This window comes from Hyla sarda, chromosome 1 (assembly GCF_029499605.1).
Source record: "Hyla sarda isolate aHylSar1 chromosome 1, aHylSar1.hap1, whole genome shotgun sequence".
NCBI lineage: Eukaryota > Metazoa > Chordata > Amphibia > Anura > Hylidae > Hyla > Hyla sarda.
Window position 1 is genome coordinate 264,722,553 of NC_079189.1, and position 1,153,433 is coordinate 265,875,985.

Genomic DNA, 1,153,433 nt, shown 5'->3' on the forward strand with positions numbered 1-1,153,433 from the left:
ACACTTTTTTTTGAAACAGCAGAAACACAGATGTTGCAGTTGAAAACTCCAAGTCAGTCACCTGCAATATCTCTCCAATGCACTTAAAAACAGCAGCACTTGAATATTAGCAGTTCAAACTACTAAATAGGGTTTATAGCACCGGCGCAATGATGGTAGTGTAAGCAGCTACGATACAACTGGGTGGATCACTGACTTTCCACTCCGAAATTATACCAACTTTTAACAGATAAACAAGTGTGTATCGGCGTTATTAAGGGTAAATACTTTGAATAAAGACTTACTCGGATTTTGTGGAACAGGTTTCGTATGCGCCATATAAGAATCGGCATTCACTAAAAAGAAAAACGTATGCCGTGGGTTATCTAGTTACTGATAAACTGTTACTATGTATTAGTAATCCAAATTGCTAGCATAGAGGCACAATGATTGTATCTGATAAATGTTGTGCTTATGGTTATTTATATATCTGTATATATCCTAAGTTAGATACAGATGCCTGTAAAAGTACTATTGTCCATAAATAACGCTTGTACAATGCTGCCCACGCACTCCCACACGATGACGGTAGAGCAGACCGAAACTCCCAAATGAGTACCTGCTGAATGGTTTCTGTTGAGTTCTTCCCTCATCCCTCCGGGGGTAGGTTGATGTTCCGGTGGTGGATTGGGGTCCTGGATAACGACCAGGAGCCGAACGCCGGGTGAGCTTCTCCGGCCGGAGGTGTCTCACCGGCTGGCTGCCGTGGTCTAACGACACTGAGCCGAGGCCCGTAATTTGCTACAGTGACGTCACTTACTGCAAAGGCCTAGGGCCAAAAAGGTATCTAGGATCGACGTATTTCGGAAAGTCTGCTTTCCTTTCTCAAAGATCGTTGGTACTTTGGGCTCAGGGCTATTTATAGGCGGTCATGCTTCCATCTACATAGAATGCCTATTTTCATATACAATGTCCAGGGTATTCTTTATTAGTAAAAAATATGATTTAGGTCATATTCCTTGGGTTAAACCAGCAGCTTCTATGTAAAAAAAAACGCAGTAACTGCCCCAGAACAGCCTCCTGCGACCGACTTGCCTCGAAGGGGCCCCCGACCCTCCAAGTCCTGGACCAGTGTTCCCTCGGCCCAGCGTAAATCACAGCGATGCCTGGGGATGGCCCCGGAAGGTTGACTCACCGTTGCCAGTGACCCCCTCTCACCTGGCACCCTGAAACCACCGATCCTAGAAGGGCTGGTGTGACTGGACTGATGTGTCCTTCGTTTGCTTCAAGAGATGGAAGTAAGCGGAGCCGCTATATTATACGGCTTCGCTTTCCAGTTTGACCTTTTTCTGTTTGCTCAATGTTTTGTTTGTGGTTTGATGTTGTTCATTTTTGTTAGTCAGTGGGTCCATGTGTTCTATGGTTGTTCTGTCTTTGCGTGTTTGTCCCGTCTCCGCATTGCCTGGTCTTCCGTCTTATGTGTAAGATAATTTCCCATAATGTCAGGGGATTTAATTCCCCCCCCAAACGGAGGAAAGCTTTCATTGATTATAGATGCTACCGCCCTGATATAATTTGCATTCAGGAGACTCACTTCTCCCAGTCCTCCTGCCCTAGCTTCCTCCATTCCCAGTACTCCCGGTTATATGTCTCCTCTTTTGTCTCCAAAAGCAGGGGGGTACTGATTTGTTTGAAAAATACGTTGCCATTCGAGGTGACCCGCGTTCATACAGACTCCGAAGGCAGGTATGTCTTGCTGTTGGGCACCCTGTATGGTAAGCAGATCTGTCTACTTAACTCTTATGCTCCTAACTCTTCTCCTATTTCATTCTTTCTTTCTCTCTGCTCTTTACTCCTATCATACTCTTATGATGTTCTGGTGTGGGCGGGTGATTTTAATTTTGTCTACGATGGCGTCTTGGATAGGTCCTCCCCTAGTCCCTTAGGTAGATCTAGAGCGTTGCAGAAAAGGTTGGTCTCGGCCTACCATTCACTTCAACTTGCGGATGCATGGAGGGAGCACAATGGTCAGTCGAGGGGGTATTCTTACTATTCATCCTCCCAGAAAAATTACACTCGCATAGACTGGCTACTTCTCAACACCTCTACTCTACCGTGCCTCCTGTACGCGAGACACATTGCCTCTCCCTGGTCTGACCATGAGATGGTATGTGTAGAGCTGGATCTTATAGGTGGTCCTACCACACCTTTTACCTGGAGACTTAACGAGTCTATGCTGACTAACCAGACAGTTAAACGTTCTCTTACAGCAGATCTCACATCTTACTTCTCCACCAATGCTACTCCGAATTCAAACCCGATCTGGGTATGGTCTGCCCACAAGGCCTTCATTAGGGGACGGCTCATATCGCTAGCCTCATACATGAAAAGAGGTCGCTCCCACCTTCAACATACGCTACACAACAAGCTTTCTCGACTCACCCTGGCTCACCAGCGTGCCCCCTCTCTTTATCTCCACAATGCTATCCGGGATACCAGGTTGCGCCTGGATGCTGTCCTGTCCACCGGAGTGGAAAAAGCGCTTAGGTGGACTAAGGCCACATACTACCGCTATGCCAATAAGCCGGATAGGTTGCTTGCCAATATGCTCCGCAGCAAACAACGGCTTAATTATGTTCACACCATTCAGTTGCACCCTGGTTCCCGGTCTTCCCACCCCGACAAGATTTACCAGACTTTTCACTCTTACTACTCTAGACTTTATTCTATCCCTGACCAGTCGCCTACCTTTACTCCCAGTCTGAACTCTTTTCTTGACTCTACCTCCCTCCCCTCTCTCACTGACCCCGAGAGGGATCTCCTTAATTCTCCAATTTCACACGAAGATGTATCAGATACAATCGCGTCCCTGAAATTGGGAAAAGCCCCTGGCCCAGATGGCCTGTCTGCAATGTACTATAAGAAATTCTCCCCTATTCTAGTTCCCCACCTAGTTAACCTTTATAATAACCTCTTTAAGGCTCCCTCTTTACCCCCTGAATACTTAGATGCCCTTATAACGGTGATCCCCAAACCCCAGAAGGACCCATCCCTGGTCTCAAATTACCGCCCAATCTCCTTAATTAATCTGGATACGAAGATATTAACGTCTATCCTGGCACGCAGACTGAACACTATATTGCCCCGTGTTATTCACACTGACCAAGTGGGCTTTATACCGGGGAGACAGGCGGCGGACAATATTAGAAAGGTGCTAGGGGTAGTACACTGGGCTTCCTCCACTTCTACTCCTGTTATGCTATTGGCCTTAGACATAGAAAAGGCCTTCGACTCAGTTCTCTGGCCATACCTTTGGGGGGTCCTCTCTAAAATGGGGTTCACTGGGCCGTTTGTACACCTTCTGCACCTGCTGTATTCCAATCCTACGGCTTTTCTCAAACTCCCTACCTCTTCCCCTTCCCCGATTATTATTAAGAGGGGCACTCGCCAGGGATGCCCGTTGTCCCCTGCTCTCTTCGCCCTGGCGATGGAGCCCCTGGCGAGATCCCTACGAGCCTCCCCCACTGTACTGGGGGTCACGATTAAGGACTCCATCCATAAACTTTGTTTGTTTGCCGATGACCTCCTTCTATCCCTGACACACCCCCTATAATCTTTACCTAACCTGTTTCGCCTACTCACAGACTTCTCGTCTTGCTCGGGCCTCCGGATCAGTCCATCTAAGTCTGAAACACTCTATATACATGTTCCCCTCCATACACAAAAGTTGATTTCCCTTAACTTTAACTTTCCCCCTCCAATGCCTGCCCTGTCCTATCTAGGTGTTCGTATAACCCCGGCGGTTGCTTCCCTCTATGGTGCGAACTACCCGCCCCTATACAAATCTATTCGACATGATATCCGCACTTGGGACAGGCCATACTTATCATGGATCGGAAGAATAAACACGGTTAAAATGGTGATTCTGCCTAAACTACTATACCTGTTTCGCACTCTTCCAGTTCCGGTCTCGACTGCGGATCTCAGGTCCCTTCAGTCCGATGTCTTTAGATTTATATGGAAATCCAGGACCCCCCGCATAGCACGTAATGTACCTTCATAAGCGTTTAGGTGGTATGTCCGTCCCCAACTTCCAAAAATACTATTATGCTGCCAGACTAGGACAGATGGCCTGGTTCCTGACGGATGGCGATACCCCCATCTGGGTTCACCTCGAATCCTCTCTCATCTCTCCCCACTTCCTTCTCTTCCCTAATGTGGTCTACTCAACCTGTCACTAAATACGTCCCTTACTCTGCTCTTCTCACTCTTCATTCCCTTTCCCTTTGGCGACTGGTCCGCTTTCGCTTTCACCTACAATCTTGCCCTCCTCCCCTCCTGCCCTTCCTCTGTAACCCTTTTTTTCCACCCGGTCTTGCTCATTCCTCATTCCGTTGGTGGACTTCACAGTCCCTGATTACTGCTCATCAATTCCATACTCGAGGGGTTCTGATGACAAAGGAAGTGTTTGCTCTACAATTTCGCCCCCCACCCTCAGAACTCTTCCGAATGCACCAGATCTTTTCATTCCTACACTCTAATTTCCCTGCACGCACCATACCACAGTTGACTAGGTTTGAACGTCTTATGCAATATAGTCCTTCTAGACGAGGACTTCTAGCCATAATATATGGTATACTAAATTCTCCCCCACCCGACACTAAACTGTCGTTCATGATCCAATGGGAGGCTGACTTCCATATGGAACTGTCTCTGGAAGAATGGAGGGAGTGCTGCGATACCTTGAGTAGAGGGAGCTGGCAAGTGTCCCTTACTGAGATGTCACTGAAAATATTACATAGGACGTATTATGTTCCCACGAGAATACATTCCATCTTCCCCTGTGCCTCTCCCTTATGTTTTAGAGGTTGCGCAGATAGGGGAACCATGCTTCATATGTGGTGGACCTGTCCTCTCGCCAGAACTTTCTGGACATCTGTTCTTTCTATTCTTCGTTCTGTTCTCTCTTTTCGCTGTCCCCTCCAACCTGCTTTTTGCCTCCTTAGCAGACGGCCGCGCAGGATGCCCAACAGCCAATTTAGACTAGCGCAATTCATACTGCTGGCTGCGCGGATCCATATAGCAACATGCTGGAAAAGCCCAGTCCTGTCTATTGATAGAGTGATTGATAGAGTTAATAATATTCTGATCTTTGAAAAAATTAACGCGGTTCGCGCCGACATAATGGCCTCCTACGAGAGGGTCTGGTCTCCTTGGATATCATCCTCCTATTGCCCGGAGATTCGCCATACTTTGTCTCTAACGTAATCACTGACAACACCCGTTCTGTTTTATTACCCTGCTGTCTGTTTTTATCCACACATGTCTGACCCATGGACTTGTTTATTCTCCTATTCCCTTTTATTCATTTGATTTTACCTTTTTGTTGATTCGGGCTGCGTCCCGATACTTTTGCTTTACTTTGGTATTGCTACCTTTTTGCCTATTACAATAAAATTGATTGTTTGTGTTACGCCTAGCGCTCCGGGCCCCCGCTCCTCCCCGGAGCGCTCACGGCGTCTTTCTCCCTGCAGCTCCCCGGTCAGTCCCGCTGACCGGGAGCGCTGCTCTGTCATGGCCGTTGGGGATGCGATTCGCACAGCGGGACGCGCCCGCTCGCGAATCGCATCCCAGGTCACTTACCCGTTCCCGTCCCCTGCTGTCATGTGCTGGCGCGCGCGGCTCCGCTCTCTAGGGCGCGCGCGCCAGCTCCCTGAGACTTAAAGGGCCAGTGCACTAATGATTGGTGCCTGGCCCAATTAGCTTAATTGGCTCCCATCTGCTCCCTGGCTATATCTGGTCTCCTCCCTTGCACTCCCTTGCCGGATCTTGTTGCCCTTGTGCCTAGTGAAAGCGTTTTGTATGTTTAAAGCCTGTGTACCAGAACTTCTGCTATCTCCCCTGACTACGAACCTTGCCGCCTGCCCCCGACCTTCTGCTACGTCGGACTTTGCTTCTGCCTACTCCCTTGTACCTCGCCTATCTTCAGCAGTCAGAGAGGTGAGCCGTTGCTAGTGGATACGACCTGGTCACTACCGCCGCAGCAAGACCATCCCGCTTTGCGGCGGGCTCTGGTGAAAACCTGTAGTGGCTTAGAACCGGTCCACTAGCGCGGTCCTCGCCATCCCTCTCTGGCACAGAGGATCCACTACCTGCCAGCCGGCATCGTGACAGTAGATCCGGCCATGGATCCCGCTGAAGTTCCTCTGCCAGTTGTCGCTGACCTCCCTACGCTGGTCGCCCAGCAAGCTCATCAGATCGCCCAACAAGATCACCAGCTGTCGTACTTGACCACCATGACACAGCAACTCCAGTCACAACTACAGCAAGTACAGTCACAGCTACAGCAGCAACAACCATCTCCTCCGCCAGCTCCTGCACCCCTTCCGCAGCGAGTGGCCACTCCTAGCCTCCGCCTGTCCTTGCCGGACAAATTTAATGGGGACTCTAAGTTTTGCCGTGGCTTTCTTTCGCAATGTTCCCTGCACTTGGAGATGATGTCGGACCAGTTTCCTACTGAAAGGTCTAAGGTGGCTTTCGTAGTCAGCCTTCTGTCTGGAAAAGCCCTGTCATGGGCCACACCGCTCTGGGACCGCAATGACCCCGTCACTGCCTCTGTACACTCCTTCTTCTCGGAAATTCGAAGTGTCTTTGAGGAACCTGCCCGAGCCTCTTCTGCTGAGACTGCCCTGCTGAACCTGGTCCAGGGTAATTCCTCCGTTGGCGAGTACGCCATACAATTCCGTACTCTTGCTTCTGAACTATCCTGGAATAATGAGGCTCTCTGCGCGACCTTTAAAAAAGGCCTATCCAGCAACATTAAAGATGTTCTGGCCGCACGAGAGACTCCTGCTAACCTGCATGAACTCATTCATCTAGCCACTCGCATTGACATGCGTTTTTCTGAGAGGCATCAAGAGCTCCGCCAGGAAAAAGACTTAGATCTCTGGACACCTCTCCCACAGTCTCCACTGCAATCTGCGCCTAGGCCTCCCGCCGAGGAGGCCATGCAAGTGGATCGGTCTCGCCTGACCCTGGAAGAGAGGAATCGCCGTAAGGAAGAGAATCTTTGTCTGTACTGTGCCAGTACTGAACATTTTTTGGTGGATTGCCCAATCCGTCCTCCACGTCTGGGAAACGCACGCTCGCACCCAGCTCTCGTGGGTGTGGCGTCTCTTGATGCTAAGTCGGCTTCTCCACGTCTCACGGTGCCTGTTCGGATTTCTACTTCTGCCAGCTCTCCCCTCTCAGCCGTGGCCTGCCTGGACTCTGGAGCTTCTGGGAATTTTATTCGGGAGTCCTTAGTGAATAAATTCCGCATTCCGGTGACCCGTCTTGTCAAGCCACTCCACATTTCCGCGGTCAACGGAGCCAGGTTGGATTGCACCGTGCGTTACCGCACGGAGCCCCTCCTAATGTGCATCGGACCTCATCACGAGGAAATTGTATTTTTTGTCCTTCCTAATTGCACTTCTGAAGTTCTCCTTGGACTACCCTGGCTTCAACACCATTCCCCAACCCTGGATTGGTCCACTGGGGAGATCAAGAGTTGGGGTCCCTCTTGTTCCAAGGACTGCCTTCAACCGGTTCCCAGTACTCCCTGCCGTGACCCTGTGGTTCCTCCTGTATCCGGTCCCCCTAAGGTCATTAAGGACTCTGCCTGCCACAGGAAATGCCTCTCCCCCCCTCCCAGTCCCATCAGGCAAGCCTCTGTGTCCCCTCATGGCCCTCGTCCTGGTGTCACACTGCCCCGTGCCAGGTCTCGCCCTCTGCCCTCTCTCCCCATTCCTACTCCTGCTGTTCTGCCTGCCGTTGAGGAATCCCTCCATCCTTTCCCGGTGCCCTCATCCCAGGGGAGGCAGTTACCGGACAAAGAGAAGGGGAGACCTAAGGGGGGGGGTACTGTTACGCCTAGCGCTCCGGGCCCCCGCTCCTCCCCGGAGCGCTCACGGCGTCTTTCTCCCTGCAGCTCCCCGGTCAGTCCCGCTGACCGGGAGCGCTGCTCTGTCATGGCCGTTGGGGATGCGATTCGCACAGCGGGACGCGCCCGCTCGCGAATCGCATCCCAGGTCACTTACCCGTTCCCGTCCCCTGCTGTCATGTGCTGGCGCGCGCGACTCCGCTCTCTAGGGCGCGCGCGCGCCAGCTCCCTGAGACTTAAAGGGCCAGTGCACTAATGATTGGTGCCTGGCCCAATTAGCTTAATTGGCTCCCATCTGCTCCCTGGCTATATCTGGTCTCCTCCCTTGCAATCCCTTGCTTTGCTTCTGCCTACTCCCTTGTACCTCGCCTATCTTCAGCAGTCGGAGAGGTGAGCCGTTGCTAGTGGATACGACCTGGTCACTACCGCCGCAGCAAGACCATCCCGCCTTGCGGCGGGCTCTGGTGAAAACCTGTAGTGGCTTAGAACCGGTCCACTAGCGCGGTCCTCGCCATCCCTCTCTGGCACAGAGGATCCACTACCTGCCAGCCGGCATCGTGACAGTTTGACACTAAAAAAAACGCAGTACTACCGCACCTTTAAAAACGCATCATGTGAACATGGTTTAATTGCAAAATGTCCCAAAATGCTTCATAGATACATCAATTCAATCTGAGGAATATAATGTGTAAGGATTCCTCCTTGGGGATTAGCTCGGGGATCGTCCTGGACCACGCCACAGGATGCGTTTCTTCTCAATAAACCAGCAAGCAAACGGTTCTAATGCAAATCTGGCACCTTGCCAGTTTTATTACACAGGTTGCAGGGAAAGAAATAAACAAAAAGCAGGAACAAACAAAATCCTAGACCGTCTGGTCACTGACTACACAGATCAGCTTGTCCTGACTAACAACCGCTGAGCTACCCTCAGCCGGTTAAACATATGTCCCCTGCAACCTTTTACTCACAATTCATGTCACTCTCTTTGAGCCACTCAGCTCGGGCTGTGTACTCCTCAGCAGCCTCTGTCTCTTCCCTACAGCCCACATGCTGTCTCCTAGGAAGAGCCCCAACTATTCTGTTCCTTTTCCTTTTAAACACACACTTTCCCTTCCTGATACCTCATTAATCAGGCCACAGGTGGAGCATTCTGCAGAGATAGCAAGGGAAATACACCCTTTCCTTGCCACACTGCCACAAATGTTAAGTGAGTAAGTAATGATACTGTTACAAAAATGCAAATAGCTCAAAATCAGTATAAAGGCCATAGGGAACCATCGAATTTTAATTGAAGATCCACTTCCCTTCAGCTCGGAACATGGCTGCAATATAGTCCCCCCCCCCCTCTCCAATGTTTCTTAATACACTCTATCCCGAAAAACTGGGAATTGGAAAAGGAGGCATTGTGCTTTTCTAGATAATGTTTAGACAAAGGGTGTCCCATAAATTTTCTGCCTATGTTATAAATATTTTCCCCAATCCTTTTGGATAACATAGGTTTTGTCCTTCCCACGTAGATTTTGTCGCAGATGCATATAATTACGTAGATGACCCCTTTGGATTTGCAATTAATATGTGTCTTAATCGACTGGATAAACGAGCCATCCCTATTTTTTATTTCCAAAACTGGTTTCCTTTTTTGTAATTTTACATCCCTTGCAACCATGGCACGGGTAGAAACCAGGTTTCCGAAGAAATGTGGCTAGATCCTTCTTTTCATCATTCTTAATTGTTGATGCTACCCGGTTACCTATAGTCGTTGGTTTGCGAAAAGTCAACAGTGGTTTTTGTGGGAGTAATTCCCCTATAGTCCGATCTCCTTGTAGTATGTTCCAGTATTTCTGTTCCAGTATATCTCCTTTTTAATATAAAACTCTGACTTGAATAGGTGGTAATTATAGGAATTTCCATACATCCAGATCCTCATTTTTATTTTCCTTATTAATCAAAAGGTATTCTCGCTCCAGACGTTGGATTTGTTTTGCTGTTTTCTCCAACTTCTCCTTCTTGTATCCCTTCTCAACAAATTTATTCTGTAAATCTTTGGACTCTCTCATGTATTCATCCACTTCTGTGCAATTCCTACAGAGTCGGATAAACTGACTTTTAGGTACCGTATTTATCAGCGTATAACACGCACTTTTTAGGCTAAAATTTTTAGCCTAAAGTCTATGTGCGTGTTATACGCCGATACACCCCCAGGAAAGGCAGGAGGAGAGAGGCCGTTGCTGCCCGCTTCTCTCCCCCTGCCTTTCCTGGGGTCTAGAGCCCTGCTGCCGGCCCTTCTCTCCCCCTGGCTATTGGCGCCGCTGCCCGTTCTGTCCCCCTGACTTTCGGTACCGGCGCCCCATTGCCGGCGCCGATAGCCAGGGGGAGAGAAGCGGCGCCGACAGCCAGGGGGAGAGAAGGGGCAGCGGCACCCATTGCCGGCGCCGCTGCCCCGTTGCCTCCCCCCATCTCCGGTGGCATAATTACCTGGGTCGGGTCCGCGCTGCTGCAGGCCTCCGGCGTGCGTCCCCTGCGTCGTTGCTATGCACGGCGCGGCGCACTGACGTCATGCGCCGCACCGTGCAGCGCATAGCAACGACGCAAGGGACGCACGCCGGAGGCCTGCAGCAGCGCGGACCTGACCCCGGCAACAGGTAATTATGCCACCGGAGATGGTGTTAGACAACGGGGCAGCGGCGCCGGCAATGGGTGCCGCTGCCCCTTCTCTCCCCCTGGCTGTCGGCCCCGCTTCTCTCCCCCTGGCTATCGGCGCCGGCAATGGGGCGCTGGTACCCATAGTCAGGGGGACAGAACGGGCAGCAGCGCCGATAGCCAGGGGGAGAGAAGGGCAGGCAGCAGGGCTCTAGACCCCAGGAAAGGCAGGGGGAGAGAAGCGGGCAGCAAGGGCCTCTCTCCCCCTGCCTTTCCTGGGGGTGTATCGGGGTATACACGCGCACACACGCACCCTCATTTTACCATGGATATTTGGGTAAACTTTTTTTACCCAAATATCCTTGGTAAAATGAGGGTGCGTGTTATAGGCCGGTGCGTGGTATACCCCGATAAATAAGGTATATTATTGAGCCATATAGGTAAATGGCAACTACTTAGGTCAATGCAGCTATTACTATCGGTGATTTTCCTAAATGTTTTTTGTAAAAATTTGGTGCTCTTTAATAAATATAGTGATATCTAAAAAGTGAATCTCCGTTCGACTGACAGTGGGCGTAAAAGACAAATAAAAATCATTTTTATTTAAATCAGTTAAACATTTATTAAGCTCACATTCATACTCTTTCCAAATAAAAATGATATCCTCGATAAAACGATACCAGAGGACCAAGTTTGACGCCAGTCCAGTCCTTGGTAGGATAGTTTGTTCCTCCCATTACCCCATGTACCGGTTCGAATGCCCTGGCGCAAGCTTGGTCCCCACAGCGGTACGAGCGGCACTTTTGTAAATAAAATATATTAATATAAGAAATCCGCAATTAGCTGTGTTTTATCATATTTCATAAATCCACAAGTCCACCACAAACCCACCAGGATGCCCGATTATTTCCGGGATTAATTGTTTCACATCTAATTTTTCAAAGTACGTGGACACACAATTGTAAAAACACGTGGTCCAGTTACCAGCATAGCTGAAGGACACTAAACATGTCCTTCAGGTTCTGAAGAGTATTACATAGCAACCTGACCGGACTACATCTTAGGGACACTAGATGTGACATTGTTATATACGATTATTGAACACCAAAACGGACAACTGGCAGCTGAGCACTTTATGCAAAAAGATGCAACATTACCCTTGGATAAGATTCAGTTTATCGGAAAGAGCATTGGTTTTGTATTAAATCATAATTATTTTTTGTGTGAAGGAGATTTTTATTTACAAAAGTGGGGTACCGCTAAGGGGATCAAGTTTGCGCCAGGGTATTCGAACCTGTACATGGGGTACTGGGAGGAACAAACTATCCTCCCAAGGACTGGACTGGCGTCAAACTTGGTCCTCTGGTATCGTTTTATTGATTATATAAATTTTATTTGGAAAGGGTCTGAATGTGAGCTTTATACATTTTTAACTGATTTAAGTAAAAATGATTTTTATTTGTCTCTTACGCCCACTGTCAGTCGAACGGAGATCCACTTTTTAGATATCACTATATTTATTAAAGAGCACCAAATTTTTACAAAAACATTTAGGAAAATCACCGATAGTAATAGCTACATTGACCTAAGGACCTAAGTAGTTGCCAATTACCTATATGGCTCAATAATATACCTAAAAGTCAGTTTATCCAACTCCGTAGGAATTGCACAGAAGTGGATGAATACATGAGAGAGGCCCAAGATTTACTGAATAAATTCGTTGAGAAGGGATACAAGAAGGAGAAGTTGGAGAAAACAGCAAAACAAATCCAATATCTGGAGCGAGAATACCTTTTGATTAATAAGGAAAATAAAAATGAGGATCTGGATGTAATGAAATTCCTATAATTACCACCTATACAAGTCAGAGATTTATTTTAAAAAGGAGATATACTGGAACAGAAATACTGGAACATACTACAAGGAGATCGGACTATAGGGGAATTACTCCCACAAAAACCACTGTTGACTTTTCGCAAACCAACGAATATAGGTAACCGGGTAGCACCAACAATTAAGAATGATGAAAAGAAGGATCTAGCCACATTTCTTCGGAAACCTGGTTTTTACCCTTTGCCATGGTTGCAAGGGATGTAAAATTACAAAAAAGGAAAACCAGTTTTGGAAATAAAAAATAGGGATGGCTCGTTTATCCAGTCGATTAAGACACATATTAATTGCAAATCCAAAGGGGTCATCTACGTAATTATATGCATCTGCGACAAAATCTACGTGGGAAGGACAAAACCTATGTTATCCAAAAGGATTGGGGAACATATTTATAACATAGGCAGAAAATTTATGGGACACCCTTTGTCTAAACATTATCTAGAAAAGCACAATGCCTCCTTTTCCAATTCCCAGTTTTTCGGGATAGAGTGTATTAAGAAACATTGGAGAGGGGGGGGGGACAATATAGCAGCCATGTACCGAGCTGAAGGGAAGTGGATCTTTAATTAAAATTCGATGGTTCCCTATGGCCTTAATACTGATTTTGAGCTATGTGCATTTTTGTAACAGTATCATTACTTACTCACTTAACATTATATTCCTCAGATTGAATTGATGTATCTATGAAGCATTTTGGGACATTTTGCAATTAAACCATGTTACATAGTTAGTACGGTCGAAAAAAGACATATGTCCATCAAGTTCAACCAGGGAATTGAAGGGTAGGGGTGTGGTGCGATATTGGGGAAGGGATGGGATTTTATATTTCTTCATAAGCATTAATGTTATTTTGTTCCAGGAATGTATCTAATCCTGTTTTAAAGCTGTTCATTTTTCCTGCTGTGACCAGTTCCTGTGGTAGACTGTTCCATAAGTTCACAGTTCTCATGATAAAGAAGGCGTGTCGCCCCTTGAGACTAAACTTTTTCTTCTCCAGACGGAGGGAGTGCCCCCTCGTCTTTTGGGAGTGCCCCCTCGTCCTGGAACAGTTTTTCTCCATATTTTTTGTATGGGCCATTAATATACTTATATACGTTTATCATATCCCACCTTAAATGTCTCTTCTCAAGACTAAACAATTGTAACTCCTTTAATCGCTCCTCATAGCTAAGATGTTCCATGCCCCATATTAGTTTAGTCGCGCGTCTCTGCACCCTTTCCAGCTCCACAGTGTCCCTTTTATGGACAGGTGACTAAAACTGAACAGCATATTCCAGGTGAGGCCGTACCAATGCTTTATAAAGGGGGAGTATTATGTCCTTGTCCCTTGAGTCCATGCCTCTTTTGATACATGACAATATCCTGCTGGCTTTGGAAGCAGCAGCCTGACATTGCATGCTATTCTGTAGTCTGTGGTCTACAAGTACACCCAGATCCTTCTCTACCAGTGACTCTGCCAGTTTAATCCCCCCTAAGACATACGACGCATGCAGGTTATTAGTACCCAGATGCATAACTTTACATTTATCCACATTGAACCTCATTTGCCAAGTGGATGCCCAGACACTTAGTCTATCCAAGTCATCTTGTAACCTACACACATCCTCTATAGACTGTACCGTGCTACAAAGCTTGGTGTCATCTGCAAAGATAGAAACAGAGCTGTTAATGCCATCCTCTATATCATTGATACATAAATTAAACAACAGCGGTCCCAGTACAGAACCTTGGGGTACACCACTAATTACCGGGGACCAATCAGAGTACGAATCATTGACCACCACTCTCTGGGTACAATCCATGAGCCAGTGTTCAATCCAGTTACAAACTAAAATTTCCAAACCCAAAGACCTTAACTTACCTGTCAGACGTCTATGAGGGACAGTATCAAATGCTTTAGCAAAATCCAGAAACACAATATCCACAGCCATTCCTCTGTCAAGGCTTCTACTCACCTCTTCATAAAAGCAAATTAGATTGGTTTGACAACTTCCATCCTTAGTAAACCCATGATGGTTATCACTTATAATACAATTATCCCCTATGTATTCCTGTATGTAATCCCTTATAAGTCCTTCAAACAATTTACCTACAATGCACGTTAAACTTACCGGTCTATAGTTTCCTGGGGAAGACCTAGAGCCCTTTTTGAAGATTGGCACCACATTCGCCTTGTGCCAGTCCCTTGGCACAATACCAGACACCAGAGAATCTCTAAATATCATGAACAGGGGTACAGATATTACTGAACTTACCTCTCTAAGAACTCTTGGGTGCAATCCATCTGGCCCTGGAGATTTGCTTACATTTATATTACTTAACTTACCTTGTACCATCTCTACAGTTCAGTACATTACCAGCCAGTTCAGTACATTACATGATGTGTTACCAGCACTGACCTGTCCAATGTCAGCTCCTTCTTCCATAGTATATACAGAACTAAAGAACCCATTCAGTAGCTCCGCTTTCTCTTTATCGCCTGTGACAACCTCCCCATTATCATTATTAAGGGGTCCTACATGCTCTGTCCTTGTTTTTTTTGCATTTATATGTCTAAAAAAATATTTAGGATTAGTTTTGCTTTCTTTGGCCACCTGTCTCTCATTTTTAATTTTTGCTGTTTTTATTACATTTTTACAGATTTTATTAAGCTCTTTGTACTGTTTAAATGTTATAGCTGAAACATCAGATTTGTATTTTTTGAAGGCTATTTTTTTTGTTGTTTATTGCTCTTTTAACATCATTTGTCAGCCATGTAGGATTTAGTTTTAATTGTTTATATTTGTTCCCCTTTGGTATATATTTAGCTGTATAGTTATTTAGAGTTGATTTAAAGATGTCCCATTTACCTTCTGTATCAGTATTTGAGAACACCTCCCCCCAGTCTATGTCCTGTAGTGCAGCCCTCAGCCCAGGGAAGTTTGCCTTTTTAAAGTTATATGTTTTTGCCTTCCCCGCCTGTCTTTGTTTTCTACATTTTAAATCAAAAGTAACTATATTGTGGTCGCTATTACCAAGGTTTTCCCTCACAGTTACATTACCAACCAGCTCTGCGTTGTTGGAAATGATCAGATCCAACAAGGCATCACTTCTTGTTGGGTCCTCCACAAACTGGCCCATAAAATTATCCTGCAATAAATTTAGGAATTGTCGCCCCTTTGTAGTTTTTGCCAACCCCGGACCCCAATCTATATCTGGATAGTTAAAATCTCCCATTATTACCACTGTACCTGCCCGGGCGGCCCTCTCTATTTGTTTATGCAGCCAACCTTCTATCTCTTCAGTGATATTAGGGAGTCTGTAGATTACACCAAGTATTATTTTTTCAGTATTTCCCTCCTTTTGTAATTCTACCCACAATGATTCCACATCCTCAGAATCATCACACACTATGGCATCGTTCACACTGACTTTCATAACACTTCTAGCATACAGACAGACTCCACCACCTTTTCTGTTCATTCTATCTTTGCGAAACAATGTAAACCCCTGCAGATTAACAGCCCAGTCATGCGAGGAGTCCAGCCATGTCTCAGTGACCCCAACTATATCAATATGTTCCTCCAGTATCAAGGCCTCAAGCTCCCCAATTTTATTTGCTAGGCTTCTGGCATTTGTGAACATACACTTTTCATTTCCATCCTTTATGTTATTGGGGTTAATGGGATTCAAGGGTGTAAGTTTTATTTTCCGATGAAGCCTATTCCTATTAACTATTCTAACCCCTCCCTCCGCTCCACTCCCAGGTACATTTATAATTCCCACCTCTCTATCTACACTATCTTCCCCCTCTTTGCTGTAGGTTCCCTCCCCCCAAGTCCCTAGTTTAAACACTCCTCCACCCTTCTAGCCATCTTCTCCCCAAGCACAGCTGCACCCTCCCCATTGAGGTGCAGCCCGTCCCTACGGTAGAGCCATTAACCGACAGCGAAGTCAGCCCAGTTCTCCATGAACCTAAACCCTTCCTTCCTACATCAGCTTCGGAGCCACTTGTTTACCTCCCTGATCTCCCACTGCCTCTCTGGTGCGGCTCGTGGTACTGGCAGTATTTCAGAAAATACTACCGTGGAGTTCATTGCCTTAAACTTGCGGCCTAAGTCCCTGAAATCATTTTTAAGGACACTCCACCTACCTCTTACTTTGTCATTGGTGCCAATATGTACCATGACTGCTGGGTCCTCTCCAGCCCCACCCAGCAACCTGTCAACCCGATCCGCGATGTGCCGAACTCGTGCGCCAGGCAGACAACACACTGTTCGGCAATCCCGGTTTTTGTGACAGATCGCCCTGTCTGTCCCCCTAATAATTGAGTCCCCCACCACTAGTACCTGTCTGGCCTGCCCTGTACTCCTCCCTCCCTCCTTACTGGAGCAGACACCCCCCTGGCGGACAGAGGCAGTATCCTGCTGCAGTTCTGCTAGCTCTGTAATGGCATCCCCCTCATCTGCCAAGCGGGCAAACTTGTTGGGGTGTGCCAGTTCAGGACTAGCCTCCCTGACACTTTTTCCCCTACCCCGCTTTCTAACTGTAACCCAGCTAACTGCCTGACTGTCCTGCAACTCCGTCCCACTGTTCTCCCCCACCTCTACTCCCGAGAGTGCCTGCTCAGTGAGCAGGAGACTCCTCTCCATGTTGTTAATGCTTCTCATTGTTGCCAGTCGCCCCTCTAGATGCAGGATCTGGGCTTCCAAACGGACAACTAGTACACATCTCGCACAACAATATGCACCCTCAAACTGTTGTTCAAGGATTGCATACATTGAACAGGATGTACATTGGACTGCACTTTCCAACATGGAGGCCATCTAGTTATGGGGATTTCACAAATGTATAGGCAAAAACAGACAGTCAAAATTACACTTCAAATTTTTTGTAGACCTTGTGGGTTCAGAAATTAACACTCACAGCGACCTCAACCTCCTGCTTTCAAACTCCTGTTTTTGAAACTCCTCTTTTACGCCCCCTCTTATACAGCAACACTCAGAAGAGCAAGCTCTCAATAAGAGTCCCAAGCTAAGAATTATACACCTGTGCCCAATCTACTACTCCTCCCCCTAGAGGTGGAACAGAGAAAAGAAAAAAAAAAGGGTTAAAAAGGGTGTTTAAACTCTAACAGTTATCCCACTATGTGCAAGAGAGAAAGACTTACCCATAATATGAATGTGGACTATAGGCAGTCGCACCGACTCCACAGATTCACTCCGCACAACAGATAATCACAGCTTTTGAAACTCCTCTTTCACGCCCCCTCTTACACAGCAACACTCAGAAGAGCAAGCTCATTTGAAAGAGCATGTTCACATGATGCGTTTTTACAGGTGCGGTAGTACTGCCTTTTTTACATAGAAGCTGCTGGTTTAACCCAAGGAATATGACCTAAATCGTATTTTTTACTAATAAAGAATACCCTGGACATTATATATGAAAATAGGCATTCTATGTAGATGGAGGCATGACCGCCTATAAATAGCCCTGAGCCCAAAGTACCAACGATCTTTGAGAAAGGAAAGTGGACTTTCCGAAGCGCGTCGATCCTAGATACCTTTTTGGTCCTAGGCCTTTGCAGTAAGTGACGTCACTGTAGCAAATTACGGGCCTCGGCTAAGTATCGTTAGACCACGGCAGCCAGCCAGTGAGACACTTCCGGCTGGAGAAGCTCTCCCGGCGTTCGGCTCCTGGTCGTTATCCAGGACCCCTATCCACCACTGGAACATCAACCTACCCCCGGTGGGACGAGGGAAGAACTCAGCAGAAACCGCAGGCACTCATTTGGGAGTTTCGGTCTGCTCTGCCGTCATCGTGTGGGAGTGCGTGGGCAGCATTGTACAAGTGTTGTTTATGGACCATAGTACTTTACAGGCATCTGTATCTAACTTAGGATATATACAGATATATAAATAACCATAAGCACAATTTTAGGTGGACACTAAGTGACTGTTTTTTGCTTAACCTATATCGGATACAATCATTGTGCCTCTATGCTAGCAATTTGGATTACTAATACATAGTAAAAGTTTATCAGTAACTAGATAACCCACGGCATACGTTTTCTTTTTAGTGAATGCCGATTCTTATATGCCACATACGAAACCTGTTCCACAAAATCCGAGTAAGTCTTTATTCAAAGTATTTACCCTTAATAGCGCTTATACACACTAGTTTATCTGTTGAATATAGCAGTTAAGGAATTAGGCCAGCTAATGAGTCAGAGCTTATATAAACACTCACTCACAATCTCCTCCCCCAACAACAAATGTAACACCTTAATGGGCTAGGCTCATTAGCAAACACACAATACCAAACTCCTGAACAAATTCCTTACCTGTTCTCCAGCAGAGGTCAGCAGAAACACAGATGTTGCAATTGAAAACTCCAAGTCAGTCTCCTGCAATATCTCTCCATTGCACTTAGAAACAGCAGCACTCCAATATAGCAGCTAATGAATTAGGCCAGCTAATGAGTCAGAGCCTATATATACACTCACTCACAAGCTCCTCCCTGTCGTGGAAATATTAAGTTGTCACATTGCCTTCATATTGTGGGATATGGCGTATATTCATGTGTCGTCGACTGGCCAGCATAGCTGCAGATGGGGGAGGTTTGTTGATGGCACATGGAGGTGTGTCATATCTTCTGTAGGCTAAATCTTTACCTTTTAACCTAATGCTGACTGTGTATGGGCGTGGCTCTGTCCTATAGGAGTGGCTATTGAAAACCCTCCTTTTGTTGTCTGTATAAATAAAACTGTACTGACCTCCAGGGAGGGCATTTTTCTCTCTAGGCTGTGGAGAAATCAGTTGTAGGACCACTGACTTCTGTCTGTGTTTTTCCAACTACTGCAAATTCGCTATCCCCAGCAGGCACCACTGATGCTGAATCTTATTACAAGTCTGGATTTTCTACAACATTTTGGCGAGCCAGGTAGGAGGCAACTGTGTTTCAGTAGCAGCATTTAATGGATAATCTGTATATTTTGAAGCCATAACTCTGACCGGTCTTTGAAAGTAGGAAACATTGTAATTCTTTTTGTGATTTTTAAATTTGACTTATGGTTCAACTCATATGGCCTATCTGGCCAGCTATTGGGACAAAGGCTGCCTTAGTCTATAGCCAGCGATTGTGTCTGCCATTAAGGGAAATTACCAGCATTGTGGCCCATGTTTGTATATAGTTTTTGTTGTCTGGGTTTTGTAGAGTAATAAGTGATAAGTACTGTATAGTGGTCCCTCACTATACGATGGTAATTCGTTCCAAACGACCCATCGTTTGTCGAATCCATTGTATGTTGAGGGATTCGTGCAATGTAAAAGTGCATTAAATACTCACCTGTCCCCGCCGCTCCGGACCGCATCCTCACCGCTCCCGATGGTCTCCCAGGGGCTCCCGATGGGGTCCCGCTGCTTCGGCATCTTCTTCTGGGTCCTCTGGCATCTTCCGCATCTTCACCGGTGTCCAGGCCTCGCTTTCTGGTGACGTTATTACATTGTTGCGCCGGGTCGGCGCGCGCAGCTACGTAATAACGACGCCGAAAAGCGAGGCCCGGACCCCGGAGAGGACCCAAAGCAAAGCAAGGGATAGGTAAGTGAACCTGCTAGGGCACATTACACTGCTATCCGACAGCAGCTTAAGCATTTTGTACTGCCGGATAGCATTTAATGCGATGGCCCTGACATATAAAAGCTCTGAGAGGCCATCGTATGTCGATTTGATCATATGTAGGGGCCATCGCATGTCGGGGGGTTACTGTACTGTGTTTTTTGAGTATTTCAGAGTGTTCACATTGACCATATTGTTGGAGGATTAGAATTGAGTATAGGTGTTTGGTTCTGTGGAATCATATTGTGCTGAGGAGGGAAGGTGATTTGAGCAAAGTGTTTGCACAAACCCATTGAAGTGGTGTATTCTCTGTTCAAAGTGTAATTTTCCCGCCATTTTTGCAATCTCTTTGTTTCATTTTTTTAAACTGTTTTTCCTGCACTTTCTTTATTATCTTTGTTTGAATAAATTTTCCCGCTATTTTTGTAACCTCCTTGTTTAAATTTTTTTGAACTGTTTTTCCCGCACTTTCTTTGTTATCTCCGTTTAAACTAATTCTTCTGCTCATTTTGTATTTTCTTTGTTAAAATAACTTTTTAAACTGTCTTTCCCACCCTTTTTTTCAAATCTTTTTGTAAAAAAATACAAAAAAAACAACTTTTTAAGCTGCTTGTAGTTTTCCGCCTTTCTCTCTATCTCTTTTGTTTGTGCTCATGTGATTGTTTACACTGACTTGGAATGGCTGCCAATCTCTGTGGCTGAATAGACAATCTCTGTAACTGAATATTTATACAAAGAATTTGCTGCACATTTGAGCTCACTACTCTCCCTATGTTGATAGTCTGTAAGTTTTAAATTGAATAAGTACTCCACTACCATACCCATTCGACTAGTTTTTGCCTCTGTGGCTGGTCCCAGAGGTAAGGTCGAACCCAAGGGTGGTTACTGGCAAGAGTACCTATTATCATACACAGTAGAGATGTATCACTGATAGGATTGACGATGACCTATTATCATACCCAGTAGGGAGGTATCACTGATAGGATAGGAGAGGTATCCCTGGTGGAGTGCAGATTCAAAGTTATGGGGTCCCTGGGTTTTTGGTTTTGGCTTAAAGAGTTCAATAAACAGGATATTCGGCACATGGTCAATGTGAAACAAAGAACCCATATTGGAGGGTTGCAGAAGATAGAAATGTATGGTTTTATAAGTGCCAGTAACATGTATTTCTTTGTAGAGAAAGAGATAAGTGCATAGATATTGCATTGTGTCCTATATGTATTTTTACCTATGTAGGGATGTAGATGAGTTTAAACTGTAATGTTTTTGTTAGTGAAGATTCTTTATATTTGAATTTGACTATGTAAGGAGCACATAGAGTGAATTTAGGCCTAGAATAATTTACATATGAATAGGTCTTTTCATCAGTTAATAATTGGAAAGACAGGGGAGGAGCATTTCTTTGTATTGGAGACAATTGATTTTACCTGTAAGAATTTCAATGTGTTTATCTAACCATTCATATTTAGCATTATCTTTCAGGAATTACAATGCATGTGGACATGGATATTGGTAACTGGTAACCCCAAACACCAAGTATAGCCATAAGATTTATGCTGCTTTTAGATGATATTCCTATAAACTTTTTAAGAGCAGACATTTTAGCAGAGATCCAGGCCTCATCGGTGACACCCCAACGGGTATTGTGGTGGCCAGTGCACTCATGGATGAGAGGATAGGCACCTTTGTTGTCATATTTTACATCCAGGAACCGGACAGCCTGATCCCACTGGAGATTATAGTGGAATTCAAACCTGAAGCTTTGTGCAGTAGATGAATATGACGTAGGTTTGCTCTCTGTGTCTCTGGTGATAGTCGGGACAAAACCTGGTTATACACTCACTTGGCTACCATAGTATCCCTTATAAGGCATCTGCGCTTCAACACATCAATATTGCACATAGTCTCATGTGTGTTATTTGTGTTGCGCTGATGGAATGATGAGATTAGAACATGTTTGGTCTCATCGTCTTGTCAGTGCAATATATACCATAATATTCCCTTAGTGTATTGAATGAAGGTGCAGATAGACCGTTATATTAAAAGTGTAGATTAACTTAGGTCCAGTCCCCTTGCAACACATCCCTTTTCCCAGGAGGTCACTGATTGGCCTGTACATATCAATGAGATTATCGTAAACGACAGTTTTATCATCAGACACCTCATTGGTCCCTAATCCACACACATTGCTGGCCTCTATACCACCTGATTCATCCTGTCTTGGTGTGACTGACCTCACTAATGTATTTTTCTTTGTGTTACTGGAATCACAATGTCAATACTTTTTTGCTTTCTCATTACAGGGTCACCAGTAGAGATGGACACGTTTACCGCAGGGCTTTATGACCGGCCCATCTGAGTATAGTGACTGAAGCTGGTATTTGACCAGTGGATGTCTGACAATAGTGACAATAGTGTGTCAATAATCTGTTGGTCTGTTTTTCAGACTGCTTGACTTGTTATTGTCATACTGTGTCTCTGATAAATCTCCTAGCATCAACAGGAAATATGGAAACTGCATATCGCAGTACACTGAAAAATTTATTTGGCCAGAGTGTACAAGCCTTGAAAGATTTTTCTAGGCCGCAAAACTCCCATAAAATCAGAGCTATTCTGGGGTAAATAAATTATTGTAGAGATCAGGTACCAAACATTGCCACAACCCTGGGTCCTCTTTATGAGAAGCCTCCGCAACATCTTTTACTTTCACAGATGATGACTGGCTGACACTACAAACACTGGTTCAAGAACTCTCTCCAGCCCCCATCCTAAGCCTTCCCAACTACGAGCTGTCCTTATTCCTATTCTGCTACGAGAGCGCAGGGCACGCCACAGAGGTCTTGGCTTAACGCCATGGGGCTAGATACAGACCGATTATGTATCCTTCTAAGGCTCTGGGCCCTCACGGTTTACGCCCCACTCAGTACAAAAGATCTTGAACCAGGTAAAAACTAAACATCTTACAGCAGCTCGTCTGACAATGTACGAGGTGGTCCTCCTCACCCCCCACCAATTAAATCATTAAAAGATGTACAGTTTTAAACCTAGCATCTCTTCTTCCTTTTGAGGAAGAAAAGGGGGGAGAAGGCAAGATAGTGACATAAGACCTCAGGCGAATGATTGGCATGAATGTCTGGCAATAAATCTCGTAGAGGAAGCTTACATCCCTCCTTTGCTGGCCAGGTTTTTGCAGAAGTCTGCACCGCACTTAACATTAACAAGGGCCTACACACCCCGTACCATCCCCAAGAATAGCGGCAAGGTTAAAAAAGATAAATAGGACATTTAAAAACAAAATAGTTAAGATCATGGCAAACACGAGTCAGTCTTGGCCAGAATGTCTTCCAAATACGCTTAATCTAGTAAGAAATGCTCCTTAATGTCCCCACAGTTAATCCCTTAAAACGATTATGCCAATTGCCACATATTAGTGACAAGGATTGATTGATTATTGAAAGACATTTATTATCCTTAATCCATATATCAGTTTATGCTAAGCCTGTTTTGAAAATGGAGTCTGTTATCAGACGCATGAATCAGCAGGAAAGTACCGGCTTAGCACAAGGAACTACGCTACGGTCAAGACTGAAGGCAAAAGTTGAAGGAAAAAGAGAAGCTACAAATCAAAGCTGGAAAATATTAGATCACAACCGCAGATGATAAATATATCTATAGATACATATTAATAAGATGCTTGCGTGTATACAAAAATGACCAATCAAAAAGTAACACAATAGTTTGATGTGATAATTAACCTCCTGCTTTGATAACCATACAAAACAAATGTAACTTCCGTATAATAAACCAGAACTCCTTGGCCAGTGTTACCAACACATCTGCTGACAAAGGAGAGTTGTACCAACTCTTTGTGTGGTGCTCTTTCTTTGTGTCGACAACCAGCAAATATTTTCGGAGGGGTGACGCCCGGCTGCCCGGGGGCGACCCAGGACTGCCCAAATAAAATTTGGAGCCTCCATGAGAAGCACGGTAAGTCTGCCGATTTCTCTATAAATCTGTAGCTTATCAGTGTCTTGTGGGAGCCTGCGGGATGGCTGTGTCGCCCCTCCAGGACCGACCGATAGCGACAGGTGATCTCCCCGCTGTGCGGTCTCATTTGCACAGAAGGAGTAGTCGTGGGTGACTGAATGCCTGCTGCTTAAGTCTAAATTTAAATAATTTGTTAAATCGGGAGTTGTGAGAGATCCAGAAAAAATTTTGTTTTTTCTGATTTTGTTCTTGATGTTAATTCTTGTTCTGGTTTAGATTTTTGTTTGCCGTAGAGTCCATCTACTCAGTGGAGACGGTCCGGTCGGGAAAAAGTTGTTACTGTGTTTCTCCGAAAATAAGACCGGGTCTTATATTAATTTTTGTCACCAAAAACACACTAGGACTTATTTTCAGGGTAGGGCTTATTTATTTACGGTAAAATATGTACATTGAACACCATTTAATGGTATATACTCCCCCCCATCATTATCATGTGATGGGCGCAGCTCTGCCCCCCAACATCCCCCCCCCCCCCCCGGTTTATCAGCCCAGTGCTGCACCCCACATCGGGGGACAAATCGTATGTCACCGCGAGCGCTGCTTCTCTCCCCCCCCCCCCCCCCCTGCCAAATAATTATCAGCCACTGCGCTGTACTTTGTAGTCCTGTGCCCGGGGTGCAAATATTAAAAAAACAAACTTTAACTTACCTTCGTCCTTCGTTCCCGCGTTGCTAAGGAACCGGCCTCATGGTCCCTCCGCTGTTCTTGCTGTGGTCCTGGTGATGCGAACGTCACAGAGCCTTCAGCCTATCACCGGCCACAGCGATGTCCCACCTCGGCCAATGATAGGCTGAGCCCACTGTCACGTAAGAAGCCGGCCGACTCCTTACATGACAATGCGCTCAGCCTATCATCGGCAGAGGCAGGTCATCGCTGCGGCCGGTGATAGGCTGAAGGCTCTGAGACATCACAACACCAGGAAGTAGCAAGAGCAGTGGAGAACAGTGAGGCCTGTTCCTTAGCAACGGGGGAACGGAGGACGAAGGGAAGTTAAAGTTCGTTTTTTAATATTTGCAGCCCGGGCATTGCCTAGGTCAGTGGTCTTCAACCTGCGGACCTCCAGATGTTGCAAAACTACAACTCCCAGCATGCCCGGACAGCCGTTGGCTGTCCGGGCATGCTGGGAATTGTAGTTTTGCAACATCTGGAGGTCCGCAGGTTGAAGACCACTGGCCTAGGTCTTATTTTCGGGGTAGGGCTTATTGCATCCCAACCCGATAATACAGCTAGGGCTTCTTTTCGGGGTAGGGTGTATTTTCGGGGAAACAGGGTATTACCCTTTGCGTTTGTACCTATGGTATCTTTTGTGTTTGAACCTCTGGTGTCTTTTATGCCGTACTCCTGGTATTTTTTACCTGTTGTACCTGTAGATATCTTTTGAGTTGTACCTGTGAGTATCTTTTGTACCATACCAGCAGGTATCTTTTGTGCCGTTCTAGTAGTCAACTTTTGCTCGTGCCCGTATGCAACTTTTTGTTTGTTTTATGTGCCAATTTTTGTTCGGCCGTTCTCCTGAGAGATCACGGTGATAGGGAGGATATATACGGTCCTCACGTCTCCCGAAATTGTTAAACTTTGAGGTTGCTGCAATTTGGTAGACATGAACGGTTTGCAAACTTTATTCAAGAGTCAGACTTCCTCTCTCCCTGGGCGTGAAGAGGCGCGTTACTTACTCACACGCCGTGAAGGGAAGAAACATGTCTAAAAGATTAAAAAATTGATGTCTATATGTAACATTCATGAAAAAGGTAGATTACACCCAGAATTGTGTGCAAAGACCCTCAAAGAACAGAAGGGGATATTAGAAGATGGCGGATTGTTGCCATCTGCTAAAGCATGGCACCGTACCTCTGGTTTGAACTTTTCCTGAGAATTTGAAGCCTCACAATTATTTTATTCTAAGTTGGTTAACTTTAAACTGTTCAGATTTTGCTAAGGATGAAAAAGCCTGTATTTACTGTATTTAAATGTGTCTGTAATGTTTCAGGGAAAAATTTCCTATGGAAATGAGAAGTTGAGAGGGGTATTGTAATTTGTAGATGACAGAACAGTTCGGAGCTGCAGTTAAAATGACCTCATTGGTAGAGGAAGGGGGGCCACCAGATCTGAAGGGGATCGATTGTGAAGCAAATAGCGGCTGTACAAATGTTAAATGGGTGACTGAGCTGTAAGAAAATGAGCAAAAATGCCAAGGGATGAGCAAAAGGTATGATGAGAAATTTCAAAGCTGTGTCTGTGTTGTGAAATAAGTGTTTAAGTAGAATTGATTGTCTCAGTCTCCCTAAAAGAAATGTTCGTTAGTGGTTTTGGAATGGCTGTGTGCATTGTATTGAGGAAGTTGGTGGGTTTGATCCGGGAACTGATGGTGTTTGCAAGTGAAAGAGGAACTGATTGTAGAAGCTGGATAGAGTTAGAGAGAGAGAAATAGAATAGAGACTCTTGATGGGAAAGCAGTTGAAGAATATATTATGGATATTATGGATGTTGGGGCAGTTGAGGGTTTGGAATGTGTTGATGGTTGATGGACAGAAGTATACATATGCAATAGTGTGATTCTTGGGAGCAGGCTGTGATTTGATTGGTTATATTGTAGCTATCTGGACTGTTGTGATTATAATCAAGATAATTAGGTTATGCAATTAGCACTGATGTACAGATATATATTTCGGTAGTTTGTCAATGGGATGTTGAATAGGAGATATAATATGTGTATATATCAAATAAAGAGAGCATTTGCAAGTGAAGATGATGATGATGATGATGTTGAGTGTATATTGCTATGGAATGCAAAGGATGTGGTAGGTCGTTAGTGTTGGCCACAGTGGAGACACAACCAACAGTTAGGATCGCCGCCATTATAGGGCGGTGGCAGATCTTTATCTTTGTAATACAAATATACAGTCACCTTCCCCTTTTTTTTGTCCCTGCATTGTCTCTGTGTATATGTAGTTATATCATGAAAAAATCCACGTGGTATTAAATTGAACCTAATTTGATGATAGTTCATTAATTTCCCAATTGTTTTCACAGGTACACAGGTTGGATGCCAAAAAATGAAGTATATCAGGAAATGCGATTAATTGTCTGATTATATTACAGGAGTAACAAGAGAAGAAATTTGGCCAAGAAGAATAAATTGAGATATAAAATAAATAAAAAAAAGTGATCACTATTCAATTGATAAATATTACTTTAGGCATTTAAAATCAAGCTAATGGTTTACTGGGTTATAAACAATGCGCATTGGAGATGATTTTTTTCCCCAATTTTTGTGAGAGCTCTGTACACTTTTATTCTTTTACATTTTTGGTGAGAATGTGGGCCCTGTGTGTTATATGTCGGTATTGTTACGTTTCTTGAATGTTTCTTGATGTAAAGTGGCACAGTCAGTAACACATTTGATACTAGACGTTCAAGGGTGACTGATAACTGACCAAAACTGGGGAAATACAGGTAGCCGAACTAGAAGGGGCGGTGAACAGTGACATAGAGGAGTGGGAGGAGAAGGGTGGGGCCTATAGTGAGAATGACAGCCTCCTCTTCTGAAACACAAAATCACATTCAGATTTGAAGGAGATGTGTATGTGTGTATATATGTATATGTCTACTGTTGGAAATTGAGTATATTCATAGTGCCTGTATATACAATGTAATATATCCACACATTCTATATTGCATTTATTTGAATAACATTAATTGTTGGTGGATAACTTTATAATGATATTTCTCCTACCTAGTGTACTTACTTAGTGTAATCTCATGATGCTGAAAAAGAAGACCGTTCTTTGGTAGCTTTGCTATTCCCTGATTATGATTGATTGTTTGAACTTATAAGGTTAAGAATTCCAGAGCCATGATAAAATATCAGATAATCCATGGTTAATGCTGAGTTGTAAATGTGAGCTTACTCCAAGAAAGATATAATACATAAGACAGGATATATGGTGACCACACGCAGAATGAAGTTCTACTACAATAAACCACTCGATCTGAGCTGTTGGTTCAGACAATAGAGTTGAAGATATTCACTGAGATGTGTAAGATATTTGAAGGTATGACACAATGAGTATGGGTACACTTTTATGACCGCCCACAAGTATGGGCCTATTGGAATATAGGTTATTGTTTTTGAATCCTTAGGCCAACCAATCTGTGGTTTGTAATACGAGTGTTCAAAGTCCGGAAGCTGCCAGAGAATGTGGTCATCATAAAGATCAGACCCACCTGGAAACAACTCCAGAAGCCAAGGGGACTGGATGCTGAGGCTACAGTGCTCCTGTCCTCCCAAAGTTCTGGTACAGAGTGTACAGGTGGATGGGAAGTGTGGATCTGTCTGGTTCGGTCTCGTGCAGGAACCAGCAATGCATGCTTGGAGAGACCAATGGAAGAAGAAAAGAAGAAAGAGGTGGTACAGGTCAAAGACAGCATCTGGAGATTTGTGTGTGCCAACAGTCCTGTACCCCATGGTAAAGTATACGTCCCCATACACTAAGCAAAGGGGAGCCATGTCTGTGGTAATGTCCGTATATTGGGTGGCCTCAGGATTCAACAATGTAGATGGAAGGTTTATACAGACTTCATTGTTTGCATCTGTTTTGACCTAGGTAAAACAATACAGGTAACCTGACCAACACACTTCATAACCATCTTACATGTTTCAGCGACTGTGAGTAGACTTTATCTAACTGCCTAAGGTGGGCCAGTATAATCATGTCCTTGTCTGACTGGACTGATTTTCTAACCATAGATACAGTGAATATGATAACAGGATAATAGAGGAGGAACATATGTGTATTTATTCTTTTTAAATAATTCCTGATAAAGAAAAAAAAAAGGTCTCCACAGACACATTTCTTAAAAATCAAGACGTTTTTCCTACCATGGAATGATTGTTGCTGTCATTAGTACACATATTCACTAGTAGTCTACAACTAATATCCACATTAATACACTGAAAGTAAAATTGCATAACTATATTTGTACATTGGATATGTGTCGTAAATGCACACACAATTTCTGGTCCATTTATTTTAAATTAAAGGTATGTTCTCCTAAATATATGATAATGTGCAGCATTTTACCTTTCCTTCATTTCGGTTGAGTCCATAGCTTGTTGACTCACTGAAGGGAAGGGGGGGGGGGGATAATGTCATGCATGAATGAAGCAGAGATGCATTCAAAACTTAACCCTAAATACTAAAATTATAAATGTTATTTAATTGAATATGAAATAGTGCATAACACAAACATATATTTTATATTCACACTCTGTCCATAATTAGTTGTACACTGTATCACCCATAACACATGTGATTCTAATATTTAGTAGAGTTGCACATAGTTTATTCCATCTCCACTTTGTCAGGCCTAACATTGCATGTTCTTAAGTTAACATTACAGCAGCCATTTTTAATGGATCTGCGAGATTGCACAATTCCCATAAACATTTCTTCACAAAAAAAAAAAAAAAAAAAAAAAACACCATATGAGCTTTGTTTGGGGTATCTCTAAAGGTCTCCGCTACAATACCCTTCATAGTCAGACATTAGCTATAAGCAATATGAATGAAAATGATATCAATTAGAGAGGGCCGCCCGGGCAGGTACAGTGGTAATAATGGGAGATTTTAATAATCCAGATATTTGTTTGGGCTGGGGGCTGGCTAAAACTACAAAGGGGAGAAAATTCCTAAATTTATTGCAGGATAATTTTATGGGCCAGTTTGTGGAGGACCCAACAAGAAGTGATGCCTTGTTGGATCTGATCATTTCCAACAACGCAGAGCTGGTTGGTAATGTAACTGTGCAGGAAAACCTTGGTAATAGCGATCACAATATAGTTACTTTTGACTTAAAATGTAGAAAACAAAGACAGACGGGGAAGGCAAAAACATATAACTTTAAAAAGGCAAACTTCCCTGGGCTGAGATTTGCACTACAGGACATAAACTGGGGGGAGGTGTTCTCAAATACTGATACAGAAGGTAAATAGGACATCTTTAAATCAACTCTAAATAACTATACAGCTAAATATATACCAAAGGGGAACAAATATAAACGATTAAAACTAAATCCTACATGGCTGACAAATGATGTTAAAAGAGCAATAAACAACAAAAAAATAGCCTTCAAAAAATACAAATCTGATGGGTCAGCTATAACATTTAAACAGTACAAAGAGCTTAATAAAATCTGTAAAAATGTAATAAAAACAGCAAAAATTCAAAATGAAAGACAGGTGGCCAAAGAAAGCAAAACTAATCCTAAATATTTTATAAGATATATGAATACAAAAAAAACAAGGACAGAGCATGTAGGACCCCTTAATAATGATAATGGGGAGGTTGTCACGGGCGATCAAGAGAAGGCGGAGCTACTGAATGGGTTCTTTAGTTCTGTATACACTATGGAAAAAGGAGCTGACATTGGACAGGTCAGTGCTGGTAACACATCATGTAATGTACTGAACTGGCTTAATGTAGAGATGGTACAAGGTAAGTTAAGTAAAGTAAATGTAAGCAAATCTCCAGGGCCAGATGGACTACACCCAAGAGTTCTTAGAGAGGTAAGTTCAGTAATATCTGTACCCTTGTTCATGATATTTAGAGATTCTCTGGTGTCTGGTATTGTGCCAAGGGACTGGCGCAAGGCTAATGTGGTACCAATCTTCAAGAAGGCTCTAGGTCTTCGCCAGGCAATTATAGACCAGTAAGTCTAACGTGCATTGTGGGTAAGTTGTTTGAAGGACTTATAAGGGATTACATACAGGAATACATAGGGGATAATTGTATTATAAGTGATAACCAGCATGGGTTTACTAAGGATAGAAGTTGTCAAACCAATCTAATTTGCTTTTATGAAGAGGTGAGTAGAAGCCTTGACAGAGGAATGGCTGTGGATATAGTGTTTCTGGATTTTGCCAAAGCGTTTGATACTGTCCCTCACAGACGTCTGACAGATAAGTTAAGGTCTTTGGGCTTGGAAACTTTAGTTTGTAACTGGATTGAACACTGGCTCATGGATCGTACCCAGAGAGTGGTGGTCAATGATTCGTACTCTGATTGGTCCCCGGTAATTAGTGGTGTACCCCAAGGTTCAGTACTGGGCCCGCTGTTGTTTAATTTATTTATCAATGATATAGAGGATGGTATTAACATCTCTGTTTCTATCTTTGCAGATGACACCAAGCTTTGTAGCACGGTACAGTCTATAGAGGATGTGCATAAGTTACAAGATGACTTGGATAGACTAAGTGTCTGGGCATCCACTTGGCAAATGAGGTTCAATATGGATAAATGTAAAGTTATGCATCTGGGTACTAATAACCTGCATGCATCGTATGTCTTAGGGGGGATTAAACTGGCTGAGTCACTGGTAGAGAAGGATCTGGGTGTACTTGTAGATCACAGACTACAGAATAGCATGCAATGTCAGGCTGCTGCTTCCAAAGCCGGCAGGATATTGTCATGTATAAAAAGAGGCATGGACTCAAGGGACAGGGACATAATACTCCCCCTTTATAAAGCATTGCTACGGCCTCACCTGGAATATGCTGTTCAGTTTTGGTCACCTGTTCATAAAAGGGACACTGCGGAGTTGGAAAGGGTGCAGAGACGCGCGACTAAACTAATATGGGGCATGGAACATCTTAGCTATGAGGAGCGATTAAAGGAGTTACAATTGTTTAGTCTTGAGAAGAGATGTTTAAGGGGGGATATGATATGATATAAGTATATAACTGGCACATACAAAAAATATGGAGAAAAACTGTTCCAGGTTAAACCCCCCCAAAGGACGAGGGGGCACTCCCTCCGTCTGGAGAAGAAAAGGTTTAGTCTTTACCGTGAGGACTGTGAATTTATGGAACGGTCTACCTCAGGAACTGGTCACAGCAGGAACAATTAACAGCTTTAAAACAGGGTTAGATACATTCCTGGGACAAAATAACATTAATGCTTATGCAGAATTATAAAACTACATCCCTTTCCCTTATCCCCTTACACCCTTCACTTCAATTCCCTGGTTGGATTTGATGGACGTATGTCTTTTTTCAACCATACTAACTATGTAACTATGTAATTAGTACATAAGGTGAGTACCAGGTGAAGGATAAGTCTGGGTACAAAGGGGGGCAGTTCATAAGGAACCACTCGTCTCAAACCAGTGAAGCATCCAATACCTCTTTCCCCTCCTGAACCTGGGACTATTAGGAAGAACATATGCTAGGGAAAGATAAAGATATAAACGTCTTTTGGGGGGAATGACAAGGATTGATTGATTATTGAAAGACATTTATTATCCTTAATCCATATATCAGTTTATGCTAAGCCTGTTTTGAAAATGGAGTCTGTCATCAAACGCATGAATCAGCAGGAAAGTACCGGCTTAGAACAAGGAACTACGCTGCGGTCAAGACTGAAAGCAAAAGTTGAAGGAAAAAGAGAAGCTACACATCAAAGCTGGAAAATGTTAGATCACAACCGCAGATGATAAATATATCTATATAGATATATTAATAAGATGCTTTTGCGTATATACAAAAATGACCAATCAAAAAGTAACACAATAGTTTGATGTGATAATTAACCTCCTGCTTTGATAACCGTATAAAACAAATGTAACTTCCGTATAATAAACCAGAACTCCTTGGCCAGCACATCTGCTGGAAAAGGAGAGTTCTACCAACTCTTTATGTGGTGCTCTTTCTTTGTGTCGACAACCAGCAAATATTAATGAACAAAGGGAGTCAGTCATATTTGAGGCCTGAAACTGCGAGTCACTCCTTGACATTAGGAAAAAAAAAATCCTTCCCGATTCCAAATATAGTATCAGATTAAATCCCTTGATGAACGTTCTGTTTCTATACATCTAGTATCCATAAAGTATATTATCTCCAGTAATGTATTCAGGCCCCTCCTCCTGAACTGTTATTGTGCTCACATGATACTTCCTCAGGCAGAGAGTTCCATAGTTTCACTGCTCTTACAGTAAAGAAACCTGTCTGTGCTGGTGTAGAAATCTTATTTCTTCTAAACGTAGAGGATGTCCCCTTGTTATAGATACAGTCCTGCGTACAAATAGGTCATGGGGGAGATCTCTGTACTGTCCCCTAATATACTTATACATAGTTATTAAGTTGGCCCTAAGATAGGACTGTACTGCTGAGTGAGTATATACAGTCCCTACAACACAAGTTCTCCATGAAATACCATTATGTCCATATATCTATCATTGACCTAGATTCAATAACTTGTTTACATTATATCCAACCAGGTTATTGGGTCGTCATTACAAAGTGCCAACAGAAAAGAATAGAAGCTGCACTGGTCCTTTCCAAGTGCTGATACAACACCGACGTCTCTAAAGCTTCAGGACAAGGACACCTGGATCCATGCCGGCCATTGCCAGAAGCTGCTGAAATACACGGAAAAATGAGTCTAAGTATCATTGTCGGCTACTGTCTGGCCTTTTTAACCCTAGGTTTGTGTATGAGTGACCATCCTAATCTGTTATTCAGAATGCATGTGCAGTTAGCAAAAGCCACCAAACGAACCCTGGTTGAACTTGATGGACATATGTCTTTTTTCGACCGTACTAACTATGAACCAACTGTTGGGTGTGCTCCATCCCGCCCCCTAGTCAGAGCACATCGGCCATGGCCACCATCTATGCCGCATATAGTTCTGGGTTGTCTGTGGGAGGTGGTGTGGATCTAACAATTGAACTCAACAGCACATTTCTGGATGACAGAGTGGGAAGGGAAGGTCTGTCTAATTTAAACCATGACCATGACTCATGCATAGCCCTCAGCAAGCCCATCTGTGTTTCTGGAAGGCTGGGTGATCCACGGGTGTGTTTCAATTTTAGTTTTGGAAATAATGACCTGGGAACCACAACATGTAAGAATGGTGTTACAATCATCTTGGACAATGACTTCCTTGATTTTTCAGGTGAACCTGGTGGATTAGAAGGACCTGAATATGTCTGTTGGAACAGGTTCTGTGGGACCCAGACTAGTGGAGGGATTCCCCAAATTGTTCGGGTAATCGCACAAGCGGAACACCGTCCAGTTTGGGGTCCCTGCATTGGTTTGTCTGGTCCATACTATTTGCTTTGTGGATCCTCAGTATATAAGGTAATTCCCCCAGGGTCAACGGGCATTTGCACATTGGTCAAATTAGTACCAGCCTCTTATGTTACATCTGAGGAGGATTTCTTTACCCATGGGAAATTCAAATTTCACTGGAAGAGCAAAATGGAGTTATTTACTAAGTCCGATGAAGCATTGGCATGGTTTCCTGCATGGGGGATAGAGCTTATGAACAGATTAAACAATTTCTCATCTATACTGGATCAAATGTTTAACCACTTAAGGACTTGGGACGTATGAGTACGTCCTAAGTCCGGTCCCTGTCTATAATATCGGGATGGTCCCGGCGCCTATTCACAGCCGGGACCCGCGGCTAATAGCGCGTGGCCGCGATCGTTCGGCCACGCGCTATTAACCCTTCCGATGCGGCGCTCAAAGCTGAGCGCCGCATCGAAAGTGAAAGTAAATGCTTCCCAGCTGCTCAGTCGGGCTGATCGGGGTCATCGCGATAAAATTGCGATGCCCCGGATCAGCTACCCGGAGAGAAGAAGGTCCCTACCTTCTTCCGTCGGCGTCCGGGCTCCGATTGATGCCTGAGTTACAGGCTGGAGCAATCAACCGCCGATTACACAGCTTGTTGCCATGCAACAACAAGGCAACAATCTGTGTATGCAATCAGCCATTGCAAGCTCATAGGTCCCTATAGGAGCTATGAGCTCGCAAAAAAAAAAAAGTGTAAAAAAAAAAGTTAACCCTTTCAGGTATTCCCTTCTGAATTAAAAGTTTAAATCACCCGGCATTTCCTAGTAACAAAATAAAACAGTGTAAATAAAAATAAACATATGTGGTATCAACACATGCGGACATGTCCGAATTATAAAATTAGAAGGTGCATAAAATTAGAAGGATTGGTCTGGGAGAGAATGTGTGTAAGTGGGTAAGTAACTGGCTCAGTGATAGGAAACAGAAGGTGGTTATTAATGGTACTTATTCTGATTGGGTGACTGTTACTAGTGGGGTACCACAGGGGTCCGTCTTGGGTACTGTCCTATTTAATATATTCATTAATGACCTTGTAGAGGGGTTGAATAGTAAAGTAGCAATCTTTGCAGATGATACTAAACTCTCTAAAGCGGTAAACACAATAGAGACCCGTGCACTGTTACAAATGGATCTGGACAGGTTGGAGGTTTGGGCTGGGAAGTGGCAGATGAGGTTCAACACTGATAAATGTAAGGTAATGCACATGGGGAAGAAAAATCCGAGCTGGGATTATGTATTAAATGGGAGCACACTTGGGACGACTGATGTAGAAAAGGACTTGGGAGTCTTAGTTAACAGAAAATTTAGCTGTAGTATCCAGTGTCGGGCAGCTGCTGCCAAGGCAAATAAAGTCCTAGGGTGCACGACAAGGAAATAATTCTACCGCTGTACAAATCACTAGTCAGACCACACATAGAATACTGTGTACAGTACTGGGCACCAGTGTACAAGAAAGATATAGTGGAGCTGGAGAGGGTTCAAAGACGGGCAACCAGATTAATACGGGGAATGGGAGGACTACAGTACCCAGAAAGATTATCAGAATTGGGGTTATGTAGTTTAGAAAAAAGAAGGCTTAGGGGAGACCTATTAACTAGAGATGAGCGAATCGAAGCAGACGAACCTGAATTTATTATGAATTTCAGGATTTATTGGATTCACAACAAATGCGAATATCGCTCGAATGGCTTAATTAAACTCCATTTTACAGTGTTCCAGGCTCCAGGACACCTAAAATGGCTGATCCACATGTCAGTACATGGGGCAGGGGATGCTGGGAAGGCGGGAAGGCAAGACGGGAAAGGAGGTTAGGCGGGATGACCCTGAATCACATGCGGGATGCAGCCTATCAGCATTCATTGACTCCTGTTATGTCAGAGCCCTATATAATCGGCAGCCATTTTGCGGCTGCTCATTTCATGCCATTCATTGCAGAGGACGGCTGCGTGTCTCTGTGTGTTACACAGACATGCTGAATTGATCATACCGCAGCGTTCCATTTCCAACTGCTAGTCACATCAGCGTTGTGGACAGAGAGCAGTGCAGTGCTTTGCTTGTTGTCACTGAGAAGGATTTTTACGCTAGCCACAAACCTCCCAGTCACTTTATTCAGCATATAGGAGCAGATAGCTTTTCGTTGCTTCATACATATCAACAAGCTGCCTTAACTTCATGAACCGTATCACAGGAGGCAGGAATGATTTTTCAGCGCAATTCTGTGTATTTTTTTCCACAAGAAATCATCAGCTGCTTATACTAGTCTGTAGATGGTATAATAACCAGCAGTTCACACTATTCTTAATACTCTGTGACAGAGTGCAATTTATTTATTTTTATTTTTTGTGGTGCTGCACTGTTGTGTCCTGCTGCTGTGCAAAAATATGTTTTTTTCTGCCCTCATACGTGCATACCACATACCTACATCAAAGCAGTCTACTATTTTGTATCTGTAAATCTGTAACATGTCTAGATACTGGGAAAGTCCAGGCAAAAGTAATCACCGGCTGGTGTTTTACGAAAATAAATTTTCCAAATGTACTGTAGCGCATTTTTTGGCCCTCATAAATGCATATCACATACCTACATCTAAGTAGTATACCATATTGTACCTGTTAATCTGTCAAGGGCCTACATACTGTGAAAGTCCAAGCAGTCCAATAGTACTCACCGGCTGGTGCTTTACAAAAATACTAATTTTAAATGTATATTGTAGCGCATTTTTCTACCCTCATCAGTGCATACCACATACGTACATCTAAGAAGTGTACCATTTTTTACCTGTTAATCTGTTAAGAGCCTACATGCTGTCTGGTGTTTAACAAAACTTACAGAGTTTTTAGGCTCATTTTAGTGCATTTTTCTGCCCTCATAAGTGCATACCACATACCTACATCAAAGCAGTCTACTATTTTGTATCTGTAAATCTGTAACATGTCTAGATACTGGGAAAGTCCAGGCAAAAGTAATCACCTGCTGGTGTTTTACGAAAAAACATTTTCCAAGTGTACTGTAGCGCATTCTGTGAAAGGACAGCCAAAAGTAATCACCGGCTGGTGTTTTACAAAAATACAGTTTTTAATGCGTATTGTAGTGCATTTTTCTGCCCTCATCAGTGCATACCGCATACGTACATCTAAGTAGCGTACCATTTTGTACCTGTTTATCTGTCAAGGGCCTACAGACTGTGAAAGACCAAGCAATAGTACTCACCGGCTGGTGTTTTACAAAATACAGAGTTTTTAGGCTCATTGTAGTGCATTTTTCTGCCCTCCTAAGTGCATACTGCATACGTACATCTAAGTAGTGTACTATTTTGTACCTGATAATTTGACAAGGGCCTACATACTGTGAAAGTCCAGGCACTAGTACTCACCGGTGGGTGTTTTACAAAAATGCAGAGATTTTCATGCATATTGTAGCGCATTTTTCTGCCCTCATCAGTGCATACGGCATATGTACATCTAAGTAGTGTACCATTTTGTACCTGTTAATCTGTCAAGGGCCTACATACTGTGAAAGTCCAAGCAAAGGTACTCAGCGGCTGGTGTTTTACAAAAATACTGTGTTTTTTGGCATATTGTAGCGCATTTTTCTTCCCTCCTAAGTGCATACCGCATACGTACATCTAAGTAGTGTGCTATTTTGTACCTGTTGATCTGTCAAGGGCCTACATACTGTGAAAGGACAGCCAAAAGCAATCACCGGCTGGTGTTTTACAAAAATACAGAGTTTTTAATGGGTATTTGTCAGGATCCGGATGGGTATACTGTGAGGATACTGGTGGTGGATCCTCTGTGTCAGTGGGGTGATGACGTGGGCCGTACCAGGGGAACGGAGTCTAAGGGGTTACTGGTTTTCACCAGAGCCCGCCACAAAGCGGGATGGACTTGCAGCGGCAGGTAACCCCCAGGTCATTCCACCCGATAGCGACTCAACCCCAACTGACGGCTGAGACTGGCGCAGTACAAGGGATTAGGCAAGAGCAAGGTCGGACGTAGCAGAAGGTCAGGGCAGGCAGCAAGAATCGTAGTCAGGGGCAACGGCAGAGGGTCTGGAACACTTACTTGGGACATACACAGGAACACTTTCACTGGCACTGAGGCAACAAGATCCGGCAATGCTGGGAAGGGGAAGTGGGTTTTTATAACGAGGGCACAGGTGTGAGTGCTGATTGGGCCAGGCGCCAATCAGTGGCGTGCTGGCCCTTTAAATCGCAGAGAGCCGGCGCGCGCGCCCTAGGGAGCAGGGCCGCCCGCGCCGGGACTGAGCCAACGGAGGACAGGACAGGTGAGGGGATTGGGATGCGAGCCGCGAGCGGGCGCGTCCCGCTACGCGGGTCGCATCCCCGCCGGTAACACTGATGCAGCGCTGCATGAAGGTGAACGCCGCGAGCACTCTGGGGAGGAGCAGGGACCCGGAGCGCTCGGCGTAACAGTATTGTAGCACATTTTTCTGCCCTCATCAGTACATACTGCATACGTACATCTAAGTAGTGTACCATTTTGTACCTGATAATCTGTCAAGGGCCTACATACTGTGAAAGTCCAAGCAATGGTACTCACCAGCTGGTGTTTTACAAAAATATAGTGTTTTTAGATGTATTGTAGCACATTTTTCTGCCCTAATCAGTGCGTACCGCATACCTACATCTAAGTAGTTAATCTGTCAAGGGCCTAGATACCGTGAAAGGACATCCAATAGTACACACCTGCTGCTGTTCTAGACAAATACTGTTTTAAGTGTAGTGAAGCGTATTGTACGCAATAAGTATGTCAGAAAAAGTATTGCCAGGACGTGCACAGAGGAGTGACCTAAATTCATCAGGCGCAGGCAGAGGTCACAGCAGAGTAGGGGTGTGTGCCAGCTGGAGTCGCAGCGAGACCTCTGAGCACCCGGTGTCAGCTAGCAGTCGTATTGCGACCACCAAGCCAGCATCCGTGATTGATCGGGTCACTCGGTCATCCACTTCATCTCAAGTGACATTAGACACCCCCAGTCAACAGTAGGTGGGTTCCTTACACTCAACCCTCAATTGGTATGGCCCTCATGCTGCTGCCACCTCCAGGCTCTGCCATTGTGCTGCTCCATGAACTCCTCATGCTATTGCTACCACCTCCAGGCTCTGTCATTGTGCTGCAATATGGTCTCCTCATGCTGATGCTAGCACCTCCAGGCACTGTCATTGTGCCGCTATATGGTCTCCTTATGCTTATGCTGCCACCTCCAGGCTCTCTAATTGTACTGCTCTATGGTCTCCTCATGCTGATGCTACCACCCCCAGGCACTGCCATTGTGCCGCTATATGGTTTCCTCGTGCTTATGCTGCCACCTCCAGTCTCTCTAATTGTACTGCTCTATGGTCTCCTCATACTGATGCTGCCATCTCCAGGCTCTATAATTGTGCTGCTCTATGGTCTCCTCATGCTGATGCTGCCACCTCCAGTCTCTAGAATTGTGCTGCTCTATGGTCTCCTCATGCTGATGATACCACCTCCAGGCTCTCTCATTGTGCTGCAATGGATACTGCAAAACATAATTAAGGTGCTGGTCAGAAATTCCTTGCATTAGGGTCACTTTCAGGACTCCTGATGCCATCTCTAGGCTGTGCCATTCAGCCACTATATGGTATCCTCATGCTTCAGCCACCTCCAGGCTGTGCCATTCAGACAGTTTATGGGCTCCTTAGGCTTTCCCACCCCCAGACTGTGTCATTCAGACAATAAATTGTTTTTTGATGCTGCTGGGACTTTCTTTGATATTACCTACCTACATGCTCAATAAAGATTTCCATATTGATCTTTTAATGTTAGGGGTTGTGAAGCCCTCTTATGTACACATCCTGCTGCCTGATCCAGGCTGTGTGTTTTAGGAACTAATTGGCTTACTGATGCTGCTGGGCCGGTGCCTAAATTTTTTGATGTTAGCACTAGCTAACATACATCTTAGAAACATAGTAACATAGTTCATAAGGTTGAAAAAAGACCAAAGTCCATCAAGTTCAATCTATATCCCTAATGAGTCCCTACTGAGCTGATACAGAGGAAGGCAAAAAACCCTCATACTAGAGGTAAAAATTCCTTCCCGACTCCAATATGGCAGTCAGAATAAATCCCTGGATCAACGTTCTATGCCTATAAATCTAAAATCCATAACCTGTAATGTTATTACTCTCCAAAAATGCATCCAGACCCCTTTTGAACTCTTTCACAGAGTTCCCCATGAACATCTCCTCAGGCAGAGAATTCCACAATCTCACTGCTCTTACAGTAAAGAACCCCTGTCTGTGCTGATGTAGAAACCTTCTTTCCTCTTAAAGTAGAGGATGCCCCCTTGTTATAGATACAGTCCTGGGTATAAATAGATCATGGGAGAGATCTCTGTACTGCCCCCTGATATATTTATACAGAGTTATTAGGTCTCCCCTAAGCCTTCTTTTTTCTAAACTAAATAACCCTAATTCTGATAATCTTTCTGGGTACTGTAGCCCTCCCATTCCCCGTTTTACTCTGGTTGTCCTTCTTTGAATCCTCTCCAGCTCCACTATATCTTTCTTGTACACTGGTGCCCAGTACTGTACATAGTATTCTATGTGTGGTCTGACTAGTGATTTGTACAACCGTAGAATTGTTTCCTTGTCGCGGGCATCTATGCCACTATTGATGCACCCCATGATTTTATTTGCCTTGGCAGCAGCTGCCCGACACTGGTCACTACAGCTAAATTTACTGTTAACTAAGACTAAAATCCTTTTCCATGTCAGTTGTCCCAAGTGTTCTCCCATTTAATACATAATCCCAGCCTGGATTTTTCTTCCCCATGTGCATTACCTTACATTTATCAGTGTTGAACCTCATCTGCCACTTCCCAGCCCAAACCTCCAAACTATCCAGATCCATTTGTAACAGTGCACTGTCCTCTATAGTGTTTACCGCTTTAGAGAGTTTAGTATCATCTGCAAAGATTGCTACTTTACTATTCAACCCCTCTACAAGGTCATTAATGAATATATTAGATAGAACAGGACCCAATACGGACCCCTGTGGTACCCCACTAGTAACAGTCACCCAATCAGAATAAGTACCATTAATAACCACCCTCTGTTTCCTATCACTGAGCCAGTTACTTACCCACTTACACATATTCTCCCCCAGGCCCATCCTTCTCATTTTATGCACCAACCTTTTATGTGGAACTGTATCGAATGCTTTGGAAAAATCCAGATATGCGACATCCAGTGATTCCCCCTGGTCCAGTCTGAAGCTCACCTCCTCATAAAAGCTGATCAGGTTAGTCTGACAGGACTGATCCCTCATAAAGCCATGCTGATATTTGGTCATGCTTTTATTTTTATTAAGATACTCCAGAATTGCATCCCTTAGAAAACCCTCAAACAATTTACATACAATGGAGGTCAAACTAACAGGTCTATAATTCCCGGGGTCACCTTTTGATCCCTTTTTAAATATTGGTACCTCATTTGCCATGCGCCAGTCTTGGGGAACAGTCCCTGTTACTATAGAGTCCCTGAATATTAAAAATAGGGGTCTGTCTATCACATTACCTAATTCCTTGAGAACACGGGGGTGAATGCCATCTGGACCTGGTGATTTGTCTATTTCGATTTTTTGTATGCGGCACTGTACTTCTTCCTGGGTAAGACAGGTGACCTGTACTGGGGAGTTTACCTTATCTCGCTGTATTTCAACTGGCATTTCATTTTCTTCGGTGAACACAGATATATATTTATTTTTATCGCCATATATTTCTACCCATAATGACTCTACATTATCGTTTCCCTCCCCTATATCCTCCCGTAGTGCGGCCTTCAGACTCGATTTCACATACAGACAAACTCTTCCCCCTTTCCGTTTTGTCCGATCCTTTTTTCTCTATAGCTTTTTAATGCTTCTTTACTGCCGTCCTGTTTTAGTAGTTTAAATGCTTTATTTTTTGTCATTTATTGCCCCCTTAACATCATCCATATTGGTTTCTTTTATTTCTGACCCTTTTATTCCCATAAGGTATATACATCTTGCAGTGAAAATGTAAGATATTTTTAAAAGTCTCCCATTTAGTGTCAGTATTCTTTTTTGAGGACATTATCCCATGTTAAGGGCTTTTCTGAGTTGATCAAACTTTGCCTTCCTAAAGTTCATTGTTTTTGTGGCCCCTCGAGAGATTTCCTTATTGAAGAACAAGTTATAATGTATTATATTATGGTCACTATTCCCTAGGTATCCTTCTACTTGCACATTAGTTACTCTATCAGGTCTGCTGGTTAATATTAAGTCTAGTAGGGCGCCTCCTCTGGTCGGGCCCTGCACCATTTGGGACAGATAATTGTCTTTAGCTATAATCAGAAACCTGTTTCCTTTATGAGATTCACAGGTCTCAGTCTCCCAGTTTATATCAGGATAGTAAAAGTCCCCCATTATTATCATGTTATTTTGATTTGCTGCCTTGTTTATTTGCCTCAGTAATTGATCTTCCATTATGTTTGGTGGCTTATGGCAAACCCCTATCAGGATTTTTTTATTTTTATCTCCATATATTTCTACCCATAATGACTCTACATTATCATTACCCTCCCCTATATCCTCCCGTAGTGCGGCCTTCAGACTCGATTTCACATACAGACAAACTCCTCCCCTTTTCCGTTTTATCCGATCCTTCCTGAATAGACTATAACCCAGTATGTTGAACGCCCAGTCACAGCTATCGTCCAACCAAGTCTATGTTTTACCCACTATGTCATAATTCTCCTCAGACATCAACCACTCCAGTTTGTCAGTTTTATTGGTCAGACTTCTGGCATTAGTCATCATGCAATTCAATGGTGTATGTTTTTTCTTCCTATGAAGCCTATCCCTATTAATTATTCTAACCCCTCCCCCCACTCCACCCCCAGGTATATTACTTATGGCCCCCCTCTCTATCTACACTATCTTCCCCCTCTATGTTGTAGGTTCCCTCCCCCCTAGTCCCTAGTTTAAACACTCCTCCACCCTTCTAGCCATCTTCTCCCCAAGCACAGCTGCACCCTCCCCATTGAGATGCAGCCTGTCCCTACGGTAGAGTCTGTAACTGACAGCGAAGTAAGCCCAGTTCTCCATGAACCCAAACCCCTCCTTCCTACACCAGCTTCTGAGCCACTTGTTTACCTCCCTGATCTCCTGCAGCCTCTCTGGTGTGGCTCATGGTACAGGTAATATTTCAGAAAATACTACCTTGGAGGTCCTTGCCTTAATCTTGCAGCCTAAGTCCCTGAAATCTTTTTTAAGGACACTCCACCTACCTCTTACTTTGTCATTGGTGCCAATATGTACCATGACTGCTGGATCCTCTCCAGCCCCACCCAGCAACCTGTGAACCCGATCAGCAATGTGCCGAACTCGAGCGCCAGGAAGACAACACACTGTTCGGCGATCCCGGTCTTTGTCACAGATTGCCCTGTCTGTCCCCATAATAATTGAGTCCCCCATTACCAGTACAAGTCTGGCCTGCCCTGCACGCCTCCTCCCTTCTTACTGGAGCAGACACCCCCTGTCGGTCAGAGGAAATATCTTGCTGCAGTACTGCTAGCTCTAAAATGGTATCCCCCTCATCTATACAGATTTCAACATTATCATAATGTTAGGGGTTGTGAAGCCCTTCTGTAAACTCATGCTGATGCCTGCTCCAGGCTGTGTGTTTTAGGAACTACTTGACTTAGTTATGCTGCTGGGCTTGGGCCTTAAATTTTTGGATGTTAGCAGTAGCTTACATTCGTGCTTAATTGAGATTTCAACATTGATCTTTCAATCTTAGTGGTTATGAAACCCTCTTGTGCACTCCTGCTGCTGACTGCTCCTGTCTGTGTCATTCAGCAACTACATGGTTTAGTGATGCTGCTGGGCCTAGGACATTACTTATATATGTTTATGGTAGCACTAGGTTTCATACATCTTCAATGGAAATTTCTAAATTCATCTTTTATTCTGAGAGATTGTGCTGCCAATTCCAGGCTGTGTCATTCTGCCATATTATGGTCTCCTCATGCTGATGCCACCTCTAGGCTCTGTCATTGTGCCACTATGTGACTCCTTGTTAGATTGGGTTTTGTGGTCATACAGTATTGGTTCAAAGTTAACACCGGGACATTAATCCCTTAACCCCTTAAGGACACAGCCCATTTTCACCTCTAGGACGCAGCCCTTTTTTGCACATCTGACCACTGTCACTTTAAACATTAATAACTCTGGAATGCTTTTACTTATCAATCTGATTACGAGATTGTTTTTTCGTGACATATTCTACTTTAACATAGTGGTAAATTTTTGTGGTAACTTAGATCCTTTCTTGGTGAAAAATCCCCAAATGTGATGAAAAAATTAAACTTTTAAGCTCTCTGCTTGTAAGGAAAATGGAAATTCCAAATATTTTTTTGGGGATTCACATATACAATATGTCCACTATATGTTTGCATCATAAAATTGACATGTTTTTACTATTGGAAGACATCAGAGGGCTTCAAAGTTCAGCAGCAATTTTACAATTTTTCACAAAATTTTCAAACTCGCTATTTTTCATGGACCAGTTCAGGTTTGAAGTGGATTTGAAGGGTCTTCATATTAGAAATACCCCATAAATGACCCCATTATAAAAACTACACCCCCAAAGTATTCAAAATGACATTCAGTAAGTGTTTTAACCCTTTAGGTGTTTCACAGGAAAAGCAGCAAAGTGAAGGAGAAAATTCAAAATCTTCATTTTTTACACTTGCATGTTCTTGTAGACCCAATTTTTGAATTTTTACAAGGGGTAAAAGGATAAAATTTATACTTGAATTTGTAGCCCAATTTCTCTCGAGTAAGCACATACCTCATATGTCTATGTAAATTGTTCGGCGGGCGCAGTAGAGGGCTCAGAAGCGAAGGAGCGACAAGGGGATTTTGGAGAGTACGTTTTTCTGAAATGGTTTTTGGGGGGCATGTTGCATTTAGGAAGCCCCTATGGTGCCAAAACAGCAAAAAAAAAACACATGGCATACCATTTTGGAAACTATACCCCTTGAGGAACGTAACATGAAAGTGAGCCTTAATACCCCACAGGTGTTTCATGACTTTTGCATATGTAAAAAAAAAAAAAAAAAAATCACTAAAATGTGTGTTTCCCCCCAAATTTCACATTTTTACAAGGGTTAATAGCAGAAAATACCCGCCAAAATTTGTAACCCCATCTCTTCTGAGTATGGAGGTACCCCATAAGTTGACCTGAAGTGCACTACAGGCGAACTACAATGCTCAGAGGAGAAGGAGTCATATTTGGCTTTTTGAGAGCAAATTTTGCTCGGGGGGCATGTCGCATTTAGGAAGCCCCTATGGTGCCAGGACAGCAAAAAAAACACATGGCATAGCATTTTGGAAACTAGACCCCTTGAGGAACGTAACAAGGGATAAAGTGAACCTTAATACCCCACAGGTGTTTCACGACTTTTGCATATGTAAAAAAAAATTTTTTTTAACCAAAAATGCTTGGTTTAGCAAAAATTTTACATTTTTAAAAAAGGTTATAGCAGAAAATACCCCCCAAAATTTGAAGCCCAATTTCTCCTGATTCAGAAAACACCCAATATGGGGATGAAAAGTGCTCTGCTGGCGCACTACAGGTCTCAGAAGAGAAGGAGTCACATTTGGCTTTTTGGAAGCAAATTTTGCTCTGGGGGCATGACGCATTTAGAAAGCCCCTATGGTGCCAGGACAGAAAAAAAAAACACATGGCATACCATTTTGGAAACTAGACCCCTTGGGGAACGTAACAAGGGGTAAAGTGAACCTTAATACCCCACAGGTGTTTCACGACTTTTGCATATGTAAAAAAAAAATTTTTTTTTACACTAAAATGCTTGTTTTCCCCCAAATTTTACATTTTTACAAGGGATAATAGCAGAAAATACCCCCCAAAATTTGTAACCCCATCTCTTCTGAGTATGGAAATACCCCATAAGTGGACGTGAAGTGCACTGGGGGAGAACTACAATGCTCAGAAGAGAAGGAGCATCATTGACATTTGGAGAGAGAATTTGGCCATGTGCATTTCCAAAGCCCCCCGTGGTGCCAGAACAGTGGACCCCCCCACATGTGACCCCATTTTTAAAACTACATCCCTCACGGAAGGTAATAAGGGGTGCAGGGAGAATTTACACCCCACTGGCATTTGACGGATCTTTGGAACAGTGGGCTGTGCAAATTAAAAATTTTATTTTTCATTTTCACAGACCCCTGTTTCAAAAATCTGTCAGACACCTGTGGGGCGTAAATGCTCACTGTACCCCTTATTACATTCTGTGAGGGGTGTAGTTTCCAAAATGGGGTCACATGTGGGTATTTATTGTTTTGCACTTATGTCAGAACCGCTGTAAAATCAGCCACCCCTGTGCAAATCACCAATTTAGACCTCAAATTTACATGGTGCACTCTCCCTTCTGAGCCTTGTTGTGCGTCCCCAGAACACTTTGCGCCCACATATGGGATATCTCCATACTCAGGAGAAATTGCGTTACAAATTTTGGAGGCTTTTTCTCTTTTACCGCTTGTGAAATTTTAAAGTATGGGGCAACACCAGTATGTTAGTGTACAAAAATGTTTTTTTTTACACTAACATGCTGGTGTAGACCCCAACTTCACCTTTTCATAAGTAAAAGGAGAGTAAAAGGAGAGTAAAAGGAGAGTAAAAGGAGAAAAAGCCCCCCAAAATTTGTTAGGCAATTTCTCCCGAGTACGGCGATACCCCACATGTGGCCCTAAACTGTTGCCTTGAAATACGACAGGGCTCCAAAGTGAGAGCGCCATGCGCATTTGAGGCCTAAATTAGGGATTTGCATAGGGGTGGACATAGGGGTATTCTAAACCAGTGATTCCCAAACAGGGTGCCTCCAGCTGTTGCTAAACTCCCAGCATGCTTGGACAGTCAATGGCTGTCCGGAAATGCTGGGAGTTTTTGTTTTGCAACAGCTGGAGGCTCCATTTTGGAAACACTGCTGTAGGATACGTTTTTCATTTTTATTGGGGGGGAAGGGGGGATGGTAGGGGGGGGGCAGTGCACGTGTGTATATGTAGTGTTTTACTCTTTATTTTATGTTAGTGTAGTGTAGTGTTTTTAGGTTACATTCACACTGACGGCGGATTACACTGAGTCTCCCGCTAGGAGTTTGAGCTGCGGCTGCAGCTCAAACTTGAAGCAGGGAACTCACTGTAATCCGCCGCCAGTGTGAATGTAACCTGTACATTCACATGGGAGGGGGGGGGGGGGGCAAAACTACAACTCCCAGCATGCACTGACAGAACGTGCATGCTGGGAGTTGTAGTTTTGCAACAGCTTGGAGGCACACTGGTTGGAAAATACTGAGTTAGGTAATAGAACCTATTACCTAGCTCGGTATTTCCCAACCAGTGTGCCTCCAGCTGTTGCAGAACTACAACTCTCAGCATGTACTGATTGCCAAAGGGAATGCTGGGAGATGTAGTTATGCAACAGCTGGAGGCACGCAAGTACAACTCCCAGCATGCCGAGACAGCCATTTGCTGTTCCTGAATGCTGGGAGTTGTAGTTTTGCAAGATTTAGAGGGGTTCAGTATGGAGATCAATGACAGTGGTCTCTAAACTGTGGCCCTCCAGATGTTGCAAAACTACAAATCTCAGCATGCTAAGACAGCAAACTGCTGTCTGGGCATGCTGGGAGTTGTAGTTTTGTAATATCTGGAGGGCTACAGTTTAGAGACCACTGTCAGTGATCTCCAGCCTGAACCCCTCTAAATCTTGCAAAACTACAACTCCCAGCATGCCAACACAGCAAACAGCTGTCAAGGCATGGTGGGAGTTGTAGTTTTGCAACATCTGGAGGCCGACGGTTTAGAGACCACTCTCCAAACTGTCGCCCTGCAGATGTTGCTAGGCAACAGACTCCCGGACACGCGGCGCCATACTCACCTCCACCGCCGCCATGATCACAGCCTCCGCCGGGTAAGTGACCGCCGCTGCTGCCGCCGCCGCTACTACACGGTTCGCCCCGCTGTGCCCGGACACTGATGGGTGGGCATAGCGGGGGGGAACCGAACTTTAACCCCCCCCCCCGCCCCCAGTCTGCTATTGGTCGGTCGCTCGGCCGATCAATAGCAGGGATAGGAGGGGTGGCAACCCTGCCACCTCACTCCTATCTCTTCAAGGGGGATCGAGGGTGTCTTGGACACCCTCGATCCCCCTTATTTTATAGCGCTCCCCCTGCAAACACCATAGATGCCGTGATCAGAACTGATCACAGCATCTATGGGGTTAATGCTGCCGGGACTGGCGCGATCGCGGCCCCAGCAGCTGCGGTGGGACTCCGGCTGTGATTGACAGCTGAGTCCCACCCGCGATCTCCTGCGCTGCCCCCGGCAGAGCAGGAGATCGCTTGGACGTATGCATACGTCCATTTGCGCGAACGTGTAGTTCGCCTGGACGTATGCATACGTCCAATAGCGGGAAGTGGTTAAAGGGGTATTCCAGGCAAAACCTTTTATATATATATATATATATATATCAACTGGCTCCGGAAAGTTAAACAGATTTGTAAATTACTTCTATAAAAAAATCTTAATCCTTCCAATAGTTATTAGCTTCTGAAGTTTTCTGTCTAACTGCTCAATGATGATGTCACGTCCCGGGAGCTGTGCATGATAGGAGAATATCCCCATAGGAACTGCACAGATCCCGGGACGTGAGTCATCAGAGAGCAGTTAGACAGAAAACAACTCAACTTCAGAAGCTAATAACTATTGGAAGGATTAAGATTTTTTAATAGAAGTAATTTACAAATGTGTTTAACTTTCCGGAGCCAGCTGATATATTAAAAAAAGTTTTGGCCTGGAATACCCCTTTAACCCCTTCATGACCCAGCCCATTTTCACCTTCATGACCTGGGCATTTTTTGAAAATCTGACCACTGTCACTTTAAACATTAATAACTTTGGAATGCTTTTACTTATCATTCTGATTCCGAGATTGTTTTTTCGTGACATATTCTACTTTATGTTATTGGTAAAATTTCACTGATATTTGTATCCTTTCTTGGTAAAAAATCTAAAAATTTCATGAAAATTTAGAAAATTTAGCATTTTTCTAACTTTGAAAGTCTCTGCTTGAAAGGAAAATGGATATTCCAAATAAATTACATATTGATTCACATATACAATATGTCTACTTTGTGTTTGCATAAAAAAATTGACATGTTTTTACTTTTGGAGGGCACCAGAGGGCTTCAAAGTTCCGCAGCAATTTTCCAATTTTTCTCAAGATTTTCAAAATCGTAATTTTTCAGGGCCCAGTTCAGGTTGGAAGTGGATTTTAAGGGTCTTCATATTAGAAATACCCCATAAATGACCCCATTATAAAAACTGCACCCCCCAAAGTATTCAAAATGACATTCAGTAAGTGTTTTAACCCTTTAGGTGTTGCACAGGAATAGCAGCAAAGTGAAGGAGAAAATTCTAAATCTTCATTTTTTACACTCGCATTTTCTTGTAGACCCAATTTTTGAATTTTTACAAGGGGTAAAAGGAGAGAAATCACCCTAAAATTTGTAACCCAATTTCTCTCGAGTAAGGAAATACCTCATATGCGTATGTAAAGTGTTCGGCGGGCGCAGTAGAGGGCTCAGAAGGGAAGGAGCGACAATGGGATTTTGGAGAGTGAGTTTTTCTGAAAGGGTTTTTGGGGGGCATGTCCCATTTAGGAAGCCCCTATGGTGCCAGAACAGTGGACCCCCCCCACATGTGACCCCATTTTGGAAACTATACCCCTCATGAAATTTAATAAGGGGTGCAGTGAGCATTTACACCCCACTGGCGTTTGACAGATATTTGAAACAGTGGACTGTGCAAATCAAAAATTTTATTTTTCATTTTCACCGACCACTGTTCCAAAAATCTGTCATACACCAGTGGGGTGTAAATGCTCACTGCACCCCTTATTACATTCCGTGAGGGGTGTAGTTTCCAAAATGGGGTTACATATGGATATTTATTGTTTTGCGTTTGTCAGAACTGCTGTAACAATCAGCCACCCCTGTGCAAATCGCCTCAAATGTACATTGCGCACTCTCCCTTCTGGGCCTTGTTGTGCGCCCCCAGAGCACTTTGCGCCCACATATGGGGTATCTCCGTACTCAGGAGAAATTGCGTTACAAATTTTGGGGGTCTTTTTTCCCTTTTACCTCTTGTGAAAATGAAAAGTATAGGGCAACACCAGCATGTCAGTGTAAAAAATTTATTTTTTTACACTAACATGCTGGTGTAGACCCCAACTTCACCTTTTCATAAGGGGTTAAAGAAGAAAAAGCCCCCCAAAATTTGTAAGGCAATTTCTCCCGAGTACGGCGATACCCCATATGTGTCCCAAAACTGTTGCCCTGAAATACGACAGGGCTCCAAAGTGAGAGAGCGCCATGCGCATTTGAGGCCTGAATTAGGGATTTGCATAGGGGTGGACATAGGGGTATTCTATGCCAATGATTCCCAAACAGGGTGCCTCCAGCTGTTGCAAAACTCCCAGCATGCCTGGACCGTCAATGGCTGTCCGGCAATACTGGTAGTTATTATTTTGCAACAGCTGGAGGCTCCGTTTTGGAAACAGTAGCGTACCAGACGTTTTTCATTTTTTGGGGGGAGGGGGGCTGTGTAGGGGTATGTGTATATGTAGTGTTTTTTACTTTTTATTTTAGGTTAGTGTTAGTGTAGTGTAGTGTTTTTAGGGTACAGTCACATGGGCAGAGGTTCACAGCAAGTTTGCCGCTGGAAGTTTGCGCCATCTCAAACTTGCAGCACTCACTGTAAACCTCCGCCCATGTGAGTGTCCCTGTACATTCACATTGGGGGGAGGGGGCAAACATCCAGCTGTTGCAAACTCCGAGCATGCCCTTTGGCTGTCCGTGCATGCTGGGAGTTGTAGTTTTGCAACAGCTGGAGGAACGCTGGTTTGGAAACACTAAGTTAAGTAATAAACTTTCAAGTGTTTTGCAACCAAACTTAGTGTTTCCAAACCAGTGTGCCTCCAGATGTTGCAAAACTACAACTCCCAGCATGCATGGTCTGTCAGTGCATGCTGGGAGTTATAGTTTTGCAACAATTGCAACAGCTGGAGGCACTGAGGTAGGAAACGGACAATGTTTCCCAACTAGTGTGCCTCCAGTTGTTGCAAAACTACAACTCCCAGCATGCCCAGACTGCCCAGGCATGCTGGAAGTTGTAGTTCGGCAATATCTGAAGGATCAGATGTTGCCGAACTACAACTTCCAGCATGCTTGGGCAGTCTGGGCATGCTGGGAGTTGTAGTTTTGCAACATCTGGAGGTCCACAGTTTGGAGACCACTGTATAATGGTCTCCAATCTGTGCTCTTCCAGATGTTAGAGAACTACAACTCCCAGCATGCCTGGACAGACTGAGCATGCTGAGATTTGTAGTTTTGCAACATCTGGAAGAGCACAGATTGGAGACCATTATACAGTGGTCTCCAAATTGTGGGCCTCCAGATGTTGCAAAACTATAACTCCCAGCATGCCCAGAAAGCCAAAGGCTGTCTGGGCATGCTGGGAGTTGCAGTTTTGAAACTCTCAGAGGTAGCAGTGAGATCGCTTTACGGCGATCTCACTGCTGCCAATGAAGATGCCACACTGCTGCTGCAAACTCACCTCCGGGACGCAGCGCAGCCGGGACCGCATGGAGGACGCCGGGACCGCTCGGGACACCGCTCGGACGGGTAAGTGACGCCGGGGGACGGGTCAGGGACACTTAGCAGAGCGGTGTGTGTCCCGATCCCCGTGATCGGGACTCACACACCGCGCTGCTAAGTATTTTCATAGCGAAACGCTGCTATCAGCTAGTCAGATTTGACCAGCTGATAGCAGCGATCGCTGGGGGGGGGGGGGGGTGGGGGATGAAACCCCCCGTGGTCGCACGGTAAGATGGCTGGCTATCAGTGATAGCCACCATCTTTCCGGGCGCTGCGGGATGCCGCGAGTAGCGGCAGTAATGTTCATGACGTACCTATATGTCATGGGTCGGGAACACCTTGCCACCCATGACGTACAGGTATGTCATAGGTCGGGAAGGGGTTAAGGACCAGGCCAATTTTCACTGTAGGACCAGAGCGTTTTTTGCACATCTGACCACTTTCAATTTAAGCATTAACAACTCTGGGATGCTTTTACCTTTCATTCTGATTCCGAGAATGTTTTTTCGTGACATATTCTACTTCATGTTAGTGGTAAAATTTTGTTGATACTTGCATCATTTCTTGGTGAAAAATTCCCAAATTTGATGAAAAAAATTTGAAGCTCTCTGCTTGTAAGGAAAATAGATATTCCAAATAAATTATATTTTGATTCACAAATACAATATGTCTACTTTATGTTTACATCATAAAGTTGACATGTTTTTACTTTTGGAAGACATCAGAGGGCTTCAAAGTTCAGCAGCAATTTTCCAATTTTTCCCAAAATTTTCAAAATCAGAGTGTAATAAGGGGTGCAGTGAGTATTTATACCCCACTGGCTTTTGACAGATCTTTGGAACAGTGGGCTGAGCAAATGAAAAATAAAATTTTTCATTTTCACGGACCACTGTTCCAAAAATCTGTCAGACACCTGTGGGGTGTAAGTGCTCACTGTACCCCATATTACATTACGTGAGGGGTGTAGTTTCCAAAATGGGATCACATGTGGGGGGGGGGTCCATTGTTCTGGCACTATGGGGGCTTTGTAAACACAAGTGGCCTTCAATTCCGGACTAATTTTCTCTTCAAAATCCCAATGGCGCTCACTGTTTTCTGAGCATTGTAGCTCGCCCGCAGAGCAATTTACATCCACATATGGGGTATGTTCTTACTCAGAAGAAATGGGGCTACAAATTTTGGGGGGCTTTTTTCCTATTTCCCTTGTGAAAATGAAAAATCTAGGGTAACACCAGCATTTTTTTTTTAATTTTCCCATCCAACTTTAATGAAAATTCGTCAAACACCTGTGGGGTGTTCAGGCTCACTATACTCCTTGTCACGTTCCGTGAGGGGTGTAGTTTCCAAAATGGGGTCACATGTGGGCATTTAGCGTTTATGTCAGAACCGCTGTAAAATCAGCCACCCCTGTGCAAATCACCAATTTAGGCCTCAAATGTACATAGTGCGCTCTCAATCCTGAGCCTTGTTGTGTGCCCGCAGAGCATTTTACGTTCACATATGGGGTATTTCCTTACTCAGGAGAAATTGCGTTACAAATTTTGGGGGGTCTATTTTTCCTTTTACCTCTTGTGAAAGTAAAAAGTAAAGGTCAACACCAGCATGTTAGTGTAAAAATTTTTTTTTTCACACCAGCAGGCTGGTGTAGACCCCAACTTTTCCTTTTCATAAGGGGTAAAAGGAGAAAAAGCCCCCCAAAATATGTAGTGTAATTTCTCCCGAGTAGGGAAATACCCCATATGTGGCCCTAAACTGTTTCCTTGAAATACGACAGGGCTCTGAAGTGAGAGAAAGCTGTGAGCATTTGAGGACTAAATTAGGGATTGCATAGGGGTGGACATAGGGGTATTCTACGCTAGTGATTCCCAATCAGGGTGCCTCCAGCTGTTGCTAAACTCCCAGCATGCCTGGACAGTCAGTGGCTGTCCGGAAATGCTGGGAGTTGTTGTTTTGCAACAGCTGGAGGCTCCATTTTGGAAACTCTGCCGTACAATACGTTTTTCATTTTTATTGGGGGGGGGGGGGGGGACAGTGTAAGTGGGTGTATATGTTGTGTTTTACCCTTTATTATGTGTTAGTGTAGTGTTTTTAGGGTACATTCACACTGGCGGCGGTTTACAGTGAGTTAACCGCTAGGAGTTTGCACTGCCGCAAAAAATTTGCCGCAGCTCATACTTGAAGCAGGAAACTTACTGTAAACCTGCCTGTGTGAATGTACCCTGTACATTCACATGGGGGGGGGGAGCAAATTTTCAGCTGTTGCAAAACTACAACTCCCAGCATGTACTGACAGACCGTGTATGCTGGGAGTTGTACTTTTGCAACAGCTGGAGGCACACCGGTTGGAAAACCTTCAGTTAGGTTCTGTTACCTAACTCAGTATTATCCAACAAGTGTGCCTCCAGCTGTTGCAAAACTACAACTCCCAGCATGAACTGATCGCCGAAGTGCATGCTGGGAGATGTAGTTATGCAACAGCTGGAGGTACACAACTACAACTCCCAGCATGCCGGGACAGCTGTTTGCTGTTTGGGCATGCTGGGATTTGCAGTTTTGCATCAAATGGAGGGCTGCAGTTTGAGACCTCTCCACAGTGATCTCCAAACTGTGGCCCTCCAGATGTTGCAAAACTACAAATCCCAGAATGCCCACACAGCAATCAGCTGTCTGGGCATGCTAGGAATTGTAGTTTTACAAGATCTGGAGGGCCACAGTTGGATCACTGCAATATGATCTCCAAACTGTAGCCCTCCAGCTGTTGCAAAACTGCAAATCCCAGCATGCCCACACAGCAAATAGCTGTCTGGGCATGCTGGGAGTTGTAGTTTTGCAACATCTGGAGGGCTACAGTTGAGACCACTGTATATATTCAGATGTTGCTAGGCAACTCACTGGCTTCAGTAGGATTCAGCCGCATGACATCGCCGCCCGCCGATCTCCGACACCTTTCGTCGCCCGCAACCTCACCCGCAGCGTAAGTGGACTTCGTTGCCGGTCCCCTTCGGTTTTGCCGTTCTGCCCCGCCTATTGTGTGTGGGCAGAACTGGTAAACTGAAAGTTAACCCCCCTGACCCCGATCTGCTATTGGTCGTCGCGTCTATATGACCAATAGCAGGGATAGGAGGGGTATCGCCCCTGCCACCTCACTCCTATCCCTTTAGGGGGATCATAGGTGTCTTGGACAACCACGATCCCCCTTATTTTCTGGGTCTCCGGGTCACCATAGACCCGTATGACCCGGAATAGCCTTAAATCGCAAATGTGAATTCACTTGTGATTTGCGGCAATTGCCGACATCGGGGGGGTCTGATGACCCCCTGGGCATTTGCACGGGGTGCCTGCTGCTCGATATCAGCAGGCACCCCGGACCGGTCCACGCCCGGCACGTGGCGGGGACAGAAATTCCCACGGGCGTACAGGTAAGCCCTTGGTCCTTAAGTACCAGGGAGCAAAGGTGTACCTGTACGCCCTTGGTCCTTAACAGGTTAAACTGGGAAATCTAATATAAATCTTAAATTTAAATATAAAAAAAATCGATGTAATCTTTTAACCCCTTAAAGGAGATGTCCGGTGCTCACTTTTCTTATTTTATCCATTCCGGGCTGAAAAATAAAAGAAAAAAAATTTATATTACCTGCCTAGGCTCCCCCAGTTCTTCAGTACAGGTGTTCGGTCCCCGGGCTGTATTCTTCTTACTTCCTGTTAGCCCGGCACGTCACACGGAGCTTCAACCTATCACCGGCCGCAGTGATGTCCCGCCTCGGCCAGTGAAGCTCTGTGTGACGTGCTGGGCTAACAGGAAGTAAGAAGAATACAGCCCGGGGACCGAACGCCTGTACCGGAGCACCGGGGGAGCATAGGCAGGCAAGAGAAAGCTTATTTTCTTCTTTTTTTTTGCAGCCCGGAACGGATGCAATAGGAAAAGTGAGCACCGGACATCTCCTTTAAGGACGCAGGGTTTTTCGTTTTTTGCACTTTCGTTTTTCCCTCCTCACCTTATAAAAATCCTTATAATAACACCTAAATTTTGCACCTAAAAATCTATATGATGGCTTATTTTTTGCACCACTAATTCTACTTTGCAGTGACAGCAGTCATTTTTCCGAAAAATCTACAGTGAAATGGGAAAAAAATCATTGTGCAATGAAATTTAAGAAAAAACACCATTTTGTAAATTTTGGGGGCTTCCGTTTCTACGCAGTACATTTTTCAGTAAAAATGACACCTGATCTTTATTCTGTAGGTCCATGCGATTAAAATGATACCCTACTTATATCGGTTTGATTTTGTCGTACTTCTGGGAAAAATCATAACTACATGCACGGAAATTTATACGTTTAAAATTGTCATATTCTGACCCCTATAACTTTTTTATTTTTCTGCGTATGGGGTGATATGAGGGCTCACTTTTTGCGCCATGATCTGAAGTTTTTAGCTGTACCATTTTTGTATTGATCGGACTTTTTGATTGCTTTTTATTCATTATTTAATTATATAAAAAGCGACCAAAAATACGTTATTATGGACTTTGGAACTTTTTTGCGCATACGCCATTGACCGTACGGTTTAACTAATTATATATTTTTATATTTCGGACATTTACGCACGTGGCGATACCACATATGTTTATATTTTTTTAAATTTACATGGTGTTTTTGTTAATGGGAAAAGGGGGTGATTTGAAAGGAAAGGGTTAAATCACATTAATTAACTTTTTTTTACACTTTTTTTTGCAGTGTTATAGCTCCCATAGGGGGCTATAACATTGCATACACTGATAGCCAGCACTGTTCACTGCAAAACCATAGCTTTGCATTGATCAGTGTTATCGGCAAAGGGACACACCAGAGGAAGGTAAGAGGACCTACTCCCGCATCCCAGCTGATCGGGACACCGCATTTTCACTGCGGTGGTTTTGATCAGCCCCACTGAGCAGCCGGGAAGGTTTTACTTTCGTTTTAGACGCGGCATTCAACTTCGAACGCCACGTCTAAAGGGTTTATAGCGAACGGCACCGCGATCGCTGCCGCACGCTATCAGATCCGGCTTCAGATACATGCCAGGACCGACCCGATATGACACGGGGTCACCGCGTGACCCCGCATTATATTGCGGGAGCCGGCCGCGGACGTAAATATACGTCCTTGGTCGTTAAAGGGTTAAAGACTGAGGATCATAGGAATTATCACAAGAAACCTGTGGAATTATCACAAGAATCCAATGAAACAGCTTGGAGCGATAACAATGAACTATAACTGATTGAATTAAATATTCGCACTTTCATAGTCAGGGGGGCGCTGAGAGGCCAAGGCTGGAACAGGTGGTATCTCGCCTGGCGGAGGACCGCCAGCTCGATGCTCACCAGAATGGGTACTCAAAATTAAATGGGTACTTAAATGAAATAAAAATTACATTAAAAAAATTTCTTTATTCTCTTCAATTTTGACACCATATGGTCTTCCTGCTGCCACATCGACGCTCTGCAGCAATGATTCTAATAGCAATGCCTGTAATCTGCATGTCATACTGAATAACAGTATTATTTCACTAACACAGCACACTCCCTAGGCGTGTTAGGACAAGGCAAAGTGCTCTAAACCCCTATTGAGACTCTATGTAGGCCAGAAATAGTCATTTTTAACCCCTTAAGGACGCAGGACGTAAATGTACGTCCTGGTGAGGTGGTACTTAACGCACCAGGACGTACATTTACGTCCTAAGCATAACCGCGGGCATCGGAGCGATGCCCGTGTCATGCGCGGCTGATCCCGGCTGCTGTTCGCAGCCAGGGACCCGCCGGCAATGGCCGACGCCCGCGATCTCGCGGGCGTCCGCCATTAACCCCTCAGGTGCCGGGATCAATACAGATCCCGGCATCTGCGGCAGTTCGCGATCTAAATGAACGATCGGATCGCCCGCAGCGCTGCTGCGGGGATCCGATCATTCATAACGCCGCACGGAGGTCCCCTCACCTTCCTCCGTGCGGCTCCCGGCGTCTCCTGCTCTGGTCTGTGATCGAGCAGACCAGAGCAGGAGATGACCGATAATACTGATCTGTTCTATGTCCTATACATAGAACAGATCAGTATTAGCAATCATGGTATTGCTATGAATAGTCCCCTATGGGGACTATTCAAGTGTAAAAAAAAATGTAAAAAAATGTAAAAGTAAAAAAAAAGTGAAAAATCCCTCCCCCAATAAAAAAGTAAAACGTCAGTTTTTTCCTATTTTACCCCCAAAAAGCGTAAAAAACATTTTTTATAGACATATTTGGTATCGCCGCGTGCGTAAATGTCCAAACTATTAAAATAAAATGTTAATGATCCCGTACGGTGAACGGCGTGAACGAAAAAAAAAAGTCCAAAATTGCTACTTTTTTAATACATTTTATTAAAAAAAATTATAAAAAATGTATTAAAAGTTTTTTATATGCAAATGGGGTATCAAAAAAAAGTACAGATCATGGCGCAAAAAATGAGCCCCCATACCGCCTCTTATACGGAAAAATAAAAAAGTTAGAGGTCATCAAAATAAAGGGATTATAAACGTACTAATTTGGTTAAAAAGTTTGTGATTTTTTTTAAGCGCAACAATAATATAAAAGTATGTAATAATGGGTATCATTTTAATCGTATTGACCCTCAGAATAAAGAACACACGTCATTTTTACCATAAATTGTATGGCGTGAAAACAAAACCTTCCAAAATTAGCAAAATTGCGTTTTTCGTTTTAATTTCCCCACAAAAATAGTGTTTTTTGGTTGCGGTCTGTGGATGAAAATATAAAAGGAGGAGGAGGAAAAAATGAAAACGTAAAAATTTAATTGTCTGAGTCCTTAAGGCCAAAATGGGCTGAGTCCTTAAGGGGTTAATAGCAATTCGCTGTGAATAAATTCGGTCCGAACCAAATGTTTTTGGAACATTCGGCGAATCTAATTTTTCAAAAGTTCACTCATCTCTAGTTGTCAAGTTTTTCCTTACTTGGCTGCTGCCTGAATAAGTAAGCCTCTTGAAAATGCTTTAAGGGCATTCCATGTATTTGAAAAATAAGAAGTAGAAGCTGCATTTAGTGTGAAGAATTCCTCTATACTATTGTTAGCTTTATCTGCAACTTCATGCATATTTAGAATGAATGTGTTATTCTTCCATATAAATTTGTTAAAAGGGAAGTCTGGAACCCTCGGTTGAAGTGAGATTGGGGCATGGTCAGCCCATGTTATATTATTAATTGTGCAACTTTCCACATCAGATAGAGGATGCACTGGAAATAAAAAGTAGTCCAACCTAGAATATGTGTTGTGAGTCTGTAATACGACTGACTGGAATGACTGACTGGAATGACTGACTTGAATCCCCAGGACTGAGTGCTTACCGCTAGGCTTTGACGTTCACCTGAGCACAGGGGATATTAGGTTATGGATGGTTGCAGGAATTGACTTGTTAGATTGAGGCCTCCTCAGAACACCTCACACTCTCTCTTCAGACTTTCTCCAGGCTGTACCTCAGCTTACACACTACTCTCCTCAACTTCTGAACTCCTACCACCCTATATATGAGGATTCCCATTGGGGCTGACAGGTCATCTGGTTTACTCTGCACACTCACCTAACAACAGGTTTTAACAGGCTTAAAGTAACAGGTACACAGAAAATGTCAGAACATTAACCATAGTATAACATTAATACATATTGAGTCCTGAGAAATGTGGGCCCAAGACGGACACCGATAGCAACATCTGCCACACAGGATGGGCAGAATACTATATTCTGTACTGGGTGACCACAAACTCCCCCTCTAAAGATAAGCCATCCTTGGCGTAACATCCTGGAGGGTAGCTGTTGCAGAAGTGGCCTAATAGGCCAAGGTAGTTCAAACAAAAAATAGCTCCTGGGGCATTGGTCTAAATGTCCTTCACAGGGCTATAAACAGTTGTGAGAGTTCATGTGGCATTTTACTTACAAATGTCCTTACAGAATCCAGATGAATGTAACATAGTCCTTTGAGGTAACGCATAAAGGAAAAGTAACGGGTCATTGGTACATTTGTACTAACACTTAACGATATTATCACTCACATTTCAAGCTTATAAACATTTTTAATTGCTGGCAATAACATAAGTATACATGAAACCATAGGCAGAGTATTTTTCTATTATTTTTTTTTCTGTGTAATGACTAGACATGTTTCAGATCGGGCTGCCAGAAGCTTTGTACCCAGATGCCTGTGCTACGGAGCCCATCGCCTTTTTGCTACTTTTCCCCGCAATGTAAAACTTTCAAGAATACTGATAGTACCACAGATAACAGTGACTTCCACTTAAAGTGCTATTTAAGCTTACCAGGTGCTCTCTCTGGACAAAAGAGAACCATGTGCACAGTGGACAGGACAGATAGTTAACGCTGACAAGACACATTTCTTGGTTGGTATGGACTGAAGTATAAATATAATGACTAGGAGATAACAGTCCTGACTTGGGACATTTTTTAGCCCCTTCAGGACCAAGGCCATTTTCACCTTAAGGACCAGAGCATTTTTTGCACATCTGACCACTGTCACTTTAAGCATTAATAACTCTAGGATGCTTTTACTTTGATAAATTCTGATTCCGAAATTGTACTTTGAATTTGATTCTGAGATAGCTTTTTGTGACATATTCTACTTTAACATAGTGGTAATTTTTCGTCGATACTTTTCTCTTGGTGAAAAAAACAAAAATTTCATGAAAAATTTAAAACTTTAGCATTTTTCAAACTTTGAAGTTCTCTGCTTGTGAGGAAGATAGACATACCAAATAAAGTATATATTGATTTGCACATACAATATGTCTACTTTATGTTTGCATCATAAAGTTGATATGTTTTTACTTTTGGAAGACATCAGAGGGCTTCAAAGTTCAGCAGCAAATTTCCAATTTTTCACAAAATTTTCAAAATCTGATTTTTTTAGGAACCAGTTCAGTTTTGAAGTGGATTTGAGGGGCCTTAATATTAGAAATACCCCATAAATGACCCCATTTCTGTGTTACACAGAAATGGCAGCAAAATGAAGGAGAAAATTAAAAATCTAAATTTTTTACTCTAACATGTAGACCCAGTTTTTAAATTTTAACAAGGGGTAGAGGAAATACCTCATATGTGAACGTAAAGTGTTCTGTGGGTGCACTGAAGCACTGAATCGAGGGGAAGGAGCGACAATGGGATTTTGGAAAGTGCATTTTGCTGAAATGGTTCTAAGGACATGTCACATTTAGGAAGCCCCTAAGGTGCCAGAACAGCAAGCCCCCCCTCCCCCCCCCCCCCCACACACACATGGCATACTATTTTGGAAACTACACCCCTCATAGCACGTCGCAGGGGGTACAGTGAGCCTTAATACCTCACAGGTGTTTGATGACTTTTTGGTAAAGTCCTATGTGTAAATGAAATATTTTTTTTTCACTAAAATGCAGTTTTTTCACCAAATTAACCATTTTTACAAGAGGCAATAGGAGAAAATGCCCCCATAAGTTGTAAGAGTATGGAAATACCCTATGTGTGGACGTAAAGTGCTTTGTGAGCGAACTACAATGCTCAGAAGAGAAGGAGCCACATTTGGCTTTTTGAAAGGAAATTTTGCTGAAATGGTTTTCGGGGGGTATGTTGCATTTAGGAAGCCCCTATGGTGCCCTAACAGCCCCCCAAAAAAAAAAAAAAAAAAACACATAGCATACTATTTTGGAAACTACACCCCTTTAAGGCACAACAAGGGGTGCATTGAACTTTAACACCCCACAGATGTTTGATGACTTTTCATTAAAGTCAGATGTGTAAATAAAAAATAAAAAAACATATATTTTTTTTAACTAAAATGCTATTTTTTTCCCAAATTAATTTTTTTTTACAAGAGGTAATAGGAGAAAATGCCCCCCAAAATTTGTAACCCCATTTCTTCTGAGTATGGAAATACCCCATGTGTGGATGTCAAAGGCTCTGCTGACGCACTAAAATGCTCAGAAGAGAAGGAGCCACATTTGGCTTTTGGAAAGCAGATTTTACTGAAATGGTTTTTGGGGGGCATGTTGCATTTAGGAAGCCAGAACAGCAAGAACAGAACAGCAAAAAAGCCCCACATGGCACACTATTTGGGAAACAACACCCCTCAAGGAACGTAGCAAGGGGTACAGTGAGCCTTAACAACCCACAGGTGTTTGAGGAATTTCCGCTAAAGTTGGACGTGAAAATGAAAAATTCACAAAAATGCTGGTGTACCCCAAAATGTTCATTTTCACAAGGGGTAATAGGAGAAAAAGCCTAAGAGTATGCAAATACCCCATATGTGGATGTAAAGTGCTCTGTGGGCGAACTACAATGCTCAGGAGACGAGGAGAGCCATTGGGCTTTTGGAGAAAGAATTTGGTTGAAATGGAAGTCGAGGGCCATGTACGTTTACAAAGTCCCCCGTGGTGCCAGAACAGTGGACCCCCCCCCCCCCCCCACATGTGCATTTACACCCCACTGGCTTTAGACAGATCTTTGGAACACTGGGCTGTGCAAATGAAAAAAAAAAATCATTTTTACGGACGACTGTTCAAAAAATCTGTCAGACACCAGTGGGGTGTAAATGCTCACTGCGCCCCTTGTTAGGTTCCATGAGGGGTGTAGTTTGCAAAATGGGGTCCACTGTTCTAGAACCATGGGGGCTTTGTAAACGCACATGGCCTTCAATTCCAGACACATTCTCTCTCCAAAAGCCCAATGGCGCTCCTTCTCTTCTAAGCATTGTAGTTCGCCCGCAAAGCACTTTACATCCAGATATGGGGATAGTTGTATACTCAGAAGAAATGGTGTTACAAATTTTGGGGGGCTTTTTTCCTAATACACCTTGTGACAAATGATAAATTTGGGATAACACCAGCATTTTAGTGAAAAACTTCTCTCTAAAATTTTCATTTTCACATCCAACTTTAACAAAAATTTGTTAAACACCTGTGGGGTGTTAAGGCTCACTATACCCCTTCTTATGTTTAGTGAGGGGTGTAGTTTCCAAAATGGGGTCACTTTTGGGTGTTTTTTTTCTGCGTCTATGTCAGAACTGCTGTAATGATCAGCCACCCCTGTGCAAATCACCTCAAATGTACATGGCGCTCTCACTCATGAGCCTTGTTGTGCGTCCACAGAGCATTTTACGTCCACATATGGGGTATTTCCGTACTCAGAAGAAATTGCTTTACAAATTTTGGGGGTCTTTTTTTTTCCTTTTACCTCTTGTGAAAATGAAATGTATGGGGCAATACCAGCATGTTAGGTGTCAGGGCATGCTGGGAGTTATAGTTTGGCAACTCCTAGAAGGCAGCAGTGAAGCCCACTTACCACTGATCTTCACTGCTACCTCCACCGCTGCCACCTCCTTACTGCTGCCGATCCCGCCGCTGCCTGTCTCGTGTCCCGCGGCGATGCCGGTCACTCGCCATCCTGAAGTGCTCCGGCACCTGCCGCTATCTTCCCCCCGCTCTGCCCGAACATCCAGGGGCGGGCAGAGCGGAGATTTCAACTTTAATCCCCCCTGCCCGCAACTGCCAATAGTTGGTCACTTATGACCAACCAATGGCAGGGGATAGGAGAAGGTGGCACCCCTGCTACCTCACTCCTATCCTTCAGGATGGTCAGAGCTGTCTCTGACAGCTCCAATCATCCCTATTTTCCGGTGACACAACAGACCCGATCATCCCGGAATGGCCGCAAAACGCCGATCTGACATGGGGGGGTCCCAGGGTTTTGCGCGGGGTGCCTGCTGAATGATTTCAGCAGGCATCCCGGTCCGGTCCCCGCCCGGCGGGGACCGGAATTCCCACAGGCGTACAAGTACACCCTGTGTCCTTAACTACCAGGACGTCAGGGCATACCTGTATGCCCTGTGTCCTAAGGGGTTAATGCTGTACACTAACTCACTATCTGTACACAATATGCATTAGGGCTGCAAGATATATTACAATCCCAATCGAATTGCGATGATTGGAAATTGCAATATAACGATTTCGCCCTTCGCAAAATGTTGTGACTAAGCTGGGAGGGGAAACAGTGAGACTCACGCTGGAGGGGCAAGGCTGCACAGCATGGGAGCCACCGATACCCGATTCGATCCAGGCAGCAGCTGTATTCTTGTCACGATGCCGGCTGGCAGGAGGTGGATCCTCTGTGCCAGAGAGGGATTGGCGTGGACCGTGCTAGTGGACCGGTTCTAAGTCACTACTGGTTTTCACCAGAGCCCGCCGCAAAGCGGGATGGACTTGCTGCGGCGGTAGTGACCAGGTCGTATCCACTAGCAACGGCTCAACCTCTCTGGCTGCTGAAGATAGGCGCGGTACAAGGGAGTAGACAGAAGCAAGGTCGGACGTAGCAGAAGGTCGGGGGCAGGCGGCAAGGTTCGTAGTCAGGGTGGATAGCAGTAGTACTGGTACACAGGCTTTGGACACACAAAACGCTTTCACTGGCACAAGGCAACAAGATCCGGCAAGGAAGTGCATGGGAGGAGGTCAGATAAAGGCAGGGAGCAGATGGAAGCCAATTAAGCTAATTGGGCCAGGCACCAATCATTGGTGCACTGGCCCTTTAAGTCTCAGGGAGCTGGCGCGCGCGCGCGCCCTAGAGAGCGGAGCCGCGCGCGCCAGCACATGACAGCAGGGGACGGGAACGGGTAAGTGACCTGGGATGCGATTCGCGAGCGGGCGCGTCCCGCTGTGCGAATCGCATCCCCGACGGCCATGACAGTGCAGCGCTCCCGGTCAGCGGGACCGACCGGGGCGCTGCGGAGAGAGAGACGCCGTACGCGCTCGGGGGAGGAACGGGGACCCGGAGCGCTAGGCGTAACAGTACCCCCCCCCCTTAGGTCTCCCCTTCTCTTTGTCCGGTAACTGCCTCCCCTGGGATGAGGACACCGGGAAAGGATGGAGGGATTCCTCAACGGCAGGCAGTACCGCAGGAGTGGGAATGGGGAGGGAGGGCAGAGGGCGAGGCCTGGCACGGGGCAGTGTGACACCAGGACGAGGGCCATGAGGAGGCACCGAGGCTTGCCTGACTGGACTGGGAGGGGGGGAGAGGCACTTCTTAAGGCGGGCAGAGTCCATAACGACCTTAGGGAGACCGGATACAGGAGGAACCACAGGGTCATGGCAGGGAGTACTGGTAACCGGTTTAAGGCAGTCCTTGAAGCAAGAGGTACCCCAGCTCTTGATCTCCCCTGTGGACCAATCCAGGGTTGGGGAATGGTGTAGAAGCCAGGGTAGTCCAAGGAGAACTTCAGAAGTGCAATTGAGGAGGACCAAAAACTAAATTTTCTCATGATGAGGTCCGATGCACATTAGGAGGGGCTTCGTGCGGAAACGCACGGTGCAATCCAACCTGGCTCCGTTGACCGCGGAAATGTGGAGTGGCTTGACAAGACGGGTCACCGGGATGCGGAATTTATTCACCAAGGACTCCCGAATAAAATTCCCAGAGGCACCAGAGTCCAGGCAGGCCACGGCTGAGAGGGAAGAGCTGGCTGAAGAAGAAATCCGTACAGGCACCGCGAGACGTGGAGAAGCAGACTTAGAGCCAAGAGACGCCACACCCACGTGAGCTGGGTGCGTGCGTACGTTTCCCAGGCGTGGAGGACGGATAGGGCAATCCACCAAAAAATGTTCGGTACTGGCACAGTACAGACAAAGATTCTCTTCCTTACGGCGATTCCTCTCTTCCAGGGTCAGGCGAGACCGATCCACTTGCATGGCTTCCTCGGCGGGAGGCCTAGGCGCAGATTGCAGTGGAGACTGTGGGAGAGGTGTCCAGAGATCTAAGTCTTTTTCCTGGCGGAGCTCTTGATGCCTCTCAGAAAAACGCATGTCAATGCGAGTGGCTAGATGAATGAGTTCATGCAGGTTGGTAGGAGTATCTCGTGCGGCCAGAACATCCAGGAAAGTTCAGAAGCAAGAGTACGGAATTGTATGGCGTACTCGCCAACGGAAGAATTACCCTGGACCAAGTTCAACAGGGCAGTCTCAGCAGAAGAGGCTCGGGCAGGTTCCTCAAAGACACTACGAATTTCCGAGAAGAAGGAGTGTACAGAGGCAGTGACGGGGTCATTGCGGTCCCAGAGCGGTGTGGCCCATGACAGGGCTTTTCCAGACAGAAGGCTGACTACGAAAGCCACCTTAGACTTTTCAGTAGGAAACTGATCCGACATCATCTCCAAATGCAGGGAACATTGCGAAAGAAAGCCACGGCAAAACTTAGAGTCCCCATTAAATTTGTCCGGCAAGGACAGGCGGAGGCTAGGAGTGGCCACTCGCTGCGGAAGAGGTGCAGGAGCTGGCGGAGGAGATGGTTGCTGCTGCTGTAGCTGAGACTGAATCTGCTGTAGCTGCGACTGGAGTTGCTGAGTCATGGTGGTCAAGTACGACAGCTGGTGATCTTGTTGGGCAATCCGTCGGGCTTGCTGGGCGACCAGTGTGGGGAGGTCGGCGACAACAGGCAGAGGAACTTCAGCGGGATCCATGGCCGGATCTACTGTCACGATGCCGGCTGGCAGGAGGTGGATCCTCTGTGCCAGAGAGGGATTGGCGTGGACCGTGCTAGTGGACCGGTTCTAAGTCACTACTGGTTTTCACCAGAGCCCGCCGCAAAGCGGGATGGACTTGCTGCGGCGGTAGTGACCAGGTCGTATCCACTAGCAACGGCTCAACCTCTCTGGCTGCTGAAGATAGGCGCGGTACAAGGGAGTAGACAGAAGCAAGGTCGGACGTAGCAGAAGGTCGGGGGCAGGCGGCAAGGTTCGTAGTCAGGGTGGATAGCAGTAGTACTGGTACACAGGCTTTGGACACACAAAACGCTTTCACTGGCACAAGGCAACAAGATCCGGCAAGGAAGTGCATGGGAGGAGGTCAGATAAAGGCAGGGAGCAGATGGAAGCCAATTAAGCTAATTGGGCCAGGCACCAATCATTGGTGCACTGGCCCTTTAAGTCTCAGGGAGCTGGCGCGCGCGCGCCCTAGAGAGCGGAGCCGCGCGCGCCAGCACATGACAGCAGGGGACGGGAACGGGTAAGTGACCTGGGATGCGATTCGCGAGCGGGCGCGTCCCGCTGTGCGAATCGCATCCCCGACGGCCATGACAGTGCAGCGCTCCCGGTCAGCGGGACCGACCGGGGCGCTGCGGAGAGAGAGACGCCGTACGCGCTCCGGGGAGGAGCGGGGACCCGGAGCGCTAGGCGTAACAATTCTCATCCTCTGTAAAGTGCGGTCTGGCCCCTCTGGCATGAGTTTTACTGTTTCCCCTCCTAGCAGTGCCGAGCGCTGGTAGGAGGTTAACACAACCACGGCTGGATGCCGTTTATAAAAGAAAGTTGATCGTGGCATCAAAAATGCTGAGGCAAGTGCCGGTAGCTCAGTGGAGCTATTCGGGACACCCACAGCAAAACTCGCAGGGTCCCGATCAGCTGAGAAGACGGGCGGAGGTTCCTTACCTGCCTCCGCTCTGTGCTCCAAAAATTGCAGGCAGCCTCAGCAGCCTGTAGTAAAGCAGCACCAATAACTCTGATTAATGTTGTGCTATGGCACAACATTGATCAGTGCCTGCAATCACAAGATTGCCAGTGATAGTCCCCATTAGAGTTTTATCCTAAAAGTTAAAAGGTAATACATGGGACTACGCCCGTCCCCTAATAAAAATGTAACCCCTCCCCCCATAATGTAAACAAAAATAAACATATGTGGCGTTGCCACATGCGTAAATGTCCAAACTTTTAAAATATGACATTATTGAAACAGCACGGTCAATGGTGTAAACATTAAAAAAAAAAAAAAAAATACCAGGATTGCAAATTTTTGGTCACTTCATATCCCAGAAAAAAGCTTATATAAAGTTATCAAAAAATCCCATCAAAACAAATATGGTCCCAATAAAAACTACAGATCACAGCTAGGGCTGGGCGGTATACCGGTTCATACCCGATACCGTTTTTTTTTTCTTTGCACGATATCAATTTTTGCCCATACCGGCATACCGGTTGGGCCCCTCCCCCCAACCCCGAATGAATTACTTGTGACGGAGCCGCGGGATGTGCAGGAGCGGGAGCCGCTGTGCTCACGTGCGGTGCACATCCCTGCTCCCCCTGCAGCTGCCGCTTGTTCTCAGTGATCAGAGCCAGGGGAAAGCGCAGAAACTTCATCCCCTGGCTCTGATGTTTCCCTCAGCACTGAGCCTGCTCCCTGCTCAGCCCCCCTCTCCCCTTCCCACAGGCTATTTGTTTATCATACCAGTCCCCAGGCGCGGGCTCTGCAGGACCTCCTTCCCCCTGCAAGCACTAAATGTGACAGGCAGGCACAGGACAACTTATCTTCATTCCCGCTCTGTTCTCTGATACGCGAGCAGGGACGGGGATCAGAAGCTCTGCCGCGCCCGTACATTCAGCGCTTGCAGGAGGAGAAGGCTCTGCTGATTCTTACATTCCCATCCCTGCTCTGGGATCAGAGAACAGAGCGGGGATGTTTCCCACATGGTACCACGGTAATTCCGTGATACCGCCATAATCTGAAAAAATATATATATATATAAGTTTTAGGTCATACCGCCCAGCACTAATCACAGCACAAAAAATAAGCCCTCATACAGCCCCATATATGGGAAAATTATAAAGTTATAGGGGTCAGAAAAGGATAATTTAAAGGGGTACTACGCCCCAAGACATCTTATCCCCTATCCAAAGGATAGAGGATAAGATGTCTGATCGCGGGGGGTCCCAGCACTGGGGACCCCCGCAATCTTTCCTGCAGCGAAGATCGCTCCGTGCTGATGACTCACGATTCAGGGGTCGCCAGGGCGTGGTGGCCATGGAAGGATGTATCCTTTCACCAGGAGCATATTCATGTACTGGTTCTACACGTAAAGGAGGCGGTGGAGCAGGCACTGGGAGGTCCTCTTTCAGACAGAGTATGATACGATTTCTGTGGACAATCTTTGGTTCACAGTTAGGTTTCCTGACTTCGTAGACATCTGATTCAGTTTATGGAATTGCCATCACCGTGTAAGGGTCTGTTTCCTAGATGGTGTCCAACTTGTCTGTTCTGGGAAATTTCTTTTACCAGACTTTGTCTCCAAAAGAATAGGTTTAGCAGCAGCATGGCCATTGTAGCCATCCCCTTGCCTCTGTTGGGCTTCCTCCATCTTTTCATTGACAATTTCTTTGGCTTCATGGATTCACCTTTGATGGTCAGAAACCCATTCATGGGGTGACAAAGAAGAGTCTTCAGCTGGGGCATGCAGCCTGAAGGCTCGGTCCTTAGGCAGCTGTCCATGCCTCCCCATCATCAAGTAGAAGGGCGTATACCCGGTGGAACAGTGGATGGTGTTGTAGATTTCTACCAATTCAGGTAGCAATTGAGGCCACTCCTCGTGACGTGTCACATAGGCTGCTCACAGCCTGTGGATGAACACTTAATTGATCCTCCCACACAACCCGTTTCCTTGAGGATGGTAGGAGGTGATTCTTAACTTCTTACAGTCTAAACTTCTGACAGAGTTCTTGGAATAGTTGGGCCTCGAAGGCGGGTCCAAGACAGATTCCGGGCATCCAAGCATCGGATCCACTTGGAGTAGAATATTTGCGCAGCCGTTTTAGCCATGAGATGTTTAACTGGAACAACGACAACCCACTTGTCGTTGTTCCAACCATGGTGAGAGTGTAGGTGTACCCAGATCAGGTAGGAGACAGTTTTACCTGGTGGTCTAGCGCAACCAATTGGTTGGGACGGATGGAGGGGTGCTCTTCCGTCCATTTTTGGTAACATTGCAGACAGCATTCACTGCACCACTTCTCGATATCACTCCGAATCCCAATCCAGTAGAACCTTCTCTGAACTGTGGCTTCTGTCTTATGGATTCCGAAGTGCCTCGATTGGCCATGGTATACGTTGAGGACCATAGCCGCATCTCTTCAGGGAACCATAATCTGATGTAGTTGCTCACCGGAGACCGGATCCAAAGAATTGCAATACAACAGTCCTTTGTGGACAAACAATTGTTTCCTCTGACGCCAAAGACGCTTCAACTCATAGTCACAATGGGTCCGGCGCAGACGTGTCGGTACTTTTTTTTAAAAGGAGGTAATCAGGTCTCCCATGACTCGGCTTTCGTCTTGCAGAGTCTTCCAAGTGTAGAGATCCTCTTTGACCTTCTCTGGCTTTGGCTCACCTTCGACAAGGGCAGTAACGCCATTTTGGTTGATAAATCGGAGGCATTTCCACATCCTACCAATGGTCTTCTTCAGGCAGTTCTTCGCCTGGGGTCATCCGAGCTAGCAAATTGGCATTTACATTGGACTTGCCGCTTCTATACTTGATAGTGAAGCTGTAGTTGGCTAACCTCGAAGCCCATTGCTGTTCAAGAGCACCCAGTTTGGCGGTATTCAGGTGCGCCAAGGGGTTTTTATCGGTATAAACTGTAAATGGCGTGGCTGTCAAATAATCTTTGAATTTCTCAGTCACGGCCCACACTAGGGCGAGAAGTTCCAACTTCAAAGAAATGTAGTTAGTATCATTCTTCTCTGCCCCTTGCAGATTTCAACTGGTGTAGGCAATCACTCTCTATTGACCATCTTGGCTGGCTGTAATCCGGATACACCAAGATGGGTGGTTGTGTAAGCAGGCGCTCGAGGGCTTGAAACACTGTCTCCTGCTCTTCCGCCCAGTCAATGGGTAGTCTTCCGCTGTAGTTTCCTTCCCTGTTCCCCACAGGAGAGCTGTAAGGGGCTCTGCAATTTGGGCGAAGTGTGGAATAAAACAGCGGTAGTAGCCCACGAACTCCAGGAAGCTCCTGACGTCTTTCACCTTGCGAGGCATAGACCACTTCTTGACAGCGTCAACCTTTTCAGGATACAGATGAACTCCCTCTGTGCTTACAACATGGCCCAGATAATGGACTTTAGGCTGGAGCAAGCGACACTTTGACGGCTTGATCTTTAGCCCATGCTTTATCAGGACATTGAAGACATCTAAGATTAAGGTGTTCCGGCTAAGACTTAGAATACATGATGACATCATCCAAATACAACAAGACACTTCGGAAGTTTAGATGTCCCAGGCACCTTTCCATCAGATGCTGGAATATAGCAAGGGCATTACATAGCCCAAACGGCATACTTTTGAACTCAAACAAACCCATAGGTGTCATGAAGGCGGTCTTCTTCCGATCCTCCGGGGCCATCGGCACTTGCCAGTATCCGCTGGTTAAGTGTAGTGTAGAGAAATAAGCGGCAGATCCCAGGGCAGCAAGCGACTCCTCGATGCGGGGCAAGGGGTAAGTGTCCTTGTGAGTGACATTGTTTAGCTTCCTATAGTCCACACAAAAACTGATAATTCCATCCTTCTTTTTAACTAGGATGAGTGGAGCCACCCAGGGACTCTAGCTTTCTTGAATCACATCCGCTTCCTTCATTTCAGCCAGCATTTTCTTCACATTTTGGTACATGGCTGGTGCGACTGGACAATGTCTTTCTGTAATAGGCGGACTATGGCCTGTGAGGACGCGATGCTGGATCATCGACATTTTCCCAAAATCCGTTGGGTGCTTACTGAAGGCTTCATGATATATTTTTGCTACATTCACAACTCCTTTAACCACTTCATGACCCGGAGTTTTTCTGTTTTTGCACTTTCGGTTTTCCTCCTTACCTTTAAAAAATCATAACTTTAATCCATATGATGGCTTTACAAAGTAATGCCAAAAAAATCATTGTTCGACAAAATTGAACAAAATTTTGTAAATTTTGGGGGCTTCCGTTTCTACGCAGTACATTTTTCGGTATAAATTACACTTTCTCTGTATTCTGTAGGTCCATACAATTAAAATGATACCCTACTTATATAGGTTTGATTTTGTACTTCTGGTAAACATCATAACTACATGCAAGAAAATTTATATGTTTAAAATTGTCATCTTCTGACCCCTATAACTTTTTTTTTTTTCTTCATACAGGGCAGTATGAGGGCTAATTTATTGCGCTGTGATCTGAAGTTTTTAGTGGTACCATTTTTGTATTGATTGGACTTTTTGATCGCTTTTTATTCATTTTTTCATGAGATAAAAAGTGAGCAAAAATACGCTATTTTGGATTTTGGATTTTTTTTGCGCGTACGCCATTTACCGTGCAGTTTAATTAATTATATATTTTTATAGTTCGGATATTTCCACACGTGGCGATACCACATATATATATTTTTATTTACACAGGTTTTTTTTTTTTATGGGAAAAGGGGGTGATTCTTTTAAATGATCTTTATTAACTTTTTTTTTTTTTGCAATGTTACAGCCCCCATAGGGGATTATAACATGCAGTACATTGATCTCTCATACTGTTCAAGGCAATAGCATAGCATTGATCAGTGTTTCTGCCGCTTGACTGCTCCTGCCTGGATCTCAGGCATAGAGCAGTCATTCGGTGATAGGACACGGAGGAGGAAAGTAAGGCATCCTTCTCGTGTCCTCCAGCTGTTCGGGACGCAGTAATTTCGCAGTGGCGGTCCTAAACAGACCACAGAGCTAACCGACACTGATTAGCTTTCACTTTAGACGCGGCAATCAACTTTAAACGCCACGTCTAAATGGTTAATCGCTGGGCCGCGCGCTTTTAGCCCAGGGTCCCGGCCGTTGCTAGGTGCCAGGTGTGACCCGCTATGACGCTGTGGCCCCGCGTTATAGAAAGGGAGAGGACCCAGGATGCACCGGTACGTAATGGGTCAGGAAGGGGTTAACCTGGTCTGGAGGGGTAGTAGCATCCCCTACCTGGAGTTGTGCCCACCAGGGTTCTGAGGAACTGGCACTGGGTCCACTGGAACTTGAGCCGCTGTTGGGCCACCAGACGCTCTGTCATGACATCTTTTGACTCAAGGAGATACAACTGAGCCACTGGGGTGTACTTGGGCAAGACAGTAGCAGAATCAGACAAGTTCACCAACCGTATTGGTACTCATCTGTTTGAGACAGTGATGAGACTCCTCGCAGCCCGGACTAATTAGTGGTCTTCAAGTTGCATGGGCTCCAGCAGGGCCTGATAATTCTGGTTCTTGACTCCGGGACGTTCACAGCACCATATAATAGTTGGGTTGGGTTGCAAGGTCACCAACTGGATGTCTTGAATTCGTACTCTGCAAATTTCGCTCTGTTTATTGGCAGGCCTGTAAGACCTTTAAGCGCAACTGTCATGAAATTTTGGTGCAATAACCTGCACACAGGCTTTGTACTGTGTGCAGGTGGTGTGTATAGCAATATTTTTACCTAATATTTGGCGGCTTTCATGATTGCAAAAAATGCTTTTATTCAAAGCCACTGACGGTCAGATAGGCGTGGCGCGAGGTACGCGATGCCCCACCGCTGCCACCCCTACCCACGTATGTTAGCGCTGGGAACTCTGTGTGATTCACACACAGGTCCCAGCGCATGTACCCTTTAGCTAATCTAACCTGTGCGCCGCTGTGTGTCATCCAGCAAGCGCTCGCTCCCGCCACCATCTTCCTCCTCAGTGCACCTGCACAGAGCAGCGCGTAATCAAATTAGTTCTCGATACTAGGTGCAGAGAGGAAGCAAGCTCTCTGCACCTAGCACTGCGCAGGCACACTGAGGAGGAAGACGGCGGCGGGAGCGAGCGCTTGCTGGATGACACACAGCGGCGCGCAGGTTAGATTAGCTGAAGGGCACATGTGCTGGGACCTGTGTGTCAATCACACAGCGGTCCCAGCGCTGACATATGGGGTGGGCGTGGCAGTGGCGGGGCATCACGTACCTCGCGCCACTCCTATCCGACCATCAGTGGCTTTGAATAAAAGCATTTTTTGCAGTCCTGAAAGCTGCCAAATATTAGGTAAAAATATTGCTATACCCACCACCTGCACACAATACAAAGGCTGTGTGCAGATTATTGCACCAAAATTTCATGACAGTTGTGCTTTAAGGTGGTGCTGCACAGCCTGCTGGTCTGAAGGGGAAGCACTGGGAGAAGCATACAGTGCATTCATAATCTCTGTAAAACAATGTTGCATAATGTTCATCCCTAGTATGAAATCAGCGTCTCCCTTCTCCTTGACATTAGTTAAAATCACTCCCTGCCCTGTAAGACTGTGGCTCCCCACTTGAATAGTTGGCTCCCAGTCATAGGCGTGCGCAGCCTATTGCATTAGGGTGTGCACCCTAAAGCACAACTCGCCGCGCGCGTGCATATCTATATATATATATATATATATATATATATATATATATATATATAGTATACTTCCCCCACATTAGGTGCAGTACAGTTCCCCCACATTAGGTTGGCAATACAGTTCCCCCACATTAGGTTGGCAGTATAGTTCCCCCACATTAGGTTGACAGTACAGTTCCCCCCACATTAGGTTGACCGTACAGTTTCCCCACATTAGGTGCAGTACAGTTCCCCCACATTAGGTTGGCAATACAGTTCCCCCACATTAGGTTGGCAGTATAGTTCCCCCACATTAGGTTGACAGTACAGTTCCCCCCACATTAGGTTGACCGTACAGTTTCTCCACATTAGGTGCAGTACAGTTCCCCCACATTAGGTTGGCAATACAGTTCCCCCACATTAGGTTGGCAGTATAGTTCCCCCACATTAGGTTGGCAGTACAGTTCCCCCACATTAGGTTGGCAGTACAGTTCCCCCACATTAGTTTGGCAATACAGTTCCCCCACATTAGGTGCAGTGGCATCTCTAGCTTTCAAATTTTTTTTTTTTTTTGGGGGGGGGGCACACTGGGGGGCCAGGACAAAAGTAGGGGGGGGGGATTATAACAACGCTACATGTATCCACATGAAAAAGAAGTGAAATGTCACTTATTTTCTGTGCAGTTTTCAAAGCTGTCACCGCACACTGTTTGGCAAAGAAATTGGTGTGGCTTCTGCACCATAAACCATGCAGTCTATGTAAACATGCCTTTAAAGGGTTTGTCCCATTTATAAAGATAACCCCTATCCACAGTATAGGGGATAACAAGCAGATAGGTTGGAGACTGACTGCTGGAGTCCCTGCCGACCCTGAGGATGTAGACACACCTGCGCCGCCACGCCCTTTCCATAGACTCGCATTGAGGGGCATGGTCATTACCCGCAGTGCACACACAGCATTTGGAACTCAAAGTTCCCAATGCTGGCCAGTGGAGTACCCCTTTAAAGGGAACCAATCATCAGATTTTACCCTATATAACGCTTGGCAAAGCGTTATATAGGGTAAAATCTTTATTTTCACCATTCCCGGGGGACGCTCCTGCCCCCAGGGATGTTGAAGATATGAAGTTATAAACTAGTCACCGCCGCCGCCGCTGCCGTAAGTAGTCACCTGGGCGGGGAGCTCTTCTCATCTACTCCCGTTCTTCGGCCGGCAGCGACGCCCCCTCTGCTTGATTGATGGGCATCGCTCTGCTTTGTCTTTTCAGTGAGCGAAACAATGACGCGGCCCATCAATCAAGCGGAGGGGGCGTCACTGCCGGCTGAAGAACGGGAGTAGGTGAGTGGAGCTCCCCGCCCAGGTGACTACTTACGGCCGCGGCGGTGACTAGTTTATAACTTCATATCTTCACTATCCCTGGGGGCAGGAGCGTCCCCCGGGAATGGTGAGGACAACAATTTTACCCTATATAAAACTTTACCAAGCATTATATAGGGTAAAATCTGATGATTGGTTCCCTTTAATGAGATGGGAATATCGCTTAAAACTGCTGCTTTAGCCTATAAAGCAGTGGTCTCCAAACTGTGGACCTCCAGATGTTGTTAAACTACAATTCCCAGCATGCCCGGACAGCCAACAGTTGTGAAGGCATGCTGGGAGTTGAAGTTTTGCAACCCCCAGCATGACTAATTTCCCTGTCCCATACACAATAAGATAGTCCACCAGGACTACATAGCAGGAGCCATACACCACCATACATATTACCATCACACTGTTACAGACCAAATCCTGTATACTGAGACCAATATTACCAATAATACCAGTATACATGGAGGAATATTATCACCATACATATTATCATCATAATGTTACTGACCAATTCTTGTATACTGAGATGTATAATAATACCAGTATACAAGAAGGAATATTATCACCTTACATATTACTATCATACTGTTACTGATCTAATCCTGTATACTGAGACCAATATTACCAATAATACCAGTATACAAGGAGGAATATTATCACTATACATATCACCATCATACTGTTACTGGCCAAATCCTGTATACTGGGACCAATATTACCAATAATACCAGTATACAGGGAGTGAATATTACCCCCATACAGTGACAGATATCAACTCTACTCAGGCTCTGCAGACCATTTAAGTGACTACATACAGTTACATCAGGCAACTCGTAGGTAACGTCTTCTCTAATAGTCATACTCATCATGACTATTCTTTCCAGACACAACTCTGCTTCACAGAACCTGCCAGACAAATATTTTAGGCTCTTTTACAGCACCTATAGCACCCCAAACAGTAATAATAACCTCCTTAGTGTTACACACAGTACAGTGGGTAGATAAGTGGGTTGCGGAAAAGTAGGTAGGTCCCCCACATTTAGTTCCCCGAATAGGTAGGTGCCATCTGAAGATAGCTGCCCCCTCTAGGCAGTAACATCCCCCTATAGGTAGGGGGTTACTTCCTGTAGGTAGGTCTCTCTGTAGATAGTAGCCCCCTGTATATAGTTGCAGTCCTCAGTATGTAGTAGCAGAACCCCCCCCCCCCCCCCATTTAGGTAATAGGCAGCAGCAGCTTCTATTAGGGAGTAGTTGTAGCATTTAGGTGGTAGTAGTAGCCTCCTTTAAGTATTTATAGGTAGTCCTCTCTAGGTATTCATAGTAGCCCCATTAAGGTAGGCATAGTAGCCCATGTAGGTAGGAATAGTAGCCCTCTTTATGTAGGAATAGTAGACTAGTAGCCCCCTTTTAGGTAGCAATAGTAGCCCCCTTAAGGTAGGAATAGTAACCCCCTTCAGGTAGAAATAGTAGCCCCCTTTAGGTAGGAATAGTAGCCTGGTGGCCCCCTTTAGGCAGGAATAGTAGCCTAGTAGCCCCCTTTAGGTAGGAATAGTAGCCCCCTTTAGGTAGGAATAGTAGCCTGGTGGCCCCCTTTAGGCAGGAATAGTAGCCTAGTAGCCCCCTTTTAGATAGTAATAGTAACCCCCTTTAGGTAGGAAAAGTAACCCCCTTCAGGAAGAAATAGTAACCCCCTTTAGGTAGGAATAGTAACCTCGTAGCCCCCTTTAGGTAGGAATAGTAACCTTGTAGCCCCCTTTAGGTAGGAATAGTAGCCCAGTAGGTGGTAGTAGTAGTAGCCTCCTTTAAGTATTTATAGTAGCCCTCTTTAGGTATTCATATTAGCCCCATTTAGGTAGGCATAATAGCCCATTTAGGTAGGAATAGTAGCCCCCTTTATGTAGAAATAGCAGCCTAGTAGTCCCCTTTAGGTAGGAATAGTAGCTCAGTAGCCCCCATTTAGGTAAGAATAGTAGCTTAGAAGCCCCCTTTAGGTAGGAATAGTAGCTTAGAAGCCCCCTTTAGGTAGGAATAGTAGCTTAGAAGCCCCCATTTAGGTAGGAATAGTAGCTCAGTAGCCCCCTTAAGGTAGGAATAGTAGCTTAGAAGCCCCCTTTAGGTAGGAATAGTAGCTCAGCAGCCCCCATTTAGATAGGAATAGTAGCTTAGAAGTCCCCATTTAGGTAGGAATAGTAGCTCAGTAGCCCCCATACAGGTAGGAATAGTAGCTTAGAAGCCCCTTTAGGTAGGAATAGTAGCTTAGAAGCCCCCTTTAGGTAGGAATGGTAGCTTAGAAGCCCCCTTTAGGTAGGAATAGTAGCTTAGAAGCCCCCTTTAGGTAGGAATAGTAGCTCAGCAGCCCCCATTTAGATAGGTATAGTAGCTTAGAAGCCCCCTTTAGGTCGGAATAGTAGCTTCGAAGCCCCCTTTAGGTAGGAATAGTAGCTTAGAACAGTGTTTCCCAACCAGGGGGCCTCCTGATATTGCAAAACTACAACTCCCAGCAAGCCTGGACAGCCGTTGGCTTTCCAGGCATTCTGGGAGTTGTAGTTTTGCAACACCTGGAGGCACCCTGGTTGGGAAACAAGGGCTTAGAAGCCCCCTTCAGATAGGAATAGTAGCTTAGAAGCCCCTTTAGGTAGGAATAGTAGCTTAGAAGCCCCCTTTAGGTAGGAATAGTAGCTCAGAAGCCCCCTTTAGGTAGGAATAGTAGCTCAGAAGCCCCCTTTAGGAAGTAACAGTACCCCCCCCCCCCCCCCAATAGGTAATAAAAGTAGTCCCCTCTAGAAAGTCCAGTTAAAAAAAAAATCAAAACATACGTAACTGGCTTTAGCATGGCGTGTCCTCTCCTTCTCTTCCCCTCCAGTCTGAGCTCCGACGCATTATGACGTCACTCATGCGCCAGAGCACAGAGCGCAGAGGAAGGCTGTCTGGGGCCTCTTGTTGGCTGCCTGCAAATCGCCGGCAGCCACAAGAGTGATTGACAGGGCGGGGAGCCAATGGCTCTTCGCTCTGTCAATCAGCCTAGCACCACATTTAACAATAGGCGCGTCTGTAAGACACGCTTATAGTGAAATAAGTTCTGCACCAGCCGGCCGGGCTTGCGCTCGGCACTGTCCCCGGGCAAATGAGTGATGGACAGTCCGGTACCAATTTCAGTTGGGGGGGCTCCTTGACGACGCCACTGGTCCCTGGGCTTGATTAGGGTGTGCCCAGGCACACCCGGCACACCCCGTGCGCACGCCTATGCTCCCAGTATCCATGTCTGGGGACTGGTTGCCCGTTACCCGCAATTACATTGAAATCAACATTATCTGGCTCACACAACAGACTAGCATCCGACTGTTGATAGGAAACATGCTTTGTTATGGTAGACACTTGTGACCCTGTATCTACTAACGTCTCTAAATGTACACCCTCCATGACCACCGTTACAAGGGGGCAGGAGGTGACATAAAGTGAGAGCCCTGACTAAGGTCGTTCCAGGGCTGGACCTGATTGCTGTTCTCCTGAGGGCCGGTCCTCGACCTCAGGGTGAATCTGTTTAAATCCCAGCACTGTGTTTTCCAGTGGCCGGGCTTGGTGCAGTAAATTCAGAAGGGTCTATCACCTCCAGAATACCTACCGGGCGGAGGAGCATGGTAACTGGGATTACGTGGGGCAGAGACAGAGGGGATTTTTCTAGGCAAAGAGCGCTCTTGCAGGGGTGTGGAAATTTTATAAAAAACTACTTGTCCACGGGACTAAAATGGAGGAAAATCTACTTGTCCCTCATGACGATCCACTTGTCCGGGCCAATTTTTGCTTTTACACTCTCGTTTTTTCCTCCTCGCCATATAATAGCCATAACTACCTACTATAATGATACCTTTAAATTTTTCAATAACATATTCTCTGAACAAAAAAAAATAATAATAATAATTATATATATATATATATATATATATATATATATATATATTTGGGGAAGTGAAATTGAAATAGTAAAAGATAATTTTGCAGATTTGGTGGTTTTTCTTTTCTACGCCATTTACCTTGTGGTTGAGCTAACTTGTTGTTTTGATACTTTAGGCCGCTTGATTACAGCAAAACCAGATTTGTATAATTGACGTTATGTTTTGCTAATTAAAAAAAAATTGTGAACTTTTTCGAATTTTTTTAATTGCCATTTTTCAACCCCTGTAGCTTTTTTTTTTTTTTTTTTTTTTCGCATACCAGGCTGTATGAGGGCTAATTTTTTGCGCCATAATCAGTTTTTTGTATCGGTACCATTTTGGTACTAATCTGACTTTTCGATCGCTTTTTAACTTTTTTATTTCTGGGATATTATAAAAATTGCAACACTGTGGTTTCGTATTTTTTTTTAACATTTACCGTACGGGATACATAATGTTATATTTTAATAGTTTGTACAATTACGCATGCAGCGATACTAAATATGTTTATTTTTAATATGTTTACATGTTTTTATATAGGAAAAGGGGGTGATTTGAACTTTTAACATGGAAGGGGTTAATGTGTGTCTTTCAAACTTTTATTCAAACTTTTTTTTTTTTACACTTTATTAGACTTTTAGGAGGAATCATTAGATTCCTCATACAGATGAATAGAGTTCTACTGAACTCAATTGATCTGTGTGCTCTGTGATACATTGATAGAGCCTGGTCCAGTCAGGATCTATCAATGACAGAGCCGGACAGCAGGAAGCAGAGGTAGGCCCTCCGACTACCTCTATAGTGGATCGCGCTGCGGGGGGGGGGGCAACCAGTGGGGTTGCAGGAGCACCAGGGGTGTTGGTAGTGGATGAAGACATGGCACTAGCTGCCAAAGCAGGTGGCGTATTCGCCACAGGGTGAAGGGGTGAAGGGCTCTTGTGCCAGGTTGGTCAGTTGTACTTGGTTCGGACATCTGGAGATAATAGGGTGTCGCTTTAAAGAAGGTGAAGAGGTGCAGCAGCTTGGAGTTTGCACCAGGACTGTGGGGGGCGTTAATGGAAGACACTCCACCTCTATTCTGCAGAATACAATATTCTGTACTGGGTCCAGGGCCTGCGTTAGACCAGGCCCTAGGGGGCCCCCTGCCGGCTGCTTTTAAAGTGGCCGCAGCGCCGGCTGCTTTTTAACCCCTTAACGACGCAGGACGTATATTTACGTCCTGCGCCGGCTCCCGCGATATGAAGCGGGATCGCGCCGCGATCCCGCATCATATCGCGTGGGTCCCGGCGCTAATCAACGGCCGGGACCCGCGGCTAATACCACACATCGCCGATCACGGCGATGTGCGGTATTAACCCTTTAGAAGCGGCGGTCAAAGCTGACCGCCGCTTCTAAAGTGAAACTGAAAGTATCCCGGCTGCTCAGTCGGGCTGTTCGGGACCGCCGCGGTGAAATCGCGGCGTCCCGAACAGCTGATCGGACACCGGGAGGGCTCTTACCTGCCTTCTCGGTGTCCGATCGACGAATGACTGCTCCGTGCCTGAGATCCAGGCAGGAGCAGTCAAGCGCCGATAATGCTGATCACAGGCGTGTTAATACACGCCTGTGATCAGGATGAGAGATCAGTGTGTGCAGTGTTATAGGTCCCTATGGGACCTATAACACTGCAAAAAAAAAAGTAAAAAAAAAGTGTTAATAAAGGTCATTTAACCCCTTCCCTAATAAAAGTTTGAATCACCCCCCTTTTCCCATAAAAAAAATAAAACGGTGTAAAAAAAAATAAAAATAAACATATGTGGTATCACCGCGTGCATAAATGTCCGAACTATAAAAATATATAATTAATTAAGCTGTACGGTCAATGGCGTACGCGCAAAAAAATTCCAAAGTCCAAAAAAGCGTATTTTGGTAACTTTTTATAACATTAAAAAATGAATAAAAAGTGATCAAAAAGTCAGATCAAAACAAAAATCATACCAATAAAAACTTCAGATAACGGCGCAAAAAATGAGTCCTCATACCGCCCCGTATGTGGAAAAATAAAAAAGTTATAGGGGTCAGAAGATGACATTTTTAAACGTATAAATTTTCCTGCATGTAGTTATGATTTTTTCCAGAAGTGCGACAAAATCAAACCTATATAAGTAGGGTATCATTTTAACCGTATGGACCTACAGAATAATGATAAGGTGTAATTTTTACCGAAATATGCACTGCGTAGAAACGGAAGCCCCCAAAAGTTACAAAATGGCATTTTTTTTCCGATTTTGTCGCACAATGATTTTTTTTTTCCTTTCGCCGTGCATTTTTGGGTAAAATGACTAATGTCGCTGCAAAGTAGAATTGGCGACGCAAAAAATAAGCCATAATATGGATTTTTAGGTGGAAAATTGAAAGGGTTGTGATTTTTAAAAGGTAAGGAGGAAAAAACGAAAGTGCAAAAACGGAAAAACCCTGAGTCCTTAAGGGGTTAACCCCTTAACGACACAGGACATAAATGTACGTCCTGGTGAGCTGGTACTTAACACACCAGGAAGTACATTTACGTCCTATGCATAACCGTGAGCATCCAGGGACCCGCCCATAATGGCGGACATCCGTGATCGCTTGGATGTCCGCCATTACCCCCTCAGATGCAGTGATCAATACAGATCACCGCATCTGCAGCATCGCGGTCACTAAAGTGGATGATCGGATCGCACGCAGAGCTGCCGCGGCGATCCGATCATCCAGAACGGCAGACGGAGGTCACCTCACCTGCCTCTGCTGCCTTCCATGGGTCTTCTGCTCTGGTCTGCGATCGAGCAGACCAGAGCAGAAAAGACCGATAATACTGATCAGTGCTATGTCCTATGCATAGCACTGAACAGTATTAGCAATCGAATGATTGCTATAAATAGTCCCCTATGGGGACTATTAAAGTGTAAAAATAAAAGTAAAAAAAGTTTTTTTTAAAGTAAACAAATTTGAAAAACACCCTCCCTGCAAAATTGGGGTTTTCTTTTTAATTTCTCCACACAAATAGTATTTTTTTGGTTGTGCCATACATTATATGGTAAAGTGAGTGATGGCATTACAATGGACAACTGGTCATACAAAAAACAAGCCCTCATACTAGTCTGTGGATGAAAATATAAAAGAGTTATGATTTTTTGAAGGCGAGGAGGAAAAAACGAAAACGTAAAAATAAAGTCCTTAAGGGGTTAAACATCAGAAGCCTGGCCGTGGCCACTTTAAAACAGTGACCAGCGGTGGGTCCTGCGGGCCCAGACACTTCTCCTGCTTTTTCTATTTTTCATATTTCCTTACCTGGCCGCGCTCGGCAGGCTCAGGTACTGCGGCGGGTCTTGCGGGCTGTGTGGATAATATGACGAGTGACGTCTCCTGCCGGCTCCTCTGCACAGCATCAGGGACGTCACTCCTCATTCCCTGCAGCGCTGGCTGCTTAAGTTTAGAAAGTCCGGTCTAATGAAGAAAACTGTGCCCTGTAGCGGACGCGGCTGCGGGAAATGAAGAGTGACGTCCCTGATGCCGCGCAGAGGAGCCGCAGGAGACCTCGTCATATTATCCACACAGCCCATAAGACCCGCCACATTACCTGAGTCTGATATGAAAAATAGAAAAAGCAGGGGGAGAGGGGGGAGCAATGAGCAGGGGAACTATATTGCCAACCTAATGTGGGGGAACATACTGCCAACCTAATGTGGGGGAACATACTACCAACCTAATGTGGGGGGAACTATACTGCCAATCTAATGTGGGGGAACATACTGCCAACCTAATGTGGGGGACAACCTAATGTGGGGGAACTATACTGCCAACCTAATGTGGGGGAACATACTGCCAACCTAATGTGGTGGAACAACAACCTAATGTGGGGGAACATACTGCCAACCTAATGTGGGGGAACTGTACTGCCAACCTAATGTGGGGGGAACTATACTGCTGTTACGCCGAGCGCTCCGGGTCCCCGCTACTCCCCGGAGCGCTCACGGCGTTCACCTTCTCGCAGCGCCCCGGTCAGACCCGCTGACCGGGAGCGCTGCATCAATGTCACCGGCTGGGATGCGACCCGCGTAGCGGGACGCGCCCACTCGCGGCTCGCATCCCAGTCTCCTTACCCGCCCTGTTCCCCGACGGCTCTGTCCCGGCGCGCGCGGCCCCGCTCCCTAGGGCGCGCGCGCGCCGGCTCTCTGCGATTTAAAGGACTGATTGGCGCCTGGCCCAATTAGTGCTCACACCTGTGTCCATGCCTATTTTACCTCACTTCCCCTTCCCAGCATCGCCGGATCTTGTTGCCCTTGTGCCAGTGAAAGCGTTCCTTGTATGTCCCAAGCCAGTGTTCCAGACCCTCTGCCGTTGCCCCTGACTATGATCCTTGCTGCCTGCCCTGACCTTCTGCTACGTCCGACCTTGCTCTTGCCTGATTCCTTGTCTCAGCCGTCAGTTGGGGTTGAGTCGCTATCGGGTGGAACGACCTGGGGGTTACCTGCCGCTGCAAGTCCATCCCGCTTTGCGGCGGGCTCTGGTGAAAACCAGTAACCTCTTAGACTCCGTTCCCCTGGTACGGCCCACGTCATCACCCCACTGACACAGAGGATCCACCACCAGTATCCTCACAGTATCCGGATCCTGACAGTAGATCCGGCCATGGATCCCGCTGAGGTCCAGCTGCCAGTTGTCGCTGACCTTACCACGGTGGTCGCCCAGCAATCTCAACAGATAGCGCAACAAGGACAACAGCTGACACAACTGACTGTCATGCTGCAACAACTCCTGCCACAACTTCAGCAACCATCTCCTTCGCCAGCTCCTGCACCTCTTCCGCAGCGAGTGGCCGCTCCCAGCCTCCGCTTGTCCCTGCCGGACAAATTTGATGGGGACTCTAATCTATGCCGTGGTTTCCTGTCTCAATGTTCCCTACACTTGGAGATGATGTCGGACCAATTTCCCACAGAACGGTCTAAGGTGGCTTTCGTGGTTAGTCTCCTGTCTGGAAAGGCCTTGTCATGGGCCACACCGCTCTGGGACCGCAATGATCCTGTCACTGCCACTGTCCAGTCCTTCTTCGCTGAGGTTCGTAGTGTCTTCGAGGAACCAGGCCGGGCCTCTTCTGCCGAGACTGCTTTGTTGAACCTTGTCCAAGGAAGTTCTTCTGTGGGCGAATACGCCATCCAATTTCGTACTCTCGCTTCTGAATTATCCTGGAACAATGAGGCTCTCTGCGCGACCTTCAAGAAAGGCCTATCCAGCAACATCAAGGATGTTCTGGCCGCACGAGAGATTCCTGCTAACCTGCATGAACTTATCCATTTGGCCACCCGCATTGACATGCGTTTTTCTGAAAGACGCCAGGAGCTCTGACAAGAGAAGGACTTTGTTCACACCAGGCGATTTCTCTCCCCGGCTCCTCTCTTCTCAAGTCCACTGCAATCTGTTCCTGCGCCTTCTGCCGTGGAGGCTATGCAAGTGGACCGTTCCCGCCTGACCCTACAAGAGAGGACTCGCCGCCGTAATGAGAATCTATGCCTGTACTGTGCTAGTACCGAACACTTCCTAAAAGACTGTCCTATCCGCCCTCCGCGTCAGGAAAAACGCACTCCGATTCCGCAAGGTGAGACAGCTCTAGGTGTGAATTCTGCTTCTCCACGTCTTACTGTGCCTGTGCGGATTTCTCCTTCTGCTAACTCCTCCTTCTCAGCTGTGGCCTTCTTGGATTCCGGTTCTGCAGGAAATTTTATTTTGGCCTCTTTCGTTAATAGGTTTAACATCCCAGTGACCAGTCTCGTCAGACCACTCTACATCTCTTCAGTTAATGGAGAAAAATTGGACTGCACTGTGCGTTACCGCACAGAACCTCTGTTAATGTGCATTGGACTGCATCACGAAAAAATTGAATTTCTTGTCCTACCCAACTGAAATTCTCCTCGGCTTGCCATGGCTCCAACGTCACTCTCCTACCCTTGACTGGACCACCGGGGAGATCAAGATCTGGGGTTCTTCTTGTCTCAAAAAATGCCTCACGTCTGCTCCCATTAGTCAAACTCCTGTGGCTCCACCTATACCAGGTCTTCCCAAGGCCTACCAGGATTTTGCCGATGTTTTCTGCAAAAAACAAGCAGAGACTTTGCCACCCCATAGGCCTTATGAAAGCCCTATTGACCTCCTTCCTGGTACTACTCCACCCCGGGGCAGGATCTATCCTCTGTCCGTCCCTGAGACTAAAGCCATGTCTGACTACATCCAGGAAAATTTAAAGAGGGGATTCATTCGCAAGTCCTCATCCCCTGCCAGAGCAGGGTTCTTCTTTGTTTCTAAAAAAGACGGTACTCTACGGCCATGTATTGACTACCGCGGTTTAAATAAAATCACCATTAAAAAACGCTATCCCCTGCCTCTAATCTCGGAACTCTTTGACCGCCTTCATGGCGCCAACATCTTCACTAAATTGGACTTAAGAGGCGCATATAATCTCATTCGCATCAGGAAAGGGGATGAGTGGAAAACCGCATTTAATACCAGAGACGGACACTTCGAATATCTGGTTATGCCCTTTGGGCTCTGCAACGCCCCTGCAGTTTTCCAGGACTTTGTTAATGAAATATTTCGGGACTTGTTATATACCTGTGTTGTGGTTTACCTGGACGACATCTTGATTTTTTGCTCTAGTCTAGAGGAACATTGTCGTCATGTCCGCCTAGTGCTCCAGAGACTCCGCGAGAATCAACTGTATGCCAAGATGGAGAAATGTCTCTTTGAATGCCAGTCTCTTCCCTTCCTAGGTTACCTAGTCTTTGGCCAGGGACTTCAAATGGACCCAGACAAACTGTCAGCGGTTTTAGATTGGCCACGCCCTTTTGGACTCCGAGCTATCCAACGCTTCTTAGGATTTGCCAATTACTACCGACAGTTTATTCCTCATTTTTCCACCATTGTGGCTCCGATTGTGGCCCTAACCAGGAAGAATGCCAACCCTAAGTCCTGGCCTCCCCAAGCGGATGAGGCCTTCAATCGCCTCAAAACTGCCTTCGCTTCTGCTCCAGTACTGTCCAGACCTGATCTATCGAAACCCTTCTTGCTGGAAGTGGACGCCTCCTCAGTCGGAGCCGGAGCCGTACTCCTTCAAAAAAAACTCTTCCGGACATAATATTACCTGTGGTTTCTTTTCTAAAACCTTCTCTCCGGCGGAAAAAAATTACTCCATTGGTGATTGTGAACTTCTGGCCATCAAGCTAGCTCTCGAAGAATGGAAGCATCTACTGGAAGGTTCCAAACACCCCATTGTCATCTACACAGATCACAAGAATCTCTCATATCTCTTGTCTGAACAACGTCTGAACCCTCGCCAGGCTAGGTGGTCGTTGTTTTTTGCCCGCTTTAACTTCGTGATTCACTTTCGTCCTGCTGACAAAAACGTCAGGGCTGACGCCCTTTCACGTTCTTCTGATGCCATCGAATCTGAAGCCCCTCTACAACATATAGTACCTCCTGAGTGCCTGGTCTCCTCTGCTCCAGCTTCTATTAGACAAACTCCTCCTGGAAAGACCTTTGTCCCTCCACGCCAGCGCCTCAAGATCCTCAAGTGGGGACACTCCTCGCACCTCGCTGGCCACGCTGGCGTCAAAAAGTCCATCCAACTTATTTCTCGTTTATATTGGTGGCCTACGCTGGAGGGTGATGTCGCTGATTTCATTCGGGCCTGTACAGTTTGTGCACGGGACAAGACCCCCTGCCAGAAGCCTGCTGGACTCCTCCTTCCTTTACCTGTTCCTGAGCAACCATGGTCCCAAATTGCCATGGATTTTATCACTTATCTGCCTGTATCCCATGGCAACACAGTCATCTGGGTGGTCGTTGATCGTTTCTCCAAAATGGCACACTTCATTACGCTTCCAGGTCTTCCTTCTGCGCCACAGTTGGCGAAGCAATTTTTTATGCATATTTTTCGCCTTCACGGGCTACCCACGCATATCGTCTCGGATAGAGGCGTCCAATTCGTAATCAATTAAAAATGTAATTAAATTTCTCGTCCTCCTATCATCCCCAATCCAATGGGCAAGTAGAAAGAGTTAACCAGATCCTTGGTGACTATTTGCGACATTTTTTTTCCTCCCGCCAAGACGATTGGGTCGACCTTCTACCCTGGGCTGAATTCTCGTACAATTTCAAAAACACTGAATCCTCCGCCAAATCCCCGTTCTTTGTGGTGTACGGCCGTCACCCTCTGCCCCCCTCCCCATTCCTACTTCTTCTGGTTTGCCTGTCGTTGATGAAGTTACCCGAGACTTCTCTATCATCTGGAAGGAAACTCAAAAGTCGCTCCTACTGGCCTCGTCTCGTATGAAGAGACATACCGATAAAAAGAGAAGAACTCCTCCTGTCTTCGCTCCTGGGGACAAAGTGTGGCTCTCTGCCAAGTATATCCGCTTCCGTGTTCCCAGATATAAGCTGGGACCACGCTATCTTGGACCTTTTAAAATCAAGAGTCAAATCAATCCTGTCTCCTACAAACTTCTTCTTCCCCCTTCTCTCAGTATTCCTAACTCTTTTCATGTTTCTCTTCTCAAACCTCTTGTTCTTAACCGCTTCTCTCCCAAGGTTGTCGCTCCAGCTCCTGTCTCTGGCTCCTTCGATGTCTTCGCAGTTAAAGAAATCCTCGCGTCCAAAAAGGTCAGAGGCAAAAAAAATGTTCTCGTAGATTGGGAGAACTGTGGCCCCGAAGAAAGGTCTTGGGAACCCGAGGATAACATCCTCGACAAGGAGCTTATTCGCAAGTTTTTGGGTTCCAAGGGGGGGGGCTACTGTTACGCCGTGCGCTCCGGGTCCCCACTCCTCCCCGGAGCGCTCGCGGCGTTCACCTTCACGCAGCGCCCCGGTCAGACCCGCTGACCGGGAGCGCTGCGTTAATGTCACCGGCGGGGATGCGGCCCGCTCTTGGCTCGCATCCCAGTCTCCTTACCCGTCCTGTTCCCCGACGGCTCTGTCCCGGCGCGTGCGGCCCCGCTCCCTAGGGTGGGCGCGCGCCGGCTCTCTGCGATTTAAAGGGCCAGTGCGCCACTGATTGGCGCCTAGCCCAATTAGTGCTCACACCTGTGTCCATGCCTATATTACCTCACTTCCCCTTCCCAGCATCGCCGGATCTTGTTGCCCTTGTGCCAGTGAAAGCGTTCCTTGTTTGTCCCAAGCCAGTGTTCCAGACCCTCTGCTGTTGCCCCTGACTACGATCCTTGCTGCCTGCCCTGACCTTCTGCTACGTCCGACCTTGCTCTTGCCTAATCCCTTGTACCGCGCCTGTCTCAGCCGTCAGTTGAGGTTGAGTTGCTATCGGGTGGAACGACCTGGGGGTTACCTGCCGCTGCAAGTCCATCCTGCTTTGCGGCGGGCTCTGGTGAAAACCAGTAACCCCTTAGACTCCGTTCCCCTGGTACGGCCCACGTCATCACCCCACTGACACAGAGGATCCACCACCAGTATCCTCACAGTATCCGGATCCTGACAACTGCCAACCTAATGTGGGGGAACTATACTGCCAACCTAATTTGGGGGAACTATACTGCCAACCTAATGTGGGGGAACTATACTGCCAATCTAATGTGGGGGAACTATACTGCACCTATTGTGGGGAAACTATACTGCCAACCTAATGTGGGGGAACTATACAAAAATATAAAATTGTACTATTCTGATCCCTATAACTCTTTTATTTTTCTGTATATGGGGATGTATGAGGGTAATTTGTTGCGCTGTGATTTGTAGTTTTTATCGGTACCATTTTTGTTTTGATTGGACTTTTCAATAGCTTTTTAGATTTTTTTATGGTATTTGAAGTGACCAAAAATGTGCACATCTGGTTAGTGCACTATTACGACTTTTGGGGACCCTCGTTTGATTTTGCCTAGGGCCCAGTAAAGCCTAAAACCGTCCCTGACTGGGTCACCACAACAGGAGAGAGCACAGAGGAATGCTATCAGACAGGAGAGAGCACAGAGGAGTGCTATCAGACAGGAGAGAGCACAAAGGAGTACTATCAGACAGGAAAAAGCACAAAGGAGTACTATGAGACAGGAGAGAGCATAGGGGAGTACTATCAGACAGGAGAGAGCACAGAGGAGTTAATGAGAGCACAGAGTAGTTAAAGGTTAAAGTGTACCTGTCGTTAACAAAAACGTTTGATATAATGTAGATAATTCCATTATATGTATATTTGTAATATACATTGATTAAAAAATTTGTATATTTTTGGGTGATAAAATGTTGTCCCTGCAGCTATTGCATGTGTGTCTCTATGAGAAAGTGAGTACAGGACAAGCAGGGCTCTGTGCCAGGGATGTGCACAGATATTTTGAGGGGCAGGGACTTAACTGAAAAAAAGGGCACCTCCCATAATTATTTATATAAATATCCACATAATAATGCCAGACTGCCCAGGGCACTTTTGGGAGTAACATCAAAAGGGCAGGGGCTCAAGCCCCCTTTCTAGTCAACATGTGCACATCCCAGCTCTGTGCAGGCTCCTGGGTTGTCAATCATCCTGCTGTGTGAGTCCTGCTTGTCCTCCGTGCACAGAGTCCTGTTTGTCCACCTGTACTTTCTGTATTTGGACTCCTCACAGAGACACACAGAAAATAGCTGTAGGGACAAAAATATACACTTTTTTTTTTTTACCAATGTACTGTATATTACACACACATATATATATATATATATATATATATATATATATATATATATATATATATTATCTACATTATATAAAAAGTTTTTGTTAATGGCAGGTATACTTTAATGTTTTGCCAAAATGTACAACATATAAAAAAAATTTGTATCTGACAGTGCCCATTTAAAAGTGTACTTTAGAAACAAACATTTTATTTTTTTTTTTTAAGATCAACTGGTGCCAGTTAAACAGATTTGTAAATTACGTTTATTAAAAAATCTTAATCCTCCCAGAAATTATCAGCTGCTGTATACTACAAAGAAAGTTCTTTTCTCTTTGAAATTATTTTCTGTCTGACCATAGTGCTCTCTGCTGACACCTCTGTCCATGTCAGGAACTCTCCGGAGCAGGAGAGGTTTACAATGGGGATTTGCTTGTAATCTGGGCAGTTCCTCACACAGACAGAGGTGTCAGCAGAGCGCACTGTGGTCAGACTTAAAAGAATTTAAAAAAGAAAAGATCTTCCTCTGTGGCATACAGCAGCTGATAAGTACTGGAAGGATTACAAGTGTTTAACCCCTTAAGGACTGATCCCTTTTTCACCTTAAGGACCAGAGCATTTTTTGCAATTCTGACCACTGTCATTTTAAACATTAATAACTCTGGAATGCTTTTAGTTTTCATTCTGATTCCGAGATCGTTTTTTCGTGACATATTCTACTTTAACTTAGTGGTAAAATTTTGTGGTATCTTGCATCCTTTCTTGGTGAAAAATCCCCAAATTTGATGAAAAAAATGAAAATTTTGCATTTTTCTAACTTTGAAGCTCTCTGCTTGTAAGGAAAATGGATATTCAAAATAAATTTTTTTTGGGTTCACATATACAATATGTCTACTTTATGTTTGCATCATAAAATTTATGAGTTTTTACTTTTGGAAGACACCAGAGGGCTTCAAAGTTCAGCAGCAATTTAGAAATTTTTCACAAAATTTTCAAACTCGCTATTTTTCATGGACCAGTTCAGGTTTGAAGTGGATTTGAAAGGTCTTCATATTAGAAATACCACATAAAAGACCCCATTATAAAAACTACACCCCCAAAGTATTCAAAATGACATTCAGTAAGTGTATTAACCCTTTAGGTGTTTCACAGGAATAGCAGCAAAGTGAAGGAGAAAATTCAAAATCTTCATTTTTTACATTCGCATGTTCTTGTAGACCCAATTTTTGAATTTTTGCAAGGGGTAAAAAGGAGAAAATTTTTATTTGTATTTGAAACCCAATTTCTCTCGAGTAAGCACATACCTCATATGTCTATGTTAATTGTTCAGTGGGCGCAGTAGAGGGCTCAGAAGGGAAGGAGCGACAAATGGTTTTTGGGGGGGCATGTCACCTTTAGGAAGCCCCTATGGTGCCAGGACAGCAAAAAAAAAAACATGGCATACCATTTTGGAAACTAGACCCCTCAGGGAACGTAACAAGGGGTAAAGTGAACCTTGATACCCTACAAGTGTTTCACGACTTTTGCATATGTAAAAAAAAATATTTTTTTTTTACCTAAAATGCTTGGTTTCCCAAAAATTTTACATTTTTAAAAAGGGTGATAGCAGAAAATACCCCCCAAAATTTGAAACCCAATTTCTCCCGATTCAGAAAACACCCCATATGGGGGTGAAAATTGCTCTGCTGGCGCACTACAGGTCTCAGAAGAGAAGGAGTCACATTTGGCTTTTTGAAAGCAAATTTTGCTCTGGGGGCATGTCGCATTTAGGAAGCCCCTATGGTGCCAGAACAGCAAAAAAAAAACACATGGCATACCATTTTGGAAACTAGACCCCTCGGGGAACATAACAAGGGGTAATGTGAACCTTAATACCCTACAGGTGTTTCACGACTTTTGCATATGTAAAAAAAAAATTTTTTTTTTTTACCTAATATGCTTGGTTTCCCAAAATTTTTACATTTTTAAAAAGGGTAATAGCAGAAAATACCCCCCAAAATTTTAAGCCCAATTTCTCCCGATTCAGAAAACACCCCATATGGGGGTGAAAAGTGCTCTGCTGGTGCACTACAGGTTTCAGAAGAGAAGGAGTCACATTTGGCTTTTTGAAAGCAAATTTTGCTCTGGGGGCATGCTGCATTTAGGAAGCCCCTATGGTGCCAGGACAGCAAAAAAAAAGCACATGGCATACCATTTTGGAAACTAGACCACTCGGGGAACATAACAAGGGGTAATGTGAACCTTAATACCCTACAGGTGTTTCACGACTTTTGCATATGTAAAAAAAATAATTTTTTTTTACCTAATATGCTTGGTTTCCAAAAATTCTTACATTTTTAAAAAGGGTAATAGCAGAAAATACCCCCCAAAATTTGAATCTCAATTTCTCCCGATTCAGAAAACACCCCATATGGGGGTGAAAAGTGCTCTACTGGCGCACTACAGGTCTCAGAAGAGAAGGAGTCACATTTGGCTTTTTGAAAGCAAATTTTGCTCTGGGGGCATGCCGCATTTAGGAAGCCCCTATGGTGCCAGGACAGCAAAAAAAAAAAACACATGGCATACCATTTTGGAAACTAGACCCCTCGGGGAACGTAACAAGGGGTTAAGTGAACCTTTATACCCCACAGGTGTTTCATGACTTTTGCATATGTAAAAAAAAATTTTTTTTTACCTAAAATGCTTGTTTTCCCAAAAATTTTACATTTTTAAAAAGGGTAATAGCAGAAAATACCCCCCAAAATTTGAAGCCCAATTTTTCCCGAGTACGGCGATATCCCATATGTGACCCTACACTGTTGCCTTGAAATACGACAGGGCTCCAAAGTGAGAGCGCCATGCGCATTTGAGGCTTAAAATAAGGAACTTGCTCCAGCTGTTGTAAAACTCCCAGCATGCCTAGACAGTCAGTGGCTATCTGGCAATACTGGGAGTAGTTGTTTTGCAACAGCTGGAGGCTCCGTTCTGGAAACAGTGGCGTACCAGACGTTTTTCATTTTTATTGGGGAGGGGGGCTGTAGTGTTTTTTACTTTTTATTTTGTGTTAGTGTAGTGTTTTTAGGGTACAGTCACATGGGCGGGGGTTCAAATTAGTTTCTCGCTGGCAGCTTGAGCTGCAGCAGAAAATTTGCCGCAGCTCAAACTTGCAGCCGGATTCTTACTGTAATCCTCCGCCCATGTGAGTGTACCCTGTACGTTCACATTGGGGGGGGGGGGGGGGAAACATCCAGCTGTTGCAAAACTACAACTCCCAGCATGTACGGTCTATCAGTTCATGCTCGGAGTTATAGTTTTGCAACCGCTGGAGGCTCCGTTTTGGAAACAGTGGTGTACCAGACGTTTTTCATTTTTATTGGGGAGGGGGTTGTATAGGGGTATGTGTATATGTAGTGTTTTTTACTTTTTATTTTATTTTGTGGTAGTGTAGTGTTTTTAGGGTACAGTCGCACGGGCGGGGGTTCACAGTAGTTTCTCGCTGGCAGTTTGAGCAGCGGCAGAAAATTTGCCGCACCTCAAACTTGCAGCCGGATACTTACTGTAATCCTCCGCCCATGTGAGTGTACCCTGTACGTTCACATGGGGGGGGGGGGAATACCTCCAGCTGTTGCAAAACTACAACTCCCAGCATGTATGGTCTATCAGTGCATGCTGGGAGTTGTAGTTTTGCAACAGCTGGAGACACACAGGTTGTGAAACACCGAGTTTGGTAACAAACTCAGTGTTTTGCAACCAGTGTGCCTTCAGCTGTTGCAAAAGCTACAACCCCCAGCATGTACGGACAGCGGAAGGGCATGCTGGGTCTTGTAGTTATGCAACAGCCGGAGGCATACTACATTGGCTGGGGATGCTGGGGATTGTAGTTATGCAACAGCTGGAGACACACTGGTTTGCTACTTAACTCAGTGTGCCTTCAGCTGTTGCAAAACTACAACTCTCAGCAGTCACCGACAGCCAACGGGCATGCTGGGAGTTTTAGTTATGCAACCACCAGATGCACCACTACAGCTCCCAGCATGCACTTTAGCTGATTGTGCAAGCTGGGAGTTGTAGTTATACAACAGCTGAAGGTACACTTTTCCATAGAAAGAATGTGCCTCCAGCTGTTGCAAAACTACAAGTCCCAGCATGCCCATAAGGGCATGCTGGGAGTTGTGGTGGTCTGCCTCCTGCTGTTGCATAACTACAGCTCCCAGCATGCCCTTTTTGCTGTCACTTACCTCCTGCTGCTGCTCCACGATGCCGCCGCACAGGTCAGTCCCTCGCCGCCGCCGTCGCTCCTGGGGCCCCGATCCCAACAGGCATGCCGGGGATCGGGGTCCCCAGCACCGGGGGTCGTCTTCCCGCACCCGCTCACGTCCTCCGGAAGAGGGGCGGAGCGGGTTGCGGGAGTGACACCCGCAGCAGGCGCCCTGATTGATCGGCCGGGAATCCGGCCGACGAATCAGGGCGATCGTGAGGTGGCACCAGTGCCACCTCACCCCTGCTGGCTCTGGCTGTTCGGGGCCGTCTCTGATGGCCCCGATCAGCCAGTAATTCCGGGTCATCGGGTCACTGGAGACCCGATTGACCCGGAATCCGCCGCAGATCGCTGGACTGAATTGTCTGGACTGGACATAATGACCCCCCTGGGCGATATGCCGGGATGCCTGCATCCGGCCCCGGCTCCCCTCCGGCTAGCGGCAGGGGCCGGAAATGCTCAGGACGTATCCATACGCCCTCGGTCCTTAAGGACTTGGAAACGGGGGCGTATGGATACGCCCTATGTCCTTAAGGGGTTAATAGAAGTAATTTACAAATCTGTTTATCTTTCTGGCACCAGTTGATTTAAAAAAGATATAGTTTTCCACCGGAGTACCCCTTTAAGGCCAAAACAGGCTGCGTCCTTAACCCCTTAACAACCAAGGATGTATATTTACGTCCTTGGCCGCCTCTCGCGATCTAACGGGTCGGTCCCGGCATGTATCTGAAGCCGGGACCCGGGGCTAATAGCGCCCGGCAGCGATCGCGGTGCCGCGCGCTATTAACCCTTTAGACGCGGCGTTCAAAGTTGAACGATGCATCTAAAACGAAAGTGAAAGCTGCCCGGCTGCTCAGTGGGGCTGATCGGGACCACTGCAGTGAAAATGCGGTGTCCCGATCAGCTGGGACACGAGCGGAGGTCCTCTTACCTACCTCCGGCGTGTCCCTTCGGCGATTGATTGCTCCGAGCCTGAGATGCAGGCTTGAGCAATCGACCGCCGATAACACTGATCACTGCAAAGCTATGGCTTTGCAGTGAACAGTGCTGGCAATCAGGGACCTATAACACTGCAAAAAAAAAGTGTAAAAATAATAAAAGTTCAAATCACCCCCCTTTTCTCATAAAAAAACACCATGTAAATAAAAATAAATATAAACATATTTGGTATCACTGCGTGCGTAAATGTCCGAACTATAAAAATATATAATTAATTAAACCCCATGGTCAATGGCGTATGCGCAAAAAAATTCCAAAGTCCAAAATAACGTATTTTTGATCGCTTTTTATATCATGAAAAAATTAATAAAAAGCGATCAAAAAGTCTGATCAATACAAAAATGGTACCGTTAAAAAATGTCAGATTACGGCGCAAAAAATTAGCCCTCATACCACCCCATACGCAGAAAAATAAAAAGTTATAGGGGTCAGAAGTTGACAATTTTAAACGTATAAATTTCCGTGCATTTAGTTATGATTTTTTCCAGAAGTACGACAAAATCAAACCTATATAAGTAGGGCATCATTTTAATCGTATGGACCTACAGAATAAAGATAAGGTGTCATTTTTACTGAAAAATGTACTGCATAGAAACGGAAGCCCCCAAAATTTGCAAAATTGCATTTTTTCTTCAATTTCGTCGCACAATGATTTTTTTTTCCGTTTCGCTGTAGATTGTTGGGTAAAATGACTGATGTCACTGCAAAGTAGAATTGGTGGTGCAAAAAATAAGCCATCATATGGATTTTTAGGTGCAAAATTGAAAGGGTTATGATTTTTAAAAGGTGAAGAGGAAAAAACGAAAGTGCGAAAAACCCTCAGTCCTTAAAGGAGTAGTCCAGTGGTGAACAACTTATCCCCTATCCTAAGGTGAGGGGATAAGTTGCAGATCGTGGGGGGGTCCGACAGCTGGGGGCCCCCGCGATCTCCTGTACGGGGCCCCGGCAGCCCGCGGGAAGGGGGCGTGTCGACCATCGTACAAAGCGGCGGCCGCCACGCCACCTCAATACAACATTATGGCAGTGCCGGAGTGCTGCCTTCGGCAATCTCCGGCTCTACCATAGCGATGTATTGAGGGGGCGTGTCGGCCGCCGCTTCGTGCGGTGGTCGACACCCGCTATCTGTCCGAAGAGCCTGGCCCCCGTACAGAGAGACCCTGCGTGCCCCAGTGGTCGGACCCCCCGCGATCTCAACCCTTGCATATTTTGTGAGTTGAATACCAAAGTCCTAAAAAAATGCACCATACACTCCCATGTGCCCCAATGACACCCATAGGGGAGTGTGTACTAATCCTGTCAAGGACAGGGGAACTCCATAAATGTATGTATACAGAGAAATTGGAGTTATAACACCACCTTAAGTATAAACGTATAAATCTTTATTGAAAATGTTTTACATAAAAAACATATAGATGCAAAAAAGTGAAGTATTGCAATGGAAATCCAACACAGAAATATCTGGCGCAGAGTAAGAATAGTACATACAAATGAGTACATAAAAATTGTCCACACACTATATTTAGCAATCTATGGAATAACACAGTTTAGCCACTATGGGCTATCCATACAAATGCTGCATAATAATGTATCAAGATTAGCTAGTAATATAGCCTAGAACTGGTGTATAGCCAGGTCTGAGAGTGCATAGTGACATACAATGATATTGGGGACAACATATTTAAGTACTCAGTAAAAGTCAATGTGTAACCTACCCATGAGGGATAGCGAACTCTGCGGGTCGGTCGCAGAGTTCGCTATCCCACATGGGTAGGTTACACATTGACTTTTACTGAGTACTTAAATATGTTGTCCCCAATATCATTGTATGTCACTATGCACTCTCAGACCTGGCTATACACCAGTTCTAGGCTATATTACTAGCTAATCTTGATACATTATTATGCAGCATTTGTATGGATAGCCCATAGTGGCTAAACTGTGTTATTCCATAGATTGCTATATATAGTGTGTGGACAATTTTTATGTACTCATTTGTATGTACTATTCTTACTATGCGCCAGATATTTCTGTGTTGGATTTCCATTGCAATACTTCACTTTTTTGCATCTATATGTTTTTTATGTAAAACATTTTCAATAAAGATTTATACGTTTATACTTAAGGTGGTGTTATAACTCCTTTCTCTGTATACATATTTTGTGAGTGGCAACCTGTGTGTTTTCTGTTTCTGTACTCAGAAATGCTTTGGACTTGATAAACAGGGGACTCCCGAAAGCTTGTCTTTACAAAATACTGTTAGCCCATTAAAAAAGTATTTCAAGATCCTGCAACATCCTATGAAAGGTATCTAAGGTACCTTGAAAAAGACATTAACGAAATGCATGGATTTTACTTATTTTTATTGTAGTCGACCGGACATTTTAACTTTGTATAAATAAAGCTGGAATATTTTAAATCCTACCTAGAGTGCTGGATCATCTCCTTTTAGGGGTTTTCTCTCTGGATACTACTGTGTCTGCAACACGGCTGTGTGATAGTGTTCCGTGCACCTGAGTTTGGATACTGTAAACAGAGTAGTGAACTGTGTACATTTTTTTCTATATGCTTCATCAGGGGCGGACACAGACAGCAGAGGGCCCCTGTGCAAAGAATGTGCCTGGGTCCCCCCCCCCCCCCCCAGCACTGTGCCCCCTCATGTACCTAGACCCCACCGGAGGGCCTCCACTTACCCTGCGCGTGTAGTGTCTCCACTTGCCTTGTCCACCACAGGTGGATGGAACGGCTCCTGAGGTGGGCTCCGGGTGGCCCCTGTCCCTCTCAGTGTGCGGCCCAGTGAGTACTCCCCCGGGTCAGCCTGACCCGTATCTAGCTGGGAGGCAGAGGGCAGTGCTCCCCTTTACACTCGCACCCCTGGACTTAGCACGACACCCCTTGGCACCCCCTGGTTCCTTGGCTTCTTATCCTTAGTGATAGAAGTGACTTACAGGCAGGGCCAGACTGGGACCAAAAATAGGCCCAGGCATTTTAAAATAAACAGCCCATTTTTATGGTGGGGGTCTGACTCATGGGACCCCCACCAATCACCTTGGTTCAAGTGGCTCCCGAGATGTTGGAAAGCTGCAACTCCCATCATGTCTGAAGTGACTACAGCTGATGGGACAGTCAGGAGACTACACAATGATATCAGTGACTACAGCTCTGATGGGACAGTTAAGAAAATACACAATGATATCACTGACCTGAGTGACGTCTTCTCTGTTGTCTTTACTTTTCTTCTTCCTCTGGTCCAGACACCAGGATTTCTTCCATCTTCTCTGCAGAGTCTGACACCTGGACATCATTGGTTCCTTAATTTGTCAGTAGATCTTCATCCTCTGTATGATGACAATAATCATTATAACCTTGTCAAATACTGTACCCCTGAATATAATACTGCCAACCACTGTACCCCCTGAATACTGCCAACCACTGTACCACTGAATATAATACTGCCAAATACTGTACCCCTTAATATAATACTGCCAACCACTGTACTCTATCAACATAATACTGCCAACCACGATACACCACTGAATCACCCATACACCCCACGCACTCCATCCTCAATCTCCTCATCACCCCATACACCCCACGCAACCGATCCTCAGTCTCCTTATCTCCCCCATACACCCCACGCACCCCATCCTCAGTCTCATCCCCCCATACACCCCACACAACCCATTCTCAGTCTAATCATCACCCCACGCACCCCATCCTCAGTCTCATCACCCCATACACCCCACACAACCCATCCTCGGTCTCCTCATCACCCCCATATACCCCATCCTCAGTCTCCTCATCACCCCATACACCCCACGCACCCCATCCTCAGTCTCATCACCCCCATACACCCCACGCACCCCATCTTCAGTCTCATCACCCCATACACCCCACACAACCCATCCTCGGTCTTCTCATCACCCCATACACCCCATCCTCAGTCTCCTCATCACCCCATACACCCCACACACCCCATCTTCAGTCTCCTCATCACCCCATACACCCCACACAACCCATCCTCAGTCTCCTCATCACCCCATGCACCCCATCCTCAGTCTCCTCATCACCTCATACACCCCATGCACTCCATCCTCAGTCTCCTCATCACCCCATGCACTCCATCCTCAGTCTCCTCCTCACTTCATGCACTCCATCCTCAGTCTCCTCATCACCCCATGCACTCCATCCTCAGTCTCCTCATCACCCCATGCACTCCATCCTCAGTCTCCTCATCACCCCATGCACTACATCCTCAGTCTCCTCATCACCCCATGCACTCCATCCTCAGTCTCCTCATCACTCCATGCACTCCATCCTCAGTCTCCTCATCACCCAATACACCCCACGCACTCCATCCTCAGTCTCCTCATCACCCCATGCACTCCATCCTCAGTCTCCTCATCACCCAATACACCCCATGCACTCCATCCTCAGTCTCCTCATCACCCCCATACACCCCATGCACTCCATCCTCAGTCTCCTCATCACCCCATGCACTCCATCCTCAGTCTCCTCATCACCCCATACACCCCACGCACCCCATCCTCAGTCTCCTCATCACCCCATACACCCCACGCACTCCATCCTCAGTCTCCTCATCACCCCATACACCCCACGCACCAAATCCTCAGTCTCCTCATCACCCCATACACACCACGCACTCCATCTCAGTCTCCTCATCACCCCATGCACTCCATCCCCAGTCTCCTCATCATCCCATGCACTCCATCCTCAGTCTCCTCATCACCCCATACACCCCACGCACCCCATCCTCAGTCTCCTCATCACCTCATATACCTTAAGCACCTCATCAGTATTACACAGCTGACACCCCCCAGTCCTTCTCATCAACATTAAACCCCCTAATTACAACACCCCTGATCCCCCTTCTGGTCCTCCTTATCAACACTACGCTCTCCCAGACCCCCAATCCTCCTTATCATTACACCACCAACCTCTTCAACAGCCCTCCTGTCCTCTTCATCATCATTACAATCCCCCCCCCCCCCACCGCCCTGCACCCGATCGTCGCTCTCCTCACCTTATCTGCTCAGCGATGCGGCCGTGTGAAGCGGGAGGGTTTGCTGCTCCTGTCGCTTCTGCCGGGGTCAGAGGCCATGACACGTGACGTCAGGAGCTTGAAACAGACATGCGTGCCTGCGCGGGGCACGTCTGTTCCCATCAGCCCCTGGCCTGTCTGTCTCGCCCGGCCGGTTTAAAGGTAAATTACTGCTGTCAGCGGCAGGTCCGGGACCTGTTGCTGCAGAATATAGTATGAAGTACTGGCAGGGGCACAGACTGTGAGGCCCAGGCTGTGACCTGGGCTACTAGGTGGGCCCCCTAACACGCAGGGCCCCTGTGCAACAAGTGATATGTGCCCCTGTGCAACAAACTGAACAAGGGATATGTCCGCCCCTGTGCTTCATCACTGGACTAATACTGCTGCTCCAAACTACTGTGAAATATTTAGGAAAAAAACATGGATTGCAATCAGAATTCTTGTTATTAAAAGATGTGTAGATATGAAAAAAAAGCAGAGGTACTGAGACATCCCTACATAGTGCAGTTACTTTTGGTGGATAAGGGGGCATTTACTAAGATGTGTGTGATTTAATTATTTTTTTAGTTCTTTTTTTTTTTTTATTTATTTATTTTTTTGCGTGACCAAATGTATTAAATGGCAGGGCATTTGATAAATTTTGTGGAGGATACACATTTTCAGAAATTTCACTCTTCACATACACCAAAAAGCTACGATAGGTCTGGGCTGGTGTAGAATTGCACCTTAATGTTGGGTTTTGCGACTTTTGAGTCGCAGTTGATAAATTCATTACCACTGCACAAGACTAACCCTTAACATCTGGCCTGTACGCTCTTTTTAAAAAAAAGGTGTAAATCAAAAAAGGCACAAAAAATAGATGGAAGAGCAGTGCTGCGCCTAAATAGCGACAAAACAACTCTAAAAAAAAAATGCTCGAAACACAATGATAAATGCCCCCAAAAGATCTTGCTCACGTGCAGTGTTGCGCTAACAGGCACAACACTGTGAAGCACTTTAGATAAGTAGATGTCGGGAAGCAGCCGGTTGTCCATGCCGTTGGAATAGCGGTACGGGATACAAGTAGGCAGTCAGGATAGGGATGAGGATGACCTGGCAGGGTTCTCCTTTTTCCTGTAAAATTCGACTTGAGGCTTGCCAGGCATCCCCCGAGGACACGATGGTGGTGAGGACAAAGTGTCTTATTATTGTTATTAGGTAAGTACATACAGTAATGCTATGGACAACGCGTTTCAAAGGACTCTCACTGAATACGGACCTGAGGAAGAAGGAAGAGTCCTTTTGAAACGCGTTGTTGATAGCATTACTGTATGTACTTAATAACAGACACTTTGTCCTCAAGTCGAATTTTACAGGAAATAGGAAAACCCTGCCAGGTCATCCTCATCCCTATCCTGACTGCCTACTGGTTATTAACCCCTTAACGACGAAGGACGTATATTTATGTCCTCCGCCGGCTCCCGCGACCCCGCGGCATATCGGGTCGGTCCCGGCGGCTATCAACGGCCGGGACCCGTGGCTAATACAGGACAGTCTGACTGGGAGAGCTTGGTAAATGTGCTATTACACCTTGTTCACACTGGTGTGGTGCTGTGCGGCGTCCATTGCTGCCGTGGCGCCGTGTCTGCGGGGGGGGGGGGGGGTTGGGTGCGGCCCATAGACTGGTTTGAGTGGCATTGGGGCCACTCTGCCAGTGGGTCATTTCCCCCCCGTGGGCACTGGTGTCGCGGCGGTGCTGGTCGCCGCCCAGTGCTACGCCATTTTATGCTAGGGACATTGGGGACCCACTCTAAATAGGTGGCCTTGACATGACGAGTGGGCTTGTATTTTTTTATCAAAAATGTATACTAACAACCTGTTAGTTTTTGATATTATGCTGAGAAGCAATCACATCATTATACAAGATTGTAGATGTGCACCATGTCTGTTTTCTACCCGAATTCACACTGGGTTTTCTATCCCCTCTTTTTTTATTTTTTGAACATGTGCTGCACTCTTCCCCACCCCCTCAGCCCAACCCTATATAAGTAGTAGTTAGCTACACAAGGGCCATTTCTTTCCTAGCAGCCTCCCAGTCTGACTGGGAGAGCTTGCTAAGTGTGCTTTTACACCTTGTTCACACTGGTGTGGTGCTGTGCGGCATCCATTGCTGCCGTGGCGCCGTGTCTGCTGGGGGGGGGGGGGGGTGCGGCCCATAGACTGGTTTGAGTGGCATTGGGGCCGCTCTGCCAGTGGGTCGTTTCCCACCCGTGGGCACTGGTGTCACGACGGTGGTGGTTGCCGCCCAGTGCTACGCCATTTTATGCTAGGGACATTAGGGACCCACTCTAAATAGGTGGCCTTGACGTGGCGAGTGGGCTCGTACTTTTTGATCAAAAATGTATACTAACAACCTGTTAGTTTTTGATATTATGCTGAGAAGCAATCAGATCATTATACAAGATTGTAGATGTGCACCATGTCTGTTTTCTACCTGAATTCACACTGTGTTTTCTATCCCCTCCTTTTTTTTTGTTTGAACATGTGCTGCACTCTTCCCCACCCCCTCAGCCCAACCCTATATAAGTAGTAGTTAGCTACACAAGGGCCATTTCTTTCCTAGCAGCCTCCCAGTCTGACTGGGAGAGCATGGTAAGTGAGCTATTACACCTTGTACACACTGGTGTGGTGCTGTGCGGTGTCCGTTGCTGCCGTGGCGCCGTGTCTGCGGGGAGGTGCGGCCCATAGACTGGTTTGAGTGGCATTGGGGCCGCTCTGCCAGTGGGTCGTTTCCCCCCCGTGGGCACTGGTGTTGCGGCGGTGGTGGTCGCCGCCCAGTGCTACGCCATTTTATGCTAGGGACATTAGGGACCCACTCTAAATAGGTGGCCTTGACGTGGCGAGTGGGCTCGTACTTTTTGATCAAAAATGTATACTAACAACCTGTTAGTTTTTGATATTATGCTGAGAAGCAATCAGATCATTATACAAGATTGTAGATGTGCACCATGTCTGTTTTCTACCTGAATTCACACTGTGTTTTCTATCCCCTCCTTTTTTTTTGTTTTGACATGTGCTGCACTCTTCCCCACCCCCTCAGCCCAACCCTATATAAGTAGTAGTTAGCTACACAAGGGCCATTTCTTTCCTAGCAGCCTCCCAGTCTGACTGGGAGAGCATGGTAAGTGAGCTATTACACCTTGTACACACTGGTGTGGTGCTGTGCGGTGTCCGTTGCTGCCGTGGCGCCGTGTCTGCGGGGAGGTGCGGCCCATAGACTGGTTTGAGTGGCATTGGGGCCGCTCTGCCAGTGGGTCGTTTCCCCCCCGTGGGCACTGGTGTTGCGGCGGTGGTGGTCGCCGCCCAGTGCTACGCCATTTTATGCTAGGGACGTTAGGGACCCACTCTAAATAGGTGGCCTTGACGTGGCGAGTGGGCTTGTACTTTTTGATAAAAAATGTATACTAACAACCTGTTAGTTTTTGATATTATACTGAGAAGCAATCAGATCATTATACAAGATTGTAGATGTGCACCATGTCTGTTTTCTACCCGAATTAATACAGGACATCACCGATTGTGGTGATGCCCTGTATTAACCCTTCAGACGCGGCGATCAAAGCTGACCGCCGTGTCTGAAGTGAAAGTGACCCGGCTGCTCAGTCGGGCTGTTCGGGACCGCCGCGGTGAAATTGCAGCGTCCTGAACAGCTTACAGGACCCCGGGAGGGCCCTTACTTACTCGGTGTCCGATCGTCGAATGACTGCTCCGTGCCTGAGATCCAGGCAGGAGCAGTCAAGCGCCGATAACACTGATCACAGGCGTGTTAATACACGCCATTGAGCAGCATAGGAGATCAGTGTGTGCAGTGTTATAGTAAAAAAAAGTGTTAATAAAGATCATTTAACCCCTTTCCTAATAAAAGTTTAAATCACCCCCCTTTTCCCATAAAAAAATAAAACAGTGTAAATAAAAATAAACAAATGTGGTATCGCCGCGTGCGTAAATGTCTGAACTATAAAAATATATCGTTAATTAAACTGCACGGTCAATGGCGCACATGTAAAAAAATTCCAAAATCCAAAAAAGCGTATTTTGGGTCACTTTTTATACTATTAAAAAATGAATAAAAAGTGATCAAAAAGTCTGATCAAAACAAAAATGTTACCGATAAAAACTTCAGATCACGGCGCAAAAAATGAGCCCTCAAACCGCCCTGTACGTGAAAAAATTAAAAAGTTATAGGGGTCAGAAGAGGACATTTTTAAGCGTATAAATTTTCCTGCATTTTAACCGTATGGACCTACAGAATAATGATAAGGTGTCATTTTTACCGAAATATGCACTGTGTAGAAACGGAAGCCCCCAAAAGTTACAAAATTGTGTTTTTTCTTCAATTTTGTTGCACAATGATTTACGTAAATGCAAAAACTGGAAAACCCTGAGTCCTTAAGGGGTTAAAAGATGACACTGATCGCCATAGTGGTCCATGTATGAATAAACGCACACCAATATATGCTCCAAGGGCATGTTTAGGCAGTGATGACAGGTCCACTCTACACAAGGTACCACACCACTCAATATGCACACATGACCACGCCCCTCCAGTGACTGGCTCCGCCCCCTTACTTTGACAGACACAACTGCACCAGCCGTCTTACTCGCTCTCATTCGCATAGGGAACGCTGAGAACCGCTCCCTCGCAGACACCGCCTTTGAAGCTCAAGCGCCACCTCTCCCGTTATTCTCTGCTGGGTCATCGCCTTCGGCACGGTATTTCCGGTCGGTGACAGCCGCCAGCACCGTGGATATTGCTAGTCTTATTGATTGATGCTTGAGAAGACCGATGCTTCCTTGGCTGTTACTCTGACAGTACTCCAGATGCTGCCGGTAAGGAATGAGTGCAGGAATAATGGTGAGCGAATTAGAGATGTTTTTCTCTCCTTTTCTGTCTGGCTTTTAGACAATAGGTGTGATCGGCGCTCGGGAGACTTGTTGTACCATCGCGTTCTGTACCGTCGGGGACCTGCCGCTTGATTCCATTCATTCTCTTTTTTTCCGTTAATGGCCGTTGCCTTACCAGATGCATGGAGACATAACGGTCGGCTGTTCCCCCCCCCCCCCCCCCCCCCCCCCAGGAGAGAAAGAGATTGTATGAAGGAGATCACCGACAGTCATGTCGTCGACTGAATCACTGACATAGTATGAGGACAATCCTAATTTAGCTTATGTAAGAATAGAGTAGCCAGACACTATCACATATGCACTGTCACATATGCGGCCACGGGCCTGCCCGAACGCAATGGCTACAGATAGCGTATCGGGTATGAGGTAATGCCTGTGAGCTGCTGGAGGATCGCGCCTGCTGACGTTTATCGCATGAGGTACATGGCTCGTGAAGCGATATAGGAGATATATTGGCAGTGTCATATGAGGTTTGTATGGTGGTGTGTGTGTGTATGTATGTATGTATGTATATATATATATATATATATATCACATATGAGGTACTGTATTATCGCCTATGTCAGTGTTCTTCAACCAGGGTGCCTGCAGCTGTTGCAAAACTACAACTCCTTCGGCTGTCCGGGCATGCTGGTAGTTGTAGTTTTGCAACAGCTGGAGGCACCCTGGTTGAAGAACACTAGCTTATGTGCTCATGGCTTGGGAGGTAATGCATGTGAAGTACACTATTTGTGAGGTACAAGGAACTGTATTAACGCCTATGAGGTATCTTATCTGTAAGGTATGAGACTTGGGAGGCACTATATTATAACCTATTGCTTGTGAGATATATTGCATCTGAGGTATATGTATGTCACTGTATAGTCTGTGAGATACTGTGTTATCGTCGATGGCTTGTGAGGTATCTTGCCTGTGAGGCACTGTGTTATCGTCTATGGCTTGTGAGGTATCTTGCCTGTGAGGCACTGTGTTATCGTCTATGGCTTGTGAGGTATCTTGCCTGTGAGGCACTGTGTTATCGTCTATGGCTTGTGAGGTATCTTGCCTGTGAGGCACTGTGTTATCGTCTATGGCTTGTGAGGTATCTTGCCTGTGAGGCACTGTGTTATCGTCTATGGCTTGTGAGGTATCTTGCCTGTGAGGCACTGTGTTATCGTCTATGGCTTGTGAGGTATCTTGCCTGTGAGGCACTGTGTTATCGTCTATGGCTTGTGAGGTGTCTTGCCTGTGAGGCACTGTTTTATCGTCTATGGCTTGTGAGGTGTCTTGCCTGTGAGGCACTGTTTTATCGTCGATGGCTTGTGAGGTGTCTTGCCTGTGAGGCACTGTGTTATCGTCTATGGCTTGTGAGGTGTCATGCCTGTGAGGCACTGTGTTATCGTCTATGGCTTGTGAGGTATCTTGCCTGTGAGGCACTGTGTTATCGTCTATGGCTTGTGAGGTATCTTGCCTGTGAGGCACTGTGTTATCGTCTATGGCTTGTGAGGTATCTTGCCTGTGAGGCACTGTGTTATCGTCTATGGCTTGTGAGGTATCTTGCCTGTGAGGCACTGTGTTATCGTCTATGGCTTGTGAGGTGTCTTGCCTGTGAGGCACTGTTTTATCGTCGATGGCTTGTGAGGTGTCTTGCCTGTGAGGCACTGTTTTATCGTCTATGGCTTGTGAGGTGTCTTGCCTGTGAGGCACTGTTTTATCGTCGATGGCTTGTGAGGTGTCTTGCCTGTGAGGCACTGTGTTATCGTCGATGGCTTGTGAGGTATCTTGTCTGTGAGGTGTTTGGTTATATGGCTTGTTCGGTATGAGGCTTGGCTTCTGTTTTGTATTACATCATCGAAATCCTCCTAAGGTGGAGAAATTTTCAGAAGCGATGGCGATAGTCGTCTGTCATTGTTTCCAGGCTATCGTGGAGACATGCTGCTGAGGAGAAGGCTCTGCCATGTCCAGAGAACATACACTATGACTGGATCCATTAGGGAGAATTGCTCTTTGCTTTTAATCGACTTTCTCCTTGTCGTCCGGGTAAATAACCTTGGCTTCATTCATGTATCAAATACATATACATGTGTCTATAGGTAATGGATTGTAGGTCGCCTGCTTGTAGCCAAGGTATAGCTGGATTAATGTGTGAATCTAATATGTGAATTACATGTTTCCAGGAGAACAATGGATTCATTTAATTCTGTTTGGTTCTAATTCGCTTGGCTTTGTGGAGATTTTCTGACAGACTCTACCTTCTTGTACTCTGGAGTGGGATCCTCATCACCCACTGTGGAAGACCATCTGTTGTTCTGATGGGGGAGGGAAGTGAATGGTTGATAATTCTGGAGAGCCGCATTCCTCCTACCAGTGAAAGGGAGGGGGAGAGAATAATTGGAAACATCTCTTCCATTGTAGGCCCAGAGCGGAAAGAAATCACTACACCTTCCAAAGGCTCTGCAGCTTTTCCACACGTTACTGTGATATATGTCGTTTTGGGAAGAAGATGTTTATTATGATCATGGTTCTTAGACATGCTTGTGCTGTGGAGAAATGATTTTGTCTCGCCTGTTCCCCGACTGTGGTGTGAGCGACTTCACTGAATGACAGCGTGATTTGTAGAAGGAGCAGCTGGCTTGGCATCAGGCCTTCTTTGTAACCAGTAATTCCACATACAAAGCCTAATAATGCCTGCTTACTCCTATACAGTATATTGGGCTGTTTTCTGTCACAGAGGATATTTGTGGTAACAGCCATCAGCTTTGGCTAAGGTTTCTTAGGAGAAGTGGCCGATTAGTTCACTATTAGCTCATATACTGCTAAGATGTTTTATTGTTATATTTATAATATTTAAATGGGCACTGCCAGATACAGAAACCGTTGATATGTTGCAAAGCATGCAAAACCAATAGGTTTTGCAATTGATTTGGTAAGAAAATATTCAGTATTTAAAAATCTGAAAAAAACAGTGAAGCAACTGTCCACCTGCCTGCTTGGACACATACTAGTGCTCCTGTGTCCATGCATCATCACCTATGTCATGGACACACTTCCTTGATTGACAGCTGTGAGCGCAGGGCTCACAGCTGGAGGAAAAATCCTCCCACTGTCAGCTTGTGTCCCACTACAGTAACATAGTTCATAAAGTTGAAAAAAGACCAGAGTCCATCAAGTTCAACCTATATCCCTAATGAGTCCCTACTGAGTTGATCCAGAGGAAGGCAAAAAAACCCTCATACTAGAGGTAAAAATTCCTTCCCGACTCCAAATAGAAGAAATCTCTGGATCAACCTTCTGTCCCTATCAATCTAGTATCCATAACCAGTAATGTTATTACTCTCTAAAAATGCATCCAGCCCCTTTTGAACTCTTTTACAGAGTTCACCATGACCACCTCCTCCGGGAGAGAATACCACAGTCTCGCTGCTCTTACAGTAAAGAACCCCTGTCTGTGCTAGTGTAGAAACCTTCTTTCCTCTAAACGTAGAGGATTCCCCCTTGTTATAGATACAGTCCTGGGTATAAATAGATCATGTGAGAGATCTCTGTACTGTCCCCTGATATATTTATACATAGTTATTAAAGGGGTACTCCGGCCCTAGACATCTTATCCCTTATGCAAAGGATAGGGGATAAGATGTCAGATCGCCAGGGTCCCCCGCAGTATAGCAAGCAGCACCCACCTGTAACTGCTTCCGGAAATGCTGGAGGCTCTCAGGTTAATTCCTCCCTACCACAGGGACAGAAGATCGTGATGTCACGACCCTGCCCCCGTGTGACGTCACACCCCGCCCCCTCAATGCAAGTCTATGGGAGGGGGTGTGAAGGAGTCACATTTCGCTTTTGGAAAGCAAATTTTGCAGAAATGGTTTTTGGGGGGCATGTCGCATTTAGGAAGCCCCTGTGGTGCCAGAACAGCAAAAAAAAAAACACATGGCATATTATCTTGGAAACTACACCCCTCAAGGAACGTAACAAGGGGTACAGTGAGCCTTAACACCCCACAGGTGTTTGACGACTTTTTGTTAAAGTTTGATGTGTAAATGAGAAAAAAAAATTTTTCACTAAAATGCATTTTCCGCCCAAATTTTACATTTTTACAAGGGGCAATAGGAGAAAATGACCCCCAAAATTTGTAACCCCATGTGTGGACGTCAAGTGGAAGTCAAGTGCTCTGCTGGCACACTACAATGCTCAGAAGAGAAGGAGCGCCATTGAGCTTTTGGAAAGAGAATTTGTTTGGAATAGAAGTCAGGGGCCATGTGCACCCTGTGGTGCCAGAACAGTGGACCCCCACACATGTGACCATTTTGGAAACTATACCCCTCACAGAATTTAAGGGGTGCAGTGAGTATTTACACCCCATTGGTGTTTGACAGATCTTTGGAACAGTGGGCTGTGCAAATTAAAAATTTAATTTTTCATTTTCACGGACTTCTGTTCCCAAAGAGACACCTGGGGGGGGCGGGGGGGGGGGGGGGGTGGTAAGTGCTCACTGCACCCTTTATTACATTACATGAAGGGTGTAGTTTTCAAAATGGGGTCACATGTGGGGGTGGGCGGTTCATTGTTATGGCACTATGGGGGCTTTGTAAACACACGTGGCCTTCAATTCCGGACAAATTTTCTCTTCAAAATCCCAATGGCGCTCCTTCGATTCTGAGCATTGTAGTTCACCCGCAGAGCACTTTACATCCACATATGGGGCATTTTCTTACTCCGAAGAAATGGGGTTACAAATTTTGGTGGGCCTTTTTCCTATTTTCCCTTGTGAAAATGAAAAATTTAGGGTAGCACCAGCATTTTAGTGAAAACATTTTTTTTTGTCATTTTCCCATCCAACTTTAATGAAAATTCTTCAAACACCTGTGGGGTGTTCAGGCTCACTATACCCCTTGTTACGTTCCGTGAGGGGTGTAGTTTCCAAAATGGTGTCACATGGGGGTATTTATTTTTTTGCGTTTATGTCAGAACCGCTGTAAAATTAGCCACCCCTGTGCAAATCACCCATTTAGGCCTCAAATGTACATGGTGCACTCTCACTCCTGAGCCTTGTTGTGCACCCACAGAGCATTTTAGGCCCACATATGGAGTATTTCCGTACTCAGGAGAAATTGCGTAAAAATGTTTGGGGGTCTTTTTTTGCTTTTACCTCTTGTGAAAATAAAAAGTATGGGGCAACACCAGCATGTTAGTGTAAAAATTTTATATTTTTTACACTAACAGGCTGGTGTAGCCCCCAACTTTTCCCTTTCATAAGGGGTAAAAGGAGAACAGTGTAAGGGGGTGTATATGTAGTGTTTTACCCTTTATTATGTGTTAGTGTAGTGTAGTGTTTTTAGGGTACACTCACACTGGCGGGTTACGGTGAGTTTCCCGCAAGGAGTTTGCGTGGCGGCGAAAAATTTGCCACAGCCCAAACTTGAAGCAGAAAGCTCACTGTAAACTCGCCTGTGTGAATGTACCCTGTACATTCACATGGGGGGGGGGGGGGGCAAACCTCCAGCTGTTTCAAAACTACAACTCCCAGCATGCACTGACAGATCGTGCATGCTGGGAGTGGTACTTTTGCAACAGCTGGAGGCACACTGGTTGGAAAACCTTCAGTGTAGGTTCTATTACCTAACTCAGTATTTTCCAACCAGTGTGCCTCCAGCTGTTGCAAAACTAAAACTCCCAGCATGTACTGATCGCCGAAGGGCATGCTTGGGAGATATAGTTATGCAACAGCTGGAGGTACGCAACTACAACTCCCAGCATGCCGAGATAGCTGTTTGCTGTTTGGGCATGCTGGGATTTGCAGTTTTGCAACATCTGGAGGACTACAGTTTAGAGACCACTGCACAGTGATCTCCAAACTGGCCCTCCAGATGTTGCAAAACTACAAATCCCAGCATGCCCACACAGCAAACAGGAGTTGTAGTTTTGCAACATCTGGAGGGCTACAGTTTAGAGACCACTGTATAGTGGTCTCAAACTGTAGACCTCCAGATGTTGCTAGGCAACTCACCGGCTTCCGTAGGATCCAGTGAGCCAGCCGCACGACATCGCCGCCTGCGGATCACCGTCGTCCGCAGCCTCCGGATGGGTAAGTGGTTCTTCTGCCGCCGGTCCTCTGTCGATTTTCCCATTCTGCCCTGCCTATTGTGGGTGGGCAGAACGGGGAAACTGAAAGTTAACTCCCCCGCCCCCGATTTGCTATTGGTCTTCACTCCTTGATGACCAATAGGAGGGATGGCACCCCTGCCACCTCACTCATATCTCTTCAGGGGGATCGTGGGTGTCTTGGACAACCGCGATCCCCCTTATATTCCGGGTCACCATAGACCCGTAATGACCCTAAATCGTTGCAAATCGCAAGTGTGAATTCACCGACGATTTGCGTCGATCGCAGACATGGGGGGGGGGTCTGATGACCCCCTGGGCATTTGCGCGGGGTGCCTGCTGATAGATATCAGCAGTCACCCCGGTGCGGTCCCCGCCCGGCGTGCGGTAGGAACCCAAATTCCCACGGGCGTACAGTTACGCCCTGGGTCCTTTAGTACCAGGGAGCGAAGGTGTACCTGTACGCCCTGGGTCCCTATGTGGTTTAAAAATGGGGTCTGTTTATTACATTACTTAATTCCTTTAGAACACGGGGGTGAATGCCATCTGGACCTGGTGATTTGTCTGTTTTGATTTTTTATAGGCGGCACTGTACTTCTTCCTGGGTTAGACAGGTACTGGGGAGTTTATCTTATATCACTGTATTTCACCTGGCATTTCATTTTCCTCGGTGAATACAGTGGAGAAGAATTCATCATTTTTTTAAAGGACCTACACTGTCAGTGAGCAGTAAGCTGGGAGATGTAGTTTTGCTAATGCTAGGGGAGATGTGAGCAGACATCATACTGAGGGAGGGGGCGGAGAGACCTGCACAGTGAGGCCATGCCCCCTCCCTTTGAGAGGAATTCAGACTAGTGAGCTAAATTAAATTGTAATAAAAAAATAAAGGTGCTACACACATGAAAATTATGGGGATAAGTGTTTGATCGCGGGGGGGGGGGGGGGGGGGGGTCCGATGGCTGGGACCTCCGTGATCTGATGCACGCCATGCATTAGTGCTCAGCATCAACCTAGAGAGGTCGACGGTTACGCTCATCCCCTCCCCCACCTCTCCCATAGAACTACATGGAGGAGGCGTGTCGTGCCACAACGTCATACTGCGGCCGGCACGCCTCCTGCACGGGAGAGCCGTGGCAGAGCTGTGGCCCCGTGCAGGAGATCCCACTTATCCCCTTTCCTGCAGAGAGGGGATAATTTGTTTTCGGACGCAGATGGCCTTTAATTTTAAAAAACAAACCAAAAACCCCTTCATGACCGAGGGTTTTTCCGTTTTTGCACTTTCGTTTTTTCCTCCTTACCTTTAAAAAATCATAACTCTTTCAATTTCGCACCTAAAAATACATATGATGGCTTATTTTTTGCGCCACCAATTCTACTTTGTAATGATGTCAGTCATTTTACCCAAAAATCTACATCGAAACGAAAAAAAAAAATCATTGTGCGACAAAATTGAAGAAAAAACAGAATTTTGCAATTTTGGGGGCTTCCGTTTCTACGTAGTAAATTTTTCGGTAAAAATGACACCTTCTCTTTATTCTGTAGGTCCATACGGTTAAAAGGATACCCTACTTATATAGGTTTGATTTTGTCGTACTTCTGGAAAAAATCATAACTACATGCAGGAAAATGTATGCGTTTAAAATTGTCATCTTCTGACCCTATAACTTTTTTTTATTTTTCTGCTTATGGGGCGGTATGAGGGCTAATTTTTTGCGTTGTGATCTGAAGTTTTTAGCGGTACCATTTTTGTAATGATCAGACTTTTTGATCGCTTTTTATTAATTTTTTTTCATGAGATAAAAAGTGACCAAAAATACGCTATTTTGGACTTTGGAATTTTTTTGCGCATACGCCATTGAACGGGCGGTTTAATTAACTATATATTTTTATAATTCCGACATTTCCGCACGCGGCAATACCGCATATGTTTATTGTTATTTTTATTTACACAATTTTTTTTTTTATGGGAAAAGGGGGGTGATTCAAACTTTTATCAGGGAAGGGGTTAAATGATCTTTATTCACTTTTTTTTCCACTTTTTTTTTCTTTCTTTTTTTTTGCAGTGTTATAGCTCCCATAGGGACCTATAACACTGCACACACTGATCTTTTACATTGGTCAGTGGTTTCTCATAGGAAACCAGTGATAAGTGATTCTGCCGCTTGACTATTCATGCCTGGATCTCAGGCACTGAGCAGTCATTTGGTGATCGGACAGCATGGAGGCAGGTAGGGACCATCCGGCTGTCATGTAAGCTGTTGGGGATGCCTCGATTTCGCCGCGGCGATCCCGAACAGCTCCCTGAGCTAACCGGCATTAGTTTACTTTCACTTTAGATGCGGCGTTCAACTTTGAACGCCGCGTCTAAAGGGTTAATGGCGCATGGCACCGCGATTACTGGTCCCGGCCGTTGCTAGGTGCCCCGCGTTATAGAATGGTAACCGACCAGTGACGTACATGTATGTCATGGGTCGGGAAAGGGTTAAACCCTTAAGGATAAAGGATGTAAATTTACGTCCTAGTGACCTGCTACTTAACGCACAGGGCGTGCATTTATGTCATGTGCATGACGCAAGCACCAGAGTGGTGCTCGCATCATGCACGACAGGTCCTGACTGTTATCAACAGCCATGGACCCACCGGAAATGGCGGACATCAGCGATCGCGCTGATGTCCGCCATTAACCCCTCAGATGCTGTGATCAATATAGATCGTGGCAATGCGGGCATTTTAATGGATGATTGGATCCCTTGAGGCATGGATATGGGAATCCGATCATCCAACATGGCGGCCGGAGGTCCCCTTACCTGCTCCGGCCATCATCCTGGGGTCTTCTCTGGACTGACATCGAGCAGACCAGAGAAGAAGAATGATAATACTGACCAGTGCTATACCTATGGCTATTAGCAATATAATGATGTTATAAATAGTCCCCTATGAGGACATAAAAAGTGTAAAACAAAAAATTGTAAAAAAAAGTTTTTAAAAAATGTGAAAAATCCCCCTTCCTCAATAAAAAAAATGTAACCCCTTAAGGACACAGCCCATTTTGGACTCAAAGGGGTACTCCGGTGGAAAACTTTTTTTTATTTTTTTATTTATTTTAATTTTAAATGAACTAATGCCAGAAAGTTAAACAGATTTGTACATCACTTCTATTTAAAAATCTCAATCCTTTCAGTACGTGTTAGCAGCTGTATGCTACAGAGGAAATCCATTTCCTTTTGAATTTCTTTTATTGCCTTGTCCACAGTGTTCTCTGCTGACACCTCTGTCCGTGTCAGGAACTGTCCAGAGCAGCTATGGGGATTTTCTCCTGCTCTGGACAGTTCCTGATACGGGCAACGGGTGTCAGCAGAGAGCACTGTGGACAAGACAAAAAAAAGAAATTAAAAAAGAAATGGATTTCCTCTGTAGCATACAGCTGCTAAATAGGTACTGGAAGGGTAAAGATTTTTTTAATAGAAGTAATTTACAAATCTAACAAATATATCACTCGCGCTGGTGGAGATTGTGGGCTATTATACCCTGCTGCGTTAGCTCCAGTACGTATTCCTGAATGCCGTACAAAAATGAGTAATAAAATATAAATATAATAGGAGCACGCGCTGGGAAATAGCTGGGGGAAATGACAATAGATAGAAAACAGAAATTATGTCCTACCTTTAAGATTTGTAGTACTTCATCATAATGGGACAATATACATAGGTTTCTGAAATATGGATGAGGATTGAAAAAATGAATGGAGGACAATAATATAGTACAATATGTAAATGGAATGGTATATACTAGTTGGATACCTGGAAAAACTGAATGAATAGTATGGCAGCCAAGAAAAAATATAAATAAATCCTTCCGTGGTGGGCCCGTTAATAGGTTGCTCCAGCGCTGCAAAATGTAGTGTAATGGTATCAGCACTTCCTTAACAGAGATGTAATGTAATTTCCTGATGTAGTTCAGTACCTGGAGTCTGTAGATGGTCGGAACAGTCACCTTCCAGGATAGAGGTCTTTAGAACAGGTGTAGCGGGAGAATGCTCCGGCCGGTAGCGTCTCAACCGGCTTCCGTCCTCGTGGCAAAGAGCTCGATGGTGTGAGCGGCTAATAGTGACGTCACTAAGGGGGCACAGAGAGTCCACAAAGATATCGACGCGTTTCAAAAACACTCGGGTTTCCTTCATCGGGATACACGATGTGGGTAAGTGGCCGGGATTTATAGGAGGAAGCGAACCTGACATGTTAACCCTCTGTATGCTATCCTGGATGAGTGATTGACTTAATTTATGGTCCAGCGCTGGGATGATGTTGCCGTATCTATATATATATGTATATATATTTTTAAGGTAGAAACCCAAACATTTCCATTTCTTCATTTAATCCAAATGGGGCCATTGAATTGAAATTAAAAATCCATTTGCTTTCTGATCGTGATAGTTGGGCAATAAAGTTCCCTCCTCGCCAGTGTGGGGCAATCTTCTCTAAACCAAAAAAATGGGATCCTGTGACTGATTGTTGGTGAAATCTTTTGTAATGAATTGATAATGGGTGTCCGTCAAAACCCCGCTGAATGTTATAAAAGTGTTCTTTGATTCTTATTCCTAGTTGCCTCTTTGTTCTGCCGATGTATATTTTTTCACATGGGCAGGTGATAGCATAGATCACCCCCATAGACTTGCAGTGTATATGATTATTTATTTTGTATTTTATTTTCTCACACTTATTTTCTACCTCAATTGTCGGGTTGGTGTTTTTAATTATTTTACAGGCACTGCAAGCTTTGCATGGAAAAAAGCCTTTTTTAGTAGGTAAAAAATTACCACTATTATCCTCATCCAGGATAGCATACAGAGGGTTAACATGTCAGGTTCGCTTCCTCCTATAAATCCAGGCCACTTACCCACATCGTGTATCCCGATGAAGGAAACCCGAGTGTTTTCGAAACGTGTCGATATCTTTGTGGACTCTCTGTGCCCCCTTAGTGACGTCACTATTAGCCGCTCACACCATCGAGCTCTTTGCCACGAGGACGGAAGCCGGTTGAGACGCTACCGGCCGGAGCATTCTCCCGCTACACCTGTTCTAAAGACCTCTATCCTGGAAGGTGACTATTCCAACCATCTACAGACTCCAGGTACTAAACTACATCAGGAAATTATATCACATCTCTGTTAAGGAAGTGCTGATACCATTACACTACATTTTGCAGCGCTGGAGCAACCTATTAACGGGCCCACCACGGAAGGATTTATTTATATTTTTTTCTTGGCTGCCATACTATTCATTCAGTTTTTCCAGGTATCCAACTAGTATATACCATTCCATTTACATATTGTACTATATTATTGTCCTCCATTCGTTTTTTCAATCCTCATCCATATTTCAGAAACCTATGTATATTGTCCCATTATGATGAAGTACTACAAATCTTAAAGGTAGGACATAATTTCTGTTTTCTATCTATTGTCATTTCCCCCAGCTATTTCCCAGCGCGTGCTCCTATTATATTTATATTTACAAATCTGTTTAACTTTCTGGCACCTGTTGATTTAAAAAAAAAAAAAAAAAATGTTTTCCACCGGAGTACCCCTTTGAGGACACTTATTTTTGCATTTTCGTTTTTCCCCTGCGCCTTCTAAAAATCATAACTTATATTATATTATAATATATTTTCCTCCATGGACTCATATGAGGGCTTGTTTTTTGCACAAATTTATTTTATTTTTTTTAAATCAACAAATTTTACCATAAAATGTATGGCGCAACAAAAAAAATATTATTTGTGTGGGGAAATTTTTAAAAAAAATAAAATTTTGCAAATTTTGGAAGGTTTCGTTTTCACGCTGTACACTTTTCCGTAAAAAGGGCATGTTTTATTTATTCTATGGGTCAATACGATTAAATTGATACCCATGACTACATACCTTTCTATTTTTAACCAAATTAATATGTTTAACCCCTTAAGGACTCGGTTTTTGCATTTCCTTTTTTTTCCTCTTACCTTTTAAAAATCATAAGCCTTTCAATTTTCCACTTAAAAATCCATATGATGGCTTATTTTTTGCACCACCAATTCTACTTTGTAATGACATCAGTCATTTTATCCAAAAACATACGGCGAAACAAAAAATAAATAAATAATTGTGCGACAAAATTGAAAAAAAAAACTGCCATTTTGTAATATTTGGGGGCTTCCGTTTCTACACAGTGCATTTTTTGGTAACAATAACACCTTCTCTTTATTCTGTAGGTCCATACGATTAAAATGATAAAATGATAGGTTTGATTTTGTCATACTTCTGGTAAAAATCATAACTACATTCACGAAAATTTACACATTTAAAAATGTTCCGACCCCTATAACTTTTTTATTTTTCCACATATGGGAATGTTTGAGGGCTAATTTTTTGTGCCGTGATCTGAAGTTTTTATCGGTACCATTTTTGTTTTGATCTGACTTTTTAATCGTTTTTTATTCATTTTTTATGGTATAAAATGTGACCAAAAATACACTATTTTGGACTTTGGAATTTTTTTTATGTGTACGCCATTGAATCTGGCACTAAATGTGACATGCTCCCCCATTTCAGCAAAATGTGACTCCTTCTCTTCTGAGCATTGTAGTGCACCAGCAGAGCCCTTGACATCCACACATGGGGTACTTCCATACTCAGAAGAGATGGGGTTACACATTTTGGGGGACATTTTCTCCTATTACACCTTGTAAAAATGTAAAATTTTTGGAAAAACAGCATTTTAGTAAAAAAAAAAAAAAAAAAATTCATTTACACATCCAAAGTCGTCAAACACCTGTGGGGTGTTAAGGCTCACTGTACCCCTTGTTACGTTCCTTGAGGAGTGTAGTTTCCAAAATAGTATGCCATGTGTTTTTTTTTTTTTTTTTTTTTGCTGTCCTGGCACCATAGGGGCTTCCTAAATGGGGCATGCCCCCCCAAAACCATTTCAGCAAAATTAGATTTGCAAAAGCCAAATATGACTCTTTCTCTTCTGAGCATTGTAGTACGCCAACAGAGCGATTGACATCCACATATGTAGTGTTTCCATACTCAGAAGAGATGGGTTACAAATTTTGGGGGGCATTTTCTCCTATTACCCCTTGTAAAAATTAAAAATTTGGGGGAAAACTAGCATTTTAGTGAAGAAAAAATGATAATAATTTACACATCCAACTTTAACGAAAAGTTGTGAAACACCTGTGGGGTGTTTAGGCTCTCTGTACCCCTTGTTACGTTCCTTGAGGGGTGTAGTTTCCAAAATAGTATGCAATGTTGTTTTTTTTTTGCTGTCCTGGCACCATAGGGGCTTCCTAAATGGGACATGCCCCCCCAAAACAAAATTTTATTTGCAAAAGCCAAATATGACTCCTTCTCTTCTGAGCATTGTAGTGCGCCCGCAGTGCACTTGACCTCCACATATGTGGTGTTTCCATACTCAGAAGAGATGGGGTTACAAATTTTGGGGGGCATTTTCTCCTATTAACCCTCGTAAAAATTAAAATTTGGGGGAAAACTAGAATTTTAATGGGAAAAAAAAGAAAATCATTTACACATCCAAATTTAACGAAAAGTCGCAAAACCCCTGTGGGGTGTTAACCCCTTGGGGACGGAGCCCATTATGCATTTTTTTGCAAATCTGACCACTGTCACTTTAAGCATTAATAACTCTGGGATGCTTTTACTTTTAAATTTGATTCCGAAATTGTTTTTTCGTGACATATTCTACTTTATGTTAGTGGTAAATTTTCGGCGATACTTGCATCCTTTCTTGGTGAAAAATTCTAAAATTTCATGAAAAATTTGAAAATGTTGTATTTTTCTATTTTTGAAGCTCTCTGCTTATAAGGAATATGGATATTCCAAATAAATGATATATTGATTCACATATACAATATGTCTACTTTATGTTTGCATCATAAAATTGATGAGTTTTTACTTTTGGAAAACATCAGAGGGCTTCAAAGTTCAGCAACAATTTTCCAATTTTTCGCAAAATTTTCTAAATCTGAATTTTTCAGGGACCAGTTCAGGTTTGAAGTGGATTTGAAGGGTCTTCTGGTTAGAAATACCCCATAAATGACCCTATTATAAAAACTGCACCCCCCCCCCCAAAGTATTCAAAATGACATTCAGTAAGTGTGTTAACCCTTTAAGTGTTTCACAGGAATAGCAGCAAAGTGAAGGAGAAAATTCAAAATCTTCATTTTTTACACTCGCATGTTCTTGTAGACCCAGTTTTTGAATTTTTACAAGGGGTAAAAGGAAAAAAATCCTCTCAAAATTTGTAACCCAATTTCTCTCGAGTAAGAAAATACCTCATATGTGTATGTCAAGTGTTCGGCGGGTGCACTAGAGGGCTCAGAAGCGAAGGAGCAACAATGGGATTTAGGAGAGTGAGTTTTTCTGAAATGGTTTTTGGGGGGCATGTCCCATTTAGGAAGCCCCTATGGTGCCAGGACAGCAAAAAAAACAAAAAAAAAAACACATGGCATACTATTTTGGAAACTACACTCCTCAAGGAATGTAACAAGGGGTACAGTGAGCCTTAACACCCCACAGGTGTTTGACAACTTTTTGTTAAAGTCGGATGTGTAAATGAAAAAAAATATTTTTCCACTAAAATGCTGGTTTTTCCCCAAATTTTACTTTTTTACAAAGGGTAATAGGAGAAAATGCCCCCCAAAATTTGTAACCCCATTTCTTCTGAGTATGGAAATACCCCATGTCTGGACGTCAAGTGCACTGCGAGTGAACTACAACGCTCAGATGAGAAGGAGCGCCATTGAGCTTTTAGAGAGCTAATTTGTTTGGAATGGAAGTCGGGGGCCATGTGCATTTACAAAGCCCCCCGTGGTGCCAGAACAGTGGACCCCCCCCCACATGTGACCCCATTTTGGAAACTACACCCCTCACGGAATGTAATAAGGGGTACAGTGAGCATTTACACTCTACTGGCGTTTGACAGATCTTTGGAACAGTGGGCTGTGCAAACAAAAAAATTACATTTTTAATTTTCACGTACCACTGTTCCAAAAATCTGTCAGACACCTGTGGGGTGTTAAGGCTCACTGTACCCCTTGTTACATTCCGTGAGGGGTGTAGTTTCCAAAATGGGATCACATGTGGGTATTTATTTTTTGTGTTTATGGCAGAACCGCTGTAAAATCAGCCACCCCTGTGCAAATCACCAATTTAGGCCTCAAATGTAAATGGTGCGCTCTCACTCCTGAGCCTTGTTGTGCATCCGCAGAGCATTTTACACCCACATATGGGGTATTTTCGTACTCAGCAGAAATTGCGTTACAAATTTTGGGGGTCTTTTTTTTCCTTTTACCTCTTGTGAAAATAAAAAGTAAAGGGCAGGGGGGGCGTGTCCTGCCATGCTGCACTGAGGACGTCTTTCTGTGGAGCTCCGTCCCTGACTGCCACTGCACCGGGATTTATTGCCTGCAAATGACCAACAAGAGGAACAAAAAGCCTCCTAAGGCTAGGGGAACTCCCGCTGCCCCGGGGGTCCCTATCTCCAACTTCTTTACCCCTCTACAAGAGCCGCTGCGAATCGCGGACCGCGGCGACCCCCACCAGGCGCCATCTTCCTCCTCTCCCGCCCGTGGGCCGCGACCTCACCGCAGTCTGCACACCGAAACGCTGCCACCTCGGGAGGGTGAGTCCTCGAACCCGGTTAGTGCCCCCGACATCTCCCTGCTGGATCTGGCCTCCCCGGACTGCTCTGCCCCGGTCCTGGCTTGTCAACAGGCGCCATCTCCCTGCTGGCTGAGAGCGGACCCCTTGGCCCCGCCCCCTTTCACCTCGGCCGAGCAACCGCCATTGCAGAGGCCCTGCACACCCACGGCGGCTGCCGGAGGCCCCAGTCCAGGCCACCCTGCATCTGATTACCCTGAAGGGCCGCTCCAACCTCCCTGCACCCAGGCCACCTGCCCACCATGCAGACTGTGGAGCGTCCACAGGTCCCACGACCCGCTCCTCTGCCTCGCTCAGTCTGTGACACGTTACCAGGATCCCTGCCACCTGCCACAGCCCACCACATACTGAGAGACCACCCAGAACTACAGGCCCTGCTGTCTTTGCTGCCATCTAAGCAGGATCTTTCGTCCCTAGCATCGGAATTAAAAATGTCCTGGAGGCAGGATCTCCAGGTGGTTCAATCAGAAGTGGATTCACTACGCTCTTCTGTGCAGGAACTCCAAGCATTCAAAACTTCCATACAAAACGAGATGGTCTCCCTCCGCTCTGACATATCCACCCAAGGGCATCACCATCACCTTCTACACTCGCAGTTGGATGACCTAGAAAATCGCAATCGCCGGAATAATATCCGGATCAGAGGCCTCCCTGAATCGATCCGACCTCAGGACCTATTTCCTGCGCTCACTGAACTGTTTAATTCTATCCTGGACCGACCGGCACGCACGCCCATTGATATGGACAGGGCACACCGGGCGTTGCGCCCCCCGAATCCTGACCCCCTTAAGCCAAGGGATGTTATCTGCCGACTGCACTACTATACCGCTAAGGAGGACATTATGCAGAGAGCCAGACAAATACGTGATCTAGAGTTCCACGGCGCCCGTTTACAGCTATTCCCTGATCTCTCCCGTCACACTCTCAGACAGCGAGCTGCCTTGAAGCCGTTACTGACTGTCCTCCAGAATCGCAGTATCCCCTACCGCTGGGGCTTCCCCTTCGCCCTCACGATCTGGATGGAAGATAAGGTTGTGACCCTGCGTCGCCCCTCTGAACTACCTTTATTTCTCCAGACCTTGGGTCTACCCACGGTGGACTTACCCCAATGGACTGAACTCCTTCAAGACCCATATACGCCATCCCCCTCCGATGTGGCACCGGGGATTGTCACTATGCTGAATCCGGCTACTCCCCGCCCTCAAAGGTCCCGCAGACGACCCCGAAGCACCTCACGCTCCCTGCGAGGATCCCAAAGGTCGCAGTGATCCATCTCACCTGCAGTTGATGGTCGTGACCGCTATGCCAGACCTGGTGCATGTTGTTTCGCACTGGCCTTACCTGTAAGCTGCTAACCTCCTGGACGTTGCATCTCCGTCTACCGGAGCTGATCCTGCAGCCGACAAGACTGATGAGTATTATGGTGTTTCTGTGACCCTCCTGTTGTATTATTGTATTACCCTGTCATAATTTTTCCCATTTGTTACTGTTATATACTCCTGTTATTATCGGGCAGTCATACGGATTTTGAAAGTCTGTGTTGCTTCACTACCTCCTTGCATTGCCCTCCTTTTAGTGTGGCTCTCACAATCCGTATTACCTTGTACTTTATAATCGCCCCCAGTAGGTTACTGGTAGATTTAATCTTCTACCGTGTTTTTCTTTTTTCTTTGCATTTGGCCTCAGGCCACTTTGTTAGATTTACTGCGCACCCATACATAGTGCGCTTAACACCCCTGTTCCTTCTCCCCTGCCCTTCTCTCTCCCTCCCTCTCTCTCCCCTTTCCCCTAGCTCCCTCACCCTGCACCTCCCCTATTCCCCGGCCCACCCACCTCCTCTCCTAGCTGGCCTAGCGCCCCTACGGCCACCATGTCCTCACTTAAAATTACATCCTTGAATGCTCAGGGCTTAAATACACCAGGGAAACGAGCGAAACTACTCTACCACCTACACAAACAGAGGTCCCAAATAATATGTTTGCAAGAGACACACTTCCGCAGCGATCAGCTATCGGGGTTCCGTAATCGGTACTTCCCGACGTGGTATCATAGCAGCTCCCCCTCCCAGAAAGTCAAGGGTGTGGCGATTTTTTTCCATAAATCGCTGGCAGTACAGATTTTGGATACCCGCACTGACCTAGATGCTCGCTATGTGTTTGTCAAATGTTCCATTCAGGGCCGGGAATACACGGTGGCGAACATCTACGCACCGAATCATGGCCAACGGTCGTTCCTGGAGACAACATTGGAGGACCTAAATGAGTTCTCTCAAGGTACGTTGATAGTGTGTGGGGACTTCAACGCTGCCCTTGATCCAGTGTTGGACACCTCATCGGGCTGTAGTACACTCTCCTTTGCAACTCTGAAGGGCATCAAGAGAACGCTTCACAGACTCCAACTATGTGATGCCTGGCGTCTCCTCCACCCCACTGACCGTGATTATTCCTTCTTTTCACATGCCAGGGGAGTGTACTCTAGACTCGACTATATAATGGTCTCTCACCACCTCCTACCCGCTCTGACCTCAGGTACAATTGACCCGATGATCCTTTCAGATCATGCCCCAGTCTCTTGCTCTCTGTCACTACCCGCTCTACCCAAGAGGGAATTCACGTGGCGTCTTAATGAGTCGCTTTTGCTGGACCCCCTATGTATGTCAGACCTGAAATCTACAATGGCCTCTTTTGCTCTGGACCATGCGGCTGACTCCACACCGCCACAAACCCAATGGGAGGCACTGAAATGTGTCCTTAGAGGAGTCTTGATTCAGCATGGGGCCAGACGCAAAAGGGAAGCCTCCGATAAATTAAAAACCCTCCTTTCCCAACTCCATGCGCTGGAGGTCCGCCATAAGCGGACTCTCGCTGAGAACGACCTACGGGATCTCCTCCGAGTGCGCAAGGAGATCCAAGTCCTTCTTGATAAGAAGCATAATAGGTTTAGGCAACAGTGTTCGGCCACCCACTACGAATGGGGTAACAAAGCGGGCCGCCACCTGGCAAGGGCTTTGAGAGATAAAAGGGCAGCCCTTTTTGTCCCCTCGATCAAAAACCCCCAAGGTAGCCTAGAACATCTTACTTCCGAAATACTCAAATGCTTCCACTCCTATTACTCTGACCTGTATGACCTGTCTGGCGTGGGTGGGACTCCTCCTTCCCCTCCACACGCAATATCCTCATATCTTCGCCGCACGGCTCTACCGTCCCTATCGCCTGAGGTTGTAGCTAGTCTGGAGGATCCCTTCACTGCTGAGGAACTGGACCTTGCCATTTCCTCCTCCCCCTCAGGTAAATCCCCGGGACCTGACGGCTACACCGCCCGGTTCTACAAGGCTCTTAAAACTGAGATCTCCCCCCTCCTTTTAACAGCCTTCAATGCCATTACCCCCTCCTCAGGTTTCCCCGACTCATTCTTAGCCGCGTACATCACGGTACTCCCGAAGGAGGGCAAAGACCCCAATCTTTGCCAGAGCTATCGTCCCATCTCCCTACTAAACTTGGATGCCAAGCTATATGCTAAAATGTTGGCTCTCCGCCTCACCCCCCTCTTGGAGTCCCTAGTACACCTGGATCAAGTAGGGTTTATCCCTTCTCGGGAGGCCCGCGACAACTCTCAAAACCTTTACCCTGCTTCACCATGCCCAATCTTCCAATCTTCCCTGTATGGTGTTGTCCCTGGATGCTGAAAAAGCCTTTGACCGGGTGGGATGGGACTTCATGAGGGGTGTGCTGCAACAAATGGGTCTGGGGCCCACGGCCCTAGGTCGCATATTAGCCCTATACCGTAACCCCACAGCTAGAATTAGAATCAATGGGTCCCTTTCCCCCCCAGTTTTGATCCGTAATGGTACCCGACAGGGATGTCCCCTTTCCCCCCTGCTCTACGTATTGGTTATGGAGCACCTGCTCCAAGCCATTAGACTTGATGGTAACATTTGTGGCATTCAGGTTGGAGATTTGAATTTTAAATGCTCTGCATTTGCAGATGACCTTCTTCTTTATGTCTCATCTCCTGAAACGTCGCTCCCCGCTCTTATGTCGGCATTGGAGGACTTCAGTGCTCTGAGTAATTATAAAATCAATATCTCCAAGTGTATAGCCATGAACGTATCCCTCGACCCCTCCCTTGCCCTCAGATTACAGGGACTATACCCCTTCTCCTGGCACCCATCCTCGTTTCGCTATCTTGGGGTTCTGATCCCCAAAGACCTCTCTCGGATAGTGGAAATGAACCTCACCCCCCTGATATCCAGATTTAAGGGTGACCTTGCTAAGTGGGACCGAAAGGATTTCTCATGGATAGGGCGTATCAATATCTTAAAAATGAATCTACTGCCGCGTTTTCTCTATCTGTTCCAGACTCTGCCAGTGACGCTCTCACGTGCTTATTTCAAGCCCCTGACCTCTCTCTTCTCTAATTTTGTCTGGTCCAATGGACGGCACCGTCTTTCCCAGACTGTCCTGGCTCAGCCTAAAACAGATGGTGGCCTGGCTTTCCCCGATCCATACACGTACTATATAGCTACGCTAGCGACCCGTATACTCGACGGATTCCACTCCTCCCCTACCAAATTATGGGTCCAACTAGAAAATAGACTTTCCCCTTTCCCCCTCACTTCCCTCCCATGGATTCGCCCTGCATATTGGACGATGGCCACCAAAGGCCCTCTTCCGTTTGTTTCAAGGGTTATTCTCAACTGCTGCCTAACACATCTCTCCAGACTCAACCTCCTCAGAGCCCTAGGCCCCTTAACCCCCCTGGTTGGCAATCCGGACTTTTCCCCGGGTTCCTTTCCGGGTGGCTTCTTGACTCTACGCGACGTCAGCCCGATTATTAGGGTCCTTCAGGCTTCCTCTTTGAAGACGCTACCTGACATCCTAGGGGATTCCGTACTGTCACAGTTCCACTCTTTCCAATACTTTCAACTCCGGCATTTTTACAACACATGGCGAGCCCCGGGTGAGCTGCACAGGGATCCTACCCCATTCGAGAAACTTTGCTTAGCTCAGTCTGGACCCACTCATACAGTATCCTTAGTATACTCCATGCTTCGCACCCGTGACTCTCGTTCCCTATTGCCTTACCAACGGAACTGGGCGAAAGAATTGGACTACACCCCCAGCACTGCCGAATGGGACACCTCATACCTCTTGTGCCATAAAGCCTCTAGAGCAGTTGCCCTTCAGGAGACTAATTATAAATTGCTCTCTCGGTGGTATAGGGTTCCGGCCTTACTTCACCGTTTTTATCCCTCGGTCCCGGAGGCATGCTGGAGGTGTGGACAAACCAAGGGAACCCTCACGCACATTTGGCACTCATGCCCGCTTTTAGCCTCCTACTGGTCCTCGGTCCGCGCTCTCATATCGGAAATTACGGGTATGCAATTAGATGATACTCCTCAGATGCTCCTCCTCTCGATGTTGCCCGGGTCACCAGATTCCCTGCGGAAAAGTCTCACAGGTGTTTTACTAGCAGCGGCCAGACGAGTCATCCCTAGACGATGGAAAACCACCGCTCCCCCCACGACTACTGATTGGCTTCGCGAAGTCCTGCACATTCAGGGGCTGGAGGAATGTCTAGCAGATTTGAATGCCTCCACCGACCGATATATCCTGCGCTGGCGCCACTGGCTGGATTTTGCGGCCTCACCCAGCTTCCTCCAATATGGCCTCACCTGAACCCCCTCCTTTTCCTCTCGCTCACCTGTCCAGCCCCACTCCCCCCCTCCTGACCCCGCCTCCCTCCCTACACCCCCCCCAGCACCCCACCCACTACCGACTGCAATGATTACCCCATTACTTGCCTACTATGTTCAGACTTACTAGACTAATGTTACTACTCGGATGAGTATTGGTTCTCCCTATAAGGCACAACTTTGCCCCTGCTGTACCTTGCTTGCTAGGCTTATTTTATATGTACATGTTGTGAACCTGGTGTGTGATATTGTTCCTTTCTTTTTTTGCTTAATAAAGCTTATCGTTGAAATAAAAAAAAAAAAAAAAAAAAGTAAAGGGCAACACCAGCATGTTAGTGTAAAAATATTTTTTAACAGGCTGGTGTAGACCCCAACTTTTCCTTTTCATAAGGGGTAAAAGGAGAACAAGCCCCCAAAATTAGTAGTGCAATTTCTCCCGAGTACGGAGATACCCCATATGTGTTCCTAAACTGTTTCCTTGAAATACGACAGGGCTCCAAAGTGAGAGAGCACCATGCGCATTTGAGGACTAAATTAGGGATTGCATAGGGGTGGACATAGGGGTATTCTACGCCAGTGATTCCCAAACAGGGTGCCTCCAGCTGTTGCTAAACTCAAAGCATGCCTGGACAGTCAGTGGCTGTCCAGAAATGCTGGGAGTTGTTGTTTTGCAACAGCTGGATGCTCCGTTTTGGAAACACTGCCGTACAATACGTTTTTCATTTTTATTGGGGGGGGGACAGTGTAAGGGGGTGTATATGTAGTGTTTTACTCTTTATTAGGCGGTAGTCTAGTGTAGTGTTTTTAGGGTACATTCACACTGGCGGGTTACGGTGAGTTTCCCGCTTGGAATTTGCGCTGCGGCGAAAAATTTGCCTCAGCTCATACTTGAAGCAGGAAACTTGCTGTAAACCCGCCCGTGTGAATGTACCCTGTACGTTCTCATGGGGGGGGGGGGGGGGCGGGAGGGAACCTCCAGCTGTTTCAAAACTACAACTCCCAGCATTCACGGTCTGTCAGTACATGCTGGGAGTTGTAGTTTTGCAACAGCTGGAGGCTCACTGGTTGGAAAACCTTCAGTTTGGTTCTGTTACCTAACTCAGTATTTTCCAACCAGTGAGCCTCCAGCTGTTGCAAAACTACAACTCCCAGCATGCACGGTCTGTCAGTACATGCTGGGAGTTGTAGTTTTGAAACAGCTGGAGGCACACTGGTTGGAAAATACTGAGTTAGGTTCTCCAGCTGTTGCAAAACTACAATTCCCAGCATGACTGATCACAGAAGGGCATGCTGGGAGATGTAGTTATGCAACAGCTGGAGGTACGCAACTACAACTCCCAGCATGCCGAGACAGCTGTTTTCTGTGTGGGCATGCTGGAATTTGTAGTTTTGCAACATCTGGAGTGCTACAATTTAGAGACCACTGAACAGTGATCTCCAAACTGTGGACCTCCAGATGTTGCAAAACTACAACTCCCAGCATGCCCAGACGGCAAACAGCTGTGTGGGCATGCTAGGAGTTGTAGTTTTGCAAGATCTAGAGGGCAGTATAGAGATCACTGTGCAGTGGTCTCTAAACTGCAGACCTCCGGCTGTTGCAAAACTACAAATTCCAGCATGCCCACACAGCAAACAGCTGTCTGGGCATGCTGGGAGTTGTAGTTTTGCAACATCTGGAGGGCTACAGTCTAGAGACCACTATAGTGGTCTCAGACTGTAGCCCTCTAGATGTTGCTAGGCAACTACTCACCGGCTTCCGTCGCATCCGGGAGCCGTCCTCTTCTGCCGCACGCCGCCGCAGATCTCAGTCGCCGCCCACCGATCCCCGTCGCTCCGCTGCCTCCGGAGGGGTAAGTGGACTCCGGCGCCGCTCCTCTTCGTTTTCCCCGTTCTGCCCCACCTATTGTGGGTGGGCAGGACGGGGAAAGCGAAAGTAAACCCCTCCGCCCCTGATCTGCTATTGGTGGTCGCGTCTAGACCACCAATAGCAGGGATAGGAGGGGTGGCACCCATGCCACCTCACTCCTATCGCTTCAGGGGGATCGTGGGTGTCTTAGACACCCGCGATCCCCCTTCCATTCCGGGTCACCATAGACCCGGAATGACCCGGAATCGGCGCAAATCGCAAGTGTGAATTCACTTGTGATTTGCGCCGATCGCCGACATGGGGGGGTCTAATGACCCCCCTGGGCATTTGCACGGGGTGCCTGCTGATAGATAACAGCAGTCACCCTGGCCCGGTCCCCGCCCGGCGCACGGCGGGTACCGAAAATCCCACGGGCGTATGGATACGCCCTTGTCCTTATGTACCAGGACTCAAGGGCGTATGCATACGCCCTTCGTCCCCAACAGGTTAAGGCTCACTGGACCCCTTGTTACGTTCTTTGAGGGGTGTAGTTTCCAAAATAGTATGCCATATGTTTTTTTTTTTTGCTGTTCTGGCACCATAGGGGCTTCCTAAATGCAACATGCCCCCAAAAACCATTTCAGAAAAACTCACTCTCCAAAATCCCTCTGTCGCTCCTTCCCTTCTGAGCCCTCTAGTGCACCCGCCGAACACTTGACATACACATATGTGATATTTCCTTACTCGAGAGAAATTGGGTTACACATTTTAGGAAGATTTCTCTCCTTTTACCCCTTGTAAAAATTCAAAAAATGGGTCTACAAGAATATGCGCATGTAAAAAATGAAGATTTTGAATGTTCTCCTTCAATTTGCTGCTATTCCTGTGAAACACCTAAAGGGTTAACAAACCTTTTGAATGTCATTTTGAATACTTTGAGGGGGTGCAGTTTTTGTAATGGGGTCATTTGTGGGGTATTTCTAATATGAAGACCCTTCAAATCCACTTCAAAACAGAACTGGTCCCTGAAAAATTTCGATTTTGAAAATTTTGTGAAAAATTGGAAAATTGCTACTGAACTTTGAAGCCCTCTGATGTCTTCCAAAAGTAAAAACATGTCAACTTTATGATGGAAACATAAAGTAGACATGTTGTATATGTGAATCAATATATAATTTATTTGGAATATTCATTTTCCTTATAAGCAGAGAGCTTCAAAGTAAAAAAAAAATGCTAAATTTTTTAATTTTTTCATTAAAATTTTGGAATTTTTCACCAAGAAATGATGCAAGTATCGACAAAATGTTACCACTAACATAAAGTAGAATATGTCACGAAAAAACAATCTCTGAATCATGCATCCCAGAGTTATTAATGCTTAAAGTGACAGTGGTCAGAGGTGCAAAAAATGGTCGGGTCCTACAGTGAAAATTGGCTGGGTCCTTAAGGGGTTAAAATAATAAAGGTTATGTTTTAGCCCATCATTGTCAGGAATAGTGGTTTAGCTTGTTTGGTGATTTTGTTTACACACAACCTCGGTCCAATCTGGCACAGGGACTGTGCAATATTTATTATTGATCCTAGTCAGTGATACACAAGTCGAAGAACTACAAAAGCCAAACTCCATAACATAGGGAATATGAGTCAAGATACTAAACAGGTATACTAAACACTAGAATGAGAACTAGATTAGTCTGAACAGACTTCAAGAACTAAACAGGAATATCTAACTTGAACTAGGGTTGCGACTATTATTTTCATAATCGGTTAGGTGGACAATTATTGTATTGATTATTCGACTTATCGGATAAACATAAACATAATGGAGAAGAAATTTTTTTGTGAGTTAGATTAGGGAGGAAGTTAAAGGGGTACTCCGGTGGAAAACCTTTTATTTATTTATTTTTTATCAACTGATGCAACAAAGTTGTTACGCCGAGCGCTCCGGGTCCCCGCTCCTCCCCGGAGCGCTCGCAACATCCTCGCTACTGCAGCGCCCCGGTCAGATCCACTGACCGGGTGCGCTGCGATACCGCCTCCAGCCGGGATGCGATTCGCGATGCGGGTGGCGCCAGCTCGCGATGCGCACCCCGGCTCCCGTACCTGACTCGCTCTCCGTCGGTCCTGTCCCGGCGCGCGCGGCCCCGCTCCCTAGGGCGCGCGCGCCGGGTCTCTGCGATTTAAAGGGCCACTGCGCCACTGATTGGCGCAGTTGTTCTAATTAGTGTGTTCACCTGTGCACTCCCTATGTATACCTCACTTCCCCTGCACTCCCTCGCCGGATCTTGTTGCCATTGTGCCAGTGAAAGCGTTTCCTTGTGTGTTCCTAGCCTGTGTTCCAGACCTCCTGCCGTCGCCCCTGACTACGATCCTTGCTGCCTGCCCCGACCTTCTGCTACGTCCGACCTTGCTCTTGTCTACTCCCTTGTACCGCGCCTATCTTCAGCAGTCAGAGAGGTTGAGTCGTTGCTAGTGGATACGACCTGGTTACTACCGCCGCTGCAAGACCATCCCGCTTTGCGGCTGGCTCTGGTGAATACCAGTAGTAACTTAGAACCGGTCCACTAGCACGGTCCACGCCAATCCCTCTCTGGCACAGAGGATCCACCTCCTGCCAGCCGAATCGTGACAGTAGATCCGGCCATGGATCCCGCTGAAGTTCCACTGCCAGTTGTCGCCGACCTCACCACGGTGGTCGCCCAGCAGTCGCAACAGATAGCGCAACAAGGCCACCAGCTGTCTCAACTGACCGTGATGCTACAGCAGCTACTACCACAGCTTCAGCAATCTTCTCCTCCGCCAGCTCCTGCACCTCCTCCGCAGCGAGTGGCCACTTCCGGCCTACGACTATCCTTGCCGGATAAATTTGATGGGGACTCTAAGTTTTGCCGTGGCTTTCTTTCACAATGTTCCCTGCACTTGGAGATGATGTCGGACCAGTTTCCTACTGAAAGGTCTAAGGTGGCTTTCGTAGTCAGCCTTCTGTCTGGGAAAGCTCTGTCATGGGCCACACCGCTCTGGGACCGCAATGACCCCGTCACTGCCTCTGTACACTCCTTCTTCTCGGAAATTCGAAGTGTCTTTGAGGAACCTGCCCGAGCCTCTTCTGCTGAGACTGCCCTGCTGAACCTGGTCCAGGGTAATTCTTCCGTTGGCGAGTACGCCATCCAATTCCGTACTCTTGCTTCCGAATTATCCTGGAATAATGAGGCCCTCTGCGCGACCTTTAAAAAAGGCCTATCCAGCAACATTAAAGATGTTCTGGCCGCACGAGAAATTCCTGCTAACCTGCATGAACTCATTCATCTAGCCACTCGCATTGACATGCGTTTTTCCGAAAGGCGTCAGGAGCTCCGCCAGGATATGGACTTTGTTCGCTCGAGGCGTTTTTTCTCCACGGCTCCTCTCTCCTCTGGTCCTCTGCAATCCGTTCCTGTGCCTCCCGCCGTGGAGGCTATGCAAGTTGACCGGTCTCGCTTGACACCTCAAGAGAGGACACGACGCCGCATGGAGAATCTTTGCCTATACTGTGCCGGTACCGAACACTTCCTGAAGGATTGTCCTATCCGTCCTCCCCGCCTGGAAGACGTACGCTGACTCCGCACAAAGGTGAGACAGTTCTTGATGTCAACTCTGCTTCTCCACGCCTTACTGTGCCTGTGCGGATATCTGCCTCTACCTTCTCCTTCTCTACTATGGCCTTCTTGGATTCCGGATCTGCAGGAAATTTTATTTTGGCCTCTCTCATCAACAGGTTCAACATCCCGGTGACCAGTCTCGCGAGACCCCTCTACATCAATTGTGTTAACAATGAAAGATTGGACTGTACCGTACGTTACCGCACGGAGCCCCTCCTAATGTGCATCGGACCTCATCACGAAAAAATTTAGTTTTTGGTCCTCTCCAATTGCACTTCCGAAATTCTCCTTGGACTACCGTGGCTTCAACGCCATTCCCCAACCCTTGATTGGTCCACAGGAGAGATCAAGAGCTGGGGTACTTCTTGTTTCAAGGACTGTCTTAAACCGGTTCTCAGTACTCCCTGCCGTGACCCTGTGGTTCCCCCTGTAACCGGTCTCCCTAAGGCTTATATGGACTATGCTGACGTATTTTGCAAAAAACAAGCTGAGACTTTACCTCCTCACAGGCCTTATGACTGTCCTATTGACCTCCTCCCGGGCACTACTCCACCCCGGGGCAGAATTTATCCTCTGTCCGCCCCAGAGACTCTTGCTATGTCTGAATACATCCAGGAAAATTTAAAAAAGGGGTTTATCCGCAAATCCTCCTCTCCTGCCGGAGCTGGATTTTTCTTTGTGTCCAAAAAAGATGGCTCCCTACGTCCTTGCATTGATTACCGCGGACTTAATAAAATCACGGTAAAGAACCGCTACCCCCTACCTCTTATCTCAGAACTCTTTGATCGCCTTCAAGGTGCCCACATCTTTACCAAACTGGACTTAAGAGGTGCTTATAATCTCATCCGCATCAGGGAGGGGGACGAATGGAAAACTGCATTTAACACTAGAGATGGACACTTTGAGTATCTGGTCATGCCCTTTGGCCTGTGCAACGCCCCTGCCGTCTTCCAAGACTTTGTTAATGAAATTTTTCGTGATCTCTTATATTCCTGTGTTGTTGTGTATCTGGACGATATTCTGATTTTTTCTACCAACTTAGAAGATCACCGCCAGCATGTCCGCATGGTTCTTCAGAGACTTCGAGACAATCAACTTTATGCCAAAATGGAGAAATGTCTGTTTGAATGTCAATCTCTTCCTTTCCTAGGATACTTGGTCTCTGGCCAGGGACTACAAATGGACCCAGATAAACTCTCTGCCGTCTTAGATTGGCCACGCCCCTCCGGACTCCGTGCTATCCAACGTTTTTTGGGGTTCGCCAATTATTACAGACAATTTATTCCACATTTTTCCACTATTGTGGCTCCTATCGTGGCTTTAACCAAGAAGAATGCCAATCCTAAGTCCTGGTCTCCTCAAGCGGAAGACGCATTTAAACGGCTCAAGTCTGCCTTTTCTTCTGCTCCCGTGCTCTCCAGACCTGACCCATCTAAACCCTTCCTATTGGAGGTTGATGCCTCCTCAGTGGGAGCTGGAGCGGTCCTTCTACAAAAAAATTCTTCCGGGCATGCTGTTACTTGTGGTTTTTTTTCTAGGACCTTCTCTCCGGCGGAGAGGAACTACTCCATCGGGGATCGAGAACTACTGGCCATTAAATTGGCACTTGAGGAATGGAGGCATCTGCTGGAGGGATCAAAATTTCCAGTTATCATTTACACCGATCACAAGAATCTCTCCTATCTCCAGTCTGCCCAACGGCTGAATCCTCGCCAGGCCAGGTGGTCTTTGTTCTTTGCCCGTTTTAACTTTGAAATTCATTTTCGCCCTGCCGACAAGAACATTAGGGCCGATGCTCTCTCTCGTTCCTCGGATGCCTCGGAAGTAGAGGTCTCTCCGCAACACATCATTCCTCCGGACTGTCTGATCTCCACTTCTCCAGCCTCCATCAGGCAAACTCCTCCAGGGAAGACCTTCGTTTCTCCACGCCAACGTCTCGGGATTCTCAAATGGGGTCACTCCTCCCACCTCGATGGCCATGCGGGCATCAAAAAGTCCTTGCAACTCATCTCTCGTTTCTATTGGTGGCCGACTCTGGAGACGGATGTTGTTGATTTTGTACGGGCCTGTACTGTCTGTGCCCGGGATAAGACTCCTCGCCAGAAGCCTGCTGGTCTCCTTCATCCTCTGCCTGTCCCCGAACAGCCTTGGTCTCTGATTGGTATGGACTTTATTACAGACTTACCCCCATCCAGTGGCAACACTGTTGTTTGGGTGGTCGTTGATCGATTTTCCAAGATGGCACATTTTATTCCTCTTCCTGGTCTTCCTTCAGCGCCTCAGTTGGCAAAACAATTTTTTGTACACATTTTTCGTCTTCACGGTTTGCCCACGCAGATCGTCTCGGATAGAGGCGTCCATTTTGTGTCAAAATTCTGGAGGGCTCTCTGTAAACAACTCAAGATTAAATTAAACTTCTCTTCTGCTTATCATCCTCAATCCAATGGGCAAGTAGAAAGAATTAACCAGGTCCTGGGTGACTATTTACGGCATTTTGTTTCCTCCCGCCAGGATGACTGGGCAGATCTTCTACCATGGGCCGAATTCTCGTACAACTTCAGAGTCTCTGAATCTTCTTCTAAATCCCCATTTTTCGTGGTGTACGGCCGTCACCCTCTTCCCCCCCCTCCCTACTCCCTTGCCCTCTGGTTTGCCCGCTGTGGATGAAGTGACTCGTGATCTTTCCACCATATGGAAAGAGACATAAAATTCTCTTTTACAGGCTTCATCTCGCATGAAAAAGTTTGCCGATAAGAAAAGAAGAGCTCCCCCCATTTTTTCTCCCGGAGACAAGGTATGGCTCTCCGCTAAATATGTCCGCTTCCGTGTCCCCAGCTACAAACTGGGACCACGCTATCTTGGTCCTTTCAAAATCTTGTGCCAAATTAATCCTGTCTCTTACAAACTTCTTCTTCCTCCTTCTCTTCGTATTCCTAATGCCTTTCATGTCTCTTCTTAAACCACTCATCATCAACCGTTTCTCTCCCAAACTTGTGTCTCCCACTCCTGTTTCCGGTTCTTCTGACATCTTCTCCGTGAAGGAGATACTGGCCTCCAAGACGGTCAGAGGAAAAAAATTTTTTTGGGTTGATTGGGAGGGCTGTGGTCCTGAAGAGAGATCCTGGGAACCTGAGGACAACATCCTAGACAAAAGTCTGGTCCTCAGGTTCTCAGGCTCCAAGAAGAGGGGGAGACCCAAGGGGGGGGGGGTACTGTTACGCCGAGCGCTCCGGGTCCCTGCTCCTCCCCGGAGCGCTCGCAACATCCTCGCTACTGCAGCGCCCCGGTCAGATCCACTGACCGGGTGCGCTGCGATACCGCCTCCAGCCGGGATGCGATTCGCGATGCGGGTGGCGCCCGCTCGCGATGCGCACCCCGGCTCCCGTACCTGACTCGCTCTCCGTCGGTCCTGTCCCGGCGCGCGCGGCCCCGCTCCCTAGGGCGCGCGCGCGCCGGGTCTCTGCGATTTAAAGGGCCACTGCGCCACTGATTGGCGCAGTTGTTCTAATTAGTGTGTTCACCTGTGCACTCCCTATGTATACCTCACTTCCCCTGCACTCCCTCGCCGGATCTTGTTGCCATTGTGCCAGTGAAAGCGTTTCCTTGTGTGTTCCTAGCCTGTGTTCCAGACCTCCTGCCGTCGCCCCTGACTACGATCCTTGCTGCCTGCCCCGACCTTCTGCTACGTCCGACCTTGCTCTTGTCTACTCCCTTGTACCGCGCCTATCTTCAGCAGTCAGAGAGGTTGAGCCGTTGCTAGTGGATACGACCTGGTTACTACCGCCGCTGCAAGACCATCCCGCTTTGCGGCGGGCTCTGGTGAATACCAGTAGTAACTTAGAACCGGTCCACTAGCACGGTCCACGCCAATCCCTCTCTGGCACAGAGGATCCACCTCCTGCCAGCCGAATCGTGACAAAAGTTAAACAGATTTGTAAATTACTTCTTTAAAAAAAATCTTTATCCTTCCAGTACTTATTAGCTGCTGAATACTACAGAGGAATTTTTTTTTTTTTTGGAACACAGTGCTCTCTGCTGACATCATGACCACAGTGCTCTCTGCTGACACCTCTGTTCATTTTAAGAACTGTCCAGAGTAGGAGAAAATCTCCATAGAAAACATATGCTGATCTGGACAGTTCCTAAAATAGACAGAGATTTCAGCAGAGAGCACTGTGGTCATGATGTCAACAGAGAGCACTGTGTTCCAAAAAGAAAAACATTTCCTCTGTAGTATTCAGCAGCTAATAAGTACTGGAAGGATTAAGATTTTTTTATAGAAGTAATTTACAAATCTGTTTTAACTTTCTGGCACCAGTTGATTTAATAAAAAAGTTTTCCACCGGAGTTCCCCTTTAGTGGAAGGGATCAGTCTAAAAATCTTCTGTGTTTTATAGGTAAGGGATGCATTTTGTGTAAGACCGTTTGTGGGGTTGGCTAGATGCTGCGCTTTGCCGATGCTGAGAGGAGTAGCTTTTAATTATATTTGAATATGTATAATAAGTCTTTTAAATATAAAAATTTTTCTTCCTTGTAAGGGCTATACACCCTCCTTGTTTCTTACCTGTGGCCAGTTAGGCTGCACATTCCCTTGCTGTCCATCCTACGTGCCCCTAGCAGTCTATTTAGTGAAGAGCAAACACAACCTTCCACTTCCTGCTTCTTCTCTCTTCAACTATTGCGAATCTGGCCTTTAGCACAGAGCCTGAGAACCAGGGACTGACGATAGCTGCAGAAAATCTGTATTCTGTGTTTTTCTGTGCTAGTGTGTATTCACACCTGCTTTTCATGTTATGACCCGTCATAGTCCGTCATGACTAACGGACGTTAGTTTTGACAGAAGAATTAACGGAACATGCTCTAATTCTTCTTCCGTCACAAGAGGCGGATAGATTAACGGCCGTTATTTTTAACATGGAAGTCTATGGCAAACGGATGAGCCTTTATGTCATCCGTTTGCACCTGGTTTTTAATATTCGTTATTACTTCTGAGCATGCTCAGAAGAGGTGACATATGCAGAATTCTGCAGTGCCTAGGGACTACTACTATTTCCATCATGGAACAGACTTGTTTCCATGATGGGAGTAGAAATTCCCAGGCTGCGGGAGTCTGCAGACAGCTGGGGAGTCTACATTAGTGTTTGTACTACTACCCCCATCATGGAACAGAGTCTGTTCCATGATGGGGATTGTAGTACAGGGGCTAAGGGATTGATCGCCCCCCACAGCGCATCTATATACATCTACTGCCGCAGCACTATGTATGAAAAGTATTTCTATCAGCAGCATCGGGCCGGGTGATGCTGCTGCTAGAATGCTTTTCACATATATGGGTATATTATACATGCGCTGCGGAGGGTATATTGTACATGCCCTGCTCGGGGTATATATTTATAAATGCGCCGGCGGGGGGGGGTATATATTTATAAATGCGCCAGCGGGGGAGTATATATTTATAAATGCGCCAGCAAGGGGTATATACTTATAAATGCGCAGGCGGTGGTCATATCTTACTTAATGCGCTGCAGGGGGCATATTATAAATGCACTGTGGGGGGCATATTATAAATGCGCTAGATATATAGGCTATATGTCTGCCCCCCCCCCTGCAGCGCTATATATCTTGCCCCCCCCACAACACTTTTAATATACATATGGCTCCCGCTGCCATTTAAAAATGAATGTTAAAACACACGATACACCGCAGGGTTGCGGAGCTTACCGCCTGCTCCCCTGCTTAATAACTTCGGATCGCATCGGGTCTCAGAAGTGAGACTCTGTTCCATGATGGGGGTAGTAGTACAAACACTAATGTAGCCTCCCCAGCGGTCTGCAGACTCCCGCAGCCAGGGAATTACTACTCCCATCATGGAAAGAAGTCTGTTCCATGATGGTAATAGTCCCGGCTGTGGCAGTCTGTAGGCAGAGTTGTTACGCCATACATGAGGGATGTTATAACAGGTCTTAAAGGAGTTCTCTAAGCTAAAACTTTTAACCCCCGCTGTGCCCGGGCTGTAAAACTATACATAATAAACGTTCACTTACCTGCCTACGATCACCCGTTGTTCCAATATCGCCGTCCCGGTCTCTTCCACTTCCTGCGGGTCGGTGACTTCACTCTGCGCTCAGCCTATCAGCGTCCTCGACGGGACATTGCTGCGGCCTCTGATAGGCTGAGCGCAGAGTGAAGTCACCGACCCGCAGGAAGTGGAAGAGACCGGGACCGGAGAACGGGACGGCGATATCGGAACAACGGGGGATCGTAGGCAGGTAAGTGAAAGTTTATTATGTATAGTTTTACAGCCCGGGCACAGCGGGAGAAAAAAAATTTCAGTTGGAGAACTCCTTTAACGGATGAATATTTATTCAACCGTTGGCACCCGTTATTTCATCCTTAGTCTGCATCTTTTGTATCCTGAGTTTAGCCATGGCTTCTTGTCCTGTATCTGTGAATCTAGTTTGTAGCGTTATGTTTGTACTTTGCTCTATGTTTTATTGTTATGTTTGTATATATTTAGTATACCTTGCTTAGACCAGTGTTTAGATTGTATTGTTATTAGTCCTCTTTAGTTCTAGTTAGGGCTGAAACAACTAATCAATTAATGTGCAACTAATCGATTATGAAAATAGTTATCAACTGTTTTCATAAACGATTTATCTGTTGGTTGATTAGTGGTCAGCCAATTTTTAAAGTTGATATACACTTAGGGGGAGATTTATCAAAACTTGGGCAACAAAAAAGTTGCCCAGTTGCCCATAACAACCAATCAGATCGCTTCTTTCATTTTGCAGAGGCCTTGTTAAAAAGGAAAGAAGCGAGCTGATTGATTGCTATGGGCAATTGGGCAACTTTTCCTCTGGACAGGTTTTGATAAATCTCCCCCTTAGTGATTATCACTATTTATACACTGCTCAAAAAAAAAATAAAGGGAACACTTAAACAACACAATGCAACTCCAAATCAATCACACTTCTGTGAACTCACACTGGCCACTCAGGAAGCAACACTGATTGACAATCAATTTCACAATCTGTTGTGCAAATGGAACAGACAACATGTGGAAATTATAGGCAATTAGCAGGTGGCAACCACAGACCACTTCTCAGTTCCTATGCTTCCTGGCTGATGTTTTGGTCACTTTTGAATGCTAGCAGCGTTTTGACTCTAGTGGTAGCATGAGACGGAGTCTACAACCCACACAAGCGGCTCAGGTAGTGCAGCTCATTCAGGATGGCACATCAATGTGAGCTGTGGCAAGAAGGCTTGCTGTGTCGGTCAGCGTAGTGTCCAGAGCATGGAGGCGCTACTAGGAGACAGGCCAGTATATCAGGAGACGTGGAGGAGGCCGTAGAAGGGCAACAACCCAGCAATAGTGAGCAGGAGAGACAGGAGTCGGCACGTACAAAACTAAGGGACACTGTAAGCGGACATAACACACAGAACGGGATCCACTCAAAGCCTGCAGTGGAGGTGCGTAGCCAATAGGGGACACCCTCATTACTGAGGGTTTTCATAAACCCTTTCCCAGAAATTCATTATTACATTTTAAGAGCTCTCACCCCCCTGCACGTGAAGAAGAGCATCCCTTACTCCCAGTTACTTCGCCTTCGTAGGATTAACAGTGAAGATGCAACTTTCGAAAGTCAGGCTCAAGATCTTAACCCCTTAAGGACTTAGCCCTTTTTCACCTTAAGGACTCAGCCGTTTTTTGCAATTCTGACCACTGTCACTTTAAACATTAATAACTCTGGAATGCTTTTACTTATCATTCTGATTCCGAGATTGTTTTTTCGTGACATATTCTACTTTAACATAGTGGTAAAATTTTGTGGTAACTTGCAGCCTTTCTTGGTGAAAAATCCCCAAATTTGATGAAAAAAATGAAAATTTTGCATTTTTCTAACTTTGAAGCTCTCTGCTTGTAAGGAAAATGGATATTCCAAATAATATTTTTTTTTGGTTCACATATACAATATGTCTACTTAATGTTTGCATCATAAAATTGACGTGTTTTTACTTTTGGAAGACACCAGAGGGCTTCAAAGTTTAGCAGCAATTTTCCAATTTTTCACAAAATTTTCAAACTCGATATTTTTCAAGGACCATTTCAGGTTTGAAGTGGATTTGAAGGGTCTTCATATTAGAAATACCCCATTATAAAAACTACACCCCCAAAGTATTCAAAATGACATTCAGTAAGTGTTTTAACCCTTTAGGTGTTTCACAGGAATAGCAGCAAAGTGAAGGAGAAAATTCAAAATCTTCATTTTTTACACTCGCATGTTCTTGTAGACCCAATTTTTGAATTTTTGCAAGTGGTAAAAGGAGAAAATTTTTACTTGTATTTGTAGCCCAATTTCTCTCGAGTAAGCACATACCTCATATGTCTATGTTAATTGTTCGGCGGGCGCAGTAGAGGGCTCAGAAGGGAAGGAGCTACAAGGGGATTTTGGAGAGAACATTTTTCTGAAATTGTTTTTGGTGGACATGTCACCTTTAGGAAGCCCCTAGGGTGCCAAAACAGCAAAAAAAAAAAAAAACCACATGGCATACTATTTTGGAAACTAGACCCCTCAGTCAATGTAACATGGGATAAATTGAGCCTTAATACCCCACAGGTGTTTCATGACTTTTGCAAATGTAAAAAAAATATATATATTTTTACCTAAAATGCTGGGTTTCCCAAAAATTTTACATTTTTAAAAAGGGTAATAGCAGAAAATACCCCCCAAAATTTGAAGTCCATTTTCTCCTGATACAGAAAACATCCCATATGGGGGTGAAAAGTGCTCTGCTGGCACACTACAGGTCTCAGAAGAGAAGGAGTCACATTTGGCTTTTTGGAAGCAAATTTTGCTCTGGGGGCATGCCGCATTTAGGAACCCCTATGGTGCCAGGACAGCAAAAAAAAAAACACATGGCATACCATTTTGGAAACTAGACCCCTTGGGGAACGTAACAAGGGGTAAAGTGAACCTTAATACCCCACAGGGGTTTCATGACTTTGGCATATGTAAAAAAAATATATATATTTTTACCTAAAATGCTTGGTTTCCCAAAAATTTTAAATTTTTACAAAGGGTTAAAGCAGAAAATACCCCCCCAAAATTTGAAGCCCAATTTCTCCAGATTCAGAAAACACCCCATATGGAGGTGAAAAGTGTTCTGCTGGCGCACTACAGGTCTCAGAAGAGAAGGAGTCACATTTGGCTTTTTGGAAGCAAATTTTGCTCTGGGGGCATGCCGCATTTAGGAAGCCCCTATGGTGCCAGGACAGCAAAAAAAAGAAAACACATGGCATTACATTTTGGAAACTAGACCCCTCGGGGAACGTAACAAGGGGTAAAGTTAGACTTAACTCCTCACAGGTTTTTTGAACAGTATGTCATAAAAGTGAAAAATTGAATTTTTAACACTAAAACGATGGTGTTACTCCAAATGTTTCATTTTCACAAGGGGTAATAGGAGAAAAAGCCCCCCAAAATCTATAGCCCCATTTCACCCGAGTCACTTGGGGGGGGTTTCCACTGCCCTGGCATAATGGGGGCCTTGCAAACAGAACATGCCTCCATTCCAGCTAAATCCACTATCCAAAAAGCCCAGTGGTGCTCCTTTCCTTCTGAGACCTGTAGTGCGCCAGCAGAGCACTTTACATCGGCATATGGGGTATTTCCATATTTGGGAGAAATTGTATTTCAAATTTTGGTGTGCTTTTTACTCTTTGTATCCCTTGTGATAATGAAAAATTTGGGGCTACAGCAACAGGTTAGCGGAAAAAGTAATTTTTTGTTTATTTTCACTGCCGCTGTTTCAAAAATCTGTCAGACACCTGTAAGGTCCTAATGCTCACTGCACCCCTTGTTACATTCCTTGAGGGGTATAGTTTCCAAAATGGGGTCACATGTGGGTGTTTTTTTGGGGGGAGTTTGTCAGAAAAGCTACAACTATTAGCCAATCCTGTAAAAATCACCAATTTAGGCCTAAAATGTACATGGTGTGAGAGTGAGAGAGTGCCATGCACATTTGTGGCTTAAAGGGGTATTCCAGGGTCTGGTAGGTTATTTTAACCTATTTCCATACTATCCCCTATCCAAAGGATAGGGGATAAGATGAATGATCGCCGGGGTTGCGCCGCTGTGGACCCCTGCGATCTTGGCACAGCCCTTGGCATCGTTTGCTGGCGCTGCTTCTGGGACGGGGCGTGACACTGACATCACGTCAGGCCCCCTCCATTAATTTCTATGGGAGGGGGGGCGTGATGGCCATCTGGGAAGTTGCACCCGGCAGTCACGCCCCCTTCCATGGAAGTGAATGGTGGGGGCCAGACGTGACATCAGTGTCACGCCCCGTCCCGGAAGCAGCGGTTACAACTATGCTGCGCCAAGATCGCAGGGGTCCCTAGCGGCGGGGATAAGATGAAAATAGGTTAAAATAACCTTCCAGACCCCGGAATACCCCTTTAAATTAGTGATTTGCATAGGGGTGGCTGATAGTTGCAGAGTTTTACTTACATGCGGTGTACCAAAACACCACAGTTAGTAAATCTCCGTCTATGTCAGTGTTTCCCAACTTGGGTGCCTCCAGCTGTTGCAAAACTGTGACTCCTAGCATGTTGGAAGTTATAGTTTTGCAATAGCTGTGGGCAACCTGGTTGGGAAACACTGCCCTACTGTGTTGATCCAGAGGAAGGCAAAAAACCCCTTGAGGCGGATGCCAATTTGCCTCCAGGGGAAAAAATTCCTTCCCGACTCCAAATATGGCAATCAGAATAAATCCCTGGATCAACGTTCTTGGGACTTTTGGGGGATTATTACAACCAGGGACTGGAATGTCCCTGTGTTGCCAATGCGTCGGAAAATCACTGTAAATACCCGCGGTCCCAGGCTCCTGTACAACGTCACCAATGCATTGGAAAAGAACAAAAAAGTGGTGTACAACGCCGCCTGGCTCGTGTGCAACGCACTTAAATTTGGGGAAGAATAAAAATGGGGCAAGTCATAAATACTCCACAGACGTGTGATACGCCTTGAAGCATTCTTTGATGCAGAGGCCTGGTTTTTCAGGACAGGTGTCACACTGGAAAATGGAGTCCTTTCTTTTCCCTTTTTTAGCACAAACTCTGCATCTTTTCTGGGACCGTCCCTTTTTTCCAGTGGGGGGGACCTCTCCTGGAAAATGTTGCCCTGGTACAATACGCGGGCCTACAGTTCCAGAGGTACTTGGGCCCGCTCCTTCCTGGTCACCAAAGATCAGGGTCTTGATCACTACCTCCTGGAACTGCAGGAATGTCCCTGCGTTGCCTGCGCTGCGGAATAGTACAAAAGCGTTGTACAATGCCGTCTGGACCATGTACAACGCTATTTTTTTTGTACCATCTTCTGGCCTTGCGCATGGCGTTATATGGGGTGAGGACTTGATCTGGGAGATCAACTCCTCCCATATACTGATTGTACCCCAGGACACAATCCGGTTTGAGGACCGTATTAGTGGTACCTCGTACAGTGACAGGGGTGCTGCCATTACCGTGAATGGTGGTCAGCATAAGGACATCCCTCTTGTCCTTATATCTGACCAACAGAAGATTTTCACTAGTAACGGACCTATATTCACCCCTAGGGATTGGTGGTAGATTTGTTGGAAGGCCTCGCTGACTTTTCCGCACAGTGCCACAAGCAGCAGTGGCTCTGGCGGAAAGAGACTTGAAGAGGGGGATGCTTGTATCAAAGTTATCCACGTATAAGTGGTAACCTTTATCAAGCAGTGGGTACATCAGTTCCCACACAATTTTCCCACTAACTCCCAGGATGGGGGGGCATTCTGGGGGTTCAATGCGGGAATCCTTCCCTTCGTACACCCTTAATCTGTAAGTGTACCCTGAGGTACTCTCACAGAGCTTGTATAATTTCACGCCATACCTTGCCCTTTTACTGGGAATGTACTGACGGAAATGCAGTCTACCTTTGAAGCTAATAAGGGACTCGTCAATGGCCACCTGCTTTTGGGGGACATATGCCTCTGCAAATTTTTTACTGAAATGATCTATGGCCGGCCTGATTTTGAATAGGCGGTCATATGTGGGATCATTTCGGGACTGGCACGTTGCATTATCAACATAATGCAAACATTTGAGGACAGCCTCAAAGCGTGGCCGTGTCATGGCCATACTGTAGAGGGGAGTGTGATACAGAACATCCTCACTCCAGTATTGCCTAATAGACGGCTTTTTGACCAGGCCCATATGCAGCATGAGGCCCCAAAATGTCCTAATCTCAGCTGCATTGGTGGGGGTCCATCTGTCGGGGCTAGCCAAAAAAGCTTTGGGATGCTGGGCCGCAAACTGTTCTGCATACAAGTTTGTTTGCGCCACCATCAAATTGACAAAGTCCTCACTGAAAAAAAACGTAAAAAAGTCCATTTCAGTGAGGCCTGTGGTGTCAATTTGGATTCCTGGGCGGCCAGAAAACCCAGGAATCAGTGGCGCATAATCGTCTGGAACTGGGGTCCAGACGTGGTCACCTATAGGGGGGCCAGGGAAACTTGTACGGTGGACAGGGAACACCGTACGGGGGCCAGGGCTACTAGTTTGGGGAGCCTCCCCCGGCATTGCCCGGGGCAAGTGCTGCCGCCGCCTGGGGGGTTCATCTTCACTGGATGATGGGGAAGAGGAAGACCCTACCTTCCTTTTTTCTTCCTCTTCCTCATCACTGACTGATTCGGAGTCAGAGGCAAGCATGGCGTATGCCTCCTCCGCCGAAAACATGGACCCTCTACGGGACATTATAATTTTTTTGGGGGGGACGGGATGGGACAGGGGGGCGATTCGGGGGGTGTGTAAGTGTGCGTGTGTGTAAATGTAGTGTTTTCACTAACTTTATTTGTGAATAGTGTAATAGTGTATTGTAGTGTAGTGCTTGCACAACAGTAGGGTGCGGTCTGGCCACACAGTGCAGAACTGCGACTGTTGGCACGGACCGCAAAAAGAAGGAAAAAAAGCTGCAAGAAAAGAAAAAGCAAGAAAAAAAAAAAAAGAAAAAAAAAAAATGAAAAAAAGGAAAGAAATGAGAAAATTACAAAAAACACTGCACCCACCAAAAAGATGGGTGCAGGCTGCTACTGCAAATGCTCTGATGGGTCACACAGACCCACAGAGCAGTGCAGGTGCAGAACAGCCCTGTACACTAACTGTCCCTGCCTGCTCTACAGCTCACCCTCACTTACCAATTAGCTGCCGCACAGAGCAGATGGACTCCGTCGGGCTCCGCCACTCGCTGCCCGATCTCCCGCCGGGAATCGCCGCTAAGAGGTACCCGCCGCAGCCGCCGCAGATCTTCTTTACCGCGCAGTGGCCGGGTAGAGCTGCCGCACAGAGCAGATGGTCTCCTCCAGGCTCCGCCACGCACCGCCCGGTCTCCCGCTGATCGCCGCCGCTGATCGCCGCCGTTGACCCGCAGATCTTCAGGTACCCGCCGCAGCCGCCGCTGAACTCCTTCCCCGCGCTGTGCCCGAACTCGAGTGAGCGGGCAAAGCGCGGGGAGGAGATATTCAAACACCCCAGAGCGCTGCGATTGGCCGGACCGGGCTGGGCCGGCCATTCGCAGCGATCGGAGGGGGTGGCTATCCTTCCACCTCCCTCCTTTAGTGAGCGGTGATTGGAGCTGTGTCGGACAGCTCCAATTACCGCGATTTTATCCACTCCGGGGTCATCGGGGGGTCGCAATGTCCCCAGATCGCCGTGATAAGACAGTATGAATGTTCTGTCCAATCACGGCGATCGCCGTTACAGGAGGGGATAAAGTCCCCCCTAGGCATTGTGTGAAGATGCCTGCTGTTAGAAAACAGCAGGCATTTTCACAGAATAACGCTGTCGGGTTCCGCTGTGGCATAAAACAGCTTGGACGTAAATGTACGTCCTGGTGCGTTAAGTACCACCTCACCAGGACGTACATTTACGTCCTGCGTCCTTAAGGGGTTAAAGAGCGCCTTTTGGCGAGACAATACCCAGTGAACATTATCGAGAAGAGTCTATGTGAAGTTAGGGGTCTAAATAGATCATCCCTTCTTAATTACAAGAAAAAATTAGACATGACCCCCAAAAGTTTTTGTTTCTCCCTTGCTAATTCCAACATGAACCAGCAGGTGGCTAGTGCTATACGCCGCAGTTGGTTCATGTTGGAAGCTGATCCCGACCTCCATGAGGTGGCCCAGCATCCTCCATTGGTTACATTCAGAAAGAACACAACAATAGGTGGGAAATTGAAGAAATTAAAAGATACCACCAACCGTAACCCTTCAGGCAAAAATTGGTTAACAGGAGAGACCCCTAAAGGCAATTATCCTTGCAAGACATGCGCACACTGTTCACACATGTACACCGGCAAGGCCATATCAGGTTACCATCACCAATTTAATGAATTAATAACATGCAGATCCACTTTCATGGTTTATGCTTTGGTCTGTCCATGTGGGAAGTTCTATGTTGGCAAGACCATCAGGCAGCTCCAGGTGCGGTTCAGGGAACACGTGAGTTCCTTTCGGACCGGACTTGGGGCTCCTACATTTATTGCCCACATGACCCAAACCCACAACAGCAACCACAGCAACTTGAAGTTTGTGGGCCTAGAAAGAATTCCACCTCTGGAGGAGATAGATCGAGACTCCTCCTCCAACGTGAAGCCAGTTGGATAATACGTCTTAATGCTACCGGAAATGCCCGCCTGAATGACCGGAATGAGTTCAGTGCATTCTTATAGTCATTTGATTTGTTGTATGTTTGACTCACCTGTATACTAGGGATCTCCCGATATCGTTTTTTTTAGGGCCGATACCGATAATCGGTGCAGGTTAGGGCCGATAGCCGATAATTTATACCGATATTCCGGTATAAGTTATCGGCTATTTAACCCCCTGCGACACCGCTGCAGATCATTGATTTAAAGCGGGCGCTTTAAATCAATGATCTGCAGTGGCTTTTGCGGGGCCATAGGCCGCCGCTGCAACCCGCTTCTCTCCCCTACCTGTCAGGGTGGTCCGGGCCATCCATCTTCCTTTCCTGTAGTGTCCGGGGGCGTTCCGGATGAAGAGTGAATCGGTCCGGGCTGTCCTTCTTCTCCGGCGGTCATCTTCTCCACTCCGGGCAGGCTCCGGCCTTGTACGCTGCATAGACGCCGCTGCGCAGTGACGCCCGTGCGCAGCGACGCACCTGATGTCACGGCGTAGCGGCGTCTATGCAGCGTACTAGGCCGGAGCCTGCCCGGAGTGGAGAAGAAGACCGTGGGAGAAGGACAGCCCGGACCGGTTCACTCTTCACCCGGAACGCCCCCGGACACTACAGGAAGGAAGGATGGATGGCCCGGACCACCCCCATTACGGGTAAGTTTAATTTGTTTATTGACTCGGAGGGTGGGGGAGGGGCCCAACCGGTATAGCGGTATGGGCAAAAATCCATACCGGTATACCGCCTAGCATCACGGTGGGGGGTGCGACGCGGTGCGGTGGGTCGGGGGTTCGGTGCGGCGGGTCGAGGGGGTGGCGGTTGCGGTGCGGTGGGGGCGGGGAGGGGGGCGGGGCATTATCGGCTTATCGGCAAGATAATTGCCGATACCGATAATGCCCAAAATCGTGATTATCGGCCGATAATATCGGCCATACCGATAATCGGTCGATCCCTACCTATAAGTAATCAAAACATGGTTTCTCCAGACATAGGGTCACCAATTAGACATTTCACACTCTTATCAAATTTATTTAGAAGAGATATAGATCTAGACTGTAATGGAGGATTTGGAGAATGTTTATCTGTCTGGTCAAATGGGTAATTAATTGTTAGACAGAATAACATTCACAAGACTGGCTAACTAGCCCTCTCATCTGTCTTATCTAAACAGCCATAAATATCTAAAGAGATAACAAGTATTCTTCTCCCAGACTGACACTTGTAGAGAAGAACTTTAGAATACACTGTGGTCTAATTAGAACATACAACATGGCGGACACATCATGCTATTATTCTATTAAACATAGTGATTCATTTTTGGGGCCTACAATAAATATGACATAACGTTTTGTTCTTACCTGGACCTGCTGTAGGAGAATGTGGTGGTGACCTAGGTCTCTGAGGGATTGCCTCAGTGACCTAGGTCACCATCACATTCTCCTACAGCACGGCGCTCGGCCGTTTACGTTCATTTCTCCTATTGCTTCCTCAGCAGTCCAGTACGTTCTAATGAAGGTCCAGGTAGGACCGAAACGTTAACAACAAATTGTATATAAGGATGGCACAATAAAATCTAATTACGCATACTATATTTGAATGGCGAGTTTATTCACAAAGATTTGATATGGAATGGAATTCCTACTTGTGCACCTATCTGAAGGGAGTGACATATTGATTTGCTTTCAGAATTCCTTGAATTGTCAGACAAAATGTAAACCCTCATATCATATCGTAAATGGAGGAGTGTATAAAGAAACTGTAAAAATGTGTGTCATCATGGGACCTTAAACTATTTAACCCCTTAACGACCACGGACGTAAATGTACGTCCTGGTTTGGCGGGACTTCCCGCATCAGGACGTACATTTACGTCCTGTGTATGACCGCGAGCATCGGAACGGTGTTTACCTCATACACGGCAGGTTCCGGCTGCTAGCAGCAGCCGGGCCCCGCCCGTAATGGCCGACATCCGCGATCGCGTGGATGTCCGCCATTAACCCCTCAGATGCCATGATCAATACAGATCACGGCATCTGTGGCATTGCGGTACTTTGATTGATTGGAAGATCGGATCGCCCGCAGCGCTGCCGCGGGGATCCGATCATCCAGCATGACAGCCGGAGGTCCCCTTACCTGGCTCCGGCCGTCTCCCAGGGTCTTCTGCTCTGGTCTGCGATCAAGCAGACCAGAGCAGAAGATCACCGATAATACTGAGCAGTGCTGTGTACTATGCATAGCACTGCACAATATTAGCAATCAAAGGATTGCTATAGATAGTCCCCTATGGGGACATAAAAAGTGTAAAAAAAAAAAAAAAAAAAAAGTGAAAAATGTGAAAAAAAAGTGAAAAATAAAAATGAAAATTGTCAGTTTTTCCCATTTTACCCCCAAAAAGCGTAGACTTTTTTTTTAATAAACATATTTGGTATCGCCGCGTGCTTAAATGTCCGAACTATCAAAATATAATGTTAATGATCCCGTACGGTGAAAGACGTAAAAGTAACAAATAAAAAAAGTACAAAAATGCTGCTTTTTTTGTCACATTTTATAAAAAAAAAAATAATAAAAAAATGATCTAAAAGTTTTATATGTGCAAATGTGGTATCTAAAAAAAGTACAGATGACGGCGCAAAAAATTAGCCCTCATACCGCCCTATATACGGAAAAATGAAAAAGTTATAGATGGTCAAAATAGGGCGATTTTAGATTTTTTTTTTAAGCGGTACAAAAATATAAAAGTATCTAGCCATGGGTATCATTTTAATCGTATTGACCCACAGAATAAAGAACACGTGTCATTTTTACCATAAAGTGTACAGTGTGAAAACAAAACCCTCCAAAATGTGCAAAATTTTGGCTTTCATTTAAATTTCCTCCCTAAAAATATTTTTTGGGGGGTTTGCCATACATTTTATGGTAAAATGAGAGGTATCATTACAGAGTACAATTGGTCATGCAAAAAACAAGCCCTTATATGGGTCTTTAGATGGAAATATAAAAGAGTTATGGATTTTAGAAGGCGAGGAGGAAAAAAAGAAAACGCAAAAATAAAATTGGCCTTGTCCTTAAGGTGAAAAGGGGATTGGTCATTAAGGGGTTAATGATAATGCAATCTCATAATTTTAGGGTTAACTACATGTCCTCTGTAATGCTGTTATTAGATATAAAAATGAATTCTAAAAAACAACCACCATATTTTCTGTATGGGTCTAACTTTTTTGAGGGATATATATATATTTTTTTTTGACCTTTTAGTGGTATTCTTGGTTCAGCTCTGTATGCTGTGGCTTATTTTTCCAGATTTGTGAAATGTTTCCTCCCATAAACCTTTGTAGGTTCAAGGAAATTGGCCAAAAAATTCTTGCATTTTGTTCTGGTGTTTTTTCTCCCACATTCTTATTTTTTATTCGCCCTCCCTAGCCTAAATAACGCCAGCCTGTTACCACCTATGTCCAGGAGCACCATTTTTAATGCTTCGGGCCTGTTGGTTACACCCTGTTGCGTTGTGTAAGGGGGTAATAATTGCGGTTTAACGGTAGCTGTTTTTGAGGCTAACAGCCTCGGTTTAGTAATGGATTCCATCTATAAAATGGCTTCCACTACCTAGCCTGAAAATTTTAAATAAAAAAAAAATACACATAACACATTGGAAAAAGTCCTTGTTAGCCATTTAATTAATAGGAAAAAATGCAGGTCATCGCCCTAGTCCATGTAATCCGCCGTAATCCACAGGATACACTGATCTGAAATGAGAAAGAAAAAAAAAATGAGTAAGTAAATCTTTCTCTCAACACAATTACCCCAGAGCGCAATCCCTATTATAGTGAATTGTCTTAAAACTTAACTTTTCTTAGCATAATATGGGGTAGACAAATAAAGAACTAAATCTCTTAAATTAACCAAACACAATAACCCCCAAAGGCAATCCGGGATTCGATAATGCACTGAACACAATTACTCCAGAGTGCAATGCCTGGGGTGCATAGATCCCTATTATAGTGATTGCCCTAAAACTTAACTTTTATTAGGTATTAGGATAAATACAAAGATGAAATGAAATAGTGCTCAATGTGTATTTAAAATTACATGTCACACATGCCCGGCCTCTTATATCAACAGGTGGATAAACCACTTTCCATGTATAGAATAGTTGCGAAATAAGTAATGCATCCCACAACTATGAGGCATATATTGACATTCTCTAAAAACACTAATCTGTGCCCCCTCTACATGTTTCAATGAATCATCACGTCCTTCAGTAGGTATATGGCAACACAGCTTATCCACGTGGATGTCCCAGTATATATATAGACTAGTACCATGATGTCACTACTTGGCGTCTAATTATGCGTCCAATAGTCATACACATAACAAGCCTCCAATCCCCTTACTGATCACCTACATGTCACAGGTAAATACACCTATCCCAACTTGCTGTACAAAGTCGATATCCTACCTATGTTCCACGTCACATCGTTCTGTAATAGAGGTGCGCCGGAGCGAAGTCCTGCGACGTCAGGAAATCTTGTGCATGCTCCAGAACTTAGAAATTACTGTGTATAGCTGCATTGATGCGCCTGCGCCACAATCTGATGCATGTGAGAGAACTTAGACTCTGCTTGTATGTCGCAGTGTCTATGCGCCGTATCATTGCGCATATGCAGGAGAACTTAAACTCCGCTACAGGTAGGTATTATTCATAATAAACAGATGGGATTATGGTTTTTAATATCAAAAAAGGGGGGCCATTGAGATAAATATAAATCCATATAAGAATATATAAAGGATATTTGAAGTAGTGCTGGGCGGTATACCGATTCATAATGAATACTGGTGTGATATAAATTTTTCATATACCGGTCTGTCCCCCACCCCCTGAATGAATTATCAGCCGCAGCGCGCTGTCCCCACATCGGGGAACTAATCATATGTTACCCGCAGGGGCTGCTTTGCCTCTCCTCCCGTGAGCCGCTGCGCTGGCTGCAGCGATGCACATCCTCCCTACGTTGGTAAATGAATAATTTGTGAGCCGGGGGTGAAAGGTTTCTGTCCTGATCAGAAGGTATGGGGATCAGCGCTTGCAGCGCTTGCAGGGGGAGGTAACAGCTTCCGTTCACCGATCAGAACAGAAGCCCTGCGCCCGTGAGTGGAAAAAAAAATACTGTTAAATACCGTAAAACCGCCCTAGTTTAGAAAAATACTGTGATATAAATTTTTGGTCATACCGCCCAGCACTAATATGAAGTTCACAACTGTGTAGGAGCATATTAATCTAGATAAGAATATAGGAAGAATGTATGAAAAATATATCAAGTTTCAAATCAGTTCCCAAATCTGATTATTATATTCACTTGTAAATACAGAATACTAATCATAGGATGTATCAGGCAATATATTATTGCTCATCAGATCAATATTTTGAATCATATCCTATGTTCACAAACCTAGCGAAGATCTAATAAGCAGTTGCCACTCCAATACAGTATGTTTATATGAAAACAAGGATGTATTTACCTGTGTGATAATTGTCTTAACCCTAAACCGGCTAAAAAACCTGATTAATGCTTCTCCATCTAGAATCATATTAAATTAACTCAGACGCCTCCAGTTCCATGTTTAAATATGTCCGGGACTGATAGTATAAATTGTGGGAAAAGCTGCTTAAAAGAGTTCCATTTCTTATCAACTATATATAATTTACAAATAATAATATACATCCTTAAAGGAAAGCCGCATACGAAAAGCCTTCATTTAACCCAACTGGGGCCATACGTTTGAGTCTCTGAATCCAGTGTGCCTCTTCTTTTAAGAGTGCTGTATCCATATTGCCTCTTCTAGGGCCCAGTTGTAGCTGAAATAACCCAATAAGCCAAAGGTCACTAAGAACACAATTGTGAGTAAGTTGCATATGTTGGGAGATGGGTGTATCTATTGCACTGAGGAATGTAAGATTTTTTTTAAATAGCTTTTATTCAGATCACTTAAAACATATAGTGAAATTTTTTTTAGAAAATGTAACAAGTAGTGTATTACACTAGACCGCCATCCTGTATGCTTTGTACATATAAAGTGCATAAAGGGGCAAAGAATATATAGTATTATCCTTCTGAGGGCTGTGCCTGTTGCAGTTCATGTATAGGTTCCAAGAACATCTGATGGCTCAGGTGAACATGCGTTTTATGTATGTTGTAGTTCACATGGACGCTTGTTGCAACAAATATATATGGTGTTGCTCTGATATTTGGATATCCTTAGCTGTCATTCAGTTATATGGGACAGTGAGAGATTACATCTTACACATTTCATACCTCATATTTCTCTGCATTACATGTGTGCACAGTAATAACATTAAAGACGTTGATAACCAGTCTTTTAGTGTCTGTGTTAATGTGCACGAATATACCTTCTGCATCTTTATGCCAATCCGCTTTATAGCTCAGAAGTTAGATAATTACAGCATATTGAGTTGCAGTTTATATATGTCATGTTATATATTAATATTGTTATAGACCAGCAAAAAAAAGTCCTGCACATGGTATAGGTTTGCATCATATGAATTTGCACACAGATAACAATTGGAAAGAAGGAACCTGATATCCTGAACTTCCTTCAGCGCCTTTGGATCAGTCCATCAAGAGAGAGATGTTCACTGGGTGTCAATTCAGATTCTGCGTCTTTGGCTCAGTCCACAGTTCTTTAGCCCCCAGATAGATGTTAATTTGATTCAATGCTGTAAAGATCATGAGGAATCTTGTTGATACAGCTTTTTTTGTTCATCATATTCTTGGCTACATCGGCTCCATTGTATGCGTGATGCCAATACAGCAATGATGGTGGCTGATAACGGACTGTCTTTTAATGCCAGTAAGTCCAGCCCTATTACTTCTAAAGCATATCCCTTACCTGCTGGGGCTGTCACATCTGGCTAGGTAATCTACGAGCTGTAAAGGGGTGGACTGCCGATTTCCCACCTCTTTCTGAGTAGCTTGTGGCTAGGCAAGCTGAAGGCTTGCGTGTCAAAGCGGATCACTGTGTGTGTGTGTGTGTGTGTGTGTGGGGGGGGGGGGGGGGGGAGTAATCACGGCTAATGTAAATGGCTATAGTTTAACTTATAAAGACTGCCTGGACCCAGCTCTTAAAATACACCTTACTACTAGCTTTCTTGCCGATTTGTATTATGTGTTCTCGATAATGTGCAAAATAAAGTAGAGTTAAAGAAAACACGTGTATGAAATGAAATCATTTAACCCCTGAGGTCTGACAGATTGTAGTCAGTACGTCCATACTGCTTCTCTTTGAAGCAGAAGGCGATTCCACTTCCCTCCTCTCTGCGGGGGCATTACTACTTCTATAACCTGTGCTTTTAATTCTGTACACCTACTGTGATGATATTTTTTGAAGTGATTAGCTACGGGAGTGTTGCGTTCATGTATAATATCACCTATAGGTCCTTGCAATCTTTTTTTGAAAGGACTAATGGTCTTGCCAACATAGTTTTTTGGACATGAACAAGTGACTATGTATACGACTCCTAAGGTGTTACAGTTGGCAAAATGTCTCATACTTTATTCGCTACCTGTGGTCTCGGTCTTGAAAGTCTTACTTGGTACCACATATGGACATATAGTACAGTGGCCACATGGATATGAGCCGGTAATTTTTTCTAGCCAACCAGGTTTCAGTCTTTGGAATTGGGGCTTGGTATCTATGTGTAAGATGGTCCTTCAGATTCTTCCCCCTTCTATATGTTATAGACAGGGAGTCGGAGATCTGATATTGTCCTATCTGATTTCCAAATTTCCCAGAAAGATGAAATAACTTGTCTCACTTCTACCGCTTTTTCATTGTAGGTGCCGATTATTCTTAGGGGCTCTTGGTTTTGTTCCCGTTTTTTCAGGGTCAGCAACTGTGTGCAATTACTTAAGAGGGCTCTATGGTATGCTTTTTAAAGGCTCTTTTGGGATAGCCTCTACTTTTCAACCTGATGTGAAGTTCCTGCACTTTCTTTTTGAATTCTTTAAGAGATGAGCAATTACGTCTCACACATATATACTGACTTACTGGAATGCCGTATTTAAGGGGAGGTGGATGATGACTCACCCATTGTAATGTATTGGTTGCCGTCTCTTGATGTTGTAAGATGTCCATATACATAGATTTGTACTCCTCCCTGGTCATAACCACAAGATTCCCTCCTTTGTACGAAGGTTTTATGATCAGGGAGGAGTCTGACTCTAGGGATTGTAGTGCCTTTCTTTATGCATATGTGAGATTTTGCTGTCTTCAAGCTTTGCAGGGCTTTGTTCACCACCTCAACAAACTTGTCAATTCTATCATAGACACCAATAGGAGGTGCCTTTGTACTCTTACATTTTAGCTGGGTAAATGGTCCTATACCCTCCGTTTGTTGTGATTCCCTTGAGAAGGTGACCATATCCCGAAATAAGATGTCCTCTGTATCTAGACCCTAAGCTGTAGCTGTCCTCATGTCTGCCGTCACGAGGTGTGGATACCGGCAGTCCACTCCTTTTATAGCCCGTAGATTACCTAGCCAGGTGTGACAGCCACAACAGGTAAGGGATATGACGCTATTCAGTTTCAGAATACGGCCGCCTTCAGTGCGGTATTGGCATCAAGCTACAATGAAGCCGACGTAACCAAGAATATGAAGAACAATAAAAAGCTGTATCAATGAGATTCCTGATGATCTTTACAGCGAGAAACGCGTTGAATCGAAATTAATATCTATCTGGGGGCTAAAGAACTGTGGATGGACTGAGCCAAAGACGCAGAATCTAAATTGACACTTACCTGATGAACATCTCTCTCTCGATGGACTGATTCAAAGGCGCTGAAGCAAGTTCAGGCTATCAGGTTCCTTCTTTCCAATTGTTATCTGTGTGCAAATCCATATGATGCAAACCTATACCATGTGCAGGACTTTTTTTGCTGGTCTATAACAATATGCACATATAACATGAAATATATGGAAACTGTAACTCAATATTGTCACGATGCTGGCTGGCAGGTAGTGGATCCTCTGTGCCAGAGAGGGATTGGCGTGGACCATGCTAGTGGATCGGTTCTAAGTCACTACTGGTTTTCACCAGAGCCCGCCGCAAAGCGGGATGGTCTTGCTGCGGCGGTAGTGACCAGGTCGTATCCACTAGCAACGGCTCAACCTCTCTGACTGCTGAAGATAGGCGCGGTACAAGGGAGTAGACAGAAGCAAGGTCGGACGTAGCAGAAGGTCGGGGCAGGCAGCAAGGATCATAGTCAGGGGCAACGGCAGGAGGTCTGGAACACAGGCTAGGAACACACAAGGAAACGCTTTCACTGGCACAATGGCAACAAGATCCGGCGAGGGAGTGAAGGGGAAGTGAGGCATAAATAGGGAGTGCACAGGTGAACACACTAATTGGAACCACTGCGCCAATCAGCGGCGCAGTGGCCCTTTAAATCGCAGAGACCCGGCGCGCGCGCGCCCTAGGGAGCGGGGCCGCGCGCGCCGGGACAGGACAGACGGAGAGCGAGTCAGGTACGGGAGCCGGGATGCGCATCGCGAGCGGGCGCTACCCGCATCGCGAATCGCATCCCGGCTGGAGACGGTATCGCAGCGCACCGGGTCAGTGGAGCTGCCCGGAGCGCTGCGGTAGCGAGAGAGAAGCGAGCGCTCCGGGGAGGAGCGGGGACCCGGAGCGCTCGGCGTAACAGTACCCCCCCCCTTGGGTCTCCCCCTCTTCTTAGAGCCTGAGAACCTGAGGAGCAGACTTTTGTCTAGGATGTTGTCCTCAGGTTCCCAGGATCTCTCTTCAGGTCCACAGCCCTCCCAATCCACCAAAAAGAACTTTTTTCCTCTGGCCGTCTTGGAGGCCAGTATCTCTTTCACTGAGAAGACGTCAGAAGAACCGGAGACAGGAGTGGAAGAAACTAATTTGGGAGAGAAACGGTTGATGATGAGTGGTTTAAGAAGAGAGACATGAAAGGCATTAGGAATACGGAGAGAAGGAGGAAGAAGAAGTTTGTAAGAGACAGGATTAATTTGGCACAAGACTTTGAAGGGACCAAGATAGCGTGGACCCAGTTTGTAACTGGGGACACGAAAGCGGACATATTTAGCGGAGAGCCATACCTTGTCTCCGGGAGCAAAAATGGGGGGAGCTCTTCTTTTCTTATCGGCAAACTTTTTCATGCGAGATGAAGCCTGTAAAAGAGAAACTTGGGTCTCTTTCCATATGGTGGAAAGATCACGAGTCACTTCATCTACCGCGGGCAAACCAGAGGGCAAGGGAGTAGGGAGGGGGGGAAGAGGGTGACGGCCGTACACCACGAAAAATGGGGATTTGAAGGAAGATTCAGAGACTCTAAAGTTATACGAGAATTCGGCCCATGGTAGAAGATCTGCCCAATCATCCTGGCGGGAGGAAACAAAATGTCGTAAATAATCACCCAAGACCTGGTTAATTCTTTCTACTTGTCCATTGGATTGAGGATGATATGCAGAAGAAAAGTTTAATTTAATCTTGAGTTGTTTACAGAGAGCCCTCCAGAATTTTGACACGAATTGGACGCCTCTATCCGAGACTGTTTGTGTGGGCAACCCGTGAAGACGAAAAATGTGTACAAAAAATTGTTTAGCCAACTGAGGCGCTGAAGGAAGACCAGGAAGAGGGATGAAATGTGCCATCTTGGAGAATCGATCAACGACCACCCAAACAACAGTGTTGCCACGGGATGGGGGTAGGTCTGTAATAAAATCCATACCAATCAGAGACCAAGGCTGTTCGGGGACAGGCAGAGGATGAAGAAAACCAGCGGGCTTCTGGCGAGGAGTCTTATCCCGAGCACAGACAGTGCAGGCCCGCACAAAGTCCACGACATCCGTCTCCAGAGTCGGCCACCAATAGAAGCGAGAGATGAGTTGCACAGATTTCTTGATGCCTGTATGACCTGCGAGATGGGAGGAATGACCCCATTTGAGGATTCCGAGGCGTTGGCGTGGAGAGACGAAGGTCTTTCCTGGAGGAGTTTGCCTGATGGAGGCTGGAGAAGTGGAGATCAGGCAGTCAGGAGGAATGATGTGTTGCGGAGAGAGTTCAACTTCCGAGGCATCCGAGGAACGAGAGAGAGCATCGGCCCTAATGTTCTTATCGGCAGGCCGAAAGTGAATTTCAAAATTAAATCGGGCAAAGAACAGAGACCACCTGGCCTGGCGAGGATTCAGCCGTTGGGCAGACTGGAGATAGGAGAGGTTCTTGTGATCGGTGTAAATAATAACAGGAAATCTTGATCCCTCCAGCAGATGCCTCCATTCCTCAAGTGCTAATTTAATGGCTAGAAGCTCTCGATCCCCGATGGAGTAGTTCCTCTCCGCCGGAGAGAAGGTCCTAGAAAAAAAACCACAAGTAACAGCATGCCCGGAAGAATTTTTTTGTAGAAGGACCGCTCCAGCTCCTACAGAGGAGGCATCAACCTCCAATAGGAAGGGTTTAGATGGGTCAGGTCTGGAGAGCACGGGAGCCGAAGAAAAGGCAGACTTGAGCCGTTTAAAGGCGTCTTCCGCTTGAGGAGGCCAAGACTTGGGATTGGCATTTTTTTTGGTTAAAGCCACGATAGGGGCCACAACGGTAGAAAAATGTGGAATAAATTGCCTGTAATAATTGGCGAACCCCAAAAAACGTTGGATAGCACGGAGTCCGGAGGGGCGTGGCCAATCTAAGACGGCAGAGAGTTTGTCTGGATCCATTTGTAGTCCCTGGCCAGAGACCAAGTATCCTAGGAAAGGAAGAGATTGGCATTCAAGCAGACATTTCTCTATCTTGGCATAAAGTTGATTGTCACGAAGTCTCTGAAGAACCATACGGACATGCTGGCGGTGTTCTTCTAGATTGGCAGAAAAAATCAGGATATCGTCCAGATATACAACAACACAGGAGTATAAGAGATCACGAAAAATTTCATTAACAAAGTCTTGGAAGACGGCAGGGGCGTTGCACAGGCCAAAGGGCATGACCAGATACTCAAAGTGTCCATCTCTAGTGTTAAATGCCGTTTTCCATTCATCCCCCTCTCTGATGCGGATGAGATTATAAGCACCTCTTAAGTCCAGTTTGGTAAAGATGTGGGCACCTTGGAGGCGATCAAAGAGTTCAGAGATGAGGGGTAGAGGGTAGCGGTTCTTTATCGTGATTTTATTAAGACCGCGGTAGTCAATGCAAGGGCGTAGAGAGCCATCTTTTTTGGACACAAAGAAAAATCCGGCTCCGGCAGGAGAGGAGGATTTACGGATAAAGCCTTTTTTTAAATTTTCCTGGATGTACTCCGACATAGCAAGAGTCTCTGGGGCGGACAGAGGATAGATTCTGCCCCGGGGTGGAGTAGTGCCCGGGAGGAGGTCAATAGGACAATCATAAGGCCTGTGAGGAGGTAGAGTCTCAGCTTGTTTTTTGCAAAAAACATCCGCAAAGTCCATATAGGCCTTAGGGAGACCGGTTACAGGGGGAACCACAGAGTCACGGCAAGGGGTACTGGGAACCGGTTTTAGGCAGTCCTTGAAACAAGAGGGCCCCCAACTCTTGATCTCCCCAGTGGACCAATCCAGGGTTGGGGAATGGAGTTGAAGCCAGGGTAGTCCAAGGAGGATTTCGGAAGTGCAATTGGGGAGGACCAAAAATTCAATCTTCTCGTGATGAGGTCCGATGCACATTAGAAGGGGCTCCGTGCGGAAACGTATGGTACAATCCAATCTTTCATTGTTTACACAATTGATGTAGAGGGGTCTGGCGAGACTGGTCACTGGGATGTTGAACCTGTTGACGAGAGAGGCCAAAATAAAATTTCCTGCAGATCCGGAATCCAAGAAGGCCATAGTAGAGAAGGAGAAGGCAGAGGCAGATATCCGCACAGGCACAGTAAGACGTGGAGAAGCAGAGTAGACATCAAGGACTGTCTCACCTTTGTGCGGAGTCAGCGTACGTCTTTCCAGGCGGGGAGGACGGATAGGACAATCCTTCAGGAAGTGTTCGGTACTGGCACAGTACAGACAGAGATTCTCCATGCGGCGTCGTGTCCTCTCTTGAGGTGTCAGGCGAGACCGGTCGACCTGCATAGCCTCCACGGCGGGAGGCACAGAAACGGATTGCAGGGGACCAGAGGAGAGAGGAGCCGGGGAGAAAAAACGTCTTGTGCGAACAAAGTCCATATCCTGGCGGAGCTCCTGACGCCTTTCGGAAAAACGCATGTCAATGCGAGTGGCAAGATGGATGAGTTCATGTAGGTTAGCAGGGATTTCTCGTGCGGCCAGAACATCTTTAATGTTGCTGGATAGGCCTTTTTTAAAGGTCGCGCAGAGGGCCTCATTATTCCAGGATAATTCTGAAGCAAGAGTACGGAATTGTACGGCGTACTCGCCAACGGAAGAATTACCCTGGACCAGGTTCAACAGGGCAGTCTCAGCAGAAGAGGCTCGGGCAGGTTCCTCAAAGACACTTCGAATTTCTGAGAAGAAGGAGTGTAAAGAGGCAGTGACGGGGTCATTGCGGTCCCAGAGCGGTGTGGCCCATGACAGAGCTTTTCCAGACAGAAGGCTGACTACGAAAGCCACCTTAGACCTTTCAGTAGGGAACTGGTCCGACATCATCTCCAAGTGCAGGGAACATTGGGAAAGAAAGCCACGGCAGAATTTAGAGTCCCCATCAAATTTATCCGGCAAGGATAGTCGTAGACCAGAAGCGGCCACTCGCTGCGGAGGAGGTGCAGGAGCTGGCGGAGGAGATGATTGCTGAAGCTGTGGTAGTAGCTGCTGTAGCATCACGGTCAGTTGAGACAGCTGTTGGCCTTGTTGCGCTATCTGTTGTGACTGCTGGGCGACCACCGTGGTGAGGTCGGCGACAACTGGCAGAGGAACTTCAGCGGGATCCATGGCTGGATCTACTGTCACGATGCCGGCTGGCAGGTAGTGGATCCTCTGTGCCAGAGAGGGATTGGCGTGGACCGTGCTAGTGGATCGGTTCTAAGTCACTACTGGTTTTCACCAGAGCCCGCCGCAAAGCGGGATGGTCTTGCTGCGGCGGTAGTGACCAGGTCGTATCCACTAGCAACGGCTCAACCTCTCTGACTGCTGAAGATAGGCGCGGTACAAGGGAGTAGACAGAAGCAAGGTCGGACGTAGCAGAAGGTCGGGGCAGGCAGCAAGGATCGTAGTCAGGGGCAACGGCAGGAGGTCTGGAACACAGGCTAGGAACACACAAGGAAACGCTTTCACTGGCACAATGGCAACAAGATCCGGCGAGGGAGTGAAGGGGAAGTGAGGCATAAATAGGGAGTGCACAGATGAACACACTAATTGGAACCACTGCGCCAATCAGCGGCGCAGTGGCCCTTTAAATCGCAGAGACCCGGCGCGCGCGCGCCCTAGGGAGCGGGGCCGTGCGCGCCGGGACAGGACAGACGGAGAGCGAGTCAGGTACGGGAGCCGGGATGCGCATCGCGAGCGGGCGCTACCCGCATCGCGAATCGCATCCCGGCTGGAGACGGTATCGCAGCGCACCGGGTCAGTGGAGCTGCCCGGAGCGCTGCGGTAGCGAGAGAGAAGCGAGCGCTCCGGGGAGGAGCGGGGACCCGGAGCGCTCGGCGTAACAAATATGCTGTAATTATCTAACTTCTGAGCTATAAAGCGGAGCAGCATTAAAGGACATGTCCGGTGCTCACTTTTCTTATTGTATCCGTTCCGGGCTGCAAAAAAAAAAAAGAAAGAAAATAAGCTTTCTCTTGCCTGACTACACTCCCCCGGTACTCTGGTACAGGTTTTCGGTACCCGGGCTGTAGTCTTCTTACTTCCTGTTAGCCCGGCATGTCACACGGAGCTTCAGCCTATCACTGGCTGAGGCGGGACATCGCTACGGCCAGTGATAGGCTGAAGCTCCGTATGACGTGACGGGCTAACAGGAAGTAAGAAGAATACAGCCCGGGGACCGAACACCTGTACTGAAGAACTGGGGGAGCCTAGGCAGGTAAGAGAAAGTTTGTTTTCTTTTATTTTGCAGTCCGGAACGAATACAATAAGAAAAGTGAGCACCGGACATCTCCTTTAAGGCACAGAAGGTATATGTGTGCACATGAACATAGGTTAATCTTTAGAAGGTCTGTTAGGCTTATTTAAACCGAGTTGTTTGAAATTCCTGTATACACATAGCCTGATGAAGTGCCCTTTACATGCAAGAATCGCGTTGCGGATGTGTTCTAAATAAATCTGATGAAGTATGTGCATCACGGACTTTTCTTCCACTGCACTGCGCCGGACTAGGATCCAGTTTTTACTACTGCCACTTTTGCTGCCACATTAACATAGAGACACTAAAAGACTGGTTATCAACATCTTTAATGCTATTACTGTGCACACATGTAATGCAGAGAAATATGAGATGTGTAAGATGTAATCTCTCATTGCCCCATATAACTGAGTGACAGCTAAGGATATCCAAATATCAGGAGCAACACCATATATATTTGTTGCAGCAAGCATCAATGTGAGCTACAACATACATAAAACGCATGTTCACCTGAGCCATCAGATGTTCTTGGAACCTATACATGAACTGCAACAGGCACAGCTCTCAGAAGGATAATACTATATATTCTTTGCCCCTTTATGCACTTTATATGTACAAAGCATACAGGATGGCGGTCTAGTGTAATACGCTACTTGTTATATTTTCTAAACATTTTTTCACTATATAGTTTAAGTGATGTGAATAAAAGCAATTTTTGAAAAATCTCACATTCATCAGTGCAATATATATAAGAAGTGAGACAACAAGTGACATTATCTACTGTGTGAAACACAGATCAGTGCAAAATGAGATACCGTGTTTCCCCGAAAATAGTACCTACCCCGAAAATAGGCCCTAGCCAGATTATCGGGGTGGGCTGCAATATAAGCCCTACCCCGATAATAAGACCTAGACCAGTGGTCTCCAACCTGCGGACCTCCAGATGTTGCAAATGTTTGCAACATCTGGAGGTCCGCAGGTTGAAGACCACTGACCTAGACAATGCCCGGGCTGCAAATATTAAAAAGCAGTCTTTAACTTACCTTCGTCCTCCGTTCCCCCGTTGCTAAGAAACCGGCCTCGCTGTCCTCCGCTGTTCTCGCTCGCCGGCCGGCTTCTTACATGACAGTCGGCTCAGCCTATCATCGGCCGAGGCGGGACATCGCTGCAGCCGGTGATAGGCTGAAGGCTCTGAGACGTCACAACACCAGAAAGCAGCAAGAGCAGCAGAGGGACCATGAGGCCGGTGCCTTAGCAACGGGGGAACGGAGGACGAAGGTAAGTTAAAGATTGCTTTTCTAATATTTGCAGCCCGGGCACAGGAATAGATACAGCGCAGCGGCTGATAATTATTTGGCAGGGGGGGAGAGAAGCTGCGCTCGCGGGTGACAAATGATCAGTAACCCGATGTGGGGATTGTGGGGTGCAGCGCTGGGCTGATAAACCGGCGGGGGTGAGTGGGTTAGGGACGTTGTGGGGCATTTACACCCCCCCATTATCATCATGTGATATGCGCGGCTCATGCATATCACATGAGGATAATGGGGGGGGGGGGGGGGGGGTAAATACAGTGGAACCGCCATGTTGTTCAATGTGCATACCTTACCATAAATAAATAAGCCCTATCCTGAAAATTAGCCCTAGTGTGTTTTTTGGGGCTAAAATTTATATAAGACCCGGTCCTATTTTCGGAGAAACACGGTAGGGGTATCGCTACATGTACGTGTTGTACTCAGATGTTGTGTGATCCATTTCTTAAATGGTTTTGTAGTCTTACCTACGTAAACTTTTGGACATTTCAGAGAGCCACATAAATAATGTTCCTACTATTGCAATTTATGAATTGATGAATGTCATAGTTATGGGAATCAATCTAATTGATAAAGTTTTTTGTTTTATTGATATAGCGACAAAGGGAACAATGTCCACATGGATAAGAGCCCACTGTTATACTCATTAGCCTTGTGGTATGTCTCGTCTCAGTGTCCAAATGGCTCCGAACTAAGGGGTCTCTCAGGTTACAACCTCTTCTGGAGGTGAGACTTTCCTTTAAGGATGTATATTATTATTTGTAAATTATATATAGTTGATAATAAATGGAACTCTTTGAAGCAGCTTTTTCCACAATTTATACTATCAGTCCCGGACATCTTTAAACATGGAACTGCAAGCGTCTGAGTTAATTTAATATTAGCAGTGTGGTAGGTCTCGTCTCAGCGTCCAAATGGTCCGAACCAAGAGGTCTCTCAGGTTACAACCTCTTCTGTAGGTGAGACTTGGTCTGGGACTAATTACACTCAATAGCTCCCTATCAGTGGTAAGCAAATGCCAATGTTGATGTAGAATACCTAAGATTCTATTCCTATATCCATCGAACGTACCAATACAACATATAATTTTAGTATCGACTTGTGCTTGAGACCGTGTAGGAAGCTCCCTCTTATCGCTTTCTCTGGCCCTTCTAAAGGCTTTTTTTTTAGATATTTCCTTGAATATTGACGTCGCCAAAATCTATTATTGCTTTCTTCCATTAATTTATTGTCCTCTGAACAGTTCCTGTGAGCCCGCAGGTACTGTTTATTGGGCATGCTACCCTTCAATTGCTCAGGGTGCCAACTTTTCCAGTGGAGAAGGGCGTTAGTTGACTTAGGTTTTCTGTAAATCTGAGTATGTATATGACCAGAATCATCAATGTAAATGTTTAAGTCTAAGAAATTCAAAGATCTTTCACCAAATTCAGACGTGAACAGCATGCCAACCTCATTAATCATTTAATATGTGAAACAAAATCATCAGAAAATGCTTCATCTCCATCCCACAACATAAGGTCATCATCGATATACCTACACCAGAAAATAGTGGGACTAGTGAATTCACTCAGAAAATCACCAAAAACAACCATGTCCTCCTATCACCCTAAGAAAAGATTAGTATAGTTAGGTGCATAAGAAGACCCCATAGCGGTGTCTTGTGTCTGGTGGTAAAACGTGCCATTAAATAAAAAAATATTGTGTGTTAAGACGAACATAAGAAGCTTGAGAATAAAGAATTGTGTTCCAAATAAAAGGTGCTCTTAGTGTTTGGGAAATGTGATACTTCAGTGATCCCACGATTGTGTTTGATATTGGTGCATAAACTCTCTACATCCAGTGAAGCCAGTGAAGTGGTGTCAGTAACTGTAATATCTTGTAATTTCAAAAGAGTGTCTTTTTTACCTTGAAGGTGTGAAGGGAGTGCTGCCACTAACGGTGCTAGCACTTTGTCAATCTATATACTGGCTCCCTGGGTCAAGCAATCATTCCCTGACACTATTGGTCGTCCATGTATTGGATTCGTATCCTTATGCAGGCTCAGGTAATGCGTCGGGTCTTGTGGGCTGTGTGGATAATATGAAGAGTGACGTCTCCTGCCGGCTCCTCTGCGCGCCGTCAGGGATGTCACTCATCATTTCCTGCAGCCGCGGCCGGACTGCTAAACTAAAGCAGCCGGCGCTGCAGGGAATGATGAGTGACGTCCCTGACGTGACGCAGAGGAGCCGGCAGGAGACGTCACTCGTCATATTGTCCATACAGCCCACAAGACCAGCCGCATTACCTGAGCCTGCCGAGCGTGGACAGGTAAGGAAATATGAAAAATAGAAAATGCAGGGGGAGAGGGGGGACCTAATGTGGGGGAACTATACTGCCAACCTAATGTGGGGGAACTATACTGCCAACCTAATGTGGGGAACTATACTGCACCTATCGTGGGAAACTATACTGCACCTAATGTGGGGAGCTATACTGCACCTAATGTGGGGAGCTATACTGCAGCTAATGTGGGGAGCTATACTGCAGCTAATGTGGGGAGCTATACTGCACCTAATGTGGGGAGCTATACTGCACCTAATGTGGGGAGCTATACTGCACCTAATGTGGGGAACTATACTGCACCTAATGTGGGGAGCTATACTGCACCTAATGTGGGGAGCTATACTGTACCTAATGTGGGGAACTATACTGCGCCTAATGGGGGGGAGCTATACTGCACCTAATGTGGGGAGCTATACTGCACCTAATGTGGAGAGCTATACTGCACCTAATGTGGGGAACTATACTGCGCCTAATGGGGGGGGGCTATACTGCACCTAATGTGGGGGGCTATACTGCACCTAATGTGGAGGAACTATAGTGCCAAACTAATATGGGGAACTATACTGCACCTAATGTGGAGGAACTATACTGCACCTAATGTTGGGGAGCTGTACTGCACCAAATGTGGGGGAACTATACTGCACCTAATGTGGAGCAACTATACTGCACCTAATGTGGAGCAACTATACTGCACCTAATGTGGAGCAACTATACTGCACCTAATGTGGAGCAACTATACTGCACCAAATGTGGGGGAACTATACTGCAACCAATGTGGGGAAACTATACTGCACCTAATGTGGGGGAACTATACTGACAACCTAATGTGGAAGGAACTATACTGACAACCTAATGTGGGGGGACCATACAGCCAACCTAATGTGGGGGAACTATACTGCCAACCTAATGTCGGGGGAACTATACTGCCTGCCTAATGTGGGGGAACATACTGCCTACCAAATGAGGGGAACTACAAACTAACGCGGGGGGAACTATGCTGCCAACCTAGTGTGGGGGAACTACAACCTAATGTGGGGGAACTATACAAAAATAAAATTGTACTATTCTGATCCCTATAACTCTTATTTTTCTGTATATGGGGATGTATGAGTGTAATATTTTGTGCTTTGATTTGTAGTTTTTATCGGTACCGTTTTTGTTTTGATGGGACTTTTGAATTGCTTTTTAGATATTTTTATGGTATTTGAAGTGACCAAATATGTGCAAATTTGGTTAGTGCACTATTACGACTTTTGGGGCCCCACTTGTGATTTTGCCTAGGGCCACACTAAGCCTAAAACTGGCCTTGGTTGCCACTCTAATACAGTTGTTTATATGACAACAAGGATGTATTTACCTTGTGATAATTGTCATAACCCTAAACCTGCTAAAAAACCTGATTAATGCTTCTCCATTTAGAATCATATTAAATTAACTCAGACGCTTGCAGTTCCATGTTTAAAGATGTCCGGGACTGATAGTATAAATTGTGGAAAAAGCTGGTTCAAAGAGTTCCATTTATTATCAACTATATATAATTTACAAATAATAATATACATCCTCAAAGGAAAGTCTCACCTCCAGAAGAGGTTGTAACCTGAGAGACCCCTTAGTTCGGAGCCATTTGGACACTGAGACGAGACATACCACAAGGCTAATGAGTATAACAGTGGGCTCTTATCCATGTGGACATTGTTCCCTTTGTCCCTATATCATTAAAACAAAAAACGTAGTCAATCCGATTGATTCCCATAACTACGACATTCGTCAATTCATAGTAACATAGTAACATAATAACATAGTTCATAAGGTTGAAAAAAGACCAAAGTCCATCAAGTTCAACCTATATCCCTAATGAGTACCTACAGAGTTGCTCCAGAGGAAGGCAAAAAACCCTCATACTAGAGGTAAAAATTCCTTCCCGACTCCAATATGGCAGTCAGAATAAATCCCTGGATCAACGTTCTATCCCTATAGATCTAAACTCCATAACCTGTAATGTTATTACTCTCCAAAAATGCATCCAGACCCCTTTTGAACTCTTTCACAGAGTTCCCCATGACCACCTCCTCCACAGTCTCACTGCTCTTACAGTAAAGAACCCCCGTCTGTGCTGGTGTAGAAACCTTCTTTCCTCTAGATGTAGAGGATGCCCCCTTGTTATAGATACAGTCCTGGGTATAACTAGATCATTGTAGAGATCTCTATACGGTCCCCTGATATATTTATACATAGTTATTAAGTCTCCCCTAAGGCTTCTTGATTCTAAACTAAATAACCCTAATTCTGATAATCTTTCTGGGTACTGTAGTCCTCCCATTCCCCATATTACTCTGGTTGCCCGTCTTTGAACCCTCTCCAGCTCCACTATATCTTTCTTGTACACTGGTGCCCAGTATTACATGTGTGGTCTGAATAGTGATTTGTACAGTGGTAGAATTATTTCCTTGTCGTGGGCATCTATGCCCCTATTGATGCACCCCATGATTTTATTTGCCTTGGCAGCAGCTGCCCGACACTGGTCACTACAGCTAAATTTACTATTAACTAAGTCTCCCAAGTCATTTTCCATGTCAGTTGTCCCAAGCGTTCTCCCATTTAATACATAATCCCAGCCCAGATTTTTCTTCCCCATGTGCATTACCTTACATTTATCAGTGTTGAACCTCATCTGCCACTTCCCAATCTTCCAACCTATCCAGATCCATTTGTAACAGTGCACTGTCCTCTATAGTGTTTACCGCTTTACAGAGTTTAGTATCATCTGCAAAGATTGCTACTTTACTATTCAACCCCTCTACAAGGTGATTAATGAATATATGAAATAGAACAGGACCCAAGACTGACCCCTGTGGTACCCCACTAGTAACAGTCACCCAATCAGAATAAGTACCATTAATAACCACCCTCTGTTTCCTATCACTAAGCCAGTTACTTACCCACTTACACACATTCTCCCCCAGCCCCATCCTTCTCATTTTATGCACCAACCTTTTATGTGGAACTGTATCAAATGCTTTGGGAAAATCCAGATATACGACATCCAGTGATTCACCGTGGTCCAGTCTGGAGCTCACCTCCTCATAGAAGCTGATCAGGTTAGTCTGACAGGACCGATCCCTCATAAAGCCATGCTGATATGGATTCATACATTTATTTTTATTAAGATACTCCAGAATTGCATCCCTTAGAAAACCCTCAAACAATTTACATACAGCAGAGGTCAAACTAATAGGTCTATAATTCCCGGGGTCACCTTTTGATCCCTTTTTAAATATTGGTACCACATTTGCCATGCGCCAGTCCTGGGGAACAGTCCCTGTTACTATAGAGTCCCTGAATATTAAAAATAGGGGTCTGTCTATCACATTACTTAAAGGGGTATTCCAGGCCAAAACTTTTTTTTATATATCAACTGGCTCCGGAAAGTTAAACAGATTTGTAAATTACCTCGATAAAAAAATCTTAATCCTTCCAATAGTTATTAGCTTCTGAAGTTGAGTTGCTGTTTTCTGTCTAACTGCTTTCTGATGACTCACGTCCCAGGAGCTGTGCAGCTCCTATGGGCATATTTTCCCATCATGCACAGCTCCCAGGATGTGACATCATCATTGAGCAGTTAGACAGAAAACTTCAGAAGCTAATAACTATTGGAAGGATTAAGATTTTTTAATAGAAGTAATTTACAAATCTGTTTAACTTTCCGGAGCCAGTTGATATATAAAAAAAAGTTTTTGCCTGGAATACCCCTTTAATTCCTTTAGAGCATGGGGGTGAATGCAAGGGTGTGGAAATTAAAAAAAAAAACTACTTGTCCAAGGGACTAAAGCTGAACACAATCTACTTGTCCCTCAAGAAAATCCACTTGTCCTGGTAGATGAAATAATTTCAACCAAAATAGTCTGATCCCCCCCCCCACTAGACCACCAGGGATGGATATAAGATCCTTTAGACACTGCTGTCAACTTTGACAGCGGTGATCTAATGGTTTAATTAGCGGCCACGGCGATCGCAGCGTGCCAGGATATTAGCGGCGGGAGAGCTGTAGCTCCTCTTACACCTGAGGGAAGCCCAGAAAAGTCTACATGTAACTTTTTGATCACCTTATAAAAAAATTCTCATATGAAGTGACCAAAAATGAGCAATTCTGGACTATTATTTACATTTACACCGTTCACCGTACGGTTTAATTAACATTATATTTTAATAGTCTGGACATTTCCACATGCAGCAAAACTATTATTGCATAATATACATTATTTTTATTTAAAGAAAATTGGAAACTTTTATTAGTAAGGGGCTTATTCACATATATACGCACTTTTTAAAATATTTTAATCAAAAATTTTCCATCTCAATAGGGACTTACTTATGTGTTACTTGGGGGGTGTTCTGCTTCTCCAGTTTATGTGCTGCATTTTGTGTTTATGCTGGAAGTTGCATTTAGTTAGTAGATAACTACAACTCCCAGCATGCCCTGATACAGCCTATGGTTGTGTGGGTGTTGCAGCATGTTGCACTCTATAGTAGTACAGTTAAGGTTATTGTGTAACATGCTGGGAGTTGTAGTTTTGGTTTGTGTCAGCTGTAGAGCCATAGTATGTGTCAGGGAATACTGGGAATTGCAGTTAGTAACTACAACACCCAGCATGCCCTGATGCAGCCTATGGCTCTGCAGCTGACCCGAACCAAAACTACAACTCCCAACATGCCCTGATACAGCAATGGCTCTGCAGCTGACACAAACCAAAACTACAACTCCCAGCATGTTACACTTTATAGTTCTACAGTTTAGGTTATGGTGTAACATGCTGGGAGTTGTAGTTTTGGTTCGGGCGTGTTTGTGTGCATCCGTGGGGCTCTTGGTCATCGGGTGAGTATGAAGGGGGTGATTCTGGGGATGCAATTTAGTGCGGGTGCCACTAAAAATAAATAAAATTAGATGGCACAACTGGCAGTGGTGGCAGCGCCCCCCTTCCCCCCCACCCCCCGAGACACGGGCCCTTTGGCACTGCCCTAATGCACGACATGACAGTCTTCTCCTATTCAAAACATTCATGCATACACATATCATACATACACTGGCCACTGCCCCCATATCATACATACATACACACCCCCGCCACTGCCCCCCCCCACATCATACATTACATAAACATATCACACATACATCATACACACATACACTCACACCATACATATGCACACATCATACATACACACGCCACTGCCACCCCCCACCCACCCCACACATCATACATACATACACACATCACACTTAGACATCATACACACATTCTACATTACATACACATCACACACAGACATCATACACACATTATACATTACATACACACATTACATACACATCACACACAGACAGACATCATACACACATCACACATTACATACACATCACACAGACAGACATCATTCACACATCACACATTACATACATATACACACATACATACATACACACATCACACATTACATACACATCACACAAACAGACATCATACATTACATCACACACAGACATCATACACACATTATACATTACATACACACATCACACATTACATACACATCACACAAACAGACATCATACATTACATCACACACAGACATCATACACACATTATACATTACATACACACATCACACATTACATACACATCACACAGACAGACATCATACACACATCACACATTACATACATATACACACATACACACATCACACATTACATACACATCACACAGACAGACATCATACACACATCACACATTACATACACATCACACACAGACATCATGCACACATTATACATTACATACACATCACACACAGACAGACATCATACACACATCACACATTACATACACATCACACAGACATCATACACACATTATACATTACATATACATCATACACACATTATACATTACATACACATCATACACACATTATACATTACATACACATCATACACACATCATACATTACATACACATCACACACAGACAGACATCATACACACATTACATACATATACACACATACATACATACATACACATAAACACATCACACATTACATACACATCACACAGACAGACATCATACACACATCACACATTACATACACATCACACAGACAAACATCATACACACATTATACATTACATACACATCACACACAGACAGACATTATACACACATCACACATTACATACACATCACACAGACATACACACATTATACATTACATATACATCATACACACATTATACATTACATACACATCATACACACATCATACATTACATACACATCACACACACACAGACATCATACACACATTATACATTACATACACATCACACATAGACAGACATCATACACACATCATACATTACATACACATCACACACAGACATCATACACACATTATACATTACATACACATCACACATAGACAGACATCATACACACATTACATACACATCACACACAGACAGACATCATACACACATCACACATACACTCACACCATACATATGCATACATCATACATACACCCGCCGCTGCCCCCCCCACACATCATACATTACATACATACACACATCACACTTAGACATCGTACACACATCACACATTACATACACATCACACATACAGACATCATACACACATACACTTACACCATACATATACACCAGTGTTTACCAACCAGGGTGCCTCCAGCTGTTGCAAAACTACAACTCCCAGCATGCCCAGACAGCCGAAGGCTGTCTGGGCATGCTGAGAGTTGTAGTTTTGCAACAGCTGGGGGCACCCTGGTTGGGAAACACTGATATACACCATACATATGCACACATCATACATACACCTGCCGCTGCCCCCCCCACATCATACATTACATACGCACACACTCACACCCTACATATACAACCACCCTTCCTGCCGCCGCCTGTATTCTCGGTCTCCTCACCTGAGCCGCCATGAGTGGACATCAGAGCTGTAGTCCCGGCAGGTGTGAGGTGAGATTTCTGTCCCCCCCCCCCCTGCTCTGTGTTTTCCCCGTGCAAACTAGCAACCTCTCCGTGGTGGATTAGGTCCTGTGGAGACAGATCAGGGGGAGGGGGAGGGATAGAGCTGTGTGCGGGGGATGGAGCTGTGTACGGAGCTGTGCTCGTCCTTTCTCTCACCCTGCTGTGTCTTCTGAGCTCCGTCCTCCATCCTCCGGGAGGGGAGATAAGGGGACTCTGCAGTCAGCTGGAGGCCGCCCCCCCCCCTCCATACACTCTGAGTGCCGGTGTGAGGTGTAGACTTCCATCGGCTCCTGCGCCTCACACCAACATTAAAGAAAAATAAGGGGGAAGTCGGTCTGTCCCTGCTAGCCCGATACAGGGCTAAATCTACAAGAAGGAGAATGTCCAGCGCAGTAGAAGCTCAATTGCAGATAACATTTATTCTGACACGGCAGTACAGGTAAAAGAACAGCAGTGACGCGTTTCGACCGCTTAAGCGATCTTAGTCATACTAAGCGCTTAAGCGGTCGAAACGCGTCACTGCTGTTCTTTTACCTGTACTGCCGTGTCAGAATAAATTTTATCTGCAATTGAGCTTCTACTGCGCTGGACATTCTCCTTCTTCTTGTATGCTCACAGTCCGAGTCCTAGTCCGGGCTGAGTCCGTTGCGCGTGAGTGGAAACCTATTAGGGGTGAGCTGGATATACTTGTGGACAGGGCTAAATCTATGAACAATTCACCTGCCCGGCGCCCAAAACTACTTGTCCCGGGCGTCGGGCGATAGGATTTCCACATCCCTGGTGAATGCCATCTGGACCTGGTGATTTGTCTATTTTGATTTTTTTGTAGGTGCCACTGTATTTCTTCCTGGGTTAGACAGGTGACCTGTACTGGGGAGTTTACCTTATCTCGCTGTATTTCACCTGGCATTTAATTTTCCTCAGTGAGTACAGTGGAGAAGAATTTGTTTAATCCCTTAAGGACCTGGCCATTTTACACCTTAGGACCAGAGCGTTTTTTGAAAATCTGACCACTGTCACTTTAAACATTAATAACTCTGGAATGCTTTTACTTATTTCTGATTCTGAGAATGTTTTTTCGTGACATATTCTACTTTATGTTATTGGTAAAATTTTGTCGATACTTGCATCGTTTCTTAGCGAAAAATTTCAAAATTTGATGAAAAAATTTAGCATTTTTCTAACTTTGAAGCTCTCTGCTTGTAAGGAAAATGGATATTCCAAATAAAAAAAAAATGTATTCACATATACAATATGTCTACTTTATGTTTGCATCATAAAATTGACATGTTTTTACTTTTGGAAGACACCAGAGGGCTTCAAAGTTCAGCAGCAATTTTCCAATTTTTCACAAAATTTTCAAACTCACTATTTTTCAGGGACCAGTTCAGGGTTGAAGTGGATTTGAAGGGTCTTCATATTAGAAATACCCCACAAATGACCCCATTATAAAAACGGCACCCCCAAAGTATTCAAAATGACATTCAGTCAGCGTTTTAACCCTTTAGGTGTTTCACAGGAATAGCAGCAAAGTGAAGGAGAAAATTCACAATCTTCATTTTTTTTTTTTCCGCATGTTTTTGTAGACCCAATTTTTAAATTTTTACAAGGGGTAGAAGGAGAAATGTATACTTATATTTGTAGCCCAATTTCTCTCGATTAAGCACATACCTTATATGCCTATGTAAATTGTTCGGTGGGCGCAGTAGAGGGCTCAGAAGCGAAGGAGCGACAAGGGGATTTTGGAGAGTACGTTTTTCTGAAATGGTTTTTGGGGGGAATGTTGCTTTTAGGAAGCCCCTGTGGTGCCAGAACAGCAAAAAAATCCCCACATGGCATACCATTTTGGAAACTTGCAGCCTGATACTCAATGTAAGCCCCCTGCCCTCGTGAATGTACCCTGTACATTCACAGGGGGGGACCTCCAGCTGTTGCAAAACTACAACTCCCAGCATGCACAGTCTATCAGTGCATGCTGGTAGTTATAGTTTTGCAACAGCTGGAGGCACACGGGTTGGGAAACACTGAGTTAGGAAACAGACAATGTTTCCCAACCAGTGTGCCTCCAGTTGTTGCAAAACCACTACTCCCAAACATTCTCAGGCATGCTGGAAGTAGTAGTTCGGCAACATCTTTAGAGCCTGATGTTGCCGAACTACAACTCCCAGCATGCTTGGAGTTGTAGTTTTACAACATCTGGAGGACTACAGTTTGCAGACCACTAATACAGTGGTTCCCAATCTGTGCCCTTCCAGATGTTGCAAAACTACAACTCCCAGTATGCCCTTACTGTCCAGGCATGCTGGGAGTTGTAGTTCTGCAACATCTGAAGGGCCAGATGTTACAGAACTACAACTCCCAGCATGGCTGGACAGTAAGGGCACAGTGGTCTCCAAACTGTGGACCTCCAGATGTTGCAAAACTGCAACTCCCAGGATGCCCAGACGCCAAGAGCTGGCTGGGCATGCTGGGAGTTGTAGTATACAGGGTCCCATTACAGCAATGCATGTCGCTTTACGGCGACGTGCATTGCTGTAAAGGGCCCGACCACAGCTGAAGAGGAACTCACCTGTCGCCTCCGCCGCCGTCCTCATCGCCGGGATTCGGTTCTTCAGGGACAAGGTAAGTACCGGGGCCGGGCCCCAGCACTCCCCCGTCCCCCTCCCGTCCTCTCCGGACTTCCAGGGACCGGGCAGGGCGGGAGGAAGTAACCCCCCCCCCCCGCACGATTGGTCGGTTAGCTAACCGACGGATCGCAGGGTATAGGAGGAGGTGGCAGGCTTGCCACCTCGCTCCTGTACTCCAGCATGGTCCTGGCTGTCTGTGACAACCGGGATCATGCAAAATTACCGGGCGGTCGGGTCCCAGAGACCCGATCAGCCTGGTATCGCCGCAGATCGCAGGGGCGATTTCCCTCGCGATTTGCGGCGATCGACGACATGGGGGGCCCTACATGGCCCCCCTCGGCGTTTGCCCTGGATGCCTGCTGAAGCATTTCAGCAGGCATCCGCTTTCGATCTCTGCCCGGCGAGCGGCAGAGACCGGAAATACAACAGGACGTTCTCTAACGTCCTTGGGCATTAAAGCCCAGGTAGCGGGGACGTTAGAGAACGTCCTATGTCCTTAAGAGGTTAATATATTTGCTTTTTCCTGATCCCCGTTTATAATTTCTTCCTCTACATTTTTTAAAGGGCCAACACTTTCATTTTTGATCTTTTTGCTATTTATATAGTTAAAGAACATTTTGGGGTTAGTTTTACTCTCTTTGGCAATGAGTCTTTCTGTCTCTATGTTTTGCGGTTTTTATCTGTTTTTTTTACATATTTTACATTTTTCTCTATAGCTTTTTAATGCTTCCTCCCTGCCGTCCTATTTTAGTAATTTAAATGCTTTATTTTTGTCATGTATTGCCCCCTTAACATTTTTGTTAATCCATATTGGTTTTCTTTTATTTCTGACCCTTTTATTCCCATAAGGTGACATCTTGCAGTGAGAATGTAAGATATTTTTAAAAGTCTCCCATTTTCCCATTTAGTGTCAATATTCTTGTTTTTGAGGACATTATCCCATTTTATATTGTTAAGGTCTTCTCTGAGTTGATCGAACTTTGCCTTCCTAAAGTTCATTGTTTTTGTGGCCCCTCGAGAGATTCCCTTATTGAAGGACAATTTATAATGTATTATATTATGATCACTATTTCCCAGGTGTCCTTCTACTTGCACATTATTTACTCTGTCAGGTCTGTTGGTTAATATTATGTCTAGTAGTGCGCCCCCTCTGGTCGGGCCCTGCTCCATTTGGAACAGATAATTGTCTTAAACTATAGTCAGAAACCTTTTTGTTTCCTTTATGAGATTGACAGGTCTCCCAATTTATATCAGGATAGTAAAAGTCCCCCATTAATATCACCTCATTCTGATTTGCTACCTTGTTTATTTGCCTCAGTAATTGATCTTCTGCCTCTTCCATTATGTTTGGTGGCTTATAGCAAACCCCTATCAGAATGTTATTATTTTGTATCTCCATATATTTCTACCCATTATGACTCCACATTATCATTTCCCTCCCAAATATCCTCCCGCAGTGCGGCCTTCAGACTCGATTTCACATACAGACAAACTCCTCACCCTTTCCGTTTTGTCCGATCCTTTCTGAATAGACTATAACCCTGTATGTTGACCGCCCAGTCATAGCTATTGTCCAACCAAGTCTCTGTTATACCCACTATGTCATAATTCTCCTCAGACATCAACCACTCCAGTTCGTCAGTTTTATTGGTCATCATAGTCATAGTCAATTCATAAATTGCAATAGAAGGAACATTAGTTATGTGGCTCTCTGCAAATGTCCAAAAGTTTATATAGGTAAGTCTACAAAACCATTTAAGAAATGGATCACACAACATCTGAGTACAATACGTACATGTACCGTAGTGACACCCCTATCTCCCATCATATGCAACTTACTCACAATTGTGTTCTTAGTGACGTTTGGTTCATTGGGTTATGTCGGCTAAAACTGGGCCCTAGAAGAGGCAATATGGCAAAAAAAAAAAAAAAAAGCGTGTACCTAATCAGTGGTGTGCACATTGATTAGCGCTTGGTGGCGGCAGGGAGCGCAGAAGTCAGTGGGGGGTCCGGCCACTAAGCCCAGAACAGTGGCTGGTGGCACGTACACAGACCCCTACACAAAATTCCCGAAAAATAAATTGATAAAATGCTTAAGTCCGAAAAAATGCATCCCCCTGAACCCCCCAAAAAAAAAAAACGCTGATCAGTGATAAATCACTGGCAGTGGTGGGGCAGGCTGCACACAGAGGTATGGTCCGTCCACACAGACCAGGCCTGCTACTGGTGGCACGGACCGCCTATAAGTGCAAAAAATTTAAATAAAAATGCCGATATAACCCGAAAAAACGCCTTCACCACAAAAAAAAAACGCTGATCAGCGGCGGGTGGTTTTTAGCTAACGGTTGCAGACTGCTCTTTTATAGTTAAGAGGGCCCAGCCACACGTTTAGCAAATGAAAAAAAGGCTGGCAGACAGATGTGAGATGTAAGGTGCAGGCGGGTGGTAGACAAGGTGGGGATGTAAAGCAGTGTGATCCGTGATCAGATAGTCAGAAAAGCAGAAACATAAGCAAGGTTCAAGCTGGTGTAGATTCCTGGAGCTTTTTAATCGGATGCACTGGAAAGTGAAAAGTGAAAAAACGTCTATGGGAGCAAGATGTCAAGATGAGCGGTGGATGTAAACAAAAAGAAAGTCGCAAATAAGCGGAGTTGCACCAAAGTTGCGCCAAATATAGGGGAAAATAAGCTCTACAAACTTTGATAAATCTGGGCCTGAAAGTTTGTTATTTAACTCAGTGTTTCCCAACCTGTGTGCCCCCACTTACCACTGATCTTCACGCTGCCTCCACCACTGCCGTCAGTCCCGCCGTTGCCTGCCACCGGTCCCGCCGCGATCACCGGTTCCTTTCCACTCCGGCACCCGCCGCCATCTTCACCCCGCTCTGCCCTAATATCCAGGGGCACGCAGAGCGGGGATTTGAACTTTAGCCCCAACTGTCATTGGTCGGTCAGTCCTAACCGACCTATGGCAGGGGAGAGGAGGAAGTGGCCCCCCTGCCACCTCACTTCTATCCTTCAGGATGGTCAGAGCTGTCTCTGACAGCTCCGATCATCCCTATTTTCCGGGCTATCGGGCCATCAGAGACCCGATCAGCACGGAATTGCCGCAAATCTCCTAACTGAATTGCACCGATATGGGGGTGTCTCAGGACCCCCCAGGCATTGCCATGGCATGCCTGGTTTCTGCCTGCTGGTTTCTATGGGACTTAATATATACAGAAAATCCTGGGCTGGTTCATGGATGTCTGGTAACGAACTGGGGGCATGGGATGCAGGACCAGATCAGGGCCACAAAAAAAAGTGATGTCATTTAGTTAGTGTTGATTAGTTATTTAGTTTTGGATTATGTAGTATTCATTTAACATTAGTGTGTATAGTTTATTAATATGATATGCGTATTATAGAAAAAAGGGCATGTAAATATTGTATATAATATTGTATATAATTTTGTTTGTGTGGAGGAATGAGTGTTGGGGTTAACCAGTGTTGTATTTTATCTATGGTGTCACTTTCATGATTGGTCTTATGATTCATTATATTGTAAAGGTCAGATATAGTTGATTTCTGTGATTATCTATTATGTTTAACATTTTAGTAAAAGATTTACAGGATGTTATTCAGGATCAGTGCAGGATAAGTAATGTAATGTATGCACACAGTGACTCTACCAGCAGAATAAAGAGTACAGCTATGGGGTATAAGGGCATGTTCACTTGGGTGGATTACCTGCGAGTTTCCTGCTGCAGGTTTAAACCACGTCAGGTTTTTCATTGACTTGCATTGGGTCTTCTACGCAAAACTTGCAGGTAATCCACCTGTGTGAACTTACCCTAAGACAGGATATTACTCAGGATCAGTACAGGATAAGTAATGTATTGTATGTACACAGTGACCCGCACCAGCAGAATAGTGCATGCAGCTCTGCCAAAGCGAGGCTAGTGTTTGTTTTCCCTCTTCCTCATTTATGGAGCATGGGTAATCCTGCTGTCCTCCTGCATGTCAATGACAGGGGGGCCTCAATGATGGGGAGCAGTATGACATGAGATCAGTTTCACCCTGTCACTGAAAATCCACAACACACTGCCACCCATTACTGACATCCCCCCCCCCCACTGCCCTCACACACACACACACACAACGTCCCCTCTTCACTAATATCACCCCACACACTGCCCCTCACTGACATCCTCCCACACACTGCCCCCTATCACTAACATCCCCCAAACACACTGTCCCCGTCACTGACCACCCCCACACACTCACACCACCCGTCACTTACATCCCCCTATGCACTGCCCCTTTTATTTTTATTTTTTTATATAAAGCTTTATTTACATTTTCCAGTTATCAAATTTCCATCAATATGGGAAAATACAATACAACGCAAACATTTTTTTATATATCCCTTACCCACTCCCCACCCTAAAGAGATGACAGGAGGAGAGAGAGAGAAAACAAAATTATAATTTATAACACCTAATCAAGTTTCCAAGCAGACCAAATCCTTTTATACTTCTCCTTACGCAAACTCCCCTTGGCAGCCATCAACTTATAGTACGTAATCTTCAATATTAACTCCTTTGGATAGGGGATAAAATGTTTGGTCCCAGAATACCCCTTTAACATTTATTTAAAAAAAAAATGTTTTTATTTTTTTGTGCCTTAGTGATAAATTCAATAATTTCATGCTGAAAAATTTTACACTTTGCTTTGTTAAAGGGGTTATCCACCATAAGGTGATTTTAGTACTTACCTGCCAGACAGTAATGGACATGCTTAGGAAGTTGCTAGCTTTTTGTGAACTGGTATTTCCTGTATGACTTTTCTTTTTTGCCTACAAATCCCATAATTCCATTTTCCACCCCACCCTTTGAAACATAAATGAGCTGCATCCATTCAAAAGACCTGTGGTTTTCAATCAGGGTGCCTACAGCTGTTGTATTAGTTGCAGATTGATCTCTCTCCTACCAAGCGATCACTCCGCCCATTGAAGCTGACAGGCTCCCTGTCTTCAGCTGACTAGTGAGTCTCGGCCACATTGCAACCTGGGAAAAATCTGAGACAACAGTCATTTTGTATGCTGGTAAAAATAAATATTGGGGTGAAAACCACATAAGAATTGCGAGAAAACAGTCACACACAGGTACAGACACTATATTATGAACACGAGACACAAGGTACAGATGCTGGCACTGGTATAATAGTATGCGCGGTACTTGAAAACTAACACGGCTGATGCAGCAGCAGGGCAGCAGCTGAAGTAGCTTCGAATTTCACCCGGTGCTCTACCCGTTAGGAGAGAAGGCAATCTCATATTCTACTTTATGTTAGTGGTAAAATTTGGTCGATACTTGCATCATTTCTTGGTGAAAAATTCCAAAATTTTATGAAAAAATTTAACATTTTGCATTTTTCGAAATTTGAAACTCTCTGCTTGTAAGGAAAATAGACATTCCAAATAAATTATATTTTGTACTTTATATTTGCATTATAAAGTTGACATGTTTTTACTTTTGGAAGACATCAGAGGGATTCAAAGTTCAGCAGCAATTTTCCAATTTTTCAAAACATTTTCAAAATCGGAATTTTTCATGGACCAGTTCAGGTTTGAAGTGGATTTGAAGGCATTCCTATTAGAAATACCCCACAAATGACCTCATTATAACAACTGCACCCCTCAAAGTATTCAAAATGACATTCAGTACGTGTGTTAACCCTTTAGGTGTTTCACAGGAATAACAGCAAAATAAAGGAGAAAATTCAAAATCTTCATTTTTTACACTCGCTTGTTCTTGTAGACCCAGTTTTTTTTATTTTTACAAGAGGTAAAAGGAGAAAAAGCCTCTCATAATTTGTAACCCAATTTCTCTCGAGTAAGGAAATACCTCATATGTTTATGTCATGTGTTCTCCGGGCGCAGTAGAGGGCTTGGAAGGGAAGGAGCGACAATGGGATTTTGTAGAGTGAGTTTTTCTGAAATGATTTTTGGGGGGCATGTCACATTTAGGAAGCCCCTATGGTGCCAGAACAGCAGAAAACATGGCATACCATTTTGGAAACTACACCCCTCAAGGCACGTAACAAGGCGTCCAGTGAGCCTTAACACCCCACAGGTCTTTGATGACGGATGTGTAAACGAAGAATTTTTTTTTTCACTAATGTGCAGTTTTCCCTCCAAATTTACCATTTTTATAAAGGGTAATGGGATAAAATGCCCCCCAAAATGTGTAACTCCATCTCTTCTGAGTATGGAAATACCCCATGTTAGGACGTAAAAGGCTCTGCAGGCGAACTACAATGCTCAGAAGAGAAGGAGTCACATTTGGCTTTCGGAAAGTAAATTTTGCTGAAATGGTTTTTGGGGGCATGTCGCATTTAGGAAGACCGTATGGTGCCAGAACAGCAAAAATAAAAACACATGGCATACTATTTTGGAAACTACATTCCTCAAGGAATGTAACAAGGGGTACAGTGAGCCTTAACACCCCACACGTATTTTACGACTTTTTGTTAAAGTTGGATGTGTAAATGAAGAAAAAACCTTTTTTTTCACTAAAATGCTGTTTTTCCCCCAAATTTTACATTTTTACAAGGGGTAATAGGAGAAAATGACCCCCAAAATTTGTAACACCATTTCTTCTGAGTATGGAAATACCCCATTTGTGGACGTCAAGTGCTCTACTGGCGCACTACAATGCTTAGAAGAGGAGGAGTTCCATTGAGCTTTTGGAAAGGGAATTTGTTTGGAATGGAAGTCAGGGGCCAAGTACGTTTACAAAGCCTCCGTGGTGCCAGAACAGTGGAACCCCTCCCACATGTGACCCCATTGTGGAAACTACACCCCTCACGGAATGTAATAAGGGGTGCAGTGAGCATTTACACCCCACTGACGGTTGACAGATCTTTGGAACAGTGGGCTGAGCAAATGAAAAATTTAATTTTTCATTTTCACGGACCACTGTTCCAAAAATCTGTCTGACACCTGTGGAGCATAAATGCTCACTGTACCCCTTATTACTTTATGTGAGGGATGTAGTTTCCATTGTTCTGGCACTATGGGGGCTTTGCAAACCCATGTGGCCCTCAATTCCGGACAAATTTTCTCTTCAAAATCCTAATGTTGCTCCTTCTCTTCTGAGCATTGTAGTTCGCCCGAAGAGCACTTTCCATCCACATATGGGATATGTTCTTACTCAGAAGAAATGGGGTTACAAATTTTGGGGGGCTTTTTTTCCTATTTTCCCTTGTGAAAATGAGAAATTTAGGGTAACACCAGCATTTTAGTGATTTAAAAAAAAAAAAAAATTATTTTCCCATCCAACTTTAATGAAAATTCGTCAAACACCTGTGGGGTGTTAAGGCTCACTATACCCCTTGTTATGTTCCGAGAGGGGTGTAGTTTCCAAAATGGGGTCACATGTGGGTATTAATTTTTTTTTTCTGTTTTTATGTCAGAACCGCTGTAAAATCAGCCACCCCTGTGCAAATCACCAATTTAGGCCTCAAATGTACATAGTGCACTCTCACTCTTGAGCCTTGTTGTGTGTCCGCAGAGCATTTTACGTCCATATTGGGTATTTCCGTACTCAGGAGAAATTATAGAATAGAATACCCCTATGTCCACCCCTATGCCCACCCCTATGCAATCCCTAATTTAGTCCTCAAAAGTGCATGGCGCTCTCTCACTTCAGAGCCATGTCGTATTTCAAGGAAACAGTTTAGGGCCACATATGGGGTATTTCCGAACTCGGGAGAAATTACACTACAAATTTTGGGGGTCTTTTTTTCCTTTTACCTCTTGTGAAAATAAAAAGTATGGGGCAACACCAGCATATTAGTGTAAAAAAAAAAATAAATGTTTACACTAACAGGCTGTTGTAGACCCCAACTTTTCCTTTTCATAAGGGGTAAAAGGAGAAAAAGCCCCCCAAAATATGTAGTGTAATTTCTCCTGAGTTCGGAAATACCCCATATGTGGCCCTAAACTGTTTCCTTGAAATACGACATGGCTCTGAAGTGAGAGAGCGCCATGCACTTTTGAGGACTAAATTAGGGATTGCATAGGGGTGGACATAGGGGTATTCTATGCCAGTGATTCCCAAAAAGGGTGCCTCCAGCTGTTGCTAAATTCCCAGCATGCCTGGACAGTCAGTGGCTGTCCGGAAATGCTGGGAGTTGTTGTTCTGCAACAGCTGGAGGCTCCGTTTTGGAAACACTGCCGTACAATACGTTTTTCATTTTTATTGGGGGGGGGAGGGGACAGTGTAAGGGGGTGTATATGTAGTTTTTTACCCTTTATTATGTGTTAGTGTAGTGTAGTGTTTTTAGGGTACATTCACACTGGCGGCGGTTTACAGTGAGTTTACCGCTAGGAGTTTGCCTTGCGGCGAAAAATTTGCCACAGCTCATACTTGAAGCAGCAAACTTACTGTAAACCTGCCCGTGTGAATGTACCCTACCCAGCTGTTTCAAAACTACAACTCCCAGCATGTACTGACAGACCGTGCATGCTGGGAGTTGTACTTTTGCAACAGCTGGAGGCACACTGGTTGGAAAACCTTCAGTTAGGTTCTGTTACCTGACTCAGTATTTTCCAACAAGTGTGCCTCCAGCTGTTGCAAAACTACAACTCCCAGCATGAACTGATCGCCGAAGTGCATGCTGGGAGATGTAGTTGTGCAATAGCTGGAGGTACGCGACTACAACTCCCAGCATGCCAAAACAGCTGTTTGCTGTTTGGGCATGCTGGGATATGCAGTTTTGCAACATCTGGAGGGCTACTGTTTGAGACCACTGCATAGTGATCTCCAAACTGTGGCCCTCCAGATGTTGCAAAACTACAAATCCCAGCATGTCCACTCAGCAAATAGCTGTCTGGACATGCTGGGAGTTGTATTTTGCAACATCTGCAGGGCTACATTTGAGACTACTGTATAGTGGTCTCAGACTTCCGTAGGATCCAGGGAGCCAGCCGCACGACATAACCGCCTGCCGATCTCCGACACCGTTAGTCGCCCGCAGCCTCGCCTGCAGGGTAGGGGGACTTCGTCGCCGGTCCCCTTCGGTTTTGCCGTTCTGCCCCGCCTATTGCGGGTGGGCAGACCGGGGAAACCGCGAGTTAACCCCCCCCCCCGCCCCCGATCTGCTATTGGTCATCGCGTCTATACGACCAATAGCAGGGATAGGAGGGATCCCCTTATTTTCCGGGTCACTGGGTCACCATAGACCCGTATGACCAGGAATAGCCACAAATTGCAAGTGTGAATTCAAAGGCGTACTTGTGCGTCCTTGGTCCTTAAGTAGTTAACCCCTTAGGGATGGGTTTTTTTTTTCCGTTTTTTGCACTTTTGTAATTTTCCTCTTTACCTCATAACCCTTTCAATTCTGCACCTAAAAACCCATATGATGGCTTATTTTTTGCGCCACCAATTCTACTTTGTAATGACATCAGTCGTTTTGCCCAAAAATCTATGGCGAAATGGGAAAAAAAAACATTGTGTGACGAAATTACAGAAAAAACGCCATTTTGTAAATTTTGGGGGCTTCCGTTTCTATGCAGTAAAGTTTTTCGGTAAAAATGACACCTTATCTTTATTTTCTAGGTCCATACAATTAAAATGATACCCTACTTGTATAGGTTTGATTTTGTCGTACTTCTGGAAAAAATCATAACTACATGCAGGCAAATTTATATGTTTAAAATTGTCATCTTCTGGCCCCTATAACTTTTTCTGCGTACGGGTCGGTATGAGGGCTCATTTTTTGCGCCGTGATCTGAAGATTTTATCGGTACCATCTTTGTATTGATCGGACTTTTTGATCGCTTTCTATTCATTTTTTCATTATATAATAAGTGAGCAAAAATATGCTATTTTGGACTTGTTTGTTTGCGCGTATGCCATTGACGTGTGGTTTAGTTAACTATATATTTTTATAATTCGGACATTTCCGAACGCTGCTATACCACATATGTTTATTTTTATTTCTTTTTTTTTTTGTTTGTTTTTATGGGAAGGGGGGGGGGTGATTCAAACTTTTATTAGTAAGGGGTTAAATTATCTTTATACTTTAATACTTTATCTTTAACTTTTTTTTTCACTTAGTTTTTTTTTGCAATGTTTTAAACCCCATAGGGGCTATAACACTGCACACACTGATCTTTTACATTGATCAATGGTTTCTCATAGGAAACCATGTATCGATGATTCTGCCGCTTGACTGCTCATGCCTGGAACTCAGGCACTGAGCAGTCATTTGGCGATCGGGCACCAGGAGGCAAGGTAAGGGACCCTCCTCGTGTCCTACCCCTGCTTGAGCCCCTTGAGCTAACAGGTGTAGTGAAGAACAATTCTTCACTACATCTGCATTAGTTTAGTTTCACTTTAGATGCGGCGATCAACTTAACTAAAGGGTTAAGACGTGGTGTTCGCGGTGCCACGTGTTATAGAATGGGAGCGGGCGAATGGTGTACAGGTACGCCCTTCGTCCTCAACAGGTTAATGATCAAGGCAAATTTTCAAAATCTGACATTTCCACTTATTTGGTAATAACTGTGGAACGCTTTAACTTATGAAAGCGATTCCAAAATTCGGCAAAAAAAATAAATAAATTAGCATTTTTCTAGACTTTACCTTTTCTGCTCATACGATAAATAATCATACCACACCAAATTAATGATTAATTCACATATACAATATGTCTACTTTATGTTCCCGTCATTTGATAAACATTATTTAACTTTTGTAGTATGTTGGAAGGTTTATAAGTTTAGCAGCAATTTTCCAGATTTTCAAGAAAATATCAAAATCTGATTTTTCAGGGACCAGTTCAGTTCTGAAGTGGAATTAAGGGGCAACTCTTAAAGCAATCAGAATGAGGTTAAAGAGGTTTATTAACCCTTTAGGTGTTTCACAGAAATGAAAGCAATGTGGAGGCTGAATAAAAAAAAAAATATTTTTATTTTTTGCTGATTTTTCATTTTAATCAATTTTTTTCTGTAACACAGTAGGTGTTGACAAAGAAATACAACTCAATATTTAGTATTTAGTACTCAGTATTTAGAAATATCCCATATGTGACCTTTATGCGCTACGTGTCTCTCACACCGGCCTCAGACATGAAGGCGTGCTATGTGGATTTTGGGGTGTCCTAGTTTAGGATAGTTTGTTGAAATTATATAAACTCGCAGAGGCCTTGGGGGTGCAAAAATATTTTTGGGAGACAAGTTGACTCTTTCATTGGTACCATTCTGAGGTACATGTGACACTGATTGTTTGTTATTTTATTTTTTATGAGGTGTTATAAATAAAAAAAATATTTTCTACAGTTGATTTTTATATATTTTTTTTAGGTTGGTCGTCATGCGGTATGAACGACATGTTAACTTTACTTTGAAGGTTGATACGGTTATGGCGATAACAAATTTCTATACTTTTTTTTATATATCTTTGTTCATTCATAGCATAAAAACTATACGTTTGTAAGTCGCCATATTCTGTGAGCCATTGTCACTGTCGCAATTGTGTGAGGACTCTTTTTGCGGGACATGTTGACGTTTTTGGGGGGACTATTTTTGGGTGTGTTTTGGGGTGTATTATGTATACATAATTAATTTTATAATTTTTTTGAAATTTTAGAAATTTAATTTTACCTCTTTTTTTATTTACATTTTTTTTACTTTTCTTCACATTTTACTTTTTATTAAATTTTATTTATTATTATTATTATTATTATACACATAATTCAATGGAGTACACATCTGTACTCCATTGAATTATGCCTATGTCTGTCATGGACATAGGATTGATCAGTCACTACCTTAGGTAAAAAATGATCTGTTGCCATGACAGTGGAGGCCACTCTGCTTTCACTTTGAGAGGGCCGAGCGGTGACAGAGGGAGCTCCCTCCCTCTGTTACCCCAATAGACACTGAGGTCACAGTGACCGCAGCTTCTACAGGGTTAACTCAGGATCGGAGCACAGGTCCGATTCTGAGTGCTGCGGGTGGCTTGCCCCAACGGACGGCTTCAGGGAGGCTCGTCTGTGCATCAGAGCCGAGCTCAATAAAACTCACAGCGCCTGGCGGCGCTGTGGCAGTTATTTCCATCAGGAAAATAATGTTCTGGGAAGTCACCTCTAATCATCATGTACATGTACCTGATTTCGCATAAACAGGTTAAAGGGGTTATCCAGGAATAGAAAAACATAACAACTTTCTTTTAAAGCTCTCTCTCTGTTTGTCTCCAGGTTGGTTGTGCTTCTGCAGCTCAGTTCCATTGAAGTGAATGGGGCCAAGTTTTAAAACCACACCCAACCTGGAGACAGACGTGGAACTGTTTTTGAAAGAAATTAGCTGTGTTTTTGTATTCCTGGGTATGTTTCATAACGAATGAATGTGTCACTCATTATATAAAGTATATGTCACTCCTGTGCCAAAGTATGAGTCTAAAAAGTTTAGTCATCTGGAGCCCATTTGCTTATTTAGCCAGGCCCTTACTTTATACCCTAAAAACTGATGACAGGTCTGCTCTAACCCTTTACAGATGCAGGGCATACAGGTACGCCCTTGTTTCCTGGTAGTTATGGACGCCAGGCGTACCTGTACACCCTGGTACTGTTACTGGGGTTTAAAGCATTCACATGAGCGGAGAACACTTTAAAACCAGTGGTTCCGGACTGCTATCAGCAGCCAGGACCCAGGGTTTATGCCGGGCACTGCCGATCAGGCCAATGCCCAGCATTAACCCTTTAAATGCCGCAATCAAAATTGATTGTGACGTCTAAGATGAAAGTGAAAGCATCCCCGCAGCTCAGCGAAGCTGATCAGGACCATCGCGATGACATTCGCAATGTCCCGACCAGCTGAGAGGATGGCACAGGAGGGCCTTTACCTGCCCACTTGCCGTCCAATAGGCCTTCTATTGCTCCATGCCTGCCATGCTGGCTGGAGCAGCAAAGCACCGATAACACTGATCAATGCTATGGCATAGCATTGATCAATATATGCTATCAACAGATTGCATGGTATAGCCCCCTATGGTGGCTTAAAAAAAAGTAAAAAGTGTAAAAAAAAAAAAAAAAAAAAATTGGAATAAGCCCCTCCCCTAATACAAGTTTGTATCACCAGCCCCCTTTTCCATTTTTTAAATAAATCAATGTCATAAAAATAATCATATGTGTTACCACCGTGTGTGTAAATGTCCAACCTATTAAAATGTAAGGTTAGCTAAACCGCACGGTTAGCTAAACCGTACGGGGTGCACGTAAAAAAATACCAAAGTTCAAAATTGTGCATTTTTGGTCACTTTATACACCATAAAAAATTTATGAAAAGCGATCAAAAAGTCCCAAAAAAGTGAGCCCTCGGAGATAGCCCTGTATGCAGAAAAATGTAAAAGTTATAGGGGTCAGAAGATGACAATTTGAAACATACTAAGTTTGGTGCATGTAATTCTAATATGTGTCTGTAGGTGCAAAAATTTAAGCAGTATGATTTTTAGAAGGGGAGGAGGAGGAGGAGTCCTTAAGGTTAAATGGGCTGAGTCCTTAATAAAGTTTATCTTGTTGATGTTTTAGGATTCTTATCTATATATATATAAAACTCAATGGCTCTCATTTACTCTCTGCGCCAGAATTTGCACCAGAATTGAAAAAACCCTGACTGACTCTCCCTTTTGCCAAGAATACCAGAAAAAGGGGTGTGGCCGCCGGGAAAAAAGAGCGTGATCTCAGAAATGGGGCGTGTTCCCGACATTTTTACAAAAACCCAACATATTTACTAAGGTTTTTAACCCCTTCAGGACGGAGCCCATTTTGGCCTTAAGGACCGGAGTGTTTTTTGCACATCTGACCACTGTCACTTTAAACATTAATAACTCTGGGATGCTTTTAGTTATCATTCTGATTCCGAGATTGTTTTTTCGTGATATATTCTACTTTAACATAGTGGTAAATTTTTGTCGATACTTGCATCCTTTCTTGGTGAAAAATCCGTAAATTTGATGAAAAATTTGAAAATTTTGCATTTTTCTAACTTTGAAGCTCTCTGCTTGTAGGGAAAATGGATATTACGAATACATTTTTTTTTGGTTCACATATACAATATGTCTACTTTATGTTTGCATCATAAAATTGATGAGTTTTTACTTTTGGAAGACACCAGAGGGCTTCAACGGTCAGCAGCAATTTTCCGATTTTTCACAAAATTTTCAAACTCAGTATTTTTCAGGGACCAGTTCAGGTTTGAAGTGGATTTGAAGGGTCTTCATATTAGAAATACCCCATAAATGACCCCATTATAAAAACTACACCCCCCAAAGTATTCAAAATGACATTCAGTAAGTGTTTTAACCCTTTAGGTGTTTCACACGAATAGCAGCAAAGTGAAGGAGAAAATTCACAATCTTCATTTTTCACACTTACATGTTCTTGTAGACCCAATTTTTTTATTTTTACAAGGGGTAAAAGGACAACATTTTTACTTGTATTTGTAGCCCAATTTCTCTCGAGTAAGCACATACCTCATATGTCTATGTAAAGTGTTCGGCGGGCGCAGTAGAGGGCTCAGAAGGGAAGGAGCGACAAGGGGATTTTGGAGAGTACGTTTTTCTGAAATGGTTTTTGGGGGGCATGTCACCTTTAGGAAGCCCTTATGGTGCCAGAACAGCAAAAAAAAAACACATGGCATACCATTTTGGAAACTAGACCCCTCGGGGAATGTAACATGGGATAAAGTGAACCTTAATACCCCACAGGTGTTTCACGACTTTTGCAAATGTAAAAAAAACAAATTTTTTACCTAAAATACTTGTTTTCCCAAAATGTTTTAATTTTTAAAAAGGGTAATAGCAGAAAATACCCCTAAAAATTTGAAGCCCAATTTCTCCTGATTCAGAAAACACCCCATATGGGGGTGAAAAGTGCTTTGCTGGCGCACTACAGGTCGCGGAAGAGAAGGAGTCACATTTGGCTTTTTGAAAGCAAATTTTGCTCTGGGGGCATGCCGCATTTAGGAAGCCCCTATGGTGCCAGGACAGCAAAAAAAAAAACCCACATGGCATATCATTTTGGAAACTAGACCCCTCGGGGAACGTAACAAGGGGTTAAGTGAACCTTTATACCCCACGGGTGTTTCACGACTTTTGCATATGTAAAAAAAAAAATTTTTTTTTACCTAAAATGCTTGTTTTCCCAAAAATTTTACATTTTTGAAAAGGGTAAAAGCAGAAAATACCCCCCAAAATTTGTAACACAATTTCTCCCGAGTACGGCGATACCCCATATGTGGCCCTAAACTGTTGCCTTGAAATACGACAGGGCTTCAAAGTGAGAGCGCCATGCGCATTTGAGGCCTAAATTAGGGACTTGCATAGGGGTGGACATAGGGGAATTCTACGCCAGTGATTCCCAAACAGGGTGCCTCCAGCTGTTGCAAAACTCCCAGGATTCCTGGACAGTCAACGGCTGTCCGACAATACTGGGAGTTGTTTTGCAACAGCTGGAGGCTCCGTTCTGGAAACAGTGGCGTACCAGACGTTTTTCATTTTTATTGGGGAGGGGAGGGGGGTTGTATAGGGGTATGTGTATACGTAGTGTTTTTTACTTTTTATTTTATTTTTTGTGGTAGTGTACTGTAGTGTTTTTAGGGTACAGTCGCACGGGCGGGGGTTCACAGTAGTTTCTCGCTGGCAGTTTGAGCTGCAGCAGAAAGTTTGCTGCAGCTCAAACTTGCAGCCAGATACTTACTGTAATCCTCCGCCCATGTGAGTGTACCCTGTACGTTCACATTGGGGGGGGGGACATCCAGCTGTTGCATAACTAAAACTCCCAGCATGCCCGTTGGCTGTCGGTGACTGCTGAGAGTTGTAGTTTTGCAACAACTGTAGGCACACTGGTTATGTATCACTGAGTTTGTGACCTAACTCAGTGTTTCACAACCAGTGTGCCTCCAGCTGTTGCAAAACTACAACTCCCAGCATGTACGGTGCATGGTGTACGGTGACTGCTGAGAGTTGTAGTTTGCAACAACTGGAGGCACACCGGTCGTGAAACACTGAGTTAGGTAAAAAAAAACTGAGTTTCACAACCAGTGTGCCTTCAGCTGTTGCAAAACTACAACTCTCAGCAGTCACCGACAGCCAACGGGCAAGCTGGGAGTTGTAGTTATGCAACCAGCATATGCACCACTACAACTCCCAGCATGCACTTTAGCTGTTTGTGCAAGCTGGGAGTTGTAGTTATACAACAGCTGAAGGTACACTTTTCCATAGAAAGAATGTGCCTCCAGCTGTTGCAAAACCATAAGTCCCAGCATGCCCATAAGGGAATGCTGAGAGTTGTGGTGGTCTGCCTCCTGCTGTTGCATAACTACAGCTCCCAGCATGCCCTTTTTGCATGCTGGGAGCTGTTGCTAAGCAACAGCAGGAGGCTGTCACTCACCTCCAACGATCCACGCCGGAGAGTCAGTCCCTCGTCGTCACCGCCGCTGCTGCTCCTGGGGCCCCGATCCCAACATTGATGCCGGGGATCGGGGTCCCCAGCACCCGGGGTGCACGTCCCGCACCCGCTCACGTCCTCCGGAAGAGGGGCGGAGCGGGTGCGGGAGTGACACCCGCAGCATGCGCCCTGATTGGTCGGCCGGTAATCCTGGCTGTCAGAAACGGCCCCGATCAGCCAGTAATTCCGGGTCACCGGGTCACTGGAGACCCGATTGACCCGGAATCGCCGCAGATCGCTGGACTATGCCGACATGGGGGGGCATAATGACCCCCCTGGGCGATATGCCGGGATGCCTGCTGAACGATTTCTGCAGGCATCCGGCTCCGGTCCCCAACCGGCTAGCGGTGGGGGCCGGAATTCCCACGGGCGTATGGATACGCCCTCGGTCCTTAAGGACTCGGGATGCAGATCCATACGCCCTATGTCCTGAAGAGGTTAATAGAAAATGTCATGGAATGAAAAAAAGCAAAGTGTAGGGAAAGGGGAAAATGTAGGGAAACCTTAGTAAATACAGTGGAAAATAAACTGTAGGGAATTAAAACCCACAAAGAAACCTACGCTCCACTCTTAGGAAATGAGGGCCAATGTGTGTGTGTGTGTGTGTGTGTGTGTGTGTTTGCCAGGGGCAGGGTTTTTGTTAAAAGTCCCATACAAGTCTATGGGAAATATATGTTACTGCATAACTTCCAAATAACTGGAGATATTTTGATAATACGTGGTCACGTTACTTATGTGTCCACTTAAAATATAGGATAGTTAATTTAACCCTTAACTACCCCATTTGTGAGGATCAGGGTTTTGTTTAAAGTCCCATGCAAATCAATGGGAAATGTATGTTCCCACATAACTTCCATACGGCTGGAGATACTTCAATACCTGGTACACATATTACGGGTCGAGAGAGGAGGTCGAGAGAGGAGGACGAGATATGAGGACGAGATATGAGGAGGGGATAGGTGGTCGAGATAGGAGGACGGCATAGGAGGACGGGATATGGGGTTGGGATATGACAACAAATTGAGGACGGGATATGAAGTCAAAAGCCGGGTACTCAGCTAGTAAACGTATAAACAGCAACTTTAACTTATGTACTTGTAATGTGCAGTTTGGATTTTATGTTGTTTATCTCATGAATGTTTGCCTAGTTTATTGTCAGGATGACTGATAACATTTTCATTGAATATCTTTTGTCATTTTGCAGTCACTTCTTCTAATCTAAATCCAAAATATTGGCTGCTCTGAACCAAGGAGAAATTTCGGGATAATGCGGAACCCCAGCATGGTTATCTTTGTGTGCATAATAAGCCATCTTCTACTTCTTGCTGGACTCAAGGCTGACAGTAAGTCAAGTATTGTTTAGTTTATACTTTGCCTAGTTTCAGATGTTTATGTTGTTTATGCTCAATTCATATAAATAAATATATACTATAATGTATACTATAGTACAGTAAAACATTTTTATGACAAGCATTTACATTTTTGTGACAGCAAATTTCAGAAAATAATTTTCTCGAGAGGGCTTATAAAAAAGTGTAGTCTTGTACACTTGCAGTCATGTTGCATATGACCACAGAAGCCAGTGGTTGGCTACATCCAAAGTGTACAATGATGTCATCAGGGCACCCCTCAAGATGAACAAAACTGGCAGCCATGCATTTGAAGGTGTATAGTGTGAAGCTTTAACAAACCAAATTCGCTATATATCTGTTTATTTTCTGAAACATCTAAAGCACGTTATTCTATGGAAAATAGTTCAACCAAGCCTAACATGACAAAAAATGCAGCAATTAATATGGACTAAGTTCAAGTCAGAATAACATTGCCCTACAGTACAGTCTGTTTTGTGGCAGTCATGGAAAAAATTGTGTAAAATTGGCTGGCGTATTCCAGCTTCAATTCCTGTGGAGGTATAAAAAAAAAAAAAAAAAAAAAAAAAAAAAGAGAAGAAAACGCAGAGATGGCGCTTGATAGTGCCGTTACCTTTGATGGGATAAAATAAGGAAAAAAAATAAATTTTCAAATGCTGCTCACCTTGTAGAGTTGTGCAGATTTTCAGGCACAACTCTGGGATGCACTTTAATTGGTGTGCGGCGAGGTTCCGGGAGCCGCGGTCCGTTGGTACTGCTAGCAGGCGGTCCTGATGCTGGGCAGGTGATGTGTGGCGAGATTCTGGAGGCTGCCGGCTATCGGCACCGCTGGCGGGTTGACCTGATGCTGGCAGGTGGACAGGAGCCGTTTACTGTGAGCACCACTGGCAGGCGGTTAGGATGCGGGCAAGTGCGTCGGGGTTCCGGGAGCTGCTGCTTGTCGGCACCGCTGGCATGCGGTCTGGATACAGGCTGAAGGTAGGTTGCGGGTGTCCGTAGAGAGTTTCAGACCCAAAAATCCGACTTTCATGCGGCGCTTCTCCGGATGGAACAGATCATACAAATTACAATGGTAACCTGGACAACAAAAGTTACACAGATTCGGGATATGCTGGACAATGCGTTTCTAGAGGGGATTCCTCTCTTCGTCAGGTCCATTTATTTACTGTAAAGTGTGGGTATTTATACAGTGTGTAGGCTTCAGACTTTTCAAATTTTGGCTGGTAGCTGAGGTCACTGGGGGCTGGGCTGTGACATCAGTCCCCGTGACCTCAGCTAGAACTGCTAACGGCTTCAGCAGGGTTTATGTATAGCATTGAGAAATTTTCTCCATTGAAACCAATAGACCTATTTAGGTCAATGGCAGAGCTGGCTGGCTTCACATTGAAGCTGAGCAGCTTTGAGTCTGGCTGAGGCTTGGATGGGAGACCAGAAAAGCGTGGTGTTTGAATGGAGTTGCGATTGAATGTTTTTTTTACCAAGCCCCAATCACCAAAAGGTGATGGGGTATAAAACCCCCTTTAACCCAAACTCCCCCTCTTATTGATTACCTATAGGTATATTAAAAATTCACTTTTATTTAGTTTGTCTAAAAGGTTTACAAATTTAGTGCTTTAAAACCACTAGCACAGTCCCTATTGTTTCCAAGTATGCTTCCTATGTGGGAAATCTAATAGTATAGAGACGTCTTCCATACGTCTAAATTGGGACTGAATGCTATCAATTAAAATGCAACAAACTATGTCTCCCCTACATGTTTCGTGGTGTCCACCACGTCTTCAGGGGTTCTGAGACATACTGACAGGTCAGTATGTCTCAGAACCCCTGAAGAGGTGGTGGACACCACGAAACATGTAGGGGAGACATAGTGTGTTGCATTTTACAGTATTCAAATAAAGATAAACAGGTACCTGCACTCACCACGAGGAAACAGCAATCCGACTCTCCTGGACTCTAGGATGTATCCGGCATCAAGCTGGTAGCAGGGCGCTCAGAGTGGAGGCGACTGCCGGCAAAGTTTCGCACAGGACGCACTTCTTCCGGCCTCGTTTGATGCATTTTGCATTTTAATTGATAGCATTCAGTCCCAATTTAGACGTACGGCAGACGTCTCTATACTATTATATTTCCCACATAGGAAGCATACTTGGAAACAATAGGGACTGTGCTAGTTGTTTTAAAGCACTAAATTTTTGAACCTTTTAGACAAACTAAATAAAAGTGAAGTTTTAATATACCTATAGGTAATCAATAAGAGGGGGAGTTTTGGTTAAAGGGGGTTTTATACTGCATCACCTTTTGGTGATTGGAGTTTGGTAATGCAGCAATAATTATCCCTTCCCCACTCTGGGCTTTTTTTTTTTTGTTGCGATTGAATATTTAACTCTGAGTGACAACAAGGGTCAATAGGTCAAGTTGATAATGGTTAAGATGGAAGTAATTCATTTACTCTGTGGTTGCATTAAAACGCTTGTAGTTACATTAGAACGTTCAGTTAATTGTGATTGACAGATGGGGTAGTTATTCATAGACTTGTGGTAATAGTGTATTCAAGCAGGTTTAGGGTACGTTCACACTGCGGAATCTCCGCTCGCTGAATTCAACGAGCGGAGATCCCTTCTAGCTGCCGCCACCGAAAATACTTCGGCGCTAGGGCCACGGGGCATTGAGCCGTCACCATGCACGGCTATGCAGTGTTTGCGGAATCCGCGCAAAGAATGAACATGTTCTGTCTTTGTGTGGAACAAACGATTTTCCCGCTAGCACCCACAGTGGGGGGACATTCTGTGTTCAATACGGGAATCTTGTCCCTCATATACTCTAAACTTGTAAGTGTACCCGTAGGTACTCTCACAAAGTTTGTAGAGTTTCACGCCATACTGGGCCCGCTTCGAGGGAATATACTGGCGGAAGATGAGTCTCCCTTTAAAACTGATAAGAGACCGAGAGCTCCCTGAGGGGTACGTAAGCCTCCAAAAATTTGGCCCCAAAGGGATCTATGACCGGCCTCACTTTGTAAAGCCGGTCATAGGCGGGATCACTTCAGGGGGGAACTTGCTGCATTATCAGCGTAATGCAGGCATTTCCGAATGGCCTCGAACCACCTCCGTGCCATGATCATACTGTAAAGCGGGGTCTGGTAGAGGATGTCCCTGCTCCAGTACTGCCTGACTCTGTTTTTTTTTTTTTTTTTTTACCAGGCCCATATGCAGCACAAGGCCCCAAAATGTCCTCATTTTGGCTGCATCAATGGCGTAGCATTCATTGGGCCTAGCCAAATGCGAATCTAGGTGGTGGGCGATGAACTGCTGGGCGTACCGATTTGTCTGCTCCACCATTAGATTGACAAAGCCATCACTGAAAAAATAACTGAAATACTTTATTTCAGTTTATCCGCCTGTGTCAGTCCAGATTCCTGAGTCGCCAAGAAACTCAGGAATACGTGGCTGATAACCCTCTGGGGGGTCTCCAGACAGGTTCACCGGAAGGGGAATCCGGTACGCTTGTCTGGGGGGTCGAACTCCTATTACGAGCGACATGGACTCTCGTACTAGTGTCAGAGCCACTGGGTCACTTTCTTGGGGGGGGTGTGGCCTCGCCTGGCGGTGTCCCAGCCGCCGTACAGGGGACTTATCATCAGTGCTAGATGATGAGGAGGATGAGGAAGGACACAGGAAAATAGGATCTTCCTCGCCCTCACTGCTAGATTCGTAGTCGGAGGCAAGTAAAGCGTATGCCTCCTCCACCGAAAATGCCCTTTTTTCTGTGTGTGAGTGGGGGGGGGGGGGGGTTGTGTGTGTGTGTAGGGTGAGTGGCAGAGAAGTATGTAGTGTGTGTGTGCTTCGTGTATACGTTAACTCCTCCTCTGCCTGCTGCTATTGGTCGGACGACCAATAGCAGCACTCCTGAGGGGGTGACGGAATCGCCACCTCCCCATAGATACAGGAGGTGATTGGGGTGTGTATTCTACTATTCTACACCCCCTATCACCATATATTGTCAAGGATGGCTGCTAGCTAGGCCTTAAAATGTGCATGACTGCTGCTGTATACTGCTAAGTGTCGACACAAGAAATATACACCAGACAAAAAAGTTGGTATAAAACTTTCTCAGCAAGAAGCTCAGGATCTGTTCCCAAGAGTTCTGAGAGTTCTGTTTATTACATGGAAGTACATTAGTTTTTACATTTGACAAAAAGGGGAGGTTAGTTATCACGTCAAAATCATCATGTTATATTTTGTTTGGCTAATTGAGTATTGCATATGTATATATTAGCATATTAAGCATTCATTTCTCTCTTGGGCATATTTTGTCTCTAAACTTCCAACTCCTCTTCTTATCTCGCTTCTCTTGGACTCATCCCAAGGTCTCCATCTTAGTCATAAGCAGATAGCAAGCTTTGTATATAGGTTAAGGGTAACAAATATCTTTTTGCAGCATTAGCAATGGTCATAGAAGTATTAATATATTGATTGGCAGTCAGAATCATTTTAATCAATTTACACAATTCCCCCCTAAAAAGATATTTGTTAAAGGTACACAACCTCTTTCCCTATAATATATTTCGCCTAATAGTCTCAGGTTAAGGTGGAAAAAAGGTATGGGATACTTCACTGTTTTGAGACGAGTGGCTCCTTATGAACCCTTTGTACCCAGACTGATCCTTCACCTGAGACTCCTATATTAGCACTACTCTGCTGGGTTTTCGCTTGCGCCATTGGCATATAGGATAGTTGTTCTCATGGGAATTCACTCGGTCATGCTTCGGTCTGATGTACCGTTTAGGTTCAGATAAGCTGAAATAGTAGGTTCAGTATCTACATACATTGCCCCTGTTGGAATTCCGGCCTCTACAGTGGAGGTTATTGTTTTCTTTACACAGAGGACTATGCAACATCCAATTGTTATTTGGTAGCATCATGGAGGCCAGTAACAAAAGTGCTAATGAAGAGTGTCTTATGGAATTTGATTCCCATGTCATAACCTTGATCCTGGAACATATTAAGTAGGCTGGAGAAAAACTTTTCAGCTGATTCCGTAGGTTCCTCAGAGGCATCAGATACATTGGTGGAGCTTGAAGCTAGTCTGTCTCTGGGCCAGGCTTGTAATTGTCGGCAGAAGAGTGAGTCTCTTCGTCCACAATAGCAGAGCTATCAAGACTGGCGGAAATGATAGTCCAGAAGGTGTCTCCAGTTCTGATAGAGACTGGATTATATAAATCCTTCCATACTGATGAGTAGGTTTGTTGGATTTGCTTGATTCTTCTGTAGAAGGGTATTGGCTGTTTTTCTGAGTCAGGGAGTTGGGTTAGGAGATTTACTTGCACCGGGGTAAAGGGAATATATTTATAAAGAGTCTCTGAAAGAGGTTTTTCAGACCCTTTATTTCCACCACTATGGGTAAATGGTATTGGCATAGTTTGCGTTGGACCGGGTTCACCGAAACCATGCAGGAGATCTCTGGAATCATTAGGCTGTATGGGCAAGAGTTTAGATGGTATGGATTTAGGTAAGCCATGTTGTAGGTAATCTGAATCATCATGTGGCATGGGGTGTTTACCCAAGAGGTTAGGTTGATTGAACAAGTGGACAGCATTCACCAGAGCCTGGACTGTTTCGTATGTTTTAGAGATAAGCCTGATTTCTTGCAATGTTGGTATTGGCTTGTGATGTTTAATACAGGACACTATTACATTGGCACAGATATCAGGAAGAAATCCAAAAAGACCAGAATTGATGGGTGGAATGGCCAGAGTGGAAATTTCTTTTTTTGCAGCTAAATCAAGAATGCAATGTATTGCGGACTGAAGCTGCCTCATGCAGGCATCATGTTGGTCAGAGGAATATCTGGGACCAACAACATGTATAATCATGTTGCAAGGCAGTGTCCCAGAACCTGTAATGGCCAGTTGAGAGGTTGAATTGGGCCCTTACTGTATTACCAACAGATCAGAGTCACACTGTATGCTAGGCCCCCCTGCATGCGCTTGGTCAGCAGCAAGGCCATCATTATGTTGAAGATATGAATTTGCAGGGTTAACTATAGCTTGCACTCGCTGGGTTTCCATAGAACCCATGCAAACTCTGAGTAAGGTGTTATTCCAGATCTTTGTTTCAAGGGCCGGTTGAAATTTATCAGACACCATATTTGATTGAATGGTTTGGTACATGTTACTTTTGGAGGTATTGTGAGCCTCATGAAATTCTACCACAGTAGGTGTGATTGTATGAACAGGTGAAAGTGGTATCTTTTCTGGGGACTGATGATGATGATCATTGGTAGGAGTCTGAAACCCTGCATGGAGTTCACCTTGGGTTGGAAGACTCTTGAGTACTTGGTGGGGACCAGCATTCTTTAGCAGCATCAAATACAGGGCTTTCTGGTGGGCACTGGGCTGGGTGTGGTTGGGGTTAGTTTGGGTATAAGCCAGTGACCTGGTCATTGGGCACAAAGTAACCCCTATCCTGAGTCATAACTGGAAAAAGATGAAGTGCTTGCGCACCGTGTTTGGGTGTACAGGATGAGTGCCCATTACAGGGAGTAAGTAGATTGCTTGAGCCAAGATGGCTAACAGCAGAGGAAGTGGGTGAGGCAGTACTTCGGGGTAGACCAAAATGGCTGACAGCAGAGGAAGTGGGTGAGGCAGTACTTCCGGGTAGACAAATATGGCTGACAGCACAGGAAGTTGGTGCAGCAACATGGCCACCACTAGAAGCAGGTAGAATGGGATAGAGTGAGGTGGATGCATTTTGGGTGGGGTCCATTTTTGGAGTATAGGGAGGGGCTGTGGTAGTACAAGGTGGAGCATTTAACCCCTTAAGGACTGAGCCCTTTTACACCTTAAGGACTCGGCCATTTTTTGCAATTCTGACCACTGTCACTTTAAACATTAATAACTCTGGAATGCTTTTAGTTATCATTCTGATTCTGAGATTGTTTTTTTGTGACATATTCTACTTTAACATAGTGGTAAAATTTTGTGGTAACTTGCATCCTTTCTTGGTGAAAAATCCCAAAATGTTATGAAAAATTTGAAAATTTAGCATTTTTCTAACTTTGAAGCTCTCTGCTTGTAAGGAAAATGGATATTCCAAATATTTTTTTTTTTTATTCACATATACAATATGTCTACTTTATGTTTGCATCATAAAATTTACGTGTTATTACTTTTGGAAGACACCAGAGGGCTTCAAAGTTCAGCAGCAATTTTCCAATTTTTCACAAAATTTTGAAACCCGCTTTTTTCCAGGGACCAGTTCAGGTTTGAAGTGGATTTGAAGGGTCTTCATATTAGAAATACCCCATAAATTACCCCATTATAAAAACTGCACCCCCCCAAAGTATTCAAAATGACATTCAGTCAGCGTTTTAACCCTTTAGGTGTTTCACAGGAATAGCAGCAAAGTGAAGGAGAAAATTCACAATCTTCATTTTTTACACTCACATGTTTTTGTAGACCCAATTTTTGAATTTTTGCAAGGGTTAAAAAGGAGAAAATTTTTACTTGTATTTGAAACCCAATTTTTCTCGAGTAAGCACATACCTCATATGTCTATGTTAATTGTTCGGCGGGCGCAGTAGAGGGCTCAGAAGGGAAGGAGCGACAAATGGTTTTTGGAGGGCATGTCACCTTTAGGAAGCCCCTATGGTGCCAGAACAGCAAAAACCCCACATGGCATACCATTTTGGAAACTAGACCCCTCGGGGAACGTAACAAGGGGTAAAGTAAACCTTAATACCCCACAGGTGATTCACGACTTTTGCATATGTAAAAAAATAAAATAAAAAAAATTTCCCTAAAATGCTTGGTTTCCCAAAATTTTTACATTTTTAAAAAGGGTAATAGCAGAAAATACCCCCCCAAATTTGAAGCCCAATTTCTCCCGATTCAGAAAACACCCCATATGGGGGTGAAAAGTGCTCTGCTGGCGCACTACAGGTCTCAGAAGAGAAGGAGTCACATTTGGCTTTTTGAAAGCAAATTTTGCTCTGGGGGCATGCCGCATTTAGGAAGCCCCTATGGTGCCAGAACAGCAAAAAAAAAAAAAACACATGGCATACTATTTTGGAAACTAGACCCCTCGGGGAACGTAACAAGGGGTTAAGTGAACCTTAATACCCCAGAGGTGTTTCACGACTTTTGCATATGTAAAAAATATTTTTTTTTTACCTAAAATGCTTCTTTTCCCCAAAAATTTACATTTTTAAAAAGGGTAAAAGCAGAAAATACCCCCCAAAATTTGTAACACAATTTCTCCCGAGTACGGCGATACCCCATATGTGACCCTAAACTGTTGCCTTGAAATACGACAGGGCTCCAAAGTGAGAGCGCCATGCGCATTTGAGGCCTAAATTAAGGATTGCATAGGGGTGGACATAGGGGTATTCTACACCAGTGATTTCCAAACAGGGGGTCCTCCAGCTGTTGTAAAAATCCCAGCATGCCTGGACAGTCAGTGGCTGTCTGGTAATACTGGGAGTAGTTGTTTTGCAACAGCTGGAGGCTCTGTTTTGGAAACCGTGGCGTACCAGACGTTTTTCATTTTTATTGGGGAGGGGAGGGGGGCTGTGTAGGGGTATGTGTATATGTATTGTGTGTCAGTGTAGTGTAGTGTAGTGTTTTTAGGGTACAGTCACACGGGCGGGGGTTCACAGTAGTTTCTCGCTGGCAGTTTGAGCTGCGGCAGAAAATTTGCCGCAGCTCAAACTTGCAGCCGGATACTTACTGTAAACCTCCGCCCATGTGAGTGTACCCTGTACGTTCACATTGGGGGGGGGGTTAATATCCAGCTGTTGCAAAACTACAACTCCCAGCATGTACGGTCTATCAGTGCATGCTGGGAGTTGTAGTTTTGCAACAGCTGGAGGTACACTGGTTGTGAAACACAGAGTTTGGTAACAGTGTGCCTTCAGCTGTTGCAAAAGCTACAACCCCCAGCATGTACGGACAGCGGAAGGGCATGCTGGGTCTTGTAGTTATGCAACAGCTGGAGGCATACTACTTTGGCTTGGGATGCTGGGGATTGTAGTTATGCAACAGCTGGAGACACACTGGTTTGCTACTTAACTCAGTGTGCCTTCAGCTGTTGCAAAACTACAACTCTCACCAGTCACCGACAGCCAACGAGCATGCTGGGAGTTGTAGTTATGCAACCAGCAGATGCACCACTACAACTCCCAGCATGCACTTTAGCTGTTTGTGCAAGCTGGGAGTTGTAGTTACACAACAGCTGAAGGTACACTTTTCCATAGAAAAAATGTGCCTCCAGCTGTTGCAAAACTATAAGGGCATGCTGGGAGTTGTGGTGGTCTGCCTCCTGCTGTTGCATAACTACAGCTCCCAGCATGCCCTTTTTGCATGCTGGGAGCTGTTGCTAAGCAACAGCAGGAGGCTCTCACTCACCTCCAACGATCCACGCCGCATCAGGTCAGTCCCTCGTCGCCGCTGCCGCTCCTGGGGACCCGATCCCAACATTAACGCCAGAAGAGGGGCGGAGCGGGTTGCGGGAGTGACACCCGCAGCAGACGTCCTGATTGGTCGGCCAGAAAACCGGCCGACGAATCAGGGCGATCGTGAGGTGGCACCAGTGCCACCTCACCCCTGCTGGCTGTGACTGTTCGGGGCCATCAGAGACGGCCCCGAACAGCCTGTAATTCCGGTTCACTGGAGACCTGATTGACCCGGAATCTGGCGCAGATCGCTGGACTGAATTGTCCAGCGATCTGCGGCCATCGCCGACATGGGGGGTCATCGTGACCCCCCTGGGCGATATGCCCCGATGCCTGCTGAACGATTTCAGCAGGCATCGGGCACCGGCTCCCCTCCAGCTAGCGGCGGGGGGCCGGGATTTGACAGGACGTACTCAAACGTCCTGAGTCCTTAAGGACACGGAAAAGGGGCCGTTTGAGTACGTCCTGCGTCCTTAAGGGGTTAAAGGCCGGGCTTGGCCACAGGAAACACCGTTTTTTGCTGAGGGTAGGTTTTGCTGACCACAATGGGGACACACCCAACAGTTAGGATCACCATCATTATATGGTAGTGATAGATCTTTATCTTTGTAATACAAATACATAGCCGCTTTCCCCTTTTTTTCTCTGCATTCTTCTTCTACATATTTCTCTTTAGCAATAGCACATGAAGTACGGAGCCATGCTTGGGCAGATGCCAACAAATCATTATCTTCTAAAATCCCTTTATGTTGTTTTAGAGCATCAGACCATAAGTCTGGGTGTAATCTACTTTTTTCATGCAAATTGCATATAGACATACATTTTTTCATTTTGTCAAGATACTTCTTTCCTTCTCGGTGCTTCACTATGTGACGTGCCTCTTCACACCCAGGGAGGGAGGAAGTTGAACTTTTCAGTGCAGAGGGCAAACGGCTCATCTTTATTCTTAGAAAGTTAATCAGTGCAGGAATTGAACAATTTTAAAGCTTTTGAAGTCTCAGGAAGAGTGAGGGTTGCAAATTACCCTATTAGCAAGATCTCTAAGTGGATTGGCCATACACAAATTGGTATTCAGCACCAAACAAAAAAAGGGTGCATATAGTGACAACCAAAGTTTGTCTCCTGATACTAATCGTCTGGTACAAAAAGATACTGGCTGATACACAAAAATAAAAATAATATACAGGGTGGGCCATTTATATGGATACACCTTAATAAAATGGAAATGGTTGGTGATTTTAACTCCTGTTTGTGGCACATTAATATATGTGAGGGGGGGGGGGGGGGGGGGGAACTTTTCAAGATGGGTGGTGACCATGGTGGCCATTTTGAAGTTGGCCATTTTGAATCCAACTTTTGTTTTTTCAATAGGAAGAGGGTCATGTGACACATCAAAAGTGTTCCCTTTATTTTTTTGAACAGTGTATTAGAACAGAAGAGCATAAACCTTAATCTTGAGCTATTTTACAGCTTGTTTTTTTTTAATCAGTATACAGTAGACTGTATATCCCCCAGTGGCTCAGGAAACAGATATAAAATTGGCTTTCTCCAAAAAATTGAAAGGGGGTCTGATTATGCCTAGTAGATCCTCTCAGTTGGGATGCCCATTTGTAAATGGCCTCTCTATCCAGGGAAAGTGGGACCACTCTTTAGGGCAGAAATGTGTTGGGATCTGTTCAGAGACCATCATGTCATGATTCACTCAGACAACACTACAGCAGTAGCACTCATCCAACATAAAGGAGGTCCAAGAGGCAGCTCTCTCTAATAGATTTCAAATCAAATGTTTTTCTGGGCAGAGCAAAGTGTATTTTACTTGGTATTGACAGCACCCATTTTACCACAAAATAATTTTTTTCATGTTTTTAACAAAAAAATTAACTTTTGGGGAATTTTAAGCAGTGCAAAAAGGGGGGGGGGGGGTGATTCAAACTTTTATTAGGGAAGGGATTAATTCCTATTCATTAACTTTATTAAATTGCATTCACTGTTTAAAGGAGTAGTCCGGCGCGCACTTTTTTCATTTTATCCCGTCCGGGCTGCAAAATAAAAGAAAACACACTTTATCTTACCTGCCAACGAGCCCCCGGAGCTCCGGTACAGGTGTTCGGTCCCCGGGCTGTATTCTTCTTACTTCCTGTTAGCCCGGCACGTCACACCGAGCTTCAGCCTATCACTGGCCGAGGCGGGACATCGCTGCGGCCGGTGATAGGTTGAAGCTCCGTGTGACGTGCCGGGCTAACAGGAAGTAAGAAGAATACAGCCCGGGGACCGAACACCTGTACCGGAGTGTACCGGACCTCCGGGGGCTCGTTGGCAGCTAAGAGAAAGTGTGTTTTCTTTTATTTTGCAGCCCGGACGGGATAAAATGAAAAAAGTGCGCGGGGGTACTCCGGTGGAAAACTTTTTTTTTTTTTTTTTTAAACAACTGGTGCCAGAAAGTTAAACAGATTTGCAAATTACTTCTATTTAAAATCTTAATCCTTCCAGTACTTATAAGCTGCTGTATGCTCCAGAGAAAGTTCTCTTCTTTTTGAATTTATTTTCTGTCTGACCACAGTGCTCTCTGCTGACACCTCTGTACATGTCATCAACTGTCCAGAGCAGGATAGGTTTGCTATTGGGATTTGCTCCTGCTCCCGACAGTTCCTGACATGAACAGGTGTCAGCAGAGAGCACTGTGGTCAGACAGAAAAGAAATTCAAAAAGAAAAGAACTTCCTGTGGAGCATACAGCAGCTGATAAGTACTGGAAGGATTAAGATTTTTTAATAGAAATAATTTATAAATCTGTTTAGCTTTCTTGTCACCAGTTCATTAAAAATGTTTTAACCTCTTAATGACCACCAGTTTAAATGCACATTTACGTCCTGTACATGACCGTGAGCATTGGAGCTGTGCTCGCGTCATGCACGGCAGGTCTTGCTATCAGCAGCCTGGTACCCGCTGGTAATAGTGGACATCAGCGATCGCACTGATGTCCGCCATTAACCCCTAAGATGCCATGATCAATACAGAACATGGCATCTGCGGCAGTGCGGCATTTGAAATCGCTGATCTGATCACCTGCGGCATGCTGGCGAGGATAAGATCAGCTAAGATGGTGGCCGGAAATCCGCTCAACTGCCCTCACCACCTTCTCGGGCTCTTCTGCTCTGATCTGCCTTCCAGCAGACCAGAGCAGAAGATTGCTGATAATATTGATCAGTGCTATGCTTATGCAAGCGATCAAAAAGTCACATATACACACGTGTGTTACTAAAAAAAACTACAGGTCATGCTGCAAAAAATGAGCCCTCAAACAGCCCCGTATACAAAAAAAAATGACAGTTATAGGTGGTCAAAATAGTGAGATTTTAACCCCTTAAGGACGCAGGACGTACTCAAAGGGCCCCTTTTCCGAGTCCTTAACCCCTTAAGGACGCAGGACGTACTCAAACGGACCCTTTTCCGAGTCCTTAAGTTGAGTACGTCCTGTCAAATACCGTTCAGCAGGCATCGCGGCATATCGCCCAGGGGGGTCATGATGACCCCCCCATGTCGACAATTCAGCCCAGCAATCTGCGGCGGATTCCGGGTCAATCGGGTCTCCAGTGACCCGGAATTACAGGCTGTTCGGGGCACTGGTAAACCGGCCGACCAATCAGGGCGCCTGCTGCGGGTGTCTCTCCCGCTCCACCCCTCTTCCGGAGCACGTGAGCGGGTGCGGGACGTGGACCCTTGGAGCTGGGGACTCTGATCCCCAGCGTCCCTGTTGGGATTGGGGCCACAGAAGCAGCGGCGGCGGCGAGGGACTGACCTGCAGTGGTGGCGAGCTGAGGGACAGCCTCCTGCTGTTGCTTAGCAACAGCTCCCAGCATGCAAAAATGGCATGTTGGGAGCTGTAGTTATGCAACAGCAGGAGGCAGACCACCACAACTCCCAGCATTCCCTTATGTGCATGCTGGGACTTATAGTTTTGCAACAGCTGGAGGAACATTTTTTTCTATGGAAAAGTGTACCTTCAGCTGTTGTATAACTACAACTCCCAGCTTGCACAAACAGCTAAAGTGCATGCTGGGAGTTGTAGTGGTGCATCTGCTGGTTGCATAACTACAACTCCCAGCATGCCCGTTGGCTGTCGGTGACTGTAGTTTTGCAACAGCTGAAGGCACACTGGTTGTGAAACTCAGAGTTTTTTTTTTACCTAACTCAGTGTTTCACGACCGGTGTGCCTCCAGCTGTTGCAAATTACAACTCCCAACATGCATCGTACATGCTGGGAGTTGTAGTTTTGCAACAGCTGGAGGCACTCTGGTTGTGAAACACTGACTTAGGTCACAAACTCAGTGATACACAAACAGTGTGCCTACAGCTGTTGCAAAACTAAAACTCTCAGCATGTACAGTCTGTCAGCGCATGCTGGGAGTTGTAGTTTTGCAACAGCTGGATGTTACCCCCCCAATGTGAACGTACAGGGTACACTCACATGGGCGGAGGTTTACAGTAAGTATCCGGCTGCAAGTTTGAGCTGCGGCAAACTTTTTACCACAGCTCAAACTGCCAGTGAGAAACTACTGTGAACCCCCCGCCCATGCGACTGTACCCTAAAAACACTACACTACACTAACACAAAATAAAATAAAAAGTAAAAAACACTACATATACACATACCCCTACACAGCCCCCCTCCCCAATAAAAATGAAAATGTCTGGTACGCCACTGTTTCCAAAACGGAGCCTCCAGCTGTTGCAAAACAACTACTCCCAGTATTACCAGACAGCCACTGACTGTCCAGGCATGCTGGGAGTTTTAAAACAGCTGGAGGCACACTGTTTGGGAATCACTGGCGTAGAATACCCCTATGTCCACCCCTATGCAAGTCCCTAATTTAGGCCTCAAATGTGCATGGCGCTATCACTTTGGAGCCCTGTCGTATTTCAAAGCAACAGTTTAGGGCCACATATGGGGTATCGACGTACTCGGGAGAAATTGCCTAACCAATTTTGGGGGGTATTTTCCGCTTTTACCCTTTTTAAAAATTAAAACTTTTTGGGAAAACAAGCATTTTTTTTACATATTCAAAAGTCATGAAACAACTCTGGGGTATAAAGGTTCACTTAACCCCTTGTTACGTTCCCCGAGGGTCTAGTTTCCAAATTAGTATGCCATGTGTTTTTTTTTTTTTTTTGCTATTCTGGCACCATAGGGGCTTCCTAAATGCGGCATGCCCCCAGAGCAAAATTTGCTTCCAAAAAGCCAAATGTGACTCCTTCTCTTATGAGACCTGTAGTGCGCCAGCAGAGCACTTTTCACCCACATATGGGGTGTTTTCTGAATCGGGAGAAATTGGGCTTCAAATTTTGGGGAGCATTTTCTGCTATTACCCTTTTTAAAAATGTACATTTTTTGGGAAACCAAGCATTTTAGGGAAAATTATTATTTTTTTTTTTACATATGCAAAAGTCAGGAATCACCTGTTGGGGTATTAAGGTTCACTTTACCCCTTGTTACGTTCCCCGAGGGGTCTAGTTTCCAAAATGGTATGCCATATGTTTTTTTGTTTTTTTTTGCTGTTCTGGCACCATAGAGGCTTCCTAAAGGTAACATGCCCCCCAAAAACCATTTGTCGCTCCTTCGCTTCTGAGCCCTCTGCGCCCGCCGAACACTTTACATAGACATATGAGGTATGTCCTTACTCGAGAGAAATTGGGTTTCAAATACAAGTAAAAATTTTCTCCTTTTTACCCCTTGCAAAAATTGGGTCTACAAGAACATGCGAGTGTAAAAAATGAAGATTGTGAATTTTCTCCTTCACTTTGCTGCTATTCCTGTGAAACACCTAAAGGGTTAAAACGCTGACTGAATGTCATTTTGAATACTTTGGGGGTGTGTTTTTTTTTTAATGGGGTCATTTGTGGGGTATTTCTAATATGAAGGCCCTTCAAATCCACTTCAAAACTGAACTGGTCACTGAAAAATAGTGAGTTTGAAAATTTTGTGAAAAATGTGAAAATTGCTGCTGAACTTTGAAGCCCTCTGGTGTCTTCCAAAAGTAAAAACTCATAAATTTTATGATGCAAACATAAAGTAGACATATTGTATATGTGAAAAAAATAATTTTTTTTTTGAATATCCATTTTCCTTACAAGCAGAAAGCTTCAAAGTTAGAAAAATGCTAAATTTTTATTTTTTTCATCACATTTTGGGATTTTTCACCAAGAAAGGATGCAAATTACCACAAAAATTTACCACCATGTTAAAGTAGAATATGTCACGAAAAAACCATCTTGGAATCAGAATGATAACTTAAAGCATCCCAGAGTTATTAATGTTTAAAATGACAGTGGTCAGAATTGCAAAAAATGGCCAAGTCCTTAAGGTGAAAAAGGGCTAAGTCCTTAACCTCTTCAGGACCCATGACGTATGCATACGTCTTCACACCCTGGGTCTTAAGGACCCATGACGTATGCATACGTCATGTCTTTTCCTGGTCTCCGCTGCTCACCCGGCGGAGATCGGAAGCGGATCCCTGCTGAAATCTTTCAGCAGGGATCCAGGGCAAATGCCGAGGGGGGCCATGTATGCCCCCCATGTCGGCGATCGCCGCAAATCGCAAGGGAAATCGCCCTTGCGATCTGCGGCGATACCGGGCTGATCGGGTCTCTGGGACCCGACCGCCCGGTAATTTCGCATGATCCCGGCTGTCACAGACAGCCAGGACCATGCTAAAGAATAGGAGCGAGGTGGCAAGCCTGCTACCTCCTCCCATACCCTGCGATCTGTCGGTTAGTTAACCGACCAATCGCAGGAGGGGGGGCGGATACTTCCTCCCGTCCTGCCCGGCCCCTGAAAGTCCGGAGAGGACGGGAGGAAGACCGGAGGACGCGGCGGGGGACGGGGGAGTGCTGGGGACCGGCCCCGGTACTTACCTCGTCCCTGAAGACCCGGATCCCGGCGAGGAAGATGGCGGCGGCGGCGACAGGTGAGTAGATCTTCAGCGGCGGTCGGGCCCTTTACAGCAATGCACGTCGCCGTAAAGCGACATGCATTGCTGTATTGGGACCCTATATACTACAACTCCCAGCATGCCCAGACAGCCCTTGGCGTCTGGGCATGCTGGGAGTTGCAGTTTTGCAACATCTGGAGGTCCACAGTTTGGAGACCACTGTGCCCTTCCAGATGTTGCAAAACTACACATTCTCAGCATGCCCTTACTGTCCAGGCATGCTGGGAGTTGTAGTTCTGTAACATCTGGCCCTTCAGATGTTGCAGAACTACAACTCCCAGCATGCCTGGACAGTTTTGGCATACTGGGAGTTGTAGTTTTGCAACATCTGGAAGGACACAGATTGGGAACCACTGTATTAGTGGTCTGCAAACTGTAGTCCTCCAGATGTTGCAAACTACAACTCCAAGCATGCTGGGAGTTGTAGTTCGGCAACATCTGGCTCTAAAGATGTTGCCGAACTACTACTCCCAGCATGCCTGAGAATGTTTGGTGAGTTGTGGTTTTGCAACAACAGGAGGCACACTGGTTGGGAAACATTGTCTGTTTCCTAACTCAGTGTTTCCCAACCCGTGTGCCTCCAGCTGTTGCAAAACTATAACTACCAGCATGCACTGATAGACTGTGCATGCTGGGAGTTGTAGTTTTGCAACAGCTGGAGGTCCCCCCCTTGTGAATGTACAGGGTACATTCACATGAGCAGGGGGCTTACAGTGAGTATCAGGCTGCAGTTTGCGATGCAGCTAATTTTGCGCGGCAGCTCAAACTCGCAGCGGGAAAATCGCTGTAACCCACCCGCCCGTGTGACTGTACCCTAAAAACACTACACTAACACAAAATAAAATAAAAAGTAAAAAACACTACACATACCCCTACACAGCCCCCCTCCCCTCCCCAATAAAAATGAAAAACGTCTGGTACGCCACTGTTTCCAAAATGGAGCCTCCAGCTGTTGCAAAACAACAACTCCCAGTATTGCTGGACAGCCGTTGACTGTCCAAGCATGCTGGGAGTTTTGCAACAGCTGGAGGCACCCTGTTTGGGAATCACTGGCGTAGAATTACCCCTATGTCCACCCCAATGCAAATCCCTAATTCAGGCCTCAAATGCGCATGGCGCTCTCACTGTGGAGCCCTGTCGTATTTCAAGGCAACAGTTTAGGGTCACATATGGGGTATCGCCGTACTCGAGAGAAATTGCCTTACAAATTTTGGGGGGCTTTTTCTCCTTTCACCCCTTATGAAAAGGTGAAATTGTGGTCTACACCAGCATGTTAGTGTAAAAAAATTAATTTTTTACACTAACATGCTGGTGTTGTCCTATACTTTTCATTTTGACAAGATGTAAAAGGGAAAAAAGCCCCCCAAAATTTGTAATGCAACTTCTCCCGACTACGGAGATACCCCATATGTGGGCGCAAAGTGCTCTGGGGGCGCACAACAAGGCTCAGAAGGGAGAGTGCACCATGTGCATTTGAGGTGATTTGCACAGGGGTGGCTGATTGTTACAGCGGTTTTGACAAACGCAAAAAAAAAAAAAAAACATGTGACCCCATTTCGGAAACTACACCCCTCACGGAATGTAATGAGGGGTGCAGTGAGAATTTACACCCCACTGGTGTCTGACAGATCTTTGGAACAGTGGGCTGCGCAAATTAAAAATTTTGTACAGCCCACTGTTCCAAAGATCTGACAGACACCAGTGGGGGGTAAATGCTCACTGTACCCCTTGTTACGTTCCTCAAGGGGTCTAGTTTCCAAAATGGTATGCCATGTGGGTATTTTTTGTTGTCCTGGCACCATAGGGGCTTCCTAAATGCGACATGGCCACGAGCAAAATTTGCTCTCAAAAAGCCAAATATGACTCCTTCTCTTCTGAGCATTGTAGTTCACCCATAGTGCACTTCATGTCAACTTATGGAGTACCTCCATACTCAGAAGAGATGGGGTTACAAATTTTGGGGGCTATTTTCTGCTATTAACCCTTGCAAAAATGTGAAATTTGGGGGAAGCACACATTTTATTGAAATTTTTAAAAAATTTTTTTACATATGCAAAAGTCGTGAAACACCTGTGGGGTATTAAGGCTCACTTTATTCCTTGTTACGTTCCTCAAGGGGTCTAGTTTCCAAAATGGTATGCCATGTGTTTTTTTTTTTTGCTGTTCTGGCACCATAGGGGCTTCCTAAATGCAACATGCCCCCCAAAAACCATTTCAGAAAAACGTACGCTCCAAAATCCCCTTGTCGCTCCTTCCCTTCTGAGCCCTCTACTGCGCCCGCCGAACACTTTACATAGACATATGAGGTATGTGCTTAGTCGAGAGAAATTAGGCTACAAACATAAGTATACATTTTCTCCTTTTACCCCTTGCAAAAATTCAAAAATTGGGTCTACAAGAACATGCGAGTGTAAAAAATGGAAATTGTGAATTTTCTCCTTCACTTTGCTGCTATTCCTGTGAAACACCTAAAGGGTTAAAATGCTGTCTGAATGTCATTTTGAATATTTTGGGGGGTGCAGTTTTTATAATGGGGTCATTTGTGGGGTATTTCTAAGATGAAGACCCTTCAAATCCACTTCAAACCTGAACTGGTCCCTGAAAAATTGTGATTTTGGAAATTTTGTGAAAAATTGGAAAATTGCTGCTGAACTTTGAAGCCCTCTGATGTCTTCCAAAAGTAAAAACTCGTCAATTTTATGATGCAAATATAAAGTCGACATATTGTATATGTGAATAAAATAAAATAATATTTGGAATATCCATTTTCATTACAAGCAGAGAGCTTCAAAGTTAGAAAAATGCAAAATTTTCTAATTTTTCATCAAATTTTGGGATTTTTCACCAAGAAAGGTTGCAAGTTACCAAAAAATTTTACCACTAAGTTAAAGTAGAATATGTCACGAAAAAACAATCTCGGAATCAGAATGATAACTAAAAGCATTCCAGAGTTATTAATGTTTAAAGTGACAGTGGTCAGATGTGCAAAAAATGGCCGGGTCCTAAGGTGTAAAATGGCTGGGTCCTTAAGGGGTTAAGGGGTTAAACATACTGATTTTATAAAAAAAAAAAAGTTTGATATCTTTTAAAAGCAATACAATAATAGAAAAGTATGTAAAGATGGGTATCATTTTAAATGTATTGACCCACAGAATAAAGGAAACATGTAATTTCCCTCACTAAATAATAATTTGTGCGTTCGCCATACATATTATGGTTTATGGGAGTGGCGTGACCGCTGTCACAACCAGTCTTGGATTGGTTACATAGTTACATAGTTAGTACGGTCGAAAAAAGACATATGTCCATCAAGTTCAACCAGGGAATTAAGGGGTAGGGGTGTGGCGCGATATTGGGGAAGGGATGGGATTTTATATTTCTTCATAAGCATTAATGTTATTTTGTTCCAGGAATGTATCTAATCCTGTTTTAAAGCTGTTAATTTTTCCTGCTGTGACCAGTTCCTGAGGTAGACTGTTCTATAAATTCACAGTTCTTATGGTAAAGAAGGCGTGTCGCCCCTTTAGACTAAACCTTTTCTTCTCCAGACGGAGGGAGTGCCCCCTCGTCCTTTGGGGGGGTTTAACCTGGAACAGTTTTTCTCCATATTTTTTGTATGGGCCATTAATATACTTATATACGTTTATCATATCCCCCCTTAAACGTCTCTTCTCAAGACTAAACAATTGTAACTCCTTTAATCGCTCCTCATAGCTAAGATGTTCCATGCCCCATATTAGTTAAGTCGCGTGTCTCTGCACCCTTTCCAGCTCCACAGTGTCCCTTTTATGTACAGGTGACCAAAACTGAACAGCATATTCCAGGTGAGGCCGTACCAATGCTTTATAAAGGGGGAGTATTATGTCCCTGTCCCTTGAGTCCATGCCTCTTTTGATACATGACAATATCCTGGCGGCTTTGGAAGCAGCAGCCTGACATTGCATGCTATTCTGAAGTCTGTGATCTACAAGTACACCCAGATCCTTCTCTACCAGTGACTCTGCCAGTTTAATCCCCCCTAAGACATATGACGCATGCAGGTTATTAGTACCCAGATGCATAACTTTACATTTATCCACATTGAACCTCATTTGCCAAGTGGATGCCCAGACACAGTCTATCCAAGTCATCTTGTAACCTATACACATCCTCTATTGACTGTTCTGTGCTACAAAGCTTGGTGTCATTTGCAAAGATAGAAACAGAGCTGTTAATACCATCCTCTATATCATTGATAAAAAAATTAAACAGCGGTCCCAGTACAGAACCTTGGGGTACACCACTAATAACCGGGGACCAATCAGAGTACGAATCATTGACCACCACTCGCTGGGTATGATCCATGAGCCAGTGTTCAATCCAGTTAAAAACTAAAATTTCCAAACCCAAAGACCTTAACTTACCTGTCAGACGTCTATGAGGGACAGTATCAAATGCTTTAGCAAAATCCAGAAACACTATATCCACAGCCATTCCTCTGTCAAGGCTTCTACTCACCTCTTCATAAAAGCAAATTAGATTGGTTTGACAACTTCTATCCTTAGTAAACCCATGCTGGCTATCACTTATAATACAATTATCCCCTATGTATTCCTGTATGTAATCCCTTATAAGTCCTTCAAACAATTTACCCACAATGCACGTTAAACTTACCGGTCTATAGTTTCCTGGGGAAGACCTAGAGCCCTTTTTTAAGATTGGCAACACATTCGCCTTGCGCCAGTCCCTTGGCACAATACCAGACACCATAGAATCTCTAAATATCATGAACAGGGGAACAGATATTACTGAACTTACCTCTCTAAGAACTCTTGGGTGTAGTCCATCCGGCCCTGGAGATTTGCTTACATTTATATTACTTAACTTACCTTGTACCATCTCTACATTAAGCCAGTTAAGTACATTACATGATGTGTTACCAGCACTGACCTGGCCAATGTCAGCTCCTTTTTCCATAGTGTATACAGAACTAAAGAACCCATTCAGTAGCTCCGCCTTCTCTTGATCGCCCGGGACAACCTTCCCATTATCATTATTAAGGGGTCCTACATGCTCTGTCCTTGTTTTTTTTGCATTTATATATCTAAAAAAATATTTAGGATTAGTTTTGCTTTCTTTGGCCACCTGTCTCTCGTTTTGAATTTTTGCTGTTTTTATTACAGTTTTACAGATTTTATTAAGCTCCTTGTACTGTTTAACCCCTTAAGGACCGGAGGTTTTTCCGTTTTTGCATTTTCGTTTTTTGCTCCTTGCCTTTAAAAAATCATAACTCTTTCAAATTTACACCTAAAAATCCATATGATGGCTTATTTTTTGCGCCACCAATTCTACTTTGTAATGACGTCAGTCATTTTGCCCAAAAATCTATGGTGAAGCGGGAAAAAAAATCATTGTGCGACAAAATTGAAAAAAAAACGCTGTTTTGTAACTTTTGGGGGCTTCCGTTTCTACGTAGTACATTTTTCGGTAAAAATGACACCTGATATGTATTCTGTAGGTCCATACGATTAAAATGATACCCTACTTATATAGGTTTGATTTTGTCGGACTTCTGGAAAAAATCATAACTACTTTTTATTCATTTTTAAATGATATAAAAAGTGACCAAAAATGCACTATTTTGGACTTTGGAATTTTTTTGCGCGCACGCCATTGACCGAGCGGTTTAATTAATGATATATTTTTATAATTCGGACATTTCCGCACGCGGTGATGCCACATATGTTTATTTTTATTTTTATTTACACTGTGTTTTTTTTATTATTGGAAAAGGGGGGTGATTCAAACTTTTAATAGGGGAGGAGTTAAATGATCTTTATTCACTTTTTTTTTTCACTTTTTTTTTGCAGTGTTATAGGTCCCATAGGGACCTATAACACTGCACACACTGATCTTCTATGTTGATCATGTCACGATGCCGGCTGGCAGGTAGTGGATCCTCTGTGCCAGAGAGGGATTGGCGTGGACCGTGCTAGTGGACCGGTTCTAAGCCACTACTGGTTTTCACCAGAGCCCGCCGCAAAGCGGGATGGTCTTGCTGCGGCGGTAGTGACCAGGTCGTATCCACTAGCAACGGCTCACCTCTCTGGCTGCTGAAGATAGGCGCGGTACAAGGGAGTAGGCAGAAGCAAGGTCGGACGTAGCAGAAGGTCGGGGCAGGCAGCAAGGATCGTAGTCAGGGGCAACGGCAGAAGGTCTGGAACACAGGCTAGGAACACACAAGGAACGCTTTCACTGGCACAATGGCAACAAGATCCGGCAAGGGAGTGCAGGGGAAGTGAGGTGATATAGGGAAGTGCACATGTGAAAACACTAATTGGAACCACTGCGCCAATCAGCGGCGCAGTGGCCCTTTAAATCGCAGAGACCCGGCGCGCGCGCGCCCTAGGGAGCGGGGCCGCGCGCGCCGGGACAGAACAGACGGAGAGCGAGTCAGGTACGGGAGCCGGGGTGCGCATCGCGAGCGGGCGCTACCCGCATCGCGAATCGCATCCCGGCTGGCAGCGGAATCGCAGCGCCCCGGGTCAGAGGATGTGACCGGAGCGCTGCAGCGGGGAGAGTGAAGCGAGCGCTCCGGGGAGGAGCGGGGACCCGGAGCGCTCGGCGTAACAGTACCCCCCCCCCCAGTACCCCCCCCCCCGCCATTTTGGAGAATCGATCAACGACCACCCAAATAACAGTGTTGCCACGGGAAGGGGGTAAATCAGTAATAAAATCCATACCAATCAGAGACCAAGGCTGTTCGGGGACAGGCAGAGGATGAAGAAAACCAGCGGGCTTCTGGCGAGGAGTCTTATCCCGGGCACAGATAGTGCAGGCTCGCACAAAGTCCACAACATCCGTCTCCAGAGTCGGCCACCAATAGAAGCGGGAGATGAGTTGCACAGATTTCTTGATGCCCGCATGACCTGCGAGATGGGAGGAGTGACCCCATTTGAGGATTCCGAGGCGTTGGCGTGGAGAAACAAAGGTCTTTCCTGGAGGAGTCTGCCTGATGGAGGCAGGAGAAGTGGTGATCAGGCAGTCAGGTGGAATGATGTGTTGCGGAGAGAGTTCAACTTCTGAGGCATCCGAGGAACGAGAGAGAGCATCGGCCCTAATGTTCTTATCGGCAGGACGAAAGTGAATCTCAAAATTAAATCGGGCAAAGAACAGAGACCACCGGGCCTGGCGAGGATTCAGCCGTTGGGCAGACTGGAGGTAGGAGAGGTTCTTGTGGTCGGTGTAGATAATAACAGGAAAACTTGATCCCTCCAGCAGATGCCTCCATTCCTCAAGTGCTAATTTAATGGCTAGAAGCTCTCGATCCCCGATGGAGTAGTTCCTCTCCGCTGGAGAGAAGGTCCTAGAGAAAAAACCACAAGTGACAGCATGCCCGGAAGAATTTTTTTGTAGAAGAACAGCTCCAGCTCCCACTGAGGAGGCATCAACCTCCAATAGGAAGGGTTTGGAAGGGTCAGGTCTGGAGAGGACGGGAGCCGAAGAAAAGGCAGACTTGAGTCGTTTAAAGGCGTCTTCTGCTTGAGGAGGCCAGGACTTGGGATCAGCATTTTTTTTGGTTAGAGTCATAGAGTTGATTGTCACGAAGTCTCTGAAGAACCATACGGACATGCTGGCGGTGTTCTTCTAGATTGGCAGAAAAAATTAGGATATCGTCCAGATATACAACAACACAGGAGTATAACAGATCACGAAAAATTTCATTGACAAAGTCTTGGAAGACGGCAGGGGCGTTGCACAGGCCAAAGGGCATGACCAGATACTCAAAGTGTCCATCTCTGGTGTTAAATGCCGTTTTCCACTCATCCCCCTCTCTGATGCGGATGAGGTTATAGGCGCCTCTTAAGTCCAATTTAGTAAAGATGTGGGCACCTTGGAGGCGATCAAAGAGTTCAGAGATGAGGGGTAAGGGATAGCGGTTCTTAACCGTGATTTTATTAAGACCGCGGTAGTCAATGCAGGGATGTAGGGAGCCATCTTTTTTGGACACAAAGAAAAATCCGGCTCCGGCAGGAGAGGAGGATTTACGGATAAAGCCCTTTTTTAGATTCTCCTGGACGTATTCAGACATGGCAAGAGTCTCTGGGGCAGAGAGAGGATAAATTCTGCCCCGGGGTGGAGTAGTACCCGGGAGGAGGTCGATAGGACAATCATAAGGCCTGTGAGGAGGTAGAGTCTCAGCTTGTTTTTTGCAGAAAACATCCGCGAAGTCCATATAGGCCTTAGGGAGACCGGTTACTGGAGGAACCACAGAGTTACGGCAAGGGTTACTGGGAACCGGTTTTAGACAGTTCTTGGAACAAGAGGACCCCCAACTCTTGATCTCCCCAGTGGACCAATCCAGGGTTGGGGAATGAAGTTGAAGCCAGGGAAGTCCAAGGAGAATTTCCGAGGTGCAATTGGGAAGGACCAAAAGTTCAATCCTCTCGTGATGAGATCCGATGCTCATAAGAAGGGGCTCCGTGCGGAAACGTATGGTACAGTCCAATCTTTCATTATTAACACAATTGATGTAGAGGGGTCTGGCGAGACTGGTCACCGGGATGTTGAACCTGTTGACGAGAGAGGCCAAAATAAAATTTCCTGCAGATCCAGAGTCCAAGAAGGCCACAGTAGAGAAGGAGAAGGCAGAGGCAGACATCCGCACAGGCACAGTAAGACGTGGAGAAGCAGAGTAGACATCAAGGACTGTCTCACCTTTGTGCGGAGTCAGCGTACGTCTTTCCAGGCGGGGAGGACGGATAGGACAATCCCTCAGGAAGTGTTCGGTACTAGCACAGTACAGGCAGAGGTTCTCCATACGGCGTCGTGTCCTCTCTTGAGGTGTCAGGCGAGACCGGTCGACCTGCATAGCCTCCACGGCGGGAGGCACAGGAACAGATTGCAGGGGACCAGAGGAGAGAGGAGCCGAGGAGAAGAAACGCCTCGTGCGAACAGAGTCCATATCTTGGCGGAGTTCCTGACGCCTTTCGGAAAAACGCATGTCAATGCGAGTGGCTAGGTGAATAAGTTCATGTAGATTAGCAGGAATTTCTCGTGCGGCCAGAACATCTTTAATGTTGCTGGATAGGCCTTTTTTGAAGGTCGCGCAGAGGGCCTCATTATTCCAGGACAATTCTGAAGCAAGAGTACGGAATTGTACGGCATACTCGCCAACGGAAGAATTACCCTGGACCAGGTTCAACAGGGCAGTCTCAGCAGAAGAGGCTCGGGCAGGTTCCTCAAAGACACTTCGGATTTCCGAGAAGAAGGAGTGTACAGAGGCAGTGACGGGGTCATTGCGGTCCCAGAGCGGTGTGGCCCATGACAGGGCTTTTCCGGACAGAAGGCTGACTACGAAAGCCACCTTAGACCTTTCAGTGGGAAACAGGTCCGACATCATCTCCAGATGCAGGGAACATTGGGAAAGAAAGCCACGGCAAAACTTAGAGTCCCCATCAAATTTATCCGGCAAGGATAGGCGTAGCCCAGGAGCGGCCACTCGCTGCGGAGGAGGTGCAGGAGCTGGCGGAGGAGATGACTGCTGAAGCTGTGGTAGTAACTGTTGAAGCATAACGGTCAGTTGAGACAGCTGTTGGCCTTGTTGCGCTATCTGTTGTGACTGCTGGGCGACCACCGTGGTGAGGTCAGCGACAACTGGCAGAGGAACTTCAGCGGGATCCATGGCCGGATCTACTGTCACGATGCCGGCTGGCAGGTAGTGGATCCTCTGTGCCAGAGAGGGATTGGCGTGGACCGTGCTAGTGGACCGGTTCTAAGCCACTACTGGTTTTCACCAGAGCCCGCCGCAAAGCGGGATGGTCTTGCTGCGGCGGTAGTGACCAGGTCGTATCCACTAGCAACGGCTCACCTCTCTGGCTGCTGAAGATAGGCGCGGTACAAGGGAGTAGGCAGAAGCAAGGTCGGACGTAGCAGAAGGTCGGGGCAGGCAGCAAGGATCGTAGTCAGGGGCAACGGCAGAAGGTCTGGAACACAGGCTAGGAACACACAAGGAACGCTTTCACTGGCACAATGGCAACAAGATCCGGCAAGGGAGTGCAGGGGAAGTGAGGTGATATAGGGAAGTGCACAGGTGAAAACACTAATTGGAACCACTGCGCCAATCAGCGGCGCAGTGGCCCTTTAAATCGCAGAGACCCGGCGCGCGCGCGCCCTAGGGAGCGGGGCCGCGCGCGCCGGGACAGAACAGACGGAGAGCGAGTCAGGTACGGGAGCCGGGGTGCGCATCGCGAGCGGGCGCTACCCGCATCGCGAATCGCATCCCGGCTGGCAGCGGAATCGCAGCGCCCCGGGTCAGAGGATGTGACCGGAGCGCTGCAGCGGGGAGAGTGAAGCGAGCGCTCCGGGGAGGAGCGGGGACCCGGAGCGCTCGGCGTAACAGATCACTGGTTTCTCATAGGAAACCAGTGATCGACGAATCTGCCGGATGACTGCTCATGCCTGGATCTCAGGCACTGAGCAGTCATTCGGCGATCGGACAGCGAGGAGGCAGGTAGGGGCCCTCCCGCTGTCCTGTCAGCTGTTCGGGATGCCGCGATTAGCCGCGGCTATCCCGAACAGCCCGACTGAGCTAGCCGGGAACTTTCACTTTCACTTTTAGCCGCGCGGCTCAGCTTTGAGCGCGCGGCTAAAGGGTTAATAGCGCGCGGCGCCGCAATCGGCGCTGCGCGCTATTAGAGGCGGGTCCCGGCTTCACTATGACGCCGGGCCCGCCATGATATGACGCGGGGTTACTGTGTAACCCCGCGTTATATCAGAAGAGCAGGACCAAGGACGTACCGGTACGTCCTTGGTCCTTAAGGGGTTAAATGTTATAGCTGACCCATCAGATTTGAATTTTTTGAAGGCTATTTTTTTTGTTGTTTATTGCTCTTTTAACATCATTTGTCAGCCATGTAGGATTTAGTTTTAGCCGTTTATATTTGTTCCCCTTTGGTATATATTTAGCTGTATAGTTATTTAGAGTTGATTTAAAGATGTTCCATTTACCTTCTGTATCAGTATTTTGGTGTAATAATATGGATGGGAAGCATTGGCTGTGGCTGGAAATTGCCTTGACTTCTGTGGACCTGGCTCTGCTACCGTGGATATTACTTCACGATTGCCATTCCCTCCTGGCTCTGCCGTTTTTGGTCTCACATACCCTCTGCCTTTGGGATCATTGGGTTCTCTTGTTGCCCTGGCTTTATGATGCCATTGCTTCCAAACCCAGCATTACCATAGAGATGGCAAGTGCCTAGATTCCTGATTTTAGATTGGTCTTCTCATCCTTCTCATCGCTCTCCTGGCTTGCTTATGACCAACTGATTTCCTTTTTTTTGCTCCAGTGGCCTTCTGGGGTCTCATTAGAAAACGTGGGCTACATACAATTCCTTGAAAAAAATTCAGGCACTAACTGTTAGATGATTCATTCTTTTTTCATTTATTCCAAACATTCTGCAGTTTTTCAAAGCTTGTAAGATAGTATATAGGCAAACATCCATGCTAGCAGAGATCTAAACACACTAGTTGGGAACCATCTGGGTCTGACGCAACGTTTCAGGGGACCGCCCCCTTACTCATGCTAGATCCTGGATTTCCAGGATATAATGAGGAGGAATCACACATTATAGAGATCAAGAAACTCTTCCTTTAGAGTGGTTAAGATAATTTTAGTTTGTACGAAAATAATTTTTTCGTTATATAAAAAATCTTTAAATGAATGTTTTCATATGTGAATATGTGAACATTCCTCATTATATTTCATCCAGCAAGATAAGAAAGAACTGAGGGAGCACTCACGGTTAGGGAGAAATGCAGATGGTGACTTTATTATGTGGACGGTGCGGTGCCAGACTTCATACAGAGGGACACCACATGTTTGTCCAAGGGTCCGTGGCGTCCCGCTGTATGAAGTCTGGCACCGCACCGTCTACATAATAAAGTCAGCATCTGCATTTCTCCCTAACCGTGAGTGCTCCCTCTGTTCTTTCTTATCTTGCTGGATGAATTGTTATTTGCTTTAAAGAGGTTGTAGCACGCGAAGAGTGCGTATTTGAGTGGGACCGCAAAAAGTAACATGCTGCTGTTGTTCAAACACGCGCCGGGGATATTTGTGTCCATATACGGCAGTTGCCAACCCCTATATCTTTGTGCATCTTATTCCTCATTATATGTTGGATTACAGATAAATCTTTTCATATAACTACAGACTTCATTTAAGCCTGATGAGGAGGTCAACATAAGCAAGAAGGAGAATCCAGCACTGCAGGTCCAAAGCAAGGAAGGTGCTTTATTGCATAATAACACACGGACACATAATGTGGATCACAAGGTGACGCGTTTCGGCGAACTCTCTCGCCTTAATCGTACAAAGAAATGTTAAGATTCTTCTGGTCTATATAGGGGACAGAAGCCCCACCCCCCACCAGGTGAAAACACCTGAGTGGATGAGGGTGGAGCCACCCCCCCTAAACAGAGACAGATTAACAACATGATACATACTAAAAAAAAAACACTCCAATATGTTGGATACAAAAAACTTATAATAATATAATACATAAATGAAATATATCCACCGTGAAAAATAAATAGTAACAAGAACATAATAAAATAACTTGAAACAAAAAAAAAGGTGTGAAAATTATAGTGTATTATTAATACCCTGACCATCCATAGTTGGATAGGTATACCGACATAAATCAGTAAATGGCATAAAAAATATCCTAAATTATAAATGCCAAGTAATATACAAAGCAGTGCACAGGTATAATAAAATATTGTGTGTGTGAACAAGTCTCAAGCCATAAGCACGCGGATTAGCGAGTAGTGAGGGAGTTGTTCACACAGCAGTTTTGGATAACAAAATGGGATGGTGGGTCTCATGCACCTGAACAAATAAACCATAAGACAAGCCTCAAGTAAGAAGGACATGTCTCCATTATGGAAATAAATAATGACTAACATGGTGCAAGAAGAATCATCAACCCAACCCTGAGTAATAAGCCTATGGGTAAAAATTGAGCATAACCATATATAAATAGATACCCTTAAGTACTCAGCCCAGTGAGAACCCGATCTCTAAAAGAGGTCCGTACTAATAAAAATAGTGGTATGTACTGAATGGAGATCAGTGTGAACAGGAGGCAAGAAGACACAACGATCTAACCACATCCTGTGTGAAACTAATAATATAGCATGGTGTCTTGCCTCCTGTTCATACCTACAGGGAACCTAGTACCCATTTTGAGGATCCAATAGACCTCTCGGTCCATAAGTTTCCTCCTATGGTCTCATCCACGTATCGGGGCCGTGACCTTCTCAATACCCTGTACATACAAGCTCCGAAAGGAGTCTGCATGACACTCTGCACAATGTCTGCTAACCATGGAGACATGGCGGGAGTTAAAGTGTGGGATGTCCGACAGGTGCCTCCGAACTCTGACTTTGAGGGCACCTGTCGTGCACCCCACATACTGGATGTTACACTCCCGGCATGTGATACAATAAACTACAAAGGTGGTATTGCAGTTAATGTATCTCTCCATTTGAAAGATTTCTCCTTTACTTGTGGACTTAAATTCAGTACTGTTTAACATGACTAGACAGCATGTGCATTTGTTGTGGCCACATTTGTACAACCCCATGTGTTGCAACCAACTGGGTTTAGTAGCTCCAGTACGTTGGAACATGCTTGGGGAAACCCTACTCGCAATGGTTTTCGCTTTCCTAGAGACCACTCTAAAGCCATTCGAGAAAATCCCGGAATATGCCGGATCTCCTGAAATCATGGGGATATATTTCATAATAATCCTGCGAATGGCAACAAAGTCGTCACTGAATTGTGTAATAAAGGTTAAATGGGCACTGTAACCAACTTTTTTTTTTGATATGTTGTAGTACATATGTACTACAACATATCTCTAATATAGTTTCATTATCTTTTTTTTTTATTATAAGGGTGTAATTTACATTTGAAAACCGGCCACTAGGGGTCTCCCTCCTAGTGGCCGGCTGCAGCCTGGCGTGACGTCACGCCTGAAAAAGGACTGATTTTGGCCTTGCAATCAGACAGGCGGGAGCGAGCGCATTGGCTCTCCGGCCACTGGCTGGGAGGCCACTCCTCCCACACATCGCCGTCGCCGCTGTCCCTGCACGGCCGCTGCCAGTAAGTATAACGGAGGGAACGGGGTATGCGGTCGGGGGGTTTGTGATGCAGGGAACGGGGTTTATGCAGGCAGGGGGTGTTTGTGATGGAGGGAACGGGGTATGGCGGGGAGGGGGTTTGACGGAGGGAACGGGCTAGCGCCGTAGCGCCGCATGGCACTAACTTATAGTTTATCTACACAGGGTGCCTCCAGCTGTTTCACTACTACAACTCCCAGCATGCCCTGACAACCAATAGATGTCAGGGAAAGCTGGGAGTTGTAGTGGTGAAACAGCTGGAGGCACCCTGTGTAGATAAACTAAGGGCGGAGGTCCCCCCCAGCAGGCATCAGTGACGTGGTGCCTGCTGGGGAAGTCTGCCTGGTAGTGAGCACACTACCAGGCAGAAGAAAAGTTATTTTTAATATAGTAAAAATTAAAATTAAAAGCAGGGAGGGGGTTAGGGATAGATTGGCAATAGGCAGGGACAGAAAAAAAAATAGGATGGTGGGAGCTACCCTTTAAGGGTTTCTTGTTTTGGTGTTCACTATCCAGATTGGGGCTGTTGAATTTACCTTTCAGTAGTGCTGATCGATCGCGATCTTGAGCGATCCGAACAGCACGACTGATGGAGCCCTCTGTGTACCCCTTCTGTTTCAAACGTAATGCTGTAGCCTCTGACTCCCGAACAAAGTCTTCCTTTCTGGAACAATTGCGTCTGACATGGATCATCTCCCCCACGGGTAGATTCCTCGTGACGTGGGGGGGATGACACGAGTCAGCTCGCAAAATTGAGTTGACAGAGGTCTCCTTCCTGTATGTGGACGTTGACATCACCGGTGAGATGCAAATCCAGGAAGGATACCGTACCTGAACAAATTGCGACAGTAAATTTTAGATTAAACTGATTATTGTTTAAGTAGTCAGAGAAGGTTTGTATGGCCGCTACATCGGAACCCCATATGAATATGAGGTCGTCGATGTAGCGGCCATACCACTGGATGGAAGTGGAAAATGGGTTGATGGGGGGCGAATAATGTCTCCCTCTCCCACCAACACATATATATATATATATATGTTGGCGAGAGAGGGGGAGAACTTCGCCCCCATCGAAGCGCCAGTTATTTGGAGGTAAAATTCCTGGTGAAACTGAAAAAAAATTGTGGGTCATCAGAAAATCCACTACCTGAACAATGTAATCACATAAATCACTGGGGTACTGAGAATATGTTTTTAAGAACCAGGTAAGAGCCAGTTTCGCCAAATAGTGCGGTATGACCGAGTACAATGACGTCACATCGGCCATGAGCCATACATAATTGGCTTGCCACTTCATCTGTTCGCACATCTGGAGAACATGGCTCGAATCTTTAATGTACCCAGGAATATGACAGATTAATGGCTGTAGTAGATTATCAATCCAGGAGCACAGTCTCTCATTCAAAGATGAGATGCCCGCAACAATGGGGCGCATGGGGGGAGGGAACACATCCTTGTGGACTTTGGGGAGAGAGTGGAACACAGCAATGACTGGATGTTTAATTTTGATATATTCAGCTTGTTTTTTTGCTGATGTGTCCACCCTGTACCCCAAAGTCCAAAAGGTTGTAGAGGCATGATTTAAAGGAGGCGGTTGGGTTACTCGGCAGCGGCCTGTATGTCTCAATATCCAGCAGCACATCAAGATTGAGCTGCCGATACACGCCACTGTCGAGAACCACCACCGCTCCCCCCCTTGTCCGCTTGTCGGACTACTATGTCCTCCCATTCACTCAAATGATCTAGAGCTTGTTTTTCAAGGACAGACAAGTTGCCCCTCTTCTTATTTCTGTTATTGGAGAGAGTCAATAACTCCCGTTTGACCACCTCTTTGAATTGAGACATCAACAGAGACATCAGATACATCAGATACATAAGATACATCAGTACTATTAGAAAAATGCTTCTTGATGGTAATGTCTCTCACGAACTTATTAATGTCCAACAGAGTTTTAAATAAATTAAACCTGCAGGATGGGGCAAAAGTAAGTCCCTTGGGCAAAACTAAAAGTTCACGGGGAGATAGAGTCTTAGCAGATAGATTAAAGACCGGTATAGTGCTCGCCTCCTCCTGGATGAGCGTGGGCTTCGTCTTGGATGTGTGGTGCTTCCTCCACGCTCGTCGTTTTTTGATGACGAGCGGTTGCCCGGGGCCTTTGATGTTGGTAAGGGGGGAGGAGGAAGCAGTCAGAGCCCCGGATCCTGATGCGTCTGACTGGTCATCCGCATCTGTAGAGTCGCCATCCGTACAGGTAAAGCTGACTTTGGAATCTTTGCCAGTGGAATTATCACAATTTTTATTCTTGGGGTAATTCCTCCTTCCCCGTCCTTTAAGAATTGATTTCAGTGTGGCCCTGGTACCACTCTGTGGCCATTGATATACAGTTTTCTCTCTGTAGATCGCGCATAAATTTGGATTGTTTTACCTCTGTAATCATGGCCTCCATCTTTGCAATGTTCTCCTTGATCTTTTTATCCATGTCACAAAATGTTGGATGACTCTCATATTGCTGAAGGGTCATCTGTAGTTGGGTTATGTTGTCCCCCGCTTCTATGAGGGCTTGCTCTTCGTATGAGATTATGAAATTCATAAACTTTAGCGAAGAGTCTGTAAGTAATTGTTCCCAATCGGCTTTGAACTGTTTTTTTTGTATCCAACATATTGGTGTGGTTTTTTTTAGTATGTATCATGTTGTTAATCGGTCTCTGTGTAGTGTGGGGGGGGGGGGGGGGGGGGGGCTCCAGCCTCATACACTCAGGTGTTTTCACCTGGTGGGGCTTCTATCCCCTATATAGACCAGAAGGATCTTAACATTTCTTTGTACGATTAAGGCGAGAGAGTTCGCCGAAACTCGTCACCTTGTGATCCACGTTATGTGTCCGTGTGTTATTATGCAATAAAGCACCATCCTTGCTTTGGACCTGCAGTGCTGGATTCTCCTTCTTGCTTATGTTTGCAACTACAGTAGTCCACACGTTTCCGCGCTCAGGAATCAGGGGTGGTGAGCTGGACACTGGTGGAGTGTGATGGGGAGGTCATTTCAAAGTAGGTAATCCAATAAGCTCCTCTTTGCAAGAGACGCTTGCGGTTCAGATTGTCATTCGTATCAGTGTGAACTTGTTCTAATATTTGCCATTGCAATTCATTAATGTTATGTTTCATGTCTAAGAAGTGTCTCGCAATAGTTGTCTCATTAAATTTAATTGATTCACTTACAGTTTTAGTGTTTAAAGCTCTTTTTATGTTATTTTTATGTTCCGTTAGTCTTACTTTTATTTTTCAACTAGTCTGACCTGTGTAACATTTGCCGCAGCGGCATTTCAACATGTAAATTACATTTTCGGTATTACACGTGAAAAATCTGCGACTTGAAATATCGAAACCTTTTTTAGGATGATAGATATTTTCACCTTTTATTGCGTTATTGAAGTGTGAACATGCCAAACATGGATATGTTCCTTTTCGTTTAGAACTTAAAAATGTTTGATTATTGTTTTTCTTTCTAATAATATCCCCTCGTATTAACATGTTCCCAATGGTTACACAAACATGGGGGTTCCTTAAATAAACTGCCATATTTTGTAGGGATCGACTGATATAGTTTTTTTTAGGGCCGATACCGATACTCTGTGGAGGTTAACCCCTTAAGGACCGGGGGGTTTTCCATTTTTGCATTTTCGTTTTTTTGCTCCTTGCCTTTAAAAAATCATAACTCTTTAAATTTTGCACCTAAAAATCCATATGATGGCTTATTTTTTGCGCCACCAATTCTACTTTGTAATGACGTCAGTCATTTTGCCCAAAAATCTACGGTGAAACGGAAAAAAAAATCATTGTGCGACAAAATTGAAAAAAAAAACCCGCTGTTTTGTAACTTTTGGGGGCTTACGTTTCTACGTAGTACATTTTTCGGTAAAAATGACATTATTATTAATTATTATTTTTGCTCTAATATATTGACTTTTAGTTAACCCTCGAAAAATATTAGGATTGTGAAAGCTACGTTTATGTAACATATTGTTTTTATCTGTACTTTTAACAAACAATGTAGTGTCAAATTTGTTATTATTCTTACTTACTTCCCCCCAGAGCATGAAAATATCATCCACATGACGTAGCCACATCAGTGGAGTTTCCATGTCTGTGGGGGAAAAGACGAATCAATCTCTCCTCGAATGTATGCATTAAAATATTGGCAAGACTTGGGGCGACAGGGGACCCCATCAAAGTCCCGCCTACCTGTAGGAAAATCAATTTTGCCTACAGGTAGGCTGGACTTCGATGGGGTCCTCTGGCTCCCAACTAGTGTGTTAAGACCTCTGCTAGCATGGATGTTTCACTATATACTATCTTACAAGCTATGAAAAACTGCAGAATGTTTGGAATAAACGCAAAAAGAATGAATCATCTAACAGTGAGTGCCTGAATCTTTTCAAGGAATTATAAGTAGCCCACGTTTTCTAATGTGAATTGTCTATTGTGGAGTTGGTGGATATCCACACCTGGGCTTAACGAACCGTCTAAACAAAAATTTTATATATTCCATGTATGCCTTCTGGGGTCTGGTACGACAGAGAGTCCTGGTTTTGATGCTTTGGTGTCATCTTCGTCTGTCCATCATTGTCTTTCCCTAGTGTATCAAGTGCTGTTAGGTAGCTGCAATCAGGAAAGAGCAATCACCAGGTCCAGATGGCATTCACCCCTGTGTTCTAAAGGAATCAAGTAATCACCCCTATTTTTAATATTCAGGGACTCTATAGTAACAGGGACTGTTCCCTGTTATCAAAAGGTGACCCCGGGAATTATAGACCTGTTAGTTTAACCTCTGTTGTATGTAAATTGTTTGAGTGTTTTCTAAGAGATGCTATTTTGGAATATCTTGATAAAAATAAATGTATGACTCCATATCAGCAGAGCTTTATGAGGGATCGGTCCTGTCAAACTAACCTGATCAGCTTTTTTTTTTTTTTTTCAACAATATTTTATTGAATTTCAATGTAAAATAAACAACAGAATCGAAAATATGACTTTACAAGGCATGAAGTATGATAACAGGAAAAATATCAAAAATGTAGACAGCAATTTCACACTGACAGCATTTCACTCGAAATCTTCAACCTGATCAGCTTTTATGAGGAGTTGAGCTCCAGACTGGACCAGGGGCAATCGCTGGATGTTGTATATCTGGATTTCTCCAAAGCATTTGATACGGTGCCACATAAAAGATTGGTGCATAAAATGAGAAGGATGGGGCTGGGGGAGAATGTGTGTAAGGGGGTAAGTAACTGGCTCAGTGATAGGAAACAGAGGGTGGTTATTAATGGTACTTATTCTGATTGGGTGGTACTAGTAGGGTACCACAGGGGTCCGTCTTGGGTCCTATTCTATTTAATGTATTCATTAACCTGTTGGGGACGGAGGGCGTATCCCCTTGTGATAATGAAAAATTTGGGGTAACACCAGCATTATATTGAAATTATTTTTTTTCATTTTTATGTCCCAATTTTACGAAAGTTCTTCAATCACCTGTGGGGTGTTAAGGCTCACTGTACCCCTTGTTATGTTCCTTAAGGGGTGTAGTTTCCAAAATAGTATGCCATGTGTTTTTTTTTTTTTTTTACTGTTCTGGCATCATGGGGGCTTCCTAAATGCAACATGCCCCCATAAACCATTTCAGCTACGTTCGCTCTCCAAAAGCCCAATGTCGCTCCTTCACTTCTGAGCCCTCTAGTGCACCCGCAGAGCACTTTACATCCACATATAAGGTATTTCCTTACTCGAGAGAAATTGGGTTACAAATTTTGTGGGGCATTTTCTCCTATTACTCCTTGTGAAAATGAAAAGTTTGGGGTAACACCAGCATTTTAGTGTTAAAAATCAAATTTTTCATTTTCACATCCCACTTAAACGAAAGTTCATCAATCACCTTCGGGTGTTAAGGTTCACTGTACCCCTTGCTATGTTCCTTGAGGGGTGTAGTTTCCAAAATTGTATGCCATGTGTTTTTTTTTTTTTTTTTTCTGTTCTGGCATCATGATGGCTTCCAAAATGGGACATGCCCCCCAAAACCCATTTTATCAAAATTCGCTCTCCAAAATGCAATTGTTGCTCCTTCCCTTCTGAGCCCTCTAGTGCACCCAAAGAGCACTTTACATCCACATATGAGGTATTTCTTTATTCGAGAGAAAATGAATTACAAGTTTTGGTGGGCCTTTTACCTTTTATCCCTTGTAAAAATTAAAAAAATGGGACTACAATAACATTTTAGTGTAAAAAATTTAGATTTTTATTTTTCTCCTCCATTTTGCTGCTATTCCTGTGAAACACCTAATGGGTTAAAAAAAACTTTTTGAATGTCATTTTGAATACTTTGATGGGTGCAGTTTTCATAATGGGGTCAATTATAGGGGATTTCCAACATATAGACCCTCAAATTCACCTCTAAACTTAACTGGTTCCTGAAAAATTCTGATTTTGAAATTTTTGGGAAAAACTGGAAAATTGCTGCTATACTTTGAAGCCCTCTGATATCTTCAAAAAGTAAAAACAGGTAAACTTTATAATGCAAACATAAAGTAGACATATTGTATATGTGAATCAATATGTAATTTATTTGACATGTCCCATTTCCTTACAAGTGAGGAGAAATGGTGGAAAAAGCCGGTACAGTGGAGGCGCTGCTCGAGTGGTGAAATTACTGAGAAACTCAGGCGGTGCAGGATAACGATTTTTATTGAAAGTATTGGGACAACGCGTTTCGGCATCTGCTGATGCCTTCCTCAGGTCCACTTAACAATTCTAAAATAATAAAAGAAGGTATATCTGTATATCTCAACCTAATTGTATACATACATCTCGATCAAAAACATATGGACGGTGTTAGGTCTGGTACAGAAAATATATATAATGTAAAAAGAAACATACCGTATTTATCGGGGTATACCACGCACCGGCCTATAACACGCACCCTCATTTTACCAAGGATATTTGGGTAAAAAAAGTTTTTTACCCAAATATCCATGGTAAAATGAGGGTGCGTGTATGCGCGTGTATAACCCGATACACCCCCAGGAAAGGCAGGGGGAGAGAGGCCGTCGCTGCCCGCTTCTCTCCCCCTGCCTTTCCTGGGGTCTAGAGCACTGCTGTCGGCCCTTCTCACCCCCTGGTTATCGGCGCCGCTGCCCGTTCTGTCCCCCTGACTATCGGTGCCGGCGCCGATAGCCAGGGGGAGAGAAGCGGCGCCGACAGCCAGGGGGAGAGAAGGGGCAGCGGCACCCATTGCCGGCGCCGCTGCCCCGTTGCCTCCCCCCATCCCCGGTGGCATAATTACCTGAGTCGGGTCCGCGCTGCTGCAGGCCTCCGTCGTGCGCCCCCAGCGTCGTTGCTATGCACGGCGCAGCGCTCTGACGTCATGCGCCGCGCCGTTCAGCGCATAGCAACGACGCCGGGGACGCACGCCGGAGGCCTGGAGCAGCGCGGACCCGACTCAGGTAATTATGCCACCGGGGATGGGGGCAGCGGCGCCGGCAATGGGTGCCGCTGCCCCTTCTCTCCCCCTGGCTATCGGCGCCGCTTCTCTCTCCCTGGCAATCGGCGCCGGCACCGATAGTCAGGGGGACAGAACGGGCAGCGGCGCCGATAACCAGGGGGTGAAAAGGGCCGACAGCAGCGCTCTAGACCCCAGGAAAGGCAGGGGGAGAGAAGCGGGCAGCGACGGCTTCTCTCCCCCTGCCTTTCCTGGGGGTATATCGGGGTATACACGCGCACACACGCACCCTCATTTTTTCATGGATATTTGGGTAAAAAACTTTTTTTACCCAAATATCCTTGGTAAAATGAGGGTGCGTGTTATAGGCCGGTGCGTGGTATACCCCGATAAATACGGTATAATATTTTTACATTTTAATGGCCCCTTTCTAAATTTTTATTATTGTCGGCTACATTTTTAGCTCCCTGTCTGCCCACATAAATTGATCTCTGTTTAAAAATTAATAAAAATTTCATTATAAAAAAGATAAATGATGTTAAATGCAATTTAATCGGGCAGCGGCGCCGATAACCAGGGGGTGAGAAGGGCCGGCAGCAGCGCTCTAGACCCCAGGAAAGGCAGGGGGAGAGAAGCGGGCAGCGACGGCCTCTCTCCCCCTGCCTTTCCTGGGGGTGTATTGGCGTATAACACGCACACAGACTTTAGGCTAAAAATTTTAGCCTAAAAAGTGCGTGTTATACGCCGATAAATACGGTATATAAAAAGTATAAAAAGAAAACTTTTTTTGGGAACAGAGAATCCGTATTTCTCTATGCACAGGGATGTGGAAATCCTATAGCCCGACGCCCTGGACAAGTAGTTTTGGGCGCCGGGCAGGTGAATTGTTTATAGATTTAGCCCTGTATCGGGCAGGGACAGACCGATGTCCCCCTTATTTTTCTTTAATGTCGGTGTGAGGCGCAGGAGCGGATGGAAGTCTACACCTCACACCAGCGCTCTGAGTGTATGGAGGAGGCGGCGGCCTCCAGCTGACTGCAGAGACCCCTTATCTCCCCTCCTAGAGGATGGACGGAGCTCAGAAGACACAGCAGGGGGAGAGAGAGGATGTTGACAGCTCCGTGCACAGCTCCATCCCCCACACACAGCTCTATCCCTCCCCTCCCCCTGCTCTGTCTAGACAGGACCTATTCCACCACGGGGAGGTTGCTTGTTTGCACGGGGAAAACACAGAGCAGGGGGAGGGGGAGGAGGGAAATCTCACCTCACACCGGCCGGGACTACAGCTCTGATGTCCACTCATGGCGGCTCAGGTGAGGAGACCGAGAATGCAGGCGGCGGCAGGAAGGGTGGTTGTATATGTATGGTGTGAGTGTATGTGTGATGTGTGTATGTAATGTATGATGGGGGAGGATGGTGTATATCAGTGTTTCCCAACCAGGGTGCCTCCAGCTGTTGCAAAACTACAACTCCCAGCATGCCCTGGGCATGCTGGGAGTTGTAGTTTTGCAACAGCTGGAGGCACCCTGGTTGGGAAACACTGGTGGATATGTATGGTGTGAGTGTATGTGTGTATGATGTCTATGTGTGATGTGTATGTAATGTATGATGTGTGTATAATGTCTAAGTGTGATGTGTATGTAATGTATAATGTGTGTATGATGTCTATGTGTGATGTGTATGTAATGTATGATGTGTGTATAATGTCTAAGTGTGATGTGTATGTAATGTATAATGTGTGTATGATGTCTATGTGTGATGTGTATGTAATGTATGATGTGTGTATAATGTCTAAGTGTGATGTGTATGTAATGTATAATGTGTGTATGATGTCTATGTGTGATGTGTATGTAATGTATGATGTGTGTATAATGTCTAAGTGTGATGTGTATGTAATGTATAATGTGTGTATGATGTGGGGGGGCAGCGGCAGGTGTATGTATGATGTGTGCATATGTATGGTGTATATGTATGGTGTGAGTGTATGTGTGTATGTAATGTATGATGTGTGTATAATGTCTAAGTGTGATGTGTGTATGTATGTAATGTATGATGTGGGGGGGCAGTGGTGGGTGTATGTATGATGTGTGCATATGTATGGTGTATATGTATGGTGTGAGTGTATGTATGTGTGTATGTAATGTGTGATGTGGGGGGGCAGTGGCGGGTGTGTGTGTATGTATATGGGGGCAGTGGCTGGTGCATGTATGATATGTGTATGCATAAATGTTTTGTATAGGAGCAGACGGGCATTAGGGCAGTTGTGCCATCTAATTTTATTTATTTTTAGTGGCACCCGCACTAAATTGCACCCCCAGAATCCCACCCCCTTCATACTCACCCGCCAACCAAGAGCCCCACGGATGCACACAAACACGCCCAAACCAAAACTACAACTCCCAGCATTCTGGACCATAACCTAAACTGTAGAACTATAAAGTGTAACATGCCCGGAGTTGTAGTTTTGGTTCAGGTCAGCTGCAGAGCTATAGGCTGCATCAGGGCATGCTGGGTGTTGTAGTTACTAACTGTAATTCCCAGTATTCCTTGACATAGACTATGGCTCTGCAGCTGACACAAACCAAAACTACAACTCCCAGCATGTTACACAATAACCTTAACTGTACTACTATACAGTGCAACATGCTGCAACACCTACACAACCATAGGCTGTATCAGGGCATGCTGGGAGTTGTAGTTATCTAGTAACTAAATGCAACTTCCAGCATTTTCTGACACAAAATGCACCATATAAACTGGAGAAGCAGAACACCCCCCCCCCCCAGTAACACATAAGTTCCTATTGAGACTGAAAAAAAGTGATTAAAATATTTTAAAAAGTGCGTATACATGTGAATAAGCCCCTTTCCTAATAAGTTTCCAATTTTCTTTAAATAAAAATAATGTACAAAAATAAACATAAGTGGTATCGCTGCATGTGGAAATGTCCAGACTATTAAAATATGATGGGGGGGGCGCATAGACGTAACTTGTATAGACGTTACTTGTCTGGGGTAAGAGGAAATATGTTAATGTAACATCCTAAAAAATCAAGAACAACATATTTCATATGCAATATATTTATTGATTAAAGTACAACACTGTAATCGTGTTGCAACTGGTGTGGGCCAGTATTTTTTAACAAGCACAAAAATTAGATAGTATACTTAGGATCGAGCAAGAGTAAGGCGTGACTAGTATGTCCCTATCTATTAGCCCTGCCTGGCGATACTGTAAGTCCCCTGTCCTAGTGACCTGGGCCTACACTGGAACCTCCTATTGGCCCTGGGCTATAGAGGGGATGCTGAAACAATACTGTGGTGTCGCCAAGATACAGTAGACCGAGGCTAATAGCCCGACAGATCCAATATACAGTATTTGATCTTAGATATCACGCTTAGGTGTTTAGAGGTGTAACATACATGTGGTAAAAATAATAATACAGTATCAGAACCCGAGGGGGGTAGCCAGGGGTATGTAGTAGTATTCACGTTTAAAACCCACAATTGTGTGTGTTGCATAGGTAGAGATATACCTATGCATTACATAGAGATTGCATTAATCCCCAGATTAATGCAATCTCTATGTAATGCATAGGTATATCTCTACCTATGCAACACACACAATTGTGGGTTTTAAACGTGAATACTACTACATACCCCTGGCTACCCCCCTCGGGTTCTGATACTGTATTATTATTTTTACCACATGTATGTTACACCTCTAAACACCTAAGCGTGATATCTAAGATCAAATACTGTATATTGGATCTGTCGGGCTATTAGCCTCGGTCTACTGTATCTTGGCGACACCACAGTATTGTTTCAGCATCCCCTCTATAGCCCAGGGCCAATAGGAGGTTCCAGTGTAGGCCCAGGTCACTAGGACAGGGGACTTACAGTATCGCCAGGCAGGGCTAATAGATAGGGACATACTAGTCACGCCTTACTCTTGCTCGATCCTAAGTATACTATCTAATTTTTGTGCTTGTTAAAAAATACTGGCCCACACCAGTTGCAACACGATTACAGTGTTGTACTTTAATCAATAAATATATTGCATATGAAATATGTTGTTCTTGATTTTTTATTAAAATATGATGTTAATTAAACCGTACGGGGAACGGTGGAAAAGTAAAAAATAGTCCAGAATTGTTCATTTTTGGTCACTTCATATGAGAAATTTTTTATAAGGTGATCAAAAAGTTATATCTAGACTTATCTTGTCTCGGGGGTAAGAGGAGCTACAGCTCTCCCTCCGCTAATATCCTGGAATACTGCGATTGCCTATGAAACCATTAGATCATCGCTGTCAGCAGTGTCTAAAGGATCTTATATCCATCCCTGGTGGTCTAGTGGGGGGGATCAGACTATTTTGGTGAAAATTATTTTATCTGCCAGGACAAGTGGATTTTCTTGAGGGACAAGTAGATTGTGTTCCGCTTTAGTCCCTTGGACAAGTAGTTTTTTTTTTTTTAATTTCCACACCCCTGATGCATGTCTAGGAACTCGCCAACAAGTTCACACACACAAAGAATAGGAGGCGAATAAAATACAGATAGAGAAATAAATAAATAAATCCATGTAAATAGATCAGCAGTGTCTCAATGGATGGTCTATGGGCTGACAGATGAGTAGGTAAGTATTTGAATGGAATGACATGCATAAAACATAGATGGTAAAAATAATTTTTTCATGCAATAAAAACAATTAAAAGTATGGTCCATAGATAATTGGAATGCAAAAAATATAGTTGTGCTGTCGGAAATGCAAAAATAGTTGTGCTATCAGAAAAAATGGAATGAGTATGTATATATATCTCGATTGTGTGGCTTATATATATCTTTTATATATTTGGGAAGTTCCAGGGGGAGAAGGGTTGGAAAAATAAAATGTCAAGATGGTATCAAAGAGGACTTACCCCATATTCCTTTGATGTTCAGTGTGGGAGAGCTGGGGGAGGGAGGCAGAAAGTGGAGGGTTAAGGGTAGAGCTGGGTAGGGGATTATATATAGTGGGGTAAGGAGGCAGAGCATTGCTCTTCTCTGGGTGGGGAAACAGGTACCTGAAAAATGATCCTGTCTGGCGTCTGCACCGCTGCTGGTCTGTGCAGTGTGCTGGGAGCGCGCGCTTATGTGCGCTGTTACCGGCCCGTCACTTCCGGTGGGTTGTCTCGGCAACCACAGACGCCGGACTGGAGCAATGTGCGCCTGTCAGCTGAAGAGCTGACAGGAGGATCGCAGTGGTGTGTTGCGGGCCGCTGAGAGTGTCCGCTGTTAGGGTGAACAGCGGACACAGGGGCCGATGCATGGATCGTTGGAGCGATGCACTCCTGTCAGCTGGTAAGCTGTCAGGAGGATCGCGGGTGTGTGTTGCGGACCGCTGGCGGTGTCCACTAAGTTAGCGAGCGGTGAACATAGAGGGCCTTTATGTGGATCACTGGAGCGATGCTCTCCTGTCAGTGGGTGGGCTGTGGTGTGGGGCATATGAATGGGAAAGGTGTGAGTGACAGGGGTGAGAATGGGTGTGTGATGTGACGTGTGCTGGGGACACTGGGGGGGAAAGGGGGGGAGAAGGGAGGGAGGGGAGGAGGGGGGATGTATGGAGCTGGTGAGGATGTCTGGGTGTGGTAGGGGGGAAGGGGATATGAAGGCATGTGTGTTGGATGGGTTTATGGATGAATCTATATGGATATATATGGGATTGATTGTGGGTGTGAATAGTTTGGTAGGGTTGGCAGAATGAGCGAGAGATGCTGATGTGTGATTATGATATGTTGTTCTGTCATATGGTGTCGAGGGGATTCATCTGGCTTTTTAAAGTTCAATGCAATCATTTAGTCCATCTTGCTGGAGGCAGTGCATTTTGTAGATCCAAAAGGCCTCTCTTTTGTTCAGTACAGCTGTCCTATTTTCTGTGACGGGTGAAATTTGTTCAATCGGAGTGATCCTGATTAGGTTGAAATCTTTGTTGTGTTTTTCGGCCAGATGTCGGGAAACGCTGTGCTTTTGAAACCCAATGGAACAGTTGTAACGGTGACCGTTGAGCCGTTTCCGCAGAGCTTGAGTGGTCCTCCCTATATATTGGAGGCCACAGTTACATTCAATTAGGTAGATCACGAAGGTAGATCCACAGTTGAGATGTGATTTGATGGGAAAGGTGGCGGCAGTGATCCTTGAAGTGAAAGAGGTAGTATTGTGACTGATATTGTTGCAACAGAGACAATTTTTTTGTCTGCATTTGTATGACCCCATCTTCATTGGAGTTATTGTAGGCTGTGAATTGGTGGCACACTTCTTCCTTAAACGACTGGGAGCTAGAAGATTCTTCAGTGTTTTAGCTCGTCTGAAAGTGATCCCAGGTGCTGGGGGAATGATTTTTTTCAAAATGGGGTCATGTAAAAGGATGTGCCAATGTTTTTTGAATATATTTTTGATCCGGTTGTGAGATTGATTGTATGTGGTGATGAAGTTGGTGGAGAATTTTTTGGAGTTTTGTACAGGGCTGTTGGAATTGGATGGAGAATAAGTGCTGGGGTCCTTGGGGGAGAGAAGGGTGCTCTGTTCGGTGATTAGATTCCGGTGATATGCGTCCTTTAGGATCGGGGCTGGGTAATTTTTCTGTAAAAAACGTTTGTGTAGAATTTTGGATTGGGATTTGTAGTCCTTGATATTCGTACAATTTCTTCTGATCCGGCGGTATTGGCTGAACGGGATGTTGTTGAGCCATCTGTTGTAGTGTGGGCTTTTGTAGTCCAAAAAACTGTTTGTGTCTACTTCTTTGAAGTGAGTGCATGTGATGATGGAACCTTCTTCGTGGCTGATTTGTAGATCGAGGAACACTGTCGACTCGGAGCTGATGTTCGGGGAAAACTCCAAACCCCAGTCGTTGTTGTTGAGGTGTGTGATAAATTAATCTGCTTGTACGGCACTTCCACTCCAAATCAGAAAAAGATCATCGATGTATCTCTTGTAGTACTTGACATGGGGGCAATGTTCAGTGGAACCGAAAATGTGAGTGGTCTCAAAACCCCCCATAAATAGATTTGCGTAACTGGGGGCTACTCGGGTCCCCATGGCTGTTCCCCGTTGTTGATGGTATATGGAACCCTCGTGAGTGAACACATTGTGTGTAAGAATAAAACGTAATCCGTTTAGTAGAAACTGTATTTGTTCGTTTTTCATTTTTCCCATCTGATGAAGATAATTGGATGTTGTCATTAGTCCTAGTTCATGCTGAATATTGGAATATAAAGAGGTTACGTCTAGTGTCAAAAAAATGTATCCAGGTTGCCATTTGATATCCCTGAGGTCACTAATAAGACTTACCGAGTCTTTCAGATAAGACGGTAGGGTTGTTACAATTTCTTGTAGATAGAGCTCTATAAAGTGGGAAAGTTGACTGGTCGGGCACCCGATGCCTGATATAATCGGTCTTCCGGGGGGATGTTCTAAGTTCTTATGAATCTTGGGCAGATGGTAAAAAAAAGCCAGAGGGGGAGATGTTACACTAAGGAAGCTTTTCTCATTTTTATTGAGAATCCCTTCGGAATGTGCTGTGTTGAGAAGTTCCGTGTATTCTTTGAGGAACGTCTCAGATGGGTCTTGGGGTAATTTTGTGTAGTAAGATGAGTCCGACAGAATCCGGTTTGCTTCTGCCAGGTAGTCGGCCCGGTCCTGAAGGACAACTCCTCCTCCTTTGTCTGCACTGCGGATGACTATGTCGAGGTTTTCTTTGAGTTCTTTCAGTGCTTTGTGTTCTGCTCTTGACAGATTGTTGTTACAGAGGAGGTGTGATGGTTTGGAGGGTAGCCTGGTGAGTTCCTCTAATACTAAGCTGTAGAAGCTATTGAGATGATGACCTTTGTGGTGATGTGGATAAAAATTGGATTTCCCTTTTACAGTCTGATATATATACATACTCATTCCATTTTTTCTGATAGCACAACTATTTTTGCATTTCCGACAGCACAACTATATTTTTGGCATTCCAATTATCTATGGACCATACTTTTAATTGTTTTTATTACATGAAAAAATTCTTTTTACCATCTATGTTTTATGCATGTCATTCCATTCAAATACTTACCTACTCACCTGTCAGCCCATAGACCATCCATTGTGACACTGCTGATCTATTTACATGGATTTATTTATTTATTTCTCTATCTGTATTTTATTCGCCTCCTATTCTTCTTTGTGTGTGAACTTGTTGGCGAGTTCCTAGACATGCATAGAGAAATACGGATTCACTGTTCCCAAAAAAATGTTTTTCTTTTTATACTTTTTATATATGTTTCTTTTTACATTATATATATTTTCTGTACCAGACCTAACACCGTCCATATGTTTTTGATCGAGATGTATCTATACAATTAGGTTTAGATATACAGATATACCTTCTTTTATTATTTTAGAATTGTTAAGTGGACCTGAGGAAGGCATCAGCAGATGCCGAAACGCGTTGTCCCAATACTTTCAATAAAAATCGTTATCCTGCACCGCCTGAGTTTCTCAGTAATTTCACCACTCGAGCAGCGCCTCCACTGTACCGGCTTTTTTCCACCATTTCTCCTCACATTGCATATCGGCTCCTTACTTAGGAGCTCGATGCCGGTGGGAGAGCAGCAGCTCATCCAACATTAGGGCTGCACAGGTCCCAGTGCGGCCCCTCCAAGGTCGGTATATCACTGTTGGTGTGGTGGAGGGTGCACATCAGTGAATACATTTCTCTCAGGGAGCGCCCCCTGCACCTTTTTCTCCCCTCTCGTCTCCTATTTCCTTACAAGCAGAGAGCTTCAAAGTTAGGGTGGGGTGGCTGATGTGTGGGGGGGGGGGAGGAAGATGGAATTGTGGGATTTGTAGTCAAAAAAAGAAAAGTCAAACAGGAAATACTAGTTCACAAACAGCTAGCCACAGTGTTATGGTAATCTCACAACATAGCCATTAAGCCCCAAGACTAGCGCAGATCCTTCCTAAGCATATCCATTACTGTCTGCCAGGTACATTCTAAAATCACCTTATGCTGGATAACCCCTTTAATGCTAAAAGTGATAGTGTTCAGATTTGCAAAAAATGCTCCCGTCCTTAGGGTTATAATGGGCTCTGTCCCCAAGGGGATAATGAATGAATAGTAAGGTAGCAATCTTTGCAGATGGTACTAAACTCTGTAAAGTGGTAAACACTATAGAGGAGAGTGCACTGTTACAAATGGATCTGGATAAGTTGAAGGTTTGGGCTGGGAAGTGGCAGATGAGGTTCAACACTGATAAATGTAAGGTTAAGTCACATGGGGAGGGAAAATCCGGGTTGGGATTATGTATTAAATGGGAGCACATGTGGAACGACTGACGTGGAAAAGGACTTAGGAGTCTTAGTTAATAGTAAATTTAGCTGTAGTGACCAGTGTCGGGCAGCTGCTGCCAAGGCTAATAAAATCATTGGGTGCATCAATAGGGGCATAGATGCCCACGACAAGGAAATACTTCTACCACTGTACAAATCGCTAGTCAGACCACACATGGAATACTGTGTACAGTACTGGGCACCAGTGTACAAGAAAGATATAGTAGAGCTGGAGAGGGTTCAAAGACGGGCAACCAGAGTAATATGGGGAATGGGAGGACTACAGTATCCAGAAAGATTATCAGAATTAGGGTTATTTAGTTTAGAAAAAAGAAGGCTTAGGGGCGACCTAATAACTATGTATAAATATATCAGGGGACAGTACAGAGATCTCTCCCATGATCTATTTATACCCAGGACTGTATCTATAACAAGGGGGCATTCTCTACGTCTAGAGGAAAGAAGGTTTCTACACCAGCACAGACGGGGGTTCTTTACTGTAAGAACAGTGAGACTGTGGAATTCTCTGCCTGAGGAGATAGTCATGGTGAACTCTGTAAAAGAGTTCAAAAGGGGTCTGGATGCATTTTTGGAGAGTATGAACATTGCTGGTTATGTATACTAGATTTATAGGGATAGAACGTTGATCCAGGGATTTATTCTGACTGCCATATTGGAGTCAGGAAGGAATTTTTACCTCTAGTATGAGGGTTTTTTGCCTTCCTCTGGATCAACTCAGTAGGGACTCATTAGGGATATAGGTTGAACTTGATGTACTCTTTTTTTTTTTTTCAACCTTATGAACTATGCAACTATATTTTGATAAATGGTAGGCTGATCTGGGAATCTCCCTTGATCTGAAGTCGGTTCAGAAAATCTATGTTCTCTCATGGCTTGTCTCTAGTGTCTAAAGCTAAAGAGAAGAATTAAGAAATTGTCTCTCAGTGGTATTACTGTCCATCCACCCTGCATCGGATGTTTCCGGAGACTTCTGATCAATGTTGTCACTGTCTCTCTGATATGGGGAAATATGTTGCATATTTGGTGGACTTGTCCTTGGAAAACGAATTATTGAAGTGTATTGCGCGTACTCTGGGAAACAGATCACAAATACTCTACAACTTACCCTGTTATGCCTCCTGCTGGGTTCCCTGCCCAAGGCCAAGAAGGGGATTTTGCACAATCTTCTGACTGTAGCCCGTCTTGTCATCCCACGCTACTGGAAGACTTGGGACCTTCCGTCTATGGCAGAGTGGGTTAGTGAGGTTAGAGAGATAGGGCGTATGGAGGAGATTGTGGCTGAGGCACGTGGTTTGTCTGATAAATTAGATAGGATCTGGTCTACTTGGTGTTCGTTCAAGGATTCAGAGACTTTCAGGGCCTTCTTGATTGATAAGCTGCCTTGTCACTTAGTAGAGCAGTGCCTTCTGCTTAATTACCATTTTTGTGCTTCCCTGGCATTGGATGCCTTTATCTTTCCCTTTCTTTGTTATCCTTATGTCTTGTTTCCCCCACTTTGTTTTGTTTCTCTTTTTAATTTTAATTTGTCACTGTTTTATGATTGCATTGTCATCTGGCCTTTTAGCTTGCATTGTTTGCCTTGGCCTCTTTGACAATTTATCTTGTTTTGCTTTTTTTTTGTATTATTGTACTGTGTTTTATTATGTGCCAATAAAGAAAGATTACACATTAAAAATATAAAGTTGGCAACCCTGCATGAACTCACTAAAGGAGGCATACTGGCTCAGCTTGCATCCACACAGTCCCTCCTCTCCCCTGCATAGCAGTAGCTATGCCCCACCCCCACTTATTGTATTACTGTCTTGTTCTACTGCTAGAGACAAAATGCCCTTATCACAGGCAGTAAGACACCTAGTGCTTTTTCTTTTCTGCAGCAAAGAAATTATTTACAAATATGTTGCAGGTCACATGGCCTATCATGGAGCAAAATTGTTTAAAAGAACAATGACTAGTTAAATAATTTGTTATGTTTCTTTCTAAGGTGTCCCGGAGTTTATCAAAAGGCCCACTGATGAAATTGGTGTTTCTGGGGGTGTGGCTTCCTTTGTGTGCCAAGCTACTGGTGATCCCAAGCCCAGAGTCACATGGAACAAACGAGGCAAAAAAGTAAACTCTCAGCGATTTGAGGTGGGTGTATGTTAACGTAAGTTATCAAGTCGGGTATAAGAAGAGTCCAGAGTTCATTCTTTGAAAAAAAATACACTGTCAATTTTAAAGGAGTAGTCCGGCGCGCACTTTTTTCATTTTATCCTGTCCGGGCATGCAAAATAAAAGAAAACACACTTTCTCTTACCTGCCAACGAGCCCCCGGAGCTCCGGTATACTCTGGTACAGGTGTTCGGTCCCCGGGCTGTATTCTTCTTACTTCCTGTTAGCCCAGCACGTCACACGGAGCTTCAGCCTATCACCGGCCGCAGCGATGTCTCGCCTCGGCCAGTGATAGGCTGAAGCTCCGTGTGACGTGCCGGGATAACAGGAAGTAAGAAGAGTACAAACCGGGGACCAAACACCTGTAACAGAGTATACCTGAGCTCCAGGGGCTCGTTGGCAGGTAAGAAAAAGTGTGTTTTCTTTTATTTTGCAGCCCGGATGGGATAAAATGAAAAAAGTGCGCGCTGGACTACTCCTTTAAGTTGCTATTTTAGGTCTTTTTAGCATGTTATTTTAGGTCTTTTTTCCTGTCATGCTCTACCGTGTTCTTTTGGTTGTAGATGATTAAAACAAATATTAACCATCCATATTGATTTCCTAGTTTTCCACAATTTTGATAACCTTTCTAGAAACTACATTTCACTATTCATCTATTAATTATGGTTTGGTTGTCTTTGAACACTTTCCAGTTCTGCTCAGTATTTTAACTGTTAAATAAAGCTTAGGCTGGGTTCACACTACCATTTGTAACTACGGTTCCCGTATATGGCTGGGAGGAGGAGGGCGGGGCTTAATCGTGGTGCCCGCACTCAGCCGTATAGGGGAACCGTATTTAATGCATGTCTATGAGCCGAACGGAGTGAACCGCAGCCTCCGGTCGGTTTCCTGACCGCAGGCAAAAATGTGGTCAACCATTAAATACGGTTCCCCTATACGGCTGAGTGCGGGCGCCGCGATAAATCCCCGCCCCCCTCCTCCCAGCCGTATACAGAAGCCGTAGTTGCAAATCGTAGTGTGAACCCAGCCTTAAGCAGTATTCCATATACTGTCTGGCTGTTGGCTTGTAACTAATAGAGCAAATATTCTTAAGTTTTCCAGTGCTTCTTAAAAACATTTTTCTTTTCAAATCTCGTTTTTTTTATATAGATTTATAAAAAAAAATATTTTAACCTCTTAAGGACACAGGGTGCCGCCGGTCCCGGTATATAACGCGGGGTAAAGCAGTTATAGCGGGTCAGTCTCGGTGGCTAATGAAAGCCGGGATCCGGGGCTAATAGCATGCGGCACCGATCGTTGTGCTGTGGGCTATTAACCCTTTAGACGCGTCGTTCAAAGTTGATCGCCGTGTATAAAATGAAAGTGAAAGCTTCCTGGCAGCTCAGTCAGGCTGATCAGGACCACCGAGGTGAAATTGCGATGTCCCGATCAGCTAGAACGCGAGCGGAGGGTGCCTTACCTGCCTCTGTTGTGTCCGATCGGCGATTGATTGCTCCAAGCCTGAGATCCAGGCTTGAGCAATCGACCACCGAAAACACGGATCATCTCCATGTTAGTGCATGGGGCTTATCTGTGTGTAAGATCGGTATGTGCAGTGCTATGGCCACTAGAGGGGGCTATAATACTGCAAAAAAAGTGTGAAAAAAAAGTTCATAAAGATCATTTAACCCCTTCCCTAATAAAAGTAAGAATTTTTTCCCATTAAAAAGAAAACTGTGTAAATAAAAATAAACATATGTGGTATATCGACACGTGCGGAAATGTCCGAACTATAAAAATATATTGTTAATTAACCCCTTAATGACGCAGGACGTATATTTACGTCCTGCGCCGGCTCCCGCGATATGAAGCGGGATCGTGCCGCGATCCCGCATCATATTGCGTCGGTCCCGGCGCTCATCAACGGCCGGGACCCGCGGCTAATACCACACATCGCCGATCGCGGCGATGTGCGGTATTAACCCTTTAGAAGCGGCGGTCAAAGCTGACCGCCGCTGTGAAAGTGAAAGTGACCCGGCTGCTCAGTCGGGCTGTTCGGGACCGCCGCGGTGAAATCGCGGCATCCCGAACATCTGACAGGACATCGGGAGATCCCTTACCTGCCTCCTCTGTGTCCGATCGGCGAATGACTGCTCCGTGCCTGAGATCCAGGCAAGAGCAGTCAAGCGCCGATAACACTGATCACAGGCGTGTTAATACACGCCTGTGATCTGTGTAAAAGATCAGTGTGTGCAGTGTTATAGGTCCCAATGGGACCTATAACACTGCAAAAAAAAAAAAAAAAAGTGCTAATAAAGGTCATTTAACCCCGTCTCTAATAAAAGTTTGAATCACCCCCCTTTTCCCATAAAAAAAATAAAACAGTGTAAAAAAAAAAGAAAAATAAACATATGTGGTATCGCCGCGTGCGTAAATGTCCGAACTATAAAAATATATCATTAATTAAACCGTACGATGAATGGCGTACGCGACCATTTTTGGTCACTTTTTATACCATTAAAAAATGAATAAAAAGTGATCAAAAAGTCCGATCAAAACAAAAATCATACCGATAAAAACTTCAGATCACGGCGCAAAAAATGAGTCCTCATACCGCCCTGTACGTGGAAAAATAAAAAAGTTATAGGGGTCAGAAGATGAAATTTTTAAACATATACATTTTCCTGCATGTAGTTATGATTTTTTCCAGAAGTGCGACAAAATCAAACCTATATAAGTAGGGTATCATTTTAACCGTATGGACCTACAGAATAATGATAAGGTGTAATTTTTACCGAAATATGCACTGCGTAGAAACGGAAGCCCCCAAAATTTACAAAATGGCGTTTTTTCTACGATTTTGTCGCACAATGATTTTTTTTTCCGTTTCACCGTGCATTTTTGGGTAAAATGACTAATATCACTGCAAAGTAGAATTAGCGACGCAAAAAATAAGCCATAATATGGATTTTTAGGTGGAAAATTGAAAGGGTTATGATTTTTAAAAGGTGAGGAGGAAAAAACGAAAGTGCCAAAACGGAAAAACCCTGAGTCCTTAAGGGGTTAAACCGCATGGCCAATGGCGTACGTGCAAAAAAAATTCCAAAGTCCAAAATAGCTTATTTTTAGTCACTTTTTATATCATGAAAAAATTTATAAAAAGCGATCAAAAAGTCAGATCAATAATGGTACATATGAAAACTTCAGATCACGTGGAAAAAGTGAGGAGCACTCATACCGGCCCATACGCGGAAAAGTTAAATAGTTATAGGGGTCAGAAGATGACAATTTTAAACATATAAATTTACCTGCATATAGTTATGCTTTTTAGTAATACAAAATCAAGTAATACAAAATCAAACCTATATAATTAGGGTATCATTTTAACTGTATGGACCTACTGCGTAGAAACGGAAGCCCCCAAAATTTACAAAATGGCATTTTTTCTTCAATTTTGTTACCGTTCTGCTTCACCGTGGATTTTTTTTGTAAAATTACTAATGTCACTGCAAAGTAGAATTGGTGGCGCAAAAAATAAGCCATAATATGGAATTTTATGATTTTTAGAAGGTGATGAGGAAAAAATTAAAATGCAAATACGGAAAAACCCTGCATCCTTAAGGGGTTAAACAACAGAAACAATCAAGTACATAAATCTTAAGTTGCTTCTTTTGATTTATGTGGGGATCTTATGGGATTTGGCACTAGTTTCTGTTTCTAAGTTAGTAATAGGTGGGAAGCCTATCGGCTGAATTTGTGTGAGGGGCGGGAGCTTCCGCCCCCCCCCCCCCCCCACGTGTTCAGGCGGGGCATAGAGCAATCGAGGTTAGGGGCAGGGGTATAAAACGCCCCTGCTCCTACGGGAGGGGCGTACGGGACATTTTGCGGACGTGACGTGGTGAGGATGTGCGTGGTGGATCTCCCGCCGAAAATCATGCGGCGCTCGGGTAGCTGCTCACAGCCGGTTCTGGTCCCGCTGTCGGAAAACAGCTTATGAAGTAAGGTAGGATGGCCACCCGCCTGCTCGGCCTGTTACGCCCCAGGATCCGGGAGCCGGGCGGGTGTGCTAGGGTGGTACCAGAACCAGCGGGCCATCAGTTTGCGGGTAATCTTCTCTTGTTCCGCTGTTTACTTACCTGCAAGATATCCATCGCCGGGCCAGTACACACGCCCCCCCTAGCATGATTGGCTGCGAAGCCTCACGTGACTATACTGCACTACACTACATAGTGACGCGTCCATAGTTACTGACATTGCTGGGTGACTCCAGTACATACCGACCACGGGCATCTCGCTCATAGCTGGCACACGTTTTCTAACTGGTTACCACAGATGCAGTGTCACGTCGGAGCTTCGCAGCCAGCTACTGCTGCCGGTATGCGGCAGTGGAGACCATTGTCATGTTATGGAGGTTGCAGTGCATTGATGTATGCCATTCTCTGTACTGAATTTCATGTTTACGGTGGATCAGTCAGTCCCTGGTTAGGTGGGAGCATTGTTGGGGGTATTCCGGCGCGGCAATTAGCGCTGAAAAGTACTCCTTAAAGAACATTACTGATAAGAGATAGCGATTGCTGAGATGCTGGTCTTGATAGCGGTGGGCACCTGTAAACTAGTGTACCGTACTTAATGTCATGGTTTCTGTACATACGCTCATCACGTTACATGGTCATTCGCTAGCAGCCCATACGGCCATACACTTGTAATTCTACCCGCTATTCTACGCGTAAGGAAAAAAAAATATATATATATATCAACGCTTTCACGGCACGTACGCTCCATGCGTATACTAGTAACGTGCATACTGCAAGTACGTTTACAGCTTACCTTGCAAGTACACTCATTGTGTCTACACGGCTACGATCATAGGCGTTCTGTTCACAGGTCATGGCGCGCCATACTTTCATACGCTCATGGGGTGTACATGGTCAACTTGATTATTATGTTCATTAAACATGGCATCCATACTATTCATTCGTTCTTGGCTTTGATTATACTGGCATACCTTGACCTGTTCACACGGGTAGGGCATCTTCACTGTTCGTACCTTTATAACTTGCTTATCGTCTGTACGCTCATGGCCTTATTCTCATACACGCATGGGGCACTACTCGTACATCCACAGTATCTACGGCTTCACGCATAGCCTCTACACGGTACACAAGCTCACATTATTTAATTAGCTGTACGTCCGTAGCATTCACACTTAGCAATCTCATTGATTCTGTTTCACCTCGTGGTGTTTCTACTTCCATGCTCACTATGGGTGATACTGTCACAAAGGTTACTGACATGTCTTCAGAACGATAACGTTACGAATTCATAGGTGGCCTGCTTACCCGTCATGCCTGCCACGTCTGCAGAGGGAGGCGGCACGCAGGTTATTGTTACTGACACGTTTTCAGAACAATAACATCTCGATTCATAGGTTGTTATACACCCTATACACCTGCCACGTCTGCAGGGGGCGCACCACACAATCGTTGCTACTGACACGTCTTCAGAGCGGTACATTACGACACATAGGTGGTGGTTTTACCCAGTATGCCTACCACGTCCGCAGGGAGAGACACCACGCAAGTTACAGTTACTGACACGTCTTCAGAGCAATAACGTTACGACACATAGGTGGCCTGCTTACCCGTTATGCCTGCCACGTTTGCAGGGGGAGGAGTCACACAGGTTATTGTTACGGACACATCTTCAGAGCAATAACATCTCGATTCACAGGCTGTTATACACCCATCATACCTGCCACGTCTGCAGGGGGCGCACCACGCAACAGTTGCTGCTGACACGTTTTCAGAACGGCAACATTACGACACATAGTTGGTGGTTGTACCCAGTATGCCTGCCACGTCCGCAGGGGGAGACACCACGCAGTTTATGGTCACTGACACGTCTTCAGAGCGATATCGGTACGACACATAGGTGGCCTGTTTACCCGTTATGCCTGCCACGTCTGCAGGGGGAGGCGACACACAGGTTATTGTTACTGACACGTTTTCAGAACAATAACATCTCGATTCATAGGCTGTCATACACTCGTCATACCTGCCACATCTGCAGGGGGCACACCACGCAATCATTGCTACTGACACGTCTTCAGAGCAACAATATCACGCTTCACGGGTTGTGGTATACCCATTATACCTGCCATGTTGCAGGGGAAGGCACGGCGCAATTGGTATCACTGACAAATACAACTCGACACGTAGGCGGAAGTATACGCTTCATTCCTGCCACGCCTGCAGGAGGATACACTGCAAAGTTATTGTCACTGACATTTTCACTGGGTTTTTCAGGGACACAGGTAGTGGCAAGAACAGGAACATAGTTAATATGTAAAATATTTTTGCCCTCTTATTCCTACCAGGTTCATTTTTGCCCACTAAAGGCGTGCCCTCCGTCGCGGTCATGGGCACAATTCTGACCATTAGGTTAGTGTAATGTTTTCATACAGGTACGTATGGATTTCTGTATTCACGAGCACGAGCTTGAAGCCCCGAACACAAGTGGGAAGCCTATCGGCTGAATTTGTGTGAGGGGCGGGAGCTTCCGCCCCCCCCCCCCCCCCCCCCCACGCGTTCAGGCGGGGCATAGAGCAATCGAGGTTAGGGGCAGGGGTATAAAATGCCCCTGCTCCTACGGGAGGGGCCTACAGGACATTTTGCGGACCCCTCCCAGCCCTCCCTCTTTTTCAATTATCCATTACAGGGCATGCCCACTATAGGCGTGCCCTTCGTCGCGGTCATGGGCACAATTCTGACCGTTAGGTTAGTGTAATGTTTTCATACAGGTACGTATGGATTGCTGTATTCACGAGCACAAGCTTGAAGCCCCGAACACAAATGAAGAATAGAGACCATTGACTTGTTGAAGTGATAGATAAGAAATACATACATTGAACCAACCAAAATTTCTCCATGACATAATTAGTGTTGAGGAATATAACATATGGACACTTGGTCATACTTAGTAAAACTATTTGTTACTATCCCAAAAAAAAAATTGTATTCAAATATTCCTGAATAGTGGGGTCACATTTCATCTGTAGTGCAAGTCTAATAAAATGACATACTCAAAATAATATGTTAGCGAAATAATAGTGAAAAATAACCAAAAGCAAATGACTAACCCCAAGTGCTATGGATATGTGCCTTACTAAAAAAAATGTACTTTCTGATAGGGTCAGAGATAGGTCCCTAAGCCCCATAAATGCTTCCCCTCCCGTTTATGACATCAGGCTTTCCACAAGCTCTAATTGATTGCTGTTCTAGAAGTACCCTTATGCACATGTGCTTAAAGTGTACCTGTCATTAGTAAACACTTTTTATATAATCTAGAAAATAACATTATATGTAATATTTATGTATGTATATATCTGTAATATACATTGGTTAAAAAATTTGTATATTTTTGTCCCTCCATCTTTTGCCTGTGAGCCTCCGTGAAGTGTCCAAATAAAACAAGTGTGGAGGGACAAGCCAGGCTCTGTGTACTAAGGACAAGCAGGGCTAAGGACAAGTGCCCTGATGCTCTGTAACAAGCTCCCAACTCACACAGCAAGAGGTTTGACAAGCCAGGAGCCTGCACAGATCCCTGCTTGTCCTATCCACACTTCCTGTATTTGGCCTCCGCAGAGAGACACACATGCTATAGCCAGGGCTGCCATCAGAAATTTTGGGGTCCCTTACACAGCTCAAGGCCTGGGCCCCCTGTCTCCCCGCCCCCCCCCCCCCCCCCCAGGCATTTTATAATTAGCAGCCCATTTTTTTGGGTGGGGGTCCGACTGCACCCCCTCTCCCTCACCTCTCCTTGTCACTACTATACCCCCCCTCCCGCACCTCTCCTCATCACTACTATACCTCCTCTCCCTCACCTCTTCTCATCACTACTATACCCCCCCTCCCGCACCTTTCCTCATCACTACTTTAACCCCCCTCCCGCACCTCTCCTCATCACTACTATACCCCCTCTCCCTCACCTCTTCTAATCACTACTATACCCCCCTCCCGCACCTCTCCTCATCCCTACTATAACCCCCCTCCTGCACCTCTACTCATCACTACTATACCCCCCTCCCGCACCTCTCCTCATCACTACTATACCCCCCTCCCGCACCTTTCCACATCACTACTTTAACCCCCTCCCGCACCTTTCCTCATCACTACTTTAACCCCCCCTCCCGCACCTCTTCTCATCCCTACTATAACCCCCCTCCTGCACATCTCCTCATGAGTACTATACCCCCTTCCGCACCTCTCCTCATCACTACTATACCCCCCTCCTGCACCTCTCCTCATCACTACTATACCCCCTCTTTCGCACCTCTCCTCATCACTACTATACCCACTCTCCCGCACCTCTCCTGATCACTACTATACCCCCCCTCCCGCACCTCTCTTCATCACTACTATACCCCCCCTCCCGCACCTCTCCTCATCACTACTATACCCCCCTTCCCGCACCTCTCCTCATCACAACTATAACCCCCCTTCTGCACCTGTTCTCATCACTACTGTAACCCCCCTCCCGCACCTCTCCTGATCACTACTATGCCCCCTCTCCCGCACCTCTCCTCATCACTACTGTACCCCCTCTCCCGCACCTCTCCTCATCACTACTATAACCCCCCTCCCGCCCCTCTCCTCATCACTACTATAACCCCCCTCCCGCACCTCTCCTCATTACTACTATAACCAGGGGTCAAGTCCTGGAAAAAAAAAGTCTGGGAACTCACCCGATATTTCTAATACACCACCCAGTTTGCGCAAAAAAAACCAAACAAACGAAAATGTCCAAGCTAAAACTTGACATCCTGCACGGTTCCAGGATTCTTACACGCCACAGGCATACAGCTGCCTACGGAGTATAAGAGTGACACACTGTGACAAACCTACTCCTCATGTAATCTCGTAACTGCTGGGGTGACACACTGTAACAAACCTCTTCTTCATGTAATCTCCTTATTATTAGGGTGACACACTGTAACAAACCTACTCCACATGTAATTTCATTAAAACTGGGTGACACACTGTAACCTCCTCCTCATGTAATCTCCTTACTACTGGGTGACACACTGTAACAAACCTACTCCTCATGTAATCTCCTTACAACTGGGTGACACACTCTAACAAACCTCCTCCTCATGTAATCTCCTTACTACTGGGGTGACACACTGTAACAAACCTTCTCCTCATGTAATCACCTTGCTACTGGGGTGACACACTGTAACAAACCTCCTCCTCATGTAATCACCTTACTACTGGAGGTGACACACTGTAACAAACCTCCTCCTCATGTAATATCCTTACTACTGGGTGACACACTGTAACAAACCTCCTTCCATGTAATCTCCTTACTACTGGGGTGACACACTGTAATAAACCTCCTTCCATGTAATTACCTTACTGGGGTGACACACTGTAACAAACCTCCTCCTCATGTAATCTCCTTACTACTGGGGTAACTCACTGTAACAAACCTCCTCCTCATGTAATCTCCTTACTACTGGGGTGACACACTGTAACAAACCTACTCCAAATGTAATCTCCTTACTACTGGGTGACACACTGTAACAAACCTACTCCACATGTAATCTCCTCTTATATACAGTTCTACAGTATATACAGTTCTGGTGCCGGCGCCGCTCTAGTGCTGAATGCCTCCGAGCCCTCATCAAATCTTTTTACAGGCAGCAGGCCCCATCTCAACTTCCTGCCACCTGCGCTATAGTAACTTCTGCAACTGCTTTTCTCCGGGCCCCCCTCTCCCAGCCCGAAGTGATCGTTATATATATTATTTTTTATATATATTTATCGGCGCCGGCGATTTGCTAAAGTCACCACTCACCTTAGCCAGCGGAGCGCGGAGCTGCGGCACACCTGAAAACCTCGATCAGCAGGCAGGCAGCAGAGAGACTCTCCTCTGGCGCGGCGGCTGCATCAATGCGCAGCGGCGTGCGGGGGGAAGTAGTACCTCCCGCCGGCCACTGCAAATTTAAAGAGACAGGCCGGCCCCGGTGGTATGCCTGCATGGAAGCGCAGCATTGTCCCATGATCCCTGTAAGTTATCAGTCAGGGGTGGTGGCGGCCCACTCACTGACTTGCTGACTTGACCCTGACAACCAAAAAAAAAAAGGGCCAGTGACAGCCGGGCCCCCCTAAAGCTTCGGGCCCCATACAAGTATATTGGTTGTACCCCCCTGATGGCGGCCCTTAATATAAATATAATGGTATTATCTATACATGCAGAAAAAGTTGTAATCAGTGTACTTGTTTAACATCTTCTCTAAACCTGGGTTACCCGATACCAAATTCTCCTATCCCATCCTACAAATCCTACTATATACCTTGCTCTATGTTCCCTGCCTGTATTCTATTTAGACTTCAAGACTATCTGAGCCCTTAAAAACATTGATTTATTACTAGATGCAGCCATAATATTTCTATGACAATACAGGAATTTTCTTAAATACCAGAAATGTTATTATTCCAAATAGGCGTTGTCTGTTCGTTGCGTAAGAGATTGATAGTCACAACGCTAATTCCAGTCATATTACCAGAGTGTCCTGGGTGGGAGGAACAGAGATAGTCACTGCCACGTATTACAAAAGTACTTTTTGCTGTATTTACAACAGCAGCACAACGTGAATGCAGGACCACTATGCAGCTCGCTCCTGTGCTCTAACCTCATGAGGAACAGTCCACAGCAAAACAGCACAGGAGAATATAAAGGGATCACTCACGGTTCAGGAAGTAACTTCAAGTGGTAACTTTAGTCTTTATTCTTGGTGCAGTATAAAAACTCCATGTTGCAGGACGCCAGGGTCCGCAGACGTTACAGGTAAACAGCCACTTTTGCGTCGAACAAGCAGCGCTTCTTCAGACCAACCCCTTCCGTTACCTGGGGGTAGGTAAATGCACCTACATTTCCCACGTCATGGAAAAGAGGCGTTACAATATGTACACATACAAGTGACTTAAAGGGGTATTCCAGGAAAAAAAAAATTTTTTTATAGATCAACTGTTTCCAGACAGTTAAACAGATTAGTAAATTACTTCTATTAAAAAATCTTAATCCTTCCAATAATTATCAGCTGCTGAAGTTGAGTTGTTCTTTTCTGTCTGGTAACAGTGCTCTCTGCTGACATCTATGCTTGTCTCGGGAACTGCACAGAGTAGGAGAGGTTTGCTTCTACTCTGGACAGTTTTGCTTCTACTCTGGACAGTTCCCGAGACAGGTGTCATCAGAGAACACTTAGACAGAAAAAAAACTCAACTTCAGCAGCTCATATGTACTGAAAGGATTAGGATTTTTTAATAGAAGTAATTTACAAATCTGTCTTCCTTTCCGGAGCCAGTCGATATATAAAAAAAAAAAACATTTTTTCCTGGATAACCCCTTTAAAAACAAGCCAGAAAAATGTTTCTATAAACCTGCAACAGAACATCATATGAAAGCACTCGGATAAAAACTGGTTAAATAAAAGTAGCCTGAAAGGAACCCAGAGATAGTAACATAGTTCATAAGGTTAAAAAAAGACCAGAGTTCATCAAGTTCAACCTATAACCCTAATAAGTCCCTATGGAGTTGAGTTGATCCAGAGGAAGGCAAAAAAACCTTCATACTAGTGGTAAAAATTCCTTCCTGACTCCAAATATGGCAGTCAGAATAAATCCCTGGATCAACGTTCTGTCCCTATAAATCTAGTATACTTAACCAACGATGTTATTACTCTCCAAAAATACATCCAGACCCCTTTTTGAACTCTATTACAGAGTTCACCATGACCTCCTCCTCCGGGAGAGAATTCCACAGTCTCACTGCTCTTACAGTAAAGAACCCCCGTCTGTGCTGGTGTAGAAACCTTCTTTCCTCCAGACGTAGAGTATGCTCCCTTGTTATAGATACAGTCCTGGGTATAAATAGATCATGGGGGAGATCACTGTACGGTCCCCTGATATATTTATATATAGTTATTAGGTCTCCCCTAAGCCTTCTTTTTTCTAAACTAAATAACCCTAATTCTGATAATCTTTCTGGGTACTGTAGTCCTCCCATTCCCCTGGTTGCCCGTCTTTGAACCTTCTCCAGCACCACTATATCTTTCTTGTACACTGGTGCCCAGTACTGTGCAAAGTATTCTATGTGTGGTCTGACTAGTGATTTGTACAGCGGTAGAATTATTTCCTTGTCGTGGGCATCTATGCCCCTATTGATGCACCCCATGATTTTATTAGCCTTGGCAGCAGCTGCCCGACACTGGTCACTACAGCTAAATTTACTGTTAACTAAGACACCCAAGTCCTTTTCCACGTCAGTTATCCCAAGTGTTCTCCCATTTAATACATAATCCCAGCCCGAATTTTTCTTCCCCATGTGCATTACCTTACGTTTATCAGTGTTGAACCTCATCTGCCACTTCCCAGCCCAAACCTCCAACCTATCCAGATCCATTTGTAACAGTGCACTGTCCTCTAATGTGTTTACCACTTTACAGAGTTTAGTATCATCTGCAAAGATTGCTACTTAACTATTCAACCCCTCTGCAAGGTCATTAATGAATATATTAAATAGGACAGGACCGAAGATGGACCCCTGTGGTACCCCACTAGTAACAGTCACCCAATCAGAATTAGTACCATTAATAACCACCCTCTGTTTCCTATCATTGAGCCGGTTACTTACCCACTTGTACACATTCTCCCCCAGCCCAAACCTTCTCATTTTATGCACCAACCTTTTATGTGGAACCGTATCAAATGCTTTGGAAAAATCCAGATATACGACATCCGGCGCCCCTGGTCCAGTCTGGAGCTCACCTCCTCGTAAAAGCTGATCAGGTTAGTTTGACAGGATCGATCCCTCATAAATCCATGCTGATACGAGGTCATACAATAATTTTTATCAAAATATTCCAAAACAGCATCTCTTAGGAAACCCTCAAACAATTTACATACAACCGAGGTTAAACTAACAGGTCTATAATTCCGGGGGTCACTTTTTGACCCCTTCTTAAATATTCGCACCACATTTGCCATGCGCCAGTCCTGGGGAACAGTCCCTGTTACTATAGAGTCCCTGAATATTAAAAATAGGGGTCTGTCTATTACATTACTTAATTCCTTTAGAACACGGGGGTGAATGCCTTCTGGACCTGGTGATTTGTCTATTTAGATTTTTTGTAGGCGGCACTGTACTTCTTCCTGGGTTAGACAGGTGACCTGTACTGGGGAATTTACCTTATCACACTGTATTTCACCTGGCATTTCATTTTCCTCGGTGAACACAGTGGAGAAGAATTTGTTTAATATATTTGCTTTTTCCTGATCCCCGTTTATAATTTCTTCCTCATCATCAGATGTGGGCATTGTAACTGGTGCAATTTTTGCTGCACTGACAAGTATGTTACCTTAGGAGGAGTAGAGGTACACTGCAGGGAAAAATGCTGTCTACGCAATATGCTGTATGTGCCACAGGTTCTATATCGGGTGTACTACCCGCCCCGTAAACATAAGGTTTAGGGAGCACATAAATTCCCTTAAAATGGGCAAGGGCTCCACCAGACTTATGCAGCATGTAAAAGAGGTACATAATAATGACCCGAGAGCATTGCACTTCCTGGGGATTGAACGAGTGGCTGCAGCGGCAGGTGGAAACATACGAAATTGTTTACTACAAAGAGAAGGGAGATGGATTTTGAAAATCAACACATTAGGAAACCTCGGTCTAAATGATGTCCCGATCAGCTGGGAGGGCCCTTACCTGGCTCCTCGTTGTCCGATCGATGATCAACCGCTCCAAGCCTAATAAAAGTAAATTAACCCCTTCCTAATTAAATTTGAGTCCCCTTTTCCCATTTTATTTTAATAATGAATAATAATGAAAAATGAAATAAAAAATAATCATGTGGTACCGTCGCGTGCGTAATTGTCCGTACTATTAAAATATAAGGTTAGCTAAACCCCACGGTCTATATGGTGTACACTTCATATATCATTAAAAAAAAGTGCCATCAAAGCAAAAATGGTGCTGATAAAAAACTGCAGACCACAGCAGTAAAAATGAACTGTCAAAAGAGCCAAAAATGCCATTTTCACAGAAAGGTTAAAACTCCAGAAAAAACATCAGCAAAAATCAGTGGCAGTTTTTGTGGTTGGTTTTTACCTTAAAAAAAAAAAGTGGAAACTTAGCCTTAGGAATATTTTAAATATAGGTAATATTAGTAATTTTTTTGTAAGGCACATATCCATAACACTTTATTTAAAAAATATATATATATTCGGAGCAGGATAGGTTTGCTATGGGAATTTGCTCCTGCTCTGGACAGTTCCTGACATGAACAGGTGTGTCAGCAGAAAGCACTGTGGTCAGACAGAAAAGAAATTTAAAAAAGAAAAGAACTTTCTGTGGAGCATACAGCAGCTGATAAGTACTAGAAGGATAAAGATTTTTAAACAGAAGTTATTTACAAATCTGTTAAACTTTCTGGCACCAGCTGATTTAAAAAAAAAAAGTTTTCACCGGAGTAAGACCACTTAGAGGGACCTCAGGTGAGACCATTACACATCTGTAATGTAATTACTTGATATAAAATTTGAAAAACAGAATGAAAACACATCTAAATGTACAGAGAAAAATAGTAATAAAATGTATTTGTATATTAAAGAAAACATCTAGCAGCATAAAAAAAATAATCTATTGAAGGTACAACTTGCTAGTACTGGTTTGGACCTGACACTCCATTCAATGTCAATGGGGATGACAGAAACAGTTGAGTGCTGTACTCTGCCCTCTCTGTCACTGCCCTAGACTTTGAATGGAATGGCAGTGCCCATGCTTTACCAGTCTGTGTCAACTAGTATGACTGCACAAATGCTGTGAGGAAGAACAAGGGTTTGGAACCCCTGCTTTAGTGGTTAGTTGGAGGACAACCCCTTGAAATAATTTTGTCTTCTAATGCTGATTTAAAAATGTAATCTGTTTTATTTCCTCTAGACGATAGAGTTTGATGAGGGAGCTGGTGCAGTTCTACGAATTCAGCCTCTCCGGACGCCACGAGATGAAAATGTGTATGAATGCGTTGCTCAGAACATTCTTGGGGAAGCTACAGTCAGTGCCAAACTCACTGTCTTGAGAGGTATAGAAACAACATTCCCCTGATAATATCAGATTCTAGTTTTTGTAAATGTTTGCCCCCTCTATACAACAAGATTATTGAGAATTGTGAAATATTGGAATGGGTCTCTTCCCTTAGCAGAATTAATGCATTGTAAGAAATAAGTCACCTGTTTTGTGTCAACTGTCTAAAGTTACTGGTCTTTTCATATTTTGACTGCTGTTTATATTGTCACTTGCGTACCAGCTAAATTTGGTTATTTTCTAGTTTCATTTGCATCTCTACAAACCACTAATTAGCACCCCTGCACACCTCTGGTTGGGCGACAAGTTATGTCCACCTACATACCTTTAACATCTCCTGTCAGCAACAATTGTGCAGGCTACACCCGCTGCTTCACTGCCATGGCCACTAACGATATGAAGTGAAATTTCTCTGTTCGAGAGAGAGATTTCACAGAGGAGGAGCAGCATGCTCAAGGAGGACAATTTACTTTCAAGATCTGGACCGGACGTAATGGTGCACTCTGGGCTTAGAAACACCCTGAGTGTACCAAACCACTTAATTTGGATAAATACGAAGCCAGGATTAGCAGAGGAATAGAGCCACACATCAGGAAACGGTAAAGACCATTGTCATCAGGGTCATCCTCACTACAAGCTTATACAATAAGTTAGTAAAGGTAATGCTGTTAACAAATTCCCTTTAATACATTGGCCCATATTTATCAAAATGTGTGAGAGAACAAGTGGAGAGATTTTCCCACAGCAACCAATAAAAGCTCAGCTTTCACTTTACCAGAGCTTGTTAGCTGAGCTGTGATTGGTTGCTGTGGAAAAATCTCTCCACTTTTTCTCTCACACATTTTGATAAATATGGGCCTTTGAGTTCTGTAGTGATCAGTGCCATGTATGTACAGTATCTCACTTGTACTTTTTTCTATATTTAATTACTGTATATCTTTTCATGTTACAACAATGAAGAAATGGCACTCTTACAACAAACTCCTAAACGAATAAAGGAGTCACTTGGATAATGTGTACAGAAGCTAAATTTTATTAAAACATCAATAAAATAAGAAAGGAGGATTGAGTACATACAAATAATGGGACGAATGTCACTGGAACCTGCGCTTAGCAATAAGTAATATGTATAAAGTACGATTGTTTATAAGACATGATGGGAAGTAAAAAAAATTATTCATCTACATACATAATAGATTGGCAGCACAAAAGGCAACATAGTATATGACAAGATAAACATTTTTGTAAAGTGCATCTAATCAAATTGGTGTTATAATGTGCAAAGTACAATTATAAGTCACTCGTAAAAACCTAACAGCCTTGTACAGAAAGTGATTCAGGTGCCTGGATAGCACCACTCCAACGTGCGTTTTGCGGTTTTGCTACAATGTAAAGTGAGTGCACAGTGTTTAATGTTTCTGCGCCCGAGTCATTAAAGATGCCATGCGGTTTTCCGGTCCCGCCACTCGCCGTGCTGAGACCGGAACGGGATACCTGCTGAGATCATTCAGCAGGCATCCCGTGTCATCGCCGAGGGGGACCTGAGACAATTCAGACCAGCGAGTGTCGCTGCGGTCATGCACACACCACTGATTAGGTAAATACTTCTGTTGGCGCAGGGCTTTTTGCGCTTGAAGTCCTTTTGTTTTTAGTTTAACTTTTTTTGTTGTTTTATTTTATATTTTTTCTGTTAGGTGGTGGGTTAGGGCAGGTAGTAAAGCACTACACCAGGCACACCAATAAAAGTTTTCCCAAACATACACACACTTCTTCCCCCCCCCCCCCCCCCCATTAGAGTAGGGAAATGGCCCGCAGGGCGTTTTCAGGGGAGGAGGCATATGCCTTACTTGCCTCCAACACCGAAAGCGCCAGTGAGGGTGAGAAGACCCCACTTTCCTTTTATCTTTCTTGTCCTCCTCATCATCAAGTTCTAATGATGAGACACCAAGGCGGCGGAGACACCACCATGCGAGGCTGCAAACCTCACTTGCTACTGACCCTCTCCCCCATGCAAGTACTAGTCAGACCCCCCCAGCCAAGTTTACTGGTGCCCCCTACTGGTGAACTTGTCTGGACTGAGCCAACGGACCATGAGCTTGTGATTCCTAAGTTTGTTGGCACCTCAGGAATTAAGATTGACATTGTCAGGTTCACTGAAATGACCATGAGAAAAAGGGCAAGGGAGGCTCAACCTAACATACCTGGGTAATAATAATAAGGGGTGCTACTGGCAGCAAAATCACAATGCAAAGAAAGAACAAAGAAAGCTGCAAAAAAGTGCACACCCAATCAATAATACATATCAATACAAAAAAGTCTTTATTAGATACAAAAACACATGATGAATAAGAGTAAGACAGCAAAGACATTTAAAAACAATTAAAATTGCTCAGCAAAGAGCAAAGCCACAACATGGGGAGGGGCCATGAACCCCCTACCCAACCTGTCCTGCACAAATATCAAATGTAAAGCTGCTGCTCCAAGTTTGCACACTATAGAAATACTAATACCCAACCTAATAATAAATAAAGGCTACTCAAGTAAATACACAATAACAAAGTGAATAATCAGATTGGCAAACCACAGACAGATGAGAAGCTGGGTGCAGATGCAGGACAGGACAACCAGGACCCCACGCGTTACGTCACTCCATAGTGACTTCCTCAGGGGTGGACTTTTTTTGTTTTTTTTCAGTGATGACTTTGTCAATCTAATGGTTGAGCAGACGAATCTTTACGCCCAACAGTTCGTCACTGTAAACCCAGGCTCCTTTTTGGCTAGGCACAATGGCTGGTTCCCAGTCAATGCAGCTGAAATGATGATGTTTTGGGGCCTTGTGCTGCATGTGGGCCTAGTTCAAAAACCCAGTGTCAGGCAATAATGAAGTGGGGATGTCCTCTACCAGACTCCACCCTATAGTATGGCTATGACGTGTCCCCGGTTCAAGGCCATTCAGAAATGTTTGTATTATGCTGATAATGCGGCATGTCCCCCCCCTCTCCCCCCTCCCAAAGTGATCCCGCGTATGACTGCTTGTATAAAATCAAGCTGGTCATCAATCACTTTGGGGACAAATTTTGGGAGGTCTATTTCCCTGGAAGGGAGGTCTCTATTGATGAGTCTCTCATCAGCTGTAAGGGGATGCTCAGCTTCCACCAATATATTCCCACTAAACAGGTGAAGTATGGAATGAAGGCATATAAACTTTGCAAGAGTACCTCAGGGTACACTTGCAAGTTTAGAGTACGAGGGACGAGATTCTGGTCTTCAACTCCCAGAATGTCCCCCCTCTCTGGGTGTTAGCGGGAAAATCGTTTGGGACCTTTTTCACCCATTGCTGGATAAGAGTTACCACCCTTACGTGGATAACTTTCATACCAGTATCCCTCTATTCACATCCCTCGCCATCAAATCCACAGTCGCTTGTGGGACAGTGCAGAAGAATCAAAGAGGCCTCCCGACCTATCCCCTCCAGACACCTATCCCCAGGGTCTTGCCCTTACCCATGAAAACCTGTTGCTGGTCAGGTATAAGGACATGAGAGATATCCTTATGCTCACCACAATTCATGGTAACGGCTGCACCCCTGTCCCTGTGTGAGGTACCACAACAACGGTCCTTAAGCCCAATTGTATTCTGGACTACAATCGGTATATGGGGGGAGTTGATCTCTCAAGCCATATAGTCCTGCAGCCATAAAGTCCTCAAGCCATATAACGCCATGCCGAAAACACGGACATGGTACAAAAAAGTTGCGGTCTACTTTGTACAGGTTGCCATGTACAACTCTTTTATACTGTCCCAGTATGCTGGCAACACAGGGACATTCCTGCAGTTCCAAGAGGAAGTTCTAAAGAACCTCATCTTTGGCGACCGTGACAGAGTGGGCCAGAGCACCTCTGGAACAGTAGGCGCCCGGATTGACCCAGGCCAACACTTTCCAGGTGAGGTCCCACACACTGGAAAGAAGGGATGATGCCAGAAAAAAAAAAGATTGCTTCAGGCACTATCACACTTCCACAGAGTACTACATTTATAATCCTTTTCCCTCATTTTAATTTCCCAGAATTCTACTCCAATGTACCAGTCCAGAGTACATTGTCTTCCAAATTTTAAAACCAACCCCCCCCCCCCCCAAAAAAAAAATACTCTTTCATAATACTCCCGATAATATCTCTTTTTTGTTCTTTTCTCCCAAAAATGGCTCATGAGTCACAGAGTCAATAGCATTGGGGTCTACAAGCTTCCTCAAATGCACAGTGCCCTCTTCCCACCTGAGCGGTGTGCGCATGTAAGGTAACAGAATAGGACTGGCCACACATATAACATTACCAGAATGATGATTCAGAATGATGATTTGGGGCGGGGATAATTTTTACTTTTGGCTATACTCTGGGTCATCATTCTCAGAACATTATTGGCATATCAGTAGTAAAAATGCAATTTCTCTATCGGCTCCATTGGGGGACACAGACCGTGGGTGTATGCTGCTGTGTCTAGGAGGTATGACACTATGGCAACAAAAAAAGTCGTCTCCTCCCAGCAGGATATACCCGCCTCCAGGCCCTGAGCTAATCAGTTTTAGTACCAGAGCAATAGGAGAGGACCTACAGGTCAAGGAAAAAACACGAACTGCCTGGGGTTGTATCTCATGGGTCCGGGTCCCCCTATTTCCCTGCTCGCCTCGCTCGCACATGGTAGCTTGGCGTGATGCAGGTAACAGAAAGCTGACTGAAGACCTCGCAGAAGACTCCATTAGGTAAGTTCTTCTGACTGAGGTGAGTATATATATATATATATATTTTTTTTTTCTCCCTTTAGGTGCTGACTTGCAACCTCTGGAGACCCTCATTTTTTGGCCAACCTTTCAGGATCTAAGGGGCTGGCCTGTGTTGGGGCTCTATCTTTATTCAAAAAAGGGGTGAGCAATGGCATTTTGGGAAGGAAGGGGTTACTTTATTACTATGTACGTGTGTGTGTGTTTTTATACTATGCGGCTGTCAGCCACGGCGTTTGTACTGTTCGGCGCCCGAAGCGCCGACTTACTTTCAGTTTCGGCAGCAGACAGCTGCCGGCGGATATGTGCATCGCCCGCTCATTTCCCCGCGGGCGCAGACGCGACTGACATGTGCGCCCGGGGCAAGGAGCGGGCGCCATTACTATTGTTCTTCACGGCTATAGCTCCGCCCACAGGGCCGCCAGAGCTTACTGGAGGCGCGAATCACCCTCCAATCAGTGCAGTGCAGGCGATTTTCGGGGGCAGAGGCCAATTAGACAGTACCCCTGCTCCAGGCACGCCCCTCTATGGCTATTGGCTGGCCTGTTTCTCCCTCTCTATCACTCGGAGCGGAGTTCTCCTCACAGCAGCTGCCACAGGGGACACAGACTCGGGTGAGAGAGTTCCTTTTTTCATTATGTCCGTACCCAGAACTGTTCCTCCCTCTAAACAGGCAAATGGAGCATTAGTTTCCTATTTTGTCTGTAAGAACTGTAATTCCAAAATGCCTGGTTCTGCTGAACCCACTTGCTCTGCCTGCTCCTCTACTGCCCCAGACCCCATGGTACCCCCGGATGCTCTTTCAGTTCCGGTGGATTCGGCCGCCCCTCCAGCCTGGGTTTCTTCCCTGTCCCAGTATATGGCTGACTTGACTCAAGTCTCCCGTTCGGTGGCTGAGGCCTCCCGTGACGTGGTGTCTGCCTTGAAGAAGTCTGCCCTGCGCCGGCCCTCTAAAGGGCCCTACTCCCCTTCTCCACATACTTCACGCTCTCACAAGCGTACTAGGGGTGCATCTTCTGACTCTTCCATTGAGTCTTCAAGTAGACGTGGGTCCCGCCCCCCGGATCATCTGGTCACCAGCGTCGCTCCTCCAGAGGACGTTCCCGGAGTTGCCACTCTGCCTCGCCAGAGCCCCGTACCCGGTCAGGGTCGCCCCCCTCCAGGGCTGCCTCCACTCGTTCACATTCTCCTGGTGAACTGGCGGATGAGGCTTTCGAATCGGCATCTAACTCGGAGGACCGCTCGGATACAGTTGAAACGGTGAACTCATTGGTTGCGGCCATAAGAGACACCTTTCACTTGGAGGACCCAGGATCTTCGGACGTGACTCCTGAAGTATCCTTTCATCGTGCTAAACCGGCACCTCAAAGGTTCAGCTCTCACGCTGAATTTGACACCCTTCTGGAATCTGCATGGAAACATCCAGACAAGAGGTTCCCGGGAATGAAGAAGGTTCAGGTGCGTTACCCATTCGACAAGGACCTTGTCTCTAGGGTGGTTTCCCCTCCCTCGGTGGATCCACCAATTTCCCACCTCTCTAAGGCTACTACACTGCCGCTGGCAGATGCGGCTGCTTTCAAGGATTCGACGGACAAGAAGGTGGAGTCCTTAGCAAAGTTTGCCTCTGAAGCAGCAGGCTCTTCTCTACTTCCCACCTTCGCCTCGGCTTGGGTGTCCATAGCCCTATCGGTGTGGTGCTCAAAACTCCGTCAGGGTATCCAGGTGGGATCCCCCCCAGAGGATCTGTCTGCTTTGGTTCTCCAATGCTCTAAAGCTGGGGAATTTCTGTGCACAGCTTCCATCCAGTCAGCCCGTTGTGCTGCCTTTGCTGTTGGTCACCTGGCGGCCCTCCGCCATTCCATGTGGCTTAAGGCTTGGGATGTGGATGTCTCTTCCAAAAGGTCTCTCACCAAGCTACCTTTTACTGGTGCCCGTCTTTTTGGCAAGCGCCTTGATGAGATTATCTCTGAGGCGACGGGGGGTAAGAGTTCCTTGTTGCCTCAAAATAAGGCTCGCTCTACTTCCCAGAGGAAGTCCTCTTCCTTTCGGACTTTTGGCCCCAATAAGGGGTCGGGGCAGGCGCCTTCGCGGGACAAGAAGGCTCCCTCGTTCCGGGCGCACCTGTCTTGGAAGTCGGACACCAACCGTTCCGGCCGTTTTGCGGCCAAATCGGGCAACCGCAAACCCACTTCCGCATGAAGTGATGCCCCCACCCGCAGATTTTTCTCTGGTGGGAGATCGTCTCTTATTTTTTCGAGACATCTGTACCACACACATTCAGGACTCTTGGGTCCGGGACATGGTGTCCAACGGATACCGAATCGAGTTTGCCTCCCTCCCGAGGGATCATTTTTTTCAGTCCCGGGCTCCCCGGTCTCCTTCTCTGGCGAAGCAGTTTAAAGAGGCTCTCCGGTCCCTACTTCTCCAGGGAGTTATTGTCCCCGTTCCTCCAAGGGAACGTTTTCGGGGTTTCTATTCCAATCTTTTTGTGGTCCCCAAGAACGGTGGTTCGGTGCGGCCAATCCTGGACCTCAAGCGTCTCAACTGTCCTCTTCTCATCCGACACTTCCGAATGGAATCCCTCCGTTCGATAGTGGCATCCATGGAACAAGGGGAATTTCTTTCTTCGGTGGACATCAAAGATGCCTACCTCCATGTTCCAATATTTCCCGGCCATCTACGGTACCTCCGTTTTGCAGTTCTGGAGGGGAATTTTCAATTCGTAGCCCTCCCCTTTGGTCTGGCCACTGCTCCTCAGGTCTTTACCAAGATCCTTGCGCCAGTGATAGCCCTGTTGCGGTCAAGAGGAGTCTCAGTGATCCCTTACCTAGACGACCTTCTCATCAAGGCTCCCACCAGAGTCCAGACCCTACAGAATGTGGATCTCACCCTCCAGACCCTGGATCGCTTCAGGTGGATGGTCAACAGGGACAAGTCTGTCCTTTTTCCCACCCAGTCTCTGATCTTTCTGGGACTTCACTTCAACACGGCCTCTGCCCGGATTTGCCTCCCGCCGGACAAACGTCTGACTCTCCTGTCAGGAGTCCGCTCCCTTCGGGCCCAGGTCCCAGTTTCCATCCGCGTTTGCATGGAAGTCTTGGGTCGGATGGTAGCGGCCATGGAGGCCGTACACTTTGCCCAGTTTCATTAGCGTCCCTTTCAACTGGCGATTCTCTCTCGATGGGACAGATCTCCTCTGTTTCTCGATCACAAGATTGCTCTCCCTCGTCGGATCCGTCAGTCTCTGCTCTGGTGGCTCCGCTCCCCCTTTCTTCTTCAGGGGCGATCATTTATTCACCTCCACTGGCAGGTGGTTACAACGGATGCCAGTCTGTCAGGCTGGGGCGGTGTGTTCAGGGACTGGACGGTTCAAGGCCTCTGGTCTCCCCGGGAAGCCCTTCTTCCGATAAACATCTTGGAACTGAGGGTGATTCTTCTTTGCCTTCTTCATTGGGAGTCCCTGCTTCAGTCCCGCCCTGTCCGTGTCCAGTCGGACAACGCCAAGGCCGTGGAGTACATCAATCGGCAAGGCGGCACTCGCAACTTGGCAGCCATGGCCGAGGTGAAGAAGTTTCTCATCTGGGCGGAAAACAAGGTTCCGGCCATTTCGGCGATTCACATTCTGGGTGTGCTCAACTGGGAAGCGGACTTCCTCAGCTGGTCCTTAGCCGACCCCGGCAAGTGGTCCCTGCATCCAGAGGTCTTCGCGCAGATCTGAGACTTCTGGGGCATTCCAGACGTGGACCTCTTTGCGTCTCGGCACAATCAGAAGATCTTTCCGTTTGTGTTGAAGTCCCGGGACCCCCTGGCGCTAGCTGTGGACGCCCTAGTGATTCCTTGGATGGGGTTTGCTCTGCCCTGTTTCCTCCCCTTCCGCTCCTTCCCAGGGTTCTGAGGAAGCTCAAAGCGGAGGACGTTCCCGCCATACTGATAGCTCCGGATTGGCCCCGAAGGTCGTGGTGCGCCGACGTGGTCAGGTTCCTGGATGACACTCCACTACGCCTTCCACTTCGTTCAGACCTGTCTCAGGGTCCTCTTTGCCACCCCAATTTACTGTTGCTGCATTTGACGTCGTGGCGGTTGAGCCCGCGGTTTTGAGAGCCCGCGGTTTCTCTTTCCAAGTCATTCACACCATGCTCAGGGCTCGTAAGCCCTCCTCGGCAAAAATTTACCACCCTACTTGGCAGTCTTATTTTCGTTGGTGTGAAGCTCAGGTTTTGTCTCCTGTTACTTTTTCTGTTCTGTGTCTTCTCTCTTTCTTGCAGTCGGGTTTGGGACTGGGTTTGTCTCTCAGTTCCCTTAAGGGTCAGGTTTCGTCCCTTTCTATTCTTTTCCAGCATCCCCTGGCTTCTAATTCTCATGTCCGGACCTTTCTTCAAGGAGTGCCCCTCCTTATCGGTCACCTTCTCCCCCTTGTGACTTGAATCTGGTTCTGGGGGTCCTCCAAGGTGAACCTTTTGAGTGTGTCCCTGCGCCTCCTTTCTTGGAAAGTGGAGTTTCTTGTTGCTATCACCTCCATTCGGAAAGTGTCTGAATTGGCAGCTCTCTCCTGCCGTTCTCCGTTTCTGGTGCTTCATCAGGACAAGGTTGTCTACTGGCCAGATCCTCCCTTTTTGCCTAAGGTTGTTTCGGCCTTTCATCTCATTGAGGTCATTGTTCTTCCGTCCTTTTGTTCCGCTCCTTCTCATCCTAAGGAGGATTTACTACACAAACTGGATGTGGTTCGGGCTGTTAGGTCTTACCTCTCTATCACTTCTTTGTTTTGTCAGTGTGATTCCTTTTTCGTCCTTACGGAAGGTCATCGCAAGGGACAACCTGCTTCCAAGGCCACCATTTCTCGGTGGATCCGGTCTGCCATTTCGGAAGCCTATCGCTGTAGGGGGAAGGTTCCTCCCTTCAGGGTTGTGGCTCATTCTACCTGTTCTGTTGGGGCATCCTGGGCTCTCCAGAACAAGGCCTCGGCCTCGCAGATTTGCAAGGCGGCTACTTGGTCGTCTTTGCACACTTTCTCGAGGTTCTACCGGGTTCATACCTTCGCATCGGCTGATGCTAGTCTGGGCCGTAAAGTGCTGCAGGCGGCAGTGGAACAGCCGTTTGCCTAACTGATTATCTGCCCACCCAAGGGACGGCTTTGGTACGTCCCACGGATTTGTGTCCCCCAATGGAGCCGATAGAGAAAAGGAGATTTAATAACACTTAACGTAAAATCTCTTTCTCGAAGAATCCATTGGGGGACACAGCTCCTGCCCTTTTGGGTTTCTCTTTGGTTTTCTGTCCGAGCGTGTGTTCAGTTATATATTTTTTTTCTTCTGGTTCTCGGACAGTTCGTGTTTTTTCCTTGACCTGTAGGTCCTTTCCTATTGCTCTGGTACTAAAACTGATTAGCTCAGGGCCTGGAGGCGGGTATATCCTGCTGGGAGGAGCCGACTTTTTTTGTTGCCATGTTGTCATACCTCCTAGAGACAGCAGCATACACCCACGGTCTGTGTCCCCCAATGGATCCTTCGAGAAAGAGATTTAACGGTAAGGGTTAAAAAATCTTCTTTTTCATTTTCCCCAAACAATGCTTCATCCATTCCTGTAAAATAAATTTAGGGAACACTCGTCTGTTCCAAATGTCCACTTTACCCCTATACACCTTCCCCAGGGGGTTTACTGTTTGTAATAGGCTCACATGTGGGTGTTCCTTTCTTGTATTTTCTTCTGAATGTATGTAACTGTCAGTTAGGTCCATAAGAAACATAGGCTTCAAATGCGAAGAGTTCTCTCTCATGAGGCCTGTCGTATTTCCAGGCAACAATTCGGTGTCTCATTTTAGTTGCTCACAGAATGATGAAGGAGAACATAGGTTGAAAATTGCAATTTTCTCAAACTACCCTTCATCCATTCTTGGAAAATAAATTTAGGAAACAACCATGCATTCAAAATATCCTCTTTACCCCTATACCCATTCCTCAGGGTATTCCTGTTTCTTTTATGTATTTTCCTCTGAATGTATGTAACCGTCAGCTACTGATATGCCATAGGCCTCAAATGCAAACAGACCCCTATGACTTCTAAGCCTTGTTGTGCGCTCAGCACGTTACCCCATATGTGGATGTATTTCCATACTCAGAAGAAAAAGCCCTACAAAATTTGTTACCCAATTTTACCCCGTGTGAAAATGGTAAAATTTGGTAACACCAGCATTTTAGTGTAAAAATCTTTTCATTTTTACGGTCCACTACTCAAAAAAAACTGTGACATGTAAATACTCACTGTACCACTTGTTACGTTCCTTGAGGGGCATAGTTTTCAAATTGTGATCACTGGCCGGGTTTTTTTTTCTACTTATATCAGAACCTCTGCCATTACAGTGCAAATCAAAAGTTTAGGCCTCAAATCTTATCAGCGCTGTCTCACTCCTAAGCCCTGTTTTGCACCTGCAGAGTGCCTTTTGTCAACATATGGGGTATTTCCTTACTCTGAAGAAAGTGGGCTACAAATTTTGTGGGGCTTTTTTTATATTACAACTTGTGAAAATAAAACATATGGGGTAATACTAGCAATTCAGCGTAAAAAATCAAATTTTTCAATTTTACTTCCCACTGTTCAAAAAACATGTGAGATGTAAGTACTCACTGTAAGCCTTGTTACATTCTTTGAGGGGTGTAGTTTCCAAAATGGTGTCACATGTGGGGGGGTTTCTGCTGTTCTGGCACACTGGGGGCCTTGCCCCCTACTTCCAATTCCAGCTAAATTCTCTCTTCAAAAGCCCAATGGCGCTCCTTCTATTCTGAGCATTGTAATGCACCTTCAGAGCACTCACAACCATATAGGGGGTATTTCCTTACTCGGGAGACATTGGACTTCATATTTTGGGGTCCAATTGCTCCTATTACCCCATCTGAAAATGGAAAAATTTGGAGTAACACCATCATTTTTGTGTTAAAAATCAAATTTTTCATTTTCACGTCCAACTTCAACGTAAACCTGCCAAACACTTGTGAGGTGTTAAGGCCCAATATACCGCTTGTTATGTTCCTTTAGGTGTGTATTTTTCCAAATAGTTTGCCATATGAAATTTTTTTTTGCTCTTCTGGCACCATGGGAGCTTTCTAAATTCATTCCCCCCAAAAACCTTGATAGCAAAATTCGCCCTCCAAAATCCCTCAGTTTCTCTTTCCCTCTTGAGCCATGTTACGAGCCCGCAGAGCACTTTACGTCAACATATGAAGTATTTCCATACTCAAGAGAAATTTGGTTACAAATTTTGGGGGGCTTTTTCTCCTTATACCCCTTGTAAAAATGGAAAAAAAAATGGGACTACATGAACATGTTAAAAAAATTGAGATTTAGATTTTTCCACTATGCTGCCATTCCTGTGAAACACCTAAAGGGTTAACAAACCTTCTTTGTCATTTTGAATACGTTAAAGGGTGCAGTTTCTACATTGGGATACTTTATGGGGTTTTTCTCACAGAAAGGCCCCTCAAATCCACTTTAAACTTAACTGGTCCCTGAAAAAATTAGATTTTGAGTTTTTGTGAAAATTTGGAAAATTGCTGCCATACTTTGAAGCCCTCTGATGTCTTGAAAAAGTAGAAACATGTCAACTTTATGATACCAACATGAAGTAGACATATTGTACAGTGGGGATCAAAAGTTTGGGCACCCCAGGTAAAAATTTGTATTAATGTGCATAAAGAAGCCAAGCAAAGATGGAAAAATCTCCAAAAGGCATCAAATTATAGATTAGACATTCTTATAATATGTCGACAAAAGTAAGATTTTATTTCCATAATTTACACTTTCAAAATAACAGAAAACAAAAAATGGCATCTGCAAAAGTTTGGGCACCCTGCAGAATTTATAGCATGCACTGCCCCCTTTGCAAAGCTGAGACCTGCCAGTGTCATGGATTCATCTCAATCATCATCTGCGAAGACCAGGTGATGTCAATATCAAAGGTTTTAAATGCCCAGACTCATTTGACCTTGTCCCAATAATCAGCACCATGGGTTCTTCTAAGCAGTTGTCTAGAAATCTGAAACTGAAAATAGTTGACACTCACAAAGCTGGAGAAGGCTATAAGATAGCAAAACTTTTTCAGATGTCAATATCCTCTGCTCGGAATGTAATTAAGAAATGGCAGTCATCAGGAACAGTGGAAGTTAAAGCAAGATCTGGAAGACCAAGAAAAATATCAGACAGAACAGCTCACAGGATTGTGAGAAAAACCATTCAAAACCCATGTTTGACTGCACAATCCCTCCAGAAAGATCTGGCAGACACTGAAGTTGTGGTACACTATTCCACTATAAAGAGATACTTGTACAAATATGGTCTTCATGGAAGAGTCATCAGAAGAAAACCTCTTATACGTCCTCACCACAAAAATCAGCGTTTGAACTTTGCAAATGAACATATAGACAAGCCTGATGCATTTTGGAAACAAGTTCTGTGGAACGATGAGGTTAAAATTGAGCTTTTTGGCCGGAATGAGCAAAGGTACGTTTGGAGAAGAAGGGGAACAGAATTTAATGAAAAGAACCTCTGTCCAACTGTTAAGCATGGGGGTGGATCAATCGTACTTTGGGGTTGTATTGCAGCCAGTGGCACAGGGAACATCTCACGAGTAGAAGGAAAAATGGATTCAATAACATTTCAGCAAATTTTGGATGCTAACTTGATGCCATGTGTGAAAAAGCTGAAGTTAAAGAGCGGATGGCTTCTACAAATGGATAATAATCCTAAACACACTTCGAAATCCACGGGGATTACATCAAAGGTGTAAGCTGAAGGTTTTGCCATGGCCTTCACAATCTCCGGACCTCAACATAATTGAAAATCTATAGATAGACCTTAAAAGAGCAGTGTGTGACAGACTGCCCAGAAATCTCAAAGAACTGGAAGACTTTTGGAAGGAAGAATGGGCAAAGATACCTCAAACAAGAATTGAAAGACCCTTGGCTGGCTACAAAAAGTGTTTACAAGCTGTGATACTTGCCAAAGGGAGCAGTACAAGATATTAACTCTGCAGGGTGCCCAAACTTTTGCAGACACCATTTCTTTGTTTTCTGTTATTTTGAAAGTTTTTAAATGATGGAAATAAAATGTAACTTTTGTTGACATATTATAAGAACGTCTAATCTGTAATTTGATGTCTTTTGGAGATTTTTCTTCTTTTCTTTATGCACATTAAAGGGGTAGTCCAGTGGTGAAAAACGTATCCCCTATCCTAAGGATGGGGGATAAGTTTGAGATCGCGGGGGGTCCGACCGCTGGGGCCCCCTGCGATCTCTCTGTACGGGGCCCCGGCTCTCCGCCGAGATAGCGGGTGTCGACCCCCGCACGAGGCGGCGGCCGACACGCCCCCTCAATACATCTCTATGGCAGAGCCGGAGATTGCCGAAGGCAGCGCTTCGGCTCTGCCATAGAGTTGTATTGAGGGGGCGTGTCGGCCGCCGCCTCGTGCGGAGGTCGACACGCCCCCTTCCAGCAGGCTGTCGGGGCTCCGTACAGGAGATCGCGGGGGGCCCCAGGGGTCGGACCCCCCGCGATCTGCAACTTATCCCCTATCCTTAGGATAGGGGATAAGTTGCTCACCACTGAATCACCACTGGACTACTCCTTTAATACAAATTTTTACCTGGGGTGCCCAAACTTTTGATCCCCACTGTATATGTGAATCAATATATAATTTATTTGGTATGTCCATTTTCCTTGCAAGCAGAGAGTTTCAAAGTTACAAAAATACTAAATTTTCAAAATTTTCATTAAAAATATTTGAATTTTTCACCAAGAAATTATGCAAGTATTGACAAAAATGTATTAATATCTTAAAGTAAAATATGTCACGAAAAAATATTCTCGGAATTTTAATGAAAAGTAAAAGCATCCCCGAGTTATTAATGGATAAAGTTACAGTAGTCAGTTTTGCAAAAAAAGACCTGGAGTCCTTAAGGTGTTAATGTCTAAACCTTGAAAACAAAAGTGAGCACACACCTAAGTGGAAATGTCCAAGTTGGGGCAATTACCCATTTCCCTCCCGGGTGTCATGTGACTCATTGGTGTTACAAGGTCTCAGGTGTGAATGGGGAGCAGGTGTTAAATTTGGTATTATCACTTTCACTCTTTCTAACACTGGTCACTGGAAGTTCAACATGGCACTTTATGGAAAGAATTATCTGAAAAAAATAATTGTTGCTCCACATAAAGATGCCTAGGCTATAAGAAGATTGCCAAGGCCCTGAAACTGAGCTGCAGCATGGTGGGTAAGATAATACAGCAGTTTTACAGGACAAGTTCCGCTCAGAACAGGCCTTGCCTTGGTCGACCAAAGAAGTTGAGTGCATGTGCTCAGTGTCATATCCAGAGGTTGTCTGTGTGAAATAGACTTATGAGTGCTGCCAGCATTGCTCAGACCATAGGCTACACACTGCATCAAATTTGCTTCATGGCTGTCGTCCCAAAATCAAGCCTCTTCTAAAGATAAAGTAGAAGAAAGCCTGCAAACAATTTGCTGAAGACAAGCAGACGAAGGGCTAATTTACATTGTAGCAGGGTGTCATTTCTTCAGTTTTGTCACATGAAAAGATATCATAGAATATTTAAAAAATGCACTTATGTAAGATACTGTATGTTTTGTTTGTTTTAGAAAGAGACTACTCTCAGGGAATGCGTGAGGCAAAAACTGTGTTGCATAACTAGAATGGTTTCTTCGGAAATGTTTTCTAAATCAAAATGAATAGAGAAAAGTACCAAAAGGATGCAAACATGAAATGTGAATGTGGTTTTAACAAATCTCATTGTCATATAAATGTGTTCTCAAAAGTCCTTGTAAAACTCAGTCTAAAACAGCCCCCCCCCCCCCCCCTTAAAAAAAAAATTCTAATTGAACTTAATGATTGGATCATTGACAACTACTTCTTTTATCTTGGAACAGCAACACTTTTTTTTATCTGTTAGCTCCTTCTAATATCGCAACATACCTGCACATTGCTGTGCCCTGGTACTTAGCTCACATGTTAGTCACAGGGTTCCTCGGCCACGGTAAACAATCTTGCTAATGTCATTCACGCTCATGTCAGCCATGAACCCTTCTGTACTGTTCACGGCATCTAAAGTATTTGCGGGGCTTGAGGGGACTCATCAGACCACCCACTGCGCCTTACCACCTCCATGCCACTCTTCTGGGATCCATCTGTATGGTCTGACTTATGAAAGGGTATGAGGGTATGAAAATATGAGACACATTGGATTACATTTTGGAAGTCAGATCAGTCTTTAGTTGGTTGTTCTTCCTACCCTCAAGGATGCAAAATAGACTATAAGAACATTTTGTAAGTATGTGCCATCTTACTTTATCTTGTTTTCTAATTTTAAAGAGTACCTGTCACGAAAAAAAACTTTTGATATATTTTACATTAATACATTTCGAACATTTTCCTAAATTCATATAATTAAAAAAAATATTTTATTGTGAATTTTATGTTTGAAAAATCTACCACTAGGGGTCTCCCTAGATGGATCGGTCGCTAGTCTTTTATAGCTTTCGAGCTAATGGCTGGCCTGGCATGATTCTGAAATCTCAGACTGCAGCCAGGACACATGACGCGCACAACGCTGCTCCCTGCCTGTCAATCAGACAGACGGGAGCACATGCTGTGTGCGCAGCAGAGCAGAGAGCGATCCTGGCCATATGTCAATGCAGCAGTGCTCTGAATGAGGATCAGGTCTTCTAAAGCCCCCCAAAAAAATGACAGTAAGTGATAGCTAATGTTCACATGGGCATATAAGTTTGGAAATTAGTGTTTCACAAATAGGATGCCTCCAGCTGCTAGTAGTAGTTTTGCAACAGCTGGAGGTACCATGGTTGAAGGGCAGAAATGAGCCCGGCCAGGTTTCAGATGACACCGTGCCTGCCGGGCCACTCCCCCTTCCTCCCTCACACACAATAGAAGGACTGAGCAGCCATAGTGAAGGGGAGAAAGGGGAGGGGAGGGGGTATTAGAGACAGTTTAGTTGATGACAGGTATTCTTTAATATCAAAGCTTGTCATGTAATATGTTTGGTCCATGTAACCTTTCTTAGGCTAAGTTTCCACTTGTTTTTTTTCTGGCAGTTTTTGGAAAACTGCAACTGCAGTTTTTGAGCCAAAGTCAGAAGTGGATCCATAAGGGAGGAAAAGTACAAGTCCATCCTTTATATGTCCTATTCCTTTTGAATTCACTTCTGGCTTTGGCTCGAAAACTACAGTGGCAGTTTTCCAAAAAGTGCCAGAAAAATAACCAAGTGGAAACTTAACCTTGAAGTATTCATTTTTATAGTTTTTATATAATTGCACAACCATAAAAGAGTTACATAAGTGTCCAAAACCACATTAAAAAACGTATGGCTTGGACACTTACGGCTGACAATGAGGGCTTCATAACGCGGGACATAATTAGTGAGCAGGCTAATCCATCTGGTGACAATGGGAGTAGCACTAACCTTCCAGGTCATCGCTACAAGGAGAAAGAGAACTAGCACACGTCTATACTGGCCCTTCTCCACTTCATTAATCACCCCCAGTAAACAAACTTCTGGAGTAAGTAGAAATTGAAAATCCAGGTGATCATTCAAAAACTTCAGGACTTCCCATCAGAACAGGACAATAACTTTACACTAGGGATCGACCGATTATCGGTTTGGCCGATATTATCGGCCGATAATCACGATTTTGGGCATGATCTGTATCGGCAATTACCTTGAGTAATTGGCTTGGAGAGATCAGCAGTGCCCAAGAGCGCTTAGAGAATTCCGGTTTCAAGGTAAGGATTCCAAACTGCGCCCTGACTGCATAGCTCAACTGAGCGGCTGTGATGGGAAATACGGACAGCATACAGGTACGCCCTCTGTCCTTTAGTACCGGGACATTAGGATGTACCTGTACGCCCTCCTTCCCCAACAGGTTAAACATATTTAGTCTATAGACTAAATGGATTGAGTGGCATATCTTTGGATATGGTGCTTAATATTGTAACCTAAAACACGATGTGACCTAGGAAGTTTAGGAAGAAAAGACTGAGCATATGCACTCTACCATCGTGCCAAATTTCATTAGTCTTTAAATAGCAGTGAACATATTACAGGCATTTCATATACAGGGATTTATTGACATGCAGTGATTGCTGTGCTGTCAATAAACCCCTGATTATTTGGACATGATATAGGAGATAGCCCTGGACATATTTACCATATTGTGAATGATTGTAACAAATTTTTTCAGAGAAGAAAATATTAATTATTGTGAAATCCAGTATGGCAGTTAAACCATATGATCAATAGACTTGAACAAATAATAATTGTGATCACAATATAGATTATATCAGATTATATCAGATGAATGCAGGCTGCTTGCAAATTATATCAGATTAATGCAGGCTGCACGAAGAATATAGCAGATTATATGGCATGAATGCAGGCTGCACATGGCATATAGCAGATTATAACAGATGAATGCCGGTGACTTGTAAATTATAACAGATTACATCAGATGAATGCAGGCTACACATATATTATAGCATATTATATCAAATGAATGCAGGCTGCACATAGATTGTAGCAGATTATATCAAATGAATGCAGGCTGCACATATATTGTAGCAGATTAAATCAAATGAATGCAGGCTGTTTGTAGATTATAGCAGATTATATCAAATGAATGCAGGCTGCACATAGATTGTTAGCAGATTATATCAGTTGAATGCAGGCTATTAGTAGATGATAGCAGAATATATCAAATAAATGCAGGCTGCTTGTAGATTATGTAGAATACAATCAAGGGCAGTGCAGCTCAATCAATAAATAGCCTGAGGTTAACTGGTAAGGTCTGATTACCCCAAGAACAAGAAATATATAGATAAATATAATGAAGAAATTATATGACCAGTCCTCAAGGATATTGAAATAAGAAAATTAAGTGAAAAGGAGAAAGAATAAAAAGGAAGAAGCAAAAAGATGGAGATAAAAGATATAGACAAATTGACAGATGGTAGATCACAAATAAAAATAAGAGATAAATGGAAATGGAACTGATAATGACTACAGTAATCCTATCTTGATTATAGTAATAATAAAAATACCTGCAAAATATAACTTAATCATGTGCATTTATTGAGTTAAAATGATATTAAAACACCTGGGCAGGGCCCTTGCCCAGGTATTAGAAAAATGTGCTTATTAAAGATAAATAAAAAATTAACAAATTATAGATTGCCAACCTTCTTATAAAAATAATTATGTAAATGTTCATAAAATATTTTGTATCAGATAGCAGCCAATGACCAAAGTCAATATAATAGTTCTAATCTATTTTAGCAGCCACAGTAGTTAGAATTGTTCATCTCATGAAGCCAAAGTACTGTATTGGCAACAAAGTAGATACAAAGTGTCTGTTAAATGTAGCAGATGAGATGAGCGATACAGTTATAACTTCCACTTTGCTTCAAAGAGAGCCGTTTAGTGTAAATAAGAACGATAACAGTATTAGGACATTCAGAGCGGTACCTTGTTTGCAGTCTTCACCATATTGCACGGCAGCTGACCGTCTCCGGAGCGGCAGACTCCTGGAGACTGTAATGAATCAGCGCCCGCACGGACTAGAACGAGGGCAACCCCCCAACCTGGCATAGGTGTAGGGGTTCCTCCGGGAAGGCGTTTGTGAAGGTACGTTGGTCCCAAATGATGAGATGTTGTCCTCTGTAGTGCAGAGAGCCGGCATCCAATATGAAGCGGTGGGTGAAAGGAGTTTTGCTGGGCACTATTCGCCCGTCGGCTTAAGGAGCAGCAATCAGCTGTAAGCCGGCGTCCTCGTGGTGTGAATAGCGCGCTATTCAATAGTGGTCCACAAGTCTGGATACTGCAGCGCTGGCAATGCGGTATCGGCTGACTTAGTGGCTGATGTAAACAAAAGATGGTTGTGGCAATACTTAAAGATTGAGGCTAAACGCGTTTCACCACAATTGTGGTATTCCTCAGTAGCCTTAATATATTAAAAAGGGGCTAGTAGATGGCATGCAGGTATATATAATGAAAATGTAAGTGATGTCATTAGTGGGTGTGGAAAAGTAACAGTACAAAGAGAAACTTGGAGTAGTGGAATATAGAAATAAGAATGTAGAAAAGAGAATAGATGAGAGAAATATATATGAAAATTGAAAATATATGTTGAATGTGGATCAGTAAAAAAAAGGGAATAATGTATATACCGTATATACTCGAGTATAAGCCGCCCCCCTCGGCTTATACTCGAGTGAACTCTCCACCCGCAGTGGTCTTCAACCTGCGGACCTCCAGAGGTTTCAAAACTACAACTCCCAGCAAGTCCGGGCAGCCATCGGCTGTCCGGGCTTGCTGGGAGTTGTAGTTTTGAAACCTCCGTAGGTCTGCAGGTTGAAGACCACTGCGGCCTTCAACATCATTCAGCCCCCTCTCACCCCCCTTTAGTTCTGTACAGTACTCACCTCCGCTCGGCGCTGGTCCGGTGATGCAGGACTGTCCGGTGAGGAGGTCGTCCGGTGGGATAGTGGTTCCGGGCTGCTATCTTCACCGGGGAGGCCTCTTCTAAGCGCTTTGGGCCCGGCCCCAGAATAGTCACGTTGCCTTGACAACGACGCAGTGGTACGTTCATTGCCAACGTACTTCTGCGTCATCGTCCAGGCAACGCCTCTATTCTGGACCCGCAGCGCGGGGAATAGGCGCCCCCGGTGAAGATAGCAGCCCGGAACCACTAGCCCACCAGACGACCTCCTCACCGGACAGTCCTGCAGCACCGGACCAGCGCCAAGCGGAGGTGAATACTGTACAGAACTAAAGGGGGTGAGAGGGGGCTGAATGATGTCGAAGGCCGCAGTGGTCTTCAACCTGCGGACCTCCGGAGGTTTCAAAACTACAACTCCCAGCAAGCCCGGACAGCCGTTGGCTGCCCGGGCTTGCTGGGAGTTGTAGTTTTGAAACCTCTGGAGGTCCGCAGGTTGAAGACCACTGCGGGCGGATGATGACAAGAGGATGATGAAGGGGGGGTGTGGGATGATGAAGGGGGGTGTGTGGGATGATGACAAGGGGATGATGAAGGGGGGGGGGTGTGGGATGATTGAAAGGGGATGATGAAGGGGGTGGGGATGATGACAAGGGGATGATGAAGGGGGGGTGTGGGATGATGACAAGAGGATGATGAAGGGGGAGTGTGGGATGATGAAGGGGGGTGTGTGGGATGATGACAAGGGGATGATGAAGGGGGGGGGGATGATGACAAGGGGATGATGAAGGGGGGGGGTGGGATGATTGAAAGGGGATGATGAAGGGGGTGGGGATGATGACAAGGGGATGATGAAGGGGGGTGGGGATGATGACAAGGGGATGATGAAGGGGGGGGTGTGGGATGATGACAGGTGATGATGATGAGGGTCTGGATGATGACAGCCGATGATGAGGATGTTAATGACGGGGGTCTGGATGATGACAGGGGGGGATGATGTATTTCCCACCCTAGGCTTATACTCGAGTCAATAACTTTTCCTGGGATTTTGGGTTGAAATTAGGGGTCTCGGCTTATACTCGGGTCGGCTTATACTCGAGTATATACGGTACGTGGTATATATGTGTATATATATGTATACATATATGGGGAAAACCAGTGTAAGGAATGTGTGTGAAAAAGAAATTGGGGATTAAATAAATATTGTATGATAAATACTCATAGAATGTGTGTGTATAGAAGTAAAATAATGAAAAAAATGTATATAAAGTGAACAAATAGATGAAGCTAAGAAAATTTATAATAATGCGCAAGTGTAAGAATGGAAAAATAAAGATAAAAAAAAATAAAAAAAAAAAGATAGAAAGTAAAAAGTGAATATGACGATGAAAAATATTGATAATAATATAAAATGAAATGGGCAGAGTGAGGAAAAAAGTAGAGAATATGTACAGCTAGAAATCATAATGGGTACTGTAAATAAATACAGATTAAAAATATATACATGTATATTAAAATGGAAAGAGTTAAATGAAAAAGAGACATATCATATAGATATAACATAAATCCATTACGTAGAAGTATAGTGCTTACGCGGGGTTCTCCCCAGGGCGCATCATGGTGTCGATATGCGACCAGACGATGATGGGCCATGGAAGAGGACCCAACGAAAGCAGTCTCATAGAAATCCAAAAAGTTCCATCTCTGCGTTGAGGCCCTTAGGGACCATGGAGTCAAATTCAAAAATCTTCCTCCCTTCTGCCCTAGATAGACGAGGAATGGGGTCACTACCTCTCCAACACTTTTCAACTGACTGTAGTGCAAAAAAGGAAAGATCAGAGGGGTTGTTATTATGTGATTCATGAAAGTGTAACGAAAGTGGGTGGGATTTATTACCTTTTTTAATATTGTAAATGTGTTCGGATATTCTTATTCTTAGTTGGCGTTTGGTTCGTCCTATATATTGTTTTCCACAGTTGCATTCAATCAGGTAGATGACACTTTTACTGTTGCACGTGAGGCAATCTTTGATTTTATGTATATATCCATTAGATGTAGAGACTACTTCCAAAGTTTTCCTTGAAAATTTTGTAGTTTTACAGCCGAGACATGTCCCACATCTGTGGAAACCACTCGACTGTAACCAATTTGATGACACTTTATTGGAAGGAGGTTTAATTGTAGGCGCTATTTGGATCCCTAAATTGGCCGCTTTTGTATACACTATAGGGGGATTCAGTGGTATATGTTGGCCAATTATTTTGTCATTTTTTAAGAGGTGCCAATGCTTTTTAATAATTCTTTCAATTGTTCTATAATCTTTATTAAAAGGTATAATGATTTTAATATCCGATTCTGTCATCACCGGGTCTCTTGAGTCTGTAAAAAAGGAGGTTCTATCCAAATCCCTTGTTTTTGAAAAAGATTTATCCAAAACTTGTTGGGGATAGCCTTTTTCCAAGAATTGTTGTGTTAATTTAAGAGCTTCATCTTCAAATTGAGTATCCAAAGTGCAGTTACGTTTTAATCTTCTATATTGGCTAAAAGGGACATTTAAAAGCCACCTCGGAAGGTGGCAACTATTAAAACGTATAAAACTGTTTTTGGATACAGGTTTAGAGTATGTACTGCATAATAGTCTTGGGGGCTCAATTTTGATAAAAAGATCTAAAAATTCGAGAGACTCGGTGCTGACGTGAGGAGTAAAATTTTAATTAAGAGTATTAATATTGAGTTCCTGGATAAAAATTTCCAAGGACTCGCGTGATCCCTTCCATATAAATAACATGTCATCGATATACCGGCGCCAGAGCACGAGATCCGTGCCAATCCTGGGAGAGATGGTAATGTCCTCCCAGGTTGCAATGAATAGATTGGCATAGCTAGGCGCGAATTTCGTGCCCATAGTGGTCCCGGTCAACTGTAAATAAAAAGCATTATAAAAAAAAAATAGTTGTGTGTTAATATAAAATTGATAGAATCAAGAATAAAATCAATTTGAGTTGATAAAATGTCTCCCTTCAGTAAAAAATGTCTGACAGCCTCCAGACACTCCAACACAATGTAGGTCTGGAGGCTGTCAGACATTTTTAACTGAAGGGAGACATTTTATCAACTCAAATTGATTTTATTCTTGATTCCATCAATTTTATATTAACACACAACTATTTTTATTTTAATAATGCTTTTTATTTACAGTTGACCGGGACGGCTATGGGCACGAAATTCGCGCCTAGCTATGCCAATCTATTCATTGCAACCTGGGAGGACATTACCATCTCTCCCAGGATTGGCACGGATCTCGTGCTCTGTTGCCGGTATATCGATGACATTTTATTTATATGGAAGGGATCACGCGAGTCCTTGGAAATTTTTATCCAGGAACTCAATATTAATACTCTTAATTTAAATTTTACTCCTCACGTCCGCACCGAGTCTCTCGAATATTTAGATCTTTTTATCAAAATTGAGCCCCCAAGACTATTATGCAGTACATACTCTAAACCTGTATCCAAAAACAGTTTTATACGTTTTAATAGTTGCCACCTTCCAAGGTGGCTTTTAAATGTCCCTTTTAGCCAATATAGAAGATTAAAACGTAACTGCACTTTGGATACTCTTAAATTAACACAACAATTCTTGGAAAAAGGCCATCCCCAACAAGTTTTGGATAAATCTTTTTAAAAAAAACAAGGGATTTGGATAGAACCTCCTTTTTTACAGACTCAAGAGACCCGGTGATGACAGAATCGGATATTAAAATCATTATACCTTTTAATAAAGATTATAGAACAATTGAAAGAATTATAAAAAAAAGCATTGGCACCTCTTAAAAAATGACAAAATAATTGGCCAACATATACCACTGAATCCCCCTATAGTGTATACAAAAGTGGCCAATTTAGGGATCCAAATAGCGCCTACAATTAAACCTCCTTCCAATAAAGTGTCATCAAATTGGTTACAGTCGAGTGATTTCCACAGATGTGGGACATGTCTCAGCTGTAGAACTACAAAATTTTCAAGGAAAACTTTGGAAGTAGTCTCTACATCTAATGGATATATACATAAAATCAAAGATTGCCTCACTTGCAACAGTAAAAGTGTCATCTACCTGATTGAATGCAACTGTGGAAAACAATATATAGGACGAACCAAATGCCAACTAAGAATAAGAATATCCGAACACATTTACAATATTAAAAAAGGTAATAAATCCCACCCACTTTCGTTACACTTTCATGAATCACATAATAACAACCCCTCTGATCTTTCCTTTTTTGCACTACAGTCAGTTAAAAAGTGTTGGAGAGGTAGTGACCCCATTCCTCGTCTATCTAGGGCAGAAGCGAGGAAGATTTTTGAATTTGACTCCATGGTCCCTAAGGGCCTCAACGCAGAGATGGAACTTTTTGGATTTCTATGAGACTGCTTTCGTTGGGTCCTCTCCCATGGCCCATCATCGTCTGGTCGCATATCGACACCATGATGCGCCCTGGGGAGAACCCCGCGTAAGCACTATACTTCTACGTAATTGATTTATGTTATATCTATATGATATGTCTCTTTTTTATTTGACTCTTTCCATTTTAATATACATGTATATATTTTTAATCTGTATTTATTTACAGTACCCATTATGATTTCTAGTTGTACATATTCTCTACTTTTTTCCTCACTCTGCCCATTTCATTTTTTATTTTTTATTTATATTATTAATATTTTTCATCCTCATATTCACTTTTTACTTTCTATATTTTTATTTTTTATTTTATTTTTTATAATTTTTAATTTTTTTTTATCTTTATCTTTATTTTTCCATTCTTACACTTGCTCATTATTATTAATTTTCTTAGCTTCATCTATTTGTTCACTTTATATAAATTTTTTTCATTATTTTACTTCTATACACACACATTCTATGAGCATATATATATATATATATGTGTGTGTGTATATATATATATATATATATATATATATGTATGTATAGTTACAATATAACTAACAAAGGACAATAATTAAAAGAACGTTCAAATATCTCCAGCAAAAAAGGAGTTAACTTATCTGAGAATTATCCTGGAACGCAAACACCGCTACTAACCCACAGATATATCTGGAACTCAGAACGAGGGCTGAGAAGCACACCTGAGTTGAAAGGATACTCCCCTCCCTGCCATACCTGAAGAGTTCAGTCTCGGTAATAGGTAAAGCCATGGATGGCTGTATACACCGTGATTGGTTGGTCGGAGTAGAGGCGGAGTGAAGGAGGAGTCTAAGAATATAAAAACTCGGCGGGAAGGCAAAAGCAGTACGGCCATCATCAGTGCCGCACAGATGAAATGGAGCTGCACGAGCTGCACAAATTAATGGATGCATAAAGAAGGTGGAAGCCGAAAACAAGGTCCCTGAGGAATCGTTTAGAGGAAACGCGTAGGACCGGCAGCCCTGAGCATACCACTAGCTCCAGTGCACACAAAAGACACACCTTGCTCCAGCGCACATAAAAAACGCACCTTACTACCGGAAGAAGAGAAAGATAAGTGGCAATGTGGTGTTACATATATTGACTGTGGATACATTGTGCAACATTCTATTATTTTATATATGCACTAGTTATATGGATACAGTCTGCAACATACTGTGTGATATGTGACACTTAGAGATATATTTTTGCACATGAGACATTGGCATGGGACACTTTAATTGCCACATTGCACAAAAAGACTGTTTACTGTGAGCTCTGAGGAACAAATAAGAACCACAATATTATCGCACAGTCTGAATATTGCCCGGTATTGTGCAATGAAATACTGCACATGAAGGAACAGTTGCAATTTTCTTATGCACTTTATGACGGTGGCGATTTAGAAGGTAGTTTATGGTGACCTATCACTACTAGTACCCAAAGTGTTTGTTTTTCACATTTTAATAAGAAGAAATAAAATGTATATTTTAAGGTTCCCTAAAACGACTAATTGTTGCTGACATATTGGGAGACCTAACCTAATACAAGATACGGTTGTATCGATCAATTATATACATATACATATATATATACATATATACCACGTATATACATTATTCCCTTTTTTTTCACTGATCCAAATTCAACATATATTTTCAATTTTCATATATATTTCTCTCATCTATTCTCTTTTCCACATTCTTATTTCCATATTCCACTACTCCGGGTTTCTCTTTGTACTGTTACTTTTCCACACCCACTAATGACATCACTTACATTTTCATTATACCTGCATGCCATCCACTAGCCCCTTTTTAATATATTAAGGCTACTGAGGAATACCACAATTGTGGTGAAACGCGTTTAGCCTCAATCCTTAAGTATTGCCACAACCATCTTTTGTTTACATCAGCCACTAAGACAGCCGATACCGCCTTGCCAGCGCTGCAGTACCCAGACTTGTGGACCACTATTGAATAGCGCGCTATTCACACCACGAGGACGCCGGCATACAGTTGATTGCTGCTCCTTAGGCCGACGGGCGAATAGTGCCCAGCAAAACTCCATTCATCCACCGCTTCATATTGGATGCCGGCTCTCTGCACTACACAGGACAACATCTCATCATTTGGGACCAACGTACCTTCACAAATGCCTTCCCGGAGGAACCCCTACACCTATGCCAGGTTGGGGGGTTGCCCTCGTTCTAGTCCGTGCGGGCGCTGATTCATTACAGTCTCCAGGAGTCTGCCGCTCCGGAGACGGTCAGCTGCCGTGCAATACGGTGAAGACTGCAAACAAGGTACCGCTCTGAATGTCCTAATACTGTTATTGTTCTTATTTACACAAAACGGCTCTCTTTGAGGCAAAGTGAAAGTTATAACTGTATCTCTCATCTCATCTGCTACATTTAACAGACACTTTGTATCTACTTTGTTGCCAATACAGTACATTGGCTTCATGAGATGAACAATTCTAACTACTGTGGCTGCTAAAATAGATTAGAACTATTATATTGACTTTGGTCATTGGCTGCTATCTGATACAAAATATTTTATGAACATTTACATAATTATTTTTATAGGAAGGTTGGCAATCTATAATTTGTAAATTTTTTATTTATCTTTAATAAGCAAATTTTTCTAATACCTGGGCAAGGGCCCTGCCCAGGTGTTTTAATATCATTTTAACTCAATAAATGCACATGATTGTTTAAGTTATATTTTGCAGGTATTTTTATTATTACTATAATCAAGATAGGATTACTGTAGCCATTATCAGTTCCATTTCCATTTATCTCTTATTTTTATTTGTGATCTACCATCTGTCAATTTGTCTATATCTTTTATCTCCATCTTTTTGCTTCTTCCTTTTTATTCTTTCTCCTTTTCACTTAATTTTTCTTATTTCAATATCCTTGAGGACTGGTCATATAATTTCTTCATTATATTTATCTATATATTGCTTGTAGATTATAGCAGATTATATCAGGTGTTCAACTGGGCAAGGCAGTCCAGGAGGCAAAAACAGCAGATGCAGTTCAACAGCATGAATAGGTGGCATTTTATGGAAGCAGTCCTTTATCACTTTTCCAACTAATGGCAGTAGGTTGCACAGTGTGATAGAGAGGGGCTCACTTTGTTTACAGTGAGACCCCTTGCAGAGTGAAATAGAGGCACAATCTGGAGGCAGGCAGGGTTTTCATTTCTGCAGGCCTCCCAGGTTCCAAGCAAAGGCTCTGCAGCACCGCCGGCATGCAAATCAGTGACACGCCGCAGCAGGTCCTCTGTCGGCCGGGATAGAATCTGGACGCACACACTCTCACCAGGTGATTGCTCCTGGACCACAGCAGGGGAGTCCTACAGTAGGCAGAAGCAGGGGTAGGATCTGCCGGAATGGATGCGCGCCTCACAAGATGGCGGCCGGTGCTTCCCTGTACACCAGAGATCAGACAGCAGCGGCCTGGTAAATCCTTCATTGGGGCAACAACAGCCAGGCGGTGTTCAGGGACTCTTCAGGTCAGAGTCCAGCTAGCTGTTAGGGCTGATGGACCCAGATTATGGCGGGATGGTCCACAGGATTTTAGATGCTCCAGGAAGCACGTCTACTGCCATCTTGTTTCGCTCCCATCATGATCTCAATGTTACCACATGGCATGATTTCTACATCTGTAGAGTTTGCATTTGCAAATGCAGAGTTTTGAATATTGTGCAAAACCTTGTCACACAAACCAAGATGGCTGCCTGGCGATCAGCAGCCGGGATCAGCCGCGCATGACTCGGGCATCGCTCCGATGCCCGCGGTTATGCACAATATGTAAATGTACGTCCTGGTGCGTTAAGTACCACCGCACCAGGACGTACATTTACGTCCTGCGTCCTTAAGGGGTTAATATATTGTTTCTAATGTAATTTTAAGACACTTCGCTATTTACTTGCTGTTAAAATTCTCAACCTTTATACAGTCATGGCTGTAAATGTTGGCACCCCTGAAATTTTTCAAGAAAATGAAGTAACACAAGTTTTTCTATACACATAATTATTCCCTTTGTGTGTGTATGGGAACTAAACCAAAAAAGAGAGGAAAAAAATCAAATTGGACATAATGTCACACCAAACTCCATAAATGGGCTGGACAAAATTATTGGTACTCTTAACTTAATATTTGGTTGCACACACTTTGGCGAAAATAACTGAAACCAGTCGCTTTCTATTACCATCACCTCTCAGCCGGAATATTGGACCACTCTTCCTTTGCAAACTGCTACAGGTCTCAATTATTGGAAGGGCGCCTTTTCCCAAAAGCAATTTTAAGATCTCTCTACAGGAGTTCAATGGGATTTAGATCTGGACTCATTGCTCAGAACTATCCAGCTCTTTGTGGCCATCCATTTCTGGGTGCTTTTGTTTGGTGTCATTGTCCTGCTGGAAAACCTAAGATCTCGGACGCAAACCCAGCTTTCTGACACTGTGCTGTACTGTGTGATCCGTTGGTAATCCTCAGATTTCATGATGCCTTTCACATATTCAAGGCAGCCAGTGCCAGAGGCAGCAAAACAACCCAAAAACATCATTCAACCTCCACCATATTTCACTGTAGGTAAGGTTCTTTTCTGTATAGGCCTCATTCCATTTTCGGTAAATAGTAGAATGATGTGTGCTTTACCAAAAAGCTGTATCTTGGTCTCCTGTGTCCACAAGACGTTTTCCCAGAAGGATTTTGGCATACTCAAGTTCATTTTGGCAAAATGTAGTCTTGCTTTTTTATGTCTCTGAGTCAGCAGTGGGGGGTCTCCTGCCATAGTGTTTCATTTAATTTAAATGTTGAGGATAGTTTGCACTGACACTGATGCTCCTTGAGCCTGTAGGACAGCTTGAATATGTTTGGAACTTGTTTGAGGCTGCTTATCCACCATCCGGACTATCCTTTGTTGACACCTTTCGTCAATTATTCTCTTCTGTCCACGCCCAGGGAGATTAGCTACAGTGCCGTGCCTTACAAACTTCTTGATAATTTTGCACACTCTGGACAAATGCAAATCTAGATCTCTGGAGATGGACTAACCTTGAGATTGTTGATATTTTTCCCAAATTTTGGTTCTCAAGTTCTCAGTTTTCTTCTCCTCTTTCTGTTTTCTATGCTTAGTGTGGCACACACAGACACACAATGTAAAGACTAAGTTACATAGTTAGTACAGTCGAAAAAAGACATATGTCCATCAAGTTCAACCAGGGAATTGAAGGGTGGGGTGTGGCGCGATATTGGGGAAGGGATGGTATTTTATATTTCTTCATAAGCATTAATGTTATTTTGTTCCAGGAATGTATCTAATCCTGTTTTAAAACGGTTAATTTTTCCTGTAGTGACCAGTTCCTGAGGTAGACTGTTCCATAAGTTCACAGTTCTCATGGTAAAGAAGGCGTGTCGCCCCTTGAGACTAAACTTTTTCTTCTCCAGACGGAGGGAGTGCCCCCTCGTCCTTTGGGGGGGGTTTAACCTGGAACAGTTTTTCTCCATATTTTTTGTATGGGCCATTAATATACTTATATACATTTATCATATCCCCCCTTAAACGTCTCTTCTCAAGGCTAAACAATTGTAACTCCTTTAATCGCTCCTCATAGCTAAGATGTTCCATGCCCCATATTAGTTTAGTTGCGCGTCTCTGCACCCTTTCCAGTTCCACAGTGTCCCTTTTATGGACTGGTGCCCAAAACTGAACAACATATTCCAGGTGAGGCCGTACCAATGCTTTATAAAGGGGGAGTATTATGTCCCTGTCCCTCGAGTCCATGCCTCTTTTTATACATGACAATATCCTGCCGGCCTTGGAAGCAGCAGCCTGACATTGCATGCTATTCTGTAGTCTGTGATCTACAAGTACACCCAGATCCTTCTCTTCCAGTGACTCTGCCAGTTTAATCCCCGCTAAGACATACGATGCATGCAGGTTATTAGTACCCAGATGCATAACTTTACATTTATCCACATTGAACCTCATTTGCCAAGTGGATGCCCAGACACCTCCTCTATAGACTGTACCGTACTACAAAGCTTGGTGTCATCTGCAAAGATAGAAACAGAGCTGTTAATACCATCCTCTATATCATTGATAAATAAATTAAACAACAGCGGTCCCAGTACAGAACCTTGGGGTACACCACTAATAACCGGGGACCAATCAGAGTACGAATCATTGACCACCACTCTCTGGGTACGATCCATGAGCCAGTGTTCAATCCAGTTACAAACTAAAATTTCCAAACCCAAAGACCTTAACTTACCTGTCAGACGTCTATGAGGGACAGTATCAAATGCTTTAGCAAAATCCAGAAACACTATATCCACAGCCATTCCTCTGTCAAGGCTTCTACTCACCTCTTCATAAAAGCAAATTAGATTGGCTTGACAATACTCTCCTTTTTTAATCTGCTTTCAGGTGTGAATTTTATATTGTCCACACCTGTTACTTGCCCCAGGTGAATTTAAAGGAGCATCACATGTTTGAAACAATCTTATTTTTCTACAATTTTGAAAGCGTGCCAATAATTTTGTCCAGCCCATTTTTAGAGTTTGGTGTGACATTATGTCCAATTTGCTTTTTTTCCTCCCTTTTTTGGTTTAGTTCCAATACATACAAAGGGAATAAACATGTGTATAGCTAAACACGTGTTACTGCAATCCTTTTCTGTGAGAAATACTTCATTTTCTTGAAAAATTTCAGGGGTGCCAACATTTACGGCCATGACTGTATGTTTTAATGTAATTGAAAAAACGACCACTAGGTGGCTCTGTTCTGTTCCCTGCACAAGTCAAACAGTTGGCAGGAGACTAAACTCAGGAAGTGTGTGCGGGGCATGGCAAGGCACAACTCTTGCAGGCTTCAGTGACGCCCAGCCTGCTGGAGATTGCCCACTTTCTCCTGCCGGGAGCTCACACAATGTGAGCAATGGGAAAGGTATGATACAGAGCTCTTTAACCTCTTCAGGACATAGGGCGTATGGATACGCCCTGAATCCCGAGTCCTTAAGGACCGAGGGCGTATCCATACGCCCGTGGGAATTCCGGCCCCCACCGCAAGCCGGTTGGGGACCGGAGACGGATGCCTGCTGAAATCGTTCAGCAGGCATCCCGGCATATCGCCCAGGGGGGTCATTATGCCCCCCCATGTCGGCGATCGCCGCAGATCGCTGGACAATTCAGTCCAGCGATCTGCGGCGATTCCGGGTCAATCGTGTCTCCAGTGACCCGGTGACCCGGAATTACTGGCTGTTCGGGGCCGTCTCTGACGGCCCCGAACAGCCAGAGCCTGCAGGGGTGAGGTGGCACTGGTGCCACCTCACGATCGCCCTGATTCGTCGGCCGAATTAGCGGCCGACAGATCAGGGCGCCTGCTGCGGGTGTCACTCCCGCACCCGCTCTGCCCCTCTTCCGAAGGACGTGAGCGGGTGCGGGATGTGCACCCCGGGTGCTGGGGACCCCGATCCCCGGCGTCCCTGTTGGGATCGGGGCCCCAGGAGCGACGGCGGCGGCGGGACTGACCTGCAGCGTCTGGATCGTTGGAGGTGAGTGACAGCCTCCTGCTGTTGCTTAGCAACAGCTCCCAGCATGCAAAAAGGGCATGCTGGGAGCTGTAGTTATGCAACAGCAGGAGGCAGACCACCACAACTCCCAGCATTCCCTTATGGGCATGCTGGGACTTATGGTTTTGCAACAGCTGGAGGCACATTCTTTCTATGGAAAAGTGTACCTTCAGCTGTTGTCTAACTACAACTCCCAGCTTGCACAAACAGCTAAAGTGCATGCTGGGAGTTGTAGTGGTGCATCTGCTGGTTGCATAACTACAACTCCCAGCATGCCCGTTGGCTGTCGGTGACTGCTGAGAGTTGTAGTTTTGCAACAGCTGAAGGCACACTGGTTGTGAAACTCAGAGTTTTTTTTTACCTAACTCGCGTGTTTCACGACCGGTGTGCCTCCAGCTGTTGCAAACTACAACTCTCAGCAGTCACCGTACACCATGCACCGTACATGCTGGGAGTTGTAGTTTTGCAACAGCTGGAGGTACACTGGTTGTGAAACACTGAGTTAGGTCACAAACTCAGTGATACATAACCAGTGTGCCTACAGTTGTTGCAAAACTGCAACTCTCAGCAGTCACCGACAGCCAACAGGCATGCTGGGAGTTGTAGTTATGCAACAGCTGGATGTCCCCCCCCCCCCCCCCCCCCCCCCAATGTGAACGTACAGGGTACACTCACATGGGCGGAGGATTACAGTAAGTATCTGGCTGCAAATTTGAGCTGCCGCAAACTTTCTGCTGCAGCTCAAACTGCCAGCGAGAAACTACTGTGAACCCCCACCCGTGCGACTGTACCCTAAAAACACTACACTACACTACCACAAAAAATAAAATAAAAAGTAAAAAACACTACATATACACATACCCCTACACAGCCCCCCTCCCCTCCCCAATAAAAATGAAAAACGTCTGGTACGCCACTGTTTCCAGAACGGAGCCTCCAGCTGTTGCAAAACAACTCCCAGTATTGTCGGACAGCCGTTGACTGTCCAGGCATGCTGGGAGTTTTGCAACAGCTCGAGGCACCCTGTTTGGGAATCACTGGCGTAGAATACCCCTATGTCCACCCCTATGCAATCCCTAATTTAGGCCTCAAATGCGCATGGCGCTCTCACTTTGGAGCCCTGTCGTATTTCAAGGCAACAGTTTAGGGTCACATATGGGGTATCGCCGTACTCGGGAGAAATTGTGTTACAAATTTTGGGGGGTATTTTCTGCTTTTACCCTTTTTAAAAATGTAAAATTTTGGGGAAAACAAGCATTTTAGGTTAAAAAATAATTTTTTTTTTTACATATGCAAAAGTCGTGAAACACCTGTGGGGTATAAAGGTTCACTTAACCCCTTGTTACGTTCCCCGAGGGGTCTAGTTTCCAAAATGGTATGCCATGTGTTTTTTTTTTTTTTGCTATCCTGGCACCATAGGGGCTTCCTAAATGCGGCATGCCCCCAGAGAAAAATTTGCGTTCAAAAAGCCAAATGTGACTCCTTCTCTTCTGAGACCTGTAGTGCGCCAGCAGAGCACTTTCCACCCCCATATGGGGTGTTTTCTGAATCGGGAGAAATTGGGCTTCAAATGTTTAGGGGTATTTTCTGCTATTACCCTTTTTCAAAATAATTTTTTTTGGGGAAAACAAGCATTTTAGGTAAAATTTTTTTTTTTTTTTTTTTTTTTTTTACATTTGCAAAAGTCGTGAAACACCTGTGGGGTATTAAGGTTCACTTTATCCCATGTTACGTTCCCCGAGGGGTCTAGTTTCCAAAATGGTATGCCATGTGTTTTTTTTTTGCTGTTCTGGCACAATAAGGGCTTCCTAAAGGTAACATGCCCCCCAAAAACCATTTCAGAAAAACGTACTCTCCAAAATCCCCTTGTCGCTCCTTCCCTTCTGAGCCCTCTACTGCGCCCGCCGAACACTTTACATAGACATATGAGGTATGTGCTTACTCGAGAGAAATTGGGCTACAAATACAAGTGAAAAGTTTGTCCTTTTACCCCTTGTAAAAATTCAAAAATTGGGTCTACAAGAACATGTGAGTGTAAAAAATGAAGATTGTGAATTTTCTCCTTCACTTTGCTGCTATTCGTGTGAAACACCTAAAGGGTTAAAACGCTGACTGAATGTCATTTTGAATACTTTGGGGGTGCAGTTTTTATAATGGGGTCATTTATGGGGTATTTCTAATATGAAGACCCTTCAAATCCACTTCAAACCTGAACTGGTCCCTGAAAAATACTGAGTTTGAAAATTTTGTGAAAAATCGGAAAATTGCTGCTGAACTTTGAAGCCCTCTGGTGTCTTCCAAAAGTTAAAACTCATCAATTTTATGATGCAAACATAAAGTAGACATATTGTATATGTGAACCAAAAAAAATGTATTCGTAATATCCATTTTCCTTACAAGCAGAGAGCTTCAAAGTTAGAAAAATGCTAAATTTTCAAGTTTTTCATCAAATTTACGGATTTTTCACCAAGAAAGGATGCAAGTATCGACAAAAATTTACCACTATGTTAAAGTAGAATATGTCACGAAAAAACAATCTCGGAATCAGAATGATAACTAAAAGCATTTCAGAGTTATTAATGTTTAAAGTGACAGTGGTCAGATGTGCAAAAAACGCTCCGGTCCTTAAGGCCAAAATGGTCTCCGTCCTGAAGGGGTTAAAGCACAGAAAAAAAATTTATGGGCAGTAGGGTTGTTAGGAGTAGATAGAATATATTTTGAGTTAGTTTAGAAAATATATGGTTTGATGACAGGTACTCTTTAAAGGAGTACTCCGCCCCTAGACATCTTATCCCCTATCCAAAGGATAGGGGATAAGATGTCTGATCGTGGGGATCCCGCCACTGGGGACCCCCGCGATCTCTCCTGCAGCACCCCCGTTTCTCAGCTGCACAAAGCTAGGATCGCTCTGTGGCTGATGACGGGCGATGCGGGGGACGGAGTATCGGCCGAGTACCCCTTTAAGAATTTATGTATTATTTTCTTATATAACAGAAATGTTTATTTTGCATTTCTTGTTTTCGCATGTATGATATATGACTTCTAATATTTGTGCATGTAATGTTTTATAAAAAAAAAAAAATCTATAAAAAATTATTTGAACAGGATAAAAGCCCCCATAGAAATAGAAGGAATAATTGTTGATCTTAATATAATTTAATATGGCCTTTGAACCATGTGGTAGAATAACATGAAACAAACATGTCTTAGTCTTGGTCACAGTGTAACTATGCACAGCTATTTGTACATCTGTATCTTTAAAGGGGTACTCCGGTGGAAAACTTTTTTTTTTTTTTTTATCAACTGGTGCCAAAAAGTTAAACAGATTTGTATATTACTTCTATTAATAAAATCTTAATCCATCCAGTACTTATTATCTGTTGAATACTATAGAAGAAATTATTTTCTTTTTGGAAGACAGAGCTCTCTGCTGAATCACCAGCACAGTGCTCTCTGCTGACATCTCTGTCCATTTTAAGAACTGTCCAGAGTAGGAGAAAATCCCCATAGCAAACATATGCTGATCTGAACAGTTCCTAAAATGGACAAAGATGTCAGCAGAGAGCTCTGTGTTCCAAGAAGAAAATTTCCTCTGTAGTATTCAGCTGCTAATAAATACTGGAAGGATGAAGATTTTTTAATAGAAATAATTTAAAGGGTACCTCTCATCAAAAAAACTTTTGATATATTATAGATTAATGTATGCAGAATAACTTTACATTTGCATGTTATTAAAAAATATGCTTCTTTCTATTTAATTTTCCACTTTGAAGAAATGACCACTAGGGGTCTCCATACCAGTCCTGGCAGCAAGCATTTCAGACTCATGCTGGAGTCCTAAACACTACGAGCTGCCAGTCTGCTTTGTTCACAAAGGAGAACACTCAGAGCTGCCAGCCTGCTTTGCTCACAGCCTGTTTGGCTGTGAACAAAGCAGGCTGGCAGCTCTGAGTGTTTAGGACTCCAGCATGAGTCAGAAATGCTTGCTGATAGCACTGATCGGGAAAAATACAATAGAAAGAAGCATATTTTTCATTAAGATGCTATTGGAAAGTTATTCAACATTCATTAATCTAAAATATATAAAAAGTTTATTTGATGAGAGGTACCCTTTAACTTTCTGGCACCAGTTGATTAAAAATAAAAAATAAAAAAAGTTTTCCACCAGAGTACCCCTTTAATGGTTTCAGGAAGACATGTCTTTGCATATCACACTAAATATTGTCACCTATTACAGGATAGCTTCCAGATCATGTGAACTATGACCTTTATGCTACAAAACAAGCACAATAGTGTTCTCTAACATTCTGCAAAGAAACATATGTTTTGATTAACAGTGTACCTATTATACACATTTAAAAATAATTGCTCATTTATATTAATGCTATCTACATGTGGTGGCGGATTTTGCAAATGATCCAGCTTTAACAAACTTGGTACAGGAGGTAACCATGGACACATGTGCCAAACAAATAGTGAATTATTCTAACAGTTTCAGAAACAAAGATGTTTGTAGAACATTGTGCAATTCAATATGGCATCCAAACCATGTGATCGATAGACTTGTTATGAACAAATCTAACTCTGCACAACATTGTCAACACATACAGCAATATATATATATATATATATATATATATATATATATATATATATATATATATATACAACGGTTCTAAAGAAAAAGATTTGTTAACATTGTGCAACAATTTGCGCAAAAACCAAGATGGCTACCAGGTAAAATGACCTTTATGTTACAAAAGATTTTGCACAGCTCGTGGCTCTACAACTATGCAAAGTTTTGGAGTAACTTTGGAGCATATACAAGCATATGAAATTATTGGCTGATTTAAATAATAATAATAATGATAATAAATAATCTGAGCAAAAACAATAGGTGTCCTATGCAACTTCGTGGCTGCACACAAACACATATTGATAAATCTCCCCCACAGTAAGAAATTACAAGACCACAGACACAGTTCTTGTTAAGGCCAGAAGTGACAGGCTTAGTAAAATATAGTCAAGGCAAAGGATAGTGACAACGGTCAAAAACAGCCCACAGACCACCTCCAAAGACCTACAACATCTTGCTGCAGATGGTATCATTGTGCATCGTTTAACAATTCACCACACTTTGCACAAGGAGAGGCTCTATGCATAGGCGTGCGTAGCCTATTGCATTAGGGTGTGCACCCTAAAGCACAAACTCACGCCGCGCGTGTGCATATTACATACATACATACATACATACATACATACACACACACACACACACACACACACACACACACACACACACACACATACACATACGCAGCAGAGTTAGCCCCCCTCCCTTCCCCATAGGTATAGGCAGCAGACTTAACCCCCCCTTCCCAATAGATATAGGCAGCAGAGTCCCCCGTGTATCGCACATACCGCAGAAGGCAGCGCTGTCTGCTGGGGATCTGGGCCGAGTGTCCCGGATCCTCGATAGCGGCAGTGGGCCCTTAACCCGGCCGGGCCCTCAGATGACGTCCGATCGGACCGGCCAATCAGTCCGTCCCTGGATTAGGGTTTGCCCAGGTACACCCCGTGCGCACTCTGTATGGGAGAGTGATGCAGTAGAAGCCTTTTATGCACACAAAACAGACAATTAAAAAGGAAGAAATTTTCTACAAAGCCAGGCGCTTCTCCCAATAAAAAGTTATCTTTATTCCGTCAGGAAAGACATAAAAAGTTGGTATAGAAAGCACTTTCAACGTGTTTCTATCTAGGACTGAGCTCTTTATCAAGACGTGCATCAAAGTTGGAGTTATGCACACAAAGTTGGAGTTATTTGGTCACAACAAGGGACGTTATGCATGGCGTCTAAAGAACACAGTTTTACAAGACAAACACTTGCTACCCACAGTAAGATTTGGTGGAGGTTCCATCATACTGTGGGGCTTAGTGGTCAGTGCCGTTACTGGGAGTCTTGTTAAAGTCTCGCATGGGTCGCATGGATTCCATTCAGTATCAGCAGATACTTGAGAATAATGTAGAGGATTCAGTCACAAGGTTAAAATTATGCGAGGGCTGGATATTTCAACAAGACAACAACCCAAAGCACTTCTTAAAATTTACTCTGGCATTTATGCAGAGGAACAAGTACAATGTTCCCAGTGACCAGTCCTGAATATCATTGAAAATCTGTGGTGTGATTTAAAGCAGCCTGTTCTGTTTCAGCAACCATCACGCCTAACTGAACTGGAGATGTTTTGCATTAAGGAATGGTCCAAAGTACCTTCATCTAGAATCCAGGCTCATTACAGGCTATCGGAAGTGTCTAGAGGCTGTTTTTTCTGCAAAAGGAGGCTCAACCAAATATTGATGTGATATTTCTTTTGGAGTGCCTAAATTTATGCACCTGACTACTTTTGTTTTGATGCAGATTGCACATTTTCTTTTCATTCAAGGAATCTCTACACTACAGAATTAAAGCAGATCTGTAGTGCTCTGAACTTTATCCCCTATCCGAAAGATAGGGGATAAGTTTTAGATTGCGGGGGGGGGGGGGGGGGGTTCGAGCGCTGGGGCCCCCCGGGATCTCCTGTATGGGGCCATGGCAATGTACAGGAAAAGGGGTGTTCCGTCCCCGCATGACACGGCAGCCGGCACGCCCCTCCATGTATCTCTATGGGATTCATGGAGGGGGCATGCCAGCTGCCGCGTAATGCGGGGACGGAACGCCTCCTTTACTGTACATTGCCGCGGCCCCGTACAGGAGATCGCAGAGGGCCCCAGGGCTCGGACCCCCCGCAATCTAAAACATATCCCCTAAAGTTCAGAGCACTACAGATCTCCTTTAACCCCTTAAGGACCAAGCCCATTTTCACCTTAAGGACCAGAGCGTTTTTTGCACATCTGACCACTGTCACTTTAAGCATTAATAACTCTGGAATGCTTTTACTCATGAATTTGATTCCAAGATTGTTTTTTCGTGACATATTCTACTTTAACATAGCGGTTAAATTTCCTCGATACTTGCATCCTTTCTTGGTGAAAAATTCTAAAATTTCATGAAAAATTTGAAATTTTTGCAATTTTCAAACTTTGAAGCTCTCTGCTTGTAAGGAAAATAGGCATTCCAAATAAATTATATTTTGATTCACATATACAATATGTCTACTTTATGCTTAGATCATAAAGTTGATATGTTTTTACTTTTGGAAGACATCAGAGGGCTTCAAAGTATAGCAGCATTTTTCAAATTTTTCACAAAATTTTCTAAATCTGAATTTTTCAGGGACCAGTTCAGTTTTGAAGTGGATTTGAAGGGCCTTCCTATTAGAAATACCCCATAAATTACCCCATTATAAAAACTGCACCCCTCAATGTATTCAAAATGACAATCAGTAATGAAGTTAACCCTTTAGGTATTTCACAGGAATAGCAGCAAAGTGAAGGAGAAAATTCAAATTCTGCATTTTTTACACTCGTATGTTCTCGTAGACCCAGTTTTTTAATCTTTATAAGGGGTAAAAGTAGAAAAATCCCCCCAGAATGTGTAACCCATTTTCTCTCGAGTAAGGAAATACCTCATATGTGTATGTCAAGTGTTCTGTGGGTGCACTAGAGGGCTCAGAAGGGAAGGAGCGACTATGGGATTTTGGAGAGTGAATTTGTTTGGAATGAAGGTCGGGGGTCATGTGCTTTACAAAGCCCCCCGTGGTGCCAGAACAGTGGACCCCCCCCACATGTGACCCTATTTCGGAAACTACACCCTTCAAGGAATGTAATAAGGGGTGCAGTGAGCATTTACACCCCGCTGGCCTTTGACAGATCTTTGGAACAGTGGGCTGTGCAAATGAAAAATTAGATTTTTCATTTTTGCGGACAACTGTTCAAAAAATCTGTCAGACACCTGTGGGGCGTAAATGCTCACTGCACCCCTTATTACATTACGTGAGGGGTGTAGTTTTCAAAATGGGGTCACATGTGGGTGTTTTTTTTTTGTCTTTATGTCAGAACCGCTGTAACAATCAGCCACCCCTGTGCAAATCACCTCAAATGTACATGGCGCTCTCACTCCTAAGCCTTGTTGTGCGCCCGCAGTGCATTTTATGTCCACATATGGGGTATTTCCATACTCAGGAGAAATTGCGTTACAAATTTTGGGGGTCTTTTTTTCCTTTTACCTCTTGTAAAAATGAAAAATATGGGGCAACCCCAGCATGTTAGTGTAAAAAATGTAAAAACATTTTTACAATGACAACTGGTATAGACCTCAAGTTCACCTTTTCATAAGTGGTAAAAGGAGAAAAAGCCCCCCAAAAATTTCTCCTGAGTACGAAAATACCCCATATGTGGCCCTAAACTGTTTCCTTGAAATACGACAGGGCTCCGAAGTGAGAGAGCGCCATGCGCATTTGAGGACTAAATAAGAGATTTGCATAAGGACGGAACTGGATGCAAGAATTACACTTGCCTCCGATACCAAAACTACCCTATGACAGTGTTTCCCAAACAGGGTGCCTCCAGCTGTTGCAAAACTTCCAGCATGCCTGGAAAGTCAATCGCTGTCCGGCAATACTGCGTGTTGTCTTGCAACAGCTGGATTCTCCGTTTTGGAAACAGTGTCATACGAGAATTCTTTGCATTCTTATTTGTGGGGGGGGGGGGGGGGGGTGAAGGGGGGCTGTGTAGGGGTATGTGTAGGGGTATGTGTATATGTAGTGTTTTACTTTTTATTTTGTATAGTGTAGTGTTTTTAGGGTACACTCACACGGCCGGGGTCTACAGCGAGCTTTCCGCTGAGAGTTTGAGCTGCGGCAGAAAACTTGCTGCATCTCAAACTTGTATCATGAAGTTCGCTGTAGGCCCTGGCCGTGTGAATGTACCCTGTACATTCACATGGGGGGGTGTCAAACCTACAGCTGTTGCAAAACTTCCACAACCAGCATGCCCTTTGGCTGTCCGTGCATGCTGGGGGTTGAAGTTATGCAACAGCTGAAGGCACACTGGTTGCAAAACACAGTTTGTTACTTAACTCAGTGTTTCACAACCAGTGTGCCTCCAGCTGTCACCAGAGACCCGATCAGCCCGGAACCCCGCAAGTCCTTGTCATTAGTCAGTCACTAACTGACTGACTAATGACAATGATCTGCAGCAGGGGACCAGTCTGATTGGTCCCCAGCTGCATAGTGTCATCGGTCAGCTGTCCAGGACAGCTGAAATGACGTTTCTATCACCATGCCAACGGACATGGTGATAGAAAATTTATTGGACATGTATACACGTCCATTTGCGTTAAGTCATAGAAAAAATGGATGTGTATACATGTCCATTTGCGGGAAGAGGTTAATACTATGTCTTTCAGGCAGCTCAAAATTAAATTTCTGAACCAAACACCCAATTACTTATAAATGAAAATAATGGAAATTGTCAGGGGTGCCTACATTTTTGCATACGACTGTATATCTCTGCATTATAGTTGTATAATATTATCAATACACCTATCTCTTTGAATTATATATGTAAAAACATGGGGTCGATTTTTCAAATCCTGTGCAGAGGAAAAGTTGCCCAGTTGCACATATCAACCAAACAGATCACTTCTTTAACCCCTTAAGGACTCAGCGTTTTTCCGTTTTTGCATTTTCATTTTTTCCTCATCACCTTCTAAAAATCATAATGCTTTAAATTTTGCACCTAAAAATCCATATGATGGCTTATTTTTTGCGCCACCAATTCTACTTTGCAGTGACATTAGTCATTTTACCAAAAAATCCACGGCGAAACGGAAAAAAAATCATTGTGCGACAAAATTGAAGAAACTATTTCATTTTGTAACTTTTGGGGGCTTCCGTTTCTACGCAGTGCATATTTTGGTCAAAATGACACCTTATCTTTATTCTGTAGGTCCATTCGGTTAATAGATTTGATTTTGTCGCACTTCTGAAAAAAATCATAACTACATGCAGGAAAATTTATACGTTTAAAATTGTCATCTTCTGACCCCTGTAACTTTTCTATTTTTCCGCATACGGGCCGGTATGAGGGCTCATTTTTTGCTCCGTGTTCTGAAGTTTTTATTGGTACCATTTTTGTGTTGATCGGACTTTTTGATCGCTTTTTATGAATTTTTTCATAACATAAAAAGTTACCAAAAATACGCTATTTTGGACTTTGGAATTTTTTTGCGCGTACGCCATTGACCGTGCGGTTTAATTAATTATATAATTTTATAGTTCGGACATTTACGCATACGGCGATACCACATATGTCAATTTTTATTTACAGTTTTTTTTATGGGAAAAGGGGGGTGATTCAAACTTTTATTAGGGAAGGGGTTAAATGACCTTTGTTAACTTTTTTTTTTCCACTTTTTTTTTGCAGTGCTATAGCTCCCATAGGGACCTATATCACTGCACACACTGATCTCTTATGCTGATCCCTGCAAAGCCATAGCTTTGCACGGATCAGCGAGATAGGGGCTCGATTGCTCAAGTCTGTAGTTCAGGCTTGGAGCAATCAAACCCCGATCGGACGCCGCGGAGAGAGGTAAGGAGACCTCCACCTGCGTCTCAGCTGATCGGAACATCGCGATTTTATCGTGATGTCCCGATCAGCCCGACTGAGGCGTACAGGTATGCCCTGAGTCCTTAAGAGGTTAATTTTGCACAGGCCCTTTTAAAATTAAAGAAGCGATCTGATTGGTTGCTATGGGCAACTGGGCAACTTTTCCTCTGCACAGATTTTGATAAATCTCCCCCATAATCAATTTTCTACAATTCTAATACAGGCTGGGTTTTGTTTTCAATATTTACTGTTGTTTTTCACAGAGGACCAACTGCCCCCTGGCTTTCCAAACATTGATATGGGTCCACAGCTCAAAGTTGTAGAACGTACAAGAACAGCTACAATGTTGTGTGCAGCCAGTGGAAATCCAGACCCTGAAATAACCTGGTTTAAAGACTTTCTCCCTGTAGATCCTGCAGCTAGTAATGGAAGAATCAAACAACTAAGATCAGGTAAAAATGTTAATAATTCTGGTAATGCAGTATATATAACTGGCAGTGTTTGATTATAAACGGTGTATATCTATCTAGGTATCTATACCTGTCTGTCTATATACTATCTTCCTGTCTTCCTCTCATTTTCACTAATCTGTTTTTTTTTTTTTTTTTTTTTAATCATCTGTATCATTCTTTAGTTAATAGATAGCTTTGGTTGTTGACTGTATTTCCTTTCAATACTTTTTATAGGTTTATTCTGGTAATGCAGATAAAGAAGAAAATAAATAAATACAAACTATGTCAATCCCACCTTGTTAATGTCAAAGCAATGTTTTACAATGATCTTCTTCTAATTTGGAATCCAAAGTAATCCCCTTCACTTTTTCTCTCACACAGTCTGATAAATCTGGGCATTATTTCTTACCTGAAAATTTATTTCCCTGAAGTCCGTAGGCGGCACGAATGGGTAAATGCTTTCTAGCTGACCTGGAAGAAGAGCTGTTACTAGCAATGTAATCATAGACAAGTTAACACAATCATGAACACCTGAATGTACCCTATAAAACACATGAATGAACCACAGACTCATGTATTGTATGCAGCAATAATATTTGTTTGGAGGGTATACTTGTGCCGCCTACGGACTTCCATGAAAATAAAATTTAAGGTAAGAAATACATTTTCTACTTCCTGTACACCCTTAAGGCGGCACGAATGGGACATGCAAAGCAATTTAAAAAAGAATAGGGAGGGACTTACTAACTCATGGCACCTTGAATAACACTCTAGCCAAAGGCTGATCCTTTGGACAAAGCATCATACAGCCTATAATGCTTGATGAAGGTGTTGGGTGATGCCGTTGTAGCAGCTCTGCAAATTTGATCCATTGGCACATGGTATTTTTCATCCCAGGAAGTAGCTGTTGACCTTGTTGAGTGGGCTCTTAGCAGGAAAGGGTACTGTTTCCCTTCTAGCATATAGCAATGCTTGATGGTCCCTTATCCATTTTGCGATGGAAGCCTTACTGGCTTTTTTCCCTCTATTCGGCCCTTGAAACTGGAGAAACAGGCCCGCGGATTGTCTAAACGGAGCTGTCCTGTCCAGATATGTTATGATGGTTATCCTCCGGATTCCTGAAAGCAGGTAAGACAGTTTCTTGATTGGGGTTGGCAACAGACGGGACTTTCGGTAGAAACCTCGGCATGGTTGTTAACACCACTGCTTCCGGCAAAACTCTGAGGTACGGCTCTTTGGAGGATAACGTCTAAAGCTCACTAAGTCTGTCAGGGTATAAAGCAAAGCGCTTCATATGGAAAAAGGATCAACAGGGTTGATCCTATGAGATGGATGTATAAAAATACCTCAAAAAGAGTACATTTGTAGGCAATTTATGTTGTGCAATAGTAAAACCCACTACTAACGGCTAGATAAAATATAAAAAATTATTTATAATATTACACTATATTAATACAGTTGTAATAACCAACACAAAACAATATAATGAAATATAAGTATGCAATATACTCAGATTTTGCCACAAGCTGGCTCTATACCAAACACCAATTACCCTATCACCGGGACAACACTAGAGGGCAGATGACTAACTGGTCATACAATATAACATGAGACATTTATGCAATATAAAGACAATTATGTACACCAGATTACAGATTATTGCGCTGACAATATAACCAATCTTAGATATTTGGTAGTATAGTCCTCCCAATTACCTGGCTTAATATTAATACTGGAATATGAATTCCAAGCAGAGTTTATTAACTCTGAGTCAATTTAGATGCAATATTAGGTAATATGCATCTTTACCGAATAGCACTAAATAATGATGTTACACCTTGAACACTACACCTCCGCAATAAAGTAGGGCACGACTAAATTTCAAGCCAGTTAATTTATCAATATTTCAGATAATAGAATTGATACATTACCAGATATCTACGTTTTCGGCCTCCAAGGTAATGGTATGCTTGGAAGTTATTTTCTTATGATGAGCTCTGTGTCTTGTGATGAGAGATTATCTGATAGATTCCCTGAGAGTTCCCCTTCTGACTTGGTCACAGGTTTTTAGCTTATTTCTTATCTGACCTATCCACCTATAACAAACATGTCATTCGGTGGGTGTGTCTATGTAGATTGGGACCTAGTTATTCCTTGGTTAACCACAAAGGGCAGTCTTAGGATAAGAAATGGACTCTATAACTAGCTTTATTCACTACAGTTGGGAGATATATATATATATATATATATATATATATATATATATATATATATATATATATCATATGATTATATTATTTATACAATTATTTATGTCTCTGTCCAATTAGATTAGATAATTTCCACATATTCATTTCTCAGTCATCTCAAATAGATGATTGGAAATATATGGATATTATGTATCAAAATAGAGAATAAAAAAAATAGAAGTTTTATCCACATGTGTGTTCAATCTGCATATTCAATATCTTATTGGAGGCTACCATAAGAAATTATATGAAATATATTGTTTTGCTATATCTGCCATATCTACCATTATACTTTGTCTGTTTAACCTAAGATAAAAAATATTCCTGAATTAGGCAATTCAAATATATGACTAAACAAACCAAGCATTATTTAGACAATTGAATCCGACATTTAACTGCATATCTTTATACATCAGTGCCATAACTATCAGTTGTATATAGACAACAATCTTGTTAATCATATTAATATTACATTGATCATAGTATAAGGAAGACCTTTATTTCACCTTTTTGCTGAGTTCATACATTCCACTGGTAGTTTTGGGTGAAGAAACTTTGAAAATTCCCTGGCAGACTTGATTTGCCATTCAAAGCTTACAGTCCATTGTATAAGTATTGTTTTAGGTCAAACATGCACTTTAAATAACCTGTTAAAATACACACTGAGGAGCTTTTTAAACAATAGTGTCTTATTTGTAAGCTATCTCATATTGGGTTTCCAGACATCTGGACTCGGACTTCCATTGTTTTTACTCTCCTTGTAAAAAAGTTTTAGTATCTGTCTACCCTTTGAACAAAGGGCAAAAAGGTGAGGTCAGCATTATAACCAGGCCTGACAGAAAACAGGAAAATTCTGGCTTCAGAGGATTCTATAAGCAAAATAAAAGGATATCTTGATTTATATTTATAATAATTATGGATACGCCTGACAAGTCTTCTTGCTGAAGCAATAGCCACAAGAAACATTTGAAGGAAAGCCATTTCCATGATGAATCTTCAATGGGCTTCAAAGGTTGCCCACAAAACTTCCTCAGTACCAAGGGGAGGTCCCACGAAGGCATAGGGTTATGCAAAGTTGGTCTAAGCTTATTTATTTCTTTGAAGAATCTTGATATCAAAGAAACTCTGGAAAAGGGTGAGAATTGATGGAGTAAGCTGGACCCTTCCTGAAAACCTTCCTGAAGGAATTCCAGAATAGAAGACATATCTTCTGGACCACAGAAATTCTTAGAGCACCCGGAGGAATAAAGAGACCAGACTCTATTGTAGACTCTCAACATGGATGACTTTCTGTATACAAGGAGAGTACTGATGACCTCTTGAGAAAGACCTTGTTCTCTTAATTCTCGCCGATCATATTCCAAGCTATCAGCTGAAGTCGGTGCAGATCTGGATGAAATATTCCTGACTAAAGAAGCAGGTCTTTGTTGTGCGGGAGTCTCCAGAAGTCCTGAGGCATCCGTGGTGAGGACTATGGGAATCTGATTCTGAAGAGCTTTGCCCTGCCAAAAATGGTCGGGATGTAACCACCATTTGAGATCCTATTTAAGAGCTGGGGGAATCCGAATGCAGTTCTCCAGATAATCTTGAGATCTGTTCCAATTCTTTAATATGTGATCCTGCAACATAATGAAATAAGCTTTGGCCCGTGGGACCACTTCCAACGTGGATGTCAATGTGCCCAGAGTCTTGATCTCTTCCCTAATAGAGCATGAGTGGCTTGACAGGAGAGCATGAATCGTATTCTGAAGATTCTCGACCTTCTCTTGAGACAGATTTAGACGCATGCAAAGAGAGTCTAGGTAAGATATTACTGTAGAAGAAGTCAGGCAATACTTTTTTTAGGTTTATCAAGACACTGTGGGAGCGAAGGAACTGCAAGGTCATGTTCAGATGTTGAATGAGAAGATTCTCTGAGGAAACTCTCACCAGCCAATCGTCCAGGTAGGGTGTCACACAAATCCCTTGAAGGCGAAGGGGCGCTGTTAAGACTACAACAGCTTTAGTAAACACTCGAGGGGCAGACGTTATGCCAAACGGAAGACAAGTGAACTGCAGGTGCTATATATGGTGGTGAGAAAGAATGTCAGTCCTAAGGAATCTTCTGTGAGACTGTAGTATGCGGATGTAGCGATATGCGTCTTGGAGATCTATAGACGCTAGGAAATCTCCCTCTTGAATGTTAAAGGGGTATTCTAATTTAAAAAAAAATGTTCATGTCAACTGGCTGCAGATTTGTAAATTACTTCTATTAAAAAATCTTAATCCTCCTAGTACTTATCAGCTGTTGAAATTGAATTGTTCTTTTCTGTCTGACAACAGTGCTCTCTGCTGACACCTCTGTCTGTCTCAGGAACTGTCCAGAGTAGGATTTTGTTTTGTTTTGTTCCAATGAATAGCCTCTGGTGATGATATCGGAGACCCAGGAATCCGATGATGTCTTTTGCCAACTCTCCAAAAAAAGAGAAAAACTCTGCCCCACAACTGGAAGAAAATGGATGCTGGCGTCAAAGAAGAAAGGCGGCTTCTTTGCTGAAGAAGTTGCTTCCGCTTTTTTCTCATAGTCCCTTCCGAAAGGAATAATTCCTTCTTGGTGAACTCCTGAACCCACCACAAAAAGAACTGGTTGGCTTTTTTCTTTGGAAATGGAATGAAGAACCTTTTTCCTCTCTGAAAGACTTCAATATATCCTTCAATTGAGGTCCAAATTAAGATGAAGGATGTAAAGGAAGACTGACGAAACTGAACTTTGAGTGAATATCACCCTCACTGCTTAATCTATAGAGCCCTTCTGGTGACATTGGACAGTGCCAACTCTCTAGAGGAAAATTTCAGGACATCAATGGGTACATCGCACAAAAATTCAGCAGCTGACATAATATCCACACTTTTAAGAAGTTGATCTGTGGGCATTCCCTCTTCAATGTCCTGAGACAATTGGCTCAGCCAAATTCTCAATGCCCTGGTGACGAGTACCGAAGCTGAAGCCACTTTGGATGAAGAGGCTGCTTCAAGAGAAGTCTCTTCATCAAAGATTTATTTGCTGGTCTGGCATCTGCTAAGTCCAACTTCAGCTCGTCCCACCCTGAAGATACAGTAGGATCAAACTTGTAAGTTGTCATAAATCTGGCCCCTGAATCAGTCTTCTTTTCCGGTTTAGACCAGTCCTTTTTAAACCATTCAGACAGAATGGGATTAGCAGGGAACAATTTTCCAGATACCGGAAGAAAATAATAAAGCTAATCCTTCTTGGGTTTGTGTGATACATCCTTTTACAATTAATACCCTTGACATGAAATAGCTTAGAGTGCCCTTACCACACCTTTTTACAATTTCTTGATATGCCCTTCTGTTCCTGAGATATCACAGTTTATAGCTTGTCTGACAATTCTGGGAATCAGTCAGTGTGACCTTAATTTAAAAAAAAAAGGGATTGACTATTAGGTAATGGTTGGAATTATAGTTATTAGTGGTAAATGTTGTACATTGAGGGGTGTGTATGCCTAATGCACACCCCATGACTATAATTCCACCCATCACTTGATATTCACGTCCATTATTAAAATAAAATTCACTGATTACCTTAATTGTAAAGCGCTGCAGAATCTGTTGTCTAGATTTGCATTGAGGAGGCGGGGCATGACGTCACACTGGGGTGGAGTCGTTACTTCACGATACTCCAGCCCGTGGTTGTCACGCTGCACACTCAGAGCCTCCAGTGCTGCGGAGAGCTCACAAAGGTGGGTGCTCAATGACAGATTGCGGGGGTCCCCAGCGACGGGACCCCCGCGATCAGACATCTTATCCCCTATCCTTTGGATAAGATGTATTAGGGCTGGAGTACCCCTTTAACACCCCCCCCCCCCCATTTAATATGGATAGTATGCCAATGTAATTTTAAATGCTGCTTTTATTGTTAACATGATTTAATAATGTTTATTTAGTGTGCATTTTTTACAGCTTTGCCTTCTATATCTGGTTTTCTGGTTTATGCATTCCTTCTAGCTTTTAAAAAAATATTTTCTCCCAAGGTGGAATCGGCATATGTGGAACATATACATATGCAATATATAAATGTTTTCCTGCAGGTGTAGTAACATTTATGTTGATAACCAATGTTTCTCTGGTTATAGTTTTTTTGAAAAGTACAATACCTTATAGTGGTATATGCTTGTAAAAGTGCTGAAATTCAATGTGGAAGATACATGTATACCTTAAGACACTTATATAAATATAATATATATTATTATATAAATATAATATATATTATTATTATAAATAATAGTTGCAAAAGCAGACACTCTAAAAAGTTCAACCTTAACAAAGCTTTCTTCTGTCTATTAGATAGCAATGGACAGAGATAATGAATTTAAGTGATCAAATTTTCTGAAAGATTTCTATAGAGATATAAAGAAGCTAACAATACTATTAAGAATACAGTTGTATATTACATTATATCGTGGTAATAATTGTGTGTTTAGTCTCTTATATATGTGCATAAATCATATCCACTTAATTTCATCTTCATCTTTGGGTTCTCATTCCTAGTTTATTCAGTGCATACATTGCATTCGCCACAAATTGCTTGGTTATTGGTGCTACATGCAAATATTCATAGGCTGAATGATTTTCTATTACTTAGGAGTAGGGCTGCATGATATATCGCAATCCTCATCGAATTGCGATAATTGGGGATTGCGATATAATGATTTTGCCCTTCACGTGTTGCGACTATACTTGGAGGGAAAACAGAGACTCACGCCAGAGGGGCCACACAGCATGGAAGCCACAGCTCCTTTCTGGTGGCGGCTGTATCCTCCGTGAAGAACAGTTCAGCCTCTCCAGCGTGAGTTTTACTGTTTCCACTCCCATGCGACCTAAAGGTGTGAGAACCACACCGGAAAAACGGGAAACCCCAAACAGAATAAATAGTATAAACTAAATTATGTAATTAACTGAGATATAAAGTTTAAAATATATTTTTATTGTTTAAAAATATGCATACAGAATCAATTCATATATGGGTAAAAGTTAAAAAAGAATAAAAAACAAGGTGGGTACTGGGGTGGAAAGTCCTGTGCAACTGACATAGAAGATAGTATGATATATAAGTAAAGTAATGCTGAATGACACAGCGAGCCTGGTGCTGCTAATAAAGTGCTAGTGCCAGAGAGTAATAAAGTGCAACTGGTGAATATTGTGCAAAGAGGGCAATTACGTATATGTTAGAAAGTGCTATATAAATAAATCACACTTTACACTCTGTGAGAAATAAAAAACGTGAAAATTGATAATGCAAATGGTGAAACCAAAACACATATGGTGACATATGCAAATATGCAAATAAGTGCAAAAACAAAAGAGGAAAGCACAAAAAGGCAATTCATATAACAGCCCCATGTAAAGTAAGGTGACCAGTGCAGATTAGCAGCAATGAAAGAAAGGTACTATTGAATAGCTGCAAGTAGTATATAGAAATGCAGAAAACCATGCTTAGACGATGAAACACAGGACTCACCCCAGCCCACCTCCACAACTCCGACGCGTTTCGCCTAGAAACACTTTTTAATCTAACTATACCTGTTTTGGAGCCTACATATAGGAAAGTTCTTTTTCGGTGTCTGTTTCCACTCTCAGCAGTGCCCAGTTCTGGGAGCAGGTTAACCCCACCACGGCTGACTGCCGTTTATAAACGGTGCAGCCGTGTGGCAGATATATGAAGCGAGCTCAGGAGCTGAGCTCGCTTCATAGTGGCTAATGCTGGACATCACTGATACGAATGATATCCGGCATTAACCCTTTAGACTCCACGATCAAAGTTGATTGCAGCTTCTAAAATGCAGAAGCAAGTGCCGATAGCTCAGTGGAGCTGATGGGGACATCTGCGGCAAAACCTGCGGGGTCTTGATCAGCTGGTTAATGTCAGACATCAGCGATCCAGGTGATGCCCAGAATTAACCCTTTAGACAAGTGCAGGTAGCTCAGTGAAGCTGATCGGAACACCCGTGGAAAAACCAGTGGGGTCCATATCAGCTGAGAGGACTGGCGGAGGTCCCCTACATGCCTCAGTCTCGTCCGACCTGCGCTCCTAAAACGCAGGCAGCCTGTAGTAATGGAGTGCCGATAACACTGATCAATAATGTGCTATGGCACAACATTGATCTGTGTCTGCAATCACAAGATTGCAAGTAATAGTCCCATTTACAGTTTTTTCCTAATAGTGTGTCTCCAGCTGCTGCCTGCAAAACTAAAACTCCCAGCATGCCAGAGAGCGTTTGGTTGTCTGGGCATGCTTGGAGTTGTAATATTGCAACAACTGGAGACATACTGTTTGGAAAAAACTGCCCTATGGGGACAAAAACATTGTAAAAAAATAAATAAATAAAAGAAAAGTAAAAAGGTAATACATGTTAAATACAAGGTAAATACAAGGTAAAAGTTTAAACCCCCCCCCTCCCATTTTTGCATAAAATAATGTAAACAAAAATATACAGAAACATATGTGGCTTTTCCACATGTGTAAATGTCCAAACTATTAAAATATAACATTATAGAAACAGCACGGTCAATGGCGTAAATGTAAAAAAAAATACCAAATACCAGGGTTTCAAATTTCTGTTCACTTCATATACCAGAAAAAGGCTTATATAATGTGATCAAAAAATCCCATCAAAACGAAAATGGTCCCAATAAAAACTACAAATCACAGCACAAACAATAATACAGACTGTATAAGGGAAAATGATAACGCTATAAGGGTCAGAAAAGGATAATTTAAATATTTTATTTTTTAACAAAAAGGTCATTTTTAGGTCATAAATTAAAATAAAACTGATATAAATTGGGTATCGCTGTAATCGTATGGACCTGCAGAATAAAGAATGCATAGAATAATTCCCCCCCTCCAAAAAAAGAAAAAAAAGTTGCCAATTTTTTTCCCAATTCTCCCCAAAAATATAAAAACATTTTTTTACCATACATTTTGAGTAAAATAAGCAATGTCATTACAAAGTACAATTGGTGGCGCAGAAAACAAACCTCATATAAGGCTGTAGGGGGAGAATTGGAAGCGTTGCAGCTATTAAAAATGAGGGGGAAAAACTAAACCCCCCTTCCCGGCCCTTAAGGAAATTCACTTCCAGTGCTCCCTCCCACATGGTGGTGCTGCACTATAGAGCAACGCAAAAGCGCCGGAGAGTGTACAGGCTTTACTATACCAGGCATGTGAAATGCAGAGGAGGAATTAAGCTTGTTTCTCCCCATTTCATATCCTATCCCTTCTATTTTATGTTCAGTAAATGAACATGAAATGGGAGGGGGGGGGATGGTATATATATATAGATAGATAGATAGATAGATATCCAATAATCTATTGTATTGGACATGGAATGGGGGAAGTTCACCATTTTTTAGTATTATCGCAATCGCACATTTTTCCCAAATCGTGCAGCCCTATTTAGGAGCGCAAAGAAAATAACCTAAACAGCAACAAAAAACTCAACCTTGTTTGTGCAGAAGCAGATATCAAGGGATTCATTAGGAACAAAATATAATGATAGATTTTCCTGACTAGTCAGGTGATTGGAAGAATGTTGTTACAAAGATGAACACCTCTTGTAGGTAGTGTACAGTGGGGCAGAAAAGTATTTAGTCAGCCACCAATTGTGCAAGTTCTCCCACTTAAAAAGATGAGAGAGACCTGTAATTTTCATCATAGGCATACTTCAACTATGAGAGACATAATGAGGGAAAAAAATCCATAAAATCCCATTGTCTGATTTTTTAAGAATTTATTTGCAAATTATGGTGGGAAAATAAGTATTTGGTCAATTACAAAAGTTCATCTCAATACTTTGTTATATACCCTTTGTTGGTAATCATAGAGGTCAAACATTTTCTATAAGTCTTCACAAGGTTTTCACACACTGTTGCTGGTATTTTGGCCCATTCCTCCATGCAGATCTCCTCCAGAGCAGTGATGTTTTGGGGCTGTCACTGGACAACACAGACTTTCAACTCCCTCCAAAGGTTTTCTATGGGGTTGAGATCTAGAGACCTGCTAGGCCACTCCGGGACCTTGAAATGCTTCTTACAAAGCCACTCCTTCATTGCCCGGGGGTTGTGTTTGGGATCATTGTCATGCTAAAAGACCCAGCCACATTTCAACTTCAATGCCCTTGCTGATGGAAGGAGGTTTTCACTCAAAATCTCACGATACATGACCCCATTCATTATTTCCTTTACACGGATCAGTTGTCCTGGTCCTTTGCTGAAAAACAGCCCCAAAGCATAATGTTTTCACCCCCATGTTTCACAGTAGGTATGGTGTTCTTTGGATGCAACTCGGCATTCTTTCTCCTCCAAACACGACGAGTTGAGTTTTTACCAAAAAGTTCTACTTTGGTTTCAGCTGACCATATGACATTCTCCTAATCCTCTTCTGGATCATCCAAAATGCTTTGTAGCAAACTTCAGATGGGTCTGGACATGTCCTGGCTTAAGCAGGGGGACACGTCTGGCACTACATGATTGTAGTCCCTGCCCGCGTAGTGTGTTACTTACGGTAGCCTTTGTTACTTTGGTCCCAGCTCTCTGCAGGTCATTCACTAGGTCCGCTCGTGTGGTTCTGGGATTTTTGGTCACCGTTCTTGTGATAATTTTTACACCACGGGGTGAGATCTTGCGTGGAGCCCCAGATCGAGGGAAATTTTTCATTGGTCTTGTATGTCTTCCATTTTCTAATAATTGCTCCCACAGTTGATTTCTTCACACCAAACTTCTTGCCTATTGCAGATTCAGTCTTCCCAGCCTGGTGCAGGTCTACAATTTTGTTTCTGGTGTACTTCGACAGCTCTTTGGTCTTGGCCATAGTGGAGTTTGGAGTGTGAGTGTTTGAGGTTGTGGACAGGTGTCTTTAATATTTCAAACAAGTTCAAACATGTGCCATTAATACAGGTAACGAGTGGAGGACAGAGGAGACAGGTCTGTGAGAGCCAGAAATCTTGCTTGTTTATAGGGGACCAAATATTTATTTTCCACCATAATTTGCAAATAAATTCTTTAAAAATTAGATTTTATAGATTTTTTTTTCTCGTTATGTCTCTCATAGTTGAGGTATACCTATGATGAAAATTACAGGCCTCTCATCTTTGAAAGTGGGAGAACTTGCACAATTAGTGGCTGACTAAATACTTTTTTGCCCCACTGTATAACATATATTTAAAATCAACACTTTACATAAAACTGTTGTAAAGGTGTGGACAATAATATATTTATGCCTATGTAAGTGTTCAACATGGTGCAATATACAAATATCAAACAGCTCCATCTTTGCAGTAAAACGTACCATCCAGTGGCATAGCTGTTTGGGATGCAACTTTAAAGGGGTACTCCGGTGAAAAAGTTTGTTTTTTTTTAAATCAACTGGTGCCAGAAAGTTAAACAGATTTGTAAATTACTTCTATTAAAAAAATCTTAATCCTTCCAGGTCTTATTAGCTGCTGAATACTACAGAGGAAATTCTTTTCATTTTGGAACACAGTGCTATCTGCTGACATCATGAGCACAGTGCTCTTTGCTGACATCTCTGTCCATTTTAGGAACTGTCCAGAGCAGCATATGTTTGCTATGGGGATTTTCTCCTACTCTGGACAGTTCTTAAAATGGACAGAGATGTCAGCAGAGAGCACTGTGCTCGTGATTCAGCAGAGAGCTCTGTGTTCCAAAAAGAAAATAATTTCCTCCGTAGTATTCAGCAGCTAATAAGTACCGGAAGGATTAAGATTTTTTAATATAAGTAATTTACAAATCTGTTTAACTTTCTGGCACCAGTTGATTTTTAAAAAAAAGTTTTCCACCGGAGTACCCCTTTAACAGCGCCTTGGGGCAGAAAATCTGTCTTATAAGAGGAAAGCAGTACTTTAAATGGCAAATGATAGTTGGTTGGCTTGATTACAGATTAAGCTAGGTTCACGCTTCCATTGCCTAACGTCTCGCTTTCTACCGTCAATGCCTTCTAAACGGACCATACTACTAACGGATGCAAACTGATGGAAAAGGATAACATTTTGTGACATTCTTTTGCATCAGTTTTTCATCCGTTAATATGAAAAGTCAGCCGTCTACAGACTCCTGCAGCCAGGACTACTACTGCTCCAATCATGGAACAGACTTGTTTTCATGATGGGCATAGTAGTTCCCCGGCTGTGGGAGTCTGCAGGTGGCTGGAGAGGCTACATTAGTGCTTGTACTACTACTACTACTACCCCCATTATGGAACAGAGTCTGTTCCATGTTGGGGGTAGTAGTACAAGGGCTTAGGGATTGATCGCTCCAGGTCTCACTTCTGAGACCCTATGCAATCAGAAGTTATTAAAGAGATACTGCAGCGGAAATTTTTTTTATTTTTTAAATCAACTGGTGCCAAAGTGTCCCCTGGTGGGGTACTCCGGCACTTAGACATCTTATCCCCTATCAAAAGGATAGGGGATAAGATGCCTGATTGCGGGGGTCCTGCTGCTGGGGACCCCCGTGATCTTGCACGCAGCACCCCAGTTAAAATCAGTCCCCGGAGCATGTTCGCTCCGGGTCTGATTACCGGCGACCAAGGGGAAAGCGGCGTGTGATGTCACAACTCCGCCCCCGTGTGACGTCGCGCTCCGCCCCTCAATGCAAGCCTATGGGACTTCTGATTGCATTGTGTCTCAGAAGTGAGACCCGGTGCGATCAATTTCTCAGCCCTGTACTACTACCCCAAACTTGAAACAGACTCTGTTCCATGATTGTGGCAGTAGTACAAGCACTAATGCCTCCCCAGCCGCCTGCAGACTCCCGCAGCCGGTTCAAACAAGTCTGTACCATGATGGGAGTAGTAGTAGTCCCGCAGCATTGCAGGAGTCCGCTGATTTCAACTCTTCTGAGCATGCTCAGAAGTAATAACTGTTCAAAAATGGATATTGTAAACCGGGTGCAACGTTTGTCATAGACTTTAATGTTAAATTTATAGTGTCCGTTTCTATTCCGTAATTTTTGACGGGAGAAGAAATACTGCATGCAACGTCTTTTCCCCCGTCAAAAAGAAACGGAACAGGAAGCAAACAAGTGCAAACGGGAGATAAAGGACTGTAAAAAAAATCCCATTGACCTCAATGGGATTATTTTTCAGCCCTTTTTCAACCATTTATCAAACAGATTGATAACGGGCATTTATTAACAGGGGGCAGACATTAATTTGAACGAGCTCTTACACATCTAAGGGCTTATTCACATCAAGATTGTGTTCTCTGAGGCATGGATACATGTCAAAATGGGATGCTGACTATCTGTGCAGGGACAAGCACAGGGCCTGTTTGCTTCAATCGCCAGATCTTAGTTATTTACTACATTTATGTAATTTTCTGAGCATATACATGTTTTATGTTTGGGCCTTAAAACTGCAGCAATCAACATTGAGTCTGAGACAAAATTTGTATATGCTCACAAAATTACATGAACGTACTCACTAATTGACCAGATTTTGGCCATTGAAATCAATTTGACCCGACTGTCCATGCACTGCTATATCGTCATCCCATTTTGAAATGTTGCCATCATATCCTTGCTACAAAAGGCATAAAGGAGGTGTGAACAAGCCCTAATACCTCACATTTTGCTTGTGTTAGTGCAGTGCAAGAAATTAGCAGTGATATAAAGGCTTTCCTAGTGTAACCAGTACAAATTTGTGTTTTCAAGTCACTGTTTCATATCAAGAGAAATACTCTGTAACAGTTGAATAAGCATGAATGAATAGTCTTCCTATTATTGACAACAGTAAGAATTATGTTTGGACAGATACTAGTAATATACACCTTACAGCCTCTAGCTGATGTCTTCTAGCTGACTATATCTCTTGACAAATCCAAATAGATCAGCTTTGCTAATCACTTTTCCCTTGTGACATGCAGTGTTTTCCATTCAATCTGGCATCAAGTGTTCTCCCTTTTATATGACACTTATTTGTTCAATATTGGTGTGGTAAAGAATGTTTTACTGAATTTTGGATTCAATGCTGACAGCTAAATGACTCTAAGGATAATGCCTAGGTTTGTAAGATTTGGTTATGGAGTTCCAGGACACCCTAACTTTACTCTGCGTCTCAAAAAGCCAACATCATATGTAATTGCATTGGGTATAACTGCTAATAAGCAGCACTTTTATTGCATGGCACAAGTTCGCATGTATGTAAACCATGTTATTGACATTCTGTATATAAAACCGGCCATTATAGGGGCCCTCATCACATGCCTGGATTGAGAGCATACTACACAATGTAGATAATTTTATCAGCTACCTAGATGCTGCTACAGTATTTCAGAAATCCAGAGGCTGCAAAGTGTCATTATTGCCTAGATGGTTACTCATCTGATGTATTCCCCTGCAATAAAAGTGTTTCATATGATCAGTAGTGACTGTGGTGCCATTTTGTAAGATGACTGCAGATTGTCCATTTGTGGTAGTCTTTTCTTTGCTCTCATAAATGGGCACTGTCAGATCCAAAAACTATTTATATGTTGTTACTGATAAAATTAGAGACCTTCTGTAATATGGTTGTTTAAAAAATGTTATATCCCAAAAAACGGCTCCTAAAAAATCCCACCACTAGGGGTGGGACACTAACCAGTCCTGCAACAGCATCATGTTGCCCATAAGTCATGGACAAGAGATGACTCATGAACAAGGCTGCATGAGCAGACACACCCATCACCTCCCACCACCCACAAGGGAGGGACACCCCCTTCCCTTCAGAAGATTTCTAACATTGTGAGGTAATGAAAATAGACATTTTTATAATAAATATAGGTGATAGAGGCATTAAAATTAGATGTACATGGTAAGAATTAAGTACTGAGTAATATATTATTTTTTATTTTATTTTGTGGGATCTGACAGGTATGCTTTAATTCCATTAAAACAGCTTGCTCCAGTTTCTCCTTCTCCTAAGTCACCTTAGTTTGTAATTTTTCTCTTTTGCTATGATATATAATTCTTTCCTTATTGCTTTTAGCACTGTACCCTAAAAAAAAAAGCCATCTAGCACAATGCTACATTATTCATCCATATCCTGACTTATCTTAAACTTTCCCCCTGATGTTTATCTACATCTAGCCCTCACCACATGCTTTACTAACCTTTATCGTGAACCACTACATGCCAGATTGATGGGATCTATATTTGAAAAGTGTCTCCAGTCAATCTATTTGTATTTCTAATAAAGTATATTGGACTTCTTGTTATTGGTATACAAACAGTCCATTTGGCAAATAGCTATCAGTATCTTTAAAACTTTAATTTGCAAGATAAACTGTTAAAGGGAATCTGTCGGCTCAGTATCTTGCTCAGAGCTGCAGCTAGCTGATAGGGAGATAAAACAAATAATACCTGTCTATTAGATGATGGCTGTTTGCAAAGTTATACAATTATGCTTTCTTCTTTGCTCAGAAGTCATAGAGGCCAGGCTGAGATGCAGCATGCTTCTCACTCCCCCACCCCTCCCTTCCCTTCATGATTGATGTATTGGGCTTAGTGATGTAATTCAAACCTTGTACATTAATCATGCAGGGCAGCTTTGGTCATAATATAGGGCTGACACATTCCCTTTATTAACCACACTTACTAGATAAAACTGTATTTTACAATTACTGATAATTTTAAGGCAGTGGATTTTATGGGGGTTTTAGTTATTGAGTATGTTTTCAAAGACAGGCAGACCAGCATAAGACAGCTCAACATTAATATTTAATAGACTTATATTGACAACATTCAACATTGTATTCAATCAATACATGTTTAGGTTTAATAGGTTCTGTGTTTTGTGTGGTTGTGTTATGGCTAAAGAGATGATATGTGTGTGTTTATAACATCAGTGATAATTGTAACTTTATAAAATAAGATTGCTTTGTTATGTAATATAAAGTTAATCTGGGAATTATCAACTGAGAGTACAGTGTGTTAAATCATATGACAATGTCTGTTACATTCCTTGTGTTTTAAGACCGTAACAAATGGTTAACTTTTTTTTTTCTTTTCCTTTTGTTTCACTCTTTTTAACAGAAACTTTTGGTAAGTTGGTAAATAAACCATAGACCCAACTAAAACCAATATGCCCTGAACTAATTCTAACAAGCTTTGACAACGCATGCTTTGCCTACAATACTAACACCCTAAATGGCTGCACTACAAAAGCGAAACAATCCCTTCTGACTAACAAAATAATATTTAATAAACTTATTCCTTTCCCTGTTGACTTTGGAATTGCCCATTTACTGGATCATCTGGAAATCTTTACCACATATTGGTGAAATTTCTTCCACGTGTTTGGAATGGGAGATTTCAGAATTAAATAGTAGGAGTTTATTTTGCTTTCTAATCCCTTTAGTTTCTGTAAATTATAAACACATTTATGAGCAACTTTGTTAGGTACTTTTTGCAGCTTTTAGTAAATTTTTATTACTCGAAATGTCCAGTGGAAACCACCAACCTTCTTTAAAAAAGTTGCCCAAGACAGAATATTGTACTCCCAGGTCCTAGGTGCTGATAAAACTACCGTAATGGCTAAAAAAATACTGTGTCTTTTTGCCTAACAACCATTTACAAAGAATACACTGTTTTCATACATATTCTAATATATTCATGAGAAAAGAACAGGCCTCTTCTTTGTAGTTGATTGGCAAGTTGTATAAGCTTGTACCCAACGGCTTATATGTGCAGAATGTGTGGGAAAAGGTCCATGTAGTAGAGAGATAATTGAGTTTAACCTATAGGTATAAAGCATTCTGGAGTTGGGAAGGAATTTTTACCTCTAGTATGAGGGTTTTTTGCCTTCCTCTGGATCAACTCAACTCAATAGGGACTTATTAGGGTTATAGGTTGAACTTGATGGACTCTGGTCTTTTTTTCAACCTTATGAACTATGTTACTATGTTACTGCCGGGTGATTCCGCTACTGTTTAAAAGGGTACTCCAGTGGAAAACTTTTTTTTTTTATCAACTGGTGCCAGAAAGTTAAACAGATTTGTAAATTACTTTTCTTTTTGGAACACAGTGCTTTCTGCTGACATCATGACCACAGTGCTCTCTGCTGACATCTCTTTCCATTTTAGGAATTGTCCAGAGCAGCATATGTTTGCTATGGGGATTTTCTTCTACTCTGGTCAGTTCTTAAAATGGACAGAGGTGTCAGCAGAGAGCACTGTGGTCATGATGTCAGCAGAGAGCACTGTGTTCCAAAAAGAAAAGAATTTCCTCTGTAGTATTCAGCAGCTAATAAGTACTGGAAGGATTAAGATATTTTAATAGAAGTAATTTACAAATCTGTTTAACTTTCTGGCACCAGTTGATTCTAAAAGTACCCCTTTAAGAATGTTTTAGCATCTCCCACTTTTACTTTACCTTCTAGTTGTAGCTATATGTTGCTTTGCTTTACTCTAATTCCTTGTGTCTGATGAAAAGTAGATCTACTAACATAATTTAAAGTGCCAGGATCATCTTTTAACCCCTTGGGGACGGAGCCCATTATGACCCTAAGGACGGGAGCATTTTTTGCAAATCTGACCACTGTCACTTTAAGCATAAATAACTCTGGGATGCTTTTACTTATAAATTTGATTCCGAGATTGTTTTTTCATGACATATTCTACTTTATGGTAGTGGTAAATTTTCATCGATACTTGCATCATTTCTTGGTGAAAAATTCAAAAATGTGATGCCATTTTTTTAAATTTTGCATTTTTTTACTTTAAAGCTCTCTGCTTGTATGGAAAATAGACATTCCAAATAAATTATATATTGATTCGCATATACAATATGTCTACTTTATATTTGCATCATAAAGTTGACATGTTTTTACTTTTGAAAGACATCAGAGGGCTTCAAAGTTCAGCAGCAATTTTCCAAATTTTCTAAATCGGAATTTTTCAGGGACCAGTTCAGTTTTGAAGTGGATTTGAAGGGCCTTCATATTAGAAATACTCAATAAATGACACAATTTTAAAAACTGCACCCCTCAAAGTATCCAAAATGACATTCAGTAAGTGTGTTAACCCTTTAAGTGTTTCACAGGAATAGCAGCAAAGTGAAGGAGAAAATTCAAAATCTTCATTTTTTACACTCGCATGTTCTTGTAGACTGTTTTTTTTATTTTTACAAGTGGTAATAGGAGAAAAAGCCCCCCAAAATTTGTAACCCAATTTCTCTCGAGTAAGGAAATACCTCATATGTGTCTGTCAAGTGTTCGGCGGGCGCAGTAGAGGGCTCAGAAGGGAAGGAGCGACAATGGGATTTTGGAAAGTGAATTTTGCTGAAATGGTTTTTGGGGGGCATGTAACATTTAGAAAGCCCCTATGGTGCCAGAACAGCAGAAAACCCCACATGGCATACCATTTTGGAAACTACACCCCTCAAGGCACGTAACAAGGGGTCCAGTTAGCCTTAACACCCCACCGGTGTTTTACGACTTTTCGTTAAAATCGGATGTGTAAATGAAAAAAATATTTTTTTTTTACTAAAGTGCAGTTTTTCCCCCAAATTTTGTAATGGGAGAAAATGCCCACCAAAATTTGTAACCCCATCTCTTCTGAGTATGGAAATACCCCCTGTTAGGACGTAAAATGCTCTGCGGGCGAACTACAATGCTCAGAAGAGGAGCGCCATTGAGCTTTTGGAAAGAGAATTCGTTTGGAATGGTAGTCAGGAGCCATGTGCGTTTACAAAGCCCCCCGTGGTGCCAGAACAGTGGACCCCCCCACATGTGACCCCATTTTGGAAACTACACCCCTCACAGAATTTAATAAGGGGTGCAGTCAGTATTTACACCCGACTGGCGTTTGACAGATCTTTGGAACAGTGGGCTGTGCAAATGAAAAATGTCATTTTTCATTTTCACGGACCACTGTTCCAAAAATCTGTAAGACACCTGTGGGGCATAAATGCTCACTGCACACCTTAAAACATTACGTGAGGGGTGTAGTTTCCAAAATGGGGTCACATGTGGGGGGGTCCATTGTTCTGACACTATGGGGGCTTTGTAAACACACGTGGCCTTCAATTCCGGACACATTTTCTCTTCAAAATCCCAATAGCGCTCCTTCTCTTCTGAGCATTGTAGTTTGCCCGCAGAGCACTTTACATCCACATATGGGGTATTTTCTTACTCAGAAGAAATGGGGTTACAAATTTTGGGGGGCTTTGGGGGGAGATGTAGTTATGCAACAGCTGGATGTACTTAACTACATCTCCCAGCATGCTGTTTGGGCATGCTGGGATTTGCAGTTTTGAAACATCTGGAGGGCTACAGTTTATAGACCACTGCACAGTGATCTCCAAACTGTGACCCTCCAGATGTTGCAAAACTACAAATCCCAGCATGCCCAGACAGCAAACAGCTATGTGGGCATGCTAGGAGTTGTAGTTTTGCAAGATCTGGAGGTATACAGTTTAGAGACCACTGTATAATGGTCTCAAACTATAGCCCTCCAGCTGTTGAAAAACTACATATTCCAGCATGCCCAAACAGCTGTCTGGGCATGCTGGGAGTTGTAGTTTTGCAAAATCTGAAGGGCTACAGGTTAGAGACCACTGTATAATGGTCTCAGACTGTAGCCCTCCAGATGTTGCTAGGCAACTTACCCGCTTCCGTAGGATCTAGGGAGCCGTCCTCTTCTGCCGCACGTCATCGCCACCCGCCGATCACCGTCGCCCGCAGCCTCCGGATCGATAAGTGGATCTTCGGCGACGGTCCCCGCCGGTTTCCCCGTCCTGCCCCGCCTATTGTGGGTGGGCAGGACGGGGAAAGCGATAGTTAACCCCCCCGCCCCCGATCTGCTATTGGTGCTCACGTCTAGACGACCAATAGCAAGGATAGGAGGGGTGGAACCCCTGCCACCTCATTCCTATCCCTTCAGGGGGATCGTAGGTGTCTTAGACAACCGCGATCCCCCTTATATTACGGATCACCAGGTCACCATAGACCCGTATGGCCCGGAATCGGCGCAAATCGCAAGTGTTAATTCACTGGCGATTTGCACCGATCGCCAACATGGGGGTGCCTGCTGATTGATATCCGAAATTCCCACGGGCGCATGGATACGCCCTCCGTCCTTAAGTACCAGGACGCAAGGGCGCATGCATACGCCCTTCATCCCCAGCGGGTTAAAGAGGTATTCCAACTGGCTCTAGAAAGTTAAACAGATTTGTAAATTACTTCTATTAAAAAAATACTTAATCCTTCCAATACTTATAATCTGCTGTATGCTCCAGAGGAAGCTGAGTTGTTCTTTTCTGTCTGACAACAGTGCTCTTTGCTGACACCTCTGTCTGTATCAGGAGCTGTCGAGAGTAGGAACAAATCCCCAAAGCAAACCTCTCCTACTCTGGACATCTCCTGACACAGACAGTGGTGTCAGCAAAAAGCACTGTGGTCAGACAGAAAATAACTACTCATCTTCCTCTGGAGCATACAGTAGCTGATAAGTACTGGAGGGATTAGGATTTTTAATAGAAGTAATTTACAAATCTGATTTACTTTCTGGCACCAGTTAATTTGAAAAAAAAAAAATAATAATAATAATAGTTATATATACGGTATATATTACACCTGAGTACCCCTCTAATGAGGGGTTACCTACAGGATCAGTTTAACACCAGTGCAGAGCTTGAGCAGGAATGATAGAATCCGTTTGTCTGTACATCTGAATGCACAGTGAGGCAAACGCTTTTGGAGATTGGCTTTATGGCAGGAATGGTAGCTAAGAAGCCACTCCTCTCACGGTAAACATTAAGTAAAGGTATTGGAAAGGTTGATCGCGATCATGAGTCCAGTGTCATGCCTTGCAGTAAAGCATCTTGAGACTATTCATGTGTGGAGTTGCTTTTTATCCAAGAAAGGGGGTTAACAATTTTGCCTAAGAAGACTTCCAAATGGTGTCTAACCATCCAACTTCTCTCCACGCTTGAGAAGCAATTTGGTGATGAACAATGCTTTTCCTAGCATGAGGGAGCGTCATGTCACAAAAAAAACTATATAACTAAGTGGCTTGGTGAGCAAAACATTGGTCCATTTCTAGGAAAACTCCAGATCGTAGGATAAAACTAGGCAGGAATGGATAGCTATCAATCAGGATTTTGCCAGACGCTAATATCATGTCTTGTAAATATTGAGTCGTTTCATAAACTTGATGTCTTTGTCAATTAAAAGTTTACTCTAAAAAAAGAGAGCATTGTGAGAACCAAAAGTAGTCTCAAAACTTCAGGACACGAGTGTAGTTAACTTTTAAGGATTCTAGGGGTTGTCTTTTTGTATGTAAATAAAGCCTTTTATTGGTGCTCTTTGATAAAGCTGGGCTAAAGTATTTTACAGTGAGTCTGGGACTAAAACTGACCCTTTTGAGGTGGCACATATCATGCCTGACAAAAAATGTTCTTGTGGTGGAGGGGTGTGGTTTCATGTGAAGTGGGCATGGCCAACATCTAGTTTACTATGGGTTTCTCTTGCTAGCAAGTGAAACTGTACAGTGATCCCTCAACTTACAATGGCCTCAACATACAGTAGTTTCAACATACAGTGGTCTATCTGGACCATTGTAACTTGAAAACAGACTGATAGAAGTCTGATAGAAACCAGTGATATACAGCTCCCAGCAGCTCCTTCTTACATTACATTAAGTATGTAAGGACTTGCTTTACCTATATTGGTTATCTACTTATTTTTGTTTAATCCTCAATTTTTCTTAATTTTGGATGAGGTTTTGGGGCTTCAGCACCAATTACAAGGTTTCCATAGAGTTATGGTCTCAACATACAATGGTTTCAACATACGATGGTCATCCTGGAACCAAATAAAATTGTAACTTGAGGGACCACTCTAGCTGAAATATCTGCAAGCTTAGAATCGATGAAGATTTCAGCGATGGCAGATCAGAAGTCTCAGATGTGCAGGGATTTGTAGACGTGTGCATCTACATAAATCCAGCATGCCCGTGTTCATCTGCAGTTTTTTTTCTGTACTTCCCGTTTTGTTTTTAAGCCGAATCCAAGAGTAGAGAACACAGGAAAAAGTAGAACTGAAGCGGAGCGTAGTGTTTTCATTTACTTAGTGTTGACCATAGAAAATAATGGGCAACAGCTGCATTTAAACACTGGAATTAATGCGGTTTAGCTTAGGTTCATACAACCATTATGCTTCCTTAGAGGAGCTCTGTCGCTCAGTCCATTGAAGGAACAGGAGTTGAACAGAGAACAAAATACTGCATGTCCAATCTTTTTTCTCCACTCTACTCCCCTAAAATACCAGACACCCAATGGACTCATTTAAGTGAAGAAGAAAAAAAGAGCTAAGCGAATCTTGAATGGGTCAGAGCAAACCTATCCTTAGATAGGGATGCCTAAACATTGTGAATAATAAAAACTACAAAGTATATTAGAAATTGGCCTAATGTTTTTCTGTACAATGATTAAATATGTGTGCGGCTTTTGAGGGAAGTTGAGGCCGATCATTTGAGAAATGCATTATGTTGTTTTTATTTAGATTTAGACAACTTGAAACTGCCAGAACAAGAGACACTATTTGTCAGCAGCTTTCTGCTCTAGGTCAGAAATGATCCAAAGTGGGAGTACCCTTCCTCTATGATATCCATATGGCCTAATAGGGCATACGGATGGAGGTTGTCCTGGTGAGACAATAGAGCACATACTCTGTTGTCACGTGATTTACATGGGGTGATAAATAATATGTTTTAATTTTGTAAGACTCATATAAACTGTATTTACTAAGGCAACTTCTGTTTTTCCTAGGTTTTTCATTGTTTGCGTTTAACAGTTAAACAAAATGTGTCTATCCTGCTTTCTTAATACAAAATACCAGATTAATATCTTTTAAAATGTCAAAAACTTCTATTTTCAAAGTTTTGGCTGTTTTCAGTTATGGCAACTAGCTGATTAATTAAATACTGTCTTGTCAATAGTAATGTCACTATTAGGGATTGAGCGATTATCGGTTTGGCCGATAATCACGATTTTGGGCATTATCGGTATGGGCAATTACCTTGCCGATAATGCCCCGCACCGCCCGCACCACAACCGCCCCCCGACCCACCGCACCGTGACCACACCACCCCCCCGACCCGCCGCACCGTGACCGCCCCCCCCCCCCCCGACCCGCCGCACCGTAGCCGCGCACCGACCCGCCGCAATGCACCGCGTCGCACGCCGCACCGCCCCGGCCCCATTGTCTCCCCCATCCCCGGTTTTATAATTACCTGTTCCCGGGGCCCACGCTATTTCTGGCTCCTGCTGCGTCCTGCGTTACGCTGTGCGCAATGACTAGTGACGTGACGTGCGTGACGTAACGTCACCGTCAGTGCGCACAGTGACCGCTCAGGAGGACGCCACCGGAGCCAGATGTAGAGTGGACCCCGGGAACAGGTAATTATAAAACCGGGGATGGGGGAGGCAATGGCGGGGCGGTTGGGGGTGCGACACGGTGCAGTGGTAGGGGGCGCGGAGCGGTGCAGCGGTGGGGGGAGCGGTGGTGGTGATAGGACTCAGGACCCCAGGACAGGCAGGGGGAGAGAAGCGGGTGGCAGCGGTGGCCAATGGCACCGCAAAAGCCACTGCAGTGCATTGATTTAAAGCGCCCGCTTTAAATCAATGATCTGCAGCGGTGTCGCGGGGGATAAATAGCCGATAACTTATACCGGAATATTGGTATAAGGTATCGGCTGTCGGCCCTAACCTCCACCGATTATGGGTATCGTCCCTGAAAAAACTATATCGGTCGATCCCTAGTCACTATGTGCAGTGTGACTTATAAGTGTCCAATACCTGCTTATTACCAGTCTCCTTAGAGGCCTGTGCATACTATTTCCTTTCTGCCAGCAGTGACATTAGAGCAGACATAGGTTAGGTTCACACTACAACATTTCCAAGCGTAATTCTGCTTAGAAATTATGGTCAAAAATTCAGGTGCAACAAATCCAATTACTGTACTGTCATTGGGATTCCACAACACTGTCCACACTGTGGAATTTCAGCAGTGGAGTTTCCACCATTAAAATTCTACCACCCTAAAAAATGATCTCGGTCATATTCATTCTGAGATTCAGAATTTCTGTGGCCGAGCATTTGCCTCGGAAATTCCATAGTATTAGTAGGCTGCTATATCAATTGCCAAAACCCAGGGCACAAAGCCTGGGGCACAAGATCCCCTTAGCGACATGTTTGCCCATATATCCTCCTGAGGACGATGCTTAGGCACCGAAACTAGTAGAGGGGGGCAGATTCTGTGATTTTAATATGTGTCACAGCTACCAGATATAGGGGAAACTGCAGTTCCCCACTAACTGATAACTAGGGGTTTATCCCCATTTATATAGGGAGTAGCTGAGCACGGCAGAGAACTTGCTGGAGAAGACCGGCCCCCCACCAAGGAGGCCCAAGATGGAGCCCCAGCAGGTCCACCCAGCGACAAGGGAGAGGAGCCCACCAGGAACAGCTGCAGAGCGGGGTTAGGGGGGAATCTGCCGTTAACACAGGTCCCCCAGCAGCACTCACCGCCACAGGCAACAGTTCCAGAGTAGGAGAAGAGCCCACAACAGGGGCCGCAGCAGCAGGCAGGAGATCCGGAGCAGGGTCAGTAGCGCTGCTCCCCGACGGCTGAAGCGAGGTCACAGGCACTGTCACAGCAGCTGCAGTCACCGGCAGTAGGAGCGCAGGCGTCCCTGGTGTCTTCGGCAGGCGGTAAGCAGAGAGATCCTCCGTGGGTAGCACTGGGTGAGCGCCGGAACGGGAGCGCAGGCCGAGCGCAGGTCCCGTAATGGCGGAGAGGGAGGAAGAAGCTGAGGCCGGGGACGGCTGAAAGTAGCGTGGTATGCCTCCGGAGATAGATAAAGTCAGCCGGGCGGGTGCGGAGGGGTTTCGTGCACGTCGGGAATTCTTCCCCATCTGAAAGCAGGGTCACCTTTGTGGAATTAAAGCTCCTTCATGGCCAGCAGAGCAGGAGCCCTCCTAATGTGCGGCCATCACCGTCGGCGCCAAGCCACGCCCTCTGACCCTGTGTCAGTTTTTTACTGCCTTCAGGTACCACTCTGTGGGTGTGATGCTGAGCGCCTGGTTTACAGAGTGTAAGGAGGTGAGGAGTGATGTATAGCATCACTATTCTCCTCCCCCGGCCGTAAAGTATACAGGGGTACCCGTGTATACTATACAGGAGTCTGGAATCCCGTCACCAGACCCCTTTGAACGGTATGCAGTATATACAGCTATCTATAGATGGCTGTATATAGTGTATACAGAAGACGAGGTCCACTTACCTCCCTCGTTCCCTGTCCCCGCCAAGTCCGTTTAGATTCACCCCTAGTGATGACGTCATTAGGGGGCGGGGCTACAGACGGGAGCCAGGCTGGTGAGTCTGAGGCTCTGTTCACATTGTACGTTTTGTATAATGTGCGTTTTGTATAACCGACCCTTCTGCCAATGTCTTCCCAGACATTCCCAGACAGGGAGACTCCAGCTGTTGCTAAACTGCAACTCCCAGCCTGCCCAGGCAACAAAAGACTGCCTGGGAATGCTGGGAGTTGTAGTTTTGCAAAATTTTAGGCTCTCTATTTGGGAAGACATTACATTATGGGCGCTCTCCCCAGCGGAGAGCAACAAAAAATGTCCTAACCAATTTTTTTATGTTTCTTTTTTTCTTCTCCTTTCAGATCCGTGTATGCAGAGGATTACGGTGAATTCGGAGGACTACTGTGGATGAACTGGATTTATTTTCTTTGATTAAAATGGCTAACGAGGGCTGTGGGGGAGTGTTCTTTAAAATAAAATATTTTTTCCAATGTGTCGTTTTTTTAAATTGAATTTTCAGGCTTACTAGTGGAAGCTGTCTTATTGACGGAATCCATTCCTATGCTGGGTCTTAGCATTAGCCCCAAAATTATTACCCCAGTACCCACTGCCACAGGGGTACTGGGATAATAATTGGGGGTTAGCACTAGTTCTTTTTGGGGCTAACGCTAAGCCCTGGCTTAGTAAAAGATTCTGTCAATAAGACAGCTTCCACTAATAAGCCTGAAAATTAAATGAAAAAAAAAAAAAATGACTCATTGCCAAAATTATTTTATTTTAAAAAACACTCACCCACAGCCCTGCTTAGCCATTTTATTAAAAGAAAAAAAATCCAGTTCATCCACAGTAGTCCTCCGAATCCGCCGTAATCCTCTGCATGCACAGATCTGAAACAAGAAGAAAAAAAAAACACAAAAAAATTGGTTAGTACATTTTTGGTGCTCTCCGCTGGGGAGAGTGCCCATATTGTATTGTCTTCCCACACAGGGAGCCTTCAATTGTTGCAAAACTACACCTCCCAGCATGCTCCCGTCTGAAGGTCCGCCCACTAATGATGGCATCACTAGTGGGCAGAGCTAAACAGACCCAGCCGGGACTGGAGGGAGGTAAGGGTATTTCTTTGTCTTCTGTATACACTATATACAGGTATCTATAGATAGCTATATATAGTGTATACCACCCAAAGGGTTAACATACACTGTCCAGTAGTGTAAGTTCACTCTTTTCTTGCTGGGCTGGCACATAGAGCACAGCTCAGCAAGGGGTTAAGTGAGCCAGCTAGGTGTATACTGTAAACACATTGCAGACTCATTATTAGTTCTTGCTGGGCAGTAGATATACGATGTATATCTACTGCTCAACATCAGCTGTTCTCCCTTCTCTGTAGCTGTGAACACAGCTGAGTCCTGAAATTCACATCTGTACGATCGTAACAGGTGTAAGGAGTGACAATTGCTGCAGGTACTACTGCTCCCAACATGGTGCACATTCTGCTCTATGCTGGGAGTTGTAGTATCTGTACTAATAGACAGATCGCAGTGAGTGTCACCTGTTGCGATCTGTCTACAGCTCCCAGCATGGAGAAGAGTGTGCTCCATGTTGGGAACAGTAGTACCTGCAGTTAAGGAAAGAACACAGTGGGTGTCACTCCTGACGCTTGCTGTGATCCTCCTGTATAATATATTGATTCGGGTGGCTGGCCGCTCTTCTATGGTCCCCTGCACTGACGTATATATTCATATTTCCCACAGAGAGTTGTGATTGGCTGGAACCATCTGGCCAATCACAGCTGTCTGTGGGAAATATGAATAGGTGTATATATACTGCAGTGCAGGGGACCATAGAAGAGCGGCCGGCCGCCCGCATTTATACATTATACAGGAGGATCGCAACGGGTATCAGAAGAGTGACACCCGGGGAGATCTGACAATTAGTACATGTACTACTACTCCCATTGTGTTCCTTGATGGGAGTAGTAGTACTACCTAAAAAATGAAAAAAATTAAGAAAAAAACTAAAAAAGTAAAAAACACACACTTTATTTAACACGTTATTAAAATACATTATTAATCAAAAGTTTAACAAAATGAATTATAACAAATACCGTATTTATCGGCGTATAACACGCACTTTTTAGGCTAAAATTTTTAGCCTAAAGTCTGTGTGCGTGTTATACGCCCATACACCCCCAGGAAAGGCAGGGGGAGAGAGGCCGTCGCTGCCCGCTTCTCTCCCCCTGCCTTTCCTAGGGTCTAGAGCGCTGCTGTCGGCCCTTTTCACCCCCTGGTTATCGGCGCCGCTGCCCTTTCTGTCCCCCTGACTATCGGTGCCGGCGCCGATTGCCAGGGAGAGAGAAGCGGCGCCGATAGCCAGGGGGAGAGAAGGGGCAGCGGCACCCATTGCTTTGGATAGGGGATAAGATGCTATGGGCGTAGTACCCCTTTAAGCTCCAAGCTGCGGAGAAAGCACTGTCGGAATAATTGGTGGCAGGTGAGTACATGTTTTTTTTTATTTTGTCCCCCCCCACAATAAGAACTCTTTCATATAATTATATTTAATCATTTAATGTATATATGAAAGGGAACCTGATGCAATTAAAATGCTGTCCAATCTATCTGCATTATGTTATAGAGCACTAAGATCTAATCAAATTTATAATATTTTTCAAAAAGATTGTGTATTTACTAACTTATTCCTTATTGATCCCTTCTCTTTCTGAGCTTTGGAGTCAATTGAGTGATCTCCCTGAAGCTAGAAATCCACTGAGGGTTTTTTTTGCCAAAAAACACCCATTCATTGAAAATATTTCCCGTAGACTTGTATGGGACTTTAAACAAAAACCCCGCCCCATGGTGTGCCAAGTTTAATGTTAATATCTTTAGCCATTTGGACGTGATTGTGGAACAGATATACACACATACATACACACATACACACATTGGGGGAGATTTATCAAAACCTGTGGAGAGGCAAAGTTGCCCACAGCAACCAATCAGCTTTATACTTTCATTTTTCAGAGGCCTTTTTAACCCCTGAAGGACCCAGCCCATTTTCACCTTAAGGACCCGGACATTTTTTGCACATCTGACCACTGTCACTTAATAGCAGTAATAACTCTGGGATGCTTTTACTTTTCATTCTGATTCCGAGATAGTTTTTTCGTGACATATTCTACTTCATTTTAGTGGTACATTTTTGTCAATACTTCAATGCATCATTTCTTGGTGAAAAATTCCCAAATTTTATGAAAAAATTGGGATGAAAATTTTGCATTTTCCTAACTTTGAAGCTCTCTGCTTGTATGGAAAACAGACATTCCAAATAAATTATACATTGATTCACAAATACAATATGTCTACTTTATATTTTCAACATAAATGTTTTTACTTTTGGATGCTTCAAAGTTCAGCATCAATTTTTCACAGCATTTTCAAAATCGAAATTTTTCACGGACCAGTTCAGTTTTGAAGTGGATTTGAAGGGCCTTCATATTAGAAATACCAAAAATTCAAAATCTTCATTTTTTTACACTCGCATGTTCTTGTAAACCCAGTTTTTTTATTTTTACAAGGGATAATAGGAGAAAAAGCCCCCCAAAATTTGTAACCCAATTTCTCTCGAGTAAGGAAATACCTCATGTGTATGTCAAGTGTTCGGCGGGCGCAGTAGAGGGCTCAGAAGGGAAGGAGCAACAATGGGATTTTGGAAAGTGAATTTTGCTGAAATGGTTTTTGGGGGTCATGTTGCATTTAGGAAGCCCCTATGGTGCCAGAACAGCAGAAAACTCCCACATTGCATACCATTTTGGAAACTACACCCCTCAAGGCACGTAACAAGGGGTCCAGTGAGCCTTAACACCCCACAAGTATTTGACGACTTTTCGTTAAAGTCGGATGTGTAAATGAAAAAAACATTTTTCACTGAAGTGCAGTTTTTTTCCCCATATGTACAAAGGGTAATAGGAGAAAATGCCCCCCCCCCCCCCCCCAAATTTGTAACCACATCGCTTCTGAGTATGGAAATACGTAAAATGCTCTGCGGGCGCTCTACAATGCTCAGAAGAGAAGGAGTCACATTTGGCTTTTGGAAAGCAAATTTTGCTGAAATGGTTTTTGGGGGCATGTCGCATTTAGGAAGCCCCCTGTGGTGCCAGAACAGCAAAAAAAAAAAAACAACACATGGCATACTATTTTGGAAACTACACCCCTTAAGGAACATAACAAGGGGTACAGTGAACCTTAACCCCTTAAGGACCAAGCCCATTTTCACCCTAAGGACCAAGCCAATTTTATTTCAGCGTTTTCGTTTTTTCCTCCTCGCCTTCTAAAATCCATAACTCCTTTATATTTCCATCTACAGACCCATATAAGGGCTTGTTTTTTGCGTGACTAATTGTACTCTGTAATGATACCTCTCATTTTACCATAAAATGTATGGCGAATCCCCCATAACATTTTTTGGGGAGGAAATTTTAATTTAAACCAAAATTTTGCACATTTTGGAGGGTTTTGTTTTCACACTATACACTTTACGGTAAAAAATAACATGTGTTCTTTTATCTGTGGGTCAATACGATTAAAATGATACCCATGACTAGATACTTTTATATTTTTGTGCTGCTTAAAAAAAATCTAAAACTTTTGGTACAAAATCAGAAATCTAAAATTGTCCTATTTGGACCACATATAGCTTTTTCATTTTTCTATATATAGGGCGGTATGAGAGCTTTTTTTTTGCGCCTTCATCTGTACTTTTTATTGATACCAAATTTGCATCTATAAAACTTTTAGAATTTTTTTTAATTAATGTTTTTTTATATTTTTAAATTCTTTACGTTTACGCCATTCACCGTACGGGATAATTAACATTATATTTTGATAGTACGGACATTCACGCACGCGGCGATACCAAATATGTTTATTTTAAAAAATTACGCTTTTTGTGGGTAAAATGGGAAAAACTGACAATTTTTATTTTTATTGGGGGAGGGGATTTTTTCACTTTTTTTTTACTTTTTATTTTTAAAATTTCCAACTTTTATTTTACACTTTTTATGTCCCCATAGGGGACTATCTATAGCAATCCTTTGATTGCTAATACTGTTCAGTGCTATGTATAGGACATAGCACTGCTCAGTATTATCGGTGATCTTCTGCTCTGGTCTGCTCGATCTCAGACCAGAGCAGAAGACCCCGGGAGACAGCCGGAGCCAGGTGAGGGGACCTCCGTCCGCCATGCTGGATGATCGGATCGCCGCGGCAGCTCTGCGGGCGGTCCGATCATCCATTCAAAGTACCGCACTGCCACAGATGCTGTGATCTGTATTGATCACGGCATCTGAGGGGTTAATGGCAGACATCCGCGCAATCGCAGTTGTCTGCCATTACTGGCTGCTCCCCGGCTGCTACTAGCAGCCGAAAACTTCCGTGTATGAGGCGAGCACCAAACCGATACACAGGACGTAAATGTACGTCCTGGTGCGAAAAGTCCTGCCAAACCAGGACGTACATTTACGTCTGTGTTCGTTAAGGGGTTAATACCCCACAGCTGTTTGACGACTTTTTGTTAAAGTTGGATGTGTAAATGAAAGGCAGTTTTTCCCCAAAATTTTATATTTTTACAAGGTGTAATAGGAGAAAATGACCCCCAAAATACCCCATATGTGGACATCAAGTGCTCTGCTGGCAAACTACAATACTACTACAATACTCAGAAGAGGAACGCCATTGAGCATTTTGGAAAGAAATTTTTTTGGAATGGAAGACAGGGGCCATGTACATTTACAAAGCCCCCCGTGGTGCCAGAACAGTGGACCCCCCCCACACACACACACGTGACCCCATTTTGGAAACTATACCCCTCACAGAATTTAATAAGGGGTGCAGTGAGTATTTACACCCCACTGGCATTTGACAGATCTTTGGAACAGTGGGCTGTTCAAATTAAAAATTTTATTTTTCATTTTTACGGACCACTGTTGCAAAAATCTGTCAGACACCTGTGGGGCGTAAATGCTCAATGTACCTCTTATTACATTACATGAGGGGTGTAGTTTCCAAAATGGGGTCACATGTGGGGGGAGTCCATTGTTCAGGCACTATGGGGGCATTGTAAACACATGTGGCCTTCAATTCTGGACAAATTTTCTCTTCAAAATCTCAATGGCGCTCCTTCTCTTCTGAGCATTGTAGTGCGCCAGCAGAGCACTTAACATTCACACATGGGGTATTTATATACTCAGAGGAAATGGGGTTACAAATTTTGGGGGGCTTTTTTTTCCTATTTTCCCTTGTGAAAATGAAAAATGTAAGGTAACACCAGCATTTTAGTGAAAATTTTTTTTTTCATTTTCCCCATCCAAATTTAATGAAAATTATTCAAACACCTTTGAGGTGTTAAGGCTCACTATACCCCTTGTTAGGTTCCGTGAGGGGTGTAGTTTCCAAAATGGGGTCACATGTGGGTATTTATTTTTTTGCGTTTAGGTCAGAAGCGCTGTAAAATCATCCACCCCTGTGCAAATCACCAATTTTGGCCTCAAATGTACATAGTGCGCTCTCTCTTCTGAGCCTTGTTGTGCGCCCGCAGAGCATTTTACGCTCACATATGGGGTATTTCCGTACTCAGGAGAAATTGCGTTACAAATTTTGGCGGTCTTATTTTGCTTTTACTGCTTGTGAAAATAAAAAGTATGGGGAAACACCAGCATGTTAGTGTAAATATTTTTTTACACTAACAGGCTGGTGTAGATCCCAACTTTTCCTTTTCATAAGGGGTAAAAGGATAAGCCCCCCAAAATTTGTAACACAATTTCTCCCGAGTACGGAAATACCCCATAGATATCAGCATTCAACCCGGTCCGGTCCCCGCCTGTCGCGCGGCGGGGACCGAAATTCCCGCAGGCGTATGGACACGTCCTGGGTCCTTAAGTACCAGGGAGCCAGGGTGTATCCATACGCCCTAGGTCCTTAACCCCTTAAGGACGCAGGATGTAAATATACGTCCTGGTGAGCTGGTACTTAACGCACCAGGACGTACATTTTCATCCTAATAATAACCGCTAGCATCGGAGCAATGCCCGGATCATGCACGGCAGGTCCCGGCTGCTAATCGCAGCCAGGGACCCGCCGGTATTGGCGGACATCCGCAATCCCGTGGATGTCCGCCATTAACCCCTCAGATGCCGTGATCAATACAGATCACGGCATCTGCAGCATCGCGGTCACTAAAATGGATGATCGGATTGCCCGCAGCGCTGCCGCTGCGATCCGATCATCCAGCACGGCAGAGGGAGGTCCTCTCACCTGCCTCCGCTGCCTTCCAGGCGTCTTCTGCTCTGATCTGCCTTCCCGCAGACCAGAGCAGAAGATGACCGTTAACACTGATCAGTGCTATGTCCTATGCATAGCACTGAACAGTATTAGCAATCGAAAGATTGCTATAAATAGTGCCCTATGGGGACTATTAAAGTGTAAAAAAAAAAAAGTGAAAAACCCCCTCCCCCAATAAAAACGTAAATTGTGACATTTTCCCTATTTCACCCCCAAAAAGTGTTAAAAATATATTTTATATACATATTTGGTATCGCCACGTGTGTAAATATCTAAACTGTAATAAGATGTTAATGATATTGCACGGTGAATGGCGTGAACGTAAAAAAAAAAAGCCGAAATAGCTGCTTTTTAATAACATTTTATTCAAAAAAAAATTAATACAAAATGGATTAAAAGTTTTATATAAGCAAATATGGTATCAATAAAAAGTACAGATCACGGTGCAAAAAATGAGCCCTCATACCGCCACTTATACGGAAAAATGAAAAAGTTATAGGTCTTCAAAATAGGGGGATTTTAAACGTACTAATTTGGTTAAAAAGTTTGCAATTTTTTTTAAATGCAACAGTAATAGAAAAGTATGTTATCATGGGTATCATTTTAATCATATTAACCCAAAGAATAAAGAACACATGTCATTTTTACCGTAGATTGTACAACGTGAAAACGAAACCTTCCAAAATATGCTAAATTCCCCATACAAATAGTATTTTTTTGGTTGCCATACGTTTTATGGTAAAGTGAGTGATGCATTACAACGGTCAACTGGTCGAGCAAAAAACAAACCCTCATACTAGTCTGTGGATGAAAATATAAAAGAGTTATGATTTTTTGAAATCGAGGAGGAAAAAACTAAAACGTAAAAATTAAATTGTCTGAGTCCTTAAGGCCCAAATGGGCTGAGTCCTTAAAGGGGTATTTCGCCCCTAGACATCTTATCCCCTATCCAAAGGATAGGGGATAAGATGTCAGATCGCCGCAGTGCCGCTGATGGGGAGCCCCGGGATCTCCGCTGCGGCACTGCTCTATCATTACAGCACAGAGCGAGTTCACTCTGCACGTAATGACGCGCAATACAGGGGCCAGAGCATCGTTACGTCATGGCTCCGCCCCTCGTGATGTCACGGCCCGCCCCTTTCAATACAAGTCTATGGGAGGGGGCGTGGCGGTCGTCATGCCCCCTGCCATAGACTTGCATTAAGGGGATGGGCCGTGATGTCACGAGGGGCGGAGCCATGACGTCACGCTGCTCCGTCCCCTGTATCGCCCGTCATTACGCACAGAGCGAACTTGCTCTGTGCTGTAATGATAGCGCAGTGCCGCAGCGGGGATCCCGGGGCTCCCCAGCAGCGGCACCGCGGCGATCTGACATCTTATCCCCTATCCTTTGGATAGGGGATAAGATGTCTAGGGGTAGAGTACCCCTTTAAGGAGTTAAGGGGTTAAGAATGTAAGAAGCAAGCTGATTGGTTGTTATGGGCAACTTTGCCTCTCCACAGGTTTTGATAAATTACCCATATTGAGTTTTAAATATATATATATATATATATATATATATATATATATATATATATATATGAAGTATGCAAAGTAAGTTTCTCATCACACCACCATATAAGGTAGCGTGCCCTCTGATCAGCTCTGGCTCTGGTTACAAAGTCTCAGAAGCTGATTGGGAATTCTCCCCAGAAGGGAAAAGAACCCATCTGCAGATTTTTCGGGGTGCTTGCCCCTCGTCAGTACAGAGCAGGGTGTTCTGGCTTGGCTAAGGATGAGAGACCTGTAGCATCTAGCTAAAAGGGAGGAGTATTTTCCTCAAGGAGAGGCACCGCTTCCGGTGTAAAACGGAGCTTCAAAAAGGCCTTTAGCACTCCGCGGGCTTTCTGGGTAAGAAGTATGCAAAGTAAGTTTCTCATCACACCACCACATTGACCAATGAGAGCTTCTGGCGGGTAATATGAACTTACAGTGCTGTAAGTTAATATTTCCCACCAGAAGCCCTCATTGATCAATCAGAGGCGACCAATGAGGGCTTCTGCCGGCAAAAATGTATGTACTTAGTAGTAGGGATCGACCGATTATCGGATTGGCTGATATTATTGACCAATATTCATGATTTTGTAAGTTATCGGTATCGGCATCTAACCTTGCCGATAATGCGTCTAGCGCATGCGCCCCCAATCTGTCTTGAAGTCTCGCTGCTCCGCACGGCAAAGGATAACAGATTGATCCCAGGTGCCTTGTAGCTATCACTTCCTGTAGGGGCCACACTCACCTCCTTCGGCTCCGGCCACGGTATTGGCGGAGTCTGGGCTCGATGCTCGCAGCTTATTGGAGGACAGAGCTTAAACCCAAACAAAGAGCGTCCATCTTACTACACCCGGATCAGGCGGAGGAGTCGCAGCCTGTGGCCCAGTACACCCTGTGACCCCGTACATTCTGTGATCCCATACACCCAAGGGCCCGGGAGGCGAGCTGGTAACATTTACCTGAGAACCGCGTCCCGTCCTGACTGTACAGCAACAAATGAGGGGCGCAACAGCCAAACCGCGTGCGTGCTGCGTGTCATGTGATACAGGAAGCACGTGCGGAGAGCAGGAGCACGGAGCTGAGAGTATATCGGCCGATATTCATGATTTTGTAAGTTATCGGTATCGGCATCTAACCTTGACGATAATGCCGATAATGCATCCAGCGCGTGCGCCTCCAATCTATCTTGAAGTCTCCTGCTCCGCACGGCAAAGGATGACAGATTGATCCCAGGGCACCCCGTAGTTATCACTTCCTGAAGGGGCCACACTCACCTCCTTCGGCTCCGGTCACGGTGTGGGCGGGGTCAGGGCTCCGTGCTCGCAGCTTATTGGAGGACAGAGCCTAAACCCAAACAAAGAGCGGCCATCTTATTACACCGGGATCAGGCGCGGTGGAGTCGCAGCCTTTGGCCCTGTACACCCTGTGACCCTGTACATTCTGTGATCCCGTACACCCTGGGGCCCGGGAGGCGAGCCGGTAACATTTACCTCAGAACCGCCGCCCGTCCTGACTGTACAGTAACAAGAGGGGCGCGACAGCCAATCCGCGGGTTTGCTGCGCGTCATGTGATACAGGAAGCACATGCGGAGAGCAGGAGCACGGAGCTGAGAGAGTAACCGGCAGTAGAGGTGAGGTGAAGGGACGTGACGTCATACTGCTCTTTAAATACGTCATATACCTCATACTTCAATATATATATTATATATGAGGGGCACATGACAAAGGGGCATTATATGTCGGTCGATCCCTACTTAGTTGTGATCTTAGCTTAGGAACATCTCCGGCTGGCTGGGGAGTGTAGCGGCACTTACAAAGTTAAAAAAAAAGCCAGGAAAAACGCAGGAGCATTCAGTGGAATTTCTTTGGCCATTTTTTTGCCTAAATAAAGCACCAAAACAAAACCTTCATGAAAATCTAGCCTTAGGCTAAGTTTCCACTAGGATTTCTTCAGCAAAAACACAGCAAAAAATTGCCCAATCTGCCACACAGCTTTTTTTTTCTTCACTTTTTGTGAAAAAACTCTGTAGCCATATGTTAGCTGCAAGTCAACAGGGAATTGCAAAATAATGTATCCACTTGGCATTTTTCAGTTTGGCCTTTTCTCACTCCTCTTGGCACTTATGTGCTTTTTTGGGCTCAGTGGCAGTTTTTCTAAAATCGTCCGCATTTTGAGTCAATGGCGTTTTTTGGGGGAAAATTGTGGCGTTTTTTTTTCTATAGAAGTTTATGGGAGAAAAAAAAATCCCTGAAAAAGCAATGTAGGTTTTAACATTGGCGTTTTTATTGGCGTTTTTTTTTTCTTTTATTTACTTAACAGATCGAAAAAGGGATTTCATGGGCATCTTTTGCTAATTTTGTTGTGTACCATGAAAAAAAGATGCAGAAGTGGTACATGTATTGATGGTTAGTGAACAAATTCCCTGTGTAAAAATGTTAAAAAAAACTAAATTTTATTTTAGGTGGAAGATATTAGGGTTTTTTGCAGGCATGCAGGGACATCAAAGAGAAATGTTTAAATATTTATGTGTTTGATTTATGTAACTACTGTTTAATTAAAGCGTACGTGTCAGATCCCACAAAAAAAAAATAAAAAAAATGTTATATGTTACTCAGAACCTAATCATGATCAGGTACATGTAAGTTTTATGTATCTATCACCCCTATTTTACTAAAAAATAACATATAACATATTACAGCTGCATGTTCCTCTCATGCCTGCATTGTGATGACGCCACCCCCATTTTTTTTAACATCAACTGGTGCCATAAAGTTTTACAGATTAGTAAATTACTTCTATGTAAAAATCTTGATCCTTCCAGTACTTATCAGCTGCTATATGTTACAGAGGAAGTTCTTTTCTTCTTGAATTTCTTTTCTGTCTGACCACAGTGCTATCTGCTGACACCTCTGTCTGTCTCAGGAACTGTCCGGAGCAGGAGAGGTTTGCTATGGGGATTTTCTCCTGCTCTGGACAGTTCCTGACATGAACAGAGGTGTCAACAGAGAGCACTGTGGTCGTGACAGAAAAGAGATCCCAAAAGAAAAGAATTTCCTCTGTAGTATACAGCTGCTAATAAGTGCTGGAAGGATTAAGATTTTTTAATAGAAGTAATTTACAAATCTGTTTTAACTTTCTGGCACTAGTTGATTTAAAGAGAAAAAAAGTTTGCCACCGGAGTACCCCTTTAACCTGTTAAGGACCAAGGGCGTACAGGTACGCCTTTGCTCCCTGGTACTTAAGGACCAAGGGCGTACCTGTACGCCCGTGGGAATTTAGGTCCCCGCCACGTACCAGGCGGGGACTGGACTGGGGTGACTGCTGAGATCGATCAGCAGGCACCCCGCGAAAATGCCCAGGTGTGTCAGATCTCCCCATGTTGGCGATTTGCGCCAATCGCAAGTGAATTCACACTTGCGATTTGCGCGATTACGGGTCTATGGTGACCCGGAAAATAAGGGGGATCGCGGTTGTCCAAGACACCCACGATCCCCCTGAAGGGATAGGAGTGAGGGGGCAGGGGTGCCACCCCTCCTATCTCTGCTATTGGGCGTCTAGAAGCGACGTCCAATAGCAGATCGGGGGGGGGGGGGGGGGTTAACTTTCGTTTTCCCCATTCTGCCCACCCACAATAGGTAGGGCAGAATGGGGAAACCGAAGGAGACTGGGCGCTGAAGTCCACTTACCCTGCGGGCAACGATAGGTGTCGGAGATCGGCGGGCGGCATGTCATGCGGCTGGCTCCCTGGATCCGACGGAAGCCAGTAAGTTGCCTAGCAACATCTAGAGGGCTACAGTTTCAGACCACTGTACAGTGGTCTCTACACTGTTGCCCTCCAGATATTGCAAAACTACAACTCCCAGCATGCCCAGACAGCTGACATGCTGGGATTTGTGGTTTTACAACAGCTGGAGGGCTACAGTTTGGATATCACTGTGCAGTGAACTGTGGCCCTCTAGATCTTGCAAAACTACAACTCCCAGCATGCCCACATAGCAGTTTGCTGTCTGGGCATGCTGGGATTTGTAGTTTTGCAACATCTGGAGGGTCACAGTTTGGAGATCACTGTGCAGTTGTTTCTAAACTGTAGCCCTCCAGATGTTGCAAAACTGCAAATCCCAGCATTCCCAAACAGCAAACAGCTGCCTCGGCATGCTGGTAGTTGCGTACCTCCAGCTGTTGCATAACTACATCTCCCAGAATGCACTTCGGTGATCAATACATGCTGGGAGTTGTAGTTTTGCAACAGATGGAGGCACACTGGTTGGAAAATACTGAGTTAGGTAACAGAACCTAACTGAAAGTTTTCCAACCAGTGTTCCTCCAGCTGTTGCAAAAGTACAACTCCCAGGATGCACGGTCTGTCAGTGCATGCTGGGAATTGCAGTTTTGAAACAGCTGGAGGTTTGCCCCCCCCCATGTGAATGTACAGGTTACATTCACACGGGCAGGTTTACAGTAAGTTTCCTGCTTCAAGTATGAGCTGCGGCAAATTTTTCGCCGCAGCGCAAACTCCGAGCGGTAAGCTCACGTAAACCTCCGCCAGTGCGAATGTACCCTAAAAACACTACACTACACTAATACATAATAAAGGGTAAAACACAACATATACACCCCCTTACACTGCCCCCCCCAATAAAAATGACAAAACGTATTGTACAGCAGTGCTTCCAAAACGGAGCTTCCAGCTGTTGCAAAACAACAACTCCCAGCATTTCCGGACAGCCACTGACTGTTCAGGCATGCTGGGAGTTAAGCAACAGCTGGAGGCACCCTGTTTGGGAATCACTGGCGTAGAATACCCCTATGTCCACCCCTATGCAATCCCTAATTTAGTCCTCTCACTTTGGAACCCTGTCGTATTTCAAGGAAACAGTTTAGTGCCACATATGGGGTATTTCCGTACTTGGGAGAAATTGCACTACAAATTTTGGGGGGGCTTTTTCTCCTTTTACCCCTTATGAAAAGGAAAAGTTGGGGTCTACACCAGCCTGTTAGTGTAAAAAAAAAAAAATTGACACTAACAGGCTGGTGTTGCCCTTTACTTTTAATTTTCACAAGAGGTCACTGACCTTGATAAGTTTACTGCTCTTGTTTCTTGTTGTTATACATAAAACTCTTTAATAAAAAACTATTTGCAAAAAAAAAAAAAAAAAAAAAATTTCACAAGAGGTAAAAGGAAAAAAAGACCCCCAAAATTTGTAACACAACTTCTCCTGAATACAGAAATACCCCATATGTGGGCATAAAATGCTCTGCGGGCACACAACAAGGCTCAGGAGTGAGAGCGCACCATGTACATTTGAGGCCTAAATTGGTGATTTGCTCAGGGGTGGCTGATTTTACAGCGGTTCAAAAAAATAAATACCCACATGTGACCCCATTTTGGAAACTACACCCCTCATGGAACGTAACAAGGGGTACAGTGAACTTTAACACCCCACAGGTGTTTCGCAAATTTTCATTAAAGTTGGATGGGAAAAAAAAAATAAGAAAAAATTTTCACTAAAAGGCTGGTGTCACCCTAAATTTTTCATTTTCACTCGGGAAAATAGGAAAAAAAAGCCCCCCAAAATTTGTAACCCCATTTCTCTTGAGTATATAAATACCCCATATGTGGATGTAAAGTTCTCTGTGGGTGAACTACAATGCTCAGAAGAGAAGGAGCGCCATTGGGATTTTGAAGAGAAAATTTGTCTGGAATTTAAGGCCACGTGTGTTTACAAAGCCCCCATAGTGCCAGAACAATGGACCCCTCCCACATGTGACCCCATTTTGGAAACTACACCCCTCACATAATGTAATTAGGGGTACAGTGAGCATTTACGCCCCACAGGTGTTTGACAGATTTTTTGGAACAGTGGTCCGTGAAAATGAAAAATGTAATTATTCATTTGCTCAGCCCACTGTTCCAAAGATCTGTCAAACGCCAGTCGAGTATAAATACTCACTGCACCCCTTATAAAATTCTGTGAGGGGTGTAGTTTCCAAAATGGGGTCACATGTGGGGGGGGTCCACTGTTCTGGCACCACAGGGGGCTTTGTAAATGCACTTGGCCCCTGACTTCCATTCCAAATAAATTCCCTTTCTAAAAGCTCAATGGCGCTCCTCCTCTTCTGAGCATTGCAGTGCGCCAGCAGATCACTTGACGTCCACACATGGGGTATTTCCATACTCAGAAGAAATGGGCTTACAAATTTTGGGGGTAATTTTCTCCTATTACCCCTTGTAAAAATGTTAAATTTTGTGGAAAAACAGCATTTTAGTGAAAATTTTTTTTTTTTCATTTACACATCCAACTTTAACAAAAAGTCTTGAAATACCTGTGAGGTGTTAAGGCTCACTGTTACGTTCCTTGAGGGGTGTAGTTTCCAAAATAGTATGCCATGTGTTTTTTTTTTTGCTTTTCTTGCACTTTAGGGTTTCCTAAATGCCGCATGCCCCCCAAAAACCACTTCAGCAAAATTTGCTTTCAAAAAGCCAAATGTGACTCCTTCTCTTCTGAGCATTGTAGTCCGCCACGCAGAGCATTTTATGTCCTAACATGGGGTATTTCCATACTCAGAAGAGATGGGGTTAAACATTTTGGGGGGCATTTTCTCCCCTTACCCCTTATAAAAATGGTGAATTTGGGGGAAAAACTGCACTGTTGTGAAAAATTTTTTTTTTTCATTTACACATCCGACTTTAACGAAAAGTCATCAAACACCTGTGGGGTGTTAAGGCTCACTTGACCCCTTTTTTCGTGCTTTGAGGGGTGTAGATTCCAAAATGGTATGCCATGTGGGTTGTTTTCTGCTGTTCTGGCACCATAGGGGCTTCCTAAATGGGACATGCCCCCAAAAACCATTTCAGAGAAACTCACTCTCCAAAATCCCATTGTTGCTCCTTCCCTTCTGAACCCTATACTGTGCCCGCCGAACACTTGACATACACATATGAGGTATTTCCTTACTCGAGAGAAATTGGGTTACAAATTTTGTGGTGATTTCTCTCCTTTTATCCCTTGTAAAAATTCAAAAACTGGGTCAAAAGGACAAGTACTTTGAGGGGTGCAGTTTTTATAATGGGGTCATTTATGGCGTATTAGAAATACCCCATTATAAAAACTGCACCCCTCAAAGTATTCAAAATGACATTCAGTAAGTGTGTTAACCCTTTAGGTGTTTCACAGGAATAACAGCAAAATAAAGGAGAAAATTCAAAATCTTCATTTTTTACACTCGCAACTGGATATGAAGGCCCTTCAAATCCACCTCTAACCCGAACTGGTCCATGAAAAATACAGATTTTGAAAATTTTGTGAAAAATAAAGGAGAAAATTCAAAATCTTAATTTTTTACACTCGCAACTGGATATAAAGCCCTTCAAATCCACCTCTAACCTGAACTGGTCCATGAAAAATTCAGATTTAGAAAATTTTGTGAAAAATAAAGGAGTAAATTCAAAATCTTCATTTTTTTACACTCGCAACTGGATATGAAGGCCCTTCAAATCCACCTCTAACCCGAACTGGTCCATGAAAAATTCCGATTTTGAAAATTTTGTGGAAAATTGCTGCTGAACTTTGAAGCCCTCTGATGTCTTCCAAAAGTAAAAACATGTCAACTTTATGATGCCAACATAAAGTAGACATATTGTATTTGTGAATCAAAATATAATATATTTGGAATGTCTATTTTCCTTACAAGCAGAGAGCTTCAAAGTTAGAAAAATGCTAAATTTTAAATTTTTTTCATCAGATTTTGGAATTTTTCACAAAGAAAAGATGTAAGTATCGACAAAATTTTACCACAAACATAAAGTAGAATATGTCATGAAAAAACATTCTCGGAATCAGAATGAAAGGTAAAAGCATCCCAGAGTTATTAATGCTTAAAGTGAAAGTGGTCAGATGTCCAAAAAACAATCTGGTCCTACAATGAAAATTTGCCTGTCCTTAAGGGGTTAATGTTGGTTTTTATTAATATTGTTTATATTGTTTTTTAAATTCTGTGTTTTTTATTTAACTATCACTTTACTTCACATACATATGAATAAAATGACTGAATGAATGAATCACGGCTTTAAACAAGCAGGAAATCACCATAATTGATTGATATGAATAATAAGACCACAGACCACCAACTGACATAGTGACCTAGGGGGACATGTATCAATGTTGGTGTAGGTAGACGTCTTTTTTAGATCACTTTGGTTGGTCTAAATGTGGTGCAATTGCACCATATTTACCATACTTGTACAAGGCACATGATAAATTTCATGCAAAGTTCTAAATTTACACACAGTTCTATCTGTACACCTGATCTACACCTCACAGGAAAAGTGGACATAGGGATTTTTCTCTATTGCTTTGAAGCTCGGATTCCATGGAGGTTTTTTGTCCACCAGCAAAAATGCCAGAAAAACTGTCCCATCTTTTTCCTGCGTTTTGTCAGTTTTTCTTGCATTTTTTTCTAGTCTTTTTGCTGGTGTTTGGAAACAAAAAAATTTACAAAACTTTTTGTTGTTTTTCTTCTTCAAAATTTAGATACGTGAATGCGGAGGACTATGTAAGATTTGGTGGATTGCGACGATGAACAGTGTTTTTTATATTTTTTTTAAATGTCAATAAAAGGGTTAATGAGGGCTGTGGGGGGAGTGTTTTTTTTAAAGAAATTTTTTTTTCAATGTGTTGTGTTTTTTAGAATTGAATTTTCAGGCTTAGTAGTGGAAGGCGTCTTGTAGACAGAATCTATTACTATGCCGGGGCTTAGCGTTAGCCCCCAAAACAGCTAGCGCTAACCCCCAATTATTACCCCGATACCCACCGTCTCAGGGGTGCCAAGAAGAGCCGGTACCAACAGGCCCAGAGCATCAAAAATGGCGCTCCTGGGCCTAGGCGGTAACAGGCTGGCGTTATTTAGGCTGGGCAGGGCTAGTAACAATGGTCCTTGCCCACTCTGGTAACATCAGGCTGTTGCTGCTTGGTTGGTATCTGGCTGATACTGAACATAGGGGGAACCACACGTTTTTTTTTTTATTATTTATAAAAAAAAAAAAATGCATAGGGTTCCCCTATTTTCAGTATCAGCCAGATACCAACCAAGCAGCAACAGCCTGACGTTACCAGGGTGGGTGAGGACCATTGTTACTGGCCCTCCCCAGCCTAAATAACGCCAGCCTGTTACCGCCTAGGCCCAGGAGTGCCATTTTTGACGTTTCGGGCCGGCTCTTCCCGGCACCCCTGTAGCAGTGGGTACCAGGGTAATAATTGGAGGTTAGCACTAGCTGATTTTGGAGCTAACGCTAAGCCCAGCTTAGTAATGGATTCCGTCTATAAGTCTATAAGACCGGCTTCCACTACTAACCCTGAAAATTAAATTAGAAAAAAACACGGACACATTGAAAAATAATGTTATTAAAAAAAAACACTCCCCCACAGCCCTTGTTAACCATTTTATTGAAATAAAAAAAATGCTGGTCATCCTCGCAGTCCACTGAATCTGACGTAGTCCTCCACATTCACGTATCTAAATTTCAAAGAAAAAAAAACAAAAAAAGTTTAGTAAATGTTTTTGTTTCCAAACACCAGCAAAAACGCTAGAAAAAAATGCAACAAAAACTGACAAAACGCAGAAAAAAGCTGAAATGAGAAGAAAATAAAAGCAAGAAATATGGGTTAGTAAATTTTTTGTGTTCTCCCCTGGGAAGAGCGCATATAATGCCTTCAATTGTTGGTAAACTAAAACTCTCATCATGGGTGGCTGTAGTTAAGCCACAGCTGGAGGCACACTGGTTGCAAAACACTGAGAGTTTGTTACTTAACTCAGTGTTTCCCAACCCGTCCGCCTCCAGCTGTTGCAAAACTACAACTCCCAGCATGTACAGTTTGTCAGTTCCTGCTGGGAGTTATAGTTTTGCAACAGCTGGAGGCACACTGGTAGGGAAACACTGAGTTAGGAAACAGACAATGTTTCCCAACCAGTGTGCCTCCAGTTGTTGCAAAACTACAACTCCCAGCATGCCCAGGCAGCCGAAGGGCATGCTGATAGTTTTAGTTCGGCAACATCTGAAGGGCCAGATGTTACAGAACTACAACTCCCAGCATGCCTGGACTGTCTGGGCATGCTGGAAGTTGTAGTTTTGCAACATCTGGAAGTGGTCTCCAAACTGCGGCCCTCCAGATGATGCAAATCTACAACTCCCAGCATGAACAGACAGCCAAAGGCTGTCTGGGCATGCTGGGAATTGTAGTTTTGAAACTACGAGAATCAGCAGTGAAGAGCTTCACTGCTGCCTCTGATGCAGATGCCGCCACCGCCGCCTCCTCCACTTACCCGCTGCCGCAGCCGCCAACCCGTGTGCCGTAAGTGCCGCGGTCCCCGCCACAGCTCTCGCCGTCATCTTCCCCTGCTCTGCTCGGACTTCTAGCGGCGGGCAGAGCAGGGGAAATGAACTTTACCCACCAGTCAGCTCATTCACTGTAATTGGTCCACAGGGACCAATCACAGTGATCACTGACCAGGTCCATCGACAGATGGCCGGTGGCAGCGCGATGTAGTCGCATGTACCGCCGACTTTTACAGTTAATAAATGCGGATCGCAGCCGGTCTCTGTAGAATGACCCGCTGCGATCTGCGCCTCAGCCCCTGGACTACAACTGCCATCATGGGCAGAGTCTGTCCATGTGCAAGAGCCGTTCCTCAGCGCTGCCGTACTACAACTACTACCATCATGGGACAGATTCTGTCCCATGATGTGAGTAGTTGTAGTATTGCAGTGCTGAGGACTGGCTCTTGCATCGTCAAACGTCCGACACTTTTCTACGTGTCCTTCCTACCACTCGTCGATTTTTAGTTGATTTTTGCAAAAAAGCGCAATTGCGCAAAAAAAAAATGCGAGTAGTGAGTAGTACCCCGCTAGGCTGATAATTGGGGGGGGAGCAGAACAGCGCTGGTGGGTCACATGATTTGGGGGGTGAGGAGGGGGTGAGCAGAACAGCGCTCGCGGGTCACATGATTTGGGGAGGGATGAAAGAAATACCGTTATATACCGTGGAACCGCCATACGTTACAAAAATGCCGTGATACACATTTTTGGTCATACTGCCCAGCTCTAATATGCATATTTATTATATCTATATGTATATCCTTTAACATCCCACTGTACATTTAACAAAGTGAAAGTAAAGTGTCAGTTAAACAAAAACCATAATATTTAGAAAACAATGTAAACAATAATAATAAATCCCCAAATTAATACTATTATTATGTCCTTACATCTAACTAGAGATAACCTTTTTATATCACAATTAAATTCAAATTAGATCTCACTACTCTTTCATTTTGGCTCCTGACCACGCCTCTTTAATATCCCTGCCCGCTCTCAGAAACCCCTCATTTCTTCCACCTAAAATAAAATAAAGATTTTTTACATAGGGAATCTGTTCCCTAACCATCAATACATGCCTTAGGCACCACTTCTGCATCCTTTTTGTGGTGCCCAACGAAATTTGCAAAAAAAGCCTATGAAAAGACGCCAAAGGCTCAAAAATTCAATTTCCACATAAAGGTGGAAACGCTTAAAAAAAAAATTAAAAATAAAAAAGCACAAGGAAATTCAGTAATAGTTTTTGTGGCTTTTTTTCTGGTGTTTTTGGCTTCCATTTAACACCTTAAAGAGTACCTATCATTATCTAAACTTTCCCTGATCCCCCTCCCCATCTGTCCCTTTCTCTAACTATGCCTGTGTTTATTGAGGTTTAAAACTCTGTGGAAATACCTTTTTTTTATCCCTCTTCTTTAGCTCAGGAGCACTGTCTTTCTGAGGGGTGGAAGGAGGCGGGTCCCAGCAGGCATGATGTCACATGAAGCCTGGTCGGGACTCTGCTTCTGCCAGTCTTCCTGTATGCTGCTCTCCCTCTGAAGCAGTGTTTCCCAACCAGGGCACCTCCAGCTGTTGCAAAACTACAACTCCCAGCATGCCCAGACAGCCAACAGCTGTCCGGGCATGCTGGGAGTTGTAGTTTTGCAACAGCTGGAGGCACCCTGGTTGGGAAACACTGCTCTGCAGTGTGCATACAGACTAAGTACAGGAAAGGGACGGCAGCCTGTCTCTCTCTCTCCTGTGTCTCTCTGCACTAAAAAGTCAATGCTGAGAACCAGGGGCAGTGGGAGCAATTACAGAGGCAGTAATTAAGTTGAATGTCAGGGGGGGGGGGGGCACAGAGCAGGGAGTGCAGTGAGATAATACAATGTATAAGATAACATGTGGTGAGGGGCAGGGAGAACACAGAGCAGGGGGGAGGGGGAGGTGACTGGCCTCTGTTATATGAGAGGCATGTGCAGGCTTGTAGCTCACAGGCTGGGAGCGAGTCCTGAGCTGAGATTACTGAACTTCCGGTGGAAGGACCAGAGCCCTTCAGCATTAGTCCTAAAAGCTGTACACTTACTATGAAAAGCATAGGATGCTGCTTGCAGACCAGGCATAGAAGAGTGACCCCTAGTGGCCAAAAGTATAAAATGAAAAAACTGGTATAAATATTAATATTTTTTAATGAAGATATATTACAATATCTCTTCATTAATGATTATGAACAACATATTAAAAGTTTTTGTTGATGACAGGTACTCTTTAAAAATCTTACTTCAAACCTAGCCTTATTGATCAATGGCACTCTCAGTAGAAGTATGCATACAGAGATAGTTGTGAATCTCTTATTAGGATCACCCACAGGACTAGAATGTACAGGTTTAAATGAATAAAATACAAGTTATGCTGCAACTTTTCACACTTAAAGGGGTTATCCAAGAAAACACTTTATATATATATATATATATATATATTAACTGGCTGCAGAACGTTAAACAGATTTGTTAAAAATCTTAATCCTTTCAGTACTTATGAGCTGCTGAAGATGAGTTGTTCTTTTCTTTCTAAGTGCTCTCTGATGACACCTGTCTTGGGAACTGTCCAGAATAGAAGCAAATCCCCATATCAAACCTCTTCTACTTTATACAGTTCTCGAGACAAGCAGAGATGTCAGCACTATTGCCAGACAGAAAAAAACAACTCAATTTCAGCAGCTGATAATTATTGGAAGGATTAAGATTTTTTTTTTATAGAAGTAACTTACAAATCTGTTTAACTTTCTGGAGCCAGTTGAGATATATATATATATATATATATATATATATATATATATATATATATCAAGTTTTTCCTGGACTACTCCTTTAACTATACATGACTGTGCAGAACTCATCCTGGTCGATAACGTATATTGTTCAATGTGACAGGTTCCTTTAAAATAGTTTTAACTATAGTGTACGGCTGGGTTTCCACTTGGTAGGTTCTGTTGGAACACTGCCACTGCATGTTTTTTTTTAGGCAAAGTCAAGTGAATCCAGCAGAAAGGAGACATATAAGGCCTTTCTTTATGCTTCTCATTACTTTCCAATCCATTTCTGGCTTTGGCTCAAAAACCGCAGTGTCAGTTTTCTAAAGAAAAAAAAAACCTGCCTATGTTTAGTATGAGCAATCAGATAAAAAAAAAAAAAGTCATCTGATTTTTTTATATGAATAACAATGACACTTTAATTTTTATGGTCCAGTATAAATTTTTATGGCCTAGGTGGCTTGTGATTCCTGTCAGCTGAGTTCTGGGCAAGCTGTAAACAGTGATTTGAAATTTTCGAACCTAGAGACTTATTTGCTGTAAGAATGTATTTTTTCCCTATAACTGATACTTTGTCCTAGGACTTTCTTATATTTCTGAGATGGAAATTAGTAGTAAAGTCCCTGGGAAATCTGACAGGTTTTTCAAGACTGGTGATATGTCTTACCCTTAAATCAGTTATTTAAAGAGATTTAGGGATAATTTTATCTATATTTAATTGTCCTCAGTGTGGGATAAAAACATAAAGAAAATATAGTAGTGGCTGGATGAGCAATTTCTATATGTCAGGACAGAGTACAGGAAGTGTTCAGCACTGTCAGGTCAGCAAGTAAATACTTTTTTTTTGTATCTGTCACCATTGTCACCTGCACTAACCTGTAGGTACCAACAATACTTACCTTGTCCTGTTCCGTGCAGGGTATCTCTGGTAATCTCTGCCGTTAACTTCAGCTCCGGGCCCGACTTAGGGCACGGGCGGAGCTTACTGACGTTACCGCTGCTGTTCTCTAGCAGCGGGACCCAGCAGAGAGCAGCAGCAGCTTGGGGCATGGGTGTAGCTTAGTGATGTCACCGCTGCTGCTCTCTGCTGGGTCCCACTGCTAGAGAACAGCAGTGGTGATGTCAGTAAGCTCCAACCATGCCCCAAGCCGGGCCCGGAGCTGAAGCTAACGGACAAGATTACCGGAGATCCCCTGCATGGTACGGGTCAAGGTAAGTACCGTTGTCATTAGTGCTCGTGACACGGGTGTCAGATTTCCTTTAAATATAGAAAAAATATCTTGAAGTTTGTTAAAATTAGTATGGTGATTGTTCAAAGCTCTCTACTCAACATGGTGTAATATTTTGGGTAAGCCCCAAATAGAAAATCCTAATGTTTTGGTGGTTTAGTGCCTGCCTTTGTTTGTACTTAAAAATAACCTGTCAGAAAACAGGTGTCACCATTTACCAATATATTAAAGGGGTATTCTAGGAATTTTTTTTGACTATGCTACAGGGGCTGTAAAGTTATTGTAGTTCATAATATAGTGTCTGAACATTGTTCTGTGATTTTTGCCCCAATTTTTATTTTTAACAGCATGCAAAATGACTTAGGTCTCAGGTTTTCCAAGGTTGCAATGGGTAGAGACATGACCTCACTAGTCAGGTATGCAAAGGGGGCCTGTCCTGCTTCAATGGGTGGAGCGACCGCTAGGTGGGAGAGAGATCATTTGGCAACAGCGGTAGGCATCCTGGTTCAAAAACACTGGTCTTTTGAATGGAATGCAGCACATTTGTATTTTAATGGGTAGAGTGGCTGATGTGTGGGAGGTAGGCATGTGACTTCACACTTACAAACATGGAATTATGGGACATGTAGTTTGAGAGAACAAACTCCAACGGGAAATACCCAGTTCACAAAAAGATAGCCACAGCTTTATGGTAATCTCACAACATAGTCATTTAGCCCAAAGAAAAGCACAGATCCTTCCTAAGCATGTCCATTACTGTCTGACAGGTGCATACTAAAATTACCTTATGGTGGATAACCCCTTTAACCTAGCAACTCTTATTTTGCCATTGTCCAAGCACACATTCTTTATTTCATGACAAAAACCTGAAACTTGATTTTCCATATATATATATATATATATCTTTAAAGAAGTTGTATTGGTGTCATCATTCCAAGATTCCTGGTTAACTAATCTCCCTTCCTTATGGCAGATCTTCCACCAATTGTGGATGGGCAAACAACTGCTTATTTTCGTTATGAAACCAAATATTTCTTTAAAATAAAGATGCTCTCTCAAATCTCCTATCCTCCCATTCAGTATTTTTTATTCTAAACCTAAATTTCCTGCTTTATTAACAATAGCTTTACCCTATTAGACTACTATATGCTAACATGTAGAAGAAAATCGCCAATGCTTTAGATCAGTGTGGTTCATTGTAGAATTGCTAAACTCTTTTTTTTATTTAAATAGGTAGTTATATAATAATGAATAATCCCATATCTTGGAAATGTTTCTATTGAAATATATAAATTGTAATGTATCTGTATCAGTTACTTTTCAACTTTCACTTCTACAGTTTATTTTCAACTATTAGTTATTGTGGAAACAGTAAGCATTATCTACCATTTTCAGAATGAGGAAAGTTACATATGTTTCAAGATTGTATATCTTTCTTACATGCATTGTTATAAAAGGGACACTATCATCAAAATAGCGATAGTTTTAATCATTGATTTAAAGACCTAATACATTGCAAGAATTACATTTCTTCATGCATTAAAATATAGCTGGTGCTGTCTACTGAAATTTTTTTTTGGAATGTACTGAAAATTTTGTTGAAAGTTACTACACTGCTCAAAAATAAATAAATAAAGGGAACACAAAGATAACACATCCTAGATCTGAATGAATTAACTAATCGTATGAAATGCTTTCGTCTTTACATAGTTGAATTTGTTGACAACAAAATCACACAAAAATTATCAATGGAAATCAAATGTATCAACCCATGGAGGTTTGGATATGGAATCAAAATCTAAGATGAAAACCACACTACAGGCCGATCCAACTTTGATGTAATGTCCTTTAGGGTGCGTTTACATGCTATATCTAGCAGCGGGAATACCGCTGCGACTTACACTACCATTGATTTAAATGGGTCCACAGACAGTCCCCAATAGTGTCAGATTTGCCATTCAAATGAATGGTAGCATAACTCACAGCGGGGTTTCCCGCAGCGGGAAACCCGTTGCTAGTTGCTGGCGTGTGAATGCACCCTAAAACAAGTCAAAATGAGGCTCAGTAGTGTGTGGCCTCCATGTGCCCGTATGACCTCCCTACAATGCCTGAGCATGCTCCTGATGAGGTGGCAGATGGTCCCCTGGGGGATGTCCTCCCAGACCTGGACTAAAGCATCCGTCAACTCCTGGACAGTCTGTGGTGCAACATGGTGTTGGTGGATGGAGCGAGACATGATGTCCCAGATGTGCTCAATCGATTCAGGTCTGGGGAATGGAGGGGCCAGTCCATAGCATCAATGCCTTCCTCTTGCAGGAACTGCTGACACTCTCCAGCCACATGAGGTCTAGCATTGTCTTGCCTTTATTTTTTTGAGCAGTGTATTTCTGACAAAAACAAGATGCAATATTTAAATATTTTGGCTAAGTATCCTTTTGCTTTTCACAAGCAAGCTTAAAGGGGTACTCCCCTTAAAAACATGTTTTAAATCAGCTGGTGCCAGAAAGTTAAACAGATTTATAAATTAACGTGTATGTGTATATACAAGTGCTACCTAGGACTTAGGGGAGGTGGTAAACAGCTGCCGATATATTGTATATGTTTCCCTGTATACCATATACTGAGGGAAGTAAAAAATTAAAAGATAATAATAATCGGCACTATATTATGGACATGTATAATAAATATGCTAAGTAAAATCTGTATTACATAAATAAAATACAATAAAACGGCATTAGTTGAGATTACCTGTTTTAATTCACAGGATATGGGAAAAGAGAGTACAGCTAAAAGGTAGTTGGTCGTCAAAAAGTGCAATGTACTTGGTATTTGTAAGAGGGGTGAATCCAAGGTGGGTTATTATCTAACCGTAAGCTGCAACGTGCTGCAGATAAAGTGCAATGTTCTGCAGACCATGGCAAGGTGCAAACATGCTGTATCTTCTTTCTGGAGTGGTCACTCCGGAGAATGCACAAATGCCGGTCGAGGTATTATTTAATACAGGTTTTACTTAGCATATTTATTATACATGTCCATAATATAGCGCCGATTATTATTATCTTTAGATTTATAAATTACTTCTATTTAAAGATCTTAATCCTTCCAGTACTTACTAGCTGCTATATGCTCCACAGGAATTTTTTTTTTTTTTTTTTTTTTTTTTCTTCTGTCTTACCAAAGTGCTCTCTGCTGACACCTCTGTCCATTTTAGAAACTTTCTGGAGCAGGATAGGTTTGCTATGGGGATTTGCTCCTACTCTGGACAGTTCCTAAAATGGACAGAGGTGTCAGCAGAGAGCACTGTGGTCAGACAGAAAAGAAATTCAAAAAGCAAATAACTTCCTCTGGAACATACAGCAGCTGATAAGTACTGGAAAGGTTAAGATTTTTTAATAGAAGTAATTTACAAATCTGTTTAACTTTCTGGCACCAGTTTATTTAAAAAAATAAAATACATTTTCCAGTGCAGTACCCCTTTAACCCCTTCATGACCCGGGGTTTTTCCGTTTTTACACTGTCGTTTTTTCCTCCTTACCTTTAAAAAACCATAACTCTCAATTTTGCACCTAAAAATCCGTATGATGGCTTATTTTTTGCGCCACCAATTCTACTTTGTAATGACATCAGTCATTTTACCCAAATATCTACAGCAAAACGGAAAAAAAAATCATTGTGCAACAAAATTGAAGAAAAAACACAATTTTGTAACTTTTGGGGGCTTCCGTTTCTACGCAGTAAATTTTTCGGTAAACATGACATCATATCTTTATTCTGTAGGTCCATACGATTAAAATAATACCCTACTTACCGTATTTATCGGCGTATAACACGCACTTTTTAGGCTAAAATTTTTAGCCTAAAGTCTGTGTGCGTGTTATACGCCGATACACCCCCAGGAAAGGCAGGGGGAGAGAGGCCGTCGCTGCCTGCTTCTCTCCCCCTGCCTTTCCTGGGGTCTAGAGCGCTGCTGTCGGCCCTTTTCACCCCCTGGTTATCGGCAGCCAGGGGGAGAGAAGGGGCAGCGGCACCCATAGCCGGCGCCGCTGCCCCGTTGCCTCCCCCCATCCCCGGTGGCATAATTACCTGAGTCCGGTGCGTGCTGCTCCGCTGCTCCAGGCCTCCGTCGTGCGTCCCCGGCGTCATTGCTATGCGCTGAACGGCGCGGCGCATGACGTCAGAGCGCCGCGCCGTGCATAGCAACGACGCTGGGGACGCACGACGGAGGCCTGGAGCAGCGCGGACCGGACTCAGGTAATTATGCCACCGGGGATGGGGGGAGGCAACGGTGCAGCGGCGCCGGCAATGGGTGCCGCTGCCCCTTCTCTCCCCCTGGCTATCGGCGCCGGCACCGATAGTCAGGGGGACAGAACGGGCAGCGGCGCCGATAACCAGGGGGTGAGAAGGGCCGACAGCAGCCATCTAGACCCCAGGAAAGGCAGGGGGAGAGAAGCGGGCAGCGACGGCCTCTCTCCCCCTGCCTTTCCTGGGGGTATATCGGGGTATAACACGCGCACACACGCACCCTCATTTTTTCATGGATATTTGGGTAAAAAACTTTTTTTACCCAAATATCCGTGGTAAAATGAGGGTGTGTGTTATAGGCCGGTGCGTGGTATACCCCGATAAATACGGTATATAGGTATGATTTTTTCGTACTTCTGGAAAAAATCATAACTACATGCAGAAAAATGTATACATTTAAATTCGTCATCTTCTGACCCCTATAACTTTTTAATTTTTCCGCATATGGGGCTGTATGAGGGCTCATTTTTTGCGCCGTGATCTGAAGTTTTTAGCAGTTTTAGCATTTTTGTAATGATCAGACTTTTTGATCGCTTTTTATTTATTTTTTCATGATATAAAAAGTGACCAAAAATACGCTATTTTGGACTTTAGAATTTTTTTGCGCGTACGCCATTGACCATTCGGTTTAATTAACTATGTATTTTTATAATTTGGACATTTCCGCACACGGCAATACCACATATGTTTATTTTTATTTACACAGTTTTTTTTTTTTTATGGGAAAAGGGGGGTGATTCAAACTTTTATTAGGAAGGGGTTAAATGATCTTTATTAACTTTTTTTCCCACTTTTTTTTTGTAATGTTATAGCTCCCACACTGATGTTTTACATTGATCAATGGTTTCTCATAGGAAACCATTGATCAATGATTCTGCCGCTTGACTGCTCATGCCTGTATCTCAGGCACTGAGCAGTCATTCGGCGAATGGACATCATGGAGGCAGGTAGGGACCCTCCGGTTGTCCTGTAAGCTGTTCGGGATGCCGCGATTAACTGGCATTAGTTTACTTTCACTTTAGACGCGGCGTTCAACTTTGAACGCCGCGTCTAAAGGGTTAATAGCGCGTGGCACCGCGATCAGTGCCGTGCTCTATTAGCCACGGGTCCTGGCCGTTGCTAGGTGCCGGGCCTGACCCGCTATGATGCGGGGCCACACCGTTAAACTATGTTAAACTATGAAAGATTCATTATTGAAATTGGTATAATAAACTGTACATGTTACTCTACTGACGAGTCATAAAGTAAATATTTGATAATATGCTGATTTATTTTATTTTTTAATTTGACAGAATAGCCATGAGGAATTCAGATTCCCTGCCGCTTCCCTTTTCTCAAAAGAGACTGTAGTCTGCATATTATTTGTGGCCAGTAGAGGCTAGCGGGAAAGTTATATGGCAAAGTTATATTCTTTGCTTGTACTTTGGAGAGATTTGTGTTGTACCTATTTTACATAGTTACATAGTTAGTATGGTTGAAAAAAGACATACATCCATCAAGTCCAACCAGAGAATTGAAGGGAAGGGTGTAAGGGGATAAGGGAAAGGGATGTAGTTTTATAATTCTGCATTAATGTTATTTTGTTCCAGAAATTTATCTAACCCGGTTTTAAAGCTATTAATTGTTCCTCCTGTGACCAGTGCCTGAGGTAGACTGTTCCATAAATTCACAGTTATGGTAAAGAAGGCGTGTCGCCCCTTTAGACTAAACCTTTTCTTCTCCAGACGGAGGGAGTGCCCCCTCGTCCTTTGGGGGGGGGGGGGGGTTAACCTGGAACAGTTTTTCTCCATATTTTTTGTATGGGCCATTTATATACTTATATACGTTTATCATATTCCCCCTTAAACGTCTCTTCTCAAGACTAAACAATTGTAACTCCTTTAATCGCTCCTCATAGCTAAGATGTTCCATGCCCCATATTAGTTTAGTCGCACATCTCTGCACCCTTTTCAGCTCCGCAGTGTCCCTTTTATGGACAGGCGACCAAAACTGAACAGCATATTCCAGGTGAGGCCGTACCAATGCTTTATAAAGGGGGAGTATTATGTCCCTGTCCCTTGAGTCCATGCCTCTTTTGATACATGACAATATCCTGCTGGCTTTGGAAGCAGCAGCCTGACATTGCATGCTATTCTGAAGTCTGTGATCTACAAGTACACCCAGATCCTTCTCTACCAGTGACTCTGCCAGTTTAATCCCCCCTAAGACATTCGATGCATGCAGGTTATTAGTACCCAGATGCATAACTTTACATTTATCCACATTGAACCTCATTTGCCAAGTGGATGCCCAGACACTTAGTCTATCCAAGTCATCTTGTAACTTATGCACATCCTCTATAGACTGTACCGTGCTACAAAGCTTGGTGTCATCTGCAAAGATAGAAACAGAGCTGTTAATACCATCCTCTATATCATTGATAAATAAATTAAACAACAGCGGGCCCAGTACTGAACCTTGGGGTACACCACTAATAACCGGGGACCAATCAGAGTACGAATCATTGACCACCACTCTCTGGGTACGATCCATGAGCCAGTGTTCAATCCAGTTACAAACTAAAGTTTCCAAACCCAAAGACCTTAAAGGGGTATTCCGCCCCTAGACATCTTATCCCCTATCCAAAGGATAGGGGATAAGATGTCTGATCGCCACAGTCCCGCTGCTGGGGAGCCCTGGGATCCCCGCTGCGGCACCGCGCTATCATTACAGCACAGAGCGAGTTCGCTCTGCACGTAATGATGGGCGGTACAGGGGCCGGAGCATCGTTACGTCACGGCTCCGTCCCTCATGATGTCACGGCCCGCCCCTTTCAATACAAGTCTATGGGAGGGGGCCTGGCGGTCATCACGCCCCCTCCCATAGACTTGCATTAAGGGGAGGGGCCGTGATGTCACAAGGGGCGGAGCCATGACGTCACGCTGCTCCGTCCCCCGTATCGCCCGTCATTACGCACAGAGCGAACTCGCTCTGTGCTGTAATGATAGCGCGGTGCCGCAGCGGGGATCCTAGGGCTCCCCAGCAGCGGGACCGCGGCGATCAGACATCTTATCCCCTATCTTTTGGATAGGGGATAAGATGTCTAGGGGCGGAATACCCCTTTAACTTACCTGTCAGACGTCTATGAGGGACAGTATCAAACGCTTTAGCAAAATCCAGAAACACTATATCCACAGCCATTCCTCTGTCAAGGCTTCTACTCACCTCTTAGATTGGTTTGACAACTTCTATCCTTAGTAAACCCATTCTGGTTATCACTTATAATACTATTATCCCCTATGTATTCCTGTATGTAATCATTTATAAGTCCTTCAAACAATTTACCCACAATGCACGTTAAACTTACCGGTCTATAATTGCCTGGCGAAGACCTAGAGCCCTTCTTGAAGATTAGTACCACGTTCGCCTTGCGCCAGTCCCTTGGCACAATACCAGACACCAGAGAATCTCTAAATATCATGAACAAGGGTACAGATATTACTGAACTTACCTCTCTAAGAACTCTTGGGTGTAGTCCATCCGGTCCTGGAGATTTGCTTACATTTACTTTACTTAACTTACCTTGTACCATCTCTACATTAAGCCAGTTCAGTACATTACATGATGTGTTACCAGCACTGACCTGTCCAATGCTTTAGCTTTTAAAAAAGTGGCAGCCAATCAGGACTTTCCAAAACCCACTATAGCTGTTGTATAAACATTGAATACAGAAGATGATTTCCAGTCTACATAGTAGGTGCTTTGGAATTCAGACTGGGATAGTATTTATTAAAAGTAAAGCCAGGGCAGCTATTTAGCTTTTCCAGATTACTAGCAGGCAGGAATTAGAAACAAACTGAAGTGTTCCAGTCAAGACCCCTGTGGTATCATTTTCTCTTACGGTTACCTAGGAGACTGAGTAGGGCGCTTCAGGATATATACCATTTTAACACTTGCAAGGAGAGGGGAAAATGGCCACTCAGATAAGGTACCGTATATACTCGAGTATAAGCCGAGTTTTTCAGCACGATTTTTCGTGCTGAAAACACCCCCCTCGGCTTATACTCGAGTGAACTCCCCCACCCGCAGTGGTTTTCAACCTGCGGACCTCCAGAGGTTTCAAAACTACAACTCCCAGCAAGCCCGGGCAGCCATCGGCTGTCCGGGCTTGCTGGGAGTTGTAGTTTTGAAACCTCCGGAGGTCCGCAGGTTGAAGACCACTGCGGCCTTCGACATCATCCAGCCCCCTCTCACCCCCCTTTAGTTCTGTACAGTACTCACCTCCGCTCGGCGCTGGTCCGGTCCTGCAGGACTGTCCAGTGAGGAGGTGGTCCGGTGGGATAGTGGTTCCGGGCTGCTATCTTCACCGGGGAGGCCTCTTCTAAGCGCTTCGGGCCCGGCCTCAGAATAGTCACGTTGCCTTGACAACGACGCAGAGGTGCGTTCATTGCCAACGTACTTCTGCGTCATTGTCAAAGCAACGTCTCTATTCCGGGCCGGAAGCGCGGAGAAGAGGCGCCCCCGGTGAAGATAGCAGCCCGGAACCACTATCCCACCGGACGACCTCCTCTCCGGACAGCCCTGCAGGACCATACCAGCGCCGAGCGGAGGTGAGTACTCAGAACTAAAGGGGGTGAGAGGGGGCTGGATGATGTCGAAGGCCGCAGTGGTCTTCAACCTGCGGACCTCCGGAGGTTTCAAAACTACAACTTCCAGCAAGCCCGGACAGCCGATGGCTGCCCGGGCTTGCTGGGAGTTGTAGTTTTGAAACCTCTGGAGGTCCGCAGGTTGAAGACCACTGAGGGCGAATGATGAGAAGAGGATGATGAAGGGGGGGGGTGGGATGATGACAAGAGGATGATGAAGGGGTGGGTGGGATGATGAAGGGGGGATGTGTGGGATGATGACAAGGGGATGATGAAGGGGGGATGTGTGGGATGATGACAAGGGGATGATGAAGGGGGGATGTGTGGGATGATGACAAGGGGATGATGAAGGGGGGATGTGTGGGATGATGACAAGGGGATGATGAAGGGGGGATGTGTGGGATGATGACAAGGGGATGATGAAGGGGGGATGTGTGGGATGATGACAAGGGGATGATGAAGGGGGGGGATGTGTGGGATGATGACAAGGGGATGATGAAGGGGGGGGATGTGTGGGATGATGACAAGGGGATGATGAAGGGGGGATGTGCGGGATGATAAGGGGATGATGAAGGGGGGATGATGAAGGGGGGATGTGTGGGATGATAAGGGGATGATGAAGGGGGGATGTGTGGGATGATGACAAGGGGATGATGAAGGGGGGGATGTGTGGGATGATAAGGGGATGATGAAGGGGGGATGTGTGGGATGATGACAAGGGGATGATGATGAGGATGTTAATGGCGGGTCTGGATGATGACAGGGGGGGATGATTTATTTCCCACCCTAGGCTTATACTCGAGTCAATAACTTTTCCTGGGATTTTGGGTTGAAATTAGGGGTCTCGGCTTATATTCGGGTCGGCTTATACTCGAGTATATACGGTATTTACTGCTAAATGTTTAAAGCATTGTCCTCAGGGCTGTACAATAGTCATAATTTAGAGTTACTAAACATATATTCTCTTGTATTTATTCTGCATTGTTAAATACTGTATTTTTTTTTATCTTTTAACCAAGTCTCTAGGTTGCACTCAGTTTGGTTACGTACAAGAGATCGCAGGGGGCCACAGCGGTCGGACTCCCTGCGTTCTTTAGGATAGGGGACACGTTTTTCACCACTGAATATCTCCTTTAAGTACTTTAAAATATTTTATTTATTCACTTTTAAAATATATAATAAAAGGGAGTTGAACAACTTCCCTTAGGGGGAAAAAAAGTGAAATCAGACATTTCCAACATATACCATAACTATTAACCTCTTAAGGACCAAGGACCTACTGGTACGTCCTGAGTCCTTTCCCTTTCTATAACGGCCGGAACCCGTGGCTAATAGTGCGCGGCAATGATCGCGGTACAGCGCGCTATTAACCCCTTAGACGCGGCGTTCAAAGTTGAAAGCCACGTCTAAAGTGAAAGTAAATCACTGCCGGTTAGCTCAGGGGCCTGTTCGGGATTTCCGCGGCAAAATCGCGGCATCCCGAACAGCTCTCGGACACGAGGAGGGTCTCCTACCTTGCCTCCTGGTGTCCGATCGCCGAATGACTGCTCAGTGTCTGAGATCCAGGCATGAGCAGTCAAGTGGCAGAATCATCGATCAATGGTTTCCTATGAGAAACCACTGATCAATGTAAAAGATCAGTATGTACAGTGTTATAGCCCCCTATGGGAGCTATAACACTGCAAAAAAAAAGTGAATAAAGATCATTTAACCCCAATCCTAATAAAAGTTTGAATCACCCCCCTGTTCCCATAAAAAAAAAAAAAAAAACTGTGTAAATAAAAATAAACATATGTGGTATCGCCGCGTGCGGAAATGTCTGAATTATAAAAATATATAATTAATTAAACCGCACAGTCAATGGCGTACGCGGCAAAAAATTCTAAAGTCCAAAATAGTGTATTTTTGGTCACTTTTAATATCATGAAAAAATGAATAAAAAGCGATCATGTCCGATCAATACAAAAATTGTACCGCTAAAAACTTTAGATCACGGCGCAAAAAATTTGCCCTCATACCGCCCCATATGCGGAAAAATAAAAAAGCTATAGGGGTCAGAAGAGGACAATTTTAAATGTATACATTTTCCTGCATGTAGTTAAGATTTTTTTCAGAAGTACGACAAAATCAAACCTATATAAGTAGGGTATTATTTTAATCGTATGGACCTACAGAATAAAGATTAGGTGTCATTTTTACCGAAAAATGTACTGCGTAGAAACAGAAGCCCCCAAAAGTTAAAAAATGGCGTGTTTATTTTTTTTCAATTGTGTCTCACAATGATTTTTTCTTCCGTTTTGCCGTAGATTTTTGGGTAAAATGACTAATGTCATTACAAAGTAGAATTGGTGGCGCAAAAAATAAGCCATCATATTGATTTTTAGGTGCAAAATTGAAAGAGTTATGATTTTTTAAAGGTAAGGAGGAAAAAATGAAAGTGCAAAAAACTGAAAAACCCCTGGTCCTTAAGGGGTTAAAGGGGTACTCTGGTGGAAAACTATTTTTGTTTTATTTTTTCATATCAACTGGCTCCAGAAAGTTAAACAGATTTGTAAAATTCTTCTATTAAAAAATCTTAATCCTTCCAGTACTCATCAGCTGCTGTATACTACATAGGAAGTTGAGTTGTTCTTTTCTATCTGACCACAGTGCTCAGTGCTGACACTTCTGCCCATGTCAGGAACTGTCCAGAGCAGGAGCAAATCCCCATAGCAAACCTCTCCTGCTCTGATCAGTTCCTCACATATCCCGTCCACATAGCCCAACCTCATATCCCATCCTCATATCTCATCCTCATATCCCAAATTCATATACTGTCCACATATCCTGTCCACATATCCTTTCCTCATATCCAGACCTCATATCCTGTCCCCATATCTCCTCCTCAGGTGGGGTTTTGATGAAGAGATTGTAGGCCCAAATTTGAAGGAGGCCTGGTTTTGTGGAAGTGGGCTGGACTTGCAAGCTGGACCAATGCACAAATAGGGTAGAAAATAAAAGGGGTGTGGCTTAAATGGTGGTTGTAGCATGCAGGAGGGGTGTGACTGGACTGACACACTCGCCAGGAGATGCAGAGCTTGGAGTAAGGTACTGGAAGTCCTATATACTTGCATAGGACTTAAAGGGGTACTCCGGTGGAAACCTTTTTTCTTTTAAATCAACTGGTGGCAGAAAGTTAAACATATTTGTATTACTTCTATTAAAAAAATCTTAATCCTTCCAGTACTTATTAGCTGCTGAATGCTACAAAGGAAATTCCTTTCTTTTTGGAACACTGATGACATCACAAGCACAGTGCTCTCTGCTGACATCTCTGTCCATTTTAGCAACCATGCATAGCAGATGTATGCTAAGGGCAACATGGTGGCTCAGTGGTTAGCACTGCTGCCTTGCAGTTCTTGGGATATGTGTTCAAATCCCACTAAGGACAACAGTAAATAAAGCATTATTATTATTGGGTTAAACATTTTGGGTTAAACATTTTAAACATTATTATTATTATTATTATTATAATAACGTCAGCAGAGAGAACTGTGCTCTTGATGTCATCAGAGAGCATTCCAAAAAGAAAATAATTTCCTCTGTAGTATTCAGCAGCTAATAAGTACAGGAAGGATTAAGGATTTTTTAATAGAAGTAATTTACAAATATGTTTAACTTTCTGCCACCAGTTGTTTTAAAAGAAAAAAGGTTTTCACCGGAGTACCCCTTTAAGATAAAAACTCGATCCTTCATGTAAGGGGGTAGGTTAGGGTTAGTTTAACTATCATATATTTTTATTTGACATAAAAGTAACAAGTGTATTAAGTTTCATCAAAATATCTCCTGCCATCTCCTGGGGTTTTGATGAAGAGATTGTAGGCCCAAATTTGAAGGAGGCCTGGTTTTGTGGAAGTGGGCTGGACTTGCAAGCTGGACCAATGCACAAATAGGGTAGAAAATAAAAGGGGTGTGGCTTAAATGGTGGGTGTAGCATGCAGGAGGGGTGTGACTGGACTGACACACTCGCCAGGAGATGCAGAGCTTGGAGTAAGGTACTGGAAGTCCTATATACTTGCATAGGACTTAAAGGGGTACTCCGGTGGAAACCTTTTTTCTTTTAAATCAACTGGTGGCAGAAAGTTAAACATATTTGTATTACTTCTATTAAAAAATCTTAATCCTTCCAGTACTTATTAGCTGCTGAATGCTACAAAGGAAATTCCTTTCTTTTTGGAACACTGATGACATCACAAGCACAGTGCTCTCTGCTGACATCTCTGTCCATTTTAGCAACCATGCATAGCAGATGTATGCTAAGGGCAACATGGTGGCTCAGTGGTTAGCACTGCTGCCTTGCAGTTCTTGGGACATGTGTTCAAATCCCACTAAGGACAACAGTAAATAAAGCATTATTATTATTGGGTTAAACATTTTGGGTTAAACATTTTAAACATTATTATTATTATTATAATAATAACGTCAGCAGAGAGAACTGTGCTCTTGATGTCATCAGAGAGCATTCCAAAAAGAAAATAATTTCCTCTGTAGTATTCAGCAGCTAATAAGTACAGGAAGGATTAAGGATTTTTTAATAGAAGTAATTTACAAATATGTTTAACTTTCTGCCACCAGTTGATTTAAAAGAAAAAAGGTTTTCACCGGAGTACCCCTTTAAGATAAAAACTCCATCCTTCATGTAAGGGGGTAGGTTAGGGTTAGTTTAACTATCATATATTTTTATTTGACATAAAAGTAACAAGTGTATTAAGTTTCATCAAAATATCTCCTGCCATTTGGAAGTTATGATAGAGCATACATTTCTCATAGACTTGCATGGGACATTAATTAAAAACCCTGACAAATGTGGGTGGGTTAGGGTAATTTATCTATCCTATGTTTGTAGTTGACATATAAGTAACATGTGTACAATGTTTTATCGAAATATCTTTAGCCGTTTGGAAGTGATGCTGGAACATACACCTTGAGATAGATATATATATATATATATATATATATATATATATATATATATACTGTATATAGATAAAAAGGTTGTGACCAACCCCCCTCAGGGGAGAAAAAAACAACGCACGCATTTCTAGCATATACCATAACCATAATACAAATCATATACCCATCCACTTTTAAAATGTTCAGAAGATAGGAAAAGCATAGAATAACATCTTCGTTTTCTGTTACATGGTCATGACAATAACTGGATTATAGAACAAATCAGAAAAAGGAATTTGTTTTACAGCACATGATTGGCGTTATACTGTATACTTAGTAGCATTATATACATATTTATATAAAGACTTAAAAAATAGTCATATATTGATCTACTAAATAAGCTGGTCTAAAACATATACTAGAAATGAAAATGTCTGTCACACCATGTGTCATACATTTCTTAATATTTTATTCATAAAAAATAACAAAATCCATTAAAAAAATGTAATTTGATAAATGTAACACATAGAAATGTGTACCATACAAAGAAGTTAAAGTGTAACTCTCATGAAACAAACTTTTTATATATTAAAGATAAAGCCCTACTGAACAACTTTTTAATTGCTTTTATTTAAAAATGTTATCTCCTTTCATGTTTTTTTTTTTTTTTTACTTTAAAAACTTCTCCACTAGGGGTCTCCCTAGCAATCCTATCAGTAAGCATTTCGGACTCAGTGAGTGCGTCTGAAATCAGCTCAGTGGAGCTCTCAGCCTGTCAGACAGGCAGGAGGGAGAGAGAAAGCACTGAACTGTACACAAGCACGGAGCAAACAGAGAGGATACATTCCCTCTTCTCTTTTTCATGTTCCTCTCCCCTCTATCCACTTTCCACATGGCTAATTATATATGCACTGCTCTCCAGACTTGCTGAAGAGCATAGAAAAAAGGTATTTTTAGTTTGTTTTTTTTAAAGCAAAATAAATGCAGGGATAGACTTTGTCAGAGTCGGGGACAGATGGGGAGGGGGATTAGGGGAAGTTTAGATGGTGATAGGTACTCTTTAAAGATGATGGATGATAAGGAGCACTGTAGAGCACAGGGGCACATATTTCTACAGTCCCCCTTATTGTTTATAGTTACAGTTTTGTGTGTTGCATTAAAAAATGTATTCTTTTTTTTAATGTTTAAAATGTTGAACCATGTATGACATGGTATTAATTCACTAGATTGTGGTACTAAGTGTAGGTTTTGTAAGTTTGTAAATGTGTTGCATTACATATTATGTAGTGATCGTGAAGTGTACCTTATTTATCGGGCCTGGAGAAATCTTTGCCACATCTAGGAACCCTGAACCTTGCCCACTGCCACTTCCCCACCCACCTTACACTGACCACTTTCTGCCTTTATAGCATATAGGCAAAATGCTAACAATTAGCGACTGTGGGGTGGGGCGCTTGGTGGTGTGCATTAGATAAAAGCAGATTTTATGTAATCTGAGAATATCCAGCACTAGCGGATGCACACAAAGTGTTGTTAGAACTGTGAGATCTGTAATAAATAACAGTAATATATCACTACCAACATAGTTTATGCTTTTCTCAAATTGGGCAACCTAGTGACAAAATCCCTTTAAATGGGTTGCCCCATCTTGTCAGTTGGCTTTTTATGGCCAACTCTGTCTGGCCTGTATGCGGCAGTTTGAGATAATTGAGAAAGCCGCAAGTAGACGAAGTGGGGAAAGTGGCATAATGTGCATAACTTTCAATTTGAATAACTCCCATTGACTATAACAAGAGTTACGTAAACGGCGTAGCTGAAAGTGCTACACCATTTGTCTAACTCCCATTAAAGTTTTCACTTTTTTTGGCTATCTTGACCACCTTTGGCAACCGGAAACAGGCTGAAGGTGGCCGGAAAAAGCCAACTGACAAGAAAGGAAGACATCTTGAAGACACAAGGCTGTGTTCCCAAAATCCAGATGAGAAGTGTTTGATGCAAAAACTACCTCTATATCTGGCTGAAGAGAGGAATAAAGAAAATCTTGACATTTCTATTTTAAGATTTAAAGCTATAGGTACTTTTCATTGCACGTTTACATTATATATATTGCATTGTGTTTAATTTGGTACAGCAACTGTTTTACATAGACTATATAAAAAAATGTTGTTTCACTTTAGCAGCCTTAACCCCTTAAGGACTCAGCCCATTTTCGCCTTAAGGACTCAGACAATTTAATTTTTACCTTTTCATTTTTTCCTCCTCGCCTTCTAAAAATCATAACTCTTTTATATTTTCATCCACAGACTAGTATGAGGGTTTGTTTTTTGCGCAAACAGTTGTCCTTTGTAATGACATAACTCATTATATCATAAAATGTATGGCGCAACCAAAAAAAACACTTTTTGTGGGGAAATTAAAACGAAAAACGCAATTTTGCTAATTTTGGAAGGTTTCGTTTTCACGCCGTACAATTTATGGTAAAAATGACGTGTGTTCTTTATTCTGAGGGTCAATACGATTAAAATGATACCCATTATTACATACTTTTCTATTATTGTTGCGCTTAAAAAAAATCACAAACTTTTTAACCAAATTAGTATGTTTATAATCCCTTTATTTTGATGACCTCTAACTTTTTTATTTTTCCGTATAAGCAGCGGTATGGGGGCTCATTTTTTTGCGCCATGATCTGTACTTTTTTTTATACCACATTTGCACATAAAAAACTTTTAATAATTTTTTTATAATTTTTTTTTTAATAAAATGTATTAAAAAAAAGTAGGAATTTTGGACTATTTTTTTTTTTTCGTTCACGCCGTTCACCGTACGGGATCATTAACATTTTATTTTAATAGTTCGGACATTTACACACGCGGCGATACCAAATATGTCTATAAAAAAAAATTTTACGCTTTTTGGGGGTAAAATAGGTAAAAACTGACGTTTTACTTTTTTATTAGGGGAGGGGATTTTTCACCTTTTTTTTACTTTTACTTTTAAATTTTTTTACATTTTTTTTTACACTTGAATAGTCCCCATAGGGGACTATTCATAGCAATACCATGATTGCTAATACTGATCTGTTCTATGTATAGGACATAGAACAGATCAGTGTTATCGGCTATCTTCTGCTCTGGTCTGCTCGATCACAGACCAGAGCAGGAGACGCCGGGAGCCGGACGGAGGAAGGAGAGGGGACCTCCGTGCGGCGTTCTGAATGATCGGATCCCCACAGCAGTGCTGCGGGCGATCCGATCATTCATTCAAATCGCGCACTGCCACAGATGCCGGGATCTGTATTGATCCCGGCACCTGAGGGGTTAATGGCGGACGCCCGCGAGATCGCGGGCGTCGGCCATTGCCGGCGGGTCCCTGGCTGCGATCAGCAGCCGGGATCAGCCGCGCATGACACGGGCATCGCTCCGATGCCCGCGGTTATGCACAGGACGTAAATGTACGTCCTGGTGCGTTAAGTACCACCGCACCAGGATGTACATTTACGTCCTGCGTCCTTAAGGGGTTAAAGGGGTACTCCCATGGAACACTTTTTTTAAAATCAACTGGTGCCAGAAAGTTAAACAGATTTGTAAATCACTTCTATAAAAAAATCTTAATCCTTCCAGTACTTTTTGTCACGTACCTGGATGCGGGCGGTCTGGAACAGGATGTGGATCCTCTACCTGTGTGGCTGATGACTCGGACAGTATCGGGGAGCGGAGTCTAAGGTGCTGCTGGTCTTCACCAGAGCCCGCCGCAAAGCAGGATGGATTTGCTCTGGCAGGTGACACCCAGGTCACTACCCCCAATACGGCTCGACCACACAGGTAACGAGGTACAGGAGGATGAGACAGAGGCGTAGTAGACGTAGCATAAGGTCAAGGCAGGCGGCAAAGGTTCATAGTCAATAAACATAGCGGAAAGGTCTGGGTACACGGGTATGGCAAACAGGCAATAGGCAAATGGCACTGAAGATTCGGCAGGGGGGTGTGTGAATGCAACAACTTTATAATGTGCTGTTCAGGTGCATAACTAATTATGGGCATACTGGCCCTTTAAATCTCAGAGCCCCAGCGCGCACGCGCCCTAGGAAATGGGGACACGTGCGCTGGAGCTTAGACACAGTGAAGGAAGCAACAGAGAAGCGAGGTAAGTGACGGGCCGGGACTTGCATGCGGGCACGTCCCGCGATGTGAATCCCGGCCCCGCCAGGAGCAGAGACAGTGCGCTCGCGGCCGACATGTCGGCCGGAGCACAGGTAGTAACACTTTTTAGGGGCTGTATACTAAAGAGAAATCCCAAAAAGAAATGCAATTCCTCTGATGTCATGACCACAGTGCTCTCTGCTGACCTCTACTGTCCATTTTAGGAACTGCCCAGAGCAGCATATGTTTGCTATGGGGATTTTCTCCTGCTCTGGAAAGTTCCTAAAATGGACAGCAGAGGTCAACAGAGAGCACTGTGGTCATGACATCAGGGGAAATGCGTTTCTTTTTTGGATTTCTCATTAGTATACAGCCCCTAAAAAGTACTGGAAGGATTAAGATGTTTTAATAGAAGTGATTTACAAATCTGTTTAACTTTCTGGCAACAGTTGATAAAAAAAAAAAAAAAAGTTTTAAACGGGAGTACCCCTTTAAGGTTTTCACATATAATGCAGGCTGCTTTACCTCATTAACAATGATATTTGTCAAAATTGATCCCTGGTGGCTTGGGCTACAGTTCTCTCTCGTTTCTCTCCTGAACAATTTTCAGGTAGAGCATTCAGCACTCTTATTGTCTGACAGTTGTTGTGTGTTGCCTTTGTCCAGCAGGAGTGGCCTAGTTCTTTGTTCAAGAGGAGTAATCATTGACTACCTCTGCCAGGAGAAAGCACACAGAAAAGTGGTTGACAGCTTTTTTTTTGTATGAATTTGTATACAAGGAAAACTATGGATTCTTTTGTGTGGTCAGGAAAACCAGAACTAAGAGACTTTCTCTATGATCCTTGATAGCCTTTTCAAATATCATGGGGAGTCAAAAGGTCTCAAAATTCCATGCTTAGTTCTGAGTCAATAGATAGCTGTGGATGAGCATAAGCTGTAGCAGTACCCCGGTTCAGTGTAACAACAGTAATGCAATGCATTTACAATGTTTTACTTTCTGTAAAACATCAATGTTTTATAGTTATTTTTGCAATATAAAAAGGAATAAAAACAATACAACCAGACAGATTATAAGAGTACAGACAAAATCTGACTTTATTAAAAGGTTTTGGACAATTTTTTTGGAATGTAGATGGCAGGGCAGAATATACACAGTAGACAGCTAAAATGACATCTATAAGATCCATTTTGTTTGAGGTTGCAAGACCCTCTACCTGTAGGAAATATATTCATATGCAGAAGGGAAAGGAGGGACAAAGAAGAAGGTAGCAAGTACTGAAGGGGAGGCAGGCTGACAATGAGTGAAAAAGCATAGAAAGGACACACATTGAACTGAAAGATCAGAATAAACATTTGTGCACATTACTTTTGCAGGCTCACTGGTATTTTGTAAAAAAAATTGTACACATCATACAAATTCTGCTTGGGGCATGTAAACTGATGAGCATAATTGTGTATATGAAATTACCTTTTCATATATAAATGGCTATATACTTTTCTTTTTTAATCAAGAAAAGCAAAGTAACTACTTCCTGAAGTACTATAAAGAGACTTGTACTATAATATTTGCAATCCTGCCAAGAGAACATACATTTTACCATACAAATTTGACAGGCTTTTTACTCCTTGGTAAAGCAGAGGAAGCCATTTTGTGGTCTGTTATCTTTGCCATTTTCAAGACAAAATTTCAACGACAAGTGTCATAGCAGCTTGGAATGTATAACAGTGAAAAATTCACAGTTATTTGTGGCGTTTTTATTTTAATTTTTTTCTCGTTTTTTCCCGATACATATTCCTTTAACCATACAGAAATTAATCTTTTAAATGGGCACTTTCATTAAAACTAATTTTTGCTATTGCACTCCTTATGGTAAATGAAAAATATTTCTAATATACTTTGTTTAAAAAAAAGGAAGTTTTCTATGTTTTATTTGTGCTTAAAAAAGCTCAAGAGCACATTTTCCCCCAACTCATACACAGACTTTGGACCAAAGTCCAAACACAGGAAGTGCCGCCTGGAGTGCAGAGGGGGGGGGGGGTGTCCAAGCAACAGCATATGGCAGTTATGTGTGAGAGGAGCTATGATTGGATGAGGCTGGACAACCCCCCCTCAGCACTCCAGGCGGCACTTCCTGTGTTTGGACCAAAGTCTGTGTATGAGTTGGGGGGAAAATGTGCTCTTGAGCTTTTTTAAGCACAAATAAAACATAGAAAACTTCATTTTTTTTAAACAAAGTATATTAGAAATATTTTTCATTTACCATAAGGAGTGCAATAGCAAAAATTAGTTTTAACTAGAGTGACCCTTTAAGTAAGTAGAATCCATTTACAGCTGTATATCTGCTATATATTTATTTACCCTCTGTGCTCCACTGTCATATACAGCCACCATTCTTCTAGCCTCTCTACTGCATGCTGTATAAAATGTTTCTTCTTTTTGTGGGCATTGTTACCATGTCTTACTTACTAAATGATAGCATGTCATAGTGATTGCTCACTGCAATAGGGCACAGAAGAATGATAAAGTGTATTGCAAATGTATTGTGATAACAAAAAAATCCAATAGCACCACTTTTGTCAACCATGCAGACCTTTAATTCACCAAGAGCTAGTGACTGTGGATATCCTTGACACTTGTTTAGCTTCTTGTATCCTTATTCCTCAAAAATATGTACTTTCTACATAGCATTCCACAAAATGGCTTACTTTATTTTTTGAAGGGATATTCCAATCTCATAAACTGATGGTACATAACTAGATTAAGTCACCACTTTGTGACCAGTGGAGCCCAACATCTGGTACCGCTATCAGTCCTGAAAATGCTACTGTTTTATATTGTTTAGTTCTACTTAAGGATGCCACTGCAGCACAGTTCCAATTAAAGGAGAACTCCAGAATATAAAAATTGTTCCCCATACTGCCGGCAGTAAAAAAAAAAATAAAGATGTACATACCTTCCTCCGCTCCCCAGGGGCCTCTGGTAACCGGCTCTGGTCTCCGCTGCGATCCTCTTCCTGGTTGCTGGTGGTCGGCGAGTCATACTGAACTCAGCCAATCACCATCCGCAGTGAAGTCCCGACTCGGCCGGCGATGGGCTGAGTGGCAGTGTGAGAACGCTTCAGGACAAAAAATTCTTCACTACACCGTGCCGGGGCTGAAGACATCACACTGCCGCTCAGCCTATCGCCGGCCGACTTCACTGCGGCCGTTGATTGGCTGAGTGCAGTATGACTCGCCAACCACCAGCAACCAGGAAGAGGATCGTGGCGGAGACCGGAGCCGGTTACCGGAGGCCCCGGGGGAGCGGAGGGAGGTATGTACATCTTAAATTTTTTACTGCCAGCAGTATGGCAGTAAAAGTTCTCCTTTAAGTGAATAGGCCATGTTACACTTCCCTTTTCAGCCAGATGATAGAGAGCATTGCTCATTGAGCAGGATAAGACAATACTTATTTTCCTAACAGCACACAGAGTGACCACAATGTTATATGGGGTAAGTTGCACACGTATGAAATACTGATGAACAGCCATGCACCTACCTACTATTTTTATACTAATTTTATACATGCACATTGATAAGACTTGTGTGTATATATATATATATATATATTTTTTTTTTTTTTATTATATATATATATATATATATATATATATATATATATATATAGTCAAAAAACACGGTAGGGAACCGGCACTGTATCAATGGACTTCAAGTCCTAAATGGGTGCTCAGCTTCAACAGGTTCAAACTCCAAACCTTCCAAAGTAAAATCCAAAAAGGAAGCGGCACTCCAAATTGCAAAAAGCAGTGTGTTTATTCACCCATCAGGTCAATGCGACGTTTCAGCCTCACAAAGAGGCCTTTCTCAAGCCCTTGAGGCTTGAGAAAGGCCTCATTGTGAGGCTGAAATGTCACATTGACCTGATGGGTGAATAAACACACTGCTTTTTGCAATTTGGAGGGCCGCTTCCTTTTTTGGATTTTATATAGTATTTCCATTCCACAAGCTCACCACTTGTGTATGAGGTCCTTATGGGCTTGCGGGTCACACTTGTCACACATGTTAGTGTGGAGACTCATGAGACAATTAGGACCCTTGAGGGAGGTTGGAAACCTTAGTTAATATTTTGGTTAAAAAAACATGAAAAAAAAAAAACATGTTTATCATGTTTTAGGATGTAATCTGGCTTTGTGATGTTGGGGACAATGGAATTGCAATACTTTGTGAGGTCTTTTAAAAAAGTGCTGGACAGTTCACCTAACCTAATCTAACAGGCAGTAAGCCAGCATAGTGTAGTTTATGTTATTGTGTAACTGGCACCCAGTAGAGGCCACATCTGTGTGAAAGTACCATACCTAGAACGTTATTATTCGGTTTACTACTGGGAATTGGGATTGTAACCTCTTCTTGCATCAGTAGGTATAGCCTTTTCTTGTGTTTTGAAGCACATTTGATCTTATTCTTTGTCCAAGGAAAAATGATCTATGAGATCAGACCCCAACGGATAAAATTGGGGCATATCCTACTTGAGATGGGAATACCCCTTTAAGTGAAAGGTCCAGTAACGCTATTTGTTTAGATTATAACATTTTAAATCCAGTTGTTTAGATTTTTGTATGTGTGGCTAGAAGAATTTCTTCCTGGATACGGGCCCTTATTTTATGGCTGTGTGCCTGGTAACAAAATAAAAATCCTCACCACTGTCACTTTTTTCCTTTGCTTTCATTACAGAAAATACACCAATTCGAGGTAAGGCATTTTGTAACCCAAAAATACTATTTCCTCCCTATATTTGGACCTCCCTTACTCCTCTTAGTTTTTATACTAGTTTATCTTGTTCTTGTGTTATTCAATATCTTTTCTATTCATTTTACAGTGTTAATGAACATGTACTTACCCTAATTTAGTAAAAATGTGCTAAAACACTGCCTCATTTTGAGACTACAGTTTTAAACTTTTTACCATGCATCCCAACATCAGTATCAACATTCACAGTTTGCTCCAAATTTTGCGTTGTCCAAATGTTACTCATACTGTATATTTGTGAGCCATTACCAGATACTGTTGAAACTAGTCATTGTGCACAAAAGCATAAAGGCATTCATTTAGTAAGATTCTTGTTTAGTAAGATTTAGTACAAAAAAAGCTAAAAGGGAATTCTGACAATTTTCTAAGAACACATGTATCTTATAAATTTGGACTGTTCTAAAGTCAGAAATGTAATCTTGTTGTGGACAGAGCTTTGCAATGATGTTTGCACCATTTGCTAAAAGTAGTGGGACACACCTACTCTTGCTAAGCACTTTTCAAAACTGTTGAGTTGTGGAAAAAGTGATCACATTTCTTTGTACAAAAATTGCATGTGTCATTTTCCCACCTTTTTTAGGCTCAGTTTATGTTACCATAAACTGAATAATAAAAGTGAACTTCTGTTTTTACAGGTAAATGAAAAACCTATGCTTTAGACTTTGTAATTATAGAAGATCTTTAACCCCTTAAGGACACAGCCCATTTCGGCCTTAAAGGGGTACTCTGCCCCTAGACATCTTAAAAGATGTCTGATCACAGGGGTCCCGTTGCTGGGGATCTCCACGATTTCTACTGCAGCACCCCTGCCCTTCAGCTACTAATGACAGGCAATACATCGTGACATCATGGCTCCGCCCCCTCGTGACGTCACACCCGACCCCTCAATGCAAGTCTATGGGAGGGGGTGTGGCATGACCTCACGCCATGCAGCTGAAGAGCGGGGGTGCTGCAGGAGAGTTTGCAGGGGTCCCCAGCGGCGGGACCCCCGCGATCAGACATCTTATCCCCTATCCTTTGGAAAGGGGATAAGATGTCTAGGGGCGGAGTACCCCTTTAAGGACACAGACAAGTTTATTTATTTGTTTTCATTTTTTTCCTCCTCTACTTCTAAAATCCATAACTCTTTTATATTTCCATTCACAGACCCATATGAGGGCTTGTTTTTTTGCATGACCAGTTGTACTTTGTAATGACATCAATCATTTTACCCCAAAATGTATGGTAAACCCAAACAATTTTTTTTCTTTAAGGAAATTTAAAGAAAAATCACAATTCTGCAAATTAGGGGGGGAGGGGGTTTCGTTTTCACCCTGTACACTTATATGGTAAAACATTACATGTTTTCTTTATTCTCTGGGTCAATTAGATTAAAATGATACCTATAGTTACATACATTTCTATTATTGTACTGCTTTTAAAAAAAATCTCAACCTTTTTTTTTTTTACAAAACCAGTACGTTTAAAATTGCCCTATTTTTACCACCTCTAACTTTCATATTTTTCTGTATTCAGGGATGTGTGATGGCTATTTCTTTGCACCATGATCTGTAGTTTGTTTTAGTACCACTTTTGCATATATGTGACTTTTTTATCGCTTTTTATTAATTTTCTCTGCTGTTTGATGACAAAAAAGCAGAAATTCTGGAAAAATTTTTATTTTTTTTTACCTTTACGCTGTTCGCCCTTGGGGATCATTAACATTATATTTTTATGGTTCGGACATTTACACATGCAGCGATACCGAATATGTGTATTATTTAACATTTTGCACGCTTTTTTGTATTATAGTGGAGAAAAGGGGAGATTTCAAACTTTATTGGGGAGGGGCTTCTTCAAAAAAATTGAAAACTTTTTTTTACATTTATTTTACACTTTTAACGTCCCCATAGGGGACTATTTATAGCAATCATTAGATTGCTAATACTGTTCTGTGCTATGCATAGGCATAGCGCTGATCAGTATTATCAGCGATCTTCTGCTCTGGTCTGCTGGAAGGCAGATCAGTGCAGAAGACCCTGGGAGACGGACGGTGGCAGGTGAGGGGACTTCCGTCCACCATGGTGATCAGATCAGCCATTTTAAGTGCCGCACTGCCGCAGATGCCATGATCTGTATTGATCACGGCATCTGAGGGGTTAATGACGGACATCAGCGCAATCGCTGATGTCCGCCATTAACGGCTGGTCCACAGCTGCTGACATCCGCCAAGGCCTGCCGTGCATGAAGCGAGCGCAGCTTCTGCGCTCGCTTTACAGCTACGCCATAAATGTACCGCGCTGTGCACAAAGTATCTCTCTGCAGCGTCGTACATTTACGGCATGTGTCCTTAAGGGGTTAAAGTGTCCTGGTAATCGCAGAGAGATATGAAATGTTTTGATCAGTCAGGGTCAGTCAGGTCAATCAGTCAGGTACTCTGACCCTCAGTTTTCTCTCAAATAAAACTGGAGAAGGGGCGATTATGTGCTCTCTGGCTCTCTCCATATTACTGTGCAAGATCTGCTCCATCATAATTCTATGCGATTTATCTTGTGCAGAGAGACTGAAAAGGAAGCAAGCCAGAGAGTGAAGCCCATAACTATGAGCTTCTCCCAGCTTGTTTTAGTTGGGGTCTGAACCGTTAGAGTTAGACCTTGACTGATCAAAACATTGGACATGTGAAATTTTTTTCTAATGACAAGGCCACATGAAAATCTATACAGTTATGGGTTAATATTTGTGCTTATAAAAGAACATGTTAGAACCAAGCCATAGGTAGAGTATCAAGTAGATGTTTGTTGTACCTGTTGCTGCAAAAGTACAGTTTCTTCAGCTTTTGAATTGTCTTAAGATGGTCATAAAATTACATTTTGAACAAAATATGAAGTACAATAGTGCTATTTGATTTATTACAGTTGCAGTTTATTACAATGAAATAGTCAATAGTCTGAGAGTAAAATCTAAAATGGGGTAGTCATATTAGTAATGTTCATTCAAATTGCTTATTGCTTTCTGTGAATAGGTTCTTCAGTTCCATGTCTGCTGACTGCTTAGATATGTTCAGACTGCTGATTTAGCAAAAGGTTCCCCCAACAGCACCTCCAAATTGGGACACCAGAATAAAGAATACATGGATCCTGAACTTAATAGTTTTTTTTGCTGTTTTTTCTTCTTCCATTACAGGTGCCTTACAAATAGAAAATAGCGAAGAAACTGATCAGGGGAAATATGAATGTGTGGCAACAAACAGTGCTGGAGTTCGATATTCTTCTCCTGCTAATCTTTACGTGAGAGGTAGGGAGCAGCAGAGCTCTGCACGCTGGTAACGAGTACAAACTGAGGGCTTTACCTGCTCTATGGTCCTAATGGTTTTGCCTTTTTTTATATATATATATATAATAATACATTAATGTGTATGTGTTGCTGTGTTGCTACTTTAATACTTTAATACTAACTAGATAGGATAGTTATCACTATTACTAGTTAAAAAATAGTTCATGCTGATTTGTCACTAAATATGAACCAGTGAAAGCATTATTTCTATATATTAAGTGGAACATGCAAATTAATTGCAAGTGTTTGACATTATTGTAATAAGACAAGGAATATAAATCCTTGTAAGTCATTTTTTCAAATTAATGGAACTCAACTCCTTGTCCAGAAAAATTAATTGTATTAATGTATGTATATGTGTGTATATATATATATATATATATATATATATATATATATATATTCAAAGTAAATGCAGGTACAGTGTATGTCACAGAGATTCTTGGTAGGTATAAATAACTCTTTATTTCAGATTTTATAATGTTATCATTTGCTGAAATTATATCAGTTAATTTGTAGATACAATGCAATACAGTTTAAAATTAAAATACATTGTCCTGATATTTTTGGTCTTTTAAAACAAAAAGAACAAGAATCAGGGTATAAAGGTAATTAATTGAGAGCGTAATGACAATCAGAAGCAAATTTTCCAGGTTGTTGGAAAGTCTTCTTTTGATGACCTGAACCACCCCTGCAGGTTTCACAGAGCCCTGCAGCACAGGGAGGTGTCCAACAACAGGCAGATTTCTTATCATTGTGAGACATCTTCACTGCATTAACTGTATCTCTAAAATCTGTAAACTAATAAATATATTTCTAAATTGAGTTTTACTTAGGAAGTATTGCACATCTATAGTCCAATAGTAATAAATTAATCAATAGATTTTGCTATGGTTGTTATTTTATTACCTTAATACATCTAAATATGTATTTATACATATATGTATATATGTGTATATACATATATATTTCTAGATATTGTAGAATTGACTCAGCTTGTTTAAAAGGAGCATGGTTATACTTGACTGGTCAGAAACAGAAAGACATGCATTACTGATTTGAGTTGGATAACCAACTCAAAAGAAAAGGACATTTATTTGTTAATAATTTTAATATATATTAATGGTTTAGTCGCTTTGCAGCTGAAAGCCTGGAGAAGGTCTTTTTTTACTCTCTCTGTGTCTCCCCTATTTTTTCTCTTCTCCTCATGTCATTGTGTTCTGCATCAAACCCCTTAACATCCCTCAGAGCTACGAGAAGGTTGGTGTGTTTTTTTTTGTTTACGTTCTTTACCCACATTTTTACATTCTAAAAAGAAAAAAGAAAAAAAAAGAAAAAAGAAACAAATAAAACATTATTTTAGTGATGGACAGTGCAGCTGTCCATGGGCTTTGGGGATTGAGATGATATTGCATTGTGAGACCTCTCTATGCATCCTTTGGTAATGTTGCTGGGTTTTTGCACTTTTCGTCGTCATGGTTATTGGGTGCTTGGGCATTGAGCCTGATGCATGATAGAAGAATGCAACTATCTTTGCATGTATTTTGTTTATTTTATCTGTGTATGTGTGGGGGTTGTTTTTTTTTTTCTTGAGTTTTATTGAGTTAGCAAGTTTCTTTTTAGTTTATTGTGTACAAATAATGCATAGATTTCTAAGGTTCCTGCCCTGGGTCTTGGTCAAGCTACATTAGATACAAATACTCTCAAATCTTTCAAAGCATTACTTTGGTAAACAATTTTTATTACTCGAGTCAATATAGCTTATTGTGAATTTATACTTTTTTCATACAAATAGGCCCTTTCACTCACTATTAGGTGAACTTTTCTTTTCTTCACAAATTTGCCCTAATTATTTTTATTTTGTATTAATAATTTTTTTACGAAATTTCTGGTAGCTGGGTGTTCCATAGTTTGCCCAGGGCAGGAACACAATTATAAAGATTTAAAAAAAAAAAAAAAAAAAACATGTATCAGTGTTCTACACTGTTTTTGTATTGCTTTGTCTTTGCTTTAGAGGAGAAAAAAAGATTACACCTTGTGAATTTTTATCTCCTTCAGTCATCATACTTATGATGTTGCAATCTCTGCCAATCACACAATTTGATGAAATTCCTAATGTTTAATTACCAACACACATCCATCATTGTAAAGCAATAAGGTGTAATCTAAGCCTCTGTTATTTTGTACAGGCTGCACATTATTTTTTGGCTCCCTTCCCTACATCCCTTTCTTCTGCATTTTGGAATAAGACGGAATTATTCCTGTCTCGCCAAAATGGTATTATAATATTTGTCTTCTCCCACCCTGTTTGGAGCCGCCGCTTGCTGACTGTTGGAGTGCAATGAAATAATTGGATTATGTTAGTGCTTCAAATGCTCATACCACTATGTTATGTTTTTTTATTGTAATTTTATTATATTTTACCATTTTTTTTTTTTATCTAAATCGGGGCTTGAAAATCAGTGGTTTAATTATTTAATACATCCTTATATTATATGTATTGGAAGGAGCACTCACAAAGTTTACTTCTAAATAAAAATTGGGTTTCCTTCACGTGCGTCTTGACACTTCCAGCAAAGAGCACACTATATAAGTAGTTGGCAAAGTCATGATGGCTTGAAAAGCTTGAAGATATACATTTGTTACTAGGTCATTAATAATGGACAAGAGAATTTTGAGAGATCCTATCCTCTCTTCTTAATGCAGAGTTCTATGTCTGGCCAGACATTGCTTTTTCCAACAACCATTTTAACCCCTGGAAGACAACAATATGTACATTTACCTTCGAACTGGAGATGCCCCAGATAGCTATAGATGGTCCTCATTTATGGTAGATCACAATGTATAGCACTTTGCCATTAACCCCTTAACGACCACGGACGTAAATGTACGTCCTGGTTTGGCGGGACTTCCCGCACCAGGACGTACATTTACGTCCTGTGTATGACAGCAAGCATCGGAAGGGTGCTCGTATCATACACAGCAGGTTCCGGCTGCTAGCAGCATCCGGGGACCCGCCCGTAATGGCCGACATCCGCGATCCCGTCAGTCCGCCAGTAACCCCTCCGATGCCGTGATTAATACAGATCACGGCATCTGCGGCATTGCGGCACTTTGATTGGATGATCGGATCGCCCGCAGCGCTGCCGCGGGGATCCGATCATCCAGCATGACAGCCGGAGGTCCCCTCACCTGGCTCCGGCCGTCTCCCGGGGTCTTCTGCTCTGGTCTGCGATCAAGCAGACCAGAGCAGAAGATCACCGATAATACTGAGCAGTGCTGTGTCCTATGCATAGCACTGCACAGTATTAGCAATCAAAGGATTGCTATAGATAGTCGCCTATGGGGACATAAAAAGTGTAAATAAAAGTTGAAAAATGTAAAAATAAAAAGTAAAAAAAGTGAAAAATCCCCTCCCCCATTAAAAATGAAAATTGTCCGTTTTTCCCATTTTACCCCCAAAAAGCGTAAGCATTTTTTTTTATAAACATATTTGGTATCGCCGCGTGCGTAAATGTCCGAACTATCAAAATATAATGTTCATGATCCCGTACGGTGAATGGCGTAAACGTAAAAAATGAAAAAAGTCCACAAATGCTGCTTTTTTGTCACAATTTAGTTAAAAAAATTAATTAAAAATTATCTAAAGGTTTTATATATGCAAATGTGGTATCTAAAAAAAGTACAGATAAAGGCGCAAAAAATGAGCCCTCATACCGCCCTATATACGAAAAAATGAAAAAGTTATAGGTGGTCAAAATAGGGCGATTTTAGACTACTGACTTTGTACAAAAAGTTTTTGATTTCTTTAAGCTGTATAAAAATATAAAAGTATCTAGCCATGGGTATCATTTTAATTGTGTCATTTTTACCGTAAAGTGTATAGTGTGAAAACAAAACCCTCCAAAATGTGCAAAATTTTGGTTTTCATTTAAATTTCCTCCCTAAAAAATGTTTTTTTTGGCTTCACCGTACATTTTATGGTAAAATGAGAGGTTTCATTACAAAGTACAATTGGTCACGCAAAAAACAAGCCTTTATATGGGTCTGTAGATGGAAATATAAAGGAGTTATGGATTTTAGAAGGCGAGGAGGAAAAAACGAAAACGCAAAAATAAAATTGGCCTGGTCCTTAAGGGGAAAATGGGCTTGGTCATTAAGGGGTTAAAGAGCGTGAGCAGGCTAGTGTCAGCCTAATCATTCAGTAGTGGCAGTGGCAGTTAGCTGCCTCCAAAACAAACTGAGCACTGTGTTTTGCAGTGGCCCCCAAGAGCAATACCGCCTTACTGCCATTGAGGCATTGCCATGGAAACTCTTAATTTGCCTATATGCAGACCACTTCTAATAGTGATCAAATGACCAATAGGCCTTAGTCCATTACTATATTGTGGTCTGGTATTAAAGAAATGCTGTAATAACACATTATCCCAGCATCCTCCAAAACCAGAAAAAGTGTAAAAACTTAAATAATAAAAAGTTACATGGGTGTAGTCTGTAGGTTACACACAGTATAGTCAATACATTTGTTGTGAACACTCATCTGTTGAGAAAGAAAACAGGATAGGCCAAGATGGAGGCTTATGTGCCACTGAAGCTTTAGACCTGTAACAATGTAAGAACACTTGATTTTTATTTTTTTTTAAATAATGCAATCTTCATTGATCATCATTTGAAGGATTTTTTGTAAGGGGTACACCATGCAGTTAGAACAGTGTTTTACAAAATTACCAAAGTATATTAACATAAAACTTTTCCAAAAAAGCAATGATCATAATTAGAGAACAGCAATGACTGTAGCACAGAGAAAGATTCTAAGTAAATTTCCTGAAGGTTAGAACAGTCACCAATCAGTAGGAAGTGTACAGGCCTTGACTTTGAATTACTTCAGCACATCTGCGGCCACAGGACATCACTAGTCTCACACTGCTCTGGTGTTATTTTGGTCCACTTTTCTTCCAGTTTCTTTAACATTTCTGTGACTGTTGTGGGTTTCTGGGCCATAACTTTGTCAGCAAGGATTTTCCAGAGGTTTTAGATCAGGACTCTGGGTTGGTCATTTCATTGTTTCAATGTTTTCAGTTTCAAGGAACTGCTTTACCCGTTTTGCTGTGTGACAGAGGGCATTGTCCTACATGAAAATTGCTGGCTGATTTAGTGATGAACGCAAGCAAGGAACCATGTGTGGTTGAAGATGGTTTGAATTTGAATTCACTCTGCCATGTAGCTGTATGAGAGGTCCAACTCCTGCTGCAGAAAACATTCCCCAAACCATGACACTTCCTCCTCCACCTTTCACTAATTCTTTACACACTTTAGGTTCAGTCTTTCCCCAGTTTACCGACAAACATACTGTATGACATCAGACCCAAATAAATTAAACTTTCTTTCATCACTAAAATGAACTCTGAACCACTACTCCTCTGTCCACACAACATGCTTCTCAGCAAAGGTGAGTCTAGCCTTTTGATTCTTTCTGCTAATGAGAGGTAATATTCTACAAATCACATACTTGGAACAACCATCTTCTCTTGCTATGGTTGATAGGGTCACCCCTCTGGCCTTCATCTGGACAACATGCTGCATGAGAGTTTCAGTCACTTTGGAACGGCACACCGTTGTGGCAAAGTCAGTGAAAACTGGAAAGTTAGGCTGCCAGTTAAATAGGGTTTGTCAGATCATTAAGGAAATTAGCACCAGTTGCCAGATTAACACCAATAACTTGTAGGTATCTGAAAGTGTTCTCAAATTTTTGTCATTTTTTTTCTATTATCTTTTTTACATTTTTATTCTGTGCTTTAGAATAAATACAATTTATGAAATAAGCTTAAAATACTGCTATTTTAACCATGTTAGGATATATTCTCCTAGGACTATACTATGACTTTGACATTTTGGAAATTGTGTGTTGTTAATTCCAGTGTATTACTGCCACATACTGTACCCTTGGTATAATACTGCCACACACTGTGCCCCTGAATATAATACTGCCACACACTGTACCCCCTGAATATATTATTGCCAAATTCTGTACTCCTGGTATAATACTGCCACACTGTGTGCCCCTGAATATATTACCGCCACACACTGTGCCCCTGATTATAACACTGCCACTTACAGCGCCCTTGAAAATATTGCTGCCACACACCAGGCCATTGAATATATTACTGCTACACATTGTACCCCTCATAAAATACTACCACACACTGTGCCCCTGAGTATAATGCTGCCACACACTTTGCCCTATATTACTGCCACAGACTATTCCACTGAATATATTACTGCCACACACTGTGCCCTTGGTATAATACTGCCACACACTGTGTCCCTTGTATAATATTGCTACATACTGTGTCTCTGGTATAACAATCTGCCCCTGGTATAATATTGCCACTCACTACTGCTGCACACTCTGTCCTTGGTATAATACTGCCATTCACAGCGCCCCCTGAATATATGACTGCCACACTTTTTGCCCCTTAATCTAATACTGCCAAACACTGTGCCCCTGAATATATTACAGCCACATACTGTGCCCCTGGTATAATATTGCTACACATTGTGTCTCTGGTATAACAATCTGCCCCTGGTATAATATTGCCACTCACTATGCCTCCATTTATAATATTGACAAACACTGTGCCCTGTTACACATAATTGTATGAGGCGTCTGTGTCTCCTCAATGAATGATGCCACTGTGTCCCCAACATGAACTGTGCTCCCACATGGACTGTACCACTGTGCCTCCATGAACTGTGCATCCACATAGACAGTGCTCCTCCATGGACTGTGCCCCCCAAGAACTTTGCTGCTGTACCAACCCCCCCCCCCCCCCCCACCCCGTTAAAACTGTGACTCTCCAGCTGTTGCAAACTACAACTTTTATCATTCGCAGACAGAAGATCAAGATGGGAATTGTAGTTCTGCAACAAGTGGGGGAACACAATTACCCACCTAACAGACTCCCTGTGCTGCTCTGCTGCTCTTGCCTCTTCTAGTGAATTCTGACCAGAGCAGATAATACACACAGAATTATTTGCACAGCCTGCATCACAAGAGAAGCGCTGGGCAGGAAACAATGTGTTTCCTCGTTCCGGTGGCGCTCAGGTATTTATTTGTATTGTCGATACAGATGAATGAGGGGAGAGCCGGCTGGGGGTCTGGATGACTGGCGGCCGCGGTCCAGTTTGGACCACCTTCCGCCAGTTGAATACCACGGTTATATAGGCTTGTGAGCCACCTAAGAAAGACTCATCTAAGCAGAACCGAAAATACACATATTAGCCTGCTAGCAGAAGACTTAAATGGCCTCTTTCATTTGGAATTTTTTTGACAAGTTTGAAATGGCAGGGGTTGAATTGGAGTGTTCAGACTTCTACTGATCAGTAGAACAAACCAGGAGAAGTTCTCACTCACTTGACACAGAGCAGGGAGAGGAGCATGTAACAGCGTAGACTCCCTCTGGCTCGTTCACCTAATCGGCAGAGATTGGAACACTCAGATTCCCACCGATCAAAACATTTCAAGAGTTTTTCCAAATGACAGTTACTCTTTAACCTTCTTGATCATTGACTTTGTGTTTTCAGTTTAAAAATGGAACAACTGCAAAATTGCTTGGCAGAGTTTTGTAAAGTTGATGGCACTTAACTGTGTTTCAAACCCTAGTGAATATGTCATAGTATCAGTGTCCAGGCAAGAAACCATTTTATAAACTTCTTTAACTCCCCAATGTTTAGACAAAATCTGGAAACAGTATATTGACATTATCCATGGTTTTTATTTCAGATCAAAAACATTGCAGCGTAATGTTACCTTAGAGTCTGTAGGACATTATTAAAGGGAACTTATTAGCTGGATTTGCATTAAATGCCTCCTCCTCCACACACACACACACACAAACACACACTGCCCATAGTTCATATTTTTTTATATGTGCAAAAGTGGGTTTAGGTCATAGGTATGTATGCACAATGGCCAAACCACAAAAAAATTACTTTGATTGGTGAATGTGTTTTACATTAATAACAGGTATTCAGTCAAGGAGGAGGAGACATGGCCACCCGCTACCAGTCAGCTAAACATAACTCTGATTTCTGGAACAGTATGTTATGGTTCAAACAGTGAAGCTTTATTATAAACCAAAAAAATTCACAGATACCAAAACATGGGCATGATAAACAAGGTAAATTAAATAACAGGGTACAGTACAAAATTATAGAGCAATAATCACAATAAGGCCCCCAAGACATTATTTAGAGAGGCATGGAGTAGTGGGAATGATGGGGTTGTTCTGTACAAGGACTGCAGAAAAAGACAGGACAGGCTTCCTCCACTCAGATGCAAGGTGGATGTGAGCTGCCAATAAAAAATGTTAGGCAATCTAAATGGTACGTTAAGGCATTCAAGATGGTGTCCGTACTAATAGACAAAAAGATGGGTCACATGGAAATTTATACTGAGGAATCTCCTCAATTAAAAAGACCACCTGAGTAAAAAAAAAAAAATGCTGCAACCAGGCAACTGTACCATGTGTGGTACATAAAGCCAGATGCAAACAGCCCCTAAAACACAGAGGAGATGCTTGATTATATGGCATGGAGTCGACTTTTTGCGCAGCTCAGCTCCTTGGCACCCCCCCCCCCGCATCTATTACCCGCCTGCAAGCTGTTGGGACTACAACTCCCAGCATGTCCTCACTGTAAGAGCATGCTGGGAGTTGTAGTCCTGCAGTAGCTAACGGGTGGTAGATGGAGGCGGTTGGCCAGAGAGCGGAGCTTTACAAAAAGTCGCACGTGAGACTTGTGAGACTTAAGGACCCATGACGTACGTGTACATCATGGAGAATTTCGGCCCCTGCCGCGCGCCGGACGGGGATTGGACCGGGATGCCTGCTGAAATCATTCAGCAGGCATCCCGTGCAAATGCCCAGGGGGGTCATGAGACCCCCCCATGTCGGCGATCGCGGCAAATCGCAAGTGAATTCACACTTGCGATTTGTGCGATTCCGGGTCTATGGTGACCCGGAATATAAGGGGGATTGCAGTTGTCTAAGACACCTATGATCCCCCTGAAGGGATTGGAGTAAGGTGGCAGGGATGCCACCCCTCCTATCCATGCTATTGGTCGCCAGAAGCGACGACCAAATAGCAGACCGGGGGCAGGGGGGGTTAACTTTCGTTTTCCCCGTCCTGCCCACCCACAATAGGCGGGGCAGGACGGGGAAACCCGACAAGGACCGGCGCCGAAGATCCACTTACTGATCCGGAGGCTGCGGGCGACGGAGATCGCCGGGCGGCGACGTCGTGCGGCTGGATCCTACGGAAGTAGATGAGTTGCTTGGCAACATCTGGAGGGTACAGTTTTCAGACCACTATACAGTGGTCTCTAACTGTAGCCCTCCAGATGTTGCAAAACTACAACTCCCAACATACCCAGACAGATGTTTGGGCATGCCGGAATATGTAGTTTTGCAACAGCTGGAGGGCTACAGTTTGAGACCACTATATAAACTGTATCCCTCCAGATCTTGCAAAACTACAACTCCTAGCATGCCCAAACAGCTGTTTGCTGTCTGGGCATGCTGGTATTTGTAGTTTTGCAACATCTGGAGGGTCAAGGTTTTTTAGATCACTTTGCAGTGTTCTCTAAAACTGTAGCCCTCCAGATGTTGCAAAACTGCAAATCTCAGCATGCCCAAACAGCTGTCTCGGCATGCTGGGAGTTGTAGTTGCGTGCCTCCAGCTGTTGCATAACTACATCAACCAGCCTGCCCTTTGGTGATCAGTACATGCTGGGAGTTGTAGTTTTGCAATAGCTGGAGGCACACTGGTTGGAAAATACGGAGTTAGGTAACAGAACCTAACTGAAGGTTTTCCAATCAGGATGCCGCCAGCTGTTGATTTTAATTACATTAATTCTACCTACCCAAGAAATCTGAACTGATAGCTTGAAAATTAGAAGAAATAAATAAGAAAGTTTGGAGGAAAAGGGTTGAAAACTAAAATTAAGATCAATTTAGTGCTGAGTGGCAAGAGGGACATTACAAAACATGACCTCAGACTTAGAAGTATTAACTTATAGACCAGAAACAGCTGAAAAGGTAGAAAGAACAGAAAAAAGACAAAGGGAAGAGAAAGTAGGCGGTTCATAATAGAAAGAAGCACATCATCCGCAAATAAATAAAGTTTAGACTCCCTTGATCCCTTGATATCAGGATGCTTTCTAATGAGAGCCACCAGTGACTCTATGACCTGAGCAAACAATGCCGGTGACAAAGGGCCCCCTGTTGGATCCAACATATAATATAAATAGGGAAGGGACAGTCATTAGGGAGTTTTAAATAAGCCTCAGGGGCGCAATAAAGGAGATTGAGGACATTCACAAAGGAACCAGAGAATCCCATATATATGATAGCAGTTAAAGGGTAACCTCATTAAAACTTATTATTTTGCTATTGCACTCATTATGGTAAATAAAATATATTTATAATATATTTTGTTTAAAAAAAATTAAGTTTCTATGTTTTATTTGTGCTTAAAAAAGCTCAATAGCACATTTTCCTCATCTTATACACAGACTTTGGACCGTGTATAAGATGGCGGAAAATGTGCTCTTGAGCTTTTTTTAACCCCTTAAGGACTGAGCCCTTTTTCACCTTAAGGACTCGGCCATTTTTTGCAATTCTGACCACTGTCACTTTAAACATTAATAACTCTTGAATGCTTTTAGTTATCATTCTGATTCCGAGATAGTTTTTTCGTGACATATTCTACTTTAACATAGTGGTAAAATTTTGTGGTAACTTGCATCCTTTCTTGGTGAAAAATCCCCAAATTTGATGAAAAATTAGAAAATTTTGCATTTTTCTAACTTTGAAGCTCTCTGCTTGTAAGGAAAATGGATATTCCAAATATTTTTTTTTATTCACATATACAATATGTCTACTTTATGTTTGCATCATAAAATTGACGTGTTTTTACTTTTGGAAGACACCAGAGGGCTTCAAATTTTAGCAGCAATTTTCCAATTTTTCAGGGACCAGTTCAGGTTTGAAGTGGATTTGAAGGGTCTTCATATTAGAAATACCCCACAAATGACCCCATTATAAAAACTGCACCCCCCAAAGTATTCAAAATGACATTCAGTTAGCGTTTTAACCCTTTGCTGCTATTCCTGTGAAACACGTAAAGTGAAGGAGAAAATTCACAATCTTCATTTTTTACACTCGCATGTTCTTGTAGACCCAGTTTTTGAATTTTTGCAAGGGGTAAAAAGGAGAGAATTTTTACTTGTATTTGAAACCCAATTTTCTCTCGAGTAAGGACATACCTCATATGTCTGTTAATTGTTCGGCGGGCGCAGTAGAGGGCTCAGAAGGGAAGGAGCGACAAATGGTTTTTGGGCGGCATGTCACGTTTACGAAGCCTCTATGGTGCCAGAACATCAAAAAAAAATCACATGGCATACCATTTTGTAAACTAGACCCCTCGGGGAACATAACAAGGGGTAAAGTGAACCTTAATACCCCACAGATGTTTCACGACTTTTGCATATGTAAAAAAAAAAAAAATTTTTTTACCTAAAATGCTTCTTTTCCCAAAAATTTTACATTTTTAAAAAGGGTAAAAGCAGAAAATACCCCCCAAAATTTGTAACACAATTTCTCCCGTGTACGGCGATACCCCATATGTGACCCTAAACTGTTGCCTTGAAATACGACAGGGCTCCAAAGTGAAAGCGCCATGCGCATTTGAGGCCTACATTAGGGACTTGCATAGGGGTGCACATAGGGGTATTCTACGCCAGTGATTCCCAGACAGGGTGCCTCCAGCTGTTGTAAAACTCCCAGCATGCCTGGACAGTCAGTGGCTGTCTGGTAATACTGGGAGTAGTTGTTTTGCAACAGCTGGAGGCTCCGTTTTGGAAACCGTGGCGTACCAGACGTTTTTCATTTTTATTGGGGAGGAGAGGGGGGCTGTGTAGGGGTATGTGTATATGTAGTGTTTTTTACTTTTTATAAAATTTTTTGTTAGTGTAGTGTTTTTAGGGTACAGTCGCACGGGCGGGGGTTCACAGTAGTTTCTTGCTGGCAGTTTGAGCTGCGGCAGAAAATTTGCCGCAGCTCAAACTTGCAGCCGGATACTTACTGTAAACCTCCGCCCATGTGAGTGTACCCTGTACATTCACATTGGGGAGGGGAACATCCAGCTGTTGCAAAACTACAACTCCCAGCATGTACAGTTTATCAGTGCATGCTGGGAGTTGTAGTTTTGCAACAGCTGAAGGCACGCTGGTTGTGAAACACAGAGTTTGGTAAGAAACTCAGTGTTTTGCAACCAGTGTGCCCTCAGCTGTTGCAAAAGCTACAACCCCCAGCATGTACGGACAGCGGAAGGGCATGCTGGGTCTTGCAGTTATGCAACAGCTGGAGGCATACTACTTTGGCTGGGGATTGTAGTTATGCAACAGCTGGAGACACACTGGTTTGCTACTTAACTCAGTGTGCCTTCAGCTGTTGCAAAACTACAACTCTTAGCAGTCACCGACAGCCATCGGGCATGCTGGGAGTTGTAGTTATGCAACCAGCAGATGCACCACTACAACTCCCAGCATGCACTTTAGCTGTTTGTGCAAGCTGGGAGTTGTAGTTATACAACAGCTGTAGGTACACTTTTCCATAGAAAAAATGTGCCTCCAGCTTTTGCAAAACTATAAGTCCCAGCATGCCCATAAGGGCATGCTGGGAGTTGTGGTCGTCTGCCTCCTGCTGTTGCATAACTACAGCTCCCAGCATGCCCTTTTCGCATGCTGGGAGCTGTTGCTAAGCAACAGCAGGAAGCTGTCACTCACCACCAATGATCGACACTGCAGGTCAGTCCCTCGTCGCCGCCGCCGCTCCTGGGGCCCCGATCCCAACATTGACGCCGGGGATCGGGGTCCCCAGCTCCCGGGGTGCACGCCCCGCACCCGCTCACGTCCTCCGGAAGAGGGGCGGAGCGGGTTGCGGGAGTGACACCCGCAGCAGGCGCCCTGATTGGCACCCCTGCTGGGTATGGCTGTTCGGGGCCATCAGAGACGGCCCCGAACAACCTGTCATTCTGTGTCACCGGGTCACTGGAGACCCGATTGACCCGGAATCTGCCGCAGATCGCTGGACTGAATTGTCATCATGACCCCCCTGGGCGATATGCCGCGATGCCTGCTGAACGATTTCAGCAGGCATCGGGCACCGGCTCCCCTCCAGCTAGCGGCGGGGGGCTGGGATTTGACAGGACGTACTCAAACGTCCTTAGTCCTTAAGGACTCGGAAAAGGGGCCGTTTGAGTACGTCCTGTGTCCTTAAGGGGTTAAGCACAAATAAAACATAGAAAACTTCTTTTCTTTTTTTTAAACAAAGTATATAAGAATTTTTTTTTTATTTACCATAAGGAGTGCAATAGCAAAAATTTGTTTTAATGAGTGCCCATTTAAAATATATAGGGGCAGGACATACAATCAAGGACCTTTTCAATATATAGGGCCAAGACCAGCATCGGAATAGGCGAAGTGTGAACCACTAATTGAGATTAAGGATTTAGGGGGAGATTTATCATTATTTGTCTATTGTAGACACAGATCTAACCCTTTACACTGCTTGTCTAATTTACACTCTTGCTCAGAATTTACAAAGGTTGTGCACTCCTTTGATATATCTTGTGCAATTATTGAAACGCCCCCTCTCGCTCTACCGTACACTCCTTCTATACCTCACAGGAAAAGTGGACCTAGGGATTTTGTTCTATTGTTTTAAGATTGGATTTCATTGAGGTTTATTGTCAATCAGCAAAAACGCCAGAAAAACTGTCCCAGCTTTTTGCTGCGTTTTGTCAGTTTTTCTTACATTTTTTTTCTTGCATTTTTGCTGGTGTGTGGAAACAACTAAACTTTTAGTTGTTTTTTTTCTTCGAAATGTAGATACGTAAATGCGGAGGACTATGTCAGATTTGGTGGATTGCGACGATGAACAGCGTTTTTTTAAAAAATGTCAATAAAAGGGTTAAAGGAGTAGTCCAGTGGTGATTCAGTGGTGAGCAACTTATCCCCTATCCTAAGGATAGGGGATAAGCTGCAGATCGCGGGGGGTCCGACCGCTGGGGCCCCCTGCGATCTCCTGTACGGAGCCCCGACAGCCGGCGGGAAGGGGGCGTGTCGACCTCCGCACGAGGCGGCGGCCGACACGCCCCCTCAATACAACTCTATGGCAGAGCCGAAGCGCTGCCTTCGGCAATCTCCGGCTCTGCCATAGAGATGTATTGAGGGGGCGTGTCGGCCGCCGCTTCGTGCGGGGGTCGACACCCGCTATCTCGGCAGAGAGCCGGGGCCCCGTACAGAGAGATTGCAGGGGGCCCCAGCGGTCGGACCCCCCGGGATCTCAAACTTATCCCCTATCCTTAGGATAGGGGATAAGTTTTTCACCACTGGACTACCCCTTTAATGATAGCTGTGGGGGAGTGTTTTTTTAAATAAAAAATTTTCTTCAATGTGTTGTGTTTTTTATAATTGAATTTTCAGGCTTAGTAGTGGAAGGCATCCTGTAGACAGAATTTATTACTAGGCCGGGGATTAGCGTTAGCCCCCAAATCAGCTAGCGCTAACCCCCAATTATTACCCCGGGACCCACTGCCACAGGGGTTCTGGGAAGAGCCGGTACCAGCAGGCCCCGAGCATAAAAAATGGCGCTCCTGGGCCTAGGCGGTAACAGGCTGGCGTTATTTAGGCTGGGGAGGCCCAGTAACAGTGGTCCTTGCTCACCCTCGTAATGTCAGGCTGTTGCTGCCTGGTTGGTATCTGGCTGATACTGAAAAAATTAGAGAACCACACACTTTCTTAAAATGTATTTATTTAAAAAAAAAAAACACGCATAGGTTTCCCTCTATTCTCAGTATCAGTCAGATACCAACCAAGCAGCAACAGCCTGACGTTACCAGGGTGGACAAGGACCAATGTTACTGGCCCTCCCCAGCCTAAATAATGCCAGCCTGTTACCGCCTAGACCCAGGAGCACCATTTTTGATGCTCCGGGCCTGTTGGTACCGGCTCTTCCCGGCACCCCTGTGGCGGTGGGTACCGGGGTAATAATTAGAGGTTAGCGTTAGCTGATTTTTGGCCCTAACGCTAAGCCCCAGCTTGGTTATGGATTCCGTCTATATGACAGCTTCCACTACTAACCCTGAAAATTCAATTATCAAAAACACGACACATTGAAAAAATATTTTTATTTAAAAAAAAATACTCCCCACAGCCCTCGCTAACCATTTTATTGAAATAAAAAAAACGCTGGTCATTGTCGCAGTCCACCGAATCTAACGTAGTCCTCCGCATTCAGGTATCTGAATTGAGAAGAAAAGAAAAACAAGAAATATGGGTTAGTACATTTTTTACGCTCTCCCCTATGAAGAGCCCACATAATGTATTGTGTTCCTAAACAGGGGGCCTCCAATTGTTGCTAAACTACAACTCCCATCATGGGGGGGGGGGGGCTGTAGTTAAGCAACAGCTGGAGTCTCCCTGTTTGGGAACACACTGCTGCCTGAAAGGCTCTTTTCCAATTATGCAAAACGCAAAAACGCATAATGTGAACAGAGATCTGTCCCTCTGCCCTTGGACTACTACTCCTATCATGGGACAGAGTCTGTCCTATGATGGAAGTAGTTGTAGTACCGCAGCACTGCTGAGGGATGGCACTTGAACATCCCCTGGCTGCAGAAATGTTAGAACTACTACTCCCATCATGGACAGACTCGGCCCATGATGGGAATTGTAGTCCAGGGGCTGAGGTTGCAGATCACAATGGGTCATTCTGCAGAGACCTGCTGCGATCTGCATTTATTAACTGTAAAAGCCGGCGGTACATGTGTCTACGCTGCGCATCCCGCCAGCTGTCATAATTCATAAACACTGAAACTGGGAGAGGGGAGCTCTGATTGGTCAATAGCTATTCCCCAATCAGAGCTCCCATGTTCCGGCGGCCGGGATTATGAATTATGACAGTGTATATAGAAGCGGACGGACAGTGCAGTGGAGACGCATGTACCGCCGGTTTGTATAGGTAATAAATGCGAATCACAGCAGATCTCCAAAGAATGATCTGCTGCGATCCGCATTTAAATTAAAAAGCCGGCGGTACATGCGTCTGCACTGCGCACCCCGCCGGCTTCTATATACAGCTCTCATAATTCATAATCCCTGCCACCGGAACACGGGAGCCCGGATTGGTGAATCCCGGCAGCAGGGATTATGACAGCTGTATATTGAAGCCGGCGGGGTGCGCAGTGTAGACACATGTACCGCCAGCTTTTACAGTTAAAGCGCAACTGTCATGGATATTGTACCCCCCGACTAATACTATGATAGTATAGATGATGACACTTGTAATATACTTTTGGCTGCTCTTTGAAAAACTTTATCAGCAGGAAAATAGTTTTATTGTGCGGTCAGCAACTGTCGGATAGGCTTTGCTGGGGATCGTAATGCCCCACCTCCGCCACGCCTATCCCCTGTAAGTGAGCGCTGGGACCGCTGTGTGATTGACACACAGGTCCTCACCCCCAATGTCCACGATGTGCGGTCCGGCGTGACTTCACTGAGCCTATACATATTATGTGCACGTTTATTATATATGAAATACAGCGCCCGTTCTCCTCTTCTTTCTTCTCCTGGTACCGGAGACGCGATGCTTCTCGCTCCCTGCCTCTAGCACTGTACAGGCGCACTGAGCTGGTGGCAGACAACAGGAGTGAGTGCTTTCTCTCTGCCTCTAGTGAAAGCAGAAGCAGTGCATCTCCGGCACCAGGAGAAGAAAGAAGAGGAGAACGGGCACTGTATTTCATATATCATAAACGTGCACATAATATGTATAGGCTCAGTGGAGTCACGCCGGACCGCACATAATGGACATCAGGGGTGGGGAACTGTGTGTCAGTCACACAGCGGTCCCAGTGTTCACTTACAAGGGATAGGTGTGGCAGAGGTGGGGCATTACGATCCCCAGCCACGCCTATCCAACAGTTCCTGCCTGCATGATAAAACTATTTTCCTGCTGATAAAGTGTGATAAAGAGAAGCCAAAAGTATAGCTGCATTACAAGTGTCATCATCTATACTATCATGGTTTTAGTCTGGGAGGTACAATATCCATGACAGTTGCGCTTTAATAAATGCGGATCGCAGCGGGTCTCTGCAGAATGACCCGGTGCGATCTGCACCGCAGCCACTGGACTACAACTCCCATCATGGGCAGAGTCTGCCCATGATGGGAGTAGTAGTCCTAAAAGTCCTGCAGCCGGGGATGTGCTAGGGCCATCCCTCAGCGCTGCGGTACTACAACTACTCCCATCATGGGACAGACCCTGTCCCTTGATGGTAGTAGTAGTCCAAGGGCAGAGGGACAAATCGCAGCAGATCATTCGCTGGAGATCCGCTGCGATCCGCATTTATTAACTATACAAACCGGGGGTACATGCGTCTACACTGCGCTGCTCGCCGGCTCCTATATACAGTTCTTATAATTCATAATCTCCGCCGGGAGACGAGAGCTCTGATTGGTTAGTAGCTATTGACCAATCAGAGCTCCCATGTTCCGGCGGCGGGGTTTATGAATTATGACAGTGTTTATAGGAGTGTAAGCGCATGTGTTGCCGGCTTTTACAGTTAATAAATGCGGATCACAGTGGGTCTCTGCAGAATGACCCCGTGCGATCTGCACCTCAGCCCCTGGACTACAACTCCCATCATGGGCAGAGTCTGTCCATGATGGGAGTAGCTGTCCTTACTGTGCCAAAATAGACACTTTGGTACGTGTCCTCCGAGGTGGTGTATATTTGCGCATGAAAATGCCGTTTGCACATTTTTTTGGGGAAAAAAGAAAAACCACAGTTAGTAAATTCGATTCTACAGTAGAAAATCCTCTACGGTAAACCTAACCCTAGACAAGGCGATGAAGAATTCTATCAAAATTTGCGCAAAAAAAGACGCAAAAAAACACTTGAGCATATTTTTGTGCAAAAAATAGACACAAAACAGCTCTATGTACAATGATAAATTCCCCCCCTTTAATGAATATTATCAGGCACTTGAAGACTGGGTGTAAAACCCACATAGTCAAAGTAGACTAGGGAAAGGAGAAAATAATTTAAATGATGGACCAGAATAAAAGTAAGAAGCTTAGAATCTAAATTATTTAATGATATGGGCTTATAGTTAGTTGGTTGGAGAGGATCCCTTTGGGGTTTGGGATTAACTGTATTCAGAGCTAGGGATCGACCGATTATCGGTATGGCCGATATTATCGGCCGATAATCCCGATTTTGGGCATTATCGGTATTGGCAATTACCTTGCCGATAAGCCGATAATGCCCCGCCCCCCGCACCTCTCCTGAGGTGAAAGGAGCATGAAGGAATTATGTTGCATCCAAAGTCAAAGAAGAATGAGACAGGCATGTGAATAAGTCATCTAAAAGAGCAGAATGATCAGAAGACCTAGAAGATTCAAAATATATAAAGAAGAATAAAAAAAGTTAAAAGCAGATGAGAGGTACGAAGGTCAGAGCAAAGTTGGAAGCTATGGAAATGATTCAAAAACTGATTATTTTTAAGCAGAGAAGTTAACAAGTGATCAGGTTTTTTTGCATACTTAATACAACACTTGAATCCAGCAAATTTCTTTTTCAACTTTGTGTGATGAAACAGTGTTCAGCTGCCTTCTGGTGTCTTTAAAAACCTTATAGAAAATAGAGAAGGCTCACGATAGCAAGCCAAAGAAAGACAAGCCAATTTATATTTTAGACCCGTCTGAACCTTAGTTACATAGAGATCAGATGACCTCAAATAAAAGCATTAGGGGTTAACCAAACCCTTGCAGGAAGAGAACCCTCAGTAGCATTAATTTGAAAATAAGAGAAGAGATCCTCTTGTACCTTGGTCTTAATACGGAGAACAGTCAACATAGCCTCATTAAGCCTCCATTTATAGGGAATAGATGGAGTACCACAAAATCAAAAAACTGCCCAAACAACATCATGATACGACCAGGTTGTCAGAACATGACATGCATAAAGTAAACAGGAAAGATGAGGTGTATTAACACCCAATCTGTGCGGGTATAGTGATGATAGGTGATGAAGGTGAAAAATGTGAATAACCCTTCAGCGTGCCATTGTGTTCTTTCCACACATCTGCCAAACATAATTGGTGAAACTGAAAATTAAGGAGAATTTGCTGTGTCCCAGATCTCCTGAATGCAGGTGGATGAGAGTGGTCCATGGACCCATTAAAAACTAGATTAAAGTCACCCGCCCACAAAAGAGTAAAGTAGTAGTTTTAAGCAACTTGCAAAGATTAGAAAAAAAACTCCAGAGGGTGGTGTATGGGAGCATATGTTTTAACAAGAGAAATAGTAGCATCATTAACCTGTTGGGGACGAAGGGCGTATGCATACGCCCTTGCGTCCTGGTACTTAAGGACGAAGGGCGGGCCGGGGTGACTGCTGATATCTATCAGCAGGCACCCCGTGCAAATGCCCAGGGGGTTCATTAGACCCCCCCCCCATGTCGGCAATCGGCACAAATCGCAAGTGAATTCACACTTGCGATATGCGCCGATTCCGGGTCTATGGTGACCCGGTGACCCGTAATAGAAGGGGATAGCGGTTATCTAAGATAACTACGATCCCCCTACAGCGATAGGAGTGAGGTGGCAGGGTTGCCACCCCTCCTATCTCTGCTATTGGTGGTCTAGACGCTATTTTATATTTGAGGCCTAAATTGGTGATTTGCACAGGGGTGGCTGATTTTACAGTGGTTCTGACATAAACACAAAAACATAAATACCCACATGTGACCCCATTTTGGAAACTACACCCCACACGGAACGTAACAAGGGGTATAGTGAGCATTTACACCCCACAGGTGACGCATTTTCATTAAAGTTGGATGGGAAAAGGAAAAAAAAATGTTTTCACTAAAATGCTGGTGTTACCCTAAATTTTTCATTTTCACAAGGGAAAATAGGAAAAAAGCCCCCCAAAATTTATAACCCCATTTCCTCTTAGTAAGAACATACCCCATATGTGGATGTAAAGTGCTCGGCGGGTGCATTACAATGCTCAGAAGAGAAGGAGCGCCATTAGGATTTTGAAGAGAAAATGTGTCTGGAATTGAAGGCCACATGAGTTTACAAAGCCCCCATAGTGCCAGAACAATGGACCCCCCCCACATGTGACCCCATTTTGGAAACTACACCCCTCGTGTAATGTAATAAGGGGTACAGTGAGCATTTACGCCCCACATGTGTCTGACAGATTTTTGGAACAGTGGTCTGTGAAAATGAAAAATTTTATTTTTCATTTGCACAGTCCACTGTTCCAAAGATCTGTTAAACGCCAGTGGGGTGTAAATACTCACTGCACCCCTTATTAAATTCTGTGAGGGCCGTAGTTTCCAAAATGGGGTCACATGTGGGGGGGTCCACTGTTCTGGCACCACAGGGGGCTTTGTAAACGCACATGGCCCTTGACTACCATTCCAAACTAATTCTCTTTCCAAAAGCTCAATGGCGCTCCTCCTCTTCTGAGCATTGTATTTCGCCCGCAGAGCATTTTACGTCCTAACATGGGGTATTTCCATACTCAGAAGAGAAGGGGTTACAAATTTCGGGGGTATTCTCTCCCATAACCCTTTGTAAAAATGGTAAATTTGGGGAAGAAACTGCACTTTAGTGGAAAAATTTTTTTTTTTCATTTACACATCCGATTTTAACGAAAAGTCATCAAACACCTGTGTGGTGTTAAGGCTCACTGGACCCCTTATTACGTGCCTTGAGGGGTGTAGTTTCCAAAATGGTATGCCATGTGGGGTTTTCATTTGCACAGTCCACTGTTCCAAAGATCTGTTAAACGCCAGTGGGGTGTAAATACTCACTGCACCCCTTATTAAATTCTGTGAGGGGTGTAGTTTCCAAAATGAGGTCACATGTGGGGGGGGGTCCACTTTTCTGGCACCATAGGGGCTTCCTAAATGTGACATGCCCCCCAAAAACCATTTCAGCAAAATTCACTCTCCCAAATCCCACTGTTGCTCCTTCCCTTCTGAGCCCTCTACTGCGCCCGCCGAACACTTGACATACACATATGAGGTATTTCCTTACTCGAGAGAAATTGGCTTACAAATTTTTGGAGGCTTTTTCTCCTATTACCACTTGTAAAAATTAAAAAAACTGGGTCTACGAGAACATGCGAGTGTTAAAAATGAAGATTTTGAATCTGCGGCGGCAGAGTTGCAAGTCCAGAACACACTTAGCCACTGAAGGGAAATGGCTTAAAAAAAATAAAAGGTCAAACAAAAATAATAAAAGGCAGCCATAGCATTCAAGAGTCCTGAACCAACTTAATAGAAAGAATGAGACCAAATAAAGAAAAAGTCACCTATGGAAGAGGCATATGGTCAGGAGCGTTGTGGTTCTGTCCGGGCTGGGGTCCACATATGAGATGGGCATTTGCCTTTTTGAGGCTGAGGTAGTAAGGTAGACCATGCAATGGTTTACTTAGAATGTTGTGAGCATCTTAGAGTGGACGAACCATATGGGCACGATTGGGCACCCGGAAGGAGACTGAAAATTGAAATCCCTATCTATTCTCGATTTGTTGGAGATTTTCGGGTAATGGAGCTTGAGATCCACATCAAGTTGTAAATCTGGGTTCTTGTGACAAGCAAGGCCCTGATGTATGCAGTCCAAATGTAAAAGTTTCGCCAAGTTTGCGGAAATAGTGCTTGTAGCCCAGGGAGATCTGTTTTCCAAATCTTCAAACTTAGCCCCCTTTCACAGTATAAAGTTTAAAGCCATAAAAACGGATGTTAAACTTCCGTGACAAAATCCCATTCAAGTCTATGGGATTTTTTGATTATCCGTTATGACCCGTTATAGCCCGTCATGATTAATGGACGTTATTTGTGACGGAAGTAATTTGTTTTCTTCCATCACAGGAAACGGGTAAATTAACAGCCGTTATTTTTAACATTGAAGTCTATGGCAAACGGAAGAGCCTTTATGTCATCCGTTTGCACCTGGTTTATAATATCCGTTATTACTTCTGAGCATACTCACAAGAGGTGACATCAGCAGACTCCTGCGGTGCTGAGGGTCTACTACTACTACTACCATGGAACAGACTTTTTTTCATGATGGGAGTAGTAATTCCCCAGCTGCGGGAGTCTGCCGGTGGCTGGGGAGGTTACATTAGTGTTTGTACTACTACCCCCATCATGGAACAGACTGTTCCATGATGGGGGTTGTAGTACAGGAGCTGAGGGATTGATCGCGTGGGTCTCACTTCTGAGACCGCATGCGATCAGAAGTTATTAAGCAGGGGAGCTGGCTGCATGGTCCGCAACCCTGCAATGTATTGTTTGTTTTTACTTTCATTTTTAAATGCCCCGCAGAGAGCCCTGAATGGCCAGTACCGAGGAGCCATTCAGGGCTCCTATTTTTCACCCCACAAATAATTTTTTTTGTTTCGCCGCAGGTTATATTATAAAATAAGTGATGTAATTACAAAGTACAATTGGTGACGAAAAAACAAGCCCTTATATGGGTCTGTAGGTGCAAAATTGAAAGTATTATGATTTTTAGAAGGGAAGGAGGAAAAAACAAAAATGCAGAAAAGTAAAAAAAATTTGGGGGTCATATCTTTATTAATGCGCTGGGGGGCATATTATAAATGCGCTGGGGGGCTAGATATATAGGCTATATGTCTGCCCCCCCCGCCTGCCGCGCTATATATCTCTCCCCCGACAGAACTTTTCATATACATATGGCCCCCGCTGCCACTCACAATGTTAATTTTAAAAACCCCACAGTGAGCCCTGAATGGCTCCACAGTATCGGCCATTCAGCATTCAGGGCTCCCCGCAAGGGATTTAAAAATGAAAGTAAAAACACACGATACATCGCAGGGTTGCGGACCATGCCGCCCGCTCCCCTGCTTAATAACTTCTGATCGCATCGGATCTCAGAAGTGAGACCCAGTGCCATCAATCCCTCAGCCCCTGTACTACAACCCCCATCATGGAACAGAGTCTGTTCCATGATGGGGGTAGTAGTACAAACACTAATGTAGCCTCCCTAGCCACCGGCAGACTCCTGCAACCGGGAAATTACTACTCCCATCATGGAAACTAGTCTATTCCATGATGGGAGTAGTAGTAGTCCCAGCTCTGGGAGTCTGTAGGCAGAGGTGTTAAAACGGCTGTACATGAAGGATGTTATAACAGGTCTTAACGGATGAATATGCCTGTTATTTTAATGGACATTATTCAGCTGTTAGCACCCGTTATTTCATCCCTTATTATAAATCCGTTTTTACACAGAAAACGGATGTTTAATAACGGAGGCGCCTTAAGCTTGAGGGCTTGCATTTTGGTAGTATTGCTATCAAGATCTTTACGGTCAGCTTCTACTGCATCCACCACCTCAGGATCTGACACTTTTTCCCAGATCCTGGATTTGCAAATTAAATTACTTACTGTCTTGCTGAAATCCTGTTGAGACGATTTTGGAACATGGCAGCAGGAGTTAGGTGATCCAGGTCGGAAGATACATCATCAGAGGCAGGATGGCCTGCTGCTGGAACAGCTGAGCAATAGACTGAGATAGCAATTGGGTGAATTGTAAATTATTCTTTTATTCAGACTTAGCCATGTCAGGGGAAGACTAGGAACATTAATCCCTTCTATGAAGCAGATTTTTGGTGCTGAGAAGGCTGAAAAAGCACAAATTACACATAGCTGACATAAAGGATGTCTGGTTCAGTGAGCTGCACGTATTTGCCACCCAATCTAAGTCACTTTAGTTATAGATACAACATCCCATTGTAGCTGTATGAACTAAGTTGTGAAGGGCTGAACAGGAAGGGGTTAACTCACTGTGCATGTGCAGAGCCTGTTGTCCAGATGCCACTCCTTATGTAGGTAGCTGTAGTCTGTATCAACATTGCAGGGTTGCTTCCCAGCTAATGTATATTTTCCAGGCAAGTAAATGCAGGAGGGATCCTCAGCACTGCATCTGAAGTTGGCCGAGTTTGGCCAGCTGCTATTAGCAATCACGCTGATGATCACCATTAAAGGGGTTATCCAGAAATAGAGAAATAGAGCTAATTTCTTTCAAAAACAGTTCCACATCTGTCCCCATGTTGTATGTGATATTACAACTTGGCTCCATTCATTTCAATGGAACTGAGCTGCAGAACCACACCCAACCTCGAGACAGACGAAGAGTAGTTTTTGAAAGAAATTAGCTCTGTTTTTCTATTCTCTTAAGATGCTGTGATCAATACTGATCATGGCTCTAAAGTATGTGAGAGGCATACAGACACTCATTGCACCACGGGGGTCCGATAAGTAAAGGTGTCCGCCAGAGCTTCTTTCACCTGCTCCTGGCCGTCTGCTGAGATCTTCTCCTCTGGACTGCCTTCTGACAGACCAGAGAAGCAGATTGCCGATAACAGTGATCAGTGCTATGCCTATGCATAGCACTGATCAGTATTTGCATTCAAATTATTGTAATACATAGACACCTATTAGAACTTTAAAAGTGTTTAAAAAAAGTTTTAATAAATGTAAATAAGTCCCTCCCTCAATTAAGAAAATTATTTCCCCTCTTCCCATTTTACAAAAAAATAATAAAATAAATCAACATATTTGGTATCGGAACATGCAGAAATGATCAGTCTATTAAAATATAATGTTAATGATCACATACGGTTAACTGCATCAATTTAAGAAAATATAATAACTTTTTTTTGTCTCATCACATCCCAGAAAAAAGGAATAAAAAGTCACACTTATACGTAAAAGTAATACTGATAATAATTACAGATCACGTTGCAAAATATGAACCCTCATACAGCTCTGTATATGAAAAAATAAGACCATTATTGGGGGTCAAAATAGGGCAATTTTAAACATACTTTTTTAGATAAGTCAAGTTAAGAGTCTTTATAGTAGTACATTAATCGAAAAGTATCATTAGTATCATTTTAATAGTATTGGCCCACTACCAGTTTTACCCTAGTGCACCTAGTGCACCGTGTAAAAACAAATCACCAAAACTTAATAATATCATACATATATATATGGTTGCTCCATAGATGTTATGGTAAAATGAAAGGTGTAATCACAAAGTACAATGGGTGGCACTAAAAACAAGCCCTCATGTGGCTCTTTGGAAGGAATAATAAAGTGTATCCTTAGCAAAAATGAAAATTAGCTGTGTCCTCAAGGCCAAAATTGGCTTTGTCCTTTTGGGGTTAATACTTTGGCACACCGCTAGAGATGAAAGGGGGAAAAAAATCTTTCTTTACTTTTTTTTCATTGCTGTTTTTGTTTTCTTTTTTTCCAGAAACATTGAAAAAGAAAATGGAGCATGAAATATGTTATAATGATAGATAATATATTTATAGAATGGTATTCAAAATAAATTACATTTAGAACTATATGAAAGACATCCCCAGTCTCACCTGAAGACAAAAAATTCTGAAATACTATTCTGATACTTTACTGATATTATAGAAAAAGCAATATGCATTTCTGTCTCTGAGGCTATGTTCGCACAATGAAATTCATGAGATTTTGCAGCAGCAGAGCCCCATTGATTTCAATGATGGGATTCTGCTGCACTGTTGAAATATCTGGTGTGGAAATTCTAATTCTGGTGTCTGCAGAAATAATTATTTCTGTGGATCCCTCATGGAAATGCATTGCAGTCTATGAGACTACGCAATTCCGAGTGGTCCTAGCACCGGCATGTTCTGCCGGTACTCCGCTGTCATGAGAATGTCCGCACAGAGATTTTCTATGTGGACATTTCCTCTGAGGGCCTTCAGGGAAAATTGTTTGTTTAGTTTGATTGTAGCTGGGCTCCATACATAAAATGATTGTTGATATCACAGTTGTTGTTTGCCTCTGTCATCTCAAATAGGTGCATCAGCATTAACCTCTAGGTCCTGACGTTAAACCTTACTATGAAGCTTGTTCCAATGTGTGGCAGAAACAATGTGTTAACCCCTAGAGAATGCAGGGCATATAGGTACACAGGAGCTAAGCGTGCTTCTTACCTGGTGGTCCAGCAGCCAGGATCCATAGCTAATTTGAAAAATCACTGAACAGGGTGATGTCCCTCATCCAAAAATATTTACCATTTAACTTAGAAAAGCTGATTAGGACCACAGTGCCACAATTGTGGGAACCCTGTCAGCTAAGAGGACAGGGGAAGGTCTCTTACCTTCCATCTATCCAATCAGCACCCCAATTGTGCAGACAGCCTGTAAAAATTGAGCACCAATAAGGCCCCTTTCACACTACCGTTTATGACCTGTGAATAACGGCCGTCAAACTCTCTTTTCTTTTTTGGAGTTTGACAGTTGTCATTTTGACTGGCAATAACAGGTCCCAATGGACCCCATTATAGTCGTTGGGGTCCGTCGGGCGCCGCTATTTTCAGAGAGAATAGAGGGAGAAAAAGATGGTGTAATCACAATTTTTTTCTCTCGCTGTTTGCGATTCTGAAATAACGGGCTTCTCACTGCCAGAGACATGTTAGTGTGAATTTAGCCTAACACTAATCAATTCTGTGCTTTAGCACAGCATTGTTTAGTGTATGCAACAAAAAGATTGCAGGTAATAGTCCTTTATGGGGACTAAAAAATAGGTAAAGGGGTACTCGGGCCCTGAGACGCGTTATCCCCTATCCAAAGGATAGGGGATAAGATGTTTCACCGCGGGGGTCCCGCCGCTGGGGACCCCCGCAATCTTGTATTCACCACCCACCTGTTTGAGCTGCACGCCGCGGTGCCAGCTCACAAACAGCCGAGTGGCGACCACGTAGCCGGAGTACCGTGACGTCACGACTCTGCCCCCGTGTGACGTCACCCACACCCCGCCAGCAAGTCTATGGGAGGGGGCGTGACCCCCGCGGTGAGACATCTTATCCTTTGGATAGGGGATAACATGTCTCAGGGCCGGACTACCCCTTTAATAAAATGAAAAAAGGATATGTTTATAAATGTGAGTTAACCCTTTCTTTAATAAAAGTTTAAAGGAGAAATGAGGCAGAAATCTTTTAAGTTCCCCTTGCCGGGCTGCAAAAAAATCTAACTTTAACTCGCCTTCCTACGTCCCCCCCGTTGCTCCGGTATCGGCGTCCTGTTCCTCTAGGCTCTGTGCTTCTTAGGCTCGGAACGTCACACTGCGGTCAGCGTATCGCCGGCCGCAGCGATGTCCCGCCTCCATGGTGATAGGCTGAGCGCACTGTCATGTAAGGAGCTCGGCCCGGCTATAAGCATAACACTTATCAGTATTATCGGCGATCTTCTGCTTTGGTCTGTTCAATCTCAGACCAGAGCAGAAGATCCCCAGAGACGGCCAGAGGCAGGTAAGGGGACCTCCAGTCGCCATATTGGATGATTGGATTCCTGCGGCAGCGCCGCGTGTGATACGATCATCCAGTTTAATGCCTGCATTGCAGCAGATGTTGTGATCTGTATTGATCATGGCATTTGAGGGGTTAATGACGGACATCAGCGCGATCATTGATACCAGCCGGGACCTACTGTGCATGGTGCGAGCAGTGTTCTGGTGCTAGCGTCATGTACAGGACATAAATGTACGTCTTGGTGCATTAAGTACCACCTCATCAGGATGTACATTTACGTCCTAAAACAATTTTTTATTGAGCATTAAGATTATTATATTCGGCAGTTATAAAAATACATTTAATTTTAAAAACAATCAATATTTTGACAGAAAACATTATTAAAAAAAATATTTCTGTGAAGGATCATACTTTAAAAGAAAAAAAATGATTTAATTTTATTTATATACATATAGACACTTACATCAATCTATACAACATTGTACAGAGTAGTAATTTTTTAATATTATATCAAATATTATATCAAATAAATATTTGTTTCTAATAAGGAGGGATATTTAGTTTAGGGCATGCCCCTTGGGGGGTTACCCCTAAAGGTTGTTGGTTCATTAATAATTTCCCTGGAATTCCTTAGGGATTTTGGTTTGATAGACTTACAATTTAACTGGTGCTGATCCTGTCTGTGTAAATCCTGGTTTTCATCCTTTTATGGCTCCTTTTACCCATGTGTATGCTGCTCACACTCCATGCAGGATACTGAAAAAGAGGTGCTCCCTTGGGCAAGCATGGGGCTTGCCCTAACAACTCATGTGGGAACTTCTTTCCTCAATCCTCTGAGCTGACAACTGAGTGTGATGTGCACTGAGGCTCTGTGACATGCCTTTTGCTCATAGAGCAGGCTGCTTGTCAAGACAGGAGCACGCACAGAGCCCTGCTTGTCCAGCCCACACTACCTGTATTTTGTCTCAGCAAAGCTGCCGGCCGAGGCACTCAGGCAATAGATGCAGGGACAAGACAGTGGACAAGACCCCCAGTGGTAAGAAGTATGGAACATTTTTTCACCCAAAAATATACACATTTTGGGCGTGGCCTGAATGCCGGAGTGAGCGGACGGACTTGCTGAGACCTCCTGCTTTCCCCGCTCTTTAACCCTGTATTTTCTTCTCCTGACTGGCCAGTCTGTGCTTGTTGGGTCCCTCTGTGGTGGCGGATCGTCTGGGGCTGGTCCTGGGCCGGTTCCGGTGGCTGGCAGTGAGGCGGGTGGCTGCATCTGCTTGCAGCCGGGTGGCTGGTGGTGGTGCTGAACGGCTCTGACGCTGCGGTGAAGTGTCCTCCTCTTGGTCCCGAGCGCTGTCTGCGGGCGGCGTGGCATTCCTCTGGTGCTGTGCACCCTCCTGTCTGGTCCTCCTCGGTGTGGGGCACCATTACAGGCCTCCATGGGCGGGGATTCCCTCCTTGGCCTGGTTGCTGTGGGACTCCCGTTGTGCGTGCAGCCTGTCCTGTATCTCCTCTGCAGCTCCCTAGGTCCTACTGCCTGGTTGCTGCTGGCTTCCTGAAAGGACCTGCTGGTGTCCTGGACATCTCCTTCTGGGCCTCCTGCTCTGCTACCTGCTGATCTACTGTGGACTGTGAGTACACTGGTGAAGCACACCTTGCCTTGCTGGGACTTGTGGTATAGGGCAGGCTCTGTGGATACCTCTGCTGTGCTGTTGTCATCTTGCTCAGTGACTGGGTTGCTAGTGACTTTCTGCCTGCTCTTTCTGTGTCCCCTGGCTGCTATGGGGGGCCCTAGGAGTAATAAGAAGAACAAGAAGTCCAAGTTAACTGTTGAGGCCTCTAGGCCGACCTATGATGAGGATGTCTCCTCTGATGATGGTTCCTCCTGCTCTGTTGGCCCTTCTCACAGCAATCCTAGTGCTCAGACCCCAATTGCTTACAGAGTCTTGGAGCAGGCGGTAAAAGCGCTGAGCCGGTTCTCCAGGGACCCGGACTGTACTGAGGGTGAGCCTTGTGACCCGCAGTTCTCGACCCTTGAAGGGTCCACTGCTCCTTCACAGCAGCTGTCCCCATACAAGGCCTGTCTATGATGCTGTGTACGTATGGATCGGTGATTTACTGAACTTATGGCTGCCTTTATCTCCTGCCAGGCTATTATGGGGACCAAAGTCAACGAACTGCGCCAAGAATTTGTTATCCTGCGCCATGAGACCCAGAAAATCCTAGAGCGCACTGAGGAGGTGGAGTGTCTGGTCTCTACGCTTGAGGACACCCTGAACTCCTTGCCGGACCGGGTGGACCCTCTACAGCGCCAGGTCACTGGGGTCCTGAATCGCATGGATGACATGGAGAACCGCCTGATGCTCAATAACATCTGTCTGGTGGGCCTTCCTGAAAAGGTTGAAGGGACTGATCCTGTGTTGTTCCTTGAAACGTGGCTGAAAGAGATTCTCCCCTTGGATACCTTCTCTCCATATTTTTTATTTGAGCGGGTGCATCATGTTCCGGCTAGGCCTCCTCCTCCTGGCGGCCCTCCTCGTCCCTTCCTTGCCAAGTTGGTGCACTTCAGGGACAGAGATGCTATTCTCAGGGCTGTGCGTAATAAAGGAGAAATCGTCTGTGATGGACTGAGAGAGTAGTGGATGCATGGAATAGCCTTCCTTCAGAAGTGGTCGCTGCAAATACAGTGAAGGAGTTTAAACATGCATGGGATAAGCATAAGGCTATCCTTCATATAAGATAGGGCCAGGGACTATTGATAGGATTCAGATTATTGGGCAGACTAAATGGGCCAAATGGTTCTTATCTGCCGACACATTCTATGTTTCTATAGAGTGTCCTTTTACCCGGACTTTTCAGTGGAATGTAGCAAGAAGTGGGTGCAGTTTACAGAGGTTCGGGCGAAGCTACGTGCCAAGGGCTACCGCTGTTCTATGTTGTATCCAGCCCGCTTGCGAGTAGTGGATGGAGCGACGGCCAAGTTCTTCACTTACCCGACCGAAGCGCTTCACTGGGTGGATGCGGCCCCTCCTGGCCAGCCACCGGATTGAACTTTCTTGACCTTTCCTGTTGGAGACTGTTCCTCGAGCTTGCCTTTAGCCAGGAGCTAGGGAGGTAGTTTCCTTTAGGGGCCCTTAGGTTCCTGATCCCCTTGTTTCCCTGGGGGTAGTTATTTAGTTATTGGCCATCTCTAGTTTATGGTGGGGTGGCGGGAGGGAGTAATTGTTCTTGCAGTTAATCTCTTAGTGTTCTTTTGACGCTCTGTACTAGTTGTAGTTTGGGGTCTAGGTCTGCACTGTGTTAGGGCGTAGAATGATACTATGTCCCGTTTAGTGTTAGACAGGGTTTTTTGGGGGGATATTTTGGTTATGCCATGTTGTTTTTGTGTTTGTGTGTGCTGTCTCTGTCCTGAATGTTTTGTTGTCGGTTGTGTGTGGTGTGTATGGTCCCGGGGCTCTGCCCTTTTCTGTCCCGTCCCTCCTCTGGCATCTCCTGTTGTTACCTTACTTCTTCTATATAGATGGGGACCCTGAAGGTGCTTAGTTAGAATGTTCAGGGCTTAATTCTAAGTTTAAAAGGGCCTTATGGCTCGACTTTGTGAAATGTCAGTCTCCTCATGTTATCTGTCTGCAGGAGACTCATGTTACGGGTCAGAAGATTCTGGCCTTGAAGCAGGCCTGGATAGCACAGGGTTACCATGCATCCTACTCTAATTGTGCCAGGGGTGTTTCTGTCCTAGTTACTAAGTCCCTGCCTATAGAGGTCTCCCAGACTGTGTGTGACCAGTTTGGGAGATTTGTGATTTTGCATTGCTCTCTGGGTTCTTTCTCCTTTGTCTTGGTCTCTGTCTATGTCCCCCCTCCTTTTCATGGTTCTGTCCTTTAACTCATCACTACTAAATTGTTGACTTTTCCTTCTGATCCTGTTCTTTTTGTAGGCGATTTCAATGTGGTTCCTGATCCAGCTCTTGATCGCACCACTACTGCAGACCCTGGCTCCTCCTCGTTCAACAACTGGCGTTTGGCGGTGGGCCTGACCGACCTCTGGAGGTGGAAGTATCCGGATGCGACTTCCTTCTCCTTTTACTCAGCGGCACACCAGTCATTCTCTCGTATTGACCTTGCCTTGGTTTCTGAGGACCTTCTTCGTGCGGTAAGAGACTTTTCCTATACCACTAGGGGGATCTCAGACCACTCTGCGCTACTGGTAGTTCTCCATTTGGGTCCCACCCCATTCTCCCGTGTTTGGCGCATGCATCCTGGGCGGAGGCAGTTGTAGAGGACCTGGGGGTTGCTTATTCAGAATATTGGGAGCACAATGGTTTGTACCCTGACCCTTTAGTTCAATGGGATTCGTACAAAGCTACGGTTAGGGGTGCCTTTATAGCAGGGGTAGCCGGCCAGAGGAAAGTTAGGACAGCTATGGAGGTCAAGCTGCAGCAGGAGGTCGGGGCATTGGAGGCAGCATATGTTAGGGACCCTTCCCATGAGAATAAGAGGGCATGGGCCAAGGCTCAGAGATCCTTGCTGGTTGTCCAGAAGGATAGGGTTCAGTTGCGCCTGGCGGATAGGGAGGCTGCCTTGTTTGCATTTGGGGACAAAAATGGTAAACTGCAGGCGTATTTGTCACGTGCTAGTCGCCCTACTGCTTCTATCCCGAGTATCAAAGGCCCAGATGGGGGGGGGGGGGGGGTAAATGACTGATCCCTTGTTGATTAACCAGGTTTTTAGAGATTTCTACTCCTCTCTGTATGCTGCCCCTTCTGTGCCCTGTCAAGGGGAGATTTTGTATTTTTTTAAGGATTTGGTCCTTCCAACGCTTAGCCGCTCCCAGGTGGATGAGTTAGATGCCCCCTTTTCAGTTGACGAGGTTGAACGAGCTATTAGAGATCTTCCTCATGGGAGGACCCCAGGTTTAGATGGGATGGTGGGCGATTGCTACAGGATGAATGAGGAATGTTTGGCCCCTATACTGCTCAAACTGTTTCACTCCATAGCAGATGCTGATGCTCTTCCGGACTCAATGAGGGAGGCGTTGATTGTAGTGCTTCCTAAGCCTGATAAAGACCCGTTATTGCCAGACTCCTATAGGCATATTTCCTTATTGAATGTTGATATTAGGATACTGGCCAGAATTTTGGCTTCTCGGTTGTATGGGGGTCATTAATTCTGTCATTCATCCTGACCAAACTGGGTTTATGCTGCGTAGGGCTACAGATGTTAATGTGAAGCTTCTGCAACTCAACATTGCGGGGGAGGGGAAGGTTTCCCTACGGGTGTGGTAGTAAGCTTGGATATTTATAAGGCCTTTGATTCGTTTCTCTGGCCCTATCTCTGGGAAGTTTTGTGCGCATTCGGGTTTGGGCCTCCTTTTTGTGCCTGGGTTCGGTTGTTGTATGACAGTCCCCGGGCTCGCATACGTACTAATTTGACAGTGTCTGCTCCTTTTAGCCTAGGCCGTGGGATGCGGCAAGGGTGCCCACTCTCCCCCGTTCTCTTTGCGCTGGCGATGGAACCCTTAGCTGCAGCTATTCGTAGGGCTCCTGATATTTGTGGTATTCCTCGGGTATCTATTGTAGAGAAGGTCTCCCTTTATTCTGATGATACACTGTTGTATTTGGAGGAGGCTGAGGGCTCTCTCCTGTCCCTTATTGACCTACTGGACCGGTTTAGTGTTATATCAGGATTGCGGGTTATTTGGGCCAAGTCCTCACTGATGACTCTCTCATCTGGAGTTCCTTTACCTTCCCATCCTCCGGCTGGGGTGCAGATGGTTTCCTGTTTTAGGTATTTGGGGGTGGAGGTGACCATGTCCCTTCTAGATTATATGTCACTTAATTTAGACCTGCTCTTGTGCTCCACTAGGGGGTGGTTGACAGCCTGGTCCTCCCTTCCCCTCTCCTTAGCAGGTAGGATCAATATTTTTATATGATATACCTCCCTAAATTCCTCTACCTATTTCATTTAGCGCCAGTGATTCCCCCTAGGTCCTATTTCAATACTTTGTGTGGTGCTCTGGGATCCTTCTACTGGCAGGGGAAGCCTCCCAGACTCGGTCCGGCTCTTCTCCAGGCTGGCAGCCCCTAATATGTGTAATTACTTTCTTGCCTCCCAACTGGTCTATGCAGCGTGGTGGCTCGATCTGGATCCGTCGAACTCGGCAACGGCCCTGGCTGGGGTGCTCATGGGTTCCTATGAAGCCCTCAACAATACACTCTACAGGTATCACTCTCGCTCTTCTTTTCCTATTTCTTTACTGACTGTTGCTAAGGTGTGGTCCGTGGTGTCGAACAAATTTCCACTGCCACTGGTTTCTCCTCGGGCACCCTTGTGGGGGAATGTACATTTACCTCACCTACATGGGTTACAGGAGGCTGGGTTTTGGGGACCTCAGGGAGTCACGTTTGTGTTTCATCTGTTTGGGGAGGATCAAGTATTCTTGTCCTTTTCGGACATGAGGGAATGCTATGGTGTCCCTGGGGATGCTTTTTTTTTTGTATCTCCAGTTGAGACACGCGGTTCAGGCACAGTTTGGCTCCCTGGAGTTTACACCTGTGTTTTCTGAGGTGAAGCTTCTTCTGGGTACTGTGGACCTGCCTAAACCTCTCACTCAAGCTTATACGCTCCTCTAGACGCTTGGAGCTAACCCCTTTTTTCTGGCCTTTCACAAATGGGTGGCTGATATCACTCACTGATTTGTTGGACAGTCAATGGAAGGAGGTTGAGGGGTCTTACTGTGCTACGGTGGTTAGTAGCTGGAATATGCTGATCCAGTCCAGATATGTTCTGAGGTTGTACTATACCCCTGCCAAACTTAAACGTATTGGTGTATCTCTGTCTGACTTATGTTTTCAATGCTCTGTAGAAGTCGGTACTTTTCTACATGCGGTGTGGGAGTGCCCTGTGGTTGCTGGTTTTTGGAGGGAGGTAATACAATTCCTTGCTGACAATTTAGAGTTTCCTTTTCTGTTTACTCCGGTGGTTTGCTTGCTGGGAGTGATTAATGACGTAGTCTGACGTTTGCTACTTCGCTTTTTGTTGTTTTGTGCTCGTAAGGTGTCCCGTTGGCTAAATTTGGTCAACAGATATGTTCCACTGTATAAAGCCTTATATGTGAGTCGCAAGTGCCCCAAGAAATTTGAAAAAGTGTGGACCACCTGGCTCCTGCTCGATGTGTCGGGGGATCCTCCGGATAGTGCCATCCAGTAGATTTTCACATGATTTGTAGGCCCTTGGGGGGTGGCTAGGGTTGCCAGGATTGATGTTTGTGAAGGGTGAATGTGTTTGTCTCTCTGTCTTGTTTGTTTTTCCACCTGGTTGGTGGTGTTTGTACTGTTTTTCTGCAAAATTTAAATAAATATTTTAAAAAATGAATACACATTTTCGAACCAAAGTATAATACAAATATACATATAGGCCCTGATTTATCTAAATGTGTATGTGTAATGTTTAAATTGGAGAGATTTTCCCCATAACAACCAATCTTATGGAGCTATGGTAAAGTGAAAGCTGAACTGTAATTGGTTGCTGTGGGAAAATTACTCCAGTATTTCTCTCACACATATTGAGAGAAATACTAGCGCCATAATATTATGATCTACATTATATACAAAAATTTTGCAAATTACAGAGCCCATTTATCCTATTTGTAAACATGCTGTGGTTACACACTGCTTCTGTTTACCTGTTGAACTAGTGAAAATGGCTATGCAGTGTAAAGGACCAAGATGTAGGTTAAACAGCAGCTCTCTGTGCTCTACTAACTGTGCTGATAAGTTAAAGGGGTATTCCAGGCAAAACCTTTTTTTATATATATCAACTGGCTCCGGAAAGTTAAACAGATTTGTAAATTACTTCTATTAAAAAATCTTAATCCTTCCAATAGTTATTAGCTTCTGAAGTTTTCTGTCTAACTGCTCAATGATGATGTCATGTCCCGGGAGCTGTGCATGATGGGAGAATATCCCCATAGGAACTCCAAAGCTCCCGGGATGTGAGTCATCAGAGAGCAGTTAGACAGAAAACAACAACTCAACTTCAGAAGCTAATAACTATTGGAAGGATTAAGATTTTTTAATAGAAGTAATTTACAAATCTGTTTAACTTTCCGGAGCCAGTTGATTTATAAAAAAAAAAGTTTTGGCCTGGAATACCCCTTTAAGATCCAGCTATTGGACACATTGCCCTGTCTACTCAACTAATTCATTATGTAAGTAAGGCATTATGTGGCTAAAGTTCATGCTTTTAGCTGCTCATAATTAGCGAGTCTGTCTCATATGTTTTACTTAATGTCTTTAACCCTTTAAGGACCCTGGCTTTTTCCGTTTTTTCATTTTCAATTTTTCCTCCTTAACTTGAAAAAATCATAACTCTTGAAAATTTTCACCTAAAATTCTATATGATGGCTTATTTTTTGCGTCACTAATTCTACTTTGTAATGACATTATTCATTTTACCCAAATATCTACAGTGAAACGGGAAAAAAATGTTCGACAATATTGATGAAAAAACACTATGTTATAAGTTTTGGGGGCTTCCGTTTTTTACGCAGTACATTTTATGGCAAAAATGACACCATATCTTTATTCTGTAGGTCCATACGGTTAAAATAATACCCTACTTATGTAGGTTTGATTTTGTATCACTTCAGAAAAAAATCATGAATACATGCAGGAAAATGTATACGTTTAAAATTGTCATTTTCTGAGCCCTATAACTTTTTTATTTTTCTGTGTTCAGGGCGCTATGAGAGCTCATTTTTTGCACCGTGATCTGAAGTTTTTAGCAGTACCATTTTTGTTCTGATCAGACTTTATGGTATAAAAAGTGATCAAAAATGCGCTATTTTGGACTTTGAATTTTTTTTGCGCATACTCCATTGAGCGTGCGGTTTAAAAAGCGGTATATTTTTATAATTCGGACATTTCCACACGCGGCGATACCACATATGTTTATTTTTGTTTTTATTTACACAGTTTTTTTTTAATTCTTGAAAATGCCGGGTCATTCAAACTTTTATTAGGGGAAGGGATAATTGAAAGGGTTAATGATTTTTTTTACACTTTTCTTATGCAATATTATAGCTCCCATAAGGGGCTATAACATTGCATTTACTGATCTTTAACACTGATTGATGCATCCCCATAGGAATGGATCAATTAGTGTTTTCGGCGATTGATTGCTCAAGCCTGGATCTCAGGCTTGAAGCATTCATTCGGCGATTGGACTGCAGGAAGGAAGGTAAGAGACCTTCCTCCTGTGCTACAGCTGTTCGGGATGCAGCGATTATACCACGGCGATCCCGAACAGCTCCCTGAGCTAGCCGGGCACTTGTTTTTAGCTGCGCGACTCAGCTTTGAGCGCGCGGCTATAGGGTTTATTGCGCGCGGCACCACGATCAGTGCTGCGCGCTATTAGCGCCGGGTCCCGGCTTCACTATGACGCCGGGCCCGCCGCGATATGATGCTGGGTCACCGTGTGACCCCGCGTTATATCGCAGGACCGGGACTTAGGGCGTAATTTTACGCCCTGGGTCCTTAACAGGTTAAAGGGATACCCCGGTGGAAACTTTTTTTTTTTTAATCAACTGGTGCCAGAAAGTTAAACCGATTTGTAAATTACTTCTATTTAAAAATCGTAATCCTTCCAGTACTTATCAGCTGCTTTTTGCTACAGAGGAAGTTGAGTTCTTTTCTGTCTGACCACAATGCTCTCTGCTGACACCTCTGTCCGTGTCAGGAACTGTCCAGAGCAGGATAGGTTTGCTATGGGGATTTGCTCCTGCTCTGGACAGTTCCTGAAATGGACAGATGTGTCAGCAGAGAGCACTGTGGTCAGACAAAAAATAAATTCTCTGTAGTATACAGCAGCTGATAAGTACTGGAAGGATTAACATTTTTAAACAGAAATAATTTACAAATCTGTTTAACTTTCTGGCACCAGTTGTTTAAAAAATTTTTTTTTCCACTGGAGTACTCCTTTAAGCATTAATATGCTGGTTGCAGCTTACAGTTTGTCCATATACAGATATAGCCATACATTGACACCATGTCTATCTTTATTGTTGAATTTATTAGGGCTCAGTAATAGCTCAGCGAGTATTTGGGGTTTCAGAAATTATTTTCCAGGGTTGATGTCTCTTATTTTCCCAGTAATCTACTTGGGGTTTATTTTTTTAGTTAATTACAATGACAGGTCAGTTATCCATCACAACCTCAATGAATTCCTTTTTTGATAAAAAAAAAAAAAATATGTACTAGATTAAAATATGCAGATTAAAGGAGAACTGTGCTGAAACAATTTTCAATTCTCCTGTACCCGTGCTGCAAAAACAAAAAAACTTTAACTCACCTTCCCCCATTGCGCCGATATCTGTGTCTCGATCCTCCTCCGGTTCTGGTCTTCCTACTTCTTGGGCTTGGTGACTGATACTGCGCTTAGAGTATCGCCAGCCGCAGTGAGGTCCCGCCTCAGCCAGTGATAGGCTGAGGCGGGACATCGCTGCGGCTGGCGATACTCTAAGCGCAGTCATGTAGGGAGCCTGGTCCCCGCCTTCTCCCAGATGACTGTGCGCTCAGCATATCACCAGCAGAGGTGGGACATTGCTGCAAACAGCGATACGCTGAGCGCAGTAGGAGTCACCGAGCCCAGGAAGCAGGAAGAAGACCAGCACTGGAGGGCCAATATCGCAGGGGAACGTAGGAAGGTAAGTTAAAGTTTTAGTTTTTTTTTAGTTTTTTTAGCCTGGGCACAGGGGAAATGAAAAATGTTTCATCACAGTTCTCCTTTAAATCTGTTTAACCCTCATTCCTCAAGCAGTCATGCTTTAATCATTATAGGAATTTTTATTTTATTTCTGACGAGTCTCCTGTAAGTTATAAACCATTTTGAGGCCCTGATATGGTTGAACTTGATGGACATATGTCTTTTTTCGACCGTACTAACTATGTAACTATATACCTAGAATAGTTAGAATTAAAGGGGTACTCCGGTGCTTACACATCTAATCCCCTATCCAAAGGATAGGGGATAAGATGCCTGATCGCGGGAGTCCTGCCGCTGGGGACCCCCGGGATCTTGCACAGGGCACCCCGTTTGTAATCAGTTCTTGGAGCGTGTTTGCTCCGGGTCTGATTACGGGTGACCACGCGGCCGGTGGCGTGTGACGTCACGCCCCCGCCCCTGTGTGACATCACGCTCCGCCCCTCAATGCAATCCTACGGGAGGGGGCATGATAGCTGTCACACCCCCTCCCGTAGGCTTGCATTGAGGGGCGGAGCGTGATGTCACACGGGGCGGAGGTGTGACGTCACACGCTGCCGGCCGTTCCGGAGACTGATTACAAACAGGGTGCCGCGTGCAAGATCCCGGGGGTCCCCAGCGGCGGGACTCCCGCAATCATGCATCTTATCCCCTATCCTTTGGATAGGGGATAAGATGTCTAAGCACCGGAGTACCCCTTTAAGGGATAAAGTAGATTGAATTAATAGTCCTGGGAAGGTGAAAAGGGAAATAAATTATCCAAAAAAGTGTAAATACTTTTTTAAGATAAATAGGTCTTTACAATGTACACGTATTTCTGAAAATATCCTGTTTGAGAGATATAGACTTAGTATTCCCTGTCTGTGTTGTTTTCATAACTGGCTGCTCTTGGTTACAACTCACTAACAGTCACACATGCTCAGTTCAACTGCAGTCTTTTGAATGTATTGGCAGTTGGTCTCCCTTGACTACAGCTGGGTCACTGTTCAGAGAAAAACTAGGAAGTGATTTCTCAAGACCTGTGCTGAGGAAAAGTAGTCCAGTTGACCATAGCAACCAATCAGGTAGATTTTTTTTATTTTTCACAAACCTTTTAAAAAATAAAAGAAGTGATCTGATTAGATGCTATAGAAAACTGGTCGACTTTTCCTCCGCACAAGTTTTAATGAATCTCACTCATAGTTTGTACAGTTGAAAAAAAGACAACAGCCTGTCAAGTTCAACCTTAAGCCCTACTGTGTTAACCCATCGGATGGCAAAAAAAAAACATGAGGCTGAAATCCTTCCCGATGTCAATCAAAATAAGTCCCTAGATCAACGTTCTATCCACCTAAATCTAATATCCGTAATCTGTTATATTATATATTTTCCAGAAAACATCTAGGCCCCCTTGAACTTGTCAGACATCACAACATTGTGTGGCAGCGAGTTCCATAGTCTCACTGCTCTTACAGTAAAGAATCCCCATCTGTGATGATGGTGAAACCAAAATTGGACCCAATACTCCTTATGTGTTCTAACTAATGATTTATACAAAGGCAAAGTTGGGTTATTGCCACAAGCCTCTATGCCTCTTATGATACGTCCCATGACTTTGTTAGCCTTTGCAGCAGCTTCATGGCACTGATCACTAAAGTTGAGATTACTGTCTATGCGTACCCCCAAGTCCTTTTTAGTAGAAATTTTTCCTAATGTTTTATTTTTTTTTGCACATAATTGTTTATGTTGGGGGAGATTTATCAAAAGTTGTGCAGAGGAACAGTTGCCCATGGCAAACAATCAAATAGCTTCTTTCATTTTAGAAAAGACCTCTAAAAAATAAAATAAGCAATTTGATTGGTTGCTTTGGGCAACTGGCCAACTTCTGCACAGGTTTTGATAAATCTCCCCTGGGGTAGCAAGATCAGCTGCAGAAAATAGGCAGCAAAATATGCATGTGTGACCCTACCCATTAAGACCATAATACTGACTTTCTTCTTTCAATTTTTTTATTTTTATTTGATAACCCCAATATTTGAATATAGTACATTTATGATCCTGTGCTCTGTGAGTGTTCTTTTCTACTTATATTTTTAAACATAAAACTAAACATATTATCCATTCTGATGTTTATTAACCCTGTCTTTCAAACTCCAATATAAGATATTAGAGCCAGTCTTACATTTTTAGATTCTATTGTAATTCTCCTCTGTTTAAAAGTTTGTATTCAGTTTTTCTCATGACAACAGAGTATATGCATCACATGCTGCTGTTTGTCTGTAAATGTGTTAACTGACTAAATTGTATTAGTCAGCTTCTGTACCATTTCTACTCTCTGCACTCAGTTATATGTTGGCCCCATCAGAAGACTTGCACTACTCTGTTCTGTCCGCATGTTACTTTGTTTTTTCCACTTTTATTCATTGTATGTTAGGTGTGCCTGAGGATTTGGTGGAGCCTCTGTGACTCTGTTCTTTGGAACAGACTCTATCTTATGTGTCGGAAAAATAACTAAGAATAAGTGTAAAATTCCATGCACTGTATATTCCATCAATAGCAAACGCGTACATTATTTATGGAGAATTTTCATCTTACAGTTTTTCTTTTACCTTTGGGATGTAATATGTCCAAAACAACCAATTTCAACATATGTTAGGAAATATATATGTTATGTATGTATATTCACACACAACCATTTATTTATGTGAAAGATTCATGAAGCATTTTTCTTTTCCCTAGTTACCGGACCCTCAATTTGGACACATTAAAATGTCAGACGATAGCAAATTTATCATGAGCTTGCATATATTTACTAAACATTGTTACTTTAGAAACTTTGCTTAATACATTACCAAGAACAGAGTCACTGAAACTGGGGCTGCCTCAACCCCTTGATCCATGTTCTAACTCGTGAGGTCTGAAAACTGCATCCACCTATCAGCAAGGGGGATGCACAGAACATGTCACTGTTACTCTCAGCGTTAAGTCCATCACTTTGTTTTAGTGCAAATAATCCGTTGAATATCCCACCAGGGCTGGAGGTGTTCATGTTAAATACATTTAGTCATATATATATATACTGTAATTAACAACTTGAAGTGGGTTTTCTGCCCTTAATCCCCTGATGCCTTTTTCTACACCCAGTATTATTGCGGGCATTTGCTAGTTGCCCTTATGTTATATTCCTCTGCATTTTCTGTCTTTCCCTTCCCTTTTTGTCTCCTCTCCCGTTTTTGTTTATGTTTTATTTTATTTTTCAATTTTATACCTCTTTTGCATGATGTTTGTGTTTCTGAGAGCTGCATTTATCGATGAAACCGTGTCAGATTCTAAAGAGGCTTCGTTAGGGTTTTTACACCCCAAAACCACAAAAATTTCATTAGAGTTTCTCATCTCTGCTGCTGGTATGCGGTGCATCAAAACTGTAGATGTACATGTGAAGCGTATTATATGATGCAGGTGGTTAGAGTGGGTTGGCTCTGTTGACATATAAGAAACATCCATTATATATCCAACAACCACTTTCACTGAAGAATCGTTCTATCAAGGCTATACTATCCATATAAAATCTGTAAAATCCATGAAAAAGAAGGAAAACAGCAACAAACCCTGAAACATATAACTATAATTTGGTTTTCATACCCCATATCTGTTGTTAAAGATGAGAAATTGCTAATAAATTTTTGTGTATTTTCTGTGCTGTGATGGGTGTACTCCTGACCTATGGAACCCTTTTGCTATGAATTATGGCTAAATGTTTCTATATACTCACTTTTTGTTTGTGAAGTAAGTTTTTATTTTAAAGTCTTTTATACATTTTTTCATTTCTAAAAAACATAGTGTATTTTTAAGTCAGTTTCTTTCTGTATCCTTTCTGTATCCTAATTTACTTGCAGTTCGTCGTGTTGCTCCACGTTTCTCCATTCTACCTGTGAGCCATGAAATTATGCCTGGAGGTAATGTAAATATAACTTGTGTTGCGGTTGGTTCACCCATGCCATATGTGAAGTGGATGATGGGTGCTGAAGATCTAACCCCAGAAGATGACATGCCTGTGGGGCGTAATGTTCTGGAACTTACCAATGTGAAGGAGTCTGCAAATTACACCTGTGTTGCCATGTCAAGTCTTGGGGTTATTGAGTCTGTAGCCCAAATCACAGTGAAATGTAAGTATAATTGTCTTTAAATCTTAAGATACATTTGTACATGATGTCAACAAGCAAATACTTTTGGGAGCTATTTGTTTCTTCCATTACAATAATGGGAAGCAAGTGAACCATTAATTTAAGAAATAAAATTCTGACACTTTTTAGTACAGTACATCAACCAATATATGTAATATGTACGGTATCCATTTTAGGACATCGTCAGTCGTCAGCCGTAACTCTGTCCTCCGTCAGGTGAGACGGCATCCCGCCTCCTCCCTCAGACCAATCGCCGTCAGTCTTGAGCCGCAATTCTGTCCTCTGTCAGGTGAAACGGCGTCCCGCCTCCTCCCTCACACCAATCGCCATCGTCCTTCAGCCACAACTCCCTCATCTGAAACTCCCTTGTCCAAAACGCAGTCATGCCTCAGAGGATTCTCCCTCAGACTCAACTTCCTGCTGCATAGCAGAGCCGACGCTGCACAGCATGTATAACAGAGTCTAAACTGTAAAACTTCTACGTGTACTACAGACACTACATGTGCTACAGAGTCTGAATAGCAGAGCCGACATTGAATAGCCTGTACAGCAGAACCCGCGTAGCAGAGAGCCGACACTGACTCTGCTCTGCTACACTGCAGGAAGGTTTTTCGTCTGAGGGATGACGGAATTTCGGATGAGAGACTTTAGGATGACAAAGTAGGGAGGAGGGAGTTGCGGCTGACGCCTGACGGAGATTGGCCCGAGTGAGGGGGCGGGACGCCGTTTCACCTGACGGAGGACGGAGTTACGGCTGCCAACCGACAATGTCCTAAAATGTACACCTTAAATAAGTAGAAACATAGAATGTGTCAGCAGAGAAGAACCATTTGGCCCATCTAGTCTGCCCAATAATCTGAATACTATGAATAGTCTCTGGCCCTATCTTATATGAAGGATAGCCTTATGCTTATCCCATGCATGTTTAAACTCCTTCACTGTATTTGTAGCGACCACTTCTGCAGGAAGGCTATTCCATGCATCCATTACTCTCTCAGTAAAGTAATACTTCCTAGTAAAGTCCTAGTAACTAGTGATTTCTTCATGGTTGTCAGTCATCTGGATCATTAGCAGGCTTTTACCTTATGATCCCTTACATTACAAAATAATGGGGGACGTTTACTAAAGCATTTATGCCTATAAACATAGTGTAAATGGTCAGTGTAGACCAAGAATTTGCGTTTGTGCATTTGTTATGCAACTTTTGGCAGGCGCACGAGTAGGAGTGTGTTTGTTGGCCAAAGTGGGTGGGGTTTGCATGTTAACAGAATTTCAGACTTTTGTTTAAAATTGCGTCTTTATCTGTCATTGACTATTGCATATGTCTGTGACTTTAGGTTTAAAGAGCATCTTTAAGTTAAATCGATCTATACAAACTAGAGATGAGCGAACTTACAGTAAATTCAATTCGTCACGAACTTCTCGGCTCAGCAGTTGATGACTTTTCCTGCATAAATGAGTTAAGCTTTCAGGTGCTCCGGTGGGCTTGAAAAGGTGGATACAGTCCTAGGAGACTCTTTCCTAGGAATGTATCCACCTTTTCCAGCCCACCGGAGCACCTAAAGGCTGAACTAATTTACGCAGGATAAGTCATCAACTGCCGAGCCGAGAAGTTCGTGACAAATCGAATTTACTCTAAGTTCGCTCATCTCTAATACAAACTCTCCTTATAAACACATAAGGGGAAGATTTATTAAAACATCCGCACATAAAAAGTGGAGCAGTTGTTAATAGCAAGCAATCATATTCCATGTATAATTTTTAAAAGGGCCTTTTAATAAAACATTTTTTTATAAAAGCAATCTGTTTGCTATGGGCAAGTGGTCCACCTTTCTGCATAGGTTTTGATAACTCTTCACAATTGCCCTTATTGTCTCTTTACTCACATACCTTTTTTTAATATAATTTCGTATCCCAAAACTAGATTACAAAAAATCTAGGTTGTGAGGGTTTTAGAGGCAGGGCCAACAGATTCACACCGCCATCGAGCCACAAGGCCTCCTTTCCACAACTACACACAGAACTACCTGGCTACAGGCAGCCCTGTGTGTGCAGTCTGCGCATATGTCATTACCATATCAAAAGGCTGTGACATTGGTGAGAGAAGCATAGTGGCAGGGCAGTGGCTCGGACCAGCTAGTGCATAATGTCACACCAAAAACACGTGAATAGTAAATGTTCCCCAATATGCTGGCCTTTGTTCCCTGCAGCTCCCATTTGTCTCTATCCAGTCTTCGCTCTTCTCTCCTTTTTTTTTTTTTTGCTTCCAAGACAAGCACTCTCTGCCGGCTTATCCAGTCAACAGCTGCAGGGGTGTCCCTTCTTGGCCAGAGACTGACTGGGTAAGGCAGGTCCTGCCATGTTTGTCTCTGAAGCAGGATGAAGACAGGAGATGACACCAGATAATTTAAAATGAAAGCTGCGCAGGGCTGGGTCTTTTTTAAATTTAGCAAAAAAAAGGCTGGAATACCCCTTTAGTGTGTTTGCTATTTCTGTTTATTTTAGGGAGTAAAAAATATTTAGTTATTTTTTTATTTACATTTTTTTTATTATAACTTTTTTCCCCTGGACCATTAGCCCTTCCCAAGGCACCTGGAGCTCCTGTAGTAACAGAAACCACTGCTACAAGCATAACAATCACATGGGACTCAGGAAATCCTGATCCTGTGTCTTACTATGTAATAGAGTACAAGTCTAAAACACAGGATGGACCATATCAAATCAAAGAGGACATCACTACTACAAGATACAGCATTGGAGGCTTAAGTCCTAACTCTGAATATGAGATTTGGGTATCAGCAGTAAACTCGATTGGCCAAGGACCACCTAGTGAACCCGTTGTCACTCGTACAGGGGAGCAAGCACCTGCTAGTGCACCACGAAATGTACAAGCTCGAATGCTTAGCTCCACTACTATGATAATTCAGTGGGAAGAACCTGTGGAGCCCAATGGTCAAATAAGAGGTTATCGTGTTTACTACACTATGGAGCCTAACCAGCTAGTCAGCAGTTGGGAAAAGTATAATGTGGATGATAACCTTTTGACTACCATAGCAAACCTAGCAGAACATGAAACCTATACTGTCAGAGTACTGGCATTTACTTCAGTGGGAGATGGTCCATTGTCTGATCCAATTCAAGTAAAAACACAGCAAGGAGGTGAGCTTTGCTATATGCAAATATTGCAATGGATTTTTTATTGCTTTAATAACATTTTGTCATTATATTAGAAATGTTTCCAATTGTTACTGTGAACTTCATCATTTAAAGAGCATCTGTCACATACAACTGCCCTCATAGCCTAGCAGGGATTTGTTTCCTAACTGTATGCCATACATTCCTTTTTAATGTGTCTTTATTTTCTCGAAAATCAGCCATTACAACATCATGTGGCAGAGAGTTCTGTAGTCTCACTGCTCTTACAGCAAAGAATACCCTTCCATAATGATGGTAAAACCTTCTTTTCTTTAGACATAGAGAATGCCCTTTGGTCATGGTTACTTTCCTAAGTATAAAAAGATCACTAGAAAGATCTCTGTACTGTCCATTCATATATTTGTACATTGTGTTCAAATTGCCCCTAAATTGTGATTAAATCGCCCCTAATGATCATATAGACATGTGCCAAAGACTCCAATCATCAAGAAAAAAAACCGATGATGATTAAAGGGGTACTTCCGTGGAAAACTTTTTTTTTTTTTTTTTTAAATCAACTGGTGCCAGAAAGTTAAACAGATTTGTAAATTACTTCTATTAAAAAAATCTTAATCCTTCCAGTACTTTTTAGGGGCTGTATACTACAGAAGAAATGCTTTTATTTTTGGATTTCATAGTTACATAGTTAGTACGGTCGAAAAAAGACATATGTCCATCAAGTTCAACCAGGGAATTAAGGGGTAGGAGTGTGGCGCTATATTGGGGAAGGGATGGGATTTTATATTTCTTCATAAGCATTAATGTTATTTTGTTCCAGGAATGTATCTAATCCTGTTTTAAAGCTGTTAATTTTTCCTGCTGTGACCAGTTCCTGAGGTAGACTGTTCCATAAGTTCACAGTTCTCATGGTATAGAAGGCGTGTCGCCCCTTGAGACTAAACTTTTTCTTCTCCAGACGGAGGGAGTGCCCCCTCGTCCTTTGGGGGGGGGGGGGTTAACCTGGAACAGTTTTTCTCCATATTTTTTGTATGGGCCATTAATATACTTATATACGTTTATCATATCCCCCCTTAAATGTCTCTTCTCAAGACTAAACAATTGTGACTCCTTTAATCGCTCCTCATAGCTAAGATGTTCCATGCCCCATATTAGTTTAGTTGCACGTCTCTGCACCCTTTCCAGCTCCACAGTGTCCCTTTTATGTACAGGCGACCAAAACTGAACAGCATATTCCAGGTGAGGCCGTACCAATTCTTTATAAAGGGGGAGTATATTGTCCCTGTCCCTTGAGTCCATGCCTCTTTTTATACATGACAATATCCTGCCGGCTTTGGAAGCAGCAGCCTGACATTGCATGCTATTCTGTAGTCTGTGATCTACAAGTACACCCAGATCCTTCTCTACCAGTGACTCTGCCAGTTTAATCCCCCCTAAGACATATGACGCATGCAGGTTATTAGTACCCAGATGCATAACTTTACATTTATCCACATTGAACCTCATTTGCCAAGTGGATGCCCAGACACTTAGTCTATCCAAGTCATCTTGTAACTTATGCACATCCTCTATAGACTGTACCGTGCTACAAAGCTTGGTGTAATCCTCAAAGATAGAAACAGAGCTGTTAATACCATCCTCTATATCATTGATAAATAAATTAAACAGCAGCGGGCCCAGTACTGAACCTTGGGGTACACCACTAATAACCGGGGACCAATCAGAGTACGAATCATTGACCACCACTCTCTGGGTACGATCCATGAGCCAGTGTTCAATCCAGTTACAAACTAAAATTTCCAAACCCAAAGACCTTAACTTACCTGTCAGACGTCTATGAGGGACAGTATCAAACGCTTTGGCAAAATCCAGAAACGCTATATCCACAGCCATTCCTCTGTCAAGGCTTCTACTCACCTCTTCATAAAAGCAAATTAGATTGGTTTGACAACTTCTATCCTTAGTAAACCCATGCTGGTTATCACTTATAATACAAGTATCCCCTATGTATTCCTGTATGTAATCCCTTATAAGTCCTTCAAACTATTTACCCACAATGCACGTTAAACTTACCGGTCTATAGTTTCCTGGGGAAGACCTAGAGCCCTTTTTGAAGATTGGTACCACATTCGCCTTGCGCCAGTCCCTTGGCACAATACCAGACACCAGTGAATCTCTAAATATCATGAACAAGGGTACAGATATTACTGAACTTACCTCTCTAAGAACTCTTGGGTGCAATCCATCTGGCCCTGGAGATTTGCTTACATTTACTTTACTTAACTTACCTTGTACCATCTCTACATTAAGCCAGTTCAGTACATTACATGATGTGTTACCAGCACTGACCTGGCCAATGTCCGCTCCTTTTTCCCTAGTATATACAGAACTAAAGAACCCATTCAGTAGCTCCGCCTTCTCTTGATCGCCTGTGACAACCTCCCCATTATCATTATTAAGGGGTCCTACATGCTCTGTCCTTGGTTTTTTTGCATTTATATATCTAAAAAAATATTTAGGATTAGTTTTGCTTTCTTTGGCCACCTGTCTCTCGTTTTGAATTTTTGCTGTTTTTATTACATTTTTACAGATTTTATTAAGCTCCTTGTACTCTGATGTCATGACCACAGTGCTCTCTGCAGACCTCTGCCGTCCATTTTTGGAACTGTCCAGAGCAGGAGAACATCCCCATAGCAAACATATGCTGCTCTGGACAGTTCCTAAAATGGACAGCAGAGGTCAGCAGAGAGCAATGTGGTCATGACATCAGAGAAATCCAAAAAGAAAAGCATTTCCTCTGTAATATACAGCCCATAAAATGTATTGGAAGGATTAAGATTTTTAAATAGAAGTAATTTACAAATTTTATTGTAATACTATTGTATAATATTAGTATCCAACAAGCGCTAGAATGGGGAAATGTGAATATGGTAGCTGCAGTACTGAAGTATGAGATCCCGTTACTCATACAATACAAAGATACTTGGAGATATATATATGTGTATAACGCACATATATGTTACAGTACGCGCTTACATTAATGATTACACATACCTGGCTGAGTTGGAAGAAGTCGGACCATTGGTATGGTATGTTTGTTTTATGTAGGGTTATTCTTAGTGCTCTAATTTGAACAAAAATGTATATATATTAGTGTATTGTTAGATATCTGGTTTTGGAGTAAATGGAATAAAAATTTAAATAAAATTAGATATATATATCAATATGGATATTGTATATACCTGGATTAATCAGGAATATATAGAGGTCCTGGGTGGCAGTTTCTATAGATGTCAGATTGATCAAAATGTTCTATTTCTTTCCTTATTGAAGATAGCAGTAAATGTCTATTACTTTGCTTGTGGCACTGCAAGTCAAAGAATGTCCATTAAGTTACTCTATATAGAAAGCTATTTAACTGAGCAAATTGAACGAGCCTCTATATTATGGTCGTGCGCACCCCTGTGACTATACTTGATAATGATAATACAGTGCAGATATGTCAGAGGTTTTACTTGCGGTTATTTAAGCTGATTTTCCTTGATGATTCTTTTATATTCTGTGATGTAGCGGAGAATGCATATCCTTTTTGCTGAAGGTCCCTGACGAAGGAAGCCGTGCTTCTGAAACGCGTTGGAGGTATCTTGGATCTGATCTCGTACCGTAGTGACGTCACTAACCGGTCTCCGTTAAGCCGCGAACCGGGGTTATCACGGTAGAGAACGTTACCGGCCGGAGCGTACTCCCGTAATCCCCAATTGGATCTTCAGCAAAAAGGATATGCATTCTCCGCTACATCACAGAACATAGAAGAATCATCAAGGAAAATCAGCTTAAATAACCGCAAGTAAAACCTTTGACATATCTGCACTGTATTATCATTATCAAGTATAGTCACAGGTGTGCGCACGACCATAATATAGAAGCTTGTTCAATTTGCTCAGTCAAATAGCTTTCTATATAGAGTAAGTTAAAGGGGTAGTCCAGTGGTGAAAAACTTATCCCCTATCCTAAGGATAGGGGATAAGTTTGAGATCGCAGGGGGTCCGACCGCTGGGGCCCCCTGCGATCTCTCTGTACGGGCCCCGGCTCTCGGCCCAGATAGCGGGTGTCGACCCCCGCACGAGGCGGCGGCCGACACGCCCCCTCAATACATCTCAATGGCAGTGCCGGAGATTGCCGAAGGCAGCGCTTCGGCTCTGCCATAGAGTTGTATTGAGGGGGCGTGTCGGCCGCCGCCTCGTGCGGAGGTCGACACGCCCCCTTCCCGCGGGCTGTCGGGGCTCCGTACAGGAGATCGCAGGGGGCCCCAGCGGTCGGACCCCCCGCGATCTGCAACTTATCCCCTATCCTTAGGATAGGGGATAAGTTGCTCACCACTGAGTCACCACTGGACTACTCCTTTAATGGACATTCTTTGACTTGCAGTGCCACAAGCAAAGTAATAGACATTTACTGCTATCTTCAATAAGGAAAGAAATAGAACATTTTGAACAATCTATAGAAACTGCCACCCAGGACCTCTATATATTCCTGATTAATCCAGGTATATACAATATCCATATTGCTAATTTTATTTCAATTTTTTAGTTATTATTTTTTATTTTTTTTATTTTTTTATTTCTTATCTTTTGTTTGCCTCTACTTCTCCTACCATTTCTTTACCTCATTTTTTTCTATATTATACCTTTTTTCTATATTATACTTTTTCCATTCATTACTAGGTGTTGCTAGGAGTGACGGCCACACAACGTTTACTGCACCTGTTCACACGGGGGGATTTCCCTGATCCGCGCAACTGTGCAGAGAAGGGAACCCAGGACGTGATGATGCGGACGAAGCGAGAGTGAGTCATGTGATTATCACATGACCTACCTCGCTCTCGGAACCATCGACCTGCCCGACTCCCTGCATGACAACCAAAATTGTTTACCCTACCACCGGACGTGACGTGGGGTGATGGAACCGGTCATGTGACCGGGTGCTTCCATCTACCCACACGCCATATGCCTCGGGACATGAATCAGCCATTATGGCGTTTACCTTGCATGGATATAGGGGTGAGTGCAGCCTACATACTCCGCCTACCTGATTACTATTTTAAAGTTTGCACATGTTGACTAATTATGATTGTTTATGCACTTTATGCGATCTGTTTACAATATTTTGCAGCCTTCGACCTGCTGTTTTATTTTTAATACACCATTCACCTCTCCTCTTATATTACAATGGTTTTATTACCTTGTATCTTATGTTGTTGTACACTTATATTTATGTATGCCTTAATGATTTGATTGCATACTCGTATCGTTTTAATCACCTGTACACCTTTATATACTTCCTGTTTGTCACTACTATGATGCTTGAGAAAGGCTGCATGGCAGCTGAAACGTTGCTCTGTATTAGTATGGAATAAAGCACTCTATTTTTGCACCTATCCCTGGAGTGCTGCGGATTACTACCTTTGATGTGTGACCGCCCTGACCGGGCTATTTCGCCGCTGGCACCGCTTTACTTACCTACTCTTTGGATGTGCTGCTCTGTTGTTATTTTGGAAATATCGAAGTTGGTCGCTGGAGCCTGCACTCACCACGATGGAGACATCTCTACCTACTGCTACTACTACCGGTACCGTGATACCTACTAATACGTTTTCCTATTCTGTTAATGATGCTGATGTTATACTGGGACATGCTGATGGGGACCCTACATTTTTACATACACCCTCCCTGACAGACCTTCAACGACAGTATACAAATGAAACCAAACGTGTGACTGCCTTGAACCTTCATCTTACTACATTGAAAGAATATTATAAATCACAGCGGATCCCACGAGGACTTAGATTTCAACCACGAGAAAATGCTTACTCCCAAGATATTGAATACCGTACAAAATTTGAATTAATTACCAACAAATACTCATTCGATTTGATGCTGTTAAATATGGAGTTTTTATATAAAGATCTTATGGACACTCAAACTCGCATTGCGACCATCGAAACCTCTCTACACACCACCTGCAAGGAAGAGGATATAACCAATCTAATGGAGAAACAAACCAATTTTTTACAGAAATTCAAGACAGACCAAGAAACTGTTAAAAGGAATAAATGGCATCGAGATAACTTTGATTACACTACTGGGCGGGTGTATACTTGGGGAGCGTCATCCTCACAGAAAAGATTCCGGAAAACCAAGGACTCCAACACAGACTCTAATGATACTCAAAAGAGGGACACTACCGTGGACAATAATAATATTGATTTTTTAGGGGTAACCAGTGGCCCAAAAGAGGACCCACACGGAGAGGGGGCCGCCGCCATGGACGCTCCCGTAAAAACCCGAGCACAACGGAACCCCAAGACGGCACAAGCCAAGCTTTCATTCAAGAAGAAATAGATCATACATCCACGGTAAATTTATCCTCCACCCCTTTAACATCTGAACAACTACAGCTATTAGCTAGAGGGTTAAATTACTGTCCTACACAAATTACTGATTGGTTCCAACTAGAGTTGGATTTAATACAATTTTTTCGTAAAGTTAAACTCAAAATATGGTTTTTTGAACATCCTATGAACCAAACTGAATTTGTACCACCTAACTCATCCCACACCAATGGTTTTTCTTTTTGTGATTATAATCTTAACATTCCCAGCCGGTTCCAGCCACACATTGACTCATGCAGTTTTGATACGTTTTGTCAATTTGTTAAACGGGATATCGAGAAATTAAAGGGGATTCAAACTATACCCCACAAAACTAATCTTACTAAAATTGAGGCCTTAGCCCTCAATGACCTGATCCATAGCCACAACTTGGTGATGAAGCCCGCTGACAAGGGCGGAGCTGTTGTGGTTATGGATCGGAGTAAATACATTGGGGAGGCCAACCGTCAACTATCGGATGGGTTGACATACAAAAAACTTTCAAAAGATCCTACTAAGGAAATAACTGCACGGGTCAAGTATATGCTGGATAAGGCCTTAGACTCTGATATCATTGATAAACCATTATACGATTTTTTATTGGTTGAGCACCCTGTGGTGCCGGTTTTATACCTTTTACCAAAGATACACAAGTCCCTGGTGGACCCCCCCGGGAGACCTATTGTCTCCGGGCGGGGTTCCATCACCAGTGGCTTGTCTATCTTTACTGATCAAGTATTAAGACCTTATGTAATGAGAACTAGGTCGTATTTGAGGGACACATCCGATTTTCTTAAAAAGATTGCTGATCTTGATATACCAGAGGGGGCCTTTATTGCCACATTGGACGTTGTCAGCCTGTACACCTCCATCCCACACGATGGGGGTGTGCAGGCTGTCAGATCCATGATAAATTCTGATTTTTCACATGCACAGATTGAGTTCATAGTTGAGTTATTATACACCATTTTGCAAAATAATTATTTTTTATTCAATGATGCTTTTTACCTCCAGACCACCGGCACCGCCATGGGCACGAACGTGGCACCCACGTACGCTAACGTGTACATGGCGGTGCTGGAGGAGACGTTCGTCTATGTGTCCCACCATGCCGACAAGTTGTTGGGATGGTGGCGATACATAGACGACGTCTTCTTGGTCTGGAAGGGCAGTAGGGAGGAACTGGATTCCTTCCATTATTTTTTGAACTCTATTGACCCTCACATTCAATTTACTTTGACCGCTTCACAGGAGTCTGTTAACTTTTTGGATACCTTGGTTTCTGTTCATACACAGCGTTTAGTCACCAGCCTTTATGTTAAACCAACAGATTCCAATTCCACTTTACACTTCTATAGTAACCATCCCCGCTCAATGGTCCGATCACTGCCCACCAGTCAAATGATCAGGGCAAGACGGATCATTGAGCGGGAGGAAGAAATTGAACCTGCCTTGGACAAGATGGTAGCGAACTTCAGGAGACGTGGATACCCTCCACGCCTCTTAGAAGATAGCAAACAGAAAGTTATGAAAATGGATCGCAAAAAACTCATTTATGAGACAACATCAAAAAAGTCACAGACCAGATTGGCTTTTGTATCCACATTTGGTGACCACTCGAGCCAATTGGCCAGAGTCGTTACCAAGCATTGGAAATTATTGAAAGAAAGTTTTCCATTAGTCCCTGAGTTTGCGAGTCCGCCCCTGATGTCATACCGGAGGTCCCGCAACCTCAGAGACAGACTTATCAAATCGGATGTGTCCAGACAGACACCCTCACAAAGGTATCTGTCTGTCAAAAATAAGGGATCTTTTCCATGTTGCCAGTGTGTTAACTGTCCCCTGATGCTGAAAGGGGGTCAGTTCACCCATCCTAAAACAGGAAAAGTGTACAATTTGAAACATTATTTGACATGTACATCTACTTTTGTAATATACGCTTTGATATGCCCATGTGGTCTCGTCTATGTTGGCGAGACCACATGGGATTTCAAAACACGTATAAATCATCATCGGTATACTATTAGGAAAAAACGTTTGGATCTACCGGTATCCAAGCACTTCACCGAAATGTGTCATTCCGAGTGGGATCTTCGCTTTGTCCTTTTAGACCACACTCCCCCCCTCAAAAGGGGTGGGGATCGCGTTAGTAAACTTAAGAAGACAGAACTAAGATGGATATATCAGCTTGGGTCTCTCAGACCCAATGGACTTAATGTAGATTTCACGGTCACCCCACAGATTTATTTGGCGTAACCCCTAGCAACCAGTAGATACACCAACTCATTTCCAGTTTAGTTAGTGGTGACGAGATATTAAGATCAATATGTATCTATTCATGAACATGTACTTACACTTGTTCTCTTTTTTTATACACCTTAGGTTGGCGTGATGATGATGGCTGCGATCACTACTTTCAACATAATTCTTTAAAAATTACCTTTTATCTGTAATTGTTCGGTTGTCATATGGTGCAATAAATAACGTTGTTTGTGACCCACACCCCAACACCACGCTCTTGTTTACTCTATTTTTCCTTCCTTTATTTCACCCTCATTATCATCCTTATTATTAATTTTTGATATTTTTCATTATTTTTCAATTTACTTTCTACATTTATTTTGATTTTATTTTATAATTTTTTTATTTCTTATTTTCTTATTATTATTTTTTTATTATTTCTATCTTTTGGATATAATAGCCGCGCAAGGGAGAACGCACCACAACTATGGTTCTATACACTGACGCAGGCACCCCCCGGCGAAAAATGCCCACCTTGATTATGGTTAATCTCACTCTGAACTCCCAGCGGACACCTAGAATGCCCGCGGGTACAAGAGGTCTCCCTGTCAGCATATGTGCAAGCACGCAATGCGGGGGTAAGAGGATAAAAAACCTAGAGGTGAGAGGGAAGGATGTGCCACAGTGTAATAACAAGACAGACAATGTGCAACATTGCATCATATCATTTCATTTATCTTTATTTACATTATTTTATTATTATTACTTTTTTTATTATTATTTTTCAGTTATTTTTATTCTTCTTATTTTATTTTATTTTATCTTCTCTATTATTATTTTTCATTAGTTTTATTTATTTTTTATTTACATTTATTGTTATTGCTAATTTTATTTCAATTTTTTAGTTATTATTTTTTATTTTTTTTATTTTTTTATTTCTTATCTTTTGTTTGCCTCTACTTCTCCTACCATTTCTTTACCTCATTTTTTTCTATATTATACCTTTTTTCTATATTATACTTTTTCCATTCATTACTAGGTGTTGCTAGGAGTGACGGCCACACAACGTTTACTGCACCTGTTCACACGGGGGGATTTCCCTGATCCGCGCAACTGTGCAGAGAAGGGAACCCAGGACGTGATGATGCGGACGAAGCGAGAGTGAGTCATGTGATTATCACATGACCTACCTCGCTCTCGGAACCATCGACCTGCCCGACTCCCTGCATGACAACCAAAATTGTTTACCCTACCACCGGACGTGACGTGGGGTGATGGAACCGGTCATGTGACCGGGTGCTTCCATCTACCCACACGCCATATGCCTCGGGACATGAATCAGCCATTATGGCGTTTACCTTGTATGGATATAGGGGTGAGTGCAGCCTACATACTCCGCCTACCTGATTACTATTTTAAAGTTTGCACATGTTGACTAATTATGATTGTTTATGCACTTTATGCGATCTGTTTACAATATTTTGCAGCCTTCGACCTGCTGTTTTATTTTTAATACACCATTCACCTCTCCTCTTATATTACAATGGTTTTATTACCTTGTATCTTATGTTGTTGTACACTTATATTTATGTATGCCTTAATGATTTGATTGCATACTCGTATCGTTTTAATCACCTGTACACCTTTATATACTTCCTGTTTGTCACTACTATGATGCTTGAGAAAGGCTGCATGGCAGCTGAAACGTTGCTCTGTATTAGTATGGAATAAAGCACTCTATTTTTGCACCTATCCCTGGAGTGCTGCGGATTACTACCTTTGATGTGTGACCGCCCTGACCGGGCTATTTCGCCGCTGGCACCGCTTTACTTACCTACTCTTTGGATGTGCTGCTCTGTTGTTATTTTGGACATATTGATATATATATATATATATATATATATATATATATATATATATAATTTTAGTTTACTTTTTATTCCATTTACTCCAAAACCAGATATCTAACAATACACTAATATATATACATTTTTGTTCAAATTAGAGCACTAAGAATAACCCTACATAAAACAAACATACCATACCAATGGTCCGACTTCTTCCATCTCAGCCAGTTATGTGTAATCATTAATGTAAGCGCGTACTGTAACATATATGTGCGTTATACACATATATATATATCTCCAAGTTATTTACAAATCTGTTAACTTTCTGGCACCAGTTGATTTAAAAAAAAAAAAAGTTTTCCACGGGAGTACCCCTTTAAACACTTTCTGTCCTATAGAATTTCATAGGTTCTGTTAGTGATTTTTTTCATTCTTGAATACAAATAATGATACACTACCACATGTTACCTTGAGGTGTATGATGCCATAATAGAAAACACTAAGGGACACGTGCTTAAAGGAGTAGTCCAGTGGTGACTCAGTGGTGAGCAACTTATCCCCTATCCTAAGGATAGGGGATAAGTTGCAGATCGCGGGGGGTCCGACCGCTGGGGCCCCCTGCGATCTCCTGTACGGAGCCCCGACAGCCCGCGGGAAGGGGGCGTGTCGACCTCCGCACGAGGCGGCGGCCGACACGCCCCCTCAATACAACTCTATGGCAGAGCCGAAGCGCTGCCTTCGGCAATCTCCGGCTCTGCCATAGAGATGTATTGAGGGGGCGTGTCGGCCGCCGCTTTGTGCGGGGGTCTACACCCGCTATCTGGCGGAGAGCCGGGGCCCCGTACAGAAGAGATCGCAGGGGGCCCCAGCGGTCGGACCCCCCGCGATCTCAAACTTATCCCCTATCCTTAGGATAGGGGATAAGTTTTTCACCACTGGACTATCCCTTTAATGCAGGAGGCTAGAGATGAGCGAACTTGCAGTAAATTCGATTCATCACGGACTTCTCGGCTTGGCAGTTGAGGACTTTTCCTGCATAAATGAGTTCAGCTTTCAGGTGCTCCGATGGGCTGGAAAAGGTGGATACAGTCCTAGGAGACTCTTTCATAGGATTGTATCCACCTTTTCCAGCCCACGGGAGCACCTGAAGGCTGAACTAATTTACGCAGGATAAGTCAACAACTGCCGAGCCGAGAAGTTCGTGACGAATCGAATTTACTGTAAGTTCGCTCATCTCTACAGGAGGCCTTAAAAATTGTTACAATGTATCTTATTTTATAATGTCAATGTAATATTGCCTTTGTAGAGTATAGTGCATATTATTTTGTAAAGGTATTTAAAACATATTTTGGTGTGTAAAAATTCTATCATGTCAATGATCGTCATGAAAATAGTTTTATCTCTTTGATACGTGTAGGGTATGTTCACACGTACATAATCTGCTGCAGATTTTGTGAACATACCCTTTTAGGTAATTCTCTGTTTTTTACCCTCATTACTTCTCCATTGGGCAACAAAGTTTATGTTAATCATGATCAAGGCTAAATTTACCATGCTCCATCTACCTTGTAGATTAAAGTGTACCTGTCGTCAACAAAACCTTTTTCTATAATGTAGATAATACCATTATATGTATATTTGTAATATACAATGGTTAAAAAATGTGTTTATTTTTGTCCCTGCAGCAATTGCATGTGTGTCCAAATACAGGAATTGAGGGCAGGTCTCTGTGCAGTAAGAAAAAGCAGGACAGTGTGGACTGAGGCTCTATAACATGCTCCTGGCTCATACAATAGGATGAGTGACAAGCCAGGAGCCTGCACAGATCCCTGCTTCTCCTGCCCTCTTTTCCTGTATTTGGACTCCACATAGACACATACAGGCAATAGCTGCCGGAACAACATTTTTTCACCCAAAAATATACACAATTTTTAACCAATGTATATTACAAATATACATATAATGGTATTATCTACATTATTTAAACATATTTGTTGACAAAAGGTACACTTTAATACTTGATTTAACATTGCTTTTAAAGAAATGAAAAGCATGGGAAATACAAAGAAAACAACAATTTCTTCCTTAATCTTTCTCTTCTTTTATCACATTTTGTCTTATACTGGAATTAAAACTAAGAAATATATTAAAAAAATTATTATGTGTGTCCAAGGAGATAATCCTCTGCATATTCTGACTGTGAGATAGTTGGCTACAGAAAGAGCCTCCCCCCTCTTTCCTATTTGCAATAGACCACAAATATTATTAAACTCCACTGACTGGCTAGCCTCACCTCCCAATAGTAGAAAAGTCTAAAAGTCCGGCACTACTGTTAGTTCACCTCCCTTTAGACATTTTCAAGCTCAAAAATAGAAGAGATATAGGATAGAAACCCTTTGGCTTCTCTGCAGAATTTTTAAAGGGGTACTCCGCCCCTAGACATTTTATCCCCTATCCAAAGTATAGGGGATAAGATGTCAGATCACCGCGGTCCCGCTGCTGGGGACCCCCGGGATCTCCGCTTCGGCACACGCCATCATTACTGCACAGAGCATGTTCACTCTGTGCGTAATGACGGGCGATACAGGGGACAGAGCAGCGTGACGTCATGGCTCCGCCCCTCATGACATCACGGCCCGCCCCCTTAATACAAGTCTATGGCAGGGGCGTGATGACCGCCACGCCCCCTCCCATAGACTCGTATTGAGGGGGGGCGTGACGTCACGAGGGGCGGAGCCGGGATGTAACGATGCTCTGGCCCCTGTACTGCCCGTCATTACATGCAGAGCGAACTCGCTCTGTGCAGTAATGACAGCGGGGTGCCGCAGCGGCAATCCCGGGGCTCCCCAGCAGCGGGACTGCAGCGATCTGACATCTTATCCCCTATCCTTTGGATAGGGGATAAGATGTCTAGGGGCGGAGTACCCCTTTAAATCGGCACTGTCAGATACAAAAACGTTTGATATGTTGTAAAGCATGCAAAACCAATAGGTTTTGCAATTTCTTTCATTCGAAAATTATCAGTATTTCATACTGAAAAAGCCAGTAAAACAACTGCCCCCCTGCCTGCTTGGACACATACTAGTGTTCCTGTGTCCATGCATCATCACCTATGTCATGGACACAGTTCCTTGATTGACAGCTTTGAGCGCAGGGCTCATAGCTGGAGGAAAAATCCTCCCACTGTCAGTGAGGACCAGCTGGGAGTTGTAGTTTTGCTAATGCTAGGGGAGATGTGAGCAGACAGCATACTGAGGGAGGGGGCGGAGACCTGCACATTGAGACCGCGCCCCCTCCTTTTGAGAGGAATTCAGACTAGTGAGCTAAACTAAAAGTGTAATAAAAAATAATAATAAAGGTGCTAGGCACATAAAAATTAGATGTACATGGTCAGGATTAGGTACTGAGTGATATATTTAAAAGAATGTTTTTTGTTGGATCTGACAGGTACACTTTAAAAGAATTTAAAGGAGAACTCCAGACCATAAAAACTGTCCCCCATAGGGCTGGAAGTAAAAAAATAAAGATGTACATACCTTCCTCCGCTCCCCCGGGGCCACCGGTAACCGGCTCCGATCTCCGCCGCTATCCACTTCCTGATTGCTGGTGGTCGGATGAATCAGCCAATCACCGGCACTTGCGGCCGGGGCCAAAAACGTCACACTGCCGCTCAGCCTATCGCCGGCCGAGTCAGACTGCGCTGTGGCTGGTTATTGGCTGATTCATCCGACCACCGGCAACCAGGAAGTGGATCGCGGCGGAGACCGGAGCCGGTTACCGGAGGCCCCGGGGGAGCGGAGGAAGGTATGTACATCTTTATTTTTTTTACTGCCGGCACCATGGGGGACAATTTTTATGGTCTGGAGTTCTCCTTTAACCTTCAGAAACGTACATAAAGTCCTTTTTTTTAGCTCATTTATTTTTAGCTTTAGTGTTCCTTTAAGGTGTATGATAAATGTAGCATTGTAGCACACTAGTAGCACACTAGTCAAGCACATTGTAGCACACTAGTCAAGCCTTTGGATACTGTATAGTGAACAGGCTATGGACCAAGTCAAGTCTCATCTAAGGAAAACATTTACACAGTGAGTTTGGCATTTGGAGTTTTATACAAAATGTATTTGGTGGTGCAGTTTTTTTATGATATAAGGTCTTATGGCAACTTGGGCTATGCTCTGCTATTCCACAACTTTGTGCTAGGCCATACTGGGATCAAAAATAAGCCTGGGCATTTTAGACTAAGCAGCCCATTTCAGTGTGACAATGTGAAGAAGGGGTCAAATGTCAATCATAGTTGGGTATAATAGGGTAAATAACAAGAGAGAAAAAAACATGTGCACTTTAAAACAAATAATATAGGTACTATATAACACCAGTAATTATTATCACCATACATATTATAATCATACTATTACTGGCCAAATCCTGTATACTGGGAACTACATTACCAATAATACCAGAATACATAAAGGAAATATCACTGTACATATAACCATCTAATGTTACTGACCAAATCCTGTATACTGAGACTAATAACTGATTACCAATAATTCCTACCAAGTATACAAGTAGGAATATTATCACCATTCATATTACCAAATCAAATCCTGTATACTGAGACCAGTATTACCAATAATACCAGTTCACAAGGAGAAATATTATCACCATACGTACTACCATCATACTGTTACTAACCAAATCATGTATACTGAGAGTAACATCATCAACCGTACCAGTATAAAATGAGGAACTATTTCCCCATACAGTGACCTTATAGTGGTAGATATCAGCTTTACACAGGCACTGCAGACGATATAAGTGATTACATACTATTACATTAGGTGACTCGCAGATGACGTCTTCTCTAATTGGAGTCGTTCACTTTCCTTTTTCTTCTCCATTTGGCCAAGACTGTCATGAAGATTTCTTCCGGCAACAACTCTTCTCCTCAGAACCTGCCAGACAAACATTTTAGGCTCCACACTTTTCCAGCACCTATAACGCTCCATACAGTAATAATAACCCCCTTGGTGTCCCACACAGTAAGTAGGTTGGGGAAGAGTAGGTAGAACCCCCCCCACGCCCCATTAAGTTGCTGGGTCACTCCAGTAAGTAGACAGGGCCCTTTACGTAGTTTTCACAATTATGCAGAAGTTGGTGTGTGCCAACTGTAAGTAGGTCTCCATGGTAATAGCTGCCCCTGTAGATAGTTTCTCCCTGTAGGTAGTAGCAAGCCCCTATAAGTAGGGGTAACTCCCTGTAGGTATGTCCACCTGTAGCCCCATGTAGTAGTAGTAGTAGTAGTAGCCCCTTTTAGGAAGTATTAGGAGAAGACAATGACTCTTTACTCAAATAGCCTAGCGCCACATTTAACTATAGGCACATCATTAAAGAGTACCTGTCATTAGAATAAACTTTTGACATGTCCTAGCGACATGTCAAAAGTTGTGATCGGTGGGGAACTGAGTGTTCAGACCTCAATCTATCAGGCAGGAGAACGACCCGGAATGGTCTGCACTGACGCACGGAGAGAGAAAATGTGTGTGTGTGTGTGTATATATGTATATATATATATATATGTGTATATATATATATATACGTATATATATATATATATATATATATATATATATATATATATAACTTTAAAGGTTATTTTGGGGGGCTTGTAATATTATTCTATGAAAAATGTAAGTGTATAAATTCAGATATTAACTATATCATGTTTACTTTGTTTTGTACAATAAAATCTTAACAGTCCCTGGCCAGCCTATGAATTTTAGAGCTGAAGCCAAGTCAGAAACCAGCATTAGCCTGACATGGAGTCCTCCTCGTCAGGACAGCATTGTGAAGTATGAGGTTTGTTACAAAGAGGGAGAACGAGGAAATGAGGTAAGTGTTTTTTTACTTTCATTAGATAATATATGCAGTCTATGTTGTGAAGAAACCCTGTATTAGTGGCTAAGGTAATACACTTGCACCTGTGACCTGCCCTCATACCACAATACTGTTTTGATATACTTAGTTGAGTGAAGATGCTTCTGTCCAGTGTTGTGGAGAGGATGTGTAGAGCATAGACATGCTTCTGCATAAGCTCCAGGTGAAAAATTCTGGAATGGTCAGTCCAGTGAGACCTAGTCACTTGTTCTCTAAAATGTTAGTCAGAACACTGCATTTGTACACAGTTGCTAGACAGATGTGGATATGGATAGAAAGTGGATTTTCAAGAAAGCCAAGTCAAACTTGAACTCTTACAATTACCTCCTTTGTGACCAAGCATCATACTTTCCTTGTGTGAAAAGATTCTGTGATCTGCACTGCCTTGGTTTGTGACTCCACTCTCCTGGGAATATAGATGTATCCCTGTGTGGTAGCAGTCCCTGTTAGCAAGCTCTGCTACATTAACTTCACCCATAGTTCCCTAACTCTTCAGTGAAGTAGACAATACTTGCAAATTTAGACAATATAGAAACCGGTAGTAACAGGTAGCTTTATTGTGACATTACAGGTGGTGCTTCCATGGCTTATCCATGCCTGTGGACACTAGCATGTGCAACAATCAGATAGGTGGCAGCTTACCTGATTGCTGTACATGAGAGTATTCACAGACATGAATCCCAATATAATGTCGCAATAAGGCTACCTGTTACACTGCTGAATTAGTTGACATATAAGCTGACTGTACTGATCTCTATTAAAAGAGATTTATCTGCATGAGTGGTCAGTGACTGACTGCTACTGCTGAACATATATGGTGTGGGCACCATAGAAGCCAAAAAGCAGGTGACACAATGTTAAACTTTAATCTCTATTGTACAAAACAATTGAAATAGTTATACTTTATTGTGCAAGTTCTTGTCATTTATACAGGTATCTAATTATTTGTTAAAAGAAAAATATTATTCTTAATTTAATGATTAAAAAGTAATTTTTCCACTTGTGTGACTTGAAGGTAACAAAGCGGACTTCACCATTATGTTAAAGGGGTATTCCAGGCAAAGCCTTTTTTTATATATATATATCAACTGGCTCCGGAAAGTTAAACAGATTTGTAAATTACTTCTATTAAAAAATCTTAATCCTTCTAATAGTTATTAGCTTCTGAACTTTTCTGTCTAACTTCTCAATGATGATGTCACGTCCCGGGAGCTGTGCATGATGGGAAAATATCCCCATAGGAGCTGCACAGCTCCCGGGACGTGAGTCATCAGAGAGCCGTTAGACAGAAAACAACAACTCAACTTCAGAAGCTAATAACTATTGGAAGGATTAAGATTTTTTAATAGAAGTAAGATTTACAAATCTGTTTAACTTTCCGGAGCCAGTTGATATATATAAAAAAAGTTTTGGCCTGGATGACCCCTTTAAATCAGTGTAATTACATAAATATTTTAATAATATATGTCATATATGTGCTTTGACATTTATAATAAGGAGTAATTGTATTTTTTAAACAGATAAGGAAGACATTTGATCCTGCAACATCTTATTTAGTGGAAGGCCTAAAACCCAACACAGAGTATATATTTCGCCTTGCTGCTCGTTCTAATCAAGGTCAAGGGGCTTGGACGACGGATATTAAAGAGCGCACAATGCAGTCTAGTAAGTGTCTCCTTCCTTTATAACAGGGGGTCAAGCTTTTTGGGAATAAATAAGAACACATATTTTTTTCTGTTTTATCAGTGGTAGATGAGAGTTTTTTATAATGCATTTTTTACATTTAATTTAATAACGATAATATATTTTTTAGATTATTACAAATAGCTCATACAGCCATATTAATCATCTATCATTGTATATATTTCGTATTCTACACATTGCAAGACATTTACTAAGACTGGTGTCCTACTTTGCACATTGTTCCTAACATATGGTGCACATTTGTTGAAAAATTACCAAACAGTACATAAGTGACAGACAACATAAAAAATCCTGCCCACTTTACCAGTACAATGATTTCATGAAAATGGCCTACCTCTCTAGTGTTCTATTTTTTCAGTATAGTTATACCAGAAAAGTAGTAGTTTCATTGCTAAATCTCTGAATTGCATTTGGTTAGGTAATAACAAAATTTGGCTTTCAAGTAAGGTGTTGGAATTCAATGTCCCCTCAAAATGTTCGCACAATGTATATGCAAAATCATAGAACGTTACAGAATCTTGTTATACCTTTCTTATTGGACTAACAGTATTTTGTAGAGACATGTTTTTTTTTTTCTGAGAAAAGAACACAGATTACATCACCCAAATATACAGGGAAGATACTGGACTGTTACCCAGAGTGTTGTGTGATTGTGTTGTCACATACACTGATTATCAACTCAATTGATACCAACACTCTGTATGTTAAAGGGGTACTCCAGTGGAAAACATTTCTTTTTAAGTCAACTGGTGCCAGAAAGTTAAACAGATTTGTAAATGACTTCTATTAAAAAATCTTTACCCTTTCAGCATTTATTAGCAGCTGTATGCTACAGCGGAAATTCTTTTCTTTTTTAATCTTTAATCTTTTTTGTCTTGTCCACAGTGCTCTCTGCTGACACCTGATTTCCGTATCAGGAACTCTCCAGAGCAGGAGAAAATCCCCATAGCAAACATATGCTGCTCTGGACAGTTCCTGACACGGACAGAGGGGTCAGCAGAGAGCACTGTGGTCAGGCAGAAAGGAAATTCAAAAAGAAAAGAATTTCCTCTGTAACATACAGCTGCTAATAGGTACTAAAAGGATTAAGATTTTTAAATAGAAGTAATTTACAAATGTGTTTAACTTTGTGGCACCAGTTCATTTAAAAAAAAAAGTTTTCCACCGGAGTACCTCTTTAATCTATAATAAGGTCTATATGTGTGGAATATACTTTCACTTGAAAGACCAAAATCCTCAATGAGTCCCAGGGCATAATTCATATACAATACCCTTCAGGGGAAAACCCCCTCCGGGAACCGTTCCCTTTTACTAGGAACTTTTATTATTCCATTGTTAAAAAGGATGCTATCCTATAGAACACACACTAATTGTTAAAATTTCCAGTGGTCACTTGTATATACTATGGTTTTCGGTCTGGCCAGAAAACCAGATACGGGGAAAAAATAAGCCGACTAGACTCACCGTTTGACTCCGGTCGGCTCATTAAAGTAAATGGATTTCGGTGCCGGTCCGGCTGGGGTAGGGGAGAGCCCAGTTCTCTCCTCCCTCAGCCGGATACGGCAGCCTTAGGCTGCAAACGTAATGTGAACGCAGCCTTACTCTAATGTATTCATTGCTCAATGTAGCTACTTTTTGTATAGGGGATTATTCTTTCCATGCTCAGGATTGGTGGTCTCTAACACCATCTAACACCCTTATTTTGGGTGTCTGATAGTCTCTCACGCCATCATTTTCCCTGAGTCACCCCAATTCCTACAAAAAGACCTATCAATTCTGAGAAATGTCTTCTCCAGTTTGGAGACAAGTGATCACTGTTTTGAAACAACAGCCTCCCTGACGTTTTGCCAGTTTCCTGGCTTTGTCAAGGCTCTATAAGGCTGCTTAGTACCCTTGACAAAGCCAGAAAACTGGTGAAAGGTTGGGGAGGCTAGCTAATAGTGTTTTAAAACAGTGATCACTTGTCTTGTGTTCTATAAGATAGCATCCTTTTTAACAATGTAATAATAAAAGTTACTTATTACTCAGTAGCCTCATAGACCCTAGCAAAGCAGGAAACTAGTGAAATGTACCTTAGGGATTGTATCTGTGAAGATGGAAACATAGCATGCAATGCACATGTAAAGTATGCCACAATCATTAATATTCTACCGTACCCTATATCATCTCCTACAATGGGTACCAGAGAAAAAACGTCAAATACAAACAATTAATCCCTCACTGCCAATCATAGATAGGTACTGATAGGTACAATCTCCTAAATTATAGGCAAAGCAAATACTTAATTAGTCACCGCTAATCTCTACTCAGTGCCATATTTGGTCACAGCAATAAAAGCAAATGAAAACCACCATGTGCATAACTGTGCGGAAAGTGCTATAGAAACTAACTACATAATGCTTGTATCATTTCTCGAGAAACTTAGCAGCAGGTGCTCCCCAATCTGGGCTGTTGTCCTCTCCAGCGTCTGAGCAGTTATGGGCTTGAGCTTTCCTATATATGTATGTACTCTCAATTATATTATATAACCAGTGCATGTTCAGCAATAACTAGCAGTAATCAGAGAAATTTGAAAAGTCACTACATCGGTATTAAAGGGGTTATCCAGAAATAGAAAAGCAGAGCTAATTTCTTTCCAAAACAGCTCAACATCTGTCCCCAGGTTGTGTGTGGTATTACAGCTTGGCTACATTCACTTCAATGGAACTGAGATGCAGAACCACACTCAACCTTGAGACAGATGGGGAATGGTTTTGAAAGAAATTAGCTCTGTTTTTCTATTCCGTTAACAAAGTATACATCAACCTTACAAGTACATGTGTCATCCTCTCATGTGGAACGCCGTAAGATCACGGACTGTACCTTTAGGATGGCGTAGTGTCAATTACACCTCCCTGCGATCACGTGGTGCGCTCCAAGCTGAAACGCTCTCCCATGTATTTCCGTCCCGGTCCATAATGAATTCAAACAGGACAAGAAATACATTCCTGCCCAGCGCACTGGTATGCAGGTGCGGTTCACCGTGGAGCTCATCACATAATTGGCAATACTGGGACTTGTCTTGCAACAGCTGGAGTCTCCGTTTTGGAAACAGTGTCATATGAGAATTTTTTTTTTATTTGGGGGGCGGGGGGGGCTCTGTGTAGGGGTATGTGTATATGTAGTGGTTTACCCTTTATTTTGTGTAGGTGTAGTGTAGTGGAGTGGAGTGTTTTTAGGGTATTCTCACACGGGCGGGGTCTACAGCGAATTTCCTGCTTGGAGTTTGATCTGTGGCGGAAAATTTGCTGCATCTCAAACTTGTAGCAAAAAACTTGCTGTAGACCCGCCCGTGTGAATGTACCCTGTACATTTACATTGAGTGGGAGGGGAGGGGCAAACCTCCAGCTGTTGCAAAACTACCACTACCAGCATGCCCTTTGGCTGTCCGTGCATGCTGGGGGTTGAAGTTATGCAACAGCTGGAGGCACACTGGTTGCAAAACACAGAGTTTGTTACTTAACTCAGTGTTTCTTTGCAACCAGTGTGCCTCCAGCTGTTGCAAAACTACAGCTCCCTGCATGTACGGTCTATCAGGGAGTTGTAGTGTGCCACAGCTGGAGGCACACTGGTTTCAAAACACTGAGTTAGGTAACAAACTTTGCAACCAGTGTGCCTTAAGCCATTGCAAAAACTACAACTCTGAGCATGCCATGACGACTGAAGGGCATGCTTGGACTTGTAGTTATGCAACAGCTGTAGGCATGCTACTAACACTCCCAGCATGCCCTATGGCTGTTCGTGCATGCTGGGGGTTGTAGTTATGCAGCAGCTGGAGGCACACTGGTTGGAAAACACTCAGAGTTCGTTACTTAACCTCTTAAGGACGCAGGGCATATGGATACGCCCTGCATTCCGAGTCCTTAAGGACGCAGGGCATATCCATACGCCCGTGGGAATTCCGGTCCCCACCGCTAGCCGGTTGGGGACCGGAGCCGGATGCCTGCTGAAATCGTTCAGCAGGCATCCCGGCATATCGCCCATGGGGGTCATTATGCCCCCCCATGTTGGCGATCGCCGCAGATCGCTGGACAATTCAGTCCAGCGATCTGCGGCGATTCCGGGTCAATCGTGTCTCCAGTGACCCGGTGACCCGGAATTACTGGCTGTTCGGGGCCGTCTCTGACGGCCCCGAACAGCCAGAGCCTGCAGGGGTGAGGTGGCACTGGTGCCACCTCACGATCGCCCTGATTCGTCGGCCGGATTACCGGCCGACCAATCAGGGCGCCTGCTGCGGGTGTCACTCCCGCACTCGCGGGAACTACAACTTCTAGCTTGCCTGGACTGTCTGGGAATGCTGGGAGTTGTAGTTTTGCAACATCTGGAAGGGCTACAGTTTGGACACCACTGCACAGTGGTCACCAAACTGTGGCCCTCCAGATGTTGCAAAACTACAACTCCCAGCCAAAGGCCGCTGCCTGCCGCCGCCGATCCCGGCACCGCCACGATCGCCGCTCCCGGCACGTGCCGCCATCTTCCCCTGCTCTGCCCCGACATCCAGGGGCGGGCAGAGCGGGGATTTCAACTTTAACCTCCGGCCCCCCATCCTTCCTAACGACCAATGACAGGGGATAGGAGCGAGGTGGCAGCTGCCATCTCGCGCCTTTCCCTCAGGCTGATTGCCCTGAGGGCTATCCCTCAGGACGATCAGCCGGGAACCCCACAAGTCCGTTTCATTAGTCAGTCACTAACTGACTGACTAATGACAACGATCAGCAGCAGGGGACCATTCTGATTGGTCCTCAGCTGCATAGTGTCATCGGTGAGCTGTTCAGAACAGCTGCGATGATGTTTCTATCACCATGCCAACGGACATGGTGATAGAAAATGTATTGGACGTTTATGAACGTCCATTTGCCTTAAGTTACAGGAAAAATGGACGTTCATAAATGTCCATTTGCAGGAAGGGGTGTCATCCTGGGATTTATTTATCTCAACTGTCATCAAAAGTTCCCACGAGATAAATAAGCGTCTCTTTTGTCTGCGAGGGGCTTTACCTGGTATAAATAGGTAAGACCTATTGCTGTTCAATGCGGATTTAAAGGCTGACCTCAGGACTCTGTCGGGGTACCCCCTTTCTTGAAATCTTTTCCTCAAATCGATGGATTGTGAAATAAATTCACTTGAGCAATATTGCCCTGTGGGGATGCCCATTTTGAGACGGACTGGATGTAGACTCTATCTTAGCACGTTGTTAGTTGCTGTAGGCTTTCTATAGATACTTATGGAAACGCCTCCTGTAGTGCCCTTCCTAATCATCACACCTAAAAAAGGTAAGTGAGTTACTTCAGAATGCAATCACAATCTCAATCCTATAGGGTTGTTGTTAAGAGGGAGTACAAAGTCATTAAACCCTTAAGGACCTGGCAAATTTTCACACTTTTTGGTTTCAAAGAAGTGAGGGGACCAATCCCGACTCAAGAGATCAAACTATATCAAGGTTAGCCAATACCCTGACATCTTCTAGCTCTGTTTCTACTTATACCAAATGATACACTTTCTTAATCTCCCTGTATACAAATGTTTATGCCATCTCAATTTTCTGAGAAATAAATTTAGTTCTTTTATCCAGAAAAAAAGTCAAATTTACTGACTGGGACAAAGGATAAACCCTTGGACAGTATTGACTCCTGTGATCAGACAGGATTTAGTTCTGGTCCTGTATAAATTAATTATGCAACGGGACAAAAATACATGGGAGAACGTTCCAGCTTGGAAGCGCACCACGTGGTTGTGGTGAGGAGCACCATAGGTGTAATGGACATTGCGTTATCCAAAGGAACGTTCAGAGATCCTACGTTAAGTGTCCCACATGGGAGGAGGACACATACACTTAATGTATACATTGTTAATACAGATGTAGTGACTTTTCTAATTGCTCTAATTACTGCTGAATTTGCACTTGCCATTATAACATAATTGAGAATTCAATACATGCTTTGTTTCCATCTTCACTGGTACCATTCTTAACAACTTAAATGTTATTTCATTTCCTGCACTGGTTCAGCAAACTCACACTCTTTGTTTTCTATTGTAGGCCATATTCAGTCATATGTTGTTGGTTAATCTTTTTTCCTATGCGTGTTGCTATTGGGGATATTTGGGCATATTTATTACATTTTAACCCCTTAAGGACGCAGGGTTTTTCCATTTTTGCATTTTCATTTTTTCCTCATCACCTTCTAAAAATCATAATGCTTTCAATTTTGCACATAAAATTCCATATGATGGCTTATTTTTTGTGCCACCAATTCTTCTTTTATCGCGATATCCCAATCAGCCCGACTGAGCTCCCGGGAAGCGTTTACTTTCACCCAGACGCGGCGGTCAACTTTGATTCTGAAGGGTTAATAGTGCGCGGCACAACGATCGGTGCCGCGTGTTGTTAGCCCAGGGTCCCAGCTATGAATAGCAGCTGGGACCGACCCAGTGTGATGCGCGGTCACGGTGTGACCCGGTTTTAAACAACAGGATCGGGCGTAGGGCGTACAGGTACGCCCTACGTCCTTAAAAGGTACCTTTCATCAAAAAAACTTTTGATTTATTATAGATTAATGTATGCAGAATAACTTTCCAATAGCATGTTATTAAAAAATATGCTTCTTTCTATTAAATTTTCCACTTTGAATAAATGACCACTAGGGGTCTCCCTACCAGTCCTTTTTTTTATAGATTTCAGAGTCATGCTGGAGTCCTAAATCTCAGACTGTAGCCGGGACACAGACAAGCTGAGTTTGTCTGTGTTCCGGCTGCAGTTTAAGATTTAGGACTCCTGAATGAGTCTGAAATCTATTTTTAAAAAAAAGGACTGGTAGGGAGACCCCTAGTGGTCATTTTTCAAAGTGGAAAATTTAATAGAAAGAAGCATATTTTTAATAACATGCTATTGGAAAATTATTCTGCATACATTAATCTATAATATATCAAAAGTTTTTTTGATGAAAGGCACCCTTTAAGAGGTTAAGGACGAAGCCTATTTTGACCTTAAGGACACAGCCATTTTTTGCAAATCTTACCACCTTCACTTTATGAATTAATAACTCTGCATTGCTTTTACTTATGAATCTGATTCCGAAATTGTGTTTTTGTGACATACAGTGGTCCCTCATGTTTCAATATTAATCGGTTCCAGGACGACCTATGGAAACCTGGTAATTGGTTCTGAAGCCGCCAAAATGTCATTAACCCCTTAAGGACGGAGCCCATTTTCACCTCTAGGACGAAGCCCTTTTTTGCAAATCTGACCACTGTCACTTTAAACATTAATAACTCTGGAATGCTTTTACTTATCATTCTGATTCCGAGATTGTTTTTTCGTGACATATTCTATTTAACATAGTGGTAAATTTTTGTGGTAACTTGCATCCTTTCTTGGTGAAAAATCCCAAAATTTGATGAAAAAATTTAAAATTTTGCATTTTTCTAACTTTGAAGCTCTCTGCTTGTAAGGAAAATGGATATTCCAAATATTTTTTTTTCGATTCACATATACAATATGTCTACTTTATGATTGCATCATAAAATTGACGAGTTTACTTTTGGAAGACACCAGAGAGCTTCAAAGTTCAGCAGCAATTTTCCAATTTTTCACAAAATTTTCAAACTCACAATTTTTCAGGGACCAGTTCAGGTTTGAAGTTGATTTGAAGGGTCTTCATATTAGAAATACCCCATAAATGACCCCATTATAAAAACTGCACCCCCAAAGTATTCAAAATGACATTCAGTAAATGTTTTAACCCTTTAGGTGTTTCACAGGAAAAGCAGCAAAGTGAAGGAGAAAATTCATAATCTTCATTTTTTACACTCGCATGTTCTTGTAGACCCAATTTTTTAATTTTTACAAGGGGTAAAAGGAGAAAATGTATACTTATATTTTTAGCCCAATTTCTCTCGAGTAAACACATACCTCATATGTCTATGTAAAGGTTTCGGTGGGCGCCGTTAGAGGGCTCAGAAGCGGAGGAGCAACAAGGGGATTTTAGAGAGTACGTTTTTCTGAAATGGTTTTTGGGGGGTATGTCGCATTTAGGAAGCCCCTATGGTGCCAGAACAGCAAAAAAAAAAACACATGGCATACCATTTTGGAAACTAGACCCCTTGAGGAACATAACAAGGAATAAAGTGAGCCTTAATACCCCACAGGTGTTTCACGACTTCACGATGTAAAAAAAAAAAAAAAAAAAAATGTCACCAAAATGTTGGTTTTCCCCCAAATTTCACATTTTTAAAGGGTTAATAGCAGAAAAGACCCCCCAAAATTTGTAACCCCATCTCTTCTGAGTATGGAGGTTCCCCATAAGTGGACCTGAAGTGCACTGTGGACCAACTACAATGCTCAGAAGAGAAGGAGTCATATTTGGCTTTTTGAGAGCAAATTTTGCCCGGGGGGCATGTTGCATTTAGGAAGCCCCTATGGTGCCAGGACAGCAAAAAAAAAACACATGGCATACCATTTTGGAAACTAGACCCCTTGAGGAATGTAACAAGGGCTAAAGTCAGCCTTAATACCCCACAGGTGTTTCACGACTTTTGCATATGTAAAAAAAATATATTTTTTTTTTCACTAAAATGTAGGTGTTTCACGACTTTTGCATATGTAAAAAAAAAAATTTCACCAAAATGTTGGTTTCCCCCCAAATTTCACATTTTTGCAAGGGTTAATAGCAGAAAAGACCCCCCAAAATTTGTAACCCCATCTCTTCTGAGTATGGAGGTACCCCATAAGTGGACCTGAAGTGCACTGCGGGCGAACTACAATGCTCAGAAGAGAAGGCGTCAAATTTTGCTTTTTGAGAGCAAATTTTGCTTTTTGAGAGCAAATTTTGCTTTTTGAGAGCAAATTTTGCTTGGGGGGGCATGTCGCATTTAGGAAGCCCCTATGGTGCCAGGACAGCAGAAAAAAACCCACATGGCATACTATTTTGGAAACTAGACCCCTCACAGAATGTAATGAGGGGTACAGTGAGCATTTACCCCCCACTGGTGTCTGACAAATCTTTGGAACAGTGGGCTTTGCAAAATTTTTCATTTTCACGGACCACTGTTCCAAAGATCCGTCAGACACCTGTGGAGTGTAAATTCTCACTGCACCCCTTATTACATTCCGTGAGGGGTGTAGTTTCCAAAATGGGGTCACATGTGGGTGTGTTTGTTTTTTTGCGTTTGTCAGAACCGCTGTAACAATCAGCCACCCCTGTGCAAATCACCTCAAATGTACATGGCGCACTCTCCCTTCTGGGCCTTGTTGTGTGCCCCCAGAGCACTTTGCGCCCACATATGGGGTATCTCCGTACTCGGGAGAAATTGCGTTACAAATTTTGGGGGTCTTTTTTCCCTTTTACCTCTTGTGAAAATGAAAAGTATAGGGCAACACCAGCATGTTAGTGTAAAAATGTTTATTTTTTTACACTAACATGCTGGTGTAGACCCCAACTGTTCCTTTTCATAAGGGGTAAAAGGAGAAAAAGCCCCCCAAAATTTGTTAGGCAATTTCTCCCGAGTACGGCGATACCCCATATGTGACCCTATTCTGTTGCCTTGAAATACGACAGGGCTCCAAAGTGAGAGCACCATGCGCATTTGAGGCCTGAATTAGGGACTTGCATAGGGGTGGACATAGGGGTATTCTATGCCAGTGATTCCCAAACAGGGTGCCTCCAGCTGTTGCTAAACTCCCAGCATGCTTGGACAGTCAATTGCTGTCCAGAAATGCTGGGAGTTTTTGTTTTGCAACAGCTGGAGTCTCCATCTTAGAAACACTGCCGTACAATAAGTTTTTCATTTTTATTGGGGAGGGGTGGGGGGGCAGTGTACGTGTGTATATGTAGTGTTTTACTCTTTATTTTGTGTTAGTGTAGTGTTTTTAGGTTACATTCACACTGACGGCGGATTACACTCAGTCTCCCGCTAGGAGTTTGAGCTGCGGCGGAAAATTTGCTGCAGCTCAAATTTGTAGTGGGGAACTCGCTGTAATCTGCCGCCAGTGTGAATGTAGCCTGTACATTCACATGGGAGGGGGGGGAGGTCAAAACTACAACTCCCAGCATGCACTGACAGACCATGCATGCTGGGAGTTGTAGTTTTGCAACAGCTGGAGGCACACTGGCTGGAAAACCTTGAGTTAGGTTCTATGACCTAACTCAGTATTTTCCAACCAGTGTGCCTCCAGCTGTTGCAAAACTACAACTCCCAGCATGTACTGATTGCGGAAGGGCATGCTGGGAGATGTAGTTATGCAATGGCTGGAGGCACGCAAGTACAACTCCCAGCATGCCAAGACAGCCTTATGCTGTTCCTGAATGCTGGGAGTTGTAGTTTTGCAAGGTTTAGAGGGGTTCAGGTTGTAAATCACTGTCCAGTGGTCTCAAAACTGTGGCCCTCCAGATGTTGCAAAACTACAACTCGCAGCATGCCCAGACAGCAAACTGCTGTCTGGGCATGCTGAGAGTTGTAGTTTTGCAACATCTGGAGGGCTACTGTTTGAGACCACTTAGTGATCTACAACCTGAACCCCTCTAAATATTGCAAAACTACAAGTCCCAGCATGCCCACACAGCAAACAGCTGTCTGGGCATGCTGGGAGTTGTAGTTTTGCAACATCTGGAGGGCCACGGTTTAGAGACCACTGTAAACTGTGGCCCTCCGGATGTTGCTAGGCAACAACTCACCTAGCAGGACCCGGAAGTATTGCTGCCGCCGCCGCCGCACGTGGGGGAGGATCGCGAACGGGGATCCGGGATCCAGGTAAGGGACCTTCGGCGCCGACCTTCCCTGGACGGTTTCCCCGTTTTGCCCGGACACTGATAGGTGGGCAAAGCGGCGGAACCGAACTTTAACCGAACTATAAGTAGATAACTAATACAGATAAAGCAAGTCCTTACATATAAAAGTAAGAAAGATCTGCTGGAAGCTGTAAATCACCGTCTATGTAGAGGACAGGAGCTTCTTAAGGATCCTGTACAGTACACGCAAGGTGTCGTGCGGTAATAACTCAATTATGAATTATGGTCATAAAAAATATGAATTATGAAAAAATAACTAATGTTCATTCGGATATAATTATTTCACCATTTCTTATCTCAACCCCCTTTCTCTGTCTTATCTAAACAGCCATAAATATTTAAAGAGACAAAAAGTATTCTACTCCCTGACTGGCACTTAAATAGGAGAACTTTATAATACACTATGGTCTATTTAGAACATACAGAAAATGGCTGAAATCATGCTATTAAACATATTAAACATAGTGATTCATTTTTAGGATGTATAACTAGCATGACAAAGGTCCTAAAAAAGTAAAATGGAGCCACCTCTACTTGGTGTCCAAAGGAGCAGCTAACTGTGGCATTGTTTACGAGTACTGTACCTCCCTGTACTGTAGGGAAGTGCTACCAGACAGCCAGTCAGTGTATATGCTTCAGTAATCTGTTTTTTTCCCCAATGAATGCTTATTATAACTTGTCAGTTCTTCCAGCCATTGACACGTTTCGTAGATCTGGACTGTCTGTAACATTGTATGTTGAGTATGGTTTCAAGTTACAATGGTCCAGAAAAGACCATTGCATGTTGAAACTATTGTATGTTGGAGCCATAATAAGTTGAGGGATCACTGTATGCTACTTTAACCCCTAAGGACTCAGACAATTTTAATTTTATGTTTTTGTTTTTTCCTCCTCGCCTTAAAAAAATCATAACTCTTTTTTATTTTCATCCACAGACTAGTATCAGGGCCGTTGTAATGCCATCACTCACTTTACCATAAAATGTATGGCGCAACCAAAAAAATACTATTTGTGTGGGGAAATTAAAAAGAAAATGTTGCAAATTTTGGAAGGTTTCGTTTTCACGCTGTACAATTTACTGTAAAAATGACATGTGCTTATACCAAATATGTGTATAAAATATTTTTTTTACACTCTTTGGGGGTGAAATAGGGAAAATTTCCCATTTTCCCTATTTCATCCCCAAAAAGTGTAAAAAAAAAATATTTTATACACATATTTGGTATAAATACGTCATTTTTACAGTGAATTGTACAGCGTGAAAACGAAACCTTCCAAAATTTGCAACATTTTCTTTTTATTTCCGTTTTTATTGGGGGAGGGTTTTTTTTTTTTTTTTTTAAACTTTTTAACTTTTTTTACTTTTCTTTTTACACATTAATAGTCCCCATAGGAGACTATTTATAGCAATCATTCGATTGCTAATACTGTTCAGTGCTATACATAGGACATAGCACTGATCAGTGTTATCGGCTATCTTCTGCTCTGGTCTGCTCGATCGCAGACCAGAGCAGAAGACCCGTGGAAGGCAACGGAGGCAGGTGAGGGGAACTCTGTCTGCCGCTCTGGATGATAGGATCGCCGCGGCAGCGCTGCGGGCGATCCGATCATCCATTTTAGTGACCGCGATGCTGCAGATGCCGTGATCTGTATTGATCACGGCAACTGAGGGGTTATTGGCGGACATCCGTGCGATCGCGGATGTCCGCGATTTCCGGCTGGTCCCTGGCTGCTATCAGCAGCTGGGACCTGCCACGCTTGACTCAAGCACCGCTCCGATGCTTGCGGTTATGCATAGGATGTAAATGTACGTCCTGGTGCGTTAAGTACCAGCTCACCAGAACGTACATTTATGTCCGGCGTCGTTAAGGGATTAATATAGTAGTACATTTTTATTGATACTTGCATAATTTCTTAGGGAAGAATTCCAAGATTTCATGAAAATTTTTAAAATATAGCATTTTTCTAACTTAGAAACTCTCTGCCTGTTAGGAAAATGGACATGCCTAATAAATTATGTGTTGATTCACATATGCAATATATCTACTTTATGTTGGCATCATAAAGTTGACATGTTGTTAGAGGGCTTCAAAATCTGAATTTTTCAGGGGCCAGTTCAGTTTGAAGTGGATTTGATTGGCCTTTCTGTGAGAAATCCCCCATAAATGACCCCATTATAGAAACTGCACCCCTCAAAGTATTCAAAATGACATTTAGAAAGTTTGTTAACCCTTAGGTGTTTTACAGGAACCGCAGCAAAGTGGAAGAGAAAACTCAAAATCTAAATTTTATGCAGTAACATGTTCTTGTAGCCCCATTTTTTTTACAAGGGGTATAAGGAGGAAATACATTTGTAACCCAATTTCTCGAGTATAGAAATACCTCATATGTGGATGTAAAGTACTCTGTGGGTGCACTACAAGGCTCAGAAGGGAAGGAGCAACTTTGGTTTTTGAAAGAGAGAATTTTGCTGAAATGGCTTTTGGGGGGCATGTCGCATTTAGGAAGCCCCCATGGTGCCAGAACAGCAAAAAAAAAACAAAAAAAAACGGCACACTATTTGGGACACTACATTACACAAAGAACGTAACAAGGGTTACAGTGAGCCTTAATGCCCCACAGGTGTTTGATGAATTTTCGTTGAAGTTGGACGTGAAAATGAAAAATTAGATTTTTTTTTCTGTACAATGCTGGTGTTACCCCAAATTTTGCATTTTCACAAGGGGTAATAGGGGAAAAAGCCCCCCAAAATGTATAACCCCATCTCTTCTGAGTATGGAAATACCCCATATGTGAATATAAAGTGCTCTACGAGCTCACTACAAAGCTCAGAAGAGATGGAGCAAAATTTGGCTTTTGAAGATAGAATTTAGCTGAAATGGTTTTTAGGGGGCATTTAGGAAGCCCCCATAGTGGCAGTACAGCAAAAAAAAAAAACCCACATGGCACACTACTTGGGAAACTACACTTCTCAAGGAATGTAACAAGGGGTACAGTGAGCCCTAACTACCCACAGGTATTTGACAACTTTTTGTTAAAATTGGATGTGAAAATGAAAATGTTTATTTTTTTCTTCACTAAAATGCTGGTGTTACCCCAATTTTTTTTTTTTTTTACAAGGGGTAATAGGATAAAAAGCCCCCACTAAATGTTTTAATCCCATTACTCCTGAGTATGGAAATACCCCATATGTATACATAAAGTGCTCTGCGGGCACACAACAGGGTGCATGACAGAAGGAGCGCCATTGGCTTTTGAAGAGAGAATTTGGCTGGAATTGAAATCAAGGGCCATGTGCGTTTACAAAGCCCCCATGGTGTCAGAACAGTGAACCCCCCCACATGTTACCCCATTTTGGAAAATACACACCTCACGGAATGTAACGGAATGTGCAGTGGACATTTACACCCCACTGGCATTTGGCAGATTTGTGGAACAATGGGCTGTGCAAATGAAACATTACAAGGGTACTCCGCTGGAAAAATGTATTTCTTTTTTTTCTTTTTTTAATGAACTGGTGCCAGAAAGTTAAACAAATTTGTAAATGACTTCTATTAAAAAATCTTAAAGCGCAACTTTCATGAGTTTTAACCCCCATAAACCAGCCCCAGCTTGACAAAGTTGTTAGAAATAACAGTTAAATCATACCTTTTGCTGCTTTCTAGCAGCTTTAATGATGCTAAAAAATGCTTTTAATGATAGTCAGCAACAGTCGGATAGGCGTGGCTATGCCCACAGCCGCCACGCCTATCCCCTGTATGTCAGTGCTGGGGACGCTGTGTGATTGGTCCACAGGTCCTCGCACTGAGAGCCCTTATTACTGTACTGTACTGTAGAAGAATAAACGGCGCCCGTTCATCTATGCACTCCGGTGCAGTCAGCACTTACAGCAAGCACTAGCTCTCTTTCTGCTAGTACTTGCTCCCTATAGCCCAATGCACGGCAGTAATACTGTTGCTGCATTATCAGTTTGACTTTCTGTCATCAGGTGATACAAAAAAAAAATATATATATATATATATATATTTCCTGTGGAGTACCCCTTTAATTTTTCATTTTCACAGACCACTGTTCCAAAAATCTGTCAGACCCCTGTGGGGTGTAAATGCTCACTGCACCACTTGTTACATTCCTTGAGGGGTGTAGTTTCCAAAATGGGGTCACATATGTGTTTGTTTTTTTGCGTTTATGCTGCACGGCCGCGGGGATCAGATCAACCAAGATAGCGGACAGAGGTCTCTTCACCTGCCTCCGTCCGTCCTCCTGGCGTCTTTGTCTGGAAAGCCGAACAGAGAAGTAGATCGCCAATATTACTGATCAGTGCTAAGCCTATGCATAGCATTAAACAGTATTAGCAATCTAATGATTTACTAAAAATAACCCCCTATGGGAACATAAAAAGTGTAAGATAAATGTGAAAAGGAAAGTTTGAAAAAAGGTGAAAAAGCCCATCCCCTAATAAAAAAAATGTATTGCCCCTTTTCCCAATTTAACTAATAAAAAGCATAATAAAATCATGAATAAACATATTTATGTCCGAACGATCAAAGTAAAATGTTAATGATCCCATGGGAAAAAAGGCAGAATTTGCTGCTTTATGCCCACATCAAATCCCAGAAAAATAAAATAAGAAGTGATCAAAAGTCACAAAATTGGCAAAATTGGTACTGATTGAAACTACAGATCACGGCACAAAAATGAGCCCTCATACAGCCCCATATACGTAAAAATTAGAGAGCTAGGAGGGTGATAGGGTGACAATAGGGTGGTTTAAAACATACTAATTTTGTTTAAAAAAAATTTTTTTGTAGGACCCCTTGAGGACTTTTTTGCACTTTTGGTTTTCCACTTCACCTTCAAAAAATCATAACTCTTTCAATTTTCCACCTACAGACCCATATGGGGCTTCTTTTTTGCACCACCAATTTTACTTTGTAATAACATTAATAATTTCCCCACAAAATCTATGGTGAAACGAAAATATTTATGGGACAAAATTGAAAAAAAAAAACGCCATTTTATATCTTTTGGGAGCTTCCGATTCAACGTAGAGCACTTTTCAGTAAACACCTGGGGGGAGATTTATGAAAATCTGTCCAGAGAAAAAGTTGCTAAGTTGCCCATAGCAACCAATCAGATCACTTCTTTCATTTTTGAAAAGGCCTGAGAAATGAAAGAAGCGATCCGATTGGTTGCTATAGGCAACTCAGCAACTTTTCCTCTGGACAGGTTTTGATAAATTCCCCCCCCCGATCTTTATTCTGTAGGTCCATATAATTAAAATTATACCCAATACATATATGTTTTATTTTAACTTCTTCTAAGAAATTATAACTTTCTGTACGCAAATTTGGATGTCCTCTTCAGTCCCCTATAACTTTTTTTTTCCCCGTATACAGGGATGTATGAGGACGAATTTTTTGCGCCATGATCTGTAGTTTTTATCAGTACTATTTTGTTTTGATGAGACTTTTGATCGCTTTCTGTACATTTTTTTAGGGGACATAAAGTGACCAAAAATATGCAATTCTGGACTTTGTTATGTTTTTACGTATACGCAGTTTAATTAATGTTACATTTTTATAGTTCTGTCATTTACACACGCGTTAATACCACATATGTTTATTATACAAAACAACGAATAGCATCCAGGCACTGCAGAGCAATGGAGTAGCCGTAGGAGCAGGTATGGAGCATGACTGCTATAACAAGGACACCTGTTGCTATATGGTGGGAGAGTGTGTGGTGCGGCTTCAACCCAGCGAGAGCCGGTTAATACGAGACTTGCATAAACAACAACGAAGAAATGTAGAATGAATCGCACTCACCACAAATGTTCCCAAGAACAACGATCCTTTAATGCATGGATGGTAATAGCAAAGTGTTACAGGAAGATAATTTCTCCCCGCTTGATGGAAATTATCTTCCTGTAACACTTTGCTATTACCATCCATGCATTAAAGGATCGTTGTTCTTGGGAACATTTGTGGTGAGTGCGATTCATTCTACATTTCTTTGTTGTTGTCCACATATGTTTATTTTTGTTTACATATTAGTTTTTGTTTTTTATGGGAAAAGGGGGGGGGGGTGATTCACACTTTTATTAGGCAAAGGGTTTTATTTATAAAGTTTTTTTTTTTGTTAGTTTTTTTTACTTTTTATACACAATTTTTTGCATACACTGTTTAATGCTATGCCATAGTGTTATCAGTGTTATTGGTGCTCGATTTCTCCAGCCTGTGAGCATCGGACCACCGATCAGATGGTGAGGATGCAGTAAAGGGCCCTTTGCCGTCCCCTTAGCTGATCGGGACACCGCCCTTCATCCTTAAGTGGTTAAAGTAATACAATAATAAAAAAAAGTGTGTAAACATGGGTATCATTTTAATCGTATTGACCCACAGAATAAATATAACATGCCATTTTTGCCATAAAGTATACTGTGTAAAAAACAAAACCTCCAAAATTTGCAAAATTACATTTTCTTTTTACTTTCCCCAGAAAAGAATATTTTTTGGTTACGCTGTACACGTTATGGTAAAATAAGAGGTGTTATCACAAAGTGCAATTGGTCACGCAAGAAAACAAGCCCTCATATGGGTCTGTGGATGGAAAAATGAAAATGTTATGAATTTTAGAAAGAAAAACAAAGCCACTACATGTGGAGTATCACTGGCACCAATGAATGGGGGGAGGGGTTAGGCACCACTTACCAATACAGGTTGTGTACCCGCATACACAACAATGGGAAGCATTTGTAGAGGAAGCACATTCCTGTCTGCAGCTTTCCTGAGATGTGCATATGCCATGGAATAGAGCAGGACTTCAAAGGGTTCAGGAATTTTACGATGCTGACCAGGATAAAGATCGCAGGACGCAGCTTAGCATTGTTGTTATTAAAAGCGGCCAGTGGATGATCCTGTGTCCCACGTTCTTTATTCTGGTCAGCGCCATAAGATTCCTGAACCTCTTAAAGTCCTGCTCTATTCCATGGTATATGAATTTTAGAAGGCAAGGAAGCAAAAAGGAAAATGCAAAAATGAAGCTGTCTTTGTCCTTAATCACCTTAAGGACTGAGCCCTTATTTGCAATTCTGTCACCACTGTCACTTTATGCATTAATAACTCTGGGATGCTTTTACCGATTATTCTGATTCCAAGATAGTTTTTTCGTGACATATTCTACTTTAACATTGAAGATCGAAAAAAATAGTTGCACTCACCACGTTTTGAATGTTGAAGTAAAGCAGGTTTTATTCATGCGCAGGTTTTATTCATGCGTGCTGTACATACAGGTAGAGAGGAAGGGATGAGGGAGCAGACATGAGCTCCGTGGAGCTGATCAAGAGCGATGAACCTTTTCGCAGGAAGTCTGCTTGTTCACGCGGCCTCCGCCGCCTCTTCACTGCCGCAGATCCCGCTGCCGATTCCGCCGCTGCTTACACCGATCCTGCTGGGATCCCCGTTTCCGCTGACATCCTGAACTGCTCCGGTACCCGCCGCCATCTCTCCACCCCCCCCCCCCCCCCCCGCTCTGCCCAACATCCAGGGATTTCAACCCCCCCTGGCGATATGCCGGGATGCTTGCTGAACAATATCAGCAAGCATCCCGGTCCGGTCCCCGCCTGGCGACCGTCAGGGGCCGGAAGAACGCAGGGCGTACCTGTACGCCCTGAGTCCTTAACCCCTTAAGGACCAAGCCCATTTTCACCTTAAGGACCAGACCAATTTTATTTTAGTGTTTTCGTTTTTTCCTCCTCGCCTTCTAAAATCCTTAACTCCTTTATATTTCCATATAAGACCCATATAAGGGCTTGTTTTTTGCATGACCAATTGTACTCTGCAATGAAATCTCTCATTATAGCATAAAATGTACGGCGAACCCCCCCAAAAAATTTTTTAGGGAGGAAATTTAAATGAAAACCACAATTTTGCGCATTTTGGAGGGTTTTGTTTTCACACTATACAATTTATGGTAAAAATTACCCATGTCTAGATACTTTTATATTTTTGTACTTTAAACTTTTTGTACAAGATCAGTAATCTAAAATCGCCCTATTTTGACCACCTATAACTTTTTCATTTTTCCATATATAGGGCAGTATGAGGGCTCATTTTTTGCGCCATCATCTGTACTTTTTATCGATACCACATTTGCATATATAAAACTTTTAGATAATTTTGTATAATTTTTTATTTTTTATAAAATGTGCCAAAAAAAGCTGCATTTTTGGACTTTTTAAATTTTTTACGTTTATGCCATTCACTGTACGGGATAATTAACTTTATATTTTGATATTGCGGACATTTACACACGCGGCGATACCGAATATGTTTATAAAAAAAATTACGCTTTTAAGGGGTAAAATGGGAAAAACTGACAATTTTCATTTTTATTGGGGATGGGGATTTTTCACTTTTTTTTTAACTTTTTATTTTTACATTTTTCAACTTTTATTTTACACTTTTTATGTCCCCATAGGGGACTATCTATAAAAATCCTTTGATTGCTAATACTGTTCAGTGCTATCGGCTATCTCCTGCTCTGGTCTGCTCGATCGCAGACTAGAGCAGAAGACCCCGGGAGACGTCCTGAGCCAGGTGAGGGGACCTCCGGCCACCATGCTGGATGATGGATGATCAAATCGCCGCGGCAGCACTGGGGGCGATCCAATCATCCATTCAAAGTACCGCACTGCCGCAGATGCCGTGATCTGTATTGATCACGGCATCTGAGGGGTTAATGGCTAAGGATAGGGGATAAGTTTCAGATTGCTGGGGCCCCCCGTGATCTCCTGTACTGGGCCCGACTCGCTGGCCAGATGGTGGATGTCGACCATCCCATGAAGCAGCAGCCGACACGCTCCCTCAATACTGCGCTACGGCAGAGCCGGAAATTGCTCAGCCGCCGCTTTGTGCGGTGCTCAACACGCCCCCTTCCCGCGGGCTGCCGAGGCCCCATACAGGAGATTGCGGGGGGCCCCAGCGGTTGGCAACCCCCCCCCCCCCCCCCCCCCCCCGCGATCTGAAACTTATCCCCTATTCTTAGGTAAGGGGATACGTTTTTCAGCACTGGATATCTCCTTTAATACAAAAGTAGCAGCAAAAACATCCCAAATGTTCAGCCATTTTTTAGGCTGAAAATATGGTCCAACAAATCTTTATTGTAGTGTGGTCAGAGCTCAGACTCTGACAGCAAACCTCTACTTTCTCTCCATGTGCTGTTAGTTTCAGTCTCTTTCAGTAGTCAGATGCTGAACTGTCAGAAACTACAGTAGAATGCCATGTGGCAGATCTCTGCAGTGGTGGAGTAACTAAACAAGTCTTTCAATCTTTACACTTGTCAAGAAGCAATTGCAGTAATTTTATGATGGAAATAGTAAGATTTTTTTAGTCTTATCTTTTCTATATAAATACCTTGGTAAATTAAAATGGTAAATTAAAGAGTAGGTAGAAAGCTGAGAGCAATTGTTTTCTGTATATTAACCATTTGCCATGGCATAAGATTTATAAATCATAAATATTTCAGTATTTAAAGCTGAAATTCTTGTATTATGGCCCAGATTTATCTGAAAAGCTGTGGTAAAGTGAAAACTGAGCTGTGGGAAAATCACTCAACTTTTTCTCTCACACGGTTTTATAAATCTGGGCATTTATAAATACAGATATACCGTATATGGAAATTAGAGAGTATTGGTTCTTGTCCTTCTGATCCCCATGTGATCTCCTTCATCGATTAGCATTCAAGATCATGTTGCCATGTGATTCTATAATGGAATAAAGCAGTACTTCCTTCCAGCATTAACCCACCCTGCTATCTGGGCTACGCTGTTTTCGTGGAGTTATCGCTGTAGTCCTTCTTAAGTGTAATATTTAGCAGTCTGGGAATGTGGTATTGGCTACATGGAAAGCCTTATTGCTACATTAATCACCATAGAATCTTATGTGTAAATTTTGGTAATTTTAGTTTAATGGATTGGAATGTTGCTGTTAATGTGGGGATAGATTTCCCTTTATGGCAATAAACCTGAACTTTTTACAGACCAATGCCTTTGTATGAGTTGTTCTTCACTGCATGAGTGGCTGTGGCAGCTGTTATTTTTGTGTCTTGTCTTTTTCACCTCTGAAACTCACCCAGCTATTTTTTAAGGATATTTCACAATCTATGCCACCATGTTTCAAATATTTTTTTTCATAAATTTAGTTCTGTAACACAATGTATAGTTGTATGGATTTTTTTTTCTTTTGAGTGGTCATGAATGCATTTTAGAGATGACTGTAAAATATTAACGTCTTTGCTAATTTTACCCACACTCTGCTTCAGATCCCTAGAACTGGTTTACCATTTAAGACACTGGTGCATATCAATCATTTAAATAATTATTAGAAATTAGTTTCAAGCTTTCCAAGGTTTCATTGGTTGGATGACATCTGGATCATCGAGACACATCTTGACTGGAAAATGCTGGTGTCGCTTGGTACAAACCCCTTTCTGCATCCTTCTTAGGTTTCGGTTTACTCATCACTGTTAACCTTGTGTGTATGTGTTGAGAGGTGAGAGTGTACTGTCCATTTTGTCTGTTCTTTCTTTCAACATCAGCACTATGCTTTTCATGCATGCCATTTTACATCATCCCTAAGACCCCTTTCCCCTTCCATTAGTTTGCTTTATGTGCACTATGCTTCTTTAAGAAAACTTCTTTATCCTTGAGTCTCACTGTAAGCTCTAACAGCATCAAAGTTTAAAGTAAAATCCATTAAACTAAAGGTAAAGTATACTTATATTTTTTTCTGAAGAAGCCTTATTTTAACTCTTAAAGTACCAAGAAGAGAAAAGAGAATACCAAATAGTTAATTTGCATAAGAAATATTGAATCTGAAATAATCTGAAAACCAAATTATAATGTCCAAATGAAATGTCCAAATTCACTGGTACTTTAAGGGTTAAATGCCCAATGAAGCTATTTCTTTGAGTATGGACATGAGCGAGATTGCGGTAAAGGAGAAGAGGTGAGTAAAAAGTGAAGCAACAGAAATTTTTACAGTCTGAGTCAGTTCAAAAGTTTTTTTTATTGGATTCTCCAAGCTCTTATAAATACAGGTTTGCACAAAGTGGGTATGGCCATAAACAGTGAGAATTGGACGTGTAGAGCTAAGCAGAATTGAAGAGTTGTAACATTATGTTGATGTAAGCTGGCTGTAAGGAGTTATAAGATCAGAAAACTTCCAGTGGATTGGTTTTAAAATGATAGTTTTAGCATGTGGTTTTCAATTCAGCAATAATAATACTAATCCATGTTTACCAATTTGAAATATTTATATTTTTCATTTTAGTTATGTGCAATTTTTTTTTTAAACCATTTTAAAATAAATTATTTCATAATAGTGTATGGTATGGGGCAAAAATATTGGTGTATGGTATGGGGCACATTCATTTACACATTATAATTAATTTGATGATTTGAACCAGCCACAGAAGTGTCTGATCTCGTTTTTCCTATCAACCATTGCCAGAAAGACTTAAATAAATATTCATGATGTAAAGGTAGGTAATCAGATGGGACCTAAACAAATTTCTAGTGTTATACAGTATATTCATTTTATGTAGTCATTCGTTTTTCATTTTTATTTTCCATCATTTTCATTTAACAATTACAAAATCTGCTTATGTCTAATGTGACTGTTCCTTTGGTTTTACCCTGATTGGACAGTGTTCAGTGATTTAGGGTATGCTCCCACAACGGATTGTAAACAGAATCTCCGCTTGCAGAATTCCGCAAGCGGAGATTCCATTCTTGCGGCCGCTGATGAAATACTTCGTTGGTAGGACCGCGCGCCACTGCGCCGCCACCATTGACGGCTATGCAGTGTTCACGGACTTCCGTGCAAAGAATGAACATGTTCTTTATTTGCACGGAACAATTTTAGCGGCGGAATTGTCCGCCGCTGAAATTCCGCAGTGTGAACGGGTCTCGCGGAAACCCATTTACACTGATGTTTGTGTTCTCTGCGCGTAATTCCATTCGCAGAATTCCGCTCACGGAATTCCACGGGAATTACATAGTGTGAACATACCCTTATGGCAAAAACGTGCAATGGAAAGCTATTGCTTTCATCAGTCTGTCTCTGCCTGTAAGCTGGTTGTTTATCAGTTTAGAAGCTTACAGCACATACTGTAGGGCAAAACTTACAAAAATTTGATAAACTAATATAAAAAAGTATATACAAACTTGCCACATTGGATTCCATAATTCGAAATATGATATGATAATATGACAAATAAGCAAGTAACTAATGGAGACTGAAAATGTGAAAAGAAACTCCATTACTTATTTAATTCATTGTAGCTCTTTAGAACTGGAAAATACAGACTATGGGGGAGATTTATCAAAACTTGTCCAGAGGAAAAGTTGCTGAGTTGCCCATAGCAACCAATAAGATTGCTTTCAGAAGCCTTTTCAAAAATGAAAGAAGCGATCTGATAGGTTGCTATGGGCAACTCAGCAACTTTTCCTCTGGACAGGTTTTGATAAATCTCCCCCTATGTTCCTGTAGCAGTACTGCACAATATGTCTCCTGCTTAGCAAGTGACTTATTTATTACCATAGGATAAGGACTTGTAGGTAATGAGCATATGTGGACTAATTATATTTAGCATTAATTACATTAGTAGCTTCCAATAATTTCTCAGACTAAAGTGTTCAGAAATTCTTTATAATTTGCCCTTATGTTCCATTCTGACCTTTTTAGTTAAACATTTGTGTTTTTGTTTTCTTTTTATTTTTTGAGTTTTTTTTTGGTTTTTTTTTTGCTCCATTTTTTTTATCTTTCCCATCTTTTGTTTCTCTGCTTGCCCTATCCCTCCTGCCCTTAACTGTCCTCTCATAGAACCGTCTGCCCCCCCTCAAGATGTAAAGTGTGTCAGCACAAAGTCCACCACAATACTGGTAAGTTGGCAGCCTCCCCCCGCAGAGAGTCACAATGGCATTCTTGCTGGATACAGCGTGCATTATAGTGCTTTGGACTTCGAGGACCCAGTACCTAAAGAAGTAAAGGACATTCCACCTCAGACAACTGAAATCCTTTTAGAAGCTTTAGAAAAGTGGACTGAGTATCGTATCTCCGTTGTGGCGCATACTGCTGTGGGACCTGGCCCTGAAAGCTCGCCCGTTGTTGTACGCACTGATGAAGATGGTAATTTTATGCTATACTTCTATTACTATTATTTGTGTTTTTATTACTTAATGAATCATGTTTATTCTGCATTTCAATGCCAATTCAATTTTTTGCTGTTGTTTTACAAAGTTATTAGAGTGGTTATCCAGGAATAAAAAAACAGAGCTAATTTCTTTTTTTTTTTTTTTTAAAGCTCCCTGTCTGTATCCAGGTTAGGTGTGGTATTACAACTTGGCTCCATTAACTTCAATGGAACTGAGCTGCAGAACCACACCCAACTTGGAGACAGACAGGGAGCGTTTTTGAAAGAAATTAGCTCTGTTTTTCAATTCCTGGAAAACCCTTTAAGTCTCTAGAATATTTTATTTCCGTGAAAAAATGACTTTGTTTTCATTCCCAGTACCTAGTGCTCCACCACGAAAGGTTGAGGTGGAAGTACTCAACTCGACTGCCATTAAAGTATTCTGGCGTTCTCCTGTTCAAAATCGCCAACATGGGCAAATTAGAGGCTACCAAATTCACTATGTGAAGATGGAAAATGGAGAAGCCAAAGGGCTTCCCCACATAAGAGATGTTATGCTTGCCGATGCTCAGGTGAGAAGTATATTAAATAATAATTATTGCAAACAATAATCTGTGGAGCTCAACATAGACTGGAAACCTAATTACAGGGGATACTGTGATATATACTACTCTATTTTCCAATGTAAAAACAATAGAAAATATATATATATGTATATATATTATAACAGTCCTTCTAGGTAATAGGAAATGTAAATATCGTAATGTAAACTGTATGTGACTGCGTATAGAGGAGAGAGGTCAAATATAGTACAACTAGACTGATTTATTTGATAAAAGAAACTAGAATAAAGAACAGTAAAAAGAAAAGTACAGAGCACAAACCACAGGCCCTTGTGGTTGTCTTCGAACACAGAGTAGTCTAGATTGATAGTATAAATAGGTTAAAAAACATATACGTAAAACTTAAAGCACAACTGTCATGAGTTTTAATCCCCATAAACCAGCCCCAGCTTGACAAAGTTTTTAGAAATAACAGTTAAATCATACATTTTGCTGCTTTCTAGCAGCTTTAATGATGCTAAAAAATGCTTTTAATGATAGTCAGTAACAGTTGGATAGGCGTGGCTATGCCCACAGCTGCCACCCCTATCCCCTGTATGTTAGTGCTGGGGACGCTGTGTGATTGGTCCACAGGTCCCAGCACTGTGAGCCCTTATTATTGTACTGTACTGTAGAAGAATAAATGGCGCCCGTTCATCTATGCAGTCCGATGATGTGGGCAGCCAGCACTAATCTTTCCGCTACAGCATTACGCTGCGCATTGGGCTATAGGGAGCAAGTACTAGCAGAAAGAGAGCTAGTGCTTGCTGTAAGTGCTGAGTGCACTGGAGTGCATAGATGAATGGGCGCCGTTTATTCTTCTACAGTACAGTACAGTAATAAGGGCTCTCAGTGCTGGGACCTGTGGACCAATCACACAGCGTCGCCAACACTGACATATAGGGGATAGGTGTTGCAGCTGTGGGCATAGCCACGTCTATCCGACTGTTGCTGACTATCATTAAAAGCATTTTTTAGCATCATGAACCCCTTAAGGACTTTTTCCTCCTCGCCTTCTAAAAATCATAACTCTTTTATATTTTCATCCACAGACTATTATGAGGGCTTGTTTTTTGCGCGACCAGTTGTCCTTTGTAATGACATAACTCATTATATCATAAAATGTATGGCGCAACCAAAAAACACTATTTTTGTGGGGAAATTAAAACGAAAAACGCAATTTTGCTAATTTTGGAAGGTTAAAATGACGTGTGTTCTTTATTATGAGGGTCAATACAATTAAAATGATACCCATTATTACATACTTTTCTATTGTTGTGCTTAAAAAAAATCACAAACTTTTTAACCAAATTAGTACGTTTATAATCCCTTTATTTTGATGACCTCTAACTTTTTTATTTTTCCATATAAGCGGCAGTATGGGGGCTCATTTTTTGCGCCATGATCTGTACTTTTTTTTGATACCACATTTGCATATAAAAAACTTTTAATACATTTTTTCTAATTTTTTTTTTTAATAAAATGTATTAAAAAAGTAGGAATTCTGGACTTTTTTTTTTTTTTTTTCGTTCACGCCGTTCAACGTACGGGATCATTAACATTTTATTTTAATAGTTCGGACATTTACGCACGCGGCGATACCAAATATGTCTATAAAAAATTTACGCTTTTTGAGGGTAAAATAGGAAAAAACGGACGTTTTACTTTTTTATTGGGGGAGGGAATTTTTCACTTTTTTTTTACTTTAACTTTTACATTTTTTAAAATTTTTTTTTACACTTGAATAGTCCCCATAGGGGACTATTCATAGGAATACCATGATTGCTAATACTGATCTGTTCTATGTATAGGACATAGAACAGATCAGTGTTATCGGTCATCTTCTGCTCTGGTCTGCTCGATCACAGACCAGAGCAGGAGACGCCGGGAGCCGGACGGAGGAAGGAGAGGGGACCTCCGTGCGGCGTTCTGAATGATCGGATCCCCACAGCAGCGCTGCGGGCGATCCGATCATTCATTCAAATCGCTCAAATCAAATTCAAATCTGTATTGATCTCGGCACCTGAGGAGTTAATGGCAGACGCCCGCGAGATCGCGGGCGTCGGCCATTGCCGGCGGGTCCCTGGCTGCGATCAGCAGCCGGGATCAGCCGCGCATGACACGGGCATCGCTCCGATGCCCGCGGTTATGCACAGGACGTAAATGTACGTCCTGGTGCGTTAAGTACCACCTCACCAGGACGTACATTTACGTCCTGCGTCCTTAAGGGGTTAAAGCTGCTAGAAAGCAGCAAAATGTATGATTTAACTGTTATTCCTAACAACTTTGTCAAGCTGGGGCTGGTTTATGGGGGTTAAAACTCATGACAGTTGTATGCTAAAATGTAGCTAGAAAATGCTCATTGAGTCTAAAAATAAAATTTAAAACAGTGTGCAGAAGCTTTATGCTTCTGCCCGTAATTCCTCTATATAGTATAAGGGAATTGTGATAATGCTTGATAAGCCAATACGCACAGATTAAATATATGTACTCCAATTTAAGTAGTCCAGTATGCTTATGCAATAAAAATCAAGTCTTTTTAGGCTTATAAAACAATCACTTCTTTGGGGGCAATGGTAATGGATATTATATATCATGAAAATATACTATAACTTCTGTGGAGGAAAACAATGTCTTTTGTGATAGCATTGGTTCCTACAGAATATATATGATTTGGATACTATGAGGGAGATTTATCAAAACCTGTCCAGAGGAAAAGTTGTTGAGTTGCCCATAGCAACCAATCAGATCCCTTTTTTATTTTTTAGCAGCCTTTTCAAAAATGAAAGAAGCAATCTGATTGATAAATCTCCCCCTATGTTTTCTATAGGTAAAATGGGGAGAGAAGGATGATAGATACTGTTTATCATATATGTTTTATAGCTCCTGTGGAGAAAATGCTGTTGGGAAAGAAAACAGTCTTTTGTTCTATTGTTGTTTCCTTCAGAATAAAGCTGAATAGAATGCTGTGTATCATAAAATAATGTCCGTTTTAGGATCATGGACTCCTGAAAAGTGAGTGCTATGCACTACTCATGAGACCGGGCATGCGCTTGCTAGCGGTCTTGAGTGTGTGCGGCTTGCCTCATGCTTTATCAATCATGCTTAGTAAATGCCAGCCGGCGCATCAGTTGCACATGAGAGCTAAGGAAGAGATGTGACTGGGTCCTGATGAGGCCCGTGTGAGCCTGGGTGAGCGTGTGCTTTTGTTGACTTGCCACTAACAGTTGGCAGAATACAGATAGCTTGGGTAAAATTTGGGTATGCTAGATGTCTTTTTGGGAACCAGGTCCTCAAGTTCAATTGCAGGGAAGAAAAGGGAATGGGGAAAAAAAATGAATAAGAAAATACTGAGAAATCTTGCCTTTTATATCTCCCTCGTTGGTCACCTAAATGGATAAAGATAGGAATAATGGTAGAAGAAGAGATGGAATTGAGAGAATACAGTGGAATTGTCTTCTATTTGTTTGTATAGCTGATGTAGCGATATTATGATAATATGCATGTAATATAACAAAAAATGAAATCAAATGAAATATAATAAAAAAGATAGAATACACTGTAAATAGACCAGGATAAAGGGGCCATTCATTAAAATGTTTATATTTACATGAAAAATCATGATTCTAAAAAGATATGATCAGTACAGATGAGTTTTATTTAATAAAATGAAATGAAAAAAAAAAAAAAGATTATCATATCAAATGTTATGCCATATTAGGTAATAAATGTGTAAATGAAAGGTACTGGATGTATAAATTGAAAAATTCATGAATTTATATGAATTTCAAATAATAAAAAATAATAAAAATATTTCATTGAAAAAAAATCTGAACCAGATAGTCTACCCCTCTCCACTCCTTCTTTATTGACTGGATTGCTGTATACACGAGTCGGGGTCAGAATTGTGGTGTGTGCAAATGTTCAGAAAGGGGGTGTTTATCGTTGCTTTTTTCTGTATTGCAAAATATGTTTACGTGCTTTGAGTTCAGCAATACCTATTGCTGAACATATTTACAATATAAAAAGCAACGATAAACACTCCCTTTCAGCACATTTCTACACACATGGCCTAACAATTAAAGGGGCACTCTGGTGGAAAACAATTTATTTTAAATCAACTGGTGCCAGAAAGTTATACAGATTTGTAAATTACTTCTATTAAGAAATCTTAATCCTTCCAGTACTTATCTGCTGCTGTTTACTACAGAGAAAGTTCTTTTCTTTTTGAATTTCTTTTCTGTCGGTCCACAATGGTCTCTGCTGACACGTCTGTCCATGTCAGGAACTGTCCAGAGCAGGAGCAAATCCCCATAGCAAACCTCTCCTGCTCTGGAAAGACAGATGTTTCAGCAAAGAGGACTGTTGACAGACAGAAAAGAAATTCAAAAAGAAAACAACTTTCTCTGTTTTAAACAGCAGCTGATAAGTACTGAAAGGATTAAGATTATTTAATAGAAGTAATTTACAAATCTGTTTAAAGGGGTTATCCAGGAAAAAACTTTTATATATATATATATATATATATATATATATATATATATATAGATATATATATATATATAGATATCTATATATATATATATATCAACTGGCTCCAGAAAGTTAAACAGATTTGTAAATTAAGAGGGTTTTTTTTGTCCAGGCCTCCAGGAGAATGAATGCTATAATTAATGCAATAATAAAAGATTGTGCTTCAATTATAATTAACTATAATGTATTTTAGTAAAATTCTGATATATATATATATATATATATATATATATATAGATAATTGTATTTTCCCCTTCAGAGGGCCCTTGTGGAGGAGATAAACAGTATATATCTTACAATAAAATAAGAAAATTAAGAGTATTAAGAATTAAAAAATTAATTAAATTCATGAAAATTTTTTAAAAATTTCCATTTTTTTTTATTCTTAATACTCTTAATTTTCTTATTTTATTGTAAGATATATACTGTTTATCTCCTCCACAAGGGCCCTCTGTGGGGGAAAATACAATTATCTATACATATATATATATCAGAATTTTAATAAAATACGTTATAGTTAATTATAATTGAAGCACAATCTTTTATTATTGCATTAATTATAGCATTTATTCTCCTGGAGTTCTGGACAAAAAAAACTCTTTTTTCTACATTTGTATATTGCAGCTTTGGTATAGCTGCTTGTCCATTTGACCTCGGGGAATATTTAATTGTGAGCTGCACATAACCTTCCTTTTTATTTTACATTTGTAAATTACTTCTATTAAAAAATCTTAATCCTCTCTGATGACACCTACATTTTCCTGCATGTAGTTATGATTTTTTTTCAGAAGTACGACAAAATCAAACCTATATAAGTAGGGTATCATTTTAAGCCGTATGGACCTACAGAATAAAGATAAGATGTCATTTTTACCAAAAAATGCACTCTGTAGAAGCCCCCAAAAGTTTTTGGCGCACAATGATTTTTTTTCGCTGTGGATTTTTTGGTAAAATTACTAAAATTACTAAAGTCACTGCAAAGTAGAATTGGTATTGCAAAAAATAAGCCATCATATGGAATTTTATGTGCAAAATTGAAAGCGTTATGATTTTTAGAAGGTGATGAGGAAAAAATGAAAATGCAAAAACGCAAACAAACGCTGAGTCCTTAAGGGGTTAATTCATGTAAATCAGCTATAAACAAATAGTATACAATTTCACTGTATTCTCTCAATTCCATTTCATCTTTTACCATTATTCCGATCTTTACCTGATCAAGTGCAGTGGCGTCTCCAGCTTTCAAATTTATTTATTTTTTGGGGGGCTGGGAGGACAAAAGTAGGGTGGGGGAGGCAATTTTAACAATGCTACATTTACACTACAGGGACAAATAATTTTTCTGAGCTGCATGCAGCATAAGGGGTGCTTAAAGGGTGTGGTATTACAACTTGGCTTCATTCACTTCAATAGAACGGAGCTGCAGAACCACTCCCAAACTGGAGACAAACAGCAAGAGGTCTTTGAAAGAAAAATGGCCTGTTTTGTAATTCCTGGAATACCCCTTTAACCTCGAAGCTCCCATTGACTTCAAAGGCAGCTTTTGCATATGTCCACGTGGAAAACAAGTGAAGCCACTTATTTTCTATGCAGATTTCTGTCAAACATTAACAAAGGTAATACAGTTTCCCATGGTAGACCATATACCTCTAAAAAAAAATCATATAGATACTAAATTACAACGATATATAAGGAGGAAATATTATCACCATATATATTACCATCATACTGTTACTGACCAAATCCTTAGTACTGAGACCAAATTACCAATAATACCAGTATACAAGGAGGAATATTATCACTATACATATTACAACCATACTGTTACTGACCAAATCCTGTATAATGAGACCAATATTACCAATCATACCAGTATAGAAGGAGGAATATTATCACCATACATATTACCATCATACTGTCGCTTACCGAATCCTGTATACGGACCAATATTACCAATAATACCAGTATACAAGGAGGAATATTATCACCATACAGATTACCACCACACTGTTACTGACTAAATCCTGTATACTGAGACCAATGTTACCAATAACATACAAGGTATACTGTAGGGCGCATAACAGCAGCCCGCTGTAGGTAGTCTTACAGCAACCCCCTATAAGTAGTCAAACAGCAGCCCCCTGTAGGTAGGCCCTCTTGCCAAGATTAAGAAACAACTCTCTCTTCTCTTCCAGTCTGTGTGCCATTGCATAATGATGATGTCATTCATGTGCCGGAAGTCAGAGAAAGGATAATTGGGCCTCTTGCGGTTGTCTGCCTCCATCTCTCCACCAGGGCTTTCCCCTTGCCTAGCTGGATCCGGCAGCCGTAGGCTTCAAATATAATGCGAATGCAGCCTTATGGCCAAACATGTCAAGGAAGGCATGGCAGTAACTTTTTAACATCACTGGGACAGAGTGCTGATACAGTGTACTGCAGTGCCGTCTATCTGTTATACAACAGGGAAGTCCCTGTATTAATAATACTTCACACACACTCTTCCACTCCACTGGTTTTATTCATTTCTTTTGGGGAACTTTTTGATAATATTACAATGAAGGGGAAGCATAATAATGTTTTTTTTTACCCCTGGCTACAGCCCTGGGGTTTGGTTTTATTGATTAAGGGCCCCTTACTTGCCCTGGGGGGGCATTTTGGTTTATTTTTTTCATGATATATATAATATCTATTACCATTGCCTCCACAGGAGTGATTGTTTTATAAGCCTGAAAAGGTCACTTCTTTCATTTTTCAAAGGTCTTTTCAAAACTGAAAGAAGCAATCTGATTGGTTGCTATGGGCAATTAAGCAACTTTTCCTCTGAACAGGTTTTGATAAATCTCCCCCTTGGTTTCTATTGCATAACCATAATGGACTACTTACATTGGACTCCATATATTTAATCTGTGCGTATTGGCTCATCAAGCATTATTGCAATTCCCTTATACTATATAGAGGAATTACGGGCAGAAGCAGAAAGGACTATTTGGACACTGTTTTTTATTTTATTTTTATACTTAATGAGCACTTTTCCACAAGGGTCCTGGGGTTTGTGCTATGTTCTTTTCTCTTTACTGTTCTTTATATATTTTCTTTCATCAGATAATCTAATTAAGTCTAGTTATACTATATTTGACCTCTCTCCTCTACGCGCAGTCACATACAGTTTACATTGCGATATTTACATTTCCTATTACCTAGAAGGACTGTTCTAAAAATTAAAATTAAAAAAATTGTTTCTCTAATATTAAAGGAAAGTTAAACTAACTAACCTGTTGAACAGACAAGTAGTGCAGGTGACACGGATGACAACAATACTTACCTGGTCCTGTTCCGTGCTGTGGTTCTCCCGCAATGTTCTGCCATATCGACCTTTCCGGACCGACTTGGACCATGTGCAGAGCTTGGTGAAGTTGCCGCTGCTCTTTGCTAGCTGGGCTCCACTGCTAGCAAACAGTAGCAGTGATGTCACTTAGCTCCACCCATGCTCCTAGTCATCCTGGAACAGACAATACAGTGTAAGATTGCAGAAGAACCCCAGCACGGAATGGGACCAGGTAAGTATCATTGTCATCAGTGTCATCTGCACTACCTGTCTGTACTGAGGTTACTGGAGATTTACATAACAAACATGGGACTTTTTCCTCCAGCTTTTGTAATGCTCAGAACTGTGTCCTGTGATACTGTGCAGGCTGCTTGCTCATGCTGCATATAGAATGTACACTGCCAACACTAGTATAGGAAGGTAGAAAATGTATACACTCATTGGCCACTTTATTAAGTACACCTTGCCAGTATAGGGTTACACCCCCTTTTGCCTTCATTACTGTCTTCATTCTTTGTGGCATTCTTTCTACAAGGTGCTAGAAACATTCCTTAAAGGGGTACTCCACTATTCAGGGTTCGCAACAAAATGTTCTGAATGCTTAGAGCCAGCGTCGGGAGCTTGTGATGTCACGGTCCCGCCCCCAACGTGATGTCACACCCCGCCCCCTCCCATAGACTTGCATTGAAGTACAGTGAACTCATTGTCATGTTCAAGAAATTAGTTTGATATGATGTAAGCTACATGGTCAGCAACAATTCTCAGGTAGACCCTCGTGTTTAAAGGAGAACTCTGGCGAAAATTAACTTATCCCCTATCCACAGGATAGGGGATAAGTAGCTGATGCGGGATGGGACCCCGGCTCTCTTAGTGAGGAGCGGGTGTCGTCTAATGGTAGATAGCACGCGCTCCGATAATTTCTATGGGAGCGTCGGGGATACCTGAGGTCTTTTCGGCATTCCCATAGAAATTAATGGAGCTCTACTTTGAGCCCTGGATCCCATTCTGGAAATTGTGGATCAAGAATGGAAATCAGCTGCTTATCCCCTATCATGGCATGCTGGGTGTTGTACTAGTTGGGGTCAACTGCACTATAGAACTATGATCTGCATCTTGTGACTCTGCAGCTAGGAGTTAAGCAATGTAATAGCCAGACCCCAATATCTAATATTCAAGGACTCTATAGTGGCAAAGTCTGTTCCCCAGGACTGGCGAATATCAAATGTAGTGTCAGTATTCAAAAAGGGGACAGAAAGTGACCCAGAAATTATAGGCCTGTTACTTTAAAGGGGTAGTCGAGGAATTTTCTTTATTTGACTATGCTAGAGGGGCTGTAAATTAGTGTAGTTCATAATATAGTGTCTGTACCTATGTGTGACGGTGGTCTCACACTTCTGTGATTAACATCATACAAAATTACTCAGGTCTTGGGTTTTCCCAGGTTGCAGTGCATCTAGACATGGCTTCACTAGTCAGGTGTGCAAAGGGAGCCTGTCCTGCTTCACTGTGTTAACCAACCGCTGGGTGGAAGAGAGTTCATTTTGCAACAGCTGTAGGCACCCTGGTTAGAAAACATAGGTTTTTTGAATGGAATGCACCTCATTTGTGTTTCAATGAGTGTGGTGGCTGATGTGTGGGAGGGAGGGAGGTGACCTCACACTTACACACAAGGAACTATGGGATGTGTAGTTTGAGAAAACAAACTGCAACAGGAAATACCCAGTTCACAAAAAGATAGCCAAAGCATTATGGTAATCTGACAACATAGCCATTTAGCCCCAAGACAAGCACATATTCTTTCTAAGAATGTCCATTACTGTGTGACAGGTACGTAGTAAAATCAATTAAGCAAGGTTTTGGAGCTCAGGGTCTATACTGGAGAATAATATATAGTATTTATTTATTTAGCAGGTAATGTTGCAGTATATAGCATACTACGGTCATGGCCGTAAATGTTGGCACCCCTGAAATTTTTCTAGAAAATGAAGTATTTCTCACAGAAAAGGATTGCAGTAACACATATGTTGCTATACACATGTGTATTCCCTTTGTGTGTATTGGAACTAAACCAAAAAAGGGAGGAAAAAAAGTAAATTGGACTCCAAAAATGGGCTGGACAAAATTATTGGCACCTTTTCAAAATTGTGGATAAATAAGATTGTTTCAAGCATGTGATGCTCCTTTAAACTCACCTGGGGCAAATAACAGCTGTGGGCAATATAAAAAAAAAATCACACCTGAAAGCAGATAAAAAGGAGAGAAGTTCACTTAGTCTTTGGTTTGTGTGCCTGTGTGTGCCACACCAAGCATGGACAACAGAAAGAGGAGAAAAGAACTGTCTGTGGACTTGAGAACCAAAATTGTTGAAAAATATCAAGGTTAAAAGTCCATCTCCAGAGATCTAGATTTGCCTTTGTCCACAGTGCGCAACATTATCAAGACGTTTGCAACCCATGGCACTGTAGCTAATCTCCCTGGGCGTGGACGGAAGAGAAAAATTGATGAAAGGTGTCAACGCAGGATAGTCCGGATGGTGGAAAAGCAGCCCCAAACAAGTTCCAAAGATATTCAAGCTGTCCTGCAGGCTCAGGAAGCATCAGTGTCAGCTCAAACTATCCGTCAACATTTAAATGAAGTAAAACGCTATGGCAGGAGATCCAGGAGGACCCCCCTGCTGACACAGAGACATAAAAAAGCAAGACAACATTTTGCCAAAATGAACTTGAGTAAGCCAAAATCCTTCTTGGAAAACGTCTTGTGGCCAGATGAGACCAAGATAGAGCTTTTTGGTAAAGCACATCATTCTACTGTTTACGAGAACAGAATGAGGCCTACAAAGAAAAGAACACAGTACCTACAGTGAAATATGGTGGAGGTTCAATGATGTTTTGGGGTTGTTTCGCTGCCTCTGGCACTGGGTGCCTGAAATGTGTGCAGGGCATCATGAAATCTGAGGATTACCAAGGATTTTGGTTCGCACTGTACAGCCCAGTGTCAGAAAGATGGGTTTGCGTCTGAAAACTTGAGTCTTCCAGCAGGACAATGACCCCAAACATATGTCAAAAAGCACCTAGAAATGGATGGCAACAAAGCGCTGGGAGTTCTGAAGTGGCCAGCAATGAGTCCAGATCTAAATCCCATTGAACACCTGTGGAGAGATCTTAAAATTGCTGTTGGGAAAAGGTGCTCTTCCAATAAGAGAATCTAAAAAAGAAGAAGAGCGTGCTCCTTGGTGTAATAAAAGAGATACATCACGATAAAACGTAGGCAATGAAAGCCACTCACCGCAGGTGGTTGTGTAGCAGCATGCACATCAAGTGATAGGGTATCCGCAGCCCTCCGGCTATGCATTAGTAGAAAATCAATAAGGCTTCAGGGTGAATGCTGGCTCCACGAGGCGCAGGATACAGTCTGTATCCTGTGCCTTGTGGAGTCGGCGTTCACCCTGAAGCCTTATTGATTTTCTTCCAATAAGAGAGACCTGGAACAGTTTGCAAGGGAAGAGTGGTCCAACATTCCGGCTGAGAGGTGTAAGAAGCTTATTGATGGTTATAGGAAGTGACTGATTTCAGTTATTTTTTCCAAAGGGTGTAAAACCAAATATTAAGTTAAGCGTGCCAATAGCTTTGTCCAGACCATTTTTGGAGTTTGGTGTGACATTATGTCCAATTAGCTTTTTTCCTCCCTTTTTGGGTTTAGTTCCAATACACACAAAGGGAATAAACATTTGTATAGCAAAACATGTTACTGCAATCCTTTTCTGTGAGAAATACTTCATTTTCTAGAAAAATTTCAGGGGGGCCAACATTTACGGCTATGACTGTATATGATGCAATAAAAATAAAATACATAATAAAGTATGTATAAAAATTTACTAAAATGACCTGCAATCCACAGGGCCCTTGTGTGCCGCTCCGGTCAGTGAAAACAATATATGCTAGGTGAACCACACAACAGGATATACTAGGTAAATCTCACAACAGGATACAAATTATTAAGATGACAAATGCATTTAAATGTCTGAAGATCAGGGTTACCGCAAATAATAACTCAAGGATCAGTTCTAGCACTTTGGCTAAAGTTACTGCCACCTACTAAAAAATCACACTGAATATAATCGGGGTGGCATGCTTTATCACAGTTCCGTGGATAGTTAGATTCACCGGTCCGGACGCACTGGGACTAGTAGACTTCAATGAAAGTATATTGGTACAGACGCGCTGGGACTAGTTATATTATATTATTCTCCAGTATCTGTGACATTGAGCTCGAAAATATTGCTTTATTAATTCTATTTTTCATTAATGTAACGCGGGGTCACCGGCTGGGACCCGCGGTTAATACCGATCACCAATCGCGGTGATGCCCGGTATTAACCTTTCAGACGCGGGGATCAAAGTTGACCGCCGCGTCTGAAGTGAAACCGAAACCATCCCGGTAGGACAGTCGGGCTGTTCGGGACCGCCGTGGTGAAATCGCGGCGTCCCGAACAGCTTGCAGGACACGAGGAGGATCCCTACCTGCCTCCTGCATGTCCGATCTCCGAATGACTGCTCCGTGCCTGAGATCCAGGCAGGAACAGTCGAGCAGCAATAACACTGATCAATGCCATGTTAATGTGATTTAACTCCTTTCTAATAAAAGTCAGAATCACCCCCCTTTTCCCATATAAAAAAAACTATGTTAATAAAAATAAATATAAACATATGTGGTATTGCCGCGTGCATAAATGTCCGAACTATAAAATCATATTGTTAATTAAACCGCACGGTCAATGGCGTACACGTAAAAAAATTCCAAAGTCCAAAAATAGCGTATATTTGGTCACTTTTTATAACATAAACAGATTAATAAAAAGCGATCAAAAAGTCTGATCAAAACAAAAATGGTACCGATAAAAACTTCAGATCACGGCACTCATATCCCCATATGCAGAAAAATAAAAATGTTATAAGGGTCAGAAGAGGACATTTTTAAACGTATACATTTTCCTGCATGTAGTTATGATTTTTTTCCAGAAGTACGACAAAATCAAACTTATATAAGTAGGGTATCATTTTAACCGTATGGACTTACAGAATAAAGATAATGGCCCTTATTTACGAAGAGTAGAGTGTAGGTTTCTTTGTGGGTTTTAATTCCCTTCAATTTATTTTCCACTGTATTTACTAAGGTTTCCCTACATTTTCCACTTTCCCTACATTTTCCCGTCACTGCACTATCATTGATGCACAGAGTGAGTTCGGGGGGGAGGGGGGACGGGTTTGGCATAAGAAAGAAATAAGGGAAAAAAAGTGTCAAAGGAAGTGGGAGAGCGAAGGAGGCTGCCTATCCAGAAACCTATCCCAGGGCTCCCACACAGAAAGAAAAAGAGGGAGAGAGTTATTGATAGAGGCAGTAAGATATTCAAGAGAACGTATTTCCTTATTCTCGCCACCAGATCAGTCTCTGAGGGGGGAAGGGTTAGTTTCTGGCATTTCGCAATGAGGGTCTTAGCTGCTAAGGCTATGTGCATGAACAATTTAAATGGCTGTTTGGGTAAGATCGGAGTGTAGAGGCATAATAAGTAGACCTGGGGATGCAGGGGGACTCTAGCACCCAGGACTTCCAGGACCAGTCGCTTCACCACGTCCCAATATGGAGCAATGATAGGACAGGACCAAAATATGAGAAAGACCGTGCCCAACCCCACCCCGCAACGCCAGCATTGGGGAGGAATGTTCGGGTTCAGTTTGTTAAGCAGCACAGGGGTGTGATACCAGCCCATTATCATCTTAAATTGGGTTTCCTTATATGCCGTACAAATGGAGGCCTTAAAAGCCCGTTGACAAATTATCCACCATTGGGGTAGGGGGGATAGGGGTGTTCTAGTCCTCCTCCCAACGGCTCATGTATCGATGTGATGTGGCCGGCCTGTCCATGGGGGCATTATTAAGAGAGTAGATGTCAGAGAGGAGCCCTTTCGTCTGCGGCCCCGATCGGCATAACCGCCCAAAGGCCGTTGGTAGGGAGACTACATGAGCGCCAAGCACAGAGGACATGAAGTGCCTGAGTTGGAGATAATGAAGCCGTTCGGAGGAGGGAAGACCATACCGGGAAACCAAGTCCTCAAAGGATAACAGTGTTAGGGATAGGGGTCCAACTATGTTGGCCCAACAGAAGAGCCCCCTACCTCCCCACTCCCTGACCATGCTGGAAGAGCGGTTCGGAGGGAAAGCAGGATGGTAAAGAAAGGACTGCAAGGGGGAGACATGGGAGAAGAGCTGGAATTTCCTGGAGCAGTACCCCAAAACATACTTAGAGAAAAAGATAGTTCCCAGCAGAGGGCCAGGAGGAGTTACAGGAGGGTCGGCCCTCCAGAGGAACGTATTTGGGTGAATCGGAGCCAACCACAGTTTCTCGAGCTCCATCCAGCGGCTATAGGCATGGTAACAGGACCAAGAAGCTAGGTGGCGCAGATGGGCAGCTTAGTAGTTTTTAGCAACATCCGGTACCGACAAACCCCCCATATGCCGACTCGCCAACATGACTGACCTCTTACCATCCCAAATAAAGCGAAAAATGGCTGATTGGAATGCACGTAGAGCAGATAACGTGACACACACTGGCAGTGTTTCAAAAAAGTATAGCAGTTTAGGAAGGATGGCCATTTTAACCACCGCTATGCGCCCGAAAAAAGAAATATATTGGGACCACCACTTATCCATAAGAGAGTGAAGGTGTTGGAAGAGAGGACAGAAATTAGCAGAATAAAGAGTGAAATAGCTGGAAGTGAGGCGAACACCAAGGTAGGTCAATGGTATATTGATGCCCATTGCTCTTTTTTTTTTCTTGTATAGCTGGCAGTTACATTGAGGGGAGTCCTGAATGGGATGCTACAGAAGGTTCTGGGCAGGCACTATATGTGGCGGTACACAGAGAAAGAAACACTAAAGGGATGTACAGAGAGGAGGGGCACTATAGGTGGTACACACAGTTGTCCCTTCCGGTATGACTGCATGGCCACCACCCCATCCCACCCCCATTTTTGGCTGCACGGCATGCTGGTGGTGATGTCTATAGTGCACACTCACAGGCTTCAGACTTTGCTCCTTCTCTCCTGTACTGACCTCAGAACTCTGCTCCAGCTACAGGCTATACGGACATCACCCTGAGCTCCACTGCACAGCGACACTGGGTGGCAAAGGGGAGACAGAACAGAAATCCTATGAGAGAGCACTTTGGCAGCACATGGCAGGCACAGAAGAGAGGGATCCACCCCCCCCCCCCCCCTCCTTTTTTCCCCATTCTGTTGATCAGTTTGAAATTCAGCAAGTTGTCTATATCGCTAAATGCATGGAGTTGCTGGCATGTGATTGGCTGATTTGCTATTTGTGTTAACAAGCAATTATGTATTTATGCATTCATTTAGTCCAGCAACTATTGTTTTTTGTGGTTGCCTTTTTCTTTTGATGTTCTTAAAAAGCAATTGTACCTAACAAAGTGGCCACTGAGTGTATGCACATAGACATATATTATATACTATTGAAATAGTCTCTGTTCACTTTGAACTGTAAAGCAGTGAGGTCAGTTATAAGCAGTGAGATTCTAGAAAAATAGGGCAAATATACAGGGGTTTGTAAATAGAACATCCCTATTTTTACATAGTCAAGTTGAACTCTTTCTGACGTGATAGGTCACACCAGACAATGTTGCACAGGGGAATCATTGTTGGCACCTTCCTAGTAAGGTGCATCTCAAGTTGTTGAGTTGATGGGTCAAGAGATATTTTTTTCTTAAAAACATCTCAGTATGCGAAGACCGCCAAAACATCTGCAGACAGGAGTACCTGTGGTCAAAACTCAGGGCTTTACAGTAAGAACAGAAAAGCATATTGTAATATTTCAGCCACAAAAATAGGGCTTCTAAAACTAATGCAGTTTTAAAGGGCTCCAATATTATTGTGTTTTTGTTTATATTTCAACACATTGCTCTACTGTCCCAGATGTCAGACAGATTTTTAGAATAGCACAAGTTATTCATTTTACAGAGCGCCAAAAGCTACATGACTGAGAAGAAAAATGTGATGGCAGGTGTGTCAGGAAGGGTTCAACTTGACTAGAGTTATTTTAGTTATTTTGTCAAATCCATGTAAGAACAGTTGCATGCAAAGAAGATGAAAAGTACCACTGCATGTCACTGCTATACTATGTGATTCATGGTTCATCAGTAGTTAACTAACCACTTCTATTCTTTTTACATCTATACATTCACAAACACTTGCAACTCATATACCTCTTTTTTACTTTATTTGCATTTCCTTAATCAGTGGGAGAAGGATGATACAGCTGAATATGTAAGTATTGTGTTATAATGCTTCAGCAACATGACTCATGTTATTTTGATGCATGTCTGAATGTCTAGTCTGCCTATTGCACTGCCCATAATTAGAACATTCTTATTTAACCCCTTAAAGACGAAGCCTATTTTGACCTTAAAAGGGGTACTCTGGCGCTAAGACATCTTATCCCCTATCCAAAGGATAGGGGATAAGATGCCTGATCGCGGGGGTCCCGCCACTGGGGACGCCCGTGATCTTGCATTCAGCACCCCGTTAGAATCAGTCCCCGGAGCGTGTTTGCTCCAGGTCTGATTACTGGCGATCACAGGGACGGAGCATTGGGACGTCACGGCTCCACCCCCGTGTGACGTCATGCTCCGCCCCCTCAATGCAAGCCTATGGGAGGGAGCGTGACAGCTGTCATGCCCCTTCCCATAGGCTTGCATTGAGGGGGCGGAGCGTGACGTCACACGGGGTGGAGCCGTGACTTCACAATGCTCTGTCCCCGTGATTGCCAGTGTTCAGACCCGGAGCGAACATGCTCCGGGGACTGATTCTAACGGGGTGCTGCGTGCAAGATCACGGGGTTCCCCAGCGGCGGGACCCTCGCGATCAGGCATCTTATTACCTATCCTTTGGATAGGGGATAAGATGTCTTACCGCCAGAATACCCCTTTAAGCACCAGGGCATTTTTTTTTTGCTATTCTGTGTCACTTTATGCATTAATAACTCTGGAATGCTTTAACTTATCTTTCTGATTCATGAAATTTTTTCGTGACATATTCTACTTTAATATAGTGGTACTGTCAAGGATCGACCGAGCGGGGTCTTTCAAATGTGATTGACTGTGCTGCTATATACTTTGCCAAGTGTCGACACAAAAAGATATACACCACACAGGGTATGTTGGTATACACTCTTTCTTAGCATGAAGCTCTGCTGCTCCCAAAAGAGTTCTGTTTATTACAGGAAGTAAATTTGGTTTTTACATTTGGAAGAAAGGCGGAATAGTTATGACATCACAATTAGCATATTACATTGGGATTGGTTGTTCAACTATTGTGTCCGTGTATATTAGCATATCTAGTGTCCATTAATTTCTTGGCAGAAGTTCTCTGTTCGTCAGATGTTTTGTCTTTACTCCCACAAGGCGTCATGGCAAGATCTCGGTCCAGAGTCACGAACAGATAGCATTGATGTATATGGGTTAAAGGGTAAGGGAACAGATATTTTTCCAGCAGCAATGGCATTTTAATATTCGTATAATGACCATTCATTAGAAACATAAGAGTCATCCCTATCAGTACATTTTTCTTCATTACTTGCATCATTTCTTGGTTAAAATTTCCCAAATTTAGCATTTATCAAACTTTGACACTCTCTGCTTGTAAGGAAAATGGCCAAATAAATTATATATTGATTCACATATACAATATGTCTACTTTATGTTGGCATCATAAAGTTGACATGTTTTTACTTTATGAAGACATTAGAGGGCTTCAAAGTATAGCATCAATTTTGAAAATTTTCCCGAAAAATTCTAAATTTGAATTTTTCTTGGACCATTTCAGTTTGAAGTGGATTTGACGGGCCTTTCTGTGAGAAATTCCCCATAAATGACCCCAATATAGAAAGTTCACCCCTCAAAGTATTAAAAATAATATTTACAAAGTTTGTTAACCCTTTAGGTGTTTCATAGGAATAGCAGCAAAGTGGAGGAGAAAACTCAAAATCTTAAAGGGGTACTCTGGTGGAAAACTTTTTTTTTTTTTTTTTACCAACTGGTGCCAGAAAGTTAAACAGATTTGTAAATTACTTCTATTAAAAAATCTTAATCCTTCTAGTACTTATTAGCTGCTGAATACTACAGAGGAAATTCTTTTCTTTTTGGAACACAGAGCTCTCTGCTGACATCACGACCACAGTGCTCTCTGCTGACATCTCTGTCCATTTTAAGAACTGTCCAGAGTAGAAGAAAATCCCCATAGCACACATATGCTGCTCTGGACAGTTCCTAAAATGGACAGATATGTCAGCAGAGAACTCTGTGTTCCCAAAAGAAAATAATTTCCTCTATAGTATTCAGCAGCTAATAAGTACTAGAAGGATTAAGATTTTTTAATAGAAGTAATTTACAAATCTAGCAACAAAAGAACGTGCGTGCACTCACCGCTCAACGAAGACTGTTCAGCATGGGAGTCAGGTCCACGTAAAGGCTGGATCACAGCATAGGTGCAGGCAGGTGGGCGCTCGAAGGCTACGCCGGCTGTTTCACACGTGTAAGCGTACTTCTTCTGGCCTCACGGCATCGGTGCAGGCCGAAGAAGCACGCTTACACATGTGAGCGCCCACCTGCCTGCACCGATGCTGTGATCCAGCCTTTCCGTGGACCGGACTCCCATGCTGAACAGTCTCCGTTGAGTGCACACACTTTCTTTTTTTGCTACATTTGTTGATACTTAACACTTTTTGTATGTGCACCCTGCAGGAGACGCAGTTGTAGGCCTCTGATGTCATGCAGAATCCCCGCTTCTCAGGTGCAGTAATACTATAGTGTGCCCTCTCCTTTCCTGGTCTTTTTGCATAATTTACAAATCTGTTTAACTTTCTGGCACCAGTTGATGATAAAAAAAAAAAAAAAAAAAAAAAGTTTTCCACCAGAGTACCCCTTAAATTTTTTACACTAACATGTTCTTGTAGCATTATTATAATTTTTTCATTTTTACAAGGGGTAAAAGATAAAAAGCCCCCCAAAATTTGTAACCCAATTTCTCTCACGTATGGAAATACCTCATATGTGGATGTAAAGTGCTCTGCAGGCGCACAACATGGTTCAGGTGAGAAAATTATTTTGAAATAGTTTTTGTGGGGCATGTCACATTTAGGAAGCCATGGGGGTGTCAGAACAGCAAAAAAAAAAAAAAAAAACAACACGTGGCACACTATTTGGGAAACACATCACAGGTGTTTGACAAATTTCTGTTAAAATTTGATGGGAATATTAAAGATTTGCTGGTGTTACCCCAAATTTTTCATTTTCACAAAGGGTAATAAGAGAAACAGCCCCACAAAATTTGTAACACCATTACTTCTAAGTATGGAAATACCTCATGTAGACTTAAAGTGCTCTGCGGGCGCACTACAATGCTCAGAACAGAAGGAGCTAAAACATTTTTGGCAAGAGAATTTGGCTGGAATTGAAGTTGGGGGCCATGTGCATTTACTAAGCCCCCATGGTGCCAGAACAATGGACCCTTACATGTGACCCCATTTTGGAAACTACACTGTAGCAAGTGGTACAGTGGGCTTTTAAACCCCACTGGCATTTTGACAGATCTTTGGAACAGTGAGCTGTGCAAATAAAAAATAATTTTTTTATTGTCACAGACCATTGTTCCAAAAATCTGTTGGACACCTGTGGGGTATAAATGCTCACTATACCCATTGTTACATTCCTTGAGGGGTTTAATTTCCAAAATGGGGTCTCATGTGGCTGTTTCTGGTTTAGAGTTTACGGCAGAACCCAGGACCGGACTGGAACCGAAAATAGGCCTGGGCATTTTAGACTAAACAGCCCATTTCGGTCATAGGTGTGGAGGCAGAGCCATAAAGGGAGTAATCATAATGTTACTGACCAAATCCTGTATACTGAGACCAATATTACCAATAATACCAGTATACAAGGAAGAATATTGGGGGGAGATTCATCAAAACTTGTGTAGAGGAAAAGTTGACCAGTTACCCATAGCAACCAATCAGATTTCTTCTTTCATTTTTGAAAAGGCCTCTAAAAAAAGAAAAGAAGCGATCTGATAGGTTTCAATGGGCAACTGGTCAACTATTCCTCAGCACAGGTCCTGATGAATCTCTCCCATTATCACCATATACCGTATATACTAGAGTATAAGCCGAGTTTTTCAGCACGATTTTTCGTGCTGAAAACACCCCCCTCGGCTTATACTCGAGTGAACTCTCCACCCGCAGTGGTCTTCAACCTGCGGACCTCCAGAGGTTTCAAAACTACAACTCCCAGCAAGCCCGGGCAGCCATCGGCTGTCCGGGCTTGCTGGGAGTTGTAGTTTTGAAACCTCCGGAGGTCCGCAGGTTGAAGACCACTGCGGCCTTCGACATCATCCAGCCCCCTCTCACCCCCCTTTAGTTCTGTACAGTACTCACCTCCGCTCGGCGCTGGTCCGGTGCTGCAGGACTGTCCGGAGAGGAGGTGGTCCGGTGGGATAGTGGTTCCGGGCTGCTATCTTCACCATGGAAGCCTCTTCTAAGCGCTTCGGGCCCGGCCCCAGAATAGTCACGTTGCCTTGACAACGACGCAGAGGTACGTTCATTGCCAACGTACTTCTGCGTCATTGTCAAGGCAACGCCTCTATTCCGGGCCGGAAGCGCGGAGAAGAGGCGCCCCCAGTGAAGATAGCAACCCGGAACCACTATCCCACCGGACGACCTACTCACCGGACAGCCCTGCAGCACCGGACCAGCGCCGAGCGGAGGTGAGTACTGTACAGAACTAAAGGGGGTGAGAGGGGGCTGGATGATGTCGAAGGCCGCAGTGGTCTTCAACCTGCGGACCTCCGGAGGTTTCAAAACTACAACTCCCAGCAAGCCCGGACAGCCGATGGCTGCCCGGGCTTGCTGGGAGTTGTAGTTTTGAAACCTCTGGAGGTCCGCAGGTTGAAGACCACTGAGGGCGGATGATGAGAAGAGGATGATGAAGGGGGGGTGTGGGATGATGACAAGAGGATGATGAAGGGGGGGTGTGGGATGATGAAGGGGGGTGGGGATGATGACAAGGGGATGATGAAGGGGGGGGGGTGTGGGATGATAACAAGGGGATGATGAAGGGGGGTGGGGATGATGACAAGGGGATGATGAAGGGGGGTGGGGATGATGAAAAGGGGATGATGAAGGGGGGATGTGTGGGATGATGACAAAGGGATGATGACAGGTGATGATGATGAGGGTCTGGATGATGACAGGCGGTGATGATGATGAGGATGTTAATGACGGGTCTGGATGATGACAGGGGGGGATGATGTATTTCCCACCCTAGGCTTATACTCGAGTCAATAACTTTTCCTGGGATTTTGGGTTGAAATTAGGGGTCTCGGCTTATACTCAGGTCGGCTTATACTCGAGTATATACGGGTAATCCCGTATACTGAGACCAATATTACCAAAAAGACCAGTATACAAGGATGAATATTGTCACCATACATGTCATCATTATACTGTTTCTGACCAAATCCTGTATATTGAGAACAATATTACCAATAATACCAGTATACAAGGAGGAATATTATCACCATATATTGCCATCATACTGTTACTGACCAAATACTGTATACTGTGGACAATATTACCAATAATACCAGTATACAAGGAGGAATATTATCACCATACATATTACAACCATATTGTTACTGGCCAAATCCTTTATACTGAGACCAATATTACCAAAAATACCAGTATACAAGGAGGACTAATATCACCATGAATATCATCATTATACTGTTACTGATCTAATGCTGTATACTGTCATATACAATGGCTAAAATATGTATCCATGTTGCATTGTGCTGGCTTGTCATTCATTACTGGTGATATATGTCCTGCACTGAATGTCCATCGGTATGCACAACTTTAATTCCATTCCTTAATCTGTGTTTTTTCTTTTTTTTTTTTATATCTTTATTACTTTTTCACGTTCAAATCACAGTACATAGAAATATATAAAATCACAAAAATACAAAAAACTTATTTTCCCCCTACCCTATTTCACATATGGCCGGAGGAAGCACACTCAGTGTGCGAAACAGGAGCTCGGTCGCATATCACTATCCCCCCACCACCCTCTCCCTCTGTTACATTGTAATGTGAGTATGCTTCAATAAAGAACATACCAGCTGAGACGGTGAGTTGCCGATTTCTTCTCTTCTCTTTGATTCTTTTAAAGAAACTCGACTTTATCCATATGGGTGAGGCTCTCAAATAATGCAGCATCATTGGAAGGATCACCATTTTCACTAAACCTATTCGATCGGCCATATTCAGTCCCATCTTTGCCCAAGTTTTTATTTTCCCTTCCACTCTTTTGTCCAGGGGATCTAAATTAAGCTTCTCATAATCTTAATTTTTTTTTGATATTTCAATACCCAGATACTCTAAGTGTTCCGTTGTTTTAAAATTTTGACAGGCCCAATAGGGGCTACAATTTCTTCATCCAGGGGAAGCAGTCCTGATTTTTGCCAATTGATCTTCATTCCTGCAAATTCTCCTAATTCCTCCACCAATTGTATTACTTTTGGGACTGCCTCCACGGGATTCCTTATAAATAAGACTACATCGTCTGCATACAACAGAATCTTTTCACCACCTCCTTGTGACCCAAATCCCTGAAAACTTCTAGTGTTCCTAATCATTATTGCTAGTGGTTCTATAAATAGTGCAAACAGAACTGGTGATAAAGGGCACCCCTGCCTTGTCCCTCTACCGTTAATATTTATTCTTGCCGAAGGGGCCGAATATATAGTTTTAATTGCTTTTAGAAAAAGTGCACCTAAATTAAAGAAATCAATCACCCTAAAAAGGAATCCCCACTCTACCCTGTCGAAGGCCTTTTTGGCATCCAAGGACAGGATCGAGCGGGGGTCCCCACCTCGTGTATGAATATTCAAAAAGGTCCTGTGTATATTTCTGAACATGTTTCTCCCTACTAGGAAACCTCTCTGTTCTTCACCTATAATCCCTCCTATCACCCCCTTTAATCTGCCTGCCCAGATCTTTGCAAATAATTTGTAATCAGTATTTAAGAGAGATATTGGGCAAAAATTATCAATATTTTCTCTACTGCCCCCTTTCTTAGGGAATAATATTATAACTGCTTCTGACATTGAATGAGGTTAAACTCCTCTTACCAAGGATTCATTAACTATCTCCAGCAAACAGGGCAGCAGAGAACTCAGAAATCTCCTATAGATCTCAAAAGGGAATCCATCCGACCCGGGAGCCGAGTTACTGTTGCACGAACTAAGGGCCAGTTCAAGATCTTTTACACTCATCTGCTTATTCAATTTTAACCTTTCCTCCTCTTCCAATTTGGGTATCGTAAGTTTTGATAAAAAAAAACATCAATTTCCTGCACCTCTTTATTACTTTCTGCCTCATAGAGTTGTTTATAATAATCCATTTCCACCTGCATCATTTCCTCTAACCCCCTAACCAGCTTACCATCTTGGTTCTTCAGGCTACCTATATCGCCACACACCCTTTGATTTTATTTTTATTTATTTTTTATATATTTTTATTGGAAATTTTCAGGTTTACAACCAAAAACAATTACATGCCAGAACTTTACCTGGACAGTGACAGACAGGTGGATACAATTGGCATTTAGTTTGAAAGCAATATATAGTCAGGTGAGAACAGACAACAACTGTGAACAACCCAACCTCCCTTCCCCCCCATGAGAAAGCTAAACAATACCAATTGTAATAAGTCGCCCTAGCCACTGTATCAGTAGTTCAAAAGCATCAGTAAGGAAAAGGGAAATGCAGCCTTGCTCAAAGACAAGAAGCAAGCACACCATAAAAATTAGGGTGTCAGTAATCTACCCAAAGACCCAGAGATGGCCCTTGTCAGGTACCATGTTGTGTCCCGGAAAGGCCTCATCACTTTGACAATTTCATCATCTGTCAAAAATGCTGTTAAAAAAGTACGCCATTTAAAAAAAAAAAAGCTTTTGCCGATTTTTCTTTTGTCCTACTAAGGTCAGTCAGGTCTGAGAAGAGATATTGCTTCATGCGGTCCATAACCTCCGACACCGTGGGCATGTCTGGTTTCAGCCAGTGTGACAGAAGACTACGTTTCACCACCAGGATGAATAAGTGCAACAATAAGGAAATCTGAGAGCCCTCAGGAGTGATGTGTAAAAGCAGTAGAGTCTCTTCCATAGGTATAATGGCCCCCAGTCGCCATTCCAGCAACATTTAGGGAGGACCAAACCTCCTGGGACCTAGGACACGTAATCAGACCATATAGTAGGTTAGTTCTGATCAATCCACAGTTCGGACAGTTCTCTATATGGTCAGGCCAGGAGGGGGTGCAGGGGAGGCTAAAGCCATAAATGGCATGGTGCTTTATGCGGAACTGTGTATCTCGCCTGGTCTCATTAACAGTGGCTTTGTGGACATTTTGGCAGCCCTCTAAGATAGGCGCCAGTAAATCCTGCTTCCCCAACTTTCCCTCCCAATAAGCGAACAGGGATGATTGCAGTGCGCCCCCCCCCCTGTCGATGAAGAAAACAATAAAGTAGAGAGAGAGAGTGTGTAAACTAGAGTCACTAGTCACCAAACAGTCAAATTATGTAGCAGAATATTCTTTGGTAAGGTCAGTCAGACGAGCTCGTAAAAAGGCCATCAGTTGACAGTAAGGGAGATAATGTTCCGGTCCCTGCGAGTAAAGATCTGAGATCTCATTAAACGTGAGGTATCTAGGTTCATCAGTGCTCATCACATGTCCGGCTCTCAGTATACCAGCTTCTCTCCAAGAAGACCGGAACATTCGACCCTCCCTCCCCAGTGGAAACTCAGGGAGAGTCCACAGAGGCATATGTTTGCTGACCAAAAAGGGAAGGTAATGGGAAGCTCTCCCCATCTTCCATGCCGTCAATGTATTCCTGACAATGCAAGAGCCCCGCAGCTGTAATGGGATCGCTTTCATCTTAGTATGTAAAAGGGCCTTCAGAGACCATGGAGCGACTAAGTGTGATTCCAGCACAGTGTTAGAGAAGTCCTCACCCCTTTTAACCCGATCTATGCAGTGTCTAAAAAGACAGGCTAAATTATAGTGTTTAACGTCGGGAAAGTTTAGGCCCCCTTTTGCTAACGGGAGCATTAACTTACGTAGAGCAATACGCGGCCTCCCATTGGCCCACAGAAACCTGGTGAAAGCAGTGGTAAGTACATTTAAGTCATTTCGCTTCAGCAGAACCGGTATAGTCTGAATGGGATATAGTAGCTTTGAAAAACTAAGCATTTTAAGTAAGTGACTGCGGGCCAATAGCGGGAGGGGAAGCGGCTTCCATTTCTTGAGTTCGTCTAACACCTTCTGTATAAGTGGGGGAAAGTTAAGAGTGTAGAGAGAAGTTGCATCTCTCCCTATCCTTATACCTAGGTATTTAATAGAGGATCTAGTTAATTGGATCAGAACGGGCAGATCACCAGTCGATAACCTGCCCAACCTGGGAGAAAGATCAAGCAGTATACTTTTAGAAATATTAACTTCGAAGCCGGATTCCATCCCAAAGTCCTCGAGAAGATTAAAAACCGCTCCCAAATCCCTCGTTGGGTTATCTAGGAAGACCAATAAGTCATCAGCAAACAGGGCATGTTTAAGGGAACCCCTCCCTACTCCAATGCACTCGAAGTCAGTCGTGGAAGCTAAAACCCTCAAGAGTTGGTTTTAAATGGCTAAGTTGAACAGGAGGGGAGACAGGGGGCAGCCCTGACGTGTACCCTTATGCAGCGGGAAAGGAGTCGACAGAAACCCGGGGGTAGCAATGCGGGCCATTGGTGAACCATACAGCGTGTGCAAGTAGTCCAAAAATGGCTAAGAAAACGCCATTTTACCCAGTACTCTCCATAGCCATGACCATGCGACATTGTCGAATGCCTTTTCGGCATCAATTGAAAGGATGGCTGGTGACAGATGGAGAGCAGGCTGCATGTGGATCTCGTCAAGGACAGTTATCACCTTGCGTATATTGGCTCCAGCCGACCGACCCTTGACGAAACCCACCTGCGAGGGAGAAATTAACCTTGGCATGAGGAGGGCAAGTCGGTCCGCCAGTATCTTTGAAAGAAATTTCAAATCCACATTGATTAGGGACATGGGGCGATAACCATCAGGGGAAGAAAGGTCCTTTCCAGGCTTAGGGGAAACTTTAATATATGCAGTATTCATTGTTCCAGAGATGGGGGTGCCTTGTAAGTAAGCATTATACAGAGTAAGTAACCATCATGGCCCGGGGCCTTGTTTGGCACCAATCCCTTGATGGCCACCTTGAGCTCCTCCCCGGTGACTTGTGAGTTCAAAGTTGCCAATGAGAGCCAGTCCCTAGCAGAAGAAGCGCCCCCGGTATCCTCCTGATACAGAGAGTGATAGTAAGACTGTAAAATGGTGTTGATGTGTTTAGGGTCACTATGGACTCATCCCCCAGCATCTTTTAAGGCAGTGATGTGAGTGTGTGGGTGGCTACCCTTGGCAAATCTCGCCAGAAGCCGGCCTGGTTTATTGCCCCAACAGAACATCGTTGCGTCGAATTGCGAACAAGACAAATTATCACGTCTCTCCAGGCACGATTCATATGCCGCTTTAGCAACAGACCAGGCCGTCTTGGACCCCTCCGTAGGTGCTATTTGAAAAGCTGTATAAGCTTGGCGTAAGGAGTTACCCAGGTTAGTCAATTGTAGGGAAACTTTGTTTTTTAATGTCATTGTGTAGCCCATTATGCGACTTCTCAGAACTGCTTTTGCGGTATCCCAGAACTGCTGCGGGTTATCAGCATGAGAGCCGTTCGTCTGGAGAAAATCCTGCCACCAACCTCTTCGTAAGTAATGAAAGCATTCGTCTCTGGAAAGGCCCACAGGAAATTTCTATATGTAGTCAGACCCCCTGGGAAAGTGTCCGTCAAGTGTATCGTCAAATGGGCGTGGTCTGAGATTACAATATTTTCCAGTCTGATCCGCTTTACCCTAGGAAAAAGAAGAAGGCAGAAAACAATAATCAAGTCGTGACCAGGAGTCGTCTGCATGAGAATAATGGCTGAAGTCCCTAGCCTCAGGGTGAGCCTCAGGGTGCGAGGTCCTCCAGACATCCACTAAATCAGTCGAGGAAGCCCATTGAGAGAGTTTGGCATCGTAGCTGCGGGGGGGGGGGGGGGGGGGGCATAGTCCCTCTCCTGTTACTACGCCCAACTTTGGCCGCACACATGACCGCGTTGAAGTCGCCTGCCACCACTATCTTGGACGTCTGTCGCGAAAGGACTGTCGAGGTTAAGTCAGTAAAGAAGGAACCGTCATCAGTGTTAGGGCCATATACGTTACAAATCAGCCAGTCATCAGAACTAGTCTTTAAGTGAACCGAACAAAGTCTACCCAGTCCGTCAGCCTGGACATCCAAAACCTCACAGGGAAAGGACTTATGAATGAGGATGAGGACTCCCGCCCTCCTACCCACCGCTGGGGAACCCTCCACTCTGCCCACCCACCACTTTTTCATCCTCGGGAAATCCTCAGTACCTAGGTGGGTTTCTTGCAATAGGGCCACATCAGGTGTCAGCTTTTTCAGGTGTCTGAGAACCAAACTGCGTTTGTTTGGGGATCTAAGTCCCTTCACATTCCATGAAATAATACGCATAAAAAAGCAAAGCATAGTATAAGGCAGAGACAATGATCACTACCAAAAGGCAATGTAAAACCCTTAACCGAAAAAACTCCCCTCCCACCCAACCCTGAAAACTCCCCAACTAATCCCACCCCCACCCTCCCGAAAACAAGCATCTTGGCGAGGAAACCCACAAATCTCCGCCACTCCAGCGCTTTTTGGACTTCCAAAATCTCCATGGTGAGAACCAGATATAATACCCCCATCTACAGACACCTTCCCCTCCCTAAAAAGCAGAAGATGAGAAAAGAAAAATGTAAAAAAAAAAAACGGAACTATGGCCCCACGTATATAAGTAAGAGCCGTATATGACCCCCCCCCCTCCACCCATAGCAGACGTACATAATCATAAGCCCAGGACAACAATACCCCCAAAACCTAGTTGGTCTTAGCACCCCCCTCTGGAGAAACCCTCATAAAAGGACGCAACATAACAGCCCACAACTCCAGTCTTTTTTCCTTTCTTTTTCTTTCCCTCTCCTCTTCCCTCTCTCCTCTCCCCCTTTCCCTTCTTTTTGTTTTGTGCTGTTCGTGCTATTTTGCATGCAACCGTCCCTCCTACCCCCCCTCTCTACAACCCCCCACCCCTATACTACCCCCCCCCCCCCCACTACATGAAACTCTGGCAAACATAAAAAGAAGTGAGTTATATAAATGAAACTTCAAAACATTCTCCGTTATCAGGATGCAATGCAGCAATACCAGAACCACCAATCGCTCTTCAGCCCGGGGCACATAGAAGAATGACTGAAAGGAGGGCAATGCAAGTACACATCGCCATACTGCAGGCATCTACGTAACCCAGGGACCAGGTAGGGAAAGATAAAAAACAGTCTCCTCCCCCCCCCAGCAGCCACCCTCCCCCCACATATCAGCCCCCCAAACATGTAGGATATGCGGGCGCAGTCCAAATGAGTGATTCAGTCCTGGCACCAAACAACCTGGAAATAAAACATGTGCCGCAGGTCCCGTAAGGCAGCGCCGATATCTCTTCACAGCATGAGACCGCAACCATGAGCGTTCAATACGCCCATAGAGCTGCAGGAGGAGGGTCCCATGATCCCTGTGTGTGTGATGAACTCGGGAGTCCGGGTGAAGGAGGCTTGTCGCTGCGATGAGAAACTGGCGAAAGCCGATGTCCGCCTCTGCCTCTCAAAGACAAGGTTGAACCCCTGTCCAGGGGGGGCTGGAAGTCCCAAATCTTTTCTTCTGCTTTGCCAGGTGAGTGGTACGTCCCCATAGATCCATCAGGGAAAAAAATATGCAATACAGCCGAGTACATCAATGCAAAACGGATGCCTCTGCGAAACAGGGATGAGCACAACGGGGCAAACAGTTTCCGTTTGCGTGTCACTTCGGCTGAAAAGTCACCAAACAGCAGCAGTTTGTGTCCCTCAAACAGTAGCGCTTCGCGCCGCAGGCGAAAAGCACGTAGGAGTGCCACCTTATCGGTGAAATCCAAGTATTTGACAATAACTTGCCGCGGCCTGTTGCGGTGTTCTAGCCCGGGGGTAGCCCCAGAGGAATCATCAGAGCGCAGGTCCGGGCCCAGCCTGTAGGCGCGTTCAACTTTGCATAGTCTTGGTAAGCCAATGGCTTTGGGGAGCATACTTTCGCACACCTGGAGAAGGTCTCTGGACGGGACTGTCTCTGGAAGGCCCACAATTCTCAAGTTGTTACGTCGGGACCTGTTTTACAGGTCCTCGACCTTCTCCCAGAGCTTGCGGCATTCCGATTCTAGCGCAGCCGTTTTAGAAGCCGCCAGCTCCGCTGTCTCCTTCACACCCCCAGCCAATTGCTCCATCTCCTTGAGGCTCATAGCGTGCTGCGCAGTCTGCTGTTGTAAGTGGCATATAGTTTCTTTCATCACCTGTGTCACCGCTTCCTGCACAGTGGGGCCGATACGTTTTACCACCTCGGCCGCCAAGCGGGAGTAGTCCAGGCCGGTAAAGTCCCTTGAGATAGCCCCCGCAGTAGAGGCACTTTCCGAGGGGGTCGGGGAGGCAGCCCTGCTGGAGGCCGGGGAGTCCGCCATCTTGGAAACGCTGCGACCGCGGGAAGAATGCCTGCTAGTCCGCTCTTTATCAGATTTTCGGCCGGTTTGAAGTAAGTACCGGTCCATGTGGAGGTCCCCCCACTTGGCAATAGTAAGGGGGTCCACCCGGTCCGTGTAGTGCGGGTAAATCGGGCCGAGTACTGAAGCATGGAGGTGAGCGCATCTCACTCACGTCCTCACACCATGGCGGAAGTCCTCCCTTTGATTTTTAATGATACCGGATAGCCATTTGTTCGATTTTCCTCCTTCTGTAAATTTTCTATGACCCCAGAAAAACATCCTATGTTGGGCTTTCTCCAAATTGAATTCCTTGTATTCATTTTGAGCCTTTTCAAGTGCCTCCCACAGCCTCTCTGAATTCTTTGAAAATTCTTCCTCTAATTTTTTAATCTGTGAGACCATTCTCCTTTCTTTTTCTTTTAATTGCTTTTTGAAATGGGAAATATTTTGTATCAATAGGCCTCTCAAATAAGCTTTCAAGGAATCCCATACCATAAAAAGGTCAGTAGAATCTTTATTGGCGCCCCAAAACCAGTTTATGTCTTCATCTATTCCCCTAGTTATTTCTTTCATCTCTAGCCAGTACGGATTAATATTCATATTCTTAATAGGGCCCCATCTTTGGTCCCCATGCACAAATGTACAGACCATCATAGAATGGTGTGATATACATTTGGGTTCATAACTCATTTTTCGAATTGATCTCATCCCGCTATCATTCGCCAGGATCAGATCTATTCGAGAGGCGGTCTTAGACCCAAGCTGTAGCATGAAAAAACTTCTTTTAGCGGATATATATTCCTCCACACATCCCTCCATCCTAATTCTCTACAAAATACGGCCAATTTAGAGGTACCTCCTTTTACACTACCACCCCTTTGATCTATTTTATTATCCATTACGGAGTTGAAATCCCCCATAATGTATAAATCCATATAGTATTTCCCATTCAAAAAATTCCATCAACATTTTCAATACCTCAGTGGAAAAAGGTGGCGGGATATACACAAAAGCAAGTATTACAGCTACTCTATTCCATTCAACATGTAAAAACACAAATCGCCCCCTACTATCGCATTGTGTAGTCAGCACCTTAATATTGAGTTTTCTGTGGAGCAAAACCGTAACACCGGCTAGGTAGTTGGATCCAAATGAATGAAATTCCTGTGAAGCCCATCTCTTCTTAACTAAATAAGCAAACTCCTTGGTAAGGTGGGTTTCCAAAAGGCAAATTATTGCTGACAGGTATTTCTCAATCCTATCCATAATTGCCACTCTTTTCCTCCTGTCTTTGATACCCCTGATATTCCAGATTAATACCCTATCTTCCTGACGATCCATACCTCCAAGCATTTATCCGCTGATCTTTCTCCATTACTCCCCCACCTGTGCCGGGCCGATTCCCCCCTATCACCCCCCCCCCCTATGCCATCCCCCCCCCCTTAGTAGTCCGCTACCACCAGACCTCTCCATTTTCCACTAAAAACTCCCATGCTCCTCCTCTCCCCCTCATGCCTGCTCCCCCTGTTTATTTATATATTGTCTGGTTATACTTTTTTTTTTTATAAACTTATAAGCCATGACTTTCCATCCATCCTGCAGACTCTTCTGGAGAATGGAAAATTTTAATGTTTTTTCACTGTAGACAATCCTCAAACGTGCCGGAAACAGGAGCGAGAAAGGAATGTTCTGGTTATATAATCTTTTCTTAATATCCCTGTACACCATTCTCTTCTTTTGAGTCTCTCTCTCGAGAAATCTGGGTAAATATAGATATGTGCATTCCCAATTTCAATCTTCCCTTTTTCCCTTGCAAGTTTTAGCAAAATGTCACGATCACTACTGCACATAAATTTGACCAATACAGTTCTTGGCGGGGCGCCTGCCGGTGGTTTCTTGTACGGAACCCTATGTGCTCTTTCAATTGCAAACCACGCTGAGAAAGATTGAGCTCCGAACATGTCACAAATCCATTTAGTGAAGAACACTATCATGTCTGTTCCTTCCTCATTCTCTGGTAAGCCAATAATTCTAACATTCGCTCATCTTGATTTATCTTCCAGATCTTCCACTTTTCCCTTCAAATATTTATTCTCCTTAGCTAATTCTTGCTGGGCTTTTTCCACATCCTTAGTTCTCCCGTCTATTTGTGGAACCAGCTTCTCAATTTTCCTGACTCTATCTTTGACCTTTTTCATATCTTCTCGAATCAGTCCTACATCTGAGCTGAGATTGCCGACCTGTAAAGTAAGTTCTTCCAGCGCTTTATTACTTTTTTCCACCCCATTCAGGATGGAGTTCCACTCTCTCCCTCCTCCGCCATGCCCCCTTCCTCCTGTAGAACCGTGAATCTAGAGCCATTACAGGCCTCTGCATATCTTTGCATCCTAGTCTCTGTAGGAGATTTTAAAAATTTGTCCAGCTTCCCAGAGTTTATACTTTCCACGGCGGGGTTACCACCGGATCTCCTGGGGTGTAATTTTGGAGCCATTGTTTCTATATCCCACTTCTCCTTTTTTTTTTTTTTGTATTATATTTAAGGATTACACCAAGGTTCCTTTTCCTTTGTCTTTTTACGGGGTCCTGGGGTGCATGCCTAGGGGAACAAGGAGCAAAGACATCTCACCAGTCCATCCAGCCCCTGCCGTCCTCCTACTTACTTTACAATATATCCATGAGGTTCGACTTACAGTTATGTTGATCTATTCTTTATTCACTCTTTTGAGGAGTATGCAAGTAAGGACACAGGAGCCGCCTGTAATCAGCCTGTAATTATAAATAGATATATATCTTTAAGTCGGCAATCCATCTATTTAACCACAATCCATCTTTTTCGCCTTTTCACACGTCGGGGTTTAGTACATCAGACATAGGCCGCAAGTTTATCATAGGCACTTAAAAAAAAAAAAACATCCTATTTATCATTTTATTCTCCTGCGGTTTGTGATGGCAATTATATCAGTTTTCCATAGTGTAATATTATAACTCATATAGCGCAAGGAGGAAGAGGGCTCCTCATATTAGCTTACAATCAACATAACACAGCTCTGTTTTAAAGAAATGGCGGGGAGCCAGACATACAATTACTTGTGCCATATAAAAGTTGTGGCGACCATACAGCTTAAACACAGATTAAACACAATGCGGTCCTCTGGAGCAAAGATGGCATCCTTTTCCTTATTATTTTTCCTACTATTCATGGATGTTCCGTATATAAAAAAAAAAAAAAAAACCCGGGAATAGCTTACTCCAGTTGAGCTTTCCAAATTAAACATCAAATATCTAGTCCAGCATATGAAGAGAAAAACAGGGGGAAGGCACCACAGATCTTATTTATTGCCCCCACATATATAAAATCCAGACTCCAACTCACAGAGGTAATGAATAGTTGTTGTTGTTGTTTCCCTAATGCATAGTTCAGCTTCTCACAATCTGGTTAACCAGACAGAGCAAACATACAGCAACAGACGTTTTTCTCACCCAGTCCTCGACAGCTTTGCAGGCACCAGGAGTCCAAGGGAGACTCAGGTCCCTCCTGCACTCGGCGTGTCTCCACTGCTCTGGACGCCGGCACGGCTCCAATTCACGCCGCCGTGCTCGCGGGCAGTCACGTGTCTTCCCAGCTTGCACCGCGGGCTCCCCAGCAGGATAATCACATGACCGGGACCCCTTCGCTGCTGCCTGTCTCCACGGCGCAGCCATCCAGCATCGCGCCGCATCCCCTGCGACCGCAATCCAGTCCAGGGAAACAGAACTACAGCACGCCGGGCCCAGAGCATCTCCGCCAGCAGGTACTGCATGGTCATTAGGGTCCTTCAACAGGGGAAGGGAGAGAGTTCACGGAGCACCCGGAGCTGACGTGCTCACATCCGCACGTCACGTGGTCACACTCACAGATGACTTAATCTGTGTTCGTTTAACATTCTAAAGAATCCATCCTCTTTGATTAAACTACCTGGAGACAAAAGTCTAAGTTAATTGCATCCAGTGGCCAGTTGGGGGCAATTAACATGACTGTGCCAATTAATGGACACTGCTTGCCTGGATGGTAAATTTGACACCTTCACAGCCAAGCAGACTCCAATGCCTGATGTCAATAGATCAAAGAAATGTTTGGGACATACTCCCCCTGTGAAGATGCCATGTCTTCCAATATTAAATATGGGGGTCAGGGAAGTATGTTTTCAGCCCCTATCGAATACGGTTAGATTCTTCATCATGCTACCTTTAAAATTAGTCCTCACATGACCCTTTTGTATTGAACCCTGCCCGAACTGTATGCACTGGGTAAATCACACACAATAAGGGGGTCATGTCAGGTACCCGTAGAAATAGGATTTGATGGAGAACCTAAATATAAGAAAATTATGTGGGTGCCTGGCCCATGATAGAAAATAGAGGACATTTCCTATTCTTTGGGCATAAAGGTATCACAACATCTATCTCTCCTCCTTGTCCCACCCAGGGGCTGAACATAGAGAGATCATCTGTCCATAGTAAGGAATAAAACTACAGAACTGGGGGGACTAGGGTGCGCTTGCATGAGGGACAAGATGTAATTTTGGATGCCAGACGCCATTTCCTACCAGACCCCATGGAATAGAACTCTGTGACTTTACTGTAAGTAGGGATTCTATGTTTTTCCTATTTATTTTATTTTCTGTGTGGTGAAACTTTGTCTTGTTAATATCATCTGTTTTTATATGTACTGTGAATATTTTGCTTTTAGAATAAATCATTCATTTATTAAGTACCGTCTTATGTCTGGTAAAACGGGCACACATTATCCTTGAAGAGAGCTAAGTTATAGTCTTAAATTTACTTACCTGTTCGGCTACATTATAGATTTGGATAAATCTTTTTCCTGTTTTAATATACTACTGGGGATAGTAGACTATATTTGGGAATTGTTACGCCGAGCGCTCCGGGTCCCCGCTCCTCCCCGGAGCGCTCGCTTCTCTCTCGCTACCGCAGCGCTCCGGGCAGCTCCACTGACCCGGTGCGCTGCGATACCGTCTCCAGCCGGGATGCGATTCGCGATGCGGGTAGCGCCCGCTCGCGATGCGCATCCCGGCTCCCGTACCTGACTCGCTCTCCGTCTGTCCTGTCCCGGCGCGCGCGGCCCCGCTCCCTAGGGCGCGCGCGCGCCGGGTCTCTGCGATTTAAAGGGCCACTGCGCCGCTGATTGGCGCAGTGGTTCCAATTAGTGTGTTCACCTGTGCACTCCCTATTTATACTTCACTTCCCCTTCACTCCCTCGCCGGATCTTGTTGCCATTGTGCCAGTGAAAGCGTTTCCTTGTGTGTTCTTAGCCTGTGTTCCAGACCTCCTGCCGTTGCCCCCGACTACGATCCTTGCTGCCTGCCCCGACCTTCTGCTACGTCCGACCTTGCTTCTGTCTACTCCCTTGTACCGCGCCTATCTTCAGCAGTCAGAGAGGTTGAGCCGTTGCTAGTGGATACGACCTGGTCACTACCGCCGCAGCAAGACCATCCCGCTTTGCGGCGGGCTCTGGTGAAAACCAGTAGTGACTTAGAACCGATCCACTAGCACGGTCCACGCCAATCCCTCTCTGGCACAGAGGATCCACTACCTGCCAGCCGGCATCGTGACAGGAATTGTAGCATATCCAGATTGTTTTCATAGCTTCCTGTCGGCTTGAAATTGACAGGTGGTGGCAGCGATACCTTTAAATTGGGTGGTGTGAGAGGGATTATTTATCATTATTCTCGGTCTAGTGTAGACAAATAGTGATTTTATAGATAACCCTACCACCCTCTCGTGTCGGTTCGTGACATATACTGAGACTAATATAGTAGAATCTCCCAATAGTGGACACTCACGGGGAATAAAAAAGTGTCTGCTATTGAGGGATGTCCCCTATTGGGAAAAGAGGCTCAAAAATCTAAATGACCGAAGACTGTACTGTACTCACTCCACATTATAATTATCTATAAAAACCATGATAAAAAAAGCTATATTACAGTACAATCTCCCAGTGACATTTAATCACCCCTTATCCCCCCATCATTTCATCCACCATTTATACCCTGTGCCATATAATTTCCCCATTATTACCCTCTGTGTAAATTCATCACTCCCTCTTTATGAAGTGGCAAAAGGGGGACTAATATTATAAATAATAACAGTATACAAGAGGAAATATCCCCCCCTACAGTGACCATATAGTGGTAAAATATCAACTTTACACTGTTCTGCAGACCATATAAGTGATTACATATGATTAAATCCTGTGACTTTCAGGTGACGACTTCTCAGATTGAAGTTGTTCATTTTCTTTTTTCTTCCCAATCCAGCACAGACAGTCGTGATGATTTCTTCTTTCAGCCACAATTCATCTCCACAGAACCTGCCAAACAAACATTTTAGGATCTGCACTTTTCCAAACAGTATTAATAACCCTCTTAGTTTCCTACACAGTAGAAAGGGTAGATAAGTGGATTGATAAAGAATAGGTAGGTCCCCGCCCCCTCCCCCATGAAGTAGTTAGGTCGTTCCAGTAAGTATACAGGTCCTTTCAGATAGTTTCCCCCATTATGAAGGTGCCCTGAGGAGAAGGGTACCCCCGTAGGTAGGTGTCACCTGTAGGTAGCAGCCCCTGTAGATAGTTACTCCCTTAAGGTAATAGCAGTCCCCTTTAAGTAGGGTTTACACCCTGTTGGTAGGTCCCCTTGTAAATAGTAGCCCCCTGTATAAAGTAGCAGCCTTTTTTCGGTAGTTGTAGTGCAGCAGCCCCCTTTAGAAATTTATAGGTGCAGCAGCCACCTTTAGGTAGTTATAAGTGTATCAATCCCCTTTAGGTAAATGTAGTTGCAGCAGGCCCTTCAGGTAAATGTAGTGTTAGTAGCCTCCATTAGGTAAATGTAGGTGCGGCAGCCCCCTTTAGGTAAATGTAGGTGCGGCAGCACCCTTTAGGTAGTTGTAGATGCAGCAGCTTCCTTTAGGTAGTTGTAGTGCAGCGGCCCCCTTTAGTGAAGCAGCCCCCTTTAATATAGCAGCTCCCTTTAGTGCAGCAGCTCCCTTTAGGTAAATGTAGGTGCAGCAGCCCCCTTTAGGTAGTTGTAGTGTAGAAGTCCCCTTTAGATAGTTATAGTGCAGCAGCCCCTTTAGGTAGTTGTAGTACAGCAGCTCCCTTTAATGCAACAGCCCACTTTAGTGCAACAGCTCCTGTTAGTGCAGCAGCCCCCTTTAGTGCAACAGCCCCCTTTAGTGCAGCAGCCTCTATTTGGTAAATGTAGTTGAGGCATCCCCTTTTGGTAAATGTAGGTGCGGCAGCCCCCTTTAGGTAAATGTAGGTGCAGCAGCCCCATTTAAAGCAGCAGCCTCCTTTAGAGCAGCAGTCCCCTTTAATGCAGCCCCCTTTAGATAGTTTAATGCAGCAGCCCTCTTTAGGTTGTTGTGCAGCCTCCTTTTGAGCAGCAGCCCCCTTTAGTGCAGCAACCCCCTTTAGTGCAGCCCCTAATGTTAAGTTGAAAAAAAAAAAGAAAACCATACTCACCTGATTTATCCTTTACTCCATCGCAGCATGACCTCTCTCCTCTTCTCCTCCAGGCTGTGCTCCGGCGCATGATGAGGACGTCACTCATGCGCTGAAGCATAGAGCACAGAGGATGGACTTGTGGGCCTCTTGTCTGCTGCCTGCACATCGCTGGCAGCCGCAAGGGTGATTGTCCATTTTAGGAACTGTCCATACTAGGAGCAAATCCCCATAGCAAACCTATCCTGCTCTGGACAGTACCTGACATGGATAGAGATGTCAACAGAGAGCACTGTGGTGAGACAGAAAGGAAATTCGAAAAGAAATTCCTCTGGAGCATACAGCAGCTGATAAGTATTGGAGGGATTAAGATTTTTAAATAGAGGTAATTTACAAATCTGTATAACTTTCTGGCACAAGTTGATTTAAATGTTTTTTTTCCAGTGGAGTAGCCCTTTAAGTTTTATAAGGGGGGGGGGGGGGGTAAGTGTGTAAATGTAGTGTTTTCACTTTATTATTTGTGTGGTGTAGGTGGAGTCTAGTCCTTTTATCCATTTACGATAGGCTTTTTTGGGGTTGCAGTTTTTTATTTTATTTACACTTTTCTGGGAGGCGTTTGCGGTCCATGCCACCAGCATGGGCGATGTGCTGGGATGGCTGCGACAGCGATCGAAAATACATAGGGAGTACAGGTACACTTTGGTGCTTTTAGGCCCAGGCACCGAGGGCATACCTGTACCTGTGCCCTGCATCCTTAACAGGTCAAATGGATTGATAAGATACAAAATAAACCAATACAAGTACACAGTCCTCCAAGGTGAGTGCTTAGTGGGAAGAGATAAGGACCCTGTTCTGGATATTGTGGGTGGTCTCAGCAGTCAGACTCCCTGAGATCAGACACTTATCCCCTATCCTGTGAATAGAGGTTAAGTTTTTCATAACTGGAAAATGCTTTAACATTATTTAACCTTAAATGGGTATTCCCATCTGTTTTTATGGCTTTCCAGCTTCTTCTGGCCTGTTTGGGTCACGGAAGGGGGTCAGCGAGACAAAGTGGGCAAGTTATGCAATTTGTGTAGCTCCCATTACCTTTAACGGGAGTTGTGGAAATGGGTAGCCCGTGAGCTGCGCTGTTTACATAACTTCTAAGGTTATGTAAATAGTGTAACTCAAAGGCCTATGCCGTTTGCTTAGCTTCCATTAAATTCTAAGGGAAGTTATATGTATTGAGTAAATTGCCAGCTTTGGCTGTTTTTGGCTCCCTGACCACCTCCAGGACACAGCCAGTTTCATTTTTACATTTTAGTTTTTTCCTAGCCTTTTTATCTTTCCATCCACAGGCCCATATGAGGGTTTGCATTTTGCAGGACCAATTATATTTTGTAATGACAACTTTTATTTACCCTAAAATGTATGACGCAACCAAAAAAAAATATTATTTTGTGAAGCAAATGAAAAGGAAACCATAATTATTGGAGGGTTTCACTTTTACGCTGTGCACTTTATGGTAAAACTGACATGTTCTCTTTATTCTGTGGGTTAATACAATTAGAACTATAACCATGTTTACATGCTTGACTATTACTATACTACTTAGAATTTTTTTTTTATTTACTTTTTTTTAACAAAATAAGCATGTTTAACCCCTTAAAGACGCAGGGTTTTTCAGTTTTTGCATTTTCATTTTTTCCTCATTACCTTCTAAAAATCATAACGCTTAAAATTTTGCATATAAAATTCCATATGATGGCTTATTTCTTGTGCCACCAATTCTACTTTGCAGTGACATTAGTCATTTCACCCAAAAATCCACTGCGAAACGGAAAAGAAATTAATTGTGCGACAAAATTGAAGAAAAAATTTCATTTTGTAACTTTTGGGGGCTTCCGTTTCTATGCAGTTCATTTTTTTATAACTTTTTTTCTATAACTTTTTTATTTTTCTGCGTATGGGCCGGTATGAGGGCTCATTTTTTTGCGCCATGTTCTGAAGTTTTTATCGGTACCATTTTTGTATTGATTGGACTTTTTGATCACTTTTTATTCATTTTTTCATGATATAAAGATGGACCAAAAATACACTATTTTGGACTTTGGAATATTTTGCGCGCACGCCATTGACCGTGAGATTTAATTAACGATATATTTTTATAGTTCGGACATTTCTGCACGCGGCGATACCACATATGTTTATTTTTTTTTATGGCGAAAGGGGGGTGATTCAAACTTTTATTAGGGAAGGGGTTAAATGACCTTTGTTAACTTTTTTTTTTCACATTTTTTTTGCAGTGTTATAGCTCCCATAGGTACCTATAACACTGCACACACTGATCTCTTATGCTGATCCCTGCAAAGCCATAGCTTTGCACGGATCAGTGAGATAGGGGCTTGATTGCTCAAGCCTGTAGCTCAGGCTTGGAGCTATCAATCGACGATCGGACGCCGCGGAGACAGGTACGGAGACCTGTGTCCTAGCTGATCGGAAAATCACCGGAGGATACGACCTGGGAGTTACCACCGCAGCAAGTCCATCCCGCTTTGCGGCAGGCTCTGGTGAAAACCAGTAACGCCTTAGAACCGATCCTCCGGTATGGCCCACGCCATCGCCTCTCTGGCACAGAGGATCCACCTCCTGTACCTGCTTCCTGCTACCAGTCCGGATCCTTACAGTTGGCAGTATAGTTCCCCCCACAAGGTTGGCAGTATAGTTTTCCCCACAAGGTTGGCAGTATAGTTCCCCCCACAAGGTTGGCAGTATAATTCCCCCCACAAGGTTGGCAGTAAAGTTCCCCCCACATTAGGCAGGCAGTGTTCCCCCACATTAGGCAAGCAGTGTTCCCCCACAGACATACAGCCTCCAGCCATATACAGTGTATGGCTGGAGGCTGTATGTCTGTGTCGGAACACCGAAGATGACGTCCCGCAGGTCACTTACCATGCGCGCGTCATCCTCTGTCCTCCCCGTTGCTCCGCTTTACGAGCGCACGCACGGAACGTCAGTGACCTTTCGGGACACAGGGATGTCTTGAATGTGACGGGGGCCTGTGGCTGCGTGCCCACAGAGGGGGCTCAGCGTGCCACCTGTGGCATGCGTGCCATAGGTTCGCCATCACTGCTCTAGGGGATCCTTGATATTATATTTTAATAGGTTGAATATTTACTCACGCGGTGATACCAAATAGGTTTATTTAATTTTTTTACACTTTTTTTTTTTAATTAAATGGGAAAAGGGGAATTTTTATTGGTAGAGGGGCTTATTAATGTTTTAACCCCTTAAGGACACAACCCATTTTGACCAAAAGGACAATTTAGCTTTTGCATTTTTATAATTTTCTCTATTTCCATCCACAGACCTATATGAGGGCTTGTTTTTTTCCACGACCAGTTGTACTGTGTAATTAAATCACTCATTTTACCATAAAATGTATGGCAAAACCAAAAAAATATTATTTTTGTGGGGAAATTGAAAAGAAACCCGCAATTTTTGAGTGTTTCATTTTCATGCTGTAGACGTTACAGTAAAATGTTTTATTTTCTTTATTTTGTGGGTCAATAGGATTAAAATGATACCCATATTTAGATGCTTTTTTTTTTTTTTATAACTGTACTGCTTTTAAAATAATTTTGTATTTTACAAACTAAGTTTGTTTAAAATTACCCTATTTTGACCACGTATAATTTACGGGTCTGTATGAGGGCACATTTTTTGCGATCTGTACTTTTGATCTGTACTTTTTACTGGTAACGTATATTGCGTATATTATTTGGGGAGGGACTTTTCAAATTTTTTTTCACTCATTTTTAACACTTTATTTTTATACTCCTTAGGGGACTATTTATAGCAGTTATCAGATTGCTAATACTGTTCAGTGCTATGAAAATGCATAGCACTGATCATTATTATAGGCGATCGTATTCTCTGGCAGTCCAGAGAAGAAGACCCTGGGAGATTGGCGGAGGCAGGTGAAGGGACCTTCGTCTACCATCTTGGCAGACCAGATGGCCGCAGTCCTGCCACAGGCGATCCGATCAGCCATTACATTTGCCGCAGATGCTGTGATTAGTATTGATCACGGCATCCAAGGAGTTAATGGCAGACATCAGCGCAGTCACTGATTTCCGCCATTACCGGGGGGGGGGGGGGGTTGGTGGTATTGGGGGTGGCTCCTGATAACAGCCGGGACCTGTTGTGCATGAAACGAGCGCAATTCCTTTGCTCGCTTCATTTATAGGACCTAAATGTACGTCCTGGTGCATTAAGGTAATACATAAGATGCCAGGCAATACATTTACATCCTATGTTCTTAACCTGTTAACGACCAATGACATGTTTACACGTTAAGTGTGTATGGTGTGGGCTCATCACTTGAGGCCGCACCATACCAGACGGCCCTCAGCTACAGGAATCACTAATAGCCGACATGCGGCTATTATATGGGTGTGTAGATGAAAAAATAAAAGTTATGGCTATTATGTCCACTTGTGACGTCTATCCACGCCACCTCCATTCATGTCTGGAGGGGGTGTGATGTCACATCTATATCTCGGAAAAACTGTGTTTCCGAGACTGAAGACGCACCCTGCACAGAATGCCGGGTGCTGCACGGAGATAGTGGGGGTCCCACCGGCGGGACCTTGCACGAGGGAGTGCGCTTCAGGGGTTGGCCACACTCCCTCGTGCAAGGATGTCACACCTCCTCCCATAAACTTGCATTGAGGGGGCATGGCCGACCCTTGTAGTGCGCACACAGCGTTCGGAACTAAATGTTCTGAATGCTGGCCAGTGGAGTACCCCTTTAAAGCCAAAACAGACTGTGTCATCAAATGGGTAACTTGCCCTAAACTTCCATGTTTTCCCTGAGCAATAACAGTAAACCTGTAATAGCTTTTAATATTTTCTTTCATGAAACAAAATCCTTTTATACAGGTAACAGTTGTATGTATAGCTTTAAATTAGATATCGTAACAAAAGCTATAAAGAAGATTTAAAGGGGTACTTCATGTAAATTATTATTATTTTTTTTTAATCAACTGGTGCCAGAAAGTTAAACAGGTTTGTAAATTACCTCTATTAAAAACTCTTAATCCTTCCAGTACTTATTAGCTGCTGAATACTACAGAGGAAACTCTTTTCTTTTTGGAACACAGTGCTCTCTGCTGACATCATGACCACAGTGCTCTCTGCTGACACCTCTGTCCATTTTAAGAACTGTCCAGAGTAGGAGAAAATCCCCATAGAAAACATATGCTGCTCTGGACAGTTCCTAAAATGGACAGAGAGCACTGTGTTCCAAAAAGAAAAGAATTTCCTCTGAAGTATTCAGCAGCTAATAAGTACTGGAAGGATTAACTTTTTTTTTTATAGAAGTAATTTACAAATCTGTTTAACTTTCTGGCACCAGAAAATATTTTTTTTTTACCCCTTTAATGCATTAAACTATAAATGGGCACTTTCAGATATGACAACTTTTAATATATTGTACATCTTGGCAAAGCAATAGTTTTTCTAATATACTTATTTAAACAATTTTCACATTTTATAAAAAAAAAAACTGCCTCTGAAAATCCCACCACTAGGGGTCCACATACCTCCTGGGACACTGATGAGTCCCACAGCAGCATGAGCTAGTCCAAGGGTCATGGACATGAGATGGCTGATTGACAAGGCTGCAGGAGGGACACAGCTTACAACAACAATGCTGTAACACACAGTTTTACCAATCATGTGCCTCCAGCTGTGGCATAATTACAACTCCAAGCATGCCTGGATAGTCAAAGGATATCTGAGTATGCTGGGGTTGTAGTTTTGCAAAAGCTGAAGGCACACAGCTGAAGGCAACACTGCTGCAAAAAAAGTTATCCAAACACTGTACGTCTAATTATTCCAAAACTACAAGTCTCAGCATTACAGGACTGGCAAAGAATGATACACATGAATGATGAAAAGAAAATATATCAAAAGTATGCATAAAAAAAAAAACACTGTACTTTTTGCTTGAAACATTTGCACTAATTTAGGAATATGTAAGTTATACTCTCACCATATTGTCTTTGGTGCTAGAGTACAGGCAATCTCCAATAATCATTGCATGTGTGTGTGTACAGCATAAAACCAGAGAGGATAGGGTTACAGAGCAGGGCTGCCAGGCTCCTTATAGCAGTGAGTCAACAGAGTGAGGGAGGGAGAGAAGTCATCACAGTGCCGGCAAGAGAGGGACATGCCCCCTCCTTTTGAAGATGGAAAAGACATTGAGCAGCTGTAATATGCATATTTTTGTAAAATATGGGTGATAGAGATACAAATATGTGTACATGATTAGGATTAGGTACTCTATAACATATAACAGTTATAAAAGTTTAGTTTTTTGTGTTAGCTGACAGATACGCATTGAGTCATCCCACATTACTCTGTAAAGTTAAAAACCCTTAGAGAAAATCTGTTGGGAACCATGGCTAAACAATGATTACCCTTCCTTTAGACTTAGAAGAATAATGTAACCATGTAACCCATCATATTTTTAGCAGCATTTTACATGACACTAGACATATACTTGCAATGGTGATATCAGACAAAGAACAATCAGATTCTATAATGTATGCATTAACATATTGAGACAATACTTCAAGAAACTGATTGAAAATAGTGCAGACACTAGAAAAAAAATGTTTCATCCTCTCCTGGTGAGCAAGAAATATAGGAAGTTACCGTATCTAGTGAGTTGCACAGCTTGTGTGAGGCTAGAATTCCACTGAGGTTTTTCAGGCAAAAACGTAGATAAAAATGCCCATTTTGCCGCAGTGTTTTTTTGTGAAAAAACGCAGCGGCCAGATGTTAGCTGCAAGCCAATAGTGAACTGCAAAATGCCACATACTTGGCATTTTTCATTTTTGCATTTTTTTAATCCTTTGGGCGTTTTTCAGCTATTTTGGGCTCAGAGGCTGGTTTTCAAAAATGTCCTCAAAATCCTAGTTTGGTGTTTTTATCGGGAAAATCTTGGCGTTTTCCTCCCATAGAAGTCTATGGTAGTGAAAAAACCCCAAGAAAAACGCCATGTGGGTTTTAACTTTAGTGTTTTTGCCGGCGGTTTTTATTCTTTTTTGGACTTTAGCGATCCCAAAAAGTTACATAGTTACATAGTTAGTACGCTTGAAAAAAGACATACGTCCATCAAGTTCAACCAGGGAATTGAAGGTTAGGAGTGTGCTGTGATATTGGGGAAGGGATGGGATTTTTTATTTCTTCATAAGCATTAATGTTATTTTGTTCCAGGAATGTATCTAACCCTGTTTTAAAGCTGTTAAATTTTCCTGCTTTGACCAGTTTCGTGAGGTAGACTGTTCCATAAGTTCACAGTTCTTATGGTAAAGAAGGCGTGTCGCCCTTTGAGACTAAACCTTTTCTTCTCCAGATGGAGGGAGTGCCCCCTCGTCCTTTGGGGGGGTTTAACCTGGAACAGTTTTTCTCCATATTTTTTGTATGGGCCATTAATATACTTATATACATTTATCATATCCCCCCTTAAACGTCTCTTCTCAAGACTAAACAATTGTAACTCCTTTAATCGCTCCTCATAACTAAGATATTCCTTGCCCCATATTAGTTTAGTCGCGCGTCTCTGCACCCTTTCCAGCTCCACAGTGTCCCTTTTATGGACTGGTGCCCAAAACTGAACAGCATATTCCAGGTGAGGCCGTACCAATGCTTTATAAAGGGGGAGCATTATGTCCCTATCCCTCGAGTCCATGCCTCTTTTTATACATGATAATATCCTGCCGGCCTTGGAAGCAGCAGCCTGACATTGCATGCTATTCTGTAATCTGTGATCTTCAAGTACACCCAGATCCTTCTCTACCAGTGACTCTGCCAATTTAATCCCCCCTAAGACATACGACGCATGCATGTTATTAGTACCCAGATGCATAACTTTACATTTATCCACATTGATCCTCATTTGCGAAGTGGATGCCCAGACACTTAGTCTATCCAAGTCATCTTACATAGTTAGTACGGTCGAAAAAAGACACACGTCCATCAAGTTCAACCAGGGAACTGAAAGGTAGGGGCGCGGCGCGTCACCGGGGAAGGGATGGGACTCCACATTTCTTCATAAGCATTAATGTTACTTTGTTCCAAGAATGTATCTAATCCTGTTTTAAAGCTGTTAATTTTTCCTGCTGTTACCAGTTCCTGAGATAGACTGTTCCATAAGTTCACAGTTCTCATGGTAAAGAAGGCGTGTAACCTATACACATCCTCTATAGACTGTACCGTGCTACAAAGCTTGGTGTCATCTGCAAAGATAGAAACAGAGCTGTTAATGCCATCCTCTATATCAGCTGTTACACCCCCTCCCATAGGTTTGCATTGAGGGGGGCGGAGCGTCACACGGGGCGGAGCCTTGACGTCACAATGCTCCGGTCCAGTGATCAACAGTAATCAGACCCGGAGCGAACACGCTCCGGGGACTGATTTTAAGCGGGGTGCGGCGTGCAAGATCACAGGGGTCCCCAGCGGCGGGACCCCCGCGATCAGGCATCTTATCCCCTATCCTTTGGATAGGGGATAAGATGTCTAAGCGCTGGAGTACCCCTTTAAGGCAGCACTGGAAATGATTGGTGGTCACACAAAATATTGACACTTTGGGCCCAATTAGGACATTTCCACTTAGAGTTGTACTCATATTCCCTGTCAAGGTTTATATAATAATGGCTGTGTGTTGAGTTATTTTGAGGGTCAGCAACATTAAACACTGTTAGGCTAGGATTCCACTGAGGTTTTCGCATTGCGTTTTTTTAGGCTTAAAAATTTCAGAAAAAATATTATACAACAAAATAATTTTAATAAAATTTTTTGGCTGGAAGCTCTGCTGCTCCCAAAAGAGTACTCTTTATTTCAGGAAGAAGCAGCTGTTTTTAACATTGCAAAGTAGGAGGATGAATTATGACATCACAATTAATATGTTACAGTTTGATTGGTTGTTCAAATATTGCGTTAGCATATCTAATGTCCATTAATTTCTTGGAAAAAGTTCTCTGCTCATCAGATGTTTTGTCTTTATACTCCTGAATGGTTCCATGACAAGGTCTCGGTCCAGTGTCACAAACAGATAATATTTTGAGTATAGGGTTGAAGGATAAAATTATGTGTCATCCTATATGCTGATAAGTCATTTGTGGTGTAGCATAAGTCTTTATCTGGCAAAACTTCTAGCTTGAGATTTATTCATCTCAAGGCTCATCTTAGTGAAAGAGCAAAGCGATAAGATGAAATGTTTTGAATTAAAGGGGTATTCCAGGCCAAAACTTTTTTTTATATATCAACTAGCTCCGGAAAGTTAAACAGATTTGTAAATTACTTCTATTAAAAAATCTTAATCCTTCCAATAGTTATTAGCATCTGAAGTTGAGGTGTTGTTTTCTGTCTAACTGCTCTCTGATGACTCACGTCCCGGGAGCTGTGCAGTTCCTATGGGGACATTCTCCCATCATGCACAGCTCCCGGGACGTGACATCATAATTGAGCAGTTAGACAGAAAACTTTAGAAGCTAATAATTATTGGAAGGATTAAGATTTTTTAATAGAAGTAATTTACAAATCTGTTTATCTTTCCGAAGCCAGTTGATATATATATATATATATATATATATATATATATATATATATATATAAAAAAGGTTTTGCCTGGAATACCCCTTTAAGGTAAGCAAGCTTTTCTGTAATATTCAGCAATAGCATTTTGATATATCTGGGTTAAAGGGTAAGGGAACAGATATTTTTCCAGCAGCAATGGCATATTAAAATTAGTATATTGATCAGTCATTAGAAAAATAAGGGTCATCCCTATCACTACTACTCCCATCATGAAACAGTCTGTTCCATGCTGGGAGTAGTAGTACTACCTAAAAAAAAATGTAAGGAAAATAGAGGGAAAAAAGTGAAACACACACACACTTTATGAAAAAAAAATAATTAAAATGTTGTATAATATTTTTTCTGGCATTTTTAAGCCTAAAAAAACGCAATGCGAAAACCTAGCCTAACAGTGTTTAATGTTGCTGCCCCTCAAAATAGCTCAACACACAGCCATTATTATATAAATCTTGACAGGGAAAATGAGTACAGCTCTAAGTGGAAATGTCCTAATTGGGCCCAAAGTGTCAATATTTTGTGTGACCACCATTCATTTCCAGTGCTGCCTTAAAGGGGTACTCCGGCGCTTAAACATGTTATCCCCTATCCAAAGGATAGGGGATAAGATACCTGATCACGGGGGTCCTGCCGCTGGGGACCCCCATGATCTTGCACGCCGCACCCCGTTTAAGATCAGTCCCTGAAGCGTGTTCGCTCTGGGTCTGATTACTGTCGATCAGGGGGCCGGAGCGTTCACGCCCCCTCCCATAGGCTTGCATTGAGGTGGCGGAGCATGACATCTTACGGGGCGGAGCCTTGACGTCACAACGCTCCGGCCCCGTGATCGACAGTAATCAGACCCGCAGCGAACACGCTCCAGGGACTGATCTTAAACGGGATGCGGTGTGCAAGATCATGGGGGTCCCCAGCGGCAGGACCCCCGCGATCAGTTATCTTATCCCCATCCTTTGGATAGGGGATAAGATGTCTAAGCGCCAGAGTACCCCTTTAAGCCTTTTGGGCATGGAGTTTACCAGATGTTCACAGGTTGCAGTCCTTTTCTACTCCTCCATGACGTGATCACTTAGTTTGTGAATGTTAGAGACCTTGCACTCCTCCATCTTCCATTTGAGGATGCCTCACAGATTCTGAATAGGGTTTAGGTCTGGAGACATGCTTGGCCAATCCATCACATTTACCCCCAGTTTCTTTAGCAAGACATTGATCATCTTGAAGGTGTGTTATCATGTTGGAATTCCACCCTGCGGCCCAGTCTCCCAAGCGGCGGGGATAATGCTTTGCTTCACTAGGTCACAGTACATGTTGACATTTAAGGTGCCTTTAATGAACTGTAGCTTTCCATTGTCAGCAGCACTCATCCAAGCCCAAACCATGACACTCCCACCACCATGATTGACTGTAGGCAAGACGCACTTGTCTTTGTACTCCTCACCTGGTTACCGCCACGCACGTTTGACACCATGTGAACCAAATAAGTTTATCTTTGTCTCTTGGGACCATAGGACATGGGTTAAGGAATCCTGCTTGTCTTCAGCAAACTGTGGTCTTTCTTGTTTGTCATCTTTAGAAGAGGCTTTCTTCTGACACATGAACAAACTTTATAACAAATGCAGGAAGACTGCAGATAGGACCCAATATACCTCTACTAGTGCCATTGTTGTGTATGAGGTTACACAACCATCTCTGGTAAGGTGCTTCAACACAGATTTGCTCACCGGTTTGGAAGTTGTCACACTATGGAGCACTTCTCTTTTATTCTTTCTTCTGGGACAACAGCCCTGCAGACATATTTTATGTAGTATGCTGTGTACAGTCTGAGCACTGGCTCAGGCTGACACCCCCTCTACACACACACACACCTTTAACCTCTGCAACATTGCTGGCTGAACTCATACATCTATTTCCAATAGACAAACTCTGGATACTTGTTTGATCGACCATGGTGAGGCCTGCTCTAAGTTGAACCTTTCCTATAAAACCACTGTATGGTCATTCCCACTTCAGCTCAGTTTCAGGGTCTTGGCAATCTTTTTATAGCCTAGGCCATCTTTATGTAGATCAACAATTCTTTTTACAGTTCCTCAGAGATTTTTTTACCATGAGGTCCTGTGTTGAACTTTCAATGTCCAGTGTAAAGGCGTGTGAAAGCGGTAACACCAAATTTAAAGAAGAAATCTAGTGGTAAGAAATGTATCCCCTATTTGCAGTTCTGCCCCAGCTAAGCTGCTGTGTGTGACATTTTGCACACAGCAGGTCAGCTAATCCAAACACACCCCCTCCATTCATCTCTAAAGAAGTGGCGGAAACACAGCGTTCCTGTGTGTCCGCCTCTTCCATAGAGATGGATGTAGTGGGCGTGTTTCGACCAGCTGACATGCTTGACATGGAGCAAAATAACACATTAATGCTTTTTTAGAAATATAAAATCCCATCCCTTCCCCTTCATCCTACCACGCCCTTTCCTTCAATGCCTTGGTTGGACTTGATGGACGTATGTGTTTTTTCAACCATACTAACTATGAAACGCGTTCTAGCAGTGCAGAGCCAGTGGTCGGACCCCCTGCCATCAGATATTTATTTCCTAATCTGAGGATAAGGGATCAATTTTTTACCACTGGACTTCTTTAACCCCTTAAGGACCAAGCGATTTTCAGTTTTTGCACTGTTGTTTTTTCACTTTTGCTTTTTTTTTTTTTCAACCACTAATTTTACTTTGTAATGACATCAGGAAAAAAAATAATTGTGCGACAAAATTTAAGAAAAAATGCCATTTTGTAATTTTTGGGGACTTCGGTTTCTACACAGTAAATTTTTCGGTAAAAATTACACCTTATCTTTATTTTGTACGATTCCATATGATTAAAATTATACCATACTTTCAAAGATTTGATTTTGTCGTACTTCTGGAAAAAATCATAACTACATGCACGAAAATGTATGGGAAAGATTTCTCAAAACCTGTAAAGAGGAAAAGTTTTTCAGTTGACTATAGCAACCAATCAGATCGCTTTTTTCATTTTTAACAAGGCCTCTGTAAAATGAAAGAAGTAATCTCATTGGTAGCTATGGGCAACTTTTCCTTTGCACAGGTTTTGATAAATCTCCCCCTATACGTTTAAAATTGTCATTTTCTGACCCCTATAACTTTTCTTTTTTTTCCACGAATGGGGCGTTATGAGTGCTCATTTTTTGTGCCATGATCTGAAGTTTAACCCCTTAAGGACCGAACCCTTTTTCACCTTAAGGACTGAGCCCTTTTTCGCAATTCTGACCACCGTCACTTTAAGCATTAATAACTCTAAAACGCTTTTACCGAATATTCTGATTCTGAGATTCTGTTTTTTTCATGACATATTCTACTTTATTTTGGTGGTAAATTTTCAGCGTTACTTGCATCCTTTCTTGGTGAAAAATCCCCAAATTTCATGAAAATTTTGAAAGATTTGCATTTTTGAAGCTCTCTGCTTGTAAGGAAAATGGATATTCCAAATAAATTTTATTTTTATTCACAAATACAATATGTCCACTTTATGTTGGCATCATAAAATGGACATATTTTTACTTTTTGAAAAAATTAGAAGGCTTCAAAGTAGAGCAGCAATTTTCAAAAATGTCATGAAAATTGCAAAATCTGAAGGGACAGATGTTACAGAACTACAACTCCCAGCATGCCTGGGTGGTCTAGGCATGCTGAGAGTTGTGGTTTGGCAACATCTGGAGGGCTACCGTTTGGGCACCACTGTAACAGTCTTCCTAGTGGTTGCCACAGTAAAGATCACATTACGTTCACTTTCATTTCTCCCCCCCCCTCCGTCGATTCCCTACCTGAGCCGTGATCTCTGCTGGATGTCTGCGATGATCGCCGGGCCCCACGCATCTGGTCTTTTGGTAAAGGCCTCCATCTTCTTCCCCCCGTTCTGCCCGACATCCAGGGGCGGGCAGAACGGGGGGTTTCCATGGCAACCCCCTGTCCTGCGCTGCCATTGGTCAGAACTCAGTTCTGACTAATGGGAGGGGATAGGAGAAGATTGCAGCACTGCGACCTCACTCCTATCCCTTAGGCTGATCGGGGCTGTCACTGACAACTCCGATCATCCCTATTTTCCGGGTGATCGGGTCACCAGAGACCCGATCAGCCCGGAATTGGAGAAAATCGCATGTCTGAATTGACATGCGATTTTCTCCGATTGCTGACATGGGCGATGTGCCTGGGTGCCTGCTGAATGATTTCAGCAGGCATCCCGATCTGGTCCCCAACCGGCTAGCGGCGGGGACCGGAATTCCCACAGGCGTTTCCATACGCCCTTAGTCCTTAAGGACTTTAAAATGGGGGCGTATAGATACGCCCGCCGTCCTTAACAGATTAATCGCTTTTTATTCATTTTTTTTTTGTGGTATAAAAAGTGACAAAAAAAATACACTATTTTGGACTTTTGAATTTTTTTGCACATACGCCATTGACCTTGCGGCTTAATTAATTATACATTTTTATGCTTCAGACATTTACGCACATGGCGATACCACATATGTTTGGTTTTATTTTTATTTACACACTTTTTTAAATGGGAAATGGGGGGTGATTCAGATTTTTATTAGGGACGGGGTTAACTCCTTGGGGACGTAGGGCATACATATACAACGTGGCCCCGCGTCATAGCTGGTCGGGCCCGGCCTCTAACAACGGCAGGGACCCGTGGCTAATAGCGCGCAGCATTGATCGCGGTGCCGCGCACTATTAACCCTTTAGACGCGGCGTTCAAAGTTGAAAGTAATGCTCTTCTGGTTAGCTCAGGGTGCTGTTCGGGATGTCCGCGGTGAAATCACGGTATCCCAAACAGCAGTAAAGACAGCAGGATGGTCCATACCTTCCTCCATGCTGTCCGTCATTGATCAATGGTTTCCTATGAGAAGCCATTGATCAATGTAAAAGATCAGTGTGTGCAGTGTTATAGCCCCCTATGGGAGCTATAACATTGCAAAAAAAAAAAGTGAATAAAGATCATTTAACCCCTTCCCTAATAAAAGTTTGAATCACTCCCCTTTCCCAATAAAAAAAAAAACTGTGTAAATAAAAATAAACATATGTGGTATTGCCGTGTGCAGAAATGTCCGAATGATAAAAATATATCGTTAATTAAGCCGCTCGGTCAATGGCGTGTGCGCAAAAAATTCCAAAGTCCAAAATAGTGTATTTTTGGGCACTTTTTATATCATAAAAAAATGAATAAAAAGTGATCAAGAAGACCGATCAATACAAAAATGGTACCGCTAAAAACTTCAGATCACGGCGCAAAAAATTAGCCCTCATACCACCCCGTACGTAGAAAAATAAAAAAGTTATAGGGGTCAGAAGATGACCATTTTAAACGTATACATTTTACATTTTGTACTGCGTAATGACATCACTTATTTTATAACATAATCTGCGGCGAAACAAAAAGAAAAAAAACTTATTTGTGTGGTGAAATAAAAAAAACACAATTTTGTAACTTTTGGGGGCTTCTGATTCTACGCAGTGCACTTTTCAGTGCACATTGATCAATTTTATCAGTGCTCTGCTGCTCCAGCCTGCCATGGTTGGCTGGGAGCAGCAGAGGACCGATCGGACGGCAAGGAGACATATAAGGGCCCTCCCGCAGTCTCCGCCCGATCGGAGGTGCCCGTCATTAAGCCTTGGTCCAGGCTGCTAATAACAGTCGTGACCTGCGGGGTTTGAAGCGTGCTCAGCTTGAGAGCCCACTTTAAACCCCAGGAAAGGGATGAGGGCGTACAGGTATGCCCTTGGTCCTCAAGAGGTTAAACACAACATTGTAGCAAAGTGTCATGTCAGTGTAGTTACATGAAAAGATATAGCAAAAATATTTAAAAAAAAATGTAAGGGGCATACTCACTGTAAAACGATGTCTAAGGAAATTGTTGTGTCCTTTTACTGTAGTAGAAATTGTTGTAAGCAATAAAATGTAAAATAATTCCCATATGGTCATTTAACATCTATGAACTTAAAATAACAGATAAATATCTGGAGAAAACAAGTTTTGGTTTTAGTGAATAGTAAAGCTTTACATGTTATGTTGAATGTTGTGTTAAAAGCTCAATCCTAAACAGAAACTGCTAGCCAGTCATTATTGTGATGCATTGGATATATAAAGTTCTTTATTTTTAGACAAACGTTTTATCTCCTTTGTATTTTCAGGAAATGATCATAGATGGACTTCAGCCTGAAAACACTTACTCTATCACTGTTGCTGCTTACACAATGAAAGGAGATGGAGCACGTTGTAAGCCAAAGGTTGTAACAACTCAGAGTGCAGGTAAGCCATCACTGAGTATAAACAAAATAGTGTATGGTACATAGCTACCTTGTAATTTATCCCACTGCCCCATACACCTGACATCTGGGAAGTATATTTGTATGGCCTAATTTATTATGTGTTTAGGTTGCATTTTCTGACACTAACACAGTGCTATTAAACAGTATTTGCCCAATTTTCTATTTTGCATACTTGTCACTTTTGATTATTTCATATAATCAAACTTCTTTTGTGTCTTTTGATAACCCAAGTAGACATAACATGCTATTTTTAAAGGATGATTTTACTTATTTAAGGAAAAGTTCTGTTTACCCCAACCAGGCCATGGCCTACTTATGAAAAGTAATTGCTAGTTTAGTTGTCACTCACTGTGCAGCCGCAGTCTGGGGCCGGGCAGTCGCACAGTGAGTGACACAGCTGATTACAGACTGATTAAAGGAAATCTGTCACCAGTGTCACCTGCTCTAACCTGTTGGTACAGACAGGTAGTGCAGGTGACACTGGTGACAACGGTACTTACCTTGTCCCTTTCCGTGGGAGGGATCTCCTGTAATCTCTTCCATTATCTTCGCTGCAGGCACCCGACCCAGGACCCAGCAGGGAGCAGCAGCTGTGACATCACTAAACTCCGCCCATGCCCTAAGCCAATGCTGTTCTCTGCTGGGTCTCGCTGTGAGAGAACAGCAGTGGTGACGTCAGTAAACTCCACCCGTGCCCCAAGCCAGGTGCCTGTAGCGAAACTAACGGAAGAAATTACAGGAGAATCCTGCTACGGAACGGGATAAGGTAAATACCGTTGTCACCAGCATCACCTGCACTACCTGTTGGTACCGACAGGTTAGTGCAGGTGACGCTGATGACAGATTTCCTTTTAAAGGGGTACTCCAAAGGATAGGGGATAAGATGTCTGATCGCGTGGGTCCCGCCACTGGGGACCCCCGCAATCTAGCATTCAGCACCCACCTGTATGCACTGCAGGAAGCACTGAAGGTTCTCAGTGTTATGCCTCCCGACCACGAGGATGGAGTGTCGTGACGTCACGACTCTGCCCCGCCCCCTCAATACAAGTCTATGGGAGGGGGCAGTGCGAGTCATGCAGTGCTTACAGGTGGGTGCTGCATTCTAGATTGCGGGGGGGGGGGGGGCAGCATCACAGTCACGCTGGCACATGGCCCCGCCTCTAAACTACACGCATAGTGAGTAAAATAAACATATTAAAAATATCAAAACATTTAAAATATAATGTTAAACCCTTATGGACTGAGTGTTTTTCTGTTTTTGCACTTTCGTTTTTTCCTCCTTACCATAAAAAAATCATAACCCTTTCAATTTTGCGCCTAAAAATCCATATGATGGCTTATTTTTTGTGCCACCAATTCTACTTTGTAATGACATTTTGCCATTTTACCAAAAAATCTACGGCGAAACGGAAAAAAAATTATTGTGCAACAAAATTGAAGAAAAAAACGCCAGTTTGTAATTTTTGGGGGCTTCCGTTTCTACACAGTACATTTTTCGGTAAAAATGACACCTTATCTTTATTCTGTACGATTCCATACGATTAAAATTATACCATACTTTTATAGGTTTGATTTTGTCGTACTTCTGGAAAAAATCATAACTACATGCATGAAAATGTATGGGGAAGATTTATCAAAACCTGTAGAGAGGAAAAGTTTCCCAGTTGACTATAGCAACCAATCAGATCGCTTTTTTCATTTTTAACAAGGCCTCTGTAAAATGAAAGAAGATTGGAAGATTAATCTGATTGGTAGCTATGGGCAACTTCTCCTTTGCACAGGTTTTGATAAATCTCACCCTATATGTTTAAAATTGTCATCTTCTAACCCCAATAAAAATGACACCTTCCATGGTACATATCTGTTATGATTGCCCTCTTATTACGCCCTTTTGGTCGGGAGTCCTAGCCGCAGTCTCCAGGATTGTGGGCTTTGATGTTCCGCGGTCCCCTCAGGCTGCCCTGCTGTCCATGCTGCCGGGCCAGGTGAAATCCCTGAAGAAGGGCCTGGTTGGGATCTTACTCTCTGCTGCTAGGAGGGTGGTTCCCCGCAGTTGGAAATCGGTACAGCCCCCGTCGCTGGCCGACTGGGTTCAGGAGGTTCAGACTATCTACGGGTTGGAGGAGTGTAGGGCGGATCTGATGCATTCACCCGACCGTTTTGTGCTGAGATGGTCGCCTTGGGCGGCCTTTCTGTCCTCCCCTGAGTTTCAGGCTATCCCCCTCATCCCTATCCGTGAGTAAAGCTGGAGTGCTGGGTGCCCTTGACGAACCGACCTACCTTTCTACTCTCTGATGCTCGACTCTCTTTCTAATTGCACCTTCTGTTTTTTATCCTACTCTCCTCGCCTGTTGGCTCTGCTGGGCCTCTCCTCTTCTCCACTCTCCGTCCTCTTTACTGCTCTTTCTTCTCCCCTCTTCTCCCTCCTCCCTCTTGTTCCCCCTTTTTTTTTCCTCCCCCCCCTACTCTCTACCCCGCTTCTCCCTTCCCTGCCTCCCCTCTTGCATCCCCCTCTTTTTCCTCCCCTCCTCGTCTTGCCCTTGCCTTTTTGTGTGTACCTCCTGTTTCAGATTTGCCCAAGGGTTTTTTGTTTTTGTTCTTTATGTGTTTTTCTCATAGTCATTTGTTGGATTTATGAGATTGAATCCTGTCTGATTTCTCTCATTACCATTGCTATACGGTCTCACCAGTAATTGTCTGCTCTGCGAGTGTTGTAGTTGGAGATTTATTGCCACCCTACTTGCGGTGGATGTTGTTTGTTATCCCCTATTTGTTCAATAAAAACTTTTGAATCCCCAAAAAAAAAAATGACACCTTATCTTTATTCTGTAGGTCCATATGGTTAAAATGATACCCTACTTAGGCTGGGTTCACACTACGTTTTCTCCCATACGGGAGCGCATACGGCAGGGGGGAGCTAAAAGCTTGCACTCCCGTATGTGACCGTATGCGCTCCCGTATGTCATTCATTTCAATGAGCCGACCGGAGTGAAACGTTCGGTCCGGTCGGCTAATTTTTGCGCCTTATGCGCTTTTACAACCGGACCTAAAACTGTGGTCAACCAATGTTTTAGGTCTGGTTGTAAAAGTGCACACGGCGCAAAAATGAGCCGACCGGACCGAACGTTTCACTCCGGTCGGCTCATTGAAATGAATGACACACGGGAGCGCATACGGTCACATACGGGAGCGCGAGCTTTTAGCTCCCCCCTGCCGTATGCGCTCCCGTATGGGAGAAAACGTAGTGTGAACCCAGCCTTATATAGGTTTGATTTTGTCGTACTTCTGGAAAAAAATATAACTACATGCAGGAAAATGTATACGTTTAAAATTGTCATCTTCTGACCCCTATAACTTTTTTATTTTTCTGTGTACGGGGTGGTATGAAGGCTAATTTTTTGGCGCCGCGATCTGAAGTTTTTAGCGGTACCATTTTTGTTTTGATCACTTTTTATACATTTTTTCATGATATAAAAAGTGACCAAAAATACGCTATTTTGGACCTTGGAATTATTTTGCGTGCAAGCCATTGACCATACGGTTTAATTAACGATATAGTTTTATAATTCAGAGGGTGATTCAAACTTTTATTAGGGAAGGGGTTAAATGATCTTTATTCACTTTTTTTCCACTTTTTTTTGCAGTGTTATAGCTCCCATAGGGGGAGGCACTGAGCAGTCATTCGGCGCTCGGACATCAGGAGGCAGGTAAGGGTCCCTCCTGCTGTCCTACAGCTGTTCGGGATGCCGCGATTTCACCACGGCGATCCCGAACAGCCCCCTGAGCTAAACGGCAACTTTTTACTTTCATTTAAGTTGCTTCTAAAGGGTTAATAGCGTGCTGCACCGCGATCAGTGCCGCTCACTATTAGCCACGGGTCCTGGCCGTTGCTATGACGCGGGGCCTCGCCGCTGCCTCGTGTTATAGAACGGGAGCGGACTCAGGACCTACAGGTACGCCCTGAGTCCTTAAGGGGTTAAAGGTAACCAATCATCAGATTTTACCCTATATAACGCTTGGCAAAGTGTTATATAAGGTAAAATCTTTATCCTCACCATCCCTGGGGGACGTTCCTGCGGGGATGGTGAGGATATGGACTGTAAGTAGTCCCCTGGGCTGGTGAGGATCACATCAAGAAAAGGAATTTCGTTGGGTCCATAACATGATGTGAAACTCAAATTCATAGCATTGTAATTTAAATACTATTACTATATATTACTATTACTAAATACTATTACTATATATTCATCCTTTTCTCCTTTTCAGATTATTACCAGAACATCAAAATAACACCCTACCCAGTGTAAATGTTCAATAAATGTATTGGATAAAGAAAAAAATAATGTTTTCTCAAAGACAGACATAAAAATATTTGCAAACGAGGGGGAGTATTTTGCTCCCATAGAGGCCCACCTCGTTTGAAAATAGAATTGTCCGTCAAACTCAAAAAAATTGTTGGTGAGTAAAAAGTCCACCGCCATAAACAAAAATTCCTTTGGTGAAGTTGAATATGTGCTGTGATGACCCAAAAAATACCTTAAAGGGGTAGTCCAGTGCTGAAAAACTTATCCCCTATCCAAAGGATAGGGGATAAGTTTCAGATCGTGGCGGGTCCGACCGCATGAAGCCGCGGCTGAGACGCCCCCATGATACATGGCTATGGCAGAGCCGGAGATTGCCGAAGACAGCGCTCCGACTCCGAGCCATAGAGTTATATTGAGGGGGCATGTCAGCTGCCGCTTCGTGCGGTGGTCAAAACGCCCCCTTCCCAGGGCTGCTGTGGCCCCGTACAGGAGATCACGGGTTGCCCCAGCGGTCAGACACCCCGCTATCTGAAACTTATCCCCTATCCTTAGGATAGAGGATACGTTTTTCAGCACTGGATATCTCCTTTAATGTGGACAGGCCCTCTCCCATCGGAATGGAAGAATAAAGTGCAGGGACATCACACGTACCCCACTTGAGGTCGTCTGTCCATGATATGGTGTCAAGGATGCCCAAAAGGTGTATGTAAACCACCCAGTCACCCCTATCTGCCATAAGTTGCCTAAGGTGCACAAGGGGGTTTCCCCCCCACCCTATAGTAGCGGGGATAGGCTCGTATGGTGAAAGATTGGGTGGATGGCTATTTGCAACCTTTCACTAGAATTACTCCGTCTTTTATTAGACACTTAAACACCTTTTGGGCATCCTCGACACCATATCATGGACAGATGACCTCAAGTGGGTTACGTGTGATGTCACTTCCCTTTATTCTTCCATTCCAATGGGAGAGGGCCTGTCCACGTTAAGGTATTTTTTGGATCATCTTAGCACATATTCACCTTCACTAAAGGAATTTTTGTTTATGGCGGGGGAGTTTTTACTCACCAACTATTTTTTTTGTGTTTTATGGATGTTACGCCGAGCGCTCCGGGTCCCCGCTCCTCCCCGGAGCGCTCGCAACATCCTCGCTCTCCGTCGGTCCTGTCCCGGCGCGCGCGGCCCCGCTCCCTAGGGCGCGCGCGGGCCGGGTCTCTGCGATTTAAAGGGCCACTGCGCCACTGATTGGCGCAGTGGTTCTAATTAGTGTGTTCACCTGTGCACTCCCTATGTATACCTCACTTCCCCTGCACTCCCTCGCCGGATCTTGTTGCCATCGTGCCAGTGAAAGCGTTTCCTTGTGTGTTCCTAGCCTGTGTTCCAGACCTCCTGCCGTTGCCCCTGACTACGATCCTTGCTGCCTGCCCCGACCTTCTGCTACGTCCGACCTTGCTCTTGCCTACTCCCTTGTACCGCGCCTATCTTCAGCAGTCAGAGAGGTTGAGCCGTTGCTAGTGGATACGACCTGGTTACTACCGCCGCTGCAAGACCATCCCGCTTTGCGGCAGGCTCTGGTGAAAACCAGTAGTAACTTAGAACCGGTCCACTAGCACGGTCCACGCCAATCCCTCTCTGGCACAGAGGATCCACCTCTTGCCAGCCGAATCGTGACAATGGACAATTCTATTTGCAAATGAGGGGTGACTCTATGGGGGTGAACAACTTCCCCTTGTTTGCAAATATTTTTTTCTTTATCCAATCCATTTATTGAACATTTGCACTGGGTAGGGTGTTATATTGATGATCTAGTAATAATCTGGAAAGGAGAAAAGGATGAACATGATGCATTCATCAAGTATTTAAATCACAATGCTATGAATTTGAGTTTCAAGTCATGCTATGGACAAACGAAAATCCTGGACGTGATCCTCACCAGCCAAGACGGATCTGTAGTGGTCAAACCGTACAGAAAACCAATAGCTGGTAACACTATATTGTTGAAAAAATCATGTCATCCGAAACATGCAACCAATTATATCCCCTATGGAGATTTTCATAGACTGAGAAGGAACTGTTCTGATATAAATACATTTAATAATGAAGCAAAAAAACTCTCAGACTGTCTTCTCGAACGGGGCTATTACAAGCAAAACATAGAAAGGGCTAAGACTAAAGCCCGGTCTTTGAACCGACAGGATTTAATTTCTTACAACAGAACATAAGACAAGTCCAAACAGAATAACAACAAAAACTTTTTTATTACATTGTACAGTAGACAGTTCACGCAAATTATATTCCCATCCTAGAACAAGATATTATTTTAAAACAAATAGTGAATGAAGGTGTGAATTGTGTATCCAAAAATGCTCCGACTTTAGGTAATCTTCTTTCCCCCAGTGAATTTAATTCATTGCAGCCTACAGCTTCTCATTGGCTAACCTGCAAGTGTAACTATTAATGTGCAAAAACACGTTGTATTACCTGCACATATAGGATTAAAACTTCCGATTTACTTCATATAGTACAGTTAAAAAATATGCCCACAATAATTTTATCAATTGTGGCACAAGGGGAGTTGTATACTTAGGAGCCTGTACCACCTGCAAAAAGCAATACGTAGGATGTACAGTTAACTCTCTAAAGTCCCATGTGAGAAGACACATTTCTGATATCTCCAACAATGCTGTGGGGGTATCAGCTCTCAAACGACACTTCAGAGAATACGATAGAGGTGACACCACCAGTTTAAAAATACAGGGAATTGAAAAAGTCCTTTTGCCGAAAAGAGGTGGTGATTTTCACAGAAAACTTCTGAATGGAGAGAGTTTTGGGATTTTTTTTTTGGGAAGCAGACAATCAGACGGTCTTAATTTACACCATGATCTAATCCTCACATACTAATCTCAGAAATTTTGGACCCACGCAGCTTATACATTTTTGAATATGCAAAGGTTCTATTTTTTGGATGCTGTTCACACTGTTGCACTTGTGTTTTTTGCTCTTTTTTGTTTTTCTTTGTGTCAGCCAACACATTTTTGTGGTATTATTATATACAGATCATGAGACATTATATATCCTGAATTTTATGCAAACTATGTGTACCTTTTTGATTATTATTCATTTTAGAATCTGTCTCTATGGAAAATACAAAATATCTTAGGGGTTAATGTTAACCCCTTGTTTCATGAGTAGTGATGCACCAGTGTTATCCATTGTTCTAATTGTGTGCTCTCAGCTGATTCCTATCAGTTGGTAAGATGTACTCTATTTTAAGTTGTGTGTAACACTGGCAGTATGGTTTTGACAAAGTGGGACACCACGAAACGCATCAAGCTTGAGCTCTGCTTCACTGTACATGCTTGCTATTGCATTTTTAAAGAAGAAAATAAGCTTTGTGATTTTGCTCCACCTGTCCAGCGCTGGATTTTTCCTTTGCTTGTATCCTGCCTCCACTACTTAGTGGTTTCCGGGCGCTTGGATTGCTTCAGGGTTAGAGGGTGAGCTGGACTTTTTTTTTGTCTATAGCTATGTTTATGCTGAGAAGCTTCTTTGGCTGTTTCTGTAAACTGGTGTGTAAGGAAGAATGCAGTATTTTTCCCAGGTAACAAAATGAGACTCATTTGCATATACAATGTCTTTTAATATGTTTCTTTCTTTTTTTTTTTTGCCACAACAAGACAGAAATCCAGTAGGCGGAAGAACGAAAAAAAATCTTCGTTTGTCCTAATTTTCACATGCTATCTGTTAAAATCATGATAGGAAACATGGGACTGAAATACAGTCATGTAAATAAATAAAATGTGGATCTTGCACAGAGGAAAATCTAAAGGAAAGCTTAGTGCTTCAGGTACAGTCTCAGTAATAATTTACAAATAAATCTTCAAACACTGCACTGTGTAAAGCCCAGGGGCTCATGCATATGACTGTATTACTGCTCCATTTTGGGTTAACATTGGCATACACAAACCCTCTACTGTAACAGCCGAGCCTCCCTGAAGTCGGCCCGGCCTGCGATTGCTGCTATTGGTCCGTCAGTACAGATGGACAAATAGCAGGAATTTTGCGGGGGTCTCCTCCTTCCCCCTCTCCTCCGTTGCTTCACTCGTCGGAGGAGGTTGCCCGAAGCACTTAGGATCCGAGCTGCGCTCCGATCCTGAGTTAACCCTGTAGATGCTTTGGTCACTGTGACCGCAGCATCTATTAGGGATACAGAGGGAGGGAACTCCCTTTGTGACCGATGGGCACTCTGCAAAGTGAAAGCAGACCGCCGATGGTTGCCATGGCTACCAGAGACCCGGCAATGGCCACTATTGTCATGGCAACATATGCAGATCAGCCTTTACCTAGCCTGTTGCCATGGCAACATATGCTGATCTGCTATCCTATGTCTGTCAGTGTAAAACACTCCATTGAATTCTTTACTATAAGAACTGTGAACTTATGGAACAGTCTACCTCAGGAACTGGTCACAGCAGGAAAATTTAACAGCTTTAAAACAGGGTTAGATACATTCCTGGAACAAAATAACATTAATGCTTATGAATAAATATAAAATCCCTTCCCCAATATCGCGCCAAACCCCTACCCTTCAATTCCCTGGTTGAACCGTACTAACTATGTAATTATGAATTATATATATTATAGTGAAAAAAGTAAAGTGTTAAAATGTGTAAAAAAATTTAATAAATATATGTGAAAAAAATATAAAAAATAATAAAATGAATTATATATATATGATTCAAACGTAGAAAAGAAAGAGGCTGAACTCATCATAGAACCTTGAACTGTGCTTTATTTGCGGCAGGTCATGGGGTACATTCGGCGGAGGCGTTCAAGGAGAGCGACATATGTTTCGCGCTATTCTAGCGCATCCTCTGGCTCTCGCAAGATGCGCTAGATTAGCGCGAAACATATGTCGCTAATAAAGCACAGTTCAAGTTTCTATGGTGAGTGCAGCCTCTTTCTTTTCTTCTTGTGAATCATTGTTGGACTTGCTGATCTTTCAGAGGCTTTGAATGCACCACCTACTCTGTGCCATCGTAGTTGCTGTTTGCTGTACCGTGCCACAGTGCTCCTTGGGACTTATTCTGGACTGTACTTATACATAGTAGTGCCAGTTCACTGTCTCTCCTACTTGAATTATATTACTAGCTGAGTACCCGGCGTTGCCCGGTTTTTCCTTCCTAATCCTTGTTGTGGAGGAAAATCAACAAAGGAGGAAGCTTTTGACTTCATATCCCATCCTCATATATTGTTGTCATATCCAAACCCCATATCCCGTCCTCCTATGTCAACCTCATATCCCGTCCTCATATCCCTATCTCATATCCCGTCATCATATCTCGACCTCATATCCTGACCTCCTATCCCGTCCTCATATCTGGACCTACTATCCCGTCCTCTTATCCCGTACTCATATCCCGCCCTCCTATCTTGATCTCCTATCCTGTCCTCCTATCCCATCCTCCTATCTGGACTTCATTTCCTGTCCTCATATCCCGTCCTCATATTCCGACCTCCTATCCCGACCTCCTATCCGACCTACTATTCCGACCTCCTATCCAGTCCCCATATCCTGACTTCCTATCCCGTCCTCCTATCTCGACCTTATATCCCGTCCTCATATCCCGACCTCATATCCCATCCTCCTATCCCCACCTTCTAGCCTGACCTCCTATCCCGTCCTCATATTCCGACCTCCTATCTCAACCTCATTTCCCATCCTTCTATCTCGACCTCGTATCTCAACCTCATATCCCGTCCTCATATCCCGACCTCCTATCCTGACCCATAATATGTGTACCAGGTATTATTGAAATATCTCAAGCCATATGGAAGTTATGTGGGAACATACATTTCCCATTGATTTGCATGGGACTTTAACCCCTTAAGGACTCAGCCCATTTTGGCCTTAAGGACTCAGACAATTAAATTTTTACGTTTTCCTTTTTTCCTCATCGCCTTCTAAAAATCATAACTCTTTTATATTTTCATCCACAGACTAGTATGAGGGCTTGTTTTTTGCGCGACCAGTTGTCCTTTGTAATGACATAACTCATTATGCCATAAAATGTATGGCGCAACCAAAAAACACTATTTTTGTGGGGAAATTAAAACGAAAAACGCAATTTTGCTAATTTTGGAAGGTTTCGTTTTCACGCCGTACAATTTACGGTAAAAATGACATGTGTTCTTTATTCTAAGGGTCAATACGATTAAAATGATACCCATTATTACATACTTTTATATTATTGTTGCGCTTAAAAAAAATCACAAACTTTTTAACCAAATTAGTATGTTTATAATCCCTTTATTTTGATGACCTATAACTTTTTTATTTTTCCGTATAAGCGGCGGTATGGGGGCTCATTTTTTGCGCCATGATCTGTACTTTTTTTTGATACCACATTTGCATATAAAAAACTTTTAATACATTTTTTATAATTTTTTTTTTAATAAAATGTATTAAAAAAGTAGGAATTTTGGACTTTTTTTTTCGTTCACGCCGTTAACCGTACGGGATCATTAACATTTTATTTTAATAGTTCGGACATTTACGCACGCGGCGATACCAAATATGTCTATAAAAAAAAAATTTACGCTTTTTGGGGGTAAAATACGAAAAAACGGACGTTTTACTTTTTTATTGGGGGAGGGGATTTTTCACTTTTTTTTTACTTTTACATTTTTTTACATTTTTTTTTACACTTGAATAGTCCCCATAGGGGACTATTCATAGCAATACCATGATTGCTAATACTGATCTGTTCTATGTATAGGACATAGAACAGATCAGTATTATCGGTCATCTTCTGCTCTGATCTGCTCGATCACAGACCAGAGCAGGAGACACCGGGAGCCGCACGGAGGAAGGAGAGGGGACCTCCATGCGGCGTTATGAATGATCGGATCCCCGCAGCAGCGCTGCGGGCGATCCGATCATGCATTCAAATCGCGCACTGCCACAGATGCCGGGATCTGTATTGATCCCGGCACCTGAGGGGTTAATGGCGGACGCCCGCGAGATCGCGGGCGTCGGCCATTGCCGGCGGGTCCCTGGCTGCGATCAGCAGCCGGGATCAGCCGCGCATGACACGGGCATCGCTCCGATGCCCGCGGTTATGCTTAGGACGTAAATGTACGTCCTGGTACGTTAAGTACCACCGCACCAGGACGTACATTTACGTCCTGCGTCCTTAAGGGGTTAAACAAAAACCCTAACCCTCACAAATGGGAGTAGTTAAGGGTTAAATGAACTATCCTATATTTTAAGTGGACATATAAGTAACATGTGACCAAGTATTATCGAAATATCTCCAGTTGTTTGGAAGTTATGCAGTAACATATATTTCCCATAGACTTGTATGGGACTTTAAACAAAAACCCCGACCCTGGCAAATGGGGGTGAGTAAGGGTTAAATTACCTATCCTATGTTTGTTGTTGACATATAAGTAACATGTGTGCAATGTTTCATGTTAATATCTTTTGGACGTGATGCTGGAACATACACACACATACACACACACACACATACACACACACACACACACACACACACACACACACACACACACACACACACACACACTGGCCCTCATTTACTATTGCAAACCCGACATGTTTTGTCGGGTTGTGTGCCAGATTCTGTTGCATTGCCCAAGAAATTCTGTCTGCGCCAGAATTTGCGCCAGAATTGAACCCCAACTAACTCTCCATTTTGCTAAGAAAACCCAGGTGTGGCCACCTGGAAAAGAGGGTGTGGTCTCTGAAAAGGGGCGTGTTCCCGACATTTTTACAAAAACCCAACATATTTACTAAGGTTTCCACATAAAATGTAGTGGATTTGAGCGGAGGAAAACCAGACAGATCAGAGCATGTGTAAAAAAGCAAAGTGTAGGGAAAGTGGCAAATGTAGGGAAAGCTTAGTAATTACTGTGAGAAATAAATTGTAGGGAATTAAAACCCACAAATAAACCTACACTCCACTCATAGTAAATGAGGGCCACTGAGTTTATATATATATATATATATAGATTAGGGCTCCTGGCAGTGCCGCGGTTCGCATTGCAGGACGTACCCGCATTCTAACCCCGGACTGCCGCTTGCCTCCCGCCCTGTCTTCTTCTGGTCCCGCTGGACCTTCTCCTTACGTTGCGGGGCTCGCTCACTTACGAGCACTGCTCTGTTCCTCTTCCCCTTCTCGTCTCTAGGAGGCGGGGACGCAAGCGCCGACCTTTCTAAATTTAAAGGGTGCATATAATTGGTGCATGTCCCAAACCTACCCTATTTAGTTCCGGCACTTCCTCCTGTACCCTGCCGGATCTTTGTGCCCTAGTTGCCAAGAGAAAGCGTTTGTATTGTGTCTTGCCTTGCCGTGTATCTGATCCCTTGCTATGTTTACTGACCTTGCTCCTCTTCCACCTGCCTTCTGACCTCCTGCTACATGACCTGACCTTGTTTCATTGCCGCCTGTCCAGGTCAGTGGATCCACCTACCTCAGCCATTATATATATATATATATATATATATATATATAAGTCCATAAAAAGCAGCACATCCATTGTAGTGAAATAGGGTGCAGGCCAATTGAACCTCGGTGCTCCGGTTCTACTGGATAAGTAATGGATAAAGGCAGCACACCTCAGTAGTATAATCCAAAAAGCTGTGAATTTATTCCATGATATGAAAATGGCGGTGAGAGATCGCCGAAACGTTGTTACTCACATCATGGAATAAATTCACAGCTTTTTGGATTATACTACTGTGGTGTGCTGCCTTTATCCATTATATATTATTTATATATATATATATATATATATATATATATATATATATATATATATACTGTGATGATCCGTCTTGGGGATTAGCTCTGGGATCGTCCTGGACCACGCCACAGGATGCGTTTCTTCTCAATAAACCAGCAAACAAACGCTTATAATGCAAATCTGGCACCTTGCCAGTTTTATTAGACAGGTTGCAGGGAAAGAAATAAACAAAAAGCAGGAACAAACAAAATCCTAGACCGTCTGGTCACTGACTAAACAGATCAGCTTGTCCTGACTAACAACCGCTGAGCTTCCCTCAGCCGGTTAAACATATGTCCCCTGCAACCGTCTACTCACAATTCATGGCAGTCTCTTTGAGCCCCTCATAGCTCGGGCTGTGTACTCCTCAGCAGGCTCTGTCTCTTCCCTACAGCCCACATGCTGTCTCCTAGGAAGAGCCCCAACTATTCTGTCTTTTTTCCTTTTAAAACACACACTTTCCCTTCCTGATACCTCATTAATCAGGCCACAGGTGGAGCATTCTGCAGAGATAGCAAGGGAAATACACCCTTTCCTTGCCACACTGCCACAATACACACACATATATATATATATATATATATATATATATATATATATATTACAGTTTAAAAAAATTCAGTTAAAACTAGTTTTCCCTAGTGAAAACTAGTTTTGACTAAATACTTTTGTGAAAACTAGTATTGACTGATTTTCCCCAGTGAAAACAAGATTTGACTAAATGCCTTTTGTGAAAACTAGTATTGACTGTTTTTCCCCAGAGCAAACTAGTTTTGACTAAACATCTTTGTGAAAACTACAATTGACTGCATTTTCCTAGTGAAAAACAGTTTTTACGGAATGCCTTTGTTGAAACACCAGTTTTTACTAAACGCCTTGGTACAAGCTAGAATACTTACTGAACGCCATTGTACAAACTATAGAATACATAGAATATTGTGTATAGTACTGGGCACCAGTGTACAGGAAAAATATAGTGGGATTGCAGAGGGTTCAAAGACGGGCAGCCAGAGTAATACGGAGAATGGGAGGACTACAGTACCCAGTAAGATTATTAGAATTAAGATTATTTAGTTTAGAAAAAATGAAGGCTTAGGGGAGACCTAATAACTATGTATAAATATATCAGGGGACAGTACAGAGATCACTCCCATGATCTATTTTTACCCAGGACTGTATCTATAACAAGGGGGCAGGTTTCTACACCAGCACAGACGGGGGCTCTTTACTGTAAGAGCAGTGAGCTTGTGGAATTCTCCTGAGGAGGTGGTCATGGTTAACTCAGTAAAATAATTTAAAAAGGGTCTGGATGCATTTTTGAAGAATAATAACGTTACAGTTTATGGATTCTAGATCTATAGGGACAGAAGGTTGATCCAGGGATTTATTCTGACTGCCATATTTGGAGTCGGGAAGGAATTTTTACCTCAAGGGTTTTTTGCCTTCCTCTGGATCAACTCAGTAGGGACTCATTAGGGTTATAGGTTGAACTTGATGGACTCTGGTCTTTTTTCAACCTTATAAACTATTTTACTATGTGTTGGAGAAAAACCACAAAGATTATGAAACAGTTACTATGCAGCTATGCAAGGCAAAATTGGAACTGAAAACGAGGACTACAGATGCGAACTATATAGAATTCATGAAAAATCTAGATGCAAAATTAATAAAAATGCAAGATGATATAAAAGCCCTGAAAAGGGACAAGTTTGTCAGAGACAATCAAGATTATGAGAGCAACCAGATTTTTTCTTGGGGTAATCAACGTGCGAGAAGCTATCAAGGGCGCACAAAGAAAAATAAACTGCAAAGAAAACGCACACAAAAAAGTGATTACATGACCACCGAATCTGAAAGTAGTGCATCAGAAGAAAACAAAGGGACAACTTCAGCTGCTTCAGATCAGCAGATTGCCAGACGAGAAATCCCTTTAGATGGCGGACAAGACGATCCCAGAAAAAGAGATCCCATCCCACCGTGGTCACAATCCAGGAAGAGGAAAACAGTAACTTGGAGGAATTAACGCAAGTGGACAATGTTATAAATCTCACTGACTACCCAATATCGTCACCAAGTATCACAGCCTTGTCAAAAGGCCTAAACTTTGGACTAACTGAAGACTTCAAATATGAACAATTTGAGGTGGACCTGTACAAATCATTGAGAAAGATCAACTTAAAAAAAAATAAAAAATTCTAACACCACTCACCTTACATTCACACCTCCAAAAGAGGGAGAAACACCTTGCAATATTAATAATCTTAGATTTAAAATTGTACCAGAATTCACTGAGGAGATGAGGCTAATGCTCACATGTTATTAGAATTATTAGAAGAATGTGAAATAAATGTACATAAGCAAGTAGAAATGCAAACAACAAAAAAATTATTTTCCAAGGGTAACCGTTCCACATTTAACCCACCTATAGTCCCAGGTAGCCCCATTGATCTTTATCAAAAATCTGTTTTAAGTGACGTGAAAGCTTTATTATATCCGCAGAAAGACTCCAATATCACCGATGTAAAAAAAACCTCATTGACACAGCTCGCTTCTCAGAGTGATGTCATTGTGACCAAATATGACAAAGGAGGATCAATAGTATAATGGAATAAGCAAGATTATATGAATGAAGCAGCACGTCACTTAACAGATACAACAGTATATAAAAAATTAACAGAAAATCCCACAAGTAAAATATTAGAAAACTTACTACTTTCTAAACAAGATCATTAGAACTGGGCTCATTAGTGAAAAAATGGCAGAGCGGTTAGTCCCCAGTCGCAGACCCAACCACCTGGACACCCTATTGTGGAGGGTCTGCAACTGAACCTTTATCGGCAAACATTGAATGGTTAATCTCTCCCCTCCTTCCAGGGATTCCGTCTTTCCTTAAAAATACAGGAGAATTTTTTTGCAGCATTGCAAGGTTTTGTTTGGCAAGATTCTTTTAGCCTGGCATCTATTGATGTTGAGAGCTTGTACATTTTTGTCCACTACAACTAATTCTGCCAATTTTGTTGATTTTGTCACAGAAGCGGTCCAGTTCATCCTCAATAACAACACATTTGTATATGAAGATCAATGGTACGTGCAAGCCCGGGGTACCGCGATGGGTACCCTGGTGTCTTGCAGGTATGCAAAAAATGTTTTGGCCATTTTGGAAAGGGATATAATTTATTTCAAATAAAAATCCTTTTGTTCGACATATTAAATTATATCTTCGTTATGTCGACGATATATTCGTCATATGGGATAATACAGAGGAAGAATTTTCTAAATTCGTTGACTACTTAAATATGCAAAATCAAGTTAATATGTTTTTTACTCACCAGTTTGGAAACAATACTTTGGATTTCTTGGATGTGTGTGTCTTTGTTGAGGATGGACGGATCAACACCAGAGGTTTTAGAAAGGAAATTATGAAAAATTCCATATTACATTATAAAAGCTCGCACCCAAAACATGTTTGAGATGCGATCTTGTACAGCCAGTTCCTGAGAATAAAACTCATTAATAATGATTCTGAATTGTATGAAAAACAAGCTCAGGATCTGGCTGAACGTTTGTCGCAGCGCGGGTACCCAAAAGCCATCATAGAAAATGCCGCAAATAGGGCTAGACGAAAAAACAGAGAAGAATTAATTTATAAAAAATCAAAGAAAAATACCTCTGAAGAACGGTTTGTTTTTGTTTTTCAGAACACCCCCATGAATCAAGCTATAAAATCAGTCATACACAAAAACAGGTTCATGATTGAAAGTGATAAAGATCTATAGGAAACTGCAAAACTAAAACCCATAATTACTCATAGAAAAACAATAACTATAGGGAGTTACATAAAAAAACTAAATGAGAAATCATACTAGAAAGAAAAAGAACTGGTTAGAAAAGACTGCTCCCTTAGGCAATTATCCTTGCAAAAACTGCAATGTATGCAACACACAATCTAGCTAGGAAAGTGTTCACACTAGGCGGTCATGAGATAAATGTCCAACAATTTATCACTTGTAAGAGCACATATATTGTTTATTGTTTGATATGTCCATGTGGATATTTTTACGTAAGTAAAACAATTAGAAATTTATATAAGCGTATAAAAGAACAAATTTATTCTCTAAAAATGAGAATTGGAGCTACAAGATTTATTAATCATATGCAGGAAAGGCATGCAGGTAATCCAGCATTCATAAAGTTTGCAGGCATAGAACGATAGGAACCTACAGAAAGAGTGGATCAGAACCTTTTATTTCTAAGGAGAGGAGCGATTTGGATAAGTCGCCTCGAAGCGTTAGGTCCACTGGGACTTAATGAACGTAATGACCTCTCCTCTTTCTTGTAGCACAGGTCATGTGTGCACAGGTCCAAAAGAAATTTGGAATGTTTTAATCACATACACGCCCCTCTCACCTGTATTAGTATAAATTTATCCTGCACCTGTGTAGTTACCAGACCGGAAGAAGCGTCCGAGGAGAGGAGAAACAGTCTGTTGTCTGTATCCCTCCCCTGCACGAGCACCCGTTATCCTGCCTGTGTTATCCAGCTTGTAAAGACCGAAGCATTACAAATCTTGAATAAAGAACCGTGCTGTTTTGACAAGCTACGACCCCGGTGTGGTGAGCGCATTCATTATCTACTATATATGGACTATACTATGTTACAAACAAGAATACTTACTGAACGCCTTCATAAAAACTAGAATTTACTGCTAATCAAAAACCAATGTCAATTGAAACTGGTTTAAAGTAGAGAAAACTAGTTTTAAAAAAATGACTCAGTTAAAACTTTTTCCACAAAGGTCAGAGTTCATCTAGCTTACACGTGCAACGTTCATCTAGCTCACACCTGGTGCTTGAGAATGATTCTTATTGGTTGTGCGATGTCACATGACTCGTGGTGGGTTGCCTCCGCATACCCGTGTACCCCTCTTCTAAGCACGCTCATGTGGGATGACCACCCTGCCTCCACATAACCACATGCCCCCTCAGCTAAGCATGCTTGTATGGGCTGACCACATTGCCCTTGCAAACCTGTGTATCCCTCTGCTAAGCACCAAGGCAAAACTTTTGATATGCTGTACATCTTGGCAAAACAATAGTTTTCTAATATACTTCTTTTAAAAAATAATCACATTTTATTAAAGAAAACAATCTTTAAAAATCACATCACTAGAAGCCCCCATACCTCCTTGGACACTGACGAGTCCTGCAGCAACATCAGCTTGTCCACGAGTCATGGACAAGAAATGGCTGATGGACAAAGCTGCAGATGGGACTAGCATTCTGCTGTGCTTGCTGCCGGCCTGTCACGTGCAGCTGCAGGGAGTGAGCATACGTGAATTTACAGTATCAGTGCTAGGAGCCTCTGAGGATTGCAGCACAAGACCAGGAGTTCATAAACTTTTATGGCACTTCACTTCAAGGGACACATATTTTTCTGTAAATATTCTTACTTTGCTACTATTTTGTTTCTTTGTTTGTTTTTCTTTTTCTTCTCTGTGGTGGCAAATTCGACACGGGGAAAACAGCTGATTGGATGTGGGATGTTACGGAGCTATGGGCAGTGCAGGACTTTACAAGATATGTGACTTTGACTTCTGTAATATGCTGACAGCCAGTGGCATCACTAGATTAAAACATTTGGGGCCTGTTCCCCAAATAAAAAGATAAAGGCCCACATATCAGCTGCTAAGTGAGTCCATATATCAGTGTTTCCCAAGCAGGGAGCTTCCAGCTGTTGAAAAACTACAACTCCCAGCATTCTCAGAAAGTCAAAAGCTGTCCAGGCATGCGGGGAGTTGTAGTTTTGAAACAGCTGCTTGGGAAACACTGCCATACACTCAGCAATCTTAGCCTGTCATGTACGTCATGGAAGGTTTTCCCGACCTGTGATGTACATGTACATATCATGCAGATAATGGTCGCCACTGAACATGTAGTGCTGTGCCTGTTAAGATGGTGGCTGATAGCCAACCATCTTGCCTCAAGACCAGTGCCCACTACAATCTCTGCACCTTGCTGGAGCTGACAGGGAAAAAAGGAAGAAGAGCCACAGGAGTTATGTATGACGGAGGGGGGTGGGGGTTAAAATTGCTGCCTTTTATGGAGGAACTGTTGCCTACAATAGGGGGACTGCTGCCTCCTATGGGGGAACAGCTGCCTGCTATGGGGGAACTGCTGTCAACTATGGAGGAATTGCTGCCATCTATAATGGAATGGTTCCCTACTATGGGAGGAGCTCTGCATCCTACCTAATTTGGGGGACTTCTGCTGAATACTTGATGTGGCTGACATCTGCTAGATACCTAATGTGCAGGACTTCTGCTGCCTACCTAATGTGGGGAGCTATCTATTACAAGCTATTATGAGGACTAACTACCAAGCTAATAGGAGGGGCTACCTACTACCTGCATAGTTTATATGAGGGTTTTCATTTATAGGCCAACTATCTGGGGAATTTACTTTTTACTTTCATTATGTTTAGTTTTTTGGTTTTATATATATATATATATATATATAAAAAAAAAAACTGTCACGTGACATTTAAAAAATTGGTTTCGGCGAGTACTTAAAAAAAAGTTGTTCTTAAAAAAATGGTATTGGGACATCATTAATAACTAAATTTATTTGGCTTGACTATCTCTCTTAAAAGTAGAGAATTTCCAATCTAGAAAAATGCAGAAAAAAAACTGCATGTATCAACAAAATTTACTACTAAGTACCATATGTCACAAAAAAACAACCTCAAAAAAAATATACAACTAAACAATTAATTCTAGTTATCACAGGCATAAATTCTAGTTTGTACGGCATTCAGTAAAAACTGTAAAAACTGGTGTTTCAACAAAGGCATTCAGTGAAAACTGGTTTTAGCTAGGAAAAAGCCTTCAATTCTAGTTTTCACAAGGCGTTCAGTCAAAACTAGTTGTTTTCACTGGGGAAAAGCAGTCAATTCTAGCAGTCAATTCTAGTTTTCACAAAGACGTTCAAGAGGAAAAGCAGTCAATACTAGTTTTTCTGTACTTCTGTTCAGTTTTTACAGAAGGAAAGGAAGGGAAAGGACCTCAACTTGGGAGGAAGACTAATGAATCGTTTGATGCATGTGTCTTTACAGAGGAAGAGGTTCTACGTTTGCTGGCTAAAGTGAAGACAAATAAGTCACAGGGGCCTGATGGGATACACCCAAAATTATTAAAATAGCTTAGTGGTGAGCTAGCAAAACCGTTAACAGATATATTTAATCACTGTTAACAGTCGTTTTCCCGGAAGATTGGAAATGAGCAAATGTCATGCTCATTCACAAGAAAGGTGGTAGGCAGGAATCAAGCAACTATAGGCCAGTAAGTCTGACATCAATAGTGGGGAAATTTACCCCTAGGGCACAGCTCATTATCACCTTAAGGACGCAGCCCTTTTTTGCAAATCTGGCCACTGTCACTTTAAGCATTAATAACTCCAGGATGCTTTTATTTTTCATTCTGATTCCGAGAAACTTTTTTCGTGACATATTCTACTTTATGTTAGTGGTAAATTTCCGTGGATACATGCATCATTACTTGGTGAAAAATTCCAAAATGTGATGAAAATGTAGAAAATGTTGCATTTTTTTGTAACTTTGAAACTCTCTGCTTATAGGGAAAATGGACATCCCAAATAAATTATATATTGATTCACATATACAATATGTCTACTTTATGTTTACATCATAAAGTTGACATGTTTTTACTTTCGGAAGACATCAGAGGGCTTCAAAGTTCAGCAGCAATTTTTAAATTTTTCACAAAATTTTCAAAATCGGAATTTTTCAGGGACCAGTTCAGTTTTTAAGTGCATTTGAGAAGCCTTCATCTTAGAAATACCCCATAAATTACCCCATTATAAAAACTGCACCCCTCAAAGTATTCAAAATGACATTCAGTTAGTGTGTTAACCCTTTAGGTGTTTCACAGGAATAGCAGCTAAGTGAAGGAGAAAATTCAAAATCTTCATTTTTTCTTGTAGATCCAGTTTTCGAATTTTTACAAGGGGTAAAGGAGAGAAATCACTCTAAAATTTGTAACTAGCATTTTAGTAAAAAAAAAAAAAATATTTTTATTTCCCCATCCAACATTAACGAAGATTCGTCAAGAACCTGTGGGATGTTAAGGCTCACTATACCCCTTGTTATGTTCCGTGAGGTTTGTAGTTTCCAAAATGGGGTCACACATGGGTATTTATTTATTTTTGCATTTATGTCAGAATTTATGTCAGAACCACTGTAAAATCAGCCACCCCTGTGAAAATCACCAATTTAGGCCTCAAATGTACATGGTGCGCTCTCACTCCTGAGCCTTCTTGTGCATTCGCAGAGCATTTTCCGTCCACATACGGGGTATTTCCGTACTCAGGAGAAATTTTGGGGGTCTTTTTTTCCTTTTACTTCTTGTGAAAATAAAAAGAATGGGGAAACACCAGCATGTTAGTGTAAAAATGCTGTAGACCTCAACATAAGGGGTAAAAGGAGCAAAAAAAAAACAAAAGTTGTAACTGCTCCCAAGTACAGAACTAGCCCATACAGTGGGGATCAAAAGTTTGGGCACCCCAGGTAAAAATTTGTATTAATGTGCATAAAGAAGCCAAGGAAAGATGGAAAATCTTTGGATGGAATGTCTAATCAAATTACAGATTAGACATTCTTATAATATGTCAACAAAAGTTAGATTTTATTTCCATCATTTACACTTTCAAAATAACAGAAAACAAAAAAAATGGCATCTGCAAAAGTTTGGGCACCCTGCAGAGTTAATATCTTGTACTGCCCCCTTTAGCAAATATCACAGCTTGTAAACGCTTTTTGTAGCCAGCCAAGAGTCTGTCAATTCTTGTTTGAGGTATCTTTGCACATTCTTCCTTACAAAAGTCTTCCAGATTTCTGGGCTGTCTGTCATGCACTGCTCTTTTAAGGTCTATCCATAGATTTTCAATTATGTTGAAGTCAGGAGATTGTGAAGGCCATGGCTAAACCTTCAGTTTACACCTCTTGATGTAATACCCGGTGGATTTCGAGGTGTGTTTAGGATCATTATCCATTTGTAGAAGCCATCCTCTCTTTAACTTCAGCTTTTTCACAGATGGCATCAAGTTAGCATCCAAAATTTGCTTAAATTTTATTGAATCAATTTTTCCTTCTACTCATGAGATGTTCCCTGTGCCACTGGCTGCAATACAACCCCAAAGCATGATTGATCCACCCCCATGCTTAACAGTTGGACAGAGGTTCTTTTCATTAAATTCTGTTCCCCTTCTTCTCCAAATGTACCTTTGCTCATTGCGGCCAAAAAGTTCAATTTTAACCTCATCGGTCCACAGAACTTGTTTAATGCATCAGGCTTGTTTATATGTTCATTTGCAAAGTTCAAACGCTGATTTTTGTGGTGGAAGAGGTTTTCTTCTGATGACTCTTCCATGAAGACCATATTTTTACAAGTATCTCTTTATAGTGGAATAGTATACCACAACTCCAGTGTCTGCCAGATCTTTCTGGAGGGATTGTGCAGTCAAACGTGGGTTTTGAATTGTTTTTCTCATAATCCTGCGAGCTGTTCTGTCTGATATTTTTCTTGGTCTTCCAGATCTTGCTTTAACTTCCACTGTTCCTGATGACTGCCATTTCTTAATTACCGTATATACTCGAGTATAAGCCGAGTTTTTCAGCACGATTTTTCGTGCTGAAAACACCCCCCTCGGCTTATACTCGAGTGAACTCCCCCACCCGCAGTGGTCTTCAACCTGCGGACTTCCAGAGGTTTCAAAACTACATCTCCCAGCAAGCCCGGGCAGCCATCGGCTGTCCGGGCTTGCTGGGAGTTGTAGTTTTGAAACCTCCGGAGGCCCGCAGGTTGAAGACCACTGCGGCCTTCAACATCATCCAGCCCCCTCTCACCCCCTTTAGTTCTGAATACTCACCTCCGCTCGGCGCTGGTCCGGTGCTGCAGGACTGTCCGGAGAGGAGGTGGTCCGGTGGGATAGTGGTTCCGGGCTGCTATCTTCACCGGGGAGGCCTCTTCTAAGCGCTTCGGGCCCGGCCTCAGAATAGTCACGTTGCCGTGACAACGACGCAGAGGTGCGTTCATTGCCAACGTAATTCTGCGTCATTGTCAAGGCAACGCCTCTATTCCGGGCCGGAAGCGCGGAGAAGAGGCGCCCCCGGTGAAGATAGCAGCCCGGACCACCTCCTCACCGGACCACCTCCTCTCCGGACAGCCCTGCAGGACCGGACCAGCGCCGAGCGGAGGTGAGTACTCAGAACTAAAGGGGGTGAGAGGGGGCTGGATGATGTTGAAGGCCGCAGTGGTCTTCAACCTGCGGACCTGCGGAGATTTCAAAACTACAACTCCCAGCAAGCCCGGACAGCCGATGGCTGCCCGGGCTTGCTGGGAGTTGTAGTTTTGAAACCTCTGGAGGTCCGCAGGTTGAAGACCACTGAGGGCGAATGATGAGAAGAGGATGATGAAGGGGGGTGGGGATGATGAAGGGGGGTGGGGATGATGAAGGGGGGGTGTGGGATGATTACAAGGGGATGATGAAGGGGGGATGTGTGGGATGATAAGGGGATGATGAAGGGGGGATGTGCGGGATGATAAGGGGATGATGAAGGGGGGATGTGTGGGATGATAAGGGGATGATGAAGGGGGGATGTGTGGGATGATTACAAGGGGATGATGAAGGGGGGGTGTGGGATGATTACAAGGAGATGATGAAGGGGGGATGTGTGGGATGATAAGGGGATGATGAAGGGGGGATGTGCGGGATGATAAGGGGATGATGAAGGGGGGATGTGTGGGATGATAAGGGGATGATGAAGGGGGGATGTGTGGGATGATGACAAGGGGATGATGAAGGGGGGATGTGTGGGATGATAAGGGGATGATGAAGGGGGGATGTGTGGGATGATAAGGGGATGATGAAGGGGGGATGTGTGGGATGATGACAAGGGGATGATGATGAGGATGTTAATGACGGGTCTGGATGATTACATGGGGGGATGAGGTATTTCCCACCCTAGGCTTATACTCGAGTCAATAACTTTTCCTGGGATTTTGGGTTGAAATTAGGGGTCTCGGCTTATACTCGGGTCGGCTTATACTCGAGTATATACGGTACATTCCGAAAAGAGGATATTGACATCTGAAAATGTTTTGCTATCTTAGGTTTTGATAAATCTCCCCCATTGACTTTTTTGACTGGGTGACTAAAATAATAGATGGTAGGGGGGGGGGGGGGGTCAGTATACATTGCATATCTAGATTTTAGAGACACTGTCCCACATAGAAGGCTTTAGCGACTAGGCTTTAGAGACACTGTCCCACATAGAAGACTTATCAATAAACTGCAGGCATTGAGCTTGGACTCCCATATTGTTGAGTGGATTAGACAGTGGTTGAGTGACAGACAACAGAGGGTTGTAGTCAATGGAGTATATTCAGATCAAGGTCTTTTTATGGGACCAATTTTGTTTAAAGGGGTTAACCAGTAAAAAACTTTTTTATATATCAACGCCCAGTTTAGAAGCAAATCCCCATAGCAAACCTCTTCTAAACTGGGCGTTTCCCAAGACACGTGTGATCAGAGAGCACTTAGACAGAAAAGAACAACCTTAACTTCAGAAGCTCATAAGTACTGAAAGGATTAAGATTTTTTAATAGAAGTAATTTACAAATCTGTTTAACTTTCTGGAGCCAGTTGATATATAAAAAAAAAGTTTTTTCCTGGAATACCCCTTTAATATCTTCATTAGTGATATTGCAAAAGGTCTCCATGGTAAGGTATGTCTTTTTGCTGATGACACAAAGATATGCAACAGGGTTGATGTTCCTTAAGGGATACGCCAAATGGAAAAGGATTTAGGAAAACTAGAAGAATGGTCAGAACTTTGGCAACTGAAATTTTATGTGGATAAGTGCAAGATAATGCAACTTGGGTGTAAAAACCCTCGGGCAGTATATAGAATATTTAACACAGTCCTGACCTCAATATCTGAGGGAAGGGATTTAGGAGTAATTATTTCAGAAGACTTAAAGGTAGGAAGACAATGTAATAGAGCAGCAGGACATTCTAGCAGAATGCTTGGATGTATAGGGAGAGGTATAAGCAGTAGAAAGAGAGAAGTGCTCATGCTGCTGTACAGAACACAGGTGAGACCTCACTTGGAGTATTGTGCACAGTACTGGGGCCATATCTCCAGAAGGATATAGATACTCTAGCGAGAGTTCAGAGAAGAGCTACTAAACTAGTACATGGATTGTAGGATAAAACTTACCAGGAAGGGTTAAAAGACCCTTAACATGTATAGCTCGGAAGAAAGAAGAGCCAGAGGGGATATGATAGAGACTTTTAAATACATAAAGGGAATCAACACTGCAAAGGAGGAGAGCATATTTAGAAGAAGGAAAACTACCACAAGAGGACATAGTTTTGAATTAGAGGGGCAAAGGTTTAAAAGTAATATCAGGAAGTATAACTTTACTGAGAGAGTAGTGGATGCATGGAATAGCCTTCCTGCAGAAGTGGATGCTGCAAATACAGTGAAGGAGTTTAAACATGCATGGGATAGGCATAAGGCTATCCTTTATATAAGATAGGACCAGGGACTAATGATAGGATTCAGATTATTGGGCCAAATGGTTCTTATCTGCCGATACATTCTATGTTTCTATGTATGTATCTATGTAGTTTTCACAAAGGCATTCAGTCAAAACTAGTTTTCACTGGGGAAAGGCAGTCAATACTAGTTTTCACAAAAGCATTTAGTTAAAACTAGTTTTAACTAAAAACTAGTTTTAATTGAAAACTAGTTTTAACTGTAACATATATGTATATCTTATACACCTAAAAATAGTCTCCCAAAAAATGTAAACATTTCCGGCCCAAAAAAGAGTCCCCACACAATTGCGTCAGTGAAAAAATAAAAAAGTTATGGCTTACAAAATACGGCGACGTACAAACATTATTTTTTTTACAAAAATAATGCTATAAACGTACTAAAATATAAAAAAAGTATATACATTTGGTATCACCATAATTGTATCAACCTGCAGAATAAAGTTAACATGCTATTTATACGAATGTACTAAAAAATTTTATAAAAAAACAACAGACTAGAATAGATATTTTTTTATTTATACCACCTCATTTAAAAAAAAAAAGTGTTACATGTACCCCAGAAAGGTACCAATGATAGCATCAACTTCTCTCCCAAAAATATTTTTGTACCCCAAGGCCTCTGCAACTTAATATGATGCTAACAAAATTTCCTAAATTAAAAGGAGGCCCCAAAATCCACACAGCACGCCTTCATGTCTGAGGCCTGTGTGTGAGCCATGTAGCACACAAAGGCCACATATGGGATATTTCTAAATATGTCAAAATTCGGTGAATAAATCTTAAATTGCATTTCTTTGTCAACACCTACTGAGTTACAGAAAAAAATGTATTAAAATGAAAAATCTGCAAAAAAAAATTATATTTTAGAATTCCGCCTCCTTTTTGCTTTCATTTCTGTGAAATGCCTAAAGGGTTAATAGACTTCTTTAATGTCATTTTGACTACTTTAAGGGGCGCAGTTTATAAAATGGGGTGATTTATGGGAGTAGCTAACATACAGGCCCCTCAATTCCACTTCAGAACTGAACTGGTCCCTGAAAAATCTAATTTTGAAATTTTCTTGAAAATCTGAAAAATTACTGCTAAACTTATAAACCTAACAGTCTAAAACAGTAAAAGAATGTTTATCAAATGATAGGAACATAAAGAAGACATATTATAGATGTGAATTAATCATTAATTTGGTGCGGCATTACTATTTGGCGTACAAGCAGAAACTAAAATCTAGAAAAATTATTTTTTTATTTTTTCCGCAAAATTTTAGATTTTTTTTTTACAAAAAACACTAAATAAATCAATCAAAATTTACCACTAATGTAAAGTACAATGTTATGAAAAAACAATCTCAGAATTGCTTTTCATATGTAAAAGCATTCTAAAGTTATTACCAAATAAATGGACACGTCAGATTTAGAAAATATTGCCTTGGTCATTAATTTCAAAACAGGCTAAGGAGTAAAGGGGTTAAAGGGGTAGTTTAGTGGTGAAATACTTATCCCCTATCCTAAGGATAGGAGATAAGTTTCAGATCGCGGGGGTCCGACCGCTGGGGCCCCCCGCAATCTCCTGTACTGGGCCCCGGCTTGTTGGCCAGATAGCAGGTGTTGATCTCTGCACGAAGCGCAGGTCGACACGCCGACTCAATACAACTCTATGGCAGAGCCGGAGATTGCCGAAGGCAGCGCCGGGTCCATGATGACGTCATTAGGGGCGGAGCTACAGACGGGATCCAAGCTAGTAAGTCTGAAGCTCTGTTCACATTGTCTGTTTTGGATAATAGGAACAGACCCTTCTGCCAGTGTCTACCCAGACAGGGAGACTCCAGCTGTTGCTAAACTACAACTCCCAGCATGCTCAGACAGGCATGCTGGGAGTTGTAGTTTTGCACCAATTTGAGGCTCCCCGTTTAGGTAGACATTGCATATTGGGCGCTCTCCCCTGCAGAGTAAATCTCCAATCCCCTTCAGGAGGGGAAACCCCCCCCTTTTCCGGGGAACAATGCCCTGACTTATAACCCAATTAAAATTTAACTTTTATTGTGATTTATTAAAATAACGTGGAAAACATGAAAATCAAATGTGGTGATTTTAAAACTATCAGGAGATGCAGGGTGTCTTCTAATAATTGCCCACTAGGTGGTGCTACAATATAAGTTATGGAGTTATCCTTTTACCACTATGTCGGTTCACTACCGTTACATAGTCACTCCACACTTAGACACAGCCTGTATTCCTGTCTAAAAGGTATATAGAGATTTCTTTAGTAAGAGCCCATAACCCAGTGGGACTTTTGTTGGAATTTATTACTCCCCTGCAGAGAGCGCAAAAAATGTCCTAACCCATTTTTTTGTGTTTTTTTTTCCTTCTTGTTTCAGATCCGTGTATGCAGAGGATTACGGCGGATTCGATGGATTATGATGGATGAACTGGATTTTTTTTATTTTAATAAAATGGTTAACTAGGGCTGTGGGGGTGTTTTTTTTTTTTTTTTCAAATAAAATAATTTTTCCAATGTATTGTGTTTTTTTAATTTAATATTCAGGCTTAGTAATGGAGGCTGTCTAATAGACGGAATCCATTACTAAGCCGGGCTTAGCATTAGCCACAAAAAACAGCTGGTGCTAACCCCCAATTATTACCCCGGTACCCACCGCCACAGGGGTGCCGGGAAGAGCCGGTACCAACAGGCTCGGAGCATCAAAAATGGAGCTCCTGGGCCTAGGCGGTAACAGGCTGGCGTTATTTAGGCTGGGGAGGGCCAGTAACAATGGTCCTCGCCCACCCTGGTAACGTCAGGCTGTTGCTGCTTGGTTGGTATGTGGCTGATACTGAAAATAGGTGGAACCCTATGCGTTTATTTATTTATCTTTTAAACGCATAGGGTTCCCTGTATATTCAGTATCAGCCAGCTACCAACAAAGCAGCAACAGCCTGACGTTACCAGGGTGGGCGAGGACCATTGTTACTGGCCCTCCCCAGCCTAAATAATGCCTGCTCTTAACGGCACTCCTGTGGCGGTGGGTACCGGGGTAATAATTGGAGGTTAGCGTCAGCTGATATTGGGGCTAAAGCTAAGCCCCGGCTTAGTAATGGATTCCGTCTCTTAGACAGCCTCCATTACTAAGCCTGAATATTCAATAAAAAAAAAAAACACATTGGAAAAATTATTTTATTTTAAAAAACACTCCCCCCACAGCCCTCGTTAACCATTTTATTAAAATAAAAAAAATCAAGTTCATCCGTCGTAATCCATCATAATCCCCTGTGCATACACGAAGAAAAAAATGAACACAAAAAAATGGGTCAGAACATTTTTTGCGCTCTCCGCAGGGGAGAGCGCCCATAATGCAATGTCTTCCCAAACAGGGAGCCTCCAATTGGTGCAAAACTACAACTCCCAGCATGCCCAGACAGCCTTTTGGCCAAGGAGCCCAAAAACGCCAAAAGGATAAAAAAATCGCCAAACTGAAAAACGCCAAGTGGATTTGGCATTATGCAGTTCCCTATTGACTTGCAGCTAAAATCTGGCCGCAGCGTTTTTTCACAAAAAAAACGCCATGCGGCAGAATGGGCGTTTTTATTGGCGTTTTTGTAAAAAAAAAAAAAAAAAGTGGAAACCTAGCCTTAAGGAATCAGACATGCAGATTTCTGAGCCAAACAAAGAAGTGGATGAAACAGAAAGACTTTTAATCAACCTTTTTCTTATTTTGGATCTACTACTAATTTTGGCATATATATTACACAAAAAATTGCAGGATTGCAGCCTTAAGAATTAAAAAATATATATATATATACACAGTATAAGCTAAAAGAGCCACTATATTGAACCATGAACAGCTTAAGGGCCCGTTCACACTGAGTAATTCAAGAGGAATTTACTCGAGTAATTCTTCTTGAATTCTCCGCTCCAAATTAATGCACTCTGACTTTAAAGGGGTACTCCGGTGGAAAACTCTGGTGCCCATTGATTAAAGGGGTACTCCGGTGGAAAACTTTTTTTTATTTTATTTTTTTAAATCAACTGGTGCCAGAAAGTTAAACAGATTTGTAAATTACTTCTATTAAAAAATCTTAATCCTTCCAGTACTTATTAGCTGCTGAATACTACAGAGGGAATTCTTTTCTTTTTGGAACATAGAGCTCTCTGCTGACATCACGAGCACAGTGCTGACACCCCTGTCCATTTTAGGAACTGTCCAGAGCAGCATATGTTTGCTATGGGGATTTTCTCCTACTCTGGACAGTTCTTAAAATGGACGGAGACGGAGATGAATGGAGATGTCAACAGAGAGAACTGTGGTCATGATGTCAGCAGAGAGCTCTGTGTTCCAAAAAGAAAAGAATTTCCTCTGTAGTATTCAGCAGCTAATAAGTACTGGAAGGATTAAGATTTTTTAATAGAAGTAATTTACAAATCTGTTTAACTTTCTGGCACCAGTTGATTAAAAAATAAAAAAACGTTTCCACCAGAGTACCCCTTTAATGTTTTTTCCGCTGTCCTGTTCACACTGCGTAAAATTCCGCTTTCAGCTTGAAGACAGAACATGTTCATTCTTCAAGCGGAATCTGCCAGCAAAGTCCAATAGAAGTCAATGGTAAAAAAAAATTCTGCCCGACATCGTTTTTAAGCGGAATTCAGAAAAGTACAATTAAAAAGCATCTTCCTTCATTCCTCTTCATTTCCGCATGGAAATTCCTTTAAATTTCACTTGAATTCCGCTTAATGGATAAAATGACAGAAGGGAACAATTTCCTGACCGAAATTATTCCTCGTGAATTCCTCTTGAATTCCTTGTGTATGCACCCTAAAGGGGTATTCTGGGCATAAAAAACGTATCCCCTATCCACGCCCCCTGTCATATAAATGAAAGGAGAGGGCGTGGTGTGACGTCACGAGGAGGCGTGGCCTTATGTCACGTCTCCAATCTTGGAAACCCGGAGGTTTGCCATCCTGGAGACGCAGCTCCGCAGCGGGCCCCCTGCGATCAGACATCTTATCCCCAATCCTTTGCATAGGGCTATAAGATGTTTTTGTCTGGAATACCCCTTTAGGCAGCTCCCAATATTGGCACCCTGCCAAAACACCATAGATTTCAGTTTCTATAGAGGAAGATTAGTTGTTAACAATAATTTTCGTTTTTGAGTGAAATTGAGCATAACATTTTTGAAAGAAACGTACATGTCTAATGCATTATTCCACAATGGAATTGAAATACTGGAAGTCTGCTTTTCTTCCACCTTTCATGTTATAGTGTCAAAGGCCATTTATTTCTTGTGATGAATGCTTCTTCTCCCTAGGTTCTATGATGTAAGATTTCTTCTTTAATACTGGCAACCAAAATCTCCTTTCTAAAGTGCTTTATCCAGCAAAGTTCTTTGCCTCCCTAAGCTACATTTGCACTCCCCATGATTCCTACTGAAGCTGGATGATCTGCAAACAAATGGGTATTAGTCAGTTGAGGTAAGGTTTGCTAGAAGTTACACAAATTAGGTTTATCTTTTTATTTTAACCAGCTTGTATGGCCGAACGTCTTTGTTAAAACTGAGACCGTTTGTAGGAAAATGTAGTTCTTATTAGCTAAATGTTGCTATTTTGCTTTTGTATTTCCAGTAGATTGACATATAAAGCTAACAAGGCCTTAATATTCTGTATTGTGTTAAAAAATAAATAATATCCATGTTGTCTGCCTTTCGCAAACTATAGGCTGTCACGTTCTTCCTACACTTCACTGGAGAGTTGGCCACACTTGCATATGGTCTTCTCCATTAAAGGCACAGGAAAGAGCAGAGTAAGCAGCACAACCACTTTCCTTAACAGAGACGGATATGCACAAACTTGACAGTAAATTCATAAAATGGGAATACCTTGTTAATTATTCATATTCCAGCAAGGACAGTGATATAGTATAACAATGATTATTGGGGAGAATTGTGGCTATTGTTCTAAAGAATTTAAAAGCTTCACAGTTTGATTGTGAATTTTGTCAATAAGTGTAGTTAGAGCTATACAATGGTACTGCAATGTATATTGTGTTTCTCTGTAGAGTTCTTTTTTCATATTGTTGTTAAGCAAGAGTACTATTACTGGATTCTTGTCACACAGGAAGGCACTTTCTATAAAAACTGATTAATTTACGGATACATCCCCCAAAAATGGGATAATAGTTACAATTCACTGAATGGCTGTTTTATTAGAGACAATTGCCCTTGAACTAGATGTGTCACCCTGGGGTGCAGCAAAAAATTTGGTGAGCAAGTTTTCTTTTGATCAGTTTTAGTTTAAATCCACAATTGACTGCTCTGAGGACATTCAAGCATAATATGGTTGTTAGTGCAATACTATCCAGGACCAGGGTTTAACAAACTTTCCAATCTTGTTGGGTTTTCTCATGCAGTGGTGTCAAGTGTTTACAGAGAATTTTGTTATCGAGGAAAACATAGGGAATTCTGTGGACAGTAACCCTTTAAGGATGCTGCCTGTTTTTACCTTAATGACCAAGCCTGATTTTTCAAATCTGGCCTGTGTCTCTTTAAGCTGTAATACCTCTAACATGCTTTTATTTAGCAACGCGATTCTGAAACAGTTTTTTCGTAACTTATTGTACTTTATATTAGTGGTAAATGTTTGTTGATTCATGCAGCATTTTTTGTCAAAAACTCCAAAATATTGTAAAAATGTGAACATTTTTGGAAAAAAGTTTTTCTAAAATAACTTTTGATGGCATTCACTGTATGGTAAACATGATGCTATTTTTATTCTGTGGGTTGGTGCGATCATGGCGATACCCAATTTATATAGATTTTTTTAATGTTCTTTTTCCTTTTCTCAACAAAATCCTTTTTTCTCCTATTTTTTGTTGGCATGTTCTTACAGCAATAACTTTTTTATTTTTGTGTGAGGGCTTATGTTTTGCATTACAAGCTGTACTTTTTATTAGTACTTTTTTTTTTGGATTGATCATTTTTTATTCCACGTTTTGGACCAAATTAGCATTTTTGCAGTTTTGCATTTTTGCATTTATCCCACATGGTGAAGCAAAAAAAAAAAAAAAAAACAGCAAAAATGCAAATTTGGTCCAAAACGTGGAATAAAAAATGATCAATCCAAAAAAAAGTACTAATAAAAAGTACAGCTTGTAATGCAAAACATAAGCCCTCACACAAAAATAAAAAAGTTGTTGCTGTAAGAACATGCCAACAAAAAATAGGAGAAAAAAGGATTTTGTTGAGAAAAGGAAAAAGAACATTAAAAAAAAGCTTTATAAATTGGGTATCGCCATGATCGTACCAACCCACAGAATAAAAATAACATAATTTTTACCATAATCATTTTATTGTACAAGTCATTACGGATGCAACAATACCTATGTATAGGTTTTGGCTTTTTTTTTTTTTCGGTGGGGGGGGGGAGGGGTGTAAAATATATTGTTTTATTGGGAAAGGCAAATAATTATTATTTTTTTTTTATACCTTTTATTTACTTTTTACTGGTTATACTATGCTGCAGTATATCTATACTGCAGCACGGTATACCTGTCAGTATACACTGGCATGAAACCTGTGCGATGGACCTCACAAGCACCTCACTGACATGCAGCCTGGGCCTCACAGGCTGCTGTACTAATCATGGCATCTATGGGGTGAATGCTTCCGAAGAGGCGCAATCCCGGTCTCGGCAGCTGCAGTGGGACCCTAGCTGTGATTGACAGCTGGGTCCTTCTAACGATCTCCTGCAGCGCATTGCGCTGAGCAGGATATCACCAGGACGTATGCATACATCCAGTTGTGCTAACATGTTAGCTACTGGGACATATGCATACGTCCTAGGGTGGGAAGGGGTTAAGAAAATGTCAAAAATTGTTCTGATGAACAAGCAGTGTACAGTCAAGTAGTTTGCAGCCAAATATATTGCTAATGCTACAACCAGTGTGTCTGAATGCACAAATCATTGTTTCTTAGCATGGATGGGTTATAACAGCAGCTGGCCATGTCTGTGCCATTACTGTACAAGGAAAATAAAAATGCAAGACTCCAGTAGGCAAAAACGTGCAAAATTAGATTACTGAGCAGAATAAAAACATTGGTTAGTCACATGAAACCAGGTTTTTGTTGCCTTATGCTCATGTAGGTTAGAATTTGGTGTTGGCAATATTTTCTTGGCTCTTGGCTCAGCCTGGGTACTCAGATACCAGTAGATATTTGAGCTTATCAAGGTATTGTGGCTAACCAAGTTTATCCCTTGGCATTTGTATACCCTATGGCTATGTTTCCACTTGGTTTTTTTTGGGTTTTTTTCTGGCAGTTTTTGGAAAACTGCCACTACAGTTTTTGAGCCAAAGTCAGAAGTGGATCCATAAGGGAGGAGAAGTGTAAGTCCTTCCTTTATATGTCCTATTCCTTTTGAATACTCTTCTGGCTCTCGCTCAAGAACTGCAGTGACATTTTTTTTAAATGTGTTGAAAAAGGATGCAGTAGGATTGGTAAAAAATAAATTTAAGGAAATTTTTATTTTTAATAAGAAACTTTTAATAAATTTTTAATAAAATGTGTGTGTGTTTTTTACTTTTTTCCTCTAGATTTTTTATATTTTTTAGGTAGTACTACTACTCCCAGCATGGAACAGACTGTTCCATGATGGGAGTAGTAAATACCTGTACTAATAGACATATCACCCCGGGTGTCAGTCCTGACATCCGATGTGATCGTCCTATCTATTGCAGAGATGCGCAGCGGCTCTATGCAGCATTCGTATCTCTGCACTATACTCCAGCCAGTGATGTGAATAGAATAACACTCATTCATATTTTCCGCCCAGAGTGGGGACTGGCCAGATGGTTGCAGCCAATCACGGCTCTCAGCGGGAAATATGAATTAGTGATGTTCTATTCATATCACTGGCCGGAGTATAGAGCAGAGATGCGAGCACTGTATAGAGCCACTCAACATCTCTGCAATAGATAGGACGAATATATTGGGTGTCAGAAATGATACCTGCTGTGATCTGTCCTTAACTGCAGGTACTACTACTCCCATCATGGAGCACGCTCTGCTCCATGTTGGGAGCTGTAGTACCTGCAGCTAAGGAAAGATCACAGCGAATGTCACTCTGGAACCATCTGGCCAATCACAGCTCTCTGCAGGAAACATGAATAGGTGTGTATGTACGACAGTGCAGGGGACCATAGAAGAGCGGCCAGCTGCATCTATAAATTATACAGAAGGATCGCAACAAGCGATCTGTCAATTAGTACAGGTACTACTACTCCCATCATGGAGCAGGGTGTTCCATGCTGGGAGTAGTAGTACCACCTAAAAAATAAAGAAAAAAAAGTCAAAAACACACGCACACTACATTTTTATTATTGCCGGCTACATTTTTAGGTCCCCGCCCGCCCGCCCACATAAATTGATCCCTGTTTAAAAATTAATAAAAATTTTGTTATAAAAAATATAAATTTCGTTAAATACCATTTTTTCCATCACTAATGTATCTTTTTATAAATTTTTTTTATGGTACCCTACGAAATTGTATTAAAAAAGGTATCTCCATCACTTTATTGGATCGCTAGTCCAAAGTCCAAAAGAGAATAAAAACCGCCTGAAAAAACCCAGATGGCAGTTTTTTTTTGGGCGGTTTTTTTACTCCCATAGACTTCTATGGGAGAAAAACACCACAATTTCAGGGAAAAGAACACCATAGGCTCAACATGCTGTGATTTTGCAAAACCGCCAAGGAGTTGAAAAACGCCAAAAAAGAGTGAAAAAAACACGAAAAGGATTACGCCAAGTGGAAAAAGAATTTAGCGATTTCTCATTGATTTACAGCTAACATCTGTCCGCAGCGTTTTTTGGTCGAAAAAACGCCATGCTGCAGAATTGGCGTTTTTCCCCAAAAAAAACAAGTGGAATTCCAGCCTTAGACAGACATACACTTTTAGCAGGGCAATGCACCATGTTACAGGGGTTTTATAGTCATAGATTGATTCCAGGAACAAGACAGCAAGATTTCAAAATCTGGTGGAACCTATGGCATTATAAATTGCTGCAGTAATGAAGGCCAAAGGAGCTCCAATGTGCTGCTAAATGCATTTCTCGAATAAGAAGGCAATTAAATGTATATCTATATACAGCCAAGTATAGCATAACCTTTAAAATGTAGGTTGATAAAAATATGCATACCCTTTAAAGGGGTACTCCGCCCCTAGACATCTTATCCCCTATCCAAAGGATTGGGGATAAGATGTCAGATCGCGGGGGTCCTGCTTCTGGGAACCCCCGTGATCTCTGCTTTGGGACCCGCCGTCATCACTGCACAGAGCGAACTCGCTCTGTGCATAATGATGGGCGATACAGGGCCCGAAGCATCGTGATGTCACGGCTTCGCCCACTCGTGACGTTATGGCCAGTCCCCTTAATGCAAGTCAATGGGACTTGTATTGAGGGGATGGAACGTGACGTCACAAGAGGGCGGAGCGTGATGTCACGATGCTCCGGGCCCTGTATCGCCTGTCATTACGCACAGAACGGGTTTGCTCTGTGCAGTGATGACAGCAGGGTGCCTCAGCAAAGATCACGGGGGTCCCCAGCGGCGGATTTTTTATAAAGGACACAAAACACTTTGGAAACAGAAAAACAGGACACAACTGGATTTGTGCACGGCAAAAAAATACACAAAACCGTACAAGTACAAAAACATAAACAACCGGATACATCTTGTTGTGTACATTTTTGTATGATAGGTCAATGTATACAGTTTGCTATAAAGTTGTATATGTTTTCTTAATACTAAACCGAGTACAGGAACAGTATATCAAATCGTAATGTGAATGCACCCTTACTGGCATGACTGGCACTACCTAAAGGATAGGGTATAAGATGTCTGATCGCAGGGGTTCCGCCACTGGGGACACCGGCGGTCTCGGCTGCAAAACCCCGCCCCCCCATCTCGGTTCTCGGAACTTCGCACCGTGACTGGCGGATGACTGGCGATGCGGAGGCTCATGATGTCACAGCCACGCCCCCTCAATGCAAGTCTATAGGAGGGGACTTTCATTGTGGGAGCGTGGCCGTGACGAGCGGGAGTGATTGTGGCGTCACGAGCCTCCGGCGCTGCACTCAACGCTCTAATCGAATGCTGAGGGCAGCAGGGAGATCACTGGGGATCCCCGCGATCAGACATCTTATGTCTATGGGCAGAGTATAACAATATGACACTTGACCGCTGAGGCCAGTGATTGACAACATTGATGTTCTGATCCATATATATATTTTTTCATAATTAAAAAATTCTTGGACACCTTCTGGTAAACAATAAATAAATACAACTTTTAAAGCAAAGATTGTACTGAAACAAATTTTTGGGAAATAAATATGGAGATAAGATAAACATGGAAAAGTTCAATATAATGTTGAGTTAAGAAGTTTGTAAATATTTCTTGAATGCACAATATATTTGAAAATATTATTATTAAAATATTAGCAGATTGTGCAGGGTTATGCGCTTGCAGAGGTCATGATTATAATGTGTTTATTGTAATTGTGTAACCAGCCAGGTTTTTTTTTTTTCCTGTGCACACATTTCTTTGCTCATATTGAAGTGCACTATGCTTCAAAATCAAAAAGGCTGCTACATGGTACTCATGGTACCATGTCTGTAGTGTCAAACAAATCAAACTTATTGAAGTTAAAGGTACACGCAATAACATAAGCATGTCGAATACCGGGATGCAACCCAGCAGGAGAGAAAATATGCAAGGAGATTCGTACAAAAACAGATCAAATCATACACAATGGCCCTGATTTACTAAGAGTGGAGTGTAGATTTTGTTTTGTTATTTGCAGTTCCGACCTTTTTTTTTTTCCATGGTATTTACTAATTTACTCCTCTTTTGGAAACTTTATACATGCTTTAAAGTGTACGGTTTTCTTCCCAGAAAATTCACATTATTTTCAGAGTGGTTTTCAGAAAAGACAAGTGATTTTGGATGAAATGTAGGGAACATCGCTCTTTTCCCGAAAACCACGCCCATTCTTAGTTTTTTTTTATCACTCTGAGTGTTTCTGATTCTGTCGTTTTTTTTCCGCACATTCAGAATTTAGGCGCACAACCCGACAAAAAGAATCGAAATGCTGTTAGTAAATGAGGGCCAATGAGTGTTGTGTAGTTTTCTTTGTGAGTAGGACCCAAAACTGACACCACTGGTACCCCTCTCTTGAGAGTATAGTGAGCACTCTCTTGTCATGTCCCTGCTGCTGTGTAAATGAATTTTTTTTTATTCTTCACTAAAATTCAGGTTTTTCCCCAAATTTAAAATTTTTACAAGGGGTAATAGGAGAAAATGCCCCCCAAAATTTGTAACCCCATGTGTGGACTTCCAGTGCTCTGTTGGTGAACTACAATACTCAGAAGAGGAAGAGCACCATTTACATTTACAAAGAACAGTGGACCCCCACATGTGACCCCATTTTGGAAACCACACCCCTCACAGAATTTAATTAGGGTTGCATTGAGCATTTACACCTGTGGGGCGTAAATGCTCACTGCTCCCCTTATTACATTACGTGAGGGGTGTAGTTTCCAAAATGGGGTCAGATGTGGGGCGGTCCATTGTCCTGACACTATGCACTATGGGGGCTTTGTAAACACACATGGCCTTCAATTCCAGACAAATTTTCTCTCCAGAAGCCCAATGGCGCTCCTTCTATTCTGAGCATTGTAGTGCATTGGCAGAGCACTTTAAATCCATATATGGGGTATGTTCTTACTCAGAAGAAATGGGGTTACAAATTTTGGGAGGCTTTTTTCCTATTTTCCCTTGCAAAAATGAAAAATTTAGGGTAACACCAGCATTTTAGTGAATTTTGTAAAAATTTTTCCCATCCAACTTTAACGGAAATTCGTCAAACACCTGTGGGGTGTTAAGGCTCACTATACCCCTTGATACGTTCCGTGAAGGGTGTAGTTTCCAAAATGGGGTCACACGTGGATATTTTTTTTTTTTTTTGCGTTTATGTCAGAACCGCTGTAAAATTAGCGACCCCTATGCAAATCACCAACTTAAGCCTCAAATGTACATAGTGCGCTCTCACTCCTGAGCCTTGTCGTGCGTCCGCAGAGCATTTTATACTGATCAGGGATTGCATAGGGGTGGACATATTTGTATTCTATGCCAGTGATTCCCAAACTGTGTTCCTCCATCTGTTGCTAAACTCCCAGCATGCCTGGACAGTCAGTGGCTATCCCGAAATGCTGGGAGTTGTTGTTACAGCTGGAGGCTCAGTTTTGGAAACACTGCCGTACGATATGTTTTCATTTTTTGGGGGGGGGGGGGGTGTAGTGTAGTGTTTTTAGGGTGCATTCACACGGGGGGGAGTTTCCCGCTAGTAGTTTGCGCTGTGGCAGAAAATTTGCTGCAGCTCAAACTTGAAGCTACGCTAGGGGGTGCTATTGCATAGGAAATCAGTATCATTACGTATCAGTAAGGGTTAACTGTCCCAAACTAATTTCAAACTCACATTCCACACATGATGTATGGCCACTGAATTAGAAAATAGGGATTAGCTTTGACACATTTGAGTAATCAACTATGGTGGACCTCCAGACATAGTCAACAGTTAGACATTTCCCACACTATCAAATTTATGGGAAAGAGATATACAGGGTGGGCCATTTATATGGATATACCTTAATAAAATGGGAATGGTTGGTGATATTAGCTTCCTGTTTGTGGCACATTAGTATATGTGAGGGGGGAAACTTTTAAAGATGGGTGGTGACCATGGTGGCCATTTTGAAGTCGGCCATTTTGAATTTAACTTTTGTTTTTTCAATAGGAAGAGGGTCATGTGACACATCAAACTTATTGGGAATTTCACAAGTAAAACAATGATGTGCTTGGTTTTAACATAACTTTATTCTTTCATGAGTTATTTACAAGTTTCTGACCACTTATAAAATGTGTTCAATGTGCTGCCCATTGTGTTGGATTGTCAATGCCACCCTCTTCTCCCACTTTTCACACACTGATAGCAACACTGCAGAAGAAATGCTAGCACAGGCTTCCAGTATCCATAGTTTCAGGTGCTGCAGAATGGGCAAAACAAAAATTGGAACAGGACCCTCAGTTTATGCAGAAGATTTTGTTCAGTGATGAGGCAAACTTTTATGTGAATGGTGAAGTTAACAAACAAAACCATCACTATTGGTCTGACACTAACCCACATTGGAAAGATCCCTCCAAGACTGTTGGAACACAAAAATTGATGGTATGGTGTGGTGTATGGGGTACAAAGATAGTGGGGCCATTCTTCATCAATGGAAACCTCAAGGCCACTGGATATGCGAAATTGCTACATGATGATGTGTTTCCCTCTTTATGCACTGAAGCTGGCACGTTCCCTGAGTTTTTCCAGCAAGATGGTGCACAACCACATTATGGGTGTCAGGTCTGAGCATTCCTAGATGAACAGTTTCCTGGAAAGTGGATTGGTCGTCGTGGGCCAGTTGAATGGCCCCCAAGGTCTCCCGATCTGACCCCCTTAGACTTTTATCTTTGGGGTCATCTGAAGGCAATTGTCTATGCTGTGAAGATACGAGATGTGCAGCACCTGAAACTACGGATACTGAAAGCCTGTGCTAGCATTTCTCCTGCGGTGTTGCTCTCAGTGTGTGAAGAGTGGGGGAAGAGGGTTGCATTGACAATCCAACACAATGGGCAGCACATTGAACACATTTTATAAGTGGTCAGAAACTTGTAAATAACTCATGAAAGAATAAAGTTATGTTAAAACCAAGCACATCATTGTTTTTCCTGTGAAATTCCCAATGAGTTTGATGTGTCACATGACCCTCTTCCTATTGAAAAAACAAAGGTTGGATGCAAAATGGCCAACTTCAAAATGGCCGCCATGGTCAACACACATCTTGAAAAGTTCCCCCCCCCCCCTCACATATACTAATGTGCCACAAACCGGAAGTTAATATCACCAACCATTCCCATTTTATTAAGGTGTATCCATATAAATGGCCCACCCTGTAGATCTAGACAACCACACACAAATGTCTCCTCTCACTATGAAGACACAACTTAATTGTTCCTACCAATTAATGTTAGAACATACTCATGGCACAACTTTGGATGAGGTCACAGTTCACACCTGTAATGTTCACAGATGCTAATGACTGCAACACTCTTCAGTGAGACTCATATATGAGATAATATATATGTACTTATGTCCTTTACAATACTTAACGGTATATGACAATATCATATATCCTACTGGTTACCTTATATATCAGAAACTGAGGTTACTTGGATAGACATTTTTGTTTCACAGTTTCTACATGTCAACCCCCTTCAATTGTGTGAAATGTACCAGTGCTGTCTAGAGAATGTAACTAGCCCCCTCACCCTGTCTTATCTAAACAGCCATAAATATCTAAGGAAGAAGAACTTTGGAATACACTGTGGCATATTTAGAACACAAATCCAAAAATGTCCGACATCATTAGTGATTCATTTTTGGGGCATACAATAAGTACGACAGTAACTACTTTTAGGACTTAAGGTGGCCATACACTTTCATTAACTGTATGATGAACGGTTATCTTCTCCCACCTTCCCATACGCATTCCCATTCTGTGTCCTCTATATGGAGAGAAGGGGTAAGCCGCAGCCATACAAATATTGTATCAGCCTATGTCTTCCAGAACAATATATTCAGGTGGTACACTGTAGCCCCTTTAATTTTTGCACTTTTATTTTTTCCTCCTTGCCTTCTAAAAGTCACAACCCTTTTAATTATCCGCTTACACACCCATTTGAGCGATCGTTTTTTGCATCAATCCTAAAACAACAAATCTAGTGTGAAACAAAAAAAAAATTTGTGAGGTGAAAGCGAATCCTGTAACTTTTGGGGGCTTCAGTTTCTATACAGTGCACTTTTTGGAAAGAAATTACACATTATCTTTATTTTGCAGATCAATACAACAATACCCAATTTATACAGGTTTTCTTTTGTTTTACTGCTTTTAAAATATTATCACTTTATGTGTAAAAATTCAGCGATAACCGATATGTGTTACAGCCTGTGCTCCGGCCGCACATGTCGGCCTTGAGCGCATTTTCCCTACTCCCGGCGGGGCTGGGATGCGCATCGCGGGACATGCCCCAATGCAAATCCCGGCCAGTCACTCACCCCGTACTGCTGCCGCTTCTGTGTTTCAGCTACGTCGCACGCCCCCGTCTCCTAGGGCGCGCGCGACGGAGCTCTATGATTTAAAGGGCCAGTACGCCCATAATTACTGTTTGCACCTGACACTACCTTATAAAGTCCCTGCACCTCCCACACTTCCCTGCCAGATCTGCAGGGCCATTTGCCTGAGAGAAAGTGTACCCATTGCCTGTTTGACCTTCTCACTACGTTTTTAAATAAAACGTGGTTTTTAAATAATACGTGGTTTAAATAAAATTACTGTGAAGAATCGCTATCAACTACCTCTAATCTCTGAATTATTTGATCACCTGAAAGGTGCCAGAATCTTCTCAAAACTTGATCTACGTAGGGCATATAAGTTGATTCACATTCATAAAGGGGACAAATGGAAGAGTGCGTTTAATACCCGTGATGGACATTTCGAGTATCTTGTCATGCCATTTGGACTTTGTAATGCTCCAGCAGTCTTTCAGGAGTTCGTCAACAATATTTTCCGAGATCTTCTATACTCCTGTGTCGTAGTCTATCCTCAATTTCCAACTACTATCGGCAATTTATACCTCATTACTCCACTCTGGTTGCTCCCATGGTCTCCCTTACCAAAAAGACGGCTAATCCAAGGGTGTGGACTCCAGCGGCTGAAGAAGCTTTCAAACAGTTGAAGTCCGCCTTTGCTTCTGCTCCTGTTTTATCCAGACCTGATCCTAACAAGCCAGTCTTCTTGGAAGTGGATGCTTCCTCAGTAGGAGCTGAGGCAGTTTTAACACAGAAGTCTACTAAAGGGAGAACTTTAACCTGTGGATTTTTCTCTAAAACCTTCTCCCCTGCAGAGAGAAACTATACTATCGGAGATCGCGAGCTCTTAGCCATCAAGCTGACCTTAGAAGAGTGGTGTCACCTCCTGAAAGGTTCGGTACATCCCGTCACAATTTATTCAGACCACAAGAATCTGCATTATCTTCAGTCAGCCCATCGTCTCAACCCACGACAGGCCCGATGGTCTTTATTTTTCTCCAGGTTCAACTTCTTCATCCACTTCCGTCCTGCAGAAAAGAATGTCCGAGCTGATGCTCTCTCCAGGTCTTCAGATGTGCACGATGGTGAATCTCTTCTACAGCATATCCCGCCGGAGCGTCTAATTTCTACAGCACCAGCAAGTCAACATCTACCTCCTGGAAAAACTTACGTATCACCTCGTATGAAACTCCGAGTCTTGAAATGGGGACATTCTTCTCTTTTGGCCGGCCATCCTAGTATTCGTAAATCTCTACATCTCATCTCCAGACATTACTGGTGGCCTACTTTGAAAAAGGATGTCGATGTTGTTCGGTCCTGCTCAGTCTGTGCCCGGGACAAGACTCCCCCATTCCAAGCCAGCAGGTCTGCTTCAGCCCTTACCAGTTCCGGAGCTTCCTTTGTCTGATATTGCCATGGGTTTCATTACAGACCTTAGTTACATAGTTACATAGTTAGTACGGTCGAAAAAAGACATATGTCCATCAAGTTCAACCAGGGAATTAAGAGGTAGGGGTGTGGCGCGATATTGGGGAAGGGATGGGATTTTATATTTCTTCATAAGCATTAATGTTATTTTGTTCCAGGAATGTATCTAATCCTGTTTTATAGCTGTTAATTGTTCCTTCTGTGACCAGTTCCTGAGGTAGACCGTTCCATAAATTCACAGTTCTCATGGTAAAGAAGGCGTGTCGCCCCTTGAGACTAAACTTTTTCTTCTCCAGACGGAGGGAGTGCCCCCTCGTCCTTTGGGGGGGGGGGTTTAACCTGGAACAGTGTTTCTCCATATTTTTTGTATGGGCCATTAATATACTTATATACGTTTATCATATCCCCCCTCAAACGTCTCTTCTCAAGACTAAACAATTGTAACTCCTTTAATCGCTCCTCATAGCTAAGATATTCCATGCCCCATATTAGTTTAGTCGCACGTCTCTGCACCCTTTCCAACTCCGCAGTGTCCCTTTTATGGACAGGTGCCCAAAACTGAACAGCATATTCCAGGTGAGGCCGTACCAATGCTTTATAAAGGGGGAGTATTATGTCCCTGTCCCTTGAGTCCATGCCTCTTTTGATACATGACAATATCCTGCCGGCTTTGGAAGCAGCAGCCTGACATTGCATGCTATTCTGTAGTCTGTGATCTACAAGTACACCCAGATCCTTCTCTACCAGTGACTCTGCCAGTGTAATCCCCCCTAAGACATACGATGCATGCAGGTTATTAGTACCCAGATGCATAACTTTACATTTATCCACATTGAACCTCATTTGCCAAGTGGATGCCCAGACACTTAGTCTATCCAAGTCATCCTGTAACTTATGCACATCCTCTATAGACTGTACCGTGCTATAAAGCTTGGTGTCATCTGCAAAGATAGAAACAGAGCTGTTAATACCATCCTCTATATCATCGATAAATAAATTAAACAACAGCGGGCCCAGTACTGAACCTTGGGGTACACCACTAATTACTGGGGACCAAGCAGAGTACGAATCATTGACCACCACTCTCTGGGTACGATCCATGAGCCAGTGTTCAATCCAGTTACAAACTAAAATTTCCAAACCCAAAGACCTAAACTTACCTGTCAGACGTCTATGAGGGACAGTATCAAATGCTTTAGCAAAATCCAGAAACACTATATCCACAGCCATTCCTCTGTCAAGGCTTCTACTCACCTCTTCATAAAAGCAAATTAGATTGGTTTGACAACTTCTATCCTTAGTAAACCCATGCTGGTTATCACTTATACTACAATTATCCCCTATGTATTCCTGTATGTAATCACTTATAAGTCCTTCAAACAATTTACCCACAATGCACGTTAAACTTACCGGTCTATAGTTTCCTGGGGAAGACCTAGAGCCCTTTTTGAAGATTGGCACCACATTCGCCTTGCACCAGTCCCTTGGCACAATACCAGACACCAGAGAATCTCTAAATATCATGAACAGGGGTACAGATATTACTGAACTTACCTCTCTAAGAACTCTTGGGTGCAATCCATCTGGCCCTGGAGATTTGCTTACATTTATATCACTTAACTTACCTTGTACCATCTCTACATTAAGCCAGTTCAGTACATTATATGATGTGTTACCAGCACTGATCTGTCCAATGTCAGTTCCTTTTTCCATAGTGTATACAGAACTAAAGAACCCATTCAGTAGCTCCGCTTTCTCTTGATCGCCCGTGACAACCTCCCCATTATCATTATCAAGGGGTCCTACATGCTCTGACCTTGTTTTTTTTGCATTTATATATCTAAAAAAAATATTTAGGATTAGTTTTGATTTCTTTGGCCACCTGTCTCTCATTTTGAATTTTTGCTGTTTTTATTACATTTTTACAGATTTTATTAAGCTCTTTGTACTGTTTAAATGTTATTGCTGACCCATCAGATTTGTATTTTTTGAAGGCTATTTTTTTGTTGTTTATTGCTCTTTTAACATCATTTGTCTGCCATGTAGGATTTAATTTTAATCGTTTATATTTGTTCCCCTTTGGTATATATTTAGCTGTATAGTTATTTAGAGTTGATTTAAAGATGTCCAATTTACCTTCTGTATCAGTATTTGAGAACACCTCCCCCCAGTCTATGTCCTGTAGTGCAGCCCTCAGCCCAGGGAAGTTTGCCTTTTTAAAGTTATATGTTTTTGCCTTCCCCGCCTGTCTTTGTTTTCTACATTTTAAGTCAAAAGTAACTATATTGTGGTCGCTATTACCAAGATTTTCCCGCACAGTTACATTACCAACCAGCTCTGCGTTGTTGGAAATGATCAGATCCAACAAGGCATCACTTCTTGTTGGGTCCTGCACAAACTGGCCCATAAAATTATCCTGCAATAAATGTAGGATTTGTCGCCCCTTTGTAGTTTTAGCCAACCCCGGACCCCAATCTATATCTGGATAGTTAAAATCTCCCATTATGACCACTGTACCTGCATATTTATTTATGAAGCTGAACTTCTATCTCTTCAGTGATATTAGGGGGTCTGTAGATTACCCCAAATATTATTTTTTCAGTATTTCCCTCCTTTTGTAATTCTACCCACAGTGATTCCACCTCCTCAGAATCATCACACACTATGGCATCGTTCACACTGATTTTCATACCACTTCTTACATACAGACAGACTCCACCACCTTTTCTGTTCATTCTATCCTTGCGAAACAATGTAAACCCCTGCAGATTGACAGCCCAGTCATGCGAGGAGTCCAGCCATGTCTCAGTGACCCCAACTATATCAATATGTTCCTCCAGTATCAAGGCCTCAAGCTCCCCCATTTTATTTGCTAGGCTTCTGGCATTTGTGAACATACACTTTACATTTCCATCCTTTATGTTATTGGGGTTAATGGGATTCAAGGGTGTAAGTTTTATTTTCCTATGAAGCCTATTCCTATTAACTATTCTAACCCCTCCCTCCGCGCCACCCCCAGGTACATTTATAATTCCCACCTCTCTATCTACACTATCTTCCCCCTCTTTGCTGTAGGTTCCCTCCCCCCAAGTCCCTAGTTTAAACACTCCTCCACCCTTCTAGCCATCTTCTCCCCAAGCACAGCTGCACCCTCCCCATTGAGGTGTAGCCCGTCCCTACGGTAGAGCCGGTAACCGACAGCGAAGTCAGCCCAGTTCTCCATGAACCCAAACCCTTCCTTCCTACACCAGCTTCTGAGCCACTTGTTTACCTTCCTGATCTCCCGCTGCCTCTCTGGTGTGGCTCGTGGTACTGGTAGTATTTCAGAAAATACTACCTTGGAGGTCCTTGCCTTAAGCTTGCGGCCTAAGTCCCTGAAATCATTTTTAAGGACACTCCACCTACCTCTTACTTTGTCATTGGTGCCAATATGTACCATGACTGCTGGGTCCTCTCCAGCCCCGCCCAGCAACCTGTCAACCCGATCCGCGATGTGCCGAACTCGTGCGCCAGGCAGACAACACACTGTTCGGCGATCCCGGTCTTTGTGACAGATTGCCCTGTCTGTCCCCTTAATACCTTCCATCTTCCCAAGGAAATACAGTCATATGGGTGATAGTGGATCGATTTTCTAAGATGGCTCATTTTGTACTGCTACCTGGCTTCCCATCAGCACCACAACTTGCCAAGCTTTTTTTTCATCATATCTTTCGTTTGCATGGACTCCCTTCCCATATTGTTTCCGACCGAGGGGTTCAGTTTGACTCTAAATTCTGGCGGGCCATTGCTTACGTCTACAAATCAAGTTTGATTTATCCTCGGCTTACCATCCCCTATCCAATGGACAGGTCCGGAGGGTGAATCAGGTTTTGGGAGACTATCTACACCATTTTATTTCTGCTCGTCAAGATGACTGGGTCGATCTGCTACCATGGGCTGAATTCTCCTACAACCACAAGAATTCCAATTCCTCAGATGCTTCTGCCTTCTATGGACTTCACCCTCGTCCTCCTCATCCTTTTGTCATCTTCCTCTGGAGTTCCTGCCGTTGATGAACAAGTTCGGAATTTTCTTCCATTTGGCGAAAAACACGTCTTTCACTTCTACAGGCTACTTCTCGTATGAAAGTTCAGGCAGACAAGAAGAGATGTCCTCCTCCTGAATATTCTCCTGGTGACAAAGTCTGGCTATCTACTAAATGTATCCATTTTAACTCCTTAACCCCTTAAGGACCAAGGACGTACCGGTACGTCCTTGGTCCTGCTCTTCTGATATAACGCGGGGTTACACAGTAACCCCGCGTCATATCATGGCAGCCCGGCGTCATAGTGAAGCCGGGACCCGCCTCTAATAGCGCGCAGCGCCGATCGCGGCGCCGCGCGCTATTAACCCTTTAGCCGCGCGCTCAAAGCTGAGCCGCGCGGCTAAAAGTGAAAGTGAAAGTTCCCGGCTAGCTCAGTCGGGCTGTTCGGGATAGCCGCGGCTAATCGCGGCATCCCGAACAGCTGACAGGACAGCGGGAGGGCCCCTTCCTGCCTCCTCGCTGTCCGATCGCCGAATGACTGCTCAGTGCCTGAGATCCAGGCATGAGCAGTCATCCGGCAGAATCGTTGATCACTGGTTTCTTATGAGAAACCAGTGATCAACATAGAAGATCCCCTATGGGACCTATAACACTGCAAAAAAAAAGTGAAAAAAAAAAGTGAATAAAGATCATTTAACTCCTCCCCTATTAAAAGTTTGAATCACCCCCCTTTTCCAATAAAAAAAAAACACAGTGTAAATAAAAATAAACATATGTGGTATCACCGCGTGCGGAAATGTCCGAATTATAAAAATATATCATTAATTAAACCGCTTGGTCAATGGCGTGCGCGCAAAAAAATTCCAAAGTCCAAAATAGTGCATTTTTGGTCACTTTTTATATCATTTAAAAATGAATAAAAAGTGATCAATAAGTCCTTTCAATGCAAAAATGGTACCGTTAAAAACTTCAGATCACGGCGCAAAAAATGAGTGCTCATACCGCCCCATACACGGAAAAATAAAAAAGTTATAGGGGTCAGAAGATGTCAATTTTAAACGTATTAATTTTCCTGCATGTAGTTATGATTTTTTCCAGAAGTCCGACAAAATCAAACCTATATAAGTAGGGTATCATTTTAATCGTATGGACCTACAGAATACATATCAGGTGTCATTTTTACCGAAAAATGTACTACGTAGAAACGGAAGCCCCCAAAAGTTACAAAACAGCGGTTTTTTTTTCAATTTTGTCGCACAATGATTTTTTTTCCCGCTTCACCATAGATTTTTGGGCAAAATGACTGACGTCATTACAAAGTAGAATTGGTGGCGCAAAAAATAAGCCATCATATGGATTTTTAGGTGTAAATTTGAAAGAGTTATGATTTTTTAAAGGCAAGGAGCAAAAAACGAAAATGCAAAAACTGAAAAACCTCCGGTCCTTAAGGGGTTAAGGACCGACCCATTTTTTACCTCTATGACCAGGCTCTTTTTTTTTATTTGACATGTATCTCTTTAAATGGTAGTAACTTTAGAACACTTTTTCTGAGCAGAGCGATTCTGAGATAGTTTTTTCGTGACATATTGTACTTTATATAACTGGTGCATTTTTGTTGACACATGAATCATTTTTTGTGAAAAACTTCATAATATTGTGAAAAACTGGAAAATTTCTGGCGTGTTTTATTTTTTTTTATCGACACTGTGCGGTAAAAGTGATGTTATATATATTCTGTGGGTCAGTACATTTATGGCGATACCCATTTTATATTGCTTTCTATGTTTTTTCCTTTTCTGAGCAAAATTCTCTTTCTGCCATTCATTTTCCAACAGCCATAACTTTTTTATTTTACGTCCGACGCCATTGAGTAAGGGCTTATTTTTTGCTTTTTTATTCAGCTATTTGTACCAAAATTCGTGAACTTTGCGCTTTTTTGGATGTTTTTTTTACGGCGTTCACCGCGCGGGATAATTTACATGATAGTTTTATAGTACACATCATTACGGACGTGGCAATACCTATTTTGTATATGATTTGTGTTTTTGATCTTTTTTGGTAATAATACAGGGTTTTTATTGGTAAAGGGGCATTTTTTTTATTTATTTTTTATTTTTACACTTCATACTTTTATTGAAGAACTTTTTATTTTATTTTTTACAGGTTATACTATGCTGCAATACATTTGTACTGCAGCACAGTATAACCTGATGAGCTGCAGACACTACAGCTTGTGCGATCCAGCCTCTAGCTGGATCTCACAGGCTTCCGTAGCAGGCATACAGGAGGTCATGATCTGACCTCCTGGTGCCATAGCAACCAACAGCGACCCGCGATTGTATCGCGGTGCCGCCGTTGGTGAACAGGGGGAGAGCGCTCCCCCTGTCAACACCATAGATGCCGTGATCAGGATTGATCACAGCATCTATGGGGTTAATGCTGCCAGACCGCTCGCGGCTCCGGCAGCTGCGGCAGCTGCGGCAGGACTCCGGCTGTGATTGAGAGCTGGGTCCCTTCGCCGATCTCCTGCGCTGCCCGCGGCAGTGCCGTAGATCGCTATGACGTATGCATACGTCCAATTGCGCGAACATGTCGGATGATTAAGATACCCAGTTATAAACTAGGTCCTCATTATTTGGGTCCCTATAAAGTCAAGAAGCGGCTGAATCCCGTGGCTTATTCCCTCCATCTTCCCTCCTCTCTCCTGATCCCGAATTCCTTCCATGTTTCCCTCCTGAAACCAGCCATCTTCAACCGTTTCTCTCCAAGGGACATCTCTCCTGCTCCCATCTCATTAACCTCAGATGTTTATGTTGTAAAGGAAATCTTGGACTCTAAGTTCGTCAGAGGAAAAAAAAAATTCTGGTTGATTGGGAAGGTTTCGGTCCTGAGGAGAGGTCTTTGGAGCCGCAGGATAGTATTCTGGACAAAGACCTTCTCAAGAAACTCCTGAGCCGGCTGCACATGTCGGCCGTGAGCACATTGTCCCTACTCCCGGTGGGGCCGGGATGCGCATCGCAGGACCGCACCCGCATGCGAATCCCGGCCCGTCACTCACCCTGTACTGCTGCCGCTTCCGCTCCTGTGTCTCGGCTCCGTCACACTTCCCTGCCGGATCCTCAGGGTCATTTGCCTGAGAGAAAGTGTACCCATTGCCTCTTTGCCATTCCCGTGTATCCAGACCTTCCTGCTAAGTTTTTTGACTACTTACCTTTGCCGCCTGCCTTGACCTTCTGCTACGTTTGACTACCTACAGCCTCATCCTTCTGTACCTCGCCTTGCCCAGATACCTGTGTGGTCGAGCCGTGTCGGGGGTAGTGACCTGGGTGTCGCCTGCCGCAGCAATCCCATCCTGTCTTGCGGCGGGCTCTGGTGAAAACCAGCGGCACCCTAGACTCCGCTCCCCGATACGGTCCGAATCATCAGCCACACAGGTGTAGGATCCACTTCCAGCTCCGTGACAGCCTCCACCCAGGTGCGTGACAATATGTTTATGTTTATTTTTATTAACATTATTTTATTTAAAAAATGGGAAAGGAGGAGTGATTAAAACTTTTATGTTTTGGAAGAGGGGCTTATTGACATTTAATATATTTTTACCTTTTATTCATTATTTTTAGTCCCCATAGGGGACAATTACATGCAATCTTTTGATTTCAAACACAGAACAAGGCTGCCCCATAGAACAGCATTGATCAATGTTTTCAGCGCTTCATTGCTCCAGGCTGCCATGGCTTTCTACAGCACTGGAGTACTGATGGACAGGCCGTAGGCAGGTAGAACCCTCCGCCTGTTCTCTCAGCTGATCAAGACCTCGTGATTTCACCGCGGGTATCCCATTCAGCTCCGCTGAGCTACCGGGATTAGTTTTTATGCAACTGCGATTGTGGTGTCTAAAGAGTTAATGCCAGACATCACCCTAATGTACGCCCTAGACAGTTGACTTGTTCGACCTACTTAAGTCTGTGGGTACCTTTAAAGATTTTACTTTTAATCTGTGTACATTGTAATACACTTCCAATATACACTGCTCAAAAAAATAAAGGGAACACTTAAACACGGTGGTTAAGATTTTTTTAATGTTCATGTTTTTTTGCAATTGACATGTATTATATGTTTATGTAGCATGTGTCTTTTTTTCTTACCTGTTTGTGGGCCAGTAAGTTCTGTAGTTCTGTGTTTGGTCTCTTACTGTTGTCCACAACGTCGGCCATGTTAGGATTAGGCTGTGGACAAGATGTCAGAACTTTTTTTTTCTCTGTTCTTTCAGAACTGCATGAGAGAAATAGGCCATGGCCCCTCATCTCCCCCTCCCGGAGGATGCAGGTGTGCATGAGAGAAAGAAGCCAGAGCAGGGGGAGAGAGAGGACATACTTGTGAGGACGCAGGTCTGCACTGAAAGAAGACAGAGAAGACAAGAGTGTAATCTGAGAAGGGGAGGATAACAAAGTGCAGGGGCTAGGGATGTATAGACTGCAGGGGAATAAATCTCGGACTGGGGATGATTTCTGTGTGTGAATGGGGGGGGGGGGGGGGACTCCTGAATGACACATGCTGGGAGTTGTAGTCCCTGTTATGTGTGTGTATGCTAGTGTTTACAAACCAGTGTGCCTCCAGCTGTTGCAAAGCTACAGCTCACAGCATGCCCTGACAGCCTTTGGGCATGTTGTAGTTTTGCAACGGCTGGAGGCACACTGGTTGGGAAACACTGTCCTAGACTATTCAGCATACACATCATGTTACACCAGTGTTTCCAAACCAGTGTGCGTCCAGCTTTTGTAAAACTACAACTCCCAGCATTTGGGCATGCTGGGAGTTGTAGTTTTGCAACAGCTGGAGGCACACTGATTTTGAAACACTGGCCTAGTTCAGTATATTGCAAACAAAGTGCATTGTTTCCCAACCAGGGTGTCTTCAGCTGTATCAAAACTACAACTCCCATCATGCCCGGACAGCTTTTGGCTGTCCGGGCATGCTTTTAGTGGTAGTTTTGCAACACCTGGAGGCACCCTGGTTGGGAAACACTGGTGTGTGCCCTATAGAGATGTGGTGAACTGCAACCCCCAGGAGACTACAGAAGCAGCATGTTATACCACAGACTGAAGACTCCTGAATTACACATGCTGGGAGTAAAGGAACAAACCAAAAAAAAAAAAAAGGAGCCGCCCCAAACCAAGGCATGTGGAACGCTGGGATTTGTAGTTTTCAGCACAGCAAGAAAAAGGAAATAGAAGCAAAGATAGGTAAACAAAGTGGGGGATAAAAAGACAACAAAGAACGAAAATAGAATAGCCTAAAAAACAAGAATAGAAATGAAACAAAACAAATCGGGTAAGTCAAAAACGGAAAAACATGTTGACCACCGGAGTACCCCTTTAAACAACACAATCACACTTCTGTGAAATCACACTGTCAACTCAGGAAGCAACACTGATTGACAATCAATTTCACATGCCGTTGTGCAAATGGAACAGTTAACAGGTGGAAATTATAGGCAATTAGCAAGACACCCCCAAAAAGGGAGTGGTTCTGCAGGTGGTGACCAAAGACCACTTCTAAGTTCCTATGCTTCCTGGCTGATGTTTTGGTCACCTTTGAATGCTGGCAGTGTTTTCACTCTAGTTGTAGCATGAGACGGAGTCTACAACCCACACAAGTGGCTCAAGTAGTTCAGCTCATCCAGGATGGCACATCAGTGCGAGCTGTGGCAAGAAGGTTTGCTGTGTCTGACAGTGTAGTGTCCAGAGCATGGAGGCGCTACCAGGAGACAGGCCAGTACATAAGGAGACATGGAGAAGGCCGTAGGAGAGCAACAACCCAGCAGCAGGACCACTACCTCTGCCTTTGTGCAAGGAGGAGCAGGAGGAGCACTGCCAGAGCCCTGCAAAATGACCTCAAGCAGGCCACAAATGTGCATGTGTCCACTCAAACGGTCAGAAACAGACTCAATTGATGTCCACAGGTGGGGGTTGTGCTAACAGCCCAACACCATGCAGGACGTTTGGCATTTGCCAGAGAACACCAAGATTGGCATATTCGCCACTGGCGCCCTGTGCTCATCACAGATGAAAGCAGGTTCACACTGAGCACATGTGACAGACATGACAGAGTCTGGAGACGCCGTGGAGAACGTTCTGCTGCCTGCAACATCCTTCAGCATGACCGCTTTGGTGGTGGGTCAGTAATGGTGTGGGGTGGCATTTCTTTCGGGGGCCGTACAGCCCTCCATGTGCTGGCCAGAGGTAGCCTGACTGCCATTAGGTTCTGAGATGAGATCCTCAGACCCCTTGTGAGACCATATGCTGGTGCGGTTGGCCCTGGGTTCCTCCTAATGCAAGACGATGTGGCTGGAGTGTGTCAGTAGTTCCTGCAAGAGGGAAGGCATTGATGCTATGGACTGGCCCGCCCGTTCCTCAGAACAGAATCTGATTGAGCACATCTGGGACATAATTTCTCGCTCCATCCACCAACGCCACAGACTGTCCAGGAGTTGGCAGATGCTTTAGTCCAGGTGTGGGAGGACATCCCTTGGGAGACCATCTGCCACCTCATCAGGAGAATGCCCAGGTGTTGTAAGGAGGCCACACACTACTGAGCTTCATTTTGACTTGTTTTACAGTGGGGATCAAAAGTTTGGGCACCCCAGGTAAAAATTTGTATTAATGTGCATAAAGAAAAGATGGAAAAATCTCCAAAAAGCAACAAATTGAAGATTTGACATTCTTATAATATGTCAACAAAAGTTAGATTTTATTTCCATCATTTACACTTTCAAAATAACAGAAAACAAAAAAAGTTTGGGCACCCTGCAGAGTTAATATCTTGTACTGCCCCCTTTGGCAAGTATCACAGCTTGTCAACACTTTTTGTAGCCAGCCAATAGTCTTTCAATCCTTGTTTGAGGTATCTTTGCCCATTCTTCCGTACAAAAGTCTTCCAGTTCTTTGATATTTCTGGGCTGTCTGTCATGCACTGCTCTTTTAAGGTCTATCCATAGACTTTAAATTATGTTGAGGTCAGGAGATTGTGTAGGCCATGGCAAAACCTTCAGTTTACGCCTCTTGATTAAATCCCCCATGGATTTTGCGTTGTGTTTAGGGTCATTATCCATTTGTAGAAGCCATCCTCTCTTTAACTTCAGCTTTTTCACAGATGGCATCAAGTTAGCATCCAAAATTTGCTGACATTTTATTGAATCCATTTTTCCTTCTACTCGTGAGATGTTCCCTGTGCCACTGGCTGCAATACAACCCCAAAGCATGATTGATCCACCCCCATGCTTAACAGTTGGACAGAGGTTCTGTTCATTAAATTCTGTTCCCCTTCTTCTCCAAATGTACCTTTGCTCATTGCGGCCAAAAAGTTCAATTTTAACCTCATCGGTCCACAGAACTTGTTTAATGCATCAGGTTTGTCTATATGTTCATTTGCAAAGTTCAAACGCTGATTTTTGTTGTGAGGACATAGAAGAGGTTTTCTTCTGATGACTCTTCCATGAAGACCATATTTGTACAAGTATCTCTTTATAGTGGAATAGTATACCACAACTCCAGTGTCTGCCAGATCTTTCTGGAGGGATTGTGCAGTCAAATGTGGGTTTTGAATAGTTTTTCTGTCTGACCACAGTGCTCTCTGCTGACACCTCTGTCTGTCTCGGTGAATTGTCAAGAGCAGAAGCAAATCCCCATAGCAAACCTATCCTGCTCTGGACAGTTCTGAGACAGACAGATGTGTCAGCAGAGAGCACTGTGGTCAGACTGATAAAAAATTCAAAAAGAAAAGAACTTCCTCTGTAGTATGCAGCAGCTGATAAGTACTGGAAGGGTTAATATTTTTAAATAGAAATAAATTACAAATCTGTTTAACTTTCTGGCACCAGTTGATTAAAAAAAAAATGTTTTTCACCGGAGTACCCCTTTAAGAGATAACTAAGTTCAATGATCAAATGCCCAAATCAATCTCTATGCAGTATAAGCAAGGGATATTGGTAATCTATTTTCACTCATCATGGAGCACAACCTATGCCCATGTCACATCAGCTAAAACGGGTAAGCACAATACACAAAACACTTGGATTTATTCTCTAATAATAGCCTATGCTGCACTCTATAAGCAAAAATATATTTCCATTCTTTAATCTGGTCTGGGGTGTCTTCCTGTAAAAGTTGGTCCTGGTAGTGTAAAAAAAATGTTCTCCAAACACGGCGCTTCTCCCAATAAAAATTATTTTCTTTATTTCTTAATGACAAACATAAAAGATGGTGGAGGCACTTTCAACGCGTTTCCAGCTCAGACCGAGCTCTTTATCAAGATGTGCATATCATAAAAATGGCAAGAACACTATATATATAGACACACTAATGATTAACCTGGCTGTGAATTTGCCCGGGAAAACAGTACACCCAGACCTTAACTTCACTATTGGGAGTCCCAAAATGGCAGTTCTGGAATTTCCTATATTGCATAACATGAATTAAATAGATAAAATTAAAAGGACTTTCATTAATTGAATTGCGGTGTCAATCCTGAACCAAAAGACAGAATAATATATAAAAACATTTAGAATAAAAATAATAATTAAAACGCAATTCAATTAAAATTGCAGAAAAAGAAATAATTGTCGGGAGCGCTGCTTCGTGCTCGCTGCCTGCCATTCATTCTATATTAGTACTGCTGAGTATTACTATGTAACAGACTGAACTGTACCAGTTCACGCTGCCTACCATTCATTCTATATTAGCGCTGTTGAGTATTACTATGTAACAGACTGAACTGTACCAGCGCTTTCTGCTTGTCATTAAATCTGAGGTAGCGCTGATGGATAATACTATAGCAGGCTGAACAATGCCAGCATGTTGGATATACAAGCTCAGTGACGTGGATTACCCAGGTGGAATTATACAGGGAGAAATTTTCATCATGCCACGGTATTTCTAATTGTAACGGGGACACTGTAGTTGGCGCAGAAATTGTACATCCAGGGGATAGTATTTTTAGAGCTAACAACTAGCTCTGGTAAATGACATAGTGGAGCATCATAATTTTTTCGCGGGATATTAGTGCACCTGATTTTCTATAGTTTGTATAGGGATAGATATGCCGAGTAGTTCGCGCAGAGTTTGCGCATTTAATGAATAATATAAAATAACACATGAGAATCACACTGTTTACATGTAAGGTATGTTTTAGTTTGTCCCGTGTAAAATAGCACTTGAAACAGCCGTAGGCTCCTGTAATAAATATATTCTCGTATTTGAATGAAGAGTCGCTATATTCACAGGACTGAAAAAATTGCTAATTAACGTTGTAAGTAAGGTGTGGAGAACAGAATAAAAGTCTCAACAGACAATATATTGTATCCAAGTTGTGAGCTGGCATTAGTGTTATTAATAATTATTTGAGAGGCTAGTTAACTCCTTTTTTTGGAGGGGGAAATGGTAAAATAGTTGAATAAATAAATAGATGTATAAATAGAAATATATCCAAAAAAGAAATACACAAGTGGCACCGATACCTTATCAACGCAGCACCTCGAGATGGACAATGGCGATATTCAGGCAGTAACCAGAAACTTCAGATGCGGTGGTGCTAGGACAAATATGCAGCGAATGAATGTAATAACCAAGAAAGACACAAAACAGGTGTCCTGCACTCACCGCTTCAGTTCTGTTCATACGGCTCCCATCTCGGGCTGCTCCTCCGGAACCGGGGCTGGCGGACGCGTGGGGCACTCAGAGGCGACTGCCGGCGGTTTCGCGCACAGGTATGCGCTTCTTTCGGCCGGAAGAAGCGCATACCTGTGCGCGAAACCGCCGGCAGTCGTCTCTGAGTGCCCCGCGCGTCCGCCAGCCGCGGTTCCGGAGGAGTAGCCCGAGATGGGAGCCATGTGAACAGAACTAATGCGGTGAGTGCAGGACATCTGTTTTGTGTCTTTCTTGGTTATTACATAAATAGAAATATGATTACATGGAAATGTAAACGACAGTAGTGTAATTAATAATTAGTTGGGAATGTAATAAGTCCTGTAAAAGGTGGTCTCTTGGAGATGTTTCATTGCCTTTATTTCTGCACCAAAATAAATGTCTAGTTAAATAACTTCATTAACTTTTGCGTTACCATTGGTTGATGTCGGCCAACAATAGGAACACTTTTTTATTTTGAATCTTGTGTTATGTCATAATAGTTATGTTTAAAGAGTACCTGTCATGATCTTGTTAAATTTTATAAACATCTCAGTTCAGTGCCCCCATCATGATAAACCACCCTCTGCCTTTATTTTTTATTTTATTTTAGTTTCCTACCTTGATAATGCTCTGTATTTTCTGCTCAGTCTCAGTCAGATTCACAGACTGGGAATGGGCATTCCCCAGCAGGTTTGACATAATCTGAAGCCATACAGGGGAGAACTTCCTCCCTCACTCTGCTACACACAGTCCAGAGCAGTTCAGTATGAGATGAGCTACAATTGGCTAATGCTGCCCCCTCAGCACTTCAGACTGCATTTCCTGATTTTGGACTTCTGCCAGGCCAGCAGGAGTCCAAAGTCTGTGCAAGAGATGGGGGGGGAAATGTGCTCTGGAGAAGTAGGGAGATACTTAGTGGCAGCTTTTTTAAATATACATGAAACATAGAAAACATCATTTAATTTTAAACAAAGTACATTAGAAAGATGGTTTTTTTACCATAAGGAGTGCAATAGCAAAAATGAGTTTTAATGACAGTGTCCATTTAAGTTAAACGTGCTGTATATTGTATCTGAGTTTTTTTTTCCTCTTACAGTTTCAGGAAAACCAGTACTTTCTATCACCCAAATATCGGAGAGCAGCCTGCTAGTACAGTGGGAACCACCAAGTGAGTCAGTTGGACAACTCCTAGGTTACCAACTACAGTTTGGGCGTATTGATGCAAAAGTTCTTTCAGTGCTAGAGTTTGGAGCTCAAGAAAAGAAGTATACAGTCAACAATATCCATAAAGGTGCAAAGTACATCTTCAGAATGGCGGTCAAAAGCCGGGCGGGCTTTAGTGAGGAAGTGGTACAAAAGTACATGATACCAGAGGACGCGCCTAGAGGTTACCCTCGATTAACTGATCCTAGCAATATCACTTCGGTGTCTATCCAGCTAAACTGGCTGCCTCCTGTTCTTGATGAACAGAATGGTTTTATCACTAAGTATACATTATCCTATTGGTTAGCCGACTCTCCAGACAAAATTCTGGAAATGGACCTACAATCGTCTGAAAGATCTTGCTTGTTGAGCAACCTGAAGCCTAACACTGTTTATGAAGTCAAAATACGTGCACACACCAGTAAAGGTCCTGGGCCTTACAGTCCAAGTGTCCAGTACCGCACTTTTCTTCTAAATCAAGGTAGGCCTTATCAGTCTTAATTCCTTGGCATTTATTTTGGTTCTTGAAAGCAAGCAGGTAATCAACAGTATCCCTTAGAACAAACGCAGTCATGATAACTGGGATGGTGCTCTTTCTTCCTTATATATATATATATATATATATATATATATATATATACATATATATATATATATATATACATACATATATATATATAGTGACTCTGAAGGTATTTTCAGGTAAGTGTTTCCCCTTATTCAAGTTTAGTTAAGACACTTCTCATGAGTTTCTGGGTTCACCAATGACATTACAGGTGGGAAACTCCTCTGCATTTTCTTCCTTTCAGTGTTGCCATTTCTCATGCTTCAATCTTCAGTCTTATCCTTTTTGTGGTGTAATGCTTATAATTGTCTTATGTTGCAATTTCTGGTTTTGGAGTCATGAAGCAAAGTGTGGGCTCTTTTAATGTTATTTAAAACAAAAACTAGGCTTATTCCCCTTATAGTGTTTCAAAAAATCCTCTCTCCTCTTAAAAGTGGTTCCTAAAGAACATATTCTACTTGAGTAACTTAGAGTCCCGGCCCTCTCCTTTTTTCTTCTCTCTGTTTTTCAGTATTGCCCAAAAATTTTAAGGTCAAAATGGTCACGAAGACTTCAGTTCTCTTGAGCTGGGAATTTCCTGAAAATTACAATTCAGTTATGCCTTACAAGGTAAGAGCAAAAGAAAAATGTTATATAAATACAGTGTCCATATTAGGACATCCTCAAGCATCATCCTGAACTTCATCATCCCTCAGGAAAAACTCCATCCTCCCTTGGGCAAACCTCTGTCCCCCCTCAGCCCAAACTCCTTCCTCCCTCCCTCCTTCCTAATCTCTGTCCTCCCTCCTTCCTAAATTACTTCCTCATCCAAAACTCCCTTCACCCTCAGACAAAACTCTATCCTGCCTCAGGCCAAGAGCTCTGTAGAGTTTGATCCTCCCTAATTGACTGAGGTCCACTTACCTCCCTCAGCTCTCAGCAGTGCAAGCAGCCTCAAGCAAACTGGGAAAAGAGAGCATGAATGCATAGTGCAGTGTTTCCCAACCAGGGTGCCTCCAGTTGTTGCAAAACTACAACTCCCAGCATGCCTGGGCTGTCCAGGCATGCTGGGAGTTGTATTGGAGCATAAATGCATAGTGCAGTGTTTCGCAAGCAGGATGCCTCCAGCTGTTACAAAACCACAACTACCAGGTGCATGGATCTGCAGAGCTCTTGGCCTGAGGTAGGACAGAGTTTGACCTGAGGGAGGAGGGCATTTTGGATGAGGGAGGAGTAAGGAAGGAGTTTGGGCAGAGGAGGACAGAGTTTTTTGCTTTAGAGAGGACAAGGTTTTGCCTGAGAGCGAAGGGAATTTTTGGATGAGGAAGGACAGAGTTTTGCTTGAGGAAAAACGGGCTTCAGGATTATGCTTGAAGATGCTCTGATATGGACACTGTAGATATACTGTAGCTGATAGAATAAAGGCAGATTTACTTCATACTAAATTTATAGTAAAACAAACAAAGAATTGTTTTTACCATCTTCCTCCTTCTTTAACATCTTTTTTTTTAATCTTAAGATACAATATAACACACAGACAGTGGATGTTGATGGAAGGACAACAAAGAAATTAATCGCCAACCTCAAACCAAAGACCTATTACAATTTTATTCTTACTAGTCGCGGGAATACTATGAGTGGTCTTCAGCAAAATGTTGCTGTCCGCACTGCACCAAACATGTTGGGTTTGAAACCTTTGATAAATTGGAAAACAGATTCAGATGGTCGCATCACAATAACTCTACCACATGTGGGGACTACAGAGTCAGTCAGGTAAACATTTTGATGATAATTTTATCATTTTCCAGACCCTAAATCGTGAGTACTATTAGCATCCATTAAAGATCTGTGTAAGAGCACCCTTAAAGGGGTACTCCAGTGGAAAACAATTTTTTCTTAAACCAACTGGTGCCAGAAAGTTAAACAGATTTGTAAATTACTTCTGTATAAATATTTTTGTTCTTTCAGTACTGCTGTTCTTTCAGTACTGCTGTTTGCTACTGAGGAAGTTCTTTTCTTTTTGAATTTGTTTTCCGTCTGACCACAGTCCTCTCTGCTGACACCTATGTCCATGTCATGAACTGTCCGGAGCAGGATAGGTTTGCTATAAAGGATTTTCTCTTACTTGGGACAGTTGCTGACATGGACAGAGGTGTCAGCAGAGTAGACTGTGGTCAGGCAGAAAATAAATTCAAAAAGAAAATAACTTACTCTGGAGCATACAGCAGCTGATAAGTACTGGAAGGAGTAAGATTTTTATTTTAAGTTTCCGCCACCAGTTGATTTAAAAAAAAAAATTTCTACCGAAGTACCCCTTTAAGCTTTTTTAACAGTTGACACTACATTGACATATATAGCAGCAGTCATGTTTAACATTGGCTTCACTATTTGCCTGGTTTGTAAAATGACCTTTGAAATAATCTGTACAAAGCGAGGTCCATAAAGACATTATTTTTTGTTTGATCTTCTCGTCCAACATCAGTTATAACCTCACATATGCGCTGTTTTGGCTGAATTTGCTTTAATTCCTATAGATACACGCCATTATGTTGTGAAAAGTAAAGGCTATACTAGCTGAAGAAAATGGAACCATCTCCATATTTAAGGAATACTGTAGTGGAATATAACTTATCCTCTATCCAAAGGATAGGGGATAAGTAATAGATTGTGGAGGTTCTGACCGCTGAGACCCCCCGTGATCTCTTTTACATGGCCATGGCAGTCCGCATGAAGGGGGCGTTTCATCACCCGCATGACGTGGCAGCCAAAACACACTCCCTCCATGTATCCCATAGAAATACATGGAGGGGGCGTGTCTGTCTAAGGTCGCAGTATGCGACCGAAACGCGTCACCTTTGTGCAATCGTCATGTCTAATAAACGCATTCACCTGAGCAAAGCGCTGGACCTCCTTCCCTTTCTCTAAATTATATTCCACTACAGTATTCCTTTATTGTGGTATTCCAGTAGAATATTTTTAATTTTTTTTTTCAAATCAATTGATGTCAGAAATTTAAACAGATTTGTAAATTATTTCTTTTTAAAAATTGTAAAGCTTCAGCTGTTGTATCCTCCAAAGAAAGTTGTGTAGTTCTTTCTAGTCTGACCACAGTACTCTCTTCTGCCACCTCTGTTTGTGTCAGGAATTGACCAGAGCAGGAGATGTTTGCTATGGGGATTCGCTCCTACTTTGGACAGTTCCTGACACGGACAGAGGTGTCAGCAGAGAACGTTGGTCAGACTGGAAAGAAATACACAACTTTCTCTGAATACAGCAGCTGCCAACTGCTGTGCCAACTTACAATGCATTAGTCTTCAGACCCCTTCACTTTTGTCTTACCTTGTTATGTTGCAGCCTTGTGCTAAAATATTTCAAGTTTTCCCTCATTATCCCACACTCAGTACCCCATAATGACATATTAGATGACAAACCAGAATCTTAAAAATCTATGTTTATAAAAAATAAAAAAAATAAAAAAATTATATAGTAAATTTGAGTAGCCGTATTAGTCCAGTGATGCAGTTGCAAATCATAAAATGTTGCAGTATCTTGTAATACCTTTTTTTTATTGGACTAACAGCATTTTGTATAGACAAGCTTTCAGGATTCCTCCCTTTATCAAGTCCAAAGCAAATCTAAGCTCACAAGTAGAAGACACAGGTTACATCTCACAAATATGCAGGTGTTAAGTCTTAACCCCTGCATATTTGTGAGATGTAACCTGTGTCTTCTACTTGTGAGCTTAGATTTGCATTGGACTTGATAAAGGGAGGAATCCCGAAAGCTTGTCTCTACAAAATGCTGTTAGTCCAATAAAAAAGGTATTACAAGATACTGCAACATTTTCTGATCTGTATATATATATATATATTGCATTGACATACATATGTAGACCAGTACACTTAGTTGAAGCTGTAGATCCTCTGAAGCCTTGTCAGGATGGATGGGGACAGCTACTGTATATACTCGAGTATAAGCCGAGTTTTTCAGCACGATTTTTCGTGCTGAAAACACCCCCCTCGGCTTATACTCAAGTGAACTCTCCACCCGCAGTGGTCTTCAACCTGCGGACCTCCAGAGGTTTCAAAACTACAACTCCCAGCAAGCCCGGGCAGCCTCTTCTAAGCGCTTCGGGCCCGGCCCTAGAATAGTCACGTTGCCTTGACAACGACGCAGAGGTATGTTCATTGCCAACGTACTTCTGCGTCATTGTCAAGGCAACGCCTTTATTCTGGGCCCGAAGCGCGGAGAAGAGGCGCCCCCGGTGAAGATAGCAGCCCGGAACTACTATCCCACCGGACCACCTCCTCTCCGCACAGCCCTGCAGCACCGGACCAGCTCCGAGCGGAGGTGAGTACTGTACAGAACTAAAGGGGGGTGAGAGGGGGCTGGATGATGTCGAAGGCCGCAGTGGTCTTCAACCTGCGGACCTCCGGAGGTTTCAAAACTACAACTCCCAGCAAGCCCGGACAGCCGATGGCTGCCCGGGCTTGCTGGGAGTTGTAGTTTTGAAACCTCTGGAGGTCCGCAGGTTGAAGACCACTGAGGGCAGATGATGAAGGGGGGGTGTGGGATGATAAAGGGGGGTGGGGATGATGACAAGGGGACGATGAAGGGGGGGTGTGGGATGATTACAAGGGGATGATGAAGGGGTGTGGGGATGATGACAAGGGGATGATGAAGGGGGGTGGGGATGATGACAAGGGGATGATGAAGGGGGGATGTGTGGGATGATGACAAGGGGATGATGACAGGTGAAGATGATGAGGGTCTGGATGATGACAGGCGGTGATGATGATGAGGATATTAATGACGGGTCTGCATGATGACAGGGGGGAATTATGTATTTCCCAGCCTAGGCTTATACTCGAGTCAATAACTTTTCCTGGGATTTTGGGTTGAAATTAGGGGTCTCGGCTTATACTGGGGTCGGCTTATACTCGAGTATATACGGTATTTTCAGGTCTCTCCAGAGATGTTTGATTGGGTTTAAGTTAGGACAAGTTTGTAATTGTCCTTGAGTGGCACAGCTACTGAGTCATTCCTAAGGAAATCTCTATGTATACAAGAATACAGCAGAGCTTCTAATTGGATAGTATGTCTGCATCTTAAATGCACATACATATTGAAGAAAAAGAGGGGCGGTTTTGCTCACCTTTTGTGGTTGTGTATCAGACACAAACACCTATTGAAGCCTGAAATAACGGTGCAGCCACCCGGGGATCTGTATTTGGAAGCTCCTCTGCTCACCGATCCAATTGTAAATTTGTATCTCTGTTCCTAGATAAAGATCACAGGTTTCATTATCAAGCTAATAGGAATCATCATGTCCATGAAAAGCCATTCTTACCACGCGCCACGTAAATGAATTCTTATGCATCCATTCAAATACAACTTTCTAAATACAGTCCTCCAATAAATTTATATATATCTATACTTCAAACTTTAATCACCTTCCTTTAACCCCTTAAGCCCTTATATTTTTATCCACAGACAAGTACGAGGGCTTTTTTTTTTTTTTGCGCAACCAGTTGTCCTTTGTAATGACATCACTCATTTTACCATAAAATGTATGGTGTAACCAAAAAAATACTATTTGTATGGGGAAATTTAAAAGAAAACCGCAATTTTGCAAATTGTGGAAGACTTCGTTTTCACACTGTACAATTTACGGTAAAAACAACATGTTTTCTTTATTCTGTGGGTCAATACGGTTAAAATGATACCCATGATTACATACTTTTCTATTATTGTATCACTTTAATAAAATCTCAAACTTTTTAACCAACTTAGTACATTTATAATCCCTCTATTTTTAATTTTTCCGTATAAGCGGCGGTATGAGGGTTCATTTATTGCGCCATGATCTGTACTTTTTATTGGTACCACATTTGCATATATAAAACTTTTAGTAAATTTTCTATACATTTTTTTTGGAATATGATGTGACAAAAAGCAGCAATTTTGGACTCTGCTCTGGTCTGCTCAATCGCAGACCAGAGCAGAAGACCCGAGGAAGGTAGCAGAGGCAGGTGAGGATCCCCGCGGCAGCGCTGCGGGCGATCCAATCATGCATTTTAGTGACCGCACTTCCACAAATGCCGTGATCTGTATTGATCACAGCATCTGAAGGGTTAATGGCACACATCAGCGCGATTGCTGATGTGCCCCATTACCGGCAGGTCCCTTGCTGCTAATAGCAGCTGGGACCTGCCGCGCATGATGCGAGCACCCCTCCCCGGTGCTCGTGGTCATGTACAGGACGTAAATGTACGTCCTCATGCATTAAGTACCAACGCACCAGGATGTACATTTTTGTCCTGCGTTATTAAGGGGCTAAAGATGCTGTAGTTCACAGTAGTCCCATTGCCAAGTTAACACGCTCTTCATGTCCATGGTAGTCCGGTTCCTTGTCCTGTGAATATTATATATTTATAATTTTCTTTTAGAAATTCTTGTTTAAACATTGTTGCATTTTACTATTATGAATGATATTCGCATTCAATATTGATTTTGTATACATTTTTATGAACATGTTGGTGTTTGTTTACATTGAACGTCATCCATCTGCGCTTTCTCAGAGCAGGTGATGACCAATCTCTGCAACCTGTCAATCACCATGTGATTTTAGCGCCCTTTTGGTTTTAAATAGTGTGTAGTTTTAATACTTGTATATGCCATTTCAACATTGAGAAACAGACCACCATAGTGTCATAAACGCATCTGTTTATTATTGTTTAATAATAATAATAATAATAATAATATTGTTTAATATATGTTTAAGATTTAATATATGTACAGAGTTATTATACTCCGTGTAACGCAGCTTTACTTAAGACAGTCTGCGCAGAAGATCCCTGCACTTTTTTGTCATTCCTAAGCCACTCTCGTATTGTCTTTGCTGTGTTCTTAGGGTCATTGTCTTGTTGGAAGAAAAAAATACCTCACAGTCTGAGGTCCAAAGCACTGGGGATCAGGTTTTCGTTAAGAATATATCTGTACCTAGCTTTTGTTTACCTTTCCCTCAACCCTCAGCAGTCTCTGTCCAGCGTGGTGCTGCAACTACTATGCTTGACTCTTGGGATGGTACTGGGCAGGTGATGAGCAGTGCCTGGTTTGCTCCAGACATGACTCTAAATACGATAAAAAGTTATATTTTGGTTTCATCAGACCTTTTAGTTGTTCCGGTTTTGGTTTTGTTTTGGTATTACAAACTCCAAATGTACTTTCATGTGTCTTTTACTGAGAAGAGGCATCTTTCTGACCCATTTACCATAAAGGCTAGATTGGCCAGGAAGTTAAACAGATTTGTAAATTACTTCTATTTAAAAATCTTAATCCTCCCAGTACTTATCAGGTGTACTTATCAGTATATACTAGGGATGCACCGAAATTTCAGCTGCCAAAAATTATCGGTCAAAAATGCCCCTTTCGGCATTTTTGGCTGATTGAATTTTCCTCCGAAATTTTCATGGGGGCGTTGCTTAACCTCTTCCCGACCCATGACATACATGTACGTCATGGATCGGGTGAGGACATGATGTGGGTTGGGACTGCATCATACATGGGAGATGCCTGCTTCTGTCAGCAGCAGACATCTGCCTGTAATGACTGACATCAGAAATTTCTTCGATGTCCCTCACCTGCCTAATGCCTCTGGCCACAATACCTCGTTGAAACCCACGTCTAATTTTTACCCCCTACAATCGCAAGGATCGCATATTGCAATTTTTCAAAAATTGGTTAGCAATGATCTTAACATTCAGCTCTCCAAGTCCAAACACCATACCAAAGACAGCCTAACAAAAGAAGAAAAGCTCTGAAAACATTACAGTCCAACACCGAAATAGTAATTCGACCGGCCGATAAGGGCAGTGGTTAGGTCATATTAGACTACGAACAATATGACTCAGAATCATTGCGCATCCTATCAGATACCAATTACTATTCCATCGTCACCACAGATCCCTTTGATAAAATAAAAAAGGATCTGCTACTTCTGGTAAATACAGCTACCTGGTATATACAGATACTCTCAAAAAATGAACAGAAATGTATTCTTCAAACTTGCTATAACAAACCCTACTTCTACCAATTACCCAAAATTCATAAATCCACCACTTCTCCACCAGGACGTCCAATCATTTCCGGCACCAACTCTACGTTAAGCAACCTTGCTCACTACCTCGATCTTCATTTTCAAACATATGCCATACCCCTTCCCAGTTATCTCAAAGATTCAACACAACTAATTGAACACCTCATCCCTTTACAGTGGAAACCAGAATACATATTCATGTTTCATCTCTGTATTCGAACATCAAACATGATCTTGGTATTCAATGTATATGACAAGCTCTAGAAAAGGACAACAGCATAACTCTGGAACCCCGGGAATTTCTCATCAACTCCCTTTCATATATTTTACACAATAACTTCTTTACATATGATGGGAAAATATTCCATCAGAAGATCGATTCAGCGATGGGCTCAAAGGTCGCACCTGTTTATGCAAACATATTCATGGGCGCCTTTGAGACCCAATACATCTGGAATAACCCATCCATTCTTCAAAATATTGCAGTACATTATCAGTACATCGATGATTTGGTTTTTTTTTTTTGGAAGGGCTCCACAGAAGCCATTCCCTCTTTTTTACAACACCTTAACAACAATACCTGGGGATTACAATTCACCCTCGAATCCAATAAAGACTACATACATTTTCTGTATGTACAAATTACTCCTAATGACACATCTTTCCTTACATCCACCTTCTTCAAGAAGGTGGATGCCAACAGTTATTTGGACTTTCATAGTGGGCACTTCAGAAAATGGTTAATCAACATTCCATACAGTCAGTATAAAAGAATAAGAAAGAATTGTACAAACCTTTAAGAAACATTCCAAAATTCTAAAATTGTAAACCACGCTTACAATCGGACAAAGGCACTCACGCAAGGTGACTGCCTTAACAAAGCCAAAGATGACCCCAGACCAATACAAATAACAAAAAAACACACACAAAAAATGTGGCAATGACAATCAGTTTGCTTCATATTTAATCACTACTTACAGTAGAGATGCCCGCAAAATTAAGAATATTCTTACCCACCACTGGCACATCCTGAAGGCAGACCCCTTCCTGGGTCCAATTATTCCCCCAAAACCCTGCTGCACCTACAGAAGCCTCTTTAAAAACAATTCTGGCACCCAGCCAAATAAAACATCAGCTACAAAAATACAGTCTCCCTATGGATCTTTTTGGGAGACCCCTAGAAAAAGGAAGTATTAAATGCAATAAATCATAGTGTTTATGTTGCTCACAGATTAATCACAACAAAACTGAATTAACTTCATCCACTACAGGAGAGACTTTTGATATCAAATATCATCTTACCTGCTGCACCGACCATGTTATCTATATCATCGAATGCATGCACTGTTCATTACAATACATGGGCCATACTACAAGACCCCTCCATTTGAGACTAAATCAGCATAGACTCAACATAAAAAGGATATTTTTACTACATGGGCTGTCCAGACATACTGCATTAATTCATCCGGACAAGGAACCATTTATCAAGATCATACCAATCGATTTTGTTCCAGCTACCATCAGCAATCATTTCGAAAAATTAAAAAGACTGGAAATGTAGAGATCTACGAGATACAAACCTTCTCTCCTCATGGTTTAAATGAAGTCCGAGAAGTTATTTCATAACATTCATCTTAACTGGTATTCCAGCTGCCATACTACGTGATGTACATTCTAAACAGCAGAAACCTTTCTGTTTAGAGCCCACCGTTCACTTGTTCACGCCTTCTCCACTCTAGTATCTGTTTTACACGCTTGCGCATTGCCGACATCTGGCTAAATCACTCATACGCCTGCGCCTCTGTCTGACCCACACATATATTACGTCATCATTACATGATATTTTGTTACTTCTCTTTGTTACTGTGATTTTATTGTTACAAATTTTGTTTGATCTTTTTATTTGTATATGTTTTTAATAATTATTATATACTAGCTGAGTACAAGGCGTTGGCCGGTTTTTCCTTCCTAATCCTTGTTGTGAAGGAAAATCAACAGAGGAAGCTTTTGACTTCATATCCCGTAACATATATTTCCCATAGACTTGTATGGGACTTTAAACAAAAACCCTTACCCTGGCAAAAGTGAGTAAGGGTTAAATTACCTATCCTATGTTTGTTGTTCACATATAAGTAACATGTATGCCAAGGTTCGTGTTAATATTTTTTGGACGTTATTGTGGAACATACATACACACACACATTGGCCCTCATTTACTATTACAAACCCGACATGTTTTGTCGGGTTGTGCGCAAGATTCTGTCGCATTGCGCCAGATTTTGCGCAAGAATTTGCGCCAGAATTGAAAAAAAACCAACTAACTCTCCATTTTGCTAAGAAAACCTGAAAAAGGGGCATGGTTGCTGGGAAAAGGGGGCGTGGTCGCCGAAAAGGGGTGTGTTCCCGACATTTTCACAAAAAAACAACATATTTACTAAAGTTTTCACATAAAATGTGGTGGATTTGAGCTGAGGAAAACCCTACAGATCAGAGCATTTGTAAAAAAAAAAAGAAAAAAAAAAGCAAAGTGTAGGGAAAGTGGAAAATGTAGGGAAACCTTAGTAAATACCGTGGAAAATAAATTGTAGGGAATTAAAACCCACAAATAAACCTACACTCCACTCTTACTAATAAGGGCCATTGAGTTTTATATATACCGGTAGATGTAATTTGCAAATTTTATTGGATTGTACTATTGCATAATTTTAACAGTTTCTGGTGCGACCGGCACGTTCACCGGACCTGGAAGGAGCCTCCACTGTTGTTTTAAACACTCCAATGTGTATCCTTTCTGTATTGCCTGACGAAGAGCCCGGTTCGGGCTAGAAACGCTCCCATGTTATAGTGTTGCATACGTATTACTGAACAATAAAGAATTTTACCCATCCAGAAGTTTGCGCCCCGATCGATGTCCTAATTTTTCCAGGGTCAATGACCGATTTCCTTCTAAGAAGCTTAGCCGGATTTAGTTGAGAATTCGGAAGGACCAGGAGGCTGCACTTCTCTGAGATATGCTTTTCTCATTCCCAATTGTTTTCCATCTGCAACCTGGGTTTACCTGCACGAGGTGTGCACTATTTTTTTTTCTCTTTTTCTACTAAAAATTATTTTCAGGGACTTCGGTACGAAGCAATAAAACTGACGAACTGGAAATAATAATGTCTGAGGAAAAATAAGACATACCGGGAATTACAGAGACATGGTTGGACAATAGCTATGACTGGGTGGTCAACATACAGGGTTATAGTCTATGCAGGAAGCATCGAGAAAAAAAAAACCGAAAGGGGGAGAAGTTTGCCTTTATGTAAAGTCCAGTCTAAAGGCCACAACAAATATAATGAACGAGGCAGAAGATCATAGACGTGCACAGCCTACTACATTAGGGTGTGCACTCTAAAGCACAAACTCATGCTGCACACGTGTGTGTGTATATGTATACATATATATATATATATATATATATATATATATATATATATACACATACATACATACATACACACACAAATACACTCTTGCTTGCATGCACACATACATAAACAGACCTGCACTCATATAGGTGCAGTATAAGTTCCCCACATTAGGTTGCCAGTATAGTTCCCCCACATTAGGTTGGCAGTACAGTTCCCCCCGCATTAGGTGCAGTATAGTTCCCCCCACATTAGGTTGGCAGTACAGTTCCCCCACATTAGGTGCAGTACAGTTCCCCCACATTAGGTGCAGTATAGTTCCCCACATTAGGTTGGCAGTATAGTTCCCCCACATTAGGTGCAGTACAGTTCCCCCACATTAAGTGCAGTGTAGTTCTCCACATTAGGTGCAGTGTAGTTCTCCACATTAGGTGCGGTACAGTTCTCCACATTAGGTGCGGTACAGTTCTTCACATTAGGTGCAGTACAGTTCCCCCCACATTAGGTGCAGTACAGTTCCCCCACATTAGGTGCAGTACAGTTCCCCCCACATTAGGTGCAGTACAGTTCCCCCCACATTAGGTGCAGTACAGTTCTCCACATTAGGTGCAGTATAGTTCTCCACATTAGGTGCAGTATAGTTCTCCACATTAGGTGCAGTATAGTTCTCCACATTAGGTGCAGTATAGTTCTCCACATTAGGTGCAGTATAGTTCCCCCACATTAGGTGCAGTATAGTTCCCCCACATTAGGTGCAGTATAGTTCCGCCACATTAGGTGCAGTATAGCTCCCCACATTAGGTGCAGTATAGTTCCCCCACAGACATACAGCCTTCAGCCATATACAGTGTATGGCTGGAGGCTGTATGCCTGTGTACTGCCCCACTTCTGTGTTCCGACCACCGCTATACTGCTATGGTCTATAGACCATAGCAGTAGGTCCCGGGACCGGAGGAGCGGTGATCGGAGCACTGAAGATGACGTGCTGTCAGCTGGTGCTGGTGACTTACTATGCCGACCGACGTGCGTCCTCCTCGTCAATGCTCTGTTCTTCCATTGCTATGGGCGCATGCACGGGAAGTCAGTGACGTCCCTGCGTGCGCTACCTCCCAGCGGCCCCTGCGTTTTGTAAAGTTAACGCAGGGGCCACCGCAGAAAGGTAACCGAGACATCATTGTGTCCCGAAAAGATTTTTTGGGACACAGGGATGTCCAGAATGTAATGGGGGCCCCTGCGGGCTGCTCAGTGGTGGCTGTAAATCCCCCTCTTGGGCTTGATTAGGGTGTGCCCAGGTACACCTGGCACACCCCCTGCGCATGCCTATGCAGAAGATCAATTACTGAGGCAAATAAACAAGGCAGCAAATCACAATGAGGTGGCAATAATGGGGGACTTTAACTTTCCTGATATAAACTGGGAGACCTGTGAATCTCATAAAGGAAACAGGTTTCTGACTGTAGCTAAAGATAATTATCTGTCCCAAATGGTGCAGGGCCCAAGAAATTATAGGCCTGATAGTTTAACCTCCATTGTATGTAAACTGTTTGAGGGTTTTCTGAGAGATTCTACGGTATTTGAGAGCATCTCAATGAAAATAAATGTATAACCCCATATCAGCATGGGTTTATGAGGTCCTGTCAAACTAACCCGATCAACTTTTATGAGGAGGGGAGCTCCAGACTGGACCAGGGGGAATTGCTGAATGTAGTATATCTTGACTTTTCCAAAGCATTTGATACGATGCCACAAAAAAGCTTTGTGCATAAAATGAGAAGGATTGGGCTGGGTACATGTCGGTAAGTAACTGACTCAGTTATAGAAAACAGAGGGTGGTTATTTATGGTACTTATTCTGATTGGGGGACTGTTACTAGGGCGGTGCCACAGGGGTCAGTTTCGGGTCCTTTTCTTTTTTTGTCTATTGCCTCTCAAGAGGGCATAAACCCCACTTGGTCCTAATGGATTAAATTTGTTAGACAGGACATGAAACGAATGGCTAGGATTTTCATGAATATTTTCGCGTTCAACAGCGAGATTGGCCTATACCTAGGACAAAGTGACAGGTCCTTACCCTCCTTAGGGATCACCGAAATATGTGCACTAAGAGTATCAGCGGGAAGTGAAGCACCTTGCAACAGAGAGTTTAGTGAGAAAATTAATGGGTTCGCCAAAAAAGGATTTATAATAGGATAGGGTGAAACTGTCCGGGCCCGGGGCTTTACCCGCTTTCATACCCCCAAGAGCAATCTCCACCTCCTCTTCCGAGATTGAAGCATCTAAAGGTAAGACCATGTCCTCATTAATTCGAGGCATACTCGAATCTGTCTCCCAAATCATAGGAAATTATACTTCTGTATTGTTGTTTTTGGAGAAAAAGGAGATAAGTTCAACTTGGATGGACTCAAGTACTAATGGCGTAGAAGTACTCAGGGCTACTCAGCTGAAAACATCTTCTCCCCTCTGCAAAGGATAGGGAATAAGATGTTAGCTCATGGGATTCCCGTCATTAGGGTCTTCCGCGTTCTCCTCTTCGGCACTCCTCAGATTACTGACAATGCCAGATTACTGCCCGATTACTGACAATGCCAGCCGCCATGCCCCCTCCATTCACATCTATGGGAGGAGACGTAACGGCTATGTACAAGCCGTCATGCCCCCTCCCATAGACATGAATGGAGGGGGGGGTGGTGTGAAGTTACAAAGGCGGAAGCTGCAAGCTTCTGTGTTCGGGATGCCACCGCTGCCGTCCAGGAGATCGCGGAGGTCCTACTGCTTTGGATAGGGGATAAGATGTTTTCAGCAGAGTACCCCTTTAACCGCCAATTCTACAAAAATATTACCTACTTTGAGATTTATAATCATAAGGTAATCAATGATCTTAAAAAGTAATTGAGTCAATCCGAGCATTCCTGACCAGGTGCAGGTGAGCATGTAATAAGAAAAAAATTATCTATTCATGAATAAGAATTGTGGATGCGAATAAAATGTAAAATCTTTATCCGACGGAAATAGCATACACCAGACATCAACTAACTGAAATTAGAACAAGGTTTTTTTTTTCACTCCGTGAAGTGCTGCATAAGATAAATGTGAAGACCTCAGGGAGGTATCCAACAGGGGGTCTATAACCAAATTGAAATCACCACCTAGGATCACAGTCTCTTCCTAAAAATCTTCAACATCTGCGAGCATCTTTTCTAATGCACCTACTTGTCCCGTGTTTGGTAAGTATACTGGGGGAGATTTATCAAAACCTGTGCAGAGGAAAAGTTGCTGAGTTGCCCATAGTAACTAATCAGATTGCTCCTCTGCAAAATGAAGGAAGCGATCTGATTGGTTGCTATGGGCAACTCAGCAACTTTTCCCCTGCACAGGTTTTGTTAAATCTCCCTCATTGTCCCCAGTGTACACAATACTCTTGAACACTCTTGTACACAATACTCAGAAAACTTCCCTTTTACAAAAAGCCATCTTCCTTCCTCCCCAGATGGTTGATCTAAGAATGGATCCACTTTTGACTTTGATGCAAAAACAGCAGTGGCAGTTTTCCGAAAAACTGCATAAAAAAACTTGCATGGAAACCTAGCTGGTGCCAATTGCTCAATACTGGTGGTGGGGAAGGGAGGGTGTAGTTGTATGCTGTTGCAGAGAATTCCTTCCTGACTCCAAATATCAGAATAAAACCCTGGATCTACATTCTATCCCTAGTATCTAAAATCTGTGATGTTATTATTCTCTCCATAAATGCATTCAGGCCCCTTCTGAACTTTTTTATTGAAATCACCACTTTCTCCACTTCTCTCGGAATTCCATAGTCTCACTCAGGGCTGCAATCAGGAATTTTGGAGCCCCTTATACAGCTCAAGGCCTGCCCGCCCCCCAGCACACAAGCGACCCCCCTCCCCCCACCTGTGGCCGCCCCTAGGGACCGCCCGCAACCTTCCCCATCTATGAAAAAAAATTATAACTAAGGACAAAAAAAAGAGCCCTTTAGTTAAATGAGAAAGGAAGGAGGAAATATTATCACCATACATATTACCATTGTACTGTTACTGACCTAATCCTGTATACTGAGCAGAGCCGAAGCTGATATGAGGCGACTAAGGTAGTCACCTCAGACGCAGCTGCAGCCTCTGTAAAGTTGACGCAGACGTGCTCCCCCTTTTAGTTTTTTTTACCTCCCAGGCAGCCTCTGCGGCGTGCGGCCCTTTAAAGGGGTTCTCCGGTGCTTAAACGGGGATAATATGCCTGATCGCGGGAGTCCCGCCGCTGGGGACCCCCGGGATCATGCACGCGGCACCCCGTTTGTAATCAGTCCCCGGAGCGTGTTTGCTCCGGGTATGATTACGGGTGACTACAGGGCGGGCGGCGTGCTCCGCCCCGCAATGCAAGCCTACGGGAGGGGGTGTGATAGCTGTCACGCCCCCTCCCGTAGGCTTGCATTGAGGGGCCGAGCGTGACGTCACACGCCGGCGCAGATGTGACGTCACGTGCCACTCGCCCTTTAGTCGCCGGTAATCAGTCCCGGAGCGAACACGCTCCAGGGACTGATTACAAACAGGGTGCCGCGTGCATGATCCCGGGGGTCCCCAGCGGTGTTACTCCTGCGATCAGGCATCTTATCCCCTATCCTTTGGATAGGGGATAAGATGTTTAAGCACCGGAGAACCCCTTTAAGGACACAGCCCTTAAAGGGTTATTCTGCCCCTAGACATCTTATCCCCTATCCTAAGCATTGGGGTACCGTTGCTGGGAACCCCAGCACCCCTATCATCTGGTGCTTTGCTCCGTGCCTGATGACTGGCGTTGCAGGGGCTGGAGGATCGTGACACCACGCCCCCGCCCCCTCGTGACATCACGCCCTGCCCCCCACAATGCAAGTCTATGTTGAGGGGGCAGGGTGTGATGTCATGATACTTCGGCCCCTGCATTGCCAGTAATCAGGCACAGAGCGAAGCTTGCTCCGTGCACAAAATGAGAGGGGTGCGCAGGATAGATCGCAGGGATTCCTTGCGGCGGGACCCCCGTAATCAGACATCTTATCCCTTATCCTTTGGATTGGGGATAAGATGTCTAGGGGTGGAGTATCCCTTTAAGGACACAGCCAATTTTATTTCTACATTTCCGTTTTTTCTCGCCTTCTAAATTTTATAACTCTCTTATATTTTTATCCACGGACCCACATAAAGGCTTGTTTTTTGCGTGACTGGTTGTCCTTTGTAATGACATCACTAATTTTACCATACAATGTATGGCGCAACCAAAAATATATTTTGTTTTGGGACATTTAAAAGAACACCGCAATTTAGCAAATTTTGGAATGTTTCGTTTTCACGCTGTACACTTTATTCTGTGGGTCAATACCTTTAAAATGATACCCATGACTTTTTAACCAAATTAGTATGTTTGAAATCCCTCTGTGTTGACAATTTATAATTTCAAATTTTTCCGTATACACGGCTGTATGAGGGCTCATTTTTTGCGCTGTGATCTGTACTTTTTATCAATACCACATTTGCTTATATGAAACTTTGAAATAACTTTTTTTTTATAAAATGTGACAAAAAAGCAGCAATTTTTGCCTTTTTTTTTACAGTTACGCCATTCAACATAAGGGATCATTAACATTATATTTTGATAGTTCGGACATTTACGCATGTGGTTATACCAAATATGTTTATTAATATATTTTTTTTACTCTTTTTGGGTGTAAAATAGGAAAAAGGGACGATTTACATTTTTATTGGGGGAGGGAATTTTTCACATTTTTCTTTATATTTTCTTTATATTTATTTTATTTTATTTTTTACACTTATGTCTCCATAGGGGACTATCTATAGCAATCATTTGATTGCTAATATTGATCAGTGTTATCGGTGATCTTCTGCTCGATTTCAGACCAGAGCAGAAGACCCCAGGAGATGAATGGAGGCAGGTGAGCGGACCTCCGTTCACCATTTTGGAGGATCGGATCCCCGCGGCAGCACCACAGGCGATCAGATCATCTATTTTAACATGCGCATTCAGGGATGTGGAAATCCTATCACCCGACTCCTGGGACATGTAGTTTCAGGCGCCGAGCAGGTGAATTTTTCATACATTTAGCCCTGTATCGGGCTAGCAGGGCCGGACCGACTTTATTTTTATAACACCAGTGTGAGGTTAGACTGACGGGAGGAGCAGGTGCAGACTTGCATGGGATGCAAGTCTTCACCTCACACCGGCGCTCAGGGTGTATGGATTGGGCTCCTGCCTTGAGCCTGCTCCATAACCGACGGCCCCGCGGCTGACTTCACATGTCGGGGGCCGCAGCTAATAGCCCGGCATGCGGCACTCGGCACAGCCGGCTATTAACCTTTTAGATCACCGCAGTCAAAGTTGACAGCTGAGTCTAAAGGTTTCTTATAACCAACCCTGGTGGCCTAGTGGGGTGGATTGACCACCCCACTACGGAGGTAGCCGGAGGGCTTACCTCTGCATTCATGGCTGCCCCCTTAGATCTGCATTTGATTGACAGGATTGACACGCTCAACCAAATGAACACAGATCAATGGAGATCAATAGAACTGCACTGATCTGTATGAGGAATCTAATGATTCATCCTAATTAAGTGTATTTAAAAAAAAAAAGTTAAATAAAAGTTTTAAAAAAACACCGATTAACCCCGTCCATATTAAAAGTTCATATCAACCCCTTTTCCCATTTTCCATATAAAAAATATGGAAACATAATAAAAATAAACATATTTGGTATTGGCGTGTACATAATTGTACGAATTATAAAAAAGATTACACTTTATTTCCCGTACGGTCTATGGCGTTAATGCAAAAAAAGAAAAAACACAGAATTGAATTTTTTTTATATTTAGTCATCATATCCCAGAAAAAATTAAGTAAAAAATGTTTAAAAAATCCGATCAATACCAAAATGGTACCGATACATACAGCAGATTACGGCCCAAAAATGGAGCCCTTATACAGCACAGGCTGACCTAAAGTATTAAAGGGGTATTCCGCCCCTAGACATCTTATCCCCTATCCAAAGGATAAGGGATAAGATGTCAGATCGCGGGGTTCCCGCCGCTGGGGACCCCTGGGATCTCGGCTGCAGGACCCACCTGTTGCGGCTTCCGGAAATGCTGGAGGCTTCAGCTCCCAACCACGGTGATGTGAGATCGTGACGTCACTACTCCGCCCCCGTGTGATGTCACGCCCCGCCCCTCAATGCAAGTCTATGGGAGGGGGCATGACAGCTGTCACGCCCCCTCCCATAGGCTTCCATTGAGGGGCGGAGTGTTACGTCACATGGGGGCGGAGCCGTGACGTCACAATACTCCGGCCCCGTGATTGACAATAATTGCTCCGGGGACTGATTTTAACGGGGGGCGGCATGCAAGATCACGGGGGTCCCCAGCGGCGGGACCCCCCGCAATCAGGCATTTTATCCCCTATCCTTTGGATAGGGGATATGATGTCTAAGTGCCGGAGTACCCCTTTAAAATAATGTGTAAGTTACAAGGTGAATGGCGGAAAAAAGAAAAACCCTAAATTTACGTACTATTTTGATTAAAATTATTTTGTCTACCAGGGCAAGTGGATTTTCATGAGGGACAAGTAGATTGCGCTCTGTTTTAGCCCCTTGAACAAGTAGTTTTTTTTTCTATTTCCACACCCCTGGCATTGCCGCATATGCTGTGATTTGTATTGATCACGGCATCTGAGGGGTAATTGGTAGACATCAGTGCGTACGCTGATGTCCACCATTACCGGCAGATCCCTGGCTGCTCATAGCAGCCGGAACCTGCCGTGCATGATGTGAGCTCCGGTCTGGTGCTCGCGTCATGTACATGACGTAAATATACTTCATGGTGTGTTAAGTACCACCGCACAATGACATACATTTACGTCATGTGTCCTTAAGGATTAAGAGTACCGCCAGTGGTGTTGATAGGGAGGTGCGGGCCGCCCCGGGTGACACCCCTATGCAGGGTGACTCCACTAAGCTGGAAAAAATGATAACGTGGTGGTATCTTCCCACGCTCCCCCAGAAGGAGTACAGTGAATGGCAGAGCGGGCTGTGAGTTCCTCACTCCACCATTCACTGTCCCAGGCTCTTTAGTGCTGCAGCTTCTGCGGCACGACCCCCAGCAGGCCGGCGCAATGATTTGATGTAATTGCGCTGACCGATGAATCCTGAAGACAGGAACCCCGGTACATATTACTTGGCAGTGTCAGAGACGACGGGAGGCGGTAGAGAAGATGGAAGCAGCTGTGGAGGCGCTGGCGGACGATCCCGTGTGCAGGGACAGGAGATGTGCAGGCAGGGGTCTGCGAAAGTGTGCCTCTACCTGTTGCTAAACTACTACTCCAAGCATGCTTGGTCTGTCAGTCCATACTGGGAGTTGTAATTTAGCAACAACTGGAGGCACACAGGTTGGTAAACACTAAATTAGTTAGCAGACCCTAAGGATCGAGTAATTCCTCTTGAATTCTTTGCTTAGAAATAATTAACATCTGTTTTTGCCATTGATTTAATTTCCGCCGCAGAGTTCCGTTCCGCTATTCTTCTTGCGGATTATGCGAGCTGAAATCCATTGAAGTCAATTTTCAACCCAAAATCATTTTCTCACGGAATTTGCATGCAATTTGCACGGAATTCGAAAATCTTGAAATAATCAGCCTGATTTGGCCCTCCCACACCCTTTACCCTTCCGCGCGAATTTCCACGCAAATTCCGGACTGCATTCCGGATGGAAATTTTTCAGCTTGAATTCCTGGCGTATTCCTCAGTGTGAACGTACACTAAATCACAGTTTTTCACCCAGTGTGCCTCCAGCTGCTGCTAAACAACTTACAGCATGCCCAGACAGACCTGGCATTCTGGGAGTTGTTGTTTTGCAGCAGTTGTTTATTTATTTTTTATTTATTTTGGAGGGGGGGGGGGCACAGTTCTCCCCCCCCCCCTTATTTTTTCCTTGGCTTTTTAATTTTTTGGTGGTCTTTGTCCTACAGTTGATCAGTGATTTATCTTTTTTTTTCTGTTTGTTTTTTGTAACTTCTTTTATTCATTGAGTTTCCCGCTCCGAGTTTGAGCTGAGGTGTAGTCCCAAGTTTTTAAGTGATAAAAGGTGATTAACCCCCCAAAACAAGTAGTATAATGTCTCCCAACTATAGAAATACCCCATATGTGGACGTAACTGTTTCCTAATAATACCCCAGGGCTCAGGAGTTGGAGAGCACGATGGGCATTTAAAGGAGAACTCCAAGATATGAAACTTATCCCTTATCCTAAGGGCCCCCGCTATCTCCCATACGGGGCCCTCGGCTCTTTGCCCAAATTTCACCTTTCGACCACCGCATGACGAGACGACCGACATGCCCCCTCAATACATTTCTTTGGCAGAGGTGGAGACTGACAATGCAGTGCTCCGGCTCTCCCATAGAGATGTATTGAAGGGGCGTGTCAGATGCCGCATCATGTGATGGTCGGACACGCCCTCTGACTGCTGGTGCCCCATACGAGAGATCACTGGGAGTCTGACCGCTGGGTCTGAAACTTATCCCCTATACTGAGGATAACGGTTAAGTTTTCTTATCCCGGAGTACTCCTTTAAGGCCTAAATTGGTGATTTGCACAGGGGTGGCTGATTGTTGCAGAGGTTCTCACATAAAATCTAAAAAGAAAAAACACACATGTGACCCCATTTTGGAAACTTCACCTCTGAAGTAATGTAACAAGGGGTACAATGAGCATTTAGACCCCACAGGTGTCTGACATAATTTTGGGAAAGTGGGCCGTGAAAATGAAAATTTTTTTTTTTTAATTTAAGAGTCCTCTGGCCAGTTGTGCTAATCGTACCTCTGCGAATGAATGAATGAATGAACCCACACAAACACACCGGCATCTCTATTTTCACTATAGATGCTATGATCTACATTGATCACGGCATCTATATGTGTAATGGCGGACATCAGTGGTAAGTCCTCGGCTGCTGCTCCTGTACTTTTTCTATAGCCGCGCCGTAAATGTACGGCACTGTGCACAAAGTTTCTCGCTGCAGCTCAGTATATTTACTGTGCGTGTCCTGTAGGGGTTAATTACAGTGTAATAAAAAGATAAATGGTTTAATATTAAATTGCATAGATTGTTTCCATAAATACATTTTTTTTTTGCTCATATACTATGAAGTGATGCAAATAAATATGTTGTTATTAATTATCTAAGTTGCAGTTAAATGCCTTAGTATATTTTCCAAAACAATTTATCCAAAGTGCTTCTCAAATATGTACTAGCAGTCTCTTTATTTTCAGGAGTTACTACATTGTAGTAGTGCCTTTGAAGAAATCACGTGGACAGTTTCTTAATCCATGGGGGAGTCCTGAAGAAATGGATTTAGAAGAGGTAAGTGAAGTTATTTTCCCCACATATCTTAGTGGACACAAGTTTCTGGAGAGATAGCAGTACATTTGGGACTGAAAAAGATGAAGCAACTCCAGCAGGCGCACATTTGTGATTAACACAAAAAAATTAACTTTACAGTTGTATTTAATTTTTAATGAGCTCACCACCTGTTGTATTAAAGTTGGATGTCAATTGGGGAGATTTACCAAAACCTATGCAGAGGAAAATTTGACCAGATGCCTATGGAAACCAATCAGATCAGCTTCTTTAAAGGGTTACTCCGCTCCCCAGCAACTGGAACATTGAGTTCCTGAAAGCTGTGTGCGGGCTTCCATGTTCACGCTTGCCCCCTCGTGATGTCACACCCTGTCATGTGATGTCACGTTCCACCCCCTCAATGCAAGTCTATGGGAGGGGGCATGACGGCCGTCACGCCCCCTTCCCATAGACTTTCATTGTGGGGGCAGGCAGTGACGTCACGAGGGTGTGGGCATGAACACGGAAGCCCGCACACACAGCGTTAAAGAACTCAGCGTTCCGGACGTTGGGGAGCGAAGTAACCCTTTAACATCTTAAAGGGGTATTCCGCCCCTAGACATCTTATCCCCTATCCAAAGGATAGGGGATAAGATGTCAGATCACCGGGGTCCCGCTGCTGGGGACCCCCGGGATCTCCGCTGCGGCACCCCGCCATCATTACTGCGCAGAGAGAGTTTGCTCTGCACGTAATAATGGGCGGTACAGGGGCCGGAGCATCGTTACGTCACGGCTCCGCCCCTCGTGACGTCACAGCCCGCCCCTTTCGTCATGCCCCCTCCCATAGACTTGCATTAAGGGGACGGGCCATGATGTCATGAGGGGCGGAGCCATGACGTCACGCTGCTTCGTCCCCCGTATCGCCCGTCATTACACACAGAGCGAACTCGCTCTGTGCTGTAATGATAGCGCGGTGCTGCAGCGGAGATCCCGGGGGTCCCCAGCAGCTGGACCGCGGCTATCTGACATCTTATCCCCTATCCTTTGGATAGGGGATAAGATGTCTAGAGGCGGAGTACCCCTTTAAGGCTAAATTTCCACTTGGTTTTCTTCCTGGCAGTTTTTGAGCCAAAGTCAGAAGTGGATCCATAAGGGAGGAGAAGTGTAAGTCCTTCCTTTATATGTCCTATTCCTTTTGACTACATTTCTGGCTTTGGCTCAAAAACTGCCAGAAAAAAAACAAGTGGAAACTTAGCTTAAGTTAATCAGTTTATTTTTTTTGCACTTTCTTCCTTGCCTTCTATTAGCCATAGTGCTTAAAATTTTTCACCTACAGACCCATATGAGGTCTTTTTTTGCACTACCAATTGTACTTTGTAATGACATCACTCATTTTAATACAAAATATATGTTAAAACAAAAAAAAAAAATAATAATTTTGTGGGGCAAAATTGAAAAAAAAAAAAACATTTTGTAGCTTTTGTGGGCCTCCATTTCGACACAGTGCACTTTTCGGTTAAAGTGACACGCTATTTTTTATTAAATAGGTTTTGTTTTATTTTACTACTTTACTTTACTAATAAATTATACATTTTTGTGCTTATATTTCTCCTCTTCTGACCCAGATAACACTTTTATTTTTCTGTTTACGGATGTATGTATGAGGGTTAATTTTTTGCGTTTTCATGGGAACCATTTTTGTTTTAAGATTTTTTTTAAATCCCTTTTAATTATTTTTTTCTGGTATGTAATGTGATCAAAAATCAGCAATTCTGTTTGACAATTATGCCATTAATGGAGTGGTTTCACTCTCATATTTTTATTCGTTTAGACATTTATGCACGTGACTATTTTTTTTTTTTGTACATTACTTTATTTAACCTCTTCAGGACCCATGACGTATGCATACGTCATCACACCCTGGGTCTTAAGGACCCATGACGTATGCATACGTCATGGCGTTTTCCGGTCTCTGCCGCTCGCCGGGCATAGATCGGAACCGGATGCAGGGCAAACGCCGAGGGGGGCCATGTAGGTCTCTGGGACCCGACCGCCCGGTAATTTCGCATGATCCCGGCTGTCACAGACAGCCAGGAACATGCTAAAGAATAGGAGCGAGGTGGCAAGCCTGCCACCTCCTCCTATTCCCTGCGATCCGTCGGTTAGTTAACCGACCAATCGCAGGAGGGGGGGCGGTTACTTCCTCCCGTCCTGCCCGGCCCCTGAAAGTCCGGAGAGGACGGGAGGAAGACCGGAGGACGCGGCGGGGGACGGGGGAGTGCTGGGGACCGGCCCCGGTACTTACCTCGTCCCTGAAGACCCGGATCCCGGCGAGGAAGATGGCGGCGGCGACAGGTGAGTAGATCTTCAGCCGCGGTCGGGCCCTTTACAGCAATGCACGTCGCCGTAAAGCGACATGCATTGCTGTAATAGGACCCTGTAAACTACAACTCCCAGCATGCCCAGACAGCCCTTGGCGTCTGGGCATGCTGGGAGTTGCAGTTTTGCAACATCTGGAGGTCCACAGTTTGGAGACCACTGTGCCCTTCCAGATGTTGCAAAACTACACATTCTCAGCATGCCCTTACTGTCCAGGCATGCTGGGAGTTGTAGTTCTGTAACATCTGGCCCTTCAGATGTTGCAGAACTACAACTCCCAGCATGCCTGGACAGTTTTGGCATACTGGGAGTTGTAGTTTTGCAACATCTGGAAGGGCACAGATTGGGAACCACTGTATTAGTGGTCTGCAAACTGTAGTCCTCCAGATGTTGCAAAACTACAACTCCAAGCATGCTGGGAGTTGTAGTTCGGCAACATCTGGCTCTAAAGATGTTGCCGAACTACTACTCCCAGCATGCCTGAGAATTTTTGGGAGTTGTGGTTTTGCAACAGCTGGAGGCACACTGGTTGGGAAACATTGTTTCCTAACTCAGTGTTTCCCAACCCGTGTGCCTCCAGCTGTTGCAAAACCACAACTCCCAAACATTCTCAGGCATGCTGGGAGTAGTAGTTTTGCAACAGCTGGAGGTCCCCCCCCCCCCTGTGAATGTACAGGGTACATTCACATGGGCAGGGGGCTTACAGTGAGTATCGGGCTGCAAGTTTGCGATGCAGCAAATTTTGCGCGGCCGCTCAAACTCGCTGTAACCCCCCGCCTGTGTGACTGTACCCTAAAAACACTACACTACACTACCACAAAATAAAATAATAGGTAAAAAACACTACATATACACATACCCCTACACAGCCCCCGTCCCTCCCCAATAAAAATGAAAAATGCCTGGTACGCCACTCTTTCCAAAATGGAGCCTCCAGCTGTTGCAAAACAACAACTCCCAGTATTGCCAGACAGCCGTTGACTGTCCAGGCATCCTGTTTGGGAAGCACTGGCGTAGAATACCCCTATGTCCACCCCTATGCAAATCCCTAATTCAGGCCTCAAATGCGCATGGCGCTCTCTCACTTTGGAGCCCTGTCGTATTTCAAGGCAACAGTTTAGGGCCACATATGGGGTATCGCCGTACTCAGGAGAAATTGACTAACAAATCTTGGGGGTCTTTTTCTCCTTTCACCCCTTATGAAAAGGTGAAGTTGGGGTCTACACCAGCATGTTAGTGTAAAAAAATAAATTTTTACACTAACATGCTGGTGTTGCCCTATACTTTTCATTTTGACAAGAGGTAAAAGGGAAAAAAGCCCCACAAAATTTGTAACGCAATTTCTCCCGACTACGGAGATACCCCATATGTGGGCGCAAAGTGCTCTGGGGGCGCACAACAAGGCCCAGAAGGGACAGTGCGCCATGTACATTTGAGGTGATTTGCACAGGGGTGGCTGATTGTTACAGCGGTTTTGACAAACGCAAAAAAAAAACAAAAAAACACATGTGACCCCATTTCGGAAACTACACGCCTCACGGAATGTAATGAGGGGTGCAGTGAGAATTTACACCCCACAGGTGTCTGACAGATCTTTGGAACAGTGGGCTGTGCAAATTAAAAATGTTGTACAGCCCACTGTTCCAAAGATATGACAGACACCAGTGGGGGTAAATGCTCATTTTATGCCTTGTTACATTCCCCGAGGGCTCTAGTTTCCAAAATGGTATGCCATGTGGGGGTTATTTTGCTGTCCTGGCACCATAGGGGCTTCCTAAATGCGACATGCCCCCCGAGCAAAATTTGCTCTCAAAAAGCCAAATATGACTCCTTCTCTTCTGAGCATTGTAGTTCGCCCGTAGTGCACTTCAGGTCAACTTATTGGGTACCTCCATACTCAGAAGAGATGTGGTTACAAATTTTGGGGGGTATTTTCTGCTATTAACCCTTGCAAAAATGTGAAATTTGGGGGGGAAACACACCTTTTAGTGATTTTTTATTTTATTTATTTTTTTACGTATGCAAAAGTCGTGAAACCCCTGTGGGGTATTAAGGCTCACTTTATTTCTTGTTACGTTCCACAAGGGGTCTAGTTTCCAAAATGGTATGCCATGTGTTTTTTTTTTTTTTTGCTGTCCTGGCACCATAGGGGCTTCCTAAATGCGACATGCCCCCGAGCAAAATTTGCTCTCAAAAAGCCAAATATGACTCCTTCTCTTCTGAGCATTGTAGTTCACCCATAGTACACCTCATGTGAACTTATGGGGTACCTTCATACTCAGAAGAGATGGGGTTACAATGTTTGGGGGGGTATTTTCTGCTATTAACCCTTGCAAAAATGTGAAATTTGGGGGGAAACACACATTTTAGTGAAATTTTATTTTTATTTTTTTACATATGCAAAAGTCGTGAAACCCCTGTGGGGTATTAAGGCTCACTTTATTCCTTGTTACGTACCTCAAGGGGTCTAGTTTCCAAAATGGTATGCCATGTGGGGGATTTTTGCTGTTCTGGCACCATAGGGGCTTCCTAAATGCAACATGCCCCCCAAAAACCATTTAAAAAAAACGTACTCTCCAAAATACCCTTGTCGCACCTTTGCTTCTGAGCCCTCTACTGCGCCCGCCGAACACTTTACATAGACATATGAGGTATGTGCTTACTCGAGAGAAATTGGTCTACAAATATAAATATACATTTTCTCCTTTTTCCCCTTGTAAAAATTAATTGGGTCTACAAGAACATGCGAGTGTAAAAAATGGAGATTGTGAATTTTCTCCTTCACTTTGCTGTTATTTCTGTGAAACACCTAAAGGGTTAAAACGCGGACTAAATGTCATTTTGAATACTTTGGGGGGTGCAGTTTTTATAATGGGGTCATTTGTGGGGTATTTCTAATATGAAGACCCTTCAAATCCACTTCAAACCTGAACTGGTCCATGAAAAATTGTGAGTTTGGTAATTTTGTGAAAAATTGGAAAATTGCTGCTGAACTTTGAAGCCCTCTGGTGTCTTCCAAAAGTAAAAACACGTACATTTTATGATGCAAACATAAAATAGACATATTGTATATGTGAATAAAAAAAATTTTTCATAATATTTTGGGATTTTTCACCAAGAAAGGATGCAAGATACCACAAAATTTTACCACTATGTTAAAGTAGAATATGTCACGAAAAAACAATCTCGGAATCAGAATGATAACTAAAAGCATTCCAGAGTTATTAATGTTTAAAGTGACAGTGGTCCGAATTGCAAAAAATGGCCTGGTCCTGAGGTGTAAAATGGCTGGGTCCTTAAGGGGTTAAAGAGAATCTGTAACCAAACTAAACTTTTAATATATTGTTCCTAATGTAATTATAGGACACCTTGCTATTTACTTGCTTTTAAAATTCTCAACCTTCAAATGTGTTTAATGTGATTGAAAAAACGGGCAACTAGGTGGCAGTGTTCCCTGTGCAATCAAACACTTAGATATGTCCCCTCCCGGCCTGGCAAGAGACCAAACTCAGGAAGTGCGTGCGGAGCATGGCGAGGCACATCTCTCGCAGGCTTTAGTGATGTTGCGCCTGCTGAGGAACGCCCACTTTCTCCTGCTGTGAGCTCACACAATGTGAGCAAGGGCAAGGGGAAAGGTATGATACAGAGCTTTGTAAAGCTTTGAATTTTTTTTTTAAGGGATGGAGGGGTGTTAGAAGTAGTCAGGGTATATAATCTGAGTTAGTTTAAAAAATAAGGTTTGATGACAGGTACTTTTTAAAGGGGTACTCCACCCCTAGACATCTTATCCCCTATCCACTGGGGACCCCCGTAATATAGCATGCAGCACCCACCGTATCAGCTGTCACGCACCCTCCCATAGACTTGCACTGAGGGGGCGGGGCCTGACATCACACGGGGGCGGAGTCGTGACGTCACCATCTTCCGTCCCCGTGGTTGGGAGCCAGAACCTCCAGAGCTTCCGGAAGCAGATACGGTGGATGCTGCATGCTATATTGCGGGGGTCCACAGCGGGGATGGTTAAAACTTATTAGAGAAAGTACCTATTCACATTTATAATCAACTTTTTTTTAAACATTTTATTCACTATTCTTAAAGGGGTATTCCGGCTTTCTACATCTTAACACCTTAATTTTGATTTGACCCTAGGCAAACAAATATTAGTGTACTAAGGGATAAATCTAGGCGTGGCTACAGGCTCAGTGTTTTAAAGCCTGCGGCGCCACTTTAGAACAGTTAGCCGCAGCCAGGGCTGGACTGGGGATGAAAACCAGCCCTGGAAATATTTGCAGACCAGCCCCACAGCATTGCATCATCCATCGGTAGCCACGCCTAGATTTATCACTTAGTACACTAATATTTTATATATATATTTATTTCCTCAATATATATATCGAAGAAATAAATTGCTACTGTATTTCACTATGTCCATTTTCCATGCATTATAATACTGTATATGTCTATATAAGTCATACATTTACAAAGTAACAATAGTATGGGAGGAAAGGAAATATTACCATCACACTGTAACTGACCGAGTCCTCTATACTTAGCCCGATTTTAACAATAATGGCACTATAAAAGGTCCTCCTTTTATAGTGCCATTATTGTTAAAATCGGGCTAAGTATGGAGGACTCGGTCAGTAGTATAGAGGACTCGGGCTAAGTATAGAGGACTCGGTAATACATATTACCATCATACTGTTACTAACCAAATCCTGTATACAGATTGTAAAATGCTGCGGAATCTGTTGGCGCTATATAAATAAAATTATTATTATTATTACTGACCATTATTACCAATAATACCAGTATACAAGGAGTAATATTATCACCCTAATACTACCATCATACTATTACTGGCCAAATCCTGTAAACTGAGGCCAATATTACCAATAATACCAATATACAAGGACGATTATTATCACCATATATAATACTAGCATACTGTTACTGACCAAATCCTGTATACTGAGACCAATATTACCAATAATACCAGTATACAAGGAGGAATATTATCACCATACATATTGCCATCATACTGTTATTGACCAAATCCTGTATACTGACCAATATTACCAATAATACCAGTATTCAAGGAGGAAATAATACCCCCAGTGACAATATAGTGGTAGATAGATGCTCTATACAGGCACATATGCTCTGCAGGCCATATACAGTTACATCAGGTGATGTCTTCTCTAACTGGAGTTGTTCACTTTCCTTTTTATTTTCCATCCGGCCCAGACCATTATGATGTTTTCTTCCAGCCACAATTCGTCTCCACAAAACCTGCCAAACAAAAATGTTAGACTGCACACTTTTCCAGCACTTATAGTGCTCTATATAGTAATAATTACCCTTAGTGTCCTACTCAGAAGAGTGGGTAGATATATGGGTTGGAGTTGAGTAGGTAGGTTACCCCCTTGCCTCATTAAGCAGATAGCTCGCTCCAGTAGGTTGACAGGTCCCTTCATATGGTTTCCTCCATTATGGATGTACCATAAATAGGTAGGTCCCCGTGTAGATAGCTTCCCCTTGTAGGCAGTAGCAGTCTCCTATAAGTAGGGTTTACTCCCTGTAGGTAAGTCCCATTGTAGATAGTAGCCTGACTGCATATAGTTGCAGCTCCCCAATTTATTAGTAGCAGCAGTCCTCTTTAGGTAGTAGTAATAGCAGAAGCCCCCTTTAGGTAGTATCAGCAGTAGCCCCCATTTAGGTAGTAATAGCAGTAGTCCCCTTAAGGTAGTAGTAATAGCAGAAGCCCCCTTTATGTAGTAACAGCAGCGGTCCTCTTTAGGTAGTACTAATAGTAGAAGCCCCCTTTAGGTAGTAACAGCAGTAGTCCCCTTAAGGTAGTAGTAATAGCAGAAACCCCCTTTATGTAGTAACCACAGCAGTCCTCTTTAGGTAGTAGTAATAGCAGAAGCCCCCTTTATGTAGTAACAGCAGCAGTCCCATAAAGGTAGTAGTGATAGCAGGAGCCCCCCTTTATGTAGTAACAGAAGCAGTCTCATAAAGGTAGCAGTGATAGCAGGAGCCCCTTTTATGTAGTAACTGCAGCAGTCCCCTTTAGGTAGTAGTGATAGCAGCCCCTTAGGCAGGCAGGAAATCCTCCCCTAGCCCATCTCCTCCCCTTCCCTCTCTATTAGCTTAGTAGCTTTCATGTAAAATTTAAATAACAAAAAAAAACTCACCTTCCTACTGCCACCACGCAGAGCCTTTCTGTTTCCAGTCTGCGTCCAGACCGCACAAAATGTCTATGTCAGGGAGCCAGCAACGCAATAATATGACGTCATCGGGCCGCCGGCGACATGACGGATGTTACGCGCGGCCTCCGGATGCGCAGGTACTGGGGTGAGTGGCGGGGCTGGGAGCCTACAGCTCATAGCTCTGCCACTCTGTGGCAGCTTCACACAAGCTGCTGACTTGTGTAAGTGAGCGGCCAACGGGTGGCCGCACACGGGCCAGCCCCTGCCGGCAACCTGGGAATTTTCCCAATAGGCCAGTCCAGCCCTGGTCGCAGTGCAGCGGTGGCGGCGGCTAGCTGCTTTAGCATGGGGCTAAAGGGCTAGCTGCTTTGGGCCCCCAGGAAAGACTACCCTGGCTGGGTGTTGCCTCGGAGACGGGGATGTGACGTTACGGCCATTCATGTCTATAGGAGGGGGCGTGATGGCTCAGACTAACCATCACGCCCCTCCCATAGACATGAATTGAGGGGCGTGGTGTGACGTCACTAGCGGTGTGACCGTGACGTCACGTCCCCGTGTCGGAGGCAGTGCCGGGCAAAGAATGCCAGGGGCTGCACCGAAATCGCAGGGATCCTCAGTGGCAGGACCCCTGTGATCATACATCTTATCCCCTATTCTTTGAATAGGGGATAGGATGTATAAAGCCGGAATATCTCTTTAAGTCCCCATAAAGAACAATTACATGCAATTTTTCAATAACATACACTGAACACTGCTGCCCCATAGTTTGGCATTGATCAGCATTATTGGTGTTCCATTACTCTTTTAGAAAAAAATAATTTTTTAATCAATTGGTGCCAGAAAAGTATACAGATTTGTAAATTACTTCTATTTAAAAATCTTAATCCTTCCAGTACTTATCAGCTGCTGTATGCCTGTAGCATACCTATCCTGCTCTGGACTGTTTCTGACATGGGCAGCGGTGTCAGCAGAGAGCACTGTCAGTGAAATCCAAAAACAAAAGAACTTCCTGTGGAGCATACATCAGCTCATAAGTACTGGAAGGATTAAGATTTTTAAATAGAAGTAATTTACAAATCTGTATAATTTTCCGGCCCCAGTTCATTGAAAAAAAAAATGTTTTTCACCGGAGTACCTTTTTAAGGCTGCTGAGGCTGCCTACAGTAAAGGATCACCGATCAGTAAAGCGGGAGGCAGGTAGGTACCTGCCGTGATTGCGGCATCTATAGTTAATGCCAGACATTGGCCTGATTTGCGATATCAGGCAGTAAAAGTGGGTCCCAGAAAGCAACCAGGACCCACCTAGTATGAAGGGCACTAAGCTCCTGAGCAGACTTCACACAACAGGAGAAGGACTAGTGTGTACATTTATGTCCAATGTCCTAAAGGATGAATTTTTTTTTAAAGGGCCTCTGAAAAATTAAAGAAGCAATGTGATTGGTTGCTATGGGCTACTGGTCAACTTTTCTTCTCCACAGGTTTTGAGGAATCTCTCTTAAGGACCCATCCCATTTATACCTTAAGGACCCAGTCATTTTTTGAACATCTGACCACTGTCACTTTAAGCGTTAATAACTCTGGGATGCTTTTACCTTTAATTCTGATCCCGACATTTTTTCGTGACATATTCTACTTTGTTAGTGGAAAAATTGAATCGATACTTGCATCATTTCTTGGTGAAAAATTCCAACATTTTATGAAAAAATTAAAAATTTTGCATTTTTTTTTACTTTGAAGCTCTCTGCTTATAAGGAAAATGGATATTCCAAATAAATGATATATTGATTCACATATACAACATGTCTACTTTATGTTGGCATCATAAAGTTGACATATTTTTACTTTTGGAAGACATCAGAGGGCTTCAAAGTTCAGCAGCAATTTTCCATTTTTTCACAAAATTTTAAAAATCTAAATTTTTCAGGGACCAGTTCATTTGTGAAGTGGATTTGAAGGGCCTTCATAGTAGAAATACCCCACAAATGACCCCATTATAAAAACTGTCCCCTCAAAGTATTCAAAATGACATTTGATAAGTGTGTTAACCCTTTAGGTGTTTCACAGGAATAGCAGCAAAATCTTCCTTTTTTACGCTCGCATGTTCTTGTAGACCCAGTTTTTGAATTTTTACAAGGGGTAAAAGGAAAGAAATTGTCCTAAAATGTGTAACCCAATTTCTCTCGAGTAAGGAAATACCTCATATGTGTATGTCAAGTGTTTGGCGGGCGCAGTAGAGGGCTCAGAAGGGAAGGAGCGACAGTGGGATACACTATTTAGGAAACTAAACTTAGGAAACTTTTCGTTAAAGTTGATGTGTAAATTATTATTTTTTTCACTAAAATGCTTGTTTTTCCCCCAATTTAACATTTTTACAAGAGGTAATAGGAGAAAATGCCCCCCAAAATTTGTAACCCCATCTCTTCTGAGTAAGGCAATACCCCATGTGTGGACATCAAGTGGTTTGCTGGTGCACTACAATGCTCAGAAGAGAAGGAGTCACATTTGGCTTTTAGAAAGCAAATTTTGCTGAAATGTTTTTTGGGGGGCATGTCCCATTTAGGAAGCCCCTATGGTGCAGGGACAGCAAAAAAAAAAAAAAAACACAAGGCATACTATTTTGAAAACTACACCCCTCAAGGAACATAACAAGTGGTACAAATAAAAGTCAATAAGAAAAAGGAAAATAGGGGGAGCACTCACGAACACCCGGTCTCAGTTGCGGTGCAGAAAGTTCCTTTATTCAGGTGCTATACAGAACAAGCTGGACGCCAGGGACACTGGTGTAACAGGTAAGCTTTCACGCCAACAACTGGGCGCTTCTTCAGACCATGGTGGTCTGAAGAAGCGCCCACCAGTTGTTGACGTGAAAGCTTAACTGTTACAACGGTGTCCCTGGCGTCCAGCTTGTTCTGTATAGCACCTGAATAAAGGAACTTTCTGCACTGCAACTGAGACCGGGTGTTCGTGAGTACTCACCCTATTTTTCTTTTTCTTATTGACTTTTATTTGTTGATATGTGCCGCTGTCCATAAGGGGTTAGAGCACCGAAGATCGGTGATTGGTGCACCGCTTGTGGTGAGCCACTGTAAAGGACTGTCCAGCACTCGCATTCATTTTTTGATATGCCAATGCAGGCCGGAGCCAGGTAGTTCCGATCGCTATTTCTACATAGTTTCTATAACAAGTGGTACAGTTAGCCTTAACACCCCACAGGTGTTTGACGACTTTTCGTTAAAATTAGATGTGTAAATGATTTTTTATTTAATTTTTCACAAAAATGCTGGTTTTCACCTAAATTTTACATTTTTACAAGGGGTAATAGGAGAAAATGCCCCCCCAAATGACTCAGAGCATAGCCAAAACTAAAATATATGCCCACCCCAAACCCTATGCTCTGAATCATCATTCTGGGAATGTGATGTGTGTGGCCATCCCTAACCTGTTGCCTCAAATGCGCACCCTGCTCAGGTGGAGAGAGAGCGCTGCGCATTTGAGGCAACATCAAAAAGTCCCCGATTATAGTGACTCAGTGACCAATGACCCTTTTGTTTGCTTTTTAAATACCCCCAGAGGTCTTACCAGGTTTTTTTTTTTTTTATGAGAGTTTTTTGGGCAATTTAGTGGTTTATGGGGTTAACACTTGGAATGTACTCTGGACTCGGTACATTGGGGTCAAATTATGGAAAATTTAAATGAAAAGGGAAAATTTAGTACTGCATGGAAATGTGATACTCCCTGAAGCAGTTTTTAATGCAGAGGCCCGGATGATCGAGGCAAGTGTCACATTGATAGGAGGGGGATTCGGAAGGACACCACCTGTTACACATTTTTTCTGGGATCGTCCCTTCTTTCCAGTGTGGGGGACTTCACCTGGAAAGTGTTGGTCTAAGACGATCCTGGCACCTATATTTCCAGTTCCTTGGGAACTCCGGCCTGCTCTTTCCCGGTCAGCAAAGATCAGGACCTTTAGGACTTCTTCTTGGTTCTGAAGGTATGTCCCTGTGTTGCCAGCATTCTGGTACAGTACAAAAGAGTTGTACTTGGCAACCTGTACCAAGTAGACCGCAACTTTCTTGTACCATACACGTGTTTTCCACATGGCGTTGTATGGCTTGAGGATTTGATCAGAAAGATCAACTCTCCCCCATATACCGATTGTAGTCCAGAATACAATCGGTCTTGAGGACCGTTGTTGTGGTATCTCGCACAGGGACAGGTGAGCTGCCGTTACCATGAATTGTGGTCAGCATAAGGACATCCCTCTTGTCCTTATACCTGACCAGCAACAGGTTTCCATGGGTAAGGGCACTGGACTCACCCTTGGGCATAGGTGTCTGAATAAAATTTAGAGGGATGCCTCTCTGATTCTTCCGCACGGTCCCACAAGCGGACGTGGATCTGGCGGCAAGGGATGTGAACAGAGGGATGCTTGTACAAAAGTTGTCCACGTACAGCAATGGGTGCATAAGGTCCCAAATGATTTTCCCGCTAACACCCAGAGTGGGGGAACAATCTGGGGGTTCAATACGGGAATCTCATCCCTCATATACTCTAAACTTGAGAGTGTATCCGGAGGTACTCTCACAAAGTTTATAGAGCTTCACGCCATACCGCGCCCGCTTATATACTGGCGGAAGATGAGTCTCCCCTTAAAACTGATAAGAGACTCATCTACAGAGAGCTCCCTGAGCAGTATAAGTTATGTGTGGGGGGGAGTATGTAGTGTGTACTTGGTGTATACAATATATAACGGTGTGTGATTAGAAATCACACACAGTTATATGGGCAAAAATAAAAAGCTGCGCCACAAAAAAAAAATGGGGGGGGTGGGGGGCAAATGCAGCGTCCTGAACCCCTAATAGGGCCCGGGTTAAGCTGAAAATTCTCCGGCGGACCCATGTTGATCTATTAGGGGGTCATGGGGGAATTTTTTAATATTTTTTTTACTTTTTTACACTTTGTACTCCTACCTTTCCCTGGGTTTGATTCTGTCCCTGCTCTATGGGGGCTTCTTGGCTTCTGAGGGGGCTCTGATCTTCACGGGGGGGATTACTCAGGTCTCAGGTTTTTCCAGGTTGCAGTGCGGCCGAGACATGACATTACTAGTCAGGTGTTCAAAGGGAGCCTGTCCTGCTTCAATGGGTGGAGCGACCGCTGGGTGGAAGAGAGAGATCATTCTTTAATTAATTGTATTTTTGCAACAGCTGTAGCACCCTGGATAGAAAACACTGGTCTTTTGAATGGAATGCAACATTTGTGTTTCAATGGGTGAGCTGGCTTATGTTTGGGAGGGAGGAAAGTGACCTCACACTTACAAAAATGGAACTATGGGATTTGTAGTGAGAGAACCAACTCCAACAGGAAATACCCAGTTCACAAAAAGATAGCCACAGCTTTATGGTAATCTCACTACATAGACATTTAGCCCCAAGACAAGCACAGATCCTTCCTAAGCATGTCCTTATGGGGGATAACCTCTTTAACCCCTTAAGGACGCAGGGCGCCCTGCGTTCTTCCAGCCCCTGCCACTCACCGGGCAGGGACCAGACCAGGATGACTGCGATTTGCGGCTATTCCGGGTCAATTGGGTCTCTGGTGACCCGGAAAAAAAGGGTGAATGGGGCTGTCCGAGACAGCCCCATTCACCCTTACCCAGCAGGAGTGAGGTGGCACGGGTGCCACCTCACGATGACGTGATTGATCGGTCGGAACGACCGACCAATCACGACCCTGCTGGGCATGATCGGGACTGCGATCGGAGCGGAGATCGGTGCCGGCAGGGGTCTCGTACCTTGCCCTGGTCCAGCGGGGTCCCCACAGGATCGGTGGCGGCGACAGGAGCAGCAGGATTGGTGGCGGCAGCGGCGGCAGTCCCGGCGGCAGGATACAGCAGGAGGTGAGGCCTGTTCACCTCCTGCTGTTGCTTAGCAACAACTCTCGGCATGCCCTTCGACTGTCAATGCATGCTGATTGTTGCAGTTTTGAAACAGCTGAAGACACATTGGTTGTGAAACGGAGTTTGTTACCTAACTCAGTGTTTTGCATCCAGTGTGCCTCCAGCTGTTGCAAAAATACAACTCACAGCATGCACTGAGAAACTGCATATGCTAGGAGTTGTAGTTTTGCAACAGCTAGAGGCACACTGGTTGTGAAAGTTAAGTAACAAACTCTGTGTTTCGCAACCAATGTGCCTTCAGCTGTTGCATAACTACAACTCCCAGCATGTATGGTCTGTCAGTGCATGCCGGGAGTAGTAGTTTTGCAACAGCTGGACATTCACACAGGCGGGCTTACAGCAAGTTCTGCTGCAAGTTTGAGATGCGGTAAATTTTCTGCCGTAGCTCAAACCCCCAGCAAGAAACTCACTGTAAACCTCCGCCCCTGTGAATGTACCCTAAAAACACTACACTTCAAAAAATAAAAAGTAAAACGCTACATACCCCTACACAGTCCCCCCCCAAATAAAAAATAAAATAAAAAACATCTTGTTCGGCACGGTTTCCAAAACGGATCCTCCAGCTGCTGAAAAACAACACATCATAGTATTGCCGGACAGCCAATGACTGTCAAAGCATGCTGGGAGTTTTGCAACAGCTGGAGAAGCCCTGTTGGGAAACACTGAAGTAGGGTATTTTTGTGGCAGATTCAAATCCCCAATTTAGGCCTCAAATGCGCATGGTGCTCTCTCGCTTCGGAGCCCTGTCGTATTTCAAGGAAACAGTTTAGGTCCACATATCTCCGTATTTGGGAGAAATTGGGTTAAAAATTTTGAGGAGCTTTTTCTCCTTTTAACCCCTTATGAAAAGATAAAGTTGGGGTCTACACTAGCATGTTAGTGTAAAAAAAACATGCTGGTGTTGCCCCATACTGGTGTTGCCCCCACAAGCGGTAAAAGGAAAAAAAGACCCCCAAAATTTGTAACGCAATTTCTCCTGAGTACAGAACTACCCCATATGTGGGCGTAAAGTGCTCTGCGGGCGCACAATATGGCTCAGAAGTGAGAGCGTGCCATGTACATTTGAGGTCTAAATTGGTGATTTGCACAGGGGTGGCTGATTTTACAGCAGTTCTGATATAAACGCAAAACAATAAATACCCACATGTGACCCCCATTTTGGAAACTACACCCCTCTTGGAATGTAACAAGGGGTATAGTGAGCCTTAACAACCCACAGGTGTTTGACATATTTTTTTTAAATTTGAATGTAAAAATGAAAAAAAAAAAACATTTTCACTAAAATGCTGGTATTACCCTACATTTTTCATTTTCACAAGGGAGAATAGGGAAAAAGCCCTGCAAAATTTGTAACCCCATTTCTTCTGAGTAAGAACATACCCCATATAGTTACATAGTTACATAGTTAGTACGGTCGAAAAAAGACATATGTCCATCAAGTTCAACCAGGGAAATAAGGGGTAGGGGTGTGGCGCGATATTGGAGAAGGGATGGGATTTTATATTTCTTCATAAGCATTAATGTTATTTTGTTCCAGGAATGTATCTAATCCTGTTTTAAAGCTGTTAATTGTTCCTGCTGTGACCAGTTCCTGAGGTAGACCGTTCCACAAATTCACAGTCCTCACGGTAAAGAAGGCGTGTCGCCCCCTTGAGACTAAACTTTTTCTTCTCCAGACGGAGGGAGTGCCCCCTCGTCCTTTGGGGGGTTTAACCTGGAACAGTTTTTCTCCATATTTTTTGTATGGGCCATTAATATACTTATATACGTTTATCATATCCCCCCCCTTAAACGTCTCTTCTCAAGACTAAACAATTGTAACTCCTTTAATCGCTCCTCATAGCTAAGATGATGCATGCCCCATATTAGTTTAGTCGCGCATCTCTGCACCCTTTCCAACTCCGCAGTGTCCCTTTTATGTACAGGCGACCAAAACTGAACAGCATATTCCAGGTGAGGCCGTACCAATGCTTTATAAAGGGGGAGTATTATGTCCCTGTCCCTTGAGTCCATGCCTCTTTTGATACATGACAATATCCTGCCAGCTTTGGAAGCAGCAGCCTGACATTGCATGCTATTCTGTAGTCTGTGATCTACAAGTACACCCAGATCCTTCTCTACCAGTGACTCTGCCAGTTTAATCCCCCCTAAGACATACGATGCATGCATGTTATTAGTACCCAGATGCATAACTTTACATTTATCCACATTGAACCTCATTTGCCAAGTGGATGCCCAGACACTTAGTCTATCCAAGTCATCTTGTAACTTATGCTCATCCTCTATAGACTGTACCGTGCTACAAAGCTTGGTGTCATCTGCAAAGATAGAAACAGAGCTGCTAATACCATCCTCTATATCATTGATAAATAAATTAAACAACAGCGGGCCCAGTACTGAACCTTGGGGTACACCACTAATAACCGGGGACCAATCAGAGTACGAATCATTGACCACCACTCTCTGGGTACGATCCATGAGCCAGTGTTCAATCCAGTTACAAACTAAAATTTCCAAACCCAAAGACCTTAACTTACCTGTCAGACGTCTATGAGGGACAGTATCAAACGCTTTGGCAAAATCCAGAAACACTATATCCACAGCCATTCCTCTGTCAAGGCTTCTACTCACCTCTTCATAAAAGCAAATTAGATTGGTTTGACAACTTCTATCCTTAGTAAACCCATGCTGGCTATCACTTATAATACTATTATCCCCTATGTATTCCTGTATGTAATCCCTTATAAGTCCTTTAAACAATTTACCCACAATGCACGTTAAACTTACCGGTCTATAGTTTCCTGGGGAAGACCTAGAGCCCTTTTTGAAGATTGGCACCACATTCTCCTTGCGCCAGTCCCTTGGCACAATACCAGACACCAGAGAATCTCTAAATATCATGAACAGGGGTACAGATATTACTGAACTTACCTCTCTAAGAACTCTTGGGTGCAATCCATCTGGCCCTGGAGATTTGCTTACATTTATATTACTTAACTTACCTTGTACCATCTCTACATTAAGCCAGTTCAGTACATTACATGATGTGTTACCAGCACTGACCTGGCCAATGTCAGCTCCTTTTTCCATAGTGTATACAGAACTAAAGAACCCATTCAGTAGCTCCGCTTTCTCTTGATCGCATGTGACAACCTTCCCATTATCATTATTAAGGGGTCCTACATGCTCTGTCCTTGGTTTTTTGCATTTATATATCTAAAAAAATATTTAGGATTAGTTTTGCTTTCTTTGGCCACCTGTCTCTCGTTTTGAATTTTTGCTGTTTTTATTACATTTTTACAGATTTTATTAAGCTTTTTGTACTGTTTAAATGTTATCGCTGACCCATCAGATTTGTATTTTTTGAAGGCTATTTTTTTGTTGCTTATTGCTCTTTTAACATCATTTGTCAGCCATGTAGGATTTAGTTTTAATCGTTTATATTTGTTCCCCTTTGGTATATATTTAGCTGTATAGTTATTTAGAGTTGATTTAAAGATGTCCCATTTACCTTCTGTATCAGTATTTGAGAACACCTCCCCCCAGTCTATGTCCTGTAGTGCAGCCCTCAGCCCAGGGAAGTTTGCCTTTTTAAAGTTATATGTTTTTGCCTTCCCCGCCTGTCTTTGTTTTCTACATTTTAAGTCAAAAGTAACTATATTGTGGTCGCTATTACCAAGGTTTTCCCGCACAGTTACATTACCAACCAGCTCTGCGTTGTTGGAAATGATCAGATCCAACAAGGCATCACTTCTTGTTGGGTCCTCCACAAACTGGCCCATAAAATTATCCTGCAATAAATTTAGGAATTGTCGCCCCTTTGTAGTTTTAGCCAACCCCGGACCCCAATCTATATCTGGATAGTTAAAATCTCCCATTATTACCACTGTACCTGCCCGGGCGGCCCTCTCTATTTGTTTATGAAGCCGAACTTCTATCTCTTCAGTGATATTAGGGGGTCTGTAGATTACCCCAAATATATTTTTTCAGTATTTCCCTCCTTTTGTAATTCTACCCACAGTGATTCCACCTCCTCAAAATCATCATATGTGGATGTAAAGTGCTCTGTGGGCAAACTACAATGCTCAGAAGAGAAGGAGCGCTATTGGGCTTTTGGCAAGAGAATGTGTCTGAAATTGAAGACCATGTGTGTTTACAAAGCCCCCATAGTGCCAGAACAGTGGACCCAGCCCCCCCACCCACCCACATGTGGTGGGAGGCAATGTGTGTTTACAAAGCCCCCCGTGGTGCCAGAACCGTGGACCCCCCACATGTGACCCCATTTTGGAAACTACACCCCTCACGTAATGTAATAAGGGGTACAGTGAGCATTTATGCCCTAGGAGATGTCTGACAGATTTTTGGAACAGTGGTCCGTGAAAATGAAAAATTTTATTTTTCATTTTCACAGCCCACTGTTCCAAAGATCTGTCAAATGCCAGTGGGGTGTAAATATTCACTGCACCCCCTTCAATTCTGTGAGGGGTTTAGTTTCCAAAATGGGGTCACATGTGGGGGGGTCCACGGTTCTGGCACCACGGGGGGCTTTGTAAACACACATGGCCTCCCACTTCTATTCCAACCAAATTCTCTCACCAAAAGCTCAATGGCACTCCTTCTCTTTCTTCTGAGTATTTCCATACTCAGAAGAAATGGGGTTACAAATTTTGGTATGCTTTTTCTCCAATTACCCCTTGTGAAAATGAAAAATTTGGGGTAACACCAGCATTTTAGTGAAAAAAATCTAATTTTTCATTTTCATGTCCAAATTTAGCAGAAATGTGTCAACCACCTGTGGGGTGTTAAGGCTCATTATACCCCTTGTTACGTTCCTTGAGGGGTGCAGTTTCCAAAATAGTATGCAATGTTATTTTTTTTATTATTTTTTTGCTGTTCTGGCACCATAGGGGCTTCCTAAATGCGTCATGCCCCCCAAAAAACATTTCAGCAAGATTTGCTTTCAAAAAGCCAAATGTGACTCCATCTCTTCTAAGCATTGTGGTGCACGAGCAGAGCACTTGACGTCCACACATTGGGTATTTCCATATTCAGAAGAGATGAGGTTACAAATTTTGAGGGGCATTTTTTCCTAGAACCCCTTGTAAAAATTTAAAATTTGGGGGGAAACCAGCATTTTAGTGAAAAAAGTTTTTTAATTTACATCCAACTTTAAAGAAAAGTCGTCAAACACCTGTGGGGTGTTAAGGCTCAGCGGACTTCATGTTACATTCCTTGAGGGGTGTAGTTTCCAAAATAGTATGCCATGTTGTTGTTTTTTTTTTTTTTTTTTTTGCTGTTCTGGCACCATAGGGGCTTCCTAAATGTGACATGCCCCACAAAAACCATTTCAGAAAAACTCACTCTCCAAAATCCCATTGTCACTCCTTCTCTCTGAGCCCTCTAGTGCACCCAGAGATCACTTGACATCCACATATGAGGTATTTCCTTTCTCGAGAGAAATTGGGTTACAAATTTTGGGGGGCTTTTTCTCCTTTTACCCCTTGTAAAATTTCAAAAACTGGGTCTACAAGAACATGCGAGTGTAAAAAATGAAGATTTTGAATTTTCTTCTTTACCTTGCTGCTATTCCTGTGAAACACCTAAAAGGGTTAATACACTTTCTGAATGTCATTTTGAATACTTTGGGGGGTTCAGTTTTTATAATGGGGTCATTCATGGGTTATTTCTAATAAGAAGACCCCTCAAATCCACTTCAAAACTGAACTGGTCCCTGAAAAATTCAGATTTTGAAAATTTTGTGGAAAATTGCTGATTACCTTTGAAGCCCTCTGATGTCTTCCGAAAGTAAAAACGTGTAAACTTTATGATGCAAATATAAAGTAGACATATTGTATATGTGAATCAATATATAACTTGGAATATTCATTTTCCTTACAAGCAGAGCGTTTCAAAGTTAGAAAAATGCAACATCTTCAAAATTTTCATGAAATTTGGGGATTTTTCACCAAAAAAGGATGCAAGTAACGATGAAAATTTACCACTTTGTTAAAATAGAATATGTCACGAAAAAACTGTCTTGGAATCAGAATAATCGGTAAAAGCATCCCAGAGTTATTAATGCATAAAGTGACAGTGGTCAGAATTGCAAAAAAGGGCTCAGTCCTTAAGGGGAAAAAGGGCTCAGTCCTTAAGGGGTTAAAGAAGTACTATGGGCGAAAACATATTTTTTTTATTTTTATATTTTTTAAATCATCTGGTTCCAAAAAGTTAAATAGATTTGTAAATTATCTCTAGTTAAAATGTTTAATCCTTCCAGTATTTATCAGCTGCTGTATACTACAGAGAAAGTTATTTTCTTTATTTTCTGTCTGACCACAGTGCTCTCTGCTGACACCTCTGTCCATGTCAGGAACTGTCCAGAGCAAGAGCAAATCCCCATAGCAAACCTATCCTACTATGGACAGTTCCTGACATGGACAGGGGTGTCAGCAGAGAGCACTGTGGTCAGACAGAAAAGAAATTCAAAAGGAAAAGAACTTCCTGTTGAGCTTAGAGCAACTTATAACTACTTGAAGGATTAAAGAGGATTAAATAGAAGTAATTTACAAATCTGTTTAACTTTCTGGTACCAGTTGATTAAAAAAATAGTTTTTCACTGGAGTATCCCTTTAACCCCTTAAGGACGGCGGGTGTATCCATTCACCCCCGTTTTAAAGTCCTTAAGGACTCAGGGTGTGTGGATATGCCCGAGGGAGTTTCGGTCCCCACCCCTAGCTGGCAATCATTCAGCAGGCAACCCGTGCAAATGCCTGGGGGATCCTGAGACCCCCACCCCCATGTCGGCGATCGCTGCAAATGGCCGATCAATTCAGATCGGGCATTTGTGGCAATTCTGGGCTGATCGGGTCTCTGATGACCCAATCGCCTGGAAAATAGGAATGATCGGAGCTGACAGCCCCGATCATCCTAAGGGATAGGAGCGAGGTGGCAGTGATACCACCCCCTCCTATCCCCTGCCATTAGTCAGTAATGACTACTGACCAATGGCAGTTGAAGGAGAGGGGTTACCATGGAAACCCCCCGTCCGCCCACCCCTGGATGTCGATCAGAGCGGGGGGGGGGGGGGGGGGAGAAGATGGCGGCCGGTACCTGGGAACTTGCGTTGGTCCTCGTCGATGGCATCAGCGGAGATCGGCGGCGGAGGTAGGGAGGCGACAGCGTGGAGCAGCAATGAAGGTAGCAGTAAAGTGATCTTTACTGCTGCCTTCTAGGGGTTGCCAAACTGCAACTCCCAGCATGCCCAATAAGTCAAAGGCTGTCTGGGCATGCTGGGAGTTATAGTTTTGCATCATCTGTAGGGCCACAGTTTGGAGACCACTATACAGTGGTGCCCAAACAGTAGCCCTCCAGATGTTGCAAAACTACAACTCTCAGCATGCCCAGACTGTACAGGCATGCTGGGAGTTGTAATTCTGTAACATCTGTCCCTTTAGATGTTGCAGAACTACAACTCCCAGCATGACTGGACAGTCTCAGCATGCTGGGAGTTGTAGTTTTGCAACATCTGGAAGAGCACTGTTTGGAGACCACTATTCAGTGGTCTCTAAGCTATAGAACTCCAGATGTTACAGAACTACAACTCCCAGCATGTCTGGGCATGCTTGGAGTTGTAGTTTTGCAACATCTGGAGCGCTACCGTTTGGGCACCACTGTATAGTGATCTCCAAACTGTTCTCTTCCAGATTTTGCAAAACTGGGAGCTGTAGTTCTGAACAACTGGAGGCACACTGGTTAGGAAACATTGTCTGTTTCCCTACTCAGTGTTTCCCTATCAGTGTGCCTCCAGCTGTTGCAAAACAATAACTCCCAGCATGCACTGTCAGACCATGCATGCTGGGAGTTGTAGTTTTGCAACAGCTGGAGGAACACTGGTTGGGAAACACTGAGTTAGGAAACAGACAATGTTTCCCAACCTAACTCAGTGTTTTGCAACCAGTGTGCCTCCAGCTGTTGCATAACCACAACCCTCAGCATGCACGGACAGCCAAATGGCATGCTGGGAGCTGTAGTTTTTCAACAGCTGGAGGTCCCCCCCCATGTGAATGTACAGGGTACATTCACATGGGCGGAGGCTTATGGTTAGTCTCTCGCTGCAAGTTAGAAATGCAGGAAATTTTCCGCTGCAGCTCAAACTCCCAGCGGGAAGGGAAACTCGCTGTAATCCCCCGGCAGTCCGAATGTACCCTAAAAACACTACACTACACAAAATAAAGGGTAAAACACTACATATACACATACCCCTACACAGTTAGCCCCCCACCCCCCCTTCCCCAATAAAAATGAGAAACCTCTGGTACGGCACGGTTTCTAAAACGCAGCCTCCAGCTGTTGCAAAACAACAACTTGCAGCATTGCCGGACAGCCATTGACTGTCCAGGCATGCTGGGATTATTGCAACAGCTGGAGGCGCCCTGTTTGGGAAACACTGCCGTAGGGTAATTTTGGTACCCGAGGCAAGTCTAACTCTTGCATCCGGGTCCGTCCCTATGCAAATATCTAATTTAGGCCTTAAATGCGCATGGCGCTCTCTCACTTCGGAGCCCTGTCGTATTTCAAGGAAACAGTTTAGGGCCTTATATGGGGTATTTCCGTACTCGGGAAAAATTGCCCAACAAATTTTCGGGGGATTTTTCTCCCTTTACCCCTTATAAAAAGGTAAAGTTGGGGTCTACACCAGCCTATTAGTGTACATTTTTTTTATTTTTTTACACTAACATACTGGTGTTGCTCCATACTTTTTCACAAGAAGGAAAAGGAAAAAAAGACCCCCAAAATTTGTAACACAATTGCTCCTGAGTACGGAAATACCCCATATTTGGGCGTAAAATGCTCTGCGGACGCACAACATGGCTCAGAAGTGAGAGCACTATGTACATTTGAGGCCTAAATTGGTGATTTGAACAGGGGGGGCTGATTTTACAGCGGTTCTGACATAAATGCTAAATAATGAATACCCACATGTGACCCCATTTTGGAAACTACACCCCTCACCGAACGTAACAAGGGGTAAAGTGAGCCTTAACACCCCACAGGTGTTTGACGATTTTTTTCTTCACTAAAATGCTGGTGTTATCCCAAATTTTTCATTTTCTCAAGGGGCAATTTAAAAAAAGCCGCCCAAAATATGTAACCCCATTTTTTCTGAGTATATAAATACCCCATGTGTGGACGTAAAGTTCTCTTCGGGCAAACTACAATGCTCAGAAGAGAAGGAGCGCCATTGGGCTTTTGGAGAATGTGTCTGGAATTGAAGGCCATGTGTGTTTACTAAGCCCCCATAGTGCCAGAACAGTGGAAACCCCCACATGTGACCCCATTTTTGAAACTACACCCCTGACGGAATGTAATAAGGGGTACAGTGAGAATTTACACCCCACAGGTGTCTAATAGATTTTTTGAACAGTGGTCCGTAAAAATGAAAAATTTAATTTTTAATTTGCACAGCCCACTGTTCCAAAGATCTGTCAAACGCCAGTAGGGTGTAAATGCTCACTGTACCCCTTATTACATTCTGTGAGGGGTGTAGTTTCAAAAATGGGGTCACATGTGGGGGGTTTCTGCTGTTCTGGCATCATGGGAGGTTTGTAAATGTACATGGCCCCTCACTTCAATTCCAGCAAAATTCTATCCTCAAAAGTCCAATGGCGCTCCTTCTGTTCTGATACCTATACTGAGCCAGCAGAGCACTTAACATCCACATATGGGGTGTTTTCTTAACCGGGAGAAATTGAGCTTCAAATTGTGTGGTCCATTTTCTCCTATTACACCATGTGAAAATGAAAAATTTGGAGTAACACCATCATTTTAGAGTGAAAAATAAAATTTTCCATTTTCACGTCCAACGTCAACGCAAAGTCGTCAAACACCTGTGAGGTGTTAAGGTTCACTATACCCCTTGTTACGTTCCTTGAGGGGTGTAGTTTCCAAAATAGTATGCCATGTGGGGGGATTTTTGCTGTTCTGGCAACCTTGGGACTTTCTAAATGCAGCATGTCCCCCCAAAAAACATTTCAGTAAAAATTAATTTCAAAAAGTCAAATTTTGCTCCTTCTCTTCTGAGCACTGTAGTGCACCAGCAGAGCACTGAACTTCCACATATGGGGCGTTTTCTTAATCAGGAGAAATTGGGCTTCAAATTTTGGGGTCCATTTTCTCCTATTATCCCTATTATCTCCTATTATTTCTCCTAAATTTGGGGTAACACCATCATTTTAGTGTTAAAAATCTAATTTTCCATTTTCACGTCCAACTTCAACGCAAAGTCGTCAAACACCTGTGGGGTGTTAAGGCTCACTATACCCCTTGTTATGTTCCTTGAGGGGTGTAGTTTCCAAAATAATATGCAATGTGTTTTTTTTTTTTGCTTTCCTGGCACCATGGGGGCTTCCTAAATCCAACACGGCCCCCAAAAATTATGACAGCAAATTATTTTTTTTAAAATCCTACAGTTGCTCTTTCCCTCTTGAGCCATGTTGTGAGCCCACAGCACTTTATATCAACATATGAGGTATTTATGTACTCGAGAGAAATTGGGCTACAAATTTTGGGGGTCTTTTTCTCCTTTTACCACTTTTAAAAATGAAAAAAATGGGGCTACAAGAACATGTTAGTGTAAAGAAACGCAGATTTTGATTTTTCTTGTGTAAAAAACACACTTTTTGAATTTCATTTTGGTAACTTTGAGGGGTGTAGTTTCTATAATTGGGTCATTTATGGGGTATTTCTCACACAAAGGCCCCTCAAATCCAGTTTAAACTTAACTGGTCCCTGAAAAATTCAGATTTTGAAATTTTTATGAAAATTATGAAAATTGCGGCTATACTTTGAAGCCCTCTAATGTCTCCAAAAAGTAAAAATAGGTCAATTTTATGATGCCAACATAAAGTAGACATATTGTATTTGTGAATCAATATAACATTTATTTGGAATATCCATTTTCCTTACAAGCAGAGAATTTCAAAGTTAGAAAAATGCTACATTTTAAAAATTTTCATGAAATTTTGTGATTTTTCCCCAAGAAAGGATGCAAGTAGCGACAAAAATTTACTGCTATGTTAAAGTAGAATGTGTCACGAAAAAACTATCTCGGAATCAGAATAATTGGTGAAAGCATCCCAGAGTTATTAAGGCATAAAATGACAGTGGTCAGAATTGCAAAAAAGGGCTCAGTCCTTAAGCGGTTAAAGTTTCTATGGTTCACAGGAAATGCCAGTGGCCACTCAGCTAACAAGAAAAACTGTTCCTCCAGCATCCAAATAAAAATTATACAATGTACTACTGAACATGTATGTCCTTTACTTACCTTTACTCTAATTAAGGCCGCAGGTGCATATCACAATATTCCTTGTATAGTAATAATCATATTTATTTCAACAGCACTTAACATTTCTGAGTGTACATAAAAAGACAATACAAAATTCTGCACTAATTATTCAAACAAGGTTACCGAGGAGCTTACAACCTTGTAGGGTTGAGACAAAAGACAGAGTGCTTTATTTCTAAAATGGGTTTAACTTGATACTCAGACTCAGATACAAAAGCTTTTTATATGTTGTACATCTTAGCAAAACATTAACCTTTATAATAAACTTCATAAGAACATTTTATTTCCTTTTTTATAGAAATCATGGCTTGTAAAATCATGTTTTTTTCAAAGCTGAAGCACAGGCATGGACAAAGTCCACTAAGTGAGGGTGGGCCAGCAATCCTCTGTGTGATAGCAAAAGAGAGAGCACAGAGAAGTCCTATCAGACAGGAGAGAGCACACATGAGTGGTGTCAGACAGGAGAGAGCACAGAGGAGTGCTATCAGACAGGAGAGAGCACAGAGGAGTCCTATCAGATTGGAGAGAACACAGAGGAGTCCTATCAGACAGGAGAGAGCACAGAGGAGTCCTATCAGACAGGAGAGAGCACAGAGGAGTCCTATCAGACAGAAGAGAGCACAGAGGAGTCCTATCAGACAGAAGAGAGCACAGAGGAGTCCTATCAGATAGGAGATAGCACAGAGGAGTCCTATCAGACAGGAGAGAGCAGAAATGAGTACTATCAGACAGGGGAGAGCACAGAGGAGTGCTGTCAGACAGGAGAGAGCACAGAGGAGTGCTATCAGACAGGAGAGAGCACAGAGGAGTCCTATCAGATAGGAGAGAGCACAAATGAGTACTATCAGACAGGAGAGAGCATTAAGGAGTTCTATCAGACAGGGGAGAGCACAGAGGAGTACTATCAGACAGGGGAGGGCACAGAGGACTCCTATCAGACAGGGGAGAGCACAGAGGAGTCCTATCAGACAGGAGAGAGCACAGATGAGTGCTATCAGGCAGGATAGAGTTTTGAGGAGTTCTATCAGACAGGGAAGTGTACAGAGGAATACTATCAGGCAGGAGAGAGCACAGAGGAGAACTATCAGACAGGAGAGAGCACAGAGGAGTTCTGTCAGACAGAAGAGAGCACTGAGGAGTTCTATCAGACAGGAGAGAGCACAGAGGAGTACTATCAGACAGGAGAGAGCACAGAGGAGTACTATCAGACAGGAGAGAGCACAGCGGAGTTCTATCAGACAGGGAAGAGCACAGAAGAGTCTTAGCCCACCCTCACTTACTGGGCTTTGTCCATGCCTGTGCTTCAGCTTGGACAAAGCCATGAGTATATAAGCTATGATTTCTAGCAACTAATCAGATTGTGTACTTAATTTTCAAAAAGCCCTCTGGAAAATAAAAGAAACAATCTGATTGGTTGCGATAGGGAACTGCACCACTTTCCCTTTGCACAGGTTTTGATAAATCCCCCAATAGTGTTAAGAAGGGAGACTAATTAGGGAATGTCATAACCCTGCCTGAAGACATATACACTTTATATTACGGTATTTCTGGGCACTCTATTCCAGTATACTTTGTACACTGGAAAACATTTGCATGCCTACATTGTTTTGAATTATTCTAGTTTATGGGATGACTATTTTAAAGTGTATATATCTTTAAATTTTGCCATTACTTCTCTAAAGGGAGGAACATTACTGATGGGTATGTTCTTTATTGGCTTTACAATCTTTCCTTGGAAGAACCTGCATGCCATGACTAAGAACCTTAGTGTATTTGAAACACGTTAGCAAATTAAAATGTATTGTTATAAATGTTTTGTGCACAGTTTACTTTAAAAAATAAAGCTTTATATTATACAGGGTGGGCCATTTATATGGATACACCTTAATAAAATGGGAATGGTTGGTGATATTAACTTCCTGTTTGTAGCACATTAGTATATGTGAGGGGGGAAACTTTTCAAGATGGGTGGTGACCATGGCGGCCATTTTGAAGTTGGCCATTTTGAATCCAACTTTAGTTTTTTTAATAGGAAGAGGGTCATGTGACACATCAAACTTATTGGAAATTTCACAAGAAAAACAATGATGTTCTTGGTTTTAACGTAACTTTATTCTTTCATGAGTTATTTACAAGTTTCTGACCACTTATAAAATGTGTTCAATGTGTTGCCCATTGTGTTGGATTGTCAATGCAACCCTCTTCTCCCACTCTTCACACACAGATAGCAACACCACAGGAGAAATGCTAGCACAGGCTTCCAGTATCCATAGTTTCAGGTGCAGCACATCTCGTATCTTCACAGCATAGAGAATGCCTTCAGATGACCCCAAAGATAAAAGTCTAAGGGGGTCAGATCGGGAGACCTTGGGGGGCCATTCAACTGGCCCACGACAACCAATCCACTTTCCAGGAAACGGTTCATCTAGGAATGCTCGGACCTGACACCCATAATGTGGTGGTGCACCATCTTGCGGGAAAAACTCAGGGAACATGCCAGCTTCAGTGCATAAAGAGGGAAACACATCATCATGTAGCAATTTTGCATATCCAGTGGCCTTGAGGTTTCCATTGATGAAGAATGGCCCCACTATCTTTGTACCCCATACACCACTCCATGCCATCAATTTTTGTGTTCCAACAGTCTTGGAGGGATCTATCCAATGTGGGTTAGTGTCAGACCAATAGCGCTGGTTTTGTTTGTTAACTTCACCATTCACATAAAAGTTTGCCTCATCACTGAACAAAAATCGTCTGTGTAAACTGAGGGTCCTGTTCCAATTTTTGTTTTGCCCATTCTGCAGCACCTGAAACTATGGATACTGGAAGCCTGTGCTAGCATTTCTCCTGCGGTGTTGCTATCAGTGTGTGAAGAGTGGGAGAAGAGGGTTGCTTTGACAATCCAACACAATGGGCCTCACATTGAACACATTTTATAAGTGGTCAGAAACTTGTAAATAACTCAAGAAAGAATAAAGTTACGTTAAAACCAAGCACATCATTGTTTTTCTAGTGAAATTCCCAATAAGTTTGATGAGTCACATGACCCTTTGCTATTGAAAAAAAAAAAGTTGGATTTAAAATGTCCGCCTTCAAAATGACCGCCATGGTCACCACCCATCTTGAAAAGTTTCCCCCCTCACATATACTAATGTGCCACAAACAAAAAGTTAATATCAAAAACCATTCCCATTTTATTAAGGTGTATCCATATAAATGGCCCACCCTGTACTTTTATTCAAATGCTGGTGAAACGGTTTGTCTTGTCAACTCCATAGTGTATGAGTTATATGATCTTCCTTCTCATTTTTAGACATTCTTATACTCATTCACATTTTAATTTGTAATTACATCACTCAGTTTACCAGAAAATTAACAGAAAAAAATATAAATAATTTAGCAACTTTGGTGGGTATCAATTTCTACGCAGGGATTGTTTTTTTTTTTTTGTAAAAATATATATTATCTATATTTTGTCCATAAGATAAAAATGATACCCAATTTGTACAGGTTTTGTTTTATTTTACTACTTTTAATTCCTTAAAGGGGTTCTCCGGTGCTTAGACATCTTATCCCCTATCCAAAGGATAGGGGATAAGATGCCTGATCTCAGGAGTCCCGCTGCTGGGGACCCCCGTGATCTTGCACGCGACACCCCGTTTGTAATCCGTCCCCGGAGCGTGTTCGCTCCGGGTCTGATTACCGGTGACTACAGGGCTGGCGGTGCGTGACGTCACGCCCCCGCCCCCGTGTGAGGTCATGCTCCGCCCCTCAATGCAAGCCTACGGAAGGGAGCGTGACAGCTATCACGCCCCCTCCCGTAGGCTTGCATTGAGGGGCAGAGCGTGACGTCACGCGGGGGCGGAGGCGTGACATCACACGCCGTCGGCCCTGTAGATAGGGGATAAGATGTCTAAGCACCGGATTACCCCTTTAAGGGCATACCTGTACATCCTTGTCCTTCTCCTCTTCTATGACTCAGGCTCAGTAGTTAACCCAGCCACCGGGACCCATGGCTAAGGCTGGGTTCACACTACGTTTTGTCCCATACGGGAGCGCATACGGCAGGGGCGAGCTAAAAGCTCGCGCTCCCGTATGTGACCGTATGCGCTCCCGTATGCCATTCACTTCAATGAGCCGACCGGAGTGAAACGTTCGGTCCGGTCGGCTCATTTTTGCGCCGTATGCGCTTTTACAACCGGACCTAAAACTGTGGTCAACCACGGTTTTAGGTCCAGTTGTAAAAGCGCATACGGCGCAAAAATGAGCCGACCGGACCGAACGTTTCACTCCGGTCGGCTCATTGAAGTGAATGGCATACGGGAGCGCATACGGTCACATACGGGAGCGCAAGCTTTTAGCTCCCCCCTGCCGTATGCGCTCCCGTATGGGACAAAACGTAGTGTGGACCCAGCCTAAGACATCACTGATCCTGGTGATGCCAGGCATTAACACCTTAGACACCGCAATCAAAGTTGATCGTGAAGTCTAAAATAAAAATAAAAAACAGTCCTGGCAGCTCAGCAGAGCTGATCAAGACCACCACAGTTAAACCACAGTGTCCCAATCAGCTTAGAGGACGGCGGGAGGGCCCTTACCTGTCTCCTTGCCATACAATCGGTTCTCTGCTGCTCCCAGCCAGCCATGCAGGCTGGAAAAGCAGAGCACCGATAACACTAATAAATGCTTTGCTATGGCATAGCATTGAATAGTGTATGCAATCAAAAGATTGCACGTAATAGTCCTCTATGGGGAATAAAAAAGGGTGTAAAAAAGTAAAAATAAAAAAAGTTAATAAATAAGAATCAACCCTTCCCTAATAAAAGTTTAAATCCCTCCCCTTTTCCTTCCAAAAAAATTAATAAATATGTTAACAAAAGTAAACATAAACATATGTGGTATTGCCCCGTGCATAAATGTCCAAACTATAAAAATATAATGTTAATTAAACCTTATGTTCAATGGCGTTTACATAAAGAAATACCAAAGTCCAAAATTGCGTATTTTTGGTCAGTTTGTATACTCTAAAATTTTTGTTATAAAAAGCAATCAAAAAGTCCTATCAAAACAATTATGTTACTGGTAAAAACTACAGATCACGGCGCAAAAAATGAGCCTTCACACGTTTCCGTTTACAGAAATATAAACAAAATGATAGAGGTCAGAAGTGGACATTTTTAGCCCCCAAGAGTTACAAAATAACGTTGTTGTGTTTTTTTTTTCTTCATTTTTTCCCTACAAATATTTTTATTCCGATTTTGCCGTAGATTGTGTGGTGAAATGATTAATGGTATTACAAAGTAAAATTGGTGGGGCAAAAAACAAGCCTTCATATGGGTCTGTAGGTGGAAAATTGAAAGGGTTATGATTGTTAAAACGTGAGGAGGAAAGAACGATTGTGCCTAAAATTGTCCTCTTCTGACCCATATAACTTTTTTATTTTTCTGTATACGAGGATGTCTGAGGGTTCATTTTTTTGCACCATGATCTGTAGTTTTCTTATGATGTATGAAGTGACCAATAATATGCATTTCTGGACTTTGGCATTGTTTGACCATGCGGTTTAATTAACATTATATTTTAATAGTTTACACATGCAGAAACACCACATATGTTTATATTTATTTTTTCACATTATTTAATAAAAAAATAGGAAAAGGGGATGATTCAAACTTATTAGAGTAGAGGTTATGTCACATTTATTATCTTTTTTTTTCTACCTTTTTGTTTTTTTTAACTCTTTTTTTAGTCCCCATGGGGATTATTACATGCAATCTTTAATGCTATGTCATTGCACAGCATTGATCAGGGTTATTGGTGCTTCATTGCTCCAGCCTGCCATGGCTTCCTGGTGCCCACTGATCTAGCCAGGATGAGGTTTCTCTTGTTTAAGATGCCACAATGAACCGTGATTATGGCTTCTAAAGGTATGATATGTAAGATATATATCGGCCAAATTACTGATAGCAATTGGGACCCACCGAGTATGAAGCACTGCTTACAGTTGGAACCTGCAATTTCGTAAATGTATGTCTATTGTCGCTAAGGGGTAAAAAGCTAGAGGCCTAGATCATTCCAGATCTTCCTCTGTTAAGACAGTATGCCCCAAGTACCCTCATATTGTTTTGTATCTTCTTCTCAGCCTTGTATCATCTGAAGCCTTGCTGGGGAGAACTTCCTCCTAGAGATGAGGAGATAAAAGAGAGGTGGACTGTGATTGCATAAGACAGGCAGCCTGGACCAATAACTAATTCCGGATATCAGCGATGATGTCCGGCATTAACCCCCTCAAAGGGGTTAATGCCGGACATTATCCGTGTGTCGTCTAAACTAGCAAAAAATGTATCCTGGCAGCTCAGCGGAGCTGATCGGGACAGCCGCGGTAAAACTGCAGTGTCCTGATCAGCTTAGAAGATGGCCCTTACCTCCCTCATCGCTGTCTGATCGTTGCTAGGATGCTCCAGCCCTTAAGATTGATTGCATGTAATAATCCTATATTGGGACTATAAAATTGTGTAAAAAAGTTAAAAGTGTGAATCACCCTCCTTTTTCCCATAAAAAAAAAGAAATATGTAAACATAATAAAATTATGTGGTATCACCGCGTGTTTAAATGTCCAAACTATGAAAATATAACATTAATTAAACCACACGGTCAATGGCATACACGTAAAAAAAATTCCAAACTCCAAAAGTTGCGTATTTTTGGTCACTTTGTATACCTTAAAAAAATGTATAAAAAGCGATCAAAACAAAAATGGTACCATTAAAAACTTATGAGCCCTCATACAGCCCTGTATGCTGTTTTAAACATACTAATTTTGGTGCATGCAGTTATAAGTAGTTAAATAAAGTAAAACCTACGTAAATTAGGTATGCTTGTGACCGTATAGACATACAGAATAAAGATAAGGTGTAATTTTTACCGAAAAGTGCACTGTGTAGAATCGGAAGCCTCCAAAAAGCGTGTTTTTTTTTAATTTTGCCCCACATATATATTTTTTTCTGGATTCGCAGAATATTTTGTGATTAAATGATTAATGATATTACAAAGTAAAAGTGGTGGCACAAAAAACAATCCCTCATATGGGTCTGTAGGTAGAAAATTGAAAGTGCTTTGAATTTAGAAGGTGAGGAGGAAAAACTAAAGTGCAAAAATGAGAAAACCTGTTGTCCTTTATATTAAGTGTATTAATATATTATATTATAGTATATTAAGTATATTAAAAAAGTAATTAAAATAGGCTAATGTATAACATATCATTTTATTTTTTTATTTTTTTTACGAATGACTGGTACAATTTAACTTTACATGTATATTTCAGCTAGTTCATAGTATTACAAAGCTGCATCGTCGGAGTTTGCGTCATCTAAGGCATGTGGAGTTCCCTAAGCCATACATTGCTGCATGTTTCCAGTCTTTGCCTCTTGAGTTTACACTTGGTGACCAGAAAAGTCATGATGGATTTGAAAATAAAGCACTTGAATTTGGACAAAGATATGTTTTCTTTATCTTGGCGATGTTGGAAGGTGCTGAATCGGTGAGTAGATTGTTGTTCAGTTTAATGTTCACTCATAATGAAGATCCTATTGTGTTATAATTTTAACAGAAAAGTTATCAATTTCAGCAAAGAAACTAATGTTTGATCATTTACTTTGATATTTTAAGTACCTTACTTCACATGAATTAACTTTTAAAACACTTTTAAACACTTTTAGGATTATAAATAAAACAATATTTTGAGTAATCTAGACAAGGGCCCAGATTTATCACGGTGTGAGAGAAGAAGTTGAGTGATTTTCTCACAGCAACCATCACAGCTCAGCTTTCACTTTACCAGAGCTTGTTAGCTGAGCTGTGATTGGTTGCTGTTGGAAAATCCTTCCACTTTTTCTTTCACACTGTTTGATAAATCTGGGCCAAGGTTTTTCAGCCATGTTCATGTCTTGATTTAAAAAATGGAAAAATAGCAGTCCTACTAGGCTAGCAAGAAAATTTAGAATAAGGCAGAATAAATAGAGATAAATAAAAACGAAAGAAAGGAAGTGTCTGATAATAAGATATAAAATATAATTACATTTATTGAATAATACTGTGAGGTCTGGGGCAGGGCACTTAGAATGGTAAAAGTTAAATAGAATGGTAAAAGTTAGTTATAAACATTTAAAACATGACGTTAAAATAGTATTGCACTTAAACGGTGGGACAATGGTGGTGGTTTATAGTCCAATGTTTGTAATAGGATATGTCCAATAAACAGTTTTTGCAGTGCTGGAGGCTCGCAGTTATGAGCCCACTGAGTATACTTGTATGCACAGTAGCGCTAAAGATCTATCCTCTATACCCCGACTGCCCCGGGACAAAGTACAAGAGGAAAAATAGATCAAAGTCAGGCACTTAGTACCTCTTACCGGCTCCAGCAAAAGCAGTCATAGTCGCATAGCAGCGCTTAATGGTGATCCGGATTGATGCCTCTCAGCCCCGGCAGCACGGGGAAGGTGTAGGAGAGGTGAAGATGTCCAGTACTGATGGTTATTGCATAGTCCGCTGGAAAAGGTAATGTTCGTTTGCAGCGTGTGGTAGCGCTGGAGGTCTTTGGGGTAGGATCCCTCTCTACCCCGAAGGCGCGGGGAGAAGCTGAGAGGGCAGTAAAAGGCCAATAGTGGTGGACAAATAATCCAAATAGTCCCGACTTCTTGTGCAAAGGCAGTCTTGGACCAGACGCGTTTTAGGGAGCAGCCTCCCCTTTTTCAATGGTGGATATGCAAAGACTGTGTGAACTGGGCTGGGAATTGCAGCCTTATATAAATAAAGTAATATAAAGTTATTAGACACAAATAGAAAGAAAGAGGGAAAAAAATGTGAAGTGTTAGTGCTAATTCAGCCTGATAAAACACAAAGACACAAATAGGAAAAAGAAAAAAAAAAAGGAGAAAATGGAATACAAACATAAGTAGAAAGAAGTGCAGGGTACAGGAAGGTACAAAGATAGGGATAGTTACTGTGAACTAGCGCTGTTGTACAGAAGTTATATAACTGTACAAAACATGGATAGTGTATTGTTGCAATCCTGGTTTAACTCCGCATAATATGTATTATACAATGTTGCAAATCAGATGTTCAAAGTATACTGTAGGGTGTATAGAATCTTTTATAGTAGATATAGTGGTTACAAGATGTAAGTGCAAGATGTGGGACCGAATGAAATGTGAGACTTATTGTGATGGAAAACAAGAAAAAAAGTATAAAAAATAAATAAATAAATACAGTGTAGATTGGTTTTGGTTGAATCAACCAAAATGAATGATAAAATAGAGGAGTAAGTGGTGGTGTAATATGTATATGTAAAAATTGGTGTATAGTGAACAAGACAATGAAAGAAAGCAGATCGTGATGTTGGAATAGAGATAAAGATTAGATAATAGATATTTAAATAAAACTATTATAAAATAAAATAAATAAATATTAGAATGAAGTAAAATAAAATAAACTAAGAAGAAAAGAAGAAAAAATAGAAATAATGAAAATAAATAAATATAAAAGTAAAAAAAAATTGAAGATGGAAATGGGAATAAAATAGACAAAAAAGTAGGTGTTTATTTTCTAGTATGGGGTTTAAGTTATAATACCTTGTAGGCGGAAAGTACGTGGAATTTATTGAGAGTAAAAACAGATTGTGTATATAGATGTATAGAATTGCCTAATGAGATCAGAATATAAAAATATAGACATATAAAAGTATAGTATTATGGCCTAAAAATTTGCCGTATTAAAAAATATATAATGGATATAGACAAGGGGGAAATGAATGGATAAAACTGAAACATGGATAATAAGATTATTTATAAAAATATTTCTATAAAAAGCCAAATAATTCTAATTCTGCATTGAGGCCTTTAGGTTCAAGGCTACCAAACTCGTAGATTTTTCTTGATTCTGCTTTAGACATTTGGAGTACCTAATTACCTCCTCTACAATTTCTTTTGACTGTCTGTATGGCTATAAAGGTGAGGTCTGATGGGTCTGAGTTGTGATATTTATGAAAGTGGGCCGACAGGGGGTGTTTGTCACTACTCTTTTTTATGTTCTATATATGCTCGGCCACTCAGGTTTTTAGGGAGGGTTTTTTCCTACCTATATATTGTTTATGGCAGCTACAGGTGATAACATAGATGACACCTTTGGAATTGCATGTTAAAAACAGTTTGATCTCCCACCGGAAGGTGTTTGAGGTAGAGGATACTTTTTACATTTTTTTAGGGAATTTCGTGGTTTTACAAAAAGAGCAAATGCCGCATCCATAGAAACCTTTGATGGACAACCATGTGTCCGGTTTTTTTCCCCTTGTGTTACGTAAGGTGGGGGCTAATTGGATATTTAAATTAGGTGCTCTTGTAAAAACAATATGTGGTGTATTGGGTAGAGATGATCCTATGAGTTTACCTTGTAGCAATAAGTGCCAATTTTTGGAGCAAATATGTCTGAGTTTTTTGTAGTCTTGGTTAAATGGAAGGATCAAGCGGGTTTTATTGTCAGTGTTTGGTGATCTAGTCTGTTCTTTAAAAAATTCATTTCTGTCAAATTTTTCGACTTTTTCTTTTGAGGTTATGAGTGTTTTGGTGGGATAGTTTTTAGCTTCGAATTTTTTTGTGAGGTCTTGCGCCTCTAACTGATACTGGTCGTTGTTGGTACAGTTCCTTTTCAATCTCCTGTATTGGCTGATAGGGATATTGTGTAGCCATCTGGGTAAGTGGCAGCTTGAGAAGAGTATAAAGCTATTACGTGCTGTTGGTTTGGTGAAGGTGCTGCAGAATAATTTAGTTGGAGTGGAGGTGACTAGGAGATCTAAAAATTCAACACATGTGTTACTTATGTGTGGGGTAAAGTTTAAGTTCCAAGTGTTAATATTTAAATTATCAATAAATGAGTTGAAATCTTCCATGGGACCATTCCGTGCCATGGGTTTGCAGATAAGTCTCCCTCGAAATGAAAATAATTGTGTGTTAAAATGTATTCAATTGCCTCCAGGATAAAAGTTATCTGTTCAGGTAAAATATTAGCTTTAAAAAGGTGGCGTTCAACTGCAGATAGCCCTAAATTGTGTTTGATGACCGTGCAAAGGGAGCTGACATCTAAAGTGGCTAGTATGTATTTCGGATCCCAAGGAAACTGTCCAATTAATTGTACGATCTGGGTTGTGCCCTTCAAATAGTATGGGGTAGTTTGTACATGGTGTTGGAGAAATGTATCTATGTATTGGGACAAGTTGGATGTGAGTGAGCTTATACTAGATATGATCAGTCGGCCTGGGGGGGGGGGGGGTTTGTGTATTTTCGGGATGCAATAAAAACTGGTAATCGCTCCTGTGTGCCCAAGATGAACCTGGCTTCTTTCCCTGTTAGGATCGCTTGGTCTTGGGCACGGTCAAAAATTGTCTTAAGCTCGCTAGAAAAAAGAAGTAATGGGTCACTGTTAAATTTTCTATATGTATTAGGATCTGATAATTGTTTTAAACAGTTAGCGATGTAATCCGATGTATTTAGTAAAACTATTCCTCCCCCTTGGCTGGTACATGCATTTTTTGTGCATGTAATTCTGAAATGGCCATTCTTTCTTTATAAGTCAAATTGGATTTGTTTGTCTGTCTGATTGGTAGTTGAGATAAATCACTTTCAACAGGATGTTTGAAGGCAATCAAAGCTGGGCCAGCTTCTTGCCTGGGATAAAAATTGGATTTAAGGGAGCAATCGGTATGTGTGTAGGGATCTATATCTGGTACTTTCGGTAGAAGAGGATGCTTAATAAAATATTTTTTAAGACATAATTATCTGATATAGTTCTCGATCCCAATATAAGCATTAAACTTATCCAATGGATGCGATGGGGCAAATTTTAGGACTTTATTTAATAAAGAGGTTTGAGCTGGGGTAAGGTTATGTTTACTTAAATTTATGATGGCACTGAGCTCTATTGTAGTTTCCCTGTCTTGGATGGAGGTTGCGTTTGGCCGATTACTTCAATTTTTTCGTCTAACCCTCTTTTTCGTGGGTGAGTGGGAGATTGAGTGTTGGGGTGTTGGGGAGGGGTGTTAGTGGTACTGAGTGTATATCTGCCGTGATGTTGTGTTTTTTGATTGGGTAAGGCAGTGTTTGATTTTGGTGCGGGATTGTGGGGGTTGTGAGTGGGGTGGGTAGTAGAGGAGGGAGTCTTTCTGTGGGCTGGAGGGGTGGTTGTGTAGACTGGAAAGGTGGTTGGGGATGGGGTGTGTGTAAAGATTTCCTTCTGTAATGATTTGGGTGGTAGGTCGCCTGATTGCTCCTCCAAGGTGGACGGTAAGGGTAATTGGGTTTGTTGTTTTGCCATGGTGAGTGTTGTGGATATGGATGGTGTGTGTGATTGGGTTTGTTGTTTCTCCAAGGTGAATGATGTGGGTGTGAGTGGTATGCTTGCTTGGGTCTGCTGGTCCTCCACGGTGAATGGTGTGGATGTGTAGGTTGATCTTAAAAAGAAGTGTTGGGCTCAGTGAGTGGTGCATATCTATTTTGTGTTGGAATGGTGTTTGTCGGATGTATCTATGTTGGATTTTGGGTTGTTAGAAAGCCATATTAATTTCTTTGATTTGCGCTGGATGATGTCATTTTCTAGTTTATCTAATTTCACACAGATGTTGTTCTGGTATTTTAAGTACATCTCATTTTTATCAAATTTAGAAAGTTGGTCTTTGATAGAGACCAATGTACTATCATATTCTTTCAGCATTTGTTGCCTTCTTTCTATGATCAATTGCATTAGGATGCGTGACTGTTTTTTAAAGAATCATACCATTTTTTATCAAACTCCAGATTGGAGAGGTCTGATGCTGGTGACTTTGATGCGGCACTTGCTCTTGTTGTAAAACCACGAAATTCCCTAAAAAAATTGAAAAAGTAACCTCTACCTCAAACACCTTCCAGTGGGAGATCAAACAGTTTTTAACATGCAATTCCAAAGGTGTCATCTATGTTATCACCTGTAGCTGCCATAAACAATATATAGGTAGGACAAAACGCTCCCTAAAAACCCGAGTCGCCGAGCATATATAGAACATAAAAAAAGAGTAGTGACAAACACCCCCTGTCGGCCCAATTTCATAAATAGACCCATCAGACCTCACCTTTGCAGCCATACAGACATTCAAAAGAAATTGTAGAGGAGGTAATTATGTACTCCAAATGTCTAAAGCAGAATCAAGAAAAATCTACGAGTTTGGTAGCCTTGAACCTAAAGGCCTCAATACAGAATTAGAATAATTTGGCTTTTTATAGAAATATTTTTATAAATAATCTTATTATCCATGTTTCAGTTTTATCCATTTATTTCCTCCTTGTCTATATCCATTATATATTTTTTAATACAGCAAATTTTTAGGCCATAATACTATACATTTATATGTCTATTTTTTTATATTCTGATCTCATCAGGCAATTTTATGCGTCTATATACACAATCTGTTTTTACACTCAATAAATTCTACCTACTTTCCGCCTCCAAGGTATTATGACTTAAACCCCATACTAGAACAAATACACCTACTTTTATGCCTATTTAATTCCCATCTTCAATTTTTACTTTTATATTTATTTATTTTCATTATTTCTATTTTTTCTTCTTTTATTCTTAGGTTATTTTACTTTTCTTCATTCTAATATTTATTTATTTTATTTTATAATAGTTTTATTTAAATATCTATTATCTAATCTTTATCTCTATTCCTACATCACCATCTGCTTTCTTTCATTGTCTTGTTCACTATACACCAATTTTTACATATACATATTACACCACCACTTACTCCTCTATTTTATCATTCATTTCGGTTGATTCAACCAAAACCAGTCTACACTGTATTTATATATATATATATATATATATATATATATATACCTTTTTTTCTTGTTTTCCATCACAATAAGTCCCACATTTAATTCGGTCCCACATCTTGCACTTGCATCTTGTAACCACTATATCTACTATAAAAGATTCTATACACCCTACAGTATACTTTGAATATCTGATATTCAACATTGTATAATACATATTATGCAGAGTTAAAGGGGTACTCCGCACCCCTAGACATCTTATCCCCTATCCTATAGACCTGCATTTAGGGGCGGGGCGTGACATCACATGGGGCGGAGTCGTGATGTCACTCTCTTCCGCAATTGTGGTCGGGATCCGAAGCCACAAGCAATGCCAGTGTGAGGTGGAAGCCGTACAGGTGGGTGCTGCAGCCGAGATCCCGGGGGTCCCCAGCAGCGGGACCCCGGCGATCTGACATCTTATCCCCTATCCTTTGGATAGGGGATAAGATGTCTAGGGGTGCGGAGTACCCCTTTAAACCAGGATTGCAACAATACACTATCCATGTTTTGTACAGTTATATAACTTCTGTACAACAGCGCTAGTTCACAGTAACTATCCCTATCTTTGTACCTTCCTGTACCCTGCACTTCTTTCTACTTATGTTTGTATTCCATTTTCTCCTCTCTGTTTTTTCTTTCCCCTTTCTTTTTTTTTTTTCCGATTTGTGTCTAATAACTTTATCAGGCTGAATTAGCCCTAACACTTCCCAGTTCGGATCTAGTACCAGTTCTAGGATCTTACCTGTTCATGACTTGTCAAAAAACTGGTTATATAAGGCTGCAATTCTCAGCCCAGTTCACACAGTCTTTGCATATCCACCATTGAAAAAGGGGACGCTGCTCCCCGAAACGCGTCTGGTCCAAGACTGCCTTTGTACAAGAAATCGGGACTATTTGAATTATTTGTCCACCACTATTTGTCTTTTACTGCCCTCTCAGCTTCTCCCCGTGCCGTCGGGGTAGAGAGGGGTCCCACACCAAAGACCTCCAGCGCTGCCACATGCTACAAACGAACATTACCTTTTCCAGTGGACTACGCAATAACCATCAGTACTGGACATCTTCACCTCTCCTACACCTTCCCCATGCTGCCGGGGCTGAGAGGCATCAATCTGGATCACCATTAATCGCTGCTATGCGCATATGACTGCTTTTGCCGGAGACGGTAAGAAGCACTAAGTACCTGACTTTTATCTATTTTTCCTCTTGTACTTTGTCCCGGTGCAGTCGGGGTATAGAGGATAGATCTTTAGCGCTACTGCGCATACAAGTATACTCAGTGGGTTCGTAACTGCGAGCCTCCAGCACTGCAAAAACTGTTTATTGGACATATCCTATTACAAACATTGGACTATAAACCACCACCATTGTCCCACCGTTTAAGTGCAATACTATTTTTAACGTCATGTTTTAAATGTTTATACATTAACTTTTACCATTCTGTTTTAGGGAGCTGTCTGCCCCAGACCTCACAGTATTATTCAATAAATGTAATTATATTTTATATCTTATTATCAGACACTTCCTTTCTTTCTTATTTATCTCTATTTATTCTGCCTTATACTAAATTTTCTTCCTAGCCTAGTAGGACTGCTATTTTTCCATTTTTTAAATCAGTACAGTGACCCCCCCCCGACCTACGATGGCCCTGACATACGATAAATTCAACATAAGATTAGTTCCAAATGAACGATGGTTCATTTGGAATGAATTACCATCGTATGTTGAGGGACCACTGTATAACTGTCACGATTCGGCTGGCAAGAGGTGGATCCTCTGTGCCAGAGAGGGATTGGCATGGACCGTGCTAGTGGACCGGTTCTAAGTTACTAATGGTTTTCACCAGAGCCAGCCGCAATGCGGGATGGTCTTGCAGCGGCGGTAGTAACCAGGTCGTATCCACTAGCAACGGCTCAACCTCTCTGACTGCTGAAGATAGGCGCGGTACAAGGGAGTAGGCAAGAGCAAGGTCGGACGTAGCAGAAGGTCGGGGCAGGCAGCAAGGATCGTAGTCAGGGGCAACGGCAGGAGGTCTGGAACACAGGCTAGGAACACACAAGGAAACGCTTTCACTGGCACGATGGCAACAAGATCCGGCGAGGGAGTGCAGGGGAAGTGAGGTATACATAGGGAGTGCACAGGTGAACACACTAATTAGAACCACTGCGCCAATCAGCGGCGCAGTGGCCCTTTAAATCGCAGAGACCCGGCGCGCGCGCGCCCTAGGGAGCGGGGCCGCGCGCACCGGGACAGGACCGACGGAGAGCGAGTCAGGTACGGGAGCCGGGGTGCGCATCGCGAGCGGGCGCCACCCGCATCGCGAATCGCATCCCGGCTGGAGGCGGTATCGCAGCGCACCCGGTCAGTGGATCCGACCGGGGCGCTGCCGTAGCGAGGATGTTGCGAGCGCTCCGGGGAGGAGCGGGGACCCGGAGCGCTCGGCGTAACAATATATTTGGCACACTGGTATGTGCAACTCAGTATCCTCAGTTTAGGTCTCTTATATTTTACATAGAGCTCCCACACTTGTACATTATATTCCATGTTCATTTCTTAACTAAAGTTTAAGTTATATTATTTAAAAATGTCACCATAAGGCTAAGTTTTCACAACTTTTTTTTCTGCCAGTTTATGGAAAACTGCCAAGGCAGTTTTTGAGCCAAAGCCAGAAGTGTATTCAAAAGGAATAGGACATATAAAGACTTACATTTCTCCTCCCTTATGGATCCACTTCTGACTTAGGCTCAAAAACTGCAGTGGCAGTTTTACAAAAACTGCCAGAAAAAAAGGCCAAGTGGAAACTTAGCCTTAGAGCTGATTGGTGACATGCATGCAAACTGGTTTAAAACATATAGAGGGACATTTATCAAAATCTGTTCAGATGCCTAAAAAAAAAAGGAATCTGATTGTATGCTGTGGGCAACTGTTACACTCTACTGAACACATTTTAAAGGGGTTATCAAGGAAAAAACTTTATATAACAACTGGCTCCAGAAAGTTAAACAGATTTGTAAATTAAGTAGAAAAAAGTTGATCAGCTCGTCTGAGCCTCCAGTTCACAGCAATCTTCAGGACAAACAGCACAATAGATGAAAAAGCCAGCACATTAAAATCCGGAGTTTATTGATATTTTCTAAAAAGATTCCATAGAAAAGGCAGGTGGGGAAATGCATCAGGTAATATCACATACAGTTATATTTAATTTACCGTAATATTTTCTGGCATTGAAAGAGTCACACAGAGTAAAAGAGGTGGAGATTTGATCCGCCACCTCTGTAATAGAGAAACAATGTTGATTTACCTATTCAGAGCCTGTATTGGCCAGTTGGGAGGTTGAAATGGGCCCTTGTTGTAGTACCAACAGATCAGAGTCATGCTGTATACTAGTCCCCCCCTGCATGCACTAAGGAAGCAGCAAGGCCATCATTATGCTGTAGATATGAATTTGCAGGGTTAGCTATAGCTTGCAGTCGCTGGGTTTCCATGGAACCCATGCCAGTCTGGAGTAGGGTGCTATTCCAGATCTTTGTTCCAAGGGCCGGTTGAAAAGATTCAGACACCATACTTGATCTGATAGTTTGGTACATGTTACTGTTGGAGGAATTGGAAGGCACTTGAAATTGCACCACAGTAGGTGTGATTGTATTAACACGTGAAAGTGATATCTTTCCTGGGGACTGATGGGGATGATGATCAATGATAGGAGACTGACGATGATTGTCATTGGTAGGAGACTGAAACTGTTTGTCTTCACTGGGTAGAGAGGTCTGACTTCTTGGTGAGGCACAGCAATTATTAGTATAATGAAATACAGAGCTTTCCGGTGAGGGCTGATGCGGGAGTGTCTGGGTTTGATTTGGGTATAGGCCAGTGATCTGGTCATGACGTACAAAGTAATTCCCATCCTGAGTAATACGTGGAAAGAGATCAAGTGCTTCAGCACTAGGAGATGACTGCTAGAGGAAGTTCCGTTTGGGTGTACTGGATGAGCGCTCAATACACAGAGTAAGTAGATTGGGTGAGCCCAAGATAGCTGACAGCACAGGAAATGGATGAGACAGCATTTCCTGGTCCTTCAAGATGGCTTACAGCACAGGAAGTGGGTTGAGCCACACTACCTGGCACTCCAAAATGGCTGACAGCACAGGAAGTGGGTTGAGCCGCACTTCCTGGCACTCAGAGATGGCTGACAGCACAGGAAATTACTGTCTATTCAACCACTATGCAGAGGTTGAATAGAATATAGTGGGGTGGGTGCATTTTGGGGGGTTTCCATTTTTGCAGCATACGGAGATGCTGTGGCAGTACATGGTGGAGTATTTACAGGCCAGGCTTGGCCACAGGAAACACAGTCTTTTACTGAGGGCAGGTTTTGCTGACCACAATAGGGAGACAACCAACAGCAAGGATCATCATCATTATCAAGCGGTGACACGTCTCTATTTTTGTAATATAAATACATAATCACATTGTTCTTCTCATCTATGTACTCCTCCTCCACATCCTTCTTCATCAATAACACATGAAGTACGGTGCCATGCCTGGGCTGATGCCAGCAAATCATTAGCTTCTAGAATTCCTTTATGCTCCTTAAAGGGATACTCCGGCGCAAAGGATAGGGGATAAGATGCCTGATTGCGGGGGTCCCACTGCTGGGGACCCCCGTGATCTTGCACGCAGCACCCCAGTTAAAATCAGTCCCCGGAGCATGTTCGCTCTGGGTCTAATTACCGGCGACCACGGGGCAGGCGGCGTGTGACATCACGCCTCCCCCCCCGTGTGACGTCATGCTCCGCCCCTCAATGCAAGCCTATGGGAGGGGGTGACAAGACCATCTGTTTGGCTTCTCAGAGCTGCTCAATGAACACTGATAAGAGCTACAGGTTTATAAAGAAATCAGTAGACTTCCCGCGTTCTGTAGGGTGGATCACGCCCTTTGAGCGGCCCCAGATTCCTCCGGATGGTTAAAGCTGTCGCTCCCCCAGACTTTGTCTTCCCATGAGTGTGGTCCTGGGAACAGACGGTCTCACCGTCGGTTCGGAAAGGAGTCGACGGCACCAACTGATAAGGATGGACCGCGGGGAGGCTTTCAAATGTGATTGACTGTGCTGCCATATATTTTGCTAAGTGTCGACATAAGAAAATATACACCACCCAGAGGATGTTGGTATACACTCTTTCTTAGCAGAAAACTCAGCTGTTCCTCAAAGAGTTCTGTTTAATACAGGAAGTAAATTTGGTTTTTACATTTGAAAAAAGAGGAGGGTTAGTTATGACATCACAATTAGCATGTTACATTTTGATTGGTTGTTTGCTTATTGTGTCCGTATATATTATCATATCTAGTGTCCATTAATTTCTTGGCCGAAGTTTCCGATACTTTGTCTTTCTACTCCTGCATGACGTCATGGCAAGGTCTCAATCCGGAGTCACGAGCAGATGGCATTCTGATGTATATGGGTTAAGGGCTTGGGAACAAATATATTTTTCCAGCAGCAATGGTATATTAGTATTACTATATTGATCAGTCATTAGAAACATAAGGGTCATCCCTATCAGTACAAAGAGACTTACCTAAGAAAATTTCAGTTTTCACTTTGCAGTGGTCAGGTATTTATGATGTGTGAAAGTCGCACGTAGGCAAAAAAAAAGTTGCAAACCCCTTACAAAGTCACAAGTTTACTCCAGGTCTGACCTGGAGTACAAAGCTCCTGTATGTAAGCAAATTTAAAAAGTCTCACAAAAGTCTTAGCTGCGACTTTTTTGTTTTGCTCCAAATGTATTAACCCCCTGTGATAGTATGATAAATATGTTGCACATAAGCAAATCTAAAGCAAAAAAAAATGCCTTCACGACTTGCTTACCAAAGCCAACAATGATAAATGTCCCCCTTTATATTTTTACGAGCAAGCACTGCCTGGAGGACAAAAGGGACATGGTGAGAAAGCAGAGTTACCCTGTATATCATGTTGCCACCAGTTATATAGGGTACAATTTGATGACAGATTCCTTTTGAGCACAAAGAGTACTAAAACTCTATGGCCAAAGCCCAAAGTAAAAAAAAACCTATTCCATTTCCGCTCATAAAATTTAACTTAATGTGTCTTGAAATAAAAAAAATTATCCTCCAAGGAAAGGTTTAAAATATTGCACTGTGAAATGTATCAGACCCTTAAAAGGATAATATTGGTGACTGAGGTATCACATCTCCCCTTCGTTGTGTAGACTTCACAGTATTTTTGTTAAATGTTGGGTTACACCCCCCTCGACATGCTTTGCTGTAAAAATTGCCTAGAGGCTATGGAACAATTTGGAAAGATGCATTTTATTGTCCCATAGCTTTTTGACAACAATGTTTTTACTGCAAAACATGTCGAGGTGGGCATGATCCAAAATTTTCAAAAATACAGTAGTACTTGTCCCCTCACCCAGCAAGGGTGTTAGTGGTTCCTTTAAGAAGGAAACACAGAAATTCAGCTTATTGTGTATGCTCAAGTGGTCAATGGCAAGATTTTTTGAACATTATTAGTTACATAAAATATTTTTTTTTAAAACATATCATGATTCACTGCAACGTGTCGGATTATTGTACTCAACTTACATATATGCATCTGTTTTATTGTTAATGAATCTGCACATGCTTGTAAAACAGGACAACCAAATATCTTACTACAAAAGGGTTATTGCCGTACAGTATCCTGCCTATATTTGATGCTGCAGATTTGAAGTTGTGTTCCATCATTTAGTTTAAATCTGTGCGTAGGATACTTTTTGTGTAAATACACCCTAAGGTATACTTCACAGTATTCAGTAGATCTGCTGCCCTGTAATCTCTTTTTTATGTATTAAAGGAGTACTCTAGTGCAGAGTATTCCTGCTCCGTTCTGCCCGGGCTGCAAAATAAATGAAAATGAACCCTCACTCACCCTTCCTGGGTTCCCACGGAGCGCCACTACAGCTGTTCGGTCCTCCGGTCCATCCTCTTCATACTTCCGGGTGTAACGAAGCGTCACATGGCGCTCAGCCTATCGCTGGCCACCGCGATGTTCAGCCTCGGCCGGCGATAGGCTGAGCGCCATGTGACGCTTCGTTACACGCGGAAGTATGAAGGAGATGGACCGGAGGACCGAACAGCTGTAGCGGCGCTCCGCGGGAACCCAGGGAGGTGAGTGATGGATCATTTTCATTTATCTTGCAGCCCGGGCAGAACGGAGCAGGAATACTCTGGACTAGAGTACTCCTTTAATGGATCCTGCACAAAGGCCCTGATGTATGACTTAATGCATGATTTAAAAATGTATCTGATTCGCCAATTGCAATCAATCACAATCAATCACAGCTCAGTTTACTGAGCTGTGATTGGTTGTTCTTGACAAATCAGTAACATTTTTGTCTAATGAAGATTGATAAATGTATAATTGTACGTAATAAAAATTTATAAAATACACATGTGAATGTTGCTGTTTTTCCCTTCAGAAAATGTTTGCTGCAAGCCCATATTCTGACCCTATTTATATAGAAGATCCAGATCCCCAGCCAATCATTGATGGTGAAGAAGGCCTGATATGGGTTATTGGACCAGTCTTAGCTGTTGTTTTTATCATCTGTATTGTCATTGCTATTCTGCTCTACAAAAAGTGAGTTCCTTAACCTTTGTTAACTTTTAAATAGTATTGATTATATTAGTAATTATATGTATTAATCAAATACACAATTAAATAATCTTGTTTTACAGAAATGTAGTTTTGCAACTGTAAAGCAGTATGATATGGTGTTATGTCATACTCATGTTGTTCCTAAGAAATCAATCAGTAAAATACGCAAATGAACAAGAAAAAAAAAAAGCATATTTAAATAATTTAAAGGGCTATGCTCATAACCAATCCACAGGATAGTGGATAACTGTGAGCAAGACAAAGTTCAGAAACTGATGCTCTTTTCATTTGGAGGACATTTGTCCCCGTGCTTAAGAGATCTTGGCTAATGCAGCAAGAAAAAGATCAACTAGTGAACATAAAGTTGTGTTTTGAATTGACCAAGCCAGAGTTCTGACTGAAATTCTGTTCAACATGACCTGAAGAGATATATACACATAAGGCAATACCAAAAATCATATTTGCAGCTACTTGAAACATTTAGTGGAAGTGACTTTGGCTAAAGGCGTCTCTATCTATAGGTTATAAAATTAAAAAGGCTCCCTTACCCTTTCTCTCTGCGCTGTGGGTGTTTACTTTTGTGTTAATATGAATGTTACAACTGTCTGTGTTTTATTATTTTGTTTAGATTGTGCTTGTCTATTGCTATGACTTACATAACAATAAGAATTTATTACTACTCAATGCAGAGAGCAAAAGCAAATAAATATAAAATAAAATCTTTGTTATGGTTAAAACCACTTGCTTATGGTTAAAAATAATTTATTGTAAAAATTAAAGTGGAAGTCAAAATTCGGAGATTGTTATAATTCAATAAGTTTAATTCCCAAAGGCTTTCCTGTCTGAATGCTAATAGATACGTTAGTTCTTTAAAGCAAATGTCCAGTCCCTTAAAGGGGTACTCCAGTGAAAACCTTTTTTCTTTTAAATCGACTGGTTGCAGAAAATTAAGCATATTTGTAAATTACTTCTATTAAAAAATCTTAATCCTTCCTGTACTTATTAGCTGCTGAATACTACAGAGGAAATTATTTTCTTTTTTGAATGCTCTCTGATGACATCACGAGCACAGTTCTCTCTGCTGACGTTATTATAATAATAATAATAACACTTTATTTAATGTTGTCCTTAGTGGGATTTGAACCCAAGTCCCCAGCACTGCAAGGCAGCAGTGCTAACCACTGAGCCACCATGCTGTCCTTAGCATACATCTGCTATGCATGGTTGCTAAAATGGACAGAGATGTCAGCAGAGAGCACTGTGCTCGTGATGTCATCAGCGTTCCAAAAAGAAAGGAATTTCCTCTGTAGCATTCAGCAGCTAATAAGTACTGGAAGGATTAAGATTTTTTAATAGAAGAAATTTACAAATATGTTTAACTTTCTGCCACCAGTTGATTTAAAAGAAAAAAGGTTTTCACCGGAGTACCCCTTTAGCTGTGCAGCTGTTATGTACCCCATGATATAAAATATAAAAGGGGTACTCCACTGTAAAAATTCTGACTTCAAATCAACTGCTGCTAGAAAGTTATACAGATTTGTAAATTACATCTATTTAAAAATCTTAACCCTACCACAACTATCAGCTGCTGTATGCTCCAGAGGAAGTTGTGTAGTTCTTTTTTTTCAGTCTGAACACAGTGTTTTTTGCTGACACCAATGTCCACAAGCAAATCCCTATAATATACAGCAGCCGATAAGGACTGGAAGGATTATGATTTTTAAATGGAAGTAATTTAGAAATCTGACTAACTTTCTAGCACCAGTTGATTTGAAAACCCTTTTTTCTCACCGAAGTACCCATTTAATTGCAGCCTGTTACAAATAAATACTTATCTAGCCTTGACTTCATGTTCTGTAACTCCCATAGACTCCCTATTTGATCTCCTATATTCAGCAATAACAAGTGACACGTAGCCTTTCAGACACCTATTAGAAATGTATGGCATATCCTGTAATATAAATGTCTGCATTAGGAAAACACCCTTTCATCTACAAATGTATTGGTGTGCATACTAGGTTTGAGGGGCTTAAGGGAATATGAAGCAGTTGAAGACATGAGCAGGTAGCTGATAAGGAGATAACTGTACTATTTGCACAATTATAAAGTTAAGTTTTATTTCTTTGTTTAAGAGTCATAGAGGCTGGGCTTAACTGCAGCATACTGAGGCCTACTGAAGGCATCCCTACCTTGTTGGATCTGCTTGCACAGCCTGCCTGAGGTAGACTGTACTAACAGAACACTGATTTAACTGATATATGCAACAGTATAAGAAAACATTAACCTGTTAAAGGGGTACTCCGGTGAAAAACGTTTTTTTTTTTTCTAAATCAACTGGTGCCAGAAAGTTAAACACGAAGAAAGAGAAGAACTCCAGCTCAGCTCAGGAAGATACGGCTTTATTCATATCAACGAGGCAACAGGTAACAGGGAGGAAGTGACGCGTTTCGGCCAGGTGCTGGCCTTAGTCGTACCAAGTTCTGGCCTTAGTCGTAGAAAGTTAAACAGATTTGTAAATTACTTCTATTAAAAAATCTTAAAGGGGTTCTCCGGTGCTTAAACATCTTATCCCCTATCCAAAGGATAGGGGATAAGATGCCTGATCGCGGGAGTCCCGCCGCTGGGGACCCCGGGATCATGCACACAGCACCCCGTTTGTAATCAGTCCCCGGAGCTTGTTCGCTCCGGGACTGATTACTGGCGACTACAGGGCGGGTGGCGGGTGACGTCACGCCTGCGCCGGCGTGAGACGTCATGCTCCGCCCCTCAATGCAAGCCTATGGGAGGGGGCGTGACAGCTGCGGCGGGACTCCCGCAATCAGGCATCTTATCCCCTATCCTTTGGATAGGGGATAAGATGTTTAAGCACCGGAGAATCCCTTTAATCCTTCCTGTACTTATTAGCTGCTGAATACTACAGCGGAAATTCTTTTCTTTTTGAAGCACAGAACTGTCTGCTGACATCATGAGCACAGTGCTCTCTGCTGACATCTCTTTCCATTTTATGAACTGCCCAGAACAGCATATGTTTGCTATGGGGATTTATTTTTACCGTGGACAGTTCCTAAAATGGACAGAGATGTCAGCAGAGAGCACTGTGCTCATGATTTCAGCAGACAGCTCTGTGTTTCAAACTGAATAGAATTTCCACTATAGTATTCAGCAGCTAATAAGTACAGGAAGGATTAAGATTTTTTTCTAGAAGTAATTTACAAATCTGTTTAACTTTCTGGCACCAGTTGACTTAAAAAAAAAAAAAAAATGTTTTCTCCGGAGTACCCCTTTAACCCCTTAAGGACGCAGGACGTAAATGTACGTCCTGGTGCAGTGGTACTTAACGCACCAGGACGTACATTTACGTCCTGTGCATAACCGCGGGCATCGGAGCGATGCCCGTGTCATGCGCGGCTGATCCCGGCTTCTGATCACAGCCAGGGACCCGCCGGCAATGGCCGACGCCCGCGAGATCCCGCCATTAACCCCTCAGGTGCCGGGATCAATACAGATCCCGGCATCTGTGGCAGTGCGTGATTTGAATGAATGATCGGATCGCCCGCAGCGCTGCTGCGGGGATCCGATTATTCAGAACGCCGCACGGAGGTCCCCTCTCCTGCCTCCGTCCGGCTCCCGGCGTCTCCTGCTCTGGTCTGAGATCGAGCAGACCAGAGCAGAAGATCACCGAAAACACTGATCTGTTCTATGTCCTATACATAGAACAGATCAGTATTAGCAATCATGGTATTGCTATGAATAGTTCCCTATGGGGACTATTCAAGTGTAAAAAAAATGTAAAAGTAAAAAAAAGTGAAAAATCCCCTCCCCCAATAAAAAAGTAAAACGTCCGTTTTTTCCTATTTTACCCCCAAAAAGCGTAAAAAATTTATTGTATAGACATATTTGGTATCGCCGCGTGCGTAAATGTCCAAACTATTAAAATAAAATGTTAATGATCCCGTACAGTGAACGGCGTGAACGAAAAAAATTAAAAAGTACAAAATTGCTACTTTTTTAATACATTTTATTAAAAAAAAAAATTATTAAAAATGTATTAAAAGTTTTTTATATGCAAATGTGGTATCAAAAAAAAGTACAGATCATGGCGCAAAAAATGAGCCCCCATACCGCCGCTTATACGGAAAAATAAAAAAGTTAGAGGTCATCAAAATAAAGGGAATATAAACGTACTAATTTGGTTAAAAAGTTTGTGATTTTTTTTTTAAGCGCAACAATAATAGAAAAGTATGTAATAATGGGTATCATTTTAATCGTATTGACCCTTAGAATAAAGAACACACATCATTTTTACCATAAATTGTACGGCGTGAAAACGGAACGTTCCAAAATTAGCAAAATTGCGTTTTTCGTTTTAATTTCCCCACAAAAATAGTGTTTTTTGGTTGCGCCATACATTTTATGATATAATGAGTTATGTCATTACAAAGGACAACTGGTCGCGCAAAAAACAAGCCCTCATACTAGTCTGTGGATGAAAATATAAAAGAGTTATGATTTTTAGAAGGCGAGGAGGAAAAAATGAAAACGTAAAAATCCTTAAGGCCAAAATGGGCTGAGTCCTTAAGGGGTTAAGGACCAAGGGCGTACCTGTATGCCCTGAGTCCGTTAGCTTTCTATAAAGCGAGTTGGGCCCGGCCTCTAACAATGGCTGGGACCCGTGGCTAATAGCGCGGGGCACTGATCATGGTGCTGTGCGCTTTTAACCCTTTAGACGCAGCGTTCAAAGTTGATCGCCACATCTAAAGTGAAACTAAACTACCCCTGGCTAGCTCAGGGGGCTTTTCGGGACCGCCGCAGTGAAATCGCGACATCCCGAACAGCTGCAGGACACGGGGAGGGTCCCCCTACCTGCCTCCTGGTGTCCGTTCGCTGAGTGACTGCTCAATGCCTGAGATCCAGGCATGAGCAGTCAAGCGGCAGAATCATCGATCAATGGTTTCCTATGAAACCATTGTTCAATGTAAAAGATTAGTGTGTGCATGCCTATGGGGGCCATAACATTGCAAAAAAAAAAAGTTAATAAAGATCATTTAACCCCTTCCCTAATAAAAGTTTGAATCACCCCCCTTTTCCCATTAAAAAAAAACTGTGTGAATAAAAATAAACATATGTTGTATCGCCGCGTGCGGAAATGTCCGAGTTATAAAAACATATTGTTAATTAAACTACACAGTCAATGGCGTATGCATATTTTTGGTCACTTTTTATGTTATGAAAAATTGAATACAAAGCGATAAAAAAATCTGATCAATACAAAAATGATACCTCTAAAAACTTCAGTTCACGGCGCAAAAAATGAGCCCTCATACCACCCTGTACGTGAAAAAATTAAAAAGTTATAGGGTGAAGATGACAATTGTAAACGTATACATTTTCCTGCATGTAGTTATGACTTTTTCCAGAAGTACAACAAAATCAAATCTATATAAGTAGGGTATCATTTTAATCGTATGGACATACAGAATAAAGATAAGGTGTCATTTTTACCGAATTATGCACTGCGTAGAAACGGAAGCCCCCAGAATTTACAAAATGGTGTATTTTCTTCAATTTTGTCGCACAATGATTATTTTTCCGTTTCGTCATAGATTTTTGGGTAAAATGACTGATGTCATTACAAAGTAGAATTGGTTGCGCAAAAAATAAGCCATCATATGGATTTTTAGGTGCAGAATTGAAATGGTTATGAGTTTTTTAACCCCTTCCCGCAGAATGTCATATATAAACGCGGGGTTGTGCAGTGCGTTCGCGCATCCCGGCGTTTATATATGCCATTCAGTTAACCCGGCGATGCGCAGCATCGCACGGGTTAACTGGCAGAAGTCCCACTGTTTCCAGCAGGGGACAACTTCTGCTTCACCCCCAGGACCATCCATTGGTGGTCCTGGTCAGCGATCACTGTGATTGGTCCCTGTGGACCAATCACAGTGATCTGGGGTGAAAGTTCAGATCCCCCGCACTGCCCGCCCCTGGAAGTCTGGCAGAACGGGGGACGAAGGCTGCGGGGCTCGCGGGGACCTACGGCATTCGGGGGGAACACGTGGGGACCGTCGGACTTACCTGGAGCAGCGGCGGGACCGAGGAGCAGCGGCAGGACTGGCCACGTGGACGAGCAGCGACGGGTAAGTATGTAGTCCTCAGAGGCAGCAGTGAAGATCTTCACTGCTGCTTCTAGGAGTCTGAAAACTACAACTCCCAGCATGCCTAGACAGCCTTTGGCTGTCTGGGCATGCTGGGAGTTGTAGTTTTGCAACATCTGGAGGGCCCCAGTTTGGAGACCATTGTATAATGGTCTCCAATCTGTGCTCTTCCAGCTGTTGCAAAACTACAACTCCCAGTATGCACTGACTGTCCAGGCATGCTGGGAGTTTTAGTTCAGCAACATCTGGCCCTTCAGATGTTGCCGAACTACAACTCCCAGCATGCCCTTCAGCTGTCTGGGCATGCTGGGAGTTGTAGTTTTGCAACAACTGGAGACACACTGGTTGGGAAACATTGTCTGTTTCTAACTCAGTGTTTCCTAACCTGTGTGCCTCCAGCTGTTGCAAAACTATGACTCCCAGCATGCACTAACAGACCATGCATGCTGGGAGTTGTGGTTTTGCAACAGCTGGTGCAACCCCCCCCCCCCCCGCCACCCCCGTGAATGTACAGGGTACATTCACATGGGTGAGGCTTTTACAGTGGGTTTCTCGCATCTTGAAATGCAGCAAATTTTGCGCTGGGAAACTTGCTGTAATCCCCCGCCCATGTGACTGTACCCTAAAAACACTACACTACACTACACCTACACAAAATAAAATAAAAAGTTAAAAACACTACATATACACATACCCCTACACAGCCCCCCTCCCCCAATAAGAACGTCCGGTACACCACTGTTTCCAAAGCAGAGCCTCCAGCTGTTGAAAAACAACAACTCCCAGTATTGCCGGACAGCCGTTGACTGTCCACGCATGCTGGGAGTTTTGCAACAGCTGGAGGCACCCTGTTTGGGAATCACTGGCGTAGAATACCCCTATGTTCACCCCTATGCAAAACCCTAATTTAGGCCTCAAATGCACATGGCCCTCTCACTTTGGAGCCCTGTCGTATTTCAGGGCAACAGTTTAGGGTCACATATGGGGTATCGCTGTACTCGGGAGAAATTGCGTTACAAGGTTTGGGGGGCTTTTTCTTCTTTAACCCTTCATGAAAAGGAAATGTTGGGGTCTACACCAGAATGTTAGTGTAAACATTTTTTATTTTTTACACTAACATGCTGATGTTGCCCTATACTTTACATTTTCACAAGAGGTAAAAGGGAAAAAAGCCCCCCAAAATTTGTAACGCAATTTCTCCCGACTACAGAGATACCCCATATGTGAGCGCAAAGGGCTCTGGGGGCGCACAACAAGGCCCAGAAGGGAGAGCGCACCATGTACATTTGAGGTGATTTGCACAGGGGTGGCTGATTGTTACAGCGGTTTTGACAAACGCAAAAAAAACAAAACCCCACATGTGACCCCATTTCGGAAACGACACCCCTCACGGAATGTAATGAGGGGTGCAGTAAGAATTTACCCTCCACAGGTGTCTGACGGATCTTTGGAACAGTGGTCCGTGAAAATGAAAACTTGTACAGCCCACTGTTCCAAAGATCTGTCAGACACCAGTGGGGGGCAAATGCTCACTGTACCCCTTGTTATGTTCCTCAAGGAGTCTAGTTTCCAAAATGGTATGCCATGTGTTTTTTTTTTTTTTGCTGTTCTGGCACCTTAGGGGCTTCCTAAATGCGACATGCTCCCCGAGCAAAATTTGCTCTCAAAAAGCCAAATATGACTCCTCTTCTGAGCATTGTAGTTCGCCCATAGTGCACTTCAGGTCAACTTATGGGGTACCTCCATACTCAGAAGAGAAGGGGTTACAAATATTGGGGGGTATTTCCTGCTATTAACCCTTGGAAAAATGTGAAATTTGGGGGGAAACACACATTTTAGTGAAAAAATATATATTTTTTTTTACATATGCAAAAGTCGTGAAACACCTGTGGGGTATTAAGGCTCACTTTATTCCTTGTTATGTTCCTCAAGGGGTCTAGTTTCCAAAATGGTATGCCATGTGAGGGTTTTTTGCTGTTCTGGCTCCATAGGGGCTAAATGCAACATGCCCCCCAAAAACGTACTCTCCAAAATCCCCTTATCGCTCTTTCCCTTCTGAGCCCTCTACTGCGCCCACCGAACACTTTACATAGACATATGAGGTATGTGCTTACTCGAGAGAAATCAGGCTACAAATATAAGTATACATTTTCTCCTTTTACCCCTTGTAAAAATTAAAAAATTGGGTCTACAAGAACATGCAAGTGTAAAAAATGAAGATTGTGAATTTTCTCCTTCACTTTGCTTCAATTCCTGTGAAACACCTAAAGGGTTAAAATGATGACTGAATGTCATTTTGAATACTTTGGGGGGTGCAGTTTTTATAATGTGGTCTTTTGTGGGGTATTTCTAATAAGAAGACCCTTCAAATCCACTTCAAACCTGAACTGGTCCCTGAAAAATAGTGAGTTTGAAAATTTTGTGAAAAATTGGAAAATTGCTGCTGAACTTTGAAGCCCTCTGGTGTCTTCCAAAAGTAAAAACTCGTCACTTTTATGATGCAGACATAAAGTAGACATATTGCATATGTGAATAAAAAAATTTTTTATTTGTAATATACATTTTCCTTACAAGCAGAGAGCTTCAAAGTTAGAAAAATGCAAAATTTTCAAATTTTTCATCAAATTTTAGGATTTTTCACAAGGAAAGGATGCAAGTTACCACAAAAATTTACCACCATGTTAAAGTAGAATATGTCACGAAAAAACAATCTCGGAATCAGAATGATAACTAAAAGCATTCCAGAGTTATTAATGTTTAAAGTGACAGTGGTCAGATGTGCAAAAAACGCTCTGGTCCTTAAGGCCAAAATGGGCTTGGTCCTGAAGGGGTTAAAGGTAAGGAGGAAAAAATGAAAGTGCAAATACGGAAAAAAACCCTGGTCCTTTAGGAGTTAAAGACCATCCCTTAAGAGAATTTTCCTCCTTTTCCCATCTTTAAATAAAAAAGTAAGCGTTAAAAACCAAAACATATTTGATATCACTGTTTTTTTAAATTGTTCTAACTCTAAAAATATAACATTATTGATCCCTCACAGTACTTCATGTAAACTGAAAAAAAAATCAAATGCCAGAATTGCTGATCTTTGGTCACATCATATACCAGAAAAAAAGTAATAAAAAGAGATCAAAAAGTCCTATCTACCCCAAAATGCTACTAAGCCAATATACAGCTCTGCAGACAAAAAATAAATAAAAAGTTACAGGGGTGATAGGCTGAGCGCACTGTCATGTAAGGAGCTCTGGCCCCGCCTTATCCTTACTGCCCGGGCTCCTTACATGACAGTGTGCTCAGCCTATCATCGGCTAAGATGGGACATCGCTGTGGCCGTCGATACGCTGACTCCAGGGTGACGTTACGAGCCTATGTAGCAGGGAGCCGAGCAGCACCAGAGGACTGGGAGGCCGATATCAGCGCAACGGGGGAATGTAGGAGGGTGAGTTAAAGTTTTTTGTTTTCAGTTTCTGCAGCCCGGGCACAAGGAAACGTAAAAGTTTTGTGCCGCATTTCTCCTTTAGGGTACGTTCACATGTACGCAGATTAGATGCAGAGGATTTTCTGCTGCAGATTTCAATGTAAACTAAATGACTGTGCACAGCTTCTAATCGGCAGTTACAAATTTGATGCGCAGGATCCTTAAAGGGGTACTCCCGTGGAAAACTTTTTTTTTTTAAATCATCTGGTTCCAGAAAGGTAAACAGATTTGTAAATTACTTCTATTAAAAAATCTTAATCCTTCCAGTAATTTTTAGGGACTATATACTACAGAGGAAATGCTTTTCTCTGATGTCATGACCACAGTGCTCTCTGCTGACCTCTGCTGTGCATTTTAGGAACTGTCCAGAACAGCATATGTTTGCTATGGGGATTTCCTCCTGCTCTGGACAGTTCCTAAAATGGACAGCAGTGGTCATCAGAGAGCACTGTGGCCATGACATCAGAGAAATCTAAAAAGTAAAGCATTTCCTCTGTAGTATATAGCCCCTAAAAAGTACTGGAAGGATTAAGATTTTTTTAATAGAAGTAATTTACAAATCTGTTTAACTTTCAGGCACCAGATGATTTAAAAAAAAAAAAAAAAAGTTTTCCATGGGAGTACGCCTTTAACCCCTTAACCCCTTCAGGACGGAGCCCATTTTTGCCTTAAGGACCGGAGCGTTTTTTGCACATCTGACCACTGTCACTTTAAACATTAATAACTCTGGAATGCTTTTAGTTATCATTCTGATTCCGAGATTGTTTTTTCGTGACATATTCTACTTTAACATAGTGGTAAATTTTTGTTGATACTTGCATCCTTTCTTGGTGAAAAATCCATAAATTTGATGAAAAATTTTAAAATTTTGCATTTTTCTAACTTTGAAGCTTTCTGCTTCTAAGCAAAATGGATATTCCAAATATTTATTTTATTTTATTTTATTCACATATACAATATGTCTAATTTATGTTTGCATCATAAAATTGATGAGTTTTTACTTTTGGAAGACACCAGAGGGCTTCAACGGTCAGCAGCAATTTTGAAATCTGATTTTTCACAAAATTTTCAAACTCAGTATTTTTCAGGGACCAGTTCAGGTTTGAAGTGGATTTGAAGGGTCTTCATATTAGAAATACCCCATAAATGACCCCATTATAAAAACTACACCCCCCAAAGTATTAAAAATGACATTCAGTAAGTGTTTTAACCCTTTAGGTGTTTCACACGAATAGCAGCAAAGTGAAGGAGAAAATTCACAATCTTCATTTTTTTACACTTACATGTTCTTGTAGACCCAATTTTTGAATTTGTACAAGGGGTAAAAGGACAAAATTTTTACTTGTCTTTGTAGCCCAATTTCTCTCGAGTAAGCACATACCTCATATGTCTATGTAAAGTGTTCGGCGGGCGCAGTAGAGGGCTCAGAAGGGAAGGAGCGACAAGGGGATTTTGGAGAGTACCGTATATACTCGAGTATAGGCCGAGTTTTTCAGCACGATTTTTCGTGCTGAAAACACCCCCCTCGGCTTATACTCGAGTGAACTCCCCCACCCGCAGTGGTCTTCAACCTGCGGACCTCCAGAGGTTTCAAAACTACAACTCCCAGCAAGCCCGGGCAGCCATCGGCTGTCCGGGCTTGCTGGGAGTTGTAGTTTTGAAACCTCCGGAGGTCCGCAGGTTGAAGACCACTGCGGCCTTCAACATCATCCAGCCCCCTCTCACCCCCCTTTAGTTCTGTACAGTACTCACCTCCGCTCGGCGCTGGTCCGGTCCTGCAGGACTGTCCGGTGAGGAGGTGGTCCGGTGGGATAGTGTTCCGGGCTGCTATCTTCACCAGGGAGGCCTCTTCTAAGCGCTTCGGGCCCGGCCTCAGAATAGTCACGTTGCCGTGACAACGACGCAGAGGTGCGTTCATTGCCAACGTAATTCTGCGTCATCGTCCAGGCAACGCCTCTATTCCGGGCCGGAAGCGCGGAGAAGAGGCGCCCCCGGTGAAGATAGCAGCCCGGACCACCTCCTCACCGGACCACCTCCTCACCGGACAGCCCTGCAGGACCGGACCAGCGCCGAGCGGAGGTGAGTACTGTACAGAACTAAAGGGGGTGAGAGGGGGCTGGATGATGTTGAAGGCCGCAGTGGTCTTCAACCTGCGGACCTCCGGAGGTTTCAAAACTACAACTCCCAGCAAGCCCGGACAGCCGATGGCTGCCCGGGCTTGCTGGGAGTTGTAGTTTTGAAACCTCTGGAGGTCCGCAGGTTGAAGACCACTGAGGGCGAATGATGAGAAGAGGATGATGAAGGGGGGGTGTGGGGATGATGAAGGGGGGTGGGGATGATGAAGGGGGGGTGTGGGATGATAAGGGGATGATGAAGGGGGGATGTGTGGGATGATGACAAGGGGATGATGAAGGGGGGATGTGTGGGATGATAAGGGGATGATGAAGGGGGGATGTGCGGGATGACAAGGGGATGATGAAGGGGGGATGTGTGGGATGATGACAAGGGGATGATGAAGGGGGGATGTGTGGGATGATAAGGGGATGATGAAGGGGGGATGTGTGGGATGATAAGAGGATGATGAAGGGGGGATGTGTGGGATGATGACAAGGGGATGATGATGAGGATGTTAATGACGGGGGTCTGGATGATGATAGGGGGGGATGATGTATTTCCCACCCTAGGCTTATACTCGAGTCAATAACTTTTCCTGGGATTTTGGGTTGAAATTAGGGGTCTCGGCTTATACTCGGGTCGGCTTATACTCGAGTATATACGGTACGTTTTTCTGAAATGGTTTTTGGGGGGCATGTCACCTTTAGGAAGCCCTTATGGTGCCAGAATAGCAAAAAAAAAAAAACACATGGCATACCATTTTGGAAACTAGACCCCTCGGGGAACATAACAAGGGATAAAGTGAACCTTAATACCCCACAGGTGTTTCACGACTTGTGCAAATGTAAAAAAAAAATAATAATTTTACCTAAAATGCTTGTTTTCCCAAAAAATTTTAATTTTTAAAAAGGGTAATAGTAGAAAATACCCCTAAAAATTTGAAGCCCAATTTCTCCCGATTCAGAAAACACCCCATATGGGGGTGAAAAGTGCTCTGCTGGTGCACTACAGGTCTCGGAAGAGAAGGAGTCACATTTGGGTTTTTGAAAGCAAATTTTGCTCTGGGGGCATGCCGCATTTAGGAAGCCCCTATGGTGCCAGGACAGCAAAAAAAAAAACACATGGCACATCATTTTGGAAACTAGACCCCTCGGGGAACGTAACAAGGGATTAAGTGAACCTTTATAACCCACAGGTGTTTCACGACTTTTGCATATGTAAAAAAAAAAAATTTTTTTTTTACCTAAAATGCTTGTTTTCCCAAAAAATTTACATTTTTAAAAAGGGTAAAAGCAGAAAATACCCCCCAAAATTTGTAACACAATTTCTCCCGAGTACGGCGATACCCCATATGTGGCCCTAAACTGTTGCCTTGAAATACGACAGGGCTCCAAAGTGAGAGCGCCATGCGCATTTGAGGCCTAAATTAGGGACTTGCATAGGGGTGGACATAGGGAAATTCTACGCCGGTGATTCCCAAACAGGGTGCCTCCAGCTGTTGCAAAACTCCCAGCATGCCTGGACAGTCAACGGCTGTCCGACAATACTGGGAGTTGTTTTGCAACAGCTGGAGGCTCCCTTTTGGAAACAGTGGCGTACCAGACGTTTTTCATTTTTATTGGGGAGGGGAGGGGAGTTGTATAGGGGTATGTGTATACGTAGTGTTTTTTACTTTTAATTTAATTTTTTTGTGGTAGTGTAGTGTAGTGTTTTTAGGGTACAGTCACATGGGCGGGGGTTCACAGTAGTTTCTCGCTGGCAGTTTGAGCTGCAGCAGAAAGTTTGCGGCAGCTCAAACTTGCAGCCAGATACTTACTGTAATCCTCCGCCCATGTGAGTGTACCCTGTACGTTCACATTGGGGGGGGGGGCATCCAGCTGTTGCATAACTACAACTCACAGCATGCCCGTTGGCTGTCGGTGACTGCTGAGAGTTGTAGTTTTGCAACAACTGTAGGCACACTGGTTATGTATCACGGAGTTTGTGACCTAACTCAGTGTTTCACAACCAGTGTGCCTCCAGCTGTTGCAAAACTACAACTCCCAGCATGTACGGTGCATGGTGTACGGTGACTGCTGAGAGTTGTAGTTTGCAACAGCTGGAGGCACACCGGTCGTGAAACACTGAGTTAGGTAAAAAAAAAACTCTGAGTTTCACAACCAGTGTGCCTTCAGCTGTTGCAAAACTACAACTCTCAGCAGTCACCGACAGCCAACGGGCATGCTGGGAGTTGTAGTTATGCAACCAGCAGATGCACCACTACAACTCCCAGCATGCACTTTAGCTGTTTGTGCAAGCTGGGAGTTGTAGTTATACAACAGCTGAAGGTACACTTTTCCATAGAAAAAATGTGCCTCCAGCTCTTGCAAAACCATAAGTCCCAGCATGCCCATAAGGGAATGCTGGGAGTTGTGGTGGTCTGCCTCCTGCTGTTGCATAACTACAGCTCCCAGCATGCCCTTTTTGCATGCTGGGAGCTGTTGCTAAGCAACAGCAGGAGGCTGTCACTCACCTCCAACGATCCACGTCGCAGAGTCAGTCCCTCGTCGTCGCCGCCGCCGCTGCTCCTGGGGCCCCGATCCCAACATTGACGCCGGGGATCGGGGTCCCCAGCACCCGGAGTGCACGTCCCGCACCCGCTCACGTCCTCCGGAAGAGGGGCGGAGCGTGTGCGGGAGTGACACCCGCAGCGGGCGCCCTGATTGGTCGGCCGGTAATCCGGCCGACGAATCAGGGCGATCGTGAGGTGGCACCAGTGCCACCTCACCCCTGCAGGCTCTGGCTGTGCGGGGCCGTCAGAGCCAGTAATTCCTGGTCACCGGGTCACTGGAGACCCGATTGACCCGGAATCGCCGCAGATCGCTGGACTGAATTGTCCAGCGATCTGCGGCCATCGCCGACATGGGTGGGCATAATGACCCCCCTGGGGGATATGCCGGGATGCCTGCTGAACGATTTCAGCAGGCATCCGGCTCCGGTCCCCAACCGGCTAGCGGTGGGGGCCGGAATTCCCACGGGCGTATGGATACGCCCTCGGTCCTTAAGGACTCGGGATGCAGGGCGTATCCATACGCCCTATGTCCTGAAGAGGTTAAGGACCAGGCCATTTTATACCTTAAGGACCGGAGCGTTTTTTGCAATTCTGACCACTGTCACTTTAAACATTAATAACTCTGGAATGCTTTTAGTTATCATTCTGATTCCGAGATTGTTTTTTCGTGACATATTCTACTTTAACATAGTGGTAAATGTTATGGTAACTTGCATCCTTTCTTGGTGAAAAATCCCAAAATTTGATGAAAAAAATGAAAATTTTGCATTTTTCTAACTTTGAAGCTCTCTGCTTGTAAGGAAAATGAATATTCAAAATATATTTTTTTGGGGTTCACATATACAATATGTCTACTTTATGTTTGCATCATAAAATTTATGAGTTTTTACTTTTGGAAGACACCAGAGGGCTTCAAAGTTCAGCAGCAATTTTGAAATTTTTCACAAAATTTTCAAACTCACTATTTTTCAGGGACCAGTTCAGTTTTGAAGTGGATTTGAAGGGTCTTCATATTAGAAATACCCCATAAAAGACCCCATTATAAAAACTACACCCCCTAAAGTATTCAAAAAAACCTTCAGTAAGTGTATTAACCCTTTAGGTGTTTCACAGGAATAGCAGCAAAGTGAAGGAGAAAATTCAAAATCTTCATTTTTTACACTCGCATGTTCTTGTAGACCCAATTTTTTAATTTTTGCAAGGGGTAAAAAGGAGAAAATTTTTACTTGTATTTGAAACCCAATTTCTCTCGAGTAAGCACATACCTCATATGTCTATGTTAATTGTTCGGCGGGCGCAGTAGAGGGCTCAGAAGGGAAGGAGCGACAAATGGTTTTTGGGGGGCATGCCGCATTTAGGAAGCCCCTATGGTGCCAGGACAGCAAAAAAAAAACCACATGGCATACCATTTTGGAAACTAGACCCCTCGGGGAACGTAACAAGGGGTAACGTGAACCTTAATGCCCTACAGGTGTTTCACGACTTTTGCATATGTAAAAAAATATATTTTTTTTTTACCTAAAATGCTTGGTTTCCCAAAATTTTTACAATTTTAAAAAGGGTAATAGCAGAAAATACCCCCCAAAATTTGAAGCCCAATTTCTCCCGATTCAGAAAACACCCCATATGGGGGTGAAAAGTGCTCTGCTGGCGCACTACAGGTCTCAGAAGAGAAGGAGTCACATTTGGCTTTTTGAAAGCGAATTTTGCTCTGGGGGCATGCCGCATTTAGGAAGCCCCTATGGTGCCAGGACAGCAAAAAAAAACACATGGCATACCATTTTGGAAACTAGACCCCTCGGGGAACGTAACAAGGGGTAATTTGAACCTTAATACCCTACAGGTGTTTCACGACTTTTGCATATGTAAAAAAATCTATATTTTTTTTACCTAAAATGCTTGTTTTCCCAAAAAATTTACTTTTTTTAAAAGGGTAATAGCAGAAAATACCCCCCAAAATTTGTTAGGCAATTTCTCCCGAGTACGGCGATACCCCATATGTGGCCCTAAACTGTTGCCTTGAAATACGACAGGGCTCCAAAGTGAGAGCGCCATGTGCATTTGAGGCCTAAATTAGGGACTTGCATAGGGGTGGACATAGGGGTATTCTACGCCAGTGATTCCCAAACAGGGTGCCTCCAGCTGTTGTAAAACTCCCAGCATGCCTGGACAGTCAACGGCTATCTGGCAATACTGGGAGTAGTTGTTTTGCAACAGCTGGAGGCTCCGTTTTGGAAACAGTGGCGTACCAGACGTTTTTCATTTTTATTGGGGACGGGGGTTGTATAGGGGTATGTGTATATGTAGTGTTTTTTACTTTTTGTTTTATTTTGTGTTAGTGTAGTGTAGTGTTTTTAGGGTACAGTCACACGGGCAGGGGTTCACAGTAGTTTCTCGCTGGCAGTTTGAGCTGCAGCAGAAAATTTGACGCAGCTCAAACTTGCAGCCGGATACTTACTGTAATCCTCCGCCCATGTGAGTGTACCCTGTACGTTCACATTGGGGGGGGGGGGGGAAATCCAGCTGTTGCAAAACTACAACTCCCAGCATGTACGGTCTATCAGTGCATGCTGGGAGTTGTAGTTTTGCAACCGCTGGAGGCTCCGTTTTGGAAACAGTGGCGTACCAGACGTTTTTCATTTTTATTGGGGAGGGGGGCTGTGTAGGGGTATGTGTATATGTAGTGTTTTTTACTTTTTATTTTATTTTGTGTTAGTGTAGTGTAGTGTTTTTAGGGTATAGTCACACGGGCAGGGGTTCACAGTAGTTTCTCGCTGGCAGTTTGAGCTGCAGAAGAAATTTTGCCGCACCTCAAACTTGCAGCCGGATACTTACTGTAATCCTCCGCCCATGTGAGTGTACCCTGTACATTCACATTGGGGGGGGGGAACTGCCAGCTGTTGCAAAACTACAACTCCCAGCATGTACGGTCTATCAGTGCATGCTGGGAGTTGTAGTTTTGCAACAGCTGGAGGCACACTGGTTGTGAAACACCGAGTTTGGTAACAAACTCAGTGTTTTGCAACCAGTGTGCCTTCAGCTGTTGCAAAAGCTACAACCCCCAGCATGTACGGACAGCGGAAGGGCATGCTGGGTGTTGTAGTCATGCAACAGCTGGAGGCATACTACTTTGGCTGGGGATGCTGGGGATTGTAGTTATGCAACAGCTGGAGACACACTGGTTTGCTACTTAACTCAGTGTGCCTTCAGCTGTTGCAAAACTACAACTCTCAGCAGTCACCGACAGCCAACGGGCATGCTGGGAGTTGTAGTTATGCAACCACCAGATGCACCACTACAACTCCCAGCATGCACTTTAGCTGATTGTGCAAGCTGGGAGTTGTAGTTACACAACAGCTGAAGGTACACTTTTCCATTGAAAGAATGTGCCTCCAGCTGTTGCAAAACTACAAGTCCCAGCATGCCCATAAGGGAATGCTGGGAGTTGTGGTGGTCTGCCTCCTGCTGTTGCATAACTACAGCTCCCAGCATGCCCTTTTTGCATGCTGGGAGCTGTTGCTAAGCAACAGCAGGAGGCTGTCACTCACCTCCAACGATCCTCGCTGCACCAGGTCAGTCCCTGCACCAGGTCCGCCGCTCCTGGGGCGAGGCCCCGATCCCAACAGGGGCACCGGGGATCGGGGTCCCCAGCACCCGGGGTGCACGTCCCGCACCCGCTCACGTCCTCCGGAAGAGGGGCGGAGCGGGTTGCGGGAGTGACACCCGCAGCAGGCGCCCTGATTGGTCGGCCGGTAATCCGGCCGACGAATCAGGGCGATCGTGAGGTGGCACCAGTGCCACCTCACCCCTGCTGGCTCTGGCTGTTCGGCCCCGATCAGCCAATAATTGCGGGTCACCGGGTCACTGGAGACCCGATTGACCCGGAATCCGCCGCAGATCGCTGGACTGAATTGTCCAGCGATCTGCGGCCATCGCCGACATGGGGGGTCATAATGACCCCCCTGGGCGATATGCCCCGATGCCTGCTGAACGATTTCAGCAGGCATCGGGCACCGGCTCCGCTCCAGATGGTTGCGGGGGGCCGGTAAAACACATGACGTTCTCATACGTCATGTGTCCTTAAGGACTCGGAAATGGAGACGTATGAGAACGTCATGTGTCCTTAAGGGGTTAAGGGTACGTTCACACATACAGGATCCTGTGCATCACATTTGTAACTGCCAATTAGAAGCTTGCAAATTGCCAGGTGTGTACTTTCCCCTCTAGCTACAGCTTGTAGGTGCTTCTGTTTCTAAATGCTTTTCTTTCTCTCCATACTTTCCCCTTCATGCTTCCATCTCTAACACTGAGAGAGGCGGGAAAGAGAGCAGAGATTCAGCAGAATAGTAAGCTGAAAACATAAAAAAAAATATATAGTGTAGTTGTGCACAAAAAAAAAAGATATGTGTGACCCCACATGCTGTCACAAGTCCACAAATGGATCCAGATAGAATGAGATGTATAAGACTTTTGATCATTTTCTTTCCTTTTAATTCCACTTATTGCTTAGGCTTAAAAATTGAATCATAACCTACTATGGAATTAAAAATTAACACTGTGGCCCTGATTTACTATTGTAAACCCGACATAAATTGTCAGGTTGTGCACCAGATTTTGGCGCATTGCTCCAGAAATTCTATCTGCGCCAGAAGGTGCGCCAGAATTGAAAAGAACCCAACTAACTCTCCATTTTACTGAGAAAATCCGAAAAAGGAGTGTGACTGAGGAAAAGTGGGTGTGGTCACCCAACATATTTACTAAGGTCTCCACAGAAAATGTAGTGGATTTGAGTGGAGGAAAACCTCACAGATCAGAGCATGTGTAAAAAAAAAAGCAAAATGTAGGGAAACATTAGTAAATACCGTGGAAAAAAAATTGTAGGGAATTAAAACCCACAAAGAAAACTCCACCCCACTCTTGGTAAATCAGGGCCAGACACCTTTAATTAAATGGATGGGGCTAGCTTTTCCTTTTAACTTTAGTTATTATTTTGGTATCATTTGTGACATTGTTGAGTTAATATTCATTATATTTCTGTTGCTCAATTCTAATTTAATGTGTTATTCTTCTGTCTTATATGCCACCAACAACAGCAAACCAGACAGGTAAGAATTACCTTTGTTATTTTACCTTTACACACACTGTTTTACATTTCATTGATGCAATGAAGAGGTAAATAATGTTAGTTTTTCAATGAAAATAAATAATTGCTTACTTTTATATCTTTAAGCAAAAGGAAGAATTCAGAACCGAGGACTAAATGTCTGTTGAACAATGCAGAGATACCTTCTCACCACCCTACTGATCCAGTGGAAATGAGACGCATAAACTTTCAAACTCCAGGTATTGGCAGATATTTCTTAAATGTGGGTGAAAATTAGTTTTTTTAATTTTTCAAAAAGTTTCACTTAAGAAACAAAACAAAGTAATCAGATAAACTGTCTTTTGTAATGCTGTTGAAGGTTTGTCCTGAAATGCATGATATATGGGGGAATTTTATCAAAACCTGTCCACAGGAAAAGTTCAAAATGAAAGAAGCTATCTATTTGGTTGCTATGGGCAACTCTGCAACTTTTCCTCTGGACAGGTTTTGATAAATCTCTCTCATAGTTTTTTCATCAAATTTACAAAAATGTTTTATTGTTGCTCTTTTTTATCATTAACCAGTTGCCGACGAAGGTCGAGTCCGCGTCTTACCGGCCGGCCCCAGCTGATTCCTGTAGCTGGGGGCCGGCGTTAATAGCCGACATACGGCGATTGCCGCGACCGGCTATCAACCCTTTAGATCGCCGCCATCAAACTTGAAAGTGGTGTTTAAAGGGACATTTAAACGCTCCCTGGTGGTCCAGTGGGGGTCTGCTGCTGCCCTGTGAATGGTGATGCTTGGCAGGGCTTTATCAATCGAGCGCAGAGCACACAGATCCATATGGTTCTATGGAACCATATTGATCTGTTTGAGGAATCAAATGATTCCTCCTAAAAGTCCCCTAAGGGGACTAAAAGTGTAAAAAAAAAAAAAGTAAAATAAAAGTTTAAAAACACACACATTAACCCCTTCCTTATTAAGAGTTTAAATCACCCCCCTTTTCCCAAATTCCATTAAAAAAATATGTAACCATAATAAAAATAAACATATGTGGTATCGCCACGTGTGTAAATGTCCGAATTATAAAAATATATAATTAATGAAACTGCACGGCCAGTGGCGTGCACGTAAAGAAAGTCCAAAATAGCGTATTTTTGGTGACTTTTTATATAATGAAAAAATGAATAAAAAGCGATCAAAAGGTCCGATCAATACAAAAATGGTACCGCTAAAAACTTCAGATCACAGCGCAAAAAATGAGCCCACATACCAGCCCGTACACGTAAAAGTAAAAAAGTTATAGTGGTCAGAAAATGACAATTTTAAATGTATCATTTTTTGTGCATGTAGTTATAATTTTTTCCAGAAGTATGACAAAATCAAACCTATATAAGTAGGGTATCATTTTTAACATATGGACCAACAGAATAATGAAAAGGTGTCATTTTTACCGTAAAATTTTCTGCGTGGAAACGGAAGCCCCCAAACTTACAAAATTGTGGTTTTTCTTCAATTTTGTTGCACAATGATTTTTAATTTTTTTTGTTTCGTCGTAGATTTTTGGGTAAAATGACTGATGGCATTAGAAAATAAAATTGGTGGCGCAAAAAATAAGCCATCATATGGATTTTTAGGTGCAAAGTTGAAAGGGTTATGATTTTTAAAACGTTTTGATTCCGAGATTGTTTTTTCGTGACATATTCTACTTTAACATAGTGGTAAATTTCATTGTTACTTGCATCCTTTCTTGGTGAAAAATCCAAGAATTTCATGAAAACTTATAAATGATATATTGATTCACAAATATAATATGTCTACTTTATGTTGACATCATAAAGTTGACATGTATTTACCGTATTTATCTCGGTATACCACGCACCGGCCTATAACACGCACCCTCATTTTACCAAGGATATTTGGGTAAAAAAAGTTTTTTACCCAAATATCCATGGTAAAATGAAGGTGCGTGTGTGTGCGCGTGTATTCCCCGATACACCCCCAGGAAAGGCAGGGGGAGAGAGGCCGTCGCTGCCCGCTTCTCTCCCCCTGCCATTCCTGGGGTCTAGAGCCCTGCTGCCGCCGCTTCTCTCCCGCTGGCTATCTGCGCAATGGGGCAGCGGCGCCGACAGCCAGGGGGAGAGAAGGGGCAGCGGCACCCATTGCCGGCGCCGCAGCCCCGTTGCCTCCCCCCATCCCCGGTTGCATAATTACCTGTTGCCGGGGTCGGGTCCGCGCTGCTTCAGGCCTCCGGTGTGCGTCCCCTGCGTCATTGCTATGCGCTGCACGGCGCACGGATGTTATGCGCCGCGCAGCGCATAGCAACGACGCAGGGGATGCACACCGGAGGCCTGAAGCAGCGCGGACCTGACCCCAGCAACAGGTAATTATGCAATCGGGTATGGGGGGAGGCAACGGGGCAGCGGCGCCGGCAATGGGTGCCGCTGCCCCTTCTCTCCCCCTGGCTGTCGGCGCCGCTGCCCCATTGCCGGCGCCGCTTCTCTCCCCCTGGCTGTCGGCGCCGGCACCGGTAATCAGGGGGAGAGAACAGGCAGCGGCGCCGATAGCCAGGGGGAGAGAAGGGCCGGCAGCAGGGCTATAGACCCCAGGGCAGGCAGGGGCAGAGAAGCCGGCAGCTTCTGCAAGCACCTGCAAAGCCGCACACGCACATAGACTTTAGGCAAAAAAAATTTGCCTAAAAAGTGTGTGTTATATGCCGATAAATACGGTACTTTTTGAAGACATTAGAGGGCTTCAAAGTATAGCAGCAATTTTCAAAATGTAAAAAAAAAAAATCTAAATCTGAATTTTTCAGGGATCAGTTAAGTTTGAAGTGGATTTGAGGGTCATTTCTGTGAGAAATACCCCAAAAATTACCTCATTATAGAAACTACACCCCTTAAAGTATTCAAATGACATTCAGAAAGTTTGTTAACCCTTTAGGTGTTTCACAAAAATAGCAGCAAAGTAGAGGAGAAAAATCTAAATCTGCATTTTTTACATTATCATTTTCATGTAGCCCCATTTTTTTCATTGTTAAAAGTGGTATAAGAAGAAAAAGCCCCCCAAAATTTGTAGGCCAATAATAAAGTGCTCTGCGGGCTCACAAAATGGCTCAAGAGGGAAAAAGCAACTGTGGGATTCTTTAAAACAAATTTTGCTGTCATGGTATATGGGGGCCATGTTGCATTTAGGAAACCGCCATGGTGCCAGAACAGCAAAAAACAAAACAAAAAAAAAACACATGGCATAATATTTTGGAAACTAGACCCCTCAAGGGATATATTGAGCCTTAACACCTCACAGGTGTTTGACAACTTTGCATTGAAGTTGGACGTGAAAATGTAAAATTAGATTTTTAACACTAAAATGATGGTGTTAGCCACAGTTTTTCTTTTTCACAAGGTGTAATAGGATAAAATGGACCCCAAAATTTGTAACCCAATTTCTCCCCATATGTGAATGTTAAGTGCTCTGCTAATGCACTACAATGCTCAGAAGACAAGGAGCAAAATTTGGCTTTTTGAAAGAGAATTTTGCTGAAATGGTTTATGGGGTGCATGTTGCATTTAGGAAGCCCCCAGGGTGCAAGAACAGCAAAAAAAAAAAAAAACACATGGCATACTATTTTGGAAACTACACCCCTCAAGGAATGTAATAAGGTGTTTGACGACTTTGCGTTGAAGTTGGACATGAAACTGGAACATTAGATTTTTAACACTAAAATGATGGTGTTACCCCAAATTTTTCTTTTAACAACACTTTCTTTATTGGCTTTTAAAGGCATAACAAAAGAAAACATGAGCCAGGACAATCCCCTGGATATGGTAGACAAAGTAGGTATTAATAAAGACACGTAGATATGCCGCCAGACAGTATGTCAAAGAGGCCTTCCATAGTCAGTGAAAATAAGAAAAACCATCGTAACATAACAACCTCCCACCCCTATAACAGTCCCTAGGGTCTCTCCACCATCCTCCCAAATACTAGTAAATGACAATAAGTCAGAAAAGTTATGCAATCTAGACAATCATCCCGCAGATCTCCAGAAAAATGAAGCAAAGCATGGCGTAGAATAAGAACAGAAAGCGCAGCCTGGTTTCACCACTATCCACTGCAAGGATTACCGTCCCTCCCAACTCATCTGGTGGTAATTTGGAGCCTCCCCAATGTCCCCACTATGGATCTAGAGAGGTACCAAGAAGTTTCCTAGAAAGGTGTCATCGCCCTTGTTATTTCCCCCTCGGAACAGAAGGAAACAGAAAAGGATTTCCATTTTTTGAAGAAGTGTTTTGCTGATGTTTCTTTTGTACGTTGAAGATCAGTCATATCAATAAACATATATATTTTCATTTGGAGCAATATCTCCGAGACGGCAGGGGTAGTAGGTTTAAGCCAGTGAGTTAAGATGCAACGCTTGGCCACCAGTATAAATAAATGCAACAGGAGGGAGAACTCGCTCTCTTCAGGAACAACATGTAAAATTATCAGAGAGGGGTCGATGGGGATCGACACATGTAACTTCTCCCTCAGGAGCGCAAAGAGAGAAAAACCCACAAAGATCGCACAGCGGAACAACCCACCAGACCATGTAATAAGTCCGAACGGAAGGTTTTACATTTGGGGCATTCCTCTATGTGGTCCGGACGGTCGGGTGTGCGTGGAAAAGTGAAACCGTAGGTAGCATGGTGCATGAGTTTAAATTGCGTTTCCCTCCAGACCTCACACACCGTCGCTTTGCACACCTTCCCCCATCCCTCTATTATGGGCAGTGTCAGGTCGGTCAACCCCAGCTTCCCCTCCCAGTATTTGAACATTGAGTCGAGTGTCATGCGTTCCCCTGTCCTAGTGAGATATCTGTACAATCTGGATAATGAGTGAAAACTCGAATCAGAGGTAATAAAGGGATCAAAGGAATTGGGGCCGTGTACCTTCGAGATGTCCCGGAGTCTATGATCTAGGAAAGCCCTAAGTTGTAAATACGGGCGAGCATGCTCGGGACCAAGAGAGTAGGCTGCAGCCAGCTCCGGGAAAGATAAATATCTACACTCAGTCGAGCATAATAAGTACTGGACCTTCAGGATGCCCGCCTCCCTCCAGGCCCCGAACATGCTGTTTTCCCTGCCCATTTGAAATTCGGGCAGAGACCATAGCGGCATATGCTTGCTAAGGGTAAAGGGCAGCTGCATCACTGAACGACCCTTTTTCCATGCAGCCATAGTATCTCTAATGATGCAGGAGCCTCTAAGTTGAGTTGGCAGTGCCCCCAGTTTCGTGTGTAGAAGGCCCGAAAGAGACCAGGGGTATGCCAAGTCTGACTCAAGTGCTGTGTTCAAAAACGCCTCCCCTCCCCTTATCCAATCTATGCAGTGACGATAAAGGCAAGCCAGGTTGTAGTGCTGGATGTCCGGAAAGCTCAGCCCTCCCTTGCTCCTTGGGAGCATCAGTTTTTTCAGTGCTATGCGCGGTCGTTTATTGTTCCAGAGGAATTTGGTAAAAGCAGTAGTGAGCAACGCTACGTCAGAACGTTTCAGGAACATTGGAATAGTTTGGAGGGGATAGAGCAGTTTGGAAAAGCTTAGCATTTTTAGGAGATTATTCCGAGCTAGAAGCGGCAAAGGGAGGCCAGTCCATCTTTTCAACTCATCCATAATTTTCCTAATTAAGGGTGGGTAGTTGAGCGAATAAAGAGATCCAGGGGATCTACCAATAAACAACCCTAAATACTTTATGGAGGATCGCGACAGTGATATAGGGACCCCCAAGGGAGCCAAATGTAACCGTCCCACCCGCGGTGAAAGATCCAAAAGGTCGCTTTTGGAGACATTCACCCGATAACCCGACTCTATCCCAAAATCCTTCAGTAAGTCGAAAAGTCTAGCCACGTCCCTAGTGGGATTAGCTAAAAATACCAAAAGATCGTCGGCAAAAAGGACGTGGGTGACCGACCCTCTTCCCACCCGTATCCCTTCCAATTCCTGTGAATCCGCCAGAACTCTACATAGGGGCTCTATTGCCAAGTTGAATAATAACGGGGAAAGGGGGCACCCCTGCCTAGTTCCCTTCTGCGGGGTGAACGAGGGCGACAAAAACCCCAAGAGTAGCAACACAAGCTCGAGGCGTCGCATAAAGTGCCCGTAAATATTGCAGAAACGGACCTCCAAACCCCATGACCCGTAGCACTCTCCACATCCATCCCCAGCGTACATTGTCAAAAGCTTTTTCCGCATCGACCGAGACTATAGCCAGGGACGGATGCAGAGAGGGCCGCAGGTGAATGTCGTCCAGCACCGCGAGGACCTTACTCACATTCGCCACCGCAGACCTGTCCTTGACAAAGCCTACCTGTAACGGGGTTATCAATCTGGGCAAGAGGGCCGCTAAGCGGTCCACCATTATTTTCCAGGCCAGCTTGAGGTCCACATTAATAAGGGATATCGGACGATATCCGTGCGGGGTGAGTAGATTCTTGCCAGGTTTAGGGAGAACATGAATATAAGCTGTGTTCATTTGTGCAGGGATTTTGCCCCCCTGTAAGTATGTATTAAAAAGATGAAGAAGCGGTCTAGAAATTTGGGACTTAAGAATATTTGAACCCCCCCCCCGAGGACCCGTTGGGTCCTGGGGCTTTATTTGTCACCAGCTTCTTTATTGCCGCATCCAATTCCTCCCTAGAGACAGGGGCATTTAGAGCCTCCCTCTCCTCCTGCGTAAGGCTGGGGAGATGTGCTCCGCTATCCAGTCTCTGGCAGGAGAAACTGAAGGCTCCCTATTCGAATTGAGTGCTTGGTAATAAGAACCCAGCAACTCATTGATCTTCCTGGGATCCCTATGGGAGATATTTTGGGTATCCTTGAGCACTGATATATTAGAGGGAGGGTTGAGCCCCTTGGCAAATCTAGCCAACAGGCGTCCCGGCTTGCCTCCATGGCGGAATAGCGTAGCTTCATATTGTGACCTAAAGAGATTGTCCCTGCGCTCGACACATGCCTCGTATTCCTCTCTTGCCACTACCCACACGGATTTGGTAGCACCTGAAGGGGACTCCTGAAACCTGGTATATGCCTAAATTTTTCTTTTTCACAAGGGGTAATAGGAGAAAATGGACCACAAAATTTGAAGCCCAATTTCTCTCAATTAAGAAAACGCCCCATATGTGGTCGTTAAGTGCTCTGCTGGCGTACTACAGGTCTCAGAATGGAAGAAGCGCCATTTGACTTTTGGAGAGAGAACTTTGCTGAAATTGAAGTCGGGGGCTATGTGCATTTACAAACCTCCCATGGTGCCAAAACAGCAGAAACCCCCCACATGTGACACCCTTTTGGAAACTGCACCCCTCCAGGAACATAAGGGTTACAGTGAGTACTTACACCTCCCAGGTTTTTTGAACAGTGGGCCGTAAAAGTGAAAAATTTAATTTTTCCACTATATTGATAATTTTACCCCAAATGTTTCATTTTCACATGGGGTAATAGGGAAAAAGGGCCCCAAAATTTGTAGTGCAATTTCACCCCATATGTAGTGTAAATACCCCATATGTAGATGTAAAGTGCTCTGCGGGCGCACTGCAATTTTCAGAATAGGAGGAGTGCCATTGGGCTTTTGGAGTGAAAAGTTTGTTGAAATTGAAGTCGGGGGCCATGTGCGTTTCCAAAGCCCCCATTGTGCAAGAACAGCAGTAACCCCACACATGTGACACCATATTAGAAACTACACCCCTCATGGAACATAACAATGGTTATAGGGGGAGACTTATCAAGACCTGGACAGAGAAAAACTTGCCCAGTTGCCCATAGCAACCAATCAGATCGCTTCTTTCATTTTTAGAAAGGCCTGTGAAAAATGAAAGCAGCGATCTGATTGGTTGCTATGGACAACTGGATAACTTTTCCTCTGGACAGGTTTTGATAAATCTCCCCCATAGTGAGCACTTACACCTCACATGTTTTTTTGAACAGTGGTCCGTAAAAGTGAAAGAATTGAACAGTGAATTGCTGGTATTAACCCAAAATTTTTTTGTTTCACAAGTAGTAAGAGAAAAAAAGCTCAATAAAATTTGTAGCCCAATATTGCCTGACACAGTTTTTTTTTTACCAGGCCCATATGCAGCATGAGGCCCCAAAATGTCCTCACTTCGGCTGCATCGACTGGGAACTAGACACCGGCCTAGCCAAAAGTGAGCCAGGGTTTGTGGCGACGAACTGTTGGGCATACAGGTTCGTCTGGTCAACCATCAGATTGACAAAGTTGTCACTGAAGAAAAACTGAAATAGTCCATTTCAGTGAACCCGACGATGTCAATCTTGATTCCTGAGCTGCCAACAAACTCAGAAATCACAAGCTTGTGGTCCGCTGGCTCAGTCCGGACAAGTTCTCTGGTACAGGGCACCAGTGAACTTTGCTGGGGGGCTTGACTAGTATGAGTGCCAGGGGGACTCATACTAGCATGGGGCACAGGGTCAGGAGCAGAGGAGGTTTGCGGTCCCGCGCCTTGGTGGCTCATCATCAGAACTAGATGGTGAGGAGGATGAGGAAATAAGGAAGCTGGGGTCTTCCTCGTCCTCTCTGACGCTTTCAGTGTCGGAGGCAAGTATGGCATATGCCTCCTCCACTGAAATGTAAAAAAAATAGAGAATAAAAATGTTGTTATAAAAAATAAATAAAAAATTGAAATACATTTTTTTTCATCCCCACTGCATCCTACCCAACAAACAAATTTGGAAAAAAAACACCAAAGGGGCCAAAAAAGGCAAATTCCACAAAAAGGTAAAAATGCCAAAACACAAGGAAAAACAGTGGCAGTTTTTCTGGCATTTTTTCTGGCATTTTTAAGCCTAAAAAGCTCAGTGGAATTCTAGCCTAATGTTGAATATGTGATATCCATTTCTCTTATTTTATTTATTTTTTTACGTGGAAAAACTACTTTTCCTGAAAAAAAAAAAAAGAGAAATCAAACAGATGACAAAGGATTTAAAAACAATCCTATTGATATCAATGGGATCCATTTACAACTGTTTGTAAAAGGCTTGAATGAATTTAAAGGGGTACTCCAGTGAAAACCTTTTTTCTTTTAAATCAACTGGTTGCAGAAAGATAAACATATTTGTAAATGACTTCTATTAAAAAATCTTAATCCTTCCTGTACTTATTAGCTGCTGAATACTACAGAGGAAATTATTTTCTTTTTTGAATGCTCTCTGATGACATCACGAGCACAGTTCTCTCTGCTGACGTTATTATAATAATAATAAAAATAATAACACTTTATTTAATGTTGTCCTTAGTGGGATTTGAACCCAAGTCCCCAGCACTGCAAGGCAGCAGTGCTAACCACTGAGCCACCATGTTGTCCTTCGCATACATCTGCTATGCATGGTTGCTAAAATGGAAAGAGATGTCAGCAGAGAGCACTGTGCTCGTGATGTCATCAGCGTTCCAAAAAGAAAGGAATTTCCTCTGTAGCATTCAGCAGCTAATAAGTACTGGAAGGATTAAGATTTTATAATAGAAGAAATTTACAAATATGTTTAACTTTCTGCCACCAGTTGATTTAAAAGAAAAAAGGTTTTCACTGGAGTACCCCTTTAAGAACGAAATGACATACATAGACAGATGGCCATGTGAACAAGCACTAAGTTTATGTATTTATGTGTTTATGTATAAGTTATTACAGATGTAAAATTTACTGCAAGGGGATTTTGGCCCATTTTCATTTTTGCTCATTTTGCCTGTAAAACGGACTGAACAGACATAACCTTATACTTCATGGACGCAGTAATATTCTGGATATTCTAGATTCTGGATTGTAATAATGGTAGCCATACTTTTCTGTGAGCCCATGTACCTTATTTTGTCTCTGCCATGCACCTATTTGCATATGAAAATACCAAATTACAAGTCTGAATATTTCTTTAGTAAGCCACATTAATTATTTTGTTGTCCAGAAGGTTACTCTCACGCACCCAGGCTTCAGCATTGCTTCTGTTGCAGTAAAGCTGAGGCTAGAATGGACAAACATGCTCCTCCAACCCAACACAGACTGTTCCCAATGTCTTTTTCTGTTACACAGACTGAGATAAGATGGCCCCTGAATCATAGAGATAATTGCAGGGAGAAGATGGAAAGGACTGTGCTGCTACTACATTAGTCTTTACTTGAGAATCTAAAAGCACATTGTGGTTTTTATTTTTGCACTGTACCCTTCCCCAACATTTGATGCATGTGTAGCAGGCAAAGGGGTATTTTTTTTGACTATGCTACAGGGGCTGTAAAGTTAGTGTAGTTCATAATATAGTGTCTGTACCTGGGTGTGTGATGCTTTTCTCACAATTCTTATGTGATTTTCACCCCAATATTTATTTTAACCGCATAAAAAATTACTGTCTCAGATTTTTCCCAGGTTGCAATGCGACCGAGACCTGACTCACTAGTCAGCTAATGACAGGGAGCCTTGTCTGCGTCAATGGGTGGAGGGATCACTTGGTGGGAGAGAGATCAGTCTGCAACTAATGCAACAGCTGTAGGCACTCTGATTGAAAACCACAGGTCTTTGAATGGATGCAGCTCATTTATGTTTCAATGGGTGGGGTGACTGATGTGTGGGTGGGAGGAAAATGGAATTGTGGGATTTGTAGTAAAAAAAAGAAAAGTCAAAGAGGAAATACCAGTTCACAAAAAGCTAGCCACAGTGTTATGGTAATCTCACAACATAGCCATTTAGCCCCAAGACAAGTGCAGATCCTTCCTAAGCATGTCCATTACTGTCTGCCAGGTATGTACAAAATCACCTTATGGTGGTTAACCCCTTTAAGATTGCTTCAGGGAGTATTAAATGTATAATCCTCCATTTGAATTTCCCATAATTTGACCCCAATGTACCTGTCCACAGTACATTGTCTTCCAAATTTTAAACCCTAATAATTTTAAACCCCTTCAGAAAATAACCCTAATAAGATCTCTTGGGGTATTTATAAATTTTTTCCCAAAAATGGGTCACTGAGTCACTTGCATTGGGGGTTTGCATGTTGCCTCAAATGCGCAGCGCTCTCTCTCCACCTGAGCGGGGGGTGCATTTAATGCAACAGGTTAGTTACCGCCACACACATCACATTCCCAGAATGATGAATCAGAGCATAGGGTTTGGGGTGGGCATCATTTTTACTTTTGGCTATGCTCTGGGTCATCATTCTGGGTACATAATTGGCATATCAGTAGTAAAATTACAATTTTCATTTTTCCCAAACTACACTTAATCAAAATAAATTTAGGGATAACCTGTCCATTCCAAATGCCCACTTTACCCCCTATATACCTTCCTCAGGGGATTGTATTTCCTGTTATGGGGTCACATGAGGGTGTTCCTTTCTTTTATCCTCCTCTGACTGTATGTAACAGTAAACCAGTGTATAGTGGTCTCCAAACTGTGGCCCTCCAGATGTTGCAAAACTACAACTCCCAGCATGCCAAGACTGTCCAGGCATGCTGGGAGTCTCAGTTCTGCAACATCTGAAGGGCCAGATGTTACAGAACTACAACTCCCAGTATACCTGGACTGTCTGGGCATGCTGACAGTTGTAGTTTTGCAACATCTGCACAGTGGTCTCCAATCTGTGGCCCTCCTGATGTTGCAAAACTACAACTCCCAGCATGCCCATACAGCCAAAGCCTTTCTGGGTATGCTGAGAGTTGTTGTTTTGTAACTTCTAGCAGGCCACAGTGAAGATTACTCACCAAAGAGGATCTTCACTGTTGCCCGCAGTCTCCGCCGCCCGCAGTCTCTGCTCTTCACAACTGCTGCCTGCCATCCGCCGCCGAACCCCCGCTCTGCCCAGATTTCCATTGGCGGTCAAAGCGAGGGATCTTAATTATCCTTCAGGATAATGAGACAGCACCGATCACTTTTATTTTCGGGGCCATCGAGTCACCAGAGACCCGATTGGCCTGGAAAAACAGTAATTTGCCGGTCAGAATCGCCATTATGGGTCAGGGGTGTGGAAATAAAAAAAAAAATACTTGTCCAAGGGACTAAAGTGGAACACAATCTACTTGTCCCTCAAGAAAATCCACTTGTCCTGGTAAATTAAAATAGTGTGTAAATAATGTCTTTATTAGTTTCTGCACTTTGGTTTTTTCCTCCTCGTCCTATAATAGCCATAACTCTTATTTTTCCATCTACAGACCCATATGAGGCTTGTTTTTGCGGGGCCAAGTATACTTTGTAATGGCCAGGAAAAAATTCCTGGCCCCTATAACATTTTTATTTTTCCGTATATTGGGCTGTACGAGGGCTGATTTTTTGGGCCGTAATATGCTGTTTGTATCGGTACCATTTTGGTATTGATCAGACTTTAACACTTTTTTTACTTTTCTGGGATATGATGCTATAATGCTAAACATAAAAAATGCAATTCTGTGTTTTTTTTTTTTTTACATTTACGTTAACACCATTTACCGTATGGGATATAAAATGTTATTTTTTAATAGTTCGGACAATTACGTACACGCCAATACCAAATATGTTTATTTTTGTTATGTTTACATATTTTTATATGGAAAAGTGGGGTGATATGAACTTTTAATATGGAAGGGGTAATAGGTGTTTTTAAACTTTTATCAAACTTTCTTTTTTTAAAGGGGTACTCCGCCCCTAGACATCTTATCCCCTATCCAAAGGATAGGGGATAAGATGTCAGATCGCTGGGGTCCCGCTGCTGGGGACCCCCGGGATCTACCATGCAGCACCCACCTGTAGCGGCTTCCAGAACTGCTGGAGGTCCTCAGGCTGAGTCCATCTCGACCACGGGGACCCAAGACCGTGACGTCCCGACTCCGCACCCCAGTGACGTCACACACCCCCGCCCCTCAATGCAAGTCTATGGGAGGGGGCGTGACAGCTGTCATGCCCCCTGCCATAGACTTGCATTGAGGGGCAGGGTGTGACGTCACACGGGGGCGGAGTTCTGGAAGCCGCTACAGGTGGGTGCTCCATGGAAGATCCCAGCAGCGGGACCCCAGCGATCTGGGATAGGGGATAAGATGTCTAGGGGCAGAGTACCCCTTTAAATACACTTTTTTTTAAAGAGGAATCATTTAGATTCCTCATACAGATCAATGCAGTTCTATTGAACTCCATTGATCTGTGTTCATTTGGTTGAGCCTGCTCAAGGCAGGTTCAATCAAATGCAGATCTGTGGGGGCAGCCATGAATGCAGAGGTAAGCCCTCCGGCTACCTCCACAGGGGATCGTTCCCCTACCGTGATCAGGCAGGGGGGCTATCCACCCCGCTAGACCACCAGGGATGGTTAAAAGATCTAAAGGGTTAATAGCTGGCCGCATGCCAGGCTGTTAGCAGCGGCTCCCGGCTACTGAAATCAGCCGGGGGCCACCGAGTATGGAGCAGGCTCGAGACAGGAGCCCAATCCATACACCCTGAGCGCTGCTGTGAGGTGCAGACTCTGCATCCGCTCCTGCACCTCACACTGGCATTATAAAAAAAAAAGGGGGAAGTCGGTCCGGCCCTGCTTGCCCGATACAGGGCTAAATCTATGAAAAATTCACCTGCCTGGTGCCCGGAACTACATGTCCCGGACGTCGGGCGATAGGATTCCCAGGATCCTAGGCAATGTGTCGGGACTGCTGCTGATTGGTATCAAAACTGGAACATTTCTGGCATTTTTTATTTTTTTTTATGGTGTACACTGTATGGTAAAAGTGATGTTATGTTTATTCTATGGGTCAGTACGATTATGGCCTCTTCTGAGCAAAATTCTTTTTCAGCCATTCATTTTCCAACAGTCGTAACTTTTTTTTTTTCATCTGACGCCATTGAGTAAGGGCTTATTTTTTGCGGGAGGAGCTCTACTTTTCATTGGTATAATTTGTGCAATATGTGCTATATTTTGATGTTCTTTATTCCGCTATTTGTACCAAAATTGTTATTTTTTTACACTACATACTTTTATTTAAGAACTTTTTATTTTATTTTTTACACTTTTTACAGGTTATATACTATGCTGCAATACATTTGTACTGCAGCACAGTTTGACCTGATCAGCTGCACACACTACAGCCTGTGTGATCCAGCCTGTGGCTGGATCTCACAGGCTTCCATAGCAGGCATAGAGGAGGTCATGATCTGACCTCCTGCTGCCATAGCAACCAACGACAACCCGCGATCATACTCCCCCTGTCAATTCCGTAGATGCGTGATCAGGATTTATCACGGCATCTATGGGGTTAATGCTGGCAGGACCGGCGCGATCGCGGCAGTGCAGGAGATCGCTAGGACATATGCATATGTCCCAGTGCGCAAATGTGTCGGGTGCTGGGACGTATGCATACGTCCTATAGCGGGAAGGGATTAAGTACTGGGACGCAAGGACGTACATGTACGCCCCTGGTCCCCAATAGATTAAACGTTAAGTTTTAAGCACTTCAAGTACTGTTCACCTGATACTTCTGAAAACAGTCAAACTTTTTTGAGCAATATAACTTTTATGCAACTTTTCATTTTTCCATATTTGGGGCTATATGGGGGCTCATTTTTGGTGTCATGGTTTTTTATTTCTGTCGGTACCATTTTTGTTTTAATAGAACTGTTTGATCACTTTTTATAGATTTTTTTTTGACAAATAATGTCAACAACAATCAGCAGTTTAGGCGTTTGGTATATTTTTACATTTACGCCATTCACCTTGCTGGATCATAATGATTATATTAGAATAGTTCTGACATTTTCACACGAGGTGACATCAAGTGACCTCTGATGGTCATTTGCTCTAGTAAGGCCCCCTCAATCTAATTGCGGAGGGTCCAAGAAGCCCACAGAAACCCACTGTCAATTTCTTTTTGCCCATACAGTGGCTTCAACATACAATATTTTCAACATACAATCAGGAAAGAAGCTAAAATAAGATTTCAAAGCCCCTAAAGGGGTACTCCGGTGCTTACACATCTTATCCCCTTTCCAAAGGATAGGGGATAAGATGCCTGATCGCGGGAGTCCCGCAGCTGGGGACGCCTGTGATCATGCACGCGGCACCCCGTTTGTAATCAGTCCCCGGAGAGTGTTCGCTCCGGGCCTGATTATGGTCGACCACAGTCGACCATCAATGCAAGCCTATGGGAGGGGGAGCCTCCCGTAGGCTTCCATTGAGGGGCGGAGCGTGACGTCACACGGGGGCGGAGGCGTGACATCACACGCCGCCGGCCCTGCGGTCGACCATAATCAGACCCGGGTCTGATTACACGCTCTGGGTCTGATTACAAATGGGGTGCCGCGTGCATGATCACAGGCGTCCCCAGCTGCGGGACTCCCGCGATCAGGCATCTTATCCCCTATCCTTTGGATAGGGGATAAGATGTGTAAGCACCGGAGTACCCCTTTAGGGGCTTTGAAATCTAATTTTAGCTTCTTTCCTGATTGTATGTTGAAAATATTGTATGTTGAAGCCATTGTAAGTTGAGAGATCACTGTATGGGCAAAAAGAAATTGACAGTGGGTTTCTGTGGGCTTCTTGGACCCTGCCAGACTTGTATTGAGGGGGGCGGGCCGTGACGTCACAAGGGGCGGAGCTGTGACGTAACTATGCTCCAGCCCCTGTATTGCCCGTCATTACTTGCAGAGCCATCTCGCTCTGCGCAGTAATGATAGCGGGGTGCTGCAGCAGCGATCCCCGGGGTCCCCAGCAGCGGGACCCCGGCGATCTGACATCTTATCCCCTATCCTTTGGATAGGGAATAAGATGTCTAGGGGCGGAGTACCCCTTTAAATCAGTGTAGTTATGTTCTCTAAGACCTGTATGCATAATAATATGGATGTGTTAATATGTAAAATACCTTTTGATTTATGTATATCTGTGATCAGTCTTCTGAATTCCTCCCAGAGGCTGGGTGTGTTTCCCCTAGAGCATGATGAGCTCCTCTTCTCCCCTCTCCCCTGGCATGAGGTCTGCACAAACATTTTTACATTTGCAAAGTATATTGGGTGAATGCATCCTCTATATAACTCTACTGCAACCACGTGAAACTATATGGTGCCAAGACAATCTTTGTAACCAAAGTGCACAAGCAGCCATGTGGAACCTATATGGTGCACAAACACAAGAAATAAGTTTATAAAATGACCAAAGCATATAAATAATAGTTTAGCACCTTATATTGCTTGTAACTGTGCATGTGAATTCTTCTCTTCATAAAGACTGCAGGCTGTCTGGGTCTTGTCTGTGCTCTGAGGAACAGCATGGAGATAACTAAACAGAGGGGGAGATTTCTGTGCAAAGGAAAAGTTGCCCATAGCAACCAAGGAGATTGCTTCTTTAATTCTTCACAGTTCTCTTCAAAAATAACAGAAGCAATCTGATTGGTTGCCATGGGCAACTGCACCACTCTTCCTCAGCACAGGTTTTGATAAATCTCCGCCAGAGACCCCTAGTGGTCATTTTTAAAACCTGTTATTACTTCTTTAGCAATCACATTTTTTAATTAAGTACAGTACAGACCAAAAGTTTGGATACACCTCATTCAAAGAGTTTTCTTTATTTTCATGACTATGAAAATTGTAGATTCACACTGAAGGCATCAACACTGTGAATTAACACATGTGGAATTATAGACATAACAAAAAAAAGTGTGAAACAATTGAAAATATGTCATATTCTAGGTTCTTCAAAGTAGCCACCTTTTGCTTTGATTACTGCTTTGCACACTCTTTGCATTCTCTTGATGAGCTTCAAGAGGTAGTCACCTGAAATGGTCTTCCAACAGTCTTGAAGGAGTTCCCAGAGATGCTTAGCACTTGTTGGCCCTTTTGCCTTCATTGGGTTCAGGTCTGGTGACTGTGGAGGCCAGGTCATCTGGCGCAGCACCCCATCACTCTCCTTCTTGGTCAAATAGCCCTTACACAGCCTAGAGGTGTGTTTGCGGTCATTGTCCTGTTGAAAAATAAATGATGGTCCAACTAAATGCAAACCGGATGGAATGGCATGCCGCTGCAAGATGCTGTGGTAGCCATGCTGGTTCAGTATGCCTTCAATTTTGAATAAATCCCCAACATGGTCACCAAGCAAAGCACCCCCACACCATCACACCTCCTCCTCCATGCTTCTCGATGGGAACCAGGTATGTAGAGTCTATCCGTTCACCTTTTCTTTGTCGCACAAAGACACTGTGGTTGGAACCAAAGATCTCAAATTTGGACTCCTCAGACCAAAGCACAGATTTCCACTGGCTAATGTCCATTCCATGTGTTCTTTAGCCCAAACAAGTCTCTTCTGCTTGTTGCCTGGCCTTAGCAGTGGTTTCCTTGCAGATATTCTACCATGAAGGCCTGATTCAGTTGTTCTAGAGATGTGTCTGCTGCTAAAACTCTGTGTGGCATTGACTTGGTCTCTAATCTGAGCTGCTGTTAACCTGCGATTTCTGAGGCTGGTGACTCGGATGAACTTATCCTCCGCAGCAGAGGGGACTCTTGGTCTTCCTTTCCTGGGGCGGTCCGCATGTGAGCCAGTTTCTTTGTAGCTCTTGATGGTTTTTGTGACTGCACTTGGGGGCACTTTCCACCTAGAATATGATATATTTTCAGTTGTTTCACAAACTTTTGGTCTGTACTGTATATTAGGAAAATGCTTAGTTTTTAAGGAAGTATTACATGGAAAAAAACAGTTTCTAACTACAGTAACATTTTACCTGTAGTTTGCAGCTAATGACAAGCAGCATGTACATATTAATACAGAGTTTGATTGCCAATAGAGGCAACATTTTGATAATTTGTTACAGTAAAATCCACAAAATCCACTCTAAACAAAAACATCTCACTCCCTGCACACAACCACTGAAAACAAAACTATCAACCTGTGAAATCTTTATGGAATTTGACTTGAGGGGTTAAGACAGATATATGATTTAGTGTGCCTCACATGCCACACTGGTACAATTAACCCATTTATTCCACTGCTTATCAAACAACTTAAGAGACCCTCTCTAAAAGTTAACTTTCAGTATTAGTAAAATAGTGAAATTCAAAGAGTACCTCTCATGATCTTGTTAAATTTTATAATCCTCCAAGTTCACTGTCCCCATCATGATAAAACACCCCCTGCCTTTTATTTTCTACATTGACATTGCTTTGTATTTTCTGCTCACTCTCAGTCAGATTCACAGTCTGGGAAGGGGCGTTACCCAGCAGACAAGACATCATCTGAAGCCTTACAGGGTAGAAATTCTTCCCTCACTCTGCTACACACAGCCCAGAGCAGTTTAGTGTGTGAGATGAGCTATGATTGGCTGAGGATGCACACACCCCCCTCAGCTCTGGACAAGTAGGGAGACACCTAGTGGCAGCCTTTTTAAACACAAATAAAACATAGTACATTAGAAAGATTTTTTTTATTTACCATAAGGAGTGCAATAGCAAAAATGTGTTTTAATGAGAGTGCCCATTTAACGTATAGACCACCTAACAGACATCAGGTAGAGTAGAGTAAAGCCAATATTTTGATATGTTTTTATGGGCCTTATGCAACATTTTTGCAATTGTTTTCCATTCAATAATGGTACATTGCTGCCCTAACAGACAATGTCTAGGTTACAGAATCTCTATCCAGTACTCACCAAGTTCCAGAGGACCAGAACATATGCTTCAGGTCAGCACCTTCCTCACTACAACTAGTGCAGTGAATGTTACCCCTCAGTCCTATCTGATATAGTACTAAAAGTGTACCTGCTACCAAGTAAAGTGGGATTATATGTTATAAGGTACACCAATATACACAATACCATAGTGCACAGCATAGAATGGCGGAAGGTAACAAGCATGCACCACAAGTTAAGAAGGGCATCTAGTGGAACACGGAGGAAAATCATAATGATGATCTATTTAAATGATCTACACAACCCTAAGATGCCACTATACCATTAGATTCTTGGGAGTTCCTCCAATAGTCCCAGCTTATAAGGAACTGTAGTTCACGACCTGTACGGTTGGCTATAAGGTTCTCCATAGAGCAAGAGTATTCCACTCTCGCCTTCACAATAGGGACATCCGGAACCTCCCGGGATTTCCAGAGAGCTGCTATGGAAGTCCGTGCAGCAGAGAAAATATGAAAAAGAATAGTTTGAGAGTCCGCAGGTAAGTCCTTCAAGTTGAGTGCGAGTAATGCCATGCCTGGATCTTTCACGGGAGGGTGGGGTAAGATTTTGGAGGTAAGTGCGTATACTGAGTCCCAGAAAGGAGCAATCAAAGTACAGGTCCACCATATATGTAAGAAAGAGCCTACCTGAGCACCACACCTCCAACATGTAGGATTAACAGTGCTGTAGATATGAGACAATCGTTCGGGGGTATAATACCACCTGTATAGCATTTTACGGGCAGACTCTAAGTGAGTGCTACATTTAGAGAGTTGTAATGGTACAATATAAACATCGTGCCACTGCTCTACACTAATAGAGAGACCCAGATCCCGCTCCCAGGCAGATTGGAATGGGAACGACTCCGGCGCCAAAGAGGACTGTAAGGCTTTGTATGAGATCGAAATTCCACCCTTGGCGCCAGAGTGTTGGAGGAAAAAGGCATTATACGGTCTGGGAGCTAACTCAGACGGCCACTTATGATAGGAAATAAAGTGACGCAGCTGCAGGAATTTAAAAAAGTCCCCAGCTGGTATGTTGTACCTGGACCTAATGAACTCAAACGTGCCCAGGGAACCCTGGTCCGAGATATCACCCAGGCATGTAACCCCATTATCAATCCAATTGGAAAAGGAAATATGCGGGAGGAGAAGAGATAGAACAGAGAACGGAGTAGACTGGAAGGCGATAAGGGAGAGCATCTTAGAGGACAGAATGAAGAGCCACATTTGCAGAGAAGCGGAGACTGTGGGGTTGAGAGTTGCCACAGTAGTGTTGGTAATCGCCACTGACCACAAGAGGCACTGAAAAGAAGACACTCCCATGATCTCCTTTTCCATAGACATCCAACGGGCATCCGAATCACCCCTCCACCACTGTTGTAAATAGACCAAGTGAGCTGCTCTGTAATAGTTAAGTAGATCTGGACAACCTAAGCCCCCCATATGTGTAGGTAGAAACAGCAATGTAGCTGAAGCTCTCACCCTAGATCCCTGCCAAATAAACCTCATCAGTTGGGATTGGAGTCTCCTGATAGAGGAGAGGGGAAATTTGACAGACAAGGTGCGAAACAGGTAGAGGACATAAGGCAGTAGGAACATTTTGGCCACAGCAATGCGGCCACACCATGAAAGAGGAAAGCGAGAATATGTTTTGGTGTCTTGAGCTAGTTGAGTGGAAAGGGAGGAAAGGTTAGAAGAAACCAAAGCAGAGGGAGAGGGAGTGAGAAAGATACCCAGATAGGTAATACCGGTAAAGGCCCAATGAAAAGAGAACCTTCGGGATAGGGACAAAATAGATCATTTATTCAGCTGAAGAGGCAGAACAGTCGATTTCGAGATATTAAGTCTGTACATGCTAGCCGCACTGAAGTCGGCTATTAGAGACAGTACATGGGGTAAAGAGCTGAGAGGGTGAGTCAGTGCGATTAGGACGTCATCAGCGAAGAGACTTTTTTGTGAACATCAGACCCTACTTTAATACCCGGGATCAGGGAATGGCAGCGGACATGTTCAGCAAATGGTTCCATCACAAGGGTGAATAAAACGGGAGAAAGGGGCACCCCTGTCAGGTGCCGTTAGTGATGGCAAACGGAAAGGACAAGGCACCCGACGTATAAACCCTCGCCGACGGCGATGAATAGAGGGCCATAATTGCAGCAATAGCAAGGTTGGGGAAGCCAAATTTAAACAACACTGCCCTTAAGTATCCCCAGTGGACTCGGTCGAATGCCTTCTCTGCATCCAAAGAGAGGAGCAGAGAAGGTGCCCGACCATGGTAAGCAGCTGCCAAGATATTTAGCACCCTCCTAGTGCCATCCGAGGCCTGTCGGCCCTTCACAAAGCATACCTGGTCAGCATGTACCAGGGACGGGAGGATATCTGCTATGCGGATTGCCCACAATTTGGAGTATAATTTGAGGTCCGTATTGAGGAGCGAGATTGGGCGAAAATTTGCAGGCTCAGTGGGGGGCTTCCCGGGTTTGGGAAGTGTCACTATTGTAGCATCTAACATTTCTGACTGGATCGACCCCGTAGAAGCTATATAGTTAAAGACAGTGGTGAGGTGGGGGGGCAATAATTGGGCCATGCGTTTTATAAAACTTGTTAATTAACCCATCAGGGCCTGGAGCTTTAGCACCCTTTAATGTCCCGATCGCACCAAGCACCTCTGTAGGAGTGAAGGGGAGAGATAGAGTGGACAAATCAGAGTCAGAGAGGGAAGGCAAGGAGACTGAGTCAAGAAAGGAAGCGATAGAGGCAGGAGTAGGAAGACTGTTAGGCTCAGAAGTGGAAAGGTTGTACAGCGTGGTATAGTAAGAAGCAAAGGCATCAGAGATGCCCTGAGGGTCAAACACTTTAGTACCCGTAGGCAATTGCAGATAGGCTATACGACTCCTCGCCTCCTGTACCTTAATCTGTCTGGCGAGAACCTTGCCTGGTTTGTTGGCACACCAATAAGAATTAAGTTTAAGGCGGCGCAGTGCCAAATCATACTTGTATAAATCATACTTGTATAAATCTAATTTGTGCAGATCACCAGTCAGAACCGATATGCGTGCAGCGATGTCAGGTGTGGAAGCTAACATATTTTTTCTATGCAAATCTGCAAGCTCCAATTGCATAGACAAGCGTTTCTCCCTTGTCTGTCGCCTGTGGTGGGCTGCCTGGCTTAAAAGTGTCCCTCTAATCGTGGCCTTGAACGCACACCACATTGTTGTGGAGTTGGACACCGACCCTGTGTTAGTAACAAAAAAGGATTTTATGTCCTCGGCTAATCTGGGCTTGTATGTGGGATGGGAAATGACATAGGGGCTGGCACGCTACAAGGAGGTATGTGGGGAGGAGAACGCCTCTTGTAAGGTAATGGAAATAGGAGCATGATTGGACCAGGATATAGTGTGAATATGTGACTTGGAGACTGAGCCGAGAAGCGGGCGACTAATGAGGAAAAAATCTATTTTAGTGTAGACCAGGTGGGGATGGGAGAAATAGGTAAAGTCACGGCTACTAGGGTGTTGTATCCTCCATATATCAAATAAAGCTTCACGGGACAGGGTATTAAAAATGGGAGTGGGTTCAGGATGTGGGACAAGGGAAGTGGAGTCCATGGACGGCCAGAGGGTAGCATTAAAGTCGCCCACCACAATCAGACGAGACGCAGGGTTGGAGCTTGCAACTTTGTTCAATACATGCCTGACAAAGGCGTGTTGTCACCTATTTGGAGCGTACACTACCACAAGGGTGTGCGGTACCAAGTTAAGAGAACAATGCACAATAAGGTATCTGCCACCGCTATCCGCCACCACCTCCACATCAAAAACAGCAATAGTATTTTTAATGGCCAGGGCCGCCCCCCTTTTCTTTTGCGCCGCGTGAGCAAAATAAATGTGCGGGAAACGTTTATTATGCAACCGCACGGAATCTAATTCCGACAGGTGTGTCTCTTGCAGACATAATATGTCAGCACCCAATCTATTAGACTCGGCCCAAAGCAATGAGCGTTTAAAGAGACATTTAGGGAAACAATTTGGATGACCATTACAGAGGTGGGGGGCGGACCGCGGTGGCAGCCGATTAGCAATCAATATTACAGTGATGCAAACATCGTGACAGTCAGAAAGCTCATACATTATTCGTAGTTCAGGTGTACCTAAGGTAAAACACATAAAGAAAAAAATAGCAACAGGGTAAAACTGGGTAAAAGTAAAAAAAACTAGCAGTAGTGAGTAACCATAGTGACCCCTTGGAGAGGGCCAGCATCGGGGAGGTATGGAGAAAGGAACGGAACCATACCTAATTAGACATGTGCCTATCCGGCAATAAACAATACATCCTTACAGAGAGTAACATAGCATTACTTGGTTTTACGTTTACCGTAGTGGACCACCGACCATTCATCGGAGACCTTTTGTGTAGGGAGATTTCAGCTGGGAGAGCCCCTCTTGGCTGGCACAGGGGGAGAAAGATTCCAGACATGGCAGCACTCAAGAAGTGCCTCCGGGGTGGAGACCACATGTTTAGATCCACCATAGGAAATGATAATCTTCGTGGGGAATCCCCACTTGTAGGGTACACCATGAGCCCGGAGAAGGGACGTCCCAGCCGCATATTCCCGACGTTTTGCCAAGGTGGCGGCAGAAAGATCTGCAAAGACAGCTAGTTTGGAAAACCTTTCAGGCAAGTTGGCGGGGGTGCGGGCAGCCATCATCAGTCGCTCCTTAACGTGGAAAAAATTCACCCTCATGATGACATCTCTGGGGGAAGTTGCAGGAATCGACCAGTCCGCTCCAAGCCCCAAATTGCGGCGAGGGGACGGCCATGACCGGCGTTGAGGAGGCCGGAGGTAACTGCAGGGACGAGGCTGTCGGCACGGAGCCGAACGACTGCGGAGAAGACTGACCTCCCGGTGAAGCAGACCCACTGGAAGCAGGAGAGCTAGGGTGGCTGCGAGCTCCAAGCGCTCCAGCAGCAGGCAGGCCGCCGGCGCCATCTTGGGAGTCCGCAGCGGGAAAGAACTGGGTGAGTTTTAACGGGCTTTTTATGCTTTTTTTTGCCCTAGGCATCGCTCAGCAGCCTCCGGAACAGGTAGCCATGCAGGGGCAAAGAATCTATGCAGGATTTAGCCGGTTTGTGCCACTATATAGCCGGAGACAGACGGAGCTCACTTATCAAGCGTTCTCTGCGATGCGCGTCCAGGCCACGCCCCCTCTATTAAAAAATCTTAATCCTTCTAGTAATTATCAGCTGCTATTTGCTCCACAGGAAGTTCTCTTCTTTTTGAATTTGCTTTCTGTCTGACCACAGTGCTCTCTGCTGACACCTCTGTCCATATAAGGAACTTTCCAGAGTACAAGCAAATCCCCATAGCAAACCTCTCCTGCTCTGGACAGTTCCTGATATGGACAGAGTTGTCAGCAAAGAGCACTTTGCTCAGACTGAAATGAACTCCAGAGCACTGTGGTCAGACAGAAAGGTAATTTAAAAAGAAAATAACTTCCTCTGGAGCAAGCACCAGCTGATAAGTACTGGAAGGATAAAGATTTTGAAATAGAAGTAATTTACAAATCTGTTTAATTTTCTGGCACCAGTTGATAAAAAATTTTTTTTTTTAAATCCAGTAGAGTACCCCTTTAAAAGGGATTGGATTGTCCTAGACCTGAAATCCATGCCCTTTAAAATATTTTATGCCAATAATTGGTAAATAAATGGCTTTTAACCCAGCCAATTTTCAGTGTAGGACCCTGCCATTTTTTTTGCACATCTGACCACTGTCACTTTAAGCATTAATAACTTTGGGATGTTTTTACCTTTCATTCTGATTGTGAGATAGTTTTTTTCGTGACATTCTACTTTGTTAGTGGTAAAATGTTGTCAATACTTGCAATTTCTTGGTGAAAAATGCCAAAATTTGATGAAAAAATGTAAAATTATGCATTTTTTTTTACTTTGAAGCTCTCTGCTTATAAGGAAAATGAATATTCCAAATAAATTATGTATTGATTCACATATACAATATGTCTACTTTATGTTTGAATCATGAAGTTGACATGTTTTTACTTTTGAAAGACATCAGAGGGCTTCAAAGTATAGCAGCAATTTTCCAATTTTTCAAAAAAAATTCTAAATCAAAAATTTTCAGGGACCAGTTCAGTTTTGAAGTGGATTTGAAGGGCCTTCTTATTAGAAATACCTCATAAATAACCCCATTATAAAAACTGCACCCCTCAAAGTATTCAAAATGACATTCAAATGGTTTGTTAACTCTTTAGGTGTTTCACAGGAATAGCAGCAAATTGGAGAAAATTCAAAATCTTCATTTTTTTACACTGGCATGTTCTTGTAGACCCAGTTATTGAATTTTTACAAGGGGTAAAAGGAGAGAAATCTTCCTAAAATGTGTAACACAATTTCTCTCGTTTAAGGAAATACCTCATATGTGTATGTCAAGTGCTCTGTGGGTGCACTAGAGGGCTCAGAAGGGAAGGAGGGGATTTTGGAGAGTGAGTTTTTCTGAAATGGTTTTTGGGAGGCATGTCACATTTAAGAAGCCCCTGTGGTGCCAGAACAGCAAAAAAAACAAAAAAAAACAAACACATGGCATACCATTTTGGAAACTACAACCCTCAAGGCACGTAACAAGGGGTCCAGTGAGCCTTAACACCCCACAGGTGTTTGATGACTTTTTGTTAAAGTTGGATGTGTAAATTATTATTTTTTTTCACCAAAATGCTATTTTCCCCCCAAATGTAAAATTTTTACAAGGCGTAATAGGAGAAAATGCCCCCCAAAATTTGTAACCCCATCTCTTCTGAGAATGGAAATACCCCATGTGTGCACGTCAAGTGCACTGCGGGCGCACTACAATGCTCAGAAGAGAAGGAGTCACCTTTGGCTTTTGGAAAGCAAATTTTGTTGAAATGGTTTTTTGGGGGCATGTCACATTTAGAAAGCCCCAATGGTGCCAGAACAGCAAAAAAGAAAAACACATGGCATACTATTTTGGAAACTACATACCTCAAGAAAAGTAATAAGGGGTATAGTGAACCTCAACACCCCATAGGTGTTTGATGACCTTTCGTTAAATTTGGATGCGTAAATTATTTTAAATTTTTTTTCACTAAAACGCTGGTTTTACACCAAATTTTACATTTTTACAAGGGGTAATAGGGGAAATTCCCCCCAAAATTTGTAACCCCATCTCTTCTGAGTATAGAAATACCTCATGTGTGGACGTCAAGTGTTCTGCTGGCGCACTGCAATGGTCAGAAGAGAAGGAGTCACATTTGGCTTTTGGAAAGCAAATTTAGCTGTAATGTTTTTTTGGGAAGCATGTCCCATTTAGGAAGCCCTTATGGTGCCAGGACAGCAAAAAAAAAAAAAAAAAACACAAGACCTGCTATTTTGGAAACTACACCCCTCAAGGAACGTAACAAGGGGGGTACAGTAAGTCTTAACACCCCACAGGTGTTTGATGACTTTGGATGTGTAAATTACTTATTTTATTTATTTATTTTTCCCACTAAAATGCTGGTTTTCCCCAAATTGTACATTTTTACAAGGGGTTATATTAGAAATGCCCCCCAAAATGTGTAACCCCATCAAGTATTGAAATACCCCTTGTGTGGAAATCAAGTGCACTGCAGGCACACTACAATGCTCAGAAGAGAATGAGTCATATTTGGCTTTTGGGAAGCAAACTTTGCTGAAAAGGTTTTTGGGGGGCATGTCCCATGTTGGAAGCCCCTATGGTGTCAGGACAGCAAAAAAAAAAAAAAAAACACAAAAAAAAAACACATGGCATACTATTTTGGAAACTACACCCCTCAAGGAACGTAACAAGGGGTACAGTGAGCCTTAACACCCCACAGGTGTTTGACGACTTTTCGTTAAATTTGGATGTGTAAATGATTTAGTTTTTTTCACTAAAATGCTGGTTTCCCCCCAATTTTACATTTTTGCAAGGGATAATAGGAGAAAATGCCCTCAAAATGTGTAACCCATCTCTTCTGAGTATGGAAATACCCCATGTGTGGACGTCAAGTACATTGCGGACGCACTACAATGCTCAGAAGAGAAGGAGTCACATTTGAAAATGTTGCTGAAATGGAGGGGGGGGGGGGGGCATATCGAATTTAGGAAGCCCCTATGGTGCCAAAACAGAAAAAAAACACATGGCATACCATTTTGGAAACTACACTCGTGGAACGTAACAAGGGGTACAGTGAGCCTTAAAGGACATGTCTCACAGTAAAAAATTGTTCAGCTTTAAGAGCAGAAGGTAAAGTTATATAGGTTTGTAAATCACTTCCATTACCAATACTGCTTGGAAACAAGCTTTTTCTGCATTCTTCTGTCTGACAGGAAGTTCAGCTGTTCCAGGTTTTTATGACTTGCGACCCCAATTCAGGCTGTTATCAGCAGCATCCCGGGGCTGTGACGTGACAATTACCTAGAAAACCCCTGTGCTGCAGAGAGCTCCCTGTGCTCGGCCTTAGCCCCTCCCTTCTGATGAATATTCACACTGTCCTCCCTCTGTTCTGCAGTGATTGGCTGAGCAGCACTGCCTATATGCCGGCTGATACAGATCATAGCAACCCCAGCAAACAGGCTGATTCTCTCCCCTCTCCTTGCTAATGTTTTTACACTGAGAAGGAGGAGAGGGGGGTGGTGAGAGAGCTGCCAGTGTAGAGCTGTCACACTGAGAATGGAGGGGAGGGAGAGAGGGAGCTGCGAGAGTAGAGCTGTCACACTGAGAACTGGGGAGAGAGGGATTTATGGGGCTAGAGCTGAGGAGGAGAGGAGAGCAGAGCAGGGGGGAGGTGATTGTGCCAGTGTAAAGCTGTTTCACTGAGAGAAGCAGAGGGAAGGGAGTGATTTTACATTGTAAAACTGCAGCTTCAACTCCAGGGTCCCTCTCTCTGAGCACTGAGATTACATTTTGTTTCCTCGTGGCCACCCTGCTGTATAGGGCTATGATTGGAGCTCAGTGTTATGTGGGAGTTAGCTAGCAGAGCTGTGGGAGTGACTAACATAAGTTAGGGGTGGTAACAAGCTCTCTGCTCAGGCAGCTGAGAGCAGGAAATGAGAGCAGTGCATGCAGGGAAATGTAGTCTTTGAGGTCACAGGCATAGCCACCATAACCAGGAAGTAACTGGAATTTATGAGCTGAATAGCAGGTAAATGGGGCCGGAAAAAAAATCACAAACATGTCAGAGGTGTGGTAAGTGAATATACCATGGAATGGCTATGTATTTTTTTTTTTACTTTGCTGCATGGGATATCTTCTTTAACACCCCATAGGTGTTTGATAAATGTTCATTAAAGGGTACCTCTCATCAAGGGTACCTCTCATCAAAAAAACTTTTGATATATTATAGATTAATGTATGCAGAATAACTTTACAATTGCATGTTATTAAAAAATATGCTTCTTTCTATTTAATTTTCCACTTTGAAGAAATGACCACTAGGGGTCTCCCTACCAGTCCTGGCAGCAAGCATTTCAGACTCATGCTGGAGTCCTAAACACTACGAGCTGCCAGTCTGCTTTGTTCACAAAGGAGAACACTCAGAGCTGCCAACCTGCTTTGTTCACAGCCTGTTTGGCTGTGAACAAAGCAGGCTGGCAGCTCTTAGTGTTTAGGACTCCAGCATGAGTCAGAAATGCTTGCTGACAGGACTGATCAGGAAAAATACAATAGAAAGAAGCATATTTTTCATTAACATGCTATTGGAAAGTTATTCAACATTCATTCATCTAAAATATATCAAAAGTTTATTTGATGAGAGGTACCCTTTAAGTGGGATGGGAAAAGGAAAAATGTAATTTTTTTACACAAAAATGCTGGGGTTACCCCACATTTTTCATTTTCACAAGTGGTAACAAGAGAAAATGTCACAGTAAATTTGTAAATACATTTCTTTGGAGTAAGGACATACCTCATATCTGGACGTTAGCAGTTCTGCGGGTCCCGGAGGAGCAGGAGCGCAGTCAGGGGCCTTGAGCTTTTACATACTGCCTATGGAGCCAGAACAGCGGGACCCTCCCCTCAAGGAGCGTTACATGGGGAATTACTAAACGTTACATGGGACAATTACTAAAATGTGGAACACTAAGTAACTAAAGTGGGGTACAGTGGGATGTAAAATCATAAAAAAAGGTTATGTTCCCAGAATGATGACCTAGAGCATAGCCAAAACTAAAAAATATCTCCACCCCAAACCCTATGCTCTGAATCATTATACAGGGAATGTGATGTGTGTGGCTGTCCCTAACCTGTTGCCTCACATGCGCACCCCGCTCAGGTGGAGAGCGCTGCGCATTTGAGGAAACATAAAAAAGTCCCCGATGATAGTGACTCAGTGACCCATTTTTGGAAAAAAAAATACCCCCAGAGGTCTTATCAGGTTTTTTTTTTTTTTTAATAAAATAGTTTTTTGGGCAATTGAGTGGTTTTATGGGGTTAAAATTTGGAATGTACTCTGGACTTGGTACATTGGGATCAAATTATGGAAAATTTAAATGAAGAGGGAAATTTAGTACTGCAAGGAAGTGTGATGCTACCTGAAGCAATCCTTAAAGCAGAGGCCCGGATGATCGGGGCAGGTGTCACATTGAGTGGTGGTGTCCTTCCGTACCCCCCTCTTGTAACACACACTGCATTTTTTCTGGGATCATCCCCTCTTTCCAGTGTGGGTGGCTTCACCAGGAAAGTGTTGGCCTGGGACGATCCTGGCACCTATAACTTCAGTTCCTTGGGAAGTCTGGCCTGCTCTTTCCCGGTCGCCAAAGATTAGGACCTTTAGGACTTCTTCTTGAAACTGAAGGTATGTCCCTGTGTTGCCAGCGTGCTGGGACAGTACAAAAGAGTTGTACATGACAACCTGTACCATGTAGACCGCAACTTTTTTGTACCATGCCCATGTTTTACGAATGGCCAGAATACAATCGGGCTTGAGGACCGGTGTTGTGGTACCTCGCACAGGGACAGGTGGGCTGCCGTTACCATGAATTGTGGTCAGCATAAGGACATCCCTCTTATCCTTATACCTGACCAGCAACAGGTTTTCATGGGTAAGGGCACGGGACTCACCCTTGGACATAGGTGCCTGGATCAAATTTAGAGGGAGGCCTCTCTGGTTTTTCCGCATGGTCCCACATGAGGACGTGGATTTGGCGGCAAGGGATTTGAACAGAGGGACGCTGGTATAAAAGTTGTCAACGTACACATGGTAACCCTTATCCAGCAAAGGGTGCACAAGGTCCCAAACAATTTTCCTTCTAACACCCAGAGTGGAGGAACATTCTGGGGGTTCAATACAGGAATCTCATCCCTCATATACTCTAAACTTGTAAGTGTACCAGGAGGTACAAAGTTTGTAGAGCTTCCCGCGCCCGCTTCGAGGGAATATACCGAGAGCTCCCTACGTAGACCTCCAAAAATTTGGCCCCAAAGTGATCGATGACCGGAGCCCCTCAGGGAAGAAGACCCTCCTTTGTAAAGCCTGTCATAGGTGGGATCACTCCGGGGTGGACATGCCGCATTATCTGCATAATCGGAGTATGTAGTGTTGTATGCTTGGTGTAACTTTAGATATAACGGTGTGTGATTATAAATCACACACCGTTATATGGGGGGGGGAAGCTTGGGCCAAATGCAGCGCCCTGAACCCCTAATAGGGAGCGAGTCATGCGAGGGGGGGTGGGGATTTAAAAAAAAACTTTTTTTAAACTTTTTTTCTTTTACAGTCCTATCGGTCCCTTTAGTGTATTCTTTCCCTGCTCTAACAAGGGGTCTTCTTCCCTTAGGGACTCTGATCTGGTCAGATGGGGGGTCCCTGGCTCCTTCTTGCAGCTCTGCCCACTAACTGAACTCAGTTAGCCGGCAGAACGGCAAGAAGAGGTCATTAACCCCTCCCCTGCCGGCTGCTATTGGCCGGTCGATCCAATAGCAGCGATCCTGGGGGGTGACGAAATCGCCACCTCTCCATAGATACAGGAGGTGATTGGGGGTGTATCCTACACCCCTAATCACTATGTATCTCTGGGTCAGCGGGTCACACGTGACTTTCATCACCGGAATTGTCGCAAATCGCAGGTGTGAATTCACCTGCGATTTGCCGACATAGGGGGTTCTGATGATCCCCCTGGGCATTTGCGCAGGGTGCCTGCTGATCGATATCAGCAGTCACCCCGGTCCGGTCCCCTCCTGGCGCACGGCGGAGACCGAAATTCCCACGGGTGTACAGGTACGTCCTGGGTCCTTAAGTACCAAGGTGTCAGGATGTACCCATACGCTCTGGGTCCTTAACAGGTTAAGGGGTTATCTACCATAAGGTGACTTTAGTACTTACCAGCCAGACAGTAATGGACATGCTTAGGAAGGATCCAAGCTTGATGGCTGTGTTGAGAATCCACTATTACGCTTTCTTTTTGTGAAATGGCTATTTCCTGTTGGAGTTCCATCCCTCCAACTACAAGTCCCAGGAACCCTTGTTGTAAGTTCAAGTTCACTTTTCTCCCTCCCCCACATCGGTCACCCCTCCCTTTGCAGCACACCTGAGCTACAATTCCCTGTGAATAATGCTCACTCTCCCACTCACACCCATTGAAGCAGACTCGACAGATTGGCTCCTGACTAGTGATGCAATGTCTCGGGCCGCACTGCAACCTGGAAAAACCTGGACAACGCTCATTTTTTATGCTGTTAAAAATATACATCCGGGCAAAGATAACATAAGAATTGCAAGACCAGCTATCAATCACAGGTACAGACACTATTATTATGAACTATACAGCCCTTGTAACACAGTCAAATAAAAAAAAATCCTGGAATACTCCTTTAAGTGGTGGTGACTGCCAAATCTGTTTTTTCTACTATATGGACTGTGTGTAAGTAGTCCTGTTTCTATGCTGGTCACCACGTGACACTAATTCACCTGTTGCAGCGCCTGAACGAAGAGCAATGTTAACAGATTCCTCTACTGTTTCATTGAACTTCTAAAATCACTACTGACTATGCTAGGAGTAGCCAATCAAAAGGAATGATGTTTTTTCCGTCCTAATTCTGCTACAGCTGAAAACACCATTTAAGTAAAAAAATTTAGAGCAATATGGATTCTAAATGGGAGAAGTTTGAATTGTAGATGCAAAAGCACTTGTGCAGCAACAACCTGGAATTTTCTGTGCCCTGAAAATATGGTTGTGAAGAAGAATAAAACCCTTAGATCTTAACATTTCTGAAAAACTAACCTGACAGATCTGTTTCTCTCCATTCAAAATTTCAGTCAGTCATTTTCTTAATAATTGTGGGAATAGAAAGTACACACCTTTCCTCTAGATGTAGAGGATGTAGATGTAGAGGATGCCCCCTTTAAAGAGTACCTGTCATTAAACTATATTTTGTAAACTAACTTTAATTATATTCCCTAACTACTCCTAACACCACTTATGCGCTTACATTTTTTTCCCCAAGCTTTAAAGAGTTCTATATCATACCTATCCCAGCAGGTGAAAGTTGGCATTCCCCAGCAGGCATGACATTACTGGAGACTGTGAGAGATGTGCCTCGCCATGCCCCGCACGCACTTCCTGAGTTTGGACTTCTGCAAGTATGGGAGGAGACCAAACTAACTGTTTGACTTGGCAGGCAACAGAACAGAGCCACCTAGTGGCCATTTTTTTTCAATTACATTAAAAACATAAAAGGTTGAGAATTTCAACAGCAAGTAAATAGCAAAGTGTCTTATCTATCTATCTATATATATATGTGTATATATATATATATATATATATATATATATATATGTATATATATATATATATATATATATATATATATAAAACGCAATGGGGGAGATTTATCTTTGTCTAAATATGTGCGACTTATCTGCGACTTTTGCTGTAGAGGATTTTTGGAACATGATGCATGCAAGTCTATTTTAGACGGAAATGCATTGGAAAATGCATTGGTGCTGAATTTATCGAGTGCAACTTTTGTGCGACAAGTCGCATCTGCCCAAAATATGCTGTAATGTCAGACCATGTTGGAGCAGGTCTAAATGCAGTTTAAGCTGTAGACCCTGAAGTCAGAGCAAAGGGCTGTGAGACCTTTGATAAATTAGGAGCACAGACAGGAGACTACCACATACGCTGGTCTATAAGCATACCCAGAATAGACTAGATTAGTATATGTCCCCCATAGTGTGTGTGTGTGTGTATGTTCCAGCATCTCGTCCAAACGGCTGAAGATATTAACATGAAACTTGGCACACATGTTACTTATATGTCAACAACAAACATAGGGTAGGTAATTTAACCCTTACTCACCCCCATTTGCCAGGGTCCCAAACAAGTCTATGGGAAATATATGTTACTGCATAACTTCCAAACAACTGGAGATATTTTGATAATACTTGGTCTAATGTTACTTATATGTCCACTTAAAATATAGGATAGTTAATTTAACCCTTAACTACTTGTGAGGGTTGGGGTTTTTGTTTAAAGTCCCATGCAAATCAATGGGAAATGTATGTTCCCACATAACTTCCGTACGGCTGGAGATATTTCAATACCTGATACACATATTACAGGTCGGGATAGGAGGTCGGGATAGGAGGATAGGATAGGAGGATGGGATAGGAGGTCAAGATAGGAGGTAGAGACAGGAGGCAGAGACAGGAGGTCGAGACGAGGTCGGGGACAGGAGGTCGGGATAGGAGGACGGGATGTGGGGTTGGGATATGACAACAATATATGAGGACGGGAAATGAAGTCAAAAGCTTCCTCTGTTGATTTTCCTCCACAACAAGGATTAGGAAGGAAAAACCGGGCAACGCCGGGTACTCAGCTAGTAATTACATAAAGAAGAGTATATTAAAAGTTTAGTTTTGTGACAGGCACTCTTTAAATGGTTATCGGCCTAGATATAAAAAGATTACTAGAAAGATATTTGTACTGTCCATTCATATATTTGAACATTGTTATCAAACTGCTCCTAAGATGTATTTTCTTTAAGCTAAATAACCCCATGTTTGATAACCCATCTGGGTACTATAATTCTCCCTTGACACTAGCCCTTAAATATAATACTGCCACACACTGAGGCCCCTTATTTTAACACTACCGCACACTGTGCCCCTTAAGTGTGTGGCAGTGTTATACTGCCACGCACTGTACCCCTTGAATATAATACAGTCACATATTGTCGCCTTAACACACTGTTCCCCTTGAAAACCACTATAATACACTAATGCTTTAAGGTGCCTATACTAAAGACGGTATTCCAACGTCAAGTATATGGCTCTTTAAAGGAGACCTAATGGATTCCCAATGTAATAATTCCAGAACATCTTGCCTTATAGGTAAGTATTGTGCCATTGCTCTGTTATTCCTACTATAAATGTATGACTAAATAGCCAACTTGGTGACCCTGCAAAGTCTAATCTAATAAAGCTGAAAGTGTCAAATAGTGTGGGGACATCCACAACCCCCCCCCCCCCCCCCCAATCTGGTAACACCTAGTTGTCTATTTAGTTATACATTTTAAAGGAAATCTGTCATCAGCATCACCCAAACTAACCTGTCATACAGGCTTGTAGTGCGGGTGATTCTGATTAAAATGATACTTACGGCATCCCGAACCATCTCGCCGTTCCACCGTGATTCCTCTTTTTCGCTATATGCAAATTAGGTCCTTGGGGCATATTATGATGTGCATTATCATACTTTTTCCAGATGCCATTCATGCAACTAATCTCACATCTCACAATAGACAGACACAAAGTGAATGTCTTTGTTGTTAATGTAACCCACTATATGTTTTGTGAATGTGAAAAAAGACATTAAAAACTATATTTTTTTTATTTCTTTATTTACTGTTCTTTGCAGATTCTGGTCTCAGCAGACCCCTCAGTGACCATGAATTTGAAAGTTAGTTCCTGTCTGTTTTGTTTCTGTTTTTTTGGTGCTTCATTTGCTCTTCAACTTTTAATTTCTCCTTTTTTCTTCCCTTTTTCATTTTCTTTTTTCTTTTTTCTGTTTCATTTTGTGTCCCTTAAGTCTTTTACATAACATCTTTTTACCACAACATTTCTGTGCCTGTCTCCACAGTTGTGCAGATCAAAAACTCTAGATTGATGCTATTGTGCCATTGAGTAAACAGATGCAGCTTTGCCATTCATGTATGATACTTCCAATTTATATCCATTATATCACATTTTCTTTTTGGTACATTGTGCTGCTGAAAAAGTGATGTAAGTCATACTTAAAGCAGTGCCATAATTAAGAGATTCACAATAGTCTTTTGAGAGGCTTGCACTGGGATAGTCATAGCTATAGAAGTATATGGTGCTAGAGGACAGAATACCATAGAAATAAAATTTTGTATTATCCCACTGAGTTTTAACTTTGGACCTAGTAAACAAGTTCCAGAAATGTGAACATGTATTAAGTACTATACTTCATGAGCTCATTTACATGGGTGTTCTGTTTTATATCTTTTTATTTAGTTTTAAGTTTTTTGTTTTCTACCATTAAAATGTCCTCCTATTCTGTGTACACTGCAGACTGTATATGTTTCTGACTATGTATGTTGTTACTCATGTACATTTGGCAGTATCCAGAACTTTGTGTTCTTATTTAAAGGTGACAGAAATGGTTATGATGTGCAGTATTAATTGATGTATTTACTATGCCATTCAGTAGTACCATTTGCATGCATCATTTGTAATTACTGAAAATGTCAAACTAGACTATTAAAGTGCACATCTGATCTAAATATTGTAAATCTTAATGTACTAGGCTAACTAAAAAGCATCTTTAAAACCAAAAGATAAAAGTATTTTGTTATCTTCTTTTGTGGTAATATGGCTGCTGATCGCTTTTAGCAACATAAAGTAGCATAGAGGATAGGATGACCTTTGGTTGTAGTGTTATAGTTGGTACTGTGTGATGTGCTTGATGTAAATAAATGTTTCCTGGCTAGACACTGGATCTGTATATTGATTGCTACACTTGCTTTTCCATCCTTTTTCTAAATTTGCCAAATTACAAGTACAGTACGTGCTGGTGTTGCCCGACTTTATACTGCTGCTTTCTAACATAACATGAACAGGGTTCAAAATTTTCCATGGCAAACATTCCATTCCACTTATGACTTGAGTTTTTATGTTCAAGTCCACTTTTCATCTCAAGTTTCAGGAATCACTAGCAGGACTAGTAGTGGTGGATGAGAACGTAAAAGGCTGATGAAAGGGTTTCCTACTGGTCGCATATTGTGAGATGTTATAGTGCTTTGTAAATTAAAATCTCCGAACTGAAGGCCAGGTAGTCATCTAGTGGTTAGGCTGAATGGTTTTTCTGCCTTTGTCCTCAAAGAGCACTTACAAGACATATTTTAAGAATATCCTTGTCAGGGTGCAGATAGGTTCATTACTGGTTTAGACAGGAAGTGTCAGAAACCTTGCGATTACTAATTACCAGCTGTGCTGAAATTAAAAGTCTTTAGAATAAACACGTCAATTGATCTCTCAGGGTCAGGAAATGACTGTAGAGGCTTTACATTTACACTGAGCACAATGTACTAACCGGTGGAATCCATAGTCTAACCTATATGGAAATTTGTTATATTCTAATACTCTGTTGCTTCGCCTGTTGCTTATAAACCATTATGACCATCTTCCAAACCCCAATGTCTTTAAAAAATTTTATTTGCATGTGGTACAGCCTCGGAGGTGCTGCTTTTTTTTTCATTAAATGCATTGCATGTTCTGAATTGCAGTAAGGGTAGCTGTAAAGTGCCCAGAGTAAAATAGAAGCTATATTAAGTTAAATGGCTCCATCTTAAAGTTAAACTGTTCTTGATAAAAATGAATGTTTACCTTTAGCAATACTGAACCTGTTCTACCATCTATAACCTGATAAACCAGGCTTTAGTGCAGTTACGCAGGTATGCTTAAAATGCATGTTTTATGTTTCTATACAAATCGCCTTGCCCTCTTGAAATAGGATTAGTCTCCACTAAATGGTGACTGTCTTGTCAGTGTGACTTGACAAAAATAAGCTCCACTTTATAGGTACATAATAATGCTATGCCATGGCCGTAAATGTTGGCACCCCTGAAGTTTTTCTAGAAAATGAAGTATTTCTCACAGAAAAGGATTGCAGTAACACATGTTTTGCTATACACATGTTTATTCCCTTTGTGTGTATTGGAAGTAAACCAAAAAAAGGGAGGAAAAAAAGCAAATTGGACATAATGTCACACCAAATTCCAAAAATGGGCTGGACAAAATGATTGGCACCCTTAACTTAATATTTGGTTGCACACCCTTTGGAAAAAATTACTGAAATAAGTTGTTTCCTGTAACCATCAATAAGCTACACCTCTCAGCCGGAATGTTGGACCACTCTTCCTTTGCAAACTGCTCCAGGTCTCCTGTATTGCAAAGGCGCCTTTTCCCAACAGCAATTTTAAGATCTCTCCACAGGTGTTCAATGGGATTTAGATCTGGCTCATTGCTGGCCACTTCAAAACTCTCCAGCGCTTTGTTGCCATCCATTCCTGGGTGCTTTTTGACGTATGTTTGGGGTCATTGTCCTGCGGGAAGACCCAAGTTCTCGGACACAAACCCATCTTTCTGACATTGGGCTGTAAAGGGCGACCCAAAATCTGTTGGTAATCCTCAGATTTCATGATGCCTTGCACAGATTCAAGGCACCCAGTGCCAGAAGCAGCAAAACAACCCCAAAACATCATTGAACCTCCACCATATTTCACTGTAGGTACTGTGCTCCTTTTAGACCTCATTCCATTTTTGGTAAACAGTAGAATGGATTGCTTTACCAAAAAGCTCTATCTTGGTCTCATCTGTCCACAAAACGTTTTCCCAGAAGGATTTTAGCTTACTCAAGTTCATTTTGGCAAAATGTAGTCTTGCTTTTTTATGTCTGTGTCAGAAGTGGGGTCCTCCTTGGTCTCCTGCCATAGCGTTTCATTTCATTTAAATGTCGATGGATAGTTTGTGCTGACACTGATGCTCCCTGAGCCTGCAGGACAGCTTGAATATCTTTGGAACTTGTTTGGGGCTGCTTATCCACCATCTGGTCTATCCTGCATTGAGACCTTTCTTCAATTTTTCTCTTCCGTCCATGCCCAGGGAGATTAGCTACAGTGCCATGGGTTGCAAACGTCTTGATAATGTTGCGCACTGTGGACAAAGGCAAATCTTCCACAGTTTTGGTTCTCAAGCCCTCAGACAGTTCTCTTCTCTTTCTGTTGTCCATGCTTAGTGTGGCACACACACACGCAATGCAAATACTAAGTGAACTTCTCTCCTTTTTATCTGCTTTCAGGTGTGATTTTTATATTGCCCACACCTGTTACTTGCCCCAGGTGAGTTTAAAGGAGCATCACATGCCTGAAACAATCTTATTTATCCACCATTTTGAAAGGGTGCCAATAATTTTGTCCAGTCCATTTTTGGAGTTTGATGTGACATTATGTCCAATTTGCTTTTTTTCCTCCCTTTTTTTGTTTATTTCCAATACACACAAAGGGAATAAACATGTGTATAGCAAAACATGTGTTACTGCAATCCTTTTCTGTGAGAAATTCTTAATTTTCTAGAAAAATTTCAGGGGTACCAACATTTACGACCTTGGCTATACAAGCTCATGGCCCAGTCTGTTTGAGGACAAAAGCTGTTGTATTTTCTCATAACTACCGTATTTTTCGCCCTATAGGACGCACCGGCATATAAGACGCACCCAATTTATAGGTGCAAAATCTAAAAAAATAAAGATTCTGAACCCAACAGTGGTCTTCAACCTGCGGACCTCCAGATGTTGCAAAACTACAACTCCCAGCATGTCCGGACAACCGTTGGCTGTCCGGGCATGCTGGGAGTTGTAGTTTTGCAACATCTGGAGGTCTGCAGGTTGAAGATCACTGGATAGGAGATAATACTCACATGTCCCCGCCGCTCCGGACCCGTCACCGCTGCCCTGGATGTCGCTCCATCACTGTCGCCGCGTCCCCGGGGTGTCCCCGACTCTCCGGACGTCTTCTTCTCCGGGATTCACGCACTCCATCGCCGTCATCATGTTGCTATGCACGCCACTCCTATTGGATGACGGGACGGCATGCGCAACGACATGATGACGTCGAAGGAGAGCGCCGGCCAAGCAGGGGATCCCGGCACGGAGCAGACACCGAGGAGGCAGGTAAGGTCCTGTATGCTGTTCGGGACCGCCGCGATTTCACCGCGGCGGTCCCGAACAGCCCGACTGAGCAGCCGGGTTAGTGTCACTTTCTCTTCAGACGCGGCGGTCAGCTTTGATCGCCGTGTCTGAAGGGTTAATACAGGGCATCTCTGCGATCGGTGATGTCCCGTATTATCCGCGGATCCCGGCCGTTGATGGCCGCAGGTATTCGCCGTATAAGACGCACCAACTTATAAGTGCGTCTTATACGGCGAAAAGTACGGTAATCAGTGTGACTATCATTTATCCAATTTCTCTGTAATATGAAACCTGAGCCCAGACAGTTGTGCTAAGAAAAATTAATAAATATGGGCCATTATAGTTTATAAGCTATAATTATTTCTAGTTACAAATGTGGTCCAAGGGGTTGTTAGGGAAAAAGCAGCAAAATATGTAATAAAATAACGAAAAGATATTACTTACCCTAGAAATCACCCACTGATCCAAAAACCCTACTCCCATAGTTCATTGCCAATGTTTTTTTGTGTGACAGCACAGATGAGAGCGTGTAAAGAATTGTGACTGATTCAGCCTAGCATTAGCATGTTATCTTTGCTGCCATATAAACAAAGCCCAAAAAGAGATCATGGGAGCATTGGGTTACATTTGTATTTCTTTGTAATTTTATTACTTTTTCTGCTGCACAAGTTCCTTTTTTTTTTTTTTTCCCAACAACTCCTTCAGGTTTAAGGGCTCTAAATACTCCTTCAAGTTTAGGGCTCCAGAAAATATCTGTTAGTGGAAAATAATTAACTATATGAATAATCATATATAATAACAATAATAATTTTTTCCGGATAAAGTAAGATTTTACTGTATTAACTTTTCAGTAATTGATATATTTGACAGATAGTTTCTTAGTTAAATACACACTAAACTTGGTTAAAAATTACATCTTAAGGGTCTATTCACACGTACAGTATTCTGTGCGGATTTGATGCGCAGGATTTTCTGCTGCAGATTTCAATGTAAACTGATCACAGCTTGAAATCCTGCGCATCAAATCTGCGCAGAATACTGTATGTGTGAATAGACCCTAAAGGGGTACTCCAGTGGAAAAACATTAACTTGGACATGCTGGGCCCGTCTTTAAACTTTACTGCACACAAAGGGCTGCTGCAGATATCCCTGTGTGTCTGCTCATAGGAGAATGCGCTGCATATTTTCCGCTTTTAGGGTAGAGTCACACGACACGGATCCGCAGTGTAAAATATTGCCGGTGACCCGACCCTTAGTGTCCCTTCAGTTGTTCCCCCCTGCTCACAGCGGCAATCTGCCGCTCCGAGCAGTTACACATGGCAAATTGCTGTGCTTTAGAGTGGCAGGGGGGAAACAGCTGTAGGCCCACTGAGGGATGGGTCAACAGTAGTGATGAGCGGCATATGCCATATTCGAATTCGCTATATTTTGCGAATATGAATGAAATTCGAATATTCCTTATATTCGTGACTTTTTTTGAATTGCAAAATTTCGCTATTGCGAATGCAAAATTAATAGCAAAATTTCGCTTGTGTGCGCATGCGCGCTATAACATCATGCGAGGGATGTTGCTAAGCTCTGACAATTGTGCTTGCAGAACTCTCATTGGCTCACAGGCATAAGTAGGGCGGAATTTCCACAAATATTTCGCCTCACAGTCTCATCCCTAGGTCTTTAATGAAATGATACAAGCATTGCATTTATCAGTCGAAGGCAATCCCTACAATGTGCTCAGTTTTTAAAACAGTTTGAAAAAAAGACGAATATTAGTAATAGCGAATTTTAATCGCGAAATTCGTAATATTCACGAATTCGCGAATATGCGATATTCGCAACGAATATTCGAATTGCGAATATTCGTGAGCAATACTAGTCAACTGCAGATCCGTAGCATAAAATACGCTGCGGATTCGTGTCGTGTAACCCTACCCTTAAGAGGAGTTTGCACACCCTAAAACTTCTTTAACCATACTACCAATACTTTTATGTGTGGTTGAAAATTTTTAAGTAGTTGACAGTAGTTGACTGCAGTGGAAACATCTTTTTTTGTAGAAAGTGTAACCCTTTTCAACCGGCTACTGTAGATCTGAAAAGGTTATGTTCAATCTTAGAAATCCATCACATGGCTAAAAACACATAAATTTTTTCTGTTTTGTTCATTTCATCTTCAGTATTTTTCCCCTTTCACTGACTCATATATGAGCTATGATTGAATACATCCAGAGATCATGCTTTTGTGCTTCTTTTGCTGCTCTGTTGAATATGTAATACTGTTTCTGTATTTCTGGAATTCCCTTATCTCTTGTCCCCTAACCTTTAAAGGGGTACTCCACCCCTAGACATCTTATCCCCTATCCAAAGGATAGGGGATAAGATGTCAGATCGCCGGGGTCCTGCTGCTGGGGACCCCGGGCATCGCTGCTGCAGCACCCCGCTATCATTACTGCGCAGAGCGAGATCGCTCTGCACGTAATGACGGGCAATACAGGGGCCGGAGCATCGTGACGTCACGGCTCGCCCCGGTCAATACAAGTCTATGGGAGGGGGCGTGGCGGTCGTCACGCCCCCTGCCATAGACTTGCATTAAGGGGACGGGCCGTGATGTCATGAGGGGCGGAGCCATGACGTCACGCTGCTCCGGCCCCTGTATCGCTCGTCATTACGCACAGAGCGAACTCGCTCTGTGCATTAATGATGGCGGGGTGCCGCAGCGGCGATCCTGGGGGTCCCCAGCAGCGGGACCGCGGCGATCTAACATCTTATCTCCTATCCTTTGGATAGGGGATAAGATGCCAGGGGCGGAGTACCCCTTTAACAGTATCTGCTTAATGTTGGGTATCTTAGGGAAATTTAGATCTAATTTTTCTTTCAGGAAAAAATTTCAAGCCCTGTTGATGTGACTTAACCTGTGTCCTTTCATTGCAGATCTCATATGTAAAGGGGTACTCCGGTGGAAAACTATTTTTCTTTAACCAACTGATGCCAGAAAGTTAATTAGATTTTAAATTGCTTATATTAAAAAAAAATCTTAATCCCTCCAGTACTTATCAGCTGCTGTATGCTCCACAGGAAATTCTATTCTTTTTGAATTTCTTTTCTGTCTGACCACAGTGCTCTCTACTGGCACCTTTGTCCATGTTAAGAACTGTCCAGTATAGGTTTGCTATGAGGATCTGCTTCTGCTCTGGATAGTTCCAGACATGGACAGAGGTGTCAGCAGAAAACAATGTGGTCACACAGGAAAGAACTTCTCAACTTTCTCCTGGAACATACAGCACTGATAAGTACTGGAAGGATTAAGATTTTTAAATAGATATAATTTACAAATCTGTTTAACTTTCTGGCACCAGTTCATTAAAAAAAAAAAAAAAAATTCTACCAGAGTACCCCTTTAACCCCTTAAGGACTCAGCCCATTTTGGCCTTAAGGACTCAGACAATTTAATTTTTACGTTTTCATTTTTTCCTCCTCGCCTTCTAAAAATCATAACTCTTTTATATTTTCATCCACAGACTAGTATGAGGGCTTGTTTTTTGCGCGACCAGTTGTCCTTTGTAATGACATCACTCATTATATCATAAAATGTATGGCGCAACCAAAAAACACTATTTTTGTGGGGAAATTAAAACGAAAAACGCAATTTTGCTAATTTTGGAAGGTTTTGTTTTCACGCCGTACAATTTATGGTAAAAATGACATGTGTTCTTTATTCTGAGGGTCAATACGATTAAAATGATACCCATTATTATATATTTTTATATTATTGTTGCTCTTAAAAAAAATCACAAACTTTTTAACCAAATGAGTACGTTTATAATCCCTTTATTTTGATGACCTCTAACTTTTTTATTTTTCCGTATAAGTGGCGGTATGGGGGTTCATTTTTTGCGCCATGATCTGTACTTTTTTTTGATACCACATTTGAATATAAAAAACTTTTAATACATTTTTAATAATTTTTTTTTAAATAAAATGTATTAAAAAAGTAGGAATTTTGGACTTTTTTTTTTTTTTTTCGTTCACGCCGTTCACCGTACGGGATCATTAACATTTTATTTTAATAGTTCGGACATTTACGCACGCGGCGATACCAAATATGTCTATAAAAAATGTTTTTTACGCTTTTTGGGGGTAAAATAGGAAAAAACGGACGTTTTACTTTTTTATTGGGGGAGGGGATTTATCACTTTTTTTTAACTTTAACTTTTAAATTTTTTTACATTTTTTTTTACACTTGAATAGTCCCCATAGGGGACTATTCATAGCAATACCATGATTGCTAATACTGATCTGTTCTATGTATAGGACATAGAACAGATCAGTATTATCGGTCATCTCCTGCTCTGGTCTGCTCGATCGCAGACCAGAGCAGGAGACGCCGGGAGAGGGGACCTCCGTCCGGCGTTCTGAATGATCGGATCCCCGCAGCAGCGCTGCGGGCGATCCGATCGTTCATTTAAATCGCGAACTGCCGCAGATGCCGGGATCTGTATTGATCCCGGCACCTGAGGGGTTAACGGTGGACGCCCGCAATCAGCAGCCTGGATCATCCGCGCATGACACGGGCATCGCTCCGATGCCCGCGGTTATGCACAGGACGTAAATGTACGTCCTGGTGCGTTAAGTACCACCTCACCAGGATGTACATTTACGTCCTGCGTCCTTAAGGGGTTAAAGACTATTTTTATGTTATTTGTTTATATATTTATTTTGTTAATAAAATGTTCTAATTGGTAAATTTTTCCTCCTAGGTATGCTTAATCATCCACCAATACCTATTGCAGATCTTTCTGAGCACACAGAACACCTGAAGGCCAATGATAACCTAAAACTATCTCAGGAATATGAGGTGAGAAGTTTGTGAATCTTAGAGTTAGTGGAATAGTTTAGCAGGTACGTACTAAAATCAACTGGATAACCCTTTTTAGACAGTATTGGACATGCTAAAGAAGGATCCGTGCTTGTCTTGGGACTAAATGGCTATGTTGTGAGATTACCATAATGCTGTGGCTATCTTTTTTTGAACTACCTATTTTATGTTGGATAAAGAAATTGGGGCTCGAAGGTCTGTGAATATTTGAAATAAAATTAATGTATTTGTAAAATTGATTTATTAATGTACAATTGATGGTAAAAATGATATTAATAAATAGTAAATATTATAGTGGTCTGTGACCTACAGGGCCCTTGTAGGTCAGCTAGACTGCAGATAGTGTAAGATAAAATCAGTGTATATGTAATGGAATAAAACAATATAAAAACAATAATATAAATACAATGGTATAAGTTAGTATAAAGTGTCCACAATAATACAAGTGACCTCAGAATTGTACTCCTGGTATAATTAATTGTAGTCCGAGTAAATACATTCTTCTCTCATTGCATGTAATAAATATTGTTGCAGATTCTGACAAATACCGATATACTGTATACATATGCAGAGCGCAACAGCACAAGTTGCAATTGTATCCAACTTGTAGTAGTTTGTATCAACTTTCAAGGTAAGTGTAAAATGAGCTTTCATTCATGCAAAAAATCGATCCTGGCTCCTAGGCAGAGAGCCTGCTGCAGGAGGCTCAGCCGTCTCACAGTGTAGCAGCAATAAGTGTAATAGACAGTTACGGATCGATGTGCAAATGTTTAAGATAGAATTTGTACCTTGATTAGATGTGTGCTGGTCTTGGTGCAATCCCGGCTCTAGCACAGAGGGCCCACTCCTGGAGACTCGGCCGTCTCCGATTTGGCAATGATGGTAGTGGGCTCCTTTTGTGTGTACTGCAGCTGTTCTGTGAGTAATGACCAAGCTGTGTCCTAGTAATAGTTGCTACGTGCCTGTCCAATGAAGGAAACAGGAGTAGTGATGATCCTTGGTGCTTTGTCTATGAGAAGTAAAATTGGATATTGTGGCACTTGTAGTGGTAGTTAAGGCTGGACGCGTTTCAGGTCCTCCTTAGGACCATTCTTCAGCAGCACTTACCTTGAAAGTTGATACAAACTACTACAAGTGGGATACAATTGCAACTTGTGCTGTTGCGCTCTGCATATCTATACCCACACTTGGATTATACTATATCGGTATTTGTCAGAATCTGCAACAATATTTATTACATGCAATGAGAAAAAAAGGGAAAAAGACAGAAAGCATAGAACAAACATGAAAGTAACAAGAAAAACAGCACTAACTACTACCCCAGTGCCACGCACACCACCCATAGTAAAGGGCAAAGCAACGCTGCCGGACAGAACGGTCATTGGCTAGATTATATCAAGAAGGGCACAATTAATGCACAGCGGGAGGCATGTGATTAGTCATGTTGTACGAACATAGGGTCAGAGGAGAGGAATACTAGGGTCCCCATACATGATCAAATTTAGCCAGACACTTCCAATGCTTGTAAACCAACTGCTGAGAGAAAGACACTACAGAGGTAACCAGTTTCTTCCACCTAGTAGGAGTTGGGGGCCTCCGGTCCATCCATTAGAGAGCAATCGCAGAAAGGTACGGACAAGGTGGGGCCATACTTATTCATCTAGCCCACCAAATAGGCAAATTAAAGGTTCTATTGGGGGACTTGTAGTATGCAAGTCCAAAAGGATTCTATATAGGGACAGGCTCAGATGCGATGCCAGAATTCCGCATGAGGGGCATAGCAGCGGTGACAGGCTTTCGAGACATATATTACCCCTATCCAATTGTGTAGAATGGGGTGCTAACAGTAATGAATGATATATAATTGAATTAATTTGTTATTAGCAACCAGGGAGACCGAAGTGTGAGAGAAGAGAATCTCCTCCCACTCCTCCTTAGTAAGGGAAGAAATGTAGGGCTGTCAATATTGTTCATTAGGTAGAGGTGAACGGGATATTTTAGCCTGGATAAAGTGCACATAAAGAATGTACACAAGGCCCTGCAGACCCTGGGACATTGGGACTTCGAACTATGTCTGAGTTGGAGATACTTAAAGAAGGACTCTCTGGAAAGCCCAAATTCTCTCTGGAGCTGAAGATTTTCCACATTGTCTGTATAGACTTGCTTTAAAGTCAGCACGCCAGCATCCATCCAGAATTGTGTATCCAGAGGACCCAGGAAATGTGTAAGGGTCGGGTTATATGCCACACAGGAAGGTCAGAGGGAGTTTCACCATAGGAGTACACCTGCTTGGTTGCTCTCTTAGTTGCAACACATCAGACCAAGACCCATCTAATAGAAGCATAATGGCAAACTTAGACCAGTTTATATAGAGGCCGGAGAAGACCCCAAAGCTATCCATTAACTGAATGACATAAGGCAGAGTAGAATCAGGCTGGGACATTTACAAAACCATGTCATCTGTGTACAGGCCTATCCTTTCCTCCTCATCTCCCGCAGACATCCCAAGCTATTGTGAATCCTGGCGTATAAGCAGGGATAGGGGGCTGTATTGCCACCGCAAGCAGAAGCAAGGACAGAGGACACCCCTGCCGAGTTCCCCATCTAAGAGCAAATGGGAGTGAGCACAAACCATTCACTAGTATCTGAGCTTTGGGATGACAATATAGATAAACCCATTCTACTGAGTTAAATACCTTGGGTGCAACCAGTGCAACCAAGGCCCAATTGCCTCGAGTGCTGTTCCCACCTGGACCGTCACTTGCACTCTCTTGATGTTATCAGATGTGGACTTGCCATCCATAAAGCCTGACTGATTGGGGTGTATAATTGAGAGAATCACTCTATTTAAGCAAGAACTTTGATTACTATTGTATTATCGAGATTCATTAGATATAAGACGCACACTCCAGGGGATCCCTATCAGGCTTCAAAATAACCACTATGGCAGCATCAAACAGGGAGGCTGAAAGGGCCCCCTCCCTAAACGCCACTGTGTACATTTCCTTTGGGGTAGGAAGCAAGTCTTCAGAATATCAACGGTAAACCTCCAATGGCAGGCCATATGGGCCAGGAGACTTGCACTGGCAATGTTGGATAAAGCCTCCTGAATTTCAGCTAGAGTAATAGGGACTCAAGAGATTCACAGCTGTCCAAAGTAACAGAGTAGGAAACTGAATGGCATCCAGAATAAAGGAAGAATAAAGGTTAACATAAAACGAGGAGAACGGTTGAGCAATGCCCTCATTATCCAGAAGAAGAAATACATCTGAGGCTTTAAGTTTTTAAATGCACTGTCAGATACAAAAACTTTTTATATGTTGTACATCTTGGCAAAACATTAACCTTTGCAATATATATATACTTCATAAGAAAAATGTATTTCCTTTTTATAGAAATCATGGCTTTATCCGAGCTGAAGCACAGGCATGGACAAAGTCTAGTAAGTGAGGGTTGGCTAGCACTGCTCTGTGCTCACTCCTGTCTGATAGAACTCCTCTGTGCTCTCTCCTGTCCTATCAGACAGGAGAGAGCACAGAGGATTCCTATCAAAAAAGAGAGAGCACAGTGCTAGCCCACCCTCACTAGACTCTGTCCATGCCTGTGCTTCAGCTTGGACAAAGCCATGATTTCTATAAAAAGGAAATACAATTTTCCTATGAAGTATATTAATTAGAGAATATGATGTTTTGCCAAGATGTACAACATATAGAATGTTTTTGTATCTGACAGTGCCCATTTAAGGATCGGTGGGGCAGAGACATTTTGTTTCACATGTGCCATGAGCTTACTGGATTGAATCCCATGCTTAAAATGTAATTGTGTATTGAACAACAATTTTCTGTTCATCTTTTCATTAGGTTGAACATGTATTGTCAGTCCATGGAGAGCCATGCAGTTTTATTGTCCTCAGATGGAACTGCAAGTTCACTATTTGATAGTGAACTCCTCCTCCCTCCTGTACGTTTCCTTTTTAATGAAGGAAATGGTGGATCTCAGACACTACTTCACTATCCATTAAGCTTTCAGATCATTGGAAATTAAACAACCCCTTAAAGGGGTACTCCGGTGGAAAAACATTTTTTTTTGTAAATAACTTCTATTAAAAAATCTTAATTCTTGCAGTGCTTACCAGCTGCTGTAAGCTCCAGAGGATGTTGAGTAGTTCTTTTCAGTCTGACCACAGTGCTCTCTGCTGCCTCCTCTGTCTATGTCAGGAACTGTCCAGAGCAGGAGAGGTTTGCTATGGGGATTTGCTCCTACTTTGGACAGTTCCTGCCACAGGCAGAGGTGTCAACAGAGAGCACTGTGGTCAGACAGAAAAGAACAACTCAACTTCCTCTGTAGTGTACAGCAGCTTATAAGTACTAGAAGTATTACGTTTTTTTTTAAATACAAGCAATATAAAAATCTGTTTAACTTTCTGGAGGCGGTTGATATGAAATTTTTTTCCCACCAGAGTACCCCTTTAAATATGCCTTCAGTGTTTCCCAAACCAGAACAAGCAAGCCCTGCTGAAAAAACCTGGAGCTGTTCAGGAATCCGATCTTTTGGTCCTTTAAGGTCCAGCTAGAAGGGGTCAATCTGCCATCCTCAGGGGCCCCTAGGGGTCACAAGGATAAGTCCACCAGGATAGGGGAGTGGTCTGAGATAGCATGAGCTTGGTAGGAGATGTCTAGCACCTGTGAGTAAAACAGACAGTTTCTACAGGATAAATCAATGCAGATAAGGGTATTCCTGCCAATGGTATAGCTGGTGTAAGTACAAGTAGTAGGGTTTTTTTTTGCTTATAGACATCAAGGCAGCCCACCTCCTCCAACAGAGAGGCAAGCGGAGTGTGCAAGGTCCAGGGGTCCCAGAAAGGGGATCTAAGGCAGGATCTAAGACCATTTTAAAGTCTCCTACATACAGCACTTTAGCATGGGGGTAACCAGTTGCAAATGTAACCAGTGGCAAATGTGATAGCTGCATCTCTAAAGATGCAAGGGGAGGGTTTTAAATAAACAGGAAAACATAAGGGTCATTATTAAGAAAGGCATGAGTAAATATATATCTCCCATTTGGGTCTCTATGCACACATGCCGCCTCCCACCTCACTGTCTTGCGGACTAGTACAGAGACCCTGCAAAAGAAGGTATGAAAGGAGTGGTGAGACCCCTGGACCCATGGCTTCAGCAGCAGGTTTTTTCAGGGGTGATTTATATGGCCGAATCCGAAATCCTACTCCCCTGATATTCCACGACATTATAAATACTCTCGCCATCTAAAAAGATCAGACATACATAGAAGGAGAGATCCTCTCCAGCAGCCAGATCCAACTAGGGGTATGAGTATTGGGTGGAAATAGACAGGTAAAACATAAAGAGACATCAGGCCAGAGAAGCTGGGTAGGAAAGAGAACTAAATACAAATACCCCACAACAGTATGGGGCGAGGTAGAAAATACACAGGAACATGAATAACATTGGTAGTCCAACAGCAGGTAGCAGCATTGCAAAACGGAGTCCCGGGGGTGATAAGAAGGGGGTTCCCAATGACATTCCTGGGGTAGTAAAGTCCACAAGCTGAAGAGCAGAGGGTGACAAACCCCACCCCAAATCCTTCAGGTAGAAAAGGGTACAGGACAGAACCCCCCCCCCCCCCCCCATGGGCCCAGGGCGCAAGGTGCTCCTTTAACAAAGCCGCAGTCCCACAGATATATACATATACAAGGCATACAACCCGGTCCAGGAGACTCCAGCAGGGTATACGAGATGCAAAGGTCCCATTAATTCAGCAACAGTGTCCTCCAATAGCAATATCAGTTAGTGATGCACACCTGGAAGAGAAGCTCAAGGGTGTCCTCCAGGGCAGCAAAAGAATATATCAGCTCATGGAGTAGCAGGAAAAGAAGATGAACCGCCATCAGGATGATCTCTGCCATCTCTCCAGCCAGTCCTTTGCCTCCTGAGGTGTAGAAAAGAAGATTGCTCTGTCACCATCCACCACACGTAATCTAGCCGGATACGTCATGGATTACGCAATACCCTTCACTTTCACAGGCTTTAATGGATGCAAATGTGGCCCTGCAGTGCTGCAGGTCTAAAGAGAAATCTGGGAAAATGGAGACCTTGATGTTGTTATATGTAATATCTTGCAGATGGCCAGTCATTGTGCCAGTGGCCAATCAAGTGCCAGTCATTGCAATTCAACTGCCGCGCCAGAAGAGGCCTCAGGGGAGTGCCAGGGATAGGTGGCCTTCACGGTGTATTCGCTTCAAAGCAAAGGAAGGTGAAAAGAAGACATCGGGGAAAAGTTCTTTAAGCCAGCTTTCAATAAAGGCACCTGGGTTTAGGCCAATAACTTTGATGTTATTACAGCGTAGCCGGTTTTCCAGATCGTTGTTCCTCTGCCTTGTTTATTACAACTTTTTTTGCAGAGTAATAATAGTCTCTGAGATTGGGGTCAGAGTGGTCCTCTATGGTGTAGACTTTGGTTTCCGCCTGCGTAACACGATCCCTGAGGTTCAGAAGAACCTGACGCAGAAGGCCGAAATCTATTTTAATTTTCCTTCATCTTACCCGATAATAACGTTTTGTAGGCTTGTATAGCCTGAAGAAGGGTGTCACTGACCTCCTTCAGGGTCAGCTCCGACCCCCACCACCGAATCCTCCTCAGAGAGCTGTGCTGCTTGCATTGCTTTAGCCTTGGAGTATGTATGTGCTGAAGCATGGCCGGCGCCATCTTCCTTTTCAGTGCGGCCAAAATTAGGCAGCTTCTCAGCTGCAGAAAGGTCCCGTCCTCGGGCCTAGTCAGGCTTTTGTGGCATAGTGCAGCTCCTAGAAGGGTTACAGGCGTCAGATAACGGGGACCGCTGATGTCAAGGTCCAGGCTACACCCCTCCCATGAAACACTTATAATGCTAGTTTACCTAATAATTTAAAAACTAAAGTATCAAAACAGCCCCAGTAAAAGTATATTTATATGTTTTATTTTGCTGAGTGCGGAAACAATTGTGGAAAGCCCACTTAAAGTGATAATCTGTCCTTAAGAATACTTATAGACAAGAATTAATGCAAAGTAAAATACATAATTTATTATAGCTAAACTTTTAAAAAACAAAAGCAACAAACATGAAAACTGCAGTTAAAATGCAAACATTTTTTCGGGATCCCAGAGTATTAAATGGGCACTGTCATTAAACATGATTTTTAATATTTGATTCCTAATGCCAAATAAATACCTTTTGTAACTGGCTTCCATAAAAAATAAAAAAAATAAAATGTTTTATGTTAGTTTTTCGTCTGTATACTTCTGGCCACCAGGGGTCTCATTCCGTCTGGTCAAAATCTCAGATTTTGGCTTCCTGCTTGTAATGGCAGGAGACCAAACTCAGAGAGTGTTTCTCTTCACTGAGCTTGATTGACAGCTGCAAAGAGCCTCACTGAAAACAGCTGCACATACTAAAAGCTGAACAGAGCCTTACTGAAAGAAGCACAGACTGAAAGCTGCTGCACAGAGCTTGAGGTCTTCTATTTATCACAGTGTTGCAATGATGTGGGGTCGGAAGTGGTCCCCCAGCAGACTTCAGTGATGTCATTGCTGCTGGGAAGCGCTCACTTTCTCCTGCTGGGAGATTGTACTGTGTGAGCAAGAAGAAAGGTATGATACAGAGCTTTTAAAAGCTCTGACATTTTTTCTAAGGGTGGGAGGGGTATTAGGAGTAGTTAGGGAACATAGCCTGAGTACGTTTTTAGAAAAGTTGATTTAGTGATTTAGTGACAGGTAATCTTTAAAGAACAATCCACTTTGTTAAATAACAGGCCTAGGTTAAGTAACATGCTTAATGACTATATATATATATATATATATATATATATAGTAAATTTGAGTAGCCGTATTAGTCCAATGATGCAGATGCAAATAAAAAAATGTTGCAGTATCTTGTAATACCTTTTTTATTGGACTAACAGAATTTTGTAGAGACAAGCTTTCAGGATTCCTCCCTTTATCAAGTCTTTAGACTTGATAAAGGGAGGAATCCCGAAAGTTTGTCTCTACAAAATTCTGTTAGTCCAATAAAAAAGGTATTACAAGATACTACAACGTTTTTTGATTTGCATCTATCTATCTATCTATCTATCTATCTATCTATCTATATATATATATATATATATATATATATATACACACACAGTACAGACCAAAAGTTTGGACACACCTTCTCATTCAAAGAGTTTTCTTTATTTTCATGACTATGAAAATTGTAGAATCACACTGAAGGCATCAAAACTATGAATTAACACATGTGGAATTATAGACATAACAAAAAAGTGTGAAACAACTGAAGAACCTAGAATAATACATATTTTCAGTTGTTTCACACTTTTTTGTTATGTCTATAATTCCACATGTGTTAATTCATAGTTTTGATGCCTTCAGTGTGAATCTACAATTTTCATAGTCATGAAAATAAAGAAAACTCTTTGAATGAGAAGGTGTGTCCAAACTTTTGGTCTGTACTGTATATATATATATATATATATATATATATGTATATATATATATATATATATATATATATATATATATATATATATATATATATATATGAAATGAAGGGCAAAAACATTAGTACAATAGTGACCACAAAAACATGATAAATCTCCTAAAGGGAATATGTAAGCTGTATTTGCTGCTAAGAGCTGCAAAGACCTTTGGATAGCTTAGGGGATAAAAGCAAACTGTACCTTTCCTAGAGCTGATGGTGGTTACCAAATTTATAAAATTGCCTTTTTATTTCTCAACCAAGTATCAAGGAAGCAGAGCTTCTCAAGTGCCACAGGCTGGCACACCTTTTCACATGCTTTTATCTTCAGCCTCTCCTTGATTGATGTACAGAGCTGTGTATAATAGTCAAGGAGAGGCTTGGAGGTATGGGCGAGCGAGGAGGTGTGCACTGCTGTGGCACTTAAAGGGAATCTGTCGTATCCGAAAGTAGCACAAGAAATCACTGCACATTACTGAGCGTATAGTCTGCGATATTCATAAACGGCTGATCTGGCCTGCCCACCTGCCAGTGATTGGTAATGTTCTGTCTGTGGCCAGTATTTCCAGAACGCTGCCAATCACTTGCGGGTGGAAGGTCTGGAGTGGCCACCATGAATGTCATGGATTTATGAGCATGCAGTGATTATCAGTGATTTCTTCATATGTTTGCCACCTACAGAGGAAGTGAAAACATCTAGGTACCTTTCACCAGGTAGTTTCTATAAGCAGCTCAGTTCCGCCTCTTTGACACTTGGCTGAGGCGATGTTATAGGTTTGGCAACCGACATCAGGTCCAGGAAAGGAACAGTATGGTTTTATACCCTAGCAGCTATCTAAAGCTCTTAGAAAATAGAGCTGACAGATTCCCTTTAATACTATAAAGTGCCTTTGCAATGTATAATGTGTGTGTATTTACTGTTGACCAGGTACTTTACATCATTTGTCATTTTGTGTGTCACTATTAAATAAATGACTTTCTTCTTTTAGTCCTCACTATCTACTGCATAATAAATACATAGTAACATAGGGGGAGATTTATCAAAACCAGTCAATCAGATCACTACTTTCACTTTGCAGAGGCCTTGTTAAAAATGAAAGAAGCAATCTGATTGGTTGCTATGGGCAACTGGGCAACTTTTTCTCTGGGCAGGTTTTGATAAAACTCCCCCATAGTTTGTAAGGTTAAAAAAAAGACAATCCAGTCCATCGAGTTCAACCGAAACCCCTACTGTGTTGATCCAGAGGAAAGAAAAAACCCACCCTGAGGCTGATGCCAATTGCCCCATGACAGAGGAAAAATTCCTTCCCAACTCCAATATGGCAATCTGAAAAAAATCACTGGATCAATGTTCTATTCCCATAAATCTAGTATTCATAACCTGTTATATTATATTTTTCCAGTAAAACATCCAGACCCCCCTTGAACTTGTTTATTAACATCACGTGACAGAGAGTTCCATAGTCTCACTGCTCTTACGGTAAAGAAGCTCTGTCTGTAATGGTGAAACCTTCTTACCTCTGCACGTCCACTCCTCCCCCTTGTCATGGTTACTGGCCTAGGTGTAAAAAGATCACAAGAAAGATCTCTGTATTGTCCATTCAAATATTTGTATATTGTGATTTGCCACTAAGACATCTTTTCTCCAAACTAAACAAACTCAAACTTGATAACCTGTCTTGGTACTGTCATGTATGGGGGATACCATTAATTTGTCGCCCTCCTCTGTGCCCTTTCTTGTTCAGCCATGTCCTGCTTATATACAGGTGCCCAAAATTGGACAAAGCAACCCATATGTGGTCTGACTAATTATTTATACAGAGGCAAAACTATGTCCTTGTCAAAAGCCTCAATGCCTCTTTTGATACATCCCATGAATTGGCTTGTGACTTGTAAGCCTTGGGTAGAAATTTTACATAATGTCTTATTATTTAGCACATAATTGTACATTTTGGTTTTATGGCCCAAGTGAATAACCTTACATTTATTCACATTAAATTTAATTTGCCACATCTGTGCCCAAGCCTCCAGCTTTCCCAGATCCCTCTGTAATATTATGTTAACCTCCACTGTGTTGACCACCTTATCCAGTTTAGTGTTATCTGCAAATATTGAAATTCTATTTAGCAATCCCTCTAAAATGTATATTTATAAACACATTGAAAAGAAGTGGACCCAGTACTGACCCCTCTGGTACCCCACTAGTAACTGTAACCCAACCAGAGTAAGTTCCATTGATACCAACCCTCTTCTTTCTGTCACTGAGCCAGTTGATAACCCATTTACAAATATCCTCTCCTAGTCCCAGAATCCTCATTTTATCTACTAATAGTGTCAAATGTCTTAGAAAAATCCAGATATACAACACCCACTGCTTCACCCCGGTGCAATCTGTAACTATCTAGAAGCTGATCAGATTAGACTGACAGGACCTATTCCACATAAACCATGTTGACGCTGCGTTAGGTTATTTGCTTTAAGATATTCCAGAATGGTATCTCTCAGAAAACCCTCAAATATCTTACCTACAACATACTCTGTTTGATCATGTATTATTTAGCAAATAATACTTACACAAAGGGTAGTTGGGATCTTAACACTACTTATTGCAGGCAGGAAAGACATTATGCTCTTGAGAAATAGGCCATTTAGTAACTCCATGACCTGCAGTATCTCAGTGAGTACACCCCTTAACGACGCAGGACGTATATTTACGTTCTGCGCCAGCTCCCGTGATATGAAGCGGGATCGCGCCGCGATCCCGCATCATATCGCGTCGGTCCCGGCGCTCATCAACGGCCGGGACCCGCGGCTAATACCACACTTCGCCGATCGCGGCGATGTGCGGTATTAACCCTTTAGAAGCGGCAGTCAAAGCTGACCGCCGCTTCTAAAGTGAAAGTGACCCAGCTGCTCAGTCGGGCTGTTCGGGACCATCGCGGTGAAATCGCGGCGTCCCGAACAGCTGACCGGACACCGGGAGGGCCCTTACCTGCCTCCTCGGTGTCCGAACGGCGAATGACTGCTCCGTGCCTGAGATCCAGGCAGGAGCAGTCAAGCGCCGATAACACTGATCACAGGCGTGTTAATACACGCCTGTGATCTGTGTAAAAGATCAGTGTGTGCAGTGTTATAGGACCTATAACACTGCAAAAAAAATGTAAAAAAAAGTGTTAATAAAGGTCATTTAACCCCTTCCCTAATAAAAGTTTGAATCACCCCCCTTTTCCCATAAGAAAAATAAAACAGTGTAAAAAAAAAAAATGAACATATGTGGTATCGCCGCGTGCGTAAATGTCTGAACTATAAAAATATATCATTAATTAAACTGCACGGTCAATGGCGTACGCGCAAAAAAATTCCAAAGTCCAAAAAAGCGTATTTTGGTCACTTTTTAGACCATTAAAAAATGAATAAAAAGTGATCAAAATGTCCGATCAAAACAAAAATCATACCGATAAAAACTTCAGATCACGCTGCAAAAAATGAGTCCTCATACCGCCCTATACGTGGAAAAATAAAAAAGTTATAGGGGTCAGAAGATGACATTTTTAAACGTATAAATTTTCCTGCATGTAGTTATGATTTTTTCCAGAAGTGCGACAAAATCAAACCTATATAAGTAGGGTATCATTTTAACCGTATGGACCTACAGAATAATGATAAGGTGTAATTTTTACCGAAATATGTACTGTGTAGAAACGGAAGCCCCCAAAAGTTACAAAATGGCATTTTTTCTTCGATTTTGTCGCACAATGATTTTTTTTTCCGTTTCGCCGTGCATTTTTGGGCAAAATGACTAATTTCAGAATAGAATTGGCGACGCAAAAAATAAGCCATATGTGGATTTTTAGGTGGAAAATTGAAAGGGTTATGATTTTTAAAAGGTAAGGAGGAAAAAACGAAAGTGCAAAAACGGAAAAACCCTGAGTCCTTAAGGGGTTAAAATGTATTTATCTGCAGCAATGCTGGCAGCACTCATAGGTCTAGAGGCATTTTCTGAGAGAAACTTGTCTTGTAAAATCACTGTATGGTCTTGCCCACCGTGCTGCAGATAATTTTCAGGGTCTTGTCAATCTTCTGATGGCATAAGCCATCTCTATGTAGAGCAACAATATTTTTTTTCAGATCCTCAGAGAGTTCTTTGTCATGAAGTGCCATGTTTAACTTCCAATGACCGGTTTATACTAAAGAATGTGAGAGCGATAACACCAAATAAAAAAACCTGTTCGCCATTTACACCTGAGTTAGTAACACTAACAGATCACAGGACACCAGGGAGGGCAAATGGCTAATAGCGCACGATTTAGACATTTCCACTTAGAGCTGTACATACTTTTATTGCCAAGGTTTAGACATTAATGGCTGTGTGTTGAGTTATTTTGAGGGGACACAACATTAAACACTGTTATGCAGGCTGTCCACTCTCTAATTTACACTGTAGCAGAGTGTCATTTCTTCAGTGTTGTCACATAAAAAGATAAATAAAATATTTACAAAAATGTGAGTGGTGTACTCACTTATGTGATTTACTGTGTGTGTTGTCAGACAATGAAGCCATTAAATTGTACCGACCTGGCTGGATTTGAAATTTAATATCCCATTGCCCCTAAACTCCCCAACCATTAAGTACTGTCATTAATTAAATGAGTCAATAATGTATATATTATATTGTAGTAAATATAACGCGTTTATAGGCTTGTCATTTATTTTCTTTTTTCCTTTTAGTCCATTGATCCTGGGCAGCAGTTCACTTGGGAGCACTCAAACCTTGAAGTCAACAAACCCAAAAACCGCTATGCTAATGTGATTGCCTATGATCACTCTCGTGTCATCCTCATGCCTGTTGAAGGTACAGATACCTGCTCATACTGTGATGCATAGATACATAAACTGTACACCAAATGGAGCTATTGTGGTCAGTTTTAAAGTGTTTTAATGATGTTTTAATTATGTCTGACGTGCTTAATATACCAAACAGTGCATTCATCACACAATAAGAATGTGCATTAATTTCCATTCAAATCAGATGGGTGAAAAATTGTCCTTTGAAAACTTTGAAAAAGTAATGATGAATTAAAATGTACTCAAAATGAAATGATGAAAATCATTTATATAAAAAAATGAAACTAACCTTTAGAAAAATGATGGTACCCTGAGCTTGCCCAACCTTTTAAGGCAGTCAATTTCTGTTACAGATTCTTTCACAGATGTTCAAAAAAAAGGATTTAGATGAGGGCTCATAAAAGGCCACTCCAAGATAGTCCAATGTTTTGCTCTTAGTCATTTTTGGGTGTTTTTAAATGTCCGTGATTCCTGTAAAAAAGAATGTTTCCAAATATTGGATAATGTGCATCCAGATGATCACTATATAATTCCTGAAATAGAGACACGCGCGGCTATCAATAATAAAATATTATTATTATCCTCTCAGATTCGCAATAAAGTCCTGCAAATGAATAGAGTGTGGTATCATGTACGGCTCACCATTAGAAGCAAACACGAGTCCTCCCTGGTTCAAGCGCTCAGATCGACTACCAGTGGGTCCTCCCACAAGCCATCTCTGTGCGCAGACCTCGATGTGCTGGAACAGGGGTTTCTCGCTAAGCCCGGGTGCGGATGAGGTAGTTATAGTGGAGGAACGGCGTGATGTGGATGTGTTCGTACAAGCCTCATGGTGTCTGCCTCATGGAGAGTTAGCACGCCAAATCCTGTTTGAACAGAGTCACGGACAGAGGTTGTAGGATTCAATCTATATATATATATATATATATATATATATATATATATATATATATATATATATAAAGTATAAAGATGTATATGTATATATATATATATATATATATATATATATATAGAGTATAAAGATGATAGGTGGGGTAGTCTTTAGGCGTACTGTACCTGTATTTGCTTTTCGAAGCCTCCATGTACTCCTTCCTCAGTAAAATAGATACACAAATATTAGCTTATACTAAGAGGATGGGGAACTATATGTAGAGAATCCCAGACCAGCTGATTAGCGCTGTTTGTGTGGTAATATAGAAAACCTGGAGTGAATTTCATTTGAGAGTAAAATCGAATCACTTGGAGGAATAAATGAATCTGTATTTGTGCTATGTCTTCATAAAAAATATTTAAAGAAAATATTTATATCCAAATGTATATTATTTGGTAGTGTATAAAGAAAATACAAATGTAAAGAGAAAATGATGATGAAAATGATAAATCCTGATGAATGGAAAATCGATGTCTGGTACACGGGGTCAAAAAATATGAATATGAGTGAGTAAAAAATGAAAAATAAAAATGGAAATGAAGATAAGAACAATAGTGCAAATGAAAATAAAAATAAATGTAAATATTAAAAAGAATAAAAGTGATAATAGATGAAAATGTAAGCACAAATGGAAATTAGATAAATGATAAACATGAGATAAAAATAAATTAGAGATAAAAATCAAATATTGAAGTACAATGGAGATACATTTAAAAATGCTGAAATAAATATGCAGGGTAGAGTGCAGTTAAAAAGTACCATGCCAATACATCTACATACGAGACCATTCTTGACTATGCAGATTACTGGGAAATGTGAAGATCACAGGCGGCTTGTCAGACAAAGAGACATAGTGAGAGGGGACTAATCCCTAGGGCCGATTGATGTGCTGGTAAAACAGCCTGGAACTGTGAGGAAGAGCCACCACTCCACACTATTTAAGTTTTATCCAGAAATCCAAATAATTCAAAATCTATGTTAAGACCTCTTGGAGTTAATGATTAAAATGTAAAGATTTTACAAGATTTGACATCTTGGCCAAATAATCACCCCCAGCCAATCTTGCTTTGTTGACTGCAATTTAATTAAATGCCCTTGTCAGAAGCAGTACAAAAGGTAGAATCTCTGGGGCATTAAAAACCCGGATAGCAGAAAATATGTATAACATTCGCAAGATGAGAAGCCACTTTCTTGCTCTCCACTATAGTAAATTTCATGCAAGCGATTCATGCTAGATGACATTTACTGCTTTACAGTCATTAAAGCAAGATTGGCGGGGGATAATTTGGCCAACATGTCAAGAGAAGAAACCCGAATAGAGAGTGTGCTAGGTTAGAGAAATCATACTGTTATTCACTATGGCATGCAGATTACAGGCATTGCCATTAGAATCACTGCTGCAGAGCATCTATGTGTCAGCAGGGAGACCATAAGGTGTCAAAATTGAAGAGGATAAAGAGATCTTTTGTCATATTGAAAGTAATTTGATGTGAAAATTAAATGTTTACATTACCCATTCTGGCGAGCATCGAGCTGGCGGTCCTCCGTCAGACGAGATACCACCTGTTCCAACCCCTGCCTCTCAGTGCCCCCCTGATTATGAAAGTATGAATGTTTCATTTAATCAGTTATGGTTCATTTCTATTGCTCCAAAATGTTTCATTGGACTCTTGTGATAATAGCACAGGTAATGTGACGTTGACGGCCAAAGGGCCTCAATCTTGAAAAAATTACAACCCCTAAGATTGAAAGATGAATGTTGCAGCATTTGTACACAAAAGGGGTTCACAACCCCTAACATTAAAAGGTGAATGTTGAAATCTCTATTGAAGATGCATGTTAGCTAGTGCTACCATCCAACAATTTAAGGCCCAAGCCCAGAAGCATCAGTAAGCCAAGTAGTTCCTGAAAGACACAGGGGCAGTCAGGTGCAGGCATCAGCAGTACACCCGAGGGTTTCATAACCCCTTACATTGAAAAATCAATGTTGAAATCTCAATTAAGCATTTATGTTAGCTAGTGCTACCATAACGTATTTGGAGTTAATATCTCAATCCCATCAGCATCAGAAAACGATATATTGGCTGAATGACACAGCCTGGAGGTGGGGAAAGCATAAGGAGCCCATATAGTGTCTGAATGGTACAGCCTGAAGTTGGCTGAAGCATGAGGAGACCATATAGTGGCTGAATGACACAGCGTGGAGGTGTTGGCAGCATGAGGAGACCATATAGTGGCTAAATGGCACAGCCAGGAGTTGGTAGCAGCATGAATAGACACTAGGCCTTCACAATCCCTAAGATTAAAAGATGAATTCAGAAATTTAAACTGAAGATTTTGGGTAGCTATTGCTACCATAACAACATTTTTATTTCCAGGCCCAGCACCAGTATCACTAAACCATATATTGCCTGAATGACACAGCCTGGAGTTGTCTGAAGCATGAGTACACACCAGGGCTTCACAATCCCAAAGAAAAAACTGAAGAATTTTTGAAATTTAAAATCAAGGTTTTGGATAGCTAGTGCTACCTACCATAACAACATTTTTATTCCCAGGCCCAGCAGCAGTATCACTAAACCATACAGCCTGGAGTTGGCTGAAGCATGAGTACACACCAGGGCTTCACAATCCCAAAGAAAAAACAGAAGAATTTTTGAAATTTAAAATCAAGATTTTGGACCATAACAAAATTTTTATTCCCAGACCCAGGCCCAGCAGCAATATCAGTAAACCATATATTGCCTGAATGACACAGCCTGGAGTTGGCTGAAGCATGAGGAGACCTGTTATAAACAGCGCTCCAGCCGGACATACCGTCCGTGAGCGCATCTGTCCCCGAATGTCGGTTCCCGGCGGGGCTGGGATTCACATCGCGGGATGCGCATGCGAGCCCCAGCCCGTCACTTACCTCCGGGGACCGGCCTCTCTCTCTCAGCTCTGACACGTGCGCCGGAGCTTTGAGATTTAAAGGGCCAGTGCGCCCATAAATAGTTTTACACCTGAACCATTATTATATGTTGTACTACCTCCCTAGTACCCTTGCCGGATCTTTGTTTGCCTTGCGCCTTAGAGAAAGCAGTCCTAGTGTTCCTTTACCGTCTACCAGACCTTTGCATTCTGTGACCCGACTGTGTTTCTAGCCACCAGCCTATTGACCTTCTGCTATCCTACTGACTATGCTCCTGTGCCGCCTGCCCTGACCTCTAGCCAGCCTGACTACGTCCTGCCTATTCCTTTGGTACCACACATCACCTCAGCCGCCTGTGTGGTCGAATAGTGCCAGGGCTAGCGACCTGGTTGTCGCCTGCCGCAGCAAGCCCAACCCGCTTTGCGGCGGGCTCTGGTGAAAACCAGCGACACCTTAGACTCTGCTCCCTGGCACCGCCCGCGTCATCTGCCACACAGGTCCAGCGGATCCACTACATCACCCGCTCCAGACTACAGTGGAACTACGGATCTACTACTCCCTGGGTACCTGCCATCTCCGGTGAGTCTAACAGTAAGATCCGGCCATGGATCCCTGCGAGGTACATCTGCCTGAGGATTCGGATCTCTCCTCCGAAGTGGTCCATCAGTCGCAACAGTTGGCCCATCAGGCGCAGCAATTAAAATCAACTGTCCACCATGGTGCAGCTACTTCTGACTTTGCAGCAGCAGTCACCATCAGTACCTGCAGCTCCCTCAGCATCTAAGCTTCGTCTTCCCCTTCCCACAAAGTTTGACGGAGATCCTAAGCAATGTAGGAGCTTTGTGATGCAGTGCTCCTTGCACCTGGAGCTCAAGGCGGATCAGTTTCCTACGGAGTGTGCTATGGTGGCCTTTGTAATCAGCCTCTTGTCTGGAAAGGCCCTGGCCTGGGCTACTCCGCTCTGGGATCATAGCGATCAAATTACCTTTAACTTCATGGCATTCCTGGCTTAATTCCGCAGCGTTTTTCAAGAACCCGCACGTGTCTCTTCTGCCGAGTCTGCACTTCTTTACCTGAGTCAAGGGACTTCCTCTGTGGGAGACTATGCAGTCCAGTTTTGTATCCTTGCTTCTGAATTGGCATGGAACGACGAGGCCTTGTGTGCTATATTTAAAAAAGGACTTTCTAGTAGCATAAAGGACGCCCTTGCTGCTCGAGATCTTCCGTCTAACCTGTGTGAGCTGATCCATTTGGCCGCACGAATTGATGTACGTTTGTCCGAAAGACAGGAGGAGCTCCTAAAAGAAACTGGATTTTCTGAAAAGGCTATGCCAAAGGATCATACTCGCCATACCCAGGAGGAAAGATACCGACGTCGCAGCAAGAATTTGTGCCTATACTGTGCCAGTACGGAACATTTCCTCAAAGACTGCCCTGCCCGTTCTCAGAATCCAGGCAAACGTCCGAACTCAGGATATGTAGGAGGGACTTCTCTGGGTGTGTGCACCGTCTCTTCCCGTTTGAATATTTCCGTACAAGTCTACATTTCTGCTCAGACTTCTTTCTTCGCTAATGCATTTTTGGACTCTGGTTCTGCTGGCAATTTTATTGATGCCTCACTCATGCATGAACATCGCCTTGCCAAGCCCCTGTTCATCTCTTCTGTCACAGGACAAAATCTGGACTGTAGAGTACTATATCGCACGGAGTCTCTCCTTCTGCAAGTGGGGGTCTCACATAAGGAGAGGATTGAATTCTTTGTGCTACCACATTGTACTTCTCAGATACTTCTTGGTCTTCCTTGGCTCCAACTCCATTCCCCGCAGCTTGATTGGAAATCTGGAGAGGTCACTCGCTGGGGGCAATGCTGCCATAATCATTGTCTAGAGTCGGTCCAGCCTAAAATTCTTTCTGAAATTTCTCCCATGCCAGGTCTGCCTACGCCTTATCAAGATTTCTCAGATGTCTTCTGCGAAAGACAGGCCAAGATTTTTGCCTCCACATAGTCCTTGTATAAATTACGGAGGTCTAGATCACGGTCATGAATCGTTATCCTCTTCCTCTGATTGTTATCCTCTTCCTCTGATCTCAGAACTTTTTCATCATCTTCAGGGGGCCAAAGTCGTCTCCAAACTGGATTTACGAGGTGCCTACAACCTGATTCGAGAGGGAGATGAATGGAAAACGGCTTGCAACACCCGCGATGGACATTTTGAGTATCTAGTGATGCCTTTTGGCCTTTGCAATGCTCAAGCTGTTTTCCAAGAATTCGTCAATTATATCTTCCTCGTCGTTTATATTGATGACATACTGATTTATTCTTCCAACTTGGAAGAGTATCGTACTCATGTTCGTCTGGTCCTACAACGCCTACAGAGGAATCATCTCTATGCCAAACTGGAGAAATGCCTTTTTGAAAAATCCAGTCTTCCTTTTCTAGGATACATTGTCTCTCATGAAGGACTACAAATGGATCCAATAAATTTGTCTGCGGTTTTGGATTGGCCCCGCCCCACCGGTCTTCGGGCTATTCAACGTTTCCTGGGATTTGCAAACTACTACCGCCAGTTCATCCCACATTTTTCTTCTTTGGTTGCTCCCATTGTAGCTCTCACCAAGAAGGGCGCCAACCCGGATTTGTGGTCATCTGAGGCCAAGGAAGCTTTCTCCAGCTGAAAGTCTGCTTTTGCTTCAGCTCCCATGCTATCAAGACCGGATCCGGGAAAACCTTTTGCCTTGGAGGTTGATGCTTCCTCCATCGAAGCAGGCGCCATTTTTACCCAGAAAAGTGCCAAGGGTAAAACCGTGACCTGTGGGTTCTTCTAAAACCTTCTCGCCTGCGGAGAGAAACTACTCCATCGGAGATCGTGAACTGCTTGCTATAAAGCTCGCCTTAGAGGAGTGGCGACACCTGTTGGAAGGATCTCCACACCCGATCAGTATTTATTCTGACCACAAAAACCTCATGTACCTTCAGTCAGCTCAACGTTAACCCACGTCAGGCAAGGTGGTCGTTGTTCTTCTCCTGGTTTAATTTTCTCATTCATTTCCATCCAGCTAATGAGAATATCAGAGCTGATGCCCTCTCCAGCTCTTCTAATGTGGTGGGTTTGGATCCTACTCCAAGACATATTAATCCTCCTGATTGTCTGATTTCTGCAGCCCCTGCCGATCTTCTACAGCAACCTCCTGGTAAAACTTTCATACCAGTCAGATTGAGATGCAAAGTTTTAAACTGGGGTCATTCTTCCTTATTGGCTGGTCATCCTGGAATATGAAAGACACTTCTTCTTATCTCCCGACACTATTGGTGGCCACATCTGAAACACTGTGTCACTGAGTTTGTGCGTTCCTGTACCACTTGTGCTCGAAATAAGACCTCCCGACAGAGACCCACGGGACTTTTGCAGCCGTTGCCCATCCCTGAGATTCCATGGATTCACATTAGATTGTCCTCAGTGAATAGTGGAGCTGAACCAACAGAATAAAATACTTCTGTAGAAGAGGGAACAGCATAGGACAGAGGCAATGGGAGGACAGGGACTGCTCCCGGGCCATGCCAACTGAGGTTGTGTCTGAGGAACCCACTGACTGTTGACTGGGGGTGTCAGATGTCACTTGTGATAAAGTGGATGACCGTGTTAACCAATCGACGATGGCAGTTGGGTTACTGGTCGAGACACGACCGCTAGCTGATAATGGGAGCTCAGGTATCTCGTTGCGACTCCTGCTGCCACTCGCCACTAGTCTGCTGTTACCGCTAGTGACTAGCAGTTGGCAGTGGAACGCTGCGTTATAATCAATTCAGTGTGTCTGTGTAACAAACAGAGACACGCAGTCCATCCTATCCCTCTGCAGTGTATGGCATGAAATGAGCAGCCACAAAATGGCTGCCAATTATATAGGGCTGTGACATCACAGGGGTGAATGAATGCTGATAGGCTGCATCCTGCATGTGATTCAGAGTCATCCCGCCTACCTCCCTACCCACCTTGCCTTCCCAGCTTCCCCTGCCCCATGTACTGACATGTGGATCAGCCATTTTAGGTGTCTTGGAGCCTGGAAAGCTGTGGAACGCGGCAATATTCGCATTCGTTGCAAATCGAATACATCCTGAAATTCGTAACCAATTTTGGTTCGTCTGCTTCGATTCGCTCATCTCCAGTCTTAACTTAGATTTAGAATTTTTGGGATTTCCAGATGAAACTTGAGGACTTGTGGGGACTCTTCCTCATGGTCCATCGGTGCCAGGCTGTTTTACCAGCACAGCGATTGGCCCTGGGGATTAGATCACTCTCACTATGTCTCTTTGTCTGACAAGCCACCACTGATCTTCACATTTCCCAGTAATCTGCATAGTCAAGAATGGTTTTGTTTGTAGATGTATTGGAATGGTACTTTTTAACTGCACTCTACCCTGCATATTTATTTCTGCATTTTTGAATTTATCTCCATTGTACTTCCATATTTATTTTTACTTGTACCCCTACATATATTTTTATCTCTCGTGTTTATCCCTTATCTCATTTGCATTTTTAGTTAATTTTTACTTATATTATCTTTTACATAGTTACATAGTTAGCACGGTCGAAAAAAGACATATGTCCATCAAGTTCAACCAGGGAATTAAGGGGTAGGGGTGTGGCGCGATATTGGGGAAGGGATGGGATTTTATATTTCTTCATAAGCATTAATGTTATTTTGTTCCAGGAATGTATCTAATCCTGTTTTAAAGCTGTTAATTTGTCCTGCTGTGACCAGTTCCTGAGTTAGACTGTTTCATAAGTTCACAGTTCTCAGGGTAAAGAAGGCGTGTTGCCCCTTGAGACTAAACTTTTTCTTCTCCAGACGGAGGGAGTGCCCCCTCGTCCTTTGGGGGGGTTTAACCTGGAACAGTTTTTGTATGGGCCCTTAATATACTTATATACGTTTATCATATCCCCCCTTAAACGTCTCTTCTCAAGACTAAACAATTGTAACTCCTTTAATCGCTCCTCATAGCTAAGATGTTCCATGCCTCATATTAGTTTCGTCGCGCGTCTCTGCACCCTTTCCAGCTCCACAGTGTCCCTTTTATGTACAGGCGACCAAAACTGAACAGCATATTCCAGGTGAGGCCGTACCAATGCTTTATAAAGGGGGAGTATTATGTCCCTGTCCCTTGAGTCCATGCCTCTTTTGATACATGACAATATCCTGCCGGCTTTGGAAGCAGCAGCCTGACATTGCATGCTATTCTGTAGTCTGTGATCTACAAGTACACCCAGATCCTTCTCTACCAGTGACTCTGCCAGTTTAATCCCCCCTAAGACATACGACGCATGCAGGTTACTAGTACCCAGATGCATAACTTTACATTTATCCACATTGAACCTCATTTGCCAAGTGGATGCCCAGACACTTAGTCTATCCAAGTCATCTTGTAACTTATGCACATCCTCTATAGACTGTACCGTGCTACAAAGCTTGGTGTCATCTGCAAAGATAGAAACAGAGCTGTTAATACCATCCTCTATATCATTGATAAATAAATTAAACAACAGCGGGCCCAGTACTGAACCTTGGGGTACACCACTAATTACCGGGGACCAATCAGAGTACGAATTATTGACCACCACTCTCTGGGTACGATCCATGAGCCAGTGTTCAATCCAGTTACAAACTAAAATTTCCAAACCCAAAGACCTTAACTTACCTGTCAGACGTCTATGAGGGACAGTATCAAATGCTTTAGCAAAATCCAGAAACACTATATCCACAGCCATTCCTCTTTCAAGGCTTCTACTCACCTCTTCATAAAAGCAAATTAGATTGGTTTGACAACTTCTATTCTTAGTAAACCCATGCTGGCTATCACTTAGAATACAATTATCCCCTATGTATTCCTGTATGTAATCCCTTATAAGTCCTTCAAACAAGTTACCCACAATGCACGTTAAACTTACCGGCCTATAGTTTCCTGGGGAAGACCTAGAGCCCTTTTTGAAGATTGGCACCACATTCGCCTTGCGCCAGTCCCCTTTTACTCATTCTCATATTCACTTCATTCACATTTGTTGACCCCTGTGTAGCAGACATCGATCTTCCATTTATAATTTTCATAATTTTATAATTTTCTCTATTTACCATATTATATATCATTTTATATCTTTTCATTTGTATATTTTTATACAATACCAAATAATATATGTTTGTATATATATAAAAAAAAAATGTAATATATTTTATAAAGGCATAGCACAAATACAGACTGATTTATTCCTCCATTTGATTCAGTTTTCCCCATTCTCCAGTATAAGCTATCCTAACATTTGTGTATCTATTTTACTGAGGATGGAGCCTATGAAGGCTCCAAAACGCATTTACATACAGGTACAGTAAACCCAAAGACTAGCCTGCCTATTATCTTTATACCCTAAAAAGATTGAATCCTACAACCTCTGTCTGTGACATTGTTCGAATGGGATTCAGCATGCTAACTCTCCAAGAGTCAGACGCCGGCTTGTACAAACACATCCACATTACGCCGCTCCTTTGCTACAACTACCTCATCCGCACCCAGACTCAGCGAGTAAGCCCTGTTCCAGCACATCGAGGTCTGCGCACGGAGATGGCTCGTGGGAGGGCCCACTGGTAGTCGATCTGAGTGCAAGAACCAGGGAGGACATGTGTTTACTTCTAATGGTTAGCGGTACATGATACCACACACTATTCATTTGCAGGACTTTATTGTGGATCTGAGAGGAGCGAATATTATTGGGAACCGCACGTGTCTCTATTTCAGGAATTACATAGTGATCATCTGGATGCGCATTATCCAGTATTTGGAAACATTCTTCTTTTTTTAAGGAATCACGGACATCATATGCAGATACCTACATTTCTTGCAGATATCTTTTTACAGGACCAACCAAAACTACAATAACATAGGGCACACTATTGCAACTATATCCCACTTATAATTCTTTGTTGTGGTACATTTTATATATCCACCATACAAATGATTATCATTATTTAATTTAAAGAGTACCTGTCTCACAAAAACTTTTTATATGAGTCTTAACTCATAATGCAGCCTGGGCACTAACTAGCACAGCGCAGCTCGCTGCCTGTCAATCAGACAGATGGGAGCGAGTGCTGTGCACACTGCATGGTGCACCTCAGCTACATTGAGCACTGCCTGCAGTGATCAAGCTTTGAAAGAGGATTATGAAGGAAATACTTGGAGAAAATTAATGAAGAGGACAACATACCAGCAGCATAATATAAAGCAATGGAGATGGTGGCAGGTACTCTAATTTTGTTTGTTTTGTGTATTGTCACCATATATTCACCCACAAGGGCCCTGTGGATGGCTAATTAATTACTAATTGTCACCATATATTCACCCACAAGGGCCCTGTGGATAGCTAATTAATTACTAAGTTTTTATGTTTGTACTATTTTTTATGTTTAATTACTCATTAAATCAGTTTTACCTTCACTTTCATCAGTGTATATATATATATATATATATATATATATATATATATATATATAAAAATATATATATATATATATATGAGTAGTTAGGAGTAGCCGTATTAGTCCAGTGGTGCAAAAAGCAAAATCATCGGTAGTTGCAGTATCTTGTAATACCTTTTTTATTGGACTAACAAGATTTTGCAGAGACAAGCTTTCGGGACTCCTCCCTTTATCAAGTCATAAGCATTTCTGAGCTCACAAGGAGGAAACACACATTCTGTCTCACAAAATATGCAGGGGTTAAAACAACATATGTGGAGAATGGACATGGTGGTTACGCTGGACAGAGGAGTAAGGACAATTTTACTACAGAACCATAGACTGAAGATAAGACTTAGACAGGGGAGGGGGGAGCAGGGGTGTAATTACTGCTGTAATTGCCCACTGGCCCCTGGTTTTGCTTATCATGCACAGGTAGGTTAGTGTTAGGTCCCGAACCACTTGAGAAACCATGGCGTTGGTGTGCGGGCTCAGGTATGTCCTTCATATAAGGATATACTGGGTAATGTCTCAATTTTAACATCAGTGTTGAGGGTTAGCCAAGGTCATTGTTCACATCTCCCACAGTATAGAAAGAGGAAGGAAGGCGCCTCATGTGCGGGATCAGCAGATCTTGTTAGTGGGGGTGGGGGACGGTAATTCCCAGGCCGCTTACCAAAGTTGGTTGTGCGCCCACACACAACAAGATAAAATGTAGAATGAATAAAAGTGAAGGTCCACTGCAGCCCTCCTGGGTAGAAGTAGAATCAAAACAGGATGCCCGTGAGTTCAGGAGTTAGTCCGGTGCAGAGAGGAACCATCAGGGAGCCAGATAAAATCAATGGATTTATTAAATGCAACGCGTTTCGCTGCCCATGCGCAGCTTCATCAGGCATAACAAGAGAAGGCTGGTAACAGGTATATATACCCCCAGAATGCTTTTTGAAAAAGTTGTTACATAAAATTACATGTATACATATAAATATGACAATATGTAAAAAACAAGCAATAGATATGAATGGACAAACAACAATAACAGAGATAAAACAATAATGTAGACATACAATAAAACCGCATTAAACATATAAATATCGCATGTGGTGTGAATACACATCACATGCGACTCAAGAAGTCACACCACTTGGTCAAAGGTGCGGCATTCAACACTGCACTTTGGATGTTTTTTTTTTCCCCAAAATTTATAATATAGAAAAAAGCATATGGACCTTAAAGGTACTATATGCATTAATTCAAAAAGCAAAATTTAAAAGGTGAATTATATATGGCTGCACTATCCACATGGGCAGTAACGAAAACAATACAAAGGAATATTACAAAAACAGAATAAAATAAAATAAACAGTGCGGTATTAAATACCGCACCTAGCCCGAACGCGAAGTGTGAATACTTCTTAGAATAGCCGAAAAAGAAGGAAAAATAGAATAAAATGACAAGTGCGGTATTAAATACAGCACCTGGCCAAAACGCGAGGTGTGAATACTCTTAGAATAATGACAACATATTATAGAATCAGACTTTGCATACAGCAAACTATAAAAAAAATACGGAGGTTCCTGCATACAAAGAAGAAAAATTGAATGCTGAAGCATAGATAATAATAAATAGACACTTGTAGAAAAGAAGAAGACAAAATAATAAGCATAAAACGCAACATAAGGCATACATATAAATCAATTTCAGTGGACAAGTGTGAAACAAGAAGACAGTATCCTGAGTAGGACGCTCCAAGATGAACAGCAAAGAAGGAACAACACAAAACGGGTATTAATGTGATATTGTAGAGATTAATCTATTAAAAAATATGATATTATAGACCCTAATTTATCAAATTATTTAACTGTATCGATACATTCATTGAAACCTTGAGGGTTCAAAGTGTGTAATTTATGGAGCCAAAACGATTCACGATTATTTAATCTTTGTATTCTGTTAGGTAAATGAATTGGGATAGTTTCTAAAATGATTAGTTTCAATGTTTCAGTATTTTTTGATGGTGAAGAGTGAAGTGTCGGGACAGACTGTGCAACATAAAACCATGTTTTATGTTCCATCTGTGCTTGTTCATCCTGGAGCGTACAGTTTGTGTAGTGCGGCCGACATATTGGCGGTCGCAACCACAAGTTAATAGATAAATAGCAAAAGTGGTGTCACAATTTAATGAATCTTTTATTTTAAATGTTTGTTGTGTGGAATAGGAGGAAAAAGTGTCAGTTTGGATAATCCATTCGCAACAGAGGCAGCGGCTTTTTTTTACAGGGGAAGCAAAGTGGTTTAGAGGTACGAAAATCTGAATATCTGATACCACAGAATATTCGTACCTCTAAACCACTTTGCTTCCCCTGTAAAAAAAAAGCCGCTGCCTCTGTTGCGAATGGATTATCCAAACTGACACTTTTTCCTCCTATTCCACACAACAAACATTTAAAATAAAAGATTCATTAAATTGTGACACCACTTTTGCTATTTATCTATTAACTTGTGGTTGCGACCGCCAATATGTCGGCCGCACTACACAAACTGTACGCTCCAGGATGAACAAGCACAGATGGAACATAAAACATGGTTTTATTTTGCACAGCCTGTCCCGACACTTCACTCTTCACCATCAAAAAAATACTGAAACATTGAAACTAATCATTTTAGAAACTATCCCCATTCATTTACCTAACAGAATACAAAGATTAAATAATCGTGAATCGTTTTGGCTCCATAAATTACACACTTTGCACCCTCAAGGTTTCAATGAATGTATCGATACAGTTAAATAATTTGATAGATTAGGGTCTATAATATCATATTTTTTAATAGATTAATCTCTACAATATCACATTAATACCCGTTTTGTGTTGTTCCTTCTTTGCTGTTCATCTTGGAGCGTCCTACTCAGGATACTGTCTTCTTGTTTCACACTTGTCCACTGAAATTGGTTTATATGTATGCCTTATGTTGCGTTTTATGCTTATTATTTTGTCTTCTTCTTTTTTACAAGTGTCTATTTATTATTATCTATGCTTCAGCATTCAATTTTTCTTCTTTGTATGCAGGAACCTCCGTATGTTTATTATAGTTTGCTGTATGCAAAGTCTGATTCTATAATATGTTGTCATTATTCTAAGAGTATTCACACTTCGCGTTCGGGCTAGGTGCGGTATTTAATACCGCACTGTTTATTTTATTTTATTCTATTTTTGTAATATTCCTTTGTATTGTTTTCGTTACTGCCCATGTGGATAGTGCAGCCATATATAATTCACCTTTTAAATTTTGCTTTTTGAATTAATGCATATAGTACCTTTAAGGTCCATATGCTTTTTTCTATATTATAAATTTTGGGGGGAAAAAAAAACATCCAACGTGCAGTGTTGAATGCCGCACCTGTGACCAAGTGGTGTGACTTCTTGAGTCGCATGTGATGTGTATTCACACCACATGCGATATTTATATGTTTAATGCGGTTTTATTGTATGTCTACATTATTGTTTTATCTCTGTTATTGTTGTTTGTCCATTCATATCTATTGCTTGTTTTTTACATATTGTCATATTTATATGTATACATGTAATTTTATGTAACAACTTTTTCAAAAAGCACTCTAATGGTTAATTTCTGGGGGTATATATACCTGTTACCAGCCTTCTCTTGTTATGCCTGATGAAGCTGCGCATGGGCAGCGAAACGCGTTTCATTTAATAAATCCATTGATTTTATCTGGCTCCCTGATGGTTCCTCTCTGCGCCGGACTAACTCCTGAACTCACGGTCACCCTGTTTTGATTCTATCTCCCACAGTAGTGCACCTATACTAAACACACCAACATAAAATAGAGTGCAAATTGAGTATCTTCATCATGTGCGGCAGGAATTGGGATAGAACATTACAGAAGTGTGTTTTAGCTTTATTTAACCATTATATATCCAAATAAAACAGAATCAAAACTAATACTTAAGTAAAAAGTAAAAAAAATAAAAATAAAATAAAAAAGTATAACAATTCCAACTTGTTCTATTAAGATATAAACATATATTATTTATTTAAAAGAAGTCAGTACCAGTCTGATTTAATAAATGCATATATTCTGCATAAGAAATAGGGCTGTAGGTATAGTTGGCAGCAATAATTAGGCTTACAATTTTTACTGAAATGATTAATACTGAGGTTTGTTTAGGTTAAGCTTTCCCTGTTCACAGTGACAGACAATATTAGTTATAAGATAGATAATGTTTAATGATATAACTGCTTGGTAAAGCATTTATTTGGATTTCTTTCACATTCTTGGTGAAAAAATATAATAATTCCTAACAAACTAACCAAACAAAAATATCTCTTGCAATGGGATACTAATCCCAGATAATGCATGTAAAGTTTTCAGATCCTTTCACATCTTATGGTACCCTGATCAAACACCTTTTTACATTTTCTTGATACACCTTCCCATTTCTGAGATATGTAGGTTTATAGTTTGTATGACAATATAGGAAATCAGTCAGATAGGCTTTACCTTAATTGTAATAATAGTAGGGAATATCAGGTGATGGACAAGATTATACAATCAGGGGGTGTGTACTAGGCATATATGCCATCAATATAAAACATTCAAATCCCCTGATTTTATAATATCACCCTTCTGAATGAACTGTACCTATCATTTTTGACATTTCATAGTGACACATTGTAAACATTGATAGGTGGGGTTTGGGGGCTGAGGCTCCACTATTAATATGAAAGGGCAAATTACTAAGTTGAGACCAATCCCCTTAAGTTTCTGATATCAGAGTGTGGTGTATGGATTCATAAATGTAACACTCACGTTTCAGAAGACAGGAACACAGGTGGATGTGGATCCGCTGGACCTGTGTGACAGAGGACTCGGACCGTACCAGTGAGCGGAGTTTAAGGTGCCACTGGTTTTCACCAGAGCCCACCGCAAAGCGGGAGGGACTTGCTGTGGTAGGCGGCACCCAGGTCGCTACCCCTGGCATGGCTCAACCACACAGGTGGCTGAGTAGATACGAGACACAGGAGGGATAAAGCAGCTCATAGTCAGGATAGCAGAAGGTCAGGGCAGGCGGCACAGTAAGAGTCAGGACGTAGAAGGAGGTCAGTAGGCAGGTGGCAGAGGAGCAAGGTCAGGTCACAGAGCAAAGGATCAGATACAAGGCAACGCTCAGGAATGCTTTCTCTCAGGCACAAGGCAACAAAGATCCGGCAGGGAAGTGTGGGAGGAGGAGGAATTTATCAATGAGCCTTTAAATCTTAAAGGGGTAGTCCAGTGGTGAAAAACTTATCCCCTATCCTAAGGATAGGGGATAAGTTTGAGATCGCGGGGGGTCCGACCGCTGGGGCCCCCCTGCGATCTCTCTGTACGGGGCCCCGGCTCTCCGCCGAGATAGCGGGTGTCGACCCCCGCACGAGGCGGCGGCCGACACGCCCCCTCAATACATCTCTATGGCAGAGCCGGAGATTGCCGAAGGCAGCGCTTTGGCTCTGCCATAGAGTTGTATTGAGGGGGCGTGTCGGCCGCCGCCTCGTGCGGAGGTCGACACGCCCCCTTCTCGCGGGCTGTCGGGGCTCCGTACAGGAGATCGCAGGGGGCCCCAGTGGTCGGACCCACCGCGATCTGCAACTTATCCCCTATCCTTAGGATAGGGGATAAGTTGCTCACCACTGAGTCACCTAGGGTACAGGGACATGCGCGCTGAAGCAGAGAGACAGAGGCGGGGGCAGGAGAAGCACCCGGTGAGTGACTGACTGGGATTCGCATGCGGGCTCATCCCGCAATGTGAATCCCAGCCCCACAGGTAGCAGCAGGTAACGGGACTATGCACTCATGGCCAGCATGTGCGGCCGGATCACAGAACGTAACAATAAATAGCTTGCCCCTTTGAGGAAAGTCAGAAACAGAGGGTAACAGCACTCACATTGTATCTGCCCCTTTGTTTTAGGGATCAGTGGGGATCACAGCTCCCATACCCCACCAGTTAAAACATCTAACATGTCACAATAAGATGTCGGAAGTTTTGAAAAATTATAGGAATTCCTAAATTTTTCCGAAACCTTTAGTTTCTAAACCTCCGGTCTTCCGGGACTGGGTCCATGATGTCACGCCACGCCCCCTCCATTTATGTCTATTGGAGGGGGCGTGGCAGCCATCACGACCCCTCCCATAGACATGAATGGAGGGGGCGTGGCATTACGTCACATCTCCAGTCATGGAAACCCAGAGGTTTCCGAAACTAGAGACGCAGCCCCGCATAGAATGCGGGTGCTGCAGGGAGATTGCAGGGGGTCCCAGCGGAGGGTCCTTTGGATAGGGGATAAGATGTTTTTGCCCGGAATACCCCTAAAATCCGGCCTCTGCTGTATCCCCTCCGGACTCGCGTCGCACTCCATTAATTTAAATGAACCAAACAGAGTCTGTTATTGACTCTGATCAGCTCATTTTTTTAACCGTATCAGTTTTATTGCTGACCATGGTTTTCAGTCCGGCAACAAAACCATATACAGTCCAAAAAGGAGCAAACCGGAATTGCTTTCTGACTCAATTCAGCTCATTTAAATTAATGGAGTGAATGAATGGAGAATCAGTCGTACCGTGATGTGATGTTAATGTTGCCTTTAGATGTTGGAACACCACTGGGCCCATTAGCACACATACTGTGGTAACATAAATTTCTCTCCAATTTCAATAAATTTATAACCAAAAATTTATAGATTTTCCATTTCACAACTGTAAATATTAATACATTTGAAAATTGTATACATACTACACAGGTATTCATTTTTTTTTTTAAATGCATGTTTGTTTTTGTAATGTGATTAATTTCTGATTATTACTACCATTCACTACAGGTATTCTTGGCAGCGACTATATAAATGCCAACTATATAGATGGTTACAGAAAACAGAATGCATATATAGCAACTCAGGGTCCTTTGCCTGACACTTTTGGAGACTTTTGGCGCATGGTATGGGAACAGCGCTCTGCTACTATTGTAATGATGACCAGACTAGAGGAGAAGTCTCGGGTGAGTATCTTTATAAAGTCATAAGCTGTTTGGCTTTTAATTAAAAAAAATGTATTCAGTTGATGACTGATGTTGGTGGGAAAAAAGTCTTATCTAAAATTGTGTGAAACTTGCACAAAAAATTTTGATCTACTCTTTTAAAGAAAGAAAACAGGAGAGAAGAGTGGAATTGGTATAAACAAATTGTAAAGGTGCTTTAAAGGGGTCTTCCACAGGATAGGGGAGTAGTGTCCAATTCTGGGGAGTCCAACTGCTAAGACCCTATTGAGATCTTGAGACCAAGAACCTCATTTAAGAGCAGAACAGCCAGTCGAGTGTGTGTTTTGCAGCTCCATTCATTGTCTATGTACTCCCAGCTTTTAGATACTTATTACCTATGCTGTGGATAGGGGACTAGTGTTTTGGCTGTGATCATACATAGTAGAAACGCTGTGTATTTTCAACAGTGGAATTATTTTCTGGAAAATCCACAGCAATTTCAGAAGCAGGAAAAAATATGCACAAAATCTGTGCAGAAATTGACCTGTCAAGGGATTTTCAAATCTTCTGACTATTAAATTTGGTGCTGGAAATGCTGTGGATTTATTGGCGAATTTGCCTTGATTAAGTGAGGGAAGTTAAAATTGCAGTAGATCCATAAGTGCTGATTTTAAAGCTTATTGATATAGATATAATTTATTTGTTTACTTTTATTATTGCATAATACACAAATCTGAAAAGCTCTACCAAAATTCACACAATTTAATATGGATTTTCCATTATGGATTTTGAGGTGGAATTTTTTCTCCTGCAGAAAATTACCAGCATTGTGGCTATAACCGTGGTAATATATATATATATATATATATATATATATATATATATATATATATATACACATACAAAATCCTAAAGTGTTTTCAAATCAACTAGTGCCAGAAAGTTAAACATATTTGAATTACTTCTATTTAAAATTATTTTAAAATGTTTTTGCTCCTTCCAGAACTTTCAGCTGATGTATGCTCCAGAGGTTGTGTAGTTCTTTCCAGTATGACCACAGTGAGAAACCAGTGGAGGTTTGTTATGGGGATTTGCTTCTACTCTAGATAGTTCCTGACACAAAGATGGCAACAGAGAGCACTGTGGTCTGACTGGAAAGAACTACATAACTTTATCTGTAACATACAGCAGCTGATAAGTACTGAAAGGTTTAAGATTTCCAAATAGAAGTAATAGAAGTTGATTTGGAAACATTTGTTTTCCCCTATAGGAACCGTTTAACCTGTTTTTGCACTTTAGTTTTTTCCTCCTTACCTTTAAAAAATCATAATTCTTTAAATTTTGCACCTAAAAATCCATATGATGGCTTATTTTTTGCACCACCAATTCTACTTTGTAATGACATCAGTCATTTTACCCAAAAATCGACGGAGAAACAGAAAAAGAAAATCATTGTGCGACAAAATTTAAGAAGAAACTCCATTTTGTAATTTTGGGGGCTTTAGTTTCTACGCAGTAAATTTTTCGGTAAAAATTACTACTTTTCTTTATTCTGTAGGTCCATACGCTACTTATATAGGTTTGATTTTGCCGTACTTCTGGAAAAAAATCATAACTACATGCAGGAAAATTAATACATTTAAAATTGTCATCTTCTGACCCCTATAACTTTTTTATTTTTCCGCATACGGGTGGTATGAGGGCTAATTTTTTGCGCTTTGATCTGAATTGATCTGCCTTTTTTTTTTTTTTATTGATCTGACTTTTTGATTGCTTTTTATTCATTTTTTCATGATATAAAAAGTTACCAAAAATACACTATTTTGGACTTTCGAATTTTTTGCGCATACGCCATTGACCATGCAGTTTAATTAACAATACATTTTTATAATTCGGACATTTCCGCACACGTCAATACCACATATGTTTATTTTTATTTACAAATTATTGTTTTTAACCCCTTAACGACGCAAGACGTCCTGGTGAGGTGGTACTTAACGCACCGGGACGTACATTTAAGTCGTAAGCATAACCGCGAGCATCGGAGCGATGCCCGGATCATGCGTGGCAGGTCCCGGCTGATGATCGCAGCCAGGGACCCGCCCGTAATGGCAGACACCCGCGATCCTGCGGATGTCCGCCATTAACCCCTCAGTTGCCGTGATCAATACAGATCACGGCATCTGCAGCATCGCGGTCACTAAAATGGATGATCTGATCGTCCGCATCACTGCCGCGGCGATTCGATCATCCAGCACAGCAGACGGAGGTCCCCTCACCTGGCTCCGCTGCTTTCCCTGCGTCTTCTGCTCTGATCTGCCTTCCCGCAGACCAGACCAGAAGATGACCGATAATGCTGATCAGTGCTATGTCCTATACATAGCACTGAACAGTATTAGCAATCGAGTAATTGCTCTAAATAGTCCCCTATGGGGACTATTAAAGTGTAAAAATAAAAGTAAAAAAAGTAAAAGTAAAAAAAAATTGAAAAACCCCCTCCCCCAATAAAAACATAAATTGTCCCATTTTCCCTATTTCATCCCCAAAAAGTGTTAAAAAAATATTTTATATACATATTTGGTACCGCCACGTGCGTAAATATCTGAACTATTAAAATAAAATGTTAATGATACCATACGGTGAACGGCATGAATGTAAAAATTAAAAAAAGTCCAAAATAGATGCTTTTTTATAACATTTTATTCCCAAAAAAATGAATAAAAATGGATTAAAAGTTCTATATAAGCAAATATGGTATCAATAAAAAGTACACATCATGGTGCAGAAAATGAGTCATCATACCGCCGCTTATACGGAAAAATGAAAAAGATATAGGTCTTCAAAATAGGGGGATTTTAAACGTACTAATTTGGTTTAAAAGTTTGCGATTTTTTGTTAAGCACAACAGTAATAGAAAAGTATGTTATCATGGGTATCATTTTAATCGTATTGACCCAAAGAATAAAGAACACATGTCATTTTTACCATAAATTGTACGGTGTGAAAACAAAACCTTCCAAAATTAGCAAAATTGCGGTTTTCTTTTTAATTTCACCACACAAATAGTATTTTTTGGGTTGTGCCATACATTTTATGGTAAAGTGAGGGCATTACAACTGGTTGCGCAAAAAACAAGCCCTCATATCAGTCTGTGGATGAAAATATAAAAGAGTTATGATTTATTGAAGGAGGAGGAAAAAACGAAAACATAAAAATTTTATTGTCTGCGTCCTTAAGGCCCAAATGGGCTGTGTCCTTAAGGGGTTAAATGGGAAAAGGGGGGTTTTCAAACCTTTATTAAAAAAGGGGGCTATAACACTGCACACACTGATCTTTTACATTGATCATTGTTATCCCATAGGATAACATTGATCAATGATTCCGCTGCTTGACTTCTCATGCCTGGATCTAAGGCACTGAGCAGTCATTCGGCGATCGGACACACAGGAAGCAGTTAGGGGCCCTCCTTGTGTGTTCCAGCTGTTCGGGATGCCACGATTTCGGCGGTCCCGAACAGCCGACTGAGCTAGTCGGGATATGTTTACTTTCACTTTAGAGGCGGCACTATTAGCCATGGGTCCCGGGCATTGTTAGAGGCCCCGCATTATAGAAAGGGCGCAGACTCAGGGCGTACAGGTACACCCTGAGTCCTTAAGTGGTTAAACTCTTAAGGATGAACGCAGTAAACGTAGGGCACTGCTAAGTGTCACTTAGCGCACAGTGCCTTACATTTATGGTGCTGCATTCCATAATCACTGCATCTCCGTACGGGGTGATCGGGCCAGGATGGCTGTGGTTATCCTGGCATATCGCCCATCACCCATATTTTGACCGGTGAATCACAGCATTTCCAGGCCAATTGGGTCTCTGGTGACCCGATGGCTCGAAAAGTAAAGGTGATTGGTGCTGTCCAAGACAGCATTAATCACCCCTATGCAGCAGGAGTGAGGTGGCAGATTTAGAATTTTTCATGAAAATTTGGAAAATTGCTGCTATACTTTGGAGCCCTCTAAAAAAAGGAAACTTTATGATGCCAACATGAAGTAGACATATTGTACATGTGAATCAGTATATAATTTATTTGGCATGTCCAGTACAAGCAGTGAGTTTCAAAGTTAGAAAAAGGCTAAATTTAAAAAATTGTTATTACATTTGGGAATGTTTTACCAAGAAATGATGCATGCATCGCCGAAAATTTACCACTATTATTATTATTAAAGAATATGTCTTGCAAAACACATTCTCAGAATCAGAATGATAACTAAAAGCATCCAAGAGTTATTAATGCATAAATGAAAACTGTTTTATGTTGTTTTATGTTGCTCAATACCTCATCCTGATCATGTACATTTTTATGTGTCTACAACCTATATTTCTCTCAGAATTACCTTTATTTACTTGCAGTCATTGCTCAGTGAGGTTTCTGTCCATGCAGAGGCATTGGGGCATGTCCCTCTCTTCTCCTCACTGTAATTACTTCTCCCCCTTCCCTCACTCCGCTATGAGTCACAGAGAACTGAGGTTAACTGAAAGCACACAATACCCTGGGTGCTTTTTACTATAATGTGTAGAAAATCAGACAAAGGTAAGGTCCGCAATGTTCTTTACGGGATGATCAGGACAGAAAGTGTCAAAAGGAGGAGGGGGGGGGGGAAGAAAAAGTGGGGGGATATGGTAAGGAAGGGAAAGAGGGAAGAAAAGGTTAGGGTGAGATAGTAGAAAGAAAAAACGGAAGATGTGGATGAAGAGAAAAAGTTAAGAGTAATAAGAGAAATTTAACTGTGATGGAACCAATATTGAACAATAAATAATAACTATGAAGAAATGGAGGCAGAACTTCTAAGTATGAGTAAACGAGGAAAATTTGGCAATATGGCTAGTTAAATTCAAATATTTAAAACATATTAAAACTAACCAACCAACAACTTAGCAGGGCACATGCGTTCGATGTGGTGGTTATAAAATATAATAATATAAAATATAATATGAACTAGGGATGTCCCGATACCGATACTAGCCATTTGCATGGTATTGGGGACTCGTGTAATGTCCCCGATACTATGTCCGATACCTGCTGCCGCTCCGCTGCCCCGTTCTCCCATCCTCCCGTCCGCATCATAGTGTTCCATGGAGGAGCATGTGACACACACGTCACTCCTCCTCCCCTGTGCCCAGCGTAACGCTACGGAGGAAGCAGAGTGACATATATGTCACATGCTCCTCCATAGGACGCCATGATGTGGACGGGAGGACTGGAGAACGGGGCAGTGGAGCGGCTGCACCCGACAGAGGACAGCCGCAGGAGAGCTGTCTGCAAGGAGGGGGCTGCTACTAATGTCTACAGGGGACCTGCTGCTGTCTAAAGAGGGGCCCTGCTGTCTACAGGGAAGGGGGGCTGCTGTCTAAACGGCGGGCCCTGCTGCTGCCTAAAGGGGGGGGGGGCCCTGCTGCTGCTGTCTAAAGGGGGACCTGCTGCTGTTTAAATGGGGACCCACTGTCTAAATGGGGGCTGTAGTCTACAGGGGGGCTGCTACTAATGTCTACAAGTGGGGGGGCTGCAGTCTACAGGGGGGTTGCTGTCTACAGGGGGGCTGCTGTCTACAAGGGGGGCTGCTGTCTACAAGGGGGGCTGCTACTAATGACTGCCGAGGGGCTGCTGCTAATGTCTGCAACTATTAAAGACAATCTTACAGCAGAGTCACCTGCATTAACTTGAATTTATAGGTAGATAGTGCAGGTGCCGATTTCTAACACTGCTCACCATGTGGTTATCGGTCTCGCCGCCAATGCAAATTCCCCGTTCTGTCCAATGGAGAAGAGAGAAATCCTATTATTAGTTATTCTAAATTCTAGATAAAAATACAAATAGCATATATGAATACATGAAATATACGTAAAATAAAAAATGAAATAGAATCAAATTAGTAAGATAAAATTCAATCAAAATTAAAAACTAGCCATATACACCCTAAAAGGATAATTATAAATCAAGGATCTTGATGCTAAAATCTAAGCGGATATATACATCCTGGGTAACAGAAGGTACATAAAATACATAAAAAGGATAAATAACAATACGGAATATATGCAGATAATGAAATTACCATCTAGAAAATACCTAAATACAACAGGATGATTTCACTCACACAAAGTGCACCTTAAAGGGATACTCTGCCCCTAGACATCTTATCCCCAATCCAAAGGATAGGGGTTAAGATGTCTGATCGCAGGCGTCCCATCGATGGGGACCCCCGTGATCTTTTCTGCAGCACCCCTGTTCCTCAGCTGCACGGAGTGAGGATCGCTCCGTGGCTGATGACGGGCGATACAGGGGACGGAGTATTGTGACGTCACTGCTCCACCCGGAGTATTGTGATGTCATGAGGGGGCGGAGCCGTGATGTCACAATACTCCATCCACTGCATCGCCGTCATCAGCCACAGAGCTCTGTGCAGCTGAGGAACGGGGGTGCTGCAGAAGAGATCACCCAGCGGCGGGACCCCCGCGATCAGACATCCCATATCCTATGGAGTACCCCTTTAAAGTCTATCTTCTATCCAAGACATGAAGCGGGCTTTTCAATCACGGCATTCAAACAAGCAGTTGAATACGACATTCGTAAGCTCATTCCCGACCATAATTCCAAATCTAATTTACAGTGGGGCAAAAAAGTATTTAGTCAGTTCTCCTACTTAAAAAGATGAGAGGCCTGTAATTTTCATCATAGGTATACCTCAACTAAGAGAAAAAAAATCTGTAAAATCTAATTTTTTAAGAATTTATTTGCATATTATGGTGGAAAGTAAATATATGGTATTTCACATTTCACACACTGTTGCTGGTATTTTGGCCCATTCCTCCATGCAGATCTCCTCTAGAGCAGTCATTGGGGCTGTCAATGGGTAACACAGACTTTAAACTCCCTCAAAAGGTTTTTGGGATATTGGCTAGGCCACTCCAGGACCATAAAATGCTTCTTACGAAGCCACTCCTTCGTTGCCCGGCGGTATGTTTGGGATCATTGTCATGCTGAAAGACCCAGCTATGTTTCATCTTCAATGCCCTTGCTGATGGAAGGAGGTTTTCACTCAAAATCTCACGGTACATGGCCCTATTCATTCCTTTCAGTCATCCTTGTCCCTTGGCAGACAAACAGCACTAAAGCATGATGTTTCCACCCCCATGCTTCACAGTAGGTATGGTGTTCTTTGGATGCAACTCAGCATTATCTCTCCTCCAAACACGATGAGTTTAGTTTTTACCAAAAAGTTCTACTTAGGTTTCATCTGACCATGTGACATTCTCCCAATCCTCTTCTGTGTCATCCAAATCCTCAAACTTCAAAGGGGCCCGGACACCTACTGGCTTAAGCAGGGGGACACCTCTGGCACTGCATGATTTGAGTTCCTGGCGGCTCCTGTGTTACTGATGGTAGCCTTTGTTACTTTGGTTCCAGCTCTCTGCAGGTTATTTACTATGTCCTCCCCCCCGTGTGGTTCTGGGATTTTCTTGTGATCATTTTGACACCACGGGGTGAGATCTTGCATGGAGCTCCAGATCGAGAGAGATGATCAGTGGACTTGTATGTCTTCCATTTTCTAATAATTGCTCCCACAGTTGATTTCTTCACACCAAGCTGCTTGCCTATTGCAGATTCAGTCTTCCCAGCCTGGTGCAGGTCTACAATTTTGTTTCTTGTGTCCTTCGACAGCTCTTTGGTCTTGGCCAAAGTGGAGTTTGGAGTGTGACTGTTTGAGGTTGTAGACAGGTGTCTTTTATACTGATAGCAAGTTCAAACAGGTGCCATTAATACAGATAACAAGTGGAGAACAGAGGAGACTCTTAAAGAAGAGGTTACAGGTCTGTGAGAGCCAGAAATCTTGCGTGTTTTTAGGTAACCAAATACTTATTTTACCATGGAATTTACCAATTCATTAGAAATCCTAAAATGTGATTTCCTGTATTCTTTCCCCCAATTCTGTCTCTCATAGTTGAAGTGTACCTATGATGAAAATTACAGGCCTCTCTCATCTTTTAAAGTGGGTGAACTGACAATTGGTGGCTGACTAAATACTTTTTTGCCCCACTGTAACTTACAAAGAAAGACTAGCTACTAAAGAATTACAACAAAATTATAATGTCACCATACAGCCAGTGGACAAAGAGGGGGTAATAGTAGTGCTAGACACAGATAGATATAACTCAGAGTGCCTACAACTCAGTGACACCAATACCTATCAATTAATAACATGTGACCCTACTAACAAATTTAGCAGATAATTAAATGATCTTTGTATTACAGTGGAACAAGTAGTAATTTTATCTGAGAAAAAAAATTCATAACAGGTACACATGAGAGATTGCATTCCTAAAATTCATAAAGATCCATTAAACCCACCTGGCCATCCCATAGTCTCAGGAATCTGATCAATCAAATCTAATTTATCTAAGTACATCAACAGAATTTTAAAGCCCTACTTACAATCCACACCATACTATCTAAAAGACACTACCCAAATCATTTCACTTTTATAAAACCTTGAATGGAAAGAAAATTAGATGTCAGTTCACTATACACAGTCATACAATATGATTTAGGTATTAGGTCCGTAAAACAACGATATCATTATAATCTGGGACGCTTCACCTCAAGAGCTAGATCTGTTTATTCAACATTTAAATTCAAACAGTTGGAACTTTAAATGCACAGCTTCTACAAATCATACATCCATTGAGTTTCTAGATCTCAACATTTCCAGCATATCTGGTAAATTAATCTAATCACATACCACAAACCAATGTCTAAAAACAGTTTTAAAATATTATTTTCCAGTTGTCACCTCCCTAGGTGTCTCCTAAACATACCAGTGGGACAATACAGGAGACTAAAAAGAAACTACGATTCAAGAACAGTATGTATCAGAATCACAATTACTGACCGAAAGATTTTTAGAAAAGGGTTATCCACAATATCTGTTGCATGAAGCCAAATAAAAGGTATCAGAAATAGACAGATAATTTTTTTTTAACAACAATTATGCCTAATCTTACATTATATTAGTGAATATAAAAAAGTAGAAAAGTTCATTCAGAAGAACTGGTATTTATTGCTTCAAGATAGACTATTGGATTCCATATTGTCACCTACCCCCTCCATGATTTATACCAAGGCTCCTAATTTAGGTCTGAAAGTTGCCCCTACCATTCAAAACAAAAACCAAACCAAAAATGGCTGTCACTGAAAGGTTTTTATCGTTGTGGAGTTTGCTCAAATTCCAAGACCACTAGCGTCCAAAAAAAAAAAAAAACATAAAAAAAACATAACATCAGAAGTCTGCTCTACAGTAAATGATTTTAAATGGACTATTACAGATTCCATTTAATCTAATACAAAGGGAGAAATTTATATGCTGCAATGCGGTTGTAACAAACAATACAGTGGGGGATCAAAAGTTTGGGCACACCAGGTAAAAATTTTTTATTAATGTGCATAAAGAAGCCAAGGAAAGATGGAAAAATCTCCAAAAGGCATCAAATGACAGATTAGACATTCTTATAATATGTCAACAAAGGTTAGATTTTATTTCCATCATTTACACTTTCAAAGTAACAGAAAACAAAAAATGGCGTCTGCAAAAGTTTGGGCACTCTGCAGAATTTATAGCATGCACGGCCCCCTTTGCAAAGCTGAGACCTGCCAGTGTCATGGATTGTTCTCAATCATCATCTGGGAAGACCAGGTGATGTCAATCTCAAAGGTTTTAAATGTCCAGACTCATCTGACCTTGCCCCAACAATCAGCACCATGGGTTCTTCTAAGCAGTTGTCTAGAAATCTGAAACTGAAAATAGTTGACGCTTACAAAGCTGGAGAAGGCTATATGAAGATAGCAAAACGTTTTCAGATGTCAATATCCTCTGTTCGGAATGTAATTAAGAAATGGCAGTCAACAGGAACAGTGGAATTTAAAGCAAGATCTGGAAGACCAAGAAAAATATCAGACAGAACAGCTCGCAGGATAGTGAGAAAAACAATTCAAAACCCACATTTGACTACACAATCCCTCCAGAAAGATCTGGCAGACACTGGAGTTGTGGTACACTATTCCACTATAAAGAGATACTTGTACAAATATGGTCTTTTTTTGGAAGAGTCATCAGAAGAAAACCTCTTCTACGTCCTCACCACAAAAATGAGCGTTTGAACTTTTCAAATGAACATATAGAGAAACCTGATGCATTTTGGAAAGTTCTGTGGACCGATGAGGTTAAAATTTAACTTTTTGACCGGAATGAGCAAAGGTACGTTTGGAGAAGAAGGGAACAGAATTTAATTAAAAGAACCTCTGTCCAACTGTTAAGCATGGGGGTGGATCATCAGGAAACATCTCACGAGTAGAAGGAAAAATGGATTCAATAAAATTTCAGCAAATTTTGGATGCTAACTTGATGCCTTCTGTGAAAAAGCTGAAGTTAAAGAGCGGATGGCTTCTACAAATAGATAATGATCCTAAACACACCTCGAAATCCACGGGGGATTACATCAAGAGGCATAAACTGAAGGTTTTGTCATGGCCTTCACAATCTCCTCACCTCAACATAGTTGAAAATGTATGGATAGACCTTAAAAGAGCAGTGCGTGACAGACAGCCCAGAAATCTCAAAGAACTGGAAGGCTTTTGTAAGGATGAATGGGCAAAGATACCTCAAACAAGAATTGAAAGACTCTTGGCTGGCTACAAAAAGCGTTTACAAGCTGTGATACTTGCCAAAGGGGGCAGTACAAGATATTAACTTTGCAGGGTGCCCAAACTTTTGCAGATGCCATTTTTTTTGTTTTCTGTTATTTTGAAAGTGTAAATGATGGAAATAAAATCTAACTTTTGTTGACATATTATAAGAATGTCTAATCTGTAATCTGATGCCTTTTGGAGATTTTTCCATTTTTCCTTGGCTTCTTTATGCACATTAATAAAAATTTTTACCTGGGATGCCCAAACTTTTGATCTCCACTGTAAGTGTTATCTAGTCAGAGTTCTAGGGGTAAGAGTGTAATACCTATAGACCCTAGTAGCTAAGGCATTGGGCAGAAAGCCTCAGGCAACCCAATCTTTAACAAGTGTATAACTTAGGTAATAAAAATGTGGTATAATAAAAATGCAATATAGAACAAAATAGTAAGTGAGATTATTATTCTAGTATGTAGCATCTTCATTGTCACTATACATACTTTCAGTTCCGTATCAAAAGTATTTGTCAGTAAAAGGAAAAAAAACAACAACAAATCTAATGTCATAAGGTTATGAACAAAATATATAAATAGCCTCAGGTAATATAATTCTAGTGACATTAAATGTTGGAGCTTGTATGGACATTCTATTATGCACAAGGACTCTATCTTGTTGTTTATCTACAGCCTGATCAAGGATATTTGCAATTATGTCCAGGACTGTGTCTGGCCTTATGGTCATTTCATCCCTCTGTCTTTGGGGACCTAAGTCGAGGACGAATTGTTTTAAGTAAGGGGGTTTGTGGTGTCCCGGAACAAGACTTGGTCCTGTTCCTCTGTCTAAAGTCCCCTCAGCCAGAGTCCCTCCATGACAATAGGGCTCTCCTTTAGGACTAACCCCTAGTCGCCTCATATAGATTGTACTTAATGTATAAATATATATATATTTAAGATGTTATATAGGAATACCTCTGTATCGGACCTTAGAGGTCATGTGCCTTAGATTGATTGTATTATGGTCTAAGGACCTTTGGGTCATGTGATACCCAGAGTTCACTGGGTCAGGACTGACAGGTTATGCGGACCAATGAGTTTTGTCCCACCCCCTTAATATATAAGGGGCTGCTGCCACTAAATTATCCCTCTAATTTCCTGGCTACAAAGCAAGCGACTCTTTTTAGCCCCGGATTATCAGAGAAGCACATCTCAGCACAAATAATCAATTAAAGCTAGGCCCTAAGAATCCGCAGCCACTAAATGTGAGTTACTCAAAGTTCAAATCACTGAATTCTGTGTGACTACTAGAAACCCAAATCTCCTAAAAATAGTAGGACAGTGGCTAGCAAACAAAGCTCATTCATCCCGGAGTCCCAGCAAACCTGTGAGGAACCTGTACCACGGTTCTCTCTCTCAAAGACTGTTCTGTTACATGCCGTTGCATAAAATATACAGTAAAGTTACTTCAAGTTTACTTCATAAAATCTGCTGTGGACATTGTTATTTCTCCCTGCCATTTGTGGGACGGTTGGTGGTAGGACCATTACATTGAGGAAACCGCACCCTGGCATCACTACATTTAAGGGTTAACACCAATATACCCTACACTATCACCAGCACCACCCCGTCATCGCAGTTACATCAAATCCTTGGAAATCTCTCTGATAGCAGTCTGAGAGCAATTCTCTCTCTCCTTCTCAGGTAGACCCAACCTGTTGAAGAGAGTTAAAATCCCCAAGTTATTGTATATATTAAAATCACTTCCATCTATCCCGGCCCCAGGGACAAACAACCAATTCATTTCCTATACCACACATTCATATGGCAAAATAAAAAAATGCAATTATCATTCATTATTCTCCGACAACCTTATCCCCTATCCAAAGGATGTCCAGTGGCGGAGTACCCCTTTTAAAGTATATTATTATTATTATTCCTGCAGCTCGGGCATATAGGAGACATAAAGAGTCCCCTGCTGCTATTACGTGTCACTAAATAAAACCTAACTTTTTAAAATCAGATAAAAAATGTGAGTTTAATATGGTTTTGAGTTAAAAACACAGTCCCATCTGTCTCATGCCTTAAAGTAGTGTCACTAATAGATGGCAGGCCATAGAAGAACACAACATATTTAGTATTGGTCACACTCTAATTTAAACCTCCACTTGGATCACTGGAGGAGGATTGCCAAATTTAGATTACCTTTAGATACTATTAAGGTGACTTGTTAAGCTGATAACTCACTTTTTTTTCTTTTGTAGGGCAGTACTGTCAGGGATATGGACACTTTGTGAACTGTTCTCTTCATTGCTAATCCATTTCAAGCTGACATTAGTCAGTAACTATTACACTGTAGTTATGTTCTTGCTTACATGCTACTGTGTCACGCAGTGAACCTCTTTCATTGTTTGTATTTTGGCCTTGGTCATAATTTGGTTATTATACCATTGGTTTTACCATGTTTTTTTGACATTTACTAAAAATAATGTTCAAAAAAATTATTGTGTTACTCCATCTTTGTACCCCAAAATTTACTTTTTGTTCGATATCTGAGTACATTGTTTAGTACTTTAAATGGTACCATCAAAAAACACTTTGTCTTGCAAAAAAAAAGTCCCTTACAAAGCTGAAACAAAAACAAGTTAATGAAAGTGAATGAAACCTGTGCATAACTACTGTTCTTTATTTCAAGCATTTTAAGACAATGGACTTAAATAAAAATTTTCTATCAAGTCTCACAAATCTATTTTTTTCTTACAGGTGAAATGTGATCAGTACTGGCCAAGTAGAGGTGCAGATACATATGGGATGATTCAAGTTACATTGCTAGATACAATTGAATTGGCAACTTTCTGTGTGCGAACATTTTCCTTACATAAGGTATGACAAATGCTTAATAGACATTTTACACATAGGACTGCAAATAATTATTGAGTGTCACAATATATAAGAGCAAAGTCTAAAGAAATAGTATTTATTCATTTTTCAGTTTAAAGGAAAACTGTCACATGTTTTCTCCCGCACTATCCACAGGTACTGATGGATAGTGCTGATGGATAGTGCAGGAGACACTGATTCCAATGAGCCCTACCTTGCCTAGATCCGCCCGGCCGTTCGCCCGCAATCGTAGTTTTATAATAGGTGGAAATCTGTCTGTAACTGGCATAAGCACCGCTTATGAATATTCATCCACCATCCCTCCAGCTCACTCTCTCTTCACCGCTCCTGACCGGAGGGAGGGGGGGATGAATATTCATAAGCGGCGCTGACATCAGTGCCAGTTAAGCTACTGAAGCCCTGCCCGTGCCAGTTACAGACAGATTTCCACATATAATAAAACTACGATTGCGGACGAACGGCCAGGCGCATCCGGGCAAGGTAGGGCTCGTTGCAATCAGCGTCTCCCGCACTATCCATCAGTACTTGTGGATAGTGCAGGAGAAAACATGTGACAGTTTTCCTTTAAGTAGTGGTGATCATAGGAGTTCTCAGTCTTTAGTTACGAAGTCACCTTTTTGCCTTGTTTAAATGTATGACATGTTTTACGTCTGGACATGCATTTATTTCTCTTATGATTGAACAACTGATGGCTGACCTTCCTTTAACGTCATTGTTTATTTGGATGGCCCTCCATTTAAATTAGCTTATTAACAAGAACTGTTTTGTTTATAGAATGGTTCTAGTGAAAAGAGAGAAGTGCGTCAATTTCAGTTCACTGCCTGGCCTGATCATGGAGTCCCTGAGTATCCAACCCCATTCCTTGCATTCCTCAGAAGAGTAAAAACTTGCAACCCTCCTGATGCGGGACCTATTGTTGTACACTGCAGGTACACAGTTTTTCATTTTAAGAAAGTATGACAACTGGGAATTGTTCAAGTGACAAGTGTGCACTGAACTGTGATTTACTTAGTCCAGATCTTTAAAGGACATTTGTACTGCATGAATTTTACATATTCCTGTGCCTGGGCTGTAAAAATAAACAAAATTAACTTTAACTCACCTTCCTACATTCCCCCGTTGCTCTGGTATCGGCCTGACGGTCCTCCGCTGCAGTCTTCTTGCTGCTTCCTGGGGATGGGAAGGTCACAGAGCCCTCAGCATATAACCGCCTGCAGCGATGTCCCGCCTCGGCCAGTGATAGACTGAGCGCACTGTCATGTAAGGATCCGGCGAGAGGGGTACTCCAGTGGAAAACCTTTTTTTTTTTCAAATCAACTTGTGCCATAAAGTTGAAAAGATTTGTAAATAACTTCCATCAAAAAATCTTAATCCTTCCAGTACTTAACAGCTGCTGTATGCTCTAGAGGAAGCTGAGTAGTTATTTTCAATCTGACCACAGTGCTCTTTGGCTGACGCCTCTGTCCATGTCAGGAACTGTCCGGAGTAGGAGCAAATCTCCATAGTAAACCTCTCCTGCTCCAGACAGTTTCTGACATGGACAGAGTTGTCATCAGAGAGCACTGTGGTCAGACTGAAAAGAACAACTCAACTTCCTCTGTAGCATACAGCAGCTGATAAGTACTGGAAGGATTAAGATTTTTTAATGGAAGTAATTTACAAATTTGTTTAACTTCCTGCAGCCGGTTGATATAAAAAAATAAAAAAAAAGTACCCCTTTAAGCTACAGTCACTACTTAAAATCACTATACAGTCAGTAACCTTAAGTGAAATTTAATTTTTTAAACATATAAAAAAAAGTATACGTCCTAATCATACTCTTACTTCTTTCTCCATTCTTAATAAACGTATGGCTATAAAAGATGAACTGTTATTCAGGGTAAGCCTAATATGATATGTAATACAAAAAATATAAAAGGAGTTGCTGCAGAGGTAAGCACACATTTTCCCATATTGAAAGCTGCTGTTAAAGGGGTACTCCGGCCCTAAGACATCTTATCCCCTATCCAAAGGATAGGGGATAAGATGTCTGATTGCGTGGGTCCAGACGCTGGGGACCCCCACTATCTTGCATGCAGCACCCACCTCTGGGAAATGCACCCAGCGCTGCAGCCTCTGCCGGGTCAGGACTACAGGGCCGGAGTATCGTGACGTCACAACTCTGCCCCTGTGTGACGTCACGTCCCACCCCCGCAATGCAAGTTGCAGGACCCCACGATCAGACGTCTTAACCCCTATCCTAGGGCTTTAGGACCCCTTTAAGCAACTTCTCTCTGCTCTGACTCATAAAGGGTGCTCCTGAGCTAGGGACCCACCTCTACCCTTTCCATGTGCCCTAATGAGGCTTTATGGTCAGGATTTTAGCCACAAAGATTAGACAATGTTACTACAATGTTACTTAACCCCTTAAGGACATTAGTCATTTTGCCAAAAAATCCACGGCAAAATGGAAAAATTATTCATTGTGCGACAACATTTTTTTAAAAAAAGTCATTTTGTAACTTTTGGGGGCTTCCGTTTCTACGCAGTGCATTTTTCGGTAAAAATTTCACCTTAGCCTTATTCTGTAGATCCATACAGTTAAAATTATACCCTACTTATATAGGATTGATTTTGTGGTACTTCTGAAAAAAATCATAACTACATGCAGGAAAATGTATACGTTAAAAATTCTCATCTTCTGACCCCTATAACTTTTTTATTTTTCCACGTACGGGCCGGTATGAGGACTTATTTTTTTGTGCCGTATTTTGAAGTTTTTATCTGTACCAGTTTTGTATTGCTCAATACTGTAGCTCAGGCTTGGAGCAATCAGACGCCGATCGTACGCGACGGAGCAAGGTAAGGGGGCCTCCGCTTATGTCCTAACTGATTATGACATTGCGATTTTATTGTGATAGTCCTAATCAGCCCGACCAGGGGTGTGGAAATTTAAAAAAAAAAACTACTTGTCCAAGGGACTAAAGCGGAACACAATCTACTTAACCCTCAAGAAAATCCACTTGTCCTGGTAGATAAAATAATTTCAACCAAAATAGTCTGATCCACCCCACTAGACCAGCAGGGATGGATATAAGATTCCTTTAGACACTGCTGTCAACTTAGACAGTGGTGATCTAATGGTTTAATAGCGGCCACGGTGATCGCAGCATTCCAGGCTATTAGCAGCGGGAGAGCTGTAGCTAGCTCCTTTTACACCCAAGGAAAGCCCAGAAAATTGCACCCCCCCCCCATCTGACCCCCATAACTTCAATTTTTCCATATACAGGGATATATGAGGGTAATCTTATGTGCCGTGATGTGTAGTTTTTATTGGAACCATTTATTATCAGAACTTTTATTAGGAAAGGGGCTTATTCACATATATACGCACTTTTTAAAATATTTTAATCACTATTTTTCAGTCTTCATAGGGACTTATATTTGGAGTCTTTTGATTGGAAAACACTGAACAACGCTGTGTTACTGGGGGGGGTGGGGGGTTCTGCTTTTTCAGTTTGTGTGCTGCATTTTATTTACTCTAATTTATGTGTCATTATGTTGCATTTAGTTAGTAGATAACTACAACTCCCAGCATGCCCTGATACAGCCTATGGTTGTGTGGGTGTTGCAGCATGTTGCACTGTATAGTAGTACAGATAAGGTTATTGTGTAACATGCTGGGAGTTGTAGTTTTGGTCAAGGAATGCTGGGAATTGCAGTTAGTAACTACAACACCCAGCATGCCCTGATACAGCCTATGGCTCAGCAGCTGCCCCGGACCAAAACTACAACTCCCAGCATGTTACACTTTATAGTTCTACAGTTTAGGTTATGGTGCAACATGCTGGGAGTTGTAGTTTTGGTTCGGGCGTGTTTGCGTGCATCCGTGGGGTTCTTGGTCGGCGGGCGAGTATGAAGGGGGTGGGATTCTGGGGGTGCAATTTAGTGCGGATGGCCAGAAGCCACTAAAAATAAATTTAAAAAATGAGATAGCACAACTGGCAGCAGCACTTGTCAGTCCGCCCCTGTACAAAACATACATGCGTACACATATCATACATACACATATACATACACCGGCCACTGCCCTATATATTATACATTACATACATACATCATACATACAGACACATCATACATACACCAGCCACTGCCTCCTATATCATACATTACATACATACATCATACATAGACACATCACACATACACCTGCCGCTGCCCCCCCACATCATACATTACATACACACATCATATATACACTCACACCATACATATGCACACATCATACATACACCTGCTGCTGCCCCCCCCCCACATCATACATTACACACACAAATCACACATACACCATACACACATCATATATACACATACACCGGGCTGCTGCCCCCTATATCATACATTACATACACACATCACACATAGACACATCATACATACACATATACATACACCGGGCTGCTGCCCCCTATATCATACATTACATACACACATCACACATAGACACATCATACAGACAACATACACACATCATATATACACATGACACATACTCCATACATATGCACACATCATACATACACCTGCCGCTGATACCCCCCCCCCCCCAATTATACAATACATACATATACATACATACATGCCGGTGTGAGGTGAAATCCCCAGCCTGTGCAGTGCAGTTCAGTATGTCTCCTCACACACGTCCTCTCCCCTCCCCCCGCTCTGTGTTTTCCCCCCGTGAAAACTTGAAACCTCCCCGTGATAAGCGAGGTCCTGTGTAGACAGACAGAGCAGAGGAGGGGAGGGGCTGTGTACGTCCTCATTCTCCCCCTGTCTTCTTGTATTCAGAGCTGCGCTCTCCATCCTCCGGGAGGTGGATGAGGGGGCCCTCGCTCCTCCCGCTCTAGCTTCGGCAAACTTCGGAGAGCGGAGGAGCTGTGAGGTGAGATCCCCTCACACCGGCTTTGGGGGCTCTGAGCAGCGGCCCCCCCGGCTACTGAAATCAGCTGGGAGCCGCCACCGCCCCCTCCATACACTCTGAGCGCCGGTGTGAGGTGCAGACTTGCATCGGCTCCTGCGCCTCACACCGGCATTAAAGAAAATTAAGGGGGAAGTCGGTCTGTTCCTGCTAGCCCGATACAGGGCTAAATCTATAAAAAATTCACCTGCCCGGCGCCCAAAACTACTTGTCCCGGGCGTTGGGCGATAGGATTTCCACATCCCTGCCGACTGAGCTGCCGGGAAGCTTTTACTTTCGTTTTGGACGCGGCGATCAACAATGACCTGTGTGCCGCGCGCTATTAGCCCAGGGTCCCGGCTATCATTAGCAGCCAGGACCAAGCCAATATGATGCGGGGTCATGGCATGACCCCGTTTTAAACACCGGGATCGGGCGTAGTGTGTACAGGTATGCCCTGCGTCCTTAAGAGGTTAAAGGAACGTTAATTTTGAGGGAGGTTGTCTAATTTAAAAACCCCACTTTTATAAATCCCATTAAAAGACAATCCTGAGGTAAGAGTAGAGTATTTGGTTTAGGACACTCATTGTTTAGCAAAAGTGGGAGCTTGACTTAAATAGGTACTGTTTAGTGTAAGGTCACCTGTGTGCCAAAGACCTAATCTGTGATCAATAGGTCTGATTTTAGCAGGATTTCTAAGTAAAAGCGGAGTAAATCCTGACAAAACCGTGACAGTCTTGCTACACATTTTAGACATCTGTATTAGTTTGTGTACACAAAAGACTGTCAGTCACTGTGTATTGTGAGTTGTCGAACCAAGCAAACCTCTCACTATCTCTCTAAGGTGTCCTGTTGGGATTTACTCTGCTTTTTGACTCAGAAATCATGCTCCAAGATCCACACAAGGCTGGAATGGGCCACAAGATCATCGCTAAGCAGCTTTGTAAGAAGTTTACAACAGTTAGTACTATTATTTGCAAATGGAAGTGTAACAAATTCACCTTTCCAGGCTCCAGCATTGTCTCCCCCTGATGCTGGGCAGCGTCTCAGGTAGCGGTGGCAATGGCCTCGGAGTTCCCTTGTATGGAGCACCCGACCAAGGAAGATTGACAATTATGTTGTGTTTTTTCCGTTTTGGGAATATTGGCACCAGCTGTCATAAACGTCTCACCAACCTGCTTGGTGACGGTCTTGTAGCCCATTCCAACCTTGTGTAGGCCAACAATCGTTTCCCTGACATCCTTGGACAGCTTTTTGGTCTTGGTTGTGGTGGAGAGTTTGGAATCTGATTGACTGCTTCTGTAGACAGATGTCTTTTAACCCCTTAAGGACCGGGGTTTTTTCCATTTTTGCATTTTCGTTTTTTGCTCCTTGCCTTTAAAAAATCATAACTCTTTAAATTTTGCACCTAAAAATCCATATGATTGCTTATTTTTTGCACCACCAATTCTACTTTGTAGTGACGTCAGTAATTTTGCCCAAAAATCTACGGTGAAACGTAAAAAAAAATCATTGTGCGACAAAATTGAAAAAAAAAACGCTGTTTTGTAACTTTTGGGGGCTTCCGTTTCTACGTAGTACATTTTTTGGTAAAAATTACACCTTATCTTTATTCTGTAGGTCCATACGATTAAAATGATACCCTACTTATATAGGTTTGATTTTGTCGTACTTCTGGAAAAAATCATAACTACGTGCAGGAAAATTAATACGTTTAAAATTGTCATCTTCTGACCCCTATAACTTTTTTATTTTTCCGTGTATGGGGCAGTATGAGGGCTCATTTTTTGTGCCATGATCTGAAGTTTTTAACGGTTTTTGCATTAATAGGACTTATTGATCGCTTTTTATTCATTTTTAAATGATATAAAAAGTGACCAAAAATGCACTATTTTGGACTTTGGAATTTTTTTGTGCGCACGCCATTGACCGAGCGGTTTAATTTATTATATATTTTTATAATTCGGACATTTCCGCACGCGGTGATACCATATATGTTTATTTTTATTTACACAGTGTTTTTTTTTTTTATGGGAAAAGGGGGGTGATTCAAACTTTTAATAGGGAAGGGGTTAAATGATATTTATTCACTTTTTTTCATAGGGACCTATAACACTGCACACACTGATCTTTATCATTGATCACTGGTTTCTCATAGGAAACCAGTGATCGATGATTCTGCCGCATGACTGCTCATGCCTGGATCTCAGGCACTGAGCAGTCATTCGGTGATCGGACAGCGAGGAGGCAGGTAGGGGCCCTCCCGCTGTCCTGTAAGCTGTTCGGGATGCCGCGATTTCGCCGTGGCTATCCCGAACAGCCCACTGAATTAACCCGCATGGTTTCACTTTCGCTTTTAGGGTTAATAGCGCGCACGGCGTTGCGTGCTATTAGCGGCGGGTCCCGGCTTCACTATGACGCCGGGCCCGCCGTGATGTGATGCGGGGTTACCGTGTAACCCCGCATTGTATCACGGGAGCAGGACCAAGGACGTACCGGTATGTCCTTGGTCCTTAAGGGGTTAATCTCAGTTTGCTTCTAATCTCAATTTGTTACCAGTTTAAAAGACACCTGGTAGCCAGAAATTTTGCTGATTCATAGGGGATCAAATAAACCTACTTTTAACCCCTTGGGGATGAAGCCCATTATGACCTTAAGGACCAGAGCATTTTTTGCTAATCTGACCACTGTCACTTTAAGCATTAATAACTCTAAAATGCTTTTACTTATGAATTTGATTCAGAGATTGTTTCTTCGTGACATTTTCTACTTTTTGTCGATACTTGCATTATTTCTTGTTGAAAAATTCCAAAATTTGATGAAAAATGTGAACATTTAGAATTTTTCTAGCTTTGAAGCTCTCTGCTTCTAAGGAAAGTGGATATTCCAAATAAATTATATATTGCTTCACATATACAATATGTCTACTTTCTGTTTGCATCATAAAGTTCATATAGAAACAAAGACAATGAAGTTACTTATATGATATTATAATCACAATAAATTGCCCGTACTATAAGAGCTCCACTCAACTCTATAAGGCACACTGGGTAGTACACATATGTAGGGCAATGGTACGCTTAGAAGCACACCAGATAATCTTTACATGGCATGGCAGTATCAAGTGAATACATAACTCACGATTTCCTTGGAAAAATTCTTCCGGCTTTATTACATCATTTCTTATTGCACATAGATACGTCTCATAGGACCAGATTAAGCAGCATAACAGCAGCAGAAAATAGCAGCATTTTCAGTAATTTCACCAGTCATGGCACAATGTATTCATGCACCATAGGCCCATCGCTCTTCTTAACTTGGATCTGAAGCTTTTTTCCAAGGTTTTGGCAGCACGCCTCTCTTGCTTCCTTCCCTCCCTTGTGCATAAAGATCAAGTGGGATTTATTCCCTGTCGCCAAGGAGGTGATAATACCAGGTGAGTGATGGGCCTTATAGACTTGATTAATCGGACATCTGACATCTCTCTAGCAAGTAGGCAAAAAACTCCAGGAGAGCAGCACAAACAAAAGCAGGATACCAAAGAAATTAGTGCAAGCCATATGGGAGCTCTGGTCAGTAGCTCCACTCTTCAATAGTATTCCAGAGAACCGCAGCACACAAAGCAATGGTGTAAAAGGTGAAGGTTTCGTCCATCGATCCAGTGTAGTACAGAACAACGTTTCTGCAACCTCACATCGCCATTCTCAAGGTCGCAGAAACGTTGTTCTGTACTACAGTGGATTGATGGAATAAACATTCACCTTTTACATCATTGCTTTGTCTGCTGCGGTTCTCTGGAATACTAGCAAGTAGGCAGCTAGAGATGTTTAAGGGTCAGTTTAGGGCTCACTGTCCCCCCCAGTCGGTCATAATAGAATAACCAGCCTACCCACTTGCTCTGGTGCCACTTTCTGTTTTTTTGGAAGCTACAGTGATGGGTTCCTCTGTTCATGAGCCAAGCATCTGCGTCCAGGTGGCAATCATGGATCCACCTGGCGCCCAGGTATTTTTTGCAAAAAGAAAATTCAGATTTATGAGCGCGTGGCTAAAGGGTTAATAGCGCACGGTGCCGCGATCGGCGCTGCGCGCTATTAGCGGCGGGTCCCGGCTTCACTATGACGCCAGGCCCGCCGTGATATGATCCGGGGTTACTGTGTAAACCCGCGTTATATCACGGGAGCAGGACCAAGGACGTACCAGTACGTCCTTGGTCGTTAAGGGGTTAAAGGGGGGGGGGGGTACTGTATTGTCTGTTTCTGTGTTTTTGTATCTTTCTGTTTCGGTGTCTATTCAGACACTAGTTTTGTGCCTATATCAGTTTTCTTTGCTATTCCCACTGGCTGGGGAATAGTTAATGCTCTGAGCCAATTGTATCTCTGGTGTGGCTATTTAAACCCCAGCTCTTCTGCACTCTGGGCTGGTTATTTGGGCATTTATGCATCAGTTTAACCTTTGCTATGGCTTGTGCAATACTCTGACTATGTCTGTTTTTTTATGCACCTTGCTTTTCTCTGTCTTAGTATTTATCTGAGTTTTAACCATGGTTATACCTGATTATTATTTATGTGTACTCCTTTTGTGTAGTGGGGTGTCCAGTTTGTTCTTTGTCTCAGTGTAAACAGTTTCCTATGTTTCCTTATCAGTTTGCCTGTTTATATTCTATCCCGTTAGTATTTGTATCCTGTTTGGTATTTCTGGTTGTCTGGTAGTTTTCCTGTTTCTGGCCTATGACTGGCTATGTTTATTATTTGTTTTTACGCCACTGCACTTTAGCACAGGAAGGGACCGACGCCCAGTTTTCGATCCCTCGTTTAGGATGGATGGGCAAGTAGGCAGGGAGAGATGTTTTAGGGTCAGTTTAGGGCTTACACTCCCTGTCCCCCCAGTCGGTCATGTCACTACCCTTCTGTGAGCCAACTATTCATTCAATTGGTTGCCTTCTGCAATTAAATACCAGGGAGTACTGTTGTCTCCTTCCTACTCTTCCCTTTACTCCTCTAATTTTCCCTCTCTTTTTCGCGATCTGAGGGCAATTATGGAGAAGTGGCGGTCCCAATATATCTTGTTTTTCGGCCATTGCGGCGGTTAAGATGACTATCTTGTCTAAGTTGCTTTATTACTTTGAGACCCTACCTGTCAGTCATTATCTGCTCCTTGTTATTTCTAATCTGCTATTTTCCGTTTCATTTGGGACGCTAAGAGACACCAGCTTCCGATGTCGGTAATGCTGGCCAGTAGATCTCTGGGGGGGCTAGGTGTACCTGATTACCAAATACCACTGGGCTGGCCATTTAGCCATCTAGCTGAATGATTTCTGTATCATGCTTATAGCCGATGGATGGAGTTGGAGAAGCTATGGTTAGCTCCAGTCCATCCAAATGCTCTCCTTTTGGAGTTTCTCTTCTCCCTACGCCTCCTTTGGTCCGCTTCTGGATGCGATGTACTTCTCTCGTCATGTCTGGGAATACTGCTCTAGGAAGTTTAACCTCTACTCTTCTTTCTTTCCCATCCAGTCCTTTCTTTATCATCCTACTTTTCCCTCTGGTTTGACTTCGGGAATGGTCCAGGAGTGGGGTTCTCGGGGTCTTTTCTTTTTTTACTTTCATTTTTATTAAAGAATTTTTCATGCATACAAATCCAAATGACAAGAAAAAAAACATACAAGTAACATCATGAATGGCCGAGACCCAGCAATAATTGGTAAGTTACAGATAAGGAAAGTCGAACAAAGAGGGGGCCATAACAGGCCAATAAAAACATATGAATCCAACGATTCCGGGGTGCTAATGCAAAAAGAACATAATGTTAACCGTGTAAAAGCTGAAAAAGCGTAAGTCTGTACACCAAAAAATATAGGCAGTGAAGCCCAGAGGGCTACGAACACAGGAAGGGGAGGGGGGGAAGGAAGTAACAAAAAGGGACCACAAAGACAAATACACAACTAACCACAGTAGGGAAGAGAAAGGGAAAAGAAAGGATAAAGAAAGAAGGAAAGGAGGTGAGGCTAGAGAGATCAAGGTGGTTGTTGATCAGAAAAGTGATCCCAGGGTTCCCAAACAGAAAGAAATGAGAGTATAGGAATATTTAATGAGGCCGTGAGAGATTCCAGGGAGTGGATCTCATGGATACGGGTTAACAGATCAGACTCAGAGGGGGAAGAGTCCTCTTCCAACACTGGGCAATAAGGGTTTTAGCGGCAAAAACAATATGCATGAAAAGCTTAAACGGTTTCTTAGATAGAGTGGAAGAGAAAGGTGGAGAAGATAAACTAGGGGGTCTAGAGGAACTGACACACCCAAGGCATCAGATATTTGTCACTGCACCATTTTTCAATAGTCCACTAGGAGAGGACAGGACCAGAAATTATGAAACACCATACCCAGCCCCACCCCACAACTCCAGCATTGAGGAAGGAAGTTAGGGTTCAGTCTGTTCAAGAGCTCCGGAGTGTGATACCAGCCCATAATCATTTTATACTGAGCTTCCTTATAGGCGTTGCAAATAGAAGCCTTTGATACCCTCTCCCAGATAACACTCCACTGAGGTAAGGTAATGGTAGTATTGAGAACAGCCTCCAAACAGCCCATGTATCGGTGTGACGGGGGGTCGCCATCAGGGGTCTGGAGAAGCAAGGAGTAAATATCGGAGTGATAGCCCCGCACCTGAGGTCCATAACCCAGGGGTCCTCAAACTACGGCCCGTGGGCCACATGCGGCCCGCGGAGCGCATTTATCCGGCCCGCCGGGTGTTTTTGCCTAGGGACAGCCCTGTGTTCCGAAAGATGCTTTCGGAACACAGGGACGCCTCTGTTAAGTTCCTGCAGCCCCGCGTTTACTTAAAAAAAGTGAGGACCGCCGGGAGCTAGCACACGCAGGTAATGTCACTGACGTCCCATGCGTGCACCCATGGCAACGGGGCGCGGAGGAGCGGAGAAGAAGCAGGAAGCAAGAAGGACGCGTGTTGGCAGTTGGTAAGTGTTTACCAGTGGCGCGTCATCTTCGGTGTTCTGACCACCGATCCTCCGGTCCGGCCATATCAGCGGTGGTCGGAACACTGAAGTGGGGCAGTACACAGGCATACAGCCTCAAGCCATACTGTATGGCTGAAGGCTGTATGTCTGTGGGGGAACATAATGCCAGCCTAATGTGGGGGGAACTATACTGCCAACGTAATGTGGGGGAACATTCTGCCAGCCTAATGTGGGGGACTATATTGCACCTAATGTGGGGGGATTATACAGCCAATGTAATGTGGGGGACTATATTTCACCTAATGTGGGGGAACATACTGCCAGCCTAATGTGGGGAAACATACTGCCGGCCTAATGTGGGGGACTATATTTCACCTAATGTGGGGGGACTATACTGCCAGATTAATGTGGGTGTTACACCGAGCGCTCCGGGTCCCTGCTCCTCCCCGGAGCGCTCGCGGAGTTCACCGCTGACCGGGAGCGCTGCACTAGTGTCACCGGCGGGGATGCGATCCGCGTAGCGGGACGTGCCCGCCCGCGGCTTGCATCCCAATCTCCTCACCTGTCCCGTCCTCCGTCTGCTCAGTCCCGGCGCGCGCGGCCCCGCTCCCTAGGGCACGCGCGGCCCCGCTCCCTAGGGCACGCGCGCTGGCTCTCTGAGATTTAAAGGGCCAGTGCGCCATTGATTGGCGCCTGGCCCAATCAGTACCTGCACCTATGCCCTCCTTATAAAAACCCACTTCCCCTTCCTGTCATCGCCCGATCTTGTTGCCTAGTGCCCAGTGAAAGCGTTTTCTGTGTTCCAGACCTTCTGCTGTTGCCCCTGACTACGACCCTTGCTGCCTGCCTTGACCTTCTGCTATGTCCGACCTTGCTCTTGCCTTGTCCTTCTGTACCGCGCCTGTCTCAGCTGTCAGCTGGGGTTGAGTCGCTATCGGGTGGAACGACCTTGGGGTTACCTGCCGCTGCAAGTCCATCCCGCTTTGCGGCGGGCTCTGGTGAAAACCAGTAACCCCTTAGACTCCGTTCCCCTGGTACGGCCCACGTCATCACCCCACTGACACAGAGGATCCACCACCAGTGTCCTCGCTGCATACCTATCCGGATCCTGACAGTGGGGGACAATATTGCACATAATTTGGGGGAGCATACTGCCGTTCTAATGTGGGGGACTATATTGCACCTAATGTGGGGGGACTATATAGCCGGCCTAATGTGGGGGAACATACTGCCAGCCTAATGTGGGGGGAACTATACTGCCAACGTAATGTGGGGGACTATACTGCCAGCCTAATGTGAGGGAACATACTGCCAGCCTAATGTGGGGGACTATATTGCACCTAATGTGGGGGAACATACTGCCAGCCTAATGTGGGGGAACATACTGCCGGCCTAATGTGGGGGACTATATTGCACCTAATGTGGGGAGACTATACTGCCAGATTAATGTGGGGGACTATATTGCACCTAATGTGGGGGGACTATATAGCCAGCCTAATGTGGGGGAACATACTGCCAGCCTAATGTGACGGACTATATTGCACCTAATGTGGGGGAACCTGCCAGCATAATGTGGGGGACTATATTGCACCTAATGTGGGGGGAGTATACTGCCAAAGTAATGTGGGGGACTATATTGCACCTAATGTGGGGGAACTATACTGCACCTAATGTGGGGGAACTATACTGTACCTATTGTGGGGTAACTGTACTGCCAACCCTAATGTGGGGGAACTGTACTTCCAACCCTAATGTGGGGGAACTGTACTGCCAACCCTAATGTGGGGGAACTACAACCTAATGTGGGGGATCTATACTGCCAACCTTATGTGGGGGTGAACTATGCTGCGTACTTAAAGGGGTAGCCCACTAATAAGAAATATAAGTGTGCATAGGAATCTGTTCATATTTTTTTGTTTTTTTTTAATCTATAGTCCGGCCCTCCAACGGTCTGAGGGACCGTGAACTGGCCCCCCCCCATTTAAAAAGTTTGAGGACCCCTGGCATAACCTTTCAAAGCCAGTAGGCTGAGAGACCACTGTAGAACCAGTCACGGAGGACATAAAATGCTGTAATTGTAGATAGTGGAAGCACTCAGACGAGGAGAGATCCCAACGAGCCACCAATGGTTCAAAAACGTAGGAGAGAACGATATATGGGGTCCACTACATCAGCCCAGCAAAAAAGGCCCCGAGATCCCCACTCCCACACCATAACAGAAGACAGATCAGAAGGAAAATCAGGATGGTAAAGGAAAGACCGCAGAGGGGAGGAAGGAGAAAACAGTCAGAACTTCCCGGAACAATACCCCCAGACAAATCTAGAGAAAGACATGGGACCTAGAAGAGGAGAAAGAGAAATAGTAGATGCTGGAGAAGACAAAAGGAGAGTATTAGGGTGAATAGGAGCTAGCCAAAGCTTCTCCAGCTCCATCCAGCGTCTGCAAGCATGGTACGAGGACAAAGCCCCAAGATGGTGCAGGTGAGCAGCCCAGTAGTATTTTGTCACATCAGGAACTGCTAGGCCCTCCCATAGCCTTCTAGCCATCATGACAGACATTGGGAGACTGTGTCTCTTCCTGTCCCATATGAAACGAAAAATAGCCGATTGAAAAGAGCAAAGGGCTGTCAATGGCACGCGGGTTGGTAACTACTCGAAAAAATTAAGTAGTTTCGGGAGGATCGTCATTTTTACTGCCACAATACGGCCAAAAAAGGAGATCTATTGCGACCGCCATTTCTCCAAAAGAGCCATAAGTTCCAGAAAAAGGGGGAAATCAAAACCGAATGACCAGGGAGTCAGGAGTTTGTCTGGCGCAGAGAGGAACCATCAGGCAGCCAAGTAAAATCAATGGATTTATTAGATGCAACGCGTTTCGCTGCGCATGCGCAGCTTCATCAGGCATGACAAGGGAAGGCTGGTAACAGATATATATACCTCCAGGAATTAACCATTAGAGTACTTTTTGAAAGAGTTGTTACATAGAATTACATATCCACATATAAATGTGATAATGTATGAAAAATATATAAATAGATATAAATAAATATAAATAGGCAAACAAAAGTCACAAAAATAATAATAAAACAACAATATAAAAGCACAATGCAATCTTATAAACATATATATATATAATATAATTATCGCATGTGGTGTGAATATAACACCACAAGCGACTCAAGGAATCACACCGCTTAGTCACCGGTGCGGCATTCAACAACGCAAGTTGGATATTATTTCAAAAAATGTATATGATATAAAGAGATATGGACCTATAAGGTCTTATGTATGTTAATTCAAAAAAAATGTTTATTATTTATTTTTTATTTAATAAGGCAGCGATATATAATTAACAGTGCGGTAAACCAAATCGCAACTGACCAGAAGGGGATGTATGAACACTACTTAGAAAAAAGTGAAAAAGATGAACTAGAATAACTAGTGCGGTATTGAATACAGCACCCGGCGAAAACGCAGGGTGTGAATATTGGTAAAGAGATCCAAATTTACAAACATTAAATAATTAAATAAAAAAATACAGAAGTTTCTGTATGCAGAAAGGAAGGGAAGAACAAAAAACGGAACTTGGATAATAAAACATAAGGAATAATAAATACACAGTGGGGCGCTCCAGGGTGAACAGCACAGAAGGAACGAAGAAAAAAATAATAGATCAAGGTATAATATTTTGGAAATTAATCCATAGGAAAAAATGGGAAATTTTTAAACCTTAATTTATCAGATTATTTAACTGTATCGATACATTCATTAAAACCTTGAGGGTGCAAAGTATGTAGTTTGTGAATCCAGAAGGATTCACGATTATTTAATCTTTGTATTCTGTTAGGTAAATGAATGGGGATAGTTTCTAAAATAATTAATTTCAAAGTTTCGGTACTTTTTTGATGGTGAAGAGTGAAGTGTCGGGACAAACTATGCAACAAAAAAACATGTTTTATGTTCCATCTGTGCTTGTTCATCCTGGAGCGCACCGTTTGTGTGGTGCGGCCAACGTATTGGCGGTCGCAACCACAGGTTAATAGATAGATAGCAAAAGTAGTGTCGCAATTTAGTGAATCTTTTATTTTAAATGTTTGTTGTGTGAAAAAGGAAGAAAAAGTATCAGTTTGGATGATCCATTCACAACAAAGGCAGCGACTTTTTTTTACAAGGGAAACAATATGGTTTAATGGAACAGGAATTCTGTGGTGTCAGATGTTCGGAAAATCTACTGGGGGCTAATAAATTGCTGAGACTTTTGGAATGTCTGTAGGTGACATTAGGAACTGGGGGAATTATTTGGTTTAGAATTTTATCATTTTGAATAATGGGCCAGTTTTTAGTTAGTATTTTTCTGATATTAGATGCCTCAATATTAAAATTCGTAACAAAGTTATATCTAAAGGGGTTATGAGGCTGATTGGAACTGGATTTTTTGGAAATAGATGTAACCAAATCAGATTGTTTTTTATCTTTCACCTTCATATATGCCTTGGTTAGGAGCGATTTAGGATAGCCCTTCTGTATGAAGCGTTGTTTTAAAACCTCAGCTTGAGAAATAAAATCTGAATCAGAAGTACAATTTCTGCGAATTCGTAAATACTGGCCGAATGGCACCCTTCTTAGCCAGCTTGGATAATGTGCACTATCGAACTTTAAAAAACTGTTAATATCAACAGATTTGAAAAAAGTCTTCGTGGAAATAGTGCCATCGACTGTTTTATGGATATCAAGGTCTAAAAATTGGATGGAGTTTTGTGCATAATGCATAGTAAATTTTATGCCCCATGTATTAGTATTCAACTCATGTACAAAGAGGTCAGCTTCATGTTTGGTACCTACCCAGATCAAGAAGAGGTCGTCTATATAACGACGAAAGAAAAAAACAGACTTAAAATACAGGGACTGTGCCATAACTAGGGACTCGAATCGCCCCATAAACAAATTAGCGTAACTGGGGGCGAATAGAGTCCCCATGGCACAGACCCTTTTCACTGTATTATTATTTTTATAATTTATTTAGTTATTTTGTTTTATTTTGTTATCCCATTATTTTTCTTTAAATATTCCTATTTCATTTCTTTTCCTTTACTTCATTTTATTTTATATTATTTTTATTTTCTTTATTTTTTTATTTTATTTCATTTATTATTAGCCTTCATCTTTACTTCATTTTATTTTATTCATTCTTTATTTTTATTTTTTATTGTTATTTTTTATTGCTCTCCTTGCTCTGACATGGAGTATTTTCCTGATCGTGACCATGTTAGGAACTCCCTGATCAGCCAACTCTTAGGTGCGGTAAAAATTAACCCTGCACCACCTGGTGGCTTTGTTCCAGGAGCCCTCACAGAGGACGATCTCACTAAATTGACGGCTCTTTTTAATGATTACGAAAGTTGTTGTAAGTCTGAATTGCAGCACAATTTAGATGTTTTATTTTTACAAAGATATCTTAATGATAGTTTCACCCCGAGGGGTCTGAGATTACCATTTGAATCCTCCTTTCCTGAGGATCCTCTTTTTACTAAAGAGTGGGATGAATTTACGGAAAATTGTTCAAGGGGACTTGTTACTCGTCTCCTGGACAAAAGAAATACATTAGTCCTCTATTATCGGGACAAAGCTAGCTCCATTAAAAACACTCTGGCAACCTTTTCGGGTTGTTCTGAATATCACAAACTTGAGGGACTTTTATCTAATAGATTACAAAAACTGGAGATAGAAACCATAAATAAAAAAGTACATAAGTTTAATCGCGACAAACAGGATTATATGTGTGGCCAAATACATAAATGGCCAAGATATAATCCTCAGAAACAAATGTCTAATAACACTTTATCCTCTAAAAAACAGGAAAACCCAACTAATTCCATCTTTAAAACATCGTCTGTCACTCCCTTGGGGACTGACAGAAGATTTGAACATAGCAGAACCATAGTAAATTCAGCTCGTGGTAATTCCCAACATTCTAACTCAAAAAATTCTAACAGTAATAAAAATCAAATTACTTCTGAAACCAAATCATCAGCTAATAAACCTTCTATGTCTGCTGCTAATACCAATGCCAGTTGTAGCCAAAAAATTACTACCATTACACGGATCACCCCTGCTAATTCTAACACTAATGTGCTTAACAACACTACCATTAATACTCCCCTATCATTAGACAGACCAGCACCTAACATGGTCTGTCCTTTGCCTTCCTTCCACTTACTTTTTCGGATCCTTGTCATGGGTTGGACCTGGGTTCCGGGGCAGTGGGGGGTCTCTATGCTGGGCAGCCTTGTAAGTCTCTCGACTGCTCCATCGATTCCTCCCTCCTCACGGTACACGAGGTTTCAGTGTCTGACATGAGTTCCACACTTATTGATAGTTCACAATATGACACGTTTGACACACCAGGGAGTTCTACTCCTGCTTCCACTTCTTCATCTTCTTTTTACAATTGCCCTCCCACTACAGATGCCACTTTAGCGTGCAATGCCAATTTGGATGTACGCTTACGCACGATCACTCAGTATTACCCCCTCATAAAGACATTAAATCGAACACAATCCATAAAAAGAAAGGAAAACCCAGAGGTTGCAGAGGAGGTCAAAGAAAACGCCAACCCACCTCTACAATTATCCCAAAGACAGAAAAATTAATAACAAAAAAAGAAAATATAATTTTTTTTTATTTATCTAGCTATATACTTTCCGAAAATGAAACTAATTTACTTGCGAAGGGGCTTTCCTTTTGTCCTGCTGTACGTCCGAATGACTTTCAGTTATTCTTAGATCTAAATGACTTTATTCGTAGATTAACATTGAGCCGTCACTTTTTTATCCAGAACAGATCCGATCATCAAACTATTAATACCCCCCAAATTTCGAATTTGGGAGTTTGTAATTCTAACATTGGTAACATTCCAACTCCTGTTACCACACCAGTTGACATGACCCCAGCTCGTCATGTACTAGTAAAACCCAAATCTTCGTTTTACCCTTTACACAATCGTGGCAGCCATCTTGAGACTTTTTACCATATGGTCATGCAGGATTTTTCAAATTTATGTGATAAATCTGTTATTTTTAAGGAGAATGATAATCTAACTTCTGCTGAGAGAATTGCAATTAAATCCATACAGAACAATAAATCTATTATTGTTCGCCCTGCAGATAAAGGTGGGGGGGGTCGCTGTTTTGAATAGGGCTGATTATAAAAATTAAGCCCTCAGAATCCTATCAGATCTCGAATATTATACCCCGCTTTCCTATGACCCTTCCCCTCATATTTTTTCACAATACTGTTTGCTTATAGGTGGAGCTGTAGAAAAACAATTGTTGGATAAAAGGGAACACACATTTCTCAATATCAAAAATTATAATTTACCAATTTTTTATTATTTACCCAAATTACATAAATGCTTAACCAATCCCCCTGGTAGACCTATTATTTCTGGTATTGGTTCGATTACTGCAAACCTTTCCCACTTTATAGATTTATTTCTCAACCTTTTGTTTTACATTTACCATCCTATTTGAGAGATTCAGCTCAGCTCATTTCTGAATTACATGCCCTATCCCTACCCCCTCATTATAGTTTCCTTACCCTGGATGTGTGCTCCCTCTATTCTAACATCTCCACTGATTTAGGTGTTCCTGCAATTAAACATTTTCTACAAGAGGGCCCCTCACTAAACCCCAGTCAGTCAGAATTTTTACTGGAGTCTATTAGTTTTATTCTTCTTAATAATGTTTTTGAATTCAATCATACCATCTATTGGCAGAACAGGGGCTGTGCCATGGGGACTCGATTCGCCCCCAGTTACGCCAATTTGTTTATGGGGCGATTCGAGTCCCTAGTTATGGCACAGTCCCTGTATTTTAAGTCTGTTTTTTTCTTTCGTCGTTATATAGATGACCTCTTCTTGATCTGGGTAGGTACCAAACATGAAGCTGACCTCTTTGTACATGAGTTGAATACTAATACATGGGGCATAAAATTTACTATGCATTATGCACAAAACTCCATCCAATTTTTAGACCTTGATATCCATAAAACAGTCGATGGCACTATTTCCACGAAGACTTTTTTCAAATCTGTTGATATTAACAGTTTTTTACAGTTCGATAGTGCACATTATCCAAGCTGGCTAAGAGGGGTGCCATTCGGCCAGTATTTACGAATTCGCAGAAATTGTACTTCTGATTCAGATTTTATTTCTCAAGCTGAGGTTTTAAAACAACGCTTCATACAGAAGGGCTATCCTAAATCGCTCCTAACCAAGGCATATATGAAGGTGAAAGATAAAAAACAATCTGATTTGGTTACATCTATTTCCAAAAAATCCAGTTCCAATCAGCCTCATAACCCCTTTAGATATAACTTTGTTACGAATTTTAATATTGAAGCATCTAATATCAGAAAAATACTAACTAAAAACTGGCCCATTATTCAAAATGATAAAATTCTAAACCAAATAATTTCCCCAGTTCCTAATGTCACCTACAGACGTTCCAAAAGTCTCAGCAATTTATTAGCCCCCAGTAGATTTTCCGAACATCTGACACCACAGAATTCCTGTTCCATTAAACCATATTGTTTCCCTTGTAAAAAAAAGTCGCTGCCTTTGTTGTGAATGGATCATCCAAACTGATACTTTTTCTTCCTTTTTCACACAACAAACATTTAAAATAAAAGATTCACTAAATTGCGACACTACTTTTGCTAACAAGCACAGATGGAACATAAAACATGGTTTTTTTGTTGCATAGTTTGTCTCGACACTTCACTCTTCATCATCAAAAAAATACCGAAACTTTGAAATTAATTATTCTAGAAACTATCCCCATTCATTTACCTAACAGAATACAAAGATTAAATAATCGTGAATCCTTCTGGATTCACAAACTACATACTTTGCACCCTCAAGGTTTTAATGAATGTATCGATACAGTTAAATAATCTGATAAATTAGGGTTTAAAAATTTCCCATTTTTTCCTATGGATTAATTTCCAAAATATTATACCTTGATCTATTATTTTTTTCTTCGTTCCTTCTGTGCTGTTCACCCTGGAGCGCCCCACTGTGTATTTATTATTCCTTATGTTTTATTATCCAAGTTCCGTTTTTTGTTCTTCCCTTCCTTTCTGCATATAGAAACTTCTGTATTTTTTATTTAATTATTTAATGTTTGTAAATTTGGATGTCTTTACGAATATTCACACCCTGCGTTTTCGCCGGGTGCTGTATTCAATACCGCACTAGTTATTCTAGTTCATCTTTTTCACTTTTTTCTAAGTAGTGTTCATACATCCCCTTCTGGTCAGTTGCGATTTGGTTTACCGCACTGTTTATTATTTATTTTTTATTTAACCTCTTCAGGACATAGGGCGTATGGATACGCCCTGCATCCCGAGTCCTTAAGGACCGAGGGCGTATCCATACGCCCTTGGGAATTCCGGCCCCCACCGCTAGCCGGTTGGGGACCGGAGCCGGATGCCTGCTGAAATCGTTCAGCAGGCATCCCGGCATATCGCCCAGGGGGGTCATTATGCCCCCCCATGTCGGCCAATTCAGTCCAGCGATCTGCGGCGATTCCGGGTCAATCGGGTCTCCAGTGACCCGATGACCCGGAATTACTGGCTGTTTGGGCCCGTCTCTGACGGCCCCGAACAGCCAGAGCCTGCAGGGGTGAGGTGGCACTGGTGCCACCTCACGATCGCCCTGATTCGTCGGCCGGATTACCGGCCGACCAATCAGGGCACCTGCTGCGGGTGTCACTCCCGCACCCGCTCCGCCCCTCTTCCGGAGGACGTGAGCGGGTGCGGGACTTGCACCCCGGGTGCTGGGGACCCCGATCCCCGGCGTTAATGTTGGGATCGGGGCCCCAGGAGCAGCGGCGGCGGCGGGACTGACCTGCAGCGTCTGGATCGTTGGAGGGGAGTGACAGCCTCCTGCTGTTGCTTAGCAACAGCTCCCAGCATGCAAAAAGGGCATGCTGGGAGCTGTAGTTATGCAACAGCAGGAGGCAGACCACCACAACTCCCAGCATTCCCTTATGGGCATGCTGGGACTTATGGTTTTGCAACAGCTGGAGGCACATTCTTTCTATGGAAAAGTGTACCTTCAGCTGTTGTATAACTACAACTCCCAGCTGGCACAAACAGCTAAAGTGCATGCTGGGAGTTGTAGTGGTGCATCTGCTGGTTGCATAACTACAACTCCCAGCATGCCCGTTGGCTGTCGGTGACTGCTGAGAGTTGTAGTTTTGCAACAGCTGAAGGCACACTGGTTGTGAAACTCAGAGTTTTTTTTTACCTAACTCAGTGTTTCACGACCGGTGTGCCTCCAGCTGTTGCAAACTACAACTCTCAGCAGTCACCGTACACCATGCACCGTACATGCTGGGAGTTGTAGTTTTGCAACAGCTGGAGGCACACTGGTTGTGAAACACTGAGTTAGGTCACAAACTCAGTGATACATAACCAGTGTGCCTACAGTTATTGCATAACTGCAACTCTCAGCAGTCACCGACAGCCAACGGGCATGCTGGGAGTTGTAGTTATGCAACAGCTGGATGTCCCCCCCAATGTGAACGTACAGGGTACACTCACATGGGCGGAGGATTACAGTAAGTATCTGGCTGCAAATTTGAGCTGCCGCAAACTTTCTGCTGCAGCTCAAATTGCCAGCGAGAAACTACTGTGAACCCCCCGCCCGTGCGACTGTACCCTAAAAACACTACACTACACTAACACAAAAAATAAAATAAAAAGTAAAAAACACTACATATACACATACCCCTACACAGCCCCCCTCCCCTTCCCAATAAAAATGAAAAACGTCTGGTACGCCATTGTTTCCAGAACGGAGCCTCCAGCTGTTGCAAAACAACTCCCAGTATTGTCGGACAGCCGTTGACTGTCCAGGCTTGCTGGGAGTTTTGCAACAGCTGGAGGCACCCTGTTTGGGAATCACTGGCGTAGAATACCCCTATGTCCACCCCTATGCAAGTCCCTAATTCAGGCCTCAAATGCGCATGGCGCTCTCACTTTGGAGCCCTGTCGTATTTCAAGGCAACAGTTTAGGGTCACATATGGGGTATCGCCGTACTCGGGAGAAATTGGGTTACAAATTTTGGGGGGTATTTTCTGCTTTTACCCTTTTTAAAAATGTAAAATTTTTGGGAAAACAAGCATTTTAGGTAAAAAAAAATATTTTTTTTACATATGCAAAAGTCGTGAAACACCTGTGGGGTATAAAGGTTCACTTAACCCCTTGTTACGTTCCCCGAGGGGTCTAGTTTCCAAACTGGTATGCCATGTGGTTTTTTTTTTTGCTGTCCTGGCACCATAGGGGCTTCCTAAATGCGGCATGCCCCCAGAGCAAAATTTGCTTTCAAAAAGCCAAATGTGACTCCTTCTCTTCCGAGACCTGTAGTGCGCCAGCAGAGCACTTTTCACCCCCATATGGGGTGTTTTCTGAATCGGGAGAAATTGGGCTTCAAATTTTTAGGGGTATTTTCTGCTATTACCCTTTTTAAAAATAAAAAAATTTTGGGAAAACAAGCATTTTAGGTAAAATTTTTTTTTTTTTTTTTTTTACATTTGCAAAAGTCGTGAAACACCTGTAGGGTATTAAGGTTCACTTTATCCCATGTTACATTCCCCGAGGGGTCTAGTTTCCAAAATGGTATGCCATGTGTTTTTTTTTTGCTGTTCTGGCACCATAAGGGCTTCCTAAAGGTAACATGCCCCCCAAAAACCATTTCAGAAAAACGTACTCGCCAAAATCCCCTTGTCGCTCCTTCCCTTCTGAGCCCTCTACTGCGCCCGCCGAACACTTTACATAGACATATGTGCTTACTCTAGAGAAATTGGGCTACAAATACAAGTAAAAATTTTGTAAATGTAAAAAATGAAGATTGTGAATTTTCTCCTTCACTTTGCTGCTATTCGTGTGAAACACCTAAAGGGTTAAAACGCTGACTGAATGTCATTTTGAATACTTTGGGGGGTGTAGTTTTTATAATGGGGTCATTTATGGGGTATTTCTAATATGAAGACCCTTCAAATCCACTTCAAACCTGAACTGGTCCCTGAAAAATACTGAGTTTGAAAATTTTGTGAAAAATCGGAAAATTGCTGCTGACCGTTGAAGCCCTCTGGTGTCTTCCAAAAGTAAAAACACGTCAATTTTATGATGCAAACATAAAGTAGACATATTGTATTCGTAATATCCATTTTCCTTACAAGCAGAGAGCTTCAAAGTTAGAAAAATGCAAAATTTTCAAATTTTTCATCAAATTTACGGATTTTTCACCAAGAAAGGATGCAAGTATCGACAAAAATTTACCACTATGTTAAAGTAGAATATGTCACGAAAAAACAATCTCGGAATCAGAATGATAACTAAAAGCATTCCAGAGTTATTAATGTTTAAAGTGACAGTGGTCAGATGTGCAAAAAACGCTCCGGTCCTTAAGGCCAAAATGGGCTCCGTCCTGAAGGGGTTAATAAGGCAGCGATATACAATTAAAAAATTTTTTGAATTAACATACATAAGACCTTATAGGTCCATATCTCTTTATATCATATACATTTTTTTAAATAATATCCAACTTGCGTTGTTGAATGCCGCACCGGTGACTAAGCGGTGTGATTCCTTGAGTCGCTTGTGGTGTTATATTCACACCACATGCGATAATTATATTATATATATATATATATATATATATATATATATATATATATATGTTTATAAGATTGCATTGTGCTTTTATATTGTTGTTTTATTATTATTTTTGTGACTTTTGTTTGCCTATTTATATTTATTTATATCTATTTATATATTTTTCATACATTATCACATTTATATGTGGATATGTAATTCTATGTAACAACTCTTTCAAAAAGTACTCTAATGGTTAATTCCTGGAGGTATATATATCTGTTACCAGCCTTCCCTTGTCATGCCTGATGAAGCTGCGCATGCGCAGCGAAACGCGTTGCATCTAATAAATCCATTGATTTTACTTGGCTGCCTGATGGTTCCTCTCTGCGCCAGACAAACTCCTGACTCCCTGGTCATTCGGTTTTGATTTTACTCTCACCCAGGAGGGCTGCAGTGGACCTTCTTCTATATCTCTTCTGCTCTTAACCTTGTTGTGTGTGGGCGCACAACCAACTTTGGTAAGCGGCTTGGGAATTACCGTCCCCTACCCCCACCTGCAAGATCTACTGATCCCGCACATGAGGCGCCTTCCTCCTTCTCTCTAGAAAAAGGGGGAGATAGTTAGTAGAATAAAGAGAGGAGTAGCGAGAAGTAATATGAACCCCTAATTACTTAATAGCAGAGGTGGACCATTTAAAAGAATAGTTAGAGCGTAAGAGAGTAGACATAGACAAGGGGAGATTCAGAGGAATTGCATCCGATTTGGAGAGATTAACTTTGTAGCCAGAAACCACACCATAGGCATGATGAGCTTTATAGAGATTAGGAAAAGAAAGCATAGGACGGGAGAGTGTAAGAAGTACATCATCAGCAAATAAGCAAATCATAAATTCCCTACCATGTAAGGGAATGCAAGTGATGTCCGGATCCCCCCTGATCATGGCAGCAAGGGGCTCGATGCATAAGGCAAAAACCAGGGGGGACAACAGAGATCCCTGGTGAGTACAATTAAATAAAGGAAAGGTTACATAGTTACATAGTTAGTACGGTCGAAAAAAGACATATGTCCATCAAGTTCAACCAGGGAATTAAGGGGAAGGGGTGTGGCGCGATATTGGGGAAGGGATGGGATTTTATATTTCTTCATAAGCATTAATGTTATTTTGTTCCATGAATGTATCTAATCCTGTTTTAAAGCTGTTAATTGTTCCTGCTGTGACCAGTTCCTGAGGTAGACCGTTCCATAAATTCACAGTCCTCACGGTAAAGAAGGTGTGTCGCCCCTTGAGACTAAACTTTTTCTTCTCCAGACGGAGGTAGTGCCCCCTCGTCCTTTGGGGGGGTTTAACCTGGAACAGTTTTTCTCCATATTTTTTGTATGGGCCATTAATATACTTATATACGTTTATCATATCCCCCCTTAAACATCTCTTCTCAAGACTAAACAATTGTAACTCCTTTAATCGCTCCTCATAGCTAAGATGTTCCATGCCCCATATTAGTTTAGTCGCGCGTCTCTGCACCCTTTCCAACTCCGCAGTGTCCCTTTTATGGACAGGTGCCCAAAACTGAACAGCATATTCCAGGTGAGGCCGTACCAATGCTTTATAAAGGGGGAGTATTATGTCCCTGTCCCTTGAGTCCATGCCTCTTTTGATACATGACAATATCCTGCCGGCTTTGGAAGCAGCAGCCTGACATTGCATGCTATTCTGTAGTCTGTGATCTACAAGTACACCCAGATCCTTCTCTACCAGTGACTCTGCCAGTTTAATCCCCCCTAAGACATACGATGCATGCAGGTTATTAGTACCCAGATGCATAACTTTACATTTATCCACATTGAACCTCATTTGCCAAGTGGATGCCCAGGCACTTAGTCTATCCAAGTCATCTTGTAACTTATGCACATCCTCTATAGACTGTACCGTGCTACAAAGCTTGGTGTCATCTGCAAAGATAGAAACAGAGCTGTTAATACCTCTATATCATTGATAAATAAATTAAACAACAGCGGGCCCAGTACTGAACCTTGGGGTACACCACTAATAACCGGGGAATCATTGACCACCACTCTCTGGGTACGATCCATGAGCCAGTGTTCAATCCTGTTACAAACTAAAATTTCCAAACCCAAAGACCTTAACTTACCTGTCAGACGTCTATGAGGGACAGTAGCAAACGCTTTAGCAAAATCCAGAAACACTATATCCACAGCCATTCCTCTGTCAAGGCTTCTACTCACCTCTTCATAAAAGCAAATTAGATTGGTTTGACAACTTCTATCCTTAGTAAACCCATGCTGGCTATCACTTATAATACAATTATCCCCTATGTATTCCTGTATGTAATCCCTTATAAGTCCTTCAAACAATTTACCCACAATGCACGTTAAACTTACCGGTCTATAGTTTCCTGGGGAAGACCTAGAGCCCTTTTTGAAGATTGGCACCACATTCGCCTTGCGCCAGTCCCTTGGCACAATACCAGACACCAGAGAATCTCTAAATATCATGAACAGGGGTACAGATATTACTGAACTTACCTCTCTAAGAACTCTTGGGTGTAGTCCATTCGGCCCTGGAGATTTGCTTACATTTATATCACTTAACTTACCTTGTACCATCTCTACATTAAGCCAGTTCAGTACATTACATGATGTGTTACCAGCACTGACCTGGCCAATGTCAGCTCCTTTTTCCATAGTGTATACAGAACTAAAGAACCCATTCAGTAGCTCCACTTTCTCTTGATCGCCTGTGACAACCACCCCATTATCATTATTAAGGGGTCCTACATGCTCTGTCCTTGGTTTTTTTGCATTTATATATCTAAAAAAATATTTAGGATTAGTTTTGCTTTCTTTGGCCACCTGTCTCTCGTTTTGAATTTTTGCTGTTTTTATTACATTTTTACAGATTTTATTAAGCTCTTTGTACTGTTTAAATGTTATCGCTGACCCATCAGATTTGTATTTTTTGAAGGCTATTTTTTTGTTGTTTATTGCTCTTTTAACATCATGTGTCAGCCATGTAGGATTTAGTTTTAATCGTTTATATTTGTTCCCCTTTGGTATATATTTAGATGTATAGTTATTTAGAGTTGATTTAAAGATGTCCCATTTACCTTCTGTATCAGTATTTGACAACACCTCCCCCCCAGTCTATGTCCTGTAGTGCAGCCCTCAGCCCAGGGAAGTTTGCCTTTTTAAAGTTATATGTTTTTGCCTTCCCCGCCTGTCTTTGTTTTCTACATTTTAAGTCAAAAGTAACTATATTGTGGTCGCTATTACCAAGGTTTTCCCGCACAGTTACATTACCAACCAGCTCTGCGTTGTTGGAAATGATCAGATCCAACAAGGCATCACTTCTTGTTGGGTCCTCCACAAACTGGCCCATAAAATTATCCTGCAATAAATTTAGGAATTGTCGCCCCTTTGTAGTTTTAGCCAACCCCTGACCCCAATCTATATCTGGATAGTTAAAATCTCCCATTATTACCACTGTACCTGCCCGAGCGGCCCTCTCTATTTGTTTATGAAGCCGAACTTCTATCTCTTCAGTGATATTAGGGGGTCTGTAGATTACCCCAAATATTTTTTCAGTATTTCCCTCCTTTTGTAATTCTACCCACAGTGATTCCACCTCCTTAAAATCATCACACACTAAGGCCTCGTTCACACTGACTTTCATACCACTTCTTACATACAGACAGACTCCACCACCTTTTCTGTTCATTCTATCCTTGCGAAACAATGTAAACCCCTGCAGATTGACAGCCCAGTCATGCAAGGAGTCCAGCCATGTCTCAGTGACCCCAACTATATCAATATGTTCCTCCAGTATCAAGGCCTCAAGCTCCCCCATTTTATTTGCTAGACTTCTGGCATTTGTGAACATACACTTTACATTTCCATCCTTTATGTTATTGGGGTTAATGGGATTCAAGGGTGTACGTTTTATTTTCCTATGAAGCCTATTCCTATTAACTATTCTAACCTCTCCCTCCGCTCCACCCCCAGGTACATTTATAATTCCCACCTCTCTATCTACACTATCTTCCCCCTCTTTGCTGTAGGTTCCCTCCCCCCAAGTCCCTAGTTTAAACACTCCTCCACCCTTCTAGCCATCTTCTCCCCAAGCAAAGCTGCACCCTCCCCATTGAGGTGCAGCCCGTCCCTACGGTAGAGCCGGTAACCGACAGCGAAGTCAGCCCAGTTCTCCATGAACCCAAACCCTTCCTTCCTACACCAGCTTCTGAGCCACTTGTTTACCTCCCTGATCTCCCGCTGCCTCTCTGGTGTGGCTCGTGGTACTGGTAGTATTTCAGAAAATACTACCTTGGAGGTCCTTGCCTTAAGCTTGCGGCCTAAGTCCCTGAAATCATTTTTAAGGACACTCCACCTACCTCTTACTTTGTCATTGGTGCCAATATGTACCATAACTGCTGGGTCCTCTCCAGCCCCGCCCAGCAACCTGTCAACCCGATCCGCGATGTGCCGAACTTGTGCGCCAGGCAGACAACACACTGTTCGGCGATCCCGGTCTTTGTGACAGATTGCCCTGTCTGTCCCCCTAATAATTGAGTCCCCCACCACTAGTACCTGTCTGGCCTGCCCTGTACTCCTCCCTCCCTCCTTACTGGAGCAGACACCCCCCTGGCGGTCAGAGGCGGTATCCTGCTGCAGTTCTGCTAGCTCTTTAATGGCATCCCCCTCATCTGCCAAGCGGGCAAACTTGTTGGGGTGTGCCAGTTCAGGACTAGCCTCCCTGACACTTTTTCCCCTACCCCTCTTTCTAACTGTAACCCAGCTAACTGCCTGACTGTCCTGCAACTCCGTCCCACTGTCCTCCCCCACCTCTATTCCCGAGAGTGCCTGCTCAGTGAGCATGAGACTCCTCTCCATGTTGTTAATGCTTCTCATTGTTGCCAGTCGCCCCTCTAGATGCAGGATCTGGGCTTCCAAACTGACAACTAGCACACATCTCGCACAACAATATGCACCCTCAAACTGTTGTTCAAGGATTGCATACATTGAACAGGATGTACATTGGACTGCATTTTCCAACAAGGAGGCCATCTAGTTATGGGGATGTCACAAATGTATAGGAAAAAACAGACAGTCAAAATTACACTTCAAATTTTTTGTAGACCTTGTGGGTTCAGAAATTAACACTCACAGCGATCTCAACCTCCTGCTTTGAAACTCCTGTTTTTGAAACTCCTCTTTCACGCCCCCTCTTACACAGCAACACTCAGAAGAGCAAGCTCTCAATAAGAGTCCCAAGCTAAGATTTATACACCTGTGCCCAATCTACTCCTCCTCCCCCTAGAGGTGGGACAGAGAAAAAAAAAAATGAAAAAGGGTGTTTAAACTCTAACAGTTATCCCACTATGTGCAAAAGAGAAAAACTTACCCAAAATATGAATGTGGGCTATAGGCAGTCGCACCCACTCCACAGATTCACTCCACACAACAGATAATCACAGTTTTTGAAACTCCTCTTTCACGCCCCCTCTTACACAGCAACACTCAGAAGAGCAAGCTCTCAATAAGAGTCCCAAGCTAAGATTTATACACCTGTGCCCAATCTACTCCTCCTCCCCCTAGAGGTGGGACAGAGAAAAAAAATAAAAAATGAAAAAGGGTTGGAGAAGAAGCGTGAGGGAATTTGAGAGAGGCAGTAGGAGAGGAATAGAGACCCCGCAGAGCAGTTAAAAAGGTACCCGTGATACCAAATTTCTGGAGGGTAGCAAAAAGAAAAGGCCACCCAGCCTATCGAAGGCCTTCTCCGCATCCAAACTAAGAATTGTGGTTAAGTCAACAAGACCCACTACCCTTCTGGTGTTGTCACCACCCTGACAGCAAGGGATAAACCCAACCTGATCCTTTTGTATAAGAGAAGGGAGAAAGTAGCAACGTCTGATCGTTAAGACCTTAGAAAAGAGCTTCAAGTCAGAAATGAGAAGGGCAATAGGTCTGTAACTAGAGCAATTGTGAGGATCCTTACCAGGTTTAGGTATCAGGGTAATCAAGGAGTGCAAAAAAGTCTGTGGGATCTCCTCGCCCCCCATAAAAGAATAGTAAGTTTTATAGTACAGGTATGAGAATCTGTCTGGACCGGGGGTGGTCCAGGAGTTCCTCTCCAACAATAGGCGCATTGTGATCATCCCCCCCGACATATTGGGAAAGCCGCATCGGGAGAGATAAGAATCAAGGGCAGGTACACGCTCCACGGGCTCAGACGGGAATTGGGAAGGAAGGGAGTCAAGACCAGAGTAGTAGTTAACAAAGAGGCGAGAAAAATCAGAGAACACCAGAGGAATCCTTTGGGGCAGAGGGAGACTGAGCAACTGCATGGTCACATAGGCGTCTAGCCAACATGGTATGGGCTTTGTTACCTTTCTCATAAAAACGTTGCTTGGCATACAGCAGCTGTCGCTCAACTCTAGATCGCCCAACTGAGCACGAGCAGTTACCAAGCGCCTCAGGACCGACAAAGAAGGAGAGGACAGTAAGAGAGCCTCTAGGCATGCAATCTGCGCACAAAGTTCCCAGGAGAGAGTCAGAGCATCACGCTTAAGTCGTGTACCCAGAGCAATACAATACCCTCGTAAGACTGACTTGTGAACTTTCCAGAGGACGCCCTGTGAAGAGACCAAGCCTTCATTAGTAGCCAATAATCAGCTAGACATTTCTGTATCGACTCCCGGGAAGGCAATGATTTAAGAAGGGAATCAATAAGACACCAGTGACAGCAGCTGAGGGAAGAAGTAGAGGAAGAAATAGAAAGGAGGACAGGGCAGTGATCAAACCAGGAGATTGGCTCCAGAGAAAAAGCAGAGAGCATGCGCACCATGGGGAGGTTGCCAAAAAAATTATCTATGCGTGTATGCAATTTATGGGGGTTAGAGTAAAAGCTGAAAAAGCGGTCCGTCGGGTGGTTTATCCGCCATAACTCATATAGCTAGGAGACCCATATAGTCTGCCGGAAAATTGTAGGCAGGCGCAATTAGGCAGGGGAAGGTGTGGTATCAGAGAGAGAATGGCGGTCCATGGAAAGAGAGAAAATGAGATTAAAGTCCCCCCTGAGCAACCAGGCAGAAGAACGGTATTTATGAAGCTTAGCAAGGACTCTACGCAAGAACGGGATCCCACCCAGGACCCCCTCCACCACCACATAACGCCCCTTCCGGTGGATAAAAGAAGTAGAGACTTGGAGTGGGCAGGATTGAGAGTCAAGTATAGCTACCCCAGCTGTCTCCCTATTAGAGGCAGCAGAGTAGACCTGGGGAAAAAGATGATGGAGAAATTGAAAGGATCCAGAACGGTCAAAGTGTGTCTCCTGAAGGAAAACTATGTCGGCCCGCAGCTCAACCAATTCCTGTTGCAAAAAACGCCTCTTAGAGGGTTAAGGCCTTTAACATTCAGGGAGACACACTTAACCATGGTGGATGATGAGAGGAAGAATACTGCCAATGAAGAGACATACTCACAGGAGACCTCGGAAGGACCACATCAGGCCGATGGAGAGATGACTGGGGAACCTGGACCCCGGAGAAGAAGAGCAGGTAAATGCGACCTAAGGAAAGAAAAAGCCGAGAAAGGGAAGGAAACAAGGGACAACAGAAGGACCGACAGACAGACAGCAGACAAAAAGGACAACACAAGACAAACTAAAAAGCAAAAAAGTGAACCATTGACCAAGAAGCCAATGCGGAGGCCAAGACCACCAGGGTGGACCAAAAAACCAAAGCATGGGCAGTCCATTGCTATAGCCTCAAGGGGGAAATGGGAGAACACCACCAAAGAACGACTCCCAAAAAGACACCCTACTCCAATGCCACAGCAAAAGAACACAGTCTGAAAGAAAAAATAAACTAGAGGTGACCAAAAACGCAATATTACAATAACAGTAGAAAATACATAATTAAAATGAGACTCTGTTGCATTCGAGAAAGGACCAATGATCAAAAAATGCCCTGAGCCAGGAGCAGTAAGGAGAAGGCAGAAGGCCTCAGTCGGCATCTCAAGGGGGAGCTCATGGGGGGCCCCCAGAGCCACGAGGGGGAGATCTCCTCTGAGCCCCAGGCTGGCGAGACCGGACATGTTGCCACACAGGAGGCAGAGGAGGAGGAGGAGACGTCAGATCCCAATCCACCATCTGGGACACCGGCAAGTCCAAGGTAGAACAGAAGGCCGGGAGATCAGAGAAGGAGCGGAAAACAGCAGATCGTCCATCCTTACGGGTATGTAGAGCAAATGGAAAGTTATAAGGCTATAAGGCACTTGGTGGGAGTGAAGGACAGCCAGGAGGAGTTGGAGCACTCGTCGTTTCCTAAGCGTCAGCCAGGACAGATCTTGGAATAGGTGAATAGGGGCCCCATCAAAATTCTTCAAAGAGCGAGCTTTAGCCATGATAGCCTCCTTAACTTGAAAATTGTGCACACAGCAGATAACATCTCTAGGAGTGCCCGTAGTAGATTTAGGGCGGAGGGCCCTATGAGCTCTGTCCAGTTTGATCTTATGGGAAGAGGGCTCACCCAGGATAAGGTTAAAGATGGTTTCCAGAGTGACAAAAAGATCCTCCTCACGGGTAGCCTCCGGCAGCCCTCACACTCGTATATTATTACGCCTTCCCCTATTGTCCAGGTCCTCAACATGGGCACGGAGATCACAAAGAAAATCCGTTTGGGACGCAATTGTGAAGTGAAGCTGAGCGATGAGTGAACGGAAGTCCTCCTTAGTTGGAATTAGGGAGAGGAGATGTCCGAGGTCTGGTAGAGCAGATGAGAGTGCGGGTAAGCCTGAGCATGGCCAATCAGCATCTGAGTGGGCATCCCAGGAGTAAGAAGCAGGCACTGGCAGGGGAGACATTAAGTGCCCAGAGGAGAGATGAGGAGACCCTTTAGAGGGCAGGTGGGGGGTACCGGATGACATCCTACTGGACGACAGGACCCTCTGTGGTTTGTGAGAAGCTGGGTAAATATAGCGGTCAGCGTGGGGGTCAAGGGGTATTGAGAGGGGAAGTGTAGGAGGCACGGGCCAAGTCCCTTCCAAGGTGGGTAACCCAGAGGAAGATAGTTCTGTCCCCCAGGCAGGAGAGATAGACGAGGGGAGATCTGAACTGACAGGACTAACTGCAGGTATCTGTGGGCTGGAGAAAGGTGACTGCAGACCTCGTGCAATTGAGGCCCAAGATGGCAGCCCTGCGCTCCGGAAGGGAGGAGAGAACTGAGTCCCCACCGGTGAGGGCAGCTGGGTGGCTCCCCAGGGACCAGAGCTCCCGTCTGCCAGGCTGGAAGAGGCACTCACCGCCAGGTCCGGGCATTTGGGAGCAGCAACAGATGCCTCATCAGGAGCGGCATCAGGGGCAGTAAGCTCCAGAGTCAGCGCTGCAGTGCAAGGATGGCCGGGCAGTTCTGCAGATCCTGAGCTGAGCAGCGGGGACAGGCGGCAGCTGTGGGGAAGGTGTCCCCAGGGTCTCCGGATCAGGCAGGTGGAGTGAAGGAGGAACCCCGGCCCGGACTGAGGTAAGCCTCCCGGAACGGCATCGCTAACCTTGCGTTGAGGCCTGTAATGTCGGGCAGGAGCTGAGGTAGGAGGGGCCTGTAAGTAACGGAGGACGCCTCCTGGCGGGGTGGAAGACAGCAGGGTAGCAGAGGAAGGTTTCTTGGCTTTTCAGGAGGTCCTCCCCATCTATTTAAGCAGGGTCACCAGAAATTAGGGGGTAATTCACGGCCACAGGAGTGAGAGTAGTCCTAAAGTGCAGCCATCTCAGTCGACGCCATGCCACTCCCCTCGTTCTGGGGTCTTATTTGTTGGGCTGATGTGGTTGATCCCCTTTCACGTACTCTTCTGTCCTTTGACCAACTCTTGCAAGAATTTCCCTTTGTCTGAAGAGCTCCACTACCAACAGCTTTGTCATATGTCATCTAAGCAGGGGTCTCTGGCTGTGTCCTTACCCACAAGTTTTGAATGACTGTGTCGGAGTGGGCTCAAGACGAAGGGACTTCTTTCTGATAACTACTCTGTTCTTCTCATGTCCCCGGGTGGTGAGACCCCTGTCGCACTGCTATATACATCATTGGGAGGAAGCCCTCCAAACCTCTGTTACTCTCCCTCAATGGCGGGTGATTTGAGAACGCACCTCTAAGGCGTCCATTTGCACGGCCTACAAGGAATCCCAATTCAAGATGCTGACGGAATGGTATCATACTACTGAGTAAGCTGAATCCTGCCATCCCTCCCCAGTGTTTGCGTTGTGGGGTGGGTCTAGGTACTGTTTTCCAAATTTTTTGGTCGTGTACACTCATAGTGGATTACTGGGGAATGGTACAGCGGTTGTTCTCTGCTGTATTAGGTGTATCTGTCCCACTTGACCCCCTAACCTACCTCCTCCATCTTTCCTATCGTGCCCTGACAAAGAAACTGCTCAAACCTTTCAGGCACGTAGTTCTAGCGGCAAAGACGCTTATTGCAAAATACTGGAAGAGGACCGTCCCTCCCTCTGAGGTCGATCTTGTTGCTGGTATCAGTGAGATCCGCTCTCTTGAATCTCTTACTGCCTCCTTGAATGACACTGTACTTTTATTTCTCTCAGTTTGGGAGTCATAGGATCGTTTCACTGATCAACGGCCTCCTTGACTCTGTGTCTTTCTCCCTTTTCTTCTGCCTTTCTCTTTTTTCCATTCTTTCACAATTCTTCCGACTCTGTGTTTGTCTATGTGTTTGTCTTTCGTGTGTGTCACCAGGCTTGATTATAGGAATTATTCTCTAGGTTTTTGTGTTTGGACATTTATCTTTGGATATGCTCCCCCTCCCATCCTAACTTTGATATGCCTCGGTATTTTGCTGCTCCTACATGAGCTTTGCCTGGGGTCAGCTGGGGCATGGTGTGGATGGTGGGCTGCGGTTATGTAATTGTTACATATTGCTTGTCTCTTTTTTGGCCGTTGGGTCTCTACACTATAAGGTTTTTTGTTTTACTTTTCTGTACTGTTAAAATACCTAAATAAAATTTACAGTTGAAAAAAAAATCTTTATTTAAATGTGATTCACCAGTCTTTGAAAATAAGTCAATAATCCAAAAAACATCCATTTTATAAGGCTCAAAATACTATGTGTGAACATAGTTCATGGCTTTGGAGCTGTATCTTAAATATTTTATATACGTATACACCAGAGGGTCTTTTCTAATTTTCTAATAAACATAAGAGTGGAGAGGTCATTTAACCGCTTATGGACACAGCCTGTTTTGGCCCTAACCCATTTATAGCACAGCATATTTTGGTCTTCAGCACAGCCTATTTTGGCCTTGAGGCAAATTTTAATTTTTGCGTTTTCTTTTTTCTTCCTAGCCTTTTAACCTCTTAAAGGGGTACTCCGGTGCTTAGACATCTTATCCCTTATCCAAAGGATAGGGGATAAGATGCCTGATCGCGGGAGTCCCGCCGCTGTGTGGCTATCACGCCCCCTCCTATAGGCTTGCATTGAGCGGCGGAGCGTGACGTCACACGGGGGCGCAGGCGTGACGTCACACACCGCCCGCCCTGTGATCGCCCGTAATCAGACCCAGAGCGAACACGCTCCAGGGACTGATTACAAACGGGGTGCCGCGTGCAAGATCACGGGGGTCCCCAGCGGCGGGACTCCCGCGGTCAGGCATCTTATCCCCTATCCTTTGGACATTTTACCAAGAATATTTGGGTAACAAAGTTTTTTACCCAAATATCCTTGGTAAAATGAGGGTGCGTGAGTGTGCATGTGTATACCCCGATACACTGTTTCTGACCCCGCAGAAGCCCCCAGGAAAGGCAGGGGGAGAGAGGCCGTCGCTGCTCGCTTCTCCCCCCCTGCCTTTCCTGGGGTCTAGAGCCCTGCTGCCGCCGCTTCTCTCCCCCTGGCTGTTGGCACCGCTGCCCATTGCCTCCCCCATCCCCAGTTTTATAATTACCTGTTGCCGGGGTCAGGTCTGCGCTGCTTTTGGCTCCGGTGTGGCGTCTCCTGTGTCGTTGCTATGCGCTGCGAGGCGCAATGACGTGTGACGTCTTCAACGCGACGTCACTCATCATTGCGCAGCGCATAGCAACGATGCAGGAGACGCCACACTGGAGCCAGAAGCAGTGCGGACCCGACCCGGCAACAGGTAATTATAAAACCGGGGGAGGCAATGGGACAGCAGCGCCGGCAATGGGGTAGCGGCGCCGATAGCCAGGGGGAGAGAAGCAGCTGCAGCAGGGCTCTAGACCCCAGGAAAGGCAGCAGGAGAGAAGCGGGCAGCGACGGCCTCTCTCCCCCTGCCTTTCCTCGGGGCTTCTGCGGGGTCAGAAAAACCGGGGATGGGGGAGGCAATGGGGCAGCGGCGCCGGCAGTCTCTGGACCCCAGGATAGGCAGGGGCAGAGAATTGGGCAGCGACGGCAGGTCTCTGGACCTGCAAAAGCCGCTGCAGTTCATTGATTTAAAGCGCCCGCTTTAAATCAACGAACTGCAGCGGCTTATCGGCGTACAACACGCAGATAGACTTTAGGCTAAAAATTTTAGCCTAAAAATGCATGTTATACGCCGTTATATGTAGTTTTTACAACAAAATCTTTTTTTTCCCTTTGTGTTGCCGTGTTGCCATTTTTTTATTTTCCGTCCGAATGCATTGTGTGAGGGCTCATTTTTGTGGGATGAACTGTACTTTTTATTGCTACCTTTTGAGGTTTGGACTAAAATGAGCAATTCTAAAACTTTTATTTTTATTTTTTTACGGCGTTAACAGTGCAAGATAAATAACATTATTTTACTGTACACGTCATTATGAGTGCATTATGTATAGGTTTTATGTTGTTTTTTTTTGGGGGGGGGGGGGTGGACGGCAATGCCTGTAGAGTGGAAATCCACCAAAACATTGAATATGTTCAATTAAAATTGAAAATTTTCAAACTGATTTTCCGGCAGAAAGTCCGTCTCCAAAACTCTGCAGTGTGCACCGGAATTTACGAGTAGAATTTCAAAACGGAATTCCACTCAGAATTCCATAGTGTGGTCCCAACCGTACACTGACATTCAGCCTGTGGGATCCAGCCTATGGCTGGACCTCATGGGCTGCCGTACTAGGCAGACAGGAGGTCATCAGCTAGCCTCCTGCTACCATGGCATCCAATGGGTCACCGTGGGGGAACAGTAGGGGCCCCCTCCCCTGTCAATTCCATAGATGGCGGGATCAGTACTGAACACGGCATCTCTGGGGTAATGTTGCCGAGATCGGCACAGTCCCAATTTCTTCAGCTGCGGTGGGGTTCTGTATGCATTTTTGGACAAAATAAGTATGCTTAAAATCGCCCTATTCTAAGCACTATGGAGGACATTTATCAAGGTATTTACAGACTTTTTTTTTTCCCCTACTCCGGGCATACAAAAAAGTCTAACGTGCAGCTAAGCACTTTTTTGTGCGCTTTTTGTAGGTAAGTAAAAAGTTGTAAACAGCCTTACCTGAGCAAAACTAAAGGGAAAAAAAATGCCTTCAGAATGATAAATGTCCCCTTATAACTTTTTTATTTTTCTGTATACAGGGCTTGTTTGTGGGCTCATGTTTTATTCCTTGATCTGTATTTTTCATTGGTACTATTTTTGTTTAGATGAGACTTTTTGATCACTTTGTATATTTTTTCCCCTGATATTATATATGATGCAACCAAAAAGCAGCATTTCTGGAATTTATTTAGTTTTTTTTATTTTATTTTACATTGACACCATTCACTGTGCTAGATCGTAAACAATATATTTTAACCCCTAAGGACATTGGGGGCATTTACCATTGGCTTTACACCACTTCAATGTTCTAAATATCCCTGCAAATTTTGCACAAGTTTTTGGCGCAATGTTTGGTACAACATCTATCAAAATTGCCACTTTTTGCAGTGCAGCTGAATTTATTATTTGCACAAATTAAATTTAGAAGTGGTTTTTGTTTTTTTTTTGGGGGGGGGGGGGCACAAACCTAATCCACCTAAAAGGGCAGATGCAAATGTTTCAGATGCCAGAGCACAATGCTTAAACCTATCTCTGCCGCCCACTGGCTTCGATAATTGGGCAAAATTTATCATGCCCTATGCGCCTTTTTGGTAACTTTTGAACAACTGTGCAAACACACAAATACACAAAGCAAACTGGGGTAAAATCTTTACTTTATATATCAGAGACACTAAAACTCTACTCCAGGCTATGGAACGCATACATTGGTCTGATCAGGAGAGCTGGATGACCTGTGACATTACGGCTCTATACACATGCATACCGCATGACATGGCCGTTATAGCCGTATCTTACCATCTTAAAAAATATAGCAATTATAACTATGATTTACAGAAATATATTTTACAGGTCATGCTCTTCCTGCTCCAACACAATTTCTTTTGCTTTAATAATGCCTATTATTTGCAAATTACTGGTTGCCCGATGGGCTCAAAATTTTCTCCATCTCTGGCCAATCTCTATATGGCTTACTGGGAGGAGGTCGTCTTGTTTTCGCCAGCCAACCCCTTTTACCATCTTATAGGGTGGTATGGGCGATACATAGACGACCTCCTCCTAGTGTGGCGGGGGACTTCTATTGAAGCTCAGCAATTTTCTCAATTTCTCAATCATAATGATTTTTCTTTAATATTCACCATGAACACGAATACCGTGAATATAGATTTTCTAGATGTTACACTCACGGGTGATACAGTCAATGATTGTATTCAGACAAAACTTTTTCGTAAACCTTGTTCAGGTAATAGCCTTCTTCATGCAACCAGTTGCCATCCCCATCAAACTATTCAAAACCTTCCAATAGGTGAATTTGTCAGGGCCAGGCGTACATCCACCTAAGATTCTGTATATTCTGACACATGCAAAGATATTAGGAAACGCCTGAGAGATAGGGGCTACAACGCACATACTATAGCAAGAGCAGAGGGTATCGTGAATTCCAAACCGCCGGGGTACTACCTTAAGGATAAATTAACTAATAGACACCCAGATATAGAAAATAATTTGACTTTCACCACCTCATTTTCCAATCAGTTTGCGGAAATTAGAAATATTATTTACAAACATCTACCGGTCTTACATCATGACCTTACTATGTCCAAGATTCTACAAGCAAACAGGGTTAAAGTCGTTCCTTTAAAGGCCAGATCCTTACACGCACAACTGTCACCTAGTGACATCACAGCTCATAATACACAGGGCAATACCTGGCTTTCCACCAAAGGGAGTTATCAGTGTGGAAGAAATAGATGCAATAACTGCAAGCTTATGACTAACTCTAACACCTTTAAATCATGTGTTACAAACATCAGTTATAACATCAAAAGTTACATTAACTGTCAAACACATCACGTTGTATACAGCATTACCTGTCTAGAATGTATGCTTCAATACATTGGATGTACCAGTCGAAAATAAAAAATCAGAATACAAGAACATCTCAATTTACCTTCACCAGGTCAATTTTCAAATAGATCCATGTCGGGCATAGCCAAACACATAATAGAGAAACACGATGGCATCGTTCCCAAGATAGAAGTTACAGGTCTGGAGAGAGTACATCCTCCTCGCAGAGGAGGGGATTGGTGCAAGTCCCTGTTCAGACGGGAGGCGTTTTGGATCCTGTGCATGGATTCACGCTTCCCGTCTGGACTCAACTATAGACATGATCTGTCATATATATATTAGTTATGATACATCTCTTATGTTTTACACCTTGTCATGCGTGTATAGATTTATATTTATTTTTTCATTAATTTTTTAGTACTAGATTTCGGTTGTGATATTTAATGGGACTTCATTGCATTGTATTCTTCACCTGTGGGTACACACCCATGGGTGTTTCTTCCCCTCCTATGGGATATGACGATATAAAAGGAAGTCATGCTGGGCTTTGTAGTTGCCATGACTAAGACTTAGCGTTAAGTCGAAACGCGTCGGTGCGTTTGGTGTTGTTCTCCTTTCATTGGTTTTATTGTTTGCTCATGCACTGGATTTTAATATGAAGAAATAAACTTGAATTTTTTATCCAGCCTTGGGAGCCGGAACTTCCTTTTCTCTTTCCTGTAAAATCTTTACTACCTTACCAACATTAATAAATGTCCTGGTGCCCTGGTACTTAACAAACCAGGATGAACATTTACGTCCTGAGAGGATTCCAACTATGAGGTTAGCGCAAGAGCTGAGCACACTTCATAAACTGTGGGGGAAGGCTGCTATCAGCAGCTGTGCAATCCAGCTGTTCTCCATCATTAACCTCTGTGACACGATGACCACAGCCAGACCAGAAAGAAGGCAGCAGAGGAGCGGAGTGAAATACCGGGACACCGAGGGAGCAATGGCAGGTGAGTTCCCTTTAGAAGAATATAGGGAGAGAAGAACAGACAACAGTGGCACTGCTTGTGCCATTACCCTACACAATTAGGTGTCTTTAGAAAAATGCCCACGTACAAGGTGGTGTTGGGCTAAGAGCTCAACTCCTATTAGTGCAAGGATATTACAATTAAATGCGTGGCTGCTCAGATCTGGATCCAACCGCACAGGGCAGTAAAGTAATCTTGGGACTGTTGGAGGACATCCACCGGGAAGGAAAAAGACAGGTTTATTTCCAGGCGCACACTGATTCAGGATAAATTTCACCATGACCACCGCAATTAAAAGTACCAAGGAGGGTTATATTTATTGACAACGCCTTACGAGAGCTCCTGCTCTCTTTCTCAAGTTGTATGACTTGAGAAAGAGAGCAGGAGCTTTCGAAAACACATTGTCAATAAATATAACCCTCCTTGGTACTTTCAATTGCGGTGGTCGTGGTGAATTACATCCCGGAGCTGTGTGCGCCTGGAAATAAACTTGTCTTTTTCCTTCCCAGTGGATGTCCTCCAACGGTCTCAAAGTAAGTCCCCTTTATTATTTAAAGGGGTTATCCACCATAATGTGATTTTATTACGTACCTGGCAGACAGTAATGGACATGCTTAGGAAGGATCTGCGCTTGTCTTGGGGCTAAATGGCTATGTTGTGAGATTACCATAACACTGTGGCTAGCTTTTTGTGACCTGGTATTTCCTGTTGGAGTTTTCTTCTTTTGCCTACAAATTCCATAATTCCATTTTCCTCCCTCCCACACATCAGCCACCCCACCCATTGAAACATAAATGAGCTGCATCCATTTAAAAGACCTGTGGTTTTCAATCAAGGTCCCTACAGCTGTTGCATAGCAGTTGCAGATTGATCTCTCTCCCACCAAGCAATTGTTCCACCCATTGAAGCAGACAGTGAGTCAGGTCTCAGCTGCAACCTGGGAAAAATCTGAGACAACAGTCATTTTGTATGGTGTTATAAAAAAATTTTTTTTTAAACACACATAAGCCTCTCCCTTAATAAAAATTTAAATCACCCTTTTTTCAAATATCCCCCCCCCCCCCTCAACACACACACATATATATTTGGTATCGTCGTGTGTGTAAATGTCTAGCATATTAAAACATAATGGCCCTCATTTCCTAAGAAAAATGGGATTTTGTGTTCAGTGCTTCTCCCTTCCACTGGTTAATGATAGTACCTGCGTAAACTCATATTTCTCACCAAAACACCCGGAAGGAGAAAAGGAGAAAGAAAATGAAAAAGAGAATCAAATAAGGAAAGGAAATGGCCAGGAACATTCCCATAGAAAACCCCTAATGCTTCGGACAGTTTCTGAGACTAGCAGAGGTGTCAGAAAAGAGCACTGTTGTCAGAAAGAAAAGTAACAACTCAGCTTCAACAACTGATAACTGTTACGGTCTGCGCTCCAAGCGCCTGTGCTGGCCATGAGCGCATTTCCCTGTCATCTACTGCTGCCGGCAGGGCTGGGGTTCGCATTGCGGGACTCCCCCGCATGCGAATCCCAGCCTGTCACTCACCTCGGTCCCCTGCCACCTCCTCTCCTGCCTCTCACCTCCAGTGCGCGTGTCCACGTCTCCTAGAGCGCTCGCGCACCGGAACGCGCCAGTATGCCCTTAACCCCTTAACGATGCAGGACGTATATTTACGTCCTGCGCCGGCTCCCGCGATATGAAGCGGGATCGCGCCGCGATCCCGCATCATATCGCGTCGGTCCCGGCGCTAATCAACGGCCAGAACCCGCGGCTAATACCACACATCGACGATCACGGCGATGTGCGGTATTAACCCTTTAGAAGCGGCGGTCAAAGCTGACCACCGCTTCTAAAGTGAAACTGAAAGTGACCCGGCTGCTCAGTCGGGCTGTTCGGGACCGCCGCGGTGAAATCGCGGCGTCCCGAACAGCTGACCGGACACCGGGAGGGCCCTTACCTGCCTCCTCGGTGTCCGATCGACGAATGACTGCTCCGTGCCTGAGATCCAGGCAGGAGCAGTCAAGCGCCGATAACACTGATCACAGGCGTGTTAATACACGCCTGTGATCTGTGTAAGAGATCAGTGTGTGCAGTGTTATAGGTCCCTATGGGACCTATAACACTGCAAAAAAAATGTAAAAAAAAAGTGTTAATAAAGGTCATTTAACCCCTTCCCTAATAAAAGTTTGAATCACCCCCCTTTTCCCATAAATAAAATATAAACATATGTGGTATCGCCGCGTGCGTTAATGTCCGAACTATAAAAATATATCATTAATTAAGCCGTATGGTCAATGGCGTACGCGCAAAAAAATTCCAAAGTCCAAAAAAGCGTATTTTGGTCACTTTTTATACCATTAAAAAATGAATAAAAAGTGATTAAAAAGTCCGATCAAAACAAAAATCATACCGATAAAAACGTATAAATTTTCCTGCATGTAGTGATTTTTTCCAGAAGTGCGACAAAATCAAACCTATATAAGTAGGGTATCATTTTAACCGTATGGACCTACAGAATAATGATAAGGTGTAATTTTTACCGAAATATGCACTGTGTAGAAACGGAAGCCCCCAAAAGTTACAAAATGGCGTTTTTTTTTTCAATTTTGTCGCACAATGATTTTTTTTTTCCGTTTTGCCGTGCATTTTTGGGTAAAATGACTAATGTCACTGCAAAGAAGAATTGGTGATGCAAAAAATAAGCCATAATATGGATTTTTAGGTGGAAAATTGAAAGGGTTATGATTTTTAAAAGGTAAGGAGGAAAAAAACGAAAGTGCAAAAACGGAAAAACCCTGAGTCCTTAAGGGGTTAATTATGTGTTCACCTGTGTCTCCTCTATAAGTTCCTGCTCCTCCCCCACATCCCTGCCAGATCTTTGTTGCCTTGTGGCATTGAGAAAGCGTTACTGTGTTTTGATTTGCCTTGTTACTGACGTCCTGCTGCGTTCCTGACCTTCTGCTGTGCCGCCTGCTTACTGACTTCCTGCTTCGTTCCTGACCTCGCACCAGTGCCGCCTGCTCAGACCTTCTGCTATCCTGACTACAAGTTGCTGTTCTCCTTCTGTACCTCGAATCATCTCAGCAACCTGTGTGGTCGAGTCGTGCCAGGGGTAGCGACCTGGGTGCCGCCTGCTGCAGCAAGTCCATCCCACTTTGCGGCAGGCTCTGGTGAAAACCAGCAGCACCTTAGACTCTGCTCCCTGGTACGGCCTGCGTCATCTGCCACACAGGTCCAGCAGATCCACTACCCAGAGTGTTCCTGTCTACTGAATGAGTGCCTGAAATCGCGGATCTTCCCTCCGTTGTGGTACGTCAGTCCCAGCAGTTGGCCCGACAGGCGCAGCAACTCTAAGTTATGCAGAGGCTTCGTTACACAGTGCTCCATGCATTTGGAGCTCATGTCTGAACTGTTTCCGACGGAACGTGCTAAGGTGGCCTTTGTTATTAGCCTACTGTCCGGAAAAGCCCTGGCTTGGGCTACACCCCTTTGGGGTCACATGTGGGTATTTATTTGTTTGAGTTTGTCAGAACCGCTTTAAAATCAGCCACCCCTGTGCAAATCACCAATTTAGGCCTCAAATGTACATGGTGCGCTCTCATTCCTGAGCCTTGTTGTGCGTCCGCAGAGCATTTTACGCCCACATATGGGGTATTTCAGTACTCAGGGAAAAATTGTCTTACAAATTTTGGGGTTCTTTTTTTCCTTTTACTTCTTGTGAAAATAAAAAATATGGGGCAACACCAGCATGTTAGCGTAAAAAATATTTTTTTTTTTTACACTAACCGGCTGATGTAGACTCCAACTTTTCCTTTTCATAAGGGGTAAAAGGAGAAAAAGCCTCTAAACTGTGGCCCACCAGATGTTGTAAAACTACAAATCCCAGCATGCCCAGACAGCAAACTGCTGTGTGGGCATGCTGGGAGTTGTAGTTTTGCAAGATCTGGAGGGCCACAGTTTGGAGACCACTGCACAATGATCTCCAAACTGTAGCCCTCTAAATCTTGCAAAACTACAAATCCCAGCATGCCCAAATGGCTGTCTGGGCATGCTGGGAGTTGTAGTTTTGCAACATCTGTGGTGGGGGGCTACAGTTTAGAGACCACTGTATAGACCCCCCAGATGTTGCTAGGCAACTACTCACCGGCTTCCGTAGTCTTCACCGGGGAGCCACGAGGGAGCCACATGTCATCGCCGCCACCAGTCAGGTAAGGGACCGCCACCGGTCACACTACAGTTCCCCCGTTCTGCCCGGATTACCGTTGGTGGGCAGAACGGGGGAACCTAACTTTAACCCCCCCCCCGCCCCCAATCTGCTAATGGTTGTCTCTTCTTGATGACCAATAGCAGGGATAGGATGGGTGGCATCCTGCTACCTAACTCCTATCCCTTCAGGGGGACTGGGGGTGTCTTGGACACCCCCGATCCCCCTGATTTTCCGGGTCACCGGACACCGGTATGCGCCCTACGTCGTTAAGGACTCAGGATGCAGGGCGTATGCATACACCCTGGGTCCTGAAGAGGTTAAGTTTACGCCGTTCACCGTATGGGATCATTAACAGTATATTTTTATAGTTTGGACATTTACACAGATGGCGATACAAATATGTTTATTATTTAAAAAATGTTTAAGCTTTTTTTTATTAAAATGGAGAAAAGGGGTGATTTAATTGGGGAGGGGTTTTAAAAAAAAAAAGTTTTAGTTTTAGTTTTGCAACAGTTGAAGGTTAGCCCCCACCACCCCATGTGAATGTACAGGGTACATTCACACGAGCTGGGGTTTACAGTGAGTTTCCTGCTTTAAGTGTGAGCTGCAGCAAAAACTCCCAGTGGGAAACTCGCTTTGAACCCCCTGCCCGTGTGAATGTACCCTAAAAGCACTACACTAACACAAAATAAAGGGTAAAACACTACATATACACCCCCCTACACTGACCCCCCCCCCTCCCCAATAAAAATGTAAAATGATTAATACGGTAGTGTTTCTAAAACGGAGCCTCCAGCTGTTGCATAATAACTCCCAGTATTGCCAGACAGCCATTGACTGTTCAGGCATGCTGGGAGTTTTGCAACAGCTGGAGGCACCCTGTTTGGGAAACACTGCCGTGTCTATGCAAATCCCTAATTTAGGCCTCAAATGCACATGGCGTTCTCTCACTTCAGAGCCCTGTCGTATTTCAAGGCAACAGTTTAGGGCCACATATGGGGTATTTCTGTACTCAGGAGAAATTGCCTAGCACATTTTGGGGGGCTTTTTCTCCTTTTACCCCATATGAAAAGGTAAATTTGGGGCCTACACTAGCATGATGTTAGTGTAAAAAAATAAGAAAATTTAAACTAACATGCGGGTGTTGCCATATACTTTTCATTTTTTACAAGAGGTAAAAAGAAAAAAAAAGACCCCCAAAATTTGTAACGCAATTTCTCCTGAGTACGGAAATACCCCATATGGCGCTCCTTCTATTCTAAGCCCTGTAGTGCGCCTCAGAGCACTTTACATCCACATATGGGGTATTTCCATACTCAGAAAAAATGGTGTTACAAATGTTGGGGGGCTTTTTCTCATATTACCTCTTACCAGCATTTTAGTGCTCTGAGGGCGCACAACATGGCTCAGAAGTGAGAGCGCACTATGTACATTTGAGGTCTAAATTGGTGATTTGAACAGGGGTGGCTGACATAAACGCAAAAAAAAAAATCACCCACATGTGACCTCATTTTGGAAACTTCACCCCTCACGGAACGTAACAAGGGATATAGTGAGCCTTAACACCCCACAAGTGTTTGACAAATTTTCGTTAAAGTTGGACATGAAAATGAAAAATCAGATTTTTTTCACTAAAATGCTGGTAAAGGGTAATAGGAGAAAAAGCCCCCCAACATTTGTAACACCATTTTTTCTGAGTATGGAAATACCCCAAATGTGGATGTAAAGTGCACTACAGGGCTTAGAAGAGGAGGAGCGCCATTGGCCTTTTTGAGAGAGAATTTGGCTGGAATTGTATGCCATGTGTGTTTACAAAACCCCCATGGTGCCAGAGCAGCGGAACCCCCCACATGTGACCCCATTTTGGAAACTAAACCACTCACGGAATGTAATAAGGGGTACAGTGAGCATTTACACTCCACAGGTGTCTGACAGATTTTTGGAACAGTGGTCTGTGAAAATGAAAATTTTAATTTTTCCTTTGCACTGCCCACAGTAGAAAAAATCTGTAAAAACGCCAGTGGGGTGTAAATGCTAACTGTACCTCTTATTAAATTCTGTGAGGGGTGTAGTTTACAAAATGGGGGTCACATGGGGGTGGGGTCCACTGTTCTGGTAGCACGGGGGCTTTGTAAATGCACAAGGCCCCCAACTTCTATTCCAACCAAATTCTCTTTCCAAAAGCCCAATGGCGCTCCTTCTCTTCTGAGCATTGTAGTTCACCCGGAACACTTTACATCCACATAATGGGTATTTCCATACTCAGAATAAATTGTGTTGCAAATTTTGGGGGGCTTTTTCTCCTATTACCCCTTGTAAAAATGAAAAATTTGGAATAACACCAGCATTTTAGTGAAAAAAATAATTTTTTCATTCTCACGTCCAAGTTTAGCAAAAATGTGTCAATCACCTGTGGGGTGATAAGGCTCACTATACACCTTGTTACGTTCCTTGAGGGGTTTAGTTTCCAAAATGGTATGCCATGTGTTTTTATTTTTGCTGTTATGGCACCATTGGGGCTTTCTAAATGAGACATGCTCCCCAAAAACCATTTCAGCAAAATTCGCTCTCCAAAATCCCATTGTCACTCCTTCCCTTCTGAGCCCTCTAGTGCACCCACAGAGTACTTTACATCCACATATGAGGTATTTCCTTACTCGAGAGAAATAGGGTTGCAAATTTTGGGGGACATTTTTACCTATTTCCCCTTGTATAATGAAAAAATGCTAAATTTCTCCTGAAATTTTGGATTTTTTCACCAAGAAATTATGCAAGTATCGACAAAAATTAACCATTAACATAAAGTAGAATATGTCACGAAAAAACAATATCACAATCCAATTCATAAGTTAAAGCATCCCAGAGTTATTAATGCTTAAAGTGACAGTGGTCAGATTTGCAAAAAAAAAGGCTGCGTCCTTAAAGGGGTACTCCCTTTACTATTCTTCTGTGATTATTGCCCCAATATTTATTTTTAACAGCATCCAAAATTACTCATGTCTCGGGATTTCCCAGGTTGCAGTGCTGACATCACTAGTCAGGTGATCAGAGGGAGCCTGTCCTGCTTCAATTTTGCAACAGCTGTAGTCCCCCTGTTTAGAAAACACTGTTTTTCAATGGGTGAGGTGGCTGATGTGTGGGAGGAAGGAAAGTGACCTCAAACTTTCAAGCATGGAACTGTGGGATGTGTAGTTTAGAGAACAAAATCCAACAGGAAATACCCAGTTCTGGCAGGTAAGTACTAAAATCACCTTATGGTGGATAACCCCTTTAAGGGGTTAAAGGGGTTGTCCAGGATAAGAAAAATTCTGCTTCTTTCTTGCAAAAACAGCACCACTCTTGTCCACAGGTTGTGTCTGGTATTGCAGCTCGGCTCCATTAAAATTAATGGGCCTGAGCTGCAGTATTACACATGAGTCATGTGGACAAGAGTCGTGCTGTTTTTGCAAAACAGAAGCAGCATTTTTCTTATTCTAGACAACCCCTTGGAGATGGAGCCCTTTATGACCCTAAAGACGGGAGCACTTGATTTACATGTACAATATGTGTCATAAAGTTGACTTGTTTTTACTTTTTTAAGACATCAGAGGGCTTTAAAGTATAGCAGCAATTTTTCAATTTTTCACAAAAATTTCAAAATCAGACTTTAATGGACCATGTAAGTTTTGAAGTGAATATGAGGGTCTTTATGTTGGAAATCCCCTATAAAGAACCCCATTATGAAAACTGCACTTCTCAAAGTATTCAAAATGACATTCAAAAAGTTTGTTAACCCTTTAGACGTTTCACAGAAATAGCAGCAAAATAGAGGGAAAAAAAATCAAAATCTCTATTTTTTACACTAACATGTTATTATAGTAGCCCCATTTTTTTTTTCATTTTTACAAGGGGTTACATTCCATGAAGGGTGTAGTTTCCAAAATGGGGTAACATGTGGGGGGGGGGGTCCACTGTTCTGGCACCATTGGCACTATACATCCACATACTCAGTAGAAATTGGGTTACAAATTTTGGGAGATTTTTTTCCTATTACTCCTTGTGAAAATGAAAAATTGGGGGTAACACCAGCATTTCAGGGTGAATTTTTTTATTTTTTTATTTTTTTACATTTTCTCGTCCAAATTTAATGAAAATTCGTCAAAGACCTGTGGGGTGTTAAGGCTCACTATACCCTTGTTACGTTCCTTGAGGGGTATAGTTTCCAAAATGTGGTCACATGTGGGTGCTTTTTTTTTTTTTTGCTTTCATGTCAGAACTGTTGTAACTATCAGCCACCCCTTTGCAAATCCCCAATTCAGACCTCAAATGTACATAGTGCGCTCTCACTCCTGAGCCTTGTTGTGCGCCCGCAGAGCTTTTTACACCCACATATGTGGTATTTTCGTACGTTACAAATTTTGGCGGTCTTTTTTTCTTTTTACCTCTTGTAAAAATGAAAAGTATGGGGCAACACCAGCATGTTAGTGTAAATTTTTTTTATTTTTATTTAAACCTGCTGGTGTAGGCCCCAACTTTACCTTTTCATACGGGGTAAAAGCAGAAAAAGCCCCCCCCCCCCCCCCGCCCAAATTTGTTAGGCAATTTCTCCTGAGTACGGAAATACCCCATATGTGGCCCTAAACTGTTGCCTTGAAATACGACAGGGCTCTGAAGTGAGAGAGCGCCATGTGCATTTGAGGACTAAATTAGGAATTTGTACTAGGGGCAGACCCGGATACAAGGATGGGGCTTGTCTCCACCAAAACCCTACGGCAGTGTTTCCCAAACAGGGTGCCTCCAGCTGTTCTAAAACTCCCAGGCTGTCCGTCAATACTGGAAGTTGTTGTTTTGCAACAGTTGGAGGGTCCGTTTAGGAATAACTGCCGTATGAGACATTTTTCATTTTTATTGGGGGGGGGGGGGGGGGGGGAGGAGAATGTGTAAGGAGTGTGTATGTAGCATATTACTTTTTATTTTGTATAGGTGTAGTGTACTATTTTAAGGGTACATTCACACAGGCAGTGGTTCACAGTGAGTTTTCCATTGGGAGTTTGAGCTGCGGCAGAAAACTTACTGCAGCTCAAACTTGTAGAAGGAAACCCACTGTATACCCCACCCCCCACATGGGGGGGCGCCCCAATCCTTCAGCTGTTGCAAAACTACAACTCCCAGCATGCAATGACAGACCGAACATGCTGGGAGTTGTAGTTTTGCAACTGCTGTAGGCCCACTGGTGGGGAACCACTGAGTTAGGAAACAGACTCTAGCTCAGTGATTCCAACCAGTGTGTCTCCAGCTGTTGCAAAACTACAACTCCCATGCATTCTGTGAGTTGTAGTTTTGCAACAGCTTGAGGCACACGGGTTGCAATCACTGAGTTAGGAAACAGACTCTAGCTTAGTCTTTCCCAACCAGGGTGCCTCCAGCTGTTCGAAAACAACAACTCCCAGCATGCACTGACAGCCAAAAGGCATGCTAGGAGTTGTAGTTTTGCAACATCTGGAGGGCCACAGTTTGGAGACCACTGTGTAGTGGTCTCCAAACTGTGGTCCTCTAGATGTTGCAAAACTACAACTTTCAGCATGCTCTGACTGTCTGGGCATGCTGGGAATTTTAGTTTTGCAACATTCAGAGGACTACAGTTTGGAGACCACTATATAGTGGTCTCCAAACTGTGCCACTTCAGATGTTGCAAAACTACAACTCCCAGCATGCCCAGACAGTCAGTGCATGCTGAAAGTTGTAGTTTTGCAACATCTGGAGGACCACAGTTTGGAGTCCACTACACAGTGGTCTCAAAACTGTGGCCCTCCAGATGTTACAAAACTACAACTCCCAGCATGCCCATACAGCGATCTTCACTGCAGCCTCCCCCACCGCCGCACTTTCCGTCATGCCACCTCGCTCCTACCCTTTAGAATGGTCGGAGCTGTGTGCTCTGATCACACTTATTTTCAGGGCGATCGGGTCACCTAGTGACCCGATTGGCCTGGAATTGCCGCAAATCGCTGGTCTGAATTGACCCCCCAGGCATTTGCACTGGATGCCTGCTGATAGATATCAGCAGGCATCCCGGTCCGATCACCGCCCGGCGAGCGGGGGTGATCGGAAATACGGAGGGCGTACAGGTATGCCCTTCATCCTTAAGTACCACGGCGTGAGGGCGTACATGTACGCCCTCCGTGGCCAACAGGTTAAATGTTTCCTTAATATCAGAGACATAAATAAAACAAGCAAGGACAAACCACCAGTCACCATACTTGATAAACAGAAGGAAGCAGTAAAACTAGTTAAAGCACCATCCAAATTTTACCCATCTGAGTGTGTTCCATGACATGTTATTACATCAAGTTAACTCTAGTAGAGAAACATGCACTGTCCAACCTAAAAGACAACTCTGATCTGGTGTTCCGACTGGCAGACAAGGGAGGAGTATTGGTCGTTCTAAACTATATAGACTTCCATGAGGGGGCACTACGGATATTACATTGGTCAAGTTACAATATTAATCGGTTCCAGAATGACCATTGTATTTTGAAACCATAACTCTATGGAAACCTGGTAATTGATTCTGAAACCGCCAAAATGTAATCCAAAAATAAGAAAAAGTGAGGATTAAAGAAAAATAAGTAGATAACTAATACAGATAAAGCAAGTACTTACATAAAAAAAAGTAAGAAAGAGCTCCTGGAAGCTGTAAATCACTATCTATGTAGAGGACGGGAGCTTCTTCTGGGCCATTGACACGTTTTGCAGATCTGGACTGTCTGTAGCATTGTATGTTGAGTCTGGTTTCAAGTTACAATGGTCCAGAAAAGACCATTGTATGTTTAAAATATTGTATGTTGACGCCATTGTAAGTTGAGGGATTACTGCATCTGATAGAAAGTACTATCGGAAAATTACGCCTGACCCCTTACCTGAGGAAGAAAAAAATTACAATCTTCTCATCACAAAAGCATCTTCGGAGGAACTTCTGAATAAAGATGAACTGAAATTCCTCAAAAGCTCAAATTAGTAAACCATACTTTTACTACCTACCATAAAATACATAAGTCTTTAACAAAACCACCAGGTCGCCCAATTATCTCCTGCACAGATTCCGTCACAAGCTATTTAGCCCATTACATTGACCTCTTTCTACAGGAATATGTGATTAGTCTACCCAGTTATCTACGAGGCTCATTTGATTGAAATACTTAATAATCTTCACTGGCAACCTATCTGGTACATGATAACCTGTGATGTCACTTCACTGTGTAACAACATCTCCCACTCACTTAGTCTTCACGCAGTCAATCAATGTTTTTTACAAGACCCAAATATTACAGAGAAACCAAGATTATTTTCGGTTGATGGCTTAGAATTAATTCTCAAAAACAATTATTTCAGTTACAACTACCATCAGCAGAGGGGTACTGCAACGGGGGGGGGGGGGGGGGGGTGAAGGTGGTCCCAGCTTATGCCAATTTATTCATGAATGCATTCAAGCAATCTAAAATCTGGGAGAATTTGGAAATCTGTGAATATATTAAAATCTACAAAAAATATATTGATGACCTCATTTTTATTTGAGATGGTGAAGAAGACTCTACTATAATGCGCCTAAACTCCCTAAATAACGACTGGAGACTTCAATTTACATTAACAACTAGTAACTAACAAGAGGAGTTTTTAGACCTATTGATCACCCATGATGAGAGTCTGTTTATTACTGCCACATATTTGAAATCCGTGGACACTAACAGCTATTTAGAGTTTACAATTGGACATGAGAAGAAATGGCTGGAAAATATCCCCTGTAGTCAGTTCAAAGGAATGAGGAACTGTACTAAGGACCAGACCTTTATACAACAGGCTAAACTTATGGAAAAAGGTTTAAAAGAGAAAGGCTACCCTAAAAAGCTTATCTCTAATGCCTACAATAAAGTGCGAATCCAAAAACTTCCTGTTTTTTGCCCAATGTTTGTTGCCCAAAGTAACAAAAGATGCAGATATGACTGAAATGCAATGTAATTTTCTTACCACAATAATACAGCTACACAGATTAAGAAGATATTTGTTACGCCGAGCGCTCCGGGTCCCTGCTCCTCCCCGGAGCGCTCGCGGCGTCTCTCTCTCTGCAGCGCCCCGGTCAGACCCGCTGACCGGGAGCGCTGCACTGACACTGCTGGCGGGGATGCGATTCGCATAGCGGGACGCGCCCGCTCGCGAATCGCATCCCAAGTCACTCACCTGTCCCGGCCCCCGGCTGTCATGTCCTGGCGCGCGCGGCTCCGCTCCTTAGGGGGTGCACGCCAGCTCTCTAAGATTTAAAGGGCCAGTGCACCAATGATTGGTGCCTGGCCCAATCAGCCTAATTAGCTTCCACCTGCTCCCTGTCCATATTACCTCACTTCCCCTGCACTTCCTTGCCGGATCTTGTTGCCTTGTGCCAGTGAAAGAGTTTAGTTTTGTCCAAAGCCTGTGTTCCAGATCTCCTGCTATCCTCATTGACTACGAACCTTGCCGCCTGCACCTTCTGCTATGTCTGACCTTGCCTCAGCGAGGTTGAGCCGTTGCCGGTGGATACGACCTGGTTGCTACCGCCGCAGCAAGACCATCACGCTTTGCGGCGGGCTCTGGTGAAAACCAGTAGCAACCCTAGAACCGGTCCACCGACACGGTCCACGCCAATCCCTCGCTGACACAGAGGATCCACATCCAGCCTGCCGAATCCTAACAGTAGATTCGGCCATGGATCCCGCTGAGGTGCCGCTGCCAAGTCTCGCTGACCTATCCACAGTGGTCGCCCAGCAATTGCAGCAAATTGCCCAACAAGGACAGCAGCTGTCGCAGTTGACCGCCACGTTACAGCAACTTCTGCCACTGCTACAGCAGCAACCATCTCCTCCGCCAGCTCCTGCACCTCCTCCGCAGCGAGTGGCCGCTCCTAGCCTCCGCTTGTCCCTGCCGGACAAATTTGAATGGGACTCCCGACTCTGCCGTGGCTTCTTGTCTCAATGTTCCCTACATATGGAGATGTTGTCGGACCAATTTCCTACAGAACGGTCTAAGGTGGCGTTCGTAGTGAGTCTTCTATCTGGAAAGGCTTTGTCTTGGGCCACACCGCTCTGGGACTGCAATGATCCTGCCACAGCCACTGTCCAGTCCTTCTTCTCTGAAGTCCATAGTGTGTTCGTGGAACCAGCCCGAGCTTCTTCTGCCGAGACTGCCCTGCTGAACCTGATCCAGGGTAACTCTTCAGTAGGCGAGTACGCCATCCAATTTCGTACTCTCGCTTCCGAATTATCTTGGAATAATGAGGCTCTCTGCGCGACCTTTAAAAAAGGCCTATCCAGTAACATCAAGGATGTGCTGGCCGCACGAGAGATTCCTGCCAACCTGCAAGAACTTATCCATTTGGCCACCTGCATTGACATACGTTTTTCTGAGAGACACCAGGAGCTCCGCCAGGAAAAAGACCTTGATCTCTGGGCACCTCTCTCACAGTATCCTTTGCATCTACCCCTGTGCCTCCCGCCGAGGAGGCTATGCAAGTGGATCGGTCTCGCCTGACCCATGAAGAGAGGACTCGCCGTAGGGATAACAATTTATGTCTGTACTGCGCCAGTACCGAACATTTCTTGATGGATTGCCCTATTCGTCCTCCACGTCTGGGAAACGCACGCACCCAGCTCACGTGGGTGTGGCGTCTCTTGGTACAAAGTCTGCTTCTCCACGTCTCACTGTGCCCGTGCGGATTTCTCCTTCTGCCAACTCCTCCTTCTCAGCCATGGCCTGCTTGGACTCTGGTGCTTCTGGAAATTTTATTCTGGACTCTTTGGTGAACAAGTTCTGCATCCCTGTGACCCATCTCGTCAAGCCGCTCTACATTTCTTCGGTCAACGGAGTGAAGTTGGACTGTACTGTGCGTTACCGCACAGAACCCCTCTTAATGTGCATAGGACCCCATCACAAAAAGATTGAATTGTTCGTCCTTCCCAACTGCACCTCTGAAGTCCTCCTCGGTCTACCTTGGCTCCAGCATCATTCTCCCACCCTTGACTGGACCACCGGGGAGATCAAGAATTGGGGCCCTGCTTGCCGCAAGAAATGCCTCACGTCTGCTCCCAGTCCCGTCAGGCACGCCTCGGTGCCTTCTCCTACACCTGGTCTCCCCAAGACCTATCAGGACTATGTTTTGCCTCCTCATAGCCCCCATCCTGGTAACACACTGCCCCGTGCCAAGCTTCACCCTCTGCCCTCCCTCCCCATTCCCACTCCTTCTGAACTGCCGGCCTTTGATGAGGAAACCCTACAATGGCTCCCAGTGTCCTCGTCCCACGTGAAGCAATTACCGGACAAAAAAAGGGGGAGACCTAAGGGGGGGGGGGTACTGTTACGCCGAGCGCTCCGGGTACCTGCTCCTCCCCGGAGTGCTCGCGGCGTCTCTCTCTCTGCAGCGCCCCGGTCAGACCCGCTGACCGGAAGCGCTGCACTGACACTGCCGGCGGGGATGCGATTCGCATAGCGGGACGCGCCCGCTCGCGAATCGCATCCCAAGTCACTCACCTGTCCCGGCCCCCGGCTGTCATGTCCTGGCGCGCGCGGCTCCGCTCCTTAGGGGGCGCGCGCTCCAGCTCTCTAAGATTTAAAGGGCCAGTGCACCAATGATTGGTGCCTTTTCCCAATCAGCCTAATTAGCTTCCACCTGCTCCCTGTCCATATTACCTCACTTCCCCTGCACTTCCTTGCCGGATCTTGTTGCCTTGTGCCAGTGAAAGCGTTTAGTTTTGTCCAAAGCCTGTGTTCCAGATCTCCTGCTATCCTCATTGACTACGAACCTTGCCGCCTGCCCCGACCTTCTGCTACGTCTGACCTTGCCTCTGCCTAGTCCTTCTTTTCCATGCCTTCTCAGCAGTCAGCGAGGTTGAGCCGTTGCCGGTGGATACGACCTGGTTGCTACCGCCGCAGCAAGACCATCCCGCTTTGCGGCGGGCTCTGGTGAAAACCAGTAGCAACCCTAGAACCGGTCCACCGACACGGTCCACACCAATCCCTCGCTGACACAGAGGATCCACATCCAGCCTGCCGAATCGTAACAATATTATATGACAACTGGTATATCTTACAAGCAGATCCCTTCCTCAAAAATGCATTCCAGAAGCCCCAAGAATTACACACAGAAACGTACCTACTCTGAAAAATCTACTTGCCCCAAGCCAGCTTAAACAGCACAAGAAAGGATAAAAAACTATAAGGATTACTAGGAAGCTACCAATGTCAGAAGCCACAGCGTTTGTACTGTACTGAAATCGGACACAATACCCACCATCATCACATCCACGGTCACAAGAGAATCATTAACAATCAAACATTATCTCACATGTGAAACAACTTATGTGATTTATCTTATTCATTGTTTTTGTGGCCTCCCACATGTCAGACACACCACCCAATCCCTATGGTGTAAAACAAATAAACATAGGCACAACATAAAGATTTGTTTTATGCTACATGGTTTCTCTAGTCACTGTACCACTATACATCTAGGAGTTGAGAATCCCTTTGTTATAACACCCATTGATTACATTCCTCCCACTACTGCCAACAGATTTTAAGTTCTCAAGAAAAGGGAAGTGTACTGGATTTACAAAATGCATCTATTAACAATACACCAGTATAGCAACTCTCAATCTGTATTATCTCCATCTTTACCTTTATGTCCTGTTTTTTTCCCCATGTTCATGGACAGTAAAGTTTTGTGTTTTTTTCTCATGTTTATAAACAGTGAAGGTTTTTTTTGTAAACATGGCACAACTAAATTAAACTGACTTTCTTTATTATATAATTAAGAGACCCAAAAGTATAAAGACATAGTACTGTGTATTGCATTGTGTTACGTATATTGATGTCCAATCTATCGCATGGTGACATCATGACACCATGTGGTGACCTCTGAACCAGCACTATTTCATATTGCCATAGCCAGGGAATGTATTTAATTTTGAACTGTTATGCCTGTACCATATGCACCCTGCCTGATGAAGGGTCCAGTGCGGACCTGTAATGCATTGCATTGTTTTTACTGTCGTATACAGATTCTCTGTGGTCTTATTTCCTTTATTATTTTATTTTATGCCTGCCAACAACAATAAATGCACTTTTTAGTTTTAACCCTTTTCAAAACAACCCATGCAGGTTCTTAACCAGTGGAAGGGAGAAGCACTGAACAGAAGATACAATTTTTCTTGCCATATTAATTTTGCTTTACTGGACCATGCTGCAAAAGTCCAGGAGGATCGGTTGGCTGCTGACTAATACTATCTGATATGCCTGCTGAAGTGTTGTGCTCTTAGCACAACACAATACAGTAAGCACAATTATTTGTGTCTAACCTGTCCTCCATCCACACCGTGTTACAGTGCGCTCTGCTTGTTTTTCTTCCTTTCACTCCTCATTTGTTAAAGGAGTACTCTAAATCAAAACATTTAACTGCCATTAGCAATCATTTATCAAGTTATACAATAGTGTAAATGACCTTCATAACCTATATAGCAAGCATACCTTGTTTTCACGTAATCCGGAAGTTTATCCTCTGACTGTGAGCTATGACACTCGTTCCGCATATTCTGGCCATCTGTCGCCATCTTTGTAACGAAACGTCACCATTTCTGTGATCCTCCCGCAGTCTGCCGGCCCCCACAAGCCCGAGTCGGTCCCTCCCCCACTGAATATTCATAACCCCTCTCGTTTCCTCAGCCGGCATTCGCTCGGCTGTGGAAATGCCTCCCTAACCTCCCTCCTATCATGCTGCGAGTCGCGCGCCTGCGCACTCAGCAGCATCTTCGGCCCGGGCTTGTGATTACTTTTGTCCAGTAATATAACTGATAGTTACGTCGGCGTAACTATCAGTTATATTCACAAAGCAACTTATGCATAATGTAATGTGTAGAGAACAAGTTCCATGCGCATGCGTACCCGAGCATACAAACCAATGGTTATTGAGAAAAACAGTTACATTACGTCTGTGAAGACATACCGTTGCCATTGTTTTTGATTTTGCTGCTCCGGTCCACGTGTGCTACAGCGATGTGAGCATAGTATGCTTACATTACTGTAGCCAGCGTGAGCCGGGTGCAGTGATTGCTAAATGATTGGATGAGGCAGAGAGGGAGGAGATGGCGTAGTGGATGGGGGTGGTGGTTAGGGAAAGGGGAGGCAGAGAGGGGCGTAGTGCTGAATATTATTAGGGGTGGGGAGCTACAGTGAGGGAGGGCTTGAGACCAGAAGAACAGGCGATATGAATGCTGGGTAGCATCAATTATGACGTCACTTTGAGACGTACAGTACCCGGAAGTAAGAGAAATTACAGTGGGCTGTAACGGGAGAACCGTTGGACCGATTCGGGAGATCAGCACCTCTATTTAAAGGTATTTAGATACCCTATTCTATGGGGACATTTTTTTCAATATCATAGTACTCCTTTAAGGAGAACCTGACAATTTCTCTCAGGCTTTGTGCCCAAATTTGCAGTAAACAAGCTTTGAAAGAGGATTATGAATAAAATACTGGGTGAAAATGAAAAAGAAAAACTGCGGGGGTAGGAAGAGGGCAACATACCAGTAGCATAATATACAGCAATAGAGGTGGAAGCGTTTCAAGACCTCCGTTGTTTTTTTTTTTAGCAGCTCATTCAGTACGGTAATCATTACTGAATGAGGTACTGAATGAGCTACTAAACAAAAGACCTATGGAGGTCTTGAAACGCGGCCAGCCTATACCTGAATAGATGTATAAATGCTGCTTTGATATTGGCCATATTGATTGTCCGTGCCCTGTCAATCAAACCACTTCCTACGCGGATACACGAGGACATCGCAGCTACTCATTCTGCTACATTACCTGTGTCCACTTCACAAGAAGTTTTCTTCAGGACAGCCACAGGCAGAATGATTTCTGCACGTATCTCCGGCCGGAGTGGCGAGCTGTCGACTCATCACAGCACAGCCTCACTGACCTACTATCTCCCGGGCTGCGAACACTCCCGGGATAGGTGAGAGGGGCAGCGCACCATTTGACTTTCATTAACTTGCTATCTATCCGGAGGAGTGAGTAGCTATTTCATTCTATTAAGGATCTATGTACAAGGATTACAATATGCATATGAATGATTAACTGCTACAGTGATTACAAGTCCCATACTGCCTCATAAAGACAAACATTTACTTTCAACTAACTACAATGCACTTTCAACTACCTTTATGCACTTCGACCACTAGCAGCTGTATTGTTTTATTCATTTCTATTATTATTTTAATATTTTAATTATTTTATTGTAAGTTGCTGGAGGGTGGTCACAAGGCCCCTGTGACATACCCAAGGGAATTTTACTATATATTTTTACTATAAAAAATATCTGGCTTTAATTTGAGAAGCAAATCTATTGTATTTTATACTATATCCCTCTCCTTATTTAATTGTATGATACATACCAATATTATTTTATTGAAATATATATAATATCCATGACTGAGCCCCAAATCCACATATTTATTTATATAGTTTCTGGACACTGAAGTCTTTTTGGTGACTATTCCGACAAGAGCCTATCCAATTTTATTTAAATTTGTAAATTACTTCTATTAAAAAATCTTAATCCTTCCAGTAGGGATCGACCAATTATCAGTTTGGCCGATATTATCGGCCATTAATCACGATTTTGGGCATTATCGGTATCGGCAATTACCTTGCCCCGCACCGCCCCGCAACCGCCCCCCCATCGCCCCGCCCCACGTCGCACCCCTTACCGCACCGCCCCGGCCCCATTGCCTCCCCCATCCCCGATTTTATAATTACCTGTTCCCGGGGTCAACGCTACTTCTGGTTCCTGTACGCCCTGCGTTACGCTGTGCGCAATGACGAGTGACGCGACGTCACCGTCAGTGCGCACAGTGACCGCTCCGGAGGACGCCACCGAAGCCAGACTTAGAGTGGACCCCGGGAACAGGTAATTATAAAACTGGGGATGGGGGAGGCAATGGGGCTGGGCGGTGCGGTGGGGGGTGCGACGCGGGGCGGTAGAGGGCACGGAGTGGTGCGGCTGTGGGTGGGGCGGTGGCGGTGATAGGACTCAGGACCCCCGAACAGGCAGGGGGAGAGAAGTGGGCGGAGGCGGCGGTCTATGGCACCACAAAAGCCGCTGCAGTTCATTGATTTAAAGCGTCCACTTTAAATCAATGATCTGCAGCGGTGTCGCGGGGGGATAAATAGCCGATAACTTATACCGGAATATCGGTATAAGTTATCGGCTATCGGCCCAAACCTCCACAAATTATCGGTATCGGCCCTAAAAAAACTATATCGATCGATCCCTACCTTCCAGTATTTATCAGCTGCTGTATACTACAGAGAAAGTGCTTATATTTTTGAATTTATTTTCTGCTGACACCTCTGTCCATGTCAGGAACTGTCCAGAGCAGGATATGTTTGCTATGGGGATTTGCTCCTGCTCTGGACAGTTCCTGATATGGACAGACGTGTCAGCAGAGAGCATTGTGGACAGACAGAAAAGAAATTCAAAAAGATAAGCACTTTCTCTGTAGTATACAGCACCTGATAAGTACTGGAAGGATTAAGATTATTTAATAGAAGTCATTTACAAATCTGTATGACTTTCTGGCACCAGTTGATTTTAAATAAATTGTTTTCCACCGGAGTACCCCTTTAACATGTAATTTTTACTGTGAAGTAAAAATGGAAACTTGCTGTGTCCTAAGGGCAAAATGTGCTGTGTCCTAAAGGGGTTAATATTCTGGATATTTCACTATGCAGCAATGCCAAATATATTTATTTTTATATCCGACATAAGTGGTGAGTGCCCAATCACTGCACCAACACTCACTTCATAGACTGTTAACACTCCAGGGCATATATTTACCAGATGGCCAGGGCATTTAGGCACCCTGTGCTGTCTGGGGGTTAAGATGCATGGGTAAATAGATATAAAAATATATATATGTGTGTGTGTGTGTGTGTGTGTGTGTGTAAAAGTCCATGTGAGATAATAGACTTGGTTGTATTGTGTGCCCTATCCTATTCAAAGTCAAATGGTTTACTGTAAATTGTATATGGCTATTGTTTTCAGTATGTGAATTTTAGGCAATATTTCTTTTTTCTAGTGCTGGAGTTGGAAGAACTGGTTGTTTTATTGTTATTGATGCAATGCTCGAGAGAATAAAGCACGAGAAAACTGTCGATATATATGGTCACGTAACATTAATGCGCTCACAGAGGAACTATATGGTCCAGACAGAGGACCAATACAGCTTTATTCATGATGCCTTGTTTGAAGCCGTGTCATGTGGAAACACAGAAATTCCAGCTAGAAATCTGTATACTTATATTCAGAAGCTAGCCCAGATTGAAACAGGAGAACATGTAACAGGCATGGAGTTGGAGTTTAAGGTAAGGACATTAGTAAAACATTTAATTATGCTAATTTGCTTATAAAGCAAACTGACCTCACGCTTTGCCTGTACACAAGATTTATAGCTCTCATCTGACCTTTAAATATTGCAATCCATAGCCTTCAGAATTGCATCAAATCACAGTTTTAGACTGGGTTCTCAAATAGTATTTTGTTTAGTAATATCTTTACCCTCCCTTGCAGAGGTTTCCCACTGTTCTCTGAATATATTATGTCACTGCAGTCACAGGCTGCAATTATAAAATATCATTGTGACCTTGGTGGAGCCAGATACAGAGTATTAGTAAGATGGAGATGCACCAAAACAACTTGGTTTGGTGCAGATTTATCTTACACATTTCCCTGCCCTTGCACATTTACTAATCCTATTTGGGCTTGAAGAGTTACTGTCATTTTAAACTAACTTTTGACATGTCACACAGACGAAAGTTTGGATTTTTGAGGTCTTAGTGATGAGCAGGGCTGCCATCAGAAATTTTTGGGCCCCTTACATAGCTCAAGGCCTGGGCCTCAACTCCCATGGCCCACCACCAAGTCTGCCCTAGTTACCCATCGTCTATGAAAAAAATATTTTAAGACACAGGACAAGAAAAACAAGAGCGCTTTAGTTCAAAAAAGGAAGGGAGGAGGAAATATCACCATACATATTACCACCATACTGTTATTGACTAAATCGTGTATACTGAGTCCAATATTATCAATAATACCAGTATTCAAGGAGGAATATTATAACCATACATATTACCATCATACTGTTACTGACCAAATCCTGTATACTGAGACCAATATTACAAATAATAATACTATTATAAAATTGGGAATAATACCACCACAGCCGCATAGTGACTGAAATAAAACCATTGAACATAGACCAATATTCCCCCATAAAAAAGCCCACATAGTAATGACCCTGGCTCTACACAGGCTATCCAGTCCCTAAGTAGTTACAGTGCAGTTACATCTGCTGACTCACAGGAAATGTCTTCATGGGGTCATTCTCTTTCCTTTTCTATCTGCCTCAGGCCCTTATGAAGTCTTCTTCCGACCATGACCCGTCTTAATAGAATCTGCCAGACAACAAACATATTAGGCTCCTCACTTTTTCATCACATTTCCCACATGTTTCCTAGCCTAAGTGTACCAAATAATGCCCCTCTTCGTGCCTTGAATAGTATAAGGAAGTAGTTAAGTGTGTTGGGGGAAAGGGTAAGGGAATAGGGTGAAGGGTAGGTTATTTAAGGTAGAACTCTCGCCCCCAATAGGTCGATAATGCCCCTAGTAGTTAATGCCCCCAGTAAAGCTTTCAGGTAGGTAAGGTCCCAGTAGGAAGGCAGTAGGTCATGTGCCCAGATAGGTTGTAGTTAATGCCCCCAGTGCCCCCAGATAGAAAATCCCCCTAGTAGGTAGTAGGTAATTCCCCCAGGTAGGTAATGCCCCCAGTAAATAATGCCACCCAGGTAGGTAATGCTCTTGTAGATAATATCATCATCAGGTAGTGCCCCCAGTAGTTAGTGCCCCCAGGTAGATAATGCCTCCAATAGATAGTTCCCCCAGGTAGGTAATTCCCACAGGTAAGTAATGCCCCTAGTAGATAGTAGCCTGTAGTAGCAGCCCCTGTGCTGATTGTAAGGAGCCGCAGCCCGTCCCGGCGTGTAAGTGAGTAGGGCACGGGGGAAGGGGTGTAAGGTGGGAGACCTGGGATAAGGGGCTTGCAGCGAGACAGATAGATATGAGATAGTTATGACGGATGGATGGATAGATATTAGATAAATAGATATGAGATAGATAAATAAATAGATAGAAAGATAGGCATCAGATAGAGAGATATGAGATATGCCTCGTTCCAGCAACTGAGTAGGGACATGGTTATCTTTTCAGATTTCTCTGATGTCAGGACCACAGTGCTCTCCACTGACCTCTGCTGTCCATTTTCAGAACTGTCCAGAACAGGAGAAAATCCTCATAGCAAACATATGATGCACCAGACAGTAGCTAAAATAGACAGCAGAGGTCAGCAGAGAGCACTGTGGTCATGACATCAGAGAAATCTAATGTCTAATGTAGTATATAGCCCCTAAAAAGTACTAGAAGGATTAAGATTTTTTAAATAGAAGTAATTTACAAATCTGTCTAACTTTCTGGCACCAGTTGATTTAAAAAAAATAAATAAATAAATAAAAATTTCCACGGTAGTACCCCTTTAAGCATCTGTTTGCTATTTTGTGTGGGAGCTCAGGATCAGAGCCTGACCGCAGTCTGCAGCAACTCACTGGAAAGTGTGCTGCCTTCTATTTCCTGTACTAGATAGATCGATAGGTATGAGCTAGATAGATGGATATAGATAGATAGATAGATAGATATGAGCTAGATAGATATAGCTAGATAGATATGAGATAGATAGATAGATAGATAGATAGATATGAGCTAGATAGATAGATAGATATGAGATAGGTATGAGATAGTTCCAAAAACAAATATATTGCAGCACTACTCATCAGATTAAATGCATGGTGCCAGCATCCCTACTAGAGATGAGTGAACTTACAGTAAATTCGATTCGTCACAAACTTCTCGGCTCGGCAGTTGATGACTTATCCTGCATAAATTAGTTCAGCTTCCAGGTGCTCCCGTGGGCTGGAAAAGGTGGATACAGTCCTAGGAGACTCTTTCCTAGGACTGTATCCACCTTTTCCAGCCCACCGGAGCACCTGAAAGTTGAACTAATTTATGCAGGATAAGTAATCAACTGCCAAGCCGAGAAGTTCGTGACGAATCGAATTTACTGTAAATTCGCTCATCTCTAATCCCTACCATAGGACCATTTTCAAGCTTAGTGATACATTATTACAAGGGGGTATATATACACCCAAACACGTCATTCAATAAAGTGCAAAGTGATAATTAATTCATCCAATAAATAATACAGTGTCAAAAATATACATATGTACACATACAATTCATAAAACAGTGCTCATCATATTTCATATCATAGAGCATGATTCTAAAGTGCATAGTGAAAAAATGAAGTGCCAGGTTAGGCTGCGTTCACACGGCCTTCTGTCTCCATTTTTTTTATCCCCGTTTTGTTTCCTTTTTTGCAGGCTGTAAACCGATTCAAAACGGTTTTTAAAAAATCCCATTCATGTCAATGGGATTTTTTTACAATCAGTTTGCACCCGTTTGCACCTGTCTGCACTCATTTCCGTTTTTTTTTGAAGGCAGAAAAAACGGCACATGCAGTATTTTTTCTTCTGTCCAAAAAACAGAAGAAAAAACGGATACAGTAAATTTAACATTGAGGTCTATGGAAAACGGATGAGCCTTTAATGTCAATGTCAATGAAATCTGTTTTTTCAATCCCGTTCTTTGATCCGTTTTTACTTTTGAGCATGCTCAGAACAAAAAAAAAAGTTTTTTAGTTTTATTAACTGAACAAACGGATCCAAAAGGATAACATCCGTTTGCATCCGTTATTGTCCATTTTTAATTTTGAAGGGAGAAGAACGGAACCGGTCTAGACGGCCGTGTGAACGCAGCCTTAGAGATGTAAACTTGAAAATTTCATAATTAGCATTATAGGACATTAGCATGATTCCATAAAACACCTGTATACATTATTAATTTATTAATAAAGATAAAAAGCAAATGCTCACCTGCTCTGGTTATCTAAACATGGTGCTACAAGCATGGGTCTCAGCTTACTGAATCTGCGCTGAGACCGGGAAGCAGGAGACCACAGCTGAAGTCAGCTGATCTGAGTCATTGGACTCCTGATGAGCACATGGCTTGTATTCATAGAGCTAGAGATGCTATGATCACTCTGCAGGCCACCACCAATATAATAGTAACCTACAGAGTGATCATAACATCTCTAGCTCTATGAATACAAGTCCGTTATAGGACTATAGGACTCTCCGCGCAAAGGTTTTATAGTTCCCAAATGCATCACTAGAAAATCCAATGGTCATCCCACTTTGATAATGCATTGTTATTCTCAACTGTGGCAATCAAATAGTTAAATGTCTGCCCAATGTTGTACATAACTGAAATGTTTTTTACAAAAAAAATCCCATTATAAAAAATCCCCCCTCAAACAATCAAGGTATACCCCAATTGTAAATATAATATTTAAATGTTATGGTATGTATAATAGATACAATTACAAGTTATAAAATCATTTGGCAGATCACATAGGCTTTGTTGATTCTGCTTATTCATGTGTTATTAGATCTTCATTTGTACAGTACATGACATAACATACACTGTTGACCTACTATAGAAATGATGTTATGTAATTATTATGTGTTATGCATTTTCAGCGCCTTGCCAATTCAAAAGCTCACACTTCTAGATTCATCAGTGCCAATCTTCCATGCAACAAATTTAAGAATCGCCTTGTGAACATCATGCCATATGAAACCACAAGGGTTTGCCTGCAACCAATCAGAGGAGTAGAGGGATCAGATTACATAAATGCCAGTTTCATAGATGGATACAGGTATGCCACAGCCTATATGTCACCTAGTCATGATATTTTTATATGGAAGTGCTAATGTATTGTCTTACTTTTTAGGCAACAAAAAGCTTACATTGCAACACAAGGGCCACTTGCAGAAACCACAGAAGATTTCTGGAGAATGCTATGGGAGAATAACTCCACAATTGTTGTAATGTTAACAAAACTTCGAGAAATTGGCAGAGTAAGTTACCTTTTTCAATTATATTTTTTCAAATAAATATATAATGTTACAGTCACTAAATACCTTTGTAAAAACTAGTATTGACTGCCTTTCCCCAGTGAAATCTAGTTTTGACTGAATGCCTTTATGAAAACTAGAATTGACTGCTTTTCCCCAGTAAAAACTAGTAATGACTGAATGCCTTTGTGAAAATTAGAATTGACTGTTTTTTCCTACTTAAAGGGGTACTCCACTGCTCAGCGTTTGGAACAAACTGTTCCGAACACTGGAGCTGTGAGCTCGTGATATCTTAGCCCCGCCCCCTCATGATGTCACGCCCCGCCCCCTCAATGCAAGTCTGTGGGAGGGGGCATGATGGCATTGAGGGGGCAGGGTGTGATGTCATGAGGGGGCGGGGCTATGATGTCACAAGCTCCCGGTGCCAGCTCCAGTGTTCGGAACAGTTTGTTCCAAACGCTGAGCAGTGTAGTACCCTTTTAAAACCAGTTTTTACTGAACGCCTTCGTACAAACTAGAATACTTACTACTTAATCAAAAACCGAATGTCAATTGAAACTGGTTTAAAGCATACCTGTCAGTATCTCATTCTGATCATGTACAATATGACCTATATTTCTCTCAGAATTTTCTTTATTTCTGAATTACCTTAACCCCTTAAGGACTCAGGGTTTTTCCGTTTTTGCACTTTCGTTTTTTCCTCCTTACCTTTTAAAAATCATAACCCTTTCAATTTTTCACCTAAAAATCCATATTATGGCTTATTTTTTGCGTCGCCAATTCTACTTTGCAGTGACATTAGTCATTTTACCCAAAAATGCACGGCGAAACGGAAAATAAATCATTGTGCAACAAAATCGAAAAAAAAAAAACGCCATTTTGTAACTTTTGGGGGCTTCCGTTTCTACGCAGTGCATATTTTGGTAAAAATTACACCTTATAATTATTCTGCAGGTCCATACGGTTAAAATGATACCCTACTTATATAGGTTTGATTTTGTCGCACTTCTGGAAAAAATCATAACTACATGCAGGAAAATTTATACGTTTAAAAATGTCATTTTCTGACCCCTATAACTTTTTTATTTTTCCACGTACAGGGCGGTATGAGGACTCATTTTTTGCGCCGTGATCTGAAGTTTTTATCGGTATGATTTTTGTTTTGATCGGACTTTTTGATCACTTTTTATTCATTTTTTAATGGTATAAAAAGTGACCAAAATACTTTTTTTTTGACTTTGGAATTTTTTTGCGCTTACGCCATTGACCGTGCGGTTTAATTAATTATATATTTTTATAGTTCAGACATTTACGCACACGGCGATACCACATATGTTTATTTATTTTATTTTTTACACTGTTTTATTTTTTTTATGGGAAAAGGGGGGTGATTCAAACTTTTATTAGGGAAGGGGTTAAATGACCTTTATTAACACTTTATTTTAACATTTTTTTTGCAGTGTTATAGGTCCCATAGGGACCTATAACACTGCACATACTGATCTCTCATCCTGATCACAGGCGTGTATTAACATCAGTGTTATTGGCGCATGACTGCTCCTGCCTGGATCTCAGGCACGGAGCAGTCATTCGTCGATCGGACACCGAGGAGGCAGGTAAGGGCCCTCCCGGTGTCCGGTCAGCTGTTCGGGACGCCGCGATTTCACCGCGGCGGTCCCGAACAGCCCGACTGAGCAGCCGGGTCACTTTCACTTTAGAAGCGGCGGTCAGCTTTGACCGCCGCTTCTAAAGGGTTAATACCTCACATCACCGCGATCGGCGATGTGTGGTATTAGCCGCGGGTCCCGGCCGTTGATGAGCGCCGGGACCGACGCGATATGATGCGGGATCGCGGTGCGATCCCGCTTCATATCGCGGGAGCCGGCGCAGGACATAAATATACGTCCTGCGTCGTTAAGGGGTTAATGTTGTCAACTAGAAGCAGGGGGGCGAGTCCCTTTCTTCTCCTCAGGTAATAATCACTCCCCCTCCTCCCTCTCCCTCACACTCCTCAGTCACTGGTCTGGGGAGTGGGCATCTGGAACCCTTTCCTTTCTGGATTTATGCTATACGCACATGCTGTGTGCTTACAGCTTTTGCAAAACTACAGCTCCCAGCATGCCCACACATCCTTTGAGTTGTAGTTTTACAACAGCTGAAGGCATATGATTGGTAAAACTCAAATTTACAGCAGTGTTTCTGCAGGCTGTGTTCCTCCTGCTGTTGCAAAACTACAACTCCCAGCATGCCCACACATAATTTGGCTGTGCATGCATGCTGGGAGTTGTAGTTTTGCAACAGCTGGAAGCATATGATTGTAGTCCCCCTGAATTAGATAAACACACACACACACACACACATTGACTTAATTTATTCATTCACATACCTAGACAACACAGATTTACACACATACATATATATCCACACACATATATACATGCAGGGACACTAACTTTCTAAACAGAAAATCCTCCATTCAGTCCCCATCACCAGGTTCTTTCATCATCTGCTCACAGACAACAGTGTACTCCCGCCCCTCCCCCCTTCTCCTCTCACAGGAGACTGTGAAGTAAACACAGACAGTGAGGGAGCCGATCACAGCAGCTTCAGATCTGCAGACCTGTCAATCATGAAGTGAGTCCATGACGTAGGTGATGATAAGTGAACACAGCCAGGCTGGTATGTATCCCAGGAGGCAAATAGGCAGTTTGAGTGGCTTTTTTAGTATGAAATACTGAAAATTTTTAAATGAAAGCAATTGCAAAACCTATTGTTTTTGCATGCTTTACAACATATCAAAGGTTTTTATATCTGACAGTGCCCATTTAAAGTAGAGAAAACTAGTTTTAACAGAGGTCAAAGTTCATCTAGCTTACATGTGACGCTTGAGCTCAAAGATAATTATGCTCACATGTGGTGCTTGAGAATGATTCTTATTGGATGTGCGACGTTGCCTGACTCGTGGTGGGTTGACCACATCGCCTCCACATACCCATGTACCCCTCTGCTAAGCATGCTTATCTATGTTGACCATGCTGCCTCCACATAACCACGTACCCCCTCCGCTAAGCATGCTCATGCGGGCCGACCACGTCGCCCTTGCATACCCGTGTACCCGTCTGCTAAGCACCGAAACAAAACTTTTGATATGCTGTACATCTTGGCAAAACAATAGTTTTTCTAATAAACTTCATTAAAAAAAAAATATATTCACATTTTATTAAAGAAAACTGTCTTGAAAAATAGCATCACTAGAGGTCCCCATACCTTCTGGGACAATGACTAGTTCCACAGCAGCATCAGCTTGTCCACGAGTCATGGACAAGAGATGGCTGATGGACAAAGCTGCAGATGGGACTAGCGTTCTATTGTGCTCGCTAACGGCCTGTCACTTTGCTTGGGGGAGCGAGCAGCCACCAGGAGCGAGCGTGCATGAATATACAGCATCAGTGCTAGGAGTCTCTGAGGATCGCAGCACAAAACCAGGACTTCATAAACTTTTATGGAACTTCACTTCAAGGGACACCATTATATTTTTCTGTAAATATTTCTACTTTGCTACTGTTTTGTTTGTTTGTTTTTCTTTCTTTTCTGTGGTTGTCCAGTTGCCCATAGCAACCAATCAGATTGCTTCTTTCATTTAAAAAAAAGGCTTCTACAAAATGATTCAATCTGATTGGTTGCTATGGGCAACTGGGAAACTTTTACTCTGCACAAGTTTTGATAAATTTTCCCCAATGAATGTAAAAGTAAATCCCCCAGATAGTTGTCCCATAAATGACAACCTTCACATAAGCTATGTAGGTAGTCCCCCTATTAGCTTGGTAGTTAGTCTCCATAATAGCTTGTAGGTAGTAGATAGCTCCCCACATAGGCAACAGAAGTCCCCCACATTAGATATCCAGCAGAAGTCCCCCATATTAGGTAGGCAGCAGAGGTCCCCTCATAGTAGGGAACCGTTCCCTCATAGTTGGCAGCAGTTCCTCCATAGTTGGCAGAAGTTCCCCATTAGGAGACAGCAGTTCCCCCATTATAGGCAACAGTTCCTCCACAACAGGCAGCAATTTCCAACCTTACCCTCCGGCATACATACCTCCTGTGGCTCTTCTTGCTTTTTCCCCTGTCGGCTCCAGCGTGGTGCAGTAATCGTGGTTGGGGGGCACTGGTTCTGAGGCAAAATTGCTGGCTATCAGCCTCCATCTTACCAAGCGCAGCGCTACTCATTCAGTATCTGCATGACGTACATGTCTTAAATCTTTCCTCTGACTCTACCAGGCCTCTTTGTAAGTAATGTCACATTACAGGAATAATAACCCCAATGATGTCACAGTACAGGCATAATACACACAGTGATGTCACAGTACAGGGATAATACACAGTGATGAGTGATCACATTACAGGAATTTCACAGTACTCTTTGGAGGTTTGGATGCTGTCAGATCTGTAGACAGTTCTCATTATTGCAGCAGGAAATTGCATTTTAGAAATCTGAGATGTTTAAATTCTATATTCAACAAACTCAGGCTGGGACTGCTGCAATGCCACTGCCACAAAGTCCCCATAGAAATGGCTGGTGGGCTACTGTAGGTTCTGGAAGACTTAGAGTTGTGGATAGAAGACATGTCCCACAGTCTGTGGTTTTCCACAATTCATTTGCAGCACTTTCAGAATGTAAGGGTAACTTGGATATTGGCTCAAGCACAGAGAATGAGGGACCATCGACTCCTATGTCTAATGTATGCAAGACTGCAGCCAAGGACAAAAAAGATAAAGTGAAGTCTGAAAGGAAGCAGCTGATGCTGGGTGATTCAAATCATAAGAATTGTGGAGCTTAAGGAAAATGCTTTTGTGAGATGTCTCCCTGGTGCTACTGCTAGCAGAGATAGAAGATATATTCTTAATATTCTTAAGCAAGCAAACCAGAAAGGGGACATGGATGTTCTTGTCCATCTAGGGACAAATGACCTGGCTTGAAATAAAGTTTTAGAGGTGAAGGAATCTTTTATCACACTTGGTAATGATGTACATGATTTTGCATCCACTGTTTCATTTTCTGAAGTTCTGCCTGTGCACAACATTCAGAATGATAGGCAGAGGTGCATTAAGGAGTTCAACTTATGGCTTAGTAAATGGTGTAAAGAACAAGGATTTGGCTTTATGTATCATGATAGCTCTACTTGGAATAAAAAGGAACTGTACAATAAAGATGGTTTGCATCTTTCTCTTGAGGGAACAATTCCAAGAATTTGCTAAGGAGTATTTCAACTAGGAGGGGGGGGGGGGAAGAGCATAAGAGTGATAATCCATGAGTCAAATTGCCCCCCGAAACAATGATAGAACATGTCATTAGCACAGAGGTTAAGAAATGATAAGCTCATAGTCCTGTCTAAAAATGCTCGCAGTTTAGGTAATAAAATCAATGAACTTGGGTCAATAATGGCATTTGAGAATGTAGATTTAGTGGTTGTTACTGAGACATGGTTTAATGAAAGTAATGACTGAGACATAACCATACCAGGGTACTCTTTGTACAGAAGAGATAGAGAAGGCAAGAAAGGGGGAGGGGTTGCCCTGTATGTGAAAGAATGCATAAAATCTAACCTAATACATGAGGCAAACATAGTCAGTTTGGGTTACGTTGCAGTTTAGTAATCATGCAGTAACTCCTTTAGGTGTGATATGTAGACAACCTGGCCAAGTTAAAGAATTGGATGATCTACTAGTTGAGGAAATAGCTAAAATGACAATGAAAGGAGAAGTTATCATTGGAGACTTCAATCTTCCGAATATAAGCTGGAAAACCAAAGTAGCTAGTTCTGACAGAAGTACAGATATTCTAAATTCCCTACTCGGATTATCTCTACAACAAGTGGTTGAGGAGCCAACCTGGAAGGAGGCCATTTTGGATTTGGTATTCACAAATGGGGATTGGTGTATATGATGTTACTGTAGGCGAAAGCCTGGGATCTAGTGATCACCAGTCAGTGTGGTTTAATATAAGAACAGTGAAGGAGTCACACCACACAAAAACAAAAGTATTAGATTTTAGAAAAAACTACTTTTCAAAAATTGGATTAGTCATAAATGAGTCCCTATCAGAATGGAAAGGATCACGTGGAGTAGAGGAGAAATGGGACAACTTAAAAGATGCATTATTGAAGGCAACAGAAAATTGAATTAGACTTGTCAGTAAAAGCAGAAAAAGGAAGAGACCACTGTGGTACTCAACAGAAGTGGCCAAAATCATAAAAAAAACTAAGAGCTTGCATTTAGTAATTATAAAAAAAAAAAACAGAGCAATGAAGATAGGGAAATCTACAAGATTAGGCAGAAAGAGGCCAAGCAAGTTATAAGAGCTTTTAAAGTGCAGGCAGAAGAAAAACTAGCTCAGTCTGTGAAACTAGGGGATAAGACATATATTCAGATATATTAATGAAAAAAGGAAATTAAAAACAAAGGAAGGAAGGTATGTAGAAGAGAATAAAGGGCTAGCGGACTGCCTTAACCCCTTAAGGACCAAGGACATATGAGTACGTCCTTGGTCCCGCTCCCGTGATATAACGCGGGGTTCCACGGTGACCCCGCATCATATCACGGCGGACCCGGCGTCATAGTGAACCCTTTAGCCGCGCACTCAAAGCTGAGCGACGCGGCAAAAAGTGAAAGTAAAAACTGCCGGTTAGCTCAGTGGGCTGTTCGGGAAATCGCGGCTTCCCGAACAGCTTACAGGACAGCCGGAGGGTCCCTACCTGCCTCCTCGCTGTCCGATCGCCGAATGACTGCTCAGTGCCTGAGATCCAGGCATGAGCAGTCAAGCGGCAGAATCATCGATCACTGGTTTCCTATGAGAAACCAGTGATCAATGTGAAAGATCAGTGTGTGCAGTGTTATAGCTCCCTATGGGAGCTATAACACTGCAAAAAAAAGTGAATAAAGATCATTTAACCCCTCCCCTATTAAAAGTTTGAATCACCCCCCTTTTCCCATAAAAAAAAACACAGTGTAAATAAAAATAAACATATATGATATCACCGCGTGCGGAAATGTCCAAATTATAAAAATATATTGTTATTTAAACCGCACGGTCAATGGCGTACGCGCAAAAAAAATCCAAAGTCCAAAATAGTGCATTTTTGGTCACTTTTTAGATCATGAAAAAATGAATCATCTATAAGTCCTATCAATGCAAAAATGGTACCGTTAAAAACTTCAGATCACGGCGCAAAAAATAAGCCCTCATAACGCCCCATACGCGGAAAAATAAAAAAGTTATAGGGGTCAGATGATGACAATTTTAAACGTATAAATTTTCCTGCATGTAGTTATGATTTTTTCCAGAAGTTCGACAAAATCAAACCTATATAAGTAGGGTATCATTTTAATCGTATGGACCTACATAATAAAGATAAGGTGTCATTTTTACCAAAAAATTTACTATGTAGAAACGGAAGCCCCCAAAAGTTACAAAACTGCGTTTAAAAAAAAAAAAATTTGTCGCACAATGATTTTTTTTCTGTTTCACCGTCGATTTTTGGGCAAAATGACTGACGCCATTACAAAGTAGAATTGGTGGCGCAAAAAATAAACAATCATATGGATTTTTAAGTGCAAAATTGAAAGAGTTATGATTTTTTTAAAGCAAGGAGCAAAAAACGAAAGTGCAAAAACGGAAACCCCCCGGTACTTAAGGGGTTAATGAATACTTCTGTTCAGTTTTTACAGAAGAAAAAAAGGAAAAGGACCTCAATTAGGGAGGAAGATTAAGAGGTTCTATGTTTGCTGTCTAAAGTTAAGACAAATAAGTCACAGGGGCCTGATAGGATACACCCAAAATTATTAAAAGAGCTTAGCGGTGAACTAGCAAAACCATTAGCAGATTTATTTAATCAATCACTGGTAACAGGAGTCCTCCCGGAAGATTGGAAATTAGCAAATGTAATGCGCATTCACAAGAAAGGTAGTAGGGAGGAATAAAGCAACTATACGGCAGTTAGTCTGACATCAATAGTGGGGAAATTAATGGAAACCCTACTAAAGGATAGGATTGTGAAACATCTAAAATCCCATGGATTGCAAGATGAAAAACAACACGGGTTTACTTCAGGGTGATCATGTCAAACAAATCTTATAGATTTTTTTGATTGGGTGACTAAAATAATAGATGGCGGAGGGGCAGTAGACATTGCATATCTAGAATTTAGTAAAGCTTTTGACACAGTCCCACATAGAAGACTTATCAATAAACTACAGTCTTTGAGCTTGGACTCCCATATTGTTGAGTGGATTTGGCATTGGCCGAGTGACAGACAACAGAGGGTTGTAGTCGAGGGAGTATATTAAGATCAAGGTCTTGTTACCAGTGGGGTAGCTCAGGGATCTGTACTGGGACCAATTTTGTTTACTATCTTCATTAGTGATATTGCAAAAGTTCTTGATGGTAAGGTATGTCTTTTTGCTGATGACACAAAGATATGTAACAGGGTTGATGTTCCTAGAGGGATACGCCAAATGGAAAGAGATTTAGGCAAACAAGAAGAATGGTCAGAACTCTGGGAACTGAAATTTTATGTGGATAAGTGCAAGATAATGCACCTGGGGCGTAAAAACCCAAGGGCAGAATATACAGGGTGGGCCATTTATATGGATACACCTTAATAAAATGAGAATGGTTGGTGATATTAACTTCCTGTTAGTATATGTGAGGGGGGAAACTTTTCAAGATGGGTGGTGACCATAGCGGCCATTTTGAAGTCAGCCATTTTGAATCCAACTTTTGTTTTTTCAATAGGAAGAGGGTCATGTAACACATCAATTATTGGGAATTTATTGGGAATTTCACAAGAAAAACAATGATGTGCTTGGTTTTAACGTAACTGTATTCTTTCATGAGTTATTTACAAGTTTCTGACCACTTATAAAATGTGTTCAATGTGCTGCCCATTGTGCTGGATTGTCAATGCAACCCTCCCAATCCAACCCTCCCCTCCCACTCTTCACACACTGATAGCAACACCGCAGGAGAAATGCTAACACAGGCTTACAGTCAGTATACGTAGTTTCAGGTGCTGCAGAATGGGCAAAACAAAAATTGGAACAGGACCCTCAGTTTACTGTTACGCCGAGCGCTCCGGGTCCCCGCTCCTCCCCGGAGCGCTCGCTACACTTCCCTCACTGCAGCGCCCCGGTCGGTTCCACGGACCCGGGGCGCTGCGTTACTACCTCCGGCCGGGATGCGATTCGCGATGCGGGTAGCGCCCGCTCGCGATGCGCACCCCGGCTCCCGTACCTTACTCGCTCCCCGTCAGTTCTGTCCCGGCGCGCGCGGCCCCGCTCCCTAGGGCGCGCGCGCGCCGGGTCTTTGCGATTTAAAGGGCCACTGCACCGCTGATTGGTGCAGTGGTTCCAATTAGTGTTTACACCTGTGCACTTCCCTATATCACCTCACTTCCCCTTCACTCCCTCGCCGGATCTTGTTGCCCTAGTGCCAGTGAAAGCGTTCCTTGTGTGTTCCTTGCCTGTGATTCCAGACCTTCTGCCGTTGCCCCTGACTACGATCCTTGCTGCCTGCCCCGACCTTCTGCTACGTCCGACCTTGCTTCTGTCTACTCCCTTGTACCGCGCCTATCTTCAGCAGCCAGAGAGGTTGAGCCGTTGCTAGGGGATACGACCTGGTCACTACCGCCGCAGCAAGACCATCCCGCTTTGCGGCGGGCTCTGGTGAAAACCAGTAGTGACTTAGAACCGATCCTCTAGCACGGTCCACGCCAATCCCTCTCTGGCACAGAGGATCCACTACCTGCCAGCCGGCATCGTGACAGTAGATCCGGCCATGGATCCCGCTGAAGTTCCTCTGCCAGTTGTCGCTGACCTCACCACGGTGGTCGCCCAGCAGTCACAACAGATTGCGCAACAAGGCCAACAGCTGTCTCAACTGACTGTTATGCTACAACAGTTACTACCACAGCTCCAGCAATCATCTCCTCCGCCAGCTCCTGTACCTCCTCCGCAGCGAGTGGCCGCTTCTGGAATACGACTATCCTTGCCGGATAAATTTGATGGGGACTCTAAGTTTTGCCGTGGCTTTCTTTCCCAATGTTCATTACACTTGGAGATGATGTCGGACCAGTTCCCCACTGAAAGGTCTAAGGTGGCTTTCGTAGTCAGCCTGCTGTCTGGAAAAGCCCTGGCTTGGGCCACACCGCTCTGGGACCGCAATGACCCCGTCACTGCCTCTGTACACTCCTTCTTCTCGGAAATTCGAAGTGTCTTTGAGGAACCTGCCCGAGCCTCTTCTGCTGAGACTGCCCTGTTGAACCTGGTCCAGGGTAATTCTTCCGTTGGCGAGTATGCCGTACAGTTCCGTACCCTTGCTTCAGAATTATCCTGGAATAATGAGGCACTCTGCGCGACCTTTAAAAAAGGCCTATCCAGCAACATTAAAGATGTTCTGGCCGCACGAGAAATCCCTGCTAACCTACATGAACTCATCCATCTTGCCACTCGCATTGACATGCGTTTTTCCGAACGGCGTCAGGAGCTCCGCCAGGATATGGACTCTGTTCGCACGAGGCGTTTCTTCTCCCCGGCTCCTCTCTCCTCTGGTCCCCTGCAATCTGTTCCTGTGCCTCCCGCCGTGGAGGCTATGCAGGTCGACCGGTCTCGCCTGACACCCCAAGAGAGGACACGACGCCGCATGGAGAATCTCTGCCTGTACTGTGCTAGTACCGAACACTTCCTGAAGGATTGTCCTATCCGTCCTCCCCGCCTGGAAAGACGTCCGCTGACTCCGCACAAAGGTGAGACAGTCCTTGATGTCTACTCTGCTTCTCCACGTCTTACTGTGCCTGTGCGGATGTCTGCCTCTGCCTTCTCCTTCTCTGCTGTGGCCTTCTTGGACTCTGGATCTGCAGGAAATTTCATCTTAGCCTCCCTCGTCAACAGGTTCAACATCCCGGTGACCAGTCTCGCCAGACCCCTCTACATCAATTGTGTAAACAATGAAAGATTGGACTGTACTATACGTTTCCGCACGGAGCCCCTTCTAATGTGCATCGGATCTCATCACGAGAGGATTGAACTGTTGGTTCTCCCCAATTGCACTTCTGAAATCCTTCTTGGACTTCCCTGGCTTCAACTCCATTCCCCAATCCTGGATTGGTCCACTGGGGAGATCAAGAGTTGGGGGCCCTCTTGTTCCAAGGACTGCTTAAAACCGGTTCCCAGTAAACCTTGCCGTGTCCCTGTGCTTCCTCATGTAACCGGTCTCCCTAAGGCCTATATGGACTTTGCGGACGTTTTTTGCAAAAAACAAGCTGAGACTCTACCTCCTCACAGGCCTTATGATTGTCCCATTGACCTCCTCCCGGGCACTACTCCACCCCGGGGCAGAATCTATCCTCTGTCCGTCCCAGAGACTCTTGCCATGTCTGAATACGTCCAAGAAAATTTAAAAAAGGGCTTTATCCGTAAATCCTCCTCTCCTGCCGGAGCCGGATTTTTCTTTGTGTCCAAAAAAGATGGCTCTCTACGTCCTTGCATTGACTACCGCGGTCTTAATAAAATCACGGTTAAGAACCGCTACCCCCTACCCCTCATCTCTGAACTCTTTGATCGTCTCCAAGGTGCCCATATTTTTACCAAACTGGACTTAAGAGGTGCTTATAATCTCATCCGCATCAGAGAGGGGGATGAATGGAAAACGGCATTTAACACCAGAGATGGACACTTTGAGTATCTGGTCATGCCCTTTGGTCTATGCAACGCCCCTGCCGTCTTCCAAGACTTTGTTAATGAAATTTTTCGTGATCTACTATACTCCTGTGTTGTTGTATATCTGGACGATATCCTGATTTTTTCTGCCAATCTTGAAGAACACCGCCAGCATGTCCGTATGGTTCTTCAGAGACTTCGTGATAATCAACTCTATGCCAAAATAGAGAAATGTCTGTTTGAATGCCAATCTCTTCCTTTTCTAGGATACTTGGTCTCTGGCCAGGGACTACAAATGGACCCAGATAAACTCTCTGCCGTCTTAGATTGGCCACGCCCCTCCGGACTCCGTGCCATCCAACGTTTTTTGGGGTTCGCCAATTATTACAGGCAATTTATTCCACATTTTTCTACCATTGTGGCTCCTATTGTGGCTTTAACAAAAAAAAATGCCGATCCCAAGTCTTGGCCTCCTCAAGCGGAAGACGCCTTTAAACGACTCAAGTCTGCCTTTTCTTCGGCTCCCGTGCTCTCCAGACCTGACCCATCTAAACCCTTCCTATTGGAGGTTGATGCCTCCTCAGTGGGAGCTGGAGCTGTCCTTCTACAAAAAAACTCTTCCGGGCATGCTGTTACTTGTGGTTTTTTTTCCAGGACCTTCTCTCCGGCGGAGAGGAACTACTCCATCGGGGATCGAGAGCTTCTAGCCATTAAATTAGCACTTGAGGAATGGAGGCATCTGCTGGAGGGATCAAGATTTCCAGTTATTATTTACACCGATCACAAGAACCTCTCCTACCTCCAGTCTGCCCAACGGCTGAATCCTCGTCAGGCCAGGTGGTCTCTGTTCTTTGCCCGATTTAATTTTGAAATTCACTTTCGGCCTGCTGATAAAAACATTAGGGCCGATGCTCTCTCTCGTTCCTCAGATGCCTCTGAAATTGAACTCTCTCCTCAACACATCATTCCTCCTGACTGCCTGATTTCCACTTCTCCAGCCTCCATCAGGCAAACTCCTCCAGGAAAGACCTTTGTTTCTCCACGCCAACGCCTTGGGATCCTCAAATGGGGTCACTCCTCCCATCTCGCAGGTCATGCGGGCATCAAGAAATCTGTGCAACTCATCTCTCGCTTCTATTGGTGGCCGACTCTAGAGACTGATGTGGTGGACTTTGTGCGAGCCTGCACTATCTGTGCCCGGGATAAGACTCCTCGCCAGAAGCCCGCTGGTTTTCTTCATCCTCTACCTGTCCCCGAACAACCTTGGTCTCTGATTGGTATGGATTTTATTACTGACTTACCCCCATCCCATGGCAACACTGTTATTTGGGTGGTCGTTGATCGATTCTCCAAAATGGCACATTTCATCCCTCTTCCTGGTCTTCCTTCAGCGCCTCAGTTGGCTAAACAATTTTTTGTACACATTTTTCGTCTTCACGGGTTGCCTACACAGATCGTCTCGGATAGAGGCGTCCAATTTGTGTCTAAATTCTGGAGGGCTCTCTGTAAACAACTCAAGATTAAATTAAATTTTTCTTCTGCATACCATCCTCAATCCAATGGACAAGTAGAGAGAATTAACCAGATCTTGGGTGACTATTTACGACATTTTGTTTCCTCCCGCCAGGATGACTGGGCAGATCTTCTACCTTGGGCCGAATTCTCGTATAATTTCAGAATCTCTGAATCTTCCTCCAAATCTCCGTTTTTCGTGGTGTACGGCCGTCACCCTCTTCCCCCCCTCCCTACCCCCTTGCCCTCTGGTCTGCCCGCTGTGGATGAAATTTCTCGTGATCTTTCCACCATATGGAAAGAGACCCAAAATTCTCTCTTACAGGCTTCTTCTCGCATGAAGAGATTCGCAGATAAGAAAAGAAGAGCTCCTCCCATTTTTTCCCCTGGAGACAAGGTATGGCTCTCCGCTAAATATGTCCGTTTCCGTGTCCCGAGCTATAAGTTGGGACCACGCTATCTTGGTCCTTTTAAAGTTTTGTGTCAAATTAATCCTGTCTCTTACAAACTTCTTCTTCCTCCTTCTCTTCGTATCCCTAATGCCTTTCACGTCTCTCTTCTTAAACCTCTCATCCTCAACCGTTTTTCTCCTAAATCTGTTCCTCCCACTCCTGTTTCCGGCTCCTCGGACATCTTCTCTGTCAAAGAGATTTTGGCCTCTAAAAAGGTCAGGGGAAGAACTTTTTTTTTTTTAGTGGATTGGGAGGGTTGTGGTCCAGAAGAGAGGTCCTGGGAACCTGAGGACAATATCCTGGACAAAAGTCTGATCCTCAGGTTCTCAGGCCCCAAGAAGAGGGGGAGACCCAAGGGGGGGGGTACTGTTACGCCGAGCGCTCCGGGTCCCCGCTCCTCCCCGGAGCGCTCGCTACACTTCCCTCACTGCAGCGCCCCGGTCGGTTCCACGGACCCGGGGCGCTGCGTTACTACCTCCGGCCGGGATGCGATTCGCGATGCGGGTAGCGCCCGCTCGCGATGCGCACCCCGGCTCCCGTACCTTACTCGCTCCCCGTCAGTTCTGTCCCGGCGCGCGCGGCCCCGCTCCCTAGGGCGCGCGCGCGCCGGGTCTTTGCGATTTAAAGGGCCACTGCACCGCTGATTGGTGCAGTGGTTCCAATTAGTGTTTACACCTGTGCACTTCCCTATATCACCTCACTTCCCCTTCACTCCCTCGCCGGATCTTGTTGCCCTAGTGCCAGTGAAAGCGTTCCTTGTGTGTTCCTTGCCTGTGATTCCAGACCTTCTGCCGTTGCCCCTGACTACGATCCTTGCTGCCTGCCCCGACCTTCTGCTACGTCCGACCTTGCTTCTGTCTACTCCCTTGTACCGCGCCTATCTTCAGCAGCCAGAGAGGTTGAGCCGTTGCTAGGGGATACGACCTGGTCACTACCGCCGCAGCAAGACCATCCCGCTTTGCGGCGGGCTCTGGTGAAAACCAGTAGTGACTTAGAACCGATCCTCTAGCACGGTCCACGCCAATCCCTCTCTGGCACAGAGGATCCACTACCTGCCAGCCGGCATCGTGACATTTACGCAGAAGATTTTGTTCAGTGATGAGGCAAACTTTTATGTGAATGGTGAAGTTAACAAACAAAACCACAGCTATTGGTCTGACACTAACCCACATTGGATAGATCCCTCCAAGACTGTTGGAACACAAAAATTGATGGTATGGTATGGTATATGGGGTACAAAGATAGTGGGGCCATTCTTCATCAATGGAAACCTCAAGGCCACTGGATATGCGAAATTGCTACTTGATGATGTGTTTCCCTCTTTATGCACTGAAGCTGGCACGTTCCCTGAGTTCTTCCAGCAAGATGGTGCACCACCACATTATGGGTGTCAGGTCCGAGCATTCCTAGATGAACAGTTTCCTGGAAAGTGGATGGGTCATCGTGGGCGAGTTGAATGGCCCCCAAGGTCTCCCGATCTGACCCCCTTAGACTTTTATCTATGGGGTCATCTGAAGGCAATTGTCTATGCTGTGAAGATACGAGATGTGCAGCACCTGAAACTACGGATACTGGAAGCCTGTGCTAGCATTTCTCCCGCAGTGTTGCTATCAGTGTGTGAAGAGTGGGAGAAGAGGGTTGCATTGACAATCCAACACAATGGGCAGCACATTGAACACATTTTATAAGTGGTCAGAAACTTGTAAATAACTCATGAAAGAATAAAGTTACGTTAAAACCAAGCTCATCATTGTTTTTCTTGTGAAATTCCCAATAAGTTTGATGTGTCACATGACCCTCTTCCTATTGAAAAAACAAAAGTTGGATTCAAAATGGCCGACTTCAAAATGGCCACCATGGTCACCACCCATCTTGAAAAGTTACCCCCCTCACATATACTAATGTGCCACAAACAGGAAGTTAATATCACCAACCATTCCCATTTTATTAAGATGTATCCATATAAATGGCCCACCCTGTAGAACATTTGACACAGTCCTGACCTGAGTATCTGAGGAAAGATATTTAGGAGTAATTATTTCAGAAGACTTAAAGGTAGGAAGACAATGTAATAGAGCAGCAGGAAATGTTAGCAGAATGCTTGGATATAGGGAGAGGTATAAGCATTAGAAAGAGGGAAATGAACACCGGTGAGACCTCACTTGGAATTTTGTGCACAGTACTGTAGACTGTATCTCCAGAAGGATATAGATACTCTAGACAGAGTTTAGAGAAGATCTACTAAACTAGTACATGGATTGCAGGATAAAACTTACCAGGAAAGGTTAAAAGACCTTAACATGTATAGCTTGGAAGAAAGAAGAGCCAGAGAGGATATGATAGAGACTTTTAAATACATAAAGGGAATCAACACGGTAAAGGAGGAGAGCATATTTAAAAGAAAAAAAACTACCACAAGAGGACATAGTTTTAAATTAGAGGGGCAAAGGTTTAAAAGTAATATCAGGAAGTATTACTTTACTGAGAGAGTAGTGGATGCATGGAATAGCCTTCCTGCAGAAGTGGTAGCTGCAAATACAGTGAATGAGTTTAAGCATGCATGGGATAAGCATAAGGTTATCCTTCATATAAGATAGGGCCAGGGATTATTGATAGGATTCAGGTTATTGGGCAGACTAGATGGGCCAAATAGTTGTTATCTGCCGACACATTCTATATTTCTATATTTACTAAGATAATGCACACAGTAATGTTACAGTATAGAGATCACATGCACAACAGGGGGCATGGCAGAGAAAGGGGAGGAGCTGATCAGACAGGCCAAGACTGCTGAGTGTATGGCAGTGTTTCCCAAGCAGATGTTTCAAAACTACAACTCACAGCATGCCCAGACAGCCTGCTGGGAAACACTCAGCAGCTGACATTTGGGCCACTTGTCTTTTTATTTGGGGAACAGGCCCCAAATGTTTTAATCTAGTGACGCCCCTGGCTGTCAGCATATTACAGAAGTCAAAGTCACATATCTTGTAAAGTCCTGCACTGACCATAGCTCCATAACATCCCACATCCGATCAGCTGTTTTCCCCGTGCCGACTTTGCCACCACAGAAGGCAAAGAAAAGAAAAAAAACAGTAGCAAAGAAGAAATAGTTACAGAAAAATATAATGGTGAAGTGCCATAAAGTGAAGTGCCATAAAAGTTTATGAACTCTTGGTCTTGTGCTGCGATCCTCAAAGGCTCCTAGCACTGATGCTGTAAATTCATGCAGGCTCACTCCTGGCAGCCACACGCTCCCCCATGCAAAGTGACAGGCCGGGAGCGAGCACAACAGAACCCTAGTCCCATCTGCAGCTTTGTCAATCAGCCATCTCTTGTCCATGACTTGTGGACAAGCTGATGCTGCTGCGGGACTCATCAGTGTCCCAGGAGGTATGGAAACCCCTAGTGATGCGATTTGTAAAGACAGTTTTCTTTAATAAAATGTGAATTTTATTTAAAGAATTATATTAGAAAAACTATTGTTTTGCCAAGAGGTACAGCATATCAAAAGTTTTGTTTTGGTGCTTAGTGGAGGGGAACATGTGTATGCAAGGGCGACGTGGTTGGTCTACAGGGGTGTGCTTTGCAGAGGGTGTACGTGGTTATGTGGAGGCAGCGTGGTCAACCCGCATGAGCGCGCTTAGCAGAGGGGTACACGGGTATTCGGATTGGCACAACCAATAAGAATCATTCTCAAGCACCACATGTGAGCAAGATGAACTTTGCACGTGTGAGCTAGATGAACTTTAAGATCTTATGCCACGTGTAAGCTAACTTAAAGGGGTTATCCAGGAATTTTTTTTTATATATATATCAACTGGCTCCAGAAAGTTAAACAGATTTGTAAATGACTTCTATTAAAAAATGTTAATCCTTTCAGTACTTATAAGCTTCTGAAGTTAAGGTTGTTCTTTTCTGTCTAAGTGCTCTCTGATGACACGTGTCTCAGGAACCGCCCAGTTTAGAAGCAAATCCCCATAGTAAACCTCTTCTAAACTGGGCGGTTCCCGAGACACGTGTCATCAGAGAGCACTTGGACAGAAAAGAACAACCTTAACTTCTGAAGCTCATAAGTACTGAAAGGATTAAGATTTTTTAATAGAAGTAATTTACAAATCTGTTTAACTTTCTGGAGCCAGTTGATATATAAAAAAAAGTTTTTTCCTGGATAAGCCCTTTAACTTTGACCTCAAACTGGAAACAGTTTGAACTGAGTCATTTTGTTAAAACTATTTTTCTCTACTTTAAATGTAAAGTTTTAATTGACACAGTTTTTTTGTTTAGCAGTAAATTCTAGTTTGTAAGAAGGCATTTAGTAAAAACTTGTGTTTCAACAAAAGCGTTCAGTAAAAACTGGTTTTAACTAGGAAAAAAACAGTAAATTCTAGTTTTCACAAGGGCATTCAGTCAAAACTAGTTTTCCCTAGGGAAAAGCAGTCAATATTTGTTTTCACAAAGGCATTTAGTTAAAACTAGTTTTCACTAGGGAAAACTAGTTTTATCTAAAAACTAGTTTTAACTGTAATATTTAGATAGATAGATGTCAGAGTATGATTAAAGTATGCACTGGGTCGGTAAATACTTTAAATCAACCATAGAATATAATTTATAGAGTTAATGTTGTTCACTCATGTCAGAATTTTAAGAGCGCACCTGGTCTCAGTCTTAACCCCTTAAGGACCAGGGGCGTATGGGTACGCCCTTGCTCGCCGGTACTTAAGGACCAAGGGCGTACCTGTACGCCCGTGGGAATTTCCATCCCTGCCGGGCGGGTACCGGACCGGGATGCCTGCTAAATCATTCAGCAGGCATCCCGTGCCAATGCCCAGGTGTGTCCTGAGACCACCCCCCACCCCCCCTTGTCGGTGATCGCAAATCGCACTGTGCACATAGCACAGCAGGGCATACTCCTGGCTCTGCCTTACTGCATGCCCTCATTCATTTTACTATCTGAGCTCCAATCTTTCTTCTCTCTGCACATGCAGTTGTAAACAGAGAGGAGAAGATTCAGAGCTTCCCCTTCCTCTCTCACACTAGGACAGTTGAATGAGCAGCCAAGAAGACAATAAATCAGCTAGAATGAGGGGGTTTTGAATGAAAAGAAACACAGGGGTTGTGTCAGTGAGAGTCAGGGACAGATGGGGGGGGGATTAGGGAGAGTTTTGATCATGATAGGCACTCTTTAATTGATTCATGCATTTTCAAGGTATATAACTAGTACGGTGCAGAAACTAATGTGCATAGAACTCACAAGGATCTCATTTATTTATGTGTCTGTCAGGGTTCTTGTTATTTGTACTGGTTGGAACAGCTCGGTAAATTACTCTTTTCTGCTGTTCATGGGAAACCTAACCTAATGGTAATGCCAGTATGAAAAGAGGGTTACTTTCTGCCTTTAGAAACAATATCAAACAATATAAGTTCAAATGTTATCCTTTATTGGCCCTTTTATTTGTTCTGCTTCTAAAAACTGTTAAGTTTGTTTTTAAAGGAAATAATTTTTTTTACATTTTTCAGGAAAAATGTCATCAATATTGGCCTGCTGAACGTTCTGCTCGGTATCAATATTTTGTAGTTGATCCAATGGCTGAATATAACATGCCTCAATACATATTAAGGGAATTTAAAGTCACAGATGCAAGGGTAAGTTTACAAGAGGTTCAATGAGGTCAACTAGTTATTGTTATTTTATTAGAACATTGGCGTACATTTATATGGTTAGGTCTTGCTGACTGTAACGCTGGGTTATAGAGTGGATGACCAGAAGTACACAGAGGGGTCACTTACTAAATTCCAGCTATAAGCACTGCAGATGCCCACGCAGCTCATTTCAGAGAATTGCACAAAGTAGACAGGGCCCCCTGCTTCCGTCAGTCAGCTTGTAATGCCGGTTACGTGAGCGCTGTGCTCGGTCGGTAGAGTGCATACTCTGGCAGATTACATACAGCTCTCTTGCCTGATGACTTGAGAGCTATATGTAATCACTAGGACGTGGAGCCGCAGAAAATGAATAAGCGAATTGTGGGGGTGATGTTACCAGCTGACGGACAGAGGCAGGGGCAGCCAGCCGGCGGGGCCCCGTCCTCTGTGCGCAATTCCTTCTCGGAATTTTAGTAAGTGAGCCCTCTGTGGACTTCTGGTAACCCACTCTATAACCCAGTGTTTTGGGTTTAGAGCGGATGATCAGTCTGAAAGTTTTCCTTTAAAGAGTACCTGTCATGATCTTGTTAAATTTTATAATTTAAAATTGTATCCTCCTAGTTCACTGCCCCATCATGATAAACCACCCCCTGCCTTTATTTTTATTATTTTTTAGTTTTCTACCTTGATATTGCTCTGTATTGTCAGATTCACAGACTGGGAAGGGGCATTCCCCAGCAGACGTGATATCAACTGAAGCCATACAGGGGAGAGCAGTACAGTGTCAGATGAGTTTTTTACCTTAATGACCAGGCTCTTTTAAAAAAAAATTGACATGTGTCCCTTTAAATGGTAATAACTTTAGAACACTTTTTCTGAGCGTAGTGATTCCGATATCCTTTTTTGTGACATATTGTACTTTATATAAGTGGTGCATTATACTCAAAAATATTGCGAAAATCTGAAAAATGTCTGGCTTTTTTATGGTGTACGCTGTGCGGTAAAAGTGATGTTATATTTATTCTGTGGGTCAGTACGATTATGGCAATACCCATTTTATATAGCTTTCTATGTTCTTTTTCCTTTTCTGAGCAAAATTCTTTTTCTGCCATTCATTTTCCAACAGCCGTAACTTTTTTATTTTTCGTCCGACGCCATTGAGTAAGGGCTTATTTTTTGCGGGATGAGCTGTACTTTTCATTGGTATCATTTTTGTGATACGTGCTACCTTTTGATCTTTTATATTCTGCTATTTGTACCAAAATTGGCGAATTTTGCGCTTTTTTTTTCTATGGGGTTCAGCGTACGGAATAATTTACATTCTAGTTTTATAGTACACATCATACTAAACGTGGCAATACCTATTATGTATATGATTTGCGGTTTTGATCTTTTTTGGTGATAATACAGGGTTTTTATTGGGAAAGGGGCATGTTTAAATTTTTTTTTTTACACTTCATACTTTTAGTGAAGAACTTTTTATTTAATTTTTTACACTTTTTACAGGTTATACTATGCTGCAATACATTTGTACTGCAGCACAGTATGACCGGATCACCTGCACACTGTACAGCCTGTGCGATCCAGCCTGTGGCTGGATCTCACAGGCTTCCGTAGCAGGCAGACAGGAGGTCATGAGCAACCAATGGCGACCTGCAATCATATCGCGGCACCGCTGGTGAACAGGGGGAGAGCGCTCCCCCTGTCAACACCATAGATGCCGTGATCAGGATTGATCACGGCATCTATGGGGTTAATGCTGCCGTGACCAGCGCGATCGCGGCCCCAGCAGCTGCAGCGGGACTCTGGCTGTAATTGATAGCCGGGTCCCAATGCCGATATCCTGCGCTGCCTGCGGCAGTGCAGGAGATCGCTAGGACGTATGCATACGTCCCATTGCGCGAACGTGTTGGATGCTGGGACGTATGCATAGGTCCCATAGCGGGAAGGGGTTAAATGAATTTTTACTGACTATAGTCAGGATTTGGAGATGGCTATCAAATCTGGGTAATGAATTAGTAAAGTCCAAACCCGTACTTTAAACTTTCTGTACGCAGGCCAGCTCTGGTGCAAGTATACCCGATCTCATCACCATGCTGCTATGTTTTGCAAGTAAAACTCACAGCATGCTCTTCCAGTGCGGACATGCTGGGAGTTGTAGTTGCCCACCATAGCTGACAGATGTTCTAGGCGGCCGGGTGGTCGTATTTCTTTTGTTTACTTACCTCTCTCATTGCTTTCTTACTTGCTTCTGGATTTTTCCTTTCATTTTTTTCTCATTTGCCTCTGTGCAACATTTTGATCAAAAAGTCGCACAAAAGTAATAATTATGTCGCACAGGGGTCAAAAACTTGATAAACACCTATTAAAAAATAAAATACCTCACATGAGCTCGGGAAGAAAGATTGATTTGATTAGCTCTGCAGTCCGGTGAAGTCTGTTGTTACAGCACCTACAGTTTGTGAAATTGCCTCTTACAGTGGGGCTACCTTTCAGTACTTGTGAAGCAGGTCAAGACGTGAGTCTCTTTTTAAAATGTTCGAATTGGGAAGGAAGAGACTTCAAAAGAAAAATCACCCTGAACTGCCAAGTGCTGCAGAACAGATCCTGCTGCAAATGACTCCAAATCTGTGCTTTTACAGTTATGAGTCCACCACAATGTCCCTTTCACCCCCAAGCCATCCTGATACTGACCCTACTGGATATGTGTATAAGCGTCGCTTGAGAAATGGAAAAAAAAAAAGAATTACACAAACCAAGAAATGATAATTAAGAAAATATAAAAACATTATAAAAAATTTGTAAAAAATAAACATGTGGTATCGCCGCATGCATAAATGTCCGAACTCTAAAAATATAATGTTAATTAAACCGCATGGTCTATGGCGTATACGTAAAAAAATACCAAATTCCCAAATTGCATATTTTTGGTCACTCTGTATACTAAAAAAAAAAATTTATAAAAATCGATCAAAAAGTCCCATCAAAACAAAAATGGTACCAATAAAAACTTCAGATCATGGCGCAAAAACTGAGCCCTCATACTGCCCCGTATATGGAAAAATAAAAAAGTTATAGGGGTCAGAAGAGGGAATTTTAAACCTACTAATTTTCATGCATAAAGTTTTAACTCTTTAACAAAAGTAAAACAAAATCAAACCTATATAAGTTGGCTATTATTTTAATTGTATGGACCTACAGAATAAAGATAAAGCCACCAAAGGTACAAAATGCCTCTTTTTTTTTTTTTTTCAATTTAGCCTCACAAATATTTTTTTCTCTGGTTTCGCCGTAGATTATATGGTAAAATTATTTATATCATTACAAAGTAAAATTGTTGCCACAAAAAACAAGCCCTTATATGAGTCTGTAGGTGGAAAATTGAAAGCGTTATGATTTTTAGAAGGTGAGGAGGAAAAAACAAAAGTGCAAAAATGAAAAAACCTGTGGTCCTTAAAGGGGTACTCCGCCCCTAGACATCTTATCCCTATCCAAATGATAGGGGATAAGATGTCAGATTGCTGGGGTCCCGCTGCTGGGGACCCCCAGGATCGCCGCTGCGGCACCCCGCTATCATTACTGCACAGAGCGAGTTCGCTCTTTGCTTAATGGCGGGCGATACAGGGGACGGAGCAGCGTGACGTCATGGCTCCGCCCCTCATGACATCACGACCCGCCCCCTTAATGCAAGTGACCGTCACGCCCCCTCCAATAGACTTGTATTGAGGGGGCGGGCCGTAACATCACGAGGGGAGGAGCCGTGACGATGCTCCGGCCCCTGTATTGCCCGTCATTACGTGCAGAGCGAACTTGCTCTGTGCAGTAATGATAGTGCTGTGCCGCAGCGGCGATCCCTGGCAATCTGACATCTTATCCCCTATCCTTTGGATAGGGGATAAAATGTCTAGGGGTGGAGTACCCCTTTAAGGGGTTAACAGATTATGAAAAACTACAACTCACATCATGCCCAGACAGCAAAAGGCTGAATGCGCATGCTAGGAGTTGTAGTTTTGCAAGGTCAAGAAGGCCCCTTTAAAAAAAAAAAAGACATGTGCAGGATGGTAAAAAAAAATGTGACCCTACAAGACTGTGGTCCTCCAGACCCATCCACGGCGCTAATACAAGGAAATGTCTGACAGTGAGAAATTTCATATACAACTTGTGTAAGCTGTTTTCCTGAGCGTGAAGCGACTTTTGTGCAAAAGTCGCACTTGATAAATTCAGGAACACTGCATGTTCCAAAATGAAAATAGCATACCAACGCAAGATTTGTAGATTTTGCTTTTCTTGCTTCTCTGTTAAAAAGTCTCCCATAAATACAAAATATCTCACGCGCGACATTTTGTGACATTTTATAAGCAAAAAAAATGCATAAATCCTTTGATAAATGTCCCCCAAAAGTAGCAATTGGAGCCAGAGTTAGTGTAGCAGAAGAAAAAAGATACATTAGAAAAAGTTTTTATAAAAGCTTTAGAAAAAGTTATATAAAAGAGCTGTAGTGCCCCTTACCGCAGCTGCTGTCCTCCCCATCCCTAGTGCTGTAGCCTGTGCGATCTGACAGGCTGCAGTGAAGATCATTGTGACTTTCACTGCATATAACCGTGACAGTACTGTTATATAAAAGTGTTACAGTGCCAGCCATGCCTCTTACCCACTGAAGGCTGCTCCCACCCTCTTCTTCCCATTTCTTCCCTGAAGTGCCCCTGAAGTGTCTGTCACCCTTTCATCCCATCACCACACCACACCTCCATACTACCCTTTTACATTTTTACCTAGTCAGTCACTCATTTGTGACAGTTTGACACTGTTTTTTCATTTCTAGTGGCGATAAAGTTTAGCTTTTTGCTTTCAGTTTTTCCGTTAGTTACAACATTTTTTTTTTAAGTAAAAAAATTAAAAGATATAACATTACAGTGGTACTGATTTCTGTTCCTTTTAGCGGCACAGTTTGTGGGTTTCATTCCCTTTTTTTAGGTTAAAATATATTTTAAAATAAAGTATTTATAAAATATATACCGTATTTATCGGCATATAACACACATTTTTTAGGCAAAAATTTTTTGCCTTAAGTCGATCTGCGTGTTATACGCCGATAAGCCGCTGCAGTTCAATGATTTAAAGCGGACGCTTTAAATCAATGAACTGCAGCGGCTTTTGCAGGTCCAGAGACCTGCCGTCGCTGCCCGACTCTCTGCCCCTGCCTATCCTGGGTTCCAGAGACTGCCGGCGTCGCTGCCCCATTGCCTCCCCCATCCCCGGTTTTTCTGACCCCGCAGAAGCCCCCAGGAAAGGCAGGGCAGAGGCCGTCGCTGCCCGCTTCTCTCCCCCTGACTTTCCTGGGGTCTAGAGCCCTGCTGCCGAAGCTTCTCTACCCTTGGTTATCTGCGCCGCTGCCCCATTGCCTCCCCCATCCCCGGTTCTATAATTACCTGTTGCCGGGCTCGGGTCCACGCTGCTTCTGGCTCTGGTGTGGCGTCTCCTGTGTCGTTGCTATGCACTGCTCTGCGCAATGACGAGTGCGTGGTATACCCCGATAAATATGGTGTGTATATATATATATATATATATATATATATTAGTAGCATATTATAGTACTAATGGTGTTGTTACAGTTTCTAGCTTTTTTTTCTATACTTGTCTCACCGCCAGCTTAGTTCTAGGGATTGGTTCAGGACAGTGGTGCAACACAGTGGTGCAACATGGTTTTGTTGCATGTAGCGCAGTTACATTTTGTTGTTTTTTTTCTGTAAAAAATGTAAAAAATAAAAAAATATATGCCAAGGGCTGTCAAGTCCTCCACAAATTCTTACACTATACTAATAATGAAAATTGTCAAACAACACCCCCTCCCTCACCCTCCAGTGATCCCAGTTTTGATCTTATATTTAAAATTTGGCCACTTGTCAACTATTTAAACCAAAAATTTTCTGTACACCCCTTAAAAAGAAATTGCAGTGGACGAGTCTCTTGTGCACTTCAAGGGAAGGTTGCACTTTAGGCGATACCTGCCTAAAAAACGGGCCAGGTATGGGTTAAAACTTCATAAATTGTACGAGAGCACAACAGGCTATGAGGGAAAAGACTCAACAATAGAGCCCCCAGAAAAATAGTATGGAATCTAGTTCACCCCCTGCTCGATCAAGGGTATAATATCTACCTTGACAATTTTTATAGTAGTGTCCCATTACTACAGTGCCTGTTTTCCAAGGGTAGTGTGGTACCATTAGGCGAAACCAAAGGGATCTTCAAAAAAATGTCAAAATTTATCACACGCCTTTTTGGTATCTGAATTTGTCCCCTTTAATTATTTTTACATTTACTTTGGATAACCCTAAACGCACCCTTGGAATTTCATTATTACGTATTTGTGAGCAATTCAGTAATTTTCCCTTTTTCTTCATTACATTATTTCCAAAAATCTAATTGGCAAATCCCTAACAAAACTAAAAATTCCCCCTAGATAAATACCTTGGCAGGTGTAATTTTTTATTTTTACCATCTTGCTAAACCCCTAACAAAACAAAAAATAATTCTCATTATACCCCTAGATGAATATCTTGGCAGGTGTAGTTTTATATTTTTGTGAAAAAAATTGGTGCTAAAAGTGCAAAATATGCATCCAAATTAGAAATTTCATTCTCACTGCTTAGTTCTACGAACTTTCCTCTAACACCTGTATGGACTAAGAACAGTGCTACACCCCTAAATTCTATGTGGGGTGTAGTTTCCAAAATGGAGTGCAAAGTGGGGGGTCCCGCTGTTCTGGCACCATGGGGGCTTCCTAAATGCGACATGCCCCCCATAAACCATTTCAGCAAAAGGCAAATTTTGCTCCTTCCCTTCTGAGCCCTGTAGTTCGCTGCCAGCAGAGCATTTTACGTCCACATATGGGGTTTTTCCTCACTCAAGAGACATGGGGCTACAATTTTTGGGGTCATTTTTTCTCCTATTACCCCTTGTAAAAATGCAAAATTTGGGGTAACACCAGCAATTTAGTGTAACAAAACAATTTTTTTATTTAAAGAAAAAACTTTAAAGAAATTATGTGAAACACCTGTGGGGAGTTAAAGAGGCACTGTCATTGTTAATAACTTTTTATATATTGCAGGACTCATTATAATATGACATTTCACAATATACTCTTGTTAAAAAAATAAAAAAAAATTCACCTGAAATTCAGGCTCAAAATAGCCACCACTAGGTGTCGCCTGTCTTTTAGCCAGACAGACTAGTCTAGATTTTACAGCATACTGGATACCGCCCGTAAAGCATACCGATATCCAGTATAGGAGATTTCTAATGTGTATGCAAAACTACAGATAAAGGATGTGTGGACATGCTGGGAGCTGTAGTTTTAAAACAGCTGGAGGAAACACTGCTCTAACACAGTTATTTACAAACATTGCAGCTTCAGTTGTTACTAAACTACAACTCCCAGCATGCTGAAATAGTCAAAGCTTTCTCGGACTCCTGAATGACAAAGAAGTTGATCAGACATTCAGGAGTCTGTGAAAGATGAATGACACACATAGTGACAGCTATGCTGATTAGCATCCAGCTTTACTAGGAGAAGATAAAACAGATAGAACATGTATTCATAAAAATGCTGTACTTTTATCTAAAAAATCCTTGCACTAATTGTATAAAGATCTTTTCTTATATTTGTAAATGATAACCTGTTATGAATTCACCATAATGTCTTCTGATTACTGCAGGCAAGCTCCAAGTATCTTCCTCTAACACATGACACAGCATAAAACCAGAGAGGAAAGGGTTACAGAGTAGAGAGTACTGATTGGCTGACTGCCCAGGCTTGCTCCTGTGAGGGAGACACGCCCCCTCCAGCCAGCACAATGAAAAAGTAACTCACTAGCAGATAAATGCTTATATCTCTGGATATATAGGTCCGAGACACATAAAAATTATATGCACATGATCAGGATTGGGTCCTGAGTAACATATCACTTTTTTTCTTTTTTTGCACTATGGCTTTAAGGCCCACTTTACCCTTTGTTACATTCCTTGAAGGGTGTAGTTTCCAAGATAGAGTACCATGTTGGGGGTTCCCACTGTTCTGGCACCATAGGGGCTTCCTAAATGTGGCATGCCCCGCAATAACCATTTCAGCAAAATTCTCTCTCCAAAAGCCAAATTTTGCTCCTTCCCTTCTGAGCCCTGTAGTTTGCCAGAAGGGCATTTTACATCATATGGGGTATTCCTTACTCATTCAGCATATGGGGTATTTCCTTACTCAAATGAAATTGAGCTACAAATTTTGGAGTGATTTTTCTTCTATTACCCTTGTAAAAATGCAACATTTGGGGTAACACCAGCAATTTAATGTTAAAAAAAAACACCTTTTTAATTTAAACCTCAAACTTTAACGAAATGTTGTGAAACACCTGTCGGCAGTTAAGGCTTACTGTACCCCTTTTTACATTCCTTGAGGGGTGTAGTTTCTAAAATGGAGTGCCATGTTGGGGGTTCCCGCTGTTCTGACACCATGGGGGGCTTCCTAAATGCGACATGCCCCCCCCCCCAAACCATTTCAGCATAATGTTGCTCCTTCCCTTCTGGACCATGCAGTTCACTCGCAGAGCACTTTACATCCACATATGAGGTATTTCCATACTTAGAAGAAATGGGGTTACAAATTTTGTGGGCTTATTCTTTTGTTAACCCTTGTAAAAATGAAAAAAATGGGGCTACAATAACATGTTAGTGTTAATAATGGAGATTTTCAGTTTTCTCCTCCACTTTGCAGCTATTCCTGTGAAACACCTTAATGGTTAACAAACTTACTGAATGTCATTTTGAAAACTTTGAAGTGTAAAGTTTTCATAATGAGTTAATTTATGGGGGATTTATAATTTAAAGGCCCTCAAATTTACTTTGAAACTTAACTGGTCCCTGAAAACTTCAGATTTTGAAATGGTCTTGAAAATCTTGAAAATTGCTGCTATATTTTGAAGCCCTCTAAAGTCTTCAAGAAGTAAAAACATGTCAACTTTATGATGCCAACATAAAGTAGACATATTGTATATGTGATTCATATATATAATTTATTTGGCATGGCGATTTTCCTTACAAGCAGAGAGTTTCAAAATTAGAAAAATGCTATATTTTCAAATTTTTCATGAAATTATGGAATTTTTCACAAAGAAATGATGCAAGTATTGATGAAAATTTACCACCAACATAAAGTAGAATATGTTACAAAAAAACATTCTCAAAATGAGTATGATACGTAAAAGCATCCTAGAGTTATTATTGCATAAAATGACACAGGTCACATTTGCAAAAAATGGCTCGGTCCTTAAGACCAAAATCACAGCGGTCCTTAAATGGGCACTGTCACCAACTTTATTTTTTGACATGTTGTAGTACTTATGTACTACAACATATCTCTAATATACTTTTATTAATTTTTTTTTCATTAGAAAGGTTTCATTTACATTTAAAAACCGGCTACTGGAAAAGGACTGATTTAGGAGTGGCAATCAGTCCTTTTTCACTTAGGCTGCACTCGCTCCCTGCCTGTCAATCAGACAGGCGGGAGCGAGCGCATTGGCTCCCCGGCCACTGGCTGGGAGGCCACTCCTCCCACACATCGCCGCCGCCGCCTCGTTGCCGCCGCTGTCCCTGCACGCCCGCTACTGGACTCTGCAGTAACTGCAAGTGTAATGAGGGAACGGGGTATGCGGGGCAGGGGGGGGGGAAGGAGGGAACGGGCTAGTGCCGTAGTGGGGGGGGGGGGGGGAACGGGCTAGCAAAAAAAAAAAAAAAATAGGATGGTGGGAGCTACCCTTTAAGGGGTTAATGGTATGGGAGGATTACAGTACCAAGACAGGTTATCAAGCTTGGGGTTAATTAGTTTAGAGAAAAGACATCTCAGGGGTGATCTGATCACAATGTACAAATATATGAATGGACAGTGCAGAGATCTTTCTAGTGATCTTTTTATACCTAGGCCGGTGACCATGACAAGGGGGCATCCTCTACATCTAGAGGAAAGAAGGTTTCACCATCATCACAGACAGAGATTCTTTACTGTAAGAGCAATGAGACTATGGAACTCTCTGCCACATGATGTTGTGATATCTGACTAACTAAACAAGTTCAAGGGGGGTCGGGAAGGAATTTTTCCTCTGTCATGGGCAATTGGCATCAGCCTCGTGTTTTCTTTTTTTTTTTTTATGCCTTTCTCTGTATCAACACAGTAGGGTTTTAAATCAATCCACTTAAATCTACCAATGAGGCCACAAATATATACACAATGAGCTAAAATGTTTATTTTTATTAAAGGTCGAAATAAAAAGACATTACCTCACAATAAAGTGCTCAGAAAGGTTGCATCATATATATATTACAGAATGAAAGACAAAGAATCCAGGGTGGGGTATAGGATAAAGGTGAATAACCTGACCTAACCGACCCTGCCTAGTCTAACCCCTTGCCCTGACTAGAATACGTGTGGACAGGGACAAGGGATATAAATGATGTACAAAACCAAGAATACCAAACATAGAAAAGTAGACAATAAAAAATGACACAATATGTCTAAACTCTTACTCCTTATAACCTACGCGTTTCACCCTAACTTGTAATTTGGGGTTCATCAGGGCTCGGAGGAGCAGTCAACATACCTTTGTATATACTAGCCGCACGCTGAGTCCACACAATGGACACCAGAGATCGGGAGTGTATCATCTCTCGGGAGTTTCCATATTAGGGAAGCGGAACTGCCATCTACTTCATTGGTCTTTATATCTGTCACCTGTTGCTTGATTCCCAATAGGAGTCTATAGTGTGTTGTGATACGTCTGACTTCAGTGCTATATCAGCTATTAACCCTATTTGGTACCCGTGGACTATTTGAACCAGGGCTCCATTAGTACCGGTAATTCAGGATTGTGTATCCTAATAGTACATCACTCAGTCATCTTGAGTACATACAACTCTATGTGAAGTTTCTAATTGGGCAAGGAACGTATTGCCACATCTATTGAAAGTAAAATCAAGGATTCTCATTCCTATATCTGTAGCCTATGTGGATGAATTCATCTAATTCATCTGCAGTGTATATTTTTGACTCAGCATCATCGTGCAGCTATTACGTGTTATTTATGTATTATATGTGCCTCACTATCTGTGGTATTTAGATATTTTTGTAAATATATATGTGGTGTTTTGTTTATTGATTAGTATATACAAAGGTATGTTGACTGCTCCTCCGAGCCCTGATGAACCCCAAATTACAAGTTAGGGTGAAACGCGTAGGTTATAAGGAGTAAGAGTTTAGACATATTGTGTCATTTTTTATTGTCTACTTTTCTATGTTTGGTATTCTTGGTTTTGTACATCATTTATATCCCTTGTCCCTGTCCACACGTATTCTAGTCAGGGCAAGGGGTTAGACTAGGCAGGGTCAGTTAGGTCAGGTTATTCACCTTTATCCTATACCCCACCCTGGATTCTTTGTCTTTCATTCTGTAATATATATATGATGCAACCTTTCTGAGCACTTTATTGTGAGGCAATGTCTTTTTATTGCGACCTTTAATAAAAATAAACATTTTAGCTCATTGTGTATATATTTGTGGCCTCATTGGTAGATTTAATTGGATTGATTTATTATAATTTATTTCCAAGGGTATATGTATCCGTGGTTGAAGGACCCTATATTTCCTTTCCTTGGTTAGTTTTTTTACAGTAGGGTTTTAGGTTGAACTCTATGGACTCTTTTTTTTTCAAAAACCTACAAAGAATTAGCCCGAAAGTAACCAAAATTCAATCTTTATTAATCTATACAATCAGGTAGAAAAACACCCATAAAATAACCCACCCTTAAAAATTCCCCCCCAACAAAAGCCAAGCAGGATAAAACCGGGATATATGACAAAGATCACAATATTGCCAATAGTACAAATATACAGTACAAGTCAAGTCAGCACACTAATAAAAAAATCTTAAGTCAGTACTTTACCTGATTGTGACATGCTGACAAATCCCCAGGTGGTTATCCTGCTACCTCGACACGTGTTTCGGGCAATCCCTTTCTCAAGAGGCGCCATTCTGATGGATTTCCACTACAATTTTCGCCTTCCAGCAGAAAATTTTACGGAGAAAGGGCAACCTTGCCTCCTTTTGTGCAAAACCACTCCCCTTTGTGGTAAGCTTCACCCACTCTGCAAGCCCAGCCCAAACTTCAAAGCAGTGAGTGCAAATTGGGTGCTTGGTATTTTGCCACACACCATGTACAGTTTATTGCAACTGACGAATTCTGACGCATTCTGTACAGGATGTATACGTCATGGCAAAACTATCAGTGCTTTATTGTATATTATATTCATTTTTAATGAAGTTTTTTTCTGCTTAGCAATTATATGTAAAATGTATAATTACTATGTGGACTATAAGTTCCACAAATACACGCTACCGAGTTTGCTGCAAAAGGTTTATAGTCTTTGTTGCTTTTTAGCACATTAAAGGTTGCTAATTGAGTGCAGGATTACACTTTAGGCTGTGTTTATACATAGCAGTATCATGCTGCACAGGCAATTACCGCATGTTAAAATCACATGTTTTACCAAACATGGGAAAAAATGTGAAGTGGGTAAATTATTGTAGTTTGTTGGTTAAAGATGGGGTGGTTTGAGCATCTAAAATCTGATCTTTCGGGTTTTTTTCAACAATGTCTTGAGTTGAGAATCATTTGGAAAACAAAAAAACAGTAAGGCTAGGATTTCACTTGGTTTTTTTTCCAGCGTTTTTTTCACAGAAAAAACGCCAGTGCAATTTCCTGCATCTGACGTTTTTTTCTGGCGTTTCTGCATCTGAGTGGAAATAACATTTTTGGCCCCCCTTTGGCTTTTTTTTTTTCAAAATGTGTTGGCTACCAAAAAAAAAAGGATGCAGTAGGGATGGGAAAACATTTATTTAACAACATTTTTATAACGAAATTTAACCCCTTGGGGACGGAGAGTTTTCCCGTTTTTGCACTTTAGTTTTTTCCTCAAAAACCATAACTCTTTAAATTTTGCACCTAAAAATCCATATGATGGCTTATTGTTTTGCGCCACCAATTCTACTTTGTAATGACATTTTAACCAAAAATCTACAGTGAAATGGAAAAAAAAATCATTGTGCGACAAAATTGTAGAAAATATGCAATTTTGTAAATTTTTGGGTCTTCCGTTTCTACGCAGTAAATTTTTCGGTAAAAATGACACCTTATCTTTATTCTGTAGGTACATACGATTAAAATGATACCCTATTTATAGACCGTATATACTCGAGTATAAGCCGAGTTCTTCAGCGCCATTTTTCGTGCCGAAAACGTCCCCCTCGGCTTATACTCGAGTGATGGGGAAAAAAAATAAAAAATCGCAGGCATACCGGTGGGGATGGCGAGGGGATGGGCCATCCATCGTCGCCCATCTATGCTGCAGGGACAGTCCGACTTCCAGTGGGGAGGGGGAGCCGATCCGGGCCGTCCTTCTTGACCAGGAGGCTAGTGACGCTGCAGTCACGCCGCCGTGCAGGGATGTCGGTGCGCAGCAGACGTCCGTGACGTCAGGTGCATCCCTACGCGGCGGTGTCAATGCAACGTCACTAGTCCGGGGCCAGCCCCCAGCGGAGAAGAGGGCCTCTCGGTCAAGATGGATGGCCCGAATGGTAACAGAACCTAACTGAAGGTTTACCAACCAGTGTGCCTCCAGCTGTTGCAAAAGTATAACTGCCAGCATGCTTGGTCTGTTAGTGCATCCTGGGAGTTGTAGTTTTGCAACAGCTGGAAGTTTGCCCCCCATGTGAATGTACAGGGTATGATTGCATCATAAAGTTGACATGTTTTTACTTTTGGAAGACATCAGAGGGCTTCAAAACAGAACTGGTCCCTGAAAAATTTCAATTTTGAAAATTTTTTGAAAAATTGGAAAATTGCTGCTATACTTTGAAGTGGACTTGAAGGGCCTTCTTATTAGAAATACCCCACAAATGACCCCATTATAAAAACTGCACCCCTCAAAGTATTCAAAATTACATTCAAAAGGTTTGTTAACCCTTTAGGTGTTTCACAGGAATAGCAGCAAATTGAAGGAGAAAATTCAAAATCTTCATTTTTTACACTGGCATGTTCTTGTAGACCCAGTTTTTGAATTTTTACAAGGGGTAAAAGGAGAGAAATCTTCCTAAAATGTGTAACCCAATATCTCTCGAGTAAGGAAATACCTCTTATGTGTATGTCAAGTGTTCGGCGGGTGCACTAGAGGGCTCGGGAGCGACTTTAGAGAGTGAGTTTTTCTGAAATGGTTTTTGGGGGGCATGTCGCATTTAGGAAGCCCCTATGGTGCCAGAATTACACCCCTCAAGGCAAAGTTGGATGTGTAAATTATTATTTTTTTCCACTAAAATGCTAGTTTTCCCCAAAATTTTCAATTTTTGCAAGGAATAATAGGACAAAATGCCCCCCCAAATTTGTAACCCCATCTCTTCTGAGTATGGAAATACCCCACGTGTGGACGTCAAGTGCTCTGCTGGCGCACTACAATGCTCCGAAGAGAAGGAGTCACATTTGGGTTTTGAAAAGCGAATTTTCTGAAATGGAGGGCATGTCGCATTTAGGAAGCCCCTATGCTGCCAGAACAGCAAAAAAAAAAAAAAACATGGCATACTATTTTGGAAACTACACCCCTCAAGGAACGCAACAAGGGGTACAGTGAGCCTTAACACCTCACAGGTGTTTGACGACTTTTTGTTAACCTTTTAAGGACGCTGGGCATATGCATACGCCCTGCATCCCGAGTCCTTAAGGACGTGGGGCGTATGCATACGCCCGTGGGAATTCCGGTCCCTGCCGCTAGCCGGTTGGGGACCGGACCGGAATGCCTGCTGAAATCATTCAGCAGGCATCCCAGCACATCGCCGAGGGAAGTCCTGAAACCCCCCATGTTGGCGATTGCAGAAAATCGCATGTCAATTCAGACATGCGATTTCCTGCTATTCCGGGCTGATCGGGTCTCTGGTGGCCCGATCACCCGGAAAATAGTGATGATCGGAGCTGTCAGGGACAGCCTTGATCATCCTGAGGAATAGGAGAGAGGTCGCAGTGCTGCGATCTCCTCCTATCCCCTGCCATTGGTCAGAACTGATTCTGACCAATAGTTACATAGTTACATAGTTAGTACGGTCGAAAAAAGACATATGTCCATCAAGTTCAACCAGGGAATTAAGGGGTAGGGGTGTGGCGCGATATTGGGGAAGGGATGGGATTTTATATTTCTTCATAAGCATTAATGTTATTTTGTTCCATGAATGTATCTAATCCTATTTTAAAGCTGTTAATTGTTCCTGCTGTGACCAGTTCCTGAGGTAGACCATTCCATAAATTCACAGTCCTCACGGTAAAGAAGGCGTGTCGCCCCTTGAGACTAAACTTTTTCTTCTCCAGACGGAGGGAGTGCCCCCTCGTCCTTTGGGGGGGTTTAACCTGGAACAGTTTTTCTCCATATTTTTTGTATGGGCCATTAATATACTTATATACGTTTATCATATCCCCCCTTAAACGTCTCTTCTCAAGACTAAACAATTGTAACTCCTTTAATCGCTCCTCATAGCTAAGATGTTCCATGCCCCATATTAGTTTAGTCGCGCGTCTCTGCACCCTTTCCAACTCCGCAGTGTCCCTTTTATGGACAGGTGCCCAAAACTGAACAGCATATTCCAGGTGAGGCCGTACCAATGCTTTATAAAGGGGGAGTATTATGTCCCTGTTCCTTGAGTCCATGCCTCTTTTGATACATGACAATATCCTGCCGGCTTTGGAAGCAGCAGCCTGACATTGCATGCTATTCTGTAGTCTGTGATCTACAAGTACACCCAGATCCTTCTCTACCAGTGACTCTGACAGTTTAATCCCCCCTAAGACATACGATGCATGCAGGTTATTAGTACCTAGATGCATAACTTTACATTTATCCACATTGAACCTCATTTGCCAAGTGGATGCCCAGACACTTAGTCTATCCAAGTCATCTTGTAACATATGCACATCCTCTATAGACTGTACCGTGCTACAAAGCTTGGTGTCATCTGCAAAGATAGAAACAGAGCTGTTAATACCATCCTCTATATCATTGATAAATAAATTAAACAACAGCGGGCCCAGTACTGAACCTTGGGGTACACCACTAATAACCGGGGACCAATCAGAGTACGAATCATTGACCACCACTCTCTGGGTACGATCCATGAGCCAGTGTTCAATCCAGTTACAAACTAAAATTTCCAAACCCAAAGACCTTAACTTACCTGTCAGACGTCTATGAGGGACAGTATCAAACGCTTTAGCAAAATTCAGAAACACTATATCCACAGCCATTCCTCTGTCAAGGCTTCTACACACCTCTTCATAAAAGCAAATTAGATTGGTTTGACAACTTCTATCCTTAGGAAACCCATGCTGGCTATCACTTATAATACAATTATCCCCTATGTATTCCTGTATGTAATCCCTTATAAGTACTTCAAACAATTTACCCACAATGCACGTTAAACTTACCGGTCTATAGTTTCCTGGGGAAGACCTAGAGCCCTTTTTGAAGATTGGCACCACATTCGCCTTGCGCCAGTCCCTTGGCACAATACCAGACACCAGAGAATCTCTAAATATTATGAACAGGGGTACAGATATTACTGAACTTACCTCTCTAAGAACTCTTGGGTGTAGTCCATCCGTCCCTGGGGATTTGCTTACATTTATATCACTGGCAGGGCAGGACAGTGGGATGCCATGGCAACCCCCGTTCTGCCCACCCCTGGATGTCGAGGGGTATGTGGGGAGAAGATGGAGGCCCGTACCTGGAGGAGAAGATGCCTGGGGACCCCGATCGTCGCTGGAGACTGCTGGATCCTGGCTCAGGTAGGGAAACTACGGTGGGGGGGGGGGGAATGAAAGGGAAAGTAAAGTGATCTTTACTGTGGCAACCACTAGGAAGGCCAAACTGCAACTCCCAGCATGCCCAGACAGCCAAAGACTGGGCATGCTGGGAGTTGTAGTTTTGCAACATCTGGAGGGTCACAGTTTGGAGACCACTGTTACAGTGGTGCCCAAACGGTAGCTCTCCAGATGTTGCCAAACTACAACTCTCAGCATGCCTAGACTGCCCAGGCATGCTGGGAGTTGTAGTTCTGTAACATCTGTCCTTTCAGATTTTGCAATTTTCATGACATTTTTGAAAATTGCTGCTCTACTTTGAAGCCCTCTAGTTCTTAAAAAAAAGCTAAAATATGTCCATTTTATGATGACAACATAAAGTGGACATATTGTATTTGTGAATAAAAATAAAATGTATTTGGAATATCCATTTTACTTACAAGTAGAGAGTTTCAAAGTTAGAAAAAAAATGTTTTCACTAAAATGCTGGTGTTTCCCTAGAATTTTCATTTTCACAAGGGAAAATAGGAAAAAAGCCCCCCAAAATTTGTAACCCCATTTCTTCTGAGTAAGAACATACTCCATCTGTGGATGTAAAGTGCTCTGCTGGCGCACTACAATGCTCAGAAGAGAAGGAGCGCCATTGGGATTTTGAAGAGAAAATTTGTCCTTAATTGAAGGCCGTGTGTGTTTACAAAGCCCCCATAGTGCCAGAACAATGGACCCCCCCACATGTGACCCCATTTTGGAAACTACACCCCTCATGTAATGTAATAAGGGGTACAGTGAGCATTTATGCCCCATAGGTGTCTGACAGATTTTTGGAACAGTGGTCCGTGAAAATGAAAAATGTAATTTTTCATTTGCACAGCCCATTGTTCCAAAGATCTGTCAAACGCCAGTGGGGTGTAAATACTCACTGCACCCCTTATTAAATTCTGTGAGGGGTGTCGTTTGCAAAATGGGGTCACATGTGTGGGGATTCCACTGTTCTGGCACCACGGGGGCATTTGTAAACGCACATGGCCCCCGACTTCTATTCCAACCAAATTTTGTCTCCAAAAGCTCAATGGCGCTCCTCCTTTTCTGAGCATTGTAGTTCGCCAGCAGAGCACTTGACGTCCACACATTATTTCCATACTCAGAAGAAATGGTGTTACAAATTTTGGGGGTCATTTTCTCCTATTACCCCTTGTAAAAATGTAAAATTTGGGGAAAAACCAGCATTTTAGTGAAAAAAAATTTTTTTTCATTTACACATCCGACTTTAACCCCTTAAGGAGGCAGCCCTTTTTCACCTTAAGGACTGAGCCCTTTTTCGCAGTTCTGACCACCGTCGCTTTACGAATTAATAACTCGAAAACGCTTTTACCGAATATTCTGATTCTGAGATTGTTTTTTCGTGACATATTCTAATTTATTTTGTTGGTAAATTTTCGGCGTTACTTGCATCATTTTTTGGTGAAAAATCCCAAAACTTCATGAAAATTTTTAAAATTTTTCATTTTTTTCATTTCTCCATCCAACTTTGAAGAATTTTCATTAAACACTTGTGGGATGTTAAGGCTCACTTTACCCCTTGTTACGTTCCGTGAGGGGTGTAGTTTCCAAAATTGGGTCACATGTGGGTATTTCTTTTTTTGCGTTTATGTCAGAACCGCTATAAAATCAGCCACCCCTGTGCAAACCACCAATTTAGGATTCAAATGTACATAGTGCACTCCTGAGTCTTGTTGTGCGCCCGCAGAGCATTTTATGCCCACATATGGGGTATTTCCGTACTCAGGAGAAATTGCGTTACAAATTTTTGGGGGTCTTATTTTTCCTTTTAACACTTGTGAAAATAAGTATGGGGCAACACCAGCATGTTAGTGTAAATTTTTTTCTTTTTTTACACTAACAGGCTGGTGTAGCCCCCAACTTTTCCTTTTCATAAGGGGAAAAGGAGAAAAAGCCCCCCAAAATTTGTAGTGCAATTTCTCCGGAGTACGGAAATACCCCATATGTGTCCCTAAACTGATTCCTTGAAATACGACAGGGCTCCGAAGTGAGAGAGTGCCATGCGCATTTGAGGACTAAATTAGGGATCGCATAGGGGTGGACATAAGGGTATTCTACGCCAGTGATTCCCAAACAGGGTGCCTCCAGCTGTTGCTAAATTCCCAGCATGCCTGGACAGTCAGTGGCTGTCCGGAAATGCTGGAAGTTGTTGTTTTGCAACAGCTGGAGGCTCCATTTTGGAAACACTGCCATACAATACATTTTTCATTTTTATTGGGGGGGGGGGAGAGTGTAAGGGGTGTATATGTAGTGTTTTACTCATTATTTATTGTTAGTGTAGTGTAGTGTTTTTAGGGTACATTCACACTGGCGGGTTACGGTGAGTTTCCCGCTAGGCGTTTGCGCTGCGGCGAAAAATTTGCCGCAGCCCAAACTTGAAGCAGGAAACTTACTGTAAACCTGCCTGTGTGAATGTACCCTGTACGTTCACATGGGGGGGGGCAAACCTCCAGCTGTTTCAAAACTACAACTCCCAGCATGTACTGACAGACCGTGCATGCTGGGAGTTGTACTTTTGCAACAGCTGGAGGCACACTGGTTGGAAAACCTTCAGTTAGATTCTGTTACCTAACTCAGTATTTTCCAACCAGTGTGCCTCCAGCTGTTGCAAAACTACAACTCCCAGCATGTACTGATCGCCGAAGGGCATGCTGGGAAATGTAGTTATGCAATAGCTGGAGGTACGCAACTACAACTCCCAGCATGCCAAGACAGCTGTTTGGGCATGCTGGGATTTGCAGTTTTGCAGCATCTGGAGGGCTACAGTTGCAAAGTGATCTCCAAACTGTGGTCCTCCAGCTGTTGCAAAACTGCAAATCCCAGCATGCCCAGACAGCAAATATCTGTTTGGGCATGCTAGGAGTTGTAGTTTTGCAAGATCTGGAGGGCTAAAGTTTAGAGACCACTAAATAGTGGTCTCAAACTGTAGCCCTCCAGCTGTTGCAAAACTACATATTCCAGCATGCCCAAACAGCTGTCTGAACATGCTGGGAGTTGTAGTTTTGCAACATCTGGATGGCTACAGTTAGAGACCACTGTATACCCTAAGTGATAACATACCACACAAACATTCAGCTGAAATCCCAGTTCTGACGTGTTTTGCTGCGCCGTGTGCATGACAACTCAGCTCTGCAGGGAACACAACAAATCTTAGAAGGACAATGGGTTAAAAAAAAAAAAAAGGGGATATTAAGGGGTATTGCGGTGAAAACCTTTTTTCTTTTAAATCAACTGGTGGCAGAAAGTTAAACATATTTGTAAATTACTTCTATTAAAAAATCTTAATCCTTCCTGTACTTATTAGCTGCTGAATACTACAGAGGAAATTATTTTCTTTTTGGAATGCTCTCTGATGACATCACGACCACAGTTCTCTCTGCTGACGTTATTATTATAATAATAACGCTTTATTTATTGTTGGGATTTGAACCCAAGTCCCCAGCACTGCAAGGCAGCAGTGCTAACCACTGATCCACCATGCTGCCCTTAGCATACTTCTGCTATGCATGGTTGCTAAAATGGACAGAGATGTCAGCAGAGAGTACTTTGCTCGTGATGTCATCAGTGTTCCAAAAAGAAAGGAATTTCCTCTGTAGCATTCAGCAGCTAATAAGTACTGGAAGGATTAAGATTTTTTTAATAGAAGTCATTTACAAATATGTTTAACTTTCTGCCACCAGTTGATTTAAAAGAAAAAAGGTTTTCACCGGAGTACCCCTTTAAGGGTAACTTATCTAAAGTGTGATTGTGGTTATGGACTTCTATATATCAACCAGGATCGAGCTTATAGACAAAGCCCCGACTCTTAATAGGATGTAGTGAGGGTACAGCATGCTGCCTGTAATGCTCTCTTCAGTAACACTTTCAGATGATAATGATGAAGACATAGAGCAGGGTAGATGGCGCCAAGCAAGTAATCCCCAATAAGAGAGCCCTATAGATATATATCCAACCCTCAGCCTGCACAACAGATGATAATGATGAAGGCATAGAGCAGAGTAGACGCTGCCAAATAAGTAAGTCCCAATAGGACTTTGCCAAGATAAACAAAGGTACAGCCAAAGTTCAGGGTTCGCACCTTAACCCCTGTTGATCCATGGCTTTACATAGCCAGATTAGACAACTTCAGAGTGAAGTGTATGATGAGGATGCTATGTATTTACATTTATGAGCCGGGATTCTATAAGTAACAATAGGGTCTGGCATTTAAAATCCAACATGCTCCCCAACATAATCTATTAAAGGCCAACCTAAACATTAGATAATTGACCAGTTTTGCTGAGGTCAGTTGGTTTGGCCAATTTTTCAGTAATATGTATGAGCACCTGAAAAGAAGGGCTTTTAGTTCCTTCATGCTAGATCCACTTTCTTGTATTTGGCTAAAAAAAACAGCATCTCAAACTGTATGGAAAACTACATGTGTGTTTACAGCCTTAAAATCCACAGCAGATTACAGTGGCAGCAAAGTGTGTGAAATTTTAACTATTTACATCCACATACTTTGAAAAAAAATCAGTATAAAATTCACATGAAATTCTACAGTGTGGAATTTGGTGCACTTTTTCATTTTGTCTTGTGTGAAACACCTAAAGGTAATTTTATGTGGCATGTGGATTGACTAATAATGTACAGCTCTTTCATATTCAGCAAAGATAAATATCTAATAATAAACCGAGCTGTTTAACTGGTTTGTTTTATTTCTTTCTATATATAGGACGGCCAGTCTCGCACAGTACGGCAGTTTCAGTTCACTGATTGGCCAGAACAAGGTGTGCCAAAATCAGGTGAAGGGTTCATAGATTTCATAGGCCAAGTGCACAAAACAAAGGAGCAGTTTGGGCAAGATGGACCTATATCTGTTCATTGCAGGTAGGAATAAAACAAAACTTCACAAAGCTTGTTCCTGTATATTCTATTTACTAATCTGCTTGGAAAAAACTGATTAGTGTTTTTTTTTATAGTGTTTTCATTATCATGTGGCATTCGGTAAAACAGACATTCACTTATTAAATGCAAATAACTATTTCAACTAATTTAAGGTAGCTAATTTTATCACACCAATATTTTAATAAAACATTAACATTTCTTTAAGAATATTCAGAGTTCCTGTGCTTTGTATCACACAGGAGGTGTGAGAGCTGTGGGTTATGTTATTATTGTGCTATTATTCTAGGTAGGGAGGGAAAATGTTTTAGCAGCCATTCTGCAGGAGAGTCTTTTATGTGATTTTGTGGGACAGTTGTTCATCATCACGTTACATGAAGCCCACCCATATTTCTTGAGCAAGATGGGGAAGTAACAGGTTCACATTGGCAAATACCAATAACTAAAAGATCTTTTCTATGCCCTTTACACCCATTTTGCAAAAATTTAGACCAAAACACATAAAAATGTGGGAAAACTCCATTGTGTGAACACAGTCTTAGGAGCATTTTCAATACTTTATCTGGTACATGTATTGTTTAGGCAACATCTGTTAATGGGAAACTCATTTTAGTAGTGTATTGCCTAATAGTTCTTTTTACCATATGTTTCTAAATGTTAATTACCATTTATATTTTCTAGTGCTGGAGTCGGTAGAACAGGGGTATTTATTACCCTCAGTATTGTTTTAGAAAGAATGCGTTATGAGGGTGTGGTAGATGTCTTTCAAACTGTAAAGATGCTGCGAACTCAAAGACCTGCAATGGTGCAAACAGAGGTACGGTTTAGAAAACCACAGTGGGATTGCATAATTCACACCTTGTTATACCAAGTTTGTTTTTATGATTGTAAAGTAAATAAGAACATAAAATTGTATTGTTTTACAATTATTTTTAAAGAATATATGCAGACACTGGCATCTTAATAACAAGAGTTGTCATCTGTCAGGATACATGATGCAGAAAGGCATTATTACCTCCTGCCAAAATGCAGCACAAAGCTTCACTCCAAGAACATGTGTTTTAGATCAGCCATTTTCTCCTTAAAGGGGTACTCCACTGCCCCGGCGTCCAGAACATTTTGTTCTGAACGGTGGGTGTGGGCTGTGGGGGTCATGACGTCACAGCCACGCCCCTCGTGACGTCATGCCACCACTGGGGCAGTGGAGTACCCCTTTGGGTGCCAGCAGTCACAGAGTGGTGGCAGAGCAAGCTCCCTGCTTCCTGTAGGTCTGTGTGTCTGTTTGTAGCAGTGGATTTCCAGACGGCAGTCACAACTGAAGGCTCGCTCTGCATATGCTCTGTGTCTGCTGGCAGCGCATCTACAGTGTTAAATATGCTGTGGGTATTTGCATTTACTTCAATGGGTGCAATTGCGAATGGGAAAGCAGAAGCCCATTGAAGTCAATGGGCAGTATATTTCTGCACAGAAATACCGCTGTGTGAACATAGCCTCAGACATTTAGCATCTGGCCAAAAGCCAATTTTCTGTAGGGCCAATGGAGTCCTGTACAGCCTGGGGGAGTGTTATTAAAACCTGTTTAGAGGAAGAGTGGTGCAGTTGCCTATAGCAACCAATGCTTCATTTATTTTTAAAAGTTTCTGAATAATGAAAGAAGTAGTCTGGTTGTTATGGGCAACTGAATCTCTCTTCCTCTATACAGGTTTTATAAACAACTGTGGTCTACGCTGTGCTACATTAATATAGAGTACCTTATGTGATGCTACCACATCTTCCCAAGAGAAAATGTACAGCAAAGCTACAGTGTTACCACTTAAATGGTTTATTGGAATCCTCCTAGTAGTGCACCATACTCCAGGGATCAAATTAATGTTTTCAATCACAAGTGATATACCTGATATATCTCCAAACACCAGTCCCATGCACTCTGAATTAGAGGTGTTTTGCCTCTACATTAGGATGTATGCTCTAGCTACAAAATATGTGATAAGTGTATGATCGCAGGGGATTCCCCACATCCCCCCCACCCCACCAATTAGCTACTTATCCCCTATCCACATCAGTAAGTTTTGGCTGGAGTTCTTCTTTAAACTGTCCCTTTCATTTGAAAAAAACTTGACATTTCATAAGTTTTCATCAGTTGGGGTCTGGGTGTTAGGCCCTTTCTCGCATTTCTCATCAGCTGCTTGGGAACATTTCTCTTGGGGGGAACAATTTTCTTCAGTACACCGGCAGTGTGAACGTAGCCTTAGAATGAGTCAAAAAAAAGCATGCACTTCACTCTGTTTTGCTGCAGTAGATGGATCTGTGGAGTCCGTCTCCTCCAGCAAGACTCGGAGCACTGCAAGCAGGGTAAAGAAGACACATGCTTCGCATGCCTCTTTTTGACAATTAGTGGGGGTCTAAACATCTAGACCCCTACCAATCAAACCAAAACTTGACATATCCGTGTGACTTGCAAATAAATTCTAATCATAGGGGCACTTTATTGGTGTTTAAACTCCAATAACTCCTTGGCAACACATGACATAAATGTACTTAATGTATGTGTTAGGGGATTATAAAGCTAACAGAGTGTGCTTCATAGCTGGCGAGTGTTGGCTGCTATTAGCAGCCAGCACTCAAGTTATCATATCGATCACAGCATTTAAATATTGCCAGGAGTTAAGGGACTGTCTCCCACGCAGGGTGGAAGTGAGTTAATATGGCTGCCGAAAGCCTCAGTTCTAGCTATAATGACACCGTTAGTACGCTCTGTTACAGGCAGAGCACACATTTTTCACTGTTCAATGCTATGCAATTAAAGAATTGCTTATAATAGTACCCTATGGGGACTTTAAAAGTGTAAAATAAATTATAAATAAATTAAACCCCCTCCCCTAACAAAAATTTAAAGGGGGTGCCATTTTTTTAAACATTTTTATAAAATAAAAGACCTATTTGGTATCGGGGTGTTACTATTCCTGCACAATGAGCAGCGTAAATGAAAAAAAAAACAAGTGATCAAAAAGTCCCATGTAAAAAAAAAAAATGGTCATGGCGCAACAAATAAGTCCTCACATAGTTCAGTAGACTGAAAAATTAAAAAGGTCAAGGGTCAGAGTAAAGCTATTTTATGCATGTATAGTTGTTATTATATATTATGTGGTAAAATGAATGTCATCACAGAGTTACAATTGATCTTGCATAAAACAATGCCCCTCTCAATGGAAAATGTAAGGAATTAGGGGGAAATTTATCAAAACCTGTGTAGAGGAAGAGTGGTGCAGTTGTCCATAGCAACCAATCAGATTGCTTCTTTCGTTCGTACAAGGGCCTCTGAGAAATGAAATAAGCAATCTAATTGGTTGACATGGGCAACTGCACCTCTCTTCCTCTACACAGGTTTTGATAAATCTCTCCCTATGTCTTTTTAAAAGCGTGGAGTAAAATTAAACCACAGAGATGAAAGTTGGCTGTGCCCTCATAGGATTAATGACCACACCAATTTTTGTTTTTATCTATGTCAGGTTTTAAAAGCCCTTTTTCCATCAAAGAAGCCCTATGGGTTTTTATTGTGAGATCAATTATACTTTTTAGAGTACATTCAAACTTACAGTATCCTGCGCAGATTTGATGTGCAGGATTTTCTGCTGCAGATTTCAATGTACACCAAATGATTGAGAACAGCTTCCAATCTGCAGTTACAAATCCTGCCCATCAAATCTGTGCAGTATCTTGTCCATGTGAACGTACCCTAAAACAACATTCTTCATTTTACCATGAAATGGAATGTGAAACAAATATAACATTATTTGCGGATTGCAATTTGTAAAAGGCCATTCTAAAAATTTTGGAAGTTTCATTATTACGCCATTTGCTGCGCATTAAACGTTGTAAGTTTTTCCTCCGAGTCAGTACTATTACAGCGATACCTAATTTTTATTGTTTATTAAAAGCAGTAAATAAACACTTAGATTTAAAAGGAGTTTAGAATTTTTTTTTTCCCTATGGAGGACTCCTCTTAAGGCTAAGTTTCCACTTGTTTTTTTTCCCAGCAGTTTTTGGAAAACTGCCACAGCAGTTTTTGAGCCGTAGCCAGAAATGTATTCAAAAGGAATTGGACATATATGGAAGGACTTACACTTCTCCTCACTTATGGATCCACTTCTGACTTTGGCTCAAAAACTGCAGTGGCAGTATTCCAAAAACTGCCAGGAAAAAAGTGGAAACTAAGCCTAAGGACAAAGCCCATTATGACCTAAAGGGGTTATCCACCATAAGGTGATTTTAGTGCGTACCTGGCAGACAGTAATGGACATGCTTAGGAAGGATCTGTGCTTGTCTTGGGGCTAAATGGCTATGTTGTGAGATTACCATAACACTGTGGCTAGCTTTTTGTGAACTGGTATTTCTGATTGAATTTTCTTTTTTTTACTACAAATCCCACAATTCCATTTTCCTCCCTCCCACACATCAGCCACCCCACCCATTGAAACATAAATGAGCTGCAGGCCCTTGGTTTTCAATCAGGGTGCCTACAGCTGTTGCATTAGTTGCAGATTGATCCCTCCACCCATTGAAGCAGACAGGCTCCCTGTTGTCAGCTGACTAGTGAGTCAGGTCTCGGCCGCACTGTAAGCTGGGAAAAATCTGAGACAACAGTAATTTTGTATGCTGGTGAAAAAAAATAGTGGGGTGAAAATCACATAAGAATTGTGAGAAAACCGTCACACACAGGTACAGACACTATATTATGAACTACACTAACTTTACAGACCCTGTAGCATAGTCAAATGGAATACCCCTTTAAGGATCAGAGCAGTTTTTTGCAAATCTGACCACTGTCACTTTAAGCATTAATAACTCTGGGATGCTTTTACTTATGAATTTGATTCTGAGATTGTTTTTTCGTGACATATTCTACTTTATGTTAGTGGTAAATTTTTGTCGATACTTGCATCATTTCTTGGTGAAAAATTTAATGAAAAACTTTAACATTTTGCATATTTGGAACTTTGAAGCTCTCTGCTTTTAAGGAAAATGGACATGCCATATAAATTATATATTAAATTTACATATAAATTATATATTGATTCACATAAAAAATTAAGTTTACTTTATGTTGACATGTTTTAACTTTTTGAAGACATTCGAGGGCTTTGAAGTTTAGCAGCAGTTTTCCAATTTTTCACGAAAATGTTAAAATCGGAATAATTTTTTAGGGATCAGTTCAGTTTTAAAGTGAATTTGAGGGTCTTTATGTTAGAAATACCCCACAATGGACTCCATTATGAAAATTAAACCCCTCAAAGTATTCAAAATGACATTCAGAAAGTTTGTTAACCTTTAGGTGTTTCACAGGAAAAGCAGCAAAATGGAGAAGAAAATTCAAAATCTTCATTTTTTAGGCTAACATTTTCTTTTCTTTTTTTTTTTTTTTTACATTTTTACAAGGGGTAAAAGCATTTCCGATCACTGCCACTGACCGGGCGGTGATCGGACCGGGAAGACTGCTGAAATCATTCAGCAGGCATCCTGTGCCAATGCCCAGGGGGTCCTGAGACCCCCCCATGTTGGCAATCGCGCAAATTTTGCGGCTATTCCGAGTCATACGGGTCTGCGATGACCCAGAAAATAAGGGGGATCGGGGTTGTCCAAGACACCCAGATTCCCCTGAACGGTGCCACCCCTCCTATCCCTGCTATTGGTCGTCTAGAAGCGACGACCAATAGCAGATCGGGGGCAGGGGGGGGTTAACTTTCGGTTTCCCCGTTCTGCCCCGCCTATTGTGGGTGGGCAGAACGGGCAAACCGAAAGAGGATCGGCGGCGAAGATCCACTTACCCATCGGCGGCGGCGACGATCGGCAGTGGGTGAAGATCGGCGGCAGAAGAGGACGCCGATGTGGCTCCCTGGATCCTACGGAAGCCGGTGAGTTGCCAAGCAACATCTGGAGGGCTACAGTTTGAGACCACTATATAGTGGTATCTAAACTGTAGCCCTCCAGATGTTGCAAAACTACAACTCCCAGCATGCTCAGACAGCTGTTTGCTGTGTGGGCATGCTGGGATTTGTAGTTTTGCAACAGCTGGAGGGCCACAGTTTGGAGATCACTGTGCAGTGGTCTCTAAACTGTGGCCCTCTAGATCTTGGGATGAAGAAAGAGAGCAGGGTCCAGCTCCCAGGAAAACGGATAAAATGCTAAATTTTAATTCAAGCCATTAAAATTGAGTGAACAAAAAATAGAGGAGGGAAATAAAATCATAGCAGAAACGCCGACGCGTTTCGGACCATATAGTCCTTAATCATGGCCTCTAGATCTTGCAAAACAACTCCCAGCAAGCCCACAAAGCAGTTTGCTGTCTGGGCATGCTGGGATTTGTAGTTTTGCAACATCTGGAGGGCCACAGTTTGGAGATCACTGTACAGTGGTCTCTTAACTGTAGCCCTCCAGATGTTGCAAAACTGCAAATCCCAGCATGTCCAAACAGCAAACAGCTGTCTCGGCATGCTGGGAGATATAGTTGCGTACCTCCAGCTGTGGCATAACTACATTTTTTGGCGATCAGTACATGCTGGGAGTTGTAGTTTTGCAGCAGCTGGAGGCCCACTGGTTGGAAAATACGGAGTTAGGTAACAGAACCTAACTGAAGGTTTTCCAACCAGTGTGCCAGCTGTTGCAAAAGTACAACTCCCAGCATGCACGGTCTGTCAGTGCATGCTGGGATTTGTACTTTTACAACTTCTGGAGGGCCACAGTTTGGAGATCACAGTGCAGTGGTTTCTAAACCGTGGCCCTTGAGATCTTGCAAAACTACAACTCCCAGCTGCCCTAACAGCTGTCTCAGCATGCTGGGAGTTGTAGTTGCGTACTTCCAGCTGTTGCATAACTACATCTCGTACATCCCTTCGGCGATCAGTACATGCTGGGAGTTGTAGTTTTGAAACAGCCAGAGGGTACATTCACATTGCAGGTTTACAGAGGGTTTTCTGCTTCAAGTTTGAGCGCAAACTCCTAGCGGGAAACTCACCGTAAACCGCCGCCAGTGCGAATGTACCCTAAAGACACTACACTACACTAACACATTATAAAGGGTATAACACTACATATACACCCCCTTACACTGTTTCCCCCCCCCCAAATAAAAATGAAAACATATCGTACGGCAGTGTTTCACAAATGACGCCTCCAGCTGTTGCAAAACAACAACTCCCAACATTTCCGGACAGCCACTGACTGTCCAGCTGGAGGCACCCTGTTTGGGAATCACTGGCGTAGAATACCCCTATGTCCAACCCTATGCAATCCCTAATTTAGTCCTCAAATACGCATGACACTCTCTCACTTTGGAGCCCTGTCGTATTTCAAGGAAACAGTTTAGGGCCACATATGAGGTATTTCCGTACTAGGGAGAAATTGCACTACAAATTTTGGGGGACTTTTTCTCCTTTTACCCCCTACGAAAAGGAAAAGTTGGGGTCTACACCAGCCTGTTAGTGTAAAATAATACATTTTACACTAACATGCTGGTGTTGCCCCATACTTTTTATTTTCTCAAGAGGTAAAAGGAAAAAAAAGACCCCCAAAATTTGTAACGCAATTTCTCCTGAGTACAGAAATACTCCAAATGTGGGCGTAAAATGCTCTGCGGGCGCACAACAAGGCTCAGGAGTGAGAGCGCACTATGTACAGTTGATGCCTAAATTGATGATTTGCACAGGGGTGACTGATTTTACAGCGGTTCTGACATAAACGCAAAAAAATTAATACCCACATGTGACCCCATTTTGAAAACTACACCCCTCACGGAACGTAACAATGGGTATAGTGCGCCTTAACACCCCATAGGTGTTTGACAAATTTTCGTAGAAGTTGGATGGGAAAATTAAGAAAAAAATTTTTTCACTAAAATGCTGGTATTACCCTAAAGTTTTGATTTTCACAAGGGAAAATATTTGTAACATAGCCCATATGTGGCTGTAAAGTGCCCTGCGGGTGCACTACAATGCTCAGAAGAGAAGGAGCGCCATTGGGATTTTGGAGAGAAAATGTGTCTGGAATTGAAGGCCACGTGTGTTTACAAAGTCCCCAAAGTGCCAGAACAATGGACCTCCCACATGTGACCCCATTTTGGAAACTACACCCCTCACGGAATGTCATAAGGGGTACAGTGAGCATTTACGCCCCACAGGTGTCTGACAGATTTTTGGAACAGTGGTCCTTGAAAATGAAAAATTTAATTTTTCATTTGCAAAGCCCACTGTTCCAAAGATCTGTCAAACGCCAGTGGGGTGTAAATACTCATTGCACCCCTTATTAAATTCTGTGAGGTGTGTAGTTTCCAAAATGGGGTCACATGTGGGGGGGTTCACTGTTCTGGCACCACGGGGGGCTTTGTAAATGCACATGGCCCCTGACGTCCATTCCAAACAAATTCTGTCTCCATAAGCCCAATGGCGGTCCTTCTGTTCAGAGCCCTGTAGTGCGCCAGCAGAGCACTTGACGTCCACACATGGGGTATTTCCATACTCAGAAGAAATGGAGTTACAAATTTTGGGGGACATTTTCTCCTATTACCACTTGTAAAAATGAAAAATTTGGGAAGTTTTTTTTTTTTTTCATTTACACATCCGACTGTAAGAAAAAGTCATCAAACACCTGTGGGGTGTTAAGGCTCACTGGAACCCTTGTTATGTTCCTTGAGGGGTGTAGTTTCCAAAATAGCAGGCCATGTGTTTTTTTTTTTTGTTTTTGTTTTTTGCTGTTCTGGCACCATATGGGCTTCCTAAATGCAACATGCCCCCAAAAACCATTTTGCTTTCCAAAAGCCAAATGTGACTCCTCTTCTGAGCATTGTAGTGCGCCCACAGAGCATTTTACATCCTAACATGGGGTATTTCCATACTCAGAAGAGATGGGGTTGAAAATTTTGGGGGGCATTTTCTTCCCTTACCCTATGTAAAAATGGTAAATTTTGGGGGGAAAAACTGCACTTTAGTGAAAAAAAATTTTTTCACTTACACAACCGACTTTAACGAAAAGTCGTCAAACACCTGTGGGGTGTTAAGGCTCACTGGACCCCTTGTTACATGCCTTGAGGGGTGTAGTTTACAAAATAGTATGCCATGTGTTTTTTTTTTTTTTTTGCTGTTCTGGCACCATAGGGGCTTCCTAAATGTCACATGCCCCTTGTTACGCCGAGCGCTCCGGGTCCCCGCTCCTCCCCGGAGCGCTCGCTTCTCTCTCGCTACCGCAGCGCTCCGGGCAGCTCCACTGACCCGGTGCGCTGCGATACCGTCTCCAGCCGGGATGCGATCCGCGATGCGGGTAGCGCCCGCTCGCGATGCGCATCCCGGCTCCCGTACCTGACTCGCTCTCCGTCTGTCCTGTCCCGGCGCGCGCGGCCCCGCTCCCTAGGGCGCGCGCGCGCCGGGTCTCTGCGATTTAAAGGGCCACTGCGCCGCTGATTGGCGCAGTGGTTCCAATTAGTGTGTTCACCTGTGCACTCCCTATTTATACCTCACTTCCCCTTCACTCCCTCGCCGGATCTTGTTGCCATTGTGCCAGTGAAAGCGTTTCCTTGTGTGTTCCTAGCCTGTGTTCCAGACCTCCTGCCGTTGCCCCCGACTACGATCCTTGCTGCCTGCCCCGACCTTCTGCTACGTCCGACCTTGCTTCTGTCTACTCCCTTGTACCGCGCCTATCTTCAGCAGTCAGAGAGGTTGAGCCGTTGCTAGTGGATACGACCTGGTCACTACCGCCGCAGCAAGACCATCCCGCTTTGCGGCGGGCTCTGGTGAAAACCAGTAGTGACTTAGAACCGATCCACTAGCACGGTCCACGCCAATCCCTCTCTGGCACAGAGGATCCACTACCTGCCAGCCGGCATCGTGACACCCCTCAAAAACCATTTCAGAAAAACTCACTCTCCAAAATCCCATTGTTGCTCCTACCCTTCTGAGCCCTCTACTGCGCTCGCCGAGCACTTCACATACACATATGAGGTATTACCTTACTCGAGAGAAATTGGGTTACACATTTTGGGGGGCTTTTTCTCCTATTACCCCTTGTAAAAATTCAAAAACTGGGTCTACAAGAACATGTGAGTGCAAAAAATTTTGATTTAGAATTTTCTCCTTCAATTTGCTGCTATTCCTGTGAAACACCTAAATGGTTAACAAACTTTCTGAATGTCATTTTGAATACTTTGAGGGGTGCAGTTTTTATAATGGGGTAAAACTGAACTGGTCCCTGAAAAATTCAGATTTTGAAAATTTTGTGAAAAATCTTAAAATTGCTGCTGAACTTTGAAGCCGACTGATGTCTTCCAAAAGTAAAAACATGTCAACTTTATGATGCAAACATAAATAGAAATATTGTATATGTGAATCAATATATCATTTATTTGGAATGTCTATTTTCCTTATAAGCAGAGAGCTTCAAAGTTAGAAAAATGCTAAATTTTCAATTATTTCATCAAATTCGACAAAATTGACAAAAATGTACCACTAACATAAAGTAGAATATGTCACGAAAAAACATTCTCGGAATAGGGATGAAAAATAAAAGCATCCCAGAGTTATTAATGCTTAAATTGACAGTGGTCAGAATTGCAAAAAATGCTCCCGTCCTTAGGGTTATAATGGGCTCTGTCCCCAAGGGGTTAATGGTTATAAAATCTGATTGGGTGACTGTTACTAGTGGGGTACCACAGGGGTCCCTCTTGGGTCCTGTCCCATATAATATATTCATTAATGATCTTGTAGAGGGGTTGAATAGTAAAGTAGCAATCTTTGCAGAGGATACTAAACTCTGTAAAGCGGTAAACACAATAGAGGACAGTGCACTGTTACAAATGGATCTGGATAGGTTGGAGGTTTGGGCTGAGAAGTGGCAGATGAGATTCAACACTGATAAATGTAAGGTCATGCACATGGGTAAGAAAAATCCGGGCTGGGATTATGTGTTAAATGGGGGAACACTTGGGATGACTGATGTGGAAAAGGACTTGGGAGTCTTAGTTAACAGTAAATTTAGCTGTAGTGACCAGTGTCGGGCAGTTGCTGCGAAGGCAAATAAAATCATGGGGTGCATCAATAGGGGCATAAATGCCCACGACAAAGAAATAATTCTACCGCTGTACAAATCACTAGTCAGACCACACATAGAATACTGTGTACAGTACTGGGCACCAGTGTACAAGAAAAATATAGTGGAGTTGGAGAGGGTTCAAAGACGGGCATCCACGGTAATACGGGGAATGGGAGGATTACAGTACTCAAAAAGATTATCAGAATTAAGGTTATTTAGTTTAGAAAAAAGAAGACTTAAGGGGAGACCTAATAACTATGTATAAATATATCAGGGGGCGGTACAGAGATCTCTCCCATGATCTATTTATACCCAGGACTGTATCTTAAACAAGGGGGCATCCTCTACGTCTAGAGGAAAGAATGTTTCTACACCAGCACAGACGTGGGTTCTTTACTATAAGAGCAGTGAGACTGTGTAATTCTCTGCCTGAGGAGGTGGTAACCGGTGAACATCGCTGGTTATTTATACTAGATTTATAGGGACAGAACGTTGATCTGAGGATTTATTCTGACTGGAATGGAATTCCTATCGCCCGACGCCCGGGACATGCAGTTCCGGGCGCCGGGCAGGTGAATTTTTCCAGCCCGGCGGCAAGCAGGGCCGGACCTGACAAGCGCTGCGGCGCTCTGCACTTTTGGAGCGGGCTCCCGACTCATGCCCGCTCAATAATCTGCAGCCCCCGGCTGTGGAAACTTGCGTCCTCTGAATGCAGAGCAGGGGGAGGGGAGATGAGAAGCTGTGTACGTCCTATCTCCCCTGTTCTTCCTTCTTTCTCCCCATGCAGACCTGCATCCTCTACCTGCGCTCCACACAGCTCTAAGCTTCGGAGATCTGCGGGGAGGAGCGGACCCAAGTCTGCACGGGGTGCAAGTTTCCACCTCACACCGCCGCTAATAGCCAGCATGCGGCGCTCAGCAGTCTGTATGGAGCGGGCTCCGGACTCATGCCCGTTCCATACTGTTTTCAGTAGCCCGGGGCCGCTGCTAATAACCAGCATGCGGCGATCACCGCGGCTGGCTATTAACCCTTTAGATTGCCGCTGTCAAAGCTGACAGCGCCGTCTAAAGGGACATGTGTATGCTCCCTGGTGGGCTAGTGGTGTGGATCGCCCCCCCCCCTTCCCCGCAGAGTGATCGCAGGGTAGCCGGAGGGCTTACCTCTGTTCCCTGCTGTCCCGTGGCTCTGTCATTGATAGATCCTGGCTGGACTAGGCTATATCAATGGATTGCAGAGCACACAGATCAATTTAGCTCTATTCATCAGTATAAGGAATCTAATGATTCCTCCTACAAGTCTAATAAAGTGAAAAAAAAAAGTTTTAATAAAAGTTTAAAAGACACACATTAACCCCTTTTATGTTAAAAGTTCAAATCACCCCCTTTTCCTATATAAAAACATGCAAACATAATAAAAATAAATTTGTTATTACTTTGTGCATAAATGTACGACCTATTAAAATATAACATTATGTATCCCATACATAGTTACATAGTTACATAGTTAGTATGGTTGAAAAAAGACATACGTCCATCAAGTCCAACCAGGGAATTGAAGGGAAGGGTGTAAGGGGATAAGGGAAAGGGATGTAGTTTTATAATTCTGCATAAGCATTAATGTTATTTTGTTCCAGGAATGTATCTAACCCTGTTTTAAAGCTGTTAATTGTTCCTGCTGTGACCAGTTCCTGAGGTAGACCGTTCCATAAATTCACAGTCCTCACGGTAAAGAAGGCGTGTCGCCCCTTTAGACTAAACCTTTTCTTCTCCAGACGAAGGGAGTGCCCCCTCGTCCTTTGGGGGGGGTTTAACCTGGAACAGTTTTTCTCCATATTTTTTGTATGGGCCATTTATATACTTATATACGTTTATCATATCCCCCCTTAAACGTCTCTTCTCAAGACTAAACAATTGTAACTCCTTTAATCGCTCCTCATAGCTAAGATGTTCCATGCCCCATATTAGTTTAGTCGCGCGTCTCTGCACCCTTTCCAACTCCGCAGTGTCCCTTTTATGAACAGGCGACCAAAACTGAACAGCATATTCCAGGTGAGGCCGTACCAATGCTTTATAAAGGGGTAGTATTATGTCCCTGTCCCTTGAGTCCATGCCTCTTGTGATACATGACAATATCCTGCCGGCTTTGGAAGCAGCAGCTTGACATTGCATGCTATTCTGTAGTTTGTGATCTACAAGTACACCCAGATCCTTCTCTACCAGTGACTCTGCCAGTTTAATCTCCCCTAAGACATACGACGCATACGGTAAATGTAAAAAATACTAAACCACAGAATTGCAATTTTTATAATATCCCTAGAAAAAAAGTTAAAAAGCAATTAAAGAGTCAGACCGATAACAAAATGGTACCGATACAAAAAACAGATTATGGCGCAAAAAATTTGCCCTCATACAGCCTTGTAGGCAAAAAAATAAAGCTACAGGAGTAAAAAAATGGCAATTAAAAAAAATTCGAAAAAGTTCTGAATTTTTTAAAAATTTGTAAAACATGACGTAAACTATAGAAATCTGGTATTGCTGTAATCAGGCAACCTAAAGTATCAAAATACCATGTTAGCTCAACCACAAGGTAAATGGCGTAGAGAAAAAAAACACCAAATCTGCAAAATTATCTTTTACTATTTCAATTTCACTTCACCTAATATATATATATTATATATTTTTTTGTCCAGGAATATGTTATTGAAAAATTAAAAGGTATCATTATAGTAGGTACCGTATTTTTCACCATATAAGACGCACCCAATTTTAAAGGAGGAAGATCTAGAAAAAAAAGATTCTGAACCAAATACAATGTAAAGTATAGGACAGTGATCTTCAACCTGCGGACCTCCAGATGTTGCAAAACTACAACTCCCAGCATGCCCGGACAGCCGTTGGCAGGTAAGGTCCCTCCCGGTGTCCTGTAAGCTGTTCGGGATGCCGCGATTTCACCGCGGTGGTCCCGACAGCCCGACTGAGCAGCCGGGTTAGTTTCACTTTCCCTCCAGACGCGGGGGTCAGCTTTGATCGCCACGTCTGAAGGGTTAATACAGGGCATCACCGTGATCGGTGATGTCCTGTATTAGCCGCGATTCCCGGCCGTTGATGGCCGCAGGGACCGCCGCAATAGGACAGGGTTTTAATGTGTATTTGCCATATAAGATTTGGGGAAGAAAAAGTGCGTCTTATAGGGCGAAAAATACGGTAGTTATGGCTATTATAGGGCGAGGAGGAAAAAATTAGAGCATAAAAGTGAAAATTGGCCCGGACAAGTGGATCTTCATGAGGGACAAGTAGATTTTGCTCCATTTTAGTCCCGTGGACAAGTAGTTTTTTATAAAATTTCCACACCCCTGGACTGCCATATTTGGAATCAGGAAGGAATTTTTACCTCTAGTATGATTTTTTTTTTTTTGCCTTTCTCTGGATCAACTCAACTCGGTAGGGACTCATTAGGGCTATAGGTTGAACTTGATGTACTCTGGTCTTTTTTCAACCTTATGAACTATGTTACTATGTAAAGGACGCCTGTCCACAACCTCAAACAGTCACACTCCAAACCACACTATGTATATATATATATATATATATATATATATATATATATATATATATATTGTGGCAGTGTGGCAAGGAAAGGGTGTATTTCCTTGGCTCACCCTGCAGAAGCTCTCACCTGCTTCTTAAGTAATGAGGCAGGAAGGAAGGGAAGTGTATATGAGATGGAGACTCAGTCTAATCTAGGCTCTTCCTAGGAGACAGCATGTGGGCTGTAGGGAAGAGACAGAGCCTGCTGAGGAGTACACAGCCCGAGTTATGAGGGGCTCAAAGAGACTGCCATGAATTGTGAGTAGAAGGTTGCAGGGGACATATGTTTAACCGGCTGAGGGAAGCTCAGCGGTTGTTAGTCAGGACAAGCTGATCTGTTTAGTCAGTGACCAGACGGTCTAGGATTTTGTTTTGTTCCTGCTTTTTGTTTATTTCTTTCCCTGCAACCTGTCTAATAAAACTGGCAAGGGGCCAGATTTGCATTATAAGCATTTGTTTGCTGGTTTATTGAGAAGAATCGCATCCTGTGGCGTGGTCCAGGATGATCCCAGAGCTAATCCCCAAGACGGATCGTCACAATATATATATATATTATTATTATTATTATTATTATTATTATTATTATTATTATTATATTTTTTTTTTTTAAGAGCCGAGGAATGTGCTCTCGAATCACCCAAAGTGCAAGAAAAAGTGCAAACGTGTTACACTAAAAAAACATGCACAAAGGATGCGGTCTATCACAAGCCCTTCTCTGACAGGAGAGAGCCCCCCCCCTAACAAACCTTACCCTTAGCCTTCGGACCAAAAGGTACCTGCGAGATTCCTGGTTCGATGTCCCTTTTCACCGAAGCTACTAAGGCACCATAAATGCTCCTGGCATCCCCCTTGGCATTAGCCAAGGTGTTTGCTTGCAGAGCCATTAACGGTCGGTACACTGCCCATGCAGGAGTACCTGGGGTTTTTGCAGGGAGGTGCAGAACCTAATGGCCACACACACCTCCCCTAGACCGCTATGAGGGACACCCAGGAGGGCTACCGTAACCTAACAATTCTGTGGACACACAACACGCAAAAAGTGAATAAAAATAAATAAATAAGTGAATGTGCGCAGGTATACTGCCCAGACATCTGGCCAGATCTATAAAAATTTCTCCAATCCAAACTCCACTATGGCCAAGACCAAAGAGCTGTCGAAGGACACCAGAAGCAAAATAGTAGACCTGCACCAGGCTGGGAAGACTGAATCTGCAATAGGCAAGCAACTTGGTGTGAAGAAATCAACTGTGGGAGCAATTATTAGAAAACGGCACACATAAAAGACCACTGAAAAATCTCCCTCAATCTGGGGCTCCATACAAGATCTTACCCCGTGGTGTCAAAATTATCACAAGAACAGTAAGCAAAAATCCCAGAACCACACGGGGACCTAGTGAATGACCTGCAGAGAGCTGGGACCAAAGTAATAAAGGCTACCATCAGTAACACACTTTGCCACCAAGGACTCAAATCATGCAGTGCCAGACGTGTCCCCCTGCTTAAGAAAGTACATTTCTGGGCCCGTCTGAAGTTTGCTAGAGAGCATTTGGATGATCCCGAAGAGGATTGGGAGAATGTCATTTGGTCAGATTAAACCAAGGTAGAACATTTTTGTAAAAACTCAACTCGTCATGTTTGAAGGAGAAAGAATGCTGAGTTGCATCCTACGAACGCCATACCTACTGTGAAGCATGGGGGTGGAAACATCATGCTTTGGGGTTACTTTTCAAAATGACATTCAGTCATCATTTTAACCCTTTAGGTGTTTCACAGGAATTAGAAGCAAAGTGAAGGAGAAAATTCACAATCTTCATTTTTTACACTCGCATGTTCTTGTAGACCCAATTTTTTAATTTTTACAAGGGGAAAAAGGAGAAAATGTATACTTATATTTGTAGCCCGATTTCTCTCGAGTAAGCACATACCTCATATGTCTATGTAAAGTGTTCGGCGGGCGCAGTAGAGGGCTCAGAAGGGAAAGAGCGATAAGGGAATTTTGGAGAGTACGTTTTTCTGAAATGGTTTTTGGGGGGCATGTTGCATTTAGGAAGCCCCTATGGTGCCAGAACAGCAAAAAAAAAAACACATGGCATACCATTTTGGAAACTAGACGCCTTGAGGAATGTAATAAGGAATAAAGTGAGCCTTATTACCCCACAGGTGTTTCACGACTTTTGCATATGTAAAAAAATAAAAATAAATTTCCACTAAAATGTGTTTCCCCCCAAATTTCACATTTTTGCAAGGGTTAATAGCAGGAAATACCCCCCAATATTTGTAACCCCTTCTCTACTGAGTATGGAGGTACCCCATAAGTAGACCTGAAGTGCACTATGGGCGAACTACAATGCTCAGAAGAGAAGGAGTCATTTTTGGCTTTTTGAGAGCAAATTTTGCTCGGGGGGCATATCGCATTTAGGAAGCCCCTCTGGTGCCAGAACAGCAAAAAAAACCCACATGGCATACCATTTTGGAAACAAGACCCCTTGAGGAACGTAACAAGGGGTACAGTGAGCATTTGCCCCCCACTGGTGTCTGACAGATCTTTGGAACAGTGGGCTGTACAAGTTTTCATTTTCACGGACCACTGTTCCAAAGATCCGTCAGACACCTGTGGGGGGTAAATTCTCACTGCACCCCTCATTACATTCCGTGAGGGGTGTCGTTTCCGAAATGGGGTCACATGTGGGGTTTTGTTTTTTTTTGCGTTTGTCACAATCTGTAACAATCCGCTGTAACAATCAGCCACCCTTGTGCAAATCACCTCAAATGTACATGGTGCGCTCTCCCTTCTGGGCCTTGTTGTGCGCCCCCAGAGCAATTTGCGCTCACATATGGGGTATCTCTGTAGTCGGGAGAAATTGCATTACAAATTTTGGGGGGCTTTTTTCCCTTTTACCTCTTGTGAAAATGTAAAGTATAGGGCAACATCAGCATGTTAGTGTAAAAAATTAAATTTTTTTACACTAACATTCTGGTGTAGACCCCAACATTTCCTTTTCATGAAGGGTTAAAGAAGAAAAAGCCCCCCAAACCTTGTAACGCAATTTCTCCCGAGTACGGCGATACCCCATATGTCGCCCTAAACTGTTGCCTTGAAATACGACAGGGCTCCAAAGTGAGAGCGCCGTGCGCATTTGAGGCCTAAATTAGGGATTTGCATAGGGGTGGACATAGGGGTATTCTACGCCAGTGATTCCCAAACAGGGTGCCTCCAGCTGTTGCAAAACTCCCAGCATGCATGGACAGTCAACGGCTGTCCGGCAATACTGGGAGTTGTTGTTTTTCAACAGCTGTAGGCTCTGCTTTGGAAACAGTGGCGTACCGGACGTTCTTATTGGGGGAGTGGGGCTGTGTAGGGGTATGTGTATATGTAGTGTTTTTAACTTTTTATTTTATTTTGTGTTAGTGTAGTGTAGTGTTTTTAGGGTACAGTCACATGGGCATGGGGATTACAGCGAGTTTCCTGGCGCAAAGTTTGCTGCATCTCAAGATGCGAGAAACCCACTGTAAAAGCCTCGCCCATGTGAATGTACCCTGTACATTCACAGGGGGGGGGGGGGGTGCACCAGCTGTTGCAAAACCACAACTCCCAGCATGCATGGTCTGTTAGTGCATGCTGGGAGTTATAGTTTTGCAACAGCTGGAGGCACACAGGTTAGGAAACACTGAGTTAGAAACAGACAATGTTTCCCAACCAGTGTGTCTCCAGTTGTTGCAAAACTACAACTCCCAGCATACTCAGACAGCTGAAGGGCATGCTGGGAGTTGTAGTTTGGCAACATCTGAAGGGCCAGATGTTGCTGAACTAAAACTCCCAGCATGCCTGGACAGTCAGTGCATACTGGGAGTTGTAGTTTTGCAACAGCTGGAAGAGCACAGATTGGAGACCATTATACAATGGTCTCCAAACTGGGGCCCTCCAGATGTTGCAAAACTACAACTCCCAGCATGCATGGTCTGTTAGTGCATGCTGGGAGTTATAGTTTTGCAACAGCTGGAGGCACACAGGTTAGGAAACACTGAGTTATAAACAATGTTTCCCAACCAGTGTGTCTCCAGTTGTTGCAAAACTACAACTCCCAGCATGCCCAGACAGCTGAAGGGCATGCTGGGAGTTGTAGTTCGGCAACATCTGAAGGGCCAGATGTTGCTGAACTAAAACTCCCAGCATGCCTGGACAGTCAGTGCATGCTGGGAGTTGTAGTTTTTCAACAGCTGGAAGAGCACAGATTGGAGACCATTATACAATGGTCTCCAAACTGGGGCCCTCCAGATGTTGCAAAACTACAACTCCCAGCATGCCCAGACAGCCAAAGGCTGCCTAGGCATGCTGGGAGTTGTAGTTTTCAGACTCCTAGAAGCAGCAGTGAAGATCTTCACTGCTGCTTCTGAGGACCATATACTTACCTGCCTGTCCCATCGCTGCTCGTCCACGTGGCCGGTCCTGCTGCTGCTCCTCGGTCCCGCCAGGTAAGGCCGCCGGTCCCCTGATGTTCCCCCCCTATGCCGCAGGTCCCCGCGAGCCCCCGCAGCCATCGTCCCCCGTTCTGCCCGACTTCCAGGGGCGGGCAGTGCGGGGGATCTGAACTTTCACCCCAGATAACTGTGATTGGTCCACAGGGACCAATCACAGTGAACGCTGACCAGGACCATCAATGGATGGTCCTGGGGGTGAAGCAGAAGTTGTCCCCTGCTGGAAACAGCGGGACTTCTGCCAGTTAACCCGTGCGATGCTGCGCATAGCCGGGTTAACTGAATGTCATTTATAAACGCCGGAATGCGCGAACGCACTGCACAACCCGGCGTTTATATATGCCATTCTGCGGGAAGGGCTTAAAAAATCTTAATCCTTCCAGTACTTTTTAGGGGCTAAATACTACAGAGGAAATGCTTTACTTTTTAGATTTATCTGATATCATGACCACAGTGCTCTCTGCTGACCTCTGCTGTCCATTTTAGGAACTGTCCAGAGAAGGAGAAAATCCCCATAGCAAACATATGCTGCTCTGGACAGTTCCTAAAATGGACAGCAGAGGTCAGCAGAGAGCACTGTGGTCATGACATCAGAGAAATCTAAAAAGTAAAGTATTTCTTCTGTAGTATTTAGCCCCTAAAAAGTACTGGAAGGATTAAGATTTTTTAATAGAAGTAATTTACAAATCTGTTTAACTTACTGGCACCAGTTGATTAAAAAAAAAAAGTTTTCCACGGGAGTACCCCTTTAAGGAATCGGGGTGTATCTGTATGCCTTAACGTGTTAAAGGAAAACTATAACTGGGTTATAGTGTGGGTGGACAGGAGTCCAACGACATAAAATATGTCCAGTAAGTCCTGAGATATGTCCCTCTAAGGGCCAGATTAAGGCTGCCTGGAAGACGGAGCACTTCGTTATGATGGGGCCCCCCCCCAAAAGAAATTGGCCTGGGCATATTAGACTGTCGCTTTTTTTTTTTTGTGGGTGTCACAGGAGTCAGGCCCCTGTTAAAATAAAATGGGCTGCATGGTCTAAAATCACTTCAGTTCAGGTCACTCTTTCCAGCTGTTGCAAAGCTACAACCCCCATTATGTCTGGAGAGCTTCAGGCATTATAGGAGTTGTAGTTTTGTAACAGCTGGAGCCTCAAATTGGGGAACAGTTTCATCCATTATTACTGCAAAACTTAGAAGTGACGAGAGATCTAATGGGACAGTCAGGAGAATACACAGACATAAAATGACTCTTCTCTGGAGACGTCTTCTCTGTTGTCTTTCCTTTTCTTCTTCATTTGGTCCAGACGCCAGGTCTTCTTCCAGCTCCATCTTCCTCTGTAAAGTTTGACGCCTGGACATCATTGGTTCCTCACTCTGCCAGCCGATCCTCATCCTCTGTATAAAGACAACAATCATTATAACCCTTCAAGAGACTGTGCTTCCTAAATATAATACTGCCAAACCCTGTGTGACCTGTATATTATACTGCCAAACATCATGCCCTCTAAAAAGAATTCCACACACTGTGTCTTCCATAGTGTGCCCAGAGCAGCAGAATCCCATTGAAAACAAGCAAAATTCTGCTGGCGGAAGTTCATAGTGTGGATGAGCCCTAATTCCCCCAGACCCCTAAGTCCTCCTCCAAACTCCTGCTCCCAGAGACCCCTAAGGCTAGGTTCCCCCCCCCCCTTTTTTTTTTCCTGCAAAAACACAGAAAAACTGCTACTGCTTTTTCCTGTGTTATGGTAATTTTTTGGCATTGTTTTTCTTGTGCTTTTGCCTTCTCCGGAAACTTAGCCTTAAGGACCAGGGGAGGACTAAGGCTAAGTTTCCGGAGAAGGCAAAAGCACAAGAAAAAAAATGGCAAAAAATTACCATAACACAGGCTTCAACACTCCTGGTCCTTCTCCACTATTCCACTTTTCTGCACCCACACTGTGCTGCCAGGATATAATAGTGCCACGCACTGTGCTGCCAGGATATAATAGTGCCACGCACTGTGCTGCCAGGATATAATAGTGCCACGCACTGTGCTGCCAGGATATAATAGTGCCACACACTGTGCTGCCAGGATATAATTGTGCCACACACTGTGCTGCCAGGATATAATAGTGCCACACACTGTGGTGCCAGGATATAATAGTGCCACACACTGTGGTGCCAGGATATAATAGTGCCACACACTGTGCTGCCAGGATATAATAGTGCCACACACTGTGCTGCCAGGATATAATAGTGCCACACACTACACTGTACTGCCAAGATATGAGTGCCACACAATGTACCCCAGAACATATTAGTGCCACACAATCTACCCTAGGAAATAATAGTGCTACACAATATACTCTAGGACTTAATAGTGCCACACACTTTGCTGCCAGGATGTAAAAGTGCCACACATAGTGCTGTTAGGATATCATAGTGTCACACACTGTGCTGCCAGAATATAATAGTTCCCCACACTGTGTCGCTAGGATATAATAGTGCCTAACACTACACTGCCAGGATATTATGGTGCCATATGCTGTGCTACCAGGACATAATAGTGCCATATGCTGTGCTGCCAGGACGTAATGGTGCGACACACTGTGTTGCTAGAACATAATAACGCCACACAATGTACCCAGGACTTAAAGGGAAACTGACAGTCTGTTCACCTGCACTAAACCCAATACACTGGGTCATAGTGCAGGTGAACTGGAGTAGAAAAGGGTATATATAACGTGCATAAATTTGTGAAGTAGTTTAGAAGATATTGTCCCCTGTAGATTAAATGCAAAGCAGCTTTGCTGGGCAATGGAGGCTGCTCCTGCTTCCCAGCCTCATCCTGTATGAAGCGCTAGGCCTGCCCATGAATATTTATTACATATACACTCACTATATCCATGTACTCATCAGACATTATATATACACTCACTATATCCATGTACTCATCAGACATTATATATACACTCACTATATCCATGTACTCATCAGACATTATATATACACTCACTATATACATGTACACATCACACATTATATATACACTCACTATAGATATGTACTCATCAGACATTATATATACACTTACTATATACAACACATGGAGAAGGAAAAATGTCGGCACTGCCGCACTCACGATACTGCTGGAGTATACTGGATCACTGCACCGTCAGGTCCAGATGCCACAAATCCGGTGCTCAGTCCGCCATAAGCATAAGCGTAGATAACTTGAAAGAAGAGATCGCAGACGGCACTCACGGAAACAGCAAGAAGTTTTATTCGGGATCGCTGGTCCACACAACAAGAACGCCAGGTAAGTCGCCAGGACTTACCTGGCGTTCTTGTTGTGTGGACCAGCGATCCCGAATAAAACTTCTTGCTGTTTCCGTGAGTGCCGTCTGCGATCTCTTCTTTCAAGACACTTACTATATACATGTACTCATCACACATTACATTACAAGCACCAATACACTTACATTTTCCCCACATTGAAGTTAGAATCAGGTCTATGTCCTCCCGGAGGCTGGAGACTTCCACCCCATACTCTTCACCAGTAGACGGAGCCATGCAGTGCAGACGGGGCCAGCCGAGGGGGAGGGGCTTGTTAAGGAAGCACAGCCAGGATCTCATCTTAAGGCGGCAATACAGCTGTGTTGTGAGATCCTCGGCCAGCAGGAATTAGCTGTACTGAGAATCTTTTTGATACAGTCTGCTGCCTGTGATCTCCTTCCCCCGGTCCACTGGCACCATGGAAGCTGCAGGGGACTTCTCAGGGTTTTTACTTGGGGGGGAGCACAGCATGATGTAGGGGGGGCCTTGGCCCCCTCTGGCCCCTCGTTAGTGATGCCTCTGAACAGCAGTAGTGAGACTCCGGTGGCAGTGGTGAGGATCCCCCTCCTGCAGGGAGCACCGCTGGGGCAGGGATAAGCCGGTTATGTCAGCAGTGTCCCTGCCCTGGCTTACTGTGCATGAGGCCGTGGTGAGTGCAGCACACACAGTATACATCCACACACCCAATTATAATACCCCCGTCATCCTCCTTACTTGCGGCTGCCATGAAGGGAGATCACCGATGAGGCCTGTTGCTAATCAGGTCCCGGGTCCCAGCAACGTCAGAGGCACAGACTTCCTACTTCCTTGCTCCCCTTCCTGGCTCCCTGGGCCTGCTGACAGTAGCGGGAGGGGCCCCCCTTGTTTCACTGGGCACATGGGGCCCGGAGCAGGAGCTCCATAAGCTCCAATGATAATCCGGCCCTGATCCCTCTGCTTAATTCAGTGAATCGTGTGCAGGGGGCGGGGCTTCTCAGGTCAATTTACATGTTCATTGTCTATGACTCCCCATCCTAGTGAAGAGGAGTCACAAACAATGAATATGTAAATTAAGCCAGTGAAGGCCCACCCCCTGTGTGCAATTCACTGAATTTAGCAAAGGATCTTCTGGGTGACATATCTCAGGACATACTAGACATATTTAAGTAAGTGACCCCTCATTGGATTCCTGTTCACCCACACTATAACCCGGTGTATTGTTTTTTTTTTTGTAGGTGATTTTGTAGGTGAACAGGATGACAGTTTTCCTTTAACCCCTTAACGACCACGGACATAAATGTACGTCCTGGTGCAGCGGTACTTAGCGCACCAGGACGTACATTTACATCCTGTCTATTACTGCGAGCATCGGAGCAGTGCTCCCGTCATACACGGCAGCAGCCGATGACCCGCCGGTAATGGCCGACATCTGCGATCACACGGATGTCCGCCATTAACCCCTCAGATGCCGTGATCAGTACAGATCACAGCATCTGCGGCAGTGCGCATGTTAAAATAGATGATTGGATCGCCCGCATTGCTGCCACGGGGATCCGATCATCTGTAATGGCGGACGGAGGTCTCCTGTTCTGATCTGAGATCGAGCAGACAAGATCAGAAGATAATACTGATCAGTGCTATGCCCTATGCATAGCACTATCCCCTTTGGATAGGGGATAAGATGTCTAGGGGCGGAGTTCCCCTTTAAGGTTAAAATTGGCTTAGTCCTTAATGGGTTAAGTGGCTTTGAAGCGAGCGCAGGTGCTTTGCTTGCTTCAGAGCAGTGAGTGTCAGCTACCATCTGCTTATGCTGGACAGTAGCGATGCCACCACTGCCCAGCATTTAGCCCTTAAGACATCATGATCAATGCCGATTACTGCATCTAAAACCAAAGTTGAAGTTGCCAGTAGCTCAAGGAAGCTCACTGAATCCCCGCAACGTGACCGCAGCGGTTCCATGAGCTAAAATGGCGAAGAAGGATCCCATTAGCCAGGCTATATCAGTGGATTGCTGATTACACTGTATAATGCTATGCCATGATAACGAACATCATCATTTTATTGTACAAGTCATGTTTTTTTTTTTTTCTTGTTTTTTTTTGGGGGGTGGGGGATGACAATATAGGGTTTTATTGGAAAAGGGGCATTTATTTTATTAATTTTTTACACTTAATTAATTAAAAAAACTTTTATTTTTATATTTTTCACATTTTACATGCTGTAGTACATCTATCCTGCAGCACAGTTTAACTGTCAATATACACTGGCATGCAGCCTGTGGGATGCAGCCTATGGATGGACCTTACAGGCTACCCAACTAGGCAGACAGTAGGCCATCACCTGGCCTCCTGCTGCCATGGCAACCAACGAGGCCCCCCCGATTGTATCGCGGGATCGCCGGTGGTGAACAGGAGCAGTCGTCTTACCTTGTCAATCCCCTAGATGTTTTGATCAGGACTGTTCATGGTATCTATTGGGTTAATGCTACCGAGACCCGCGTGATCCCGGTCTTGTCAGCCGCGGCGAGACCCTGGCTGTAATTGACAGCCTGTCTCACTAGTGATCTTCTGCAGTGCATTGCACTGAGCAGGCACCCAGTTGCAATAACATGTAGGCAACTGAGACTTATGCATACGTCCTAGTGCGGGAAGGGGTTAAAACACAAATTAAAATTGGCTGTGTCCTAAAAGGGGTCACGCCCCCTCCCATAGACTTGCATTGAGGGTGTGGGGCGTGACATCACATGGGGGCGGAGTCATGACATCACGATCTTCCGTCCCTGTGGTCGGGAGGAATTAGCCCGAGAGCCTCCAGTGCTTCCGGAAGCAGTTACAGGTGGGTGGTGCTTGCTATATTGTGGGGGTCCCCAGCAGCGGGTCCCCGGCGATCAGACATCTTATCCCCTATCCTTTGGATAGGGCATAAGATGTCTAGGGGCGGAGTACCCCTTTAACGCCAAAATGGGCTGAGTCCTTAAGGAGTTAAAGGGATTTTATGATGAAAGAAAAAAAGTTTTAAGTTTCAGGGGGCCTTAAAAATATGGACAAAAGGATACTCATCTTCCCAATTGAGTCCCCACTGCTGACTACTTCCTGGTGATGTCTCAACACATCTGATTGGCTATTTTCTGAGGCAGGTCAACATTGTGGCGACTGATTGGCTAAGTGACCATTTCTTGTATGTTGAGATATCACCAAGGATTCAGGCAGTCAGACCAGTGGCAAGTGAATATTTCCAATTTTTTTATTTTGAAGACAACCTGACCATTTTCTTGTAGTAGTAGTGTGGTGTAAAACAAGCATTAAATCCAGTATTTTCTTTTTTTTTTTTTCAACATTTTAGGATGAATACCAGTTTTGCTACCAGGCTAGTTTGGAGTATCTGGGCAGCTTCGATCACTATGCAACATAAGAAGCCATCTTAAATGAACACTGTCAACCACAGACATCATTGCAGTTTCTGCTGACCCTCCAAAAAGGCCTAAACTTATAAACTGAAAGACTCTAGCACCAGGGATGGGAAGTTAAACACATTTTTACAGATATCACATTCAGAAGAATCCTGTGGTAAAAAGACACAGACTTTTTGACTTCTATTTAAAAATGCTTTTGGTGTGATACTTCAATCACTGTTCTTGAATATACATGGATCTTGTACCAAAAGTGGTAATCCCAGCTTGTGTAACAATGTATGTTCTTTTATAAGAGGATAGCAGGAACTAATGTTGCATCCTTAAGGCTCATTTTATTTTTTAAACTTTGAAATGTAGAACTGTTCAGACAGAATAACTGCAATGTTTGTGATCTGGTAAATTTAGAGTTATTTATGCGTGTGTTGTAACTTTACCAAAAGCCCTTGAAGAAAAAAATTAACTGGGCAACAGTAAATTAAAGCAGTGTGATGGTGAAAACCAGGGCTGGACAAATTGTAACTCAACCACTGAGCCACCACTACCTGCCTCTGCCTTGCAACATTCCTAAAAAAATGTGGTTATGTCAAGACTTATTACTAACAATTTGCACATATCTTTATTTAAGCCGTACAGAAGGTTTCAGCCTACCTTATCTCTCCTAGAAGATTTGACATAAAATGTTTGATTTTCTTAAAGTTCCTTGGTTGATTGTAAATTAGAGAGGAGATAGGGTAGGAATCTGCTGCACACTTATGTCCAGCAGTTAAGTGACTGTGGCCAATCATGTGTTTTTACTTATTTATTTTTTATGTCCACAATGCAGTGTGTCCAAAACCCAAAGTGCAGCTTGTATATTTCAAAGTGTACATCAGTAGCTTGCTTTTAAGTATTGTATCTGTATCCATTTAAGTGATATTAAACTTAGACCCCTTTTTATATTGTATTGCCTTTTTGTAAAGAGAAAAATATCAATGTAATGAAGAGACATTCTACAGTTCATATTCTGTTCAAAGACTGTCTATTTTTTTTACTGTAGAGATGTTATAGACGATGTTTACTAAACACACCAGTAAGCTGCTCTTCTTCCGTCTACTTTTTCTACTCCCTAATATAAATTCTGTCAGATTGTTCATTCAGATTAGAAACAATTTAACACATCATTCCACCCAACTATGGAATTTGGGTTTATAATACATGCACCAAAAATATTTATTTACTAAAAAAGAAAACAAAACAAAAATAACAAACAAAAGAAAAATATGTAAATAGAAAATAACTTGTCTCACAGGCCCCTTTCAACTCTTTAGTCTGTGCTCTTCATTTTTCATGGACCTCAGAGTACATATGTGGCTGATAAAAATTCACAGATGTCTTTCTTTTAGGAGAGAAGAGTTTAAGAGGTTAAACAAATCTGCTTTATTAGTAAAGCATTAATACCTAGAACTGTTTGTAATTTACAGCCATTTAATTACATAACAATTGACCCACATGTAAAAGCGTTTTTAACTAATAGTAACATATTAAAAAGGAATGTGTGTAATTCAGAAATGTGCATATTTTGTAAGACTTCCTGCTTTGTGGAACAATCTGCTTTTCCCATATAATAAAAACTGTAGTTCTAAAGAGCCACTGGAACTTGATAAACTACACTCAGAATGTACAGACAATGGTGATACTATGTGCTAACAATTACAGAACATTATCTGGGAAGGGATGTAGTCACAAGATGCTGCATTCAGTAACATTGAAACTACTTCTAAAAACAAAATTTAAACCCTCTGTTCATCTTAATTGTAAAGTAAAACTGTCAACTTTATAACTGTAATTGAAACAGCTATGAAATGTGATTTACTCACCATAATGTATGTAGAAATATCAACTTTGTATTAAAGAAGTCAAAATGACCATATTGACTAATGGTTTCTGATAAATGTGGTTAGAAAACAGAAATAACTAGCTATAAAACATGTTGCTTGTCCACACAGAGCATGTATTTGATAAACTGGAAAGATTAACATACTCCTAATGCAGAAACAGTAAGCAGAGCAAGATGTTTCAACCATTTTCCCATAGACTATTCCTGGTAAGTACAAAAAAAAAATTGCATGTCTGAAGGTGGTCTACCAAACTTGAGTTAGGCCACGTTCACACAGACATATCCGCAGCGTATTTTGTGCTGTGGATCCGCCAATGATAGACCCCTACATTAGGGCTCCATCTGTGCCTGTTCATAGCAGCAATCCGCCACTACGAGCAGACACGCGACAATGCGCAAGTTGCCTTGCGCATGCGCAAGTTGCCTTCCGCATTCTATGCGGGAGCTATATCTCCAGTTTCGGAAATCTCTGAGCTTTCGGGACTGGGGACATGACGTCACGCCACGCCCCCTCCATTCATGTCTATGGGAGGGGTCCATCAGGCTCCACCCATAGACATAAATGAAGGGGGTGTGGCGTCACGTCCCCAGTCCCGGAAACCCGGAGATTTCAGAAATTGGAGACGCAGATCCCGCATAGAAGGCGGGTGCTGCAGGGAGATCGTGGGGGGTCCCAGCGGCGGGCCCCCCACGATCAGACATCTTATCTCCTATCCTTTGGATAGGGGATAAAATGTTTTTGCCCGGAATACCCCTTTAAAGGAAATCTGTCACTACATTCACCCGCACTAACCAGCAGTACTGGCTAGTAGTGTGGGTGACACTGATTAAAACGATACCGTTTGTGTCCGGATCTGTCGCAGCGTTCCAGAGATATCTTTATTTTACTGGATATGCAAATGAATAGTCTGGGGCATGTGCGGAGCTACGATCCCGGCCTCGGGCACAGTGACATCTGCGCTCTACCTATATTCACTTCATTCCCTGCTCTGTCTTAGTGCCTACTGCACAATGCAAAATTACAACTCCCAGCATGCCTAAAAAGCTAGGCATGTTGGGAGTTGTAGTTTTGCATTGTGCAAAATGTTTCACCAGCCTAGACCAATGATTCCCAACCGCGGTGCTGCGGCACACGTGTGTGCCGTTCAGCACTGCCCGTAGTGCCGCGGGATTTTGCCGTGATTTTTTTCTTTTTTATTATAATTTTTATTTTTAAATGTCCCGCCCCGGCCTGACGGCGCAGGGGGGGGTGGGGGGGTGGGGGGGGAGGGAAGTCTGCGTGCGGACTGTGCACACAGCGTCCCCCTGCATCTCCTGCGTCTCCTGTGTTCCCCTCCGTCTCCCGCGTCCCCCTCCGTCTCCTTCCGTCCCCCTCTCCCTTGCGGCGCAGTGAGCCGAAAATGGTGCCCTGGGGCGGAACGAGCTGCACCTGCACCGGACTCCCGTGCCTGCTGTGGAACTGCAAGCTGCGTGGGCCGTCTTGCTTAAGGTACCGTACCACCCCTCCGTTCACCTACTCAACCCTGTCTAAACCCCCCCACCGTCACCCAGGTCCACCCTCTACCACCCCCCATCACTCATGTCCACCCCCCCTGTCAGCCATGTCCGCCTTGTCCAGCTCCCTGTCCATCTCTATCACCCATGTCCACCCCCCCCTGTCACCCATGTAATCCCTCCCTGTCACCCATGTCCACCTACCCTGTCACCCATGTCCACCCCCCCTGTCACTAATGTCCACCCCCCGTTCACCTATGTCTACCCCCCCTGTCACCCATGTAATCCCTCCCTGGCACCCATGTCCACCTACCCTGTCACCCATGTCCACCCCCCCTGTCACCCATGTCCACTCTCCCTGTCACCCATGTCTACCCCCCCTGTCACCCATGTCTACCCCCCCTGTCACCCATGTCCACCCCCCAGTCACCCATGTCCACCCCCCCCAGTCACCCATGTCCACCCCCCCAGTCACCCATGTAATCCCTCCCTGTCACCCATGTCTACCCCCCCCTATCACCCATGTCCACCCCCCAGTCATACATGTCCACCCCCCCAGTCACCCATGTCCACCCCCCCAGTCACCCATGTCCACCCTCCCTGTCACCCATGTCCACCCTCCCTGTCACCCATGTCCACACTCCCTGCCACCCATGTCCACACCCCATGCCACCCATGTTCACCTTCCTGTCACCCATGTCCACCCCCCGTCACTCATGTCCACCCCCTCTCTCACATGTCCCCCCACCTATTATCCCCGTTACCCATGTCCACCTCCCCTCTCGCCCATGTCCACGCTCCTGTCATCCATGTTTGCCTTGTCCACTCCCCTGTCACTCATGTTTACCCCCCTGTCTACCCCGTAGTCTACCCTGTCACCCATGTCCACCCTCCTGTTCACCCATCTGTCCCTTTGTCACCCCAGTCCACCCCTCTATGTCACTCCTGTCCCTCTTTTACCCCCTTGTCCACCCCTCTGACCCCCTGTCACCCATGTTCACCCCCCCTGTCACCCATGTCCACCCCCCCTGTCACCCATGTCCACCCCCCCTGTCACCCATGTCCACCCTCCCTGTCACCCATGTCCACCCTCCCTGTCACTCATGTCCACACCCCCCCCCCCTGTCACCCATGTTCACCTTCCTGTCACCCATGTCCACCCCCTCTCACACATGTCCCCCCACCTATCATCCCCGTCACCCATGTCCACCTCCCCTCTCACCCATGTCCACCCTCCTGTCATCCATGTCTGCCTTGTCCACTCCCCTGTCCATCCCTGTCACTCATGTTTACCCCCCCGTCTAACGCCGTAGTCTACCCTGTCACCCATGTCCACCCTCCTGTTCACCCATCTGTCCCTTTGTCACCCTTGTCCACCCCTCTGACCCCCTGTCTCCCATGTCCACTCTCCTGTCATCCATGTCCATCCCCCATCCAACCCTCTGTCACCCCTGCCCATCCCTGTCACCCATGTTCACTCTCCATTGTCCACCCCTCTGACCACATCCTTGTCACCCATGTCCACCCCCTATTCACCCCCCTGTCACCCATGTCTACCCCCCCTGTCACCCATGTCTACCCCCCTCTCACCCATGTGCACCCTCCCTGTCACTTATTTCCACCCTTCCCTGTCACCCATGTCCACCCCCCCCCGTCACCCATGTCCACCCTCCCTGTCACCCATGTCCACACTCCCTGCCACCCATGTCCACACCCCATGCCACCCATGTTCACCTTCCTGTCACCCATGTCCACCCCCCGTCACTCATGTCCACCCCCTCTCTCACATGTCCCCCCACCTATTATCCCCGTCACCCATGTCCACCTCCCCTCTCGCCCATGTCCACGCTCCTGTCATCCATGTTTGCCTTGTAAACTCCCCTGTCACTCATGTTTACCCCCCTGTCTACCCCGTAGTCTACCCTGTCACCCATGTCCACCCTCCTGTTCACCCATCTGTCCCTTTGTCACCCCAGTCCACCCCTCTATGTCACTCCTGTCCCTCCTTTACCCCCTTGTCCACCCCTCTGACCCCCTGTCACCCATGTTCACCCCCCCTGTCACCCATGTCCACCCCCCCTGTCACCCATGTCCACCCTCCCTGTCACCCATGTCCACCCTCCCTGTCACTCATGTCCACACCCCCCCCCCTGTCACCTATGTTCACCTTCCTGTCACCCATGTCCACCCCCTCTCACACATGTCCCCCCACCTATCATCCCCGTCACCCATGTCCACCTCCCCTCTCACCCATGTCCACCCTCCTGTCATCCATGTCTGCCTTGTCCACTCCCCTGTCCATCCCTGTCACTCATGTTTACCCCCCCGTCTAACGCCGTAGTCTACCCTGTCACCCATGTCCACCCTCCTGTTCACCCATCTGTCCCTTTGTCACCCTTGTCCACCCCTCTGACCCCCTGTCTCCCATGTCCACTCTCCTGTCATCCATGTCCATCCCCCATCCAACCCTCTGTCACCCCTGCCCATCCCTGTCACCCATGTTCACTCTCCATTGTCCACCCCTCTGACCACATCCTTGTCACCCATGTCCACCCCCTATTCACCCCCCTGTCACCCATGTCTACCCCCCTCTCACCCATGTGCACCCTCCCTGTCACTTATTTCCACCCTTCCCTGTCACCCATGTCCACCCCCCCCGTCACCCATGACCACCCTCCCTGTCACCCATGTCCACCCTCCCTGTCACCCATGTCCACCCCCCCGTCACCCATGTCCACCCCCCCCCCATCACCCATGTCCACCCTCCCTGTCACCCATGTCCACCCTCCCTGTCACCCATGTCCACCCTTCCCTGTCACCCATGTCCACCCTCCCTGTCACCCATGTCCACCCTCCCTGTCACCCATGTCCACCCTCCCTGTCACCCATGTCCACCCTCCCTGTCACCCATGTCCACACACCCTGTCACCCATGTCCACACCCCCCCCCCGTCACCCATGTCACCCACGTTCACCTTCCTGTCACCCATGTCCACCCCCTATCACTCATGTCCACCCGCACTCACACGTCCCCCCACCTATCATCCCCGTCACCCATGTCCACCACCCCTCTCACCCATGTCCACCCTCCTGTCATCCACGTCTGCCTTGTCCACTCCCCTGTCCATCCCTGTCACTCATGTTTACCCCCCTGTCTACCCCAGTAGTCTACTCTGTCATCCATGTCCACCCTCCTGTTCACCCATCTGTCCCTTTGTTACCCCAGTCCACCCCTCTCTGTCACTCCTGTCCCTCTTTTACCCCCTTGTCCACCCCTCTGACCCCCTGTCTCCCCTGTCCACCCTCCTGTCACCCATGTCCACCCCCTGTCCACCCCTCTGTTACCCCTATGCCCCCGTCACCCATGTTCACTCTTCTACACCCATCTATCACCCTTGTACACCTCCCTACACCCCTCTGTACACTCCTCTACACCCCTCTGTCACCCATGTACACTTCTCTACAACCCTCTGTCATCCATGTACACTTCTCTACACCCCTCTGTCACCCATGTACACTTCTCTACACCCCTCTGTCACCCATGTACACTTCTCTACACCCCTTTGCCACCCATGTACACCCATCTGTCACACATGTACACTCCTCTACACCCCTCTGTCACCCATGTGCACTCCTCTATACCCCTCTGTCACCCATGTACACTCCTCTACACCCCTCTGTCACCCATGTACGCTCCTCTACACCCCTCTGTCACCCATGTACACTCCTCTATACCCCTCTGCCACCCATGTACACTCCTCTACACCCCTCTGCCACCCATGTACACTCCTCTACACCCCTCTGTCACCCATGTACACTCCTCTACACCCCTCTTTCACCCATGAACACTCCTCTGTACCACTCTGCCACCCATGTACACTCCTCTACATCCCTCTGCCACCCATGTACACTCCTCTACACCCCTCTGTCACCCATGTACACTCCTCTACACCCCTCTGTCACCCATGTACACCCATCTGTCACCCATGTACACTCCTCTATACCCCTCTGTCACACATGTACACTCCTCTACACCCCTCTGCCACCCATGTACACTCCTCTGCACCCCTCTGCCACCCATGTACACTCCTCTGTACCCCTCTGCCACCCATGTACACTCCTCTGTACCCCTCTGCCACCCATGTACACTCCTCTGTACCCCTCTGCCACCCATGTACACTCCTCTACACCCCTCTGTCACCCATGTACACCACTCCTCTACACCCCTCTGTCACCCATATACACCCATCTGTCACCCATGTACACTCCTCTGTAACCCATGTACACTCCTCTACACCCTTCTTTCACCCATGTACACTCCTCTGTACCCCTCTGTCACCCATGTACACTCCTCTACACCCCTCTGTCACCCATGTACACTCCTCTATACCCCTCTGTCACTCATGTACACTCCTCTACACCCCTGTCACCCATGTATGCTCCTACATACCCCTGTCACCCATGTACGCTCCTATATACCCGTCACCCATGTACGCTCCTCTACACCCATGTCACCCATGTACCCTCCTCTATACCCCTGTCACCCATGTACGCTCCTCTATACCCCTGTCACCCATGTACGCTCCTTTACACCCCTCTGAACGCTCCTCTACACCCCTCTGTCACCCATGTACGCTCCTCTACACCCCTGTCACCCATGTACGCTCCTCTACACCCCTCTGTACACTCCTCTACACCCCTCTGCCACCCATGTACACTCCTCTGTACCCCTCTGCCACCCATGTACACTCCTCTGTACCCCTCTGCCACCCATGTACACTCCTCTGTACCCCTCTGCCACCCATGTACACTCCTCTGTACCCCTCTGCCACCCATGTACACTCCTCTACACCCCTCTGTCACCCATGTACACCCATCTGTCACCCATGTACACTCCTCTACACCCCTCTGTCACCCATGTACACCCATCTGTCACCCATGTACACTCCTCTACACCCCTCTGTCACCCATGTACACCCATCTGTCACCCATGTACACTCCTCTACACCCCTCTGTCACCCATGTACACCCATCTGTCACCCATGTACACTCCTCTATACCCCTCTGTCACTCATGTACACTCCTCTACACCCCTGTCACCCATGTACGCTCCTATATACCCCTGTCACCCATGTACGATCCTATATACCCCTGTCACCCATGTACGCTCCTCTACACCCTTGTCATCCATGTATGCTCCTCTATACCCCTGTCACCCATGTACGCTCCTCTATACCCGTCACCCATGTACGCTCCTCTACACCCCTCTGAACGCTCCTCTACACCCCTCTGTCACCCATGTACGCTCCTCTACACCCCTCTGTACACTCCTCTACACCCCTCTGCCACCCATGTACACTCCTCTGTACCCCTCTGCCACCCATGTACACTCCTCTGTACCCCTCTGCCACCCATGTACATTCCTCTACACCCCTCTGTCACCCATGTACCCCTCTGTCACCCATGTACACCACTCCTCTACACCCCTCTGTCACCCATGTACACCCATCTGTCACCCATGTACACTCCTCTGTAACCCATGTACACTCCTCTACACCCCTCTGTCACCCATGTACACCCATCTGTCACCCATGTACACTACTCTACACCCCTCTGTCTCCCATGTACACCCATCTGTCACCCATGTACACTCCTCTATACCCCTCTGTCACTCATGTACACTCCTCTACACTCCTGTCACCCATGTATGCTCCTATATACCCCTGTCACCCATGTACGCTCCTCTACACCCCTGTCACCCATGTACGCTCCTCTACACCCCTGTCACCCATGTACGCTCCTCTACACCCCTGTCACCCATGTACGCTCCTCTACACCCCTGTCACCCATGTACGCTCCTCTACACCCCTGTCACCCATGTACGCTCCTCTATACCCCTGTCACCCATGTACGCTACTCTACACCCCTGTAACCCATGTACGCTCCTCTACACCCCTCTGTACACTCCTCTACACCCCTTTAAACCCCTCTGTCACCCATGTCCACCCCTCTGTCACCCATGTCCACTCTTCTACACCCCTCTGTCACCCATGTGAAAAAAAAGTTTGGCGCCTAATAGGTTTGTTTTGCAGGTTTAACGGTGAAGAATTGTGTGTGGAAGAAATCGTGATGATGGCCCAGACCAGATGGAGAAGAGAAGGCAACAATGCAAATTAGAGAAGACGTCATTGGTGAGTTGCTGTATAAAGCAGCACTTTAAACTACATAAATAGATATAGTGCATTGCATTTTTTACCGTTTTTTTTTTCTTGCTCGTCAACCTCGGTAGCGGTGCCCCGTGGAAAAAAAAATTTACGAGGTGTGCCCCGACCCAAAAAAGGTTGGGAAACACTGGCCTAGACAAACAAAAAATCAGGCATTAAACCCTTTAATAGGTCATCCAGTAGTCTTTAGTACCTTAGGCTAGTTGCTAGTCTCTCTGAAATGCCCAGGCAGTCTGGAAAAGTATTAAAAAGGCACATTTTTTTTTTGCACATTTTATACATCTTGCTTGACTTCGATTGTACAGCATAAATTACCCCAACAATGTTTGTTTTAGCACATTCCCTGTCTACAGAAAAAGAGGTGCTGCTGCCGGCGGCAGGCAGTGGCGGGATCGGCAGCAGTAAGGAGACCGCGGAGGCAGCGGTCCAGGCAGCAGTGAAGATCAGTGGTAAGTGATCTTCACTGCTGCCTTCTAGAAGTTGCCAAACTACAACTCCCAGCATGCCTAGACAGCCAAAGGCTGTCTGGGCATGTTCGGAGTTGCAGTCTTGCAACATCTGGAGGGCCACAGTTTGGAGACCACTATACAGTGGTGCCCAAGCTGTAGCCCTCCAGATGTTGCAAAACTACAACTCCAAGCATGCCCAGACTGCCCAGGCATGCTGGGAGTTGTAGTTCTGTAACATCTGGCCCCTCAGATGTTGCTGAACTACAACTCCCAGCATGCTTGGGCAGTTTGAGCATGCTTGGAGTTGTAGTTTTGCAACATCTGGAGGGCTACAGTTTGGACACCACTACACAGTGGTCTCCAAACTGTTCTCCTCCAGTTGTTGCATAAATACAACTCCCAACATACCCTTCGACTGTCTGGGCATGCTGGGAGCTTTAGTTTTGCAACAACTGGAGGCACACTGAAATAAGGGGTGCAGTGAGCATTTACACCCCACAGGTGTTTGACAGATTTTTTGAACAGTGGTCCATGAAAATGAAAAACTGTATTTTTCATTTGCACAGCTCACTGTTTCAAAGATCTGTCAGACACCTGTGGGGTGTAAATGCTCAATGCACCCCTTATTACATTCCATGAGGGGTGTAGTTTCCAAAATGGGGTCACATGTGAGGGGTCCACGGTTCTGGCACCACAGGAGGCTTTGTAAATGCACATGGCCCCTGACTTCCATTCCAAACAAATTCTCTCTCCAAAAGCTCAATGGCGCTGCTTCTTTTCTGCACATTGTAGTTCACCTGCAGATCACTTCACATCCACATATGCTCAGAAGGAACAGTTTAAAAATTTTGGGAGGCTTTTTCTCCTATTACCCCTTGTGAAAATAAAAATTTTTGGGTAACACCAGCATTTACATGAAAAAAATCACATTTTAAATTTTCACGTCCAACTTTAGCAGAAATTTGTCAAACACTTGCAGTGTGTAAAGGCTGACAATACCCCTTGTTACATTCCTTGAGGGATGTAGTTTCCAAAATAGTATTCCATGTAGTCTTTTTTTTTTTTTTTGCTATTCTGGCACCATAGGGGCTTTCTAAATGCGACATACCCCCCAAAAAAACATTTCAAATTTGCTTTCCAAAAGCCAAATGTGACTCCTTCTCGTCTGAGCATTGTAGTGCGCCCACAGTGCACTTGACGTCCACACATGGGGTATTTCCATACTCAGAAGAGATGGGGTTACAAATTTAGGGGGGCATTTTCTCCTATTACCCCTTGTAAAAATTAAAAATTTGGGGGGAAAACTGCATTTTAGTGAAAAAGTTTTTTTTTCCATTTACACATCCAACTTTAACGAAAAGTTATGAAACACCTGTGAGGTGTTAAGGCTCACGGTACCCTTTTTTACGTCCCTTGAGGGGTGTAGTTTCCAAAATACTATGCCATGCGTTTTTTTGTTTTTTTTTGCTGTTCTGGCACCATAGGGGCTTCCTAAATGTGACATGCCCCCCAAAAACCATTTCAGAAAAACTCACTCTTCAAAATCCCATTGTCGCTACTTCCCTTCTGAGCTCTCTAGTGCACTCATCCACATATGAGGTATTTCCTTACTCGAGAGGAATTGGGTTACAAATTTGAGGGTGATTTCTTTTTAAAAAAAAACAAACATATTTTTATGGGTTTTTAGTCAACTTGAACAACAGACAAATAACAATTCCGTAGATTACCCCCCCCCCCATCCGCTCCCAACACAATCATGCCCAGGAATAGCTACACAGTAACTATGACAAGCATGATTAAGCGAGGGATGGGAGGCCCACCCAGAACAACAGTACACAAAGACCACACCTAGACAATCCATTCACACACACACATCCAAACATACCCTAGGAGCATCTCAGTTTCAATTAGTCCTTCTACGATAGAGAGGCTCCCCGAACTGGAGGATCAGTAGAGACATCCAACAACAACCATGGAACCCAGATCTTGTCAAATTTTTTCGGACATTTCCTACTAAAAAAAAAAGGGCATGGTACAATGGGACATATTTATTAACTAGGGCTATCCACCGGGCCAGAGGGGGTGAGGACCCATCCTTCCAGGCCATCATTATAACTTTGTGCGCACAAAACAAAAGGAATCGGGCCAAAATGCGCCTGTAAGAGCCTGTCACCAACCCGTTAATAACCCCCAGCAAACATACCTCCGGCGTTAAAACAAAGGGGAATTCTAAGTGATCCGACAAGAATGTAATTACCTCCCTCCAAAAGGGCACAACGCAGGAGCAAGTCCATACTGCATGTAAGAAGGTGTCCCTCTCTCTCCCACACCTAAAACATACCTCCGACCCCGAGACCCCCATACGATGTAGTCTAACTGGAGTATAATACAACCGGAGAACAAACCTGGATTGAATAAGCATATCCCGAGCACTGACTACTGTAGAATAATACGTCTTAACAACCTCCTTCCACATATCCTCTGAGAGACTGGAAATATCCTCAACCCACTTCACCTGCACCACTGCAAACGGGTCCGGACCCACTGATTGCAGCAAAGCATAACTCTGGGTAAGAGGCTTCGCCAGGTCGGTGGTCCCCAGGAGTAGCTCCAATTCGTTGAAGACAGGGGTAACCTCCAGGGAACCAAACTGTGCATAGCCTGCATGTCACAGCTGAAGATACCGGAAGTGGGCATCCTGAGTGAAATTATAACGATCCTGAACCTCAGCAAAGGAAGGGAAGACAGAGTCAATTCCAAACATTTGCATGGCAAATTTGATTCCCCGAGAGCTCTAGAATCTGGCTGCCTCAAACTCCTGTAGGTGTTCCAAATGTGGTTTACCCCACTGGGGTGCTCTTGGAGAGACAACCGGCTGAGGAAAGCGCCCAGTGACCACCGACCAGACCGCAGCCACCATCTTAATAGGGGCTGGTAGAGATAGAGAGGGAACATACCTGTATAATGTATTAGTCAGCGTCTCATAAGAGCCCAGGAGAGTCCCCGCCAAAACCATGAAGGCATTGGAAAGGTCCAGGTCGATTCACCAGTCCGCATACACCAGCTGTGAGGCTAGAAAACAATTACACATATTAGGGGTGACTATTCCCCCCGCTGCCTGGGTGCCTGGAGCAGAGCCTGTCCCAACCTCGGAGGTTTATTCTGCCAGTAGAAGGATCTCAGAGCTCGGTTAAGTTTAACAAAAAAACCCTTGTGAGAAATAATAGGGGACAAGTGAAAGAGGTAGAGGAACTTGGGACCTTCGCTAGAATTTTTATATCCACATTGAGGAAGGAAATGGGGCGATAAGAGTCCGGCAATGTCGGATCTTTATCAGGCTTAGGCAGTACCACAATCAGAGCCTCTCTTATAGAGTCAGGCAAGGCGCCAGACTCAAAGGCCACCGTATACAGATTAAGTAAGATGGGGATCAATTTCTCCTCATTCAGCCTGTACCAGTCCCCCACCAATCCATCAAGTCCCAGAGTCTTCCCCGAGGGCAAGTCTTTAATAACTCTGGACACCACCTCAGCCGTCAGTGGGTCCCCCAGACCAGAGGACTGGAGCGATGTCAGCGGGACAAGGGGGAGCTCTCTCAGGAAGGACAGTATAGTTTCTGGGGTCGCTACAGAAGGAATGGAATACGTCGTTAATGACAGACAGGTCAGAACTTAGAGACCCATCCCGGGCTTGTACACAGGGTATAGTAGCCACAGGGCGGCTTTCCCTAGACAGATAGGCCAAAAGTTTACCTCTTATCCTTGAATTCAAAAATAGCTGCCTCCCTCGCTGCCAATTTCAAATGAACCCAATCTTTCTGGACAATCAAAAGAGACCTCTGAGCCCTAGCCCACTTCCTCTCAGCCTCCAGAGTCTGGTCCCTCACCACCGCTGCCTCAAGAACCCCTATTTCTGACTGCAGCGCCCACTCCCGGGCTCCCAGTAATGCCTTCCTGCCAGCTACCCCCACCATAAATGCTCCCCTAACCGTGGCTTTATAAGCATCCTACTAGATGAGGATATCCGGATGGGAGGCGTTATGGGCCCAGTAGTCAGAGTGAGCAGTCTCCAAGGCAGACGTTATTTTCTTCACCTGTAGCCACTCAGGATGCATTCTCCAGAAATGTGAGGAGGGCCCAGAGCCAAGGCAACTATTAAGGCTCACTCACTGCTGGGAGTAGGTCAGCCGAAGCAAAAGTGAGGTGAATTCGGGAGAAGGTTAGGTGCACCGAGGAGTAGTAAGAGAAGACGGAGTCATCCAGGTATTTCCATCTCCAAAGGTCAGTAAGGTCCAATCCCAGATGCCAAGAAGCTAATGCAGAGGATCCGGGGTCCACAGCACTGTACGATCGAGCCGGGGGTCAGGACCAACATTGAAGTCTCCTATAAAAAGAACAGGGTCAGTAGGGAAGGAAGTCAGCTTATCAACAATCGAGTCTAAGAGAGTCACATGAAAGGGGGGAGGCACGTACAGAGAGACTAGAATAAAGCAAAAGGAGGCCAACGCACAATGCAAGATCACATACCTACCAAAATGGTCACAGGTCACTTGGGAGATTATCAAGGGGAGAGACTTAGAGACAAGGAATGAGACCCCTCTAGCCATAGACAAGTATGAGGAATGGTAACCCTTCACAACCCACGCCCCTATTCAGGGCCAGGGCCTTTTGACCCATGAGGTGGGTTTCCAGCAAACAGATAATATGCGGAGAGTGTCTCTTAACAAAATCAAGGCACAGCGCTCTCTTAAACTTGGAATTTAGGCCACGGACATTCCAGCTTAAGATCCTAAGGGACCCCATCATTAAACCAAGATGTAATGCTAAGCGGGCCTACCCCATTGTACAAGTACCCCGTAACTATAGGAGTGCCCATGCACACCACAGACAAGCAGACAACACGGACAGACAACAAGGACAGAACACCACCAAACATCAAAAACAGATAGGAACAGACCACCGATAACCAGACAGCACAGACAGACAACAAAGACAACATACCACCAAACAACAAAAACAAATAATAACATGAAAACATCCCCAAAACAAATCCCTGTCTAACAGTAACTAAACCAGTGCAGACCTGTACCCCAAACTAGTGCGGAAACTACGTACAACCTCCAACCACTACCACCTCCCGCCCACCCAGTAAACTTAGGTCAATACCCCCTGACCCACTAACCAGGAAATCCCAAGGGGGAACTCGAACCTCGGACAGCTAACGCTTACAGCCTATCCACTAACTAACTAAGAGAGTAGGTAGTCCATGAGAGACATCAATCGGGCGGTTGAGCCGCCCTAGGGTGGCATCCGCCCACTGCAGTGCCTCCGTAGGAGAGGTGAAAATTTGGTAGTGCGTCCATCCACCACCCTCAGCCGAGCCGGACACAACATGGCAAAGCGATATCCTTCGGAGCGGAGTTTGGCTCTGACTTCCGTAAATTGAGTGTGTTGCTTTCGCAGTTCCACAGAGAAGTCCGGGTAGAAGGAGACTCTGGTATCGCCAAAGAGCACTTCTCCCTTAAAATGCTCTCAGGATAGCATCTCTGTCTTTAAAGTGAAGAATCCTTGCTAGGAATTGCCGGGCACCGGAGGTCTGGGAGGGATCCTATGAGCCCGCTCCAGAGAGAAGAAGGGGGAGAAGGTATCCACAGGCAGCAACTATGCCACAGGATGAGCACCCTCCATCTTCTCAGGAAGGCCCACCAGCCGGACATTGTTACGCCTCAGACGATTTTCAAAGTCGTCAGCTCTATCCACCATACCCCCAAACTGCCGCTGTAGATCAGAAATCTGTTGAGGGATAGGTTGGAGAGTATCCTCAAGCGTAGAGACTCTGGTCTCCACCTCCGTGGTGCGTTCATGTAGCTTTCGATTCTCGTGGTGTAGAAATTCTTGTCTAAGCTCATCCACTTTAGTGATCATAGAAGTATGACAGAAGGTAATGGTAGACAGAATTTCGGTAAAGCGAAGGTCCATGAGCGTCCCATTATATAGTAGTCGATCAGGAGAAGGAAGGGATGATGACTCAGAGGAACGGTCCTCTCCGAACCCAACATGGAGATGTAATGTGCTGCCCAACGGCTCCGCAGGAAAACTGACTTAAGGTCCTAGCAGCGTTGGCCACCACCTTCGTAGAAATAGGAGTTTGGGCCACTGAATCATGCTGGGAGCAGCCACTAGCCTCAGGGTGGCTGTCATCTGAGGAACCATCATTGTCTATAGCAGAAAGAAACACTCCAACTCCCGACTTGGTGCGCTTGGATCTGCCCCTGGAGCCTCCCATGATAGAGCACAGGCACACAGTGGAGGAGTAGGGGCAAAGTAAAGCACCAGTAGTAAGTAGGACAGCCTGTGGCACTCAGAGCGCATCTCTCTCAGTAAAATAGCACAAAGTCCCACACCAAAGAGTGCAGCAGCAGGGGGACACCCAAGGGCGGCAGAGCACTTGCAGCAACAGAAGCACAGTCCAGCATAAAGGGGGTGATGTGATGATGAATGTACTCACAGGCAGCAGGGGGGAGGCCAGAGCACTGGTGTCCCGCTGGGGTTGCCCAGGAAACCAAGCCCAAGACTAGGCCAGTAATGGCGGGCCTCAAGTCCTGTAACCCTGGAGCCTCCGGGACTTCAGCAGAGGAGAGGGGACACCCCCAGGGCACCTCACCGCCGGCTCCACACTGCGCTGGATCTCTTCATATACCTCTGTCCTCCCGACTCCACTGCCGCACTCTCTCTCCACAGTCCGGTTCCACGTGGAGAGTGCGCCTCACCGCCGTCACCGGAGCAGAGCCGCCACCCCCAGCAGCTGTCCTAGGCATCTCCGAAGTCCAGGGGTACCCTCCGGTGAGTGGTACCGCGGATCAGGGGGGAGATTTTCAGGGTTATATCACCGGGTGAGCAGGAGCACAGCAGCAACATGTCTGCTCAACTCCTCATGCAGGCCACGCCCCTGATTTCTCTCCTTTTGCCCCTTGTAAAAATTCAAAAACTGGGTCTACAAGAACATGAGAGTGTAAAAAAATGAAGATATAGAATTTTCTCCTTCACATTGCTGCTATTCCTATGAAACACCTAAATGGTTAACACACTTTCTGAATGTCATTTTGAATACCTTGAGGGGTGCAGTTTTTATAATGGGGTCATTTATGGGGTATTTCTAATATGGAGGCCCTTCAAATCCACTTCAAAACTGAACTTGTCCCTGAAAAATTCAGATTTTGAAAATTTTTTGAAAAATTGGAAAATTGCTGCTATATTTTGAAGCCCTCTGATGACTTCCAAAAGTAAAAATATGTCAACTTTATGATGCAAACATAAAGTAGACATATTGAATATGTGAATCAATATATAATTGATATAGGATGTCCATTTTCCTTATAAGCAGAGAGTTTCAAAGTAAAAAAAAAAAAATGATGCAAGTATCGATGAAAATTTACCACTATCATAAAGTAGAATATGTCATGAAAAAACCTTGGAATCAGAATGAAAAGTAAAAGCATACCAGAGTTATTAATGCTTAAAGTGACAGTGGTCAGATGTGCAAAAAATGCTCGGGTCTTTAAAGGGGTAGTCCAGTGGTGAAAAACGTATCCCCTATTCGAAGGATAGGGGATAAGTTTGAAATCGCGGGGGGTCCGACCGCTGGGGCCCCCTGCGATCTCTCTGTACGGGGGCCCGGCTCTCCAGCCAGATAGCGGGTGTCAACCCCCGCACGAAGCGGCGGCCGACACGCCCCCTCAATACACCTCTATGGCAGAGCCGGAGATTGCCGAAGGCAGCGCTTCGGCTCTGCCATAGAGTTGTATTGAGGTGGCGTGTTGGCCGCCGCCTCGTGCGGAGGTCGACACGCCCCCTTCCCGCGGGCTGTCGGGGCTCCGTACAGGAGATCGCAGGGGGCCCCAGCGGTCGGACCCCCCACGATCTCAAACTTATCCCCTATCCTTAGGATAGGGGATAAGTTGTTCACCACTGGGTCACCACTGGACTACTCCTTTAAGGTGAAAATGGTCTGAGTCCTTAACCCGTTCAGGACCCATGACGTAACGTTACGTCCCGACACCCTGGGTCTTAAGGACCCATGACGTACAGTTACGTCATGGGCAGTTCCGGTCCCCGCCGTGCGCCGGGCGGGGATCGGACCAGGATGCCTGCTGAAATCATTCAGCAGGCATCCCGTGCAAATGCCCCGGGGGGTCATCAGACCCCCCCATGTCGGCGATCGTGGCAAATCGCAAGTGAATTCACACTTGCGATTTGCACGATTCTGGGTCATTACAGGTCTATGGTGACCCGGAATAGAAGGGGGATCGCGGTTGTCTAAGACACTCACGATCCCCCTAAAGGCATAGAAGTGAGGTGGCAGGGGTGCCACCCCTCCTATCCCTGCTATTGGTGGTCTAGACGCGACCACCAATAGCAGATCAGGGGCGGGGGGGTTAACTTTCGTTTTCCCCGTCCTGCCCACCCACAATAGGCGGGGCAGGACGGGGGAAGTGACGGGGACCGACGCCGAAGATCCACTTACTGATCCGGAGGCTGCGGGCGACGGAGATCGGCGGGCGGCGACGTCACGCGGCTGGATCCTACGGAAGCCGGTGCGTTGCCTAGTGATATCTGGAGGGTACAGTCTGAGACCACTCCAGTGTTCTCTAAAACTGTAGCCCTCCAGATGTTGCAAAACTGCAAATCTCAGCATGCCCAAACAGCTGTCTCGGCATGCTGGGAGTTGTAGTTGCGTACCTCCAGCTGTTGCATAACTACATCTCCCAGCATGCCCTTTGGTGATCAGTACATGCTGGGAGTTGAAGTTTTGCAACAGCTGGAGGCACACTGGTTGGAAAATACTGAGTTAGATAACAGAACCTAACTGGTTTTCCAACCAGTGTGCCTCCAGCTGTTGCAAAACTACAACTCCCAGCATGCACGGTCTGTCAGTACATGCTGGGAGATGTAGTTTTGAAACAGCTGGAGGTTTGCCCCCCCCATGTGAACGTACTGGGTACTGGGCAAGTTTACAGTAAGTTTCCTGCTTCAAGTTTGGGCTGCGGCAAAATTTTCGCCGCAGCGCAAACTCCTAGCGGGAAACTCACCATAACACACCAGTGCGAACGTACCCTAAAAACACTACACTAACACAAAATAAAGGGTAAAACACTACACTGTCCCCCCCCCCTCCCCCCAATAAAAATTAAAAACGTATTGTATGGCAGTGTTTCCAAAACGGAGCCTCCAGCTGTTGCAAAACAACAACTCCCAGCATTTCTGGACAGCCACTGACTGTCCAGGCATGCTGGGAGTTTAGCAACAGCTGGAGGCACCCTGTTTGGGAATCACTGGCATAGAATACCCCTATGTCCACCCCTATGCAATCCCTCATTTAGTCCTCAAATGCGCATGGAGCTCTCTCACTTCGGAGCCCTGTCATATTTTAAGGAAACAGTTTAGGGCCACATATGGGGTATTTCTGTACTCTGGAGAAATTGCACTACATATTTAGGGGGGCTTTTTCTCCTTTTACCCCTTATGAAAAGGAAAAGTTGGGGGCTACACCAGCTTGTTAGTGTAAAAAAATAAAAAAATGTACACTAACATGCTGGTGTTGCCCCATACTTTTTATTTTCACAAGCGTTAAAAGGAAAAAAAGACGCACAAAATTTGTAACGCAATTTCTCCTGAGTACAGAAATACCCCATATGTGGGCGTAAAATGTTCTGGGGATGCACAACAAGGCTCAGGAGTGAGAGTGCACTATGTACATTTGATGCCTAAATTGGTGATTTGCACAGGGGTGGCTGATTTTACAGCGGTTCTGACATAAACGCAAAAAAAGAAATACCCACATGTGACCCCCATTTTGGAAACTACACCCCTTATGGAATGTAACAAGGGGTATAGTGAGCTTGAACACCCCACAGGTGTTTAATGAAAATTCTTCAAATTTGGATGGAAAAATGAAAAAAAAAAAATTTCACTAAAATGCTGGTGTTACCCTAAATTTTTCATTTTCACAAGAGAAAATAGGAAAAAAGCCCCCCCTAAATTTGTAACCCCATTTCTTCTGAGTAAGAATATACCCCATTTGTGGATGTAAAGTGTTCTGCTGGCGCACTACAATGCTCAGAAGAGAAGGAGCGCCATTGGGCTTTTGAAGAGAAAATTAGTCCGAAATTGAAGGCCACTTGTGTTTACAAAGCCCACATAGTGCCAGAACAATGGACCCCCCCACATGTGACCCCATTTTGGAACCTACACCCCTCACGTAATGTAATAAGGGGTACAGTGAGCATTTACGCCCCATAGGTTTCTGACAGATTTTTGTAATAGTGATCCGTGAAAATGAAAAATTTTATTTTTCATTTGCACAGCCCACTGTTCCAAAGATTTGTCAAATGCCAGTGGGGTGTAAATACTCACTGCATCCTTTATTAAATTCAGTGGGGGGTGTAGTTTCCAAAATAGGGTCACATGTGGGGGGGTCGACTGTTCTGGCACCACGGGGGCTTTGTAAACGAACATGGCCCCTGACTTCCATTCCAAACAATTTTTTTTCCCAAAAGCTCAATGGCGCTTCTTCTCTTCTGAGCATTGTTGTGCACCAGCAGAGCACTTGACGTCCACACATGGGGTATTTCCATACTCAGAAGAGATGGGGTTACAAATTTTGGGGGGTCTTTTCTGCTATGAACCCTTGCAAAAATGTGAAATTTGGGGGGAAACACACATTTTAGTGAAATTTTTTTTTTTACATATGTAAAAGTCGTGAAACCCCTGTGGGGTATTAAGGCTCACTTTATTCCTTGTTACGTTCCTAAATACGACATGCCCCCAGAGCAAAATTTGCTCTCAAAAAGCCAAATATGACTCCTTCTCTTCTGAGCATTGTAGTTCGCCTGCAGTGTGCTTCAGGTCAACTTATGGGGTACCTCCATACTCAGAAGGGATGGGGTTACAAATTTTGGGGGGTCTTTTCTGCTATTAACCCTTGCAAAAATGTGAAATATGGGGGGAAACACAAATTTTTGTGAAATTTTTAAAAAAATTTTTTACATATGCAAAAGTCGTGAAACACCTGTGGGGTATTCAGGCTCACTTAATTCCTTGTTACGTTCCTCAAGGGGTCTAGTTTCCAAAATGGTATGGCATATGTTTTTTTTTTGCTGTCCTGGCACCATAGGGGCTTCCTAAATGGGCTCTCCAAAATCCCCTTGTCGCTCCATCGCTTCTGAGCCTTCTACTGCGCCCTTCGAACAATTTACATAGACATTTGAGGTATGTCCTTACTCGAGAGAAATTGGGCTACAAATATAAGTATACATTTTCTCCTTTTACCCCTTGTAAAAATTCTAAAATTGGGTCTACAAGAACATGTGAGTGTAAAAAAATGAAGATTGTGAATTTTCTCCTTCACGTTGCTGCTATTCCTGTGAAACACCTAAAGGGTTAAAATGCTGACTGAATGTCATTTTGAATACTTTGGGGGGTGCAGTTTTTATAATGGGGTCATTTGTGGGGTATTTCTAATATGAAGACCCTTCAAATCCACTTCAAACCTGAAAATTTTGTGAAAAATTGGAAAATTGCTGCTGAACTTTGAAGCCCTCTGGTGTCTTCCAAAAGTAAAAACACATCAATTTTATTATGCAAACATAAAGTAGACATATTGTAAATGTGAATAAAAATTATTTTTTTTTTGGGGGGGGGGGGAATATCCATTATCCTTACAAGCAGAGAGCTTCAAAGTAAGAAAAATGCTAAATTTTCAAATTCTTCATCAAATTTGGGGATTTTTCACCAAGAAAGGATGCAAGTTACCACAAAATTTTACCACTATGTTAAAGTAGAATGTGTCACGAAAAAACAATCTCGGAATCAGAATGATAACTAAAAGCATTCCAGAGTTATTAATGTTTAAAGTGGTCAGATGTTCAAAAAATGGCCGGGTCCTAAGGTGTAAAATGGCTGGGTCCTTACGGGGTTAAAGGGGTACTCCGGTGGAAAACTTTTTTTTTTTTTTTTAAATCAACTGGTGCCAGAAAGTTAAACAGATTTGTAAATTACTTCTATTAAAAAAATCTTAATCCTTCCAGTACTTATTAGCTGCTGAATACTATGGAGGAAATTCTTTTATTTTTTGGAACACAGAGCTCTCTGCTGAATCACGAGCACAGTGCTCTCTGCTGACATCTCTGTCCATTTTAGGAACTGTCCAGAGCAGCATATGTTTGCTATGGGGATTTTCTCCTACTCTGGACAATTCTTAAAATGGACAAAGATGTCAGCAGAGAGCACTGTGCTCGTGATGTCAGCAGAGAGCTCTGTGTTCCAAAAAGAAAAGAATTTCCTCTGTAGTATTCAGCAGCTACTAAGTACTGGAAGGATTAAGATTTTTTAATAGAAGTAATTTACAAATCTGTTTAACTTTCTGGCACCAGTTGATTAAAAACAAGTTTTCCACTGGAGTACCCCTTTAAGTACCCCTCACACACAAAAAAAAATGTTTTGGGTTCACTGTACATTTTATGGTAAAGTGAGTGATGTTATTTCAAAGCATAATTTGTCGTGCAAAAAACAAGCCCTCCATATAGGTCTGTGGATCGAAATATAAAAGAGTTATGGATAAATCCATAAGTAAAAAATGAAAACACAAAAATAAAATTGGGCCTGGTCCTTAACCCGTACAGGACTAAGGGAATGCAGATATGCCCTCGCGTCCTGGGACTTAAAGACCGAGGGCGTACCTGTACGCCCTGAACGTTTCCTTTCACCGCCAGTAAACGGACCCAGGGTTTTTCTGTTTTTGCACTCACTTTTTGCATTAACCCCTTAAGGACTCAGGGTTTTTCTGTTTTTGCATTTTCGTTTTTTCCTCCTTACCTTTAAAAAAATCATAATTCTTTCAATTTTGCTTCTTAAAATCTATTTGATGGTCCCCCCCATGACACTGACCCTGCCTTTTGAAGGACCCATCTCCTTAACAGGATGACCTCAACCACGGTGACGTTTCCTCCTTGACTCTAATGTGCACAGGAAAAAATAATAAAAGAGGGCGGGAGGGGAGAGGCAGGGTAGGTTGTAACTGGTGAACGGGGTAAAGGATTTTTTGTCACATCATATTCCCAAAAAAATAAATAAAACTAAAAAACGAGCCTTCATGGGGGGGCGTGGCTTGCTGCGGACTGAGATGGCCACCTAATCTGTGGGCTCCCACACCACAAGGCTGAATAGGCTGAATTTGCCCGCCCGGACCTGCCACCCGATGCCAAGAGGGTCCCGCTGCCGGAGGAAAGTCCCCCCTGCCTGTTCAGATGCCTAGCACCCTCCCGGGACTATCACCCTGTACCTTATTCCGGCTCCCTCCTCAGCCCCGGGCTCTCCGTCCTCCTCACTGGGCCCGGCCCGCACTCTCTGCTCCCGCTCCTTGGTCCGACGGGCTTGCTGCTCCCCTGTGTGCCTCTCTGTCCCTGCTCCCGCGGTCTGCTTCTTCTGCCAGCGGTTCATGTGAGGGGCTTGTGGCCTGTCGGAAGCCTCCACTCTCCAGTGCTGCTGCTGAGAGCCCGGCGGGCGCCACATCCTGGGACTCCCCCAAGTGACTCTGCTGCTCTGCACTGCCCGAAGCGGGTAAGCTCCTGCACTGCACTACCACTGCCTGAGGCGATACTGCTCCCTTCTCCTGCCACTCCAACTGGTTCTCCCTCCTGCCCTCTTCCCCCCTGGGCCTGAGGGGAATCCTTGTGCTGAGCTGCTGCAGGACGTGCCCCCAGCCCTGCAAGTGCTTCCTCCCTCAGTGTGCTACCATTCCAGCTCCCCAGCCCTTACTCCTCAGTCTCCCCCTATGGCTGCACTAGATTGGGCTGCTGTCCCCTTCTCACCTGCCTCCCCCTCCCTGTCTATTGCTGCGAACAGACCCCCCCCCCCCCCCCGGACTCCCCTGCCGCACTCCAGTGGTTCCCCTAAACTATAGAAAGCCATGCCCCATCAGCAAAACCTTGCCAGTTCCCATGGGGCTGAGCATCCGCTGGACCCCCTGTCCTCCTCTGTCCCCCGAGGGCCCTCCTTTCCTGCAGCCATCCACTCTGTCTGGGACTCGGGTTTAGATCCTGACCTGCCATGTTCTGGGGTCCATGCATCATCCCTGACCCCTCCTGACCTCAGTCTACCGATCTCTCAACTCCCCACTAAAGAGGACTTCAAAGCTCTCATAACGGAGGTTAAGGATGCCTGTCGAGCTGAAATATCTGAACTCCACAGAGACCTACGACATGTTTCTGGAAGGGTGGACGACAGAGGGGGAGCACGATTCCACCAGTTTGTATATTGCCCAGCTACAGGCCACTGTTTCTGCTCAATCTGAATTTCTGGGCGACCTGCATTCTAATGAGGACTTGGATAATAGGGGGAGGTGCAACAATATCAGAGTCTGGCAACCAGTCCGTGGGAAACGCCAAAGAGCTGGCCGTCCTCGATCTTCTCCGCATGCTCATGCTTCCAGATCGGACCCTCCTTGAGCCTTATCGGGACTTTGATGCTGTGTCCTGGTTTCCTTTAAGGAACTTCCTCACGCTGTTTTCTTTTATTGTTTAATGCCTGATGTGTTGCCCTCTCTCTATTATAGATTGATTACTTTTCTTTACTGCGGTTGGCTATGGTTTATGGGTGTTACTTTGGCTCGGCCTCTGGGTGGGACCTCTGCTTTCTCAAGTGGACTTCCTCTTCCCTCCTTGAGGCCGTGACAAAGTCAGAAATGTTACTGTTCTCTTTTTTTTGGCTTATTTTATTGCATTTGCTTGGTCTCCCCTCTGGCATCCTTGCCATTGGTTCATTTACAGTCTTGTTCCCTCTTTGTTCCCTCCCCCGTGTGTACCCCGGTCTGCTGTTTTCCACTTTGTCCTGTCTATTGTGCCTCTGTCTCTCGCCTTTACAAGATTCTTTTGCTTGTTCCTCTTATTTACAGGTATGGATGGCTTCCACTGGAGTTCCTCCCGTCTTCTTCTCCTCTCTTCCCTCGGGACCCCTGTGATGGTCTGAGTAAGTGCATTGCTTTATTTCTTCTTTACACTCACCAATCCCCTCATGGCTAAGTGCATCTCCTTGAATGTGAAGGGCCTTAATTCTCCCGCTAAATGACGTCTGCCGCAGAGAGAGTTGGTTTCTCTCAGGGGTGACATAGTCTACCTTCAGGAGACGCACTTCAACAGGACGGGCTCATTTCACTTCCTTCACCACCTTTATCCTCAAGCCTTTTCAGCTTCTGCGGGTATGAAAGTAGCGGGGGTGGCTATCCTAATCTCTAGGTCCTGTCCTTTCCAGATTTCTTCTTCTTACATAGACCCTCTGGGTAGATTTGTTATAGTTCATGGGACCCTGGGGGTAAGCAACTACTTCTTTGTAATGTTTACATTCCCAAAACCTCCCAGATCTCTTTTTTTGCGCCTGGTCTTCTCTCGCCTCCATAAGTTCCTTCCCTCTGCTTGGCTTCTGGGTGGTGCCTCTCCCCCCCCCCCCCCCCTCCTCTCTGCTTCGCCTCTCTACGCTTTTTCGACGACTGGTGCGCTCGGCTGGCCTTTATGTGTCTTCTCCTGCAACTTTATGGGAAGCACCCACAAGGCGGTGATTCGTGGCCACTGTATTGCTCTCGGCTCCCGCCTGAAACGAGACGCCATGGCTTGCTCCAGGAAACTTAGGGCTCGGATTACTCACTTGGAGTGTCTCCTTCTGTCCTCTTCCTCCCTTTCGGTGCTGAGGCGCTTGGTCGCGGCTCGATCCCAATTAAGTGACTTGGCCCTGCACAAAGTGGAGTGCCAGCTGTTATATGCTAAGCAGCATTTCTATGAGAAAGGCAACAGAGCGCACACTATGCTGGCGTGTCGACTTCGGGATTGGGCTGCTGCCCAGGCTCCCTCTGCTCTGAGGGACCCTTCCGGTACCCTGCAACATCACCCTGACTCTGTTATTCAGATTTGCCTTGACTACTACTCCAAGCTTTACTCTCTTCCTTCTCAACTCCACTTGGACCCTGCAGACCAAGCTGCCGCTCTAGACTCCTTCCTCTCTCGATGTAGCCTTCCGACTCTGTCGGCAGCTGACAGAGAGCGCTTGAATGCCTCCATCACTCTTGAAGAGCTCACGGTGGTTCTTAGGACTATTCCGGCAGGGCACTCCCCAGGTCCCGATTACCTACTTATACTATAAGACTTATTCTTCATTACTTCTTCCTCGCCTGGTCTCCCTCTTCAACTCCTTCTTGGGGGGTGAGGGAATCCCACAGACTTTCCTCCACTCACTGATTACCCTGATTCCCAAGCCCGGTAAGGACCCTCATGACTGCTCGAGCTACCGGCCTATCGCCCTTCTCAACTCCAATCTGAAGATATTTTCTAAGCTCCTAGCAAACCGCCTCTGTCGTTTTATGCCCTCCCTCATCCATAAGGACCAAGTGGGTTTCATCCCTTGTCGGCAGGTTGGCCCTTCCTCTATGCTGCCCTTCAAAAATTTGGTATTTCAGGAAATTTCCTTACAGCCCTGCACGGTCTCTACTCCTCACCTTAAGCTCCCTCATTCTTCCTCTTTCACTTTACCTTGTGAAATGGCACTAGGCAGGGGTGTCCGCTGTCCCCCTTGATCTTTGCTTTGTGCATTGAGCCTCTTGCTGCCCTGATCCGGGGGGATCCAGACATCTCTGGCGTCTCCCTCCATGACAGAGATTTCAAAATTTGCCTCTTTGCTGCTATCTTACTCACCCTCACTAATCCTCTCATCTCCTTGCCTTCTCAGTATAAACTGCTACATGCTTATGGCCTGGTTTCTGGCTATAAGGTTAATCTCTCCAAAACCGAAGCTCTACCCCTTAACCTCCCTCCTACACTGATCTCTCTATTGCAAACTAACTACTCTTTCCACTGGTCCTTCTCTGCTACTTGGGTGTCTCTATCTCCTCTCACTACTCTTCCCTTTACTCTGTCCATTACCCTTCTCTCTTTCGTGAGCTGCGCGCTTTAATGGAAAAATGGAGGTCTCAGTATATTTCTTTTTTCGGTCGTATCACTGCGGTTAAGATGACCATTCTTCCCAAGTTACTCAACTTTTTCAAAATGCTGCCAGTGTGGGTCCCTCTAGCTGTACTGCGCTCCTTCCAATGTGCTGTTTTTCGGTTTATCTGACAAGCTAAGCGTCACCGCCTCCCCATGTCGGTTATGCTTGCTGGTAGACCTTGTGGCTTAGTCCACGTACCATGCCTATAGTAAGTGGATGGAGTTGGAAAAGCTCTGGTTAACCCCGGTTCATTCCAACTTGCTCCTATGGATGGTTCCCCTCCCTACGCCAGATTGCCCTCTCTTGGGTCCCATGTCATTCTCTCGCTACTTCTGGACCTACTGCTTTCAGCGGTTTGCCCTTCTTTCCTCTTCCTTGCAATCTTTCCTTTATCACCCTGACTTCCCTCCTGGACTGACTTCAGATATGGTTAGGGTATGGGGCTCTCGTGGTGTTTTCTGTTGGGCTGATGTGGTGGATCCCCATTCCCTTCTCCCCTTTAGCCAATTAGCTTCCAGGTGGGACCTCCCTTCCTCGGAGGAGACACACTACACGCTGCTCCGCAACTTTCTCTCCTCTAAACGGAGTTCTATGACTGTTTCTCTGCCTACTGGCTTCGAGCGGTTGTGTAGGGGTGGTCCTTTGACGAGGGGACTTCTCTCCAGTATTTACTCCTTCCATCTCTCTCCTCCTGATGCTCCCCTCACCACTATATGGGATGCTGGGAAGAGGCTCTCAATGTTACTATCACCCTTCCCCAATGGCAATGCATCTGGGAACGGGCATCTAAAGCTTCTATCTGCACAGCATATAAAGAGACTCAATACAAAATGCTTATGGGATGGTATAACACACCTTTAACAAGCTTAACCCTGCTATCCCTCCTCAATGCTGGCATTGTGGTGTGGGCTTAGGTTCTGTTTTCCATATCTTCTAGTCTTGCCCCCTGATAGTTCCCTTCTGGACTAGGGTTCAGGGATTGCTCTGCACAGTCTTGGGTCCTGTAGTTCCTCTTGAACCTCTGATCTTCCTGCTCCACCTGTCCTCTTGGGTGCTTGCTTAACCAATTTTCACTGTAGGATCAGAGCATTTTTTGCACATCTGACTACTGTCACTTTAAGAATTAATCTCTCTAAAACGCTTTTACCGAATATTCTGATTCTGAGATAGTTTTTTCGTGACATATTCTACTTTATTTTGGTGGTAAATTTTCGTCGTTACTTGCATCATTTTTTGGTGAAAAATCCCAAAATTTCATGAAAATGTTGAAAATTTTGCATTTTTCTAACTTTGAAGCTCTCTGCTTGTAAGGAAAATGGATATTCCAAATAAATGTTATTTTCATTCACAAATACAATACGTCTATTTTATGTTGGCATCATAAAATGGACATATTTTAACTTTTTTTTTAAAAATTAGAGGGCTTCAGCAATTTTCAAAAATTTCATGAAAATTGCAAAATCTGAAGGGACAGATGTTACAAAACTACAACTCCCAGCATGCCTGGATAGTCAAGGCATGCTGAGAGTTGTAGTTTGGCAACATCTGGAGCGCTACCGTTTGGGCACCACTGTAACAGTGGTCTCCAAACTGTGACCCTCCAGATGTTGCAAAACTACAACTTCCAGCATGCCCAGACAGCCTTTGGCTGTCTGGGCATGCTGGGAGTTGCAGTTCGGCCTTCCTAGTGGTTGCCACAGTAAAGATCACTTCACTTTCAATTACCCCCCCCCCCACTGTCGCTTCCCTACCTGAGCCAGGATCCAGCAGTCTCCAGCAACGATCAGCTGTTCCCAGGCATCTTCTCCTCCAGGTACCGACCTCTTCTCCCCATGTTCCCCTCGACATCCAGGGGTGGGCATGGCAACCCACTGTCCTGCTCTGCCATTATTGGTCAGAATCAGTTCTGACCAATGGCAGGGGATAGGAGGAGATCGCATCACTGCGACCTCCCTCCTACCCTGCAAGATGATCTGGGCTGTCACTCATCAACAGGTCAGATCATCACTATTTTCCGGGTGATCGTGGGACAGATTTATTGATAGCCGTCCTCCATGACCTGTTTCCCTCTATCCTCCTCCGACTGACTTTTTCCTCCTCCCTCCCTCCTTCCATCTCCCCCCCCCCCCCTTTTATCCTTCCGTGTGTGTGTATGCTCCCTTTCTTTTGTCCCGTGCTTTGTGTTGTCATCTGGTTCATCCTGTTTTCCCCTCCCCCATCAAACCCTTCATTAATGTGACTGTACTTTTGTCTTTACCTTCTTTCAGTTCTTTATTTGACACAACTGGCTCTCTTGGGCTATTAATATTTGTTTTTGTTTTTTAATACATCGACATTTGCAAACGATGTGATTTTTCTTGTGTTTTAGCTGTGTGGGACTCCGTCCCTAACCTTTGACTTATTTTTTACATTATTTTTTACAGTTTGTTACATTATGAAACTCTAATAAAAATGTTTGTTACATTATAAAACTCTAATAAAAATTTACAAAATAAAAATAAAAAACCAGCCTTCATACAGCCCTGTATGCAGAAAAATTTGAAAGTTATAGGTGGTCAAAATAGGGCTATTTTTAAAAGTTTATTATTTTTTAAAAGCAGTACAATAATAGAAAAGTAACTAAACATGCGTATAATTTTAAATCATATTAACCCACAGAATAAATAAAACATGTAATTTTTACTGTGAAGTGTGCAATGTGAAAACGAAACCTTCCCAAATTTGCTAAATTGCTTTTTCACTTTCAATTTCCAAACACAAATAATATTTTTTTGGTTTTGCCATACTTTTTATGGTAAAATTAGTGATTTTGTCACTACAAAGTACAATTGGTTGGGCAAAAAAAGAAAACAAGCCCTTATATGGGTCTGTAAATGGAAATATTATTTTTAGAAGGTGTGCTGCCTTCGCAATGTATTTTACATGCTTGGCACTCAGTAGGGTCTGTACCTTTAAGACCCTCCATCTTCTTGAAGCCCAGAGGCGGGGCTAGCTTAGGGCAAGTCCCAACTCATCTTATTCATTCCAACTCCAGCCACCGTAGTGACCAGATCCACAGGACTTCTTTTTTTTTGCAAGAATAGTTTTTATTAAAGTTTTTCAGGTTAACAAATAAAACCAAAAATAAAAGTTCAGATACAGCTATGCGTATTTGTGCCTGCGTTCCGCAAGTAGATTTACAGTTTGTATTATCTGTGCAACAATGAACATGACTACGAGCTCAAAACAGAGTGGGAAATTTCTCTGATGATTATTGTTCCATCTACCGAGTTATAAATAAAGCCAAACTGCAAGGCCAAGTTCAGTCTCTAGGTGATATCTACTGGTTGTGTGGAGACATGAAACTAAGAACCCGATTGGAAGGAAATTGGACTGGAGAATGCACCCTAACCAAAGTCATCATGCCTGTACATATCTTCAATCATGAGCCTACAGAGGAACCAGAGGTCCACCACAGGAGCAAAAGAGAAGCTCCCAAGGGAAGTCTAGACCCACATGTATACATAGATGTCATTGGGGTCCCAAGGGGGGTCCCAAATGAGTTTAAGGCTAGAGATCAAGTAAAGGCAGGATTTGAATCTTTCCTGATGCCCCTAGTTACTATTAATAAAAATGTAGATTGGATTAATTACATTTATTATAATCAACAAAGGTTTATCAATTTCTCAATAGAGGCTCTTAAAGGACAAGCTGAACAACTCAGTGCTACATCTACTATGACATTCCAGAATAGAATGACCTTAGATATGATTCTAGCAGAGAAAGGAGGGGTATGTAAAATGTTCGGGGATACCTGTTGTACATACATTCCAGATAATACAGGCCCCAATGGTAAAGTAACTCTAGCTATAAATAAACTAGAAAGCCTATCATCAGAGCTCAAAAGAAATTCAGGAATAGCAGACCCTTGGGACCAATATTTTACTGGGATGGGAGGATTGCAAAAAATGCTGATGCAAATAGGAATATCAATACTAACAATTCTCATCCTCCTAGCCTTAATCGTCTGTTGTGTGCTACCATGTCTGAAGAAATTGTGTGAAAAAGCCGTGGACAGTACAACTTCCTTGATGGCAAACATCGACTATGAAGAATATCCAGACGAACCCCATGAACCCCTGAAAAGATATTCAACTACTCTAGTATTAAATATATAAGGGACAGCATCTGAAAACCTATGTACAAAGTCTGTGGCAAGGGGGGTCATGGAATAGCCATGACTCGTCTAACGTGCAGCAAGAAGAGAGTCGAAGAAGTACATAGGACAGATGAGATAGGAATCTAATTTTTAGGGAAAGAATCTTGAAAATGTTTTAATTTATATTATCAAAAGGGGGAAAATGTAGTGAATGGGGGTCTTGTGATATGAAATATACCTTAAAACATTAATCATATATGTCTATAATAATGTAATGTCTATGTCTCTTTAATTCACACTGCTATATTCAATCTTGCATCTCTCTTCTAGAAAATATCAGCTTAAAAGTAACAGATGGCAAAAACCTTCCTTCCAACGTGGCAGTGTCAGGATATTAAGATTGAACTTTGTTCGATTACTAATATTTCTGTTGAAAGGAGATAATGATGGCCATATCAGGATGTGTGTCCTGAACACACACTGATATGGGGATATTGCCTGCTTGTTAATACCCGATCGATAGAATGTCAGGGTGACCACCTGGAAGAAAAGTCAAACTCAGCGCTTAGGCAGCATAAAATAGGGCTATAAACTTATTGCCTGACAGATTGCACACACATACACACACGTCATGGAAAATATGATCAGTAATATGGGTGTTGATTTTATGATGATCTTGAGTCCTTATAAACCCATGTAAGACGTTTGAATAAACAGAAGAGATTTGGTTATCTGAACCGTGTGTCAGTTGTCTCATTTCTCTCCTCCGATGCATGCATCTTCTCATACCTTCCAGTCTGCCCGACAATAGATAAACCAGTAGCCTGACCAAAGGCTTTCTATTACAACATGAGAATAAGTTTTCCAATATATGGTTCAGTTTCCATTTCTTTTAAGGATGAAGTTTAAGTTACTACATAGGTACTCTCTATGTGCTAAAAGAACTTTTGAGTGTGTAAGGTGAATGGATGTAGTAGGCCACCGTATTACATGTATACAGATCAACGTCTGGTCCTTATCGTGTGTTTCACGTTTATCAGATTCGTTCAGTGCAAGGGATATCGTTGTCTTCAATAATCATATATTTATGCAATGAGGAGAGGACAACCATTTCCTCCATCTACTGGAGAATTTTTCATATCTGTTAGCTCCTAGAGCTATGACTTTTTCGAATGACAAAGTAGTGTTTAATTTGTTGTGAAGTTGTGGTAAGGTGGGGGTCAATGTAGATTTCCAGTTACTTACTATTAAGATCTTAGCTAGTATGCATATGATGCAATAAAGGTCTCTATCTGAGCGGTTAAGAGATTGGAGTTCTAGAAATAATAAAGCGGATTGAGGGGACCAAGGTATCTGGTTACCGAGGGTATGTAGTAGTAGCGATCTGCAGGAAGCCCAGAAGGGTTTGATTAGTGGACAGTGCCATAGTATGTGGTATAAGGAGCCATTCCCTCCGCATCCTCTCCAGCATAATGGGGAGGAATCTGGATAAAAACGTGCTAGTCGGTCCGGAGTATAGTACAACCTTAGAATGGTTTTAAATGCCGATTCTACATGTGTGGAACATTGAAATGCTGCGTGAAGGGATTTGAATGCATGTTGCCACTCCGCTGTGGTGTAGGTGCGACCCAGATCCCTCTCCCAGTATCTAAATGGGTGAGACTTTACAAACAAGTCAGGATGGGTAAGGTTACGATATAAAGGTTTTAGACCTTTCAAGGGGAGGGCCAAAAAACGTAGTGTAGTATCGTCAACAGATGATTGTGTGGGGTTTAGGTTGTCTAAAAAATGGCGGACCTGTAAGTACTTGTAAAAATCTGCCTGGGGTAATAGGTAGGTATCCTGCAACATTCGGAATTGTTTTAGGTGTTGCGATGTGGGAGTTTCAAATAAGAAGCGTGCATGTGTGATATTTTTACTCACCCAACCCCTCAGGTCAAAGTCGGGAATATGGGCCTGGATTAGAGATAGAGGTATATCCCCCTTCGTAGGAGTAGTTGTGTTAGAAGACGTTGTAATAAAAATTTTCAACGCTTTGAAGGAAGCTTCTACTAGGGGGTTTTTGAACTCGGGGGTGTGTAGGTCCCAAAATGGTAGGAAAAGGAGATCTTTAACTGTATAAGGGGTAATGGACTGATTCTCCATGTTCACCCAAGGGAGATCTACCCGCGCGAGCCACCAATGCCTCAGTGCGGATACCATAGTAGCCACGTAGTATTGTTTTAAATCAGGAGATCCTAGACCCCCGGCCAATTTTGATTTGCTGAGGATAGCTGCAGACAGCCTGGGGCTGCCCCCCCGCCCATATGAATGATGTGAGCAGTGCTTGTGCTTTGTGAAAGAAGGAGTTGGGTACGTTGATCGGTAGAGTGCGAAAGAGTTACAAAAACCTCGGGAGGAGGAACATTTTGAACGTTGCAATCCTACCCACCCAAGAAAGCTCATATTTAGTTATACGTTCCATCTCTTTTGATATTGTCAGCAGTAGGGGGTCATAGTTACTTTGGAGCAGAAGTTTGTGGGGGTAAGTCACCTGAATACCTAGATATTGTAGACCATGTGATTTCCATTCGAAAGGGAAAGCAGATTTAAGTGTAGTTATGGTTGGGCAAGGGAGATTAACAGGTAGTGCTTGAGTTTTGGCCGTGTTTAGATGGTAGTATGTCAATAAACCATAGACCTCTATATCGTCCATGACCGCCGGCAGCGAAGTCTCAGGATGGGATAGGCAAAGGACCACATCATCTGCGTATAACGAGACGACATGGTTACTTCGCCCCATGGATATACCCTGTACTTTAGGGTCAGTACGTATTTTTTGTGCCAGCGGTTCTATGGACAATATGTATAGGAGTGGGGATAATGGGCAGCCCTGATGCGATCCATTTGTAATTAAAAAGGGGTCTGAGAGTGCCCCGTTTGCTAATACTCTGGCTGATGGGCATGAGTAAAGAGACTGGAGGGCTGAAAGGATCGTGCCCGAGAAACCCATGTGCGCCAGGAACGAGAATGCGAACGACCACCGTAGGCGATCGAACGCCTTCTCGGCGTCCAGCGCCAAAACCACCGCTCAGGGACCCGCACTCTCCTATTGTGAGAGAATGTTTAGTAGGCATCTGGTGTTATCCGACGCTTGTCGGCCAGCTACAAACCCAGACTGATCTGGGTGGATTAGTGTGGGGAGGACTTTGGAAATTCTAGTGGCTAAAAGTTTGGCAAATATTTTCAGGTCCTGATTCAATAGGGAAATGGGTCTAAAATTTTGGGGGTAGTCTTGTGTTTTTCCAGGTTTAGGTAAAGTCACTATGGTGGCTTGTAGATTTTCCGAGGGGAGTGCTCCAGTACTGGCCGCATGTTGGCAAAATTTTAATAAGTGAGGGAGCAGGGTGACCTTAAAATGTTTGTAATAAGAATTAACATAACCGTCGGGACCAGGGGCTCTATCAGGGGGGAGGGAGTCTATTACTTTAGTTAATTCCATTATAGTAAATTCTGTGTTCAGAGATGCTATCTGTTCAGGTGTCAAGGCAGGGAGGTGTAGTTGGGAGAGGTATGCCTGTGTTAAGGATGTCAGGTCCGGGGGGTTGGCCACCGTATCTTTAAGATTATATAAATTCGAGTAAAAGGATCAGAATCCATTGGCAATGTCAGTAGGTGTAAATAGTTCTTGTTGAGTAACCGGGTGCACCAAGTATGTGTTACGCCGAGCGCTCCGGGTCCCCGCTCCTCCCCGGAGCGCTCGCAACATCCTCGCTACGGCAGCGCCCCGGTCAGATCCACTGACCGGGTGCGCTGCGATACCGCCTCCAGCCGGGATGTGATTCGCGATGCGGGTGGCGCCCGCTCGCGATGCGCACCTCGGCTTCCGTACCTGACTCGCTCTCCCTCGGTCCTGTCCCGGCGCGCGCGGCCCCGCTCCCTAGGGCGCGCGCGCGCCGGGTCTCTGCGATTTAAAGGGCCACTGCGCCACTGATTGGCGCAGTGGTTCCAATTAGTGTCTTCACCTGTGCACTCCCTATGTATACCTCACTTCCCCTGCACTCCCTCGCCGGATCTTGTTGCCCTTGTGCCTAGTGAAAGCGTTCCCTTGTGTGTTCCTAGCCTGTGTTCCAAACCTCCTGCCGTTGCCCCTGACTACGATCCTTGCTGCCTGCCCCGACCTTCTGCTACGTCCGACCTTGCTTTTGTCTACTCCCTTGTACCGCGCCTATCTTCAGCAGTCAGAGAGGTTGAGCCGTTGCTAGTGGATACGACCTGGTTACTACCGCCGCAGCAAGACCATCCCACTTTGCGGCGGGCTCTGGTGAACACCAGTAGTAACTTAGAACCGGTCCACTAGCACGGTCCACGCCAATCCCTCTCTGGCACAGAGGATCCACCTCCTGCCAGCCGGCATCGTGACAGTAGATCCGGCCATGGATCCCGCTGAAGTACCTCTGCCAGTTGTCACCGACCTCACCACGGTGGTCGCCCAGCAGTCACAACAAGGCCACCAGCTGTCTCAACTGACCGTGATGCTACAGCAGCTACTACCACAGCTTCAGCAATCATCTCCTCCGCCAGCTCCTGCACCTCCTCCGCAGCGAGTGGCCGCTTCAGGCCTACGACTATCCTTGCCGGATAAATTTGATGGGGACTCTTAAGTTTTGCCGTGGCTTTCTTTCACAATGTTCCCTGCACTTGGAGATGATGTCGGACCAGTTTCCTACTGAAAGTCTAAGGTGGCTTTCGTAGTCAGCCTTCTGTCTGGAAAAGCTCTGTCATGGGCCACACCGCTCTGGGACCGCAATGACCCCGTCACTGCCTCTGTACACTCCTTCTTCTCGGAAATTCGTAGTGTCTTTGAGGAACCTGCCCGAGCCTCTTCTGCTGAGACTGCCCTGCTGAACCTGGTCCAGGGTAATTCTTCCGTTGGCGAGTACGCCATACAATTCCGTACTCTTGCTTCTGAACTATCCTGGAATAATGAGGCCCTCTGCGCGACCTTTAAAAAAGGCCTATCCAGCAACATTAAAGATGTTCTGGCCGCACGAGAAATTCCTGCTAATCTACATGAACTCATTCATCTTGCCACTCGCATTGACATGCGTTTTTCCGAAAGGCGTCAGGAGCTCCGCCAGGATATGGACTTTGTTCGCACGAGGCGTTTTTTCTCCCCGGCTCCTCTCTCCTCTGGTCCTCTGCAATCCGTTCCTGTGCCTCCCGCCGTGGAGGCTATGCAAGTTGACCGGTCTCGCCTGACACCTCAAGAGAGGACACAACGCCGCATGGAGAATCTCTGCCTGTACTGTGCCGGTACCGAACACTTCCTGAAGGATTGTCCTATCCGTCCTCCCCGCCTGGAAAGACGCACGCTGACTCCGCACAAAGGTGAGACAGTCCTTGATGTCAACTCTGCTTCTCCACGTCTTACTGTGCCTGTGCGGATATCTGCATCTACCTTCTCCTTCTCTACTATGGCCTTCTTGGATTCCGGATCTGCAGGAAACTTTATTTTGGCCTCTCTCATCAACAGGTTCAACATCCCGGTAACCAGTCTCGCCAGACCCCTCTACATCAATTGTGTTAACAATGAAAGATTGGACTGTACCATACGTTACCGCACGGAGCCCCTCCTAATGTGCATCGGACCTCATCATGAAAAAATTGAGTTTTTGGTCCTCCCCAATTGCACTTCCGAAATTCTCCTTGGACTACCGTGGCTTCAACGCCATTCCCCAACCCTGGATTGGTCCACAGGGGAGATCAAGAGCTGGGGTACCTCTTGTTTCAAGGACTGCCTTAATCCGGTTCCCAGTACTCCCTGCCGTGACCCTGTGGTTCCCCCTGTAACCGGTCTCCCTAAGGTCTATATGGACTTTGCTGACGTATTTTGCAAGAAACAAGCTGAGACTCTACCTCCTCACAGGCCTTATGACTGTCCTATTGACCTCCTCCCGGGCACTACTCCACCCCGGGGCAGAATTTATCCTCTGTCCGCCCCAGAGACTCTTGCTATGTCTGAGTACATCCAGGAAAATGTAAAAAAGGGGTTTATCCGCAAATCCTCCTCTCCTGCCGTAGCTGGATTTTTCTTTGTGTCCAAAAAAGATGGCTTCCTACGTCCTTGCATTGACTACCGCGGACTTAATAAAATCACGGTAAAGAACCGCTACCCTCTACCTCTTATCTCTGAACTCTTTGATCGCCTCCAAGGTGCCCACATCTTTACCAAACTGGACTTAAGAGGTGCTTATAATCTCATCCGCATCAGGGAGGGGGACGAATGGAAAACGGCATTTAACACTAGAGATGGACACTTTGAGTATCTGGTCATGCCCTTTGGCCTGTGCAACGCCCCTGCCGTCTTCCAAGACTTTGTTAATGAAATTTTTCGTGATCTCTTATATTCCTGTGTTGTTGTGTATCTGGACGATATTCTGATTTTTTCTGCCAACCTAGAAGAACACCGCCAGCATGTCCGCATGGTTCTTCAGAGACTTCGAGACAATCAACTTTATGCCAAAATGGAGAAATGTCTGTTTGAATGTCAATCTCTTCCTTTCCTAGGATACTTGGTCTCTGGCCAGGGACTACAAATGGACCCAGACAAACTCTCTGCCGCCTTAGATTGGCCACGCCCCTCCGGACTCCGTGCTATCCAACGTTTTTTGGGGTTCGCCAATTATTACAGACAATTTATTCCACATTTTTCCACCATTGTGGCTCCTATCGTGGCTTTAACCAAGAAGAACGCCAATCCTAAGTCATGGCCTCCTCAAGCGGAAGACGCCTTTAAACAGCTCAAGTCTGCCTTTTCTTCTGCTCTCGTGCTCTCCAGACCTGACCCATCTAAACCCTTCCTATTGGAGGTTGATGCCTCCTCAGTAGGAGCTGGAGCGGTTCTTCTACAAAAAAATTCTTCTGGGCATGCTGTTACTTGTGGTTTTTTTTCTAGGACCTTCTCTCCGGCGGAGAGGAACTACTCCATCGGGGATCGAGAGCTGCTGGCCATTAAATTAGCACTTGAGGAATGGAGGCATCTGCTGGAGGGATCAAAATTTCCAGTTATTATTTACACCGATCACAAGAATCTCTCCTATCTCCAGTCTGCCCAACGGCTGAACCCTCGCCAGGCCAGGTGGTCTCTGTTCTTTGCCCGGTTTAATTTTGAAATTCACTTTCACCCTGCCGATAAGAACATTAGGGCCGATGCTCTCTCTCGTTCCTCGGATGCCTCGGAAGTAGAGCTCTCTCCGCAACACATCATTCCTCCTGACTGCCTGATCTCCACTTCTCCAGCCTCCATCAGGCAAACTCCTCCAGGGAAGACCTTCGTTTCTCCACGCCAACGCCTCGGAATCCTCAAATGGGGTCACTCCTCCCATCTCGCAGGCCATGCGGGCATCAAGAAATCCTTGCAACTCATCTCTCGTTTCTATTGGTGGCCGACTCTGGAAACGGATGTTGTTGATTTTGTGCGGGCCTGCACTGTCTGTGCCCGGGATAAGACTCCTCGCCAGAAGCCTGCTGGTCTTCTTCATCCTCTGCCTGTCCCCGAACAGCCTTGGTCTCTGATTGGTATGGACTTTATTACAGACTTACCCCCATCCCGTGGCAACACTGTTGTTTGGGTGGTCGTTGATCGATTTTCCAAGATGGCACATTTTATTCCTCTTCCTGGTCTTCCTTCAGCGCCTCAGTTGGCAAAACAATTTTTTGTACACATTTTTCGTCTTCACGGGTTGCCCACGCAGATCGTCTCGGATAGAGGCGTCCAATTCGTGTCAAAATTCTGGAGGGCTCTCTGTAAACAACTCAAGATTAAATTAAACTTTTCTTCTGCTTATCATCCTCAATCCAATGGGCAAGTAGAAAGAATTAACCAGGTCCTGGGTGATTATTTACGGCATTTTGTTTCCTCCCGCCAGGATGACTGGGCAGATCTTCTTCCATGGGCCGAATTCTCGTACAACTTCAGAGTCTCTGAATCTTCTTCCAAATCCCCATTTTTCGTGGTGTACGGCCGTCACCCTCTTTCCCCCCTCCCTACTCCCTTGCCCTCTGGTTTGCCCGCTGTGGATGAAATAACTCGTGATCTTTCCACCATATGGAAAGAGACCCAAAATTCTCTCTTACAGGCTTCATCACGCATGAAGAAGTTTGCTGATAAGAAAAGAAGAGCTCCCCCCATTTTTTCTCCCGGAGACAAGGTATGGCTCTCCGCTAAATATGTCCGCTTCCGTGTTCCCAGCTACAAATTGGGACCACGCTATCTTGGTCCTTTCAAAATCTTGTGCCAAATTAATCCTGTCTCTTACAAACTTCTTCTTCCTCCTTCTCTTCGTATTCCTAATGCCTTTCATGTCTCTCTTCTTAAACCACTCATCATCAACCGTTTCTCTCCCAAACTTATTTCTCCTACTCCTGTCTCCGGTTCTTCAGACATCTTCTCCGTAAAGGAGATACTGGCCTCCAAAAAGGTCAGAGGAAAAACTTTTTTTTTAGTGGACTGGGAGGGCTGTGGTCCTGAAGAGAGATCCTGGGAACCTGAGGACAATATCCTAGATAAAAGTCTGGTCCTCAGGTTCTCAGGCTCTAAGAAGAGGGGGAGACCCAACGGGGGGGGGGGGGTACTGTTACGCCGAGCGCTCCGGGTCCCCGCTCCTCCCCGGAGCGCTCGCAACATCCTCGCTACGGCAGCGCCCCGGTCAGATCCACTGACCGAGTGCGCTGCGATACCGCCTCCAGCCGGGATGCGATTCGCGATGCGGGTGGCGCCCGCTCGCGATGCGCACCCCGGCTTCCGTACCTGACTCGCTCTCCCTCGGTCCTGTCCCGGCGCGCGCGGCCCCGCTCCCTAGGGCGCGCGGGCGCCGGGTCTCTGCGATTTAAAGGGCCACTGCGCCACTGATTGGCGCAGTGGTTCCAATTAGTGTCTTCACCTGTGCACTCCCTATGTATACCTCACTTCCCCTGCACTCCCTCGCCGGATCTTGTTGCCCTTGTGCCTAGTGAAAGCGTTCCCTTGTGTGTTCCTAGCCTGTGTTCCAGACCTCCTGCCGTTGCCCCTGACTACGATCCTTGCTGCCTGCCCCGACCTTCTGCTACGTCCGACCTTGCTTTTGTCTACTCCCTTGTACCGCGCCTATCTTCAGCAGTCAGAGAGGTTGAGCCGTTGCTAGTGGATACGACCTGGTTACTACCGCCGCAGCAAGACCATCCCGCTTTGCGGCGGGCTCTGGTGAACACCAGTAGTAACTTAGAACCGGTCCACTAGCACGGTCCACGCCAATCCCTCTCTGGCACAGAGGATCCACCTCCTGCCAGCCGGCATCGTGACAGTATGGAATGCGTGATTTTAAGTGTCTTTGTTTTAGGCGCTGAGCAAGAAGTTTGCCCGCTTTATTATCCTGAGAATAGTATGATGCTTGAAGTTTGCGATATGATTTTTCATAAGCTGTTAGTAATAAGCAAAGGAGGTCTCTCCTATGGGCCGAGACCTGCCTTGCACTCTCCTCTGAAGGAAAGTTTTTGTTTGTTGTTTCTGCTATCTGCAGTTTCTGTAGCAATTCAGCAATCTGACAATTGCGTTGTTTTTTAAGCATTGAGCCATACTTGATGCCGGATCCTCTGATGACTGCTTTATGACAGTTCCAAATAGTAATTGGATTTTGCACTGAAAGGGAGTTATGTGAAAAATATTCAACCATGTCTTTAGTGATAAGTTCGTTATATGTTGGTAGTGACCATAAAAAGGGATTGCTCCGCCAGTTGAATTTGGGCGGGGAAGAGGAAGTATCATGTATGGTGAGTGTCATGGCCGAATGGTCAGACAATTTAATGGTTTCTATCGTGGATTTAGGTGCATGTGTAAGCAAGGAACGGTCTATTAGGAACATGTCGATGCGTGAGTAGGAGTTATGGACTCCTGATAGAAAAGTATAGTCCCTTTCTGTACTGTGTTGAATTCTCCAGATGTGATAAATGTCGTGTTCCCACAAAAGGGTGGAGAGCGTCGTATTGTGTAGACGCGACGATGTGGAATCTAATGAACTATCTGTTATGGTATTAAAGTCCCCGCACATTACTATAGCCCCCCATGCAGTTCTGCGAACCACCCTCAGCAATCTTTTTAGGAATCGTATGTGACCCATGTTGGGAGCATAAATAGACACGATTGTTAAGTCTGTGGCATTAATGGTGCAGAGCAGGATTACATACCTTCCCAGGGGATCAGATGTGACGTCTTTTAAGGTGAAGGCCACTGTGTCTTTGATTGCTATCGCAACCCCTCTGGACTTCCGGCTGTAATGAGAGTGGAAAATATGAGGGTATGCAGGGTGGCGCAAACGGTTAGAATCTTTCAACAATAGGTGCGTCTCTTGAGCACAGAGCACGTCTCCCTTAAGAGATTGTGCTTCTTTTCAGAAAAAGAACCTCCTATGTGGTGCGTTAAGGCCATTTACATTTATACTAACCATGTTAATCACCATGTCTAGTTAGAAGCAGTATGCTAACATTCTGTTGTATAAGAAGTGTGCGCCCGCGTGCGCCCGACAATATGAAATAGAGAGTACTCACAGGGTGTAATATGTAATATGTAATATAATAATAATATGTAATATCCAGCCACTATACAGAAAAGAAAATAAACTAGAAAATGCAACATACATAATAATATAAATTGAATAACCAAAGATGCAACCGACATCCCCTTGGGAATGTCAATCATAACTGAGTGGGGGTTAGAGTCCACACTGAGTCCAAGTAGACAGTGTCCACCAACAGGGCCCGCATGTTTAAAGAACAATTATTCCTCCGCCGGAGGAAGATATTATGGAGCAATCAGGTACCAGACCATTCTCGATCTTGTCTGGTGGGTTTTGTCTGAAGCACCGGGGTTATGTTCCAGGATTTCAGCAGGGCAGTCCCTTCGTCCAGAGAGCGCACAACATGTAGCTTTTCATTATGGCGGATTAACAGGCGAGTGGCAAAGCCCCATCTGTATGGTTGTTTAGCTCCTCTGAGAGCCGTGGTAATGGGCATCAGGGCTTTGCGGGTTTGTAGGGTGGCCGCCGACAGGTCAGCATATACTGCAATCTTGTGGTAGGGTGCAGGAAGTCCTCCATTTCTCCTGGTAAACTCCATGAGGCGCTCCTTCACACCATAGAAGTGTATCCTGGCTAGAACATCTCTTGGGACATTGTCCTCTAGGTGTTTGGGCACCCTGTGAGCCCGGCCCACTTCTAGTTCCAGCGGGGTACATGATGGTAAAGCCGCGTGTATGAGGGCTCTGACGTAAGCTGGTATGTCTGGAGGTGCCACTGATTCAGGTATGCCACGCAGTTTTACGTTTTGCGACGGATCTTCTAAATCTGCAATTTTTTCTCTCATAGCTGCCACTTCATCTTCCGTTGCATTATTAGCATCAATCAAGGAATTATGTGAGTCTGCAAACTCACCAAATTTGTGCTCCAGATGGTCTACCCTATCTCCCAAACCATCTATAGCAGCTTGAATGGGGTGTACGAGACAATGCATGTCGTGCAGAAATGTCTTTCTGAGTATCATTAGCATGTCTTTCATTGCAGTGTCTGTCAGATTTTGCCCTGTGACTGCTATGTTATCTAATAGAGTGTCTTCTTTTCTGAGAGGAGGCATGGTGTTGGTCATTTGTCCTACCTCTGGTGCAAGAGAGCCATGAGAGAGTCGCAGTCTCTGCTTATCTGGGCTCTGTGAGGGAGAGCAGGATGGCGGCTGCCCCAGCGTTTTGTTCAGTGCTCCTGGCAGGGAGCAGCAGCTGTGTCTGTCGGGAGAGTTCTCCAGGGAGCGCCCATCTGCTGGAGAGTCCGTGCACCGGAGGGCCGGGGAGTCCTGGAAGTCATTAGGCCGGTTCAACTCTGTGTCTCCACAGGACTTCTTAAAGCTAATATAGACTGCAAATCTGATTACCGTATTTATTGGCGTATAACACGCACTGGCATATAACACGCACCCCCATTTTAACAGGGAAATTTAAGTCGAAAAAATTAAATGTTAAATAAATGACTTGGACTAAATGCCACATCATCCCCCCCAACTTTGTTTTCTTCTGCGCCTCAGTTTGGTCCCGCCCCCTCCAGTGCCACATCATTCCTTCCCTTTTATCAGTCCCTGTGCCATATTTACCCCTCTCATCGCCACCCCCCATGTCTCATCATCCCCCCCATGTATCATAATTTCCCCGTCATAGGTGCCTCCCCACCACCATCATTTCCCCCTTTCTCCTCATCCCCCCCACCCTGTCTCATCATGTCCCCCATCATTCCCCCCTCATCATCCCCCCACCCTGTCTCATCATGTCCCCCATCATTCCCCCCTCATCATCCCCCACCCTTTCTCATCATGTCCCCCATCATTCCCCCTCATCATCCCCCCACCCTGTCTCATCATGTCCCCCCATCATTCCCCCCATCATTCCCCCCTCATCATCCCCCCCACCCTGTCTCATCATGTCCCCCATCATTCTCCCTCGTCATCCCCCACCGTCTTATCATGTCCCCCATCATTCCCCCCCCATCATCCCCCCACCCTGTCTCATCATGCCCCTCATCATCCCCCCACCCTGTCTCATCATGCCCCCACCCTGTCTCATCATCCCCCCACCTTGTCTCATCATGTCACCCATCATGTCCCTCATCATCCCCCCACCCTGTCTCATCATGTCCCTCATCATTCCCCCCCTCATCATTTCCCCCTGTCTCATCCCCCCTCATCATTTCCCCCTGTCTCATCTCCCCCCTGTCTCATCTCCCCCCCCCCCTCATCATCCCCCCATCATGTTCCTCCTATGGCATCCAGTGGTTTTCAACCTGCGGACCCCCAGATGTTGCAAAACTACTGCCAACTGCTGTCCGGGCATGCTGGGAGTTGTAGTTTTGCAACATCTGGAGGTCCGCAGGTTGAAGACCACTCTTCCCCTTTCCTTACTTGTCTGCGCTTAGGCTGTCTTGCAGGGTCAGTGAAGCAGATGAGTTACATCCTCTCCCGGCTTCTCTGTGCAGCATCAAGGATGTCACTTTTCGGTGGCGACTACAGGAAATGAAAAGTGACGTGAGTGATGCCGCACAGAGAAGCCGGCAGAGGACGTAACTCATCTGCTTCACTGACCCCGCAAGCCTGACCTGACCTGCTGAAGCGCAGACAGGTAAGGAAAATAAACAAAAATATAAAAAGCAGGGAAAGGGGGAATGATGAGGGAGGTAGGGGAAATGAAAAGTAAAACTCACTTGTCTCCCGCACGATCCACAGGTACTGGTGGATTGTGCGGGAGACGCTGATTAAAAGGTAGCGCAGATCCGGGCAAGGTAGGGCTCATTTTAATCAGCATCTCCCGCACTATCCACCACACCAGTACCTGTGGAGAGTGCGGGAGAAAACAAGTGACAGAGCGGGGAGGAGACGCCGCTGGTCACTGATTTAAAGTGGCCACGGCCGTGCAGCTAATACTTAACAAGCAGACGCTGCTGCGGCCGCTTTAAATCAGTGACCAGAAGATTTATCGGCATATAACACACAGGCAGGCTTTTTGCGTTAAATTTAAGTTTTAAAAGTGCGTGTTATACGCCGATAAATACGGTAATACCAAAGCCTGTAAGTAAAAGTGTTTTGTTAGCTTATCTTGTGTAGAGAGATGCTAGGCATTTGTAGATAGATAATGTGTGTTTCAGTGTGTAGTAAGTGAGCACATGTTAGACCCTATCTATGTATTAGCTATGCATAATGTAAGGCACTTGAATAGCCATGCTTATATTTGTCTTTTATATGTTTGTTTTACAGTTTTACCGTGTGCATTATATCTCAGTAAAGATTACATCAGTTAAGCAACCAGCATGTCTTTCCTTGAGATTCGGTATAAACTTGATGTGAAGCTGTGTCAACTAGACAGCTGAGACATTATAGAAGGTGAGGAGGAAAAAACTAAATTGCAAAAATAAAATTGGCCAAAGTCCTTAAGGTCAAAATAGGCTGTGTCATTGAGGCGTTAAAGAAAAAGTCCAGTGGTAGCAAATAGAGAATAAATAAATGTCAGATCTCCCATACGTGGCCCCAACTGAGCTGTTCTGAGCAGTTCAGCTGGTACAAATACACTCCCTCCATTTATCTCCATGGGAAACGGGGAGACACAGAAGGGGGGGGGGGTTGTTGAAGCTGTGTATTCAGTTGTTGAAGCTGTGTATTTCAGAGTATATAGATAGACTTGGTAGGACTGCAATTTCCAGTATGGGCTCAATGTCTGTGCCCTGCTTCCTTAGTGCTCAGGGATAAAGAGGGGCACAGACAGCCCACACAGGAAGTTGTAACAGCCAGTGGTCATGATTTACTTGGTCGCTGATGTCCTCCCCAGCCCCCTCCCCCACGGTGAGGCAAAACTACCTAAGCAGATCATCAGTGACAGTGATCGCTTTGTTACTCACAAAATAATTTTCACCGAGTCTGGGCACATAGGCTGTTTACTGCACATGTGCAATGTCAGCTAATAAGTCTTCTCCTCTCTCTCCTATGCCCTGTGCGTGCTGTATAGCATTTGCATCTGTGTAGATGTTGGGAAGTGACACACTACAGAGGCTATAGTAATGGCCAGTAATGTCCACAGTACACACAAAATTTTATACAAATAAAACAAAATATACATATAAAACAAAATAAAGATTTTTTTTGTACTCATTGTAAAATCTGTCTCTCGTAGCCTTCATTGGGGGACACAGAAACCATGGGGTATTCTGCTGCTGTCCACTAGGATGCTGACACTAGGCACAGATCCAGGGCCAGATTAAGAGCATCATGGGCCTGGTGCTGAAGATTTTGGTGGGCCTAAAGTTGACACGACACAACAGCTGGGTTGTGGCTATTTGTGGATTTTAGTGCAATGCCATTTACTTACATTATGTGCAAACAGCATGATACACAGAGTGTGACGTAGGTAGGCATTTAATTGGATTGTTGGCTGGCTAGATAGGTAGCTGGGTCGATTGTAAGCTTGCTGGGTAAGTAGTTAGGTAAGTAGCTAGCTAGGTAGCCATGTAGGTAGCTAGCCAGGTATGTAGATAGGGATTATAGCTAGCTACCTACCTGCCTATCAGGGCCGTTTGTACACATTGATGGGCCCAGTGCAAGACTGTAGAGGAATAGTGGTGCAGTTGCCCATAACAACCAATCAGATCGCTTCTTGCCTTTTGAGAAATGAAAGAAGCAATCTGATTGGTTGCTATGGGCAACTGCACCACTCTTCCTCTGCACAGGTAATCTGCTTATAGGCCTGTATGTTTATAATAGTTGATCAATTATAACCAGGGCCAGATTAAGGCTGCCTGGAAGATGGAGCACTTCATTATGTTAGATAAGAAACTAGATGTCCAGCGCCAGGATACGCGCAAAACAGGTTCTTTATTGCTTAAAACGCCATGACAGGGGTCAGAGTGTGATGCGTTTCAGGTGCGTTAGCACCCTTAATTGTACATGAGATAAAACCACAAATGTCTAAGTATATATAGGGGAAATGACGTGGTTCTCACAGGTGGAAGGAAATGGGAATTGCTCACATGACCATCCTCCTGGAGTCTGGGCATTAACCCTTTACAATCACAAACATGGATATGTATAATTTAAAATACAAAAGTTATAATTAACCCCTTAAGGACTGAGCCCTTTTTCACCTTAAGGACTCGGCCATTTTTTGCAAATCTGACCACTGTCACTTTAAACATTAATAACTCTGGAATGCTTTTAGTTATCATTCTGATTCCGAGATAGTTTTTTCGTGACATATTCTACTTTAACATAGTGGTAAAATGTTGTGGTATCTTGCATCCTTTCTTGGTGAAAAATCCCAAAATTTGAAGAAAAATTTGAAAATTTAGCATTTTTCTAACTTTGAAGCTCTCTGCTTGTAAGGAAAATGGATATTCCAAATGATTTTTTTTTATTCACATATACAATATGTCTACTTTATGTTTGCATCATAAAATTGATGAGTTTTTACTTTTGGAAGACACCAGAGGGCTTCAAAGTTCCGCAGCAATTTTCCAATTTTTCACAAAATTTTGAAACTCGCTTTTTTTCAGGAACCAGTTCAGGTTTGAAGTGGATTTGAAGGGTCTTCATATTAGAAATACCCCATAAATGACCCCATTATAAAAACTGCACCCCCCAAAGTATTCAAAATGACATTCAGTAAGCGTTTTAACCCTTTAGGGGTTTCACAGGAATAGCAGAAAAGTGAAGGAGAAAATTCACAATCTTCATTTTTTACACTCGCATGTTCTTGTAGACCCAATTTTTGAATTTTTGCAAGGGGTAAAAAGGAGAACATTTTTACTTGTATTTGAAACCCAATTTCTCTCGAGTAAGGACATACCTCATATGTCTATGTTAATTGTTCGGCGGGCGCAGTAGAGGGCTCAGAAGGGAAGGAGCGTCAAATGGTTTTTGGGGGGCATGTCACCTTTAGGAAGCCCCTATGGTGCCAGAACAGCAAAAAAAAAAAACACATGGCATACCATTTTGGAAACTAGACCCCTCGGGGAACATAACAAGGGGTAAAGTGAACCTTAATATCCCACAGGTGATTCACGACTTTTGCAAATGTAAAAAAAATATAAAAATTTTTACCTAAAATGCTTGGTTTCCTAAAAGTTTTACATTTTTAAAAAGGGTAATAGCAGAAAATACCCCCCAAAATTTGAAGCCCAATTTCTCCCGATTCAGAAAACACCCCATATGGGGGTGAAAAGTGCTCTGCTGGCGCACTACAGGTCTCAGAAGAGAGGGAGTCACATTTGGCTTTTTTGAAGGAAATTTTGCTCTGGGGGCATGCCGCATTTAGGAAGCCCCTATGGTGCCAGGACAGCAAAAAAAAAAAAACACATGGCATACCATTTTGGAAACTAGACCCCTCGGGGAACGTAACAAGGGGTAAAGTGAACCTTAATACCCTACAGGTGTTTCACGACTTTTGCATATGTAAAAAAAAATAAAAATTTTTACCTAAAATGCTTGGTTTCCCAAAAAATTTACATTTTTACAAATGGTTAAAGCAGAAAATACCCCCCAAAATTTGAAGCCCAATTTCTCCCGATTCACAAAACACCCCATATGGGGGTGAAAAGTGCTCTGCTGGCGCACTACAGGTCTCAGAAGAGAAAAAAAAAAACACATGGCATACCATTTTGTAAACTAGAGCCCTCGGGGAATGTAACAAGGGGTTAAGTGAACCTTAATACCCCACAGGCGTTTCACGACTATTGCATATGTAAAAAAAAAATATTTTTTTTTTACCTAAAATGCTTCTTTTCCCAAAAATGTTACATTTTTAAAAAGGGTAAAAGCAGAAATACCCCTCAAAATTTGTAACACAATTTCTCCCGAGTACGGCGATACCCCATATGTGACCCTAAACTGATGCCTTGAAATACGACAGGACTCCAAAGTGCGAGCGCCATGCGCATTTGAGGCCTAAATTAGGGATTGCATAGGGGTGGACATAGGGGAATTCTACGCCAGTGATTCCCAAACAGGGTGCCTCCAGCTGTTGTAAAACTCCCAGCATGCCTGGACAGTCAGTGGCTATCTGGCAATACTGGGAGTAGTTGTTTTGCAACAGCTGGAGGCTCCGTTTTGGAAACCGTGGCGTACCAGACGTTTTTCATTTTTATTGGGGAGGGGGGCTGTGTAGGGGTATGTGTATATGTAGTGTTTTTTACTTTTTATTTTATTTTTTGTGGTAGTGTAGTGTTTTTAGGGTACAGTCGCACGGGCGGGGGTACACAGTAGTTTCTCGCTGGCAGTTTGAGCTGTTGCAGAAAATTTGCCGCAGCTCAAACTTGCAGCCCGATACTAACTGTAAACCTCCGCCCATGTGAGTGTACCCTGTATATTCACATTGGGGGAGGGGGGCACATCCAGCTGTTGCAAAACTACAACTCCCAGCATGCGCTGACAGACTGTACAAGCTGAGAGTTTTAGTTTTGCAACAGCTGTAGGCACACTGGTTATGTATCACTGAGTTTGTGACCTTACTCAGTGTTTCAAAACCAGTGTGCCTCCAGCTGTTGTAAACTACAACTCCCAGCATGTACGGTGCATGGTGTAAGGTGACTGCTGGGAGTTGTAGTTTGCAACAGCTGGAGGCACACCGGTCGTGAAACACTGAGTTAGGTAAAAAAACTGAGTTTCACCACCAGTGTGCCTTCAGCTGTTGCAAAACTACAACTCTCAGCAGTCACCGACAGCCAATGGGCATGCTGGGAGTTGTAGTTATGCAACCAGCAGATGCACCACTACAACTCCCAGCATGCACTTTAGCTGTTTGTGCAAGCTGGGAGTTGTAGTTATACAACAGCTGAAGGTACACTTTTCCATAGAAAAAATGTGCCTCCAGCTGTTGCCATGCCCATAAGAGAATGCTGGGAGTTGTGGTGGTCTGCCTCCTGCTGTTGCATAACTACAGCTCCCAGCATGCCCTTTTTGCATGCTGGGAGCTCTTGATAAGCAACAGCAGGAGGCTGTCACTCACCTCCTGCTGCTGCTCCGTCGCAGGACAGTCCCTCGCCGCGGCCGTCGCTCCTGGGGCCCCGATCCCAACATGGACGCCGGGGTTTGGGGTCCCCAGCACCCGGGGTCGTCTTCCCGCACCCGCTCACGTCCTCCGGAAGAGGGGCGGAGCGGGTGCGGGAGTGACACCCGCAGCAGGCGCCCTGATTGGTCGGTCGGTAATCCGGCCGACGAATCAGGGCGATCGTGAGGTGGCACCAGTGCCACCTCACCCCTGCAGGCTCTGGCTGTTCGGGGCCGTCAGAGACGGTCCCGATCAGCCAGTAATTCCGGGTCACTGGAGACCCGATTGACCCGGAATCGCCGCAGATCGCTGGACTGAATTGTCCAGCGATCTGCGGCCATCACTGACATGGGGGGCATAATGACCCCCCTGGGCGATATGCCAGGATGCCTGCTGAATGATTTCAGCAGGCATCCGGCTCCGGTCCCCAACCAGCTAGCGGTGGGGACCGGGATTCCCACGGGCGTATGGATACGCCCTGCGTCCTTAACCCCTTAACGACGCAGGACGTATATTTACGTCCTGCGCCGGCTCCCGCGATATGAAGCGGGATCGCGCCGCGATCCCGCATCATATCGCGTCGGTCCCGGCGCTAATCAACGGCCGGGACCCGCGGCTAATACCACACATCGCCGATCGCGGCGATGTGCGGTATTAACCCTTTAGAAGCGGCGGTCAAAGCTGACCACCGCTTCTAAAGCGAAAGTGAAAGTGACCCGGCTGCTCAGTCGGGCTGTTCGGGACCGCCGCGGTGAAATCGCGGCGTCCCGAACAGCTGATCGGACACCGGGAGGGCTCTTACCTGCCTCCCCGGTGTCCGATCAACGAATGACTGCTCCGTGCCTGAGATCCAGGCAGGAGCAGTCAAGCGCCGATAATGCTGATCACAGGCGTGTTAATGCACGCCAGTGATCAGCATAGGAGATCAGTGTGTGCAGTGTTATAGGTCCCTATGGGACCTATAACACTGCAAAAAAAATGTAAAAAAAAAGTGTTAATAAAGGTCATTTAACCCCTTCCCTAATAAAAGTTTGAATTACCCCCCTTTTCCCATAAAAAAAATAAAACAGTGTAAAAAAAATAAAAAATAAACATATGTGGTATCGCCGCGTGCGTAAATGTCCGAACTATAAAAATATATCATTAATTAAGCTGTACGGTCAATGGCGTACGCGCAAAAAAATTCCAAAGTCCAAAAAAGCGTATTTTGGTCACTTTTTATACCATTAAAAAATGGATAAAAAGTGATCAAAAAGTCCGATCAAAACAAAAATCATACCGATAAAAACTTCAGATCACGGCGCAAAAAATGAGTACTCATACCACCCCATACGTGGAAAAATAAAAAAGTTATAGGGGTCAGAAGATGACATTTTTAAACCTATAAATTTTCCTGCATGTAGTTATGATTTTTTCCAGAAGTGCGACAAAATCAAACCTATATAAATAGGGTATCATTTTAACCGTATGGACCTACAGAATAATGATAAGGTGTAATTTTTACCGAAATATGCACTGCGCAGAAACGAAAGCCCCCAAAAGTTACAAAATGGCATTTTTTTTTCGATTTTGTCGCACAATGATTTTTTTTTCCGTTTCGCCGTGCATTTTTGGGTAAAATGACTAATGTCACTGCAAAGTAGAATTGGCGACGCAAAAAATAAGCCATAATATGGATTTGTAGGTGGAAAATTGAAAGGGTTATGATTTTTAAAAGGTAAGGAGGAAAAAACGAAAGTGCAAAAACGGAAAAACCCTGAGTCCTTAAGGGGTTAAGGACTCGGAATGCAGGGCGTATCCATACGCCCTGCGTCCTTAAGAGGTTAAGACAAAAGAACACATTCAGGAGCATACACATGCAGGGAATAAAGAAATGTATGAATGTGGAGAGGAAAATTAATTAAATTCCCGGATTTACATAAATATTTATGCGACCAGAATGTGAAAAAACGCACACATGTCTCAAAAAAACTGCATGAATGAAACATAAGCACTTAGGAAAAAATTAGGAAGAATATGCATGGCCTATTGTATGAATGTAACAGACAAAGCAAATTATATGAATCTGCAAAATCAAGATGCAAAAATACAAAAATAGCATGAATGCATCTCCCACTATTATATAAGCCATGATATGTCTAAATATATGTATAGAAGATTGTTAGTTTGTAAATCTAGCAAGAGATGGATCGCCAAGATATATATAGATATGATACCGGCTGCTCAGAAAATTTGGGATACAACTAAAATTTCTGAAGTGTAAAAATATATATGTATATTGAGGACAAAAACAAATAAATGGTGTTTAGTAATATAAGATGACATCTTGTCTTTTGTTTAAGCCCTGAGGTGTCCTGGTCCCCAATTTAATGATCCAGTACACCTCACGGTTCAGAAATTTTTGTCTATGGTTATCGCCGCGTTTAGGTAAAAAAACTTTTTCAATAGCAGATAAACTAATAGAGGAAAAGTCTCCGCCATGATGCTGTTCACAGTGTAATGATACAGATGAGACACTCCTAGAATTAAAATGGGGTATGTCTGATAAATGTTTTCTAATACGAGTTTTAAGACTATTGGTAGTGCACCACAGTGAAACCACACTTATCCAGGAACTGAGACTCACATGGGACATTTCTACACTGCAAAAATATTTTGATGATAAAATGATCCCACGAGGACTCAGGATTAGGAAATTCCCTTCCACTATATACTGTGATGCCTTCAAAATAGAGTGGGAGGAGATTTTAACCAACTCATCATTGCGTTTTATCAAGCGCCTAATAAAATATGAGGAGAACGCTCTGAAGGACATTCAAGTCAACATTTCCACATTACAGACAACTGTTGCACAATTTGAGGACAATCCTGCATTTCGGGACTTGGATAAAAAAATCCAGGAGAATCTGGATAAATTGGAAGCCACGATTATGGACATAAAACTGTTTAAACTGCTACGCGATATGCAGGATTATAAGATGAATAATGTTTACAGCTGGCCTCAAACTGATACAAAATCCGGCACTCCTCGTTCCATCTTGAGGAAATTCAAACATCACCACCGCAGTAAGAGTGCTCAGCGAGTCAACTTTAGCTCCACAGAAATGGATTCGTCGGATTCCGCTCCAGAATCCACCGACGTTCCTCGCCCAAGCAATTCTACCTCTACTATTCCACAAAATCCAACATCTGTTAAATCTAAGCCGTCAAAAACGACGGGGTGGCAGAAAACACCGCTCTGCCGAGCAGAAGAAATCCACAGCGGAACCGCAAGAGGAACTGACGATCCCTGTATATAACTTATCTGCAAAGGTACTGTCAACACATCACATTACTTTATTGTCAAAGGGATTGTCCTTTTCTCCCACCCGGACTTTTAACTTGTTTTCCACCTTATTAGATGTCAACAAATTCGTGAGAGGAATTACCATACGTAAACATTTTTTTCAGATGGACGTCGGGATAGCAATATGATAGAGGGTAATGATGATAATAATGTGATTTTTCGTAATGGTGCTGAATGTGTCTTACGTTGTTCATTTGCGGAATTATGTGCTTTATCTGAATTGCAGCATATGCATGAACCCTCTTCTCCTGGACAACAGCCCGTCCCTAAGCTTGCAACCCAAAATCCCAATTTCTATCCGGTCATGTCGCGCACACAGTCTCTTGACTTCTTTCAGGAGTCTGTGGAGCGTGACCTGACTGCTTTATCTCAGTCTACTAAAATGTCTGGTTTCAATCTTTCCTTTCAGGAGCGTGCGGCCCTTAAGGACATATCCAATATGTCCGATTTGGTCGTGCGTCAAGCTGACAAGGGGGGAGCATTGGTGTTGCTGGATGCCGGTCTATATAAAAAATTTAACTTAGAATTATTATCAGATGTTACAACCTATAGACCGCTATCCAGCAACCCCTGCTCCATCTTTAAGCAACAACTAAGATAACTTGTGGATCTTGGGGAGAAGAATGGATTTATATCTAAATCTGAAGCTGATTACATTAAAATCAAACATCCAGTAACAGCTATTTTCCATTCACTCCCCAAGATACATAAGAACTGTTTCCCCCCTCTCGTCAGACCCATAGTTGCCGGAATAGGTTCCCTTAATGAGAACCTATCCGCCTGGCTGGATAATCTTCTCCAACCACTCGTTCCAACTATGCCTGGATATATCCAAGACACAAAACATCTTCTCACGGCAGTAGAGAGTTTAGAGTGGTCTGAGGGACTTACGTGGATTACTGCTGATGTAACTTCACTTTATTCCGTAATTCCCCACAGCCAGGCAAAAATAGCCTTGAGTTGGTTTCTTACCACATATTCCGAATACCCCGCTGGTCTGCAGGAATATATGATCATCGTTTTGGATTATTTACTCACTCACAATTTTTTTATGTTTGATGATCAGTTTTTCCTGCAGACCACCGGGGCTCCGATGGGTACTCGTTTTTCCCCCTCCATAGCAAACATATATATTTCGTACTGGGAAAGTCTGTATTTATATTCACCCATTAATTTGTTTAAATCCAATATATACTGGTAAGGCAGATATATTGATGACTTGATATTTATATGGAGGGGTGACACCAAAGACATAGACTGTTTTAAAGGTTTTTTGAACTCCAATACGCTCAATTTATGCTTTACAGTCAATCATTGTGTTTCCAACGTGTCTTTTTTGGACTTGACCATGAAGATTCAGGCACAATGCAGTGAGACCTCAGGGCCCACATTCAGGTCCACAGGCTCTTTCACAGACTACTATGACACGTTTTTTAGGCCCTCCGACCCCCCTTCAGCTACCTATGGGAGGGGGTTTTCCGTTGGGGCATCAGTTTCCGAGTCTACCACCCACCACATAGACAGTGGACCAACATATCACTCTGATAGTGTGCTAGAAAGTTGTAGTGAACCCCTGGGAGACACCCCTACACCAACTATGGAGCTACAGATTATAAATCTATCCTCTCGTAATCTATCTTCTGATGAAATCAATTTATTAAAAAAGGCTTGTCCTTTACACCTATACCCAAATTTGATACGTTCACATGGGTAAAAGACATAAATCTTTTTGCTCGCAAGTTGTGCCTGCATAAGTGGCATCAACAACATGCCGATACAGAAGCGACAAGCTCTAGAAATGAATTACAGGCGCTAGAGGCGTTGGAAGATCTTTTATTGGAAAGTGAAGAAGGTATAAGGGGATGTGAGGGCCCTCTAACCAATTTAAGACCTAAATCTAAAGTTACACCGTCTCTTTCCCAATATGGGAATATAGACACTTTTGTCAATTTAGTTACTAAAGAAATAGAGAAGATCAGGCTAGCATCTAACTTGATACATGCAAATCTTACCCCTGGTGAACGGCGGGCTTTAGAGGATCTTAAGTCTTGTAACGACATTGTAGTTAAGAGCTCCGACAAAGGAGGTGATGTCGTAATTTTGGACGAGCAGGAATATGTACGTATGACTATGAGTTTATTAGAAGACACGAGTAAATACAAGACACTCAGGACAGACCCAACAACTGTGTTTCTTTCCGAATTAGAATCACTCTTAAAAAGGGCCAGGGACAATAACCTCATTTCCACGGATGAGTACAATTTCATCTATAATCCGAGTCCAACAGTTGCTACTTTTTACACATTGCCCAAGACACATAAAGAGATGAGACCTCTTAAGGGCCGCCCAATTGTCTCCGGCAGTGATAATCTCACGCAGGGTGCCAGTACATATGTATATCAATTCTTAGCACCTCATGTTACCTCCCTTCTGTAGTATTTAAGAGACACTAAAGACACAGTCTTGAAATTACAGGATATCACAGTTAGTGACACTACCACTTTATTTAGTATTGACGTAGAAAGTCTATACACGAATATTAAGCACGAATTAGGGATCACGGCGGCACAAAAATTCTTGAATACACGAAGTATTCACTTTAAGGCACATACTGAATTAGTAATTGAACTACTCACTTTTGTGTTAACTCACAATTATTTTCTCTTTAATGACACTTTTTATTTTCAGACACAGGGCACCACTATGGGGTCTACATGTGCACCAAATTATGCAAATCTTTTTCTTGGGTGGTGGGAAAGTCAATATATCTTTTCTGACACTTTTGAGTTTTATACCAAATACATTATTTTCTGGGGGAGGTTTATTGATGATATTTTGATTTTGTGGGATGGGGACAGCACTCTTTTCACTTCTTTCATTGAAGCACTCAATCACAACATGATAGGGATGCATTTCACTTTTGAGACAGGAGGGAGGACAATCAACTTTTTAGATCTTACTATATCTATTGATAATGACAATAAAATACAGACTCAGGTTTTTCGCAAACCGACATCCACAGACAGCCTTTTACATTGGCAGAGCTGGCACCCGGTTACCCTCAGGAAGAGCATCCCGGTAGGTCAATTCCTTAGGGCGAAATGCAACTGTTCAACTCCTGAGACTTTCAAGGAGGAGGCAGTAGAACTTAAAAAGAGATTTATGGATAGAGGTTACCCCTTGACCCATGTGAGAAGGGCCTATGATAGGGCACAAAGGAGTGATAGAAGGACCTTACTCTGTTCCACGAGAGAAAATAAAATTTCCCCTCTAATAAGATGCATTGGCACCTATGATGGATACAGTACGAAGGTCTATAATATTTTGCGGAGATTCTGGCCAATTTTATATTCGGACCCTGATCTCAGATTGGCGGTAGGTGATAGACCCCAGGTGACGTTCAGGAAGGGACCTAACCTGAAAGAAATACTAGTCAGAAGTCACTTTTCTTCTTCCATTAGCAAGCAGGTTACCATGGCATCAGGAGTAAGAGGTTCATACCCCTGTGGCCACTGCCAATTTTGCAAATACTTACCTAAATTACAGACATTTGTGAACCCACTGGATGGACACAATTATGAGATATGACAGTTCATTAATTGTTCGACCAAGAACATCATTTACGTTGCAAAGTGTGGCTGTGATAAATTATATGTTGGCAAGACAACACAAGAATTTAAGAGGAGGATTTCCAAACATCTTAGTACTGTCCGTATGAATACCGATAAGCCTTTGGCGAGACACATGAGGACAGCACATTCTGCCAACATGTTTGATTTGCAATTCTGGGGGGTGTGTCAGAAGAGTGTGGGCCAACGTAGAGGCAACTTAGATAGACTACTATTACAGGAGGAATCCAGATGGATTTATAGGTTGTGTACTAGGAGTCCTTATGGATTAAATGAGGGTTTCTCTTTTGGAGCTTTTATCTAATATGGTATATTACTTTGGTCCAATACTGTATGTAGAATTATATTGAGTCATGGTAATATTTAAGTAGGTTCGTAACTTACATTTGCAGCCTTGTGTTCCCCTTCCACTTTCCCCCTCCCTCCCCCTTAAATATGATTTGATGATGAAAATTATTTGGATATTGATGTTTATTAATTTGTATAGTCTGATCCTACATCTGTGTGAGCAGTGATTATCAGCTAAAGTTTTATGGCTGAGTCCCTAATTAGCATGCTTTCAATAAAATACTTACCTAATTAATTATATCATGGATAATCTTATCCCCTGATTTGAAGTATATAATCTGTACTATCTATCATAACGATAACAGAGAATGTGGAACGGTTCAGTGTGTAAGTCATTTGACATGCGCACTAGGAAGAATCTTGGATTCGGATATTTAAGTTCTGGCGCAGGCGCGGGTTGTTTACCAACTCCCGCTATCCTATGTAGATAGCTGATACTGATGTCTAAGTCCCAGCGCATGCGCGAGATCGGGACTCACGTGATCGCTCTGTTATGTAAACAGGAAGTGAGTGTTCATTACGCGACGGAACTACATCAGTAGCCGGCGCCGTAACTACGTCAGTGACCGGGGGCTGTGTGAACAAGACAAGTTCTAATAGGTTCTCGCTAGGGACATATTAGTTATCATGCACAGGATTGGCTAGAAATTTGGGAGAGGTCCTTGGTATGTTATAAAAGGAATCCTAGAAGGCTGCACGTGTCAGTATGTCTCAAGCCCCTGAGGGCGTGGTTGGTACCACGAAACATGTAGGGGAGACATAATTAATTGGTTTTAACAACTAGCTACTAGTCCCTAAGAGGGACGCACTGCAGGCGTCCTGTGACAAATATATATCCCACAGAGGATTGAAATATAGTACTACAGGGACTGTGCTGTTGGTTTTAAGCATTGTATTGAACCTTTTACTGGATACAATAAAAGTGAAGTTTTATAGACCTATAGGTCATTACAAGAGAGGGACATGTGGTTTAGGGTTGTTTTACCCCATCACCCTAGGGTGATTGGGGTTTAGTCAATTAGTGTTGGATATCCCTGTCCCTACTCTGGGCTAATAATTTTTCGTTCCAGTTTTTATAATGGGGTCTTTTATGGGGTATTTCTAATATGAAGACCCTTCAAATCCACTTCAAAACTGAACTGGTCCCTGAAAAATAGTGAGTTTGAAAATTTTGTGAAAAATTTCAAAATTGCTGCTGAACTTTGAAGCCCTCTGGTGTCTTCCAAAAGTAAAAACTCATAAATTTTATGATACAAACATAAAGTAGACATATTGTATATGTGAACCAAAATGTTTTTTATTTTGAATATCCATTTTCCTTACAAACAGAGAGCTTCAAAGTTAGAAAAATGCTACATTTTCATTTTTTTCATCAAATTTGGGGATTTTTCACCAAGAAAGGATGCAAGTTACCATAAAATTTTACCACTATGTTAAAGTAGAATATGTCACGAAAAAACAATCTTGGAATCAGAATGATAACTAAAAGCATTCCAGAGTTATTAATGTTTAAAGTGACAGTGGTCAGATTTGCAAAAAACGCTCTGGTCCTTAAGGTGTAAAATGGCCTGGTCCTTAAGGGGTTAAACGTCTCTTCTCAAGACTAAACAATTGTAACTCTTTTAATCGCTCCTCATAGCTAAGATGTTCCATGCCCCATATTAGTTTAGTCGCGCGTCTCTGCACCATTTCCAGCAACACAGTGTCCCTTTTATGGACTGGTGCCCAAAACTGAACAGCATATTCCAGGTGAGGCCGTACCAATGCTTTATAAAGGGGGAGTATTATGTTCCTGTCCCTCGATTAAAACTAAATCCTACATGGCTGACAAATGATGTTAAAAGAGCAATAAACAACAAAAAAATTGCTTTAAAAAAATACAAAATCTGATGGGTCAGCTATAACATTTAAACAGTACAAGGAGCTTAATAAAATCTGTAAAAATGTAATAAAAACAGCAAAACTTCAAAATGAGAGACAGGTGGCCAAAGAAAGCAAAACTAATCCTAAATATTTTTTTAGATATATAAATGCAAAAAACCAAGGACAGAGCATGTAGGACCCCTTAATAATGATAATGGGGAGGTTGTCACAGGCGATAAAGAGAAAGCAGAGCTACTGAATGGGTTCTTTAGTTCTGTATACACTAAGGAAGAAGGAGCTGACATTGGCCAGGTCAGTGCTGGCAACACATCATGTAATGTACTGAACTGGCTTAATGTAGAGATGGTACAAGGTAAGTTAAGTAATATAAATGTAAGCAAATCTCCAGGGCCAGATGGACTACACCCAAGAGTTCTTAGAGAACTAAGTTCAGTAATATCTGTTCCCCTGTTCATGATATTTAGAGATTCACTGGTGTCTGGTATTGTGCCAAGGGACTGGCGCTAGGCGAATGTGGTACCAATCTTCAAGAAGGGCTCTAGGTCTTCCCCAGGAAACTATAGACCGGTAAGTTTAACGTGCATTGTGGGTAAAGTTTGAAGGACTTATAAGGGATTACATACAGGAATACATAGGAGATAACTGTATTATAAGTGATAACCAGCATGGGTTTACTAAGGATAGAAGTTGTCAAACCAATCTAATTTGCTTTTATGAAGAAGTGAGAAGCCTTGACAGAGGAATGGCTGTGGATATTGTGTTTCTGGATTTTGCTAAAGCATTTGATACTGTCCCTCATAGACGTCTGACAGGTAAGTTAAGGTCTTTGGGTTTGGAAACTTTAGTTTGTAACTGGATTGAACACTGCCTCATGGATTGTACCCAGAGAGTGGTGGTCAATGATTCGTACTCTGATTGGTCCTCGGTTATTAGTGTTGTGCCCCAAGGTTCTGTACTGGGCCCGCTGTTGTTTAATTTATTTATCAATGATACAGAGGATGGCATTAACAGCTCTGTTTCTATCTTTGCAGATGACACCAAGCTTTGTAGCACGGTACAGTCTACAGAGGATGTGTATAGGTTACAAGATGACTTGGATAGACTAAGTGTCTGGACATCCACTTGGCAAATGAGGTTCAATGTGGATAAATGTAAAGTTATGCATCTGGGTACTAATAACATGCATGCGTCGTATGTATTAGGGGGGATTAAACTGGCAGAGTCACTGGTAGAGAAGGATCTGGGTGTACTTGTAGATCACAGACTTCAGAATAGCATGCAATGTCAGGCTGCTGCTTCCAAGGCCGGTAGGATATTGTCATGTATAAAAAGAGGCATGGACTCGAGGGACAGGGACATAATACCCCCCCTTTATAAAGCATTGGTACGGCCTCACCTGGAATATGCTGTTCAGTTTTGGGCACCAGTCCATAAAAGGGACACTGTGGAGTTGGAAAGGGTGCAGAGATGCGCGTCTAAACTAATATGGGGCATGGAACATCTTAGTTATGAGGAGCGATTAAAGGAGTTACAATTGTTTAGTCTTGAGAAGAGACGTTTAAGGGGGGATATGATAAATGTATATAAGTATTTTAATGGCCCATACAAAAAATATGGAGAAAAACTGTTCCAGGTTAAACCCCCCCCCAAAGGACGAGGGGGCACTCCCTCCGTCTGGAGAAGAAAAGGTTTAGTCTCAAAGGGCGACACTGCTTCTTTACTGTGAAGTTATCGAACAGTCTACCTCAGGAACTGGTCACAGCAGGAAAATTTAACAGCTTTAAAACAGGGTTAGATACATTCCTTCCCTAAAATCGCGCCACACCCCTACCCTTCAATTCCCTGGTTGAACTTGATGGACGTATGTCTTTTTTCAACCGTACTAACTATGTAACTATGTAAAATTGAATTTTGCTGAAATGGTTTTTAGGGGGCAAGTTGCATTTAGAAAGTCCCCAGGGTGCCAGAACAGCAAAAATCCCCCCACATGGCATACAATTTTGGAAACTACACCCCTAAAGAAACGTGACAAGCGGTGAAGTGAGCCTTAATACCTCACAGGTGTTTGACAACTTTGCGTTGAAGTTGGACGTGAATATGGAAAATTCGATTTTTAACACTAAAATTATGGTGTTACCCCAAATTTTTCTTTTTCACAAGGGGTATTAGGAGAAAATGGACCCCAAAATTTGAAGTTCAATTTCTCCGGGTTAAGAAAACGCTCCATATGTGGACATTAAGTGCTCTGCTGGAGTGCTACAGGTCTCAGAACAGAAGGAGAGCCACTGGACTTTTGGAGAGAATTTAGCTGGAATTGAAGTCGGGGGGCCATGTGCATTTTCAAACCTTCCATGATGCCAGAACAGCAGAAACCCCCCACTGTTTTTTGTACAGTGGGCCGAAAAAGTGGAACATTTTATTTTTAACACTTAAATGATGGTGTTACTCCATTTTGGAAACTACACCCCTCACAGAATTTAATAAGCGGTGCAGTGAAAATTTACTCCCCACTGGCGTTTGACAGATCTTTGGAACAGTGGGCTGTGCAAATGAAAAATTACATTTTTCATTTTTATGGACCACTGTTCAAAAAATCTATTAGACACCTGTGGGGTGAAAATGCTCACTGTACCCCTTATTACATTCCTTGAGGAGTGTAGTTTCCATTCAATTTTTTCCAAAATGGGGTCACGTCTGGGGGGTCCACTGTTCTGGCACCAAAAGTCCAATGGCGCTCCTTCTCTTCTGAGCATTGTAGTTTGCCCACAGAGCACTTTACATCCACATATGGGCTATGCTTACTAAGAAAAAATAGGTTAACAAATTTTGGGGGGCTTTTTTAACTATTAACTCTTGTTAAAATGAAAAATTTGGAATAACACCAGCATTTTAGTGGAAAAAAAAAATTTCATTTTCACGCCCAACTTTAGCGAAAATTTGTCAAACACCTGTGGGTTGTTAACCTCTTAAGGACCAAGGATGTATCGGTACGTCGAGTCCTCTCCCGTTCATAGCGGTCCGGGACCCGTGTCTAAAAGCGCACGGCACTGATCATGGTGCTGCGCGCTATTAACCCTTTAGACGCGGAGTTCAAAGTTGAACACCACGTCTAAAGTGAAACTAAAACATTGCCGGCTAGCTCAGGGGGCTGTTCGGGATCGCGACATCCCGAACAGCTGAGAAACAGCAGGAGGATCCCTTACCTTGCCTCCTGGTGTCCGATTGCCGAATGACGTGCCTGAGATCCAGGCATAAGCAGTCAAGCGGCAGAATCATTGATCAATGGTTTCCTATGAGAAACCATTGAACAATGTAAAAGATCAGTATGTGCAGTGTTATAGCCCCCTATGGGGGATATAACACTGCAAAAAAAAAAAAAGTGAAGATCATTTAACCCCTTCCCTAATGAAAGTTTGAATCACCCCCCTTTTCCCATTAAAAAAAAAACTGTGTAAATAAAAATAAACATATGTTGTTATTTGCATTAGAAAGAAATTGCATTACAAATGAAAAGTATGGGCCAACACCAGCATGTTAGTGTAAACATTTTCTTTTTTTTTACACTAACAGGCTCGTGTAGACCCCAACTTTACCTTTTCATAAGGGGTAAAAGGAGAAAAAGCCCCCCAAAATTTGTTAGTCAATTTCTCCCGAGTACGGAAATACCCCATATGTGGCCCTATACTGTTGCCTTGAAATACGACAGGACTCTGAAGTGAGAGAGTGCCATGCACATTTTAGGCCTTAATTAGGGATTTGCATAGGGGCGGACCCAGAGGCAAGAATTACACTTTCCTCGGATACCAAAATTACCCTATGGCAGTGTTTCCCAAACAGGGTGCCTCCAGCAAACTCCCAGCATGCCTGGACAGTCAATGGCTGTCCGGCAGCACTGAGAGTTGTTGTTGTTTTGCAACAGCTGGAGGCTCCGTTTTAGAAACCGTGCCGTACCAGATGTTTCTAATTATTATTGAGGGGGGGGGGGGGGGGGTGAGGCTGCTAAATGTGTATAGGGGTATATGTAGTTGTTTTTACCCTTTATTTTAGTATTTTTAGGGTACATTCAGATGGGCGGGGGATTACAGAGAGTTTCCCGCTGGGAGTTTGAGATGCAGCGGAAAATTTGCTGCATCTCAAACTTGCAGTGAGAAACTCACTGTAAACCTCCGCCTCTGTGAATGTACCCAGTACAATCACATGGGGAATACAATCACTGATTGGGAAACACCGAGTTAGGAAACAATGTTTCCCAACCAGTGTGCCTCCAGTTGTTCAAAACTACTGCTCCCAGTATGCCCAGACTGCCGACGGGCATGCTGGGAGTTGTAGTTTTGCAACATCTGGAAGAGCACAGTTTGGAGACTACAACTCCCAGCATGCTGAGACTGTCCAGGCAGCTGAAAGTTGTAGTTCTGAAGGGACAGATGTTATAGAACTACAACTCCCAGCATGCCCAGACATATGTCCCTTTAGATGTTACAGAACTACAACCCCCAGCATGCCTGGGAAGTCTGGACATGCTTGGAGTTGTAGATTTGCAACATCTGGAGGGCTACAGCTTGGGCACCACTGTATAGTGGTCTCCAAACTGTGGCCCTACAGATGTTGCAAAACTACAACTCCAAGCATGCCCAGACTGCCCAGGCATGCTGGGGTTCGTAGTTCTGTAACATCTAAAAGGGACAGATGTCTGGGCATGCTGGGAGTTGTAGTTTGGCAACCACTAGATGGCAGCAGTAAAGATCTTTACTGCTACCTTCACCGCCATCGCCTCCTTACTGCCACCGCTGATCCCCCACTGATCCCGCCGATGGTCACCAGTCCCCGCTGCAAGTCCCTTAGGTACCGCCGCCATCTTCTCCCCCCGCTCTGCCCGACATCCAGGGGAGGGCAGAGCAGGGATTTCATCTTTAACACCCCCGCCCCCAACTGCCATTGGTCAGTCAGTCCTGATGACCATTGGCAGGGGATAGAAGGAGGTGGCACCACTGCCACCTCACTCCTATCCCTTAGGATGTTCGGGGCTGTCACTGACAGCTCCGATTATCTCTATTTTCCGGGCGATCGGGTCATCAGAGACCCGATCAGCCCGGAATCGCCGCAAATCGACGACATGGGGAGGGTCTCAGGACCACCCCAGGCATTTGCACGGGATGCCTGCTGAATGATTTCAGCAGGCATCCCGGTCCCCGTCCAGTGAGCGGCGGGGACCGCAAACGCTCAGGGCGTACAGGTACGCCCTGAGTCCTTAAGGATCGGGGATGCAGGGCGTATGCATACGACATGCATCCCCAAGAGGTTAATACTCTCAAAGAGAGAGAACAGTGCTGACAGCAATGCAGCCATTCAGCCAGGAGCACCCGTGAGAGGCTTTTTTTTATTCTTCTTTCCATCCTCCTGCAGAGCATGGCCCCAACGCTATAGAAAACACGCCCCGGGTGCCGTCTGCAGGCAGCCTACAGTAAATGATGAAGCTGGGGGCTAAATTCACAGAGCGCTTGAGGCCCGCCTCCGGCCGCATGGACGGCCACACGATCGGGCGCCAGTTGTCTGGAAAAAGAAGGTGCATGGAAACTGCTGCAGAGACCAGGCCGGGCGTGGGCCATCTCTATTGCTGCACTGACTAGCCACGCAGGACCGGAGACCCGCTATCTAAAGAGGGTCCAGCCTGCAAGGTAAGAACACGCTGCCAGCTCACTGAGCCGGGCCGCAATAAGGGTCTATTGTACAGCAGTCAGAGTGGAGGGAGGAATTGCTGGAGGGGAATAAAGACTTCCCCAACTAGCCGACTAGGAGCGCGGCAACGACACAGGGGATCAGAGACCTGTTGCCCCAAAGACACCGGGGTACAAGCAGAGAATCTCCGGTCAGCAGTTAAGGAAAACGCGGCCAAAACAAGTGCGGCAAGGGGTGATTGGGAGGAGGATGGGAATTGACTGTCAGGTAGCGCCATGCTCCCGTTGCCCAGCCAAGAAAAATAACAAAAGGAAAAAATGCTAACTAGAGACATCCCTAGCTAGAAAATAACAAACAGAAAAGAACAGGTCTGGAGATAGCTCCAGACCTGTGTCTGCCTCCTACTGACACTAAGCTAAATCTGATCAGCTCTCTGCCAGTGGGTGGGTATATCCTGCTGGGAGGAGCCAACTTTTTTTGCATAGTGTCAGCCTCCTAGTGGACAGCAGCCTAATACCCCATGGTCTCTGTGTTCCCCAATAAGGCGACCGAGAAATACAAAGATTTAAACCATTTGTTTAACCCCTTAAGGACCAAGCTCATTTTAACCTTAAGGACCAGGCCAATTTTATTTATGCGTTTTCGTTTTTTCCTCCTCGCCTTCTAAAATCCATAACTCTTTTATATTTCCATCTACAGACCCATTTAAGGGCTTGGTTTTTGCATGACCAATTGTACTTTGTAATGAAACCTCATTTTACCATAAAATGTATGGCAAACCCCAAAAACATTTTTAAGGGAGGAAATTTAAATGAAAACCACAAGTTTGCACATTTTGGAGGTTTTTGTTTTCACACTGTACACTATACAGTAAAAATGACATGTGTTCTTTATTCTGTGGGTCAATACGATTAAAATAATACTCATGGCTAGATACTTTTATATTTTTGTACCACTTAAAAAAAAATCTAAAACTTTTTGTACAAAATCATTAATCTAAAATCGCCCTATTTTGACCACCTATAACCTTTACATTTTTCTGTATATAGGGCGGTATGAGGGCAAATTTTTTGCGCCGGCATTTGTACTTTTTATCAATACCACATTTGCATATATAAAACTTTTAGATCATTTTTTATAAATTTTTTAAAATTTTTTACTTTTACGCCATTAACCGTACGGGATCATTAACATTATATTTTGATAGTTCGGACATTTACGCACACGGCGATACCAAATATGTATATTAAAAAAAAAAAATTAAGCTTTTTGGTGGTAAAATGGGAAAAACTGACAATTTTTCAACTTCTTTTTTACACTTTTTATGTCCCCTTAGGGGACTATCTATAGCAATCATTTGATTGCTAATACTGTTCAGTGCTATGCATAGGACACAGTACTGCTCAGTATTATCGGTCATCTTCTGCTCTGGTCTGCTCGATCTCAGACCATAGAAGACCCCGGGAGATGGCCGGAGCCAGGTGAGGGGACCTCCGGCCGCCATGCTGGATGATCGGATCGCCGCGGAAGCAATGCGGGCAATCCGATCATCCATTTAAAGTACTGCACTGCCGCAGATGCCGTGATCTGTATTGATCATGGCATCTGAGGGGTTAATGGCCGACATCCGCGCGATTGTGGATGTCGGCCATTACCGGCTAGCAGCCAGAACCTGCCGTGTATGACGTTCCGATGACACGGTCATACACAGGACGTAAATGTACATCCTGGTGTGCGAAGTCCTGTCAAACCAGGACGTACAGTTACGTCCGTGGTCGTTAATGGGTTAAAAAACAAAATGGTGCCACATCCTATTTAAAACATTTTTCATTTTTTTAACACTTCTTAAAGGGGTTCTCTGGTGGAAAACTATATTAGTTTTTTAAATCAACTGGTGGCAGAAAGTTAACTTCTTAAAGGAAATCTGTCATCAGAATCACCCGCACTAAACCTATCACCCGCACTAAACCTGTTACACAGGCTTGTAGTGCGGGTGATCCTGATTAAAACGCTCCTTACCTGGTTAAAAATGGTTCAGCGGTTCTTCAGATATCTATATTTTTAGTTTTCTGTTATTCCCTGGCTTGGGACTCAGTGGGAGGTGTTATCATCTGGGACTCGGCTACACGCCATTCTAGCTGGGCGGAGCTGCAGCCCGTCTCATGAATATTCATGAACTTATCCTCCTGGTCTAATTCTTCTTTCTCGGTCTGTTTGTGAATAAATACACCCTCCGTCCCTCCCTTCCTCCCACCCCCGGCTTTTCACTTATGCAGCCCGTCTTATTACTTGTATAGGGCCGCAGCTTGAGTGAAGCCGGGGGGGGGGGGGGGGAGAACGCCGCTTCCGGGTCTACGGAACGCAGCGCATGCGCGGCCCTCCACACCAGACCGAGAAAGAAGAATTAGACCAGGAGGATAAGTTCATGAATATTCATGAGCCGGGCGGCAGCTCCCCTCAGCAAGAATGACGTGTGGCCAAGTCCCAGATGATAACAACTCCCACTGAGTCCCAAGCCAGGGAATAACAGAAAACTAAAAATAAAGATATCTGAAGAACCGCTGAACCATTTTTAACCAGGTAAGGAGCGTTTTAATCAGGATCACCCGCACTACAAGCCTGTGTAACAGGTTTAGTGCGGGTGATTCTGATGACAGATTTCCTTTAAGGACACAGCCCATTTTGGCCTTAGGACACAGCCAATTTTATTTTTGCATTTTTGTTTTTTTCTCCTCGCCTTCTAAAAATGATAACTCTCATCCAAATATACTTTCATCCACAGACCTATATGAGGGCTTGTTTTTTGAGCAACCAGTTGTCCTTTGTAATGACATCACTGATTTTACCATAAAATGTATGGCACAACCAAAAATATATTATTTGTGTGGGGAAATAAAAAAAAAAAAAAAAAAGCAACTGCGCAAAATTAGGAAGGTTTTGTTTTCACGCTGTATACTTTAGGTAAAAATGAATGACATATCTTTATTCTGTGGATCAATACGATTAAAATGATACCCATGACTACATACTTTTCTATTATTGAACCGCTTAAATAAAAATCTCAATCTTCTAAACCAAATTAGTATGTTTAAAATCCCTCTATTTTGACAACCTATGTTTCTTATTTTTCTGTATACGCAGCTGTTTGAGGGCTAATTTTTTGGGCCGTGAGCTGTCCTTTTTATTGATGTCGATTTTTATCGATGTCCTTTTTAAAAAAAAATTTGGGGGGGGGAGGGAATTAGAAATGCAGCAAATTTGGACTTTTTTATTTATTTATTTACGCCATTCACAGTACGGGATCATTAACATTATGTTTTGATAGTTTGGACATTTACACACGCGGTGATACTAAATATGTTTATTAATTTTGTTATGCTTTTTTGGGGGTAAAATGGGAAAAAAGGAACAATTTACATTTTAATTGGGGGGAGGGGATTTTTCAATTTTTTTACCTTTTTTTTCACTTTTTATGTCTATCTATAGCAACCATTTGATTGCTAATACTGTTCAGTGCTATGCATAGGGCATTGATCAGTGTTGTTGTCGATCCTCTGGTCTTGTCTGCTCGATCTCAGGCCAGAGAAGAAGACCCCTGGAAACAGCCAGAGGCAGGTGAGGGGACCTCTGCCCGCCATGCTGGATGATCGAATCCCCGCAGGAGTGCTGCAGGCACTGATTGATGGATGGGTGGATGGATCTGATTATCCATATTAAGTGCCGCACTACAGCAGATGTCGTGATCTGTATTGATCACAGCATCTGAGGGGTTAATGGCAGACATTAGAGCGATCGCTAATGTCCGCCATTACCGGTGGGTCCCTGGCTGCTGATAGCAGCCAGGACATCCCACGCATGATTCGAGCACCGTTCTGATGCTCGCATCATATATAGGACATAAATGTACTTCCTGGTGCATTAAGTACCAGGGCATCAGGATGTAAATTTACCTCCTATGTCGTTAATTGGTTAAACAGATATGTAAATTATTCTTTTAAAAAAAATCTTAATCCTTCCAGTACTTATCAGCTGTTGTATACTACAGAGGAAGTTGAGTTGTTCTTTTCTGTTTGACCACAGTGCTCTCTGCTGACGCCTCTTTCCATGTCAGGAACTGTCCAGAGCAGGAGAGGTTTGCTAAAGGTATTTCCTCCTACTCAGGACAGTTTCTGACACAGACAGAGGCATCAGCAGAGAGCACTGTGGTCAGACAGAAAATAACTATACAACTTCCTTTGTAGTATACAGCAGCTGATAAGTACTGAAAGGATTAAGATTTTTTTCCCAGAAGTAATTTACAAATCGGTTTAACTTTCTGGAGCCAGTTCATATGAAAAATTTTTTTTTTTGCGCTGGGGTACCCTTTTAAGTCTCCGTAGGCAACTTTTATAAGAAACGCTTGGATAACTTATGCTGATCAATGCTATGGTATTGCATGGCATTTATCAGTTAGATCTGCGCTCTGCTAGTAGAACTAGTAAAGTAATCAAGGCCTCTGGCTGGCATAGTAACTGATCGACACCCTGCAAATATTGGGCAGTCAACAAGTGCAGCACCTGTCATTCAAGCTTTTAAAGGAAATATGCAGCCATAACAACTTATCCCCTGTCCGCAGGATAGGGGATAAGTTTCTGATAGCTGGGGGCCCGAACGCTGGGACACTAACCACTACCCCCCCCCCCCCCCACGCGATCTCCTGCAAGGGGCGCTGACTCTTCTCCCGGTTCTCCCGTGCAGGAGGTGTTCCGGCCGCAGCATGAAGCTGCGGCCTCCCTGCCTCATCCATGTAGTTCTTTGGGAGAGGCGGGGAGGCAGCGTTCGTGCCTCCCCGCCTCTCCCATAGAGCTGAGGTCTCACAGAGCGGCAATGCTGGGGCCCGTTTGGGAGATCACGGGGGGACCCAGCGGTCGGACTCCCGCCCCCCCAACCCGCAATCAAACACTTATCTCCTATTCTGTGGATGGGGATAAGTTGTTATGGCTGCAATTGTCCTTTAAATGCTGCAACAGCTATTGATTATGGCACTTACGAAGTTAAATGGTCAACATCAGCATGCTCACTGATGTCAGGAACTGACTGTAAGTGCCGGTTGCAGATAGCAGCCATCACTCACTGTGTATGAACCAAGCTCATGGATGTTATATATCTGGACTTTTTTAAGGCGATACTGTGCCACACAAAAGGTAAGTACATAAAATGAGGATGCCGGGACTGGGGGAGGACATATGTAAATGGTTTAGCAACTGGCTCAGTGACAGGAAGCAGAGGGTGAGTATCAATGGAACTTACTCTGGTTGGGTGACAGACAGTAGTGGGGTACCACAGGGGTCAGTACTGGGTCCACTTCTTTTCAATGTGTTTATTAATGACCTTGTAGAGGGATTACAGTGTAGAATTTCTGTATTTGCAGATGACACCAAACTGGGTAAGGTTATCACCACAGAGGATGATAACATAATATTACAGAGGAATCTGGGGAAGCTGAAGGCTTGGGCACAGACATGGCAAATGAAGTTTAAAGACATTAAGCAAAACTTCTACCGAAAAAGACTTGGCGGTACTGGTGGACAGTAAACTCTACTTTAGCAATCAGTGCCAGGCAGCGGCTGCCAAGGCTAATAAAATCATGGGAGGCATAGAGGCATGTGACAAGGACATAGTTTTGCCGCTTTATAAATCACTAGTCAGACCACATATGGATTATTGCGTCCAATTCTGGGCACCTGTACATAAAAAGGACATGGCTGAGGGTGCAGAGGAGGTCGACAAAGATAATTAATGGTATGAGGTGGATTACAGTATTGAGACAGGTTATCAAGCCTGGGGTTATTTAGTTTAGAGACAAAACTTCTTAGGGGTGATATGATTATAATGTACACATATATGAATGGACAGTATAGAGATCTTTCTAGTGATCTTTCTATACCTAGGCCGGTAACCATGACAAGGAGGCATCCTTTATGTCTAGAGGAAAGAAGGTTTCACCACCATCACAGACAGCAGTGAGACTATGGAACTCTCGCATGATGTTGTGATAAACAAGTTCATGTTTTTCTAGAGAGTAATAACATAGGTTTTGTAAAGTATAGAGTGGGGCATTTATATGGATACACCTTAATAAAATGTGAATGGTTGGTGATATCAACTTCCTGTTTGTGGTACATTAGTATATGTGAGGGGGGAAACTTTTCAAGATTAGTGGTGACCATGGCGGCCATTTTGAATCCAACTTTTGCTTTTTCAATAGGCAGAGGATCATGTGACACATCAAACTTATTGGGAATTTCACAAGAAAAACAATGATGTGCTTGGTTTTAACGTAACTTTATTCTTTCATGATTTACAAGTTTCTGACCACTTATAAAATGTGTTCAATGTGCTGCCCATTGTGTTGGATTGTCAATGCAACCCTCTTCTCCCACTCTTCACACACTGATAGCAACACCACAGGAGAAATGCTAGCACAGGCTTCCAGTATCCATAGTTTCAGGTGCTGCACATCTCATATCTTCACAGCATAGAAAATTTCCTTCAGATGACCCCAAAGATAAAAGTCTAAGGGGGTCAGATCGGGAGACCTTGGGGGCCATTCAACTGGCCCACGATGACCAATCCACTTTCCAGGAAACTGTTCATCTAGGAATGCCCGAGCGTAATGTGATGGTGCACCATCTTGCTGGAAAAACTCAGGGAACATGCCAGCTTCAGTGCATAAAGAGGGAAACACATCATCATGTAGCAATTTTGCATATTCAGTGGCCTTGAGGTTTCCATTGATGAGGAATGGCCCCACTATCTTTGTACCCCATATACCACACCATACCATAAATTTTTGTGTTCCAACAGTCTTGGAGGGATTTATCCAATGTGGGTTAGTGTCAGACCAATAGCGGTGGTTTTGTTTGTTAACTTCACCATTCACATAAAAGTTTGCCACATCACTGAACAAAATCTTCTGCGTAAACTGAGGGTCCAGTTCCAATTTTTGTTTTGCCCATTCTGCAAATTCAGTGCACCGATCTGGGTCAACCTCGTTGAGATGCTGCAGTAGCTGGAATTTGTAAGGGTGCCATTTGTGAGTAGCTAATATGCGCCGAAGGGATGTTCGACTAATGCCACTCTCCAGTGACATGCGGCGAGTGCTACGCTGTGGGCTCTTGCTGAATGAAGCTAGGACAGCCACTGATGTTTCTTCATTAGTGACAGATTTCATGCGTCCACATTTTGGCAAATCCAACACTGAACCAGTTTCACGAAGCTTAGCAAACAGTTTGCTAACTGTAGCATGGGACATGGGTGGTCTCGTAGGGTGTCTTGCATTGATATCTGCTGCAATGACCCAGTTACTGCGTTCACCAAACATTAACACAATTTCTAGCCGCTCCTCACGTGTTAACCTCGACGACATGTCACAAACAAAGAGACAAAGAGAGGCTGTAAACAAAGAGAAACTTGTAAATAACTCATGAAAGAATAAAGTTACGTTAAAACCAAGCACATCATTGTTTTTCTTGTGAAATTCCCAATAAGTTTGATGTGTCACATGACGCTCTTCCTATTGAAAAAACAAAAGTTGGATTCAAAATGTCCGACATCAAAATGGCCGCCATGATCACCATCCATCTTGAAAAGTTTCTCCCCTCACATATACTAATGTGTCACAAACAGGAAGTTAATATCGCCAACCATTCCCATTTTATTAAGGTGAATCCATATAAATGGCCCACCCTGTAGATTTATGGGGATAGAACATTGATCCAGGGATTTATTCTGATTGCCATATTGAGGTCAGGAAAAAAAAAAAAAATCCTCTGTGATAGAGCAATTGGCATCAGCCTCATTTTTTTTTTTTTTGCCTTCCTCTGGATCAACACAGTAGGGTTTTAGGTTGAACTCAATGGACTCTGGTCTTTAACCTTACAAACTATGTTACTATGTGTGCTCACTTCTTAGACCTCCTGCACTGCATGTTGCAATAATTACCATACAGCCATGCTGTATGTTTATGTCTAATGTTCTAAAGGTGTTAAGCATTTTTTTAAATAAAAAACTATATAAAGTGGTATGGTCATAATAGTATTGACACACAAAATAAAGATAACATGCCATTTTTACTGTAATGTGCCCTGCATAAAAAATAAAGTGTAAAAAGTAGAAAAGTAGAACACATTTACTTCACCTTACAAATAATTTTAAATAACAGTTAAGGCTTTTAGAAGGCAATGAGGGAAAACTTAAAAATCTAATTTGGCTATGTAATCAAAGTTACTCTGCCCTTGTATCTGTAGGCATACAATTTTTGTATGTCCTTTAAGTTACATTTTTAACCCCTTAAGGACTGAGCCCTTTTTCACCTTAAGGACTCGGCCATTTTTTGCAAATCTGACCACTGTCACTTTAAACATTAATAACTCTGGAATGCTTTTAGTTATCATTCTGATTCCAAGACTGTTTTTTCGTGACATATTCTACTTTAACTTAGTGGTAAAAATTTTTGGTAACTTGCATCCTTTCTTGGTAAAAAATCTCAAAATTTGATGAAAAATGTGAAAATTTAGCATTTTTCTAACTTTGAAGCTCTCTGCTTGTAAGGAAAATGGATATTCCAAATATTTTTTTTTTTATTCACATAAACAATATGTCTACTTTATGTTTGCATCATAAAATTGATGAGTTTTTACTTTTGGAAGACACCGGAGGGCTTCAAAGTTCCGCAGGAATTTTCCAATTTTTCACAAAATTTTGAAACTCGCTTTTTTTCAGGGACCAGTTCAGGTTTGAAGTGGATTTGAAGGGTCTTCATATTAGAAATACCCCATAAATGACCCCATTATAAAAGCTGCACCCCCCAAAGTATTCAAAATGACATTCAGTAAGCGTTTTAACCCTTTAGGGGTTTCACAGGAATAGCAGCAAAGTGAAGGAGAAAATTCACAATCTTCATTTTTTACACTCGCATGTTCTTGTAGACCCAATTTTTTAATTTTTGCAAGGGGTAAAAAGGAGAAAATTTTTACTTGTATTTGAAACCCAATTTCTCTCGAGTAAGCACATACCTCATATGTCTATGTTAATTGTTCGGCGGGCGCAGTAGAGGGCTCAGAAGGGAAGGAGCGTCAAATGGTTTTTGGGGGGCATGTCACCTTTAGGAAGCCCCTATGGTGCCAGAACAGCAAAAAAACCCACATGGCATACCATTTTGGAAACTAGACCCCTCGGGGAACGTAACAAGGGGTAATGTGAACCTTAATACCCCACAGGTGATTCACGACTTTTGCATATGTAAAAAAAAAAATTTTTTTTACCTAAAATGCTTGGTTTCCCTAAAGTTTTACATTTTTAAAAAGGGTAATAGCAGAAAATACCGCCCAAAATTTGAAGCCCAATTTCTCCCGATTCAGAAAACACCCCATATGGGGGTGAAAAGTGCTCTGTTGGCGCACTACAGGTCTCAGAGGAGAAGGAGTCACATTTGGCTTTTTGAAAGCAAATTTTGCTCTGGGGGCATGCCGCATTTAGGAAGCCCCTATGGTGCCAGGACAGCAAAAAAAAAACACATGGCATACCAATTTGGAAACTAGAGCCCTCGGGGAATGTAACAAAGGGTTAAGTGAACCTTAATACCCCACAGGCGTTTCACGACTATTGCATATGTAAAAAAAAAAAATTTTTTTTACCTAAAATGCTTCTTTTCCCAAAAATTTTACATTTTTAAAAAGGGTAAAAGCCGAAAATACCCCCCAAAATTTGTAACATAATTTCTCCCGAGTACGGCGATACCCCATATGTGACCCTTAACTGTTGCCTTGAAATACGACAGGGCTCCAAAGTGAGAGCGCCATGCGCATTTGAGGCCTAAATTAGGGATTGCATAGGGGTGGACATAGGGGAATTCTACACCAGTGATTCCCAAACAGGGTGCCTCCAGCTGTTGTAAAACTCCCAGCATGCCTGGACAGTCAACGGCTGTCCGACAATACTGGGAGTTGTTGTTTTGCAACAGCTGGAGGCTCCGTTTTGGAAACCGTGGCCTACCAGACGTTTTTCATTTTTATTGGGGAGGGGGGCTGTGTAGGGGTATGTGTATATGTAGTGTTTTTTACTTTTTATTTTATTTTTTGTGGTAGTGTAGTGTAGTGTTTTTAGGGTACAGTCGCACGGGTGGGGGTTCACAGTAGTTTCTCACTGGCAGTTTGAGCTGTTGCAGAAAATTAGCTGCACTCAAACTTGCAGCCAGATACTTACTGTAAACCTCGCCCATGTGAGTGTACCCTGTACATTCACATTGGGGGGGACATCCAGCTGTTGCAAAACTACAACTCCCAGCATGCGCTGACAGACTGTACATGCTGAGAGTTTTAGTTTTGCAACAGCTGTAGGCACACTGGTTATGTATCACTGAGTTTGTGACCTTACTCAGTGTTTCAAAACCAGTGTGCCTCCAGCTGTTGCAAAACTACAACTCCCAGCATGTACGGTGCATGGTGTAAGGTGACTGCTGGGAGTTGTAGTTTGCAACAGCTGGAGGCACACCGGTCGTGAAACACTGAGTTAGGTAAAAAAAAAAAATGGGTTTCACAACCAGTGTGCATTCAGCTGTTGCAAAACTACAACTCTCAGCAGTCACCGACAGCCAACGGGCATGCTGGGAGTTGTAGTTATACAACAGCTGAAGGTACACTTTTCCATAGAAAAAATGTGCCTCCAGCTGTTGCAAAACCATAAGTCCCAGCATGCCCATAAGGGAATGCTGGGAGTGGTGGTGGTCTGCCTCCTGCTGTTGCATAACTACAGCTCCCAGCATGCCCTTTTTGCATGCTGGGAGCTGTTGCTAAGCAACAGCAGGAGGCTGTAACTCACCTCCTACTGCTGCTCCATCACAGGACTGTCCCTCGCCGCCACCGTTGCTCCTGGGGCCCCGATCCCAACATGGACGCCGGGGATCGGGGTCCCCAGCACCCGGGGTCGTCTTCCCACACCCGCTCACGTCCTCCGGAAGAGGGGCGGAGCGGGTGTGGGAGTGACATCCGCAGCAGGCGCCCTGATTGGTCGGCCGGTAATTCGGCCGACGAATCAGGGCGATCGTGAGGTGGCACCAGTGCCACCTCACCCCTGCAGGCTCTGGCTGTTCGGGGCCGTCAGAGACGGCCCCGAACAGCCAGTAATTCCAGGTCACCGGGTCACTGGAGACCCGATTGACCCGGAATCGCCGCAGATCGCTGGACTGAATTGTCCAGCGATCTACGGCGATCGCCGACATGGAGGGGCATAATGACTCCCCTGGGCGATATGCCGGGATGCCTGCTGAACGATTTCAGCAGGCATCCGGCTCCGGTCCCCAACCGGCTAGCGGTGGGGACCGGAATTCCCACGGGCGTATGGATACGCCCTGCGTCCTTAAGGACTCGGAATGCAGGGCGTATCCATACGCCCTGCGTCCTTAAGAGGTTAATAAACACTGCAATCTGGTTTTGTCTGATATTACAGCTCAGCCTTATTTGTTTAAATGGGGATGGACTGCATTACAAGACAAAAGCCTATGGACAAAGATGGCAATATTTTTAATGAAAAAGCAGACTTTTGATTAAGCTTATTTCCTAAATATGTTATTATTCAGATTTATTATTTTTACAGATTTTATGCTCTACGTTCTGTTTACATATCTTTTTTAACATTATTACAAATCAAAGGTTGTGTTTGACAAAAAGCATCAAGGTGCAATTCCAAATACTGCACACAAGGCGCGGAGGCGCTGAGCGTGGAGGCGCTCAGCAGTTTGTATGGAGCGGGCTCCCGACTCGTGCCCTCTGCAGCCCTCAGCTGTTCTCAGTAGCCGGTGGCTGCTGTGAGGTGGACATTTGTGACCCATGCAGACTCACGGCCGCTCCTCCCAAAATTTCCACCTCACACTGCTGCTAATAGCCAGCATGCGGCGATAGCCGCGGCTGGCTATTAACCCTTTAGATCGCCACTGTCAAAGCTGACAGCGGCATCTAAAGGGACATATGAATGCTCCCTGGTGGGCTAGTAGGGTGGATCGCCCCCCTGAAGCGCGATCGTGGGGGGATGATCCACTATAGAGGTAGATGGATGGCTTATCTCTGCTTCCCTGCTGTCCCGTGGCTCTGTCATTGATAGAGCCTGGCTTGGCTAGGCTCTATCAATGGAGCGCAGAGCACACAGATCAATGGAGTTCAATAGAACTCTATTGATCTGTATGAGGAATCTAATGATTCCTCCTAAAAGTCTAATTAAGTGTAAAAAAAACAAAAAAAAAAACACAGAATTGCAGTTAAAAAGTGATTAAAAAGTTAGATGAATACCAAAATGGTACAGATACAAAAAACTGATTATGGCACAAAAAGTAGCCCTTATACAGCCTGGTATGCAAAAAAAAGATTTTTTTTTTTACAGCTACAGGGGTCAAAAAAATGGCAATAAAAAAAATTCAAAAAAGTTCAGAATTTTTTAAAATTTGTAAAACATAAAGGAAACTATACATATCTGGCATTGCTGTAATCAGGCCGGCCTAAAGTATCAAAACAACATGTTAGCTCCACCACAAGGTAAAATGGCGTAGAAAAGAAAACCACCAAATTAGCTAAATTATCTTTTACTATTTTAATTTCACTTCACCGATTATATATATAATTTTTTGTTTCGGAGAATATGTTATTGAAAAATTAAAAAGTATCAATTTAGCAGGTAGTTATGGCTATTATAGGGAGAGAAGGAAAAAACTAGAGTGTAAAAGCAAAAATTGGCCCGGACAAGTGGATCATCATGAGGGACAAGTAGATTTTGCTCCGTTTTAGTCCCGTGGACAAGTAGCTTTTTATTAAATCTCCACACCCGTTTGATGCTGCATATTTTATGTTACAGATTTCAATGTAAACTAAATGACTGAACAAAGCTTCAAGTCCGTACTCCAAATCCAAATGGCCGGATGTGCAGGAGCACGAAAGTATCTGAGGTGAGCTCCGGTCGGGGCCTATAAATTTAGGGCTACAGCAACCTGGTATGGGCAGAAAACATAGCTAAGAGAGTAGGAGTCGAAGAAACCTTCTTTCTATCACTCACCAGGACATTGCCGTGTATTTTCAGCCTGCGGCTCCTCCGCTCACTGCACACACAGCCTCACAGTATACGAAAACAAGCGAAGAGAACCCAGCTCTGATCCACTCTACGGCACCTCATATACTCCTGCTGTCACCTCTGCCCTCTAATTCTCTCCCTAAAGGAGATGTGGCTGCCACTATCTCCTCTACGGAGGCTTCCCTGCATCAAAAGGCTGACTCTGCTTCTCCTACTCAGCTCCATCAACATGAGGCAGCCCATGACCCTACTGCACTTATGTTACCCCCTTCAGTGCTTCCTCTGATCATGATTATAGTAGGGACTGGGATGTCAGTCCACCTGCTAAAAAGAAAATGCACAAGACGCCTAAGAAATAATTGCTAATGTGAGATAGTCTGTTTGTTTGTCTCCTGTTGATATGTCCAGTGACTCTGATTCTGGTTCTCAATCCAGTATACAATCAGTTCATCGCAGATGCTTGGCCCAACTACCGATGATGTAATTTATTCTTCTCTACCGTCAGCTCAAATTTCACCACAATTACCAGACCCTGCAGCAGCCTTTCACACATTACAAGGCCATCCGGAATAACAAGCTTTGTTAGCGCTCTTACCTACAACATCTGATTTATCTGTTTTGGCTACTGATCTCAAAAATTCACAGCTAAAGATCCTCAAATGGTACAAAAAGAGGGGTCTACTCTACACTCAAAGGTTCGGGATCTTGAAATGTCTCGGACAGATATGGAAACTTCATTCCACGTGCCCTACAATTGTTTGTATCTTCTCATACTAAACCATTCAGTCACTAGTAAACAATATAGTTGATCAAGAAAACAGAAGTCACCGTATCAACATTAGAAGCGGTCTCTCCTCAGGACCTCCTACGAACCTTAACGGCTATTTTCAACAAGATTCTGGGGAATCCTTCAGATACTCATATTGCTTTTGACTGGGCTCATAGAGCTCTGACTGCTAAGAATAAAGATCCTAAATGCCCCAGAGATGTCATATGTCACCATCATTATTATGCACAGAAGGACATTATGAGGAAAGCAAGGATGTTGGCGGACATTGTTTATTTAGATGTTAAGCTTCAACTGTATCCTGATGTATCTCTCACCCAAAGAGCTGTCCTCCGCCCCCTGCTTCAAAATATGAAAAATCCTTATCGCTGGGGCTATCCTTCTGCTTTATTGGCCCGCCAAGGAGATGTGACTGTCTCTCTTCGATCCCCGTAAGATCTTCATAATTTTCTACAAACTTTGCAACTGCCAACTATGCAGATACCGGAATGGTCTCTGTCACTGACCTTTTCTAAAATAAAAAGATGCTTCTCTCTGACTGACAGGTGTCTTTCACAGATCTCACCTCCTGCCAGGAATACCACTGAGGACCCTCTTCCGCAACGCCATAGACCAGGATCTACAGTTCAAATACCGGTGTACCGCTGAAAATCTTTCTATGTAGGGACTTCACTGGACTTTACTTCGGTTCCTGTTGCTCCTTCAGGACGTATTTTCTTTCTGTGACTTTTTTTATGCTCTTGTATTTTACTTGTTTCTGTTTTCTCTATTATTAGAGGGGCTTTCCTAGTTACGGAGAGGGAGTATTGTGGGAGAGAGGGAGAGGGGAGTTTTGAGAGACCTAGATTCATACTTTTATGACAGGTGAGATGTTGCTATATAATCTCCCAGCTTTCTCTTTCCTTTATCCCACCCCTATTGTACTGTATTGATATTAGTTTAATCACCCCAAACTATTCACCGATTATTATATTTAGGCACTAACTTGCCCTATGTAAATTTTGTTTAGTCTTGCTTTCAATGGCCCTACCATATCCCTCCGTTCCTGATTTACTTTTAACGCAAATAGAAGGACTGGTTGTTTCATTTACTCTCTAATTGTCTTCCATTGACCCCCCCCCCCCACTAGGGTAAGGTTAGTTAGGTGGTACTTTTGTTTTTAACCTTTGGCCTACATTTTTAGAGCCTGAGTGACCATGGTTTTTATTTGGTTGCTGTTTTGTTTTTTTGTCTATGATTACACTATTTACGGTATGTAGTAGAGAAGATTTTTCTGCTCTCAGTATCACCTCTTCAATTCAAATCTAAAAAAGAAACCGTGGGATAATGGTGTGTGACTGTAAAACTTAAATTGCAGGTGTTGGAGTTAAGATATGATGAGAACTCTGGTATGGTCACCACACCGGGACCTCATATGAATATGAGATAGTTAATGTAGCGACCGTACCAGATCAGGCTGTCAATGAAGGGGTTGTCTGACGAAAATACATACACTCCCATCAGCACATAAAAATATTGGCGAAGGGGAGAATTTCGCCCCCATTGAAGCTCCTGTAATTTGGAGAAAAAAAACTGCCAAACATAAAAAAAATTGTGCTCCAACAAAAAAGTAACTGCCATGCCCAAAAATTCACACAACTCAGGAGGATAGGATGAATAAACAGACAGAAACCATTGTAATGCCATCAATGCAGAGTTGTGAGGAATTACTGAATAAAGTAATGTAACATCAGCAGATACCCATGAATAGTCCTGAGACCATTCAAGCACTTCAAGATGACCCAAGAGGTGCTTGGTATCATGAATGTATGCTGGAATTTGGGAAATCGGGTTTGAAGAAGTGTATCCACCCAAGCACAAATTCTTGTTTAGAGAGCCAATATCGGCCACAATTGGCCTACATGGTGGAGGAAAACAGAGCTTGTGAATATTGGGAAGGGAATGAAAAATAGGAATAGGATGTTCAACTAAAATAAAATCTGCTTCTCTAGAAGAGAGAAAAAAGCCCTCCTTCTTCCCAAGATTCACAAGCTCTGCAAGTTTCTGTTTAAAAAGGTTAGTGGGGTCAGAGCTCAATACACGGTATGTATTGATATCAGACAACATGTCCACATTGATACGTCTGTATAGACCTTTGTCCCCTTGTTGGCCTGTCGAATTATAAGATCATTAGCTGTGGACAGGCTGTCCCTCTCTGGCCGAGTTAGGTTGGACCTACTAAGCATTGGTGTATTAGCTAAGCTCATAAGATCACGTTCAATAGCATCCTGGAAAGAATCAAGAACCGATGTTCTAGATGTGATTGGATAAAAATTAACATTATAGGTGTGAAAACTAGGAATCTCTTCAGAGGCAACAGGAACCTGATCTTGCAGCTGATTTAATTGTGACACACATCAAATCCTGGAATGAAAAATTAATGGTTAGGTCACATTCAGATTGAGCGTTTTCATGATTGTTATCCTGACCAACAAAATCTGTATAAGAAATATTATCATCAAGGATTTTAATCTCACCAAATTCTTTTGCAGATAAGTGTTTAGCAGCAAGGATAACATGAAAATGTCTACATAAAGTAATACTAACAATACAGTTAACATCCAAAAGTGTCCGAAATAAATCAAATTTTATGGTGGGTGAAAAATAAAGTCCCCGTGGTAAAACTGATAATTGTTGTGCAGATAGAATTTTGGCCGAGATGTTGAAGATAGGTACCGTTACTTCTTCCTCTCTTTGCGATACTGTGGGCTGCGTCTTTCGAGTTCGATACTCGCGGGCCAGCCGGCGTTTTCTTATGCATATATGCCAGACACTCAGCATGTGAACAGGGTGCGGTAGCATTAGCTTGTATATTTGTGTTATTCACACTCTGCTTCTGAACATAGGGAAGCAGTCAATAAGCAGAGTCTGAAGATTCAAACTCAGTTGAACTTAAGTTAACTCGCACATCACCACGTTTCTTAGAACTCTTATTATATCGTCTTTTAAAAGATTTTTTTTTGAGAATAGAGCGTGGTGTCCGATCTCGAACTTAACTAAGGGCTGGTTGAACACAGTATTGGATGTATAATCCTGTAAGTCTCTCAAGTATTTAACCTGCTTGATATCGGCAACAGAAGTTTCCAACTGGGCCAACTTATCATTGATCTTGGCATCAAGTTCATTGAACAATTTATGTTCAGCAAATTATACTACATTAGCTTGTAATATGGAGATTTTATTTCTCACTTCCTCGAGGGCCTGTTGTTCATATCGGATGATGAGTTTTAACGAACCGCATCGAAGAATCACACAGAAGATCCAGCCATTTATATCCAATAGAGAGATGAAGAACACGGCACTCAGGAAACTTCTTGCAATCTGCAATTTTATTGCCAGGAGCGGGGGTACACGAGGATGCATCCTCGTGTACCCCTGCACCTGGCAATAAAATTGCAGATTGCAAGAAGTTTCCTGAGTGCCGTGTTCTTCATCTCTCTATTGGATATTGCTGCTACCTTGCTCTGCACAAGCACCGGATAGTCTGCTGTACGCCCGACTACCATAGGAACGTGACCCTTGAAGTGACGTGACCCCACAGGTGGAGTGGTGCTGACTATCATCAAGTATCTGATCCTGGCATTTATCCTTAAACTGTTCAGAATAGATTGTGGTGGGGAACTTTTTGATCCTCAGACCACGCAGGATCATATTCTGTATGACGTATCTCTGAAGAGAGGACAAGTCCAGCCATATGCGTGATTCCTGTAAAAGCGCTGCCTCGAAGTCCATCATGTGCATCCTGAGATCCACAAGTTCCTGTGTGTCAGGGTTAAGAGCATCGAAGGTATGTAACATACTGTCCGTACCTGCTTGTCTATCCTCCATAGATTTCAAGCAAGTGCTAGTGGAGGACATCTTGGAACCAGGTGAAGAAAATCCACATCAGGGTCCCGTAATGATGCAGGCTGGCGCGGGGAGCACGGGTAATCCAAGGAAAGTAAACAAACAAAGAAGTCCAGCTCACCCCACTCTGGACAGATGGAGCACGGATCGAGGTTCTGGACAACACCAGCAGATAAATGAAACAAAGGATAGTAGAATCCAGCTCTGGTGCAAATAAAATCCATATGTTTATATACGTTATATGTTTTTTATATTTTACTTTTTTACCAGTTGTGTATTCTATGAAGATTGACTATGAAGCTTGGAAGGGGTTAATACCATCGGATCACAAGATATGTTTTCCGGTGTGATTGCTCCACCTATAAATATTCATGTCTTTTCTTCAGGTGTTGTATGACTAAGAGCGCTCTTTGCACTTGAAACGCGTTACTTCTGTGTTCCTGTGTTGTCGTGATGGAATAAACTTGGATTTTATTTGCACCAGATTCGGGATTCTACTATCCTTTGTTTCATTCATTAAACATGGATAGAAAGGAAGCTGCTGCTAAATTACACTCACTTTTATCCTCCCTGCATACCCTTGATACCGCTCATAAACGCTCTCTAGGTGAGGAAACATTAAAGGGGTAGTCCAGTGGTGAAAAACGTATCCCCTATCCTAAGGATAGGGGATAAGTTTGAGATCGCAGGGGGTCCGACCGCTAGGGCCCCCTGCGATCTCTCTGTACGGGGGCCAGGCTCTCCGGCCAGATATCGGCAGATATAGGGACGAAGCGGCGGCTGACACACCCTCTCAATACATCGCTATGGCAGAGCCGGAGATTGCCGAAGGCAGCGCTCCGGCTCTGCCATAGAGTTGTATTGAGGGGGCGTGTCGGCCACCGCTTCGTGCGGGGGTCGACACGCCCCCTTCACGCGGGCTGCCGGAGCCACGTACAGGAGATCGCGGGGGGCCCCAGCGGTCGGACCCCCCGCGATCTGCAACTTATCCCTTATCCTTAGGATAGGGGATAAGTTGTTCACCACTTGTTCACTACTGGACTACTCCTTTAAGGGACTTACAAAGAGTTCGGATGTAAGGTAAATAACTTCTAGATAAAAAACTGAAAAGATATTTTCAAATATGTAGACGGGTTTTCTATGAATGGGGAAATAAACATAGTAAATATTTGGCACGAGCTTTAAAGCGCAACTGTCATGAAATCTGGGTGAAATAACCTGCACACAGCCTTTGTACTGTGTGCAGGTGGTGTGTACAGGAATGTTTTTATCTAATATTTGCAGGCTTTCATGACCCCCAAAAATGCTTTTGATCAAAGCCACTGACAGTCGCATAGGCATGGCGCAAAGTATGCCATGCCCCACCACCGGCACGCCCATCCCCTGTATGTCAGCGCTGGGCATGCGCCCTGCAGCTCATCTAACGTGTGCTCCCCCAGCGCGCCTGCGCAGCGCTAGGTGCAGAGAGTGCGCTTCCTCTTTGCCCCTAGTGTCGGGAACTGTCCTGCTTGCGCGCGCGTCTCCACCAGAGAGAAGAAAGAAGATAATGGGCACAAGTATAATAACCAGACAAAAAGGTGAGATGAAGGGCGCATGCGCTGGGACCTGTGTGTCAATCACACAGCAGGCCCAGCGCTGACATACAGGGGGTGGCGGTGGCGGGGCATCGCTTACCTCGCGCCTCGCCTATCCGACAGTCAGTGGTTTTGATCAAAAGCATTTTTGGGGTCATGAAAGCCTGCAAATATTAGGTAAAAACATTGCTATACACACCACCTGCACACAATACAAAGGCTGTGTGCAGGTTACTGCACCCAGATTTCATGACAGTTGCACTTTAAGAGATAAGAGCTTATGGATTTATACCGTCTATCAAAACTACTTCAGCAACACTCATTACACTAGTGATATTGCCTGAGCATTTCAGTAATATTGGGGGAGATTTATCAAAACCTGTGCAATGGAAAAGTTTCCCATATCAACCAATCAGATTGCTTCTTTGATTTTGAACAAGGCCTCTTCAATCTAATTGGTTGCTATGGGCAACTGAGCAACTTTTCCTTTGCACAGGTTTTGATAAATCTCCCCCATTATACTTTGCTTTATAATCTTGTCTCCTTTCACATTCTTATCTGTATCCCACCCAACCTTGCATCATTATATTATAGACACGGCCCTCCACACCCTTCCTTCTGAATCAGCTGCTTCTACGCCTTTACATTTCAGGGATTGGAATAAGCTATTACCTCTTTTGCGGCAGGTAAAAGTCCAGGACCAGATGGATACACAGCGACATTGTACAAGGTGCTTTGTGCGGAACAATCTACGCCACTTTTGATTGCTTTTAATGCTATTTCTCCTACTACAAATTTTCCTTACTCTTTTTTGGGTGCTCATATTGTCGTTATCCCCATAGAAGATAAAGGACCCGCTACTGATCTCTGGTTATAGACTTATCTCCTTGATCAATGTCAATGCTAAATTATATGCAAAGCTTTTTGTTAACAGTCTCTCTCCCTATTTTGAATCCTTAATCAACTCTGACCAAGTCGGCTTTGTGCCTTATAGAGAGGCACGCGATAATACTCTACGTATCTTTGCTTCGGTTTACTTAGCGAAGAAAAAACATCATCAGGGGTGTGGAAATTTAAAAAAAAACTACTTGTCCAAGGGACTAAAGCGGAACACAATCTACTTGTCCCTCAAGAAAATCCACTTGTCCTGGTAGATGAAATAATTTCAACCAAAATAGTCTGATCCACCCCACTAGACCACCAGGGATGGATATAAGATTCCTTTAGACACTTCTGTCAACTTTGACACCGGTGACCTAATGGTTTAATAGCGGCCAAAGCGATCGAAGCATGTCAGGCTATTAGCGGCGGGAGAGCTGTAGCTAGCTCCTTTTACACCCGAGGCAATCCCCCCCCCCATCTGACCCCTATAACGCCAATTTTTCCATATACAGGGATGTATGAGGGTAATCTTATGTGCCGTGATCTGTAGTTTTTATTGGAACCATTTATTATCAGAAATTTTATTAGGAAAGGGGCTTATTCACATATATACACTTTTTAAAATATTTTAATCACTATTTTTCAGTCTTCATAGGGACTTATATATGGAGTATTGGGTGGGGGGGGGGGGGGGCCTTGTGTCTGCTTCTCCAGTTTATGAGGTGCATTTTATTTACTCTAATTTATGTGTCAGAAAATGCTGGAAGTTGCATTTAGTTACTAGATAACTACAACACCCAGCATGCCCTGATACAGCCTATGGTTGTGTGGGTATTGCAGCATGTTGCACTGTATAGTAGTCCATAGGCTGTGTCAAGGAATACAGGGAATTGCAGTTAGTAACTACAACACCCAGCATGCCCTGATACAGCCTATGGCTCTGCAGCTGACCCAAACCAAAACTACAACTCCCAGCATGTTACACTTTATAGTTCTACAGTTTAGGTTATGGTGCAACATGCTGGAAGTTGTAGATTTGGTTCCGGCGGGTTTGCCTGCATCCATGGGGCTCTTGGTCGTCGGGCAAGTATGAAGGGGGCGGGATTCTGGTGGTGCAATTTAGTGCAGGTGGCCAGAAACCACTAAAAATAAATAAAAAAAATTAGCACAACTGGCAGCAGCACTTGTCAGTCCGCCCCTGTACAAAACATACATGTATATACATATCATACATATTACATACACCGGGCCACTGCCCCCTATATTATACATTACATACATACAGACACATCATACATACAGCCGCCGTTGCCCCCCCATCATACATTACATGCACAGACATCATACACACATCATATATACACAGACATCATACACACATACACTCACACCATACATATACACCATACATATGCACACATCATACATACACCCGCCGCTGATAAACCCCCCCTAATTATACATTACATACATATACAACCACCCTTCCCGCCGCCTGCATGCTCGGCCTCCTCACCTGAGCTTCACACTCCCCGCTCTAGATTACACAAGAAGGGGAAGAGCGAGGACGGACACAGCTCCATCCTCCTCCCCCTGCTCTATCTCCACAGGACCTAATCTACCACGGAGAGGCTGCAAGTTTGTACAGGGAAAACACAAAGCAGGGGGGGGGGGGGGGGAGAGAGAGGAGAGGATGCACTGCACGGGGCTGGGGAGGATATCTGTGTGTGAAGGAGGACAGACTACACTGCACGGGGCTGGGGAGGATATCTGTGTGTGAAGGAGGACAGACTGCACTGCACGGGGCTGGGGAGGATATCTGTGTGTGAAGGAGGACAGACTGCACTGCACGGGGCTGGGGAGGATATCTGTGTGTGAAGGAGGACAGACTGCACTGCACGGGGCTGGGGAGGATTTCTGTGTGTGAAGGAGGACAGACTGCACGGGGCTGTGGAGGATTTGTGTGTGTGAAGGAGGACAGACTGCACTGCACGGGGCTGGGGAGGATTTGTGTGTGTGAAGGAGGACAGACTGCACTGCACGGGGCTGGGGAGGATTTCTGTGTGTGAAGGAGGACAGACTGCACTGCACGGGGCTGGGGAGGATTTCTGTGTGTGAAGGAGGACAGACTGCACTGCACGGGGCTGGGGAGGATATCTGTGTGTGAAGGAGGACAGACTGCACTGCACGGGGCTGGGGAGGATTTCTGTGTGTGAAGGAGGACAGACTGCACGGGGCTGTGGAGGATTTGTGTGTGTGAAGGAGGACAGACTGCACTGCACGGGGCTGGGGAGGATTTGTGTGTGTGAAGGAGGACAGACTGCACTGCACGGGGCTGGGGAGGATTTCTGTGTGTGAAGGAGGACAGACTGCACTGCACGGGGCTGGGGAGGATTTCTGTGTGTGAAGGAGGACAGACTGCACTGCACGGGCTGGTTCCGAAATCTCACCTCACACCAGCACCTCAGGGGCTAAGAGCAGACTTGAGTCTGCACCTCACACTTGACTTGCATCGGCTCCTGCGCCTCACACCGGCTTTAAAAGGTGGAAGTCGGTCTGTCCCTGCTAGCCCGATACAGGGCTAAATCTATGAACAATTCACCTGCCCGACACTTGTCCCGGGCGTCGAACGATAGGATTTCCACATCCCTGCATCATCTCTCTATGTTATTGTCTTTAGATGCCGAAAAGGCCTTTGATCGAGTGGATTGGAGATTCATGATGGCAACTCTTTGCCAAATTGGAATTGGCCCTTCACTACGTGCAAAGATTGTTGCCCTATATTCTACACCATGGCCTCAAATAAGAATTAATGGCACTCTGTCCGATCCGTTGTCCATGATCACCCTTATTATATGTCCTATGCATGGAGCACCTTCTACAAGCCATCAGGTCCCATCCAGATATTAAGGGTATTCCCCTAGGGTCCACTGAAGTGTTTCCGCTTTTGCGGACGATTTATTGTTGTATTAAACTTCACCTCACATATCCCTTCCTGCTCTCTTTTCTGTTGTTAAATCTTATTCTTTTATAATAATTATAAAATTAATGTCAGTAAAAGCATAGCTTTGAACATTAATCTACCCTCTGATTTTGTCCATAGGACAAAAAGGAACTTTTCATTTACTTGGGCATTTAATTCTCTTAAATATTTGGGAGTACAAATACCTGCTGATCTTCGTAACACATATATTCTCAATTCCCCCCCCCCTTGCTGTTGAATCTTCAGAAGGACTTATTGAAATGGAATTTAAAAAAAAGGACTTCTGGCTCGGTCGCATTGACATATCAAAGATGAATGTTGTGAATGAATGGCGTGATCCCTTTATCGCTTTATTCTTCAAGTGGCTAGAACGGTCATACCCCAAATGTGGTAGTCTGATTGCCTCCCCCCCATCTGTTACGGAATGGCTTATAGACATTGTGTTTCTTCATCGCATGGAAGAACTCCGCACTAGGTCTGTGAACAGCTCAGTTAAGCATGCAAGACGGTGGCTACCATGGATTACCTTCACTCATTTGGATGCTTATAAAACCTTGTACACCCCATAACCCATTGCTCTTGGTGATATTATCTTTAGCTCCTGCCTGTGCCTAACTTGAACTCACTTCACTTAAGATATTTTTATGTTCCAGTAGATGCTCGTATATCCAGTCTGATTATAGGACTTTCCTCTTTCGCTTGTCATCATGACTAATTTCCCTTTGTTTTTTTTCCATCATGTTTGGTGATTGGCGGAAGTAGGACTTTATTGAGCCATTTCTTTTGTGTTTTAACACAACTACAGGTTGAGTTGCTTTAATAACATAAAGTCAGATTTTGCCTTAGCTTTGGAGTAACCATGTTAAAGGGGTTATCCAGGAAAAACTTTTTTATATATATATCAACTGGCTCCAGAAAGTTAAACAGATTTGTAAATTACTTCTATTAAAAAATCCTAATCCTTTCAGTACTTATGAGCTTCTGAAGTTAAGGTTGTTCTTTTCTGTCTAAGTTCTCTCTGATGACACGTGTCTCGGGAACCGCCCAGTTTAGAAGCAAATCCCCATAGCAAACCTCTTCTAAACTGGGCAGTTCTCGAGACACGTGTCATCAGAGAGAACTTAGACAGAAAAGAACAACCTTAACTTCAGAAGCTCATAAGTGCTGAAAGGATTAAGATTTTTTAATAGAAATAATTTACAAATCTGTTTAACTTTCTGGAGCCAGTTGATATATATATATATATATATATATATATATATATAAAAAAGTTTTTTCCTGGATAACCCCTTTAACATGGTTACTCCCAAGGTATTGTTAGCGCACATATTGTCTTATGTTATTAGATGATATCTGTATCATTTTTTTTATTTGGTAATTTTTGATATGTGACTATTTGTGTGTTTTTCTTCCCCTCCCCCTTTTTCTGTACCCATTCCTTGTTATTATTGAAAATTTTATAAAGATGCTGATAATGCAGTGTGAACCCACCCTAATTGTGTGCAAGAATGTCAATTTTTGCAGTAGACAATATTTCAGCACCTAAAGTTAGCTTTAAAATTCCTTGCCAAATTCTTGATAACATTCCCCAGACAGTCCCATCTGTGGCACATTTGTAGTTTGTTGAACATTCATGCTATTTTGATCTCCTATCTGAACATTACGTGCATTGTTTATGTGGATAACTTGTCCCTGTCCTGGGATTTGTTGTGGAATAGTGGACAGGAATGATGACATTTGAGTACAGAGATGGGCGTAAACAGCCTTACAATCCATAGCAATATGCTGTTGCTTCTCAAGAAAATTAGCTAGGCCTTTAGCATCTTCCATACATTTAGCAGATACTTTTAAATGCTGATCTTTTTCCCAGCGTTCTTGTTGTCTTTTGATCACATCACGTTTAAATGTGTTTTTCACTTGTGTCTTTAGGAGATGGGACTTTTCATGTAATGCAGTTAGTGATTTAAGAGCCAAAGGTAATTTACCTTGAGGCATCTTAAACTTTGGAAAAAAGGGAATTATAGTGCCTGATTTGTTTTCATCTTCAATTGAATTCATAAGAACTGTATTAGTCTGAAATTCACCCCATTTGGACAAAAAACCATTCGTGAGCAGAAGAACAATATAGGCAGAATTCTCTACAGCATCTTCAAGGCATTTAAGAGGACTTTTGCCTGCTGTTTCAAATTCTTCACAAAAAGTAGTACCTTGTCCAATATCAAGGTTGTGTAGAATTTCACATACCCTCATAGCTTCATCTTGATCTTCTTGGACATGCAGTATGACAAAGGTGAAAAACTTCAAGGAAGACTGATTATCATATATGGTGGCAGCTGTAGGTGGAGAAACGAATTGTGAAGAACTGAAAGCGTTGCTTTGAGTGTCCCCAGAATTGCTGCGGTCAACAAATGCTTTATCAACAGAAGGCTCATTAGAAAACTCAGCAAATGGATTTCTGGATGGATGAGGGGAGTTTTCTGTGGGTGCTAACCTTTTATTTTCTTTCTCTGCAGTTTGTTCATCACTTTTCCCCTTGGAAACAAGCATTTCTTTCCCTGAACTCTCGGTCTCAGCAAAAGTATTAAAAGCAGATCTTGTTTCATATGTAACTGATATATCAGATTTATCCAAAGGAACTGACCCACAATGCAATTTTTCATTTAGAAAATTACCATTCATGCTGCAACCTTGCACGCTTGACATTTTGCATTGGCTCTTGTGTTCCTGTGTTAGAAAACCTTTAGTGGGCGATTGACTGATTTGTAATGGATTGGATGTAAGAGACAGAGAACTAAGGTGGGATGGTTTGCATATTGAAATCCCATGAGGTAGATCAGAACGCAATGTATGTGGCTCGCTTTCAGTGTCTGAGTTTAGAGTTTTTCTCATCATGTTCATTTATCCCAAAATGCAGGTTAGATAGCTACACCACAGGATGTACTGCAGAATACGTAGTGCTTTGATTCTAAGGGGAAGAAGAAAAAATAGTTTATGCTATGATATTCTTTAATATGAGGGAGATTTATCAAAATCTGTGAAGAGAAAAAGTTGACCAGTTGCCCATAGTACACAATCAGATTGCTTTTTTTTTTTTTTTTCCTCACAGGCCCTTTTTAAAAATAAAAGACGCAATCTGACTGGTTGCTATGGGCAAAAATAATAAATTTTTCGACACAGGTTTTGATAAATATTCCCTTGTGGGTACAAAAGTTTTTACTTAATTAAAAATAAAATTGTACAAAGAATATTTATGTTCTCCTGGAATGTCTGTTAACAGTGACTGTATTACCTGTATATTTATAGTTAAAGGGGTACTCTGGCCCTAATACATCTTATCCCCTATCCAAAGGATAGGGGATAAGATGTCTGATCGCGGGGGTCCCAACGCTGGGAACCCCCGCAATCTGTCATTCAGCACCCACCTTTGCAAGCTCTCCACAGTGCTGGAGGCTCCGAGTGTGCAGCGTGACGACCACGGGGCCGGAATATCGTGTCCAGCGCTATGGCGAGCTCGCAAAGGTGGGTGCTGAATGACAGATTGCGGGGGTCCCATAGCAGTGACGGGACCGCCGCGATCAGACATCTTATCCCCTATCCTTTGGATAGGGGATAAGATGTATTAGGGCCGGAATACCCCTTTAACTAATCAGAGCCAGATAGAAACTTACTTTAATCTGTTCCAATTTCATTTTTGGTACACTATTAAGGGGACAGCAATCTCATCTGAGTTGTCTTTAACAATATTGGGTGTAAATGTACGTCCTGGTGGCCTGGTACTTCACCTGTTATGGACTTGCATCCCGGTCCTTAAAGTGTACCTGTCATCAACAAAAACTTTTTATATAATGTAGATAATACCATTATATGTATATTTGTACTGTGCAGTTAGAAAAAGCAGGACAGTGTGCACTGAGGCTCTACAACATGCTCCTGGCTCACTCATCAGGATGATTGACAAGCCAGGAGTCTGCACAGATCCCTGCTTGTCCTACCCTGACTTCCTGTTTTTGGACACACAGACAACAGCTGCAGGAACAGCATTTTTTCACCCAAAAATATACACAATTTTTAACCCCTAAAGGACCAGGCCAAGTATCACTGTAGGACCAGAGCGTTTTTTGCACATCTGACCACTTTCACTTTAAGCATTAATAACTCTGGGATGCTTTTACCTTTCATTCTGATTCAAGAGATTGCTTTCTCGTGACATATTGTCACGCCGAGCGCTCCGGGTCCCGCTGCTTCCCCGGAGCGCTCGCGGCGTGCTTCTGTATGCAGCGCTCCGGTCGGCACCGCTGACCGCGAGCGCTGCTTCCATGTTATCGGAGGGGACGTGATCCGAGGTGCGGGACGTGCCCACTCTCGGATCGCGTCCCGTGTCTCTCACCCACCACGTCCTCCTTCACTGCCCTCCCGATGCGCGCGGCCCCACTCTCTAGGGCACGCGCGCGCCGGCTCTATGAAATTTAAAGGGCCAGTGCACCACTAATTGGTGCCTGGCCCAATCAGTTCAAAACATATAAAAACCCACTTCCCCTTCCTGTCCTTGCCGGATCTTGTTGCCTTGTGCCCTGAGAAATCGTTTAGTGTGTCCCAAGCCTGTGTACCTTGACCTTCTGCTGTTGCCCCTGACTACGAACCTCGCTGCCTGCCCTGACCTTCTGCTACGTCTGACCTCGTCTCGGTCTAGTCCTTGTGTACCGCGCCAGTCTCAGCTGCCAGAGAGGTCGAGTCGCTACTGGGGAACACGACCTGGTAGTTACTGCCGCAGCAAGTCCATCCTGCTTTGCGGCGGGCTCTGGTGAACACCAGTAACTGCTTAGAACCGATTCCCCAGTACGGCCCGCGTCATCGCCTCTCTGGTACAGGGGATCCACCTCCAGTGTCTTCACCAGCCGCTAGTCCGGACCCTGACAGTAGATCCGGCCATGGATCCCGCTGAGGTACCGCTGCCAAGCCTCGCTGATCTCACCTCCGTGGTTGCCCAGCAGTCCCAGCAAATTGCTCAACAAGGACAACAGCTGTCGCAGTTGACCGCCATGATTCAACAGCTCCTGCCTCCACAGCCTCAACCGCCAGCTCCAGCATCTCCTCCTCTCCGAGCTGCTGCTTCTTCTGCTAAAGTCCGCATGTCTCTCCCAGATAAGTTTGACGGGGACTCTAAAAATAGCCGGGGATTCCTGTCCCAATGCTCCCTGCACTTGGAGATGTTGTCGGACTAATTCCCCACTGAACGGTCTAAGGTGGCGTTCGTTGTCAGTCTACTTTCTGGGAAGGCCTTGGCCTGGGCCACGCCGCTTTGGGACCGCAACGATCCTGCCACTGCCTCAGTCCAGTCCTTTTTTTCTGAAGTCCGCAGTGTCTTTGAGGAACCTGCCCGTGCCTCATCCGCGGAAACTGCCTTACTGAACCTTGTCCAAGGAGACTCTACCGTGGGCGAATACGCCATACAATTCCGGACTTTGGCCTCTGAGTTGGCCTGGAACAATGAGGTTCTCTGCGCAACCTTTAAAAAAAGGTTTATCCAGCCATATCGTCTGGCCGCACGAGAGATACCCTCCTCCCTGACTGAACTAATCCACCTGGCTACCCGCATTGATATGCGCTACATTGAGAGACGTCAGGAGCTCCCCCAGGAGAAAGATCTCGTTCGCACCAAGCGATACCTGCGCCTGGCTCCTCTCTTCCAGCATCCTTTGCAGTCTGTTACTGTGCCTCCCGCTGAGGAGGCCATGTAAGTGGACCGGTCTCGCCTGACCCAGCAAGAGAGGACTCGCCGGAGGAACGAGAACTTATGCCTATACTGTGCGAGCTCAGAACATTTCCTAAAGGATTGTCCTCTTCGTCCTCAGCGTCAGGGAAACGCTCGCACCTAGTGATCGTGGGAGAGGCGTCACTGGGTGTAAATTCTTCCTCTCCACGCCTGACTATTCCAGTGCGGATTTCTCCAGCTGATAAAGCCTCCTTCTCTGCAGAGGCATTCTTGGACTCTGGTTCAACAGGAAACTTCATAAAAGCCTCCTTCATCAACCGGTTTAACATCCCTGTTATCAGTTTAGTCAAGCCCTTCTACATTTCCTCTGTTAACGGAGAACACCTGAATTCTACCGCGCGTTACTGCACGGCCCCTGTACGCATGACCGTGGGGGTTCTCCATCAAGAAAGGATTGAGTTCTTTGTCCTGCCTAACTGCACCTCAGACATCCTTCTTGGCTTACCCTGGCTCCAGCGGCATTCTCCTACCCTCGACTGGACCACGGGGGACATAAAATCCTGGGGCTCTTCCTGCCACTCACGCTGCCTTAAGTCGCTTCCCACCAGCCAAGTCTCTATTGTTTCTCCTTTGCTCGGCCTTCCAAAGGCCTATCAAGACTTTTCTGACGTCTTTTGCAAAAAACAGGCAGAGATCTTACCACCACATAGGCCCTACGACTGCCCTATTGACTTGCTCCCTGGGACCACGCCGCCCCGTGGCAGGATTTACCCTCTCTCCGCTCCGGAAACTGAGGCCATGTCAGAATATATTCAGGAGAATCTCAAAAAAGGTTTCATCAGGAAGTCTTCTTCTCCTGCTGGAGCAGGATTCTTCTTTGTTGCCAAGAAGGATGGGTCTCTACACCCTTGTATTGACTACCGCGGCCTCAATAAGATCACTATAAAGAACCGCTACCCTCTGCCACTCATCTCGGAACTCTTTGACCGGCTGCGCGGAGCAAAGATTTTTACCAAGCTTGACCTCAGGGGCACGTACAATCTCATCAGAATTCGTGAAGGAGATGAGTGGAAAACTGCTTTTAACACTAGAGATGGTCACTTCGAATACCTGGTCATGCCATTCGGTCTTTGCAACGCCCCTGCAGTCTTCCAAGACTTTGTCAATGAGATCTTCCGGGACTTGTTGTATACTTGCGTGGTGGTCTATCTCGATGACATTCTAATCTTCTCCTCCAACCTAGAGGAACACCGCCTCCATGTTCGCCAAGTGCTCCAGCGCCTCCGAGTTAACCATCTCTACGCCAAAATTGAAAAATGCCTCTTTGAACGTACCTGTCTTCCTTTCCTAGGATATCTGGTCTCAGGACAGGGCCTTCAAATGGACCCCGATAAGCTCTCCGCAGTCTTGGATTGGCCACGCCCCTCTGGACTTCGCTCTATCCAGCGCTTCCTCGGATTCGCTAATTACTACCATCAGTTTATCCCCCACTTCTCCACCATCGTGGCTTCCATTGTGGCTCTGACCAAGAAAGATGCGAATCCAGCCTCCCCAAGCGGAAGAAGCTTTTTCTCGCCTTAAGGCCACCTTCGCCTGCGCACCAGTCTTGTCTAGGCCTGATCCACTGAAGCCATTCTTCCTCGAGGTGGATGCCTCTTCAGTAGGAGCCGGGGCGGTTCTTCTTCAGTAAAATGCTAAAGGAAAAAACGTCACTTGCGGTTTTTTTTCTTAAACAATTTCTCCTCCTCAAAAAAATTACGCTATTGGTGACCGAGAATTGCTGGCCATTAAAATGGCACTCGAGGAGTGGAGGCATCTCCTGGAAGGGTCTCTCCACCCGATCACCATCTACACTGACCACAAAAATCTGTCATACCTACAGTCCACTCAGCGCTTAAATCCTCGCCAGGCCAGGTGGTCATTGTTCTTCGCAAATCCTCGCCAGGCCAGGTGGTCATTGTTCTTTGCTCGCTTTAATTTCCAGATACATTTTCGTCCTGCAGACAAGAATGTCAGGGCGGATGCCCTTTCTCATTCCACTGATGCCACTGAGGCAGAAACCTCTCTCCGACACATCGTTCCCCCTGAGTGTCTGATCTCTGCTGCTCCGGCTTCCCTGGCACCAGTTCCTCCAGGAAAAACCTTTGTCCCTCCACGTCTTTGCCTCCGGACTCTCAAATGGGGACACTCCTCCCACTTGGCGGGTCACGCTGGAATCAAAAAATCCACTCAGTTGATTGCCAGACACTATTGGTGGCCTTCCCTTGAAAAAGATGTAACTGACTTTGTACGCTCCTGTACTGTCTGCGCACGTGATAAAATTCCTCGCCAAAGGCCCTTGGGTCTTCTTCTTCCTCTGCCAGTACCCGAACAGCCTTGGTCACACATAGCACTGGACTTCGTCACTGACTTCCCGTATCCCATGGCAACACTGTCATTTGGGTGGTCATTGATCGATTCTCCAAAATGGCCCATTTCGTTCCACTCCATGGCGTCCCTTCTGCGCCCCAATTGGCGAAGCATTTCGTTTTGCACATTTTTCGTCTCCACGGACTGCCTACGCATATCGTCTCCGATAGAGGCGTTCAATTCGTCTCGAAATTCTGGAGAGCACTCTGCACCCAATTAAAGATTAAATTGAATTTTTCCTCCGCCTACCACCCGCAATCTAATGGACAAGTGGAGAGAATAAGCCAAATCCTTGGTGACTACCTGGGACATTTTGTCTCCTCCCGCCAAGATGATTGGGTTGACCTGTTACCCTGGGCCGAATTCTCGTACAATTTCAAATACTTTGAGTCATCCGCCAAGTCTCCATTCTTTGTGGTGTACGGCCGTCACCCACTTCCCCCCCTCCCTATCCCCACTTCATTTGGAGTCCCTGCCGTAGATGATTTGACCCGGGACTTTTCCTCTATTTGGAAGGAGACTCAAAAGTCACTCTCGCTGGCCTCCTCTCGTATGAAGAAACATGCGGACAAGAAGAGAAGAATTCCTCCTGTCTTTGCCCCTGGTGATAAAGTGTGGCTCTCTGCCAAATATATTCGGTTCCGTGTCTCTAGCTACAAGCTGGGTCCACGTTACCTCGGGCCATTTAGGGTCAAAAGTCAAATCAACCCTGTCTCTTACAAGCTTCATCTTCCTCCTTCTCTTCGTATTCCTAACTCCTTTCATGTTTCCCTTCTCAAGCCTCTCATTCTTAACCGCTTTTCTCCCAAGGTCACCGTTCCTGCTCCTGTCTCTGGCTCCTCTGACGTCTTCTCGGTTAAAGAAATTCTCGCTTCAAAGATTGTCAGAGGTAAAAAAAATGTCTTGTTGATTGGGAGAATTGTGGCCCCGAAGAGAGGTCTTGGAAGCCAGAGGACAATGTTCTAGACAAAGCACTCATCTACTGATTCCTTGGTTCCAAGAAGAGGGGGAGACGCAAGGGGGGGGGGGGGGGGTACTGTCACGCCGAGCGCTCCGGGTCCCGCTGCTTCCACGGAGCGCTCGCGGCGTGCTTCTGTATGCAGCGCTCCGGTCGGCACCGCTGACCGCGAGCCCTGCTTCCATGTTCTCGGAGATGACGCGATCCGAGGTGCGGGACGTGCCCACTCTCGGATCGCATCCCGTGTCTCTCACCCACCACGTCCTCCTTCACTGCCCTCCCGATGCGCGCGGCCCTGCTCTCTAGGGTGCACGCGCGCCAGCTCTATGAAATTTAAAGGGCCAGTGCCCTTTAAAAACCCACTTCTCCTTCCTGTCCTTGCCGGATCTTGTTGCCTTGTGCCCTGAGAAAGCGTTTAGTGTGTCCCAAGCCTTTGTACCTTGACCTTCTGCTGTTGCCCCTGACTACGAACCTCGCTGCCTGCCCTGACCTTCTGCTACGTCTGACCTCGCCTCTGTCTAGTCCTTGTGTACCGCGCCAGTCTCAGCTGCCAGAGAGGTCGAGTCGCTACTGGGGAACACGACCTGGTAGTTACTGCCGCAGCAAGTCCATCCTGCTTTGCGGCGGGCTCTGGTGAACACCAGTAACTGCTTAGAACCGATTTCCCAGTACGGCCCGCGTCATCGCCTCTCTGGTACAGGGGATCCACCTCCAGTGTCTTCACCAGCCGCTAGTCCGGACCCTGACACATAATTCTACTTTATGTTAGTGGCAAAATTTTGTCGATACTTGCATCATTTCTTGGTGAAAAATTCCAAAATTTGATGAAAAAATAGAAAATTTTGCATTTTTCTAACTTTGAAGCTCTCTGCTTGTAAGGAAAATAGACATTCCACATAAATTATATTTTGATTCACAAATACAATATGTCAACTTTATGTTTGCATCATAACGTTGACATGTTTTTACTTTTGGAAAACATCAGAGGGCTTCAAAGTTCAGCAGCAATTTTCCAATTTTTCACAAAATTTTCAAAATCGGAATTTTTCATGGACCAGTTCAGGTTTGAAGTGGATTTGAAGGGCCTTCCTATTAGAAATACGCCACACATTACCCCATTATAAAAACTGCACCCATCAAAGTATTCAAAATGACATTCAGTAAGTGTGTTAACCCTTTAGGTGTTTCACAGGAATAACGGCAAAATAAAGGAGAAAATTCAAAATCTTAATTTTTTACACTTGCAAGTTCTTGTAGACCCTCTCAAAATTTGTAACCCAATTTCTCTCGAGTAAGGAAATACCTCATATGTGTATGTCAAGTGTTCGGCGGGCGCAGTAGAGGGCTCAGAAGGGAAGGAGCGACAATGGGATTTTGGAGAGTGAGTTTATCTAAAATGGTTTTTGGGGGCATGTCACATTTAGGAAGCCCCTATGGTGCCAGAACAGCAGAAAACCCCCCCACATAGCATACCATTTTGGAAACTAAACCTCACAGGTATTTCACGACTTTTTGTTAAAGTTGGATGTGTAAATGAAAAAAAATAATTTTACACTAAAATGCTGTTTTTTCCCGAAATTTTACATTTTTACAAGGGGTAATAGGAGAAAATTACCCCCAAAATGTGTAACCCCATTTCTTATGAGTATGGAAATACCCCATGTGTGGACGTCAAGTGCTCTGCTGGCGCACTACAATGCTCAGAAGAGAAGGAGCGCCATTGAGCTTTTGGAAAGGGAATTTGTTTGGAATGGAAGTCAGGGGCCAAGTGCGTTTACAAAGCCCCCCATGGTGCCAGAACAGTGGACCCCCCACATGTGACCCAATTTTGGAAACTACACCCCTCACAGAATTTAATAAGGAGTGCAGTGAGTATTTACATTCCACTTGCGTTTGACAGATTTTTGAAACAGTGGGCTAAGCAAATGAAAAATTAAATTTTTCATTTTCACGGACCACTGTTCCAAAAATCTGTCAGACACCAGTGGGGCGTAAATGCTCACTGTACCCCTTATTACATTACATGAGGGGTGTAGTTTCCAAAATGGGGTCACATGTGGGTATTTATTTTTTGCCGTTTATTTCAGAACCGCTGTAAAATCAGCCACCCCTGTGCAAATCACCAATTTAGGCCTCAAATGTACATGGTGCGCTCTCACTCCTGAGCCTTGTTGTACGCCCACAGAGCATTTTACACATATGGGGTATTTCTGTATTCAAATACAAATTTCGGGGGTCTTTTTTTCCCCTTTTACCTCTTGTGAAAATAAAAAGTAAAGGGGTAAAAGGAGAAAAAGCCCCCCATAATTTGTAGTGCAATTTCTCCCGAGTACGGAAATACACCAAATGTGGCACTAAACTGTTTCCTTGAAATACGACAGGGCTCCGAAGTGAGAGAGCGCCGTGCGCATTTGAGGACTAAATTAGGGATTGCATAGGGGTGGACATAGGGGTATTCTAGCCAGTAATTCACAAACAGGGTGCCTCCAGCTGTTGCTAAACTCCGTCAGTGGCTGTTCGGAAATGCTGGGAGTTGTTGTTTTGCAACAGCTGGAGGCTCTGTTTTGGAAACACTGCTGTACAAAACGTTTTTCATTTTTATTGGAGTGTAAGGGGTGTATATGTAGTGTTTTACCCTTTATTATGTGTTAGTGTAGAAACTTACTGTAAACCTGCCCGTGTGAATGTACCCTGTACATTCACATGGGGGCGGCCAAACCTCCAGCTGTTACGAAACTACAAATCTCAGCATGTACTGACAGACCGTGCATGCTGGGAGTTGTACTTTTGGAACAGCTGGAGGCACACTCGCTGGAAAACCTTCAGTTAGGTTCTGTTACCTAACTCAGTATTTTTCAACCAGTGTGCCTCCAGCTGTTGTAAAACTACAACTCCCAGCATGTACTGATCGCCGAAGTGCATGCTGGGAGATGTAATTATGCAATAGCTGGAGGTACGCAAATACAACTCCCAGCATGGCGAGACAGCTGTTTGGGCATGCTGGGATTTGCAGTTTTGCAACATCTGGAGGGCTACAGTTTAGAAACCAGTGCACAGTGATCTCCAAACTGTGACCCTCCAGATGTTGCAAAACTACAAATCCCAGCATGCCCAGATAGCAAACTGCTATGTGGGCATGCTGGGAGTTGTAGTTTTGCAAGATCTAGAGGGCCACAGTTCACTGCACAGTGATATCCAAACTGTAGCCCTCCAGCTGTTACAAATCCCAGCATGACAGCTGTTTGGGCATGCTGGGAGTTGTAGTTTTGCAACATTTGGAGGGCAACAGTGAAGAGACCACTGTATAGTGGTCTCAGACTGTAGCCCTCCAGATGTTTTTAGGCAACTTACCGGCTTCCGTCGGATCCAGGGAGCCAGCTGCACGACATGCCGCCCGCCGATCTCCGACACCGATCGTCGCCCGCAGCCTCGCCCGAAGGGTAAGTGGACTTCGACGCCGGTCCTCTGTCATTTCCCCGTTCTGCCCCGCCTATTGTGGGTGGGCAGAACGGGAAAAATAAAAGTTAACCCCCCCTTCCCTGATCTGCTATTGGACGTCGCTTCTAGACGCCGAATAGCAGGGACAGGAGGGGTGGCACCCCTGCCACCTCACTCCTATCCCTTCAGGGAGATCGTAGGTGTCTTAGACAACCGCGATCCCCCTTATATTCCGGGTCACCATAGACCGGTAATGACCCGGAATTGCAAGTGTGAATTCACTTGCGATTTGCACCGATCGCCGACATGGGGGGGTCTGATGACCCCCCCTGGGCATTTACGCAGCAGGGATCGAAATTCCCACGGACGTACATATAAGTCCTTGGTCCTTAAGACCCAGGGTGTCAGGACGTACCTGTACGCCCGTGGTCCTGAACAGGTTAATCAATGTACATAAAAAATATACATATGATGGTATTATCTACATTATATAAAAGGTTTTTATTGATGACAGGTACACTTTAAGGACACAGTCCCGTTACCAGGGTTTGAAGCATGCTCACAAGATGAGCACGCTTCAAAACCGGAGGGTCCCGACTGCTATCAGCAGGGAACCGCTGATCGGGCCTATGCCTGGCATCAACCCCTTTCAACGCCTCAATCAAAGTTGATTGCGGTGTCTAAACCGAGAATAAAAGTATCTCGTCAGTTCAGCGAAGCTGATCGGGACCATCCTGGTGAAACCACAATGTCCTGATCTGCTGAGAGTACGGGCCGTTACCTGTCTCCTTGCAGTCCAATCGGTGGTCTGATGCTCCCAGGCAAGCCTGCAGGCTGGAGCAGTAGAGCACCGATAACACTGATCAATGCTATGCTATGGCATAGCACTGAACAGTATATGCAATTAAAAGATTGCATGGTATAGCCCCCTATGGGAGCTAAAAATAAATAAAGTGTTAAAAAAGTTTATAAAAGTGAACTAACCCCTTCCATAATAAAAGTGTGAATCACTCCCCTTTACCCATTTTTTAAATAAAATAATATAATAAAAATGATCATATGTGGTACCGCTGCCTGCATAAATGTCCGAACAATTAAAATATAAGGTAAGCTAAACCGTACAGTCGATGATGTACACGTGAAAACATAGTCCAAAAATGTGTATTTTAGGTCACTTCATATACCATAAAAAATGTATAAAAAGCGATCAAAAAGTCCCATCCAAACAAATATAGTACCGATAAAAACTACAGACCACGGCACAAAAAATAAGCCCTCGCATAGCCCTATATGCAGAAAAATAAAAAAGCTATAGGGTTCAGAATATGACAATTTTAAACATACAAATTTTGGTGCATGTAGTTATAATTTTTTTAAAGTAGTAAAATAAAATAAAACCTACATAAATTGGGTATCACAAAATTTATAAAATGCTGTTTTCTGTTTCTAATTTCACCCGACAAATAATTTTGCTTTGCCACAGATTATGTTATAAAATAAGTGATGTTATTACAAAGTACAATTGGTGACACAAAAAATAGGCCCTTATTTGGGTCTGCTGGTCCAAATTGAAAGCATTATAATTTGTAGAAGGGGATGAGGAAAAAACGAAAGTGCAAAAACAAAAATTGGCTGGATCCTTAAGGCCAAAATGGGCTTGGTCCCAAGGGGTTAAATACAAAATAAGTATGTTTAACCCCTCTAGGACGAAGGGTGTACAGGTACGCTCTTGTGTCCTTGGACTTAAGGATGAGGGGTCCTTAAGGGGTCAATGCACCAGGAAATACATTTACGTCCTGTACAAGAACGGAGCGCAGGAGCTGCGCTCTCTTCATGCGAGGAGGGACCCACCAGTAATGGCTGACATGAGGGATCACAGTGATGTCCGCCATTAACCCCCGATATTCTGTGATCAGTACTGATCACTGCATCTGTGGTGGCTCTCATTGCTCATCTAATCACCCGCTGCATGACTTCTCTCACAGTGCCTTCTAGCAGACCAGAGAAGTAGATCAGTACTGAACTCTTTCATAGCCACCCATTCGGCCCAGGTGTTTTTAATTAGCAGGAAATTGCATTTGGCTTTCCTCCTAGCATTGTGGGTGTTCTGTGGCAGCCATTGTTATTGAGATGCTCGGTCTGTGGGATGGTGTGGCCCGTAGCCGGGGGCTTGGACAGGCAGCAGTGGGGCTGCCTGGTCACCGAGTCATTCCCCCTTTGGGCTTGGTGTCGCAGGGGCGGTGGTCGCTGCCCGGCACTCTGCCAGTGTTAGGTTAGGGACCAACAATACAAGTAAAGGGTCAGCATTCATCCCATTTTTGGCGCAGATAGAATTTGTTTGCTACATTAGGTTAGGGACCCATTCTGACTAGGTGGCCTTGACGTGGCGAGTGGGCTTGTACTTTTTGATAAATTATATACTAACAACCTGTTAGTTTTTGAATTTATGCTGAGAAGCAAGTAGATCAAAATGCAAATGGTGGATGTTTGTTTCTCTATTTTAGTTTTACAGTACTGGACAGAATTAGCAATCTAATAGCAATGATCAGTATTAGCAATCTAATGATTGATATAAATAATCCCCTATGCAGACAAAAAAAAAAAAAAAAGGAAAGTGAATAAACCCCTCCCAAATAAAAAAACAATTTATCCCATGAAAGTGTAAAATAATATAATATAATAAATAACATATTTGTTGTCAGCACATGCGTAAATGTCCAAACTATCAAAATATAGCGCTAATGATTTCCTAGTGAACAGCGTAAACATTAACCCCTTAACGCAGAATGACAGGTATACCCATCGGATGCTGAAGCGCATTTGCACAGAGCGACGGGTATACCCGTCATTCACATAATTGCAGCTGCTGCTGCATCCCGGGGGCTGAACTTTTCACCTCCGGTTGTCTCCGACAGGTGAGAAGTTCAGCTAAACCCCCGTCGCGGTGGACGCCGCATTTATACGGCGGATAACGCGATACCTTCGCGCATTCCGCCATATAAAGGCGGCGTTCATTGTGCACGCTCCCGCGGCGCTGATTGGGTTAATTAGCTAAAGTCCCGGGGTGTCCGGCAGGAGACCACTCCCGCCCGACACCCTGGGACCCAATTTGATTAACCCGATCAGTGATCGGGAGTGTAGGGTCGGCGGGGGGTGGTCGGCGGGGGGGGCGGGCATTTGATGCGCGGCGATCCGGGTGTCCGGCAGCGGCGATCCGGAGGTCTGGCCGCGTCGATGGCGGGGGTAAGTGCCCCCGCCATCGCCACGCACCCGCCATTGCCAGACCTCCGCCAACATGTGGAAGTCCGGGGAGAGCGGGGCACAGAGGGAATAAGTCCTTACCCGGTGGCGGATCCTGCAGGCTACGGTGGGATCTGACTGGCCGGTGAGCGATGCTCCAGATGTTGCAAAACTACAACTCCCGGCATGCCCAGACAGGCATTGGCTGTCTGGGCCTGCTGGGAGTTGTAGTTTAGCAACATCTGGAGGACCACTGTTTGGAGACCACTGTGTAGTGGTCGCCAAACTGTGATCCTCCAGATGTTGCAAAACTACAACTCCCAGCATGCCCAGACTGTCTGGACATCCTGGGAGTTGTAGTTTTGCAACATCTGGAGAACCACTGTTAGGAGACCACTGTGTAGTGGTCGCCAAACTGTGATCCTTCAGATGTTGCAAAACTACAACTCCCAGCATGCTCAGACAGCCAATGCCTGTCTGGGCATGCCAGGAGTTGTAGTTTTGCAAGATCTGGAGGATCACAGTTTGGAGACCACTACCCAGTGGTCTCCAAACAGTGGTTCTCCAGATGTTGCAAAACTACAACTCCCAGCATGCCCGGCCGCAAACGGCTGTCTGGGCATGCTAGGAGTTGTAGTTGTGTGCCTCCAGCTGTTGCAAAACTACATCTCCCAGCATGCCCAGACAGCCAATTGCTGTCTGGGCATGGTGGGATTTGTAGTTTTGCAACATCTGGAGGGCCACAGTTTGGAGATCAGTGTGCAGTAGTCTCTAAACTGTAGCCCTCCAGATGTTGCAAAACTGCAAATCCCAGCATGCCCAAACAGCTGTCTCGGCATGCTGGGAGTTGTAGTTGCGTGCCGCCAGCTGTTGCATAACTACATCTCCCAGCATGCCCTTCGGCAATCAGTACATGCTGGGAGTTGTAGTTTTGCAACAGCTGGAGGCACCCTGGTTGGAAAATACTGAATTAGGTAACAGAACCTAACTGAAGGTTTTCCAACCAGTGTGCCTCCAGCTGTTGCAAAAGTAGTTTTGAAACAGCTGGAGGTTTGCCCCCCCACCCCCCATGTGAATGTACAGGGTACATTAACACGGGCAGGTTTACAGTAAGTTTCCTGCTTACCAATAACATGTCAACTTAATGATGCAAACACAAAATAGACATATTGTATATGTGAATCAATATATAATTTATTTGGGATTTCCGTTTTCCTTATAAGGAGAGAGTTTCAAAGTTAAAAAAAATGCAAAATGTTCTAATTTTTCATGAAATTTTGGAATTTTTCACCAAGAAATTATCCAAGTATCGACAAAATTTTACCACTAACATAAAGTAGAATATGTCACGAAAAAACAATCTCGGAATCAGAATGAAAGGTGAAAGCATCCCAGAGTTATTAATGCTTAAAGTGACAGTGGTCAGATTTGCAAAAAAGGCCTGCGTCCTTAAGGTGAAAATGAGCTGTGTCCTTAAGGGGTTAAATAAAAAAAAGTCAAAAATTGCTGCCTTTTGGTTACATCACATTCCTAAAAAGTTTAATACAAAGTGGTACAGATAAAAACTACAGATCACGGCACAAAAAATGAGCCTTCATACAGCCCTGTATATAGAAAAGTTATAGGTGGTCAAAATAGGGCAATTTTAACCCCTTAAGGACGAAGCCCATTTTGACCTTAAATGGGCACTGCCAGATATAAAAAAAATTTATATGTTGTACATCTTTGCAAAACAATAATTTTTCTAAAATACTTCTTTAAAAACAATGTTTTGATTAAAGAAAACTGCCTCCAAAAATCCCACCACCCATACCTCCTGGGACACTGAGATGAGTCCCACAGCAGCATGAGTGTATCCAAGGGTCATGGACACGAGATGGCTGATTGACAAGGCTGCTGGAGGAGCACAGCTTGCAGCAATACTGCAATAACACAGTTTTACCAAACATGTAAGTATAACTCCAAGTATGCCTGGACAGTCAAAGGATGTCTGGGCATGCCAGGAGTTGTCGTTTTGTAAAAGCTGTAGGCACACAGCTTGCAAAAATACTGCTGCAAAAAAAAAGAGTTATCCAAACACTGTACCTCCAACAATTCTAAAACTACCAGTCCAAGCATTACAGGACTTGCCTAAAGATGACACACATGTATGACATAGGAACAAGTAAGTTATACACTCACCATATTGTCTTTGGTGGTTGGGTAAGGCAATCTTCAATAATTATTTTGTGTGTGTGTGTGTGTGTGTGTACAGTATAAATCCAGAGAGGAAAGGATTTCAGAGAAGGGCTGCCAGTCTTGCTCCCCAGAGCAGTGAGTCAGCAGACTGAGGGAGGGGGAGGAGTCATCACAGTGCATGTACATGATCAGAATGCATATGCAAAATAAAAAGAGAGGAGAGGGAGAGACAGGTATAGCGCAACTTGTGCCGTTACTCCGGTAGAAACCAATATAGGTAAACTAATGAGGTTATGCTAACCTGGGGATGTTGTACGCAGAGTACAACATCTAACAGCGCATGTACCCAATATCCAGGGTAGAGAATCAGGACCTGCCAGAAGATGGTCCCGTGTCGGAGGAGATCTCTGACCGGTGATAGGAAGCTGAAAGTGTCCCGAAGGAGCAGGCAAAGGATTCCTTGCAGTGGCGCTCACACGGTGGACTTCTTGGAGTGGAGGCAGGAGGAGAATACATCTCCGAGGTAAGTAACCGATGCGGACAGGCAAAGTAATAAAACGAGATACGCTTTATTGAATAAAAAAGACGGACTACGCATTGCGAGGGGCTAGACCCCCCTCTTCCTCAGGTCCAATGGTATAACAGCATTACATAGCAACCTTATATACAGAGGAAAAACCCGCGAAAAACAAGTTGAAATGAAAACATGGATAGGCAAAAAAACTGGGCTGATAGCCTATAGACAGAAGTAAAAATCTTTACAATCAGCAATGTGGTGTATATGCAATATTCCTAAGAAATATGATCAGCTAAAAACTAAAATATGCCGTATGTGTTGTTGTATATTATATAACTACCAGAATTTGTAGTCCAGGTCTATAATATGGGAAAAGGGAACTCTGTGACGTGGCGTGTAAAGATTCCTCTATATCACAACTGGGCTGCAGCAGGTATCACCATGGTCAGGTAAGGTATGGGAGACCAAAGATAAGATAGATAGAAAAGCAGCATCATACGATCATAATTAAATATGCTATGTCTCTAAAAATATATATTATTAATAAAACACATATATAAAAGGAATTAATAAATATCTATATACATACAAAAATATATTCCTAAAGGATTGCTAAGCAGAAACTGCTTAACCTGTTAAGGACCCAGAGCGTACCTGTACGTCCTGAGTCCGCTCCCGATCTATAATGCGGGGCCGGCCTCTAACAACAGCCGTGGCTTAGCGCGCGGCATTGATCGCGGTGCCGCGCGCTATTAACCCTTTAACCTTAAATGAAAGTGAAACCATGGCGGTTAGCTCAGGGAGCTGTTCGGGATCGCCGCGGCGAAATCGCGGCATCCCGAACAGCTTACATGACAGCTGGAGGATCCCTACCTGCCTCCTCGCTGTCCAATTGCCGAATGACTGCTCAGTGCCTGAGATCCAGACATGAGCAGTCAAGCGGAAGAATCATTGATCACTGGTTTCCTATGAGAAACCAGTGATCAATGTAAAAGATCAGTGTGTGCAGTGTTATAGGTCCCTATGGGAGCTATAACACTGCAAAAAGAAAAAGTGGGGGAAAAAAAGTCAATAAAGATCATTTAACCCCTCCTCTAATAAAAGTTTGAATCACCCCCCTTTCCAATAAAAAAAAAACACAGTGTAAACAAAAATAAAAACAAACATATATGGTATCACTGCGTGCGGAAATGTCCGAATTATAAAAATATATCGTTAATTAAACCGCACGGTCAATCGCGTACGCGCAAAAAAATTCCAAAGTCCAAAATAGTGTCTTTTTGGTCACTTTTTATATAATGAAAAAATTAATAGAAAGCAATCAATAAGTCCTATCAATGCAAAAATGGTACAGCTAAAAACTTAAGATCACGGCGCAAAAAATTAGCCCTCATACAACCCCATAGGTGGAAAAATAAAAAAGTTATAGGGGTCAGAAGATGACCATTTTAAACATATAAATTTTCCTGCATGTAGTTTAGATTTTTTCCAGAAGTACGACAAAATCAAACCTACATAAGTAGGGTGTCATTTTAACCGTATGGACCTACAGAATAAAGAGAAGATGTAATTTTTACCGAAAAATGTACTGTGTAGAGACGGAAGCCCCCAAAATTTACAAAATGGCGGGTTTTTTTTTCAATTTTGTCTCACAAAGATTTTTTTTTCCGTTTCACCGTAAATTTTGGGTAAAATGACTGATGTCATTACAAAGTAGAATGGTGGCTCAAAAAATAAGCCATTATATGGATTTTTAGGTGAAAAATTTAAAGAGTTATGATTTTTTGAAGGTAAGAAGGAAAAAACGAAAATGCAAAAGCGGAAAACCCCCGGGTCCTTAAGGGGTTAAAAACTCGATATAAAAATAGGAGGACCTGCAAATAATTAATATTTTCTTCTAGTGAATTAATTCGGTCGCCTCATTTAGGCCATGTGGCTGCAAACAATGAATGACTATAAATCCAAAACATCTCTTTTTTGGATAAAACCTCAAATCTGTTATGTACATGCGGTGAGATGTAATCGATTGGTATAATAGAAATAATATTGTCAGTTTATTCCTCTTTATGTGCTCCAACGATGTGTCGGGAAAGACTGTGAAGCATGAATCTTTTTTTAATATTATTGCGGTGTTGGTTAAGCCGACAGGGTAATTTATGAGTAGTACGACGTACATACTGCTGGCCGCATTTGCAGTTGATTAAATATATTATGTAGGAGGACTGGCAAGACATGTTGTATTTTATGGGAAAAAATTCACCTGTATGTGTACTAGAGAAACTGATTTTGGTGTCTTCTATGGTTTCACACCATCTACATCTCGGGTGATTGCACTTGAAAACTCCTTTTTTCAGACTAGAAGGAGGGGTGTTACTCTAGATGTTTTTTTGTTTGTTTCTTAATCCGACTAGGTGCTATGATATTTTGTAAAGAAGGCGCTCTACGAAAGGTGAGACCGGGCTAAGAGGGCAAGATCTTTTTAAGGTAGGGATCGGATATTAGAATGTTCCAAAACTTAGTTAGGACGTTTCTTATTTTTTTGTGTGCCCCTGAGTAAGCCGTAACGATGTTTGTAATACATTTTTGGTTGCTCTCATTTCTTTCCTTTTTATTCCTAATTTCTTATTTCTTCTTTGCAGGTTTGTCAATGTCACCCCCAAGTTTCTGACAGCATATCTCGGGGTGAGTAGTAGAAAGGCATTCTTCTTGTGTCAGCATGGTGGCTTTTGTAAGGGCATCTTCCACTAATTGTTTGGGGTATCCTTTTTCAATAAAACGTAATTTTAAAATTGCCGCTTGGGAGAGGAATGTTGAGTCTTTTGTCCAGTTTTTCCTGATTCAACGGAATTGACCGTATGGCACGTTCTCACGCCATTTCCGATAGTGGCCACTGAGAAACAGGACATAGCTATTCAAATCGACGGGTTTAAAATAAGTAGCAGCAATTATCTTGTTACCTTTGTGCGAAATAAAAAGGTCAAGGAATTCTATAGATGTTGTAGAATATTTTGGGGTTAGAGTTATGCCCCAACTATTTGAATTAATGTCTTGAATTAAAATGTCGATTTCATTAATATCCCCCTTCCATATTAAAAACAGGTCATCAATATAGCGTTTATAGAGGACTACGTTTTTTTGAAACAGTGGGTGGCAGGTGATAAAATGCTCTTCAAACCTCCCCATAAAAAGATTTGCATAAGAAGGGGCCACCCGGGTTCCCATAGCTGTACCCTTTATCTGTTTAAAAGTAACCCCATTGTAAGTAAAAAAAAAAAAAAAATTCTAAAATTAATTGTAAACATTGTACTAGAAAATCTAATTGTGCAGTTGGAATCTGAGGATCCTTGGCCATAAAAGTGCGTGTGCTTTGGATACCCAGAGAATGTTTAATATTACTATAAAGTGCTGTAACATCTAAAGTGACAAATGCCATATTATTTTCCCAAGAAATGTCTTTTAAAATGCTGATTAGTGCGTCAGAATTTTTTAAATAGCTGGGTAGACACTGTACATAAGGCAGTAAAATCATGTCCAGGTACTGAGAAATGTTGCATGTAGCATTGTTGATACCTGAGATGATGGGACGTCCCGGGGGATGTTGCTCATCTTTATGGACCTTGGGCAAATGATAATAAAACGGAATAGAAGGATTGGGGGCAAATAAAAACTTTTTTTCTTTTTTGTTAAAAGCTGTTGAGAGAGACCTTCATTTAAAAATGATAAAATCTTTCTTTGAAGTACTGGAAAGGGGTCTACTACGACTGCAAATTTAGCTATTCAGTAAGATCCTTATAATTGTTACGCCGAGCGCTCCGGGTCCCTGCTCCTCCCCGGAGCGCTCGCGGCGTTCCTCGCTCTGCAGCGTCCCGGTCACACCCGCTGACCGGGAGCGCTGCACTGACACTGCCGGCGGGGATGCGATTCGCATAGCGGGACGCGCCCGCTCGCGAATCGCATCCCAAGTCACTCACCTGTCCCGGCCCCCGGCTGTCATGTCCTGGCGTGCGCGGCTCCGCTCCTTAGGGCGCGCGCGCGCCAGCTCTCTAAGATTTAAAGGGCCAGTGCACCAATGATTGGTGCCTGGCCCAATCAACCTAATTAGCTTCCACCTGCTCCCTGGCTATATTACCTCACTTCCCCTGCACTTCCTTGCCGGATCTTGTTGCCTTGTGCCAGTGAAAGCGTTTAGTATTGTCCAAAGCCTGTGTTCCAGATCTCCTGCTATCCTCATTGACTACGAACCTGGCCGCCTGCCCCGACCTTCTGCTACGTCTGACCTTGCCTCTGTCTAGTCCTTCTGTCCCACGCCTTCTCAGCAGTCAGCCAAGTTGAGCCGTTGCCGGTGGATACGACCTGGTTGCTACCGCCGCAGCAAGACCATCCCGCTTTGCGGCGGGCTCTGGTGAAAACCAGTAGCAACTTAGAACCGGTCCACCGACACGGTCCACGCCAATCCCTCGCTGACACAGAATATCCACATCCAGCCTGCCGAATCGTGACAATAATGGTACAACTGTCAACGAACAATTAGGACTTAAACTGTCCACAATAAAGATTTTTAATCTTTCTAGACATAAATCAAATCAAGGTGAGCTGTCCCTTTTGCAAAAGGGACTATCCTATTGTCCCTATTACAATTTTAAAAAATTTGATCTATATCTCGATTTGCACAATTTCACTAGATGTTTGACACTACAGCGCCACTTCTCACTACCTAATCTAACCGAAAAAATAGCACCAGTAGAGAACACTCCACTAGGTATACATCCTGATGTAAGACTAAAAATCTAAATTTTATCCCACGGCCAGTCAAGGACACTGTTTGAAAACTTTCCATGACCTAGTTGCAGGTGAATTTAGGAATTTTCCAGATACTTTTTCCAATACTTCAAGTGAAGGATATCTTAATAAGCAGGAACGAGATGCACTTAACAGCCTTAAGCACTTAACAGCCTTAAAAAACAACAACAAAGAAATCGTGATCTGCCCCGCGGACAAAGGGGGCGGCATTGTGATTCAACAATAGGATGATTATGACAGCGAAGCATGGAAAATAGTAGGCGACACTGACTATTACGAACAAGTTGTAGTAGACCCCTTTCCAGTACTTCAAAGAAAGATTTTATCATTTTTAAATGAAGGTCTATCTCAACAGCTTTTAACAAAAAAAGAAGAAAAGTTTTTATTTGTCCCCAATCCTTCTATTCCATTTTATTATCATTTGCCCAAGGTCCATAAAGATGAACACCATCCCCCGGGACGTCCCATCATCTCAGGGATCAACAGCGCTACATGCAACATTTCTCAGTACCTGGACAAGATTTTACAGCCTTATGTACAGTGTCTACCCAATTAAAAAAAATTCTGACGCACTAATCAGCATTTTAAAAGACATTTCTTTGCAAAATAAAATGGCATTTGTCACGTTAGATGTTACAGCACTTTATAGTAATATTAAACAATCTCTGGGTATCCAAAGCACATGCACTTTTATGGCCAAGGATCCTCAGATTCCAACTGCACAATTAGATTTTCTAGTACGATGTTTACAATTAATTTTAGAAAATATTTTTTTTTACTTACAATGGAGTTACTTTTAAACAGATAAAGGGTACAGCTATGGGGACACGGGTGGCCCCTTCTTATGCAAATCTTTTTATGGGAAGGTTTGAAGAGCATTTTATCACCTGCCACCCACTGTTTCAAAAAAACGTATCATCTATAAACGCTATATTGATGGGGATATTAATGAAATCGACATTTTAATTCAAGACATTAATTCAAGTAATTGGGGCATAACTCTAACCCCAAAATATTCTACAAGATCTATAGAATTCCTTGACCTTTTTATGTCGCACGAAGGTAACTAGATAATTACTGCTACTTATTTTAAACCCATCGATTCGTATAGCTATGTCCCGCTTCTCAGTGGCAACTATCGGAAATGGCGTGAGAACGTGCCATACGATCAATTCCGTAGAATCAGGAAAAACTGTACAAAAGACTCAACATTTCTCTCCCAAGCGGCAATTTTAGAATTACCTTTTATTGAAAACACCCAAACAATTAGTGGAAGATGCTCTTACAAAAGCCTCCATGCTGACACAAGAAGAATGCCTTTCTACTACTCACCACGAGATATGCTGTCAGAAACTTGGGGGTGACATTGACAAACCTGCAAAGAAGAAAAAAGAAATTAGGAATAAAAAGGAAAGAAATGAGAACAACCAAAAATGTATAACAAACTTTGTTACGACTTACTCAGGGGGACACAAAAAAATAAGAAACGTCCTAACTAAAAATATTGGAACATTCTAATATCCGATCCCTACCTTAAAAAGATCTTGCCCTCTAAGCCCGGTCTCACCTTTCGTAGAGCGCCTTCTTTACAAAATATCATAGCGCCTAGTCGGATTAAGAAACAAACAAAAAAACATATCTAGAGTAACACCCCTCCTTCTAGTGTGAAAAAATTAGTTTTCAAGGGCAATCACCCGAGATGTAGATGGTGCCAAACAATAGAAGACACCAAAACCAGTTTCTCTAGTACACATACAGGTGAATTTTTCCCATAAAATACAACATGTCTTGCCAGTCCTCCTACATAATATATTTAAAGGGTAGCTCCCACCATCCTATTTTTTTTTTCTGTCCCTGCCTATTGCCAATCTATCCCTAACCCCCTCCCTGCTTTTAATTTTTATTTTTACTATATTAAAAATGATTTTTGTCTGCCTGATAGTGTGCTCACTACCAGGTGGACTTCCCCAGCAGGCACCACGTCACTGATGCCTGCTGGGGGGGACTTCCGCCCTTAGTTCACCTACACAGGGTGCCTCCAGCTGTTTCATCACTACAACTCCCAGCTTGCCCTGACATCTATTGGCTCTCAGGGCATGCTGGGAGTTGTAGTATTGAAACAGCTGGAGGCACCCTGTGTAGATAAACTATTAGTTACATGCGGCGCTAGCCCGTCCCCTCCGTCTCCCTCCCCCCCCCCCCCCCGCGCCATACCCCATTCCCTCATCACAACCCCCCCCATTGCACTTACTGCAGAGTCCGGCAGCGGGCGTGCCTGATTGACAGGCAGGGAGCGAGCGCAGGCTGAATGAAAAAGGACCGATGCTCGGCCGCATCAGTCCTTTTTCGGGCGTGACGTCACGCCAGGCTGCAGCCGGCCACTAGGAGGGAGACCCCTAGTGGCCGGTTTTCAAATGTAAATTAAACAATTTTAATAAAAAAAAAAAATAAAAGTATATTAGAGATATGTTGTAGTACATAAGTACTACAACTAGAGATGAGCGAACTTACAGTAAATTCGATTCGTCACGAACTTCTCGGCTCGGCAGTTGATGACTTATCCTGCATAAATTAGTTCAGCTTTCAGGTGCTCCGGTGGGCTGGAAAAGGTGGATACCGTCCTAGGAGACTCTTTCCTAGGACTGTATCCACCTTTTCCAGCCCACCGGAGCACCTGAAAGCTGAACTAATTTATGCAGGATAAGTCATCAACTGCCGAGCCGAGAAGTTCGCTCATCTCTAACTACAACATATCAAAAAATAAAGTTGGTGACAGTGCCCATTTAATCAACTGCAAATGTGGCCAGCAGTATGTACGTCGTACTACACATAGATTACACTGTCGGCTTAACCAACACCGCAGTAATATTATAAAAAGATTCATGCTTCACAGTCTCTCCCGACACATCGCTGTAGCACATAAAGAGGAAGAAACTGACAATATTATTTCTATTATACCAATCGATTACATCTCACAGCATGTGCATAACAGATTTGAGGGTTTTATCCAAAAAAAAGAGATGTTTTGGATTTATAGTCTTCATTGTTTGCAGCCACATGGCCTAAATGAGGCGAACAAATTAATTCACTAGAAGAAAATATTAATTATTTGCAGGTCCTCCTATTTTTATATCAAGTTTTTAACCCCTTAAGGACCGGAGGTTTTTCCGTTTTTGCATTTTCGTTTTTTGCTCCTTGCCTTTAAAAAATCATAACTCTTTCAAATTTACACCTAAAAATCCATATGATGGCTTATTTTTTGCGCCACCAATTCTACTTTGTAATTACGTCAGTCATTTTGCCCAAAAATCTACGGTGAAGCGGGAAAAAAAATCATTGTGCGACAAAATTGAAAAAAAAAAACGCTGTTTTGTAACTTTTGGGGGCTTCCGTTTCTACGTAGTACATTTTTCGGTAAAAATGACACCTGATATGTATTCTGTAGGTCCATACGATTAAAATGATACCCTACTTATATAGGTTTGATTTTGTCGGACTTCTGGAAAAAATCATAACTACATGCAGGAAAATTAATACGTTTAAAATTGTCATCTTCTGACCCCTATAACTTTTTTATTTTTCCGTGTATGGGGCGGTATGAGGGCTCATTTTTTGCGCCGTGATCTGAAGTTTTTAACGGTACCATTTTTGCATTGATAGGACTTATTGATCACTTTTTATTCATTTTTAAATGATATAAAAAGTGACCAAAAATGCACTATTTTGGACTTTGGAATTTTTTTGCGCGCACGCCATTGACCGAGCGGTTTAATTAATGATATATTTTTATAATTCGGACATTTCCGCACGCGGTGATACCACATATGTTTATTTTTATTTACACTGTGTTTTTTTTTTTATTGGAAAAGGGGGGTGATTCAAACTTTTAATAGGGGAGGAGTTAAATGATCTTTATTCACTTTTTTTTTTCACTTTTTTTTGCAGTGTTATAGGTCCCATAGGGACCTATAACACTGCACACACTGATCTCCTATGCTGATCACTGGTTTCTCATAAGAAACCAGTGATCAACGATTCTGCCGCATGACTGCTCATGCCTGGATCTCAGGCACTGAGCAGTCATTCGGCGATCAGACAGCGAGGAGACAGGAAGGGGCCCTCCCGCTGTCCTGTCAGCTGTTCGGGATGCCGCGATTAGCCGCGGCTATCCCGAACAGCTCGACTGAGCTAGCCGGGAACTTTCACTTTCACTTTTAGCCGCGCGGCTCAGCTTTGAGCGCGCGGCTAAAGGGTTAATATCGCGCGGCGCCGCGATCGGCGCTGCGCGCTATTAGAGGCGGGTCCCGGCTTCACTATGACGCCGGGCCCGTCATGATATGACGCGGGGTTACTGTGTAACCCCGCGTTATATCGGAAGAGCAGGACCAAGGACGTACCGGTACGTCCTTGGTCCTTAAGGGGTTAAGCAGCTTCTGCTTACCAATCCTTTAGGAATATATTTTTGTATGTATATAGATATTTATTAATTCCTTTTATATATGTGTTTTATTAATAATGTATTTTTTTTTTTAGAGACATAGAATATTTAATTATGATCGTATGATGCTGCTTCTCTATCTATCTTATCTTTGGTCTCCCATACCTGCTGCAACCCAGTTCTGATATAGAGGAATCTCTATACACGCCACGCCACCGAGTTCCCTTTTCCCATATTATAGACCTGGACTACAAATTCTGGTCGTTTTATAATATACAACAACACATTCGGCATATTTTATATCATTTTTCTTTGCGTATACACCACATTGCTGATTATAAAGATTTTTACTTCTGTTTACTTATTAGGTGTCTATAGGCTATCAGCCCAGTTTTTTTGCCTATCCATGTTTTCATTTCAACCTGTTTTTCGCGGGTTTTTCTCTGTATATAAGGTATATGTATATGAGGAAGAGGGGGTCTAGCCCCTCGCAACGCGTAGTCCGTCTTTTTTATTCAATAAAGCGTATCTCGTTTTATTACTTTGCCTGTCCGCATCGGTTACTTACCTTGGAGATATATTCTCCTCCTGCCTCCACTCCAAGAAGTCCTCCGTGTGAGCGCCACTACAAGGAATCCTTTGCCTACTCCTTCGGGAAACCTTCAGCTACATGATCAGGATGAGGTACTGAGTAACATAACAGCTTTGTTTTTTTGTGGGATCTGACAGGCACACTTTAACCCCTTAAGGACCAGGGGTTTTTCCATTTTTGCATTTTCGTTTTTTCCTCCTTGCCTTTAAAAAATCAAAACTCTTTCAATTTTGCACCTAAAAATCCATATGCTGGCTTATTTTTTGCGCCACCAATTCTACTTTGTATTGTCAATCATTTTGCCCAAAAATCTACGGCGACACGGAAAAAAAAATCATTGAGACACAAAATTGAAAAAAAAAAAAAAAAAACACAATTTTGTAACTTTTGGGGGCTTACGTTTCTACGTAGTACATTTTTCGGTAAAAATTACACCTTATCTTTATTCTGTAGGTCCATACGATTAAAATGATACCCTACTTATATAGGTTTGATTTTGTTGTACTTCTGGAAAAAATCATAACTACATGCAGGAAAATTAATACGTTTAAAATTGTCATCTTCTAACCCCTATAACTTTTTTATTTTTCCATGTATGGGGCGGTATGAGGGCTCATTTTTTGCGCCGTGATCTGAAGTTTTTAGCGGTACCATTTTTGCATTGATAGGACTTATTGATTTTTTGCGCGTACGCCATTGACCGTGCAGTTTAAATAAAGATATATTTTTATAATTCGGACATTTCCGCACGCGACGATACCATATATGTTTATTTTTATTTACACTGTGCTTTTTTTTATGGGAAAAGGGGGGTGATTCAAACTTTTACTAGGGGAGGGGTTAAATGATCTTTATTCACTTTTTTTTTTCGCCGCAGCTATCCCAAACAGCAACTTTGAACGCCACGTCTAAAGGGGTAATAGCGCGCGGCACCGCGATCAATGACGCGCGCTATTAGCCACGGGTAGCCGCTATAGATCGGGAGCGGACTCATGACGTAAGGTTACGTCATTGGTCCTGAACAGGTTAAGGACCAGAGAATTTTTAGCAAATCTTCCCTGTGTCATTTTATGCAATAAAAACTCTGGGATGCTTTTACTTAACAGTCTGATTCCAAGACTGATTTTTCAAGACATATTCTACTTTAAGATAACGGTACATTTTTGTCATTACTTTCATCATTTCTTGGTGAAAAAATCTAAAATGTCATAAAATGTTAAACATTTTAGCATTTTTCTTACTCTGAAACACTGTTCTTAGGAAAATGGACATGCCAAATAAATTAAATTATATATTGATTCACATATACAAGATGTCTACAGTGGTCCCTCAACATACGATGGTAATCCGTTCCAAATGAACAATCGTTAGTTAAAACCATCGTATGTTGAGGGATCCGTGCAATGTAAAGTATAGAAAGTTGTACTTACCTGTCCCCGCCGCTCCGGACCCTTCACCGCAGCCCTGGATGTCGCCCTTTATCGCTGTCGCCGCGACCCCGTGGTGTCCACAACACTGTGGACCGTCTCTGCTAGTCGGGAACATCGCTCTCATGATGACACTGGAGAGCACCTGCGACGCAGGGAATCCCGAAGAGGACAGTCCAGAGCCCCGAGGACAGCCAGGAGACCATCACCGGAGCACACGGGGCACCGTAAATCCGCTGCCGGATAGCAGTTTATGCGATGGCCCCGACATACAAAAGCATCGTAAGTTGATGCTGCCTTCAACATGCGATAGCCTGAGAGGCCATCGCATGTTGAAATTATCATATGTCGGGGCCATCGTAGGTCGGGGGGTCACTGTACTTTATGTTGGCATCATAAAGTTACATAGTTACATAGTTAGTATGGTTGAAAAAAGACATATGTCCATCAAGTCCAAGTTGACAAGTTTCTACATTTTAAAGACATTAGAGGGCTTCAAAGGATAGCAGCAATTTTCCAAATTTTCATGAAAAATGTAACCCCTTGAGGACAGAGCCCATTTTGACCCTATGGACCAGAAGATTTTTTGCACATCTGACCACTGTCACTTTAAGCATCAATAACTCTGGGATGCTTGTACCTATGAATTTGATTCCAAGATAGTTTTTTTCGTCACATATTCTACTTTATGTTAATGGTAATTTTCGTTGACACTTGCGACCCCGGCCCTGCCGCCAGCGTTTTGTTTTTTTGCGCAGATTTTTTTTTGCCCAGTAGCAGGCGTGTACTGTGTGGACGGACCGTACCTGTGTGTGCAGCCTGTCCCACTGCTGTCAGTGATTTATCACTGATCAGCGTTTTTTTTGGGTTCAGGTGGGTGCATTTTTTTCGGGGTAAAGCGTTTTTTTATTTTATTTTTCGTTTTTTTTTTTGTGTGGGGGTCTGTGAACAAGCCACCAGCCACTGTTCTGGGCTGAGTGGCCGGACCCCCCCACTGACTTCTGCGACCCCTGCCGCCACAAGCGCTAATCAGTGCGCACACCACTGATTAGATTAACCCTTTTTTTTTGGCGCAGGGCTTTTTTGCGGTAGAAGTCCACTTTTTTTTTTTTTTTTTTTTAAAAAGCCCCTTTTTATTTTATATTTTTTTCTGTTAGGGCGGGTTAGTTTAGTTAGGTTAGCTTAGGTTAGGGCGGTTTAGTGAGGTAGTCTCGCACCACACTACACACAGCACACACACCAATAAAGTTACCCCCACCAAACACACACACCCGTATCCCCATTAGAGTAGGGAAATGGCCCGCAGAGTGTTTTCGGCTGAGGAGGCATATGCCATAATTGCCTCCGACACCGAGAGCGGCTCAGAGGACGATGAACACCCCACCTTCCTTATTTCATCGTCCTCCTTATCATCTAGTTCAGATGATGAGCCACCAAGGAGGCGAACTCGCCGCTGTGTGGCGCCGCAAACCTCCTCTGCCCTTGACCCTGTGCCCCATGCTAGTATGAGTCCCCCTGGCGCTCATACTAGTGAAGCCCCCCAGCCAAGATCACTGGTACATTGTACCGGAGAACTTGTCTGGACTCAGCCAGCGGACCACGAGCCCGTGATTCCTGAGTTTGTTAGCGACTCAGGAATCAAAATTAACATCGCCGGGTTCACTAAAAAGGACTTTTTCGGTCATTTTTTCAGTGACGACTTTGTTAATTTGATGGTTACACAGACGAATCTGTATGCCCAACAGTTGGTCGCCGCTAACCTGGGCTCATTTTTTAGACCCGGCGGCTGGACTCCAGTCGATGCAGCCGAAATGAGGACCTTTTGGGGCCTCGTGCTGCATAGGGGTCTAGTTAAAAAACCCAGTGTCAGGCAATATTGGAGTGGGGATGTCCTTTACCAGACACCCCTCTACAGTATGGCCATGACACGTTCCCGGTTCGAGGCCATTCGTAGATGTTTGCATTATGCTGATAATGCGGCATGTCCCCCCCGAACTGATCCCACGTATGACCGCCTGTATAAAATCAGGCCGGTCATCAATCACTTCGGGGCCAGATTTTGGGAGGCCTATGTCCCGAGGCGGGAGGTCGCTATTGATGAGTCGCTCATCAGCTTCAAGGGGAGACTCAGCTTCCGGCAATACATCCCGAGCAAGCGAGCGCGGTATAGCGTGAAGATGTACAAACTTTGCGAGAGTACGTCCGGGTACACTTGCAAGTTTATAGTGTATGAGGGACGAGATTCCCGTTTTGAACCCCCAGAATGTCCCCCCACTCTGGGTGTTAGCGGGAAAATCGTTTGGGGCCTTTTGCACCCATTGCTAGATAAAGGATACCACCTTTACGTGGATAACTTCTATACTAGTATCCCTCTCTTCACATCCCTCGCCGCCAGATCCACGGTCGCTTGTGGGACAGTCCGGAAGAATCAAAGAGGCCTTCCGCTCCATCCCCTACATGCTCCTATCCCCCGGGGTGAGTCCCGTGCCTTTTCCTTGTGCGCCCGTCCAGCACGTTACCCCATATGTGGATGTTTTTTTATAGTCAGGGGAAAAAGCCTTCAAAAATTTGTAACCCAATTCCTCATATTACCCCTTGTGAAAATGTAAAAAATTGGGTAAACCCAGCATTTTAGTGTAAAAAAAAATCAAATTTTCCAACTTATGGCCCACTTTTCAAAAAACCTGTGAGGTGTTATTTCCCACTGTACCCCTTGTTACGTTCATTGAGGGGTGTCGTTTCTAAAAAGGTGTCACATGTGGGTTTATTTTTCCTTTTGGGGGCTTTATAAATGCACATGACCCCCGACTTCAATTTCAACAACATTTTCACTCCTATTATTAGGAATGCAGTGCGTCCACAGAGCAATTTACATCCACATATGGGGTATTTTTTTTTTCTCAGACAAAATTGTTCTACCAATTTTGGGGGCCTTTTGCCCTATTACCCAATGTGAAAATGAAACATTTGGGGTAACACTATCAATATAGTGCAAAAAAATAAAATTTTTCACTTTTACGGCCCACTGTTCAAAAAACCTGTGAGGTGTAAGTACTCACTGTAACACGGTTATGTTTCCGGAGGGGTCTAGATTCCAAAATGTGATGCCATGTGGGTTTTTTTTTTTTTGCTGTCCTGGCACCATAGGGGCTTCCTAAATGCGGCATGCCCCAAGAGCAAAATTTGCTTCCAAACAGCCAAAATGGGACTCCTTCTCTTCTGAGACCTGTAGTACGCCAGCAGAGCATTTTTCACCCCCATATGGGGTGTTTTCTGAATCGGGAGAAATTGGCCTTCAAATTTTAGGGGGTAATTTCTGCTTTAACCCTTTGTAAAAATGTACAATATTTGGGAAACCAAGCATTTTCGGTAAAATATATATATATTTTTTTACATATGCAAAAGTCGTGAAACCCCTGTGGGGTATTAAGGTTCACTTTATCCCTTGTTACGTTCCCCAAGGGGTCTAGTTTCCAAAATGGTAATCCATGTGGGAGGTTTTTGCTGTCCTGGCACCATAGGGGTTTCTTAAATGCGGCATGCCCCCAGAGCAAAATTTGCTTCAAAAAAGCCAAAAGTGACTCCTCTTCTGAGACCTGTAGTGCGCCAGCAGAGCACTTTTCACCCCCATATGGGGTGTTTTCTGAATCGGGAGAAATTGGGCTTCAAATTTTGGGGGGTATTTTCTGCTTTAACCCTTTGTAAAAATGTAAATTTTTTGGGAAACCAAGCATTTTAGGTAAAAATTTTTTTTACATATGCAAAAGTTGTGAAACCCCTGTGGGGTATTAAACTTCCCTTTACCCCTTGTTACGTTCCCCAAGGGGTCTAGTTTCCGAAATGGTATGCCATGTGTTTTTTTTTTTTGCTGTCCAGGCACCATAGGGGCTTCCTATATGCGGCATGCCCCCAGAGAAAAATTTCCTTCAAAAAAGCCAAATGTGACTCCTTCTCTTCTGAGACCTGTAGTGTAGACCTGTGGGGTATTAAGGCTCACTTAATTCCTTTTTACGTTCCTCAAGGGGTCTAGTTTCCAAAATGGTATGCCATGTGTTTTTTTTTTTGCTGTTTTGGCACCCTAGGCGCTTCCTAAAGGTGACATGCCCCCCAAAAACCATTTCAGAAAAATGTTCTCTCCAAAATCCCCTTGTCGCTCCTTCCCTTCTGAGCCCTCTACTGCGCCCGCCGAACACTTTACATAGACATATGAGGTATGTGCTTACTTGAGAGAAATTGAGTTACAAATACAAGTAAACATTTTCTCCTTTTACCCCTGGCAAAAATTCAAAAATTGGGTCTACAAGAACACGCGAATGTCATTTTGAATACTTTGGGGTGTAGTTTTTATAATGGGGTCATTTATGGGGTATTTCTAATATGAAGACCCTTCAAATCCACTTCAAAACTGAACTGGTCCCTGAAAAATATCGAATTTGAAAATTTTGTGAAAAATTGGAAAATTGCTGCTGAACTTTGAAGCCCTCTGATGTCTTCCAAAAGTAAAAACTCGTCAATTTTATGATGCAAATATAAAGTAGACATATTGTATAAGTGAACCAAAAATAAATTTTTTTTGAATATCCATTTTCCTTACAAGCAGAGAGCTTACAAGCAAAATTAGAAAAATGCTACATTTTCAATTTTTTCATCAAAGTTTGGGATTTTTCACCAAGAAAGGATGCAAGTTACCACAAAAATTTACCACTATGTTAAAGTAGAATATGTCACGAAAAAACAATCTCGGAATCAGAATGATAAGTAAAAGCATTCCAGAGTTATTAATGTTTAAAGTGACAGTGGTCAGATGTTCAAAAAATGCTCTGGTTAAGTGAATTTGAGGGTCTTTATGTTAGAAATACCCAATAATGGACCCCATTATGAAAACTGCACCATTCAACGTATTCAAAATGACATTCAGAAAGTTTGTTAACCCTTTAGGTGTGTCACAGGAAGTGGAGGCAAAAATTCAAAATCTGAAGGGCCAGATGTTACATAGTTACATAGTTAGTATGGTTGAAAAAAGACATACGTCCATCGAGTCCAACCAGGGAATTGAAGGGAAGGGTGTAAGGGGATAAGGGAAAGGGATGTAGTTTTATAATTCTGCATAAGCATTAATGTTATTTTGTTCCAGGAATGTATCTAACCCTGTTTTAAAGCTGTTAATTGTTCCTGCTGTGACCAGTTCCTGAGGTAGACCGTTCCATAAATTCACAGTCCTCATGGTAAAGAAGGCGTGTTGCCCTTTAGACTAAACCTTTTCTTCTCCAGACGGAGGGAGTGCCCCCTCGTCCTTTGGGGGGGGTTTAACCTGGAACAGTTTTTCTCCATATTTTTTGTATGGGCCATTTATATACTTATATACGTTTATCATATCCCCCCTTAAACGTCTCTTCTCAAGACTAAACAATTGTAACTCCTTTAATCGCTCCTCATTATGTCCCTGTCCCTTGAGTCCATGCCTCTTTTGATACATGACAATATCCTGCCAGCTTTGGAAGCAGCAGTCTGACATTGCTTGCTATTCTGTAGTCTGTGATCTACAAGTACACCCAGATCCTTCTCTACCAGTGACTCTGCCAGTTTAATCCCCCCTAAGACATACGACGCATGCAGGTTATTAGTACCCAGATGCATAACTTTACATTTATCCACATTGAACCTCATTTGCCAAGTGGATGCCCAGACACTTAGTCTATCCAAGTCATCTTGTAACTTATGCACATCCTCTATAGACTGTACCGTGCTACAAAGCTTGGTGTCATCTGCAAATATAGAAACAGAGCTGTTAATACCATCCTCTATATCATTGATAAATAAATTAAACAGCAGCGGGCCCAGTACTGAACCTTGGGGTACACCACTAATAACCGGGGACCAATCAGAGTACGAATCATTGACCACCACTCTCTGGGTACGATCCATGAGCCAGTGTTCAATCCAGTTACAAACTAAAGTTTCCAAGCCCAAGGACCTTAACTTACCTGTCAGACGTCTGTGGGGGACAGTATCAAACGCTTTGGCAAAATCCAGAAACACTATATCCACAGCCATTCCTCTGTCAAGGCTTTTACTCACCTCTTCATAAAAGCAAATTAGATTGGTTTGACAACTTCTATCCTTAGTAAACCCATGCTGGCTATCACTTATAATACTATTATCCCCTATGTATTCCTGTATGTAATCCCTTATAAATCCTTCAAACAATTTACCCACAATGCACGTTAGACTTACCGGTCTATAGTTTCCTGGGGAAGACCTAGAGCCCTTTTTGAAGATTGGTACCACATTCGCCTTGCGCCAGTCCCTTGGCACAATACCAGACACCAGAGAATCTCTAAATATCATGAACAAGGGTACAGATATTACTGAACTTACCTCTCTAAGAACTCTTGGGTGCAATCCATCCGGCCCTGGAGATTTGCTTACATTTACTTTACTTAACTTACCTTGTACCATCTCTACATTAAGCCAGTTCAATACATTATATGATGTGTTACCAGCACTGACCTGGCCAATGTCAGCTCCTTTTTCCATAGTGTATACAGAACTAAAGAACCCATTCAGTAGCTCCGCCTTCTCTTGATCGCCCGTGACAACCTCCCCATTATCATTATTAAGGGGTCCTACATGCTCTGTCCTTGGTTTTTTTGTATTTATAGATCTAAAAAAATATTTAGGATTAGTTTTGCTTTCTTTGGCCACCTGTCTCTCATTTTGAATTTTTGTTGTTTTTATTACAGTTTTACAGATTTTATTAAGCTCCTTGTACTGTTTAAATGTTATAGCTGACCCATCAGATTTGAATTTTTTGAAGGCTATTTTTTTGTTGTTTATTGCTCTTTTAACCTCATTTGTCAGCCATGTAGGATTTAGTTTTAATCGTTTATATTTGTTCCCCTTTGGTACATATTTAGCTGTATAGTTATTTAGAGTTGATTTAAAGATGTCCCATTTACCTTCTGTATCAGTATTTGAGAACACCTCCCCCCAGTCTATGTCCTGTAGTGCAGCTCTCAGCCCAGGGAAATTTGCCTTTTTAAAGTTATATGTTTTTGCTTTCCCCGTCTGTCTTTGTTTTCTACATTTTAAGTCAAAAGTAACTATATTGTGGTCGCTATTACCAAGGTTTTCCCGCACAGTTACATTACCAATCAGCTCTGCGTTGTTGGAAATGATCAGATCCAACAAGGCATCACTTCTTGTTGGGTCCTCCACAAACTGGCCCATGGGTCCTCCACAAACTGGCCCACATGTTGCAGAAGTACAACTCCCAGCATGCCTGGACAGTCTCGGCATGCTTTGAATTGACATCTGGAGCACTAGAGTTTGAACACCACTGTATAATGGTCTCCAAACAGTGCCCTTCCAGATGTTACAAAACTACAACTCCCAGCATGCTGAGACTGTCCAGGCATGCTGGGTGTTGTAGTTCTGCAACATCTGAAGGGCCAGATGTTACAGAACCACAACTCCAAGCATACCTGGACAGTATGGGGATGCTGAGAGTTGTAGTTTTGCAACATCTGGAAGGACAGTGGTCATCCAGATGTTGCAAAACTACAACTCCCAGCTTGCCCAGACAGCCAAAGGCTGTCTGGGCATGCTGAGAGTTTTAGTTTTGAAACTCCTAGAAGCAGCAGTGAAGATTATTTCACGGCAATATTCACTGCTGCATCTGGGATGCCGCTGCCTGCCGCTGGTCCCGCCATCTTCCCCACAAATCGCCGCCATCTTCCTCCGCTCTGCCCTGACATCCACTCAGGGCAGAGCCAATGGCAGTGGATATCGGCCAATCGCAGGGGTTAGGAGGAGGTGACACCACTGCCAACTCGCTCCTATTCTTTAGGATGATCGGGGCTGTCGGATCGAAATTCCCACGGGTGTACAGGAATGCCCTTGATCCTCAAGTACCAGGACGCAAGGGTGTATCCATGCGCCCGTGGTCCCCAACAGGTTAAAATCTGAATTTTTCTTGGACCAGTTCAGTTTGAAGTGGGTTTCTTACAGAAAGGCCCAATAATTGACCCAATTTTAGAAACTGCACCCCTCAAAGTATCAAAAATTACATTCAGAAAGTTAGTTCACCGTTTAGGTGTTTCGCAGAAATAGCAGCAAATTGGAGGAGAAAAATCAAAATCTCTATTTTTTACACTTAACCCCTTCCCGCTATAGGACGTATGCATACGTCCCAGCATCCGACACGTTTGCGCGCTGGGACATATGCATATATCCTAGCTATCTCCAGCACTGCCGCAGGCAGCGCAGGAGATTGGCGTCAGGACCCGGTTGTCATCACAGCCAGAGTCCCAACACAGCTGCCGGGGCCACAATCGCGCCGGTCCCAGCAGCATTAACCCCATAGAAGCCGTGATCAATCCTAATCAAGCATCTATGGTATAGACAGGGGGAGCATGCTCCCCCTGTTCAACATTGGCGATGCCGCGATACGGTAGCGGGTGGCCGTTGGTCGCTATGGCAGCAGGAGGTCAGATCATGACCTCCTGTCTGCCTGCTACGGAAGGCTGTGAGATCCAGCCAGAGGCTGGATCACACAGGCTGTACTGTTTGCAGCTGATTGGGTCATATTGTGCTGCAGTACAAATGTATTGCAGCATAGTATAACCTGTAAAAAGTGTAAAAAATACAATAAAAAGTTCTTCAATAAAAGTATGAAGTATAAAAAAATAAAAAAAAATTTAAAATAAAACTTTCCCAATAAAAGCCCTGTATTATCACCAAAAAAGATCAAAAACACAAATCATACACATAATAGGTATTGCCATGTCCGTAATGATGTGTACTATAAAACTATAATGTAAATAATCTCGCACAGTGAACACCGTAAAAAAAAAGAAAAAAGCGCAAAATTCACCAATTTTGGTACAAATAGCGGAATAAAAAAGATCAAAAGGTAGCACATATCGCAAAAATTATACCAATGAAAAAGTACAGCTCATCCTGTAAAAAATAAGCCCTCACTCAATGGCGTCGGACAAAAAAATAAAGTTCTGGCTGTTGGAAAATGAATGGAAGGAAAAGAATTTTGCTCAGAAAAGGAAAAAGACGATAAAAAGCTATATAAAATGGGTATTGCCATAATCATACTGACCCACAGAATAAACATAACATCACTTTTCCCACACAGAGTACACCATAAAAAAAGAAAGATTTAAAAAAGCCAGAAATTTTACAGTTTTTCACAATGTTTTGGAGTTTTTCACCAAAAATTCTGCATGTGTTAACAAAAATGCACCAAAAGTACAATATGTCAAGAAAAAACTATCTCAGAATCGCTCCGTTCAGTAAAAGCATTCTATAGTTATTACCATTTAACCCCTTAAGGACCAGGCCAATTTTCACTCTGGGATGCTTTTACCTTTCATTCTGATTCAGAGATTGTTTTCTCGTGACATATTCTACTTTATGTTAGTGGTAAAATTTTGTGGATACTTGCATCATTTCTTTCCAAATTTTTCATTTTCAGAAGTGGTAAAAGGAGAAAATGTCATTGTAAATTTGTAGATACATTTATTTGGAGTAAGGACATACCTCATATCTTGATGTAAGCAGCTCTGAGGGTGCACACCAGGTTTTGGAGGAGCAGGAGGGCAGTCAGGGTCCTTGAACTTTTGTATTGCTGCCTATGGAGCCAGAACAGTGGGACCCCCCCTCAAGGGGCATTACATGGGGTAAATAACTGGGACACACTAAATAACTAAAATTGGGTACAGTGGGATATAAAATTATAAAACAGATTATGTTTCCAGAATGATGACTCAGAGCATAGTCAAAACTAAAAAATATGCCCACCCCAAACCCTATGCTCTGAATCATCATTCTGGGAATATGATGTGTGTGGCCGACCCTAACCTGTTGCCTCAAATGCGCACCCCGCTCAGGTGGAGAGAGAGCGCTGCACATTTGAGGCAACATAAAAAAGTCCCCGATGATAGTAACTCAGTGACCCATGACCCATTTTTGGAAAAAATACCCCCAGAGGTCTTATCAGTTTTTTGAACAATTTAGTGGTTTTATGGGGTTGAAATTTGCAATGTAATCTGGACTTGGTATATTGGGGTCAAATTATGGAAAATGAAAAGGGAAAATTTAGTACTGCATGGAAGTGTGATACTCCCTGAAGCAGTTTTTAATGCAGAGGCCCGGATGATCGGGGCAAGTGTCACACTGAGTGGTGGTGTCCTTCCGAATCCCCCTCCTGTAACACACTCTTTATCTTTTCTGGGTTTGTCCCTTCTTTCCAGTGTGGGGGACTTCACCTGGAAAGTGTTGGCATGGGACGATTCCTGGCACCTATTACTTCAGTTCCTTGGGAAGTCTGGCCTGCTCTTTCCCGGTCGCCAAAGATCAGGACCTTTAGGACTTCTTCTTGAAACTGAAGGTATGTCCCTGTGTTGCCAGCGTTCTGGTACAGTACAAAAGAGTTGTACATGGCAACCTGTACCAAGTAGACCGCAACTTTTTTGTACCATACATAAGTTTTCCGCATGGCCATGTATTGCTTGAGGACTTGATCAGAAAGATCAACTCCCCCCATATACCGATTGTAGTCCAGAATACAATCGGGCTTGAGGACCGTTGTTGTGGTACCTCGCACAAGGACAGGTGAGTGGCGCGGGGTGTGTGTGTGGGGGGGGGGGGCAGGGGAGTATGCAGTGTGTGTTTGGTGTGACTGTATTATATAGCGGTGTGTGATTAAAAATCACACACCGTTATATGGGGTAAAAAAAAAAAAGCTACTGCCGCCCAAAAAAAGGTGGGGGCAAATCGCAGCACCCTGAACCCCTAATAGGGCCCGGGTCACACTGAAAAAACTGCAGAGGACCCTTGGGGACCTATTAGGGGGTCAGGGGGGGGGGGGGATTTTTTTTTACTTTCACTTTATTTACCCTACCTTTCCCTGGGCTGGATTCTTTCCCTGTTCTATGGTGGCTTCTTATCTCCTGAGGGGGCTCCGATCTCAGCAGAGGGGGGTCCCTGGCTTCATCCAGCAGCTCTGACCGCTGACTGAACCGAGCCAGCCACGGGAGCTGCAGGAGGATGCTGTTTACCCCTCCTGGATGATCGTCCAGCCAATAGCAGCGATCCTGGGGGGGGGGGGGGGGGACGACGAAATCGCCACCTCCCCATAGATACAGGAGGTGATTGGGGGTGTATCCTACACCCCCGATCACCTTGTATCTCCGGGTCAGCGGGTCACCCGCATCACCGTAATCGCAGTAAATTGCAAGTGTGATTGCGATTTTCTGCGATCGCCGACATGGGGGGGTCTGATGACCCCCCTGGGCATTTGCGCGGGGTGACTGCTGATCGATATCAGAAGTATCCCCCGTTCGGTCCCCAGGGACCGAAATTCCCACGGACGTACGCGTACGTCCTTGGTCCTTAACTACCAGGATGCTTAGACGTACGCCTACGTCCATGGTCCTTAAGGGGTTAAAGAGACATGTCCAAAAAAAAATAATTTGTTAAAAAAAAGCCTGGTCATTAAAAAGGTAAAAAATGGGTCTTTAAGGACGGCGGGCATACGCCCCCATTTTAGAGTCCTTAAGGACTGAGGGCGTATAGGTACGCCCATGGGAATTTCGGTCCCTGCCGCTAGCCGGTTGGGGACGGGACCTGCAACCGACCAATAGCAGATCGGGGGCTGGGGGAGTTAAAGTTCGGTTCTCCCGTTCTGTCCACCCACAGTAGTCCTGGCAGAACAGAGAAACTGATGGTGACCTGCGCCGGAGGTCACTTACCATCGGCAGTGGGCGGCGATCACGTGCTGCTACCTCCCTGGTGCAGACTACGGAAGCCAGTGAGTTGCCTAGTAACATCTGGAGGGCTAAAGTTTGGAGACCACTATACAGTGGTCTCTAAACTGTGGCCCTCCAGATGTTGCAAAACTACAACTCCCAGCATGACCACACAGCAGTTTGCTGTCTGGGCATGCTGGGATTTGTAGTTTTGCAACATCTGGAGGGCCACAGTTTGGAGATCACTGTGCGGTGGTTTCTAAACCGTGGCCCTCTAAATCTTGCAAAACTACAACTCCCAGCAAGCACGAACAGCAACGGCTGTCTTGCGATGCTGGGAGTTGTAGTCGCGTACCTCCAGCTGTTGCATAACTAGATCTCCCAGCATGCCCTTCGGCGATCAATACATGCTGAGAGTTATAGTTTTGCAATAGCTGGAGGCACACTGGTTGGAAAATACTGAGTTAAATAACAGAACCTAACTGAAGGTTTTCCAACCAGTGTGCCTCCAGTTGTTGCAAAAGTACAACTCCTAACATGCACTGTCTGTAAGTGCATGCTGGGAGTTGTAGTTTTGCAACAGCTGGAGGTTTGCCCACCCCCACCATGTCAATGTACAGGGTACATTCACACGGGTGGGTTTACAGTGAGTTTCCTGCTTCAAGTTTGAGCTGCGGCAAATTTTCCGCTGCAGATCAAACTCCTAGCGGAAAACTGACCATAAACCCCCGCTAGTGCGAAAGTACCCTAAAAACACTACACTAAACTAACACATAATAAAGGGTAAAACTGTTGTTGTCGCCCCCCCCCCCCCCCCCCCCCCATGTATCGTACTGCAACGTTTCCAAAACAGAGCCTAAAGCTGTTGCAAAGCTACAAGTCCCAGCATTTCCTGACAGCCATTGACTGTCCAGGCATGCTGGGAGTTTAGCAGCAGCTGGAGGCACCCTGTTTGGGAATCACTGGCGTAGAATACCCTTATGTCTATCCCTATGCTATCCCTAATAAAGTCCTTAAATGAGCATGGCGCTCTCTCACTTCGGAGCCCTGTCGTATTTCAAGGAAATAGTTTAGGGCCACATATGGGGTATTTCCGTACTCGGGAGCAATTGCACTACAAATTTTATTTTTATTTTTTTCTCTTTTTACCCCTTAAGAAAAAGAAAAGTTGGGGTCTACACCAGCCTGTAAGTGTAAAATAAATATGTTTACACTAACATGTTGGTGTTTTATTTTCACAAGAGGTAAAAGGAAAAAAAGACCCCCAAAATTTGTAACGCAATTTCTCCTGAGTACGGAAATACCCCATATGTGGGTGTAAAATGCTCTGCGGACGCACAACAAGGCTCAGGAGTGAGAGCGCACCATGTACATTTGAGACCTAAATTGGTGATTTTCACAGGAGTGGCTGATTTTACAGTGGCTCTGACATAAATGCAAAAATGCATACCCATGTGTGACCCCATTTTGGAAACTACAACCCTCACAGAACATAACAAGGGGTATAGTGAGCCTTAACACCCCACAGGTGTTCAACGAATTTTCGTTAAAGTTGGATGGGAAAATGAAAACAATAAAAACTTTTTTTTTTTCTTTTAACTAAAATGCTGTTGTGACCCTAAATTTTTCATTTTCACAAGGGGGAATAGCAAAAAAAAAAGCCCCCCCAAAATGTGTAACCCCATTTCTTCTGAGTAACAACATACCCCATATGTGGATGTAAATTGGGCTTTGATAGAGAGAAAATTTGTCCAGAATTGAAGACCATGTGTGTTTACAAAGCCCCCATAGTGCTGGAACAATGGATCCCCCCATATGTGACCCTATTTTGGAAACTACACCCCTCATGGAATGTAATAAGGGGTGCAGTGAGAATTTACGCCCCACAGGTGTCTGACAGATTTTTGGAACTGTGGTCCGTGAAAATGAAAAATGTAATTTTTCATTTGCACAGCCCACTGTTCCAAAGATATGTGAAACACCAGTGGGGTGTAGATGCTTACTGCACTCCTTATTAAATTCTGTGAGGAGTGTAATTTCCAAAATGGGGTCACATGTGGGGGAGGTCCACTGTTCTGGCACCATAGGGGCTTCCTAAATGCGACATGCCCCCCAAAAACCATTTCAGCAAAATTTGCTTTCCAAAAGCCAAATGTGACTACTCCTCTTCTGAGCATTGTAGTGCGCCCACAGTGCACTTGACGTCCACAAATGGGATATTTTCATGGGGTTACAAATTTTGGGGGGCATTTTCTCCTATTACCCCTTGTAAAAATGTGAAATTTGGGGGGGGGAAGGAGATTTTTTAGATTTACCATAAAATCTCTTTCTCAAAGGATCCATTGGCGGACACAGACTCTGGGTATATGCTGCTGTCTCTAGAAGGTTGACATTATGGTAACCAAAAAGTCGGCTCCTCCCAGCAGGATATACTCGCCTCCAGGCCACTGAGCAATTCAGTTTCGTCTCAGAGCAATAGGAGGAGACCGACAGGACAAAGGAAAAAAAACATGAACTGTTCGAGAACCCGAAGAAACAATAACTGAACACTCCCTCGGACAGATAACCGAAAAGGAACCCCAGAAAAAAGGGGCAGGAGCTGTGTCTCCCAATGGATCCTTCGAGAAAGATTTTACGGTAAGTCTAAAAAAATCTCCTTTTCTCTATCGGCTCCATTGGGGGACACATACTCTGGGACGTACCAAAGCCGTCCCTTGGGTGGGCAGAGAATAAAAAAGGTCAGGCAGTCGGCTGTACCACCGCCGCCTGCAACACCTTACGGCCCAGACTAGCATCAGCCGATGCGAAGGTATGAACCTGATAGAATTTTGAAAAAGTATGTAAAGACGACCAAGTGGCCGCTTTACAGATCTGCAAGGCCTTGTTTCGGAGAGCCCAGGATGCTCCCACAGAGCGGGTGGAATGAGCCAGAACCCTGAAAGGTGGGGTCCTCCCCTTGCAGCGGTAAGCTTCCGAAATAGCACATCAGATCCACCGAGAAATGGTGGCCTTAGAAGCAGGCTGTCCCTTCCGACGGCCTTCCGTAAGAACGAAAAAAGAATCGCACTGACGAAAGGAAGAGGTGACGGAAAGATAAGTCCGAACCGCTCGAACCACATCCAATTTGTGAAGCAGATGCTCCCTGGGATGAGAAGGAGCGGGACAAAAGGACGGAAGGACGATGTCCTCGTTGAGATGAAAGGCCGAAATGACTTTAGGCAAGAAAGACGGATCTGGTCGGAAAACAACATTGTCCTGATGAATTATCAGGAAAGGGGAACGGCAGGAGAGAGCTGCCAGTTCAGAAACTCTCCTAATGGAAGTAATAGCTATAAGAAAAGCCACTTTCCAGGAAAGGAGGCGAAGGGGAACCTCCCTAAGGGGCTCAAAGGGTGCGCCCTGGAGAGCGCCTAGAACTAAGTTCAAGTCCCAAGGGGGAGAAGGGGACCGGTAAGGAGGGGCCACATGTGCCACTCCTTGGAGGAAGGTCTGGACATGCAAATTGGAAGCCAGAGGATGCTGAAAAAGAATAGAAAGGGCCGAGACCTGACCCTTAAGGGAACTGAGAGCCAGCCCTATTTCCAACCCAGACTGTAAAAAGGAAAGGAGACTGGGCACGGAAAAGGTAACTGGAGAAAAAGATTGAGCTTCGCACCAACGAAAGTAAGACCGCCAGGTACGGTGGTAAATTTTCACAGAGGAGGGCTTGCGAGCCCTAAGCATGGTGCGAATTACCTGGGAAGAGAAGCCGCGGGCCCTTAGAACCGCGGTCTCAACCGCCACGCCATCAAATGCAGCGACTGTAAATTGGAGTGGCAAAGGGGACCCTGTGACAGTAGGTCTGGACGAAGAGGAAGGAGAAACGGAACGTCGTTCAGAAGCCAGACCACATCGGCGTACCATGCCCTTCGAGGCCAGTCTGGAACCACCAGAATGGCGGGGACTCCTTCCGCCTTGAGCTTCCTCAGAACCCTGGGAAGGAGAGGAGGGAACAGGTAGGGCAGGACAAACCCCGACCACGGAATTACTAAGGCATCCGCGGCTAGAGCCAGGGGGTCCCTTGTCTTTGACACAAACTTCGGAACTTTCCGGTTGTGTCGAGACTCGAAGAGATCCATGTCCGAGGTCCCCCAGAGATCGCAGATCTGTGCGAACACCTCTGGAAGAAGAGACCACTCTCCGGGGTCAGCTGAGGACCGACTGAGGAAATCCGCTTCCCAATTGAGAACTCCCGGAATGTGAATCGCCGAAAAGGCTGGAACTACTCGTTCTGCCCAGAGGAGGATCTTTGACACCTCGGACACTGAGCTACGAGTGCCGCCCTGCCAATTGATGTACGCCACAGCCGTGGCATTGTCTGACTGGACACGGACAGGGTGACCCAGAAGCAGGGACTCCCAATGCTTCAGACACAGATAAAGCACCCTCAGTTCCAGAATGTTTATGGAAAGAAGGGCTACTTGGGGAGGCCAGAGGCCCTGAACTGTCTGATTCCTGAAAACACCCCCCCAGCCCAACAGGCTGGCATCCGCCGTGACCACCTGCCAGTGGAGGGGGAGGAACGAACGCCCCTGAAGAAGAAGAGGAGAGCTGAGCCACCAGCGCAGAGTCCGCCGAGTCCGGAGCGGAAGAAGAATCCTGCGATCGAAAGAGAGAGGGGACCTGTCCCATCATGCAAGAATCGCCAGTTGAAGAGTACGGTAATGAAACTGGGCAAAGGGTACGGCCTCCATGGATGCCACCATCCGACCCAGGACTTCCATGCAAGTACGGATGGAGAACGGGGATGGTGTCCGGAGAGAGCGGACTCCCGACAAGAGGGCCAGACATTTGTCCGGCGGAAGGCGAATCCGAGCCAAGGCAGAGTCGAACTGAGCCCCAAGAAGACCAGAGACTGGGCGGGGGAGAGAACTGACTTGTCTCGGTTGACCATCCACCCGAAGCGACATAAGGTCTGAAGAGTGAGTTTCACATTCTCCAGAGCCTGGGCTCTGGTGGGGACTTTGATGAGAAGGTCGTCCAAGTAGGGTATCACTGAGACCCCTCTTGACCGTAACAGAGCTACCACAGGAGCCAGAACCTTGGTAAAGACTCGTGGCGCTGTACCCAGACCGAAGGGGAGAGCCACAAATTGATAATGACCTTCCGGAACACAAAACCGAAGTACCGCAGGTGTCCGGGAAAAATTGGAACGTGGAGGTAGGCATCCTTGATGTCCACCGAGGAAAGAAACTCCCCTTGATCCATAGATGCCACCACCGAACGGAGAGATTCCATTCGGAAATGGCGGATAAGAATGGTGGATGTTTGTTGAGACGTTTGAGATCCAGGATTGGCCGCACAGAGCCGTTTTTCTTGGGAACCACGAAAAGATTGGAATAAAAAACCTGAAAGCGTTCCCTTGAAGGAACTGGAATAATGACACCCTGGACGAGAAGGGACTGAAGAGCCTCCCGAAATCCCCTCGCAAGCGAGGGAGATCAGTGTTTATGGGACTGGAAAAAACGATCCCTTGGAAGGGAGGCAAATTCTATCCGGTATCCGTAGGACATCACGTTCCTGACCCAGGAGTCCTGAATGTGCGTGGTCCAAACGTCCCGAAAAAACAAGAGTCGACCTCCCACCCGAAAAAAGGCTGCAGGTGGGGGCGTCCCTTCATGCAGAAGTGGGCTTGCGGTTGCCCGCTTTGGCCGCAAAACGGTCGGGCCGGTTGGTGTCCGACTTCCACGATGGACGGGTCTTGAAAAAGGGAACCTTCTTGTCCCGTGGAGGCACCTGGTTGGACCCTTTAGAGGGGCCAGACGTCCGAAAGGACCGAAAGGAAGAAGACTTCCTACGGGAAGCAGTGCTAGATTTGTTTTGAGGTAATAAAGAGCTCTTTCCCCCTGTCGCCTCAGAGATAATCTCATCCAGGCGCTTGCCAAAAAGAAGGGAACCAGTAAAAGGAATCTCGGTGAGAGACTTCTTAGATGCAGCGTCCGTGGGCTTAGTGCAAGGAAGCAGAACACAGGAAATCTCCAGCTTTGGAACATTGGAGGGCCAGAGCAGACAGTTCTTCCGGGAGAGAACCTGAAAGAATGCCCTGACGGAGTTGGAACTGCCACACTGAGAGGGCCTTAGAAACCCAGGTGGAGGCGAAAGCAGGGAGCAGGGAAGAACCCGCTGCTTCAAAGGCATACTTTGCCAATAACTCAACCTTTTTGTCTGCAGGATCCTTGAAGGCCGCTGCATCCGTCAGCGGCAAAGTAGTAGCTTTAGATAGGCGGGAAACGGGAGGATCCACCGACGGAGAAGAAGTCACTTTGGAAACAAGGTCCTTGGCGAAAGGATATCGCGCTTGGACTTTCTTCAGTCCCTGAAACTTCTTCTCAGGGTACTTCCAGGCAGATTCTAGAATGGCCTCAAATTCAGTGTGAGAGCTGAACACTTTGGGTGCCGGACGGGCACGATGAAAGGATACTTCTGCTGCGTCCAAAGTTCCTGGGTCCTCTAGGTTAAAGGTGTCTCTTATGGCCATAACCAATGAGTTCACCGTGTCCTCTGAGTCCGAATGGTCCTGCGAATCAGATGCCGAATCGGAACCCTCGGCCGCTAGCTCTCCAGGAGAATGCGAACAAGTGGAGGCGGCCCTGGAAGAGGGGGACTCCGACCTGATACGAGGTTCAGGAGAGCCAGAGCGGCGACCATGGGAACGTCCTCTAGAAGAGTGACGCGTGTGGCCTGAAGCAGTGGTCGGGCGAGACCTGCGAGAGGAAAGCCCGTGCCTACCAGTAGACTCCTGGGAAGAGTCAGAGGAGGCACCCCTATTACGCTTATGAGAAGAGCCATGTGAAGGGGAACGGGACCTTCTATAGGGCCGGTGAAGGGTAGACCTCTCCAAGGCAGTCACCACAGAACAGGAGACCTGTGCCAAGTCGGATATAGACTGGGAGAGGGAGGAAACCCAGGCTGGAGGGGCAGCCGAACCCACCAGGTCTGAAGGGGCACCTGGGTTAGAAATAGCAGGGGGGTCTTCTGGGGGAGCAGTGGAGCAGGCCGGACAAATGGGTTCAGCAGAACCTGACATTTTTGCAGAGCAGCTTTTACAAGCGTAATGGGTAACTAATATTGCCGGAAACTGCTTGGAGGGAGGAACAGTTCTGGGCATGGACATAGTTAAAAAATGAACAGTCTCACCCAGAGTCTGTGTCCCGAGGCAGCTGCTGTGAGGAGAACTCTGCACCGTGCTGAGGGAGAGAGAAAAAAACGCCAGCCAATAGCAGGAAGAGGCCGGGTCAGAGTCAGGAGCTCTGTGATTGGCCCCTGCACAGCCCCAACGCGCGTACAGCGCTGATTGGTGGCCCTTTTCGTGCTGCTGAGGCGCTTATTGGGCCAGGTGGATGGAGCTAACGTCCGCCGGGCCGATGCAGATGAACTGCGGGACTCCTGTAATGGCGCCCGCTTCGAAACCCCGAGCGCACACGCCGCCTGTAGCGAGTCCTGTGCGCCCGGGAACGGAGCGGGCGAAGTGCCGTCGGCAGCCGCAGCTGCCGAAGTGAAAGGCGCAAGCCGCCCGCAGCCTTCAACGTGTACAGTAACACACCCGCCTAATAAAGTGCCCGTATAGATAAAACACTGCCCCAAGCTCCACTGCCCCCCCCCCCCCCCCATATAATAAAAAAATTACTCCCCCTGCAGGGAAAAGTATTCCCCCGGCCAGTCCAGCCTCTGTAGGATAGGGCCAAAAAAAACAGAGGGTCTCCAGCTGTTGCAAGATCTAGGGAGAAAAAGATACTCACCTATGCTGAAGAACTTACCTAATTAAGTCTTCAGGCTGTAGTCTTCAGTCAGCATTTTCACCTGCGGCAAGCCAAGCTCATAGCGAGGCGAACAGGGAGGTAGGGGGACCCGGACCCATGAGGTACAACCCCAAGCGCTGACCGTTGGCGATAGGGGGTTAACAGTACATCCAAGATGCCTGCTATCTCTTGCGTTCCTGAGTCCCCACCTGAAAACAGAAATAAAAAGGAATAAAGAACTAACACATTCCCTAAATCTAATAAAATAAAAAAATATGAGACTTGGTCTGGAGAAAACCTCCTTAAGACACAAAAACTGAATTGCTCAGCGGCCTGGAGGCGGGTATATCCTGCTGGGAGGAGCCGACTTTTTGGTTACCATAGTGTCAACCTCCTAGAGACAGCAGCATACACCCAGAGTCTGTGTCCCCCAATGGAGCCGATAGAGAAAACTGAATTTTAGTGGAAAAAAAATATATTTTCATTTACACATCCAACTAAAGAAAAGTCATCAAACACCTATGGGGTGTTAAGGCTCACTGTACCCCTTTTTACGTTCCTTGAGAGGTGTAGTTTCCAAAATAGTATGCCATGTGTTTGTTTTTTTTTATAAATTTTTTTGCTGTTCTGGCACCATAGGGGCTTCCTAAATGCGACATGCCCCTCAAAAACCATTTCAGCAAAATTCACTCTCCAAAATCCCATTGTCGCTCTTTCCCTTTTGAGTCCTCTATTGCACCCGCGGAGCGCTTTACATCCACATATGAAGTATTTCCTTACTGGAGAGAAATGGGGTTACAAATTTTGGGGGGCATTTCTCTCCTTTTACCCATCTGCAAGAACATGCGAGTGTAAAAAATGAAGATTTTGAATTTTCTCCTTCACTTTGCTGCTATTCCTGTGAAACCTAAAGGGTTAAACTTCTGAATGTCATTTTGAATACTTTGAGGGGTGCAGTTTTTATAATGGGGTCATTTATGGGGTATTTATAACATGAAAGCCAGTCAAATCCACTTCAAAACTGAACTTGTCCCTGAATAATTGAAATTTTCATGAAATATTGGAAAATTGCTGCTGAACTTTGAAGCCCTCTAAGTCTTCCTAAAGTAAAAACATGTAAACTTTATGATGCCAACATGAAGTAGACATATTGTATATGTGAATCAATATATAATTTATTTGGCATGTCCATTTTCCTTACAAGCAGAGAGTTTCAAAATTAGAAAGATGCTAAATTTTCATGAAATTTAGGGTTTTTTTCACTAAGAAAGGATGCAAGTAACGCCGAAAATTTCCCACTATGCTAAAGTAAAATATGTCACGAAAAAACTCTAGGAATCAGAATAAACGGTAAAAGCATCAGTCCTTAGCCCCTTAAGGACTCAGCGTTTTTCAGCTTTTGCAATTTTGTTTTTCGCTCCTTACCTTTTAAAAATTATAACCCTTTAAATTTTCCACCTAAAAATACATATTATGGTTTATTTTTTGCGCCACCAATTCTACCTTGCAGTGACAGTCATTTTATCCAAAATATACAGCAAAACGGAAAAAAAAATCATTGTGCGACAAAATTGAAGAAAAAACGCCAGTTTGTAACTTTTGGGGGCTTCCGTTTCTACACAGTGCATTTTTCTGTAAAAATGACACCTTATCTTTATTCTGTAGGTTCATACGGTTAAAATGATACACTACTTATATAGGTTTGATTTTGCTGTATCTCTAGAAAAAATCATAACTACATGCAGGAAAATTTATACGTTTAAAAATGTCCTCTTCTGACCCCTATAACTTTTAAATTTATCTGCGTACAGGGCGATATGAGGGCTAATTTTTTGCGCCCTGATCTCACGTTTTTATCTGTACCCTTTTTGTTTTGATCAGACTTTTTGATCCCTTTTTATACATTTTTTTAATGGTATAAAAAGTGACCAATAATACGCTATTTTGGACTTTGGAACTTTTTACGTGTACGCCATTGACCGTGCGGTCTAATTAATTATATATCTTTATAGTTCGGATATTTACGCACGGGGCGATACCACATATGTTTATTTTTATTTACACAGTTTTTTCTTTTTTCATGGGAAAAGGGGGGTGATTCAAACTTTTATTAAATTATTTATTAACACTTTTTTTTTGCAGTGTTATAGCCCCCATAGGGGGCTATAACACTGCACACACTGATCTTTTACACTCATCACTGGCATGTATCAACATGCCATTGATCAGTGTTATCGGCGCTTATCTAAAGGATAGGGGATAAGTTGCCTGATTGCGCAGGGTCCCGCCGCTGGGGACCCCCGCGATCTTGCAAGCAGCACTCTGCTCGCATCAGGCCCTGATGACTGCCGATCACGGAGCCGGAGTATCGTGACATCACGGCTCCGCCCCCATGTGACGTCACGCTCTGCCCCCTCAATGTAAATCTATGGCAGAGGGAGAGACAGCTGTCTCTCCCCTGCCATAGACTTGCATTGAGGGGGCGGAGCGCGATGTCACACGGGGGCAGAGCTGTGACGTCACGATCACCAGCCCCATCATCAGACCCGGACTTACAGACTGCTGGGCATATAGCCTCTGACTGGGTGACATGCTGGATCCATAATCAATTAAAATTAAAATACCTCCTATGAAAAAGGGGAGGGGTGCACGGCTACAGAGGGTGCCATTCCCCCTAAGTTGTACAAAAAAACAAAAAGAAAAATAGCCAGCACAACTACCTAATACACGGGTGCATGCTGCTGTGGCAAATACAGAGTATACAAAAAAAGAAGGCTGCAGCAGCACACTTGGTTAAAAAATGGAGGCTCTTTTTGGAGGCGCACTTTTTGATCAAAACGTGTCCCCCGTTCAATTTCTCGTGAGTACAGTTGTACTCATGAGTTTACATACCCTTGCAGAATTTATGATTTCTTAACTATTGTTCAGAGAATATGAATGATAACACAAAAACTTTTCTTTCACTCATGGTTACTGGTTGGCTAAAGCCATTTATTGTCAAACAACTGTGTTTACTCTTTTTAAATCATAATCCCAACACAAACTACCCAAATGACCCTGATCAAAAGTTCACATACCCCAGTTCTTAATACAGTGTATTGCCCCCTTTAACATCAATGACAGCTTGAAGTCTTTTGTGGTAGTTGTGGATGAGGCTCTTTATTTCCTCCGATGGTCAAGCTGCCCATTCTTCCTGGCAAAAAGCCTCCAGTTCCCCTAAATTCTTGGGCTGTCTCTCATGAACTGCACGTCTGAGGTATCCCTAGAGTGGCTCAATGATATTGAAATCTGGAGACTGAGATGGCCCTCCAGAACGTTCACTTTATTTTGCTATAGCCAATGACTTTGACTTGGCCTTGTGTTTTGTATCATTGTTATGTTGGAATGTCCAAGAACGTCCCATGCGCAGCTTCCTGGATGATGAATGCAAATTGTCCGCCAGTATTTGTTGATACAGCACAAAGACAAGCCTCAAACCTTCTTGCATAAAGTCATTTGGAGTGATGAGACTAAAATGTAACAGTTTGGACACAACCATAAACGCTACATTTGGAGAAGAGTCAACAAGGCCTATGATGTAAGGTACACCACTCCTACTGTGAAACATGGTGGTGGATCGCTGATGTTTTGGGGACGTGTGAGCTACAAAAGGCACAGGAAATTTGGTCAGAATTGATGGCAATATTAATGCAGTAATGTATCAACAAATACTGGCAGACAATTTGCACTCATCATCCAGGAAGCTGCACATGGGATGTACTTGGACATTCCAGCATGACAATGATCCAAAACACAAGGCCAAGTCGACCTGTCTTTGGCTACAGCAAAAAATAAACTGAAGGTTCTGGAGGGCCATCTCAGTCTCCAGACCTCAATATCATTGAGCCACTCTGGGGAGACCTCAAACATGCAGTTCATGCAAGACAGCCCAAGAATTTACCCATGGTACCAGAACCGCAAAAAAAAAAAAAAAAAAAAACACATGGCACACTATCTGGGAAACTAAACCCCTCAAGGAACGTAACAAGGGGTACAGTGAGCCTTAACACTCCACAGGTGTTTGACAAATTTTTGTAAAAGTTGGACGTGAAAATGAAAAATTTTATATTTTTTTTTCATAAAAATGCTGGTGTTACCCCAAATTTTTCATTTTCACAAGGGGTAATAGAAGAAAAAGACTCCCAAACTTTGTATCACCATTTCTTTTGAGTATGCAAGAAAAAGTACATATGTGGAGTAAACTGTTCTGCAAGCGCACAACAGGGCTCATAAGAGAAGGAGCACCATTGGGCTTTTGGAGAAAGAATTTGGCTGAAATGGGAAGTCAGGGGCCATGTGCGTTTACAAAGCACCATGGGCATTTGAGGCCTAAATTATGGATCCGCATGGGAGCGGACAAAGACGCAGGCATTGCACTTGCCTCCGCCACCAAAAATACCCTACAGCAGTGTTTCCCAAACAGTGCCTCCAGCTGAGGTAAAATATCCGGCATGCCTGGACAGTCAATGGCTGTGCTGGCAATGCTGAGAGTTGTTGTTTTGCAACAGCTGGAGGCTCTATTTTGGAAACAGTGCTGTATGAGAAATTTTTTATTTTCATGTGGGGGGGGGGGTGTAGCTTTGTAAGGGTGTGTGTATATGTAGTGTTTTACTCTTTATTTTGTGTAGTGTAGTGTTTTTAGGGTACATGCACACGGTTGGGTTTACTGCGAGTTTGCGCTGCATCAGAAAATTCATATACCACAAGATTAGTCCCCTAGGGATCCCTGGGCCAACTTATAGTTACACAAAAAACCTACTTGGGGAAATAAATCCCCTCAGGGTAAACACTGACTGAAGATCCCCTATAAAATGTAACTTTTATTTAGGCTTATTAAAAATTTTAATTTTTTGTGTAATTCAAATTTTTTGCCGCTAGATGGCAGTGGTGTTTAAAACGCTCAACGCTGTGCTCAGCTGATTCCTCTCTAATAAGATCGCCAAGTGTCTGTCATGCAGACTACTATTATGAACGTATCTATCTAGTGTACTCCAGTACCCTGCTGCAGCTCGGACACACAGCGTATTTGCTAGAAAAGGTCACTGGCACAGTGCGATATTAAAACAATCCTCTCCTCTTTAACATTTTGAATGGCTTTCTCAAAAAATACTAGGCACCGGCAGAAAATTCGTCACAGCTCAAACTTGCAGCAGGAAATTCACTGTAAACCCCCACCCCTGTGAATGTACCCTGTACTTTTTTATTTATTTAATGTAACATACCATAACTCAGTGTTTCCCAACCAGTGTGCCTTCAGCTGTTACAAAACTACAACTCCCAGCATGCACTGGCAGCAGAAGTGTATGCTGGGAGTTGTAGTTATGAAACACGGACAGCCAAAGGGCATACTGAGAGTTGTAGTGGTTTGCTTCCAACTGTTGCATTAACTAAAACTCCCAGCATTCCCTTTGGCTGTGCATGCTGGGAGTTGTACTTATGCAACAGCAGAAGGCACAGCTCTTACGCCTGCTGCTGCTCTCCACTGCCAGTCCTGGGGTACCGATCCCACCGCTGCGGATCAGGGCCCCTACACTGCCATTAGTTACACCGTCTAACAAGGAGCCCTAACTGGTCGGCCATTCCCAGCCGATCAATCAGGGCAATCGTGTAGTGGCACCAGTGCCACCTCACTCCTACTGAGCAAGGGTGATTTGTGCTGTCTCAGACAGCACCAATCTCCTTTACTTTCCAGAGACCCAAAATGACCAGTGAATCACGGGAACCGTTGATATGGGGAGTCTTAGGACACACCTAGGAATTGCCACAGGGTGCCTGCTGAGCGATTTCACCAGGCATCCCATACCAGTTAACACCCGATGTGCGTGCCAGAGGGTGTACAGGTACACCCCTGGTCCTTAAGTCCAAGGACGCAAGAGCGTACCTGTAAACCCTTCGTCCTAGAGGGGTTAAACATACTTATTTTGTATTTAACCCCTTGGGGACCAAGCCCATTTTGACCTTAAGGACCAGGCCAATTTTCATTCTTGCACTTTCGTTTTTTTCCTCCTCCCCTTCTAAAAATCATAATTCTTTCAATTTTGCACCTACAGACCCATATAAGGACTTGTTTTTTGTGGCACCAATTGTACATTGTAATAACATCACATATTTTAGAACAATCTGTGGCAAAACAAAGAAAAAAAACATATTTGTTGGGTGAAAAAAAACGCCATTTTGTAATTTTTGGGGCCTTCCTTTTCTACGCAGTGCACTTTTTGGTAAAAATTACACCTTATCTTTATTCTGTAGGTCCATACGGTTACAAAGATATCCAATTTATGTACGGTAGGTTTTATTTTATTTTACTACTCTTAAAAAATTATAACTACATGCACCAAAATTAGTCTGTTTAAAATTTTCATTTTCTGACCCCTATAAGTTTATTTTATTTAGTTTATTTTTCCGCATATGGGGCTATATGAGGACTCATTTTTTGCATCATGGTCTGTAGTTTTTATTGGTACAATTTTTGTTTTGATGGGACTTTTTGATCGCTTTTATAAAAAAATTTTATGGCATATGAAGTGACAAAAAAAATGTAATTTTGGACTTTTTTTTTTTTTTTTTTTTTTTTTACATGAACACCATCAACCATGTGGTTTATATTTATATATAACTAGCTTTTGCCCGCGTTAAATTTGGGGTAACATAGATTTACTTTTTACGATCCTATAGTAATGAGGCCGCTCTGGGCATTACATCTGCTGTTTCATGGAATTGAAGATCGACATCCTTTGAGGACTTTTACCGAGTCTGCACGCAGGGAACCCGCCTTCTCGCGCTGCTTATATACTGCCAACAGTCCTCATATCCCGAACTCATATCCCGACCTCCTGTCCCGTCCTCCTGTCCCGACCTGTTATTATTGAGTCCGGTTTGGAACTGGTAGTGCCGACCCCCCCACACTTTTTGTTTGCCAACATCTGGAGGGCTATAGTTTGGAGATCACTGTGCAGTGGTTTCTAAACCGTGGCCCTCTAAATCTTGCAAAACTACATCTCCCAGCATGCACGAATAACAAACGGCTGTCTCACCATGCTGCGAGTTGTAGTTGCATACCTCCAGCTGTTGCATAACTACATCTCCCAGAAAGCCCTGTGGCGATCAGCACATGCTGGGAGTTGTAGTTTTGGAACAGGTGGAAAATACTGAGTTAGGTAACCAGTGTGCCAGTGTGCCTCCAGCTGTGGCAAAAAAGTACAACTCCAAGCATGCACGGTCTGTCAGTGCATGCTGGGAGTTGTAGTTTTGCAACAGCTGGGAGTACAGGGTACATTCACACAGACAGGTTTACAGTGAGTTTCCTGCTAGTGGGAAACTCACCGTAAACCCCCGCCTGTGTGAATGTACCCTAAAAACACTACACTACACAAAATAAAGGGTAAAACCCTATATACACCCCTTTACACTGTACCCCCCAATAAAAATGAAAAAAGTATCGTACGGCAGTGTTTCCAAATCAGAGCCTCCAGCTGTTGGAGCCTCCAACAACTCCCAGCATTTCCGAACAGCCACTGACTGTCCAGGCATGCTGGGAGTTTAGCAACAGCTGGAAGCACCCTGTTTGGGAATTACTGGCGTAGAATACCCCAATGTCCACCCCTATGCAATCCCTAATTTAGTCCTCAAATGCGCATGGCGCTCTCTCTCACTTCAGAGCCCTGTTGTATTTCAAGGAAACAGTTTAGGGTCACATATAGGGTAATTCCGTACTCGGGAGCAATTGCGCTACACATTTTGGGGGCTTTTTCTCCTTTTACCCCTTATGAATAGGAAAAGTTGGGGTCTACACAGCCTGTTAGTGTAAAAGAATAAAACATTTTACACTCATGATGGTGTTGCCCCATACTTTTTATTTTCACAAGAGGTAAAACAGGAAAAAAAGATATGTGGGCGTAAAAATGCTCTGTGGACGCACAAGGCTCAGGAGTGAGAGCGCACTATGTACATTTGAGGCCTAAATTGGTGATTTGCATAGGGGTGGCTGATTTTACAGCTGTTATGACATGAACCCAAAAAAATAAATACCCAATTTTGGAAGCTACACCCCTCATGGAACGTAAGAAGGGGTATAGTGAGCCTTAACACCCAACAGGTGTTTGACCAATTTTCTTTTAAAGTGAGGAAACTGAAAAAAAAATGTTTTTAACTATAATGCTGCTGTTACCCTAAATTTTTCATTTTCACAAGGGAAAATAGGGAAAAAAAGCCCCCCAAAATTTGTAGCCCCATTTCTAGTATGGGGTTCTAGTTGGAGAGTATGGAAATAGCCCATATGTGGATGTAAAGTGCTCTGCGAACTACAATGCTCAGAAGAGATGGAGCGTCATCAGGTTTTGGAGAGAAAATTTGTCTGGAATTAAAGGCCACGTGTGTTTACAAAGCCCCCATAGTAGAGCTGGGCGGTATGACCAAACATGTGCATCATGGTATTTTTGTAAGTTATGGCGGTTCCACTGTATTTAGCAGTAGTTTCCACCCCCCCCAATAATGTGACCCATGGGCGCTGCTTCTATAAAAATTCATATTGTGAGGGAAAATAATTTCGTTTTTTGGTATGAACCGGTATACTGCCCAGCACTACCCCATAGTGCCAGAATAATGGCATCATGTGACCTCATTTTGGAAAAGTTTTCATTTGCACAGCCCACTGTTCCAAAGATCTGTCAAACGCCAGTGGAGTGTAAATACTCATTGCACCCCTTATTAAATTCTGTGAGGGGTGTAGTTTCCAAAATGGGGTCACATGTGGGAGGGGTCCACTGTTCTGACACCACAGGGGGGGGTGTAAACGCACATGGCTCCCGACTTCTATTCCAACCAAATTCTCTCTCCAAAAGCTCAATGGCACTCCTTCTCTTCGGAGCATTGTAGTGCGCCAGTAGAGCACTTGATGTCCACACATGGGGTATTTCCATACTCAGAAGATATGTGGTTACAAATTTGGGGGGGGGCATTCTCCCTTGTAAAAATGAAAAATTTGGGGGAAAAAACTGCATTTAAGAGAAAAAATATTTTTTTTCATTTACACATCCGACTTTAACAAAAAGTCGTCAAACACCTGTGGGGTGTTAAGGCTCACTGTACCCCTGGTTACGCTCCTTGAGGGGAATAGTTTCCAAAATAGTATGCCATGTGTTTTTTTTTTTTTTTGTTGCTGTCTTGGCACCATTGGGGCTTCCTAAATGCGACAAGCCACCCCAAAAACAATTTCAGCAAAATTTGCTTTCCAAAAGCCAAACGTGGCTCCTTCTCTTCTGAGCATTGTAATGCGCCCGCAGTGCACTTGACACCCACACATGGGGTATTTCCATACTCAAAGGGTTACAAATTTTGGGGGACATTTTCTCCTATTACCCCTTGTAAAAATGTTAAATTTGGGGAAAAAACTGCATTTTACTGAAAAAAAAAATCATTTACACATCCATCTTTAATGAAAAGTCGTCAAACACCTGTGGGGTGTTAAGGCTCACTATACCCCTTGTTAAGTTCCTTGAGGGGTGTATTTTCCAAAATAGTATGCCATGTGTTTTTTTTTGTTTTTTTTTTGCCGTTCTGGCACCATACAGGCTTCCTAAATGTGACATGCCCCCATTAACCCATTTCAGAAAAACTCACTCTTCAAAATCACATTGTTGCTCCTTCCCTTCTGAGCCCTCTCGTGCACCCACAGAGCACTTAACATCCACATATTAGGTATTTCCTTACTCGAGAGAAATAGGGTTACAAATTTTAGGGTGATTTTTTTCTCCTTTAACCCCTTGTAAAAATTCAAAAACTGGGTCTACAAGAACATGTGAGTGTAAAATATGAAGATTTTCAATTTTACTCCTTCACTTTGCAGCTATTCCTGTAAAAACACCTAAAGGGTTAACACACTTTCTGAATGTCATTTTGAATACTTTGAGTGGTGCAGTTTTTATAATGGGGTCATTTCTGGGGTACTTGGAAGGCCCTTCAAATACACTTCAAAACTGCACTGGTCCATGAAAAATTCAGATTTTGATAATTTTATGAAAAATTGGAAAATTGTTGCTGAACTTTGAAGCCCTCCGATGTGTTCCAAAAGTAAAAACATGTAAACTTTATGATGCAAACATAAAGTAGACATATTGTATATGTGAATCAATATATAATTTATTTGGAATGTCCATTTGCCTTATAAGCAGCGTTTCAAAGTAAAAAAAATTCAAATTTTTCATCTAATTTTGGAATTTTTCACCAAGAAATTATGCAAAAATCTACAAAAATTTACCACTAAAATAAAGTATAATATGTCACGAAAAAACAATCTCGGAATTAGAATGAAAAGTAAAAGCATCCCAGAGTCATTAATGCTTAAAGTGACAGTGGTCAGATGTGTAAAAAAAAAACTCTGGTCCTACAGTGAAAATTGGCTTGGTCCTTAAGGGGTTAAAGCCATAACTTTAATGCGTAGACTTGTATGCTCTAACGAACCTATAGCCTTATATAGTTGCATTAGTATAAGTGTGGCTCATGCCGTTACCATAGCTTTGGTGTCATAAAGTGCCGAGTGTAAGAATCTCAGTATGAACAGAGGCATTCTATCGGCCTACTGATGGATGGTGGCAGCGAATTTATGTGTGGGCATGTGGACTGTTTTGGGGTTGTAGCAAATTTTTAGGGCCTATTGTGATAGGTGTGTGAAAGTGAGTGTGGAAGCAGAGTACCCCTTTTATCGTCAAAGCAGAGGTCACTTGTGCAGGGAAGACACGGGGACCTACAAACAGTGTGTTGTTAAGTTGTGCCACTGGCTCATAAGGGAGCAGAGCATGCTCAAAGGAGCCGAGAGTGTACGTGCCAAGGTGGCAGCATAGTGTTAGAATATTAGAGAAAATATTCAGTTTGTATTGTGTTTTTTTTCTTTTCTTGTATGCGCACTCTTTTACGAGAGGCGTGGAAATGTCCATATGCCAGGTCATGTGGGCTGTACGTGACAGCACCCCTTTAAGGACGTAGCAATTTTTCATCTTAAATTTTTATTAGGGGAGTGGCTTATTCACATGTGATTTTGCTGCGGTGGTCTTGATCAGCTACCCTAAGCAACCGGTTGTGTCCTCTAGGGGTTAAGAAACTAAGGCTCAGTATGATTACAGAGATACTAAAAATAATTTTTTTTGTTTTACAACTTTTGCCTGATAATTACTTTTCACTATGTTTTTTTGAGAGGCGAGAAAGGAAATAGCAATTTTTTGCATTTTTTTTTTTTAATGTTCAGTGTTTTATGTAAGGGTTAAATAAACTGATAATTTTATCCTCTAGATGACATGCACAGATCACTCATTAAACTGAGCAATGAAATGTCATAGTACAGCACTGCTCAATAAATGCAATCTAATAAGTGCATATAAAAGTCCCTTGTTGGGACTATTACATATGTTTTTAAAATATAAAAAAGCCCCTCCCCAAACAAAAATTGGAATCACTCATTTTCAAATTTTTTAACCCCTTCATTACCCATCTTTTTTTTTTCTGGCTCATGTTTTTTTCCTCCTTAACTTCTAAGATCCATAACTATTTTATTTTTCGACTGACAAAGTTGTATTAGGGCAAATCTATATGGTTGACAAAAACTACGGTAAATCTGACATGCCATCTTTATTCGATGGGTCAGTACGATTCCAATGAAACCGAACTTTAATCATTTTTTGTTTAGTTTTATGGTTAAAAAAAAATTTAAACTTTGGAAAAAATTTATAAAAGGAAAAAAAAAAAACTTTGTTCATGTCCATTTTCTCACCCCTACAACTTTTTTATTTTTTCACCTACGGAGCTGTGTTAGGGTTTTTCTTTTTTTGCGACATGAGCTGCAGTTTTTAACGGTAGTTGTGTAGTTCTGGCTTTTTCATCACCTTTTATTATGTTTTTTTGTGTAATGTAACCAAAAACCTGCAATTTTTGCATTTGGAATCTTTTTGCGTTTACGCCGTTCACTGTGCAGGATCAGAAACATACCGTATTTATCGGGGTATACCACGCACCGGCCTATAACACACACCCTCATTTTACCAAGGATATTTGGGTAAAAAAAGTTTTTTACCCAAATATCTATGGTAAAATGAGGGTGCGTGTGTGCGCGTGTATACCCCGATATACCCCCAGGAAAGGCAGGGAGAGAGAGGCCGTCGCTGCCCGCTTCTCTCCCCCTGCCTTTCCTGGGGTCTAGAGCGCTGCTGTCGGCCCTTCTCACCCCCTGGTTATCGGCGCCGCTGCCCGTTCTGTCCCCCTGACTATCGGTGCCGGCGCCGATAGCCAGGGGGAGAGAAGTGGCGCCGACAGCCAGGGGGAGAGAAGGGGCAGCGGCACCCATTGCCGGCGCCGCTGCCCCGTTGCCTCCCCCCATCCCCGGTGGCATAATTACCTGAGTCGGGTCCGCGCTGCTGCAGGCCACCGTCGTGCATCCCCAGCGTCGTTGCTATGCACGGCGCGGCGCACTGACGTCAAGCGCCGCGCCGTTCAGCGCATAGCAACGACGCCGGGGGTGTATCGGCGTATAACACTCACACAGACTTTAGGCTAAAAATTTTAGCCTAAAAAGTGCGTGCTATACGCCGGTAATAATTTAATAATTCAGAAAATTATGCATGTGGCAATAACAAATGTGTTTTATTTAACATGTTAAGGACGCAGGATGTAAATTTTTGTGGTACCTTGCATCCTTTCTTGGTGAAAAATCCCAAAATTTGATGAAAAAATTTAAAATTTTGCATTTTTCTAACTTTGAAGCTCTCTGCTTGTAAGGAAAATGGATATTCCAAAAAAATGTTTTTTTGGGATTCACATATACAATATGTCTACTTTATGATTGCATCATAAAATTGACAAGTTTTTACTTTTGGAAGACATCAGAAGGCTTCAAAGTTCAGCAGCAATTTTCCAATTTTTCACAAAATTTTCAAACTCGCAATTTTTCAGGGACCAGTTCAGGTTTGAAGTGGATTTGAAGGGTCTTCATATTAGAAATACCCCATAAATGACCCCATCATAAAAACTGCACCCCCCAAAGTATTCAAAATAACATTCAGTAAATGTTTTAACCCTTTAGGTGTTTCACAGGAAAAGCAGCAAAGTGAAGGAGAAAATTCAAAATCTTCATTTTTTACACTCGCATGTTCTTGTAGACCCAATTTTTGAATTTTTACAAGGGGTAATAGGAGAAAATGTATACTTATATTTGTAGCCCAATTTCTCTCGAATAAGCACATACCTCATATGTCTATGTAAAGTGTTCGGCGGGCGCAGTAGAGGGCTCAGAAGCGACAAGGGGATTTTAGAGAGTACGTTTTTCTGAAATGGTTTTTGGGGGGCATGTCGCATTTAGGAAGCCCCTATGGTGCCAGAACAGCAAAAAAAAAAAACACATGGCATACCATTTTGGAAACTAAACCCCTTGAGGAACATAACAAGGAATAAAGTGAGCCTTAATACCCCACAGGTGTTTCACGACTTTTGCATATGTAAAAAAAAAAAAAATTTCACTAAAATTTTGGTTTTCCCCCAAATTTCACATTTTTTAAAGGGTTAATAGCAGAAAAGACCCCCCAAAATTTGTAACCCCGTCTCTTCTGAGTATGGAGGTACCCCATAAGTGGACCTGAAGTGCACTGCGGACGAACTACAATGCTCAGAAGAGAAGGAGTCATATTTGGCTTTTTGAGAGCAAATTTTGCTGTGCAAAATTTTTCATTTTCACGGACCACTGTTCCAAAGATCCGTCAGACACCTGTGGGGGTGTAAATTCTCACTGCACCCCTTATTACATTCCGTGAGGGATGTAGTTTCCAAAATGGGGTCACATGTGGGTGTGTTTTTTTTTTGCGTTTGTCAGAACCGCTGTAACAAACAGCCACCCCTGTGCAAATCACCTCAAATGTACATGGCGCACTCTCCCTTCTGGGCCTTGTTGTGCGCCCCCAGAGCACTTTGCGCCCACATATGGGGTATCTCCGTACTTGGGAGAAATTGCGTTACAAATTTTGGGGGGCGTTTTTCCCTTTCACCTCTTGTGAAAATGTAAAGTATAGGGCAACACCAGCATGTTAGTGTAATTTTTTTTTATTTTTTACACTAACATGCTGGTGTAGACCCCAACTGTTCATTTTCATAAGGGGTAAAAGGAGAAAAAGCCCCCCAAAATATGTTAGGCAATTTCTCCCGAGTACGGCGATACCCCATATGTGACCCTATTCTGTTGCCTTGAAATACGACAGGGCTCCAAAGTGAGAGCGCCATGCGCATTTGAGGCCTGAATTAGGGACTTGCATAGGGGTGGACATAGGGGTATTCTATGCCAGTGATTCCCAAACAGGGTGCCTCCAGCTGTTGCTAAACTCCCAGCATGCTTGGACAGTCAATTGCTGTCCAGAAATGCTGGGAGTTTTTGTTTTGCAACAGCTGGAGGCTCCATCTTAGAAACACTGCGTGCAATACGTTTTTCATTTTTATTGGGGAGAGGGGTGGTGGGGGGGGGGGCAGTGTACGTGTGTATATGTAGTGTTATACTCGTTATTTTATGTTAGTGTAGTGTTTTTAGGTTACATTCACACTGACGGCGGATTACACTGAGTCTCCCGCTAGGAGTTTGAGCTGCGGCGGAAAATTTGCCGCAGCTCAAATTTGTAGCGGGGAACTCACTGTAATCTGCCGCCAGTGTGAATGTAGCCTGTACATTCACATGGGAGGGGGGGGGTCAAAACTACAACTCCCAGCATGCACTGACAGACCATGCATGCTGGGAGTTGTAGTTTTGCAATAGCTGGAGGCACACTGGCTGGAAAACCTTGAGTTAGGTTCTATGACCTAACTCAGTATTTTCCAACCAGTGTGCCTCCAGCTGTTGCAAAACTACAACTCCCAGCATGTACTGATTGCGGAAGGGCATGCTGGGAGATGTAGTTATGCAATAGCTGGAGGCACGCAAGTACAACTCCCAGAATGCCAAGACAGCCTTATGCTGTTCCTGAATGCTGGGAGTTGTAGTTTTCCAAGATTTAGAGGGGTTCAGGTTGTAAATCACTGTCCAGTGGTCTCAAAACTGTGGCCCTCCAGATGTTGCAAAACTACAACTCTCAGCATGCCCAGACAGCAAACTGCTGTCTGGGCATGTTGAGAGTTGTAGTTTTGCAACATCTGGAGGGCTACAGTTTGAGACCACTTAGTGATCTACAACCTGAACCCCTCTAAATATTGCAAAACTACAAGTCCCAGCATGCCCACACAGCAAACAGCTGTCTGGGCATGCTGGGAGTTGTAGTTTTGCAACATCTGGAGGGCCACGGTTTAGAGACCACTGTAAACGGTGGCCCTCCGGATGTTGCTAGGCAACAACTAACCTAGCAGGACCCGGAAGTATTGCTGCCGCCGCCGCACGTGGGGGGAGGATCGCGAACGGGGATCCGGGATCCAGGTAGGGACCTTCGGCGCCGACCTTCCCTGCACGGTTCCCCCGTTTTGCTCGGACACCGATAGGTGGGCAAAGCGGGGGAACCGAACTTTAACCCCCCCTCCCCCGGTCTGCTATCGGTCGGTCGCTCGGCCGACCAATAGCAGGGATAGGAGGGGTGGCACCCCTGCCACCAAACTCCTATCCCTTTAGGGGGATCGAGGGTGTCTCGGACACCCCCAATCCCTCTTATTTTCCAGGTCACCGGGTCACCAGTGACCCGTATGACCCGAAATCGCGCAGATCGCAGGTCTGAATTGACCTGCGATTTGCGCGCATCGCGGTCATGGGGGGGTCTCAGGACCCCCCTCGGTGATGTGCCGGGATGCCTGCTGTTAGATAACAGCAGTCATCCCGGTCCGATCACCGTTACCGGTGATGCGGAGCTCCCGGAACCCCGCGACGTGCCAAGTGACACTTCGCGGCGCCGTACATGTATGTCGCTCGTCGTGAAGGGGTTAAAGGGGTACTCCCGTGGAAAACTTTTTTTTTTTTAACCCCTTAAGGACCAATATAAATAAACCTGTATGCCCCTGAAAGACCAGGCCTGTTTTTTCAAATCGGGGATGTCTGTCTTTATTAGAGAATAACTCTGGTAACGTTTTGCCAATCACGATAATTCTGACATTGTTTTTTTGTCACAAGTTGTCCTTCATGTACATAGTAAAAGTAAGCCGATATCATTCGTAGTTTTTTTTTACAATGCAAAAAATCATGAAATTTTTACAAAAAAATATGATTTTTTGCTATTTTAACACTAATAGGTTGCATATATTTATACATACTGACCAAATAGTTTATGAAACTTATACTTTCAGATGTCTACTTTATTTTGGCGTCATTTTTTTGTTTTTAATTAACATTTTAAATTTGTTAGAAGCCTAACAATTTAACTTGAAATTTTGAAAATTTTGAAAATTTGAAAAGTACATCTTTTTTTGTGTGCTATGCAAGGTTTGCAGAAATTAAAAGGTAGTAGAACATAGGAACACCCCCCCCCCCAAATGACCCCATTTTAAAAACTAGACCCCTCAAGGTATTCGCTAGGGGGTACAGTGAGTATTTTAACACCATAGTTTTTTGGCAGGAATTATTACAAAGTCAGTGTTAAAAATTCGAAATTTGCAATTTTTCACAAATGCATCATTTGGGGGGCATATATTTTGTACATCACTTCTGATATTGAAAGAAATGCACCCTATATTTTATTTAGCTGCTTGTCCCATGTTCGGAAATACCCCCGCTTTGGCCATATATGGTTCCTTGGCCGCGTGGTAGGACTCAGAAGGAGAGGAGCGCCATTTGGCTTTCAGGGCAGAACAGTACCCCCACCCCCACAAGTGACCCCATTTATATACCGCACCCCTACAAGTTATTGGCTGGACCAGGGACCACTCTGATTGGTCCTTGGTCGGCTGGCAGTATAACGCGCCTGTCTGTGACAGTTAAGGCTCCTGATGGATATATCCGCCATGTTGTGGGAATAAGCACCCGCTCATGGCGAATATATCCATCACTGCTGCGGCTGGGTAGCTCAGTGTGTCCGCTCATGACTGCTGGCGGGAAATCCGCCACTATGAGTGGAAACACAAAGCTACCCATCCGCAGCAGCGAGCTCATTACCGTGACTGCTGCATAATGTGTAGGATCAAATGGTGGACATCCGCAGCATATTACATGCTGGGGATGTCCGCCAATGCGATCCTACACATTATGCATTTTTTAAAATTAGATTCATTTAATAAATGTATTTTTAATATATATATATATATATATATATATATATATATATATATATATATAAATAATATATATATTTTTTTTTATTATTATTATTTTTTTTTATTATTTATTTATTTTTTTACACTTTTATTACATTTTTATTTATTTTTACACTTTTATTTATTTTTTTATTTTTACACTTTTTAATGCTTTGGAATACTTAGTATTCCAAAGCATTGCAGTTATATGCTGCCTGCCAGTTTTCACTAGCAGGCAGCATATTAGGACGTGCCTCTGGCACGTACTTTCAGGCAATACCCAGGGCAGACCTGGGGGTCTTTGGAGGACCCCCGGCTGCCCAGGTATGCAGCAGCACCCCGCGATCGAGCTGCGGGGTGCTGCAGGAGAGACAGAGGGAGCCCCCTCCCTCTGTCAGAACTCCTTACAGCGCGCAGTCACTTCTGACCGCGGCTGTAAGGGTTAAACTGCCGGGAGTGAAGTGAACTTCACTCCCGTCAGTGCGGCAGGTCCCGGCCAGCCGCGTATTACACACAGTATCCCGCGATCGCGATGCGGGGTGCTGCAGGAGTGACAGAGGGAGCTCCCTCCCTCTGTCATAACACTTCCAGCCCGCGGTCACTTCCGACCGCGGCTGTAAGGGTTAAAACTGCCGGGACCGAAGTTTACTTCGGTCTTGGCAGTGCAGCAAGGTCCCGGCTGTGTGATACAGCCGAGTCCCTGCTGCGATCTCGTGTGTGCACTGGGCAGCACCCACGAGAATAATGGACGAGTATAGAGGTCCAGGTGCGGGAACGCCAGCCAACCTGGACGTCTATACTGGTCCGTGGTCGTTATCGGGTTAAATCAACTGGTGCCAGAAAGTTAAACAGATTTGTAAATCACTTCTATTAAAAAATCTTAATCCTTCCAGTATTTTTTAGGGGCTGTATACTAAAGAGAAATAAAAAAAGAAATGCATTTCCTCTGATGTCATGACCACAGTGCTCTCTGCTGTCCATTTTAGGAACTGTCCAGAGTAGGAGAAAATCCCCATAGCAAACATATGCTGCTCTGGACAGTTCCTGTAATGGACAGCAGAAGTCAGTAGACAGCACTGTGGTTATGAAATCAGAGGAAATGCATTTATTTTTTTAATTTCTCTTTAGTATACAGCCCCTTAAAAGTACTGGAATGATTAAGATTTAATATAAGTGATTTACAAAACTGTTTAACTTTCTGGCACCAGTTGATTTAAAAAAAAAAAAAAAAAAAAAGTTTTCCATGGGAGTACCCCTTTAACTGCTTCGACGTGGTAATCAAAGATGATCGCCACATCTAAAATGTAAACAAAAATTGCTTCCCGGCAGCTCAGCGGAGCTAATCGGGGCCACCGCGGTAAAACCCCGATGTCCCGATCAGCTGAGAGAACATGAGCATTGAAAATGTGTATGCAGCACTATGGGGCCAATAAATGTGTAAAAAAAACAAAAAAAGGAAAAAAAAGTTAATAAATGTGATTTAACCCTTTTCCTAATAAAAGTATGGATCACCCCCTTTTTCACATTTAAACTCCTTAAGGACTCAGCCCATTTTGACCTTAAACCCTTAAGGACCGGGGTTTTTTCCGTTTTTGCACTTTCGTTTTTTGCTCCTTGCCTTTAAAAAATCATAACTCTTTCAATTTTGCACCTAAAAATCCATATGATTGCTTATTTTTTTGCGCCACCAATTCTACTTTGTAATGACGTCAGTCATTTTGCCCAAAAAATTACAGTGAAACGGAAAATAAAATCATTGTGAGACAAAATTTGAAAAAAAAACCGCTGTTTTGTAATTTTGGGGGCTTCCGTTTCTACGTAGTACATTTTTTGGTAAAAATGACACCTTATCTTTATTCTGTAGGTCCATACGATTAAAATGATACCCTACTTATATAGGTTTGATTTTGTCGTACTTCTGGAAAAAATCATAACTTTTTTAAATAAAAATTGTCATCTTCTGACCCCTATAACTTTTTTATTTTTCCGCGTATGGGGCGGTATGAAGGCTAATTTTTTGCGTCGTGATCTAAAGTTTTTAACGGTTCCAATTTTGCATTGATAGGACTTACTGATTCATTTTTTCATGATATAAAAAATGACCAAAAATGCACTATTTTGGACTTTGGAATTTTTGGGCGCGTACGCCATTGACCGTGCGGTTTAATTAACGATATATTTTTAAAATTCGTTTGGACATTTCCGCACGTGGCGATACCATATATGTTTATTTTTATGGGAAAAGGGGGGTGATTCAAACTTTTAATTGGGGAGGGGTTAAATGATCTTAATTCACTTTTTTTTACAGTGTTATAGCTCCCATAGGGACCTATAACACTGTACACACTGATCTTTATCATTGATCACTGGTTTCTCATAGGAAACCAGTGATCAATGATTTTGCCGCTTGACTGCTCATGCCTGGATCTCAGGCACTGAGCAGTCATTCGGCGATCGGACAGAGAGGAGGCAGGTAGGGACCCTCCGGCTGTCCTGTAAGCTGTTCGGGATGCCGCAATTTCGCCGCGGCTATCCTGAACAGCCCACTGAGCTAACCGGCACTTTTTACTTTCACTTTTAGCCGCGTGGCTCAGCTTTGAGCGCGTGGCTAAAGGGTTAATAGCGTGCGGCACCGCGATCAGTGCCGCGTGCTATTAGGGGCGGGTCCCGGCTTCACTATGATGTCGGGCCCGCCGTGATATGATGCGGGGTCACCGTGGGACCCCGCGTTATATCACGGGAGCGGGACCAAGGACGTACTCATACGTCCTTGGTCCTTAACCACTTAAGGACCTAGGGCGTATGGATACGCCTTGACATCCTGGTACTTAAGGGCCCAGGGCGTATCCATACGCCTGTGGGAATTTCGATCCCCGCCGCGCGCCAGGCGGGGACCGGGCCGGGGTGACTGCTGTTACCAATCAGCAGGCACCCCGTGCAAATGCCCAGGGGGGTCATCAGAAACGACCCCCCCCCTCGGCGATCGGCGCAAATCGCAAGTGAATTCACCCTTGCGATTTGCGCCGATTCCGGGTCATACAGGTCTATTGTGACCCGGAAAGGAAGGGGGATCGCGGTTGTCTAAGACACCCACGATCCCCCTGTAGGCATAGGAGTGAGGTGGTAGGGTTGCCACCCCTCCTATCCCTGCTATTGGTTAACTTTCATTTTCCCCGTCCTGCCCACCCACAATAGGTGGGGCAGAACGGGGAACCGAAGGGGACCGGGCGTCGACGTCCACTTACCCGTCCGGAGGCTGCGGCGACGTTGATCGGCGGGCGGCGTGACGTGCGTCTGAAGAGGACGGCAGCCGGGATCCTACGGAAGCCGGTAAGTTGATCTGGAGGGCTACAGTCTGAGACCGTGGTCCCTAACTGTAGCCCTCCAGATGTTGCAAAACTACAACTCCCAGCATGCCCAGACAGCTGTTTGGGCATGCTGGAATATGTAGTTTTGCAACAGCTGGAGGGCTGCAGTTTGAGACCACTATACAGTGGTCTCTAAACTATATCCCTCCAGATGTTGCAAAACTACAACTCCTAGCATGCCCACATAGCTGTTTGTTGTCTGGGCATGCAGGGAGTTGTAGTTTTGCAACATCTGGAGGTCCACAGTTTGAAGATCACTGTGCAGTGGTCTAAAAACTGTAGCTCTCCAGATGTTGCAAAACTGCAATTCCCAGCATGCCCAGAAAGCAAACAGCTGTCTCGGCATGCTGGGAGTTGTAGTTGGGTACCTCCAGCTGTTGCATAACTACATCTCCCAGCATGCCCTTCGGTGATTAGTACATGCTGGGAGTTGTAGTTTTGCAACAGCTGGAGGCACACTGGTTGGAAAATATTGAGTTAGGTAACAGAACCTAACTGAAGGTTTTCCAACCAGTGTGCCTCCAGCTGTTGCAAAAGTACAACTCCCAGCATGCACGGTCTGTCAGTACATGCTAGGAGTTGTAGTTTTGAAACAGCTGGAGGTTTGCCCCCTCATGTGAACGTACAGGGTACATTCACACAGGCAGGTTTACAGTAAGTTTCCTGCTTCAAGTTTGGGCTGCGGCAAATTTTTCGCCGCAGCGCAAACTCCTAGCGGGAAATTCCCCGTAACACGCCAGTGCGAAAGTACCCTAAAAACACTACACTACCACAAAATAAAGGGTAAAACACAACATATACACACCTTACACTGTCCCCCCCCAATAAACAATTTAAAACGTCTTGTACGGCAGGGTTTCCAAAACGGAGCCTCCAGCTGTTGCAAAACAACAACTCCCAGCATTTCTGGACAGCCACTGACTGTCCAGGCATGCTGGGAGTTTAGCAACAGCTGGAGGCACTCTGTTTGGGAATCACTGGCGTAGAATACCCCTATGTCCACCCCTATGCAATCCCTAATTTAGTCCTCAAATGCAAATGGTGCTCTCTTACTTCGGAGCCCTGTCGTGTTTCAAGGAAACAGTTTAGGGCCACATATGGGGTATCGACATACTAGGGAGAAATTGCACTACAAATTTTGGGGGTCTTTTTTTCCTTTTACCGCTTGTGAAAAGGAAAAGTTGGGGGCTACACCAGCCTGTTAGTGTAAAAAAATGTTACACTAACATGCTGGTGTTGCCCCCATACTTTTTATTTCCACAAGCGGTAAAAGGAAAAAAAGACCCCCAAAATTTGTAACGCAATTTCTCCTTAGTACGGAAATACCCCAGATGTGGGCGTAAAATGCTCTGCGGGCACACAAGGCTCAGGAGTGAGAGCGCACCATGTACATTTGAGGCCTAAATTGGTGATTTGCACAGGGGTGGCTGATTTTACAGCGGTTCTGACAAACGCAAAAAAAAAAAAATGCCAACATGTGACCCCATTTTGGAAACTAAACCCCTCACCGAACGTGACAAGGGGTATAGTGAGCCTGAACACCCCACAGGTGTTTGACTAATTTTCTTTAAAGTTGGATGGGAAAATGAAAAAAATTATATTTTTTCACTAAAATGCTGCTGTTACCCTAAATTTTTCATTTTCACAAGGGAAAATAGGAAAAAAGCCCCCCCAAATTTGTAACCCCATCTCTTCTGAGTAAGAACATACCCCACTTGTGAATTTAAAGTGCTCTGCGGGCGAACTACAATGCTCAGAAGAGAAGGAGCGCCATTGGGATTTTGTAGAGAAAATTTGTCCGGAATTGAAGGCCACATGTGTTTACAAAGCCCCCATAGTGCCAGAACAATGGACCCCCGACACATGTGACCCCATTTTGGAAACTACACCCCTCACGTAATGTAAGGGGTACATTAAGAATTTACACCCCACAGGTGTCTGACAGATTTTTGGAACAGTGGTCCGTAAAAATGAAAAATTAAATTTTTCATTTGCACAGCCCAGTGTTCCAAAGATCTGTGGGGTGTAAATACTCACTGCACCCCTTATTAAATTCTGTGAGGGGTGTAGTTTCCAAAATGGGGTCACATGTGGGGGGGTCCACTGTTCTGGCACCACGGGGGGCTTTGTAAACGCACATGGCCCCTGACTACCATTCCAAACTAATCCTCTTTCCAAAAGCTCAATGGCGCTCCTCCTCTTCTGAGCATTGTAGTTTGCCAGCAGAGCACTTTACGTCCTAACATGGGGTATTTCTATACTCAGAAGAAATGGGGATACAAATTTTGGGGGTCATTTTCTGCTATTACCACTTGTAAAAATTTAAAATTTAGGGGAAAAAGTGCATTTTAGTAAAAAAAATTTTTTTTTTCATTTACACATCCAACTTTAACGAAAAGTCGTCAAACACCTGTGGGGTGTTAAGGCTCAGCGGACCCCTAGTTACGTTCCTTGAGGGGTGTAGTTTCCAAAATAGTATGCCATGTGGGTATTTTTTGCTGTTCTGGCACCACAAGGGCTTCCTAAATGCGACATGTCCCCAAAAAACCATTTCAGCAAAAGTTGCTTTCAAAGAGCCAATTGTGACTTCCTCTCTTCTGAGCATTGTAGTTCGCCCGCAAAGTATTTTACGTCCTAACATGGGGTATTTCCATACTCAGAAGAGATGGGGTTACAAATTTGGGGGGGCATTTTCTCCCATTACCCTTTGTAAAAATGGTATATTTGGGGGAAAACTGCACTTTAGTGAAAAAAATGTTTTTTTCATTTACACATCCGACTTTAACGAAAAGTCGTCAAACACCTGTGGGGTGTTAAGGCTCACTGGACCCCTTGTTACGTGCCTTGAGGGGTCTAGTTTCCAAAATGGTATGCCATGTCGGGGTTTTCTGCTGTTCTGGCACCATAGGGGCTTCCTAAATGTGACATGCCCCCCAAAAACCATTTCAGCAAAATTCCCTCTCCAAAATCCAATTGTCGCTCCTTCCCTTCTGAGCCCTCTAGTGCACCCGCCGAACACTTGACATGCACATATGAGGTATTTCCTTACTCGAGAGAAATTGGGTTACAAATTTTGGGGGGATTTTTCATCTATTATCCCTTGTAAAAATTCAAAAACTGGGTCTACAAGAACATGCGAGTGTAAAAAATGAAGATTTTGAATTTTCTCCTTCACTTTGCTGCTTTTCCTGTGAAACACCTAAAGGGTTAACACACTTACTGAATGTCATTTTGAATACTTTGAGGGGTGCAGATTTTATAATGGGGTCATTTGTGGGGTATTTCTTATATGAAGGCCCTTCAAATCCACTTCAAAACTGAACTGGTCCCTGAAAAATTCAGATTTTGAAAATTGTGTGAAAAATTGGAAAATTGCTGCTGAACTTTGAAGCCCTCTGATGTCTTCCAAAAGTAAAAACACGTCAATTTTATGATGCAAACATAAAGTAGACATGTTGTATATGTGAATCAATGTATAATTTATTTGGAATATCCATGTTCCTTATAAGCAGAGAGCTTCAAAGTTAAAAAAATTCAAAATTTTCAATTTTTTCATAAAATTTTGGAATTTTTCACCAAGAAATGATGCAAGAATCGACAAAATTTTACCACTAACATAAAGTAGAATATGGCACGAAAAAACTATCTCGGAATCAGAATGAAAGGTAAAAGCATCCCAGAGTTATTAATGCTTGAAGTGACAGTGGTCAGATGTTCAAAAAATGGCCAGGTCCTTAAGGTATATTTGGGCTGGGTCCTTAATGGGTTAAGAGGTTAACCCCTTCACGACGAGTGACGTACATGTACGGTGCCGCTAGCGGTAGCGGTGATCGGGTCGGGATGACTGCTGTTATCTAACAGCAGGCATCCCGGCACATCGCCGAGGGGGATCCTGAGACCCCCCCATGACCGCGATGCGTGCAAATCGCAGGTCAATTCAGACCTGCAATCTGCGCGATTCTGGGTCATACTGGTGACCCGGTGACCCTGAAAATAAGAGGGATCGGGGGTGTCCGAGACACCCTCGATCCCCCTAAAGGGATAGGAGTTTGGTGGCAGGGGTGCCACCCCTCCTATCCCTGCTATTGGTCGGCCGAGCGACCGACCGATAGCAGACCGGGGGAGGGGGGGGGTTAGAGTTCGGTTCCCCCGCTTTGGTCACCTATCGGTGTCCGGGCAAAATGGGGGAACCGTCCAGAGAAGGTCGGCGCCGAAGGTCCCTACCTGGATCCCCGTTCGCGATCCTCCCCCCACGTGCGGTGGCGGCGGCAGCAATACTTCCGGGTCCTGCTAGGTGAGTTGTTGCCTAGCAACATCCGGAGGGCCACAGTTTACAGTGGTCTCTAAACCGTGGCCCTCCAGATGTTGCAAAACTACAACTCCCAGCATGCCCAGACAGCTGTTTGCTGTGTGGGCATGCTGGGATTTGTAGTTTTGCAATATTTAGATGGGTTCAGGTTGTAGATCACTAAGTGGTCTCAAACTGTAGCCCTCCAGATGTTGCAAAACTACAACTCTCAGCATGCCCAGACAGCAGTTTGCTGTCTGAGCATGCTACGAGTTGTAGTTTTGCAACATCTGGAGGGCCACAGTTTTGAGACCATTGGACAGTGATTTACAACCTGAACCCCTCTAAATCTTGCAAAATTACAGCATAAGGCTGTCTTGGCATGCTGGGAGTTGTACTTGCGTGCCTCCAGCCATTGCATAACTACATCTCCCAGCATGCCCTTCCGCAATCAGTACATGCTGGGAGTTGTAGTTTTGCAACAGCTGGAGGCACACTGGTTGGAAAATACTGAGTTAGGTCATAGAACCTAACTCAAGGCTTTCCAGCCAGTGTGCCTCCAGCTGTTGCAAAACTACAACTCCCAGCATGCATGGTCTGTCAGTGCATGCTGGGAGTTGTAGTTTTGACCCCCCTCCCGTGTGAATGTACAGGCTACATTCACACTGGCGGCAGATTACAGTGAGTTCCCCGCTACAAATTTGAGCTGCGGCACTCAAACTCCTAGCGGGAGACTCAGTGTAATCTGCCGCCAGTGTGAATGTAACCTAAAAACACTACACTACACTAACATAAAATAAAGAGTAAAACACTACATATACACACGTACACTGCCCCCCCACCACCCCCCTCCCCAATAAAAATGAAAAACGTATTGTATGGCAGTGTTTCTAAGATGGAGCCTCCAGCTGTTGCAAAACAAAAACTCCCAGCATTTCTGGACAGCAATTGACTGTCCAAGCATGCTGGGAGTTTAGCAACAGCTGGAGGCACCCTGTTTGGGAATCATTGGCATAGAATACCCCTATGTCCACCCCTATGCAAGTCCCTAATTCAGGCCTCAAATGCGCATGGCGCTCTCACTTTGGCGCCCTGTCGTATTTCAAGGCAACTGTTTAGGGCCACATATGTGGTATCGCCGTACTCGGGAGAAATTTTGTTACAAATTTTGGGGGGCTTTTTCTCCTTTTACCCCTTATGAAAAGGAACAGTTGGGGTCTACACCAGCATGTTAGTGTAAAAAAATAAAACATTTTACACTAACATGCTGGTGTTGCCCTATACTTTTCATTTTCACAAGAGGTAAAAGGGAAAAATGCCCCCCAAAATTTGTAACGCAATTTCTCCCGAGTACGGAGATACCCCATATGTGGGCCCAAAGTGCTCTGGGGGCGCACAACAAGGCCCAGAAGGGAGAGTGCGCCATGTACATTTGAGGTGATTTGCACAGGGGTGGCTGATTGTTACAGCGGTTCTGACAAACGCAAAAAAAAAACACACCCACATGTGACCCCATTTTGGAAACTACACCCCTCACGGAATGTAATAAGAGGTACAGTGAGAATTTACACCCCACAGGTGTCTGACGGATCTTTGGAACAGTGGTCCGTGAAAATGAAAAATTTTGCACAGCCCACTGTTCCAAAGATCTGTCAGACACCAGTGGGGGGTAAATGCTCACTGTACCCCTCATTACATTCTGTGAGGGGTCTAGTTTCCAAATTGGTATGCCATGTGGGGGTTATTTTGCTGTTCTGGCACCATAGGGGCTTTTTTTTTTTTTACATATGCAAAAGTCGTTAAAAAATCAGTGGGGTATTAAGGCTCACTTTATCCCTTGTTACGTTCCTCAAGGGGTCTAATTTCCAAAATGGTATGCCATGTGTTTTTTTTTTGCTGTTCTGGCACCATAGGGGCTTCCTAAATGCAACATGCCCCCCGAGCAAAATTTGCTCTCAAAAAGCCAAATAGGACTCCTTCTCTTCTGAGCATTGTAGTTCGTCCGCAGTGCACTTCAGGTCCACTTATGGGGCACCTCCATACCCAGAAGAGATGGGGTTAAAATTTTGGGGGGTCTTTTCTGATAAAACCCTTTAAAAATGTGAAATTTGGGGGAAAACCAACATTTTAGTGGAAAAAAATATATATTTTTTTACATATGCAAAAGTCGTGAAACACCTGTGGGGTATTAAGGCTCACTTTATTCCTTGTTATGTTCCTCAAGGGGTCTAGTTTCCAAAATGGTATGCCATGTGTTTTTTTTTTTGCGGTTCTGGCACCATAGGGGCTTCCTAAATGCGACATGCCCCCCAAAAACCATTTCAGAAAAACGTACTCTCTAAAATCCCCTTGTCGCTCCTTCGCTTCTGAGCCCTCTACTGCGCCTGCCAAACACTTTACATAGACATATGAGGTGTGCCCTTACTCGAGAGAAATTGGGCTGCAAATATAAGTATACATTTTCTCCTTTTACCCCTTGTAAAAATTAAAAAATTGGGTCCACAAGAACATGCGAGTGTAAAAAATGAAGATTTTGAATTTTCTCCTTCACTTTGCTGCTTTTCCTGTGAAACACCTAAAGGGTTAAAACATTTACTGAATGTCATTTTGAATACTTTGGGGGTGCAGTTTTTATAATGGGGTCATTTATGGGGTATTTCTAATATGAAGACCCTTCAAATCCACTTCAAACCTGAACTGGTCCCTGAAAAATTGCGAGTTTGAAAATGTTGTGAAAAATTGGAAAATTGCTGCTGAACTTTGAAGCCCTCTGGTGTCTTCCAAGAGTAAAAACTTGTCAATTTTATGATGTAAATATAAAGTAGACATATTGTATATGTGAATAAAAAACAAATAATATTTGGAATATCCATTTTCCTTACAAGCAGAGAGCTTAAAAGTTAGAAAAATGCTAAATTTTTTCACCAAATTTTGGGATTTTTCACCAAGAAAGGATGCAAGTTATCACACAAATTTACCACTATGTTAAAGAAGAATATGTCACGAAAAAACAATCTCAGAATCAGAATGATAACTGAAAGCATTCCAGAGTTAGTAATGTTTAAAGTGACAGTGGTCAGATTTGCAAAAAAGGGCTTCGTCCTAGAGGTGAAAATGGGCTCCGTCCTTAACCCGTTCAGGACCCATGACGTAACGTTACGGCCCGACAACCTGGGTCTTAGGGTGCGTTCCCACAGGGCGTATACGCAGCGTATTTGACGCTGCGCAAAATGTATGGCAGCAGCGTCACAGACACGCCGGCACACGACCCCGCCTCCAAAACTCACTACATACATAGGGCTGCCGCCGGAAAGCCCTGTGTGTATAGTGAGCAAGGGATACGCAGCGTATTTCCCGCTGCTGCCATACATTTTGCGCAGCGTCAAATACGCTGCGTATACGCCCTGTGGGAACGCACCCTTAAAGGACAAATCTCACAGTAAAAAAATGTTCAGCTTTTAGTGCAGAAGGTAAAGTTATATAGGTTTGTAAATCACTTCCATTACCAATGCTGCTTAGAAACAAGCTTTTTCTGCATTCTTCTGTCTGACAGGAAATTCAGCTGTTCCAGGTTTTCATTACTTTCGACCCCCTATTCAGGCTGTTATCAGCAGCATCCCGAGGCCGTGACGTGACAATTACCCAGAAAACCCCTGTGCTGCAGAGAGCTCCCTGTGCTCGGCCTTAGCTCCTCCCATCTGATGAATATTCACACTGTCCTCCCTCTGTTCTGCAGTGATTGGCTGAGCAGCACTGCCTATATGCCGAATGATTCAGATCATAGCAGAGTCAGCAAACAGGCTGATTCTCTCCCCTCTCCTTGCTAATGGTTTTTACACTGAGAACGGAGGAGAGGGGGGAGGGGAGGGAGCTGCCAGTGTAGACCTGTCACACTGAGCACTGGGGAGAGAGGAGTGCAGGGCAGAGAAGGGGGGGAGGTGATTGTGCCACTGTAAAGCAGGAGGGGGAGGGAGTGATTTTACAGTGTAAAACTGCAGCTTCAGCTCTCTCTCTCTGAGCACTGAGATTACATTTTGTTTCCTCGTGGCCACCCTGCTGTATAGGGCTATGATTGGAGCTCAGTGTTATGTGGGAGTGAGCTAGCAGAGCTGTGGGAGTGACTAACATAAGTTAGGGGTGGTAACAAGCTCTATGCTCAGGCAGCTGAGAGCAGGAAATGTGAGCAGTGCATGCAGGGAAATGTAGTCTTTGAGATCACAGGCATAGCCACCATAACCAGGAAATAACTGGAATGTATGAGCTGAATAGCCGGTGAATGGGGGGCGGAAAAAAAATCACAAACATGTCAGAGAGGTGGTAGGTGAATATACTATGGAATGGCTAGGTATTTTTTTTTTCTTTGCTGCATGGGATATCTTCTTTAACCTGTTGGGGACGAAGGACGTATGCATACGCCCTTGCGTCCTGGTACTTAAGGACGAAGGGCGTATCCATACGCCCGTGGGAATTTCGGCCCCCGCCGCGCACCGGGCGGGGACCGGGCCGGGGTGACTGCTGATATCTATCAGCAGGCACCCAGTGCAAATGCCCAGGGGGGGTCATTAGACCCCCCCATGTCGGCGATCGGCGCAAATCGCAAAATTCACACTTGCGATTTGCGCCGATTCCGGGTCATTACGGGTCTATGGTGACCCGGTGACCCGGAATAGAAGGGGGATCGCGGGTGTCTAAGACACCCACGATCCCCCTGTAGCGATATGAGTGAGGTGGCAGGGTTGTCACCCCTCCTATCTCTGCTATTGGTGGTCTAGACGCGACCACCAATAGCAGATAAGGGGCGGAGGGGTTTACTTTCGTTTTCCCCGTCCTGCCCTCCCACAATAGGCGGGGCAGAACGGGGAAAATGAAGAGGACCGGGCGCCGACGTCCACTTACCCCTCCAGAGGCAGCGGAGCGACGGGGATCGGCGGCGGCGACGGAGATCTGCGGCGGCGTGCGGCAGAAGAGGACGGCTCCCGGATGCGACGGAAGCAGGTGAGTAGTTGCATAGCAACATCTAGAGGGCTACAGTCTGAGACCACCATAGTGGTCTCTAGACTGTAGCCCTCCAGATGTTGCAAAACTACAACTCCCAGCATGCCCAGACAGCTGTTTGCTGTGTGGGCATGCTGGAATTTGTAGTTTTGCAACAGCTGGAGGTCTGCAGTTTAGAGACCACTGCACAGTGATCTCTATACTGCCCTCTAGATCTTGCAAAACTACAACTCCTAGCATGCCCACACAGCTGTTTGCTGTCTGGGCATGCTGGGAGTTGTAGTTTTGCAACATCTGGAGGTCCACAGTTTGGAGATCACTGTTCAGTGGTCTCTAAATTGTAGCACTCCAGATGTTGCAAAACTACAAATTCCAGCATGCCCACACAGAAAACAGCTGTCTCAGCATGCTGGGAGTTGTAGTTGCGTACCTCCAGCTGTTGCATAACTACATCTCCCAGCATGCCCTTCTGTGATTAGACATGCTGGGAATTGTAGTTTTGCAACAGCTGGAGGCACACTGGTTGGAAAATACTGAGTTAGGTAACAGAACCCAACTCAGTATTTTCCAACCAGTGTGCCTCCAGCTGTTTCAAAACTACAACTCCCAGCATGTACTGACAGACCGTGCATGCTGGGAGTTGTAGTTTTGCAACAGCTGCCCCCTCCCCCCCCCCCATGTGAACGTACAGGGTACATTCAGACGAGCGGGCTTACAGCAAGTTTCCTGCTTCAAGTATGAGCTGCGGCAAATTTTTCGCCGCAGCGCAAATTCCTAGCTGGAAACTCACCGTAACCCGCCAGTGTGAATGTACCCTAAAAACACTACACTATACTAACACCTAATAAAGAGTAAAACACTACATATACACCCCCTTACACTGTCCCCCCCCAATAAAAAGGAAAAACGTATTGTACAGCAGTGTTTCCAAAACGGAGCCTCCAGCTGTGGCAAAACAACAACTCCCAGCATTTACGGACAGCCACTGACTGTCCAGGCATGCTGGGAGTTTAGCAACAGCTGGAGGCACCCTGTTTGGGAATCACTGGCGTAGAATACCCCTATGTCCACCCCTATGCAATCCCTAATTTAGTCCTCAAATGCGCATGGCGCTCTCTCACTTTGGAGCCCTGTCGTATTTCAAGGAAACAGTTTAGGGTCACATATGGGGTATCGCTGTACTCGGGAGAAATTACACTACAAATTTTGGGGGGCTTTTTCTCCTTCTACCCCTTATGAAAAGGAAAAGTTGGGGTCTACACCAGCCTGTTAGTGTAAAAAAAAAAAAAATTTTACACTAACATGCTGGTGTTGCCCTTTACTTTTTATTTTCACAAGAGGTAAAAGGAAAAAAAGATTCCCAAAATTTGTAACGCAATTTCTCCTGAGTACGGAAATACCCCATATGTGGGCGTAAAATGCTCTGCGGGTGCACAACAAGGCTCTGGAGTGAGAGCACACCGGGTACATTTGATGCCTAAATTGGTGATTTGCACAGGGGTGGCTGATTTTACAGCGGTTCTGACATAAATGCAAAAAAATAAATACCCACATGTGACCCCATTTTGGAAACTACACCCCTCGTGTAATGTAATAAGGGGTACAGTGAGCATTTATGCCCCACAGGGGTCTGAAAGATTTTTGGAACAGTGGTACGTGAAAATGAAAAATTAAATTTTTTTGTTTGCACAGCCCACTGTTCCAAAGATCTGTCAAACGCCAGTGGGGTGTAAATGCTCACTGTACCCCTTATTACATTCCGTGAGGGGTGTAGTTTCCAAAATGGGGTCACATGTTGGGGGGTCCACTGTTCTGGCACCACGGGGGGCTTTGTAAATGCACATGGCCCCCGACTTCCATTCCAAACAAATTATCTCTCTAAAAGCTCAATGGCGCTCCTTCTCATCTGAGCGTTGTAGTTCGCTTGCAGTGCACTTGACGTCCAAACATGGGGTATTTCCATACTCAGAAGAAATGGGGTTACAAATTTTGGGGGGCATTTTCTTCTATTACCCTTTGTAAAAAAGTAAAATTTGGGGAAAAACCAGCATTTTAGTGGAAAAATATTTTTTTTTCATTTACACATCCGACTTTAACAAAAAGTTGTCAAACACCTGTGGGGTGTTAAGGCTCACCGTACCCCTTGTTACGTTCCATGAGGGGTGACGTTTCCATAATAGTGTGCAATGTGGGGTTTTTTGCTGTTCTGGCACCATAGGGGCTTCCTAAATGGGACATGCCCCCCAAAAACCATTTCAGAAAAACTCACTCTAGTAAATCCCATTATTGCTCCTTCGCTTCTGAGCCCTCTAGTGCACCCGCCGAACACTTGACATCCACATATGAGGTATTTTCTTACTCGAGAGAAATTGGGTTACAAATTTTGAGTGGATTTTTTTTCCTTTTACCCCTTGTAAAAATTCAAAAATTGGGTCTACAAAAACATGCCAGTGTAAAAAATGAAGATTTTGAATTTTCTCCTTCACTTTGCTGCTATTCCTGTGAAACACCTAAAGGGTTAAAATGATGACTGAATGTCATATTGAATACTTTGAGGGGTGCAGTTTCTATAATGGGGTCATTTATCAGGTATTTCTAACCAGAAGACCCTTCAAATCCACTTCAAACCTGAACTGGTCCCTGAAAAATTCCGATTTTGAAAATTTTGCGAAAAATTGGAAAATTGTTGCTGAACTTTGAAGCCCTCTGGTGTCTTCCAAAAGTAAAAACTCATCAATTTTATGATGCAAACATAAAGTAGACATATTGTATATGTGAATCAATATATAATTTATTTGGAATATCCATATTCCTTATAAGCAGAGAGCTTCAAAGTTAGAAAAATGCAAAATTTTCAAATTTTTCATGACATTTTTGAATTTTTCACCAAGAAAGGATGCAAGTATCGCCGAAAATTTACCACTAACATAAAGTAGAATATGTCACGAAAAAACAATCTCGGAATCAAATTTATAAGTAAAAGCATTCCAGAGTTATTAATGCTTAAAGTGACAGTGGTCAGATTTGCAAAAAATGCTCCCGTCCTTAGGGTCATAATGGGCTCCGTCCCCAAGGGGTTAAGGACCAATGACGTACAGTTACGTCATGGGCAGTTCCTGTCCCCGCTGTGCGCCGGGCGGAGATCGGGTCGGGATGCCTGCTGAAATCGTTCAGCAGGCATTCCGTGCAAATGCCCAGGGGGGTCATCAGACCGGCGATGCGGGTCACGTGTGATCCGCTGACCTGGAGATACAAGGTGATCGGGGGTGTATGATACACCCCCTATCACCCACTGTATCTATGGGGAGGTGGCGATTTTGTCACCGCCCCAGGATTGCTGCTATTGGCTGGACGATCGTCCAACCAATAGCAGCCGGCAGGGGAGGGGTTAACAGCATCTTCCCGCAGCTCCCGCCGCTGGCTGAGTTCAGTCAGCGGTCAGAGCTGCTGGAGGAAGACCGGGACCCCCCCTCTGCCGAGATCGGAGCCCCCACAGAAGAAAAGAAGCCCCCATAGATCAGGGAAAGAATACAATCCAGGGAAAGGTAGGGTAAAAAGTAAAAAAAAAAAAAGTTTAAAAAAAGTATAATTTCCCCTCCCCCCGGCCCCCTAATAGGTCCCCAAGGGTCTTCTGCAGTTTTTCAGTGTGATCCGGGCCCTATTAGGGGTTCAGGGCGCTGCATTAGCCCCCGAAAGTCGATGGCTCGCCGGGCATTTTCGGTAGCGGAGGCATATGCTTTTCTTGTCTCCGACTCCGAATCTGACAGTGAGGACGATGAAGATCCAACATTCCTGTGTTCTTCATCGTCCTCCTCATCATCTAGTACTGATGATGAGCCCCCTGCACGGCGGCGGAGATGCCGCCAGGCGAGGCCACGCACCCCCCATGATAGTGGCCCAGTGGCCGGCACTAGTGCGAGTGGTGATGCTGCTCGTACTAGGAGTCCGACCCCCCAGACAAGTTTACCAGAGCCCCCTTCCGGTGAACCAGTCTGGAGACCCCCAGAGGCTTATCAGCCACGGATTGCGGAGTTTGTTGGCGACTCCGGAATCCGGATTGATAATTCTGGATTCACTGAAATTGACTATTTCAGTTATTTTTTCAGTGACAGTTTTGTCAATCTGATGGTGGAGCAGACGAATGTGTACGCCAGGCAGTTCATCGCCCACCACCCGGATTCTTTTTTGGCCAGGTCCAATGAATGGTACGCCGTCAGTGCAGCAGAAATTAGGACATTTTGGGGCCTCTTGCTGCATATGGGCCTGGTCAAAAAGCCAAGTGTCAGGCAGTACTGGAGCGGGGACGTCCTATACCAGACCCCGCTTTACAGTATGGTCATGACACGGAAGTGGTTCGAGGCCATTTGGAAATGCCTGCATTATGCAGATAATGCGGCATGTCCACCCCGAGGTGATCCCGCCCATGACCGGCTTTACAAAGTGAGGCCGGTCATCGATCACTTTGGGGCCAAATTTTTGGAGGCCTACGTACCGCTTAGGGAGCTCTCGGTTGATGAGTCTCTTATCAGTTTTAAGGGGAGACTCATCTTCCGCCAGTATATTCCCTCGAAGCGGGCGCGATATGGCGTGAAGCTCTATAAACTTTGTGAGAGTACCTCCGGGTACACTCTCAAGTTTAGAGTGTATGAGGGACGAGATTCCCGTATTGAACCCCCAGATTGTTCCCCCACTCTGGGTGTTAGCGGGAAAATCGTTTGGGAGCTTGTGCACCCATTGCTGGATAAGGGTTACCACGTGTACGTGGACAACTTTTATACCAGCATCCCTCTGTTCACATCCCTTGCCGCCAGATCGACGTCCGCTTGTGGGACCGTGCAGAAAAACCAGAGAGGCCTCCCTCTAAATTTTGTTAAGACACCTATTCCCAAGGGTGAGTCCCGTGCCCTTACCCATGAAAACCTGTTGCTGGTCAAGTTTAAGGATAAGAGGGATGTCCTTATGCTGACCACTATTCATGGTAACGGCAGCTCACCTGTCCCTGTGCGAGGTACCACAACAACGGTCCTCAAGCCCGATTGTATTCTGGACTACAATCGGTATATGGGGGGAGTTGATGTTTCTGATCAAGTCCTCAAGCCATATAACGCCATGCGGAAAACACAGGTATGGTACAAGAAAGTTGCGGTCTACATGGTACAGGTTGCCATGTACAACTCTTTTGTACTGTCCCAGTACGCTGGCAACACATGGACATTCCTCCAGTTCGAAGAAGAAGTCCTAAAGGTCCTGATCTTTGGCGACCGGGAAAGAGCAGGCCAGACTTCCCAAGGAACTGGAAATATAGGTGCCAGGATCGTCCCAGGCCAACACTTTCCAGGTGAGGTCCCCCACACTGGAAAGAAGGGACGAGCCCAGAAAAGATGCAGAGTGTGTTACAAGAGGGGGATTCGGAAGGACACCATCACTCAATGTGACACTTGCCCCGATCAGCCGGGCCTCTGCATTAAGGATTGCTTCAGGGAGTATCACACTTCCATGGAGTACTACATTTTCCCTCTTCATTTAAATTTTCCACAATTTGACCCCAATGTACCAAGTCCAGAGTACATTCCAAGTTTTAACCCCATAAAACTACTAAATTGGCCAAAAAAATTTTAATAAAAAAAAAAAAAAAAATCAATAAATAAAAACTGATAAGACCTCTGGGGGTATTTTTTTTTTATAAAAAATGGGTCATGGGTCACTGAGTCACTATCATCAGGGACTTTTTACGTTGCCTCAAATGCGCAGCGCTCTCTCCACCAGAGCGGGGTGCGCATTTGAGGCAACAGGTTAGGGACGGCCACACACATCACATTCCCAGAATGATGATTCAGAGCATAGGGTTTGGGATGGGCATATTTTTTAGTTTTGGCTATGCTCTGGATCATCATTCTGGGAACATAACCTGTTTTATAATTTTATGTCCCACTGTACCCCATTTTAGTTAGTGTACCCCAGTAATTTACCCCATGTAATGCCCCTTGAGGGGGGGTCCCACTGTTCTGGCTCCATAGGAGAAATACACAGCTCAAGGACCCTGACTGATCTCCGGCACCTCTGAGACCAGTGTGCATGCTGTTTACGCCCAGACATGAGGTATGTCCTTACTCCAAAAAAATGTACTTACAAATTTACAATGACATTTTCTCCTTTTACAACTTGTGAAAATGAAAAATTTGGGGTAACCCCAGCATTTTAGTGTAAAAAAATATATTTTTTCCTTTTCACATCCCACTTAAGGAACATTTATCAAACACCTGTGGGGGGTTAAGGCTCACTGTACCCCTTGTTACGTTCCTTGCGGGGTGTAGTTTCCAATATAGTATGCCATGTGTTTTTTTTTTTGCTGTCCTGGCACTATAGGGGCTTCCTAAATGTGACATGCCCCCCCCCCCCCCCCCCCATTTCAGCAAAATTAGCAAATGTGACTCCTTCTCTTCTAAACACTGTAGTGCGCCTGCAGTGCACTTGACGTCCACATATGGGGTGTTTCCATACTCAGAAGAGATGGGGTTACAAATTTTGGGGGGCATTTTCTCCTATTACCCCTTGCAAAAATTGAAAATTTGGGGGAAAACTAGCATTTTAGTGAAAAAAAAGAAAAAATAATTTACACATCCAACTTTTAACGAAAAGTCGTCAAACACCTGTGGGGTGTTAAGGCTCACTGTACCCCTTGTTACGTTCCTTGAGGGGTGAAGTTTCCAAAATAGTATGCCATGTGGTTTTTTTTTTGCTGTCCTGGCACCATAGGGGCTTCCTAAATGGGACATGCCCCCCAAAAACCATTTCAGGAAAAGTTGCTTTGCAAAAGCCAGATGTGACTCCTTCTCTACTGAGCATTGTAGTACGCCCGCAGTGCACTTGACGTCCACATATGGGGTGTTTCCATACTCAGAAGAGATGGGGTTACAAATTTTGGGGGGGCATTTTCTCCTATTACCCCTTGCAAAAATTGAAAATTTGGGGGAAAACTAGCATTTTAGTGAAAAAAAATAAAAAGTAATTTACACATCCAACTTTTAACGAAAAGTCGTCAAACACCTGTGGGGTGTTAAGGCTCACTGTACCCCTTGTTATGTTCCTTGAGGGGTGTAGTTTCCAAAATAGTATGCCATGTGTTTTTTTTTTTTTGCTGTCCTGGCACCATAGGGGCTTCCTAAATGCGACATGCCCCCCAAAAACCATTTCAGAAAAACTCACTCTCCAAAATCCCACTGTCGCTCCTTCCCTTCTGAGCCCTCTAGTGCACCCACCAAACACTTGACATACACATATGAGGTATTTCCTTACTCGAGAGAAATTGGGTTACACATTTTAGGAAGATTTCTCTCCTTTTACCCCTTGTAAAAATTCAAAAACAGGGTCTACAAGAACATGCGAGTGTAAAAAATGAAGATTTTGAATTTTCTCCTTCAATTTACTGCTATTCCTGTGAAACACCCAAAGGGTTTACAAACCATTTGAATGTCATTTTGAATACTTTGAGGGGTGCAGTTTTTATAATGGGGTCATTTGTGGGGAATTTCTAATAAGAAGGCCCTTCAAATCCACTTCAAAACAGAACTGGTCCCTGAAAAATTTAGATTTTGAAAATTTTGTGAAAAATTGGAAAATTGCTGCTATAATTTGAAGCCCTCCGGGGTCTTCCAAAAGTAAAAACATTTCAACTTTATGATGCAATCATAAAGTAGACATGTTGTATATGTGAATCATTATATTATTTATTTGGAATATTCATTTTCCTTATAAGCAGAGAGCTTCAACGTTAAAAAAAAAATGCAAAATTTTCAATTTTTTCATAAAATTTTGGAATTTTTCACCAAGAAACGATGCAAGAATCGACAAAATTTTACCACTAACATAAAGTAGAATATGTCACGAAAAAACAATCTCGGAATCAGAATGAAAGGTAAAAGCATCCCAGAGTTATTAACCCCTTAAGGACCGAGCCCTTTTTCACCTTAAGGACCGGAGCGTTTTTTGCAATTCTGACCACTGTCACTTTAAACATTAATAACTCTGGAATGCTTTTAGTTATCATTCTGATTCCGAGATTGTTTTTTCGTGACATATTGTACTTTAACTTAGTGGTAAAATTTTATGGTAACTTTCTTGCTGAAAAATCACCAAATTTGATGAAAAAAATGAAAATTTTGCATTTTTCTAACTTTGAAGCTCTCTGCTTGTAAGAAAAATGGATATTCAAAATTTTTTTTTTTTGGGTTCACATATACAATATGTCTACTTTATGTTTGCATCATAAAATTTATGAGTTTTTACTTTTGGAAGACACCAGAGGGCTTCAAAGTTCAGCAGCAATTTTGAAATTTTTTACAAAATTTTCAAACTCGCTATTTTTCATGGACCAGTTCACGTTTGAAGTGGATTTGAAGGGTCTTCATATTAGAAATACCCCATTAAAGACCCCATTATAAAAACTACACCCCCAAAGTATTCAAAATGACATTCAGTAAGTGTATTAAGCCTTTAGGTGTTTCACAGGAATAGCAGCAAAGTGAAGGAGAAAATTCAAAATCTTCATTTTTTACACTCGCATGTTCTTGTAGACCCAATTTTTGAATTTTTGCAAGGGGTAAAAAGGAGAAAATTTTTACTTGTATTTGAAACCCAATTTCTCTCGAGTAAGCACATACCTCGTATGTCTATGTTAATTGTTCAACGGGCGCAGTAGAGGGCTCAGAAGGGAAGGAGCGTCAAATAGTTTTTGGGGGGCATGTCACCTTTAGGAAGCCCCTATGGTGCCAGAACAGCAAAAAAACACACATGGCATACCATTTTGGAAACTAGACTCCTCAGGGAACGTAACAAGGGGTAAAGTGAACCTTAATACCCCACAGGTGTTTCACGACTTTTGCATATGTAAAAAAAATAATTTTTTTTTAACCTAAAATGCTTGGTTTCCCAAAAATTTTACATTTTTAAAAAGTGTAATAGCAGAAAATACCCCCCAAAATTTGAAACCCAATTTCTCCCGATTCAGAAAACACCCCATATGGGGGTGAAGATTGCTCTGTTTAGCGCACTACAGGTCTCAGAAGAGGAGTCACATTTGGCTTTTTGAAAGCAAATTTTGCTCTGGGGGCATGCCGCATTTAGGAAGCCCCTATGGTGCCAGAACAGCAAAAAAAAAAACACATGGCATACCATTTTGGAAACTAGACCCCTCGGGGAACATAACAAGGGGTAATGTGAACCTTAATACCCTACAGGTGTTTCACGACTTTTGCATATGTAAAATTTTTTTTTTTTTTTTACCTAATATGCTTGGATTTCCAAAATTTTTACATTTTTAAAAAGGGTAATAGCAGGAAATACCCCCCAAAATTTGAAGCCCAATTTCTCCCGATTCAGAAAACACCCCATATGGGGGTGAAAAGTGCTCTGCTGGCGCACTACAGGTCTCAGAAGAGAAGGAGTCACATTTGGCTTTTTGAAAGCAAATTTTGCTCTGGGGGCATGCCGCATTTAGGAAGCCCCTATGGTGCCAGGACAGCAAAAAAAAAAACACATGGCATACCATTTTGGAAACTAGACCCCTCGGGGAACGTAACAAGGGGTAATGTGAACCTTAATACCCTACAGGTGTTTCACGACTTTTGCATATGAGAACATTTTTTATTTTTTTTTACCTAAAATGCTTGGTTTCCCAAAATTTTTACATTTTTAAAAAGGGTAATAGCAGAAAACACCCCCCAAAATTTGAAGCCCAATTTCTCCCGATTCAGAAAACACCCCATATGGGGGTGAAAAGTGCTCTGCTGGCGCACTACAGGTCTCAGAAGAGAAGGAGTCACGTTTGGCTTTTTGAAAGCAAATTTTGCTCTGGGGGCATGCCGCATTTAGGAAGCCCCTATGGTGCCAGGACAGCAAAAAAAAAGAAAACATGGCATACCATTTTGGAAACTAGACCCCTCGGGGAACGTAACAATGGGTTAAGTGAACCTTTATACCCCACAGGTGTTTCATGACTTTTGTATATGTAAAAAAAAAATTTTTTTTTTAACTAAAATGCTTGTTTTCCCAAAAATTTTACATTTTTAAAAAGGGTAATAGCAGAAAATACCCCACAAAATTTCTCCCGAGTACGGCGATACCCCATATGTGGCCCTAAACTGTTGCCTTGAAATACGACAGGGCTCCAAAGTGAGAGCGCCATGCGCATTTGAGGCCTAAATTAGGGATTGCATAGGGGTGGACATAGGGGTATTCTACGCCAGTGATTCCCAAACAGGGTGCCTCCAGCTGTTGTAAAACTCCCAGCATGCCTGGACAGTCAGAGGCTATCTGGCAATACTGGGAGTAGTTGTTTTGCAACAGCTGGAGGCTCCGTTCTGGAAACAGTGGCGTACCAGACGTTTTTCATTTTTATTGGGGAGGGGAGGGGGGCTGTGTAGGGGTATGTGTATATGTAGTGTTTTTTTAACTTTTTATTTTATTTTGTGTTAGTGTAGTGTAGTGTTTTTAGGGTACAGTCGCACGGGCGGGGGGGTTCACAGTAGTTTCTCGCTGGCAGTTTGAGCTGTGGCAGAAAATTTGACGCAGCTCAAACTTGCAGCCGGATACTTACTGTAATCCTCCGCCCATGTGAGTGTACCCTGTACGTTCACATTGGTGGGGGGAACATCCAACTGTTGTAAAACTACAACTCCCAGCATGTACGGTCTATCAGTGCATGCTGGGAGTTGTAGTTTTGCAACCGCTGGAGGCTCCGTTTTAAAAACAGTGACGTAGCAGACGTTTTTCATTTTTATTGGGGAGGGGAGGGGGGCTGTGTAGGGGTATGTGTATATGTAGTGTTTTTTTTACTTTTTATTTTATTTTGTGTTAGTGTAGTGTAGTGTTTTTAGGGTACAGTCGCACGGGCGGGGGGGTTCACAGTAGTTTCTCGCTGGCAGTTTGAGCTGTGGCAGAAAATTTGACGCAGCTCAAACTTGCAGCCGGATACTTACTGTAATCCTCCGCCCATGTGAGTGTACCCTGTACGTTCACATTGGGGGGGGGAACATCCAACTGTTGTAAAACTACAACTCCCAGCATGTACGGTCTATCAGTGCATGCTGGGAGTTGTAGTTTTGCAACCGCTGGAGGCTCCGTTTTAAAAACAGTGACGTAGCAGACGTTTTTCATTTTTATTGGGGAGGGGAGGGGGGCTGTGTAGGGGTATGTGTATATGTAGTGTTTTTTACTTTTTATTTTATTTTGTGTTAGTGTAGTGTAGTGTTTTTAGGGTACAGTCGCACGGGCGGGGGGGTTCACAGTAGTTTCTCACTGGCAGTTTGAGCTGCGACAGAAAATTTGCCGTAGCTCAAACTTGCAGCCGGATACTTACTGTAATCCTCCGCCCATGTGAGTGTACCCTGTACGTTCACATTGGGGGGGGGGGGGGGGGGGGGAGAAACATCCAGCTGTTGCAAAACTACAACTCCCAGCATGTACGGTCTATCAGTGCATGCTGGGAGTTGTAGTTTTGCAACAGCTGGAGACACACAGGTTGTGAAACACCGAGTTTGGTAACAAACTCAGTGTTTTGCAACCAGTGTGCCTTCAGCTGTTGCAAAAGCTACAACCCCCAGCATGTACGGACAGCGGAAGGGCATGCTGGGTCTTGTAGTTATGCAACAGCCGGAGGCATACTACATTGGCTGGGGATGCTGGGGATTGTAGTTATGCAACAGCTGGAGACACACTGGTTTACTACTTAACTCAGTGTGCCTTCAGCTGTTGCAAAACTACAACTCTCAGCAGTCACCGACAGCCAACGGGCATGCTGGGAGTTGTAGTTACACAACAGCTGAAGGTACACTTTTACATAGAAAGAATGTGCCTTCAGCTGTTGCAAAACTACAAGTCCCAGCATGCCCATAAGGGCATGCTGGGAGTTGTGGTGGTCTGTCTTCTGCTGTTGCATAACTACAGCTCCCAGCATGCCCTTGTTGCATGCTGGGAGCTGTTGCTAAGCAACAGCAGAGGCTGTCACTCACCTCCAACGATCCAGCCGCACAGGTCAGTCCCTCGTCGTCTCCGCCGCCGCCGCTGCTCCTGGGGCCCCGATCCCAACAGGGACGCCGGGGATCGGGGTCCCCAGCATCGGGGGTCGTCTTCCCGCACCCGCTCACGTCCTCCGGAAGAGGGGCGGAGCGGGTTGCGGGAGTGACACCCGCAGCAGACGCCCTGATTGGTCGGCCGGTAATCCGGCCGACGAATCAGGGCGATCGTGAGGTGGCACCAGTGCCACCTCACCCCTGCTGGCAATGGCTGTTCGGGGCCGTCTCTGGGTCACTGGAGACCCGATTGACCCGGAATCCGCCGCAGATCGCTGGACTGAATTTTCCAGCGATCTGCGGCAATCGCCGACATGGGGGGACATAATGACCCCCCTGGGCGATATGCCGGGATGCCTGCTGAACGATTTCAGCAGGCATCCGGCTCCGGCTCCCCTCCGGCTAGCGGTGGGGGCCGGAAATGCTCAGGGCGTATCCATACGCCCTCGGTCCTTAAGGACTTGGAAACGGGGGCGTATGGATACGCCCTATGTCCTTAAGGGGTTAATGATTAAAGTGAAAGTGGTCAGATGTTCAAAAAATGGCCGGGTACTACAGTGAAAATTGGCTGGGTCCTTAAGGGGTTAAAGCGGTACTCCGGTGAAAATTTTTTTTTTTTTAAATCAACTGGTGCCAGAAAGTTAAACAGATTTGTAAATTACTTCTATTAAAAAATCTTAATCCTTCCTGTACTTATTAGCTGCTGAATACTACAGTGGAAATTATTTTCCGTTTGAAACACAGAGCTGTCTGCTGAATCACGAGCACAGTGCTCTCTGCTGACATCTCTGTCCATTTTTAGGAACTGTCCAGGGTAAAAGGAAATCCCCATAGCAAACATATGCTGTTCTGGACAGTTCATAAAATGGACAGAGATGTCAGCAGAGAGCACTGTGCTCGTTATGTCAGCAGACAGTTCTGTGTTTCAAAAAGAAAAGAATTTCCGCTGTAGTATTCAGCAGCTAATAAGTACAGGAAGGATTAAGATTTTTTAATAGAAGTAATTAACAAATCTGTTTAACTTTCTGGCACCAGTTGAAAAAAAAAAAAAAAAAAGATTTTCACCGGCGTACCCCTTTAACGACGCAGGACGTATATTTACGTCCTGCGCCGGCTCCCGCGATATGAAGCGCATCATAACGCGTCGGTCCCGGCGCTCATCAACGGCCGGGACCCACGGCTAATACCACACATCGCCGATCGCGGCAATGTGCGGTATTAACCCTTTAGAAGCGGCGGTCAAAGCTGACCGCCGCTTCTAAAGCGAAAGTGAAAGTGACCCGGCTGCTCAGTCGGGCTGTTCGGGACCGAACAGCCCGGCTGCTCAGTCGGGCTGTTCGGGACCGAACAGCTGACCGGACACTGGGAGGGCCCTTACCTGCCTCCTCGGTGTCCGATCGGCGAATGACTGCTCCGTGCCTGAGATCCAGGCAGGAGCAGTCAAGCGCCGATAACACTGATCACAGGTGTGTTAATACACGCCTGTGATCTGTGTAAAAGATCAGTGTGTGCAGTGTTATAGGTCCCTATGGGACCTATAACACTGCAAAAAAAAATGTAAAAAAAAAAGTTTAACCCCTTAAGGACCGGGGGGGGGTTTCCGTTTTTGCATTTTCGTTTTTTGCTCCTTGCCTTTAAAAAATCATAACTCTTTCAATTTTGCACCTAAAAATCCATATGATGGCGTATTTTTTGCGCCACCAATTCTACTTTGTAATGATGTCAGTCATTTTGCCCAAAAATCTAGGGTGAAACGGGAAAAAAAATCATTGTGCGACAAAATTGAAAGAAAAAAACGCCGTTTTGTAAATTTTGGGGGCTTCCGTTTCTACGTAGTACATTTTTCGGTAAAAATGACACCTTATCTTTATTCTGTAGGTCCATACGATTAAAATGATACCCTACTTATATAGGTTTGATTTTGTCGGACTTCTGGAAAAAAACATAACGGTATGAGGGCTCATTTTTTGCGCCGTGATCTGAAGTTTTTAACGGTACCATTTTTGCATTGATAGGACTTATTGATCGCTTTTTATTCATTTTTAAATCTTATATAAAGTGACCAAAAATGCACTATTTTGGACTTTGGAATAATTCGGACATTTCCGCACGCGGTGATACCATATATGTTTATTTTTATTTTAATTTACACTGTGTTTTTTTTTTTATTGGAAAAGGGGGGTGATTCAAACTTTTAATAGGGGAGGAGTTAAATGATCTTTATTCACTTTTTTTTGCAGTGTTATAGGTCCCATAGGGACCTATAACACTGCACACACTGATCTTCATCATTGATCACTGGTTTCTCATAAGAAACCAGTGATCAACGATTCTGCCGCATGACTGCTCATGCCTGGATCTCAGGCACTGAGCAGTCATTCGGCGATCGGACAGCGAGGAGGCAGGTAGGGGCCCTCCCGCTGTCCTGTCAGCTGTTCGGGATGCCGCGATTAGCCGGAGCTATCCCGAACAGTCCGACTGTTCGGGATAGCTAGCCGGCCACTTTCACTTTCACTTTTAGCCGCGCGGCTCAGCTCTGAGCGCGCGGCTAAAGGGTTATTAGCGCGCGGCGCCGCGATCGGCGCTGCGCGCTATTAGAGGCGGGTCCCGGCTTCACTATGACGCCGGGCCCGCCGTGATATGACGCGGGGTTACTGTGTAACCCCGCGTTATATCAGGAGAGCAGGGCCAAGGGCGTACCTGTACGCCCTTGGTCCTTAAGGGGTTAATAAAGGTCATTTAACCCCTTCCCTAATAAAAGTTTGAATCACCCCCTTTTCCCATAAAAAAAATAAAACAGTGTAAAAAAAAAATATAAACATATGTGGTATCGCCGCGTGCGTAAATGTCCGAACTATAAAAATATATCATTAATTAAACCGCACGGTCAATGGCGTACGCGCAAAAAAATTCCAAAGTCAAAAAAAGTGCATTTTTGGTCACTTTTTATACCATTAAAAAATGAAAAAGTGCTCAAAAAGTCCGATCAAAACAAAAATCAAACCGATAAAAACTTCAGATCACGGCGCAAAAAATGAGTCCTCATACCGCCCCGTACGTGGAAAAATAAAAAAGTTAAAGGGGTCAGAAGATTACATTTTTAAACATATAAATTTTCCTGCATGTAGTTATGATTTTTTCCAGAAGTGCGACAAAATCAAACCTATATAAGTAGGGTATCATTTTAACCGTATGGACCTACAGAATAATGATAAGGTGTAATTTTTACCGAAATATGCACTGCGTAGAAACAGAAGCCCCCAAAAGTTACAAAATGGCATTTTTTCTTCGATTTTGTAGCACAATGATTTTTTTTTCAGTTTCGTCGTGCATTTTTGGGTAAAATGACTAATGTCACTGCAAAGTAGAATTGGCGACGCAAAAAATAAGCCATAATATGGATTTTTAGGTGGAAAATTGAAAGGGTTATGATTTTTAAAATGTAAGGAGGAAAAAACGAAAGTGCAAAAACTGAAAAACCCTGAGTCCTTAAGGGGTTAACTACCCTTATATTTAATAGTTCGGACATTTACGCACTTTTATTAGGAAGGGGTTAATTCACTATTATAAACTTTTTTTTAAACACTTAGTCATTTTTTTTAAGTCCCCCATAGGGGGCGACAACATGCAATTTTTTGATTGCAGACACTGATCAATGCTATGCCATAGCATAGCATTGATCTGTTATTGTTGCTCTGCTGCTCCAGGCTGGGAGCAGCAGATCATCGATCGGACAGTGAGGAGGCAGGTAAGGACCCTCCCGCTGTTCTCTCAGCTGATCGTGACAGTCCGATCAGCTCCGCTCAGCTGTGGGGATGCTTTTACTTTCGGTTTAGACACCGCAATCAACTTTGATCGCGGCATCTAAAGAGTTAATGTTGGGCATCAGCCCGATCGGTGATGCCCGGTATTAATCCTGGGTCCTGGCTGCTGATAGAAGTCGGGACCCATTGGGTTTGAAGCATGCTCGGCACGTGAGCACGCTTCAAACCCCAGGAACGGGACACCGTCCTTAAGTACCGGGATCAACAGATTAAAAAAAAAATATGTAAAGAAAAAAATATATATATGTGGTATCGCCGCATGCGTAAATGTCCGAACTATATAAATAAAATGTAATGATGTACGCGTAGAAAAATTCCAAAGTTGCGTATTTTTGGTCACTTTGTATACCCTAAAAAAATTTATAAAAAGAGATCAAAAAGTCCCATCAAAACAAAAAATGGTACCGATAAACACTTCTGATCACGGCTTAAAAAAATTAGCCCTCATTTCTTATGGGAAAAGGGGTCTGACTGACTTATTAGGGAAGGGGTTAAAAAGGGATTTTTGTCTTACCGTAAAATCCTTTTCTCGGAGGATCCATTGGGGGACACAGACCTTGGGTATATGCTGTTGTTGCTAGGAGACTTAACACTATGGAAACCAAAAAGTCGGCTCCTCCCAGCAGGATATACCTGCCTACAGAGCCTGAGCTAATCAGTTTAGTCACCAAGCAGTAGGAGATGACCAAGAGGTAGAGAACTAAGACCAGTCCGAGGCAACCAGAACAAAAAATATCTGAACACATCCTCGGACAGGTAACCAATAACAGGAACACCGAAGAAAGGGCGGGAGCTGTGTCCCCCAATGGATCCTCCGAGAAAAGGATTTTACGGTAAGACAAAAATCCCTTTTTCTCTATCGGCTCATTTGGGGGACACAGACCTTGGGACGTACCAAAGCCGTCCCTTGGGTGGGTAAAGAATCAGTCAGGTGAACGGCTGGACCACCGCCGCCTGCAACGCCTTTATGGCCCAGCGTAGCATCAGCTGATGCAAAAGTATGAATCTGGTAGAACCTTGTGAAAGAGAGCAAAGATGGCCACGTGGCCGCCGTACAGAATTGCGAGGCCGAAGCCACGAAGAGAAAGGCCCAGGATGCCCCGGAAAACGGGCGGAATGAGCCAAAACCCGGAAGGGGGAAACTTCCCCTTGCAGCGGTAAGCAGACCGGATCCACCGAAAAATGGTGCCCGTAGAAGCAGGTCGTCCTGTAAGATGACCTTCCGGAAAAAACAAAAAAGGAGTCACACTGCCGAAAGGAAGTGACTGAGAGATAAGTCCGAACAGCCCTCATCACAACCAGTTTGTGAAGCAAACTCCCTGGGATGAGAAGGGGTCGGATAAAAAGACGGCAGGACGATGTCCTCATTGAGATGAAAAAGTCGAAACCATCTCAGGTAAAAAGGACGGACCAGGACGGAAAACAACTTGTCCTGGTATACAACCAGGAAGGCAGAACAGTAGGAGAAAACTGCCAACTCTGACACCCACCTAACAGAGGTAATAGTAATAAGGAACGCCACCTTCCAGGGAAGGAGGCAAAGAAGAACGTCCCTGAGAGGTTCAAAAGGAGCGCTTTACAGGGCACCTAAGACCAAGTGTAAGCCCCAAGGGGGAGAAGGGGACCGAGAAGGAGGGGCAGTGTGTGCCACTCCCTAAGGCAGGTCTGGACCTGAGAATTGAACGCCAGAGGATTCTGAAAAGTAATGAAAAGGAATGAAAAAGGGTCGAACTTTGACCCTAAAGGGAGCTGAGAGACAACCCTTGGGCCAACCCCGACTGGAAAGGGAAAACGGGTTGGGGAAGGAAAACCACAACCAGAGAAAAAAGGCAGAGATTCACACCAATGAAAATAAGACCACCAGATATGGTGGTAAATCTTCGCAGAGGAAGGCTTGCGAGCCCTCAGCATGGAGCGAACCACTTGGGGAGAGAAACCGCGGTCTCAGCCTCCACGCCGTCAAAAGCCGAGAGGGTAAAAAGGGGTGGAACAGGGAACCTAAGATAGGAGGTCTGGGCGAGAGGGAAGGCACAGTGTTAGGTTGTTAAGAGCCTGACCGCGACGACGTACCACGCCTGCCGGAGCCAGTCTTGGCCAGTTTTCTAAGGACTCTGGAATGAGAGGAAGGGGAGGAAAAAGATAAGGTAGGGCAAAGCCCGACCAGGAGAGAGTAACGCTGCAGTTGTGGCAGGACGAGTAGAGGTCCACGCCTGGAGCGCCCTAGAGGTTGCAGGTCATGTGGGAACCACTCGCCTTGGACGGCTGAGAACCAGCTGAGACAGACCACCTACCAGTTGAGTATGTCTGGAATGAAGATCGCTGAAAGGGTCGGAAACTTGAGTTCCGCCCAGAAGGGAATTTCCCAAAGAAGCAAGCAAAGATAGAATTGCCCTAGTCCCAGCATGTTGATGGAGAAAAGGGCTTCTGGAGGCACAAAGGCCCCAGACCGGTCGGTCCTTGAGAACACCTCCCCAGTCCAACAGACCGGCAGGAAGGAGCACCCTTGAAAGGCAGGGGGACCTGTCCTACCGGAAGAGGATCACCAGTTGAAGAGGTCGGTGATGAAACTGGACGAATGGCATGGCCTCCAGCAACCGACCCAGGACAGTATGCAAAAGCGAATGGAAACTGGAGCAGAATGCCGAAGTTATCTGACTCCTGACAAGAGAGTCAGCCGAATGTCCAGCAGAGTCGAAAGCGGGCAGAGGCCGCGTCGAATTGGAGCCCCAGGGGAGAGGTTGAACTTGTTACAATTAATAATGCAACCGAAGAGAAAACAAGGGTTGGAGTTTGAGACTAAGACTCCCCAGAGTCTGAGCCCTGGATGGGGCTCAGATCAGGAGGTCGACCAAGAAAGGAATAATTGAAACAACTCTTGTCCGTAACAGGGCTATCACAGGCGTCAGGTCCTTGGTAAGGACCCGTGGAGTAGTGGTCAGACCGAAAGGGAGAGCCACAACTGAAAATGGCCGTCCGGAACTGCAACGCTGATGACCTGGAAATATTGAAATGTGGAGGCAGGCATCCTTGATGTCCACTGAGGGAAGACAAACTCCCCTTGAACCATGGACTCCAACACCGAACGGAGAGACTCCATTTGGAATGGGAAGCAGAAGATGCTGGTGGAGATGCTCGAGAACCAAGATTGGGCGAACAGCAACGCCCGTCTTGGAGACCACAAGGAGGTTGGAATAAAAAACCTCGAAAACATTCCCCTGAAGGAACAGGGACAATTACTCCCTGGAAGAAAGGGAACTGCAACGCACCCCTAAATGCCTCCGCTAGAGAGGAGGACCGGGGGGTCCGGGAAGAAAAAAGGCAGTCCCATGAAGGGAGGCAAATTCGACCCTGTATCCATTGGCTACAACCTCCCTGACCCAGGAAACCGGAAAGTGCATGTCCAGGCATCCCAAAAGAGTAAGACGAACAACCACCCGAGAAAAGTCGGCAGGTGGGGGTCGACCCCTCAGGCCGAGGTAGGCCTACGGGTCCCTGCTGGGGCCGCCAAACAGCCAGAACGGTTAGCCGACCATGGGGGTGGACGGTCAGGAAGGAGGGAGCCCTCTCCCCGTGAAGGCGCCTGGCTGGACCTTTGTTGGTACCAAAGGTCCGCAGGACCGGAAGGAGGAGGACTTCCAATGGAAAGTGGTTCTGCGAGCCTTATCCAGAGGTATAAGGAACTCTTTCCGCTCCTTCGCCTCACTTCTTGAAGGCTGTGTCCGCATTCCAGGCTATAAGCCACATGGAGCGAAGGAGGGCTACCAGGTAGCCTGTGGCAAAGACAGCACAGCGGCTGCGCATGGAAGCAAAACCCAGAAAATCTCCGGCATAGGAGCCTCGGAGAGCTAATCTAGATAAATCCCCTGGAGGGATCCTTAATACTACCCCAGCGGAGTTGGGAGACCATAATGAAAGGGCATCTGACACCCAGGCAGAAGCAAAGGCAGGAGGAAGGAAGAACCTGCTGTCTCAAAGGCAAATTTTTCCAAGGTATCCACCTTCTTGTCCGCTGAATCCTGGAAGGCAGCCGCAAAAGCCAACGGCAAGACAGTCGCCTTAGAGAGGCGGGAGACCGGTAGATCCACAGTTGGAGAGGAGGTCCACCGAGCAATGAGGTCCTTTGCGAAGGTATATGGAAAAAACTACCCTAGGGTAGTAAGGGGCCAAAATCAGACTCAATAACTAAACCCCAAGGCCGAAGCCCGGGGTGTAAACCCCTATTGCTTACCCCTTAAAAGTTAACTTTTATTAATATTGGTTAAAATGTAATTCCCACAACAAAACGATTAAAACTGACAACCATGTGATCCAAATATATCAGTGGGTGCATCTATAGGATCAATGTCCTCTCAGGTACTAGGTAGCCCTGCAGTGGCTGCCTGTTCAGGGGATCACTCTGGTGTCGCTTAAAAAATACACACAATTGCCGCCTCTACATGTTTCGCCGCCTCCGCGGCTTTCTCAAGAGGCAATGGTGGCAATGGCAGCTGCCAAAATGGCGGAGGGGGTATATATAACCCATCCCTCAGATGTCATCAATGTGGGCCCAGTCATGTTCTCCAATGTAGTCCATTGTAACAAACATTGCCACTAGGGCAACCAATAGAATGTAACTTGTAATCAGCACCATCTGTGTGCGAAAATCATTCACCAATGCGGGACCTGAATTACCTAATCCGACGATCCCACGTCATACTCCGTCATCAATTGATGTCAGCACTTACTACCGACATCATCAAGATGCGCGGCGCATGTCAGAAGCCGTCTACGGAGAACTTCAAACATCCGCCGGCTTGCTGGAATCAGCTGCGCCTGCGCTAATGTCTCCACAGATATTCTCAAATAGAGGCCGCGCATGCGCTAAAACTTAGAAAAAAACAGTGACTTGATGCTCTCTCATAGTTAGCAAATACATAATTCTAAATGCCCTCAATCTAACCCTTAGCCTTATATACAAAATACATAACGACCAGCTCTTTAACCCCTTAAGGACCAAGGGCGTACAGGTACGCCTTTGCTCCCTGGTACTTAAGGACCAAGGGCGTACCTGTACGCCCGTGGGAATTTCGGTCCCCGCCGCGCGCCGGGCGGGGATCGCGCCGGGGTGACTGCTGATATCTATCAGCAGGCACCCCGCGCAAATGCCCAGGGGGGTCATTAGACCCCCCCATGTCGGCGATCGGCGCAAATCGCAAGTGAATTCACACTTGCGATTTGCGCCGATTCCGGGTCATGCGGGTCTATGGTGACCCGGAATAGAAGGGGAATCGCGGGTGTCCTAGACACCCACGATCCCCCTGTAGTGATAGGAGTGAGGTGGCAGGGTTGCCACCCCTCCTATCTCTGCTATTGGTGGTCTAGACGCGACCACCAATAGCAGATCGGGGGCGGAGGGGTTTACTTTCGGTTTCCCCGTCCTGCCCTCCCACAATAGGCGGGGCAGGACGGGGAAACCGACAGGGACCGGCGCCGAAGATCCACTTACCCATCGGCGACGGCAGCGGCGACGATCAGCGGCGGCAGCGGGCGACGATCGGCGGAAGAAGAGGACCGCGACGCAGCTCCCTGGATCCAATGGAAGCCGGTGAGTTACTTAGCAACATCTGGAGGGCTACAGTCTGAGACCACTATAGTGGTCTCTAAACTGTAACCCTCCTGATGTTGCAAAACTACAACTCCCAGCATGCCCAGAGAGCTGTTTAGGCTTGCTGGGAGTTGCAGTTTTGCAACAGCTGGAGGTCTACAGTTTGAGACCACTGCAAAGTGATCTCTATACTGTGCACCTCCAGATCTTGCAAAACTACAACTCCCAGCATGCCCAGACAGCAGTTTGCTGTCTGGGCATGCTGGGAGTTGTAGTTTTGCAACATCTGGAGGTCCACAGTTTGGAGACCACTATGCAGTGGTCTCTAAACTATAGCTCTACAGATGTTGCAAAACTGCAACTCCCAGCAAGCCTAAACAGCAAACAGCTGTCTCTGCATGCTGGGAGTTGTAGTTGCGATCCCTCCAGCTGTTGCATAACTACATCTCCCAGTATGCCTTTCGGCGATCAGTACATGCTGGGAGTTGAAGTTTTGCAACAGCTGGAGGCACACTGATTGGAAAATACTGAGTTAGGTAACTGAAGGTTTTCCAACCAGTGTGCCTCCAGCTGTTGCAAAAGTACAACTTCCAGCATGCACGGTCTGTCAGTACATGCTAGGAGTTGTAGTTTTAAAACAGCTGGAGGTTTGCCCCCCCATGTGAACGTACAGGGTACATTCACACTGGCGGGTTTACAGTAAGTTTTCTGCTTCAAGTTTGGGCTGTGGCAAATTTTTCACCGCAGCGCAAACTCCTAGCGGTAAATTCACTGTAAACCCGCCAGTGTGAATGTACCCTAAAAACACTACACTACACTAACACATAATAAAGAGTAAAACACAACATATACACCCCCTTACACTGTCCCCCTAATAAAAAATAAAAAACGTATTGTACGGCAGTGTTTCCAAAACAGAGCCTCCAGCTGTTGCAAAACAACAACTCCCAGCATTTACGGACAGCCACTGACTGTCCAGGCATGCTGGGAGTTTAGCAACAGCTGGAGGCACCCTGTTTGGGAATCACTGGCGTAGAATACCCCTATGTCCACCCCTGTGCAATCCCTAATTTAGTCCTCAAATGCGCATGGCGCTCTCTCACTTCGGAGCCCTGTCGTATTTCAAGGAAACAGTTTAGTGCCACATATGGGGTATCTCCGAACTCGGGAGAAATTGCGTTACTAATTTTGGGGGCTTTTTTCCTTTTACCCCTTATGAAAAAGAAAAGTTGGGGTCTACACCAGCCTGTTAGTGTAAAAAAAAAATTTTTTTTTACACTAACATGCTGGTGTTGTCCTTTACTTTTTATTTTCACGGGAGGTAAAAGGAAAAAAAGACCCCAAAATTTGTAACGCAATTTCTCCTGAGTACGGAGATACCCCATATGTGGGCGTAAAATGCTCTGCGGACGCACAACAAGGCTCAGGATTGAGAGCACACCATGTACATTTGAGGCCTAAATTAGTGATTTGCACAGGGGTGGCTGATTTTACAGTGGTTCTGACATAAACACAAAACAATAAATACAGACATGTGACCCCATTTTGGAAACGACACCCCTCACGGAACGTAAGGAGGGGTATAGTGAGCCATAACACCCCACAGGTGTTTGACAAATTTTCATTAAAGTTGGATGGGAATGTGAAAAAAAAAAAAATTTCTCACTAAAATGCTGGTGTCACCCTAAATTTTTCATTTTCACAAGGGAAAATAAAAAAAAGCCCCCCAAAATTTGTAACCCAATTTCTTCTGAGTAAGAGCATACCCCATATGTGAATGTAAAGTGCTCTATGGGTGCACTACAATGCTCAGAAGAGAAGGAGTGCCATTGGGATTTTGAAGAGAAAATTTGTCCGGAATTGAAGGCCACTTGTGTTTACAAAGCCCCCATGGTACCAGAACAATGGACCCCCCCCATATGTGACCCCATTTTGGAAACTACACCCCTCATGTAATGTAATAAGGGGCGCAGTGAGCATTTACGCCCCACAGGTGTCTGACAGATTTTTGTAACAGTGATCCGTGAAAATGAAAAATGTAATTTTCCATTTGCACAGCCCACTGTCCCAAAGATCTGTCAAACGCCAGTGGGGTATAAATGCTCACTGCACCACTTATTAAATTCTGTGAGGGGTGTAGTTTCCAAAATGGGGTCACATGTGGGGGGGGTCCACTGTTCTGGCACCACGGGGGGGCTTTGTAAATGCACATGGCCCCTGACGACCATTCCAAACGAATTCTCTTTCCAAAAGCTCAATGGTGCGCCTCCTCTTCTGAGCATTGTAGTTCGCACGTAGTGCACTTCAGGTCCACTTATGGGGTACCTCCATACTCAGAAGAGATGGGGTTACAAATTTTGGGGGGTATTTTCTGCTATTAACCCTTGCAAAAATGTGAAATTTGGGGGGAAACACAAATTTTAGTGAAAAAAATATATATATTTTTTTACATATGCAAAAGTCATGAAACCCGTGTGGGGTATTAAGGCTCACTTTATTGCTTGTTACGTTCCTCAAGGGGTCTAGTTTCCAAAATGGTATGCCATGTGTTTTTTTTTTTTGCTGTTCTGGCACCATAGGGGCTTCCTAAATGCGACATGCCCCCCGAGCAAAATTTGCTCTCAAAAAGTCAAATATCACTCCTTCTCTTCGGAGCATTGTAGTCCGCCCATAATGTACTTCATGCCAACTTATGGGGTACCTCCATACTCAGAAGAGATGGGGTTACAAATTTTGGGGGGTATTTTCTGCTATTAACCCTTGAAAAAATGTGAAATTTGGGGGGAAACACACATTTTAGTGAAAAAAAAAATATTTTTTTTTCATATGCAAAAGTCATGAAACACCTGTGGGGTATTAAGGCTCACTTTATACCTTGTTACATTCCCCAAGGGGTCTAATTTCCAAAATAGTATGCCATGTGGGTTATTTTTGCTGTTCTGGCACCATAGGGGCTTCCTAAATGCAACATGCCCCCCAAAAACCATTTCTGAAAAACGTACTCTCCAAAATCCCCTTGTCGCTCCTTCGCTTCTGAGCCCTCTACTGCGCCCGCCGAACACTTTACATAGACATATGAGGTATGTGCTTACTCGAGAGAAATTGGGCTACAAATATAAGTATACATTTTCTCCTTTTACCCCTTGTAAAAATTCAAAAATTGGGTTTACAAGAACATGCGAGTGTAAAAAATAAAGATTGTGAATTTTCTCCTTCACTTTGCTGCTATTCCTGTGAAACACCTAAAGGGTTAAAACACTTACTGATTGTCATTTTGAATACTTTGGGGGTGTAGTTTTTATAATGGGGTCATTTGTGGGGTATTTCTAATGGGAAGACCCTTCAAATCCACTTCAAACCTGAACTGGTCTCTGAAAAAAAGCGAGGTTCAAAATTTTGTGAAAAATTGGAAAATTGCTGCTGAACTTTGAAGCCCTCTGGTGTCTTCCAAAAGTAAAAACTCATCAATTTTATGATGCAAACATAAAGTAGACATATTGCATATGTGAATAAAATAAAAAAATATTTTGAATATCCATTTTCCTTACAAGCAGAGAGCTTCAAAGTTAGAAAAATGCAAAATTTTCAAATTTTTCATCAAATTTTGGGATTTTTCACCAAGAAAGGATGCAAGTTACCACAAAATTTTACCACTATGTTAAAGTAGAATATGTCACGAAAAAACAATCTCGGAATCAAATTGATAACTAAAACCATTCCAGAGTTATTAATGTTTAAAGTGACAGTGGTCAGATGTGCAAAAAACGCTCTGGTCCTAAGGTGTAAAATGGCCTGGTCCTTAAGGGGTTAAGGTAACAGTATATAGCTGTCAAGAAAAAAAGGAAGAAAAGAAAAAAAGGGGAGGAAGGGGGGCATATAATCATTTATCTTATCGGTTAGTAACCTTGTTATAATATTCCCATTCAAAACATAATAGATATAAGACAAATGGGATGAATTAACAGAGTACAACGGGGTTGGTGAAAAAAAGAAATAGAGGAGTGGGGTATATAGTCATTTCACATTAGGCATATAACCTCCTTATAATGTGCCAACTTGGAACACAATAAGCAGCACAAAAAAGATTCCAACTATTCCTCAAGGTATATGGACTAACTTTTAAAAAAAAAAAGGGGATCATGACGGGACTACCGATACAAAATAAAATAAAATTATTATTATTAGGTCAGTTGCCAACCGGCTGCTACCAAAAATTGTAAATATAACTTGGGGAAATTGATAATATGCACTTATTAGAAAATATTTATAAGAAAGCTGCGAAAGAAAAACCTTCATTCAGGCCCAACGGTGACTGACTACGTAGTCGCCAAATCCATCTCGCCTCTTCTTGTAAGAGGCGAGTATCTATGTTTCCTTTTCGGGGTCCTAATTTCAATTGGCAAAGCCCAGCAAATTTTAGATCCTCCAATCTCCCATTATGGATTGCGAGCATATGCCTCGCCAGGGGAGTATCCTTACCCGTTCTAATATTGCTTAAGTGTTGTGAGATCCTCTTCCTTAGTTCTTGGGTTGTTTTTCCCACATAGATTTTGGGACATGTGCATTTGGCCACATAGATGACATTATGTGAGCTACAATTGATGAACTGCCTAATTTGATATGTACGGTCATCCACCGGATTAGTTATTTCTTTAGTCTTTTGAACATGACGGCATAGGTTACAGTGGCCACAAGTATACATACCCACTGTCCTAGTTTGTAGCCAACTTTCCTTATTGGCTGTGGTTCTGAGATGACTATGTACCAATTGATCTTTGAGGTTAGGACCTTTGCGGAATGTCACGCTCGGGGTCTTGCCTATGACTGGCAAGAGATCCATGTCTCTTGCCAGTAAATGCCAATGTCGTTTAAGGACAGCCATAACTTGATCTGTATGGCCATCGTAAGTACCAATGCATCTGACTTTTTTTGAGGTATCGACTACCCTTGTTTCTGTTAGTAGTCGATTCCTTTCTGAGTGACAAGCTCTGTAATAGGCTCTCTTCAGATGCTTACGGGGATAACCCCTCTGTCTGAATCGATTAAACAGGTTCGAACTCTCCTGTTGGAAACTGGTTTCTTCAGAACAGTTCCTCCTTGCCCTGAGATACTGGCCAACCGGGATACTCTTTTTAAGAGACCCCGGGTGCCAGCTATCCCAGTGCAGGAGAGAATTAGTAGAGGTGGGCTTGCGATAAATATCCGTCTGGATATGGTTCTCCTCATCGATGTAGATTCTCAAATCCAAAAAGTTGATGCTTCTACCTCCGATCTCCGAAGTGAAGGTCATACCGATATAATTGATATTTAATTTGTTGGTGAACTCCTGAAAGAGCTCAATCGGTCCGTCCCACAGTATCAGAACGTCATCTATATATCGTCCAAAAAATAAAATGTGCTCTGTGTATAAACTCAACTCATCAGAAAAAACAAACGTGCTCTCCCACCACCCTAAAAACAGATTTGCATAATTTGGTGCGCATGAAGCCCCCATAGCTGTGCCCTGTATCTGGTGAAAAAAGGTGCCATTAAATAAGAAATAATTATGTGTAAGAATAAATTCCAAAAGTGCTAAAATAAATGTATTGTGCCCGTGAAAGCGAGTGCTCTTGGTGCTTAAATATCTGGAGACTGCTGCAAGTCCTAGCTGATGCCGTATATTACTATACAGACTCTCAACGTCCAGACTTGTGAGTATGGTAGTGTCTGTGACAGTAATATCTGTCAGTTTGAGGACAGTGTCCTTAGTGTCCCGCAGATAGGAAGGAAGTGTGGTGACAAAAGGTGAAAGTATGTGATCCAAATACAGACTACCCCCATGTGTGAGACAGTCATTCCCCGAAACTATAGGTCTACCTCTAATGGGGATGGTGGACTTGTGCATCTTAGGTAGTGCGTAAAACGTGGCTATAGTGGGACGGGAATTGAATATAAATTTAAATTCATCTTCGGAGATAAATCCATCATCTCTAGCGGTAACCAGAAGGGTCTTATATTCTTGCAGATAGGCTGTAGTGGGATCTGATCTCAGTTTTTCATACTTGGTGTGATCCGACAGTAAGTCCGTTACCATCTCAATGTATTTGGGTCTATCCATAACAACCACATTGCCGCCCTTGTCACTGGGCTTAATCACAATGTCCTCATTGTTTCTCAATGTGGTTAGGGCTAGTTGTTCCTCCTTCTCCAGATTGGAGTTAATTCTTCTCCCTTCGGGTCGAATCTTACTTATTTCTTGAGTGACAATGTCAACAAAAATATCAATGTTTGGATACTGGGAGAAGCAAGGAGTCAATTTGGATTTGGGTTTGAGTCCCGTTATGGGTGCCTCAAAACCTGGGTCATTCCCTTCACTTTCCAACAATAGTTCGTGTAAAGTATGTCTAACCATTTCATCTTGTTGCAGCTGTGATCTAGAGTCTCATTCTCTTTGTGTATGCCATTTATGCAACGCCAATTTGCGTGCAAACAGGTTGACGTCCTTCACCCAAGTAAAGTGATCAAATCTCGGTACTGGAGTGAAGGACAGCCCCTTACCCAATAGAGATTTCTCCGCCTCATTTAGGGCGTATTTGGAGATATTAAAGATTTGAAGTGTATCTTTAGGGTGGGATGTTTTTTTATTTTCACCTGCATTAATTAGAAGAGTGTCGGAGGTGGAAAAAGTGAAGGGAGTGTCCCTAAAAAAGAAGTATTTGGTACAGTGTTTATCTGGGATGATAGCCCCTGGGAAATAGGTGTTATTGGATTGCCCACTGTATGTATCGGGCCTCCTCGTGCACCCTGCGAGATGTTGCCCACCTGTTCTGTCCCCGATGTCATTATATTGCCTTGCCCAGATGTGCCCCCCATAGATGAGGGCACAAATGCAGAGGAGGTACCAGAGTTGGATACATTTGTCACTTGCGGACCAGATGGCCCGCTTGGTGCATTTGTCATCTGCATACCAGTAGTGGGACATCTTGAACTGTTTTGGAAAGTTCCTCTAGATTGTATGGTGGTGTACGATGGAGGAGTACGTTTGGCTTGAGATTGTTTAGATCTATGATATTTGGTCTTTCTTTTCTGATAGGGACGTTGTGTGCTATTGGTGTCCGATAAGAGACCTTCTGTACCTGACGTCTCAGATTCTGAGATGTCAGTCCCTCTGTTGTGCAGTTGTGTTTGTTGTTGGTTTCTAGACTGTGGAAAAGAGGTCTTATAACCACGATAGGTATAGACTTGATCCTGAGCAAAGTCAGTATAGTCTCTGATGTACTTCTTATGTTTCTTATCTTTAATTTCGTTCTTAAACTGTTCGAGATGATTTTGTAACTTGGATTCTAATGCACTGTACTCAAAGTGAGCACTAAATCCCTGAATTGCCTTCAACTGGGTGTCAAGATCCTGACCAACTTTATTAAGGTGTACTTTTTCATACTCCAGCAGATAATTAATCATATGGAGCGAGTTCTCTGTAAGGACCTGTTCCCAGCCTTTAATAAAGTCCTGATCCTCTCGGTGGGAGCTAGGTGTAATAGGGATACGTAATCCCCTATAAACAATCCTTTGTTGGGAGTAGGTGTCCAAGCTTCTAACTTCCCACCAGGACCTAATATAATTCTTATAAGTTTTAGAAAGATTCCTAAAGGCTTGCTGGATATTGCTTTGCTCTGGTGGTAAATTGCCCGTTGAAAATACCTGTTGGGCTTCCGCAGCTAAACTATCTACGTTAATTTGTTGTGACAGAAAACCTGCCATTCCAGTGAGAGATAGATGGGCAAAAAGATGAGAATTAAATCTCTGACTAACAACTATATGGAAAAAACTACCCTAGGGTAGTAAGGGGCCAAAATCAGACTCAATAACTAAACCCCAAGGCCGAAGCCCGGGGTGTAAACCCCTATTGCTTACCCCTTAAAAGTTAACTTTTATTAATATTGGTTAAAATGTAATTCCCACAACAAAACGATTAAAACTGACAACCATGTGATCCAAATATATCAGTGGGTGCATCTATAGGATCAATGTCCTCTCAGGTACTAGGTAGCCCTGCAGTGGCTGCCTGTTCAGGGGATCACTCTGGTGTCGCTTAAAAAATACACACAATTGCCGCCTCTACATGTTTCGCCGCCTCCGCGGCTTTCTCAAGAGGCAATGGTGGCAATGGCAGCTGCCAAAATGGCGGAGGGGGTATATATAACCCATCCCTCAGATGTCATCAATGTGGGCCCAGTCATGTTCTCCAATGTAGTCCATTGTAACAAACATTGCCACTAGGGCAACCAATAGAATGTAACTTGTAATCAGCACCATCTGTGTGCGAAAATCATTCACCAATGCGGGACCTGAATTACCTAATCCGACGATCCCACGTCATACTCCATCATCAATTGATGTCAGCACTTACTACCGACATCATCAAGATGCGCGGCGCATGTCAGAAGCCGTCTACGGAGAACTTCAAACATCCGCCGGCCTGCTGGAATCAGCTGCGCCTGCGCTAATGTCTCCACAGATATTCTCAAATAGAGGCCGCGCATGCGCTAAAACTTAGAAAAAAACAGTGACTTGATGCTCTCTCATAGTTAGCAAATACATAATTCTAAATGCCCTCAATCTAACCCTTAGCCTTATATATAAAATACATAACGACCAGCTCTTTAAGGTAACAGTATATAGCTGTCAAGAAAAAAAGGAAAAGAAAAAAAGGGGAGGAAGGGGGGCATATAATCATTTATCTTATCGGTTAGTAACCTTGTTATAATATTCCCATTCAAAACATAATAGATATAAGACAAATGGGATGAATTAACAGAGTACAACGGGGTTGGTGAAAAAAAGAAATAGAGGAGTGGGGTATATAGTCATTTCACATTAGGCATATAACCTCCTTATAATGTGCCAACTTGGAACACAATAAGCAGCACAAAAAAGATTCCAACTATTCCTCAAGGTATATGGACTAACATCTAAAAAAAAAAAGGGGATCATGACGGGACTACCGATACAAAATAAAATAAAATTATTATTATTAGGTCAGTTGCCAACCGGCTGCTACCAAAAATTGTAAATATAACTTGGGGAAATTGATAATATGCACTTATTAGAAAATATTTATAAGAAAGCTGCGAAAGAAAAACCTTCATTCAGGCCCAACGGTGACTGACTACGTAGTCGCCAAATCCATCTCGCCTCTTCTTGTAAGAGGCGAGTATCTATGTTTCCTTTTCGGGGTCCTAATTTCAATTGGCAAAGCCCAGCAAATTTTAGATCCTCCAATCTCCCATTATGGATTGCGAGCATATGCCTCGCCAGGGGAGAAATCGACTACTAACAGAAACAAGGGTAGTCGATACCTAAAAAAAAGTCAGATGCATTGGTACTTACGATGGCCATACAGATCAAGTTATGGCTGTCCTTAAACGACATTGGCATTTACTGGCAAGAGACATGGATCTCTTGCCAGTCATAGGCAAGACCCCGAGCGTGACATTCCGCAAAGGTCCTAACCTCAAAGATCAATTGGTACATAGTCATCTCAGAACCACAGCCAATAAGGAAAGTTGGCTACAAACTAGGACAGTGGGTATGTATACTTGTGGCCACTGTAACCTATGCCGTCATGTTCAAAAGACTAAAGAAATAACTAATCCGGTGGATGACCGTACATATCAAATTAGGCAGTTCATCTATTGTAGCTCACATAATGTCATCTATGTGGCCAAATGCACATGTCCCAAAATCTATGTGGGAAAAACAACCCAAGAACTAAGGAAGAGGATCTCACAACACTTAAGCAATATTAGAACGGGTAAGGATACTCCCCTGGCGAGGCATATGCTCGCAATCCATAATGGGAGATTGGAGGATCTAAAATTTGCTGGGCTTTGCCAATTGAAATTAGGACCCCGAAAAGGAAACATAGATACTCGCCTCTTACAAGAAGAGGCGAGATGGATTTGGCGACTACGTAGTCAGTCACCGTTGGGCCTGAATGAAGGTTTTTCTTTCGCAGCTTTCTTATAAATATTTTCTAATAAGTGCATATTATCAATTTCCCCAAGTTATATTTACAATTTTTGGTAGCAGCCGGTTGGCAACTGACCTAATAATAATAATTTTATTTTATTTTGTATCGGTAGTCCCGTCATGATCCCCTTTTTTTTTTTAGATGTTAGTCCATATACCTTGAGGAATAGTTGGAATCTTTTTTGTGCTGCTTATTGTGTTCCAAGTTGGCACATTATAAGGAGGTTATATGCCTAATGTGAAATGACTATATACCCCACTCCTCTATTTCTTTTTTTCACCAACCCCGTTGTACTCTGTTAATTCATCCCATTTGTCTTATATCTATTATGTTTTGAATGGGAATATTATAACAAGGTTACTAACCGATAAGATAAATGATTATATGCCCCCCTTCCTCCCCTTTTTTTCTTTTCTTCCTTTTTTTCTTGACAGCTATATACTGTTACCTTAAAGAGCTGGTCGTTATGTATTTTATATATAAGGCTAAGGGTTAGATTGAGGGCATTTAGAATTATGTATTTGCTAACTATGAGAGAGCATCAAGTCACTGTTTTTTTCTAAGTTTTAGCGCATGCGCGGCCTCTATTTGAGAATATCTGTGGAGACATTAGCGCAGGCGCAGCTGATTCCAGCAGGCCGGCGGATGTTTGAAGTTCTCTGACATGCGCCGCGCATCTTGATGATGTCGGTAGTAAGTGCTGACATCAATTGATGACGGAGTATGACGTGGGATCGTCGGATTAGGTAATTCAGGTCCCGCATTGGTGAATGATTTTCGCACACAGATGGTGCTGATTACAAGTTACATTCTATTGGTTGCCCTAGTGGCAATGTTTGTTACAATGGACTACATTGGAGAACATGACTGGGCCCACATTGATGACATCTGAGGGATGGGTTATATATACCCCCTCCGCCATTTTGGCAGCTGCCATTGCCACCATTGCCTCTTGAGAAAGCCGCGGAGGCGGCGAAACATGTAGAGGCGGCAATTGTGTGTATTTTTTAAGCGACACCAGAGTGATCCCCTGAACAGGCAGCCACTGCAGGGCTACCTAGTACCTGAGAGGACATTGATCCTATAGATGCACCCACTGATATATTTGGATCACATGGTTGTCAGTTTTAATCGTTTTGTTGTGGGAATTACATTTTAACCAATATTAATAAAAGTTAACTTTTAAGGGGTAAGCAATAGGGGTTTACACCCCAGGCTTCGGCCTTGGGGTTTAGTTATTGAGTCCTTTGCGAAGGGACACCGTGCTAGAACCTACTTCGCTTTCTGAAACTTTTAGTCAGGGTGCCTTCAGGCGGATTCCAGCAGGGTGTCAAATTCAGCGTGAGAGCTGAAAGTCTTGGGTGCCGGTCGGGCACGAAGAAAGGAGACCTCTGGAGCCATGTCCGAAGTTGCTGGGTCCTTTAGCTGGAAGGTGTCTCTTATGGCCGAAACCAATGAGTACACCACATCAGGCATATCCGTGCAGCCCTCTGAGTCGGAGGCCGAATCAGAAATCCCATCCACAAGTTCTCCAAGTGAATGAGAACGAGGTGAGGCAGCCCTGGAAGAGGTCGGTCACAATGAAAGGTAACTTCTGGAGCCACGTCCGAAGTTCCTGGGTCCTCTAGATGAAAGGTGTCTCTTATGGCCGAAACCAATGAGTTCACCGTGTTGGCAGAATCCGAGCGGTCCGAGACGGGTGCCTATTCAGAAACCTCATCCACAAGCTCTCCAGGTGAATGGGAACACGTTGAGGCGGTCCTAGATGAGGAAGAGACTGACTCGGTACGCAGCTCTGGAGAGCCAGAGCGGTGACTGTGGGAGCGTCCTCTGGAAGAGGGATGCTTGTGATAAGCTGAGGTAGCGGGGTGAGACCAAAGATGGGAACGTCCGTACCTGTCGAAGACCCCGGGGATGATTCAGAGGAAACACCCCTATTACACTTGCGAAAAACGTAGGGAGAAGGAGAGCGAGTCACCCCAGAGGACCGACGGAGGAACGACCTCTCCAAGGCAGTCACCACAGAACAGGAGACCAGCGCCAAGTCGGATATAGACTGTGAGAGGGAAGAAACCCAGGCTGGAGGGAAGGCCGAACCCACCGAGTCTGGTAGAACATCTCGGGTAGAAATAGCCGGGGGGTCTGGCGGAGCAGTGGTGCAGGCAGAACAAGTAGGTTCAGCAGAACCAGACATTTTTGTGTTACAGCTATTACAGGAGTAATAAGGAACTTAGGACCTAGTATCTGTCTAGAGGAAGAAACCGGAAGGCACGGACATAGTAATAAAAAGGAACAGTCTCACCCTGGTTTGTGTCCCTCAGACTGCTGCTGTGAGCAGAGAGAGGGAGAGAGAAAACTCTGGACCAATGGCCAGAGGGGGCGTGTCAGTTACAATGACACTTTGATTGGCACTGCAAACCCCCTGTGCACGCACAGCGCTGATTGAAGGGGATTTGCGCCATCCTGAAAGGCTTCGGCGGCTCAGGGTGGGCGGAGCTAAGAGCTAATAACACATATAAAGATGGCGCCCGCTCCCGGCCCCGAGCGCACCTTGTGAACACATGTGCGCCTTGGGCGAACGGAGCGGGCGGACGCCGTCGGCAGAACACTGCCGAAAACGAAAGTAAAAACGTCTATGCGGCCAGACTGAAGGAGCGCCCGCCGAACAGATACGCCGCGGCTGCAGAGGACAGCCGCCTCATACGTTCTGTGCACCAAACACACATATGCCCGCAATATATAAATGCCACTGCTAAAAACCCCAATAAAAACTTCCCCCCATAGAGTAAAAAGGGAGGGTAGAACCCCTCCTGGCCAGTCCCATAAACCCTTATAGAAAAAAGGGTGCCTCCAGCTGTTGAGAGTCCAGTACCTAAGAAAAAAAGGGGGGGGGGGAATATACTCACCTTAGTCAGGAGAACTTACCTAATGAAGTGTTCCTGATGAAGCCTTCAGCCAGCTTTTAGTCACCTGCATCATGCCGGGCTTGAAAAGCGGGACGAGCAGGGAAAAGTGGGGGACCCGGACCCGTGAGGTACAACCCCAGACGCTGGCCGTTGACGAGAGGGGGTTGACAGTACATCCCCGATGTCTGTGCCCCCTCAATCGCAAATGGGGAAACAGTGAACTCTATGTTCCCGAGTCCCCACCTGAAAACAGGAAAATAAAAGGAAATAAGAAACTAAATGTCCCTATCTGAAAAAATTAAAAAGTTAGACCAAGTCTGGGGAGAACCCCAGACTAGTGTCCATCACCTGCGACACTAAGCTTAAACTGATTACCTCAGGCTCTGTAGGCAGGTATATCCTGCTGGGAGGAGCTGACTTTTTGGTTTCCACAGTGTCAAGTCTCCTAGCAACAACAGCATATACCCAAGGTCTGTGTCCCCCAATGGAGCCGATAGAGAAATCACATTTATTAACACTTTATTTTCACTTTTTTTTTCTTTTGCAATATTATAGCCCCCATAGAGGACTATAACATTGCACACACTGATTTCCTACACTGATCATTGCCAGGCAATAGCCTGGCATTGATCAGTATTCTCGACGCTCGACTGCTCCTGCCTGGATCTCAGGCAAGGAGCAGTCATTCGGCAGGTAGGGATCCTCCTACTGTTCTGCAAGCTGTTCCGGACGCCGCAATGTTTACTTTCACTTTAGACGCGGTAATCAACTTTGATCCCCACGTCTAAAGGGTTAATACCAGGCATTGCCGCAATCGGTGATGTCCGGTATTAGCCGCTGGTCCCGGACGTTGATGGCCGCCGGGACCAACGCGATATGACGCGGATATGCATAGGTCCTGTAGCGGGAAGGGGTTAAAAGGTAAGGAGAAAAAAAAAGTCGGAAAACGCTGAGACTTTAAAGGTGTTAAAAAATGTGAAATGGGGGGGGAGGGAGGGGGTGATTTGAATTTTTATTACAGTAAGGATTTAAAAAAAAATATTAAAATTATTATTTTTTTTTTTTTAAATAAAACACTTTTTGCTGATAGCAGCAGATATCTCCTGGTCATGACGAAGACCCGACCCGTGGGCCCAAGTGATGTCCGCCCACCTGCCCCATGACATACATGTTTGTCATGGGTCAGGAAGGTGTTAAATTATAAATGTATAAATACATTTATAAATAAATTATAAATTAACCTGTAGGGGAAGAAGGGCGTATGCATACGCCCTTGCGTCCTGGTACTTAAGGACGTAGGGCGTATCCATACGTACGTGGGAATTTCGGTGGGGACCGGACCAGGGTGACTGCTGATATCTATCAGCAGGCACCCCGTGCAAATGCCCAGGGGGGTCATTAGACTTGCGATTTGCGCCGATTCCGGGTCATTATGGGTCTATGGTGACCCGGAATAGAAGGGGGATCGCGGTTGTCTAAGACAACTACGATCCCCCTAAAGCGATAGGAGTGAGGTGGCAGGGGTGCCACCTACCTATCTCTGCTATTAGTGGTCTAGACGCGACCAATAGCAGATCGGGGGCGGAGGGGTTTACTTTCGTTTTCCCCGTCCTGCCCACCCACAATAGGCGGGGCAGGACGGGGAAAACAACGGGGACCGAACGCCGAAGGTCCACTTACCCCTCTGGAGGCTGCGGGCGACGGAGATCGGCGCGGGCGTCGTGCGGCAGAAGAGGACGGCTCCTTGGATCCTACAGAAGCCAGTAAGTTGCCTAGCAACATCTGGAGGGCTACAGTCTGAGACTGTAGCCCTCCAGATGTTGCAAAACTATAACTCCCAGCATGCCCAGACAGCTGTTTGCTGTTTGGGCATGCTGGAATATGTTGTTTTGCAACAGCTGGAGGACTGCAGTTTGAGACCACTCTATAGTGGTCTCTAAACTGTATCCCTCCAGATCTTGCAAAACTACAACTCCTAGCATGCTCAAACAGCTCTTTGCTGTCTGGACATGCTGGGATTTGTAGTTTTGCAACATCTGAAGGGTGACAGTTTGGAAATCACTGGGCAGTGGTCTATAACTGTAGCCCTCCAGATGTTGCAAAACTGCAAATCCCAGCATGCTGAAACCGCAAACAGCTGTCTCACCATGCTGGGAATTGTAGTTGCGTAACCTCCAGCTGTTGCATAACTATATCTCCCAGCATGCCCTTCGGCGATTAGTACATGCTGGGAGTTGTAGTTTTGCAACAGCTGGAGGCACACTGGTTGGAAAATACTGTTAGGTAACAGAACCTAACTGAAGGTTTTCCAACCAGTGTGCCTCCAGCTGTTGCAAAAGTACAACTCCCAGCATGCACGGTATGTCAGTACATGCTGGGAGTTGTAGTTTTGCAACAGCTGTAGGCAAACTGGTTGGAAAATACTGTTAGGTAACAGAACCTAACTGAAGGTTTTCCAACCAGTGTGCCTCCAGCTGTTGCGAAAGTAAAACTCCCAGCATGCACGGTATGTCAGTACATGCTGGGAGTTGTAGTTTTGCAACAGCTGGAGGCACACTGGTTGGAAAATACTGTTAGGTAACAGAACCTAACTGAAGGTTTTCCAACCAGTGTGCCTCCAGCTGTTGCAAAAGTACAACTTTTGAAACAGCTGGAGGTTTGTCCCCCCATGTGAACGTACAGGGTACATTCACACGGGCAGGTTTACAGTAAGTTTCCTGCTTCAAGTTTGGTCTGCTGCAAAATCCTAGCGGGAAACTCACCGTAACACGCCAGTGCGAATGTACCCTAAAAACACTACACTAACACATAATGAAGAGTAAAACACTACATATACACCCCCTTACACTGTCCCCCCCAATAAAAATGAAAAATGTATTGTACGGCAGGGTTTCCAAAACGGAGCCTCCAGCTGTTGCAAAACAACAACTCCCAGCATTTCTGGACAGCCACTGACTGTCCAGGCATGCTAGGAGTTAAGCAACAGCTGGAGGCACCGTGTTTGGGAATCACTGGCGTAGAATACCCCTATGTCCACCCCTATGCAATTCCTAATTTAATCCTCAAATGCACATGGCGCTCTCTCACTTCAGAGCCCTGTCGTATTTCAAAGAAACAGTTTAGGGCCACATATGGGGTATTTCCGTAATCGAGAGAAAGTGCACTACAAAGTTTGGGGGGCTTTTTCTCCTTTTACCCCTTATGAAAAGGAAAAGTTGGGGGTTACACCAGCCTGTTAGTGTAAAAAAAAAATGTTTACACTAACATGCTGGTGTTGCCCCATACTTTTTATTTTCACAAGCAGTAAAAGGAAAAAAAGCCCCCCAAAATTAGTAACGCAATTTCTCCTGAGTACGGAAATACCCCAGATGTGGGCGTAAAATGCTCTGTGGGTGCACAACAAGGCTCAGGAGTGAGAGCGCACCATGTACATTTGAGGCCTAAATTGGTGATTTGCACAGGGGTGGCTGATTTTACAGTGGTTCTGACATAAACGCCAAAACATAAATACCTACATGTGACCCCATTTTGGAAACTACACCCCCCACGGAACGTAACAAGGGGTATAGTGAGCCTGAACACCCCACAGGTGTTTGACAATTTTTCATTAAAGTTGGATGGGAAAATGAAAAAAATATGTTTTCACTAAAATGCTGGTGTTACCCTAAATTTTTCATGTGACCATATTTTGGAAACTACACCCCTCGTGTAATGTAATAAGGGGTACAGTGAGCATTTAAGCCCCACATGTGTCTGACAGATTTTTGGAACAGTGGTCCGTGAAAATGAAAAATTTAATTTTTCATTTGCACAGTCCACTGTTCCAAAGATCTGTTACACGCCAGTGGGGTGTAAATACTTACTGCACCCCTTATTAAATTCTGTGAGGGGTGTAGTTTCCAAAATGGGGTCACATGGGGGGGGGGGGTCCACTGTTCTGGCACCACAGGGGGCTTTGTAAACGCACATTCCAAACGAATTCTCTTTCCAAAAGCTCAATGGCGCTCCCCCTCTTCTGAGCATTCTATTTCGCCCGCAGAGCATTTTACGTCCTAACATGGGGTATTTCCATACTCAGAAGAGATGGGGTTACAATTTTGGGGGGCATTCTCTCCCATAACCCTTTGTAAAAATGGTAAATTTGGGGAAGAAACTGCACTTTGGTGAAAAAAATTTTTTTTCATTCACACATCCGATTTTAACGAAAAGTCGTCAAACACCTGCATGGTGTTAAGGGTCACTGGACCTCTTGTTACGTGCCTTGAGGGGTGTAGTTTCCAAAATGGTATGCCATGTGGGGTTTTCTGCTGTTCTGGCACCATAGGGGCTTCCTAAATGTGACATGCACTCCAAAAACCATTTCAGCAAAATTCACTCTCCAAAATCCCATTGTTGCTCCTTCCCTTCTGAGCCATCTACTGCGCCTGCCGAACACTTAACATACATATATGAGGTATTTCCTTACTCGAGAGAAATTGGTCTACAAATTTTTGGAGGCTTTTTCTCCTATTACCACTTGTAAAAATTAAAAAACTGGGTCTACAAGAACATGCGAGTGTAAAAAATGAAGATTTTGAATTTTCTCCTTCACTTTGCTGCTATTCCTGTGAAACACCTAAAGGGTTAACAAACTTACTGAATGTCATTTTGGATACTTTGAGGGGTGCAGTTTTTATAATTGGGTCATTTGTGGGGTATTTCTAATAGAAGGCCCTTCAAATCCACTTCAAACCTGAACTGGTCCCTGAAAAATTTCGATTTTGAACATTTTGTGAAATTTGGAAAATTGCTGCTGAACTTTGAAGCCCTCTGACGTCTTCCAAAAGTAAAAACATGTCAACTTTATGATGCAAATATAAAGTAGACATATTGTATTTGTGAATCAATATATAATTTATCTGGAATGTCTATTTTCCTTACAAGCAGAGAGCTTCAAAGTTAGAAAAATGCAAAATTTTCTAGTTTCTTATCAAATTTTGGAATTTTCACCAAGAAACGATGCAAGTATCGACATAAATTTACCACTACCATAAAGTAGAATATGTCACGAAAAAACAATCTCGGAATCAAATTTATAAGTAAAAGCATCCCAGAGTTATTAATGCTTAAAGTGACAGTGGTCAGATTTGCAAAAAATGCTCCCGTCCTTAGGGTTATAATGGGCTCCGTCCCCAAGGGGTTAAAAATTTTTATATTGATGCATGCAGAATTGTTCTAACTATTAAAACATAACACTGTTTATCCCATATGTCTAAAGGAGTACTCCCCTGGATTTAAACTGGGAGAGTCACTGGTAGAGAAGGATCTGGGTATACTTGTAGATCATAGACTACAGAATAGCATGCAATGTCAGGCAGCTGCTTCCAAGGCCAGCAGGATATTGTCATGTATTAAAAGAGGCATGGACTCTGTATGGACTCGAGGGACATGGACATAATTCTACCTCTTTATAAAGAATTGGTACGGCCTCAACTAGAATATGCTGTTCAGTTTTGGTCACCAGTCCATAAAAGGGACACTGTGGAGCTGGAAAGGGTGCAGAGACGCTTGACTAAACGAATATGGGGTATGGAACATCTTAGCTATGAGGAGCGATTAATACGGTTACAATTGTTTAGTCTTGAGGAAACGTTTGAGGGGGGATATGATAAACGTATATAAGTATATAAATGGCCCATACAAAAAATATGGAGAAAAACTGTTCCAGGTTGCGCTCCCTCCGTCTAGAGAAGAAAAGGTTTAGTATCAAGGGGCGACACGCCTTCTTTACCATAAGAACTGTGAATTTATGGAACAGTCTACCTCAGGAATTGGTCACAGCAGGAACAATTGATAGCTTTAAAACAGGGTTAAATAAATTCCTGGAACAAAATAACATTAATGCTTATGCAGAGATATAAAAACCCATCCCTTCCTCATTATCCCACTACACCCCTTCCCGTCAATTTCCTGGTTGAACTTGATGGACGTATGTCTTTTTTCAACCATACTAACTATGTAACTATGTAACCTGGGACCAGAAAGTTAAAGGGGTACTCCAAGGAAGTTAAAATGCCGTAAAGTCACAATAATACCTGTTTTGTGTCCTCTGTAGTTATTCATGAGGTTTTGGCAGCTCCTTTGGCCCCTGATGTCTCCTAAATATGTTTTCTTTGTTTGCAGCACAGACTACAACTCCCAGAAGACAGTGCAGCTCTGGGGAATGGCTGCCAGCCAAATGCTTTCACTATATGTGTGCATGCTTACACTGCAGCTCACACACACTGTACATGTCTTTTCTTTCAGACTATCCTTCCTCCAGCAATAAATCATGCTGTGCTCTGAACAGCAGAAGTCAGTTATTAGATATTCAGCAGAAAAACAGCAGATATGTGCTCAGTTGTGACTAAGAATCTTCATGCTTTTCTCTCACAAGCTCTCACACAGGGAGGGAGGGGGGAGGTGTGGCTGTACAGCCAGAGCTCTAGACCAAACAGAAATCTGACAGAAATCAGGCATTGTTGTCCTGAAGGGTGGGGGCTAGTCTCGGTGAGGGGTTTACACCAAGACAATGTGGATTTGAGAATTAAATTTTTCTCTCATTTCCTGCCTGTAAGTGACAGCTGAAAGCGGGAAACTGCTGTATATAGCTAATAAATGATATTTAGACAAATACATAGGTTGGGGAGAGGGAAAGGATGGGCTATGGGTTTAGTTCCCTGGAGAACCACTTTAAACAGAATTGTAAATTACTTCTATTTAAATAATCTTAATCCTTGCAGTACTTATCAGCTGCTGTATGCTCCACAGGGAGTTATTTTCTTTTTGAATTTCCTTTCTGTCTGACCACAGTTCTCTCTGCTGACACCTCTGTCCATTTTAGGAACTGTCTAGAGCAGGCTAGGTTTTCTGTGGTGATTTACTCCTACTCTGGACAGAGGTGTCAGCAGTGGTCAGACAGAAAGGAAATTCAAAAAGAAAAGAACTTCCTCTGAAGCATAGAGCAGCTGATAAGTGCTGGAAGGGTTAAGATTTTTAAATAGAAGTCATTTACAAATCTGTTTAACTTTCTGGTACAAGCTGATTTAAAATATATACAGTACAGACCAAAAGTTTGGACACACCTCATTCAAAGAGTTTTCTTTATTTTCAAGACTATGAAAATTGTAGATTCACACTGAAGGCATCAAAACTATGAATTAACACATGTGGGATTATAGAAATAACAAAAAAGGGTGAAACAACTGAAAATATGTCATATTCTATGTGGAAAGTGTCCCCAAGTGCAGTGACAAAAACCATCAAGAGCTACAAAGAAACTGGCTCGCATGCAAACCCCCCCCCAGGAAAGGAAGACCAAGAGTCACCTGTGCTGCGGAGGATAAGTTCATCCGAGTCACCAGCCTCAGAAATTGCAGGTTAACAGCAGCTCAGATTAGAGACCAGGTCAATGCCACACAGAATTCTAGCAGCAGACACATCTCTAGAACAACTGTTAAGAGGAGACTGTGTGAATCAGGCCTTCATGGTAGAATATCTGCTAGGAAACCACTGCTAAGGACAGGCAACAAGCAGAAGATACTTGTTTTGGCTAAAGAACACAAGGAATGGACATTAGACCAGTGGAAATTTGGTCTTTGGTCTGAGGAGTCCAAATTTGAGATCTTTGGTTCCAATCACCGTGTCTTTGTGCGACGCAGAAAAGGTGAAAGGATGGACTCTACATACCTGGTTCCCACCGTGAAGCATGGAGGAGGAGGTGTGATGGTGTGGGGGTGCTTTGCTGGTGACACTGTTGGGGATTTATTCAAAATTGAAGGCATACTGAACCAGCATGGCTACCACAGCATCTTGCAGCGGCATGCTATTCCATCCGGTTTGCGTTTAGTTGGACCATCATTTATTTTTCAACAGGACAATGACCCCAAACACACCTCCAGGCTGTGTAAGGGCTATTTGACCAAGAAGGAGAGTGATGGGGTGCTGCGCCAGATGACCTGGCCTCCACAGTCACCAGACCTGAGCCCAATGAAGGCAAAAGTGCCAACAAGTGCTAAGCATCTCTGGGAACTCCTTCAAGACTGTTGGAAGACCATTTCAAGTGACTACCTCTTGAAGCTCATCAAGAGAATGCCAAGAGTGTGCAAAGCAATAATCAAAGCAAAAGTTGGCTACTTTGAAGAACCTAGAATATGACATATTTTCAGTTGTTTCACACTTTTTTTTGTTAAATCATAGTTTTGATGCCTTCAGTGTGAATCTACAATTTTCATAGTCATGAAAATAGAGAAAACTCTTTGAATGGTTGGACTTGATGGACGTATTTCTTTTTTCAACCATACTAACTATGTAAACTATGTAAACTATGTAATGAGAAGGTGTGTCCAAACTTTTGGTCTGTACTGTATATATATATATGTTTTCCAGTGGACTACCCCTTTAAAGTGTACCTGTCGTCAACAAAAACTTTTCATATAACATAAAAAATGTGTACAGGGTGGGCCATTTATATGGATACACCTTAATAAAATGGGAATGGTTGGTGGTATTAACTTCCTGTTTGTGGCACATTAGTATATGTGAGGGGGGGAAACTTTTCAAGATGGGTGGTGACCTTGGCGGCCATTTTGAAGTCGGCCATTTTGAATCCAACTTTTGTTTTTTCAATGGGAAGAGGGACATGGGACACATCAAACTTATTGGGAATTTCACAAGAAAAACAATGAAGTGCTTGGTTTTAACGTAACTTTATTCTTTCATGAGTTATTTACAAGTTTCTGACCACTTATAAAATGTGTTCAATGTGCTGCCCATTGTGTTGGATTGTCAATGCAACCCTCTTCCCCCACTCTTCACACACTGATAGCAACATCACAGGAGAAATGCTAGCACAGGCTTACAGTATCCGTAGTTTCAGGTGCTGCACATCTCGTATCTTCACAGCATAGACAGTTGCCTTCAGATGACCCCAAAAATAAAAGTCTAAGGGGGTCAGATCGGGAGACCTTGGGGGCCATTCCACTGGCCCACGATGACCAATCCACTTTCCAGGAAACTGTTCATCTAGGAATGCTCGGACCTGACACCCATAATGTGGTGGTGCACCATCTTGCGGGAAAAACTCAGGGAACATGCCAGCTTCAGTGCATAAAGAGGGAAACACATTGTCATGTAGCAATTTCGCATATCCAGTGGCCTTGAGACTTCCATTGATGAAGAATGGCCCCACTATCTTTGTACCCCATATACCACACCATACCATCAATTTTTGTGTTCCAACAGACCAATAGCGGTGGTTTTGTTTGTTAACTTCCCCATTCACATAAAAGTTTTCCTCATCACTGAACAAAATCTTCTGTGGAAACTGAGGGTCCTGTTCCAATTTTTGTTTTGCCCATTCTGCAGCACCTGAAACTATGGATACTGGAAGCCTGTGCTAGCATTTCTCCTGCGGTGTTGCTATCAGTGTGTGAAGAGTGGGAGAAGAGGGTTGCATTGACAATCCAACACAATGGGCAGCACATTGAACACATTTTATAAGTGATAATATATAAGAGTTGGAGAGGCTCTTGTCTGACTACCCACCAAATAAACCTGGGCTACCTAATTAGACACTTATACCCAAGGTGTCAGATTGTAGTTTGTCTGTTAAAATATATATATTAGGGCTCAGGGTTTGAGACAACTGGACAGGTTGTGTTTAAAGTAATATTTCAATTTATTGATTGTATATAATGTGACAATTGAATATTAGATAAAATGTAAATAGCAGCAACTGCGTCTCACAGGGCCCTTGTGTAGGCGCAGCACCAACTATTAAGAACTATAGCATATGTATAGTACAGTATATAAAATATAAAAATCTACTTGTAAAAAATTATAAAAGATATAAAATAAGAATATAGAGACCACCATAAAAATATATATAGAGAGGGATCTGGGTGGGAGAGTCTTAGTCCATCCTCTATGGTAAATAATCTCCTCTCATAAAAAAGTCCTGCTCATATAGACCGATTCTGGTATTGTGGTAACCAATGGCAACCATAAGGTTAGTAACCCGTAGCAACCGTTCTGATGAGTCCGGCTATTTAAGCACTTCAACGTTTAAGTAGAAGATAAACTTGATATTTGTAGACAATATTCAACATGAACAGCTAGTGTGCAGTCACTGTTAATATGCATGCATATTTGTATGATACTTTGTATCTCACCGCTCCCGAACACTGATGCGCTGAACTTCACGGGGATGCTGCGATCTCCTCCTGATGCGCTGTGTAATCCTGCAGTGTATTAGCACTGAGTAGCTGTCTTGGTAAGCGGCAGCATCACCGGAGACTCGGCCGTCTCCCACAGTGGTGATGTTGGTAGATGGTGGGTTGCGGGTGGTGTTGTCGCAGCGGTTCTGCGGATGCGCACGTACATGTGCCGGTGGCGTCCTCGTGGCAGCGAGGCGCGGATGTCTCCTTCACCGGGTGTCGGGTGATTGACCGTTTATTGTCCGGTATCGGACTGCTATTGACTTAAGCAGGGCAAATATACTGGTGGTCTCAATAGGTATTGAGGGGACGCTGGACGCGTTTCAGGACTGTCTCAGTCCTTTCTTCAGCAGCAAAGAATAAGTGTAATGGGGGGTCACTGTATCGTATTTTATACATTTAACTCCTCCTCTATCAATTAGTGACATCAGATCCAGAGTAAACAAAGTAAACAAAACAAAATAGTGGTGTTAGATTTATGAATGAAAGTAGTAGAGCTCAGTACTAAATGAATAGGACTGTCTTGAATTACATATAGTCTGCTGTGTAATGCATTGAAAATAAAATAAAAAGACCTGTATTAAATAATATCCGTGAGTGAATTACAAAGTGATGTCTTTTTGTGTGAATGGAATGTTTGAGATATATAAAGTAAATTCATTGTGTGCCAATTGTTGACCATAAATATAAAATCATAGTATCTGTGTACAATTGTATAAAAGTATGAATACTATGTGAAAGTCTAAATATTGATGATAATGCAAATATTTAAAATATTGGTGTAGTGTGAAATGGGATATATATTTTGCTTGTGAGTATAATTGTGATGGTGAAACCTAATATGCAAATGTGGTGATTGTGGATTACTAGAGACCAGGTGTCTGAAGAAAAGTATCTATACTCTTAGTGTCCTACAGTCAATATATCTGTTGCAGTATAGAAGAAGGGACTAGATAGTGTACATAAGGCATATGGATATGGTTGAATACAAAAGTTGTAGACAATGGAGATATAAATACCCGAGTTGTGTGGATAAAGGCAAGGGCCCGATAAAGGGTCCGTCAGGGTGCTGATAGTACAGCCAGACCCCGACGGGCCGTCCAAAGGGACCTCACCCATCTTTATTCCAAAAAGCCGAACAGTTCCAGGTCATTATTCAAGCCCTTGGGGGCTAGTGACCCAAATTCGAATATCTTGCGAGATTCTGCCCTAGACATTTTCCCGATAAAATTCCTTCCCCCCCCAATCTTTGTGTATCAGTTGTAGTGCCGTATATCTTAAAAGGTTAGGGTTACCTTGGTGGACAGATTTAAAATGTGCCGATAAGGGGTGTTTATCATTTTGTTTTTTGATGTTGTATCGATGCTCCAGAATGCGCGTTTTAAGTGCACGTGACGTGCGTCCTATGTATTGTTTATGACATGGACATTCAATTAGATAAATAACCCCCTTACTGGCACAGTTTAAAAATTCTTTAATAGTAAAGGTGTAATCATTTACTGTAGATTTTACCGTCACGGTTCTCTTGTCGAATCTCGTGGATTTACAATTCGGACATTGTCCACATCTAAAAAAAACTTTTAAGTCAACCAAAGTAGAGTCTGGTTTGGTACGTTTTTGATTGGGACGTATAGTGGGGGCTATCTTGATGCCGAGATTGGGGGCCTTTGTGTATATAATGGGAGGTTTCTCAGGGATGAGGCTCCCAATTGTTTTATCTTGTTGGAGTAATGGCCAATATTTTTTAATAATGTTTGCTATTTTGCGGTGTTGAGTATTATATGGGATGATTAGTTTAGAGTTGTCTATATTGGTGGTATTTTGAGCTTCTGGGCTTTTTTGGAGAAAGAAGGTTGTTCGGTCTAGGTTTCTAACCTTTTCTAGTGATTGTGTCAAATTTTCTGATGGATATAATTTGTCTAGGAATTGTTGTGTGAGAGTTGCGGCTTCCAGTTTGAATTGTTCATTCTGTGTGCAGTTGCGTTTTAGTCTACGGTACTGACTTGTTGGTACATTGGTCAACCACTGTGGTAAGTGGCAACTGGTGTGAAGAATAAATCCGTTTTTGGCTACTGGTTTGTGGAAAGTGCTACAGATGAGTCTGTCAGTGCTAGTGGTGATTGATAGGTCCAAGAATTCTACTGAAACAGAGCTGGTATTGGGGGTGAATTTAAGATTTAAATTATTGTTGTTGAGTGAATTAATGAAAAGGTCTAAGTTTGTGGTAGAGCCGCGCCAAATGAAAAAAAATGTCGTCTATATAAAGGTGCCAGGACACCAGATCCGTCCCCAGCTGTGGATAGATGGTGGTGTCTTCCCAATCTGCCATGAACAGATTGGCATAGCTGGGGGCGAATCTGGTGCCCATGGCCGTACCGTTGGTCTGTAAATAATAGTCAGATGCAAATGAGAAATAGTTATGTGATAATATAAAATGAATACCATCAATAATGAACTGTATTTGGTCTGGATGTAAGTCGGATTTCTTTGTGAGGGTGGATTGGATGGCAGCAATTCCTTGTTGGTGATTAATTACTGTGTATAGGGAACTGACGTCTAGTGTCCCCAAGATCCAGGATGGATCCCACCTTATCGCCTCGACTATTTGTACTACTTTTGTGGTATCCCGTATATAGGATTTTGTTTCTTTTACATAGGGTTGCAAGAATTGGTCTATGTACTGAGAAAAATTTGCTGTGATAGATCCTATACCCGATACTATCGGGCGGCCCGGGGGCTTGGTGGGATTCTTATGGATCTTGGGGATTGTGTAAAAAACTGGAAGTCTTTTTGGAGTGTTAGTAATAAACTCATATTCCTGTTTGGTGAGGATTCCCTGTTCTTTAGCTGTAGTGCACAAAGTATTCAATTCCTCAAAATATTCTATAGTGGGGTCCCCTTTGAGTTTACTATAGGTGTTTGTGTCATTCAATTGTGATATACATTCAGCCATGTATGTGGGAGTGTCCATCACTACTATACCGCCTCCTTTGTCGGCCGGCCTAACAGTGATGGACAACTCTTCTTGGAATTGTTTGATGGCTTTTATTTCACCCTGAGATAAATTGTTCCATGTTTTATTAGGTTTTTTGATTTTTCTCAATTCATTCTCTATAGCTTTTTTGAATGATAACATATCTGTGCTAACTTCTTGGTAGGGGAAGAAACAAGATTTCTTTTTTAAAATAGAATGGCTATAAATCGATGTGTTTGTGGGAGTCGGAATGGGGTTTTTTATAAAATATTTTTTTAAACATAACTTGCAAATATATTTTTCTTTTTCTCAAACACATCGATTTATAGCCATTCTATTTTAAAAAAGAAATCTTGTTTCTTCCCCTACCAAGAAGTTAGCACAGATATGTTATCATTCAAAAAAGCTATAGAGAATGAATTGAGAAAAATCAAAAAACCTAATAAAACATGGAACAATTTATCTCAGGGTGAAATAAAAGCCATCAAACAATTCCAAGAAGAGTTGTCCATCACTGTTAGGCCGGCCGACAAAGGAGGCGGTATAGTAGTGATGGACACTCCCACATACATGGCTGAATGTATATCACAATTGAATGACACAAACACCTATAGTAAACTCAAAGGGGACCCCACTATAGAATATTTTGAGGAATTGAATACTTTGTGCACTACAGCTAAAGAACAGGGAATCCTCACCAAACAGGAATATGAGTTTATTACTAACACTCCAAAAAGACTTCCAGTTTTTTGCACAATCCCCAAGATCCATAAGAATCCCACCAAGCCCCCGGGCCGCCCGATAGTATCGGGTATAGGATCTATCACAGCAAATTTTTCTCAGTACATAGACCAATTCTTGCAACCCTATGTAAAAGAAACAAAATCCTATATACGGGATACCACACAAGTAGTACAAATAGTCGAGGCGATAAGGTGGGATCCATCCTGGATCTTGGGGACACTAGACGTCAGTTCCCTATACACAGTAATTAATCACCAACAAGGAATTGCTGCCATCCAATCCACCCTCACAAAGAAATCCGACTTACATCCAGACCAAATACAGTTCATTATTGATGGTATTCATTTTATATTATCACATAACTATTTCTCATTTGCATCTGACTATTATTTACAGACCAACGGTACGGCCATGGGCACCAGATTCGCCCCCAGCTATGCCAATCTGTTCATGGCAGATTGGGAAGACACCACCATCTATCCACAGCTGGGGACGGATCTGGTGTCCTGGCACCGTTATATAGACGACATTTTTTTCATTTGGCGCGGCTCTACCACAAACTTAGACCTTTTCATTAATTCACTCAACAACAATAATTTAAATCTTAAATTCACCCCCAATACCAGCTCTGTTTCAGTAGAATTCTTGGACCTATTAATCACCACTAGCACTGACAGACTCATCTGTAGCACTTTCCACAAACCAGTAGCCAAAAACGGATTTATTCTTCACACCAGTTGCCACTTACCACAGTGGTTGACCAATGTACCAACAAGTCAGTACTGTAGACTAAAACGCAACTGCACACAGAATGAACAATTCGAACTGGAAGCCGCAACTCTCACACAACAATTCCTAGACAAATTATATCCATCAGAAAATTTGACACAATCACTAGAAAAGGTTAGAAACCTAGACCGAACAACCTTCTTTCTCCAAAAAAGCCCAGAAGCTCAAAATACCACCAATATAGACAACTCTAAACTAATCATCCCATATAATACTCAACACCGCAAAATAGCAAACATTATTAAAAAATATTGGCCATTACTCCAACAAGATAAAACAATTGGGAGCCTCATCCCTGAGAAACCTCCCATTATATACACAAAGGCCCCCAATCTCGGCATCAAGATAGCCCCCACTATACGTCCCAATCAAAAACGTACCAAACCAGACTCTACTCTGGTTGACTTAAAAGGTTTTTTTTAGATGTGGACAATGTCCGAATTGTAAATCCACGAGATTCGACAAGAGAACCGTGACGGTAAAATCTACAGTAAATGATTACACCTTTACTATTAAAGAATTTTAAACTGTGCCAGTAAGGGGGTTATTTATCTAACTGAATGTCCATGTCATAAACAATACATAGGACGCACGTCACGTGCACTTAAAACGCGCATTCTGGAGCATCGATACAACATCAAAAAACAAGATGATAAACACCCCTTATCGGCACATTTTAAATCTGTCCACCAAGGTAACCCTAACCTTTTAAGATATACGGCACTACAACTGATACACAAAGATTGGAGGGGAGGGAATTTTATCGGGAAAATGTCTAGGGCAGAATCTCGCAAGATATTCGAATTTGGGTCACTAGCCCCCAAGGGCTTGAATAATGACCTGGAACTGTTCGGCTTTTTGGAATAAAGATGGGTGAGGTCCCTTTGGACGGCCCGTCGGGGTCTGGCTGTACTATCAGCACCCTGACGGACCCTTTATCGGGCCCTTGCCTTTATCCACACAACTCGGGTATTTATATCTCCATTGTCTACAACTTTTGTATTCAACCATATCCATATGCCTTATGTACACTATCTAGTCCCTTCTTCTATACTGCAACAGATATATTGACTGTAGGACACTAAGAGTATAGATACTTTTCTTCAGACACCTGGTCTCTAGTAATCCACAATCACCACATTTGCATATTAGGTTTCACCATCACAATTATACTCACAAGCAAAATATATATCCCATTTCACACTACACCAATATTTTAAATATTTGCATTATCATCAATATTTAGACTTTCACATAGTATTCATACTTTTATACAATTGTACACAGATACTATGATTTTATATTTATGGTCAACAATTGGCACACAATGAATTTACTTTATATATCTCAAACATTCCATTCACACAAAAAGACATCACTTTGTAATTCACTCACGGATATTATTTAATACAGGTCTTTTTATTTTATTTTCAATGCATTACACAGCAGACTATATGTAATTCAAGACAGTCCTATTCATTTAGTACTGAGCTCTACTACTTTCATTCATAAATCTAACACCACTATTTTGTTTTGTTTACTTTGTTTACTCTGGATCTGATGTCACTAATTGATAGAGGAGGAGTTAAATGTATAAAATACGATACAGTGACCCCCCATTACACTTATTCTTTGCTGCTGAAGAAAGGACTGAGACAGTCCTGAAACGCGTCCAGCGTCCCCTCAATACCTATTGAGACCACCAGTATATTTGCCCTGCTTAAGTCAATAGCAGTCCGATACCGGACAATAAACGGTCAATCACCCGACACCCGGTGAAGGAGACATCCACGCCTCGCTGCCACGAGGACGCCACCGGCACATGTACGTGCGCATCCGCAGAACCGCTGCGACAACACCACCCGCAACCCACCATCTACCAACATCACCACTGTGGGAGACGGCCGAGTCTCCGGTGATGCTGCCGCTTACCAAGACAGCTACTCAGTGCTAATACACTGCAGGATTACACAGCGCATCAGGAGGAGATCGCAGCATCCCCGTGAAGTTCAGCGCATCAGTGTTCGGGAGCGGTGAGATACAAAGTATCATACAAATATGCATGCATATTAACAGTGACTGCACACTAGCTGTTCATGTTGAATATTGTCTACAAATATCAAGTTTATCTTCTACTTAAACGTTGAAGTGCTTAAATAGCCGGACTCATCAGAACGGTTGCTACGGGTTACTAACCTTATGGTTGCCATTGGTTACCACAATACCAGAATCGGTCTTTATGAGCAGGACTTTTTTATGAGAGGAGATTATTTACCATAGAGGATGGACTAAGACTCTCCCACCCAGATCCCTCTCTATATATATTTTTATGGTGGTCTCTATATTCTTATTTTATATCTTTTATAATTTTTTACAAGTAGATTTTTATATTTTATATACTGTACTATACATATGCTATAGTTCTTAATAGTTGGTGCTGGGGCCCTGTGAGACGCAGTTGCTGCTATTTACATTTTATCTAATATTCAATTGTCACATTATATACAATCAATAAATTGAAATATTACTTTAAACACAACCTGTCCAGTTGTCTCAAACCCTGAGCCCTAATATATATATTTTTACATTTTATAAGTGGTCAGAAACTTGTAAATAAATCATGAAAGAATAAAGTTATGTTAAAACCAAGCACATCATTGTTTTTCTTGTGAAATTCCCAATAAGTTTGATGTGTCACATGACCCTCTTCCTATTGAAAAAACAAAAGTTGGATTCAAAATGGCCAACTTTAAAATGGCCACCATGGTCACCACTCATCTTGAAAAATTTCCCCCCTAACATATACTAATGTGCCACAAACAGGAAGTTAATATCACCAACCATTCCCATTTTATTAACCCCTTAACCCCTTAAGGACCAAGGACGTATCGGTACGTCCTTGGTCCTGCTCTTCTGATATAACGCAGGGTTACACAGTAACCCCGCGTCATATCATGGCGGGCCCGGCGTCATAGTGAAGCCGGGACCCGCCTCTAATAGCGCGCAGCGCCGATCGCGGCGCCGCGCGCTATTAACCCTTTAGCCGCGCGGCTCAGCTTTGAGCGTGCGGCTAAAGGGTTAATAGCGCGCGGCGCCGCGATCGGCGCTGCGCGCTATTAGAGGCGGGTCCCGGCTTCACTATGACGCCGGGCCCGCCATGAAAGTGAAAGTGAAAGTTCCCGGCTAGCTCAGTCGGGCTGTTCGGGATAGCCGCGGCTAATCGCGGCATCCCGAACAGCTGACAGGACAGCGGGAGGGCCCCTTCCTGCCTCCTCGCTGTCCGATCGCCGAATGACTGCTCAGTGCCTGAGATCCAGGCATGAGCAGTCACCCGGCAGAATCGTTGATCACTGGTTTCCTATGAGAAACCAGGGATCAACATAGAAGATCAGTGTGTGCAGTGTTATAGGTCCCTATGGGACCTATAACACTGCAAAAAAAAAAGTGAAAAAAAAAAGTGAATAAAGATCATTTAACTCCTCCCCTATTAAAAGTTTGAATCACCCCCCTTTTCCAATAAAAAAAAAACACAGTGTAAATAAAAATAAAAATAAACATATGTGGTATCACCGCGTGCGGAAATGTCCGAATTATAAAAATATATCATTAATTAAGCCGCTCGGTCAATGGCGTGCGCGCAAAAAAATTCAAAAGTCCAAAATAGTGCATTTTTGGTCACTTTTTATATCATTTAAAAATGAATAAATGATCAATAAGTCCTATCAATGCAAAAATGGTACCGTTAAAAACTTCAGATCACGGCGCAAAAAATGAGCCCTCATACCGCCCCATACACGGAAAAATAAAAAAGTTATAGGGGTCAGAAGATGACAATTTTAAACGTATTAATTTTCCTGCATGTAGTTATGATTTTTTCCAGAAGTCCGACAAAATCAAACCTATATAAGTAGGGTATCATTTTAATCGTATGGACCTACAGAATACATATCAGGTGTCATTTTTACCGAAAAATGTACTACGTAGAAACGGAAGCCCCCAAAAGTTACAAAACAGCGTTTTTTTTTCAATTTCGTCGCACAATGATTTTTTTTCCCGCTTCACCATAGATTTTTGGGCAAAATGACTGACGTCATTACAAAGTAGAATTGGTGGCGCAAAAAATAAGCCATCATTTGGATTTTTAGGTGTAAATTTGAAAGAGTTATGATTTTTTAAAGGCAAGGAGCAAAAAACGAAAATACAAAAACGGAAAAACCTCCGGTCCTTAAGGGGTTAAGGAATAGCGGGTCGGGCCTGGCCTCTAACGACTGCCGGGACCCGTGGCTAATAGCGCGCAGCACTGATCAAAAAATATGGAGAAAAACTGTTCCAGGTTAAAACCCCCCCCAAAGGACGAGGGGGCACTCCCTCCGTCTGGAGAAGAAAAAGTTTAGTCTCAAGGGGCGACACGCCTTCTTTACCATGAGAACTGTGAACTTATGGAACAGTCTACCTCAGGAACTGGTCACAGCAGGAAAAATTTACAGCTTTAAAACAGGATTAGATACATTCCTGGAACAAAATAACATTAATGCTTATGAAGAAATATAAAATCCCATCCCTTCCCCAATATCGCGCCACACCCCTACCCCTTAATTCCCTGGTTGAACTTGATGGACATATGTCTTTTTTCGACCGTACTAACTATGTAACTATGTAACCCTTTAGACGCGGCATTCAAAGTTGAATGCCGCGTCTAAAGTGAAAGTAAAACAATGCCAGTTAGCTCAGGGAGCTCTTCGGGATCGCCGCGGCATCCCGAACAGCTTACATGACAGCTGGAGGGTCCCTACCTGCCTCCATGCTGTCCGATCGCCAAATGACTGCTCAGTGCCTGAGATCCAGGCACGAGCAGTCAAGCGGCCGAATCATCGATCAGTGGTTTCCTATGAGAAACCACTGATCAATGTAAAAGATCAGTGTGTGCAGTGTTATAGCCCCCACATGGGATGCACGTGCATAAACCCGCCCCCCCCCCCTTTTTCGACACTTATGTGCTTTGCCGTGGTTTTCTTTTTGCTGTGAGGTTTAATAACCAATTTTAAATTATTTACATTTTTTTCTGCCACACAGGATGCACTGTTCACGATCACATTCACACTCATACTGCATGTGCATATATATGCACATATATATATTACACATATATATTTTTTTCACTCATATTTTTTACTCACACATATTTTGTATTTTTCATCATCACACAACATACACTCCACACTTTTTGTTTATTTCACTCAACATGGGTTAGAACACACACGGTATAATATAGTCTTTTGGGCATACATACAAATATTAAAATAATTTTTTTGAGTCATTTTTGTATTATGATACATTATATATGCTGCACAATGCATTGTGCATGTAACTTTTTATACATGTCTAACTATGACTGTCTTTTGTTTTTTATTTTATTTTATTTTGTAAGTCCTATGCCGCATGAATTCTCTTTTTCATCACACTTTGTGCACATCTTTATCACAATCTAATCACCCATTCCGTTTCCTTGTGTGTATGCACTTACCTATATTCTTTTTTTTGCCAACCTCTAATATCTCCAGATTAAGATAAGATAATTTTTTTGTATGTTCCATAATTTGTAAACCAATAGAGCGTGCTGTACTGCGATTACCTTTATGGCGAATCCTATTACATATCCCATAGATGGCGCTGCTGCGCCTGCTGGGAATCCTCGTGTGCGCATGCTCCGGGGCTGCAGGTCGCGGCTCCGTACAGGACGCTCGCCGGAAGCCCAGGTTGATGACGCGCTGCGTTCCCTTGCCGACTTGGTTACGGGCATCGCAGTCAGGTGATCCCGACGTCATACGCCGGAAGGTCACGCGCCTGCGCTCCCGGACCCAGTCTGGTCACGGACTCTCCACCATGGACTCTCCGCCATATGCCTTCCATCCACCATGTTATATCAGGTATACAGCTGTCATAAATCTGTAATTTTGTATCATAGTATGTGATTGGGCACTGATCATTATAAATATGTACCACCCTCATTATCAAACCACTCCCGGAAGAAAGACGCAAGTCCGGAACGGCAATAGGGGTGGACGTCTCTCAACTGTACTCTTTGTTTGCAAATGTAGGTATTATTTATTGCTGTCTCATGTTTGTGCTTTACCTGTGAACTTTGCAAATGGAACCTTATGCAATTTATTTATGATTCAGCACTTTATTATCATAATGCTGCTATAAATAGTTGCCCAACCTTCATTTTTTGTGGGTTGATGTTAGGGATCGTCCGATATAGTTTTTTTAGGGCCGATACCGATAATCTGTGGAGGTTAGGGCCGATAGTCGATAACTTATACCGATATTCCGGTATAAGCTATCGGCTATTTATCCCCCTGCGTCACAGCTGCAGATCATTGATTTAAAGCGGGCGCTTTAAATCAATGCACTGCAGTGGCTTTTGCGGTGCCATAGGCCGCCGCCGCCACCCACTTCTCTCCCCCTGCCTGTCCGGGGGTCCTGAGACCTATCACCGCCACCGCTCCCCCCGCCGCGCCTAGGGGTGCCTCCAACTATTGCAAAACTACTACTACCAGCATGCCCGGACAGCCGTTGGCTGTCCGGGCATGCTGGGAGTTGTAGTTTTGCAACAGCTGGAGGGCCTACTGTAGGTATAGTATATTATACAGATCCCTGTCCATCCCAGAACCCTGACTCACCTTCCCAGTTGCTGCAGGGACCGTCCGGGGAGGGTGGTCCGGGCCATCCATCCTTCCTGTAGTGTCTGGCGGCATTCCGGGTGGAGGGTGTCCTTCTTCTCCGGGGGTTCTCTTCTCTGGGCAGGCTCCGGCCTAGTAACGCTGCATAGACGCCGCTGCGCAGCGACGCACCTGACGTCTATGCAGCGTACTAGGCCAGAGCCTGCCCGGAGTGGAGAAGAGGACCCCCGGAGAAGGACAGCACGGACCGGTTCACCCTCCACCCGGAATGCTGCCGGACACTACAGGAAGGATGGATGGCCCGGACCACCCCCATTACGGGTAAGTAAAAATTTGGGGGAGGGGTCCGACCGGTATAGTGTGGGAGAAAGAAAAACGGTATCCGGTTCATACCGGTATACCGCCCAGCACTACGGTGGGGGGTGCGACGTGGTGCGGTGGGTCTGGGGGGCGGTCGCGGTGCAGTGGGGGCGGTGCGGGGGGCGGGCATTATCGGCTTATCGGCAAGGTAATTGCCGATACCGATAATGCCCAAAATCGTGATTATCGGCTGATAATATCGGCCATACCGATAATCGGTCGATCCCTAGTTGATGTTACATCTATATATACTTACCTTTAACTACGGTTTGAGAGATGCTCCATGTTTGTCAGACGCCATTCCTGTCTTTTATATTGTATGATTTGAATCAATAAAATCTTTTCTTATTTGCATTATACTTGAGTCTGCCACAGTTCTTTATTAATATAGGTTGTTTGCTATGCTTTCTGTAATGGCAGTGTTAAAATGTCCATACAAAATCACCTTAGGAGCACTGTAGGGAGCGTTACACTAGCCCCCCTCCTATATATAGGAATTGTACTGTGTTTTTCTGTATATTTATAGGAATCATACCGCCATATCCCTGCTGAAAGACCAGACCATCTACTATTTAACATCTGTTCTGTCAGAGGTAAGACTATCTAAAGTGCCCCGCCTGCTGCTCACTGCCCCAATTCTGTCGTCAGCGCGCAAGCTCGCGATATTTTGCTTGACGGAGAACAGTTGCTAGGCCGGGAAACAATGTGAAGGCACACAAAGAGTGCACACAGACGTGGTGCGCAAACATTCTCACAGCCCTATCTCTCTAAGGATGTTAATTAGTATATGTCTAGCTGGGCATACAGTATATGATGCTCTCAGCAGGGATATGGCGGTGTGATTCCTCTGCTGCATTGGACTTTACCTTTTTGGGCCAGGTTGGAAACAGTTGGTTATTATGTAAGGGCACTTACTCTCTATATGTCCACCCTTAGGTTAGTGGCCAAAAGGCATTTATAACCCCTTAACTTCCTCAGTTCTTCAAAATGCAGAAAATGTATATACCGTCTTTCTCCGAAAATAAGACCGGGTCTTATATTAATTTTAGTCACAAAAACACGCTAGGGCTTATTTTCAGGGTAGGGCTTCTTTATTTACGCATACCCCCCCCCCCCCCATCTTCCACACTGCTACAGCCCCCCATCCTCCCCTTCCCCCGTCGTCCTGCACACTCCTACAGTGCCCCCACCCCTCTGCCATAATAAAATACGGTACACATTTTATCCCCAGCGGAGACCAGCACTTCCCTACCATCAAACGGTAGCGTCCGCTACTTGTACTGTACAGAAGCTGCAGCTCTCGGCGGCGGCGGGATCTCCTTCTGTTGCTTAGCAGCCAGGGGCAGGGTCACATCCGTGACGTCGGCCGTGCATACGCGCGGACGTTTTAAAGCGACAGCGTCCCTGCCCCAGCTCAATTACGGTAACTTGCCGCGGGACCAGCCAAGGGGGGGGGGGGGTGGTTCTGCCAGTTGATTACCCCTGGCCTAGGTGTTATTTTCGGGGTAGGGCTTATATTGCAGCCCACCCTGATAATCCTGCTAGGGCTTACTTTCGGGGTAGGGTTTATTTTCGGGGAAACAGGGTAGTTGTCAAGATTGGAACCTGCTTTATTGACAATCCACAGTTTAGGTCAGGCTGGATACACTTGGGTATTATGGAGGGAACCTTACTCTTTTAATTCCCAACCTTAAGTAAGTGGCCCAACAATGTTTAACCTCTTGAAATCACCAGTTACTTATTCAAAACACTGAAAATCTATATAGTTGGCAAGGTTGGCACCTCTTATTGACAAGCCGCTGATTGGGCAAAGCTAGATACAATTGGGCATTATGCAGGGGCCCTTACCCTTTATATTTCCACCCTTGGGTTAGTGGTCTAATGATGTTTAACCCCTTAAAATCATCAGTTACATTTTCAGCATTTTGAATAAGTAACTGATGATTTTAAGGGGTTAAACGCCATTGGGCCACTAACCTAATGGTGGAAATATAAAGAGTAAGGGCCCGGAAATATAAAGAGTAAGGGCCCAACTGTATCCAGCCTGGCCTAAACAGTGGATTGGCAAGAAAACAGGTGCCAACTATATACATTTTCAGTATTTTGAATACGTAACTGAGGAATTTAAGGGGTTGAACGCAGTTGAGCCACTAACCTAAGGGTGGAAATATAAAGAGTAAGGGCCCCTCAATAATACCTAACTTTATCCAGCCTGGCCCAAACAGTGGATTGGCAATAAAACAGGTACCACCCTTGCCAACTACCTACTTATTCAAAATGCTGAAAATGATCGTCCAGCCAATAGCAGCCGGCGGGGGAGGGGTTAACTGCATCTTCTTGCAGCTCTGCCCGTTAGCTGAGTTCAGTCAGTGGGCAAAGCTGCTCGAAGGTGCTAGGGACCCCCCCTGTGAGGATTGGAGCCTCCTCAGGACCGACGATCCCCCATAGAGCAGGGACAGAAAACCCACAAGGGAAAGGTAGGAAAAAATAGTGTAAAACAGTAAAATAAAAGTAAAAAAAAATATTCCCCCCCCCCCGACCCCCTAATTGGTCCCCAAGGGTCTGCCTAAGATTTTTTAGCTTGACCCGGGCCCTATTAGGGGTTCAGGGCGCTGCATTTGGCCCCCCCATTGTTTTTTGGCCGCAGCTTTTTATTTTTGTTCATATAACGGTGTGTGATTTCTAATCACACACAGTTATATATAGTATACACCAAGCACACACACTACATAAATCCCCGCCACCCCCCACACACACACCCTCCCCCCCCCCGCCACCGCCCCCCGCCACCGTAGAAAAAGGCGATGGCTCGCCTGGCATTTTCGGTAGCGGAGGCATACGCTTTTCTTGCCTCCGACTTCGAATCTGTCAGTGAGGACGATGAAGATCCAACATTCCTGTGTTCTTCATCGTCCTCCTCATCACCTAGTACTGATGATGAGCCCCCTGCACGGCGGCGGAGATGCCGGCAGGCGAGGCCATGCATCCCCCCCATGAAAGTGCCCCAGTGGCTGGCACTAGTGCGAGTGGTGATGCCGTTCGTACTAGGAGTCCGACCCCCCAGGCGATTTTACCGGAGCTCCCTTCCGGTGAACCTGTCTGGAGCCCGCCAGAGGGTTATCAGCCACGGATTCCGGAGTTTGTTGGCGACTCAGGAATCCGGATTGACACGGCTGGGTTCACTGAATTTGACTTTCAGTTATTTTTTCAGTGACAGCCTGGTCAATCACTTGGTGGAGCAGACGAATCTGTACGCCAGGCAGTTCATCGCCCACCACCCTGATTCTTTTTTGTCCAGGTCCAATGAATGGTACGCCGTCAGTGCAGCCGAAATGAGGACATTTTGGGGCCTCGTGCTGCAAATGGGCCTGGTCAAAAAGCCAAGTGTCAGGCAGTACTGGAGCTGGGACGTCCTATACCAGACCCCGCTGTACAGTATGGCCATGGCACGGAAGCGGTTCGAGGCCATTCGGAAATGCCTGCATTATGCAGATAATGCGGCATGTCCACCCCAAAGTGATCCCACCTATGACCGGCTTTACAGAGTGAGGCCGGTCATCGATCACTTTGGGGCCAAATTTTTGGAGGCCTATGTACCGCTTAAGGAGCTCTCTGTAGATGAGTCTCTCATCAGTTTTAAGGGGAGACTCATCTTCCGCCAGTATATTCCCTCGAAGCAGGCGCGATATGGCGTGAAGCTATATAAACTTTGTGAGAGTACCTCCGGGTACACTCTCAAGTTTAGGGTGTATGAGGGACGAGATTCCCGTATTGAACCCCCAGATTGTTCCCTCACTGTGGGTGTTAGCGGGAAAATCGTTTGGGACCTTATGTACCCATTGCTGGATAAGGGTTACCACGTGTACGTGGACAACTTTTATACTAGCATCCCTCTCTTCACATCCCTTGCCGCCAGATCAACGTCCGCTTGTGGGACCGTGCGGAAGAATCAGAGAGGCCTCCCTCTAAATTTTGTTCAGACACCTATGTCCAAGGGTGAGTCCCGTGCCCTTACCCATGAAAACCTGTTGCTGGTCAAGTATAAGGATAAGAGGGATGTCCTTATGCTGACCACTATTCATGGTAATGGCAGCTCACCTGTCCCTGTGCGAGGTACCACAACAACGGTCCTCAAGCCCGATTGTATTCTCTACTACAATCGGTATATGGGGGGAGTTGATCTTTCTGATCAAATCCTGAAGCCATATAATGCCATGCGGAAAACACGTGTATGGTACAAGAAAGTTGCGGTCTACTTGGTACAGGTTGCCATGTACAACTCTTTTGTACTGTACCAGAATGCTGGCAACACAGGGACATACCTTCAGTTCCAAGAAGAAGTCCTAAAGGTCCTGATCTTTGCTGACCGGGAAAGAGCAGGCGGGACTTCCCAAGGAACTTAAGTTATAGGTGCCAGGATCGTCCCAGGCCAACACTTTCCAGGTGAGGTCCCCCACACTGGAAAGAAGGGACAATCCCAGAAAAAATGAAGAGTGTGTAACAGGAGGGGGATTCGGAAGGACACCACCTATCAATGTGACACTTGCCCAGATCATCCGGGCCTCTGCATTAAAAACTGCTTCAGGGAGTACCACACTTCAATGCAGTAATTTAATTTTCCATAATTTGACCCCAATGTACCAAGTCCAGAGTACATTCCAAGTTTTAACCCCATAAAATCACTAAATTGCCCAAAAAACTCTCATAAAAAAAAAATTAAAAAAAACTGATAAGACCTCTGGGGGTATTTTTTTCTCTGGGTCATGGGTCACTGAGTCACTATCATCGGGGACTTTTTATGTTGCCTCAAATGCGCAGCGCTCTCTCTCCACCTGAGCGGGGTGCGCATTTGAGGCAACAGGTTAGGGACGGCCACACACATCACATTCCCAGAATGATGATTCAGAGCATAGGGTTTCGGGTGGGCATATTTTTTAGTTTAGGCCCCTGACTGCCCTCCTGTTCCTCCGTGACCAGTGTGCACCGGGAGATCCGTTTTACGCCCAGATATGAGGTATGTCCTTTTTCCAAAGAAATGTATTTCCAAATTTATTTATTTTTTGCTTTTCTGGCAGTAAATGACACATGCCCCCCCCCCCCCCCCCCATTTCAGCAAAAATAGCAAATGTGACTCCTTCTCTTCTGAGCATTGTAGCGCTCCTGCAGTGCATTTGACGTCCACTTATGGGGTACCTCCATACTCAGAAGAGATGGGGTTACAAATTTTGTGGGGTATTTCCTGCTATTAACCCTTGCAAAAATGTGAAATTTGGGGGGGAAACACACATTTTAGTGAAAAAAATATATTTTTTTTACATATGCAAAAGTCGTGAAACCCCTGTGGGGTATTAAGGCTCACTTTATTCCTCGTTACGTTCCTCAAGGGGTCTAGTTTCCAAAATGGTATGCCATGTGATTTTTTTTTGCTGTTCTGGCACCATAGGGGCTTCCTAAATGCGACATGCTCCCCGCGCAAACTTTGCTCTGAAAAAGCCAAACATGACTCCTTCTCTTCTGAGCATTGTAGATCGCCCGTAGTGCACTTCAGGTCAACTTATGGGGTACCTCTATACTCAGAAGAGATGGGGTTACAAATTTTGGGGGGTATTTTCTGCTATTAGCCATTGCAAAAATGTGAAATTTGGGGGGGGGGGGAAACACACATTTTAGTGAAAAAAAAAAATTTTTTTTTTACATATGCAAAAGTCGTAAAACCCCTGTGGGGTATTAAGGCTCACTTTATTCCTTGTTACGTTCCTCAAGGGGTCTAGTTTCCAAAATGGTATGCCATGTGATTTTTTTTGCTGTTCTGGCACCATAGGGGCTTCCTAAATGTGACATGGCCCCCAAAAACCATTTCAGAAAAACTCACTCTCCAAAATCCCACTGTCGCTCCTCCCTTATGAGCCCTCTACTGCGCCCGCCGAACAATTGACATACACATATGAGGTATTTCCTTACTCAAGAGAAATTGGGTTACATGTTTTAAGAAAATTTCTCTCTTTTTACCCCTTGTAAAAATGCAAAAACTGGGTTTACAAGAACATGCGAGTGTAAAAAATGAAGATTTTGAATTTTCTCCTTCAACTTGCTGCTATTCCTGTGAAACACCAACAGGATTAACAAAACTTTTGAATGTCATTTTGAATACTTTGAGGGGTGCAGTTTTTATAATGGTGTCATTTATGGGGTATTTCTAATAAGAAGGTCCCTCAAATCCACTTCAAAACAGAACTGGTCCCTGAAAAAATCCAATTTTGAAAATTTTGAGAAAAATTGGAAAATTGCTGCTGAACTTTGAAGCCCTCTGATCTCTTTTAAAAGTAAAAACATGTCAACTTCATGATGCAAACATAAAGTAGACATATTGTATATGTGAATCAATATATAATTTATTTGGAATATTCATTTTCCTTATAAGCAGAGAGCTTCAAAGTAAAATTTTGGAATTTTTCACCAAGAAATGATACAAGTATCGACAAAATTTTTCCGCTAACATAAAGTAGAATATGTCATGAAAAAACAATCTCGGAAACAAAATGAAAGGTAAAAGCATCCCAGAGTTATTAATGCTTGAAGTGACAGTGGTCAAATGTTCAAAAAAAATTTGTCCTTAAGGTATATTTGGGCAGGGTCCTTAAGGGGTTAAAAAATCATAACTCTTTCAATTTTGCACCTAAAAATCCATATGATGGCTTAATTCTACTTTGTAATGACGTCAGTCATTTTGCCCAAAAGTCTACAGCGAAACAGGAAAAAAAATCATTGTGAGACAAAATTGAAAAAAAAAACGCAGTTTTGTAACTTTTGGGGGCTTTCGTTTCTACGTAGTACATTTTTCAGTAAAAATGACATTATCTTTATTCTGTAGGTTCATACGATTAAAATGATACCCTACTTATATAGGTTTGATTTTGTTGTACTTCTGGAAAAAATCATAAATACATGCAGGCCGTGCGCTGTGATCTGAAGATTTTAAGGGTTCCATTTTTCAAGGACTTATTGATCACTTTTTATTCATTTTTTTATTATATAAAAAGTGACCAAAAACGCACTATTTTGGACTTTGGAATTTTTTTGCGTGTACGCCATTAACCGTGCCATTAACAATATATTTTTATAATTCAGACATTTCCGCACGCGGCGATACCATATATGTTTATTTTTATTTACACTGTGTTTTTTTTTTTTATGGGAAAAGGGGGGTGATTCAAACTTTTAATAGGGGAGGTGTTAAATGATCTTTATTCACTTTTTTTTTACTTTTTTTTTGCAGTGTTATAGCTCCCATAGGGACCTATAACACTGCACACACTGATCTTTTACATTGATCACTGGTTTCTCATAGGAAACCACTGATCGATGATTCTGCCGCTTGATTGCTCATGCCTGGATCTCAGGCACTGAGCAGTCATTCGGCGATCGGACAGCATGGAGGCAGGTAAGGACCCTCCGGCTGTCTTGTAAGCTATTCGGGATGCCGCGATTCTGCCGCGGCTATCCCGAACAGCTCCCTGAGCTAACCGTCGCTTTCACTTTCACTTTAGACGCAGCGTTCAACTTTGAACGCCACGTCTAAAGGGTTAATAGCGCGGCACTGCGATCAATGCCGTGCACTATTAGCAATGGGTCCCGGCCGTTGTTAGAGGCCGTGGCCCCGCGTTATAGATCGGGAGCGGACTCATGACGTACTGGTACGTCATGGGTCCTTAAGGGGTTAAATTCATCAGTTACATATTCAAAATACTGAAAATGTACACTGCTCAAAGAAATTAAGGGAACACTTAACCTGTTGGGGACCACGGGCGTACGGATACACCCTTACGTCCTGGTACTTAAGGACCAAGGACGTACCTGTACGCCCGTGGGAATTTCGATCCCCGCCGCTAGCTGGACGGGGATCGGAACAGGATGCCTGCTGAAATCATTCAGCAGGCATCCCGTGCAAATGCCTGGGGGGGTCCTAAGCGATGTTCCGCCTCGGCCGGTGATAGGCTGAGCCCACTATCATGTAAGAAGCCGGCTTCTTACATGACAGTGGGCTCAACCTATCACCGGTCGAGGCGGAACATCGCTGCGGCCGGTGATAGGCTAACAGCCACATAGGGATACAGCATAGGGATACAGCTTTACAGTACATAGTTCCAGCCAGCGCGAGTGGCCCGCAACAAACGGGTGGACGAGGTGGGCAGCGATGCGGGTGACATATGTGAGTAGTACCCCGATGGGGACAGCGCAGCGCAGTGCTGAGCTGATGATTAATTTGGGGGGGTGGGGGAGCAGAACAGCGCTCGCGGGTCACATGATTTAAGGGGGGGGGGAGGAGAAATACTGTTATATGCCATGGAACCGCCATAAGTTACAAAAATACCGTGATACACATATTTGGTCATACCGCCCAGCCCTAGCGTAAACACCCCACAGGTGACTGACAGATTTTTTAAACAGTGGTCCGTGAAAATGAAGAATGTAATTTTTCATTTGCACAGCCCACTGTTACAAAGATCTGTCAAACGCCAGTGTGGTGTAAATGCTCACTGCACCCCTTGTGTGGGTGTTTTTTGCTGTTCTGGCACCAAGGGGGCTTCCTAAATGTGACATGACCCCCCAAAAACCATTTAACCAAAATTTGCTTTCCAAAAGCCCATTGTCCCTCCTTCCCTTCTAAGTCCTCTAGTGCACCCGGTGATCACTTAACATACACATATGAGGTATTTCTTTACTTGAGAGAAATGGGGTTTCAAATTTTGGGAGACATTTTCACCTATTACTCCTTGTGAAAATAAAAAATTTGGGGTAACATCAGCATTTTAGTAAAAAAAAAAAAATTTCATTTTCACGTCCAACTTCAACGCGAAGTCGTCAAACACCTGTGGGGTGTTAAGGCTCACTGTACCCCTTGTTATGTTTCTTGAGGGGTGTAGTTTCCCAAATAGTATACCATGAGGAGTGTTTTTAGCTGTTCTGGCACCATAGCGGCTTCCTAAATACGACATGTCCCCCAAAAACCATTTCAGCAAAATTCGCTCTCCAACATCCCATTGTCGCTCCTTCTCTTCTGAGCCCTCTAGTGCACCCACAGAGCACTTTACATCCACATATGAGGTATTTCCTTACTCAAGAGAAATTGGGTTACATATTTTGGGGGGCTTTTTCTCATTTTACCCCTTGAAAAAATAAAAAAATATGAGTCTACAAGAACATGTTAGTATAAAAAATGAAGATTTTGAATTATCGCCTCCACTTTGCTGCTATTCCTGTGAAACAGCTAAAGGGTTAACAAACTTTCTGAATATCCTTTTGAATACATTGAGGGGTGCAGTTTTCATAATGGGGTCCATCATTGCGTATTTCTAAAATGAAGACCCTCAAATTCACTTCAAAACTGAACTGGTCCCTGAAAAATTCTGATTTTGAAATTTACTTGAAAAATTGGAAAATTGCTGCTATAAGTAGACATATTGTATATGTGAATCAATATATAATTTATTTGGTATGTCTGTTTTCCTTACAAGCAGAGAGCTCCAAGTTATAAAAATGCAAAGTTTTCAACTTTTTCATGAAATTTTGGAATTTTTTACCAAGAAATTATGCAAATATCGCCGAAAATTTACCAAAATAAAGTAGAATATATCACGAAAAAACTCTCTCTGAATCAAATTCATAAGTACAAACATCCCAGACTTATTAATGCTTAAAGTGACAGTGGTCTTGCAAAAAATGCTCTGGTCCTTAGGGTCAAAATGGGCTCCGTCACCAAGGACCTTTCTGTTTCAATGTTTTATTATTATTAAGGTGATCAAAAATGAATAAGCATACAAAACGTATAACGTCAGCAGTACACATTATGCCAACTGTAAAGAATTATAAACTGCAACAAGTAATTAGCAATATATTAGGCATAAGTCCAATAGGTTCGGATCGCAATGTCACAAATCAGTTGTGGCTTCCCATTAAGGGATTCCTATGAAGGCTCCTTCGCTTGAACAAGAGACACAAAATGAGCCTTTGGAAGGAGCCAAAGCTACCTGAATCAACCAGTATATGATCAGACAAATTAGCCCGGGGACACCGGGTTTTAAACAATACAAAGACAGACACACAAGGGGAAACAGCGCAAGGAACGAAACAGGGGAGGGAGAATAGTTCCAGTAGGTGCTATTGCGAATTTATTGCGAAGGCTATCCCATAATTGTAGCGATTGCAATAAAATTGGAGAGAGGACTGAGGGCCTTTCCTTAGCTGGGAGCCAATGTAAAAGTGATATGGTGGGTGCAGCTAACTGTTCAATAGAAACCCATTGGGGGCTAGAGTGGTGTATGTGAAACTGGGTAAGCTGACCCAGCCTCGCTGCTTGATAATATTTCATGAGGTTTGGGACCCCTAAGCCCCCTTGAGAACGGGAAGTAAATAGCGTCCTACGTCCCACTCTGCTACCCACCAAGGACATTTCTGTGAAATCACACTGTCCACTCAGGAAGCAACACTGATTGACAATCAATTTCACATGCTGTTGTGCAAATGGAACAGACAACAGGTGGAAATTATAGGCAAGACCCCCCCAATAAAGTAGTAGTTCTTCAGGTGGTGACCACAGACCACTTCTCAGTTCCTATGCTTCCTGGCTTATGTTTTGGTCACTTTTTAATGCTGACGGTGCTTTCACTCTAGTGGTAGCATGAGACAGAGTCTACAACCCACACAAGTGGCTCAGGTAGTGCAGCTAATCCAGGATGGCACATCAATGCGAGCTGTGGCAAAAAGGTTTGCTGTGTCTGTCAGCGTAGTGTCCAGAACATGGAGGTGCTACCAGAAGACAGGCCAGTACATCAGGAGATGTGGAGGAGGCCATAGGAGAGCAACAACCAAGCAGCAGGACCGCTACCTCTGCCTTTGCGCAAGGAGGAGCAGGAGCAGCACTGCAAAATGACCTCCAGCAGGCCACAAACGAGCATGTATCCACTCAAACGGTCAGAAACATACTCCATGAGGGTGGTATGAGGGCCCAACGTCCACAGATAGGGGTTGTGCTTACAGCCCAACACTGTGCAGGATGTTTGGCATTTGCCAAAGAACACCAAGACTGGAAAATAGCCCTGTGCTCTTCACAGATGAAAGCATGTTCACATTGAGCACACGTGACAGACATGACAGAGTCTGGAGAGGCCGTGGAGAATGCTCTGCTGCCTGCAACATCCTCCAGCATGACCGGTTTGGCGGTGGGTCAGTAATGGTGTGGGTTGACATTTCTTTGGGGGGCCTGAATCCGATTGAGCACATATGGGAGGACATCATGTATATACACTTAAGAAAAAATAAAGGGAACACTAAGATAACACATCTTAGATCTGAATGAATGAACTAATCGTATGAAATACTTTAGTCTTTATATAGTTGAATGTGGTGACAACAAGATCACACAAAAATTATCAATGGAAATCGAATTTATCAACCCATGGAGGTCTGGATATGGAGTCACACTCAAAATCTAAATGGAAAACCACACTACAGGCTGATCCAACTTTGATGTAATGTCCTTAAAGGGGTACTCCGCCCTTTTCATCTTATCCCCTATCCAAAGGATAGGGGATAAGATGTTAGATCGCCGTGGTCCCGCTGCTGGGGACCCCGGGGATCGCCGCTGCGACACCCTGCCATCATTACTGCACAGAGCGAGATCGCTCTGTGCGTAATGACGGGCGATACAGGGGCCGGAGCAGCGTGACGTCATGGCTCCGCCCCTCATGACATCACGGCCCGTCCCCTTAACCTCTTAAGGACGCAGGGCGTATGGATACGCCCTGCATTCCGAGTCCTTAAGGACGCAGGGCGTATCCATACGCCCGTGGGAAATCCGGTCCCCACCGCTAGCCGGTTTGGGACCGGAGCCGGATGCCTGCTGAAATCATTCAGCAGGCACCCTGGCACATCGCCCAGGGGGGTCCTGAGACCCCCCCATGTCGGCGATCGGAGAAAATCGCATCTCAATTCAGACATGCGATTTTCTCCAATTCCGGGCTGATCGGGTCTCTGGTGACCCGATCACCCGGAAAATAGGGCTGATTGGAGTTGTCAGCAACAACCCCGATCAACCCAAAGGATTGGAGTGAGATCGCAAAGCTGCGATCTACTCCTATCCCCTGCCATTACTCAGAACGGAGTTCTGACCAATGGCAGCGCAGGACAGGGGGTAGCCATGGCAACCCCCCGTTCTGCCCGCCCCTGGATGTCAAGGGGCTCTGGAAAGAAGATGGAGGCCGTACCTGCAGGAGAAGATGCCTGGGGACCTGGGATCTGCGCTGGAGCCTGCAGGATCCTGATCAGGTAGGGAATCCACAGTGGGGGGGGGGGATTGAAAGTGAAAGTAAATCGATCTTTACTGTGGCAACCACTAGGGGGGCCAAACTGCAACTCGCAGCATGCCCAGAGAGCCAAAGGCTGTCTGGGCATGCTGGGAGTTGTAGTTTTGCAACATCTGGAGGGTCACAGTTTGGAGACCACTGTTACAGGGGTGCCCAAACAGTAGCCCTCCAGATGTTGCCAAACTACAACTCTCAGCATGCCTAGACTGCCCAGGCATGCTGGGAGTTGTAGTTCTGTAACATCTGTCCCTTCAGATTTAGCAATTTTCATGACATTTTTGAAAATTGCTGCTCTACTTTGAAGCTCTCTAATTTTTTCAAAAAGCAAAAATATGTCCATTTTATGATGCCAACATAAAGGAGACATATTGTATTTGTGAATAAAAATAACATTTATTTGGAATATCCATTTTCCTTACAATTAGAGAGCTTCAAAGTTAGAAAAATGCAACATTTTCAAAATTTTCATGAAATTTTGGGATTTTTCACCAAAAAAGGATGCAAGTAACGCCGAAAATTTACCACCAAAATAAAGTAGAATATGTCACGAAAAAACAATCTCAGAATCAGAATATTCGGTAAAAGCGTTTTCGCGTTATTAATTTGTAAAGTGACGGTGGTCAGAATTGCGAAAAAGGGCTCAGTCCTTAAGGTGAAAAAGGGCTGCGTCCTTAAGGGGTTAATGCAAGTCTATGGCAGGGGGCGTGACGACCGCCACGCCCCCTTCCCATAGACTTGTATTGACAGGGGCGGGCCATGATGTCACGAGGGGCGGAGCCGTGACGTAACGATGCTCCGGCCCCTCTATTGCCCGTCATTACGTGCAGAGCAATCTTGCTCTGCGCAGTAATGATAGTGGGGTGCTGCAGCGGCGATCCCCGGGGTCCCCAGCAGCGGGTCCCCGGCGATCTGACATCTTATCCCCTATCCTTTGGATAGGGGATAAGATGTCTAGGGGCGGAGTACCCCTTTAAAACAAGTCAAAATGAGGCTCAGTAGTGTGTGTGGCCTCCACGTGCCCATATGACCTCCCTACAATGTCTGGGCATGCTCCTGATGAGGTGGCAGATGGTCTCCTGAGGGATGTCTTCCCAGACCTGGACTAAAGCATCCGCCAACTCCTGAACAGTCTGTGGTGCAACGTGGCATTGGTGGATGGAACGAGACATGATGTCCCAGATGTGCACAATCGGATTCAGGTCTGGGGAACGGGCAGGCCAGTCCATAGCATCAATGCCTTCCTCTTGCAGGAACTGCTGACACTCTCCAGCCACATGAGGTCTAGCATTGTTTTGCATTAGGTGGAAGCCAGGGCCAACCGCACCAGCATATGTTCTCACAAGGGGTCTGAGGATCTCATCTTGGTACCTAATGGCAGTCATGCTACCTCTGTTAAGCACATGGAGGGCTGTGCGGCCCCCTTAAAGAAATGCCACCCCACACCATTACTGACCCACCGCCAAATAGGTCATGCTGGAGGATGTTGAAGGCAGCAGAACATTCTCCATAGTGTCTCCAGACTCTGTCCCGTCTGTCACATGTGCTCAATGTAAACCTGCTTTCATCTGTGACGTATTTGCCAATCTTGGTGTTCTCTGGCAAATGCCAAACGTCCTGCATGGTGTTGGGCTGTAAGCACAACCCCCACCTGTAGACGTCGGGCCCTCATACCACCTCATGGAGTCTGTTTCTGACTGTTTGAGTGGACACATACACATCTGTGGCCTGCTAGAGGCCATTCTGCAGGGCTTTGGCAGTGCTCCTCCTGCTCCCCATTGCACAAAGGCGGAGGTAGCAGTCCTGCTGCTGGGTTGTTGCCCTCCTACGGCCTCCTTCCCGTCTCCTGATGTACTGGTCTGTCTCCTGGTAGCGCCTCCATGCTCTGGACACTACGCTGACAGACACAGCAAACCTTCTTGCCACAGCTCGCATCAACGTGCCATCCTGGATGAGCTGCACTACCTGAGCCACTTGTGTGGGTTGTAGACTCCGTCTCATGCTACCACTAGAGTGAAAGCACCGCCAGCATTCAAAAGTGACCAAAACATCAGCCAGGAAGCATAGGAACTGAGAAGTGGTCTGTGGTCACCACCTGGGTGTCTTGCTAATTGCCTATAATTTCCACCTGCTGTCTGTTCCATTTGCACAACAGCATGTGAAATTGATTGTCAATCAGTGTTGCTTCCTTAGTGGACAGTGTGATTTCACAGAAGTGGGATTGACTTGGAGTTACATTGTGTTGTTTAAGTGTTCCCTTAATTTTTTTGAGCAGTGTAGTTGGCAAGGTTGGCACCTGTTTTATTACCAATCCACAGATTGGGCCAGGCTGGATACAGTTGGGTAATATGGAGGGGCCCTTACTCTTTATATTTCTACCCTTAAAGGAGAACGCCAGACCATAAAAATTGTCCCCCATAGTGCCGGCAGTAAAAAAATAAAGATGTACATACCTTCCTCCGCTCCCCCGGGGCCTCCGGTAACCGGCACCGGTCTCCGCCGCAATCCACTTCCTGGTTGCCGGTGGTCGGATGAATCAGCCAATCACCAGCCACAGCGCAGTCCGACTCGGCCGGCGATAGGCTGAGTGGCAGTGTGAAAACGCTTCAGGACACAAAATTCTTCACTACACCGGCACCTGCGGCCAGGGCCGAAAACGTCACACTGCAGCTCAGCCTATTGCCGGCAGAGTCGGACTGCGCTGCGGCTGGTGATTGGCTGATTCATCCAACCACCGGCAACCAGGAAGTGGACTGCGGCCGAGACCAGAGCCGGTTACCGGAGGCCCCCGGGGGAGCGGAGGAAGGTATGTACATCTTTATTTTTTTTACCGCCGGCACTATGGGGGACAATTTTTATGGTCTGGAGTTCTCCTTTAAGTCAGTGCCCAATGTCGTTTAACCCCTTAAATACCTCAGTTACTTATTCAAAATACTGAAAAGGTATATAGTTGGTAAGGTTGGCACCTGTTTCATTCTTTATATTTCCCCCCTTTGGTCAGTGGCCCAATGTCGTTTAACCCCTTGAAATCACCAGTTACTTATTCAAAATGCAGAAAAAGTATATAGATGGCTTGGTTGGCACATGGTTATTTGCCAATCCACTGTTTGGGCCAGGTGGGATACAGTTGGATATTATGGAGGGGCCCTTACTCTTTATATTTCCACCCTTAAATCAGTGGCCCAACGGTGTTTAACACCTTAAATTCCTCAGTTACTTATTTAAAATGTATAAAAATGTGTATAGTTGGCAAGGTTGGCACCTGTTTTCTTGCCATTCCACTGTTTCAGTCAGGCTGGATACAGTTGGGTATTATGCAGGGCCCTTACTCTTTATATTTCCACCCTTAGGTCAGTGGCCCGACAGCATTTAACCCTTTAAATTCCTCAGTTACTTATTCAAAATGCATTTTTTTTTCAACCATTGTTTATTATCGGGGTTTTTTTTTTCAGCAAAAACACTAAACAATCTAGACTTTTCTGAATTTGATTGTTCCCAAATAATATTCAACATTTATGTATAAAAAAAAATAATACAGATTTACTGCAGAGGAATAAGAGGAGAAATGGGGTTTTCTGTCATAGTTATCTATAAGAAAATGCTCGAAAAAGAAGCTGGCCGAATAAGAAACCAACTTCAGCCTCGATGCTGCTTGCCACTTCCTGGTCTCCAACATAAACAACCAAACACTGCATCGGTTATGTGGATAGGAATAAACTTTTGGAGACTTTAATGTACTGTACCTTCCTGGACGCTGTCACATCTTGTGAGCAAAAGCCACCGGATTTTGTGAGTTTTGCATTAGTTTACAAGATAGTCACAGGTACAAGTACACAAGCACTTTAGGTAAGCAGAACTAACATGGCGACGAACAGGTTAAATGTGCAGCACAACACCTCAGCTTTCCAAACTGCTCTCAGCAGTTACATACACCACAGGACACCATTACTATGGACTTACAATCGGTTTCATACTCACCGGAGCCCAGCCAACAGAAGAAGCGAGCAAACTCGGTGTGACTGCAGTCACGTGACTGGGCGCGCGCGTAACTCCGGTCACTTGGCTGCTTGTGGAAAGCGGCGAACTTCCTCAAAGCAGTGTGTGGTGAGTTAGCAGAAAGCTGTAATAGCGTAACTCCAGGACTGCATGGGAAACTGCTACGGTGCACAAGTACCTGGATAGATGCCGAGGTTTCCACATGACTTGTCATTTGTTAGCTACCTATTGTTTTAGACTGTTGTCACCTACAGATCCTTAGGGGGCCATCAGCTTGGTCCTAGGCAGGTTTCTTTTTTGGCATCCTCTGTGTCTAATAACGGAGCTTAGGCTGGGTTCACATCACGTTTTTGCCATACTGTTTTCAATCCGTTTTTCTAAAGAAAACCGTATGGCAAAAAAAGGATGGAACAGTATGGAAAAAAGTAAACCGTATGCGTTTTTTAAACAGTATACTGTTTTTAAAAGTGCATACAGTTCAGTCAGTTTTTATAGAAAAAAACCCATACGTTTTAGAAAATTTTGTCCATTTTTTTAATGGGAGGGGTCTTGGGTGGGGACTTTAGGATTCAAATGCGCAGGTGCAAAGTAAAAACGTATACGTTTTTCCCATATGGAACCGTATAAATGTACGTTTCCCATTGACGTCCATGTTAAAAAAAAATAAACGTATGCGGTTGCAGTACGGTTTTTAAACCGGAGTCAAAACCGTGGTTGACCTCGATTTTGTCTCCGGTTTAAAATCCGTACTGCAACCGCATACGTTTTTTTTTAACATGGACGTCAATGGGAAACGCACATGTACACGGTTCCATACGGGAAAAACATACGGTTTTCTTTAAAAAAATGAAGAAATGGAGTTCCTTCTAGTGCAGTTTTATAGCCAAAGTCAGAAGTGGATCTAGTAGGAAGGAGAAGTATTAATCTCTCCTTTTATGTTTCCCGTTCTTTTTTAATACACTTGTGGCTTTGGCGTAAAAACTGTTGTGTAGCGGTATTCTGAAAAAAACAGCAGAAAAAACTGTGTGGAAACTTAGCCATAAGGGCGCAAGGCTTTTTTTTTTTTTTTTTTTTTTGCATTTTTCGTTTTTTCTCTCCTTGCTTTCTAATAGCCTTAAAGGAGAACTCCAGAATATAAAAATTGTCCCCCATACTGCCGGCAGTAAAAAAAAAATAAACATGTACTTACCTTCCTCCGCTCCCCAGGGGCCTCCGGTAACCGGCTCTGCTCTCCGCCGCGATCCTCTTCCTTGTTGCTGGTGGTCATCGAACTATACTGCGCTCAGCCAATCACCGGCCGCAGTAAAGTCCCGACTCGGCCGGCGATATGCTGAGCGGCAGTGTGAGAATGCTTCAAGACACACAATTCTTCACTACACCAGCACCTGCTGCCGGGGCCAAAAACGGACAGCGAAGTCCCGGCTCGGCTGGCGATAGGCTGAGCGGCAGGCTCAGCCTATCGCAAGCCGAGCCGGGACTTCACTGCGGCAGGTGATTGGCTGAGTGCAGTATGATTCACCGACCACCAGCAACCAGGAAGAGGATCGCGGCGGAGCCGGTTACCGGAAGCCCCGGGGGAGCAGAGGAAGGTATGTACATCTTTATTTTTTTACTGCCGACACTATGGGGGACAATTTTTATCTTCTGGAGTTCTCCTTTAAATTTTCACCTAGAGACCCATATGTTTGGCCTTGTTTTTTTCACCACAAATTCTTTTTTTATAATGACATCACTAGTTTTTCACCAAATCTACCATGAAATAAAAACTATTTGTCTGAAAATTAGTTTGCTTAGCCCCTTAAGGACACAGCTAATTTTCACCTTAAAGGGGTATTCTAGGCCAAAACTTTTTTAATATTTCAACTGGCTCCGGAAAGTTAAACAGATTTGTAAATGACTTCTGTTAATAAATCTTAATCCTTCCAATAGTTATTAGCTTCTGAAGTTGAGTTGCTGTTCTCTGATGACTCACGTCCCGGGAGCTGTGCAGTTCCTATGGGGATATTCTCCCATCATGCACAGCTCCCGGGACGTGACATCATCATTGAGCAGTTAGACAAAAAACTTCAGAAGCTAATAACTATTGGAAGGATTAAGATTTTTTAATAGAAGTAATTTACAAATCTGTTTTAACTTTCCGGAGCCAGTTGATATATATAAAAAAAGGTTTTGCCTGGAATACCCCTTTAACCCCTTAAGGACCGGAGGTTTTTCCGTTTTTGCATTTTCGTTTTTTGCTCCTTGCCTTTAAAAAATCATAACTCTTTCAAATTTACACCTAAAATCCATATGATGGCTTATTTTTTGCGCCACCAATTCTACTTTGTAATGATGTCAGTCATTTTGCCCAAAAATCTATGGTGAAGCGGGAAAAAAAATCATTGTGCGACAAAATTGAAAAAAAAACGCTGTTTTGTAACTTTTGGGGGCTTCCGTTTCTACGTAGTACATTTTTCGGTAAAAATGACACCTGATATGTATTCTGTAGGTCCATACGATTAAAATTATACCCTACTTATATACGTTTGATTTTGTCGGACTTCTGGAAAAAATCATAACTACATGCAGGAAAATTAATACGTTTAAAATTGTCATCTTCTGACGCCGATAACTTTTTTATTTTTCCGTGTATGGGGCGGTATGAGGGCTCATTTTTTGCGCCGTGATCTGAAGTTTTTAATGATACCATTTTTGCATTGATAGGACTTATTGATCACTTTTTATTCATTTTTAAATGATATTAAAAGTGACCAAAAATGCACTATTTTGGACTTTGGAATTTTTTTGCGCGCACGCCATTGACCGAGCGGTTTTATTAATGATATATTTTTATAATTCGGACATTTCCGCACGCGGTGATACCACATATGTTTATTTTTATTTTTATTTACACTGTGTTTTTTTTTTATTGGAAAAGGGGGGTGATTCAAACTTTTAATAGGGGAGGAGTTAAATGATCTTTATTCACTTTTTTTTTTTCACTTTTTTTTTGCAGTGTTATAGGTCCCATAGGGACCTATAACACTGCACACACTGATCTTCTATGTTGATCACTGGTTTCTCATAAGAAACCAGTGATCGACGATTCTGCCGCATGACTGCTCATGCCTGGATCTCGGGCATTGAGCAGTCATTCGGCGATCGGACAGCGAGGAGGCAGGAAGGGGCCCTCCCGCTGTCCTGTCAGCTGTTCAGGATGCCGCGATTAGCCGCGGCTATCCCGAACAGCTCGACTGAGCTAGTCGGGAACTTTCACTTTTAGCCGCGCGTCTCAGCTCTGAGCGTGCGGCTAAAGGGTTAATAGCGCGCGGCGCCGCGATCGGCGCTGCGCGCTATTAGAGGCGGGTCCCGGCTTCACTATGACGCCGGGCCCGCCATGATATGACGCGGGGTTACTGTGTAACCCCGCGTTATATCAGAAGAGCAGGACCAAGGACGTACCGGTACGTCCTTGGTCCTTAAGGGGTTAAGGACGCAGGCCTTTTTTCCAAATCTGACCACTGTCACTTTAAGCATTAATAACTCTGGGATGCTTTTACTTTTCATTCTGATTCCGAGAATGTTTTTTCGTGACATATTCTACTTTATATTAGTGGTAAAATTTTGTCGATACTTGCATCATTACTTGGTGAAAAATTCCAAAATTTGATGAAAAATTTGAAAAGTTTGCAATTATTTTACTTTGAAGCTCTCTGCTTATAAGGAAAATGGATATCCCAAATAAATTATATATTGATTCACATATACAATATGTCTACGTTTTGTTTGCATCATAAAGTTGATTTGATTTTACTTTGGAGGGCTTCAAAATATAGCAGCAATTTTTCACAAAATTTTCAAAATCTGAATTTTTCAGGGACCATTTCAGTTTTGAAGTGGATTTGAGGGGCCTACATATTAGAAATACCCCATTATAAAGCTGCACCCCTCAAAGTATTCAAAATGACATTTAGTAAGTGTGTTACCCCTTTAGGTGTTTCACAGGAATAGCAGCAAAGTGAAGGAGAAAATTCTAAATCTTAATTTTTTACACTTGCATGTTCTTGTAGACCCAGTTTTTTAATTTTTACAAGGGGTAAAAGGAGAAAAATCTTCCTAAAATTTGTAACCCAATTTATCTCGAGTAAGGAAATAGTATGTCAAGTGTTCGGCGGGTGCAATAGAGGGCTCAGAAGGGAATGAGCAACAATGGGATTTTGGAGACTGAGTTATTCTGAAATGGTTTTTGGGGGGCATGTCACATTTAGGAAGCCCCTATGGTGCCAGAACAGGAAGAAAACCCCCACATAGTTACATAGTTACATAGTTAGTATGATTGAAAAAAGACATGCGTCCATCAAGTCCAACCAGGGAATTGAAGTGAAGGGTGTAAGGGGATAAGGGAAAGGGATGTAGTTTTATAATTCTGCATAAGCATTAATGTTATTTTGTTCCAAGAATGTATCTAACCCTGTTTTAAAGCTATTAATTGTTCCTGCTGTGACCAGTTCCTGAGGTAGACCGTTCCATAAATTCACAGTCCTCACGGTAAAGAAGGCTTGTCGCCCCTTTAGACTAAACCTTTTCCTCTTCAGACGGAGGGAGTGCCCCCTCGTCCTTTGGGGGGGTTTAACCTGGAACAGTTTTTCTCCATATTTTTTGTATGGGCCATTTATATACTTATATACGTTTATCATATCCCCCCTTAAACGTCTCTTCTCAAGACTAAACAATTGTAACTCCTTTAATCGCTCCTCATAGCTAAGATGTTCCATGCCCCATATTAGTTTAGTCGCGCGTCTCTGCACCCTTTCCAACTCCGCAGTGTCCCTTTTATGAACAGGTGACCAAAATGAATTTTGGAAACTACACCCCTCAGGGAACGTAACAAGGGGTGGAGTGAGCCTTAACACCCCACAGGTGTTTGACAACTTTTTGTTTAAAGTTGGACGTGTAAATAAAAAAAAAATCACTAAAATGTTTTTTCCCCCCAAATTTTACATTTTTACAAGGAGTAATAGGAGAAAATGTCCACAAAATTTGTAACCCTGAGTATGGAAATACGTCAAGTGCACTGCGGGCGCACTACAATTCTCAGAAGAGAAGGAGTCACATTTGGCTTTTGGAAAGTAAATTTTGCTGAAATGGTTTTTGGGGGCATGTCACATTTAGGAAGCCCCTATGGTGGCAGAACAGCAAAAAAAAAAAAAAAAAAAAACAACACATGGCATACTATTTTGGAAACTTCATCCCTCAGGGAACGTAACAAGGGGTACAGTGAGCCTTAACCCCTTAACGACGCAGGACGCATATTTACGTCCTGCGCCGCCTCCCGCGATATGAAGCGGGATCACGCCGCGATCCCGCATCATATCGCGTCGGTCCCGGCACTCATCAACGGCCGGGACCCGCGGCTAATACCACACATCGCCGATCGCGGAGATGTGCGGTATTAACCCTTTAGAAGCGGCGGTCAAAGCTGACCGCCACTTCTAAAGTAAAATTGAAAGTGACCCGGCTGCTTAGTCGGGCTGTTCGGGACCGCCGCGGTGAAATCGCGGCGTCCCGAACAGCTTACAGGACACCGGGAGGGCCCTTACCTGCCTCCTCGGTGTCCGATCGACGAATGACTGCTCCGTGTCTGAGATCCAGGCAGGAGCAGTCAAGCGCCGATAACGCTGATCACAGGCGTGTTAATGCACACCAGTGATCTGTGCAAGAGATCAGTGTGTGCAGTGTTATAGGTCCCTATGGGACCTATAACACTGCAAAAAAAAAGTAAAAAAAAAAAGTGTTAATAAAGGTCATTTAACCCCTTCCCTAATAAAAGTTTGAATCGCCCCCCTTTTCCCATAAAAAATAAATAAAACTGTAAAAAAAAAAAAAACATGTGGTATCGCCGCGTGCGTAAATGTCCGAACTATAAAAATATATCATGAATTAAACCGCACGGTCAATGGCGTACGCGCAAAAAAAATTCCAAAGTCAAAAAAAGCGCATTTTTGGTCACTTTTTATACCATTAAAAAATGAATAAAAAGTGATCAAAAAGTCCGATCAAAACAAAAATCATACCAATAAAAACTTCAGATCACGGCGCAAAAAATGAGTCCTCATACCGCCCTGTACGTGGAAAAATAAAAGTTATAGTGGTCAGAAGATGACATTTTTAAACGTATACATTTTCCTGCATGTAGTTATGATTTTTTCCAGAAGTGCGACAAAATCAAACCTATATAAGTAGGGTATCATTTTAACCATATGGTCCTACAGAATAATAAGGTGTAATATTTACCGAAATATGCACTGCGTAGAAACGGAAGCCCCCAAAAGTTACAAAATGGCGTTTTTTCTTCGATTTTGTCGTACAATGAATTTTTTTTCCGTTTCGCTGTGCATTTTTTACGGTAAATGACTGTCACTGCAAAGTAGAATTGGCGACGCAAAAAAAACAATATGGATTTTTAGGTGGAAAATTGAAAGGGTTATGATTTTTAAAAGGTAAGGAGGAAAAAATGAAAGTGCAAAAACTGAAAAACCCTGAGTCCTTAAGGGGTTAACACCCCACAAGTGTTTAACGACTTTTAGTTACATAGTTAGTATGGTTGAAAAAAGACATATGTCCATCAAGTCCAACCAGGGAATTGAAGTGAAGGGTGTAAGGGGATAAGGGAAAGGGATGTAGTTTTTATAATTCTGCATAAGCATTAATGTTATTTTGTTCCAGAAATGTATCTAACCCTGTTTTAAAGCTGTTAATTGTTCCTGCTGTGACCAGTTCCTGAGGTAGACCGTTCCATAAATTCACAGTCCTCACGGTAAAGAAGGCGTGTCGCCCCTTTAGACTAAACCTTTTCTTCTCCATCTTCTCCAGACGGAGGGAGTGCCCCCTCGTCCTTTGGGGGGGGTTTAACCCCTTAAGGACCCAGGACGTACTAGAACGTCCTGGCAACCTGGGCTTTAAGGACCCAGGACGTACTAGTACGTCCTGGTGTTTCTCCGGTCTCTGCCGCGCCCCAGGCAGAGATCGGAAGCGGATGCCTGCTGAAATGCTTCAGCAGGCATCCAGGGCAAACGCCGAGGGGGGACATGTAGGCCCCCCATGTCGGCGATCGCCGCAAATCGCAAGGGAAATCGCCCTTGCGATCTGCGGCGATACCGGGCTGATCGGGTCTCTGGGACCCGACCACCCGGTAATTTTGCATGATCCCGGCTGTCACAGACAGCCAGGACCATGCTGAAGTATCGGAGCGAGGTGGCAAGCCTGCCACCTCCTCCGATCCCCTGTGATCCGTTGGTTAGTTAACCGACCAATCGCAAGGGGGGGCGATTACTTCCTCCCGTCCTGCCCGTCCCCTGGAAGTCCGGAGAGGACGGGAGGAAGAGCGGAGGACGCAGCGGGGGACGGGGGAGTGCCTGGGACCGGCCCCGGTACTTACCTCGTCCCTGAAGAACCGGATCCCGGCGGCGGAGACGGCAGCGGCGGCGACAGGTGAGTAGATCTTCAGCCGCGGTCGGGCCCTTTACAGCAATGCACGTCGCCGTAAAGCGACATGCATTGCTGTAATGGGACCCTGTAAACTACAACTCCCAGCATGCCCAGACAGCCCTTGGCGTCTGGGCATGCTGGGAGTTGCAGTTTTGCAACATCTGGAGGTCCACAGTTTGGAGACCACTGTGCCCTTCCAGATGTTGCAAAACTACACATCCTCAGCATGCCCTTACTGTCCAGGCATGCTGGGAGTTGTAGTTCTGTAACATCTGGCCCTTCAGATGTTGCAGAACTACAACTCCCAGCATGCCTGGACAGTTTTGGCATACTGGGAGTTGTAGTTTTGCAACATCTGGAGGGCTGCGGCTGGGACACCACTACACAGTGGTCCCCAAACTGTTCTCCTCCAGCTGTTGCGTAACCACTACTCCCAATATGCCCTTCGGCTGCCTGGGCACGCTGGGAGTTGTGGTTTTGCAACAACTGGAGGCACACTGCCAGCATGCACTGATAGACTGTGCATGCTGGGAGTTGTAGTTTTGCAACAGCTGGAGGTCCCCCCCCCTGTGAATGTACAGGGTACATTCACATGGGCAGGGGGCTTACAATGAGTATCAGGCTGCAAGTTAGCGATGCAGCAAATTTTGCGCGGCAGCTCAAATTTGCAGCGGGAAACTCGCTGTAATCCCCCGCCCGCGTGACTGTACCCTAAAAACACTACACTACACTAACACAAAATAAAAAGTAAAAAAGACTACATATACACATACCCCTACACAGCCCCCCTCCCCAATAAAAATGAAAAACGTCTGGTACGCCACTGTTTCCAAAATGGAGCATCCAGCTGTTGCAAAACAACAACTCCCAGTATTGCCGGATAGCTGTTGACTGTCCAAGCATGCTGGGAGTTTTGCAACAGCTGGAGGCACCCTGTTTGGGAATCGCTGGCGTAGAATACCCCTATGTCCACCCCTATGCAAATCCCTAATTTAGTCCTCAAATGCGCATGGCGCTCTCACTTCGGAGCCCTGTCGTATTTCAAGGCAACAGTTTAGGGCCACATATGGGGTATCGCCGTACTCGGGAGAAATTGCCTAACAAATTTTGGGGGGTATTTTCTCCTTTCACCCCTTATGAAAAGGGGAAGTTGGGGTCTACACCAGCATGTTGGTGTAAAAAAAAAAATTTACACTAACATGCTGGTGTTGCCCTATACTTTTCATTTTGACAAGAGGTAAAAGGGGAAAAAAGCCCCCCAAAATTTATAATGCAGTTTCTCCTGACTACGGAAATACCCCATATGTGGGCATAAAGTGCTCTGGGGGCGCACAACAAGGCCCAGAAGGGAGAGTGCACCATGCACATTTGAAGTGATTTGCACAGGGGTGGATGATTGTTACAGCGGTTTTGACAAATGCAAAAAAAACAAAACCCCACATGTGACCCCATTTCGGAAACTACACCCCTCACGGAATGTAATGAGGGGTGCAGTGAGAATTTACACCCCACTGGTGTCTGACAAATCTTTGGAACAATGGGCTGTGCAAATAAAAAATTTTGTACAGCCCACTGTTCCAAAGATCTGACAGACACCAGTGGGGGGTAAATGCTCACTGTACCCCTTGTTACGTTCCTCAAGGGGTCTAGTTTCCAAAATGGTATGCCATGTGGGGTTATTTTTCTGTCCTGGCACCATAGGGGCTTCCTAAATGCGACATGCCCCCCAACCAAAATTTGCTCTCAAAAAGCCAAATATGACTCCTTCTCTTCTGAGCATTGTAGTTCGCCCGTAGTGCACTTCAGGTCAACTTATGGGGTACCTTCATACTCAGAAGAGATGGGGTTACAAATTTTGGGGGTATTTTCTGCTATTAACCCTTGCAAAAATGTGAAATATTGGGGGAAACACACATTTTAGTGAAATTTTTTTTTTTTTTTTTTTACATATGCAAAAGTCGTGAAACACCTGTGGGGTATTAAGGCTCACTTAATTCCTTGTTACATTCCTCAAGGGGTCTAGTTTTCAAAATGGTATGGCATGTGTTTTTTTTTTTTTTTTTTTTGCTGTTCTGGCACCATAGGGGCTTCCTAAATTCAACATGCCCCCCAAAAACCATTTCTGAAAAACGTACTCTCCAAAATCCCCTTGTCGCTCCTTCGCTTCTGAGCCCTCTACTGCGCCCGCCGAACACTTTACACAGACATAAGAGGTATGTGCTTACTCGAGAGAAATTGGGCTACAAATACAAGTATAAATTCTCTCCTTTTACCCCTTGTAAAAATTAAAAAATTGGGTCTACAAGAAAATACGAGTGTAAAAAATGAAGATTGTGAATTTTCTCCTTCACTTTGCTGCTATTCCTGTGAAACACCTGAAGGGTTAAAATGCTGACTGAATGTCATTTTGAATACTTTGGGGGTTGCAGTTTTTATAATGGGGTAATTTGTGGGGTATTTCTAATATGAAGACCCTTCAAATCCACTTCAAACCTGAACTGGTCCCTGAAAAATAGTGAGTTTGAAAATTTTGTGAAAAATTGGAAAATTGCTGCTGAACTTTGAAGCCCTCTGGTGTCTTCCAAAAGTAAAAACTCATCAATTTTATGATGCAAACATAAAGTAGACATATTGTATATGTGAATAAAATAGAATAAATATTTGGAATATCCATTTCCTTACAAGCAGAAAGCTTCAAAGTTAGAAAAATGCAAAATTTTCAAATTTTTCATCAAATTTTGGGATTTTTCACCAAGAAAGGATGCAAGTTACCACAAAATTTTACCACTATGTTAAAGTAGAATATGTCACGAAAAAACAATCTCGGAATCAGAATGATAACTAAAAGCATTCCAGAGTTATTAATGTTTAACCCCTTAAGGACTCAGCCCATTTTGGCCTTAAGGACTCAGACAATTTAATTTTTACGTTTTCATTTTTTCCTCCTCGCCTTCTAAAAATCATAACTCTTTTATATTTTCATCCACAGACTAGTATGAGGGCTTATTTTTTGCGTGACCAGTTGTCCTTTGTAATGACATCACTCATTATATCATAAAATGTATGGCGCAACCAAAAAACACTATTTTTGTGGGGAAATTAAAACGAAAAACGCAATTTTGCTAATTTTGGAAGGTTTTGTTTTCACGCCGTACAATTGACGTGTGCTCTTTATTCTTAGGGTCAATACGATTAAAATGATACCCATTATTATATACTTTTATATTATTGTTGCGCTTAAAAAAAATCACAAACTTTTTAACCAAATTAGTACGTTTATAATCCCTTTATTTTGATGACCTCTAACTTTTTTATTTTTCCGTATAAGTGGCGGTATGGGGGCTCATTTTTTGCGCCATGATCTGTACTTTTTTTGATACCACATTTACATATAAAAAACTTTTAATACACTTTTTATAATTTTTTTTTTAATAAAATGTATTAAAGTAGGAATTTTGGACTTTTTTTTTTTTTTTTTCGTTCACGCCGTTCACCGTACGGGATCATTAACATTTTATTTTAATAGTTCGGACATTTACGCACGCGGCGATACCAAATATGTCTATAAAAAATGTTTTTTACGCTTTTTGGGGGTAAAATAGGAAAAAACGGACGTTTTACTTTTTTATTGGGGATGGGGATTTTTCACTTTTTTTTTACTTTTACATTTTTTAACTTTTTTTTTTACACTTGAATAGTCCCCATAGAGGACTATTCATAGCAATACCATGATTGCTAATACTGATCTGTTCTATGTATAGGACATAGAACAGATCAGTATTATCGGTCATCTCCTGCTCTGGTCTGCTTGATCACAGACCAGAGCAGGAGACGCCGGGAGCCGCACGGAGGAAGGAGAGGGGACCTCCGTGCGGCGTTATGAATGATCGGATCCCCGCAGCAGCGCTGCGGGCGATCCGATCGTTCATTTAAATCGCGAACTCCCGCAGATGCCGGGATCTGTATTGATCCCGGCACCTGAGGGGTTAATGGCGGACGCCCGCGAGATCGCGGGCGTCGGCCATTGCCGGCGGGTCCCTGGCTGCGATCAGCAGCCGGGATCAGCCGCGCATGACACGGGCATCGCTCCGATGCCCGCGGTTATGCTTAGGACGTAAATGTACGTCCTGGTGCGTTAAGTACCACCTCACCAGGACGTACATTTATGTCCTGCGTCCTTAAGGGGTTAAAGTGACAGTGGTCAGATGTGCAAAAAATGGCCGGGTCCTAAGGTGTAAAATGGCTGGGTCCTTAAGGGGTTAACCTGGAACAGTTTTTTTCCATATTTTTTGTATGGGCCATTTATATACTTATATACGTTTATCATATCCCCCCTTAAACGTCTCTTCTCAAGACTAAACAATTGTAACTCCTTTAATCGCTCCTCAAAGCTAAGATGTTCCATGCCCAATATTAGTTTAGTCGCGCGTCTCTGCACCCTTTCCAACTCCGCAGTGTCCCTTTTATGAACAGGCGACCAAATCTGAACAGCATATTCCAGGTGAGGCCGTACCAATGCTTTATTGGAAGGGGTGGCTGAGTATTTAAACTAGGTGAGTGGGGGGAGGATAATAAAGCAAAGAAAGCAGACAGTGGGATGGATAGGTTAGAGAGGGGTCAGGACATAATGGCGGGTGGAGAGGAGTCCTGTGGGGGGAGGTTAAGAACAGTGGATAAGGAGATTCATGCGTTACAAACCAGCTGTAAAAATAAATGTAGCCCGAAAAATTGTTATCCCAATAATTCAAAAAATTCCATTAGCCCCAATAACTCAATAACTACAATAAGCCCCATTAACTCAAAAAATACCGTTAGCCTCAATAACTTAAATAACAACGTTAGACGCAATAACGCAAAAAATCCCATTAGCCCCAATAACTTAAATAATAACGTTAGACCCAATAACTCAAAAAATCCCATTAGCCCCAATAACTTAAATAGTACAATTAGCCCTTATAACTCAAAAAATGACATTAACCCCAATAACTCTGAAAATCCCATTAGTGAGACTATATGTGTAAAACTTAATGGAAATGTAAAGTGTATGTTCACAAATGCCAGAAGCCTAGCAAATAAAATGGGGGAGCTTGAGGCCTTGATACTGGAGGAACATATTGATATAGTTGGGGTCACTGAGACATGGCTGGACTCCTCGCATGACTGGGCTGTTAATCTGCAGGGGTTTACATTGTTTCGCAAGGATAGAATGAACAGAAAAGGTGGTGGAGTCTGTCTGTATGTAAGAAGTGGTATGAAAGTCAATGTGAACGATGCCATAGTGTGTGATGATTCTGAGGAGGTGGAATCACTGTGGGTAGAATTACAAAAGGAGGGAAATACTGAAAAAATATTTGGTGTAATTTACAGACCCCCTAATATCACTGAAGAGATAGAAGGTCGGCTGTATAAACAAATAGAGAGGGCCGCCCGGGCAGGTACAGTGGTAATAATGGGAGATTTTAACTATCCAGATATAGATTGGGGCCGGGGGTTGGCTAAAACTACAAAGGGGAGAAAATTCCTAAATTTATTGCAGGATAATTTTATGGACCAGTTTGTGGAGGACCCAACAAGAAGTGATGCCTTGTTGGATCTGATCATTTCCAACAACGCAGAGCTGGTTGGTAATGTAACTGTGAGGGAAAACCTTGGTAATAGCGACCACAATATAGTTACTTTTGACATAAAATGTAGAAAACAAAGACAGACGGGGAAAGCAAAAACATATAACTTTAAAAAGGCAAACTTCCCTGGGTTGAGGGCTGCACTACAGGACATAGACTGGGGGGAGGTGTTCTCAAATGCTGATGCAGAAGGTAAATGGGACATCTTTAAATCGACTCTAAATAACTATACAGCTAAATATATACCAAAGGGGAACAAATATAAACGATTAAAACTAAATCCTACATGGCTGACAAATGAGGTTAAAAGAGCAATAAACAACAAAAAAATAGCCTTCAAAAAATACAAATCTGATGGGTCAGCTATAACATTTAAACAGTACAAGGAGCTTAATAAAATCTGTAAAAATGTAATAAAAACAGCAAAAATTCAAAATGAGAGACAGGTGACCGAAGAAAGCAAAACTAATCCTAAATATTTTTTTAGATATATAAATACAAAAAAACCAAGGGCAAAGCATGTAGGACCCCTTAATAATGATAATGGGGAGGTTGTCACGTGCGATCAAGAGAAGGCGGAGCTACTGAATGGGTTCTTTAGTTCTGTATGTACTATGGAAGAAGGAGCTGACATTTGTCAGGTCAGTGCTGGTAACACATCATATAATGTATTGAACTGGCTTAATGTAGAGATGGTACAAGGTAAGTTAAGTAAAGTAAATATAAGCAAATCTCCAGGGCCGGATGGACTACACCCAAGAGTTCTTAGAGAGGTAAGTTCAGTAATATCTGTACCCTTGTTCATGATATTTAGAGATTCTCTGGTGTCTGGTATTGTGCCAAGGGACTGGCGCAAGGCTAATGTGGTACCAATCTTCAAGAAGGGCTCTAGGTCTTCGCCAGGCAATTATAGACCGGTAAGTCTAACGTGCATTGTGGGTAAATTGTTTGAAGGACTTATAAGGGATTACATACAGGAATACATAGGGGATAATAGTATTATAAGTGATAGCCAGCATGGGTTTACTAAGGATAGAAGATGTCAAACCAATCTAATTTGCTTTTATGAAGAGGTGAGTAGAAGCCTTGACAGAGGAATGGCTGTGGATATAGTGTTTCTGGATTTTGCCAAAGCGTTTGATACTGTCCCTCACAGACATCTGACAGGTAAGTTAAGGTCATTGGGCTTGGAAACTTTAGTTTGTAACTGGATTGAACACTGGCTCATGGATCGTACCCAGAGAGTGGTGGTAAATGATTCGTACTCTGATTGGTCCCCGGTTATTAGTGGTGTACCCCAAGGTTCAGTACTGGGCCCGCTGCTGTTTAATTTATTTATCAATGATATAGAGGATGGTATTAACAGCTCTGTTTCTATCTTTGCAGATGACACCAAGCTTTGTAGCACGGTACAGTCTATAGAGGATGTGCATAAGTTACAAGATGACTTGGATAGACTAAGTGTCTGGGCATCCACTTGGCAAATGAGGTTCAATGTGGATAAATGTAAAGTTATGCATCTGGGTACTAATAACCTGCATGCGTCGTATGTCTTAGGGGGGATTAAACTGGCAGAGTCACTGGTAGAGAAGGATCTGGGTGTACTTGTAGATCACAGACTACAAAATAGCATGCAATGTCAGGCTGCTGCTTCCAAAGCCGGCAGGATATTGTCATGTATAAAAAGAGGCATGGACTCGAGGGGCAGGGACATAATACTCCCCCTTTATAAAGCATTGGTACGGCCTCACCTGGAATATGCTGTTCAGTTTTGGTCGCCTGTTCATAAAAGGGACACTGCGGAGTTGGAAAGGGTGCAGAGACGCGCAACTAAACTAATATGGGGCATGGAACATCTTAGCTATGAGGAGCGATTAAAGGAGTTACAATTGTTTAGTCTTGAGAAGAGACGTTTAAGGGGGGATATGATAAACGTATATAAGTATATAAATGGCCCATACAAAAAATAAGGAGAAAAACTGTTCCAGGTTAAACCCCCCCAAAGGACGAGGGGGCACTCCCTCCGTCTGGAGAAGAAAAGGTTTAGTCTAAAGGGGCGGCACGCCTTCTTTACCGTGAGGACTGTGAATTTATGGAACGGTCTACCTCAGGAACTGGTCACAGCAGGAACAATTAACAGCTTTAAAGCAGGGTTAGATACATTCCTGGAACAAAATAACATTAATGCTTATGCAGAATTATAAAACTACATCCCTTTCCCTTATCCCCTTACATCCTTCCCTTCAATCCCCTGGTTGGACTTGATGGACGTATGTCTTTTTTCAACCAACCATACTAACTATGTAACTATAAAGGGGGAGTATGTCCCTGTCCCTTGAGTCCATGCCTCTTTTTATACATGACAATATCCTGCCGGCTTTGGAAGCAGCAGCCTGACATTGCATGCTATTCTGTAGTCTGTGATCTACAAGTACACCCAGATCCTTCTCTACCAGTGACTCTGCCAGTTTAATCCCCCCTAAGACATACGATGCATGCATGTTATTAGTACCCAGATGCATAACTTTACATTTATCCACATTGAACCTCATTTGCCAAGTGGATGCCCAGACACTTAGTCTATCCAAGTCATCTTGTAACCTATACACATCCTCTATAGACTGTACCGTGCTACAAAGCTTGGTGTCATCTGCAAAGATAGAAACAGAGCTGTTAATACCATCCTCTATATCATTGATAAATAAACTAAACAGCAGCGGGCCCAGTACTGAACCTTGGGGTACACCACTAATTGCCGGGGACCAATCAGAGTACGAATCATTGACCACCACTCTCTGGGTACGATCCATGAGCCAGTGTTCAATCCAGTTACAAACTAAAGTTTCCAAACCCAAAGACCTTAACTTACCTGTCAGATGTCTGTGAGGGACAGTATCAAACGCTTTGGCAAAATCCAGAAACACTATTTCCACAGCCATTCCTCTGTCAAGGTTTCTACTCACATCTTCATAAAAGCAAATTAGATTGGTTTGACATCTTCTATCCTTAGTAAACCCATGCTGGTTATCACTTATAATACAATTATCCCCTATCTATTCCTGTATGTAATCCCTTATAAGTCCTTCAAACAATTTACCCACAATGCACATTAGACTTACCGGTCTATAATTGCCTGGCGAAGACCTAGAGCCCTTCTTGAAGATTGGTACCACATTAGCCTTGCGCCAGTCCCTTGGCACAATACCAGACACCAGAGAATCTCTAAATATCATGAACAAGGGTACAGATATTATTGAACTTACCTCTCTAAGAACTCTTGGGTGTAGTCCATCCGGCCCTGGAGATTTGTTTACATTTACTTTACTTAACTTACCTTGTACCATCTCTACATTAAGCCAGTTCAGTACATTACATGATGTGTTACCAGCACTGACCTGGCCAATGTCAGCTCCTTTTTCCATAGTGTATACAGAACTAAAGAACCCATTCAGTAGCTCCGCCTTCTCTTGATCGCCCGTGACAACCTCCCCATTATCATTATTAAGGGGTCCTACATGCTCTGTCCTTGTTTTTTTTGTATTTATATATCTAAAAAAATATTTAGGATTAGTTTTGCTTTCTTTGGCCACCTGTCTCTCATTTTGAATTTTTGCTGTTTTTATTACAGTTTTACAGATTTTATTAAGCTCCTTGTACTGTTTAAATGTTATAGCTGACCCATCAGATTTGAATTTTTTGAAGGCTATGTTTTTTGTTGTTTATTGCTCTTTTAACATCATTTGTCAGCCATGTAGGATTTAGTTTTAATCGTTTATATTTGTTCCCCTTTGGTATATATTTAGCTGTATAGTTATTTAGAGTTGATTTAAAGATGTCCCATTTACCTTCTGTATCAGTATTTGAGAACACCTCCCCCCAGTCTATGTCCTGTAGTGCAGCTCTCAGCCCAGGGAAATTTGCCTTTTTAGAGTTATATGTTTTTGCCTTCCCCGTCTGTCTTTGTTTTCTACATTTTAAGTCAAAAGTACATATATTGTGGTCGCTATTACCAAGGTTTTCCCGCACAGTTACATTACCAATCAGCTCTGCGTTATTGGAAATGATCAGATCCAACAAGGCATCACTTCTTGTTGGGTCCTCCACAAACTGGCCCATAAAATTATCCTGCAATAAATTTAGGAATTTTCTCTCCTTTGTAGTTTTAGCCAGCCCCCTGCCCCAATCTATATCTGGATAGTTAAAATCTCCCATTATTACCACTGTACCTGCCCGGGCGGCCCTCTCTATTTGTTTATACAGCTAAACTTCAGTGATATTAGGGGGTCTGTAGATTACACCAAATACTATTTTTTTCAATATTTCCCTCCTTTTGTAATTCTACCCACAGTGATTCCACATCCTCAGAATCATCACACACTATGGCATTGTTCACACTGGCTTTCATACCACTTCTTACATACAGACAGACTCCACCACCTTTTCTGTTCATTCTATCTTTGCGAAACAATGTAAACCCCTGCAGATTGACAGCCCAGTCATGCGAGGAGTCCAGCCATGTCTCAGTGACCCCAACTATATCAATATGTTCCTCCAGTATCAAGGCCTCAAGCTCCCCCATTTTATTTGCTAGGCTTCTGGCATTTGTGAACATACACTTTACATTTCCATTAAGTTTTACACATATAGTCTCACTAATGGGATTTTCAGAGTTATTGGGGTTAATGTTGTTATTATTTGAGTTATAAGGACTAATTGTACTATTTAAGTTATTGGGGCTAATGGGATTTTTTGCGTTATTGGGTCTAACGTTGTTATTTAATTTATTGGGGCTAACGGTATTTTTTGAGTTAATGGGCTTATTGTAGATATTGAGTTATTGGGGCTAATGGATTTTTTTTTAATTATTGGGATTACAATTTTTCGGGCTACATTTATTTTTTCGGCTGGTTTGTAACCCATGGATCTCCTTATCCACTGCTCTTAACCTCCCCCCACAGGACTCCTCTCCACCCACCATTATGTCCTGACCCCTCTCTAACCTATCCATCCCACGGTCTGCTTTCTTTGCTTTATTATCCTCCCCCCACCCACCTAGTTTAAATACTCAGCCATCCCTTCCAGTTAAAGTTGATTAATTATTTTTTTCACTAAAATACAATTTTTTCCCCAAATTTTTCATTTCTACAAGGGGTAATAGGAGAAAATGCCCCTCAAAATTTGTAACCCCATCTCTTCTGAGTATGGAAATACCCCATGTGTGGGCGTCAAGTGCTCTGCTGGCACACTACAATGCTCAGAAGAGAAGGAGCGCCATTGAGATTATGCCTTGTGCATTTACAAAGCCCCCCGTGGTGCCAGAACAGTGGACCTCCCCACATGTGACCCCATTTTGGAAACTACACCCTCCTCAGAATTTATTAAGGGGTGCAGTGAGTATTTACACCCTACTGGCGTTTGACAGATCTTTGGAACAGTGGGCTGTGCAAATGAAAAATTACATTTTCCATTTTCCAAAAATCTGTCAGACACCTGTGGGGAGTAAATGCTCACTGCCACCCCTTATTACATTCCGTGAGGTGTGTAGTTTCCATAATGGGGTCACATGTGTCCATTGTTCTGGCACTATGGGGGCTTTGTAAACACACGTGGCCTTCAATTCCGGACAAATTTTCTCTTCAAAATCCCAATGGCGCTCGTTCTCTTCTGAGCATTGTAGTTCGCCCGCAGAGCACTTTACATCCACATATGGGGTATGTCCTTACTCAGAAGAAATGGGGTACCAAATTTTGGGGGGCTTTTTTCCTATTTTTCCTTGTGAAAATGAAAAATTTGGGGTAACACCAGCATTATAGTAAAAAAAATTTTTTTTTCATTTTCCTGTCCAAATTTAAGGAAAATTCATCAAACACCTGTGGGGTGTTCGGGCTCCCCATACCCCTTGTTACGTTCCGTGAGGGGTGTAGTTTCCAAAATGGGGTCACATGTGGATATTTAGTTTTTTGCGTTTATGTCAGAACCGCTGTAAAATCAGCCACCCCTGTGCAAATCACCAATTTAGGCCTCAAATGTACATGGTGCGCTCTCACTCCTGAGCCTTGTTGTGCGCCCATAGAGCATTTTACGCCCACATATGGGGTATTTCTGTACTCAGGAGAAATTGCGTTACTAATAAATTTTTTTCCTTTTACTGCTTGTGAAAATAAAAAGTATGGGGCAACACCAGCATGTTAGTGTAAACATTAACTTTTTTTTTACACTAACAGGCTGGTGTAACCCCCAACTTTTCCTTTTCATAAGGGGTAAAAGGAGAAAACGCCCCCCCCCCCCCCAAAAAAAATGGAGTGCAATTTCTCCCGATTACGGAAATACCCCATATGTGGCCCTAAACTGTTGCCTTGAAATACGACAGGGCTCTGAAGTGAGAGCGCCATGCGCATTTGAGGACTAAATTAGGACTTGCATAGGGGTGGACATAGGACGCCAGTGATTCCCAAACAGGGTGCCTCCAGCTGTTGCTTAACTCCTAGCATGCCTGGACAGTCAGTGGCTGTCCAGAAATGCTGGGAGTTGTTGTTTTGCAACTGCTGCCGCGTCTCTATGTGTGTGGTCACATGATTTATCATGTGACCATCACTTGACGCGCCGGCTCGGGGCGCGAACGTCGGGGATGATGCAGAGAGTGTGCGCCGATGTTTTGGACCAGGTAAGGAGATTTTTTACTCACTACTTCCTCCCGGAGCTATTCCTGATTGGTCCTTGGGCACATAAATAGCCACTATTTCATGGATGCCGTCACCCCCGGACGAAGGTCAGCAGACCGAAACACGTGTAGGGGTGGCGGCATCCTGGGACTTGCAGTACTTTCTCCATATTACTGTGGTATGTATATGTTACTTATCTGTTACTATATGATCAATGCCTAGGCCTTATCTTGTTTGCACTTGCACTTTAACCGGAATTGCCAGCATATGTACTTATTGTACTTCCTTGTCTCAGTAATTGTACACACAAACATAATGAGATTTAGCAGTATTTGCACATCTATTGCCATTGTCCCAGGTATGCCGCCTGTCTGTGCCGTATTCCTCCTTTTTTAACATCATGAAATAAAGTTTATATTTTATATTTTGACTTATAATTTTTGAGTAGCTCCTTTTTTCTTTGGATTCATTATTATTTGGAGTCTAACAAAGAGGCTGTTTTGCACACGTGGCTAGGGGTTGAGTTGCATACATACAGTTATTATCTTTTTTTACATGAATACCCAATTTTGGGCAATCCTATACATTTCTAATATTTATTGATCTGTTATACCCCACACAGTAGTGCTTTTTTTTCACGTTTTTGTTGTAAAATCACCAATATAGGCCTCAAATGTACATAGTTTTCTCTCACTTCTGAGTCTTGTTGTGCGCTTGCAGTGCATTTTACGCCCACATATGGGGTATTTCCGTACTCGGGGGAAATTGCGTTACACATTTTGGGGGTCTTTTTTTCCTTTTACCTCTTGTGAAAATAAAAAGTATGGGGCAACACCAGCATGTTAGTGTAAAAAACATTATTTATTTTTTTTACACTAACTGGCTGATGTAGACCCCAACTTTTCCTTTTTGTAAGGGGTAAAAGGAGAAAAAGCCCCCCAAAATTTGTAGTGCAATTTCTCCCGAGTATGGAAATACCCCATATGTGGCCCTAAACTGTTTCCTTGAAATACGACAGGGCTCTGAAGTGAGAGAGCACCAAGCACATTTCAGGACTAAAATAGGGATTGCATAGGGTTGGACATAGGGGTATTCTACGCCAGTGATTCCCAAACAGGGTGGCTTCAGCTGTTGCTAAACTCTGCTAAACAGTGGCTGTACAGAAATGCCGGGGAGTTGTTGTTTTGCAACAGCTGGAGGCTCCGTTTTGGAAACACTGCCGTCCGATGTTTTTTATTTTTATTTGGGGGGCGGTGTAAGGGGGTGTATATTTAGTGTTTTACCCTTTATTATATGATAGTGTAGTGAAATGTAGTGTTTTCAGGGTACATTCGCACTGGCGCAGGTTTACAGTGAGTTTCCCGCTAGGAGTTTGCGCTGCGGCAGAAAATTTGCCGCAGCTCAAACTTGAGGCAGGAAACTTACTGTAAACCTGCCCGTTTAAATATACAACATTCACATGGGGGAGGGGGGGGGGAACCTCCAGCTGTTGCAAAACTACAACTCTCAGCATGCACTGATTACCGAAGGGCATGCTGGTAGATGTAGTTATGCAACAGCTGGAGGTACACAACTACAACTCCCACCATGGCAAGACAGTTGTTTGCTGTTTGAGCATGCTGGGATTTTCAGTTTTGCAACATCTGGAGGGCTACTGCACAGTGATCTCCAAACTGTGGCCCTCCAGATGTTGCAAAACTAAATATCCCAGCATGCTCAGACAGCAAACTCCTGTGTGGGCATGCTGGGAGTTGTAGTTTTGCAAGATCTGGACGGCCACAGTTCAGAGACCACTGCACAGTGATCTGCAAACTGTAGCCCTCTAAATCTTGCAAAACTACACATCCCAGCATGCCCAAATGGCTGTCTGGGCATGCTGGGAGTTGTAGTTTTGCAACATCTGGGGGGGGGCTACAGTTTAAAGAGCATTGTATAGTGGTCTCCAAACTTTAGCCCCCCCCCCCCCCCAGATGTTGCTAGGCAACTACTCACCAGCTTCCATAGTGTTCACCAGTGAGCCACGAGTGAGCCGCACATCATCGCCGCCACCGGTCAGGTAAGGGACCTCCACTGCCGCCGGTCACGCTACAGTTCCCCCGTTCTGCCCGGATTACCGTCGGTGGGCAGGACGGGAACCGAACTTTTACCCCCCAATCTGCTATTGCTCGTCGCTTCTTGATGACCAATAGCAGGGATAGGAGGGGTGGCACCCTTGCCACCTAACTCCTATCCCTTCAGGGGGACCGGGGGTGTCTTGGAAACCCCCAATCCCCCTGATTTTCCAGTCACCAGACAACGGTATGACCCGGATCTGCTGAAAATCGTCGGTCTGAATTGATAGATATCAGCAGTCATCCCGGTCCCCGACCGGCTAGCGGTGGGGACCGGAATTCCCACGGGCGTATCCATACACCCTCCGTCCTTAAGGACTCGGGGTGCAGGGCGTATGCATACGCCCTTCGTCCTGAAGAGTTTAAAATTGTCCCCTTTTGACCCCCATTACACTTAATTAATTTTTTCATAAATGGGGCAAATTTTTTTTCAGCCTTTGCCTGTACCATTTTTGTTTTGACAGAACTTTTTGATCACTTTTTATAACATAAATAAAAATACGGAATTCTGGATTTTGTTTTTATGTTTGCGCCATTGACTGTGTGGTTTAATTAACACAATGGCCCAGATTTATCAGTTTGTAGAGCTTATTTTCCCGTATATTTGGCACAATTTTGGCGCAACTCCGCATATTTGCAACTTTTTCTTTGTTTACATCCCACCACTCATCTTGACATCTTGCTCACGTAGAAATTTTTTCACTTTCCAGTGCACCCTGATTTATCAACTGTGACTGTCACAGATCTAGGCGCATCCGATTAAAAAGCTCCAGGAATCTACAGCAGCTTGAACCTTGCTTATGTTTCTGCTTTTCTGACTACCTGATCACGGATCACACTGACTTACATCCCCACCTTGTCTCCCGCCCGCCCGCCCGCACCGCACATTTCCCATCTTTCTGCTACCTGTTGCAAGACTACAATTTTCAGCATGCCCCTAAAGTGAGGGCATGCTTGGAGTTGTAGCAGGCAGGAGATGTGCGGCGCAGGCGGGTAGGAGACAAGGGGGGGATGTAAATTAGTGCCCCAGTCATTAAGTGAGGGTAGCGGGTATAGAATCAGATGGCGCCCAGGCGGCTGGAGAATGATTCCAGCCCGGGCTCCTTTAACATACCTCGGCACCGTGAAGTTTTTGGAGTCCCTAATGTAATTTCACATTTCCCGCTGGGTTCCGTGATTGTCCAGGACAGAGCAGCTAATCACGGGACCTGGCGGGAAATTTGATCTTACAGTAGGGACTAAAACTCAGCGGCTTCGTTATATGTTAAAAGGAGTCCGGGCTGGCATCACTCTGCAGCCGCCCGGGACTCCTGCAGACTGGCTGGCAGATGTGCAGGAGCCTTCCCTGCCATCCCTCAGCGGTGCGGTACACGCTGAGGGATGGCAGGGACGGCTCCTGCACATCTCCCAGCCCAGCTGCGGTAGTCCCGGGCGGCTGTAGAGTTATGTCAGCCTGAGCTCCCTTTGCTACGGCATTGCGGAGTTTACTGTCATTTCAAATTTCTCGCCAGGTCCCGTGTCACGGAAACCGGCGGAAAATATGAAATTAGAGAGATTTTCTGATCACCGCCGGCCAGGGAGCGGAGCATGGAGGTACCCCATGAGTTGACCTGAAGTGCACTATGGGCGAACTACAATGCTCAGAAGAGGAGGAGTCATATTTGGCTTTTTGAGAGCAAATTTTGCTCGGGGAGCATGTCGCATTTAGGAAGCCCCTATGGTGCCAGGACAGCAAAAAAAAAAAAAAAAACACATGGCATACTATTTTGGAAACTAGACCCCTTGAGGAACGTAACAAGGGGTACAGTGAGCATTTACTCCCCACTGGTGTCTGACAGATCTTTGGAACAGTGGGCTGTACAAAAGTTTTAATTTTCACGGACCACTGTTCCAAAGATCTGCCAGTCACCTGTGGGGGGTAAATTCTCACTGCACCCCTCATTACATTCCGTGAGGGGTGTAGTTTCCGAAATGGGGTCACATGATTTTTTTTTTTTTTTTTGCGCGTTTGTCAAAACCGCTGTAACAATCAGCCACCCCTGTGCAAATCACCTCAAATGTACATGGTGCACTCTCCCTTCTGGGCCTTGTTGTGCGCCCCCAGAGCACTTTGTGCCCACATATGGGGTATCTCCGTACTCAGGAGAAATTGCGTTACAAATTTTGGGGGGCTTTTTTCCCTTTTACCTCTTGTGAAAATGTAAAGTATGGGGCAACACCAGCATCTTAGTGTAAAAAATAAAAACTTTTTACACTAACATTCTGGTGTAGACCCCAACATTTCCTTTTCATGAAGGGTTAAAGGAGAAATAGCCCCCCAAACCTTGTAACTCAATTTCTCCCGAGTACGGCGATACCCCATATGTGGCCCTAAACTGTTTACTTGAAATACGTCAGCGCTCCAAAGTGAGACCGCCATGCGCATTTGAGGCCTAAATTAGCAACTTGCATAGGGGTGGACATAGGGGTATTCTACGCCAGTGATTCCCAAACAGGGTGGCTTCAGCTGTTGCTAAACTCTGCTAAACAGTGGCTGTACAGAAATGCCGGGGAGTTGTTGCTTTGCAACAGCTGGAGGCTCCGTTTTGGAAACACTGCCGTCCGATGTTTTTTATTTTTATTTGGGGGGCGGTGTAAGGGGGTGTATATTTAGTGTTTTACCCTTTATTATATGATAGTGTAGTGAAATGTAGTGTTTTCAGGGTACATTCGCACTGGCGCAGGTTTACAGTGAGTTTCCCGCTAGGAGTTTGCGCTGCGGCAGAAAATTTGCCGCAGCTCAAACTTGAGGCAGGAAACTTACTGTAAACCTGCCCGTTTAAATATACAACATTCACATGGGGGAGGGGGGGGGAACCTCCAGCTGTTGCAAAACTACAACTCTCAGCATGCACTGATTACCGAAGGGCATGCTGGTAGATGTAGTTATGCAACAGCTGGAGGTACACAACTACAACTCCCACCATGGCGAGACAGTTGTTTGCTGTTTGAGCATGCTGGGATTTTCAGTTTTGCAACATCTGGAGGGCTACTGCACAGTGATCTCCAAACTGTGGCCCTCCAGATGTTGCAAAACTAAATATCCCAGCATACTCAGACAGCAAACTGCTGTGTGGGCATGCTGGGAGTTGTAGTTTTGCAAGATCTGGACGGCCACAGTTCAGAGACCACTGCACAGTGATCTGCAAACTGTAGCCCTCTAAATCTTGCAAAACTACACATCCCAGCATGCCCAAATGGCTGTCTGGGCATGCTGGGAGTTGTAGTTTTGCAACATCTGGGGGGGCTACAGTTTAAAGAGCATTGTATAGTGGTCTCCAAACTTTAGCCCCCCCCCCCCCCCCCCAGGTGTTGCTAGGCAACTACCTCCAGCTGTTTTCTTAACTCCCAGCATGCGTGGACAGCCAGTGGCTATCCGGCAATACTGGGAGTTGCTGTTTTGCAACAACTGGAGGCTCTGCTTTGGAAACAGTGGCGTACCGGACGTTCTTATTGGGGGGGGGGGGGGGGGGGTACTGTGTAGGGGTAGGGGTTTATTTTGGTGTAGTGTAGTGTTTTTAGGGTACAGTCACACGGGCAGGGGATTAAAGCGAGTTTCCCAGCACAAAATTTGCTGCATCTCAAACTTACAGCGAGAAACCCACTGTAAAACCCTTGCCCATGTGAATGTACCCTGTACATTCACAGGGGGGGTGCACCAGCTGTTGCAAAACTATAACTCCCAGCATGCATGGTCTGGTAGTGCATGCTGGGAGTTATAGTTTTGCAACAGCTGGAAGCACACAGGTTAGGAAACACTGAGTTAGAAACAGACAATGTTTCCCAACCAGTGTGTCTCCAGTTGTTGCAAAACTACAACTCTCGACATGCACTGACTGTCCAGGCATGCTGGCAGTTGTAGTTCGGCAACATCTGAAAGAGCACAGATTGGACAGTCAGTGCATGCTGGGAGTTGTAGTTTTGCAACAGCTGAAAGAGCACAGATTGGAGACCATTATACAATGGTCTCCAAACTGGGGCCCTCCAGAAGTTGCAAAACTACAACTCCCAGCATGCCCAGACAGCCAAAGGCTGTCTGCGCATGCTGGGAGTTGTAGTTTTCAGACTCCTAGAAGCAACAGTGAAGATCTTCTTCACTGCTGCCTCTGAGGACCATGTACTTACCTGCCAGTCCCGCCGCTGCTCCTCCACGTGGCTGGTCCCGC

General features: G+C 43.6%; 3 protein-coding genes across 18 annotated transcripts; 2 read left to right on the plus strand and 1 right to left on the minus strand.

Annotated features, from left to right (window-relative positions):
• The first annotated feature begins 105,015 nt into the window (after positions 1-105,015).
• Positions 105,016-889,698, plus strand: PTPRS (protein tyrosine phosphatase receptor type S). 15 transcript variants are annotated; one of them, XM_056571644.1, is made up of 35 exons: positions 105,016-105,282; positions 193,086-193,224; positions 242,685-242,830; positions 257,834-257,975; positions 301,116-301,304; positions 376,147-376,257; positions 418,385-418,654; positions 421,250-421,831; positions 438,102-438,235; positions 439,801-439,945; positions 463,695-464,000; positions 464,383-464,576; positions 480,770-480,796; positions 517,638-517,755; positions 575,984-576,571; positions 577,167-577,264; positions 578,154-578,407; positions 598,455-598,545; positions 631,737-631,952; positions 645,790-645,950; positions 665,358-665,369; positions 665,495-665,607; positions 699,866-699,907; positions 708,970-709,067; positions 722,344-722,467; positions 740,679-740,854; positions 754,319-754,438; positions 755,231-755,385; positions 815,759-816,044; positions 820,386-820,564; positions 820,640-820,766; positions 839,954-840,079; positions 861,787-861,941; positions 862,638-862,773; positions 887,725-889,698. In XM_056571644.1, exons 2-35 carry the CDS (start codon positions 193,149-193,151, stop codon positions 887,791-887,793), a joined length of 5,766 nt encoding a protein of 1,921 aa, XP_056427619.1. In that variant the 5' UTR covers positions 105,016-105,282; positions 193,086-193,148; the 3' UTR covers positions 887,794-889,698. The 15 variants fall into 15 exon arrangements, with proteins under 15 accessions (XP_056427619.1, XP_056427611.1, XP_056427644.1 ...); XM_056571636.1 differs by having other exon boundaries at positions 105,016-105,257; XM_056571654.1 differs by lacking the exon at positions 105,016-105,282 and adding an exon at positions 105,581-105,751.
• On the plus strand, positions 427,249-430,782 carry LOC130368307 (uncharacterized). The gene is made up of 2 exons (XM_056571775.1): positions 427,249-428,240; positions 430,638-430,782. The coding sequence occupies exon 1, from the start codon at positions 427,420-427,422 to the stop codon at positions 428,224-428,226; it is 807 nt and encodes a 268-aa protein (XP_056427750.1). The 5' UTR covers positions 427,249-427,419; the 3' UTR covers positions 428,227-428,240; positions 430,638-430,782.
• Positions 889,699-976,924: 87,226 nt separating the features above from the next.
• On the minus strand, positions 976,925-1,127,460 carry LOC130368313 (TIR domain-containing adapter molecule 1-like). 2 transcript variants are annotated; one of them, XM_056571788.1, is made up of 2 exons: positions 1,127,347-1,127,460; positions 976,925-978,632 (listed from the first exon to the last, which is right to left on the minus strand). In XM_056571788.1, exon 2 carries the CDS (start codon positions 978,563-978,565, stop codon positions 977,222-977,224), a length of 1,344 nt encoding a protein of 447 aa, XP_056427763.1. In that variant the 5' UTR covers positions 978,566-978,632; positions 1,127,347-1,127,460; the 3' UTR covers positions 976,925-977,221. The 2 variants fall into 2 exon arrangements, with proteins under 2 accessions (XP_056427763.1, XP_056427773.1); XM_056571798.1 differs by having other exon boundaries at positions 1,127,329-1,127,352.
• Between the last annotated feature and the right edge of the window lie 25,973 nt (positions 1,127,461-1,153,433).

Excerpts from the sequence above, each read along its gene's own strand:
- PTPRS (XM_056571644.1), top strand. The coding sequence starts at position 193,149 with ATGCGGAACCCCAGCATGGTTATCTTTGTGTGCATAATAAGCCATCTT. Across the intron at positions 464,577-480,769 it reads TTATGCTTGCCGATGCTCAG|TGGGAGAAGGATGATACAGC; the intron begins GTGAGAAGTATA and ends TTCCTTAATCAG. Across the intron at positions 840,080-861,786 it reads TTAAAGTCACAGATGCAAGG|GACGGCCAGTCTCGCACAGT; the intron begins GTAAGTTTACAA and ends TTCTATATATAG.
- LOC130368307 (XM_056571775.1), top strand. The coding sequence starts at position 427,420 with ATGGAGACATCTCTACCTACTGCTACTACTACCGGTACCGTGATACCT.
- LOC130368313 (XM_056571788.1), bottom strand. The coding sequence starts at position 978,565 with ATGAACATGATGAGAAAAACTCTAAACTCAGACACTGAAAGCGAGCCA.